This window comes from Tursiops truncatus, chromosome 10, assembly GCF_011762595.2.
Source record: "Tursiops truncatus isolate mTurTru1 chromosome 10, mTurTru1.mat.Y, whole genome shotgun sequence".
Lineage (NCBI taxonomy): Eukaryota > Metazoa > Chordata > Mammalia > Artiodactyla > Delphinidae > Tursiops > Tursiops truncatus.
In genome coordinates this window covers 15937008-17090440 of record NC_047043.1, presented here as the reverse complement: position 1 = coordinate 17090440, position 1153433 = coordinate 15937008, and the positions used below count along the sequence as shown (strand labels likewise).

General features: G+C 39.8%; 3 protein-coding genes, 3 long non-coding RNA genes and 1 pseudogene across 15 annotated transcripts; 1 reads left to right on the top strand and 6 right to left on the bottom strand.

The window, feature by feature from the left end:
- Window positions 1–41063: 41063 nt before the first annotated feature.
- On the bottom strand, window positions 41064–43010 carry LOC141279693 (uncharacterized). Its single transcript, XR_012334359.1, has 2 exons — window positions 42786–43010; window positions 41064–42376 (listed from the first exon to the last, which is right to left on the bottom strand). It is a non-coding gene; the product is annotated as an uncharacterized lncRNA (long non-coding RNA).
- Window positions 43011–43308: 298 nt separating this feature from the next.
- Window positions 43309–46365, bottom strand: SOX4 (SRY-box transcription factor 4). Its single transcript, XM_033863890.2, has 2 exons — window positions 43832–46365; window positions 43309–43407 (listed from the first exon to the last, which is right to left on the bottom strand). The coding sequence occupies exons 1-2, from the start codon at window positions 45209–45211 to the stop codon at window positions 43330–43332; spliced, it is 1458 nt and encodes a 485-aa protein (XP_033719781.1). The 5' UTR covers window positions 45212–46365; the 3' UTR covers window positions 43309–43329.
- Window positions 46366–160342: 113977 nt separating this feature from the next.
- On the top strand, window positions 160343–179997 carry LOC141279694 (uncharacterized). The gene is made up of 3 exons (XR_012334360.1): window positions 160343–160776; window positions 176627–176739; window positions 177488–179997. It is a non-coding gene; the product is annotated as an uncharacterized lncRNA (long non-coding RNA).
- A 14397-nt stretch (window positions 179998–194394) lies between these two features.
- LOC101330794 (large ribosomal subunit protein uL18 pseudogene) lies at window positions 194395–196470 on the bottom strand (annotated as a pseudogene).
- Window positions 196471–212327: 15857 nt separating this feature from the next.
- On the bottom strand, window positions 212328–265382 carry LOC109551518 (uncharacterized). The gene is made up of 4 exons (XR_002178293.3): window positions 265175–265382; window positions 215625–215827; window positions 212847–213268; window positions 212328–212438 (listed from the first exon to the last, which is right to left on the bottom strand). It is a non-coding gene; the product is annotated as an uncharacterized lncRNA (long non-coding RNA).
- A 116895-nt stretch (window positions 265383–382277) lies between these two features.
- CDKAL1 (CDKAL1 threonylcarbamoyladenosine tRNA methylthiotransferase) lies at window positions 382278–1034996 on the bottom strand. Of its 7 annotated transcripts, XM_019945111.3 has the most exons (17): window positions 1034930–1034996; window positions 1034051–1034094; window positions 1022042–1022216; window positions 1020442–1020554; window positions 934001–934085; window positions 869155–869251; window positions 847780–847828; window positions 818587–818707; window positions 747004–747107; window positions 650816–650982; window positions 617025–617170; window positions 555635–555815; window positions 512565–512627; window positions 417797–417880; window positions 414642–414806; window positions 383130–383309; window positions 382278–382589 (listed from the first exon to the last, which is right to left on the bottom strand). In XM_019945111.3, exons 1-17 carry the CDS (start codon window positions 1034980–1034982, stop codon window positions 382578–382580), a joined length of 1839 nt encoding a protein of 612 aa, XP_019800670.1. In that variant the 5' UTR covers window positions 1034983–1034996; the 3' UTR covers window positions 382278–382577. The 7 variants fall into 7 exon arrangements, with proteins under 7 accessions (XP_019800670.1, XP_033719777.1, XP_019800671.1 ...); XM_033863886.2 differs by having other exon boundaries at window positions 382278–383309; XM_019945112.3 differs by lacking the exon at window positions 1034930–1034996 and adding an exon at window positions 1034418–1034824 and having other exon boundaries at window positions 382278–383309.
- A 37068-nt stretch (window positions 1034997–1072064) lies between these two features.
- On the bottom strand, window positions 1072065–1152616 carry E2F3 (E2F transcription factor 3). 4 transcript variants are annotated; one of them, XR_004528380.2, is made up of 8 exons: window positions 1151871–1152615; window positions 1084269–1084380; window positions 1082821–1083040; window positions 1081341–1081499; window positions 1078160–1078274; window positions 1076718–1076853; window positions 1074550–1075548; window positions 1072065–1074282 (listed from the first exon to the last, which is right to left on the bottom strand). XR_004528380.2 is itself a non-coding variant. In XM_033863885.2 (7 exons), exons 1-7 carry the CDS (start codon window positions 1152267–1152269, stop codon window positions 1075286–1075288), a joined length of 1386 nt encoding a protein of 461 aa, XP_033719776.1. In that variant the 5' UTR covers window positions 1152270–1152616; the 3' UTR covers window positions 1072065–1075285. The 4 variants fall into 4 exon arrangements, 3 of the variants coding, with proteins under 3 accessions (XP_033719776.1, XP_033719775.1, XP_073666498.1); XM_033863885.2 differs by having other exon boundaries at window positions 1072065–1075548; window positions 1082821–1083022; window positions 1151871–1152616; XM_033863884.2 differs by having other exon boundaries at window positions 1072065–1075548.
- Between the last annotated feature and the right edge of the window lie 817 nt (window positions 1152617–1153433).

Sequence of the window (1153433 nt, the reverse complement as noted above, 5' to 3'; positions counted from 1 at the left end):
TAGCGATGTTGCCAAGGACATTTTCACTATATCATACCGTGTCCTCTTTATGTGAATCTACAGGAGAAATGTTTCACAGGTTTTAGATTCAGAAAAAGTGTTCCATTTATAGTTTGGCTTTAATCTTGTGGATAAATCTCGTAATTAAGCAGGTTCCCTCTTTGCTTTGTTCCTCAGAAATGTAAAGCCCAATTAGCCGAACTTCTCTAGCACCTACTCAAGGTGAGAAGGTTAACATGTTTGTGTGTGAAACCTTATCCCTTGCTTTAATCATTTAGTTTTTCTACCCTTATTTTCTACCCTCCAAAAAATTATTTCAAAAATTGAGGTTTATATTTTGCATTTATGTCAAATGTAGTACATGAATCGGAGCAAAAATAATTTTGTCTTTATTTACAAACATGGGAATTGAAAACCCTGATAAGGGGATAGATTTAGTTAAAGTTTTAAGACTGTTTAACCCAATGAGACTGAGCTTTTTTTAAAAAAAAAATCTTTATTGGAGTATAATTGCTTTGCAATGATGTGTTAGTTTCTGCTTTCTAACAAAGTGAATCAGTTATACATATACATATGTCCCCATATCTCTTCCCTCTTGTGTCTCCCTCCCTCCCACCCTCCCTATCCCACCCCTCTAGGTGGTCACAAAGCACCGAGCTGATCTCCCTGTGCTATGCAGTTGCTTCTCACTAGCTATCTATTTTACATTTGGTAGTGGATATATGTCCATGCCACTCTCTCACTTTGTCCCAACTTACCCTTCCCCCACCCTGTATCCTCAAGTCCATTCTCTAGTAGGTCTGTCTGTGTCTTTATTACCATCTTGCCCCTAGGTTCTTCATGAACATTTTTTTTTTTTTAGATTCCATATATATGTCTTAGCATACAGTATTTGTTTTTCTCTTTCTGACATACTTCACTGTATATGACAGACCCCAGGTCCATCCACCTCACTACAAATAACTCAATTTCGTTTCTTTTTATGGCTGAGTAATATTCCATTGTATATATGTGCCACAGTTTCTTTATCCATTCATCTGTTGATGGACACTTAGGTTGCTTCCAATGCACTGGCTATTGTAAACAGAGCTGCAATGAACATTATGGTACATGACTCTTTTTGAATTATGGTTTTCTCAGGGTATATGCCCAGTAGTGGAATTGCTGGGTCACATGGTGGTTCTATTTTTAGCTTTTTAAAGAAACTCCATAATGTTCTCCATAGTGGGTGCATCAATAATTTACATTCCCACCAATAGCGCAAGAGGGTTTCCTTTTCTACACACGCTCTCCAGCATTTATTGTTTGTACATTTTTTGATGATGGCTATTCTGACCGGTGTGAGATGATATCGCATTGTAGTTTTGATTTGCATTTCTCTAATGATTAGTGATGTTGAGCATCCTTTCATATGTTGTTGGCAGTCTGTATATCTTCTTTGGAGAAATGTCTATTTAGGTCTTCTGCTCATTTTTGGATTGGGTTGTTTTTTTGATATTGAGCTGCATGAGCTGCTTGTAAACTTTGGACATTAATACTTTGTCAGTTGCTTCCTTTGCAAATATTTTCTCCCATTCTGAGGGTTGTCTTTTCATCTTGTTTATGGTTTCCTTTGCTGTGCAAAACCTTTTAAGTTTCATTAGGTCCCATTTGTTTATTTTTGTTTTTATTTCCATTTCTCTAGGAGGTGGGTCAAAAAGGATCTTGCTGTGATTTATGTCATAGAGTGTTATGCCTATGTTTTCCTCTAAGAGTTTGATAGTGTCTGGCCTGACATTTAGGCCTTTAATCCATTTTGACTTTAGTTTTGTGTATGGTGTTAGGGAGTGTTCTAATTTCATTCTTTTACATGTAGCTGTCCAGTTTTCCCAGCACCACTTATTGAAGAGACTGTCGTTTCTCCACTGTATATTCTTGCCTCCTTTATCAAAGATAAGGTGACCATATGTGCGTGGGTTTGTCTCTGGGATTTCTATCCCGTTCCATTAATTTATATTTCTGTTTTTGTGACAGTACCATACTGTCTTGATTACTGTGGCTTTGTAGTATAGTGTGAACTCAGGGAGCCTGATTCCTCCAGCTCCGTTTTTCTTTCTCAAGATTGCTTTGGCTATTCAGGGTCTTTTGTGTTTCCATTCAAATTGTGAAATTTTTGTTCTAGTTCTGTGAAACATGCCAGTGGTAGTTTGATAGGGATTGCATTGAATCTGTAGATTGCTTTGGGTAGTAGAGTCACTTTCACAATGTTGATTTTTCCAATCAAAGAACATGGTATATCTCTCCATCTGTTTGTATCATCTTTAATTTCTTTCATCAGTGTCTTATAGTTTTCTGCATACAGGTCTTTTGTCTCCTTAGGTAGGTTTATTCCTAGGTATTTTATTCTTTTTGTTGCAGTGGTAAATGGGAGTATTTCCTTAATTTCTCTTTCAGACTTTTCATCATTAGTGTATACGAATGCAAGAGATTTCTGTGCATTAATTCTGTATCCTGCTACTCTACCAAATTCACTGATTAGCTCTAGTAGTTTTCTGGTAGCATCATTAGACTTCTCTATGTATAGTATCATATCATCTGCAAACAGTGACAGCTTTACTTCTTCTTTTCGAATTTGGATTACTTTTATTTCTTTTTTCTTCTCTGATTGCTGTAGCTAAAACTTCCAAAACTATGTTGAATAATAGTGGTGAGAGTGGGCAACCGTGTCTTGTTCCTGATCTTAGTGGAAATGGTTTCAGTTTTTCACCATTGAGGACAATGTTGGCTGTGGGTTTGTCATATATGGCCTTTATTATGTTGAGGAAAGTTCCCTCTATGCCTACTTTCTGGACCGTTTTTATCATAAATCAGTGTTGAATTTTGTCAAAAGCTTTCTCTGCATCTATTCAGATGACCATATGGTTTTTCTCCTTCAATTTCTTAATATGGTGTAACACATTGATTGATTTGCATATATTGAAGAATCCTTGCATTCCTGGGATAAACCCCACTTGATCATGGTGTATAATCCTTTTAATATGCTGTTGGATTCTGTTTGCTAGTATTTTGTTGAGGATTTTTGCGTCTACGTTCATCAGTGATATTGGCCTGTAGTTTTCTTTCTTTGTGACATCCTTGTCTGCTTTTGGTATCAGGGTGATGGTGGCCTCGTAGAATCAGTTTGGGAGTGTTCCTCTCTCTGCTGTGTTTTGGAAGAGCTTGAGAAGGACAGCTGTTAGCTCTTCTCTAAATGTTTGATAGAATTTGCCTGTGAAGCCATTTGGTCCTGGGCTTTAGTTTGTTGGAAGATTTTAAATCACAGTTTCAATTTCAGTGCTGTGATCGGTCTGTTCATATTTTCTATTTCTTCCTGGTTCAGTCTCGGAAGGTTGTGCATTTCTAAGAATGTGTCCATTTCTTCCAGGTTGTCCATTTTCTTGGCATATAGTTGCTTGTAGTAATCTCTCATGATCCTTTGTATTTCTGCAGTGTCTGTTGTTACTTCTCCTTTTTCATTTCTAATTCTATTGATTTGAGTCTTCTCCCTTTTTTTCTTGATGAGTCTGGCTACTGGTTTATCAATTTTGTTTATCTTCACAAAGAACCAGATTTTAGTTTTATTGATCTTTCCTATCGTTTCCTTCTTTTTCATTTATTTCTGATCTGATCTTTATGATTTCTTTCCTTCTGCTAACTTTGGGGTTTTTTTGTTCTTCTTTCTCTAATTGCTTTAGGTGTAAGGTTAGGCTGTTTATTTGAGATGTTTCTTGTTTCTTAAGGTAGGATTGTATTGCTGTGAACTTCCCTCTTAGAAATGCTTTTGCTACATCACATAGGTTTTGGGTCATCGTGTTTTCATTGTCATTTGTTTCTAGGTATTTTTTGATTTCCTCTTTGATTTCTTTAGTGATCTCTTGGTTATTAAGTAGTGTATTGTTTAGCCTCCATGTGTTTGTATTTCTTACAAATTTTTTCCTGTAATTGATATCTAGTCTCATAGCGTTGTGGTCGGAAAAGATACTTGATATGATTTCAATTTTCTTAAATTTACCAAGGCTTGATTTGTGACCCCCAGGATATGATCTATCCTGGAGAATGTTCCATGAGCACTTGAGAAGAATGTGTATTCTGTTGTTTTTGGATGGAATATCCTATAAATATCAATTAGGTCCGTCTTGTTTAAGTATCATTTAAAGCTTGTGTTTCCTTATTTATTTTCATTTTGGATGATCTGTCCATTGGTGAAAGTGGGGTGTTAAAGTTCCCTACTATGATTGTGTTACTGTTGATTTCCCCTTTTATGGCTGTTAGCATTTGCCTTACATATTGAGGTGCTCCTATGTTGGGTGCATAAATATTTACAATTGTTATATCTTTTTCTTGGATTGATCCCTTGATCATTACATAGTGTCCTTCTTTGTCTCTTGTAATAGTGTTTATTTTAAAGTCTATCTTGTCTGATATGAGAATTGCTACTCTAGCTTTCTTTTGGTTTCCATTTGCATGGACTATCTTTTACCATCCCCTCACTTTCAGTCTGTATGTGTCCCTAGGTCTGAAGTGGGTCTCTTGCAGGAGGATATATACGGGTCTTGTTTTTGTATCCATTCAGCCAGTCTATGTCTTTTGGTTGGAGAATTTAATCCATTTACATTTAAGGTAATTATCGATATGTTTGTTCCTATTACCATTTTCTTAATTGTTTTGGGTTTGTTATTGTAGGTCTTTTCCTTTTCTTGTTTCCTGCCTAGAGACGTTCCTTTAGCATTTGTTGTAAAGCTGGTTTGGTGGTGCTGAATTCTCTTAGCTTTTGCTTGTCTGTAAAGGTTTTAATTTCTCCATCAAATCTGAATGAGATCCTTGCTGGGTTGAGTAATCTTGGTTGTAGGTTTTTCCCCTTCATCACTTGAAATATGTCCTGCCACTCCCTTCTGGCTTGCAGAGTTTCTGCTGAAAGAGCAGCTGTTAACCTTATGGGGATTCCCTTGTGTGTTATTTGTTGTTTTTCCCTTGCTGCTTTTAATATTTGTTCTTTGTATTTAATTTTTGATAGTTTGGTTAATATGTGTCTTGGCGTGTTTCTTCTTGGATTTACCCTGTATGGGACTCTCTGTCTTCCTGAACTTGATTAACTATTTCCTTTCCCATATTAGGGAAGTTTTCAACTATAAACTCTTCAAATATTTTCTCAGTCCCTTTCTTTTTCTCTTCTTCTTCTGGGACCCCTATAATTCGAATGTTGGTATGTTCAATGTTGTCCCAGACGTCTCTGAGACTGTCCTCAATTCTTTTCATTCTTTTTTCTATATTCTGCTCTGCAGTACTTATTTCCACTATTTTATCTTCCAGGTCACTTATCCGTTCCTCTGCCTCAGTTATTCTGCTATTGATCCCATCTAGAGAATTTTTAGTTTCGTTTATTGTGTTGTTCATCACTGTTTGTTTGCTCTTTAATTCTTCTAGATCCTTGTTAAATGTTTCTTGTATTTTCTCCATTCTATTTCCAAGATTTTGGATCATCTTTACTATCATTATTCTGAATTCTTTTTCAGGTAGACTGCCTATTTCTTCTTCATTTGTTAGGTCTGGTGCATTTTTACCTTGTTCCTTCATCTGCTGTGTGTTTCTCTGTCTTCTCGTTTTGCTTCATTTACCGTGTTTGTGGTCTCCTTTTCACAGGCTTCAGGTTCGTAGTTCCCGTTGTTTTTGGTGTCTCCCCCCAGTGGCTAAGGTTGGTTCAGTGCCTTGTGTGGGCTTCCTGGTGGAGGGGACTAGTGCCTGTGTTCTGTTGGATAAGGCTGGTTCTAGTCTTTCTGGTGGGCAGGTCTACGTCTGGTGGTGTGTTTTGGGGTGTCTGTGGCCTTATTATGATTTTAGGCAGCCTCTCTGCTAATGGGTGGGGTTCTGTTCCTGTCTTGCTAGTTGTTTGCCATAGGGTGTCCAGCACTGTAGCTTGCTGGTCATTGAGTGAAGCTGGGTTTTGCCGTTTAGATGGAGATCTCTGGGAGATTTTCACCGTTTGATAGTACGTGGAGCTGGGAGGTCTCTTGTGGACCGGTGTTCTGAACTTGCCTCTCCCACCTCAGAGGCACAGCCCTGACGCCTGGCTGGAGCACCAAGAGCCTGTTATTCACACGACTCAGAACAAAAGGGAGAAAAAAGAAAGAAAGAAGAGAGCAACCAAACCAGAAAACAAATCTGCCCATGATAACAAGTGCTAAAAACTATACTTAAAAACAAAAACAAAAACAAAAAAACGGACAGACAGAACCCTAGGACAAATGGTAAAAGCAAAGCTATACAGACAAAATCACACACAGAAGCATACACATGCACACTCACAAAAAGAGAAAAAGGGAAAATATATATATATATATATATATATATATATATATATATATATATATATATCGCTGCTCCCAAAGTCCACCTCCTCAATTTGGGATGGTTCCTTGTCTATTCAGGTATTCCTCACACGCAGTGTACATCAAGTTAATTGTGGAGATTTAATCCGCTGCTCCTGAGGCTGCTGGGAGAGATTTCCCTTTCTCTTCTTTGTTTTCACAGCTCCCGGGGCTCAGCTTTGGGTTTGGCCCCCCCTCTGCGTGTAGGTCGCCTGTGGGCGTCTGTTCTTCGCTCAGACCGGACGGGGTTAAAGGAGCCGCTGATCCGGGGTCTCTGGCTCACTCAGGCCTGGGGGAGGGAGGGGCACGGAGTGCGGGGCGGGCCTGCGGCGTCAGAGGCCGGCGCGACGTTGCACCAGCCTGAGGCGCGCCGTGCGTTCTCCCGGGGAAGTAGTCCCTGGATCCCGGGACCCTGGCAGTGGCGGGCTGCACAGGCTCCCCGGAAGGGAGGTGTGGATAGTGACCTGTGCTCGCACACAGGCTTGTTGGTGGCGGCAGCAGCAGCCTTAGCGTCTCTTGCCCGTCTCTGGGGTCCGCGCTTTTAGCCGCGGCTCGCGCCCGTCTCTGGAGCTCCTTTAAGCGGCGCTCTGAATCCCCTCTCCTCGCGCAGCAGGAAACAGTGAAGAAAAAGTCTGTTGCCTCTTCGGCAGGTCCAGACTTTTTCCCGGACTCCCTCCCGGCTAGCTGTGGCGCACTAACCCCTGCAGGCTGTGTTCACGCCGCCAACCCTAGTCCTCTCCCTGCGCTCCGACTGAATCCCGAGCCTCAGCTCCCAGCCCCGCCCGCCCCAGCGTGTGAGCAGACAAGCCTCTCGGTCAGGTGAGTGCCGGTCAGCACTGATCCTCTGTGCGGGAATCTCTCCGCTTTGCCCTCCGCACCCCTGTTGCTGTGCTCTCCTCCGTGGCTCCGAAGCTTCCCCCTCCGCCACCCGCAGTCTCCGCCCGCGAAGGGGCTTCCTAGTGTGTGGAGACCTTTCCTCTTTCACAGCTCCCTGCCACTGGTGCAGGTCCCGTCCCTATTCTTTGTCCCTGTTTTTTCTTTTTTCTTTTGCCCTACCCAGGTACGTGGGGGAGTTTCTTACCTTTTGGGAGGTCTGAGGTCTTCTGCCAGCGTTCAGTAGGTGTTCTGTAGGAGTTTTTCCACATGTAGATATATTTCTGATGTAGTTGTGGGGAGGAAGGCGATCGCTGCGTCTTACTCTTCCGCCATCTTGAAGCTCCAGTTGAGACTGAGCTTTTTAGACTATGACAAGTATGGCCTGGTTTCAAATTATTATTATTATTTTATAAATTTATTTATTTATTTATTTGGCTGTGTTAGGTCTTTGTTTCTGTGCGAGGGCTTTCTCTAGTTGTGGCAAACGGGGGCCACTCTTCATCACGGTGCGCGGGCCTCTCACTATCTCGGTCTCTCTTGTTGCCGAGCACAGGCTCCAGACGCGCAGGCTCAGTAGCTGTGGCTCACGGGCCCATTTGCTCCACGGCGTGTGGGATCCTCCCAGACCAGGGCTGAAACCCGTGTCCCCTGCATTGGCAGGCAGATTCTCAACCACTGTGCCACCAGGGAAGCCCCTCAAATTATTTTGTTCCAACATTTGTAATCAATTCTTTTTATATTCAGGGTATGACTGTAGAATGTCCAAATACTTGGATAGAAAGTAAAAATTTAATTATCTTGGTGTTGGTCCTACTGATTATCACTGAAAGCAAACATTCATGTGATTGGTGGTTCTTTTCACTCTTTACACAAAAGTTGTAGTGTCAGCCCTGTGAAATGAAAGTCCGACTGTCTTGTATTTGAAAAATGTTAACTCAGTTCCCAGGACACACAGGTTCTAGTCCTACTTATATATTATACTGAGACTCTAGCGAGGCCTGAACCTCTCTGCATTTCTATTTCCCCGAATCTGTAAGACAAAGGTAATGCCTCCTGGGTTCTATAAATTAATTGAGATAATAGATATAAAAGCACTTGGAGAAATATGAAGTGCTATATGATTATTAGAAAATGGCTTTGAGTCAGAAAACACATCATTATCATTGCTACATAATGATACTTTATATACAAAGATTCCAACTTTTTTAATATAGCAGGTCACAGGAAGCATACATATACACACATGTTCAGGTTCATGAGTTAAAAAAAGGAAGTGCAGTACCTTAGCATTTCAGCCATACAAATAAGGAAGTGAGATGGTTTCCTAGAGAACCCCTGGATTTAACCAACCAACTTCTACTTTTTGGGGGGAGGAATGACTGTATCTCCATTGTGCTTTTTAAAAAAATTAAGTTATTTATTTATTTGCTTGTTTGTTTATAGAAATAAATTTATTTATTATTGTGGTAAAATATGCATAACATAAAATTTACTGTTTTAACCATCTTTAAAGTGTACAAAATTCAGTGGCATTAGGTACAGTACGATCATATTGTTGTGCAACCTTCACCACTATCCATTTCCAGAACTTTTTCATCATCCCCACCAGAAACTCTGTACCTGTTAGACAGTAATTCCCCATTCAGCTTCCACTTTGGGAGGCTCCATTGTCTTTGGCCACCACGTGGCAGTTTTCCCCATCGTGTCCAGGGTTAAACTTCCTTCTGCGTAGGCTTCTCATTTCCCCTTCCTTGAAAAGTTGCTTTTCACCCAGGTAATAGGTTATTTTTGCCCTATGCTATTAACTTCTTAGCATCATAACTTAAAAAATCTTTTTTGCTTGCTTTGATGGTGTGGACATAAGTGGGAATGGAGCATCAGAATTCAGTCCTATCGTGGCCCATTTATATGCCTGGCTGGTAAACGAATCTCGTAGTCTCGACTACCAGCACCTCAGGCAAGCCCTGGGCTTGCTCTCTCTGTAGTGAGACTCTGCTTTGCCTGTCTGCGCTGAAGTACATGTGATCTGGGTCACATGGAGGACAAGGTGAAACACCATGGGTGAATCAATACAAACCCACTTGAAAAACAAGTTCATTTATGAAGGCTAATACATTAAATAGAGACAAATCAATTTCAGGCACAGTCTATTCCTTGAGAACCTGTTTTACTAACTCTTGTGTCGCACACGCTGACTGGTGATAGGTACCTATTAAAGGTTTGCTGAAACAAATGCAGAATAAAATTCTATTTGTGGACTGGTTTTATAGTAATATCTAAATGTATAAGAAAGCTAAGAGCTATGGTGGAAAAGTGAGGAAGGAAAATTGTTTGCTATGAGCTTATATGCCAGATAATTGTGCTGTCTCAATGCTCATGATTTCATGTAATCCTTCCATTAACCCAGAAAGGGAGCCTTGTCAACTATGCCCACTTCTTGGAGAGGCTAAACAATTTGCACAAGCTCATAGAGCAGTAGCAAGGGACAAAACTAGAATTCAAACCCAGACATAGCTCACTTGAATTCCCGTCTATCTTTCATTTGAGATCACTAAAACCATTCTAAAGTGTAAACCCACAGTATGCTATTCAATTGTTTCTTTTCTGTGAAATGGCTAGTTGAACTTTGAGCTCTAGACTGCAATCCGTGAGATGAAAGATGTAGAAAGTTAGAGGAGTGGATGGTGGATTAGAAAATTCAGAAGTGACCTGAGATACACTCATGTATCCTCCTGGGCCTCTATACTCAGGCTTGATATATTTCAACTACCAATTCTCCGAAAAAAAATGTATTAACATCTAATGTTGTTCTATACCCTGTGTTGGTGTTTTTCAAGATTTACTTCAATATGGCTGATAAACAACTCACAGATTGTAGGATGAAACAACCTCTGAGTCTCTGGAATGGAAGATAATTAACAGGACTTCCTGGAACCTGATCTGTTCGGAGTAATAGCAGTGTCGTAATTTAGATAAACCAGCTTCAAAAAGAGGCTGGTAATAAAAAATAATATTAGCACAAAACGTATGGTATAGAAAATACCATAGGCATAAAGCATGTTGAGAAATAGGTGAGTTTTAAGTTTTCAAAACAGATATGTTTTAGAAAACCATTACTTAAGAATATATTAATTGAATAAACAGGAGACTGTATTAAGTACTTATTGTCATTATTACATCAATTAAAAACATCTGGACTTACCTGACAGTAGAAAATATAACACTGAGCATAAAACCCTAGAAATTTATGGATGTAAAGATGGTGAATACATTTTGCTCACAAAGTTTGACATCAAAAGTCAGAAGAAATCAGTATACTTGCAGTTTCATAGAAGACAAAAAATCTACATACAATTAAAAAAAAAAGATCCTCGTATTTATAAGGAAATCCTTGTGAACGAGCAGTGCAGTTAGGGTGTGTCAAATACACCCTGTCTTCGGTTGTATTTTCACCTGCAGAAACGAAAAAAAAAAAAAAGGACTCATCAGCTATAGCTCTTTTTGAAAAGATCTATCATTGTGCCCCACTTACTTTTGCTAAATATTGTTAACAAATTTTTCTTTTAACTTGCAAAATTGAAATTCCTTTTTCTCAGAGGTAAAATGCCTTTCTCCATAAAAATTCTAAGATTTTAAATATTCAAAACATTCTTTTTTCCCGTTCATTATAATCCATAACTCTGTGTCTGCCTGGCATGGATTAGAACACTTCAGACACCACAGTCACTGCAGCCTTCCACAGCTCAGAGAATTAAACAATCACCATGAACAAGGCACCATGGAAAATCACAGTGGCCACAATGACAACCTGTTTATCAATGAGATGATCTCAAAATCCAACATATGGCAAAATGGGAGACTGAGCTGATTGTGGCTCTCCCTCTCCCATCACCATTACAAACAAATAGAAATACTACACACACACACACACACACACACACACACACACACATACACACACTTGAAAGAATAAAAGGGAAGTGCCAAAGTTCCAGAGAGAAAGAGAGTACGTTACACAGAGTAAAAACATAACTTAAGGAACTAGAGACTCAGAGAAGCAGCGGCCCTAGTCCATGGGACTGTGTGTGTGTGTGTGTGTGTGTGTGTGTGTGTGTGTGTGTGTGTGCGCGCTACAATAGATGTGATATTTGCTATGCAAGACTGTAGCTGTACCTGAGATCCCTCTTATAGCTGTCTGTACTGTGAAAGAGGAGCCAGAAAAACTCCACCTCCCACTAAGGGACACAGCAGAGTAGTTTTTCACCAGCTTACAGGTCCACTGCATAAAGAAGTCTTGTGAGAAACCAAAATGCCAAACCTCTCCATATATGGGTAAAGAGTCCATATTTCTACTATGTTGTCTTAGTCATTTTGGGCTGATGGAAAGGGTGCTTATTTCCCAACACTTCCAGCCTACTGTTCCAGAAACAAATGCAATACTGGCAGTTGGAAGTTGGCCAAAAAGCATTGAAAGGTCCCAGGGAGATGTTTGTGCCACTGATACTACACTGAGTTAAGGAGCAAACACAGCTAAAGAGAGACACTATAAGCTGGAAGAGAGACCAAAGGAAATATCCTAGAATGAAAGGGGAAGACAGAGATAAAATATATGAAAGAGAAATTGAAAGATTTAGAAGCTAGAATGAGGACAATCATATCAACACATTAAATAATTTTCAGGAAGAAAGTACAGGCATGCCTCACTTTATTGTGCTTTATTGTGCTTTGCAGATACTGTATTTTTTACAAATTGAAGGTTTGTGGCAACCTGCATTGAACATTTGCTCATTTTGTGTCTCTGTGTCATATTTTAGTAATTCTTGCAATATATCACACACTCCATCAGCAAAAAGATTATGCCTTTGCTGAAGGCTCAGATGATGATTAGCATGTTTTTAGCAATGAAGTATTTTTATATTAAGGTATGTAGATTGCTTTTTTAGACCTAATGCTATTGCACTAAATAGACTACAGTACAGTGTAAACATAACTTTTATATGCACTGGGAAACCAAAAAATTCATGTGACTCACTTTATTGCAATATTCGCTTTATTGTGGTCTGAAACTGAACCCACAGTGTCTTCAGGGTATGCCTGTATAGGGAGACAATGTGAGAGGCAATCTATATATATAAATTTTATATTTATAAATTCATAAATATATTTTATATATAATTATATATTTATATAAATACATGCTTATAAGCTCCTGAGAAGTAAGACATGAATTGACAGATTGAAGAATCAAGTCCTCAAGATAAATAAAACTGAGTCCAGACACAACATAGCAAAACTGGAAAAACCAAAAGAGAAGTATCAATTTACCCAGAGAGAATAATAGAAATATATATACATGCACACAAAAATGAATGACAATAAGAGGAACAGCAAACTTCTCATTAGCAGAAATATAGGTGGAAAGATGATATCATAATATTATCTAAGTGCTCAGGGAAAATAACACAGAATTCTATACTCAGTTTAACTGTCATTCAAGAATGAGGGCAATATAGAGACATTTTAAACCTGCAAAGGCCTTGACAATCTGCTATTCACCAAATTTTATTTTTTTTATTTATTTATTTTTTTGTGGTACGTGGGCCTGTCACTGTTGTGGCCTCTCCCGTTGCGGAGCACAGGCTCTGGACGCGCAGGCTCAGCGGCCATGGCTCACGGGCTCAGCCGCTCCGCGGCATGTGGGATCTTACCGGACCGGGGCACGAACCCGTGTCCCCTGCATCGGCAGGCGGACTCTCAACCACTGCGCCACCAGGGAAGCCCTATTCACCAAATTTTAGTAAGAAGGATATGTTACTCCAGTGAAGGCTCAGAATTCAAATAGCAAGAGTAGGCAAAGCAACTGCTATGCGATGAGAAATGTAAATAAGCAGACTCCAAGTAACCTACATGTTAAATGTAAGGGTAGGACTTCTACTATCTGATTTCAAGAGTTACTCTAAAACTTACTCTGTTTAGTGCAATAGCATTAGGTAATCAAGACAGTATGGGATTAATGTAAAGACAGACAACCAGATCAATGGAATAAAATAAAAAGTCCAGAGAAAGACCCACACTTATATAGTCATTTGATTTTTGACCAAGGCGTCAAAACAATTAAATAGGAAAAGAGAAGTCTTTACCACAAATGGTGCTAGAACGGTTTGTTACCTCTACAAAAACAAAAATTAGCAGAAAGTAATGCAATGGAAGACAAAGATATTACAGAGATGATGAACATAGAAAGAAGGATCTTGAGTACACAGTATTAGTCAAGAGATCAATGTGTCTTATGTTTAATCATAAGACAATATTAGAAACAACTTTATGCCAATGAACTTGAAAATATAAAACTGAAAATTATTTGAAAATATAAAATGTCAAAATTGGTTCAAGAAGAGAAAATCTGAACTTACCTGTAATCATTTTAAAAATTCAATCAGTAAACATAAATCTACTCACAAAAAGGCATCACAGCCAAATGATTTTACAGTGATTTTTTACTGTTAAAAAAAAAAGATAAGGTCCATCTTTCACAAATGGTTCCAGAATTGAAGAAAGTGAGCAAGCTCCCTACTTCATTTTATGAGACCAATATTGCCTTAATACCAAAATTGACAAAGGACAATGTAAAAAAGAAAAACTAGAGTTTAATCCTATTTATTAACATAGACCCCAAAATCCTAATGAAATATTAAAAAACTTAATTTACCACTCTACTTTAAAAAGTATGGTGTACCCCAAGGATACATGAATCATTTAGCATTAGAAAAATCTATTGAAGTTACTTAACAATATAACAAGTTAAAGGGTAATAATTATCAGATTTTCTTAATGATTTCAGGAAAACCATCACTAAAGTTCTAGATCCTTTCATGATAAAACAAACAATTTAGCACATTAGGAATGGATTGGCCTTTCCTTAACATAATAAAGGATATCTTAAAAAGATAAAAACAATAGCTAACATCATACATAATGGTGAAATGTCAGAAGCTTTTTTTTTTTTTGACTGTTAGAAAAAAAACAATGAGAAGCTGATTTCACAGTTTCTTTTCAGCATTCTACTGGAAATCCTGCTTCAAACAATGAAAAAAGAAAGATAAAGCAAAGGGCATGGAACTTGATCTTGGCATCAACTATGGTTAATACAAGAGAATGAATGCCTTTAGGGAAGGAACTATCTTTGTTTAGATTTTCTTGCTAAACTACTAGTGGGGAGGTGAGGGCTTGGGGCAACAGGAGCCAAAGCAACAAAGAAAACTCAGTGTCTCTGTGTTTAAAACAAAGAATATTTGGGTCTGAGAAAATGAGACTGAAAAGAGGGGAGAGGAAGAGATTGCAATATTGCTAGAGGCCAAACCCCATATTTAGAAAGGATCTGGGGGCCAGGTCTTCTTAACATTCCATAGTTAAGATATTTGAACTTTCATGAATAAGAGTCTCTGCCATGACAAAATATTCAGTAAAGACCTGTACATGTGGTAATTCCTTTTGGGAGTGTTTTTTTTGTTTGTTTTCTGATGGAACTTTAAAAAAAACAACACAAACCCACCGAGAATGAATTCCCTATCTAGCTCAACAGGATGGAGAGCAGGAAAAACATAACAGTCTCAAATCTTAAATAACTCAGCAGTAAAAGGAGTCCAGAACCAGAGAAGACAGTGATAACCTAAGACCTGTGAGAAGTCACAAGACTTTGGCGCATTATATAGCAAGGGACATGGAATAAGGGTTCTCGAAGTTTTATGGATATATTAATATATAGAAAACCATGGTGCTGTAAACAGCAAAAGATTCTATTAAAAAATTGCAAAGGTAATATGAAAAACTTTTACAATCTGTTTCCTACCGATCGCGAGGTTGATTTCTTACATAGTCTGTTGCTAGGTGACATGGATGCCGTGAAAAGGAAAAGTTTTGAAGTGTGTTTAAAAGGTTTCACTGGAAACACTAGAATTCATTTATAGAGAAAGATTTTTTTCATTGAAGTATAGTTGATTTACAATATTGTGTTAGTTTCAGGTGTACAGCGAAGTGATTCAGTGACATATATATTTTTTCAGATAATTTTCCATTATATGTTGTTACAAGATATGGACTGTTGTTTCCTGTGCTATATAGTAAATCCCTGTTGGTTGTTGATTTTACATATAGGAGTATGTATCTATTAATGCCATACTCCTAATTTATCTCCCCCCTTCTCCTTTTGGTAACCATAATTTTTTTTTGTATGTCTGTGAGTCTGCTTCTGTTTTGTATATAGATTTATTTGCATTATTTTTTAGATTCCACATATAAGGGATATCATATAATATTTGTCCTTCTCTGCCTGACTTACTTCATTTAGTATGATGTTCTCTAGGTCCATCCATGTTGCTGCAAATGGCAATATTTCATTCTTTTTATGGCTGAGTAATATTCCATTGTGTGTGTGTGTATATGTGTGTATGTGTGTATATATATATGTATATTTATATATATCACATCTTCTTAAACCAATCATCTGTTGATGGGCACTTGGGTTGTTTCCGTGTCTTAGCTATTGTAAATAGTGCTACTATGAACATTGGAGTGCATGTATCTTTTTGAATTAGAATTTTCATTTTTTCTGGGTATATGCCCAGGAGTAGGATTGCTGGATGATATGGTAGCTCTATTTTTAGTTTTTTTTAGGAACCTCCTACTGTCTTCCATAGTGGCTGCATCAAATTATATTCCTACCAACAGTGTAGCAGGGTTGCCATTTCTCCACACCCTCTCCAGCATCTGTAGACTTTTTAATGATGGCCATTTTGACCAGTGTGAGGTGGTACCTCATTATGTTTTGATTTGCATTTCTCTAATAATTAACAATGTTGAGCATCTTTTCATGTGCCATCTTTATGTCTAAAGTTTTTATTTCCTCTCATGCTTTTGAAATATGTAATCTGAGTGGAAAACTGTCTGGAGACTATGGAATATAAAAAAAGAAAACAAGTTCTCTGTGATTTCTAATTTCTCAGTGACTAAATATTTTATACTAGAATACCTGCTCAGTCAAACTAATGTCAAGGTATAAATTAGTTATCTTAAAAAATTAATCCCAGGGCTTCCCTGGTGGCACAGTGGTTGAGAGTCCGCCTGCCGATACAGGGGACACGGGTTCGTGCCCTGGTCCGGGAAGATCCCACATGCCGCGGAGCGGCTGGGCCCGTGAGCCATGGCTGCTGAACCTGCGCGTCTGGAGCCTGTGCTCCACAATGGGAGAGGCCACAACAGTGAGAGGCCTGCGTACCACAAAAAAAAAAAAAAAAAAAAAAAAAATTAATCCCACAGTAACCATTTAGCTTGAACATAGAATAACTTAAGGATATTAATACGAATTACAAACAGTTCTCATTATGGTCAGAAGGGACTATTACTCCTTGGTTGCTATTTTTAGCATTCAAATCTCATAATTCTATAAAATTAGATTATAACTGTAGAAGCATCAGCTCTAGTCAAATCAACTTTAGCAATATAAATACTCTGGAGTGAGTTACAAGTCTTTAAATGAACTGCTTTGTAAATTATTGCAAAAATATGGGGGACATTCTAGTTCCATAAGGTGTTCCTATTACTTGTGAAATCTGATCACTTACTAATATAACTAGCATGCACTTTTCTGTTTATACTTTGCTTAACTCTGCTAAGCTTGCATTGTGTTTTAGTTTTTTGGTTGTTCTTTGCAACAAACAGTATTGCTACATCAATAAGTCCATTCCTTTTTATCATTTTTTACAATATAAGATAGAATGTTTAGTCTGTTAGCCAAGAAAGACTTCTTGGTATGTTGTTGCAGCTCTATTCCAGAACATTCTTAATACAGCTGGGAAAGAATTTCTTACATTAAAGGCAGCTAATAGAAGTTATCTCATTCCTTCTATCACAAATAAACCACTAATTTAGGCACAGTTTCTGTACTAAAGTCCTTTCCAATAAAAATGGACACTTCATGCAGCAAGGACTCACATATACTAAATACCTATGATGATCAGGGAAGTAACTTTTATATAAATGTTTTTAGGATGAGCAAGCAGCCAGCACTTTCTTCTAGTGTAAATACTTCAGGAATTTGTTTCCTCTCTCATCTCTTATGCATTAAGTCAACTGAGTAGCACAATAAAGACTTCCCAGACCCCAATCACTAATAAAGAATGAGCATCTTAATGTTGCTCCCGACTCTAAACCAGTGTTCATGATGGATGAAAAATACTCATTAAATTTCAATAAATTTCAATAAAATTCACCATTGCCACCAAAACTATGATCTTTTCCAACTTTTCTACACTTTGTATTGAGTATACCATCTTACAGCTCCAATCCTCTTGACATTCTAATTCACACTTTAGTTCACTGGTTCCTCCTCAACCACCTTCCAAGATAAGGCTGGAATGGTACCTCTACCTGACCAGCAGTTACACAGAAAATAGTGAAAAATTAAAGAGCTATTATTGGACCTCCAATAAGAACATGTTGTGAGTTAAACTCATGTGGAAAAACAAAACAAAACAAGGAATGTACCTAGAGAAACACAGAGTTGAACTGACTACAAGCTAGGACTTTGCCTCCTGGTATTTCCAAATCCCATTCCCCACCGCTTTTGCTTGGATGCCCTTAGGTTGACACTGCCGTTTCAATTCCTTATCTGAGACCACTAATCATGGAGTCACACAATCCACTTGACGTCTGCCTTCCTCCGTGGTGGAGCAGGCAAACAACAGCATCTCTCCCGGAACTGGGACAGACAACCCTTTCAAAATAACTGGATGAATCATGCCTACTTCATATCCTGAACAAATTTAGGTCCACTTCCAACAGTCAACTAACAATAACCAGAAAATACATGCAGAACTAGCTCCATCATGATCTCTCCTGTTAACTGTTTCAATCTCAGAGGACAAGTTAAATTCCATGCTGGTAAAAAAGAGACAATTTTCAAACAAATCACTTAAGTCTGTAGCTCTGTAGGCTTTATCTACTTTGAACTTATAGAAGACCTCAGAAATATGTAAAAATAGGAAGACTAGTGGGTATTTTAAGATTCAGTGTCTGTTAATTCTTTCTTTTTCTTAAGATTTAAGCTCTTTCACCTTGCTTGGATAGAAATAAAGTACTGAAAAAGTAATCATATCTTTGATTTTCCAATGGTTATTCCTTTTCTCAGTTTGGGGATTCATATAATAGAAAACTAAAACTGATACAAAAGGAGGAAGAATATTGAATACCAATATAATTACTGTGATTGTATATTAAATCTATCCCTGATTTTCCCAGCAAAAAAATATCCATGAGGTGTATAACAGGATGTTTTATGTAGCCCTCATTTTCTCATTGAAGGAATAAAAGGAAGCATACCGATTCATAAGAAGAAAATATTTTCCTAGTACTAAATTCCAGAGAAAAACTTTTACAGGTCCATCTACACAGAGATGTTGAACTGTATACAGAACAATATCTTCAACAGTCATTGGATAATTTCTTAGTAAACTTTTATAGGCCTCATTTTTTTAAAAACAACTTGATGAGAAACAACATTTTTACACAATAATACATTTATATTCAATTCATAAGGGAGAGCTTGAACTAAGTCAACAGCAATAGAGAGAGAAAAAATTAATAGGAATTAGTAGTGACTATCTGGAATTAAGGTTTGAAAAAGGAGACAGTGCAATTACTCTTCCTCTGTTCTAGCCTTCAATACCAACCTTTCTCCAGTCTATACCCTTTCTCTAGGACACTGTTACTTGAAGTGTGGTCTGTGGACCCACCTGCCAGTCTGCAAACCATCACCAGTATACCAAGTCAGTTCTGAAATTGAGAGTAAATGTTTAAAACTTTTATATCAATTTGACAGAATTATTTTATGAATGGTGAATCTAATAATTTAAAATCCAAGCCTATTCTTTTAGTGCCTTTAAATTTTTTTTGCTTTTATTTTTCTAGTAATTAATTGCTACTGTGTTTTATAAAAGTAAGCTCTTGCAACGTCTTGAATACTTAAAAATCAAAACAAAACTGGTCCTTTACCACATATAGAAATACCTAGACCTGTTTCTCAAACTTCAGTGGCCATATACCATCCTTATGAGTCTGCCATAGCTGTCACTAACTTTATCAGTTATTCAATAACTTTAAAGAAAATCAGATTTTTAGTTAAATAAATTTATTTTTAAATGATACTATATCACCACCATATGCACTGTATTACTCTGTAAATAGAAAATAACTATAAAAGCAAATACTATGAAAACAAAGGAATGCAACTCAATTAAAAAATAATAAAATAAGATCTTCAAGTAGTAATAACAAAGCTAATTGGTTTGCAAAAGTGTACACCTGAAAATAAGAGAAAAATCTGTTTTTTCATTCTTATCAATTGAAAATGAATATTCAGTTCAATGTTGCTTAGTTCAAGATGAAGATGAGATCCAAATGATATTTAATGGCCTTCTCAGGAAAGGTTGGACACTAAGAATTAATTCCTAATCAAAATGATATAGGTTTTGCACAACAAATTTTGTCTTTTCCAGTCATCTCCTGAAGTGAACTCCCAAATCTTCTGAATGCATCAGGTTATTTGGTAAAACTCAGAACAGTGATTCTCGAAGTGCTTCTTTTTGCTAAATCATTGCCATCTGGTTTGAGAAAATATTTATGAAAACCTCTTAACAAGTGGCCTCCTCATAATTTTGAACATGTTTTCAGCAAGTTCTTAAGATGAAATTTCTGAAGGAACTACAAGTGTTTTCCATAGTATTGTTAGCAGAATAAATGTAAGTCTCAAAACTTGTTGCCAGGATCCTAACTTTATCCTGCATCATCCGTGGAAAATATAACAGTTACCAAATATTGCACTCTTAATTTGGGCCAGATGCTTTGCTAAGTGCCAGGTAGATATAGATACAGATATAGATCTGGCATTTATATATTATAAAATCTCATTTTACGTGTATACATTATATATAATGAGATTTTACATATTACATAGAGATATATGAAATGAGATTTTATATATGTTAAATTATATTTCACAATATATCATATACATATGTGATATGTATAAAACCTCATTTAATTCTCTCTTAATAGAAACTCTGGGCTCAAAGAGATGTGGCGACCTCATTCATTCAATATTCAACAAATATTTGTTGACTATTTACTGTGTATCAAGCATCATTCCAGGCATTGAGATCACAGAGACAAACAGAATAGACACAGTCAGGTTATTTGTGTTCTAGTGATGGCTGGGAAAAGAAAGAACAAATAAGATAATTTCTCATAGTGATAAGCTATGTAGAAAGTAAGTTATGCACCAGAGATGTGTTGGTGGTTGAGGAAGTCTTATCTGAGAAGGGACATTTGAGGTGAGATCTGAACAATGAGAAGCAGCCATGTGAAGACTGGAAAGGAGCATTCCAGGCATAAAAAACAGTTCCTGCAAAGCCCCTAAGACAGAAACAAGCCTGGCATGTTCAGGGAAAACAAAGAATGTATGGCTAGAATCTACTGAGCAATGGGGAACATTATATTCAGTGTTACATCAGTCCTTGTGGCTATGTTGAAGAGTCTGGAAGTTATTCTCTGCAATGGAAAACATTTGAAGCGTTTTAATTAGGTGAGTGACATAATCTGTTCTCATTTCAAATGAAAGTTAGTTACTTGAGAAGAGATACTAAGTCCTATGTTTCCTTGTCTTTGTCACAGTACTTACCCTGGAGCCTTGAAACTTGTAGGTGCTCAATTAATATTTGTTATAGATTCCAATTACTTACATTAGTTATCCTCCAGCTCCCACTTCCAGTGGCAAACTGTCTTTTCACAATAACCAAAATTACAATGTAATTACATTAAATTGCATCCAAATATATGGATTATTCCATCCCTTTCCCAATGAAATCTAGATGTGCTGCTTCACCCATTAAACTACCCCTTTATCAAGGTTCCATTAATCTCCTGGAGGTACCCCTGTGCTCATTAACTAAATGTTCGGTAGGCACAGAAGTTACTTTGGATTTCACTTAATAAACCAGAGCAATTAAAGTAATTACTCATATCTTGTGAAAATAAGCCAATATGTAGCCAGTTTAACCTGCTAGAGATCTGTGGGTGAAAGAACCCATAAAGTGAGGGGTATTGGGATAGGAGCTTGAGTCCCTTTGCCAAGGCTTTCAAGTGGAGCAATTATTTACCCTAAAAAAGGACTGAACTGACTTTTAAAAAACTTTAAAAAGCCATTTCAAATGTTTGCAGAATACTTTAAAAATGTTAAATTGCCCAATTTACTGCCTAGATTTAGCTTTTTTATCTGAAAATTTATTTTAGTAACTATCTGAATTATAGTCTCCTTTTAAATCCACTTGCTCAGATTCATGTGATTTACTTTCCAGAATTACAAGCAGTGCTCTATGCCATGTGCAACAGCAAAGAAATGAATTATAAAGTGTATGACTTTCCACCTAGTAATTTTCAATATATGGATGATCATTTGGACTTACTTTAACTCTGCACACTTACACATTATTTAGTATACCTAAAAATGTTTTCTAGAAAGGAATGAAATAAGGCCACTTTTGTTAATGTGCTACTCAATATAATAGATAATTGGGGAAATTGTAGATGCGTCTATATTATTACATTATATAATATTAATTACCGTAAAATGAGTTTATTCCCCAACTCGCAAAGCTACTATAATTAAAGAAATGAACAAATAGACCCAATTTTGAGATATTTAGATTCTATAATCCATATAATCTGAAGGTCAAGTGATGTGTCTCTTAGGCTTTTTCTTTTGGCTGTGTCAGGTCTTAGTTGCATCATGAGGGCTCTTCATTGTGACGCGCGGGCTTCTCTCTAGTTGTGGTGTGTGGGTTTTTTCTCTCTAGTTGTGGCACACAGGTTCCAGAGCGTGTGGGCTCTGTAGTTTGCAGCACGCGAGCTCTCTGGTTAAGGTGCACGAGCTCAGTAGTTGCGGCATGTGGGCTTAATTGCCCCAAGGCATGTGGGATCTTAGTTCCCTGACCAGGGATCAAACCTTGCGTACCCTGCACTGGAAGGTGATTCTTTACCACTGGACCACCAGGGAAGTCCCCTTAACCTCCTAGTTTAATAAGTTACTCAAAGAAGGGAAAGATGATCAATATTTACTGAACACTCACTAATATCCAGATACTTTTAAATAAGTCTCTTATTTAAACCTTCACAACACACTTCTAAGGTGAATACAATCCTCATTTTGCAGATGAGAGAGATGAGTTTCAAAAGTATAAGTAACTCATCCAAGAGCAAACCACTAGAGAAGCCTTGGGCTAGTGTTTGAAGACAAGTTTGTTTGCCCCCAACATCCAAGTTATTTCATTTCAACAAAAGATCTTCAGTTAAACAAATAACACACCCTCACCCCGAAAAAGCAAAATAATGTTTCTACTATAATCAAAATATTCCTATGCTCTACCAAAATACGACCCCAAATAGTCATTTGAATATATCTTTAATTTTTTCCTTCTTGAAAAAAGTTACGAAACTTGTTTTCTATCTTACAACTTGTTTTCTCTCTGCACTAGTTGCCTAATTTGTGCTGCATCAGAGCATGTATTAAGGAATGGCCCATTTAAGGTGAGGAGCTTACGAGGACCAGTAAGACACTAGTTGCTCCCTCAAAGATTTTATGGTGAGGGGGAAAGACAGGCAAACAGATGGTTATAAAATAAGCACTTTGATATTCACAGAGTAATATGGAATCACAGCAGAGGTGGCCAGACAGGGGTGGGGAAGGCCTCCCCAAAGAGAGAAGCCTATGTTGATTTCTCAAGCAAAGGGTTAGCCAGGTGAAGAATTGGAGAAAGGGGATAACATGAAGCCAGGAAATCATATCAAGAGCACAAAAGTGAGAAATCGTGGTATCTTTCGGTAACTGAAAATATTTTAGTACTGCTGATGTACAGAATACAGAGAGGTTCGTTGTAAAGGAGGAAGGAGGGGTGGTAACAAATGACACCAGGAAGCTAGATCAGGACCAGTTCCCAAGAGTGCTGTAAACCATGCTACAACCTTTGAACCCTCCTGAAGGTGATGCAGAGGCATTCAAGGATTGCAACCAGGGGAGTGAAATGATTGGACTTATGTTTTAAATAGACCATGCTAGGGACAGTGTGATGAATGGACTCAAGCTGGGCAAGATTAGATAGGAGAACAGGTGAAAGGCCGCCAAAATATCCCAGGTGAGATCATGATAAAGTCTTGGCCTACAGTAGTGGCAGCAGGAATGGAGTGAAAGGTAAATTCCAGAGACATCGAGAAGGTAGACTGCAGGACACTTAGTAAATCACTGGACATGTGAGTGAAGAAAAGCTGAAGAAGAATTATTCCTTTTATCTAGAATTGTTCCTTTTAATGACCTCACCACTGAGTGACAATAGTGTCACTCATCAAAAAGAGTATCAGAGAAAGAGCAGTGTTGAAGGGGAGCTCAGGAGTTCATGACATCAAACATGAGTTTGACATCAATGGGAGACATCCACATGGAACTATTTAGTAGGTCTGGGGTGCAGGAGAGAGGCTAGGGTACTTAAACACAGATTCCGGGAGCCAACAGTACATATGTCTTTTTTTAAAAAATATTTTTTATTGAAGCATAGTTGATATACAGTATTATATGTTACGAGTGTACAATGTATATCATTTTGCCGTACGTGGGCCTCTCACTGTTGTGGCCTCTCTCGTCGCGGAGCACAGGCCCCGGACGCGTAGGCTCAGCGGTCATGGCTCACGCGCCCAGCCGCTCCGCGGCATGTGGGATCTTCCCGGGCCGGGGCACGAACCCGTGTCCCCTGCATCGGCAGGCGGACTCCCAACCACTGCGCCACCAGGGAAGCCCCAATGTATATCATTTTTAAAGCCATGGAAGTGAACAAGAGCATGCTAGTTGGATGCTATTACTCACCAGAGAAGGTGTAGGATGAGAAGAGAGAACCACAGATCACCAATATGGAAGACATGGTCCAGCAGCAGAAGAGCCCAAGAGAAGCACCCATGGAGCAGTGGACACCTGGGAGAAGGTGGTATCAGAGAAAGCAAGGGAGGAGAGCTTTGAGCAGGAGAATGTGACAGGCTGTGTCCAATACTTCAGGGAGGGCCAGTCAGATCAAGATGGAAAAGCACACAGTGGATTTAGCAACAAAGATGACATTGACTAAAAAGGTGAGAGCTGGGTCAGTGGACTTGTGGGAATAGAATCCAGACTCAAGTTCTCATCTGATAGAGTTTCCTGAATGAAACAAAAACTCATAGAACTCTTATTTGCTGAAGGCTTTGTGTCAATTTTAAAGTTTAAACTTTTTTCAAGCACTTTCATTTAGTTGGCAGTTAAATAAGCAAAGGACTTGTACATGCCCTTTCCTTAATTACAGCTTTCATAATCTATTCACTTTCATGTACAAACAGGCTCCTCTGTAAAATGGGTTGGCTGCAGCATAAGGTTAAGGCTAGGCTTCCATGTAAAAGCTATCATTAACTCAAACCAGTTAATAGAGTTTGCATATATAGAGTCTGATTAGAAGGAGCCTAGGACATGATTCCAATTCTGATAATTTGCAGACATAGCGCAGGGATTCATTTAGAGTTAAGTCCTAAAATGTTCTGTTGTCTTCGATATGTACCTACACCTTTTATTTTATTTTAACAGAAGATTATTTTAATAGAATTAAGTGTTTTTAAAATACTGGTGCTAGAGGTTAGAATTAACCCCTAATGTAGATTTAATAGCATTATATTAGGTTTTTACTGGAATAGTTTTCTTTCAGAGAATATGATTTATCAACAAACATGCCTAAATCAGGGTAATAATGATCCTCACCTCCTGCATTATTTCAAAGTTTTCTTCTTCTTTCTCAATTTACTTATCTAATTTTTTAAATAATGAGGCCAAGTAGAATTAATTTTTTCTTCCTTTAATAATGTTCCATGACACTACGTAAATTGTAGTCTATGCTTGTAAAGTTTAATAATATTGTTAATGCATATATGTAAGACAAAAAATATATGTGTGTATATGTATGTTTGTGTGTGTTTGGGGGGGAGTGTTTCAGGAAACTTTGGGGAGAGAGAGACATCAGAGAGAAAGAAGCAGACAAGAAGAGAAACGCTTTCGCCTCCCTTCCTGCTTCCCAGTGGTGTTTAGTGACAATGAGATGCCTAGAGTTGTTAAACCCATTAATTTGGTCAAGTGATGCTGAGCAGTGAGAAGGAAAGAGACTGGGTTTCTGAAGACACTGTGGAGCTGGTCAATCAACCAGGAACTGCTCCCTTGACTTCTTGTTGGGGAAGACAGTGACCCTAATAATTAAACCCATTTTTAAATAGGGTGTTTGTTACTTCTCAATAAAAATAATTTTATACACAACACACACACATACACACACACACACATGCACACAGAGTGCATTATGCACTGAAAGACATTTGGTTCTCAAAGTTGCAAAAGCTACTTTGATTTGAAATAAAAAATTAGGGTTGAAAACAGCCTCAATTAAAAAAAAAATTAGCAGGAAACAATCAAGTTAGGATTCTTAAACATGATTTGAGGCCACAGTGCAATTAAGTTATGGCATTTTTAAAAGAATCAGTTATAGCTAATAATAAAAGACATATCAAGTTTTAAAGTTTTGTGTCCATGGAATTCTAAAAGAAGGAAAAAATTGAAAAAAATTTACTTCCAAATCTTTCAATTAAATCAACAAAACTGTGCATGATTTTTTTTTTTTTTGCGATACGCGGGCCTCTCACCAATGTGGCCTCCCCTGTTGCAGAGCACAGGCTCCGGATGCGCAGGCCCAGCGTCCATGGCTCACGGGCCCAGCCGCTCCGCGGCATGTGGGATCTTCCTGGACTGGGGCACGAACCCACGTCCCCTGCATCAGCAGGCGGACTCTCAACCACTGCGCCACCAGGGAAGCCCTATGCATGATTTTTGATCCACCATTATATACTTTAACACCCAAAGAGGAATACGTTATATTAACTCCAGGAAGGAGGAGGTTATAGAATTGATTTAAGAATAAAGAATAAATGTTTCCTTTGTTTACAGATTTTAATTTTGAAATAGGTGAATTTCCCTTCTACACTGGCATTTGAATAAATTAAAATTTCCCTTCTAAAGTGGAATTTGGATGCTCTTTCTGGACTTAATTCTTATCTGGAAAATAATTCTTTAGTACAGTGGAAATGACAAGAAACTTGGGGGTGGGTGGGCAGGAGACCCACGGAATCATAATTATCCAAAAGAGAAAGGAAAAGCTAAGAGGCATCCAACATACTCTTTAAGAGATTAGGAAAGCAGATTTCAAATATTCAAAGATGGGTACAATTGAAAATGAGAAATAGTGTAAGAGAACAGAGGACTCTCAAAATCGGGATCATTTGTGATTGTATTAGAATTTGCATGAGGAAGAAAAGGTGAAGACAGCTGCAAGCCAGCTGCATGCAAAGCTTTCTGGTGTGCTCAGGTTTTCAAAGGGCCCGAGCTAAAGATGAAAGCAGGGACAAGACCAAGGATGATGAGAGAAGGGCACCAACCTGAAATGGAGTCAGAAAGTTGGATGCCCAGAGGCCTCTGAAGCACATCCCTGAAAGCAAAAAAGTCTGTGGCTCAGAAAGGAAGCACGAAAAGAAAGAGACAGGCCTGCTGCTCGGTCCAGAGAAAACTCAGAACAATTTCTCTTCCATTTAGTTTCCATCTTCACCATCTTGAGGCTTGACTTTGGAAAAAGAAGAGCATGTTGGCTGAGAGCAACCAAGGCCCCAAATGGGGGGAGAAAGTGAGAGCTTCCCTGTCTGTCTCCCCAGGGTTGAGTCTCTGAGGCCCCACAGGAAAATCTCCCAAAGACCCCAAAGGCTGATGGACAACGGAAGGACCACCCTTGGGCATCTTTATGTAATCATGGAGACAGGCAGAGACAGGCAAACATCCTTCTTTTTCAAGAGGGAATGGAAGGGGTAAGATTAACTATAGGCCAGAGTGCTTTACATTAAGCCCCAGAAAAACTCAAGACTTTCATTCTATTTAACTGATGGTGATCGCTGAGAAAATAACTCAGCAATCACATGGAGCCAAACTAAATTTAATTAATTGACTACATTCTGGTTTCTTCTTTTTTTTTCTTTTAATAGGGGCTACTAATCTTGCAGATATAAATACTACATTTAAGGTATAGTCTGATTTCAGCCAAACGTTTCACAAAGTCACATGATATTCTCCAAGTTGCTTTCAAACCTAAGATTTGATGATTCTTCAAAAGTGCCTTTTGTTTTCTTTTGTGACTTCATTTTTGGCAAGCTTTTATTACTTCAGACATTGGAAAATCTTGCAAAGGAATTCTAATTGAATTGATACTCAAAATAATTATAAAAATGGACATGTTGATCCAAGTAATTGTGATGTTAAGTGAATGCTGTTATGTATGAACAACATATAACTAACCACTTTCTAAGAATTACCTTAACACATATGCCATGCTTTAAATGTTTGTCCTATGTCTAATAGAAAAGGGGGTCAGTTGTGGAATTACACTGCCTAGGTTCAGTTCTACTTCTTATTAGACCTGGGGCTAATTAACCTCTTTGGACTTAATTCTCATATCTGTAAAATGGGGATAATAATAACTATCTCAGAGGGCCAGTATTAAATGAAAAAATATATATAAAGTGCTCCATAAATGTTGATGCTGTGAGTGGTGGTAATTGTTTAGTAGTAATTTCATTTGTTCCCAAGCAAGCCAATCAATATTTTCTGCATGAAAATGATCTTCTCTATCTGTGTCAGGTTAAGATTTTGTTTGCAAGCCACACAGCACCTGACTAAAAGTGTCTTTGTCAATGTGACTTTGTTTTCCCTGTGTAACAAGGAGTTCAGCGGTGCTGTTCTTTTTTTTTTTTTTTTGCGGTACACGGGCCTCTCACCGCTGGGGCCTCTCCCGTTGCGGAGCACAGGCTCCGGACGCGCAGGCGCAGCGGCCATGGCTCACGGGCCCAGCCGCTCCGCAGCATGTGGGATCCTCCCGGACCGGGGCACGAACCCGCGTACCCTGCATCGGCAGGCGGACTCTTAACCACTGCGCCACCAGGGAAGCCCCAGCAGTGCTGTTCTTGACTTTGTTCCATAATTCACCGTATCATGGCTCTGGGTCAGCATCTCCACGGTTCTCTCGGGTTTTCCCTCATGGCCACAGGATAAGCCACTGCAGCTGCTCCCAACAGGAAGGAAACAGGAACAGGCACTCATCAAAGGCCTCTCACCCATTATCCGGCAAGAAAACCATTCTCAGACATCCCCCTCCCCTCCCCTGCAGGCTTTCTCTCAGCACGTCTTGGGACACAAGGGGCTGGTCCTGGCCAAGAGGAGGCTGGGAACTGAGTATCTAACCTTTGTACCCACAGCAGTGGGAAAGGGGATTTCCCACCTTCCCAACGAGAAAAAAGGTGAACCAGGGTTTGCCACCTTATTTTACCTTTGTTTCTCCTTTACCTTATCAATCAGATAGATATTTGTTTTCCAAAGGCTCATTTCAGATGACTAAGCCAAAATAGAATGCCCTACCTCAATCTCTACACAGATGTTCATTGTCAGAGGTAAATAGATAAACACGCCACCCTCCCCCACCCCCCGCCTCCCTAATGCGGCAAAACAGGCAATTATTAACTGATGTAGAAATTTACAAATATCCCTAAAAAAGTTTGGGAAGCAGTGAGCCAGATGGTCTCTCATGATTGCCTCTGGCCCGATGACTCACTCTTTTGTCCCTTGTGTTTCACACTTTCTTTCCCAGAAATCCCCCTGATCTCATCTCCCTGTTTGCTTCCTCTTCCACTAGGTGGATCAAATGTCTTTCAAAAAATCACCTTCCTCTTCTAAGCAATGCAACAGGAGAATGACGGTGGAGAAGGGACTGAGTGTGTGTGTGTCTGTGTTTGTGTATAGAGTGTGGACAGAGAAACTAGATTTGCCTTTTAACTTCACTATGTTAACTTCCAAATGTAAAATAAAAATTCCATCGATATCTTTCTGATAATTCCCAGGCTTGGCTCCCTCTTTACCCTCCCCACACCTCTCATCCCAGCCCAGGCACTCTCCCTGCTCCTGACCTCCCCCAAAGAGAGAAAGTCAGGAGGTTAAAAAGCTCTCCATCTGCTGTAAAAGTAAAGCAGAACTCATGAGAACTAGAAGGCCTCTTTCTACAGCAGAGCGCGCAGCAGGTACGGCCGTAATCTCTTCTGCTCCTGCCTTTCAAAGGAAGCACTATGTTCTTTCCCCTCATTGTGGGGACTCGCCTAACCAGATGCCCTGGGCCAATCTTGTTCCAGAAAGATAACAGAATCCCAAACACGGAGCATGCCTCACCACAGCCAGTTAGGGCCAGTATAAATGGAATTGACTTGGAGAGGTCAATGCTTGTGTACCTTTGAAGAAAGTGGATCAAAATCATTCTACACCAGCCAAAACCACAATCAGTACAATTCTAGTGGGATAAATGGCGGGTCACAAGCATCAGATAAGGATGTTGAGGATTAGTGCCCACGCTAAAAAACAGTCCACATTGTGAGGGCAGGAAACCCAGAGAGACACCAGCAGCGTGACCAAGATCCAAGAAGATGGGGCGACTTTAGGAAGGTTTGGGGCTGGCCTGACGTATGACATAGGATTTATGCTGATGGACAGGGTCCTCAGTCCTCTAGGTCCCTTCACAAGTATGAAATGTGCAACAGAGAACCAAGATGGGGGATCACCTGAAAAACTGTCTAGGGAAGAAGTGTTGATAAACCGGTTAGGAATGTTACTCTAGAGAGGAAGAGACTTCAGCTTACAGAAACACAGTCCCCAGCACTGCCAGCTGCACTACCGTGGGAAAGTGCTCTGGTCCCAGTGTCCTACTTCCCGAGTTCAAATTCTGCCTCTGTTGATCACAAGTAAAGTCCCTGCCCGCTCTACAAGAACTAAGTGCTCCGGTAATCCATGCAAATACATAGAACCTGCCCGTGGTAACCGCTTCAGCTTCTGTTGTTATGAAGTTCTTCCTATCTTGATTTAGATAATGCTTCAGCTTTCCATAAGTGCCTGAGGCTGTGAAAAAGCATTTTGGGAAGCTCCCGGTAACATTTTCAGGAAAAGCCACCTTATCACCTCTGGATTGCACAATAAAGAGGTGGTCCTCAGACCTCGATTTCAGAAATACTGTGAAAGCATTCCATGATGGGATAATCCTATTAAATGTAGAGAATTTGGTCTGATGGGGATTTGTGAAGGAATGCAATGTTCTGTGGAACGTCTTAAGTGTCTCTAAAAACACTGAATAAATGTAATAACAATAACTTCTTGTGTTTGTGAGCTGCTTTTAGCTATCAAGTGCTTACACGTGTTGTTTTATTTAATGTCTGCTGAATTATCAGAAAATCCTACCTGCTGCAGATAGCTAACAGCCTACTGTAACAGGAGTTTCTGGCTCTGGGTCTCTGCTCCTTACAGGGCTGGTATGAAGAGTAACTTTGTTATTGTTACTTTTTTGGTGGCAATTCCATAGGCAGCTGCCAACCCCCAGTAATCCCCTTTGCCCCTGATGGAACGGGGTATAACTCACGAAACAGAACTACCCTCTGAAAAGAGGCTTTTACACAAGTGTGCTTTGTAAAATACCTGCCTCAGAAGCATTTTTATCTAAAAGTGCAAATAGGCAGAGATCTGAATTCCACCTCGGCATAGGAGATCCCAAACTTCTGGGCAGGAGGTCTGGAAATCTGTGTTCTTAACAAGCACCCCAGACAATCCTTACAAATACTAACAGTTAAGGACAATTGTTCTAATGTTTCAAGAAGTCAACTAAAAATAGTTCAGATTCTGTCCAGCTGGCTGCTGGGCAAATGGCAAATACGTTAATTGCATTTAAAGGCATAGAAAAAGGACTCAGGTGTAAGGACCAGTCGTCAAGCCAGCAAACCACACACCAAACTTGCCCCAGGGAACCCAGGGCAAGGGCTAGGGTGAGGCACGCGAGACACAAAATTCAAGGGGGACCCAAAAAACTCACCAATCAAAAGAAACAATATCTTAATGCAGTATTTTTAAAAAATCAAAATCAATGCAAAAAAAAAAAGAAATCTATGATGAACTTAGTATCAAAATTTTAAATACAGGATCAGTATTACCCTATTTTCCCCTTGTCCCAGGCTGTAATACGGCTCATCTGGGCACTGCCAGGATGGCTCTTTACCTTCCAGCTCAGCGTGCTGACTGGATGGTCCTCATCCAGTCTTTTATTGGCTCTAAAGGTGGAGCCTGGGACAGAGGAATACCAACCATCTCATCCTCATATTGCGGTTCAGAGGGTCTCAGGTCAGAAAACCTGATTTCATTGACTTGGATACAGTGTTCTTTCCTTTGAAAATAAAAGTTAGATTGAGTTCTGTGGTTCTTAACCAAACAATTTTATTCCAGTGACAGGATTAACTTGCCTAAGACATATGGGCTCATAAGAAGCTTCACTTACTCTTTTTTTTTTTTTTTTGCGGTACGCAGGCCTCTCACTGTTGTGGCCTTTCCCGTTGCGGAGCACAGGCTCCGGACACGCAGGCTTAGCGGCCATGGCTCATGGGCCCAGCCGCTCCGCGGCATGTGGGATCTTCCCGGACCGGGGCACGAACCCGTGTCCCCTGCATTGGCAGGCGGACCCTCAACCACTGCGCCACCAGGGAAGCCCTCTCACTTACTCTTTTGATGCAGCAATTGCAATGGCCAAATAGGCCCCTCTGTGGGGTGTCACTCTGCCTCAGATGCCGCTTTCTGATAGACTCTTCTGGGTATGTAAAATTTTAAATCCTTTATAAACATCAGTGATTGGCATAATTGGTGTAATTATAGGTATCTAAAAAGCAGAAAAGGCCTATGTAACAGCTGCCAATAGTTGGTTTCAGGAAACATGCAGTCACTTGTGGCGAACCAGGCTCGGGGTATAAATGCTTGGGTAATACTACTTCCAGATGGACCAACTTGAATCAGAGATGGCACAGAGAGAAAAGTGCTGCATCCCAAGGGACTGAGCCATGTGGGAATCAAGGGGCAAGAGATGCAGGAGGTCCTCCTCCCGGACTGTATGATGAGTGTGTACAGGTTAGAAAACCACAGTGGTCTCCAGCCTCTTTTGTTAGGTAGAAATGAATAGTTTCAATTATCCTTTGTCGGGTTTAGTTTTTAAATGTTCCACAGCTGTTAAGGTCTTGTTAATCATAGCAAGAAGGGGAAAGCAACTGGCAGTCCCAGTTTGCAAACCTCTGTCTTCTTACAAACGGGCATGAAAGAATGGAGAATATCTTGGGTTTTTCTACTCCCTAAATATTTGAGGCTAGGTTCCTTCATTAAATGCTTGTGGTTTACTGAGAAGTTCTTTAAGCCAGTTTCGCTAGTAATATGTATTTGAACCTACAACATTTGAACACTGCCCTTAACATCCTCCCACTCTTTCAGAGAACATGTGAGTTTGGATGGCGCAGGAGAATTAATTGGGAGAAGTTGAAACAATTTAGAGGAGTCGACCCTCTGGCAGATTCCCGAGCCCTGCTACCAGTGAGTCTGCCAAAATGGAGACCAATTACTAACCTACAGCCAAAGAAATCTCCCCCATTTCCTGCAGGTTCTCACTTCATTTTGTCAAACTACTCACCCTTGTACAAATGAATAGCTTTATTGAACTTAACATCATCTTTTTAAAATGTAAATATGTCTAGCAGTTAAGAGAATGAGGGTCGTTTAATTTAAAAGTTTCAACCATATTGATATTCTTCCAACACCTACCTAACAGTAGTCCTCAGGGAAAGACACTGGGTTTTATCTTGTTTTGAAGGGACAGGGATTTGAATAACAATTTTGACAAGAATAATTTGGGAGCGTTGACTGCTTTCCAGGGTTATGTGGGGCTTGGGGGATTTGGTAGGATCGATGAAGGGCAATGGGTTAGATGGCCTTTAAAGTTCCTTTGTAATTTAAAGTTAAAAATTTTATGATCATATCCTAAAGCAGTGGAGTTTTGGGTTTTTTTTTCCACTTTTTTTAAGCATAATTTGTTATGTAAAATAGGTGAAAGAGGAACTGTTCTGGTTGTATGTTTATGTGTGGATTTCTTTGAGCACATCTGTCTAAAGGAGAAAGAAAGGGAGTAGGGAATTTTGGGCTTCATGATGACTAGAGAAGATGGACTCCCTTTCTTACTTTTTTTTTTTTTTTTTTTTTTTTTTGCGCTACGCGGGCCTCTCACTGTTGTGGCCTCTCCCGTTGCAGAGCACAGGCTCCAGACGCGCAGGCCCAGCGGCCATGGCTCACGGGCCCAGCCGCTCCACGGCATGTGGGATCTTCCCGGACCGGGGCACGAACCCGTGTCCCCTGCATCGGCAGGCAGACTCAACCACTGCGCCACCAGGGAAGCCCCCCTTACTTATTTTTAAAATAGCCTCACGCCCATCCCTAAATATCTTTTGCTAATTTGCCACAAGGATTGTTCCAACGGTAGAATATGGTGTGAAAAGACTGGTATCACGGTGCAGGAAAAAAAAAAAAAACAAAATAGAGCATCTACTGACATAATGGTATGGTCCACAACTTTCTGGTCACTTCCAAATTTTAAAAAGCTAATACAATTTTTACGTTTACTCTCAAACTTGACTCAGATCTCCTTTCCTTACCTTTCCAGAGCAGCAGTTTGGAGTGGAAAAATACTTTCTTCCCATGCCACTTCAAAGCATAACTCCTCCAGTGGGTTGGGGGAGGGAGCAAGGAGAGAGAACAATGTGAATATCCCTTCACTGAACTGCCCAGGGCTGCAGTCCTCTGTCTCTTTGTGTTGATTCTCCAGGGAACACCTACTGGTCACTGATGGCCTTCTGATGGGTGGGCATCCAAATGCTGTTTTTCCCCAAGGGCACATATGTGGGTTCTTCTGAGGAACAGCCCTATTCTCCCTGTCCTGGAGGGTTCCAGCTTGGATTCTTCCTTACCTCTCTAATTCTGGCTCCCCAAGGTGCTCCCCACAGTTTTCTCAGACTCCTACTTCAGTGTACTTGATCCCTGCAAACTCATATCCTTCCTGAGTCAAACAGCAGAAGGCAGATGATCAACAAACCCCTCCAGCCCTCCTCTCTCTCTCTGGCAGAACAAATATGCCAATGACCAAATACAATGGCGTGAGGACCCACTGTGCTCCCCTCAAAGATGTTTCGGGTCTCTGACTCTCTTCCTTCCCTTTCTCCTGTCTTCTGCTTATTTGGACTTGCGGGCGGTGGTGGGCTGGTGAGAAGGAGAATACTGATTATATTAGGATCAATTCTGCCCTGGATGATTGGGGCTTTCTCTGGCCGCCAGTGTTGAGCACTCTCTTTAGAATGTGGTATACTTCATCCCTGTGTTTATATCTCTAAGTCTTAGCGACAAAATCAAAGCTACAGGGAAAAAAAATCAATCTATCAAGTAGATAAAAACCAAACTGTTCCAAGTGAGGATACTGCGGATTGTAGAGGAGGAAGCGTACTGATTTGTGGACCTTGGGCTTGCCATTCTGGAGTATAAGGAGAGCAAAGAAGGAATGTAAGAGGAAGTGAGGGCTTTCAGATCCCTGGAGCAAAGGTAAAAAAGGAGGGATGAGAGAGTGAAGAATAGACTCAACTAATCAGTGGGGAGACACTCAATGATTGGTCCAGAAGTGGGCATATAACCCAGAAGCAGCCAATTTACTGCCGGGCAAGTGACTGATGAAGTAACTGATCACATGAAATTCTGTCTTAAAAGGGAATTTGAAGGATCAGATAAGGAGAAAAGAATCAAGAATTTAGTGTTGGGAGAAACTCAGGAAACATAGGAAATCCAAGAGAATATCTGGTCAGTATTAATATTTTTGCAGTCTTGATGCTAAATTAGGCAACCGATTAACCTGCTCACTAGAGCCATGTATCTTGAATATTTCTCTCAGAATGCTCATGAAATTTCTAATTCCCTGATAGTCATGCTTTTCTTTGCAATAAAGCCCCATGATTTCAAGTTACTTGAGCGAGTGTTTTTTGCAATCACAGAGCCTAAAAAAAGTAGAGCCAGTAACACAGGAATGGGAATCAGCCTGGTGAATTCTAATAGAAGAAGAAAAAGATGAGAGGGAGCTGAACCCTGTCCTCACGTTCATTTCCACAGTGCTAAAATCCCTATACTTTGTCACCATGGGAGGGTCAAGGCTATTTCTGTAATTGTTGTTTTTCGAATCATGTATGTTTATCAGACACTAAGGATTGAAAAATCATCTCAAAATGATTTGCAGATGTCCCTTTTTACATGCTAAAAGAATCTATTCACCCTCCGGGCGGAGAGGGGGAGCGTACAGTGATTGTTTCAAAGTCTAATTTATTCACTTAGACCTATCACTGATTTTTCTCAACAGCCATACCACTTTATACCCAACCAGCTCCAGGGTGGAAAAACTGTCACAAGCCAATGTCTGTAACACTAAGATTTAGCAATTCTATTTCTAGGAGCTACTCAAGAAAAACTCTTACATGTTTGCACAGATATGAAAAAATACACATTGATATAACAATAAAAAATGGAAATCTTCTTACAGCATTTCTTTAATTTACTTGACCACAGAACACCTATTAAAATCTTGAGAGACACTATCTTTAGATAGTCTTTGGGTAAAGTACTTTTCACCTTCAGCAACAGCTCCCCAAACTCCACCCCCGTTTTACTCCCCTCCAGCTTTCGGATTCTTTGGGTGCTCACCCCAAAACCAAATTATAACTGTTAGCAAATTCCCAAATGTCCTTAGCACCACCTCTTTCAAAGACAGGTTTCTGGACCTACTTCTGCCAGGGGAGGAACAAAGTGCAATGTGTTTTGAGACTACAGCCCCACAACTTCCCAGGAACTTCAAATAAATTATTCAAAGTCTCAGGGGATTGGCAAACAAGAGAGATAAAAGGCCTGAAGCACTGGGAGTGTGGGAAAGGGGAGGGAGAAAGCCGAGGCCAAGACTGAAGGTCAGGAGTTCCAGAAGAGACTATTTTCACAGGTTTTAGGTGTTGGAGCTGGGGAAGTTAGGACAAGCCCTGGTAAGAAAGTGGCAATTAACCACACATACAACCAGAGCTAATTGATCGTTAAACAGGGCCTGGCTGCTCAGCTTTTATGAAAGCAGTTATATGCACCATACATTCTAGCCAATCGTCATGCTACACTGCTGGGCATTCGCTACGCTGAGAGCCTACTAAAGATAATGCTCAGTGTTTTCACTGCTTCCAGGCTTTCAGCTGTATGTTGTGAAAGGAAACAGCACGATCATTAGTTGTCTAACAACTGGTCCAAAGAATTATATATTGGGAAAATATCTAAAGTACCAAGCAGGCTAAATGATGATAAGTATGATATTTGTTTCTTCTCTTATCCTATCCTTAAAAAAACCCCCCAAATTCAAGTAGAATATCATTTGAATGTGGTATGAGTGACGCAAAAATGCAAAGCAATTTTGTGTACTGGTGCTCAAATGAGTTACAACTTGGTCCTTAAGGAACAAGTCTGCAGGGTGAAGGAAGACTCTAACATGAAGCTTCCTGCCCTGACTTAGGCCTGGCCTGTTTGGCAGTACTCCATGAACCAACTGCCCTGAATTGAACCTGTCAGAAGAAAATAAAATAGGCTGAATTTATTATCACCTGGATCCACAGACACACACACATGAAGGTGCATTGTTAACTAAGGCACAGACCAAAATGCACCAGCCTGCTCCAACAGCCCCCTGGGAAATACCGTTTGGTGATGTGAGGCTTTTTTTTCTTCTTCTTTTTAACACTGAGAAGGAAAACAACACATGCAGGAAACCATAAAACCCTTCAAGTTAACTGTAGCCAACGGTCAATCTCATTAGGATATAATGGGTAGGTTGTAGCTCTCTCTATAAAGGCTGAGTACACTCCTCTGAATACTTTCCAATTATCTCACTTTTAGATAGCAAAGCAGAAGTTCCACTCACCATGTTTACACTGTTCCTAGTCTCTTCTGCCTCAGTTACAGTTACTTCTTCCAAAACTTAGTCCCTGAGTTGATCTTTTATCTTAGCTCACATTTGTTGAACTGGAACATAGATACGTATGCACAGCTAATTACTTACACTTACCCTTTCAACTAGGGAGGTTGGAGGGCATCCTTGGGAAGTGGACAGGAAGTCAGAGGACTGCCAATCCTTCTCTCCAACTTGAGGCCTGGGCTAAGTCTCTTATCTCTACGGCTAAAGTACAGAAGACATCTGTTTCTGGAAATCGGAACTAGGGCTCAAGAGAAGGGATTCCGGGGCTGTTTCTCTCACTTCTGACCTTGTGACCTCATTGAGCCACTCTGAATTCCATTTCTCCATGGAGCAAAAGGTGGTTATAAGCCCTTGCTGCATATTTATTGGGAGAAAATGCTAAATGACTGTGGAGGCAACTTCAGTGAGCATTGTATATGGAGGCTTATTTAGGGCCCCACCCCCAGAGCCTGATAATCCTTATCATCTTTGCCCTTAACAAGAATCTTGGGGTAATTCTGAGATGTGAGGCTTCATGTAGCAGATGAGGAGACACCAATTCCAGGGTTTTCTTCTTAAGAACTTGGTACCTTCTATATTGCTTGCACTGTGCTAGGCTTGAATGTGAATTATCTTTTTAGAACAACCCATGAGGTAAGGAACTAGCATTTAATGAGCCCATACAGGAGGCCAGGCTTGATGCCAGGTACGCTCCATGTGTTATTCCACTAGATTCTCACAATAGCTTTGTGTGTCACATAGCATTCTTTCTATTTAACAGCTGAGAACACTGAGGCTTAAGGAGGCTAAGAAATGTGAACATCCTTCACAGCTGGTTGGTCTAAGAGGTAGCATTTTAACCCAGGCTTTCAATAAATCCAAGGCTCCCTCCTTACCACAGCTGTGATAATAAAGCCTAATATGCAAAGGCATTTTGGAAGCTCTTAAAGTGCCATTGAAACAATGTAAGTTCAACAAATAACAAATATTTACTGTATGCAACAAAACAGAGAAGGTAAATTTGGGGAAACTAATTATTTAAGGTCTAGTTCCTGTCCTTCAACAATTGCAGTCCAATGGGAGAGACCACTGGACTGGAATTCTTTTTGGAGAACTGGAAAGGTGGGCATTTCATTGTGTGCAGGACCTTGGATGGCAGCATGCGAATTTTGTGCTTTACCCTGGGGCAAGGGGGAATCTGGCAGGTTTCTAGCAGAGTCTGAACACCAGATGTCTGGAATGGCTTCCCTCCCTCCCCCTTTGGCTTTCAAATGATAGCCAGAGTGAAGATCTGAAAATGGATAGGGAGATAATTTTCCAGGAGAGTAGGGTGGGTAGGGTAAACGTTAGTAAATATGGGTTAGAGAGATATTGTACTACAGGACTCAAAGGAGGGGGAAAAAAGGCATTATAAAATAACCACAAAGAAAAATAAAGCGTACCAACCTTCCACCCTGAGAAATCCAAATGGGTAAGATGGATTTGTATTCTTACCAGAATTCTTAGTGTTTTCTTGACATATGGATCTATCCAGATGCGCCTTTAAAATAAATTGTTTTAAATTTATGATTAAATATTCTGAACCCTAGCATTATCCAAACCATGTGTTCTGATTCGTGGGTACCCCATAAACCCAGGGAAGAGTTGGTAGATGTGGATGTCCAAATCCCAGCCCTTTGCTTTCTCGCTTTCTTCGGAATCCCTTAATGACTCCAGCACCCCTGCCCCCTTTCCCCCCACCAAGCAATGTGAGCAGAAGATCCAGGCACTCAGCCCACCCCATCAGCTTACATTTTTTCTTGGCACTTAATAGGTATTCAACTAGAAACCGACAAAACTTGCTTAAGCAAGTATTACTGATTCACATTTCTAATGGAGCCCAGGGCCAGAGCAGTATCTTTAAAGAAAAGTGCCTTCTTATTCTTAAAATCTGAAATTTGTTTTCTATTGATCCAAATTATCTGAAAGAAAAAATCATACTAAACTATTTGGTCTCTCAGGTTTATTATACCTTGTACCACCTAACACATAAGTATCCCTTATGAATAAAAACTGATTCAGAGGAAAGAAAGTACAAAAATGTTTCCTACATTTACTCGATCATCTCCTAGGAGGGACACACACTTTACTTAACCTTTTGTTTTTAAAGCCATGTTATCGAAATTCTTAAAGAAAATAGTTAAATCATCTGTCCTTATATGGAAAGTCAAGGAGGAATAAATGTAGTTCTAGCAGGAGAACCCTACAAAATAAAATATACTTAAAAAATTACAACATATAGTCTTCATATACGTCAAGGTTTTCGTACTTTGGATCTGAAAAAACTAAACAATCATATTATCACTACCATGAACAACAATTAAAGCACTTTGTAGAAGAGTCCTTTTACAAAAGTCTTTGAAGAAACTTAAGATACCATTTTGTTTTTTTTAAATCTTTTAAAAAAATGATATTACCATTACAGAACACAAATGCAATTAAAACTAAATGTATTAGTGAATACATGAAAAAAATTTGGAGACTAGTAACTAAAACGATCTTTAAAAGATGAAATTATACTGAAACGTGATAGTTGTATTATTTTGGAGGGGGGAATTACTGCTTTTCATTGACCAAAAAAAATTGCTTGTTTTGGACTACAGGCTCCAAAAATCTCTGTCCAGCTGTACATTCCAGGATGAAGAAGACTTCCTTACCTACAAGCAATCCTGATGATTAAAGGGTTATTTCCACATACGTCTGCTTATTAACCCCTCCTCTCCAGTGCTGAAAAACTAGAAGACATATAAAGCAGACATTTTTAACAAACATTTGGAAGGGAAGATGGGTTTTGCTAGTTAATGGAAATTGTTAACCCTCAAAGTAAACAGTTAATTGTGCCCTTTAGCAAGGTGCAGGCTCCAAACCAAATACCAACAGGGCTTAGGAAATTCAAGGCACTTTTTTCTCCTTGCGTACACGTCTCATTAATACTGTGCCTGATGATTAAAGAAAGTATAAATCTCCACTAGCTGAATGTGTGCTATTCCCAGATTTGGGGGTGGGGGGTGGGGGCGGAATCTTTCCTCTTAGCCCTTTACGGAGCCAACTTCTCCGGGTCACCCTTACTGTTGCTTTTCATTTACGTGAATAGCCACGTTGGTCATGGCACAAAACGGGAGATTTTGGCACCAGATGAAGCTTTCTGTTTTTGAGGAAAAAATGGATACTTTTATATCTTGTAACTGGTAATGCCTTTCTCCACCACAATATATTGATAATGTAACAGGCATATTTGTTCTTAATCTGTGGGAAACAATTCTAGCCGCTAGTAACTCTGGGCAAGTCAAGGAGAAAGCAGCTTTAGGACCACAAAGGTGAAAAAGAGATCAGCCCGCAGGTTTCATCTGTAAGGAATTCTGTTCGTGTTGCCCCTCCCCCGTTTTTAAAATTCAAGACAAAGGGTGCTTATTTAAATGGGGTAAACTCAGAAAATTCCTAGAAAGCATGTACAGTTGACACATACTCAGCTGACAGCATCCTTTCAGGGTTAGGGCCTGCAGAATCTTGGCGAGAGGAACTTAGTAATTATTCCTCAATAAGATGGCATTTAACAGGTCTCTCTGAAACTCACTTGTTTCAAAGCTAAGGCAGATGGTGTAGTTTCTAGAAACCATAGGGCCCTTCCAATCTTAGGCTCTGGGCATAATAATGACAAAAGTCAAGATTTAGGGTTCAGTTCCAGCTGATTTTATTTCCTTCTCAAAAAAAGTTATTTACAGAAGGTATATATCAACAATCTGACAGGCAGTGAACTTGACATGATTAGCTGGCATGATTTTTTTCTTTTTTTTTCCCCCAAACATTGTTTTTTGTGGCCTTGAATTTTAAGACAAATATTCTACACGGCATATTGCACAGGATGGATGGCAAAAAAAAGTTTAAAAACAAAAACCCTTAACGGAACTGCCTTAAAAGGCAGACGTCCTAGTGCCTGTCATGTTATATTAAACATACATACACACAATCTTTTTGCTTATTATAATACAGACTTAAATGTACAAAGATGTTTTCCACTTTTTTCAATCTTAAACACAACAGCTATAAACCTGAACACATATGCTATCATCATGCCATAAGACTAAAACAATTATATTTAGCGACAAGTAGAAAGGATTAAATAGTCAAATACAAGAATGAAAAACGCAGTACATAGTGTCGCGAACTCAAATCGGCATTTAGATAGATCCAGTGGTTTAAACGGCACGTTTTTGTTTATAAAAAAAGTGCAAAAAAGATGTGGTTTACAAGTTAAAGCTACAGGATCCCTTTTTGCTGTAAATGCCCCAGTTTTAAAGCCTCTGGATAAAACAGTATTTTGCTTAAAAAATTTGTTTTTCTTAAAATCATACAGTGTTTGGCTAATTCTCCTCACCCTTTTTATAGGACTGAGATCGAAGGATGGACACTGGTGGCAGGTTAAGGGATACTGTCACTTTAAGAAGCCTGCAGATTGAAGTGTAAACATGGAGAAATTAGGGGCTGATTTTTTTAAACTGTGAGATATTAACCAGCCGCCCTATTATAAAATCAGGAAATCCAAACAGCGATTTACACCGATTAACACCCCCTTTATATATTTTTTACAAAAATACACTGAGAAAATAATCAAACGTTTTCATCTCTCTTGTCTTTTTTTGTTTTTTTAAAAGTGTCAAAAGTCTACATTTAAATATAAAAAATTAAAAGTTAAAACTCTAGCCCTTCAGTGAAGGAGACGTAAAATGGCGTGGGTAACAACAACTACAAAAAAAAAAAAAAATGAAAGAAAAGAAGGAAGGAAGGAGTAAATAAGGAAGGAAAAAGAAAAAAAAAGCAAAAGAAAGAAGAAAGGGACAAAATAAGAAAAAAAATGTTTGGCCAGTATAAATACGTCCACATATAAAATGGCATCTGATTACATTTACAAGGAAAAAAAAAGAAAAAAAAAACGAGGATGGAGCATCGGTGAGGGAAAAAAACACGTCTTCTCATTTACACCTATAAGGAATAAACACATACACACTGAGAAAAAATTTGGTCCTGAATTGTTTTTTAAAGTCCAGCACAGATTTGAGTTGCGTTTGAATCCTTTAAAGAGTTAAGAATGAAAAAAAGCTGGTGATAATTTCTGTCGTAGGAATCAAACATAGCGCCATCTATCTGCTTTTTATATTATCCTACACTATTTTAAAAACTGCTCAACAGTCTTATACAGAAATCTTTAAAAGATAGACAGGATAACATGCTATATTAACCCCACCAGTGAAATAATCCAACACCATCACGATTCCGATTAAGAGAAGCAAAAAACCTTTTTTTTTCCCCCCGACACCACTCGCCCTCCACTGCCCCGGTACCACATCAAACAGTCTCCTCTCCTCCGCGCCTGCGGGCCTTGAAGTCTCACCTCACTGATTTCAGAGATGCGGGAGGCGGAGGCCCAGGAGACGCCGCCACCTTCTCCCCAACGTGCAAATCCATTTCAGTTTTATTATTCGCCCCTGTCCAGTTCGTGTCTTTCTCCTCCCCGCCCCTCGCCCTGGCTGGTGTGGCTTTCCAACTAGGTTCCTGGGTCATTTCCGAGCGCCGGTCACTCAACATCTCCTCCTCCGGCTGCAGGGGCAAGAAAAAAAAAAAACCCCTCCAAAAACAAAACGGGAATTCGCCAGCGTGGAGTCTCTCAGTCCCGGCGCTCGGGTCCGTGCGACCCTCCAACATCTGCCGTCGGTCAAATTCGACTCCCCGGAGCCTTCTGTCTTCTTGCGCGGGGGGGGGGGGGGGGGGGTGTGTTGGCGAAGAAGTATGGGGGCGGGGATGCTGAGAACAAAACGCCCCGGGGGCGCGTTGGATTTTTTTTTTTTCTCCTCCTCTCCGGATCAAAAAAAAAACCAAATATAAAATACCAAGGGGGCGATGAGAGAGGAACGAGATTCCTTCAGTCTCTTAGAAAACTACCAACTCGGCTTCTGGCCGGGGGTGCAGACAAGTCCGGAAGCTCGTTGGAAGCGGTGCGGGGCGGGGGGGGGTCTCTTCAAGCAAAGGGGAGGAAACTCGAAGTCGCTTTTTCGCCATCAACAACAACATCAAGAACAACAATAAAAGGTCGCCCCTGTCTACCTCCGCCTCCGCCGCGTCCCTCCGGCCGGGGAGGTGGGGGATGGGAGCGCGGGTCCCCAAACGCCGCCGCGCTGCTCTCCGACCACCGGGACGCGGCCCAAGCCGGCCCTGCTCACTTTTTTTTTTCCTTTTCCTTTTTCCTTTTTTTTTTTTCTTTTTCCCTTTTCTCTTGCAACTCTTTCTCTGTCCGCTTTTTTTTTTCTTTTTTTCTCTTTCCTCTCTGCCCCCCTCCCCCGTCCCCCGGCCCTCTTCTCCCAGCCCGCGCGCCCTTCAGTAGGTGAAGACCAGGTTGGAGATGCTGGACTCCAGCCAGTCTCCCGAGATCATCTCGCTCACCTCGGGCGTGCAGTAGTCCGGGAACTCGAAGTGCGAGCCGGAGCCAGGCTCGAAGTTAAAATCCAGGTCCCGGTCCAGCGCCGACGACGAGCTGAAGCTGCCCAGGGACATGCTCTCAAAGTTTGAGCTGGGGTTCAGGTCGAGCAGATCGTCTTCGAACTCGTCGTCCGAGGACGACGAGCCCGAGGAGGAGGAGGACGAGGAGGAGGAGGAATGATGGGACGAGGCCGACGAGGACGCGTGCGAGGGCGCGCTGGACGGGGCGGGCGAGGCGGCGCGCAGGCTGGCGTAGCTACGGTGGTCGGCGGGCGAGCGGCCGGCGGCCGGCGACGAAGCGGCGCTGCTGCGGCCGCTCAAGCTCGGCCCGTCGGGCGAGCAGCCGGCGCCCCCCTCCTCGTATAGGCCGAGGGGGTCGCTGGGGTCAGCGCCCGCGCCCACGCCGCCGACGGGCGAGGACGACGCGCCCAGGCCGCCGAACAGGTAGACGCGCTTCACCTTTTTCTCGGTCAGGTGCTTGCCCGGGGCCGCGAGGCCGGCGGAGGCCGAGGCCGCCGCCGAGGCCGAGGCGCCGGGAGTCCGCGTCTTGTACAGCGAGTGGTGGTCGGCAGCCGCGGCGGCGGCGGCGCCTAGGGGCAACAGGGCGGCGGCCCCAGCCTGCTCGGCCGCGAAAGAGGAGGAGGAGGCGGCCGCCGCTTTCCCGCCGCCCCCGCCGCCGCCCGCCAGGATGAGCTTGGAGTGGGGCTTGCCGACCCCGCCGCCCGCGCCGCCCGCCACTTTGGAGCCGCAGCTCTTTTTCTGCGCGGGTTTGGAGTTGGCGCTGCCGCCGCTCGCGCCGCCGCCTCCTCCCCCCGCGTTGCCGTTCCCGCCACCGCCGCCGCCCCCGTGGCCGCCCCCGCCGTTGCCACCGACCTTGTCGCCCTTCTCCCCCAGCTTGGAGGAGGAGGCGGCCGAGGAGCCGGAGTTGGCGTTGCCGGACTTCACCTTCTTCCTGGGCCGGTACTTGTAGTCGGGGTAGTCAGCCATGTGCTTGAGACGCAGCCGCTCCGCCTCCCGAATGAAAGGGATCTTGTCGCTGTCTTTGAGCAGTTTCCAGCGTTTGCCCAGCCGCTTGGAGATCTCGGCGTTGTGCATGTCGGGCGACTGCTCCATAATCTTGCGCCGCTCGATCTGCGACCACACCATGAAGGCGTTCATGGGCCTTTTGATGTGCCCGCTCGGCGTCTTGCACCAGCTCGGGTCGTCGGCCTTGCCGCCCGTGGAAGCGGTGGAGCCGGGAGTGGGGGAGGAGGCGATGCCCAGCTCGAGGCCGGCGCCCGAGTCCGAGCTCTCGCCGGCCAGCAGCGCTTCCGTGTTCTCGGCGTTGTTGGTTTGCTGCACCATGGCCCCGGCTCGGCGGGCGCCCACGCGCGCTCACACCCTTGCGGCGGCCGCGGCGCAATCGCCGGGCCCTCTCGGCTCCCGGGGCCAAGCGCACGCCGAGTTGGGGGACGCGCGCGGCGGCCGAGCGGTCGGCTCAACTCCCGGCCGGGGCGGAGGTGGGCGAAGAGAGAAAAGTCTCCAAAAGATGCGGGGCGGGAGTACTCCGCCTCTTGCAGAGGAGTTATAGTTCCCAGGCTGGAGAGTCTCCCTCCCTCTCTCTCTCGCTCTTCTCTCTCTCACCGCGCCGCAGTTTGCGCTGTCTCTCGGCTCCTGAGTCCTGGAGACCGTGCTAAAAGTGGAGAGGAGTTTCTTGAATGCTGGTTGCTGAAGCTTCGAATGCAAGTTTTTCGCCGCCTCCCAGGCAAGTCTGTTTTTTTTTTTTTTTTCCTTCCCCTGAAGCAGTTGATTCCAGTTCACGAGCGCTCTCAGGAGCTCAGGAAAGCGACATAGTCTCTATCACTTAGTCCCTCTCCTACAATGCAAAGCAGAAAAGACTCTGGCTCCAGGACTCTCTGTGGGCGGAATCGGTACTGAGGAGTTTGTGCAATTATTTTGTTGCAAGGTAGGAAGCCAAAAAGCCTTCATGCAACAGACTGGCATGAATAAATGTATGTTTCCCCCTCCCTTCTGTAAGAAGGGAGCTGGTAATGGCAGAGTTCCTCCAATGCAGACTCTTAAAGAGCGTGCAAGAACTAGAGACCCGGGAGCGAAACAGGCCTCTTCCCCTCACACACTGTTTCCCTTGCTGCAGCTTAGAGCAGACCCCAATTCCGCCTCGCGTCTCTTTATCCTTTCCCAGTCTTGGCCGCGGCCAATCAGCCGCTGTAACCAACGCTTCCTTGAGCCAAGCCCCTCCCCTGGGCTTCCCATTGGCTTGGAACCCGATGCAATAATAATCTCCGCGTGCAATGAGAAGCTCCAAATCTGACCTCATTCCAATTTACAGAGCAAACTTTTTAAAAGGGCTAGAAGTACAGCTGAGATTTCTGCTGCCTCTTTTCCTTTTGCTGTGCGTGCCTGCGTGTGCGTGTGCGTGTGTGGTGTGTGGTGTGTGAAGAGGATGTTAATGCATGAAATTATTAAGAGGAGAGACGGAAATGTATTCTAACCATTATGTTAGATAACAAGGGGCTTAGAAGGGGGGGAAGGGTGAAATACTGTAAATGGAAGCTCTCTGCTTAAAAGCCAAGTGATTATTTTTATTAGTTCTTTTCAGTATTGGAATAAAGAATCAGCCTCTAGTGCAAAATCTGTTCCTCGGCTCCTTCATAAAGCCAAGGATGTAAAAGGGGGAGGGAAAGCCATGACAATAAATCAATAGATATTGAAAATCATTAAGAAAGCGGTACCTAGACACCTGTCATCACAGTTATTTTAACAATTCCAGGTACAGCACAGATGGTGAAGTATTGTGTAAATCCCTTCAGAGCTATTTTGGTACTGTGTGTGGAAGGCAGAGAAGAGGAATTTTTGCAATAATTACTTGCTCTCTTAACCAAACAAGGGTTAACTATGGTCATTTAATGATTTAAACTCCCCTATAAATCCTGGATAGCCCAAACAGAGGAGCTTTCCACTGGAACATATTAGGCAGTGTTCCATAGTTAACTCAATGGGAGAATTTCCGTAGAGTTTTGTGTAAGGTGATAATGGTGAGTAAAGGATGGGAATCAATTTTACTTTCTAAATATGTGTTTTCCACATTTTCAAAATTAAAGATAGCTTCACTCTCCATCCTTCTCTCCCCCACACCCTCCTCCTCCTTTCCTATATATATATATATATATATATATATATATATATATATATATATATTCTCCTATATGTTTGTTACTTCAATCAAGTGGAACTAAAAGGCCAAGGCAAAGAGAAACTGTAGAAAGCAGTGGTAACTGGTAGCAGAAGAGAATGGAAACTCTGGATTTATATTAGACCCAGCTGCTAGTCCTTCTTACTGGTCCTGTGACCCTGGGGATGTGACCAAGTCTCAGTTTTCCTCATCTGTGAGGTGGGAACACTAGGAACTACTTTATATAGGGTTGTTGGGAGGGTTCAATGAGCTTGATGTATAATAAGCCATCAATGAATGCAATTATCCTTCCCTTGATAATTCAGATTCCAGAGACACTCCTTAAAGTAGAAGCAGCATGTTGTTCAAGAGGCTAAAATCGAGGATGGCCACCAATGTAAAAAAATAATTACAGGTCATGGATGTGAACCGTCCAAGGACCACAGTGGCAACCTTGTCATCCCAGTGATTTGAAAAGAAAATTCATGAGCATCGTGAAGAATGCGGCAAAGAAAAGGTGCCTAGGTAGTCAGAATACATGTTAATTTGGCCACGTTTGTTCCAAGGTACGAAAATTAAAATTCTAGTAAAAATTGGTCTTTCCTAACACCATAATAGTAAACTGTTTTTCTACAGGCCAGTGATAAGTGGTTAGGTAGGGCTAACCCAACACAATTAGGTCAGCTTTAGATTCAGATCAAACTAGTGCTAGGCAGCAGATTTCTATTTATCTTGTCAAACTTTTGAAGTATGTAGGCTGGCGAGAGGCCCAGGTTGTCAGATTTAGAATTTTACTGGAAAGAACACCCTTTGGAGACATCTGACTGGATCTCTGAGGATCAACCACAAGCAAGAATGTTTTTGTGGGTAAAAGCAAATAATTTTTGACCAGTAGTTACCCAAGTTATATATTTTTTCCTTTAGAAGGAGAAACAAATCTTGAAAACAAAAAAAACCCCACAGGCACCTCTTTTGCATATAACAAAGTTGGGTGTGTCATCTCGCTTTTCATTTTCTTTAGTATTCCCACTACAACACACCCCTACATGTTATCAGACATAAAAATTACTCTAAGAGGTCTGTTATTTATAAAATCAATATTTTCACCAGAATAAAAAAAAGAATAAATACTACATTTATTTTGGGATTTGCACCAACTAATGATTTGAGAGTATGGCTAGTTTGTGATATTTCAGTCAAGGTGAGTGAATAATTTAATCAATGTAATTGATTATATTTCCAAAGCCATTTATGAGTTTACCAGTGAATATGATCAGGGAAAAGTGGAAGTTAATCAAAGCAGTCAGAGTACTTTTGTTTATGTTTAAAGCACGCACACACGCACACACACACAAAAGCACACAGAGTTTTTAAAGTGTGTACTAAAAATAATATCCACTGGCCTATTTCTATTGTTAGATGTATTTTCTATACTTCAACAAATCTAATCGATGTCTTTAAGACATACCATAGTTACATGCCATTAAGGGAGAAAAACTGCCGATGAAACTAACATCCCCATGGTTGTAAGACATCTGAGATGTTAAAAATGAAGAAGTTCTTCTTAGAATGAAGAAATATATTAGTAATTTGTATTGACTATAAGATTATTATAGTATATATGAATGCTTAGACTTCTAAAGTAGGTTTGTTCTTATGTGTTAGTAGTCCTCTTAAAATGTAAGAAAACATGTGACAAATGGCCTTTTGTTAAAGTCATCTTTCTCACCAACTGAGTATGTGCACACTGGAATGTATTAGGCCTCTGAATACCAAATAATGAGATAAGATTTCTGTGTTCTCATTACCTAAGTTCATATGCTTTGTAACCAGTTTTCCATTACTGACATTTTTTCCCAAATACCAGATATTTGGTGGCCCCTACTAAATCAGTACTCAGTGTTCCCTCTGCTGGCTTTGCAGTACATGAAGTAATTCTTAATGCTACTCTTTAAGCCATATTAACAGTAAACCAAGATAAAAAATTTTGCAGAAAAATTCCTGTTTTCGAATAATAGACTAATTATCTTTATTAGCAATGATGCTAGACATTCCAAATTTTGAATTAAGGTAAATATTTTATTTAGTTTCCATTGAATAATGGAACTCTATTTTGAGATGTAATGTAATATCTGCTAATTCACTTCTTTTCTTCTGCTCTCACACACCTGCACAACATAAAATCTCACATCCATAAAATGGTATGGGGTATAGATGGAAGTAAGATTCTATCCTACTGCTAAATATATTTCTATAGTATAGAGGGAGAAAAAGAGCCTGAAGGGAAATTAGTTTAACAAATCTCTTGGATTTGAACTGATTTGCAAGATTTTGCCTTGCCTTGGTTGTAGAAATTGTGATTGTAGGACCTGGTCTGACCTGACAACTATTCAGTTCAAAGAACATAAAGAGGGGGGTGGGGAGACCTGTCTTTGTTACTTTAGCAGACAGGGAAGAAGCCTCAGAAATTGGATGTCATTGGCCTTTGCCAACTGAAAGGCCCCAGGCTTTTTGGTTCCACACCTTATGGAAAAGAACCCTCCATCCGAAGCTGATTTACTTCTCAATCAAGTAGACAAACATAACTTGCACTTCATCTTTTTGGGCTGATGAAACTGTGTTGGAACTGGACTTCCCGGGGAAGGGGTGGGGTTGTATTGAAAAACAATGTATGGAAGTAATTCTTATTTGCAAAATATCAAAATAGGATTTGAGGTAAAATGAAGTCCACGAATTATTGTTACTCTTAGAATAAACTAAGAGATAAGAACCCTGCATTTCTGATAATTTTTACCATTTTCTTTCCCCTCCTAACCAGTAACTGGCACCTGGTAGGTGTATGTATGTATGCACTTCATACCACCGCTAACTCACTTTTCCTTACCTTTCAATTTTCTCATGAGAACAAGCAAAAACTGAGTGTTTGCACCGGGCCACGTAGATTTGAAGCATGAATACGAGCTTCTGCCCCATTTCGCGAAGCAGAAGCAAGGCACACCCATCGGGAACCCGGGTTTGCTCTGCCACCAGCCGGCCCCCAATCCGGGGAGAAGCAGCCGCCAGGTGGCAGCGCTGAGCCTCTCTGCGCCCACGAGCAGACGTGGGAAAACGTGGGGACGGTCGGACTTCTTTCTTCTCCCCCTTCCTCCCCTCCCGAACCCCTATCATCCTCCACTACTCTACCTTCTTTAGGTAGCAGTTTCAACGATCAGCGGTTAATAGGGTGTGTCGGTGAATTCTGATCTTTTAAAAATCATAAATCAGAGTTTAGGGCAACGAACCGCCGCCTCCTGTTCACTTGTCAGAAGCTCCCAGAGACTGGGGACGCCAAGGCTGGCTCCCGTTTGGATCTACTAACTGAACCGGGAGATTATCAATTACCGTGTCAGTATCTTGCCGAAGTTGGAACGAGTTAGAAGGCTCTCTCCGAGGCGCGCCTTTCTTAAGGACTAGGAAAGGCCGCCCCTCCTCCTCAAAAGATGGTTTCCCCCGGCCCGAAGCCTCGCCGAGCGCCGCGACTCGGTGGCGCAGGCACCGCGCTCTTCCTGCCCTGAGCTCGGCGAGGATTCGGCGGGGATTAGCGGTGCTCAGTGTCGCTCCGCCGCGGCGGCTGAGCCTCGCCTGTCGATTACAGTTACAGGGAGGAAATAAATTGGAATCGACTCCGGCTGTGCTTTTTGGAGGAAAGTCTTTCCTACTGTAAACATGTTTCGGGCGATCCTGTCAGCAGCACTTTAACACCCGTCTTCCGTTAAGGGTTTACGACCGGGGAAGAAGCCGAAGAGACACACACACACAACACACACGCCCCCTCACCCTAGACAGCTCCTAGCCCTCCTTTGAAGTTGCAATTGGCCGCGCTAGCCAGGGGGGTGGGGGGGTTGTTTCCCGGGCGCTCGGCTCCTCCATCCCCACCCCCACCCTCAAAGCCAGCTGGGCCCTCGACCACCTTGCCCAGTTCCGTCCCTGACCGGAACTGACAGCCACTTGGCCCCTGATCTCCAGCGCGCCCACTGCCTTCGCTCTGGACGCCTGAACGCTCTGTGCGCGCTGTGCGTCTGGAACCCACGCTCCGGCTGGCATGCGACATTCGTACACAGGCTGGGCAGCCCCTCCCTGGTCCCGTTGAGCGTGCAGCTGTCTGATCTCTTGCAGGAGGGCAGAGCAGGGTGTGTGCGCGGCGGGCGAGGGGAGGGAAAAAAGCCGCGGGGCGAAGGGAGGTTGACAGTTGGTTGCACCCGATCCTTCAAGCGTCCCCAGCGACTTCGGAGGGGCCAGCGTGCCTCGGTGCCCTCCGTCGTGCGGGAAGGCGGAGTTGGGGTGGGGTGGAGTGGCGGTGCCAGGGCCCCATGGCCGGGGCGCACCGACGCCCCCGGTGCCTCGGCCCGGGTCTCAGGTCTGGCAAGAGGGAGCTTCTGGCAGGTAAATCTCTAGTAGAGGCTGCGCCCGAGGCGCAGTTACTTAGAAGCAGAGCGTTCTGGAGGAGGGGTTCGGCTCCCTTTGTCCCCCTTGGATTCGCGTGTTTCTGGCTTTCAACAGGCCACCGTGGCAGCCAGGCCCGGGAGCAGGCGTCCGGGTGGGGCTGCCAACACCGTCCCCCCCGAGGGGCTCCCCGAAACCGTCCCAGTGACCCCAGCACGCGGTGTGGATGGGAGCACAGCCAGTGGGATCCCCACCCCCCCAACGCAGCAGCCAAGTCGAAGCAATTACAGTTGGAGCCCCACGGGGGAAGCGGCTGATTTCACTTATGGAAAAACGCTTCAACAAGAGCTAGCCTAAGCTAACGTTAGCAAATGGGTTGACCTACAATTGGAGGGTGTGCGAGGGCGGGCTGGGGCGGGCGCGTCTGCCAGGGAGGGAAACCCGCTGGGGAGTGGGCAGAGGGAAGCGAGGCAAAATGTCAGATAAGAGACCGAGAGGAAGAGGGGAGGGGAGGAAGAAAGGCGCTCGATTGCAGAGAGGGAGGGTGGGAAGGCGCGGAGACTGCACGGGCTGCCAGGTGACGCGGGTCAGAGGAGAAGGGAGGCGGGCGCTCGGCGGGCAGCGGGCGCAGGACGCGCGGGCTCCGCCAGGCACCAGATCTCCTTGCTCCCAGCCCTCCCCTCCCCGGGTCCCTCTCGGCCCGACATCACGTGTGGCACCGAGGGCGGCTTGTGGGGATGGGAGGGGTGGAGTGGAGCAGAGACCAAAGAACTCCGTGCCCCACACCGCGCTGCACACCTGGCACCCGGGACTCGCCATCTGCTCCCAGCTCACCGCCTTTCGGGCCAGGGCTGGGGGCTTGGAGAGATGTAAGGATAGTGCCTGGGGAGAAGATGACTTCGAGTCAACTGAGGCAATGAACTCAGTCAGTCAGTGTTTATGGTGCCCCTACTGTGTGCCGAGTGTCCCCTCCAGCTGCTGGGCTCAGGAACGCACCATCTGTTCCGTTGCATTTGTTGTACATTGTATATATTATAAATTCACATTTCGAACGATTATCTGTAAGGAAATTCGCCGTGCCAGGGAGGACGGTCGAGGCGGTTTGGGGGTCTGGAGAGGTGATGAGTCTGGCAGAGTAAGGTATGAAAGTTCTGTGATTTTCCGCTGTTTTTTTTTTTTAATTTTATTTATTTATTATCTTCGGCTGCGTTGGGTCTTTGTTGCTGCGCATAGGGTTTCTCTAGTTGCGGCGAGTGGGGGCTACTCTTCGTTGCTGTGCACGGGCTTCTCATTGTGGTGGCTTCTCTTGTGGAGTACGGGCTCTAGGTGCGTGGACTTCATTAGTTGCAGCACACGGGCTCAGTAGTTGTGGCTCACGGGCTCTAGAGCACAGGCTCAGTAGTTGTGGTGCACGGGCTTAGTGGCTCCGCGGCATGTGGGATCTTCCTGGACCAGGGCTCGAACCCGTGTGCCCTGCATTGGCAGGCGGATTCTTAACCACTGCGCCACCAGGGAAGCCCCTCTGCTTTCTTAAGTATGAGTGATCCCCCTCCCCGTGCTTCCTGTCCCACATTATCAGAACACAGAGATCAAAATTAACAATAACAATTTAAAAATAATAATTTAGTGACACTTAATCTGGGCTAGAAGGGTCCCCAAGTAACTGAAGCCTAGTCCATAAACGCTCAAACTTAACTCATCAATTTCACAAATATCACACCCAAACACTGCCTTATCAGAACCAGTGTTTTGTAATGTAACTTTACTACCCTGAGAGAAAATTTGTAGATAATATGACCTACTATGATTTAATATATTTTTCGAGTCAACATAATGCTCAAACTGCAATATAAAGGAGAAATAGGCACAAAATTTATAATACAATAATATACGTTTCGAATGTGCATGCCCAGGCTGTATTTCACTAGAACATCCAAAATGTTGTCTAAAAGTTCCAAAATTCTCCCTAGGGAGCACTGTCCAGATGTGAATTATGAATTAGGGGTGCCAGGCAGGTACTAAGGAATGGGAATGCTATCGATATACCGAAGTCTTAAAGTCACAGTGGATGTTGTGGATTCTTGTAATAAATCAGCCTTCTGGTATTTATGCCTTTCGTGGCTCTTACCCCTTCGGCTCAGGATTTGGTCACATGACTTGTTTTGACCAATGGGGCATTAGCAAGCGTGACCCATGCAGAGGCTTGATAAGTGCCTGCACTTTGGGGTTTGGCCACTGGAAATCTGAAGAGCATTGTGTTGTGAAGAAGCTAGTCTGACTTATGGGAGGATAAAAGGCCCTATGGGGAGAAAGTGATGTCTTGCCTACGCTAGTGTCCCAGGCATGTGACTGAGGCTATCTTGGACTTCAGTAGGATCGTCAGATGACTACAGCCACATGAGTGATCCCAGATGAGTCCAGGAGAAGAATCACTAGATTGACAACACACAGAATTATGAGAACAATACATCGTTGTTTTAAATCACTATGTCTTGGGTGGCTTGTTATGCAGTAAGAGAGGACAGAGTAGTAGTAATTACAATACCATGTGATAGATGCCAAAATACAAATCTACCCAGAAGATTATCTTTCTTTAGTGATTCCAGATCTTCCTTATGAGTTCAGTCAATGTATTCATTAATGCCCATGGTGGATATAGGGGTTAGCTGGACTTGAATAACCCAGCTAGCTTATCTATTCTCATTGCAAGTTGTGCTCCTTTGCCATTTCCCAGATTTTCCTGAAATTCTTTCTCCTCTCAGGAGACCTGCTGCCACCAGCACTGTTGTTTGTCTGTCATCTCTGTCACTCCTTCTGCTGTCTGTGGCCTTTCCTGGCTAGTGCGTTTCTCTCCATTATTTTTTTTTCCTTCTTCCTGGTCTCGCTTTTCATTTTCTGCTATTGCTTCATGTATTGACTTATGATCGGTAAACAGACCAACCATAGTAAGCCTTCAATTATTTGATTCTTTAGCTTATCTTGGCTTTTTAGTCGTTGCTCCTGCTTGTAAATTTCGTTCAGTCAATTGTTGGAGATGGGATGAGTATCAACTCTCTAGACCCTGGAAAAGTGTAGTGGTCACATACAGGGTGTGATTCCAGTGCCGTGGGATGGTGTACTAGTCAGGGTTCTCCAGAGAAACAGAACTAATATATATATACTGTATGTATATAGTATATATGTATAGCCATATATACATAGTATATATGGCTGACAGCTCTCAAGATTTCAAAGCCAGTGGTGTGGTTTTAGTCCAAAGGCCAAGAGACTCAAGACCCCAGGAAGAGCTGATGTTTCAGTTGGAGTCTTAACGCAGGAAAAAAGCCAGTGTCCCAGTGTGCAGGCAGTCGGGCAGGGGGAATTCTCTCTTACTTGGGGGAGAGTCAGTTTTTTTGTTATCTTCAGGCCTTCCTTCGACCAATTGGTTGAGGCCCACCCACGTTAGGGAAAACCTTCATGGAAACCTTCACAAAAATTCCTTCACAGAAACACTCAGAACAATGTTTGACCAAATGTTCTGGGTACCTCATGACTTAGTAAAGTTGACACATAAAATTAACCATCACAGACAGTTACCAATACTCCTGCTTAGAGAATTGACTACTCAAGGATGGCCTTCAAGTATAGGTCGAATAAGTAGCCACCCAAGAAAGTGTTTTGATGGAAAATGGGAAGATCTTTAATCCTCCCTTCTGACATCTTAACCTTTCCCCCCCACAGACCAATAAATAACAGCAAAGCTCATCCCTTTAGGTTATAATATATATTTTTCTAATTAAAATGCAGATTATCCAAGAAGGTGTTGCATTGAGCTACTACTACGCAATAACAGCTTACAGTACGGTTCTTTTTTTTTTGCGGTACGCGGGCCTCTCACTGTTGTGGCCTCTCCCGCTGCGGAGAGCACATGCTCCGAACGCGCAGGCCCAGCGGCCATGACTCATGGGCCCAGCCACTCCGCGGCATGTGGGATCTTCCCGGACCAGGGCACGAACCCGTGTCCCCTGCATCGGCAGGCGGACTCTCAACCGCTGCACCACCAGGGAAGCCCCACAGTACAGTTCTTTATAATAGCTTTTCTTGTAGGTTCAAGTAGGTTTTAACATGAGTGGGAGGGGTTGAGGAAAGGGTAAAAGAGAAGACCACTTTGAGAAGGGAAGGTTTAAATGTAGTGCTCTCGGCTACAGGGTATGGTATGATGGATGAGAAAAGGAAGAACTAAAGGTTAAAATTTGCTGCCCCCTTTAAACATATAGCTTTAATTTCCTGAGACTGGAAAGTCCCTGATGTTAATATGTACAATAGTATCACTAAAATTACTTCAAGTTTAAGGTATGGTATAGCTTAGCTCAGAATAGATACAGTTTTTCCTTTCATGTATATGCCTCAAAGGCAAAATGAAAAAGAAAAAAAAAAAAGACTCCAAAAGAAACTGCATACCTTGTAACTAAAAGGTATTCTTCACTAACTTTCCCTTAGAAATAATTTTATTATAACCATTGCCTATAATATCTAGTAGTCCAAACAACAGTTTCTAGAATATTAGAATTTGGAGGATTTAAAAAAAACAGTAATCTGAGAAAAAGCTATGTCTTTGTGTTAGTTTAGGTATTCCTTACTGTATTTGCCTTTATAGGATGGACTATGCCGAGATGTAGATGTGTCCCGAAAACTCAATGACTCGACACATTAAAGTTCTTTCTTACTGATGCAAAGTCCACTGTGAGCCCAGCAACTCTCCAAAGTGGCTTCTTTCCCAGCAGTGGCTTAGAGAACCAGGCTGAGTGGCTCTATATCTAAACATGTGACCTTCCTGGTTGTCATGAAAGGGAGAGTGTAGAGAATGCTCCCTTTCATGTTTAAATGCCTCTTCTGGAAAGCGACACATTTCGTTTACGCTCCTAATCCATTGGACATAACTGGACACATAGCCCTGCCTGAAGGCTTGGAAATATATCTGTCCTCTCTGCCCCAGGAAAGAGGAAAAACGGGTATGAGTGAACACTAGAAATCTGTTCCATGTTATTTTGGAATTGATATACCTCATCTAAATTTGCTATAAAGTGGATTTATTGTAAGTGAATCTCATGCTCCTTTCAGCTGCATTTAAAATCAAAATTACACTCTACCAGGAAAAAGTTGTATCTGGACTAATATTTTAGGATATTTTTCGTTGGTTTTTACTTAAGCCACATTAAGATTAAAAAAATTATTAAAGACATGAACATTTCTGTTTCTGAGTATGATGTGGTAGTAGCAGAAAGCTATCACAACTAGAACAAAAGAAATTACAAAGTCATATTTTAAAAAAATATTGGAGAGAAGAATATAAGATTAGAAGAAATACATTTTAGGGAGAGAAGAGGCTAAGGCTGCTGGGCATTTTCTTGTGTGGGAGCATCTGCTGAGTCTGGTCATAGGCTGTCGTAGTAAAGGAAAGGGGAAAAACAAAATTTTTTCTATCCATGTTGATTGGCATGGGCAAACTGGAATCTACAGGATCGTCAAATAGCCATTTTCTCCCAGAGAATATTTGCTGAGTGCTAGGGCAGTATAGGACAGGCAAATCTAATTGTTAGTGATAGAACTTAGAAGACACTAAGGACACTATCTGTCCATGAGGAGTTGAGTGGACATGGCCATGAAAGAACCTTCTAGAACACTTGAAATACTCAGTATATTTATCTGAGTAATGTTCGAATGGGTGTATACATGCGTAAAAATGAGTTGAGCAGTTCACTAAAGATCAGTGCTGTTTATGCCTTTAGTGTCCATATGCCTCAATAAAAAAGATAAAAACAATCAGAGAAAGACAAAAGTTATTTAAAGAAAACCTACTTTTCAATACTTTAAAGCAGGAGTCAGCAGACATCATCTGTAAAGGACCAGACAGCAGATATTTTAGGCTTGAAGGCCGTATTCTCTATCACAGCTACTTAACTCTGTTGCTGTAGTGCAAGAGCAGATATAGACAATATATAAACAAGTGACCATGGCCGTATTCTAATAAATTTTATTTACAAAAATAGGTGGCAGGCGGGGCTTCCCTGGTGGCGCAGTGGTTGGGAGTCCGCCTGCCGATGCGGGGGACGCGGGCTCGTGCCCCGGTCTGGGAGGATCCCACATGCCGAGGAGAGGCTGGGCCCGTGAGCCATGGCTGCTGAGCCTGCGCGTCCGGAGCCTGTGCTCCACAATGGGGGAGGCCACAACAGTGAGAGGCCTGCATAACGGAAAAAAAAAAAAAAAAAAAAAAAAAAAAAAAAGGCAGGGCTTCCCTGGTGGCGCAGTGGTTGAGAGTCCGCCTGCGGATGCAGGGGACGCGGGTTCGTGCCCCGGTCCGGGAGGATCCCACGTGCCGTGGAGCGGCTGGGCCCGTGAGCCGTGGCCGCTGGGCCTGCGCGTCCGGAGCCTGTGGTCCGCAACGGGAGAGGCCACAACAGTGAGAGGCCCGCATACCGCAAAAAAAAAAAAAAAAAAAAAAAAAGAAGAAAAAAAAAAGGTGGCAGGCCACATTTGGCCTGCCAGCCATAGTTTACGGACTCCTGTTTTAAAACGTTAGCAAAGATATAACCCTATAGTTAAAATAAGTCACAAAATACAATTCCTTCCTCTATAGTTTGAAGTAATTGTAGTAAGGTTTCTTCTAGCCCAAGTACAGTATGATTTTTTTTTGAAGTACTGGAAGTAGAGTGGGCTTTTTTTGTTTGTTTTTATAAAAACAAAAAGGAGTGTCAGTAATCATACCAAAATAGTTGTAAAATATCTCTCCCACCTTTCTCTTTTTCTATACCTCTCCCTTCTCCCGTACTGAATCAGGAATGAATTTTCATTCAACATTAATTCAACAAAAACTTCTGGGACACTTATACTCTGTCAGGAACCAGTATGTAGTGGAAATCGAATTAGATATGGTTCCTAACCTCAAGAATCTGTCTGATCAAAGAGTCAGAAATGAGGTGAATACACACAGAAATAAGTATGTAAGCATTGTAAGGAGAAATTAAGCACGTGAGAAGGAAGAGTAGAGCATAATTTAAAGATGGAGTTGGTCAGGGCAGACTTATCTAAGGTTGAGTTGTTCAGTAGGAGACCAAAAGAATGAATGAATAGAAGTTGTCCAGGTTAAGAATGGTGAGGAATGTGGGGGAGGCAGGGAGAGCACACCAGGTAGAGGGAACGAAATGGGCCAAGGCAGGAGAAAGGAAAGCTTGGTACATGAACCAGTGTGACTAGCACGTAATGAGCAAGGAAAAAAGTGGCACGGAAGAAAAGGAGTGGTGGGTAGGACCCAGACTATGCAGGGTACTGGGTTATATTAAGTTGTTTAGATTTTATTCTAAATGCAATAGGAAGTCATGGATTGATTTTAAATAAGTGAATGGCATGACCTGATTAATATTTTAAAAACTTCTTTCTATCCTTGTTTTTACTTCCTTTGCTTTAGGAGACAGATCCAAAACTATTGCTACAATTTATGCCAAAGAGTTTTCTGCCTATGTTTTCCTCCAGGGGTTTTATGCTTTCCGGTCTTACATTTAGGTCTTTAATCCATTTTGAGTTTATTTTTGTGTATGAGGTTAGAGAATGTTCTAATTTCATTCTTTTACATGTAGCTGTCCAGTTTTCCCAGCACCACTAATTGAAGAGACTGTCTTCTCTCCATTACATATTCTTGCCTCCCTTGTTGAAGATTAATTGACCATAAGTGCTTGGGTTTCTTTCTGGGCTCTCTGTCCTGTTCTGTTGGTTTATGTGTCTGTTTCTCTACCAATATCATAGTGTTTGATTACTGTAGCTTTGTAGTGTAATCTGAAACCACGGAGTGGGAGTGGGATTCCTCCAACGCTGTTCTTCTTTCTCGATATTGTTTAGGCTACTTGAGGTCTTTTGTGTTTCCACACAAATTTTTAAAATTATTTGTTCTAGTTTTGTGAAAAATGCCATTGGTATTTTGACAGGAATTGCACTGAATCTGTAGGTTGCCTTAGATAGTATGGTCATTTTAACAATATTAATTCTTCCAATCCAATAACAAGGCATATCTCTCCATCTGTTTGTGTCATCTTAAATTTCTTTAATCAGTGTCTTACAGTTTTTGGAGTACAGGTCTTTTACCTCCTTAGGTTTACTCCTAGGTATTTTATTCTTTTTAGTGTGATGGTAAATGGGATTGTTTCCTTAATTTCTCTTTCTGATAGTTCATTGTTAGTGTATAGAAATGCAACAGATTTCTGTATATTAATTTTGTATTCTGCAACTTTACTGAATTCATTGATGAGCTCTAGTAGTTTTCTGGTAGCATCTTTAGGATTTTCTATGTATAATATCATGTCTGCAAACAGTGACAGTTTTACTTCTTTCATTCCAATTTTGATTCCCTTTATTTCTTGTCTGATTGCTGTGGCTAAGACTTCCAATACTATGTTCAATAAAAGTGGCAAAGGAAACCACCGGCAAAATGAAAAGACAACCTACTGAATAGGAGAATATATTTGTAAATGATTTGACTAATAAGGGGTTAATATCCAAAGTATATAAACAGCTCATACTGCTCAACATCAGAAGAACAAATAACCCAATTAAAAATGGGCAGAAGATCTGAATAGACATTTTTCCAAAGAAGACTTAAAGATGGCCAACAGGCACATGAAAATATGCTCAACATTACTTATTATTAGAGAAATGCAAATCAGAACTATAATGAGGTATCTCCTCACACTGGTCAGAATGGCCATCATCAAAAAGTCAACAAATAATAAATGTTGGAGAGGGTGCGGAGAAAAGGGAATCCTCGTACACTGTTGGTGGGAATGTAAATTGGTGTAGTCACTGTGGAAAACAGTATGGCGTTTTCTCAAAAAACTAAAAATAGAACCACCATATGACCCAACAGTTTCACTCCTGGGTATATATCTGAAAAAAACAAAAACACTAATTTGAAAAAATATGTGCACCCCAATATTCATAGGAGCATTATTTACAATTGCCAAGATATGGAAGCAGTCTAAGTGTCCATCAACAGATGAATGGATGAAGAAGATGTGGTGTGTACACACACACACACACACACACACACACACACACACACAGGAGTACTACTCAGCCATGAAAAAGAGCAAAATTTTGCCATTTGCAACAACATGGATGGTCTTTGAAGGTATTATGCTAAGTGAAGTAAATCAGAAGAGAAAGACAAATACTGTATGATATTACTTACATGTGGAATCTTAAAAAAAATACAACAAACTAGTGAAGATACCAAAAAAGAAGCAGACTCACAGACATAGAGAACAAACTAGTGGTTACCAGCGGGGAGAGGGAAGCGGGGGCAATATAGGGGTAGTATATTAAAAGGTACAAACTATTATATATAAAATAAGCTACAAGAGTATATTGTGCAGCTCTGGGAATATAGCCAGTATTTTATAGTAACTATAAAATGAAGTATAACCTTTAAAGATTGTGAATCACTATATTGTACACTCTAACTTATTGTGTATAATATTGTACATCAACTATAACTCAATTTAAAAAAAAACTTCACTGTAATCACTCTGTGGAAAATTCATGGGGAGGGCAATAAGATAGCAGGGAGAATCTTTAGAAGACAACAGTGGTAACCCAGTCTAGAGATGATGATGATTTGAGTAGCAACAAAGGAGAGAAGTGAATGGTTTGGGGTACATTTTGGAGGTAAAATTGATAGAACTTAGTGCTGGGCTATTTTATGGAGATGAGGGAGAAAATGATTTGAGAATAGTAGGGAAGTACAAAATAATCATTAGGAAAATGATCAAGTGAGTTTACTGGAGATACATATTTAGGTTGCCAAGCAGTGTTTAGGTTGGAGATGTTGACTTTTCATTGATACCAATCAGTTCAGTTGTGTGTTTTCTCCAGTTTGAGCATGAGAACAAAAAGATAGATGGTTGGGTTCATCTAGGGTTGGGGTTTGGTGTGTTTGACAGAGGACAAAGAAGCATGGGGATTACTATAGTGTTTACAAAGGAGTTATTATACTGAGGGACTGTAAGTATCTAAATAAATAGAGAAGTAGGGACTTCCCTGGTGGTCCAGTGGTAAAGAATCTGCCTTCTTTACCAGGGGACGCGGGGGATGTGGGTTTGATCCCTGGTCGGGGAACTAAGATCCCACATGCCGTGAGGCAACTAAGCCCACACGCCACAACTACTGAGCCCGTGCGCCACAACTACTGAGCCTGCACACCTAAACTAGAGAGCCCGCCTGCCACAAACTACAGAGCCCACGTGCTCTGGAGCCTGCGCGCCACAACTAGAGAGAGAAAACCCGCACGCCACAACTAGAGAGAAGCCCACACGGTGCAATGAAGAGCCCACATGCCACAGTTAAGACCCAACACAGCCAAAAATAAAAAAATAATTAAACAATAACAAAAATAAATAAATAAAAATAAAGATAGATTAGATTGGGAAAAAAATAGAGAAGTAAAGGCAAGAGGGGCTAATGGGCAAAGAGAAAGCCATGGGGTTATGAATTGGAAGTCTTCATGAGATGGAAGATGGTGGAAGAGAGGGGTGATGGTTTGAATAAGCTGAAAGTAAAAGTTTTATTTGAGAATGGGACATCCGATTCTGTGATTTTGTAGGTTGCTGAGGCAGAACTAACAGCTCTGCATTTTGCATGGGTCTCCAGTATATGCTGAAGTGGTCTTAAATGATGACAGGAGTTAAGGTGGACTGGAAGATTGGAAGCCAGGTGTTGAAATCTCAAGTGAATGAAGAGAAGTGACAGCAGGTGACAACAAAAAAAGGAAGAAAGTGTGACTCAGCTGAATGATATGGGTCTCGAAGGAGAGGGGATATTTACAAGAGGAAGCAAGTAATGTCTGAAAGTAGGCAAACATGGACCCAACTACCAAACCTGAAGTGAGAATAAGCAGTTTCTATTTAAGAGGGCTACAGGGGAAGTGATGTTCTTGGACAGGGCTTAGGTTTTACCGAGGCAGAGGTGGAAAGAGTGGGGAGAGCAAGGTGGAGAGATAGGAAAGTTGGTTGAACACAGAGCAGACATTTTCAAGGCTGTAATGAGGTCCAGAGTTGGGTCAAATGGAATGATGGATGTGGTAAGCAGGTATGAGCTGAGAGTTGATGAGATAAAGGATTTCTGGAGAGACTCTTATACATGGCAGAGGATTTAACTCCTGAATGGTTTTTGGAAGAAAGTGAGCACTTAGCCTAACACTGAAATCTGAAGGGTTTTGTTTTAACGTCAAATATGGTAACCTTGGAGGACATTTTCATTTTCAAGCTCTCTTTCCATTTTAAAGTTGATAATAAAAATACATAACAGATTAATGAGTATAGAGAGTCTCCTTGGGCTGATGAAGCTATTCTGGAAATGGATGGTGGTGATGGTTGTACAAGTTTGTGGGTGTACTTCACGCCACAGAACTATACACTGAAAAATAGTTAAAATGGTAAAATTTATGTTATATATATTTTACCACATAAGAAAACAATATTTAGCAAAGGTTGTGAGCTAGCATCCCATTGGCTAAATCTGCTCCCAGACATGTTTGGTTTGGCTTCAAACTGTTTTGGACATCATTGTGTGTATAAAAAAAAAAAGACAAGGGGAGGGGAGGGGAGGGGAGGGAAGGGATTAAAATCTGACATTTAGAAATCTGGAGATTTTGTATTAAATCCCTTTAAAAATTGGTCTGTTGGGCTTGCCTGGTGGCGCAGTGGTTAAGAATCCACCTGTCAATGCAGGGGACATGGGTTCGAGCCCTGGTCCGGGAAGATCCCCCATGCCGCGGAGCAACTAAGCCCGTGCGCCACAACTACTGAGCCTGCATGCCAAGAGCCCATGAACCACAACTACTGAAGCCCGTGCTCCTAGAGCCCGTGCTCCACGACAAGAGAAGCCACCGCAGTGAGAAGCCCACGCACTGCAACGAAGAGTAGCCCCCGCTCACCACAACTAGAGAAAGCCCACGCGCAGCAACGAAGACCCAACGCAGCCAAAAATAAATAAATATTTATTTACTTATTAAAAAAACAAACAAACAACAACAAAAAACTGCCCTGTCTACTAACTGGGCACACAGTCCTACTTGGGAAGGACCAGCTGGAGCCCAGGGAGACCTGCTCTCCTCACATGGAGCCTGAGCTTCCTCACTGTCTTCTTTTCACCACCGAGGCCTCAGCCCTCCAGCCAGTCAGCCTGATGCTTGCCCTGTTGCTTCTCTTTACAGAATTCATGGAATGGTGAAATAATTTTATAGCCGAGCCTCTGCAAAAATGAAAAAATGAAAGGTAGACTGAGCAGGGCCTTGTGTTTCAAGAAAAGTGGGAGAAAACACATTTGTGGGTGGAAGTAAAGCTGCGTGTTTAATGTGTAAACAGAGTATGTCCCGAGAATACAATCAGGTCAACTTCAGTTATTTTTATTACCTGCCCAACTCCTGAGGGTGGTTGTGTTTGCCTCCCTGATTTATATAAACTGTTTATAACTTGAAGTTTTAAATAATTCGTGTAAAGCTGAAAACCTAGCAACATTTGAAGGCCATAGAAAATCTTGAATTTTCATCTAGTCTTTGGCTAATAAAAGTATCCTGAAATAAATTTATAAAAGAAAAACAAGGGACTTCCCTGGTGGCGCAGTGGTTAAGAATCCGCCTGCCAATGCAGGGGACGTGGGTTTGAGCCCTGGTCCGGGAAGATCCCACATGCTGCAGAGCAACTAAGTCCATGCGCCACAACTACTGAGCCTGCGTTCTAGAGCCCGCGAGCCACAACTACTGAAGCCCGTGCGCCTAGAGCCCATGTTCTGCAATAAGAGAAGCCACCGCAATGAGAAGCCCGTGCACTGCAACGAAGAGTAGCCCTTGCTCGCCACAACTAGAGTAAGCCCGCGTGCAGCAATGAAGACCCAATGCAGCCAAAAGTAAATAAATAAATATTAAAAAAAAAAAAAAAGCATCCTGACTTTGAGCCTTTGGGGAACAATCCATGGGGTATTAATTAATTAATTCATGAATTAAATTATTCTCAATATTTGCTTATATGAAAAATACTGATATATTTTCTGTTTTATATGTGTCTGTGTGTGCAAGTTAGTAAGAGAGGAAAAAAAGAGAGAGAAAAGGGTCACGTAGATCTGTTCTTATTCATTGGCACAGAAATGCATTGTCTGTGCCAAATCAATCAGTAGAAATGGGAACATTAAATCGTGTGTCAATATTGCTGTGAAAAAAAAAGTTCTAGTACACAAAATGGGCATGTACTGTCACCAGAAAAAGTGCACTGACTTCCTTTTGAAAGTAAAAAATACAGTAAACACCAGATATTCTGGTACTATGACTGACTCTAGCCTAAAATATCCTAACACTTCTAAATTTACGTAGAAGTCATTTTGCCTTTCTTTTTAGTTCTCTTCCTACTGGATGAACTTAACCTTCGGACATCTTTGCTTGGGAATAACAGTACATTGAATTACTGTATCACCGGAAGAGAGTTGAAAACAACACTTAATAAGAACGAAAAGGTCCAGTTTCTACTTAGAAATGGAGAATTGCCCCAGTATCTGTTGACCACAGTCTGACTTCTGTCGGTGCCCTGTGACATTACGAAATATACCCATGACCCAGGCTAAGTCATATATAAGCATAGAGGGTGTATTAGTTTCCTAGGGCCACTGTAACAAGATATTGCAATTAACTTGTCCTTAAACAACAAAAATATATTCTCTCACAGTTCTGGATGCTAGAAGTCTGATATCTGGGTGTCAGCAGGGCCATGCTTTCTCTAAGGGCCCTAGGGAAGAATCTGTTCCATGCCCTTCTCTTAGCTTCTGGTGTTGCCACCAATACTTGTTGTCCCTTGGCTTATAAACACATCACTCCAGTCTCTGCCTCTCTTGTCACATGGTGTTCTCCCTGTGTGTCTTTATCTGTGTCTCTCTGCCTCTTCTTATAAGTCATATTGGCTTAGGGGCCACTGAATCTTGACTACATCTGCAAAGACCCTATTTCCAAAGAAGGTCACATTCACAGGAACCAGGAGTTAGGTCTTCAACGTATCTTTTTGGAGAAGACAATTCAACTCATAATAGAGAGACAGAACAATGGCCATAACACCATTGAATTAGCTCTTTAGTTAGACACTGGCCCAGCCATTTCTTTCTTTCTTTTTTTTTTTTTTTTAATAATTAATTTTCATTGGAGTACTCAGTGCTCTGTGGTGACCTGAATGGGAAGGAAATCCAGCCATTTCTCATCTCAGCCATGGCAGCCTTGTTTCCTTCCTCACTTGTTTCTGAGCCATCTCCTGCTTTATCCCTCTACCATGACAAACTAGTCAATGCTGGTCAACTTTCGTCAATTTACAACAGGTTCCTGTTTGTAACTAGTCTCCCTCCTAGTGTGCTCTCTCCTTACCCCAAACCCTGGAAATAGAATCCCTTGATCAGAACCTGGAACGCCATTCCCATGAATTGCTTCTGTCCATCCTTTCCTCCTATCTTTAATTCTTCCCTGTTTGTTTCGATTTTCTATTGTCATCACTTCAGCCACCTTGCAACTATCTTGCCCTGTCATCCCTCTCTTCCACTCACTTGTTGAAGCCCAATCTTGAAAAAGTCCAACTATTTGGTCTCTGGGCTCACACCTGAGCACTGTGAGAGGAAATCACACAGCTGTTTTCCTCATCAGCTTTCTCTCAGTTCCCTGCAGAGGCATTTCATTCTAGCCATAAGCTCCTTAATCCTGTGACATCACTGATTCCCCCTCATTCACACCTTGCTCTTCAACTCTTGGTTCATGGAGAAAATACACAGGTACCTTCTTAACTTCATGCCACCAAATCTACAAATTAGCCTTGATCTGCACCCAGCACTTTTCTTCTTGCCAGTTGCAACAAAGGAAACAAAGTCCATGTGAGGTCTTCCCCGCCCTTGTCTCTGGACTCAGTCCCCTTTCTGTCTTCTAGCGAACTCCATGGCTTTGAATCATTTCTCCTGTAGCTTCACTCTCCATCCCCTTCGTTGGCTCTTTCTCATCAAAATTTTGTCTCTTTCATTTTCTATAAACAAACAATCCTTCTGTCACCAACAACTCTTCCCCTTAACCTGATGGTCACCAGGTTAAGGGAAGAGTTGTTGGTGACAGAAGGATTGTGCTTCATTTTACAGTATTTTACAGGTACTAAACCTTCAATCTCTGTTTTCTCCAGCTCCTCGCATTCTCAGGTAAACTTCCTGAGTTATCTATCTTTGCTGTTTACAATGACTCACACACATGCATCCTTCGATGTAATAGAATCTCTTAACCAACCACTCCAAGATCGTTGAAGACTTGCTTGTTGCTGAATCTAATAACATTGTTTTGTCTTTCATTATTCTTGCTTTTTCAACAGCAGGTGACACATATTTACTTTCTACTTGTTAAATTTCTCTTCTTAGCTTCTAGATACCCAGTACTTCTGGTTTTTCTTATAACTCTCTGATGTGTCTTATTCTTTGCAGAGTTCTCCTCCTTTCACTGTCCCTTAAATATTAGTGATCTTTGGTTCCTGCCCATGCCCATCATTGTTCCTTACTCTATACAATTTCCCATGGGATTTCATGGATTTACATGCTGTTAGTTTCCAAATCTGTAACTGTAGATCATATTGCTCTCCAAAGACTCATATTCACATATCCAGCTGTCTCCTAAACACCTTCACTTAGATGTCCCATGAGCACCTCAAATGAACCATGCCAAAAATGAAACTCAGTCTCTATTCCCCACTACCCTTCTGTCTTGCTTTAAGCCCTGGGTTCCCCATCTCAGTTAATCCTTACCCTACTGACCCACACCAGAGACTGAGTGTCATCTGTAGCAAATATTCTTTGGGCCTCACCATTCCCTGTGGTCCTGCCCATTTCCGAAGGCCTGTATCTATGTCTTTTTTGCCTGAGGGCCTTTAAAGAAGCAACAGAAAGCTGCTCTGTCTGTGCAGAACAGGCTGGAAATGCTGGGGTATTAAACCTATCAGTCAGTGACTCATGGCAATTGGTTTATAAATTCCCCAGCTCCTCAACCTCTTGGGTGGGAGAACTCTGAGACATTTGTTTTATAGCATTTCCCAGGATTTCTCCGTGACATTAATAGCATAGTTGGCTTGATAAAGCACTCTTTCTTGGCTATATTTCCTCCTTGATATCAAGTCCTCATTTTCCTACCCATATTCCCTGTTCTTCTCAAATGAAGTACTTGCCCTTGAACCTTTTCCTTGAGATCTGTTTCTGGGGAAAACCAAAGTAAGATATCATCCTTCTTTCCAATCTCTTCCTTTCTTCTTCCAGTTAATTACCAAATTCTATTAATTCTACTTCATCATCATCTTGAGAATCTAGCCACTTCTCTCCAGCCAGGCTGCCATTTCCCTGGTACCCACTGCCATCCTCTCTAGCCAGGATCACTGCAGAAGTCTCCTACTGCCCTTCACTATTGTCCCCCTTCAGTCTTTTCTCTTCCCTGCAAGCAGTGATCTTTCAAGTATGCCAATTTGATAATATCACCACCACAGTAAACTTTTCAGGTCTCCATTCAGAATTGAGAAGCTTTCCTTAACCTTTCATTTATGGGGACCTATTAAAAAGAGCACCCTCTGCAGCCACTATGGAAAACAGTATGGACGTTCCTCAGAAAACTAAAAATAGAATGACAGTATGATCCAGCAATCCCACTCCTGGCATATACCCGGACAAAACTATAATTCAAAAAGATGCATGCACCCCTATGTTCATAGCAGCACTATTCACAATAGACAAAACATAGAAACAACCTAAATGTCTATCGTTGACAGATGAATGGATAGAAAAGATGTGGTACATATATACTAGTCAGCCATAAAAAAATGAAATAATGCCATTTGTAGCAACATGGATGCAACTAGACATTATCATACTAAGTGAAGTTAAGTCAGAAAGAGAAAGACAAATACCATATGATATCACTTATACGTGGAATCTAAGATATGCCACAAATGAACCTATCTACAAAACAGGAACAGACTCATAGACATAGAGATCAGACTTGTGGTTGCCAAGGGGGTGGTGGGGGAGGGAGAGGGATGGACTGGGAGTTGGAGGTTGGTAGATGCAAACTGTTACATTTAGAATGGATAAACAGCAAGGTCCTACTGTACAGCACAGGGAACTATATCCAACATCCTGGGATAAACCATAATGGAAAATAATTTTTTTAAAAAAGAATGTCTGTATGTGTATAACTGAGTCACTTTGCTGTACAGCAGAGATTGACACAACATTGTAAATCAACTCTACTTCAGTTAAAGAAAAAAAGCACCCTGTTATTTCCCTATTAAAGCACTTCTAACACTATACACGAATTGCCTATTCACTCAGCTGTATTCCTCACTATACTGTAAGCTCTAAGAATAGGAACATTGTTTTTTGTCTTTCTTTTCTTTTTCTTTCCTTTTTTTTTCTTTGTTGTTGGACTCCTAGGTTGTAGCTCAATATAGGGTATAGAGTAGAAACTCAGTGAGTATTTGCTGAATAAATGAATGCTTAATGGGTCATTCCTGTCTTGCCCATCTTAAAGCTAGGGAACACATTTGCAATTTGTACCTGTGTTTACTCTTCTGTTCTAAGAATTTTTTCTATAAATAATGACAGGTGATCTCATTAGGGGATGAATTCATCAGAGGATGGTGTCAGGCATAGGACTGATTTTGTTGAAACCTTAATAGGTGATCATTCCTGTTATTTGGTATAAAAAGAGGTATGGACAAGATGGTAGCTTGGAACTTCCAAATCCTTTACATTTGGGGACTTTCCTTAATTCTTTACATTTATTCTTTCATAAGAATTTATTTCATAAGAATGTATTTCAAATTTATTCTTTCAAAGAATAAATTCTTTCATTGAGAATAAATTCATGCCAATTCATTCATGATAATTATCATTTGAATTCTGTAAATTGAATTTCCACTAAGATAGGCATGTTTGTATTTAAAAAGAAAAAAGCTACCATTATAATTCCTACCCAATTCTATAAAATTCAAACTTCAAAACTTTTGATTCTTATCCATGCCTCTTATTTAGAGTTTTCTTCTCCCATTTAAAAGTATTCTAACATTTCATTATTTATTCTAATTACATTGATAAAAACAGGTAGCCTGGATTCTAAATCATATTATTTGTAATATGGAATTTCAGCTACAGGACAAAAACCACTTTATTTTCCTCTTTCCTTTTTTTGTTAGTAGAGGGTACTTGTTAAAGGCACAAGTTTTCAAATGCAGTGGACAGGCTGGAGTCCTCATTCTGCCAATTATTAAGATGTGCGAGCAGAGGTACTTTGCTTCATCTCTCCAGGCCTCAGTTTCCTCCTCTTTTTAAAGAATAAAGTGGTATCTACTTCTTAGACTTGCTATGAAACAAATGAGACAACAGATGTAAAGGGATTAGCACATGATAAGCACTCAATAAATGATGTCATCATCATTATTTATTAGCTGTTAGTTGGAGAGTATGTCCTTTTATTATCTTATTTAGTCCTCATAACAATACTATGATGTGACCAATGCTATCATCCCTATCTTACAAATACAGAAACTGAGGCCCAGAGAATTTAAGGAAACTTGCCTAATAATTATAAAATAATAATAATAGAAAAAAATTATGAAGTGTTTGCTATGTACGAGGCACCATTCTAAATTGTTTACATGTGAATTCATTTCCTCAATCCTAATAGGTATATCTTATCTTTATCCCCAATCTGCAGAACGAGACTGAGATCCAGAGCTATGAAGTAACTTGTTCAAGGTCACACAGCTCTTAAGTGGTAAAACTAGGCTTCAAATCCGGGAAATCTGGTTTCAGAGAATGTGTGCTTAACCATATGTATACGCCTCTCTTGTGCTACTCTGGGGTGCTGTGCCTTGATAAAACAATGAATGAATACAGAATTGAAAGCTTGAGGAAAACACAAAAGCATATTTTGATTTTAAATATAGGAACAACAGGTAAATTCCTATCTATATTCTGGTACAATTCAGGGCATACAAAACAAAAGAAAACATTTAGCTGACCTACCTTCTTCTGGGTTCTCTGCAGTGCATTTTAGGATTTTTTCCCCCAGCTTTATTGAAATATAGTTGAGAAATAAAATTGCTTATATTTAAAGTATACCACCTGATGATTTGACATGCATATACTTTGTGAAATGATTACCACAATCAGGTTAATTAACACATCCATCACCTCATCTTTGTGTGTGTGTGTGTGTGTGTGTGTGTGGTGAGAATGCTTAAGGTCTACTCTCTTAGCAAATTTCCAGTACACAGCACAGTATTATTAACTATTGCCATAATTCTGTACATTAGATCCCCAGAGCTGAAGGCTTGGATCCTTTGATCAGCATCTCCCCATTTTCCCTCTCCTGCTAGCCCCTAGGAACGACCACTCTACTCTCTGTTTCCACGTTTGGCTTTTTGTTGTGTGTTTTTAGATTCCACATGTAAGAAAGATCATACAGTATTTGCCTTTTCTTTTTTTTATTTTATTAAAAAATTTTTTTTGGCTGTGTTGGGTCTTTGTTGCAGCGTGTAGGCTTTTCTCTAGTTGTGGTGAGCGGGGGGCTACTCTTTGTCGCGGTGCGTGGGCTTCTCATTACGGGAGAAGTGGAGAACCGGCTCTAGGCACGCGGGCTTCAGTAGTTGTGGCACGCAGGCTCAGTAGTTGTGGCTCGCGGGCTCTAGAGCATAGGCTCAGTAGTTGTGGCACATGGGCTTAGTTGCTCTGAGGCACGTGGGATCTTCCTGGACCAGGGCTCGAACCCATGTCCCCTGTGTTGGCAGGCAGATTCTTAACCACTGCACCACCAGGGAAGTCCCTATTTGCCTTTTCTCTCTGGCTAATTTCACTTACCATAATGTCCACCAAATTCATCCATGTTGTTACAAATTACAGGATTTCTTTCTTGCTTATTTCAGCTTTGCTATTGAGTTGTATAGATTCCTTATATACTTTGGATATTAACCCCTTCTTATCAGATATATGATTTACAGATCTTTTTTTTTTTTTACTATTCTGTAGGTTGCCTTTTCATTTTATTGATGATTTCCTTTGCACACAGAGCTTATTAGTTTGATGTAGTCCCATTTGCTTATTTTTGCTTTTGTTATACGTGCTTTTGGTGTCATATCCAAAAAATCATTGCCAAAACCGATGTCAAGAAGCTTTCCCCCTATGTTTTCTTATAGGAGTTTTATGGTTTCAGGGCTTACATTTTAGTCTTTATACCATTTCAGGTTAATTTTTGTCAGTGGTGTAGGGTAGGGGGTCCAATTTCATTCTTTTGCATGTGATTATCCAGTTTTCCCAATAGCATTTACTGAAGAGACCATCTTTTCCCCATTGTGTGTTCTTGTGCCCTTGTCAAAGATTAGTTGACCATATTTGTGTGGGTTTGTATCTGGGCTCTCTATTCTGTTGCATTGGTCTATGTGTCTGTTTTGTGCCAGTCCCATAATGTTTGATTACTATAGCTTTGTAATAGAGTTTGAAATCGGGAAGTATGATGCCTCCAGATTTGTTCTTCCTTTCCAAAATTGGTTTGGCTCTTCACGGTCTTTTGTGGATCCATATGAATTTTAGGATTGTGTTTTTCTATTCCTGTGGAAAATGCCAATGGAATTTTGATAGGGATTGCACTGAATCTGTAGATCTCTTTGGGTCATCCTCAGTTTATTTCATCAATGTCTTGTAGTTTTCAGTGTATAGGTCTTTCACCTCCTTGGTTAAATTCATTCTTAAGTAATTGTTTTTAATGCTACTGTAAATAGGATTGTTTTCTTAATTTCTTTTTCCAATAATTTGTTGTTAATAGAAGTGCAACTGATTTTTCTATATTGCAACTTTACTGAATTTGTTATTTCTAACAGGTTTTTGGTGGCGTCTTTGGCTTTTCTACGTATAACGTTATGTCATCTACAAATAGAGAAAAATTTACTACTTTATTTCCAATTTGGATGACATTTATTTCTTTTCCTTGTCTAATTGCACTGGATAGGACTTCTGGTACTATGTTGAATAGAAGTGGTGAGAGTGAACACCCTTATCTTGTTCCTGATCTTAGAGGAAAAGCTTTCACTTTTTCACCATTGAGTACAATGTTAGCTTTGGGCTTGTCATATATGGCCTTTATTATGTTAAGATATATTTCTTATGTATCTAATTTGTTAAGAGTTTTTATTATGAAAGGATGGGATATTGAATTTTGTCGATTTCTTTTTTTCTACATCTATTGAAATTATTGTGTTTTTATCGTGTTTTCATTCTGTTAATGTGGTGAGTCATATTTATTGATTTTTGTATGTTGAACCATCCTTGTACCCCAAGGATAAATCCAACTTGATCATGGTATGTGATCCTTTTACAGTGCTGTTCAATTCTGCTTGCTAGTATTTTGTTGTGGATTTTTGTATCTATATTCATCAAGAATATTGGTCTGTAGTTTTCTTTTCTTGTAGTGTCCTTGTCTGACTTCAGTATCAGGGTAATACTGGCCTTGTAAAATGAATATGTAAGTACTCAAATTTTTTAGTAGAGTTTGAGAAGGATTGGTATTAATTCTTCTTTAAATGTTTGGTAGAATTCACCAGTAAAACCATCAGCTCCTGGACTTTTCTTTATTGGGAGATTTTCAATTACTGATTCAATCTCCTTACTCATTATTAGTCTGTGCAGTTTTCTGTGTCTTCATGATTCAGACTTGGTAGGCTGTGTATTTCTAGGAATTTGTCCATTTCTTCTAGATTGTCCAATTTGTTGGCATACAATTGTTCATAGTTGTGTCTTATGATCCTTTGTATTTCTGTGGTATTAGTTTTAATGTTTCCTCTTTCATTTCTGATTTTATTTATTTGAGTCTTCTCTTTTTTTATAGTTAGTCTAGTTAAAGGTTTGTCAGTTTTGTAAAAAAACAGCTCTCAGTTTCATTGATCTTTTCTATTATTTTTCTGGTCTTTATTTCATTTCTTTCTGTCTGATCTTTGTATTTCCTTCCTTCTGCTAACTTTTGGGCTTCATTTGTTTGAATTTTTCTAGTTCCTTGAGGTGTAATGTTAGGTTGTTTGAGATCTTTCTTTTTTCTTAATGTAGGCATTTATTGCTATAAACATCCCTCTTTGAACTGTGTTGCTGCATTTCATTAGTTTTGATATGTTGTGTTTCCATTTTCATTTGTTTCAGGGTATTTTTTATTTTCCTTTTGATTTCTTCTCTGATCCATTGGTTGTTTAATTTCCACATATTCGTGAATTTTCAATTTTTCCTCCTGTTACTGATTTCTATTTTCATGCCATTGTGGTCAGAAAAGATACTTGGTATGATTTCAGTCTTCTTAAGTTTGCTGAACTTGTTTTGTTGCCTAACATATTATCTATCCTAGACAATGTTCCTTGTGGGCTTGAGAAGAATGTGTATTCTGCTGCTGTTAGAATGTTCTATAAATGCCTGTTAGGTCCTTTGGTCTAAAGTATAGTTCAAGTGTAATGTTTCCTATTGATTTTCTGCATGGATGATCTATTCAGCATTGAAAATGGGGTACTGAATTCCCCTAATATTATTGTTTTGTTTATTTTTCTCTTCAAATCATTTAGCATATACTTTATATATTTAGGTGCTCTAATGTTGGGTGCATATATACTTCAATTGTTATGTCTTTTTGATGAATTGACTCCTTTATCATTGTATAATGACCTTCTTTGTCTTTTGTTAAAGTTTTTGACTTAAAGTCTATCTTGTCTGATACAAATATAGCTACCCCTTTTCTCTTTAGGATTCCATTTGCATGGAATTTCTTTTTCCATTCCTTCACTTTGAACATATGTGTGTCCTTAAAACTGAATTGAGTCTCTTGTAGGCAGCAGATAGTTGGGTCTTCTTGTTTTATCCATTCAGCCACTCCTTGTCTTTTGATTGGAGAATTTAATCCATTTACATTTAAAGTAATTATCAATAGGTAAAGACTTACCATCTTGTTAATTGTTTTTTGGTTGTTCTCTAGTTTCTTTGTTCCTTTCTCTCTTGCTGATTTGCTTTGTGAATTGATGATTTTCCATAATGGTATGTTTTGATTGATTCATTCCTCTTTAATCTTTGTGTGTCTATTGTAAATTTTTGCTTTGTGGTTACTATGAAATTTACATAGAACATCTTATAGCTATAGCAGTCTATTTCAAGCTGATAACTTAACTTTGATCACATACAAAAACTCTGCCCTTCCCCCCCATTTCATGTTTTTGATGTCACAATTTGCATCTTTTTATATTGTATATCCATTAACAAATAATTGTAGCTATAGTTATTTGTAATGCTTTTGTCCTTTAGCCTTTATACTGGAGTTGATTAACACAATACCATATTACAGTATTAGAGTATTCTGCATTTGACTATACAGTTACCTTGATCAGTATATCTTATATTTTTTTATCTACTTATGTTACTAATTAGTGTCCTTTCATTTAAACTTGAAGAATTCCTTTACTATTTCTTGTAAGGCAGGTCTAGTGATGATGAACTCCATCAGCTTTTGATTGTCTGGGAAAGTCTTTATCTCTCCTTCATTTTTGAAGGATAGCCTTACTGGGTAAAGTCTTCCTGGTTGGCAGTTTTTTTTTTTCTTTCAGTGCTTTGAATATATTATCCCACTCTCTCCTGACCTGCAAGGCTTATGCTGAGAAATCTGCTAATAGCCTTATGGGGTCCTCTTGTATGCGAGGTTTTTTCTTTCTCTCTGTTGGTTTTAAAATTCTTTGTCTTTGACTTTAGCTCATTTTATTATAATCTGCTTGGAGAAGATCTTTTTGAGTTGACTCCTTTTGAGGACCCATGAGCTTCATGAACTTGGATGTCCGTATTTCTCCCCAGCTTTGCAAAGTTCTCAGCCACCATTTCTTTAATTTTTCTATCTGTTTCTCCCTCTATTCTCCTTCTGGTACTCCATTAATTCATAGATTGTTTTTCTTGATGGTATCCCATAATTCACATAGGCTTTCTTCACTCTTTTTCATTCTCTTTTCTTTGTTCTCCTCTGTCTGGATAATTTCAAATGACCTGAATTGACTTCCCAGCTTCTTTCTTCTGCTTGATCAAGTCTGCTGTTCATCCTCTATATTGCATTTTTCCTTTCATTCATTGTATTTTTCAGCTCCAGACTTTCTGTTTGGTTCTTTTTTATGATTTCTATATCTCTGTTAAAATTCTCACTTTGTTTCTGTATTGTTTTCCTGATTTCTTTGAACTGTATTTCTTTTTATCACTGAGCTTCCTGAAGACAACTATTTTCAATTCTTTTATCGGGCAAATTGCAGATTTCTTTATAGTTGGTTATTGGAAAAATATTGTGTTTATTTGGTAGTGTCATGTTTCCCTGTTTTTTCATGTTCCTTGAAGTCTTGTTTTGCTGTATTTGCATTTGAAGAAGCAGTCACTTCCTGCAGTCTCCACTGACTGTCTTCAGGAGACAAATACCTTCTGCCAGCCCTGCTAAGTATTCTGAGGTTCTCTCAGAATTTTTCTATAGATATACATGCTCCACACTTCTTGTTCCCTCTTGGGGGAGGGAAATTCTTAATGATGGTATTCTTTCTCTTGACCCTGCAAAGGCTGGCTGAATGCTGCCAGCGTCCCATTTGCCTTCCCCAGGGCAGAGCTGAATGCTCAAGTTCTTATGCTTTCTCCCAATCCCGGAGAGTTGAGCCAGCTCTCTGCACATACTCACTAACTGTCTGCAAAGACTCGCACTTGTTGCCCTTGGGGGCACGAGCAGGGAGCTGGCCACGTAGACATGGTGGTGGTGGTGTGTGTGTGTGAGCTGTGCAGAGTGTTGAGGGTGTCTGTGGGCCAGTTGGGAGGATCCTCAAAAGAGGCATCCCCAGTGACTTGTGGCTGAGCTTCCTGATGGAGTCTGCATGGCGTTTAGTAGGATCCGCATCCCTTTCTGACCTCTAAGAGCTCTGGCTACTGTTTTTTTAGCCCCTCCCCTCCTCTCAGTTGTGCAGCACATCTCAGTATTCTGGATGAGGCATGAAGAGGACCAATGAGGTGGGCCTCTTTGGCTGCATCCTGTACAGCTGGAAAAGCCAGGCACTCATTCATGTGCTCTCACTGACATAGAAGGTCTCTCTTAGCACTGAGCTGTACCGCCTTGGGGCAGGGGGTTGACTTGGGTAAAGTGAAATTCTTCGTCTTACCTTCTTCAATGTGTCCAATCTCGGATTTTTTTTTTTCTCCAACAGTGTGTTGGAACTTCTCTGTTGAGCTCCTGAAAGTCCACAAAGGCACTCTCATTTGTGGGTGATTGTCAAAATCGGTGTTCCTTGGGAGGAAGACAGTCAAATTCCTCCATTTTGTTGTCACCACTCCCTGCATTTTATGTTTTGCAATGCAAATGGCACAAATATCTAAGCTTTGGGGAAGAAAATAATTTTACTGTCAATGCAATGGACAACTATGGATTCTGTGTGGTTTTGTTCGACATAGACTGAGGTTTAAGAACCTTTGCTCCTTGGAATTACACTTGGAACTCTGCTGGAAAATGTTACTCTTCTCTTTTCTCTATAATATTGATATACCTGTCACATTCAAGTAAGACCCGTGATTAATCTTAATGTGCAGGTGCTCCTAACTGAGGCTGGAGGTTTGAATTTGCTTCATTCTATGCAGTCTGTTTTAATTTTGATTAATTGCCATCAGGAATAATAACTCCTCAGGGCAGATCATTAGGAAGCTACAGAATCGATTATATTTAGCTACAGAATATGTAAAACTAGTCACCACCACTGAAATGATCATGGATACCCTTGATGTTGCATTCACAAGGAATACTTAGGTCATTCCAACCGGATTTCAGAAACAAATTAAAATGGAATTGGAAATGCTTTTTCATAAATAAGTTAGCTTTCAAATTTGCCTTTTTTTTCCTCAATAGGTTTCCTTAATTCTGACATGAAAATTAGTAACCTCAGCTGGTAGTCATGGTTGGTAGGAATAATATGCTCCAGCTCCTACCTTTGCACATGGCTCTCACTATCCCTGGAACACTGTTAACCCCCTTTTCCATCTACCTATCTCTATTCATACTTAGGACTTCTCTGAAATGCCACCTACTCCAGGAAGCTTTGTTTGTTGCATCACTCCCTCCAGGTGGCTCTTCTATGTGTCCCATTGCACCTTGGACCGTTTCTACATAACTGCTGTCATATCTATTGTCACTAAGTGTCCGTCTCCTCTGTCAGAGGAAAATTTGTCTTGTGTCTCTACAGCCCAGGTTCAGTGGGTCCTAACCCTTTTGGCCTCACACACACCTTTGAGAACCTGATGAAAACTATAAACTTCCTCTCTAGACAAAGTAATCTAAATTCTGCAAATAATTTCACGGGGTTCTGGGATACTCTAAATCCATCTGTGGGCCCTAGGAGTTCATGGACTCCAGGCTAAGAATCCCTGCACTAGCTCCTGGATACATCAAAATAGTTATAACTTAACAGATGCTTGTCACTGTTCAGAGAACTTCACGTGATCTGCCCCATTTATTCCTTACAACAACCCTATGAGGTAACTACTATAATTATCTCCAATTTACAGATGAGAAAACTGAGGAACAGCACATAATTTGACCGAGGCTGTTCCTGCGTCTTCTCTTAACCAGGCTGCTCTGTTAACCATGGCACTGCATCACCTCTCTGCCTCACTATGGTCCTGTTCATAAAAGGTACTGCGTGAATGTCTATTGAGTGACATCCTTCAGAGGATAAAGGAAAGTAATAGCGTTATACACCACAAACCATGAATAAGGTTAAAATCATGCAGAAAATAAGGAGGCTTAGCATTCAAATGGTTTGTACATGCTATGATCTTTTTCAGTGGAGTAAATAGCATAGGAGATAAGCTACATCTAACCTTCAGTTAACTTTAAGGATAAGAGGTAGAAAGGCAAAGAACTTGCACTGAATACTTAATACATGCCTGACATTGAGTTTGTACTTCCTAAACAGACTACATTATATAACAGTGCTACTAGACCTGGGAATATAGTTGAATTTTGAGTACAGTATTGACTCTGGGGAAGGACTGAATGGGAAAATATAAAGTGCTGTGCTCTTTAAGGCAAGCATTTAGAAAGCACAGTTTGTAAAAGCCTAACTGTTGACTCCCTGTGCCATTAAGGAATGGAAGTTTTACTGCTAGAGTGGAGAAGGGTTAAGGAGGCAGGGGTGGGGTCAGTTTTTTCTTTCTTTTAAAAAAGATAAGCCTTGCAAGTCTTTTGCGATAAGAAGAAGTTTTACAATTACAGGTAGATGTGAACCGGACCTTCACTCAAGTGTGCACACACACACACTTCTGCTCTGGTTTCAGAAAGGCAAGGAGGGAAGGTAGGAAAGAGAGGAAGAGAGATCAATATGTCATTATCATGTGCTAGTAATTACATTAAATGATTCCAAATAGACACTCTCAGCTGATCTAGCCTCTAGCTCCTACGATGGCCAATGGTTCAGTGGTCAGATGTCAGGTACTTGGTTGCAGAGGGGGCCTGGCAGGAGAGGCAGCAGCAGGGAGACTTTTTTTTTTTTGCGGTACGCGGGCCTCTCACTGTTGTGGCCTCTCCTGTTGCGGAGCGCAGGCTCCGGACGCGCAGGCTCAGCGGCCATGGCTCACGGGCCCAGCCGCTCCGCGGCATGTGGGATCTTCCCGGACCGGGGCGCGAACCCGTGTCCCCTGCATCGGCAGGCGGACTCCCAACCACTGCGCCACCAGGGAAGCCCCAGGGAGACTTTTCATGCTCCAAGAAACTTGCAGTCTCCTCCGGAATCTTATGAGAATACTACACTAACAACTGTAATCATGGCCCGTGAATAATTTTAACCATACTCGAGAAAATGCCCTTGGTGTCATTCATTCCCCACCGTTATGGAAGTTGATCTTACTGTGTTCTGCATATCTGAGTCAGGAGATCCATCTCCAGGTATTCCTTGAACCACTTCTAGCCTGTGTGTGGAGGTGGCTCAGGTCCCCGCAGGGCCCATGTCTACCATGAAGCTCTCAGGGCTGTGAATCTACATGTCTGGTGGGGAGGCACGCCCCAGATCAACCCCAGAGATCAAGGGCGTATGACATCGGTCATTGTTCAGATTTCTGTCCTCTCTGTGGAGCGCCTCAAAAGTCAAAGTACTTACAACTCCATTTCACAAATTGTGGGTGTGGTGATACTTTTCCTATCAGTCGTTTTTATTGGCCTCACATTTATCCACATCACTGACTCGAGGTGTCTTGGTTTCTCAGTGTCGATATATTTGGGTGAAGGAGAATGATATAAAGAACAAACTAAGGCTGGACTTTTGGGAACTAAATTTGGGGAAATTTTCATTTTTTATAATACAAAAAAATACTGTCTTTAAATGTTTTAGCAAGCAATTTAAAAATATTGAGTTGGAAATGTTTTAAAATTTTTCTAATACTAGCTTGAATATTCTTTATAACTTAGCTGTCTTAAACTACAACCAATATGGAACTCTTACTTTGAAATATAGCCATTTTCTCTAACAAATCATCGGAAGAGGGCTAAATCAAGCCAGCTTTCCACTGAGTTACAATTGGAGACTCTAATTATCCAGTCTGCATCTCAAGTTGTGTCATAATTCATTAAAATACTTTTTGCCCCTTTTCACTTAGTTGCATTTCAGCATTCTAAATTCTAGTCGCTTCCTGTTTCAAGAAAATGTAGATAGTTAATAAAGTATATTTGTATTTCATTTGTTTGTTAATTTGATTTTGTAATGATCTCTTTGTCCCTTCATTTCTATAACCCATGGCTGTGCCTATATTACCAGTCAAAATGCAGATTTTCTTAGAGTCCAGCCGCAACAGTCCTTAGCAAAAGAATTTTGATCTTGCAAAATGATTTGCATTTGGATGAAGGATGCCCACCACATGTATGAATTTGCACCTGGATGCAAATCCAGGGAGAGGGGGCTCAGTGGTGGCCTATGGGAGAGGGAGTTGAATTCTTTGGGGTGAAGGAAGGTATTACATTATGTGAGGGATGCAGCCTCATGCTACAGAACAGGAATGAGATTGAAGCCTTTGAGTTTTGCCCTTTGGGAAGTTCTGCAAAGGTGTGTAGCTATACGATGTTGGCAGGTTAACTGCATGTTGTCGGGGCAGTTGAGTGTATGTCAGTGTTCCACGCTTTGGCTTTCAAAGATCTTTCTGGGCAGCCCAACTAGGAGAGGTTATCTGGTCCCCTGCCTGCTTGGTGGGGACCACTATTTAACTTGTATAAACTTTGCATGGGAATGTGTATCTTTCCTCACCACGGATCATATCATTTTTGTAACTAGGCACCCAGGGAAGTCTGGAAGTATCCCTCCTAGGGGTGCATAGCCTTGGAGCTGCCCAAGTGAAGTTTATCTTTGTTTGTTCTAATGTTTGCTATCTGGAGAGGATTATCCAGGGAATAGTTTGGCTTAGGTGTGAGGCTGATCTTTTCATGTCTTCTCCCCCAGTGAAAACATCAGGGCTTTAGATTGCAAACCAAATGTAATTCCATCAGGAAGACTGGACTCTCAGGAGAAAATAAGAAGAGTCGAGGATTACTGAAAAATAGGACACAATGTGTTTTTCTCCACAATTTTTACAGAAGAAAGGCCTATGATTTATACTGGAGTTCTGCTTTGTGTTTTCAGATGTGAATCAGAGAATCTTTTAGAAACCATTGCTTGCCCCAAGTCAAGAGGGGAAAACGGGGCTTCCCTGGTGGCACAGTGGTTGAGAGTCCTCCTGCCGATGCAGGGGACACGGGTTCGTGCCCCGGTCCGGGAAGATCCCACATGCCGCGGAGCGGCTGGGCCCGCGAGCCATGGCTGCTGAGCCTGCGCGTCCAGAGCCTGTGCTCCGCGACGGGAGAGGCCACAACAGTGAGAGGCCCGCGTACCGCAAAAAAAAAAAAGAGGGGAAAACGAAGCTAGAAATAACTTTTAATACATATCCAATTACCTGAATATTATTTTACAGGTCTGAATAAAGAGAGAGAAGATGATTTTATATATAGTAGTTCAATATTTATTAATAATCTCATAAAAATTAAATCAGATTGTGTATCATGTACTCTATATTTTACTTAATGTAGTTTTAATAAATAGGGATTTTCAAGCACAGTTCACTATTGCTAATCACGGTGAGTATACCGGTTAAGGGTTACACACTATAAGAAGATGAAAATATTTGAGCTGATTTAGGAATTTTGTCTAATTACACTGGTCCATTAAAAAAATATATAGTATTTGCTAGATGGCAAAATCATAACACCTAAATTTATTGCTGGAAATTCAAATGCTATCTTCTTAGCTTTCTCTTCTTTTATCCTGTGGAACATGGTGTACAAAAGATCTTATTCTGCAAGTTTTTGCAAGATGATTTTAACAGCCCTCCCTCTAAATTCCTTCTGCAAGAGTCATTCCTTTTTTCAAAGAGTAACTATATTTATAATTGGGGCCTTGAACCCCTGGGAACACTTGCAGTTACTTTAAGGAGTCCTGGAATCTATATTTATACCAAGTACTATCAAGGATGGAATAAATAATGCATTGGAATATATACACTACTATTTTTCATGTGTAAGTTGCTGTTGTAATGACTAATAATACAAAATATGCTGCTTTCATGGTAGCTTTTGGTATCCTCAATCAACAGGAACTAAAACAAAACTATCTTTAGGTCAAACATGGGCTCCCGTACTTGAAAAGATGGGAAACTACTAGAAAAAAGGAGTGGAAAGTGCCACGAATATGGCACATTTCCATTTGAATTGAAGTTCCTTGTGTGCCTCTGAACTGCACATGGTCAAAGAGTCATTCAAGTCTAAGAACGAATCATGCTTATATAACACACTGGTAACAGAAGTGTAGAGTATTAGGACTTGTGGGGGGAAAAAGGAGCACATTCAAATGATCTAATATGAAGCCTTTTTTTTTTTTTCCCCATAATGCTCTCAAATTACCATATTGTGGCTAAGTAGATGACAGCTGGCTGTAGAGGTCTATAAACTCATTTTAATCGTGCTTCCTGCCAGCCAGCATCCACTGAATCAAATTAAGGAGAGGACTCCACGAAATGCACCCAACTCCACCCCCTTTTCCAAGCTGAGCTCCACTTCTCCCCACTTAGGGTTGATGCTGAGTGATGGGGGCAGAGTCCAGCTGGAGGCAGATGTACCAGAAAGTACCAAGGCCAAATTGCAAAGAGAAAACGTCCTACTTGTTGAAGGATAGAATCTCGAACTAGCAGAGGGAGCACACAATCAGTGTTGAGTTCACTCCTACCCTCTGATGGAAACAAAACCTATAGTCTAATGTTTGAACGTAAAGGACTAAGCAAGGAGGAGCACAGCACCAAAGTTGCCAACTACCCGGAAAACGTCTGCTTCTCCTCTGAGCAGGCAGATAAATCCATTCACTTTATACACTCCACAGAAGTTTTTATTGTTTATAAATAACTACAGCTCTCTTTCATGTTTCCACATTCTGGGTCTGAGAAGGGAATTGGGCCTGTTAACCTTCATGTGCAACTAAGAAACAGTTTATGGCTGGCCAGGTGCAAATGCCCTATCTAATCTCTCCCTGTGTCTGTCCTGGAGCAGCTGCAGCAGTTGGAGGGAGTTAGGGAGTTATGAAATATCAAGGAAATGTTTGTGCCAATATTGTCCCAGTTAGGGAGGTAAGAGAAATTTACAAGTTGTTTTCCATTTAGAAAGAGTGACAGTCATCACTGGGGAAAAGCTATTTTTACTGAGATCTCAACAATGGGGGTGAGGACCAAGTCCAAATGGAAATTTGAGACCTTTTATCAGTCTGTTTCCTTTTAGGAACCATGGCCCCTTATAGTTGCAAAAGCCTTTACGTGAACTTTTCTTATTGCCACAGGTTCTCTGTGATCATGGACAGGATACTCAGGTCTCAGAGCTAAAGTATATTTACCTAGAAAACAAAAATTTTCTTTAATTCCTCGTGAATGCCCAAGGGTTATTTAAAAGGTTAACAATATAATTCTGGGTTCAGTAAAATGAGATATTGAAGAGAGAGAGTATAAGACAAAAGGAAGTTTTGTATGAATTATTCAAATGGGGTGGTGCAATGCAATGAACACTGGCTGAGAATCTAGAGTGAGCACAGGCTGTAGGACTTGCCGGAAGCCTGAGTTGGGACAAGGCTTCTGAGCCCCAGTTCCCTTATCTGTACCATGAGAAGGTGATCTTTGCAAGACTCCTTTCGTTTTACAAATCTATACTGAATGCGTACCACTCATCCGGGAGAGGGCTAGGCACTGTGTCAAATGTAAAAGAAATAAGACATAATCCACATGCTCTCATAGTGCTCATAATGTAGACAGTACTAGCATAGACGAAACAGTGACCTGTTGACGTGAACTTTTTACAAAGATATTAACGTGAGAACAATCTCTCTCTCTCTCTGTCTCTCTCTCTCTCTGTATGTGTGTGTATATATATATGTAAAATCAAATCACCATGTTGTACACCTTAAACTTACAGTGTTATATGTCAATTATATCTCAGTAAATCTGGGAAAAAACCAATCAAGCTGGAGGATGGTTTGTAGTGATATGCCATAGGTCTATCTTTAGCTCTGTTCTGTTTCAGTATCTTTTATTTCCCCCAAATATTTCGATGAGACTACAGATGGCATCTGGAGCCCATAGAAATTGCATTTGCTAAATGCAACAGCACCCTGACGACACAGGCTTAACCAAAGAGGGGTTGTTTTTGTCACAAGACAGAGACTCTGGGGATGCCTAGTGAAGGGCCTGTGCAGCTGCTATACAATGGCATCATGCCCCAGGCTACTTTTCTTTCCTCTCCATCTTTCTTAGAATCCGGTTTTCATCCTCATGGATCTGGCCTCTTTAATAAGCTGGCCTGGAAGTCTTCCCAGTGACTTTTGCTTTTATGTCACTGGCCAGAACTGTATCACATGACCACCCCTAGCTGCAAGTGATGCTGGGACGTAGAGTTCGGTTGACTCTTGAACAGTCGAAACTCCCTGTGTATAACCTTATAGTCTGCCCTCCATATCTGGGCTTCCACATCCTCGGATTCAACCAACCACATGTAGTACGATAGTATTTACTATGGAAAAAAATCTGCGTATAAGTGGACCCGCACAGTTCACTCCTATGTTGTTAGGGGTCAAGTGTACTTTAATTGAACACATTGCTACAATTTAATGCAATCAAGCATTTGTTAGTAAAGAAGATGAAAAATGGATATTGGGTATGTAGTAGCAGTGGGTGTCACAGGCTTCTCCTGAGATTCACAGATCACACAGTCTGGGGAGGACAATAAATACGTTGAAGAAGTCAGAACACAGAAGGATCTTAGGAGAACGGAATAAAAAAATGAATCTAACATGCAAAACTCAGTAGAGTTAAAGTCTTACCCCTGAGTCTAAAAGAACCAACTGTATACAGATAGAATGGGAAAATGTTTCTTAACAGCACCCTATAAAAATCTCTATTAATTTAAATTTACCACGAGTAGTAACAGCAATCAAAATAATATTTTACATTTCTTGAATGTTTACTATTAGTTATCTCATTTAATTCTCATAGTAATCCTCTGAGGTAGAGTTATTATTATTACAATCCCTATTTTATTTTTGAGAGAACAGAGAATTATAAGGAACTTTACTAAAGTCCTATAGCTAGTAAGTGGCTAAGCCAGGATTTGAACCTAAGGCCAAGGCTCTTATTAATTACCTCTATAGTATACTGTTTCCTAAGGAAAAGTGATCTGTCTAAAGTTAATTCGGTTGTGGACTACATTCGTAGTTTCACAATATCTATGTCTAGGAAGATAATAGTCTGTCTTTTCTGATCAGAACGTGTTTGCAGTGTTGCTCTTAATTCTGGAAACCACAATCAGACAGACAGGAACCAGTAGCTCCCTCGTACACCCATACCATCTTTGCTTCAATTTCAGAGGATAAGAAGGACACTCAAGGCCAGCTCCTCCTCCAAGGACGTTCTTGGCCTCATCCTGTGTCTCTCTGGAACTCCATCATTTAACCATTCTATCTTCCATATCTCCAACTTACCACTTTTTACTAATTATTTTTCCTCAGCCAATAACTTTATTTTTAAAGTTTCTATCCTAAATAATTACCCCCACAAATCTCATGTGTAGAAATATGTACCTTTTAAACTACTCCTTCTAATGGGTCTTTGTTAACCATAGTTCTTAAAAGAATATCTAACATATGCTTTCTCTACCTCTTTGCCTCCCATTCACACCTTCCTCAGTTTCCAACTATATTGAACGTCACCAGCCATTGCACATACAACTGGCAGCCGTCTTTGTAAGTCAGAGGAGTTGACAAACCGGATGCTTGTTGGATGCTTGTACGTTAAGGGCTGCTCATTTATCTGATTTGCATCCAGAAAGCATTCATAAATCTGTTACGAAGTCTAGTTTTCACAAATGTGTTCTCCTACTAAATCAGGATGACTTTTAATTCGCTTTGAAACTGAACCTAAACACTGCATGATTTTATTGGCTCGCTATTGGTTTTCTTATTATATTATTCTTAACATAACAAGGCTGACTACTGCAGCTCTTTCATACTTAGGAAATAATTTTTATGGCTGTAACACTAACTTATTATGGAAATGGTGGTATGTTGAGTGATACAGTAAGTGAAAACTGGCTGGTTCCATTTTGAATGATCAATGCCATAAGCATTAGTGACGTGAAGGATCTGAGAAAAGAAAATGTATTGTCTGCATCTACCCTGCGATTGGCATTGCCCAGCACCACGTCCTCTGAGAATGGAAGAGACATGAGTCCCTTTGGCAAAATGCTTTGTAAGCAGATAATTTCACGATGGCATAGAAAACCTTAGGTTTTAATTGCAAGCATATAATATAATCATATTTCTAAACTTCCACCATCTAGAATATATCAGGAATACTGGTGGTGTTCAGAAGTTCTATTTCTTACCAATTTTAACTCTTAGACTCTTTCTGTTTTCAGTGGATTGTAGCAAGCAATATCCTTCAAGGAAAAAATCCTAAAATTTCCTAAAGGTAGAAGGAAAAGAGTAATTAACTTAATATCCTGCTAAGATACAAAGAACAAGTTTTCTACAAGATTTGGCTTTTTGCAGCTTTTTGTTTTTGACCATTTGCAAAGCATGATTAGAGCAAGACATTGCCAAAGACAGGATGGAATGAGAGGCAGGGTCTAGGAGCAGCGCGGGGTGGGGAGAGCGAGCAGTGGTATACAACCAGATCATGTGCGATTACAGAATTTACTCAAAAATTTAAAGAATACTGTTACATTAGTGCCTGTATTTTAAAGTAGCGCTTCCAACTTTCTTTTTTTTTTTTGCGGTACGCGGGCTTCTCACTGTTGTGGCCCCTCCCGTTGTGGAGCACAGGCTCCGGACGCGCAGGTCCAGCGGCCATGGCCCACAGGCCCAGCCGCCCCGCGGCATGTGGGATCCTCCCGGACCGGGGCACGAACCCGCGTCCCCTGCATCGGCAGGCGGACTCTCAACCACCGTGCCACCAGGGAAACCCAGCACTTCCAACTTTTTAAAGCACATTCACATGCGTTATACATTTGTGTGCATTACTCACAAATATATTCATTCTCAGCTTAAAATTAGTAAGCCTGAGATGGAGAGGGTAAGTGATTTGCCCAATGTCTTCTAGCTCCTCGCTCAAAAACCTCTCCCCCCATGCCACAGGCATGCACTTATTTACTTTTATCTCATCTCTTTTAGCTTTCATTCCTGAAAGGAGACAGAGGGAGAGAGAAATACAGCCAGACTTGTTATTAGAATAAAATGGAATAAGAAGGTAGTGATACTTGGGGAGCATTCTGCAAGCACGTCTAGATGCTAGAAAGACTCCTACATTAATAAACAAACAAGAAGCTTGCATGGCTATGTATTTTTCCAAAACAGACTGCATTTACGATCAACTTTTAAAAGCTAATAACCTTTACTCTACATAATGTAAGAAAAAGAAATCATTTTGTATTGAGTTCTAACCTATACTTAGAGCCTACACTCTAGTATATTTTACCAGACAACATTGTTCAAAAGAGTTATGGCTTAGCATTAAACAGAACCAAGGCAAAAACAGAATAACTTTAAAGTGTTCCACAGGTACAAGAAAGAGTTTAGGGGAATCTTCTATTAAACCATGTTTTCAAATAGCAATGCAGTTATTTAGTAACTACCTGTCAGCCCCTTGCTGTAGCCCCTTGCTCATTTGGTTATATGTGCTTTACAAATTAGTGCCCCCAAAGATCTAAAAAAAATATTACACAGAACATGGTGATTATCCTTAGAGTTACTTGGTTTCTCAAAGGGTAATTGCAAGTTAATTTACTAGGTCTGAATTCGTATCCTGACCTCATGGTATTCACGTACTTACAGAGTGACTTTGCATGGCTGTTGGAGCCTCAAAGTATTGGGCACTGGCTAAAGTATGGGAACGCACTTGGGAACAGGTGCGAATCCAAAATGGTGAGTGCAGTGTGTTTGTACGTGCTCCTGGCTATACAGGGCTTGCAATAAATATTATTGAATGCATGTGTGCGAGGGAGCACATGCAAACATACACCTGCAGGCTCCTTTGTTCTCGCAAAGGCTGACCAATTCTCAGAGTGAGCAACGTTTTACCCAATCAAGGGTCACTCCCACTTAATAAACTACACACATTTGTTATGTTTATTAGATAGTCAAGGGAAGAGAAATACAAATGTCTCAACTTCCTTTAAAATCAAGAATAACAAAAGTAAAAACATCTTTCATTAAATACAAGAAGTACAGGCACACAGTTTGGGAGGGAGAACAAGAAAGATACAGGAGACTATCTAAGACCTTGAAGCAGCAGAGAGCTGGGGTTTAATCAGAGAGATGAAGACTGTCCTGAAAGTAGAGGCATTATAAAATGATATGGCTTTTGGAGGCTTCAAAGGAATCCGCTGCTTGAGCCCAAACTGTGGTGTGCTGAGGGCTACTCCTGTTAGCTTGCTAGAACCAATTGTTAAATATTCAGAAATCTTGGGAACAGGTTGTTACTGTTGAAATCTTGAAACTGGCCACAGTGGGAGTATTTACACCATGCAAATTGGCAAACACTGCAAGCCAGGGCTCCCAGCCCCGACCCAAGCCAATTTATTAGCATGCCACTGAGTTCAAATATCGTTAAAGGAACACTATAATGAGAAGCCCAGTTTTCTAATAATTTGTATGGGACAGGGTCTCCCTACTCATCAACTCTCAGACTTTAAGCCTTCCCTTGAGTGACTCCAAGTCTCGCTTCCCTTCCTTCCTTCTCTCTCTAGCTCTTCCAACCCTCAAGAGACTATCACAACTGAACACCAATTTGTAAGAAGCCTGTATTTGAATATGAATAGGTAAGAGCATAGATTTGAATTTGAACCCAGGTCAGACAACCTGGGTTGGAATCCACAAGCCTGTATTCACTGGATGTGTGATTTGAATAACACCTCGTCAAGCTTTGGGTTGTAAAAGGGACGTAATAGCTCCCCACCTAATGGAGTGGTTGTAGGAATAATAATATCTTTCTTAAAGTGCTGCTGGAGGTATTAAATTAGTTGTTATATGTAAAACATTTGGAACTCTGGCCATAGAAGGCCCCGTATGTGTCTCTGTTATTGTACTTACGATTGGGAAGATGGTCATGGGCACAGGGCACACTGTAGACACTCAGTAAATGGGAATTGCTTTTATTCTTCTTGTTGCAGTTCCATTATTAGACAGAATTGGCATTTGGGTTAAAACACCTTTTGCTTTAGCAGCTGGTAGGCTGACGTCTCTAGGGCCACAGCCTGGCTCTTTGGAGAGTGTCTGTTGTCACATCGGATGCCATTTTCTGGGAGTGGAACTTCAGCTTTAAAAATGAACAAGCACTCAGTGGGTGGGCTAGGAGACCCACAACCCGTGGAAGCAGGCAGAGCAGGGAGCACCTGGTGACCTGTCCTTTCTCTGAATTGACAGAACTTACTACCTGTAATAGTCTGTAAGAACTGCCCAAATTTGTTCTGTATTCCCTTGGGATTTTATTAGCGCTTAGGGTACCATGGTGATAACTTTATCCCCTTTTTGCTCTTTTGTGCTTGTGCTGGGATGGGTGGAAGTAAGCAGGGTTCTGCCCCCACCTCTTCTCAACTGCTTCTCCACCCTCTCCCTATAATAGTGGTCCTGTGTTCAGTGACACTGACTGCAGAGAGGCCCAAGGATGGGACAGACCTGTGACACCCATTCCAAGGACCTGCCAATGCCAACACGGGGAGAGTGGGGAGAGGAGTGTCTCCCTGGCTTGTAACACTCTGGATAGAGCTGACTTGATGTTCCAACTCCTGGGCCTCTGAGAACTAAGTCTTCCCTGGCCTCCAGGCAAAGGGTCTTCCCTCAAAGCTCAGTCTCGTTAACAGAGGAGTTCTTCATTCTGAAAAATACGGTATGTTTCAGCAGGTGTGCAAATTGGCCATTAGACTCTACAAGTGAAAATGCATTCATGAGGGTATAGGACTATAGGTGCAAGAGGCCTGATTGATTGCATGTGTTGTGTACAGTGATCCCTAATACAGCATATAGTTTTAATTTGTCTTCTCTAAAATCTCTAAATTACGCTGAAACTACATCCATCAATAATTTCTCTGTTGAATTGTCATACTTTCTTAGATTCTACAATTGATGCAAAAATAACACCAGCCCTTCAAACCTCTATTACCCACAAGAGTCAGGAACTACAGGGGAACCCTCCATTCTCCAGAATCCTAAGTTGGTTGTATATGGTTTTTTTGGTTTTGTTTTCTGCCTGTAATCCCTTAAAAATCTCATCAGTTATTTCAGGGCAAACAATGTCAATCTGCCATGATGATCAATTGAATAAGAAAAAGTAGGAGGAGGAAGAAGGGGAAAATATTCATGGCTAACAGCCACTGGGAGCTTAGCCTGTGTGAGAATCCATGCTAAGCGGCTTATATGCACCACTCTACGCATATACAAAACAACCTGTGAGGCACACAATATTATGAGCCCTGTTTTTTTTTTTTGGTTGTTGTTGTTGTTTTTTGTGGTATGCGGGCCTCTCAGTGTTGTGGCCTCTCTCGTTGCGGAGCACAGGCTCCGGACGCGCAGGCTCAGCGGCCATGGCTCATGGGCCCAGCCGCTCCGCGGCACGTGGGATCTTCCCGGACCGGGGCACAAACCCATGTCCCCTGCATCGGCAGGCGGACTCTCAACCACTGCGCCACCAGGGAAGCCCTGAGCCCTGTTTTATAGAAGAGGAAGTTGAGTTTCAGGGGAGTGAACTTGCCCAAGGTCCCACAGATAATAAGTGGTACAGGATTCAAAGGTAGGCCGTCTAACCTGAGAGCTTCATGCTTAACCATTGTGGTTTATATTCTTAAGCATTTTGGATTCTGGGGTTGAAATAAAGGAACATATGATTACAAGTTGGCATTATTAAATATATTGCAGCATGTCAACCAGCTCTCCAGAAAAAAGCAACAACCCTAAATTTTTAGTATTTGTCCGTTTCCATGGTGTAAATATTCCCAGTGTGGCTAATTTCAAGTACCCAGTTTTTAAAATCCTGCACATCACTGACTAAATATCAGTATAATAGGAGAGCGTTTGCTGTAGGTTTAGGAGAGTTGGGGCCTGGGCTGTCTTCCCTCTTTACTTACGTGCTGCTGTAGCAAGACTCAATCTTTTCTGAACTTCAGTGCCCTCCCTCATCTATAAAACAAAACATAGAATCCACTGCCTTCACTTTTTTTTAAGCCTCAGGAAGGGTCTCTATAATGGGACTTGAAGGGTCTCTATAATGGGACTTGACAGTTTGGAAAGTATAGTCTTTTTTTAATGTGAAAATGAGGAATATGCTAGTCACTGAAAAGGTCACTTTTGAGAAGAAATTCAGTTTCAAGTTTCATGAAATTTAATAAATACAATCATCTGTTTCCCTCCCTCCACCTTTATCTTGTCTAGGCTCTTTTTTTTTTTTTTTTTGGCTGCACCGAACAGCTTGCGGGATCTTAGTTCCCCGACCAGGGATCAAACCCGTGCCCCCTGCAAAGGAAGCACAGAGTCCTAACCACTGGACCGCTAAGGAATTCCCATTGTCTAGTCTCTTCTTGATCTTTGCTTTCTTATTGGGTGATTGTTGGAGGAAAGACAATCAAAGTCACTTTGCAATTTTACCTTGGAAGTATTTTGATTTTCTAAGGCAAAAGTTCTTCAGTTAGGATACTTAGGACAATTAGTTTTCTTTGTAATCCCATTTATTATATTGTATATGCATATAAAAGCATCCTTGAGAAATGATCCATAAACTTTACAAGACTACTGGAGAGTGCATGGCAGCAAAAAAAAAAAAAAAAAGCACATATCCAAATGGAGAGTTCCAGAGGGCTTAGGAACAGAATTTTTTTCCTCATCTGTGCTGGGAGAGGGCAGATTTCTAGCAAAGGCATGAGGAGCCACGACTTCACTGGCCTCACTCTCCAAAATGAAAAGGAAAATAAAATATGTGCCTTACTTTTCTGAATATCTAAATTGAACTGAAATTTATTAGCCATTAAATACTAATGGGATTTTGATTGACTTTCATAAAGCGTGTCATCCATTTTTCCACACACACCGCCCCCACCCCCCCTTTTTTAATCTTTCCTCAAAGCCAACTATAAATATTGGCTTTGAGTCAATATTTATAGTTGAGAATGAACATTCTTTCAGTCATTGGGAAGCACGTTCTTTCAGGATAATCTACAGTGAAGGAAAAGCTTGATCTTCTTGTGTTGGAAACTTGGGTATCGCTGAACTATCTTCTCTAACAGGAAGACATCCTTTAGCATTCCCTCATTCCTTTCACAAATATTGAGGACATACCACTTGCCAGGCAGAGTGAAGGCACTGGGGCCATTAAGACAAATGTCCCCTGCCTCTGCCGTTGAAGAGCTAAGTCCACGGAGGAAGACACTAGGTGAGCAAAAAATCACAGTGCAAGGTGCTGAAAGAGAGGAAGGAACAAGCTGCTGTGGGAGGGTGTGACCTCCACAGGTGGCCAGACAATTACAGAGGACCTATGGGTATATCGCAGCTGCGTAGATGTCCTCGATTAAAGTTAGTTTCTATTGATTTGTACAGAATTTTAACAGTAAAGATAGACACATTTAAGGACTCATTTTTATTGGGTAATTCTCATATTCAACTAAAATATATATTGTGTATTTGAATTTCCAAACAAAATTCACATGTGCATAAAGGAATACATTGCATTATTTAATCAGTAGTTCTCCATGTTGGATACACAGTAGAATTAATGACCTGATGGCAGGGGTGGCGGGGAGCTTTTTAAAAATACAAATGCATGGGCCACTTTTCCTTGGTGGGCAAGGACCTGAGAGAGATCACAAGGAATGATGGGATGCCCTTGAGCGGGGAGAGGTGTTGCCCGCGTGTCTCCTGCCCCCATGACCCACACTGACCATACATTCAGGGCTCACGCTGGGTTTAGTGGGTTCCAGACCAAGCCTTCCCTGCTCCACTGGCACCACAGGCACAGACCTGCCATATGATGGAGATGCAGACTCCCTGGCAGGCCTCCTTGCCCCACAGAAATGATTTCCCACCTGGAGCGTTGGTCCTTGAAATCCCATTAGATAGCCATGGCTTTTCTAGAAGTCTTGCATTCTTCAAAGACATAAGTGCCTCTGAGGAATTACACGAAAACTTATTGGTTATCTGTACCATCCGGGGGCTCATTTCCTGAGAGCAGGTTTTTTTTTTTTTTTCTTTTTTTTTTTTTTTTTTTTTTTTTTTTTTTTTTTTTTTTTTTTTTTTTTTTTTGTGGTACGCGGGCCTCTCACTGTTGTGGCCTCTCCCGTTGCGGAGCACAGGCTCCGGACGCGCAGGCTCAGCGGCCATGGCTCACGGGCCCAGCCGCTCCGCGGCATGTGGGATCCTCCCGGACCGGGGCACGAACCCGTGTCCCCTGCATCGGCCGGCGGACTCTCAACCACTGCGCCACCAGGGAAGCCCCCTGAGAGCAGGTTTTGAAAGAAGGCAGCAAGGTGAATTTATGAGATTTGGATTCTTGACTGAGAGCTGAAAAAGGGTACAGGAAGAGAAAGCGTCTGTTTGGTTCTCTCCAGGTGGCATCCCTCAGCATGGGCCTGCACCCACCGACCGCCTCAAAGTAGAATCGCTGCTTTACTTAAATGTCACTTACGACTCTTAGTAGTTCCCTAACGACCTGAGGATCCTCTTCCATCCAGTTTTGACCTTTCTGTTGGCTATGGAAAAACTTCCTCTTTCAAGTGGGATTCATGTCAAGAGAACCAAATAAGAAGCGAATAGAAAAATAAAATTCATAAGGCGCACGTGGGGAGAAAAATCACCGAATCCTTACAAAACAACTGGCATTGGTCAAGGTGGTGCTTCTCTCTATGCCACCTGCATGATACATCGATACATGTGTCCTTCTGGCTCAGAGCAAGAAGCACCTCTGCCCGGAGAGGCTGGGCATGGCTTGCTCTGTAGAGCACTGAGCACATTGTGAGGGATGTCGCCTCGGAGGACGGCGCCGCGCCGATACGAGTATTGTTACGCTTTTAGCACAGATTTATAATTGACTTTCTGTTCAACATTGCAACAAAAATTAATTCTGTATGATTACAGTCATTAAACAAATGCCTGGTAATGAATGCTTTCTTATTAGCATTCCTCAGATCACTGGGGTGATACCATAGAAGGCTCTTGCTCCATCGTCAGATTAATTGGGATGCACAACCTGCCTTTTGCAGTAGAGCCTGCACACAGCTTTAGAGCAGCCGGACCATGATTTAAGGCTACTGCTGGACTCATTTATCTTCGAGTTTTTTCCGATCGCTCTTGCCATTCCGTTAGGTACGATTTACAAGTTAATTACAGCATACAAGTAGCTTAAGGCAATTTCTACCTGCTAAAAGAAAGCAGTGTGTTTTTTAAAACCAAAATGCAGGCGAGAGCTCTCCCACCAGTTCTTCTTTTGATGCCGAAACTAACCCAGACAATAAGGACGGTGAAGGTTTTCACCTGTTTTTGCATGGGGACGGTCACGCCAAGAATCACCTGCCTTCTTAGCAAGCAGGACAGAAATAGTTAAGTCCCGAAGGCTGTGAGTTAAAAACTCTGCCTGAGAGACACTTAATGTGAGGTGTCCCTGCCAGGTGTGGGGTAGCACTGCCAGGTGTGGACAGAGAAAGGCTGCCCTCCTGCAACTCCGCTTCACAGTCAAGGTCGTCTGGCTGGTGCCACCTTAGAAACTGGCCCGGTTCTGTAGAGGACATGGAACGATCACACCCTGCGAGTCAGCTGACTGCTGTGTCATCGCTGCTGCTTTCTGCATCATCGCACTGCCCCAGCCCTGGTTCCTGCCGTCTGCTCATCACAAAGCATACAGCTAGGCTAAAAGCGACAGTTTGAAAGTGTTCTTTTCCTGCTGCTACCTAGCATTTCTTCCGTGAGGAGTATTTACCTCTGTGTAGCCAGGAGCAGAGAAGCAGTCTGAATGCACACAATGGCTTCACACTTGGCAGCGTGCATTTCCAGCAGAGCAGGTACTGCCTGGAGCCTGGTGGCCAGACTGCCCCTGGTGGAGCGCGGCTGGGTCCCCAGCACTTGTGGGAATAGCGTGCGGGCTTCTCGCGCCGCGCCGCTCTACCTGCAGGAGTAAAGGCTAGGACAAAGGAGATGCTGATGCCGTTTGCCTGGCTGGGGCCTGGGCAGGCAGACTCCACCGAACTGATGCTGTGTGACTCTCCCAGCTCCCAGTTCGGGCTGGTCACGGGGGCTGGCGCAGATCCCCGCTCCTCAGTTAGAACACGGTTGAAAGGAGAAACCAGGCTCACTGACCTAAATCCAGCCCGGTCCTCTCTGGATGCGGGGACAGCTGTCGACTAGCAGTGACACAGCCAGCCATCAAGTGGAGAATCGTTGCGACTGCAGTCTGGGTGCAGGTGGAGCCTGGGAGATTGACAGTTTAATTGCGGTCCTCCGATGGCTTCTTCTCATTTTCCTAAATAATCGTGCGCGCTAAGTGTACAGTTGCCTGGATTAGTCTGCTTTCCACAGTCTTCGTCTGCGCTGGTTGGAAATCAGGGTGCCAGGCAAGACTGTTTAGTGCTGGCTCCTTCCTGCGTGATGTTATTCAACTAGGATGGGTCACACTGACAACAAAGAAGGAAGCAGAAGGCATCACTTTATCTTCTCTTGTGATGTTAGCGGAACATAACCGTTCTCCTCCGCAATGATGCCCTCCTCTGTGTGTGTGTGCGCGTGTGTTTGTGTGTGTGTTTTAATTCGTCTAATCGAGGAGCCTAACAGATATCATCATGGATGTGTGCCTTTTTAAAAATGATTTGGAAAAAAAGGCAGCCTGTGGAGACAGCGATTTGAGACAGCTGCACATTTAGGGTATTGCCAATTTGAAATACTTTGGTTTGTGAAGCCGAGCCCTAAGAGACAAGCTGGGTAACTGAGAAGGAGATCGTAGATAAAGAAATAAAAATGACAAGCGTAATGGAGGCTCTGTGGAAGGACTGTCAGAGCATCAGTTCCTGGATGGCAATTTCGCCAGGCTGAGATTGAATAATTCATAGATTGAAATTACCCTGCTTTCACCTTTCCATTTAAACCGGCATGATCTGAATCTCTAATAAATTTTCAAGATAAAGTAAAATGCCAGTTTGAATCTGAAGAGCTTTTAAAACCAGATGCTGCATCCCTGAATCTTTCGGTATCTTTCACAATTATCCTGTGAGAACTGCACTTCATCACGAAGCACCATTACCAGTGAAAATTACTGTGATTACAATAGCAACAGTAGAATACCGTCAAATGATCTCTAATTTACCTAATTTGCTAAGACTGTGTGCTTTTAACGCCCATTGTATGTCACCCTGCCGGGCACCCTGGATCTCTCTTGCACCGAAACAAAAGTGAGGCAGTGTGTGTGATACCTTAACTCCCAAAGCAAAGAACATTCTCCTAGGTTACAACGTCTCTTTCGTTGGGTTTGCATTTGTGTGTGTGTGTGTGTGTGTGTGTGTGTGTATGTGTTTCCATTGCCTATACCCCAAATGTCCATTTGGGGAATTGGTGAGTGTGTTGTGTATTTGGGGTTGATTCTTGGATACAGGAGAGCACAGACTTCTTAATTTATCCACCCTTTTAATTTTAATGTATACAAGCATGTGTTTACCAGAAGGGAGGGAAGATTCTGTTCTAGGAGGAGTTTAAAAATGCAGCCAAGACGAAGTGTTCATCTTTGTTTCTTTTTTGAAACTCCTTTCTGCTTTCAGGTTAGAGAGCCTTTCAGGGAATTATAATCCTGGTGTGATGTGTTTAAAACAAAACCAAAAACGTTTCAGATTGAGAAGAAGCTCAAGAGACATCCAGTAATAACTCTGTGCAGCCCTTAGTGAGAGCATGTGTGCCTGAGTGAGTATAGGAAGCTTTGGTCCTAGACTTTGGTTGTGTTTGTGTCTGCTCGCTCTCCAAGTAGAAGTCTCACCCAAATAAGTGCTGCAGGTTTTGTCTCGGGGGTCACTGTGCCACCTGAGAGAGTGGCATGGCTCTTCAAGCCTCCGTGGAGAACAGACTGTAATCATTTGATAGGCACAGGCACTTGTGGAATTTCACCCTCAGTAGCAGACAGTATGTGGGCTTCTGCTAGTCAAGTGATTTAAGTTTGACTCTAGGTAGGGTTTCCGAGGAATGACAATCTCTGCGGAGGAAGGTAGGGTTGAAACATACCTGTCTAATGTTGCGAGTTGTTTGCTGAAGACCCTGAGCTCTGGTATATTTCTTAATCCATTATCCCAGCTTTACCTCTTCCTGCACCCCTGCAAACACCTTTGGCAGAAGGAGGTAAGTTGTATTTCGAATCATTTCTATAGTCGATGATGTTCCTTGTTGTCTGGTTTCAGTGGGTATATGTTTTTTATGTTATACTTTTCTTTCCACTTATTGTTATTCTCACTAACCTTGAGATAATAAACAACTTTTTTTCCTGTGTTTTTTCTAAATACAAATGAAACATGGTATTTTTAAAAGGTGATTTAAATATAGTTTTTTTTTTCCCTTTGTCTGAATACATACAAAGTTTTAAGGCTTTCCAAAGGAAAGGGGGAAACAGTTTTACATTGTAAATAATTTGTTTAAAAACAGCAGCAATTCACTAGAGATCAATTCTGTTACCATGTTGTTTTGTGAGATAGCTCACATTTCTAATACTGAACCTATTCTTATCTTTCGAGGAAGAAGCTTGGCTCTTAGTGACACAGGGCTTTTCACAAACCCACACTGCCTAGGTGCCAAAGTGTTTTCTTTTGTGGGGGGGGAGGGGGGGCGGGGGAGAAAGAAACATAGTCTTGATATTCTGCACAAGGTTTTAAATTCCTGGCATTTTAAAGCTCTCCAATAGTCAAAATTGGAGCAGGGTAATTAATCATTGATTGAGCAAACTGGTTTACAAGTCTGATGTTTAAGTAGTAACAGGTATCATAAAATTCTCTAAGAATAATTGGAAGTCAGATTTTTGTTACTTTTTTGGGAATGAGAAACTAATTGTATTCACTTGATAAAATAGCAAATTTGAAACTGATAGTTTTATGATTCAAGTATTTGTACTTCATATTCTTGGAAAATGAGAGGTTTGTTTTATTTTGTTAGGATGCAAGTGCCTCTAGTGCTATCATGTGTTAGTGCTTGATGACATTGATGATATTGAAATTCCCTTGTTTTGCCACAAAAAAGAAAAGATTCAGCATTTAGAGCTGCTAACTGAAAAATCTTGAACTCCAGTATTTCTCTAAAATTAAATTCTCTTTTCAAACTATATTTAAGTCATTGAATGTAAATGATCATGGTAGTATAAAATAAGTTCTTTAGATAATTTCTAATCCATTGTTGACAACTTTTTTCACTATGGATATGTCTTACTTATAATGCTCTAGATAAGCATAACAGTTGAAAAAGACTACCAGGATAACTTTACAATTGCAAGTAATTTGAAAAAATTAAAGAATCAGCTGTAAAGTAGGGATTAATTTGGGTGACTGTCAGATACTGTCATGGCTTAACACTATTTTGTACCTTTTTTTTTTTGATGAGCGTGAGAAAGACAGGTAAAAAGTTACCCCCTCCCTCCTAACTCCTAACCCCCAATCACTACAGAGCATCAGCTACAGTTAGCAGGAGTGATTTAAAATGTAAACACCAGAACCACACTCATAGAATCCGCAAGAATGCCTTGTATTTTAAGATAGGATGTGCAAACTTTATCACTTAATAATTGCAGTCTTTTCTGCAATACAAATACTTTGGTGAACAGATGCATTTCAGATATAGTCAAATAGAATATTCCTAGTTGATATAAGATTTCTCTAATTAACATATGCTACAAGGACAATGGCAGAGTATAGTTTTTTCTGAGTTTTAGGAGCGTAGTAATGAAACATGCTTTTACCAAGTACCAATATTTGTGCTATCCTAGGCTGCCAAAGAGAAAAAGGCAGGTGAGACAAAAGAAACAGGTGAAGATCAAAGAAAAGCACTCATATTATTCAGTGAGGCTTTTTACAAAAAAATAGCATGATCAAAAAGATTGAAAATCTTGTGTCTGTGTACTGTGTCTGCGCATTGTCTTTTTAAAGAGCCTCTTCTCTCTAGTAAGAGAATCTTTCCAACATTTTACTATGAAAAATTTCAAACATACAGAAAAGCTGAAAAGTTGTAAACACCCAGATACCGACCCTCCAGACTCTGTAAATACCATTTTCCTGTACTGGCTTCATCACAAGTATATCCAACTATCTACCCTTCTGTTTATCCATCAATCCATCTTATTGTTTTGATGCATTTCCAAGTAAGTTGCAGGCATCAGTATACTTTACCCCTAAGGAGATACCTGCTGAAGTGTGTAACTAGAATTCAACATTTGTTTATAGTGCTTTCCTAAGTAAAATTTATATATGATGAAGATAGAATTTTGAAAACAACGTACTGTTTTTTCTTATGTGGCATTAATTATTTCTTTAACGTGATGAGTGACTGCCTGCAAACCCTTATGATCCGATGTTTTAAAGGTACAAATCCCCCATTAATGGTGGAGCGAAAGAAGTCCTTTGCAATCTCAATCCCCATCGCCCAGGTGAGCCTTCATCCACTGAGCCTGGGGACCACTAGTAACTCAGCATCAGTATTGGGATGGAGGAGGTTTCAGGGCATACATAATTAATTCCCAGGGTCCATCCCCATTCTTGGACCAGCTTTCCCTTCTTTTACCTGCAGACCCTTAAAAAGTAACCCTTTGCCTCTTGAACAATCACCAGCTGTTCTTTTACTTGGGGTCTTCTCTGCCTCTTCCCTTTCCTCCCCTCCTTTTCCCAATTGGCTTTTTCCCTTTTCCACTTCCTTCTGACTCCTAATTTTTTTTCTCAGAACAAAAAACCAAATCTCTTCATTTTTCAAGTCATTCTTCTGCATGCAATTTCAGGGAAATGATTATGGGAAGCAAAGGTAGGGAGTTAAAGAATCACAAGAACGCTTAAAGGGATTGGTCGTTTATGTTATAAAAACATAAATGAGTTAAGGATTGCCCTCTCAAGACCCCTTCATGAATCCATCTCTTGAATACAGTCTTGTGGGTGAGTTTTATCCAATCCTCTCCTAACTGAACCTTAGACCAAGCTTCTTTATAATCTGTACTGGTGTAGTTCCTAAGAATAAGGACATTCTCTCTGCTTCCCAAATCTGCTAAGTTTCATAGACTCAGCTTCTGGTCACCAGCTCTGGTCCATAACATTTCCATCAGTAGCAGCACAAGGCCTGCCTCTTAAATTATGCTTGGCCCTGACCCCCCAGGATGAGGAAATTCTCAAATCTTTGGTCCATATACACATGGCACTTTCTAGGTGGCTTCTCCCTCGGGCCATCTTTCTTCAGTTCAGTTCAGCATATGCCTAAAGCTTTCATTAGATATTAGATAAAAAGATCATTAGATCATTGTGGCTGGGTCTATCTTGGGCTGGATTGCCGCCAATTTGCCTATTTTTATAAAGTACTAGTTGGTTATAACAGACCAGTTAAAAGTTTAGGTTTTGTAATTAGACAAACCTGGATTGTAATCTGTATTGCCACTTAACTAGCAACATTACTCTAAGCCAAGTTATTCAACCATTTTGAGCTTCACTTCTTCAAAGGGTTGCTGTGAGTATTAAATTACATTTATATATTATATAGCATATACATATTATCTATATATAAATAATATATAAATTATAATTGATTTATACATTTTATTTATATTATAATTATATATTATTTATATATAAATGAAATGTATATATTATATAATATATAATTATATGACATTTTATTAAGTATATATAATGTATTAGCACAGTGCTTGGCTCCCACTTGGTACTCAGTATATATTAATGTTCTCATCATCATCATCACCATCACCACCATCATCACCATATCAACCGAAGGTGCCATCCTCCTAGAACTCAGCCGGCCCTCCATCAATCTGGGTTCTCCAATACAGCGGTCCCTAACATTTTCGGCACCAGGGACTGGTTTCGTGGAAGACAATTTTTCCACGGACTGGAGTGGGGTGGGGGGGGATGGTTTCTGGATGATTCAAGCACATAACATTTATTGTGCACTTTATTTCTATTATTATTACATTGTAATATATAATGAAATAATTATACAAAGCAATTGACTTATTATGGTCTCTGTGCAGTGAAACCTCTCTGCTAATGATGATCTGTATTTGCAGCCGTTCCCCAGCGCCGGCATCACCGCCTCAGCTCCACCTCAGATCACCAGGCATTAGATTCTCATGAGGAGCACGCAACGTAGATCCCTCCCATGTGCAGTTCACAGTAGGGTTCGCGCTCCTGTGAGAATCTAATGCCGCCTCTGATCTGACAGGAGGCGGAGCTCAGGTGGTCATGAGAGCGATGGGGAGTGGCTGTAAATACAGATGAAGCTTCTCACTTGCCAGCCACTCACCTCTCCTGCTGTGCGGCCCGGTTTCTGACAGGCAACAGACTGGTACTGGTCCATGGCCTGGGGGTTGGGGACCCCTACTCTAATAGATCCTAGCAGACTGCCCTCTCTTACCATGTCCAAATTTGCTTATTTTAATGGAACTCACATTAAATTTCCCCCTTTTTTTAAGGTCTAAGAAGGCCCCCCCCCCAGCTTTCAGTTTGGTGTGGAGCAGAAACAACCAATAGAACTCACTGAATGATCAAGCTGTTCAGGTGAGGGCTCCAGGTTTTCCTCAGCTGTTCCCCATGAGGCTGCCCTCATTCTTTCAGAACTCTGCATTACAAAGTCAAATTGTGGACTATGTGCAAGCATAGGTTTAATTTAATTTTAACAAAACGGGGAGACACGGGGCCTTTCTGTCTAGGAGGGTCAAAGGTAGAATTGTGGAAGATTAATTTCCTACCACATCATTGCAAAACATAGCAGATGACCGAGGACATACCAGAGAAACAGCCTTTAGGTCGGCAAGAGGGGCCTCTGCCCTGGGCACCATACTTTTGAGAGCTGCACTTCAGAGGGCCCTGCTCTGCCCCTCCGCTGTCATGCCCTGTCACAGCACTCCCCACAGGGCACAGTCAGTGTGTCAAGGGGACTCGTCCATCCAGAGACTGCGCTTCCCCTCGCTCCTAGAGCATGCTTCCTGGAATCCTGAATTCCTGCATAAGCATCTCTGTGTAAACATCCTGGGCTGAGGATGAAGGATGCTGCCAGTGTATGTACTCCTAGGCCTGAGAGGTACTCAGGGGAGGCTGTTGGGGGGCAGCCTCAGGCTGTAATCGAGCAGGACCCTGTGGGGCCTTCCAGGGAGAGACCCCTCCCCCATATCCTCTGCTGAAGCTCCTCTCTCAAGTGCCCAGATAACAGTATCTGATGCACGTTTCCTGAGTTGTTTTACAGACGAGAAAACCCCCACCACATGGAAGAAATTAACTGCTTGATGACCCTGAGCACGTAGCCCTCACGCCTACTAGGGCCTAAGGATTGATCACGTTAACCCCTGTGACGCCTGTTACCTTACCATCGACCAATCAGAGAATTGTGCATGAGCCGATCACGTACCCTGGGACGCCCCTCCCTCACCTGGCCTTTAAAAATACTTCGCTGAAACCCACGGAGGAGTTGAGTGTTTTGAGCACTAGTTGTCCTGGGCTCCTTGCTTGGTGCCCTGCAGTAAACGCTGCGTAGTCCTTTACTGCAACCAGGTGTCAGTAACTTGGCTTTACTGCGCCTGGGTGAGAGGACCCAAGTTTGGTTGGGTAACAAGGTGGGCTGGAGTATCCACACGTGGGAGACGCCTTTCTTCCTACGCAAGAAAGCACTGGGGGTGAGCAGAGGAGCTGGTCAGGCCAGAGGCTGCTGCCCGTACCGCCGCCACATTCTGGCGTAGAAACCCAGAGCAGGGAAGAACCCCGCGTTCCGTTCTAGTCCTGGGAAGGAGGATTTGTCAAGGTAAGAGAGTAGAATTTAGTTTCTTTAACAACATGCTGGCTTTATTTGTACCTTTTAAGTATTTAGAGAAGGTGTGGAGGCCTCTGTCTGTACTCTTGCCCAGACCCTGCTCGTGGCGGTCAGGCCTGAAGCTGAGCTCGCTTTTGGAGGCTCAGTCCCCCCAAAACCTGATTGGTTGGCCGTTATTGTGTTCGTGGACCAGTCAGCCTTTACTGTAAGTACAAAGGGAAAAAGGCTGTTTGCTCACTCAAATCTAGGAAGCTTATTCTCTAATTGAGATTTTTAATCCCCAACGTTTTTGAAAGTTAGTAAATTCAGAAAGTATCAAAGTTCCATTTTGTATTTATGTATAGAACATTCTATGGGTAAAACAAAAATGTGAAAATGATTCTGTCTCTCTACTGACATATTAAAGAGGTGAACTGGTTTTTTGTACTTGACCTAGCCAGAAAGCCAGCAGCTAACTGAATTAGATAGGGGGCTGGGCAGGATTGGTATATTAGAGGCTATGGACCCAAAGTCGCCATTTTATTGAGCTACTTAAAGACATGATCTCTCTTTTACTGCACTGACTACGATATTCGGTACTGAAGAAGTGAGTTGAAAACAGAGAAGTTAAAAAATTAACACCTGGCAGTAGGAGAGTCCCTGTTTCATAAAGTAAATCCTAGAGTATATATGATTTTTTAAAAAAATTGGATTTCCAAAAGAAAATTCAGGGGTCAAAGAGAGATTTGGGAAGCATAGAGAGGGAATACGCCCAGGGCTGTGGGTGTTTTATACACAGTAAATGATAGACGTGTTAAATGTCATTTGGTCCAGCATAAAACACAGGGGCTAACGTAGCCGGGTCTGGAGCTCGTCAGCCGGGATTTTTTTTTTTTTTTTTTTTTTTTGCGGTATGCGGGCCTCTCACTGTTGTGGTCTCTCCCGTTGCGGAGCACAGGCTCCAGACGCGCAGGCTCAGCGGCCATGGCTCACGGGCCCAGCTGCTCCGCGGCATGCGAGATCCTCCCAGACCGGGGCACGAACCCGGGTTCCCTGCATCAGCAGGCAGACTCCCAACCACTGCGCCACGAGGGGAGCCCCGTCAGAAGGGATTTGAATCCTGATTTTGTTGCTTTACCATCTGTGTGAACTTTGAGTTTTTAACCCCTCTGGTTTTCAGTTTCCTCATACGTAAAGTAGGGATAATAGTGCCCTCCTTGGGCTTCCCTGGTGGCGCGGTGGTTAAGAATCCACCTGCCAATGCAGGGGACACGGGTTCGAGCCCTGGTCCGGGAAGATCCCACATGCCGCAGAGCAACTAAGCCCATGAGCCACAACTACTGAGCCCATGCACTTAGAGCCTGTGTGCTGCCACAAGAGAAGCCACCGCAATGAGAAGCCCACACACCACAACGAAGAGTAGCCCCCACTGACCACAACTAGAGAAAAGTCCGCACACAGCCACGAAGATGTAATGCAGCCAAACATAAATCAAATTAAATAAATTAAAAAAAAAAGTGCCCTCCTTGGAAGGTAGGAACGAGGATTAACTTAGTTAATATTCACAAAACTCTTAGGAGAGTGCTGGCACACAGTAGATGCTATAGAAGCATTTGTTAAATAACAGAGTAAAAATGGAAGATGAAGAAATTCAAGTCAAGAGAAGTTATTAACTTTTTCCCCATCACACAGTGAATTAATAAAAGATCCACCATCCAACACAGATATTCAAATATCAGGCCTGATTCTGAGAGTGGCACATTGCCCAAGAGCTGATTTTGGCCAAAATAAAAATATTTATTTGTGTCACTTATTAGATGTCTAAAGGAGAAGGAAAAGGAACTTTAAAAAATACTGTAGTACATTATTCTGATATATTTTTAAAGATTTTGTCCTACCTTTTCTGTATTTAAATGTTGTTTTTTACATTGTCATTCCCTTTTCAAGTTAACTCTTATTCCTAGCCAATAATCTACCAAGAGAGCTTACTACCTCACCCCAGTACATTACGTACTCCAGAAAAAGGGCCGTTGCCACACACACATACACATCCCATCATTGTACGGTGCAGTGAGTCTCATTATAAAAATAATGCAAATATATGAAAGAAATTGGGAAAATGCACAGAAGTGTAAGAAGCAAAATAAACCTCAACAATAATCCCACTATTCTTAAGACAAGCGTTGATTGTCTATATGATACAACTGTGTGTGTGTAAATAAATTATAAAGATTGGACTTAAACTGCATATCCTGCTTTGTAACCTGCTTTTAAAAAATGAATATATCAAGAACAGAGCCCTTTAATTGCTGTATATTGTTCCAATACACAATCCTTTTAGTGGGACGTTTAAATTTTTCCAGATTTCTACTATTATAGATGTAATTGGAAACAATAAAAGTTTAACATGGCAGAATACATTCAGAAGCAACCAAGGTCTTTCTTTCCTTCTCTTCCCAAGGACCCACATAGGCCTTTGAGTCGTGGTTATCTGTACTTTCCTTGGTCCCTAGGGGTAAGTCAATAGGCCCTTGTGTTTTCAAAAGTGTGTGTTCAGGGAGATGAGTCAACTGGGAGTCCTACGTAGGAAAGCGTTGGAGGCTTTGAACGTCTAGAGTCAAGAGGGAGAAGAGCCAGACCGGAAGCAGAAGGTGGACTGTTCCAAGATTCGGAATGAGGGGTGGGTTCCTCAGGAGGAGGCAGCAGTCGGGAGGCTGTGGTGGCATCCTGGAGGTGCAGAACTTTGAACGGGGGACTGTGGGATTGCCTGGGGACTACTCTACATTCCTGTGGCTGAGGTGGGTCCAGAGGGTTGTGGTGTCATTAGCAGAGGCTCTGGCCCTGACAAAATGCACGCAAGCCTAGAGAGTAAAACTTCTTGGAATGACCTTCCCTAGATTCTTCAACTGCTTAAGCCCAAGGATTCTCCCACAACCCCAAGGGCTGCAAGAGGAAAACTAGAACTTGGAAAATAGTTGAGCGTCCCACCAACTCTGGCTGGTGGTGACATACTAGCCTTAGTATTGTTTGGAAAGATGATATGGTACCCAAGTCTCAGGGGTACACTTCTTGTATGTATAACTTAGTATGCCTGATGATTTGCTTAGTATAAATTCCTAGAAATGAAATTACTGAAAAAAGGGTCCAGTTGAAGGCTTTTTGTATATCCTGTGTCTTATAAGTTTCTGTATTTTTCAAGTCCACTGATTCTTCTATTTATCTCTTACAAAGGATTGTTAGGGGGAAAAGCAAAATTAGCCAAGCTAATTGATCATTAAGTATAAATTTCCATTTATAATCTTCCTCATCTCAGAAGACTTCAATTACTGGATTACTTTATTGATAAGCCCAAGTGATAGTTAATCATTAAGTATTTAAGCAAACAACATAAATTCCCACATGAGCAAGTGACATGCACTTTATCAGTTATGCAGACTGTCAGGAAATTATCTAAAATACCCAACTCCTTGGCAGCCTTGCCAGTTGTATGACCTTGAATGAGTTACTTAACTTCTCTGAGCTTCAATTTCCTCTTCTCTAAGCAATGGGTAATAAAAGGACTGACTTCTTGGGGTGATTGGGAGAATTAAAAGCGGTGATACATGAGATACACTAGAAGAGTACCCGGCACCTGGTGAGCACTCTGTGAGTGTCATCATCAGATCATGCAGCATGCCCTCCAAAGCGGACCTCCTTCCTGAGTCCCCAGCGTCACCTCTCCCGCTCCCCTCACCTCAGGCGCCAGCTCTACTGAAATACTTGCTATACTCTACCCTTGCCCTACTCTCATTTTTCTTGCCTACAATCGTACATGCTGCTTTTCCGCCTGGAATGACCTTGACTCCCTTCTTTTCCTAGTGAATTCTCTTATCATCCTTCAAGATTGAGCTCCTGTGTTATCCCTCTCCCTGCAAAGCCCTTCAGGCTGATCTGGGCACCCCTCTGCTGTCCACTTAGGCGATGTGGCAGAGTGTATTTTAATTGCTTGTTTACGCTGCTGTACCCCACCCCCAGGTAAGCTCCCCAAGGTCAGGGAACATGCTCGATTTTCTGTTGTATCTCCAGGGCCCAGCCCAGTGTGCCCCGTCATAAATCCTCAGTAATCATGTGCTGAATGACTGCATTTGTCGCAAGATCACCAGGGGAAGAACGGGACCATTTATATTCGTAGTGTTTTCGAGCATTTCCACAAACATCTCCTTTGATTTCTATGGACCAGACAAGCAGGGATAATTCCCACTCTTAGAGATGTGGAAACGGAGACTCAGGGAAGTTAAAGCTCTTACCCAAGGAGCCCTAGCCTGCAAGAACCAAAGCCCAGTGCCTCTTCTCCTGGCCAGTTTTTGTTTTGTTTTTGCATTGCACAGCTCCATCTTTCTAGAGCAGTCTCTATAAGACACTGTGTATGCTTTCGACTAAGGGCTGACCTCTCCAAGTAGGAGTTAAAAAAAGGTTAGAAACAGCAACGTAAATCCTGGAGACGGGTGAGCTGGTTGGAAAACTGGAGTAGCTGATGAAGGAATGGAAGACAGAAGAGGCAGGTTTTTTTATTTCTCTCTATTGGAGTATAATTGCTTTACAATGTTGTGTTAGTTTCTGCTGTATAACTAAGTGAATCAGCCATATGTGTACTTATACCCCATATCCCCTGCCTCTTGCGTCTCCCTCCCACCCTCCCTATCCCACCCCTCTAGTGGGTCACGAAGCACTGAGCTGATCTCCCTGTGCTATGTGGCTGCTTCCCACTAGCTATCTATTTTACATTTGGTAGTGTATATATGTCCATGCCACTCTCTCACTTCGTCTCAGCTTCCCCTTCCCGCTCCATGTCTTCAAGTCCCTTCTCTACATCTGTGTCTTTATTCCTACCCTGCTACTGGGTTCATCAGTACTGTTTGTTTTTTTTTAGATTCCATATATGTACGTTAGCACATGGTATTTGTTTTTCTCTTTCTGACTTACTTCACTCTGTATGACAGACTCTGGGTCCACCCACCTTGTTACAAATAACTCAATTTCATTTCTTTTTATGGCTGAGTAATATTCCATTGTATATATGTGCCACATCTTCTTTATCCATTCATCTGTCGACAGGAAGACCCGGGTTTTGTGGAGGTGCTTTGGGAAGGTGGGAGAATGGACCCCAGGGTGATGTGCCGACCTCTGAGTTTGAAAAGTGGATCAGAATACTTACCATCCACTTTTCCAGAGGGCTTTAGGCCAACACAAATCATTTTGATTCTCTTTCCCTCTTGAGGCCTCAGGACATTTTAAAACCTGCCTCTGTGATTCTCACCCATGGGCACATGGAGCTGATTCGGGGTCCATCAACCAAATGGAAATCGGCTGCCTGCTTTCCTCTGCTATACTCTGAACCTGCCATTCAGAAGCTGTAGTTGATACCCCGCTAGTTATCTTTCTTGGTTTTTCGAAGATTGGTGAGGCAGGAAGGATCCGCTCTTGACCATGGTTGCATTTATGTTCAGGAAGAACGAATGCTTTTCAGAATTTCATGCCCCAGATACCAGTAACAAAGGAGCTGTGATGGACAACGTTTAATTTCATTATCCCTCCTTGGAGGCTGTTAATTAAATGATGCTTTATTAGAAGTGTTGTAGAGTTAAGCTGATGTGCTCTTCCATGCTGCCTTTAATTTTCAGTCCCTTCTGCTTTCTGAGTTAGGATAATGGCCGTTCTTTATATATTACTTTCCAATTTTCAAACCACTCTCATCTATGTTATCTCATTTGTTTCTTATGACCCTGAACTTGGAACATAGAGAATTGAAACAACTTAAAGTCACCCAGATGGTGAGCAAGCAGATCAGAAACTCAGCTCCTGACTGCAGACTCGGTTCTCTGCTCACCTCTCTGAGGATATTCTGACCAGGATTCACCTGCTGCCCAGTCTAAGGCTAGCCTGCCAGGACAATTCCCGGAAGCATGAATCAGCATTCCATACAACTTCAAGGCTTCTGAAATCAAATTTTGAAGATGAGTGGTTTGGGGAGGAAAGGACTGAGTGAAAACTTTCAGACCCAATTCAAAGGCAGAGTCCCCCTTTCCATTCTCATACCATGAACGTTAACTCTTTTGGCAGAATAATTGTAAATGTCCAGGAATTGTAGTCTCAAAGAAAATTTCATGCATTTCTAATCATGGGCCTTTTATGATAAGGCCAGTTGTTAGCAGGAAGGCAGCAAGATACTGGGTGAAAAGCATGGAATAGGGAGTGAAACGGACTTGCCTTTCAAGCCAGCTTTGCCATGGACTGGCTGTGTGACCTTGAGAAGTTATTTACTCTCTCTGGGCCCTTAGTTTCTTAATTTTCACAGTGTAAATAATACCTACCTTGTAATGTTGTGAGGGTTCCCAGTAGCATGTCCCTCCAACACTTAGAACACCAGTTCATTAGTAGATGCTTGATAAAAAACCTGTTCAATTGGATGAAATGAATTTGAGATACATATGGTGCGCCTACGTGGAGTCTGAAGCCTGGTGAAAACAACAAGGGCTTTCAGTTTTCAAAGCTCTACAGAAGCACCAGAGGCGAATAAGTTACCTTCAATTAATCTAGCAATGGCATAAAAATGTGTATGAAAGAGATGATTTGTTTGGTTATTGTGAAATCAATCCCAACTCTCATTCTGGTCGTTTAAGAGACTGGAGGGGAAGAAAGTGCTTTTATTTTTTATTTTTTTAACGTCTTTATCGGAGTATAATTGCTTTACAATGTTGTGTTAGTTTCTGCTGTATAACAAAGTGAATCAGCTATATGTATACAGCTGACAAAGGATTAATCTCCAAAATGTACAAGAGCTCACTCAGCTCAATATCAGAAAGTGTGTTTTAGATCATCTTGAAACATGGTTAAGAAAAGGGACTTTGTCCCAGTCTTCCTCATGCTTTCCGGCTGACAAGTATAGACCAGCTGGAATCTTCAGTGGGTTTGTGAACCTCAGGCCACTGGTACACCAGAATTGCACCATATTTGTAAATCTTGTGTAAGTTCACAGTGGGGCATTGTCTTCTCTGCTCCAGGGTATGAGGATTGTCTGGAAAAAAAGGTTAGTTGTTGCCATGACGGAACTTGGTGTAGCCAAGACTACAGTGCAATATTGAAGCAGAAATAAACCATGGGCTCTTGACATGTTTGCCAAGTGATTTACGAATGAGTTTACTTAAAAAGTAAGCATAGGGCTTCCCTGGTGGCGCAGTGGTTGAGAGTCCGCCTGCCGATGCAGGGGACACGGGTTCGTGCCCCGGTCCGAGAAGATCCCACATGCCGCGGAGTGGCTGGGCCCGTGAGCCATGGCCGCTGAGCCTGCGCGTCTGGAGCCTGTGCTCCGCGACGGGAGAGGCCACAGCAGTGAGAGGCCCGCGTACCGCAAAAAAAAAAAAAAAAAAAAAAGTAAGCATAACACATCATCTTATATAATATTATGTCGAGGGAAGTTTTGTGACTCTGAAGTGCCCACATCATATTCAAGTAATGGCTTCACATCTCCCTAATACGACCTCAGGTCAATTTTTAGTTTTATCCAAAAATCTTGATTTCCTGATCTTTTACTTATGCCTCATTTATCCAGTTCTCTCTTTTTTTTCTTAACATACCTGAAACTAGTTTTGAATAAGAGGAACGGTATTAACCTTAGAACCTCTAAAAGCAAAGTGTTGTTGGAAGTTTTCCAGTGAAGTAGATGGAGGGGGAGAAGGGTGTCCTTGTACTTTTTCTGGTATTTCACAGTGCTTTGAGAGGTAGGGAATGTACAGCTTTGAGATAGTGAATCAAATCATCATAGACCTAATGAGATCACCTGATCCAATCACCAGGCTTCAGGCAACAGAATGTCTAAATCTTCTAAGACACATAGTAATGAATATCTCTCAACTTCAAGATCTTGAAGGATAGAGACATTGCTGTCTGCCTTAATAACCTGACTGAAGGACTAAAAACTTTTTTCTGCATCCAACTGAAACTTCTTTTGTCATCTAAATGATAAAAATAACTGATCAGACTTGTGGAAGACACATAGATTGATAGACCCAACACCCATTCCTATCACTTTTTCCCTTTCTGTCTCCACTTATAAAATCTTGGAAAGTTAACCAGTCACATTCCCAACTTCCTTTGTAGATAGAAATAATGCTGCAAAATTTCAGGCTAATATCCAGCAAATGAACATCTGCTGGGGGTGGTGATGAAGCAAGGCTCTGGATAAACTTTTGTTGTCCTGATAAAACATGACAAATACGTCTTGTGATACCCTTTTCCTTTCTTCCTGTGTTAAATGCAGATGTGATGTCTGGTGCTACAGTAGCCATCTTGAAACCATGAGGGAAAGGCCAAGAGAATCACACAGACATTGGTCCTACCTTTTTGAGCAATTGAACCACTTCCAGCTACCACTAACCTCCAAACTTCTGATAAGAAAACTCCACCCCTATTCCTTTAAGCCACTATTGTTGGGTGTTCTACTATTTGCAATTGACCTCAATGCTATCTGAAATTCATTATCTAAAAGATTTCATGTGGCCAAAGAGTCAAATCCATTCAGCTTCTCAAGGCAGGCTCTGTTCTCCCACTGCACTTTTATAAGTTCCTCCCTTCCCCAATCAAAGCACACTCATGAAGGCACTGGTTCCTTGGTTACTTTTCTGTGTTTACTCTTTTTTTAAAAATTTTTATTGGAGTGTAGTTGCTTTACAATGTTGTGTTAGTTTCTGCTGTACAGCAAAGTGAATCAGCTATATGTATACATATATCACCTCCTTTTTGGGTTTCCTTCCCATTTAGGTCACCACAGAGCACTGAGTAGAGTTTCCTGTGCTACACAGTAGGTTCTCATTAGTTACCTATTTTATACATAGTAGTGTATATATGTCAATCCCAATCTCCCAATTCATCCCCCCCCCTTTTTTCCCCTTGGTGTCCGTATGTTTGTTCTCTATGTCTGTGTCTCTATTTCTGCTTTGCAAATAGGTTCATCTGTACCATTTTTCTAGATTCCACGTGTATGTGTTAATATATGATATTTTTCTCTTTCTGACTTATTTCACTCTGTATGACCGTCTCTAGGTCCATCCATATCTCTGCAAATGGCATAATTTCGTTCCTTCTTATAGCTGCATAATATTCCATTGTATACATGTACCACATCTTCTTTATCCATTCTTCTGTTGATGGACATTTAGGTTTCTTCCATGTCCTGGCTATTGTAAATAGTGCTGCAGTGAACATTGGGGTGCATGTATCTTTTGGAATGATGGTTTTCTCTGGGTATATGCCCAGGGGTGGGATTGCTGGATCATATGGTAGTTCTATCTTTAGTTTTTTTGTTTTTTTTTTTTTTGCGGTATGTGGGCCTCTCACTGCCTTGGCCTCTCCCGCCGCAGAGCACAGGCTCCGGACGCGCAGGCTCAGGGGCCCTGGCTCACGGGCCTAGCTGCTCCGCGGCACGTGGGATCCTCCTGGACCAGGGCACAGACCTGCGTCCCCGGCATCGGCAGGCGGACTCTCAACCACTGCGCCACCAGGGAAGCCCTATTTTTAGTTTTTTAAGGACCCTCCTTACTGTTCTCCATAGTGGCTGTATCCATTTACATTCCCACCAACAGTGCAAGAGGGTTCCCTTTCTCCACACCCTCTCCAGCATTTATTTTTTGCAGAGTTTTTGATGATGGCCATTCTGCCTGGTGTGAGGTGATACCTCATAGTGGTTTGGATTTGCATTTCTCTAATAATTAATGATGTTGAGCATCTTTTTATGTGCCTCTTGGCTATCTGTATGTCTTCTTTGGAAAAATGTCTATTTAGGTCTTCTGCCTATTTTTTTGTTTTTTGGCTGCATCAGGTCTTAGTTGCAGTACGCAGGATCTTTGTTGGGACATGCGGGATCTTTCGTTGTGGCGTGCAGGTTTCTCTCTAGTTGCAGCACGTGGGTTTTCTCTCTCTAGTTGTGACATGTGGACTCCAGGGCATGTGGGCTCCAGAGCATGTAGGCTCTGTAGTTTGCAGCACTTGGGCTCTCTAGTTGAGGTGCAGGAGCTCAGGAGTTGTGGCTCATGGGCGTAGTTGCCCCGCAGCATGTGGGATCTTAGTTCCCCAACCAGGGATTGAACCCGCATCTCCTGCATTGGAATGCAGATTCTTTACCACTGGACCACCAGGGAAGTCCCTTCTGCCCATTTTTTGATTGGGTTGGTTGTTTTTTTGATATTGAGCTGCATGCGTTGCTTGTATATTTTGGAGATTAATCCCTTGTTAGTTGCTTCATTTGCAAATATTTTCTCCCATTCTGAGGGTTGTCTTTTCGTCTTGTTTATGGTTTCATTTGCTGTGCAAAAGCTTTTAAGTGTAATTAGTTCCCATTTGTTTATTTTTGTTTTTATTTTCATTACTCTATGAGGCAGGTCAAAAAAGATCTTGCTGCAATTTTTGTCAAAGAGTGTTCTGCCTATGTTTTCCTCCAAGAGTTTTACAGTGTCCGGTCTTACATTTAGGTCTTTAATCCATTTTGAGTTTATTTTTGTGTATGGTGTTAGGGAGTGTTCTAATTTCATTCTTTTACATGTAGCTCTCCAGTTTTCCCAGCACCATTTATTGAAGAGACTGTCTTTTCTCCACTGTATATTCTTGCCTGTTTTGTCATAGATTTATTGACCATAGGTGCATGGGTTTATCTCTGGGCTTTCTATCCTGTTCCATTGATCTATATTTCTGTTTTTGTGCCAGTACCATACTGTCTTGATTATCTCTATTTACTCTTGGTTTACTTCCCACTCTGCCCTCATCCCTAAATCAGCTCCATCTTTAAAGGCACATAATTGTCTGTAATCTCTGTTATAGACTGAGCCCTACATAATTCCCCAGTAAAACACTTAAGTGTGATCACTGTGTTACCTAGACTTTCCTTGTAAGTCTCAATTGTTCATCTGCTTCTCCAAGTCCCTCTATTGGAAATGCAAAGGAGAGGCAGGATAAATACTTTGAATGACATGAAGAAATGACATTAATAGCCATGGATTACTTCAAAAATGTTATATAAAAAAATGTTATATAGCATTAGTTCTTCCATCATTCCAGGTAACCATGGAGCTTCTATAAATAAAAAGGAGGTTCTTTAAAGCAGTGGTTTTGACACCAGAAGCATTTTTATAACCATAGTTTCATTAATGCAAAAGTTTTCCTTTATATAAGACTTAATTTCTCAGTAGAATAAGAAAAATTATCCCTAGAAATTAGTTACTAAATGAAATAAGGTGGTTGAGTTAGATTATCTTTGTTTCCTTCTAGCTTCGAATTTATGATTATAATGAACTTTTCAGACTTGTGTTTGGTAAAAAACACATCTCTCCAAATAATTGAGTGAGATCTTGGGGAACTAAACAAACTCATTTCCTTCTCTTCCTGTGTAACTCAGTCCCAAAGCCATTAGATGAAGTAGAGGAAAGTAGAAGTTCATGGAGTGGGGAGAGAGGGAGACAGGATGGCCCAAAACAGGAAATTGGAGCCCAAGTGGGGTGTCCCCATAGAGGGAAAGGGTAGCCAAGTGTCGAGGGTCGGATCCCAAATGAAGGAGATTGATCAAATAAGTATATTAAGAGTAACGGAAACCACGTGTATTAGTCTGCTCAGGCGGCCATAACAAAGTATGTTAGACTGAGTGGCTTACACAACAGAACTTTATTTTCTTATGGTTCTGGAGGCTGAACGTCTGAGGTCAGGGTGCTAGAATGGTCCAGTTCTGGTGCGGATTTCTTCCTGGCTCTCATATATAGCAGGCTTCTGTGTCCTCACATGGCACAGGGCTCTGGTATCTCTTCCTCTTCCTATAAAAGGAAGAAATCCATCACGAGGGTCCCACCTTCATGAACTCCTCTAAGCCAATTACCTCCCAAAGGCATTATCTTCAAATACCATCACATTTGGGATTAGAGCTTCAATGTATAAATTTGGGGGGGGATATAGTTCCATCCACAGTATCATGTTCCTCACTACCAGAGAAGGGAAGTATAATGGGAGAAAACTAGAATTAACCTGTGGGGTTGGATTGGGAGTGGAGAAATTAGCATGAACTCAGAATTTCCAATATATAGATAGATATAGAAATATAGATTTAAATGTACGTGTAAACATGTACCTGTATATATATTCCCTAGCTCTGTCCACCGAGAGTGTCTGGGAAATGAACACAATTAGGGTCCAGATCTCGGCCTCTCCAATAAATGGAACCAGAGCTCCTTGGAGAAATGGTCAATTCCATGGTCAGGTCAGGTGAAGTACAACATGAGCCTGAAACACAGTTTTTGTGCCAGAAACCAAGGAAGTGCTCAAAAAATGATGATGTCATGTAAAAAAGCATAGAAGTCAGCTTAAACAGACTCCTGTTGTGGCCAAGTGTGGGATAAGTTGAGCATTAAGTTAAATAATTATATAAATAGATTTCACAGATCAAATAAAATAGGAAATGATGAATCCTTACATTATTAATAAAGTAAAACTCAAATGAGGAATGGTATATTGACATGGTTACAAAATATCACGCCACAAAATACTTATTAATAAGGGAAAAAAGAGGAACTGCAGTGGAGAAGCTTGGCAGGCATCCCCTTAAGCAGTCAAACTGAGCAATGCCTGTAGGGGGACAGGGTGTAATCGTGCACCACCTATCAGGATGCAGAGAGAACAGAGTGCTGCCTCTGTGTTATTCCTGCCAAAGTTGCATAACCTGAATCTAACCATGAGACAGTAGCCGATAAATCCACGTGGAGGGATATTCTACAAAGTGAACTGTCCTGTACACTTCAGAAGCATGTCAGGCTCATGAAAACCAGAGAAAGATCGAGGAACTGTTTCTGACAGAAGAAAAGTGAAGATGGGTGATCACTAAAGGCACCGTGTGACTAGATCTTTTAGCTTATAAAGTTGGACATTGATAAGACGATGGGAGAACCTTGAATAGGCTCTGAGGATTAGAAGGAAGCAGTGTATCAATGTTAATTTTCTGAGTTTGATGGTTGTACTGTGTCAGGTAGGAGAATGTCCAAAATAGTATGAAAAAAGCCACACTAGAATATTCAGGGTGATGGGGCATCTGAGCAGCATTTACCCTCAAATGGTTCATAAAAGAAAAGTTCCTTGTACTGTTGCTCTAATTCTCTGTAAATTTGTGATTATTTTGAAATTTAAAAAATTCTAATGGGGCTTTTAAAATGAGTCTAAAACCAAACTAAATTAATCTTAAATGAAAACTTTTGATTTTCCTTTTATCAAAAAGTTGACAGCCCAAACCCATAGAGTGTACAACACTGAGAGTGAACCCTAAAGTAAACTATGGACCTTGAGGGGTTATGATGTATCAATGTAGGTTCATCAGTTGGAACAAAGGAACCTCTCTGCAAGGGGATGTTGATAATGGGGGAGGCTATGCATGTGTGGAGGTATACGGAAAATGGCTGTACTTTTCTATCGGTTTTGCTGTGAACCTTAACACTGCTCTAAAAAAAAATATGAAGTCTTTAATAAGAATAATAAAATGTGAACAGCAACTTATATGTTGTGGAGTTTGCACAAATATAAACTTAGCCTTATTACGGGATACAAGTACAGATGGTCCCCAATTTACAATCGTTAGACGGATGATTTTCAACTTTATGATGGTATGAATGTTACTGAGTCCAAGCCCATAATGCTTACTGTACTACAGGCCAATAAATTGAGAGACGAGTTATTGGGGCAAGGAATGGTGACTTTATTTGGAAAGCCAGCAGACTGAGAAGATAGCAGACTAGTGTCCCAAAGAACCATCTAACCAAATTAGATTTAAGGCTGCTTTTATACTAAAAGGGAAGAGGGTGTGGCTGATTGTTGCAAACTTCTGGGTATAAGAATCCTTTGTTCTTGCATCTACCCCCACTAGGTCAGATCATGAAGTTCCTGTAAACCTCCAACAAGACAAATGTTATTCTCTGTTCTGCAACTTTTTATCTTTATATGAACAGAGAAGTTTTATACCTTTAAAGGTCAGAGACTTGAGAATGAGCTCTCTTGTATATTTCAGGTTCTAGGGAACATTCTTGTAGCAAAAGCAACAGAATACAAAAGTGAAAGTAAAAGAAACAGATCAGGTGTGGAGTCAGATTTGTTCTTGCCTACTACATGAAAGTGGTATGCATTCAGTAGCACTGTACTTTGAATTTTGATCATTTCCCCAGGCTAGCAATATGTGGTACAATACCGTCATGATGCTGGGCAGCAGCAGCGAGCCACAGCTCATGGTCAGCCTCACGATCGTGAAGGTGAACAACTGATAGACATACAATTATTCTGTACCCAGACAACTGTTCTGTTTACCACTTTCAATAAATTACATGAGATATTCAACACTAGCATAAAATAGGCTTTGTGTTAGATGACTTTGTCCAGCTGTAGGCTAATGTGTTCTGAGCACATTTAAGGATAAGCTATAATGTTCTGTAGGTTAGGAGTATTAAATACATTTTTGACATATGTTTTCAACTTACAACTGATTTATCTGTATGTAACCTCATAATAATTTGAGGAAGATCTGTATATACTGGGCTTGCTTGACAGACATTTGTTAGACACGAATGTATGCAAGGCCAAGTGCTGTAAGGATATTTTAAAACTACAGTTGACCCTTGAACAACATGGGTTTGAACTGTGTTGGTCCACTTATAAGGTGATTTTTTTTCAATAAGTAGAGTACCTGTATGCTCATTTTACAGATTTTTTTTTTTTTTTTTTTTTTTTTGTGGTACGCGGGCCTCTCACTGTTGTGGCCTCTCCCGTTGCGGAGCACAGGGTCCGGACGCGCAGGCTCAGCGGCCATGGCTCACGGGCCCAGCCGCTCCGCGGCATGTGGGATCCTCCAGGACCGGGGCACGAACCCGTGTCCCCTGCATCGGCAGGCGGACTCTCAACCACTGCACCACCAGGGAAGCCCCATTTTACAGATTTTTAAATGAACTAAGTGTGGGGAAAAGTTTGTGTTTGATGAGAGATCCCAGTATGTGGAATCAAAAGAACTAGGGTTTGAGTCCTGATTCTATCCAAACAGTTTCAGCTTCTTGCCCTTGGGTGAATCATTTTATCAATTCCTTTGTTTCGAGGCAGAGATAGCAGTATGTGGATTTTTGACTGGTGGGTAGTGGGGTATGGGGGGTCAACACTTCTAACCCACCACATTGTTCAAGGGTCAACTGTAGTCATACGTGGACTCTGCCTGCAAGGAACTCACGAGCTGGTTACACATGCGTGTCGCTTAACCACAATCCCATTCTGTATGATTCTAGTGGACAAAGCGTTTATTTAAACCTCTCGTTAAAACTACGTGTTTATGACTAACTGCAGAGAGGAAAGGAAATTGAGCTATGGGTTCAGAGTTGACTTAATGCAAAAGAAAGCCAGCATATTCACAGCAAGCTGTGGATTCCTAGAGCTGGATGCTCATGGCGTGCATTTGTATGTGTAGGCTCTATCTTGAATCTTTGTGATATCTACTACATGGGTCTATTTATACTTGATAAAAATCTCTCTGGAGACTTTTATCTTTTACCTTCACTATGGAATAATGACACCTACATTGAAATTAGACTTACCAAATAAGGAACTGTTTGTTTTTGAAAGCCATGGATACTTCTAACAGTCCAGTGGCCCAGTGGGTTATGTTGAGCCAGCAGGTGATTACACTTAAAAGAGGAATGTGCACTTCTTCAAACAGCCTCTTGCTACTTCGGCACCTTGCTTTGCAGGGTATGTCCACTAATTACTCAAATGAGCATTTGTTTCCACTTGTAAAAGCCAAGTCTAGATGCTAGCACATCGCCAATCAAACTTCTCAAAAGCCCCCACTTTAAAAAAAATTTTTTAGTTTTTATTGGAGTATAGTTGATTAACAATATTGAGTTAGTTTCAGGTGTACAGCAAAGGGATTCAGTTATGCATATACATGCATCTATTCTTTTTCAAATTCTTTTCCCATTTAGGTTATTACAGAATATTGAGCAGAGTTCTTTGTGCTATACAGTAGGTCCTTGTTGGTTATCTATTTTAAATATAGCATTGTGTATATGTCCCAAACTCCCAGTCTATCCCTCCCTCCCACCCTTCTCCACCTGGTAACCATAACTTCATTCACTAAGTCTGTGAGTGTGTTTCTGTTTTGTCAATAAGTCCATTTGTATGATTTTTTTAAGATTTTGCATATAAGCAAAATCACATGATATTTGTCTTCTCTGACTTATTTCACTTGGTATGATAATCTCCAGGTCCATCCATGTTGCCGGAAACGGCATTATTTCATTCTTTTTAATGGCTGAATAATATTCCATTGTATATGTACCACATCTTCTTTATCCATTCATCTGTCAATGGACATTTAGGTGGCTTCCATGTCTTGGCTATTGTAAATAGCACTGCAATGAACATTGGGGTGCATGTATCCTTTTGAACCATGTTTTTCTCCAGATATATGCCCAGGAGTAGGATTGCTGGATCATATGGTAGCTCTAGTTTTAGTTTTTTAAGGAACCTCAGTACTGTTCTCCATAGTGGCTGTACCAATTTACATTCCCACCAACAGTGCAGGAGGGTTCCCTTTCCGCCACACCCTCTCCAGAATTTATTGCTTGTAGACTTTTTGATGAGGGCCATTCTGACTGGTATGAGGTGATAATCTCCTTGTAGGTTGATTTGCATTTCTCTAATAAGCATTGGTGTTGAGCATCTTTTCATGTGCCTCTTGGCCATCGGTATGTCTTCTTTGAAGAAATGTCTATTAGATCTTTTGCCCGTTTTTTTATTGGGTTGTTTGTTTTTTTGATACTGAGCTGCATGAGCTGTTTGTAAATTTTGGAGATTAATCCCTTGCAGGTCACATCGTTTGCAAATATTTTCTCCCATTATGTGGGTTATCTTTTCATTTTATTTATGGCTACCTTTGCTATGCAAAAATTTTGAGTTTAATTAGGTTCTACTTGTTTATTTTTGTTATTTCCATTACTCTAGGAGACAGGTCAAAAAAGATATTGCTGTGACTTATGTCAAAGAGTGTTCTGCCTATGTTTTCCTCTAAGAGTTTTATAGTATCCAGTCTTACATTTAGGTCTTTAATCCATTTTGAGTTTATTTTTGTGTATGGTGTTAAAGAATGTTCTAATTTCATTTTTTTACATGTAGCTGTCCAGTTTTCCCAGCACCATTTATTGAAGAGACTGTCTTTTCTTCATTGTATATTCTTGCTTCTTTTGCAATAGATTTATTGACCATAGGTGCATGGGCTTATTCCTGGGCTTTCTATCCTGTTCCATTGATCTATGTGTCTGTTTTTGTGCCAGTACCATACTGTTTTGATGACTGTAGCTTTGTAGTATAGTCTGAAGTCAGGGAGCCTGATTCCTCCAGCTCCATTTTTCTTTCTCAACATTGCTTTGTCTATTTGGGGTCTTTTGTGTCTCCATACAAATTTTAAGATTTTAAAATTCTAGTTCTGTGAAAAATGCCATTGGTACTTTGACAGGGATTGCATTGAATCTGTAGATTGCCTTGGGTAATACAGTCATTTTAACAGTATTGATTCTTCCAATCCAAGAACGTGGTATATCTTTCCATCTGTTTGTGTCATCTTCGATTTCTTTCATCAGTGTCTTATAGTTTTTGGAGTACAGGTCTTTTGCCTCCTTAGGTAGGTTCATTACTAGGTATTTTATTCTTTTTGATGGGATGGTAAATGGGGTTAATTTCTCTTTCTGATCTTTCATTGTTAGTGTATAGAAATGTAACAGATTTCTGTGTATTAAGTTTGTATCCTGTCACTTTACCAAATTCATCGATGAGCTCTAGTAGTTTTCTGGTTGAATCTTTAGGATTTTCTACGTATAGTATCATGTTGTCTGCAGACAATGACAGTTTTACTTCCTCTTTTCCAATTTGGATTCCTTTTATTTCTTTTTCTTCTCTGCCATGGCTAGGACTTTCAAAACTATGTTGAATAAAAATGGTGAGAGTGGACATCCTTGTCTTGTTCCTGATCTTAGAGGAAATGCTTTCAGCTTTGCATCTGTGAGTATGATGTTAGCCGTAGAGTTGTCATATATGGCCTTTATTATGTTGAGCTATGTTCTTTCTATGCCAACTTTCTGGAGAGTTTTTATCATGAATGGGTGTTGAATTTTATCAAAGACTTTTTCTGCATCTATTGAGATGATCATATAGTTTTTATTCTTCAATTTGTTGATGTGGTGTATCACACCACATCAACAAATTGATTTGTGGTTATTGAAAAATCCTTGCATCCCTGGTATAAATCCCACTTGATGCTGCCGTATGATCCTTTTAATGTATTGTTGAATTCAGATTGCTAGTATTCTGTTGAGGATTTTGGGGTCTGTGTTCATCAGTGATATTGGCCTGTAATTTTCTTTTTTTGTGCTGTTTTTTGTCTGGCTTTGGTATCAGGGTGATGGTGGCCTCATAGACTGAGTTTGGGAGTATCCCTTCCTCTGCAACTTTTTGGAATAGTTTCGGAAGGATAGGTATTAACTCTTCTCTAAATGTTTGATAGAATTCACCTATGAAGCCATCTAGTGCTGGACTTTTATTTGCTGGAAGATTTTTAATCACAGTTTCAATTTCAGTACTGTTCATATTTTCTATTTCTTCCTGGTTTGGTCCTGGGAGATTGCACCTTTGTAAGAATTTGTCCATTTCTTCCAAATTGTCCATTTTATTGGCATATAGTTGCCAGTATTAGTCTCTTATGATTCTTTGTATTTCTGTGAAGTCCACTGTAACTTCTCCTTTTTTGTTTCTAATTTTATTGATTTGAGCCCTTACCCTTTTTTTCTTGATGAGTCTGGCTGAAGGTTTATCAAATTTGTTTATCTTTTCAAAGAACCAGCTTTTAGTTTCATTGATCTTTTCTATTGTTTTCTTTGTTTATAATTCATTTATTTCTGCTCTGATCTTTATGATTTCTTTCCTTCTGCCAACTTTGGGTTTTGTTTGTTCTTCTTTCTCTAGTTGCTTTATGTGTAAGGTTAGGTTGTTTATTTGTGAGTTTTCTTGTTTCCTCATGTAAGATTGTATTGCTATAAACTTCCCTCTTAGAACTGCTTTTGCCACATCCCATATGTTTTAGACCATTGTGCTCTCGTTTTCATTTGTCTCTAGGTAATTTTTTATTTCCTCTTTGATTTCCTCAGTGATCAATTTGTTATTTAGTAGCATATTGTTTAGCCTCCACCTGTTTGTGTTTTTTTAGAGTTTTTTTTCTTGTAGTTGATTTCTAATCTCATAGCATTGTGGTTGGAAAAGATGCTTGATGTGATTTCAGTTTTCTTAAATTTACCAAGGCTTGTTTTGTGGCCCAGCATGTGGTCAATCCTGGAGAATGTTACATGTGCAATGAAAAGAATGTGTATCCTGCTGCTTTTGGATGGAATGCTTTATAAATATCAGTTAAGTTCATCTGGTGTAATGTGTCATTTAAGCCCTGTGTTTCCTTACAGATTTTCCATCTGGATGATATATCCATTGATGAAAGTGGGGTGTTAAAGTCCCCCACTATTATTGTGTTACTGTTGATTTCTCCCTTTCTGGCTATTAGTGTTTGCCTTATATATTGAGGTGCTCCTATGTTGGGGGCATATATAGTTACAATGGTTATATCTTCTTCTTTGATTGATCACTTGATCATTATGTAGTGTCCTTGTCTCTTGTAACAGTCTTTATTTTATTTAATTTATTTTTTTTGCGTTACGCGGGCCTCTCACTGCTGTGGCCTCTCCCGTTGCACAGCACAGGCTCTGGACGCGCAGGCTCAGCAGCCATGGCTCACGGGCCCAGCTGCTTCGTGGCATGTGGGATCCTCCCGTACCGGGGCACGAACCTGCGTCCCCTGCATCACAGGCGGACTCTCAACCACTGCGCCACCATAGAAGCCACAGCCTTTATTTTAAAGTCTATTTTGTCTGATATGAGTATTGCTACTCCAGCTTTCTTTTGATTTCCATTTGCATGGAATGCCTTTTTCCATCCTCTCACTTTCAGTCTGTATGTGTCTCTAGGTCTGAATTGGGTCAGCATATACACGGGTCTTGTCTTTGTATCCATTCAGCAAGTCTTTGTCTTCTGGTTGGAGCATTTAATCTGTTCATGTTTAAGGTAATTATCGAAATGTATGTTCTTATTGCCATTTAAAAAAAATTGTTTTGGATTTGTTTTTGTAGGTACTTTTTCTTCCCTTCCTTTTTTGTTCTCTTTTGTGATTTGATGACTAAATTTAGTGTTGTGTTTGGATTCCTTTATTTTTTTTTTTTGTGGTACGCGGGCCCCTCACTGTTGTGGCCTCTCCCTTGCGGAGCACAGGCTCCGGACGCACAGGCTCAGCAGCCATGGCTCACGGGCCTAGCTGCTCCCTGGCATGTGGGATCCTCCTGGACCAGGGCACGAACCCGTGTCTCCTGCATCGGCAGGCGGACTCTCAACCACTGCGCCACCAGCGAAGCCCTCTGGATTCCTTTTTGTTTTTTGTGTGTATCTATTGTAGATTTTCGATTTGCGGTTAACATGAGGTTTTGGTATAGCAGTCTATATATAAAAAAGTTTGTTTTAAGTTGCTGGCCTTTTAATTTCAAATGCATTTCCAATATCGTGCATTTGTGCCCTCCTCACAGTTGCTGGTTTTGATATCATATTTGGGTGAGGATGATTTCCAACCTCTACTGTATGTTTGCCTTTACCAATGAGCTTTTCCATTTGTAATTTTATTCTTTCTAGTTGTGGCCTTTTCTTTTCCATCTAGAGAATTTCCTTTAGCATTTGTTGTAACACTGGTCTGCTGGTGCTGAATTCTCTTAGCTTTTGCTTGTCTGTAAAGCTTTTGATTTCTCCATCAAATCTGAATGAGAGCCTTGCGATGTAGAGTATTCTTGGTTGCAGGTTTTTCCCTTTCATTGCTTAAATATATTGTGCCACTCCCTTCTGGCTTGCAGAGTTTCTGCTGAGAAATCAGCTGATAACCTTTTGGGAATTCCCTTATTTGTTATTTGTTGCTTTTCCCTTGTTGCTTTTAATGTTTTTTCTTTGCTTTTAATTTTTGTCAGTTTGATTACTATGTGTTTTGGCACATTCCTCCTTGGGTTTATCCTGACTGGGACTCTCTGTGCTTCCTGGACTTGGCTGACTATTTCCTTTCCCATGTTAGGGAAGTTTTCAGCTATTATCTCTTCACATATTTTCTCAGGTCCTTTCTTTCTCTCTTCTCCTCCTGGGACCTGTATAATGCGAATGTTGGTACATTTAGAGTTGTCCCAGAGGTCTCTTAGACTGTCCTCATTTCTTTTCATTCTTTATTCTGTTCCGCACCAGTAATTTCCACCATTCTGTCTTCCACCTCACTTATCCGTTCTGCCTCAATCTGCTATTGATTCCTTCTAGTGTATTTTTCATTTTAGTTATTGTTCATCTCTGTTGGTTTGTTCTTTTAGGTCTTTGTTAAACATTTCTTGTATCTTCTCGATCTGTGCCTCCACTGTTTTTCTGAGATCTTGGATCATCTTTACTATCATTACTCTGAATTCTTTTTTGGGTAGATTGCCTATCTCCACTTCATTTAGTTGTTCTTCTGGGGTTTTATCTTGTTTTTTCATCTGGGAAATATTCCTCTGCCATCTCATTTTGTCTAACTTTCTATGATTGCCATTTCCGTTCCACAGGCTGCAGGGTTGTAGTTCTTCTGGCTTCTGCTGTCTGCCCCCTGGTGAATGAGGCTGACTAAGAGGCTTGTCAAGGCTTCCTGGTAGGAGGGACTAGCTCCTGCCCACTGGTGAGTGGAGCTGTGTCTTCCCCCTCTGGTGGGCAGGGCCATGTCAAGCAGTGTGTTTAGTGGGCAGCTGTGTGTTCAAAAAGACTTTAAGCATCCTGTCTGCTGATGGGTGGGGCTGTGTTCCCACCCTGTTGGTTGTTTGGCCTGACGTGTCCCAGCACTGGAACCTGCAGGCTGTAGGGTGGGGCCTTCAAGAGGGCTTATGCCAATGAGTGCTCCCCAGAGCTACCACCACCAATGACTTTGTCCCTGCAGTGGGCAAAAGCTGCCCCCACCTCCACAGGACACACCCCAAAACTAGCAGGTAGGTCTGGCCCAGGCTCTTATGAGGTCACTGCTTTTGCCCTGGGTCCTGGTGTGCACGAGACCTTGTGTGTGCCCTCCAAGAGTGGAGTTACTGTTTCCCCCAGTCCTGTGGAATTCCTGCAATCAAACCCCATGGGCCATCAAAGCCAGACTCTCTGGGGGGCTCTTCCTCCCACTGCCACACCCCCAGGCTGGGTAGCCTGATGTGGGGCTCAGAATTTTCACTCCTGTGGGAGAACTTCTGTGATATAATTATTTTCCAGTTTGTGGGTTGACCACCCAGCAGTTATGGGATTTGAGTTTATTGCAGTTGCAGCCCTCCTGCTGTCTCATTGTGGTTTCTTTTTTGTCTTTGGATGTAGGGTATCCTTTCTGGTAGGTTTCAGTGTCTTTTTCTTGATGGTTGTTCAGCAGTTAGTTGTGATTCTTTTGTTTCTGTAAGAAGAGGTGAGTCCACGTCCTTCTACTCCACCATCTTGTCTCTGTCTCCCAAGATTGGATTTTTCCCAGGATCTTTTATATACACTGAAAGCTCATGGAACAGTGTTCTTATGAAACAAATTATGATGGCTTTATCCCAGCTGAAGAAGAGAAAATTGTGGAATAAGCACTTGCTTTATCTGCAACCAGGCATCCACTTTGCACCACTTCTGAACAGTCCACCCCACGGCCCCTCGCAGATTCTTCTGACTCCTCCTTGTCTGTCAGACCTGCACACTGGCCGCTCTGGGGTCACCGGAAGTGAACCCCAGGAACTCAAAAGCCCCCAGTTTAAAGTTCAGCCTTTACCAAAGGAATATGTTCAGAATAGTAATAAAATTCTTATTAATATTAAATTAATATGCATGAAACAGGAAGATCTAAGGTTTTCAGCTTAAATGTACAGGGAGGTATCATTTTCCATTTCTGAATTTAGACTTCAAATAAACCCATGCAACTTAGTTATGGTTGCACAAGCAGATCTCAGGTGACGGTCTTTCATGTCACTGGCTAAAGCAAAACTTTCTTTCATTTTGGTAAAACCACATTCTAATTTCTGTATTTATTTTGTCATCTTCGTCAGTGGTCACGGGTTGTTTAACTTCATCTATTTGTTTACCAAATGTCTCTAATGGCTTACTGCCTGCTGGGTATCAAACTAGGCACTGAGATCTATCAGTTAATGGGATCATCATGGCCCCTGCCCTCAAAGAGCCTCACTCTATCCCGGGTACAACCCAATGCTGGACTGCAAGCCATATGGAAATATGGGGAAACTGGGGAGCTTACCCACAGTCAGGAGTACTAGCAAAACAAATTACTACATGAAATTGTGAAAAGTTTATTGGAGATCACTGACAGTGGAGGAGTGTTTACACATGCCTTGGTTGGGTTACAGTCACCTTTTCTGGAAAAACAGAGCAGACAACCTTTTTAGAACTTTTAATTTTTTTTTGTTGTTTCATCTGTGTATTACATAAAAATCTTTCTTGGTTTTCAAACATAGTAATGACTTCATTGGCCAATTGTCTGGTTTGCTTTTTTCCAGAAGTTGGGATAGATTGCTCCATTCTGTCCACATTCTCCTCTCTGGTTTCTTTGACAACTGACATCATCGGACACTTGATTCGGAATTCAAGAGAGATTTAGGGTAGAGACAATTAAAAAGAGGGAAGCTGGGCTTCCCTGGTGGTGCAGTGGTTGAGAGTCCGCCTGCCGATGCAGGGGACACAGGTTCGTGCCCCGATCCGGGAAGATCCCACATGCCGCGGAGTGGCTGGGCCCCTGAGCCATGGCCGCTGAGCCTGCATGGCCGGAGCCTGCATGGCCGGAGCCTGTGCTCCACAATGGGAGAGGCCACAACAGTGAGAGGCCCAAGTACTGCAAAAAAAAAAAAAAAAAAAAAGGAGGGAAGCTAATTACCTGGTCCATGTGGACTTCAGATTTATGTGAATATGGATAAAATAATACAATCAGGAGGGAATGATCTAGATAAGCAACCTGAGAGGTGGCAAGGATAAAGGAAAGAACTTGGGCATCACATTGACCACTTTTATGTGATCTTGGCCAAGTTACTTGAACTCTGTGATTCTTGGTCCTCTCACCTGTGCAATGTGGGTAGTAATATCTATCACATAGTGCTTTTGTAAGGATTAAAGTGAGATCATTTATGTGATGTGCTGCAGGTCTGTATATAAATGGTCTTAGCAGACAGAGAAATACCTTGAGGCGACTCCTGTGTGTCAATCCTGCCTAGGGTGTGTGTGGTCTAATCTGCTCCAATCTCTTACATGTTAACACAGTAATGGTTAATCATTGCCTCATAAGTTAGGAGAGGCGAGGTTATGCTGCAATACCAAGCCATCCCTAAGTCTCAGTGGCTTTCAAAAAGAAACTACAGGGTTTTTTTCCACTTAAGCAAAGGCCACTGAAGGTCTGTGTGACTCTTCAGGGAAGCTATCCCTCCTTCGATGGCTCAGCAAGATGCCTTCTATGGAAGTAGGTTTCCATGACACTGAGGAACAAGAAGAGGGTCCTGTAACTGAGGACCAGTGGTTAGATGATTTGACTCAGATATGAAATGCCATGTCCGCTCACTTTACATTGGTAAAACCAAGACATATGGCCATGCCTAAACTCAAGGAGCTAAAGAAATGCAACCTTCTGTGTTCCCAAAAAGAGGACCAGAAATATTGGTGAGCAGCACTGATGCCTGTCAGTCTACCATGGGGAATGATCTCTAACCAAGGGTGCACCGGGGTGGTGGCTAAAAGTTACTGGAAAACTTAGTAGAATTCTGAACCTCGCAAACTGTATAAAACCTTTAGTGGCCACGACAGTGGCTTCTGAAAATGATATTTGTTTCAGAATAGCAAGGCTGTTTCTTTATTTATATTGCCATTAGCATGCTTTCTCTTCCCCATTTTTCATCTTTTCTGCACTTTTGTGACTAAGAGAAGTGGCAGTGAATAGTACGGAGCACACAGTGAGTGCTTACAACTCATTTGTTGATTAATTCCAACCATCGTAAAGAAATCACATTTGTAAGGGCAATGAATTGATATGTTTCCTGCCCGAAGTCACAAGGCAGTGAGGGAGCCAGAAAGAGACGTTCATGCTGACTGTCATTGGCCACAAGGGTACATTTATTACTTCCTCGAGAAAAGCTGGGCCCAGAAAAGTTATTCATGTTTGTTGGCAGTTTCCAAAGGTGACTGCCACTGTTAGCCTTAGACTGTAGTCATGCCCAGAATGTTAGGAGCAATGATGGTACAAAACAATGTCAGACACAATTAAAAGATCCTGACGGTAGGGCACTCCCCAGTGTCTACGCGAAGGAAGTACAAAACTACCACCCATCATTCAAAAGTCAGCTCAAATGTCACTTCCTCTGTAAAGCCATTGCCCGTCCCCAGTCAGAATTGATAGTTTCTATAGCTTCTTATACTCCTAGTGCTAGATAGTCATATTTATAGCATTTCCGTATCCTTTACTGGACTTTGACCTCCATGAGGACACAGATCTGAGATTATACAGACTTATTGCCCCCAGCACCCAAGAGACTTCTTAGACAAAAGAAAGACAAAATGACTCTTCGCTGAATTGAAGCCCTGCATTCACTTCAAAAATCCAAACTGTAGGGCTTCCCTGGTGGTGCAGTGGTTGAGAATCTGCCTGCCGATGCAGGGGACGCGGGTTCGTGCCCCGGTCCGGGAGGATCCCACATGCCGCGGAGCGGCTGGGCCCGTGAGCCATGGCCGCTGAGCCTGCGCGTCCGGAGCCTGTGCTCTGCAACGGGAGAGGCCACAACAGTGAGAGGCCCGCGTACCGCAAAAAAGAAAAAAAAAAAAATCCAAACTGTAGTACTTGCCTCACGCCTTGCTGCATTTTAAAATTGCAAACCAACATCTATAGGCAAAGAAGGAAGATGGGGACAGTCTGTGTTTGTAATCCTGGTCCAAAACACACATCATGCCAAAGAGAGAATTTGATTCCATTTCTGAGCCAAGGTCTCAGGTCCAATTTAATTAGATCCCCAAATGACCAAGCTGATTAATTGTCAGCTCCAGCCTTTCTTCACTGTGAACCTTAATCCCTCCTAATATGCCATGCAATTAGTGGGAGTTGACTGTTCTAGGCATGAAAAACATAGGTCTTGTTCAAACCTCCCCAGGCCTTACTGAGGCAAGGAGGGGATGGGGCTCGAAGCCCTGGAGAGGAGCAGGTGTCCTGAGGATTAGGTCACATGGGGGAAAGGGGGCTGCAGTAGGTAGGCAGCTGGTGCGGTCCCAGGTGTGTGCGAGTTGGCAGGGATACAAAGACAGGAGAGCTGCAAACAGCTCAAAGTCCCTGGGCTGTGCAGCTGCTTGTCTGGCACTTGCACGGGACCCACCTGTAGTGTTGGTGGGCACAACCCATTCACAGGAGCGGGGAAACATGAAAGGTCCCCAGTGAGCTGTGGCGGCCCTGCCCGTGCCAGGCAGAAGGCTGGAGGAAGCAAGCCTGCCTCAGGACTTCTGGGTAAAGCATCTCTCTTGCACTTTGCAGCCTCCCCAGGCTTAAGACAAGGCAGCTCTGGCTTTCCTTTTTCAAACGATGGCCCTGAGAGGACTGAAATAAAGATAATTATTTTTTTTCCAATCAGGGGGCTTGTTCCCAAGTACACCTAGAAAGTAAGTGAAAAACTCCCCAAGCTGGAGAGTAAGTCAACAGGCAGAGATACTCAAGGGAAAAAACAGGCTCAAGGCCGAGTAGCAAAAATAAATGATCATCCCCTCTCCTGGGCTGCAGGGAGCTCATGTAAACAAACTCATCATAACAAGCCTTTCTTAATCTGTTTCTGTCCCGCTGCTAATCGCTTCTGTAGTTTTGCAGGATAGAATGCATTCTTGGTGCTGAGGTTTAGTTACTGTGAATTATGGAACGTCTCTTGATCTCTGAGGACAAGAGGGGACTACTGATGGCCACAAACCCAAATGACTGTTGTTCATTCAAGGTGAAACAGCAATCTCTCTCCAGCGTACCAGCTTGTAGAGGGTGGTGACCTCTTCCCTCCATATTAAGCCAGCCTCCAGAACAATTATGACACAGGTTAAGGCCATCTTGACCACTTACTGCTCTACTTTGGTATCTCCCATCTCTGCTTTTAAGTGCAAATAGCAGAACCTGCCCATTTCCCTGCACACAGCATCCATCCCCCTGTTCCTCTTATTAACAGAATCCCAGCTTCGGGGCAAGGGGACAACAGCAGTGTACACAGTTAACACATACTTACAGCAAGATTCGGTAGCATCTGGGCATGGCTGTGTGTCATTTATTGTCAAGGAGATACAAGCAGAGGATGTCTGGGAAAGATAAAGGCCCCACCCATTCTGGATTCACCCATTTTTCCTACCTGGCATGCAGATGTGGCATATAGAGTACATCTTGCTCCCAGGAAGATGAAAGTCACATGCTGAAGATGTCAGAGCAGGGAGAGAGAAGCAGTCGGCATCCTCAGCATTGCTGAGCCAGGGTACCAGCCCCAACTGCTCAACCCTGGGCCTCCTGTAAGAGAGGATAACCCCTGTGGTTCCCATACTCCGGTGGGCATCTTAATCATCTGGAGGGCTCATTAAAACACGGGTTTCTGCGCCCCTCCCCCAGAGTATCTGATTCAGAAGGTCTGGGGTGGGGCCTGAAACAAGTTCCCAGGTGCTGCTGATTCCGCTGGTCAGAGACCAGCCTTTAAGAACCACTTGGATAACTGAACTTCTATCTGTTGAGGCCACTGTATTTATATATTCATAGCTGAATACAGTCCCAACTGATACACCGCCCTCTAACCCCTCAATAGCCAAACAGCTCACCTAGTCCTTTACCTCTGAAAAGGGGCTGAAAACTTAGTTAATCACAAGGCATAAATAACCAATGAGGTTTATAAGCTATTAAGATTCTCATCAGAGGGATATCATTAGGTCAAAGAAAGGAATCTCTGCGTTTAACTTTGAGGCATCATTGGAGCTAATTGGAAGAGAGACTTTGGAGCAGAAAGGCTTACCTGGAATCTCTGAAATTACACCAGACGCTTACCTTTTATACTTACAAGTGGATTTTCTCTGGCACTCTTTCTAGAGACCATTAGCCTAAGGCTGTAGGGTACATTAGCTATGGGACTTGGGGCAATTATTTTTTAATTAAAACTTTTTTCATTCTTGATCATATTCTTTTCCACTATGGTTTCTTCCAGGATGTTGAATATAGTTCCCTGTGCTCTACAGTAGGACCTTGTTGTTTATCCATCCTATATTTAATAGTTTGTATCTGCTAATCCCAACCTCCCACTCCATCCCTCCTACACCCTCCCTCCCCTTGGCAACCACAAGTCTGTTCTCTATGTCTGTGAGTCTGTTTCTGTTTTGTAGATAAGTTCATTTGTGTCATATTTTAGATTCCACATATAAGTGATATCATACAGTATTTGTCTCTTTCTGACTTACTTCACTTAGTATGATAATCTCTAGGTCCATCCATGTTGCTGCAAATAGGAAAATTTTGTTCTTTTGTATGGCTGAGTGGTATTCCGTTATGTGTGTGTATACATACATACATACACATACAAAAACCACATCTTTATCCATTCATCTGTGGATGGACATTTAGGTTGTTTCCATGTTTTGGCTATTGTAACTAGTGCTGCTATGAACACAGAGGTGCACGTATCCTTTCAAATTATAGTTTTGTCTGGATATAAGCCCAGGAGTGGGATTGCTGGATCATATGGCAACTCTATTTTTAGTTTTTTGAGGAGTCTACATACTGTTCTCCATAGTGGCTGCACCAGTTTACATTCCTACCAACAGTGTGGGAGGGTTCCCTTTTTTCTATACCCTCTCCAGCATTTGTTATTTGTAGACTTCTTAATGATGGCCATCCTGACCAGTGTGAGGTGATACCTCATTGTAGTTCTGATTTGCATTTCTCTATTAATTAGTGATGTTGAGCATCTTTTCATGTGCCTATTGGCCATCTGTATGCATTCTTTGGAGAAATGTCTATTTAGGTCTTCTGCCTGTTTTTTGATTGGGTTTTTTTTTTTTTGATATTGAGCTATATCAACTGTTTGTATATTTTGGAAATTAAGCCCTTGTTGGCTGCATCACTTGCAAATATTTTCCCCCAGTCCATAGGCTGTCTTTTCATTTTGCTTATGGTTTCCTTGGCTGTGCAAAAGCTTGTAAGTTTGATTGGGTCCCGTTTGTTTATTTTTGCTCTTATTTCTATTGCCTTGGGAGAGTTACCTAAGAAAACATTGGTACGATTTATGTCAGAGAATGTTTTGCCTATGTTCTTTTCTAGGAGTTTTATGGTGTCATGTCTTATATTTAAGTGTTTAAGCCATTTTGAGTTTATTTTTGTGTAGGGTGTGAGGGAGTGTTCTAACTTCACTGATTTACATGCGGCTGTCCAACTTTCCCCACACCACTTGCCGAAGACACTGTCTTTTCCTCATTGTATATTCTTGCCTGCTTTGTCGAAGATTAATTGACCATAGGTGTGTGGGTTTATTTCTAGGCTCTCTATTCTGTTGCATTGATCTGTATGTCAGTTTTTGTGGACTTGGGGCAAATCTTTTTTTAAACTAAGGAGAAAACTTTATTTCTTTTTTGGGTGGGGGGAGGTTAAGAAAAATTTAATTTGGAAACATTTTCTAACTTACAAAAATGTTAGGAAAATAGTAGAAAGAACTCTCATATACCCTTTACCCAGATTCTCTAACTATTAACGTTTGGCGCCATTTGCTTTATCATTCTCTCTATATAGGCATATTTTTCTGAGTCACTTCAGATTAAGCTGACATTATGCCCCCTTACACCTAAGTCTTTCAATGTATATTTCCTAAGTATACGAACATCTCTTATCCCAACACAATGATCAGCTTCAGGAAAATTAACCTAACATATAATACTTTAATCTACCACTCATAATTTTGGGGGCAAATTTTTTTAACTTCCTTGAACCTCAGTTTTCTCATCTATAAAATTGTAACGATAATACTCCTCACACAGGCTTGCTGTGAGACATGAGTGATGTTGGGCAATTTGAGACAACCTCAGTGTCCATCAATGAGAGGATGGACAAGTAAGATGTGTGGGTGAAAATCACAGAATATCATGTAGCAGTCAGAGCAATAGAATAGCTGCACACATAGCAAGACCTTGAAAACACAGTGCTTAGTGAAAAAAGGCATATAATGCAAACATTTTATGAACTAAAGAATTAAAGGTAGATACATACCAAATACTACCCATCCTGCAGAATATAAACAGATATATATAAAATACATTAGATCGGTTGTCTGGGAGGGGGAGGGAATGGCAGTATGATATGGATATAAAAGTTTTTTTTTAAATAAACGAGTACCTATCAGCTTAACAAAAATCAGTGTCTGACAATACCAAATTTTAATGAAAACATGTAAGAAAAGGAGCTCTCATCCCCTGATGATAGGTGTGTAAATTGATACAAGACATTAGTGTAGTCTACTAGTTATCCCAATATCCATTTCCCCTTCTTCTGTTACCGACCAGGGTTCCTGGCCTCCTTAATGAATAGAAATTGATCAGAGGCGGGACAAGAAATTCAGGCAAGGCTTTATTGGGGCCCCTGCTGCAGCAGGGGGGAGTGAGAACAAACAGGTTCCCTTGCTTGCTGAGGCGGGCAGCGGGCTGGGTCCTTGTATGGGGTGAGGGTAGGGGTGTATCCAGGGGTCAGGCTGGAGGCGTGGCTTAGGTGGTTTGCCCAACCCTTTGGTGGTGGTGTGTGCAGGGCACATGCACAGTACCCTGCTTTTGCTCCCAACCCTCTGCTTTTGTTCCCAGCTTTTCAGAAGTGGCAGTTGGGCTTTTGGGGTTTTTTTTTATATCTTGTTGTCCAGAATTTGCCCCAACTGCACATGTACACAGTTATTTTTAGTACTCAAGGAGACATCTGTCCAGGTGCAAGCATTGCAGCACTGCAGCAAAGGGTCCCAGGTCCCAGCCTGTTTCACTTCTACAAAGTTGAACCCTTTGATTCTTTAACTTGGTCCATGGCCACTCAGACTAACTCTCCATTTCCCAGACTCCTTTGAAGCTAAGTGTGGACATTTGAATAAGTTCTGGCCAATGGTATGTGATTGGAAGCATCATTTGACATTTCTGGGAAGTGTTATTAAATGAAAGGGGGGGTCTCAATATATGACTTGGGACAAAAGAGGCGGGCAGAGAGACATGGAAATAATCTGTAATGGCTAAAGTCTCCCCCTTAGCTGACCCAGCCCCAAACTGAGCGGCAAGTAATCCATAATGCTCACTTTATTCTTAAAGGAAGAGGGAAATAGGCCTGCAATACACAAAATGATCATACAGTATGTAACTTAGCACCGGTATTGCAACGCCCTAAGAGGATGAAACTGTTAGAAAGGGGCAGCCATAAACAAATTTAGATTGAAGTGATCTGAAGCACAGTGGTAAAGGAATCTTTATAATTACTTTCTAAACCGCTGCCTCAGCCTGGAGATACGTTAACAAAAACAGTCCCCCCGTTTGTTGTGCACTGTTCAACATATGCATAAATAAATATCTTGGAGTTTGTTTTTGATGGTTAGGTGACTCCTTGAAGAAAAAGATGATGAATTCAATTTGTTAATATTTCTCTGTCCTAAAAAAGAAGATATTATGGTTCTTAGCTGCTTGTTTCAATAACAGTTTGTCTACCACTCAAAACCACAGCCCCACATCTGTTCCTAATAAAAATCTATAATCAGCAATGCCCATTGCCTTTCAAAACTTATTTTCATCATCCCCAAACTATGCACAGACCTGGCCAAAGCTTATTTCTGTTGTCACCAAGACATAATGGCATTGCATTTATTCCAGGATAAATAAATCAACAGTGATTCCAAGTAGAATCAGTGTCAGCCACTTAGGCGATTGAAAATTTGAGCCTTAATTACAAATTGACATTTTCACTTATTAAAATGCTGGGGTAGGCAGGTTTTTTTGTTTTTAAGTTTATGACATTCAAACCTTTGTGATACTTTGTTTCAGGTCACAGGGCTAAAAGACATTTGATAATAAAAACAGTTCACATTTTCTGGAAAAACAGACTCTCAAAGCAGCAACCTTAAAACACCCTTTCCACAAGAAACACTTATTTTTAAAAATTGTGGACTTTGAGCCCGAAAGACAGCAGACCAGGCCACTATCTAGCAAAGAACTTCACCTGGAACTGGCCTGAGGCCTGCAGGTTCCTGGAGAAGAAATTTAGAAGCTGCCCACTGCCCCATTTGGGCGGACTGTCTTGTTGCTGTGTGAGAACCAGCCAGGGTGTTTAAAAACAGCCTTTAGAAAAGGATAGTATATAATTCCGGGTGAAAGTTTAGTGCTGCTTTTCCTGGCAGTGACAAACCCACCATATTTTCTTCTTCCTCTGAGAACAGTTGATCCTCGGTGTTTTTTCAGCTTTGAGGCATTTTTAAAGAGAAGCATAAGCTGGGAGCTTAAGCAAACTTCTGTTTGTCCTAAAGTGATAGCAAAGTAGGGTAAGTGTGCAAAGCCATGGTGCAAAGTAACAGGAGACTCAGCAAGACCAAGGCATGGAGACAATGGCAGAGAGAGGTGGGGTCTGGGAGCGGCCTTAAGACCTCATGGTCTCGGGAGCAGGCATGTGAAGCTCACTGCTGAGGATTTCTTTCTAACTCTAGGACCATCGCCCTTCATGATGCAGAGGTGGGCACCAAGCTTTGGTTATTTCAGACAATAATATTTCCCACCGGTGACATCTAACAGGCATCTTTTAGCTACAACCAGATCATTAAAAGATGCTGAAAACAGCATATTCCCTTTTGAAGGATGTACATTAGTTTGTTAAAATCCATATTTTTCAAACCCAAGGCCTGTGGTGTCACAAATTGATCAAGGCTTTGTGTGGAGGAAGGGAGAGGTTTAAAAGCATGGAAAAGATATGAAAAGGGCGTAATTTTGAATTATGGGGATGACTTCAGAATGATATTTTTTCTCTGTCAGGGAACTCTTACCTGTGATGTGCAAGAATACTAATTTCTGAATTTAGGGCAAGTGGCCCTAAATCCATCAGGGCTGTGCTGGTTTGTGCTTCGTTCCATGAGCAGCATGTGTAGAAAGAAAGAAGATGTGGTTTGTGCACAGAAACCTGCAGCAGGTTTTCCCAGAAATCCTCAAGATAGCTGGGATTGTGTTCCCAGCAGGGGAGAGTAAGAACTGTCTCCTGATCCACAGCATGTGAACTTGAGTCAGAAGCAGAGGGTGGACTGGCACCCTAGGGGACCCTCTACATAGAATGAGGATGAGCTACAGGGGGTCCTGTTAGGTCAGAGGCTGGAAACTTGTGGCCCATGGGTGACGACTCCAGGCGCCCAATCCCTAGAATCCGTTTGCAGAGACACCTGTGTTGGGTGTGGGAGTCGAGGGGTGTTTATGTTGCGTGAGCACCTGGAAGGAGAAGAAAAGGGAGCAGGTTCCCAACTCCCCCACCAGCCTGGAAGTTGCCCGTAAAATCCACAGACCCAGACCCCGAAGCAACTGTCGTCACTGAAGACTCAAGACAGACGCAGAGCTGCTTGCCCTCCTCCCCTCACTCCCCCCAGAGCCCACAGAGAAGCTCCAGGCCTGAGGAGAGGAGACCCCCAAGTGGTTCAGGTGGTTGGCATCCTGAGGACCTTTCTCAAGAGGGCACTGGCAGCAGAGATGGCGGGCAGGTGCCTTGGCCAAGTTGGTGTGGAACGGCAGAAATAGAGATGTGTCGAGGGCGTGCAGTTACAGGGGCTGGGAGCTGAGAGTGCTTAGACTTATATTTCCATGTAAATATAATCTCCCTTGTCTCCACAGGAGGATGAGGCTTGAGATACTCAGTTTACGCATACAGAGAGCCCCCTCACTATTCACCCTTTACCAGGTCATTGACCAGTGAAAAGGGGATCCATCAGATTTCCGGCTTTCAGGGACACAACCAGAGTCTGTGGGGCGCCTGTGATCGACTGTAGAGGAAGCATGTGGCCCCTGAGAAAGGATGAGCTGGGTTTCCTTTGCTGGGGGTAGTCAGGCTGGCAGTAAATGGCCCTGGGCCTGCCCTCAGTCTGTTCCTTCTTTACATTTATTCAACAAATGTCCACCGAGCACAGAGTATGTACATGGACTATTCTAGGTGCCCGAGATACAGGAACGAACAAAAAGGATGGAAGATCTGACATCATGGGGTTTATGTTTTAAAAAGCAGACAGATAATAAGATACATTTTCCAACTACATAGTACATCAGGCAGTCAGTCAGGAGTGTGCTAAGGTTAAAAATAAAGCAGAGAAGGAGGATGGGAAGAGTGCAGGAAATTCCATGAAACCATGGAAAGGTAGGAAGCACAAGCCTGACAGATCTGATTTCAGGAGGCCTTTCTTCTTGGGAGCGAGAGAGCGTGCAGTTCAAGTCAGAGCTATTCTCTCCCTTGGCACGTTTGCGAGGAGAGGCTCTTTAGGGAAAAAGTCATGGGGTGACAAAAGCTTTGGAGTTTGGGGTACTTGAATTTTTAGAGCATCAGAGCACTTATCTCACCTTCACCCTCAGTAGAAAACCATCTGAAATGAAAGTTCCCCAAGATAGAGCAGTTTCCAAATTGTGTTGAAGATGGAGGCCTGGACACAGAGAGAAATGAGGCTGAGCCAGTCCAACCAAGCCCAGAGAGAAGCAGTGGGGACTTGGGGTCACCAAGCCACCCTGCGGCTCTTCTCTCCAACCCGAGGGTCCCCCAGGAGGAAAGAGGTAATGACTCCTGCTGAGAATCTGACCAATGGCTGGAGGCCAAGAGCTGCCATCTGCGGAGACTATGATGAGAACGATCATGAGGGCATTTGCGCCAGCGCTGTCCTGGCTCCGACTCTGAAGGTGGACTGAGCCTGTTTCCTTTCAAGGTGGGGTGATATCCCTGGACTTACTCTTTTTTCCCCACTTAAAAAAATTGTGGTAGGGCCTCCCTGGTGGCGCAGTGGTTGAGAGTCCGCCTGCCGATGCAGGGGACGCGGATTCGTGCCCCGGTCCGGGAAGATCCCACATGCCACGGAGCGGCTGGGCCCGTGAGCCGTGGCCGCTGAGCCTGCGCGTCCGGAGCCTGTGCTCCGCAACGGGAGAGGCCATGACAGTGAGAGGCCCGCGTACCGCAAAAAAAAAAAAAAAAAAAAATTGTGGTAAAATACACATAACATAAAATGTACCACCTTAAGTAATTTTAAGTATAAGCTCAGTGGTATTAAACATATTCATAATGTTGTGCAACCATCTTCACCATCCAGAACTCTTTTCACCTTATAACACTGAAACTCTGTACCCGTTAAACAATGACTCCCCATTCTCTCTCCCCCCACTCCCTGGCAATCACTGTTCTGCTTTCTCTCTGGACCTATTCTTAATTGCCCTATAAGGTCAGGGAAAACCTCTCATATATCTAAACGGATTCATTGGAGAATGGGCCCAAATCAGGGTTCTCATGTGGAGTTCTGCAGGGCCCACGCCTTGCCCTAAGGCTGCCAGTTCCACTGCAGCAGGAAAGCAGGGAAGAGGCCGAGAGTCTTCCCACTCTGCTTTTCCTCCATGGAGACTGGCTGAGGCCCAGCAAACTACAAGGGACCCTCTGTAAAGACCTCTGGACTCTGGCCACAAAATAAGAGCTCATTACCATACGGGATGTTTCCTTTTTTATTTTTTTAATTGCTTTTGACTAGAAAAGCAAACAATTTGGGGAATTTGTATGGCTGATAAAAAGGCAAAAAGAGATTGGACTGTTAGAATTGAACAAATATCTACTACCAAGCAGGACGGAACTTGTCTTTATTGAAGGAGAAGTGGAAGGTTAAAAGGTACTGTTTGCTACAGGTTGAGATTTGCACACAGAATTTGCAGAGTGCTGAATTGCAGCAGGATGCCTGTGGAGAAGCTGGAACGCATCTCCTGCGAACTTCTCAGGTGAAGGGGGACTTGACAACTGAGACTTCACTAATAAATGACAAAAATTATGTGGGTAATAATTGGACATTTTTAGTGTGAAAGTCTCTATTGAGATAGAATGCATAAATTAATACTCTTAGGAGACCTGCTTACAGGAAAAACGGAATGGAGATCATGAACCCTATTAAGTCACGTCTCAAGCCTCTAATGAAGAATTCCTGAGGGAATGGGAATGAGTAGGATGCTCTGGGTATGTAGGAACTTTAAGACACAAGCATGTGGTTTGTTTTGCTTGCTTTTTGTTTTTTTTTTCTTTTTTTGTGGTACGCGGGCCTCTCACTGCTGTGGCCTCTCCCATTGCGGAGCACAGGCTCCAGACGTGAAGGCCCAGCGGTCATGGCTCACGGGCCCAGCCGCTCCGCGGCATGTGGGATCTTCCCAGACCGGGGCACGAACCCGCGTCCCCTGCATCGGCAGGCAGACTCTCAACCACTGCGCCACCAGGGAAGCCCTGCTTTTGGTTTTTTAATTGATTAATTTATTATTTATTTATGTATTTGGCTTTGCAGGGTCTTAGTTGTGGCACGTGGGATCTTCATTGTGGCATGCGGGACCTGTTTTAGTTGCAGCGTGCAGACTACTTAGTTGTGGCATGTGGATTCTTAGTTGCGGCATGTGGACTCTTAGTTGTGGCATGTATGTGGGATCTAGTTCCCCGACCAGGGATTGAACTCGGGTCCCCTGTATTGGGAGTGCAGAGTTTTACCCACTGGACTACCAGGGAAGTCCTGTCACAAGCATGTGTTTTATAAAGTTGCAGGGCAGAATCCTCAACTGATTTTATAACTAAGATTTATGTCTCTAGCAAAATAAGATACATAGCAAGAGAATCGCTCTGCTAGCCTTTTCTGGAGAGGGATTGATAAGTTCTCTAAAGATATTGTTTACTCTGCCGAGTTATCTATTTTTTTCTGTAAATTTTCTACATCGCCCCAGCTTGGAACTCCAGATCTGTTGTTCCCATCAAATCAATTTCCCCAGAGAATGAAGAGTGCAGTAAACACTGTGCTTAAAGTTCATTGTTATCTGTTAAGAACCCAACTCAAAAAGAATCGCTAAGATTAAGAGGGTCTGTGTAGTGCAGGTGGAGAGAATGTGGGAAAAAAGAGATCCACACGCTGATTATTTTCTAATAAAACTTTTCATTCTATCAGTAAGTGGAGAGAATTAAATATAAACAGATTTGTTTAAACCCAATTTCACTACTATTCTGTAGGCTGCCTTAACAGTATTCTGACCTGTTATTAAATAAATGGTGATATTTTCACAGATAGGAAACAACTGAGCTGAAGCTACCCAGGATTATTCTGTATTTAAATTTAATGTACACAGGTTGAAAAAATTATATGACTGTAGAACATATTCACAGATTTCACGAGCTTGGAATTCCATCCAACAAAATGACTATTTGTCAGGAAGTATGACAGTTTTTAAAAATTGAAATAGAAAATAACAGTAATAGCAACAACTTACTCAGTGCCTACTATTTGACAGAGACTTTATATATATACATAGTTTATACCTCTCATCCTTCCAACGACCCTGCAAAACAGTATTAACATTCTGATGTCACAGAGGAGAACACTGAAATTTACAGAAATTATCTAAGGTTAAATAAAGTCTAATCCATGGTTAACTAAAGCATAGAACCAAGATTTTACCTGAATTTGTCTAACTCGTAAGTCCTGTATACTTTCCGTCATTGTGCTCTGTCCAATACTACAATTAGGTAGTTGTCAACTGGAAATTTAAAAACCCTAGTTTTCATAAGTAAAATTCCAAATCCACAGTTAAGGGACGTAAATCGATTGCAAATGTATTTGTGTGCATGCTTCCCTAATCAACTTCCTTGATTGAAATAAAATTTAATGGACTTTAAAATGAAAATAGAAAACCCGGTTTTATTTCCTTCTTATTTATTAGGTACCTGCTAGGGCCCAGGCACTATGTCCGACATTGGGGATCTAGAGGTACAGAGGTTTCAGTCTCCGTCATTCATGCTTTAATGACTGCCGTTGTGAGCGCTACAGCAAGTTTTCAAACATATTGACTTAAAAGGACTGATGCTATAAAAGGAGAAAAGGACTGTACAGTCTTATTAGGTGTTTCAACTTACCTCTACTAAACCCACATGACAACTAAGCAATAAAGCAGAAAAGCGTTTCATACTGCATTTTTCTTTTTTTAAAATTGGACTATAGTTGATTTACAATGTTAGTTTCTGCTGTACAGCAAAGTGAGTCAGTTATACATACACATATGTCCACGCTTTCTTAGATTCTATTCCCATATAGGTCATTACAGAGTACTGAATAGAGTTCTGTGTGTGCTATTCAGTAGGTTCTTAGTTATCCTATATATAGTAGTGTGTATATGTCAATCCCAATCTCTCCATTTATCCCTCCCCTCTTCTCCCTTGGTAACCACAAGTCTGTTTTCTACATCTGTGACTCAACTTCTGTTTTGTAAATAGGTTCATTTGTACCATTTCTTTAGATTCCATGTATAAGAGATATCATATGATATTTGTCTTTCTCGGTCTTAGTTCACTCAGTATGACCATCTCTAGGTCAATCCATGTCACTGCAAATGGCATTATTTTGTTCTTTTTTTATGGCTGAGTAACATTCCATTATATATATGTACCACATCTTTATCCATTCCTCTGTCGATGGACATTTAGGTTGCTTCCATGTCCTGGCTATTGTAAATAGTGCTGCAATGAACATTGGGGTGCATGTATCCTTTCAAATTACAGTTTTCTCCAGATATATGCCCAGGAGTGGGATTGCTGGATCATATGGTAGCTCTGTTTTTAGTTTTTTTAGGAATCTCCATGCTGTTCTCCATAGTGGCTGTACCAATTTACATTCCCACCAACAGTGTAGGAGGGTTCCCTTTTCTCCATACCCTCTCTAGCATTTATTGTTTGTAGATTTTTTGATGGTGGCCATTCTAACTGGTGTGAGGTGATACCTCATTGTAGTTTTGATCTGCATTTCTCTAATAATTAGTGATGTGGAGCATCTTTTCATGTGCCACTTGGTCATCTGTATGTCTTCTTTGGATAAATGTCTATTTAGATCTTCCACCCAGTTTTTGATTGGGTGGTTTGTTTTTTTGATATTGAGCTGCATAAGCTGTTTGTATATCTTGGAGATTAATCCCTCATCGGTTGCTTTGTTTGCAAATATTTTCTCCCTTTCTGTGGGTTTTCTTTTCATTTTGTTTATGGTTTCCTTTGCTGTGTAAAAGCTTTTAAGTTTAATTAATTCTCATTTGTTTATTTTTGTTTTTATTTTCATGAATCTAGGAGGTGGTGCATTTTTCTTTTTATATGGCTAAGAGTTATAAATGAAAAGTGAAAAGAACGTTAGCTTGGAAGCCAGTTCTGGTCTATACTTACCTTGTGGCCAGGCTTCTCTGAGTATAAAAATGGGGACGGTAATATGGTTTTACAGGGCTTTTTGCTCAGACTCAGCACAGTTTCCAAGAACTGTTAGTGGTCTCCTTTCCAGGCCAGTCTACAGCTCTTTCTATCACTCTGAGTACCCTGAGATCCTGTCTCTTCGAATGGCTGGCTTTCTGCGACAGACCAAATACTTTCTGCACGTCCACGGCTCTGCTCAATTCCTCATCCATGACTGCCTGGCACTTCCTTGCCTATGGAAATCTCTCCCACTTGGAAACCGTCTTCCCAACACCCCCAGTCTGAACTAAGAGCTCCCTCCTTACTTCTCCTTGAATGATAGATTATCATCTGGACCATGTCTTAATCCTTTCTGTTCCCTTCACTGTGCCCAGGACGGTGCTCTCCAAAGAGTGACACTCAATACATGCCGAACGAGTGAATGAATCTATTCTCCATTAGCACGGCAAAGGGGTTGGGAAAGAAGGTCCTCTTCCTTCGACTCCATTCAGTAATTAGCTCGGTTGTTAAAAAGACATACATAAAATTTTTAAACAGTGTATTTTCCATTGAGGATATATATGATTCTCCAGCACTTAAAATCTCAGACTCCAATAAAGAAGTGATTTTGAAGGATAATAAATGGTGATCTCTAAATGTTTAATTGTGTACTCCTATCATGAAAATATTTTGAATTTTATATTTTTTGTGTAAATATACACAAATTTTAGTTAACCCCAATATACATACTAACTTATAAAGTGTGCATATATCCTACTGTATTAATATATATGATATATATAGAAAATATAAAGTTTTTAAATGAAGAAATAAAAATAAAGTTTTAATATTTTCTTTCCCCACCCCAGTAACTGGGTTGCACAAGCAAAGACTGATTTGGCTGGGCAGCTACATTTTCTGGTAGAAAGGAGATCATGTTTTTCTTTTCCTAGGATATTCCCTGATGTTGTCTATTTCCTCTCTCTATCCAGTTTTCCCTTATGAGACCACCAACATTCTTAAGATGTTAGCAAAATAAAACAGGAGGGTTTAGAGCTCTGGACTCTCAGTCTGGAAGTGTCACAATTTGATCTCAGAGGTTTGCTGTGAAGTCATAAGCATGACAGTGTGAAACTCCACATATGATTCTTGAATTCCTGTTTGTTTTCATTGTGACCTGACTCTCATAAAATTTTATTTTATTTTTTTCTTCAAAACTCCCAGGATGCGTGATCATATGATTTAAATGGACAAAAACACTGTCAAAATAGTATCAAGGAATTACCACTTTTACAACGTGTTTATTACATGAAAAGCCCTGATATTCAGATAATCTAATACTATAGTTTTTGTCTATATCTTAAAGAAAAAGAAATCAATAAAGATTTAAACAGAGAGTTTGTTTTCAAAGTATAAAATGCCCACAGTGTTAAAACTATTTTAATTGTGTGCACACACACACACACAGACGGGAAAAAATGTCATATGGATATTCTCCAGAAGTTAACAAGGTATATATCCCAAGATGGTGAGATTGAAGTTAATTTTGTTTTCTTCTTTGTGCATTTCTGTAATTTTCCAGACATCCTGTAATGGCCAAGTACTTCTTTTAAAATTGAAGTATAGTTGATTTTACAATGTTGTGTTTCAGGTGTACAGCAAAGTGATTCACTATATATATATATATATATATATATATATATATAAATTATTTTTTAGATTATTTTCCCTTATAGGTTATTACAAAATACTGAGTATAGTTCCCTCTGCTATACAGTAGTTTCTTGTTGGTTATCTGTTACATATAGGAGTGTGTATATGTTAATCCCAAACTCCTAATTTATCCTCCCCCCTCCATTTTGATAAACATAAATTTGTTTTCTGTGTCTGTGAGTCTATTTCTGTTTTGTACATAAGTTCATTTGCATCAGTTTTTATATTCCACATATAAGTGATATATGATATTTGTCTTTCTCTGGCTTATTTCATTTAGTATGATAATCTCTAGGTCCATCCATGTTGCTGCAAATGGCATTATTTCAGGCTTTTTTATGGCTGAGTAATATTCTATTGTGTATATATACCAGATCTTCTTTATGCATTCATCTGTTGATGGACATTTAGGTTGCTTCCATGTCTTTATTGTAAATAGTGCTGCAATGAACATTTGGGTGCATGTATCTTTTCGAATTATGGTTTTCTCCAGATATATGCCCAGGAGTGGTACTGCTGGATCATATAGTAGCTATATTTTTAGTTTTTTAAGGAATCTCCATGCTGTTCTTCTTAGTGGCTATACCAATTTACATTCCCACCAACAGTGTAGGAGTGGTCCCTTTTCTCCACACTCTCTCAAGAATTTATTTGTAGACCTTTTGATGATAGGCGTTCTGACGGGTGTGAGGTGATACCTCATTGTAGTTTTGATTTGCATTTCTCTAGTAATTGGCGGTGTTGAGCATCTTTTCATGTGCCTTTTGGCCATCTGTATGTCTTTTTTAGAGAAATGTCTTTATATCTTCTGGCCATATTTTGATTGATTTTTTTTTCTTGATATTGAGCTGTATGAGCTGTTTGGAGATTAATCTGTTGTCTGTCCTAAATTGCAAATATCTTCTCCCATTCCATAGGTTTTCTTTTCATTTTGTTTATGGCTTCCTTTGCTGTGCAAAAGTTTTTAAGTTTAATTAGATCTCATTTGTTTATTTTTGCTTTTGTTTCCATTACTCTAGGAGACGGATCCAAAGAAATATTGCTGTGACTTATGTCAAAGAGTGTTCTGCCTGTGTTTTCCTTTAGGAGGTATATAGTATCTGGTCTTACACTTAGGTCTTTAATTCATTTTGAGGGGTACTTTTGAGTATGTATGGTGTTAGAGAATGTTCTAATTTCATTCTTTTACGTGTAGCTGTCCAGTTTTCCCAGCACCACTTATTGAAGAGACTGTCTTTTCTCCGCTGTATATCCTCGCCTCCTTTGTCATAGGTTAACCATAGGTGTGTGGGTTTATGTCTGGGCTTTCTATCCTGCTCCATTGATCTATATTTCTGTTTTTGTGCCAGCACCATACTGTCTTGATTACTATAGCTTTGTAGTCTGAAGTCATGGAGCATGATCCCTCCAGCTCCGTATTTCTTTCTCAAGATTGTTTTGGCTTTTTGGGGTCTTCTGTGTTTCCATACAAATTAAAAACTTTTTTGTTCCAGTTCTGCAAAAAATACCATTGGTAATTGGATCGGGATTGCATTGAACATGTAGGTTGCCTTGGGGAGTATGGTCATATAGTTTTGACAATATTGATTCTTCCTATCCAAAAACACAGTATGTCTTTCCAACTGTTTGTGTCATCTTTGATTTCTTTCATCAGTGTCTCATAGTCTTCGGAGTACAGGTCTTTTGCCTCCTTGGGTAGGTTTATTCCTAGGTATCTTATTCTTTTTGATGTAATGGTAAATTGTTTCCTTAATTTCTCTTTCTGATCTTTTGTTAGTGTATAGAAATGTAAGAGATTTCTGTGTGTTAATTTTGTATCCTGCAACTTTACTGAATTCATTGATGAGCTCTAGTAGTTTTCTTGTAGCATCTTTAGCATTTTCTATGTATAGTATCATGTCATCTGCAAACAGTGACAGTTCTACTTCTTTTCCAATTTGGATTCTTTTTATTTCTTTCTCTTGTCTGATCGCTGGGGCTAGGACTTGCAAAACCATGTTGAATAAAAGTAGGGAGAATGGGTATCCTTGTCTTATTCCTGATCTTAAAGGAAATGCTTTCAGCTTTTCATCTGTATAACGTTAGCTGTAGGTTTGTGATTTATGGCCTTTATTACGTTGAGGTATGTCCCCTCTATGCCCAATTTCTGTAAACTTTTTATCATGATCGGTGTTGAATTTTATCAAAAGCTTTTTCTGCATCTATTGAGATGATCATATGGTTTTTATTCTTCAATTTGTTGATGTGTATTGCACCAATTTGCAGATATTGAAAAATCCTCGCATCCCTGGGATAAATCCCACTTGATCCTGGTGTATGATCCTTTTAATGTGTTGTTGAATTTGGTTTGCTAGTATTTTGTTGAGAATTTTTGTGTCTGTGTTCGTCAGTGATATCGGCCTGTAGTTTTCTTTTTTGTGACATCTTTGTCTGGTTTTGGTATCAGGGTGGTGGCGGCCTCATAGAATGAGTTTGGGAGTGTTCCTTTGTAATTTTTTGGAAGAGTTTCTCTTCTCTAAATGTTTGATAGAATTCACCTATGAAGCCATCTAGTCCTGGACTTTTGTTTGTTGGAAGTTTTTAAATCACAGTTTCAATTTCAGTACTGGTGATTGGTCTGTTCATATTTTCTATTTCTTCCTGGTTCAGTCTTGGGAGACTGTACCTTTCTAAGAATTTGTCCATTTTTTCCTAGGTTGTCCATTTTATTGGCATATAGTTGCTTGTAATAGTCTCCTATAGCCCTTTGTATTTCTGTAGTGTTAGTTGTAACTTCTCCTTTTTCATTTCTAATTTTATTGATTAGCACTTTTTTTTTTTTTTGATGAGTCTGGCTAAAGGTTTATCAATTTTGTTTATCTTTTCAAAGAGCACTTTTTTTTTTTTTGATGAGTCTGGCTAAAGGTTTATCAATTTTGTTTATCTTTTCAAAGAGCCAACTTCTATTTTCATTGATCTGTTCTATTGTTTTCCTCATCTCTATTTCATGTATTTCTGCTCTGAGCTTTATGATTTCTTTCCTTCTAGTAACTTTGGGTTTTGTTTGTTCTTCTTTCTCTAGTTGCTTTATGTGTAAGGTTAGGTTGTTTATTTGATATTCTTCTTGTTTCCTGAGGTAAGCTTGTATTGCTATAAGCTTCCCTCTTTGAACTGCTTTTGCTGCGTCCCATACATTTTGGATTGTTGTGTTTTCGTTTTTATTTGTCTCTAGGTAATTTTAAAATTTCCTCTTTGATTTGTTCAGTGATCCATTGGTTGTTTACTAGCATATTTAAAAACATACTGTCCTCGATGTGTCTGGGGTTTTGCAGTTTCTTTTCTTGTAGTTGATTTCTAATCTCATAGTGTGGTCGGAAAAGATGCTTGATATGATTTCAATTTTCCTAAATTTGCTGAGGCTTGCTTTGTGTGTTAGCATGTGATCTGTCCTGGAGAATGTTCTATGTGCACTTGAAAAGAATGTGTATTCTGCTGCTTTCAGATGGAATGCTCTATAAATATCAATTAAGTCCATCTGGTGAAATGCGTCATTTAAGGTCTGTGTTTCCTTATTGATTTTCTATCTGGATGATATGTCCATTGATGTAAGTGGGGTGTTAAAGTCCCCCACTATTACTGTGTTACTGTCAATTTCTTATTTTATGTCTGTTAATATTTGCCTTATATATTGAGGTACTCCTATGTTGGGTGCATATATATTTACAATTGTTTATCTTCTTGGATTGATCCCTTGATCATTATCAAGGGATAATATGTCCTTCTTTGTTTCTTGTAACAGCCTTTATTTTAGAGTCTATTTCATCTGCTATGAGTATTGCTACTCCATTTTCTTTTGATTTCCATTTGCACGGAATACCTTTTTCCATCTTCTCACTTTCAATCTTTATGTGTCTCTAGATCTGAAGTGGGGTCTCTGGTAAACAGCATACATATGGGTCTTGTTTTTGTATCCATTCAGCCAGTCTGTGTCTTTTGGTAGGAGCATTTAATCTGTTTACATTTAAGGTGATTATTGATATGTCTGGTCTTATTGCCATTTTGTTCATTGTTTTGGATTTGTTTTTGTAGGTCTTTGTTCTTCTCTTCCTCTTTTGTTCTCTTGTGATTTGATGATATCTTTAGTGTTGTTTGATTCCTTTTTCTTTTTTTCTGTGTATATCTATTATAGATTTTTGTTTTGCGGTTCCCATGAGGTTTCGATATAGCAGCATATATACACACACATATCTATATATACACACGTATATATAGATATGTGTGTGTATATATATGTGTATACATATGCATATGTATATACACATGATTGTTTTAAGTTGCTGGGCTCTTAATTTCAAATGCATTTTAAATATCCTGTATTTTTACTCTCCTCTAATGATTACTGTTTTTGATATCATATTTGTGTGTGGATGATTTCCTACCTTTACTGTATGTTTGCCATTTCTGGTGAGCTTTCCCATTTTGCAATTTTCTTGTTTCTAGTTGTGGCCTTTTCTTTCCACCTAGAAAAGTTCCTTTAGCATTTGTTGTAAAGCCAGTTTGGTGGTGCTGAATTCTTTAGCTTTTGCTTGTCTGTAAAGCTTTTGATTTCTCCATCAAATCTACCTTGCTGGGTAGAGTATTCTTGATTGTAGGTTTTTCCTTTTCATCACTTTAACTATATCATGCCATTCCCTTCTGGCCTGCAGAGTTTCTTTTGAAAAATCAGCTGATAACCTTATTGGGATTCCCTTGTATGATATTTGTTGCTTTCCCCTTGTTGCTTTTAATATTTTCTCTTTAATTTTTGTCAGTTTGATTACTTTGTGTCTTGGCGTGTTCCTCCTTGGGTTAATCCTGTATGGGACACCCTGCACTTCTTGGACTTGGGTGGCTGTTTACTTTCCTATGTTAGGGAAGTTTTCAGCTATTATCTCTTCCAATATTATCTCAGGCCCTCTGCCTCCAACAAGAGTTCAGTAGATGAACACTCCCTGATATGTCTGCCAGCAGCTTTTATGACCCCAGAGAGAGCCACAGCCACCCCCTGCCTCCCAGGAGGCCCTCTAAGAGCAGCAGGTAGGTGTGGCCCAGGCTCCTATGAAACCACTGCTTTTTCCTTGGGTCCTGGTACACAAGAGACCTTGTGTGCACCCTCCAAGAGTGGAGTCTCTGTTTCCCCAAGTCCTGTGGAGCTTCTGTAATGAAGCCCTGCTGGTCTTCAAAGCCAAATGCTCTGGGGGCTTCTTCTCCCAATGCCAGACCCCCCCCCCAGGCTTGGGAGCCTGATGTGGGCCTCAGAAATCTCACTCCTGTGGGAGAACTTTTGCAATATAATTTTCTCCACTCTGTGCGTTGCCCATCTGGGGGGTATGGGATTATATCACAAGTGCGCCCCTCCCACTGTCTTGCTGTGGTTTCTTCTTTATGTCTTTGGATATAGGATATCTTTTTTGGTAGGTTCCAGTCTCGTTCAGCAGTTAGTTGTGACTTTGGTGAGCTCAAGTTCCTTCTACTCCACCATCTTGTCCAGGAAACTAACTACTTTTTAAAAACAAAAGTATACATATAACCAATTGTAAATAATTTATATAGGTTTCTATAATATAAACTTCCCATAGAAATTTTTAAAATAGCTTTTGGAGTTATTGGTATTGAGGAGGAAATTATTATTTTCACGTTTTGTGATGCATTGTAACACAATTTTTAATGTCATTTTGGTTTCACGTATGAAATTTGCATTTTAAATCAAATGAGTCATAATGGAACCTCCCTTATCTAGATTTTAGCCACATTTTATATTTGGGATACAAAGAGAGGCAGAGCACCAGTCCAGAGGAGCTTGTAAACTAATGGAATCAAAGCAGAGAAGAAGCTCCTATATCAGAAGGTGGGTTGATCTGGAGAACATTAAGACTGTGGAGAGCCCCATATAATCCCAACATGTGATAGTCCTTGTAAGGAAAGCCATCATCATATAAATAGTCTGGAATCCCAGTTCCCCTCATTTTTTCTGACAGAGTCTCAATTTGGCATAGATGTCCCATGTGCCCACGTTGGTCTAAACTATATATGATAGTCTCTTCCCCTTGTCACTGACTCACTTAGGAAATCCCTGCCATTGGGACTCAAGAGGTATTCTGTTGAGGGTATTCTGGTTAGACTTTCCCCTCCTTATGAAGGCTGAACAAAATATTTAAACCATCCATTGAAAGCCATAAAAGAACAGTGAAGGCAAATAGGACTTGCTTGGCCAAATTTCTAGAGAGAGAGGGGACAAATTGAAAGAAGCCCTGCATCTTTTTTTCTCCATCAGGACGCTCTCATTCTACCCATTAATGGTGTGGGGAGTGAGGGTGGAGCAGAAAGTGACAGCCCAGCACAGAGATGACCTCTCTGGCCTGGAAAAAGTTCAGGTTTGGAGTTTCCAAAGAGGATGAGAAAACAGAGGTTGAAGTTTGAGGCCCAACATGATTGAAGGCCCCTAATATTGTTGAGACCCCAGACGACTCTACTATGAGTCTCAGAACAAACGATGAACAGATCAAGCCTAACAAAGCCTAGGACCCACCCTTAGGACATTTTCAGGTCAACTTGTGTTGGCTCTCTGCCTTCCAGAAAAGAATTAAATCCTCTGACCATTTAAGATTTATGTATGTATGTTATACTTTTTAAGAAGCTAAGTAATAAATTCTAAGAGAAAGAGAAAGAAAATGTCTAACTCATCTTCGCTGGACATCATACCTGTGATTCTTCAAATTAATGAACTCCTCTCGACCATGAAGGAAGACACTGTCAATGTGATAAAGATGGCAAAGTAGAAAGCTGGAAATTACCTAGGTCCAGGGGTGATAATAGCAAATAGTTAAAACCCGTGTACACTACAGGCACCAACCAATCAGAATGTACACCAACTGTAAATCAAGTGGTATGCTTGAATTGGGGTTTTCTATCATTTATGAAATTATAGAACCAATGAATTAACTATTTGAGAAGAGTCCTATTATAATAGTTAAATGAGTAGGATCTGGAAAGCTTGGGTTTAAATTCTGGATCTTACACCTAATATTTGTGTAAACTTTAATAATAATTAAACTTTCCATGCCTCAGTTGCCCCATCTCAAGGTGGGGACACACCATGAGCTTTATATAAGGGAATAAATGAGTTAATACATGTTAAGAGCATAGCATAATACCTAGGACTTAGTCCTTCATGTTATTTCTTGAATAAATTATTATTAATATTATTCCTTATGGATTTTTGTTATGTGAAATAATAAACCCCTTCCTGTTTAGGCTTTTATTTGGATCTTCTGTTACTTGCCAAAATCATCCCAGTGCATTCATGTGGCATCCAGTAAAGACAAAAGTATGAGGAAATTGCTCATTAGCCTTAAGTGTTCATCCAGAAAGAACTCTTACCTTATGTAAGAATTCTCTCAACGTAGTTCTTTCCCTCCCATGAATCAACCTGAACACAGGTGTACTGCTGCTATGATACAGATTTCTCCACATAGCTGCCACATTTCAACAACGATTCAAGTATGCTTTTCACATTATCTTATTTAAAACATTCCAAAGCCTTTGTTACCATTGTAGAGCAGTATGTGTACTTGAGAAGTATAGCAGCAGAGCTGTGAAACACACTTCCCTAGCCTAATACCTCTCATCTCTGGGATTCATGCCACCTTGTTTGGAGTTGCTTTCAGTTGCTGTCCATGGTTACCAATACCCATCCAAAAATTTTCTTTTCTAAGACTTGGTTCTAAATTGTCATAGTCTTTTTCTAAGTAATTTTACTTCTGAGACTCCTAAGGATAAGAGACTCCTAAGGATAAAATCCCAAGTTAATCAATCAAGCAAAAGCTGTGTTCAGGAAGGTGTTTATGGCAGGGTTATTATAATAGTAAAAAATTGAAAATAAGCTAAAGTTTCAGTAATAAGAAAATATTTAAGTAAATGATTATATAGCTACTCAGTGGAATAATCCATTGTCATTAAAAGGATAACCATGAAGATATATATATAGCAACAAGGAAAATAGTTACGAGATAGTACATTTTATTTTTATTTATTTATTTATTTTTTGGTACGCGGGCCTCTCACTGTTGTGGCCTCTCCCGTTGTGGAGCACAGGCTCCAGACGCACAGGCTCAGTGGCCATGGCTCATGGGCCCAGCCGCTCCATGGCATGTGGGATCTTCCCGGACCGGGGCACGAACCCGTGTCCCCTGCATCGGCAGGCGGACTCTCAACCACTGTGCCACCAGGGAAGCCCCAACATAATACATTTTAAAAACAGGATGTAGAAATACAAAGGATCATAAGAGACTACTATGATCAGCTCTATGCCAATAAAATGGATAACCTAGAAGAAATGGACAAATTTGTAGAAAGGTACAATCTCCCAAGACTGAACCAGGAAGAAATAGAAAATGTGAACAGACCAGTTACCGGTACTGAAATTTCATCAGTAATTTAGAAACTCCCAACAAACAAAAGTCTAAGACTGGATAGCTTCACAGGTGAATTCTACCAAATATTTTTAAAAGAGTTAACACCTGTTTCTGAAATTATTTTAAAAAATTGCAGGCAGAGGTACACTTCTGAACTCATTCTATGAGGCCACCATCACCCTGATACCAAAACCAGACAGAAATACCACAAAAAAAGAAAATTACAGGCCAATATATCACTGATGAACACAGACGCAAAAGTCCTCAACAAAATACTAACAAACTGAATCCAGCAAACTGAATCCAACAATCAATTAAAAGGCTCATCCAGGAAAGGGAACCCACTTACACTGCTGGGAATGTAAATTGGTGCAGCCACTATGGAAAACAGTATGGAGGTTCCTCAAAAAACTAAAAATAGAATAACCATATGATCCAGCAATCCCACTCCTGGGCATATATCCAGACAAAACCATAATTCAAAAAGATAACATGCACCCCTATATTTACAACAGCACTATTTACAGTAGCCAAGACAGAAACAAATGTCCATCAACAGATGAATGGATAAAAAAGGAGATGTGGTACATATATACAATGGAATATTACTCTCAGCATTAAAAAGAATGAAATAATGCCATTTGCAGCAACATGGACAGACCTAGAGATTATCATACTAAGAGAAATAGACAAATACCATATGAAATCACTTATATGTGGAATCTAAAATATGGCACAAATGAACCTATCTACAAAACAGAAACAGACTCACAGACATAGAGAACAGACTTGTGGCTGCCAACTGGTTGGGGGGAGGGAGAGGGATGGACTGGGAGTTTGGGGTTGGTAGATGCAAGCTATTACATTTAAAATGGATAAACAACAAGGTCCTACTGTGTAGCACAGGGAACTATATTCAATATCCTGTGATAAACCATAATGGAAAAGAATATGAAAAAGAATGTAAATATAACTGAATCACTTTGCTGTACAACAGAAATTAATACAAAATTATAAATCAACTGTATTGAATAAAATAAAAATTTTTAAAAGGCTCATACACCACAAAATTTAGATTTATCCCTGGGATGCAAGGATTTTTCAATATCTGCAAATCAAACAATGTGATATACCACATTAACAAATTGAAGAATAAAAAGCATATGATCATCTCAATTGATACAGAAAAGGCTTTTTGATAAAATTCAACACCCATTTATGATAAAAACTCTCCAGAAAGTGGGTATGGACAGAACCTACCTCAACATAATAAAGACCATATATGACAAACCCACAGCTAATATCATAATGGTGAAAAGCTGAAAGTATTTCCTCTAAGAGCAGGAACAAGACAAGGATGTCTGCTCTCATCACTTTTATTCAACATAGTTTTGGAAGTCCTAGCCACAGCAATCAGAAAAAAAATAAAGGATTCCAAATTGGAAAGGAAGAAGTAAAACTTTCATTGTTTGCAGATGACATGATGCTATACATAGAAAATCCTAAAGACTCCACCAGAAAACTACTGGAGCTCATTAGTGAATTCGGTAAAGCTGCAGGATACAAAATTAATATACACAAATCTGTTGCATTTCTATACACTAACAAAAAAAGATCAGAGAAAGAAACAATCCCATTTACCATCGCATCAAAAAGAATAAAATTACCTAGGAATAAACTTACCAAAGGAGGCAAAAGACCTGTACTCCAAAAACCATAAGATGCTGATGAAAGAAATCAACAGTGACACAGATGGAAAGATATATGGTGTTCTTGCATTGGAAGAATCAGTATTGTCAGAATGACTATACTACTTAAGTCAATATACAGATTCAATGCAATCCCTATCAAATTATCAATGGAACTAGAACAAAAAATTTTAAATTTGTACGGAAACACAAAAGACCCTGAATAGCCAAAACGATCTTGCAAAAGAAGAATGGAGCTGGAGGAATCAGGCTGCCTGACCTCAGACTATACTATGAAGCTACAGTCATCAAAACAGTATGGTACTGGCACAAAAACAGACACATAGATCAATGGAACAGGATAGAAAATCCAGAAATAAATCCACGCACCTATGGTCAATTAACCTATGACAAAGGAGGCAAGAATATACAGTGGAGAAAAGACAGCCTCTTCAATAAGTGGTGCTGGGAAAACTGAACAGCTACATGTAAAAGATGAAACTAGAACATTCTTTAATACCATATACAAAAATAAACTCAAAATGGATTAAAGACCTAAATGTAAGACTGGATACTATACTCCTAGAGGAAAACACAGACAGACACTCTTTGACATAAATCACAGCAATATTTCTTTGGATCCCTCTCCTAGAGCAATGGAAACAAAAGCAAAAATAAACAAATGGGACCTAATTAAACTTAAAAGCTTTTGCACAGCAAAGGAAACCATAAACAAAACTAAAAGAAAACCTATGGAATGCAAGAAAATATTTGCAAACAATGTGACTGACAAGGGCTTCATTTCCAAAGTATACAAACAGCTTATATAGCTCAATATCAAAAAAACAAAACAACCCAATCAAAAAATGGGTAGAAAATCTAAGTAGACATTTCTCCAAGAAAGACATACAGATGGCCAACAGGCACATGAAAAGATGCTTAACATCACTAATTATCAGAGAAATACAAATCAAAACTACAATGATGTATCACCTCACACCAGTCAGAATGGCCGCCATCAAAAAGTCTACAAGCAATAAATGCTGGCGAGGGTGTGGAGAAAAGGGAGCCCTCCTGCACTGTTGGTGGGAATGTAAATTGGTGCAGCCACTATGGAGAACAGTATAGAGATTCCTTAAAAAACTAAAAGTAGAGTTTACCATACAATCCAGCAATCCCACTCCTGGGCATATATCTGGAAAAGATGAAAACTCTAATTTGAAAAGATGCACACATCTTTTGTAAATAGTTCATAGCACTATTTACAAGAGCCAAGACATGGAAGCAACCTAAATGTCCATCAACAGATGAATGGATACAAAAAGATATATATACATCTATCTATCTATCTATAGATATGCAATGGAATATTACTCAACCATAAAAAAGAATGTGGCAACATGGATGGACCTAGAGATTATCATACTAAGTGAAGTCAGAGAAAGACAAAATGTCATATGGTATCACCTATATGTGGAATCTAAAAAACAAAAATGGTACAAATAAACTTATTTACAAAACAAATACCAAAGGGAAAGGGGCGAGGGATAAATTGGGAATCCTGGATTAACAGATACAAACTACTATATATAAAATAGACAACAAGGACCTACTGTATATCAGAGGGAACTATATTCAATGTATTGTAATAACCTACAATGGAAAAGAATCTGAAGAAGAATAAGTACATATGTGCATGTATAACTGAATCACTTTGCTGTACACCTGAATCATTGTAAATCAACTATACTTCAATAAATTAAAAAAAAGATCTAGTATGTAAACGTGTACAGCAAATGTCAGTATGTTTGCAAAAGCATGCATAGGAAAAGCATGCATAGGAAAAGAAGTACACCAAAGTGCAAAGCATGGTGGTGTTAGGGCGACAGGAACTACAGGTTTTGGAGTTGTTTATTTTCTCTGTATAACAAATTCTCTGTAATAGAATTATATTCATCCTATTAGTGGAAATTTTACAAATTAAATTAAAAATAAATAGGATGTTAACATATCATCCTGAAAATATGAAATTAAAAGCCAGAAAATTGAACAAAAGTTATGTGTAATCTGGGTATCTCATATAAATCTCTATCAGATGCCTAAATTCTATGCTATAATTAGCACCTTTTATTAATTTCAGTGGTACCCCATTTATACAGTCAGCTCAAATCTTTGGAATGTGGTCAGGAGACAGATAAAAGTAAAAAGGATTCTAGCAAGCAGTGAATGTCACTTAACTCACAGGCTCCTACTAAAAGCCAGTTAGAGTCATTCTTGCCACAATTCTAACAAGTTAGAGTTTTAGGCCATAGCATGTGAGAAGCAGGAAATTGAAAAGTGGATGGTGACATCTGCCAGCCTGACAGTAAAGTCCAGAGGTAGAGAAAACCACCCCAAAGTGGACTAAAACGTTTTGAAAATGATTTAATATTAGGTGTCAAGCATAACTATATTCCAGCATTTTCTATGGCAGTTGGCTCTAATAATGACATTGGAGCCCTCAGTTGCAAGACACTTACCCTCTTTGGGGTGCTGTCTAGTCAGAGAAGCATGTGGAATACACATTTCAGAAAGAATTCCACTGAGTATGGTTTCTTATTAAAAAATATTTTTGGTACTTGTTTTGCCTTAAAACACACACAGATACACACAACTGCAAGGAATTGCTCAGTCTTCCATTATAGGCAATAAATGAGGAGTTAAACTTGAGCTTTTCTGGAAAAAAAAAAAAAAAGTGGCAACTTTTTATAGAAGCAATTCCCTCCTCAAATTTCTGTGGTTTTGCTCTGTTACTAATGAAACAGGATGAGAACATGTTTCAATTTCAAGGCTTTCAGGGTGTCCTTTGTCTCCTGTTCCATACCCTCCTCTACCCATGCCTGTTTGTTTTCCTCTATACTCCATCCCCCGACTTGCTTATCACAGGCCTGAGCTGCACTAGTCTGCAGGGAATTAAAATTGAGATATGTAAATGTCAGATTCTATTATAGCTAAAAAGAAACTCTTTCGCCAGGATCTCTGCAAGCACTGTAAGCCCTGGGAGCTGGGTTCCCCAGGATTGGGGCCACCTGCGGATTGCAGCAGTGGGGTCTGTTGGGAAAGTTTTAAGGTTGTTTGCTTTAATGGATTTGTTCCAAGTGAGGCGCATGTTTTTCAGAAACGAATGCCAAAGATAACAAGGACTGCAAAGGAGAGGGGAAAGGGAGACTTATCCAGAATATATGAGTGAACCCGGATAAGACTTTACTAAACAGCAGAATGTTCAAGGGCACTTGGCTCTCCACCTCATTTAGAATGACCCAGAAAGACTGAGGTTAAAAACAATGTACATAAGCACTTGGAAGACAGTGATTTGGGACCTGGAATGTGTTTAACATCTTCTTCATGTCAGTTGGGGCCTAGGTCACTGCAATATTCTGTTATTTAAGCTGTTTACAGCTATATTTGAGTGGTCTTTGTTGACAATTTTGTTCCCAAGTAATTTTCTAAAAACATTCTAATTACCGTTCCCTGTCATTAGCTACTGTAATTTGTTTTCAGGGCTGGTGGTCAGCACTGTAATTGCCTTTAGGAAGCTGAATGGGTTTGCATGATCATTTGGTGCACCTCCCTGTTAAACTAACTGCTGTTTCTTGAACCCACTTTAGATTTAAGAGTATGTCACTTACATCTTTAAAGAAGATAATGGAAGATGATTATTTTCTATTATCATTTAGCATTTGCACAGCACTTCCATTTCCAAAGGCATTACAGTCATTTATGAATTACCCAGCCCTATACCCTTGAGCTCTAAGTCATGTGGAGTCTCTCTGATTTCTAGATAAGCCACTGAGGCTGGCAAAGGGCAGATGCCTGGTGAGATGTTCCTCCCTTCCTGTTAGGATTCCCACCCTTTTTCCGGGCCACCCCACCCAACTGGGATCTGCACAGGCTGGCTTCATTGCTGTGTTTGAAGTTTTGTGTTTGATGTTCTCTGAATGTGTGTATAAAATACATTCCAAAGTCATATATAGATTACTTTGGGATTATTTGATGTTTGGGATTTTCCCTGTTACTATTCACTCCCATCCCTTCATTCCTCCCTCTATTAAAACCTGTATCGAGGTGCCCCTCTGTGACAGGCAGTGAGCTAGGCTCTGGGGAGTGGGGAGCTTCAGTCTCACCATGCAAATCATTAAGACTGAAAATCCTGTTAGATGAGGTGTGGGATGGCATCTGAAGGAAATACCGTGGAAGAACCAGTGGAATTATTTCTTCTTGGGAGGGCAGGGGTGGTGTTTTTTGAGCTGGAAGTTGGGGGCTCCAGTTTTGTGTGTGTGCATTGGGTGGGAAGTGGGGAGGAAAGGGTGAAGAAGAGATGGAAAGAAATAGGATTATTCCAGGGAGAAAAAACCAACAGCATGGAAAATGGAAACTCGGGGAACAGTAAGTCACTTATTTGCCCTGATTAAAGGGTTTGATGTAAGGAATGATGGTAAATGAGGCTGGAAAAATGGTTTAGAGGAACATTCTGGGTGGTCTTGAATTGTCTGCTGATCAGGGTGAACTTCACAATTAAGCAATATCTCCCCAGTTGGACTAAAAGCGATTGAAAGCAGCCAGAAATATAGGGAAAGTAATAGGTATAGTTGCATACACTGTATGGGAGAAAGTTACACAGGGAGACTAATTATATGGATGAAAACCCAAACAACCAAGAGAACCAAAGAGAGCCAAGAGAATTGAAGGAAAATTGATAATTAAGTAAGGGGTTAATTATACTAGAGAATATTGAAAGCAACAAGATTGAGGAGAGTTTTCTCATTTTCTATCAATAGATATATCTTATCATAATCAACATGGGCTTCACTCAATCATTTATTTATTTGTAGGGGATTAAAGGGTTGACTACTCTGAATTTCAGCTCTTATTTACTCATGGATTCCTCTTTTTCTCCTCCCTTCTGACTTTTTGTCTCAACCCTGTACTCTAATACCAGATTGGTGCCAACCACCATTTCATGCTAACTTCCACAGGAAGTCCAGTCATATCAGTGATACTGTGATGTGTGCAGTTTATGGAGACGTGCAGAAGGTTGGGAGTGTGGGTCACATCACAACCTTTTATCATTTCCCTCTCCTCAGCATCACCCAGCTTATAAAGTACCCCCTCCGACTCAGGAAGCTCCCCTTCATGATAGGTGGCCCTTACCACCTGCTCTCAGCCTGTCGACACTAAAGACCTGGCCTCTGATCCACAATCTTGGTTTATAAAGATACAAACTCTAATAAAGTTGGAGCAGCTACGATTTATTGAGCATCTACTATGTGCCAGGTCCCAAACTAAGAGCTTACCTGCCATTATCTCATCTGACTCTTCAACTCTATTACTAAGCTATGTTACAGACAAGGAAAGAGAAGCACAGAGAGGTTAAGTCACCTGTCCAAAGTAATCCCGATTTTAAGAGGCAGATATATCAGTCTTAACAAAAGTGTCATTAAAATTGTCTTCATTACTCCATGCTAAAGACACATTGTCCTAGGCATCCTCTGGAATAAAAATGAAATAGGCTACAGCAAAATTTTAAATACAGGAACCTCAGTTATTCAGAATGAAAACTCAGTGAGTGAAAAATCAGTATGAACATATAAGTTAAAGTCACTGACAATTAAAATGATGTTCCTTCAAATACCGAGTCTTTTAATACCTTGTGGTGAAAATCTTTCCAAAAGGTCCTGGGCACTTCTGTGTATTAGTTAATAGAACACAGTGAACTTAATCTGACTGCTTCTAGGAGGTTTGTTTCTGAGACACTGAAAGCATTTGTTTTTGCACTGAGCGTATCAGTGAGGCTACCAGATACCAGCAGTGGGTGCTCCTTACATGGGTTTTCACTAAATGCCACACTTCCCCCACATTATGGGCTGAATTTCATCCCCCTCCCAGCCAAATTCATATGTTGATGTTCTAACCTAATACCTTAAAATGTGAACTTATTTGGAGATAGGGTCTTTATAGAGGTAAGCAAATTCAAATGAAGTCATTAGGATGGGTCCTAATCCAATATGGCTTGTGTCTTTATAAAGGGAGAAATTTGGACACAGAGCCCTTATAGAAGGAAGACATAGGGAGAAGACGGCCATCTATGAGCCAAGGAGAGGCTGGGAATAGATCCTTCCCTCACAACCCTCAGAAGGAACCAACCCTGCTGACACCTTGATTTTAGACTTCCCAGCTTCCAAACATGTGAGACAATACATTTCTGTTATTTAAGCCACCCTGTCCATGTACTCTGTTACAGCAGCCCTAGAAAAACTAAAATACCTACCCCACACCCCTAATACTATGATAGTTGGAATTCCCTCTCCTTTCCTCATGTTCATCCCATTGACTAAGAACCAACAGAACTGACAGCACTTTGATGAGCTATCACTTTTTGAACAAAGTACCGGACAGTGAGCTTGTCCTAAAGGAGTTTCCTTTGAATTGATCTGCTCACATGATTATGTAAGAACAAGTATTTGAATATTACTTTTCCTGAATTAAAAAGAAAAAGGAATGAGTTATCTGGGGTCCGTAACAACTTTCGAGTCTGACCCGCACTGCAGCAGGGGCTGATTCTAACACAGACAGACTCCTCTGTGAGATTACTGGAGAGTGCCAGTAGGATTCCAAACGGATCTTCAAACAAGTATATGCAGCTTCTTGCTTAAGACGTGTAAATAAAGTGACAGCCAAGTCAACAGCCCCTTGTCTATTCCTTTTTTTAAGTAATTTTCAAGACAAGCTCAAACATAACTCTCACAGTTGGTAACCAGAGGAGTTAATGACTCCAAGCTCAAAAGGAATGACTTTTTTGAATTATCCATTTGACAAAAGTCTCCCTAAGGCAACACTTTTACCCCATGCCTGAGTCCCTTGTTGAAGGTAGCAATCGTGTATTAATTACTTGAAGCCAAATCCCAGGAAGCACTAACCCTTGCCTTGTCTTTTTAAGAATACTGAGTTCACATTAGGAGACAAGTAACTCTAAATTACCTAGAAGCTTCTTGTTATGTGAACTGAAAGTTTCCTGGTAAATATTTTCTACAAACTACCAAATTAAGGACCTTTCGTCTTAGTAGGACTGACGTGCTATGAAGGTAGTTTGTGCCCTACTTGAAAGGATCAGCGAGTTAGCAAAAACGTGTTCCTCTCCAATGCATTGCCTTCACTGGCTTGTTGCAAATATCAGAATTTCACCACAAATACATCAGTGTTAGAGTTAATCACTGCCTTTGCTTCTGCATCAAAATGTACCATGCCTAGAAGAAGTAACTTCTGGTTCTTACTGGAACCCACTCACGTGGAGGGGGGCCCAGCAGAGACAGGTCAGAGGCCCCCCCCCACCCCAGGCCCTGCAGCATGAAGCTTAGTTTTGCAGGGATCAATTGGACAACTGGTAGCAGAAGACATGCTCCTGGCAGGGTACTGAAGGTCAAATCAGGGCTGGCGGCCTTTTTTGTAAATAAGTTGGGCTTTCAGATCTTCCTCCTATTGGGAGTCAAATAGTTCATAGTTTGGTGGTACTACCTGGGTAAGAAGTCCATTATTGGATCGACAGGTAACATTTTAAGTTGCTTGCACGTTGGTAGGAATTAGGCTTTTTCTGTGTGATCAAATTGATGCTAGCCGGATGAGAGGACTGGCCCCCCAGAGGGGGCTGTGGTGGGCAGGGCCACCAAAAAGGATAAAAGAGGAAACTGGACACAACAGCCTCCAGAACTGTGAAACAATAAATTTCTGTTGTTTAAACCGTCCATTTGTACTTGGTTACAGCAGCCCTAGCAAACTAATACATTTGCCTTGCTTTAGTCTCTTTATTTTTGTGAAGCTCTGTAAAAGATTGTAAGTGCCTTTCTCCAAATACTTTGCTTCTTTTTGTGGCGAGCTACAACTATAAATTCAGCCCACATCCAACCCTGTTGGATCATTCGAGGTCTATTAAAATCTATCTAAGTCTTGTTCTTGATGAGACACTTATCAAGTCTGCCATTGAAAACTTATACCTAGAGGAGATTCTGAGATAATCCTAAATGTAAAGAGAGTTCATGGAGCCAGAGATGATGATAACTTACTATCTGTCAGTGCTTACCATCCATCAGCACCTTCAAGGCACAGACTCAATTCTTATGACAATTCTATGATTTGAATTTTGATGCAGACTAATGAATAGTTACTACTCTATCCCTCTTTACATGAGAAAGATGAAGCATAGAGAATATAGGGTGCTTTCTTAAGATCATACAACTAGTAACTAAATAAAAGGGATTTAAGTCTCAGCAATTAGATGCTAGAGCCTGAGCTTTTAATCACTCTGCTATTCTGCCAACACATTTCATTTTAGCGATGGAAAAACAAACTGAAGTTGGAACCCTACCTCACACCACATATAAAACTAGATTAAAGACCTAAATGTAAGAGCAAACTATAAAATTCCAAGAAGAAAACAAAGATATGTCTTTTTGATCTGTCATTAGACAAGGATTTCTTAGACATGATACCAAACGCACAAACAGAAAAAAATTTTAAACTCTTGCACTTCAAAGGACAGTATCAAGAAAGTTCAAAGACAATCCACAGAATAGGAGAAAATATTTGCAAATCGTATATCTGATAAAGGTCTAGTATCCAGAATATATAAAGAACTCTTAAAACTCAACAACAAAAAGACAAACAGCCCAATTAAAAAATAGGCAAAGGACCTGAATAGATATTTTCCCAGAGAAGATATACAATGGTCAACAGGTAAAGATGCTCAATATCATTAGTTATTAGGGAAATGGAAATCAAAACCGTGATGAGATACCACCTCACACCTTCTAGAATAGCTATAATTAAAAAAATTTAAAAGACAATAACAAGTATTAGGTATAATGTGGGGAAATTAGAACCTCTTACCTTACTGATAGGAAAGTAAAATGGTGCAGTTGCTATAGGAAACGGTATGGCAGTTCATCAAAAAGTTAAACTTAATGACCATACAACCCAGCCGTTTTACTCTTGTATATATGCAAGAGAACTGAAAACATATTTCCACACAAAAACATTTTCATGAGTGTTCATAGAAGTATTATCATAATAGTCAAAAATTGGAAACAAACCAAATGTTTATCAACTGACAAATATATTTAAAAAATGTGGTATACCCATACAATAGAATATTATGCAGCCATAAAAAGGAATTAATTACTCATACATTATACCACAGATGAACCTTGAAAACATTACACTACATGAAAAAAGTCAAACATGAAAGATCACATATTGTATGATTCCATTTATATGAAATGTCCAGAACAGGCAAATCTATAGAGACAGAAAATAGATTTGTGGTACCCCACTGTTCATTGCAGCACTGTTTACAATAGCCAAGACATGGAAGCTACCTAAATGTCCATCGACAGGAATGGATAAAGAAGAGGTGGTACATATATACAAGGGAATATTAGCCATAAAAAAAGCATGAAATAATGCTATTTGCAGCAACGTGGATGGACCTAGGAATTATAATGCTAAGTGAAGTAAGTCAGACAGAGAAAGACAAATATCATGTGATATCACTCATATGTGGAATCTAATTTTAAAAAATGATACAAATGAACTTATTTATAAAACAGAAACAGACTCACAGATTGCAAAAACAAATTTAGTTACCAAAGAGGAAACATGGCAGGGAGGGATAAATTAGGAGTTTGGGATTAGCATACACACACTACTATATATAAAATAGATAATCAACAAGGACTGACTATAAAGCACACGGAACTCAATATTCTGTGATAAACTATATGGGTAAAGAATCTGAAAAAGAATGAATATATGTACAACTGAATTACTTTGCTGTACACCTGAAACTAACACAACATTGTAAATCAACTATACTCCAATAAAATTTAAAAAATTAAAAGTTAAAAAAAGAGAAAATAGATTAGTGGTTGCCAGAGACTGAGTGAAGGCGGAATGGGGAGTGACCATTAATAGGCTAGGGTTTCTTTCTGGAACAGTGAGAATGTGGTGGTCGCACATCTTTGTGAGTATATTCAAAACTACTGAATTGTATGCTTTAAAAGAGTGAATTTAATGGTATGTGAATTAAATGTCCCTAAAAAAATGTAGGTCCCTTAGGGGCTTCCCTGGTGGCGCAGTGGTTGAGAGTCCGCCTGCCGATGCAGGGGACACAGGTTTGTGCCCCGGTCCGGGAGGATCCCACATGCCGCGGAGCGGCTGGGCCCGTGAGCCATGGCCGCTGAGCCTGCACATCCGGAGCCTGTGCTCCGCAACGGGAGAGGCCTGCGTACCGCCAAAAAAAAAAAAAAAAATGTAGATCCCTTAAATAAACTTTAGCCAAGATAAAAAAATAATTTCAGATGTGCTGTATTTGTTTATTAGGGAATGTCTTCGGGGGAACAAAAGATCTGTCCCTTTCCATTAATATGTATGTACATTAAAAATAATTTTAAAGCTCCAAAGGGGACTTTCAAAACGACTTAAATAGCTGTCGCACATACTGATAATATAGTTATGTGGAAATAGTTGGAAAACTAAGCTGTTTTGTGGAAAAAGGAAATTTCAGCTTTGCTTTGAACTAAAACTTCCTCCAGATAATCGAGAACTAAAACTAACCAGATTTAACATACATTTTTAAAAATTCACATTCAAATAAGATTTATAGATATTGAAAATGTAGAATTTTGGGTTTGGACTCTGCCAATGATAAAAGACCTTGGGCAAGTTGTCTAATCTCTTTGAACAGGAGTTTTCCCATTTGTGAAATAGGCAAAATAATATCTGCTGTGCAGGGATTTGCCAACATTCAACGAAATAACAAATTCACAGTACCTGATGCGTATTTCATTTCACGGTGGCTGTGTTGATGATGGTGATGAGGAGGAGGGATGCAAGGATCCCAAATGAGCTAAGTTCCTGCAGACCCAACAATCCCCAGCACAGGGCTAGCCAAGAAGTAGGTCCTAAACAAACACATGTGAGTTGATCAGTTATTTCCTACTGGAAGCCACACAAATTAAAAACATTTGTCCTCTGATTTGTCATCTCTTTTCAAGGGACCTCCTACCCCTAGGCTTTAGCATATACTCTTTAACTAGCAAATGCACCCTCCCCACTCATTAATACTGGCTCAGGGCAAGCTACGCTACGAGATTATTTTCTTTTGATTATATTTTCCCCATCTAAGAATGTTTACTCATTCTGTATTATGCCAAACCGCATCATCTGGAAGAAGGTACTACAACTCCAGTTGGAAAGACCTAATTGGGTTTCAGCCATTGCTGGGAACGTTGTAGTCCTTACTTAAAATCATTACTATTTTAACTGGCCAAGTGCCCTTTGTTCTCAGATTAATAATCTCTCTGCATCATGCCTGAAGCCTTGAAGTTATTTTCACTTTTACGCTAAATTTCACCAGATTCTTTCTGAAAGAAAAGCACACCCTCATTTTCAGAGCTCAAAACTCTTCTGAGTTTTTCTAGTCACCTTATTTCAGAGGCCTAAGCTTTTGAAAAGAAATCTCACTGCATTGGTTTGAGTTCTCTTTGGCCCATCCACTGAGCCAGCTATTTTCACTGGCAAAAGGAAACAATATTTGGTTACTGTTCATTTATTTGTTTCAGAGAAACTTTGTCATACCCCAGTTTAAACCATACATATTAACATTAGTCTAGAAACAATGCAATATTATGGGACCAAATCAGTTTCAGACCATCGCACTGGAATATTACAATAGACTGAATTATATACGACAGGTTCAAGCTAATATGGCCCCCTCCCCAAATTACTAAAAAGTCTAAAAGTAAAAACAAGCTGATGTCAAAGCGTAAAAGAGAAGTGTTGTTTCTTCAATAAGGTGTTTAATCAAATGTAAAATTTTGAAACTATTCAGCTAATTCTCAAGTGTTCCATGGTAATTAACCGGGCTACTGAAAACCTAAAGTAATCCAAAACCTTTGCTTTTGCCTCCTCCAAGATAAAATTTGAATCCATTCTTGGTAACAAGGAAAATAATGTATTGGTTTCCATGCCTTTCTTTTCCCCTGTCACCCTCTCACCTCCCAAGTTCTGAAATAGCCCAAAGTCCGAGATATGTTAATGTCCAACCCAAGGGCAAGTTAACTGATGGTTTGTGAAATTTGCTTCTGAAAATCTGAAGCCGACTGCAATTCCAGGATGATTTCCGAGGAAGAGACAGTCTACTCGATCAGTTCGGGAGGCTCCAGTTAACCCTGTCACCATGGGACCCACCCTGGGCCCATCAGCCCAGTCCTGCCCCTGGGAGGAGGCATTTGTGGGAGGGAAAGAAATTGCCCTTGGATGTTAACTCCTCTCCCCAGCTTCCTCTCAACAGCATATTATTGATTTATTGTCTGTATATTTGTCTAAACCCTAAAGCTATTTATCTTTTCACCGGGATAACAAGTTCTGTATGTATTCAATCTACTACATAAGATAGAACTTCTTTTCTATTTTTCCCTTAAACTAGCTCCTTTAAGCTTCAAAAAGATTCTGAGATTTGGGGAACAAGTTCTTACACAGATTTTCTCTACCTCTCATGATTTTATGGATTTTCATCAGTTCCCCTCAGCTTTAGTCTTTTACTGCCAATACTTTCATCCCAGCAGGCGTCAAGAAAGAGGTGGGAGAGAAGACAGTAAACTATGGGGGTGGGGGGAGAATGGAATAAAAGACACAGGATGGGGGAGCTGGAGAAAGATGAAGGCTTGAAGGGTTGGCCACTGCACTAGAAAAGGCTTCTGGTAAAATAACAGTGATACCTTGGAAGAAAGTGTTTCACATTCATTTATTTAGCCATTTCAAGTGGTATGTACTTGACAGGAAGAAAGAGATACAGGTTAGACCTATTGCTACACATGCCAATAGGATTAAAAACAGTCTTGCTTTACTTTCTGCATCACATATATTGAAACCTCACGGACAAAAACAAATCCCATATTGTAGGGTTCCATTTACGTGAAATATCCAGAATGGGTAGATCCATAGAGACAGAAGGAAGATGAGTAGTTGCCAGGGGCTGGGGTGAGGGAGGGAGTCGAGGGGGAGGCGGTGGTGGTGACTGCTTAATGGGGGTGGGGTTTCCTCAAAGATGAAGATGCTTAGGAACTGGATAGAGGTGATGACTGCACAACATGGCGAATGTATGAAACACCACTGAACTGTATACTTTAAAATAGTTAATTCTATATTATGTGAGTTTTCACTCAAATTATAATCCAGTCTCATTATGTATACTATATATGCATATAAATATGTATAAGTTGCATCCAGTTTAACAAATATGAGTGTCAATGATATGCTAACCACTTTGCAACTACTGGGGATTCATCAGCGAAAAAGATACAGCTCTTACGGGAGTTTTTAATAAATTAACCATGAAATCACCCTGCAGTGTGAGAAGTACTGTAACAGGGAAAGCACAGACAGCTGTGGGAGGGACAGTTCACAGAGACTTAGAGGGTCATGGAAGGCTTCCTACAAAAGTAACATTTAAATGGAATTAAAAGGTGCTATTCATTCCACAAACGTGTACTAGAAGGTATTAGTCACTGATACAGGCCCTAGGGACACAGCCGTGAACAAAATGAAGTCCCACCCTCATAGACCTTACATCCTTGTAGGAGAGACAAAGGATACAAGTACGTATACAAGTATAAGTGATGAATGCCATGGAGAAAAATAATACAGGTAAGGGGGTAGAGAGGTGTATGTGGGGAGCAAAGGTCCAAGTGCAGCTTTAGACAGTTGGGTCAAGGACTCCCCCACTAGTAAGCTGATATTTGAGCAGAAACCCAAAGTTAATGAGGGTGGAAGCCGGGCTGCTGTCTAGGGAAACAGCAGTCCAGGCAAGTCACAGCAAGTGCAGAGACTCAGATGCAGAAGAATTCTAGGTGGGCTTAAGGAAAAACAAGGAGGACGGTAGGTCTGGAACACAGTGAGTAAGAGGAAGAGGGGCAGGAAATGCAACTGGGAGCATCACTGTGGCCTCTCACCCATAAGACACTGGCTTGACTCTAAGATGGGAGGACTCTGGATGATCCGAAGTAGAGCAGCAATTTAAAAAGGGCTCCTCTAGCTGCTGTGCTGAGAAAGCAGATGAAAGGGCACCAGAGGGGAAGCAGGAAGATGAGTTAGGAAGCTGTTGCGTTTAACCAGGCGAGAGACAAGGCGGGGCTTGGGCCAGATACAGACGTAGGGGCAGCAGGAAATGACTTGATCCTGGATTGATGTTCTTTGAAGGTGGAACCAACACTTTTGTGATGGATTAGATGTGGGTAATGAGGGATGGGATGATACCAAGGTTTTGGCCTGATCGTGGGGAAGAGTGGAGCTGACATTTGCTGAGATGCGGAAGCCTGCAGGAAGAACAGGTTTGCTGGATGGGAATCAGGGGTCAAGGTTCTGAACGTGTGAGGTTTGAGATGCCCAAGAGACATCCCAGTTGCGATCCTGAAATAAGAAGCAGGAGTTCAGGTAAAATTCTGGATTAGAGGACATAGCAAGTTGGGAGACATCAGCAAACAGATGGTATTTAAACCCTGAAACCGAATGAGATCACCTAGGGGTGAGTTACCCAATGTTTGAAAGTCAAGTAAGCAACAGCCAGCCCTGAGTCTTATGCTGAGCAGATCATTTATGTGGGGAGAGAAACTTGTTACAGAGCTTGGAGACTCAGCAAGCATTTACATGCCAGATCCAGCTTTCACCAGACATCTCAAAATGGTTCAGGAAAGAGTCAACACATGTGTACAGACAGGAAAGGTGGCATATCTCCAAAGACAGATAGGAGCTGATTTAAGCAGGAGAGACTGGACAGTCATGGATCACAGCTTGCTGCTGCCCTGCCTGCTCTGCTCTACAGATTTCAGGGACGTTGTGTTCTTAACAGGAACTGTATCCCAGTTCAAGAAAACTAGAAGCACGGGACGGATTGCCTCTGAGTTTATCCCATCTTGTTTTGTTTCATTTTATTATTTTGAATGAACACTTGTGTTTCCAGTAATTGGAGAAACTTTTCAAAATATATAGCATGAGGTTTTTTAACCACCAAGATCATTTCTTTTTCACTCTATTCAGCTAGAAGAAAGGTAAGGAATAGACCAACTTTTGCTGTCAGAGGGACTGGTTGTTACTCTGGGCTCCATCTTCAGACAGACCTAGGTATCAGTGGCCCCAAATGCCCACTCCGTCTTCTAGCTGGCCTAAGGGCTAGAAGACCCTTAGGACAGGAATCCCCGCCTAACACGTACCTAGTGATCAAACATCATTTGCAACACTACGCTAGTGCACGTTACCGAACCAAATTCATTTGCCCGACTTGCAGCAAGCCAGACCCTGAGCACTGAGGTTTGCAGCAGAGAAAGGGTTTACTCACGAGGCAGCTGAACTAGGAGACGGGAGAACACGTCTCAGATCCGCCTCACCAAGGCGAGGGGCTTGGGGTATTTGTGGGTGGAGAGTATAAGGTGTTTGGAGGTACAGAAAAAGGTGAGGGAATCGCTGCTCTACACAGGCCTGTCTGGATCACGCGCTTTTTTATGGGTTGCATGTTCAGGAAATGGCGGCGTTAGCATGTCTGAGGGTGGAGTCTGTGAGCCTCTGACGTCACAAGGTTACTGAGCGGACACTTGTGCATGCCCAGTTGTCGGGTTGGTGGTCCCAGCCAGTCTTAATTGGCTCAGATTCGAACTGCACAGAAGCTGACTCTAAATTCCTGAAAAACAACTTAATCAACCACTACCACAGCGGTCCATACGTCAGAAGTGTTATCTATAGGGGGCTGTTAAAGGAGTCTTGTGATGTATATTGCCTAAGCTATGTGAAGCTAGGAGGGTGTGCAATTTGCAAGAACAATTAGTCAGTGAAGGCAGGTTACAGGATATTCTTTATTAATTAATTAAGCTATAGTTTAAGGGATCTGATGATTGCCCTCAGTTTCACAGAAATTATACTACCTGTTCTCATTTAGATTTCAAGTGAAGAGTTCTTTATGGTAACCCTGCAGGTTGTCGTTGGTTGGTCTGTCATACTAATTTTTCTTTGGCTGTCACTCACCCAGAATTCCCCATTATTTTATTTATTTATTTATTTATTTATTTATTTATTTGCAGTACGCGGGCCTCTCACTGTTGTGGCCTCTCCCGTTGCGGAGCACAGGCTCCGGATGCGCAGGCTCAGCGGCCATGGCTCATGGGCCCAGCCGCTCCGCGGCATGTGGGATCTTCCCGGACCGGGGCACGAACCCGTGTCCCCTGCATCGGCAGGCGGACTCTCAACCACTGCGTCACCAGGGAAGCCCAGAATTTCCCATTATTCACCCAGAACTTCCACATTTACTGGTTACCTTATTAAAGTTAGACTCTGCATTTCGTAATCTACAGCGGTAACACTTTAGTTCAGCGTGCTGACACGCTGAACCTGACCAAAACTGCTTGGACCGGGATCCCTATAAGAACCGTTGATTGCATTTATTCCTTTCCTGGGGCAAAAAGCTTCCATTTCCTTTAAGACAATATCCTTCACAGCAAAACCAGATCTGTTTCCTAGCAAAGCTACCAAAACCCCTGACTACTATTGCCAGTTGTCAGTGGACACTCATAACATAATCTGCCCTGACAGAGCCAACCATACAAAGAGAGGGGTTGGGTGGCTGCTGCCTGGTAGGATTTAAGGACAGGGGAGAGGCTCCCATGCAGAACTCCCTCCCAGGCCACCTGAGCCCTGCTACCTGAAACTCCACCATGAGTGAATCATTCCTTTACAGTACACATTGCCTTTTGGAAAACATTCTTCCAAGAGGTATCGTACTTAAGTCAGTTGGTGGTTAAGAGGGTGGGGGGGGGGGAATTACAAAGAGAGGCAAAGAGGAAGAGAGTTGAAATGAAGGTGGTAACATACAACTTTGTGTGCGGAGAGCCTTATTAAGGATTGTATTGCAACACTGGTGTAAACAGGGTAGGTAACGATTATGAGAGAATGATTCCAGTATGGCTCAAACCCACAGGCTCATGCCTAATGTGGTCTTATTATCTATTATGTATTTGTAGGAAAGCTTAATAAATAAGTGAAGATTCAACCTGATTTGTAATTGGCCTACCAATTCAATATACATTATAGGTTTTGATTAAGACAGTGATTCTCAGCTGTAGGCAGTTTTGCCCTATCCTCCCAGGGGTTACTGGCAATATCTGGAGACCTTTTTGGTTGTCACAAGTAGGGGATGGGAGCGGGTGTTACTGGCATTGAATGGGTAGAGGCCAGGGATGCTTCTAAACATCCTTCAAGGCCCATGAAAGCCTCTTCCGGAAAAGAATGATCTAACCTAAAATATCAATTGTGCTGCAGTTGAAAAACCCTGCTTTAGGCTTATAGGTGAGTAGCCAGGATTGTAGAAATGACAGAACTGTCATGTAGTAATTTCTAGTTACATCTTGCACAGGAACAGGAAAGCATGGATATAGAGTACAAAGGCAAAAAGAGGCTCTGAATGTTGTTCATCTTCAGAAATTCATCGTTACATCCAGCCCCACAGTCTGCTATTTGGAGAGTTGGTTTTTGGCCTCTACGTTTAATCTATTCATCACCATCTCAGAAGCCAGAAGGAGAAGGTTAGGAATCTTAGCCAATTCATTTTAAGAAGCTCTGGGCCTCTGTTTCAGTGGTACCTCTAATCAGTAAGCTCTATGGGAGGAAATTTCCTATAAATAACTTAATTGACAGACCTTGATGAGGGCAAGAATGCCTTAGTTCCCAGCTTCTAACTGTTCCAGCCAAATTCATGGCAGACAGATGCCATGAGAAGTCATCTTCTTCTCTAGCCCCTTCTGTATTTCCTTCCCTCTGATGAGAGTAATTCCCTCCCACCGCCCCTCCAGCACAGTGTGCACTCTTTAGCCCTCACCTATTCACCACCTTCTCCATCCCACCCCCTCCTTTCCCAAGAGCAAGACCAGGTGACTAAGAGCTGGCACAGAAGGAGCTGCCATCACTTACTTCCCGTTCTCGATCAATGCACTTTAATAGCAACTCATCCACAGCAACCACGACTTCATAGGGTACTTGTGGAATAAAAGGATTTCTCCATTCCACCTTCTACTTTGGCAAAGCCGCTCTAGACTTTAAAAGCAGCAGAGAAATCTTGAGAGGGGGCAAACCAAATTTGAAAATTTCACTAAGCCCACTGCTTTGTCTGAAGGTAAGTCTGATTTGGTCTTGAAAACTCGTTTGGGGAAGAGGAGAGGTGTCATGATCAGTGTATGCACAGAAGGGACCAGCAGTGAACCTCTGTTACCTGACACCCCCTGACTTAGGGAAGACCTACCAACTTGGCCAACCTGGGAGTAGAAGTTTTTCTCAATCCTTCCTGAACAATCCATCCCCTTAAAAGAACAGCCTCTGCTAGCCATCTGCTCCCTGCAAGCTTTCTTCTGGTGTCGGACAATCAATCAATCAACCTTAGCGCCAAGGTTTCTGAAACACATTTTTAATATCTTCTTGCACGTATTACTGGAACCTACATTACTATCGGATGACTCTTTTTCTTTTAATGCCAGCAGTGCCCTGATGTAGCCCCATGGAGCCCTCCTTTAACCCTCCTATATTCTGACTCTGATTGTTTAGTTTCTGATAATACGTGTCCCTGGAATGCCCCTCTTGGCTAATGGAAGCATCCCTGTACTGCAGTCGCAATCCCTCTTTAGGAGACTCTGGTTTGAACCCGATTGGAACCTGACTGGTATCTGCAGGATAAAAGAGAAATGTTGCTGAGTAGTCAAGAGAATTTGTCCAGACCTCCAGCCACAGGGAGAAAAGGAAGGAGGGTGGGAAGGAACCAAACTAATCTTCATTCTTCCAGCAGAGATACAGAGGCTGGGAAACATCTCATCCACAACAACCAAATCACGGCTCACTCCCTCTTATGCTCCTTTCCGTAAGGCACTTAAAGAAGAAGAAAAAATTAAGTCCCTCTTTTCCCCTTGCCTTTATTCTTTTAGCCAAGTTGTGACAAGCCACTGATTTCTACCCTATAAATTATTTAAAATTCCACCTTCACATGGAGATTGGAAAATCAATCTCCCTGATTAAAAAGTGACCAGCTTCACATTTCTAAATGTCTCTTTAATCTTTTAATTATGTCTGGTTACAGACAGCATGAGTCTCAAAGAAGCAGAGAAATGCACTCTGTGCTAACTCAACTCAAAAGATCTATACGTCCATCAGCCTTTTTACTTAACCATGTGGCAGTGTTACCGTCGCATAGGACTGCTTGGAGAAACACTGCCTGAAGAGTATCTTAATATACTCTGATTTCAATGTCATGTGTGAAGTTTTGTTGTTTTTAATTTCCCCGACTAAATTAAATATTATAGCATCTAACTGGAGACTCTGTAGATGCAAACGCTAGTTTTAATACAAAGCACTGAGGCATATGAATTCATGCACAGACCTGAGAATTCACCCCAAATCCACCATCGTAAATAGGGCAAGCCAAAGCAACCCAGCTAAATGTATACATTTTTAAATTGACTCCGGTGCCAAGACTGTTGGAAGAAGAATTACAATCACTTCAACCACCCAATTCTTCATGAAAAACTACTCCTCTCTAGTGAGCTAGATGAAAAACAGTCTCCAGCAGGCTTTTAAATGTAAGCAACAGATGATGGAGTGCAAAACAAGGGGAGAGGGATCCAGGTAGGCCTTACAGGGATTCTTGGAGACGTCATTTATTATGTGTGGTGTTTGAAAATGCGGTGAAGTCTGCGATAATGCGGCCCAAGAAACCAAAGCATTTCAAAGCCCCAAACACAGACATGCAGCCAGCTATTCTTAACTCGACATCCCAAGGACCATCGGCAGAAATCCCTGCTGACTAATAAGCTGACTTAGACACCATAAACCACTGTTTTAAAGTATTCTTGCCATATGAATTGCACTGTAAATTTCACAGCCCCTTCTCCAAGTGTCTAACAGAGAAAAGGCACATTTAGCGTTTTGAGGTCCAGTCTAATCAGAGAGCAGAATGGAGGCTCCAGGGAGACACTTCAGAATGGAAACGGACGATTCCAATTCCCTCAGTTGTAAGTCTGGGCCTGGTTGGGATGTTTGTGCATATGAAACACAGGGGAATCTGAAGCACCACAAGAGATGGTTGCAGGCAAGAGGAGAGATTCACTGGGAAGGTTCTGTGGCCGTGAACCACTTTGATGGTCTAACCTGCCTTTGGCCTAGCAAGTTCAGTGGGCTTTCTCCATCTCATCTAGGCGGGGAAGTGACAGCATCCACTGGAGATGATGTGTTCTGTGGTCTTACCACCATGTGCTTGTGATGAGTCTGTATAACTCTTGAACTTAAAGGACAACCTCCCTATCTATCCTTGTGTTTCAAGGACCACACCTGAAATCTCTTGGAAATAATGAAAACTTGTATTCTCCCAGACTATTCTGAAAAAGATGATTTAAGTTATGTTTCCTATAATATTGCACAAAATTCTTCTAATCTCAAGTCCCAGATGCCTCAAAAACCCAACCTTGAGCTACTTTAGACACTCCTGTTGATATGGCACTGTCATGGCCTAATGGTTTCCTTTATACAATCAACTTCTTTTTTTTTTTTGCGGTACGCGGGCCTCTCACTGTTGTGGCCTCTCCCGTTGCAGAGCACAGGCTCCGGAGGTGCAGGCTTAGTGGCCATGGCTCACGGGCCCAGCCGCTCCACGGCATGTGGGATCTTCCCGGACCGGGGCACGAACCCTTGTCCCCTGCATCGGCAGGCGGACTCTCAACCACTGTGGCACCAGGGAAGCCCCTATACAATCATCTTTTTAAAAACGTTGTGTATTTATGTCTTATGACTTTAATTTTCCTGGTCTGAAGCCCTATAATCATCTCTGGAGAACACACTGGATCTGCTCCTTCCCATGGGATTGGAAGGATCTTCATCTCAAAGCACTGCCCTTCTGACCTAACCTGAGTTACATATAAAGGCCAGAACAGTGAAGCAAGACAAATCATCGAACACTCATTAGGTATCTACAGAGGCCAAGTGATAGTGATAAATGTACACAGAGATACCCACATAGACATACATTTAGATCTACAGGTATAGCTGGAGAGAGAGTTTAAAATCAAGTGAAACATACTAAAATCACTAAATAAATACAAAGTAGAATAAAATAAACTCCAAAAGAGAGGAATACTGATTTGTGCAAAAAGGTAATAAATTTGCTTTTAGGTGTATTGATTGTGAATTTCCTAAGAGGTGGAGATGAGTGTGTAGGTTAGCTGTCATTATCATAAAAGTCATAATTAGAGCCCTGGAAGTAAATGAGATTCCCCTGGGGAAAGAAATGAAAGAGACATGATCAGCAATAATATCGGCGAATCAAAAAGCATAAGCTCAAAGAAGTCCTTGTAAAAGAGTTTAATCTAAAAAGGTGTTTCACGGAGTCAGATGTTGCAGAGTTCAAGGAAACACTAACACCATAGGCCGCTGGCTCGTAGATCCCTTCGGAGCAAGGCGTATGCCGAGCACAGTGGGAAAGAAATGGGGAAGGCATGGTTTCGGCACACGAAGGACTTCTAACAATAACTGGGAGGACAAAGCTGACCCAAAGGGTGGTACTAAAACTCAGAGCTAAATTGCGTGATGGCAATTATAGAAGGTGGGAGGTTCTACGATGGTCCAAGATGCCGGCTGCCAAGGAGCCCTAGACCCCACAAAGAACAAAAGCAGATGCTGCCCAGATTGCTGCGGGAAGGATGACACTGAGGCTAGAACTTTTAAAAAATAAACTGCCCTAATATAATGTAATTGCCCAAGCTAGAAAATGACAAAGGCTGTTTAGCCAAACATTGATCCTGCATTCATGAATGGAAGAGTGAATGGAAGATTTGACAGGAAATGCCCCACTCCAGCTCTGTGGATGAAAGCCACCAGTGCATGAAAAGACACACGATAAAATTAAAAAAAAAAAGACACATGAACTCTTCATCTCACCATCTCCTCTCGCCCTTTATTCTCATTGCAGAGACTCACAGCCAAAGACTCTTATCTGCAGACCTGCCAAAGGAAGTGATTGCCAAAGGGCCTTTTAAATGAAGAATGGAGACAATCTGCTGCCTCTTTTCATTCCGAACCATGGTATTGGATTTGAAGTGCTATTTGGGCATTTAAAAATAATGTTAGTGTTCCTTAGCCCTATTTGCAGCTCTTAGCACTTAGCTTTATTTGCAGCACTAGAGAACCAGTAATCCAGGAGCTCAGAAAAGAACAGTGGTTTCTTAGGATCAGCAAATAGTTAAGAAAATACATTCTAAAGGAAGAAAATAGCAAATGATGATGATTCATATGTCAGGAAAATAACCTCAACTCGTATAATCCAGACATTCTTTGATTTATTCATTCATTCATTAAATATGCAGGAAGTGCCAACTTCATGCCCAGCATTGCACCAAGGGTGGGGCTACATGTAAGAAGAGCATATGGTCTCTTCATTTGAGAGGTTCACCCCCTGATGGCGAAGGAAGAAAAAATAATATCTACCATTTATTCTGCACCTACTTCCCATCAAGAAATGCCCATAACCCTTTATCTGGCTTTGTTCATTTAATACAACCAATCTGGGAGTTAGGTATTATTATCTCAATCTGATATAGCAGTAAATTTAGATGTAGCAAGATTGAGTAATTGACCAAAGTCACACAGCCAATATGTGGAATTCAAACCCAGCTCCCCTGCAAAAGACCATATTCTTTGCATTGCACCACAGGGCCTCCTGAAATGAAGAAGAACTTCAACCTGCCCTCAAAGATTAGTCACAGACATGTTTAGAAATAATAACAATGATATGATTATTGTAATAATACCATCACTTCCAATGCCTACCTAGGATTCTTGTCAGCACTGAGGAGAATTTTTGAACCCATGCCCACCCCTGGATCAACTCTGAAGGGCGTAGCCTGGGGAGTCTCTCCATGAGGAGAAGAAGATGTATTCAGAGCTGCTATCCATCTCTGGTGATGCTCCTCTAGGGTACTGGGCCTGCTAAAATGTAGCATCTATCTATCTATTTATCTATTTATCTGATCTATCATCTATCTATCACATATAGCTATATGTCTAGGATAGAGCATATAGCTATATGGACTCATTTCCAACCTTCACACTAGCCAGAGCCTTGGATCCTACATAAAGAGTATGAAGAAAAACTGACCTAGGCATTTTTATCACCTTCAGGGGGAAATGGTACTCCCATTGCATTGGGTGCATATTTCTAGACTAAGATGAATTACATTGCCTAATATTTATCTGTTTTCTTGACAGTCTCTTCCGCTAGACTGTGAAGCTCTCCAGGCTAAGGACTCTTTTTCCTTCATCATGATATTTCCAGCTCATACAGAAGTTTATTTTACTTAGTTGATCATTAAAATGTTTACTGAAGAAAACTGCAGCTGTATTAGTTCATTATTGTTGTTGTTGTTGTTTTTAAGTTTATTCGTTAAAGGTCTGTGGGCTGGGCTTCCCTGGTGGCGCAGTGGTTAAGAATCTACCTGCTAATGCAGGGGACATGGGTTTGATCCCTGGTCTGGGAAGATCCCACGTGCTGTGGAGCAACTAAGCCCGTGTGCTGCAACTACTGAGCCTGTGCTCTAGAGCCTGGGAGCCACAACTACTGAGCCCATGTGCCACAACTACTGAAGTCTGTGCACCTAGAGCCCATGCTCCGCAAAAAGAGAAGCCACCTCAATGAGAAGCCCGTGCACCATAACGAAGAGTAGCCCCCACTCGCCACAACTGGAGAAAGCCTGAGCGCAGCAACAAAGACCCAATGCAGCCAAAAATAAATAAAATAAAAATAAATTAATTTAAAAAAAGAAGTCTGTGGGCTAACTCCTAGGAGAATGGTTGATACAAAACCGAATAAAACAAACCCTGGTCCTGGTCTAACCTAGTTAGCACATCCAACTTTCACATATTGTTTAATTTATAAGGGAAGACTGGGTCTGTATGTATTAACCTTGAAATAAATGCTATGTTAATATGATATTTAAATTCCCACTCTGATTTCATTTATCAATATAAGGCCTGACATCCCTTAAAAAATAAGCTATAACTCAGAAGTAATCATCAATCAAGTTACAAAATTCATATCCAACTAAATGTGAGACATTGAATACATACATATATATTTATCTCCACTTTCTCCTGGAAACCCACTCACACATCAGTAAAAGAATACAAAAGTATAAACCCACAAGAAATACAACAGCAAAGAGGACATCAGTGGATGAGGATGGCAACGAATATCTGCTATAATGAAAAGTACTGGAGGAACGATAACAGTTTAAGCAGAACAGAAACGGCTGGATTCTATGTGCCCATAGAGGCAACCCCATAAGGAACAAGCTAGCCATCCTTCAGAACCCTGGGAAGGCTCAGGAACTGGAGGTGTGGGGCGTGCAGAAGATACAGGCATGAGGTCAAGGGTGACTGAAAGTCAACATAAGGCAGCTAGCTCCTTAGGTCTCATCATGACCTACCTCCCACCTCCAGAGACAGGTGACTTATTCTCTCAAAAAACTGAACCAAACAGGCTCAGGACCAGGGACCCAAGGCACAGAAGACAGAGAAACAGGGGCCATTAGCAAAAGTCTGATCACCAGACTCTTCTAGCCTCCTCCCACCTGCCACCCAGAAGGCCACAGCCAGGTTTATAATCCCCAGAAAGAGCTTTGGAAAGTCCTACTGTCGAGAAATTAAAGGGCTTAAGGAAGAGACCTGTAGAATTCAGGGTTACACTAATAAAAATGTTGGCTTACTGCCCCGTCATTCTATAGTGAATCCCTCAGTTGGTGAGCCTTACGTACACACAGAGCATTCAGTTCACATGTGATTCCCTTGTAGCCAAGGGTCACAAGATTTGAGGGACAACCTCCAACATGAAAGACAGAGACAAAACCAGCAAACAGAAAATAAGAAAATCAGAGGGAAGAGAGACAATGCAGGGATTAGAAGAACACTTCAAATAAAGTACGCTGAACATCCACAGAGAGGTTAAAAAAACATATTGCATCTATAAAATAGCACAGGTGCTATAAAAAAGAACAATCCTAGAACACGAAAAATTCCCTAGAAATTAAAAATGTGGGCCCTGATATTTTTAAAATATCAGTAGAAAGTTTGGGAGACAAATTAGGTGAAGTCTTCCAGAGCGTAAAACAAAAAGATAAAGCAGGCATTTGTGAGCGAAAAGATAAGAAAACGTGAGATTAATCCAGGAAGGGTCAATAACTGACCAATAAGAGTTCCACAGGAAAAATCAGGGGGGTTGGGGAACAGGGAGAAACAAACTATTGAAGAAACACTACAAGAAAATTTCACAGACCCGAAGGATATAGATCTTTAGATTAAAAGATCCAAAAGGATGTGGAACTTGAGATTAAAAGGACCACTTAATGACCAACACAGTAAGACCCAACCAAGGCATATCATTTTGAAATTTCAGAACTACAGAACTACACAACACTCACATAAAAATCACGGGGGATCAGAATGACATTAGACTTGTGAATGGAAACATTGGAAGCTAGAAGATAATGGTGCAATGCCTTTAAATTCAGAGAGAATTATTTTTAACCTAGAATTCAAATTTCAGCCAAACTATCAAACAAATGCAAGGGTAGAATAAAGATATTTTCAGGCAGGAAAGCTCTCAGTAAATTTACCTCACATGCACCCTTTCTCAGGAAGGGTGTGCCGCCAAAAGGAGGGAGTAAAGAAAGAGGAAAACCAGGAAGGAACCAAGGAGAGGCTTCAGCACAGGAAGGAGGTGAGGAGAATCAACAGGATGATAGCAGAGGGAAGTCCTGGGAGAACAGTGGAGCCCAAGAGAAAAACCAGTCCAGGTTGCAAAAAAGACATCAAGGGTCCCAGAAAGGAGGTATTTAGACTCCGATAGATTACCTGCTCTATATTACTATGTGGAAAGTTTGGGGGGCACTGTTGAAAGTTGGGGACAGTTATATACAAAGCCTGGCTGATGGAAAAAACAAGGCAAGTATTAACTCCAAGAAAAACAAAACGTTGTACAAGAAAGGAAAGGTAATTATAGGGTAATGTTAGCTCAGTAGAGAATATTATTTATACAGTTATAATAATATAAATCCTGAATATTGATTTAACCGAAAAAGGGAACAAGAGGAAGCAGTGTTGTGGGATAGGAGACTTAAGTCCTCCCCAACTGTAATAGTCACTAAATAATGATCTAGTCAGACACATATATGACTTAGAAATATGGAAGTAAATACCAGAAGAAACTGCTAAAATTAATTTAAAGTAGCTACCCGCAGGGACTAGTGGTAAAGGGGGTGGGGCAGGAGGATAACTGTGGGTTTTATCTTTATTTTTTAAAGTGCTTTAGTAATATTTGACTCTTAAAATATATACATTTATTTGGATACATCTGAAGTTATTTTTAAGCTGCCGTAACTCTGGTCCTAAGGAGGTTTATGATCAACAAATCGGATACACTTCTGCCCTTAAGGATCGTACAATTTAAACACAAATCTGAGAAAAATCATACAGACCATTTTCTAACCTAACAAAGCCTAGGAGATTTCAGAACCAATCTGAATGCATTTGTCCCTTCTCCTCTCCAACCTGTAGATATCTTTAAAATGTGAGAAGCTCCATAAGCAGATACGCCCACATTTTCCCAAGATGTTTGAGATTACATAACTACAAAACTTGACCGCAGTCTGAGTGAATGTGTACATGGTAGCACTTGCTCACCAAAGCAGGGAAACCAGCTGATGTTAGGAGAATTGGTAGAGTCTTTATCTGAGTAGAGATTCAGAGAAGGTACCAAGGATAGGGGGGTTCGAGCCAAATCTTCAAGTACAATAGATGTGCAATTTGATGGACAGGAGGTAGTGCCATCCCTGACGGGCAGTGAACAGCTCGAAAAGTCGGTTAAACTGAGAGTCAGAATGGCCTTGGGGGTTCTCAGAAACCCACAGGGTTTTGGGAAATCAGACACTCGAGAGTCACAGAGACTGTAACCTGCTAATTCATCCCCAAACGAATTTCTCCATCACAGCAGAAATCTCTGGTAGAGCAATAAAGACTCTTCTCCTAAAGCAGCATCTCCACGACCAAGCAGTAGCTAGCCTGCTCACAACAATAATAATGTGTTAATGACTTTGATAAGGGGGATACATATCATTAGCACCTCTTAATCCCCTTTTGAGCAATGGGAAAGCAGCTGTGGAATACACAAAGAAAGGAACCAGGGGAGGAACTTCCCCTTAAATTGGCCTCTGTGATTGTTAATTTTGTATTATTCTGCCTCTAGTAATTATCTTTTTTTTCCCCCTAAGGTCACCTCCATTAGTCAAGAAGCAAAGTACAGGCTTGTAGTTGATTTGGTTCCAATTACAAACATGGTGTTTATCTATGGGAAGACCATTTCCGTTGGGCATGTGGCTTAGAATTTAGGTCCCTGTTGATTTCCCTCCCCATCTTTACATTGACAGGATACACGTCTACACATTTACTTGGCAAACCAAGAACCAGAAGGCACTTTGGGGTGACTATGATTCCTTAAGAAGGGAGCTCTAGTTGTTATCCACCATGGCACCTAGCACAATATAGATGTGGTGTGTGGAATCCCCAAAACTCCAGTCCCGAGGTGTCCTGTCCCCAAAAACTCTGCCCAGTGGCCGGCCAAGGAATGAGTGAACTTTGTGCAGTAAATCAATAACCTTTTCCCTTTCTCTCCACGTAAAAAGCAGTCATCAGCTTCAGACTTTCCTTGCAAGCTGCTCTCTGGGATTCAGGGTTACCTGAACACAATTCCCATGATCACTTCAGGATTCCTCTGTCCTCATATTATCTAGCCCTCCATGGAATTATTCTTCAGCTGTATGAAATTCTGGGCCAACTCCCTGTTCACAGTTCACTGTTATCAGTTATAATATTTAATGCTCCTGAGACAACTCGTTTCTCTACAGGTTGGCAAAACCATTGCTGGAGAGAGATGGGGGCGAGGGGGCTAGAGAAAGAAGGAAGGAAGAAAGGGAGGGGAGGGAGGGAGGGAGGAGCAAGGGAAAGAAAGAAAGAAAATGGGCTGTGAATACATTCAGTTGAAAAAACTAAAATGCTGGTTCTGAAAGTTTGTCTTGCCTTGTTATTTTTATTTTGATAGATTTTATTCTACTTTATGTTTCTAGCCTGGACTAGGAGTAAAGGAGTTATTGAAGTCCTTTATATTCATGAACCCAGGGTGATCTAAATCTAAGATTATGGGGCTTCCCTGGTGGCGCAGTGGTTAAGAATCCTCCTGCCAATGTGGGGGACACGGGTTCGAGCCCTGGTCCGGGAAGATCCCACACGCCACGGAGCAACTAAGCCCGTGCACCACAACGACTGAGCCTGCGCTCTAGAGCCTGCGAGCGCCAACTACTGAGCTGGCGTGCCACAGTTACTGAAGCCCATGCGCCTAGAGCTCGTGCTCAGCAACGAAGAGAAGCCACCGCAATGAGAAGCACGCGCACCGCAACGAAGAGTAGCCCCCGCTCACCGCAACTAGAGAAAGCCCGCGTGCAGCAACGAAGACCCAACGCAGCCAATGAATGAATGAATAATAAATAAATAAATTTATTTTTAAAATAAATAAATAAATCTAAGATTATCCCTCAAATCTGAAGTTAGCATAAAACCACAAACGATGAGTGGGCAGCTGAGATGACCACAGATTCCACTATTTGGATGTAACAAAAAGAGATCAGAAAAAGTGCTGTCTAGATGAACAGTCATCCTGATTTTTCTACAGTGATTCTGCATTGTATGTCTAATTTCTAAACGTTAAAATTTGAATTTTAACGTTTAGGGGCATTTGAATTTTGTTAAAAAAAACATGCAGGCCAGTGCAATTCACTGGGCCAGTTAGTTTTTATCTGTCCCTTGCTCATAAGCAGACCTAGAGCAGCCGCCCGGCCCCTTGCCCTTACCACCCTCTGGCTGCTACTGTCAGGCATGACCCCTTATCTCACTCGGCTGGGCAAGGGCAGCGTCTATGACATCAGACTAGATAAAAGGGGCGAAGGGAGGAGTGTGAGAGAGAAACCAGATGCTCCTTTCTCTTCCACCCCACCTGCAATGGCCTCCTCATCTTCACCTAAGGCCCCCCCCCCCCCCAGCTCCACTTTCCAGAAGCCCCCGAAGCTTCTTCACCTCTGTTCTGGCAACCAGTCCTCAGTGGTACCCTGAAGCTGGGGTTTTACTAAAACAAAAGAGTATGGTAGCCCCTTCATATCCGTGGGTTCCACATCCCAAGATTCAACTAGACTTGGATGGAAAATACTCAAAAAATTCCAGAAAGTTCTGAAAGAGCAAAACTTGAATTTGCCATGTGCTTAAAAATTATATGCATTGTATTTACAATTATTTACATAGCATTTACATTGTATTGGGTATTATAAGTAATCTAGAGATGATTTAAAGTATAAGGGAAGACGTGTATAAGTTATATGCAAATACTACACCATTTTATACAAGGGACTTGAGTGTCCTTGGGTTTGGGTATCTGCATGGGTGCTGGAACAAGTCCCCTGTGGATACCAAGAGACAACTGTAATTTTTACTTTAAACCATGGTGTTTGGGAATAACATGCCGTTAGCTCTTATCATCTAATGAATCTATTGCTGTTCCTGGTTGAAATTGACGATGAAAGGGTGGAGGGGGAAGACAGAATTCCCAAACTGCTGTGTGTTTGCTGTAAAGATGGCAGAATTAGGAAACAAGAAAGGAACGCTGGTTTCTAAAAACCAGGCAGGCGAAATCTGGAAGTTTAATAGCAGACCAGCAGTGTGGAAGAGAAATGGCGTTGCCTGGGAGCTCAAGTGGGCCCCAGGAGTTTGTGTGTGAGTTGGGCCGTGACAGACGGTGCTATAGCCCAATAGCTGTCCTCTTAATCCCCACTTCGCCCCTCTTACACGTTCACACGTGATCCTCTGTCCCTTCTGCTTAGCCCACCCACTGGAAACGACCAAGAGCCTGTGTACCGAATTTTCTAAGAGTTTCTCTTTTAAATGTCTGTTCTCCTGGCGCTACAGACAATAGTAGCAAAAGCCAGGTGCTGGGCTCTGGCACCAGACTGCCCAGTTTTGAATCCCAGCTTTGCCACGTAGGGAGTGACCTTCCTTAACCTTCTAAATCTCAGTTTCTCACTTATAAATCAGCCGTAATAGTAGTACATTGGGATTTTGTGAGAATTAAAAGTGCTAATATGATGAATAGCTTAAGATAGCATCTATCTCTGCTAATATCTAATAGTATCCAATAGTAATAGTAAGCTCTCAATACTAAACTTATTTTACTCATAATTGTCATTACTGCAGCAGTAGATACTTTACATACACTTCCTCTACTCTTTATGATAACCCAGGAAGGGATAAAATGTCTTAGAAATTGCAGAAGTTGGTGACAAAACAATCTCTCTCAGATTGCGGCTTCTATCAAGAAAGTGATGCAAAAACAACTGGTACATAATTTGCAAACTTCCTTGTACGATTTTAAGTCAGCCTTAGTCATTTCCCTGCTAAGAATCTGTAGTAGGTCTTCACAATTGAATCAATGCTAGTTAAGCCTTAGTAATGATCTGTTTTGACCTTGCAAGACTGCAAAGCTCTGACCTCAGGGGGAGGTAGGTGCTCTCTCAGCAACTTTAAACCTCCCTCCAGCATAATTCTTTTCACATTGCCCTGTGTTCACTGGTTTGCCTTTCCCAGGAGACTGAGCCAGGTCATAGTCACCTTTATATCCCCAGATCCTGGCAAGGTCCACCTCCCAGTAGGTGCTCGAGAATCTTGGTTGAATGAATAAATTAATAAAAGTTAAAGGTGGAGAGATTTCAACTCAGCATAAATGTGGAAGCAAAGGAAGGAGGGAGGGAAGGAGGAAGGAAAAAAGAAAGACTGGAGGAGGGAGGGAAGGAAGGAAGGGAGGAAGGAAGAGGGCAGAGCATTATGGAAGTGGTTATTTCTCTAATACAGCAGAGTTTGTTTGCCCATCTATTATCTGGATTTAAAAGTCCCAACTCTAAGATGCTATGAATTATTGAACACCTATTGAGGACTTAGAACTCCGATGGTTACCAGAAGAAAGGGAAAGTGAGAGTTTAGCCCGTAGACATTAGACACAGAAGTTATCCCCTGGAGCTTACAATTTAATTGGGAAGTAAAATTAACACACGAAACAGTCAAAAGACAATACATCCTAGCATGTAATTAGGTTCTAAATTACTTGTTACGGACAAAATTGTAAGGTCAGAAGGGAGGAACTGCAGTGTGAGCTGGAGGAATCAGGGAAGACTTGTTGGAGATGTGAGACTTGGGCTGCCCCCTGGAAGGATAACAGGGAAGAGCAACAATCTCAGTGAGGACAGAGGCAGGGAGGAGTCTGTTCAGAGATCACTGAGACCAATCTGGCAGGGGCCAGAAGCAGGCAGAGTGGAACCAAATGACTGATGGCCTTGGAAGTCAGCCTAAGGCCTTTTTACACGGGATGTGGTAGCACATAGAAGCAGCCAGGAGGACGTTTTGGGCAGGACTCACTTCCTAGTCTTTCTTTCTCTTGCCCGTGGATGAGAGTGACTTGTATTGGCTAGAAGCACCCTATGGGTGATGAATTTCCGAGAATGTGGCAGATGAAAGCGGTGGTGGCAGCACCAGGCAGCTCATTCTAGTTCCCAGATGGTGCTAAATCTAGGCCAGGAAGCGTCACTATTTCCCCAAATTCTGTGACTTCACAAGTTGCAGGAAATGGGGTGGGGATGGGAATAAAGAGCTTTTCTCCACTGCCTCAGAGGGTGGTATTTTACAAGAGGCATATGTGCTGGCTTCGATCTGAGATGGCTTCCACGTGTGTGCCTCCTCTCGTGAGTGATAAACCAATCAGAGAAGTATCCTCTTGGCAAGACAGCCCAATGCTGGCTGATACTACCTTCCATCCTTCTAGATCATTCTGATTTTACATAGATACGTCAGTATGTGTTTTTTCTATCTATCTTCTCTGAAGATAGATCCTAAACACACTTGATGGAGTATATAATACTGGCTTTCCACGAAAATGAATTCACCACAAAATTTGAGCTATCTCTATAACACCCTGTTATATCAGAACAATAACTGCTTGGAGCCACTGCGATATATAAAGTACCAGAGCTTTAACAAAATGAAAACACGACATAAAAGAAATGTCCTTCAATTTTTACGCAAATTTCTCGATTTGAATAAAAGAAACATTAAGTTTCCATATGCAAATTAATTCTAACTAGCCATGTTTTCATACTTAGTTATTAACCACAGTTTTCTTTTGTCTCATTGAAATTAGCCCTACCATTTAAAAAAATTAACAAAAGAATGCTTTAAATGCCTTAAATTTTTATGCATTATTATGAAATATTATCCAAATAAGGAAAAAAACATATATTTGAAAATATACTATAAAACAATAAAGAAATAATTTTTTGGAACTAATTTTGTGTTAATTTGAGATTTTACTAGATATCAGAGAAACCATGTGTATTTGTGCCTATCTCTGTTATGTATCTGTGATCCTGCTGTGTTTATCTATGCCTCCATCCTTAGACTAAGTCTTAGGATGATTTCTCATGAGAAATAAAAAGGATCTTCCACCAATGAATAAAGTAGCAAGAAAATGTTTGGGGGGAAATAATTGAGAAGCAAGTCTGATCTTTTGTTTTATATACCAATGAGTAATTATTGATATAACAGTTTTAATTAAGGTAACTTCCACAGCCTAAATACATTTCAAATCACATTTTCAACAAACATAAAGTAAGGGCCATTGCTTGCAAAATCCATTTTGCAGGTAGAAAAACTGATTGCAAGAATAAATGACTTGTTTAAAGACAGGTTGTCAGTAAAAAAAATCAAACCTAGCTGTCTTCACTTTTAGCTCAAAGTATTTCTCATTAACCCTCATTTATGTCCAGGACCCACTACTGGACAAGACCTCACTTTGCCCAGAGAAGGTCTCACAAGAGAAAAACAACGGATTTTAGGATATATCTCCCTATTATATACCCCCTCTTTTAATTTATATAGGAAATTAAACCACTGGTTCTTAACTATGGCTGGTCATCAAAATCACCCATGAGACTTAAAAACATGCAATGAGCAGGACCCACACCAGAGCCAATGAAATATAATCTCTGGAGGCGAAGTCCTTTAATACTTCTTTTTCAAGAAAAATAACATATGTTTACTAATCAACCGCCTGGCACACTCCATATTGCTTTTTATTTCCTGTTTGGAAATGTCCCGAGTCTCATCCTCCTCTTTATTTATTATATTTTTTGTCATTTCCGTTGTCTACATTTTCTGTCCCTTTAATCTTTTTAAAAAGCTCCCCACCCGAAAGAAGTTTGATGATCTTGAAGATTTGGAAAGGAGATGGTATTAGAAAAGTTCTAAAACTCTCTGTTTTAGAGTGAAACAATTAAAGGAAAATCATTTGCTGTGGAGGTGTCTTATCATTTCATCAGCATTTTTGGAGACGGTTGTTGGGAAAGAAGATTCACAGATGAAACAACACAAAGGAAAATACATACAAAGAAGAGATCATTCGTACCGCGGAAGAAACAGACCCAGCTATGCTAGCTCATATTCAAGTGTTACTCTGCGACCTGTTTTAATTCTCTAAATGGTACTCTTAAATGAAAAAAAAAAAGGTCTTTACAGGGAAGAATGGCCATCACTGAGGCTTCTTTTACCCTCTTTGTTGCACACAGTTCCATTAACCAGGATTAGAACAGGATTCATCCAAAAACCTAACATGATGAAACAAAACAACAAAATTACAAATTTACCATTCCTCCAGAATGCTTGGTAGAGAATCTGAATTAACCCAACATTGTGATAAATTGGCAATAACGATGTTTACTGTTTCATACAATGTATTTAAAAGTAATCATATTCTGAATGTAATTTTTAAATTTATTTTTTTATTCAGGTAACACTGGTTTATAACATTATATAAGTTTCACGTGTACAACATTATATTTCTACTTCTATATACACTACAGCTTGCTCACCACCCAGAATTTAGTTTCCATCCATCATCATACAGCTGATTCCCTTTACCTATTTCACCCTCCCCCCGAATATAATTTTTTTTGATAAATCAAAGAAGTCATATCTTTAGTTCTCATTGGGCAATTCTTTAGGTGCAAATGTACCCACACAAAACTGGCATGAAGTGACTAAGCAGAAATGCCTGTGTTCTACCTGCCCTTTCCATCACCACAGGAAGCAAGAGGACACAGCTGACAGAGAGTGCATACACGTACTCACATTCATTCAACAATAGCTGCTGATTTCGTGTCAGGCACTGTGCTAGGCAATGGACTTACGGCTGTGAGCATAAGTTTTGGTCCCTGCCTTTCTAATACTTACATTCTAACTACAGAGACAGAGAACCATGGCATTCAAACTGATAGTGGAAAAAAGCAAAGCCACTGACTTAAGTCTGCTCAGGCTGCTCTCACAGAATACCATGACTGGGGGAGCTTACACAACATTTATTTCTCTCAGTTCTGGAGGCTGAAGTCCAAGATTAAGGCTTTGGCAAAACTGGTGTCTGGCGGGGCCCTCTTCCTGGTTTGCAAACAGCTGTCTTCCCCTTGTATCCTCACATGGCCGAGAGAACAAGCTCTAGTCTCTTCCTATAAGGACGCTAACCCAGCATGGCAGGGTGAGGGCGGGGGGAACTCCATCCTCATGACCTTATCTAAACATAATTACATCCCAAATCCACCTCCTGATACCGTCCATTGGGGGTTAGGTTTCAACACATAAATTTTGGAGGGACAAACACAAAGTCCTTAACAGCCATCTAGACCTGTGTTATCCAACAAGATAGCCACTAGCCACATGTAGCTACCGAGCTCTTGAAGAGAGGTGCATCCCTGCTGAGGTGTCCTGTAGTGTAAATTATACACCAGATCTCAAAGATTTAGCGGGGAAAAAAAAGCACTATGGAAAATACCTCATGAATAATTTCCTATATTGTTACCTGTTGAAATGATAATATTTTGGATATATTGGGTTAAATAAAAAATATTACTATTTATTTTGCTAGTTTATTTTTCCATTTCTTTAATGTAGCTATTAGAAAAATTAAAATTACTTCTGAGGCTCACACGTACGTCCTGCATCATATTTCTGTAAGACAGAAGTGGTCTAGCCCCAAGGTTCTCACATAGAGGTGATTTTAGCAGACCAGCTCAGATCACTCCTTCAGACCCCCGGTTGTCACATGTCACCAGCATGTTCGTGAGTAAGAACTAGAGGGTTCTCTCAGAACCCTGAAGAGATGGTTTAAAGTTTAAGGCACATACTTATGGGTCTGAGTATCCACAACAAATATTCACAGCAGATCTCCTTAGGCCTCATGTTAAAGAACTTACTGCTTATAATTCTGACTAGATGGAACCTTCCATAATAAAGATTTTAGAATTCAAAATGAGCCACATGTGGTCAATGGTTCATCTCAGCGAAGTTTATTTCTGCCTGAATGTGCCACATGTTTTAAAGAAGTTAAGAAATTTGGCTGCGATCAGTCCCGACCCTGTAACATTCTGATAATTGCTTTTCTCTTGAAGGTGTGCCTGATTTCAACTGATTTCCTTGCCATGTGTTATTTTCTTACTGCCAGGCAATAAAGGGTTCTGATTATTTCAGCTTCCTGGTTGTTTGGATTTTAGCAAGGAAGTGTAACCATACTTGGATGTGATGCATGACATATTCGAAGCTGTCGTATCAAAGGGTTTTGGGACTTTGGCTAAATATTTAGAACCCCTACTTCTCTATTTCCATCCTGATGCAAGAGAGAAGCCCAGTGCTTATACACTGAAGTTCTTCAAAAATAACAGTAGGAAAATAAGTTTCCTTCCTTGGTCCCCAGGGACAGAAACCTACTCCCCACCTTCCCCACTCCAGTGTCTCATCTGAAAACTCTGCTTTGATCCTCCAGATCCACAGGCCCTGCTCACCTGAACCTCTCCTTCTCAAAGTGCAACTGTTGCTTTGAGATTTAAATAAAGTTTTCTCATGCATGCATTAGCATTTTTACATCCAGACCACCTCGGATTATTTCTTTTTTTAAAAAATAATTAATTAATTAATCATCTCGTTTGTTTGCATTGGATCTTCATTGCTGCGCGGGGGCTACTCTTTGTTGCGCGGGTTTCTCATTGCGGTGGCTTCTCTTGCTGCGCAACACAGGCTCTAGGTGCACAGCCTTCAGTAGTTGTGGCTCACGGGCTCGGTAGTTTTGGCTCGTGGGCTCTAGAGCGCAGGCTCAGTAGTTGTGGTGCACGGGCTTAGTTATTCTGTGGCACATGGGATCTTCCCAGACCAGGGCTCGAACCTGTGTCCCGTGCATTGGCAGGAGGATTCTTAACCACTGCGCCACCAGGGAAGCCCCCCGATTATTTCTTAAACAGGCAGAAAGTGGTGTGCCCTTATAGTCACAGTCTTCAAAATTTAGGCACAAATAAGGCTTTACTTGGAAGCAAAAGCAAACTGCTTAGTGATAGGGTGAAAGAAAATTATCTTGTTATAGAAACCACTTGAGGAAGACCAGGATTGGTCTACAAATACTGTGCTGCATCATTAAACCGCAGGAAGAAAAAAAAAGGAAACCACATTACTTTACATAACTTTCAAACCTCATGTAACCTCCCAGGCCCTCCCCCTTAGTCAGATGCATCATCTGCTTCTAAAGCACAATAATTTTCCAGAGTAAAACTCATCGAGGAAAAGTTCCTATACTTTGGATTAAAAATACACATAACTCATTTATATTCTAGGTGACGTATGACTATGTTGAACAGCAGGGAGAATAGCATATTGAGTTGGCATATGTCACAAATATTCCAGTTCTCCTTCTGGGTACTTGGTAGAATTGCATTTTCCCACCCATTTGAATTTAGACACAGCCATGTGAAGGTGGCTAAAAAAATACGAGCAGAAGTGATGAGTGTCACTTCCGGTCAGCTTTGAGAGGAAGTGCTCATGGCAGGGTGTATCAGCTCGGATCTTGAGTGAATTAGATAACCAGAGTTCTTCTGAAGACCTAACTTTGAAGATGTAGCCTGTGATGTTAAGTCCTAGAGACTTGGGGGCTTTCATTACTACAGCATCTATCTGTTCTGACTAATAAACACATCATTTAGAATCTAGTATCTTGTTTTTACCTTCTGTGTCTTCTCAAAATATCACTTACTTTCTCCCAATGTAACAGAGGAAAGAGAATTCTATAAGCTGACTTAAAAAGAATCATTACAAAGATAAAAGTACATTTAAAGCACAGAAAGTATACTAGGAGGGAAGAAGAGGGTGACTGTCTGACAATAGATATTGTTGCTGCAGTTGTGTGTGTTTTGAGTTCACAGTGCCACTTTTCTGTGTTGAGCACGGGGATTTGCTCCATCTTTTCCCCAGGCCAATTCAACAATGTTACCACAGCATGATTTTTAGTGACCAGTTTTTCCATGCCCTGCTTTGGTTGCAGCTAGTTTTCCATTATGTTTTGATGTCTGTGGTCCTTATTTGACTCTGTTAGGATGGAGGCTACCAACGTGAAGAACACCTGCAGTGTCTGCGACTCAGCAGCTGACTTTGCATGTGCTTTTTTTTCTATTCTCCCACTGTGTACTAACCACAAGTATGCAAGCTAGAAGACTGAATACTAATCAAAAGGGAAAACTGGGTTGGTTGTGGCTTAAGGTGTTAGTAGGAAATTCCTCAGCTGCTGGGGCGTTTGTTGAACACGTGACTACTGCTGGCAATGGCCGATGCTCTACACCAGCTGACTGCCAATAACTGGGAAATCTAGTTATTTTTCTTTTTTATTTCCACTTAATTTGCAGTTTTATCAAAATGAAATGCGTACTTAATTTTTAAAAATCAAACAATTCTACACAGCCTGTAATGAAAACCACTATCCGTCCCGACCCCTGATTTACATTCCTTGGATATCCATTTTAAAATCCATTCACTGCTTCTGTCGTCATGTTTCTAAACAACCTGCTTCTCTTGTGTTGCTTGCTTTTTCAGATTTAGATAGATGGAATGATTTCCCACTATAGAACACAAAACCTTCACTTTACTGCATTAACATCCTCCTGTAGACATACTGGCGCACGTACGCATAGTATCAGTTCATTTTTGCTGTGTAACAAATCATCCCCAAAGGTACTGGCCTAAACCAGCCATTTCTATGCACTCACGATTCTGTGGATCAGCCGTTTGAACTGGACTGGGCTGGGCAATTCTGGTCTTGGCTGAGCTCATGGTCAGCTGTGGTCAGTTACTGGGGTGGCTGGGGGCTGGCTGACCAGAGTGGCCTCAGCTAGGGGGGCTCTTCCATTCTCCTCGTGGTCTTCCATCCTCTAGCAGGAGAGGCCAGGCGCATTCACACAGAGGATGGGCAGGGTCCCGGTCCCCCCTCCATCTGTGGAAGCACACGCAGCTTCCTGAGGCCCAGGCTCAGAACTGGCTTTCTGGTACTCCCACTTCATTCTCTCACAAGGCCAGCTGGATTTGAGTAGAAGAGGAATAGACTCCACCTCTTGATGGGAGGTGCTATAAAGTCTCATCGTGAAGGATACCGGGAGAAGAAAATTGTGGCCATTTTTGCAATCTACTACACACAAGTAGTATACGTACACATAGGTACTTTCCCTCGCCACCATCCTCTTTACATAGACATATCATATATCACCAGTCAGAGTTAAATGAGTATTTAATATTGACCCTATTATAATGATGGACGTTTACTTATAACTAGATCTCATAGTGAACTAGGATTATATTTTCTTTCTTACATGAGGATTTTTGCTCTGCTCCTCAGAGTAATTAATTGTCTTGTTTTGAGTTGTTTGCTAAAGCTTTTCTATGTGCTTGCCAGTTATTCGGCTCCAAACTCTGCAGTAAGTATACATTTCCTAAGAACAACAGATGAATGATCAACTTCTTCCCCCACCCCCTTGGAGTCATCCCTCTGGATCCCTCCATCCTTCTATTCAATCTGGACTCGGTCTTCTCTGGCCCTGTTTCATAGTAATCACCCTGAGGTTCCCTTGGCTCCTTTCTTCTGTAGAATGCCCTCTTTCTTGTCTACTGGTGTCCCCTTTCTTTCTCCTCATTTTGGAGGGTATTCTCTAGTAGGTTCCTGGAAGAGGGTGCATAGGCAGCAACTTTTTGAGACTTTGAATGTTTGAAATGCTACCCCACCTGCAGACCTGTCTAACAGCGTGGATGGAAATTCTAAGGTGGAAGTTATTTTCTTCAGAATTGTTAAGGCACTGCTTTTCTACTTCCAATATTATTTTTAAGACCTCTGAGACCTTCTGATGCCTGATCCTTTGTCCATAATCAGGTTTTCTTCTCTAGAATTTTTTAGAATCATCTCTGTTACTGGACTTCTGGGAAAAAAAGACAATGATATATCTCAGTGGGGGTCCTTTTCCATTCATCTAATTGCATGTTGACTCAATCTAATAACTTTTCTACTTATTATGGGACTTCTATTGGATATCCTTTACAGATAATTATTTTTAATCTTATTTTATTTTAAAAACTGTTTTCACTTGTTTTACTTTTACGAAGGTTTTTGTTGGTGGTGGTGGTTTTCACTGCTTTGTCAATAAGTTTATTGTCTTTATCTGAAAAATCTTCATAGAAAGTTGTGGTTTGATTTACCTCTCAGTGGTCCACTCCTGAGCTCTGAGGCAGCTTGCCTTCTGAGCTACTTGATCTTTCTTCTGAGCAAGAGACATTCTGGAACAGCTCCAACTCTTTTTTCTTTTTTAACTTCTTTCTTAGGCTGCTTCTGATAGGCCGGATTCTCTCATACAGTAGTACAGTTTTCGTGTACATCTCCTCCATCATGTCTGCAGCTATGTTGTTCTTTATGTATTGGGAGAATCGTTTCTTGTTAGCATCTTCATCATCTTCCATAAGGTAACTCATATCACCTGCAACGTTCTGGGCCACAATGTGCTTCTGAGGTACTTCTGCTTGGAATCCCCTGCTTTCTGAATCGTAACCAGGGAACAATTTGGTACTGTGAGGCATTGATAAGCCTCCATCCACAACTCCCCTCAGAGCCCCGAAAACTTTATTTCCAGTGGTAGTTCTGGCAAAATTTTAGTTCAGATAGCAGGTGAAGGTACCAGGCTGACCATCAAAGCTTTCCTCATTGTATTTATATCTTGTCCATGTAAAACCAACTGAGAAGGCTGCGGGCCAGCAGGAGGCCAGGACAGAATGCCGCAGAATAGCTGTCAGGCCAACCGTCACACCGTGCTTTGGGAGTTCGTGAGCATTATCTCCGCAGAATATCACATGCCCTTTTATTCAGGCATAAGAGATTTGACAAATGATATCTCTGTTGGTTACATGGACAATCATTCTTTATTTGGTTGTGTTGTACTTAACTTTTGCCCTGGAGTACCAAGTGTTTCTGAGCATAGCAATCAATCTTGTTTTCTTTTAAGTTTTACTTGGTATCTCTTAAAGTAAGACCTATTCTTGATATCTTTAACAGAGACCCATGTCGATGGGTTGCCACTGACCTCTTTTTTGGTTTTTAAAACTTTATTTCTCTACCATTCTATTTAATATTTATTTATTCTATTATATTTTTAAATTCTAAGACTGCTTTAAGTCTTGTGAATGCTCCTTTTCAAGAGCACTCTGTTCTTGTTTCATGGATGCAATATCTTATTTCTCTGAGAGTTTTGTTTGTTTTTTACATTTTCTTCTGCTCCCTGAATGGTCTCTTCCCTCTGTGGTGTTTATTAATTTTGAACTTTGCCTTTTATGTTAGATACTTCCTTCAAATATCTGTTACTCCTTGGCTGTCCATTTTCAAGAGAAGTCCTAAAAAGTTAGTGGCAGAAGTCCTAAAAAGTTCCTGTCTGAGGAATGAAAGTATGCGTGGGATCTGCAACAAATGAGATTCACCGTTGGGCTCCCCCAACAGTCTGTGTCTGCACTAGTTTTCTATTGCAACGGTAACAAATTACCACAAACTTGGCTGCTTAAAGCAACATAAACTTACTATCTTACAGTTCTGGAGGTCAGTTGTCTGATTCCGTCTTGCTGGGCTAAAATTAGGTTGTCGGCAGGGCTGCATTCCTTTCTGGAGCCTCCAGGGAAGAGTCCATTTCCTTCCCTTTTCCAGGTTCTAGAAGCCACTTGTATTCTTTGACCTTTGGCCCTCTCCTTCCCTCTTCAAAGCCAGTAATAGTGGGTCAAGTCTTCTTCATATCACATCACTCTGACCTCTTCCGCTTCTCTCTTCCACTGCTAAAGAGCCTGGGGATGACACTGGCCCACCTGGATAACCAGGACACTCTCCCTACTGTGGCTGGCAGATGACCAACATTAATGCCATCTGCTACCTTAATTCCCCTTTGCCATGTCACCTAACACAGTCACAGGCTTCAGGGATTAGGATGTGGACATCACTCTTACCACAGTTACCCCAATGCCTGCAGACACTGTCTCCTGGGCTGATCCATTTACCCAAGGAGGAAGGCTCCTTTCTCCTGCCAGTGCACATGCAGCATTCCGGGGGTCACATGTTGCTGGCGGTGCCACTAGTTGGTCTGCAGATGCCCCTCTTAGCCTCCCTGTTTCTAGTTGTCACGAGTGCCCTCAGCTGTGTCCAGTATTCCCTCCTCCAGAGCAGTCTCACTCAACCTCTTTTGAGAATAAACCTTCAGTCTTGTACTGAGTTGAGGAGGTATAGTCACTGGCGGTGCAGGATACCATAGGGAATCTAGGTCCAAGTATTCCTTAAACAGATTCTTAATCACTCCTCCTGGTGTCAGTCTCGCCCACACCCCTTTGGAGGCAGCTGGTGCCTCTACTGCTGAGACTCTTGGCGCCTCGGTGGCTTCATCAAACCAGATTTTTGGCTTTGCTTCTTACAGGCTCTTGCCATTCAGCTTTCTCCTGTCTAGTCGGTCAGTTATTGCCCATCCATCTGCTTTCTGGCTTTCAAAATAATGCTATTTCCTCTTTTGTTCCCATGGTCCTTATTGATGTGTGCCTTTTCATTCTCTGTCATCTTAGTGGGGCTTCGAGAGGGAATGGAGATCCGGTCATGTTTTGTTTTGTTTTGTTTTATCTGCCGTGTTTAGCTAGAAGTCCCTATGGTTTGTTTTTTGGGAGCACTAAGTAATTGTGAAACCAGTTATATCCTTTGTGTTCTGTATGACAATCAGTTTCTATTAGTTTTCACTAAACACCAGTGACAAGAGTTCTGAAATGTTTGTGTTCCCTGTGAAGGAAAAAATAAGGAAGTGAAGATGGCAATTACCAAGTGGCCGTCTCAAAACAGTAACGTCAAAACAGCCTTCTTTGCCTCATCTAGAATAGGTGCTCAAGAGGGCATTTGTATGAATTACATGCTGCCTAAAATGTACTCCAAGAATCAGGCAGGTCCAAGCTTTAATCCCAATATCTCTGAGCACAGGCCTGTGCAAACTGAGTTGTTGTTGAATAAATACTGATGAATTCATTAGCTGTTTTTCTTAAGTTGAAGCTAGAAAAGCAATTCCTTCTCATTCTAAATGTCTGAAATGAAAAGTAAAAAGTACCACACCCTAATCAATTTCAATAAAGGCAAAATACTGAATTCCCTGGAATGCATCAAACAGAACTTTGATATTTTATATACTAGTGGTACTGCCGGTAGTAAATCAGATAAACCATGTATAGAAGATGTAGATTTTTATCACCTCCTAGTTATGTTATATTAATACGTCATTCTCTCTCCTCTTCCCCCAAAGCATGCTATTTCATTAATTGTTTTACTTTTTCCTGATAACTTCTGTCTGAGGACTGAAAGCTTGGCCAACTACTGTTTTGACCACGCAGGCGAATGGGATGGAAACATCACCCAGTTAGAGGCAGAGTGGTGGCTACGATCTCAGTCTCCTTCTCTTAGAACTATGGCTCTTTTCACAAGTATCTGCTGCCCCTTTGGGGGGCCTGTAGTTTGTTCCATGTAAATATAAGAGGTGTTGGGAGCTAGCAGTGGGTTACTAGGGGCCTCCGGGCATCTAGCAGTTTGCTCAGACCAACAGCCAACACAGCTACGTGGCAAGCTCCAAATGAGGACTTTGGCTGCTCTCAGAAGGCTTCTTCTAGCCCTAGGCTAACGTCTCCACTGTATTGGGCTTTCTTTGTTGACACCTAAGAGCAGCAGCTGCATCCAGCACCACCGTGACACAGAAACTCGGTTGTGTTAGCGAGGCCGACCTCTGCTCTGAAATGCTCCTAATTTGCTGTTAATACATGACATCTTCACACACACACACCTCAGTGCAAAGAAAAGCCAGTTCAACCCATGCATAGAAAGCTGACGACAAAGGTGAGAAAGAATGAATGGTTATGATACATTTTGTTCTTTCAGGGTAAAGGAAAAATATTTGAATTGTATACGGTAGTACTTTGTTGTCCCATATTTATGATTCTAAACCTGAGATCTCATCTGGACTGCTGGGTGGCTTGGAAAACAGAAGAAAAGATATTTCGTTTTTTTTTAAGTTTTTTTTTCTTTAATAAACTTTTTTCTTTGGCTGCATTGGGTCTTCGTTGCTGTGCACGGGCTTTCTATAGTTGCGGTGAGCAGGGACTACTCTTCGTTGCAGTGCACGGGCTTCTCATTGCGGTGGCTTCTCTTGTTGCGAAGCCCGGGCTCTAGGTGCGCGGGCTTCAGTAGTTGTGGCACGTGGGCTCAGTAGTTGTGGCTCCCGGGCTCTAGAGCACAGGCTCAGTAGTTGCAGTGCATGGGCTAAGTTGCTCCACAGCATGTGGGATCTTCCCGGACCAGGGCTTGAACCTGTGTCCCCTGCATTGGCAGGTGGATTCTTAACTACTGCACCACCAAGGGAAGTCCTATATTTCTTTTTAATCTGTTCTGAAAAGATTTAAAAGCAGTTGAAGAGATACTTATTAAAACTTCAGCTAGCTCTGTGACCTAGAGCTAGGTGAGCTAGTCTGTAGCACAATCTTTCTTCTCTTAGGACCTCAATGTTTCTCATTTATAAATGAAGGGATTAGATTCTCTATATATTGAACTAAGAGGTTTCTGTCAGTGTTAAAAACCTGAGATTCTAAGATAGGCAACTTTCCTGAAATGACGGGGAGGAAAGCCTTTGAAAAAGCATAACTCCCATTATATGAGGATTTGTTATATCCAACTCAGATTTAGCACCTTTATACACAGACAGGTGTTAGAAATTTGCAATGAATAAGAAATATGCTGAAAGATTTAGTAGAAAGAAACAGCATATTGTTTGTTTGTTTTTAAATAGCGATATTGTTTTTTGAAGAGCTCTGTGCACTGGGAAATTGTCATCTAGTACCAAAGAAAATGTTTGTCATATTTATGTTTCCATTTCATGATCTCAAGCACAACTTTGTAACTGTAACTGTGACTGGTCCACCTGTCGACTCCTGGGACCTGGAGATTTCTAACTCCACAGGAAGACAGGAAAGTACTGCCTTCCACTGCACCTCTCAGCCCCACACAAAGTGTTTTATCATGTATCATCTCATGCAGGACTCATTTCCTACAGTCAGAAAGACACAACTTGAAAGAACTTTTTTTGCAGACGTTTTGAAAGCTAAACTTCTCTTTTGTGGGTGGTAGATGAAAGCTCAGTGTTTGATTACCCACGGCCTTATAGCTAAGATGAATATTCCACTCTGCTTCTGCCCAGTTTCCCAGGGTATAACCAATTTTCCTGATGGAGAGTGGATTAAATTTGCAGATAAAATGTGCTGAGGCAAGAGAACTGGCCTAGGAAACTCAAGGAAGGAGAGTTCAGAGCCTAACTAACGAGGTGGGTGGTCTAGGGAGAGTCACTTTCCTTCCTGGAGCTCAGTTTCTCTACTGTATGTAATGCCCACGTCACTACATTCTCAACAAGAATCTTCTCGGGTAGTTTCTTTTGTGGTATCATGCCAGCCTGGAATTTTTTTGCTCCTTTCTTTCAAATTCCTGGGAATGGCTTAAATAAGGAGAGGTACTATCACTCCAAAGTGATTTTAATATGTCAATCTTGTGTGAGGCCTGTTGGTAATTCTCCAGATCTTGGTCTTTTTTATGACTATATTCAGTTAGGATTAGGTTTGGCCGTGAATAATGGAACCCTAAATAATGAAGACCTGCACAAGGCAAATGTCTTACTTCTCTTTCATGTAAAAGAAGCCTGGGGACTTCCTGGTGGTCCAGTGGCTAAGACTCCACGATCCCAATGCAGGGGGCCTGGATTCGATCCCTGGTCAGGGAACTAGATCCCACGTGCCGCAACTAAGAGTTCGCATGCTGCAACTGAAGATCCTGTATGTGGCAACAAAGATCCCATGTGCTGCAACTAAGACCCGGTGCAGTCAAATAAATCAATCAATAATTTTAAAATAAATAAATAAAAGAAGACTGGGGGCAGGTATCTAGAAATGCATCAGCAGAAAATCATCACAGACGTGGCTCTACCTTGCTATACTGCCAGTTTTAGCATAGGGATCACACCTCATAGTCTAAGATGGTCCCTCAAGCTTCATCCATTATTTTGACATCCCTCTCCACTGGAAAGGAGAGAGGGCTTAAAAGGGAGCACCTTCTTGCTTTAAAAATCACTTCTGGAAGTTACATGTGGCACTTCTACTTACATCTCACTGACCAGAACTTAGTGACATGGCCACAGCTAGCTGCAAGGGAGGCTGGAGCAATGTAGTCTTCAATCCAGGCAGCCATGGGCACAGCTAAATGAGAGGGTTATGGAGGTGAGCACTAGGGTCTGACCCAGATCAAATATCCTGCAGAATTCTTTCACTCTCAAAGAGTCATGAACTATTCCTCTGGAAAGGCTCTAAGATTAAATTAGGAAGTACTATCTCAGGAAGGACAACGAGGCGATAAGATGGATAAAAGATAGCCTCAAGATACACTAGACTGTTTCAAGAATGTCTTAACACATCCATGCAGAATGTGTTAACCTATCAGAGAGATGCAAGGGGTGTGGTCGTTATGGGTTAACTAGAAAAGTTTCCATGGATAAATTTTATCCAAAATCAAAGAGATGGGAAAGATATAATTTGGCAGGACAAAGAGGTGGACGGTTTCAGGAAAGAGCGCAGTTGCTCCTTGGAAAAACCATAAAGTGAAGAATGTTCTCTTCAGTTCCCCTCTATTCTCACCTCTATATACTTTCCTCTCTTTCAACACTACTCCCTTTCCATAAGCATGCAATGGTGTGGGCATTTGTGTTTGCGCACACACATAAACATACACACACATGCCCATACACAAAGGTATACACTAATATTTTACTGAAGCATAATTTAAGAGGAAAAAACCAAATCTGCTAAACTAATTAACTCTTACCTAACTTTCTACCATCCCAGGAGTACTGTACAAATTAAATTAAAATTAAAGTTCCTGGGAGTGAGCGTTGCTTCAATGCTAGGCAATAAATGCCCTAGAGACTATTACTTACAGACCCTATGAGGATGAAAAAATATACCCTCAAAGAGGTTATACTCCAGAGAGAGCCATGAACATTCCTTCCAAGAAAAACATGCAGTATGATCTTTTATTCAAACTGTTATGAGGGCACCGGGAAAGCAGAGTTTAATCCCAGCTTGAGAGGAGGATGATGAGAAATGGGTAATATCTTGTAGGTAGAATCAGACCTGGTTGAAAGGAGGACATGTCAGATGGAAGGACCAGCCTGAGAAGAGGATGGAGATGGATGACAGTGAGTAGCCTACGTAATGGAAGGAAAGGGACCAGGGATGGCACAATGAGACTTGCAGCTGAAAATACAGTTTGAGATCTTATCATGAAGGGACTTGGAACTTTAACAATAAAAGAAATGGACAATACAAGAAAGTTAGAAAGTACCGTGATCAAAGCTCTTCTGTAAGAAATGTCATATGGAGGCAGCATATAGACTGAAGGGTGAAAAGAAGTGATCCAGGCAGAGCAACTTGGAGACCAGCTTGAGTCCAGATAAGAAGTAACAGAGACCTGAATAAAGTTAGTGGGAATTGAGAAAACAATGTATCACTAACGGTGAAATTTCACGTGAAAATCAGGTGGGATATATGGGGGAGGGAGCCCTTCTAGGCACTTCTCAGGTAACACCATGTGAGTTTCCACATTTCCCAATGGTATGTGTGACCGCTGAGCCCAAGTGCAGAGAGGCAAAGGGAGGGGAAGGCGGGGGCGGGGGTTGGCAGAGGAGAAGGGAAGGCAGGGGAACCTTAATAAACCAAAAGGTAAGAAGAGAAAATGAAATCATAGACTTTCAGAGGTGAAGGGGCCCTACAACAAGGTTCACATTTTTTACAGATGAAGAAACAGATTTGGGGACATAGTGGTAGCCCAAGACCTGTGGGACTTGCCCTCCCTGGTGTCTTAGCAGGAGAGAGATATTATCTACCTGAAAACACAACATGGAAAGTCATAAGACAAATGACAAACTGGGGAAAATATCTGCAACATACATCACAGGTAAATGGTTAATATCAACTAATAAAAGCACCTAGTTAACAGGAATGAAAAGATTAAGTGCCCAACAGAAAATGGGCAAAGAGACATGAACAGTCAGTTCATACACACAAAAACTATAAATGGTCCTTAAGCACATGAAAAGATACTCAACCTTACTCAAAATAAGACAGAGGCACATTAAAACTGCCCTGAGTACAATTTCTTACCTCCCAACCAAAAGTTGAACAACACGACTGGTGAAGCTGTGGGGAATTGGACACTCATATTTTGCTGGTGAAGGTGGGAAGTGGTACAACCCACAGGAAGGGTAATACGGTGATTTCTATCAAAATTACTGATGTATGGGCTTCCCTGGTGGCGCAGTGGTTGAAAGTCCGCCTGCTGATGCAGGGGACGCGGGTTTGTGGCCCAGTCCGGGAGGATCCCGCATGCCGTGGAGCGGCTGGGCCCGTGAGCCGTGGCCGCTGAGCCTGCGCATCCGGGGCCTGTGCTCCGCGGCGGGGCAGCGGCGGTGAGAGGCCCGCGTACCGCAAAAAAAAGAAAAAAAATTACTGATGCATTTATCCTTTGACCCAGTAATCCTATTTGTGGGTATTTACATAGAACTTGCACGTGGAAAAGACAGAGACATGCACATGTGGTTATTAATTGCAGCATTATTTGTAATAGTAAAAGACTGAAAACAAGCCAACTGCCAGCATAAGGAACTGGTTCCAGAAACAGTGCAAGAGTTTCACAGTAGAATTCTACGCAGCTCTAAAAGGAGAGAGATTCTTTATGTCTTGATATAGAATCAGCTCCAGAGTACATTGTTAGGGAAGAAAAAGTATGTTGTAGAACACGCATAAAGTATGTTCTTTTTTGTGTCAAACAGGGGAGAAACAAGATACATATTTTGTACTTGTCCCTGCAAAAAAGAAATACCGGAAAGATAAATAAGGAACTAATAAAAAAAATGTTTGTCTATAAAAGGAGAGGTTGTGGGGTAAATGAGAACAGAAATCAAAGCTAGATAGCTCAGTATATATGTTTTTATTTCATTTTGATTTTTTTTACCATGTAAACATGTTTAAAGTAGAAAAAAAACACACTATAAAACTTAAAAAATGGCAATGTGACAAACATGTAATTGAGCCATTCATGGTACTATCACAGCCAGGAAAGAGCTGACCTAATCACAAAGCTCAGGGGAGCCTTCCTGGAGAAAGTAGCTCTTGAGTTGAGATCTGAAGAATGAATAGAAGTGAATGGGTTCAGAGAGCAGGGAACATTATAATCAGAGAGGGAAACCTGTGCAAAGGCTCTGTGATGGGAAGGGGAAAAGTGCTTATGAAGAACTGAAAGCAAGCAGGATAGCAAAGCCAGCTTTGAGATGAGGCTAGACCAATAAGGGCAGGCTAGACTACGTGGGGTTGTGGGCCATGCTGAGAAATGTTTTTTTCTAAGAGCAATGAGATGCTGTTGAAAGGTTTTAAGCAGGTGGAGAGGAGGAGGTCCAGGGGAGTTTGTGCTTTCTTCAGGGGAATATTCATAGTCACTGAAGATTATAGAGGAAAAAGTGTGGTGTGATCACTACACTTGTTCTTAGAAAGCACTGTTGGCCCACCCATTTCCTCAATTCACCTGTACAATCACACGTAATGCTTTGCTAACAACAGTCTACGTATTTCAGTTATGATCCATCAGTTGCTATTTGCCAAAAACATTACACAAATTGCACAAAGGATAAAGTTATTATAGTCTAATTTACACTGGAACTTATCTTCGTTTCTAGGCAACATCATTGCACTGGATAATGATGGTTCGACCCTCAGAATCTTTCACAATCTGGTAAGTGAAATGAATGAGGGAACCAATTTCTATGTGTTCAGGCCAGTATTTCACCCTATTAGATCCAGCCTGGGAATAAAACCCATTTTTAATGCACCATTTGATAAGAACGCTTAACCTCAGTATGTGTTGTAATTAGAGAGATAATTAGAACTTCACTAGAACCTCTTAAATCTAGAAATACATTTGAAATTCACCTAGAATGAAAATCGCACTACCTAAGACTAATCCAAGGCATTTTTCCTTCCAACTCTACCTTGCCTTCCCCCCCATCCCAAAGCCTTTGCAGTCTAAGAAGTGTGAAAAAAGAATTTTATAGGTAGTGCATATCACAGAAGGCTAATGGATTCAGTTGAAAATTGCTTTATATGTTTATGGCAAAGATGCTTATGGGGAAGATACTGGAGGTGGCCTCTCAGGGCAGACAGGTCCTACATGTCTGTGATCCAGATGAGTAACCACAGGGGAATGTAATCTCGGGTGTAACTTGAATTTTCAGAGTCCATATCATCCAAGGTATATCTGAAAGAGCCGTGTGGCTGACGGGTCGTGGTGCTCTGCCTGCTGTCAGACCCATGCCGCTGACGTGGGAGAGCCGAGTTCAGGACACTGGTCCACCAGAGACCTCCCGGCTCCACGTAATATCAAGTGGCAAAAGCTCTCCCAGAGATCTCCATCTCAACGCTAAGACCCAGCTCCACTCAACGACCAGCAAGCTACAGTGCTGGACACCCTATGCCAAACAACTAGCAAGACAGGAACACAACCCCACCCATTAGCAGAGAGGCTGCTTAAAATCATAATAAGGTCACAGACACCCCAAGACACACCACCAGACGCGGTCCTGCCCACCAGAAAGACAATATCCAGCCTCAGCCACAGGCACCAGTCGCCTCCACCAGGAAGCCTACACAACCCACTGAACCAACCTCAGCTACTGGGGGCAGACACCAAAAACAATGGGAGCTATGGACCTGCAGCCTGCAAAAAGGAGACCCCAAACACAGTAAGTTAAGCAAAATGAGAAGACAGAGAAACACACAGCAGATGAAGGAGCAAGGTAAAAACCCACCAGACCAAACAAATGAAGAGGAAATAGGCAGTCTACCTGAAAAAGAATTCAGAGTAATGACAGTAAAGATGATCCAAAATCTTTCAAATAGAACGGAGAAAATACAAGAAATGTTTAACAAGGACCTAGAATAACGAAAGAGCAAACAAACAATGATGAACAACACAATAAATGAAATCAAAAATTCTCTAGAAGGAATCAATAGCAGAATAACTGAGGCACAAGAACGGATAAGTGACCTGGAAGATAAAAGAGAGGAAATAACTGCTGCTGAGCAGAATAAAGAAAAAAGAATGAAAAGAATTGAGGACAATCTCAGAGACCTCTGGGACAACATTAAACACACCAACATTCGAATTATAGGGGGCCCAGAAGGAGACGAGAAAAAGAAAGGGTCTGAGAAAATATTTGAGGAGATTATAGTTGAAAACTTCCCTAAGATGGGAAAGGAAATAGTCAATCAAGTCCAGGAAGCACAGAGAGTCCCATACAGGATAAATCCAAGGAGAAACATGCCAAGACACATATTAATCAAACTATCAAAAATTCAACACAAAGAAAAAATATTAAAAGCAGCAAGGGAAAAACAACAAAAAACATACAAGGGAATCCCCATAAGGTTAACAGCTGATCTTTCAGCAGAAACTCTGCAAGTCAGAAGGGAGTGGCAGCACATATTTAAAGTGATGAAAGGGAACAGACTACAACCAAGATTACTCTACCCAGCAAGGATCTCATTCCGGTTCGATGGAGAAATTAAAACCTTTACAGACAAGCAAAAGCTAAGAGAAATAAGCACCACCAAACCAGCTGTACAACAAATGCTAAAGGAACTTCTCTAGGCAGGAACACAAGAGAAGGAAAAGACCTACAATAACAAACCCCAAACAATTCAGAAAATGGTAATAGGAACATACATATTGATAATTACCTTAAATGTAAATGGATTAAATGCTCCAACCAAAAGACACAGACTGGCTGAATGGATAAAAAAAACAAGACCCATATATATGCTGTCTACAAGAGACCCACTTCAGACCTAGGGACACATACAGACTGAAAGTGAGGGGATGGAAAAAGATATTGCATGCAAATGGAAATGAAAAGAAAGCTGGAGTAGCAATTCTCATATCAGACAAGACAGACTTTAAAATAAACACTATTACAAGAGACAAAGAACGCCAATACATAATGATCAAGGGATCAGTCCAAGAAGAAGATATAACAATTGTAAATATTTATGCACCCAACATAGGAGCACCTCAATACATAAGGCAAATGCTAACAGCCATAAAAGGGGAAATTGATAGTAACACAATCATAGTAGGGGACTTTAACACCCCACTTTCAGCAATGGACAGATCATCCAAAATGAAAATAAATAAGGAAACACAAGCTTTAATTGATACATTAAACAAGGTGGACTTAATTGATATTTATAGGACATTCCATGCAAAAACAACAGAATACACTTTCTTCTCAAGTGCCCAGGGAACATTCTCCAGGATAGAACATATCTTAGATCAAAAATCAAGCCTTCGTAAATTTAAGAAAATTGAAATCGTCTGAAGTATATTTTTTGACCACAATGCTATATGAGAGTAGATATCAATTAGAGAAAAAAACACTGTAAAAAATACAAACACATGGAATTAAACAATACACTACCTATTATCCAAGAGATCACTGAAGAAATCAAAGAGGAAATCAAAAGTTACCTAGAAACAAATGACAATGAAAACATGACAACCCAAAAACTATGGGATGCAGCAAAAGCAGTTCTAAGAGGGAAGTTAATAGCAGTACAACCCTACCTCAAGAAACAAGAAAAATCTCAAATAAACAACCTAACCTTACACCTAAAGCAATTAGAGAAAGAATAACAAAAATCCCCAAAGTTAGGAGAATGAAAGAAATCATAAATATCAGATCAGAAATAAATGAAAAAGTATTGAAGGAAGCAATAGCAAAGATCAATAAGAACAAAAGCTGGTTCTTTGAGAAGATAAACAAAATTGACAAAGCATTAGCTAGACTCATCAAGAAAAAAATGGAGAAGACTCAAATCAATAGAATTAGAAATGAAAAAGGAGAAGCAACATCTGACACTGCAGAAATACAAAGGATCATGAGAGTTTACTACAAGCAACTCTATGCCAATAAAATGGACAACCTGGAAGAAATGGACAAATTCTTAGAAAAGCACAGTCTTCCGAGACTGAATCAGGAAGAAATAGAAAATATAAACAGACCAATCACAAGCACTGATATTGAGACTGTGTATAAAAATCTTCCAAGAAACAAAAGCACAGGACCAGATGGCTTCACAGGCGAATTCTATCAAACATTTAAAGAAGAGCTAACACCTATCCTTCTCAAACTCTTCCAAAATATAGCAGAGGGAGGAACATTCCCAAACGCATTCTACAAGGCTACCATCACCCTGATACCAAAACCAGACAAAGATGTCACAAAGAAAGAGTACTACAAGCCAATATCATTCATGAACATAGATGCAAAAATCCTCAACAAAATACTAGCAAACAGAATCCAACAGCACATTAAGACGCTCATACACCATGATCAAGTGGGGTTTATCCCTAGAATGCAAGGATTCTTCAATATATGCAAATCAATCAATGTGATGCACCATATTAACAAACTGAAGGATAAAAACCATCTCAATAGATGCAGAAAATGCTTTCAACAAAATTCAATACCCATTTATGATACAAACCCTCCGGAAAGTAGGCATAGAGGGAGACTACCTCAACATAATAAAGGCCATAAATCAAAAACCCACAGCCAACATCGTTCTCAATGGTGAAAAACTGAAACCATTTCCACTAAGATCAGGAACGAGACAAGGTTGTCCACTCTCACCACTATTATTCAACATAGTTTTGGAAGTTTTAGCCACAGCAATCAGAAGAAAAAGGAATAAAAGGAATCCAAAACAGAAAAGAAGAAGTAAAGCTGTCACTGTTTGCAGATGACATGATAGTATACATAGATAATCCTAAAGATTCTACCAGAAAACTACTAGAGCTAATCAATGAATTTGGTAAAGTAGCAGGATACAAAATTAATGCACAGAAATCTCTGGCATTCCTATACACTAATGATCAAAAATCTGAAAGAGATATTAAGGAAACACTGCATTTACCATTGCAACAAAAAGAATGAAATATCTAGGAATAAACCTACCTAAGGAGACAAAAGACCTGTATGCAGAAAACTATGACACTGATGAAAGAAATTAAAGATGATACAAACAGTTGGAGAGATATACCATGTTCTTGGATTGGAAGATTCAACTTTGTGAAAATTTCTATACGACCCAAAGCAATCTACACATTCAGTGCAATCCCTATCAAACTACCAATGGCATTTTTCACAGAACTGGAACAAAAAAATTTCCCAATTTGTATGGAAACACAAAAGACCCCAAGTAGCCAAAGCAATCTTGAGAAAGAAAAACGGAGCTGGAGGAATCAGGCTCCCTGACTTCAGACTATACTACAAAGCTACAGTAATCAAGACAGTAGGGTACTGGCACAGAAACAGAAATATAGATCAATGGAACAGGATAGAAAGCCCAGAGATAAAGCCACGAACATATGGTCACCTTATCTTTGATAAAGCAGGCAAGAATATCCAATGGAGAAAAGACAGCCTCTTCAATAAGTGGTTTTGGGAAAATTGGACATCTACATGTAAAAGAATGAAATTAGAACACTCCCGAACACCATACACAAAAATAAGCTCAAAATGGATTAAAGACCTAAATGTCAGGTGAGACACTATCAAACTCTTAGAGGAAAACATAGGCAGAACACTCTATGACATAAATCACAGCATGATCCTTTTTGACCCACCTCCTAGAGAAATGGAAATAAAAACAAAAATAAACGAATGGGACCTAATGAAACTAAAAGCTTTTGCACAGCAAACCATAAACAAGATGAAAAGACAACCCTCAGAATGGGAGAAAATATTTGCAAATGAAGCAACTGACAAAGGATTAATCTCCAAAATTTACAGGCAGCTCATGCAGCTCAATATCAAATAAACAAACAACCCAATCCAAAAATGGGCAGAAGACCTAAATAGACATTTCTCCAAAGAAGATATACAGATTGCCAACAAGCACATGAAAGAATGCTGAACTCCACTAATTAATAGAGAAATGCAAATCAAAACTACAATGAGTTATCACCTCACACCAGTCAGAATGGCCATCATCAGAAAATCTACGAACAATAAAATGCTGGAGAGGGTGTGGAGAAGAGGGAACCCTCTTGCACTGTTGGTGGGAATTGATACAGCCACTATGGAGAACAGTATGGAGGTTCCTTAAAAAACTAAAAATAGAACTACCATGCGACCCAGCAATCCCACTACTGGGCATATACCCTGAGAAAACCATAATTCAAAAAGAGTCATGTACCACAATGTTCACTGCAGCTCTATTTGCAACAGCCAGGACATGGAAGCAACCTAAATGTCCATCGACAGATGAATGGATAAAGAAGATGTGGCATATATATACAATGGAATATTACTCAGCCATAAAATAAACGAAATTGAGTTATTTGTATTGAGGTGGATGGACCTAGAGTCTGTCATATAGAGTGAAGTAAGTCAGAAAGAGAAAAACAAATACTGTATGCTAATACATATATATGGAATCTTAAAAAAAAAAAGAAGGTTCTGAAGAACCTAGGGGCAGGACAGGAATAAAGACGCAGACGTAGAGAATGGACTTGAGGACACAGGGAGGGGGAACGGTAAGCTGGGAGAAAGTGAGAGAGTGGCACGAACATATATACACTACCGAATGGAAAATAGCTGGTGGGAAGCAGCCACATAGCACAGGGAGATCAGCTCGGTGCTTTGTGTCCACCCAGAGGGCTGGGTTAGGGAGGGTGGGAGGGAGATGCAGGAGGGAGGAGATATGGGGATACAGGTACATTTATAGCTGATTCACTTTGTTATAGAGCAGAAACTAACACACCATTGTAAAGCAATTATACTCCAATAAAGATATTAAAAAATAAAATTTCTGTGTATTCTTACACATTCATCATCAAAAAAAGAAAATTGCTTTATAGTTCTTTGAAAAGGAAAAAAAAAAAAAACCACCTTAATTTTGAAAATGAGTTTCAGAGGCCAAGTATGAAGAAGACAGAGTGTGAGCCACGTATGGAGAGAGAAAAAACTGCTCTTGCAAGAACCCACTCGTAAAATGTTAATATATGCATAAGAAAATTGTGTTCCTTAATCTCTGAAGAAACACTTATCACTAAGAACCCTTTAATTCTTTTCCTGTGCTTGATTTATTAGCTTATGAAATTATGTTAATAACCTTCATGTTAATGGTTTGGGGACTCAAATGACCTGATTTTAATAATGAAGTAATTTATGCAATAAATGCAATCAGCATCTATGAATCTCACTTAACACAACGGTATTGGTGATTAGCCAATGCTAAAACCAGTGATTGTCGGCGCGGGGCAATGCATGTGCTTCTGCAGAGAAAACGGATCTCGCTGATGGGTGATAGGCACAGAGGTAGGGGCAACTCAGGGACATGATGTGAGCTGCAGCTCTTAGCTGCAAAAGCTTTGGTAGCGAGGTTGAGCATGAGTCCAAACTTAGTTTATGAACTGTAAAATGAGACTGCTACTTCACGAACTATAGAGTAAATCTACATAGGACGTGTATCCATGACAAGGAACATTTGTATGTCTGTTGGAGTGGAGTGATCTGCTGGAAGGAAACTGGGGAGCCCAGAAAAGAGCAGATGAAGGAATAGCCAACAGCTTCCTGGGAGAGAGCAGAGTGGCAGTGGGCGGAAGGCCTCCCGGGAGGTCGAGGGGACACCTAGGAGGAACGGAGGGTTCCCAGTCCTGTCATCAGAAAATCCACGTCTTAGAATAACCTGGGCGCTAGTGTTAGTCAACTTTGGCTTTTGAGAGTATTATGGTGAATTATCCTTTTTCCTTTGCTTTGTTTTGTTTTTTGACTTTTTTCCATTCCCTTCAGATCTAAAGCGTAGAAACAACTAATTTACACCCTGATACATTCATCTAAGTGCAAAGGGCCACTTTAACCATGCTGGATAGATGGAATTTTTCTCCTTTCTTTCTTCAGCGAATCCCCAACAAACAAGTTTCCATTTCTTTCTCTTATGATTTAAATATTCCTCTCAAATGTTCTTCCTCCCTCCCAAGTAAAATCTCCTAAGCCGTTGTCTGACTTCCTAGAAATAAAGACAGGTGTGGTCATCGCCTCCTCCTACTGGCTCTGCAAAACCCCAGCCAGGTGAGAGGAGGGCAAGGCTGTTGTGTAAGCCTGTGTTTCCAGCTGGGTGCAGACACACAGTGCGAACCTTCCAGAACCCTTGATCTTCACCCCGAATAGTGACATTCGCAAGATATTTTTTAAAATGTTCAAAAAGACTGTTGGGGTCACGTGATAGAATGTTACACCTCCCCCGAAGAGAGTTTTACGTCAAATATGCTTTTTGGCACAATGTTAAGTGAAAACAAAAAGCAAAATATTAAATTAGCTAAACTGTAAACTGTGACGTTGCAAAGATAGCACTGGCTTGGAAATCAGACTCCCTAGGTTCCTAACTCGGCTTCCATTGTCACTGCTTGTGAAATTGGTCAAGGTACTTGACTCTTTAAGAGAGACATATTTATTTCTATTTTTCTATATTTGAATGAATGGGCATTAATTTTATGACAAAATCATAAAGCACATAATGTTGGAAAATATATACAGACTACACCTTGTAAGAAGAAAAATCTTCAGTAGAATTTTAGTTCTTCATCTCAGTTGTAGATTGGCATTTTATTGACGATGTTGAAAATGAGGGTCATCCAAACTCTACTCTCTGTTTTGGATCTGCATAAAGTTGATCACAATTTTCCCATCCCAGAAAGCATGAAGTAAAATGCCTTTCAGAGGCTTCACGTGCAATCTGCAGTCGGAGCCGCTCTACATAATTCCATAATTTAGAAAATTACAAGTGATGATACCGTGCTCATTGCAGCACCCAAGTCCTCAAATCTCTACTCACAGGTTGTCAAGCCAAGTACCATGCACTGCATTAATCCTCACCACTGAAAAGCAACCAGAAGTGTTGCCCCATTTCACAAATAAAAATATCTGCTGAGAGACCTTGTACCTGCTTTGCCCGTGTCTTCAAGCACAAAATCTGGAATCTTGGTCCGCTGTAATAATCACCATACGGTTATGGCTTCATCCATCAGCATTCTCATTAAATACGGGCTTAACCTATGATATCACAAATAAATTAATTAATAAAATTGCAAGGACACCTTCTCTTTGGAGAAGAGATAACTCTTAAAGTTATTTAATCCATCTCTCTGCACGCAAAATTTTGAGGAATTAATTTTTTCTGTAGCCAGGAAACATTGTAAAAAGAAAGAAACCATACCTTTTTCCTAATATCAGTGTAGAAAATAGAGATCTAAGCTAAGCCTTCCTTTGGTTCTAAGGAGTGGACTCCAAGATGAGTACTTTGGATGGAATTCCATCCTACTGAGTTTTGATGTAATTCCACAGCTTTTAATATTGTTTCTAAACTCTTACCACTGTTACTTTAGGTGCCTCTCCCCCTCACCTGTTTGAGCTCTCAAACTCACAAAGACACTTTCTTGCACTTTGGTAGCAACATCGTACCTTGCAAGGCAGGAAGAAAAAAGTGATGGGTGTAGTAGTGGATGGGTTGGAAGTGAGGCTCGTCTCTCCCACTCTGCTTCCAATCTCTTCTCTATTTTGCCTCACGGGTACTCTCCACACTTTGAGGAACATTGACCAGATTATAGCCACTTCGAACATCTTGAGAGACTATTCAAAATGATCCCTTGGGTGGAAAAAAACAAAGGCTCTTTCCAATGCTGTGGTATTGAGACATCCATCATGTTGGGAGACGCTGCGCTTCCTGTTGCGCTGAGGAGTGTAGTCACCAACTCATCCCATTCTTCTGAGAGTAACTCTGCTCCTGGTGACCTGGGAGTTTCTCACCTTCTGACTCCATGGTTTAAAACATGTTCTTTCTTCTCTGCTCCGAACTGAAGCATTTCTTTTACCACTCACAGCTGCTGTGTAATTTAAACAGGCCATAATGTCAAAGGAAATAAAATGAATTAAAACAAGAAAAATCAGTTCTTTAAATTTTAGCTCCATCTTTTTTAAAAAGGAAAATATCAACCTGGATCCCATTCAGGCCAGGAAGGTAACACAAAGTCCCTCTGAACACGTGCTTCTCTGGCTTTCTCCACATCTTACTGTACTCTTTTTGGCGGTGCAAAAACTCTGACTTGTTTTGTATTTAAACTGACTTAAAATGAACGGGTAACAAAAAAGAGACTTCCTCTTGCTAACAAAACTGTTCCTGGGATACATGAATATATTTTTACACCCATGTCCAGAAATAGATTATTTTTAAAATCCCAGTGTCTTTAAATAGCTTAGAACCACAGTACTGTGGTTGAAAAGGTGGATTCTGGAGCCAGGATAACTTGAATACGAATCCTGCCTCTTTTGTAAGAGCTGGGTGACCTGGGCAATGATCTAACTCTTCAGCTCGCTCTTCTCATCTTTAAAATGGAGACACTAATCATACCTACCCCATTTTTTTTTTTTTTTTTTTTTTTGGTGGTGCCGCATGGCATGTGGGATCTTAGTTCCCTGACCAGGGATTGAACCCGTGCCCCCAGCATTGGAAGTGCAGAGTCTTAACCACTGGACCACCAGGGAAGTCCCATACCTACCACTTTTGATTGTAGTGCAGACCAACTGAATTTATACATATAAAGCACTTAGAACTATGTCTGGCATAGAGTAGACGTTCAACAACCGTTATCTATTATTTGTGTAATAATTATGCACCACACCCAGTCCCATTAATAAAAAAGGCCATTCAGCCACTGTGACTCTAGAAAATTTCTGGGAATCTCCAAGTAGGATCAGGAACAAAGAAACTGTTTTGCCTCTCACATCCTCTCTAAAATACTTTTCTCTTTACTATTCAAAAATTCTTTTGATTCAGCACAATCTTGAAAAGATACTTATCAAGATAATAGTTCAAGGGAGTAGGTGACTTAGTTATGATAACTGGAGTTAGCCAGATAAGCATTTGACTCGTACTGTTTAGTACCCTTAACAACTTTGGTTTAAGCCCTACGTAATCAAAAACAATCAAAGCCAGTAGCTCTGTCAGCTTCTCCACAGAAACAAAAAGTCATCAGAGGCCAAAGGAAGTTAAGATATTTATCTTTTCCCTGTAAGAATTTCTCATCTCACATATAAACTACAGATTTCTGTCATGGCATCAAGCTTTAGCGAAATTAAGATATGGCTTGTGGAAGGAATTAAAAATTATTCACCCAAAGCAGTTTTGCAATGTTTCATGTGGGGGGGGGGTGGTAAGGGCGGGGAACAGTCATTGTTTCTCCTGCTTCTACCCCATCAAGATTATCCTCCAATCTGACATTTCTTAATCTGAGTTTATTTTCCAGGTCATTAATTTGATTTCTCAATGTTTTGCAGCCTTTAAATTTCTCAGTGAAAACACAACATCAATCATCATTTTCACTTCTTCCTTTTTTTTCCTTTTCTCCTGCCATCTTGATTTGCTTGCTTTGTTTAATCCTTTTTCCACCATTATTTCTGAATCCTTTTCCATCACAATTTTTGACCTTTCTTTGCATCAACCCAAGCTAATTCAACTTAATAAATCAATTTTGAGTCTCCAAAGGGAGACAAATGAAATAGTGGGCAGGCCTATGTCCTGGATTGTGGAAACCAGAAGAATGACAACATGGAAGCGTATGTTGATCTCTGCAGAATTTTTCCTGAAACACAACAAACTGGCTACCAACCAAACAGATAACATTACAGATGGAAAGCAGAAGATCTTCTAAGTGCATCATTCCATCAACAGATAGCTGCCTATCAGCCCAAATTCTCTTTTAGCTGTCTTCAGGGCTATAGAGTTGAACCATGGGGATGTTTCTCTCACCACTGACCATGCTCTGGTCTGGTTATAAATATAGAGGGCTTCTCTTTACATCTATTTTAGACAAATCAGATCTCCCAGAAAACTGAAATCTCTTAGGTGAACTAGGATTTAAATTCAGAAGAAAGAAAAATAAGAGGAGCGAAATTCCAGGAACTTAACTGACTCATCATCTGAAACGTAAGTTAAATTAGTTCAAATGAATATACTTGAGTCCTAATATTGCAATTTAATAGTTTTACTGCCCAGAGTCACAAGCTGAGGGTATATGTGCACGTTTGTTCAATATGTTTTGGTACATGTAAAACTTTGGCCACCTAGCCAAAGGGTAGCCTTATTGGGATTTTCTCTGGACACCCTCAACTCTGAAATTGTCCACAACTCTCCACTATTCTTACTGTCTGGGGTCAGGGCAGCCCTGAGTATCTGACACTCACCTGGAGGTTTGTTGACTGTTCCTCGAAAACCATTCCAAAGCATTTCCATGGCTCCAGAACAGAACAGCTGCTTTCCTCTGCTATACATCCTGATGTCTGATCCTGGTCAGCATTCTTCAGCCGTTCAATAGAACCCTTCATAAGCATTGCTGTCATGTCTTTAGGCATTTCGAGCTTGAGCTGATGAGGTGTATATGAAGTGTCTGGGTAGAGACAGAAAGGTGAATTAAGTTACAAAACATCTTTGCAAGGTTTTTGTTTGTATGCTTGTTTAATATACAATGCATTAAAAAAATTCTTTAGATGGTTAGGTTTCCAAGCCTGCCTCTAAAAATTTATTTAAATGTTAAGGTAGTTGAATTGGAGTATTAAAATCATTTCCCATTATTTCTTTAGGAAAAACAATGAAATAGTCCTAACGGGGATACTGGAAGCAGGGTGAGAACTCTGCTTTTGCTTCAGTCCTGGACTTCAGAAGTGAATTTCCTTTAAATTTCTTTCCTCCTTTTCCTCTCAGGGACAAATGAATTTTCTCTTCCCTTTTCCTTTTTTCCTTCTTTTTCAGGAAGCGAGAGTGGATTTCTTCTTCCATTTTACACCTCTCCAAACAATAACAGGACCCTCGGGGGTCCTGCCCAGCAGCCAGGACAGTAAATCCAATAGTGGACAGTGACAACAAGGCTCAAGAGAGAATCTTCCTACCGCCCTTTCCTTAACAAGGAATGTCCCATGTCAGCTCTGTAGTCCTTGGGGACCACAGGTAATAAAGAATAGTCATGGCAGGGGCTTCCCTGGTGGCCCAATGGTTAAGAATCCATCTTGCAATGCAGGGGACGCCGGTTCGATCCCTGGTCTGGGAACTAGGATCCCACATGCCGCAGGGCAACTTAGTCCATGTGCCACATCTAGAGAGCCCACATGCTGTAACTACAGAGCCCACGTGCTCTGGAGAGTGCATGCTACAACCAGAGAAGCTCTGCCACTGCAATGAAGAGCCCGCACACTGCAACGAAAGATCCCGCTTGCCGCAACTAAGACCCAACGCAGCCAATAATTAATTAATTAATTAATTAATTAATTTAAAAAACCCCAACTCCATGGCCAAACTAAAGAGACAATAAAAGAACAGTGGTTATCAGGGGTTTGGAGAGAGAGAGAGATGAATAGACAGAGCACAGAGGAGTTTTAGGGCAGTGAAAATACTCTGTATGATACTATCATGGTGGACACACGTCATTATACTTTTGTTCAAACCCACAGAATGTACAACACCAAGAGTGAAGCCTAAGGTAAAGGATGGACTCTGGGTGATTATGATGTATCAATGCAGTTCGTCATTTGTAACAACTGCATCACTCTGGTGGGGGAATGTTGATTATGGGGCGGCTATGCATGTGTGAGGACAGGAGGTATATGGGAAATCTCTGTACCTCCATCTCAATTTTGCTGTGAACTTTAAATTGCTTTTAAAAAGACACGGAAGTCTTAATGTTTTAAAAGAGGGGGAAAAGGAGGGAAAAGAAATACAGTAGAGCAATTCTGAAAAGAAAAAAAGAACCCACCAACAACAGCTTAGCACTTTCAAAACATACCCCCACCCATCATCACACTTAATGCTCACGTTAACCTTGCAGGGTAGGTGTGATTTCCACCCCCACCTTACAGAGAAGGTAACAAGCTCTGACAGGGTAAGTCAAACAAGGTCACTTGGTTCGTAAGTGGTAGCTAAATTCTTTTCACAATATCAAAGACAATTGTCTTTAACGTGCAGTTGTCATCAATTATACTTCAAGAAAGCTGAATGTAATTGTCTTAGTAGCACAAGTAGAGAGACACAGTATAAATTTCTTTTAACTGTTAATAATCAACTTGCCTTTGTATGTTTAAGGCAAAGTGACTGAAATTTAAGAAGTATTTGTCCTTTTATTTTTTTAAGCACCTTGTATTTTAAAGCTTATTATTCTGTTTTATTCATTTAAATGTTAAAGGCTTGAAAAATTGAAAAGCATACCTATCAGTGTATAAAATAAGGATTTATTTCGGAAACCTAAGAATGAGCATTAGGAATTTTATCAACATAATTTATTCCATTAATAAATTAAGGGGAAAATATAGGACTATACCAATATATGACAAAAGAGTAATTGATATAATTCAGTAAGCATTCATGATGAAATCTCTAAGTAAAATAAAAATTGAAAAATTTAAAACAAGATAGAATATTTACTGGAAGCTAACAATGAAATACTAAAGAAATTTCTGTTAAAATCAGAAATAAGATAGAGCTGTCCATATTGCCGCTATTCTTCAGAATGTGTTTTGGAGGCAGCTAAAATTTGTTGGGGCGTGGCCAGAGAAAGGGGTAGCTACACAGAGCTGGGGCCCAAGAAAACTGGATGGCCACTCCCTCAGATCCTGGGCCAAGAACTGAGAAGCACATGTACAAAGCCTGACTCTGTGAGTTCTGCTGCTGGGAAGCTGAGAGCTGAACAGAGATATTAGCGAGCACACAGAGTTTGGAGAATCTGGGATTGTGGCCCAGCCAGAGTGGACACTCCTCACTGAAAACATCAGGCATCCAATTGAGACCCTAGAAAAGCCATATCTTAGTGAAATTTATGTCCTAGAATAAAAGCCATTCCCTAGGACTTAGGGCAAAAATAGTAATAGACTATTCTAAGAAACCTTAAAACAAAGTCTGACTAGATCAAGATCTACCAATTATGTCACTATTCAATACCACCAAAACAAAACTTATCACCCTTTAAAGGGAGACAACATAATCACTTCTCCCTATAATGTATCATCTACAATGTCTAGCATGCAATAAAAAATTATTAAACCTGCAAAGAATCAAGGAGAAAAAATGGAAACAGATCTTGAAAGACCCAGATGTTAGGATTAGTATATGAGGATTTTAAAACGCCTATTATAAATATCCTTAAGGATATGAAATAAAGCATGAATAACTATGATGTAAGAGATGGGGAATCTTAGTCAATATATAAAAGCAATAAAAAAGAGCCAATGGATATTAAGCTGAAAAAATATAAAATCTTAAATAAAAGATCGCCTGGATAAGCAATTTACTATTAAGTAAATTGGACACTACAGAAGAAAGCATCAGTGACCTTGAAGACAGCTCAATAGAAATTTTCCAAATTGCTGAACATGAAAAAAAAATTTTTGAAATAAAAGCAAAGCCTCAGTGACTTGTGGGACAACATAAAATGATCTAACACAGTGTTAAGTGGAGATGAAGGAAAGGAGAGAGAATAGAAAAAAATATTTAAGCAATAGTATCTGAGAATTTTCCAAATTTGATGAAAAACATTAAGAAAATCATACCTCAGCATATCACAAAGTACTAAAAATCAAAGATAAATTATAAAGCATTCAGAGGAAAAGAAAAACACTGTGTGTCAGGGGACAAAGATAAGAATTATGAATGACTACTACTCACAGAAAACAATGAAGGTCAGAAAACAATCTAATGGTATGTATAAAACACAGAGAGAAAACTGTCAACCTAGAATTCAACAGCCAGTGAAAATATCCTTCAATAAATGAGGTTAAAAAAATTTTTTTTGGATAAAAGAAAGCTAAGAGAATTCATAACAAGCAGATCCTCACTTCAGAAAATTCTTAAAGGAAGTTCTTCACACTGAAGAGAAATGACAACAGATGGAAACTCAGTTATACAGAGAGAGGTCACTACCACCACTCTTAGTAAATACGTGGGTACATTTTGAAACACGTGCTTTCTTATGTTTTAAATTTCTTGAAAACAAAATTGATCATTTAAGTTAACTATAATAACATTTTGTTGTGGATTTTTATAACGTAAATGGAAGCAAAATATATGACAATTCATGAAGAATGGAGTGGCAGCATATGGAGTGACACTACTGCAAGGTTCTCATGTTTTACATGAAGTGGTAGTGGACTATGACAAATTAAGAATGCATAATAAAATCCCTAGAGCAACAGTTTAAAAAAAAAAATACAAAGAGGAATACCTAAAAAGTCAATAGACGTTCAACAAATGTTGCGTCACAATTGGGTCTTCATATGCAAAAGTTAACTTCTGTCCATACAAAAATTAACTCAAAGTGGGTCACAGATCTAAATATAAAACCAAACTCTAAAATGTATAGAAGAATACATAGGAGAAAACCTCTGTGACCCTGGGTAAGGCAAAGATTTCTTATATACAACAACAAAAGCAAGATCCCTAAAAAGACAAATTGATAAATTAGACATAATCAGCCGATAAAAGATTTGTATCCAGAAAATATAAAGAACTCTCAAAATTCAATAACAAGAAAATAACCCAATTTTTAAAAATGGTCAAAAGATTTGAACACATGCTTCGCAAAAGAAAATAAGCAAATTTTAAAAAAATGTTCAACCTTCATCATCAGGGAAATGCACATTAAAACCACAATGAGGGCTTCCCTGGTGGTGCAGTAGTTGAGAGTCCGCTTGCCATTGCAGGGGACACGGGTTCGTGCCCCGGTCCGGGAGGATCCCGCATGGTGCGGAGCGGCTGGGCCCGTGAGCCATGGCCGCTGAGCCTGCGCGTCCGGAGCCTGCGCTCCGCAACGGGAGAGGCCACAACAGTGAGAGGCCTGCGTACCAAAAAAAAAAAAAAACCACAACGAGATGCCACAAATGTCTATTAGAATGGCTAAAATTATAATGACCATATCAGTGTTGGTGAAGATGTAGAGTAAATGAAACATTCCTACACTGATGATGGCAATATAAAATGATGCAACCACGGGAAAACAGTTTGACAGTTTTTTAAACATATACCTGTTGTAGGATTCAGCCATTCTACTACCAGATATTAACCCAAGAACAAAGAAAGCGTGTGTCAATACAAAGACTTGCACACAAATGTTCATAGAAATTCTATTTGTAATGGCCCAAAACAACACAATCCGAATGTTCATCAGTAGATGAATGGATAAACAAATGGAATACTTCTCAGTAATAGAAAGTAACGAACTATTGATATACTCAGGTGTAAGGATGAACCAAAATTCATTATGCTGATGAAAGAAGCCAGACAAAAACGAGTATATAGAGTATGATTCCATTTGTATGCAATTCTAAAAAACGCAAACTAATCTACAGTGACAGCATATCTGTAGTTACTGCCTGGGGTTAAAAGAAAACAGGGAGGAGAAGAGATGGGGAGAAAGATTATAAAAGGAGCACTGAGGAAATTTCAGGAGTGATGGACACGTTTATCATCTTGGTTATGGTTATGGTTTTGCAGGTGTATACATATGACAAAACATAAAATTGTACACTTTAAATATGTATAGTTTATTGTATGTCAAATATGCCTTAATAAAGCTGTTTTTTAAAAAGCCAATAGAGGAAATAGAATACTAAAAAATATTTTATTAACTCCAGAGGAAGTAGGAAAGGAGAAATAAAAATTAAACATTTCCACTAATCAAAATGTACCATTAAGAAAATACAAAGGGAAGTCACAAGAGAAAAATTATGTATATATAAATAGATAAGTAGATAGATATACATATCTCAAGGGGCTTGAATGCAAAATACATAAAATCCACTACAAATTAACATTTTAAAAAAGAAAAACTTATTTTCAGGGCTTCCCTGGTGGCGCAGTGGTTGAGAGCCCGCCTGCTGATGCAGGGGACACGGGTTCGTGCCCCGGTCCGGGAGGATCCCACATGCCGCGGAGCGGCTGGGCCCGTGAGCCATGGCCGCTGAGCCTGTGCGTCCGGAGCCTGTGCTCCGCAACGGGAAAGGCCACAACAGTGAGAGGCCCGCATACCACCAAAAAAAAAAAAAAAAAAGAAAGAAAAACTTATTTTCAAATGGGCAAAATGCTTAGACACTTCACCAAAGTAGATTAAAATGATAAAAGAAAAACATATGAAGGAGTGTTCAATTTTCCTAGTCAACAAAGAAATGCAAATTAAAACCACAATGAGAAGCCACTCATTCCACTAAAAAAATGGTAATTAAAAAGACTAACAACCATCAAATACTGGCAAGAATGTGCAGTGATTGGCATGCTCATACCATTGCTGGGTATATAAATCGTACAACTCCTATGGAGAAAAAAATTTGTTGGCTTCCTATAAAGTTAAAAATGTACCTCCCTATGACTCAGCAATTCCATTCTCAGTATTTAACTCAAGAAAATAAAAACACACATCCACAAAAGACATGCACAAGAATGTTCATTGCAACTTTATGCATAATCCCAAACTTACCCTAAAGTCCATCGGCAGAAGAATGGACAAAGAAATTGTGGTATATTCATACAATTGAAAACTACTAAACAACCTAAAGAGAAAAACTACTAAAACATGTGACAACATGGATAAATCTTAAACCCATTTTGTCATGCTGAAGAAGTCAGACACAGAAGAGAATATACCATATGATTTCGTTTAAATGACATTTAAGAACAGACAAAAATAATCTGCTGTGATGGAACAGGATGTGCTTCTTGAGGGGGATTGACTGCAACATGGCACGAGCAAACTTTTTAGAGTGATGAAAATGTACATCTTTATTGGGATGTTTATTTACACACAGATGTGTAGGTCTGTCAAAGGTCATTGGACTTACACTTATTTACTGTGCATTTTACTCTATGTAAATTTTGCCTAAATTAAAAATAAAACTCAAGAAAATCATAATGAATTAGTGAATTCAAAATCTGAGTAGAACTTTATTCTGAGTATCACACAAAAGGATGAGATCTAAAAAATAAAATAAATATTACAAATGTAGCCAAATATTATCATGTTAAATCAGGATGCTGGGTATATGGGGTGTCTGAAATGTTAGCGTCTGTGTTTTTCTGCATGTATAAAATATTTCAAATTAATTAAAATCAATAAAATATGATGAAGTTAAAATGTCTCTCCAATCTTAATTGCATCCTTACAGTCAGACTTGGATCAGAGATCAACAAATAATGTCATTGTTTTAAAAGATCCCATAAAAGAGGAATGCAAGTTTATTGACCCATGATTTCTGATTTAAGAGTCATTTTTCTATTGCTACTTAACAGTACAATATATTGCCTTCCTCTCAAACCAAGATGTCAGTTTCCTAATTCGTTAGGTTTGTCACAGTACTGTAAATCCAACGAGCCAATATTTCATCAGATGAGCTGGGAGCACAATTTCTGCACTGTCTTTCGTTTCCGTTTTGCTTTTGAAATTTGGGCATCTGACTGTTCCACTCAACTGAAAAAAACACAGCCAGGCTCCTTAGGCGATTTACTCTTGCATTTTAAATGCAAAGAGCTTTCTAAGGGAACTGATACTATCGTTTACAATGTCATTCAATTGTCATCATTAAATTTCACTCAATCGCCCTACTAGAGGGACCAGATTCTTTAAAAATTTCATTTCGTACATTTCTCACACGGAGGTGACATTTTAAAGAATCAACTGCGTCATTAGTGTTCTTACTTTATTACTACACCAATTAGTGTCCATGGAGTTCTCAGAGGGTGGGTGGTAAATCAGTCTAGTGATATCTGATTCCTTCAACAAATTTCAAGTGCTTTATATAAAAAACAGACTCTGTTCTAGATGGAAGGTGACTACAAAACTATAAATGATACAACCCAGGACCTTACAATTAGAAAAAGACATGACGTTCGCACGAATAAGTATGATGCCCGAATAGGAAAAATGACTGAAGAGGTGTAAGGAAAGGGTTTTTGGAATTCGAAGAAGAAGGGAAAACATTCTGGCAGCTGGGAGGAGAGTGGGTTATCAGAGTTCTTAGGGGTAATGATGTTTCCATAAGGTTTTTAATGGTGAGGATTTCAGTAGATGGGTAGAGGGAGGGAGGGAGTTTGAGGGGCATTTATAGAGTAGCGCAGATGCATTTGGCTGGGGACCCTGAAGTGGTAAAGATCCAGATTGCAATTAGGTTGAAACAGAAAATAAAAATGGAACAAGATTGTGTACAATGCTTTTGGCTGCAAGTAGCTGAAAGCCTGACTCTGATTTAAAATAGAAAATTGTATCATCTTAATATAACAGGGTCTCCAGAGGCAGGGAAGACTTGAGAGTTAGTAGTTGCTTCAGCAGCTTGGGGATGCCATTAACGACCTAGGTTCTTTCTATCGCTCTGTTCTTCTTGGGGTTGGCTTACTTCCAGGAAACCCAGTCAAACATAAAGCATCCAAAGACAGACTTCGCTTCTCCCTAAGACCCTCTCAAAAGCAAGGAAACTTCCAGAGGCCTCTGACACACTTCTCCTCACATCTCATTGGCCAGAACTGTGTTATAAGCACATTCCTAAACCAGTCACTAGCAAGGGGATTTGGATTATTCTTAGACCAACCAGAGCCTCCCTTTTCCCCTGAGACATATTTCCAAGTGTTGGATAAAGGGAGGTCTAAGAAAAATAAGGGTTATCTTAGGATAAAGGAAGGAGGAAAAGAAATGGATGCCAGATGGAAAAAACTAACATCCACTAAGGGGACCAACACTTGCCACATGCCTTCTATGTATGGGCATAGGTCTGCTATGTATTTTAGTTTAACACGTGTGGATCTGGATAATGAAGGGCTTTTACAAGGGCCAGGCTGAGATAGCTGGACTTCATTCCACAGACATGAAAAGACTTACGGATTTTGAGCAGGGAAACGATATAATCAGAGAATGATATTTAGAGACTTAGAAGAAAGAGGTTGTGAAAATGCACATGTACCTGAAAGTAGTATGACTACTTGTCAAAAAAAAAAAAAAAAACAATGTCAAATGTTCACCAGCTTCCCTTATTTCCCATTTTTAGTGGCACCCCTTCCTCCATCCTTCTGCCTGGCATTTGGTCAAAATAACTGTACAAGTTAAGCTTTACCATCATATGAAGCAAATCTGAGGTGCAAACAGGATGGAATGGAGATAAATAACCAATAAAGTCCCATGCTACTTCAACTGTCATCCTTTAAAAGCAATAAAGAGTCCATGCCTGTGCCTCTGGCATAGATCCTAGTTTTGAGATTCTGCTTTTATTTACTTTGTGGTGTGTTTAGCTCCCCAAGTTGAGCTTCCATCTCCTTCTATACTTTCTGAGCTCAGTTCTTCCAACTCTCTTCATTCCAATTCCTATTGTCCCTTTTACTCTTGCTGTTAAGACCTTCCCAGGGATGTCCTGTGGTCCTTCCATGTAACTTATAAGGTCTCTCTCCTTCTCGTTTTCATTTGGGTTTTTCAATACGCCATCTAGCCACTTCACCCAAATACACAATATCCTTGCTTCTATAAACCAGAGCGAGTGAGATTATTTAAGTGTATTTTAATTTCTCAATCAAATCTCTGAAATCACTTTTGGGAGTCAATATTTGTATCTTTTACCACCAGACTTTTACAGGGTCCAAAATATCACAGGATTAAGTTTAGAGCTTAAGTCACTAAAGGTGCTCAAATATTGACAGATAGAAAAGGCCGTGAGAAATGATGTTGTTAACTCAACTCTGAGGTGGTGAGTAACTGTGTCAAAATAACATGTTGAGTGCATCTGACCTCATTTGCAGTCAGAGGTTTGTCAGTTACATCTCCTTTATATCCTAGAGCCTCCTGAGAGAGGTCTTTTCTCTCTCACTTTCTCTTTTCTGTGGTGGCTCCTGCCCTGGGCCCATCCCAACTGGGGATTCACCAGTGGTGTCCTCCCGAAGGGAGAAAGGGATCAGGGAGCAAGAGTCAATGCCAGGTCTAGGAGGAACCCTTTTACTCCCTCTACCCCTTTTCCATGTCCCCTAAAGCAATCCCATAAGCACTTGTAACTTGCTGGTAGCATGAGGAAACAGTTTGTGGTGTTCCCAAGGGGATAAATTCTGGGGGGAATGACTAATGGCCATGGAAAGGGAAACAGGACAGCCAACCCCAAGGTCAAGGAAATAAAAGCCTAACTAGGGAACTGGGAGATTTTTCCTGATCAAGGTCTGACTTCAGGGTTTGCAAACATAGGACAACCTGCAATATGGTCTCATCTCAAACTCATCAGTCTTTGCCCAGCCCCCCAGCAGCAGATGGAGTGACTCTATCCTGCAGAAGGATGGTCCCACTCAGTGCCACTGCCCTGAGGGCAATGCATTCCTACCATCCCGTGCTGGAGTTGTGAACAGATTTCCCCCAATGGAAAATGCTACACGGGAAAGGTGGGTTTTCTGTGCTCCTGAGACTGGACTGTATTGAAGGTACGCATAGTCTAGAAGTCGAAATGCAGAGTCAAACCCACTGTCCCAAACCACGTAACACATTAGCTTCAGATCCCGGACTAGAACTCAGTTTCCCAACTACCAAACTAGCCCTATTTCACGACGACTCCATTATGAGTGAACTGGGTTTTTCAGAGTGAATCTGAGGCCTTGAACACTTCCGCTTACAGAATTTATATGAGAGGGAAAAGCACGTGGAATTTCAAACGATCAGTTCTGCTAACATTATTAATAGGGTAGGGGACATCCTGTACTGGACTTTCAGCTTTCTGTGTCGGCCTTTTCCTCTAAATGCCTCTAGCATGTCTTCCTAGTATTGAACAAACATCAGTTCTGCCTAGGTCATGGATTTTGTCAATATGAATTGAAAATGTGCTGGCTTTTTTTTTTTTTTTATCATCACTAACAGCTTTCTTAATTAACCTGCTGATAGAATCAACAGCACAGTTCACTGTTCGCTGTTTGCTCTCCAGCCACTGTGGAGTCAAGATGCTCTTTGAGAAGTACAGAACACTTGCCTGAGGTTGTTTTGTTTTCCAGAAAGAAAGGGGGACAAAAAACCCAAACCCTCACAACCACAGCGAATTTGACTTAATTGCTAAAACTTCCTTCTGATTGTGTTGCCCCGAGTAATAGCCCTTCCTTAACTAATAACTTTAATTATAGCAACCACTAGTTATAAAAGTGTACCTTTTCTCTTGACTTGGTTTGTGCCTGCAAAACTTCTAATTATGAAACCAAGGATCAGCAAGTCACCTTCCTGGGTTTTCATTAGGTAGGATGCTGGGTCCAGGAGGTACACATATTGCATATTTCATGCTCTGTACATCAGGCTGTTGTGGCTGAAGTCAATCTGTGGCTTTGTCTTCAATGTTTTTCTTGACACATGCGATGACTACAAAGCAAAAACAGGATCCTAATTCTCGAAGAACTCATCTTCAGAGAATAACAAAGTTGAGGATATTGTGAACCCTCTTCAAGATGAATGTACATTTCCCAGTGAAACCTAAATTCTTCATTTCATCTCAAAAAGTTTACTGGGATGGTACAGTTACTGTAAAAAAAAAAAAATTAAAAAGCTGTTTTAAATTTAAGGCACCCCAAAATTCCAATATGAGGCTGTTCTCTGGCTCTGTACCCACAACACTTTCATCGGATTATGAAGAAAATAAACTTTTTCTGTACTTCAGGCTACTGTGTCAGTATTCTTGTTACGGGATGGTTAAAGGCCGTGTTGGGCTCAGTCACAATGAAAAATTACTTAAATGATCTATTTCAGCTGTGTCATTGCCAGGTAAGGATGATCTCGTGTTTGATGACACATATCCAGTGGTTGATTGTGCAAGAAATGGTGATGTTTTTCTAGAATGTTTTGCTCCTTACTCATCAATCCAGCTTGCTTTCCCCACGCTGTTTGCAAAGCTGCCCTTTCTCTTTGAAAAATCACTCAGCAGTCTCAGAGGCACTCCCACTTGCTGGCTCTTCTGTGATGCTGTGGGGTGGACATTCTCACTCCCAGCCTCACCCCCACCCCCAGGCAGTCTGTGGTTGGCCCTCACTTTCGTATCCAAGCTGGGAGAAGCAGGAAGGGCAGTTCTGGGCATGTGGCCGCCATATGCGGAGAGCTGATCGCTGGGTGGGTGGCTGTGCACTATCTATCCCTTCTGTCGTGATGATGGACACCCCCCTAGCCACACACCACAAGAATTTCCCACAGCCTTAGCTGAAAAATTGGATCCTGACAAAATGATTTCTAACCAGGGACTGTATCTGCTTAATGGGATGCTGACTACAAAAGTTTCACTTCTCAGAGTTCTTTCCCAGTCCCCCCTTTTGGGTCCCTCCCTTCTCTTACTGTTGTTCATTGTTTACAGAGACGTGTAATGGGAAATGGGTGCCTGGTTAAATCAGAATTGTTAACTTTTATTTTTTAACAAAAGTAGGTAGTTATTTAAAATTTGCTATCTCGTCTCTATCCTAGAGATGGCGAGTCCTCTTGGAGGTTTCCATGGCTCTGGGAAGAATAACTTAAATGTAAAGTAAGTAGGTATCCACAAACTAGTCTCTGGTGGATTGGAGTAGACTGACTGAGGTCTGCTGGCACGAAAAGACACCAAGGGCCTCCAAAGGGGGTCTCAGCATGATGGCAAAGGGAGAGCCTAGAAACGTAACCCCAACTCCACAAGAGCAGAGTGATGGAGATGTGGTTCTGGTGTAGGGTGGATAACATGGGTGTACTGGGGTGGTGGGAACAGCCAAGCAAGGAAATGTAAACCAAGAGCTGTGGACCCTGAGAATGTGCTCATCATCCCGTCCTAAAGAGCCACTTGGCACAAAGATCGGGACCAGCAACGGCATCGTCACAGGAGAGGATGGGAGCCCTGAGCGGTGACCACGTGGTCTACAGGAAGGCAGTGACGGAGCCACAAGAGGGCCACCTCATGGACTGGTCACATGCGGCAGCTCCCTCTCCAAGAGGTGTTTATTACCAGAACTAAGTAATCCGATCCCTTAGAGAGATTGGGTATCCTGTCAATCTCTGGAGGCCCAAGCTAGATTTAACTTAAAAATCATAAATGCTGGAGAGGGTGTGGAGAAAAGGGAACACTCTTGCACTGCTGGTGGGAATGTGAATTGGTACAGCCACTAGGGAGAACAGTATGGAGGTTCCTTAAAAAACTAAAAATAGAATTACCATATGACCCAGCAATCCCACTACTGGGCATATACCCTGAGAAAACCATAATTCAAGAAGAGTCACGTACCAAAATGTTCACTGCAGCTCTATTTACAATAGCCCGGAGATGGAAATAACCTAAGTGTCCATCATCGGATGAATGGATAAAGAAGATGTGGCACATATATACAATGGAATATTACTCAGCCATAAAAAGAAACGAAATTGAGCTATTTGTAATGAGGTGGATAGACCTAGAGTCTGTCATACAGAGTGAAGTAAGTCAGAAAGAGAAAGACAAATACCGTATGCTAACACATATATATGGAATTTAAGAAAAAAAAAATGTCATGAAGAACCTAGGGGTAAGACAGGAATAAAGACACAGACCTACTAGAGAATGGACTTGAGGATATGGGGAGGGGGAAGGGTGAGCTGTGACAAAGTGAGAGAGAGGCAAGGACATATATACACTACCAAACGTAAGGTAGATAGCTAGTGGGAAGCAGCCGCATAGCACAGGGAGATCAGCTCAGTGCTTTGTGACCGCCTGGAGGGGTGGGATAGGGAGGGTGGGAGGGAGGGAGACGCAAGAGGGAAGAGATATGGGGATATATGTATATGTATAACTGATTCACTCTGTTATACAGCAGAAACTAACACACCATTGTAAAGCAGTTATACTCCAATAAAGATGTTAAAAAAAAAAAAAAAAAGGATGTGGCTTCATATGTATCCAAGGTGGGACTCCAGTCATTCAGGCTAATTTAGAACCAAAAAGGACTACAGAGATCAATTAGTTCTCATTTTGCAGAGAAGAACTAATCAAGTCCAGAGTAATTTACCACCGTTGCAAAGTAAGTAGTGGGTAGAGTTTCCATAGAAGACACAGACGTGACTGCCAACCCAGTGTCTTTTCCACTGTCATAAATGCAGCTCCCAATAAATACGGTATTATTCGCTTTAAATACTCTGAGATTTAGGAAGGTGCAAACTTTAGCTCCAACTTTGGAATTTTGAGACTAAGCCTGACTTTTCCAGTTTCACGCTTTGGGAATATATGTTATCAGGTTTTCTCTAGTAACTAGGAGAGCCTAGAGATTTCTTGGTAAGGTAACTACAGAGATGGAACTCTTTATTTTTGACCCTAATTCCAGATCTCTCTCCTGACCTCTCGTCCTTTATATGCAGCCACCAACACAACATCTCCATCTAGATGATCAACATGGTTAAAGCATAGAGTCATCTCAGTCTCCTCCCAACCAGCCCTCTCGCCCCCAAACAAAATTCTGTTCCTCCTCCTGGGTTCTCTGTTAAAGGAAGGGCACCACCAGCTTTCTCCTCAGCCATACACAGTCCTACACATTCCAGCTCCCCAAAAATTATTTTATATCCTCTTTTCCGTTCCCACTGCTATGACAGTACTATAGGATCTTATACCATCTTCCACCTGGGATGTGATAATTTCCTAATTGGCCCCTTGGTTTTTCATCCCATTCCAGATCTTTTTCCTCACTGCCACTAGACTGATCTTTTGAAAATATAAATTGGATTATGTTATTCCTTCAGTGGCTCTGTGGTCCATCAAGATAAGCTCCAAACCCCTTTGCATGCAAGGAGCGCCTGTCATTTTATTTCATTCAGGTCTTATTTCACACAGTCCACCAGCCATCTCCCCAAACACTATGTCCCAGCGATCCCAAGCTCTCAGAGTTGCTGACTAGTCAGCAATTTTTCATGACCTCTTCGCTCATCATGAGTCCCCCCACCCCACCACCTGGGAATGTCCCTCTGCCTTTTCTCCAGGTGACCACTTACATCTTTGAAGACTCAATTCAAGTACCACCTTGTCTATGAAGATTTTTCTAACCTGTCAATTCCACAGGGTAAAGATGAACATACAACCTTTCATGTTCTGACTGAACCCTTTTTAGATGTCTATCCTAGGCCTTTTAACATTGCGGGGTAATTATTTTGTTCATGTCCGTCTCTCCTGCATGGTGTTAGGGACAACTTGATGGTAAAAAGCACGTCTTATTTGTCTTTGATTTTCTAGTAGCAAGCACAGTGCCTCATATATAGTAGACACCTGATAAGTGTTTTCAGAAGGAAGGAAGGAAGGAAGGGAGGAAGGGAGGAAGGGAAGGAGGAAAATAGATATTGTCACAAAATATTATTGTTCCATTTTTTATTATTTCCAGAAAGAAAGGCACGTGGTAAAACTTTGACCACTATTTCTGTAAAACACTGATGCTAATTACCAAAGGCAGTTCAGGAATTCAATTAGGAGTGTTAACGAAGATAAATATGTATTCGTTTTCATATTGTATGATGTGGCCATTGGTGAGATACCTCAATGCTAAGATTTAAAATTAGTGACTATAGTGGATACTGTTTTTCTGTCTAGATGCCCTTCCTATGTTGGAGAATTCTCCTATGTATAAGTCTTTTGGGGAGGCATAGCCCCTGCTCCTCTATAGTAGCTGCAGAGGTGGGGTACCCACATTCCCAGCATCCTTTCCAGCCAAGGTACAGACTTAAGTGTGCACAGGGCTTACCAGGTATACGTACACATAAGGAAGAGAAGTTGATGGTAACGAGATGTGGGGACATAGGATAATTGCTTTCTAGTGGTGGTAATGGTACCAGCGGCATCAGAATTCAGCACCAGCAGCCACATGGACCACAGGGACTGGCAGGTGGCAGCAGTGTCCCCACTGGCCCATTCTGCAGAGGGATGTTAGCCAAAAAGCTGATGCATTGCCTCCCTCTGACTCTGCCCAGGTCCTGAGCCTGGCCCTTCAGCTGTCCTAGTGGTTCTCTGACCCACAACTCATCTTTTCAATAAATTCCTTAGCTGCTTATAGTCCTTTCTGTTCCAACTAACAAACCCCAAAAGATCCAGACGTCCTGGGTGATTCATAAGTGCTCCTGGCCTCGGTGACTTGGGTCACTAGTGTGCATGATTTTTATGAGCCTGGTTGGTACAGCACCTCATCCACTGGTGAGTCAATGGTTAGTTCATTCCACATCATTACAGGGAGTTTTCTAGACAGATTATTTTCCAGAAAAGCCTCATTGGGGCAGGTTTCTTCCCCTAAATCACACCCGCATGTGTTAGTACAGTGCCTGGCATATAAAAGATACTTGATAGTACTTGCCGAAGGAACTAATGAATGAATATTTAAACCCAGGGGACTGTTACCTAATTTTACTATATTAAATTGGTATTAAGATAAAATCCTACCGAAAGAAACTAGATGGTCTTTGAAGATTCTCTTCCTACGTGTGATTTGATGATGAACCCACTCAGGAATAATGCTGGTAGATATTCTAGCAGCCAGTTCAATTCAACAAATATTTATTGATCCTTATTGATCATTTCTTGGAGCTGTTCTAGGTGTTCGTGCTCAGGTTATGGCTCCCCCAACTGCTGTCTGTGACCTTTGGCCAAATTTAATCTCTGTGACCCTCAGTTTCATCAATAAAATGGAGATAATAATCCTTCCTTAAAGGGTTGTCAGCAAAATCAAAATGTTACTGATGCCCATTTCTTTTTGCCTTTATTATTCCTGTTTCTGCTCTCAGCATCCTCTCTTGAATTTCGGTCAAGACCCCTCATGAGCACCTTCTCTGCTCCACTGAGTAAGTCACAAAGGTAAACAGGGCCTGCTCCCGCTCTCCAGGAGTTCACCGCATAGTCAAGGAGATGAACGGGTCAAAAGAAATCAGTGGATACGGAGAGGGCAGCGATGGAGGCAAACACAGGTACTGCTAAGGAAGGGAAGTTAATGAAGGAAGAGATGGCAGATGCGGAAGGATTCCTGGAGATGTCCTTGAGGGGAGTCTCCAAAAGGAAAAGAGAAAGGAATGAACCTCCGAGAAAAATAAAGTACACGTGCAAAGACAAACATGGAACGTGACATTTCAGTATTTCTGGAAGGTGGAGTTCAAGATAGGTTTGGAAGGAAGCCAAGTCTGCAGACGGAGGTGGGTCAGGTCATGGATGACTGTATCTGTTAATAAAGGGCCATGGGACTCTGGGTAGTAGGGAGCCCCTAAAGGATTGTAAACAAGTGGGTATCTTCAGAACCTCAGTCTGGCAATAGTACGGAGGACGAATATGGGAAGGCACAAGCTTGCGCAAGGGGAGGCACAGTAGGAAGTCATCACCTGGTCCGGGTGAATGATTGCGTGGGTGCAAACTGGGGAAGTGGTGTGAGAGAGAGGGATGAAGGATGGGAGTCAGCAATGTTTAAGAAGACTTTAAATATGCTGTGCGAGGGCCCGTTAGTCTCCTTGGGGTCACCTTTGTTCTATTTCTATTTCTTAGCATCGTCATGGCAGAAGGGGCTGGACTGATGATGATGGATGGTCGCTTGGCACACACATTCCCCACACCTCCATCTTCAAATAGGATGGCGTCAGAGCCCATCAGACTCTGTGCCCAGCACCAGGCTGTGACAGCTTGGTTCCAAACCATCTTTCATCGATACTCAAAGATCACACAAATAGCAGAAAGGCTTCTAATATTTTCCATGTCAGAAGATATTTTCGACGAGGTATAAATTATTCATCTTTCTGGAATTCCTTGTAAAATACTTTACATTTTTTAGACAATTCTATTCGGAAGTTCAAATGGATCTCTAGCTAGGATTTCTTTTCTTATTTTCACCAGACAGCCTGTATATATTAAAATCAAATAGGACAACAAGGTCCTACTGTATAGTACAGGGAATTATAGTCAATATCCTGTAATAAACCATAATGGAAAATAATGTGAAAAAGAAGATATATATATATATATATATAACTGAATCACTTTGCTGGGCAGCAGAAATTAACACAGGATTGTAAATCAACTAAACTTCAATAAAATAAATTTGAAAAAATCACCTATGGGGAAAAGAAGGCAAAAAGGATATTTGGGTAAAAACACATGATAACACTGGCCAGAAACGTCTAGAATAGCTGCCCCATTCTGTCAAATAGAAATGAGGCCAGACGGTTATTTCACTGGGATTTACATTCCTCCCCAGCTGCCCCACCCCCAGCAAATCTAATCTCATCCTGGTGTTCACAGTCTAGGCCAGCAGGAAGACGGTCTAAATGTGGAGCGCAGAGATGCAGATAGACTGGCTCTGTTCCCAGGAGGCCAGGTCAGCATGAGAATCAATATTTCAATAGCTCGGGATTAGGAAACACACATATCAGATCTAGTCCATTAAGGACGCAAACGTTAAAACCACAGACATCCTGTATCTTGCACGGACTGATAGGGATGAAGTGTTTGACTCATCGGCAGAAATGTACCCATTATCCTTGTACTTTCCTGACTCGTACAAGTTGTGTAAAAACTTCTCAGAATGAGACCGAGGCTGCTCAGAGGATTGCCATAAATAAGATCTTAAGGGCCCTGATAAGCAGCTTTTCGGGGTAAGGGGAAGACACAGCAGGGCTCTTAAATGGGGTTGTGTAGTCCTACGTTATCTAGAAAATAAGAGTCACAGAAATCAGAAGAGGTAGAATATGGCTTGGATATGGAACTGCCTTTGCTCAGATGTGACAGACCTCCCCCGGGTTCCCCCGCCTCCTGCCTCCCCCCCAACCCCGGCCCCGCCACTCCAAACATTTGGAAAATCCAGGCAACTCAGTTAGTCCCAGCCAATTGGTACCTTTCCTGTTTGTATCAAAGGAAACGCACTGAAACCACAGTCTGATTCATATCAGCTCACACACTGGGACATGCATCTGCAGGTATAACTGGGGGGATTTCACATTTACCTTTTCTCCCCTCAAAAATGATGAATGAAAGCGACTGTATTTAGAAAAGGGGTTTTCCTCGAGGAGAGGTTCTGTCTCTGGTGTCCTAAGCACTTCAGCCACGCGGCTTTCTCCAGGGCATGCCTGGGTCTAGCACTTCCAGGTGTCCAGGAAAAGAGAAGAAATAAGAAGAAAGGGCGGGGAGGAGGCAGGGGCCAAATGCAGAGTCTCAAAGCTCTGACTGCAACTTTGACAAGCAGCAGATCAAAGCAGTCTCTCCTTGGTCTTTGATCTCTTGATAACCACATTTAGCACCCTCCTCCAGCTCGGCCTGGGGCAGGCAGCCCTCCTTCCTAACTCCCTTGGCTCTTCCTAGTTTAAATAATTCGACTGCTAAGCACGTTCAAAGGGGTGGAAATAGGCAAATGCTTTAAGATCCAGCTCCTTGTTAGATTTAATAGAGTCCCATTACCATACTAATACCAGATTGCAAAATAAGAAAAAACACCATCGAATCCTAACAAGGATGGCTGTGGCTTTGAATCCCTCATCTGACTTAAAGTTGTGCAGCATGTGCACAGAAATGGGGCAACGACCACAACTCCACCTCCAGAGGGGCCTGGAGTGGGAGGGAGGGCAAGAGGTGGCTTCCAGTTCTTCTGCTGGCAGAGGCAAGAATCCTCAGCAGCGGCCCTTCCCTCCTCCCAAATTCCCAAGACAGTTGGCTGGGCCTCCCCTTGGGGTCCACCCAGTATCACCCAGTATCTCCCAGTGCTGAGTTTCCTTATTAGGCTGTACCCAGAATGACCTTTAATAAAGGTCAGAGATGACCTTTATTACAACATTAGGAAGTGGGGCAGAAAGCCTGCCATGGAACTTGCTTCTACCCTAAGGTGAGTCGGAGTTGCCAGCTTTAGCGAATAAAAATACAAGCCAGCCAGTTCAATGTGAACTTCAGATAAATGAAGAATAATTGTTTAGTGTACGTCCCAGATGTTGCAGGGGACACACAAGTACTACCTAAAAAGTTACTCGTCGTTTATCTGAAATTCACATTTAACTGGGTGTCCTGTATTTCACCTAGCAACCTACCAGGGTTTCTCTGTCACCCAGCCTTGCTGGAATGCCATGGGGGTAGCCCTGCCTCAGATTGTAGCAATGACTGATTCAGCCCTACCCTTTCGTTCCCTTGTGAATCTGGCCCAGGACAGGCCTTTTACCACGTGGTAGGGGACAGAAGGGGCGAGCATCTGTTGAGCACCTGAATATGTCGTGTCCCATTTGATCCTCATAATTTCCCTAGAGGATAGGGACTGTGATTCCCCTTTCACATTTGATGGAGTTAAGGCCCGCGAAGGTCAAGGAGCTGGCCAGCTTCTGAGCTTTGGAGGTAGGATCCTTGTCCAGGTATCCCTGACTTCAAAGCCACGGTCCATCCGCTAAGTACCACTGTGTCCTTCCCTCTCCCCAATGGGTACGGCAGACCCTGAGGCCAATGCACTTGCTCCAACATAAACAGGCCTTTTTCGTTCCTGATATATCTTTTCTGTTAACCAAATGTTCTAGATCTTATCTTCTAGAACTCTCTATTTTGCCATTAGAAACTGAGGGATGTAGGAAACCCAGGCTAAGAAAGGAAAGTAGATCTGAAGTGGGGGGATCTTATATACTTAGGTAAATTGAACAGAGTCGCTAGTGGTTTTTCCTCACACCGGTGAGCCTGTGTAAACTCACTGGTCTGCACTGAATTCAAACTAGGAAACCAGCATATTGCTCAATCCTGACTTCCTTATTCCCTGGGGCAGTGGTTCTCAAATTTAAGTGTGTTTCAGAATCACCTGGAGGGCTTGTTAAAATACAGATTGCTGGGTCCTGCCCAGGTCTGGGACGGGGCCCGAGAATCTGCATTGCCGACAAGGTGTCAGGTAACTCTGATGATGCTGATCTGGGGATACCACTTTGAGAAGCAATGCTCTAGGACTAGAAGGAAGGCTTCCCTAAAACTAATATACAGTACTTGGAACTTAAATCCACATAGACTTGGAATTCAAGGACATTCTAAACCTTTCATCCCCACCATTTGAAAATCTCCCACAACCCTACCTCTTCAACAAAGTCTACAAATACTCTTTCACTCAGTCATTCCCACAGATATGAATCAGGCAAATGCAACATGTCAGATAATGTGTGAATCCTTATGTCAGAGATGAACTAGACCCAGTTCCTGCCAGTGCACAGGAAACAAACACCACATGCACAAAATAACACCAATGGACAAAGAGATGTTACAAGAGAAGCAGATAAACTCAGTCACAAAGGAAGAGAGAGAAGGAAGGGAGGGCTCTCAAGGGACTTAACTGTTGAGTCCAGTTTAGAAGCTGAAGATGAGATTATAGGAAGACAAAGGGCAGAGGGACAGTCCATGCAGAGCGAACAGCATGTGCAAAAAGCACTGAGATGTGAAACAACACGGCGAGTGCAAGGGCTGCAAGAAATTTACAATAACTAACGTATATGGTCCATTTGGTGGTGGATGGGGGCGAGTGAGGAGAAGCCCAGCAGCAGGGCATGCTGAGATGCTTGGCTTTCTTTGAAGATGATGAGGAGGCATTGGGTGTTTTTGAAAGGAGAAATGACATATTCAGGCCCATGATTTGGAAAGGTTATCTGAACGGAGGGGCCAGGGATATCAACCTCGGAGGCTGTCGCAGTAGGACCCACTAGCGATGGTGAGGGTGTAAGGGAAGGAGGGACTTCTGTGAATTGAATGGAGAAGTAAATACTGGTGGGCGGAAGATGAAACCTTCATTTCCACTCTTGCTATTCTCTACTGCCAAAAGGACCCTAACTAAATCTGGGGGCAATAAGATGCAAATATTCCCATGTGTTTTTACACTGATACCTTAACACAACTGTGCCTTAGTTAAACCGTGCACTTCTGTTCCAGTAATTGCCGCCTTTTAAAGGATTGCTTTAACTCATTATTAGTTGTTTAATTTTACTCTCCTTCCCACTCCCAGCCATTTATATATTCATCCAAAATCATTTTGGTGGCTTACTGGCTGGCAGAGGAGACAAGCAAGTAAACGGAGAGCTGGAATTCCATGTGGCACCTGATACAATGGAGGGATCTACAAAGATCCATGAGATGAACCTAAAAATAGTCAATTGCGTGACAGGTAATTTTCAAATCACTTTGAAATTAATTTTATGGACTTGAATAGAAAATATCAATTCATTCCTTAGAATGAAAACTACTTCTCAGAAGAGCCTGTATTTTTTCCTTTATACACTGTCTAATAGAGCACCTATAAATATGTTTTGCTAATTAAGAAGATGAATTAAACTCTTTTAACACGGTAATCTCACTAGAATGTCAAAAATCTAAAATAAGTAGAACTGTCTTCATTATGTGACTTTCTCCAAATAAAAATATTAAAAAATTTGACTCAATTTTTTTTTAAATTGTAGTTTAGAAGGGATGAGAGTGTAATATCAAATTATCTGGTACAAAAACCTAGCCTGGAAGGGAGAGCTTGACTTTCAAAGGGGGGATGGGTGGTTCATGCAATCAGGGCTCTTTATGGAGTGAAATAATTGAGGACATAGGAGAAAAATATACCAATATTCAATAATTATAATTTTAGAAGATACAAACATTTTCATAAATCACTCCTGCATATGTTAGGAATCTGAAGTAGCAACAACAGCATGATAAATCAACAGAATCTCTTTACATAAGGCAAATTTAAGAAACCATCTTCCAGCAGTTCAGTGCCAAGTGCTTGAACTGCTGATAACAGAAGTTACACTAAAAGGGCAAACCTTTCTCTGGGTTTCCTGAGGGCCACAAGTACAAGTGGGACGCCCGAGGATGGTAGCTTCTCCCCATCTCCGTAGATGACCGTTGGCAAGTCACCCACTGCGGTGTCCACGAAGAGTCACTGTCTGCCTTTGAGAGCTGCCAGCAGCTCCATCCATGGGGAGACCGAGAATGTAAATGACCCTCCCCAAGCCCAGTGCCCCGACCTCACTGCAGGGAAAGCCCACACCTCCGCAGCCAAAGGAACGTCCAAGATGAAACTGAACTAAAATTAACTGGGAAAAAAAATGAGAGAAAAGAAATTACAGGCAACGATTCAGGATCTCCCCCTCCTTTGGGCTCTTCCTGTTGAGCTAATTCATGATTGGCCTTGTTCTTGATAAACTAAGTAAGAGTCTGCAGCCGAGTGAAGGCAGCTTCATCCTGGCCTCATCCCCCTGAGGCCGTGCACTCCGTGAGGACCAGGCTTACTCCCAGAGGCAAGTGACCTAAAGACAGGAAGGTCTGCTGCTTCCACCCCTCCACCTGCAGCCCTAGCTGTGCTGTAGACTGAAGGTCGCTAGCATCTTTTTTTTTTTTTTGCGGTACGTGGACCTCTCACTACTGTGGCCCCTCCCGTTGCGGAGCACAGGCTCCGGACGCGCAGGCTCAGCGGTCATGGCTCACGGGCGTAGCCGCTCCGCGGCACGTGGGATCCTCCCGGACTGGGGCACGAACCCGTGTCCCCTGCATCGGCAGGCGGACTCTCAACCACTGCGCCACCAGGGAAGCCCCACTAGTATCTTTCTTAATGGCCTGGAAAGGGTCCTGGGTGTGGTTTACTGACAGCAGGCATCCGTGAAGTTTAGTTTGCATGGCAATAAAAACAAAAACAAACAAAACCAAATAAACAGGCATTGGAGAGGTTGTTTAGCAACTGGGACACCAGAAGAGTTGTCAATCCTGGGAAAATTATACTTATAAATTGGGTTCATCACTGCTGCCATCACATCTTGCTTTCATCACCCCATCCCATCACTTGGCCCTTGGGCCCCTCAGTTGCCTGGCCACTTCCTATTTATACAACGATCTGCACTTGGAACTCCTCAGAAACCTGTGTTCTTAAAGCACACGGTACACGAAACTATCCTTCCCTTTCCTCACCTTAGGTCTATTTCTGTCCTACCTACCTGCCAAAATTCCTTTCCTACAGCGTAACAGCTTTCAGGTAAAAAAGCCAACGGATAAGTTATTTACACTAAGGTGCGAACAGCAATAGTAGCAGCAGATACACGGCCCGCTCACCCATTCTCTTCTTCCTTGTAGTTATAATCCCAGCTGGTTTACTGGTTCTCCCAGCCTTCCTGGCCTGGGGTGGCCATGAGTCAGTCTGGCCAATGGAACACAAGCACAGCGCTGCTGGGGATGTCCTTGACAGCGTTTTCCTGAGAGAAGGGGGCAGACACCTCTCTTTATCCTCCTCCTACTAAGAAGCAGGCACATCAGCTTCCCTGGCACAGAAGCTATGCTACAACCGGAAGGCTGCCGGCAAGAGGGAAAGGCCGAGGAAATGGTGAGAAGACAAGTGACTGGCTTTGTCTCCTCATCTGCCTGTGTGGAACCCTGGAGCCTCCAGCACATCCTCTCTTGTCAGCACCCTCCATGCCCTTGTGTCCTCTTCTGACCCTTTGCCTCTCTAATCCACCACTCAAGCACCATCTAATCATTGACTTTCTCCCATGCTGCCTGCACCCTAACCCCCACCCTATTGCTGGAAAAGGTTGACTGGCTCCATTATGCATTTGAGGTTGTTTGGTGGTGGTGTTTTTATGGTGGTAAGAACAGTTAGCATGAGATCTACCTTCATCTTACCCCATAAGATTTTTAATGTACAATACAGTGTTATTAAATGTAGGCTCAACGCCTCACAGCAGATCTCCAGAACTTCCTCATCTTGCAAGACTGAGATTTTATAGCCATTAAACAGAAACTCCCCATTCCCTCCTTCCCCCAGTCCCCAGCAACCACCATTCTACTCTCTGTTTCTATGACTTTGGGTATTTTAGGTTCCTCATATAAGTGGAATCATGCAGAATTAGTCCTTGTGCGACCAGCTTACTTCATTTAGCATAATGTCCTCCGGGTTCATCCACGTGGTTGCATAAGGCAGGATCTCCTCCTTTTTTTATGCACACATTTGATATTTAAACCTCAGTTGGAACATTTTCTGAGGCCTTGTCGACAGTAGAAACCACACTCACCCTGCCCCATGGCTGAAGAAGAATGGAAAATATTGGAACTTAATGACTTTCCCTGGCACTTCCAACTTCTGGATCTTGTGTAACTCTACTCTTTTTTTTTTTTTTTAATTTATTTATTCTATTAATTTTATTTTTGGCTGCGTTGGGTCTTTGTTGCTGCGCGCGGGCTTTTCTCTAGTTGCGGCGAGCGGGGGCTACTTTTCGTTGTGGTGCGCGGCTTCTCACTGCGGTGGCTTCTCTTGTTGCGGAGCACAGGCTCTAGGCGCGCGGGCTTCAGTAGTTGTGGCACGCGGGCTCAGTAGTTGTGGCTCACAGGTTCTAGAGCGCAGGCTCAGTAGTTGTGGCGCACGGGTTTAGTTGCTCCGCGGCATGTGGGATCTTCCCGGACCAGGGCTTGAACCCATGTCCCCTGCATTGGCAGGCAGATTCTTAACCACTGCGCCACCAGGGAAGCCCTATGTAACTCTACTCTTAAGATCACAAACAGATCTCTGCCTCCCTGTTCTCCTGGTTCTTGTCCTGTTATTATTAGATAGAGAGTAATGGGTAATGTTTTGGTCAGAAAGACCCAGGTTAGTTTCCCAACTCTGCCAGGAGAGCTGAGTAACTTGTGAAGTGACTTAACTGCTTTCCCCCTCAAATTCATCCCCTGTAAAATGAAACCATTTTACCTGTCGTTATGGACTGTTATAAAATACAAACGAGTTCTCATACACGCACACAATAAGAGTTTAGTAAGTATTAGCCATTATTCTTAACGGGGTCTGTACCAGTAGGCCACTGCCACTCTGGGGCCACCTTACCCGATACCACCAGCAATTTACTCACTGGCTAAAGCATCTCCTCAACTCCAAAGTCCCCTTTATCCTTGAGAGTGAAAAATGCATTGTCACAAAGACATCAGATTAAATCTATTTTTTAAGTTTCATTACTTTAGTGGCCAAAGCTGGGGTTGAATCAGAACATGAGAGCTTCACCAAGGCAGACAAGATCGAGAAGGCTGAGAGGGATGGGATGGGGATGGAGAAAAGGGTGGGAAAAATAGAAGAAACTGGGACCAATGGACATTTGCCCCAGAGACAGTCCTAATTGGGTTCTTTGCTTTCCTGTTGCTGTTTTTGCTTCCTTTGGTTTAAAAATAAAGTGTCCTGTTTTAGCTCTAATTGTGCCTTTTATTTTCATATTTATAAGATTAAAATTGCACAACCTGTCCAGGACAAACTATGATCTTAAGCATTTGATGTGTGTTGGAGAAGGGGAAAAAAGGCCTCCAGCCCAATCCGAGGAGGCAAAATGCTTATGCAGCATGAGAACATTATGACTTGAGTTTCGGGACTGTTCTCCCAGGCAAGGGAAACCATCTTACAAAACAAACAAGCTTGTATTCTGGGGTATTTCCCAGAAAAGACGCAGGTATGGTTTAGTAAGATGGGATTTGGTTTTGTTTTTCAAGCTTCAGCCGGGTGGTAAAAGGTCAGCTCTGTGTTGTAATCCACTCTGGTGCCTTGCTCCCGTAATCCTCACCACAGCCCTCTAAGAGCTATGCAGCATGGCAATTAGCAAAATGCAATTTCGTTTTCTAAACATTTTCTCCTTGATACCTTCAGAAGTTACTGCTGCATTTTAGAATGTTCTGGAAAAACTCTGGTGGTTGAAATTTCAGAATAATTTCCCTTGGAGAAAGCTGTTAAAACTATTTTCTCTAAAATAAGTTACTGAGATGGAGTGATGGGGCAAAGTAGCATGTCTAACACGACTGAGGTCTTGAGAATGGGTTAGAAGGAAAATGAGGTGGTGAGACGTGGGAAGAAAAAGGTGTGTTTTTTTGTTTGTTTGTTTTAAATAAGAGCTACATAACCTTTTGACCTGCAAACAAGCATGTCTGTTGGTATGAAGCCCACCAGTCTGCCCCAGTCTGTTCAACGAAACACAACCTATTTCAAGCCCTGTCCTGGGTCCTGGACCTCCAGGCAGGGATGCTCCAGCTCCAACCTGTGGAGCATGGGCTCCCCAAGGTCAGCCTAGAATAGAACCTGCCATCTATACACACTTGGCGAAGGTGTCAGACAAGTAAATCACATGACAGTGAGCACTGTTGCAAGAAGACATATCAATATTATGGCTCCCAACTTTAAGTTGGATTGCAATCCTTACTTCATCATTGTCATTATAATTAGGTCTGGTATCTTATCCGTAATTCAGCCACCACCCCCTTATCTATCATTGTGATGGGAAGCTGCTTATACACACCATGAACTAGAAGCCTCGTTTTGACCCCATCCTGTTACCAAAGCTTCATGCCACAAAGTGAGACACATTGGCTTGAACTTTATTTTTTCCCTCTTTACCTAACTTTTATTATAAGAAACTGGGCATCAAAAAAAAAAAAAAAAAAAAGTAAAAGGGGAAATCAAGAGCCTATATATCTTATAAACTAATTAATAAGCTCCTAATTCAAGAGCCCAACTCTTTTGTTATGGATTGAACTGTGTTTTCCCCAAACTCATATGTTGAAGTTCTAACCCACAGGACCTCAGAACACGACCTCATTTGCAGATAAGGTCCTTGCAGATGTAATTAGTTAATGAGATCATACTGGAGTTGGGTGAAGCTTAATCCAATATGACTTCCATTCTTATAAAAAGGATACATCTGGACGCAGACACATGCACACAAAGAGAACACCATGTGGAGATAAAGGCAGCGATCCAGGAGATGCTTCTACAAGCCCAGGAACACCAAAGATGGCCGGCAACCACCAGAAGCTAAGAGAGAGACCTGGGACAGACTCTCCCTCATGGCTCCCAGCAGGAACCAACTGTGCAGACACCTTGATCTTGGTGATCCTCTAGCTTCCAGAACTGTGAGACAACGCATTTCTGTTGTTTAAGCCACCCAGTTTGTGGTACTTTGTTACAGCAGCCCTGGAAAACCAATACCTCTTTCTATTTAAAATCCCCATGATTTGGAAACAGGGGTCTCTCTATGTGAGTAGAAGAGTGTGGGTACCCATTTAAACTTCAGACTGCTTCCCACAAGTTTCACGATCAGCTTCGTTTACAGAGTGATGCGTGAGAGTCTCACAGGAATGAACAGAAATCTTCACTGTTTGGGAATACAGTCAAAATGTATTGTTTTTCAGGCATTCCCCCCTCGGTACGTCTTGTCCACCTCAGGTTATTAATGGGTTAATGTATTTCCCACACAGCTGTGGTCTGATGAAGATGAGAGTGACCTTTAGAGCAGTTTTCAACCTATGGCTCCTACAAAACCACCTCACTGTGTGCTTCACATTACTTTACCCGAACGTGTGGTGCTCTTGCTCCAAGAGCAGTACAGAGGTCGATGGAAATAAGGAGAAATAATTCACGGAGCCATGACATCAGCACTTCCTCTGCCTTGCAACAGTGATTCTACGTTGAACCCTTAAGTATGTTAATATCTACTACTGATAAGACCATTTGTATACTATGGGCTCAGAGAGGAGGAGGCAGGGGTCTCTCCCAGCACCAATCGATTTCTTACGGCCTCATGATCATTACTGCCAAAGCTCAAAACCATGCTAGCAGATCCCAAAGGGAACTGTCTCTCCATTGCCCAGAGGAGGCTGGTGCTGGGAAGGCTTCCTGCCTGGGGTTCGCACCTTCCATGTGGCTTCTGAACACTTGCTCTTGCTGGAAAATACTGACGTCAGCAGGAAAGCAAAGCAGGTTGAATGAATATTATCAAGCAGATTTTCTGAACTCACTTTTGCCAAAGTAATCCATTCCGTTGACTATTTACATGTGAACCGGTCATGAAAATACAGCTCTCCTTGGAAATGTGCTGTCAGATGGACTGGCATTTCACCATCCTCTCCAGGCCGTTTCCCTAATATTTACATTGCCTCATGTTACTCCACTTTGATCTTATTTTTCCTTCCAAGCTCCCAAGCTGAAATGTCAACAAAACTCCACCCCAAAAGCTGCTCCTATACTACTGGTGCTAATAATTTTTATAAACAGAAAATGAAAATTGCCTATAGCACTAAGTGGGGCAGAAAATTATGGCTTTCACTCTCTGCCCCTGAAGGCAAACCTTCTGTCCAATCTGCAGAGTGCCAAAGACAGCATTTGGTGCTTTAAAAGAAGGAGGAAGAATGACTGCAAGTGGGACTCAAGATGTGGCGTTTCCACAGAGGCTTTCCAATCAAGTAATCACTAAAGGGTGTGCTCTGGACAAAGTATTTTTAAACAATACTTCGCAAAAGAAAAGATGTTAGGCCCCAGGGCAAGTGATCTGGTTATTAAATGTTGTGCGGGGGACCAACTCTTTGTCTCACACGAGCACCTCGAAGATATGCCTTCTGTAAACCTTCTGAGGGTTTTACCTTCATGTTCAATCCTCCTGCGATTGCTTTGAAGTTATCATCTCCTTGACAGTAGTGACTGTGAATGTGGAACCCCATACACTTGGTAACAATCTAGGAGTGGTTAAACCTCAGTGTCCACAGACAGAGAGGACTGAGTTGAATGGGGACTCTGCCATCTTGCTCACTGTCTGATCTTCAGAAAAGTACTCACCACAGAGGGTTGTTGTGAGGATGAAACGAGCTAAGGTGCAAAGTGCAAGCACTGTTTTGGAGCAAGTGCCCAAGAGCAGCTCTCACTACTGTTGATGCTTCAGGCCATCTCGGCACTTGGGAAATCTGGGTATGAATCTAATGTGTCTGTTGGCCTGATCACGCTCAGTTTGCTACGCGGGGCACAAATATGCAATGAACCTGTGCATCTGCATCTCTTCCTTGTTTGGGTACGTTCATCTCAATCAGTCCATTCAAGGTCCTAGTGGGTTCATACATCTGTTTCTCTTGAATCTGGTAAGTTCCCCCTGCCCCCAGCTTCTCACATAAGTTCCCCAAAGTCATTCCTAGTCCTATGTAATCACCACTCTCTGTTTTCTTTTCTCTTGTGCCCAGACTGCTGGGCACTGTTGCAAAATGTCAAGAGATTGATCTATTCATTCGTTCATTCGTTCAACAAATATTTACCGAGCAAATCTCTACTATGTGTGGAGAGCACTTTGTTGGGAAGAGACAGGAAAGATATCACACTCACAGACTAGTGGGGGGACAGTGAATGAACAAGTTGACACATGAATACATACATTGTTCCCCAATGTGACAAGTGCTGTGAAGGAAGTGACCAGGTGCTGTGATCGGGGATGATGCGGGAAGAGGGAGGCCACTTCCTCAGGAGGGGGCGTCCAGGCTGAAACCTGCAGGATGAGGGGGGCTGTTCTGGGGGAACAGCACGTGCAAAAGCCCTGAGGAGGAAGTGTGCCCGGCACGTCCATCCAGGAACCTGAGAAGGCCTGTGTGGCTGCAGGGAGGAGTCTGAGGGGAATGGTGGGGGGCAGGGTTAGGGAGGTGAGCAGAGTTCAGCTCATGCCAGGCCTGGGCGGTCCTGGTAGAGTTAGAATTTTATCCTCAGAGAAATGGGAAACCATTGACAAATATTAGGCAAAGGATGGACGTGATAGAATTAAGATTTACCAAGAAAAGGAGAACCTCCCACATCACCCCTGAACCTGGGCCATTCTGGTGCCCAGTTCTTGTGCTACCTGGTACGGGTCCTCACAGCTTTTCTCCCTCCACCCCCATCCTCGGGGGCTCGCAGCACTCACCCTCCCTACCTACCTGACTGCGAGACTGAGCTCACCCTTTCTCTCCCTCTGATCAAATATAGCTAACGTAACATTTACCATTTTCACCACTTGTAAGTGTACGATTCAGTGGCATTAAGTACATATACCATCAATTTCCAGAGCTTTCTCATCATCCCAAACTGAAACTCTGTACCCACTAAACAACACCCTTTCTCTTTTAACTCCTCTGTACCTTCACCAGCAACTTCCGTCCTGTCTCTGAAGAAAAAGTGGGCCCCTCCTGTGCCAAGGCCTGTGCTCGATGCTTTTCTTCATTCCATCCTCTCTGACCCTCTCTGAGCCATTTCCCCGGACATGGCCTGTTTATATCTTCAACCTTTGCACTCTCTCCTTAGACCTCCCTGACAAACAGACCTCTGTCTTTCTGACAGTAATATGAATGAATGAAAGAATGAATGAATGAATGAGGGAATGAATGAATACCTTAAAAATCCTCCCTGCAGTTCCGCTACTCCCTTGTATAAGCATAAGCTTCTCCTCTGCTTTGACCCTAGATTACGAGTTACTCCGTACTCTGCCTGCATCACTAACACCAACCGTAGCCCCGAGCCCAGGGGTTATCAGCCCTGGCCTTGCTGCAGCAGGTGACATTGTTTGCTGCCACTTCTTCCTTGAGGTTCTTTGATTCCCTGTATCCCATCACACTGCACCACAGCAGTCCCTCACACGGGGAACGCCTCCTTTCCTGTGTCCTCCCCACTCCTCCTGTCTCTAACCATAGGCAGCTCCTGAGGTTCTGTTCCCTAACCCAGTGGTCCTACCATCAGGCCCACTTTTCCAGATGCCATCTGGACATCTCCAAGGGGACAGCCTGCCGGCATCTCCAGTGCAACAGGTCCAAAGCCAAACTGGTAATTTTCCCTAACCAGGTCCAGCTCCACTGCCAGTTCAAGTGTCCCAAAGGCCCTAAATGCCACTGCCCTAGTTCAGGCCTCCTTAACACTTCCCTTTACTATGGCAAGAATCTCCTTTATGTCTCTGACTCCATTCTTGTCCTGCATGAGTCCCTCTTATCTGCTGCTTCCTGATCGATCTTCCTGAAACCTGGGCTTGATCCCAGTACTCACCTGTTCCATCACATCACTGACACACGCCGACACACCTTTAGCCTGACACGCAGCTGTTCCCAGCCGGCCTTTCAGCCTTATCTATGACAACGGACCGGACCACAGGAGTCCAAGCATCCTTCAGCATCCAGGCTCTCGCCCCTTCCCTGGCTCCCCCATCTGACATCTATATCCCTTTCTTTCTTCAAGGTCCTTCTAGCTGATGCTATTCCTTCCTAAAACCTTCTACCCAAAGTGGTCCCTCCCTACTGTACTTTGTTACAACTTTCTTATTGACGTGAATCACGATCAGTCAGCTTCAGGTCTTCCTGGGTATCACCACCTTGGCCAGGGAGGCCGGTCCCTCTGACCCAGGACCGTCCCCATTTCCGCGCACTCAGTTTTTCCGAGGCCCTTGTCGCTCCCCGTAAGTTCAACCTCGTGCCGAGCCGTCTCCCCAGCTGACTCCCTTGACTCCAGGTCACACATCCAATCAGTCCTCCTCACAGTGAAGTATCTGTGCCCTCAGAAGTGCAAGTGTACGTGGAGGAGAGATGAAGAATGGATGAGAGAGGGTGTGTGTCCCCGGCTATCCCGGGAGGGTGTCCAGGGGAACATCCTCCAGCTCATTCTCCACGCCCCGTCTGCTCTGCAGGACAAACGCCGCTGATATTTATGCACTGAGTTCCAAACTTAAAGGCTTGGAACCCTCCTCCCCCGGTAAAAAATGCTCCCATCATATGATCTTACTCATAATGGTCTTAAGAAGGTAAAGAGCTCTTCCTAGTCTTTTTCATTTGTTTCTATGTGTTAAACATCTGTCTTGTGTGGACGATTATCAAGGGCTACTCCTGAGAAAGCATGGAGGAGGTGTTGGTGTGCCCGAGCTTGTATATTCCCTGCACTTCCCATGAAGTGCGGACCCTCTGCTCTGGACAAGGAATCCACCATCAGCCGTGCACGCTGTAATGTGGACTGGCTCAAGCTGTAGTCCAAGTATCCGTCCCCTCAGAAAGCCCTTGGGTGCTTGTGAAGATGCAAATTCCTGGCCTCATCCAGACCCACTGAATAAGAATATTGGGGAGTAAGGGTTGAGGTCTGTTTCTTGTGCTTAGCTTGCACTGCAGTCCATGTGCTAACGTATTTCAGGGATATTTTTTAGTGGAAGGCACTGTCCTCAATTATGGGAACTTGGGAACTGACGAGCAGTCAGTAGGGGTGGGGAAGCTGGAGATGGATGGGGGGGGCGGATTTTGAAAACCAGGGATCTTATTTATAAGGTTAAAGTCATACCTCTGGATCTTACCACCTGAGTCTATTAATATATTCTGTCTTCTCTAACTAGCTGGCACCTCAAAACTATGTCTGTTTAGAAATTCTGAAAATAGGGCTGCCGCTGAGCTTTTGAAAAGAACTGTCGGTATCAAGAATGTGACACCACTCTTTCAGGAGTTTTAACCTCCACCCACGTTCAGTTATAACAATTGTACTTTATGCATTTGGAGGAGCAAATGGCCAGATTCAATCTGTACAGAGCTCTGCTCCTTCCCCTCTCCCTTATATATATGTATATATTATATATAATAGATACAGTTTATATATGTTCCTCACATGCATACAACCTCCTTATATACATACAACACAGAGACTTTCTGCCACGGAAAGCCTTCACAACAAATGCAGCCAAAGGAGTTTGCGAAACAGCCCCTGCTGGATTTTTTTACCAAAAATAATTCTCATGTGGTACAAAAATAATTATCCTTACTAAGGAGCATTAGTATTTTCCAGCCTTAAATAAAACCTGTGTCTATATGTACCTTAATTATATATATTTTGTGTGTATATATAATTAAAATATTAAAAGGTACATAAAACTAAATAAATTTGGTATATAAGTATAAAGAGTATATCTATTTAGTATTATATATATGCATATATTTATACATATCTATAAATATCCATTAATCCTCAAGACTATCTTTCAGTGCATGGTTTCGGAACTAATCTTTTTAGCTAGAGCCCTATTCTCCTGCCTAACATTTTTAAAAAAACAGATGAAGCCTGGTATAAATGAGGACAGCTTTGATTGGCTGCATCTAGAAACTGTGGGTGCTCCTGAAAATGCAGATTCCTGGGCCTCGTATTTTACTGACTAGTTCAGAATCTCAGGGGATGAAGTGCATTTTTTTTTTTTTTTTTTTTTTTTTGGTACACGAGTCTCTCACTGTTGCGGCCTCTCCCATTGCGGAGCACAGGCTCCGGACGCGCAGGCCCAGTGGCCGTGGCGGCACGTGGGATCTTCCCGGACCGGGGCACGAACCCGTGTCCCCTGCATCAGCAGGCGGACCCTCAACCACTGCGCCACCAGGGAAGCCCTGAAGTGCACTTTTAACAACTCCTCAGGAGGCTGTGATCATCATGATGTCATATCCTAGAGCTTAAATATCACCAGCTACTCAGTTGGAAGGTAGATGCGTCCTTGCCAGGCTCTGAGTTCATGTGAAAGTGGCTTAGCTCTCTAGCAAGGCCAGGTGAGAACACAGTCTTTCCCTTTTGAAATATATCACAGCATATAATAGAAGCTCAATACAGATATTTGTTTCATTGTTTCTCCTGCCTCTGAGGGAGGGAAGAGGGGTCACGAAATACCAGTGAGAAAGTACGTGCACTAAGGGACTCATGCCAATAGTGTCTTACCTGTTGACCTTTATTTTCTCAGCCAGCTAATAGTGATGTCTATTCCACAGAACCCCTCAGACCTTGGATCTGGAAAGATGGTCCCATTCTGTCCTTCCACGGGATAGGCCCACTGTCCCTGTACCAGTAGCAGACAACTCTACCCAGAGGCTGAATTTAACTACTGCAGACTTCTGTTTCACCTTTCATCTTGGCTAATGGCTTTTTGATCCCAGACTAATAGTAAATTCTTTCTGGAAATCAAATAACACTTAGGCAAGTAAGTGTAATCGTGTGGCTTGTTACCGCTCCCTCCCCACAAAAAGAATACTTTTTCTACAGTACTGGGAATCACACCCATTTTAATAAACCCTCCATGGCCCATGGAATTAAAAGTTTGGAAAAGCAATATCACAATGTATTTAGTGACTAAAAACGCCCTTCAGAACTGGGAAGGGAAATGGGAAGATATGGAAGAGAAAGACTAAGTAATTGATTAAGTAGCTTTTCATATTTGTCATATTAAGACCTGTAGTCATTATGATAAAATTTGAAGATTTGAACTTAGGATCCGTACACTATGAGAAAACATTGAGTTTGTTATTATTTTATTTTTTCTGAGTTTGTTATTATTTTACTAATTTTCTTTTTACAGCCTACTTCCAGGCACCATCTGAAGCTACATATTTTAAAACAGTAATGCTGGAGACAATTTTTTTAAAAAGAAACTCTTTAAAACGCTCACTTTGAATAAACCATTTGACAGTGCCTATTCCAATAAAAATCTCACTTCAGCTTCCTTTCACTGCGAGATTCTAGGCCTGGCTGGAGCTAAAGTTTTCCTTTCCTGAGATGGTGGAATTTCCATGAAGGTCAGAGTTTATCCTTGCAGCAAAGGTTAGACAGGTCAGCGATTTGGCAGTAGAATAAAGGGCTTGCGAGGAAATGAAAACCAAGATTACAGAGAATATTAAAATACAGTCTATTCCCCGAAATGTAAAACAACTTAGCATAACATTCACATACATGATGTAGATGAACAGAAATGCTTAGAAACCAAGGAAAGGAAAATTGTTTTCTTTTGCTGCTTTTTTCCCCAAAGGTCTTTGAATCTGCACAGACACACCCCAAAACACTTGGCTTGTTCCCAAAACTCCTGACTCTCAAGCTGCTGTAAAAATAGCTGTGAGCTAGAAGGAATGAAGGGTGGCGAAGGAGAGGGGCCTTGTTTGGCTTCAGCCCCAAAGAGTTTTACGTGTACAAACTCATTTGTCCACGTGGATAAATGCAGTCACTACGATAACCACATTTACAGGGCAAATAGTCACATGAAGTAAAAATCTCTGACAGTGTTCACACTGTGAGGGAAAAGAGAGAGAGAGTCATTCCAGATGTCGCTAGATAATTCTGAGCTGTTTCCATGAAAAGCTGGAGGAATGGCATTAGCTCACATGGAAATAATGTTTTAACTAGCTAGGAGTGGTTCCTGGGGCTTGCCCCCATCCTGCCCAGATCTAACCCACCCTGGGCCATTGCAGAAACTATACCCAGCTACTGAGCTGTTAGAGTTGAGCAGAACTCTGGTAGAAATAACCTCTGGTCGAAAAAGACATGGCATTTATCACTGCCAGCCTGGGCATCGGTAAACATGCCTCAGGGGACCAAAACCAGAACTCTTAGGGCTCTAGGTCACAAGAAATGCTGAGATAACCCCACAGAGGTAACCAGGGAGAGCAACTTCAGGGTACTCTGTGGAATTGAGTACATCAGTTGCAAAGAGAGGCATCTTCTCTCTATAACCACTGGGTGAAAGCTGCCACTGTGTGGTTATATATATATTTTTATTCCTCCTCTGTGATAAACAATCCTGGTGACATGAATTGATTTTACTTGATTTCGGTGCTAATGAAATGTGGAGACTGTCAGCTCAAATTAAAATCTTTTTATTTCAGGGTGAATAAATATGAAAGGGCTCTTTGGAATGAGGTTTTGAGTTGGGGTCTGGAGCTCCTAAGAAAACTGTGCAATGCCCTTCCCCCCAAATCCTAGTATTATAAAATAAAACATTGTAAAAATACTCTCAGATGTGCTTCTGCCTTAACCACGTGATTGCTAAGAACTGGCCCCTCACTCCCCCAGCGCCTGGAGAGCAGCCTTCACTGTGGAAACCTTGCAGAACTCAACCTTAAAGAGACAGCACTCTGTAAGAGGGACTTCTCTCCTCATCTTGGCCACTGCGGGCCAAATGAAATTCTAGGCTTGAATAGTTAGGGAGGATCTATCAGATCTGTTGGTCTTGCTAACTGGGGTAAGTAGGCTGCAGTGCGCCATATTGGCCACAACCCACAAAATCAGCTCCCACTTAGAAGTGGGCAAGGCTGGCTCCCAGCTTGGAGTGTGAGGCAGAGGACATCTACAGATGAGGGGAGGGTCATCTTGGAAAGCAAGAGACCATCTGAAAAGCCAGGTGGTGGGGGAGTGGCAAGAGGAAGAGAAAAAACTAGGAGAAGAGGGTCAACAGGAGAAAAACCACATGAAGGATCCAGCAGGTTCAGGGGGCAGGAATCTGGAGGGTTTCCTGAAGCCACTGGTACACAAGGGAATGAACATTTTATAGAGAAATTGGAGAAACAGCAATGTGGTGGAGCTACTGAGGACACCCAGTAAGTGCAGAGGACAGCAGTGAAGCCTAGAACGCTTTTCACTGGGATCCTCACAAGGAGGTGTTGTTGAGAATGTTGACTATGACACTCTAAGGGGAATTAGATTCAGTTTAGGGTTATCCTATAAAATCCAGAACGGATACTGCACGGGACAGATATACACTAGAACAATCATTCATTGTTTACCTGAAATTCAAATTTAACTAGGTGTCCCATATTTTTATTTGCTAAATCTGGCAACCCAGATTCAGTTTACAACGCACACTATGATTACTTAAACAAAATGAACTGTAAAGTTTACAAAGTGGGTTTTATCGCGTGCCTTCAATTCTTTCTCCTCTAAGGAACTTGGCGGCGGGGACGGGGCGGGGGGGGCAGGGAGGGAATAACCTTTAACCCAAATGTGGCTTCAGAAGAAGTCTCTCCTCACGTCAAGTCTTGATTCCAGTGCATACACCACATGTGGTTCGTGAACCACAAATCACACCAACCACGCTACGGAGCCTTATTGTTTCCAGGCCTTTATTGCTAAGTCTTCTTCTCCCTTATGCAGTTACTGTAAGAACAGTAGTTCAGCACCAAGTCTATAAATCTTTAGAAATTAACTTCTACAGAAGGCTTTATTTGCTTCCAAAATACTCTTCAAAATGCTTAATAACCTGTATTCCTCATTAGCTTAGAAAAGATGCATAAAACTGCATCCCATCCTTTTTCTATGCCACGAGCATTCTCTACATGGTGTGGCTTTCCAGTTGCTACATTTGTCTCCTTTTTTTTTTTTTCCTCTCCTTCACCTGCAGGAGACCAGGCCCCATGGAGCTTATCCACGCCTTCTAAAGGATTCAGGGTGCTATGGAATTTTGTTTCCATTTTCCAGCTCCTTGACTGAGAATCTTACCTTAGCGATTCTGTCAATGAATAGTTCCATGTGGGGATGATCAAAACCCAGGGCTCCAGCTGTGATCTCTCTCCTACTTTCCAGACCTACATATTCTGCTGCCTGCTCAGCCTGGCACCAGGGTGCCTTATCAAAAGAGCCAGAAAAACATCCTGGTCCCACTGATTGTCGGCCACTCCTAAAAAGGCATGATGGGAGGTGAAGCACCTGTAATCACAGGAAGTAGTTTTACATTGGAAAGAAGAGTACTCTGCAGGTGGCCTCTTCTGGGGACCTTTGAAGGATAAAGGGCCATGAGATCAAGGAAGGAAGTTCCACTTTGAAGAGTTGATGCAGGGCAAATAGCCCCAGTTTCTGAGACAGAGGGGCCAAGGGAGATTCTTTGTGGTTCAAGGAAAGTAAGAAAAGCTCCCCAAGGCTTGATGGAGGATGGAGGGGGGAAAGTGGAGCTGTTCCGCATGGGGGGGGGGGGTGGATGCCTACATTAAACTGGAGTGGAGTTTTGTTGAGAAGGAGCTTTTCTTTCTTTTTTTATATGAGCTCAGATCAAGTTGTTGGTTTTTTTTTTTCCCCCCAGTCTTATGGAGGTTAACATTTTAGGGGCGGTTACTATAAGTTTGATAGCACGCCTGTTAAGGATGAAGAGTGGTAGCATTGAGCCAGTAGTGAAATATGCAGAAAATACTGCAGGAACAGGCAGTAAACCTGAGAAGGATGGTCACCTCCCATGAGCATCTGAAGAGGCAGATTTGGTCAGTACCGGGGATGGTTCTCACAGCTTAAGGCTTCAGATGAGATTACTGACTAGATTAATTTTCTGTGGGATATTGGGTTTGGTTTGCAATTCAAAATCAGAGTTCATTAAATTTGCATTGCAGTTGATTATCTCCCATTAAGGAGCACATCTTGAAGTTTCATTACTGGGAAATGTATGTGTGTTGACACCTCCTTAGTTCCAACGCTCAGAATGCAAATACAGGAGCTTCCTATTGATTTCATTGAATTTCACCAGGCAGCTTAAACCCATACCTTAAATGCCCATTCCAGTTTCTTGAAAAATTAGCACCACTACCCATAACTACAAAGGAGTGGAAGTCTAGAAAACTATTGTTAAAATTGTATAGGTCCTTCACATAATGAACAGAGAGTAATTGAACGAATAAAGCTGCTTTAAACAATATTTCTAACTTAGCAAATATATGATTCAACACCTTTTGAGGACAACTTCACTAATAAGTCTATTTTGGAGTTGGGTTTTTGTTTTTCCAAATACCACCATAGCTATGCAGGATTTTTTTTTTTTTTTTTTTTTTTTTGCGGTACGCAGGCCTCTCACTGTTGTGGCCTCTCCCGTTGCGGAGCACAGGCTCCGGACGCGCAGGCTCAGCGGCCATGGCTCACGACCCCAGCCGCTCTGCGGCACGTGGGATCTTCCCGGACCGGGGCACGAACCCGCGTCCCCTGCATCGGCAGGTGGACTCTCAACCACTGCGCCACCAGGGAAGCCCTCTATGCAGGTTTTTAAAGCTATATTTCAGATTGAAAACCTAGGGGTGGTACGTCAGATCTCAGAACCTGAGCTCAGGAAAACCAAGTATTCTGCATCCCGAAAAGACTTAAGAAAGAAGATATAATCCTACGAAACACCAAGTTAGCTTTGCAGAACTGAAAATCTCTCCCAGTCAGCCTGAGCTGTGGGTAATATAGGTGACTCTCCTATATTACGACAAAGAGTATGTATATTCAAAGGCAAATGAGAATTTCAAAGGAAGAGTTCACAACTCCTAAGCACTTGTTTTTAACCTCTCACTTGCAAGAGACCAGAACTCCTGGAGGTTTTAACCAAAGTTGTTGAGATGTGGGAAGTTCTCTTTTTTTTAAACTGTCATCCTGGCAAGCCTGTGCCTCAGGATAACAGACACAAAGTAGGGAAGGGATTTGTGAGGCCTAATAAAGGTTTATGAGAGTTTCACCTTGGTCTAAATTCTGGAAGCCACCCACTGTCCTGTCTGTGTCCTCAACAGTGAAATGATGAAGTTTAAACAACACACAAGAGTCCCAAAGTAGAGGCCAGGCATTTCTGGAAGAAAAATTTGCCTCATTTGGGAGGACATTTTACTAAGGCAAAGTGTGAACTTTGATCACCCTGTTTCTCCACCCGTTGTGAGATGTATAAAGTGCGATAATCGGAGCGCTGGCTCTGAGTTGGAGAACCTTGGAAGCCACACACACAACTTCCAGTCCTTGGGTCTTGAACTCGGGGAGCCATGAAGACAGCAAGACCCCTAAAGACACATTGTTATAGCCTTGGGGTGGTGATACCAGGGCCCCCCTTGGCCACATGTTCTTTTTTTTAATGTCTCACAGCCAGAGACTGCAGATGGAACCAGAAAATCATGTCCTGGTCTCTAGAAGCAAAGGTTCTACTAATACGCCTCTCGATACGATTGGGTTTTTCTACAGAAAAAGCCATATTCAAGAAGATTGCGTAGGAGAATGCAAGTTTCAGAGGCCAAGGAGGCAATAGGTTGGGAGACATGACAAAAAGTTATCAAAGGTCAGAACCTAGGCAGACTGGAGAATCAATACAAGGTCAACTCAATAGAAGTCAGTACAACAAAAGCATCAGATAAACCCTACCCAGAACCCAGATGTAGATTCAGCTAAGCAATGGTTCTCAGCCCTGGCTATACATTAGAATCGCCTGGGCTATGCTTTAATCTAAATTCAATAATCAATTTCTCTCCATGAGTACAGTTAGGTTTAACACTGGTGACTCTAGTTTGCAGTCACAGTTGAGAAACACTGAGCTAAAGAGTTCTTAAATAGTCCAGCTGGAGCAGGTAGAGGTCTCATATCACGGACAGTAAGAGCTTAACCCTAGGGAAGGATGGGAATGGATCACACCTGGCTGGAAACAGATACGGAAGGAGGCAGATGAAGGTAGATGTTGATATAGATGCTTGGGCAGCTGGAACTAGCCTGGTTATAAAACATGTCTTTGGGCCTGGGAAAATGGAAGAGGGCCTGATTCTCAGCCTGTGGGAGTCATATTGCTACTATTTCCCTAGGTGTTCATAATCCCTTCAAGGTCAAGTGGCCGCATTTTTGGCTCTGCTCCCTCGGTGCCAAGCTTATCAACAGGGATCTCAGCACTGTAATCGCCTACTGAACCCCACCCCTACCCCACAATGGCCCTGCCACCTCAGAGGCCCTGAATGTGTGTGGGATCAATTATCCATCCCTTGAAATACCTGCATTCCCCCATCATCCTTCCCAGTCTCCATGGACCCAACACAAAAATGGTTCAGATCTGCTCCACATCTAGCAGAAGAGAAAGTTAATACATATATAATATGTTTCTCCCACAAGTATCTTTGAGCATCATACTAACATCCTGCTACCTTCTTTCTTGTCTGATTATGCATAAGTTGAAAAGCAGTGAGTCCTATCATCTTGGAGAAGTGAGTCACCAAGAAGAGATATGTGGTTTTCTGGCCAAGTTCAAAGTACTTAGCAGATGTCATGACTTCCTGCCAGCATGGTTCAATTTATCGCCTAACAATAAACAGTCAATCCCCAGGTGATTTCTCTGTTTCTATAATAATCTTCCAAGATGAATGGATCATGAGTGCTTTCCCATATGACTGGAGCTATCCCCTCTGTCACTGTTATACCTTCTAAGCATCATTTCAGATTAAACTGGTTTAGTAGTTGAAATTCTTCTGTGTGATAACTCTGGATTCTATTATTAAACCAGTTTAGAAACTACCATCTGGTTTTGGTGTTGATGTCAGCAGTTTCTAGGTTTCGGGTATAATATATCCACCGGAGGGATCCTTCTGGCTGTAACAATATTCCTCAAATTGACCATTACCATAGTTAAGAAAACCAGCACTAATAAAATTATTTTTCCTTTGATACTTATATTCTCTTTCATGCTCCTCTCTTGCCTTCACTCTCCTAAACCCTCGGGAGCTGTCCCTGTTACACCCTAAGACACCCAGAACACAAAACTTAGCCTGTTCTCTGATTGCTTTGAGGCAGGCCTTCTAGGGCTTTTTTCTTTACAGATTTTACTGGAGATTTGTGGATTTGCAGGAAGGAGTCACACTGCAGATCTCTTGGCCTTTGACTGTCTCCCTTGCTCAACCTTTATTCCCCCCTCTATTGTACCACACTGAAAAGAATAAATTAGATCTTCTGAAAACAATGTACTCAAAGGAAACATACTGAAAATGCAGCATCTCCCTCTCTCTCTCTCATTACTTTTAACTGAAAGCTTTTACAAATCAATGGTTGGTGGGTTTATTGGAAACAGTCTTTCAAATGAGCTCCCTTCCTTCCTTCCTTTTTTCCTTGCTTCCTCCCTCCCTTCCTCCCTCCCTCCTTTTCTTTCTTTCCTTTTTAAAAACTCATTTCTAATGACTCAGGGTCCAAAGCACCCTTGAACCCATACTCAGAGTCTGGCTTTCATGTGACCACCAGAAGTGTCATAGCTCTGGTAGTTGACTCTTCCTACCCTTTGAATATGGAAGCTTTTTAAAAAGCTTTTCTTTTTATTTTTTGCAGCAGTTCACAGCAAAATTGAGCAGAGAGTACAGAGAGTTCCCATGTATTCCCTGCCCCACATACACAGGGCCTCCCCCGCTCTACCAACATTCTACACCAGAGGGGTACATTTGTTGCAACTGATGAACCTACATTGAAACGTCATTATTACCCAGAGTCCATAGTTTACATTAGGTTCACTCTTGGTGAGAGGAAGCTTTTTTTATCAATGGCTTTTACGGTACCTGCTCTGTGATCTGGGTTCTGCTGGGCCTTATAAATTGATGCTTACCCTATATCCCCCATTAGAGGGCAGACAACACGAAGGCAGGGACCCCAATTCCAAGTTCTGTATAATTCCAACAGCCTTCAATATTCTGCCCAGCTCTTGCTACGGACCTATCTTAAAGTTCTGGAATAGAAAAATTGTCTTACAGGTCTGGAAGAGTCACAAGCATGACTTTAAACAAGCCATCAGGGGTGAGCTCACACGGGTGCATTTTCAGGACAGGGATAATGGTGGTGCCCTATAAGGTTAGGGGGTCGGATGTCCTCATGTGACTTAATCAGTGCCAGATGCAGTGGGTTCAAATCAACTGCAGTGTGACAGCATCAGAACGTGGGGTAACAAGTTGCAAGTGTTATTGAAAAAGAAGAGAGAGTCTTATCCCTGCCACTTTTATTACATTTGGATCCTTAATTTATTTCTAAAATAGTCTTGGTGCCAAAGCAAACACATCTCAGCTAATGTGCTCTGTTGTGTGCTTCTGAACCCGGCCAGGCCCTGATGACTGCACTTTGTGGGTCCCTGAATTCACCACAGTTACTTCCGACTTTCTCATTGTGCAATCAGAAGGGGCTTCGTTTTTCAATGATTCCAAAGATTGAACTCCTTGCTGAGGACAGTTTCTCAGGGAGCTCAGATGCAGCAAACTGTGAGAATTCGGAGGACAGTTTATCTTGTTATTTCATAACCCCTAAAACTCCAGCAAACACGCTGAAGTCAGACACTATCTTAACTTTTCGAACACTGAAATCCAAGACAAAGGGAGGGCCAACTTCAAACTTCAGTTTGTGGAAAAGCAGGTTTTTCTTTTTGGAATCGTGACTCATTTAAGTGATCATGAAAGACTGAAAATTAACCTTTCCAACGGGCCTTCTGCGATGAATAAGGGTTATTTCAACAAAATCAAGAAGAGGGCTTCCCTTCTTTTTGGTTTTCTTTCTTAAAAGTAAAGCTTGGTCAAGCGACTTAACTTTGTAAATATCTATGTTTAAAAATTATTATCTTTGGGTGGTAGAACTAAGGGTGATAATTTCCAGCTTTTTATTCTTTGTATTGTTTTACTATTTCATAAAAAGTGTGTTGCTTTTAACATTTTTAAACCTGGTTTGTAAATACAGATATATTTAAAAACCCTAGGATTCTTATAAGACAAATTAAAACATTTTTCGAGCATCATTATGGATTAACAATAGAGGTAAGCAGGTTGATTTATTTTAGTGATGTTGCAAACCCTCCCAAACCAGTTTGGACATTCTCAATTAGCCTCCAGAGATTACAGGCAGTGGTGTTCGGAAAATGTTTAATGACCAGCTTTCCCAGGGGAAAAAAAAGCCCTGATCGGTAGTATTTGCTCATTTTCGTGGTGGATTTTAAGCTACTTTGTGATGTCACTGGACATAGGGTTGAGAAGCGATGTGCACACTGACCTCTTTCCAGCCCACACGGGCCCGTGCGTGCAACTCCAGCCCACCAGTGAAGTAACAGGTGTGCACACGCGCACACACACACACACTCACCACCGGGGACACGTTACGATGAAAGTAAATCCCTGACTGGTTCGGCAAACATTTCCAGCCAACAGGCACCCAGCACCCGTGCAGTCACAGCACGTGTCCTTGGAAGGTGAGTAAAATCCCAGGCCTTGCCTATCTCTACATCCCAACAGGCACTTTCTGGAAAACTCTCATCTGAGGTATGTATTCCTCAACCCTAACAGCAAGATTCAGTTTACTTTCCAGTGGGTATCAGGTGACTGTTCCAGGGCCACACAAAATGCCATTCTGAGGAGTACCTGTGACCAGGCTGGCTGTAGCCTTCAGCCCCGTCTGGGCAAGGGCAGAGGGGCCTGGAGACTGCTCTAGCCAGTCCCTGCATCTTAAACACCACTTGTCCTGACAAGGAAAAACGTTTCCCAACGTCTCCTGCGCTAAATCACAAAGCCTCTGTTGCTGATGGAGATGGCCAAGAAGCAAAGCCTTGGAGGAGACACACACAGCTGGACTGTGGAGCAGAGAGGGCTGCAAATCTAACAGACCACGCTGGGGGTGGGTGTTCCTGGTCAGAGTGTATACTAACCACTCAAGAACAGAGATTAAAATGAGCGTCTCTAATCAACAAGGACATACTGTGTAGGTCAGAGGACTTTACTCAGTACTCTGTAATAACCTATATGGGAAAAGAATCTAAAAAAGAACAGATACATGTGTATGTATAACTGAATCACTTTGCTGTACACCTGAAACTAACACAACACTGTTAATCAACCATACTCCAATATAAAATAAAAATTAAAAAAAACCAACCACAAACATCTGTATATCTCACAGGCTGTCCTTTTGGAACATGTAAAGCCCTAGGGCTAAGTGAAGCCAGGTACCAGTCTGGTCCCACATACTCCCCAGGGTCTGCCGGCTGAGGCAGCATCACTTCCGTCCCCCTTCGGCCTGCCTCTGCACGGGAAGGGAAAGCCAGGAACCGTGAAGGCCTCTGAGTGACTGGAGCATTGATTGGTCCATCAGCCACGCCGACATAATCTCCTGGTCTCCGGATCTGCCCGTAGGACAAGGCTATATTTGTTCTGAGTATCGGGGCTTGGGTAACTAGCTAAGGCCTTGGAAGCCCAGGAGGTACATAGGGCCCAGTGCAAGAGCAGGTTTCTTGGGGAAGGGGAGAGTAAAGATGCTAGAATATAGTGAGCAGCCCACAGAACATCAATATCCTAGGTCTATGATACTTCCATCAGCTCATTGCATGGTATTTTGGCCATACTCCAATGGCCACTAGTCATGTGACCCTAGGCAACTCATCTGGTCTTTGGAGCCACTGTTTTTTCATCTATAAAACAGGGGGTGTTCCATCTTCCTCAGGGAGCTGGTGTGATTGACTAATTAATGAAAAACGGCACCTGCCAGGCTGCCACACATATTACAGCCACTCAAATTGTCAATATTATTATTAATCTTGACTAACCGATATTAGCCTAAAAAAAATCACAGCCAATTTCATGTGACAAGAAACTCTTTTAAGAACATGAAAGTGTGCTTTGTAACCCTAAAGTTTTTTCCTTCCTTCTCCCTCATTCTTATCATTTATTCTGAACCCAATTTATTGAATCAATTTCTCTATCAATTAATGACAAGCATTTGTTTTCTTTTCTTTCTTCTTTTTTTTTTTTAAACATTATATTGATTCCAGACTTGAGGAAGATGGGGAAGCTCTGGGCAGGAACTGGGAGAAAAGGTAATGTTACCATCACTTTTACACATGAAGAAATTAAGAGCTAAAAACAGTGATTATTCAGGAGAAGAAGATCTGACAATCTCTGATGCCATTTTAATTTCTGCTAGATTATCATGCCTCCTACTGTTTTAACCTAGTTTTTAAAATTTGTTTTCTGCACTCCAGCAGCATCCTGCCTGTCATGAGTAGTTTTTATTGCTATGATATCTCATGCCAAGAGATTTGTTGCCGCTGAGAACATCTTTAGGGGATAACATGATTTAATGATTAAGCCTCTGCAAGTAAATATGTAAGCACAAACATATGCAAGAATATATCAGCAACAGACACTCTCATGTTAGCAAAGATTTTTTCAATTCCTAAATATTGGCCCAAATCTCAGGACTTTGCTTTATCCTTTTTGTTTGCCGAGTTCCCTCTAATGCCCTGATTACACACCCAGCAAAAGAATCAAGTGGGGTCCGGCTGGCGGGCTTGTGACCACAGCGTCCTGCTACCCTGTCAGCGCCGGCCTGATGAGGGCCGGGTGACAGGGAGGTGAGCAAGGGCACAGCTCGGAGCTGAATGGCCAGGGAGGGGAAGGGTGAGCTCATCTCTTCCTCACCCCCTCCGCCCTTTAGGAGGGGCTCTGACACCAGCAGCAGCTAGCATCGCCAGTCACAAGATCCCCAGAGGCCTGGCCCTGCAGGACATGCCAGGGCTGTGGTTGCTGCAGATGCAGCCTGGTTCTGCCACCTTCCTTGGGATCACCCCCAGGGCAGCTGCCCCGGGACCGGCGGGTCCACGTCAACAGGGGCAGCTTTCCACCTCAGGATTTTCCCAAGGCACCAAATGAGGACCTCAAGACTGAGAGGCTGGTATTAGTCTAATTCCTGTTTTATGTCGGAAAAGAGGATGGCTAGGACCAAATAAAGAGGCTGAGAGAGCTCACTGGGGACGTGGAAAAGCCAGCTCAGCCAACGACAGGTACATACAGCTCTGACCCACACAGTTCTGGGCAGGGGCTCCAAGATGTTACAGCCAGAAGGCATCTGTGCCACCTGGAAGCATCTGGTCATCTCCACCTTCTACCCATTATCAGAGAGGGAAATCAGAGGGTGGGATGGGCTTCACACTTTCTAGAAATTGGCACCAGGCAATGAGATAGGTTCCCAAGTACAAGCAATGGTTGTTCATTGGTAAAGACAAAGGTACTCTCCTTGAAAGTTGCACAGTTAAAAACGGAGTCAGTAGAACCATAAAGACATAGATGACACTCCCTACAGGAGAAAATCATTTCTTTTTTTTCCTTTAAATAAAATGGATTGATAGGCCCTTGGAACAAGGAAGAAAGGGTATAAGTGAAGCCCAGAGAGCATGGGACTGTGAGAGCTGGAGAAACAAGGAAGACAGCCCACAGAAGACATTTGGAGGAGGGAGGGCAGCTTAGAAGCAGGCGGAAAAGGAGGGAAGAGCGTTGCCCATAGTCTCCGGTGAGGTCTGGCTCCCCCCTCAGCATGCACTTAGGGACAGTCCTCTTGGCCTCTCCCTCCTTCTGCAACCTGTTCTCCTACTGCTTCCCCACCCCTGGTGTAGGCTGGGCTCCTCTGCCCAGACCCGGCTGCCCTTTTAGTTTCCACCAAGTTCCAGTCTCAAGGGGAGAAGATGCTCGTAACCTCACTAGTATGTCACTCAACCCCAGGACAGTCAGCCCTGGTGTCCAAGGGGATTGCTTCCAGGAACCCCAAGGTCCCCACATCCACAGACGCTCAAGTCTCTTATTTGAAATGGTATAGTATTTGTATATACCCTATGCACACCCTCCTGTATACTTTAAATCACCTCTAGATTACTTACAATACTTAACACAATGGAACTGCTATATGAATAGTTGCCAGCACAAGGCAAATTCAAGTTTTGCTTTTGGGAACTTTCCGGAACTTTTTTTTACAAATACTTTTGACCTGTGGTTGGTTGAATGTACAGATGTGGAACCTGCAGATACTGAAGGCTGACTGTATATAAGAATATAAATTCAATGGTTTATAAAGATTTGCTTTTACTGACTTCTCAAAGACTTTAAAGAAAGGAATAGCAATATTAAAGAATAACACACAACTCTCCATTAAAGATGTCTCTTGTTATAGGCTGAATTACATCCCCAAAAATGATGTGTTGAAGTCCTAATCCCCAGTACCTGTGAAGGTGAATTTATTTGCAAATAGGGTCTTTGCAGAGGCAATCAAATTAAGATGAGGTCGTTACGGTGGGCTCTTAATCTATATGCCCAGTGTCTTTAAAAGAGAGAGAACCCCATGTGAAGATGGACACTCAGAGGGAAGATGGCCATGTGAAGACAGGCAGAGACCGGAGTGATGAAGCCATAAGCCAAGGAATGCTTAGGCCACCAGTAGCTGGAAGCAGCAAGGGAGGATCTTCCCGAAGAGGATTTGGACCTGCCAACATCTTGATTTTGGACTTCTACCCTCCAGAACTGTGAGAGAACAAATTTCTGTTGTTTAACACCACTCGATTTGTGGTACTTTGTCATGGCAGCCCCAGGAAACTAATACATCTCTTCTGTCCCTCACTGGCCTACAGGCCTTGTCCAAATATCATGACCCTTTACTCTCTCTTCCCTAAGGGTGAGTCCCTTCCTAAGAAACTCCTTGGATCAAATGCAAATAGGTCTTGGTGGCCTACCCTTGGCCTTCCAGGTGCATCTGAGTCCTAGAATGAACATGGCTAACACTCTGAAGCTGGCACTGCTGCTCTATCTCTCTGAAACCTGTCTCTTTTTTCTAAATGTAGTAATCAGAGAGACCCCCAAACCTATCTTCAAAATTCTCATTTTCAACAGCATTTACTGACAAACTGCTATATGTGAACCACTATTTTAGACTGGTGGGGAGGGAGGGTCAGAGGAAATAAATGGTCTCTGCCTTCAAGAAGCGGATGTTTCTTTCTGCAGAGAGGAGAGTAAAAATACATCCATATTTAAAGTGGGCTCTAAATCACAAGATCTAATTAAATGTTAAACTGCAATATAGAGCTTACGTTCCAAGGGAGTTCAGATAAAAGGGCTTAGAGATGTCAGGAAAGGCTTCCTGAAGATGGGGCTTGAGTGGCGGGGTGAAGAGAAGAGCTTGAGTGAGGCGAGCAGAAGGGAGAGGGTGGAATATTGTGGACAGTAACACTCTGGCCGGCAGTGGGAGGCCAGAAAGTCCTGGGGAATGAGACTGTCCCCGGATTGTAGAGGGCCGTGAACCCCAAGCAGAAGGAAAGTCCATTTGCCTCCAAACTGCTAAGGGAAGTTGACGACTCTACTAGAGGCGAACAGGCAGAGTGATAATCAGCTAGTCTGCCCCCACGCTGTGATTGTCACTCTGTTTCTTAGAGTTTCTAAAATCGTGAGGGATTAGAGGTAAGTACACACTCTCAAGAGCAATTCCCAAAAGATGAACAGAGCACTGAAATGTCACGGTGACTCTCCGGCCCGTTTCATCCCGCCCCGTCATGCACAGATCCACGGCACACGCCCCACATGAGCTGGGGAGGACGGCTGCAGATGTATGAGGTGTCTTAGCGTGCTCTCAGAGACAGGCTCCACAAATAGCCCTGCCAGCATTCCGCAACCGGGAGTTACGGACGCCAGATGCTGTTAGCAGCTCATGACTGCGGAGACCAGAAACAGGGGTCTTAGCGATACGATCATCATCTAGCTCCTGGCCTTAAAGCTCTTATCATGCTACTCACCCGCCGACTAAGCGGAGAGCATTCTTCCCTCCAGGAATGTCGCTGTGCTTCACTGCTTGCATTCTTGGTCTGTGAACGTAAAGCAGCTGAGTTCAGGATGCCGAGTTCCAGAAAAATCACTGAGACGGATTTGCAGAATGCTGATCTCTCTGAGTGTTTCCAACAGTCTGAGAGGCGGGGACCTGGGGGTCCTAAAACACCAGGCGGGACCTGAGGATGAAATGTTAAGCAGTGTCACCGTGACATTTCAGGCCTCTGCTAATCCTTTGAGAAGTGCACTTTCAAGCGAACACCTGTCTCTGGTCCCTAAGGAATTTAGACACTCACAGAAACACTATGTCCTCGGTTGCAATTTGCAATAATGCCTTTGTGACAAACTGTCACTCTGCCCCTTCCAGAGGCCTGGAGCGACATGCTCTTTGGCCCCTCTTTCTACTTGGGGTAGACTAGGCAACCTTCCACAGTCTACTTTAAGTGTCCAGGCATGTACATCGCCCAAGTTATTACCTAGAGAAAGTCTGTGTGCAGTTATTCCACCACCTTCCTGCTAGTCCTGGTGGCCTTAGCACCTGATCTACCTGGTGAGGGGGTCAGAGCCACCTGGGTGCCCTGAGACAAGAATCCAGGCTGGGGCTTTGCCGTATCATCTCTCTTCCCCCACACACAGAACAAGTCCTTGAATATAAATGACTTCTTTTATTATAGATCAGCGGTCAGTGAACTTTTTCTATAAAGGGTCAAATAATAAACATTTGGGGCTTTGTAAGCCATGTGGCCTCTGTCTTAGGAACTCAGTTCTGCCACCGTTGGTGTAACAGCAGCCATAGACTACCTGTGAGCAAATGAACATGGCTGTGTGCCAATAAAACTTTACTTACAAAATCAGGAAGGGGGACAGATTTAGTGTGCTGGTCTAGATCTACATATACATAACTATTTTTGAACAGCCATTATAATTTTAAAAATACTTTCACAGACCTCTTTGCTTCTTACCACCCTGGTAGGCATAAGGTAAGACAGTGCTATATACACTTATTTTATATTCAATGCAATTGAGGTCACTAGTGATTTATCTGATGCCAACAGTTAGGAAATCACAGAGGAGACTCAGACACAGGCCTTTTGTTTCAAAATCCAAAATATCTTCTACCAGGCCAGTATTTTCCAGAATGTGTCTCTCGCTCTTAACAGATGTTATGTGAAAGTAGACTTCTGGAGTCAACTAAGCTTGAAAACTCCACAGTAACCAAGGTTAAGGAGGCTTTCAATGTTTATTATGAATCTCCAAGAGGGGATTATAGCATGCTGAGTTTTCCAAACATATTAGATGCCAGACCCCCTTTCATTCTTCTTGTCAAAACATCTCTCAGGACTCATGCTTCTTGGATCAGAGTCTAGGAGATCCTTGACTAAGGATAAATACAAGCTATAGAGAAGAAGACATTTCAGAGAAGAAATGTAAGACTGAGCTATCAGACAGGTTAAGGTCCCATGGCAGCCCACCTAAGACAGACTGTGGATTTTTTTTTAAACATCTTTATTGGAGTATAATTGCTTTACAATGGTGTGTTAGTTTCTACTTTATAACAAAGTGAATCAGCTATACATATACATATATCCCCATATCCCCTACCTCAGGCCTCGCTCCCACCCTCCCTACCCCACCCCTCTAGGTGGTCACAAAGCACTGAGCTGATCTCCCTGTGCTATGCAGCTTCTTCCCACTAGCTAGCTATTTTACATTTGGTAGTGTATATATGTCAGTGCCACTCTCTCATTTCGTCCCAGCTTACCGTTCCCCGTTCCTGTGTCCTCAAGTCCATTCTCTATGTCCATGTTTTTATTCCTGTCCTGCCCCAAGGTTCATCAGAACCATTTTTTTTTTTTTTTAGATTCCATATATATGTGTTAGCATACAGTATTTGTTTTTCTCTTTCTCACTTACTTCACTCTGTATGACAGACTCTAGGTCCATCCAACTCAAAACAAAGACCTCAATTTTGTTTCATTTTATGGCTGAGTAATATTCCATTGTACATATGTGCCACATCTTTATCCATTCATCCGATGATGGACACCTAGGTTGCTTCTGTGTCCTGGCTCTTGTGAAAGGGTGCTGCAATGAACATTGTGGTACATGACTCTTTTTGAATTACGGTTTTCCCAGGGTATATGCCCAGTAGTGGGATTGCTGGGTCATATGGTAGTTCTATTTGTAGTTTTTTAAGGAACCCCCATACTGTTCTACATAATGGTTGTATCAATTTACATTCCCACCAACAGTGCAAGAAGGTTCCCTTTTCTCCACACCCTCTCCAGCATTTATTCTTTGTAGATTTTTTGATGATGGCCATTCTGACTGGTGTGAGGTGATACCTCACTGTAGTTTTGATTTGCATTTCTCTAATGATTAGTGATGTTGAGCATCCTTTCATGTGTTTGTTGGCAATCTGTATATCTTCTTTGGAGAAATGTCTATTTAGGTCTTCTGCCCATTTCTGGATTGGGTTGTTTGTTTTTTTGATATTGAGCTGCATGAGCTGCTTGTATATTTTGGAGGTTAATCCTTTGTCAGTTGCTTCATTTGCAAATATTTTCTCCCATTCTGAGGGTTGTCTTTTCGTCTTGTTTATGGTTTCGTTTGCTGTGCAAAAGCTTTTAAGTTTCATTAGGTCCCATTTGTTTATTTTTGTCTTTATTTCCATTTCTCTAGGAGGTGGGTCAAAAAGGATCTTGCTGTGATTTTTGTCAAAGAGTGTTCTTCCTAAGTTTTCCTCTAACAGTTTTATAGTGTCTGGCCTGACATTTAGGTCTTTAATCCATCTTGAGTTTATTTTTGTGTATGGTGTTAGGGAGTGTTCTAGTTTCATTCTTTTACATGTAGCTGTCCAGTTTTCCCAGCACCACTTATTGAAGAGGCTGTCTTTGCTCCACTGTATATTCTTGCCTCCTTTATCAAAAATAAGGTGACCATATGTGCATGGGTTTATCTCTGAGCTTTCTATCCTGTTTCATTGATCTATATTTCTGTTTTTGTGCCAGTACCATACTGTCTTGATTACTGTAGCTTTGTAGTAGAGTCTGAAGTCAGGGAGCCTGATTCCTCCAGCTCCGTTTTCCTTTCTCAAGATTGCTTTGGCTATTCACGGTCTTTTGTGTTTCCATACAAATTGGGAAATTTTTTGTTCTAGTTCTGTGTAAAATGCCACTGGTAGTTTGACAGGGATTGCACTGAATCTGTAGATTGCTTTGGGTAGTATAGTCATTTTCATAAAGTTGATTCTTCCAATCCAAGAACATGGTATATCTCTCCATCTGTTTGTAGCATCTTTGATTTCTTTCATCAGTGTCTTATAGTTTTCTGTATACAGGTCTCTTGTCTCCTTCGGTAGTTTTATTCCTAGGCATTTTATTCTTTTTGCTGCAATGGTAAATGGGAGTGTTTCCTTAATTTCTCTTTCAGATTTTTCATCATTAGTGTGTAAGAATGCAAGAGATTTCTGTGCATTAATTTTGTATCCTGCTGCTTTACCAGATTCTTGACTAGCTCTAGTAGTTTTATGGTAGCATCTTTAGGATTCTCTATATATAGTATCATGTCATCTGCAAACAGTGACAGCTTTACTTCTTTTCTGTTTTGGATTCCTTTTATTTCTTTTACTTCTCTGAATGCTGTGGCTAAAACTTCCAAAATGATGTTCAATAACAGTGGTGAGAGTGGGCATCCTTGTCTTGTTCCTGATTTTGGAGGAAATGGTTTCAGTTTTTCACCACTGAGAACAATGTTGGCTGTGGGTTTGTCATATTTGGCCTTTATTATGTTGAGGTAAGTTCCCTCTATGCCTACTTTCTGAAGAGTTTTTATCATAAATGTATGTTGAATTTTTTCGAAAGCTTTTTCTGCATCTATTGAGATGATCATATGGTTTTTATTCTTCAGTTTGTTAATATGGTATATCACATTGATTGATTTGCCTATATTGAAGAATCCTTGCATTCCTGAGATAAACCCCACTTGATCATGGTCTATGATCATTTTAATGTGCTGTCAGATTCTGTTTGTGAGTATTTTGTTGAGGATTTTCGCATCTATGTTCATCAGTGATATTGGCCTGTAGTTTTCTTTCTTTGTGACATCTTTGTCTGGTTTAGGTATCAGGGTGATGGTGGCCTCATAGAATGAGTTTGGGAGTGTTCCTCCCTCTGATATATTTTGGAAGAGTTTGAAAAGGATAAGTGTTAGCTCTTCTCTAAATGTTTGATGGAATTTGCCTGAGAAGCCATCTGGTCCTGGGATTCTGTTTCTTGGAAGATTTTTTTTTTTTTTTTTGCGGTATGCGGGCCTCTCACTGCTGTGGCCTCTCCCATTGCGGAGCACAGGCTCTGGAAGCACTGGCTCAGCGGCCATGGCTCACGGTCCCAGCCGCTCCACGGCATGTGGGATCCTCCCGGAGCGGGGCACGAACCCATGTCCCCTGCATCGGCAGGTGGACTCTCAACCACAGTGCCACCAGGGAAGCCCTCTTGGAAGATTTTTAATCATAGTTTCAACTTCAGTGCTTGTGATTGGTCTGTTTATATTTTCTGTTTCTTCCTGGTTCAGTCTCAGAAGGTTGTGTTTTTCTAAGAATTTGTCCATTTCTTCCAGGTTGTCCACTTTATTGGCATATGATTGCCTGTAGTAATCCCTCATGATTCTTTGTATTTCTGCAGTGACAGTTGTTACTTCACCTTTTTCATTTCTATTTCTGTTGATTTGAGTCTTCTCCTTGTTTTCTTGATGAGTCTGGCTAGTGGTTTATCAATTTTGTTTACCTTTTCAATGAACCAGCTTTTAGTTTTAATGATCTTTCTCTTGTTTCCTTCATTTCTTTTTCATTTATTTCTGATCTGATATTTATGATTTCTTCCCCTCTGCTAACTTTGGGTTTTTTTTGTTCTTCTTTCTCTAATTGCTTTAGGTGTAAGGTTAGGTTGTTTATTTGAGATTTTTCTTGTTTCTTGAGGTAGGATTGTATTGCTATTAACTTTCCTCTTAGAACTGCTTTTGCTGCATCCCAGAGGTTTTGGGCCACCATGTTTTCATTGTCATTTGTTTCTAGGTATTTTTTTAATTTCCTCTTTGAGTTCTTCAGTGATCTCTTGGTTATTAAGTAGTGTATTGTTTAATTCCATGTGTTTGTATTTTTTACAGTGTTTTTCCTGTAATTGATATTTAGTCTCATAGCATTGTGGTCAGAAAAGATACTTGATACGATTTTAATTTTCTTAAATTTACCAAGGCTTGATTTGTGACCCAAGATATAATCTATCCTGGAGAATGTTCCATGAGCACTTGAGAAGAAAGTGTATTCTGTTGTTTTTGGATGGATATCCTATAAACATCAATTAACTCCATCTTGTATAATGTGTCATTTAAAGATTGTGTTTCCTTATTTATTTTCATTTTCGATGACCTGTCTATTGGTGAAAGTGGAGTGTTAAAGTAACCTACTAGTATTGTGTTACATTTGAGTTCCCTTTTATTGCTGTTAGTATTTGCCTTATGTATTGAGGTGCTCCTATGTTGGGTGCATAAATATTTAAAGTTGTTTTACCTTCTTCTTGGATTGATCCCTTGACAGCGTGTAGTGTCGTTCTTTGTCTCTTGTAATAGTCTTTATTTTAAAGTGTATTTTGTCTGATATGAGAATTGTTACCCCAGCTTTCTTTTGATTTCCATTAGCATGGAATATCTTTTTCCATCCCCTCACTTTCAGTCTCTATATGTCCCTAGGTCTGAAGTGCTTCTCTTGTAGACAGCATATATACAGGTCTTGTTTTCATATCCATTCAGCCAGCCTATGCCTTTTGGTTGAAGCATTTAATCCATTTACATTTAAGGTAATTATTGATATGTATGTTCCTATTACCATTTTCTTAATTGTTTTGGGTTTGTTTTTTGTAGGTCTTTCCTTCTCTTGTGTTTCCTGCCTAGAGAAGTTCCTTTAGCATTTGTTGTACAGCTGGTTTGGTGGTGCTGATTTCTCTTAACTTTTGCTTGTCTGTAAAGGCTTTAATTTCTCCATCGAATCCAAATGAGATCCTTGCTGGGTAGAGTAATCTTGGTTGTAGGTCTTTCCCTTTCATCACTTTAAATATGTCCTGCCACTCCCTTCTAGCTGGCAGAGTTTCTGCTGAAGGTCAGCTGTTAACTTATGGGGATTCCCTTGTATGTTATTTGTTGCTTTTCCCTTGCTGCTTTTAATATTTTTATTTTGTATTTAATTTTTTGATAGTTTGATTAATATGCATCTTGGTGTGTTTCTCCTTGGATTTACCCTGTATGGGACTCTGTGTTTCCTGGACTTGACTTACTTTTTTCTTTCCCATGTCAGGGAAGTTTTCAACTATAATCTCTTCAAATATTTTCTCAGAGCCTTTCTTTTTCTCCTCTTCTTCTGGGACCCCTATAATTTGAACATTGGTGCATTCAATGTTGTCCCAGAGGTCTCTGAGACTGTCCTCAATTCTTTTCATTCTTTTTTCTTTATTCTGCTCTGTGGTAGTTATTTCCACTATTTTATCTTCCAGGTCAGTTATCCATTCTTCTGCCTCAGTTATTCTGCTATTGATTCCTTCTAGAGAATTTTAAATTTCATTTATTGTGTTGTTCATCATTGTTTGTTTGCTCTTTCATTCTTCTAGGTTCTTTTTAAACGTTTCTTGTATTTTCACCATTCTAGTCCAAAGATTTTGGATCATCTTTACTGTCATTACTCTGAATTCTTTTTCAGGTAGACTGCCTATTTCCTCTTCATTTGTTTGCTCTGGTGCATTTTTACCTTGCTTCTTCATCTGCTGCATAGTCCTCTGTCTTTCATTTTGCTTAACTTACTGTGTTTGGGGTCTCCGTTTCACAGGCTGCAGGTTCGTAGTTCCCATTGTTTTTGGTGTCTGCCTCCAGTGGGTAAGGTTGGTTCAGTGGGTTGTATAGGCCTCCTGGTGCAGGGGACTGGTGCCTGTGTTCTGGTGGATGAGGCTGGATCTTGTCTTTCTGGTGGGCAGGACCCCATCTGGTGGTGTGTTTTGGGGTGTCTGTCAACTTATTATGATTTTAGGCAGCCTCTCTGCTAGTGGGTGGGGTTGTGTTCCTGTCTTGCTAGTTTTCTGGCATAGGGTATGTACCACTGTAGCTTGCTGGCTGTTGAGTGGAGCTGGTTCTTAGATTTGAGACAGAGATCTCTGGGAGAGCTCTCGCCAAATGATATTATGTGGGGTCGGGAGGTCTCTGGTGGTCCAACGTCCTGAACTCAGCTCTCTCACCTCAGAGGCTCAGGCCTGACACCCGACCAGAGCACCAAGACACTGTCAGCCACACAGCTCAGAAGAAAAGGGAGAAACAAAGAAAGAAAAATAGTTTTTTTTAAATAATAATTACAATTAAAAAATTTTTAATTATATTTTAAAAAGTAATAAAAGAAGAGAGCAACAAAACCAATAAACAAATCCACCAATGATAACAAACTCTAAAAACTACACTAAGATAAACATAAAAATCATAAACAAGTCAGCCGCAGACAGCAAACCCCAATTCTACAGTTGCTCCCAAAGTCCACCGCCTCAATTTTGGGTTGATTCATTCTCTATTCAGGTATTCCACAGATGCAGGTACATCAAGTTGATTGTGGAGCTTTAATCCGCTGCTTCTGAGGCTGCTGGGAGAGATTTCCCTTTCTCTTCTTTGTTCGCACAGCTCCCAGGGGCTCAGCTTTGGATTTGGCCCCGCCTCTGCGTGTAGGTCGCCCTCAGGCGTCTGTTCTTCGCTCAGACAGGACGGGGTTAGAGTAGCGGCTGATTAGGGGGCTCTGGCTCACTCCGGCCAGGGGCAAGGAGGGGTATGGAATGTGGGGCGAGCCTGCGGCGGCAGAGGCCAGTGTGACATTGCAACAGCCTGAGGCATGCCGTATGTTCTCCCGGGGGAGTTGTCTCTGGATCCCGGCACCCTGGCAGTGGCGGGTTGCACAGACTCCTGGGAAGGGAGGTGTGGATAGTGACCTGTGCTCGCACACAGACTTCTTGGTGGCGGCAGCAGCAGCCTTAGCGTCTCATGCCCATCTCTGGGGTCCGCGCTGATATCCGTGGCTTGTGCCCGTCTCTGGAGCTCGTTTAGGTGGTGCTCTGAATCCCCTCTCCTTGTGCACCCCAAAACAATGGTCTCTTGCCTCTTAAGCAGGTCCAGACTTTTTCCCGGACTCCCTCCCGGCTAGCTGTGGCACACTAGCCCCCTTCAGGCTGTGTTCACGCAGCCAACTCCAGTCCTCTCCCTGGGATCTGACCTCTGAAGCCCGAGCCTCAGCTCCCAGCCCCACTCGTCCCTTTGGGTGAGCAGGGCTGGTGAGTGCTGGGCGGCACCGATCCTCTGTGCAGTAATCTCTGCTTTGCCTCTGCACCCCTGTTGCTGCACTCTCCTCCGTGGCTCTGAAGCTTCCCCCTGCCCACCCCCCGTCTCCACCAGTGAAGGGGCTTCCTAGTGTGTGGAATCTTTTCCTCCTTCACAGCTCCCTTCCCGAGGTGCAAGTCCTGTCCCTATTCTTCTGTCTCTGTTATTTCTTTCCTCTTTTGCCCTACCCAGGTACGTGGGGAGTTGTCTTCTGCCAGCGTTCAGTAGGTGTTCTGTAGGAGTTGTTTCACATGTAGATGTATTTTTGATGTATTTCTGGGGAGGAAGGTGATCTCTACATCTTACTCCTCTGCCATCTTGAAGGTCCCCCCAAGGCTGTGGATTTTGATCAAACCCTGACCCAGCAGAGTGTTAACAGAATGAAATAGGGGCCATCATACCCTAGATCCAAGTTCAATACAAACAAGGTAACTGAAAGAAGTGGGGATGGAAATGTATTTTGCCCTGCCCAATACCATATCTGCTTCTGCTTTTTCTCCTTCTCAGGAGGAATTGCTGATCTGATTGGTCACGATCCACGTTGATGGTTGGGCCTCTTTTCCTTCACAATCTCTTTGGTAGAGGGCATAGGCCCTAGCCAAGATGCTGTACGGGGTTTGGTTATAGCCCCTAGTTTCTGAAGAAATACTCCTTTTTAATGTGCCAGATGTCAATTATAATCAGTACAATATTTCATTGTGCCAATCAAAGAAGTGAGTGTCCTCTGCAAGAGGGTTTGATGATACTATGAAGGCATTGTGACTGGAAATCCAAGAATGTCTGAATCCTGACTGAAATACCCCTTCTCCCTCCGGGATTCTGGAATGGATGATACTCAAGGAAAAATCACAGGACAAGAATCAAAATGCATAGTCTTAATAATAATGCACAAATTCTCCTAAATCCCCAGTGCTGGCTTCTCTTATAAAACCAGGACTGGAATCCACAGCTGAGGCTCAAGTCTGAATGAGGGCTTCACTCACCATCTATCACTAAATCCAAGAATAGGGACCAGCACACCAGGGCATATTTGTGGGAGGTAGAGTTTAAAATATGATGGGCCCCTAAGAGGGATCCTGACTCACTGTTCTAAGAGTGCTACACTTTGTGGGAGAAGATGTGCAGAGAGTAATGGCTTGTGAGCTTCAGGGAATAGGGGCAAGAAGCACATGGAAGAAGGGAGAATGGTTTTCATTTTACAGGCTGGTCGCCACGTCTCACTGGAGTTTGCTGGCTGCATGGCATGGTGCAGGCCAAAGTAATGTATGCTAGTCAGTTGACGTCCTCTGTCTTTTCATCTTTGGCCAACTCGCCAGGGAGTATTCTGGGATGCTGAGGACATTTCTCTCCTAACCTCTTTTAAGGAGTATGAGTCAACAAACAGTAAATGAGGGTCTACAGTTGAACAAAGGTAGAGAATCATTGCCTTTGAAAGAGCTTGTGCGAGAAGCTTACCAGATTTGGCAAAATGGGGATGACAAGGTCCTTGGTAGAACAGGGGCAAGACAGTAGAAGAAATATCCTCTCTCTCCTTTTGTGAATGAGCGCTCCTTGTGCCTGGAAGGGCCTGAGAAGGGCATGCAAATCCCACGGACCATAGCTTGTATCTGCAAAAATAATACAAATCTAGAATAAAAATCATTTATCTTCATAAACAATGTATGATCTTATGCATCTACCTTAAAACCTTTTGGAACAAGTTAAGGCATATAAAAGAAAGAAATACATTTATGCAAATCAATCAACCAATCTATAATATTGCACCTGCTTCCAAACATTTTCCCATGAGCAAGTGATCAGTTTGGGGGACTACAGTGGGCTAGATGGTAGACCCCAAAAGATATGCCCACTTCCTAATTCCCAGAATCTGTGAATATGACCTTATTGGAAAAAAGGTCTTTGCAGATGTAATTAAGTGTCTTGAGATGAGGAGATCATTATGGCCCTAAATCCAGTGACAAGTATCCTTCATAGAGACACAGAGGAAAAGGTGACGTGAAGGCAGAGATTAGAGTGATGTGGCTACAAGCCAAGGAATGCCAACAGTCACGAGAGGCTGGACGTGGCAAAGAACAGATTCTCCCCTATAGCATTCAGAGAGAGCACAGCCCTGCTGACCCCTTGCTTTTGGACTTCTAGCCTCAGAAGTGTAAGAGAATAAATTTCTGTTGGTTTAAGCCACCCAGTGCATGACAATTTGTTACAGCAGCCCCAGGAAATGAATACAGGCACTTAATCTTTTCATGTACTTTTAGTTAAATTTCAAATGCACACGTGCACACATACAGATATATATTCCTGTTGACCTTCCACAATTCTCTACCTCCTCATACGAGTATAAGACCTCCTACAAGCCCTGCCACACAGACCTGATCTCAGCTCCTCCCGTGAATGGAGAAGAGGCAAGAAGCATCTGCCTTGGTTTCATGGCGAAGATTGTTTGGGGAGAAGGAGGGACTGCAGGTAGAGAGGAAGAGGAAAGGCATCTCCTCACAGGACCAACCAGCCTGCCAAATCAAGTGGAGTTGGAGGTGGTCACCAGCTTTCACCTGGGACTTGACTTGTGTTGCACAGAGAAAGAATGGAGGTGATGCTACTAAACTCGGTTCCATCCTCTCACTCTGCTCCACACAGTGAGACCATGTCTTCTGTAGTTAGAGCTTTGGACACGGGATTCTGTCTGGCTAACTTCCTGGGTCTGGAATCTACAGTGCAGACCCTCCCTATTCCTGCTCCCATTGAATCTGACACAATATTCTAATCCTGTCTCATTTTCACCATCTTCAAAAAAGTGCTGGTTTACCCAAAGTTGATTTCTATGTCCCTTGAGAAACTACAAGGAGAAGGTGGACTCCAGGGGAGGACTGAGGATGATTTGGTTGAGAAAATTATCTGGGTTCCCAACTCATACTTGTTTTAATCAATTTGGTCAAAAGGTATGGCAAATTTTGAAGGAATGAAATGACCAAAAGGCACTTTTTCCCCAGGATTCGAATAAGTCCAATTCAATTAAGTTTCTGACAGGAAGGTGCTTAACTTTTTTAATAAACAGGTATCCAGCAAGAAGGCAGCAGAAAACAAATTCTACTAAAAGAGCAATAGGCAGTGTTCTTAGTAATCACTTCTCAACTTTCAGGGCCTTGTGCTGTACTTTTCCATTAAAAAAAAAAAGAGAGAGAGAGAGACTATGCAAAGGGGAAAAAAAAAAAGAAAAAAAGGAAGCTGGAAGTTACTGCCAAAACAGATCAGTTCCACCAAAAATGCACCACAGTCCTCTTTTCCCTGCCCTGGAAATTATGCAGCTCTCTCCACCCTTCTAAATTACACTGTCCTGATAGATTTTATTTGCCCACTAAAAATACAGAATGGAGATATTAGCTGATAACATGGCTCATGCTACTTTTGGCCAAGCTTTTTTTTTTCCAAGAACAGAACCAAGTTCTGGATCACAAGACCTTTAGAAATAAAGCCAGCATTTCTTTGTCCTTTGCAAAAATGTGGTGGCTGTCTCTTATCTCATACCACAGAGGGGACCTAGTGGCTGCAGCAGTAGTGTATATGAAATAATTTTGTAGAAATCACAACTGAAGAAGGAGTATATTAATATTGCATTTGGATTCTGCACAGTATGTATATTACCCTTTCTCTAAACCTCCTTAAGTATTCCAGAGCCTTAGACAGAGAAAAGAGGGACGGTGGAATCAGTTTCCAAGTTAAAAGCAATCACAGCCTTGATGTAAAAACAGTAGCCAATAGCCTCAACGTTGGTCCTGATTTGGGTCTAGATTGGCCTGCTAAGGAATCCGCCAACACGAGAACCCTAGCTGGTCCCCTCACTTACTTCCCACTGAAATGAATGCATCCGACTTCCAAATGGTAGTTTCGAATAAAGGCAATAATTTGTTACCAGCTGGTACAATTGTTTAATAAAATGCCTGCTGGCTCTCCAGAAGTAATATTTTCCTCTCCTCGGCAACAGTGAAAATTACCCTGTCTTGGGGACCACTAACTCAATCCGTACAAAACGGTCTCAACTTGAAGCATAAGATTTTCAATGATAGTAATTTGCCATATGGAGGAAAGAAAAAAGAAAGTTTCAGAGATACATAGTAAACTGGAGGAGAGAAAAAAAATCTTAACAGAAGGCTGAAGCCATTTCACTATTGTAATAATTATTCTTCTAATGTTTTAATCAAAGGAAGCAGCCGGTCTCTCTCCCCTCATCTATATTCAAGCCACCACACTTTGTAGGTGTTAATCTCCACGCCCTCAGGCTGTTAGGAGGGAGCGGAAATTGGCAGCCTTTGCACTGCAGAAGCCTGGAGGATAACAGTACCTGGCACTGCCCTTAATTATCTCAATTATGTTAATATGTGTTGTTTGTCAACAGCTAGAAAGAAATGAGGTTTTCTTTTTTGTTTTTTTTTTTTTTGCGGTACGAGGGCCTCTCACTGTTGTGGCCTCTCCCGTTGCGGAGCACAGGCTCCAGACGCGCAGGCTCAGCGGCCATGGCTCACGGGCCCAGCCGCTCCGTGGCATGTGGGATCTTCCCGGACCGGGGCACGAACCCGCGTCCCCTGCATCGGCAGGCGGACTCTCAACCACTGCGCCACCAGGGAAGCCCAGAAATGAGGCTTTTAGGCAGTTGGGGAGATAGGTTTTTAGATGCAGGTTTGGGCAACGAAGGTTTCCTTTCAGTTATAATTTTTAAAAATTGTTCAAGGGATTTTTTTTATTTATGAGGATGAAAGAAGTATCTAAAAAGTCACCGCATAATCTCAGCTAGTGTGTATTTTCTGGAAGTCATTTGTCCAATGTGGTTTCAGTAAGTTTTTATTCTTCTTCTCCATAAGTGATCAAAAAATATGTAAATGTATAAAAAATATAAATAAGTAAATACAAACGTTATACACACAGAATGTAAGGGATTGTGAGTGATTTATTTTCCAGGAGCTCACTTAGCTAATTAATTAATTAATATATAAAATCAGTAGCATGTAATACTTTCAAATACAACAGGAAAACATTTTAGACTATGCCATTACTATTCAAACCCCTAACACTAGCAGATCTTTTTCAGAGCAGCATGGCGAAGCTTATATGAGAGTTCTGGTCAACTTTCTAGTTTCCTGACATAAACAATGCCTGGAACCCAGCCTAGTCTGTCCATCCTGAGACCACAGAAGTGAATTGGACCAATGGCAATTCCATGGCAACTGAGTTATCACTAGGTCACCAAACACACACAGGGTATGTTCCCATATCAGCAACAGAAAGGAGAAGCAGGTGTCCTTTTTCTTAAGTCATTTCTACTCCGAACGTGAGCTTTTCTGAGTATTTCCCGAGCTGCCCCCGGGCTGAGCACGGCCTGATCACTGGAGGGAAAGGGAGTGCGCAGTGGCTTGCCTGCTCTGATTTCAACAACCTGAGCTGCAGTTTCCTCATCTGTTGAAATAACGCTAATCGGACTAGCTGGTTTTGATCAGCCAGTTCTCAGAGCCTCTGTCCTGGCTTGCTGGACTGGCCCAGAAGAATGGGGCCTGAGTAGGGACTGGCATGTTAGCATTCTGCCAAAAGCATTGAGAAGCACTGAAACTTTCCTTCTAAACCCACAGGGACGCTAGAAATAGGTGACTTCCACAAAAAGAGTTCGTACACGGCAGGGCAGTAGAGTGGAGAGAGGTAACTATGGTTGAGGACCTGGGTCCAAGCCCCATCTTCCATTGACTTGCTGGGTGATTTGGGAGAAGAAATATAATATTTCTAAGCCAAATTCCTTACCCGTAAAATAGAACTAACACAATACTCCTTTCATTGGGTTATTTGTAAAAATTAATTCGAACAATGTAAGAAAAAAAATGTACAAGTTATCAAATGCAACATAGATGTAAATCTTATCTTTCTTTTCTTCTGAAGGCAAATCCTACTTCTAGATTCAGAGCACTTTTATTTTCACTGAGGTGCTGGGTATATCACCCTCACAAAGTGACTTTTATTCCAATGCATGCAATGTCCAAGATTTTCTGTCGAGGAGGACCTACCTCCTTGGCTACATGCTAGAACTTAATTCCATGGAGAAAGAAAAAAAATATGTCTCCTTACACCGAAAAGGAGTTGTTACCGTGTTCCGTTTCGTTAATGCTGATTGGAAATGTGGCCAAATTAAATATAAGTTTGAGCTTTTCTGCCTAAAAAGATCTAGAGAGAATTTAGTTTGCTGTGTCCCTGATGAGAAAAGTTGAGTGGGTCAGCGGGGACTTCTCCTGCCCTGCGGCCGGGGTGAGCCAGTGGGACAGGGTGGCAGGGAGCCCGTTCTCCCCGGCCCCTTCTACTGGCCCCGCCTTCTGCCCAGGCAAGGGAGCAGAACCAGGGTCAGCTGTTCTCCTCCCAATGAAAATGTAACTGCGCTAGTGTTGCCAGATACAGTACCGAACACCCAGTTCAGTCCGAATTTCCGATAAATAGCAAACGATTTTTGAGAGTAAGTATGTCCCAAATATTGTTCAGTCTGGTGATCCCAAACTGTTGCCCGAGGCAGAAGAGTCGTGGAATCATAGAATTTTCTTTTGAAAGAAGACGAACCATAGCAATCGCCTAATTCAGCCTCCTTATTTTACGTACGAGAAAAACGAAAGCTACCTGCCCTCATAAACACCAGCAGAGTCAAGCCTAGAATCCCCCCACAGAGAGCTGACTTTCTACCAAGAGCAGTTTTGTGACTGATTTTTTTTTTTTGAAAAGCTATTGAATACACAGTGCCTTCCATTTTTCTGAATATTTGTTTACATAAACCCAGGAAACGACTGAGTTGCCATTTTTATACCAAAGTCTTTGCGTGTTTGGGGCCAGCAGAAATAGCAAGCACTAAAAGGTTAATCAATGACTATCTATGGCTACTTCTGCGGACACAGGATGCGAAGACAGGAGGGGATTTCGTGTGAGGTCAGTTATTTCACAGGGTTTCCACCGTGACTTAACTTGAGAAAATGAGGTCATCAAGCCAGAAAGGCACAGAGTAAAGGGAGGTAAGAAAGGAGGCCGACCAGGAAAAGGCTTTTACCTCAGAACTCAAAAGCAAAGTACACATGTTTTAGTCACAGTCTCATCCTTTGACCTCTGTGCTCTGACCGTGACCTACCTGCAGTCCCAGGGCTGCCCTTGCCTCCTTCCCCTTCCAGAGCTGGGGCACGTGTGGGTGCCCAACCATCACAGTAGCTCCATTTCTTCTCTCAGAAGAACTGGGCCTGGGAATTGTTCTGCAGTGGATTTCTACCTCAAGTCAAAGCATACAACAAAAACAGCGTGCGGCACCATTAAAGCTGGATTTGAAAGAAGGCTGGGAGGACTCCCGTGTTTTAGGTGGATACAGGGGGAAAAGATGACATTCAAAGGCTTCAGTTTCATGAATATGAAACCAGTACTTTTCCCCTTTCCTTGTCTTTCCAGATATTTTCACCTTGTGCTATGAGACACTTGGTACACACAGAGCATTATAAGAAGAATGCTAGGGGACAAGCGTTGTCTCGTCACTTTCATCCCACCCTTCGGAGCTGGCTAGCACACTCCACCTCTGCAACCGGCCAAGCCTCGATGCCTGCGGTGCTTTTGGAGCTGCGAGTCCTCCACACCCTCTTCTGTGACTGGCTCTCAGCAGCACATGCGGCCCACGAGGGACTGTCCCCTCCGCGCTCCACAGTTAGCGCTGAATCTCCTTGGCAAGGCTCCAGCGACTGCACAATCTCACACCTGCCAGCGCTGAACAGTTCTGGAAATCAGGACTCTGTGCCAGACATTCCTCTGAAGCACTTTGCCTCATCCAGTTCCTCATTCTCCAGGCCGTTAGCCGAGTCACCAATTTCTTGAACTTGGTTCAACTTTGTGCAGTGAAAGTACGCGAAGAGCCTATCTGAGAACCGGAGTGGCTGCCCAGGCCCTCGGGCTCTAGCGCTGGCTTTCTGGCTCCCTTGGGTAGTATGCCTCACACTTTCCAAAGCATCCTCACATCTGTTCCTCCTTGGGTCCTTAGGACAGCTCTGCGAGATGGAGGGGGCAGGTTCAGATCAAGTAACACGTTGTGAGGATTTACCTTGTGACAGGTTTGTGCTGGGCAGTTTCATCTACTTTATCTCATGGGATCCTGCTGACAATCCTACAAGGTGGGTAAAGAGAAGGTACCCAGAGAGGAAACGCTTGGGAACCAGAGAGTGGAATGCCCCAGAGCTGAAAGCTGACTGTTCTTCTGCATCACAGATAACTTATTTTAAATTCTGTGCCTCAAAACAGACATAGGAATCAATGGAACAGAACAGAGAACCCAGAAATAAACCCTCACACCTACGGTCAATTAATCTTCGACTAAGGAGGCAAGAATATAAAATGGGAAAAAGACAGTCTCTTCAGCAAGTGGTGCTGGGAAAGTTGGACAGCCACATGTAATCAATGAAGTTAGAACACACCCTCACACCCTACACTAAAATAAACTCAAAATGGCTTAAAAACTTAAACATGAGACGTGACACCATAAAACTCCTAGAAGAGAACATAGGCAAAACATTCACTGACATAAATCATACCAATGTTTTCTTAGGTCTGTCTCCCAGGGCAATAGAAATAAAAACAAAAATAAACAAATGGGACCTAATCAAACTTACAAGCTTTTGCACAGCAAAGGAAACCATAAACAAATGAGAAGACAACCTACAGAATGGGAGAAAATACTTGCAAATGATGTGACCGACAAGGGCTTAATTTCCAAAATATACAAACAGCTAATACAACTCAACAATAAAAAAAAACAAACAATCCAATTGAAAAATGGGCAGAAGACCTAAAGAGACACTTCTCCAAAGAAGAAATACAGACAGCCAAGAGGCGCATGAAAAGATGCTCAACATCACTAATTATTAGAGACATGCAAATCAAAACTACAATGAGGTATCACCTCACACTGGTTAGAATGGTCATCATTAAAACGGCTACAAATAACAGATTCTGGAGAGGGTGTGGAGAAAAGGGAACCCTCTTACACTGTTGGTGGGAATGTTAACTGGTGCAGCCACTATGGAAGACAGTATGGAGGTTCCTTAGAAAACTATAAATAGAATTACCCTATGATCCAGCAATCCCACTCTTCGGCATATATCCAGATGAAACTATAATTCAAAAACGTACATGCATCCCTACATTCATAGCAGCACTATTCACAATAGCCAAGACATGGAAACAACCTAAATGTCCATCGACAGATGAATGGGTAAAGAAGATGTCGTACACGTACACAGTGGAATACTACTCAGCCATAAAAAAGAACAAAAGAATGCCATTTGCAGCAACATGGATACAACTAGAGATTATCATACCAAATGAAGTAAGTCAGAAAGAGAAAGACAAATACCATATGATATCACTTTTATGTGGAATCTGAAATATGACACAAATGAACCTATCTAGGAAACAGAAACAGAATCACGGACATAGAGAACAGACTTGTGGTTGCCAAGGGGAGGGGGTTGGGGGAGGGATGGAGTGGGAGGTTGGGGTGAGCAGATGTAAGCTTTTATATATAGAATGGATAAACAACAAGGTCCTATTGTATGTCACAGAGAACTATATTCAATATCCTATGATAAACCATAATGAAAAAAATATTTAAAAGAATGTATATATATGTATAACTGACTCACTTTGCTGTACAGCAGAAATTAATACAACATAGTAAATCAACTACACTTCAATAAAAAAATTCATGAAATAATAAATAAATAAATTTTATTAAAATTCTTTCATTAACTACAGTGAGCTCAAGAAATGCAGCTAGGCGGGTGGATAACATCACACAGTCTAAAAACAATAACTGGTAGTTGTGGCCACAACTTGTTACTTACACCCCTCATAGGCTCTTTATTCCTGGACAAGTATCTGGCCTATACCTAGCCCTTCAGACAGATGATACATATCAAAGCTGGAGGAGGAGTGCTAGGTGCTTCTGCTACGAGTTCCCAGAACACTCTCAATCTTCTCTGTAGTATTTTATTAGTAATAAAACTGTTCCTTGTTAAAATTCTCTTTATTTGATACTTTACAGAAGTAATACAGGATAAGGTATAAAAGAAAAAAGCTAATCATCTACCCAATCCCATCCCCCCCATGGTAACCAATATTAATACCATGCCAGGTAACTGTAAACACATTTCTCCTTGATCATATAAATAGACAAGCTTATACATATATTCGAGTTTGGTGGCTTATTTTTCACTGAAAGTGAATCATACCTGTTTCTTACTCTGAAACTTTTTTTTTCCTCCTTTTAAATTTTTGTTTAATAAGATATTATGGATATCCCTAAATCTAATTTTTCCTAATTTTTTATGCATATATATATATAAATATATATAATATCACACATATGGGGTAGTATCATGCAAGAAATAACAAATGCATAAAAACCCCCATTGAGTGGCTATATCATGATTCCTCTTTTGATCTCTTTGTTTCCAGTTTTTTGCCACTATGAACAAAGATGCAATAAACACTGTTGAATGTTTAGAGGAGGGGGAAAAAAATTCTTTTCCTCTAACCTCTTATGTTCAGTTCCTGGGGACTGTGAATGAAACTGAAAAAGACAGATTAACAGGAGAAAAGTTTATTACACAGTAAAGAAGTGAAACCTGAAGAAGTGGTTAGGTCTGAGGGCTTATATACCATTTTAACAAAAGGTGATAAAGTGTGGAGAAGTGACAAGACAAAGGTAAAGGAGTTTGGGCTAATAGGGGTGGTAAATTGTAGGAAGGTAAATATATGGACAAAACCAATGGAAGATAAAGGTTATTTTTGTAAGGTTTGTTTATGCAGGCTCAAGTCAGTGCTGTCCCCAGTGCTAACAGTCGTCTCTTCTTTCTGCTATGAGACAGGGGAGGGGGCGGTATCTTTACAAAGGGAAATTTGTACCCTGCTTTAGCCAGAAAGGGGCAGGGCAGAGAGTTCCTCCTGTGACTCCTCCAGCTCAAAATAATCCTTTTTCCAAAGAGGCGTATTTTGGGGTGGCACGTTCTGGTCCTCTTCAGATGTATGTTCTTAAATACTATTTCCATGGGAGTGCTCCGCATTTTAGTTTTTATAGCTGTGGCCGGATTACTTTCTTAAAAGGGTGAGAACCCATCTCTTCCACATTCTGGCTGCCTTTAGGTGTTTGTTGGTTAGTTCTCTCAATCTAATGGGTGTAAACTGACAACTCATTAATATTTTACTTTGCATTTCCCTCTCTACTGGAGAGGCTGAATATCTTTTTATGTTTGTTGACAATTTGAATCTGTTCTTCACAGAATTCTCTGTAACTGTTTAATTATTTTTCCTTTCTCCCTGGAATATAAGCTCCACCAGAGCAGATACCAAGTATGTCTTGTTATTCTGGTTGTTATTTCTGGTTCCTAAGACAGTTGCTGGCAAAGAGCAAACACTCAATAAAGAGTTGCTTAAGGAATAAGTAAATATCCTTCAACCCAGCCCTTCTCCTTCAAGGAATGATATTAAAGAAATAATTACAGCTGTGTATAACGATCTGTCCATGAAATTTTCATTATAGGACTGTTTGTAACTAGAAACAAAATAGGTACTGATATTTGATACAGAAAGAAAATAATAATGACTATAACAGCTAACTTTTATTTAGTGGATACTATTAAGTAGTGTGTTAAAACATTTTAATAATTTATCCTGTTTAATCATCACAACATATTAAGATTTAAAAAGTAATTATAACAGTGTATGCACAATATAATCCTCATTGTTTAAAGAAATGTTTCTGTATGCATCAACAAATAACTAGAAAGATGTATACCAAATTGTTAATAGTGGTATATTTGTGTGATTTTAAAAATATAGATTTTTAGTATCTTTTTTGCTTAAACCTACTTTTTATTTGAATTGTAAGAAACAGATTTTTATTTTGTTTATGTTAACATCTTTATTGGAGTATAATTGCTTTACAATGGTGTGTTAGTTTCTGCTTTATAACAAAGTGAATCAGCTATACATATACATATATCCCATATCTCCTCCCTCTTGCGTCTCCCTCCCACCCTCCCTATCCCACCCCTCTAGGTGGTCACAAAGCACTGAGCTGATCTCCCTGTGCTATGCGGCTGCTTCCCACTAGCTATCTGTTTTACATTTGGTAGTATATATAAGTCCTTGCCACTCTCTCACTTCATCCCACCTTAGCCTTCCCCCTCCCCGTGTCCTCAAGTCCATTCTCTACAACTGCATCTTTATTCCTGTCCTGCCCCTAGGATCTTCAGAACCTTTTTTTTTTAGATTCCATATATATGTATTAGCATACGGTATTTGTTTTTCTTTCTGACTTACTTCACTCTGTATGAATGTCTCTAGGTCCATCCACCCCAGTACAAATAACTCAATTTCATTTCTTTTTATGGCTGAGTAATATTCCATTGTATATATGTGCCACATCTTCTTTATCCATTCATCCGATGATGGGCACTTAGGTTGTTTCCATCTCCAGTCTATTGTAAATAGAGCTGCAGTGAACATTTTGGTACATGACTCTCTTTGAATTATGGTTTTCTCAGGGTATATGCCCAGTAGTGGGGTTGCTGGGTCGTGTGGTAGTTCTATTTTTAGTTTTTTAAGGAACCCCCATACTGTTCTCCATAGTGGCTGTATCCATTTACATTCCCACCAACAGTGCAAGAGGGTTCCCTTTTCTCCACACTCTCTCCAGCATTTATTCTTTGTAGATTTTTTGATGATGGCCATTCTGACCGGTGTGAGGTGATACCTCAGTGTAGTTTTGATCTGCATTTCTCTAATGATTAGTGATGGTGAGCATTCTTTCATGTGTTTGTTGGCAGTCTGTATATCTTCTTTGGAAAAATGTCTATTTAGGTCTTCTGCCCATTTTTGGATTGGGTTGTTTGTTTTTTTGATATTGAGCTGCATGAGCAGCTTGTAAATTTTGGAGGTTAATCTTTTGTCAGTTGCTTCATTTGCAAATATTTTCTCCCATTCTGAGGGTTGTCTTTTCATCTTATTTATGGTTTCCTTCGCTGTGCAAAAGCTTTTAAGGTTTATTAGGTCCCAGTTGTTTATTTTTGTTTTTATTTCCATTTCTCTAGGAGGTGGGTCAAAAAGGATCTTGCTGTAACTTCTGTCATAGAGTGTTCTGCCTATGTTTTCCTCTAAGAGTTTTATAGTGTCTGGCCTGACATTTAGGTCTTTAATCCATCTTGAGTTTATTTTTGTGTATGGTGTTAGGGAGTGTTCTAATTTCATTCCTTTACATGTAGATGTCCAGTTTTCCCAGCACCACTTATTGAAGAGTCTGTCTTTTCTCCATTGGATATTCTTGCCTCCTTTATCAAAGATAAGGTGACCATATGTTTGTGGGTTTATCTCTGGGCTTTCTATCCTGTTCCATTGATCTGTATTTCTGTTTTTGTGCCAGTACCATACTGTCTTGATTACTGTAGCTTTGTAGTATAGTCTGAAGTCAGGGAGCCTGATTCCTCCAGCTGTTTTTCTTTCTCAAGATTGCTTTGGCTGTTCGGGGTGTTTTGTGTTTCCATACAAATTGTGAAATTTTTTGTTCCAGTTCTGTGAAAAATGCCATTGGTAGTTTGATAGGGATTGCACTGAATCTGTAGATTGCTTTGGGTAGTATAGTCATTTTCACAAAGTTGATTCTTCCAATCCAAGAACATGGTATATCTCTCCGTCTGTTTGTATCATCTTTAATTTCTTTCATCAGTGTCTTACAGTTTTCTGCATATAGGTCTTTTGTCTCCTTAAGTAGGTTTATTCCTAGATATTTTATTCTTTTTGTTGCAGTGGTAAATGGGAGTGTTTCCTTAATTTCTCTTTCAGATTTTTCATCATTAGTGTATAGGCATGCCAGAGATTTCTGTGCATTAATTTTGTATCTTGTTACTTTACCAAATTCATTGATTAGCTCTAGTAGTTTTATGGTAGTGTCTTTAGGATTCTCTATGTATAGTATCATGTCATCTGCAAACAGTGACAGTTTTACTTCTTCTTTTCCGATTTGGATTCCTTTTATTTCTTTTACTTCTCTGATTGCTGTGGCTAAAACTTCCAAAACTATGTTGAATAATAGCGGTGAGAGTGGGCAACCTTGTCTTGTTCCTGATCTTAGTGGAAATGGTTTCAGTTTTTCACCATTGAGAATGATGTTGGCTGTGGGTTTGTCATATATGGTCTTTATTATGTTGAGGTAAGTTCCCTCTATGCCTACTTTCTGGAGGGTTTTTCTCATAAATGGGTGTTGAATTTTGTCTAAAGCTTTTTCTGCATCTATTGAGATGATCATATGGTTTTTATCCTTCAATTTGTTAATATGGTGTATCACATTGATTGATTTGCATATACTGAAGAATCCTTGCATTCCTGGGATAAACCCCAATTGATCATGGTCTATGATCCTTTTAATGTGCTGTTGGATTCTGTTAAACCTACTTTTATCTCAGTCTTCTCCACCTTTTGAAATAAGAAAAGCAATTCATGAATAATATTCTAGTATCTAGTGCTTTCTTCTTATTTTTAATAAAGTGTGTATATATACTATACATGTATATATATTTAAAAATATACATACATATAAATATGTATGCAGAAACCAAATAAAGTCCTACAATAAACACTAAAGCTGATAAAAGCCTAATGAAATAGCTCATTGGCCACCTCATTTTTCCTAGATAATGTATGTCCTGGGGCTTGTTTCCCCATGAATGAGGTATATTTGTCTCCTCTGTCTTTTAGGGTTGACCCAAAGGGCCATTAATCATTCTGTCTGGAGCTCAGAGAGAACCCTCTGGAAACAGGGCGAGGTGTAACAAGCCCATCTAGCTTCATCAGGAATGATGAAGGTGCCCGGCCACTGGGCTGGAACGAAGCATAGTTAGGAACGGAATGATGAAGAGTGTCATTTCCTGCCTCCCTGGCCTGTGCTGCAGGTGAGGCCCACACCCATCCCACTCACACTCTCAGAGCAGTTCTTCCCCCTAATGTCATATGAAATCGAATGAGGTTTTTCTCTCAGTGGAAATCAAGACTGGAATCCAGAGAGCAGAGTTGAAATGCGGCCCTTTAACTGGTATAACGTGAACACAAAGAAGCCATTGACAACAGATCACAAGGAAGATTTCCCCCTAGCAGCAAAAGCATTTCCCCCCAAAACCAAACAAATAAATCAACAATTAAAATTTTACAAAAGCCTACTCTGTTTCTCTTGTGTTTCACCCCAAATCCCTTTTCCATGTTGAGCAAACCCAACAGAAGCCACACAAACAAGTCTCCGCATTCCCTGCCCTCAGAAAACTCACGGGCTGATTCCATTCGTGTGGGTTTAAGCTATTTCTAAGGACCTCATGGACAGGGAGCAAAGCCCAGGTCCAGTCTGGGGGCTCAAGGAAAGCTGTGTTGAGACACAATATGAATGCCACAGGGTCAGTCCCCAAAGACTCAAAGTAAGAGCCTGAACCTAAGTGTGGAAAGCGGTCAAACCACATCGTCCTCTGTGGACCCTTGGTGACCAAGGCCCACCATCCCTACCTGCTGTGTGTCTCTGACAGTGCGATACTGGTGTACCCCGCCCCTTCTGTGAACTAAGATTAGATACCAGTGAAAATCAGCCTGGGGGAGAGGTATTCACACACATCCCTGTTAATGTTCTTAAAATAAATTTCCTTTTCTCAAGAGACCTGGATCTGCCATAAACCAACTACAGCTCCCTTAGTACAGGCAGTTATCCCCACGAGCCCAGGCCCTCACCTAGAGAAGGAGGACGCAACTCTGATGGGCATGCGTCAGCTCCCCGTCAGCTCTGTGTGGCCCTCATCTCTTCTCATTAGCAACTTAGCCCTTCTCTCCTCACTCTTCCTCCAAAAAGATGCCATTCGCTTTCCCGTGTGTCGCCTGAGCAAGCTGTCACCTGTCCTGCACCTGACCTGAGCGGGTGCCTCGCTGGCCTGGCCCTGACTTCCAGGCACAGTGCTGCCCAGTCACAGAGGGAAGCCGGAAGTCACGAGTGGGCTGGGGAGACAGGTGCAGAGGCAGCCCGCTCTCCCTGAAAAGCCGCCCTAGACGGCCAGTCTCAGGGATGTGTGTCAGGGCGGCCGCACCCGGCACACAGAGCGTCCTTCACTTGGTCCCTCACACGGTGAGGTGCTGCCCTGGGGCCACCTCATGTTGGGTCACGCAAGCCGATGATTCCATCTTCAGGAAGTCTGGGAGCCAGCTGAGTTCCCACTGGCAGCTTGAAATGGGCCCCAGAGAGGACGGAGCCATGGCAATCAGCAGAGGCTGTTAACAACAAGGACTTCTTTTTGTCTGAGAACTCGTTGTTGAACCTTCCCCAGCACATCACCGGGGGGCGGGGGAGCGCCATCCCCAGCGTGTCCAACGCAGTGGACCAGGGCGAGGCCTGGGTCCCCGCCCCAGCTCTTTCACTACCTAGACAACACGGGGGCAGCTGCTTAAGCTCCCTGTGCCTGTTTACTTCTCTGCAAGAAACGACAGAACCTATAGCAGGACTAAATGAGTTAATTTATTTAAAATGCTAAGAATTGTGCCTGGCACAATGTAAGTATTTTCCATTATTCTCTGCATTTAATACCCTAGGGCATAGAAAGGATTGAGAAACAGATTAAAAAAAACACCCACCCCCATATCCTGAACGCTTAACAAACTCGTTTCAGGGTTCAAACGAGGCTGGCTATTCGAAGACATCCAAGGGCTAGAACTTTCAAAAAGTGAGCCACAAAAACAAGGATTCACCAAATAAGTGCAAAGGAGAGAAGATGTGAATGCAAAAGTACATGATGAGTATAGTGGCTTCATCCGTTGATTTCCCCTCAATACACGTAAGTAGGAATGGAAAAATGGAAGGTCTTGGTAAGCCACCAGACGTTTAAAGTCCATCTGAGAAGCTGACTACCTTCATAGCAGTTATTCAGGGGATGTTTTCGCTTAGATGTTTTGTGTTTAGAAAAAGAACTCCACGAGCATTTAGCTCCCAGATGCAGAAACCTCAGTACCTTCTCCTGCTTTGCAAAGCTGCTGTTGGAACCAAGCATCACTGTGAGGTAAGCCGGTAGCAATAAATATCTTGTGTTTTTGTTGTTTTTTTCCCCCACATGAAGAAAGTTCTATTTTGTCCAAGGCTTCACCCATCCAGGTAATCACAGTCAAATACTCAAATTTGGATTTCTGCTTCCCGCTTTCGTTTCCAGCACGCTGGGCCCCCTGCCTTCTTTTGGACTCCTTGACTTAAGATATTTGTCATTTCAGGGACAGACTTTGCCAAGAGCATTTGGGTTTCAGGCAGAAAATAAAAATAGATGCACTTCAAAAATGATCCAAGTGTTGTTATATTTCTAATGTTTTTTATCCCTTCCACCACTACAAAAATAATAATAATAATCCTGCCGTTTCAAATAATCACCTGAATCCCCTGAGAAGCTTTAAAGCACGTTATACAATTAAACAGATTCCCGGCATCACTACGGCCAGCTGTGTGTGTGGGTAGCACGCGAGCAACACGGTGCAGCTAGAGGTAATAATTGGAGGACACACGGCGGGTGTAAGCTGCATCTTTTTTCCCTGGAAGCGACCACATCTCAAAGTTTCTTTGATAATATCCCCATGATTTCTTGTCAGCATGATGCTTCCAGCAGTTTTGTTGAGAAACGCCTTTTGTGCTGAGGAGACCATGTGGGCTTTGACCCCGACCTTGTTTTTTCACATTTAATAAATTAGAAGAAAACAGAGCTAGAGGACATTACTCCAAAGGCATTACTCCCAAACTTGCTTTTCCATGATTATCCACAGCATAGCGTGTGCCTGAGAACACGGACAGGGGGTGCTACTGTAATGTGATAATCCTGGCACCAAGGAGCAAAAAGGAGGCTTCATGCCCTGAGCATCTACCTCTGTCTGGACAGGGTTACTCTGCGGCACTGAAAGGTCAACAAAGAAGCAGCGGTGTCAGGCAAGTAAGAAGGACGCTTCCGCCTTCAATGTGTACAGTCTGCTTTCCGTCTCCATGGGTTTTGCATCCACGGATGGAGGGCCAACTATACTATGCCATTTTACATAAGGGACTTGAGCATCCTCCAATTTTGGTACCGTGGGGACTTCTGGAACCAAGCTCCTGTGGATGCCGAGGGAGGAATGTGCTGTAATTGCAGCTCTGCGTCCCTAAAAAACACTTATGGGTGTAGAAGCAAAGGTGGGTGTTGTATGCCAATACCAGAGGACAGAATGAGACGGTGGAAATACAGACACCTTATATATTCATTTGCAGACACCTTGCTCCTAAAAGGACTGGGACAGCTTGCAAAAATATATAAAATTTAAGATAAGGTGTTTGGGCGTTTTCTTTTAATCATGATAAAACACACACAACATAAATTTACCACCTTAACCATTTTTAAGTATATAGTTAAGTATATTCACATTACGGTGCAACTGATCTCCAGAACGTTCCCATTTTGCAAAGTTGAAACTCTCTACCCATTAAACAAATTCCCATTAACAAGTTGTTTTTTTATGACAAGTTTGTGTATTGCTTAATGAAAATAAAACACACTTTAAAAATTTAGCAAATTGTAATGATTTTGCTATTCATGAGAGAAGGCTTTTGGCTTGGAAACGTTTTGCCTACCAACCTAACAGTTCCTTTTGACAGAATAAAAAAGGCTAGTAAGGAAAACAGAGCAGACTTACAGGAGGGTAGGCAACAGTAGAATGAAATCTGTAATTTTAGTATGTGAAACACACCTGGTAAGGTCCAGAACATTGCAAAAGCTGGGCTGCAAATGTCGTGGGAGGCCCTCCAGCAGCCCATGTGAAGAAAGACGAGCGGTTACAGGAATGAAGAGCAAATCCACTACTGCTCTCTCGAGACCTGCCAGGAAATGAGTTTCAGGAAAGGCAGGGCCTGAAGCCTGTTGACAAGAAATCTACATGAGACTGAGACAAAAAAGGCGGGAGGTGAATGGAAATGGGACAGAAATGGAGAGAATCTAAATGAAACTAGAGGATCCTTCTAGAGTTCCCAGTTGGAAGGATAATCTGCAATTTGCTTGACCCAGGCTGGGAGTGAGAGATCAAGACAGTTCAGAAGATCACAATTATAGATTCCAGAGCAGCAAACAGGAAGCTAACTCGGCTGCTAGCTGCATCCACATTGGAAAGTTCCTCTCCAGAAAGGACCTTCTTTATCCCCAAGCCAGTGGATATAAGAAGAAGACCCACCTTAAAATCTATTTCTAAGCTAAGCCTAAAATTTATTTCCAAATGGATAAGTTAGATCTCCATATTCTTCCTTCCATAATACACAATGCACTTTAAAGAGTTCCAAGATTATATACTACCGAGGAAAGTCCTTTAGATGCTGGCACTAGAATCTACTAGAAGAAAACAGAGAGGATTTCTGCTAAATTTCAGGCATAAACAGAGATGAAAATCTGTCTCATGGGACTGATGGTATGGAAAAAAGTTTTCTCAGATTCTCAAAAGATGCTTTTAGCTCCATGGAAGAGAAACAGTCAAATGTGGATGTTCCTGACAGCATCTGACAGCTTTACTTGGAAGAATTTTAGCAGTGTTTTTGAAACTTGGAGAGTTTTCAAGCATATTGTATGGCTTTTTAAATAACTCTATATCCGATAGAATTGCAATATTACTCTCATACCTTACAGAAACGCTACCATTACACTTAGGTTTGTAGTAGGTGCCAAAGTGGAGGGAAAGTGCACTGGTGTTAGGTTTCAGAACAAGTTCCACAATTCATGAGCTGTGTGACACTGGGGAAATCACTTAAACTCTCTGATCTTTAGTTTTCCATCTGTAACCTGCAGGTGATGATACTGTCTTATGAAAATCATTGGGAGGAGTGTGAATTGAATTGGATGCAAGAAAGTGTTAAATGGATTTCATAACATAATATTGAACGTCCAGCAACATGGAAGATGAACCTGGTGTGGCCTTGATTCCTCCAGTTACAAAAATACCCAAATGTTGGATAAGACATAACATTTACAAATATAGAGGGAGAGCTGAACTCAAAGGAAAATAGGGGAAATGGCGAAGGTCACCAGTGAGAAATAAATAAAAGTCCAAACTTGTAATATGTACAGGTGTGGGCTTTGAACCTATCCTCCCTGCATGTTGTGGGAACTGTAAACTAAGAAACTGACAGAAAGTGAAATTTCTCAAACCCTACCAGAAACTTAAAAAAAAAGACTCATTAGAGCAAACATCTTACAACCCAAGCTATGACACAGATATTTTTGAATCCTGCTACAAATTAACTCCAAAAACAGAAAGTTACAAAAGCTCCAATGAGAGTCATCAAATGCAAGAATGGTTCTCAAAGTGTGTTCCCTGGACCAGCAGCACCAGTATCACCTGAGAACTTGTTAGAAATGCGCATCATTGGGCCCCATCTAGACCACCTGAATCAGAAACTTTGGGAGTGGGGCTGAGAAATCTGTGTTTTAACAAGGCCTGCAGGGGATTCTGATGAAGTGTGGGAAGCCCTGCCATAGAGGAGTGAGCATCACACCAACTGTGGAGTATGATGCTTCCAAACAATAGCCCCCTTCTTCCTAGACGCTACCAGCTTAGATGCTCATGCCACCAAATGCACTCTCCACTGCCCTTCCCTGTTGGTGTGATGTTCAAAGCCCCAGGTTACACCCCTTCATTCCTAAATGCCTTTCCCCCTCGCTCACTAGCCCTCCCTGCTCTGCCCCCACCCCTGGGGCTTAGCACATAGTTGGTGCTCAGTACATTTTTATTGGAAAGAATAAACAAGAGCTGCATGTGTTGTTGGGCTATGTTCTTTAAAAAGCAGCTAACCTTACCACATTTGATATTTAAAACGGGAGTGGTGGGCTGCTAACTCCAACATGGCTAAACCTAGAAAGCATACCTCTGAGACGAAGACAGTAACTTTGCAGAAGGAGACTGTATCAGTCAGCTAAGGCTGCTGTAACAAAGGAACAGACTGGGTGGCTTACACAACAGAAATGTATTTGCTCATAGTTTTGGAGGCTAGGAGTCCGAGATCAAGAGGTTAAAGAAGAAGATGAACTTGAATCCAGAGACCAAGGTGATGAGGATGACAAAGATGAAGATGATGGCAAGGAACAGGGTCACATCTAACTTTACAATCTCTAGGAATGACAGAGGTTCTCTTGTAACTTTGAAGACGGAATCTTTAGACAACGCTTTGGTTTGCCCCACGGAAAATACAGATTTAGAAACCAAGTGGAGAACTCTTGATGTATTTTTTTAAATGATGCCATCCCTGTTGATAATCCTATTACTCTAACTTTATGCAGAACACACATCTTTCACTAAAATTCATCTGAACTGTCCCAAAATACAATTTGCAGAGAGCTACAGACACCAAAAATATAATATTTTAAGGCATGTGGTGGTAACGCTATTTGCCTTAGTTCATTGGTTGCTTATATAAGTTCTGCATTTGCTACTTTTACTTTTCAGAATTTGTGACTTTAAGTACTAACACATTTGATTTAATGTGTGTTGGAACCATTGCTTCTGAATTCAATATGGAGTTCTTAGTTAATGATTTCCTTTCAAAGAAATGGATTTAATTAAAGGCAAGATAGCGTGGTCTGGGGGATAATATAGCATCAGCCCTTCATCCAATGCCACTCCTAAGATGAGCAGGATAGGACAGTATAGAATGAGTGCCTTGACACTTGATCTGTCTGCATTCTGCACCTCAGTGAAGAAACAGAAGGATGCTGGTACACAGTGAAGATGAGGGCATTTCTGAGAAACTTCTGCAGCACTGTATTAGCATGTGTTTGGTTTGGGTTTTATTTTAAGCTAAACATTAAAATGAATTACAGGTTAATAGCTCATACAACTCAGATTAGTATTATTGTTTATTATAAAACATATTATGTTCCTAGTTTTAAAAAGAACCAAACTATAGTTTATATAATTTATTGGCATTTTTGCTGAGTAGGTTTAAGTTAGATAATAGGTTTTTAAAAAGCAATGAAACAATGTGTCAAAATTTAATGTTTTCATAATGAAAATAGATATTATGTTCACTTAAAAGAAAAAAGAGAGGTAGGCAGGATTCCATCTGAGCGCTGGGAGGGAATATCTGCTCCTGGTACCTTGGGTGTTCCTTGCCTTATTGAAAGTGTTCTCCTGTGTCTACACCTCATCTTCCCCCTGTAAGTGTTTCTGTCTCTTCCCAGGATGTTCTGTTATAAGGACACCAGTCACAGGGACTCACCCTACTCCAGTACGACCATGCCGTAACTCAACTAATCACATCTGCAAGGGTACTTTTTCCAAATAAGGCCTCATTCTGAGGTACTGCGTGTTAGGACTTCAACAGAGGAATTTACGGAGATAAAATTCAACCCATAACAGATACAATCAGCATACTATGTAAAATTTTAAATTATATAAAACCGTAAAACAAAAACAACGTAGGATATAATTTATGGACACATAAATGCATAGTGAAAGTATAAAAGCACGTACGGGAGGGAAGGGACCAACTTCAGCATAGTGATTCCCTCCAAGGAGGGAGAAAGGGAAGAAAATGGTACCAAGAAGGGATCTGGAAAGGAGATTTGACTGTATCTGCACCATTCATTTTTTTAAAATATGAAGCAAATACAGCCCAGTGTTAACATTTGTTATATGTTGGTGGTGGGTTATTATTTTATCTCTGCATTTTTTCTTTCTCTTTTTATTTTTGGCATGTCTGAAATATTTCAAAATATTTTGTTTGTTTATTTGAGAAAGTAGCATTAGGGAAGAAATGTTTCTGCCTGAAATGAACATGACATGAGGACAAGCCCCAATACAAGGCAATATGAACTTTGTGCAGGTGAAGACATCAGGGAATGCCAAGGGGCAGGTGGCTGTATGAAAGGACAAGGGCAAGAGTCAGGCCAGACTGTAAGGGGATGGATGTGTCCCACGTCAGGCCACAAGTCACAGGAGATGGGGGATCAGGCAGGTTAACACAGGCAAAATCCAGAGGATGCTGCCCAGGTCAGCAGGGACGGTAAGGCTGTGGCATAGATGTAGGTGAGATCTAGGTGAGCCAGGTCCAGAAATGCAGTCCAAAGAGATAAGCACCCAAGATTCAGACTTGCTGCAGGCAGTGAGCTCAGATGGGCGGCCGGAATAGGCACCGGTCAAGCAGGATTGGATTAGGAATTTTGCCTTAGAATTCTAGGGAGGGGGTTAGAGTCCTACAATTTTACAAGAGATGCTTGGAAAGGGAATGGCAGAGATTTAGCAGAAGCCCCCAACCGACTGGCAGCTAAACTGGATGTTTAGTTTGCCCCGCACCCTGGGGGCAACTGCCAGGCGACAGACCTAAGGAGGGAGGGCGGGGTATTAACCCTGCCTCACTCAGAAGACTGAAATGTTTGCCAGGCCCAGAGCTAAGCACTTTACAAGCATTATCTCACTTAATCCTCACTACAACCCCATGGAGCTGGTACTACTATCCCCATTTTACAGATGAAGACGCCAAGGCTTAGAAAGATGACACAGCTTGCCAGTGGACACGAGATGGCACGAAATCAGTAGATGGCAAAACTGGGATCTGATCCCAGTCCGGATTCCAGAGCTCAGTCTCGGGCCTTGTGTTTCATGGCCTCCTTTCATTCACATCAGCAATACTTGCCTGGGGACTTCCCTGGTGGCGCAGTGGTTAAGAATCCGCCTGCCAATGCAGGGGACACGGGTTCAAGCCCTGGTCAGGGAAGATCCCACATGCTGCGGAGCAACTAAGCCTGTGCACCGCGACTACTGAGCCTGAGCTCTAGAGCCCGCAAGCCACAACTACTGAGCCCGTGTGCCACAACTACTGAGCCCGTGTGCCACAACTACTGAAGCCTGCACGCCTACAGCCCACGCTCCACAACAAGAGAAGCCACCGCAATGAGAAGCCACCGCAATGAGAAGCCACCGCAATGAGAAGCCACCACAATGAGAAGCCCATGCACTGCAATGAAGAGTAGCCCCTGTTCGCCGCAACTAGAGAAGCCCGCATGCAGCAACGAAGACCCAACGCAGCCAAAAATAAATTAATTAATTAAAAAAAAAAAACAAAAAAAACCTTGCCTGACCCCGGTTCAAGTGCTGGAGACACAGCACAGAATAAGTCAGAGAAGAGCTCCATCTTCCCGACGCTCATGTTCTAGGGAGTAGCTCATCACCCCCCTCTTAAATAGCAAATGTAGCATTAGAGGCCTTTTTAGAACATGCCCCAATAACCTTAGCTTGACATTTTTTTTTTAAAGTGGAGAAGGGTGGGGTTTGGGGAAAGGAATATAGGGAGAAGGCCCTGCTACATGGAAAGGCCAGGATTTCTAAAAGGCACCTCTAATCATTTTTGATGTGACAAAACTGTAATGATGACCTTTGAGCTAAAAGGAAAAGGAGGCTCGTCCAGATGGAATGCCCACCGACAGGGAGACCCTGGTCTGGCCGAGGTGCACTGTGCTTATTATTCTAGCCTGGGGAGAAAAGAAGTCAACTCAAAAATTGCTTGTTCATGTCATGGTAAATCCTTAATGCTTTTAATGAAAATTCTCCTTCATAAAATATTTTCTATTTTAAAGAAGAACGGCAAATTAATACAGCGTTTCCAATAGCCTTTAAGTCAGGTTTAATTGGGGCAATTCCCTCCAGTGAATCGAAAGATGGCATTAGTCTTCATTGCCTGGGTGGAATGTTAAACTAGAAGCAGGGAGGAAATGTCAACGTAAAATAATGCTAATAATTATTCTGAATGTTACATTCTCCTTGACCTTGGAATTTAAAGGGCCAAGATGAAGGCTTTTTGTCAAAAGTCAAGAAGTCATCTAGAGACGCTGCTGACATTTATGATTAATGTAATCTGGGATTATTAGGAGAGAAGTGCAGAATATGATTAGCTTCTAGGATCTCAGTAATTCATTTTTATATCATTATAGAAACCATATAGTATATGGACATAAAAAGAGCTGACATGCTGTGGATAATCCTAATCTCTAGAAATTTAAAAAGGAAACCTCTAAAGATAAGTAAGACATTTTAATTAAAGCCGCAGTGACCAAATAATTGAATTTATAGGTCTGTAGTAAGAGGGAAGAGAATGACCCCAGCCTATGGAAAGATAATGATTTCTTATGCATAACACACATGCGCACACAAAAGAAATCAAGCCTCTATCTGCAGGGTCCTGTCACTTCAGAGAATTTTCTGGTTCATTCGCGGTCACAAGAGAGAGTGTGGCTGGGAGAAGGCTTCCCCGGCACCGAGCTCTGAGCAGGCAAGTCAAGCGCTCCCTGAAAAAATGCCACTGGGTAAGAGCAAAGCACCTCTGTAATGGGAAAGATGGCTTTCTGTTTTTGTTGAGGAAAACGAAGCTCCCATTTCAAATAAAGCTTTTGGTCCAAAGCTCTAGCTGGGCCAAGTGCAAAGGGGAAAGGGCACCCACTCTTTGGGACCTGGTTTTCCTGCCCCTCAGCTCCCCCCGCATCACATTTCATCTCATGCCTCTCCTTCTTTCTTGCTCAGCCTGAAGCAGGAATGAGGGAGGGGGTGGGGTGGGCAGGGAAACTGATTTTTAGAAAGAAAATTAAATGAATAAGAAAGAATCACATGCACATTAAAAACAAAGAAAAAAGGTTTTGGAGAGAGAAAAAATATAAAATATTTAACTTACCCATTTTAAAATTAAAAATTGGAAATGAGAAGCTTTGCATCATACATCCAAGCAATATATGTAATTCTGCTATATGTACAGACAATGTATATGTATAGGATGTGTGATATATGCACAGTAATTCTTCATCGATTTTTCCCCAAAAGGACAGATGAGAGGGAGAAAGCGAGAAAACAGAGAAAGAAGAGGTGGGAAACGGTGAGGCGGCATGTGCAGGAGAAAAATGTGGAAGGGAGAGGGAGACGGAAGGAGAAAGCACAAGGAAGAGAGACCCACCGGAGCCTAGTGCCCATCAGAGGTGTTTCTGATAACTTTTGATTACTCCCCGGTAACTGAGAACAGCGTCTCTGGTTTAAGGTCTCACTCTCATAATCCTGCCAGTTCAGCCCTGAGTGCTGGTAGATTTCCATGTTGGTGTGCGTATCACTCTATCCCATGTACAAAATCTGTGTAGGCCAAGAGAAGGGCTCGCTCATCCATGGGTCTGTACTGCCTGGATTACACTGCAGGCATTTGGCAGTGTAAGAAATAATTCAGGGGAAGTTAAGGGAGGCACTATTTGTAAAGGAATCATATGAGCACTTCTTATGTTGTACTGAAGGCGCCTGTGAAAACAAATGAAGGGAGTGTACTTGCAAAACCCCAATAAGGTTGAGAGAACTGTGCTCGAAAATCTCTCTAAATTGGGACTTCCCTGGCAGTCCAGTGGTTAAGAATCTGCCTTCCAAGGCAGGGGACGTGGGTTCGATCCCTGGTCAGGGAACTAAGATCCCACATGCCACGGGGCAACAAAGCCCGCACGCCGCAACTACTGAGCCTGTGCACCCTGGAGCCCGTGCGCCACAACTAGAGAGAAGCCCGCGTGCCTCAACTGGAGAAGCCTGAGCACTGCAATGAAAGATCCCGCATGCCGCAACGATGATCCCGTGTGCCGCAACTAAGACCCGATGCAGTCAAATAAATATTAAAACAAAAAAAAAGAAAATTGCTGACTTTAAAAAAAAAGAAAAGAAAATCTCTCTAAATCAATACAGCCGATGAAGGACTTGAGAAGACTTTAAAGCACCCGGGATGTGAGATGGAGCAATAATCAGTGTGTTCTACTCATTCCAGGCCTCTCCCCGACGCCCCTCTGCTCCAGATGTTGCCGTCTCAAATAACCACACATTTAAATGGACATCATCAGCACCTTGAGAGGCACAGCCACAGTCAATGTTGAAAGATATACATGGAAAAAGTCTCTAAATGTCAAAACTTGCCACTGTCAAGTGGCAACTGGGAGGTATAAGGGTGACCACTAAAACCAAGCAAGTAGCTTCATTTTATTTCAACCTTCTTTGTGGACCATGGGCAGACACTGCTCTAGGCCCTGAAAGACAGCACAGGGTCTGCTGTCCTCATGGTCTAAGGGAGGGGACAGACAAGCAAACCAGCCATGAGAAGACGCTGGTGTGAGTGCACAAGTGTCTAACTACTGAGGGCTAAGGAAGGGGAGGGGAGAGGCACTCACCCAGCATATCTCTGCGGGGGGAGAAAGGGTGATAAGGCTTATCTGAGGAAGTTACTCTTAAGCTGAAGTTTTAAAGAAAAAGAAGGAGTTAGCCAGAACAAGACGGAAGAGTAGGGTGCCTAGGAATTGGGGCGGGTGCACATGAAAGGGGATTCCTGCCACAGGAAACTCTCTGCAGGAAGGTATGGCAGCCTGCTTCCCAACAAATGGCACTACTGTCCATCCAGTGGCTCTAGCTAGAACCTAGGAGTCACTCTTGACCCCCTTCTTTCCCTCACTGCTCACATCTAATCATTAATTCCTGTTGACTTTACCCCAAAATACATCCCCAATCCATCTAGTTCTAACTTCATGCTACCTCCTAATAGACGCTCTGTCCTCTCTCCTCCAGACTCTGCAGTAGACTCCTAACTTGCTTTTATGGGCTGAATTGTGTCCTCTGCCCCAACCTCACCTCCCCACACCTCTGCCCCCCCCACCAAATTCATATGTTGAAGCCCTAACCCCAGCCACTAAGTACATCAGAATGTGACTGTACTTGAAGATGGGGCCTTTAAAGAGGTGATTAAGTTAAAATGAGGCTATTAGGGTGAGCCCTGATCCAATCTGACTGGTGTCTTTATAAAAAGGCATTAGGACACACAAAGACACCAGGGATGCATGGAGAGAGGAAAGACCATGTGAGGACACAGCAAGTGGGCAGCCATCTGCAAGCTAATGAGAGAGGCCACAGGAGAAACTGACCCTGCTAACACTTTGATCTTGGGTTTCGTAGCCTCCAGAACTCTGAGAGATACATTTCTGTTCTTTAAGCCACCCAGTCTGTGGAATTTTGTTACAATAGCCTTAGCAAACCAGTAACCTTCCCCTACATTTGTATTTTATACAAGACGTGCTCAAGGGGAACGGAAGTCCTTCCGATTTCAGATTGACTGTCACTTCCTCAGAGAGGCCTTCCCTGGTCCCCAGCATGAGGGGCTCACCAGACCCTCTCTGGGGTGTCAGTGTGCTTTATTTTCTTCACAGTATCCAATACCGTACGGTACTTTCTTCCTTATGTGATTGTTTATTTCTACACCTTCCCCGCTATAATGTAAGCTCTTCCGTTCTCCCTCTAGAACCTTCATCTGTCACATTCTGTCTCTTGATCACAGAGCACAGTAGGTGCTCAAGTATCTTTTTGGATAAATGAACAAGAGCAGAGTGCATGACCTGTTAGAGAATTGCTTGTAGTTCAGGTTGGCTGGAGGATGGACAGGGAGAAGCCTGGGGAGGTGGAGAGGAGTCAGAACAATTCTGATGTGAGGGATGCAAACGATCCTGTGTCTGTGAAGAGTTGATACCCACCTACCCACACCGGGCGCTATGCATTCTGGTCAGTGTCTCCTTAATTACTACGGAGTATTTAGGGATAATCGAACAGTTATCCAGTCACAGACTCTGCTTTCTAAGGGGGCTCAGGAGCCCCATGAGAAAGAACACACACACACCCTGTCCACGACTGGGGATGAACACCCACTAACATGACTGATGGGCTCTGGGAATGGGGCAGGTCAAGGACGGAGCCGGCAGATGACAGACGAACAACGATGCTGACAGAAACTCACCAAATCAAGGATGAACCTGGAGGAACGGGCTGGAGCAGGTGACGGAGCCTGAGTGACACCATTGCAAAGGGGGTCAGGATACAGTATGAGGTTCAAATCCGCACCCCATCCCTGCCTCTCCCAGAGTAACTGTGTGCCATGGAGGAGGAGGGGCTTTGGGGGAAAGTGGCAAAAATGTCTCACTTAAGAGCCTGGTCCCTCCGCAGTGGGCCTTTCCTCTCAAAGAGAAGGGCACTTCCAGCTGGAGAAAGGGAGTGAGGGCCAGCGATGGGTGAACAAATGGTATTTGTAGGAGAAAATCCTCCAGCAACGGGGAGAGAAGGTGGACCTCCTGGGCACCACAGCCGAGACCCGGCAGCCCCTCTGAGAACCCTGGAGATGTCAACAGAGACAGGGCTGACTGAGAGAGCCACAGCTGGAAGGAAGGAAGGCAGAGGGGCCATGCTGAGTTCACATGAAGCCATCCCCCACCCCTCCCTAATGGGGCTTTGTAGACACTTGAGAATGACCCAACTTAAGACTCAAGTTAGTAAGGTCAGCAGTTATAAACTTCTAGATTTGGGGGAATCAGTGAAAATTTCCAAGTGAGAAGACACTAATTTACCATTTTAAAAGATTACTCTTGGTACCCAATGGAAGATGGACTGGGGAAGGGGGTGGGGGAGAGAAGCAGGAGTTTCAGCCCCATGTGACCCCCTCCAGCTGTGGGGAGAGGGGAGCTGTGACCCTCTCCAGCTCTCCAAGAATTCTGAAAATATCGTCACAGTATCTAACTTTCAACTCAGTTTGACAACATGATTTTTATGATTCCCCGGAATTATACGGTAACTGCTGGATGAAAAGGTTTCCTCCATTCCACATAACTAGAAAACTCATCTCCGTAAAAGAAAGCAATGCGCTGATATCCATAGATACTTTCATTCCTTAAAATAGTTTGTAAATCACAGAAGTAAACACCTCAGTACTTAATCCAAATATACCATTTCCAGTTAAAAATTATATTCTCCAACCTGATAAACCACCTTAATCATCAAATTTGGTCCTAAAAGAATACAAATTGTTTTCAAACAAACAAGCCACCCTCCTAGGGCAAAGATTTGTCCGTTTTACTCTTTTAAAAAATCTGAGACAAGTTCTGACTGTATTGGGTTGGCCAAAAATTTCGTTCGGGTTTTTCGTAAGATGTTATGGACAAACCAAAAGAACTTTTCGACCAATGCAATATTTATTTTAAAAAGTCAAAACTGGTTTGAGCAACAGCAGCATTTAACCAACATTGTTTTAATAAGCTTTTAGCCTCAGAGTGATTAGGTGGTAGAAGCCACTGGGATAGAATTTCTAGCACGTGTATTTTTTAGAAATCAGACACGATTTTACGCTAAATGATATGTTTGTGTGCATTGGGGTGATGGAGGGGCAAGGCAGAGAATATATGTATATCTTTCATGCATTGGAAGCACCGTCAAGATTCTAATGGAATACTCCTAGAATCTCATTATTCTTGAGTTTATGGGCTACACAAATTGTACTTACAATACATGCAAACTAGCCACATTATAATCAACCTTCGGTTCAGTTTCCCTTTTATAAAACAACGGAAGTTACAGCAATCTCTTGGTTCAGTTTCTAAACTTGCACTGCTTTAAAAAATGACACTAATTTGGATACATTAATACACATTAATTTAAGATCCGATTAAGAAGTCACAGAGAAAGGCCAATTACTTCTGTTTCTGACAACACATCTTTTCCTGGCTAGCCCACAACGGCTTCAACCAGTTCAGAGAAGGACGAGATAGTAGGTACAGGCTACAGAGCTAATTCTCCTATTGCCCACTAAATATATTCTCCTACAAAATTGCAAAAGGTTATTTCTAAAAACCACAGTGAAATTCATAAAATATTGGAAGGAGGTGATAAATATTCTGTACAAGAATTTTGGAATTAAATATATGTCATCAGCATAGGTACCAATTACCCAATTATACAATATATTTTGAAACTTAGTTGGCAAACTATACCACTTCCTGTAGTATAAGGGTTGACGCCAGAACAAACTTCAGATTATGTCAAGTGTTTTAAAAACCAACTAAGAGATAAAAGGAGATTTGAAATTTTTTTCCAGGTGTACTGAGATATAACTGACAATACAGCATTGTGTAAGTTTAAGGAGTACAATGTGTTGATTTGATACACTTACTACAGCATTAGCTAACACCTCCATCATATCACATATATGTAATTACAGTATTTTTGTGTGTGGTGGGAACATTTAAGATTTACTCTCTTGGTGACTTTCAAGTGTACAGTACAGTATTATTAAGTATAATCATCATGCTGTACGTTAGATCCTCAGAACTTAATTCATCTTATAATGGAAAATTCATACCCATTATAAGTTTAAACATCTCCCTATTTCCCACATCCCCCAGCTCCTGGTAACCATCATTCTACTCTCTGAGTTCAGCTATTTTAGATTCCACATATAAGTAATATCATACGGTATTTGTCTTTCTCTATCTGACTTATTTCACTTAGCATAATGCCCTCAAGGTCCATCCATGTTTTCGCTAACAGCAGGATTTCCTTCTTTCTCATGGCTGAATAATATTCCATTGTATGTATGTACCACATCTTCTTATCCATTCATCTGTGACAGGTACTTAAGATTGTTTCCGTATCTTAGCTATTGTGAATAATGCTGCAGTGAACATCTGAGTGCAGTTATCTATTCAAGATACTGTTTTCACTTCCCTTGGATGTATACCCAGAAGCAGGTTTTCTGGCTCATATGGTAGTTCTACTTTTAATTTTTTGAAGAACCTCCATACTGTTTTCCACAGAGGATGCACCGATTTGCATTCTCACCAACAGTACACAAGGGTTACATTTTCTTCACATCCTCATTAGCACTTGTTATCTCTCAGGTTTTTTTGTTTGCTTTTGGAGGGGTTGTTTTTGATAACAGCAATTTTAACAGATGTGAGGTATATCTCATTGTGGTTTTGATTTGCATTTCCCTGATGACTAGTGATGTCCAGCACTTTTTCACGTACCTCTTGACCATTTGTATATCTTCTTTGGAAAAATATCTATTCAGTTTCTCTGTCCATTTTTTAATTAGGTTTTGTTTTTGTTTTTTGCTATTGAGTTGCATGAGTTCTTGAATTAACATTTTGGATATTAATCTCTTATCAAATATATAATTTGAAAAATATTTTCTTCCATTCTGTAGGTTCTCTAGAAAATTTCTTGATAGTTCTACTGAGCAAGCTCTTCCATGAATATCTAATCTTTTTTTTTTTTTTTTTTTTGCGGTACGCGGGCCTCTCTCTGCTGTGGCCTCTCCCGTTGCGGAGCACAGGCTCCGGACGCACAGGCTCAGCGGCCATGGCTCACGGGCCCAGCCGCTCCGCAGCATGTGGGATCTTCCCGGACCGGGGCACGAACCCACATCCCTTGCATCGGCAGGTGGACTCTCAACCACTGCGCCACCAGGGAAGCTCATGAATATCTCATCTTAAGGTGTTTTTAAAAACAGCTCTACTGAGTTATAATTTACATAAAATTCACTCACTGTAAATGTAAAATTTGATAATTTGGGCACATTTGTATCATTGGGTAATTATCACACCACCACCATGATCCACTTCTAGAACATCTCTGGAAAGTTACTCGTGCCTTACTTCTGACAATCCTCATTCCCAATCCCAGTCGCAGGCAACCACTCATCTGTTTTCTGTCCTATACATGTGCTTTTTTAAAAATTTTATTTCATATAAGTTAAACCATGTAGTCTTTCCTGCTTGACTTTTTTCACTTAGTGTAATGTTTTGAAAGTCCATCCATGTTGTACTGTGTATCAATAGTTCATTATTTTCTACTGCTGAATATGATTTCATTGTATGAATATACCACATTTTGTCTGTCTCTTCACCAGCTGATGGACATTTGAATTGTTTTCAGTTTGGGGCTATTATAATGATGTTAGGAGTATTCATATTCAAGTTTTTGTATGGAAATATGTTTTCATTTATCCTGGGTAAATACCTAAGGGTGTTACTAATGATGTATGTTAGGTCTATGTTTAATCTTTTAAAAAAATGTCAAATTGTTTTCTCAAGTGGCTCTATACCATTTTACCTATCTTCCAACAATGTATATATTACGGCCCCAGTTTCTTCACATCCTCATCAATACCTCATTGGTATTGTCAGACTTTGATTATAGCCATGCAAGTGGATAACTAGTGGTATCTTACTGTGGTTTTAATTATAATTTTCCCAATAACTAGTGATGTTGAGCACCTATTCAAGTACTTATTAGCCATTTCTATATCTTTTTGGTGAAGTTATTTAAATTTTCCACCAATTTTTAACTGGGATACTGCCTTATCATTATTTAGTAGTAAGAGTTTAAAACAATACACTCCATATACAAGCCCTCTGTCATATACACAAATATATGGTGTACAGTAAGATATATATATATACGATATAAGATACTTAAGATATATATAACATTATTTGCTAAGATATAAGATATCTTATAAGATATATGTTGTGTGTGTGTGTTCTAGGTAGCGGTCTTCTATCAGATTTGCAAACATTTTCTCTTAGTCTGTGACACGTCTTTTTATTTTCTTAATTGTGCCTTTAGAGGGCAAAAGTCTTAAATCTTGATGAAGTCCAATTTATCAACAGTTTTAAATTGAAGGTAACTTTGCTGTTTATCTAAGAAACAATTGGCTAACACAATATCACAAAGATTTTTCTCCTATGTTCTCCTCCAGAGCATTAGCTCTTACATCTGAGACTGATCTACTTTAAGTTCATTTTTTGCGTATGGTGTAAGGCCTAGGTGGAGGTTTCTTTTTTTTCTATGGAAAAAATTGCCAATTGTTTTAAAACCATTTGTTGAAAAGACTGTTCTTTCTCCCACTGATCTGTCTTTGCATTCTGTCAAAAAAAGACTGTAAATGTAAAAGTTTATTTTTAGATGCTAAATTTTGTTCCATTGATCTGTATGTTTATCCTATGCCAATGCTATAGTCTTAGTTACTATACCTCCATAATGAGTTTTAAAATTGGATAGTGTAAGTCATCCAACTTTGTTCTTCTTTTTCAAAATTGTTTTGGCTATCCTAGGTCTTTTGCATTTTTATATACATTTAGGATCAGTTTGCCAATTCCTACCCAAAAAAAGAAAAGCCTGATGGGATTTTGATATAGATAGTGTTGAATCTATAGATAAACTTGGGGAGAGTTGTCATCTTAACAATATTGAGTGTTCCAATTCATGACCATGGAATGTCTCTCCACTTATTTAGATCTTCCTAAATTTCTGACAGCAATGTTTTTCCATTTTAAGAGACTTGCTAATTTTTCCCCAAAGTATTTTATTCTTTTGGAAGCAACTATCAATGGAATTGTTCCCTAATTTCATTTTTTGATTGTTTATTGCTAATACATAGAAAAACCATTGATTTATGTACTATGATCTTTTATCTTGGAATCCTGCTAAACTCTCTTGATTAGTTTTGGTAGCTTTTGTGTAATTTCTTTAGGATTTTTTTATACGGGATCATGTTGTCTGCAAACAAAGACAGTTTTACTTCTTCCTTTCCAATTTAGATGCCAGTGATTTCTTTTTATTGCTTTAGTTCACTAGCTAGAACCTCTGGTATGCTGTTGAATGTGCATGGTGAAAGCATTCAGTTCACTTTAAGTATTATGTTAACTGTAGATTTTTCATACCTGCCCCTTATCAAGTTAAGGAAGTTCCCTTTTATTTCTTGTTTAATATGAATTTTCATAATGAATGGGAGATAGATTTGCCAAATGCTTTTTCTGCGTTTAGTGATTATCATTTATCATGTGGCGGAGTTGGTCCTTTACTGTGTTAATATGGTATGTTAATTGATCTTTGGATGTTAAACCAACCTTGCACTTCAGAGATGAATCTCACTTGGCAATGGGTGTATCATCATTTTTTTCAGATGTTGCTAGATTCAATTTGCTAATATGTTTAAAAAGATTTTTGCATCTATGTTCATGAGGAATATTGGCCTGAAGTTTTCTTTTCTTGTGATGTCTTTGTTTGGCTTTGGTACCAGGGTGATACTGGCTTCAAAGAATGAGTCAGGAAATGTTCCTTCCTCTTCTATTTTCTGAAAGAATTTGTCTAGAAATGGTATTGTTTCATCTCTAAACAACTGATAGAATTCACCACTTGGAACTAGGGGGATTTTATTTGTAGGAAGATTTTTAATGTCTACTTCAGACACTTTACTTCTTATCCTTCTGTTCAGATTCTCTATTTTCTTGAGTTAACTTTGGTAATTAATGCCTGTCTGGGAATTTGTCCATCTTTTCTAAGTTGTCTAATTTATTGGCATAAAGTTATATAATATCCCATTTATAATTATTTCCATTTCTGTAGGGTCAATGATGTCCCTTCTTTCATTCCTGGTTTTAATGGCTTGTGTCTTCCCTCTTTTATTCCTGGTCAGTGTAGGTAAAGGTTTATCAATTTTTTTCATCTCTTCAAAGAAGCAACTTTGATTTCATTGGGTTTCTTTATTGTGTTTCTGCTTTCTATTTCATTGAGTTTATATTTCTTTCCTTTTGTTTGCTTTGGGTTTAATTTGCTGGTTTACAGTAGAAGCTGGGTTTTTTTTTGCTGGTTTACAGTAGAAGCTTAGAGGATTATGTTGAGAACCTCTTTTCTCATAGAGGTATTTAAATCTATAAATTTCCTCCTAAGTATTATTCTAGTTGCATCCATAACTTTTGGTATGTTGTGTTTTAATTTTCATTCATTTCGAAATATTTCCTAGTGTCCCTTTTGATGTCTTCTTAGATCCATGTGTTATTTATAATTGTGTTAATTCCCAAATAACAGGAAATTGCTAAATTTCTTCCTGTGAAAGATTTCTACTTTAATTCTGTTAGGGTTGAATGGTTCTAATCCTTTTAAATTTATTCTTATGACATAGTATATGGTCTATCCAGGAAAGTATTCCTTTTGTACTTAAAAATAATATATATTTGGGATTCCCTGGTGGCGCAGTGGTTGAGAGTCCGCCTGCCGATGCAGGGGACGCGGGTTCGTGCCCTGGTCCGGGAAGATCCCACATGCCGCGGAGCAGCTGGGCCCGTGAGCCATGGCCGCTGAGCCTGCGTGTCCAGAGCCTGTGCTCCACAACGGGAGAGGCCACAACAGTGAGAGGCCCACGTACCGCAAAAAAAAAAAAAAAAAAAAAAAAAAAAAGAAATAATAATATATATTATACTGTTGTTGGGTGGAGTGTTCTATAAATCATTAGGCCATTTAAGTTTGATAGTGTTAATCAAGTCTTCTATATCTTTGCTGATTCTCTGTTTAGTTATTCTATTAATTATTGAAAAAGGGGTATTGAAATCTCTGTTCAATTTGACATTTCTTCTGTCAGTTTTTGGTTCCTATATCTTGGGGCACTGTGGTTACACACGTATACACTTATAATTGTCATATCTTTTTCATCTATTGATTTTTTTATCATTATAAAATGTCCCTCTCTGTCTCTAGTAATAATTTTTGACTAAGGGCTGTTTTGTCTTACGGTAATATAGCCACTCAAGCTCTCTTATGGTTATTATTTGCATAGTATATTTTTTTCTACCTTTTTACATTCAATCTATTTGTGCATTTGACTCTAAAGTGTATTTGTTGCAGACAGAATATTGTTAGTTCTTGCTTTTTAATCCATTCTGGCAAACTCTGCCTTTTAATTGGAATGTTTAGTTCACTCAAATTTAATGTAATCATTGATTTGGCTGGATTTATATTTGTTATTTTTCTGTTTTCCATATCTCATCTTTTTTTTGAATTTTATTTTTTTATACAGCAGGTTCTTATTAGTTATCCATTTTATACATATCAGTGTACACATGTCAGTCCCAATCGCCCAATTCATCACACCACCACCACCACCACCCGCCACTTTTCCCCCTTGGTGTCCATACGTTTGTTCTCTACATCTGTGTCTCTCTTTCTTACCTACAGACTGGTTTATCTTTTTTGTTCCTTTATTTCTCTTTTACCACTTTATTTTGTATTGAATAGATATGTTCTAATGTGCCATCTTAATTCCTCTTTATATTTTTTTAAGTTCTTTTCTTAAAAGCTATTTTTGTAGTGGTTGCTCTAGGGATAACAGTATGTATCTCAAATTCTAATGATATACTTTAGTTTGATTCTGATTTAATTCTGGTAAAATATAGACATTTTGCTTCAGTAGAGCTCCATTTACTTCATCTTTCTATGTGTTACTATTGCCACATGTATCACGTGTATATATGTCATAAAACCCAAAATACAGGGCTATAGTTATTGCTTTATACAATTTTAAATGTCTTTTGAAGAACGTAAGGGAAGAAAAGAAAAAATATATTTATACAGTCTTTTATATTTACCCATATATTTGCCATTTCTAACCCTTAGTTTTATTGATATTTTCTTCCCATATGTTCCCTACCTCAACCTTCTCTTCTACTTCTCTCAGAGTGGCCCAGCCACAGGAAAACATGTTAGTTACCACAGAAAACATCCTGAAACTAAAGGCTGTCCGGAAGTCTAACTTCTGATATAAATCAGAAAGGCAGAAACTTTTTCAAAAATGATTCAAATGCCATCTTCCTAAATAGTCTCTTCCTAGAACCAATCTTTCTGTGTAAAATGAAAGAGCATTTTAGCCTATTGTTTCACATTCTTCTGTTTTGAGGGTAACTTGCAACAACTTATGAACCTCATCCTTGAATAGCTGTTGATTTATTCCTTCCCACAGATATTCTTGGCAATCTCATTTGCTGTGTTTGCTGTTCATTTCTAACATCCAGGTGTTTCCCTTTACCTCTCAATAAGCTGATTCATTTCCTAGGTGTGATTACTTGGACTATTCTTCCTAGGTGTATTTGAATGACAGGGTTAGCAAGAGGATATCTTTCTGGCCTGCAGACACTGAACCCAGACTTAAATCTATATTAAACAACACCCTTGAAGAAAATCCTTCTACTTTCAAACTCTTTAAACTGTGGGATAATTAACTGAACTCTTAGACTTCTAAGTTTGCATTCCAAACAGAAGAGTAAAATAATTATTCTTGGACCTGTTAAAACTTGACTAAGTGTTTCATTAAGATTATAATTATAGTTTGAGGACATCACTAAAAAAATATTCCAACATGTCCTATCTGCTTAATTGTATGTATAAACCTTTGTATGCAATTGATTCATAAACAAACACATATTTGCTTTCTATGGTTTTTTTTGTTGTTGTTCTTGCTGTTACTCCCAGTGGTTTGGGGTTCCTTAAAATACTGCCCATATATCTTTTTACCATTTTATAATAGGGATATAATGTTTATAGGTATGAGATTCCTGACAGTAGGGTCTGCTTAATTCACCGTTGAAGGAAAAAGAAAGAAATTGGGGTGGGGGGAAGAGAGGAAGGGAGAGGCAAGGGAAGGGGAGGGAAGAAAGAAAGGAAGAAGAAATAGAAAGAAAAAGGAAATAGAAAGAAAAAGAAATGTGTGAGAATTGGGAAGAAATAACCTGTGTCTGAGTCCTTTCCTTAATCTAATTATCACCTGAGAGAGTTAAACCTTGGAGCCCTGAAGAGAAGGAAGTAGAGGATTGGGGTCAGAGTAAAGTCTCAAGAAATTGTATATTAGTCACCAAGGTGCTTTAATTAAAAAAGGTAAAAAGGACATTCTTCTCCCTCTAAACAAAAGGCCTATTGAAATGGAAACTAATGATATCTTCAGGAAAATAGAAGGGGTCTGATGCGGAAAATAACTAACATCCTACACAGTAATATTTTGTTATTGGCAAACAGAAAGCAATAGTTCAAAATTTATCAAGCTTATCAGTTCCACCTAATTAAGGATATAGCCAGAGGGTATAGTAAACAAAACTCTAATAACTCACTTTGGAGCTCCTGGCTCCAGTGAAATCTAATATCCTCCTTGAAATGTGCTTGGTGGTCTCTGCTCACCTTGACCTTCCTCCGAAAGGCGACCACATGGAAACACTCTGCTTCTGTTGAGGCCAAGGATGAAATATTTAGAGATTACATTTTTGTCATCTATGACAGACACTTGTCTCCAGCCATAATTTTGCCAGAGGATGCATGAAATTTGTATGTGGTTCTTCGAGGAAAAAGAAGTTCTATAGAACCTGGAGGAGGATAATTTAATTTCAATTTCAATTACCACCACCATTTGTTTCAAAATGAAGCCCAACCTTATCCTAGAAAAACTCCCCTTCTCAACTGAAAAGATGTTTCAGTGTGAAAGTTACATGTTCATCAGAGTGCTTGGATGAGGGTCATAAAATGGTCTCTAAAGCTAAAATTACAAACACTGGAAATAATAGGTGAATGCAAATTCGAAGACCCTCAGGCTCCTTACTTCTAATCCTCTTCTACCTCTGCCCCAAATTCTCTCTTCTTTTTTTTAAAGATAAAATGGACTTTATTATGTTTTCCTTTTTTATTTATTTATTTTTGGCTGCATTGGGTCTTCGTTGCTGTGCAAGGGCTTTCTCTAGTTGTGGCGAGCGGGGGCTACTCTTTGTTGAGGTGCACGGGCTTCTCATTGCAGTGGCTTGTCTTTGTTGCGGAGCACGGGCTCTAGGCGCATGGGCTTCAGTAGTTGTGGCACACGGGCTCAGTAGTTGTGGCATGTGGGCTCAGTAGTTGTAGCACACGGGCTTAGTTGCTCCGTGGCATGTGGGATCTTCCCGGACTAGGGCTTGAACCCGTGTCCCCTGCATTGGCAGGCAGATTCTTAACCACTGCACCACCAGGGAAGCCCTATTATTTCTTTCTGAGTTAAAGAATTCTATTTTATTGAAGTATAGTTGATTTACAATGTTTCAGGTGTACTCTATCTTTTTCTTTGGAATTCACTTCTTATCTTCTTTCAATCTACAGTCAGAGAGAAGAATGTTGCAGACTAAATGTTTCTATCCCTCCCCCAATTCCTCTGTTGAAGCCCTAACCCCCAGTGTGATGGTGTTTGGAGATGGGGCTTTGGGAAGTCATGAGTATGGGACCCCCATGATAGGACTAGTATCCTTATGAGAAAAGGGAGAGAACAGAGCCCCCTTTCTCTCCACCATGTGAGCACACGGTGAGGAGGTAGCCATCTGCCAGCCAAGAAGAAAGCTCTCACCAGAACCCGACCCTGATGGCACTCCACTCTCAGACTTCCAGCCTCCAAACCATGAGAAATAAATGTCTGTTGTTTAAGCCACCCAGTCTATGGTATTTTGTAATGGCAGCCCAAGCAGACTAAGGAAGAGAGATGCCCTTAAGAAGGGCTGGTCATTCCATTCTCAGGCCACATCACTGTCACATTGAGATACGGGCAGCCACAGGAGCCAGCAGCAGAGAGGGGCAGGGCAACTGATCAGGCGGGCAAGACATCTCTGCCCAGAGTGGATGTGACAACTGGAAGGGCCAGGTAGATAAATGCATCAGAGGTAGGAAACCCACTTCTCTGAGGAATCAAAAGCAGCAGGGAGTCCACAGACACTGGGTCTACCCAGAGATAAATCAGTGGGTACTCTTTGGCCAAGAGCTCAAAGAACCCACAAAAAGGGACACCAGAAAAGGGGAGAATTGGAGGCAGACACAGACTTGGGGCAGAAGCTGACCTGTACTCAGATACATCCTGGACATGCCTCCCTACAAGGTGGTCAGGGTCCTATGCTCTCTGGCTTAGAACCTCTATAATGCCCTCATATTGTAAGCAGCCTGATAAACAATTCCTGGGAGGGGGACTGGCCCCACTTGAGGTCGTGATAACCGGGAATCACAAAGTCTAAAAACTCAGAGGTATGAGAAAAGAGAGAGATCATCGTACCACTCTTAGTTATGCAGATGAGGAAACTGAGACCCAAAAAGATTAAATGACATTTCCACCCCCCCAAGGTCACACCATTAGGAGTTACAAAACTAGTTAAGTCACAAAACTTAATGCCCATATCAGCACTTTGCCCTCTACCTCATGATATCTTCCCTTGCACAGTGTCTGGAGACCATCACACATTCTGTGGCTTAGATCGCAGCATACTCTCCAGGCATAATCACGTCTCAAAAAAATAATTCCTTAATGAAGAAGTGCATTGGGGTCAAATTATGGAAGATCTAGAATGCAGGCTAGAAACTGGACATTTTCTGTAGGTCATGGTTTTTCATATGAAAAAAGCCATATTAAAGTCGCCTGAAAGTTATAATTTAAGAGTCTATGTACATGTGTGCATGTGTGCATGCACACGTTTTCCTGGGAAGAGCTTTTTAAAAGAATTCTCATATAGGTAAAGAACGACTGTGGTCAGTAGAGGGGAGCTAAAGAACATTTTTAAACTGGAGAATGTCATGACTCAGAATCTTTTCTCCAAACAGTTACGAAGAATTTGGGACTCTGCTTCTAAAGTATTACTTTTAACAACCATCCTCAGTTCCTTTCAAATTAGCTAAGATTTTTTTTTTCTGTCACTTACACTCTTTTAAAGAAATAGTTGTACTTTACAAAGCATTGGAAACTCTTTGTAAGCAAATACTTCTAACAGCGTAATTCCCATTCTTCCCAATTGGAGCCGCATTGTCAAGATGAGGAATCCTGTTCATTAGGCCCAGATATGCCTAGGAACTTGTTCTGGGCAAGTGGAGGAGAAAAAAGAGTTCCCCTCTCTAACCCAGAGTTCACCTGATGTTCAGAGAAACCACATTCCAGGGTCCGGTCTGCTACTTTCTCTTTCTGCCTTTTCACCATGCATGACAGGGAAGTTTCCTGTTCCTAGTTCATCTGCAGGTCTTGCCCTCAGCAAAACTGACAAGTAGCAAAAGTTTGTCTTCATTAGGCTCTGCAACTTTTCTGGCTTTGGGCTTCTAAAAATTGAGTCTGACAGCTAAGTAGTTTGTGGTTGTCTGTCTTGCTACAAAATCCTGCTTTTAACCAAGCCCTTTCCTTCTGTTTTATGGGCATTTCCAGCTTCTCCTCTCTGTCACGTCCATGCCAACAAGCACATTCACCATTGGGTCTGGGACATTTGTGCCTTTGGAAATGTGTTACTTCTCCCAAAGTTGCTGAAGTGTAGAATGGATCTACAGATGTAGAATAAGAGACTTTAGCAGGGTAATATTGTCCTAAACTATTTGGAGAGGTAGGGACATTTTCTGAGAGCCTAAAGTCACGTGGGAGGGTCCTGCCTGTAGGAAAACTCTGTCTTGGCCATAAGCACCTGTAAGCTGAGAATTTTCCTTTAACACACAACAATGTTTGGGAAAAAAAAGTGGAGAACTCCGACTCCAAAATAGCGACACAGTCATCACCACAGAATCTCCTCAAATATGTATTTTAAATCTGTTGACAATTCTTCTCTGCGTACTAGAATGCATATACAACAAATCAATCTACTTACTACTAAAAAAAAAGGCTGAAAAAGAAATTTTCAGTTCGACATGCAAAATGTTTATTTTTTTAAAATGCAGATGTTATTGGACTCATAGTTCCAACCAGGCATGTAAAAGATCATTTTACACCAGGACTCCCACAAGGAACTCCGAGGGGCCAGGAATTGTGGGCTTGTTTTCTTATAAGTCAAAGAACTCTTTTAAATCCCTTCCACACAATTTGCAGAAGTCTTGTTAATGCAAACCATATAGACTGTTTGGAGTTCAGTAAATAACAAACATGAAATGACTAAGCCATTTTAAAAATATTATTCCTTCAATAACCTTTAGAGCAGGAACCAGAACACCATTTTGAACCCTCAAGAAGCTGAAAGCCAAGCCCCAGATCTTTCTCCCTGGTCATTGGGGAATGTGAGCCTTCACGTTGATTATTTTGAAGAAAGTGGCAGTATTTTACCATTCCCCAGTTTAAATCTGACATGGTTACTGCCACTCTGCTTCATTCTGGCCAGAAGAGTATTGCCAAGTTTTCTGTTTTCCTAAAGGGTGAACAAGTATGGCTTACAAAAATTCAGTCTGACAGTTAGGGAGTTTGAGGACTTCAAATCACATTGCATGTCTTGCTGTAGAATTCTAACATTGTAATCAAAACATAATGTTTCTGTGAAATCTAATTTTGACCAACCAGTTACAAGCAATGGGCATTATCAAACAGGAAATTCCATAATTCAAATAGACCGTTTATCCATTTTCTGCATTTCAGAAAAATCCTCGTTGGGATTTAGTTTTTCCAGTTTTCTTCTACATCCATTGATCTGCTGTGAGATACACAAAGTCCCTCTCCTGGCTTTAAACTCTATTATCTTGACAAGGGGCTCAAAACCTCTGGCCCTCCTACCAGGGAACTAGAAAAACATTCTAAAATGGTCTGGAGTGCTTTTGGATCTAGATGGTAGAGTAAACATGTTTGTGGCCCCCTTCTCTTGAAAATAATCCCTCAAACCGCTCTAAAACAATAAAGATGTGGAAACACAAAGTTTATGTTTAATGAAAACAGAAGATAATTATAATGGAAACAACAACATATAAAGACACAAAGATGGACTTCCTTGGTGGTCCAGTGGTAAAGACTCCGCCTTCCAATGCAGGGGACGCAGGTTCGATCCCTGGTCAGGGAACTAAAGATCTCACATGCCGCAGGGCAACTAAGCCTGCGCGCCACAACTACTGAGCTCACGCGCCTCAACTAGAGAGCCTGTGTGCCACAAACTACAGAGCCCATGCACTCTGGAAACTGCACGCCACAACTAAAGAAGAGAAAACCTGCACGCCAGAACTACAGAGAGGCCCGCACGCCACAACGAAAGGTCCCGCCTGCCTCAACGAAGATCCTGCGTGCAGGAACTAAGGCCTGACAAAGCCACATAAATAAATCAATAAAAATAAATAAAGACAGAAAGAAAATGAAGGAATGGTAAATACTTTGCAGAGGAGGGAGGAGTCAAACTGAAGAGTTAGCAGGGATGACAATGCTGAGAAATAAGCTATTTTGCATCTCAGAAACCCACAAAAGCTCACTGGAGACAGTTGCAGCCTGAAGGAGATATGTAAGAGACAGGATATAAATACAGGGAAATTGTTTGGAATTCTGTATGGGAAACAAGTTGACCCTGGTCTCCTCTTGGCCTTTATTGAGGAAAACCTCCAAAATGGCTATAAACAAATAACTGCCCCCCCAAAAAAACTCAGAGGAAATAAAAACAACAGAAAAGCCAAAGAAAATTTCAAGATATTACATTTATGAAACAGGAATAAGATGTATTTAAGAAAAAGAAGAAGAAACATTTAAGAGCTCCTGGAAGCTAAAAATATGAGAGCCAAACTTACAAATTTAAAACTGCAGTTGGAAGATAAAGCAGACTTTAAAAAAATGATAAAAATGGAGAATAGGAGGAAAAAGGCAAGAAATTTAAGGGTTAGATAAGAATGTCCAATACCCAGACAATAGAAATTCCAGAAAGAGCAGAGAAAATATGAGGGAGATATAATAATACAAGAGAAAAACTCCAAAACTGAAATAAATGAAGCTGAATCTTCAAGTTGAAAATTCCCACTAAGTGAATTTTTTTAATGACTCACATCAAGATGCATTATCATATTTCAGAACATTAGAAACAACAGACCCTAAACACCTCTAGAGAAGAAACCAAGGTTACATACAAAGAAGCATGAGTCAGAGCAGCATTGGGCACGTTGTCAGTCTGCTTGGGCCGTCATAACAAAACCCCATAGACTGGGCAGCTTAAACAAGAGAAATCTCTCTCTCTCTTTTTGTTAGGCCACTGATCCTATCGGATTAGGGCCTCACCTCTATGACCTTATTTAAACTTAATTACCTCCTAAGAGCCATATCTCCAAACATAATCACAGTGAGGGTTAGGGCTCCCACATTTGAAGTTTGAACAATTCAGTCTCAATGGCAACATTAGAAGCTAAATGATAATGGAGGAATTCAAGGGAGAACTCATTAGGCAGATAATCTCTCAAAAACAGCAACAGTGTTCAAAGGAGACTTCGCAGTTACACAATATGACAAATGTCCACCACAAATTTACATAACATAATAAGAAAAGCTTCAGACATGGATTTAATTTTTTAAGTGATATAACTAAATTGAGAGGGGAAGGGAGGTATAAGAGCTAAAACACTATGTATCAAATAAGGAATTCAGGAATACTTAAAATTGATTAATCTGATACAGGTTTATAGGTTGTGGCAGATATACTCTAAGGTGGCCCCAATGTGTCATGCCCTTGTATATTCCCCACCCTTTAAGTGTGGGCAGAAACTGTGACTTGTTTTTGGCCAGTAGAATATGGCAAAGGTCCCAAGTCAGTTGATGTCAAGGTGAACAAAAGGAGATTATCCTTGGTGGACTTGAGTTAATCAGATAAAGGTCTTTAAACAGAGATTTTCTGCTGAAAGCAGTGACAGGGCCAGATGGCAAAGAATATCAGGTAGCCTTGAGAAGCTGAGAGCAGGCCACAGCCAATAGCCAGCAACACAGGGACTTCAGTCCTACAATTTTAAGGAACTGAATTCAGCCAATAAGCCATGATCTTAGAAGAGAATTCTGAGCTCGAGAATGGAATACAGCTCAGCTGACATCTTGGTTACAGTTTTTGAGACCCTGTGCAAAGGACACAGTAAAGCTGTGCTGGAATCCTGACCTGCAAAAATAATGAGTTAAGAAAGGTATGTTATGTTAAGTCACTAAGTTTGTGGCAACTTATTATGCAGTGATAGACAATTAATACATAGACACAGTATTTAGAAATATGAAGGAACATGTCAAAAGTCATTAACATGGTTACCTCTGAAACTCTGGACCTAGAAGGGTAGGGTTGCGGGGGTGGGGGGTAACAGGTCGGTAGAGAGGGGCTATTTAACTGTTGTTACAAGGCTTTATTATTTGACTTTGAAAACTATTCAGGTATTATTTTGAAAAAAATTAATTTTTACAGATGGTAACCTGAGGAAAACAAAGATTATAGAACTTATTTCAGATGAAATGGGATAACATATATAAAAGTGCTTTAGGAAGATAAAAAGTGCTGTACAAAGATAGGAACTTGTATTTAAGTTCCAAAACCTCAGTCTGGGAGGAGCTTCAAGATGGCGGAAGAGTAACACGTGGAAATCACCTTCCCCCGCCCACAAATACATCAGAAATACATCTACATGTGGAACAACTCCTACAGAACACCTACCGAACGCTGGCAGAAGACCTCAGACCTCCCAAAAGGCAAGAAACTCCCCACGTACCTGGGCAGGGCAAAAGAAAAAAGAAAAAAGAGACAAAAGAATAGGGACGGGACCTGCACCAGTGGGAGGGAGCTGTGAAGGAGGAAAGGTTTCCACACACTAGGAAGCCCCTTCGTGGGCGGAGACTGCGGGTGGCGGAGGGGGAAGCTTTGGAGCCGCAGAGGAGAGCACAGCAACAGGAGCGCGGAGGAAAAACCGGGGAGATTCCCGCACAGAGGATCGGTGCCGACCGGCACTCACCAGCCCCAGAGGTTTGTCTGCTCACCCGCCGGGGCGGGCGGGGGTGGGAGCTGAGGCTCAGCTTCTGTCGGAACGCCGGGATAGGACTGGGGTTGGCAGCGTGAACACAGCCTGCAGGGGCTAGTGCGCCACGGCTAGCCAGGAGGGAGTCCGGGAAAAGTCTGGACCTGCCGAAGAGGCAAGAGACTTTTTCGTCCCTCTTTGTTTCCTGGTGCATGAGGAGAGGGGATTAAGAGCGCTGCTTAGAGGAGCTCCAGAGACCGGCGCGAGCCGCAGCTAACAGTGTGGACCCCAGAGACGGGCATGAGACGCTAAGGCTGCTGCTGACACCACCAAGAAGCCTGTGTGCAAGCACAGGTCACTGTCCACACCTCCCCCACCGGGAGCCTGTGCTGCCCACCACTGCCAGGGTCCTGCGATCCAGGTACAACTTCCCTGAGAGAACGCACGGCGCACCTCAAGCTGGTGCAACGTCATGCTGGCCTCTGCCGCTGCAGGCTCGCCCCGCACTCCGTGCCCCTCCCTCCCCCACAGCCTGAGTAAGCCAGAGCCCCCAAATCAGCCGGTCCTTTAACCCGGTCCTGTCTGAGGGAAGAACAGACGCCCTCAGGTGACCTACACGCAGAGGCAGAGCCAAATCCAAAGCTGAACCCCTGGGAGCTGTGTGAACAAAGACGAGAAAGCGAAATCTCTCCCAGCAGCCTCAGGAGCAGTGGATTAAATCTCCACAATCAACTTGATGTACCTGCATCTGTGGAATACCTGAATAGACAACGAATCATACCAAATTGAGGAGATGGACTTTGGGAGCAACGATATATATATATTTTTCCCTTTTGCTCTTTCTGCCAGTGTGTATGTCTATGCTTCTGTGTGTGATTTGGTCTGTATAGCTTTGCTTTTACCATTTGTCCTAGGGTTCTCTCTGTCCATTGTTTTTTTTTCTTTTTTATTTAGTATAGTTTTTAGCGCTTGTTATCATTGGCAGATTTGTTTTTTGGTTTGGTTGCTCTCTTTCTTTTTTTTATTACTTAAAAATTTTTTTTAAATAACTATCTTTTATTTTAATAACTTTATTTTATGTTATTTCATTTTATTTTATCTTTTTCATTCTTTCTTTTTTTCTCCCTTTTATTCTGAGCCGTGTGGATGACAGGCTCTTAGTGCTCCATCCAGGCACCAGGGCTGTGCCTCTGAGGAGGCAGAGCCAAGTTCAGGACGTTGACCCACCAGATACTTCCCAGCTCCACGTAATATCAAGCAGTGAAAATCTCCCAGAGATCTCCATCTCAATGCCAAGACCCAGCTCCACTCAATGACCAGCAAGCTACAGTGCTGGACACCCTGTGCCAAACAACTAGTAATACAGGAATATAACCCCACCAATTAGCAGAGAGGCTGCCTAAAATCATAATAAGGTCACAGACACCGCAAAACACACAACCAGCCATGGACCTGCCCGCCAGAAAGACAAGATCCAGCCTCATCCACCAGAACACAGGCACTAGTCCCCTCCAATAGGAACCCTACAGAACCCACTGAACGAACCTTAGCCACTGGGGGCAGACAACAAAAACAAAGGGAACTATAAACATGCAGCCTGCAAAAAGGAGACCTCAAACACAGTAAGTTAGGCAAAATGAGAAGACAGAGAAACACACAGCAGATGAAGGAGCAAGGTAAAAACGCACCAGACCTAACAAATGAAGAGGAAATAGGCAGTCTACCTGAAAAAGAATTCAGAATGATATTAAAGATGATCCAAAATATTGGAAATAGAATGAAGAAAATACAAGAAACGTTTAACAAGGACCTAGAAGAACCAAAGCGCAAACAAACAATGATTAACAGCACAATAAACGAAATTAAAAACTCTCTAGAAGGGATCAATAGCAGAAAAACTGAGGCAGAAGAATGGATAAGTGACCTGGAAGACAAAAGAGTGGAAATAACTACTACAGAGCAGAATAAAGAAAAAAGAATGAAAAGAATTGAGGAGAGTCTCAGAGACCTCTGGGACAACACTGAACACACCAATATTCGAATTATAGGGGTCCCAGAAGAAGAAGAAGAGAAAAAGAAAGGGACTGAGAAAATATTAGAAGAGATTATAGTTGAAAACTTCCCTAATATGGGAAAGGAAATAGTTAATCAAGTCCAGGAAGTACAGAGAGTCCCATACAGGATAAATCCAAGGAGAAACACGCCAAGACACATATTAATCAAACTATGAGAAATTAAATACAAAGAAAAAATATTAAAAGCAGCAAGGGAAAAACAACAAATAACACACAATGGAATCCCCATAAGGTTAACAACTGATCTTTCAGCAGAAACTCTGCAAGCCAGAAGGGAGTGGCAGGACATATTTAAAGTGAAGAAGGGGAAAAATCTACAACCAAGATTACTCTACCCAGCAAGGATCTCATTCAGATTTGACGGAGAAATTAAAACCTTTACAGACAAGCAGAAGCTAAGAGAATTCAGCACCACCAAATCAGCTTTACAACAAACGCTACAGGAACTTCTCTAGGCAGGAAACACAAGAGAAGGAAAAGACCTACAATAACAAACCCATTACAATTAAGAAAATGGTAATAGGAACATGCGTATCGATAATTACTTTAAATGTAAATGGATTAAAGGCTCCAACCAGAAGACACAGACTGGCTGAATGGATACAAAAACAAGACCTGTATATATACTGCCTACAAGAGACCCACTTCAGACCTAGGGACACATACAGACTGAAAGTGAGTGGATGGAAAAATATATTCCATGAAAATAGAAATCAAAAGAAAGCTGGAGTAGCAATTCTCATATCAGACAAAATAGACTTTAAAACAAAGACTATTACAAGAGACAAAGGAGGACACAACGTAATGATCAAGGGATCAATCCAAGAAAAAGATATAACATTTGTAAATATTTATGCACCCAACATAGGAGCACCTCAATACATAAGGCAAATGCTAACAGCTATAAAAGGGGAAATTGACAGTGACACATTCATAGTAGGGAACTTTAACACCCCACTTTCACCAATGGACAGATCATCCAAAATGAAAATAAATAAGGAAACACAAGCTTTAAATGATACATTAAACAAGATGGACCTAATTGATATTTATAGGACATTCCATCCAAAACAACAGAATACACATTCTTCTCAAGTGCTCATGGAACATTCTCCAGGATAGATCATATCTTGGGTCACAAAGCAAGCCTCGCTAAATTTAAGAAAATTGAAATCATATCAAGTATCTTTTGTGACCACAACGCTAAGAGACTAGATATCAATTACGGGAAAAAATATGTAAGAAATACAAACACATGGAGGCGAAACAATACACTACTTAATAACAAAGAGATCACTGAAGAAATCAAAGAGGAAATCAAAAAATACCTAGAAACAAATGACAATGAAAACACGACGACCCAAAACCTATGGGATGCAGCAAAAGCAGTTCTAAGAGGGAAGTTTATAGCAATACAATCCTACCTCAAGAAACAAGAAACATCTCAAATAAACAACCTAACCTTACACCTAAAGCAATAGAGAAAGAAGAACAAAAAACCCGAAGTTAGCAGAAGGAAAGAAATCATAAAGGTCAGATCAGAAATAAATGAAAAAGAAATGAAGGAAATGATAGCAAAGATCAATAAAACAAAAAGCTGGTTCTTTGTGAAGATAAACAAAATTGATAAACCATTAGCCAGATTCATCAAGAAAAAAAGAGAGAAGACTCAAATCGACAGAATTAGAAATGAAAAAGGAGAAGTAACAACTGACACTGCAGAAATACAAAGGATCATGAGAGAATTCTACAAGCAACTATATGCCCATAAAATGGACAACCTGGAAGAAACGGACAAATTCTCAGAAAAGCACAACCTTCTGAGACAGAACCAGGAAGAATAGAAAATATAAACAGACCAATGACAAGCACTGAAATTGAAACTGTGATTAAAAATCTTCCAACAAACAAAAGGCAAGGACAACATGGCTTCACAGGCGAATTCCATCAAACATTTAGAGAAGAGCTAACACCTATCCTTCTCAAACTCTTCCGAAATATAGCAGAGGAAGGAACACTCCCAAACTCATTCTACAAGGCATCCATCACCCTGATACCAAAACCAGACAAAGATGCCACAAAGAAAGAAAACTACAGGGCAATATCACTGATGAACACAGATGCAAAAATCCTCAACAAAATACCAGCAAACAGAATCCAACAGCACATTAAAAGGATCATACACCATGATCAAGTGGGGTTTATTTCAGGAATGCAAGGATTCTTCAACATACGCAAATCAATCAATGTGATACACCATATTAACAAATTGAAGGACAAAAACCATATGATCATCTCAATAGATGCAGAGAAAGCTTTCGACAAAATTCAACACCCATTTATGATAAAAACCCTCCAGAAAGTAGGCATAGATGGAACTTACCTCAACATAATAAAGGCCATATATGACAAACCCACAGCCAACATCGTCCTCAATGCTGAAAAACTGAAACAATTTCCACTGAGACAAGGAAGAAGACAAGGTTGCCCACTCTCACCACTACTATTCATTGAAAGTTTTAGCCACAGCAATCAGAGAAGTAAAAGAAATAAAAGGAATCCAAATTGGAAAGGAAGTAAAGCTGTCACTGCTTGCAGATGACATGATACTATACATAGAGAATCCTAAAGATGCTACCATAAAACTACTAGAGCTAATCAATGAATTTGGTAAAGTAGCAGGATACAAAATAAATGCACAGAAATCTCTTGCATTCCTATATACCAATGATGAGAATCTGAAAGTGAGATTAAGAAAACACTCTCATTAACCATTGCAACAAAAAGAATAAGATACCTAGGAATAAACTTACCTAAGGAGACAAAAGACCTGTATGCAGAAAATTATAAGACACTGATGAAAGAAATTAAAGATGATACAAATAGATGGATATACCATGTTCTTGGATTGGAAGAATCAACATTGTGAAAATGACTGTACTACCCAAAGCAATCTACAGATTCAATGCAATCCCTATCAAACTACCACTGGCATTTTTCACAGAAGTAGAACAAAAAAATTCACAATTTGTATGGAAATACAAGAGACCCTGAATAGCCAAAGCAATCTTGAGAAAGAAAAACGGAGCTGGATGAATCAGGCTCCCTGAGCTCAGATTATACTACAAAGTTACAGTAATCAAGACAGTATGGTACTGGCACAAAAACAGAAATATAGATCAATGGAACAGGATAGAAAGCCCAGAGATAAACCCACGCACATATGGTCATCTTACCTTTGATAAAGGAGGCAAGAATATACAATGGAGAAAAGACAGCCTCTTAAATAAGTGGTGCTGGGAAAACTGGACAGCTATATATAAAGGAATGAAATTAGAACACTCCCTAACACCATACACAAAAATAAACTCAAAATGGATTAAAGACCTAAATGTCAGGCCAGACACTATCAAACTCTTGGAGGAAAACATAGGCAGAACACTCTATGACAGAAATCACAGCAAGATCCTTTTTGACCCACTTCTTAGAGAAATGGAAACAAAAACAAAAATAAACAAATGGGACCTGATGAAACTTAAAAGCTTTTGCACAACAAACGAAACCATAAACAAGATGAAAATACAACCCTCAGAATAGGAGAAAATATTTGCAAATGAAGCAACTGACAAAGGATTAATCTCCAAAATTTATCAGCAGCTCATGCAGCTCAATATCAAAAAACAAACGACCCAATCCAAAAATGGGCAGAAGACCTAAACAGACATTTCTCCAAAGAAGATATACAGATTGCCAACAAACACATGAAACGATGCTCAACATCATTAATCATTAGAGAAATACAAATCAAAACTACAATGAGGTATCATCTCACACCAGTCAGAATGGCCATCATCAAAAAATCTGCAAACAATAAATGCTGGAGAGGGTGTGGAGAAAAGGGCACCCTCTTGGACTGTTGGTGGGAAAGTAAATTGATACAGCCACTATGGAGAACAGTATGGAGGTTCCTTAAAAAACTAAAAATAGAACTACTATACGACCCAGCAATTCCACTACTGGGCATATACCCTGAGAAAACCATAATTCAAAAAGAGTCATGTACCACAACATTCTTTGCAGCATACTTTACAATAGCCAGGACATGGAAGCAACCTAAGTGTCCATCACAGATGAATGGATAAAGAAGATGTGGCACATATATATACAATGGAATATTACTCAGCCATAAAAAGAAACAAAACTGAGTTATTTGTAGTGAGGTGGATGGACCTAGAGACAGTCATACAGAGTGAAGTAAGTCAGAAAGAGAAAAAGAAATATCGTATGCTAACACATATATATGGAATCTAAAAAACAAACCAAAAAAATGGTCATGAAGAACCTAGGGGCAAGACGGGAATAAAGACGCAGACCTACTAGAGAATGGACTTGAGGATACGGGGAGGGGGAAGGGTAAGATGGGACAAAGTGAGAGTGTGGCATGGACATATATACACTACCAAATTTAAAATATATAGCTAGTGGGAAGCAGCCGCATAGCACAGGGAGATCAGCTCGGTGCTTTGTGACCACCTAGAGGGGTGGGATAGGGAGGGTTGGAGGGAGGGAGACGCAAGAGGGAAGAGATATGGGGATATATGTATATGTATAACTGATTCACTTTGCTATAAAGCAGAAACTAACACACCATTGTAAAGCAATTATACTCCAATAAAGATGTAAAAAAAAAAAAAAGTGACACCCAAAGCACACACAGACACACAAATCTCGGTCTGTTATGGATTGAATGTTTGTGTCCCTCTAAAACATTCATATGTTGAAACCCTAACCCCAGATGGCTATAATTGGAGATGGAGTCTCTAAAGAAATAATTAAGGTTAAATACAGTCATAAGGGTGGGGTCCTGATTCAATAGGATTAGTATCCCTATAAGAAGATAAACCATAGCACTTATTAGTGCACTCACTCTACCCCCACACCCTTGCCGTACATACTGAGTAAAGTCCATGTGAGGACACAGAGAAGGCAAGTATCTCTGCCAGCAAGAAAGTCTTCACCAGAAACTCAATCAGCTGGAACCTTGATCTCTAGAACTGTGAGAAAACAAATTTGTGTTGTTTAAACCACTCTATCTATGACATTTTCTTATGGCAGCCCAAGGAGACTAATACACATTTTGGTACCAAGAAGTGGGTGGCACTGTAACAAATACCTAAAAATGTAGAACTAGCTTTGAAACTGGGCAATGGGTAAAGGATGCAAGAGTTTTGAGGTGCATATTAGGAAAAGCTTAGATTGCTATGAAGGGACTGTTGCTAGAAATCTAGATACTAAAGACAATTCTGGTGATCACACGGAAAGAAAAGAGGAGAGCTAAAGAGAAAGCCTCCATATTCCTAAAGGATACATGTATCATCACAAACAATGTTGGTAGAAATATGCACATTCAATGCCATTCTGGTGAGACCTCAGACAGAAAGGAGAAAGGTTACTGGAAACTGGAGGCAGTTTCACAAGGCAGTCCTTGTTACAACGTGACAAAGAACTTAGCTGAACTGTGTTCTAGTGTTTCATGGAAGGTAGAACGTGCAAGTGATAAAATTGGATATTGAGCTGAGGAGATTTCTAAGCCAAGTGTGGAAGCAGCATCTTGGTTTCTCCTTCTCACCCATAGTAAAATGCAAGAGGAGAGAGATAAATTCAAGGAATTGCTAAGCAGAAAGGAATCGGAGCTTGAAGAATTGGAAAATTCTCAACCTATCCATATTGCAAAAAAAAGAAGCAGCATGTTCTGAAGACACTGAGGGTGTGGGTGAACTACCATTTGAGAAGGCCATGAGGATGGGTGTGAGCCATGGATTTAATCAGCCAACTCCACAGAAGCTAGCATCAGAGATGGGATTATACCTGCAGAAACATTGCCAGCTGGGACTCAATGAAACAGAGAAAATGGGACAAAATGAAGGAAGGCTGTTAACATGCGCTATCATTCAAGAAAAAGGAAGACTGACCTCAAAGGCTATTCAGAGATCATCAGGGCTGCCACTCCCATCACACAGGCTCAGGGGCAAGACTGCTTCCCCCTCAGTTTCAGAGGAGTGGGCCCCCTCTTCAGTTTCACTGGGCCAGACAGCCACCAAAAAGAACTGTGTGAACTCTCCCAGCAGAGAGCCAAGGTGGGAGGGAAGGGGCAGGTCACCCTGAAGAGTGTGGGAGTGATATCACCAACCCCAGTGGTCCTGGCAGGCAGAGCACTGAATGCTATGGACTGAAAGTTTGTGTCTCCCCGCAAATTCATCATGTTAAAGCCTTAACCCCCAGTATGGCTGTATTTGGAAATGAGGTCTCTAAGGAAGTAACTAAGGTAAAATGAGGTCATAAGAGTGGGGCCCTGATCCAACAGGATTAGTGTTCTTATAAGAAGAGGCACCAGAGAGTTCACTCTCTATCCATAAGTATGTGCTTACCAAGAAGAGGCCATGTGAGGACCCAGAGAGAAGGTGGCCATCTGCAAAGCCAGGAAGACCCTCACCAGAATGTGAATCAACCAGAACCTCGATCTTAAACTTCTAACTAATTATCTGTTGTTTAAGCCACTCACTCTATGGTATTTTGTTATGGCACTGTGAGCAGACCAATTCACAGTCCAGTGCTCTGGTGTGCTTGTAGTTGAATCTAATGTCTTTTTAAGTTTATTCTAACAATTTAAGAAGTGCTTTTAAAATAGAAAATACACTTGCTTTGTGAACGAGAGCAAATAAAACAAGAGCTTCCTTAATATAATACATAAGTACAAGTTAAACTTGCTATTGCTAAGTGAATATATATGTATCGAAAAAATAGCAAAAATACAGAAGAGAACACAACAAAGCAATTATCTGGAAAGGATTTGCACTGACAGTTTCATACAAGGATGCTTATTGTAGCATCACTTACCATAGTGAAAAACTGGAGACAAGCTAAACGTCCAGTAAGTAGGTTAGATAAATTATGCCACAACCATGCAATGAAATATTATTTGGTCACTTAAAATCAGCTTTAAAGGAGTAATTAACACCTTAAGAAAACATTAACAATATCATTAAGGGGAAACACTGAACAGTATGAATAATATAATCCAAATTGGGAGTGTGTCTTCATGAACCGTACATGTCAAAATGCCAAGGGTTATCACTAGGTGGTACGATTACAAGCAGTTTTTATTTTCTTTTTAGAGCTTTTCTGCATGTTCTAAATAGTCTACAAAAAACATTTCTTGCTTTTTTACTATATATGTATATTTTTTTGTTTGGAGAACACATTATGATAATTTTACTCTCATTAGTTCTCAGAGAATTTGACAAGTTGGTTCCTATATTTTAATGCAGCAGATAAATCCTGACTTCACAGTTCTGTCTAGCACACTTTTTTCTCCTAGTAGATGAGAAACACCAGTGGGCTCTCAATTGCTCATCACAAAAGTAAAAGGAGTCGCAGTCACAAGCAATGTAATGGAAAGGGGAGGAAGCCATTCTGAGGCTTCGCAGCTTCTGCTGTACTAGGTTGCCCACCACATCTGCCCTGCTGTGCATTGCTTCCAAGAATAGAAAGCGCGTTAAGTATGTAGCAAATTTTCCTGGTGCAAACTTTCTCTGTTCTTCCAGGAACACTAAGGGTTTGGGTAATGCTTTCTCTACAGGATTTAAATGGAATCCCCAAAGGAGAAGAGAAAAGTATGTCCCAGCTCTCCTAGTCTTACTGCCTCACTCATCCCTTCTCTTCTCTTTCCTTCTCCTTAGAGCCAAGTCACTGAAAGAGGGAGACACCCGACTCTCCAACAATGGGCGAACCACGTCTGTATGTAGAGCTGAGAATTGTGTGGGCAGGGCCCTCTCAAAGGAAGCACATGTTCCCAGGAGTTGGCAAAACTTTGCCACTATCATAGGAATAAGCAATTTGTTTTCACATTTTCCCTCACTGGTGTTAACTGTTCCCAAAACCACAGATTTGTCTCATTAATTCACAAAGTTGTTATCAAAAACTAACCATTTAGCCTCATTAAGAAAGGTAGGTAAATGGTGTTGATGATAATTGATAAGCCTGTAGTTAACTGGAAGTAGTGTTTTCTTTTATTTCACCAACAAGGAAGGTGGATATACTATAATCAGTGTTGCCCTTAAGCTTCTGAGTCAACCATCCAATGAATGCATGAGGGTCTGTCACTAGACCCTCTCACTTACCAGTATCCTTATTCCAACCTCATCTGGGACTATCTCTTTCCACTCCACCTGGAGACCAGGAATCCTACCACAGAAATTCCCGGCAAATAATTCAGGCAACATGGATGTGGAAGTGATTGATGTCTCTCATCTCGGGCACCTCCAGAGTCATTCATATAATCCTGATGACCAAGGTGGTCTTTCCCTCTTTTCACCCCCATTTCCTGCCTAACTGCCCCTCCCTCTCCCACCCTGATCATCTCTCACAAAGCAGAAACCTTAACTAATCATGTAGAGGAGCACCTGTCCTCAGACGTGATGGAATGTTGTACTGAGGTACAGAAAAGGGATATGGAAAAAAAATGTCATGAAGAACCTAGGGGTAAGACAGGAATAAAGACACAGCCCTACTGGAGAACGGACTTGAGGATATGGGGAGGGGGAAGGGTGAGCTGTGACAAAGCGAGAGAGTGGAATGGACATATATACACTACCAAACGTAAGGTAGATAGCTAGTGGGAAGCAGCCGCATAGCACAGGGAGATCAGCTCGGTGCTTTGTGACCGCCTGGAGGGGTGGGATAGGGAGGGTGGGAGGGAGGGAGACACAAGAGGGAAGAGATATGGGAACATATGTATATGTATAACTGATTCACTTTGTTATAAAGCAGAAACTAACACACCATTGTAAAGCAATTATACCCCAATAAAGATGTTAAAAAAAAAAAAGGGGGTATGAACAGTTCTTCGGCAAGCTCTGTGCTTACCCCACCCTAAGGACAGCCACTTATATTACTGCAGCAATTCTCAAGGGGGAGCGGAGGAGCGTGCTCCCTCTCAGAAGGCATCAGAATACGAAGACCAGACGTGTAGTTGGCAAAACACACTTAATTGATCAAATGCTTATTGACAAAAACTCCAAAAGCAAAGCTCAATAAAATTGGTTTCGCTGTTGGCGATACACAGAGGATAAAGAAAGAAAGAGTTATATGGGTTTGAAAAGGTTGACAAACACAGCAGCATTGCTACTCAAATTGAACAAAAGAAAATCTAATGTGGATTAAATCTAATAGGGAATAAAGTCATAACACTCAGCAAGCAATCATTTAATCAGCAATGTTGTCTCTTTTTGCAAAACCTTCTGTAATACCACCGGGGATAAGAGGTCCAGGTGACAGCCTCATAGCTCCCTAGTCTTTAACAATTCTTGAGACATCTTCTCTAATAATTCATCAGGGCTGAGTTCCTTTCTTGAACATGGAAAAAGACTGAGTGGTGTCATGGATTGAATTGTGTCCTCCCACAAGATATGTTGAAATCCTAACCCCCAGTACCTCAGAAGGTGATCTTCTTTGACAATAGAGTCATGGCAGATGTAATCAGTTAGGTATGGATGAATTCATATTGGGGTAGCATGGGCCCTTCCTCCAATATGACTGGTGTCCTTGAAAGAAGATGAGGAGAGACACAGGCTAATAGACACATGAAGTCTTGGAAGGAGGTAGAGATTGAAGTGATGCATCTACAAGCTAAGAAACACCAGGGTCAACAAGAAGCAGGGAAGAGTCCTGCTCTAGAGCCTTCGGAGAGAGTATAGTCCTGCTGACACCCTGATTTCAGATGTCTAGCCTCTAGAACTGTGAGAGTATACGTTTCTGTTGTCTTAAGCTATCCACTTTGTGGTACTTTGTTACTGTAGCCCTAGGAAACGAATACAAGTGGTAAGAAACTTATGGGCAACCTTCCTCCCATGATTTGCAATCAGTGCAACTGATCCGTCATGCAATCACTCTGGTGGAGTATTATGAGGAATAATGGCAGCTGGTGAGTTTCCTGTGCATAAAGTACAAATAGGGCACATGTTTCATTTTCAGAAATTAGAGTAGTGACATGCTGCTAGTGAAGACGGTCAAACATAGATGGGACGCCCACTCAGGAGGGAGTTTGGAAAGGATTTAAGTTTTCTATGTGAAGAGCTGCACTCTAGAAACACCTTAAAGTGTCTCACCAAATTCAATGCCTTCATCCAGAAGCTTCCCCATGAGAGGTGTGCAGAATCCACATGGCATCAGACTAAACTTTTCTGGTCATGTCTCAAAGAAATATACGAATGTTTGGCAGGTTGTGCCCAAAAGACTGGCATACGCTTCAGTCGTTTAAACCCTTTCCACCTGGAAAATATTCTAGGTCCCCTGACTTAGCCTTGTGCTGATGCTTTTAGAATAAAGGGTCATGAATTGAGCGCTTAACGTGTTCCAGATTCTATGTCAGTTTCCTTTTCCACTTATAGTCATATTTAATCATGTGCATTTACTCCAGGATGTGCTGCATTACCGTGGCCAAGGCACTCTGATAACACACTTCTAGAAAGACAGTGCAGCTTCCCTCAAAAGCCATCCTGCACAGGTCGGCAAATCATGTTCTCAGTTTGTGAATCACTTTTTTTTTTTTTTTTTTTTTTTTTTTGCGGTATGCAGGCCTCTCACCGCTGTAGCCTCTCCTGTTGCGAAGCACAGTCTCCGGACACGCAGGCCCAGCAGCCACGGCTCACGGGCCCAGCTGCTCCGCAGCATGTGGGATCTTCCCTGACCGCGTCCCCTGCATCGGCAGGCGAACTCTCAACCACTGCGCCACCAGGGAAGCCCTGTGAATCACTTTGACTTTGATTCATACAATGTTCACTTGCAGACACGAGCCAATTTGGGACTTTGTCCTAATAACTGTAGAGATGGGCCAGGGAGAAATGCCAGTCCTAGAAACTGGAGTGGAAGTGGCAGCCCACATCTGGGATCCGCAGCAGTGGACGACACAGGACGTTAGTATTCAACGTTGCTCATTAGACTTTCTGGCAAGCACCACGCAAACAGATGCTGTGCAGTGCACGCAGTCATCTAATTAAGGGCATGGGCTATTTTTTCTAAAAGTAAAAGCATTTATTACCCATTTTAATTGTAACTGCTTGGTGTGTGCAGAACACTTCAGGCATGTGTTTCAAAATCAAAAGATACATACGAGTTTTTAAATAAAATCTCTAGGAGGTATAAAGAAGCACGCAATTACTGACACCTCTGTTCCCACTTCCCCAATTTAAGACGCTGGCATTTTTTTCCTCCTCTGATGCAGCTGCCGGAGTTTGAGAAATATCTTGAAAGATGACTCTGGTGTGAGTCTCTGAATACACAAGGCTGACTTGATTAAAACTGACATTTGTGTGAACTATGGAACAAAATGTGCTCCCATCCCTCGTCTGTGAGGTCTATCTACCCTCAGCAGTTCCCCAATCAGCTCATTGTTTAAACACAAGGTTTACGCTTACACACCAGAATAGTGCTTTGTCCTCGTGTGAACATGGGTTAGAGAGGCTTCTACCTACACCAACCCAACCTCTCCATCTCAGACCCACTGCCAGGCTCTCTGGCTGTGGGTTCCCCCATCCTATATGCCATCCCATTTTCCAAGCTCAACAGTGCCTGTCATACTGGAGGTAATGGTCAGACCCTCAAGTAACAGAAACCCCAAACCCAAGAATGTCTCTGATAGGGGAAGATCATTTGCATACCTGAGGCAGAATCATTCATGAACATCGATAAAACTCGAGCCAGAAAGGCAGTGGAACAGAGCCTACACACACACACATAACCTAAGAGAGAGCTCCTGGACCCTCCTCCTAGAACCCTCCCAAAAGTCTTCCACAATCATGCTACTGGGACCAAGTTTTCCCCATGGTAATTCCCTAGCTTGCCAATGCCAGAACCAATAAAAACATCCTATGGCAGTCAGAAGATCCATTTTCAAGATAATCACATCTTCCAAGTATGTTTCTGTCTCAGCATTTTAAGAGAGAAATTCTGTATCTTGCTTTCAGAAAAAGGAGCCCATTCCTGTGATGTGCTGTCTAAGAAAAGAACTCCATTTTTGTTTAGTCCTAAATGGTCATTATTACTAATACTGTCATCTATTAATTGGCTGTAGATACTTAACATATTTTTAGTTAATGTTGCTGTTAATTAATGTTAAAAGCATTTAATCTGTGTCCATCAACTGACGAATGGATAAACTAAGTGTGGTACATCCATACAATGGAATATTATTCAACCATAAAAAGGAATGAAATACTGATAGAGGCAGACACAAAAGGCCGCATATTATATGATTCCATTTATATGAAATATAAATGTGACTCAATTGCACACTTTAAGATGGCTAAAATAGTCAATTTTTTTTTTTTTTTTGGTACGCGGGCCTCTCACTGCTGTGGCCTCTCCCGTTGCGGAACACAGGCTCCGGACACACAGGCTCAGCGGCCATGGCTCACAGGCCCAGCTGCTCCGCGGCATGTGGGATCTTCCCAGACCGGGGCATGAACCCGTGTCCCCTGCAACGGCAGGTGGACTCTCAACCACTGTGCCACCAGCGAAGCCCTAAAATAGTCAATTTTTTGTTCTATGTATTTCATCACGATTTTCAATTTTGCGTTATATGTATTTTATCACAATTTAAAAAAAAAGATTTTAACCTCTGGGTTTCTGTTCCCTCAGCTATACCCTTAGATCTATCGTTTTTGGTATGTTACAGGAGGCATATAATAACCTATTTTGTGAAAATCTTTGCAAATGGAAGCTTTATTTAAAGTGGAATATAAGAACCACTATGCTGAGCACACACTGAAAGGCTGAAATAGTCCATGACGCCAGGCCACTGGGACAAGATATTAAAGGTGACAGCTGCACTCCCCCAAGCATCACATCACATTCCCCTCAACGTCTCTTGTTCTCTCTCCACCGCCACCCCAAGATAAATTGCTAGTCACAATTTACAATCAGAACACTATTTAGAAGCGTAAACAGGCAGGTATGCTTGCTCCTAATGGATTCTAAGTACTTGCTATGCTGAGAGCACAGGACGACTTTTTCACACGATTGAACTCCTTAGGGTCCGTCTTCTAGACCCTTTTGTTGGTTTAAAATACACCATGGTGAAGTCCGCCCATGTGCCTGGCGGAGAAAGGGGGTGAATTTGGTTCACCGTGCTGAGATTTTTCTTTTATTTAAATCATCTAAATTTCAAACTAAATCTTTTATTTCTTTCAACAACATCAAGCATTAGCATGACACCTGCCTCTGTTTCTAGGAATAAAGACTAGAAATCTTAATATAAAACACTAACTCAGTGGGCTGGTCCGGCAGAGTAATAGATCTTCCGAACTGTAGTGGCAAAACCTGGATGGGGCTTCCTCAAGTCTCAGTAAAGCTCTGCAATTCTCTTACTGAGCCAGTAGAATTTAGGCCACAGATATATCTATGCAGAAAGCAATTGTGGCAGCTCCTTGAATGGATGACTAAAGGAACCATTCAGTGCCAGTGCTGATGGGCCCTGGTGCTAAAGGTGAAAATAGGAGGTTAGATTAGAAAGCACTGCTCAGACCCAGAGCAATCAATGACACCTCAGAACTGCTTATGTGAGCTGTGATCACTCTTCCTTTACATGTAAAGCACACTGCATTAGCTACCAGACGGTATCTTCCTTTTCCTGCTAGAGTTCCTAGGATTTCCAAAGACTCTTGCCTGAATTACTTCACTTTCTCTGGCCGGCATAATAAGGTTTCAGCCAGCTGACAAGCCTGAATACAAGGAAAAATGAATCCCAACAGATAAGCACAACTATTTATTGGGCTTAATAAGAAAAGAGGAGAGAGAAAAAAAAAGCACAGCTTAGATATCAATACAGTCAATACCTCTGAGTCTCATTTTTTTAACCCCTGAGAACGTGTAAAATCCTATAGGTCCGGGAGGGATGTCAGAGGTCAGTTACTCAACATGCCGGATTAGTTATCTACTTCTACTTAACAAATTACTCCCAAACTCCGTGGCCTGAAACAACAATGTTTATCATCTCAGTTTCTGTAGGTCAGGAATCCAGGTGCAGCTTACATGGGTCTTCTACTTGCAGCGTCTCTCACAGGCTGCAATCCCAGTGTTGGCAGGGGCCGCAGTCAATGGAAGGCTTGACTGGGGAAGAATCTGTCCTCAGCGCGCTCAAGAGATTGTTGGCAGAAGGCATTTCCTCCTGGGCTGTTGGACTGAGCCCTCAGTTCCCCGTGAGCTGTTGGCCAGAGGTCTTACTCTGTCCCTTGCCTCTCCACGTGCCAGCGCACAGTATGGTGGCTGACCCCATCAAGCAAGCAGAGGAGATGGCAAGAGAGGGAGTATGAACAGAACACGAGTCATGGTCGTTTGCAAAGTAATACAGGCCCTGAAGATATTGTGGATTCAGATCCAGACCACAGAAATAAAGGGAATGTTGCAATAAAGTGAGTCACACAAATTCTTTTGGTTTCCCAGTACATATAAAAGTTACGCTTACACTATACTGTAGTCTAATATGTGTGCAATAGCACTGTGCCTAAAAAACGTACAGACCTTAACTTAAAAATACTGTTGCTAAAAAATGCTAAGCCTTCAGTGAGTCACAGTAGTAATATCCAAGATCGCTGATCACAGATCGCTGTAACAAATAATAATGAAAAGGTTTGAAATATTGTGAGAATTGCCAATGTGACACAGAAACATGAAGTAAGCAAATGCTTTTGAAAAACGGGCACCAATAGACCTGTGTGATGAAGGATTGCCATAAACCTTCAATCTGTAGAAAACGCAATAAAGCAAAGAGAGTAAAACGAGGTATGCCTGTATCAGAAGTAATATCCCATCATTTTTTCTATTTAGTAGAAGAAATTCACTAGGTCTAACCCACACTTAGGAAGGGGGGATTACACAGGGCATGCACGCCAGGAGGTGGGGTCATTGGGGGCCATCTCAGGGACGACCTGCCGCCTGTGCCCATTAGACATTTCTATCTTATCCAGAGAACACTCACCGGCCTCTGCTTTAACTTCCACCGTCATGAAGCGTTAACTCACCACCTCCTGAGGCACCCAGCTCATTCCATTTCAGAACCCTAACCACGTAAACAGTTCTAATAGCTAACCCACCTGCCACTGCCTGGATCCCTGAGATTCTGTTAAATACCTGGAAACTCTTAAGAGACCCTTGAGTTCAAGATATTTATAAAGAAGATGTTCAAAAATAGGAACTTTGCTCATGAAATAAGATCTGGGCAGAGAAACAGTTTAGTTATCACAGAGGGAAGTTCTCACACAACCATTTAATCTCAAGCACTGCAAATATTAGGGCCAGCTGTGTAAAGGGAAAGGCATGCACCAAGCTCATCGCAGGGCCGAGCTCCCCCTAATCAGCCCTGTCCTGGGCTTCCCAAACCATTTCGGAAATGCATACAGGTTTGTCTCCTTGTGCTTAAAACCACTAGGTGCCCAGATGTAGCGATGGTATGGATACCAGCAGGGGAAGAGGGAGGTGGGATGAATTGGGAGATGGGGATTGACACATATACACTATTGATACTATGTATAGAATAGATAACTAATGAGAACCTACTGTATAGCACAGGGAACTCAGTGCTCTGTGGTGACCTAAATGGGAAGGAAATCCAAAAGAGAGGGGATATATGTATATGTATAGCTGATTCACTTGGCTGTACAGTAGAAACACAACATTGTAAAGCAACTATACTCCAATAAAAATTTAAAAAACAAGACAAAGTACTAGGGAAGGCTTCAAACAACTCTGGGCTGTGCCGTCCTTGCAGAGGTTCAGAGGAAGAATGCCAAGGACAGTTGCCTGGGTTCTGAAGCATCGCAGAGCCATCTGGAAAGTGGGGAGGGGGACAGCCCTGGTGACAAGTGGGAAAAGGACTTCCGATCAATCAGGAAGGAAAAAAGCCAAAGAACCACAGCCCTCAGGACACAGTCACATCATAAGCCTGAGAGGTCCTGATTTCCCAAGAGGCTGGGTTTCGTCGAGTCAGGAGGGGTTAGATGAACAGAAATGTGGACTGGAGACAGGGAGTAGGAAGGGCAAGAGGGGGAAGAAGCCTGTGCCCCTGTATTCTATTCATCCCATTCCAATGGTCACATTAATATTTCTTGCCACTCCATACACATTCCAAATAAAGAGTCCATGTGGGGCTGGGTCAGGGTGGTAAGGGAGGGAGGACTAAAGGAAGAGCATCCTGAGTTGGTTCCTTGCTCCACCTCCTTTATGGGCCCTAAACTCGTGGATATATTATTATTCACCAACGTAGAGCTCAAATCTAACTCAGCAACTTAAAAAAAAATCGTCTAATGAATTAGCAAGACAATTGACTCAGATAGACATGGGTGGCAAAAGGAAAATTGAAGCCCTTGTATCCTAGAAGAGGTAGAATGCCCCCTGAATCAATCTTCTGGCAAGGTTATTTCCAAATCAGTACAATGGTAGGACTGTACTGTGGGAGTGTTAACCTGGTTCTGTCACTTCTTTCCCTTTTTAGTTTCTCTCTCTGCCATTTACATTCTTCTCAGACAGGAACCATGACCTCTCTATTCTATGTAGTTGTCCTCAGCTTCCAGGGTGATGGTCAGCGTTCACCCAGTGGGAGTTCAGTGTTTGTCTCTGGCTGAATGGTAAGAATGAGAAACAAAAAACGCAAGCGTGATACCAACTCCTAACTCCAGCGCGTTTCCAAATGCCCTGGAGCAAATTCCACGTGCTCATTTAGCCTCAAATGCTGAGTCACTGGTAGATGATGACCACAAATCCCAGCCAAGGTTAGAAATACCATGACAGGACCGATGAGAGTGCATAGGGGTGTATTTCTCCAAGATGTTCTGCTGAGAACCAATCAGCATTACCCTTTCAGAGATACATAAATGACAGTGTGCGTGGGGATAGAACGAACATGGGCCCAAACTCGCACTCAGATTCTGGAAGTGCTTTTTTTTTTTTTTTTCTTTTTTTTTAGCAAATCTGAAGTTGTTTGGGAGTACAGAAATATTTGCACAATAAACCTAAATTAACACATGGGCTGTAGGCTGAGGACCTGAAGACTTCCAGAATCCAAGGGGCCTCCAGGCCAGCCAACTATTCTGTCCAGTCAAAATGGCCAATCTACACCCAAAATTTCCATCCTGTAGTGTAGGTCCGCAATATAGGTCAAAAATTCAAGAACATGAAATTATATGTTTCAGGATTTATCTTAAAGGAAAATTAAGGTGACTTCAACCAGTTCAATCTTCACTCACATACAATGTCAATGTTTCTTCTAAGAGCCCCATACTCTGTGGTTCACAGGTGACTAAGTAATGATAATAAAGCATTTAAAAATTTTTTAGAGATAGATGCTTTCAAGAAAAACCTGTTAGCCAATGAAGAGAAGAGGGTCACAGAATGATTTCTTCCCCAGTCTTTTTCCACTACGATAGAGAGAATATTGGGCTTCTCCAAATGTGGGCTACATAAATCCTCCACGTGGTTCGTCAGCTGGTCTCTTGTGAGATTCAAGATTATAATGAGACGGAATGCTTGTTTCTGGCCTGACTTAATAACTTACTAATTGTAATTGACTGAACACCAGGTGTCAACTCACACATGTCAAGACTCATTTCTATCACCATCTTAGATCTATTATCTTCTATAGAGAAGCATGCCGGGAAATGTCCAGTGGGTCACCCAAACATGGCAGACCTGAGGTCGATATCACGTTCCAGAAGATGAAGCCAGGTGGTCCCGGGGCCAGGGCACAGGAGCAGGGAGCTGAGGTCAAGCAGGCACTGCGGGATGAGTGAATGAGGTCACTGAGCCCGGGCCACTGTGACTGAATGCACTTAGTGATGAGTGAGTACGCACAGCTCCTCTGAACAGCCAGACGCGGGGCACCATGGTAGGGGGTTTTAAAACAGAGCTGAGTCACACTAGATAGGCCCACCGCCCAAACCTTCTGAATGCCCTCATGTCTGGATGTCTCTGGTCTCTCTAATCCAGTGCTCTTTCCAAGGACCCAACTATCTTTATGTGCAGATTATTAGGATGCAATGTCTCTTTCCATTGCCTTCCAGCAACAAATGAGACTGTGTCATTTAGAAGCTTCTACAAAACTAGACCCAAGAGATATATATTGAGTAGAGTACCATGCACCAGGGACTATTCAAAGAACTAGAGAGCGGATGGCATATAAGAGAGGGTTCTTGCCCTCAAGAAGCTTGCCCGGAGGGGCAACAGAGACCCTGTGTAGAGATACATTTTCATACATTCTTGACAGCGCGAAGTTTTTCCTTGGCTTCCTTCTCTCCAATTCTGTCCATGACAGGAAGCCTGGTTACGAGTTGAGGTATCTCTTCTCCACCCCCCGCCCTTCCCACAGCTCACATGGAAGGGCAATGAGCCCAGCCAACAAGCTCTGCCTCAAGTCTCTGCAAGATGGAAGAGCCTGTGAGCAGAATCTGTCCCGAGCCCTGTGCGTTTGCTGGGACGGATTTCTTCCCTCAACACTGTATTTATTACTGGGGCGTGAAACACAAATCTGCAGACGCCTTTTCCACTTGCTTGCTGTTGAGAGCCTGCTCAGTAATTCAGCGCTCTCTCCCTTAAGGACATTTGGTTTCTGCTGGCTGCTGCACACGACGTAAGACGCCTGTGGGACGGGTTCCGAAGGATCCGGATCCCTGCCCCCCCTCCCTGGCCTCTCTTTCAGTTGGCTCTTGTAAGCACTGGTTTGCAGCTGCAGAAGCAGCAGCTCCTTAACTCTTGGGCGGCCACCACCATGACTGCTCTTTCACAGATACAGTACTGTTCTGTCTCTCCATTACATTATCAGAGCAAATGGATGATTACTTAAAAAAAAAAAAAAAAGCTGTCACAATAGGAGACCAAACACTGGCAACAGATAAAACAAAAGAAGGCACCAAGCTCTTTAATTAAGGTTCAGGAAGGCGTGTGAATCCTAGCTTTTCGTTAGCCTGCTGTGCCGCTGCCTGATTAGCTACAATGCATCTGCTCGGTTTCCTGGGATCCATCTGTACTGCTAAGGAGAGATGTATTTGGGTTGCCCTGATACTCAGTAAGATGGTTCAAAGGCATCAGCTGTAGATAGACTAATGCTTATGCGTGTTGACAGAGTGTTTCCTGCGCTCCTTTCTGTGTTGACATGCAAGATCACACCACCTTACACGTACCCGAAATTAATCCACAGAATTAACCCGCACAGACAGCCCAAATGAAGCGCCTACTGCCACGAAACCCGAAGAGTTTTAGGACGACTCATTTCTCTGCTGTAGCGTTTAAAGCTGGAAGTACACCTCAATCACACCCTTTTCAGAAACTCCACCTACCTGTTCTGTCATGGCTCCTGCCATAGAATTTCTCCTTGAACAAATTAGAAGGACCACGAGAATTGGGATCTCTCTGCATGTTACAATGGAAGGGACTTTTCAACTCAATGTGTCCTGAAGGTGTGTCTGTGTTATACAAGGATTCTTTCTCACCAAGAAAAGGGCAGCCAAGACCTAAGAGGCCACTAGTCAGAGCTGTCTGGGCAGAACATGTTGTGCAACTGAAGTGATGTTGGCCCTGTGTGATTTTTGTTTCCCCAGTGACTTTATTTCCCTCATTTATAAAAATGGGTTAGCGCTATGTGGATGCTAAAATTCTTTACTCATATGCCATTCTGTGATTCAATGCCATCAGCTCAGGTTCATAGAACTTGAAACAGCTGAGCTGACCCCTGTACACAGATTCAGACATCTGAGATTTAAAAATATCTTCCTAAAACTGGTAAAAGCCAAACAAAGTCTGGAGTTTCATTAATAGTAGTGTATCAGTGGTTGCTTAGGTTTGACAAGTGTCCTGTAATAATGTAAGACGTTAACAGCAGAGGAAACTCGGTGAGGGGTGTATGGGAACTGTGTGTTATCTTTGCAACTTTTCTGCAAATCTAGAATTATTCCAAAATGAAGCATTTATTTAAAAAAATTTTAACATACACTTTCCTCACTTGGGTGTAAATGAAAGCAACATTGAGTTTAAATGGGGGTATTATGATGTAACATCTTGTCAGCCCTTTCATTTCAGAAAAGACAGGTAAGGGACGTGGGTTAAAATTTTGCTACTGCTATGAATGTAATGCCCATGCCATCAGACCAGTGTCACTTCTTGAACACTTTGTACTCCCTCCATTGACGTAGGAAGGGTCTCAGGTTCTGAAGAATTTCATTCTTGGAATGTGATTGCATGCCTTGAACTATGAGGATAGTAATTGGTATAAAATACTAGAGGTAAGAAAAACTATAGGAGGGATTTCCCGTAGAAAGTGACCAAACCAGGGAACCTTAAGTGAAAAGCTTTATAAATCTTGAAAGCTTATTGGTAAGCATAGACAAAGCATTGTTTAGTTATTGTATACTAGATTTCCTGCTACGTGTTCACACTAGCCTGTCAATTAGGGTTACATTTGGTGCAATTATCATTACTCTACCCCGTTCTTTTCTTCCCCATTTAAACACCTTATTGAACTCATAGTGGTAGCTCCAAAAGGGACTCAGGAATGGCCCGACCCATTCTCTTCCTGAGGCCCAGAGGTAGGTGTCAAACGAAACAAGGACACACAGGCGGAAATACTTTGAATAAATTGCTGCAAAATTATAAGGTATAATTACTACGCTATCATGACCAGCCACTGGGCCAAGATCACCCAGCTCCATGGACCATGGAAGATTCTGAACTCCAAAGATCCTGGCACGGATCTTTGTAATTTAATGATGGACAGTACTGAATCCCACATGAGGAAGTGTTTAATAAATAATCAAGCGATTGCAACGTGAACTCTTTAATCCCAAGCCAGTAGAGAGGCTCGCTTTCCGCTTCACAAAGAGCAAAGCCTGAAGAGAGAGCATTTCTTTACCAATTTGAAAAGGGAGCAGAGGAAAGCCTGCATTTATTCCTGGAGGAGAATACTGTAACTGTTATAAGCTGCTGTGTTACATCAATTTAAAAGTAATTTTTCTGAATTAAGAGAAAATTGAGTGGGGAAAATGCTTCCTTTTGGAAATTTAATTCCCAACTATTTATATGCTGAAAGTCTTCGCAAGTACACAAGCCGTAAGCAGCTTCGTGTGCCAACATCACCCGGGACAGGGAAAGAGTCGTTCTTTAGACAGCCATTTTCCTCCCAGCCTTACTTACCCCAGTCCCCGTGATCTCACCAAAACCCAAGCCAACTGCTTTAAAAACAGATCGGCATAAAATAATCAAGTTCCATGACGAATATCAACAGAATCCACGGCAATGAATGGGAATGAAGGAGAACATTTCATTTCTTATTTAAAATGTTAAATTGGGTACTTATAATTCCCCTTATTTAGCTTTTTTAATCAAAAAATTCAAGCTTTATTCAACATTTGCATATTTATCCTCTATAATGTGCACTGATTGCATTAAAGGCGGAAAAAAAGCACGTAAGTGTGGCACAAATATAGTTACTCATCAAGTGCACCATCTATGTGTGCATAGATAAATATTTCCAAACAAATTAACATACACCCCAGCACAGGTGTCCTGGCCTCACAGCTCCCTCCAGCTATTTCAATCCCAGTTTTCCTTCCATAAAGCTTCAAGAGCCAGAGCATCAGTTTAAAATTTTTCTAATTTGATGATTTGTAGGATTGGTGGGTCCTTTTGCCAAAGTCACTGATTAGTGACTAACTCTTCTAATGAGCGATAGTCAGGGAAGAAAACACTCAACTGCACTTTTTATTAAAAACCAAAACTACAGCTTCCATGATTCAACAAAGACCTCCAGTGGGTAGTTTGTTGCCGTTAGTCATAGGAAGGGGCAGTTCCCATGTCTGAAAAGAGAATAGCCTTGTCCAGGCATAGCAGGCACTGTTAATGGTCCACCAATAGCCGGTCCCCACTGACTTCATGCCTACAGAATCATGACTGTTTAGAGCTCCAGTGTGGTCAGCTCTTAGAAGCAGGTTATGTTTTGTCTAAGCCAGAGGCTGGTAAACTACCCCTGGGCCAAATCTAGCCCATCACCTGTTTTTGTAAATAAAATTTTATTGGAACAAAGACCCACCCACTCATTTACTTAGTGTCTATGGCTGCTTTCACACTCCAAGGACAGATTCGAGCAGCTGCAACGACAGCACATGGCCTGCAAAGCCTCAAATATTTACTACCTGGACCTTCACAGAAAACATTTGTCAAGCCCTGGTCCAAGCCAACTCCAGCCAATTTCCCAGCCTCCCTTGCAGCTAGGAAGACGTTGGATTATATATAGTAGGTGAGGAAGAAGATGTGACCAAGAGCTACCTTTGGATACAGAATAGATGATAGACACAGTCACTGAAGTAAGGACCATGGAAGAGCATTAGATTTGGGGAGTTCAGTGCAAGGAGGAAGACGTAAGTTCAGGACATCTGAATATGTGATTTGAGGTGCTTTGGGGAAGTCGAGTAAATACTTCAACATACAAGTAGAGGGACTTCCCTGGCGGTCCAGTGGTTAAGACTGCACTTCCAGTGCAGGGGGTGCAGGTTCGATCCCTGGTCAGGGGACTAAGATCTCACACGCTGCACGGCACAGACAAAACATACATACATACATACATACATATTTTTTAAAAGAAGTATAGAATTCAGAAAAGAGGTCTAACTGAAGACCTCTAAGGTCAACTGCTTCATTAACTTTAACTCAAATAGACCCTTCTTGGATCTTATCTCCTGCAAACCATTATCTCAAATTAAATCCTCTTGACCACTGCCTCCTTCTTAACTGAGTTCCTAGGCACTAGCCATAGGTTCTCTTCCCGCCTCTCTCACTGCTCCATCTTTTTGGCCTGTCCACATTTTCACTCCTTAAGTTGGGGAATTCCTTTAGGTCTTATCATCAAGCTTTCGGGCTTCCCTCATTTTTCTCTCCCTGCACATTCTCATTAGCCTCACAGCTTTCAAGCAAATGCCTCCCAAATGGGCACTGCTAGCCTAGACTTTTCTCTAGAACTTGACCCACTGTTACCTGACTGCATATCCCCAAATGGGTACCATGTTGCCACCTCAGACTCTATGTACGTAAAATATTTATTGGTCTCACCCCCAAAAGAGAAAAGACACTGGTCATGGAGTCGGAATGACTTGTTTTGAGTCCTGGCTTTGAGTCTTACTGTGTGAATTTAGGGAATTTCCTAATTCCTCTGAGCCTCAGTTTCATCACTTCCATGTGCCTCAAGAGAGGTACAAAGTCCCATTTATGGTTACAGATGAGAAGAAGATGCTGATTTGGAATAGCTGGTGAGGGGAACCTGGAAAGACTGGGAGAAGAAGGTAACATTTCAGCTTGCAAAGTGTGGGGATCTTCAGCAATCTACGTGGCCTCCTTCCACGGGGCCTATGTGATTTAACCTGAGTATGTGCATGTGTGCAGCGTACTCTGATCCTGGCCCCTTTATGGGAAGAAGACAAAGATCTGAATACCGTTTCTGCTTTTGTCCTCTGCTCCCAGCTTCATTTCATACTCGCTTAGTTTCAACCTGGTTCCAACCTCTGCTCTGGTGTCCGTGGCCTGTGCTAATCGGTGCGTATCCAGCTCGTTTTATCCTCTGGCCCTTCCTGAAGCTGGGCGTCCAAGTTAGCTCACATGGGAGCTTGGGTTTGCCGCTGCTTTTCTTAGGCTTAAACTCCTCTGATTTACACAACCGCCACAGCCAACAACTGTGAATGAGCTTTACAAAGACGCGGACGCTTAGAGTGGCTTTATATCAAGTCACAGAGGAAACAGGCAAAACACCAGGAATGACCTTCAGGGGTGTTCCCTCAGGTAGCAGGAGCCAGCAGCTGCATCCTGGCCCTTCCTGGCTGTGGTGTCGCTCCTGCTGGCCGCTCTGAGCCGCCAAACTGAAAATGTAATGGAAACGAGCTTCTTTTGCCCCATTTCTGTTTCCTATACTACATTTTTAATTTAGTATTTGCCGAAAGATCAGCTTCTAGCCTTCACATGTGTCCTGAGATGAATCCTTTACCAAAGAACGCATTTTCTGACTCCATAAGCACTCAAAGGCCAGATTCAGAATACTTTATTCATCTCCCTTTTAAGATCTTTCCACAGGGGCTATAATTTCAGAGATCTACAACGTGGTCTCTCTATTCCTACTCCTCAAGGACACGAGAAAGCAAACCAGACCTGAGAAAAGGAAAAAGAAACAATTTCCAAGCCAGTGTCGTTCCCAGAAACAGAAAGGAAAGATGAAATTCCTTGTCACTCTCTCTTGACTGTTGCTTTAGGACGGAGAGCTGCCCAGGAAGATGGAGTTAACCAGAAGCCAAACTCCTGTGCGAGAGTCCAGGGGCAGAGTTCTTTCTTTGTAGTGATGACTAGATAGTTCTGCCAGTCAGTGCGAGGCCGCAGGCCTGGCATTTGAACAGGAAGTGAGGCCAATCCTAAATGAAATCAAACTGTGAATAAAGGCGGATTCAAATAAAAATTGACAGCATAGTTCACAGAGCTTGTGTGCGGCTCGGCTGCCTGAAAGTCGCTGCCATCACGCGCCTTGGACGAGGGACGGGAGAAATCGCTTCCATAGCGATTGGCTGGGGAGGTTGTGCGAAGCGAGTTTGTCTGCACTTTGTCGTGCCTGTGACACGGGGAAGGTAAGAGGGGCTGGTGAGAATGTTGACAGGCTGATAAGTTTCTTTGGAAACAGCCCGGAGAGGCTGCCAGGAATGCAGGAAGCTGAATGTTCTAACTCGAAAGCTCTACTCCCCATGTTTTGTAACTGCCGCAATACGATTTTAAAATAACTATTTCAGAAAGGACATTGGATTAGGACTCTGGAACTCGGGTCCTGCTAACTTTTTGTATAACCTTGACAAATTGCTTCACTTCTCCAGGCCCGTGTGTTTAAAAGGGTATTTTCTGCCTAAAGGAAAGAGAATGGGGGCGGGGGGAGCGGGTAGGCAGACTGGCAGGAGATTGGGGAAGGGGTGGCAGAGGAATGAGATTTGGTTCATGGGTTCAGTCTGCGGAGGCCTAAGCCCTGGAGAACAGAGGAAGTTAGAACAGGACTAAGCCGACATTGCTCCAAAGAGGTTTTAGCTTATCGGCCACCATTTCAGCTGAAACATTTTCACCAGCAGTGGGTTGAATGGTAACTTTCCAAAAGAGAAATCCAAGTCCTAAGCAGCAGAATCTGTGAATGTGATCTTATTTGGAAGAAAAACCTTTGCAGATGTAATTAAGGGTCTCAAGATCAGATCATCCTGGATTTGGGTGGGCCCTGCATCCGATGACTAGTGTGCTTGTAAGAAGAAGACAGAGTGAGGGTTTGAGAGACTCAGACACACAGGGGAGAAGGCCACGTGAAGACAGAGGCAGAGATGGGATTCTGCAGCTCCAAGTCAAAGCACACTCGCAGCCACAGAAAGCAGGAAGGGGCACAGAGGATGCACCACTGGAGACTCCAGAGGGAGCGTGGCCCTGCCAGCACTTGAGTTCAGACTCTTGGCCACCAGGACCGGGAGAGATTCAGTTTTTGTTTTAAGCCACACGATTTGAGGTAATTTGTTACAGAAGCCCTAGGAAACGAGTACAACATCCTTGTGAATGGAAAAGTCAAGCATCCCTTTAAACAGACTTCCTTCCTCCCCTTGGGATCTTGGAGGTGACCGGATTCAAGCCCCAATTTAAATATGGGCAAGGGAGAAGAAATATGTCTCTCTAACCCTATTAAAGGCCATGCTGGTCCCAGAAAGGAGAGACCTCGCTGCTTTAGTTTAACTCTGAGATGAACAGCAAAGTGTCAGAGCTGTTTGAAGCTGTTTGGCAATGGTGCTGGGAAGAGGCAGCTTTTCCACAAGCCCTTCCTGTGAGAAGCTGAGAGATGCTGACTGGACAGGAAAGGCTGATGAGGCGTTACTGGCATCGTGTCATTTTTTTCCCTAAAGACTGCTTTTGATGTGGCTCATTTTTAAAGTCTTTACTGAATTTGTTACAATATTGCTTCTGTTTCATGTTTTGGTTTTTTGGCCACAAGGCATGTGGGATCTTAGCTCCCTGACCAGGGATCGAACCTACACCCCCTGCATTGGAAGGCGAAGTCTTCACCACTGGACCACCAGGGAAGTCCCATTGGGTCATCTTTTGGTGTGAGCTCTTCATCGTTTGAGGGTGTGGTTCTCAGCCAGCGGAGGCCCACACGCACTCTGTGCTATATGCTTATGACTCCCATTCCACGACCAACTGTAAGGATGCTGTAGGCCTCCTTATATGCCAGTCATACTATCCATCCTCCACATGGCTATGAGATTCGTTCTCAAGTCCCATTCATGCCTTGATTCATTCATGCAACAAATATTTTCTTAACCCCAATGGTTGGCTCTGCCTGATTGGTGCTAACCACCCCACATTCTCATCCAATTGCCCCTGTGATCCATGATAGGATTTACAAAAAAAAAAAAAAAAAGGCAGGCATGTGGCAGTAAGTAGGGGAATGCGTGTGGCCCTAGTATAACCTGAAGCTAACTGGTTGGCCAGCCACCCAAGGTGAGAGGGAGAGAGAGTCTGCAGTACAAAGTCACAGTAAAGATGCTTCCATTTATCAAGAAAGCTGAGATGATTACTGATTTTCAATAGGCATTCATTACTGCATTCACTACCTCTGGGCGTCAGGGCCAAGAGAACTTCTGCAAAAACCCTCATTTGGGTGAAACAATTTTTTAAAAAGTCCTTGGGAGAGAATATGGAGAGGAATCAAATGTGCTTCACAATTGAAGTGAACTTAAGTGGTTTCAGGAAAAGGAACTATGGAGATGCTCTAAGAGGCATTTTCCTTCACTATAGAAAAATCTTAACTGCACATTTCAGTTTTAATGAGTTATATGTTTTGTTTTGTTTTACTTTTAATTGTAGCAAAAGACACATGGCATAAAATTTTTACGATCTTAGTCATTTTTAAGTGTATAGTTCAGCAGTGTTAAGTATATTCACATTGTCATGCAACAAAGCTCCAAAACTTTTTCATCTTGCAAAACTGAAACCCTGTACCCATGAAACAAAGCTCCCCTCCTCCCTGCCTCTGGAAACCATCTTTCTACTTTCTATCTCTATGAATTTGACTACTCTGAGTGCTCATATAAGAGGAATTACACAACATCTGTCCTTTTGTGATTGGCTTAGCATAATGTCCTTAAGGACAAACTGTGACAAAATGCTTAATGTCACTTAGCATAGTGTCCTCAAAGTTCATCCGTGTAGTAGCATGTGTCAGAATTTCCTTCCTTTTTGAGGCTGAATTATATTTCATTGTATGTATAGACCACATTTTGTTTACCCATTTATTTGTCAATGGATATTTGGGCTGCTTCCACTTTGGGTGTACAAACCTGGAAGAAATTGGTAAATTTCTAGAAACATACAACCTACCAAGTCTGAATCATGAAGAAATAGAAAATTTGAACAGACCAATAACAAGTAAGGAGATTGAATCAGTCATCAAACTTCCCCAAAAAGAAAAGCCCAGAACAGATGGCTCCACAAGTGAACTCTACCAAATACTTAAAGAAGAATTAATGCCAATTTTTCTCAAATTCTTCCAAAAATCTGAAGAGGAGGGAATACTACCAAACTCATTGTACAAGAACAGCATACCTAATACCAAAGCTAAATAAGGATGCTACAAGAAAGGCATACTACAGGCCAGTATCCTTGATGAATACAGATGCAAAAATTCTCAACAAAATACTGGCAAACCAAATTCAACAGCACGTTAAAAGGATCAAGTAGGATGTATTCCTGGAACACAAGGATGGTTGAACATATGCAAACCAATAAATACAGCACGTTAATAGAATAAAATAGAAAAATCATATGATCATTTATAGATCATATAATCAATAGATGCAGAAAAAGCATTTGACAAAATTCAACATCCATTCATGATAACAATTCTCAACAAAATGGATATAGAAGGAACATACCTCAACATAATATAGGCCATACCTGACAAGTCCACAGCTAACATTATACTTAATGATGAAATGTTGAAAGCTTTCCCTCTAATATCAGGAACAAGACAAGTTTGCCAACTCTCAACTCTCCTATTGAACATAGTACTAGAAATTCTACTCACAGCAATTAGGCAAGAAAAAGAAATTAAAGCCATCCAAATTGGAAAGGAAGAAGTAAATTGTCTCTGTTTGCTGAGAACATGATCTTTTGCATAGAAAATCCTAAAGATTCCACCAAAGAACTGTTAGACCAAATAGAGGAATTCAGTAAAATTGCAGGACACAAAGTCAACATAAAAAAATTACTTGTATTTCTATACATTAACAATGAACTACCTGAAAAAGAAATAAAGAAAACAACCCCACTTAAAATAGCATCAAAAACAATAAACTACATAGGAATAAACTTAACCAAGGAAGTGAAAGATCTATATACTGAAAACTATAAGACACTGATAAATGAAATTGAAGAAGACACAAATAGAAAGATATCACATGTTCATGGATCAGAAGAGTTAATATTGTTAAAATGTATACTACCCATAGCCAGCTATCCAATCCAATCCCTACCAAAATTCCAATAATATTTTTCACAGAAATAGAAAAAAAATTCTAAAATCTGTATGGAACCACAAAAGACCCCACATAGCCAAAGGAATCTTGAGAAAGAACAAAGCTGAAGGCATCATATTTCCTGATTTCAAAGTATATTAGAAAGCTGTAGTAATCGAAACAGTATGATACAGGCAAAAAACCCAGATACACAGACCAATAGAACAGAATTAAGGGCTTGAAAATAAATCCATTCTTATATGGTCAATTAATATTTGACAAGGGAGCTACCAATATACAATGGGGAAAGGACAGTCTCTTCAATAAACAGTGGTGGGAAAACTGGATATCAACATGCCAAAGAATGAAATTGAACACCTATCTTACGCTACTCACAAAAATTAATTCCAAATGGACTATGAACTTGAATGTATGACTTGAAACTGTTAAACTGCTAGAAGAAAACAGAGGGGGAAAGCTCCTTGACATTGATCCTGGCAATGAATATTTGGATATGACTCCAAAAGCAAAGGCACAACAAAACCAAACATAAACAAGTGAGACAATAATCAAACCAAAAAGTTTCTGTGCAGCAAAAGAAAAAAACAACAAAATGAAAAGCAACCTGCAAAATTAGTAAAAATATTTGCAAATCATATGCCTGATAAGGGGTTAATATCCAAAATAATCAAGGAACTCATATGACTCAACAGCAAAAAAAAAAAAAAATCCAATTAAAAACTGGCCAAATAATCTGAATAGACATGTTCCCTAATAAGACATGCAAATGGCCAACAGGCACATGAAACGGTGCTCAACATCACTAATCATCAGGGAAATGCAAATCGAAACCACAATGAGACATCACCTCACAACTGTTAACAAACAAAACAAAATAAGAGATAAATGCTGGGAAGGGTGTGGAAAAAAGGGAACCCTTGTGCACTGTAGGTAGGAACGTAAATTGGTACAGCCATTATGGAAAACAGTATGGAGTTTCTATACAAAATTAAAATCAACTGCCATGTGATCCAGCAGTCCCACTTCTGGGTATTACATCCAAAGAAGATAAAATCACTATCTTGAAGAGATACCTGCATACATGTTCACTGCAGCATTATTCATAGTAACTGAGACATGGAAACAACCTAAATGTCCACTGAAGGATGAAAGGATAAAAGAAAATGTGAGATAGACAGACAGATTAGATAGATAGACAGAACGAAAGAACAAACAAATGGAATATATTATTCAGCCATGAAAAGGAAAGAAACTCTGCTGTTTTCAATAATGTGGATGGACCTTGAGGGCATTATGCAAAATGAAGTAAGTCAGAGAAAGACAAATATTGGGTGATCTCACTTATACGTGGAATCTAAAAGTATCAAACTCAAAGAAACAGAGTAGAATAGTAGTTGCCAGGGGCTGAGGGGTGAGTGAAATAGGGAGATATTGGGCAAAAGGGTACAAACTTTGAGTTATGAATAAGTTCCAGGGATCTAATGTGCTCATGGTGACTACAGTTAACAATATTATATTGATATTGTATGCTTGAAAAGTTTTAGAGGGTAGAGCTTTAATGTTCTCACCATAATAACAACAAAATGGTACTTATGTGTTAAGTAACATTATTGTGGTAAATATTTTATAACACAAACATGTATCAAATCATCATACTGTACACCTTAAAGTTAGACAATATTATATGTCAACTATATCTCTCAATAAAGATGGAAAAAAATAACACTAATCCCATTCACGAGGGCCCTACCCTCTTGAGTCAATAACCTCCCCAAAGCCCCACCTCCACACACCATCACCTTTGGGGGATAGGATTCAACATATGAATTTGGGGGGTCACATTCAGACCCTAGCAGGGAACAAGGCTGAAAACACTAAGCACGTATGAAGAAGACCCTGAAAATACAGATGGCAGAGGAATGAACCCGTTTTCCAGTTTTGCTGGAGTGCTGATGATGCCCATCTGTGGAGTGTCATCTGGAGATTCAATCTTGACCCCCCACATGGGGTCAAGGAAGAATGAACCACCAGCCACAGAGGGCTTTCCTCACTGTGTCCTCAACATCAAGCCTGTTCACTTATTAGTGTGACGAGTGAATTCCAGAAAAAATAAATGAAGTGCTAGGTTCTCTGTTCAGACCCCTTTCTGTTATTCCTTCCTGCTCAACCCTCCCACTCATTCTTAATGAGTACCTGAGCCAGGCCTTTCCTTATCTTCCACATAAACAGACTTTAAAGGTAACGAAAGAAAAATGTTGACTCTTATGGCTCAAAAAGCTTCTCACAGATATCCAGTTTAGCACAACCTACTTCCACTAACTGTACAGTTTAACACTTCTTTCACAGCTCCATGTCCTTAAAAACTTTAGTAGCTAATGATGAACCTGAAGGAGGCTGTCACGTGAAGGGGCGTGCTTGTAAATCAAAGGTTTGTCTCATCTCCAAAACCTGACACCTTTTGAAAATGACAAAGATAGTCTTTTGATTGTCACCACAGAACAATTGTGGACATTTATGATGCTTTTGGAGGAAGTAATCAAACTGTAAGGCTGACAGCAAATCAATCCCTCTTGGCCTCTGTTTTCTCATCTGTAAAATAAGAGGCTTGCTCTTCGAGTCCTTTTCAGCCCTTACACACTCATTCTGCTAATACTGGAGGGCCTTTGGCAAGGTCACATGGGGTTACCAAATCCTTCACAAATTCGGATGAAGGGAGGAACTGGCCCCAACATTCCCAGCTACGTTCAGACTTGACGCAACTGACCTTGACAGATGACCGACTCATTCCAACTTCTTGATGGGTCCTGCCTCCTTTTCTAGAGACTTCTCTTCTGACCACCTTTAAGCAGGACTATTCTTCCAACACAACCTTTCCTCATGGCTGGTGCCCCCAAGCTACAGGGTGAAAGCTAGCCTCTGCTCTGCCCCCACCCTCTTCAGCTCCTGTGACCCATGCACAGCCCCAGCCTCTTCATCCTTCTGCAGTAGCCTTTGCCACCCCCAGGACAAACATACCTCCTGCTCAGCATGTCTTTTGCAGAAATGATTATTCCCACCCCACCTCCAGCCCATATTTCCACAGAGGGGAAAGGAATTAAACCCATTTCTGAGGAGGCAACAGTGTAGGGTGAACACAGGTGGCCCTTCTTTCCACACTCTGCTCACCCTTCCAAAGAAGAACGGGGAGGCTGTGGCACTAGTGGGTTAGGTCACTTTGGTTCTGGAGTGGGAAGGAAGCAGTCTCTGCCTCCCCTCTCTCCCCCAAGACCTCCTCACAGACTGGTGAGGATGGCAGTGAGCTTGCTTCTCTTCCAGTCCCTGTGGTTCTTAGCATGCAGGGTCTGGCTTCTAGAAGCTGACTTAGGAGCCCATAGTTCTCTCCTCCACTCTCTAGCTCTCCCCGTTGTGCTACCGACTGGGTTCATTAGGTGACTGTGAATTTCTCTGATGACTAAACATCTTTGTTGCAGACCTAGCTCTTCGAGAGGTGGGAACCAGCCTCCATCTTGCAGACTTAGGGAGCAGGAAGTCCATTTGGCGTTTAGGTTTGGGGGTTTGCTTCAGGGTGTGGCGGGCACCTTGCCCACAGTTTTCCAGGAGAGGCGTGCTCTGGGTAATGAACTGATAACTCTGCTCCTCATCTGACTGCTGGTGTTTGCTCTCAATTATCTGAAAGTTGGAGTAGATGAAGGGCACGTGGTGTAGATGAGGGGCACATGGTGGATACTCCAAACACTCCAGCAAAATCACGCAGCTACTGAGGACCTACCAGGCACCAGGCACTCAGCTTACCCACATTTTTGGATTCATGCCTCTTTTTCCTCAATGCAAATGGTTTTCTGAGACCATTTTTCCGTGAACTAAAGAGATCCTTCCATCCCTCTTTCAAGCACAGGTTTCAAATTAACTTCCTCCACAAAGCCTCTACAAATAATTTCAAGTCCATAGACACTACATCTCTACTTTGACTTTCTTTATATTTATGAATTTTATGCAATTTATTCATTTTAATCATGTCTAAGTGCCCTGGTTATTTCCTTCACACTCAGCATCTCACTCCAAATCTGTTCAAAGTTACACATTTAGGAATGATATTTTTTCCAACATCTCTCCTGTCCCTATGAACCCTCCCACATCTTAGGTTCTCTGACAGGGTTTCAATTTTGTGTAATTTTATTAACTTATTCAGAAAAACCTCTACTGAAATCCTACAACAGGCAGGCATGACACAGGTAAAGATAAATAAAACACAGTCCCAGCCCTTGGAGTTTTCAAATTCCATTGGGAGAGACCTTTCAATAGGAAGTATTGTCATAGACTTTATATTTATTTACTTTACTTTGGGAACAGAGTCATGAAAACAGAAGACAGCAACTCACTTTGCCTAAGAGTCAGGAAGGCCTTACTCATAGAGGGGGGATGTGCCAATAAGGCTCTGAAGGAGGAATAGGAATACACCATGCAGGTTAAGAGGGAAAGGTATTCTAAACAGAAGACATAGTATATGCAAAGGCACAGAGTCAGCAGTGGACCAAGCATGGCCCAGAAAACAATGAAAATCTCCAAGGAGCTGGAGTGAGTTGCCATGGAGATGACTGGTAGGGGATTAGGTTGGCAAGGCAGTTGGCAGCATGTGGTGAGAACTGTGTAAGTCAAGCTAAGGTGTTTAGATATTATCTGGTCAGCAACTGGCAGCCAACAGCAATTCCTAAAATCAACTTCAGCTTTAAAATATTTTTACAAATAGAAATTAACTTAGAATAAATTTCTGGTTTGATAATTATGGTTAGGATGTGCACAACGCCCAGGATAATGCTAGACACACAGAAGGCACGAAATAAATTCCTACTGAGTATGAATTCAAAGGCGGTCATAACGGAGGAACCATAGAAAGAGAGGCTGAGGCCATATTTGTCACTTTTCCAAATCTTAGCTGCCATTGGTCATTCTAGCAGAGACAGGATGCACAATGATACAAACAGAAGTCCTTTTCTTCAAAAAGGACAACTGTGTGTTTACAGGACTGAGCACATCTGCTCTCGTCCCACTGACTCTCACTTTGTGGCGAGGAGATGGCATAAACCACATTCACACACAGCTCACACTCGGTGAGGGCCTGTCACGACTCCCCAGTTTTACCATGGCTGAAGAAATGACTAATGCTGAGGTGGAGTCATCAGATAAAAATATTTTGAAAAATTAGGCACAGATGGTTGAGGATTGCTGTAACACTTTCTCAGATTTTTTCCTCCTTCTCCTTCTTTTCCCCTCCTCCTCTTTCTTTAAATAATGCAATTAAAGGAATGCCTTAAGGGGAGACCTGGATTCAAACCCCAGCTCTGTTGCTTACTACCTACCACACAGGTGACCTCGGTCAAGTCAATTTACTCCCCTGAGCCTCAATTGTTTTTCTGTAAAAAGGGCTGTTGTAAGGAGTAGATAATACGCAGAATGGGCCTAAACATCCCCTGGTACAAAACAGGTACTTAAAACACAGTACCTTTTATTATAACAAACTCTTTTTGATACTCCAATCTCTAAAATCTTTGGATGAATGCCAAGAACAACCAATATACATGCAGTGTGTCAGGGTGACATTATGGGGAATTATCCAAGAAACTCTCTCCTCTACTTGGTTTCACCTTGACTCTGACAGCCAGATCTATGTTCTCAATTTCAAAACTTCCTTTCGTACTGCTTATCGGTGAGTCTTCAGTCTTACCTCCTTCATCTTTGCCGTAGAACTGACTGTGTCTCTCAAAAGTGGCTTCAGCTTACCCTATCCCTAAAACAAGCTTTTGGGCCAATGGTCAAGCTCTGGAAATGTTTTAAAAGCATTTTAAAATCATTAATTAGGCCTCTGAAATGACACATTCTGCCACAGGTGAAATCATCCAGCTCAAACATATATGAAACAATAACATTAAATTATTAGTTTCTATTCATGATAAATGAGTGGAAAAAACAGTCTCCTGTTGGTTCTGATTTCCGTCTAAAATCAAAGCAGTCAGGTTTTGAACACAACGCACTCTCAACCTTCCAGCGTTAGCAGGATAGTATGACCACAGACAACAACTCACTGAAAACAAAATCCCCAGTAAGAGTCTGAACAACTCACAGGCCCCGGGAAGAAAAGTCATTAAATCCAGAAGGGCTGCTGCCTCCCCCTACCCACAGCAACCTCCAACCCCACCACCCACAAATAAAAGGTGCAAATCTCACCTAGCTGTTGAGACGGCCTTTGCACAGAGAAGGGATGGAAGATGTAAAAATGTCCAACGATGGAAAAGTCCTTCGCAAATCTCTGTGTCGATGATTAGTGTTTTACAAGCTTGTAGAGATTAGATTATTCCTTTTTCTTAATCATTGTCTCTGAAAAGCTTCCTCTCTGTGGTCTGTCTACAGACCCAAGCGATACAGTCTCCAAAATTCCAGCCGTGGGGCTTCCCTGGTGGCGCAGTGGTTAAGAGTCCGCCTGCCGATGCAGGGGACATGGTCGGATTCGTGCCCCGGTCCGGAAGGATCCCACATGCCACAGAGCGGCTGGGCCCGTGAGCCATGGCCGCTGAGCCTGAGCGTCCAGAGCCTGTGCTCCGCAGCGGGAGAGGCCACAACGGTGAGAGGCCCGCGTACCGCAAAAAAAAAAAAAAAAATTCCAGCCGTTAAGAACGGGAAGGGCAACCCAGGGCAGCTCCCAGCTCAGCACCCATGAGCTTTCTGCCTTAGTATAGTGGTTCTCAGGCGGGACTGCACGTTGCAATCACCTGGGGAGCATGAAAAGCTATTGCTGGCTGGGGCTTACTGGTAGCACAATGGTTCCCAAACGTTGCTACACATTAGAATCACCTGGGATTAAGCCTCCTATTGGCCAGGCTTTTCCCCAGAGCAATTACATTATTTTCTCTGCAGGTGACACCAGGTTTATCAGTAGTTCTTAAAACTTCTCAGGTGACTCCAATGTGCAGCCATTGCTGAGAACCAGTGTGAGATGGGGTGGTCTGGGGTGTGACCTGGCTGCGGGATTTTACATTCCCTGGGAGATTCCCGTGGGCAGAGCACTGCCCTGATGGAAGCCGGGAGCAGTGGGTTCAAACAAGGATGAAGGAGATGGTCACGGGAAGGAATACTGTTCAAGGAGAGAGTCTTGGAAAGAGTCTTGACATTCACTGCCAGTTACCTGCACAGCTTGCATGTTCCCCTTGATTCGTCACTAACAGAACACCGATTTTGTTCTGGTGACAATGTACCCAGCTTTAAAACACTACATTTCCCAGCTTCTTGCAAGTATGACTAGACATACGATATGTTTCTCACCAATGAGACATAAGCAGCAGTTACAGAGTGAGGATTCTGGAAAAACTCTTTAAAATAGCCGAAGCCACTAGAAGTGCTCTTGGCCGTTGTTCTTCTCCTTATTCTTGCCTAAAGCACAAATGGGGGGCTACAGAGTAGATACACATCTCATAACCAAGAGGACACAACCACTACGCACTACGAATGTTGCTGCAGAGAGCTGGAAGGAATCTGGGATTCTGAAGCCATATGGGGAGCCACCGCACCCCTGATCCACAGACTTCTTGTATGCGAGACGATCCCTCCCTCACTTGCTGAAGCTTTTTCTCCCTCATATTCCTGCACTGGATGGTACACCCTCCAAAGAAGAAAGGGACCAGATAAACTAATAGGAGAAAGTTTCCACAGCAGAAGTAACAAGGAAGTCAACGTGGAAACTGTGAATTAAAAACAAAGTGGGAAGAAACAAACATCATAGCAGAGCTCATTTATATTTTAGAGATAACCTACATGGAAAATACACTGATTTTTCTTTCTCCTCTTGTTCATCACTTGTTAGTTCCGTTGCCTCTTTGTGAAATTTTCTTGGATATTGCTGCTTGCCAATCTTCATGGCTCTAGAATTAAGGACTGCACCATTTATTTCATATATATACATATATATGTGTATATATATATATATAATGCATGTATATATGTATATAATGCAAAACAATAAAACCATTGTTTTCCTAGCATTTTTGAGCACAGGATATTTAACACCCCCCAAAATGTTACGTTTTATGTGGCTTTCTGCTCAACACTGTTAGCTCTTTGTGGATGAGACTGTGTTTCTTTCACCTTCGTGTTCCCATCACTTAATAGAACTTAGCACATAATAGATATCATTAACTGTTGGGAAGAAAGAAAGGAGGAAGGATGGATATGTCAGGAGGGAAACAGGAACCCTTCCCTAGAAGGAGAGAAACTGTAACGAGGAACGTTTTTTAAACAACTTCCTGTGCTGGCCACTAGGTGGGGAAGTTGGTTTAAGGCAGTTTTGCTGTCAGAGCCTATATAAAAGGATTCATTACATACAGGGCATTTTAAAAGTTGGGTCTTCGTAAACAGTAGTTTTTTCATTATGAAGTTCAACTCCTTTCCACTTCTAGGCTTTCTTCCCTGAGTTTTATCAAGCATCCCTAGGGATTTCCTTAAAGGAAATACGATCATCTTTAACTTGTCTTTGTCTCATATTACATTAGCAGGTCCTGTCTCAACTCTATATGGGTTGGTGAACTATTTCCAAAATTTGATAACTCTAAACACAATTAACTATGTTCAATGAGACAACTCCTTTAAAGTGCCTATTATTGTGTCCAGCAAAATGAAAAAAAACATATGTCGGTTTCTTTCCCCTTGATTAAAAACAATACATGTCTTTTAGGAGTGGTTTTATAAGTGTTGGTTCTAGCTAGTGGCAAGAATTGAGACATAACTGAGATATTCTTCTAGACCTGCTGTGTGTTATTTCAAATTCTTTGAAAAATTATCAAAAGCAATTTTTGAAATTAAATAGTAAATTGAAAAGTTTTTCCAATTTTCCAATATTTTCAGTTTTCTCCTCCTTATCTCTTTCCTTTTATCTAATTTTTTCTGATAGTAAGATAACTGGTTATAGTAAGTCACAGTGTAGGGAGAAAGAAAGCAGACAGCTGTGAGGATGACAGTTCTGGTACGTGAATGAATGACAGTGAGCTAAGGTCTCCTTCTCCTGGTGCTTTCCTCATGTGAATGGACAGTGGACTTATGACCTCTATTTTTTCTTAATTAATTTTCTGTGACTCATGACATCAGAAATGTGCTGGTATTGAAACCTCTTAGAAAAAAAGCTAATAATGAATAGAAAAAAGAATAGAAAAAGATTCACTATTTTGTAAATGTCAGGAATAATGATTGCAGGAGGATGCAAAGATCCTCCTTTTAGAAAGCACATGGGGGAATTCATCTTAAATAAATTAAAGGTCACAGGCGAATTCTATCAAACATTTAGAGATGAGCTAACACCTATCCTTCTCAAACACTTCCAAAATATAGCAGAGGGAGGAACGCTCCCCAACTCATTCTACGAGGCCACCATCACCCTGATACCAAAACCAGACAAAGATGTCACAAAAAAAGAAAACTACAGGCCAATATCACTGATGAACATAGATGCAAAAATCCTCAACAAAATACTAGCAAACAGAATCCAAAAGCACATTAAAAGGATCATACACCAGGATCAAGCACATTAAAAAGATCATATCCCAGGAATGCAAGGATTCTTCAATATACATAAATCAATTGATGTGATACACCATATTAATGAACTGAAGGATAAAAACCATATGCTCAATTCAGTAGATGCAGAAAAAGCTTTTGACAAAATGCAACACCCATTTATGATAAAAACGCTTCAGAAAGTAGGCATAGAGGGAACTTACCTCAACATAATAAAGGCCATATATGACAAACCCATAGCCAACATTGTTCTCAATGGTGAAAAACTGAAACCATTTCCACTAAGATCAGGAACAAGACAAGGTTGCACAGTCTCACCACTATTATTCAACATTGTTTTGGAAGTTTTAGCCACAGCAATCAGAGAAGAAAAAGAAATAAAAGGAATCCAAATCAGAAAAGAAGAAGTAAAACTGTCACTGTTTGCAGATGACATGATACTATACATAGAGAATCCTAAAGACTCTACCAGAAAACTACTAAAGCTAATCAATGAATTTGGTAAAGTAGCAGGATACAAAATTAATGCACAGAAATCTCTTGCATTCCTATACACTAATGATGAAAAATCTGAAAGAGAAATTAAGGAAACACTCCCATTTACCATTGCAACAAAAAGAATAAAATACCTAGGAATAAACCTACCTAAGGAGACAAAAGACCTGTATGCAGAAAACTATGACACTGATGAAAGAAAGTAAAGATGATACAAACAGATGGAGAGATATACCATGTCCTTGGATTGGAGGAATCAACATTGTGAAAGTGACTCTACTACCCAAAGCAATCTATAGATTCAATGCAATCCCTATCAAACTACCAATGGCATTCTTCACAGAACTAGAACAAAAAAATTCACAATTTGTACGGAAACACAAAAGACCCCGAACAGCCAACGCAATCTTGAGAAAGAAAAACGGAGCTGGAGGAATCAGGCTTCCTGACTTTAGACTATACTACAAAGCTACAGTAATCAAGACTATGGTACTGGCACAGAAACAGAAATATAGATCAATGGAACAGGATAGAAAGCCCAGAGATAAACCCATGCACATATGGTCATCTTATCTTTGATAAAGGAGGCAAGAATATACAATGGAGACAAGACAGCCTCTTCAATAAGTGGTGCTGGGAAAACTGGACAGCTACATATAAAAGAATGAAATTAGAACACTCCCTAACAGCATACACAAAAATAAACTCAAAATGGATTAAAGACCTAAATGTCAGGCCAGACACTGTCAAACTCTTAGAGGAAAAAATAGGAAGAACACTCTATGACATAAATCACAGCAAGATCCTTTTTGACCCACCTCCTAGAGAAATGGAAATAAACACAAAAATAACCAAATGGGACCTAATGAAACTTAAAAGCTTTTGCACAGCAAAGGAAACCATAAACAAGACAAAAAGACAACCCTCAGAATGGGAGAAAATATTTGCAAATGAAGCAACTGACAAAGGATTAACCTCCAAAATTTACAAGCAGCTCATGCAGCTCAATATCAAATAAACAAATAACCCAATCCAAAAATGGGCAGAAGACCTAAATAGACATTTCTCCAAAGGAGATATACAGATTGTCAACAAACACATGAAAGGATGCTCAACATCACTAATCATTAGAGAAATGCAAATCAAAACTACAATGAGGTATCACCTCACACGGGTCAGAATGGCCATGATCAAAAAAATCTACAAACAATAAATGCTGGAGAGGGTGTGGAGAAAAGGGAACCCTCTTGCACTGTTGGTGGGAATGTAAATTGATACAACCACTATGGAGAATAGTATGGAGGTTCCTTAAAAAAGTAAAAATAGAACTACCATATGACCCAGCAATCCCACTACTGGGCATATACCCTGAGAAAACCATAATTCAAGAAGAGTCATGTACCACAATGTTCATTGCAGCACCCTTTACAATAGCCAGGACATAGAAGTAACCTAAGTGTCCATCGACAGATAAATGGATAAAGATGTGGCACATATATACAATGGAATATTACTCAGCCATAAAAAGAAACGAAATTGAGTTATTTGTACTGAGGTGGATGGACCTAGAGTCTGTCATATAGAGTGAAGTAAGTCAGAAAGAGAAAAACAAATACCATATGCTAACACACATATATGGAATCTAAAAAAAAACAAAAAACTGTTCTGAAGAACCTACGGGCAGGACAGGAATAAAAACGCAGATGTAGAGAATGGACTTGAGGACATGGGGAGGGGGAAGGGGAAGCTGGGACAAAGTGAGAGAGTGGCATGACCATATATACACTACCGAATGTAAAATAGATAGCTAGTTGGAAGCAGCTGCATAGCACAGGGAGATCAGCTCAGTGCTTTGTGTCCACAGGGGTGGGATAGGGATGGTGGGAGGGAGACAAGAGGGAGGGGATATGGGGATATATGTATATGTATAGCTGATTCACTTTGTTATACAGCAGAAACTAACACACCATTGTAAAGTAATTATACTCCAATAAAGATGTTAAAAAAAAAAAACCTAAAATAAATTAAAGGGCCTCACAGACAATTCTTTCAAAAATCCATAGTTGGACAGTAATAGCAAATGCTAATGTAGGTATTATTCTTTACAACTATAAAATATGAATACTGATGTTTAAGAAAAGTTACTTCAGAGAATTAGATTAATTTTAAGAGCTTAACAAAATAAATTTTCTCCCCAGAGAAGTGAATCACAATTCAAAGCAAATGCCATTGGTAATTTAAAAGTTTTCCCCAAAGTTATTTAAAAGCTTTCCATCAGTTCAAATACTGCATATGTTCATAGAAAATGAATTATAAGATTAGTATTTGTTAAACAAAATTAGTTGACCGAGTAATTTTGTATGTGGCAGTGTTTTAACAAATTAAGAAAGGAACAATAGTTGCTAGGCAGTTAACACTATAGCTTTATAAAAGGAAACACAGTTTTGTTAAGGCAGTCCAAATAATTTGTTACACAAGTACACATTACAACGTCAGTATTTCCAGTATTAGGACGTGCACATAAAGATATAAAACTCTTGAAAACCACTGAGCACTTATAGCTGCTAGTGAGAAACACTCAGAAAAGAACATTGAGCATATATCAATGTCCAGAATAAGGCATTCGCTGTTCACACTGATTGACATTATCTGTCTATTGCCTGCTATTTATTTTAAAGAGAATGAGAGAGAAAATTAGTTTACAAGATCGGCCAGATGTTGATTTAGCACCCTTTCCAATGCTTTCTGACCTATTTCACACCAATATATGCAAAAATGACAAATGCAGATAAAATGATAATATCGTACAGCATACTGGGGATATACTGAGATACCCCATCAGCTATCCCAGGCCGCCCCTATACACCTCAAGGCGAAGGAAATCAGTACCTTGTCAGGCCCAGATGGGGACCTGAGTTTAGTCCTTTCATTGGATAATTAAGTTGTGGGTAAATAAGGTGTGACTGAATCAGAACAGTGAATGTTGGGTGGTTATTTCTGGTTCATCTTGGGTAGCATTAGAGTAGCAACATTCTTACTTATACTCGGCTAGTTGGTTGGGTCATTGAAACATACAGTTAAAGTGCGGAATAAAAAGTGACTTTAAAATATGTAAATGTCCATTCACACTTCACCATAAAGGTGAGCTTCTACCGTGTAGTTAGGGACCACATGCACCCAAATTGCCTGAGGAGCGTGCCTAAGATGCAGATTTCTGGTATGCAACCCAGACCTCCTCAGTCAGAGCCTGGGGAGCAGAGGGGTGTGTGAGGGAAGGGGCACAAGGGCCAAGAATCTGCATTTTTTAAAAAGCATCTCTGGTGACTACTATGGTTGGTTTTAAAGCTTGAGAGTGAATACTATAGGAATTGACTATATCACTGCTGCAGAAATAAAATGTTAACCTTAAGAGAGCACTTAAACACCACCACAAGGAAGAAATCGGTTCATTTCAGAGTGGAAACATTCTATAAGACAACTGACCTGGAGATTAAAACCACTTGAAGGCCACTTCAGATATATACTAATGAAATACATTGGATCTTGTTTGGATCCTGATTCAAACAAATCAAAGGGAAGACAGTATTTTACGACTATTGGGGAAATGTAAATATAGACCATTTATTGGCTGGTATTGAAGAATTAGTGTTAGCTTGGTTATGGTGGTAATGTAAGAAGGTGCTGCTCTTTATTTTTAGTTGTATACTTAAGTTTTGGTGGAGGTTGTGGGGGAATTACATGACGTACGGTATTTGTTTTAAAATGCTCCAGAAAACCAAAGTGAGGTAGTGTGTGGAGACAAACAATGAAACAGGTGTGGCAGAACATTGACGGCCATTGAAGGTAAGCAGTAGCTACGTGGGGCTTGTTGTATTTTAAATTTCTAGATATGTTAGGAAATTTTTAAAGCAGATTGTTAAGAGGATCTAAGGAAACAGAAAAGCATAATCCAACAGAATGAGTTGCCAAGGTGGACTTGTAAGAAAACAGTTTGACGGTTCCTCAAAAAGTCAAACATAGAATCACCATATGACTCAGCAACTCCACTCCTACATATGTACCCAACAGAATTGAAAACAGGAACTCAGACAAATACATGTACGCACATATTCATAACAACACTAGTCAAAATAGACAAAAGATGGAAACAGCCCAAACATCCAACAGCAGGTGAATGGGCAAAAAAACCCATGGTGTATACACAGAATTGAATATTATTCAACCATAAAAATTATGAAGTCCTGATACATGTTACAACATGGATTGAAAACATTATGTGAAGTGAAATAAGCCACACACAGAAGGACAATTATTATATGATGCCACTTATATGAGGTATGTAGAATGGGCAAAATTCACAGAGACAAAAAGTAAAACAGAGGTTACCAAGAGCTGAGGGAAGGGAAAATGAAGAGTCACTGCTTAGGGTGCAGAGCTTCTGTCTCTGGGGATGAAAAAGTTTTGGAAATACAGTTGACCCTCAAACAACAAGGGTTTGTATTGTGCGGGTCCACTTACATACAGACTTTTTTCAATAGTAGATACTACAGTCCTACACGATCCACAGTTAGTTGAACTGTGAATATGGAGGAACTACAGATGCAGGGCAACCTTGGATATTGGGGACTGACTATAAGTTTTATGGGGATATTTGACTGCACTGAGGGCTGATGCCCCTAATCCCAAGTTGGTCAAGAGTCAACCGTTTCCAGAAGCGGTGGCTGCACAGCGTGCAGGTGTACTACATGCCGCTGAAACGTTCACTTTAAAATGGTTAATTTTTATGTTATCTGAATTTCACTTCAATTTAAAAATGAAAGGTGGAAGTCATCCCCAGAAAAGTTGAAAAATAGGCATCCTACCTCTGTACTCATGGAAACCACTGGCCCAAGACACTGCCTGATGTTAACTGATCATTCTACATAAAAGATGAATCCAAGGATTACTTCCCATCTATTACTTAATCTCAGTAAATTCCTTGTTTTTGCATGCCTTCTTTCAGGACAATTTTATTACCTTTTTTCCCTCCTAAATGGAATTTTTATTCAATGTCATAAATACTTCCATTCCTTTGTGTAATTATTTTCCCCTAGATTCCCTTTGGGATCAAATTGTGGACAGTATAACTGAGAATGGTCAGATGAGACTTTCCACGGGGTTGGCCTTTGTTGGTTACCTGGGGTATGTGAGCTGTCGGAGCACCCCAAGAGGTGACCACAGGAGCTAAGTAGGAATTTCAATTTCTCATCATCTGATTTCTCCTTTGTCCCAGGAATACTGATGTAGCCACCCCAAGGCTAGCCTTGGACTTTCATCTGTAGATGACCTTTTCATTAAGTGCAGTTTTAAAAATGTAGCTGAAACAAGTCTTGTTATTCCCAGAAGGGACATGGGCTTGGTGGGGAAATTTTAGAAAAACTCTTTCAAAAGATAAAGATTAACTTGGAAAATTAGATGATAAAACCACACAGTGTGATTTGGTAGCTGTAGAGAAAAGACCTGCTTCAGAATTTTCCTTTGAAAAATTGATCGGATCGAAACTAACCCAGGGTGTAACTGGACAACATGAAAATGAACGAGAAGCGACCCTGCTCAGGCCTGTGTTGCAGAACTTGGCACTCAGGAAGGAGGGAATGAAACCAGGGTGTGGGAGAAACATTTACTGACTCTGCCCCATCAAGGCCCTTAACCACTAGAAGTTCAGGAGTGGAATGGGCGTCACTGGATTATTGCCAACTCTCATTCACAGGTGCTGCACGTTTCTTCATCAGAAAGAAAATGAGTTTTACCCATGTGTTTTCACTTGTAAACTCACATCAGGGGCTGCGGAATAGAGTGAAAGAAAAACTCAGAGGGGTTGACACCCTTCTCCGCTAGATGCTTCTTTCTCTCTTTTCAAATGAAAGAATGAGACTACCGGAAATGAAACAAGCAATCTCATGGAAATCGATCAGGTCCGTAAATGCAGGGGTGGGTGAGTAGCTGATAAGGAAGGAGGACTGAGACCTCAGGGAAGGGAAGAGGCTCAGACTGGGGCAGGAATGCCTTGGATGCCTCTCTATTATTTCTCTTGTCTCCTCTTTTCGGGTTTTTTTTTTTTTTTTTAAACCAACTGCCGTAAGCTTCAAGTCCTGAGCCTTCTTCAAGCAATGCTAAGTAGGATATATTAACACTTTTTATTTTTCATTTTTTAAAAATGGTAACCTTCTATGCATGGCAAGTGACATAGGGTTGCCATTTGTAATAAACGTTTTCTTTTAAAATAGATAAATTGAAGTCTCCAAAGTGAGTGATTGGAAGCAAACTATTAAGTAAGCAATTCTGCTGACGGTACTTGGCTGTGACAAAAGTCCTGAGGTTTGAGAAACTTCGCGATCGAACAAAGTCTTTCTGTTTGTTAATGACAGGTAATATTTAATCAGCATCTACTACGGATAGGCCACTGTGCAGAACACTTTTCACATCTGATCCATCACAACCCTGCAAGGTCGGTATTATGGGTCCCATTGGATAGAAAAGGAAGTTGAGTCTTGAAGTTAAATTTTGTTGTGAAAGAACACACAATAAGAGGAGAAGCCAGGATTGGAACTCAGGTCTAATGCCCAAAGCTCTGAGCTTTCTGATAAAACACACTACTTCTGGTTCTTCCTTACAGGGCTGGGCCAGAAGAGGAGCTCCATGAAGACCTGTCAGAGAACCGCCATAAAGGGCATGTGCTCTCTGTGTCCTTCCCCAGGTTAGAGCTCAGACGTTGTCCCTATTTCCACATCCTCATTTGCTTTATACAATAGCTGGGGCCCATTTTCATTATTTTCCTTGCTAGTCTGAACACTTCTTCCTGCCCCAAACCCTACTTCTGCTCCATCATTATGAAAACACCTGTTCCCGCAATCTAGCGCCCTAACAAGTTTTGTTGGAAGGAGGCAGTGCCCACTGACCTCAGTGTGAATTAAAACAAATCAAAGAGTCCGCGTTTTAAAGTTGACAGACCTCCGTTTCCAAGACGAGGAACTCTTTTTTTTTACTTCTACCCCAGCAAGACATTAGCAGCCTGAAATCACTTTGACAGTGTCAGTTGCTCTATTGCAGACCACAGGGAATTTTAATTCCAGCCTGTGAAATTGTAATTGCTTCTCAAGGAGAAGTGAGGAATCCTGGGTAATGGCCACAGCCAAGCTCAATGTCAGAGTTGTCAGTTGCTGCCACATCAGATATTACTTGCTGTTATTCAAAAATCACTCCAGCTTTCCATATGGGAGGTTGAACTGGGGAGTGAAAGTAAATGAACAGAAACTGTCAGCTGTTCAGACAGAACGGCACAGACAGCAGTGTGACAGAGGTGACTGACCTCCCACCAGAAAAGGTAACTTTTTTTCTCTTTTTTTGGTTAAGATAAAGAGTTTCACAAACAAATTTCATTACTTAAGGTATGAAGCTAAATGATATCATTATAAGCCAAAAATTATCTGGTCCATGGCATGGTAAGATTAAAGCTGGAAGGAGTGGTGGGCACGGAGGGGGGAGGTAAGTGGCCCCAAAGAGTAATGAAAATAATGAAGATAGCAAGTCCATGTCAGGTTGATGTTTGCAATGGATTAAAATTACCTGCTATCAAAAGTTAAATTGTCTGAGAAATTCCTTCCTGGCTATGTTTGGAATAAAGAGAAGTCGGAGCTACCACATCTGATTACAGAACATTAAGAGACAGAGAAAATTATCTGCAAAGGGAAAAACTTGTTACCTGCCACCTTCTGAAGATAGGGGAGGTTCTGATGAGTACTGAGAGGTTCTGAACTTAATTTTTTTTGCTACAGAGGGTGAGAAAGACAAGAGGAGCAGCTAAATAAAATTGCTTAAATAGATACAGTCTGTGGCTTTCTTGTTCTAGACATTAGAAAAAATTCAGATGTGGGCTTTACTTTTCCTTGTTTGATGATTTTTTGGGCAAATTTTAGGAATTATATTTCACTCTTCGGATGAAAGAAAACTTGCCCTCAGAAGGTCCTTCCACGTAGGATAACTTCTGTTAAAGGTACTCCTGTCTGCCAATCTTCCACTCCAGTCTCCCCCAGATTCTATCTCACCTCTCTGCCTGGCTAAGTCCCCTCACCGTTCAGCAATCTGGTTTATACTCCTTGCTTGCCCCACGATCTCATGACACCTGCGCCTGCCCCTTTCAATGTACTTAGCATTCTTTAGAAGGCCTTCATGGACCTCCCCAGTCTGGGTTAGATGTCCCTCCCATGCTCTGATGATTCCCTGTATTTTTCTACCTCGAGTAGCTGGGTTACAGTTGTCCCAAAGCTTCACAAAGGCAGAGATGGCGTCTGTCCTGTTCACTTCTCTTATCCCAATGACAAGCACAGTGCTTGGTACATAGCACCAAACATCTGCCGAGTTGTCCTTCCCCTTCAGGAAGTCTTCATCCCGCAGCCAGACGGGATTCTGTTTCTCCCAGTGCCCTCACGTTACCTGGAGCACCTCCTGTGTTCATGGTCTGAGGGCATCTGTGTGTGCTCTGCCCCCCCTCTCTAGCTTGAGAGAGGAAAGCAAACTGGTTGAGAATAGGACTGTAGCTCCACATTGCCGGGTTATAATCTTGGCTCTGCCATTTACCAGCTAATGACCTTGGACAAGTCACATCTTTGTGCCTCAGTCTTCTCATCTAGAGTAATTGTTCAGAGTGAGTGGCTCTGAGGATTAAATAAGGTAATATATTAAAGTGCTGGGGAGAATGCCTGGCTGTATGTAGATGTAGCTACGGAGATGATGATGATCATGTTATTTACTTTAAGGTATTTTGGCTACTGCTTCCATCTGCCTTGACTCTTGTGCCAATCCAACCAATGCTTGAGCATGATTTCTAAAACCAATAATGTCAGGGAGTTCCCTGGTGGTCCAGTGGTTAGGATTTGGTGCTTTCACTGCTGTGGCCTGGGTTCAATCCCTGGTCGGGGAACTGAGATCCTGTAAGCCACACGGCACAGCCCAAATTAAAAAACAAAACAAAACAAAACCAAAAACCAATAATGGCAAATTCCAGTGACTACAGCTTCCTCAGAAGTAGTCATCCAGGACCCTTCTCCTCATTTCTGTGACATTCCAGGTCCTCCTGCCATCTCCATTCCTGGATTTTAGCATTAAATGCCTGTTCCAGACCCAACAATTTAACAGGGACCCCAACTACTGTGGCTGGGCCTCATTCTCTCATGGCCTTGGAGAGCGTTTCCTCGCTCCAGTCACAAAGGCCTCAAATCTTAACCCAACCACTAAGTGCTGAGAAACTTGCCCTATGACAGAAGATGAATTAAGGCGTTTCATCTTTTCAAGTTGTACATAATGAAAGCAATGTTTATGGTAACAGAATTATGGAATGAGAAAACCGGCCCCCGAAACACCGGGCAGTCCTGGGCCCATGGGGCTTTATGTGACTCTGGTGGGTGGTCCATAACCTGTGTGCACTGAACGGTCAGAAGCTGCCGCAGGGAATCCGGCCCGATCCAAGATACCAAACCTGGCCGACAGTCAATGGGGCCATTGGGTCAATCTTAGGAGGAAAATGCGAAGGTCCTCTGGGTGTGGGGAAGGCAGAGCTTCCAGATCTGGTGCCTGAAATCCAGAAGAGTCGTCACTATATTCCTAAATACAACACAGTTGTGGCAAAGAGTGTATAAACTCAGGAGTGTGAGGAATATGAATTTTATGACTCCGCTCACGTTTCTTTTTATAACTCAACTTTTTTTTTTTTTTTTTTTTTTTTTTTTGCGGTACACGGGCCTCTCACTATTGGGGCCTCTCCCGTCACGGAGCACAGGCTCCGGACGTGCAGGCTCAGCGGCCTATGGCTCATGGGCCTATGGCTCATGGGCCCAGCCGCTCCACGGCATGTGGGACCTTCCCGGACCAGGGCACGAACCCGTGTCCCCTGCATCAGCAGGTGGACTCTCAACCACTGCGCCACCAGGGAAGCCCTATAACTCAACTTTTATAAGCCCATTCCAGTGGAGAGACAAAGTGAACCTGGGTCAGTTCAGCGCAGTGGCCCCAGTCACCACCACCGCCACTGCCTTCTCTGGGGTTGGGACGAAGAACTCAGGGGATGGAAACAGTTGCAGTTGGGCCCAAACTGGCATCGGGCTGTATAGGCATTCTCTTAGCCCTGAGCGGAGCCTCGAGAGATACATTCAGTTATGATACACCTCTGGACACAGGTAAGTCCCAAAGCTTCTCAATAACAAAGAGAATACTTGGGATTCCTGTTCAGAAATGCTCCAGACTAGAGGAGCGGATCTTAGACCAGTCACTGAACTCCTCTAACCTCAGTTTTGCCATCTATAAGGTAAGGGGGTCCAACTCTATGGCTCCTATGAGCCCCTCTTGTCTTATTCTAGGCTGACCTGCAGGGTTCACCACTCCTGCTTTTCAAGCAAGACCAAGTCTTGGGTGAAGCAGAGAGACACAGCGATCCCGATCTTTTATCAAGTGTTGAGAATGAACAGTCTTTCTGTGTAACTTATTCAAATCTCAGTTCAAATTTCCAGCAGTAACTGGAGGAAAGTTTAAACTCCCTGACACGCTGCAGAGAAACACAGGTTGTTTAGGACTGATTAGCAGAAGGCAGCCGGTGGTGACTTTCTGGGGGTTTACACTTGTGACTTCAATGTTGGGTTGCCACAAGTTTTGCTTTTAATATTAATTGGAGTTACTGCAGCTCCTCAGATAGACAGCTTGACTCTGCCCCATAGCGTGAGGGAAAGCTGGTGTTAAATTGCTTCTCCCCTCCCCCACTTCCCTTTTGATTTGTGTGTCTAAAGGCATTAAAAATATTCTTCAACCTGAAATACGACATTTCTAGCTAGCGAATGTTCTTGCAGCTGGTATAATTCTGATTGCCCAAGGCAAGCTGGTTTGATAAGATTAAATTTTTTAGACTGGGATCCAACCAACTTGTGCTTTTTGTCAGACTGCTTTGGAACTTTCAACCTCTCTAACCTCAAAAATCTTGGAGGATGCTGTGTTAAGAGGGAAAAAGAGAAGAGGGATCTAAATTGGAGGCTTGAGAATCTTATCCTGCGTGAATAGGGTTAGAGATCTTACACATGGAAGGGATGTAGGAGAAGAAAAGCTGTTGGAAAATCAGAGACAAAAAAGATATAAAAACAGGAAAGGTGAGAAGAGGTCCAGGGCAACAGCTAGAGCAGACCTTTCAGAGGCTTTCAGGTCACTCTTTTCAATGACACAAAACCCAAGCCATCCTTGGGTTTTTAAAAGTAAATTTCAACAGCTCCTTTACTTCCTCTAGAGGGGACCCAGACTCTACAAGCTCCATCTCATCTTCTGTTTGACTTCCGATTTTATTCTCGGATTTAGAACCAAATGAGATATGATATTGACTATTCACCACTGTTTCCTGGGTGAGAGACTATGCTAGAATCAGGTTTATTTACTCAGGCCCAAAACATGGAGTTGATACCAAATTATAGCCTAGTTTTCCCGGTCCTGTAGACATGACAAGTTTTAACACTTCAATGGGCCAATAATCAGGAATTTAGAGTTTTCCTGTGAAGCTTGGAATTGAGGGTAGTAGACCATGAGGGCTCTATGGCGGCAGAAGCCCTTCCCTTATATCTCAAACGACACCAAGTAAGGTTGCAGAAATCATACTGGCTGAAAAACCAAAAACCAGAGAACCAAAATGCCAGGAGCATCTGCTCTCTAAGATCACGGCCCGAGATAGTTATCCCAGGTGGCTTTTTGGTTAAGTATTCTCATCCATTTGTTGAGAATAGAGCATGTGAATTCTTAACTGAACAGGTGTATTAATAGAATTTGAGATACAGAAGATCAAACCCAGAAAGCTGGAGTCGCTGATTTGAATCACGGTAGCTAAGCAGAGAAGGTAGCAGGTGCTGGAGGGATAGAGGGTTGCTAGGTCCCCAGAAGCTCCTCTGTGGCAGCACAAAGCAAGGATTAAAGAGCAAATGCACTGAACTACAAAGACGGGAGCCTGACTCTTACTGGGGAGCTTTCTTAATTGAGATAACGGTGGGACCCACACATCCAGTTCCGTGTTACAGCAACAGCTGTAAAACAAGCAAACCCCCATGTTAGCAACCCTAGTGTCAGTAACAGCAATGATAGGAACCATCACCAACGGGCTAAGTGAGGCTTGCTAATGGTTCTCTTGGAAATGGACACATTTGAAGCTTGGAAGCAGATAAAAAACTCAAAACCAAGGACAGAGATTTAACTCTCCTTAAGCCTTGCTTCACAGCCCCTGAAAAGTGATGACTACATTGTACATTTCCGAAAATGGTGGTATAGGGCGAGGAAACGGGAGACCATTGGCCTGGGGCATCAACAGAACAGGCCAGCCTCCAGACGGTCACTGCTTATCTTTTCAGACAGCAATCTCTTCAGAGCCTGCAATGCTCAGAAGCCCGTTTAGAAGCCTACAGTGGCTCTTCCTTGACTATCAAATAAAGTCTAAATTCCTTAGAATAGGATCAAAACTTTTCACAAGCTGAGCTTATTTTTAGTCTAATTTCTAGGCACTTCTCTTATATAGCCTTCACTCTAGCCACGTTTCTCAAATTCACCGTACACTTTTAGACTACAATGCCATTTTTATTTTGGTAAAATGTGTATAACATAATATTGATCATTTTAACCATTTGTAAGTGTATGATTCAGTGGCATTAAATACATTTACAACGTTTTGTACCCATCACCATTATCTATATGTAAAACTGTTTCATCATACCCAACATAAACTCTGTACCCATCACACAGTAACTTCCCTTTCCTCCTTTCCTCAGCTCCTGGTAACCTTTATTCTACTTTCTGTCTCTATAAATTTATCTACTCTAGGTACCTCATATAATGGTATCATACAATACTTGCCTTTCTGTGTCTGGCTTATTTCTCTAAGCATAATGTTTTCAAGGTTCATCCGTGTTGTTGCATGTGTCAGAATTTCACTCCTTTTTATGGCTGAGTAATAGTCCATTGTATGTATACACTGCATTTTGTTTATGCATTCATCCATCAGTGGGCATTTGTGTTGGTTCTCCCTTTTGGTTATTGTAAATAATGCTGCTATGAATATTGGTATACAGATATGTATTAGAGTCCCTGCTTTCAATTCTTTTGGATATATAACTAAGAGTGGAATTGCTGGGTCATACAGTAGTTCTAGGTTTCAATTTTGAAGAACTGCCAAACTATCTTCCACAGTGGCTGAACCATTTTACATTTCCATCAATACTGTATGAGGGTTCCAACTTCTCCACATCCTTGTCAACATTTTTATTTTTTGTTTGGTTTGGTTTTATTTATTTACTTATTTGTGTTTTTTTTATGGTAGCCATCCTAATGGGTGTGAAGTAATATCTTATTATGATTTTGATTTGTTTGCATTTGCCCAATAACTAAAGATGTTGAACAAATGTGCTAATTGGCTGTGCATGTAACTTATTTGGAGAAATGTCTATTCAAGTCCTTTGCATATCTTTAAATTGGGTTGTTTGCTTTTGGATTGTTGAGTTATAGAAGTTCTTTATATATTTTGGATATGAATCTCTTGTTAGAGAAATGATTTGTAAATATTTTCTCCCATTCTGTCTTTTTGCTTTCTTGATAGTGCCCTTTGATGCACATAAGTTCTTAATTGTGATGAAATCTAAAAATTTTCCTTTGTTGACTATACTTTTGGTGTCACATCTATGAAATTGTTGCCAAATTCAATGCCATGAGGATTTCTCCCAATGTTTTGTTTTCTTCTAAGAATTTTATAATTTTAACTCTTAACTTTATTTAGGTCTTTCATCCATTTTGAGTTAATTTTCATATATGGTGAAAGGTAAGGAAAGGTCCAACTTTATTCTTTTGTATGTGGATATCCAGTTCCCCCAACACCATTTGCTGAAAAAACTGTCCTTCCTGTATTGAATGATCTTGGCACTCTTATCAAAAATCAATTGGCCAATTATGGGAATAATTTTCTCTGAGATCTCTATTCTATACTATTGATCTATATGTCTGTTCTTATGCCAGTACCATATTGTTTCAAGTGCTGTAGCCATGTTGTAAGTTTTGAAGTTGGAAAGTGTTTGTGAACAGTGAAAGTGCTCTTTCAAATCTATTCTTTTTCAAGATTCTTTTGGCTAGCTGGGACCCCTTGAAATTCCATATGAATATAAAGGTTGGCTTTTCCATTTCTGCAAAGAAGTCTGTTTCAATAGGGAATGTATTGAACCTGTAGCTCACTTTAGGTAGTATTGACATTTTAATAATGTTAAGTCTTCCTATCCATGAACACTGATATCTTTTCATGTATTTAGATATGTAAAATTTTCTTTCAGCAATGTTTTCAGCATACAAATCTTTTACCTCTTTTGTGAGATTTATTCCTCAGTATTTAATTCTTTTGGATGCTATCGTACATGGAATTGCCTTCTGAATTTCTTTTTGGATTGTGAAACAATCCAAAAAGAAACAAGTGATTTTTGCATGCTGACCTTATAATACACAACTTTGCTGAATTTGTTTATTAGCTCCAGTAGATTCCTTGTGGATTCTTTGGACTTCTCTATACACAGGACCATCATGTCATCTACAAATACCTCTTCCTTTCCAATTTGGATGCCTTTTCTTCCTTTTTCTTGGCTAACAGTTCTGACTAGAACTACTAAGTACAATGTTGAATAGCAGCTGTGAAAGTGGGCCTCCTTGTCTTGTTCCTGATCTTAGGGGGAAGCTTTCAGTCTTTCACCACTGAGTATAGTATTAGCTGTGGGTTTTTCATAAATGTCATGTTGAGGAATTTCCCCTCTATTCCTAGTTTTCTAAGAAGTTTTGTCATGAAAGGGCGTTGGATGTTGTCAAATGTCTTTGCTGTTTCAGCTGAGATGATCACATGCCCCCCCTTTGTAAATTAATGTGATGTTAAATTGATTGGTTTTATATTGAACCACTCTGTATTCCTGGTATACATGCCACTTGGTCATGGTAAACAATCCTTTTAATATGCTGTTGAAGTTAACTTGTTAATATTTTGAGTATTTTTGCACTTATATTCATAGGGGATTTTAGTTTGCAATTTTCTTGTAGTGTCTTTATCTGGCTCTGATATCAGGATAATGCTGGCCTCATAGAATGAGATAGGAAGTGTTCCTTCCTCTTACCATTTTTTGGTAAGAGTTTAAGAAGAATCAGTGTTTATTATTCTTTCGATGTTTAGTAGAATTCACCTGTGAAGCCACCTGCTCCTGGACTTTTCTTTGTTCATGCTGGTCAGGGGGGAAATTCTAGGGTTTAAAGAAAATAATTCTTGCCGCAAGTTCTTTTCTTTAGAGAACCAAGGCCCGCAAAAGAATTTTCCCAGGGACTCCTACCAATATACCTAGTTCACTCTTATGCTTCACTCACTGTTTAAATTATTTCTGGTTATTTCAAAACAAATTACACTTGCAAGAGTAAAATGTCACATAAATTCCTCCTGCAAGGGCAAAGATTCACAAGATAGCATGAGGAATTTCTTTCAGGATTGAGTGTCAACAGAGTCATTCAAAAGTGACCTTTTGAGGGAGATAACACTGAATTTAAGATGAGCTGGAATTTGTACTTAGACTCATTACTTCATTACTTATGTATACATTATGTGGACGGTATGCCTCAGGTCACAAAGGCTGGACCCACGTACATTGAGTCGTAAGTAAACAACTTCCTTTACATCTATTTGAAAATCTTTAGGTCTGTTTAAAAAGCACTTGTGTTTTATTCCTCTTTATGGAAACTGGGGGTTAAAAACAGAAGTTAAAAGCTTGGACCTTGGAATTGGACAGTCTGGGATAACATCTATAGTTATTATGATTAATTACACATATTAAAAGCAGATTAGATAAACCCGAGAGTTAAAATTCCTAGTTCTTCAGGCTTTTCTGAACTCCAAGTTTTCCCTTACCTTGATCCAAGGTTTCTGGGTTTTTTTCCCCCTACATTTTTTTTTTTCTGGGCACTTGCCTCACCAGTACTTGTAAGTGTATTCAGATGCCCATAAATTAGGAAGACCATGAGAGACCACATGAAACTCTTTGCTTCAACTGTTACACAGTTGGGATATTTTGGCTATAGAGCTCTAGGAAACAGTACTGGTAGGAAATAACTGACCAAAAACTAATGAAGAATAATAGTGTCTGCACTTCCTTTTACCCCAAGGTAGGGTGGGGAAGGGCATGACTTCTAGGCCTCCCTATTAATCTCTTTGCTCTTTTAATCTTTGGCCATGGAAAAATGCCCTTCTTGATCTTAGATTGGCCACCCAAATCTGTGCTACACAGCACTCATTAATTTGATCTCCTCAAATACAGCTGCAATCCATTTTCTTTGAATTTTTCTTCCTTTGCTGCATTTGTTAAAATTAGACTTTAAGTCCCTTGAGGCAAGAATCTTTTTATCCTACATATAATTCTTTTGGGTGGTCATGTGTTAATAACAAAATTTAAAACACCTAACCTTATTTATAAAGTTGGTTTTCGTGTTTAAATGGCTAAAGGAATCATGAAAGGGGAAGGAAGGATGTGTGCCTAGGACACACTACTTGATACATGTGATCTCATTTCATCTTTAATGACACTGCAATGCAGTTGTGTTCCTATTTTACAGATGAGGCTCAGAAAGAAGTGGTCTGGCTGCAAATTTAAACCAAACTTTTGTTGATGTCAAAAATCTCATGCTCTTCCCCTATACTATTTTCCTCAGATTTGTAATGGAAACAACTGAGATCTGAACCCAGTTGATTCAGGTCCTTAACTCCTTCATGGTTCCTTAACTCAACTTCTATGGTTTCAACAGCATAAAAATTAAGCTCAGGGCTTCCCTGGTGGCACAGTGGTTGAGAGTTTGCCTGCCGATGCAGGGGACGCAGGTTCGTGCCCCGGTCCGGGAGGATCCCACATGCCGCGGAGCGGCTGGGCCCGTGAGCCATGGCCGCTGAGCCTGCGCGTCCGGAGCCTGTGCTCCGCAACGGGAGAGGCCACAACAGTGAGAGGCCCGCGTACCATAAAAAAAAAAAAAAAAATCAAGCTCAGTGGAAAAGCAAGTATAAATTTATCAAATGTGCTATCGATGAATTGACTTTTACAAACTAAAAATACTTTGAGAAGTGGTTAGAACTGCAGATTAAATATAAATTTGGCATGGATGCTCCAGGTTAGGTTGTATCATACAGAGAGATGCCCAAGCTTTCTTGATTCACGGCACCCCTAGGCCAAAAGAAACAGCCAACCACTCTGGTTATTAAGTAGGTAGGTCCTAACAGCTTAAGAAATATTTGTGTCTTAATTTCTTACAAGAACTATTTGAAAAAATAATACATGTAAATTGAAATAAATGATCTATTTCATTCAAAAATTGCCATAATTATCTATTAATGGGAGGTGTGTATCTTTTGGGCACTGCACAACTTCTCAGACCTTGAAATAAAATCACCTTCATTCCTTGTTAAACATTGATTTTTCACTTGATACTTGCTTTTTTATCACAGGAACCACCTAAAACCTAGTCTTACAAAGATACGGTAACATCAAAAAATGTTGTGCGTTTTAATGTTGAAACTGTGAACTATTTTGAGCTAATAGTTTTACATGGTATCTGATAGATGTCGCTGTGTTTCCCTCAAAAATTTAAAATATCCCGTGGCGCTCCTGTGAGTTCAGTGCAGCACCTTGGGGGGCTTAGGGGTCAGGCAAGCCTTAAGAATATCATTTACCCTCCTATCATTTACCTTTTCTTCTTTCTCTCCCTCCTTTCTTCCCTTCTCTACCTCTCTCCCTTCTTACGTTTTCCCCCATGCTTATTTTATGATGATAAAACCTCTTGAAGCTTCATTTGTAACTCTAATTCTATATTATAAACACATCTTATAATATACATTGAAATTTTCAACCTGGAGTGAAGTCAATGGAAAAGCCTATGTTTTGACTGAACGACATATGGAAATCTGATGTTTAGACACATTTTCCTAGCAACAAAGCAAAGTTTTCACCAAAGAATTTTTATGTTATCCTATTGACAGTCTTGCACTTGATGAACCAGGGAAGATAGAAAGAAAGAGAGAGAGGGAGAGGGAGGGAGGAAGGAAGGAAAAGCAACTTGTTAAATCTTTAAGAGTGCATCAAGTACGATGCACGTTCTTGGAGCAGGACGACATGGAGAGAAAGGCTGGGCTCCCCCAGAACCTCGGCATCCACAGAGTTAATCCTAGATACCCGTCTACTGGTTCAGGTCAAGTTTAGGTGGAAGATGGCGTCATGGGAGCGGGAAGAGTATACAGCCTAGAAGCGCAGGCTTTGGAGTCAGGCTGAGTTCAAGTTCTGCCTCTAGAACTTAGTAGCTCTGTGCCCCTGGCAAGTTACTTAGTCTTGTGTGTTTTAAATTTTTTTTTTTTTTCCTCAGCAAAATGGGAACGATAGTACCTATCTCAGGGTTGTGTTTTCAGGACCGATGAACACTTGTAAAGTCCACATCATTTTGTCTGACACATTTAAAGGCTAGAGAGTTGATGGTTATCAGTATTATCATTATTATCAAAACAGGGCTGCCTCACGGATGAGAGACAACAGAGACAAGCCCTGCTGAACAAAGTCAAGGACAGAGAGAGAGGGCTTCCCTGGTGGCGCAGTGGTTGAGAGTCCGCCTGCCGATGCAGGGGACACAGGTTCGTGCCCCAGTCCCGGAAGATCCCACATGCCGCGGAGCGGCTGGGCCCGTGAGCCATGGCCGCTGAGCCTGCGCGTCCGGAGCCTGTGCTCCGCAACGGGAGAGGCCACAACAGTGAGAGGCCCGCGTACCGCCAAAAAAAAAAAAAAAAAAAAAGAGAGAGAAGAAACAGTGGGGAGAGTGGCAGAGTTCACGTCAACAAGTGGATGGCACCCGAACTCTTAGATACCGCTGACAGGAACGTAAATGGGTACAACGCTTTCCAAACACCAGGGCAGCGCGTGCAAACGCCCTGACTTAGCAATTCCATTTCTCGATATAAGTTCATAAAATGCACATCTCTGTGGACCCAAGAACATGTTTATAGCATTATTATTCTGATAGCCAAAAAATCAGAAACAACTCGAAAGTAGGATGGATAATTACAATGTGGTATATTCATACAGCGGAATCCTATTCCGCAGTGAAAGTGAATGAACTACTGCCGCACACAACCACCTGGATGCCTCTCACGTGCAACGTTGAGCAAAAGAAGGCGGACACAAAACACTGTCTGCTGTATGACCGCATTTATGTAAAGTTCAGGAACAGGCAGACCAATCTATGATTAGAAATAAGATAGTCGTTACCTTTTGGGGGAAGAGTTAGCACCTGGGAAGGCGCATGGGGAGCCTACCTGGTGCTGGTTACAATGTGCTCACTTTTTGAAAATGCATCAAGCTGCCACCCTACGATTTATGCACGTATTTTTATACATGTATGTGCACTTTCATGTGTTTGTTTTACTCTAATAAAGAATTTAAGGAAAAAACTGGCCCAAGTATTCAAAAGATATTGCTATAGATTGAATATTGTCCTCCCCACCCCCTGCCAATTCATATGTTAAAACCCAATGTGATGGTGGGAGGTGAGGCCTCTGAAAGGTGATTAGGTCATGAGGGTAGAGCACTCATGAATGGGATTAACGCCCTTATGAGAGAGACTGAGAGCTCCCTTGCCCCTCCCACCATACGAGGACGCAGCAAGAAGACGGCCATCTGTGAACCAGACAGTGGGCCCTCACAGGCTACCGAATTGCTGGCGCCTTGATCTTGGACTTTCCAGCCTCCAGAACTGTGAGAAATACGTTTCTGCTGTTCAGAAGCCACCCAGTCTGTGGCATTCTGTTATAGCATCCTGAATGAACGAAGACAGATCTCTTCACGGGTCTCCTTTTTAGTAGAGAGGGCCGCATTAAAGAAAAAATGAAAAGACTCTGGTGCTACGGAAAAACATGAAAAGAAAATATAAAGCGTAACAGCAGTTATGTTTACAAACTGCAGGTCAACTGATAGCACATTTGATAAGTTTATCCTACCACGCCTGACTCTGTGAATCAGGTTAGGGTGACTTACGCCATGGTAACAGCTCCCAGAGCTCAGTGGCTCAGCACAGGCTCCTTTCTTGTTCTACACGAGGTCTAGCGCACGCCGGCAGAAGGCGATCTCCCTGCACTCCCTCAGGGACCCAGGCTGGAGGAAGCTTCATCCTGACACGTGTGTCCACAATGACGTCTGTGGTGCAAAGAACACAGGGCAGACTGGATTTGAACATGTCTGCCCCAAAGAAAGACATGACCTTTCCACTCCCTTTGCACTGGCCAGAACAGGTCACACCATCAGGCCTAACCCCAGAAGGGTAGACGTGCCACCACACTACGGGCAGGAAGGAGAGGAGCTGGAAAGGAAACAGCTTTGCTGACGCCACACTTACCCCTATGGCTCCCAGGCTCAGTCGCATTCCGAATTCTGTCTACAAGATAACTGAGTGGTTGACGCCCACCCACGCTTCTCTCCCGTATCCCTCTAGCAGGAGGTCATGGAGAAGCAAGCTGGATCTCCAGACCACTGCCACCCCCTTGCCAACTGGTCCTCAATGTGGTGGCTGCTACCATGTACGACCTGGTCCCTGCTGCGGGGCTTCTAAACTTCCTGGACCTAAGAGCAGAGTGGAGTCGCAGCCTACTTGGGGTTATGTAACGGCCACGGCGGCGCGGGGACAATCCCGCACGGCTGAACAATCCCTGATAATCCCCACCATGGTTGGTGAGGGGCCGTGGGGCTATCGGACTGCTGGGTGTATCACTCTCACTCACAGAAGAAAAAATGAAGGGACGAGAGCGGAGGAGAGACAGGTACAGAGCTAGAGGGGAGGAAAGAAGCAGATGAGGGGGTGAGAGGAAAAGAGTGAGACAGTGGAAATAGAAAAAAAGCTTTCTGTCTCCAATCTGTCCCAGATGCAAAGCTTTTCTTATGTCTTATATAGTGTGACTCTAGGCTTTCGGTAGCAATTCCACTTCTGCTAGGTTTTTATTAAATAAGTACCACGCTGGAACCCACTCTGTTTATTAATAAAGAAATGACTGCACGTATCTCAAGAAAGGAAGGACCCAGCAGGCTCCTATTCTCTAACACATCTCTCTCCTCTCGCTGCCAGAACAGGGGGATCCCAAGTAGACATCTCACTGCAGGACTCAGAGGAAGCAGGAGCAAACCCTGGCATTTTAAATGTGATCTCCTCTTAGAAGCACATACCAGGGTCAGGAGAAGTGTACTAATACTAGAGTTTTTTGTTTTGGTTTTTTAACTCACTGGCTTATAATTTAATTTTAATCTGGATTCAAAAGATACAAAAGAGGTTGAAACATTTTGAGATAAAATGAAGAGCTGAAAAGGGATGGGGGTTTAAAAATGAAAACTGTCCTGTGGTAATGACGGGCGCCTGATTTCCCTGCGCTATACGATCCAAATAACTTACTCAAATGCTGACAGTCATGAGCCTTGCTCACTACAACAATTCCTTTTATTGTGGAAGAAATCACTTCATTTAGTAAATGGCCAGTGATGTCAGGTAGAAATAGACAGTGGATGGAGTCAATCGAAAATGTCAGAAAAGAGGCAGAGCTTGTTTTCGACAAGTCCAGTCTTTGAAAGTCTGTGGGAGCTGAAGAAGTGGGTGATTCCTCTGACTTCTCAAGATGTTGCCAGGAGTCGTTTAATTGGTAGGCTCTCCCTGCATGTTCTGAAAGGATCCAAGTTCCAGAAACAGGTTTCCATGTAAACTTTTCAGGAACACATCTGCTGTGGAAAATAAGATGTTTGTAGTGGCATCGGGACCCCAAACAAAGCATAAAGAGAAAGATACATGTAAAAATGTTTATTGAAAATGGAAAATCTTCCCACATAAGGAAGAGGTGACCAGACCCACGGTACAAATAGGTTTCTGACTTGAAGATTGGTGATTTAAAGAAAATGCGACCACTTGCATTTCTTGCTAAAAATAAACCAAGGGGAGCTTAATTGAAAAGACATGCTATAGCAGCTGTTGTTGGGTTTTAGGTCAAATAACCAACGAGTCCAACTCAAGATGAGACTGGGTAAGCCCCATTAAAGAGTGTGGCTGAAGGGCAGGGAGACTGTAAATTACTGCCCTTTGAGAAGTGATGTGGTCGCTCTCCTTTTCTTTGAAGATTTTAATTAGAAATTCATTCCTCTTCACAGATTTTATTTTTTAAAGGCCACACCGTGTAGCACGTGGGATCTTAATTCCCCAACCAGGGATCGAACCCATTATTCTTCTTCACCGATGCTTCAGTTAGTTGTGTTTTAATTACAGACCTTGATCAAAAAAGCAAAAAGAAAAGCAAACAGAGCCAGGACCACAGACATCCTCAGTGTACAGTCCTGGTGTAGCCTTTGCAATTGTAGCGCCATTCTGGAACTCGCCGAGTCTTGCTGAGTTGCATCCAAGGTGTGGGATACTGAATTCAGGTGGTTCCCAAGCCTATTTCTGAATTCCTATAGAGAGAGAAACATAGAGGAAAACGGAAGACATTAAGGTTGCAAAATAAGAAAAAAAGCGCTAATGTGACATCAGTCAAGCAAAGGACCCCTAGAAGGAGCTATTTTTTTATTGAGATATGATTAACATATAATATTGTATTAGTTTCAGGTACACAGCATAAGGATTCAATATTTGTATACATTGTGAAATGAGCACCACAGTAAGTCTACTTACAACACAGTTACAATTTTTTCCCTTGTAATGAAAACTTTTAAGGTCTACTCTCTAACCAACTTCCAAATATACAATGCAGTATTGTTAACTATAGGCAGCATGCTGTACGTTACATTCCCAGGACATATTTACATTATAACTGGAAGTTTGTATCTTTTGACTCCCTTCACCCCTGTCACCCACCTGCCACCCCCCTGGGTCTGACAAGCACTAATCTGCTCTCTGCATCTATATATTCGGTTTTGTTTTGTTTTTTTAGATTCTGTGTCTTTCTCTGACTTATTTCACTTAGCATAATGCCCTCAAGGTCCGTCCATGTTGTTAATGGCAAGACTTCCTTTTCTTTTACACCTGAGTAATACTCCATTGTATACGTACGCCCCATCTTCCTTGTCCGTTCACCCACTGATGGACACTTAGGTTGCTTCCATCTCTTGGCTATTGTAAATAGTGCTGCAGTGAACATGGGATGCATGTATCTTTTTGAGTTAGTGTTTTTGTTTCCTTTGCGTAAACACTCAGAAGTAGAATTGCTGGATCATATGTTGGTTCTATTCTTAGTTTTTTAAGGAAACTCCATACTGTTTTCCAGAGTGGCTGCACCAATTTACACTCCCACCAACAGTGCACGAGGGTTCCCTTTTCTCCATATGTTCACCAACATTTGTTAGTTCTTATCTCTTTTGATGATGGCCATTGTGACAGGTATGAGGTTACATCTCATTGTGGTTTTAATTTGCATTTCCCTGATGATCAGTGCTGATGAGCACTTCTTCGCGCATCTGTTGGCCATCTGTCTGTCTTCTTTGGTAAACTGTCTATTCAGATCCTCTGCCCACTTTTTTTTTTTTGTGGTACGCGGGCCTCTCACTGCTGTGGCCTCTCCCGTTGCGGAGGACAGGCTCCGGACGCGCAGGCTCAGCAGCCATGGCTCACGGGCCCAGTCGCTCTGTGGCATGTGGGATCTTCCTGGACCGGGGCACGAACCCGTGTCCCCTGCATCGGCAGGTGGACTCTCAACCACTGCGCCACCAGGGAAGCCCCTCTGCCCATTTTTAAAATCAGATTTTTTTTTTCTATTGAGCTGTATGAGTTCTTTATATATATTTTGGATATCAACCCCTCATCAGATATCAGATATGTGATTTGCAAATATTTTCTCCCATTCAGTTGGTTGCCTTTTCATTTTGTTGATGGTCTCCTTTGCTGTGCACAAGTTTTTTAGTTTGATGCAAGAAGAAGCTATCACTCACTCCTTCAACACAGGCACATTCAAACACCTACCATAGGCCAGGTAGGCCAAGCTACGTACAAGCTATAGTTCCTTTCCTTGAAGGGTCAGACCAAGTTCATAAATTTCCAGATTATACACGAACTATATGAAAGAGACAAATAGTGTTTACGGAGAATCAAGGCCGACTTCACGAAGGGTAGAATTTATGTAGAGTGGAGTCATCACAGACGTATCTAACTTTTAGGGATGCAACCATATCTACTCAGGAAAAGAAGAATGACACAGGAAAAACCACGAAGCCATTTTATTCATCAAACACGTCCCTTAGGACAGGGACTCCCAGCTGGCGCACCGCTGCAGGAGGGCTGCCCCGACCCCCAAGGGGCACCTGAAGGGGTCTGAGTGGCCACAGGGCTCCACCCCCACGCACAGCCTCTGCATCCACTCTGGTGTGCCATGTGCCTGACATGGAAAGGCTGGGAAACCCTGCTTGGAGAGAACACGAGGAGCTAGGAGACATGACGGTGAGACTCTGTAGGGGGTCTCTGTCCCCTGATGTGTCTCAGCAGGTGCGGGGAGGAGAGGACAGGAGGCACCTGGCCACTCTCAGGGAGGTTCTAGTGTTTCGACGTGTAATTTTGATTCCACGCTATAAGATTTCCACCTTATGCACAGGCCTTAGAATCAGTGTCTCCCCTGTTGAAACCTGAATAACACTTTAAGAGATGGAGGCGGGGTGGGGAAGGAGAATCCGGGATGGAAGAAACATTGCGGGGCTGGGAGGAGGGGGCGAGCCAGAGGCGCGGCTGTGGAAGTGCAAGAAAGCCACGGAAGCACAAGATGCCTCCGAACAACCATTTCACGTGGCTTATTCTTTCCTTCCACACTCTCGAACAATCTGGGGACAGGTTCGGCCCCTGTGTGGAATGGCAGCCCCGCCATGCACAGGAGAAGCACTGGAAGGGTGCTTTACAGAAGGTAACTCTGGCACGAAGGTGTAGGGTGCATTGAGGGGAGCGGGGAGGTGGGGGTAGAGAATCCGGGGGCAAGCTGTGGCGACAGATGAGGTGGAGAGTGCTGAGGACCTGTGTTGGGAGGATGGCGGAAGGCACGGAAAGGAGGGCACAACAGACACTTAATGTAGAATCAACAGTGGCTGAGTTCAGGTGAGTGGGTAACGGAGGGACAAAGGAGAGGAATGGGGAAACGAGAAGAACTTTCACAACCCAATTTCCACCAGCTAATACTTGCCTGTGATAGATATGGAAGAACTCTTGCTTTGACTATAGGAGACTGATTGCAAAATTAATATAGCTTTTGTCCACAAGGATGAATCTCTCAACCCCAGTGGCAGTCGAGCCATCATTTACTTCTGGGCTCCTCAGGGATCTGGGCTGACACCCTGCTGCTGTTCCTGCACTGGGGGCCCTTGACAAGAAGGTCACAGCTGGACAGACGGAGCCGTGGTCCCTGCAGCAGTGACGGCTGCACCCAGACCTGCCCCGGGAAACCGCTCTCTTGTACGATTGGCTTTCTGCATGATATTTTGGAGCTGGGAATATGTTGACAAGCTTTCATTTTGATGGTTAAAAATAGCCCCAAGGTCTCAAGGACAGCACTCAACCTTGGGAAAGAATGCAGCCTTCTACAGCTAAAATAACGGAAGCTCTGTGAGTTCCTCAAAAGCAGAGAGGTTGCCTAATTCATCTCTGGGTTCTTGGAACCTGCACAGCGGCAAACACAGAGCAGGTACTCAGCAAGTGTTCAGAAATGAATGAACGAACGAATGAGTGAATGAACGGATATGAGGATGAGTATTCCAGATGAGATACAACTGATCAAAAACACGCTTAGCTATGTCTCCGGTGATCGATGCGCACAACTGTAAAAGGGTCTTGAGTTGTTGCCTCTAGCAATTAAACCATCACTTCCTAGGCTTGGGTTTACAAGACAAGAACTAAGAGGCTGATTAAGTTCTCCTAGGCCTGAGTTCTTTAACCTTTTTAAGTCACAGATGGCTTTGAGAAGGCAGTGAGGACTACAGACTGTTCCCCCAGAAAACTGTGGAGGCATCCGTGCACCTATACACACAGCCTCGCTCACACCCTGCAAATAACTTCAGTAGGTTCACAGATCCAGACACTGTGGGGCCTGATGCTTTCTCTTAAAAAAAAAAAAATTCAATACAAAATTAAGAACAGGGCCTTGGAAGGGGCCCCTCAAAGTGTCAGGCCCTGAATCTTAAGCTCTACTAGCTTCAGGGAAGATCTGCTCCTGTCCCACCCCCAGTTCTGAAAAATGAATCTTGGTTCTGTGCATGCAATCCCAGAAGCTGCCATTCGGTGATCACTGGTGTTGGGGGCCAGGGGTCAGGCTGCCCCGGGCAGGACTAGGTGAGTCTCAAAGCATCAAGCATTTGGTTGGGTTTTTAACATATTCTGCTTCACAAAGGTGCAGTACAGGTAAAGTACCTGTGCTCTCAGCCTGAAAATACCCTTCAACTCTTTTCTTTTTTTTTTTTGCGGTACGTGAGCCTCTCACTGTTGTGGCCTCTCCTGTTGCGGAGCACAGGCTCTGGATGTGCAGGCTCAGCGGCCATGGCTCACGGGCCCAGCTGCTCCGCGGCACGTGGGATCTTCCCGGACCGGGGCACGAACCCGCATCCCCTGCATCGGCAGGCGGACTCTCAACTACTGCGCCACCAGGGAAGCCCCACGACCCTTCAACTTTTAACAAGAGTTTCACAGAATTTCTTCCTCTGTTCCTTCCAACTCATTTGCCATAAAATTTTGCTCAAAACATAAAAGGCACCTATTAAAGCAGCATTGTGGATTATCTGTGGCTGGGTTCAACACAGTCATTCTTTCTTGGGCACTGATTTTTCCCTCCCTCACTCAAACATTTAACACATCTGAACATAACTGACCCATATGGTGGCAAGCCACTCTCCTGTCCCTGGGGGCAAGTCTGCATCACAGAATCGTGTGGAGTACCGTGGCACCCATACGCAGCCCCACAAGAAGCCCACCCTGCCATTCTCCCTAAGATCAGGGTGAGAGCTTGATGACACAGCAGGAGAGAGGAAATGCAGCCTGTCTCTGCCATGCTGTGCTTCTTTCATTATCTTCACCCTGTACCAGTTCACCATCTTGATTAAAGGAGTCTGATGATATGTTTTAAAATATAAGATTGAAAAAAAGTTTCTCAGATGACAGTGATCTGTTGCCAGCTAGCTTTGTACATTTCAATTGTCACTACCACTGTGATATTGAAGGAAAAGTAATTTAGAAATACAGGAAATACAAGGACTTTCTCATAAAGTCCAAGATTCTCAAACATATAAATGCACAACTATTATGGTTTCCACACAGTCAGAAGCACCATTCATGAATATAAAATAATGTAATGAAAATAAAAAGGGTTTACAGGTGAAGTGATGATACATGACCAATAGCAAGATAAAGTTTAGACACACACACACGCAGAGTAATGTATACAACTGACTTTAGAGAAAAACCTGGCAGAGTCAATAGTTCTGGAAAGTAAACAGAAGGCTCAAGCCTTCCAGAAACCTCTTAAACATTACCAAGTCATTGATTTTTGAAATTTAAGACACACTTGTATCTCTCAAGCTATAATGCAACAAATACAAGAAATTTTATTATTTACTAAAACTAATTAAACATCAACTCTCAGATTTATAATTCTTAAGAAATCAAATTCCATTTAGAAATGCCTTTTACAAAACAGATAGAAACAAAGCAGGATATGACCTTCGTTCAATCAAAAAGATCCACGTATTTATCCAGTCATAGTAGACTAAGGACACATTAAGAAAGTGTTAACTTTGATTAACATGCTTTTCCCCCCTTGTAAATCTCACTGTTCCCTTGATTAATTTCTAAACATACTCACTTCCTAATTCTTAAACATATTGTAATTTTCAAAAGTACAGCTTATCAAATCCTACTAAAGTAATACATCTATTAGAGTAGCATCACATATATATGCCAAAAAAACCAAACCAAATCAAAAACAACTTTGATGTTCAGAACCTTCAGGGATCAGATTTCAATCAGTTAAAGATAAAGACAGTTGGGATGGTAACAATAGTCAACCTCTAATTATTTCCTTCTTCTCTAGCAGTTATACATGTATTGCTAGGGAAAGGAAGGGGAGGCCTTTAACCTGGGCACTTTTATCACCAGAGAAACAAATGGGACCTGTTCTAGAAGCAGTAAGTGCATGGGCTCTGGGCTCTAATCCCAGCTCCATCTGAGAATTCTTGGGCAAATGATTTGTCCTCTCTTTTGCCCCATAGAGAATCACCTGAGATAGAGTAAGTATCTGCACATCATAGGGTTGTTATGAGGATTAAACGAGGTATATATATTGTGTCTTGAACATTTAAGATTCCAAAAAGATGAACACACTCCATGGTATTTTATGGTCCTAAGGAAATATGCACACTGCCTCAGATATTATTTTTGTAAAATTACGAAGTCACTATTTTATTTGCTTCTCAAATACGGCTTATCAATTTAAACTATTTTTGTTTCTTACACATATCATCAGGAGGGGCACAGTATAATGAAGAGCATGGCAGACCAGAAACCGAATCCAAGCTCAGATATTTATTAGCTGTGTGACCCCGGGCAAGTGGTTTAAGCTCTCCAGGCCTAGTTACCTCTTCTGTGAGGTAGGGAGACCAGTATCTACTTTAACATGTTGTTGAAAGGGTTAGAATTCGCATGCCCAGAGCGTGGGCAGAGTGCCAGGAATACAGAAGGTTTCGATGAAGGGCCACCATTATACTCCATTCCAGGAGTGTGGCGTGGAAGACGGAGAAGGGCAGAGCCTCCCACAGCATTTGCCAGCAGCGCCGGGAGGGTGACGTCCTGTCCCGGATGCTGTCCTCGCAGCTCTAACCCACGAGGGAGAAGCTACGCCTGCCGTGAAGTTGGCACCTCCTACTCCCCGGGCTCTCAGTCTGTGGGGTGAGCCTTCTGGAAAGGCTCTTAACTAAAACCATACTATATAAGAAGGGAGACTTGGACACCACCATTTATAAGGGGGAATTCACCTGTCAAATGTGCCACGGGCCCTTTTTATGTCTGCCTTTTCTTCCAGTACCTAATATTGCTGTAACGCTGCTTTCAAGGAAACTAAAGAGGAAGAAAACAAGTCACAGTCACCGCCACGACTCTGCTCTCCGCCTGACCCTGCCATCTCGCCTCCAGCCACCATGCGCCCCTGCCCCTCTTCCTATGGACGTGTCAGATCTTGACTGGACAGATCTCGACTCTCTCAACCAGCACCCAGCCCAGATGCACCGGGAGCTCCCGCTCTGTGGGCTGTGTGTCCTGCCGGCTGGCCCTCATCACGGCACTCACGGCGTGTGTGGTCCCCCAAGCTCTCGCCGTCCCACCAGAAGGTGCGCTCAGTGCAGGCGGAGCTGAACGAGCTGCACAAGAGGACCCGCTCCAGCGGAAGCCTCGGGCTCCACACAGTTACCAGGAGAGGGGTGCAGGGCGCCTCCCGGCACCTGTATGGCCGGCTGATCCTGAAGCTCCCTGCTGGAGGAAGACAGGGGCCACCAGGGCTGGGCCTCCTCTAAGGCCCTTTCCTTCTGTGGAGCTCACCAGACCCACTGAGAAAACAGGCTCCAGGGCCACCCTTATTTGTCCTCCTCACAGCTCTTTCAGCCAAAAGAAACAGACCTGAAGGAAAGGGAGGGTACCTAGAAGGTGGTCAATCAACGTTCTCTGAAGGGATGTTTGGGTTTCTACTTGTTCCTTTGCATTCTGTGTTCATATTTTCATATAGTTGCAAGGATCCTGTTCTTGGGAGCTGATGAACTTGCCCTTCCAACGTTAGAAAGCCACCCTGTTCAGCGGCCTCTCCTGCCGTTCCTCCTCACCAAAAATGTTTATAAATTGTGACATGGGTGCAGAACCAGAGGCATAACGATCCAGCAAGAAAGGTGGACGACAAGCTCTGTGTAAAAATACTAAGTAGAAGAAGCAGTGTTTCTGGAATGTTCCCCATGTGCCCAGAAGGGCTCTATTCTCCATGCCTTCTCTCCTTTAATCCTCCCAACCGCCCAGTGAAGTCGTTAACACGGGTTTCTCCCAACTTTAAGTATTCACCCAATTTACAGACAGTAGGTGTAAATGTGGAAGCAGAGGAGAGGATTGGCTTTAGACATATTAAGTCTAGCCTGGTACTTACATATCAGAGATGCATTTATAGTGCAATGCAAAGAAATGAGAAAAATCAAGGCACTGAATAATTATTAAAATAACTACCAGTATCAAGATTCCTATCAAACAGACTTTCTCCACTTTACATGGAGGTGACGGTGTTATTCTGTGTTTCCCCAGAGAAGGCCCTTCCAGGAAAGCCAGCCCCAGGTCAGAGACATCGCACGCGACCTGTCTTGCAGCTCTGGGCCATGTTGAGACTCAGTAAACGTGACCTGTGGACGGCACATCCCGGGTTTCCTCTGCACACACACGCACATGCCCACACGCACACATACTTGATCTGCTCACATTAGAACGTGTTACAAAATGTGTTTTAATGAGGAACAGTTGGTCTGGTTCTGCTCAAATAAAAGACATCCCTGTAAGAGAGTTGCCACCTGTCTCCCCAGATTGCAGTGCAGCTTCTAAATGAATTCTTCGGTCCCTGCCGCCTGCAGGTGTTGCCATGGGCCAGCAATCACATTCCACATGCCAGCTTCCCTTCCCGGACCGACAGACAACTTTGTCCCTGTGCTTCGTGTCATTACCGGATACCAGGACGGACACGGGATTACAGGGGCCAAGGTACCTTTCTCCAATATACTTCTAGACATTTCTCAAACTGGGAGCATCTTAATATCACATAATTAGGAGTGCCCATTATCTCTGAGCCAAAGAGGGTAGTATTTTCTACCTCTTGCAGTCTCTGGAAAGAATGTTATACGTATAGTCCATTAGCATTACTGGTATATCGTCATGTAACAGGATCAACAAATTAAACTTGGAATCAATTATACCTTATCATTTATTTGGGGAGAAAACTGACATTTGAAAATCTCTGTCATGGACTCACATGATGACAGCACAGTACTGTCAGCCTTTTCTGTATCACTTTTGGGCATGAGCAATTCTAAATCAGCAATTATTCATATGTAATTTTTCCTCTTCCCCCTCACCTCAAATGTGTACTTGTTTATCAGATCATTAAAACCGCAAAGAAGAAGTTTTAAACCAGAACACACACACACACTCTAAAAAAATCACTATTATCTTAGTTTTCTGAATCTTATTTTGGTGATAGCAGAGTAAACCCAAGGCTTTGCTAATAAGGCCAAACATAAATTATTAACCTGTCTGCCATACGATCAAATGCATTTCAGATTATATTCTGAATAATTTTGGCTTGACGTCCACCAAAGGAACAGATCTGACGTGTCCCTGCGTGGTCTCGGTGATCCCTCCCTTGCTGGATGCCCAACCCTCTGACCTGAACAGCACTAAACGAAAGAGATAATAATCCTACCAAAAACCAAAGCTCGGCACTTGCCCAACCTAATTATTTCCTGTAAGATCGGATTTCACCCTACTCAAGGGATCTGAAAATAACTCTTAAGCTCTGAACTTCTTTTAATAAATTCAAAATATTTCTTATGTGTAAATTTTTCTCATGGCTCAGAGGCACTGTTACAGCTTGAAGTGGAAGCTAACAGGGAGGAAGAAAAAATTGTTTGATATCTTGTAACTCTAGATAAATTAGAGTTTAGAATCATCTTTTTTTTCAACCAAGCCTGAACATATGGCCTATGCAGAAAACCTATCGAAACCAAATATGTGATCAATACAAGGTTGTCTTAAAATATGCATTATGCAGTGCGGTACACTATTCGAAAAGAACCTCTAATCTCCTACTTTCGAAGAGTTTGCTTTGAATACAAAATTATCTTCATAGCAGAAAGGTATCTCTATCACAATTGCATTTTATCCCTAAAATATAAACTTAAGGAGGCACCCCTTCACGTAAGCAGCCCTAATGCGCACTGCTGCATGAGTCCCTGGTGAGGAGAGATGAACAAAGGTGACTGCTCAGGCTCCGTAATGCCTTCTCAACCCTCCACTGCGGGCTTCTATCTGAATGCCTTCATCTTCTTTGACCTTTTCTTTTATTTTAAAGATTCTTCTGATGTGGACCATTTTTAACGTCTTTATTGAATTTGTTACAATATTGCTTCTGTTTTGTTTTTTTTTTTGGCCACGAGGCATGTGGGATCTTAGCTCCCCGACTAGGGATTGAACCGCACGCCCTGTATTGGAAGGTGAAGTCTTAACCACTGGACCGCCAGGGAAGTCCCCGTCTTTGACCTTCTTAATCTTTCTTGAACCTAGGACAAAATGTCCATTCAAATAAGCTTACACTTCCCTGATTTTCGACTTGTTAACACGTACCAAAATAAGAGGGGTGGGGCAGGTAGGGTAGAGAATCAGATCCCAAATTAATAGTATAGTTCTCTCTTCTGCTAATTAAATATCAGCCACAGATGTACACACACACACACACACACACACACACACACACGCGCGTGCACACAGACCAAGAGGCTCACTTAGAACTATGAAGTCTGTGATCACAACGTTCATGACAGTGGCAGAAATCAGAACTCATCTGTTCCGAATTACCGGCTGGAAATAAGCATTAGTACAAACTAAAGCTGCTCCACAGGTGTGGCAAAGTTAAAGAAAAAGTGAATTGGGTCAAAATGCTTCACTGACAATGAAGTCCTTTTGATAATCTCTTAAACCAGAACCGAAACGATCCTCGTTCCATGGAGTGTACACTGGAAGCTGTGAACTGGGATGCAGATGGACATAACAATTGGGGGCATTAAAGTTAATCTTTAATCAATTCAACTCAAAATAATTACTCCTAAGGATTTTGTCCAAATAGGTAACCATGAGGTTGTGTTGGCAGATGTTTGTTTTAAATAACAACAACAACAAAAAACATGGGTGATATTAACTGCTATCACAATGCAAACCTCTCATCCTAAGTATCACTTTCAATGACACTGGAAATACGGTTTTAGCATCACTGAGCTCCATGAACTGCATAAAATGAATAAAGGAGATGGCAGGTGCTTTGTTCTGTCTCAAAGAATCTCACAAATGATGAGCTAACATGTAAAATGTTTCCTTCAGATCACCATGACGTTTATTCATCTTGCAAAGTTCAGATAAACTAGTTAAGAAAAATTACACGGTACATACTCACAGTAATTACACTGAACTCAGCCATCTGAAAAAGTTCACATCTCTACCTATTTTCCTATCACTTCCAAAGTTCTATTATGTGTTCTTCCAAACATCCATTCCAAGGTATGCCCGTTCTCCCCTTCTACTTTGAACATGGATAGTTTTTAAAAAATAAAAAATGATGATTCTTCCAAAAGTCATTAAAATAACTGAGAGAAGGGCTTCCTGGTGGCGCAGTGGTTGAGAGTCTGCCTGCCAATGCAGGGGACACGGGTTCGAGCCCTGGTCTGGGAAGATCCCACATGCCGCAGAGCAGCTAGGCCCGTGAGCCACAACTACTGCGCGTCTGGAGCTTGTGCTCCGCAACAAGAGAGGCCGCGACAGTGAGAGGCCCGCGCACCGCGATGAAGAGTGGCCCCCGCTCGCCGCAATTAGAGAAAGCCCACGCACAGAAAAGACCCAGCACAGCCAAAAATAAATAAATGAAATTTAAAAAAAAAATAACTGAGAGAAGACTAATATTAAGAGATCTAATCATTTATATCACTATAAAAGCATGGCAGGCAGCCTTTCAGATGGCCCCAAACGATCCTCACCTCCTAGCAGCCACGTCCTTGTGTAACACCTTCCCCGGGACGATGGACTGAACTTACTGACTTGCTTCTAATTAATTACACTCCACATAAATGATGGGATGTCCCTTCTGAAATTAGGATACTAAAAACTGTGGCTTCTACCTTTCTCACTCTCTCTGTTTGCTTGTTCTGGGGGAAACGAGCTGCCCTATGCAGAGGCCCTCATGAGAAGGAACTGAGGGAGACTTTCTACGAACAGCCAACGAAGAACTGAGACCTCAAACAACCCAAAAGAAACTGGGTCTCACTGGACTAAAATCAAGTGAGGTGCCGTCCTCCTTCTGGAGGCTCTAGGGACAAATCCGTCTCGTTGCCTTTTCCAGCTTATGTTACGTGGCTGTGACTCCCTTCCATCTGCAAAGTCAGCATTCTCATCCCTCTGATTCTGATTCTCCCGGAGCCTTTTCACTTTAAGGTCTCTTGTGATGTCACTGGACCCACCTGGATAATCCAGGAAACCTCTTTATTTTGATGTCAGTACATTAGCAAATTTATTTTGAAGTTTAACTTCTTTTTTTGTTAGTTATCTATTTTATACAATATTAGAGTACACATGTCAATCCCAATCTCCCAATTCATCCCACCACCACTTCACTCTGCATGGCAGTCTCTAGGTCCACCCATGTCTCTACAAATGACCCAATTTCATCCCTTCTTATGGCTGAGTAATATTCCACTGTGTATATGTACCACATCTTCCTTATCCATTCGTCTGTCAGTGGGCATTTAGGTTGCTCCCATGACCTGGCTATTGAAAATAGTGCTGCAATGAATATTGGGGTGCATGTGTCTTTTTGAATTATGGTTTTCTCTTGGTATATGCCCAGTAGTGGAATTGCTGGGCCATATGGTAGTTCTATTTTTAGTTTTTTAAGGAACCTCCATACTGTTCTCCATAGTGGCTGTATTAATTTACATTCCCATCAACAGTGCAAGAGGGTTCCCTTTTCTCCACACCCTCTCCAGCATTTGCTGTTTGTAGATTTTCTGATGGTGCCCATTCTAACCATTGTGAGGTGATACCTCATTGCAGTTTTGATTTGCATTTCTCTAATAATTATTGATGTTGAGCACCTTTTCATGTGCCTCTGGGCCATCTGTATGTCTTCTTTGGAGAAATGTCTATTTATGTCTTCTGCCCATTTTTGGATTGGGTTGTTTATTTCTTTTTTTAACACTGAGCTGCATGAGCTGATTATGTATTTTGGAGATTAATCCTTTGTCCGTTGATTCATTTACAAATATTTTCTCCCATTCTGAGGGTTGTCTTTTCATCTTGTTTATGGTTTCCTTTGCTGTGCAAAAGCCTTTAAGTTTCATTAGGTCCCATTTGTTTATTTTTGTTTTTATTTCCTTTACTCTAGGAGGTGGGTCAAAAAATATCTTGCTGTGATTTATGTCAAAGAGTGTTCTTCCCATGTTTTCCTCTAAGAGTTTTTATAGTGTCCAGTCTTACATTTAGGTCTTTAATCCATTTTGAGTTGATTTTTGTGTATGGTGTTAGAGTGTTCTAATTTCATTCTTTTACATGTAGCTGTCCAGTTCTCCCAGAACCACTTTTTGAAGAGACTGTCTTTTCTTCACTGTATATCCTTGCCTCCTTTGTCATAGATTAGTTGACCATAGATGCATGGGTTTATCTCTGGGCTTTCTATCATGTTCCACTGATCTATATTTCTGTTTTCATGCCAGTACCATATTTCCTTGATTACTGTAGCTTTGCAGTATGGTCTGATGTCAGGGAGCCTGATTCCTCCAGCTCCAATTTTTTCCCTCAAGATTGCTTTGGCTATTCGGGGTCTTTTGTGTCTCCATACACATTTTAAGATTTTTTTGTTCTAGTTCTGTAAAAAAAATGCCACTGGTAATCTGATAGGCATTGCACTGAATCTGTAGATTGCCTTGGGTAGTATAGTCATCTTTACAATATTGATTCCTCCAATCAAAGAACATGGTATATCTCTCCAACTGTTTGTGTCATCTTTGATTTCTTTCATCAGTGTCTTATAGTTTTCTGCATACAGGTCTTTTGTCTCCTTAGGTAGGTTTATTCCTAGGTATTTTATTCTTTTTGTTGCAGTGGTGAATGGGACTGCTTCCTTAGTTTCTCTTTCTGATCTTTTGTTGTTAGTGTATAGGAATGCAAGAGATTTCTGTGCATTAATTTTGTATCCTGCAACTTTACCAAATTCATTGATTAGCTTTACTAGTTTCCTGGTGGCATCTTTAGGATTATATATGTATAGTAACGTCATCTGCAAACAGCGACAGCTTTACTTTTTCTTTTCCAATGTCTATTCCTTTTATTTCTTTTTCTTCTCTGATTGCCATGGCTAGGACTTCCAAAACTATGTTGAATAATAGTGGCAAGAGTGGACTTGTCTTGTTCCTGATCTTAGAGGAAATGCTTTCAGTTTTTCACCATTGAGAATGATGTTTGTTGCAAAACTATGTTGAATAATAGTGGCAAGAGTGGACTTGTCTTGTTCCTGATCTTAGAGGAAATGCTTTCAGTTTTTCACCATTGAGAATGATGTTTGTTGTGGGTTTGTTGTATATGGCCTTTATTACGTTGAGGTAGGTTCCCTCTATGCCCATTTTCTGGAGAGTTTTTATCATAAATTGGTGTTGAATTTTGTCAAAAGCTTTTTCTGCATCTATTGAGATGATCATATGTTTTTTATTCTTCAATTTGTTAATATGTTGTATCACATTGATTGATTTGCGTATGTTGAAGAATTCTTGCATCCCTGGTATAGATCCCACTTGATCATGGTGTATGATCCTTTGAATGTGTTGTTGGAGTCTGTTTGCTAGTATTTTGTTGAGGATTTTTGCATCTGTGTTCATCAGTGATATTGGTCTGTAATTTTTTTTGTAGTATCTTTGTCTGGTTTTGGTGTCAGGGTGATGGTGGCCTCACAGAATGAGCTTGGGAGTGTTCCTTCCTCTGCAATTTTTTGGAAGAGTTTGAGAAGGATGGTGTTAGCTGTTCTCTAAATCCTTGACAGAGTTCACCTGTGAAGCCAACTGGTCCTGCACTTTTGTTTGTTGGAAGATTTTTAATCACAGTTTCAATTTCATTACTTGTGATTGGTCTGTTCATGTTTTTTATTTCTTCCTGGTTCAGTCTTGGAAGGTTATACCTTTCCAAGAATTTGTCCGTTTCATCCAGGTTATCCATTTTACTGGCATAGAGTTACTTGTAGTAGTCTCTTATGATGCTTTGTATTTCTGTGGTGTCCGTTGTAACTTCTCCTTTTTCATTTCTAATTTTACTGAGTTGAGTCCTCTCCCTCTTTTTCTTGAAGAGTCTGGCTAGAGGTTTATCAATTTTGTTTATCTTCTCAAAGAACCAGCTTCTAGTTTTATTGATCTTTGCTATTGTTTTCTTTGTTTCTATTTCATTTATTTCTGCTCTGATCTTTATGATTTCTTTCCTTCTGCTAACTTTGGGTTTTGTTTGTTCTTTCTCTAGTTCCTTTAGGTGTAAGGTTAGATTGTTTGAGATTTTTCTTTTTTCTTGAGGTAGGATTGTATTGCTATAAACTTCCCTTTTAGAACTGCTTTTGCTACATCCCATAGGTTTTGGACTGTCATGTTTTTGTTGTCATTTGTCTCTGGGTATTTTTTGATTTCCTCTTTGATTTCTTCAGTGATCTCTTGGTTATTTAGTAACATATTGTTTAGTCTCCATGTGTTTGTGTTTTTTACATTTTTTTCCCTGTAATTGATTTCTAATCTCATGGCGCTGTGGTCAGAAAAGATGCTTGATATGATTGCAATTTTCTTAAATTACCGAGGCTTGATTTGTGACCCAAGATGTGATGTATTCTGGAGAATGTTCCATGTGCACTTGAGAAGAAAGTGTAATCTGCTGTTTTTGGATGGAATGTCCTACAAATATCAATTAAATCTATCTGGTCTATTGTGTCATTTAAAGCTTGTGTTTCCTTATTAATTTTCTGTCTGGATGATCTGTCCATTGGTGTAAGTGAGGAGTTAAAGTTCCCCACTATTATTGTGTTACTGTCAGTTTCCTCTTTTATAGTTGTTAGCATTTGCCTTATGTATTGAGGTGCTCCTACGTTGGGTGCATATATATTTATAATTATTAGATCTTTTCTTGGATTGATCCCTTGATCGTTATGTAGTGTCCTTCCTTGTCTCTTGTAATGTTCTTTATTTTAAAGTCTATTTTATCTGACATGAGTATTGCTACTCCAGCTTTCTTTAGATTTCCATTTGCATGGAATAACTTTTTCCATCCCCTCACTTTCAGTCTGTATGTGTCCCTAGGTCTGAAGTGGGTCTCTTGTAGACAGCATATATATGGGTCTTGTTTTTGTATCCAGAGGCTGTGTCTTTTGGTTGGAGCATTTAATCCATTCACGTGTAAGGTAATTATCGATACGTATGTCCCTATTACCATTTTCTTAACTGTTTTGGGTTTGTTTTTGTAGGTCCTTTTCTTCTCTTGTGTTTCCCACTTAGAGAAGTTCCTTTAGCATTTGTTGTAGAGTTGATTTGGTGGTGCTGAATTCTCTTAGCTTTTCCTTGTCTGTAAAGCTTTTGATTTCTCCGTTGAATCTGAATGAGATCCTTGCCAGGTAGGGTAATCTTGGTTGTAGGTTCTTCCCTTTTATCACTTTAAATATATCATGCCACTCCCTTCTGGCTTGTATAGTTTCTGCTGAGAAATCAGCTGTTAACCTTATAGGAGTTCCCTCGTATGTTATTCGTTGTTTTTCCCTTGTTGCTTTTAATAATTTTTGTCTTTAATTTTTGTCAGTTTGATTACTATGTGTCTCAGCATGTTTCTCCTTGGGTTTATTCTTCCTGGGATTCTCTGCACTTCCTGGACTTGGGTGGCTATTTCCTTTCCCATGTTAGGGAAGTTTTCGACTATAATCTCTTCAAATATTTTCTCGGGTCCTTTATCTCTCCCTTCTCCTTTTGGGACCACTATAATGCGAATGTTTGTGTGTTTAATGTTGTCCCAGAGGTCTCTTAGGCTGTCTTCATTTCTTTTCATTCTTTTTTCTTTTTTTCTGTTCTGTGGCAGTGATTTCCACCATTCTGTTTTCCAGGTCACTTATCTGTTCTTCTGCCTCAGTTATTCTGCCATTGATTCCTTCTAGTGTATTTTTCATTTCAGTTATTGTATTGTTCATCTCTGTTTGTCTGTTCTTTAATTCTTCTAGGTCTTTGTTAAACGTTTATTGCATCTTCTCGATCTTTGCCTCCATTCTTTTTCTGAGGTCCTGGATCATCTTCACTATAATTATTCTGAATTCTTTTTCTGGAAGGTTGCCTATCTCTACTTCATTTAGTTGTTTTTCTAGGGTTTTATCTTGTTGCTTCATCTGGTATATAGTCCTCTGCCTTTTCATTGTCTGTCTTTCTGTGAATGTGGTTTTTCTTCCACAGGCTGCAGGATTCTAGTCAGTTCATTAGCAAATTTAATTCCACCTGCACCCTTAAATCCCCTGCCTCCCATGTAACCTGACATATTCCCAGGTTCCAAGGATCAGGCCATAGGCATGTTTGGGACGCTGTTATTCTGCCTACCACAGGCCCTACGGGTGATAATGTTGAGTTGCTGGGTACATACACTTCAGAGAACAACTGCCATCCTCCAGAGAACTGGAAGTTTCCTAATCGAAGACCATGAGAAAGAGCTTTAACTCCTAACTTTTAGATTTTAGATTCTTTATGTGAAAAATGAGGGGTTTCTTTTATTTTAAAAAGTAGATCTAACCCTTCCCGTTTCACAACTCAGTAACTAAAAACAAGACGGTGAGTTGTAGAGCTGGGATGACTGGCTCAAAGGCTAAAGCAGCATGTAATTTATCTGGGGCTACAGAAAGAGGGTGGAACGATGTGCAGCTCACAAGCAAAAAAGTCCAGGATTTCATAGGTTGGGACAGACTGAATACAGCAATGGTCCCAACTCTTCGTGCTCCCCTAGCTGTGCCTTCGGTCACATAACTGCCTAGTGCTTTCCCTGATCTTGGCCACGTGACTTACTTTGGCCAATGGCATGTTATCAAACATGCCGTATGCCAAGGCTTGGAAAGCTCTTGTGCATTCCTGTTTGCTGTTCCTGTTCCTCTGCCTTTACCATGAGGACGTTTCCAGGTTAACCTGTTGTAGGATGAGACACATGGAGCAGAGCTGATTCATCCGAGTAGTCCCAGTTGTGGCTACCTGCCAGCTGCCAGCTGAATCACCAGGCATGTCAGCAGCCACATCTAGATCAGAAGATCCACTCAGAGACCCCACAGCTGACTGCAGATGTGTGAGTGTGCCCAGTCGAGATTAGCTGAACCCCACTAAGGTTTTGTGGTTGTTATATATGAGGCATTTATAGTGACAATAGCTAACTAATATATAGGATGACCAGATATTTGGTTCTGTAATCCTTTTTAAGTAAGGGATACACATATATCTCCAGCACAAATATATTCATTCACTCATTCATTCATTCAAGAGACACTGAGTGAGCATTTGCTCTATGCCAGGCACTATTCCAGACATTAAGGACAAAGGAGTGAACAAAGCAAAATAGCTCAGCCCTCATGGATGGGCCTTCCACTGTATTAGCTGGAGACAAAGAAACATAGATATTTGGTATGTCTGATGGTGAGATGTACCGTGGAGAGAAACAGAGTAAGGACAGAGGGGGTACTAGGTGTGACAGATGGTGGGGGCTGCTACTCAACAGAGGGCTCCTCAGGAAGGCCTCATTGATAAGGTGGGCTTCAGCAGAGACCTGAATGGAGGAGAGGACAGACATGATATGTGGGCATCTAACAGAAGCCCGTTCCACGCAGAGGGTCTAGCAAGTGGGAAGGCCCTCCTGAGGGAGCAAACCTGCTGTGTTCACATCTCAGGTGGAGCATGGAGGCCAGTATGGCCGGCCCAGTGTGTTCGAGGGGAAAAGGGTAAATGATGATGTCAGAGAGGCAACGGAGGAGTATGCAAGGCACTAGGCCTTGTAGGCCAGTGCAGGGCCTTTGGCTTCCACTCTTGAGTGTCATGGGAAACCCGAGACTTTTTAAAAATATTTCTTACTGTGGTGAGATATATATAACATCAAAATTACCATTTTAATCATTTTTTTTTTTTTTTTTTTTTGGGTTTTGTGGGCCTCTCACTGTCGTGGCCTCTCTCGTTGCGGAGCACAGGCTCCGGACATGCTGGCTCAGCGGCCATGGCTCATGGGCCCAGCCGCTCCGCGGCATGTGGGATCTTCCCGGACCAGGGCACGAACCCGTGTCCCCTGCATCGGCAGGTGGACTCTCAACCACTGCGCCACCAGGGAAGCCCCTAATCATTTTTAAGTGTACAGTTCAGTGGCAATTACATCTGCCATGTTGTACAGCCATCACCACTGTCTATTTCTAAAACTTTTTCATCCCTCCAAACAGAAAACTCAGTAACTATTAAGAAACAACTCTCCTACCTCCAACCTCTGATAACCTCTCATCTACGTTCTGGCTCTACAGATTTGCCTATTCTAGATCTTGCATACAAGTGGAATCACATAATATTTGTTCTTTTGTGCCTGACTTATTTCACTTAGCATAATGTTTTCAAGGTTCAGCCATGCCGTAGCATGTACTAGAACTTCACTTCTTTTTAGGGCTGAACAAAATTCCATTGTATGTATATATCGACGTATCAAAGACATTTTGTTTATCCAGTTATTTGTTGATGGACACTTGGGTTGTTTCCAGCCTTTGGTTATTGTGAATAATGCTGCTATGAACATTGGCATACAATACAATTGGCAACAAACAGAGCGAGTATCTATCTGAGTGCCTGCTTTTAATTCTGCTGGGTACATATGCTAGGTCATATGGAACCCTAGATTTTGAGCACAAGAAAGACATGATCTGATTTTCATAGAGGGTAGAAACAGGGAGACCAATTAGGCAGGTTGATTGTGTTTATTTTCAGATTATATAGTACAGAGCATGGAAAAACCACCTCCTACAAGAATATTTAAAAGAAAAAGCTGTAGCAAATAACACTATCCCACACTATGGATACTTTGTGACTGGTCAGAGGAACTGACCTCATCTGAAGGACAGCAGAAAAGAAATAGCACTCAAAGTCAACGAAAAGGGGAAACTTAGAAACACGATCACAAAGTATTTATTTTAGGTAACTATACTTTAAAAAACGCTGTTGTTGGTTATAAATATGACTGAAAAGACCAATGACCAACTCCTCTTCTCACGGTATATATGTCGTGGATGTGATATTAGCATCTCGGTTAACTGGGCCCAAATAAATCCTCAGTGATCATCACCATGCCACCAACTTCGTACCGCATAGTCACTGATCACTTCCTCTGTGCCAGTACTGCTGAGTGCTTCCCATGCATCATCTCACTTCATTGTCAGAACTACCCTATGGAATAGATTCCATTATCCCCAATTTATAAAAGAGGAAACATACCTTGAGATGGTAAGTGAGCAGCCAATGCACACAGTTGTAAGGGATAAAACCAAAATTCCAAAATCTATACAGTAAGACCACAAAGTTTATGTGCTTGAGGGATACTCTATTCTTTCAAAGTGGATGTTTGCAGGAAAGAATCCCTGGGAGCCAGGGGCCTCTAGAAGGAAAATACTGACCTTGATAAGGTAAATCTGCAACAGTTTTTGGCTTTTTTTTGTCCTTTGGACTTCTTTCTCAAGTGGTGGCAAATCTGAAAGTTACTGGATCCTATTTTTATAGGTTGACTTCCTATCAGATAACTGTTGACTTGACACATGGCTTGTACATTTATGTTTCTCAGTAATTTTATAGAATTACACTGGGGAGATTGAGGTACAGGAGAAAATTTATTTCTCCAAAGCCCTTTAAATTTCAAACATGGCAAACTATGTTAGAAAACAAAGATATTCATGGTTCTATTATTTTAGGCACAACTCAAAGTTAGTACTCTGAATATGACAGGAGAAATAGGCTGAAAATTTATGGTTAGAAGCATGCCTGGCTCTAAAAGTACTCATCCCTACAGTTCCCACGAAAGGAATTTAAATTTGCAAGATTAACATCAGTTTAAAAAGAGGTTTTTGCAATCTGCTTATCAAGATGTCAAATGACTTCAAAGAGCAGGTTGGGTGGCTTGACTGTGATTTTTTTAGCCTTTAAAGTATATACTAAGAATGTCCTAAGTTGAAGTAATAGACGATATCAACCTATCACGTACTGTCAACCTCCCTGCCTCTGGTCAAGAAACCCTCTATTCCACCCTGCGTATCAGTGACAGCCAAGTTCATTCAACAAGTATGTACAGAGTACCAGCTCTGAGCCAGGCACTGTGCTATGGCCCGAAGCTGGTGGTGAACAGAAGAGACAGGGTGGCCCTGCTCTTGTGAACTTTTGTTCACACAGGCTACTTTCACTGTTTTGCTCGTGCTCAAAAACGTGCCAACATGCATGGTAGAAACTTCTAGTATTCACCCATATCTTCTCTATCTTATTTATACAGAAGTATGTACTTCCCAAACTCTTGAAATTGGGTGGGGCCACGTGAATAGTTCTGGGCAACAGACATAAATAGAAATATCCTGTGCCACTCCTGTGCAGAGGCAGTGAAGAGCCTGGTTCTCCAGATTGGCAACCTGGGTCCCTGAGTGCCTGGGTGGAGCAGACAATCCCTGATGCCAGATGTGCTGTAGTATGAGTAGGAAATAAACCTTTCTTGTGTTAAGCATGGGATTTCAGGGTTAATGTGTTACTGCAGCACAGCCTAAGTTATCGTGGACTAATACATGTGCTTTGTTGTATAACGTGCTACTTTACTTCAAAGCCCAGAGGGCCCACTCTTCACAATGAACATTATTTTACGCTTGCTCCCAATTGCCCACATCTGCTTACAGATGCCCAAGGAAAGCCAGATTTATTCCTTGCATTCACTTGCCTCATGTTCCTTTTGCACTGAGAAAAATCTCCTTCACTTCCCTGATTAAGTCCTTCTCACCTTCCAAGTCCAGTTCTAATCCCATCACATCCACGAAACCCTCTGTAGTGGGAACTGTGTGAATACTCTCTTCACACTGACAGTCTCCACGCTGTAAATCTCACCTCACTAACACAGATTCCAAGAAACACTTCCCATCCTCCTTTGTCCCTAGGGTACAAAACCTGAGACCCCGGTTCTCCACACTCAGATGCAACAGGTCTGAGACCTGGATTGTGAAGTAAGCTTCACGAGGAAGCAGTCAGGGCTTGGGGCTTCTAACTTGCTGGGGCAGGAGGGGCGGAGGTCACATATCTTACCAGCAGCTTCTACGTGGTTTGGGTGTTATTGTCAGAAAACTCAGCAAAGAGTCTGCTCCACAGCCCTGATTATTCTGTGGACGATCCAGTATCCCTTTCTAAACCCCTTTCTGTTTAAACTAACTGAGCTGTTTTCTGTTGTCATCAAAGAACCCCGACCTATACATTCCCTGATACCCCAAGTCTACAGAGGTCTCCTATCTTCCTATCTCTTATGATCTGATGTCATTCAATTTAGCACTTTACATATTACAGATTTTGTTTTACAAGCACCTGTCTTCTCTTCCCAACTACAGTTCCATCTCCTTGAGGGCAAGGATCACACCTTAAGACTGCTGGTCCCAAGCAGTGCTCGGCATAGTGCTGGGTCTACTTTATGAATTGATCGGATGACCATATAATTTATCATCCAAACCAGGGTACTTCGGAGAATGGAAAATGGACACTATTATTAATTATACCAGGGTAACAGGTATAAACCAGGGCCATCCCAGACAAACCGAGACATATGGTCATACTTTGGCACTGGTAATTGATGCCTGAGTAAAAAGTCTGAAAAGTAACGTGGTCAAAATGAGAGAACAAAAGAGCAATTCTGGACACCTTAGATGTGGTAAGAATCATCTATAAAACTTTAATCACCAGAGCAGTGATGTCACATCGGGCAGCTAGTGCACCCACAGAGGACCCTCTCTCTCACCCCAATCCCTCCCAAAAAGGGTCACAGCAGAATAGCAGTACTACAAGAAGAACATTCAGACTAAAATCTCCTCAAAGGCCGAGACCTTATTCATTATTTCCATCTCCAATATCTAGTCTGGTGCCTAGATAATATCATGTTCAATAAGTACTAAAACATATCCTAAGAAGCCAGGCATTACCTGCATGTTCAGTCTGAGGGTAATTCAGGCTGGGGGGCCTCATTCTTTTCTCTCGCCCCCAGCCATTCCTGCTCCGGGAGTCTGCCTGTGGCCTTGCCTCAAGCTCCCTCTACCCGCTTCTCTGACTGTGGGCAAAGAATGCACAGGAAGGGAAAGTGCCTGCCCAATCCCACCCTATGGTGTCTCCTTGTGAGTGCGCACAGCCATATAAAGAACATTTCATGGGACTTCCCTGGCAGCCCAGTAGTTAAGACTTCACCTTCCAGTACAGAGGGTGTGGGTTCGATCTCTGGTCAGGGAGCTAAGATCCCACGTGCCTTGTGGCCAAAAAACCAAAAACATAAAACAGAAGCAATATTGTAACGAATTCAATAAAGACTTTAAAAGTGGTCCACATCAAAAAAGAAAAAAAAAAAAAGGACACTTCATGTGTTCTAGCTGCTCTAACCCAGGCCAGAATAATAAAAGGAGGTAATACAGGTAAAAAGCCTCAACACCAAGGCACATACTAGAGGCTCACTAAACAGTAGCTATTATTATTGTCATTGAGGCACAATTAGTTCCTTGATGCATGCAATTCCCCTCACCTCTGGAGGGGGAAAATTATCAGCAGTGATCGTACAGTTAGTGATGCAAGTGAAATGAAAGCTAATTGTTTAGCATCAGCTCGCTCTGATGATACCTTGAATGGTACTCAAATTGGTGCATGGAAGGTACTGCAAACATACTGAAGACCTTTTGAACTGACATAATCACACAAGTTCAGCTGTAATGCCCAGTAAAATACAGCTCAGGGGCATAGAATAAAAGCTGTGTATCTAGACTGTGAAACCCAAATACGTCCTAATGGATCTGCAAATGGAACTAATTAGAAGCCATATGAAAGGAAGAAATGGACTAAATATTAGATGTGCTACAGTTTTAATTGTGACAACAATTTAATATATGGGCAATGAAGAATTCAGTATTATATAAAGTTAAAAAGGAAAAAAAAAAAACTAGGAAAAATTGCTCGGGATTGGAGCCAGTATCTGGGGGGTGGAAGGAAAAGTCGGAAGGAACACACCCTCATTTACTTCTAACACGGTTAGCTGATCTGTTTGAAATTAGATCCACTTTCAACTGTTTTAACTTAATTGTTAAGCCATTTCTTAACCTCATGAATGCAGTTTTCATGCGCTTTCAAATCTGGCCCTGAACTAATAGACCCTTTCACTTCAGTAGTTTTGGAAATGAATGTTAGATGGAGAGGAAAGCATTTTAACAATGCTTTTCGAAGGGTCAAAGCTCTGAAAATATAGTATAGTTTGTACATAAAACTCAGTACACCTGAATATCCTGCTGGCCCTTTGTCTGGTAATGAGGCAAACCATGCCACCCTTTAAAACTTCTGCTTCCTTTCTGAGGGCAGCTGGCTATGTTGGTGCTGAGCTATCTAACTGCTCAAGTGAATCCATTATTAGGATCAAAGTCCCAACAGATGAGAAACAGGTGGCAGCCAGGCACCCTGGGGCAGTCTTCCCTTCCCTTGTGAGAAACAGGGTAGGTCCAGGTCTCCATTCTAGAATATTCTCCTTTAAAAGGGGGCATAAGGAATAAGAGGAAGAAGTGCCTGTCAGTAAGAACAGCCAGTGCTGTAAGATTGTTACTGAGCCTCTTTCTGTGAATTTGTCATTCCCACTGTGTGGAAGAACCCCTAAATGAATCTGGTTTCATTGCCATTTTGTAGGAAACCAATGGGTGACGATCACATTTGAAATGATAAAAGATTATGCAATTTTTACCTTCATTGCTTAAAGTAAAATGATGCCCTAGCATGTATCACAGATTAATAATGATAATTATTATTAATTATCAGTAGCCAACATTTACTGTAACAGTAGCTGACATTTCTTGATTGCTAAGGCATTTCCATGTAAATCCTATGAAGTGGGTACTATTACGTCCCCCATTTCCAGAGGCAAGAACTGAGGTAGAGAGAGGTTGAGTAACTTGCCCAAGGTCTAATTCTTGTGGTGAAACAAGGATTCAAACGCAGGTGATCAGAACCCAGAATCCATGTTCTTATTTGCTATACTGTGTTGTATAGTGACGACCAATGGAAGCAAAGTACCACTTAGAAAGTTAAAGTAAAAATATTAAAATAGAAGTCAGTAACTCAACCACTGCGCCACCAGGGAAGCCCTATGCTCCTGTAGGTCTAGGAGCCAGTGCTCTCTATAAGGTAATTCTGTCTGTCTTTTCTTTGACCAAAAGGGTATTGGGTTTCATACAGGGTAACATTATTCAACTCAGGTGCTAGAGCAATATAGAGTTTCAGGTATTTTGTTTAACAGCCTAAGAAAAATCATTAGAAACATTCACTGAATTTCTATATACAGTTAGGCAGTAACCATCAAGATATATTGCTGAGTGAAAATAGCAAAAGTATCCACCATTTATCTAAGAAGAAGGTAATAAAAAGTATGTAATATATATAAATGTTTACATTGTTAAGACAAACCACTGGAAGAATAAACTGAAAACTAAAACAAACAAAAACAGTTCCTTAAATAGGTAAGAAAGGAAACAGGGCGGAAGCGACAGGAGTAGTAGAAGGTGGACTTCTCAGAACACACTTTTGTAGGTTTGATTTTGCAAAGTATTTTACATAATTGTGAAACAAAATTAAGTGTTAAAAGTTCAAAGAAATGGAAAATGAATACTCCTACTTATGTATTGATTTGTTGGTATAACTATATGGAGAATTAGTTCAGGTGCCTTTAGAACCGTTCTTTGCCTGTACGTCCCTAGTGGGATGCACTCTATGAACAAAACCAGTGGAAAAACCACCACCACCACCTAAACTGCTTTCAGTAATCATATTGTTGGTGATAGCGTTGGTATAGTTATTATTAGGCAGTTACGTGAATATTATAGGATAAAGCAAATGAATAATTACGCTGTGTTACTGTGAACTGGGATGGAAGAAAGAAGTTACAGGCGCAGGACAGAAAATTTCAGAATTTGACCTGGATGGGAGCATTAGTATGAATTGAAAAAAAAAAACGGGGGGGGGGGGAATTTTGTAGCTCCACCTGCTGAAAGGTATAAATATAATGACCAATTAAATAGCCCACACTGTAGGCTCTAAATATCATTTGTTTAACTAAAAGAAACCAAGGCTCCTTAGAGACATGGCTGATTCCAGGTCTGGAGCAAAGAATGAGCCTAGAACATCTTGTCACATCAAAAAGCAAAGAAACTATCAGACTTCAGGAGCTGCGTCAAAGGAGTGAGGAGGTAATTTGAAGAGCTTCCACTCTCCAAAAACGCAGCTACTTGAGCACCAATTAAATATAATAACTGCAATGGATAAAACCATATCAAACATGCGAAATCCATGAGTTTATAATAATACTAAACAACCCCTCATTGGCTACTTTTGGAGGATGTTACAGAATCAACTCAAAGTTTTAAAACTGGTCAACAGAGAGAAAGACATCAAGCCTTTATCTCACCTTTCCTGTCAGAAATGTACCTCAGGGTAAACAAAAATGAATAAGGCAAAGTTTCTCTTCGTGGAAGTGCTTTTAGCTAATAAGTGAGGAAGGGAAGACAGAATTAGAACGCCGCATTCTGAAACCCCTAATGACTCAATGAATCTAGGCAGTGCTCATCAACCACTGACACATAAAGAGAGACAACCAGACATTCTACGCCTCATAATGGAAACGCACAGCATCACACAAAGTAAGCTTGTCAAAAACTCAGACCTGAATCTGATTAAGCCTCTAAATCTAACTACCAATGTATAAAACAAGTGGGGAACAGAGAAGCCTGTATCAGAGGATACAGTTAGCAAATTCCGAACTGTGGGAAATGCTGCAGGACAAACAACCTGGTTTCTTCTACAAATAAACTGCAATACAAAAAGAGAAAAAAAGAGAGAGAAAAGGGAACACCTATAGATTAAAAGTGACTTATAAGACATACTAACTAATTGCAATGAGTGGACCTGATTTGCCTTCTGATTCAGACAAACTGCTTAAAAAACTGCAAAATTTGAACACTGTGTTGACATGAACTGGATAAAGAATTGATGCTAATTATTTTAGATTTGATACTGAATTTAAAAGGAGTCTTCATCTTTCAGAGAGATTTTCTGATATATACCCTGATGAAATAAAATGGTAAATGGGATTTTCTTCAAAGAATCAGAGGGGGATGGGGGTGAATAAGAGCAGAGATGACATAATTGTTAAAGGTGAGCGATAAGTACGTGGGATAATTATACTAGTCTCTCTACTTTCGTACATGCTTGAAATTTTCTGTAATAGAAATTTTCCAGAACAGAGTTAAAGCAAAACTGCTTTCTGGTCCTGCTCTTTGATGACGGCTCTCAGATGATTTTTCATATTATCAAATAGTCATGGATCTTGGTACAGGTGACACTAGGTCCTGTTTACCCAAAGTTTTTCTTCAGATGGAAAGCCTGAACAGCACAGTAATTTTCCAAGAAACATGAACTGTATAAAAAGATCATCACATTAAATTGGATATGTTAACACAGATTTAGGTTCCACGAGAGAACATGGTAAAAATATCATGCTATTAACATCGTAAAGCTGTTTTTCCCCCAAGTTCCTACTCTTTTGGCCCTTTTCACTAAACATACTGTTTTCACAAATATCAAACACTCCTTCCCAGTTGAGAATCATTTTCCTGAAAGAGGGGCTCTCAAACCTCAGCCTGCATCAGTATTACATGGACAACTTGTTAAAAAACAGATTACTGGGTTCCTTTCCCAGAATTTCTGGCTCAGGTCTGAGCTGGGGCCCAAGAATTTGCATTTTAACAAGTTCCCATTTATTGCGGATGCTGCAAGTCTGGGGACCACACTTGAGAATCACTGTCCTGGAACGTCTATGAAAATTTATGTGTCCCCTGCTTCCTCCCATCTCTTCTTCCTCCTAAGAACAAAGTTGCCTGACAGTTTCCATAGAAGAGGGCATGATCTATCCTTTCTTTGATTTATATTTACCCCTTTGAACTCTACAATGCCTTCCATTGGATAATTATTACATAACCTTTCTCTGAAATTAATTACCCTTCAATGATATTTGTTTTAAAATGTTCCCTATTAGGTTAGAGGTGGCATTTTGGCTGCCACCTTCCCTAAAAATAACCAGACTAATTTTGTCTCTCTATCCTACTCTCCCCTTCCTCTCTTCCTCCATCCCTCTAACTGAACTGAAAAGAGGAATAGTTAATAACCATAAAAAGATATTACTATATGCTGTTTTTATTAGAATATAATTTCTGAGAGGACAGTAACCTTTTGACTTTACTATAGCTGTCCTTTCCCACCATGTTATGGGCATTTATGTAACTATTATTATTTGAAAATAACAAGGCCTGATTTTTATTAATATTTACAGAACAGAATTAGAATTCAAAGCCCTGCCACAGGGTATGCATTCAATCCATTTTTTTCAAATGAAATATTTCAATCACAGAGTCTTAGAGACAACCGAGGTCCAGGGAACCTAAGTGATATACAAAAGGTCAAAGGGTCTGTTACTGCAAATGCCAGAATCCTATAATCCAGATCTCGTAACTCCTACCCAGCCTGTGCTTCTCCCCCTAGTCTGTTGTACCTCTCACCAGTTTTATCAAGAGAGGTCAACGGTGCCTAAAGTGAGACAACGTAAGTCCAAAGTAGCACAGGGATAAATACTTAAATAGTAATCTTAAAATTCTCAATTAAGGAAATACACTTACTATGGAAAATAATTTTTTTTTACACAATATTTTGCTTTAGATGCTTTGGCCTTTCTAGGTTTCTTTACAAAGTGTGTATGAGGAGGTTATTACTCTAGAAAAACTCAGAAAAAGCCTAGAAAATTTAAGAAGATAGAAATTCTGACGGGATTGGTGTCTCTGGCACTGAATAAATTACCCTAATAGATCACCCCCACTCCAATGCAATGTGCACTGCGTGATCACAAGACCAAAGTTGATAGTACCACGGTCATCTGCAGAGTCTGCTCTTTCTAGAGAAGCTAGATTTGGGGGAAAGGGAAAATAACCACTTAGTAACTGTTTACTACGTCCCCAAAATAGTTTTAGGTGGTTTCCATACACCATTGAATACATTCCTTTCAACAACCCTATGAAACAGACATTATTGTCACTTTTAACAGACTAAAGCTCAGAGGAGTCACAGGCCTAGGGTAAACTGGCAAGTCCAGATGCAAACTCAGGTGTAACTGCTTCCAGGGCCACACTTCATCCACAGAGTGAGGCTCACTGTTTCCACTGAAGAGTTCCGGCACCTTTATCAGTACTCAAAGACTCAAAATGCCTGAGACAGGATTACAACCTCTATCATCTACTTCTAAATCCTATAAAAATGGAAGCTGTTCTCCTGCTGCTTAATTTATTTTTGTTCATATCATTAGCAAAAACAGTTGTAACACCAGGACAAATTCATTAAGGAAGGATTTTTGACCCCAAGTTAGGCATATCTTTAAAAGCGGACAAATAATGAAGCGTAAAGCTATGTTCATTAATTCACATGAAGTCTTAAATGGTGATAAAGGACTTGCCTGACGTTTCCCTTAATGTAAATGCCCAAATCAATATTCCTAACCCTTTGGCCTAAGGCATGCAATCAAACTATAATTCTTAGAGGCCCAAAAGGGCCAGCAGTCAAATGACCTTTATCCTCATCTCACCTATAGGGCTTTTGGGTCACGCCGGCTCAGAGGAGGGCTGTTGAGAGAACTGGTGACACCATTTCCCAGGCTGGAGGGAGGCAGAGGAGAATGGAAAAAGCTGCTCATAGGATTTAAATGGGGCTCTGCCCCTTTAGAAAGCAACACTACAGTTAAGGAACAAGTGAAAGGGCACTGCTTTTCCTTATTTGTGTATTATTAATGTGATGTTTTAAAATACCACCCTTTTCTGGATGGACCTAGAGTTTGTCATACAGAGTCAGAAAGAGAAAATCAAATACCGTATGCTAACCCATATATATGGGATCTAAAAAAAAGATGGTTCTGAAGGACCTCGGGGCAGGACAGGAATAAAGACGCAGACATGGAGAATGGACTTGAGGACACGGGGAGGGGGAAGGGGAAGCTGGGACGAAGTGAGAGAGTGACATGGACATATATATACCACCAAATGTAAAACAGATAGCTAGTGGGAAGCAGCCGCATAGCACAGGGAGATCAGCTCAGTGCTTTGTGACCCCCTAGAGGGGTGGGATAGGGAGGGTGGGAGAGAGACACAAGAGGGAGGGGATATTCGGATATATGTATACGTATAGCTGATTCACTTTGTTATACAGCAGCAACTAACACACCAATGTAAAGCAATTATACTCCAATAAAGATGTTAAAAAAAAATACCACCCTTTTCAAGAGGCTTGCATGAAGGAATTAAAGCAGGCAGGGTCTTGAAATAATAATTTGCCCACCACTGCCATTTGTCATAAAATCCTTTTCACTGTGGCGATTTAAAATCAACCTTGTAAAACACACTGTGAGGAAAAACAGAAAAAAAATTTTAAAAGCCACTTCCTTTAAAAATTTCTGAAGTCGTAGTTAACATGTCAAAAGCCAAATCTCTAGCAATATAATTTAAATGCTGGATTTCACTGTTCCTTCCGGGCCATCCATCCAAAGCCCCACGTATGATGTATGATTTTTTTCTAAACAACAGCAAACATTAATGGTTATGCTTATCAAGTGTGAGAGTTCACTCCTGGTTGAACAGGATGACACACTTGGCAGGGTTTTGACAAAGGCTGGCCTACGTCATTCCATAATCAGTCAGATGGCTATACACACGGATTCTTCACATGTCCTCGTCAAGCTCATGAGAGGTGTCGCTCACGTTTGGATTCTAGAGTCCACCAGCACAATAAGCGAGAATACAGATAATATGAACTTCTTTGTCATGATTCCTAAAGCTTAATTAACATGCCCTTGACATTTCTTTTGAGTGAAAAGATAATACATATATTAAAACAATTTTAGAATTATATAGCCAGATAAATATCACTCATCATTGTTCTAAATGTTAAGTCATCGCTGTATACTTTTTGGGGGAGCACTTCACAATTGTGCTGAAGGAAGGACATCAAATGATGCTTAGAAATGTGACACACATTTTCATTTCACACTCCATCAGCTTTTACAGCTGTAGCTCAATGAAATGTAAGAGAGAGCTTGGCAAACAGCCGTATTTACCAAGGTATAAAATAGGGGTCAGGTTACTTTTTTATAGAAAGAAAAAAATGTTTAATTTTCACTCCACATTACTCAAGCAGATATTCAGCTAACACCCTAGAGAAAGGCACCATAACCACATATACTGACATGGTTTAATGCCTGTTTAACTGTATGTAGGTTTTTACTATATTACAAACAGCTTTGCAAAGCACAAAAATTATCCTTTCCTTACCCCCTTCCACTGAGGATCTACTGACACAGAAACATACTGGATCAGATCATCTTCCGTGTTAAATCTTTCACCTGAAAATAATGGCTTTTGCCCTCTGTTTCTAGCCTAGAAGCAGAAACAGCTTATTCCCTTCACAGGCAGAGAAGCAAAGCTATAGGCATCAGCATAAATGCATCTTTCTAATTCAGATTTCAATCTGTCAGAAAGGATTAAAGCCTCATGCATACATAAAAAGGGAACTATAAATGATAACAGAAACATGGTGGGAAATCACTGTGCTTCCAGAGCGGCTGTTTTACTAGCAGGGTAGAGAGGAAAAGCATCTTCTACTCACCTCTGTTAAACCTGAGATTTCTCCTTTTGCTAATGGTTTGCTGATGGATGGCGCGTATACTTTGGCATCTGAAACTGGCTGCCCTTTCATAAAATGTTTTCCTGATTCATAAACGTTCACTTCGACCATTTTCCCCATGAATGTGGGGTTCTTTGGCACTAAAACCTTAAAAAAAAATGAGAGAAGGCTTAATTTTTAAAACTAAAATTTTATCTTAGAACAGCTTTAGACTTACAGAATTATTAAGATAGCACAGAGAGTTGGTATACCCCAGACGCAGTGCCCCTCTTATTAACGTCTTATGTTGGTATGATACATGTGTCACAATTAATGAGCCAATGTTGGTGTATTACTATTAACTAAAGTCCATACTTTATTCAGAGTTCCTCAATTGTCCCTTAATGTCCTTTTTCTCTTTGGGGATCCCATCCTAAGTGGGCTCTATCTTCCAGATGCTCAAGGACCTGGGGATCTAGCAGGAAGGGAAGGCATTTCTGGGAGGGGTAAGGGGTTATAGACAGCGCTTTCTCCTTGTGGGATGCCTGTGGTCCGAGGGCACGTGGAAGGCAGGCCTGGAACCGCCCGAGGCATCCGTCAGTCACTCTTGGACAGGCCTTTGATATCCGACTCTTGGCTGTCCCAGGCAATGAAGAAAACTGGGACAACACTGATGAAAGCTTTATACTTTTAATACCTTCCAAGTTTGCTGTCAGAGTCAGGATTTGAGCAGCCACTTCAAATAAAGGCCCGCATGTCTGGGTGCATATGTGTGTGTGTGTGCAAGTGCACATGTGTGTGTGTGTGTGTTTTGGGGGAAGAGGAAGAATATTTCAAAGCCACCTTTTCAATATCCCAAACCTTGGTGTTTGGAGCTAAATGACTCCTTTAACTGATGGCTGCCATTCACTTCTTTCGTTCTGTTATGAAAAGCATGTACTTGTTAGTTCTGCCTCCACGTAGAACCAGCTCCTCTGAAGGGTACTTGGGCTGGCTCACAGGAAACTGTCAGATGGTCCCTTTCCACGAGCGATTACTGACGGAGGTACTTGTTTACCTCGAGCAAATGTTTCCCCTCCTCTTGGACTTACAGGTAGTTTGTATGTATTATGTCTCCCTCACACTTCTATTTCAGTACTGGAGCTCCTTGCCAATCTTTTCAAGTCATAATCCAAAATAAATAGACTAATTCTAATCCAGCAATACTTTGATATCTAGATACAATCTTCTGGAAGTCATCTTTTTTTAGAAAAATAATTCCTATGAAATCTTTGATATGCTTGGTTTTAGAGACCAAAAAAAAAAAAAAAGAAAGAAAAATCAGATGAGAGCCAGAAGTTCCACAGCCAGTTTCTCCGAGAGGCAGAAACGGATCTTGGTCTTTCTGAGTCTGATTTTTTATGACCACTGAGTACACTGCTTCATCAAAGTATAGGAAGAAAGGTCACCTGGGTGGTGGATTACTCGCGGCAAGCAAATGGACTAAAAAAGCTTTAGTATCAGGTTATGAAAGCCCCTTTAAATCAGTTTTTATAAAACAAGAAACTCTCTAGAGCAAACTATCCCTGGGAGATCTGGTACTATTCTCGGGGAAAATAACTCTCCTTGATCTGCTGTCTTGATCTGAATGAAGGGCTCAGTGTTTTTTTCCCTCCGGTTTTAATAATTGGAAAAAGCTCGACTGCTTTAAATTGGAGGAAACAGCTAATGAGACATGCCATCGCCTTTAAAATGAAGGGGAAAAAAGTTCCCTGCTGAGGCGAAAACCCAGATGGCAAGAGAAAGGAGAGGAAAGAGGCAACCAAGATACAATCAAGCTCCTCCCGAGGGCTGAGCAGAAGTTTGGCCTGAACAGGAAAATGGCTCTCTGGAGTCAATTACTGAGGTGGAGAACGGGGAAGAGACAGACTCAGCTCAGACATGGAGTGTTCGGAATCCATCCTCAGCTGTAGTCTCTACTGGGGACCGAACGGGGCACATTCGGTCTGGGCCATGAAAAGCTCCCCCACTTTCCCTGAGGACCCAGTGCCCAGTCTGTGCCCCATGCTGGAGGCCCCTCCGGCTCCGGCTTCCCTGCTTTCTAACATGGGCAGTCGGCTTCCCTCGCCCATCCTTTACGTGACTTGCCCAGGTTGGCCTGAAGAGCCTTCCCAAGCCGTGACCCACAGAAAAAAGTTTCACTTGTCATTTGATGAGAGTAGGAAAAAAAAAAAAAGAAAAGTAGGAAAACTCACTTGATATTAAGAAAAGCGAACACGATCCAGGGATGACCCATGAAATCCCTGTGCCCTTATGAGGGTCTCTCACCAGGAGGGGCATGTTACACCTCCTCCTTGGCCCTTCCCAGGGTCCATGGCCCCCGAAGGAGGCACTGTTTTCTTCAATCGCTTTTGAATTGCTTTACCACCTGGGGTAATGGAATCCCAAATGCTAAAACAGAAGTCTGGTTGCTGGTGGGGCAAAGCACGCGACTTTAACGGGCAGGGAGTGGGAAGCCTTTCAGGTTGGCCTCGAAGAAAACTCTCAGAGTGAAGTTGGTTTGATCCTTATGCTGGTCTCCAGAGTTGTTCACCCAACTTGAGTTGAGTCCAACGAACAGACTCCTTTCCCTTTGCCCCCAGCGTTTTTTATCAATGTGGAAGTTAAAAAAAAAAAAAAAAACCCAAAAAAACAAAACACCTGAAACTAAACAAAACTAAGAAAGCCAACCAACAGACCAACCAATCAGAAGCCTGTGTGAGTGCTGTGACAGGGACAGGAAATCCCTGCCCTTCCAGGCTGATGTCGCCGGCACAGACATCCTTCCTGTCTTCTGGACAGAACTTTCCCCTCCACGTTGCCAGGCTGTGGGGATTTTGGCAGTGAGAATTGCCTGTTCCAAACTCCGCAAAGCTAGAGGCGGGTCCTGTCAAAGATGAATGGGGACTAAAACACACTTATTCCTTCGTATAGAATGTTCTGGAGATGAAGCCACAGAGATAAGCCCCATGTCAGCCTGGTTGGCTTGATGCTACAAAATAGCCTTCCCGCGACAAGATTCTACACCTCCCCCCCCCCCCCCCCCCCCCCCGCTTTAAGTCTCTTTCGCTTAAATTGATTTACTTTTAGAAGTCTTTCTCATTTTGGAGAAACTCTAAGAACGTGGGAGTATCTCTTACCTGCTCATAGAATCGATTGTGTGCAACATAAAACTTGGAATCAAAAGATTCTTCTGTGACTAACACTTTTTGTCTCTCACCAATCTGTGGAGAGAAGGGGAGAAAAACAGGAGAGATCAGGGCAAACACCTGAGCATCCAAAAGAAATGCCAACCCAAATAGTTATGGGCCGTAAGTCGTGTCTCCTTGAATTTAAAGTAGACTCCAGATTGCCAGCTACTTAACAGCCAATGCAAGAGTCACTGATTCAAATGTTCAGAAAGACATTATTATCTATGTAGTAATATCAAATTAGTGTAGAACGGAATCTTATTTTCTTACAGAACTATGAAACAAAACTTGATCTTATTTCCTTCTTCAACGTAAGTTAGATAATTAGAGGCTTCTAAGACACACAAAAATCTTCTAAATATCACTTTGTTTTTCTTGAAACAAAGTTGCAAAACAAGTCAGAACAAGCTGCTTCTAATCCAAATTCATGAAAATATTTTGGCAAAATATGAAGTGGTAATAAACATTAATTTGAGTTACGAGGGGTGCAACACTAAAGAAAATGCCTTAAAAACTAGTCATTAAGTCCCCGTACCTAAACATTTCACACGTTACACGCAATTCTGAAATTACTGATTAATTCAGTTATTTACTTGTTATATACGTTTTCTCTGTCACGGGCAACTGTCTCTTTTTTGTTGCAGGCATGACCCCATATTCATTTTATTTTTTTAAGAGAAAGACAGCAAAAATAGGGGACTGTTAATTCTCTACAGGATCTATATTTACGATCTAAGCATGCATTTTTAATAACCAAGAAGTTAAATCAGCCAAAACGTTGGTTAAAGCAATGTGACCATTTTAAAACAGTCTACTATTTCCAACTTTATTCTACTGTGAAATGCAACATTTAAAGTATCGTTACTTTTTTTTTTTTTTACAACATTGTCAAAATGTCTGATTTAGCAAACCAGCTGTATTGGATGATTGTGCCTGGAATCATTTTTGCCATTGCTACTTGATAAATACAACCCTCTACGTTAAAGCACATTGGCAAGATTTTTTAAACGAAATCCCTATTCTCATATGTAGGGACCTGTCACCATGTTCAGGCAGTTACCACTTAGGCAACATAAACACAGCTGCACTAAACAGACCACCTAACAAAAAGATAAAAACAAAAACACCAAACTCTTCTGTCCATTATACAATGCTAATACCTAAATACACCATAATTTGCTCTTTTTCACTCTCTCATTCAAATGTAGCTCCCTTAGCCGAAGGTTGTAAGGTCTCTAAGGATACTTATCAAACACTTAACTTAGTTCACTCCTTGAAAACCAGTGAAAAGTTCCCGCACTATTGTCTCTTTTAAAGATCAAGGAGAAACAAAAGAACTACTCCCAGCTTCTACTTTGAGCTTTAATGGCCCTGTTTATTGAAAAAGACTGATGAATATTGGGTTTCACTGAAGTATATTCTTCTGGAAGGAAACTTAGAATGTTTGCACACATTTCACAGTGCGAGTTGCTTATAACTTAAGATAAGTATCTGTCAATGGTTCTTAAGGAAATCTGCAATTACACTTCATCTAACACTAAGTTTTCAGGAAATTAACCACAATACGAGAGAGCAGAGCCACTGAAAACGTATGCCGCTTTTTTCCTCTTGTTGGAATTAATGTGGACAGTTGTAGCAATCGTCTTTGGGCTATTCCATTTTATCTGGAGAGAATAACGATGACACTAATATATACATATTGAGTTAGAAAGACTTGCTATGTTTATACAGTAGAGGGCAGGGCTTTCGATCAACCATCAGAGAACTATTTGTATGTGAGTATTTAACTATTATTTGCCAAAGGGATTCAGGAGAATTGCTATGGGCAGTAATTTATAGTGGCAAACACCTCTCCAATCACCCTTTTGGTCCCCTCAACTGTGGATTTTGTCTCATTGGTGAGGCTCTTGAAGTTCCCCAGAGGCTGCTGAGCACAAATGAGCATAAGCAAGATAGGACTTTGATGAAGAACTGACGCAGTCTATCCCCAACCCCTAAAAAATCCAACAAAAACAAATGCTCTACGCACAACTTTTTTTAAAGAATGAAGTTGCAATGAAGTGAATGATCAAATATGACCTTTCAGAGAATCAACTGTTTCAAATGACCTTAAAAACAACAAGGGGGGCTTCCCTGGTGGCGCAGTGGTTGAGAGTCCGCCTGCCGATGCAGGGGACGCGGGTTCGTGCCCCAGTCCGGGAAGATCCCACATGCCGCGGAGCGGCTGGGCTCGTGAGCCATGGCCGCTGAGCCTGCGCGTCCGGAGCCTGTGCTCCGCAATGGGAGAGGCCACAGCAGTGAGAGGCCCCCCCCCAAAAATAAAAATAAATAAATAAAAACAACAAGGAAGTTAAGGGATGGGGGGTGGGTTTCAGCTGGAACTCTGGAAGAGGCAACTTTGCCTTGGTGACAATAAGGAAACTTACGGGCCAAACGTATTATTAGCCTCAAATGTTTTTTTAAATGAGTCACCTCCTTACTCTCCAAGTGTTTTCTCCCCAGCCCCACTCAATAACCCAGTATGGTTAAAGACCACGTAACAAGATTTAGGATAATCATCCTGATTTACCTAAGAATGCCTCTCCTATCCAGCAAGGAAGTCCTGTTCTCAGAGGAAAAAGCAGGGCTTCAGAAGAAAAAGGGCCACAGGTACCCTTGGGCCACTAGGACTACAGCCACCCAGCTTTCTATTATGCTAAAGGAAGAGTTAATCCACTAAAGCAGGGGTCCCCAGCCCCTGGGCCACGGACAGGGTCGCAGAGCAGGAGGTGAGCGGGGGCCGAGTGAGTGAAGCTTCATCTGCTGCTCCCCATTGCTCGCATGACAGCCCCCCAGTCCGTGAAAAACTGTCTGCCACAAAACTGGTCCCGGTGCCAAAAAGGCTGGCGACCACTGCCCTAGAGGGACCAGTTTGCCTTAGAGAATGATGGGTGTACACTGTGTCTTCTCTGAGATTCTGCAACATGTACTCTCTGCTGACATTCTGCTGAGAAGGCGGCTTCCTGGGCTACTCGCCATCCCTGTCAGAACCTTCCCTAACAGCTGGAACCTCTGGCAGGAATGCAAGGTTACATCACTGGCTTAAGACAAGCCCTTTGAAGAGGAAGTTAACAACAAGATTGCTTGAGTAATTAAAAAAATGAACAAACTCCTGAGTTTATAGAATATATATATTTGTATACATACACACACACACACACACACATATATTTTGAGAATGTAGAGGAGGTTGAAAATAATGGTTTCCATAAGCTTTGTGACTGGTAGCACAATATGGCTGTTCAGCAGGGATGATTAAGATGCAAGTGGAACTGTAAACCCAAAGAATGGTCAGTCGGTCTGGAGGGTGATTTTAAGATAACTGGAACATTCAAGCACAGGAAGAAAGGGGGAAGTTATTTGGAGGGAGAAGGAATGGTCAGAAGCAGGAATGCACAGTTCTAGCAGAGCCCAGGGGAGAGGAAGAGGAAGAAGGTTTATTCAACACCATCAAATGCCACATATTCAAACTGGACAGTAGGGTGAGAGGACATGGGTCTGGGTAGATTATTTTTAAGGTAAAAGAGATTTGGCTACATTTTGGGACTTTGCTTTCCTCATAAAAAAAATGAGAGTTTGGAAGAAGTGACGTGGAGCTGGGGAGACGTGAGCAGGGCTGAAGAGGAAGTAGATTCTGATTTTTAGAGGACCTTTCAGTTCCAAAATTCTCAGTCGTCATTCATGGTAGATTTGGTCTGCTCACAAGGTTTCAGATGAAGGAAACAGGTACTCTAAATCCAGGCTGTCTCTTTTTTCACAGTAAATGTATGCTTAGAGCCCTCTGCAAATTACAGGTACTTTCTTGCTGCACTTAAAGTAACAACGTGATCTTGATACCCACCAAAGAAACATTTACAACGTTTTTCATAAAGCTATTTAGTGACCTGAACCTGAAGAATCCTGTCAAAATCTTCCCAACAAACCCCTTTTTAAAATAACCTCTTTTCCTTCTGATTTTCTTTACAGGTATATAATTTATAGCTGATTAAATAAAATGCTTCTTTGATTTCTAGTGCATTTTAGAGTTTAAGAACTAGGGCTGGGGGACTTCCCTGGTGGTGCAGTGGTTAAGAATCCGCCTGCCAATGCAGGGGACACGGGTTCAATCCCTGATCCAGGAAGATCCCACATGCCGCAGAGCACCTAAGCCCGTGCGCCGCAACTACTGAGCCCGTGTGCCTAGAGCCCGTGTTCTGCAGCAAGAGAAGCCACCGCAATGAGAAGCTCGCACACCACAACGAAAGTAGCCCCTGCTCGCCAGAACTAGAGAAAGCTGTGAGCAGCAACAAAGACCCAACACAGCCAAAAATAAATAAATAAATTTATTAAGAAAAAAAAAAAAGAACTAGGGCTGGGAATACAAAAACCCCTGCACTTTTATGGGAAACTCAGTTTCCATTTACAAAGTTTGACTTTCAGGACATTTGTCAGGACTTTTCAAAGTGGCTGTCAGTCCTGGCACCTACTGTAACAACCTAGATGTACTTTGTAATTTATTCATCAGATGTCAGTGAAGACAGTGGCTTTTCCAAGGACGTGCAGAACTTCACTTAGTACATTTTAACCTGACTTCATAAATACATTTTATGAAAAATGAACTATAGAAATAGTCTTGTAAAAACCTTCCCTCCATTTCACAGATTGGGTCACTGAAGGAAGAGAAGGTACAGAAAAAGTCCACAGGTTCCTGCATTACCGCTGATCTCACAGAGGTGATGGGAACTACAGCCCCCACTATGAAAGGAGTGTAGTAGAACTTTCTAGGCTTTGTTGAAAAGATATGAGAAAAGCTCTTATGCTTTTTTTTTCTTTTTTTTTCAAACCACAGAGGGAGAAAAGAAAGACCCTATTCCCCTAAATAGACAAAGAAGGTAAGAGCATGAAGGGGGCTTAGAAATCTCTGATTTCACAGAGAGGAAACTGAGGTCCAGCAAGATGTGGTGATTTGCTCAGTGGCAGAAAGAAGTCTTGGAAGCATTCCTGCTACTTGATGTCTCCTATTTAATTGCTAGCTGCAGAAAACGTACAACATCATGGCTTTGATTCTGCAGTGCATGGCTTTTCCTTGAGCAGAGAAACATCTGTGACAAACAAAAAGCAATGTTTTTTTAAAATTCAATTTGGGGGTAGATTTGACAGTACATTACATAATCAGCTGGCTGTGTTATTTGTGTCACATCTATGCTTCGAATTTCCCGAGTGCCTGAAGTGGTGAGAAACATCAGTTCTAACCATATGGCCAGATAACACACAGAAAACACACACTTGCATTCAAAAGCAGTGGTTTCCAACAGAATTTGGTTGCTGAATGAATGTTCATTCAAGCACATTCTATTTCTCCATTTGTCCTAAAACAAACAATATTCTGTATGGCTATTTAAGGATTTAAAGAGAGAAACTAAAAAGAATTGCTTCAAGACAGGCAGATAATACTGAAATTTAACAAAGACATTAAGAGTACTTGGGCTTTTACCTTTAACCCAGTAAGAAATGTTACTTGTAGAAGTATTCCTTGAACTAGAAGAAGCAAAGAGTTTCTTTTAAACCCATATATGGCTTTAAAGTATAAACTTTATGTAAATCTTACTTTTAACTAGTTTTTTTTTTCCCCCTTCTTCTCACTTTTGTTTTACTTAAACAGAAAGCCTGAGGTGTGGCTTTAGAAAATAACTGCAATTCACTTTACTCTGAAGGGTTAGGTTAGAGAGATTTTAATTAATTCAATATAACCACTCAGAGTATCCAAAAAACGTTCACAAAGGACAGATATATATTAGAAGACCTGTGTAAGAGAAATATTTATTTCTTGAAAACAGTTATAAGAAGGTAGAGGAATTATTTTGCTTCCCCTGAAAAGTTCTAGCAATTAATTTTTCTGTCCAATTGCCTTAGGTGGAAAAATGCAGATTAAAACACACGTATCAAAAGTTCTCATAATTATTTATAGTACATTCCTAATAAACTTAAATTTTATCTATGTTTATCCTATACAATATTCTTACATGCTACTTTTGCAGCTAAGTTTTTTTTTTTTTTTTTTTTATTGTAGATAATAAAATACAATTTTTCTCCCTGACTGGTTTCTGAATGCATGACTCTGGGAAATGTCAAATATCTTTCTTTACCTCCAGTCAAATTAGTTTTTTTTTTTTTTTTTCCCCCTAAGCTGCCTGGAACATGTTAAACACAAGGCTGTGACCTTAAACTCTGAAATAATATTTCTAGTGTCTGTGCAAAAGCCTGCCCTCACATACACCTTTAGACTAATTACTGCAGTGTAATGTTGCCAGTGAACCACTGTAATTACACTTGGAGAAAAGTATGGTCTTGTTCTTTCCTAGCTAATGAAAATGATAACCTTTCCATTTTGATTCATCATTCACAACAGGCAGAACATGCGAGGCTGGGTCTCCACGGTATACAGTAATTTTCCTGACTGTTTATGCACACTTCTGTTTTCGGGCCCTGCAGAAGCTGGAATTAAAGAAGCAGGCATCCTTACGCTAAAAATAGTCAACAGTAATAATAGCAATAACATTAAAATTTAATATCATCCTTACTCCACAACGCCATTCTATAATGAAATAGGGCCATGACACAGGAATGTGTGTCAAAAATGATGACAGCATAGAAAACAAGTAATGAGCCTCTGAGTCCATCATATTCAAAATGCTTGCCATCAGTTTACTGGTCTACTTAGGGATTCCTGAGAGAAGATGTGGGACAGTTCATTGTGAAAGGGGCTGAACTTGGATCCGACTCTTAAACAATGACAGAACATACATTCTATTAGATTTTTAAAAAAACACTATCCTCTGTGTGAAGAAACACACATTCTTTAGCTGTAATTATTATTAGGATTAAACGTGTTCAAAAGGGAAGGAATGTTCCTTTGAGGTAGAATATCCATACCTCTGAAGTGTTTAATTTATGTTTATCTAGTAATTGCCATGAGTATCTTAGTGGCTTTATTATTCCTTATTCACATTTCAGAAATAACCTAAACACCAAAGCAAAACTGAAAAACAATTTGGCTTTTTGAAAGTCCTTCCTCCCAAAGCAATGATGAAAGTTACAAAGACCAGACCCAAGGTGGTTCTGTTGAATCAAATCAAGACTATGACATTTCTTCTAACGATGGCCCTTGTGCTTTTGTCTTCAATTGTTGGCTGGTTTTCTTCTAGCCATGAGCCCACCCCAGTAAGAGAAAGGCAACCCAAGGGAGTCTCTTCCCAGTTGGAGGCAAATGCCATTCTTAATAACAAAGCCATTTTCTTCTGCTGGTTGACAGCCAACAATAACAGTACAGTAACAGTGCTTTACTGATCTGCTAAAAGTCATTCTAGACAGCAAATGCTTACATGACAAATGCTGACCTGATCCCTTTGCAGCATTAGAAATCTGTACCTGAGCGCTGACTGAACTTCCAATTTGAAAACCAGCCAAGATTTAATTACCTGCCTGTACATTTTTGGTATTCTAGAACATTCTCTTAACAAACTCAAACAAGTTGCCTTTCCTTATCACAGACTCTGGCGCAAGTATGTTACCTCTATTTTTTCCCACACGAGGCAAGCTCTACAATGCCCAGGCAGTATAGGAAACTGCTCAACATTTAAAACTACTAAAAGCCCTAAAACCAGATGTTGCCAGTAATATCTATTCATGAGATCTTGTTAATGGGATGACCAAGTGGGGCCAGTATGGGATATGTATGTGGAACCCTTTTTTTAATTAAAATTTCAATTCTAAGATTGAACAATTATCTCCATTTGCTTCTACCTTCCTGATCTTTTCCCATTGGTCCCTATCAATCATTACTCAGCAAGTCTGGGCCAATTTTCTTTGACGAGCGTTTCACATAGGCACAAAGGTGACCATCCTTTTATCTTAGAACTATTGAACAGACTACCTTCTTGGAAAGTGTCTTTAGCATTTTCACTGATGACACAATAAATAATCCAAATTACAAACTCAGACAGGCAGCTGAGCTTGAGAGAGAGAGTTAGTGTTCATGTAATCTAGTAATGTGCAGTAATTACTTGCCAGCTCACCTCACAGTTGCCCAAAGCCCTCATTCCAAAAGCACCGAGCACCAGGCACCTTCAGTCCCCTGTACTACCACATACTTCATCAAAACAATACAAGACTTGGAAGAATTCAAAGAAAGATTCAGACATTTGGAGAGAAAAGGTGTGGATGTGGTATACAGGACACCTAATTTTCTTTGGGGGGAAAGAAGGCTTCTTTTCAAATACTAATTTACAGGAGAAGATGGACAGGTTCTAGTGTACTCAGCTCTAAATGTGAATTTTTTGAATTATGAATTCAGAGCTGTGTGGGTGGTGGAATTAAAAGATCATTCAGTTCAAGGGCTTCCCTGATAGCACAGTGGTTAAGAATCCACCTGCCAATGCAGGGGACACAGGTTTGTGCCCTGGCCTGGGAAGATCCCACATCCCGCGGAGCAACTAAGCCCGTGTGCCACAACTACTGAGCCTGTGCTCTAGAACCTGCAAGCCACAACTACTGAGCCCGTGCACCTAGAGCCCATGTTCTGCAACAAGAGAAGCCGCCGCAACGAGGAGCGCGTGCACTGCAATGAAGAGTAGCCCCTGCTCGCCGCAACTAGAGAAAGCTGTGCGCAGCAACGAAGACCCACAACTTTAAAAATGGATTTTATCCTGACAGTTGCTTTTAGGCATGTGGTAAATGAATGAATTAATCTAAAGCTGCACCATCCAGTACAGTGGCCACCAGCCACAAGTGGCTGGGGAGCACCTGAAACATGGCAAATCCAAATTGAGATGTGCTGTGAAACACACACCAGTGTAAAGACCTTACCAGATTTCAAAAACTTAAATAAGAGTATAAACTAGCTCATTACTTTTATATTGATTACACGCATGTTGAAATTGTAAAAATTAATCAACAGAAACCTCAATGAAATTAGAGTCGGGAGGCCGGAACGGGAAGTCCTGTGCTTTATGAGGATTGCGGAGCCCAAGAGGAAGAAAGACTTTCTCTTCTTTCCTGGCAAGAGCTCTGCTAATGAGAGACCAAAACAACTCAGCCAATGAAAAGTCACAATAGTGCTTTGAACTCTCAGTTCCTCCAGTGAACTCTTTGCTTACTACACCCATCCTAAGTTCCTTTTCCCCTCTTTAAAAGAGTTCTCTCCTTGCTGTGTGGGGACTTGCATGTGGCTCACCGTGGTCATAGACCCCAAACTGCAATTCTCTGTTGATCCGTCATAAACCCATTTTTATCAGAGAAACAAATGGCAGCCTATTTCTTGTAGGTCAACAAAATGATGATATATTTGATATATAAATAAAATATATATTAAAATTAATTTCAACTGTTTACTTTTTTTAGCATAGCTACCAGAAAATTTAAAATAACATCTATGGTTCATTTCCACTGGACAGCGCTGCCCTAAAACATTGTTAGGTAGTTTAAAAATATTTAACAGAAATCCCCCCTTTCACTATTTTAAGGACCAGATTGATCATTTAAAAAATTTTTTTTAAACTCACCACAAATACCCTTAAATTTGCACTAATCATGTAAATGCAATGCTTTAATTTTAGGAGAGAATGCATACGTATCTATAAATTGTTAAAGGTAGGAATTTTGAACTGCTAAAGTTCTCTTTTTGACCTTTAAATTAATCTTGTTTCCATTCTTCTGGTCGACCCTAGCCTCTCCAAAAGCTTAAGGCATGATCAACTTGCTTATTGTTTTTCGGGCAATCCAAACAACCAAAAGAGGCCACCTAAATTTCCCAATCTGTCATTTCCCATTTTGTGTGGCTGCAAAAGCAAATGGTGTTTGAACTTAAAAGGCAGAAACAGACCATTCTCAACTTCATTTTTTAAAAAGCCAAAATGAATGTCCAAAATAGGTACCGCCTTCGGTAAGATAAATCTTTTGTTACCAACCCTATTACCAGAGAACTCAGCATAGATGTGAGCAATAAATAACACGTGCAGTACACCCACCATCTTTCAACCATTTGCCAGCCGGGATGGAGGCAGAGGAAGCAGAATGGATTAAGCAGAAATCAAAGACAGCCAAGCTCTAATGGTACCTAATTAGCATAACAAAAGACACCGCCACAATCTTTCAGCAGTGGGCAATACATCTCATTAAAGAAGACTGAATAACAATTATGCTCTCCTGCTCCCCGCCCCCCCAGCCCCTATGCTTCTTGGCTTAGCTCTGGGAGACCCTGAGAGCTGGGCTTGAGAGCTTCTGCTTTCTTGGCCAGGCATTGGGGCTGCAGGGAAAGAGCCCACTTGTATTACTGTGCACCTGCATCTCAATGCTTTATTCTGCTTACTCTCCTGCTGTGAAAATGTAGCTTCTTCAAGCACACCAAGTCCTACTATGCGGTTTATAGGTATATAATATTGAGAAATAGCAATGATGACCTAAAAAATGAATACCAGTTCCCCCTAAAATATCTTTATTTAAAGAAAATGATCTATTTGTTTCTCTTCACTTATTCTGTTTTTCCCCTTTGATATTACTACCCTGTCTCAGAGTTAATGAAGCTAAATTGAAATTCGACCAAATTTATCACAGCCAGTAATTAGCCCTGAGTACGTGTGCATGCACATGTGCGCGTCTGCATGAACGCACGCACACACACACACACACATACATACATACATCATGGAATTTAAATGAGAGCAGTCTGCTTCAGACCTATCCTCTCTCCCCATCTCCTCTTGATGACAGACAACCAAGAAAATATATGAAATTCAACACAAGGAAATTGAGGTTGCAGGTGAACACGTGGGTAGTAGTTGTATAAATTTAAACCAAGAATAAAAGATTCTACTTAAACCAAGGATAAAAAAATATTCTTCCAGGGTGATCACTAAGAAAGATGAAAGCTTCAAGTAATCCTATGTACTTTTTCATATCAATCCACTTTGGGGGAAGGATTGAGTGGGGAGGAGACAGAAAAGGATGCATTTATTTAAACCAAACAATTTCCAGTTCTGAGCTATATTTTTTGATCAGTAGCCTTTCAAAAAGGAATCTAGTTATGAGGGCTGCTTTGATTTTTGTTTTTTAATGGTCTCTCCTGCCAAACACAATATTACAGAGTCTACTTAAACCCAAATACTGCCATGTCTGTGAGCTGCCCTAGGAAAAGCTGTTGATCACAGGGGTGGACAGGAACCTCTGCAATCGTTAGAGAGACTCAAGCAAAAACTGAGCCAATGCACCGAGTAGCTGGGAAAGCCTGCTGAACCCATGTAGTGTGCCTGGATTGTCCACACTGCTGCAAAGTCGCTGCCTTGCAGGAACTGAGAGACCTTGAGAATATTCAGGTCATTCACATCATAGGCAGCAGACGTGGGGCGAGACATTTTGGTGCTATACACAATCTGCACACGGCAGCACACAGTTAAAATAAAACTTGAGAAGTCACTTAAATCTTAAAAGGCCCTTCTCTCTCTGGTGAACTACTCAACATTCAAGAGCTGGTTTCCACCTTCCACCCTTTAGGAAGAGTGAATTTTTAAAAATCCTCTCTCCCACTTCTCCTGTTTAATAGATCACATTGTTTTTGTTTTTTACCTTCTTGCCTATTTCCACCTTAAAGTTTTGCCAAAAAGTAGTATTCAAACACAACACAACACGTTATTATGAAGTCTATCCTGCTTTATCTTTTAAAGTACAACAATTTGGTATTTTAATTCCCAGTCAGTAACTAGATCCCTGGTAATCACCACAGTCCGAGTCTACTGGTCTGACATCTTACAAAGGTATCTGGGTACATTGGTACAATTTCCTTCTCTTTTAAGACAGAACCCTGGCCAAGAAGAGAAGAGCTTGAAAAGTACTAATCAGGGAGTCAAGAAGCCTTTCATTCTCCAGACGAAGGAACAAGATAAAACCCCAGAAGAACAACTTAATGAAGTGGAGATAGGCAATCCACCCAAGAAAGAGTTCAGAGTAATGATTGTAAAGATGATCCAAGAACTCAGGAAAAGAACGGATGCACAGAGTGAGAAATTACAAGAAGTTTTTAACAAAGAGTTAGAAAATACAAAGAACAACCAAACAGAGCTGAAGAATACAATAACTGAAATGAAAAATACACTAGGAAGGAATCAACAGCAGAATAAATGAGGCAGAAAAATAGATCAGTGAGCTGGAAGGCAGAACAGTGGAAATCACTGCTGTGGAACAGAATAAAGAAAAAAGAACGGAAAGAAATGAGGACAGTTTAAGAGACCTCTGGGACAACATCAAATGTACCAACATTCACATTATAGGGGTCCCAGAAGGAGAAGGGAGAGAGAAAGGGCCTGAGATAATAGCTGAAAACTTCCCTAACGTGGGAAAGGAAACAGTCACCCAAGTCCAGGAAGTGCAGAGAGTCCCATACAGGACTAACCCAAGGAGGAACACGCCGAGACACACAGTCATCAAACTGACAACAGCCACTAACTAGCTGTTTGACTCCAAACAAATCATTTCACTTTGGGGCCTCAGTTTCCTCATCTTAAAAAAGGGGGAAGGGGGTTGAAACCAGTAACCTGAAAGGCCACTTCTGGTCCACATATCCATGGAGGAGGCAGGGCCAGCAAGGTGTCTGTCCTGCAGTGAAGGCTAAGAGTACACGATGGGAAGGGAGTGTCTGCTGGCAGTGGTTGTGGTGGCAGCAGCAGTAGTGTCCCATGGACACAGCCAGGGGCCGGCCCTTGCTGCACAGCTTGGCACTAGTCTCATCACCAGTATTCCTTCCTTTCACTTCCAGAGCTGACACATAGCCTGGGATTAACAACATTTGCCAAAGGCAAGGCTTTGTGGAAGAATGAATGGGAGTAACATTTTGGGGATTCGGTTTACCTGTCTGGAAGAAACAATTAAAATAATTACCTGGCTTGAATCTTGAGTTGTCCTCAGATTAATGACCTAGCTTTTGGAAGTCAGTATACGTGCTGGAAAAGTTGGATTACTGTTGGCATTACAGCTGATAGTACTCCTGTTACCGCCAGGAGTATATTCCCAAATTTCATGCATTTCATTTACTATAGAAGGTAGCTCTGTGAGCTGAAACACATTCATGAGTTCAACATTACTGCTGGATATCTTGATTGAAGGAGTCAAGAGAAAAATCTAAGAAAACTATCTTGGGGCTCTATCCAATTACTGCTTCAGAATAGGCATAGGTTTTAGAAAGCAACACCATATGGAGGCAGGATTATTTAATGTACATAGACTGTTGCTATACAGGTTAACAAAGCAGAAGGCTGCAGGGCCTGGACCTTACGGAGCCCAGGTCAGCTGTCTTGCTAGGCCTGCTGTCGTCTCTCTTGAGGAATCCTGCCCAAAAAGCAGAGATAACTCTTGTGCTCCCTTTTCAAAGCCATGACCCAAAAGGATTTCAGAGAGGTAAGACAAAGCATATTTAATGGGAAGAAAGGAGAATAATTGTCCAATATTGATAAACCCACAATTCATTTTTTCAGTAGCTATTGGAAAGATGAATTATGCTTAAAAAAAAAAAACAACCCCCCCCCAACCTGAACAGCTTCTTGTCACTTCTAAAACATGATCCTGTGTCTGCCTGAAAGAGTTAAGCCTATATAAATATTTATCATTCTTCTTTCAAAAGGATAAGAAAAATTCCTTTTGCATACATGAATTTCAGATTGCTAAGCAAACATCAGGATATGGTCAGGGGCCCATCATCTTAATGAGGATATGGTAATGATAATTTTTTTTTTTTTAAGCTTGCTTATATGTGATCAAAAATACACTAGAGATTTTGATTTTATACTGGGGCATGCACAGACCCATGAACAGTTAATGCCTTTAGAAGCATATGGGTGGGATAACAGGAATACCATCAAGGGCTTACAGTGGGACTAGGGTGAAAGATTCATTAAAAGTGATAAATAGGATATGCCTTACTTAATGTCTTGCAATTGCATATTTAATATAGCAGGCCAGTGACTATGCATTTGAACTGTCTTTATTTTTAAGAGAACTGCCAGATGTTAATTACATATTAAACAGTTATTTGCAAATGAGGACTTCTTCATTAACATATCAGAATCATAATAATAAACAATTCTCTGTTACGCAACAGTACATAGGACAGTGGGAAGTTTAAGAACAGTACATACATATAGCACTACAGCAGGGCAAAATATCCTACTTACCTTGAGCAAGCTGATACCTTAAAAATTTTTTAAGGGAAATAAATAACCTAGATGCAAGTTCACAAGATTCTACATTTTATGAGATCAGAGATTTTGTTTCTTTTATTTGCAGCTGTATCTCTAGTGGCAACACCATGCTTGGTTCACTGCAGGTGCTCAATAAATGTTGAATGAATGAAGGAACCAGCTCTTTTTTTTTTTTTTTTTTTTTTTTTTTGCGGTACGCGGGCCTCTCACTGCCGTGGCCTCTCCCGTTGCGGAGGACAGGCTCTGGACGCGCAGGCTCAGCGGCCATGGCTCACGGGACCAGCCGCTCTGCGGCATGTGGGATCTTCCCGGATCGGGGCACGAACCCGTGTCCCCTGTATGGGCAGGCGGACTCTCAACCACTGCGCCACCAGGGAAGCCCAGAACCAGCTCTTTTAACAAGTACATAGTTATATTTTTGCAATTAGATTGTCATGCACTGATACTTTTTAAAAATTTTTAAATTTTTAGAAGTTAAAAAATTTAAAAATTTTGCTTTTATGTTTCAATAACTGTGTATGTAAAAAAAAAAGAGACCTGAATATTTAAATTATGAACCTAGACTATAAATGTGTTTATAATAAGACATGGATATTTCCTTCAGTAGACTGTAACCATATTTTAAATTATTTTGTTCCACAGTTTTTTGTATCTTTTTTTAATATCTTTTTTTATCTGTTTTTTATATTTTTGTAAACTGGAATTAAGTCATCAGTGAGGTTATTCTCAAAGGATTTACTTCTCGAATTTATTCCAAGGGACGTAGAAGAAACGCATTTTTCTGTTACCACCTTCATAACAAATAGCAGCTGTAATAATCTTACTTCACATAGTTCCTTATTTATTTATTTTTATTAGAGACTATTTTTTTAGAGCAGTTTTATGTTCATAGCAAAATTGAGAGGCGGATCCAGAGACTTCCCACGTATCTCCCTTATAACTTGTAACAAATGTACCACGCTGGTGAGGAATGTTGATAACAGTTCCCTATTTTTCATTTTCAGGTATACATTTGTTGTTTCTAACTCAGAGACCAAGAAACACAAAGAATTTAAGTAACTTGCTCAAGGTTAACAGTGAGTTAGATACAGCTCCCAGGCGCCAAGCTTCCTAGCCCAAGTGTTCTCTGCAGTCTACAATGCCGCACCATCTCTCTGCTACTTAATTTGTGGGTCTGGAAGACAGCACAAAACAAGGCCCTTAAGAAGAGATATAAGAAAATAAGAGGTGCTGTAATTAGCGCACAACAGAATAAAGCAGAAAAAGATGGGAAACGTTAGAGAAATTTTCAGTATTATCATTCACTAACTAGCAGAGAAAGATGGAAAATTATTGAGATCTTTTCTCAAAATAGTCACCTTGAGTTCTCTGCTTTGTATTATTTCTCTACTTACTTCTAGCACCTACCACGACCAAGAGCACAAGCACTGCCCGCCCCCACTCCTTCTGTTCCAGCGATGCAATGGCGTACCGTATTTCTCCACCACACACTCTCTAGGGTAGGTATTGACATTGTCTTTTCTCTACAGACAAGGAAACTACGGCCCACTGTGGTGCTCTTAGCCAAAGTCACATAGTGTATAATGGCGAAGCTGAGTGATTTCCTTTTTATGGAGGTGATAGTTAATAGCTTACAATATTCATTCAGAAAAATTTTATTTATGATTTTTAAAAAATACAAAGATGTATTATTATGAATAAACAATTACTTCCAAATTCTTCAGCTTGCCAGAAAGTCAGTAGGCAAGAAATATAAAATAAATTTAAGGCTATTTATTTATTTAGTGGTACGCGGGCCTCTCACTGTTGTGGCCTCTCCCGTTGCGGAGCACAGGCTCCGTGGCCATGGCTCATGGGCCCAGCAGCTCCGCGGCACGTGGGATCTTCCCGGACCGGGGCACGAACCCGCGTCCCCTGCATCTGCAGGCGGACTCTCAACCACTGCGCCACCAGGGAAACCCAAGGCTAATTATTAAAATATACCCGTGCCCAGCATTTCCTAGCGAACACGGGGGGGAGTGGGGGTAGGAATGCCCTCCCTTCCCGAAACTACTTGCTCCTAACTAGGCATCTTCATGTTCAGCATGTGACTTTGGTTAGCATTAGTCTTGAGGTTAAATAAGGCCTCAGACTGATAAACGAAGGAAACATCTGACTATTAACAAGCAAACCCATGATAATGAATTGTTGAATCAGGGCAATTTATTTTATAAGCCTGTTTTGGGTAATATTTCTATTATGGTCTCATTCTCTCTCTCTTTCTTCCCCTTCGCATCATGCCCCCCACCCAACCACCTTACTTCCTTCTCTGTCTTTGAAATTCCCAGACGCTCTTTGCAAAGATATTGAGGGCTTTGCTCACCCTGAAAGGAGGTGAGGAAAGGTGAGCAGCGCCATGCCAACAGCAGGTAAGTTACTTCCCTGCTAATGAGTCTATCACTTGCTGTGTCCTAGGTTAAAAGGTAATACGGATACTGGCAAATAAGTTTATAAACTTTTAAAACTAATCGTGACAGCACTCTTCTCACACTTTTTGAGTTGAAATGTTGTTTGGGTAAAAATTCAGAAAAATGTGACAGGCTGGAATCACTCCCTAAGCTGTGTGCTCTGCTAGTGACCCCGGCATTACAGAAAGAACAGGGAACCTGGTTGGAGACCAGAGCTGAGCTCTCACGTGCTTGGGTAGGTGCTCTGGGGTCCTCGGTCAGATGCAAACACAGCTAGTTCACTTAAATGAGAGCAGGTGCCATTCCTTAAGAAAGTGACAACTGCTATATGAAAATGCATTGTCGGTGATACTGATACCACCGTTACAACTACAGAGGCCCAGATGGTGTACAAGTGAGTAAGTTATTGTCTGGAAGCTGTCCTGGGTTGGAAACTTTTTTGGGTACCATTTTCAATCAGATTAATTCCTTCTGCAATGACTTTTAACAAGATCATCTTTGACAATGTGATCCCTCCTTTCTTTCAATTAAAAACTCTTATATACAACTTAAAATTAACACTAAAACCAAGTTTTTTAAAAAAGCTAAAAAGTGTGGCCTCCTCTTCATTATTTGAGTTCAAAATCTACACAGGGCACATCCATATTAACAGCACAATGATGTCTTTTCCACTATCAGTGGAATCACAACATAAATGGTGAAGGATTTATAAAGAAAAATAGGCATGGGGCTTTGTGGAAGAATTTTATATTATTAAAAATCCTTAAATATATATGTAACTGCTGTCATATAGTTTAGAATGATGATAAGAAATGTAATTTCATGACGGTTTCCTTTTCTCTCTCATCTTACTCCTCCTCCAGTACACTGCCCTCGCCTTGCATACTGTGTACTTGCCCCTTGAATCTTCATCTCTCATTTTGTTCTGCTGTCCTGTGCTTGCAACACTGGCTGCTCCTATCTTCTAAGTGACATTTTGTTATTTAGTTGACAGACTAGACAGGGTATCAAGGGGTGACAACAAAACAGGCTGAGTTCAAGTGAGATTCTGACTTTGGTTTGGACAAGCTACTCACTCTTGCCGTCTATGAAATGAGAAAAGATTTAAAATCCAACTATCTTAGAATTAAAGAAACATATATAAAAATATCAGCTAAAATACTACAGAATACATATAAAAATGTCACTTCGCATATTGGTTTATGCAACATTTCTGGTTAGGTTGCTAGGCTTTGAGAAAATTTTTATCAAAAATAAACGATTACTCTGTGTGTTTGCTTGCATTATCTTTTTGGAAAATCATCAAATATATCAGTAAATGATGATTCTTCAATTTCCTTATAGAACAAATGTTTGAGTAGATCCAGCAGGCATTTTTGAGGTGATGTATCGCCGTGCTACTAAAAGAGAAAAAGTAGATCAGATAAAAACCTTAAATAATACCTAGCCAGGTTGAAAATCGTATCACACTCTTTAAATCAAGGCTTTGGTTTTAGAAATCAAGTCTTCCGGTTTTGTTCAAAACACCTACTTTTTTTATGCATTCACTTTTAGAAGTTAATGAAAAGAGGGTAGAAAAATAGTAATACGAAGTAAAATTTCCAAATAGAATTAGGTAATTAAATCAAATCTATGAAAAATTCATAATCATTACAAACAGGAACTAGTTCTTCCTTGTATTTGATAACAAATATACCCTCTATAAAATAAAATGTGTGTGGGTGTGTGTGTGTTCAATTTATCAAAACAGTGATTATCATGATATATAAAAATCAATATCCCCCAAATGGAAATAAGCCAGTGTACTAAAGTGGAGGGAAAAAAAAAACCTTCTCCACAGTAGAAGGGAAGAGACCTAACTTTATTTATTTATTTTTTAAAAAGATTTTTTTGATGTGGACCAGTTTTAAAGTCTTTATTGAATTTGTTACAATATTGCTTCTGTTTTTTATGTTTTGGGGTTTTTTTTTGGCCATGAGGCACGTGGGATCTTAGCTCCCCGACCAGTAATCGAACCCACACTCCCTGCATTGGAAGGTGAAGTCTTAACCACTGGACCACCAGGGAAGTCCCGAGACCTAACTTTAAAAGCAAGGCACAAGGAACTCTGCTCAATATTCTGGAATAACCTAAATGGGGAAAGAATTGGAAAAAGAATAGATACATGTATTTGTATAACTGAATCACTTTGCTGTACACCTGAAACTAATACAACATTGTTAGTCAGCTATACTCCAATATAAAATAAAGATTAAGGAAAAAAAGGCAGTATTTTATAGATTTCCATTCTGTTCAAGTCTACCTAAATTAACTGCGAATATCCAAAAGTCCAAAAAAAAAATCATGTTTCACTATGATTCTAATTTAAGAAGTCTTGCCTATGTAAATACTTCAAATGAACAGCACAATTGTGGATTTCAAAATCATAATTCTTCTCTAACAGTAAGGGGATTGTGAGGATTGCTTTTCAGAAATGAAATCCCATCCTGTGAAGACATTTTCAGACCATGGGGCCAGGAAGACCCTTTGCCTCAGCTGTCTTGGGCTTCTTAAGAGTTCATGTTCTAGTGCATATGTCATCCTTCATATAGGGCTATCTATACACATGAATTCAAAGCAATAGTTTTTACTCCTTTATTTAGACTGTAATTTACAAAAACTCCCAAGCAGATTAAAAATTTCACCACTGGGGAGACAGCTGCATACTGAGCATACCCCTCGTTTGTCCTATTTGCACATCTTTTTAAATGCCAGCCTTTTCACTTCCACCGTTTGGCCTTGCAACGTTAACACCAAATTAATCAGCATGAACATTCACAAAGCAATCTATGGTTTTAAACTGATTAATGTATAGAAAAATGCTCTCTTCTTTTAGAAGTATATTTGCATATGCGTGAAAAATCAAAATCAAAGCTTTAAACCTTCAGTGCTCCTCTTACATACAGCCTTAAATGAGATAAACTTCCCTTCCATCTAAAGATGTACACTAAAAAAGAATCTTCATCACATTTTTAAAAAAAAATTTAACAAATGCCTATAGCTAGTGCTTTACAAATGTTAGCTAGGTGAATGCTCAAAACGACTTCATGCAGTGGGGACTTCCTCATGAGGAGTCTGAGACCCAGACGGACAAAGTCCCTGCCTGCGGTCCCACTGTTGGTAAGTGACAGGCACAGCCTGTGTTCAAACCTGGTGGTCTGGTTGTAAAGCCTGAGCTCTTAACTACCACGCTATATGCTACCTCTTCAATTTTAGAGTCAAGTTACAGTGTTCAAGTAATGTTATAAATGCTTAATTAATCTTGGGGAGCCGATAGTTTCTGTGTAGCTTGCTGTGGATTTAAAATGGCCCGTTTCTTTTTAGAAGAGCTTTGCTAAACCATTATGAAATATTCACAACTTTAGGAGATAAAAATCAAATGACACCTTTAAAGTCACCAAGGGAATCAAGGAGAATATGCAGCCAAAATGGTAAGTTTAATGCATTTATTTTGTTAAGAACAAGATAATAGGCCCCAAATGGAGTCACTTATGCTAAGCCCCACAACACCAAACCAAGACTTAATTACAGTTTTGGCCTCTTCCAGAAATGGAATCTTAAACCAGTCCATCAGGAATTATCCGGTCAGTACTAGCAAGGTAACCTGCCCAGGAGACCCCTACCACTCCCTGAAGGAAAGTGACCTTACCACAACCAGTCTGCTTTTTGCTAATATAACTTCCTTTTTTCCACCCGCATCTGCCTACCGAAGTCTTTCATTTTGTACAGCTCCTTGAAGCTCCTTTCTATCTGCTAGATTGGATGCTGCTTGGTTCATGAATCATCGACTAAAGCCAATAACATCTTTAAAATGTACTCAGTTGAATTTTGCTTTTTAACAGTAATTTTAAACCTGTCTAGTTTTTAAACAATGGATAATCAGTGTACAATAAAAACAACACTTAACCATGCAGCTTTTGAGAATGAAAATACAAGATGAAACTATGGAGGAAAAAGTGGAAGCTAATTCTACCCTAAACTTAAGCTTTATGGTCCCTGTAGTTGAGCACTGAATTCATCTCTGAGCTTCCTGACAGTCAAGACAAAATGGCTAGCGTGGTCACCTAGATGAGCTCCACTGTTTCAAAAGAGGGCATGAAAGGCCTCATTTGGAAAGCACACAATAAAACTAATAGATTTATAATTTTAACCTACTGGGAAATAGATCCTACAGTCAGGAAACCTACTTTATCATCCTTGCCTAGGAAACTGCTTTGTACATAGGAGCTGCCCAACAAACATACGTTAAAACAGAACACAAAATGAATTTCCACCTGAGTATCTTTTTGGCAGTGTAACAACAGTTTCAGCTCTGCCATACTATGGGGCCACCATCAACACTCGACTGGATTAACAGCCTGGTAATGGGATTCTTGCCTCTATTTTCTGTCTCTCTCATCCATTTCCCATAATCCACCTAGAGAGATATTTTAAAAACTCAAGTCTGGTCATCTCATGCCTCCATTTAAAACCCTATGATTGTTCCCCACTGCGCTCAGGAGAAAGTTACCACATAAAGCCCTACTTTATCTTTCAAATTAGTACACAGGAGGCCATGTAATGAAAATGTCATAATTTATTTAACTACTTCCCTATTAATAGACATTTGGCTTGTTTCCAATTTTTGTCTATGACCAACAGCAATGCATGCCTCTCTGGACACGTGTGTGAACATTTCTCTAGAAGTGGAATCACTAGGTCGAAGGAAGAATATTTACAGTTATGATTCTCTTTTTTTAAATTAATTAATTAATTAATTAAATTATGGCTGCATTGGGTCTTCGTTGCTGCACGTGGGCTTTCTCTAGTTGAGGCGAGCGGGGCTACTCTTCGCTGCAGTGCACGGGCTTCTCACTGCGGTGGCTTCTCTTGTTACAGAGCACGGGCTCTAGGCACGCGGGCTCAGTAGTTGTGCCTCGCAGGCTCTAGAGCACAGGCTTAGTAGCTGTGGCACATGCGTTTAGTTGCTCCATGGCATGTGGGATCTTCCCGGACCAGGGCTGGAACTTGTGTCCCCTGCATTGGCAGGTGGATTCTTAACCACTGCACCACCAGGGAAGTCCCTATGATTTTCATATATAAAATGAAATTGCCCTCCAAAATGGCTTTATCAATGTATACTTTCCCATTTAGCATACGGGACTTTCTTTCCTATACCCAACAACATGGTATATTATCAGCATAAACACAAAAAACTTTGCAGAATAAAAGGTGAACAAATATTTTTGGTGTAATTTTCATTTCCCTACTTGCCAATGAAATAGAACATCTCCCATACCTCTATTGAATGCATTTGCCCATTTTTCTGTTGAATTACTGAATTATAATTATTAAAAATATTTTCCCCTGGTTTGTTGCTTATCTTTTAATTTTATCACTTATTATATAGAAGTATTTACTCTTTTGTAGCAAAATTTATCAAAAAACCCTGTTGGGCTTTTGATTAAGATTATATTGACTTTATAGAATAATATGGGGACATCTAACATTAGCATTATATTGAAATGCCTATGCAGGAATGTGTTATTTTTTTGTTTTTGTTTTTTGTTTTTTGCAGTACGCAGGCCTCTCACTGTTGTGGCCTCTCCCGCTGCGTAGCACAGGCTCCGGACGCGCAGGCTCAGCGGCCATGGCTCACGGGCCCAGCCACTCCGCGGCATGTGGGATCCTCCTGGACGGGGGCACGAACCTGTGTCCCCTGCATCGGCAGGTGGACTCTCAACCACTGCGCCACCAGGGAAGCCCTGTGTTATGTTTCATAATTTAAATATGTCTTCCATATTCTTCAAAAAATATCAGTTTTTATCATAAAGATTTTGTACATTTCTTATTAGATTTATTTGTTGTTATATGTATTTGCTTGGTTTCTATTGTGAATGGGATCTTTTTTTCCATTACTTTTATTTGAACCATGCTTTTCTGTTAATTTTAGTTTTGATGGGATCTTGTAGCTGGGCTCATACCCAATTGTCTTCTTAGTTTTTCAGTTAGTTCTCTGGTATATCCTGTAATTGTGCACTTGTCTTCATTCTCTACCAGAATAAAACTTTCATGAGAAAGGAGACTATTTCTATCTTTTCACTGGCATGTTCCCACTACCTAGCATAGCTCTTGGCACACAGTGGGCAATCAATAAATATTTGTTGAACTGAATAGACTTTAAAATGTAAATTCAAGTTTCTCTTCTCATATGAGTGTCAACATGTTCATTTCTCTCTATAATGGTCAACCTTTTTGAAGGAATGAACTTAGGATTCTATTATCTAAAAACTTAATAATAATTAGGCCTTCCCAGGTGGCGCAGTGGTTAAGAATCCGCCTGCCAATGCAGGGGACACAGGTTTGAGCCCTGGTCCGGGAAGATCCCACATGCCACGGAGCAGCTAAGCCCATGAGCCACAACTACTGAAGCCCACGTGCCTAGAGCCCATGCTCCGCAATGAGAAGCCACCGCAATGAGAAGCCCGCGTGCAGCAACGAAGACCCAACACGGCCAAGAATAAATAAATAAATTTTTAAAAATGTAATAATAATTAACCTATGAAAATACATATGAAAATTAAAAACACTTTGCTCAACAGTCACTAGATCAAGGAGAAAAGAGAAACTCCAAATAAATCAACTTAAAAATAAGAAAGATCAGAACACTACACAGTGGACATGGAAGAAAAGAACAAGGAACAAACATGAAGTTTAGCAATTTGAAAAACAAGAACAACAAGCCCAACAACAGCCATGCCCTAAGAAATGCAGAATAAAGGAATACAATTAAAATCAGAAATAGAAAATATAAAAATAGGAACAATTAATCATTCAAGCATAGTTTTGTTTGTGCGTGGGGGGAGGAGCTCACAAAAACAAAATGAAACACAACAACAAATCAATACTGAAACAGACAACACGTTAGCCAAAGCAATCAAGGGAAAGAAAGAAAACAATGAGGAATGAAAAGGGCATGGTAATAATTAAGAGAATATCACATACAACTCTATGCTTAAAAAGGTGAAAAGGAAAATCAGTAACATAGGTAGTTATTGTAGGAATGTGTTATAAAAATTGACTGAACATTTTAAAAAAACTGATATACATACAAGCAATTAAAAAGGTTATTGAACAATTTCCTCTTAAAAGACTCTAGGCAGAAAGCTTCTTAGCAGTCAACTCGTAAACTTTTAAGAAACAGATAACCTCATGCTACAGAAATAGACTCAGAGCACACAAAAAATATGGCAAATTACCCCATTAGATTTTTAGGAAGGCAGCATTACTCTTATTAGAAAAACCTGACAAAATGACGTGAAAAAAGAAGAAAGACAAGGTGTGTTAACCTCAGTATAGTATAATATCCTGGATAAGAGGACAGGTTCTGGAGTTTGAATCCCAGCTTTACCATTTACAGTTGACCCTTGAGCAACACAGGGGGTAGGGGCACCGATCCACCAGCTGAAAATCCTTGAATAACTTTACAGCTTTTCCTCTGTATCTGTGGTTCCGTGTCTGCCGATTCAGCCAACTGTGCATCGTGTAGTACTGTAGGATGTATTTATTGGAAAAAAAATCCACATATAAGTGGAACTGGGCAGCCTGAACCCATGTTGTTCAAGTGTTAACTGTGATAGTTATGGCACTTTGAGTGAGTTGCTTTCCCTTGTGATGCCCCAGATTGTGAGGATTGAATAAAATAATCCATGCACAGCACTTAGTATAATGGGAGCAACAATATTTTAAGGGGAAGACTCTCCACAGTCCCCTTAAAATATGAAAAATCTGCATTTTCTTGGTATGTTGATTTTTCTGAGAGGAAGGCTCATGATTTTCCTGAGATTTTCAAAAGAATCATGGCTTCCCCCAGATTAAGACCCACTGCTATACACTACTCTTACTTTCGAGTATAGATGTAGAAAATCTGGATGCAATATAAGATAAATAAATACAACACCACATTAAAAGAATCATTCATCAGTCCCCCCCCCCCAAATTAATCTTTGAAACTGAAGACTAGGCTGGGGTGAGAATGTACATTGGTCAGCTTTTCAAGAAAGCAATTTGGCAGTATTTATCAAGAACCCCTTAACCAAGTAACATTTGTACTCTTAAACCTAATAATAGTGCTTCCAGAAATACATCTAATGAAAATGGCCATTTTAAAGAATATTGACAGTGAACGACAGAGCTGCCAACCGACCATTACTTTACAAGTCTCTAAACAGCTGAATTACGTTGGCTAAAAGCAATGTAACCCGTTTTGGTAGGTTATGGTACTTTCTCAGCCTCTGTAAAAGGCAGGAAGTTTTCCCTACCTTCCATGTGAAAGCAGTGAAACATATTCAATGCATCAGAAACATTTTAGAAACAGTGTCATGATTTTTTGCTCCAAACTTCATGAAGAAGAAAGAAAACCTAAAAAAGTCCTTAAGTAGATAATATGTATGAAATAAGATGACTAATGAAACTACTTCTGTTATCTTCCCTTATAACTCCAGTCTTACACAATATTAAATGTTTTCCTGGTCAACCAGTCCATCTTCTGTAACTATACAGTATGGCCCTGGTGATGATCTCAGGGGGGATGCTTTAGGCATCTTATCGGACAAACTAAACTTTACTTGTATGTTCCACAGATCATTAGCTGTCTTCACTATTACTTTGCTTCTCTCCCTGGTAGGTATGAATTCGTCTACATTCAGCAAGAATTTCATGGGTTTTTTCTTCTTCTTCCTGTCAGAAGACTGACAAATCCACCAAGGATTAGGCTAGTTGGTAAATAACACTTTTAAAACAATACAGGGTCTCAGTGGGGACACAGGTGCACAACATTTGCAATATCTGTTCATCAATATTACTGTCATGGGGTGCACTTTGTAAAATATTCCAATCTGTTATATATATATATATTTTTTTAATTATTTGTTTTTGCTGTGTTGGGTCTTGGTTTCTGTGCGAGGGCTTTCTCTAGTTGTGGCAAGCGGGGGCCACTCTTCATTGCGGTGCGCGGGCCTCTCACTGTCATGGCCTCTCTTGTTGTGGAGCACAGGCTCCAGACGCGCAGGCTCAGTAGTTGTGGCTCACGGGCCTAGTTGCTCCGCGGCATGTGGGATCTACCCAGACCAGGGATCGAACCCGTGTCCCCTGCATTAGCAGGCAGATTCTCAACCACTGCACCACCAGGGAAGCCCTCTTATATATTTTTAATGTCCAACTTGTAGACCATCTTATTTTGTTTCTTCCCGTATTACTTTCATTGGGATAAAAACTATCCTGTGTAGGTGTCTCCTTTCTCTAAATAAATAATTTCTTCCTTGCCTCTCACATGAATTTCTCACAAGTCTTCACGGACTTGGAACTTTGTCTTGTAGCCCAAGAGGTCCATCCACATTAAATCAGCTTCTGTCTCAGGCAGGAAAGAATACACTTACATATTTATGTTTTAGAGGAGGAGGATATTTATAAAGAGGAAGAGGGGAGAAAGGAACCTCTGAGAAAAGGAAGAGAGAGAGAGAGAGAGAGAGAGAGAGAGAGAGAGTATAAACCAAAATGGAGAGATAATGAAAAACACTGAAGTGCTCTTGGTTTGGGGGTAAATATATTACCTAAAAGAAAACTGCTAAAAGTCTGCTATTTACCTGGGCTATGCACCCATTAGAAATTGTTTTTATAGCTCTTTGAAATCACATTGAGTTTCAGAATATTCCCTTTAGCCCTTAGAAACAGATGGTATGCATTTTATTTTGAAATTACTCCTATCAACTTTTCCCAACTGTGGTGTATTATTTTCTGATTTGTAAGACAACAGCTTCAAGTCCAAGGAAATATAAAATTACACACAAAAATGTCCTCATGTGTAGCTATGTCAGCATTAAAGCTTCTTCCCCAAAGTGACTCAAAACTAATCTCTCTGTAGCTTCCATGTGTTGCTTGTAGAGCATCTGCTCAAATGAGTTGTCTTCCAGGCCGATTGACACTTTAGTACCCTGATCATGATCCCATATTGCTTTAATCTCAAATACCCTTCATAAGCATGACTGATGAAACGGCTCGAGCGCCTGGATGTTACCTGCGTGGAATTCGGTTCTTCACTAGGAGTAGAAGGCTGAGTTCACTGGTGTGAAAACTTGTCTATTATATTTTTCTTTTTAAAATTTTATTTATTTATTTATTCTATTTTTGGCTGAGTTGGGTCTTTGTTGCTGTGCGTGGGCTTTGTCTAGTTGCAGCGATCGGGGGCTACTCTTCATTGCGGTGCACAGGCTTATTGCGGTGGCTTCTCTTGTTGCGGAGCATTGGCTCTAGGCATGCAGGCTTCAGTAACTGTGGCATGAGAGCTCAGTAGTTGTGGCTCACGGGCTCTAGAGCTCGGGCTCAATAGTTGTGGCACACGGGCTCAGTTGCTCTGTGGCATGTGGGATCTTCCCAGACCAGGGCTCGAACCTGTGTCGCCTGCATTGGCAGGTGGATCCTTAACCACTGTGCCACCAGGGAAGCCCCAGTTGTCTATTAGCTTCTCAAAGGATACACTGGCTGACTTCATTGCCTCTTCTGCTTTTGTACTCAAGTCCCTAGTCAGCATGCTTCCTACCTGCAATCTGTGGCTACAGACGGATACATCTCAAACACATCCTGGCTAGAACCTCACCACGACTCAGACTTATTGTCAAGCAATAACGCGCTGCCAGCTCTGCACAGCCGTTTCTAACCTAGTGCACCTTCTAGGCTATGTCTAGCGTCTGTCACACACAACAGTTTTAAGGGCTTCTGAAGACATCTATAGAAGGCAATGAAAGAAGTCCTCAGAGACTCAGACATATTGGGTTGGCCAAAAAGTTCTTTTGGGCTTTTCCATAAGCTATTACAAAAACCCAGGAGAACTTTTTGGCCAACCCAATATATTCTGACATCAGCTTGCAGGTCCTTGTGTCTCCCTGGGTAAGGTTCATAAAGCCTCACGGTAAATACAGTTTATTAAATTAAATCAAATGGAATCTGTAACAATCCTGATTTACTTCAATGTCACAGAATAATACGTAGACAAGGTGCCGTTAACTGGCCATCCAGTAGACATACTCAGGATTTTGGTCCCTTAATCAGTTGACAAGGTTTGCAGCAGTCATCTGAGAGGAAGCATTCTCACTGTGTCAGAGAAAGGCCACAGAATAGAATACAGAGACCATAAAATTGTGAGCAGAGTACGTATTCTTGATCACAATGAGGCCTAAGATTGTTAAATAATTCTAGTGACCCAGGCAGAATGACAGAGTTGAGTGGCCATTGTTTAGGTAAGGTCCTCATCTCTATTATAAACTAGCTGTTGTCTGTGTTTCTAAGCTAATTAAATATTTTCTGGCATTTATTAAATAGCCCTTCCATGGTTCATATGAATTAATCACGGTTACTTTTAGTGGCACTTTCATTACAAGTGATTCAGTCAACTGTCAGCTCTGACAGTGCATGTGGCAGAAATACTTTGGAAAAGCAACTCAAAAATTAAAATTTAACAGCATCACTACTCAAACTCTTTCTCACCTGGCTCAAAAACTCCACTAAAACCAAACCCATATTTATAAGAACCAGAGGATAAACAAAAAGCTTAAAATAGCCCATATTAGATGCACAGCTTGGCAAATGCCGCTTTTCTATTTCACATGGCTCTCACCTACATTATCACATTTGTTTCTCATGACAGCTATCTGAAATCCAGTTGGCCTTCTGTAGCTGCGGGTTCCGCATTTATGGATTCAACCAACCGCAGACCAAAAATATTTGCAAAAAGAATTCCAGAAAGTTCCAAAAAACAAAACTTGAATTTGTTGCGTGCCTGGCAACTATTTACATAGCATTTTCACTGTATTTACAATTATTTGCATAGCATTTACACTGCATTAGGTATTATAAGTAATCTAGAGATGATTTCAAGTATACAGGAGGATGTGTGTATATTATATGCAAATACTATGCCCTTTTACATAAAGAATTTGAGCACCCTTTGGTATGGGGTGTGTGTGTGTGTGTGTGTGTGTGTGTGTGTGTGTGTGTCCTGGCATCGCCCGAGGATACCAGGGGATGACTCTATTATCTCCAGGACACCGAAAAGTAAAGCAAGGCTCCCAGAGGTTAAGGAATATACTCATAGTTACCGAGGAGTCTGGGTTTTCCATCTTCCACTTTCATATCCACCCTCATAATAGACCAGTACTGATGCAGATAATAAACAGATGTTTAGGAGCAACATACGAGACAAAGTGTGGTACCATATATTTAGTAGCTTCTCCTTCACTGGAGTTGTTTGATTATTCCTCTATTTTAAAAAATCCATGTCCCAAATAGTTCATAGTAGTCTAAAATTTTCACTTCCAATAATAATTTTCCACTATGCTCTCTTTGATTAGTCTATTAAAAGCTAAGCCTCTGTCCATCTAAAGGTTTTGCAATAGTTAAATTTGAGATGAGGACAATATGCTTGTACTAATGTTTGATTTGGCTGACGACTGTGTATCAAAGGACCTGGCCCATCAAAAGGTATGAAAGCAATTAGCCTTTAACAAAACTGCTGGGTGAGGAGTGTAGCATCCTTTCCTCTGCCACTCCTTTAAGTCTATACCATTCCTTGCCTGGCATGTTACACAATCTATGTTATCCTCAATCTCTCCCTGGCTTTCCCTTTTCCAGCCTTAAAACTGGCAGGAGGATATCCTTTACAAAGTCCAAACCCAATCACCTAAAGCCTTTTAATGGGTCTCCCGTCACTTACAGGATAAAGGCCAAATCACATCTGCTTGTACAGTTCTCACCTCCCTTTACTCTTACGTGTACTACCTCCTTTTGGGGCAATACTGAAAAACTGCATGAGGTTCCCTGAACTTGGTATGCTCTCTCACACATCTGTACCCCTAGATTTACTCCTTTTCCCTAATTCAATTGTCAGGTCAACTCCTAATAGCAGTAAAAGCTAATTCTGCACTAGGCACTGTTCTAAGTGCTTAGTGCATGTAACACGTGTCATTTAATGTGTGTAATACTTACAAAAATTCTGTAAAGTAAGTACTACAATTACCCTCCATTTACTTATGAGAAAACTACCAGCACAGGCAGGTTAACTTACTTTCTGAAGGTCGCACAGGTAGTAAGTGGAAGAGCTAGGATATGAATCTGGGCAGTCTGCTTCCAGAATGCCCCCCTAAGCATTGAAATAGCCTTTAAGTTCAGCTCAGGCGTCCCTTCCTCTGTGAAACTTCTCTTCAGTCACCCCGTCCTCAGGTAGCTAAGGCCCTCACTCTTCGCAATTATCACCCTGACAGCATCCCACCCACTCTTCTGTAATTGTTCTATTAATATAATGCACAGCGCTGACCCCTACGAGCCTCCCTGTCTGGGGCCATGATCCGTGTTCTCTTCATCCTCTCCCCTCAGTATGTGCCACCTGGGGACGTGGTCAGTTCTGAAGAAATACATTTCGATGGAATAAAACGAAAAATATTCTTATAATGAGAACAATATGTCAGCACAATAATTTACTAATCTAGTCTCTTCTAATGGTTATGAAACCAGAGTGTCAATACTTCCTTCTCCATAAAACAAAATAAAGAAAAGGGGTTTATAAATATAAAAGTTAAAAGGAAGCTAATAACTTATCATCTTAGACTGTTTTGAGCCAATAGAAATAATCTGATATTTCAACTAACAATCAAGTATTTATTGGCTCTTTACAGTCTGACCTCAGAACCCTAAACAATCATACTATTATTTTACTGTACCACCACACAAACACTGGAGCACCAAATTTTAGGAGAGCTGGGCAAAAAAGCAGCTGATTTCAGGAGTGGAGTGATTGCTCAGAAATTCTCAGAAGGGTCCAGTAAGTTGCATAAAGACAAGGCGGCCCTCCCTCTCATGAAACAGAAAGTGGAAGGGAGGGGATGTGAGAAATTATCTTTGCTGCCACCAAAGCTACAGTCACTTGCTATGCAACAGGGCTTTAGTCAGGAAGGAAGTTTGCTCCTCTGAAGAGACACTTGGGGAAGGAGGAAAGAAAAAGTTTTGCTTCCATTCTGATTAACCACATCTTAGCTGTCTCTTCCATTTGTTTCAGTTCAGAAAGTCTTCAGAGTTTGTGCAAAGGTCACAAAGATGAAGAAGCCAGATCCCTTTCCTCGTGGAACTTTCCAGCTTAGTGGTGGCAACAGATGTAAGAAAGAGATTCTTTCCAATAGGTGTTCATGCTCTTGATGAAAGTAGCAAGCACAGGTGTAGGGCACAGAGACTGGCACACTGAGGGTGAAGCTGGTAGTTAAGTTTCAAGGATCAATACAAGTTAATCAGGTTTCAACATAGCTAATCATTAGAGAAATGCAAATCAAAACTACAGTGACGTATCACCTCACACCAGTCAGAATGGCCATCATCAAAAAGTCTACAAATAATAAATGCTGGAGAGGGTGTGGAGAAAAGGAAGCCCTCCTACACTGCGGGTGGGAATGTAAATTGGTGCAGCCACTATGAAAAACAGCAATTAAAAAAAAAACAAAAACAAAACCCAAACCAAAAAAAGAGTTAAAGTTTACAAAAAGTGGGAAAGCTGGGTCAAGCAGAAAAGAAGCCATGAAAGAGGAAAGGGCGTTCTGAGCTAATCTCAGGCACTCAGAATTGTTTGACTCTGTTTATGAATATAAATTTCCCAGTTTATATTATGCCATCATTGATGGATTTTTACCTGGCTAGTACTGTTAAGAATGAATGCCATCCAGCCAATTTAGATCAGAATACGAAATGGTGGGAAACGATGGAAGTAGACAGGGGCTGGTCCAGGCCTTTGCGTTGTGCTGAAGCATGCGGACTTGCAGATAATGGTGAGTGCCGTAGGGTATTAGACAGAGCAGGGACACTAGTAAAATTGCGGAGGGGGAGGGGTAAAGCTATTAAACAAAACCAACCCAGTTTGTTTATAAGGTTAACTACTTTTTATTTTACAAGTAGGGACATAGTTTTTTGAAAATATAATACTTATCACCACAATCATTTCATAATAGAAAGGGATTTTAAAAAGAATCTTTTAAATAGTGAATTTAACTTTACTGTATTGTATTGTCCTTATTTTCCTTAAGTCAGATTGGTGAAAACGTTATCCTGGATCAGCACTAAATGCTAAGTACTGGGATAGACCATTCTGGGACTATAATTTAGACAGAGCTAGTGGGGCAGGACTGGGAGCCGGAAGCCCAAGTAATTAAAACAATAGCCTCATTTTAAGACCACAAACTTTACGATAAGATTTGCTAGAGGGCTTCCTTGGTGGCGCAGTGGTTAAGAGTCCACCTGCCGATGCAGGGGACATGGGTTCGTGCCCCGGTCCAGGAAGATCCCACATGCCGTGGAGCGGCTGGGCCCGTGAGTCATGGCTGCTGAGCCTGCATGTCCGGAGCCTGTGCTCCGCAACGGGAGAGGCCACAACAGTGAGAGGCCCGCGTACCGCAAAAAAAAATTTGCTAAAGAACTCAACTCCATATACCTTTTCCTGATATTCATCTAACAAATGTCTGTGGTTTATGAGCCTCCGTGGAATAAGGATTTTGGCCATTTGGTTAGAGAACCGTTAAGGGAGAATGGAAGGGGCTAGGGTGGAAAAGAACAAGCAAGGAAAGAGGAAAAGGTGGCAACTTGAAATCAAGAATATATCCCCAAACTACAGACAGTTCTCTTTGTGGCTCCAAAGAAACTGGTGTTTGTTTTGTGTTACTGTGAAAACTAAGAGGCCAGGATGCAGCTTAAAGCAGCGACGGAGGAAACCTTCAAGAGGGCGGAAGAGTAATATGTGGAGGTCACTTTCCTCCCCACAGATACATCAGAAATACATCTACATGTGGAACAACTCCTACAGAACACCTACTGAACGCTGGCAGAAGACCTCAGACCTCCCAAAAGGCAAGAAACTCCCCACGTACCTGGGTAGGGCAAAAAAAAAGAAAAAACAGAGACAAAAGAATAAGGAGGGGACCTGCACCAGTGGGAGGGAGCTGTGAAGGAGGAAAAGCTTCCACACACTAGGAAGCCCCTTCGCGGGCGGAGACTGCGGGTGGCCGAGGTGGGGAGCTTCGGGGCCGCGGAGGAGAGCTCAGCAACAGGGGTGCGGAGGGCAAAGCAGAGAGATTCCCGCACAGAGGATCGGTGCCGACCGGCACTCACGAGCCCGAGAGGCTTGTCTGCTCACTGGGGCGGGCGGGGGCTGGGAGCTGAGGCTCGGGCTTTGGTCGGATTGCAGGGAGAGGACTGGGGTTGGCGGGGTGAACACAGCCTGAAGGGGCTAGTGCACCACGCCTAGCCGGGAGGGAGTCCAGGGAAAAGTCTGGAGCTCCTGAAGAGGCAAGAGACTTTTTCTTGCTTCTGTGTTTCCTGGTGCGCGAGGAGAGGGGATTAAGAGCGCCACCTAAACGAGCTCCAGAGACGGGCGCGAGCCGCAGCTAAAAGCGCGAACCCAGAGACGGGCGTGAGACACTAAGGCTGCTGCTGCTGCCACCAAGAAGCCTGTGTGCGAGCACAGGTCACTGTCCACACCTCCCCTCCCGGGAGCCTGTGCAGCCCGCCACTGCCAGGGTCCTGTGATCCAGGGACAACTTCCCCGGGAGAACACACGGTGCCTCAGGCTGTTGTAACGATATGCTGGCCTCTGCCGCCGCAGGCTCGGCCCGCACTCTGTACCCCTCCCCACCTGCTCCCCGGCCTGAGTGAGCCAGAGCTCCCGAATCAGCTGCTCCTTTAACTCCGTCCTGTCCGAGCAAAGAACAGACGACCTCCGGCGACCTACATGCACAGGCGGGGCCAAATCCACAGATGAACTCCAGGAGCTGTGCGAACAAAGAAGAGAAAGGGAAATCTCTCCCAGCAGCCTCAGGAGCATCGGATTAAAGCTCCACAATCAACTTGATGTACCCTGCATCTGTGGGATACCTGAATAGACAACGAATCATCCCAAAATTGAGGTGGTGGACTCTGGGAGCAAAGATATATATTTTTCCTTCTTCTCTTTTTGTGAGTGTGTATGTGTATGCTTCTTTGTGTGATTTTATCTGTATAGCTTTGCTTTTACCATTTGTCCTAGGGTTCTGTTGGGTTTTTTTTTTTTTTCTTAGTATAGTTTTTAGCGCTTGTTATCATGGGTGGATTTGTTTTTTAGTTTGGTTGCTCTCGTCTTTCTTTCTTTTTAAATTACTTTTTAACTTTTAAAAAATTTTTAATAATTATTTTTTATTTTAATAACTTTTAAAAATTTTATTTTAATAACTTTTAAAAATTTAATTTAATTAATTAATTTTTTTTTTCTCCCTTTACATCTGAGCCACGTGGCTGCCGGGTCTTGGTGCTCCAGCCAGGTGTCAGGCCTGTGCCTCTGAGGTGGGAGAGCCAAGTTCAGGACACTGGTCCACCAGAGACGTCCAGAGACGTAATATCAAATGGTGAAAGCTCTCCCAGAGATCTCCATCTCAACGCTAAGACCCAGCTCCACTCAACGACAAGCAAGCTACAGTGCTGGACACCCTATGCGAAACAACTAGCAAGACAGGAACACAACCCCATCCATTAGCACAGAGGCTGCCTAAAATCATAATAACTTCCCAGACACCCCAAAACACACCACCAGAAGTGGTCCTGCCCACCAGAAAGACTAGAACCAGCCCCATTCAAAAGAACACAGGCACCAGTCCCATCCACCAGGAAGCCTACACAACCCACTGAACCAACCTTAGCCACTGGGGCACACACCAAAAACAATGGGAACTACGAACCTGCAGGCTGAGAAAAGGAGACCACAAACACTGTAAGTTAAGCAAAATGAGAAGACAGAGAAACACAGAGCAGATGAAGAAGCAAGGTAAAAACCCACCAGACCAAACAAATGAAGAGGAAATAGGCAGTCTACCTGAAAAAGAATTCAGAGTAATGATAGTAAAGATGATCCAGAATCTTGGAAATAGAATGGAGAAAATACAAGAAACATTTAACAAGGAACTAGAAGAATGAAAGAGCAAACAAACGATGATGAACAACACAATAAATGAAATTAAAAATTCTCTAGAAGGAATCAAGAGCAGAATAACAGAGGCAGAAGAACGGATAAGTGACCTGGAAGATAAAATAGTGCAAATAAGTACCACAGAGCAGAATAAAGAAAAAAGAATGAAAAGAATTGAGGACAGTCTCAGAGACCTCTGGGACAACACTGAACACAGCAATATTCGAATTATAGGGGTCCCAGAAGAAAAGAAAAAGAAAGGGTCTGAGAAAATATTTGAAGAGATTATAGCTGAAAACTTCTCTCACATGGGAAAGGAAAGAGTCAATCAAGTCCAAAAGCACAGAAGTCCCATAAAGGATAAATCCAAGGAGAAACATGCCAAGACACACATTAATCAAACTAGCAAAAATTAAAAACAAAGAAAAAAATATTAAAAGCAGCAAGGGAAAAGCAACAAATAACATACAAGGGAATCCCCATAAGGTTAACAGCTGACCTTCAGCAGAAACTCTGCCAGCTAGAAAGGAGTGGCAGGACATATTTAAAGTGATGAAAGGAAAAAACCTGAAACCAAGATTACTCTACCCAGCAAGGATCTCATTCAGATTCGTCGGAGAACACAAAGCCTTTACAGAGAAGCAAAAGTTAAGAGAAATTAACACCACCAAACCAGGTTTACGACAAATGCTAAAGGAACTTCTCTAGGCAGGAAACACCTACTGAAAACAAACCCATAACAGTTAAGAATAAGGTAATAGGAACATACATATCAATAATTACCTTAAATGTAAATGGATTAAATGCTCCAAACAAAAGACATAAACTGCCTGACTGGATACAAAAACAAGACCTGTATATATACTGTCTACAAGAGACCACTTCAGACATAGGGACACATATAGACTGCAAGTGAGGGGATGGAAAAACATATTCCATGCAAATGGAAATCAAAAGAAAGCTGGAGTAATAATTCTCATATCACACAAAACAGACTTTAAAATAAAGACTATTACAAGCAACAAAGAAGGACACTACATACTGATCAAGGGATCAATCCAAGAAGAAGATATAACAATTGTAAATATTTATGCACTCAACATAGGAGCACCTCAATACATAAGGCAAATGCTAACAGCCATAAAAGGGGAAATTGACAGTAATACAATCATAGCAGGGGACTTTAACACTACATTTTCACCAATGGACAGATCATCCAAAATGAAAATAAATAAGAAGACACAAGCTTTAAATGATACATTAAACAAGATGGACTTAATTGATATTAATAGGACATTCCATCCAAATACAAAAGAATACACTTTCTTCTCAAGTGTTCATGGAACATTCTCCAGGATAGATCATATCGTGGGTCACAAATCAAGCTTTGGTAAATTTAAGAAAACTGAAATTGTATCAAGTATCTTTTCTGACCCCAACGCTATGAGACTAGATATCAACTGCAGGAAAAACACTGTAAAAAATACAAACACATGGAGGCTAAATAATATGCTACTAAATAACCAAGGGATCACTGAAGAAATCAAAGAGGAAATCAAAAATTACCTAGAAACAAATGACTATGAAAACACGACGACTCAAAACCTATGGGATGCAGCAAAAGCAGTTCTAAGAGGGAAGTTTATAGCAATAAAATCATGCCTCAAGAAACAAGAAATATCTCAAATAAACAACCTAACCTTACACCTAAAGCAATTAGAGAAACAACAATAGAACCCCAGAGTTAGCGGAGGGAAAGAAATCATAAAGATCAGATCAGAAATAAATGAAAAAGAAATGAAGGAAACAACAGCAAAGATCATTAAAACTAAAAGCTGGTTCTTTGAGAAAATAAACAAAATTGGTAAACCATTAGCCAGACTCATCAAGAAGAAAAGGGAGAAGACTCAAATCAATAGAATTTGAAATGAAAAAGGAGAAGTAACAACTGATACTGCAGAAATACAAAGCATCATGAGAGATTACTACAAGCAACTATACGCCAGTAAAATGGACAACATGGAAGAAATGGACAAATTCTTAGAAAAGCACAACCTTCCGAGACTGAACCAGGAAGAAATAGAAAATATAAACAGACCAATCACAAGCATGGAAATTGAGACTGTGATTAAAAATCTTCCAACAAACAAAAGCCCAGGACCAGATGGCTTCACAGGCGAATTCTATCAAACATTTAGAGAAGAGCTAACACCTATCTTTCTCAAACTCTTCGAAAATATAGCAGATGGAGGAACACTCCCAAACTCATTCTACGAGGCCTCCATCACCCTGATACCAAAACCAGACAAAGATGTCATAAAGAAAGGAAACTACAGGCCAATATCACTGATGAACATAGATACAAAAATCCTCAATAAAATACTAGCAAAGAGAATCCAACAGCAGGTTAAAAGGATCACACACCATGATCAAGTTGGGTTTACCCCAGGAAGGCAAGGATTCCTCAATATATGCAAATCAATCAATGTGATAAACCACATTAACAAACTGAAGGATAAAAACCATATGATCATCTCAATATATGCAGAAATAGCTTTTGACAAAATTCAACACGCATATATGATAAAACCCTCCAGAACATAGGCATAGAGGGAACTTACCTCAACATAATAAAGGCCATATATGACAAACCCACAGCCAACGGCATTCTCAATGGTGAAAAACTGAAACCATTTCCACTAAGATTAGGAACAAGATAAGGTTGCACAGTCTCACTACTATTATTCAACACAGTTTTGGAAGTTTTAGCCACAGCAATCAGAGAAGAAAAAGAAATAAAAGGAATCGAAATCAGAAAAGAAGAAGTAAAGCTGTCACTGTTTGCAGATAACATGATACTATATATAGAGAATCCTAAAGATGCTACCAGAAAACTACTAGAGCTAATCAATGAATTTGGTAAAGTAGCAGGATACAAAATTAATGCACAGAAATCTCTGGCATTCCTATACACTAATGATGAATAATCTGAAAGAGAAATTAAAGAAACACTTCCATTTACCATTGCAACAGAAAGAATAAAATACCTAGAAATAAACTACCTAAGGAGACCAAAGACCTGTATGCAGAAAACTAAAAGACAATTATGAAAGAAATTAAAGATGATACAAACAGATAGAGAGATATACCATGTTCTTGGATTGGAAGAAACAACATTGTAAAAATGACTAAGTATACTACCCAAAGCAATCTACAGATTTGATGTAATCCCTATCAAACTCCAAGTGGCATTTTTCAAAGAACTAGAACAAAAATTTCACAATTTGTATGGAAACACAAAAGACCCCGAATAGCCAAAGCAATCTTGAGAAAGAAAAACGGAGCTGAAGGAATCAGACTCCCTGACTTCAGACTATACTACAAAGCTACAGTAATCAAGACAGTATGGTACTGGCACAAAAAAACAGAAATATAGATCAATGGAACAGGATAGAAAGCTCAGAAATAAACCACACACATATGGTCACCTTATCTTTGATGAAGGAGGCAAGAATATACAATGGAGAAAAGACAGCCTCTTCAATAAGTGGTGCTGGGAAAACTGGACAGCTATGTGTAAAAGACTGAAATTAGAACACTCCCTAACACCATACACAAAAATAAACTCAAAATGGATTAAAGATCTAAATGTCAGGCCAGACACTATCAAACTCTTAGAGGAAAACATAGGCAGAACACTCTATGACAGAAGTCACAGCAAGATCCTTTTTGACCCATCTCCTAGAGGAATGGAAATAAAAACAAAAATAAACAAATGGGACCTAATGAAACTTAAAAGCTTTTGCAGAGCGAAGGAAACCATAAACAAGATGAAAAGACAACCCTCAGAATGGGAGAAAATATTTGCAAATGAAGCAAATGACAAAGGATTAATCTCCAAAATATACAAGCAGCTCATGCAACTCCATATCAAAAAAACAAACAACCCAACCCAGAAATGGGCACAAGACCTAAGTAGACATTTCTCCAAAGAAGACATACAGACTGCCAACAAACACATGAAAGGATGCTCAGTATCACTAATCATTAGAGAAATGCAGATCAAAACTACAATGAGGTTTCACCTTACACAGGTCAGAATGGCTGTCATCAAAAAATCTACAAACAATAAATGCTGGAGAGGGTGTGGAGAAAAGGGCACCCTCTTGGACTGTTGGTGGGAAAGTAAATTGATACAGCCACTATGGAGAACAGTATGGGGGTTCCTTAAAAAACTAAAAATAGAACTACCATACGATCCAGCAATTCCACTACTGGGCCTATACCCTGAGAAAACCATAATTCAAAAAGAGTCATGTACCACAATGTTCAGTGCAGCTCTATCTACAATAGCCAGGACATGGAAGCAAGCTAAGTGTCCATCGACAGATGAATGGATAAAGAAGATGCGGCACATATATACAATGGGATATTACTCAGCCATGAAAAAGAACATAACTGAGTTATTTGCAGTGAGGCGGATGGAGTTAGAGTCTGTCATACAGAGTGAAGTAAGTCAGAAAAACTTACTGAGAAAAACAAATACTTTATGCTAACACATATACATGGAATCTAAAAAAAGAAAGAAAAAAAACCGGTTCTGAAGAACCTAGGGGCCGGACAGGAAGAAAGGAATAAAGAAGCAGATGTAGAGAATGAACTTGAGGACCTGGGGAGGGGGAAGGGTAAGCTGGGACAAAGTGAGAGAGTGGCACGGACTTATATATACTACCAAATGTAAAATAGCTAGCTAGTGGGAAGCAGCCGCATAGCACTGGGAGATCAGATTGGTGCTGTGTGACCACCTAGAGGGGTGGGATAGGGAGGGTGGGAGGGAGACATAAGAGGGAGGGTATATGGGGATGTATGTATTTGTACAGCTGATTCACTTTTTTATAAAGTAGAAAGTAACACACCATTGTAAAGCAATTATACTCCAATAAAGATGTTTAAAGAAAAAAACCAAAAGCAGCGAGGGACGTATGTGAGGCCTCTGCAAGGCTGAGAGGCGGCACGGATTACTACACAGACCCCAGGAAGTAGGCGGACAGAACCAGAGCCAGGAAACCACCGCCTCAGCTTCAGGCATCTGCAGAGAAGTAACTTTTTCATAAGGCAGGCCCGAATGAGGAGTGGAGCAGAGGGGGAAAGGGCCATTTGCTTGCTCCCTACGTCAGGCATGAATTTAAGGCCAAATTCTGTGTGTTGTGAGATAGACACCCTGATATCACTGTGTGTGTGCAGTGAGTCCACCCTGATGGACTATAATAGATGGGTTTAGGTGTGACACCAGTAAATGAGACATCAACAGTCTTATTCTCGGTCCTTGAAAGCAAACAAGGGGTAGGGAAACTACAAATGTGATGCTCAATCTGAGCCCGGCAGTTTTGTTTTTATTTTCAACATTAGAGCAAAACCTCCATTAACTGGAATTCATCCAACTCAAATCTTGGGCCAGGGCTGGTTCTAGGCAAAACAGTGGAATAAATCTCACAGTTCTGAGCCCCGTTTATCCCTTTTCCATCAAAGTTTTCAGTTCTAGGGTCTCTTACATTTTAAAACGTTGCCTCTCTTGGGGAGATGTTTACTTTCATGACCCCAGAGATGCAGCTTTATGGGGACTTAGGAATCCATAAGGAGACATGATGAGACAGATATATCCTATCTGTTGTCCTGACAACCATGCCACTAGGAAAGGCTTTCGGATGTTCTCTAGACTTTTGGGAGAAAGCAGTAAATTAAGGCTCATAATCAGAGAGACAAAATTTCAATGAATTTTGTGGGGTCAGGGAAGTTCAGTTCCTTACAATATCCACAGAGAGAATTTCAGTACCAAACAAATTAATATGCAGAAAAAAGATCCTAAAGACTCAAAGATCCCATACTCACTAATATTTTTTAGACAGAATTTTTAGAAACAAAGGTTAAAACTGCAAGGACACACTGTTTAACCAGAAGACGGCTGTTCAGTGTTACAAACCTGAATTCACCCTGCCGAGTCCTGGAACTGTCCCAGTGTGTTTCTTGAGTCAATAATCAAATTGAAAACCTTTCTAAGATTTTAAATTGGTCTGGCAAATTAGTCGCTCACATTTTTGGAGTCTGAAACCAATCTCTCCCTTCCTACTAAGGCACATCTCCATCTCCAATGTCTACTTCCTGCAAGTAACACGGTTTCAAGAAAATATCAGCATAAATTAACTCAGGGAAGCAGTGTCTTATTACCGATTAAAAGCCTCTCGCTAGGCACAACAGGCGCTCACATTCAAGTGCTGAAGTAATGAAAACAGCACTTCGTACTTTCCATTCAAACGCATCTTTTCTTTTCCACTGCAGTTTAACTTCTTTCTAAATGCGGCTTTTAGTAGAAAATGACAACAATTATGAGCCCTTTGAGATTTAAAATCTGAAACTCAAATGATCAAGCCTTAATAAAAGCCTAATAAATTCCTTCATGTGTTATATTATGTCTGCTTAATTACTCCCATCCCATAATGGAAGCAACAGAGGAGCAGAGTTTATAGTCAGCTTTACAGAAGCGTTAGTTCTGAGACTCTTTCCTCTAAATTTAATTTTTATGTGTACATTCAAAAACATATATTCGGAAACATTATAAATCTGAAATTAAGATCACTCTTATAAATATATTAAGTGGACAATTCTCTTGAAATGCAGGAAGTGATTAAAACCACCCCAAAGTTCTTTATCTCCAAATAGTATATCCTCAGTTCAGTGGGCACCTCTTCGTTATTGCTAACAGTTTATCTCCTACACTGATTGGAAAGAGAGATACAACTTGCTTGTTGAAACTACCATTTAAATAGTGTTTTTCCACAGAACATAAATAACCTTTTAATGAAGCAGGAAGTCACTGTTACTTACAAAATGGTCTTTGCTTATCTGCTACTGTTTAGAAAAAAACAGCAACCAACATTATTTTTCTTCTGATAATGTCAATCTTATACATTATCTTTGGAGGGGAGAAAGAAATGTAGCCTTGTCAAGTACAGGAGGAGGATTGGCCCATTTATGTAAGGTTTCCACAATCTCTTAACTCAGAGGAGAAAGGTAAGGTAATTACTCTGCACTTGTGACACGCAAATCAAGCTGGTAACACCAAAAGGTCATGTCCTCTGTCCACCTTTGACCCTACCTTCACCATAAACCCTAGGCTTCCGGTACTATAATCGACTCCTATTTTTCCCAAACTTGCATTTTCTAATTAACAGCTATTTTCTTGACTGAATTAGCCACTGTTTAAGTAAAAACACATATGTATCCAAAAAGTAGAGTGAATAAAAAATCTTTTTTTCCCTTGAAACCAAAAGATGGAATGCAAATGAAAAGGTAGGATGCTCAGATGTCATTTCAAAGCCAAAGGTTCTTACTGATCTTTCACTGAAACTCTCAAGCCTAGGTCTGTGTGGTTTAAAGTGGATCTACAAAAATATTTACAGACCACAAGTATGCTACATACTGCCCAGATAAGCAAAGTGTTCCCTTCGAGAACTGTCCCAAATGGACAAAAGCAAAAGGTAACCCAAAATCACAAGAACAAATCCTATACATTTGGTGTCACAGTGGGTTTTTTTTTCCCAAACATCTCTTGTTCTGGAAATACAGGATATGAAAATAATCAGGCCTCAATGCAACGATCTTTTTCAGGAGTTGCTAGGAAGTCAATAATCTCCCCCTCTTGTCTCTTATGGAAACATATCCTCAAACCCAATCCATGCTGGGTGAAACTAGAGGGAACTTTTCGCATTTCAAACCGTGCCTGGAGCACGGATTTAAAATTTTTAAAAGGCTAGTCGACACTGCAGACTACACAACAAATATACAAAGGAAGAAAGATCTCAACAGAGTGATAATTACGTGAATTAGGTGTCACTGTAAGTGTCCATCATCGGATGAATGGATAAGGAAGATGTGGCACATATATACAATGGAATATTACTCAGCCATAAAAAGAAACGAAATTGAGCTATTTGTAATGAGGTGGATAGACCTAGAGTCTGTCATACAGAGTGAAGTAAGTCAGAAAGAGAAAGACAAATACCGTATGCTAACACATATAAATGGAATTTAAGAAAAAAAAATGTCATGAAGAACCTAGGGGTAAGACAGGAATAAAGACACAGACCTACTAGAGAAAGGACTTGAGGATATGGGGAGGGGGAAGGGTAAGCTGTGACAAAGCGAGAGAGAGGCATGGACATATATGCACTACCAAACGTAAGGTAGATAGGTAGTGGGAAGCAGCCGCATAGCACAGGGAGATCAGCTCGGTGCTTTGTGACCGCCTGGAGGGGTGGGATAGGGAGGGTGGGAGGGAGGGAGACTCAAGAGGGAAGAGATATGGGAACGTGTGTATATGTATGGCTGATTCGCTTTTGTTATGGAGCAGAAACTAACACACCATTGTAAAGCAATGATACTCCAATAAAGATGTAAAAAAAAAAAAAAAAGAGTGGAGATCTGTAAAGAACAGACTTGTGGTTGCCGAGGCAGGGAGGGAGGGATGGGTTGGGAGTTTGGGGTTACCAGATGCAAACTATTATATATAGAATGGATAAACAACAAGGTCCTACTGTGTCGCACAGGGAACTACATTCAATATGCTACGTGATAAACCATAATGGAAAAGAATATAAAGAAGAATGTATATGTGTGCATAGCTGACTCACTCTGCTGTACAGCGGAAACTAACGCAGCCTTGTAAGTCAACCATACTTCAATAAAAAACAAACAACTAGTGGATACCTGTGAAAACTGTAAACCAGGCTGACTGAGGATATACTTTCTTAAAATAGAATATATACTACAGATATGGTTGTCTTTGTTCAATTCTACAAAGTCTCCACTGAGCAGGTACCGTATGCCAGGCCTTGGGCTGGGCTCTAGTGATACCACGGTGAGCAAAACCAGGTATGGTCCCTGTTCTTACGGAACTTAACAATCTAGGGAGGGAGATGAACCATGATCAAATAACGACACAAACGTAAAATGGTAACTCTGATGTGTGTTTAAGAGGAGTGTCACCTGTTAGTAACCATGATGGTGATCTGGCCTAGTCAGGGAGGTCTGGGGAAGGTTCTCTGAGGAAGCTCTGGGGGTGAGATCTGCAAGGTGACCAGGAGCTAATGCGGTGAAGAAGGGCAGGAAGAGCATTTCAGGCAGAGAGACAGCACAGGAGAAGGAATGGTGTTTGCCTGAGGGAGAAGAAGATGGCAAGGTGTGCTTGGAGCAGAGAGGGCCGGGGGAGCATGGGGAGAGATCCAGCCTCACACGCAGAAGGGCTTTCCGTAAGAATGGAAAGTCATTGTACAGTTTTAAGTAGAGAAGTGATATGGTCAGATTTATTGGTGTAGAAGAGCATACTAGTTTCCCTTGGGTGAATGAATAGATTTGAGAGGGAAACAAGAATGAATGCAGAGGGATGAGTCGGCAGGTGACTGATGAAGTTCAGGTGAGAGAAGAGTGCTGCCTGGGCCAAAGGAGAGTTTGAGTAGAAATATACAAATGTTTGCTCGCCTGTAATCAGTGTGGTGTTTTCACTACTGGCAGATTTTCTCTTACCTGAGTAAGAGAAGTTGCATTCTATCCTAGAAATGAAAGCATCTTTTGGCAGGACAAAAATTCGTCCTGGAAAGACAAATCATGTATAATGATATATATGATTACAGTTATGTAAAACTAAAAATACGTAATTAGGTATACGTTTCTAATTGAAAAATAAAGGCTAGAAGTTGAAGATTCTAAACATTCAATGGGAAATTCATGTGCATGTTTAGCTATTCTAGACTGAGTTTTATAGGATACAATATTTCCATTTATCCAAACTAAATCACTCAGATTACAGGCCACATAGTTGTAGAAACATTTAGTGATGAAATGCGCACTGAATTTCTAGACTTACCCTGTCAATACTATCATGAATGCTATCACCCATGATTTGCTTGTGGTTATTCGCTACTCAAGAGAAGAGTGACGGAAATATGTAAGAAACTACCAGGTATCCATAAAATGGAGTGCGCTTTTGTGGTCCAGGGTGGGAAACGGCAGGGCATAAACCCGCCCTGAGCTTTATTTTAGCAAAGGGGTTAACCGGTGCCTGCAGTCTTGTAGCCTTCATCTTGAGCACTTGAGTTTTTCTCCCTGAGTAAAGCAGAAACAACACATCAGATCCCTGCAGATGCTGAGAGCTGAAGGTAACGGAAAGAAAAGCTTTGACATTCTGTCACTGGAATGACAGGACAAAATGGACTGTAATAAACAACAGTTTGAGCACGATAATTTGATGCACTGGGACCTTAAGCTTCTCCAGATGCTGAACTCAGCTTGGGATGTGAGATAAGAGAACAGCATTTACCCTCTCGGATAAAGTAAGGGTCGGCGAAACCAGAAAAATTTTCTTGTGTAAACAGAAACCAGTTCACTAACACGCAGAGCCTCAGATATTATATACATTAATTCACATACAGAATACATACAATATCCATACATGTTACTGGCACATGTAATCATCATACTCACACGTATGTATAAAATATAACTTGTCCCTTGTCGTAATAGGAAACGATAGTTAAGCCAGAAAGAAAAACCAATGCTGGCGAGGAATCTTCACATGGAAAGAGCGCTACACCAATATTCAGCTTGCTCACTCTCATACTGCTCCATAACTATTACAAATAAAATGCCTCTGAATAACATTTCTTTTCCAAATAAACAAGCACATGCAGACGCAGATTTTGACTGTGAAGATTTAATTCACAACAGAAGGATGTTGCTTATGGAGTGAGAAGTGAAATCACAGTCCCTCTGGGCACATCCAGGTGTCTGCCAGTTTTCCGTAACAAGGCTGAGCGATGTGCTTGCATTTCTCAAAGACTGTTTTGTTTCAGGAAGGCCAGTTTAGGTGACTGGTAGATGTCATAATGAAATAGAAGTATCACCACACTATTGATTTTGGTTAGGATCACTCAGAACCAACAAGGCATCTTGCTTTTACTGGTGAAGATTTGAACTTTTTAAAGATTTTGACTAGTTTTTCTTTACACTACTTAAGAAAAAAAATTTTAAAAACTACAAACAACACATCAACACAAGCATGTGGTTTTGTAATTATAAGATATACTGTGCTTGTGTAAGCAAGAATAAGAAAATACAACCTTAAGAACAATAGCTAACATTTACTGGCTGTCTATTACTGTGAAGGGCATTGCGCTAGTGACTTTACATACATTTATCTTGTTTAAAACCTTGCAAGGTACTTGTTATTAGCCTCATTTTAACACTACTTGCTCAGAGCATCGAAGCAAAGTTGTCCAAGGTCACAGAGCTCAGAGGTGAAAGAGTGAGGATCTTAAGAGTAAGATCCTTAAGAGTAAGAAGTTCCTGTCTGCTGAATTCTGCCAAGCTCAGAAGCCCATCTCTTTCCACTCTACCCACTGTCTCTCAAAATATCATTGCAGAAACAAAGAACAAGGTGCAGAAAAAAAGAAAGAAATAAACACATATTAAGAGTCAAAGGAATATATGGCTAAAATGTGCTTAAATCCTATGCTGAATAAAACCCACCCAGGCAGACTGCAGACCCTTCCCCTAGACAAAGCTTACCAGGGTTCTGTTTCTTACCTACTTCACATGGCTTGATACTCTTAGGAGGATTCCATGCCAAAGCAATGACAAAGGTATGCATACCGATCTTGCTCCTCTGGTTCCAGGGATCTCTCTGCACCTTTCTAGCTCTCTGAGTTCTATTAACCCCACCAAACAAATTCTTTGGTGGCTGCTACTCTTAAATGCTGACCAATCTCTCTCTTCCTTGTACACACTGTCACCCTTCCTCACCTTCCACTTACCTTTCAATCCCTTCCTCATGGGCTTGTCCCATCACCCTACAAAATGGCACTGGAAAACTTTCCTTTCTTCCACCTTTCTTTACAAAAGCATTACATGTTTGTTTTAGAAATATTCAAAAAATTCAGAAAGGCCACCAGAAAAGAAAATGAAAATCACCCAGGATTCTGTCACTTAGAGATAACTACTGTTAATGTTGTGGTGTATGTTACCAGTCTTATTTTTTTCTAAGCAAATATATTGTGATTATTAATAAAATTGATATCAAAGATACATGGTATCTCGTCATACTGTTTCCATTTTTTGACACATCAATAAACATTCCCCCATCATTAAATATTCCTTTACAACATGATTTTCAGTGACTGCATGGCCTTATATCCTGTGAGTGTAGCATATCTATTAATCCATCACCTAGTACTGGATATTTAGGGTTTTTTTCTTTTTTAATATTTTATTATTACAAACAGTTCTGCAATGAACCTCCTCATAGATTTATGTTTACCCAAATTCATGACTGTTTCTTTTAATATATTCCTCTATACACTTGGAAAGCTCTGATACATACTGGCAGGTTGTCCTTCTCACAGATTTTATGAATTTAATTCCCAGCAAGACTAAATACTAAGGCATGGGAAATGGGTCTTTTGAACATAGTGAATAATCAAAAACTTGCAAAGTGACTTATAAGTGAATTCACTAACTCATTCAACAAATACTCATTAACCTTCTAAATGTCCTAGACACTAGGGATACAGTAAGCAGATACAGTCCTTGTTCTTAAAGAGCTTTCACTGTATCAAGACAGAAAATGAAGGAAGCAATAAAAATAAAATGTAAAAAGTGCAAAAATGGGAGGTTATGAGAATGGAGAAAAAAGACTAGATTGGAAAGGTGTCCAGAGGTAGAGGAGAAAGTCAGGGGATGGACTGGATGTCCTGGGCGAGGTCAGGCTTCTCCACGAGCTCCTCAAGTCAGGTTCCTCGCCCTTCCTGCTGTCACAATGATTCCCCTTGTCCTCCCATGTTTCCTGTTTGCATTTCCAACTTGAGCTGAGCTAAAACAGAATATTTTATTTCAAAAGTCCCCTCCCAACTATAAAAGAAATCACTATTAAATATTACAGCTTTTTCAAGTTACTCACTTACTACCTCCTCCCAAACACACTGATTAAAAACAATAATTCTGGAGAAAAATTAAGTAAAATAAGCAATTACTTAGGGGTAAATGTTTTTCTAGAGGATTATTTAGATTTGAATTATAGTCTTTTTATAGCTAAGTTTCTAGATATATTATAATCAATATGGTAAACCAGTTCTCATGAACATAAATGGCTACCAAAATTGGTCAGCAGTAAATGGCCTAAAGGTTTAAAAGGAAGCAATCAAAACACACAGTAATTACATTCTCAAAATAACATCACCACCCCTGTATTTTAATATTTTACACAGTACAGCATTTAGCAACCGCTGAGGCTAACTTCTTCAAAGTAAGCTGCTTTTCCATGTCATGCAGACAAGAGCCCAATGACTAAAACTTTAAAAGTTATGTCTAATGAGTCCTAGTTACACCACTGCTTTAGAAACAAAGCACAGCTTTTTCTCTTGAAGAACAAATGTATATGGATTGGAAAATATATCAACATTTTAATAAGATTCTGGTCTTTTAAAATACATGATGACATATGGAGGCAAATAATACTGATATATAGATAATAAATTACTCATCATTTATTTGTTTGGAGTATAAAATACTTTACATTTAAAGGAGAAATGAAGGTGTTAGAAAGAAGGGGTACTGAATCAATTTTGGTTCCTTAGGATGGGTTTTATACGTATTACTTCTTTGTAACTGAGTTTTAAGCATGTACATGAAAAGCACACCCAAATGTTCTATTACATGCATGCTTACAATGAGGATGGGTGATGTATATGGCAACATCCAGTGCATACTACGTACAGCATTTTCCTAATCTCTTCACTTGTATTAATTTATTTCATCATTAAGACAACCCATATATATATACACTTTTATTATTTCCATTTTGTGGATGAGGAAACCAGGAATGAATATATATGAAACTAAGATGTCATCTGGGGTCTCCCTACCCCTTTAGATCTAGGCTCCCAACTTCCACACCTTGTCTTGTGAAAAAAAGTACAGTGCCCTTCTCCACATGACTTTCAGCATCTGGGGTTCTTACATTCTCAAGGTCACATCTAGTTCCCAATTTCTGGTCTTCTGACTTAGTTTTGTGATTAAAGGCACACAGGAAAAAAATGCAAATCACCTATTATTAATTATTTTATTTAATTGAATATTAATTATTTCCCCACTTCTTCCCCCTCTTTAATCACTCTTTCTTCTGTTTATAGTGAGAGAAAAATTCCCTCTATTTTTCTACTGCCGAGCATTCAGTTCTGTCATAACTTTTTTCCTTCTCATTCATGGTCTCAGGTTCTTTCTTTGTCCATTAAACTGCTTATCAAAATAGTTTCCTAGACAAAGCTATTTCCTTTCCTAAGAGGAATTCTGTTCCTAGCTAAGATGGTGACATCCCGCCCCCCAACCCCCCATGTGCACACAAAGATGAAGGTGAGACATCCTATATTTTGATTAATATAAAATACTGCTATTGATGATTATACAGCTGCCATAACAGAAGAAATGTGACATATGTTCACTGACATCAGAATAGATGCAGAAGCAACCCACGTTCAAATGACATTAGGTTAATTCATTACAGTCTTAAATAAATCCATACAAGAGCAATTATTTTCCTTTGTATTTAAGAATCCATGGTTAGAAATGACAATGCTTACTGATAAAAAGAAATCACATACCTCCACCCTGCCACTGAGGTTGTCAATATATATAACAAGTGTTAAAAAGTCATGTCAAAACACCATTAGATGTCATTTTTCACAGAACTAGAACAAAAAATTTCACAATTTGTATGGAAACACAAAAGACCCCGAATAGCCAAAGCAATCTTGAGAAAGAAAAACGGAGCTGGAGGAATCAGGCTCCCTGACTTCAGCCTGTATTACAAAGCTACAGTAATCAAGACCACATGGCACTGGCACAAAAAACAGAAATATAGATCAATGGAACAGGATAGAAAGCCCAGAGATAAACCCACACACATATGGTCACCTTATCTTTGATAAAGGAGGCAAGAATATACAGTGGAGAAAAGACAGCCTCTTCAATAAGTGGTGCTGGGAAAACTGGACAGCTATGTGTAAAAGACTGAAATTAGAACGCTCCCTAACACCATACACAAGAATAAACTCAAAATGGATTAAAGACCTAAATGTCAGGCCAGACACTATCAAACTCTTAGAGGAAAACATAGGCAGAACACTCTATGACATAGATCACAGCAAGATCCTTTTTGATCCACCTCCTAGAGTAATGGAAATAAAAACAAAAATAAACAAGTGGGACCTAATGAAACTTAAAAGCTTTTGCACAGCAAAGGAAACCATAAACAAGATGAAGAGACAACCCTCAATGGGAGAAAATATTTGCAAACAGAGCAACTGAAAAAGGATTAATCTCCAAAATATACAAGCAGCTCATGCAACTCCATATCAAAAAAACAAACAACCCAACCCAGAAATGGGCACAAGACCTAAGTAGACATTTCTCCAAAGAGGACATACAGATTGCCAACAAACACATGAAAGGATGCTCAACATCACTATCATTAGAGAAATGCGGATCAAAACTACAATGAGGTATCACCTCACACCAGTCAGAATGGCCATCATCAAAAAATCTACAAACAATAAAAGCTGGAGAGGGTGTGGAGAAAAGGGAACCATCTTGCACTGTTGGTGGGAATGTAAATTGATACAGCCACTATGGAGAACAGTATGGAGGTTCCTTAAAAAACTAAAAATAGAACTACCATACGATCCAGCAATCCCACTACTGGGCATATGCCCTGAGAAAACCATAATTCAAACAGAGTCATGTACCAAAATGTTCATTGCAGCTCTATTTACAATAGCCAGGACATGGAAACAACCTAAGTGTCCACTGACAGATGAATGGATAAAGAAGATGTGGCACATATATACAATGAAATATTACTCAGCCATAGAAAGAAACAAAATTGAGTTATTTGCAGTGAGGTGCATGGACCTAGAGACTGTCATACAGAGTGAAGTAAGTCAGAAAGAGAAAAACAAATACCGTATGCTAACACATATATATATGGAATCTTAAAAAAAAAGGTTCTGAAGAACCTAGGGGCAGGAGAGGAATAAAGACGCAGACATAGAGAATGGACTTGAGGACACAGGGAGGGGGAAGGGTAAGCTGGAACGAAGTGAGAGAGTGGCATGGACATATATACACCAGCAAATGTAAAATAGATAGCTAGTGGGAAGCAGCCGCATAGCACAGGGAGATCAGCTCGTTGCTTTGTGTCCACCTATAGGGGTGGGAGAGGGAGGGTGGGAGGGAGATGCAAGAGGGAGGAGATATGGGGATATATGTATACATGCAGCTGACTCACTCTGTTATACAGCAGAAACTAACAAACCATTGTAAAGCAATTATACTCCAATAAAGATGTTAAAAAACAAAACAAAACAAACACTATTAGAAAAAACAGGTTAGGAATACAATTGGGGTCATATACAGATTACTAAATCATATGTATCTAATTCATATAAAAATGAATTTTCAAAACATCACCTACTTCTGAACCACTGAGTATGAATTATTCCCATGGCTTTATGTACTGCGTGGGTGGGTGGGTTTAAAAAGAGTAGGAGAAAGAAAGGATTCAGGGATGCCTTTTAGAAAACAAAACAATGTTTCATAAATTGCTGGCATCCCAAGAGTCAAACAAAAATACTTCTTGAGCATCAAGAGCCACTTAGACTGAGATGTGTTTGGTCCCCCTGGAGCTGAACAGTCCACAGCCTGAGTGGCTGCAGGAGGTGGCCCTGTGGTTAGGGTCCCCTGTTAGGCAATGACCATGAAAGGTAAAAAGCAATTCAGTTTTAAAGCAGAAACTAGCACACCACTGTAAAGCAATTATATTCCAATAAAGATGTTAAAAAAAAATTCAGTTTTGGAAAAACAGTCTTTGCCTTCAAAATGTTTCCACCAAAACCGAAGAAAAACCACATTAAGCATTCTGGATACATATAAAATACACTTCAGAATTGGGGACAGGAAACAAGTACGAGTTCAAAATGAGACACATAGCTGGTATGGGCTCTGGGAACTGCATACACTATGAGATCCTTGAGAGCAAAGACTGTCATTAGCCATCACTGTGTCACTTGAATTTGACTCAGGAAATGTTTGCTGAATGATTGTGGAGGTGATATAAAGAACAGATTACCTGTTGAATCGGTTTGGCAGTTGTCAGCTATTTAAGAGAAGGGATTCTACCTTATTCGAAAGTGTATATACCCATGTGTATTACCTGGCTCAATGCCTGGGACCTACTGAGTGTTCATTCATGTTTAGCATTAGAGAAGAAGGCAGGTTAAAGTGGAGATTATTATTAGGCCCATCAGAAAGCAAAAAGGAAGAAGACCCAGAATAGGGGAGACCTCGAGACACCTGGGGACAAACGACAGAATTCCAAGAAAGCCTGGAGAGACCTGATTGAGAGTCAAAGGGAAGGAAGAGCTTTGTCAAGGAAGAGAGGAACCTCTTTGAGACAGGAAGGAAAGGAAAGATCATGAACAAAGCACAGGATTATTTGCAAGGGGAAAGAACATTAAGAAAGTCACCGATGTCTCCATCTTCTCACTTAATGAAATAACGATCCTTATTTAAAAAGTGCATAGGTCATTGTCAGCAAAGTTGACTATTATTACCCAAAGGAGTCAGGGTGGACTGAGTAGGATCTGAACCTTAAAAATGGCAAAACCTGAAAGTCATCACTGTGTGTGTTTGAGGGCGGGGGTGGCATGCTAGGGAGAGCCAGAAAGTTTTAAAAAATTAGATATGGACCGCATTTCCCAAACCAGTGGTTTAACTGTTCAATAATTTTATCAAGAACTGTGCTAGGCACTGTGGGGAATTGAGAGAAATGTAAGATATGGCTCTTGTCCTGAGAAGTTAAAGAACAACCCAGAGATATTTCATGGTAGAATGTGAACAGATGCCAAAAAAAAGTGGGAGAGATAAGGGCAAAAAAGTTCCATAACAAGAACTACATTCATTACATGCTATTTCTTTTTATATTAAATTCTAGTAATTATCTCCTCTACTGTTTTTTGCTGCTCTCATTTTGTTGTTTACAGTCAATAAAAAGTCATTTTCTGGCTTTCGTCTTAGAATAGTTATTTTAGTAGGTATTTGAGTTCTTCTTTTGTTTGTGAAGAAATTGCTTCTCCTCAAGGTTCACTGAATACACAGGTCACAAAGCTTTGGTTGAACACAGGGTCATTTCTTAAGTAGACAGAACAGATTCTTTCAAGAAACACTCTGTGCAAATACAGGCCTGCGTCCCCAAGCTACACAACAAAAACTGTTATTAATGTCGGTCCACAATGAGCCTGGGTCTGAGAGGGTTAAGCTAAAAATCAAGTTATTGTTGCTTCTCTTTTGGTTCAGTACAGCTTTTCTATAATTCTCTAGAGCTAGGCAGCTGACAGCATGGATTTTTATTGAAGAAATGCTATGACATTTGTTCTAAATGTCACATTTCTCCCCTACAAACTAAAAATAGCATGTCACCATACCCCTACCCCTAATAAAATTGTTGGCTTGGAAATGACATTGATAAGCAAAATGAAGCATATAACCTTTTCTCCTCTTTTCTGTAAATGTTTTATTTATTCCTGAGTAACATTTGGTATCTTTTGTAGGCTGAGATCAAAGGGACAAATCAGTAAATTTTACTGCTGAAGTAGTCTTTACAGTATGGGATTGTCATTTTTAAAGCATGTTCCAGGCAGGCACTGCTGTCATTTGAGTAGTGATCTAGTGACTGACAGAAAATATCTGTAGAAATAATGTGTGCTCTCATAGTAATGTGACATTTTATGAGCAGTTTGACTGTTTTCATTACTCTGATTTGGGTCTGTTGAAAAGTAAGTTAGAAAGCCAGCAATGGAATATGGAAAAGCCTGTCAGGATGAAGTTGACAGGACAACCTTGAAATTGGGCTGATGTATTTAATAAGGCTTTGTGGCAATTATCTGAAAGCGTTTTAAATATTAAGTTGACTTGAATGCTTAATCTGATCAATTCCAAGGTTACTGGTTTTATTGATAAGAGTGTTTGGTTAACTGACATTAAGAGCCAAGTTTCAAGCAAATTTTATGGAGGCTTTGACTACACTTGCCCTCATTATCTTAACTAGGTTTTGTTTTAAGGGTGAAGATTTGGTTATATAGGGAAACTTCCATTACAACAAGAGTCATATCTGCACCGGTCCCTTCAGTGGTGGAATTCTGTTAAAAAGAACATCTTGCTAGAGAACATGGTCCTGGACTGAAGGCCATGAAACCAAGCTTCCAGCAGATGCTCTCGAAGCAATCATTGCCAGTTTTGACTTTTACAGCACAGTGAGTAAGGAATACCTGTGTACCTTGTTTATGAATTACCCAACAGACTTTTTTTTTTTTCTTGCTCCTGGAAGTGTGTGCTGTTTGGTAAATGCACAATTAATGTGAGAATTCTTTCAAATGAGTGTGAGATCCTTACTACTCGTTTGAACTGGGATGTTCAGGACATTTATCTATTTGCTTTTTTGGTGACACACGATTTGGAATTCCCAAATTACTTCAAGATTGGTAGATGGGATGGACTCACTTAAGAGTGAAGACAGTCAACTTCCCAGTGTTTTACATCTTTACATGGCTTTCTTACTGCCAATGTGCACAGTCTCTTTCAGACAGGCCTGAAGGTGCCACTCTAAATTTTCAAATACTTTTATTAGCATAAATTAGGGTTGTAATTATAAACTATAAGGTTGTTTGGGAATCTGAGGATTCACAAAGGCTCTAGGATATGGCCAGCAAATGTCAAAAGGCCACTGTATATACAAATTATTACAACCAGATAAATGCTATTTCCACTACTACCAAAATTCTCCTGAAAAACTTTTTTTTGTAAGTAAATTACTACAACTTCTATTTTTTTTTTTTTTATTTTGCGGTATGCGGGCCTCTCACTGTTGTGGCCCCTCCCGCTGCGGAGCACAGGCTCCGGACGCGCAGGCTCAGCGGCCATGGCTCACAGGCCTAGCCGCTCCGCGGCACGTGGGATCCTCCCGGACCGGGGCACGAACCCGTGTTCCCTGCATCGGCAGGCGGACTCTCAACCACTGCGCCACCAGGGAAGCCCCACAACTTCTATTTTGCTGCCACTCCTAGTCCCCCAAATGCTGGCTTACACTGTAAGCTCCTTCAGGGAGACTCCTATCTTTATCATCTGTATCCCTAAGCACACAGCAGACACCAGGCACACAATATATACTGATGTTTCCTTCACAGTATGAAATCTAATGTCGCTTCTGCTTCCAGATGTAAGATTTCATCCTAGTATTTTAGGACTTAACTAAAAATAGGGTCTTCATAGAGTTTATAATTTTTTTGTCATGAATGGTAATCTTTTCCTTCTGAAAAGTATGTGTAGTTGGTTTTGGGCAACAATCTGCATTGTGTCCTGTCTCCCCCGACCCTTGCCCCCCAACTTTATTATCTATTCCTGTGGACATTTTATCAGTACACCACCACTCTTTGAAATTACAATCAGATGCTTTAAAACCTCTGATTGTTCTCTCCAGTTGTGAAAACATAATCAGTGTGCTTTAAAGAAGCCTGCGGTGGTAGTCGCTAGCTAAAAAACGAATGCATATCCAGAAAACCTGTAATTTTTTCAAAAAAGGATAAAATAATTTATTTGGAGCTCAGACTGTAGTACTGTGATCCTGTGCTTTGCTCAGGATATACAAAACACTGAAAAATCAATGCTTCTGAGTTTCATAAAATAATTACCTATTCTTCTGTATATACTGTTATACATGAATGAGGTTATTTAGGTATTATTATTATTAGCTGGTGATTATACTTTCTATTAGATAAGATTTTTTTTTTAAGGATGAATTAAGACTATTTTCCCAAGTAAACGTAAGCTATAATGTGTGGCACGGAAGGGCAACACCAAAGCCCCAGTCACCAATATCCAGCATTTCATTTCAGGCCCCTCTTCCTTTGGTTCATTCATAAACATTCCCATCTTCTTCTCTGCCTCCCCTCCCCCTCCAAAACAAAACATTTATTAACTGAAGCTTCCAACTGTGACAGAAATTACAGTCGTGTTAATGGTACAGATGGTGTAAAAAATGCAATCTAAAAACATGATTAAAAAACTTAGGAGCTAGGTAACCCGAGTTCATCTCGGATATGCCTGACCAGACATCCCTCAGGAAGGAAATACACGTTTTTGGTTAATTAGTTTGCTTTTATCCATCCCTGTAATTAGAACATGCTTTTCCCCTACTTAATCCTAAAACAGTCATTAGATTTAATAAACCTTTCTCAATTGCCACAAATGAGAAAATGAATTAGTTAAAAAGTAAGCATTACGCTGGTATTAGCAATATGATTATAACATTATGTGAATAAAAATATTTTTCTTTAATTATTCAAGATTAAATACATCATTTTATAGCTTGTTGCAAAAGAGTATACAGGGTTTTTTGTTTTTCCTTTCTTCCTTATGTTGCTTCATAAGGTAGTAAAAACATTAATGCTGCCTCCACAGATTACATTCCACTAAATGGAAGTGATTATTAATCATTCTTTCCAAAAAAAAAATCAAGCCATAATTAGCTTCTTCTCAAGTCAAAATAGAGTCAGAATCCACATGACTAAGGAAAGAGGCTGGTCTTCGTTGCAGGGCACTAACTAGGGAGCTGGGCGCATACAACCTGCAAGGCTCCTGTGAATGGATAAGGGGGACAGAGCTGCGGGTTAGGCTTTGTTATTCTTATTAGTTTAAGCTCTAAGCCTTTGTGTGATGGTCTGATCTGTCAGGGAGTCCACTAAGGCCTCCAAACTCCACAGGTCCCATTCATCTCCACCACGCTCTCTCTACTTGCCAGTCCGGCGAGAAAGCCAGTTACTCACATGGTGCTACTTTTCACACGATTAAAGGTGAAACTCATATTTAAAAGTAAAAAACAATATACCATAAAGTTGAAGACCTAAACTTTCCAGACTTTCACCTTGTTGAGCATTCTCTGTATTAAATGATGTCACTCTTTGTTATATGTCAAGAAGCATCTCAATAAAAATAACTTCATGTATGAAAAAGAACCCAAGTTGGTCCTCACCTGGATCTTGTGAGATAGTCACAGCAAAAAACTATTTGTTGGATGGCAGGTTCTAGGGCATTGACACTTCCCCCAATCAACTCCCTGCCTGTGTTTGCTGAAGCGCCTTTGGTCATGGCACCCACAGCCATTATTACTGATGGGCCATGCAGGCTCCGCAAAATGTGGATCTGGACCTGGATCGGATAGGAAAGTGTAGGAGAAATTACGCTTATTTCGATCATAGGACAAGAGCAGAGTTTTGAAGGCACCCTGGGTAGGAAGGTGAGTTCAAGAATATCTTAGTGGAACTAGTCTAACCCAGGAATAACACTAGAGGCTCTAGAAATAATTCTACATATTTTCCTCCTCACTTCAAAACTCAGAAGGTTAAGAGTAGTTAAGACTAGTCCAGTCTTTCCATATTGATTTTGAGCTGAACCTACTTTGGAATTTGTAGGATAGATCCGAAAGGTTGGGGTCTGAAACCAAAACCATTTTTTCCTCTGGGCTATGGGACATCAACTGCAATATTTTTAGGGAATTTTTAGGGAAGAATGGTACCCCATGGAGCTGACAGTTGGTCACGTCAGCCATCCTCATTTCCGAGCAGGGAAAACTCCCAAGACCCAGAAAGTACATGCTGGAGCTCAGACAACTGCCTGGTCTCTGACTCCCAAAGCCATACTTGAGGATATGTTTTGTTTTACTAGGCAATTGTGTTACATACAGTCCAGACCCATTTAAGGACAGTAGAAAGATATAATATTGGGCACCAGTTTAGAAGTGCGAAGTCTCCAAGCCAGTTGTCACATGTATTTATTTTTATAAAAAACGTTACATTCTAGTCCACCATAACCTTTAGGAAATATCACTCTTTATGTTGCCTAGTGTATCGAATTATAGCATCAGCCGTAATCCAGCCACGTGATTTTAGACAGACACTTAGCTTCTCGGGGCCGTGGCTGCCTCACTGCAAAATGCAGTGGTTAGATAAGATGATCTCTACGGTTCCTTCTCATGAGAAGATTACTCGATTTTACTCTATTCCCTAATACCACAGACTGCCAATCCGAATTACTATTCTTTGTTGAGATTAACTTCGAATGCTCCCTAAAAAGAGGCTAGGAATCAAGTTAAGAATAAACTGCTCCTTTACAAATGAGCTAGAATAAAAGAGATGTGTGTCAGGATGGATGCTTGACCTACGGGTTAATAGAGAATTCCAATTCTCTGGGATGTCACTAACAGGAAGAAAAAAGAAATCTCTTCTCCTAATAATGTTACAAGCTCTGGGAATCTTTTTTTTTTTTTTTTTTAAAGGAGTTACTACAAAGGAGATATTCTGAATGTGAAAAGATCAGTTCAGTGAATGAAGACATTTACATTATTACTTTAATTTAAAAATTGTATAGACTTTCTGCTCTTCATCATTAAGAACAAACATGAAAATCTGCACACTTCCAACAGTTAGGACATTGTCCTGAGAAGGAGAATGGAAAGAGAGGCTGAGTCTGGTGTGTGCAGGAGCCCCACGCCACCCACCTCTGCAGACCTCACAGATACATACGGCTCCAAGCAACCCAACGGGACATGACCACCCAGTGCTCAAGCCGAGTGAAACTGGAGAACTAATCCTGCGCATCTGATGTGGTTGAAGCCACTCTGCGTGAGTGGTTGAAGCCACCTCTGGTGGACAGCAAATAAGAATACTCGAAACAGGAAACGTTAGAAAATACGGGAAGTGGTGGCCTTCTCCTGGCTGCTCCTCCCCGGAGTCCCAGCTCGCCTGCACTTGTTTCCTTCGTTTTGAAGAAATGACAGGTGATTCAGTGTGACCTGCCTCACCACGGGATCCACTCCCAATGCCTGCATCACACTGGGCTCCCTGCTCATGGCACAGGACTTAACCGCGCAGCGGTCGCTTTAAAAACAGTTGTTAACGGATGTGCGTGACTTCACTCGAGCCGAGGGAAAATACCTAACGCTTGCTTGACTGAGTGCCGCATCATTTGACCTTCACAGCTCTGTGGGGGTAAGAGGACAATTTGCGATTTTTATGCCCATTTCTCAAAGATCAGAAAACTGAGGCTTGAGGAAGTGAAATAACTTGTTCAAGCGAACAGGGCTTTGTGGTGAGAAGATTCATATGTAAAGTGCTTTCTGTAAAGTACTATACAAATGAAAGTAATTACTATATTTAAATAGTAATTACTAATAGTAATTACTAATTTACAAATAGTAATTACTATTTGGGCACATCTCTATAAATTAAGGCAAAATTAAAGCTTCACATAGAATGGTATTCCAGTCTTTTCTGAATACAATATGCCTATGAAAGTTTTGGTGTTTTCCACCTTCAAACTCCCTCTTCACTTAGCCATAAACGAGGGGGGCTCCTTCTTTGTGGCGGAACAGCAGAGGGTTCGGCATGGGGAAATGCACTGTTCTATGACCTGAGTTGTTCCAGACGGCCTGTCACTGGCTGTTCAACAGAGAGCAGCAAGACACGCAATTACCCTCCTGACGAGGGTCCCCAGAGACACAGGCCTGGAGAATTATGGCATTAAGAAACGGGGTTTGGTAAAATCAATAGTCTTTCAGGTTGACTTAATGTGGAAAGAAAACAGTATTAAACAATTATGCTGCACATGAGCATTCTCTAGAAGAGTGCATAGTTGATCATTTTTATGGTTTAATAAAAATGTATTTGCTTTCATTTATTACAACTCCACCAGGAAACTGAAACATCTAGCAAGACACCAGCTAAAAAATAAAAGCCTGACAAATGTAAAAAACAAAATATCAATTTCTCATTTAAATAACATCAAGCCAATTTTGTTTAAAAACATACACAAAGCTTTTGTGTGGCCTGTTAGTCACCCTTGTTTTTTGCAACAGAAAAATGAACAGAAGAGCTTTTGGGATGAAATGCTACTATGAAAGGTTTGCATGGTCCTACCCTGCACTCATGAGACACAGTCATCCTTACAGACACACTTGCTTTGATGACACACACACAAATAGTAAAAAACCCAAAACAACCCCTACAAAATAGAGAAATGCTAACAGAAAAACAAACTTTTAGAAGTTAATTACTGTGTGTGTTTTTGACTTTCCCAATTCAGGGTATACTGACCTAATCCTAGTTGCTTTTATTTTTGATCTTCTGGCAAAATTGTGTTTTTCCCTTTTAAGAAGTAAAATGTAACTCAATGATATATGAACTTACAGATTTCTGTTTCGCCATCTGCGAATAAGGATTAGGCCGAATCAGCAAATGAATTACGTTCCCTACATTTTGAGCTGATGGAATGATCATTTGGCTTCAGGCTGCCCAGATCATGCATTCTTCTCCGTAATGAGGCAAATTAGATATTTATGTTTCTATTCCAAACAAAGCAGACATGCTGTCTGGCAGGATTTTTTTCTACACGAGTTAGAACTCTTGTAGGTAAAGCTTGAGTTTTATCCTGTGGCACTGCAACCCTGCCACGCATAAACAATCTTTATGAGGGTCGTACTGCTTGTTGTTTAACAGTCAATAAACGTACTACTGCCAATACCATCTCTAACGTCTTGCAATAATTTTGTAAAAGTAATGTTTTCTTGCTTTAATTTGCACACAAACCAGTTCATATTTATTCTTTAAGAATGCCTTACTACAATTTGTGCTTGTTTTCCTTAAAGCATTCTATTTGTATTCTTGCCTATGCTTTGGTTCAAATTATCAACACAATTGTTCATCTCTGAATCTTCGTAATACCTGGCATAATGCTCCTCATATCCTAGGCATGTCAGCGACCCCCTCCCATAACCTGCTCAGTTGCTGCCAATGAGGGTTCCCAGCCTATGAATCCAGCAGCCTCCTTTAGTTCTTGAGCTAAATCATTGTCAGGGTGCAGAGTGCATTGGTGGCCACCAACTCACCAGGAGGTAGGGGTTAGAATGAGATGTGCTGCCACAAACCCTGCTGCTTGAAGTGCAAACTGGGCACCCCGATTTCTGTGGAGTCTCAGCTCTCCTGAAACTGCTGACAGGCTGACTTGATCCACATAAACAGATTTTTTCTTTCTTTCTTTCTTTTTTTTTGGTTTTCTGCTTGGTACTGCAGCTCTGGTCAGGTGCTAGTGTCTTCCCTAGAACTCTAGGTACTCAGAGAGGACCCTAATTCTAACCACTTGCCTCTCTAACTTGTCTCAAGTTAACCAGTCCCCCTGCCGGGAGGGGAAGAAAGGAAGGGAGGGATCAGCGGTAAGCTCCTGCTTTGTCAGCACCCAACTTGGAGGCTGGTGTGCAACAGACACGTCACTACACTGGGACTGCCTGCACCAGCGATGCTCAAATATCTGTGTTGAACAGCAGCTTACAAAATGTTTTCCCTCCTTCCTTTCTTCCTTACTGAAAAACATTTCCGATGTATCAGGAACCAATTTACTTATAAATTATTTTGTCTAATTCTTTTCTTTTTTTTTTTTTTTTTTTTTGCTGTACGCGGCCTCTCACTGTTGTGGCCTCTTCCGTTGCGGAGCACAGGCTCCGGATGCGCAGGCTCAGCGGCCATGGCTCACGGGCCCAGCTGCTCCGCGGCATGTGGGGTCTTCCCGGACGGGGGCACGAACCCGCATCCCCTGCATCAGCAGGCGGACTCTCAACCACTGCGCCACCAGGGAGGCCCTATTTTGTCTAACTCTTAAATGCTTACTCTCACCTCTGTAGTTAGCTCATTTGAGATCAATACGTTTGTGGACTGGCTGGGTCTGAGGCCCTTGTCTAGAACAGCACGGGCTGAGCTCCTTGTTCTCTCATGTCCCACACATGGCCTTAGAGCTATTGAGTGAATCAAGCCTGGGCTGGCCCCATGGTAAGGGTAATTTTCCATCCTTTCTCCTGATCTCTTCTCTTTCCTTGCACAAGGTTTCCTCCCCATTAATGACGACAGTGGTGCTGATATCCTCGTATGCCTCCTGCCAAGGCTCTTCTTAGTTATGAAAAGCACACAATACATATTTGCTGAATGAACTAATTCCTGTCTGAAAATTGCATTGATTGATTCACTCATTCAAAAAATTCTTTATCAAGTGCTCAGTGTGTGTCAGGCACTTGGTGAGATCCTGGGATATCCAACTTGTTCTTAAGTAGATTTCAGTCTAGTGAGAGAGACAGAAAGCAAACCCACAACCACAATTCACTGGGGAAAACGTCAAGGCAGGAGGCACAGGGTGCTTCGAAAAGCACATCAAAGTGCCACTTATCCCAGTCTGGGTTTGAAACAAACAAGGGCTTCTTGGAGGAGGTGGTGTCTGACGGGTTAGAAGACATTCCCTAGGGGAGAAAGTAGGACAAGAGCAGAAGAAACAAAACCTGCAAAGATAATGAAGTAGACAGAGCTTGGCATGATCAAGAATCAAGTAGCTGAGTAAAGCCTAGACACAGTGTACAAGGCAGGAGGGGTGAACGTGAGGCGCGAGTAGTAGAAAGGGAAAAACTAAGGAATCTAGTGCTTCCTAGCGACAGGGACGAGTGGCATAAGGAGCACGACAAGTTTTTAGCCTGAAGGACTGTGCTGTGCAACACTCAGGATGCTGAGCATCCCTGGCGCCTCGGCACCGCACGCCAGGACACCGGCACAGAGCGACATCAACCCTGGCTGAGAACCTCGGGTGGACGCACGATTTGGTCAAAAGTAGACGAGTCTCTTAGGAAGATGCAGTGGAACCAAGTGGCCTGAATTAAAGTGCCGTCCTAAAAGGTGTGTCCAAGGAAAACCACATCAGCCGTGTCCAAGCTTTTCCAAAGAAAAATCAGACACCTCTAGTGTTTACATCTGGCCTCTCCATAGGGAATCTATAAGTAACTTTACCATAAATTCAATTCCACTCAGCAAGTATCTACTTAGAACCTATTAAATGTCAACTACTAGCCTAGTTTCCTTTAAGGCATTTGAAAATATAAGACATAGTCTCTACCCATGAGAAATTTATAATCTAGTTGCCAAGACATAATTAAGCAAACACACAAGGCGGTATGTAATCCAGTGCTCGACAGAGTATTATTCATATGTTTCATGGGAACATTTAGCCATTCAGCGGATTCCTCTTTACTCTTTCCCCTTCATCTTTCGTATCTGACCACATCCTCTATCAGAAGAGCACAACAAAGTAAGAAACAGAAAGTCAGCAGAAGGCTGAGATTACCAACAATTACCTATGAGTCTTCCCAGTCTCTCCCTTATTAGGGATTTTGAATAAGAGACAATTTTAATCTACCTGAGAGAAACAAAGATATTCTTGCCTGCAACGTATATCCTAATAATGAACAAGACTTTCATATATTTCCCTTAAGTGAAGATTCTGAGAAAAGGCACAACACTACTGATCTCGCGCTGAAGGTGGATGTTACTTTTCTCTACCATCTCCAGTGCTATTATGTCTTTCTTAGGACACGTTGATGACCAGAAATAATTACTTCTAGTCGTGCTGTGGCTGCCATTCCCTCTTCCTCCCAGATCTCTTCCTTGATGACACTGCATTTTACTGAACTGCGTGGTCACAAAGTGTAATGGGCTTCTGCCTGAAAGGGGCAGTTTCCAGTGATTTGTGGATCTCTTTGCTGGGGTCACAAGTCATCAAATGTAATCTCTCCAAGGGTAAAAGGCCAATTTCAAGTTATAATTTTCAGGGACATTATAACTGACCAGTTCTAGAAAGTCTGTTAGAAAATAAGAAGGTTCATTAACACAGGAGAATCAACAATTAGTAGTGAATACTTGGGCTTGAGTCCTTGTCTCTTGTTAAAATGAAAACAGCGGGAGAGAGTCTCATACTGACGCTTTTCAATCATTTATACCTGGTAATGGCTGCGTTTATACCTTCTTTACTGCAAGCGGCTGGACTGTGTGGATGACAGGAGACAGTGAGTGAGAGGGGGAGTAGCTTGGGAGCAATGAGAAGGTCAGGCAGCGGGGCAGGGGGAAGGTAACTGCCAGAAGAGGCTGGGGTGGACTTTGAATTTATGTATAAAGATGGCCTTGACTGAGACGAGCCGTGAGGTGTATATGTTTTCATTACAATGTATTTTTCTCAACTGCCATGGAAAGGCGTGAGAAATAAAACATGAAAATATTCAATAATTCAGTATTTCCAAGTGTCCGGACTACTGGGCATATTCCACAGTAATTGTTTAGCAGGAAGGGAAAGGAAATGGGTAAGAGACTTTACGAGTACTTACGTACAATGAATCAGTTGTTTGGAGAGGTTTATTTTCACAAAAACCAGACACCGTGTTCGCCTAGTCTACAGATGGCTAATGAGAGGGTCAGATAGGTTAGGAAATGCGCCCAAAGTTTCACAGCTAGTAAAGGGGAAAATGCACATTCCACGCCAGGTTCTCTTGAATTTCAGATCGCTTGCTCTTTCTCATATTCACCATGCTGCCCAGATGTTCTGGCAAATTTGGATTACAGAAATGTTAGAAGTAAAATTATGTTCCTTAAAGGATGGGCATTTAAAAAACCGTAGGTTGTGGTTGCCTGTGGTTGAAATGATAAAATAATGGTTTCCCCCAAACTCACACACACCCTGATAATGTGGGTTATTATGACTGAGCCACTGAATGTGCTTGAAGGAATCATTTTCTTTTGTGTGACAAAATATAGATGGCAATACCCAGACCTTTTGGGGTCAAGGGCAACAAGCATCATTTGAACCAAAATATGGTCCCGGTAACACATATGAAAGTGAACCGCTTTGTTAAAAGGAGAAAGGGGAAAAGGAATAAAACAGTAAGAATGAAGCTGAAATGAGACTGAAAGGAGAAAGGAGGAAACTGGGAGGAGTACAGGGCATATGTGTGTGCCACACAGAGCCATTCTAGAGATGTTTATAAACAATAGATATGGAATGGAAAGCTAAATAGCTGTGACAGTAAGACTTTCTACTCTTGGGAAAAACAGGGACACCCAGGCCTATATATTATTTGATTCTGACAAGCATCTTCCTATCTTGTCTAACCTTTATATTAACTGTGCAAGAGGTTTTCCTTTTATTATTTCGTTTTTCTGCCATCTGAAAATAATGAGCTTAAACGGCAACCATGCTGTCATTTTACCCCATGAATAGGTTCTTTTAATGAAGAACTCTAATGAAATTATCGCTTTGGAAAAGAAAACCAATTCCCATTTTTATATGCATTTTATTAAAAAAAATCCTAAATCATAAAAAAAAGACTCTTTCAAAAGATAAATATCTCATATATTTCGAAGAAGACGTTAGTCAAGGCTAAAGTCGTGCTTTTCATTTCAAGGCTTTTTCATGCTTGCCCTCTTGAAAAGAGGTAGTTTGAAAACAGGTAATAGGCTGTGAAAAAGAAAATAAGAGTAGTTCCTTTCCTTAATATGATAAATCCACCTTTGGCAGTGAAGGTCAAGTACAGGTTGTAAATAACTGAAATAACTCGTAACTAGTAATACACAGGTTGATCAACTATTATTGAAAATAACTAGCTTTTTTTTTTCAGCAAGAATGGTATCTTCAACTTGAAACTAAATAATTACAGCATACTAGGTTAGCTATGAAATGTAGAATTCTACAGAGCAAACGCTCTTTCCTTATTGTAAGTGAGATGAGTCTTGGTGACCTTTTGTTCGCATTAATGCTGACAAACTCTGCATAATGCATGACTGTCCCACCCTCCAGCTCCTCCCAATAGAGTTTTCTGCTTTTTATTCCAATCAGTGTACTTACTCCAGTCTATGGCTATGGTGCAGGACACATTAGTAATTGGTGGCGGTGAGGGGATGGAAATGGTAGACATCAGTCTGGACTATCAATAACCTTGGAGGCCTTGGGGGAAGAGTACAAGGGCAAATAATTTCTTGTGGTAGAGGAGAGAGAGCTAGGAAGTAATTCCTCAGTATTATCTTTATGATCTGAAATAGCATCAAAAGAAATAATACATGAGAGTATAGTGCCATTAAGGAAAAAGCCCTGGAAAGTTATTTGCACAGGTATGTGCTAGGTTTTTAGTTTCCATTTAAGCCAGATGTGAAACCCAAAGAGGTACGTTGGGACCGTTACGCTCTTGGTGAATTGGCACAAGGGCCACGACAATTTAGACAAACCTCTAAATAATGAGTTTTAGGGGAAGAAATGTGGGCATTTTAAGTCTTAGGAGAATGAGGAACAAACTGATCTCAATCAAATAATGAATGAGTCTTGGTTCCCACAATTGTCTTCAGGCATGAAGCTGGTACTGAATTCCTTGTGCTTTCAAAGTTTCATAGAATGTGGTTCCTTTAAACTGTATCTGTGGTGTGCTATTAGCATGATTACTATAATAGAGTAATTGATAACAGTGGTATGAGTGCCATTATGTGTGGCTGTTAGAATTAAAATTAGCTGCTCAACTCTATCCCCCTCAACCCACCACGTGTCGAGACCTGGGGCCGCACAATACCCTGTTCTTTGTGTTTCCAGTGCCTTGCCTACAGTGACTGAATAAACAAATTCGAGTTTTACAAAATTTCATATAATGACTTCTGAGTCCCTAAATGGGGACAATGCTGCCATCAGGGTGAGACTTACTGTTTACAGACATTAAAACCTGCCCTGTGACACTGGCTCAGTATACAGAGAGGCACCTGATCTCACCTAAAGTCAAAGCAAACACAAAATGCAGCCTTGAATGTCATTTACTTTCCCCGATTTGCAGAACCACACACATGTCTGGCTGTCCCTCCGACAAGCTGGCAACATGAAAAAGTGCTTAAAATTCAATAACAATATAAATGTTTTTATATTCATGATAATGCCAAAACATAATAGATTCATTAAAATGTGACAAATTTAAAAACCACTTGTGTTCTTGTATTTACTATTTGAAGGAGGTTTATTTGGCATGCTGGGACTTTATTGCCTTTTGAATCAAAATCTAAGGACGAATCGTGGAGGAAGGGGAAAGCTGTCTAGTTTGTAACTTGTCCATCTGTTCGTGCCCTCCCTCTGCAAGGCCCCAGTTCTCCGGCAGAGAACTGAAGCACTGGCCTTTGAAAGCTGTCTTTCTGGCATCGCCTTCCTGTACTAATGAAATATTTTGCTCTAAAGTCCTACCCTTTTATTCCTGTCAGAGCTTCAGGATGAATGTCCTTAATTTTAAAGAAGCACAGTCCAATAGTTCAGATGTTGCTTGAAGAAGGAAATTATGCTGTGTTTCACTAGCATATGGTCCTTTACAGGAAAAAATAGTTTTCAACCTCTGCTGTAAACTCTAGAGGGAATTTATACAAGAAGAGGAACCCAGGCACCAGGAAACGCAATGTGTTCATCATTTCACTGGTTCTTAAATTTACTGTGACATAGAACGAGAATATATCACTGTGCAAACTCTCATGAATATATCACTGTGCAAACTCTCATGAATATAACAGATGAAATCCAGGGAAGTTTAATCAGCACAAAATGACAGTGCATATATTTTTAAAGTATTTAAAAGTTAACACATGCACATTATACCATTCAACCCTCACAAACACTAAAGGTAGATAGAGCAGGGATGATCTTCATTTTCCAGATAAGAAATCAGGTTTGAGGTTATTGAAGGTATTTTTTTAGATAAAAAGCTCACTAAGACTATCACGTCTTAGACGGAGGATTAATCTGGAAATAGGCCAGCCAGTTTGAACCCATTTTCAATACTGTCCAGCTAGTCGAGTGGCACAGCCAAAACATGAACCCTGCCTTCCCTTAGCAAAATCAGAGTTTTTCACAAATCCCTAGAACTACACTGGCGTTCTCATGGTCACAGTCCTGTTTATCATAGAACTTCTACTCTCTAATTTTTCAATGCAGTGTTCTTGGCAGTTGAGTGTATTTTTAAAAAATCAATTAATAGAATGAATTAAGCAATAATGGGATCAAAATTACCAGAAGAAACAGCTAAAAATAGCTTTAAGATAAGAAATGGATGAGATGAATATTTTATGTTACTGTTTTTACTCCTAAAAATGATTTTTACTCCTAAAAATGACTTCCCCTAAAATTCATATTTAGCTTTATAGATCATGCTACCGTAATAGCATAAACCCTTCGGAGGTCCGTTTGGACCCATGGATGACATTTTATATAGTTTCTATTGGTATTGTTCATAGCACTTATGTGACGAGTTAAATCTCAATGAGATGACATTTCAAACAGAAACTGCAGTTTACTTCTTTCTCAACAAAAACCATGATTGTCGGCCTTGTGCCCCATCCATTCTTCCAGGACAGAGCCCTGTTATAGTGTGGACTGTATTTTGCATTCTGCTGCACACAAGCTTTAACCTTCACTCATTCTTCTGGAGTATAATTCATTAAAACACGTACTTTGAATTTAAGGCACATATAAGAAGATGTAGCCACAAAGGAATATGGGGCTGTTAGGACAAAACATAATTAATAAAACATAAAATGTGTTTTATGAAGTTATGGTTTTAATTTGCTACCTTAAGAAATATGCTCTAGCAATTTTGTACAAGGTAACTTCCCAGGAGAATTTAAATCCTCTTTTACCCTCCCTTCTCGAGGTACTGAAAGGATTATGATTAATGCACACTAAATCTCTCTTAACTGGAAAAAGTCCTAGCAAATTTCTAAAACCAAATTTAAGCTACTGAGAAGTATGATAGTCCTAAATCTGGAGCAAACTTTCTTTGACTTGAGAATTCCTATCCTTTCTCTCTTTTTTTTTCTGGACGTTATTACACAGCAGGAGACAGTTTGTCAAAAGTGGGCCCAGCCAGAGGCAGCACAAAAGAGCAGGGCCACATACAACCCCAGCGACCCCAGCAAACGGGTGACCTACATTTGATGCAAGCAGTTCACATGAGAAAAAGTGAATCTGTGCTGCAGCTTACATTTAACCTGCATTTTAAGAGGCAGTTAGAAAGATATATAAAGTAAATATGGGCAAGATAACTATTATAGGCATACATCACTCTAAATTCATATGAGACATCAGCAAAACTATACATGTTCATGTAAATGTGCACATGGTCTTCTTTCTCTTAATTCCTCAATCTTCATAAACAAATGTACTAGTGGGAGGTTAGTACAAGTAAAAACAGCATTAATGGGTCACATATTAATATTTATGTTTTACTATACAAAGACCTTGCATACATTATGACTCTGTTTTGCAAGCTGAATGAATAACTAATGTTACATTATGTATGGGTACATATTAAACAGACGTGTCTACACTTTCTTAGTTCAGGATATGATTAATGCAGCCTATCAGAAGCCAGATGGTGCAGAACCAGAACCATCAATCAAAATGAAAAGACCACTGCGTGCTCTCCACAATGAGGTTCTCACAAATGGAGATTCTGTTCACAGACCCTCACTGGTAATAGGCAGAAAATGCCAAGAACATAGCTGCACTGTCCCACTGGGATTAAAAAGTCACAGCTCAGGCTTGGCTGGATAAAAAATCTGGTGCAGGAATTCGTCGCTGGAGCCCTGAGCATCAGAGCTGGGAAAGCCCCAACAAGCAAACGGTCTGTCCTTAGGACTAACAAAAAGAAATTTAGAAGCTTTTTAATTATTTTAATAATGCTTGCACTGATGACAGTATCTGTCAAACAGTATCCATTTCCCATTTGATTTAGGATGGGACGGTGCCACGTAGTAACAAAGCAGCTGCCACTGTCTGCCTGGGCTGGCATCTTGTTTCTCTCACACAGGCTTTATTATAAATAACCCCAAATGCTTTAGTGTTACTTTGCAGCCTTTCTCCATGGACCTATGGGAAACAATTTTAGTCTCTGTTACATTTAATACTAATGACTATTTTGGGCGCAGTTGTAGGGAGAAAGGTGGTCGAAAGATGTTTCCTGTTCCTTTAATAGCTTTACATAAAAATAACTACAGAAACACAAGGTGCTTTGTCTTTGTAAATGGATCATGTGTGCTTAGAAAATGTTAAATAATCCCCAGGCACGGTAGGACCAAAAAAAAAAAAAAAAAAAAAAATTAAAACAAATATATAGGTTCCAATTCCTCAGAGCCACTGAAATACCATCTCGGAATTCTAATTTTGTGGAGCTGGGGGAGGTAGACAGATGTGCAGGCCAAGAGAAAATTCCAGGAAATGTGTGCTTCTTCCAGAAGAGTTGTGCGGCAAAATGAGATATTTAAATATATATTAAAAACTACACATCTAAAAGGCTAATGGAAATAAAAATATTTGGAAAACTTAAATCTGTTATCTAAAGACATTTCTGCTTTAAGATAAAAATTATATTATGACCCTCAGAACTTGACACGTGAGATAATTTGGAAAGAGAACAGCCTACTTTTACTTTTGTAGCAATAATGGAAAAAGGAGTGACTATGCATATTCATATAAATAAGACCTTAAGTAGAAATTTTTGGTATTTCTATCTTCAATATTTTGTTGTTTTAAAACATCCACAGTTATGTAAAATTCTGTTAGCATCTTTCCCCTAACAATATGACCATTTCTCACACTGTTATAAATTCTAAGTAATAGCTATTGGTCGGGTATTATTCTACTGCACACATTATGATTTACCTACATAATCAGTTTCCTTAATGGCAAACATTTGAGTTTTTTCTCTCTCCCTCCTATTATCATTAATAATACAGTGAACATTTTTGTGAAAAGTGGTATTTCTGTCTTAAGAAGTATTTCCTTAGAATAGATTTTCAGAAGTGGAACTGCTGAGCTAAATGATATGAATTTTAAGGCTCTAAAATTTATATTCTCATCCAGCACTTGGTAGTCTCTATTAAAAAACCTTAGGAATTTTATAGGTGAAAATAATACTTTATTATAATTTAAATTGTATTACTTTAATTACCAGCTAGGTGAAGAACTTTTCTGTAGTTAAATAACTACATTTCCTTTTTAAAAGCTTATTGATGTCTTAGAATACGTATCACTCTTATCTACTCATAAAAAGAATCACAAGGTGCTCCTCCTTGGAATACTGAATTTATCTAATTACTTGAAATTAGTCAAAATTACTTGAAAGTAATAAGCTTTCAAGTTTATTTATTATCTATTATTATTATTTTAGAATAAACTAAATATTCCCTTAAAATATTTAAAAAGAAATATTTTTCACTAATTTGGACATTGCATACATTATGACTGTTTTTCAGGCTGAATTAGTAACTAATGTCACATTATACATGGGTCCATATTAAAACAGACAAGTCTATATTTTCTTAGTTCAGGATATGATTAATGCAGTTTCAGGTCTCCCTTGAAAGTACTTCAAATTAGTGAAAATTTAACATAAATAACTAAATGTTCTGAACTGATCAAAAGCATTTTAGAGCAGCCATCTAGTTTTCATTTTATTTCATTTTTCCAGTGTTAGACATGAACAACATTTATCTTTCTCAGTAACTCCCTCCCATGAAATGTTTCTCTGTTTTACTTCTACTGAAACTTGAATATCGGGTGGTTAGTCAAGTTCCTTTTGACTTGTTTCTGGTGACTTTCTACTATACATATCACATGGGCCAGACCAAAGTAATGAAGATGCATGGTGTGAAAGAAAATAGTTATGATCAAAACATACAAGACCATACCATCAAAATGGTCCAACAAGAGGTGGAAATTAAACTGATACAGAAACTGTACATCCTTCTATAACTAGATATTATTGAGATAAATACCCCAAAATGCAGTTATCTGTCCTCCATCAGTAGCCCCAAAATTCAGTGATGTTTATATTTAAAGCAGACGATACAGATAAAAAAATCAGATTTTGAAAAATCCAGAGGCATCCAAACTTTCTCTGGCTCAGTCAAAAGCCTTTTTCCAGGAAAGTAATATTTACTCCTTTCATTCCTCTTATAGAAATCGTATTATATAAAAGGTAGACAATTCAGAAGCACAGATACCTAATACTGGCATTATACTGAGTACACTATTTCGTAACTGCTTTCTGAACTCTGGTACAATCATAAGCACTACCCTGTATGGTGAATTAGTCTTTGGGAACACACTCCTTTGAATTACACTGTGGCAGCTGGTGCAGAGGAAAAACCAGGGAGAAGAGGACTTACTGATTACAAAAGAGAAATCAAAGTTACTTCTAAGTGGCAGGTCCTCTCCATCTTTGCACTGGCGATTTCTGTCATACCATCCTCTCGCAGCTCTGCTTTCCCAACCCTAACCACTGTATCCCCTGGGTGCTGGCCATGGAGAGGTCTCCAGGGAACAGAGGACCTACCACCAGCCTGGCCAATTCTGTGGCTTTCTACCAGTAGAGAAGTGAAGAGGGCAACTCCAGTTGCTTTCTTTCATACAAACCTCAAAGAGGTGTACATAACCCAAGAATAGTAGTTGTGTTATTATACTGTACCACTATAACTTCTCTTGTGATCTGTATGCTTGGCCAAGTAAGCTGGAAATTCACATTCAGTTGAGCAAATCAACTTCACGTCAACCTCGAGGGCTTAAAACGTTAAGTCCAGTTTGCTAAAATGTGGAGTTCACTGGAGTTTTGAATCCCATAATAATTAGAAATAAGGGAGCTCTTATGCTGCAGAATGCAAATACTGAAAATCAATAACAGCTATAAACAAAAACAAACAACAATGTCCAAAACCCCCCAAAACACCTTGTGGTGAAATGAAAGGCCTCTCAGACTAGCAGTTGGCAAATCTGACTTTAAGGTATAGTTTTATTATTAATTAGCTAACTGCCTGTGGAACTTAACCCCTGTGGGCCTTGGTTTCCACATCTAAATTAAAAAGAAAGAAAAAAGAAGGAACTGTATTAATTTGACCTTACAGTTCCTCTCAGTGCTAACATTAATGATTCTAAATATATACCCTATTACTTTGACAATTTAAGGGATAAAGATAAAAACCACCTATCACCAATGTATTAGCATGTAAAATAATCTAAGTAATCTTATCTTGGGTTATATCTAGAGTTATCAGTACACTATTTCTATTTTTTCTCCCTGTACTTTTATGGAGGGTGGTGGGAGGGAAGGGTAAACTAGAGTTACAATTTAAAGATAGCATCCTGCAAGACAATACTGCTTATACAAAGGAATGGCTGGACCACATCAACTAGGCCACTATATGCTAATAAGCCAACACACATCTAAGTAGCATTCTAAGGCAGGTACTGTCAGCGAAAGTGTGAGTTATGAGGGCTACCTTGGGTTCACACATGTTAGTCAGCTTTTTGACCCTTCACACCACAGGCTTTTCACTGTGATGCTATCTTGGAGTACTTCAGTGCTATTCTAAAATGACTCGTTTTAAATATATATATAAAACAGAAAATTTTACTCAGTTCACAGAGAGAACCAAAACAATTATTTTCACTTTTCTCCTTTAGATTTCCAGCTGGTTAGATTTTTATCTAGTTGAAGGGCCCTGGTGATATTTTCTAGTACCCAATCACATGGATGCTTTAACGGCAATAAAATTACCTCATGGCTGATATTCTTTTACTTATATCTAATTACAGCAATACAAGTTTACTGATGGGATTTGTAATTATTATTATAACATCTAACATTTATTAAGTACAACATTGAGAGCACTGTACCAATCTCTTCAACATACATTCTCTTTTTTATTCCTTATAATAACTCCATGGGGTAGGTATTATTTTTTTATCTCCGTTTTAGAGATGAGAAAGCTGAGGCTCAGAGAAGTTTAGCAAACTGCCTATGTCACACAGCTAATAAATGGCTTCTTAAAACCCAGGCTTCAGTGTTTCTCTTTTCAAAACTGTACAAAATAGTTTAAAAGCTTATTGGATTTTGTAAATTTTATGGTACAATAGTCCATTATGCTGTTCAATGCCCCTTAACAGAAAGATTGATGGGATATATTCTATTTAGAGATTTGCCCTAAGAAAAGGTTGTCACTCCTCTTGAGTGATATACTTTCTGTTATTACAAAATGAAAGCTGTGCATTTAGCTGTTTATCTATTTGCCTTTGCTTCCCAGAAGCCTAGGCTTTTAGTCTCAACTGTAGCAATGATTCAGATTTTATGGGTAAACATCATAGTTCTTCTTATTCTGTCCTAAAATATATTATGTACTTTTTTTTTTTTTTTTTCGGTACGCGGGCCTCTCACTGTTGTGGCCTCTCCCGTTGTGGAGCACAGGCTCTGGACGCGCAGGCTCAGCGGCCATGGCTCATGGGCCCAGCCGCTCCGCGGCATGCGGGATCTTCCCGGACCGGGGCACGAACCCGTGTCCCCTGCATCAGCAGGCGGACTCTCAACCACTGCGCCACCGGGGAAGCCCTGTACTTTTTGTATAAGCCACCCTGAGGCTTTATACAAAGCCAAAAATAAAAACAAAACAGGTTTTAAGTAATGAAGGCAATGTGCTAGTAAAAGAGAATTACATTTTAATTATAATGATATTTTCTTTGGTCAGGTAAACTCAACCTTATGAGATAGTGAAATAAATAACAATTAACTCTGCCTTTTTATTATATGCTTTAACATATACAATATCATTTCATTTGACACAATAACTGTGAGATAAATAAGACAGGTATTACTTATACCTGCATCTAACAGATAAGAAAATAACTTATCCAAAGTCAAGTGACAAACATTGATTTGAAGTCAGTTCTTCAGACTCTGTTATACCATACTTCTAATATTTAGTGGAGTAATTTTACTATTTGTAAAAAAATATGAAACTGACAAATTCAATGACAGAGAGTGATTTCTTATGTTGCTTATAAAAACAGAACATATTATAACTCTGTCTTTGCATTCACTTCACCAGAAAGTCAAAATGGTCCAATATGACCCAGCAATTTTACTATATCTACACATGACACTTCAAATTAAATATACATTGCTCAGATGTTGATGAAATCCTTACAGACAGACCACATTATGATAATGTGCATGACTGTGAACATGTGTTGTTTGCCCTTGCTGCATTCATCTTTCACTCCTTGGGGAATTCACTGCCCCTTCATCCCTCATGCTGTAGCCAACACAGTCTGAGGGCAGTAACAGCACCCACAGCTCCTGGGGTGAGAACCCTGACTGGCTTAATTGAATAAACACACTGACGCCCAACTCAAGGAAGTGCACACAACCCAAATCAATCAGGTTGATGGAACTCTGGTTGGATTTTCCAGGACAGTGGCCTTCTCTCTGCTTTGTATTTGGTAGTGTGAGGAGTGGGGCTGCCATAGCTACTCTACTAACTCCACGGAGATGAGCCTGAGAATGGCTGACATATCAAACCCTGCCAAGTGACACAGCAAAGATAGCTACTGGTGACTCCATTTGAGTCCTGAATCAAGCCTTGCTTAATGCAAGAATCTACCTTGACAGTTCAATTAAGAATGCCAATAAATTATACATATAAATTGTCTCTTTGTTTAAGTCAGCATGAGTTGAGTTATTCACAATATTACTTTAAATAAAATATCCTATAAGTCAATTAGGATCCTTAGGGATATGTCACATTATCAGATTAAGTACAATGTGGGTAAAACTTGAAATTCAAAATGGTAGACTTCGGTCTTCTGTGACCAATTCATAAGGGGGCTGTGTGTGTGTGTGTGTGTGTGTGTGTGCGCGCGCGCGCATGCACGCGCCCGTGCAGGCTACAGGTAGGGGTGAGACAGGAGGACTAAGAAAAGTGATAAAGGGTTAGGATAAGTGCCAGGAGAAATGGGAAAGAGAGCTGAGTGCAGATAAAGAAAAGGATTAAGGTTGAGGGCTCAGCTGAGATGGGAACCCGTAACTTTATAATGAAGTCAATTAGCATAATTTGCTCATTTAGAACAGTTGGAAGCAATGCAACACACACAGACACAAACAACTTGTGCAGACATGTGGGACCCAAGCATCAGTGTGTTTTAAAGCACCCCTGTTGATTCTAATGTGCCATCAGGTTTGTGAACCTTTGGTGTGGAAAAGGCATCACACCCTTAAGAGGTGCTCGCACACTCTTCACTCAGACACAGAAGAAAGCACACCCTGCTTCCAAACCATTCTCCTTAATTTTATATAAATGTAACATAACTGGGAATAGAAAAGATACATTTTAAATAAGAAATATGGAAATCCAGTGGGACCACTGCTTGTCCATACAAACTTATACATTTTCCGCATATGCACAGAATACAGAAGATGTTTCAAGAGACACATAGTCAAGAGTATAACAGGCAATCAGACCTTGAAAAAGATTATGTTCGGCCCTTAAATTAACATTTACAGAGCATCTCGACCTGCCCTGGATGGTGCCCCTGGACCAACCAGGTTGTCCCTCAGGTGCCCGAGGCCAAGCAGTGGCATCGTTTCCTGTTCCTAGTGAGCCACTCGGATACCCACTGTGGTGGTGCGCCCAGTGAGCAGCTTTCCTGGGGGGCAGATGCCGTGGAGCTGACAGTGTCCTAGTGCCCTGGCTGGGTGTCAGGCCTGAGGCTCTGAGGTAGGAGAGCCGAGTTCAGGGCACTGGACCACCAGAGACCTCCTGGCCCCACGTAATATCAATCAGCGAGAGCTCTCCCAGAGATCTCCATCTCACGCTAAGACCCAGCTCCACTCAACAACCAGCAAGCTACAATACTGGACACCCTTTGCCAAACAATTAGCAAGACAGGAACACAGCCCCACCCATCAGCAGAGAGGCTGCCTAAAATCATACTAAGTTCACAGACACCCCAAAACACACAATGGGACACTATCCTGCTCACCAGAAAGACTAGAACCAGCCTCATCCACCAAAACACAGGCACCGGTCCCCTCCACAAGAAGCCTATACAACCCACTGAACCAACCTTACCCACTGGGGGCAGACACAAAATACAACAGGAACTACAAAACTTGCAGCCTGTGAAAAGAAGACCCCAAACACACTAAGTTAAGCAAAATGAGAAGACAGAGAAATAGGCAGCAGATGAAGAAGGTAAAAACCCACCAGACCAAACAAATGAAGAGGAAACGAGCAGTCTACCTGAAAAAGAATTCAGAGTAATGATATTAAGATGATCTAAAATCTTGGAAATAGAATGGAGAAAATACAAGAAACGTTTAACAAGGACCTAGAAGAACGAAAGAGCAAACAAACAATGATGAACAACACAATAAATGAAATTTTAAAATGTCTAGAAAGAATCAATAGCAGAATAACTGAGGCAGAAGAAGGGATAAGTGACCTGGAAGATAAAATACTGGAAATAACTACCAAAGAGAAGAATAAAGAAAAAATAATGAAAAGAATTAAGGACAGTCTCAGAGACCTCTGGGACAACATTAAATGCGCCAACATTCAAATTATAGGGGTCCCAGAAGAAGAAGAGAAAAAGAAACGGACTGAGAAAATAATTGAAGAGATTATAGATGAAAACTTTCCTAACATGGGAAAGGAAATAGTCAATCAAGACCAGAGAGCACAGAGAGTCTCATACAGGATAAATCTAAGGAGAAACATGCAAAGACACATATTATTCAAACTATCAAAAATTAAACACAAAGAAAAAATATTAAAAGCAGCAAGGGAAAAGCAACAAATAACATACAAGGGAATCCCCATAAGGTTAACAGCTGACCTTCAGCTGAAACTCTGCCAGCTAGAAGGGAGTGGCAGGACATATTTAAAGTCATGAAAGGGAAAAACCTGCAACCAAGATTACTCTACCCAGCAAGGATCTCATTTGGATTCGATGGAGAAATTAAAGCCTTTACAGACAAGCAAAAGTTAAGAGAAATCAGCACCACCAAACCAGCTTTACAACAAATGCTAAAGGAACTTCTCTAGGCAGGAAACACAAGAGAAGGAAGACCTACAAAACACAAACCCAAAACAATTAAGAAAATGGTAATAGGAACATAAATATCAATAATTACCTTAAATGTAAATGGATTAAATGCTTCAACCCAAAGGCATAGACTGGCTGAATGGATACAAAAACAAGACCTGTATATATGCTGTCTACAAGAGAAGCACTTCAGACCTAGAGACACATAGAGACTGAAAGTGAGGGGATGGAAAAAGATATTCCATGCAAATGGAAATCAAAAGAAAGCTGGAGTAACAATTCTCATATTAGACAAAATAGACTTTAAAATAAAGACTATTACAAGAGACAAAGAACTCCAATACATAATGATCAAGGGATCAATCCAAGAAGAAGATATAACAACTGTAAATATTTATGCACCCAACATAGGAGTACCTCAATACATAAGGCAAATGCTAACAGCCATAAAAGGGGATATCGACAGTAACAGAATCATAGTAGGTGATGTTAACACCCCACTTTCACCAATGGACAGAGCATCCAAAATGAAAATAAATAGGAAACACAAGCTTTAATTGATACATTAAACAAGATGGAATTAATTGATATTTATAGGACATTCCAACCAAAAACAACAGAATACACTTTCTTCTCAAGTGCTCATGGAACATTCTCCAGGAGAGATCATATCTTGGGTCACAAATCAAGCCTTGGTAAATTTAAGAAAATTAAAATTGTATTATCAAGTATCTTTTCTGACCACAATGCTATGAGACTAGGTATCAATTACAGGAAAAACACTGTAAAAAATACAAACACATGGATGCTAAATAATACGCTACTAAATAACCAAGAGATCACTGAAGAAATCAAAGAGGAAATGAAAAAGTATCTAGAAACAAATGACAAGGAAAACATGATGGACCAAAACCTATGGGATGCAGCAAAAGCAGTTCTAAGAGGGAAGTTTATAGCAATACAATCCTACCTCAAGAAACAAGAAAAATCTCAAATAAACAACATAACCTTACGCCTAAAGCAATCAGAGAAAGAAGTACAAAAAACTGCCAAAGTTAGCAGAAGGAAAGAAATCATAAAGATCATAGCAGAAATAAATGAAAAAGAAATGAAGGAAATGATAGCAAAGATCAATAAAACTAAAAGCTGGTTCTTTGAGAAGATAAACAAAATTGATAAACCATTAGCCAGACTCCTCAAGAAAAAAAGGGAGAAGACTCAAATTGATAGAATTAGAAATGAAAAAGGAGAAGTAACAACTGACACTGCAGAAATACAAAGGATCATGAGAGATTACTACAAGCAACTATATGCCAATAAAATGGACAACCTGGAAGAAATGAACAAATTCTTAGAAAAGCACAACCTTCCAAGACGGAACCAGGAAGAAATAGAAAATATAAACAGACCTATCACGAGCACCAAAATTAAAACTGGGATTAAAAATCTTCCAACAAAAAAAAGGCCCAGAACCAGATGGCTTCACAGGCAAATTCTATCAAACAATTAGAAAAAGGCTAACCCCTATCTTTCTCAAACTCTTCTAAAATATAGCAGAGGGAGGAACACTCCCAAACTCATTCTACGAGGCCACCATCACCCTGATACCAAAACCAGACAAAGATGTCACAAACAAAGAAAATTACAGGCCAATATCACTGATGAATATAGATGCGAAAATCATCAAGAAAATACTAGCAAACAGAATCCAGCGGCACAATAAAAGGATCATACACCATGATCAAGTGGGGTTTATCCCAGGAATGCAAGGATTCTTCAATATATGCAAATCAATCAATGTGATACACCATATTAACAAATTAAGAAATAAAAACCATATGATCATCTCCATAGATGCAGAAAAAGCTTCTGACAAAATCCAACACCATTTATGATAAAAACTCTGCAGAAAATGGGCATAGAGGGAACCTACCTCAACATAATAAAGGTCATATATGACAAACACACAGCAAGCATCATACTCTGGTGAAAAACTGAAAGCATTTCCACTAAGATCAGGAACAAGATAAGGATGTCCACTCTCACCACTCTTATTCAACATAGTTTTGGAAGTCCTAGCCACAGCAATCAGAGAAGAAAAAGAAATAAAAGGAATACGAAATTGGAAAAGAAGAAGTAAAACTGTCACTGTTTGCCAATGACATGATACTATACATAGAAAATCCTAAAGATGCCACAAGAAAACTACTGGAACTAACCAATGAATTTGGTAAGGTTGCAGGATACAAAACTAACACACAGAAATCTCTTCCATTCCTATACACTAATGATGAAAAATCTGAAAGAGAAATTAAGGAAACACTCCCATTTACCATTGCAACAAAAAGAATAAAATACCTAGGAATAATCCTGCCTAAGGAGGCAAAAGACTTGTACTCAGAAAACTATAAAACCCTGATGAAAGAAATCAAAGATGACATAAACAGATGGAGAAATATACCATGTTCTTGGACTGGTAGAATCAATATTGTGAAAATGACTATACTACCCAAAGCAATCTGTAAGTTCAATGAAATCCGTATCAAACTACCAATGGCATTCTTCACAGAATTAGAACAAAAAATTTTACAATTCGTATGGAAACAGGAAAGACCCTGAATAGCCAAATCAATCTTTAGAAAGAAAAACGGAGCTGGAGGAATCAGGCTCCCCGACTTCAAACTATACCAAAAAGCTACAGTAATCAAGACAGTATGGTACTGGCACAAGAAGAGAAATATAGATCAATGGTACAGGATAGAATGCCCAGAGATAAAGCCACACATATGGGCACCTAATTTATGACAAAGGAGGCAGAACATAAAATGGAGAAAAGACAGTCTCCTTAATAAGTGGTGCTGGGAAAACTGGACAGCTACATGTAAAACAATGAAATTAGAACAATGCCTAACACCATACACAAAAATAAACTCCAAATGGATTAAAGACTTAATTAAATGTAACACCAAACACTATAAAACTCTTAGAGGAATATACAGGAAAAACACTCTTTGACATAAACCACAGCAAGATCTTTTTTGACCCACCTCCTAGAGTAACAGAAATAAAAACAAAAATAAACAAATGATACTTAATTAAACTTAAAAGCTTTTGCACAGCAAAGGAAACCATAAACAAGACAAAAAGACAACCCTCAGAATGGCAGAAAATATTTGCAAATGAAACAACAGACAAAGGATTAATCTCCAAAATATACAAACAGCTCATGGAGCTAAATATCAAAAAAACAAACAATCCAGTTAAAAAAATGGGCAGAAGACCTAAATAGACATTTCACCAAGGAAGACACACAGATGGCCAAGAGGCACATGAAAAGATGCTCAACATCACTAATTATTAGAGAGATGAAAATCGAAACTACAATGAGGTATCACCTCACGCTGGTCAGAATGGCCATTATCAAAAAATCTAGAAGCAATAAATGCTGGAAAGGGTGTGGTAAAAAGGGAACCCTCCTGCACTGTTGGTGGGAATGTAAATTGATCCAACCACTATGGAAAACAATATGGAGGTTCCTTAAAAAACTAAAAATAGAACTACCATATGACCCAGCAATCCCACTGCTGGGCATATACCTGGAAAAACCGTAATTCAGAAAGAGTCATGTACCACAATGTTCACTGCAGCACTATTTACAATAGCCAGGACATGGAACCGACCTAAATGTCCATTGACAGATGAATGGATAAAGAAGATGTGGCACATATATACAATGGAATATTACTCAGTCATGAAAAGAAACGAAATTGAGTTATTTGTAGTGAGGTGGATGGACCTAGAGTCTGTCATACCGAGTGAAATAAGTCAGAAAGAGAAACACAAATATCGTATGCTAACGCATATATATGGAATCTAAGAAAAAGAGAATGGTGCTAACGAACCTAGTTGCAGGGCAGGAATGAAGAGGTAGACATAGAAAATGGACTTGAGGACATGGGGTGGGAGGGCGAAGCTGGGGCGAAGTGAGAGTAGCATCGATGTATATACACTACCGAATGTAAAATAGTTGGCTGGTGGGAAGCAGCAGCATAGCACAGGGAGATCTGCTCGGTGCTTGGTGATGACCTAGAGGGATGGGATAGGGAGGATGGGAGGGAGGTTCAAGAGGGATGGGATATGGGGACACGTGTATGCATATGGCTGATTCGCTCTGTTGTATAACAGAAGCTAACAGTATTGTGAAGCAACTATACTCCAATAAAGATCCATTAAAAAAAAAGGAACAAGGAGCTCTTTATGTACTGATTGAAATTATCTCCAAGATACACTGTAAAGTGAAAAAGAGAAGAATTTGTAGTATGTTAGCATCTGAATTAAAAAGGGCATGTATCTACATAAAGACACATAGGAAGGTATGTGTTTCTACATGCAGAAAACAACTCTAGAAGCATATACACAAAACCAAAAACAGTGATTGCCTCTGGAGGGGAACAGGGATCTGTAGGATGGTGTTAGGAGGGACACTTTCTTTGAGCATGGTTTCAAGTGCGTGTATTACCTATTTTACAATTAAAAACCAAGAACAAACTTAGCGCATCCTCCCACAGCTGTGGTCATTACTACTGGAACATTCCGATTGTGTAGTGACATGGACAGAGCACCAAACTGGGAATTAAAAGGCTGAGTTTTCACCTTGTATTTGCTGTGGGATAATAATGGGTAAGTACTTTGTACAGTTATGGTATGTAGAGCAAAAGAAGAACGAAACACACTTCATATATACAACACATTAAATTCTAGTCCACCATTCAGGGTCTTCCCCTGGAGAGGGGAAAAAAAGACAAGTGAGATATGATCTTTGTCCTGTAGACATCCTCAGTGTAACAGGAGAAAACAGTTGTATCAACAATACATATGTAACAGAGCAAAATAATTACAATGCAATGTTTGCTGCCAACCCCTCTATTGCCCTATTGGGTTATAAGCATTTATGCCTGCCCCTTAGGAAAAAACTCATGATTGTTGAATGGCACTGAATTCTAAGAGCATGACAACTCAAAATAATACAGACATATGCATGTCATAGTGATAGCATGACAACAATTTTCTGTGAGCATCAGAAAGGATGCAAAGAAGGTAAACTTAAACTGGGTCATGAAAGATGAGTAAGAATTCAACAGGACAAGAGAGACTTTTCTTTACGTGTACAAGAGGTGGGCAGGGGGATTACATGAGCTCCCTGGTTTAAGAAGGGAGAATGGACGGACCCAGTGTTGATTTTCTGTGTTACTGTCTCCAGGGGAAAGGAAGTAAGTTCCAGAATATGCCAGCGGGTTGAAGATCCCAAGAATTACACCCCATACACTCCAAGCAGGAACATACTAGAGGGTAAAAAGCAAAACCATCTGAGAAATTGGGTGGAGAGATGGAAAAGTATGTGGCATAGTAAGGAAACATGAGCACAAAGAATGGATAGGGAGAAAGACAAAGTGAAAAACAATGGAAAGGAAGCACACAGCTCCAGAGGTACAGGGGCTACGTTAACTACATCGTTTAAAATTAAATTAGAAAGAGTTGAAGCTCCCATCTCTTCTCCCTGCCAGTATTTCATCAGTGCTGATAAAGCTGTAGAGAAAAAACCTCCTTGAGTCTTCTACCATCTACAGACTTAGAAAACTGCTTGTGTAGCAGTGGAACATAAACCACAACTGGGAAAGAGCAGGACCTAGACACCAGGATCTGGAGAGGAAGACAAAAGACCAAGGCTATTATTGTTCTGGGGGCTGGGGATGGAGAGCTGGATTTATAAGTGATTTGTTTCTTTAGTTTGTTTAAAAAAATGTTCCATTATCTTTACAACAAGAATACATGTTTTTAAAGCCAGAAATTTTGGCTTCTTAAGTATGGTTATTTGTTCTCGGGTAAAGAAGGTCATGGTTAATGCGCCCATTGCATCCTACATAACGTGAGGATAATAGCCACTGTCAAGGAAAATCGTGTGAACTTATTCATCTAATATGTATTAAATTTTACTCAATAAAAAAAGAAACCTGTAAAAAAAATTAAATTAGAAAAAGAAAGTGCTAATAAGAAATAAAGAGTGAGGAATACAGACAAAAAAGCAGCTTTAAAATTACCCCCCTCCAAAAAAAAAGGCCTAAGTTGAATGAGAGATTTCTGTTGTATGATTATATGCTGGATTATTATACTTTACAGTAACTAAAAGTGGAATATTCTCCTTTCTCACCCATGTGTGTGCCGTATAACGATAGAGCTAAATTATAAAGAACTCGAGCTTTTAAAACTTTTATTTTTATTTGACACGTGCATTTAAAATACCTCTGGACATCTGAAAAGCACCCAAAGGTACACTGTTGAATAATGGAAAATATTAACAATCATTAAAAAAAGCTGTTTACCTTATTTTCTTCCAGGTACCAAAAGTCTCTAGCTTTCTAATTTCAAGAGAAGAGTGTTAATGTATACATTAAAAAAGCATCATAGATGCTAACTGTAATTATGTCTTCTTAACCTTGCACAGAATGAATTATTGGCCCATGGAAATATTTTCATTTCACTATTCTTTGTCAAGAGAATTCTGGAAATTGTGCAAGTCAGAATCTGTATCGAAGGCTGGTGATCATGGGAGAGTGGTACAAGACTGGGGCCTTTAGCCGCTGTTAATAATGTGCTGAGGAAGACAGAGGCCAGGCCTGGGGAGCCAACTCTGCAAACAGCATCAACCCACACTGCACCAATCAAAGGATTTTCAACCATCTGAAAACTTGAGCAGCAGAGCTAGAGACGAAAAAAATCAGTAATAGCATCCTCATTTCGCTAGTGGATGCCTGCACTACTTGCTTTAAGCATCACCGGCATTAATGCTTCTTAGTGCATCTCAATAAAAATAACTTCAGCTACAAAGAAGTCATTAACATATTTTACGATAAAATGTATTGCTGAGAAACAAAGTGTACTTTTTCGGGGGGTGTTGAAAATTCTTCCTTGAAAATAAGGTACGGGCACTTTTTTTTTTTTTTTTTTTAATGCGGTACGCGGGCCTCTCACAGGCTCCGGACGCGCAGGCTCAGCGGCCATGGCTCACGGGCCCGCTCTGCGAAATGTGGGATCCTCCTGGACCGGGGCACGAACCCGTGTCCCCTGCATCGGCAGGCGGACTCTCAACCACTGTGCCACCAGAGAAGCCCGGTACAGGCACTTTTTAATTTAACTTCTCTTTGTGTCTTCCAAGCAATTTTCCAAACAGGTTTCCCAGGATAAAACATGGTCATAAGATTTTAGAGAACAAAAGTTAAATGAGTAACTTGCTTTATCTTCTTAATTAAAATTGTGAATGTTTGAAAAACTATGTCTGACATTGGTGTCAGCCTTTGACAGGGAGGCCACGAACATTATACAACGATGGTGTCAGGAGTAGGAAGAAACTTGCTCATATCCTTCACATTATATACAGCGGAGGTTTTAAAATCATTTTTTATTTCATTCCATGTTGGATATTCTTTTCCCTTTCATCTATCTCAATTTGCTGAAGTGAAAAGTGTAATGTACATGCAGCTGGGGTTGCCAGATAAAAACAAAACACCCACTTACATATGAATTTCAGATAAATAAATTTTTTTTTGATAAATGAATAAATTTTTAGTATAAATAAGTCCTACATATTGCATGGGACATACTTATACTAAAAAACAAAAACAAACAAACCAAAAAACCCCTCACTATTTATCTGAAGTTCAAATGTAACTGGGTGTCCTGCATTTTCATTTGTTAACTGGCAACCCAACATGCAACAGGCCTAACATATCAAGCGGAGGGTGTGCTAGCTAAGTGTGTTGTTGGGAAAGGTTGGTAAGTGGTAGCGCCCACTGGTGGTGAGACATAGAAAAAAGGTTTGGGGCAGGTACGTATCAAGAAGGAAAGAGACTGGTGATATGTTTTAACTGCATGAAAAGACTGATGTTCGAGGGCCAGCATGGGGGTGACTGCTGGAGCAGTCAGAGGCAAGCAGCCCGGGGATGAGTGGTACATGCACACACTCTGGCTCTCGGTGCAATGCAGTTCCTCTTCCTTCCTCTGCTGATTTCTTCCTTATGCTAGTGAATTTCGTAGAGGCAGGTACACAATCAATGACAGTAGAAACTGAGATACTTTTAGGCCTGATAAATAATTTAAAATATAGTAACTGCCATTTCTATGTAGATTTTCTTTTTTATTTATTTTTAAATTGAGGTATAATTGAAATACATTATGTTAGTTTCAGGTGTACAACATAATGATTCAATATTTGTCTACACTACAAAACGATCACAATGGGCCCAGTTAACATGTCAGCATATATACAAAATTTTCTTCTTTTAATGAGAACTTTTAAGATTTACTCTCTTGGCGACTTTCAAATACACAATACAATATTATTAACTATAGCTGCCATGCTGTACATTGATCTCCACGACTTATTTTATAACTGGAAGTTTGCACCTTTTGACTCCCTTCACCCATTTCTCCCACCTGCCACAGCCTGCCTCTGGAAACCATCAATCTGATTTTTTTTTTTAATCTGTAAGTTTGTTTTGTTTTGTTTTAGAGTCCACATTTAAGTGAGATCATACGGCATTTGTCTTTCTGTGCCTGACTTATTTCACTTAGCATAATACCCTCAAGGTCCATTCATGTTGCTGCAAATAGCAAGACTCCCTTTTATGGCTAAATAACATTCCATTGTGTGTGTGTGTGTATATACACACACCTCATTTTCCTTATCCATTCATCTGTCGATGAACACTTAGGTCGTTTCCATGTCTTGACTGTCATAAATAATGCTGCAATGAACAATGGGGGTGTATACATCTTGTTGAGTTAGTGTTTTTATTTTCTTTGGATAAATACCCAGAAGTGGAATTGTTGGATCATTTGGTAGTTGTTTTTAATTCTTTGAGGAACTGCCATACTGTTTTCCACAGAGGCATGGCCAGCAATAGTGCACAAGGGTCCCCTTTTCTGCAGATCCTCGCCAACACTTATTGCTTGACTTTTTGATGACAGCCATTCTGACAGGTGTGAGGTGATATCTCACTGCGGTTTTGATCTGCAGTTCCCTGATGATTAGCGATGGTGAGCATCTTTTCAGGCGCCTGTTGGTCATCTGTATATCTTCTTTGGTAAAATGTCTATTCTGATCCTCTGCCCACTTTTTAATTGGATTGTTTGTGGGGTTTTTTTGCTATTGAGTTGTATGAATTCTTTACATATTTTGGATATTAAGCTCTTACCAGATATATGATTTGCAAATATTTTCTTCCATTTGCTAGGTTGCCTTTTCATTTAGTTGATAGTTTCCTTTGCGGTACAGAAGCTTTTTAGTTTCATGTAGTCCCACTTGTTTATTTTTGCTTCTGTTGCCTTTTAGATTTTCTTTTGATTAATTTTTTATCAGTACTTTTATACTGAATGTTAGCAAAATATTTGATCATGAACTTTGTTTTCCCCTATTGCTGATATTTCCCGGGAGTAGCTGGGCGGGAAGGTGGAGGGAGGAGAATATGCTACTAAATAGGACATTTAGTCAGGACCTGGGGAACTTTCTGACTTTTGCCTCATGACGCCACCTGCCCATAAGATAAGCTGCAAATGCTAGCTGGCGTCCTGATAGATGGAACAGGACAGCAGTCTACCAGTTTCTAACCTGCCCTGCTGCCATTTTCCCATCTCCACTGGACTTCAGTTGATTCTCCTCAACCTTTCTCTGGGCTCTAGGGTTTTAGGCTGGCGTGCCCTGTTTCCCTGGCTTGGACATCCCCTGCTGTTTTGGCCCTAAAGAACTCCCATCCTTTGGCTGGAACTTGCCCCATTCCCACCCTCACAGAGGGGAGCTGAAAGGAGAGCACGGTGAACACGGCTCTGTGAGTAAAAGTGTGCCCGACAGTGTTTAGCAGTCATCTGTTAGTCTCTGATGATAGCAGCCCTGATGTACAGCTTAAATCAAGTTCCTCTGGTGAATGAATCAGACAGGGGAAGAGTGGAGGTGAGGGTGGCCGTGGCCAGCACAAGCTTGGCTGCTTTACTGTCTGCTTTACAGGGAGGCCAGTCAGTGGAATCCTTGACACTCTTCCCCCGGACTGTTGCTGTCCTTTCTCTCTCCTTATTCCTTCTCCTACCTCTGTTTCTACATAGAGTTTGCCTATTTAGATTTAGGGGTTGGAGGGAAAGAGGCAGGGTAAGAAGGCCCATCCTGACCTTGAACTTAAGCTGTGTTTGTCAGCCCACCTTTATCAGAGCCTCTTACTCAGCAGATTTGCAGCTACTCATGGCAGAGGGGTGATGGGCATGGACTCTGGAGCTAGAATGCTCTATAACTTACTAGCTGTGTGACCTTGAGCAGTTACTTAACTGTGTCTCAGTTTCCTCATCTATAAAACAGGGGATAATAACAGTACTTACTGGGTTGGTATACAGATTAAATGAGTTATGTGTATATGTAAAGCTTTGAGAATATTACCAGTTACAGGGTGTGCTGTAAGTAGTTTAATAATAATGATAATATAACAATAATAATAATGGTCCAGTCAGATTCCAGCCTCCTCGTCAATCCTCAGGGTAACTGCCAGAGCAGAATTCTGACATCTATGGGTCCCTGGATATATCATTTTAACGTCACCACAATCTCTGCCATTTACACATACTTCCATACCACCTACCCCTGCGTTTACAGTAACAAGGTAAATTAAATCAACACGTAAAAAAATAATGTTTGAGTTTTAGAACAATGCCATGTTAGAAAGAAAAGAAGAAAATACACAGGTACAATGTCAAAGTTAGGCTCAAGGAAACATGACCTGTTACTCAACTTGAATCACAAGCTGAGGGAAGTTAAAAATGAGGAAAATGCTTTTGGATCAGGTTGGCATTCATCAGGAAGCAAAAGCGTGGCTAGAGATACCTATTGCTGAAGCTGGAAGCAGCTGAACTATATCTGTCTCTTTGGCAACAATTATATGGTCACCTAGAGAGGGAAGCACAGATTTTACACCAAAAGAGCTTTTCAGTATGTCCATTATTCTGAGGCTGAGTTATTCAACCGACTTTAGAGTGGAGTTCATGGAGCCAATGAAATGGGTTTAATATTTACCGAAGCGCTCACTTCCTTGGGTTTCAAGGCCATAACCCGAGCATGGTTTTAGTATGACACATGTTAACATGACAATAAGGGAACTCAAACAGTTAGAAGCTAATCCAATTGCTCCTGATACTTAGCAACATCCCGAAAATTACTTTTTAGACATTTTTTAGTCTTTGCCAGAGATGGGGAATGGAGGTAAGCGCACAAATGGCTTTGGCCAACGTGTTGCAGAGAACTGTTTTAAGCATGGCAAAAACATGCCAAATCAATAACTTGTCTCTTTCTCTGCATGTGCCATGAAAATCTGGCCATCGTAGAGGGCTGGATCCATTAAAAACTGAATTTGCTGTTTCCAGACAGCAGATAGCTCAAAGCTCAACAGGGCCAGCAGGCAACAATCCAAGTCTGCATCTCCCTCTCTAAAGCGCAACCCACAGCACTCTGCTGCTGCATGACGTTATTCAAAGCACAGGGGATGAGGAAGGTTTGACAGTATTGTAGCTGCCTGAGGATGGAGTCAAATGGCCATTATTCTTCAAACATAAAGAGCTGGATAAAGTAACTTTTATCTTAAATCACTAGATATATTTGATTAATGGAGAAATGTAAATCAATACATGATTTTCCGAAACGAAACTGTCCCTTTTGCTTAAGGTATGATATATGTATTTATGAAACTTGATGTCATAGAGACTACTAATCTCTTAAGGGAGGAAAGGGGGTTGTATAACTGAAGACTTTTTCTGTCCCAAGACTTCTGAAATAGATTGGGCTTCTGCCCAAATGAAGCCTCAGAAAATATAATTTTACATTTTTTATTATATAGCTCACTGTGCACTAGGAGATATGAATTCCCGCAAGTGGTTGTATTCACGACAGTTCTTAAGGTAGTCTTAGAAGGGTGGATAAGAGAAATACATATCAACTTTTTTTGTACACTTAATACTTCAGTTAAAAATGCATTGTACTGATTCACTGCTTACAAGTATTCACTCAAGTTATGCCTAGAGTAATCTTTAGGATAAAAATATCTTATAATAATTCTCAAAGGCTTTAATATTTTTACAGTGTCTAATTATATGAATGAATAATTTGGGGTAAGACTGATTCTACCCTTCTCATCTTTTATGCTCCCACATATTTTCTGTCCTTAACCCAATTACCAATACATGTTCAACCATTCTTTCACTATTTCTCTTTTATTAAACCACTGTCTATAGTAATACGTACTTCATTTACCCAACCTTATTAAGAACCAGCTGTTCCTAAGAGAGTTTTCAAGATAAATGAAATTTATTCATAAAATAGTTTGTACAAATAGATTATACACATCTTTACTATTTTTAAACAAAACATCTGTTTCTTGATATAATTTTGGTCCAATTATTTTATTCCGGGACTACAAAAATGTATTACAGGGGTGTTTGGGTCCAAATGAAGGGGACTTGGGCAGCTGCACTTTTAGAGTCCTTCTGTTAATGACTTAGAGTTTTTATGGCCTTGTCCTTGCCTTCACTTCGTATGCGGCCACTGCTTAATGGAGCTCTGACTTCTTGAAGCAATAACTACCCTCTTTTTAACTGCTGCTAGGGTTGACTGTGGTTTGAGAAGCCAGGCATCTATGTGTGTTAGAACTATTAAAAAAAAACAAAAAACTGGACTGTTTGTGGATGGAGAACTGAAGAAGTAATGAGGCGGGGAGAGAGAATTAGATGATTTTGACAGTCTGGGCCTAGGCTGGCTTACTTTCAGGTTCCGGGCTGTGTTTTTGACGGCTAAGATTGCTACATAAAATCCCTTGGAGTGAGTGATTTTCTATCTATTCACATGCTAACTTATCAAATGTATTCACACGCAGCTGTTTTTTTGGACAGGTGAGTTTGTTTACAGTTCAAGTGATACATGTCTATGTGTGTAGAAAAATCATTAAAAAAAATTGGTCACCAAAAAGACAAAGAAAAGTTTATTGCACCAACACAGGAGCCATGTAATAATGTTTCTACTTGTCCATTGATTTATGTACGAAATGTAGAACATTTTACAAATGTAGAAAATTATTAAAACAACAACAGTCACTAAAAGAAAATGAGAAGCCTACTTCACAAAATACAGAAACTATAACAGTGACAGCCTGTTAAAAACTCACTTTTAATGGTCAAGTATATATTAATTCATATAGATTATTTGTTTAAATAATCTCTGCCCCTTAAGTTCCATTAAGCGTTCTAATAAAAGAATAATGGAATAGGAACTTATTCAATTTTGCAGATGTTAAAAACCACTATAGATCTAAACAGAACTGTGTACTTTTTTCTTTCCAAGTATTTTCATATTTTATAGTAGCTTTTTACAATAGCAGATTATAAAAAACATCTGTGTTTAGCTAATAAACCTAGATTTCTCCAAACACATAATTCTGATAAAATCTAACAAGAAAGAAAAGAAGTAAGGAAGGAAGGAAATAAGAAAGAGAGAGACATCTTTTATATGCATGGCAATATTTTCGTCAGGCCAAAGATAAAAAGCATATGCTAATTTGCATACCTTTAATAAATGTGTTCTAATTATAGCCTATTCTACTTACCTGTGACTTCTCCAAAGGAAAAATTCAACTCCAGGTTGGCTGTCTGTGAAGTGGAAGACCTCTATCCCTATAATCTTCCTGGTAGTTAGTATGTGTTTTCAGAAATTCCAAGCTATGTTTATTATGTGTTTATTAAAATAACAGAGGAAAGAATATAATGTTCAAAATACAATCAGATTACCTGCTGCTTTGGATTCCCTTTACCAATGTTCCCTTTTATTAGGATAGATAAGTGGGGATTAGGTTTGGTCAAGCCTTATCTGTGTAAGTTTGTATTATGAGAACTCCCAAAAACAATTTTTTAAAAAATGGACATGGGACCAGAGATAACAATCCAAAATGAAATTCGTCCAGTCTCCAGCAAAATTTGTCTTAGAGTCTAAAAAAACAACTCAGGTATTTTTCTTAAGACTAATTTTGAATGCTCATTTTGCCCTAAGCTTTATTTGCTTTTTGCAACAGCACCTAAGGGAAAACAAACTGACCATTTACAACCTAAACAATGGCTTTACAGTATGCTTAAGAAATGCACCTGGCTTCACTCAAACAACAAATTTGTTTAACCTGGTGACTTTCCTGTGTCTGGGGTCAGGCAGGAGCAGTCTTGGTTGGGGGGAAGGAAAGGAGAGCAAATATAACTGACTCACTGAGAACAAAACGGTGGTACTAACGCCCCTTTGTAATGACAACTGTTTTAACAGTTTCTTGTAGGCAAGGCTATCATTTAAGTGACCCACTATAATTTGGGATGAAGCCCCAGGAAATTATGCCAACTCTAGAACAGGAGTTGCATTTCTGAGTTTACCCAGCATAATGAACCCACTGAAATGCTGAGTATTCCTTCTTTGGTACAAATTTACATCAAGGGAAAAATGAACAATTGAAAAGATTTAGCTGGAGAGGAAAAGAGTATCACAACATTCGCTCCCGGGAGCAGACCAGAGTTTAGTTTACTTCTTGCATCATTTTTACTATGGAAAACTTCAATCATATAAAAACATACACAGAGTAGAATGATGAACCCCTACAAACCAATAATTCAGTTTCAATAATCATCAACACATGGCCAACCTTATTTTACTGTGCCCTACCCACGTTCCTCCTTTGATTCTTTTTTAAAGCAAATCCCAGACAGCCTATACTTTATTTTATATAAGCTTTATATAAGCTTTTATTTATGACACATGTATATATTTAACCTGAAGATCACTCCAGAAATCTCATTGAGCATGAGATGTTTAAACCAACTTTAACCACATCTTACAAAACGTTTTACACTAACGTTTTTTCTGCCTAGAGAACGAATTTGTTCGAATATAATTGGGTAATTAAAAATGACAAAGTAACTCGAACCACAACCTTCTATTATTTTATTTATGGGGAAAAAAGGAACATTCTAATATTGAGAAAACAGTGCACGTGACTCAATCCCTGTGATTCTAGTCTTTGTGGAAACTGACCAACAAGAGACACAGTTAAAAGTAACACGGTTACCCTTGCCTGGTTGGAGCTTAGAAAATCCGGAGGAGGCAGTAAGGGACGGGAGCCAGAAGGAAAACTCTCCCCTTTCCCTTCACTACACGTATAGAGTAAGACAGAACGCCCCCAGGCTGAACCTTGGGGGCTGCAAAACCCACTCATCAAGCAGTCCAGCTACTTCACAGTAATTTATTACCGATCTTAAAGCAAAGATCAAAAGGAACTCCATCTAGCATTTTATATTCAATTCCTCACTGCCTGATGACTAATTTGTAGAGGAATGAAGTCTTCACAAGGGAAGCCAAAATCATCTGAGGTGACTTTGATACAGTGCCACAAAGGATATGAAGAGGAAGCTGGGAGAAGCTGTGAATGGCGAAGTTCCATTAAGAGTTCTAATAAAAGAATAATGGAATTTCCCTTAACTGTGAATTAAAAAAATGTTCGAAGTGGGCAAAATTTAGACAAGTCAGGCAAAACCTCTGATTCGTCATAGCCTCTTGTTGCTGCTGTTGTTAAATGTTAACTTCAGCCACTGTTGCATTTATGTTTATTAAGTGGCATCGTCTAAAAAAAAAAATGCAACTTCCCCACCAGAAATCTGGCCAATCTCATTCCTTTTGCTCTTGTACTACTTATCAGCCTGCACCTTGCGCCTGCGTTGTCAGACACGCCTGGCTCGCTCGATCGCTTCCAAACAAATTGCCATATTCTGCAAAGTGACTGATTTAACTTGAAAAATGTAACTTGAAATGATAAAATTTTTAGTCTTGTGTATCGCCGCGGTCACGTGGAATATAAACACCTCTTCTGACAAATTTCTGATGCTTAAGTCAACTGTTCACTACAGAAACACTAGAAGCGATTCAAATTCCTTCAACTTCTATGAACAACTGGCACAATTTTTTCCTCCTGAATCCAGACATTTCTGTATTCTCAAATGAGGAGAGTACTTTTCACACTACTTATTTTGGCTAGTTAAAAAATCCTTACCACATGTCTCCTTGTAGATTCATAGATAAAGATTTAAGTTTATATTAGCATTTCAACTGTGCGAATGTTTTGTTTGCTTCTGAAATCACCTCAAATTAACAGATTTACTGGAACCTTATATGATATAGAAGTTTTGTACAAGTCTCAGAATACTTTAATGTATTCCCCCCCCATGAAGATGTGGTGTTGAGCGTTTTCTTTAAAAGTTATGTTTTTTTTTTTTTAAAGAGAACTTATCTTTTACAAATATATGGTGAAATACTTATAAATGAAGAGATGTTTGAGAATTCTTCAAATATAGGAAGTGGAGAGTGTGGGTATAAATGAAACAAGACTGGACACGGGTCTATGAAACTATGGGATGGGGATGCAGGGGTCATTACACTACTCGGTCTCCTGTGTAGCAAAACTCTCGGGAGTGAATATTTCAGTTATGATTCTCGGCACTGCTTTTTGTTAGGATTTTTATTTAGAAACATAAGTTTCTGTCAGAAGCAATGGAGAACCAACAGTTGGCAGATAATATTTCAACTGTCTCTACCAATTCCAAAGCCAGGTTCGTCTACTACACTGTTTGGAAAGAAAAAACCCACCAATCAAAAAACACCCCCAAATCTGTCTTTTCACAGTCTTTGAGATTTCAGTGATGATATGTAACTAGATTTTAATATGCATAAAATAGAATTATTTTAGTTCAGAAATACAGATCTTCTCTTTTCTTTACAAGAGATAAAGAGTTAAAAAATTAAAACTGAAATATAAATGTAATTGGTAACTGTAGTTCAAAACCACTATATACTGGTGAAAAGTGTGCTATACATTCAGAAGGACTTCTACTACCCAGGAACACAAACATTCTTCTCTTACCTTGTGATCATATGGATTGTAAGAATGAAATACTTGAGAGAGATCTTTTGTTCTTTGCTTTTTCTGTGGAAGAAAACACAAACATGTGAGTACGCTGATGGCAAAAATATACACGCGTGTATCTGTCTGTCTGTATGTATCTGCTTTACAACATTGTTTACTTAGAGGTTCCTCCTTTGTGCAAGCTGAGGGGTTACACTGTCAACCTGGGACAAATGGATATAACCAGAAACCAATGCCACTTGATGGCTATGTGGATCACTGTCACAGACCAGTCAGGCAACCTCCTTCTAGAAGGTTCCATAATTAAAACTCTATTTATAATAAATGCATAATTCAGAGACTAAAATGAAGAAGAAACTATGAAAAGAAAGAAAAACATATTTAGGACACTTTCAATTTCATTGCAACACCAACTGCAGTTACTCTGAGTTAGGCACTAGCATGCATCCATTTAAACAAGCAATATGCCTACTTCAGGCTTCCTGGGCACAGCCTGGGTCTGTCTGCTGGAGCCTGTCACTGCTATATAGTGACACAGATATGTATATATGGCACTGTTATATATATGGTGACTCACACACAGTAGGCCCTCAATAAATATTTGCTAAACTAATGAATAAATGAATATACCTGAGTTAGGCATAAAACTATTGCATCGGTAATGATGACATGTAAGTCTCATCCACAGTTATGAAGAGAGAAGGCTCTCTTCACTTCCAATGATGTTGTCATCATTAGAAGAAGCCGGGCTTCTCCACCTCCTGTTCCTCAGTGTCTGTGACAATGGAGAAGTGTGCGGTTCTCCTATGAGAGTCGACTATAAGAACCAGCTTGTTTACTAATCCACTGTGATCTGTCCACCCCACCACAGCCACCATGAGCAATTCTGTGGATGGTTCCAGACCTTCTGTGCATATATCTTCACACACAATTGATTACTATTACTTCCAAAGAAAAGGAATCATTCCGTATACACTGTTCTGAAATTTACTTTTTTCCTCTTCACAATTTATCCTTGCCAAACTTAAATGCTTATATATCCAGCTCTGCAATCCCTTAGACAGAGTTATGAAATCCAAAAACTTCTGAAATCTGAACTTCTTTCCTGAAATGCATTTCAGTTTATAAATATAATGATAATCTTTGCACAAACATCTTTGCCAGCTTGAGTGTGTGTATTTTTTTAAAAAAAGATAAATTATGGAAGTCAGGTTGCAGGATCAAGTGGAATGCATGTTTATTACCTTGACAGAAACTGTCAAGCTGCCCCCTCCCCCAACACTAGACCAGTGTGTCCTCTCATGAAGAGTGAGAGAGAAGAAGGGATTGTGGCTTAGGTTGGAAATTCTTAATTTCTCTTTTTCGTTTAAAGGTGAGAACATTTTTAAATTTAGAAAATAGATATTTTAAAAACAGATACTGAACATCATCCCAGCTGTTGATTATAGAATTTATTTCTTGGGCTTCCCTGGTGGTGCAGTGGTTGGGAGTCCGCCTGCCAGTGCAGGGGACGCGGGTTCATGCCCCGGTCTGGGGGGATCCCGTGTGCTATGGAGTGGCTGGGCCCGTGAGCCATGGCCGCTGGGCCTGCGCGTACGGAGCCTGTGCTCCACGACAGTGAGGGGCCCGCGTACCGCAAAAAAAAAAAAAAGATAGAATTTATTTCTTGTATTTATTTTTTATACATCATAGAGTTAGCCCACTACCACGTCTTAAAATTCTGTCATGAGAGTGGCCTGTTTGTCCTTAATGCTGCCCCCATCTTGTTCCAGGTTCTACTCTGATGTTGTTAATGCTTGCCTGGTACCCATGCTTCCTAGGGAAGTGTTTCCTTCTTTAAACTCCAGCCTCCTCATGAGCACATCTGTCACACCTCCCCTACGCCACAGGTCTAGGCAGATCCCCGGCATAGGTTCTATATGACATTGGGCAGCTACTTGGCTCAGCAGTCAGAGCCGATATGAATTAGGACCTTGTGTTAGAGTCATTTGTATACACTCACAGTTTTCCCAAAGATTAGTTCCCTACTTCAGAACTGTCTTTGGAGCCACAATTCCAGTGAGCAGTCCTTCAACTCACTTGGCCTGTTTCCACATTCTGACACCCACCAACAGTCATCTCTCCCTGCAGCTCAGCTAAAATTCCTACCTCCTCTGTCCAGCTCTGAGCTGTGCTTCTGACCACTGGGCTCGAAAGTAATCTAACACTCCTTTTCTCTAGAGAGCAGAGATGCATCTATAACAGTTTGGAAACAGTCCCCTGGCTCTATGAGCCCTGGAATCTGTTCTGAACAGGTCACTTGCCCGCCAAAGTTTTCATTAGCTTATAATTTTCTCTTTCCTTTCCACACACCCACTTAGTTGGTTTAACAGTTCTTGGCTTATACTTCAATCAGAAGAAAAATGACGGATATTAACACTTCCTTTGGTAAGAGACAATATAAAACACTGGGGAAATTTTATTTTCAGAAAGGAAATTATGCTTGAGAAGATAAAATAGGAAGCATATCAGTATTCAACCCAGGAGGCGTCCCAAGGACCAATGAGTCCCTAAAGTGGTTGAGTTACCAGCTTGAGTTGGCAGGTGGATAAGGAGCATTCAGAGGTTCTTTTATGTGACCTTTTTATGTGGGTTTGGAGTTTATATCTTTATTTTGATAGCTAAAATCTAATATACCTTCTATTATTTTGGGAAGAAAGTAGGGTATAAATAAAAAGCAAATAACACTATTCAGACTAAGCCCCAAAAGACGACAGTGAGGAAAGGATGCCCTTTGTTCTGACAACAAATGTATTACATACAACTGAAGTAAAGTCTTGGCTGTGAATACTGAAGGTTATATGTTACTAGTCCGGTTAACGGAACACCATTGCTATTTTTCCTGTGAGGTCAGAGTCATATAGCCCAGAACTGTATCTTCTGGGATCCAGAATAGGGATTGACAAATGATAGCCCCTGGGCCAATCCAGCCTATTGCCCATTTTTGTAAATGAAATTGTATTGAAACACAGCCACTCTCATTTTCTTATGTATTATCTATGGCTGCTTTCACGCTACAAGAGCAGAAGTTGAGTGGTTGCAACAGAGACCCTATAGTCCATAAATCCTAAAGTATTTACTATCCGGCCCTTTATGGAAAAAGTCAGCCATCTCTCACCTAGAATCTCTATCTCTGACCATGGCCACTTCTGGCAATAGTCCCTTGACCCCCAAATCAAACGAACAACTACCTGTCCAGTAAAATTCCTTGTTTCTTCTGCTCACTGAATGAAGACAGCTCAAGAATCAACCCTAATGGATATCCTGACACATCAGGATGAACACAACAAGGAAAATAAGAATTAGCTGTCTTGCTGTCTTGTTTGTAGGATTTTGCCTTCTGGGCATTCTATATTCAGACAGAGAATGTTACAAGTTGTTTTCTAGAGCATGTTGAGATAGATGTAGGGCTTTTAGAGCCTTCTGTATTCACAACGTAACTGCGGATGGCAGAAACTCTGAGAAGAGACCCTTTACTAAGTTCTAGCACTAAAGCCAAGGAGAAGGTTTTATGTACGAGTAACTAAAGCATGGTCATTACTGCTCGTGAGCCAGTTCCTCACGTGCAGACCATGTTAACAATACGAAGCTACAAGACCTGTTGAGCCTTGCTGTCAGCAGTTTTAACTGAAAGGAAAAGCTGAGCCAAAAATGGAACAGTTAGGTAGTTTCCCATTGCATCATAGTGTGTGTCTAAATTACCTCCCACTTTTTCACCTGTTAAAATAAACATCTCAGTCATGCAACCACCTGTTAATTCTCCAAGTGTTCAAAAAGTAAACGTGTCAAACAAGTTGTGTGATGAACTTGGAATGAGGGTGGCCAAAGTACAGTGAATATGGCAAACATCTCCCCGCGAACAGCACGAGGTGTCTTCAAGTCCACCTTGTCATTAATCTCAAGGTCCTGGCCACAGAGATGAGAGGATGGTAAAAAGTAACTACATGCTGAGTCCTGCAGTCTCTGTGGGTTGCAGCTGGGTTTAAAAGATGAGACAGTATGTAAATTTGGTAAAGTTTCTACATTTCTGACAAGCTGAACACCTGAAGATCTCTATCCTATAGGCATTTCCCGCCTATAGGAATTTTGAATTTCACTCTGCAAGGACAGAAAACACTGATGAACCCCTTTTATATCCATGTTTAAACTCCCTTTCAGACAAAACCAAACAAATTTAAAGGCCCCAAAGGAGGATTTTTAACAGTTCAGATTTCCAGATGATGTAATTATTTCAATTTTTTATCAAAGGTAACAAAAGAGCTCGGATCTGAAAGACATTCCACATGTGATGAGAACCTGTATTTTGAACATGAAGTTACACAATCAACTGAGTTTTAACAGTATCCACCAATTTAACTTCTCCTGGTTCCTCAAACTAATTGTTTTCTGTGCCCATTCGCTACTTGTAGATTAAAGTTTTCTCAAATAAAATAGTGTGATTATAAGGTAAAACTGTAATAATGCTACGAATGTCATTTCTACATATGGATTTTCAAAAATGATAAAACCTACAAGCTTTCAGAGAGTTCGATGTGCTTAAGGTATATTATAATAAAACATAAATGTTTCAACAAATCCTCATCATACTTTGTGGTAAGGAGACAAAAGAGCAAGTTTGAGTTTCATTGTACTGACTTCTGATTTCTGGTTCCGCACGTAAGGAACTTGGAAATTACCACTCTGTCCTCACAAGTAATAAGCTGAAAAGACTGAAAAACCAGAAACTCAGGGAAAACTACTGCCCTCCCCCACCTGCCCCCCTCCACCCCCCTGCAACTGGAGAGACCAACAGGCAATCACTGGGAATGCAGCTTCCCAGGGCAGAGAGAATCCCTGTGGGAACCAATGCTGGGGCAGGAAAACCGGAACGATAATTGCTGGATTGTTGGAGGCCCGGTGCTAACAACTCTAAGAGCTAAGGACTCCAATGGGATTCAGTAGTAGGGGCCCTCATGATGTTGTGAGATTTACTAGCAGAAGCTCAATGAGGTTCCCACAGTAAATATCAGAGAAAATCCCCTTGCGCTTCCAGCAGAAGGAGAGGGAAAAGGAACCATTTTGAAATACACCAGTGCACTCTGTTTTTAACAAGGTCTGCCCTCAGGAGAAACTAGCTAATCAAAACTGAACCTGCTAGGGTATTATTACCAGAGCCTAACTGACCTGGAGAATGGAATACCCAACTCCAGCCCACCTAGCCATCCTATCCCACCTAAGAGGAGAGAAAAACACCGAGAAGTGCACAGTCCAGAGGTCTAGGCTAACTAAAAGACTGACATGTAATCATAGGAATGTAGAATATTTCCCCACCTCTCACATCTTGCCACATTACTAAAGGCAGTTCCTTTTAAGCAGTACATCACATCCGACTATCAATAAAAAATCACAAGGTATGCCAAAGGCAAAAAACACCCACAATTTGAAGAGATAGAGCAAAAATCACAACCAGACATGACAGAAATGTTAGAATTATCAAAAACAATTCTGATTAATACACTAAGGGCTCTAATGGATAAAGCAGACAGCAAGAACAAATGGACAACATAAGCAGAGAGATGGAAATCCTAAGAAAGAACCAAAAGAAATGTTAGAGATCAAAAATAATGTAACAGAAATGAAGAATGGCTTTATGGGTTTATTAATAGACTGAACATAGCTGAGGAAGGAATCTCTGAGCTAGAGCATGATATATCGCTAGAATCCTCAAAAACTACAAAGCAGAGAACAAAGACTGAAAGAAAAGAGAACAGAATATCCAAAGGCTGTGGGATAACTAAAAAAGGTATGACATATGTGGTTATGGAATGACCAAGAGGAGAAGAAAGAGAGAAAAGAAAAGAAGAAATATTTGAAACAAGAATGACTGAGAATTTCCCCAAACTAAGGTCAGATACCAAACCACAAATCCAGGAAGCTCAGTGAACACCAAGCAGGACACATGCCAAGAAAACTACACCTTGGCATATCGTTTTCAAATTACAGTAAATCAAAGATAAAGAAAAAAATCCTGAAAGAAGCCAGAGGGGAAAAAACACATTACCTATAGACAACAAAGGTAAGAGTTCCATTTAACTTCTCCGTAGAAACCATGAAGGCAAGGAGAGAGTGGAGTGAAATATTTGAAGTGTTGAGAGAAAACAAAAAATCCACCAACCTAGAACTCTGTACCCTGCAAAATTATCTCTCAAAAATGAAGGAACAATGAAGACTTTTTCAGACAAACTGAGGCAAGTTGCTGCCAGTAGACCTGCCTTGCAAGAAATGTTAAAAGGAGTTCTTTAGAGAAAAGAAAACAATATATACCAGAAATCTGAATCTACATAAAGAAAGCAAGAGCACTGAGGAAGGAATAAGTGAAAGTGAAATAACTTTTATTTTTCTTATTCTTAATTGATCTAATAGATAACAGATAAAATAATAATAGCAACAATGTATTTGATTATGTATGCGTAAGTATATGTGAAATACATTACAGCAATGATACAAGGGATGGGAGGAAGGCATTAGGATTATTTTGTTATTACAAGGTATTCATACTACCTGTGAAGTTTTATCATCCTATGTAAAAGTGGATTTCTTTTACTTGGACTAGTTGTAAATGTATATTGCAGATTCTAGGGCAACCACTAAAATAAGTTGTTCTTTTTGTTTTTGTTTTTTTAAAGTATAAATGATATGCTAAGAAAGGAGAGTTTCAACACACTTATTTTTTCCTGCTCCCTTTCGGGCAGAGAGCCTAAGAAGCGGTTAACCGATTAAGTGGCGAGTCACAGCAGCGAAGTAAGAATGAGAGAATAAGGAGCCCAGGAAGCTCACCAATTGGACGATCAGGTTCTGAATAGCTGACCTGTGTGTCACGCAGGGGCAATGATGGTGCCGTGGGGACTAGGAGACTGTGGCTCTAAATACATCCCAAGAGGCTGGAGTCAAAGTTCCAGGTAATAACGGCTAGGGATCAAGGACTGGTCAGTTACTACATGACACGGAAAGGACACGCATTCCACCTCAGGAACCGTATCCTGAGGCAAAAGGGTGGAAACAGCCAAGAGTTGCAAGATAATAACAAAGACTGAGAATCCAAAGGGTTGTTGGTGAAGAACTAGGAACTGGGAGAATCACAGTGAGGACTAAGGACTAAGCAAAGCAGTAAGAGACACTGAGGTCAGGGATAAGAAATGAAGTAGCCAGGAAGCCTGCAGAGGTGAGTGCAGGCCGTGGCTCCCAAGGACGTGGTCGGAGGCTGAGGCAGCTCTGGGATCTTCTATTACGCTTCCTGCAGAGGCAGGTTCCCCTAGTCAGCGTGTGGGCAACGCGGACCCCATTAAACTCAGTCTGAAATGGGACAGCATTTGGTTGAAGAGGGAAAATAGTACGGTGTACTGGGGAGGTCAACTTTTGATAAAAGCAGAAAGAAAAGAACTGAGTCTATAGATAGATTATGCCATTTATACTGTAAGAAAGTAGGTCGAGTATAGGAATGCTGAGGCAGAGAAAAAAGACGTAGCTTTGTTGAATCAAAGAAATGGCTAAATGATTAGAGCACACAATGCAAGAAATGTGACAAATGATCAAATTTGAGCTGCAGAAAGAGTTTTGTTATGCTGTTAGAGATGGAGCATGGGAGCAAGGCTAGAGGCTGAAGACTGCGAGAAGAGAGTCCAGTGGTTCTGCAGAAATGACACCATCCCAAAGGCAGCGAGGGGCAAGGGGAGTAGGTGGGAAGGGCGTGAGAAAGTGCCAAGAGGCAGGACAGGCGGCACTTGGTTAGACAGGAGTACACCACAGGGGAGAGCAGAGGATGACTCCAAGATTTCTGACGCAGACAGCTGAGGGGAGAGAGGTACCCTGCACTGAGATAAGGAATCTAGACTGACAAGCAGGTTTGAGTGGTGAGGTGAGGGGGCAGGGAGTTCAGTTTTGAATACAGTGACATTTGGAGAGTTAATCTGAAAGAAGTCAGACATTAAGTGTATGGTGCTAAGAAGAGAGATGTGGTGCTAATTATCAGAAAAACGCAAATCAGAATTACAATGAGGTGCCACCTCACACGGGTCAGAATGGCCGCCATCAAAAAGTCTACACATAACAGATGCTGGAGAGGGTGTGGAGAACAGGGGACCCTCCTACACTGTTGGTGGGAATGTAGGTGGCTGTTGGTACAGCCACTATGGAGAACAGTATGGAGGTCCTTAAAAACTAAAAATAGAGTTGCCATATGAGCCAGCAATCCCACTCCTGGGCAGATATCCAGACAAAACTATAATTCAAAAAGATACATGCACCTCTGTGTTCATAGCAGCACTATTTACAATAACCAGGACATGGAAACAGTCTAAATGTCCATCAACAGATGAATGAATAAGGAAGATGTGGTACATATATACAATGGAATACTACTCAGCCATAAAAAAACCCAAAATAATGCCATTTGCAGCAATACAGATGGACCTAGAGTTTATCATACTAAGTGAAGAAAGTCAGAAAGAGAAAGACAAATACCATATAATCTCACTTATATGTGGAATCTAAAATATGACAAAACGGAACTCATCTACAAAACAGAAACAGAGTCGCAGACATAGAGAACAGACTTGTGGTTGCCAAGGGGGAGGGATGGACTTGAAGTTTGGGATTAGCAGATGGAAACTATTATATGTAGGATGGATAAACAACAAGGTCCTACTGTATAGCACAGGGAACTATATTCAATATCCTGTGATAAACCATAATGGAAAAGAATATAAAAAAGAATATGTATATATATGTACTGTATAACTGAATCACTTTGCTGTACAGCAGAAATTAACACAAAATTATAAATCAATTATATTTCAATTAAAAAAAAAGAAGAGAGATTTGGGAGTCATGAGCCTACTGGTGTAATTTAAAGCGGGAGAGGGGATATGATCGCATAGGGAATATAAGGACACAAGAAGATTAAGGTTAAAATCCAAGCAAATAATTCCTCTCTGACTACTGGGCCGGGTATCTGCTTTGGATTTCATATGTAGAATGAAGGAGTTGGATTAGGCCAGTGGTTTTCAACCCTGGTTGCAGGTTAGAATCACTGGGGAGCCTCTGAAGTATATGCATGCTCTGGTCCTAATCCCTAGTGATGCTGATTTAATTGGCACGGTGGGACCTACTCAAGTGTATTATTTAAAAGTTCTTGAGTTTTCCTATGAGCAGCCAAAGTTGGGAACCACTAGCCAAGCTGATCCCTAAGGTCTCTTCCAACTGTTAACGTCTATTCTTCTCTCTCAGTTCCACACTGTCTTTCAGCTGTTGCCATCCTGGGCTGTGAATTCTATCAGGCATTCCCATTCTTAATCTCATATTATGCCTATAGCTTTGCCTTATTTCCTGACCTCTTCCTTGACTTAAAAATGGACTCTATGCAGGAATTCCTCTGGGGCACGTTGAGGCTTTGGCTGCAGAGAACAGGCTGCTCTTACATATTTAGTTCCCTATGTGGTGGGAGCTTTTTAAAAATCAGTGGAGGGCTTCCCTGGTGGCGCAGTGGTTGAGGGTCCGCCTGCCGATGCAGGGGATGTGGGTTTGTGACCCGGTCCGGGAGGATCCCACGTGCCGTGGAGCGGCTGGGCCCGTGGGCCATGGCCGCTGAGCCTGCGTGTCTGGAGCCTGTGCTCCGTAATGGGAGAGGCCACAGCAGGGAGAGGCCCGCGTACCGCAAGAAAAAAAAAAAAAAAATCAGTGGAAAGCTAATTTAATAAATCTGAACCTTTATTTTGTTATCTATGTATAAAACATCAGAGTCTTAATTAAAAGCACTTGACATTATCAGTGCTCAATCACAACCTCACTTTTATATCGTAGGTTTTTGGCTGGTGTCCCTAAGATGATGAGAATCACTCAAGATCACTGAGAAGAAGGAAAAACAAGCCCCTGGAATTTAAACAGTCAACCCCCAAATTTAGAAATCAATTAAAAAAGTCAGTGATGTGAAGTATGTTTGGTGATCAAAAATACCCCAAGATACTCAGGGAAACACACGAACTTCAAAATATCACCTGCTTTTCCTTTATATGGTACATATATATAATACTTCTGTGTTCTACGAGAAACAACTCTACTGGGAGGATGGTAGGAAAAATAAAAATCAAGCTTTATTTATTTTTTCACCTCTCACTTTCCAGTAAGATCTGCAAGATAACGGAAATGGCAATGAACGCTGCTGGCTGGAGTCCTAAATTTCCTTCTCTCCCTCCTGTTACAGCAAATTCAAGGAGAGTTACCATGTTCTTTAGTTTCTCCAATCTTCACAGTGCGGGGCCCAGTATAACCTCCATTCTTGGAAGACACTGAAACAGCAGACTTCTGAGAGGGGACGTTAGAAAATGGGTAAGTGAATTTGTTCACCCGACTGTAATGGTGCTCAAGTAACATAACCAGGCCAACGTGGAAACGTAGCACTGATTTGAAAGCACAGCAGTGTCGGCGGGAAACTCTTCCCTGGCCTTACGGTTTCTAAAGTAACCTCAGTGGAATGAAGGTGCAATAATCAGCCTCTCGTTTTCGTAGCGCGGGAGGTGGAGGAGAAGTGGCACCATTTATCCTGGCAGATCCTCAACTAAGCAACAAATGCCGGAAGAAAATGCAAAGAGGGAATTCTGCAGTAATGCAGTGGTACCTGATAAAATAAAAGGTAAGTAGCCATATCTCCTTATATCAAGCTCACCTTACTTTCTAAAGAGAACATTTGTTTGCAAGGAAAGGTCATTCTTTGAAAACAAAGGCATGGCTGGCACCTAAGGAAGGAGACTTAACCAGTTTGTGGTGCTAGGTGTTGCCGAAACGAAAAGCCATTACAAGTAGTTGGAAAAGAAACAGCCTTTCAATGTAAAACAAATCCCCGCAAAAAGACGAAGTCAAAGGGGGCTAAGCACCACACGCCACACACAACGGTTCCTTCCAAGATCCTCTGCACAGTAACTTCTGGGTGCTCCACAGTAGCACATGAGAACGTGAGTTGCTATGAATATCAATTCAATATCACTTATCTTCACTCTGCCCTTCCAACGAACCACAAAAGAGACTTAACTTGACCTCTCATCTGGATTACTGTCGTAATATTTTCTTTCCTGGACTGAGTCCAATTGTCACCCTCTAAGTCAAGAACTGGCAAAAGAGGGTCTGTGGGCCAAATACGACTTGCTGCTTAGTTTTGGGCAGTCTGCAGTTTGTTTTTACATTTTCAAATGGCGGGGGGAAAAAAATCCACAGAACAAGAATACTGGTTACCTGCGAAAATTATATGAAATTCAAATTTCCGTCAAGTTTTATTAGCACACGGCCACGCTCATTCATTCACATATTGCGTGTGGCTGTGGACAATGGCAGCCTGGGATGGCTCCAACAGAAGCCCTAGGGCCCATAAAGCCAAAAATACTTACTACCTGGCCCTTGACAGAAAGAGGCTGCCAAGCCCTGCTTTAAATCATTGGCACGCGATCCTGACTGCACACTGGAATCCCAGGGGGATTGAAAGAACACTGATGTCTGGGTGCCATGATTACAGATTCTGATTTAATTGATCTGGGGTGCAGCTTGGGATTTGGAATTCTAAAACTCTTTGCAGGTGAGGCTGACGTGAAGCCAGGGTTTAGAACCAATGCTTGACCCAACTCTGTCCTAAGGCCAGAGTGAGCTTTCTAACGCATGGTTGTCTGCTGTCACTCTCCTCTTTAAAAACCTGCAAGGGCTCCCATGCTCAGAGAATCAAGTTTTAAGTACTGCATTAGGGCTTTGGCCCACTTTCCCCACTAACACCAAAGGCAATGTCTTGTTCCTGGCTGACGCCACATTTTCTTGAGTTCACATCTTGCTAATGCTATTTCCTTGGCCTGGAATGCCTTCCCTTCCATCTCCATGTATTAAATTCATTCTGAAAAGCCCAGTTCAAAGATCCTATCCTTCTTGCTGGATCCCCCCCTCCACCAAACAGAAAGAACCCTTTAAATTACGTGCTTCCACAGTTCGCTTCGCCACTCTCCCTGTGTGTCACTGCCTCCTTGGGGCAGAAGTCATGTCCTGGTTGTCTGGGTAGCATCTCTTCCCTCCACAAGGCTTTATTAAAGTGCCTTGCGTGTGGGAGCTGTTCAGTAAATGCTGCCACCCTCTTCATCCCACATTTTGGTTTAATCTTCACTGAGCCTCCTAGACCCTCAAATGAGCCACCCCAGTCACCTTTTCCCTCCAGGCTCTCTATCTGTGAATGCAACACTGAACTTGTATAACCTCAGCTTCCCCATCTTCCTTTGTCCTCATTCTCCCTACAGACTCCTGCCGCCCCCACCTTATATGACTCTGATCACTTGCCCCCTGAGTAATTTGGGTACCTCTGTGGACTGAGGCCACGTCAGCATTCCTTGGTTATTCCTCTGTGAGGAGATAGCTGCTATTCCGATTCCTCATAAGAGCCTCCCACCAGTTTTTCTGCCTTCATTCTCACCCTATATATCTAAAATACATTCTCTGAGCTTTAAAAATTGGCTATTAAATCCCTATGTTCACAGCAGCACTATTTATAATAGCCAAGACATGGAAGCAACCTAAATGTCCATCCATAGAGGAATGGATAAAGAAGAGGTGGTACATTTATACAATGGAATACTACTCAGCCATAAAAATTGAAATAATGCCATTTGCAGCAACATGCATGGACCTAGAGTTTATCATACTAAGCAAAGTGAGTCAGAAAGAGAAAGACAAATACCATATGATATCACCTATATGTGGAATCCAAAATATGACACAGGGACTTCCCTGGCAGTCCAGGGGTTAAGAGTCCGTGCTTCCAATGCAGGGGGTGCAGGTTCGATCCCTGGCCGGGGAACTAAGATTCCCACATGCCATGTGGCCAAAAAATACTACTACTACTACTAATTTAATTAATAAATTAATTAAATACGACACAAATGAACTTATCTATGAAACAGACTCACAGACAGAGAACAGATTTGTGGTTGCCAAGGTGGTGGGAAGGGATGGATTGGGAGTGTGGGATTAGCAGATGCAAACTATTATACGTAGAATGGATGGACAACAAGATCCTACTGTACAGCACAGGGAACTATATTCAGTATCCTGTGATAAATCATAATGGAAAAGAATATGAAAAAGAATGTATATATGTGTATAACTGAATCACTTCGCTATACAGCAGAAATTAACACAAAATTGCAAATCAACTACACTCCAACAAAATAAATTTTTAAAAAACCTTCAGGTTTAATAGTATCACTTATTCATTCATTTGCTGCACTGACTGTGTGCCCATCCTGCTGCAGGGGCCATACTAAGCACTGGTGAAGACAGACAGCAAGTCAGATGAGGCCACGGGACTCAACAGAACTTCTAAACTAGCGGGAGAAATATTACCACACTTAACCACAACCAGGAACACAGTAACCAAATGTTTGCTAAATGAATTGCAAAAATTCTGGGTATTAACATTGGGTATAACACTGCTTATTAAGTGGCTGTGCTAATGAATGACCTGTTTATGGTTTGTACACAGATTACTAAGTCAAATGCAAATTTATTTTATGTTGGATAGAATTATTTTTATAACTATAAATGGTACTTTAAGACGATAATCGTAAAAACTCCAGAATTTGAAACTTATTTCCACGGGATTCCGCTTTTGAGTCAACTTATATATATGCACAACTTTTTTGTGTTAGCACGTCTGCATTCTCATAAATGCTTGCTCCTTTCTCTGACAAGTTATATACAGGATAGGGGAATGACAACACCAGTATCTTTTGCCAGGTAGAAAAATATTAGGAAAGGACAAAATCAACAGCTGTTAAGTCATGGATTACTCTTACCTTAAAAATAAATAGGTAAATAAAACAACCAATAACAGTTCAAAATACAGTCAGATAACTGATTTGCTATATATTTGATACTAGTTTTTATAACATAGCCCAAACACCTGATTGTGCAAGAATAAATATTACCTCCCCACCGAGGTCCTCCATCTCCCCCACCCTGTCCCTGTGGTTAATCTGAAGCTAAGCAGTTTGACAAAGGAAAGAAAACTGGGTTTAATCTGATTCCTGTAAAATTTGTTTTCACACAATTTTAGAATTTCTAGACCAATCATACATATAAACATTACCAATGCATGAGAGGTTTCACTGTTATTTCTAAAATTTAAAAAATTCCTTTAACATGTGACAACTATTCTCACCGTGGTATTTTAGAATTACCAGTTACACTGTCAAAACTCTCTCGAAGTCTGGCTCATCACCACAACCCAGCAAACCGTGGAGGGAACAAATCTGCTGCCATCTATGCGCTACACCGTCTTTATTTTTATCTTCAAAGGTTTACTATGCTATAAACTACTTGAAATTAGGGAGAGGGCAGGGACAAATGGTTTTATTTAACTTTTTTCTACTTATTGTTGTTACAACGTCTGATGCCTGTAAATTGTTTTAGTAAGGACAAATTATATAATTGAAAAAAAGTAAAAATAGTAAGTCATATTAGAGATGTAACTATGAGAGAATAATATTTTGCGAGTGGATAAAATAAATGCAGGGTGGGTTTTTCTAATTAGTGTCCTGGAGTCCTATGTCTTTCTGTATTGTCATTAAATACTTTTCTTCCTTTCATTTACAGAGAGATGGTAACATGCTTTTACTAAATCTAACGTTCAATGAGCTTGGAGCCCAACATTGTGAAATACATAGGGTTGTACAGTCTGGATCTGCACAAACTCTATTAATGCTCAGAGCCTCATCCTGGCTTCCAGAAGCGAATCCACATCGCACCCAAGGGGGAAAATGATGAAAAAAGAATGGAGGAAACTAAATTTCTCTGACCCACAGATAAGCGGCTCTACAGTTCTAAAAACTGATCAAAACCAATGCATCTCTTTCATGACCCCAAATAACCTCTGGTATCACCCCATTTGAAGAGAAGCTTGAAAATTGTTCTGTGCCAGTTACTGCTGAATCGCTAGATAAGCCCACAACTCGTTTTTATTATGATTCCACAACTGGGACCTGGAAGGTCACACATGACAATGTGGGTTTGATAACGCTCCTACTTTCTACATCTAATTTAGCACCTACTGTAAAAAAATCACTTCTATCAGCAACTCGACCATCACCGATATCTCTCTCTGCCCCATCACATCAATAATAAGAGTCTAAAATTCATTTCAGGGGTGGCTGGGCTTTTTGACCTATTTTCTCCTCTAGTACTACGTCAAAAATAGACTTATTTTTGTTCCATGTATTAAACATACACATTTTCTTTTTTATCTTTGGCCTTTATGACAGAGAGTCTTTATTTGATAACCAGAAGACAATTTAATATACAGCTCAATCTTCTCCATTCTCTCATCCTCATGTCACTTCAGAAATCAGTCGATTTTTTTTTTTATGTTGTAGAGCAAGGTCACTAGGCAAACAGCCAGTGGATGAAAGTTTCTGAGGCTGGCTCTAAGCCAAGCAATATTTTCAGCCACTGGCAAGGACGGTGCAGGGTGGGTGGGTGGGCGGTAGAGGCCTAGGAAATTAGAGAAAGGGCAAGACAGGAGGAACATAAAGTGGCTGAGGTTTGCCCTGTGCCCATTCCAACACTTCAGACAGCTCCGGCTAAACATAATTCATGTTACATAATAGCTTTCAGAGAAATTAATCCATGCTCACACAAGCAGGAAAAAATACCCAGAGAGGGTAGGTTTCTGTACCAAATGACAGGCCTGATCATTTTAAGTAATGAGAAAATGGGCAGAACACGATGCTTCTACTAAGTCCAGGATCCCAGACCTCCTTGGAGGCTGCAGGACTGTTATCCCATCAGCCAGGCTCTCTATTCTCAGGAGGCCTCTGCCCACCACCTGAGGCATATTCTCAGGGCTCAGAGTAGGCCCTCCTCCTCAGCCTTGAGATAAGGCTCTCGTGTCCCTGTCAATTTCTCATCTCTTGCCTCTCTTTCTTTCTCTCTCCAAAGAGGAAGAGCTAAGAAGTGAGAAGACCCTGACATTCACTTATTGTGACTATTGTGTGCTTTCTGCTTTTTCACTGGGAGATGATCCTAAGGTGAAAAAAAAAAAAAAAGCCTGTACGTTTAAACATACATGAATGTTTACCATGCAAAAGGACAAGAATACCTTAGAAGAAGCTCAGTGAACTACCTAACTATGATGATTTTAAAGGAGTTATGCTTAAAGTAACTTTAATCAATGTCAAAGTCCAAACCCCTTTTTTGACATTTATATAGTGCTTTATATTTTCAGAGTGTTCATAACTCTAGTTCAATGATAAGCATTCATCCATTCACTCAAAGATTTACTGAACACTCCACGCACTTTAACAGTAATTAGCCGCCTTCCCTTCACCCTGTGACTGGATATGCTGGCTTCCTCTATCACCAAGAGCAAATGACCATAAACTTCATTGTTTTTAAAAAAAATTCCAGAGCAATGTCGGAAGTTCTTTATGAACATATTAGTTGTAGAGGGATGCTATATGTTCTTCGTAGTTCTTTTTCTCTTCCAATGCCAGCATCTTCCTAGCTGTTTATACTCATGTGTACCTCAACAAGTTTCTAGGTTGGAGAGTTCACCTTGATGTACTCTTTTTTGTGTATGTTGTTTGGTTCTAGCAACTCTCTTAATCCTAACCTCCCCGAGACATTTGCTTATCTTTTCAGTTGTTTTCCAAAATCACTTACACACACATACAATCTAAAAGAGTCAACCTCAACAGTTTCCCAGCTGCCCTTTCCTATTTTTGCTTCCTTAGAAGTAACTACTTTTCAACTCTTTTAAGTTTATCCTTTCTTTTATCATATTGCTAAATAACATATCTTTATTGCTATTGGTAATTTTTTAGTATTAAATACTATGTATTGATTTCTCACTATGGAAATGAGCTTTCATACCTTCCCCTGCCCACCCCATTTACTTGTATATTTCCCACCCCCACTTCCTGATATGATGACATCACACACATGCCATTTAGAATTCAGCTATGTAACAACTATGATTATATTTCCTTTCATGTATATTTTGTTTTCTCCGGAGTTTTAAAGAAAAGGTCACTTTTCTCATTTGCTTAATCTTCTATGCGCTTATTGCTAATTCAATCCCCAATTCTCTTCCACTTATCTAAGTCACTCTTCAAGAAATTCATTCACACTATCCTTTTCATACTCTATCCTTTTCGTCTTCTTCCAAGTCTTTCCCTCAGACTAAATATTTAGTCCGGTTTCTCTCCAACTCTGATTCATGGCTCTCTCATTTACCATTGTCCCGGAGACTTTGCTTGCCTCTCATCTGTGTTGTCTGTTCCTTTATCTTATATCTTTTCTCAGCATACTCTCGTTTTGATGATGCCCCCAAATTCTCTAAAAGCCTCCTGAAAAAGTGCTATCTTGGAACCTGATTGATGCTTTGGTGAGATATTAAATTCTAGGATGGGAAACATTTTTCTTCAGAATTGAGAAGGCATCATTCGTTTTCTGGGCACCACTAAGAAGTCTGAAGCCATTCTGATTCCGGATCCTTTGAATCTGACTTGGATTTTCTCTCTTGTCTTAGTCTATTTTTCATACATACTGCTGGGCTCAGGGTGATGGCTTTCTGTCTGGCAATTCATGTCTTACAGTCATAGGAAATATCCTTGACTTATTTCATTGACAACTCCTTCCTTCTCTGTCCACTTATTGTGGAATTCCTATTATTTGAATGTTGGACCCTTCTGGATTGGTCCTCTAATTTTCCTTTTATTCCCCTACTATTTTCTATCTTGTTTCCTTTTGTTCTACTTTCTGGAGGTTTCTTCTACTTTATCTTCTAATTCTACTGACTTTTTCATTTTGCTACCATGCTTTTAATTTCTAAGAATATTTCTTGCTCTCTAAATCTTTATTTTTGGCATCCTGATCTTGTTTTAGGAATATAATACCTTCTCTCATTGCTCTGAGAATAGCAAGGATATTTTAAAAAGTTTTATTCTCCCTGCACAGTCCTGTGTCTTTTTTTTTTTTTTTTTTTCTTTCTCTCATCCCACTTCTGTTTGTTTGCTTTGGCCCTATTCTTCATGTCAGTGAATGGCTTTCCTCAGCTGTCTGGTAATCTTTGATTGCCTATTCAAGTTTAAGGGTAAAGTACTATAATGAACTGAACTGTGTCTCTCCCCAAATTCATACGACAAAGCCCTAACTCTCAATGTGACAGCATTTGGAGCTAGGACCTTTAAGGAAGTAATTAAGGGTAACAAGGTCATAAGGACAGGACCTTAATCCAACAGGACTATAAGAAGAAGAGATAGAAAACCCTCTCTCTGCGCACTCAGAGGGAAAAGAACATGTTGGGACCCAGTGAGAAGGTGGCCGTCTACAAGCCAGGGCGAGAGGTCTTACCAGAAACCAACCCTGCCCTCACCTTGATCTTGGATTTCCAGACTCCAAAACCGTGAGAAATAAATTTCTGTTGTTTAAAGCCACCCTGTCTGTGGAATTCAGTACGACAGTCCTAGGAGACTGATACAGGGACTAAAAAGCTGACTGAAATTTCTGAGCCTACGCCCGGGCTTGTCAATGTCTTACTATAGGATGATCTGGCTAGACTGTCTAATTCTGGAACTTCTGATGTCAACATCTTTTAAGTCTTGGACTGGTCAGGTTTCCCAAAGAAACTCTTCCAAACTCTTTCTGGGAAGGTAGAGGCATGTATGACTGCCAACATTCTATCTGCTAAATGAACAAAGGGACATGTGATGTCCATATACTGAAAGAATCTTCTTTACCCTCAACTGTGCCCCGTGGCCACCAGTCCAGAGACCTTGCATCTTCCTGTGATGGTTAATTTTATGTGTCAACTTGACTAGGCCATGGGGTGCCCTGACATTTGGCTAACATTATTCTGGGTGTGTCTGTAGGGTTTTCTGGATGAGACTAACATTTGAATTGGTAGACTGAGTAAGGCAGATTTGCTCCCTTTAATGTGGGTGAGCTTTATCCAATCACTTGAAGACCAAATAGAACAAAAAGCCTAAGTAAGGGGGAACTCCTCCTGCCTGACTGGATGGGCTGGGACATTGGTCTTTCCTAGCCTCTGGACTTGAACTTTAACATCGGTTCTTTCTGGGTCTTGAATCCGTCAGTTTTAAGATTAGAACTTATACCATTGGCCCTCTTGGTTCTCAAGCCTTTGGACTTGAACTGGAACTACTTATCGGCCCCCTGGGTCTCCAGCATGCTGGCTGCCAATTGTGGGACTTCTCAGCCTCCATATATATGTGTGTGTGTGTGTGTGTGTGTGTGTGTACATACACATCCTGCTGGCTTTCTTTCTCTAAAGAACTCTAATACATATCTCCTTCAGAGAACAAGCCTCCCGTCTTCTGTCAGGGTAGGTGAAGGGATGTTACCTGGAAGCCTTAGTTGGGGAGGAAACAGAGAAATCTAACTGCTTCTTAAATTGTTGTCAAACAATCTTCTTCATTTTTAGTCAACTCCCTTCCTGCCTCATTCTCCCTTCCAGAGGTGCCAGCCAATTCTTGGGCCACTTAAGAATTCTGTGGGGCTTCACTGGTGGTCCAGTGGTTAAGACAACGCGCTTCCACTGCAGGGGGCACAGGTTCAATCCCTGGTTGGGGAAGTTCTGCATGCCATGAGGTGCGGCCAAAAAAAAAAAAAAAAAAAAAAAAAGAATTCTGTGGTATGCATTAAGTTGATTATCAGTTTGGATTTGGGCTTTTCCTCCCCACCAGGTAGGTATTTAGGTTTCCCTGGGGTGGTGAGGTTAGTTGTCAACTGTCTATCTCCTTGTCACAGCAACTTCGCTGTTGCTTCTTCTGTTTTGTTTATCCTTGTAGGGTAATAACGCCTGACATAAAAATCTCTGCGCTGTAGTTTTAGTAGGATTTGGGACAGTATGAAATTATATCTGTCTTGAACTTTGTTTTCAAACTTGAAGCCAAACTTATCCTTTGAAAAATTTTTAGTACTCTTAAAAAAAACACCCTTAAACCACTTAGTGTACACATATACACGTAACTTATAAACTTCTTTTACAAAAGAAGCAATGTAAAGAACATAGTAAATGATAATCTAACATTAGAATCCACTGTATAAAAGTGAAGTTTTTGATAATGCTAGAGATTTTTTTTTGCGTTTTTCTTGTTTATTTTTATTGTGTTTTTAATGGAGAAATACATCAGCTGTTTTCAAAATAGTGCTTGAAAAATACAAGGAGTACAGATACTATAAAACAAAGCAAACTCCAGTCGTGAGATACTACGCATACCCTATGAAAAAAATAGGCTGATATTCAGGTAATGAAAACTAGAATTAAAAATCTCCAACTTTCCAGCTTGGTAAAACAAGTACAGTTACACGAAACATTTAACAAACTAATTTTTCCCCAGTGTGTGAACAAAATGGCAAGACTAAATTTGTGCCTGGCAATTTCAGTGACACAATAGCTATTCGAAATACACACGTTCTGTACACACTTCATCTGATCTGTATGTATTCTGTTTGTGTATCTTTTCTTTTTTTAATGAATTTATTTAATTAACTAATGTATTTTTGGCTGTGTTGGGTCCTTATTGCCGTGTGCGGGCTTTCTCTAGTTGCGGCAAGCGGGGGCTACTCTTTGTTGTGGTGCACGGGGCTTCTCATTACAGTGGCTTCTCTTGTTGTGGAGCATGGGCTCTATGTGCGTGGGCTCAGTAGTTGTGGCACGTGGGCTCAAGGGCGCAGGCTCAGTAGTTGTGGCTCATGGGCTTAGTTGCTCCATAACATGTGGGATCTTCCTGGAGCAGGGATCAAACCCATGCCCCCTGCACTGGCAGGTGAATCTTAACCACTGCGCCACCAGGGAAGTCCCTGTTTATGTTTCTTTTATAGATACACTAGTAGTATTCTTTTGTTCTAGAGGCTGTGCATGAGTAAATAAATGCCATAATGCATAAGGTCAGTCTCTACTGGCAAAGGGCATTTGAAAATTGCATGCCACAACTCTTTGCTGTTCCAAACACAACAGATTCTGTGTTCTCTGAAGACTGTGCTGAAAGAGAGAAGAAACTGTGTGTTCTGGTTATAAAAAAACAATCAAAGGTGTTACAGTTGTGCTTATTACCCTTTTGGTCTAGCTGGCACTTACAGACAGTCTTAACCTATACTCTTAATATACATACCATTCCTTGTAGGACAGCCATAAAGGTAAGATGAAATGTCAATAAAACGCTTGGTACAGCGTCTGCATATAGTCATCACTCAATAAATGACAGCTCCTATTATCAGCTTGCGAACTTCTTAATGAGTCTTCCAATTAATGTAACTGGGACAGTTCAATCGTATCACTTATACTTATTATCTTATCACAAGCTAAAGTGTAACAAATGTCTGTGTAGCTATAGTTACAAATATATGAGACCCTCATAAATTTTCTTCATAAATGACTAGACATATATCTCCATAAAGTCAACGAATGATGATGACTTTCACACCGGCACTGTGTACAGCAACATCGGAAAACAATGTTAGCTACTGTTTTCTAACCATTACTTCAATTCACGTAGAAATTTCAATTTCAGCTGGTTGTATCTATGTTCAAAAAGCAAAGAATTCCAGTATCCTCAAATCTTACTTTACAGAATTAGTATTACATTTATGGCTTCTCCTGCTTCACATCCCTTACCCTGGCTTATCAAGTTTGACATGATCTGACCCTTGTCCACCTCACCTACTTCATTTCCTACAAGTTTCCGCCTCACCACGATACTTCAGCCACATCGCTCTCCTCTTTGTTTCCCACGCCATCCCTTTCCAAGGCTATTGGGTGAGATATTCCCTCTGCCTACAGTCTTCTTTCCTAGAAGCTTGACAAGGCTGACTGCCTATTTTGATCTGAATTCATTTATCACTTCCACAGAGGCGATAACTTTGTGGCCTTTGGATCACAAAGGACCCATTCAGCCATTACTGATTCTATTAATCTATTTTAATTTGCTGCAGACTCTCTGGTATTTTGCCAACTTTTGTTTGCTGTTCTCCTCCCTGTGCACCGTGAGAGGAGCATCCTGGCCACACTGTGCATCACTGCAGTGTCAGGCACCTAGGAACCTAATACATACAGTGCTGAGTGAATTGAAAGAAAAAGATCAGAAAGGCAGTCCTCGTGATTACAAGTTAGGGCTGGCAAAACCCTTCAATCCCACACTTAAAAAATACTGGAGACTCTGTGACCACCTAGAGGGGTGGGATAAGGCAGGGTGGGAGGGAGGGAGACACAAGAGGGAAGAGATATGGGGATATATGTATATGTATAGCTGATTCACTTTGTTATAAAGCAGAAACTAACACACCATGGTAAAGCAATTATACTCCAAAAAAGATGTTAAAAATATATATATGGGAGAGTATTAAGTTTCAAGTCCTTATGTCTGGTTACTTGGGTCCCTTATATCAGACCTGAGTGCTTGACATGGGGTCTACCACGGAAGACTGGGCCTGAAAGCACAGTTTTTAAGGCATGGGAATGTTATCTTTTCTAAAAACCAGAAAACAGAAGTTTATTTATTTATTTATTTTATTTATTTATTTTTTTTGCGGTATGCGGGCCTCTCACTGTTGTGGCCTCTCCCATTACGGAGCACAGGCTCCAGACGTGCAGGCTCAGCGGCCATGGCTCAGGGGCCCAGCCGCTCCGCAGCATGTGGGATCTTCCTGGACCGGGGCACAAACCCACGTCCCCTGCATCGGCAGGCGGGCTCTCAACCACTGTGCCACCAGGGAAGCCCCAGAAGTTTATTTTTAAATAATATTTTTGTTTAATCTTTTAAACTGTTCGCTTTCCAGGCCTTCAAGATTAAAAGATTACTAAGCATTGATAATTTTAACAATTAAACAGGTGTTAAAAACAAGGCAACAGGCCCAAAATGGAGTAGTCTGTGCTAAGCCTCATGTCAGCAAACCAAGACTCATTTATAGTTTCAGCTCTTCCAGAAATGGAATATTGAACCAGTGAATCAGAAATCACCTGATCAGAATTAGTGAGGTCATCTGCTTGATAGGCCCCTGCCATCCGTTGTAAGGAAAGTAACCTTGCAATAACCAATCTGCTTTTTTGCCCAGTAAAACTTCCTTGTCCTGCTCTCTTCTGCTTATTAAAGTCCTTCATATTGTAAGCTCCTCAGACCACCTCTCAATCTGCTAGACTGGATGCTGCCCAATTCATGAATTACTGAATAAAACCAACAAGATACTTAAATTTTACTCAGTTGAATTTTTTTAAACACAGGTTATTAAAAAAATACCTATATTAAAATGTTTTCTTAAACTGAGATATTAACAGATGGTTGGTTCTTCATCTTTTGTGGAATAGGATCCCTTTAAGAATCTAATGGGGACTTCCCTGGTGGCGCAGTGGTTAAGAATCCGCCTGCCAATGCAGGGGACACAGGTTCGATCCCTGGTCCAGGATGATCCCACATGCCGCGGAGCAACTAAGCCCATGCGCCACAACTACTGAGCCTGCACTCTACAGCTCATGAGCCACAATTCTGAGCCCGCAAGCCACAAATACTGAAGCCCGCGCGCCTAGAGCCCGTGCTCCGCTACAAGAGAAGCCACTGCAGTGAGAAGCCTGCACACTGCAAAAAAGAGTAGCCCCCGCTCTCCACAACTAGAGAAAGTCCGTAACCAGCAACGAAGACCCAACACAGCCAAAAATAAATAAATAAAATAAATTTATTAAAAAGAAAAAGAATCTAACGAAAACCAATGAATTCCTCCTCCAGGGAAAAAAAAATACTTATAGACTCTTCCACTGCTCCACACAACTTCAGCTGGTTTCCAGACCCTCTGAAGCCTATGATGGACTAACCCAGGCCAAGAAACGCCAGCACAACTTCAGATTCCTCTAGAATCTCCTCAAGGTACGGGAATTTTAGAACATTCACCTCACCACCTACTGACCTCATAAAGAGGCCAGTTTATCCTTTTCTTGTTTCATTATTTTAAAAGGTCAAGGAAAGTTAATGCTATAATTTTAATTTCCAGAAGCACAATATATTATAAGACTGCATAGTGTGTAGTTCAGGATCCACAATGTAGAAGGTATTATTTAACATGCTTTATATCATTAATTTTCAAGACTCTTAGTAACACAGCTTCAGTTGCCCCCCAAAAAAACTGTATTGGAGAGCCTAACATTAATGACAGAAATTAGTAAATGATGAAGGTATATAGTTCCGAACTTTTAAACAAGTTATATTCTATAACTTTGTTTTTAAGTTGTTTGTTTGGAATCGGGCAGTACTTTTTTCATTATAAATGATGATTACATTCTGATAGAACTCCCATACCTCCCCAAACCCAAAACAATAACAACAAAAAACATCTAACCAATTATTTAACCTGTAGATCATGTGCGTTGTTTCAATTACATTTAAATGTTATTTATAAGCTGCTTCTATGAATTCTTTTCCAGTTTCAGGTCATATTGTACAAATCTTATAATGGTCTCTTTTTCGTTCTGTCTCAGATCTCTGTAAGCCCAGATTCTAGAAGGGCTGTACTATCTTTGCTCTTGACCTGTTTTTCGCTGCTAGGTTTTATACGAAGCATGTTCACTAACCAGATGTTCAAGTATGTTTTTCTCATGAATGAACCTGTTTATCAAAGTTAGTGTCTTTATGCAGCTTCTTCAGCAATTATGTGGTCAGTCTACATTTAATCTTTCATTCCATTCAACAATCATTCGTTGTTGGTGCCTGCCATCTATGAGGAAATGTCCTACTGTGGACAGGAAGTAAACTGAGACGGCAGTAAGCCATTCAGGTGACACAAATCACTGTGCACACTGGTCCTTATTATGGATGGCTTTAGGATATTTATATACTCCAAAAACACTGACCTTTTTGGGAAAACTGGCTTTTTTCTGGGAAGAATGCATATGTATATACATATATGCATGTATGTATGTGTAGTAAATATTATATATACGTGTGTGTGTGTGTGTGTGTGTGTGTGTGTGTATCATCAGATTCTCAAAAAATGTTAAAAACCACTGACCTAGAATTAGAGATAGATAAGATCTCCTATAAACTACTCAGTTGGTGTCCATGGAAGCCAATATTCTTGACATGTTTGATGTTCTGAGAGGGCCAGCTGAGCACCAGATGGGAGGGGGTGGAAGACAGTAACACAGGGAGTGGTGTCCTAGCCTGCTCACGCCACTGGGCAAATCAAAAGACAGGAAGTGAAGCAGGCGCTCCCCTCTTTAAGAGGCAGTTCAAAGCAGATCCTTTGGGAGTCTGAAGGCTCATTCCAGGTGGCTTCTCACAGCTTTAGTTATAACCCACATACAGTCCCTCTCCCTTGGAAGAGTTCTAATAAAGAACCGTTTTCCCCATCTCATCCTATTTCCAATGATGTCTGGCATCACTTGCTCAGTCTTTGATAGACTGAGCACATAAATTGCCCACAGTTTCATGCTGTTTATGCTACTCATTGTTTTGTTAGGCTTAAGTGCTGAAGAGAAAGAACCCACAAGACCTATGGAAGGATAAGTGGACAGATATGGTCAAGTTAAGTAACACCTTACTAATTCATAAGCAAGAGAGTCAGTAGGCCACAGAGATTCAGGACACCATCCTAATCAGTGATAGACACATAAATCTTTCCTGAAAAATATTTGTTTAGGACAACGACATCTAGATCTAGTAAGATAGTTAAGAATTAAAAATGAGAGACTATGGTATTTTTTAACCTTTGTAAACTTCCTCCAAGTTTTCATTCTGTTTTTCTGTTTTCAACAGACATCAGCAAAAAAGTCAAAGTGAAAAAGGAGTTTGGGCATAGCGATGAAGGGTTTAAACCCTGGGTCTTACCTGAAGCTGGTCTGGGGGTGAAAAAAAACATGGCAACTGTTGGGAAGGCAAAGGGAGGTGCCTGGGATTCAATGCCTGAATCAGAATTCAGGATTCTGACCCTGAACACTTACAGACACGCCTTACGATAGCTAGAGCAGCACTGCGGTCTGCCTATGGCCGCCGTCCATTGACCCATTTGGGCCCTATTATCTATTCCATGGGTGAAACACTGGGTAAATCATTTTACCATGTGAAGCCTCAGAGCACAGATTCCTACATCTTCAAGGTTGTCACGCTGGTTAAAGCATTTTGCCTTTAAATGAGTAAAAATTTGGCTCTAAAATTCTATACATTTAAAATAGAAATTGAGAATTCTGTATTTTAATTAAGTCAGAGCTTTATTTTAGGCACTGCTTTTCTTTCTCCCTTGCCACTATAATTTATTATTGATAGCATGGCTAGGAAGCAGAGTACAGAGCCAGAATGCCTGGTGTTAAATCCTAACTCCACCACTATCTGTGTGACTTTGAGTGAGTTACTTATACCCTTTGTGCCTCAGTTTCCTCAAATGTAAAATGGGGATAAGAACAGTCGCTACCCAGGGTTGTTGGGAAGATTAAATGCATAGATACACATAAAGCATCAAAAATGTGCTTGGTACATGGTGAACATTATACAAGGTGTAAGCTGCCAGCATCCTCTAGCTTACAAGCCATACAGATTCTTCCTGCAAAGTCTCTCTTGTTCATTCTTTTCTGTCTACTCCTAAATCCACCACCAACACCTCATGGCAACATGATTTCCTTACACTCTCAATTCCTGCCTGCAGCCTTTCTCCACTTGGATGCATCCTGCATATTCTTCCTAATTTCATCTTCCTACAATATTGCTGAAATTGCATCACTCCTCTGCTCGAAAACATCCAAACAGCAGATGTTGCCTACTAACTACAGATGATGAACTTCCTTTTTTTCCTGGCCACTCTGTGCAGCTTGCAGGATCCAAGTTCCCCAACCAGGGATCGAACCTGGGCCACGGCAGTGGAAGTGCCAAGTCCTACCCACTGGACCGCCAGGGAAGTCCCAGATGATGTACTTCTCTGCTGGCTCAGCTTGTGACTGTTATCTAGGTTCCCAGGGGCTAAGGTTGTGAGTCTAGGTGTGATTACAGAGTCAGAATTCCCTTGACTGGCCCCAATCCATCTTCTAAAAGGTCCTTCTCATGATTTACTATAAACCCTGCATTTTAGAAGAACTAAACTCATCTAACTCATCATTTTCTAGAAACATCTTGTCCCTTACTTCTAATATCTTTCATATAGCAAAAACCTCAGCTTAAAAGTTTCTGACAGTGACCTTGATCATCACACTCACAAGCCTCTAAGTGTTAACAGCCTTCTGTATCACTCTTACAGCAGTGAAGACACACTGCCCTGTAGTACTGCCATTTACACCATCTTTCTCTTCTTTCTGGATTATGCTATTTCAGAATAAGGAATGCCTAGGAATCATCTTGATACCTCGTGTAGCACCCAGCCCAGCTCCTGGCATATAGAAGCTTATCTGATACCAGATAGATTAAGTAATGTTATCCTACCTGTAGCTTTAACTATAATTTTTAAAATAGCAGATCTGATTGCCAAAGTGATGGAGAGACTTAAATTACTCCCCAGAGCCATGTTTTTGGTCACCATGGGCACTAGGCCTGCTGTGGTTACATCACACTGATGAGAGGTGCCGGCAGAGAGCCCTCTTTCAACTTCCAATCTGTCCCTGTTAACTCTGGCTGCTAACAGAAGATAAATCAAATTAAACTACTTCACAGTGGTCTTTAGGTTCTCTAATGGAATAGGATTTCAGGTACCTGACAAATTATCCATTTGGATAACCTTTCTAGACCTTTGAAGAACTCACTGATTTTCATTTTAATAGCATAAAATGAACCAAAAGGGCTGCTCCCTGGGGGTCTTGGGGCTCCTGGGCTCTCTAAGATTTAATATCAAATTAGTTGGGAAGAGATCCATCAATTACTGGATCTTGGCATTAACTCTGTAATGTCCCCAGTGATTTCAATCATATGTTTCTGGGCTTGATTCCAAGTAGAATCAAGCATAACTTAATCCCACCAACTGGAATTTACATATAGGATTCTTCCTCCACATTTGTTTGTCCTAAAATAACAAGTTCAAATCACCCAGAAAGTAGCTTGAGAGGACACTTTTTGACTTCACAGATAACAAAGGTCCAGAGGAAAGACAGTAAAGGAATACAAGGTACATGGAAAGTATTTCTGACTCCCACTGTATGACTTTGACACTGAGTAACATCCCGATAGAGTGGTGAATCTCATAGCATTTCAGGAGAAATATGTCGCTCATGACCTGTGAATTCCCCCTAAGTGTTAAAGATATTTCACCCATGAATTTCCCTAGCTCCTCTTGATCCACACAAGTTTTTGATCTGCACAGTTTTTGAGAATGAAAGTTCTACATGTACTTAATTGCTGTGTAAATATACAGGCACTTCAATGAAACAAATTTTCTGTCTTTTCAATTTTAGTTTCTCCTCTCTGTCACTGCACACTCAATTTAAAGTATCTTGTTTAAGGACCTACTGTATAGCACAGGGAACTCTATACTCAATATTAAGTAACAACCTAAATGGGAAAAGAATTTGAAAAAGAACAGATACACATATAACTGAATCACTTTGCAGTACACCTGAAACTAACACAACATTGTTAATCAACGATACTCCAATATAAAATAAAAAGTTTAAAAAAAAAAATAAAGTGTCTTGTTTGGGGGGAGGGATAAATTAGTAATTTGGGATTAACAAACACATACTACTATACATAAAATACATGAATAACAAAAATTTACTGTATAGCACAGGGAACTGTATTCAATATCTTGTGATAACCTATAATGGAAAATAATCTGAGAAAGAATACACACACATACACATAAAATTGAATCACTTCATTGTACACCTAAAACATTATAAATCAACTATACTTCAATAAAAAAAAGGGAAAAAATAAAGTATCTTGTTTAAAACTATTGTAGCCTAAGGATTAAAAACTGATAGAAAAAAATCAAAAGCTTTAGAATAGATTTAAACTAAGAAATGAAAAATCTTTTATTTTTTTAGAAATATTTCCCAATTTTACAATAATTAATTAATTAATTTTTGGCTGCGTTGGGTCTTCGTTGTTGTCTGCGGGCGTTTTCTCTAGTTGCGGTGAGCGGGGGCTACTCTTCGTTGTGGTGTGTGGACTTACTGCGATGGTTTCTCTTGTTGCGGAGTATGGGCTCTAGGCACGCAGGCTCAGTAGCTGTGGCTCGCGGGCTCTAGAGCACAGGCTCAGTAGTTGTGGTGCACGGGCTCAGCTGCTCTGTGGCATATGGGATCTTCCCGGACCAGAGCTTGAACCCGTGTCCCCTGCATTGGCAGGTGGATTCTTAACCACTGTGCCACCAGAGAAGACCCCTTTAGAATACATAACTGTAGCGTCCAAGCTATCATAAAATTGAAAGTGGGAATTAAACCACTAAGATTTTTGAGTTTTCAAGGCCTGTTTTTTCTTCCTATCTTTGATCCTATTAAATACTTGAGAGTAAACATTCTTATGCTAAAAATAGATAAGTACACAGTGAAGAAACCAGACACCACCTTAACCACATGATCGAAATTAACATCACCAATAAGGGGCAAAAAGACATAATGTGTCTCCAGATGTGACATTCTGAGAAGAACATAACATCATTTATTTAGTTTAACAGGGCCAAATAGATAACATGAATTTAATCATGAGGAAAATTCAAACCCCAATTGAGGGACATTCCATAAAATAACTGGCCAGTACTCTCAAAAACTGTCAATATGTCATGAAATATAAAGAAAATCTAATAAGAAACTGCTATATAAAAAAATAAATAAAATTAAAAAAAAGGAAGTGAACATCTTTGAGGGGTCATTATTCTGCCTATTATGGGGACTTTTGGTGAGGTTTTTTTTTTTAATTTCAGGATTAATTCCAATTGATATTTAACTCTTTTCTTTTCCAGAGGCTTTTCAAGTATAGACAATATGGTCAAATACTAAATAAATAAGAAAAAAAAAAAAGAAAGAAAATCCGAGAAACTGTCTTGATTGAAGAGGACTAAAGAGATTAAATATAAGATTCTGAATTGAGTCCCATATCAGAAAAATGACAGCTATGAAGGACACTGTTGGGATTCTTGACAAAATTGGAATCTGAACTGTAGATTAGGGAAAGTACAGTACCAGTGCTAAATTTCCTGAATATGATAACAATATTGTGATTATATATAAGATCCTTGTTTTGGGGAAACACACACTAAATATTAAGGGGTAAAGGGGCATGATGTCTGTCTGTAATCTACTCTGAAATTGTTCAGGGGAAAAATCTATGTCTAAGTCTCTGTCTGTTGCTTGAAAGAAAGCAAATTCAGCAAAATGTTAAAAACACTGATAAATCTTGGTAAAGGGTATACTGGAGATATAATCTTACAACTTTTCTGTAAAGTTTAAAATCATTTTTAGGAAATAAATTTCTAGGGCCTATAAATAAAAAAAAAAATCATTGCTATGACAGAAAACAACTTTGGAAACCAACACTTTTTTGGTCGAAATGTTCTAAAATTATTTTGAATTTCTGGCATAAATACTTATTTTACTGTTTACTATGTATAAAATAGATAACTAATGAGAACCTACTGTATAGCTCAGGGAACTCTACTCAGTTTCTGTGGTGACCTAAATGGGAAGGAAATGCAAAAAAGAGGGGGTATATGTATATGTATAGCTGATTCACTCTGCTGTACAGTAGAAACTAATACAACATTGTAAAGCAACTATAGTCCAATAAAAATTAATTATTAAAAAAAAAAACAGCATGGAGCAAAGAGTCAAAGAATGGAGTCTAAGTCTCCAGCGTTTCACCTAGTAGTTACTTAGCGAGTTTACTTAACTTCTCTGAGCCTCAGCTAACTCATCTGTAAAGTACAAAATAATACCAGATACCTGAAAATATTGTTGGAAGAATAACACAGGACAAAGTACACGAAAGGCACAGACTATACGATTCTGGCATGTGTTACATTCAAACAATGGAAGTTTCTTTTCCCTGCCCTTTGAATCTTATATATCACTTCTATAAAGGTGCTTTATTATGAGTAGCAAAAATAAAGAATCAGGACATTCATCATAGATTATATGATCTCAGAACATAATTAGTACAGTACAGTTTTATCCATTTGAATGCTTATTTGGTTATATTTGATTTGTTAGTCCTTAATTATGAAATAAACATGATTCTAAGAGGCAGGAGTTAGAAAAGAGTGTCATATTAAATTACCAAATATATTCTGTTGACCTAAATACACATTTAACGTTAGCTCTAATACTTGGAACTACACTTATAAATCCCTTGGAAGGTTATAAATATGGAGTTATTAATGAACCATAGTTATCACAGTAAAAAATAAGGTCAAGAAATAAGATAGATCATAAGGTTCTTTATCTTTAGAAGATACTCCAAAGTCTACTCAGTTCTAAACTTGTTATTAAGGTAATAAAAAGTGAGTTCAAATTGAATATTACAACTTTAATAAATCAAGTTCATATAAAAGGCGTAAAAGAATTATGTAGATCCTTCTAACTTTTCTGAAACTTATATAAATCAAAGCATGTAATCATCACTGAAAAAGTCAGACTAAAATATAATAAAGATGACTTTGCAAAGGACAGAATTTATATTCCTTTATTTAATATAAATTCACTCAGTCCTTCTCAACCCTAATCTCCACCACCATTCAGCATCTGAGAGACAAACTTATACTCACATATCTTCCCACTGTTTTGGTGATTATAAATTCATAAAAGAAGCAGGATAAAAATAAATGCCAAAATGAAAGCAAGAAATTAAAATATCATAAGAAACAAGTTAAGTGCATTTTTTTCCTACAGAAGTTAAAAAAAAAGATTTTCTATAAGGTCACGATGAAGTACAAATTCAGACTGCTATCACTGAACTCAAGGCTCTCAAATCATATCTGACTCTTCACTGTCCTAAAGTTGGGTTATTTTAGAAAACTTGAAATACTAGGATTCCCAAGACAAACCCATGGTTCCAAAGTATAGCCATCCCTGATTTTTTCTTACAATGGCTTGTATTTAACAGAAGAGTCATAAGAAAGGGTTTCAGGTATCAACAAAAATCTGTGCTTTTCCTATCTTTACCATCCTGAACATAACATGGCTCCATCCTGGAGTTACAGTCTACACGTGTCTAGTCCTGTGGGTCTGACTACATGAAAGCTGATTTATGTGATAATGGAATTCAGTTTGTTAATGTCACATCAGGACTTAATAAAAAGTTAGGCAGTTCTCTGTGGCAGGCAGGTAGGCAAGAGGTCAGAGGGCAGAAAATTAGGGGGAGCGGTGAGCATACACTGAGAGAAGGTTGGGATTTTCTGAAGAATGATTTAGGCTGAGAGGAATCAGGAGCAAGCTTTTCAAAAACAAAACAAAACGAAACAAAAAAGAAAAACAGAAAATCCACCTGTGGCAGTAAAAATAAATAGTGGTCTCACTAGTGCTACCTCTTTCCTAGTTTTGGGAGTGAGAAGACTAAAATGGGTCTCATGGGCTAAAATCAAAGTGCTGGCAGTGCTGTGTTCTTTCTGGAGTGTCTAAGGGAGAATCTGTTCCTGACCTTTTCCAGTTTCCAGAGGACATGTGCATTTTTTAGCTCATGGTCCTGTCCTTGAACTTCAAAGCATATTATTCCGATCTCTGCTTCTGGCCTTACATCTCCCCCCCTCTAACTTTAACAATCCTGCCTTCCTCTTACAAGAACCCTTGTGATTACACTGATCCCACCCAGATAATCCACAATAGTTTCTCCATTTCAAATGCTTTAACTTAATCACATCTTCAAAGTCCTTTTTACTCTGTAAGGTAACATATTCACAGGTTTGGGGATTAGGGTGTGGACAGCTTTGGGGGCCAGTTATTCTCTCTACCACAGCTAGTCTCATTGCCGCCATTTTGAGCCATACAATCAACTAATTTAATTATTATGTTTAACATTCCTAGTTCACATTCAAGAAGTCATTCAATTTATTGATTACACAAACAAAAAGTCATTGGATTCACAGTAAAGTAAAAGGTGAAAGAATAGGGAAATGCCAAAAACATATTTAGGCCGATGATCTAGAAAAATAAAGCACCTAAAATTTCTAAACATGGTTTGAAAGGTGGTCTTAAAACCAAATGATAATCGAAGATTATTAAGAGTTTCAAGGGGCCTTAGAGATCATTCAATTCAATTCTCCATTTGTTAAACGAATACCATCTGTATAAAAACTCACATGAAGTAGGTAGGCTGTTCCCAACCACCTCTCTGGATTATAATCTAGCTCATACTTCCTAATGTTACTACAGTCATCATAAAAGACTCTGTTAAGTGATCTGCTGAAATCTATTAAAAACAAAACTATGGTCAGGCTAAACACTCTACCAAAAGAGGAAATTAAAAGAGAAATGATATGTCCAGAAAAAAGAAACTTGAAAGACCCACTGGAGGGCTTCCCTGGTGGCACAGTGGTTAAGAATCCAACTGCCAATGCAGGGGACATGCGTTCGAGCCCTGGTCTGGGAAGATCCCACGTGCCACGGAGCAACTAAGCCTATGAGTCACAACTACTGAGCCTGCGCTCTACAGCCCGTGAGCCACAGCTACTGAGCCTGCGCACCTAGAGCCTGTGCTCTGGAACAAGAGAAGCCACCACAATGAGAAACCCATGCACCCCAACGAAGAGCAGCCCCCGCTCACCGCAACTAGAGAAAGCCCACACGCAGCAACAAAGACCCAATGCAGCCAAAAACAAATAAAAATAAAATAAATTAAAAAAAAGGACTCACTGGAAGAATCGAATACAATCGTGTAAGAATCCCAAAATATTCCTTTTGAAAAGAGAAGTCAAAACAAAAATAATCTTGAGAAAAGGGGCTTCCCTCGACATATGTTTGGAAATCAATTTAGAATAAAGTATAATGGACAATCTAGAGTTTAAAAACTCTTGAAAATATTTTTACCTCTCCCCCAAGGAAAAACTTTAATTTGAAAATCAGAGACTGTGTAAATAATGTAATTATACTATCAAGTAAGGCAAAAATATCAGAATTCCTTTCATTAAGGCAACTTGATAGTCTCTAAAATACCGAGTTGTTAAACTTTAGATCATACTCAGAAACAGTAAGCTTTTAAAAACATTTAGAGAAAGTAACAAAGCTCTTTCTATCTGCTTTATTTCTCTGTTTTGCTTTTTTAAAGACCTTATAGGCAGCTAAATTTGGGAGAGCCATTATATGTCATTGTTCTTAAACCCGCATATGATTTAAGAACCTTTTTTTTTTTGCAGTACACGGGCCTCTCTCACTGTTGTGGCCTCTCCCGTTGTGGAGCACAGGCTCCGGACACGCAGGCTCAGCGGCCATGGCTCACGGGCCCAGCCGCTCCGCGGCATGTGGGAATCTTCCTGGACCGGGGCACGAAACCGTGTCCCCTGCATCGGCAGGCGGACTCTCAACCACTGCACCATCAGGGAAGCCCAAGAACATTTCTTATTCAACATCTATTCCAAGCGGTCACCTGGCCTTGGTTTGAATACCTCCAGCAAAAATTCACTCCCTCACAGGGAAACCTACTGGGGACAGTTTCAGCAAAGCTGCCTGGATCAATCTCAAGGATGGCCCTCCAGGTGCCTCAGAAACGTGCACCCACACTCCTCAGAGCTGAGGCAGGAAGCATGTACTGTGGCCTCGTCATCCCTCGGGGAAATGTTCTTGAAACTGCAGGTAAGTGAGTTATGATTCTTTTGTGCTAATATATATCTAAAGACATTATCTTAGTTCCAAGATGTAAGACAAGCAAGCAGGTGGATTTAATATCACAATTTAACATTTTAAACCAATATGAAAATTCCAAAGCTACTCTCATCACCTAAAAATTATTTTTTCAAGTCATAGGCCTCTTAAAATAAAGATTTCATTACAACTTCATTATTTTTCATCAAAATTTTCTAAAAACAAAGTCTGGAATTGATAGCTAAGAATCAAATGACTTTTTAAACTTAAGTTACCTTTTCTTGGCAGACTAAGAACCTCAGCCATAATTTTAAAATACTAATAGAATTACTTAAGATTAATGAAGACTACTCAAGGAAGACTCAATGAAATAGAAAATGTAAACATGCAAATTTGACCTTTCATCTAAAAGTCTAAGGTCACTCCCAATTAGCTTAAGTGATTCCACTATTAAATCTTATAAATTAATAAGCTTGCAAAAGCTAAGAAAAAAATTTTAGTCTATCCCGATCATGAAAATACATTGCCTAAGTTATTTTCATTAACATTTAAGAGGGTTATACTTTTTTTTCAGCAGGCAATAAAGGATTGGCAAAAAATCTGCCCCTCCCACCTATGCAAATGCAAAACTCAACTGTATGGTGCTTTTATCCATTTGATGATTTAAAGGATTAAAAAATACACAAAATTTAGTTCACTTATCAGAGCTCTACTATAAAGCATGAAAAGCACTGGGATTTACTTACATTAATACTAGGATTCATGTAAACGTAGTTATGGGAAAGGGAAAAGTATACTGAAATTATTCATGTCATTTATCGGAGAAGAACATTTGGGGGGGGTTGATTTTAGTGGAAATAAAATATACCTAAGAAAACAATATATTTTCACTAAGAGGAGCTCTAAAGACAGAATAAAAAGTGTTGTTTGAAAGTAACTGATATTGTGGTCTTCTTCCGATAAGGGGTTAGAGCCCATCTTCATTGTTGATTTTTTAGGCAAGGAAATGGGAAACAAATTAGGTAAGAAAGAATGGATATCTATTTTGTAGCAGTGTTTTAGTGACGTCCAGTTGGTAAGCAGTTTCATAAAGTACTTACCTTAGGGTAGAGAGTTGTTAATTTTTGATAAATTTAGGAAAACCAGGGAGATTCAATGCACATGATATATCCTCTCTTTGATGGCAGGTCATCAAAGAGTTTCATCATTAATACTTAATTCCTTTTATTTAAGATTCTGAATTTTATAAAGATGAAACTCTTCCAGGCTAGTTTTTACCTAGAGCATAATTACAGAAATTTAGAGAAGTGTGTGGATTGAGTTGTTATCTCCCGCCATAAAAGATATGTTGAAGTCCTAACCCCCATAATCTCAAAATGCAGCCTTATTTGGAAAGAGGGTCACTGCAGATGTAATGAGTTGAGATGAGGAATAGGGCGGGTCCCTAATCTAATATGGCTGGGGTCCTTACAAGAAATAGCCATGTGAAGACAGACACACACAGGGATACCATGTGACAATGAAGGCAGCTACAAGCAAAGGAAAAAGATTAGCAGCAAACCACCCCAAGCTTGGAAGAGGCAAGGAAGGATTTTCCTACATGGTCCAGAGGAAGCCTGCCTCTGGACTTCAGTATTCAGAACTGTTGGACAATAAATTTCTGTTGTTTTAAAATGAAATGAGCTATCAAACCACAGAAAGACATAGAGAAACCTTAAATGCACATTACTAAGTGAAATAAGCCAATCTGAAAAGGATACAACACTCTAGGATTCCAACTATCTGACATTCTGGAAAAGGCAAAATTATGAATACAGTAAAAATAATCAGTGGTTCCCAGGTGTTGGGGGGTAGGGGAGGGATGAACAGGTAGAGCACAGAGAATTTTTAGAGAAGGGAAACTATTCTGTACGATACTATAATGGTAGATACATGTTTTTACACATTTCCACAAATGCAAAGAATGTAGACTGAAATGTAAACTACCGACTTTGGGTGATAATGATGTCCCAATGCAGGTTCAGCGACGTAACCAACGTACCACACTCTGGTGTGGGATGTTGATATCGGGGGAAGTTGTATGTGTGTGTGGCAGAGTATATGGGAACTCCATGTACTTTCTACTCAATTTTGCTATGAACCTAAAACTGCTCTAAAATATAAAGTCTAAAAAAAAAAATGGTTCTGCTATGCCAGGATTGGGTGACAGAAGCTAAAAAAAATGTAAGGAAGATGCTAAGGGGCTATGTTTAAAAGATAAAAGAGCAAAATAAAAAGCATCTGAAAGCTGATCTTATGCAATGAGTTCTGCTTCTGGCTAAGGCAAACCAGCTTGTATCAGACCAATGATCTTGCCAAGAACAATTAGAAAAGGTGAATAAAATTTATAATATGGACTGTTTGAACATCAAAAAGCTACCAACGCAGTGAGAACCTGAGGAACTAAGATCCTGGAGAGAAGCTCAACATTTGGATCTACTTTTCCCTTCTGGGTATTTATTAATTTGTAAGCAGTGACTGGGAGACTGAGCAGCCAGGTAAAAGCTAAGAGGCCGAGAAACTATGCAGAGCCTGAAGCATTCTCATGATCCTGCAGAGACAAAAATCAGAGTGGAAGACCTTCCGTAAAAAAAGGCCCTGCTCGGGCTTCCCTGGTGGCGCAGTGGTTGAGAGTCCGCCTGCCGATGCAGCGGACACGGGTTCGTGCCCCTGTCCGGGAGGATCTCACATGCCGCGCAGCGGCTGGGCCCGTGAGCCATGGCTGCTGGGCCTGCGCGACCGGAGCCTGTGCTCCGCAATGGGAGAAACCACAACAGTGAGAGGCCCACGTACCGGAAAAAAAAAAAAAAAAAAGGCCCTGCTAACCAGCACAGGATTTCAGCTGAGATCCTGAAGAGCTCCATAGGGTGGTATGTCAGCTCAGGCTTTTTACCAGCTCACCAGAGATGATTATGTGCATCTCTTCCCAATTTTATGTGCTGTTCAGTGATATCACAGTGGTGATTTGAAACTGGCAAGAGTGGAAGTATTTACACTATGGAAATCAGCAAAAGCTATAAATCAGAACCCTTCCTGCTGAATGTCAGGTGTTAAAAACCAACACACCCCTGCCTGCCTTCAAAAAGTAAGGGCAAGCCAGAAATAACTCAATCCTCAGAAAGGCTGAAAAATAGTTTGAAAAATCAATCTCAGATCAATTCAAATAATCAGTCCTTATCTTGGAGTCTAGCAGAAGCAAAATTAAATACTCCAAGAGGAAGATACATTACAGTCTAGACCCTATAATTGTTTTTTTTTTTAAATAAACAATGGTAGTCATATAATAAAAATGATCAGTATATGTGGAAAGAGAAGACAAATGATCAAAATCAAGAAAAAAACGACAATACAAACAAACCAACATTAGATCCAGATATTGGAGAATTCAGTATGGGCTTTAAGGTAACCGATTAAATATGTTCAAAAAATATAGAGGAAAGTATGGGGAACTTCACTAGAACACTGGAATCTATAAAAAAAAAGAATCAAATTGTAATTCTAGAAGTAAAAAAATTAAAATGAGAAATTCCATTTATGGGTTTGATGGCAGATTAAAAACAGATGAATAAAGGATTAGTAAACTAGAATAGCACTTCATAAATTTTAATGTACAGACAAATCATGTGGAGACGAAGAATGACTGAGAAGGTCTGGGATGGGGTGGGGCCTGAGAGCCTGCATTTCCAGCAGCCCCATGGGTGGACAGCAGTGCTGCTTCTCTAGGGACCACACATGCTACTGTTGCTGTTCACCTTGCTGTTCACTACTGTGAATAGCAAGAAACTAGAAAAGACGTGAGGAGAGAACATCCAGAAACAGAAAGAGAACAAAGAAGGAAAAATATAGAAAAGGATAAATTAGACATTGGATATCATAACATGTATAACTGAAATTCTAGAAGAGAAGAGAAAGAGAGAATGGAGCAAAAGAAATACCTGGAGAGAGAACGGCTGACATTTTCCAAAGCTGATGAAAGAGGTCCGGGCAGAGTAAAGAAGCTCCAGGAATTCCAAGGAGGAAAAATACAAAGAAAAGTACTCAGCAGGGGGCTAGGGTACAGAAGGCATCATATCATAAAGATCTGTTGATGTGATTTTTGTCTAACGGAATAAACTCCAGCGAAACACAGGGAAGAGCCACAACGTTTTTGAGAAACTGCTTTCATGAACAAGGAAAAATGACTCAGAGGGCAGAACCAAGAAACCAAAGGGTAGAGCAAATATCAAATTAACAGTCCCAGGGATTACATAGAGCATGTACCCTAATGAGGGGGGAAGGGATGAGGGAGTTTCTGGGGCCATCTTACAATTCCACTTAATACATTAGGTAATTCTAGGGATATTTAAGGGAAAATAATAGAAATACTATACAAACTCTTCCAGCAAAATGCAGAGGAAGGAATACTTCCCAACTCATTTTATGAGGCCAACATTACTCTGAAACCAAAATTAAGAAGACATTACCAGAAAACTACAGATCAAAATTTTTCGTGAACAAAGATGTAAAAATTCTTCACAAAATTTGAGCAAACTGACTGAAATAATATATCAAAAATAATACATCATGACCAAGAGAAGTTTATCCCAGGAATGCAAGGTTGATTTAAATATTCAAAAGCCATTCAGTAGAATTCACAATATTAACAGACTTAACACCACAAACCATATGATTATTTCAATAGATGAAAAGAAAGTGATAAAAGTTTAATTCTATTCATGATTAAAGCGTGCATGCGCACACACATAATTTACCTAATTTACACACACACACACACACACACACACGGTAAATTAGGACTTAGAAAGGGACTTCCCTAATCCCCAAACTACAGTTAACTTTTATACTGAATGGTGAAATTCTGTAAACTCCACTCTTGAGTTAGGAAAGAAGAGAAAACTACTCAATTTTATTCAGTAGTGTACTGGAAGTTCCAGGCAATACAATAAGAAATAAAAGTTACGAGGATTGAAAAGGAAGAAGTAAAACTGCAACTATCCTCAGATAATACAACTGTATACACAGAAAAACTGGAAGAAAAAAAAATCCTACAGAAAAACTACTAGAATAAATAAATTCAGCAAAGTTGATGGGTGAAAGGTAAATATGTTAAAATCAATTCTATTTCTAAATAGTAGTAACAATTAAAAATGATTAATAATATCAAGGGAATACACACATATGGATAAAAATAATAAATGATATGCAAGGCTTGTATACAGAAAACTATCATTATTGAGAGAAATTAAAGAAGATTAAAATAACTAAGAGCTATATTTTATTCAAAGATGAAAAACTTGATATTATTACAATGTCAATTTCCCCCCAAATGATCTATAGAATCAATACAATATCAATTAAAATTCCAGCAGGATTTTTTGGTGGAAGTTGACAAATTTAGAAAGTCAAAGAATCAAGAATAGTCAGGACAATTTTCAAGGAAAAAACATTTGGAATACTTACACTGCCAATATCAAGACTTATTACAAAGCTACAGTAATTAACTTTGTGATTTTGGGGAGAAATCAACAGACCAAAGGAACAGAATAGTGTTCCAGAACAGACCCACGTGTAGAGACAGTTGATTTATGATAAAGGTGACCAGGCAGAGCAGTGGGTAAAGGATGAGGTATTCCATAAGTGGTGATGACTCAAATGGATATCCTTATATTTTTAAAAAAGTCTTGACCTCCGTACCTCATAATCTAAACAGAAATAAATTCCAGCTGGATTAAAGATCTAAAAGTAAAAGGCAAAATCATAAAATCTAAGAGTACCTTTTGCGGGGAGGGTATCTTCATGACAATGTGGGGAAGGTAATCTTAAACAGGACCCAAAAAAACACTAAAACAAGAAGAAAAATATTGATAAATTCTACATAAAATTAAGAATGCTCTTCAAAAGGCACCATTAAAAGAGTGCAAAGACTGGTTATAGAATGGAAGGTACTTAGATTACCATGACCAACAATGGACTTCTATTCAGAAAACGAATAATTCCTATAAATCAGAGGAAGGAACGGGGGAGGAAACAAACAAGACAGGTAAGCCAAGAGATAAAGAGGCAAAGGTGTGAACAGGCACTTCATGAAAAAGTGTATCCAAATCTCCAATAAACATATAAAAGGTATTCAGTATCAATAGTTGACAGGGAGATATAAAAACCACAATTAGATTACATTACAGGATTTCCCTGGTGGTGCAGTGGTTAAGAATCTGCCTGCCTATGCAGGGGACACGGGTTCAAACCCTGGTCTGGGAAGATCCCACATGCCGCGGAGCAACTAAGCCCGTGCACCACAACTACTGAGCCCCTGTGCCACAACTACTGAAGCCCACGTGCCTAGAGCCCATGCTCCGCAACAAGAGAAACCACCGCAATGAGAAGCACACGCACCACAACGAAGAGTAGGTCCCGCTCGCCCCAACTAGAGAAAGCCCATGTGTGGCAACAAAGACCCAACATAGCCCCCCCCACAAAAAAAGATTACATTACATTCCCATCAGAATGGTTACTAATAAAAATACACTGCCAACTGCTGGCAAGAATACAGAGTCACTGGCATTTTTAGATATACTGCCGCTGGAACTCTAAATTCAACTAGTTGGGAAGACTATTGGGCAGCATCTAGTAGAGCAGAGTAACTGTATTTTCTATGATCCAGCAATTACACTCCTAGCTAAACACCCAGCAGAAATGTTTACATACACGAGTCAAATAAAAGATACAAGCAGGAAAGCTGACAGCTGTATTAGTTGCAATACTAACAATGGAATGTTGAAAAGACCCAATTCTTCTTTCACATTAGGATGGACAAATTGTGATTTGCATAATGGAATACTATATAGCAAAGAAAATGAATGAGATACAGCTACTAGCAAAAACAGACTACTCTCACCAACACAATGTTAAACTTAAAAACCCAACATTCAAACACTGATGAATTCTTTCATTTATATGAAGTTTAAAAACAGGTCAAACTAATATGTCAGAATGAGGGATAGTGGTTTCTGTTGGGAAATAGGAGAGGATAGTAAAGAGAAAGGCATGATGGGGACCTCTGGGGTACTGCTAATGTCCTATTTCTTGATCAGACTGAGGGTTACATGGAAGTATTCACTTTATGAAAACATACAGCTGTACACTTTTCTGCAGGTATTTTGAAGTTTAAAAACTTTTTTTATTAAAGAAGTTTAAAAAAGAATGAATTAGACTATAAGGACAATAGAACGGTAGTTGTTAAGGAGCTGGGGATGGAGAGAGTAGACAACTACAAAAAAAATAAAAGGGAGTTTGGCAGGGGGGCCTGATGGAACCATTCTGTATCTTGATTGTGGGACCAGTTACACTAGTGAATGCTTTCATCAAAATTCAAAGAACTATATGCTGGAAAGAGGTAATTTTGCTGAATGCAAATTATACGTCAATAGAAATTGTAATTTAGATATAAAATTAGTTCATTTGATTTCTTTTTATGTTTATGAAAAATTAATGGTAGCACACAATTTGTTTTGGTAATCAGAAACAAAGCAGAAAATTTTCAGTGAAAAAAATTCTACTTCCTCTTAAGGCTTACTAATATTTTTTCATCTTGGGCCAATGAATCTAGAAACTAAATGTTTGTTTGAGGTCATTAATTTCTGGTGCATTCTGGGAAACAGTTTGCCTTTACTGGCTCTCAAACTTTTTCACATTTATTTTAGGTCATCTTATTCTAATATATCTATGAACATGTAAGGAGGAAATTAAATTAAGGTTCACTGTGAAAGCAACACACATCTGAAATAGACAGACAGCATCATATCTATCCCATGGAAAAGTAGGAAAACCAGGGGACCCTCAGAAAGTAACACATTATGAAAAGCATCTCTTAAGAAGCAGGGAAGCCTCCTTTGCTCACAAATATTTAAGTTTTGCCTTATTGTGAAAGACCCAAGGCTTTATCCTATAAACAGTTAGTACTAGATAGTAGTTTAAAAAATTTTCCCCGTGTCATCTGAACCTCACTCTTCAAGAGAAAAAAAAAAAGGTAGTATTATAGTTGCCTAAGGTCATTTAATGTACCAAGGTCTCCCTGCCCCTGACCCCAACTGGGAACAAACATTCCGTATTTCGTAACTTAAGGGTTGGTTATACCATGAGCTAGTTGTGTTAAGGCAGGCAACACAGCTGCATTTTTATAGCTGTTGGCTAAATATAATACCTTACAAGAAAAGTATCTTACCACTTGCGCTGGAACTTGCTCCATTTTTGCAGCGGGAGTTCCTGGTCTTGGGTAAAACTGGTTAATAAAGAGACTTGGAAATTTGTACTCTTCAACAAGTTTCACTGTTTCTTGAAAATCTTGGTCTGTTTCTCCAGGAAAACCACAGATAATGTCTGTAGCAATAGTTATTCCAGGAACTCTAGAAAATAATAAAACAAAAATGTACAAAGTTGACTACAGTCCATAATTATTCTATTTCCTTGACATTTTAAATACCACTATTCCTTTAAAATTGAATTTTTAGGAAAGGGACATTTGCAAACAGTTTTAAAATGCCCTAAATATTAAAAGTTTATGGAAAACACGGCCCCCTATCATCCTCAGGAAATACCCATTTTAAAAAATTTCAGATGTTTCTTCATCCTTCTATATTTTAATATTGATGCTTATTCTATTTCTAGACTTATTGACTATTAGGCAATATTTGCAGACTTCAATGAGGATTCAGCTCTTTAAACTACTCTATCCTTCCCCTTCCAACATAATCACTGCTCAATTTTTAGTTAAATTGATAGTGTTAATAGTATTTCCATTGGTATAAATGCTGAGATATTGTTCACTTTCACAGCCAACTGGTATACTATCAATAAGTTTTCTTTTGCCACGTTTAATTTTTCCTAGAGTTAATAATTGCCTTTTTTTAAAAAAATTGCTTAATATTCTATGTACCTATGTAAATGTTTTCCAGAAGATCCATCAGTTCTATCAAAAACCAATACTACTTTCTAAACTCTCAGTGTACTATATAATTTACCAGTTCCATTTTTCTCTCTGGAAATGCCACTCCTAACTTTCTTCAAGTATGTGCTGCTTTCAAAATGAACCAGCTATCATCCTGGAATGTGGTTCCTTGGTTTTCTTTCCAACCCCCCCCTTTTTTTTCTGGATCCTATGTCTTCCTAATTCTTGACTATTCTATTCTCCTTAATTCTGCTGGAGCATTCTTTCAGAAGCTTCATCAAAAAGAGTGGCAGGGAAATTTTGTTGTTATTGTTTTAGCATCTCTGAACATGTCTTAATCCACACACAACTGACTGATAGTGTGGGGTGCATAGCCCTCCAAAATGAAAAGTATTACCCATCAGAATTTTGTATTGTTCCCTTTTTTTTTTTAAGTTGGCAAGGTTGAGACGAGATGTCCAGATCCACTCTGATGCAAACTTCTTTACAAGTGCCCCACTATCTTTTTGAAAGCTTTTAGGCTACTAATTTTTTTCAATGTTTTTAAATTTCATGATAGTAGGTCTTGGATTAAGTACTGAAATATTTGTACAGGGTACAATCTGGAGACCCATGGTCTATAGGTCTAATTTTATGCTATTTTTAAAATCATTTTCCTCTCTCTGCAACTCCTCTCCTTGGAATGTTGAAACTACAGGATTGACCCTCTAAGCTGCTCCACTATTATTTTCCATCTTGTGCTTTTGTTACACTTTCTGAAAGATTTACTTGTTTATCTTCCAATGCTTCTATTGAAAAAATTAATTGTTTATCATATTTTAAATTTCTAAGAGCTCTTCCTCATTTTCCAGTTTTCCTTTTCACAGCTTACTGTTTTTAGAGATGCAACATCTTTTCTTAACTCTTTGAGGATACCAATTACAGTTTATCCACAATCTTTCCTTTGCTCACTATAACTGTATCTATTTCCTCTGGGTTCTTGGATTTGGTCCCTTTCATTCATGACTAAGACCTGCCGTAATAAATAGTGACCCTTGCTGCCCTTTAATACTTAAGAATAAAGCACTAAAAGCTTTTCATCAGAGTGACTGGGTAACAAGCTCCATTTGTTTTTCAACAGGTCCATATGTTAGCATCTTGGAAGTCATTCCTCTTTGGCCATTGAGTTTCTCCACAAGTATGCTACAATATTCTGTGTGAAAGAATGACAAATTTATTTTAAAAAATATTTCTTTCTTGATTTCTGCTTAGTCTCACCCAGCTATTAACTTGACTGAACTTTAATTAGTAAGGGAAGTTCCAAGGTCTGGAACTTTTCTATCTGATGCTAAATAGAAAATGAGACAATATACATACAGAAAAATCGAACAGTATATTTGGAAAAAAATTATTTAAAAAAATTTTATCATTTTATAAAATTTTTTTTCTCTTTTAAGGATAATTATCAAAATTATTGTTGAAAACCATAAAAAATATACTTTTACAGTAAATGGTAAATAAAAAGACTATTTTCTAGACTAACTAAAGCATGTGAAATAGAATTATATTAATAACTTCAATTAGCAATTTTTTACAGTTGACTTACAACTATTTCTGAACAAAAGAAATCCACACCTAAAAATAAAAGTAATGGATCACAGCAGAAGTGACAGAGAAGAGACCATCTCCCCTAAGAAATTAGGGAAAAAAAAAAAAAAAAATCTGAGAAATTGCCTGTGAAACACTGCAGCGGCAAAGACAATAGGTTATTGTTCCAGGCTATGAATTGGAATGAACTTGGCACTAGATTATGGGGTATTCCCAAAGGAAAGTACCTTACTGATCCTCCCCCCGCCTCACCCCACATCCTTCTTGATCCAATGTAGTTGAGTTCAGTATTATGTAACACCTGCTTACTTTGGCCTTAAAGTCGATAGCGAAAAAGAAAAGACAAACCTTTACAGTAGTCATCATAAATGTTAAGGAAGGGGATGTTCAATGTATAAATATATTTGATAATCTACACAAAAAGGTGACCAATAACAGAGGTGGGGATAGGACACTATGAATTCGTGAAAGACCTAAGTTAGTATTTAAAAGTAAAAGCAGTTTAAGTTTCAAAGTATATAAGAATATAAACTGATTACCCAAAAAATGTTTTCAAAGTAGAGACTACACTTTAATATTGAAGCTCATCTATACATTGATTTTGTATATGCAAATCATGCTACTTAGGTTCTTCAAAATAACTGGGTTCCTTAGATGAACCAAATAAAATATCTCATATTTACACTGCTAATTTGCTTATTAGTAAATATTCTCTTCAGTTCATAAGAAAAATCAAAAATGTTTGAAGTGGACCAAATTCTAAACTAACTGCATGCATATGATTTAAGTGGCTATAAGGAAATTTTAAGGGGTGTAAAATAGAATATTAATCCAAATATTTAATATGCTAATTGTGAGTAAATGCTGTTTTTTGAGACGGTATGAATTTTCAAATTACTAAATTTTTTTTTTTTTTTTTGCGGTACGCGGGCCTCTCACGCCTCTCTCGTTGTGGAGCACAGGCTCCAGACGCGCAGGCTCAGAGGCCATGGCTCACGGACCTAGCCGCTCCGCGGCATGTGGGATCTTCCCGGACCGGAGCACCCGAACCCATAAAATTTTAAAAAATGATCATTTCCACAAATTTATTGAAGCTGTGAGTCTAATAAATATAATTACTAGGTATTATGTCTTTTTAAGATTTAAAAGACCTTCTATATTTACATTTTCATAGTAGTATTAATTCTGCAAGAATGATGAAAATGAAAATGTCCAATTAGCTTAAATATGAGAAGTCTTGACCCATTTTTTTCTGACTTATACTTGCTATTTACTTGAAAAAAGAGTTCATTAAATAACTTGGGAATGGAATTAATGAGAAAGTTTCCAATTATGCATATGAATTGAGGTGTATGATTAGTTATGAAAATCAATCAGGGACATGTAAGTAGACTACTACCTATTTGCTGGCACTAGGCCAGCATTTAAGAAAGCCCCAAATATCTTAAAATACTTAATTATTCACCTTGACTAAAAATACATACATATATACACGCCATACTGTATTTGAAATACTACAAAAAATGTTGTACTTTAATACACCTCAAGACTTTCACTTGCAATTTGGTGTTTCACTGGCAAAAATATAAAAAGGATGATTCTATTTCATTCTTTAGATCAATAAATTATGAGCTTCAAATTCCACATGTGAAAAAAGTGAGACTAAAACACACACTATCTGCCTCAAAAGAAAGCGGTAAAAATGATCAGAAAAAGGATCAGACCTATTAAAATTATTAGGCATAAACAAAACACATGATTAAAAGAAACATTTTTTAGTCCTATAGAGATTAATTCCAGGACAATTACTCCACAATTTCATGGAAGCTAAACTGGAAGTAGAAAGGGAATAAAAAGTATCTTGAATGGAATGAAAATAAAAATATACCATATCTAAATATATGGGATGCAGCTAAATCAGTGCTTAGAAAGAAATTTATAGATTTAAATGTCTGTGTTAGAAAGAGGTAAACAATAATCTAAGCTTCCACCTTAAGAAGTTTTAAAACAGGAGCAAATCAAACCCAAAGTACAATAAAGGAAATAATAAAGGCAAAAGAAGAAGTCAATAAAATAGAAAATAGAGAGAAAACAATAAAAGTAAGGTGCACCTTTAAAACTAATTAATAAAATTACTAAACTAGTAGACTGACAAGAAAAGAGAAGACACAAATGACCGACTTCAGGCATGAAGGAGGGGACAGCACTACAGTTGTTATCAACATTAAAAGGATACTAAGGGTATATTGTAAGCAATTTTAAGCCAATAAATTAAAAACTTAGATGAAACAGGAAAATTCTTTGAAAGGCATAAATTATAAAAACTGAAGAAGAAGCAGAAAATCTGCATAGCCTTTTATCTATTACAAAAATTGAATTTGTAATTCAAAATACTGTCACCAAAGAAAACAACACAAAACAATGGAGGCATGCAGGCCCAGATGATGTCACATTTAAGAGAGAATAAAACTAATCCTACAGAGACTATTTCTTTCCTTTTTTTTTTTTTTTTGGCCATGCAGCTTGCTTCAGGATCTTAGTTCCCCAACCATGGATCGAACCTGGGGACCTGGCAGGGAGAGACCCGAGTCCTAACCATGGACTGCCAGGGAATTCCCAGAGACTGTTTCAAAAATAGATGAGAAACTCATTTTACAAGTCCAGCAATAGTAGCCTGTATGAAAACCAGAGAAAGAGATGGAAATAATTCCAGACCAATAACGCTCATGAACTCAGAGACAAAAATTCTTAACAGAAGATAAGCAAAGTGAGCCTCAAAACACATAAAAAGTATTGTATATCATGACCGTGTTTTTAATCTCAGAAACGCAAGGGTTGGTATGATGTGCAAATATCAATTAATGCAATAAGCCATATGAAAAGAATAAAGGATAAAAACCCCATGGTGACATTAGTACATGCAGAAAACTCAGTTTACAAGTCCAGCACCCATTCATGATAAAAACTCTCAGCGAAGAAAGAACAGAAGGAAACTACTGCAATCTAATAAAGGACCTACAGCTATTATCATATTTATTGGTGAAAGACTAAATGCTTTTCCATTAAGAATAGTAACAAGGCAGAGAATTCTGTTCTCACTTCTTCAAAATATTAGTGGAGTAGAATATTATAATCAGTGCAGAAAAGCAAGAGAAAGAAATGAAAAGCATACAGATTGAAAAGGAAAAAGTCTTTTTTTTTTTTTGCAAGTAACATAATCTCATACATAGAAAATCTAAGGAATCTAATGAATCTACTAGAATAAATGAGTTCACCAAAGCTAAGGATCAACATATAAAAATCAACTGTATTTTCTACTGTATAGCACAGGTGACTATGCTCAATACTATTTAACAACCTAAATGGGAAAAGAATTTGAAAAAGAACAGATACAGGTATATGTATAACTGAATCACTTTGCTGTACACCTGAAACTATCGAAACACTGTTAATCAGCTATACTCCAATATAAAGTAAAAAGTTAAAAAAAATCAATTGTGTTTTTATATATTAGTAATGAATAATGAGAAAGTGAAATCAAGAAAGCAGTTCCATTCACAACAGCATAAAAATACTTAAGAATAAATTTGAGCATAGAAACAGATCAAGAGTTTCTTAAAATTTGCTGAGAGAAATAAAAGAACAGCTAAATAAATTGAAAAATATATCATTTTCATGGATTGGAAGATTACACTGTTGTTAAGGTGGTTAGTCTCTTCAAATCAATACTAAGATTCAGTGCAAAAAAAGAACTACCATATGACCCAGCAATCCCACTACTGGGCATATACCCGGAGAAAATCGTAATTCAAAAAGAGTCATGTACCACAACGTTCATTGCAGAACTATTTACAATGGCCAGGACATGGAAGCCACCTAAGCGTCCACAGGCAGATGAATGGATAAAGAAGATGTGGCACATATATACAATGGAATATTACTCAGCCATAAAAAGAAACGAAATTGAGCTATTTGTAATGAGGTGGATAGACCTAGAGTCTGTCATACAGAGTGAAGTAAGTCAGAAAGAAAAAGACAAATACCGTATGCTAACACATATATATGGAATTTAAGAAAAAAAAAATGTCATGAAGAACCTAGGGGTAAGGCAGGAATAAAGACGCAGACCTCCTAGAGAACGGACTTGAGGTTATGGGGAGGGGGAAGGGTGAGCTGTGACAGGGCGAGAGAGAGTCATGGGCATATACACACTAACAAACGTAGTAAGGTAGATAGCTAGTGGGAAGCAGCCGCATGGCACAGGGATATTGGCTCGGTGCTTTGTGACAGCCTGGGGGGGTGGGATAGGGAGGGTGGGAGGGAGGGAGACGCAAGAGGGAAGACATATGGGAACATATGTTTATGTACGACTGATTCACTTTGTTATAAAGCAGAAACTAACACACCATGGTAAAGCAATTATACCCCAATAAAGATGTTAAAAAAAAAAATAGTAATGACAATAAAGGTGGTTGTTGATCATTGCTTGACACTGAAGACTAACGTGAATAAAAAAAAGCAATTTCTTTAAAAAAAAAAAACTTATTAGACCCTTACTTTACCTTATATTATACACAAAAAGTACTTCTATATGAATCATAGATATAAATGTAAGAGCTAGAATTACTAAACTTCCAGAAGAAAATCTTTGTGACTTGAGTAAGGAGAAGATTTCTTAGCTATAACACCAACACCAAAAGCACAATGTATGGAAAAAAATTGGATAAACTGGTAAATTGGACTTATTGAAAATACACCATTAAGAAAACAAAAAGAGAAGCCATAGACTGGGAAAAAGTATTTGCATATCATGTATCTGATAAAAAGATTTGTATATTTTGTATACAAAATATTTTAAGAACTCTTATGTCTCACCAATAGGAAGACAACACAACCGTACAATGGGCAAAGGAGTTTAACACTTAACTAAAGAAGATATATGAATAGTTAATAAGTGCATAAAACATTGCCCAAAGTCGTTAATAATCAGGGCAATGCAAGTTAAAACCTTGTAAGATGCCACATACCCAGGAGAATGGCTATATTGAAAAAACACTAGAAAACAACAGACATCGATGTGCATATTGAGAAACTGGAACCCTTATCCATCGTAGGTGGGACTTCAAAATGGTGCAGTTACTTTGGGAAATGGTTTGGCAATTGTTTGAAAAGTGAAATACACACTTACTGTGACTAAGAAAGTCTACTCCTAGCTATCTACACAAGAGAAATTAAAACATATGTCCACACAAGGACTTGTATGTGGATTTTTACAGCAGCATTCTTCATAATAGCTTCAACCTACAAACAGTCCAAGTGTCTATCAACTGGTGAATGGATAAACAAAATGTGACATACCCATACAATGGAAATTTACTTACAAATAAAAGAGAACCAACTAATGATACATGCACCAACATGGATGAACCCTGAAAACATCCTAAGAAGGAAGACACAAAGGATTACTTAGTGCTTCCATTTACATGAAATTTCTACAAGAAGCAAAACTAGAGAGACAGAAAACTGATCAGTGGTTGCCTGGGCCTGGGAGCAGGGATTCACTCCAAACAGGCATTAGGAAACTCTGTGTCATAACCAAAGCGTTCTAAAACTGACTTGTGACGATGCTTGCACAAATGTATACACTCACTAAAAATCTTCAAACATACTCTTACACTGGGTGCTTATTGGATGGTATCTGAATTATACCCACAGCAACCGTCTTAAAAGTGAAAGAAACAAAACTAGAACAAAAAACGTCTTTCTAAAGACAGAGAGATAGTTATGCAATCCTCCGTAACAGCGGTCCCCAACCTTTTTGGCCCCAGAGACCAGTTTCATGGAAGGGAATTTTTCCACGGATGTGGGTGGGGGGCGGGGGACGGCGGGGGGGATGGTTCAGGCGGTAATGCGAGCGATGGGGAGCGGCAGATGAAGCTTCCCTGCTCGCCCGTCGCTCACCTCCGGCTGTGCGGCCCGATTCCCAACAGGCCGAGGACCGCCAGGGGTTGGGAACCCCTGCTCCAGAACATACTTTATTCTAAGAAGTCCTACTAGCTAAGCTTTTGACAAAGCATACTCCAAGAATTAAATACGGCCAAACAGGGGCAAAAGGCAAAGATAATAAAAGGTAAGGTTAAGGTTGAAAGGGAATTATGTTCAGAGCCTGCCATCAGGAAGGACTAGAAGGAGGAAAACTTGGACTTATTTCCCAACTCCTGATTTATGACAATGAGCAATCATTCTGTTCACACCGAAGAGGAAATTTAGGGAGAAACAATACGACCTCTTCAAATAAAGTTAAGACACCTTTCAGCAGCTTTAAATTTATTTTCATAATTTTACGAAGAAATTCTTAAAGGACCTGAGCTGAAAACAGAAAAAGCCCTGCAACATTTAGATAAGGGTTGAAAAGCCATAATGAGTCACTAGGACAAAGAAAGACTGGTGTGGCTTGGGAGTTCATCCCTAATTTTTTAACATGGATATCTAGGAGAAAACTCTTCCCATGTGTAACTGAGGGGCTCTGCCACTAACTAGCTGCATGCTCTTGGGCAAATTACTTATTTAGCACTAGTATGCTTCAGTTTCCTTTTCTATAAAATAAGAATAGTAAAAGTATTCACAGATAAGAGGACTAATGAGTTAACATATAGACTAGTTGCTCAGGACAGTGCCTGCTACGTACTGCCTGACATGTTTTAGCTATTATTATTGTAACCCTGACAGAGAGATGATAACAACAACTACCATTTATTATATAATACTAAGTGCTAGGCAATATGTGAGCAACTTACACCTTATTTAATACAACCTCCACATAAGATAGATTCTACTTTGTCCCTGTGGGAAATAGGGAACGCACCATTAGGGAAATAAGATTCAAAAAGCTGGAAGAAATTGCCAATCATCACAGAATCACTAAATGGTAAAGGAAGGATCAGTCTTATCTCTTATCTGTGTCACTTAGGTACTCATCTCATTGGTGTACACACTTGAGCAAACCTTAACTAACAGAAAACTGTGTATAGAACTGCTCTTTTAAGTTACCTTCTAAGTAAAAACTTGTCTGAGCTATTTTAACTTTATTCTTTTAGTTTTATTTAGTTTTACTTTATTTTTAGTTGTGAACTTATACTGAACAGTTTTGATTTGTGCAGTTGTTTTTAACATAATTAGACTTCCAGAAACAAACTCAGTTCTGGTGTAATTCCTTCGTTAGATACTTTTGGACTTTTGTCAGGAGGCACTGAAGCTGGAATATTGTTCATATCTAGAGCACTTTAGAATTTCTTATACTTTATACATAAATCACTTCACCATGTCAGTGTCTTCTAATTTTTTTGTGATGAAGAATATCAAACTGATCATGTCATGTCAACTTTGTTTTTGTGTCTTTTATACTCTGATCATGCACTCCTGCTAAAATTTTCTACTAACACTGATCAACGCTACCAGATACAAAAGAAATGTGAGCAGAAATAGGTGCTACGCGTGTAACAGAAGGAGAAGAGTCCAGGTTCAAGGGAGCTCTTGTTCCCCATTTCTGTTAGTCTCTTAAGGAACACAAAAGCAAGCTGGCGTCTATTAAGCACGTACTGTACGCCAGCTGCTATTATAAATGCTTTACATTCATTACTTTACTTGCTCTTCACAGCAGACCAGGAAGGGATGTGTTGTCATCCCTATTCTGTGACAGAGGGACCTGAAGCTCAGGAAACTAAGATAATCTGTGAAAGTGTGGCTAGAAAATGGGGACCCAAATCTGTCGGGATTTAAATCTGATTTCTTTCTAGTGGTACTATTACTGCTTCCTCTCTCTGAGCCACCTGTAAATAGGAATGATTACATCTACCTATTTGTTGATGAGTGATGATAATGATCAAAAAAAATGTTAGCAGGTAACCATTTAGGTTTTATTTATTTATAACATCTTTATTGGAGTATAATTGCTTTACAATGGCATGTTAGTTTCTGCTTTATAACAAAGTTAATCAGCTATATATATACGTACATACCCATATCTCTTCCCCCTTGGATCTCCTTCCCTCCCACCCTCCATATCCCACCCCTTTAGGTGGTCACAAAGCACCAAGCTGATCTCCCTGTGCTATGTGGCTGCTTCCCACTAGCTATCGGTTTTACATTTGGTAGTGTATATATGTCCATGCCACTCTCTCACTTTGTCCCAGCTCACACTTCCCCCTCCCCGTGTCCTCAAGTCCATTCTCTAGGAGGTATGCGTCTTTATTCCCAGCCTGTCCCTAGGTTCTTCATGCCCATTTTTTTTTTTAGATTCCATATATATGTGTTAGCATAGGGTACTTGTTTTTCTCTTTCTGACTTACTTCACTCTGTATGACAGACTCTAGGTCCATCCACCTCACTACAAATAACTGAATTTTGCTTCTTTTTATGGCTGAGTAATATTCCATTGTATATATGTGCCACATCTTCCTTATCCATTCATCTGTCGATGGACACTTAGGTTGCTTCCATGTCCTGGCTATTGTAATAAGTTCTGCAATGAACATTGTGGTACATGACTCTTTTCGAATTATGGTTTTCCCAAGGTATGTGCCCAGTAGTGGGATTGCTGGGTCATATGGTAGTTCTATTTATAGTTTTTTAAGGAACCCCCATACTGTTCTCCCTAGTGGCTTTATCAATTTACATTCCCACCAACAGTGCAAAAGGGTTTCCTTTTCTCCACACCCTCCCCAGCACTTATTGTTTGTTGATTTTTTGATGATGGCCATTCTGAAGGGTGTGAGATGATATCTCATTGTAGTTTTGATTTGCATTTCTCTAATGATTAATGATGTTGAGCATCCTTTCATGTGTTTGTTGGCAATCTGTATATCTTCTTTGGAGAAATGTCTATTTAGGTCTTCTGCCCATTTTTGGATTGGGTTGTTTGTTTTTTTGATATTGAGCTGCATGAGCTGCTTGTAAATTTTGGAGATTAATCCTTTGTCAGTTGTTTCATTTGCAAATACTTTCTCCCATTCTGAGGGTTGTCTTTTTGTCTTGTTTATGGTTCCCTTTGCTGTGCAAAAGCTTTCAAGTTTCATTAGGTCCCATTTGTTTATTTTTGTTTTCATTCCCATTACTCTAGGGGGTGGGCCAAAAAGGATCTTGTTGAGATTTCTGTCATAGAGTGTTCTGCCTATGTTTTCCTCTAAGAGTTTGATAGTGTCTGGCCTTACATTTAGGTCTTTAATCCATTTTGAGTTTATTTTTGTGTATGGTGTTAGGGAGTGTTCTAATTTCCTTCTTTTACATGTAGCTATCCAGTTTTCCCAGCACCACTTATGGAAGAGGCTGTCTTTTCTCCATTGTATATTCTTGCCCTCTTTTTCTATAATAAGGTGACCATATGTGTGTGGGTTTATCTCTGGGCTTTCTATCCTGTTCCATTGATCTATATTTCTGTTTTTGTGCCAGTATCATACTGTCTTGATTACTAGAGCTTTGTAGAATAGTCTGAAGTCCGGGAGCCTGATTCCTCCAGCTCCGTTTGTCTTTCTCAAGATTGCTTAGGCTATTTGGGGTCTTTTGTGTTTCCATGCAAACTGTGAAATATTTTGTTCTAGTTCTCTGAAGAATGCCAGTGGTAGTTTGACAGGGATTGCACTGAATCTGTAGATTGCTTTGGGTAGTAGAGTCATTTTCACAATGTTGATTCTTCCAATCCAAGAACATGGTGTATCTCTCCATCTCCTTAGATCATCTTTAATTTCTCTCATCAGTGTCTTATAGTTTTCTGCATACAGGTCTTTTGTCTCCTTAGGTAGTTTTATTCCTACGTATTTTATTCTTTTTGTTGCAATGGTAAATGGCAGTGTTTCCTTAATTTCACTTTCAGATTTTTCATCCTAAGTGTATACAAATGCAAGAGATTTCTGTGCATTAATTTTGTATCCTGGTACTTTAACAAATTCACTGATTAGCTCTAGTAGTTTTATGGTAGCATCTTTAGTATTCTCTATGTATAGTATCATGTCATCTGCAAACAGTGACAGCTTTACTTCTTCTTTTCCAATATGGATTCCTTTTATTTCTTGTTCTTCTCTCACTGCTGTGGCTAAAACTTCCAAAACAATGTTAAATAATAGTGGGGAGAGTGGGCAACCTTGTCTTGTTCCTGATCTTAGTGGAAATGGTTTCAGTGTTTCCCCATTGAGGACGATGTTGGCTGTGGGTTTGTCATATATGGCCTTTATTAAGTTGAGGAAAGTTCCCCCTATGCCTACTTTCTGGAAGGTTTTTATCATAAATCGGTGTTGAATTTTGTCAAAAGCTTTCTCTGCATTTACTGAGATGATCTTATGATTTTTCTCCTTCAATTTGTTAATGTGGTGTATCACATTGATTGATTTACATATATTGAAGAATCCTTGCCTTCCTGGGATAAACCCCACTTGATCCTGGTGTATGATCCTTGTAACGTGCTGTTGGATTCTGTTTGTTAGTATTTTGTTGAAGATATTTGCATCTATGTTCATCAGTGATATTGGCCTGTAATTTTCTTTCTTTGTGACATCTTTGTCTGGTTTTGGTATTAGGGTGATGGTGGCCTTGTAGAATGAGTTTGGGAGTCTTCTTCCATCTGCTATATTTTGGAAGAGTTTGAGAAGGATAGGTGTTAGCTCTTCTCTAAATGTTTGATAGAATTCGCCTGTGAAGCCATCTGGTCCTGGGCTTTTGTTTCTTGGAAGATTTTTAATTACAGTTTCAATTTCACTGCTTGTGATTGTTCCGTTTATATTTTCTATTTCTTCCTGGTTCAGCCTCAGAAGGTTGTGCTTTTCTAAGAATTTGTCCATTTCTTCCAGGTTGTCCATTTTATTGGCATATAGTTGCTTGTGGTCATCTCTCATGATCCTTTGTATTTCTGCAGTGTCACTTGTTACTTCTCCTTTTTCATTTCTAATTCTATTGATTTGAGTCTTCTCCCTTTTTTTCTTGAGGAGTCTGGCTAATGGTTTATCAATTTTGTTTATCATCTCAAAGAACCAGATTTTAGTTATGTTGATCTCTGCTATTGTTTCCTTCATTTATTTTTCATTTATTTCTGATCTTATCTTTATGATTTGTCTCATTTTGCTAACTTTGGGGGTATTTTTTGTACTTCCTTCTCTAATTGCTTTAGTTGTAGGGTTAGGTTGTTTATTTGAGATATTTCTTGTTTCTTGAGGTAGGTCTGTATTGCTATAAACTTCCTTCTTAGAACTACTTTTGCTGCATCCCATAGGTTTTGGGTCGTCGTGTTTCCATTGTCATTTGTTTCTAGGTATTTTTCGATTTCCTCTTTGATTTCTTCAGTGATCTCTTGGTTATTAAGTAGTGTGTTGTTTAGCCTCCATGTGCTTGTATTTTTTATAGATTTTTCCTTATAATTGACATTTAGTCTCATACTGTTGTGGTTGGAAAACATATTTGATACGATTTCAATTTTCTTCAATGTACCAAGGTTTGATTTGTGACCCAAGATATGATCTGTCCTGGAGAATGTTCCATGAGCACTTGAGAAGAAAGTGTATTCTATTGTGTTTGGATGGAATGTCCTATAAATATCAATTAAGTGCATCTTGTCTAATATATCATTGAAAGCTTGTGTTTCCTTACTGATTTTCATTTTGGATGATCTGTCCATTGGTGAAAGTGGGGTGTTAAAGTCCCCTACTATGATTGTGTTACTGTCGATTTCCCCTTTTATGGCTGTTAGTATTTGCCTTATGTATTGAGGTGCTCCTACGTTGGGTGCATAGATATTTACAATTGTTATATCTTCTTCTCGGATTGATCCCTTGATCATTATACAGTTGTCTTTCTTTGTCTCTTGTAATAGTCTTTGTTTTAAAGTCTATTTTGTCTGATATGAGAATTGCTACGCCTGCTTTCTTTTGATTTCCATTTGCATGGAATATCTTTTTCCATCTCCTCACTTTCAGTCTGTATATGTCCCTAGGTCTTAAGTGGGTCTCTTGTAGACAGCATATATACGGGTCTTGTTTTTCTATCCATTCAGGCAGTCCATGTCTTTTGGTTGGAGCATTTAATCCATTTACACTTAAGGTAATTATTGATATGTATGCTCCTATTACCATTTTCTTAAATGTTTTGGATTTGTTATTGTAGGTCTTTTCCTTTTCTTGTGTTTCCTGCCTAGAGAAGTTCCTTTAGCATTTGTTGTAAAGCTGATTTGGTGGTGCTGAATTCTCTTAGCTTTTGCTTGTCTGTAAAGGTTTTAATTTCTCCATCATATCTGAATGAGATCCTTGCTGGGTAGAGTAATCTTGGTTGTAGGTTTTTCCCTTTCATCACTTTAAATATGTCCTGCCACTCCATTCTGCCTTTCAGAGTTTCTGCTGAAAGATCAGCTGTTACCCTTATGGGGATTCCATTGTATGTTATTTTTCCCTTGCTGTTTTAATATTTTTTCTTTGAATTTAATTTCTGATAATTTGATTAATATGTGTCTTGGCATGTTTCTCCTTGGATTTATCCTGTATGGGACTCTCTGCCCTTCCTGGACTTGACTAACTGTTTTCTTTCCCATATTAGGTAAGTTTTCAACTATAATCTCTTCAAATACTTTCTCAGTCCCTTTCTTCTTCTCTTTTTCTTCTGGGACCCCTATAATTCGAATGCTGGTGCATTTAATGTTGTCCCAGAAGTGTTTGACACTGTCTTCAATTCTTTTCATTCTTTTTTCTTTATTCTGCTCTGCAGTAGTTATTTCCATTATTTTATCTTCCAGGTACTTATCCGTTCCACTGCCTCAGTTATTCTGCTATTGATCCCTTCTATACAATTTTTAATTTCATTTATTGTGTTGCTCATCTCTCCTTCTGTGCTCTTTAGTTCTTTTAGGTCCTTGTTAAACGTTTCTTGTATTTTCTCCATTCTATTTCCAAGATTTTGGATCATCTTTACTATCATTATTCTGAATTCTTTTTCAGGTAGACTGCCTATTTCCTCTTCATTTGTTAGGTCTGGTGGGTTTTTATGTTGCTCCTTCATCTGCTGTGTGTTTCTCTGTCTTCTCATTTTGCTTAACTTACTGTGTTTGGGGTCTCCTTTTCACAGGCTGCAGGTTTGTAGTTTCCGTTGTTTTCGTTGTTTGTCCCCATGGGCTAAGGTTGGTTCGGTGGGTTGTGTAGGCTTCCTGGTGGAGGGGACTGGTTCCTGTGTTTCGGTGGATGAGCCTGGTTCTAGTCTTTCTGGTGGGCAGGACCGTGTCTGGTAGTGTGTTTTGGGCTGTCTGTGAACTTCGTATGATTTTAGGCAGCCTTTCTGCTGATGGGTGGGTCTGTGTTCCTGTCTTGCTAATTGTTTGGCATAGGGTGTCCAGCACTGCAGCTTGCCGGTCGTTGAGTGGAGCTGGGTCTTAGTGTTGAGATGGAGATCTCTGGGAGAGTGCTCGCCGATTGCTATTACATGGGGCCAGGAGGTCTCTGGTCGTCCAGTGTCCTGAACTCGGCTCTCCCACCTCAGAGGCGCAGGCCTGACGCCCAGTCGGAGCACCAACACCCTGTCATCCACACGGGAAAAGAGAAAAAAGGAAACATATATATATATATATATATATATATATATATATATATAGTTGCTCCCAAAGTCCACCACCTTAGTTTGGGATGATTCGTTGTCTGTTCATGTATTCATGTATTCCACAGATGCAGGGTACATCTAGTTGATTGTGGAGCTTTAATCTGCTGCTCCTGAGGCTGCTGGGAGAGATTTCCCTTTCTCTTCTTTGTTTGCACAGCTCCCGTGGTTCAGCTTTGGATTTGGACCCGCCTCTGCATGTAGGTCGCCTGAGGGCGTCTGTTCTTCTCTCAGACAGGACGGGGTTAAAGGAGCAGCTGATTCGGGGGCTCTGACTCACTCAGGCCGGGGGAGGAAGGTGTACGGATGCGGGGCGAACCTGCGGTGGCAGAGGCTGGCGTGACGTTGCACCAGCCTGAGGCGCGCTGTGCATTCTCCCGGGGAAGTTGTCCCTGGATCCCGGGACCCTGGCAGTGGCGGGCTGCATAGTCTCCTGGAAGAGGGGTGTGGATAGTGACCTGTGCTCGCACACAGGCTTCTTGGTGGCTGCAGCAGCAGCCTTAGTGTTTCTTGCCCGTCTCTGGGGTCCGTGCTTTTAGCCGTGGCTCGTGCCTGTTTCTGGAGCTTGTTTAGGCGGTGCTCTGAATCCCCTCTCCTCGTGCACCGCGAAACAAAGAGGGAAAAAAAACGTCTCCTGCCTCTCAGCAGGTCCAGGCCTTTTCCCGGACTCCCTCCCCGCTAGCTGTGGCGCACTAGCCCCCTTCAGGCTGTGTTCAGGCCGCCAACCTCAGTCCTCTCCCTGACTTCTGACCTCCAAAGCCCTAGCCTCAGCTCCCAGCCCCCGCCCACCCCTGCGGGTGAGCAGACAAACCTCTCGGGCTGGTGAGTGCTGGTCGGCACCGATCCTCTTTGCAGGAATCTCTCTGCTTTGCCGTCCGCACCCCTGTTGTTGTGCTCCACCGCGGCCCCGAAGCTTTCCTCCTCCGCCACCCGCAGTCTCCGCCCGCGAAGGGGCTTCCTAGTGTGTGGAAACCTTTCCTCCTTTACGGCTCACTCCCACTGGTGCAGGTCTCGTCCCTAATTCTTTTGTCTCTGTTTATTCTTTTTTTCTTTTGCCCTACCCAGGTACGTGGGGGAGTTTCTTGCTTTTTGGGAGGTCTGAGGTCTTTCGCCAGCGTTCAGTAGGTGATCTGTAGGAGTTGTTCCACATGTAGATGTATTTCTGATGTATTTGTGGGGAGGAAGGTGATCTCCCCGTCTTACTCTTCGGCCATCTTGAAGCTCCTCTGCCATTCAGGTTTTAAATGCCTCCATAATCACCAGGGTAGAGTAGTGGAAATAGCACTGATCTGCTTGAAAGGTTTGGGTTTGAATTCTAAATATCCTCTGGTAGCAAAGGCTTGCAAAGTTTTTCTTCCTAATAGGACCTAAATCAAAATAATCAGTATTCTACTACCTTAATGAGATCACGTTTACACAGACCACATTCTCTGAGAATAAAATTAGAAATAAATGGTAAAATGGTTTAGAAAAACGTCAGCCCTCTTTTTTGGAACGTGAATACAATAAGAATATAAACGTATTCCTACAAATAAATAGCTGTGGTCTTTTTCAAAGCAGGACGTATAACATTTCTGACCTTTAGAGAGCAGATTAACCTACTTGCTTGAAGAAACTGCTTTCAGTAGTAGCCAGAATCTGCATGTTAATATGTAATTCACAGCGTAATTTAAGTGACATTTATAAACAAAGACAGCCTTTCAAGGTCCCACTGAGAAAAAATTAGTAGCAATTAGCTTTTTAAATTATTCCTTCTCTTTGAAAGTAATAAAATCTTTTAATAAGCTTAAAAAAATTCAGATGGTTTTTTGTTTGAATTTGGCACAATTTTACTTTTTTGAAGTAAAAAAGTAGTATGTTTCAGACAAGGAAGGAACATGGATAAAATGACAAATGATTTGCTAAAGCTTTCAAATTTCTGGAAATTCTAAGAAATCGGGATTTAAAATCGTAAAAAAAATGGGTTGGGGGAGGGATGGAGTGGGAGGTTGGGGTGAGCAGATGTAAGCTATTACATAGAGAATGGATAATAACAAGGCCCTACTGTAGAGCACAGGGAACTATATTCAGTATACTATGATAAATCATAATGGAAAAGAATATAAAAAAAGAATGTATATGTATGTATAACTGAATCACTTTGCTGTATAGCAGAAATTAATACAACCTTGTAAGTCAACTATATTTCAATTAAAAAATATTAAAACTGAAAACAAACAAAATAAAATGGTAAAAAAAAGACTTAAATATCTGTGATAAAACTGATCAAGTACATGGGGAAAAGTGTTTCTGAAACTCAGAAAGAAACGTGGCTGTCAAACAGGACAAAAAAAAAAAAAAAAGACAGGGGGCCAAGCAGATGGAGATGACGCCAAAGAATTTCGTGTCATCCATTACATTGCTAAACCTGGTTTAAATCCAGAATATACAGTTTGGCTTCAAGCAAAAATCAAATGAATCATCACTGTTAACTAAAAACTAAATAAGTACTATGTTAAGTAAGTTTTTTATCCTGTAACACCATGCTTGCTTCCCACAGCAAACATGTTAGAACAGGCACAAAGCCTTCCATAAGACCAAAGATACTGCTTTAAAAATTAAAAGTAAGCAAACTGGATAATATTGTTATAATATTTAAAAGGAACCATATTAAATTTCACAGAAGTTTTACACATCTGTTATTAAAATCATTTTATGATATTGCCAGTTAAAGTGAAGGTATTGACTATCTATGGTACTGTTAACACAATTCTTATATGAGTTTTTCCGTTTCTATGGTGACATGAATTATAAGGTTCAATGAAGCCAGATTCCGTAATGTGTACTTTTCTGTTACTCAAGGTGAAAAGGAAATGAAACATTTCTAACATTCATAAACTGCAGCACATGTCTGAATTCCATTTAGAGATAAGATGATAATTACTAAAGTAATTAGAATTCTTCCTGGATGGAATTATTTTGCACACAGTGGAAATTTAGATTTAGGAACGAAAGCAGTGGCCAGAGTATATTCAGCATCGGTAATTAATTACAACCAAACCCAATATGCTATTCTGATACCCTGGAACAGACTATACCTCTGTCTGCTTCTGACTATAATATGAAAGAAAATTGGTCAACCACCCCCATCCCTTCAGTCAGAAAGATAAAGTGGGTGAAATAATTTTATTCAAGAGAAAATCCAATTACTGAAATAATCAACGTTTCCCTCTTGCTTTATTTTTTCATATTTGAAAGGGCATTCACATTAGCAGAACCAATTAAACGAATATCAGGACAGGGCAAAAACTACAAAGTTGGGCAAGTTGCTTAAATCCTTTAAAATTAAACTTTGAAAAAAAAATCACTTGAAATTTTAGTGACTCAAACCCAGATCATAGCATTCTTTAATAGGAAAACATAATTGGAAGGTGACTAAACATCAGGTCTCAGGAAGAATAATTTATAAAATGGTATGGTCGTAAGGTGGTTGACTCTAAAATCCAGTCCAATGTAATTAAGAAATTAGGCAAATCTTTACTTTTAATGGAAGTGTCATTATCATCAAGAAATGGTACTCACCGATATCACATTTCAAGTCTATACCATCCTAAAATGCAAGTTGTATAGTAGCATCGTAAATAATACTGGAAAAATACAGAGAGAGAGCATGCCAAATGCCACCAAATCAAAACACAGTAGTATTATTCACAATTACTTTCTTTATCCCTTATTAGTGGAACTCATGTTCTGTTTTGTTTAAATTCAGTTTACTCTCAAAATCAGATCAAAGGTTGGCAAACTATGGCCCATGGGCCGAAATTAGCCATTGCCTATTTTTATAAATAAAGCTTTACTGGGACTCAGCCACACCCATTCATTGACATACTGACTACGGCTGCTTTGGCTACAAGAACAGAGTAATTGTGACAGTTGCAATCACAAAGCCAAAAATATTTACTACCTGAAGCTATTTTAAACAACCAAACAAAGTCATGACTCTGATTGTGGTAAGTAGTCCCAGGGACGCTCCAGGGTGAGTATGGGGGCCATCAGCGGGCATACGATGCTCTCCAAAACGCAGCCCTAATCAATCTTTTCATTGTCACCAAAGTCTTCTTGATACAATTCAAATCAGAATACTTTCTCCCTGAGGAATCTTGGTGCACAATCCATTAGCACCTATCTGTACGATTCCTCCCTCATGATCCATCTCTCTGACAAAATTTTTCCAGATTTTCTCTCAGCATCTCAACTTCATGGTTCCTCCTTCATACCTCTGTGAAAGCCGGATTACGATGGCACCTGGCACCTTCCACATTTGTTTTCTTGTCTTATGCCTCCTAGTAATAAACCATAAGCACCTGGTGGAACTAGGATGGGGTCATATTCATTTTCTTACACTTGCAGCAAGGAGGCAGCAGCTCACAGATAGTTGAGGCTCAATAAAGGTGTCCACTGAATTAAAGGTGATGGGCAAGGGGGAACTGGGAAGAAAGACAGGGATGATGGATAAATAAACTCAACAAAGCAATAGGCTTTATTCATAATTAATCCCTGTACTGACTAATATCAATCTCAGCATTCTACTTCAAAGTCTGAGAAGTGAACTTCTGACCTTATCTATCTGGCAAGGGAAGAGAAGGGGCTATCACAGGGCTTTTAAGTGACATGTTTCTCTTTGGAGTAAAAGCTATACAGACGCTGCCCAGACACTAGCCACTGGAGCTGATCTGTCCTGCTTACAGTGAGGGCATCGATCCTCCAATGAGCACTTTAAAAAAATGTATTAGTTCACTAACAGTTGTTTCACCTTAAATTCTTATTTCTAGAAATAATTAAAACACTTACAAGGGGTCAAAGCTTATTTTAAATGACCTGAGTTCATTTGCAACTTTCAGTTGAAAATCTGGGGAAACGGGGAACAAGCTGGAATCTTTGATGTTGAAGCAAGATTTATGAGACTCAGAAGAGGAGTTTTCATTCTAATTCTACGTTACAGTTGCTCTCGTGTATTTTTGAAGTTGGTAAGTTCCATCACTCAAAAACCGTTTATCAACTGGATGGTATGTTCTCGGCAGGGTTCTTGATAGTCAACGTCTATGAGGGCTGCGATGGCAGAGAGGCAGCAAGTGGCCGAGAGCCCTTTCCATACAGAAATCACATGAAATGTGTCTGTTCCTTAAACGCTGCAGCTTTTATGGGAAGGGCCTGTTACTTTTTATGGCGCTGCCTTTTGGATCCCCCGTTTGGCCCAAATCTCTGCCTCCAAACAGGCAATTCCATCCCGTCTCACGCCACGCCTGGTTGGTCTGTCAGCAGTGGTTGTTCCCCAGCCTTCCACGGTCACGCAGCACCACCTAAGACACGCTTCTCCAATCCTTAGGACAGCCTGGGGCCCTTCCCGACAGTGAGTAACCCAGTTCAGCTCCAGCCACAGCAGCTCTCCGGAGGCAGCCTGCTCACACCCCTGGTTCAGCAGTGCTGGGCTGCTGGGTGTTGCTTTGATGCTGATGGCAGCTGATCCTAAACCTAGAGACGTTCCAAAAACCAAGAACAAAGCCACCAGGATACTACAAAGATCTCCCAAGTCATCATTAGGGCAGCAGACATAACTAGTCACAAATGAACTAGCTCAATACCAGGCTGATCTTGTGGCATTTTCTGACACCAGCCTCTTTGAACCTTACTGAACACTTACCATGTGCCAGGCATTCTTTTAAGTGCTTTGCATATATTGACTCATTTAATCCTCAAAGCAGTTACCGAGAAAGGTAGTATTTTCTCCACTTCATAGATGTGGCAGCAGAAGCACAGAGATACTAAGTCTCCTGCCTCACGCCATCCAGCAATAAGCAACAGAGTCCGGATCTGTCTGCTTTCAGAGTCTGTGATTTTAAATGACATTCTGCCACCCAGCGACGGTGGGCAGTGAGTATCAAATAGTGCCAGCTACAATTATTCCCACAGGCCTCCTTTCTCAGAAACAACAACTATGAGGTGTCATCACGGGGTGGCTTGACTGAGACTCTCATCTAGAAGCACGAGTGCCCTCTGATGAGCCTACAACTACTACGTAACAAAAATACCCACTTAACGTTATCTACTCAGTCATTCCTCAGTTATTCGATTATTACTTTCACATTAAAAACCAAGGACGCTGAGGATGAGGTCACTTGTCCATGGTCACGGAGCGACTTAACAGGAGAGCGCGTCTGGGATTATGTTTTCTGACTCCTAGTGCTTTGCTCAGGTACTTATCCTTTTAGCCAAGGAAAAGAAATGTAGGGGAAAAAATCCTCACAAGATAGCATATCTGTGCCAGTAGCCAGCAAAAAGGTATTCATGAAAGCTCAGATTTTATCACACACATTTTCAGCGGCGCCAAAATGAGGAGAGATAGGCCCCCATGAGACCAGAAACATTAGCAGACAGAACTAGCCCTTGGCTCAGAGAAGCAGTGAGAAAACAAACAATCTTGTTAATTTTTAACACTTCACATCACGTCCCAAACCATGCAAGGTCTAGAAAGTAGCACTGATTGCAAAATTTTTGGCAAAAGAATCTGAGGAATATTTAGTTAACTGTGGTGGTGCTTGATTTCAAGTCCTGGACAGTTCATAGCTTGGCACAGAACCCGAAGTATCTCTGTCTTCCATATAATTCAGATCCAACTAACGGCTCTGAAGACCCACAATGGGTCACATGCTAATACTCCTTTCTCTGTGTTACTTCACCGACATCAAAACACCCCTCTGAGAAAGAAGGGTGATATAATTACTTTACAGAGGTTCCGAGAGGCAAAGTATCTGCAGGAGGAGAGGAATCAGGATTTGAACACTAACTGCTGCCTCTCAAACCTGCTAAACTGAACAATTCTCAGGAACCACAGCCTGTGCCAAAGGTTTTTGTGCTGAGATCTTAGACCACCAAAACTTTTTGTCTGTGAGCACCAACATAAACAGAGGGTGTAAGTGTCTATCAGATAGGCATTGGTGTGGTAAGATCTACCAGATGAAAGCCTGATTTGAAGACAATTTGATTCAATCCAACCTACGATAACTGAATACCTACAACCAAGGGGCCAAACAAATAGAATCAGAATACACCGGAGGGCTGTGCAGCACTTCCAGTCACCGGTGGAGGTGAACAGTGATGTGGCCGACAGTGCCAGGCTTAATACAAGGGAGAAGGGTGGGAAAGGGAGGGATGGTGGAATAAATGGGATTATGGGCCTTAGAGAACATGAAATCAGGAATAACATGGACTGGAGGTGGTGGGGGAGGACACAGGGCAAAACTGCAGAGGATTGTGGGCATAACAAGGTACGCAGAGCCCCAGACTGCCACCTCCTAATGTAGAATCTGCTGAAATCAACAGAAACAAAGTGTGACAGCACTAGAATCTACAGTCCACTTCAGTCTACGCATGTAGCTCCAATTACAGCAAGCAATTCCTTTAGCAAACAGCTTTAACAAATCAATTTCTGATCAAAAAAGTAAATGAAGAAACCCCAGGTGGTAAAACACAGCCAACGGCCATCTCATCATTCCTAAAGGTCCAAGACAGCGTCTGTGCAGTCTGACAACAGGCCTCCTACACAAAGCTATTTCCTTCCGAACATAAGTCACGTTTCCCAGGCAGCCTTGAATAACAATTTTTAATTGTATGATGATACTTTTATAAAAAGTGAACATAAACTGAATGTAACAGAAAATCATGAGAAAATGACACTGAGACAGCAAAATGCAAAAGCACACATCACCACTAAACTAGGGCCGATGAACAGCATAATCTTCAGAGGTATGAGAGTGCAGAGACAAACGGTGAAAACATGCAGACGTGACATACCCTGAAGTGTGTATAAATGCTTTATGAAAGGAGGGAAGGGCAGTCTTGGAAGTATCGCCTAGGAAGTATCTCCAAGGCCAGAAGAAACAGAATAAAGAACCATTGTAACACATATTTTGGGGGACTGAAAGAACTTTAAATGTTCATGTAGGTCACCCTTCTATTGAAATTTCTCTTTTTGAAAAAAATGTAGGCAGAAGAGTCACTTTGGGCTTCGACAATTTCCCAGGGAAAATTCAATTCAATCCATATTATCAACTGAATCGATAATCAACTTAATCAATATCATATAAGGAGGACCTTCTATGTCCTAGAACCGTGCAATATAAAGAGAGCAAGATACTATACCTGCCTTCAGAGACCCCAGTCAGAGATAAGTCAGGTATATACCAGTAGCAGTAGTAGAAGCAGTAGCAGTAATTTTAGTGGTTATGGAAAACATTTACATTACACTTTATGACAGGCAGTGTTCTGACTATTTTCTATACATTAACTCATTTAATCCTCCCAGGACTCCCGTAAGATAGGTACTACTAATATCTCTAATTTACAGATGAGAAAAATTGAAGCTCAGAAAGGTTAAATGACTTCCCCCAGATTACCAAATTAGTAAATGTCAGAATGTGATGGGAACCCAGGTTATCTTGGTTCCAAATTCTGAGCTCTTCACTCAATGTACATACTATCGCTTGATAAATAACCATAATTCCCTTGCACAATGAATAACTGACCACTGAAAATGAATCCTACAGCGATGCAAATGCAGAGGGGAGAGAGACGAAAGTAGCTTTAATGAACGCGGCAGATGAGCTCAGGACAGAGGCAGACGGTATAGGGTGGCACTAACGAATAAAAATATAACACGAGCGACACATGTAATTTTGAGTTTTCTAGTAGTCACATTTAAAAAAGAAACAGGTGAAATTAACAGCATTTAATTTAACACAATATATACAAAATACCATTTCAACATGCAATCAATATAAGAATTAATGAGATGTTATTCTTTTTTTCTTGCTAAGTCTTTGAAAGCCGGTATGTATTTTACACTCACAGCAGATCTCAATTTGGACTTGCTACATTCCACCTGCTCAAAAGACACAAGTGGCTCCTGTATTGGACACTGGATAGACACAGAGAGAAGGTAAGACTTTCAACAGGAGGAAAACCAAGAGCAAAGCCTTCAGATAAAAAAGAAACAACAAACACCATAGGACGCAGTATGCATGAAAGGGTGTAGTGAAACTTCCAGTTAAAAAAGGGGGTTAGGACCAGCATGTTGAAGTTTGGCAAAAAGGAGCTACCAAAGGCTTCAATGGGGAGCAATGCCTTTAAAACTCTGCATCAGTGAGATGGTTCTGGCAATGTCTTAAGAATGCCTTAGATGAGAGAGATGATAGAGCTACAAGATAATGATGGCCCCAACTAGGACGGTGAGAGTGGATATGGAAAGGGGAAAGGAGTGTGAGTCATGGCATGACCATATGTGATTGTCAGGTGACTGACTTGGAGGAAGCAGGTGGTGGAGGAAGGGAGTGGAGACAGTAAAAAACAAGAGTCAACATGACTCCAGGGTGTTAAACCTGGAAGTGAATGGAAGGAAAGTAAGACCATGCATCCAGACCAGGTTACCCAATCAGAGTACCCAGCGTCACTATAGAAGTGTTCGTTGTATAACTGATGAACTCTAAGTGCAGTGAGGGCTGGGAGCATGTCACATCTAGGTTTTATCTTCCCAGTCCATGGTGCAGTTCTAATACCATGTTTGTTCATGGGGATATAATGTACAGCCTGGTGACTATAGTATTTGAAAGTTGCTAAGAGAGTAGATCTTTTTAAAAAGTCCTCATCATACACACACACAAAATTTGTAACTGTGTATGGGGACAGATGTTAACTAGACTTATTGTGGCAATCATGTTACAATACATACAAATACCAAATCATTATGTTGTACACCTGAAACTAATATAATGTCATATGTCAACTTAGAAAAGTGTTTGTTAACAGAGGAGCAGGGATGGGGTGAACAGTGGTAGTGGTGGTGGGGTACAGTGCACAGGAAAGTTAAAAGATGAAGTTGAAAGATACGCACAAGGACCACACTGTAAGAAATGCTGGAAGGGAGGCACAGTGTCTCAAAATGGATTAGGACTTGAGCACCTCGACTCTACATTTCCCGTGCAGATCAAAACATTAAGGGAATAAAAATAGAGCAAAAGGAAAAAATAAAAAGGAAGAAAAACACTTTTACCAGAAAGCAAATTGCACTCTAGTAGATGACTATTCCTTTATTTAAAGCTAAAACTGTGCTATCCATGTAATTTATTGTATTAAAATAAATTTTACTGATGAAGATAAAATAACAAGAAAATGTGTCTTTGTACATCGACAGTAATAAAAAGATGTTTACAAGTCTGTATGCTACTCGCCATAAAAATTATAACCAAGAGAGACATTAAACATTAAGTCCCTAATCATCAAATATTAGAAACTCTATAAAAACCATTATCAAATTACGCAAGGACACATCATATATTATAGGCAATTATTTTATGTTATGTGTTAAAGTATTTTAAAGGGAAAAATCTGAAATCCCCAGAAAAATATGATTTTCAGAATAATAGCGAAAACTCTAAGATAGAAAGGTAACTGGATACAGAAACTTTATTTTATTAAATTGGAAATTCAGTTTAAAGGAGTTACATCATTTTAAGCCTGAGTTTTTTATTCAAACCTTCTGTTTCAATTACTTTTTACAAATTTAAATCTGCTGATGGTGTGCATATTTCCAATAAATACAACAGCATGAGATTCCATACTAGCAGGACACCTGCTAACATCTTTTATTCATGTACATGTTCCCAGCACAAAGCAATTATATTATTTCAAATATTTTAAAACGTTTTCTATTACCACCTAACATAACTGCAGGTTACCTTACAAATCATTACCTTCCTTTTGCACTCCCTCTGTCTAAATCTCTGGGGAAAAAAAAAGACTTATTTGTGCTGTTGTTTGTAGAAGTCAATAATAGCTCACAAGTAATCTCAGTCTGGTTTACTTGCATCTGATCATAGACATGAGAATATAGCTTCCTATCAAATGCAGGAAAAAGGCATGCATATATAGATTTTGGTTCTTATCCTTGATTCAGCTCTTTGGAACTCGTTCCCAATGTTATAAATTCTGGTGAAAGAAGTAAGTGCTAAAAGCTAGTTATTATACCTCTGAAAACCTTGAGATACACACTATTCTCCTATCAAGGGCTCATCATCTCATGAAGCCACTGCAGTCTTGTCAGCTTCTCATCTGCAGGAGCGGGCACAGAGGTACACAGGGGGGCATGATGCTTCAAAGAGTGAGGGGTGCAAGGAATTAAGGAAAAAACAATGTGTGTTTATATCATATTTTTCTGCATTTCTTGAAATGACAGTCACTTAGATATAACTCACAACTGAAAGTGGTAAATCTGACAGGCAATGAATTTCTTTATATCAATTTTAGGCCACCATTTTATGGATATGTCAGTTATTTTTTAGTACAAGTATTTGGGAGGGAAAAGGTTAGCTTTGAAGATTAATAAAGAAATCTCATTTTTAGCATTGAAATAAGGATTCTAAAGTATAACAATATTATTTAATAAATCTGAAACTATTCATTGACATATGCCTAAAGTGAAGGTTTTTAATGAAGCTATTTAATCTATTTAAATCCATTATTTATATGACTTATAAATTATAGGCTATTAATAATTAGATACTAGCTATTATTTACTCTATCCCTTTTTTACCTAACTTTCTCAGCACTGGTGACTCCTCAACAAAAAAATATTTTTAATCTCAACTTGACAAAGAGACATTCATCTAAAAGAGAACCGTCTCACACAAAGCTTTATCATAAGGGCACAGGACTCCAGACCATTATTGTTTTATGACTGAAAAACGAATGACTTAAGACAAAAAGCTCAACAACTTTAAACTTCATTTCTATTCATTCTCTAATAAATACCATCTGGTGTGTACTTTAGGGATATAATACCCGTCAAAAACTTCATCGTATTATGAGAACCGGCACCAAGTTGATCTGAAATGCATATTTGAACAGATGTGTTTAAATTACATCTCCGTCTATCCACATGCATAAATTCAGAGCAAGCGTGTGTTGATTTAAAATGCATAAAAAAAGGGATTTGGAGATGCATCAAAAGCGAAGAGCATCTCAACGGATCAAGGCTCACATTACGAAAGGTCAGTACTAAAAATAAAGTTTGCATTTATTAAGGGTTGCACCAGGGGTCTGTTCATGGGAACTGATTTAATGTTTGTTGCACAAAATCAGCCACTGAAACTACACTAATTTTTTACAACTCCTCCATGTAAAACATTAAAACCATCATGCATGAACAGAAAAAATGGAATAGAAGACATCAAAATAGAGAAAATTATATGGCATGTTTATTGACTGACATTAGTTCATATGGCTTGGTCCCCCACGTTTCAACCATAATTTGCATTTGTCCTAGAAAAAATATCTGAGTGATTTCTGAAGGCATAATACTGTTCTGATTACACTTTTTACAGACATGCTTCCAAAAGTTAAAATTAATTAAATCCTCTTGGAATTATGAAGTTCATCAATGTTTAGCAAGAAATTAAACATACTAAAATACAAGTATGAAGGTAGAGACCTTAATTAAATGTTCTCTATATTTTACAAGGTGCTAATTTCTAAGCTGGCTTTTCACCATCAACATAAAGCTTAATGGTGAGCTAAAAATCCTGCCCATTACTCATTAGGTTAACAGTATGAGAAGAAGAAAACCAATTGCTGAGTGAAATTCCTGGTTATCAAGATTATCAACAAATATCTAATTAATTTATACTATTTTACATGAGATACATGTACAAGCAGCTCCTGTAGACTCAGCTCTCAAGGAAGAAGCTGAATGTGAGACCGAATCTACTCATTCATGAGTATTCATTCTTAAGTAGTGCTACTACCTAAGCCTGTGCTAGATACACTGGACAATTAATATTTTCTTTATTCATAGATGAGGAGAGTAAAGATTAAGTATAAAACTGATGGGGGGGGGAAGGATAAATTGGGAGACTGGGATTGACATATACATACTACTATATATGAAATAGATAACTGGACTTCCTTCGCGGCGCAGTGGTTAAGAATCCACCTGCCGATGCAGAGAACATGGGTTCGAGCCCTGGTCCGGGATGATCCCACATGCCGTGGAGCAACTAAGCCTGTGCGCCACAACTACTGAGTCTGTGTTCTAGAGCCTGTGAGCCACAACTACTGAGCCCGTGCACCACAACTACTGAAGCCCCTGCGCCTAGAGCCCATGCTCTGCAACAAGAGAAGCCGCTGCAATGAGAAGCTTGCGCATCACAACCAAGAGGAGCGCCCGCTTGCTGCAACTAGAGAAAGCCCACGTGCAGCAACAAAGACCCAACGCAGCCAAAAATAAATAAATTAGATGAATAAATTTTTTAAAAACAAAATAAGATAGATAACTAACAAGGACCTACTGTATAGCACAGGGAACTCTACTCAATACTCTGTAATGACCTATATGGGAACAGAATCTAAAAAACAGTGGATATATGTATATGTATAACTGATTCAATTTGCTGAACAGCAGAAACTAACACAACGTTGTAAATCAACTATGCTCCAATAACAATTAATTTTAAAAAACTGATAGGGGAAAAGCTTTACGTACTGGTCATCTTTCAAATAAGCCTTTAAGGTACTATATAATATGTTAGGGCAGTTTAAGAAAAAGGACTGTTTTAAGAGGAATTTCAGATTTGTACAAAAAGGAGATTTCTGAGGTACAGGAGGAAAATCCGCTTTTTCAGAGTATATCTAGTCTCTTAAAGTGTAGATTTACAGTTCTTCTTACTGACAGGTTCCAAAAATTCTCTGAAGCTTGAATTAATTCATGAAGGGATAGTAATGAAAGTAAGCACAACTAGTAAGTGTAGTAATAACCGCTATGAGAAAAATTGCTTTTTATTAAAATTCTAAATGTCATCTAGGTTTATAGTTTGCGCTAATTATCCTGTCCGCTGCCCCCAGCCAGCCATTCCTGCCCTCTTGGCCCTGCTGTGAGCCCTACAGCTAAGCCCTGTAGATACATCATACGGGCTCCACATCATGCATTACAGTCCACCCAGCTGACTTCCATTCCCTTCCTCGAAGCCCCATGTTCTCGAGCTATAGACCTGACACACATGACGTTCTCCTTACTGCTCCTCCAAGTCTGTTTGGCAGAGCTAACTCTCCCTCATTATTCAGGCCTCTAAATAAAGGGCACTTCCTCTAGGAAAACTTCCCTGCACGTAGACTATATTCAGTGCCTTTTCCAAGCTGCCAAACTCTCTGTATTTTCTAATATTCCATTATAATTGCTTGTTATTTCTAAGTTTTCTCCACTGGGACTGGTAAGTTCCTTGAGGACATTGACTGTCTTAACATGTCACTACATTCCCAGGACCCAGCTCAGTGCTTGGCACAGAGTAGGTGCTGACTAAATATTAATGAATTAGTGAAAGATTCATTAGTCCCCCTTTTAAGGAGGAAAAACCAAATCCCATAAATAATTTTTATCGAGGCCTGACTATCAGCTTTTTTAGCTGAAATAAGTGAAATCAAATACTTATGTGATACATTTAACAAAATAGTCTAAGATTAATATAAGCCACGTAATAATTTTTCAAAGGAAGTGAAAGTAAGAGAGAATCACTGGAGAACAAGCCAGTTTGAATGTGACTGTTTTCTAGAGCAGAACTTCTGAATATATAGTAGATGCTATCTACCTACTTATATCAAAGTGAATTAAAAGCAAATAAATTTAAGATTCAGCTCCTCAGTTACACCAGACACCTTTCTGGTGTTCTATAGCCACATCTGGCTACTTTCTATCATATTCAACAGCACAGATACAGAACGTTACCATCGTTGCAAAGAGCTCTATTGAATAGCACTGTTCCTAAGAGCTGAGATCCTATAAATAACAATACTTTAAAAACAAAAACCTAACTATAGATTTGAACCTTCTTTTCCTCATTTTACAAATTGGTGATGATATCTACTAGTTATGTTGCTACGAGGATTAAGTGAGATACTTTAAAAGACTTATTAGCTAATACATAACAGTGTCTAATACATAACAGGTGATCAAACAAGTTTCCTCCCTCTTCCTCTTGTAATGCAAAGGCACTTTGCTCAAAGTACATCTTATCACATGTTCCCCCCAGTTGTGCTAAAAGCTGTGTTTTCAAAATTTTTCTGCAAGAAAGGGTAAGGGGACAGGGCTTGAGCAGCACTTCAGGACTACGGGGCTCTAGGTCTCCCACCTCCTGACTTTTCAACCAAAGCAACTTCAGATTTAACTGTTACAGATTGGGTTTCTCCTTGAGATTGTTCTTTTTTTTCCCTCTTCCCTTCCCAACAAACAAAAAATCCCCAAAACCTCAATGTCCTGGAAGATATGTCTCCAGCCTTTATGAATAGCAAGCAAGTAAGGTCCAACCCAACCTAACTCCTTTGGGGTCATCTCCTCCCACAACCTCCCTCTTCTCAATGTTCTACACACGGAGTTGAAGATATTGCGACCAATGGCAACAGTCAACTAGAAAACAAAGTAAATGATTTTGACAGGGGATCCTTGGCTTTGATGAATTAACAGATGCTACAAGTACTGCAGAGTTATTTTTGTCTATGAGTGAAGTCCACGCCAAAATTGAAGTGACTGAAAATTAACCTCTATGAATAGTCTGCATGGGACACCTACAGGCAAGAATATTTTCAAAGGAGTTGAGAAAACAGTAATTCATTACAACCTGAAGTGGAATCTGCTATGATGTGTTGTAACTGATGCTGGGTAAAAATAATGTATGAAACACAAAAAAAGCCTTAGGTAAACAAATTTACAAGCCTGTGAGAATAAAAGCCTATGGTATTGATGAGCAGGTACTCTGTGGAAATATTTGAATCTTATATGTTATTGAGCCAGTAGTGTCAGTAGTCAATTTCATTCACTCTTGTGAACTTAATTTTCATCAATTCCATGACCTTTTGTCATCAACAGAAGCTGAATGTTTTGCCTCATCCTACCACATACCACTTCAAAGGCTTTGCAGTGGTAAAGTTATACCATGATATTTTTTGAGATCAAGGTTGATAACTGAAATTTTTCTTGACAAGAAGAAACAACTTCAACTACTATTATCAAATGGTCTTGAAAATTAGATTTTGTTATAGATTTGATAATGTTTCATAATGAATTCAACCTATTACATGGCAAATTTTGCTTTTATGCAAAACTTATACTGCAGTGAAGTCATTTATAACAACAACTAACTTGTTTAAATCACAAGTAATGTTCAGGTGCTTTATACACTTACCATGCTGTCAAAAGTGAAAGCGTGCTCTCCATCCCCACACAAATCTGCAGCAGATGCATTTCCTGAGCTCAAACTATAGTCTGAGCAGCATTTTTCTGATCTCAATACAAGTGCAAGGGAAATGTCCACATTTGAAAGTCTATTTAGTTGTATAACTGAGAGGAGCTTCCACCCAACCTTCAGTTGGAAGTGATAGATTTGATAAAAGGAAAATATCAAGAAAAGGATCTAACAGAATTCTATAAATGCCAAGTGATAAATAGGTTCAATTAAAACCACGATAGGGGGCTTCCCTGGTGGCACAGTGGTTGAGAATCTGCCTGCTAATGCAGGGGACACGGGTTCGAGCCCTGGTCTGGGAAGACCCCACATGCCGCGGAGCAACTAGGCCCGTGAGCCACAACTACTGAGCCTGCGCGTCTGGAGCCTGTGCTCCGCAACAAGAGAGGCCGCGATAGTGAGAGGCCCACACACCGCACCGCGATGAAGAGTGGCCCCCGCCTGCCACAACTAGAGAAAGCCCTCGCACAGAAACGAAGACCCAACACAGCAAAAATTAATTAATTAATAAACTCCTACCCCCAACATCTTCTTTCAAAAAACAAAAAAAAAACAACCCATGATATACTGATGTCATGAATTGAAACCAATATTTGGCATTACGTATCTGTGTGAAAAGATATTTTCAAAAATGAAATACATAAAATCTCATTAGACATCAACGTTGACAAATGAATATTAGTGACTGAGTTTGATGATAGGGAACATTAATCTTTGTACCCCAATAAGTGAAATGTTATCCAACTAAAGTAATTCTATTCTTACTAGTAGTAGGTCAATATTTTAAGTATTGTAGTACATTGTTATTATATTCTTACTTTCATTAATAAAAATTTGTGAAAGTTGGTTTCCCTTAGAAATGGGTGGTAGATAGACAGATTATCCTTGATTTTGTTTCTTGACCTACAAAGTCTAAAATACTCTCTAGCCCTTTACCAAAAAAGCTTGCTGACCCCTACACTACATGCTTCTCTCATGACCCTGAAGAGTATAAAATATATATGAAAGTAAAGTTTTCCTCTCAAATATGAGTTATGCTCAAAGCAAAATCTATGGCAGCTATGTAATTTTTTTAATAGTAAAGAAAAGTACCAGAGTAGAGGAGATTCCCAGGAGGGTACTAGGCAAGCTGTGCTTTGTCTCAGGGATTGCTTGCACTTTGGTCTGAATAATTCTATAAAGAGAATTTCAATAGATTTTAAACAAGCCCAGTCTCCAATCATGGGTCTCAGAATCTTGCTTATTGAGAACTTAACTCTTTAGGCAATATTTAATGTTGATTACATATTATATGTTCCTGTGATGATATGTTCCTATGATCGCCTAAGATTGCTGTTGATAAAGAGAGAAAGATGCTGAAATAAAATCTGTATTGAATCTCAAGCACAAACATCAACATGCACATACATTAACAGAATATTTCAATATGAAAAGTACTTAACATGCTATCAATTTGGTCTATTTCATTAAAATGAGCACCAGTAAAAGACATTATGTCTTTATACATGCCATGTAGACAAACCCACCATATTGTAAAATTTATAGATTAAAAGATTTTAAAAGTAGTTGAGTTTACAATTCACAAATAAAATTCCTAAAATGAAATTCTGTACCCTTGAGCCTTTTGTTTACATAGGGAAAATGTCATACATCAATTGCTCATGTTTTATTTCTTCTTATTTATTAAGTCAAACCAAAACTGGTTATTTAAAAAATAACAAAAATAATTTGCTGAGATTAGATTACCCATTTTTTGCTTGGATGAACGAACAGCTGTATTAAAGTAACCCTATGTTCACGTGAACAAGTCTTTTATGTGTTGAACTTGTAGGCAGTTTGTGTTGGCCTGATAACAAAACAGATGTTTTCCTTAGAGATTTGGCTAGCTATGTTAGGTACAGACCAGCCTTGGGATCAAACTACACACGTGCTTTAAAAAACTGTATTCATCTCTGTAAAATAAAGTCTATCAGACTAGCTCATCTATGAGCTGCTTTAATTGGCCACTTACTTGAAATTAAACAGGTGTAATTCCAAACACTTTTTTATTTTACAAATTTTTTTTTTATTAAAAATACTTAGAGGATATTAGAATCTCCAGAGATAAGACAGTGGTGGCTCAGAGGTAAAGCTGGGAATCTCATAAGAGTACCAGTTGCAAAACCAACTACGGTGACAGAAAATAACACTGGCTCCTTAACAGAGAAGATGGAGACCATCTGGCAGGACCAGAATTTCGTCTTCATCCACATATCTCAATGTAGTTTGGTATAACTTTCTGTATCTTTCTTCCAGGTTCCGAGGAACACATTTACTGTTTCCTTTATAACTGTGCTCTGGATTCCATTTTTCTAGAACCCCTGGTGGGCCTTCCTGTCATGCTTGCTCCTTGCTCTAGCACCATCATACTCTTCTCTATACCGTGGCTCGCCTATACCAAGGAACAAATCCACCGGCTTGTCCTGCCTGACTCCTCCATCCCTTTCCCCTAACTGGTTCCAAATATTTTCCCTCCTTCCTTTCCTTTCCAGACTTGTGGAAGAACAGTCTATCATTGCCACTTCTACTTACTCACGGTTAACTTCCTGGAAAACCTACTATAACCTGGCTCCTGCCTCAACACAGCGATGAAATTATCTCATCTCTGGCAAATCCATGAATGTTATTTTCTGTCCTAATTCCACTTGACCTACTTACTGTGTTTCACACTGTTAATCGTCCTTTCCTTTACTGATCATTTGACAAACCATGTGATGGTGTGAGCTTTAAGGTCGATGGGTTGTCAGTGTATAAACAGCATTAGCATTACAGAAAGAAGGAGCTGAAAAAGATGTGCTTTGTGGGAGCTAAATGGTATGGGGAGGGTGTCTATGTTATTTACCCTCCAAACACAGACGTGGAGTGAAAGTGTGGTGCTATTAATAAACACGCTAGGACAACAGGCATAGACCAGGATGGTCCTAGGCAAACAAAGACAAAAAAGTCACCACAGGTAATGGAGGAATAAAGGCCTAGATGACTCCACACTTTCGGGAAACCTTGGGACACTGAAGCATTTTCCAAATAGTATTCAAAAGTCATGCAAATAATACACTGAAAGAGACTGGGCCTTGATATGTGGTAATCTGTTACTCAGTAACAGAAAATGAAGACACAAAGAATGAACTAAGGGAAGTCCTAGACATCCACTAACACCCCTGTCAGCTTTAACGAAAAGAGAATGGACCAAGGGAGTAATTAAATCAACCCCCCCCCAATTAAAAATACCCCAGAAAAGGAGAAACTGAGTGGCTGGAGTGAGAGACCTACTTTTCAATGTAGCCCCCCTTTATACTTTTTTTTTTTTTTTCAGTACGTGGGCCTCTCACTGATGTGACCTCTCCCACTGCGGAGCACAGGCTCCAGACGCACAGGCCCATTGGCCATGGCTCACGGGCCCAGCAGCTCCGCGGCACGTGGGATTCTCCCGGACCGGGGCACGAACCCGCGTCCCCTGCATTGGCAGGCAGACTCTCAACCACTGCGCCACCAGGGAAGCCCCCTTTATACTTTTTGAATTTTTTTCCCATGGCCATGCATTCCCTATTACAAAATAAATAAGAGTGAAATTCATCATGACATCTCCACAGATGATTTCAGGAAAGCATCAAAAGAAGGGATTTAGTGGAAACTGATGCTTCTACCTTCATACAACCTTGAAGTTAGAAAACTTAACCCACATAGCATAACGTACTTATCCTACAGGGAAGCCCTAAACGGAAGTTTCATAGGCAAGTCTCCCAGGGAACGGTGCTTCTCCACCACCACCTCCATCACTCTGACTTCCAACACTCTCTACTCTGACTTTCATCTTATCTCCTTTTTCTCTCTTGTTCATTCAGAGAGTGATCGACATTACAAAAAAAAGAGAGAGAGAGAGAGAGAGAGAGAGAGACAGAGACAGAGACAGAGAGTTGGTGCCAACCAGTTAATTGCCAGATGTCGGGAGCGAGGAGGAGAAGAGCATCAAGTTCACTGTCTCCAAATTTTAAGTTGTAGCAACTTTGAAAGCCTAAGTACAGTGAAGAGAAATACTAAAGCCTTAAATCAGTAAAGCTGGCTTGGGGAAGGGGATACGATTTCTGCTGGAAGCTGAATTTGAACCGTCAATGGGGCATCCAGGTTAAGAGGTCGAGCAGGTACTTGGGAAACAGCTGTGTGATCCTGAGCATCTCTGCCCCAGCCCAGTTTTATTGAGAAATCTTGAGCCTCTTTAAGGCTGTGTGTTTTAGCCTACAAACTGAGGATAAAACCTAATTAGCTGAATGCTGGGAGGATCAAATGAAATTAACATCCACACAGTTCTAAGATACTGCCGGGCACAGAGGCAATCCTTAAATGCTAACTATTATAATTGTTGGAAATGGGAGAGGTGAGTCAGAGTCAGGAAAAAAAGACCTATTCAAAAGTTCTTTCAATAGTCTAAACAAGGTATTTCATTGACTCAGCCCCTGGGCTTACTTCACCACAGTGACTCCATTCTGCCCAGACGACCTTCACACCAGCTTCCTTCAGATTCCCCAGCACCTGGGCCCACCTGCTCCTTTCTTGGATTCCCCGACACCTCCTCAGTTCCTGTGTTCAGTCCACCTGTATTTCATGTCTCTGGCCCTACCGAGCACCCCAGGCCTAGTGATCTCCACCTCACACACCCGGACCAAAGCCTTCAGCTAACTCTGCTCAGCTCTTCCCCCACAGATTCTGTTTTCCAAAACATGGTCGACATGGGAACCTGGCACTGCCACGTCTCTCACCTCCCTGCCCATTAGGATTTGCATCAGTCCAGCTGAAGAGGGGAGTGAGGAACGACAAATCCTTAGGCAGGAGGGATGTGGAAACCGATCAGTATACAACTACATTCTGAGCTCAACAGGGAGGGGAATTAAGGTGCTACTTGTTGGGAGGTACCATTTTACTGCCAAATAGGTTAGGCAAAGTTGGAGTATTATACTTGAAAGAGATGAAAAAAATTGAATGTGGCTAATATGAATGTGGAGAAACAGACTGAAAAAGAAAACAGAGATGAACAGCAAAGAAGGCTCAATAAAGATTTAAAAAATATGACTCCTAAAAGAAAAAACGTCACACAATGACCCCCCAAAATATGACTCCTTTAGTAAGGTTAAAGCCAGACTTCCACAGGCACATTTAGCAACCTGGAGGGGGAGAAGTGGGTGCTAGTAGTAGGGCCAAGGCTAGTGGTAGGGTTAGGGTTAGAAGCAAAGAAAAGCCAAAGCTGCCTCAAAGAATATCACTAAAAGAGAGGCCCATGGGGTCCAGGCCAGGGGGAAGCCAGAAGACTGGAGAATTAGGAGAGATCAAACGATGAGAGTTCATGACAAGGATGCAGAACAGGAGAGAGAGAACACAGTGGAGGCTGAAGTTCACCCTCTGGCAGCCAGTTGTTATTATAAACGGACAACCTAACGTATAAAATCATGTCCAATAACAGACAGAGAAGTGTCTAGAAATGAAGCCATTTTCTCTGATAACGTCTTAGTTCAGACTGCATATATGTTTGGTTTCACACATGGGTAGTTTCCACTTTTCTCCAAAATGAATTCCTGGAAAAAGCATTATAAAAGTCTGCCTTTTCTCATAGGAATCATAAAGATATTGGTTGTTGCCCTTCTGGTTGTGACTCGACATTAAGTAAATTAGAGATAAGACCAAGAATATATCATAAAAGCAAAGATATAATAATAATCATGTATAACCATTTAAAACAGTAAAACCGTGTTCTAAGTTTTAAAATGGTAGTTTCAGAGCAAAAGTGAACTTTAGAGCATGCTTAGTCTACTCCCTGCATTCAAAAGATGAGACTCGAAACTACAAAGATTAAATCAGTTTTTCCAATTCAACAACAACAAACCTATTTTTCTTGATTCCCAATCAAATAAATGCCTTCACAGCCTATTTCAAAAGAATTCCATAAAATGAACAAAATTATACTGTGTATTTTGAATACATAAGGATATATAATTTACTTACAGAACTGAAAAAATACAACTGTATTATATCATAATTTTGGATTATCTTACATTAATATGTTAGCTGCAAATACATACAGTTGCCCATCTGTATCCAAGGATACGGAACCCGTGGGGGCCGACAGTACTAAGCCATTTTATATAAGGGACTTGAGCGTCCATGGATTTTGACATCTGCGGGGGTCCTGGAACCAATTCCCCAGGGATACCAAGGAACAGCTGGGCTTCCCTGGTGGTGCAGTGGTTAAGAATCTGCCTGCCAATGCAGGGGACACAGGTTTGAGCCCTGGTCCGGGAAGATCCCACAAGCCGCGGAGCAACTAAGTCCGTGAGCCACAACTACTGAAGCCCGCGCGCCTAGAGCCCGTGCTCCGCAACAAGAGAAGCCACCGCAATGAGAAGCCCGCGCACCGCAACAAAGAGTAGCCCCCGCTCACTGCAACTAGAGAAAGACGGCACGCAGCAACAAAGACCCAATGCAGCCAAAAATAAATAAATAAATTAAAAAAAAAACCACAACTGTACAATGAATTTTCACTTGCTTCTACAGTCTCCACTTCAAAAAAGGGAAAGGAATTCTTAGTCAACTCTTTACATGATAGTTAGAAATTGAAAACAATCCAAATGTTCAACAACGAGCAATAACTATGTAAAGAAGGGAATGTAAACTTACCAACAGGTTATATAACCTCTAAAAATGATAAATACGTGGGCAACACTGAATCATGGAAATGTGTATTCTAAAGAATGATATGAGAGAAATGACTACAAACTAATAGGTGTTCAGCTATAAATTCAGAGAACAATATAAATAGCTGAAAATTAACCTTCATTGTATTCTTTTTTCTCCACAAAGTTCTTCCATGTCCATACATAAACCAACAAAAAGCAAGCAGATGAATGAGCAACCTGTCAGGGAAGTTTGGGATGAAGCTTTCTATCTCTTGATAAATTCCTCTGCAGCTAGAAAGAGGAACAGGGGTTCACAAAATCAGTTTACTATTCATTTATTTCAAAGACAATGATTCGAGCACTTAAATAGTCTAATAATTCCCTTAAAACTTTCATTTCCAAGGCCCAGAGAAAATAATAGTTTGAATTCTTTTTGTTCGTCTCCACTTCATTGCTCATTACTTTCCTATCCCCAAATAAACAGACCAAAATCTCTATGTCTCCAAATGGAGAAAGAAGTCAGAGGGGTGGCCTGAAAGTTCTAGACGAAGAGGGGTAACAAGAACATTCATCCACCTTTGCATTTCTTTAAAACTTGCTTAAATTTATAATAAAAATAAACAAGCAAAACCAAGTCAACACAAAAAAACTAGAGCAGATAAGTATGCCTTTAAGAAAAATGAACTGAAAAAAAGAAAAAGAAAAACGAACTGAAAACATATAGAAAAGCATGTAGATAAGAGCATGCTTAATCAGAAAAAGTGAGTCTGACTATTAATTACACTGTAAAAAATACTATCTTAGCACACGTTAATAATCCAAAAAGCAGAAAGAATTTTGGGGAAGAGAAGGGATGGGGTGACAAATTGTACACGTGACAATTAACCAGAGCCAACCTGAAAAGTGCGTAAGATTGGAGTACATGTATTTTTAATAATAACCTGACCATTGGCATCATCTTATCTTTCCTACATTAATTTTCTCCTTTCTCTTGATTTCTTCAACTGCATTTAAAAAAAAAAAACCTTATGTTTCACATGTTTCTCTGTAAACTACTCAATTCCCGAGTACAGGTATAAATAGATAAATTCTGCTAATATATGTTAAAATTTCAGACTCACATCACCTGTCAAACTGTTCCATACCTTATCTCAGAAAAAATTTACTTCTAATGTTGATACTTTTCATCGACTCATCTCTGAAGTTAATCCTCATTGCATAACAGTAAAGTACAACCTAGCAGATACAAACATAATATGTATATCATATTATTTTGTTGGCTAAAATAGAACTGCCATGTCTTGTTATTTTACTATCTCTATTACATATGTATTTACAAATTAATATAAAAGGAAATGCCACACACTAAAATTCACGACACATTCTTCAAATGAGGACAGTTTCCTCTCATTTGAAGATATTATGTAAACCAAAAGAAAACAATCATAACTTTCCTTTCCCATGTCATACTATGTGAGCAACTAATGCATCCCATTAAAGTGAATGACACAGAAAATGATGAAAGAGCCATGATGGATTTGTCCCCATTTTGCCATGGAAAAGCAAAATGGCTATGATCTATGGTAAATAAAAATATATTGTGCCATTCTGTCTATTGCTTCTATTCTCATGAAAATTTGCACTCTGTTCTAAGATAAATGAAACCTAAACTGGAAAGTAAAATAAAAACCAAGTAAATCTGTAGCAGACATTCTCTAGAAGACAAAATTCTAGTCATTAGAAAATGGACTCATTTACGATAGAGAAGCAAATCTCTTAAACGATTTGGGGACTTTCAAAATTATAACGGGAAAGAGATAGGGTACAAAGTCTGATAAGGGTATGGAAGAAGAAAATCACTTGACTTTATGTACTTAAAGAGCTGGAGCTTTCTGGCTTTCTAAACCAAAAACTAATTTCCAGAAAGAACACGAAGGCAATGCATATCACAACATGGCCCTCAAGGTTTCCTGAGACTCAGTCAGGCACTAACAGGGGTGTGTGAGGTTACAGCCACCTTGGCTCACCCTCTGGGGTCCAGTTCCTTACAGTACCTCCCCATTAAACAAAAGTATCCTTTAATAGGACCTACTGAAACAAACATACCTATATAGAGACTTTAGTCACCTCAGAGTAAACAAATTTAAACTGGTATCAAACCGGTTAACAAGTGTCCATTTGTGTTTGTGTCTCAACTTCAAATTGCTACAACTTATTTTCAAAGGCAAATGGTAGAAAAAAAATTGAATTACAAATTGAGAAACAATTTATCTTCAAACTTAAAAAAAAATCATATTAAAACAAACTGCTAATGTTTTGCCCATATTTATCCTCATGCTTTCAACCTTAGATCACTCTTCCAACCAGTATTTAACCGGAGTGATCTAATCAAAAGGTAACAAGGATGATTAATGCTGACGCAATGTAATTCCTGCCCTGCCCTAGCCTAGAATATATTGGACAGATATGAATCCCTACGAGAGTCAAGAAGTGCAATATAGATGTGGCATATGATAAAGTGAATACTAATGCACTTCTTATTAAACATCACCAACAAGAGTGGTGATGAGTAGAAATGAACAGAAATTACACAAAGTGCACAATATACTGGCATCTCCCTCAGGCATGTATGTGGCTGGATAACCAGTGATGGGCATGAGTGGTATGAAGAAGCCGAAGCCTGAGCAGATGAAAAGTCACAGAAAGAGCCTCATGGCCAGGCTGTGGAGGCGGCAGGATCAGAGGTCATCCCTTCCCTCCTCACACACAAAAGAAGCCTCCTTTACTGCTAATGGTTTACAGATAAGTCAGCTGACCCAAACTGGTGTTGGGTCTAAGTATGAGTCAAGCTCCCTTGACAACTTAAATCAACGGTTTGGGTGCAGTCAACCCGCCACTTACTGGAGTCCCCGCCACATCTATTGTTTGGAATTAACTGAAACTGATTACATCTCCCAGGACGCTGGGCAGCAGCCAGGCCATGAGAAGTCTTGAAGATAATTTACCCCCTCTCAGTAGCGCACAAAATTAACTCTTGGGCTGGCACAAACCTGTGCAGCAACTCAGGACAATACTTTTATTTATTTTAAAATAGTGGAACAAGATAATGCTTTACACCATCCAGAGGTAAGAGAACAAATTCTGCTTTTAAATGCAACTAAATTTTGCACCTGGGAGCTTCAAAAAGGGGAGGCCGTGCTGGGAGTCTGGGCTATTCCATATACTGGTATCTTTTCTAAAATGTGTTGGTGGGTCCATTAGAAAAACACACAACTTTCTGAAGAAAAATATCTTGCATATTGACTCTTCAGTATTCCTAACCTATCCTCTGTTATTTCTTCTTTTCCTTTAAGTCAGTAAAGACCCCAGGCAAATGCAAATTTTATTTAGGAAAGAAGTTTCCAGGCATTATCAGACCAACAACATTTCAACAGGAATGACCTCCTACAAAATTAACTACCAGTGAAAAGGACTGTGAGGTGTTCCAGGAAGGCAAAAGTTTACAATGAAGAGGAAAGACTGAAAGGCTTGGAGGACTGGCACAACTGGGGCTTGAATGAGGGTTGGAGTGAATAAAGGGAGAAAGGTCTCGAAATGGTGATGGCAACTCTGGTCCTGGGAAAAAAAAATGTGACCCCCAATTCATAGCACCATTCTTAGAGACATTAGTAGACCTTAATTAATATGTAGCTGTTGCATCTTCACCCTGTTTTCTCAATCTTTTGGATGAGTTCTGCCAAATAAACTACATTTTTAACCTAAGGAGACATTTTCTAAAAACTTGCAGAAGAAAATAAAACAGAAAAGTATTTTCAGTGAGTTCTTCTTCTTCCATACTGACTTTGTGTGTATCTTAGATTGCATAAGCCATGTACACTGGCTTCTACATAACATGTATCAATTGTTTTTATTTTTTAGGTATCACTTTACTACTGTTCTGTGTTGTGGTTGTGCTGCTGTTTTTATTACTAGAAGAAAAGTAGCAGCGATCATTTAGTAAGTACATACCAAGCACTGTCCTAAGTCTATCTCAATGCGTATCATCTCATCTAAGTCTCACAACCTTAAAGGAAGGGTATTGTTAACCTCATTTTACAGATAAGAAAACCAAGGTCCAACAGGTTAAGTAACTGGGTCAATATGACAAAGACAGTCAGGATTTATACCTAAGGCCTGTGCTCCAATATTCTGATTTTGATCATTCCCACAAAACATTCTTGTTCAGAATAAAAGTAAGACAGCACCTCACTTGAATATCTCTACCAAAGTAGCGAGGTTCCTAAGATACTTAAGTTTAGCATTCTTTTTCTTTGGTTCTTTTTTTTTCTTTAAAATCATAATACCTGTGAATTTGCTCGATTTCCTTTCTGTCAAAAACAGCAAAAATTAGTTGAAGATATGGGGCTATCTCCAATACAACCAACTTATAGACTTCTGACAGCTTCAGAGAATGAGCTCTACATGGCAGCCAGGCGGTGCCACAGAAAACCAGAGATTGACTTGGCCATTACATATATGTAAAACGGAAAAACAAACAAAACCCCAAACTTCTCTGGGCTTTGGTTGAAAACAAGGAACGACAGACTGATTTCTAAGCTGCCTTCTAATTCCACATGTTCATGATCATATTAATTAAACTGGCAAAAACCACATATCTTTTCCTTTAATTTTTTTTTTTGGCGGGGGGAGTAAAGAATAAAAGAAAAAGAGAAAAAGAAAAAGAAAAAAAAGAGAAAGAAACATTTGTTTCTAATGAGGTTAGCACCATAGCTTCTAAAACTTCTAAACAATATCATTTAGGATACTGGTGTTAAAGAAGCATTTTTATTTTAGAGATAAAATATTTGGGGGGGGGCGGGTAAAGAAGGAAAGAAAATGGCCACTGTATAAATAAAATGCTTTGAAAAAAGGTAAAATGGTAAAAAAAAAAAAAATTAAGCTAGAAGCAACTTTTAAGATTCTTTCCTCAACGCTAGTTGAAATAAGTAAATTAAATAGCCGTATTGTTACTTAGCATCTCCTAGTGGCCTGTCGGCATATGAACCATTTTGAAAGACAGGCTTAAATAGGTTATATTTTGCCTACTGCTGTATGGACGGTGATTCCTATGTACAGCCAATTAGTTAAGAAAAAAATTTTAAAAGATCACCATAATGGGGGCTTCCCTGGTGGCGCAGTGGCTGAGAGTCCGCCTGCCGATTTAGGGGACGCGGGTTCGTGCCCCGGTCCGGGAAGACCCCACATGCCGCGGAGCGGCTGGGCCTGTGAGCCATGGCCGCTGAGCCTGCGCATCCAGAGCCTGTGCTCCAAAACGGGAGAGGCCACAACAGTGAGAGGCCCGCGTACCGCAAAAAAAAAATAAAAATAAAAATAAAAAATCACCATAATGCACGCTGCACAAGACAGCAGTTGACCATGTACAACAGCTGAAGCATGGGCTATTTACTGCTACAACTGAGTGACTTCTGAGGCTTCTGGCAAAGGTATTATTTAAATTTCCTATATCTAATGATAGCCTAAGCCACTAATATTTATGTCATCTAGCCTCCAGTTCGTTTTTTAATGCAAAACAAAACTCCTTTAGAAACTCTAATTCTGTCCACAGCACCTGACACAGCAGTAGAAAGAATACCACATGGGATCTTAATTAGGAAAAAAATAATAATACATCCACAGTATTGCAACAAATGGGTACCTGAAGAAATAGTTTCTCCTAAAACTGAGAGAGAGAGAAAAAAAAAGGAATAACTCAGTGATGAGGACAACAGAAACCAATTAGTTAAAAACCAAAACCAAAACAAAACAAACACTGAACGAATGAGACACATGACAGATGACAAAGCAACAGAGATAAAATAAGGTAGTCCAGGTATAACCTCCCTTTTGCCACTAAGAAAACTCACCTAGTTTACATATGGATGTAACTTCATTTAAATAACCTGAGAGGGAATGTAGAACAAAAAGAATTCACTTCCTACCTTCACAAAGGACACCCTTACCACAATAAGGAACAAAAAGTAATAATAATGTACAAACTTGTATTATTCAATTTTAGGCTATTAAAGGTTTGCTTGACCTAAGAGTTCATCGTCCTTATCAAAAACACTCAATGTCATAATATTTGCAAAAGGGTAGACAATCCTTCTATTTTATATCTAAGTATAACTTCTATTACTTAGATAGAAGCTTATTCCAATATTTTAATAACATTTTTATAAGAATACATTCCATTAAGGTAACATGAAATAAAGAGACATAATCAAAAATTGCAACATACACATATTTATATTTTAAGGATCAACTTTGGTTTCAGCATTTTGTTTCAGGTAATTAGGACCAAATTAGTTCATTTGGAATCAATGTTTCTTTATTTTTTCTCAGCAGCTCTTATAGCAAAAAACAGAAATATAAAACCCTGTCTTGAAACATACAGTGTGGACCAAACAGAGCCTGTCTGCATATACTTGCCTACATTGTTAGATTTATTTCCCTTGGCTTGATATTATTTCTAGAAAAATAATCTTGGGCTCTGTATTTAGCTATCTAAGTAAGAAGTCCTATTAATCCACACCTATCTTAAGCAGTGAATATTCCAGCAACTTGTTTGAAGAAGGCGTAACTTCTCTCTGCCCTTTCTGCCGGTGCACCAAATACTGCAGTGGCTTTACCCAAGGGAGACTGTATAGAGAAAGCAGAGACTCCTGTTTGACCCCTGCTGGCAATCAATTTATGGCCTCGAGCACAGAGCCTGATAGCCCTTGCAATTCTATATTAGCTTTTGTAACTCTTGATATTATTCTTATTCATATAAATGTCAAATTCCTATTGGTAACCTGAACTAAAAGTGTTCATAATCTCAGTTTACACCCTTCAGAACACCTCAGAATGGAGGAATTGAATTAAATTTTATATATTTTAAATTAAACACCCAAGAAAGGGAATTAAGAAGAATAGTTTTTGCTGCTAAACATAGGATACCATGCTGTGTGAAGGTTGATCACTTAAGAAATATAAAATAGTCTGGAAGAGCCAGCTATCTTACAATAACAATAATGAAATCACTGTCTTTCAGTGAAAGGGGTCAGCAGTGAAGAATGAGACAGGAAGGGAACTGCCTTGCCAGGGCTATTTTCTATAGGATACAATTATTTTTCCTTAAAATATGGTGCATGTCGGCATGAGGCTGCTAGTAGTAGGCTGTATGCACTGAATCAAAGCATAAAGACAGTCATTTTCACCCCTTCTTGAGTGCTGGTGCATTCAGGTGATGATGAAAGAGGTGGGTGGGCTGCATTACAGGGCCTCTGACTTGCTTGACTTGGGACAAGTATTCTGCCTTAGCCAGCAAAGCCTCTGCTGTCCTTCCTGTAGGCTTTTCTACTACAGGATTCGAAATCTCCACATCCTACAACACAAATCAGTCCTATGACAACAACAACAGAAATCCTTCATTCAACAGCGATATAATGGGTTTATGTTTTAGGCACTGTAGTACGTGCTGCAGATACATTCATGAAGTTGTACGGGGTGGGGGGAGCGTCTGGGGGGGGGGAACATGCACAAGCACAGAACAATGTGAGGAAGCCTCATAATGGAGATAAACTGTAAGGAGATTATGCATGTAAAATACTTTGCAGCGTTCCTGGCAGTACACATCAGTAAGTGGTTGACGATAAAACGACTACTGCTGCTGTTCCCTGTACTGAAGGTGATGGGGAGCTATGGGAGAATTTTGCTTAAAAAAATACAAGGTCTATATTTAGGAAGAACATTCTGGCAATGAATTGAAGGGTAGATTGGAGGGAGTGAGCCTGGAAGGGATTTAGGAGGCAACACAATTCACAGAACTTCCTCAATGAGGGTAGTGAGAGTGGGGATAAAGTGTCAGACACAGGTCATGTGGGCGATCAAACTCATGGGACCTGGTGGCAGATTAGATTGGGTGTTGAGAGAGGAAAGTCCACAAAAACTGTGCTTCTGACTTGGATGGATGGATAGGGGGGGTCTTTTACTAAGATAAAGAGAATGGCACGAAGAGTAAGTGTGAAAGGTGGGGACTGAGAGCTTGAGGGACACCCAAGTGGAGCGCTCTCATTGAAAAGCATTCTGATAGATGCACAAGTGTGAAGGTGGGGAGAAGGGCGGGGCGAAGACTGACGGACACTGAACCCGATTCACGAGTCACGGAGGAGGGAGTCGGCCAACGTTAGAGAGAAGAAAATTAAGCACCAAAGACGACTGCCTGCTGGAGTCCGCAACGAGAAATTTAACAAAAGTAGACCTACTGAAGGAGAGTGGGCTAAAACCAGACCCCAGAGGATCGAGGAGTGGATGGAAGGCGGGGGAGGGGTGGCAGGCCGCTGGGTGGTCATTCTTCAGAGAAAGTGGGCCGTGAGGAGAACGAGGGCACAGGATAATGCAGGTTCCACAAGGGGTTTCTGGAGAACAGGAGTAACTGGAAAGTAGAAAAGACTAAAACTCATCAGGAGAAAGCTAAGAAAAGGGGGGAAAACGATACAAACCTTCAGTTAGACTGGAGTTTTAAATAATTTAGCTCATCCTTTTTATTTTATAGATGTGGAAACTGAGGGAACGCTACCTTACATTCTGCCATTACCAGGAGAGGCAGCAGCCAGAAGATCTCAATTGCCTCCAATAAGTCAAAATAAAAATCTCTTAATAAATGAAACTAGGGTTGCCGGTATCCATTTAAAGTAAGAACTGCCTCTAATAATTCACAATAAAAATAATATCTTAACAAAAGATTAATACATGACCAGGTTGTATTATTCTCTTTATATTCTCCAGGTTTCAAGAATCTTTAAATTAAAAAAAAAAATTCTTACTTATTCAATCTAAGTTCTCTTTTATGAAGATAACCGACAAAAAAAATATCTTGAAAGGCTTCAACAAATTTATATGTTTCAATATGAATGTCACCAGGGACGGGAGAATATAGTTTCTATACTGTATAGAATAAAGACCAGGCTTTGAATTGCAGATCCATCACAAGTGTACCTTCTCTGATCTTTAGTTTTTCAACCTAAAGCATGTGAATAGCACCATAAACTTGCAGGGTTATTGTGAGAATTGAATGAAATCATGAATTTAAAAGCACCTAACAGCTATAAAAGCTACTCTCCCTAGAGCAATGCTTCTTGAACTATTTGTGGAGAATAACCAGTTTTCTTTTCAATTCATTATGGACTGATACATTTCTAAAAACACAACTAAGGTGAATTACTAAAAAATATATCACAAATTTGATGTCTTGGGAATGTTAAATTACCAGAAAATCTAAGCACTTACTTTCAACTTCAGTAATCTTGCACATCAAAGACAAAGAGGTTGCAAACAGGCACTGGTCTACGAGCCAATTTTTGAGCAGTACTTATTCAGAGCATAGCACGTGCGATAGTACAGCACAATAGTTCAAAAGCACTAGCTCTGGTACCAGGCAACCAGGGTTCAAAGTCTTCTCCATCACCTACTAGCTATGTAACTTCAAGTTCTCTGTGCTTTGGTTTCTTCATCTCTAAAATGTGATTGTCAAAAATACGTGTTTCATAGGGTTGTGGTAAGAATTAAATGAGTTCATATATATAAACCAATCTGAAGAGTGACTGGGACGTTTTTAAGTGCTCAGTAAGTATTAGAAATTAATATAATTATTCAGTGAGTAATATCCAGAGAAAAAGTCATGATGTAATGTTTTTATGCAAATGTTGTTTTTCTATTTGTTTGTTTCTGTTGCTGTTTTATTTGGGGAAAAAATGGAGATTTATTTTAGCTTACAGAAAGGGAAAACATACATCTTTTATGCATGAAAATATTGCTTGAAAATGTATTAAAATTTAATAGTTTTTTTTTTTTAAAGCTTCCTATGTACCAGGATTCTTAATGTTGTAGAGTTTCCCATCAAATTTAGTCTCTTTTATCTCTATAAGAAAAAATTCAGGGAATTACACTATAAAAGTTAAGATGAATTCTGACTTTTTTATAAGTAGAAAAACACTCTTCAAAATTTAATTATATCATGATTCTTGAAAGCACAAAGTATTTAAAAGGGAGAAAAAAGAACAGTTGAAAGAGAGCAAACTAGACAATGAAATAAATTTTTTCAAGGAAAAACTCAAAAGAATAATACTTTTTCCAATGATACAATTAAAACATTGAATCACAATAAATTAGGGAAAAGTATTTGACAAAGAGGCATTACTGGACAGTTGAATTAAAACAGTATTTTCTAAAAGGTGTTTGATGCTTGGTCTTATTTACATAGTTAGACTAAAAACAACTTGCTCTAAATAATAATTAAGGGAAAAGAAATCTGTTCACTTTAAAGGCTATTAACAAGAAACAACTGATTTCATTGATCAAAATAGATTAGTTTATAAGGAAGAAATTCCTTTAGGAATCTAAGACACCTAAAATAAATAAAGCAAAAGCACATCATGCAAGTAACCCCACACAAACAGAGAGGAAATACTGGGGTGGAAATAAGCTTGCCCCAACAAATAAAAGAAAAATGGGATTTTCTCCTCTCTGTCTCTTCTGTTCTAACATGAAAGTATTTAGTAATTATGGAAGAATGCCAACTCCAGTATACTGTCATCTTGAATTGGAAATGGTAGCAGGAGAAATACACTTAAGGCTTTTGCATTTACTTTTTGATCTAGTGTGATAGATAGAAGCAGTGGGTAGAAGGATATGCCCTAGAAGGTACAGAACCACAAGAAGGGACTCACCATGAGGCTGAGGCAACTGCTAATGTATACAAAAAGGACATCTAGGACAAGAAAAATTGAGATAACACTGATTTTTGACATTAGAAAAAAAATGAAGACGTTAAATGTCTTTAAGTTTTCAAGTCTTAAATGGCATTTTCTGATAATCACTCAAAATAGACAACTGATAATATGCCAAAATATTGTTTAGTTTGTGAGGTGGTCTCAGTATATGTACATTAAAAAAAATGAAACTACCAACCCCACCAGCAACAATAAAAAACGAAGAATATCAACTGGTTCATGTGCAAAAGAAGGTATGATACCCAAGAAAAAATAATTAGATGCTTAGAACTATGATTACAAATTCAACTCTTTTTAGGGGCAGTTATCAAACTTTAACATGAGAACTTTTAAAAAAGTACATGTAGTGACAGAGATTTTTGGTGACCCCTCTGTATCCATTCCCGCCATCTTCCACAGAAATAGATTATTAGCTAGACACATGGACGCCTGGAAGAAACTATTACTTCCCGTCTTCCCTTGCAGCTAGGGATGGCCATGTTCTAATCAATGAGATATAAGTTTAAGTGTCCTGTACAACTTCCAAGAATGTAACTTTTAAGGAGAGGAGGGGTACACACTTCTTCAATCCTTTTTCCTTTTTGTTGGCTGGAATGCAGACTTGATGGATGGATTTAAGCAGTCATCATGGACCATGATACAGAAACTCAGGCTGAGGAGAGCTGAGCAACAAGACAGAATCCTGAGTCCTTGCTGCTGTGGACCATCCCACCAGCACAAGATTACTACTTCCTAAATTTTTTCTTTAAATGCGAGAGGGCAATACACAACTATCTTCTTTGAGATATTATTTTATGTTTTTGGTAATTCACAGCCAAAACCAATCCTATGTAAAGTGGAGTGCTACATGTGATAGAACCTAAAAGTATGGCATTAGTTTAGTTGGGCAGCAGGTAGAAAAAACCCATATTGCAGGCTGGAAAGCTAATTAAAGTTATATGTTTGCAAAATATTTGGTCAAATTGTCATCTGCTGAACCTTGGAAGACAGACCAAATGTTAACTAAGTCTGCAGCAGTAGCAGTGCAACAAATGATTCAGAACCTTAAATATGAGCTGGCTCCCCCTTACTGTTCTTAGCAACAAGGAACACAGATTAGGACTGGCCAGCTGCAAGCTGAGATTTAAGAAAACAGAGCTTTTCTAAGAAAATCTCTGTTTATGAATTACGGTCTAATTTGACTGAGAATTCTGTGATTTTGAGGTTTGCAAAAGCCAAGCAAAGCAATCACAAGCACTGGCTACAATACCATGGAAGATAGAACTGGTGCCCCATCATACATTGGCTCAGTTTTCTGGCAGTGATGTGATTAAGAGAGTTTCAGATGGTCTGAAAGGAGTCATCAGTAAGTTCAGAGGCGGGAGATAAACAGAGGCCAGAGGTCAATAAATAAGAGAGTCTTCAGGTTCAAAACTATACCCAGACATGACTTTCGACTACACTTGTTCATGGAACTGACAAGAAACAAATAGAATGAAAGCATACTAAATTTTTTAGGGAACTGGGCTGCCAAAGATACACCAGGATGATCTGCATATCATGTACAGCTCTTAAAGCAATTTCCACGTCTCTAATCAGCACCAGAAGAAAGCAGGCGTGGAAGTGTTAGAACCCAGGCAGAAGATCAGACTCCCTAATGCCTTTCACAGATATGGCTGTGAAGGCCAATCAACTAGGTAGTTTCTCTCACAGAGGGAAATCAGGGCTCATCAGATGGGATAACTGAAGAATGTCCTTCAGTGCTCGGGCAGAAAACCTTCATGATTTCTACCAAGCAGGGTTTGTTAATATCCAGCGAATAGTAGCTGATATGTGTTTCACATTCTCCCATTTTTCAAATAGGAATTTTAAAAGTTATAATCATCTTATTTTTACTCCATTTTAAATGGGGAATTTATTGGGTTGCCCTTTAGTTTATAGCCATCAGTCCACAGAAAGCCACATCTGGACCTTCTAAAAAGGGTAGCGCATCAACCATAGATCTTGGTACAGTAGGACAGGGTAACTAGATGGGGCTTGGGTTATCTCTCTTAGACAAAGGGTTATCTCTCTTAGACAAAGGATAAGTTCTGTATGTAGCAAGAAGAGTGATCAAATGGGAAACACTGAGACAGATACTACTAGTTGCTCCCCACTGTCTCACTTACTCTTATTTCCAACGGAGCCCTTTGTTTACAAATGGGAACAAGGTGACTCAAAATAAAAATTACATTGCTTAACCTTTCTTTTTGCCAAGTGCAAACACGTGACTAAGTTCTGACCAATTGGATATAATCAAAGTAACATGTGTGACTTTCAGAAAGCATTTAAAGGGAAGGAAAACATACTCTTCTTTGCCTCTCACTTTCCTACAGACTAGAATGCAAATCTGATGGCTGGAGTTCAAGCAGCCATGTTGGACCATGAGATGAAAGCTTTAGCCTGCCTGCATCCCTGATATGCCAGAGCCTTATAAAGCCCTACTGCCTAGTCTGGACTTCATTTGCATGACTGAAAAATAAACTTCTACTTTCTTTACGCCATTACTTTTTTTCTGTCACTCACAGACAAACTGAACTTCGATTTTTATATACATAAATATACTTGTGTGTGTGTAAGCTAGTTAAAGCCTTTCTCAATAGCAGTAGGTTTTATGATATCATAAAGAAACTCAAATCTACCAAGTATAATTGTCTAAGGAAAAGAGGTTGGTTTTCATGTAAGACTTGTAATTCAGTATTTCTTTCTTATTCATGGAAAGCCTATAATAAACATTTATACTCACCCCCACCCGCTACACCAGAATTAACCTTAGAGTTTCACTATACTTACCAAACACTGTAGTTACAAGTATTTATATATTATCCATGATTTAAGAATGTCAGTCCCTAAAAGACAGTTATCAAGTTTTACTGTGTTCATATTCTACACCTAACAAGTGGCTAACATATATTCTATAACCAATTAATAATAGTTGAATAAATGCAAGACTCTGGCTCCTTTGGAATTAATTCACAGTGATGTTTTTTGGTCTTATTTCCAGAATTTAAATTGGTCAGATTTTAATAATCTGAGATTCAAACATTAAAAACAATTGTGGCTTATATTATCTAGTCTTTTCCCCACTGTTTGCTGCTGACTTAAGTTTTGGTACCTTTTGAGTAGTACTGCAAAGTCTAGTAGAACAGTCAAAATTACATGCACTATACATGCCCCCTTGATTTGTTGTTGTTTCTGTTAAGAATGGAAGGTCCTGGATAGAATGATGAGGACTCAGTGAATGTCCATCAGAGGATGATGACACGGATGAGAAAGGGGAGGCAAGAGTGACCAATAACTGGTTCTCTCTCCTTATGCAGCAGCAAGTGAGAAAACGATCAGTGCTAAGAACTGCAGCTGTTTATGAGCAGGATTTTGAGCTGTATATTTAATATACTTGGCTCTAGGGAAAAGGATAACTAGGAGGTAGAAATGAAGACTTACAAAGTTTTTACAACAAGCAGGTTATGTAGGATGATAGCTCTGCAACACATAACCATTAGTACAGCATTTTATTTACTTATATACACACTTCATGAAGAACGTACAGCTTACAGTTAAAGATGTTGTTACAGGTAAGGCACTCATTACTTCTATTTGAAGGTTTCCTCCATGTGGTCACATTCAAACAACTTATCACCCCCTTAACCCAGTGACTCCACCTGGATGGGGAGTAAAAGCTAAAAAGGGTATACTGACTATAGAAAGAGGTATTAAATTTTTAAGAGAAAGCATGTAAAATTTTAAAATTTCTCTTTAAAAGTATAGTACAATTTTTAATTGGAGAATTATCATTATCCCTAATGTTTCTAAAAATTATCCTACCTGAAAAAGCTAGATGCCATGACAGCAACAAATAAAGTTTGGAGGACCACAGGCTGGAGCCTGAATCTGAATCTGCCAGTTACTAGCACAGTAACTTGGGGCAAGTCTCTTAACTATGTGCCTTAATTTCCTCACCTGGAGAATGGGGGTAATAATATTTCCTATCTCGTGTGTGCCACGGTGAGAATTACATGAGTTAACTTCTATAATTTGCACATTACTTTCGACACATTATATGCTCAATAAATGTTGTCTAATAAGTATTGTTAGCTATTAGCCAGCAGGGGTCCACAGAACACTGAATCTCTAAGAAAGCAGAGTACTATGTTCCGCTAAAGGGAACATATCAGTTTCTCTGCAAACATCAGGGGATTTTCTTGCCTATGAAAAGAGAACTTTAATTAAAGCAGACTGAGAAACACTACTCTAAGCCTTAATGTTATTGGTTCCAGAGTAAGTGCCATTCTTCAACGAATACACATTATCCCTGCTTCTTGTTCGTGTGCCCCTGGTTGCCATGTACACAGTGCAACCATATGGAGGTGAAGGGGGACAAACCAAGCACTGTGCTAGGGACCGAGGATGCGGCCATCAACCAAGGACCAGGAAGACTTGTTCTCATATTAGCCATGACTACAACTCAGTAGCTTTTGAACACTTACAGTATTTGGTAAAGAAAGTAATCTAACAATACTTTATTTTCTCATATAACCCAGAGCACCTAGCCCCACGTCTGCTTATAGGAGGCAACTCCAGTTGGCATTTGACCCTTACCATTTTCATTTCCCTAGAACTGCAACATCCCTCAGCTTCCACGGTGTTATTTCCTTCTGGGTCTCCTCCTACACTGGCTTGATTGTGCCTTTTCAGCTTCTGTCACAGGATCCTTTTTCCTTTTCCACCACTCAAGTATTGATGTTCCCTGGACTTCTGTTCTTGGCCTGTTTTCTTTCTTTTGGATGATCTCATCACCCACAGCTTCGTCTACTCCTCAAAAGCTGATGACTGCCAAGTATTTCTCTCCAGACCCTCATCTCCCTCCTGGGCTCTTGACCCACATTTTCTATAGCCTGCAGGAGCAGTTCTGGATTGCCTACAAAGGCCTTTCAGATTCAATATGTCTAAAACCAAAGCCATTATCTTTTCCACCCAAATTCCTCCTTCTTCTCATTTCCTTATCTTGGTTAACTACATCTTCTTCTGCTATGTCTTGAGATAAGATACCAAGGAGCCATCCTTGACACTCATGCCTACCTTCCTCATCTTTCCTTCTGAGCACACACTGTAAATTTTTATCTTCTCAGCATCTGTTGAGTCCACCTTATTGTCTCCACCCCTAGAGCAACATGCCTTAGATTAGAACAACAATAGAGTACTGGCTCTGCAATAACATGGCCTGAGTTTTCATCAAGGTTCTGTCACTAACTGCATGACCATGGGGAAATTACTTAACATCTTTGGGCCTTAAAAATTAAATAAGCTAGTATATGCAATGCCTTCATAGCAGTATTTGGCACAAAAGTAAAACTCAAAAATATTAGTTATTGGTTTTATTACTATTAGCATGTTAAGTAGTATTGATATTGATATTGTTATTGTTCCATTCGCTGGGCACAAAACAGATAAATGAAAAAGTGAATCATTTAATTAACAGGTATTATTAGAATGGGCTGGAAGATTGTCACACAGTAGAAACTGAGGATCTAGTCCTATTGTGCATTAAGTCGCTATGGGATTTCAACAAGTCTTTTTAACCATGTGAACCCCGACCTTCACTCTATAAAGTGCAGATTAAAAATATCTAACCTAGATACTTGCTAAGGTTTTTGTGACAACATCCTGACAATATGTGAGCCCTGTGGAATAAAAGAAGCACTCTGAAAGGAAAAATGCTTACTATTAGAATATGGCTTGACAGACTCTAATGTTTACAACAAAACGTTGAGGTAGAGAAAACATACAAAGGATTAAGGGAAGGGAGCATCCCAGTTCCTGGAAGGAATAACACAATCATATTACAAAAGGAGGTGGAAAGAGGTAAGTGGTGATGAGACTTCTCTCTGAACCAGGCTAGAAGCACAATAGAAAGCTAAATCAATAGAAAATTTAATTACCTTCAAACCAATTAATCAAATTTGGGGTAATCCCCAAATAATACGGTATTTAGCACATGATGTCAAAATCTTCCAAATATAAATGTAATACCATGTTCAAAAAGTAAATGATTTTCTACTAGATAACTGTTCCAATGATATGTATCCATTCTCTTGAAAAAATTTAAAAGTAGCAAGGGAGAGAAGGGAAAAGAACAGAACTTCACTACCTCAGAAAGAAATATGACAAAAGATAAAAGCGTGAACAACCTAGGGACTCCAAAAATAACAACCTAGTTAAAGATATTAAGAATGATGAAAAAGAGCCAGAAAACATCTTTGAGGGAAGTGTTTTGCCTAAATTATTTTGGAGGTGGTTTTTCAGCAAACAGAAACACACCTGGGAATGCATCTGGAAGAAAACTTAATTATTGAATCCTTGTTGAATCATTCTGCTTTTTTTTTTTTTTGCAATTTTCTTTTCTTCTATTCTGACAAATATTGCTATTTACGTTTCCAAGCCACTAGGAATAAAACTAGACAGAGGGGGAAAATAAACAGAATAAAATACAAGTTTAATGTAATTTGCCTTTTATCAGATTGTGCTCCAGTATGGACACACGGATGACAGGGACTAATGAAAGGAAGAAAAAGAACTCAGGATACTAATGAGTGAGCACGACATTTTTGCAGATAGATTGGAAAAGTAGGGAAAAGGACAGGCTGGATGATATGAGAAAACTGTGACTCAGAGAAATCATCCTGCCAGATTGACCCCAGCTTCATGCCCTTGTGCCCCTTCACTGTCTGAGTGTACAGTAGAGAGGTCAGAGGACAGAACTTTCTCTGCAAAGCTGCCACTTTCCCTCTAGTTTGTTTTCCCCACAAAAAGATTCCCCTTTACCCCTGAGTACTCATTAGTTATTGGTTGTGGCATTTCACTTGGAAATCTCTGGGTATAGTAAACTTAGGGGTGTGTGAATGGATATCACAGGGCTAAAAGGGTTAGTATGGGAAACAAGACAAATATTAATCCAGAAGTGTACAGTACACTGACAAATGATAATGATAAATTCTGAGATAGATAATACCATGGAATTAAAAGTCAACACAGGGCTTCCCTGGTGGCGCAGTGGTTGAGAGTCCGCCTCCCGATGCAGGGGACGCGGGTTCGTGCCCCAGTCTGGGAGGATCCCACATGCCGCGGAGCAGCTGGGCCCGTGAGCCATGGCCGCTGAGGCTGCGTGTCCGGAGCCCGTGCTCCGCAACGGGAGAGGCCACAACAGTGAGAGGCCCGCGTACCAAAAAAAAAAGTCAACACAAAGACGCTAACGTTAGTACGGTGCAAGTTACTTTAGATCCATGCAACTTGCAAGGAAAACAAACTGGTCATTAATTCATTCAAATTTTATTTACTGAGTGAGGGAGAAGAATCTTGTCTCCCAAGTTTAAGGTCTAGTTAACATAAATCAAAAGTCCACTGGACTTTTAACAAAATAATTTGTGTAAATGGTTAGGTCTTTTAATTCATAAACCATTTCATTTCTTTTTTTTTTTTTTTTGCGGTACGCGGGCCTCTCACTGTTGTGGCCTCTCCCGCTGCGGAGCACAGGCTCCGGACGCGCAGGCTCAGCAGCCATGGCTCACGGGCCCAGCCGCTCCGCGGCATGTGGGATCTTCCCGGACCGGGGCATGAATCTGTGCCCCAGCATCGGCAGGCGGACCCTCAACCACTGCGCCACCAGGGAAGCCCCAACCATTTCATTTCTTAAAACATATCTATCAATAGGACATTCTTGCATATTTCTTTCGCACTTTCATGTGTGAATTTGAGGACTAAGTGATTCTTTTACTTAGCATTAGAACATATTCTTGAGAAAAGAACTCTGCATATTGTCATTTTTAAAAAATATATGTGAATATACAGTTTATGATGGGGAGTGACTGTGCAAATTCAACACTGCTCAAATGGGGTAGGACCCAATTAAAGTTTATGTCCAAGGCCCCAAGGTCCTGGGAACCCTAATTACATCCTTGCCATATATCACAGTGAAAAATCCTCTCGTTGGGAAGTAAGTCTTTAAAATTACACAAGAAAATAAAAATAAATGATTCAAGTTTTCTACTTTTTAAAATCTCAGTATTATGTTAAAAAGACAACAGAGAAGCCAGTAAAGTGACAGGTAATGAAAACAGTAACATTTATGAGGTATTTATTAAAAATTATAAAAACACAAATCTCTCTCAAACCAGAATCGCATCTCTTGCTTTGTTCTATGTAGTTTTCTTCCATCTCCCTATAAATCCCATTACATATTTCAAGAAATCATCTTATCCATTTAAATAAAAACATCAAAGGACTTAGTTAATTTTCCAACAGGATTAATAAATTTGAATAGAATAATTTCAGTCATATGATTGTCTGCTCATGACCAGCGGTTTTAAATTAGTTTATTAAGTAATTTAGACACTTTTCTTTGTAAAGGTTGCCTGATTTAGGACATTCCCATATGCCTCCACACGTGCTAACACTACCAGGTTATCTTCAATCTAGCTGCCATTATGGGAGTAGCTGTCAACTTTCAACCAACTGAAGAGAATAATGAATCAGCTTCAAGTTGGCTCATATGTAAACTTCCACTGCTCCCAGCTAAAACAGGGGCCAATTTCAACTGTAAAGAAAATTAATTAAAAAGATTTCACCTCCACTGTTTGAGAAACATGGCACCATGAACACCACTGAACTAACAGCTTAAAAGCATGCAGCTTTATGTAAAATCCCATAGTGTGGATTTCAGTCTTAAATGCTGTAGGTTGTTTTAAAGATTGGATTTTTTGAGGAAACAGATCAGGAAATGCCTCGTCCCTAAATTCATAACATGAATATTTGAGAAGCCTCACACTGCTGGAGAAAAAAAATAAATAAATGAGACTCTTGTTTGTTAAAGGTTCATTACAAAAAAGACTTCAAAGGCTTCAGAGGAAAAAAGATGCAAATGAAAAGGGCCACATTTATACTCCTTCTAAAAAACAGAAGGAGTGAGCACCAGACACAGCATTTTAAGTGAGAGCCATTGTATGAATGTAGTGTTAGGCATAAACTAGGGCAATGTGGTAATATCAGACCCTCTTTCTAAGAATGACAATACTGTGTTAAATTTTAATAAACACTGAACAAAACAATTTTATGCTGGATCAGTTATCCAGACTAGTGGTTCTATAGAAACCCCTGAAACTTTGGTGTTTCCAAGAATCATGAATCTATTTGGCATAAAGCTATGCTAGTTTTTATAGGGAAAAGTAAGCAAATGTCAGAGCAGAAGAGTGCTTAAAATATTGCATTTATTTCTAAATGTCCATCATAGTTGGAAATTATTCACTGGGTAGATGAACTTCCCCGAGAGGACAGGAAAACTTTTCCACTAGAGAGTAAAGTTAGATGATAGAGTCCTTACAAGATCGAGGCTATACTATTCTTTACAAGCAACACGATAGATGGGACAAAACATACAAATTTTTGGTTCTGATGAACTCTCTAAAACTATATATAGTACAGAGTTAATTTTTTTAAATCGCCTGGAGATGCTAACTGGCTAGACTCATACTCTCCAACCCCAGTGAGTCACGGCACCTGAAACTGAAATTGTGGATGGACGGGTGGGATAGGCTGTCTTCTCCAGGCATCTCTAATTTCCTCTCCAGGGATCTCTGATATTTCCAGTGCTGGAAATACTGGAGCTCCCTAGGTAGGTTCTGGAGCCTTCCACACAGTTGGGATAGTTCTAGAAAAGTCACATGGATGCCACAGTGTAATTCAGAATCCAAAGAAAGAATAATGAGCTTAGTACTATTTTCTAATACTTCGATGGTATCATCTTTTGACCCCTATTTAGCTCATGGATGCTGTTGAAACTGTTCAAAATGCAACAGATTTAAAAGGTCCATCTTTGGAGTAACATAAAAGGCTAAAGCATGTTGGGAAATTGTTGCCCAGTTAAGTAGCCACATTAATTTCCCAAACAACTGAGTCAGCACTCACCCAAATGGAGGTAAAAGGAGCTGTGGATTCCTTAACCTCACTGAATCACATTAACACAACTATTTGGAAAGTGTTCTAGTCCATTCTGCACAAGAGGCTGCACGTCTACACTCGGCAAAATCTTGTGCAACAGGTGTGGACTGTGCGTTATTTGCTACTGCTCTAGTAAGCAAAAGGCAAGAAATTTCACAGGTGTAACCAATTATTTGCAATTCTGAAAACATGCTATTCACCAGCACCAGCGTGCCCAAAAGGACTCTCTTACATCAGACAAGTTTACCTATAATAAGCTAGAATAAATGCAAAGGAGGGATACAGGCCAACAACAGACATCTAATGTAAAAATCCTTATTCTTTAGCCTTGCTCTCAGTTCTGTTCAAGATCAGGAAGTATTAGAGATCCATCATTATTCTGTTTTCAACTTTGAAAGTTGTATATACTTAATGATTATAATTATGAAATCTCAGAATAAATATATTTTCTATTCACTGATTTGAATATTCGAACAATTAGCTGTATTTGCTTGAATGCACACCAAGTGTCTTTATTTCTGGTAGTTAGGATAATCAAGAAATGCCTAGAGGTGAAAAAAAAAATTAGACACGTAAAGGGAAGATGAGGAAGGAAGGAGAAAGTAAACAGAAGAAGAAAAAGATTTTTAAAAGATCTGTATGTAGTCAGGATAAGTGACTAATTGAAGGTGGAAAAAATAATTGCTTACAATTTGTATAAAGCAATTATATCCATGTAGTACTTGGTACAAAGGTACATAATTATAAACAAGAAGATGGAAATAAAGAGTTGTATTTTAATTTAGAAAAACAACAGAGGAAAAGATTATGGGAAAAAATTATGGAAAGTAGAAAGACCCAGGCCACAAATATGCCAAGATAAATGACACAGCCCCAGTGGGGAGAACAGTGCCCCAGACGAGAATGTTCTGTATGACCTTGGCCAGCATTATTTCCTGCCTTTTATAATCACAAAAGGCATTCAACGTTTGGTGATGATGAGAAGCAGGATTTTGAAGAATATAATTATAGGCTGCAAGTGTTTTCTGTGGAAGCAAAATTATCATTCATGTCTGAGATTGTGTAAATGTGCCTTAATTTTGGTCAATGGCAATTGGAACTTTTTAAAAAAACAGAATCCCAAAATCTCCTTATAAATCCCATTCTGCAAGAAAACCACAAGGATAAGTGTGTAAAAGCAAAGACATTCCCAGATACTCTTCCAAAAAATGGTATCTCAGAGAAAATTATCTCTTTTGTAGTGACATGATTTGACCTACCTCCACGTCAAAATCAGTTGACAACTTCAAAAAGCCACATTAAAGGAGATTTAAGCAGAGCACAGCTAAAGCAGTTTTCATCTACTAGGTCAGGTACAGAAATGATCACAATGCACATTACCTTAGCAAGACTGGCAACTCTACACAAATCAATGGGGTGCGATGCACAGATGGAAGGTGGATAAAACTGAGGGGCAAGAAGAAACCACATCAAGGGTGTCTAAGGAAAACTTAAAGGCTTTGAAAGCTTCCAACGTCCCACCTCTCTCTGGTACCTTTAATTGTGGCTACCATAAGTGCATTTTTGCCACATGCTTTTAAAAGAAAAAAGGAGATGGTTATTTCTTAAATGCTAACAGACTTACTTGTCTTTCAGAAAATCCACTACTCTTTTGAAGTCAGCCACGCAGTATTCTCTTTTCATTTCCATGAGCACAGTGTCAGAGGCAGACTGGACTGGTATGTGCAGAAAGGCATAGACTCGGGGGTGATTAAGGATTTTTGCCATTTCCTTGAAAAAGATGGAAGGAGAAAACAATCACTGTAACAAAGCAGAGAATGGTTTCCCTCAGGTCAATTCTCACGAGTACAAGCAAATACACACAGCTGAAAACGGACCAATCTTCTAGGCTCCCCGAGTGAAAGTCCACCGGCATCACTCTAGGGTGACATCTGGGAATTCGACATGACTTTCGGAGGATTTCACAGAAGTGTTATTTCCTCACGGTCATTGCCTCTCTTAGGTGACGAAACAGACATAAAGTCATGTAATGCCTAGAGAGTAAAAAAGATTTTTGCATACTTCAAAATAAACACCACTCCTCCCTTCCCTCAAAGCAGTGTTATATTCTGCCCTGTTACATTAGCAGCAGAAGCAGCAACATTTAAGGCAAACGGTCAAAGCTGTAGAATCCTGTATACTTGATTAAAGTTCCCAAATTTAAGGCAAGTCAACACTTTTTTTTTCTTTAACGCTGAAGGAGAAAAAGAAATCTGTTAACTCACCTGTTTCTTTTTTAGCTAGTTAGCAAACACTTATTTTTGAGTATCTACTATGCAAAAGGCAGAGTATCAGACAATGAAGCCAACCAGTTCACCAATGGTCACCTACTGCTATCTACCTTTAAGCTGCGGAGTTCCAAAGAAGAGAAACAAGGAAAGAGCAAAAAGAAGTATCTGTCTTGCAAAGTTAAAGAGAGCAAGTTTAAGTGAAACAAATTAGGAAATTCAGAGATTGTTCTAAATTCCTCCAAGGATACAAAGTGGGTAGAAAAAAGAGTGGTAAAAGGAAAACGGTGGTAAGGAAACCATTTATGTGAGCAAAAAGAAAAATGTGACTAATTTATGGCCCATCAATGGGTTGGGGGAGAAGAAGGAAGGAGAAAAAGAGGGGGAGGGGAAAAGGGGGGAGAAGAGAGAGAACACTAAAGGTCCAATAGAGATAAAAATGTCAAGAAAGGAACTGCCCTTTAATAACTTGCATGTGTCCAGTGATTTTTAGTTTTCAGAGTACTGTACCGTACTTTCACAAAGTACTGTACCACACTTTCACATCTGTCATCTCGTTTTATCATTACAACAGTATTTTGAAGGAGCTTATGGAGTCAAAAAGCCACCTAATTCCGTACAGTCAGCTCTCAGCTATTCAGGGCTCAGTCATGCATATGTGTCACCCATACCCTTCATTCCTTCATTTTCTTTCCGTTGACTATAATATTAGTATTTTGACCAAAGTGGAAGAATAGAGTGACAAACTCAAACTAACCATCTTCTTAGGGGCAGCTTAGTTGGTTTAAAAAATCCTTCTAAGGGATTCAGATAACCAAATGATACTACTCATAGATATCCTTTATTGACCTTCTCTTCCAGGAATTAATAGGGATATACCTTGTTATATATAGATTACTAAGTTGGAACTGAAGTTCAAGAATTTCTTATTTAGCAGCAAAATAACTGGCTAACACATCATCTGAAGATTTCCTTCACAAAAGTGTTCCTTTTCTTGGCTGGGTATTTAGTTAGAAGGCGCTTCATCTCCTTACTCAACACCTTCCATGTATAATAAGGCTGTGGGATACAGGGCAACATTTATCACTACCTACTCTACAATAAATATGTTGTCCTCCTGCTAGATTCTCTGTCTTTCAGGTTTTTCACACTTGAATATCAAGATTCTTGAACAGTGTGAGAAAAACAAATTATACAAAAATATCTGTTTCCTAAAGGCGCAGGACCCAGCTTTAGTTAACTTTCAACGTACATACTGTGGTAAAAAAAAATGACACCTCAACAAATAACACAATTTGTGAAATGAAATTTTACTCTCAATCTCTGTGCCTTGGTTTTCTCATCTGGAGAACGGAGACAGTGGTAATACCCACCTCACTGGGCTACAAGGCCGTTGTAAAAATAAAATAAGATAATCCAGTATGTGCTTATATGTTGGCTCTCAATACATAAATTATCTAACATTCTTCTTCCCTGGAGAGTATTGAAAGTTCATGGTAACACGTTTTCATACACACGAATGGGACTTTATCAATAAACAGAATAGCTTTTCAACAAGGCAGTTTCCTTACCTAGTAAGTGAAGGAGAGATAACTTGTACTGACTTGCAAAATCTAAATTTGAAAGGGGTTCCCAGTAAACATGACCCAGGGCCAGAAAGGGTGCAGTTTCTGTTGGAAACGCTCAGGGTGGCCTTCTCCTATAAACAGGATACTGCACTAGATGAAGCACTGCCCTATTACAGTATGACAATTTTCAAGTTAAAATGTTAATAGCAAACAAGTAGGATAAATTTGGTGGGTTTTTCCCCTTTGGCTCAAAATTAGATTTCCCGCTAGTAATCATCTTCAGCTTCATACTACAGACTTTGCAACTTTGTAATAGTAGGCACCAGAACACAAAATAAACTTGCCCCTTATTTAAAGTCTGTATTTCTTCTACTAAAAGAATCACGACTTAACATAGATTAATGTACCCCAAAGAGACAAAGTACATATTTTTTCTTTTGTTTTTCCTTTGATCCTTCTCAGCACTGTTGGTTAAGAGTAACCTTTGGGCTACTTCCCCTTTCAAAATTCTTCTCTATTTTTAAGGTTCAGCTTAGAGTTACAGATTCTCTGGTGCAAGAGATGACTTCCTCCTCTGTGATTCCTCAGCAACCTGTTCCTGGTGTTACCAAAATATCTCCTTGGTTCTACTTTGCAACATGGGTCATGCATCTCCAGATGGAAGATGGACAAGGGCTGCGATTATGTTTGACTCCCCTCTGGGTCTCTACAATGGCTAGGACTGTGCTGAGTACACCGCCAAACATATAAACGCAGATCTGAGTCAAAACTACATCAAGATACAAAGAGAGAGATTTAAAATATAATTGCTATTTGATAGGAAGACATTTTCAATTAGCTCCATTTGGTTACCATTTATTTGGTAAATAAGCACATATTCAGGTAGGTAAACAAGCAGATAGCCTGTTTTAATTTTAGAACAGTGAAAAATTATATATGAATATGTAAGTAAATATATATCTAAGAAAAGATCAGATTCTTTATAGGTAGCCCCACCATGGGTTATAATTCTAAGTCTCTTGGAGCCTTGGATTGGAATTACAATGTACATTCTTACGGAAATAATTTATAAATGGTGTGCCCAAGAACAGCAGCCATGAGCACCCCTAAGCTCAGAGCTGGGTACGAGAGTCTGAGTAGACAGGCAAGTATGTGTGCAGACATGTGTGCACACAGGCCTGTGTAGGTCTGTGTGTGCATGCAGGCACATGTGTGTGTTTTAAGGAGCCCTGGTAGCAACTAGCATAGAAATAGTATCTATTTTAATATATGGTCATTTTTTATTTAAGGGTTGATGTACCAAGGCTGCTTAAAATAGATGGTGACTATTTCATAGGTAAAGACCAGAGAATGTCTAACAGATCAACAAAACAGTATTTCTACCTGGTGTTTTCACATGGGGTTTTCCTATTACAAATTGGTGTTCATCTCACTATTTGTGATTTTTTAATGAACTTAAAAAGCAAAGAAAAAATAATGAATGAAAACAGGCTTAATTTTAAAAAGCAATTTATGTATAGTGCATTTTTAAAAGAAATGTTAAGTTTCACTTTTATTGCCCAGCAGTCATCAAATTCATCATCATATTCTACCTGGTTTTGAATATATATACTACCAGCTGAACAAAGTCACTCAGTGTATATTAATGCTTGCATTCAGATGTCTCTGCATTCACAGTGAAAGCCCTCTCAGATTATAGCTTTGTTAGGAAGTATTGTATCTGCATACTTAAAATGCTAAACTTTATGTAACATCGCTATGTTTTTTTTTTCAGCTAATCTAAGATATATGTTGAAGCAAGAAAATACCTCAAAAAAAAAAAAAAGACAAACTATAGCATTTACCCTTAGGCGTGAAAAGATAGCTTATTTAACATATAATTCACATACCATACCATTCACTCATAAAATGTATGCAATTAAATGTTTTTTAGTATATTCACAAAATGGTGCAGTTTGCCTGGAAATTTCTGGTTTATCACTCAAAATTAAACTCCATTTGGGGTGGAACTTTCTATGGCCCATACAACACTTAATTTCTTCATCCCCTTTCTACTTTTGTAATTGATATGCAATTCCATTCCAGTATTTATTGAAAACTGGTTAAGAAAAAGGACTCAGCAGTCTGACAGGCTGAGGTTCTACATTTAGTTATTTCATTTACTGCTCTTCACTGGGGACAAATTATTTAAATGTCTCCGAATGTTCATTTTCTTCATTCATAAAATGACAATGTATCAGCAGGATGCATTAGGTTATGCTGTATAGCATACGATCTCAAAAATCTCAGTGGCTGAGCCCGCACGCCACAACTACTGAAGCCCGCGCGCTGAAACTACTGAGCCCGCGTGCTGCAACTACTGAAGCCCGTGCTCCGCAACAAAGAGAAGCCACTGCAATGAAAAGCCTGAACACCGCAAGGAAGAGTAGCCCCCGCTCGCGACAACTAGAGAAAGCCCGCATGCAGCAACGAAGACTCAATGCAGCCAAAAATAAACTTAAAAATTAAAAAAAAATCTCTGTGGCTTACAACAACAAAAATGTAATTCTTCTTCATGCTACATATCTTTCATGGACTGGCTAATAAAGCTTTGCTCAAGTTGTTTCCACTTGCAAACTGTGAATGTGGAAGAGGGGGAGGAAAAGAGAATCACAGGCTTAAACCTTCTTCCCGCATTTCACTGGTTGTTGCAAGTCACACACCTGCTCCTGAGCTTAACTAGGCAGATATTCTCACGCTCCCACGGAGAGGGAAAGCAGAATATTTGGTAAACGGTGATACGATCTACCATAGAGATAATAAAAATACCTGCACTGTGGAAGGAGGAGTCAGATGAGATACATAAAGTATCGATACTCAGTCGAGTGCCGGACACAAGTGAGTGCTTCCCCATCCAAGGAGGCAGTTGTGTTTACATGTTTGTTTATAAAATGCAAAGGAGGTTACTGCGTTCTTTGCATCCCCATCCCAGAAACACAGTTTTCTGTTTAATAAATACTTGTTTGGCTGCATCATTTCACATACCAAGCAACCATAACTAGAGCAGTGAAATCACCAGAACATTGTTTCGACTCTGTACCGCGTGATGTGCAAAACGAAAGTTAGCATCATTTGGGATATTCAGACCATTAACAAGTAAGAGTTAAATATTTCTAAATAAATCTTTAATATCTGCCTTCCCATTGGGTTCTTTAATTATTTACGTCATATTTGGGAGAAGCCAATAGAATTTGTCTGAGTTGAACACTCAGTCTAACTGGGTTGCATGTATTATCCCCATTAAATTGATCAGGTATTGATTTGTTCTTCTAGTGTCTGGTAGACATGGTCTTTTTTTTAATGGAAAAAAGGGCAACTATATTTTAAATATATATATATTTTATATATATATATAATATATATATATAAACATATATACTTTATATATACATAATTTTTAACATACACCAATGCATGTTATAGTGTTTGAATCACAACAGATTTTATTGTTAGCTTTCTTGTCTATTTTATTTTATTTTATTTTTTTATTTTCTTTTTTTTTGCGGTACGCGGGCCTCTCACTGTCGCGGCCTCTCCCGTTGCGGAGCACAGGCTCTGGATGTTCAGGCCCAGCGGCCATGGCTCACGGGCCCAGCCGCTCCGTGGCATGTGGGATCTTCCCGGACCAGGGCACGAACCCGTGTCCCCTGCATTGGCAGGCGGACTCTCAACCATTGCGCCACCAGGGAAGCCCCTGTCTATTTTATTTTAAAATTAATACAGTAAAATTGACTTTTTTCTATGTGTTCAGTTTCATGAATTTTAACATAGGTGTAGATTCACGTACCCATCACAACAGTCCAGATACGAGAACTCTTTTGATTTCTTGCCATTAGCAGAGCAGAATAATTTAAAAATAAAACAAAACACTGATAATATCAGATGAACATAAATGTGTGTATAATTACAACTCTTAGCATTTTGACATTAGTATTAATGTATATTCTTATCTTCATAATGTGAAGTCTGATTATTGACTCTGACACTAAGATGAGTGGTAATGGTAAAGGGGGACTAAAGTCCTTTTAACATTTCTATGAAAGCTAATCAGAACAGATGTTTTGTCTCAACTTATTTTAATGCAAATATTGAAAATGTTAACTCTTTGCAGTTTAGAAGTGAATTTCCTGTTATAATTAAGTTATAGATCAAATATAAATTAGAATCTGTTCACAATATCCACTCTTTTTCATTTGGGATATAAGGATTGGAAGTGTTCTCCACTTGTGCTCCCTTGTTCACTTTCTGATGCTATTAATGATAATTTATTTTTAGATGGCTGAAAGTAAATGTAGGTGCTGGTAATTGACTTAGTGGCTGTTACAGTGTCATTAATGAAATAATGGATGAAATATGACTCTGATCTTACTTTAGCTTGACCTATATGACCTTTGGAGCATTGAAGGTGACTCCTAGGAAATAGGATTTCCTAGAACACAGGCACTGATGTTTGACCTTTAGCTAGAATTCTTTGTAGGATTTACTCTAAAATAACCATTTTGATTAATCAACTGTGTTATCCAATCATTCATTCATTCAACTGTAATTTAACTGTTTAAGCACCAGGCATTAAGCAAGGAAATGGAGAGACAGAGAAAAACACTGTATACTCTTGGGGTATGAGCATGCATGGTAAAATTGTAGGACAGGGAAATAAGAGCTATTGAAGTCTGTACAGTGTGCTCTGCCATTGAGAGTAAAACTACCTAAAAAAGAGATATTTAAAATAACATAACATTGCTACAACAGGGATGAACTTTGAAAACATTATACTAAGTGAAATCAGCCAGACACAAAAGGACAAATACTGCATGATCTCACTTACAAGAGGTACCTAGAATAGTCACATTCATGGAGACAAGTGGGGGAGAGAGGCATGGGGAGTTTATTGTTTACTGGGCACAGTTTGGGACAATGAAAAAGCTCTAGAGATGGATAGTGGTGACGGGTGCATAATACTGTGAATGTACTTTACGTCCCTGAACTGTACACTCAAAAATAGTCAACAGGTAACACACATAAGACATAAGGCTGTATATCTTGTAAAATGATCCAGTAAAACCTGTCATATCAGTTCTGCTTCTTTCAGTCTAATAATATCAATTATATCTTTAAAAGTACATTTGGGAAAAATAAGGAGTACACTTGGGGACCACTTAATGATTCTCTACCTATTTACTCTTTTATCAAATATACCAACGGTAACATTATTTGTTGAAATCACTTTAAAGAGAGAATTGTTTGTTTGAGGGTTCGACTCACAGATCTTATAGGCTGAACCTGTTACATACTTCTAAAATAAAGATACATATGGTAATTAGTGTACATAAAATAATGAAAAACACTGTTCTTTTTAAAAATCAATGTTTTTCTGTATTATAAAGGTAATATATATTCATTTTTAAAGTTTTGGAAAAACAAAAATAGAGAAAATAAATCATAGTTAAAGCAATACTGTCACTATCATCTTGAAACAATTATATTATAAAATTATATTTGATACTATTTGGTGGGCTTGGAGAAAGTAAAATGATTTTCAAAGAACAAAATATTAAGTTAATAATATTTCTTAACAATATATCATTCTGTGTGAGCTCAATTTCTTCAAAAATGAAAGAAGTAAACCTTTCTTCTAAGCAGGGTTCAAATCATCTAGGCATTTATACTCAAGGGGCTCATTCCACATTAGCATAACAGGAGAGAGAAATGTGAATATGAAAACAACAAACAAAGGAGAATCAGAGATAAGAATCAGCAAAAATGCCTTAGAATCATTCCTGAAGAAGTTATTACCATTTGAGTAACTCTGTCCCTGGAGCTATGATGAGAGAGTAAAAAAAAATAAATAGACCTGAAAGAAATTTCTTTGTTCAAAAACAAAACCAAAAATGAGAATGAAAGTAAAAGGAGAAAAGAGGTATGAGCAATTCTTTCCCCATTCCCAAATTTATTGTAATGTAAGGGAATTCTTAAAAACATGGGCCAGAAGAAGTCATTTAATTGGAATGATTATTAGAGGGAAGAAGAAAGCCCTCAGCACTCTCCAAATCACAATACTATCAAGTGGTACAGCAGCAGTAGTAACAGTAGTAATAGTGATAAGCACCCTTATGTGCTAGACATTTTGCTGATTCACAATGAAACCTGCAGAGCTCTGGCGGGGCCTTCCTGGGTATAAAAGTCCCTCTGTGACCCCCACTTCTTGTCTGTAGAAAAAAAGGCTTCAGTCCCCTAAGCCTCCCCCAAATTCCAAAGAGCAAACTCAAGTAGTTACTAATTATGGAAGTGAGAGAATGCAGAAACAAAGGAAAAGCAGTCAAGCAAGAAAACTAGTAAGAGCTTAAACAACAGTTTAAGGATAAAACAGAGTCCTAGTTCCTCCTCAAGGGATATACATAACAATTTGACACAAATCTTTGAGTTGTTCTGCAGAAACTAAGACCCACAGCCAGGTGGAGGCCGGTGATTACATGCTGATCGCAAGCAGTAGGCCCCTGACTGGCTGGAACCAGAAGGCTGATGATAAAGATTCCCAAAACATCACCCTGTTACCTCACCACCAACCAATCAGAGAGAAGTCCATGAGCTGCAAACCTCACCCCAAATGCTGCCTTTAAAAATCCTTCCCTGAAAGCCATCAGGGAGTTCAGGTCTTTTGAGCATGAGCTGCCCATTCTCCTTGCTTGGCACCCTGCAAGGAACGCTGTACTTTCCTTCATCCCTGATGCCAGGAGACTGGCTTTGTTGTCAATCAGGCGAGCAAGTCCAAGTTCAGCTCGGTAACAACACTCATTATCGCCTTTAAATTTCTGAACAAACCTAGAGAGTAGTTTTACTGAATCTAACACTCAGGGAAGTTACAACCTTGTCCAAGGCACAGTGGTACAACTGGAGTGTAAATACAGTCACCCTGACTCTCAAAAGTTACCAACCCCCAAATATGTCTCTTTTCCATATGGATTATTTTGAGCTAAAGGCCATTGAGAACCAGCAGACTCAGGAAAAGGTCTAAAAACAGGGCCTTTGTTTTCCTTTTGTAAAAGGAATTTCTATTTATAAATTTTCCATCTTTTTTTTTGGCTGCATTGGGTCTTCGTTGCTGCGTGTGGGCTTTCTCTAGTTGTGGTGAGCAGGGGCTACTCTTCTTTGTGGTGCACTTGCTACTCATTGCTGTGGCTTCTCTTGTTGCAGAACATGGGCTCTAGGTGCATGGCTTCAGTTGTTGTGGCACACGGGCTCAGTAGTTGTGGCTCATGGGCTCTAGAGTGCAGGCTCAGTAGTTGTGGCACACGGGCTTAGCTGCTCCGTGGCATGTGGGATCTTCCCAGACCAGGGCTTGAACCCGTGTTCCCTGCGTTGGCAGGCAGATTCTTAACCACTGTGCCACCAGGGAAGTCCCGAATTTTCCATTTTTAAAGGTAGAAACTTTGGGGAAAAAAGATGTAAATATGGAAATTCCATACTAGGAAGAAGAGAACAAAATTTTAACAATTTCTGTCAATGGTGAAGACAAGACTTAAATATGCATAACAAACCTTTCTAAACAATTCCTGTTTACCACACTTTTCCTGGTCACCTTCCCATAACTAGTCTTCCTCACTCAGAACTACAAATCCGTTTTCTTTGGTTTTAGCATAAGATGGTATATAAACCCAAGTTCTAAACACCCTTTGGGGTTACTGACTGCTGGGTGCTTCCATGCATATGAGCAGGAAGCACATGTTAATAACCTTATGTTTTTCTCTGTTTATCTATCTTTGGCTAGTCTAACTTACAGAAACCCACCTGGAGAACCTACGAAAGGTAGAGGAAAAGATTTTTTACTTCCTTACACTCCATTCCATGAAAATGTGTCTCACAAATGTGTCCTCCCTAAATCTAAAATCATTCCTGAGGAACGGCACTAATTAGTTCACATGACAGTGTTAACTAACAATAAGTCATTTCTGGGAGCAGGGCTTGAAATAAGCAGTGGAGAGCTGTCTCTCCAAATCAAGACCAAAATAAAATCAAAGAGTTTAAAATTTTCAGTTTGCAAAATTCTCCTTATGTCTGATTTATTAGAAATGTGTGGATTTTTTCCAAATGTCTCAAAATGCATGAATTAAATGCTTCTTATTACATTAGTTGAAATTAAAATATAATAAATTAATAGGATCTTTGCACTCTTGTTACTGAACAATATGGAATTTGAGGTCAAACGGATAAATGGGTATATAATTTTTATAAAGCAACAAAGAGGGGCCTATTTCTTCCTTGTTCTACTTTAATTGTTTTCACTTGGCAAAACTGGCTTCACGTGTCAGTTCTTTAATTGGCTCTGAAATGAAAGCATTTCCAGTTACTGCATGGTGGGCTAGCTTGTCTAAGAACACCTATAGTCAGAATATTTGCTGAGATTTGAATCTGCTGCTCTTTTAAGCACTGTGGTTCCAAAGTTACAGGATCAGATAGCTTGTAGAGACTATAAAGAAAGATCAGGAAAAACTTCCATGTGATGAGCCAAATTTACCTGTTAAGACTTGAGCTATTTTTTAAATGTTGTTATTTTTTAATCAAATGGAAGTTAAAATCCTATGCAATTAAAATAGATTTCTTCAGATTAGAGAGGGAAATGAAGATTTTTATTTTCCTCTTTTCTGTCAAAGTCTGTAGCCTCTACAAATATAGAAATCTGATGTACCTTAGTGCCTAAGGTTATAGAAGCAATCATTTGATACATAAGTATTTTCAGATCTTAAATGTTGCCATTTTTATCGGATTAAAGTACTTTTTTTTTACAAAAGATAGAGCAGGGCTTGAACTTCATCTTTCCAGTGATCAAATGTTATAAATATATATTGTTAATATATTATGTTTACCTGGCTTCAAAACTAGATAAAGATGGGTCTAAATAACAATGATTAAAGAGATATAAGATACCATGTTACATACTAAGTATCTCCTTCTGTCTTAGGTGAGAAAAAGGATTTCTAAATCAAGTACTCTGTCTTTTTTAATATTTCAAAATTAGCTACAGATCAAGAATCTAGAAGACAGACAGGAAAAAAGAGAACTATGTCCAAGAGAGTTTAACAACATGTGCAAACCCTGAAATGAATGTCGGTGGAAAGTGATGGCACCAGCAACAGTTCTCCATAGAACGTTCAGATCACTTCCTTTGTCCCATCCTCAAAGGACTCTAAATAATCTCTCCACAGAATTACCTAAATGGGCACAGTTCAGATAGGAGATCTAGAAGGAGCTGGGATTATTGTGCAGTAAGAAGAATAATTTATTCTGAACAAATAATACTCAGTGTCTCTCCAGAAACAGTGTCAAGAAGTGGGAGAACACAGCCCATATGAAGAAATTTCTCCCAAGAGGCTGCCCTGAGTAAATGAAATGTCTTCAGCTGAGTGAAAGGAAGACAGGAAAATCCAATCCCTTAGTGGTTTAAGGATTATACATTAGAACTACTCATTAAAAATTAAAAACAAATGGGATACTCCCATCTGGGTGTTTATTTTCCCCTTAATAAACTATTGAATGACTTTCCCAAGCACTGATTATATATATGACGTTTAAAAATGAACTCACTGTGGATGAATGGATAAAGGAAATGTGGCGTATGTATACAATGGTATACGTATTATTCAGACCAAAAAAAGAAGGAAATCCTGCCATTTGTGACAACTTGGATGGACCTTGAGGGCGTTATGCTACGTGAAATAAATAAATCAGACAGAAAAAGACAAATGCTGTATGATCTCACTTACATGTGAAATTAAAAAAAAAAGAAAAAGAATTCATAGATACAGAGAACAGATTGGTGATTGCCTATTCTTATCACTTACTGTGATCATTTCACAATACATACAAATATCAAATCATTACGGTGTATACCTGAAACTAAGTTGTATGTCAATTACAGCTCAATTAAAAAAAAAATGAAAGCAGTATATCCTTGCCGAAGCATTACAATCTTTTCCTGATCAGTTTTTAAACCTCTGAATTTCTCACCTTCATCCATTATACCCCATTAGTTGCTATGTGTTTCTTCTACTACTCAACCCTCAGAATTCTCTGATATTTGGCCATATCTACCTCCTGAGCATAACTTCGCACTGTCCAGGTCACACAACTTCTTTCTTACAAACTATAGTGTAAATTGGCCCTTGAAATGGGCACAGAGTATTCCTGGAGGGAAACAAACTAGCAGACAAGGGTCATTTAAAAATGAATTCATGTCCAGGTCTTTAATTTCCATTTGTACTTTTTCATAAAACCGATTTGTCTGTGGTCAAGGCTTCACGCAGGGTGTCCTTTCACACCTCCCTCTCACTTTTACTGAATACCTTCAGGTCACCAAGTAGGGACTTGTGAAGCTGCCTTTTTCAAAACAACATAACGAGCTCCCACGGCTGCCACCCTCAACATCCATTTCATTAGAAGCAGAATTTATAATAAATTTATACATTTATGCTTAAGAAGTATTTATACTGTTTTTGATGAATTGTGTACTACTACTAATCTAATGACAATTCGATAAAAAGTGTTTTTTAGAAAATATTTAGAGCCTTGCGGTCATAATGTTTTAATTTATATATACATTTTGATAGAGAAAAGGGTGGTAGAGTGATCAATAGATGACTTTCAAGCTTAAAAATATATTAGATAGAATTCTGTAGAGAAAATGGAAATTCAAATTCTGGGAAAAAAAGAGGATGATGTAAATTCTCCTATTTTTTAATATTTATTTGAATACATTTGAGAGAGTGATATAACAATTTTATTTTACAATTCTATATTTAAAATATACCAGAGGTTACCTCTTCTGCAGCTATTTAAACTTAGCACAAAAAAAATTCAATGTCAATCAGAAAATGTATGAGGTGGCACATGATTTTAGAAAATTATTTTGGGGTAGCACCAAGCAGAAGTTTCAATACCACTCACAGGTCTGCAAAACCAAGTCCCAACATCTTAGTCTGGCATTCTGCCCTCTTTCCAATCTCATCTTCCCTGATAGCTTTTCTCTTTTCCTCCAACATATACCAACTCCCAGGGAGCACATCTCCACCTAAAAGAGACCTACAGCGTTTTGCCTGGGACATGCTCTAGACTTTTCACCCTTGTTTAAATGTCAACCTCAGCCTAGAACGCAACTCCCCACTTCCAAGCTATTCCTGCCTACCCAAAACTATCCACACCTCGTGTATCAATTCCTCCTGTGTTTCCCAATGTATACAAAGAACTAATCATCTCTTCTCAATTTTCACTTAAAGCGCTTTGTATCTCTACTAGGCAATTATCACAATCTACATTTCAATTACCCCCACCACCCGCCACATCATATATAAAAAAACAGTTGGTATCTTTTTGTTTGAGTTGAATAGCGGTAAAACCAAGAGTCAATGTGTTTAAGTAAGACAAACTATAAACTCAGTATTCACAATTCTCATTCTGGCTTTTTCAATGATTTCCTATGTGCCTCCAGGGAAACCTCAACTTTAGATAGTTTATACCTAAGTTTCTGCATTTTAAGCTTGAAGATTATACTCATGCTTTTTTAAGTGTACAGTGTGAGTAACTTTGTAAGGTTGTACAACCACAAACAAAATTGGCAAAGTCGTTTTTTTAAAAATTGAGATATAATTGATACATAACATTTTAGTATCAGGTATACATCATAATGATTTGATGTATGTATATATTGCAAAATGATCACCACAGTAAGTCTAGTTAACATCCCTCACAACACATTGTTTTTCTTCTTGTGGTAAGGACTTTTAAGATAGACTCTTTCAGCAACTTTCTAATATACAATATAATACGGTATTATAAACTGTAGTCACCATGCTGTACATTACATCCCTAGGACTTATTTATTTTACAACTGAAGATTTGTACCTTTTGACCACTTTTACCCATTTTGCCCACTGCCTACTTACTTCCCTACCCAATCTGTTCTCTGTTTTTATGGGCTCTTTTTTTTTTATTCCACATATAAGTGAGATCATACAGTATTTGTCTTATTTCACTTAACATAATGTCCTCAAGGTCCATCCAGGCTGTTGCTTTCTTTATCCATTCATCCATCGATGGGCATCTTACTTTTTATACAGGAGAATTTTTAATGAAGTTAACCAAAAATAATTTGTCATCATTTGCAAATATGAGAGATCAATGATAAGTATTACTAAATTAGAGGAACCTAAAATTAAAGCCATTTTTAAGATAAATAAGATACAAGGAGGTCACATGACAAGGCCAATCAGCTGAAGAACAGATGATACTGCTCAAACTCTATGCTAGTATCCAAACTTATCTTCATTTTCCTGTCCAAAATATGAGATCTTCTAAACAAACATAGACTCTACAATCCTAAAAAACAAAAAACTCCGTATTCACTAACCATTTTACTAGTCACCTCTCTCAAACAACAACCAGTAACAAAATGATGATGAAATTCATTTTAATTTTTTATTCAACATTAAAACGTGCAACATGATAAATTTCCACAGTCCATTTCAAAAAGAATATACTATATTTCATCCCTCAGTCATATAACTAGTAACTTATAGCCCAAAGAGAATAAGAAAACCTGGTAGTCTCAGAAACAGCTCAACTTCATAGTTATTTGTATGTCTAACCTAACATCTGTTTCCTGTTTATATTTTCACAAGGTATTTTGCATTGCTCAATGTAATTATATATTCTGCAGTAAGAAAAAGTACAATATAAGGCTTCCTTTAGTCCCATCTGGATGTAATAAAGGAATCAAATTTTGAAACGGCAAGACTGTGAAAGGAAACTTCTACCTTTAATCATAACAGAAACAGCTGACTGCCCTTTTCCCTACACCATGACACTTACTAATAACTGTAAGAAAAACACTAGCCACATGTGAAACTCTGAATCAGTGTAGGTAGGATCTGAGGAGCCACAGACGGGTTGAATCTATTTCAAGCTGACTTTATAAAACCCAGTCCAAAGTTGAACGTTTGCAACATTATATGTGGAATGTCCTTTAGGATTCTGATTACATAGTAGCTGAGTAGCCACATCTGTGATATATTACAAAACCAAAGTAGTGGCCAGAAAAGTTGTTAGCATTTTATTTTTTAAGAACTTAACATTTTTGGGGGACTTCCCTAGTGGCACAGTGGTTAAGAATCCGCCTGCCAAAGCAGGGGACATGGGTTCGATCCCTGTTCCGGGAAGATCCCACATGCCGCGGAGCAACTAAGCCCGTGCACCACAACTACTGAGCCCACATGCCACAACTACTGAAGCCCTCGCACCTAGAGCCCATGCTCTGCAACAAGAGAAGCCACCGCAATGAGAAACCCGCACACAACAACGAAGAGTAGCCCCCGCTCGCCACAACTAGAGAAAGGCTGCATGCAGCAACGAAGACCCAACGCAGCCAAAAATAAGTAAATAAATAAAAAATTTTTTTAAAAAAAGAACATTTTTGGTTTAGTAAATCCTATAGTCTCAGTAGTCTAAAATGTGAGTCACTTCCATGTCTTTGAGTCTGTAATCACTTTTCTGAGTTAATGAAAATTAATGTATTATGTTAATTTATTAATTAGATATATAAGGTAATAATTTAACATAACTTTAAGTGACTTATTAAAAAATCATAGAAAGAGAAAACTAAGTGATATATATATCAAACTCCTCTTCCACTGCTACTACTTCTACACAAAGACAAAGGTTTAAAGGGGTTACATGACTTGCCTAAGGTCACAGTTACATAGTGCTAGAATTAGGGTTGGAACCAAGGTCTTCAGATTTTCAGAACAGTGTCCTCTCAAATATAAACCTTCTAAATTGTATGGTATGACAGGTAGATTAAATTACACCAAAATGCATTCTAACAGAACATGTGGCTCAATTATTCAATCTATCATACAAACATATCTAACATACATAAAACCTGTACATTCTGAAGTTTTTCATTCTCTTGAACAGGCATTACATCAAGTACCTACTGGAAAAAACCAACGCACAACCAATCCCAACACTTCGCCTTATAGGGGGAGTATTATGCTAGGCCATCTGTTGAAGGGTCTTCCCATTCAAAAATCTATCTAAGAGAATAGTGGCAACTCTCATACATGGCTGGCAGTTTTATTAAAGTCAAACATATGTCAACCCTACGATCCAGCAATTCCACTCCTACGTATATACCTAAGAGAAATGAGTGCACCTGTTCACCAAAGGACGTGTATGATAATGTTCATGGAAGCTTTATTCATAATAATTGAAACCTGGAAATCACCCTAGCGTTCACCAGGAAAATGGCTGAACAAACTATGATGTATTCACACAATGGAACGCTTCACAGCAATGGACCTGTAACAAATTCCCAACACACAAAACAACATGGATGACTCTCACAGACATTCTGATGGGCAAAAGACAGATGGCAGCACTGCAGCAGAGCCCAGGTGAATCATGGCATCCCTTTATCTCTGCTCGTAGTGATCAGTTACCTATAAGCCACTCCTACCCCAGACACCTTGGAAAGTCTCTCACTTCCTCAATGAGTCTTGCTTCACTCCCTCACTAGATCTCTTTCTCCTTCCCCATGAGGACCCTAGACTTCATCTTGCTCTATTAATCATGAGATTTCTGATAAGCAAATCCTTAAAAGTTGCACTTGCCTGATCCAAAAGATGCCTTCATAAAGAAAAAGAAAGAATAAGTTATATACTTTCAGATCTGATACATTAAGGTAAAATTCCAAAATTCTGATACAATAATAGTAATATTAATAGCTAAAACTATTAAGTACTTTCTGTATGTCAGGTACTATTCTAAGATATTAATTCATTGTTCTAAGATATTAATTCATTGTTCTACCAATTCATTGTTCTATTCATTATTAATCTAATCCAGATAAGACAAAATTTTACATTTATATAGCATCCCATAGGGCACTGCTGATACATTGTTTAATATTCTTTGTACAGGGTAACTGCTATTATGCCCCAGGTGATATCTGAAAACATCAAAAGCCACAGAAATGTGAAAAATTCCCTCAGTGCCCCACACAAATCAGCCGCACATTCAGGACTATATCAAAGAATGGAAGCATAGAAGAATGGAGAAACAGAAGTAGGTTATTGTTATTCCTGCTTTCTTTTGACAACTTCTTTACAGAAATAGTAACGGCTTTGAGGGACTAAGTTCTAGGGATCTAATGTACAGCATGGTAACTATAGTTAACAATACTGTATTGTATAGTGGAAAAGTTGCTATGAGAATAGAGCCTTAATATTCTCACCATAACAAGAACAACAAAGTGGTAATTATGTGATGTGAAGGATGTGTTAACTAACCTTGTGTGGTAAGCATTTCACAGTATATATTTGAATCAAATCATCACATTGTACACCTTAAACTTACACAATATTATATATCAATTATATCTCAAAGTTGGAAAAAAAACAAAAAAAGGGTGGGAAAAGTTATGTTTATACTATACTGTAGTCTATTAAGTGGGCAATAGCATTATGTCTAAAAAAGTGCACATACTTTAGCCAAAAAATACTTTACTGCTAAAAAAATGCTAATCATCAATCGTCTGAGCCTACAGCAAGTCGTAATCTTTTTGAAACAGTTTTATCAGAGATCACTGATCACAGATCACCATAACAAATAATAACAATGAAAAAGTTTTAAATATTGCAAGAATTTGCAATATTTAAAATGTGTCTCTGTGTCAGCAAAATGTGCCACAGAGGCACGAAGTGAGCACACACTGTTGGGAAAATGGCATCGATAGACTTGCTCAGTGCAGGGTTGCCACAAACCTTTACATTTGTAAAAAGTACCATGTCTGTGAAGCACAATAAAATGAGGTATGTCCATACACAAAAGAAGAGTAGCTGGTGCCCTGGGAGACTTGAAAAGGCTCACCAAGAGAACAGAGAGCGCCCCAAGCCCAGGGAGACTGAGAGTGACGCTAGAGGTACGTCTGAGGCCTCATGGAGCCAGCCACCAGAATGATGCCCAATTCCTCTCCAGGGTCATAGGTGGGGAACCAGAATACTCTGTCTATGCAAGAATCATTCCTTGAATAAGAGAGAGATCTTCTTGATGTGGTTTTCCTTAGATTTCACTTTTCTACTGTATCATTTGCAACATGAAAAGCATTTGCAAGTGAGGAGGGCCATGCTATCCAAAAGAAATGTTTCGTTCTCAGGCGTTAGGTAGAGGATGCAAATTCAGTAAGTGATTCCCCACACTCACTACAGAAACAGAAAGCTTTTGGGTTCCAGGCCTCTCTGACACAGGCTTATATAAATATGATACAACCGTCAAAGCAAGTACTGGGATGATTATTTCATACCAAATACCAGACAATGGACTGGCACAACAATTCTTTGAAATGCTATTTTTTTTCTTTTAAGTTCTAGGTCACATCAAGTAAAATGAGTTTGCAAAGATTTTAGAAGGCTCAGAATTTAGAGGTCAAATGGAAAAAATTTAAACCTATCTCATTCAGCTCAGCCCCTTCAAAATGGTGTTTCTTTTTAAAAAGACTGAAATATAAACAGAGTGATCAAGATTCAACGAATTTGCCAGATTAATGACAAACTGATTCAGACTCAGGTCTTCTACTTCTGTGAACACTTCAGTACGGTCACGTCCCATTAAGTTAGAAGGATAATAAATAAAAACATCATAAAGATACTTCAACAAAAATGTTGGTAAAGAAACTGAGGAACTTTAAAATCTGCATTTACTTTCATGAGAGTAAAACAATGCACTGCAAATTTCAAAATGACTCTTTAATTCCTGGAGTTACATATCCTCGAATTACCAGTATTTTCCAGTGTTGTTTTTCTACAAACTCTAGAGTCTATAGCTATTAATTCTAAGTTTGATATCTTTTTAGTTTAGTAAAGCAGCATCGACAGCAAACATCTTTCTGATTAACAAATACCTAATCAACTGATGTGCAAAGCTTTCTGGAAGACTACACAGAGGATGGAACATGGCATAGTGACAGGGACACCATCTCTCAAGAAAACAAAGCATTTTCTTTCCTTTTTTTTGGCCACTCCACACAGCATGTGGGATCTTAGTTCCCCAACCACGGATCGAACCCGTGCCCCATGCAGTGGAAGCATGGAGTCTTAACCACTGGACCGCCAGGGAAGTCCCCAAAATAAAGCATTTTCATGAGAAGAGATCTACAGTAGCTTCAACAATATAAAAGACAGTGACTGTGGAAGTTGAACTATCTATTAGAATATAAATAACGAAGTAGTATTGGGTATGGTTTTTAGAAAAAGAATCAATAAAGAAAGAGAGGGAAGCAACTAAATGTCACATGCAAGGTTCCGTCTGAGTAAGCCACAGTCTGCTCTGTGCGGTGCCCACAGCTACAAGTATCTAACGAGGTGCGCGTTTTAGTCTCTAAATCTCTGTGCTTTCTGTGAGGGTGTTGTTTGTTACAGGCCACTGAGAGACTCAATTAATAGTGATCTTTTGCTGTCAGTAACCTACTAATGACATGAGCTCCTCCCCAAAAGCTTTACAAGGGCAGATGGAACCATAAGTGATTGACGGTACCTTTGACATGGAACACAAAAATTAAGGAAGAATACTGAGCTAACCCCATACACTTATGGCCTGACACATACAGAAGCAGCCCATTTTAAGGCATAAGTAATATTTAATGACATCAGCAGGAATGGCAGAGTAAAAACCTCTGAAAATCCTCTCCTACCTAAAAGGCAATGAGGACAGTGACAAAAATGGTCAGAATCAATTTTTTTCAGAACTCTGGAAATTAACTAAAGGCTTACAGCAATCTGACGAGTGTTTATTCCAGAAAAATGGAACAATCTTGGTAAGAACAGAAAGTTATGTGGCATTTTAAACTGGCCCTTTTCTCACCTCCCACTTCCCAGTTCTGTGGTAGCCTTGAAAACCAACAACCTTCAATCATGGTGAAAACCAGCAGTCTGGCAGCCACTGAAGGGGGCAGAAGAGGGTTGGAGCTCCTTCAAAGCCCCATTCCCAGAAAAACTGTCAGTATTTGCCCTGTGCAGTGGTTTCATGGAAGTCTCTACTCACATGGCTTTCTTATTTAACCTGACCTGGCACTCACCCAGTAGAAAAGCTTTTTTCCCAGGGGCATTTGTCAAAAATAATCATTGCAATTGCTTAACATCATGGCTGCCTGGGGCTGCAAATAACAGAGCAAATAATAAGCAAATCAAAAAGCATAAAAGGAAAAGCTAGGGAATGTGATGTCCAGAGGGGATTTTGAAACACACTGACACGTTCCTGGGAATCTAGAAGGCCATGTGCATGCACAAGGACGTGTGCATGTCCAGGCTGTGCACCTGTTCAGTGAAGACATGAGAAGGCCCTTAATTCTCACCTCTGGCTAAGTCTGAGGTTCTACACAAACAGGAAGTGCAGGTAAAGATGGAGGTACAGGCAACCTGAGCACTGAAGGATGCTCCAATATGAACAAAGGATTCCTCCACAAAGACAGACTTATTGTTTCCAGGTTTTAAGGAAATCTCTGTCCAATCATGAGCTGACTACTAAGCTAATTTGATAGAGACTTCACTGGCCACATATAACAAAGTAGACTTTACTGAATTAATTAAGAAAAGTCACTAAACAAACAACAACAACAATAACTCCTGTCAAGAGAAGACTATCTGATTTCCAGAGCTGCCACATTATATTTAAAAGTATATTAAAATAAATAAATAAAATAAAAAATAAATAAAAATAAAAAAACAAAAACAAACAAACAAACAAACAAAAACTATGTTGGGCTTCCCTGGTGGCGCAGTGGTTGAGAGTCTGCCTGCCGATGCAGGGGACACAGGTTCGTGCACCGGTCCGGGAAGATCCCACACACCGCGGAGCGGCTGGGCCCGTGAGCCATGGCCGCTGAGCCTGTGCTTCCGGAGCCTGTGCTCCGCAATGGGAGAGGCCACAACAGTGAGAGGCCTGCGTACCGCAGAAAAAAAAAAAAAGTATATTTAAATGTCTAGTTTTCAACAAAAAATTATAAAATGTGAAACACACACACACACACAAAAGCAATCGATAGACATTCCCAGCAAAAGCCCAGATTCTGAACATACTTGACAACGACTTTAAATCATCATTTTAAATATGTTCAAAGAAGTAAAGACAATCATGTTTAAAGAACTAAAGAAAAGCATGAGAATGATGTCTCACTGAATGAAGAATATCAATAATGAGACAAATTATGAAGGAGAACCAGATAGAAATTCTGGTATGAAAAGTAAAAGAACTGAAGTAAAAAATTCACTACAGGGGCTCAGCAGGAGACTTGAGCTGGTATAAGAAACAATCAGCAAACTTGAAGACAGGTCAATTGAGATTACTTGGTCTGAGGAACAGAAAAAAAAAAAAAATTAACAGCGCCTCAGAAATCTGTGGGACACCATCAAGCATACCAACATACATATAATATGAATTCCAGAAGGAAAGAAAAAGGCAGAAAAATATTTGAAGCCATAATGGCCCAAAACTCAGAAATCTGAAGAAAAACAATCTACGTAACCTAGAAGCTCTACAAACTCTAAGTAGGATAAACTTAAAGAGATCTATACCTAGCTATCTCATAAACCGCTGAAAGATAAAAACAGAATCCTGATAACAGCAAGAGACAAGCATCTCATCACGTGTAAGGGATCCTCAGTAAGATTAACAGTTGATATCTCATCAGAAATCAGAGGCCACAAGGCAGTGGAATGACATATGCAAAGTGCTGAAAGACTGTTAACCAAGAATTCTGTATCCAGAGAAGTCATCCTTCAAAAGTGAAGAAAAAGTTAAGCTATGCCCCGATAAACAAAAACTGAGAGAATACTTTTCTAGGAGACCTGTGTTAGAAATACTAAATGGAGTCCTTCAGGCTGAAATGAATTGACATTAACTCCAATCCACATGAAGAAATAAAGAGCACAGGTAAAGGTAACTACAAAGGTAACAGTATAAATGTGGTTTTTGTTTGTAGTTCTTGTTTTTATCTTATCTAACTTAAAAGACAACTGCATAAAGCACTAATTATGAATGTGCTGATAGGTGTACATTTTACAAAGATATACTTTGTTTGATAACATCAGCATAAAGAAGGGGAGAGGGAATTGAGCTATATATAGAGGCAAAACTTGTGTATCCTGTTACAAAGTTGATATTAACATAAACTAAACTGTTATAGATTAAGATACTAAGGTAACCACTAAAAAAATAATTTTAAAGATTATATATATGAATTAAAATGGCACATAGAGAATATCTATTTACCACAAAAGAAGGCTGTTGTGGGCTGAACTGTGTGTCACAGAAGACACATTGACGTCATCATCCCCAGAACTTGTGAAAATGAGCTTCTTTGGAAATATAGCGTCTTTGCAGATGTAATCAAGTTTAGACGAGGTCATACTGAATTAGGGTGGACTCCAATCCAGTGACTGGTGCCCTTATAAAGAAGAGGAAATTTAGTCGCAGAGAGAGGAGAATACCATGTTAGCACTGAAACAGAGATTGCAGTGATATGTCTACCAGCTAAGGAATGCCACAAATTACCAGCAACCACCAGACGCAGGGAGAGAGGAACGGGACAGATTCTCCCTCAGAGCCTCCCGAAGGAACCAACCCTGCCAACACTTTGATTTGGGACCTCTGGCCTCCCAAACTGTGAGGATAAATTTCTGTTATTTTAAGCCACCCAGTTTGTGGTACTTCGTTACAACCACCTTAGGAAACTAATACAAAGACAGTAATAGAGGAATAGAGGAAGAAGAAATAACAAGGATCTATTGAGGTGGAAAGACAAAGGCTTGGCTATATAGTAGCCAATTAATGAAAAGATTAATGTCTGAGATTTCAACTAATCAGCATTTAGGCAGACATTCCATATGACTGTATAATAAAAAATTGATGTAAAGTTTGCTTTTTACACATATTTTAACATGTAAATATGGAAGTTACTTCTTTGTTGCCAAATATTAGAGACACTCAAATCCACAATACTTTCTCTAGTCAAACAATGCTTTACAAGCAGCAAACTTTTCACAGTGTTTTTAAAAACACAGAAAAATGCATGCTACAAAAAGAGACAGAATAGTTTTTTTTCCACCTAAACTAATGAATAACTAGAGAACTTTCAATATTACTCTAAATAGTTTGACTTCTCTGGCCCACATGCAGCATCCTCTGATGCTAAAAATGATTCATTACACATACACTATTCATGCCCATTATAATCAATTTGATAGCTCTGTTCAACACATACAAATAAAGGTGTTCTTAATCATATAAAAATGCTTATGTTTCCAATTTAGGACACAATCATCATTTACTGTTAAAGGACATTAAAGAATTTTGGACTTAAAATTTGAAAGCTTAACATTTTTATGTGGATTATTTTTGTGGTAGACAAAGGAAGATGTGGGAAAAAGAACCAATACATATTGGATCTAGAAACAACAAACAATTTAGTATATTAAAAATAAACAGAAGCAAAGTAAGGAACTGCATTTTACTTGCTGAAAAATATGCAGAATGTCCCTCAAGTATTCTCTGAACCATTAACTTCACTACCAACCTTTCTGTTCTACACCATGAATCACGAGAAAATTCCATTACCCACCTGATATAAAATATGAAGATTTCATTTTACTAAGTGCTGAATTAGCAATGGCCTAGGGTAGCCTTTCATAGGCTATCAGAGCAAAGAATCAATACGGAAATGATCCTAGTACCAAAAGAAAAGTGTAAAGAAAAAACTACATTGAATGCCTTATGTGTTAGCCATGCTCTGTGCTTATGAAGGAAAGTCGAAGGCGGCTTTTCTCAGTGGTTTGAGCATAACTGACTTCCTAAATTAATGAGAAAGATAAAGTCCACGGATGGTGTATTGTGGAGTTTGAACTATACTAATTTCAACAGGTGACATGGAAGCCCTCTTAGCTACTCCTGTGAAATTAAGGATCCAGGGAAAACAGCAATGTGAAACGCCTTTTAAGATGCATATTAAACCATCACGTATCTAATGCCCTCCTTTAGAAACTGAAATGTACACTAGAATACTAAAAGATGAAACACGAATATTTTGTATGCCACAATCAAAATTTGTAAATTTCCAGCCTTCTAGTATCCTAGAATTGTAATTCTGAAATATTAAAGTGTTCTGCTTTATTGGGTTGGCCAAAAAGTGCCAAGTAAAAGTTTTTAAGTAAAAGTAGAAGACATTTTTCATTTTCACCAAGAACTTTATTGAACAATGTATTCACCCTTTTGTTCCACTGCCTTCTGCCATTTTTCAGGCAACTTCATAATTCCATCTTCCCAAAACTTTTTATCTTTTTGAGCAAAGAACTGTTCCAGGTGCCTTTTACAGTCTTCCAGGGAATTGAAATTTTTTCCATTAAGAGAATTTTGTAAAGACCTAAATAAGTGGAAATCTGAAGGTGCTGTGTCTGGTGAATATGGCAGATGAATCAGAACTTCCCAGCCAAGCTGTAACAGTTTTTGCCTGGCCATCAAAGAAACATGTGGTCTTGTGTTATCCTGATGGAAGGTTATGCGTTTTCTGTTGACTAATTCTGGACGCTTTTCGTCAAATGCTGCTTTCAGTTGGTCTAACTGGGAGCAGTACTTGTTGGAATTAATTGTTTGGCAGAAGGAGCTCATAATAGAGGACTCCCTTCCAATCCCACCATATACACAACACTACCCTCGTTGGATGAAGACCAGTCTTCGGTGTGGTTGGTGGTGGTGCATTTTGCTTGTCCCATGATCTCTTCCGTTGCACATTATTGTACAGTATCCACTTTTCATCGCCCATCACAATTTGTTTTAAAAACAGAACGTTTTCATTACGTTTAAGTAGCGAATCGCATGCAGAAATACGGTCAAGAAGGTTTTTTTCGCTTAACTTACGTGGAACCAAAACATCAAAGCGATTCACATAACCAAGCTGGTGCAAATGATTTCCACCGCTTGATTTGGATATTTTTGAGTATGTCGGCTATCTCCCACATGGTATAACACTGATTGTTCTCAACTGATGTCTTGATTTGATCGCTATCAACTTCAACTGGTCTACCCGACTGTGGAGCAACAACCAGCAAGAAATCTCCAGCATGAAACTTTGCAAACCACTTTTGACACATTCAATCAGTCATAACACCTTCTCCATACATTGCACAAATCTTTTTTTGCGTTTTGATTTCATTTTCACCTTTCTTGAAATAATAAAGCACAATATGCCGAAAATGTTGCTTTTTTTCTTTCATCCTCAATATTAAAATGGCTACACAAAAATTCACCAATTTTGGACTGCCCTGGTGGCGCAGTGGTTAAGAATCCGGCTGCCAATGCAGGGGACACGGGTCTGAGCCCTGGTCTGGGAAGATCCCACATGCTGAGGAGCAACTAAGCCCGTGCGCCACAACTACTGAGCCTGCACTCTAGAGCCCGTGAGCCACAACTACTGAGCCTGCGTGCCACAACTGCTGAAGCCCATGCACCTAGAGACCATGCTCTGCAACAAGAGAAGCCACCACAATGAGAAGCCTGTGCACCGCAACGAAGAATAGACCCCGCTCGCTGCAACTAGAGTAAGCCCGCAGGCAGCAACGAAGACCCAATGCAGCCAAAATATAAACAAATTTTTAAAAATTCACCAATTTTGATGTCTTTTTTTAATGCACGCTGATATGACAGCTGTCACATACAATCTAACAAAATTGTTTAGGATGAAGTTAAAGAAAACTAAGTGCTACTAGAGCCAAGTTTTTTTCTTACAGAAAAAACTAAATGAACCTTTTGGCCAACCCAATATATATATATATACACACACACACGCATGTGCACACACACACAGACACAGACACACACACAGACACAGACATGGTTCCAGATGTTTGACTATGACACCAGTTTCTTTATAAAGCATTTGCTGAGGCCTCTTTACTTATCATCTTGACCCGTATTTTATCCCTATGTCCCTACATTCTTTTTGTTTCAGGAAATGATCATCTCTTTTGGCAATGAATATCGGTATGTCTCTGGATTTCACTGGTAAAAAACTTAGGCCAATAGCAAGAGATAAAATGATGATATTAGTGATTGCAAAGTTCAGATAGTTTTTATCACAAAGTGGATTAAATCGTATTATGATAACCAAAGCCAATTTGACTACTTATATTCCTCTGCTGGATCTAGACTCCCAACCATGCTATCTGGTAATTCAGAAATTGTAACTGAGGGCAGCAGGGAGGCCCACAAGGTGGGTCTCTGTATAAATTATTGCTGGCCATATAAACAGAATCTTAAAACAAGGCATTTTCCATTGTTCTCCCCCAAAAGACAGAGAAACCCAATATTTTCAACATGAGAAACTTTCATGCACAAAATAGTTCATTTTCCCCCGAAAACATACCTGAGATGATAAGCAAAAAATAAAATTCCTGATGAAACTGATGAGTCTGTGGCTGTGAGGACAGCAACAAAGAGTTATTTGTTGAGATCAAGTCTATCTATTTAAGAGCTCATTTCTTTTTTGGGTCCTCTGGCCTGCATGTTACCCTGAGGCTTAATCACCCAGACAGAACGTTACAAACTGAAGCTCAGTAGTCATAAGCAAGAAGCTATGGAAGTTTTTCTGAGGAGCTGTTGGATTCAAGAAAAGCTGAGGCTTCTTGGGCAGGGCTGGGGTTAGGAGCTGAAGCCTGAAGAGGGAACAAGTGAGGATCACAGGATGGAAAGGGGTGAGATACAAGTAGGCGCAGAGGTGCAAATGTTTTGGTAGAAGGGCCAGACTGAAGCTTTGCTGGTGCTCAGATCCGGATCCCTCCAAGGAGGAGCAGAGGTGGAATGTGGGGTAGAGCCCACAATCATGCTTATGTGGAGGAGCATTTAAATTTCATGGTTTGTCACAAGGAGTCAAGTCATTTGGCACATAGGGCTGGGGCATAACCCCCATTCCATTCCAGGGGGGCTGCCCTCAGCTCTCATAATTAGGCCTGATAAGCTTTTTATTAAGTATATGAATCCTTTTAATATTTGATGGTTTCCTCCCCCTAAATTTTCAGATAGGCACAAGCTTTGGTCTCCAGTTTTAGAGGTTTCACTGACCTCTTGAAATCTATTCACAAATGCCAGGTTAAGAATGAAATAAAGTGCTGATGATTCTAATCAGTAAGAAATGGGGTACCAACAGTCACACAAACCACACTGACAAGTTGCAAAAGCTATAGTACGTGGATGGCAGAAATAAAGGATTTTTCCTTTCCATTTCATTGCTCAAAACGAATCACTGAGCATGTCCTTCTATTCACCAAAAGGGTGAAATAGTTTGTATACAACAGCACAAAATCTATTTGCATATTTTTCTATTATTCTGGAAAGTATAACCCTTAAGGAAAAAAAAAAGTTTAAAGACACATGTGAACTGTTGACTTCAATTTGGAAATTCTGTATTGCTCTGATGAAACATAAGCACAGCAGGTATTGTGTTTGCTATTATTTTGAAACTATGAGGCATTTTTCAGAAGTCTGCCAAGACAAACATACTATTAATGTTCATAAATTACCATGCAGCAAAAGTCCTTGACATATATCTACTGTCTTACCAGATAAATTAATTTTGCTAAATGTACTATTAGATTGGAACATAAGGTCATTTAAATAGAAGTAAATATACAAAAATCAAGGGTAGCAGGAAACTGACTTGTAGTGACTAAAAGATTTCTCAACCAAAAACAGACGGAACATTTAAAATACCACTATGATTAACCTTACACAATGTAACACATATAAGTAACAGAAATATACTAAATATAAATCTTTAAAGAACTTATACATTTTAATTCAAGCTGAATAAAATGTAGCATATCAATGTGAATATGAGTGTCAATATTCTCAGCAATATTTTACAGAGTAATAGAAATTTTAAAATAACCAATTTGCTTTATTTATAATTTGAATGTAGGAACAGTCCTTAATAACAAGCATTTGCACTCCAAATGAATCAACTTGCCCTCTCTGTTCCAGGCTGTAAGTGATGCACTAAAATTCTGATATGACTTTAAGACACACAGGCATTTTCAAGGAAGATAACAGTTATTTTAAATTATTCACAACACAAGGAGAACCAGAATAGCTTAGATAAATAAAATCCACAGATAATTCCCATATCCCTTTCTGGTCAACAGCTTTAATATCTTTTCCCTACCAGCCAACCCATAAAATGAAAAACAAGACAAATTGCCTGATTTTAATTTCTCCTCCTTGACCATCCACTGCTGACTTCTCTGATGGAGACTATAAAAAGCAGTGAAAGCTAAGAAGCAGGAAGAAGAAGAAAGAAGCTAAAAGCCTAGATAATCTACAAACTCAATAATCATATAATGAGCTCATTTGCTCTAGGTGGTCCTAAAGATACTATCTGTCACTACAGTATCTTAGCAGAGCAAATAATAAAGCATATCCCTTAGATGGATTCTCCTCCACCATCTAGTAATTCTGCACAGAAGTGTGACTCATAAGTGAGAAACACATATGACAACCATCCACAAACTCTTCCAAAACTAGATGCTCAGCCCAGATATGAAGGTACCTCAGTATGTATAAGACATGCAGTCAAAGAACAGCTAAACTTAGAGCCAGCACATCATTCCATGCACATTTATTAAGTGCATGTCATCACAGGCACTGAAATGCAAAGACAAACAATACAGCCTCTTCCTACAGATGGTAACAGTTTTGTTGAATTTACGTGTAAATAAGTAATGATGCACCATGATGAGTGCCCACAGAGATAGGCTGGACAGTGTCTGACAGAGCATGGAAGGAATCTAGGAAATACCTGAGCTGGCTTTATGGAAGATTCAGTATAGCAGAGAGCATTTTAGAGTCAGACAAGATTAGAAACCCATTCAGCTGCTAATTAGTTATGTAATTTGGCCAATTATTAAAGCTTTCTAAGACTTGGCTTCTCAATAAATAAAATAAGGATAATGTTATCTATATAGCTAGCTTATTGTAAGAAGGAAAAGAGATAATGTGTGTATAGCAAGTAGTATGGTTTCTAGAAACTAATAAATGCCCAATAAATTGTACTGATGTTATTATGATTATTATTAGGCAGTGTTGAATAATGTTACCAGTGTCTTCTGGTGCCCAGGTACCAGTAGCCATTGCATCACTGTCACTGGCCACATCACACCTGGCTGGGTTCATATGTGTTATGTTCAGTCTGAATTAATACCTTAGCTGTGGGCTACCTACAACTCAGAGGGAAAAATTAAGCAATGTAGTTTCAAGAGTAATCAAATTCACAAGCTGCTCCACCTAGAAGGTCAGAGTTCATTAAACAGGAATACGCCAGTGTTATTATCTTAGCGACATCAACAGGAAAGCAAACATAGAGGGAAAATACCTCTTATGTGCCACTATAGGGGCAATATATTAGTCAACATATATATTAGTCAACATATGTATTTCCATTAAGAACCCGTTTTTTTAACAGAAAAGTCCAAACGGACATTTTGGCCAACCCAATAGTAGCAAATATTAGTGTATCTGATTAACTCAATACTAACAACTGTCATCATGTGGTAAGTATGAAACGGGAAAAAGTTAAAGTAAAAATAGCAGGAGTATAAAATGGTTAAAAAAAATATAGGCTACACAGGAGGCCTCATACGGGTAGCAAAGGGAAGAGCAAACAGGGATGTAGTGGAGGAAGCGTCTTAAGGACCCCGTATGTCATGATAAAGAGCTTATCTTTATTCTATGGGTAATGAAGAGGTATTACAGACCTAAGATGAGGTAAAACATTTTTTAATCTACTGTTTTATCTATTGTTTCTGCCTCATATCCAAATTTAATAAGTATTACATAAGCTTATAATTATGTTTCTTCAATTCCAGGGTGTTTTCCCACCATATATATATGGTATACATATATATAGATATGTTTGAGATATCTTTGACACTTATGTCATCATTTAAAATGAATCCCATATGGTTTTTTAGGGCAGTGACAAGTTAAAAATAGGGTTTGTAGGTATTCCAATTAGATACTTGACTTTGCCTGTTAGGGATTAAGAATTCTCCCTCCTTTCCTTTTATTCATTACACATTTATTCAATATCTACTATATAAAGTGCCACACATAATGTTAGACTCTCAATTAAAAGTTAGATGTGCATCCTACGTTAAGTGTGATATCTTCTGTCCCTTGGAAAATCTAATAAAATGTATTTTCAACAGACCTATTTTTCCACACCATACGCTTAAATAATGATAGAAACGTTGGTATTTTCCTTTAAATGATTTCCCCTTTAAACTGTGCAATTAAAAAAAAACTGGTAAAAGAGTTTAAGAGAAAAATCTCAAGAGTCAGGTGAATGTGAAGTGAACATAACCAAGAGGAAGGAAAACAGCCCCGTGAAGTGCTCGATAATTAAAGTCTGTAGCGTGAAGCATCTTCCAGAAACACAAGGAGGCTGGGTCCTACCAATACAATTCGCCAGAAACCCTCACCGTAAGTGTATTAAACCATCAGAGCACGTTTTCAAGAGTGGCTTCCTTCTATCCTGGCAGTTAAAAAAAAATCATCACCTGTCATTCACTGGTGTTATTTTTCCCCCCGTTTTCAGCTTTTCCCTCTTCTTTTTTTTTTCTCATTGATGAATTTTCTTCAGCACTTTAGGTAAGTCAAGTAACTTCTTCAGAGCAGTCTCAGCTTAGTGAGAGGAAAATGGGGAAATACAATGCATTGTGGGTGCGGGGTTAGGCTCCATGGGCTTGGCTCTCTTCCCTAATGTCCTTTTTCACACTTGGAAGCCAGTGATGCCTGTGGAGCTCAGATACCTTTTCTGTTACAGAAGGATGTGTTTGTAGGACACTGCGAGCTTGAAGCTCTGCCACTCAGAGAAGGATGAGAACCACCACCAAGGTGTGCAGGTCTTGTCAAAGTGACAGAGGAAGACTTGAAAAGCTCTTGCTTCCAGATACTTGGGTTTTCTCGTTCTAGCACATCTTTGTTTGTTTGTCTCCTTTGCTTCTGTTTCCTCTGGCCTGCTCTCTCCTTTGCTGTGGAACCACAGGATGGAATTACTCCCTGCATATCAAGTGGAGGGGAATGGGTGGCTTTCTTTGGGACAAACTCTCACACTTGAAGCTCATTTACTTTGTCATCTTGTGCTGCCTCTTCTGGCCAGACGACTTCAAAGTTCAAGATGGTAGAGTGGGCTCTACAATTTATTTCATGAAAAAGGCTCTTCCTTCATTCATCTTTTATTCATTCATTTATTGAGCCACTAGTGGGTGGGGTAGATCAACACATAGACGTGACAAGGTCCTCGCCTCATGAAAATGAGAATGTAGGAGGGAAGGCCAACATTATAGATATCTTAAAGCAAGAATTTTTTTTTTTTTTTTTTTGCGGTACACGGGCCTCTCACTGTTGTGGCCTCTCCCACTGCGTAGCACAGGCTCCGGACGCACAGGCTCAGTGGCCATGGCTCACGGGCCCAGCCACTCCGCGGCATGTGGGATCCTCCCGGACCGGGGCACGAACCCGTGTCCCCTGCATTGTCAGGCGGACTCTCAACCACTGTACCACCAGGGAAGCCCAAAAAAGCAAGAATTTTTAAAAGGTAATTTTATGACAATTGTAACTTGCTATCACTCTAAGTACAATCTATGAACTAAACACCTGTGTTCTTCCAGGTAAAGCGTAAAGCTACATTTACCGTCCTCTGTTGATTTTTAGCAGCTCTTCTGGAGCATCTATTCGGAGATCAACAACTCTAGCACTATTTTAGATGCTGAGCATGAGGGTTTGCTATAAACGCGACACTGGTTTCTGCAACTTGCAATTAATTAAAGGGTTGAGTTTATTCCAAGAGATATTAGGTTTCTCATCACAGAGCCAATACGTGATTTTTTTCCCCTTGTGTTTACTCCCCACCTGAACTGCTCTGACTGTAGCCCCACCTGAACTGCTCTGACTCTAGCTACTAACGTTCTCTTGAAATTTGATAAGATTTTTTAAATCCAAAGAAACTGGGGTGTTACCAGCTGTATATTGGCAGGGCTTACTTCTCTTCCTACCCACCATATATGCAGCACATCTCCTGATCTTCATGATGGACGCCTCACATTTACTGCAACCATAGCAAGACTGCTATAGCTCTTAGCAGACTTGATTTTTACAGAGAATCACTGGCTTTTTCAAGTGCCACGTCAAAGGGTTAAGTAAAAACTGACATGCCTGTGGCTCACTTTTAAATAGCAAATCATAATAGTCACACACTGTCCAAAGTACCAAAGTTAACATATAAATCACACACCTTTACTAAAAAGATCTGGTTGGGAAAATGTGAATAACAAAATTGAAATCGCGAAATTTCTTCATTAGATATTTATAATTAACGATCAGATTGCGATCCACTCTGTTTTCAGAATTTCTAAAATAGGTTGCTGAGAGCAAGGTGGCTTTTCAACAACAACCTCAACAAGTATAGGCCTCAAATCAAATCAACAGAAATAATCTTTGAATATTCATTCACCTTGAATTTCAGCCACTACACTTGCTAACTTTTAGAATTCTGAAATGTCATTTTTCTGTACAACTGATAAAAACATAAGTGAGTTGTTTCTGTACTTTGCACATGACTCTCCAACAGCACTTATTAGATTTCTTATTCTTAACTATGGACCTAACAGCATAATCTTATTTCTCAAATAATAATCATGGATCCCAGCATGTACTTTTTCATTTACATGGTTGCTCCCTTGTCCATATTCTTTGCTCATATTTACTGTATCTTTTGTCATCAAGTACCACAGTTACTTGTACACACGTCCATTTTCCTAGTTTAATAGTAAGCTACTTGAGGGTAGGCACTCTGTTCATCCATGGAAGGTATAAAAACAAAACCAGGGATCTTGCATTATCGTAACTCCTTTTTTCACAGCGACCACAAGAGAATCAAGTGGAAGACTACAAAGCTCTACGTCTCCTGGATTTCATTTTTCCCCTAACTATTGCCAGACAAAAGAATCAAATTTAAAACATCCTTAAACTCCACTGCACAGCATCCTCACTGGTAGGGCTAACAGCAGTTCAGATAATGCAATGTTCACAGTTGGTTGCAAAATCAATGCAACGTGGTAGCAGTCCTGAAATACACAAGGGTTACAGACAGAGGAACTGAGGCAAACTTATGCATTGGAAAACTGAAGGGCTGTAAGGAAGAAACAAAGAACTGGGACAAGATGGCAAATACTGGAAAATCTAGGCAACATTAATTAATGGTGAGGAAGCAGAAACAAGATGTGAAGACTGACAAAGAAGGGACTTGAAATTCCCGATTCATTCTTGGTAACGTGGGACCACACAAAAAAAATGTGAAAGTGATTTTAAATGACACTCATGTGATGGCGCTGAGGCTGCCACGTTGTCTGGATTGGTTCGTCTCTGTGTCAGCACGGAAATGGGGCGCTTTTCCTTACCTCCAGATGCTCTAAAATATAGGGCGGATTTGTCATGCCAAGCCTCAGCATTGCTCCCTCCGGAATCACTTCAACCAGCTTCCACAGCAGTGCGGGCAGACTGGTGCCAATGTCTCTGCCATAAGCCCCTGTGTCTTCACTGGTCAACCATATTTCACAAACACCCTCTGTGAATCAAAGGAGATAATTAACAAATCTGTTGCAGAGCCGTTTCCTTCATCATACAGCTGCTCACTCTTTTTAATGCAGTATTTCTCAACACCGATATGCAGGCAGCCCGGGTATTCAATTGCAGAGAAAAAGCAGCTTATCCCATGGTGGCACTGGGTCATTAAGTTCATTTTATGAACACCAGAGAGTTACAACAATGCTGTAAATTACCAGTGCGTCCTATGGAGTGATTAACATTCACAGCCAATCAGTTCAACCATGCTTCCTCCAAAGCACTTTGATCAAGACTAAAGCTTTAGTCCCATCACAGACAATACCTAGTTTATTGAATAGCAAAAGCCCCGGAACTGAAACAGTCACTCCACGAAATAGGTACTATCAGCAGTGAACTCACTCATCAGTCTGTCACCGACCCAAGGAAAATGTCAAGTGCTGTTAAAGTTTGACTCACAAATTATTAATTATGAGGTACCCATTTCTCCTGTAGTAACCATGCTAATTTGTTTTCTTAATTCAATTAAGAACAGAGTGCATTATATGGCTGCATTCAAAGAAGTTGGCTACTGTATCCACTAAGCATCTGTGTTGAAAAAGCTGTTTACTAAAAATAGAACAGGTTGCATCCTATTTTCCATCAATCAGACTTTATAAAAATGTATCTATGTTTCCATGTTGTTGTTGTTATAAAGAATCCTGACTTCCAATAGTACCGGCCTGCAATAACATTCTACCAGAAATTGAAAGGAAATACTTCTGGATCACCTAGTATTACTTAAAATAAATAAAGCAGAGTTAGCAAGCGCCACCCAAGTTTTCAGGGCACACAGAATCTTTCTGAAGGCATATTCACCTAAAGGATTAGCCTGTTTTAAAAGGCCAAATGATTCACAAGGCTAAAATAAACAGTGAAATGGGCCTGTGAAATTTGTTCATGCTAACGTGATTTGTTGCTTCTGAAGAACCTCAACACACACACAAGGCACACAAAGACAGCCTGAACCAAAAGTAGAAGTTTCTAGGAAGAGTCTTAAAATTAAAATTTTAAATTGTCTTTAGTTGACAGAACAGAATAATTTCAAAAATACATCTAAATATTCCTAGCCAAGAGAGACAACAAATAGAACACACAGCTTCTATGTGAATGTGAACTTAAAACTTACAGAACAAAGAAGCAAAAAGGAAAGATCTTCACTCTCTTTAACATGTTCCACAGAGGTGGAAAAATGTATCAATACATGAAGCTAACATCTCCAGTCACTATTCCTTCCTTTAGAAGAAGAGATATATTTACTTTATCAACAAACTAGCCAACCTCCATAAAAACATGTTCCCTTTTCCCCACTTTACTATCTTTCTGAGACAAGCACGTCCTCACCCACACCCAGACAGCATGGAAAATACAAGGATAGAAATAAAATGAGTTTCCCAAAATTAAAGAACAGGAGACATCAAAAAACAGCTCCATTTTAAAAGTTAGAGATGTTTTTAGTATTTGAAAATCAATAATGTTATGACTATATATGGGCTTTCTTCATTTAAATATGTAGTTTCAGAAATTAATAAACCTTTGCTTAGTTTTAATCATTTAATAAAAAGTTTTATCCTCAAAGTAAATAATCTGGCATGTCCACAGGCTACCTTTGTAGCTCTGTAGTTTTATAAATATTCTCTGTACATGGAGTAAATATTTTTCTACTGAAAAAAACTGGTTGCAATTAGTGGTATTATCTGTATTTTAATATTACATATGCCATCAGACACTGGACTCATACAACCTTTTTTAAAAAAATCTTATCACAAAATCCACTCCAGGAAAGAGATGGCTAAGTGACAACATAAATGGATTTTAAAACACTCTGAAAGAGGTTATAAAAACAGGACATTATCCATGATTTTCCAGTTACTGGCATCTGAGCAACACAATATGAATATTTTTAAATGAACAGAATAATTTTAATTTATAATTTTTCCATCCAAATGGTTCCATGTTACGCCTTATGTAGAGAGAGCGAGTTCCTGGAACAGTGCCTTGCTGTTGCTAGATGAATATAGAAGGGGAAAAATCGCTATGAATAGGAATGGGAATAACAGCCATGCAGAAAACAGCATCCAGCTCTTCAAGCTGCATAGGTGGGGACCAACAGCCCCCTGGTGGGCTGAAGCTTCAAATTAAATCACATGAAGAGGAAGCAGCTGTAACACTACATCAGCAACAACAGGAATAATGGTCTTGATGTCTCCAAGATCAAGGCTGCTAAAATGCTCTCTATAATAGCAACCTGGTTTAAAACACAATGAAATAAGAAAACATGTGCAAAATGTGAAATCCTTGGACTTGCGAAGAACTGTGCCTTGCCAGTTCAATCCAAAAATCTGTCAAAGATGATTTTGCTCTTAACGTGAGAAAGTTCAGGTTTGTAAGGTTATATTTCAAGCGTTCATTCTAATGAGAGCTGATCCCTCCCACAGTTAGGCCACAGAAAGCCGTTTCATAGTAAAGGTGAAGCTCAGTGTGGAATCCCGAAGTCCTGTGATTATTCATAGTGCAAGCAGTGCCTGTCAGGTCAGCTTGCATATGAATTCACCAGGGAAACCGAAGGCTGCCGTCTGTAATCACTAATGGATACTGGGACACACAGGCATGCTTTGAGCTGCACTCTTAATTGGCTATACTTATGGACAGAAGCGCTTGCCTAAACAGCTTCATTCCTTAAGGACTCCAGTTATGAGCTACATTCCTTTGCACATTCATTTCTTTATTCATCCATCAAACATTTATTAAGCCCTTACCTACTATGTGCCCTGCAGCTCTTCCAGCTCATGACAGATACGGATTCATCATTAAACTTCTGAGATCTAAGACTGGCTATTACTCAGGCGCCGGTGAGGGGACACTTGACAGACATCCTGGGAACTTCATATACATCCCTATCAGTGGTGACGTGGAGGCGGATGGGTACTGGAGAACACAGCCTTAGAAACCAAGATCAAGGGCGAACTGAACTGGCTTGACGTGGGTATGATGTCAACCCCAATGAGATAGACCCCCATCTACACTGTAACATGGATTTTGACTAATACATGTCAGAAAAACAAACACATGAAAATAAAAAAGAGAAGCAGGCAGGAAGAATTGAGATAAGAGAAGTGAATGCCCAGTAAAAACTCCCATGCCTGTAATAAATACATGCAAAAAAAGGAGGTGGGGGGGATTCAGGAGACAGGAGTGAGGTGGGGGGGGGTTCAGGAGACAGGAGTGAGGTGGGGGGGATTCAGGAGACAGGAGTAAGGTGGGGGGGGATTCAGGAGACAGGAGTGAGGCTTTTTTTAAACATCCGAGGAGGAACCTTACTTTTTCCTAAAACTGTTCATCTACCTGACTTCTGTTCATGTTCCTTAAATTATTCAGTGTATCTGACTTTTCTAATGAACGTTAGGTTCATAAGATCATCTGTCATCCTTTTGTTGTGTTAATTTTGGTTGAAAAAAAAGCAAACACTAGGAAGAAATGAAATACATCTTAAAAAGGAAAACGCTTCAAAAAGTTAAGTTACTGGAATCCATTATCATTTTACCCAAGTAATTACAGATCAGCCTACAGTTCTAACACTACTTTTCCCTGAATAGAGACCAGCTACAACAGCTGCATTCTGATCTCTGCTTCATAGTAATGTGAGATGACAGAGGATGGAAAACATAAAGAAGACATAAAAGGTTAATAATAAAAGAAAGATCATATTCTCAGTAAAATAGTCTCACAACAAAGAAAATCCTTTCTGAAAAACCAAACTTTGCCAAAACTCAAGTTCAAAAGATTATGACTCACTATAACTCTTCCTGTGTATGAGCTTCATTGTAACAAATTAAAATATGGGTGAAGATTGATTTTATCTGGTCAGAGAAGTGATATTTCTCTGGTAGCTTTTGCTTTATCACTGGGGAAAATTTCCATCATAATAAATTGTTTTAATTATTCCATATGAGTAGAGTCTCTAAAAATAGAGATTATAAAAATATAAAACTGTTAACAGTGATTAATTGGATCAATAGTTAAAAAACACTAGATGGTAAGAAAATCTACATCAATTAAACATAATTATTTAAAAAATCACCTCATGTGCAGAAAAGGGAATCCTCCTACCCTGTTGGTGGGAATGTAAACTGGTACAGCCACTATGGAAAACAGAATGAAGGTTTCTCAAAAAACTAAAAATAGAGTTGCCATATGTCCCAGCAATCCCACTCCTGGATGTATATCCAGAGAAAACTATAATTCGAAGATACATGCACCCCTATGTTCATAGCAGCACTATTTACAATAGCCAAGATGTGGAAGCAATCTAAATGTTTGACAGATAAATGGATAAGATGTGGTACATACACATACATGATGGAATATTACTCAGTCATGAAAAAAGAGCTAAATAATGCCATTTGCAGCAGCATGGATGGACCCAGAGATTATCATACTAAGTGAAGTAAGTCAGACAGAAAGACAAATACCATATGATATCATTTATATGTGAAATCTAAAATATGACACAAATGAGCTTATTTACAAAACAAAACAGACTCACAGACAGAGAGAACAAACTTATGGTTACCAAAGGGGCAAGGCAGTGGGGAGGGATAAAATAGGAGTTTGGGATTAGCAGAATCAAACTACTATATATAAAATAGATAAACAACCAGGTCTTACTGTATAGCACAGGGAACTATATTCAATATCCCACAATAAACCATAATGGAAAAGAATATGAAAAAAGAATACACTCTCACACATATATATATATAACCGAATTACTTTGCTATATACCAGAAACTAACGTAACACTGTAAACCAACTATACTTCAATTAAAAAAAAAAATCACCTCGAAGTCTGCTATATCTTTCTTCCTCAGAAGATGTGTTCTCTCTCTTCCTCTATCTTGTGCTCTCCACTACTAGCCTTGCCTTTCCCTCCTCCCACAATTCCATCCCCTAGTCTTTCACCACCATCCATCCCAGCCTTCATTATCCATTTTCTTCTATAGCCAATAAAGAATATGAATTATACATTATCTGTAATGTTTATTTAATATGCATTACATTCTCTGCTCTTAATTCCCCATTCTCTCTTTTAAGGGTCACAGTGTATATTAACTAGATTTTTATGGGCTCTTTCTTCTCAAAAAATAATCTTAGACAATTCACAAATGAATATGACCCTCTGTTTAAGCATTTGAAAGGTCATGGAAATTTCTTCAATGGCAATGTTTCTAAGTAATAATATACACAGGCAGCCTTCTACCTATTTAGCTTATTCATTTAATAGTGAATTAGACAATATAACTCCTTTGGTCCCTTCTGATCCTGTTATTAGATACTCAATGGTCTTATGTTTCCCATTTAGATAAAAAAGGACTTAAATAACTATTTTATTAAAGATAGCATCACAGCAGATCCAGTCAAGGCTATCTTTTATAGAATAATGATCTATCACTGATAAATACCCAATTAATAGGCCACCATAGAAGACAGTTATTAATTAGGTAATCTTCAATTATATCATGTTTATACTACTTTTTTAAACTTTTGAAAAAAGTTTATTAGTGACCTGAAGGGTTTTCTTTTCCTCTTAATATTTTTTATTTTTTTAATTAATTAATTTATTTTTGGCTGCATTGGGTCTTCGTTGCTGCGCACGGGCTTTCTCTAGTTGCGGTGAGCAGGGGCTACTCTTCGTTGCGCTGTGCAGGCTTCTCATTGTGGTGATTTCTCTTGTTGAGGAGCACAGGCTCTAGGTGCATGGGCTTCAGTAGCTGTGGCACGTGGGCTTCAGCAGTTGTGGCTCGTGGGCTCCAGAGCACAGGCTCAGTAGTTGTGCACACGGGCTTAGTTGCTCCACAGTATGTGGGATCTTTCCGGACCAGGGCTTGAACCTGTGTCCCCTGCATTAGTAGGCGGATTCGTAACCACTGTGCCCCCAGGGAAGCCCCCCGCCTTTTTATTTGAACAGTGCTAAATTTCAAGAAAAGTTTCAAGAGTAGTACAACGAATCCCTGTACCTCTTTCACCTAAACCCAGGAGTAATATTTTGTCACATTTGTGAGCACTCTCTCCACATCCACAAATACAAGTTTGTTTGTTTTTTTTTCCTGAACCATCTGAGAATTAGTTGCAGACATTAGGGCACTTTACCTCCAAATATGTTAGCATATAGCTTCTAAGATCAAAAACATTCTCCCTTACATTCTCACAACACAACCACTACTGCAGGCAAACCTAACACTGGACGACACCATAGTCAGAACTCTATGCTTTGTCATTTGCTGTTCCCTCTGTCTAAAATGCCTTTCACTCTTCTTGCATAATGAATACCTCTTCCAGGAAACTTTCCTGACCAACCAGACTAATTCAGATGCTCCTCTCCTGTGCTTCCAAGCATCTTGTACAAAATTCTGTAATACAATGTGTTATAATTATTGGTTTAATTGTGTCGCCTGATAGGATGCAAGCATCTTCTGGGCAGAGATGCAAAAATCTTCCTAATACACATATGCCTAGGACCTATTATAGTGCTTAGCACATAGGAAGCACTCAATAAACTTTGGTTCCATGAATCAATTTAATAAGATTGCGTTTAGTAAAAATGACTAATTAAGTTTAATTTAGCTAACATTTGACAAGCACCTCTTCCTTGGCCCCACAAAGGTATATATAAACATACATGTATGCACACGCATACACACACACACACGGAGTGTACACAGCAGTGTACAACGTTCTGCATTAGGCAATAAGGAAATATCAAAATGAATTTTCTTTGGAAAATATGAAAATGTAGCTTGAATGTTGCAATGTTTGTTGCATAGTATCTTAACTTCTAAGCAATCTTACTCAAAGTTCCTTATTACCCTATAGTGATCATTGGATAGCATGGCAAGTGAATAAAAACTATCTTTTACTTAGAAGTAAGACTTTCCGCTTACACGTAAGTTCAGATGGACCAATTACCCATAAATCAATTAAATTTAAAATGATTTTTTTTAGTGCTTGAATAATAAGAGTTAACAAAGAGACAGTATTTCCAGAGCATCCTGACATCTGTGATTACAGTCATACTCAGAAAAACTGTTGTTGGCATAAATTGATAATGTTGCTGCTAAATAAAAACAACCTGTATTTCTTTTTGAAGGTCATAATCACATAAAAATTGTTTATTTCCATACTTCCTTAAGAATTTGGAAACAATGGAAAGCTAAAAGCAAATTAAACACCACAAAATGATGACACGCTTTCTGAAAACAAGGTATCTGACTCCCCAGGCTCCAAAATCTGCAATACGCCTCAATGCAACAGATTAAGTTTATCCTCTTAATACCAGTGTGTTCTACTCCATATACGCGTTTTTTAAACACTCCTAGAGAGAATACAGACGGCTGCATCTGTGAAAGGACTCTCTGGTATTTCAGTAGGATGTGGGGAGAGATGTTACCTTATTATTAAAAGAAAGCACAAGAGGCTCAACTCCCAGCAGTCCAAATAGTACACATATATAAAAGGATATGAAAGGATACATACCTGTAATGCAGTACCTGTTCTCAGAAAAGACTAATATGAGCTGATCATGTTGATGGACAGAAATTTATCTAGATTCCATGACAAACTTAAAGAGCTACAGAATAGTTTAAAGGGTAAAGAAAATTTTAAAAGCCAAAAGATTCTGTGTTATTTTGGCCACTGAACTCAACTACAGAATGAAGAACAAATAGAACTTAAATATTTACAAGAACAGAATATTTTTATGATTAACGTTTTCTGGTCCTAAAGGTCTTCCTCAAAAGTGAATTCCAGGCATACACAGTGTCTCTGCACACGGCCTGCACCATCTTAGTTGAGTGATCTGTGAGGAGCTTCAGCTCACATACCAAGCTCAGGTGTCGGCTCAGCCGTTTCACAAGCATCTCTGCTCTGAAGGGCCAGGGGCAAGGCCTCTGCACAGGGCCCGCTATGAGAAAATGAAACAGACTAAGCACAAAGGAAAAACAGGTGGATAGGCTAGGTGTGAAGTGACATTGCCAGATTTATGTCCTTTCCAGATGAAATGTGGATCCTCTAGCAACAGGAGTAATGGAAGATTTCCCTAAATCTGCCCTTAAGATTCCCCTTGATTGATCTGTGAGTATGGAACATTTCAAAACTGAAGAGTGTGAAGAGAGAGGACCTTCAAGATGGTAGAGACGTAAGACGTGGAGATCAGCTTGCTCCCCACAAATACATCAAACATACATCTACATTGGAATAACTAAGAAGACCTACTGAACGCTGGCAGAAGACCTCAGACTTGCCAAAAGTTGTGTGGCGGACATGGTCTTGGTCAGGCCTGAGCCTCTGAGGTGAGAGAGCCGAGTTCAGGACATTGGAGACACCCCCCCCCCCGGCCACATGTAATATCAATCAGCAAGAGCTCTCCCAGAGATCTCCAACTCAATGCTAAGATCCAGATAAACTCAACAACCAGCAAGCTACAGTGCTGGACACCACGTGCCAAACAACGAGCAAGACAGGAACACAACCCCACCCATTAGCAGAGAGGCTGCCTAAAATCATAATAAGGCCACAGACACCCCAAAACACACCACCGGATGTGGACCTGTCTGCCAGAAAGGCAAGATCCACCCTTATCCACCAAAACACAGGCACCAGTCCCCTCCACCAGGAAGCCTACACAACCCACTGAACCAACCTTATCACTGTGGGCAGACACCAAAAACAACGGGAACTACGAACCTGCAGCCCGTGAAAAGGAGACCCCAAACACAGTAAGTTAAGCAAAATGAGAAGACAGAGGAACACACAACAGATGAAGGAGCAACGGAAAAACCCAACAGACCAAACAAATGAAGAGGAAATAGGCAGTCTACCTGAAAAAGAATTCAGAGTAATGATAGTAAAGATGATCCAAAATCTTGGAAACAGAATGGAGAAAATACAAGAAACGTTTAACAAGGACCTAGAAGAACTACAGAGCAAACAAACAATGATGAACAACACAATAAATGAAATTAAAAATACTCTAGAAGTGATCATTGGCAGAATAACTGAGGCAGAAGAATGGATAAGTGACCTGGAAGATAAAATAATGGAAATAACTACCGCAGAGCAGAATAAAGAAAAAAGAATGAAAAGAATTGAAGACAGTCTCAGAGACCTCTGGGACAACATTAAATGCACAAACATTCTAATTATAGGGATCCCAGAAGAAGAGAAAAAGAAAGGGACTGAGAAAATATATGAAGAGATTATAGTTGAAAACTTCCCTAATATGGGAAAGGAAACAGTCAATCAAGTCCAGGAAGCACAGAGAGTCCTACAGAGGATAAATCCAAGGAGAAACACGCCAAGACACATATTAATCAAACTATCAAAAATTAAATACAAAGAAAAAATATTAAAAGCAGCAAGGGAAAAGCAACAAATAACACACAAGGGAATCCCCATAATGTTAACAGCTGATCTTTCAGCAGAAACTCTGCAAGCCAGAAGGGACTGGCAGGACATATTTAAAGTGATGAAAGGGAAAAACCTACAACCAATATTACTCTACCCAGCAAGGATCTCATTCAGATTCGAGGGAGAAATTAAAACCTTTACAGACAGCAAAAGCTAAGAAAATTCAGCACCACCAAACCAGCTTTTCAACAAATGCTAAAGGAACTTCTCTAGGCAGGAAACACAAGAGAAGGAAAACACCTACAATAACAAACCCCAAACAATTAAGAAAATGGGAATAGGAACATACATATTGATAATTACCTTAAATGTAAATGGATTAAATGCTCCAACCAAAAGAGAGAGACTGGCTGAATGGATAAAAAAACAAGACCTGTATATACGCTGTCTACAAGAGACCCACTTCAAACCAAGGGACACACACAGATCAAAAGTGAGGGGATGGAAAAAGATATTCCATGCAAATGGAAACCAAAATAAAGCTGGAGTAGCAATTCTCATATCAGACAAAACAGACTTCAAAATAAACACTATTACATGAGACAAAAGAGGACACTATATAATGATCAAGGTATCAAACCAAGAAGATGTAACAATTGTAAATATTTATGCACCCAACATAGGAGAACCTCAATACATAAGGCAAATGCTAACAACCATAAAAGGTGAAATCTACAGTAACACAATCATAGTAAGGGACTTTAACACCCCATTTTCAACAATGGATAGATGAACCAAAATCAAAATAAATAAGGAAACACAGGCTTTAAATGACACATTAAACAAGATGTATTTAATTGATATTTATAGGACATTCCATCCAAAAACAAGAGAATAAACTTTCTTCTCAAGTGCTCATAGAACAGTCTCCAGGATATATCATATCTTGGGTCACAAATCAAGCCTCGGTAAATTTAAGAAAATTGAAATCATATCAAGTATCTTTTCCAACCACAATGCTATATGAGACTAGATATCAATTACAGAAAAAAAACTGTAAAAAACAAAACATATGGAGGCTAAACTATACGCTACTAAATAACCAAGTGGTCACTGAAGAAATTGAAGAGGAAATCCAAAAATACCTAGAAACAAATGACAATGAAAACATGACAGCCCAAAACCTATAGGATGCAGCAAAAGCAGTTCTAAGAGGGAAGTTCATAGCAATACAATCCTACCTCAAGAAACAAGAAACATCTCAAATAAACAACCTAACCTAAAGCAATTAGGGAAAGAAGAACCAAAAAACACCAAAGTTAGCAGAAGGAAAGAAATCATAAAGATCAGATCTGAAATAAATGAAGAAGAAATGAAGGAAACAATAGCAAAGATCAATAAAACTAAAAGCTGGTGCTTTGAGAAGATAAAATTGATAAAGCATTAGCCAGACTTATCAAGAAAAAAAGGGAGAAGACTCAAATCAATAGAATTAGAAATGAAAAAGGAGAAGTAGCAGCTGACACTGCATAAATACAAAGGATCATGAGAGATTACTACAAGCAACTATATGCCAATAAAATGGACAACATGGAAGAAATGGACAAATTCTTAGAAAAGCACAACCTTCCAAGACTGAACCAGGAAGAAACAGAAATATAAACAGACCAGTCACAAGCACTGAAATTGAAACTGTGATTAAAAATCTTCCAACAAACAAAAGCCGAGGACCAGAGGGCTTCACAGGCAACTTCACAGGCAAATTCTATCAAACATTTAGAGAAGAGCTAACACCTATCCTTCTCAAACTCTTCCAAAATATAGCAGAGGGAGGAACATTTCCAAACTCATTCTATGAGGCCACGATCACCCTGATACCAGAACCAGAAAGAGATGTCACAAACAAAGAAAACTACAGGCCAATATTACTGATGAACATAGATCTGAAACTCCTCTACAAAATACTAGCAAACCGAATCCAACAACATATTAAAAGGATCATACAACATGAGCAAGTGGGGTTTATCCCAGGAATGCAAGGATTCTTCAATATACGCAAATCAATCAATGTGATACACCATATTAACAAATTGAAGGAGGAAAACCATATGGTAATCTCAAGAGATGCAGAAAAAGCTTTAGACAAAATTCAACATCCATTTATGATAAAAACTCTCTAGAAAATAGGCATAGTGGGAACTTACCTCAACATAATAAAGGCCATATATGACAAACCCACAGCCAACATCATTCTCACTGGTGAAAAATTGAAACCATTCCCACTAAGATCAGGAACAAGACCAGGTTGCCCACTCTCACTGCTATTATTCACATAGTTTTGGAAGTTTCACCACAGCAATCAGAGAAGAAAAGGAACTAAAAGGAATCCAAATTAGAAAAAAAGAAGTAAAACTGTCACTGTTTGCAGATGACATGATACTATACATAGAGAATCCTAAAGATGCTACCAGAAAACTACTAGAGCTAGTCAAGAATCTGGTAAAGCAGCAGGATACAAAGTTAATGCACAGAAATCTCTTGCATTCCTATACACTAATGATGAAAAATCTGAAAGAGAAATTAAGGAAACACTCCCATTTACCAGTGCAACAAAAAGAATTAAAATACCTAGGAAAAACCCTACCTAAGATGACAAAAGCCCTGTATGCAGAAAACTGTAAGACACTGATGAAAGAAATTAAAGATGTTATAAAAAGGCGGAGAGATACACCACGTTCCTGGATTGGAAAAATCAACATTGTGAGAATGACTATACTACCCAAAGCAATCTAAAGATTCAGTGCAATCCCCATCAAACTACCACTGGCAGTTTTTACAGAACTAGATCAAAAAATTTCACAATGTGTATGGATACAAAAGACCCTGAATAGCCAAAGCAATCTTGAGCAAGAAAAATAGAACTGGAGGAATCAGGCTGCCTGACTTCAGACTATATTACAAAACTACAGTAATTAAGACAGTATGGTACTGGCACAAAAACAGAAATATAGATCAATGGAACAGGATAGAAAGCCCAGAGATAAACCCACATACATAGGGTCACCATATCTTTGATAAAGGAGACAAGAATATACAATGGAGAAAAGACAGCCTCTTCAAAAAGTGGTTGTGGGGAAACTGGAGAGCTATATGTAAAAGAAGGAAATTAGAACACTCCCTAACAGCATACACAAAAATAAACTCAAAATGGATTAAAGACCTAAATGTAAGGCCAGACACTATAAAAATCCTAGAGGAAAACACAGGCAGAACATTCTATGACACAAATCACAGCAAGATCCTTTTTGACCCACCTCCTGGAGAAATGGAAATAAAACAAAAGTAAACAAATGGGACCTAATGAAACTTAAAAGCTTTGCACAGCAAAGGAAACCATACACAAGATGAAAAGACAACCCTCAGAATGGGAGAAAATATTTGCAAATGAAGCAACTGACAAAGGATTAATCTCCAAAATATACAAGCAGCTCCTGCATCTCAATATCAAAAGACAAACAACCCAATCCAAAAATGGGCAGAAGACCTAAATAGACATTTCTCCAAAGAAGATATACAGACTGCCAACAAATACGTGAAAGAATGCTCAACATCATTAATCAGTAGAAAAATGCAAATGAAAACTACAATGAGGTATCACCTCACACCAGTCAGAATGGCCACCGTCAAAAAATCTACAAACAATAAATGTTGGAGAGGGTGTGGAGAAAAGGGAACCCTCTTGCACTGTTGGCGGGAATGTAAATTGATACAGCCACTATGGAGAACAGTATCGAGGCTTCTTAAAAAACTAAAAATAGGACTACCATACGACTGAACAATCCCACTACTGGGCATATACCCTGAGAAAACCATAATTCAAAAAGAGTCATGTACCACAATGTTCATTGCAGCTCTATTTACAATAGCCAGGACATGGAAGCAACCTTAGTGTCCATCTACAGATGAATGGATAAAGAAGTTGTGGCACATATATACAATGGAATATAACTCAGCCATAAAAGGAAATGAAATTGACTCATTTGTAGTGAGGTGGATGGACCTAGAGTCTGTCATACAGAGTGAAGTCGGAATGAGAAAAACAAATATTGTACGCTAGCCCATATATATGGAATCTAAGGAAAAAAACGGTTCTGAAGAACCTAGGGGCAGGACAGGAATAAAGATGCAGACGTAGAGAAAGGACTTGAGGGCACAGGGAGGGGGAAGGGGAAGCTGGGATAAGTGAGAGTGGCACTGACACATATACACTACCAAATGTAAAATACATAGCTAGTGGGAAGCAGCCACATAGCACAGGGAGATCAGCTCAGTGCTTTGTGACCACCTAGAGAGGTGGGATAGGGAAGGTGGGAGGGAAACACAAGAGGGAGGAGATATGGGGATGTAAGTATACGTATAGCTGATTCACTTTGTTATACAGCAGCAACTAACACAACAGCGTAAAGTAATTATATTCCAGTAAAGATGTGAAAAAATATATAAATTAAAAAAAGAAATGTGAACTCCACACAATCTACAGTCAAATAGGATGCGAAATTCTGTAGTTATAATTAGGGAACTTTCACTTTGAATATAAAAATTATCAATTAATATTTTAAGTATTTAAACAGCAAATAGAGTTTTCTATTTTCTACTACATTCTTATGTTCAGTTTGAAGGTGCATTGAGTAGGTGTCCTAATACAAATATAACATCACTCATTCTTTCATTCATCCTTCTTCTAGCAAGTATTTGTTAAGTATTATTATGTGCCAGACACTGTTCCAGATCTAGAGACAAGGTTTCTGCCGTCCTGAAATGTATTCAAGTGAGAAACCATAAACTGAGTGATAAAGAATATATTGTCAAGTAAAAGTAAGCGCTAATAAAATGTTTGAAAGTAGGATCAAAGGAAGGAGTGATAAAGTGGTTGGGAAAGGACATTGCTACTGCTGACAGGGAATAGTTAAGGACAACTCAGGATGACACGAGATCTGAGTGAACCAAGTAGTAAGCCACGCAGATCAGCGATCTGAAGGAAGAGCACTTGCAGCAGAGGGACTATTATAAGTGCAAAGACCCAGAATGAGCATGTTTATAGTTCCCAAGGGACCACAAAGTGGTCCATGTGGTTGGGGCAAAGTGGGTGAGGGATGTGTGGTGAAAAAGAATTGTAAAATGGGAGCCACTGGTGACAGAAGTTGTTGCAAGGGGCTCAAGCTCACAGGGTAGAGCTAAGAGAGCAAAAATTCCACGTCAACAACCTATTAACTATTGTATGTGATGAATATGCAAAATGCCTATTATAACTGCTAGTGAAAGCTCTCAATAACGCCATGTTTTAAGAAACTCTCAAGCTGATGCTCATGAATATTCAAAGCCGTTTCAAAATTCTCAAATCACTAGATTTGGTATATAAGAAGGGACAGGAAAAGAAATAACAGAAAATGCCACTGTCTAGTCTTACTTAAAAAAAACTGCTTTCTTTCACTGTTTTTTGGAAGGGGAATTTATTATAAATGACCAAAGTGCATGAAACAAGACTCACATATTTAAATAGAAACAAGTAAAAGGAACCCGAGACCAGTATAACATTTGTGCTTTCCAGTTGGGAGCACCTGGAGGGAAAGGAAGTGGTGTCATTCTTTTATCTCTTCTCCTTTTTCTTTTTACTTCTTCTCACCCCACAGAGCCAGGCACTACTTCTGGGCCATGCCCATCACTTAGCATCATTGAAGCTGACGTCCAACAAACCAGCATTTGCCACAAACTCAAAGAGTCTTCAAAGACGTTGAACCACTACAACAACTTCAGAAAGAAAGACAAAAATAAGTAAAATAGAACCCTCTCTTATGAGGCAGGAAAAGGAAAGGAAAAACAGGCTCGTCCTTAAGAATCTCCTACACACTCACCAAGTAACTATCATGATAAAAGGAATAATTCAGATCAGTTTTACTCTTTTTAACTATAATTGGCAACTGGCCAAAAAGTAGGCTGGTTAAAATAGTCTTGGAAGGATAACTCGTGCCCTTTCTGGGTACAATGTCACAGAGATCAGAAGACATTTATGCTCTGGTGAGTAAAAAGTAAAAAAGGGGGAAAGAGGTGAGTGCTGTTCCTACATCGTGAAAGGGTACAGTACAATTTTAGGACAAAAACATATTTAAAAGTTTGGAAGTTTTATGGAGAAGTTGGTGGTTGTGCCTTGAGAAGAGGAAGAAGATGAATCAGAATAGGAAGGTCTGATACACTCCCCAGACATCAAGGATTTAATAATCAACTACCTCTTCAACTTAAAATTTCTAAGAACAAAGCATAACAAACATTTGCACATGGTATTAATAGAAGGTGATTTTTTTTTTTTTTTTTTTTTTTTGCGGTACACGGGCCTCTCATTGTTGTGGCCTCTCCCGTTGCAGAGCACAGGCTCCGGACGCGCAGGCTCAGCGGCCATGGCTCACGGGCCCAGCCGCTCGGCGGCATGTGGGATCTTCCCGGACCGGGGCACGAACCCGTGTCCCCTGCATCGGCAGGTGGACTCTCAACCACTGCCCCACCAGGGAAGTCCCAGAAGGTGATTTTAATATATATTACAATAGAATAACATATAAGCAAAACCTAGCTCTGTAACTTGACCAAGCTATGCTAATCAAAATTATAGCCACCAATATGTCTGTTTCTGTAGAGGAATGTATAATATCCAGGATTAACTGTGGACTCTGGCCATATTAATGACAACATATAATTTTAATTAAAAAGAAATATTGTGGGCTTCCCTGAGAGCTCCAAGATCAGCAGAGGGCTGCCCTCAAGTTTCTGGCTGAGAATGCAAGAGAGGAAACTAAATCCCAAGGCTGGGTAAATAATCATAGAAAAGCAGTAGGACAAACAATTCCTTGAAGTCACACAGGACCAGGAACAGTTTGTGTTCCTACAAACCAAAAGAAAGACTTCAGAATACACAAATTATTGGATGGAGTCCTCAAGAAGGGTAACCACCTTAGTGGTAGAGAAAAATTTGTGTTAAACTAAAAGCTGCTCTGGACCTATACTAACAGACATTAAAAAGAAAGCCTCAAAAAAAATAAATAAAAGCACTTTCAAATATTTTAACTCTAAAACAGAACAAAGTCCAAAACACTATAAACGAACACAACAAAATCCAAAATGAAATTCAAAATGCCTGGCAGCCAAACAAAAATTACCAGACATGCAGACAACAAAGAAAATACTGACTATGGTTATGATGAGGAGAAAAATCAACCAAATGAAACAGAGTGACAAATGACAGAGATGATAAAATTAGCAGACAAGGACTTTAAAACAGCTATTGTAAATGTGTTTCACATGTTCAAAAAGCATGAACATGATGAGAAAATAAACAGAAAATTCTAGAAGAAGACACAACTGGAGCTTCTAGAGATCAAGCTCAAGATCTAGTAACAGAAACTATCCAAAATGAAGCAAAGAAGCAAAGAACACTGAGAATGAGCATGAAATGAACAATATCAAGCTGAATAACACATACATAATTAGATTCCCTAAAATAATGGTTGATTTTTCTCCAAATCTGATGAAAACTCTAAACTAAAAATTTAAAAAACTCAATCAACCTCAGTAGAATAATGAACCACACCAAAGCACATTATAAAAAAATTCTTGTTTAAAAAATAAAGAGGGGGCTTCCCTGGTGGCGCAGTGATTGAGAGTCCGCCTGCCGATGCAGGGGACACGGGTTCGTGCCCCAGTCCGGGAAGATCCCACATGCCGCGGAGCAGCTGGGTCTGTGAGCCATGGCCGCTGAGCCTGCGCGTCCGGAGCCGCAACGGGAGAGGCCACAGCAGTGAGAGGACCGCGTACCGCAAAAAAAAAATAAATAAATAAATAAAGAGGGAATTTTAAAAGCAGTTGAGAATGGAGATGACATTGTACACAGGCAGAGATATAAAAATGGTAGAAAACTTCTTGTGAGAAACTATGCAAGCCAGAATGTAATAAAAAGACATCCTCAAAACACTGAAAAACCGAACTAGAATTTGGATTCAATGAAAACAGAAAAATATCTGTCCAATAAGGGCAAAATAAAGACTTCAGACAAAGTTGAGAGAATTCATTACCAGCATACCACTACTCTAAAGAATAGTATTTAAACCCTAGAACAGCCACAATCACTCAATCGGTCAGTAAATCAATCAGAGTTATAGCTAACAGGGCAATAGTGGAGATAAAAATGGAATCCTAATACTCAATCCAGAAGTAGGCAGGAGAAGAAGAAAGAATGAATAAGAAAACGATGGAAATAACAATAAATCATTAACTCCAGAGGAGACAGGAGTGAAATGGGATCATGGAGAGATACACACAAGAGGCTTCAACATTAAAATTCTTTCTTTATTAAAAAAAAAAGTCTGAATTAAATATAATAAAATGTTAGGAGCTGATACAGCTGGTAATTGGTGTGTGTGTGTCTGTGTGTTTAACTGTGTTAGTTTTCTATATTTTGGAAACATTTTACAATTAAAATTTTCAATGACAACTAACAATCTCCATCATTAAATGAGTACTGGTAAAGTTTTTTTTTTTTCTGTTTTACGAAACATTTGGAAGCTAAATCAACCAATGAAATCAGTGTGTTTTAAAATAAGTGGTTCTATAAGCATAATTAAGCACAATGACCTTTATTAAATTCTGCTATGTGAGGTTAATCTAGATAGCTAATATTCAATATTTAAAAAGAGAATGTTAATTCTTCTCTAGCCTAAGAGGAGAACAGAATGCCATTTTAAAATAACTACCTCATGAGGGAAAATGATAATTTCTTGCCATCATTATTTCATGTGACTTCAGCTGGTTGGGGATTAAGCTGAGGTCCTAGAGAGGGTCTCTTTCATTCATTGTTTATTTTAAAGATTTCCAACAGTACCCATGGAGAGAAATGACTTGGTGAACAGCACAGGAGGGAGGAGCAGGCAGAAGGAAATATGGGGAAAAATATCTCTAACATACTATAATTTACTTCTATTTATGTTTATTGTGGATTGTCTCTCTACCCGACCTCCAACTAGGATGAAAGAAAGCTACAATAAGATTGAGATGTTCACCTGTTTTGTTCACTGATGTATCTCCTGCAACAGACCAGTGCCTGAGACTTCACGGGCATCCCATGAATATTTGTTGATTGAATTATTCAATTAATAAAAAGATAGGAGGAAAGGAACACGTGAAACAGAAGAGAAGGAGAAGATTCGGGGATGAGAACATGTGGGACTGAACAAGGAGCCTATAAGTGCAGGTCTCAGGTTTGTTTAAGTGGTAGGAACGCCAGAAAGTCATAGTATTTCAAACAGAACACAAAATATAAATGCAGAACACTGCACAATCAGAAGATGCCTTAGATATATTGAATATATGTACTTAACAGGAAAAAACAGAATAGACTGTAAAAATAATTGTAATAAATTGTTTGAGCTTCTGTTAATACTTGTTTTCTATTTATGCACTAATTTGTCATCTTTTATACATCCAGCCAAGTAGAGGATAGCCATCAAAAACAATGAGAAAAAGTTTTCTGAAAAATACTGACAATTGAGATAATTCAATCCACTGACTTAATAAATATTGAGGAAAATAAGGAAAAAGAAAACAGCATTATTTTAACAGGAGGAAAAGCAGAGTTCCACTAGAGAATCGTTTGAAGATCATCAGTATACACAGAAGTGTACTTTTTTTTTAAGTTTATTTTATTTATTTACTTTTTTTTTAATTCATTTTTTTTTTTGCCTGCGTTGCTGCACAGGCTTTCTCTAGTTGTGGCAAGCAGGGGCTACTCTTCATTGTGGTGCGCAGGCTTCTCATTGCGGTGGCTTCTCTTGTTGCAGAACACGGGCTCTAGGCATGCAGGCTTCAGTAGTTGTGGTGTGCAGGCTCAGCAGTTGTGGCACACGGGCTTAGCTGCTCCATGGCATGTGGGATCTTCCCAGACCAGGGCTCGAACCCGTGTTCCCTGCATTGGCAGGTGGATTCTTAACCACTGCGCCACCAGGGAAGCCTAGAAGTGCACTTTTTTCAGTTCCAACAGAACTCCACACATTTGAAATGTAAAAGATCAAGCCAGATGATGATACCCCAGAAGCAGTGAGCATAACTAGTGACCAGATCTTGGGTTTAAACACCATTCTCCCATAAAAACAACAACAGATGCTTGAAGAAATGGTAGATTCTAGGACTGAGGTGAGTAAAGTACAAGACAAGCCTGAAACATTTTCTGGTACCAGAAACAAAGAAAATGCTCAAAAAACTCATAGTATATCTAAAGAACACAGGAGCCAATTTGAAGAAGCTCCCAATGGCCAATCTGGGACAATTTGAGCTCTAATATAAATAATGATAGTAATGGAATTTGAAGTATAGAATAAATATGCATGAATCCATACTTATATAAATAAATATTTGAAAAAAAATAGGGGACAAAGCACAGCTCTTCCTTATAATATAATTCCAATTAGTAACTGCAGAAGGAAAGATAGAAAAATCACCAACTGGCGAACAGTGCAGTAATAACTGTTCTGTTCGGAGGTAAGAATCAACAACGAATGTTAAAGTTAGTGGGCAAAAGTATGAGGAGAAACAGGTTATTTGTATAGTCTTGTCGTGTATCCCCATAGGATGCTTACTAACTGAGAAAAACAGTAACTACACAGTGGAGAAACTTGGCAGATACCACCTTCATTAAGTGAAAAAATTTAACCCCACCTGTAATCAGGCATCTCAGCATCACGAATCTGGATATCCTGAAAAGTGCACAACATCATTTGCAGTGGTATTCTTGCCAAAAATACATAATCTGAATTTAATAACATGGAAACATCAGACGAACCAAAATCGAGAGAGGTTCTTTTAAATAACTCGCCCAGTAACTTCAAAAATATCAAGGTTATGAAAGATAAAGAAAGGCAAAGGTACTATCCCAGACTAGAAGAGAAGAGACTCAGGAGACATAACTAGATGTAATATGAGGTCCTGGATTGGATCCTGGACCAGAAAAAGGATTTTAGTGGGGCAATGGGTGAAAGCTGAATAGGGTCTATACATTACATAACAGTATGACATCAATGTTAATTTTCTGCTATTGATCAATGTTCTATGGTCATGTAAAATATTAACACTTGAGGAAGTTGGATGAAGACTGTGACCTCTCTATAGTATTTTTGCAACGTTTTCTAAGACCAGACTTATTTCAAAATAAAAGTTTAAAAGGAATAAGATCAAGACAGGGTATTTGTTACCAGGAGAATTGTGTGTATCTGTGAAACCTTTGCTTACCACTTTAATGCAGAGTGAAATTTACATAGGGCAGACCCAACTTACTCTTTGCTCAGAGTGAAATTTACGTAGGGCAGACCCAACCTACTCTTTGTCTAATGCAAATCAAGAACCCATTTCCCTTAGCAATGAGTACAGTTTCCTGATTTAAAATAGCCAATGTCAGGATGCTTCTAAAAATTATCACCTTATTAAAAAAATCCATCAAATGAACAGGATTTGAAGAACTCATCTTCAAATAAAAAGCTGCACACACTACGTAAAGAAGAAAAATGTTATATATTTATTTGCTGTTGGAAGCGAAAAGACTGCCCTTTGAAACATGTCATAGTACTACCATTAACATCACAAAGTAGTATTTATTAGGAAGTCACCATTGAGCCCTATGTGAACCTTCCCAGTTTCCTAAGGCACTTATAAACAAAACTGACACAGCTGTGGAAGAGAATTTAAAAATTAAATGTACAGAATATTCTTAAGTTAAATATTTACAAGATATTGCCTATCATGTAAATAACCATAACGAGTAGGCCAGGGAGATGTAAAAATGATGATGTCAAAATGCAACAGGAAAGAATATTCTATGTTTCTGAGGTATTAAACTTAGATATAATGGAGATAAAATATATTACATCTATATTTATTATTACATATGCACTAACACAAAGGAGAAGTTACAGGACAAGGAAGAGTGGTGTAAAGGCATCAACATAACACTTGTATCTGAATAAGAGAGAATCCAGTCCCTGGAAGCTGCCAACACACTCTTCCATAGAGATGGCAAGGAAGCAGGTCTGGTGTGCAACTACAGGAGCCCAATTCCGTACCCCACACAGGGCTGCTTTAACAGTTGCAGGAAAAACAGTGCGAAGGATAAGAGGGGGAAGTATCTGGATTTTTAACAAATATATTACAATTCAGCTTTGAAAACCATGCCTTTCATAATAGTTACCACTTAGAGAAGACCAAAGCTAAAGAATATTTATTATAAATTGCAAGGCTATTAAAAATCATTAGCAATAAAAAATGTTACACACTTAATTTAATAAAAAGTATGTGTAAAGTAAATTAAATACAGGTGTTTTGTTTTGTTTTAATGCAATGGCTTTATAGTATGCCTTAAAGGTCAGAAAAGTCTATCCAAATAGAAAATGAAAAAGCAGCATTCACAAATGAAGATAATCTGCAGAAAATGATCTCTGATTCCTTTTGGTCATGTTATTCATAATAATTCCACAAATGTTAACCAAATGAGATCCATATGCCAGGCACCATGCTTAGAGACCAAAGATGAACAAGACACAGGTCCTACATCCTAGAAGCACACTGTCTAGCGTCACAGAGGAGCAGAGGCAACTTGTATTGAAAAACCCATACTTCAAGTGGGTGTCCAAATCCCCTCTAGTCCTGAGATGGCTGTCTACCTGCTCTAATGTGCCAAGTAGTTATAGCCACTCCTTGAACTGTATTGCTCTCCCATACCGAGACTCTCCCACCCCCAGAGCTATTTATTTATTCTACCTGTGTCACTCAAAATATTCTATTTTTTAATCCACGGTGAACCTAAATAAAGAGGTAAATTTAGGCAACCTCAAATTACCAGACATTGAGTTTATTTGGGAACAGCAGAGGAATCACAATTTGGAAAATGCATGCTGCAGCAAGCTACAGGGGAGTCTGCTATATTTATGGGCAAGGAGTGGAAAGAGGGGGAAGTCCAGCCTGAGTCCAAGCAGTAAGTTCAGTGGTTTAAGGATGGGGAGGGATACTTGGCGGATGTTTAGGAGATATTATACAGGAGCTAAGACTGGGTCTTCCGTAAATCAGACATTTACGGGAAATCATTCTCTCAGTTAAATTCCATTGTTCTGAGAGCGCGTGTGTGAGATTCTCCATTCCACATCCTCCGTTCCATTTTCAGTTGCAATCCTTTCACATCACTTACTGATTCTTGGTTTTTTCAAACTACTGCGATCGGCACCACAGTCCATATAATGCTTTGAACATTACCGGTTTCAGTAAATAACAAACCAGTTTTACTATTAAAAAATAAATTAAAAATGAACAATGAACCTAGATTGCAGAAATCTCTATTGACCACAGAATTGCTGTCAGTGTCCCTAACAGCTATTTTATTATAAAAGGCCCTCAAATTATAAAATATGCAAGTTATCTTTATGCAAGAAATGTACCGAATATTGTAAGATTCAGAATGCTTAAAAATATTCCCCCAACTGGGATGATTTCAGATTAAAGAAAATAAGGACTGTGTAATTATATACACTTACCTTGACAAATAGAAAGCAATCTGTGATTAGAACATAGCAATTAGTTACAAAATGCTTCACATGGATTTAATTACCCATCAGTCTACACGTAGCTTAGTTACTTTTATCTCATTACATCAGTAAAAGATTTCTGCCTAAGGCAACTGCCAGTCATATATTTATAAGGCTTCTAGACTTTACAGTGAATACATTATAACATTCAGGCAAATGTGCTAAAGTTACAGTTGCAGAGACATTCTTAATTTTGAGTCCTAGTTTTAGTTCATAAACGTCTCATCACTGTCTTAGAGTCAACTCTCATCTAGCTTTCACATCGACCCTCACCTATCCGGTGTATAACAGTGTTGACTAAAACATCACTTCTGTTTATTCTAATTCTGTAAGAGCCAGAAGGAAAGACCTTTAAAACCAAAACAATTAATTATTGTCCTGAGGCAAAGGGTACTATATTCTCATGCGTAAGGTAAACACTTAAATTCAGAAAGGAGATGACCCTTCTTTCAGGAGAGATGAAGAAAGTCCTTTCACTCAACCTACTCTGCTAAGTTTGGAAAGATGGTGGCTTCATGGGATGCAACTTTTTGTGTGTGGGATTCAGAGTGGGAAGCTGTGTCTTCCATTTTTCTTGCCTTAGGAAGACATGTTTTGTAACTCAGCCAACCAAGGTTTCATTCCTAAATCCTTTGCTGATTAACTCAGTATCTTTGGGCAAGTTATTTAACTGACTTAAGGAAAAATAATAATCATCTCACCTAACTGTTCAATTCAATAACACAAAAATATCTAGTAGAGGGTCTGGCTCATAGCAAGTATATAACAAAAAAGTTAACACTGTTTGCTGGGCTCCCCTAGGAGGCATCTGCGAGGATTACGTGAATTCATCAGAAAAAGAGGTCTCTTTGGAACTAAGTAGAAGAATCCTCTCCCTCCATTTTTCTTTAAGGGAATATTTTTGGTGTTGGTTGCAAAATTAGATTCTTTAAGAAGTGGGAGTTTTCCAAGCTCTGGAATCTGGTGTTAGGGGATTCTGACCTCATCCTACTCAGAACCATTGAAGAAACTACCATCTGTTAAGGAAGGCACATCTTTGGGCCAGATGGCATTGTTTCAACTTCATTTACAGAGATCTACTGAGGCTTCCTTTAGGGCTCACAAGTCACTGAGTATCCCTCTGTAATTTCTTTTTTACTCAAACCAGAGTTTCTTCTGCTTCTGCTTAAATACATACAAAATCAACAAGAAAATAGGTTTCAAGTACTACTGTGCTCAAGAATCACAAAGCATATTAAATATCTGAGTGGGGTGGGCGAGATTCTAATGAAGTAAGAGTGGGTTGATGTCTAAGACCATGCACTCTGCTGATAACTGATAACCACACTTAGAGAAACACTAGGTTAGGCTTCATGCATGTATACAGCAACAACAATGAAATATATTATCAAAATTCTAAAAAAATACCTTTTCACGCCTTTTAAAGACTTAAAATTCCCTCCCTGAATTTAGTTAACACTCACACTATGATTTCATACTTCCCAATTACTGATTTCCAAAAGGAATATAGGCTCCGGATTCTTAACAAGAGCTTGCAAATGGTTCGTGTGTCACCATGATGTACAGGTTTTCCACTACAGTTGAGAGAAACACAGAATTGGGAGAGATAACATGTGATACAGTGGCCAGATTTTATGGTTAGGTGTGGGCACTAAAGCACAGAGAAAGATCTCGATGTCTGAGATGCATGTTAAATACGTGGAGATAACCTGTACTGTAAAATCAATCCTCTGAAGAGTTTATGAACTTTTACTCCTGCATTTGTAAACTTCAAAGCAAGTAGCAGACAGTAGTTGCTCAGAAAGCATTTGTAGGTTCTTACAGGTCAGAATGTGTTTTTTTCTTTAGGTGCTCCCAGCTCTTCATACAATGACCATTGCACATAATAACTACTTAACTAATATTTGCTGAAGGAGGGAAAAGGATGGGGCAGAAAGGAGGGAAATGATTCAAATAGTTAACCTTCTAGTAAAGGGCAAATTTTTTCAAAACGAATTTTCCCAATATTTAGGAAATTTTTTTTAGAAAGTGTTCTAATCAGATGCCATAGAGACAAATACCATCATACACTAAAACAAAACAAAACAAACAAACAAACAAAACCCCCTCAATTGTACTTTAATCCTTTTGGGTGGCTTGTCCAGATACTCCTAACCAGAAATAGAAAAATAGCTTTGAGAAAGACCAAGTTCTTTTTTTTTTTTTTTTAAATAGTGGAGTATATAGTTAATTAACAATGTTGTGTTAGTTTCAGGCGTACAACAAAGTGATTCAGTTACACGTATACATGTATCTATTCTTTTTCAAATTCTTTTCTCATTTAGGTTATTACAGAATATTGAGCAGAGTTCCCTATGCTATACAGTACGTCCTTCTTGGTTATCAATTTTAATTATAGCAGTGCGTACCTGTCAATCCCAAACTCCCAACCTATCTCTCCCCCCCACCCTTTCCCGCTGGTAACCATAAATTCGTTCTCTAAGTCTATGAGTCTGTTTCTGTTTTGTAAATAAGTTCATTTGAATCTTTTTTTTTTTTTTTCCCCGGTACGCAGGCCTCTCACTGTTGTGGCCTCTCCCATCGCAGAGCACAGGCTCAGCGGCCATGGTTCACAGGCCCAGCCGCTCCGCGGCATGTGGGATCTTCCCGGACCAGGGCACGAACCCGTGTCCCCTGTATCGGCAGGCGGACTCTCAACCACTGCGCCACCAGGGAAGCCCTGAATCATTTTTTTTAAAGATTCCGCATACAAGCGATATCATACGATATTTGTAAGAAAGACCAAGTTCTAATCCCTGGGTTGGCCTCTTCCTAGTTAGTGACAATGACCACATAAAATCTTCTATGTCTTGTTTGCAAAGTGGGCATACTGACATTGGATTGTGACAATTCAATGACGGCAAATTTTCCGGTAAAAAACTCAGCACAGGAGCAGAAGCCCACGAGGCCAATTACTATGCATAGTTACTCCTCTAAATTGAAGTGGCTTCAAAGATGAATTATAATGAGAAACACACACACACATACATAAATGTACATCCCTGTGTATCAATATAGCACAGATGCTCATGTTACAGCAAGCTTAGAGTCTGGGTTAGAATTCTGACTCTACCATTTGCCAGCTGGGTAGCCTTGAGTAAGTTAACTACATGCCTCAGAGCTTAGGTTTCCTCAGTTGTGAGATGAAGATAATCACACCCACCCCTCACAGGGGGTGATGTAAAGATAAATGCAACAATCCGTACAAAGCAATTCCCACTCTGCCTGGCACACAGTAAACAACGAATACTAGCAACTGGTATTATCATGTGAAATACCAAAGTCACAATGAGGCGATATGGACCTATTTCAGGTCTCAACATGGGTTTTGTTTGCTGGACCAGGGGCCATTGCCTTTGGAAATTGGAAATGACAGTATGTTTACTAAGTCATTTGAGTTACTCTGAATTTCCATTTGGAGAAGAAAACTACTTCTTTGACAGTCAAGTTACAATAAAAAGGATAATTGTGGCATAGTCTGTTCAGACCTATATGCAGAAATGGCCCCATTTGCAAATGGCAACTACCCAAGCACAGAAATAGAGCCTGATGCAGGGCTTTAAAAACAATAAAGTTAATTAAGAGAAAAAAATACTTTTTTTTTTTTTTTTTTGCGGTACGCGGGCCTCTCACTGCTGCAGCCCCTCCCGCTGCGGAGCACAGGCTCCGGACGCGCAGGCTCAGCGGCCATGGCCCATGGGCCCCGCCGCTCCGCGGCACGTGGGATCTTCCCGGACCGGGGCACGAACCCGCGTCCCCTGCATCGGCAGGTGGACTCCCAACCACTGCGCCACCAGGGAAGCCCGAAAAAAATACTTTTTATAGAGTTCAAAAACAAGCTCATTTTTCTAAAATTCACGTTTATAGTGTTAACAGTCAAGGAGTTAAAAAAGCAATGAAATAAATGCTTAGAAACTTCAACTGACTTCTCTTAAATAGCTTTCATTCGTTTGGTTTGAGTCTGCTTTTTAACTCATTATGTGTTTTCTAAAATTAGATTTGTTGCTTTAAAGCAGCTTTTCTTGGCACATTTTGTCCAGAAATTACTTACACTTTTGATCTGGAAAATCCAAACCAACTTGATAAATTTTTTTGAATATGAACTTTATGAAGATGAGTTAAAAATTAAAGGAAAAAAGAAAATACAGTTTTAGAGTATTTAAACAAATACTCAAATCATAAGCCAGGAGCTGACACCCTTTAAAAAAACAATGTGGGCTTCCCTGGTGGCGCAGTGGTTGAGAGTCCGCCTGCCGATGCAGGGGACACGGGTTCGTGCCCCGGTCCGGGAAGATCCCACATGCCGCGGAGCGGCTGGGCCTGTGAGCCACGGCCGCTGAGCCTGCACGTCCGGAGCCTGTGCTCCGCAGCGGGACAGGCCACAACAGTGAGACGCCCACGTACCGCAAAAAAAACCCAAAAAACAAACAAACAAAAAAAACAAGGTGCCAAATCTCTAGCCTTTTGTCCTTGTATTCTTTGGGGTCCAAGTGGGAGACACTGACGTGAGTTAGTCCTTGAATGCTATGCAGGAAGGGGCCATCGGCGGCCCACCTGCCCATGAGGAAGAACACACCTGCCAGTGACTGCGCAGGTGAACAGGTGCAGACTTTCAGTCAGGGCTGGTGTGAGCCACAAAAAGTAAAAATAAAAATAATAAACCTAGCCTATGCCCTGCCTGCTACAAACGAAACCCAAAAAAGCTATTTTAATAATTATGAATGTTAATGAAAAGCTAAATAAGAAGCAAAATCACTGCTACAAACATGAAAATAATTAGAAAGATTAGTTTTAAATTAAATAGGATTGGGCTTCCCTGGTGACGCAGTGGTTGAGAGTCTGCCTGCCAATGCAGGGGACACGGATTCGGAGCCCTGGTCTGGGAAGATCCCACATGCCGCGGAGCAACTAGGCCCGTGAGCCACAACTACTGAGCCTGTGCGTCTGGAGTCTGTGCTCCGCAACAAGAGAGGCTGCAATAGTGAGAGGCCCCCACACCACGATGAAGAGTGGCCCCCGCTTGCCACAACTGGAGAGAGCCCTCGTGCAGAAACGAAGACCCAACACAGCCATGAATAAATTAATTAATTAATTAAAAAAATTAAAATTAAATAGGATTAAGATTAAACAGGAAACATCCAATCTGCTATCATTTCTTCTTTGTGAGTAACTGCCCTTCTCAGAACATCCTCATCCCACTGCCTTCTTGACTGTATCTTACTTTCCCTACTATGGTTCTTGCTGGAGACCATCTCTGCTCTTTGGGGTTCCCTCCACCATTTTCTCCTACACTGCACTGCACTAGTAACTATTATCCTTGCCCCCAAGGCTAGCCTTTGTTACCAGAAAGAATGGGATAATATCTTTATGTGCCCTCTCCACAAGAAGACCAGGAGTACCCCCAAAGAAAACCCAACCAACGGGTAAGTTGCATATATTAAAACCAGTTGTTATCACCATCCTCCCAGGATGGTCATCCCACTAAGCCTGGGCCTTTAAGTAAGGATGCTTTCAGTGTCTACTAGGAACCCTCCTCATTATCTGGAACTACCAAGATTTATTCAACAGATGCTGGAAGAAGGAGAAGCTACATTTCCATTATATAGGGTTAAAATTGGGCAAGGGAGGAGGCATTACTTTCTCTTACAAAATGTAATCAATACTGGCTGTCTTCTACAGATAATAACTTCAAGCTAAGATGGAACTCAAAACAATATCCCTGAGATATTGTAAGTTCAGGTCTCTAGCTCATATTTATTTGGGGTTGAATAGATTTTTTGTATGGAAAAGGTCCATAATTTTTTTCAATTCCAGGTTCTGAGCATCTAACTTCTAAAAGAATATTGGAAACCTCAGGGACAGTCTATGGTAGGAGAAAGGATTTTAACTGCAGCTCTTCCAATATTGTCTCCCTTTAAATAAGTCACTTGATTTTGCTGGATCTCAGTTTCTTCATCTGGAAAATAAGATTAGACCAGGCTATTTACTTAGCTCGACTCTTTTGGGTTAGAGATTGCCTTTGACACTGATGGAAAGTATGGATCACTTTCCAGAAATCAGCCACATACAACATTGTGCTTGATATTTTAGGGGGTTCATAGATTCTTGAAAGCACATGTGTGGAAGAATTCTTCAACTATATTTTAAAATGTGATGCTACAGTCCATACACATAACAAACCATTAAAAAAAATAAAGATATACAATTTTTACCACTAGCAAATCAGCTGCTTCACATACTCACGAAATAACTGTTGGATAATAACTTGAAAAATATAAATTTAAAGGGAGTCTGAAATTACCAGACTGCCCATGGTCCTCACGCATACACATACTTACTTTCTGTAACTGTAAAATAATCACTATCAACCAAGGATAGCCACTAGTGATTGATTGGCAACTGACTTACAATACTACAAGAGTCATAATTTCTCTTTGGTCAGAGACTTTCAAAGCTCTCATGAAACATTAATGAAATAGCTAGATAAATCTAAAACAAGTTTTTCAGAGACAGTCATTTCCCCTTTACATCAAACACAGGCTGTTCGCTTAGAAAAAGAGAGTAAGAAAGAAGCATCCTAATTATCAACAGTCAAATGAGACAGTTAATAAATAACCATCTAAGATTTCAATAAAAATTCACATAATTAATTTTTATATTCAGCAAAGCTCCTATTAAAGAGAACAGATTTTATGATGACTACTAAAGAAAGTAATGTAATTAAAGATATAAAGTTCTTCTAAGTTTAAACTAGAAGATACCATTCTTAAGGGGGAAAAAACCCTCCATTATTTCCGGTTAACATTTTCAATAAATAACCATTATTCAGGCTTATTGGCTACCTAGGCAAATAGAAAATAGTAAAGCAAAAAAGCTCATCCCTCCTTTAGGAAACCTAGGATGTGATTCCCAGAGTATCCTTCAAGTTCCAGAATTCTAGAGTTTAGGACATATCTTCTTGTCCAACATAGGTCAAAGATTTGATTTTCCACTTATCTTTGTTACTGTGGATAAAAATCAATGAAAAAGTAATATTAATGCAAAATAGGTGTACTCTTATTGAATTATTAATAGGCAATACAATTGTAAATGCTTTTGTTCATCATTCTTCACTGCCCTTGCAAACAATTTCAAAATGGGAGGTGCTGAAGCATGAAGATTGTTTGTAGCCATTGCTTTTTGAAATCACAGTGCTGGGAATTGGTGGAATTCTTGCTTCTTTGGGTTATTATCAGACACTGTGAACTTTTCTTTGAAAGCAGACTATAAATTCACAAGGGGGTCCCTTGCCTTCAATCAAGGAAATGTTTCAAACGACCCCCATCTGTCATTTTAATGTATTCTTCTCAAAGACTGCCATAAATATTTAATATAAGAAAGGCACTGTTTAAACACAACGAATAGCTTATGAAATTAAAGTTGGCTGAGGGATTACACCGTGTACATAATACACTGTAAATAATGACAAAAAATAGAAGCCGCATTACTAACCTTCTCTTGCTTCTCCTGACATTTCTTAAGGAATATGCAAAAGACACTTAGATATTAACGTCAGTTTAATTGATATCAAAGGGTGACTAACTCTATAGAACCATTCTATTCTTGACTCTGTATATAATATATTGATACATTACCTCACTGAATGGATACCACACAGGTTTTTCCATTTTTCAAGAAGTCTCACTTAGCCTGCTAACTACTTTCAAGAAGGTCACAGAACTAGGAAGGACACTGTATATCTAGTCCCTAGTTTAGTCTCTTATCTTCAAACAGGGATCAACACCTAACATTAGACCTTTCTATGGAAGACATTCAATACATATTTATCAAATGACTACATAGTTATTACCAGGCGCAATTACGTACTGTATTCAAAATTTCTAAGGATAGGCTCTCCTTTTTCTTTCTGGTACTATTACAACAACCAACCTGCTTATTTCCCACTCTCATTAATATCCATTTATTCTTACTCTCTGTTAATAGAAATGGAGAACAGCTGGTACCTCTTCTTATAACTCTTAATCTCTTGATTCTTCTGTTTAAAGCAAACCATTTCAATTTCTTTTAATTTTTCTCAGAGGTCTCTTTTTCTAACTCATTTTCACTGAATTTCTCCAGAGTGTAACAGAGGATTATTTCTCAATACTTATATGGTTTACCCCAAAGTAATGGTAACTCTGACAAGAACAACGTATCCTTGACATAACCTAAGCGAGCTGCCCAGATTACCTCCCACTCCCCTGCAGGGTTAGTGCCAAGCCTCAATTCTTTACAGAAACGATTTACAGTTCATCACACTACACACCTATTGATGTTTTGGACCAAATCTCCTAGGTTAATTTAGATTCTTTCATTCTCTTGACACCACCAATTTCTCCCATATTGATGTCATGCATCAATACCCTCTGTATGCTTTTCATTCCATTTACTAAATAAAGTGCAATATTGTTCCAGGCTAATGATATCATCTGTAGAAAACCATCCTCAGGCTATTAATAGAGCTCTACAGAAGTTCCTTCAATATGTTTGAGTTCATCTTCCTAAAATTATTATGGGAAAAATATAATGGATCTGGCAGAAATTTGCATTGATGTCTACATAGTTAACATTAATTTCTTTCCACATTTTTAGATGGGCCATTACTCTATCATAAAAGAAAGAAACAAAATTGATTGGAAGTATTCTTCAAAATGTCATAGTACTTACTATCCAATATCATTGGCTTGATATTTTGACTATTTGTTGAGGTTCTAGTATCTTCACAATTCTTATTTATAGATATGTCTATTAGAGACAAACAAATATCGTATATAAATGCATATATGTGGAATCTAGAAAAATGGTACAGATGAACCTATTTGCAGGGTAGGAATACAGACATAGATGTAGAGAATGGACGTGTGGACACGGGTTGGGGGAAAGCGGGGGATGAATTGGGAGACTGGGATTGACATACATACACTACAGCTAGCTAGTGGGAACGTGCTATGTAGCACAGGGATCTCAGCTCAGTGCTCTGTGGTGACCTAGATGGGTGGGATTGGGGGGTGGGGGTGGGAGGGAGGTCCAAGAGGGAGGGATATATGTGCACATAGAGCTGTTTCACTTCACTGTACAGCAGAAACTAACACAACATTGTAAAGCAACTATAACCGCCCCCAAAGAAAAAGACAATTACTATATATAATGGAATCTAAGACACCAACAATGTAAAATACACCTTTTTTTGTTATATGTCAATTACATATCAATAAAACTGGAAAAAAGTAAAATAAAACGCACTTTATAAAGTGTGCTTCTAAGGGAAAAAACCACCACAAAATATTTCCAAATAATTACAAAATTCCCTCAATTATAACATGCATCTTCATTTAGATGTAAAATGATATGTAAATGCATCCTCATTTCAAAGTAAAAATCAATATACCCTAAAATTTACTAATCAAGGTATTGTGGATTTTTGCTCTTATAATACTATATTCTATAATAAGTACAACGCGGAACATCACTTATGTAGTATTTATCATGTAAGCTAGAGAGTTAACTATTTAACGAGTCAGTGTGTTAATAACCAATTTTCTTTGTTAGAATTTTGAACACCTTAAATAAATACCTAAGTTTATATGTACATGCTTTTCCCCTCTAAATACCTTTTAAAATTACTTTATCTCTTTTATAAGTTCTAGTCTGTCTTAATAAAACAGTTTTGAGTCAAATACCCCCTCACCTAATAAATACTCTTGTGCCTAATGCTTAAGACATATACCTGAAACATAAATTATGCTATTCATTCATTTTAATATATCAGCTCAAATGGTATATAGATGCAGCTGAAATTACAAACCATTTGATAAATGATGGAAACTTCTGTGCATTATTTAGACTGACTGAAACAACCTACTTTTGTAATGAACAAAAGCTTCCGAAGGGAGAGTTATTGCTTGAACAAAGTCAAGCCATAAAAGTCAACTCCCGATTCTCTACTGTCATCCCAGCCTTCAGTCAGATCTTACAACCTGCAGACTGTTTTTCTGGGTGAAAAAGCTTGGAGCTGTTTGACTCAAACAATTAAAGCCTAATACTGAATGCAATGCACAGGGAAATTAAGGAACCCTCAGTTTAACCTCAGTTTACCCTCACCACTCTTTCGCTACAGCAGCTTGCCTGTCATCTTTCACAGAACAGTACATACACACACACTACCAGATGTTACTAGATTATTATATGACTTAAAATCTTCATTTCCATACTGTCCCCTCTGTCTGACTTCTGTGTTTCTCAGGTGAGATCATTGTTTTGTTAAGTTCCTCTATCACCCCACACAAACTTCCCCAAATCAAGAATACTGAAGAGGGTAAAGAAAGAAAAACTTCAAAACCACAATTTCTTTACAGCCTAAAATACAAAAAAACGTTTACAGTGCTTCCTTTTATGTCTGCATTTTGAATATGTGATTCATTATGGCAGGAGAAGCAAACCCTTTGAATGTTGATGGGGTGATGATCTATTCAAATACCAAGTTTTTTCCCAAATAGCACGGGAGGATTGAAAGAAGTCTGATGTCATTCTTCTCTCCGCATTGGTTCAGAATGTATGCCCTTATCGCAAAACCAGGTTGAATTTTGTTCAAATATCCTATTACACTTTATTCAAAATATCCTATGCTTTTAAGTAATACAGCTCTGGAAAATCTATCTGAGGCGCTTCATTCACAGTTAACAGCCTACAAATAAATATATTAGGGCCCCTAAAGTAAGTGCAAATCAGGCCTGGCATCTCCCGGTATGAGAGGAAAAGTTGAAAAGTTTGACTTGTTTTTCCTTCCTAAAACAAGAAAATAGTGGAGGTACCTGCAATTGTTGAGAAACAAGTCAGAGGGCTTAAATTCTCCACGCAGCACTTTCTTCTCATTTTGCTGTTTTGGCCATGCGTGAAGAATGGAAACTAGTTGAAAGTGCAGCTCAAATCTGTGAGGAATTACTTTACCAATAGGGAGTGAAATGAAGTGATTCTTAGTAGTCATTGCCAGCTTTTAAAAGATAGTAGTCTGTGAAATCAAGCCACAAAGTTGGTCCACAGGTTAAACTATTCTGAAGATATAAGCTAGGATGTGCCACAGGGCCATTCTACTTAAGACTCTGAGATCAGGTTTAGGGTAACAAGTAGAGATTCTTAAGAAAAGCACCTTGGTCTCCTTTTGTTTAATTTAAAATTACTCTGAGGACTTCCCTGGTGGCACAGTGGTTAAGACTCCACGCTCCCAATGCAGGGGGCACAGGTTCGATCCGTGGTTGGGGAAGATCCTGCATGCCACATCGTGCAGCCAAAAAAAAAAAAAAAAAAAATTTACTCAGAAACATCAACTTAAAACAGACCTGGAGAGCCATGAGCGAGTCACTTAAGCTCTCTGGGCCTTACATTCTTGACAAGATAGGGATGACAACTTGTCTTTCTGGGTGTTGTATGGCTCATACATCATTTATGTATTATAAAACATATAACACAGTGATTGGACCCAATCAGCACTAAATAAATGTAAGCCATTTTTATTATCATTTTATTTTTTAATAAGAAATTTTTAAGAAGGAAACTTTCAGTTGCATATGTATGAGAGGGGCTTTAACTGAGACAACCATCTGAATCTCAAGAAAGAGAGGCACTTAGCAGTATGGACCATATTATTAAAGTAACGTTACCTCCTGATTGCCATATTCCCAAACTAAGAGTTAGTAGTTCACTCTATAAAAGGTTAAGTAAAACTCTCAATATTGGAATAAATCTACTAAGAGTATCTGAATGACAATTCCATAGGTCCACAATTTCTGGAAGTGTATTTTCATTGTAAGTGCTTTCTTGGGCATACTACTCACTAATAACTGAAAAATTATCATCATTATTTGAAAAACAACTAAATGAAAGTGTGAATGGCAGTACGTAATACTAAAAGCAAAAATAATTCTGGTTTAGTCACTTCTGTATATGGTAGACAAAGAATCTGAATCTTCGAAACTTTTTAAGACTTAAAAATCTTGGAAATATGACAAAGGGAAGTCAGAATCAGAAAAAGGTATTGAAATCTAAAATGTTCTAAAACCAAGACAAAAATTACCCATATTTCAATGTGTCAATCAAGCATGAATCTAACATATTCCATTCACTTTACTCACTTTGATCTCTACCGTCACCTTGTCTTGGAGTTAGCTTTTCCTATGGTGGGCTCAAACCTTTACCTTTTTCTTTTTCTTTTTTTTTAACATCTTTATTGGAGTATAATTGCTTTACAGTGGTGTGTTAGTTTCTGCTGTATAACAAAGTGAATCAGCTATATGTATACATATACCCCCATATCCCCTCTGTCTTGTGTCTCCCTCCCACCCTCCCTATCCCACCCCTCTAGGTGGTCACAAAGCACAGAGCTGATCTCCCTGTGCTATATGGCTGCTTCCCACTAGCTATCTATTTTACATTTGGTAGTGTACATATGTCCATGCCACTCTCTCACTTCGTCCCAGCTTCCCCTTCCCCCTCCCCGTGTCCTCAAGTCCATTCTCTACATCTGCGTCTTTATTCCTGTCCTGCCCCTAGGTTCTTTAGGACCCTTTTTTTTTTTTTTTTTTTTTTTTTATATTCCATATATATGTGTTACCATACGGTATTTCCAAACCTTTATCTTGAACCCAGGCATCACTCCTCATTTACAGGCCTACTTTTCTAGGTCTAGTCCTAAAAATGGTATAATTCTTTTCAAGTTCTAAGCCTAGACCCTGTCCTCTGTCTTTACCTGTCACTGAAACACAGCCAGGCTAAATTTAGTCTGACACCCTAATAAGATGCTCCACAGTGTTAACTGAGAATTGATACCATTCAAGTTCTTAGTTGTAACAGCAGCTGATTCTGAGTAATCACACAGAAAAGGGGTTTATTAAAAGGATAATGAGAATGAGGCTCAATACTAAGCTTCCAAGAACAATGTGCAACATAGTACAAAACAGGCCTAATGAGAATGTCAGTGCTTCTGCTGCACCAGGAATTCAACCCTGTAAACACTGCCATCCCCGAGGGCAGGCTGCCACTACTGCCACTCTGGCTAGCAAAAACGGATTATAGAGGGAGCCTCTATCCTCAAATAGCTCATTTCAGAATTTAGATTTGTAGGTGGAATCTAGGTCACATTCCAGTGGCCTAGGGCAAAGGAGGTTAGTCTTCTCAGTTCCATCCTGGGGAGTTAGTTCTCACAAGGTTGGAAACACCCCAGATTAGAGTTAAGAGCGTTCAAAAGGTACCGGGCAGCCGGCAAACAAAACTAATGCCAACTGGACAGGCTATAAATTGCTAAGACCAAATAAACACCCACATAAATAAGAAAACGAACAGTCTTCAGCCCTTCATCGTGGAAAAGAGACGTGTTTTAGAGCAAATAATTAAATCATAAATATAGCAAACAAATATGGTTTGGCTCCAGCAGTATCTCCAATCATGATTTAAGTCTATCACAGAGAATGAAGAAGAAAATCTGTAGTGTTCCTAACTGCCTAGTGCCAACATTTCCAATACCTCTTAGTCACCCTCAGCCTTTTCAAACTGTAGAGGCACAGCTGATGCTTTAGGCCCCTTAGTGACTTACGTCACACCTCGGCGAATTCTGTTCCCTTTAATCCTCCCTTTCCTCTTTCCTTTTTCCTTTTATCTTTAGTAACTCAATGACTACTGACATAACAGTTTCTGCTGAGTTCTCACAGAAAGTCACTTTCATCATTAAACATGTGCATTCACGTGGAACCCCCTCTGTAACATGAACACTTTGTTCGGACTCACAAAGTGAAGGATTCTAGGATAAGACATGCATAATATTGCTATTGGCCAATCCTAGAGGGTAGGAATGACCATGAAAACTAAGTGCTGGCTACATTCTTGCTCAACTCAACATCGAGCATGGATAAACACAACAAAGACGGGTTGATTCCTGTTTCTTAATGCTCTGTAACATAGCATCATTTTACGTAGCCTCCCATGTGAAAAACTGTATTTAGGGATAGGAATGTAAGTGAGTTAAAAGAGACTGAGAAGTGGAAGAAAGAGGGTTATCACCTCCAGGCTGAGGTCCTAAAACAAACGATACGCATTTACGGTGGGCCTTCACTGTATCCGGGGGCTCTGCATCCGGGAATTCAACCAACTATTGGTCAAAACCGACCTACGGTTGGTTGAATCTGTGAATGTGGAACTGCGGATACGGAAGGCCAACTGTACTACGCAATTTTATATAAGGGACTTGGGCACCTGCAGATCTTGGTGTCTGCAGGAGTCCTGGAACCCATCCCTGCAGATAGGCAGGATGACTGTATAAGCCTTAAGAATGATTAGAAGCACACATAAAACTTCACAGTACTTATATGTGGGCAGAATTATAGAATGAGCATGTCTTACTCTTCTTTTGGCTTTTCTTTGATGTGCAAGAGGAGCATGTGTTACAATTCTCCCATTAGAGGGAAACAGACAGACTTGTTTACTGGAGGATAGTCCCCCAAATCTAACTAGCCTACAATCATATCTTCCAGCAAAATTCAAGATTATTATGATTGTCATTTTCCTTTTTAAAATAACATTTTTAACAGTACTTTTATCAGAGAAAGTTTTAAATCAAGTAAAGCTTATGATATTTAATGGCATATTAAATCTCTTTGTGTAGTCAGGTATAAGGCAACCTCTTTCACCGCTCTTTTTCAACATCATATTGGAAGTACTAGCTAGTGTAAAAGACAAACACAAGGAAATAAAAGATATACAGACTGAGAAGGAAGAAATTAAGCTGTCTTTACTTGCAGGTAACATAGTCATCTGAGTAGAAAATCTGAAAGAACTAACAGAAAAACTCCTGGAAATAATAAGTGGTCATAGCTAGGTTGCAGAATACAAGGTTAATAAACGAAAGTCAATCACTTTCCTATATACCAGCAACGAACAAGTAGAGCTTGAAATTTAAAACATAATACCATTTACATTAGCAACCTCCAAAAAATGAAGTATGCAGGTATAAATACAAGAAGCTATGTATAAGATCTATATGAGGAAAACTACAAACTGTGATAAATAAAATCAAAGACGAACTAAATAAATGGAGAGATAGTCTATATGTTCATGGATAGGAAGACTCAATATGGTCAAGATGTCAATGCTTCCCAAATCGATCTATAGATTCAATGCAATCACCATTAAAATCCCAGCAAGCTATCACCAAACAAAGTTTATATGGAGAGGCAGAAGACCCAGAATGGCTGACACAACACTGAAGAAGAACAACAAAGTTGGAAGACTGACACTACTCAACTTCAAGACTTACTAAGAAGCTACAGCAATCAAGGCAGGGTATTGATCAAAGAATAGATCAGTGGAACAGAACAGAGAGCCCTAGACCCACATAAATATAGTCAAATGACCTTTGACAAAGTAGCATAGGCAATACGATGGAGCAAAGATCGTGTTTCAAACATATGACGTTGGAACAACTGGACATCCATATGTAAAAAAATTAACCCAGACACATTCTTCACAAAAATTAGTTCAAAAGGGATCACAGACCTAAATGTAAAACACAAAACTATAAAACTCCTAGAAGACAACATAGGAGAAAACCTAGATGACCTTGAATATAATAATTACTCTTTAGATGCAAAATAGAAGAAATAACTGATAAGCTGCACTTAATTAAAATTAAAAACTTCAGCTCTGCAAAAGACAGTATCAAGAGAATGGGAAGACAAGCCACAGACTGGAAGAAAATATTGGCAAAAGACATATCTGATAAAGAACTGTTATCTAAAATATACAAAGAACTGTTAGAACTCAACAATAAGAAAATAAACAAGCCAATTAAAAAATGGGCTGGGCTTCCCTGGTGGCGCAGTGGTTGAGAGTCTGCCTGCTGATGCAGGGGACATGGGTGTGTGCCCCGGTCCGGGAGGATCCCACATGCCACGGAGTGGCTGGGCCCGTGAGCCATGGCCGCTGAGCCTGTGCGTCCGGAGCCTGTGCTCCGCAACGGGAGAGGCCACAACAGTGATAGGCCCATGTACCGAAAAAAAAAAAAAAAAGGGCTAAAGGCCTTATCAGATGCTTCATCAAAGAAGATATACAGATGGAAAATAAGCATAAGATGTTCCGCATCATATGTCATCAGGGAAATACAAATTAAAACAACAATAAGACAATACTACACACCTATTAGTATGGCCAAACTCCAGAACACTGACAATACCAAATGCTGATGAGGACATGGAGCAACAGGAACTCTCATACACTGCTGGTGGGAATGCAAAATGGTACAGCCACTTAGGAAGATAGTGTGGCAGGTTATTACAAAACTAACCATACCCTTACCATACAATCCAGCAATTACATTCCTTGATATTTACCCAAAGGAGTTGAAAACATGTCCACATAAAAATCTGCACATTGAGACTTCCCTACTGGTTCAGTGGTAAAGAATCCGCCTTCCAATGCAGAGGATGTGGGTTCAATCCCTGGTCAGGAAACTAAGATCCCACATGCCGCAGGGCAACTAAGCCCACGCACCGCAACTACTGAGCTCACACACCTCAACAAGAGAGCTGCGTGCCACAAACTACAGAGCCCACATGCTCTGGAGCCCGTCTGCCACAACTACAGAGCCCCGCAGGCCACAGCTCGAGAGAGAAAACCCACACATCACAACTAGAGAGAAGCCCATGCACCGCAACTAGAAAGAAGCCTGCGCGCCACAAAGGAAGATCCCGAGTGCTGCAACTAACACTCAACGCAACCAAAAAAAAACATTGCACACTGATGTTTATAACAGTTTTATTCATAATTGCCCAAACCTGGAAACAACTAAGATGTCCTTCAGTAAGTAAATGGATACATAAAGTGTGCTACATCCAGACAATGGAATATTATTCAGCACTAAAAAGAAATGAGCTATCAAGCCATGAAAAGACACGGAGGAAAGTTAAATGTATATTAATAAGTGAAAGAAGCCAATGTGAAAAGGCTACATACTCTATGACCCCCAACTATATGACCTTCTTGAAAAAGCAGAAGCATGGAGACAGCAAAACTATCAGTGGTTCCCAAGGCTGGGAGGGCAGCATTCCACTGTAAGAACACAGTTTGTTTATCCATTCATCTGTTGAAAGACATCTGAGTTGTTTCCATTTGGGAGCTATCACAAATAAAGCCACTATGGACACTCATGTACACTCATGTACAGGTGGGACTGCTGGGTCATATGTTACCTGCGATGGTTGATTTTTGTGTCAGTTTGGCTAGGCTATAGTATACAGTTATCTGTCCAAACACCAGTCTAGATGTTGCCTTGATGGTATATTTTAGATGTGATTAACATTTAAATCTTTGAGTAAAGCACATTACCCTCCATAATGTGGGTAAATCTATTCGCATCAGTTGAAGCCCTTAAGACAAAGGACTGAGGTTCCCAGAAGAGAAAAGAATTTAAATAGCCTTTAGACTCAAGACTGCAGCATTGCCTCCTGCTGGAATTTTCAGCCTGCCCTGCAGATTTCAGGCTTACCAGTCCCCACAAGCATGTGAGCCAATTCCTTAAATCACTCATTCATTCATTCACTCACTCACTCACTCACTCAACCTTTGTGTGCCTGTGTGTATGTAGAACTGGTTCTATTTCTCTGGAGAACTCTGAGTAATATAGAACCCTAAAATTAGGAAACAAGCAGAGATATCTGTTCTCATCACTGCTTTTAAATTTTTTCCCATTATTAAATAATCTGTGATTTTCAAAATGCAAATCAATTTTTAATAAATTAATATTCTTTCAGATATTTGCATATTGCCTAGCAAAAGATTAAGAATTTAATAAAGATTCAGCAAATATGATGTGAGAACACCTTATTGTAAAGTCCATTAGGGACTTCCCTGGTGGTCCAGTGGTTAAGAATACACCTGTCAATGCAGCAGACACAGGTTCGAGCCCTGGTCCAGGAAGATCTCACATGCCATGGAGCAACTAAGCCCATGCACCACAAGTACTGAGCCCACACTCTAGAGCCTGAGAGCCGTAACTGGTGAGCCTGCGCACCACAAGTACGGAAGCCTGCACGCTCTAGAGCTTGTGCACCGCAACTACTGAGCCCAAGTGTCACAACTACTGAAGCCCACGCACTCTAGGGTCTGTGTGCCACGACTACTGAGCCTGCGCTCTAGAGCCTGTGAGCCACAACTACTGAGCCCGCATGCCTAGAGCCTGTGCTCTACAACAAAAGAGGCCACCACATTCAGCTCTTCCTAAATTAGACCATCACCCTTACTCCTCATGTATCTAGACTCCTGAATGCCTTCCCCTTGGTTAGGAACTGAAGGCCAGATCAACACACCACTCCCCTGATAAAACTATTCATCAGCAGAAACTAGGAGACCAACTTCACCTCAAGAGAAGGTGAAGCTGGTCTCCTAGTTTGATGCCAGGACCCAATCTAGGAAAGCCTGCTGTTTCCCCACCCAGCCAGGGAGTCAAATAGGATTCACTGAACTCCACTTTAGATGAAGGGGAAACAAACAAATAGTAGCTAAAGAGAAGTGTGTGTGGGGCGGGGGGGCGGGGGTTGGAGGGAGAAGAACCCTGGAAATTTTTATGAATTTGAATTAAACAATAATAATAACAATAAAATTACCCAGTAGTTTCCTGGTAAAAATCAAGAGCACAAACAGGGGCTTCTTCATACACTTTCACTCAAAACCAAATGGCAGTGGGTCATGAGAACATCAGTCACCATGCGGTAGAAAAACACAGGAACTACCAAACTATTGGGTGGTCCTTCTCAGAGGAAAGTTGTCAGATCCATCTGACTTTGATCTCTCATTCACAGAAATGCCTGGAGAAACTTCTCCACCCCGTAAAAATAATAAATCTCAGAAGCCACACACTCTGCATGCCAGAAATCACCTCTGGTGAGAAATCCTCCTTTCCTATGTGCTAGGCACACATTAACTGTTCAAATGCTGGACGAGACACATTACAGGGAAAACCCAAAGAAATAAGTCTGCATCACAAATCTCAGGTGTCGGGGAAGACATAGGAAGAAGAAGAGAGAAATAAAGTCTTATTTCCTGCGTCAGGAAGATTTTATTGACAGCAATCCTGTAGGGAAACTGTTAAGCATTAATAGGAATTTAACACCGAGAAATCAAATTTGACAATGTCTATCCTGGTCTAAAGACAAAACAAAAAGAGCGTAAATAATAAGATGAAAACCTTACTTGTACCACATTCTTCTAATTCTTGGTAACACTCATGAACAAAGGCATTTTGGGTGACCTTGCCCACATCAAAGATTACTAATTCACATGCACATATCAAAATGAGAATGTGAACCAAAATATATAATTCTAGAGCCAAAAAAACCCAACTAAATAAATAGCCTCTTTACTCTCATCTAGTCCTTTGCAGAGTTATACAACTGGTTGGCATCCTTCTTGTCTAGAAGTAATATAGAATAGAGCTTGGAACCAGAGAACTTGGACTTGATTCTTGGTTCCTCCTCTTGGTAGCTACTATGTGCCTGTGCCCAAACACCTTATCTTACTCGGCTTCAGTTCTCATCCATAAAATGGAGCTCATGAACAGTGCCTAATCACTGGTTATCTTGAAGATTAAATTAGATAATGCACATGAAGTGTCTGGCACATGACAATCACTCTACAAAGGTTATTATTACCTTGTACTTTACTGGTAATAAACATTATTCCATATTTATATGTTAATAAATGTTGGTAAATATGAATACCTTAACCAGTGGCTTGCTGTGTCAGCTTGGGTTAAGTCATTTAACCACTCTGAGCTTCAACTTTCACATTTGGAAAACGGAGGTCATGCTAGCTGTCAGGCCTACATTCCACGATTTTCCACACCAAGGCAAGAGAAAGTTCATCAGCACAATTTCCGTACTGCCTGTTTATTAGTTTGCTAGGGTTGCCCAAACAAAGTACCACAAACTGAGTGACTTACACAACAGAAATTCCTATTCTGGAGGCTAGAGGATTAAGACCATGGTGTTGGCACAGTTGGTTCCTTACAACAGCTGTAAAAAAGAATCTGATGCCTGTCTCCTAGCCTCTCGTGGTTACTGGCAACATTGGGGTTCCTTGGCAACACCCTGATAGCTGCCTTTATCTTCACATTGCATCCTCCCTATGTGAGTGCCTGTCAACAAAATTTCCCCTTTTGATAAGGACATCAGTCATACTGGATTAAGGCCCATCTTAATGACTTTAACTTGATTAACTCTGTAACAACACTACCACCAAATAAGGTGAGGTGCTGGGGGTTAGGACTTCAACATATGAATCTGGGGGAGGGGATGCAATTTCACCCATAACACCACGCTCCAGCAAATCAGGGGACACACAGAGCATTTGAAGTGGCACCTACATTTTATGTCCAAGAGATTTCTAACTCCTGGCTAGAATTCATCTGGTCCCCAGGCTACAAGTTCAAACAGCTGCTTCTACAGCACAGATCTACTTTCTCCAAAGGTAGGACTGCCAGATAAAACACCAAGTTAAATTTGAATTTGAGATAAACAATGAATAATTTTTAGTATAAGTATGTCCCATGAGCCTCCCGTATTTTTATTTGCTAAAGCTGGCAACCTACCCATGGATGCATTTTCTAATGCGTTGCCACACTGAGCTCGTCTCTCAAGGTCAGGCAGCACTACCTAAACCGTAAGAATCACCTGAGGTACTTGTTATACACACAAATTCCCAGGTTCCACCCAGGATCACAGAATCGGACTCTCCACGGCAAGAGTCTGGAAAACCAGAGGCTTAACCAGTAGCCAAGATGATTCTTATCAAAGACATTTGGAAAACAATGGGCTGGATGAGGACAAAGAACAGTTGAAGAGCTGTTAGTATAAGAACTACGAGGAAAAATGATAAAGTGAAAACAACATCGGGAATAACAAACATTTTTCTAATTTAGAACATGAGAATGGAGGAAATAGGACTTGATAACCACAAATAGTTAATGCTTACCTTCTGGGGAGGTGGGAGTAGGTGTGATGATTGCGTGAGTCACGCTGTTCCCCACTGGGCTGACTCCACCAGGCTGAAGTTGCTAAACTCAGACTGCCCCACCACCAAGTCCACCTCCCGGCGGAAACGAGCACCTGCGGTTCTGCCCCTCTTGGCACTGCAGCTTTGCTCTGCCTGAGGCCTAGCCTCGGAGCATGTTCTCACTGCCTCCGGAATCTCAACCTCACTTGCGTGGGGACATCATCTTTCTCCCTGTACATGGAGAATCTAAGGGCAGAACTGCACATAGGTGGTGGGTGGTCTGGGTACAGCTCAAAGTACTGATGTATGTTTCAAACACTGGAAAAAACAGAACAAAACCACCAGGGCAAGTACCATATTAAAATAAAATCTGGGGCTTCCCTGGTGGCGCAGTGGTTGGGAGTCCGCCTGCCAATGCGGGGGACGCGGGTTCGTGCCCGGGTCTGGGAAGATCCCACATGCCGCGGAGCGGCTGGGCCCGTGAGCCACAGCCGCTGAGCCTGCGCATCCGGAGCCTGTGCTCCGCAACGGGAGAGGCCACAACAGTGAGAGGCCTGCGTACCACAAAAAAAAAAAATTAAATAAATTAGATAAATAAAATAAAATAAAATCTGTGTTTTAAGTTGATCTTCAATGAAGCACCTAAAGCATTTAGATAAATCTCATTGACTGCATATGCAATAATAGTCTAGATATGACTAGTGGCCATTTTAAGCAAAGTATCATTGGTTTACAAGACTAAATTATAGTGAATGAGTCGAGACTTGTTGGATTAATTCTAAGAGATGCTGAACTATGATATATTCTTTGGAAAATCTGACCCACTTTTGGTTCCTTCATCAATTCTGATTACCTAACTCCAATTTTCTTCTTGTACTAGATGTTTGGAAAGATTTCTGAGCTCTGTGCAATTTGAACTCTGTCCTAGGGAGGCTTAAATTCAACAAACGCATTATACATATCACGTCATACACACAAATCACACAGATAAATGCACACGTTTTTATCACATTACAGCTTTTTTTAGCTTTTGGATTTTAATTTACAGTGTTTCACCTTTTATTTAATATAGTTTTGCTTACTAGGAAAGGAGACAGCAACAACAAAGAAGAAACAACCAGAAAATTTGACAATTCATTAGGACAGATCCAATGCCTAGTACTCCTTCAGATTCATATATTGTAGCAACAAGACACACAGGATATATTCACAAAAATGAATAATTTTCTTATTAATGAAGCTAAACCAGTACTTTCACTGAAAACATAAGTGAAGATTCCTCTTAGAAAAATAACCAAGAAATAAGAGTATTTAAACTTTAATAAAAATATTCTGTCACATTACAATTGCTTGGAGACAGACTTCAATGGAATCAGACTTAATATGTAATGCAAAGAGTCTATTCATTAGAAGGTCATTACTTAGGATAAAAATGTTTACTATGTAAGTTAACCTCTTGTTGACTGGAGGAAAATTTTCCCCTAAAGACATGGTAATATCTGAAGATTGTATAATGCTTCTTAGTTTCCACATACATTATTTCTTTTAATCCCCATAAATAATGTAAAGATAAAAAAAATAAATATTTATGCCAAGTCACATAGCTGGTTTATAATACAGCTAGGATTAAAATCTAGAGAGAGACATGTCTGGTCCAGTGTGTCTTTTCATTTGCCTACCAATGAAGATTGAGGAAGGAATTCATTGTAATCACTCAATTAAATTTGTATTTATAATTCTTATATTAAATATGATATTTTTAATCAATGCTAATATTTTCAAGTAATTATACTTAGGCCCATGTAAATCTGATAAACAGACAGTACTCAATTCTTACTAAGCTGATCTTGCATATTCAAGATGTCATTTGTCTTCTAGTGAAAAGTACATTACCATTTCTTTTATTGCCATTTGATAATTCTGGTATTTGAAGTGGTAGAGAAAATATATCCACTTTCAGGAGCCCCATTACTCAGATTCCATCCTGTTATAGTTTGTTCCTTCCCTGTTCGGTCCTTGAGTTAAAGCCCAAGGAGGAGCTCACATGAGATTTGGAAGCAGAAGTGAGGCAGCAGCCACTTCTCTCTGAATGAACGTCATTGTGATTAGAGGTGCTGACAAAAGACGCAGAAACGCTAGCAGGTTCCAGCTTCATCTCGTTCTCCTCCATTCTGTTTCCAGCAATTGTGTCCAAGCGGACCCTGTTGACCATGAGCAGCCTGCAGCCCACTGCCAGTCTCCCGCCCGGACCTGCGTCCCTCAGTTCCCGCCACACTGTGGAGGCTCCAGCTCCTGCAGTAAAGCCTTTATCCCATAACTCTTCAGTGGTCCTGCTTCCCCTGATAGATCCTTAACTGATATACATAACTTCTAGACCACAGTGGTGAGAGGACTTGCCTAGGGCTGTTTTTTGTTTCCCTAATTACTATTTTTTCTTCATAGTCACTTTTTCTTCTTTTGCGGTACACGGACCTCTCACTGTTGTGGCCTCTCCCGTTGTGGAGCACAGGCTCCGGACGCGCAGGCTCAGCGGCCATGGCTCATGGGCCCAGCCACTCGGCAGCATGTGGGATCTTCCCGGACCGGGGCACGAACTCGCGTCCCCTGAATTGGCAGGCGGACTCTCAACCACTGCGCCACCAGCGAAGCCCCATAGTCACTTTTGAGACTACAATTTCTAATCCTAAAAGGATTTATGTTTATCACAACAAAATAAAGCAAGCCCAACTCTGCCCTATGATATGACTGCATAGGGACTTCAGAGTTTCATTTGTTCCTTAGGGGTGGTTATAAGCTCTTCCAAATAAAACATTTTCTATTTAGAAGCAGCACCTTCATTACCAGAATTCTCTCTTCTTCTCAGTTGCTATGTGCACTACATGGAAAATACAATCATGACTGAGCAATCATACTAAAGGATATAGGAGCAGAAAAGCAGCTCATCTTGTCCAATAAATATAGAAGGGCACTGTAAAAGTAGCAAAGCTAAAAGATGGAACATCAAGATTGGTCTCTGAAGACTTCTAAAGTGATGCATATTACGAATGCTCAATTATAAAGTCTCAAAGGAACTCAGGCTGAGTAAAGTAATGAACATGCATTTACCAATTCCAGCAGCACTTTACTCAAGAACACATCTCCAAAGAATGATGCTTGGGAAGATTAAAGGAGCTAGTGTTTCAAAGACTAACATCCTCAGAAAAGCTTTGATATCAAAATTAAGATATTCAGCATTAAAGGGGTGTGTGTGTGTGTGTGTGTGTGTGTGTGTGTGTGTGTGTGTGTTAAGTGGAGAGAGAACAGGTGGGGTTAAGTTTGGTTGTTCAAATAGAAATTGGGCAGAGCCTTTTGGTGAGTAGGACTGGCAAAAGGATATATTAAAAATAATTTGGCTTTTCTATCCACAACTTCAGACTTGCCTGTTTTCCCTCAAAAATGAGCAGCTTCCTATTACAGCTAAGTGCCATTCAGCCTATAGGATAGTGACAGCCACAGTATAAGACAGAGGGATGACTCATGGGCAAAAGTCCTAACATCACAGCTGAGTGTATCATTACTTTCCTCAACTCCCAGGAGGGCTTTACCTCTATACACTCTTCATGTGTCATCCATGTGGACTGCCTAAATGACCTGCTGTCATCCCACTGCCAATAGCCATTCTTCCATTATTGCCTTTTGGATTGCATCTTCTTTTCTCTGCCTCCCTTTTTTTGTATCCCATACCTTTTAAATATTATCATTTCTTTTCACTCTATACTCCATCTCTAAGAGATTTATTTCATCAATAGCCATGGTTTTAAATGTAATCTGTATCAGCAATTCTTAAATTCAGATCTCCAGCTCAAACTCTTTTTTTTCAAACTTCAGATATAGCTATGTATTCAACTACCTCCTTGATCATCCCCTTTTGACAGCTCACAGCTATTTAAAAATAACATGCCCAAACAGGACCTCCAGAGCTTCTCGGCCAAACACCTGCCTCTTCCGGTCTTTCTCATTCAGTGCATTAGACCTCATCCATAAACCTGGGAAATATTAACGCCGCCGTCCCTGCCACCTACTCACGTCTTACATCTAATTTCTGTTTATTTAATCTAGCCAATTGTGTAGGCAAGCACATGTGTGTGTGTGCACACACACGCGCACATCTTGAATCTGTCCATTTTTTTCCATCTCCACTGCCATGAACCTAGGTCAAACCACCAGGTGATTTCATCAGATAGCCTCTTATCTGGTCCCTCCACTTAAACTCTGGGTCCCTTCTCTACACTGCAGCTACTGATCTTTTAGAAATGCAAATTAGATGATGTCACGCCACTACCTCAAACCTTTTCATATGACTTCTTCCCATTTTTGTTCTTAAATAAAGTTCAAAACCCTTAATCTGGCCATTTATAAAGGCAAAGCTAATCGATGTATTAGAATTCAGGCAAGGAGTTACTCTGGGCAGATGACTGGGGGATAAGAAACTGCTTTCTGAGTTGATGGGAATGCCGTGTTTCTTAATCTGGGTGCTGGTTACATGTTATGTTTCTTGGTTTCAGCTTGTAAAAATCAAACTGTACACTTAAGATTTATACAATTTTTTGTACATATGCTACAACTGAATAGTGATATTAAACACTAATTCAAGAGAAAAAAACAGACTCTGCAATAAAAGGTAAGAGTCACAAATAAAGACTCCATCTTTATACCTGGACATCACCAAAAGGCCTACTTGACATTGCAGCTGACTCTTAAACCACAGAACTCACACACTAGCTCCCCCCCGCACCTGCCTCCACACAGAGCAAGCATCAGTGAGGCTGTCATCTCTGAATTTCAAAAGCAACTTAAACGCTCATATTTGAATACCTGAGCTCCAATGGACAATATCTCGTCATGAATATGGAAGACGACATGTCCCACTGATTTTCAGTACATGATTGCAGTTGAAACTATTAGAGATTACACAAAACCCACAGGACAATGATTTTCCATATAATTTTAATATTTAACTTCCAGGGGAAAAGATCTACACAAATGATAAAATATTCTATCACACGTTCATAAAAGATTTCCTTAAGGAATGCTGCCCATTCTCTTACATTCTACAACCCATTACTTAGGCAGAGATGCTACAGTAGTATTTTGCAAAAGAGAGTTTGTGTTTTCCTCCTTTACCAAGAAATCCATTAGCAAAAACAAGGTGAGTCCATGAAGAGAAAGTTGGAAATGACTCTAACCTACAGGTGTTGTTTAAAAGTGACATTGCTGAGAAGGGAGCAGATGTCTGGGATGGGAGGGACCCGCTTTAGATAAGCACACAGTTAATGACACTCAACCTCATTATTAAATTTAACAGCAACATTTTCCCCTGAAATAGCCTATACATTATGTGCCACTAGCAATATCGATTTACGGTGCTGGTGCTTCCATCTGCATACCGCATCAGAGCACGCACTATCTAAAGTGAAAACATAAGAGGCCACGTGACTGTGCTGATTAGGATATAAGCCTTGAGCATCTCAGTTTGCCAAAGATGCGAAATCATCAGCACTAAAGTACATTACCACAGCAGTTTGGAGACTAGCTTTTAAATAACAGAAGATACCAAAACATTGTTTTCTTCCTTTTTTTTCTTTAAATAGCATTCTTTTTTTTAATTTTTCTTTTTTTTATTATTTATTTATTTATTTGGCTGCACAGGGTCTTAGTTGCAGTAGGCGGGCTCCTTAGTCGTGGCATGCGAACTCTTAGTAGCGGCATGCATGTGGGATCTAGCTCCCTGACCAGGGATCGAACCTGGGCCCCCTGCGTTGGGAGCGCGGAGTCTTAGCCACTTCGCCACCAGGGAAGTCCCAAAACATTGTTTTCATAACACCGTTTTACCTACTTGTCTCGGAAAACGGTGATTTCCGATTAGTGTGATTCCATGTACATGCTTGCTTACCACTTTTTATAAGGGTTGGGCCACACACTCACTATACCAAGGCAGCACAGGTGCCAAATTCTATACGGGTAAGGGAGGAGGCACTGTTCAGTCTCAAACTTTTGCTGAAGAAAAGTTACTGTGGGTAAAATTTAAGGACTAGAATATTCAGCAGGTCAAGTGTAAATCTTAAACTGTTCCCTAGGGTATTAAGAGCGGAGAGTCCAGGCAACATCTCTAGTCACCGAACATCACTGCTTCAAGCTTACACGCATGGTCATTAAAAGTAAACACTTGCATTACCTTGGTCGTATCTCTCAGGACCCCTTTGATTCAGTTTCCTCATCAATAAAATGTGGTTAGTAATGACAACTTCACAGGGTTATTGTAAGAATAAAAATGAAATTAATGATATGTAAATTGCTTAGCACAATACCTGGAGATATTATATGCACAATAAATGGCTTTAAAAAGCAGAATCGTTCTGCTAACAAGATTCATTGCAGCAGGAACAAGACACGCTCTGCCCTGAAAATAACATCCCATTAACAGGATGTAGTGTCATGTGGTAGCTAAAGAATTGGAAGAGGAAGGATCCCAGGAGACTGTGTCTTGCTGTACTGAGCTCACTAGAACTAGTTACATAATTATATAACATGCACAAGTCACTTAGCCCCTCCTGCTCTCAATTTCCATACAAATAAAATGTGGAATTTAGTAAGATGATGTCCAAAGTACTCTTGGCACTAATATTTTGTATAGGGGGAATGCTGGGAGCCATTAACCTTAGCAGTCAGCTATTCTGAGCAAACATAATTAGGAGGGAATTGTTTTATTAAAAGTTTCATCATAAGGTTATTTTGAATACAGAATCTTATTGTTAGAGAATTAAAAATATATATATGACTGACTTTCCAGAACATTATTCAATAGTTTTCATGATGGGAGCATTTAAATAATGTTTAGTTTATCAGGACTCTCAATAGGTGGTCCTAGTCCTATCGAATCCATAGTATTTAGAAAGAGGAATTGGGTTTCTATCTGTTAGATTTCAGATGCCAAGAAAAAGTCATTAGTCAAGAGTAGGCCACTTTAGAATAATGATAACATTCCTATAAAAATGAGTTCACTCCTGAGAAGAAGCTAAAGAACACTAAGCAGGAAGCCACTCTCAGGAAGAGTCACATTTAGTGAGTCTGCTCCAGTCACTATGGTCTAGCCCGCCTAAAAATCTCGTCTGGGATACCCCAACTAGAGAGGGCTACAAAATCCTCAGGAACACGAAGAGAGACAAAAGGAGGGGGCGGGGCAGAAACAATGCACCTCTAAGGACCAAGAGAATATCTAGAGGTACAGAGAAAGACAAGCAGTACAGGACGGCAAATGCTGAGATACGCAGAAGCAAATGAAACAAAACTCAGACCAAGTAAAAACAGTATAAGAGAGCCCAAGGTGTCCCCGCATTACAGAACCCAGCTGTCATAAACTGTCACAAAGTGAAATACACCCAAGAGTAGCTGGGTTATCCTTCTCCGCCCAGAAGTAAATGGGTAAAAGTCTGTTGATTAACAAGACTGTACCCTGAAGAGTAACTACATTTTTCATGGACTTCTCTACAGACTCAGAAACTTAATTTCATCAATTCATCAGACCTTGACTGAGTCATTCATATAATCCAATCTTAAACAGATTGATTTATTAGTTTTGCAGCCATTTAACTGAAAAATGAATAAACTACAAAAACATCACGGCCGTCACATATCTTCTTACCTTCTGTGCAGCATTAAAACCATTAAGTGCTTCAACTATGTATTTTTAATTACTTTATAATGGGAGGAGTTAATTCACATTGATTGTGGGAGAAAGGTTTTGGACACTCACTGCAATAAATTCTATAGAATATAAAAATAAAATAACTAAATCCCATTACTGAGAGATTACTTATTTTATTTCAATCCATTCTTTCTTCTATACACAGAGACATCATTTTCCCATAAATAAGTGGGATAAGATTGTGGTCCCTTTCTAGAAAAGCAGACTTATCACCTGATTATAAAACTGAAGATCTGGTACGAAAGAAATATAAAATTAGAGTTATTTCTAGGAAGACTTTCCTAACATATATTTGCTTTTACTAAATTGTAGATATACGTTACTTGAGGCACCTGACTGCTCCCAGATTCCTAAGGTCAAAGAGGCCATGACATATGGCTTCACTCTCAGTCTGGTGTGGGGCAAGGTGGACAGCCTGCCCTTTAAGAGGCATGGCATGCTAATCAATTCTTCATCTGAGCCTGCCTTGTCCCATCCCCACTCATGGGCTCTTCATTTCAACTAAAGGGTAGAAAAGAGAGCTGATTTTCTTGTGGTGCTCATTTAACTTAACTCCTTTCTAAAAAAATCTCCAGTTAAATCATCTTTAATTAAAGGGTACAGATTGGGGTCTTCTTGGAAAGCAAGGCTCATCCCAACAGTGTAAAATAACCTAAATTGTCCCCCGACCCTTATCTCAAGGTTTACGGCATTAGGAGATTAAAAGTATAATCCCAGCCTTCATCCCCATCCACCCTTTATATCTCAGTGGGTTTTGGTCTAAGAAGGTGGTCTTTTCCATAAAGAGAATCATGTCTCCAGCAGAAAACTGGTTGCTTGTTGAACACGTTAATTGTCTAGGACCATTTTGAATCTATATTAGTAGTGTAGGAATCCTGAAACAATCAAACTTAATAGTTTCCAAATTATTAAGTACATTTAGACAAGACTGCCACACTTCTCAACACTCTACCTGGCAGATCCTAACACATATTCATCCATCATTTAAATATAAGTTTCAAACAGAAATTTTTTTAAAAACTCACTTTTACCAACAGAAGTTCCAAGTCTAAAGGCCTTTTTTATTTTCCTTTGGAGACAGTAGCTCTGAGTAAAAAATGATTTCTGAGATCATCCTCTGAACTCAGGACCATTTTAACCTTATTGAGTTCTACGTACTACAGAGTTCCAAGGCCACAGCTCTCTTTGGAAGACAGGTTTATTTTGAGACGGGTAGGGAGAGGAGAGGGATGGAGTTTTCATCCTGGTGGTCCCTGCCCCACCTAGCAGTCTCAGTCTCCAAAAATGGGGCACAGAAACCTAATCTACGTTGAAACGTTAACTGAAAAACCAAAGCACCACATTAATTTGATGAGTTCATAAATCAAACCCAACTATATATACTTATTTCTAAACCACAAAACCCAATCCCTGCTTTTCATTACTGATTTAAAATATTCTTTACTCTTTATTTCCACTCTTAGATGAGGGGAAAACACTCATCTAAGCAATTGTGAAAATATGCATTTTACATCAACCGGACATAATGTAAGTGTCTTACTTACTAATTTTTTTTTAAACATCTTTATTGGGGTATAACTGCTTTACTAATTTGTTTTTACGAAGACTTTGCTATCAATTCTGCTGAATCCCATTTTTAAATTTCATAAAGTGCTTGCAAAAGAAAAAAAGCCATTTCCAAATCCCAAATCCCAATCTCTTAATTTTTATCTGGCAGTGTTCCCTTTCAGCCAATGCCCAGAATGCTACGTTTTCTTTGACATACTTAGCTCAGTGGTGTTGGAGACCCTGCTGTGAGTGGCAGCATGTCAGGATCTGCAGTGGCGGAAGGGAAATTAGACTTTTCGCTTCCTCAAAAGGGGTAAAGAAAGCGGAGGAACACAATTTTAAGGAGTGACTATCAAAGCATGCATATTTCCACTGGCTGGTCATGCACCTGGGTGCGGTTTGGACACACAGGTGCTTGCACTAGGGTAGGTTATTATGGGAAGCCATTCCCATTCTTTCCAGGAATGATTATAAATAGCGGCAGTTAAACAAAGCTAAAGAGACAGAGACTTACCTGACCTCTCACAACAGCCAACGTTAGATGTCACTTGCAAATTCTGAAATCTCCTAATGGAAATTATCCACACAATGATGATAAATAGCTACTGAACAAACGCATCTGTGTTTACCTATCTATGTATCTATCAGCTTACACACAATATTCTTCTGATAGAAATTTCAGATTCTGAATTCTAAAAATGAATAGTAAGGATGTGGAGAAATGGAAATAACTTATACACTTCTGGAAGGACTGTATGAGAGCACTGAGGTAACATCCAGTAAAACTGAAAATAAACATATCCATTAACCCAAGATTTCACTTAGAGGTAATATCTACCACACATGGACGCAAGAAATAAGCATAAGGATGTTCATTGCGATTTCACTGTAACTGAAGATAATCCAAATGTCTATCACCAGATAAATGAATAAATTATAAATTCATAAAATGAAATACTACAGAGCTATTAAAATGAGTGAAACACATATATGGACCAACATGGATAGCTCTATAAAACAAAATGTTGAGTGAAAAGAGAAAAGTTGAAAAATATTTGAGAGTATGAAACCATTTTTTAATATTATAAACATACAAGACACACACATGCACACACACACACACAGACACAATAAACAACAAATTCATGACAGCAGTTACTTCTGGGAGAGAAGCAGGAGAATAAAACCTGGTGGGAGATGATGGGGTATTTCAACTTTACCTGTAATATTTTATTTCTTAAAAAAACACTAAAGAGCATGTGACAATACTAACACTTGTTCTTTCTCTGTGAAAGATTCACCAGTTTTTGATATATTAATTATGTATTTTATGTGTTATTTTTATTTGTCAAAACTCAAGTTAGAAAGTACATAACTTAGCGAAATATAAGTTACCTCTATAAATGAGTGGTTCACCTCTATAAATGTGGAGTCAGTTATTACACCTATAACACTCAAACATGAAATGAAAGACCTTCTTCCAACTTCCCCAAATGGAGAATCTCTGATTTAGAAGAGCAGCCTTTACAAAGAAGATCATCATTCAAAATTCTTTTAAAACCTGCTTAGGGGCTTCCCTGGTGGCGCAGTGGTTGAGAGTCCGCCTGCCGATGCAGGGGACGCGGGTTCGTGCCCCAGTCCAGGAAGATCCCACATGCCGCGGAGCGGCTGGGCCTGTGAGCCATGGTCGCTGAGCCTGCGTGTCCGGAGCCTGTGCTCCGGAACGGGAGAGGCCACAACAGTGAGAAGCCCGCGTACCGAAAAAAAAAAAAAAAAAAAAAAACCTGCTTAAATTTAAGACTTTTTAAAAACTTATGGTGTTAATGTGCTTTCCTCTGATACCACTGGAAGAATTATTTCCTCCATGATCGAAAGCATAGGAAGGAGAGTGCAGAACGCAAGATCAGAGGTTAATTCTCCCAAGTTCGAACACTGGTAAATTTATCACTGTTGATTTATGAAGACCATCTGCATGGTATGGTAAGAATAAAAGAATTTTTCTTGAATGTGTATATTAATTTACTAAATAATACTTGACTAAAAATACACTTAAGCTGAATTTTTAAAGAATCAAATAGTTGAGGTCAATAATTTGCTGAAGCAGAAACTGGTGTATTAGACTGACTCCAAAATGACATTTTAGATACTAAGAATGCAGCCAATAAGCAAATGAATCACCAGTATCCTTGGCAATAATTCCATTTTCACCTTGATTAAAATGGGCTCAGTACACAATTACATACCAAATAGTTGCAACGTGTTTCTTTTCTATGTACTTATATTTCATTTATAATCACATCACTTGAATGCTTTAGCAAGGTCTGTTTTGCTAGCATAAAATAATGTTAATTTCTAATCAAGTAAGAAATGTTCAAAGTTATACACTCAATCTTTTTGCTCATATAATACTATACTACTACTCCTACTCATCAACATCACCATCACCATCACTACCACCACCATCGCCATCACCACCATCGCCATCACCACCATCACCATCACCACCACCACCATCGCCACCACCACCATCGCCACCACCACCATCATCACCACCACCACCATCACCACCATCACCACCACCACCACCGTCATCACCATCACCTCCACCACCACCATCAGCAGCAGCAGCAGCAGCACTTATTTCAAGCCCAACCCCTTGCCAAGCCCTCTGCATATATTTCTTCATTTTATTCCCACCACAACTCAATGAAGTTAGTTCTGTCACTCTCCTCACTTTACAGACAGGCAACTGAGGAAAAAGACATTAAATGAGTCATTTAAAGTCATGTAGACTCAGCAAATAGGAGAACAGTGATTCATCTGACTGAGGAAGTCAATTACTTAACCATTATACATTCTACATGCTACCAGACAGAAAACCTTATAAAGAACATACATAAGTGCAACTCTGTACACAAATAAAAATTATGCAATGAGACAAACACACCTTAAAAAATTTACAGTATCTTCCCCCGAGTCAGGCCCTCCCCACTCAAACAATTCAGCCTTAACATATCCTGTAATATCCCTTACTCTTTACTGTAATTATAAAGAAACAAACAAAAAAAAAGAAACAGTTGCTACAGGCATGAGACCTAAACTGAATATGCCAAGAATGTTTAGTTATACAGCAGGGAGGCAGGTGCACCGAACCCTACTGTCCTTTTGCTCTGAGGCAAGGAAAAGGCCAGCAAATGCCTCGTGGAAGTAAGCTCTAAACTGCATTCGGTGCAGGTAGCGGAATGAATCATGATTATCTGATTCCAGTCAAAATCCCAAAGAATTTAGTACCTTATTCAGATGTCCTAATGTGCTTCTGCTGTGATGCCAAGTCAAAAACATCAGCTAGTAAAAATGAGGCTGCACAGAGAACTCCCTATTTGGGATCGTTCCAGACCCACCACCTACAGAGCAACGCTATTCTGCTTTCCACAGCTGTTCCCCCTCACCCGAGGTGAGGCAGGTGCAGGACAAAAGAAGCAAAGGACTCTGCACCTGCTCCCTCAAATCCAGCTCAGGTAAAGAAGGAAGACTGACCTTTGTGAGCCCGTCACCAGGAACAGATGTTTAGTGGAGACCAGGAGGTTCTCATCTGCTTGACTTTGCCTCAGTTGAATTCATTTAATTTAATCAATCTGATCAGACTCTACTGACAGATGCTTAGGGCAACTGCTTCCTGAAGGTTTGGTTTATCTAGAAAGATCCTGTCAGAAAATACTGGAACAAAATCTTAGCAGTTCAAGGTAGAAGTGTATAGTTAGTATGAGGTAAACGAAAACTCCTTATAAAGAATCAATTTTAAAGTAAGAACTGCTTCATTAATTCTGGAGGTTTGTGCAGACAAGGAAGGATTATAAGCACATATTTCATTTTAACTTTTTATGATAAAAAATTTCAAATACATATACAAGTAGACAGTATAGTATAATAAAACCCTCATGTACTTATCAATCAGCTTCAATAAATACAACCCATACAGACCCATGGCCACCCACCCACACACGCCCTCCTCCAACCCCCCCCCAGGGATTTTTGAGGCAAATTGCAGATATGTCACTTCACCCATAAGTATTTCATTATTACCACAGCTAAAATGTTTTAAAATATTTTTCTAAATCATCAGTATTCAATTTTATAACTGTCAAACAACAACTCTTTGTATGAATAAGGATCCACATGCACTCCACACATTGCAATTTTCTTTTCAAATCCTTTCATCTGTATGGTTCCCCTTCCAACTCTCTTCCTATCACTCCCCCTTCTTTGTTGAAGAAACTGTGTCTTCCTGTAAAGTTCCTCAGGCTGGGTTTTACTGACTGCATCCCTGAAATGCAGTTTCCTGTATCCCCACGTCTTCTGCATTGCCTTAATCAAATCTGAGTTCAACTTTTGGGTAAGGTTTCTTCATGGGTTGTGGTGTGGAAACATTTATTTGAATGGAGATACACAATAAGCAAAAATCACAAAATGCTGAAGAAGATGAGAGACACAAAACCACAGCAACTCAAAGGAAGCTACAGCAACCGAAAGAGTTGAGAAAAAAAGTTTGGAGATTAGACTAAATTTAAAAAAGAAAAATAGACGACCATCAAAAAACGCAGCTGAGCCCCATGTGCAGATAAGGAATGAGCAGGGTGGGTGGCAAAGGGGGAAACGGCAGGCGAGCGGAGGATGAGCGATACACCACGTGGCATCGCCTCCCGAGATCTGACCAACACAGGAAGTATGAGGAACTCGAGGAAGGGATGGGCTGAGGCAGGCCCAAGGTTCTGCTGTTAATAAGTGATCAAGTCACACTTCAAGCCAAAGCCTTCCAACCCCTATGCGGTTCAAGGTCACGAGCACTAGTGACTCAGCAAGGAGATAAGAGAGGAAGGACAGAGGCACTGGACTACCATTATACCTCAACACACTACTGGAGAAAAATTCCTTCCAACTTTCAAAAAGAAGAAAATATTTTTTCAACAACCCATTTTGTGGCCAAAGTGCTGGGTAAGGCATGGACTCTGCAGCCAGAATCTCTGGGTTTAAAGTCTGACCCTGTCACCTTCTATCTTTGTGACCAAGGGCAAATTATTTGTCCTCTCTGGACCTATTTCTCATCTGTAATATGAGATAATAATAGCACCTTCTACTTTTCTGAGGATTAAACAAGGTAATACAAACAAAGCATTCACAAGAGTGACTGGAATACAGTAACTGTGTAACATTCAATAATATTATCTTATCATTTTTATTATTGTTGTACTGAATAATTAAGCTATTATTGGTCACCACTAAGAATTACAATAGTACTTCAGGTCTGATGCCTTTACCTACAATCTGAAAGCAGTGTTTCCCAATTTGACATGAATTGTCTGATGTACTTGTTAAAAAGACAAATATCATGATTCTCATCCAGACACACTGAGGCAAAATGTCCAGGAGAGGAGTGTAGGAAATATATTTTGAACCCACACTCCAGGTGATTCTTATTTTAAGCAATGTTAAAGAAACTCTGGAAAGTTCAGGAGAGAAAAATTTGGCTGTCACCAGAAGGTTCTCTTCCATCAGACTGTTTGAAATTACAAGGGACACAAACAGAAAAACACGGTTTTATAAATACTCTGTCATCCCTGAAAATTTATCAAATTATCTACTGCACACTTTCTTCCACTTAAATTGCCAAGCAGTTTTTTCTTCACAACTGCTTACAGTGTTCAAATCTGGGTCCTGACAATTTTATCACTAGAAAGGAAGTTCTTGAGAAAGGAAAGCTTCCATAAATGGCGTTTGTGCATCTTCCTTAGAGTCTACAAATTGACAATTAAGCAGTCAGAAACATCAAGATGTAGCTTAAAGTACTTGCTTTTAAGATACATGGTGAATATGCTGTAAAACACCAGGCTCTCACTGCCCAAGGCCAGCAGTAACAGCCCCATAAGACATGCCGTTGTTTTGTTTTATGCCACTGAATTCTTAGAATTATTTTCCTTTTTTAGCACTAACTAGAGTTTTTTTATTTAATGCAAAATTTACATAAAAGGAAATGCACAGATCTTAAGTGAGTTTTGACAAATATACACCACCTGTGGAACTCAAACTACTCTCAAGACACCATCAGCACTCCTCTGGAAAGTGATCCCCATACACCTAATCAATCAGTCTCTACCACCTCCTCCCCAGCCACATTCCAGACGCAACAAATACACTGAACATTTTCCCACCATAGATTAGTTTTGCCTGTTCTAGAGGTTCATGTAAATGGAAAACACACCCTGAGTATTTTTTGTGTAATGATTCTTTGACTTAGCACTTTTTGAGATAAATCCATTTTTGCTTCTATCAGTGGTTCCTTTTAATTGCAAAATGATATTCCCTTGTGTGAATAAACTACACTTTGTTTATCCATTTTTCTATTGATGGACACATGGGATGTTTCCAATTTTTTAGCTATGGTGAACAAAATGGCTATAAACATTCCGTACAAATCTTTCGTGACCATTTGTTTTCCTTTCTCTTCAGTAAATGAGTATAATACCTAGATCATGAGGTAAGTGTACACTTACTTTTTAAAGAAACTGTAAGACCCTGGGCTTCCCTGGTGATGCAGTGGTTAAGAATCTGCCTGCCAATGCAGGAGACACGGGTTTGAGCCCTGGTCCGGGAAGATCCCACGTGCCATGGAGCAACTAAGCCCGCGTGCCACAACTACTGAGCCTGTGCTCTAGAGCCCGCGAGCCACAACTACTGAGCCCATGTGCCACAATGACTGAGCCTGTGCTCTAGAGCCCGTGAGCCACAACTACTGAACCCGTGTGCCACAACTACTGAGCCTGTGCTCTAGAGCCTGCGAGCCACAACCACTGAAGCCCGTGCACCTAGAGCCCGTGCTCCACAAGAAAAGCCACCGCAGTGAGAAGCCCACGCACCGCAACGAAGAGTTGCCCCCGCTCCCTGCAACTAAAGAAAGCCTACACGCAACAATGAAGACCTAATGCAGCCAAAAGTAAATAATTTTTTTTAAAAAGAGAAAAGAATCAAAATAAATAAAAAATTTTTTAAAAACCCAAAAACTGTAAGACCTTTTCCTAAGTGGTTAGAAACCCCAATTCCCAACAACAGTGTATGAAAGTTCCAGTCACTCAACATCCTTGCCAACATTTAGTGTTGTCCATCTTTTATATTTTAGTGATTATACTGAATGTACAGCAGTACCTTACTGTAATTTGAATGCATTTCCCTGATGACTCATGACACTGAACACTTTTATATGGGCTTATAGTTCATTTGATTGTCTTCTTTTGTGAAGTATCTGTTCAAATCATTTGCCCATTTAAAAATATAGTTGTTTAATCAAAATGACAATGTTCTATCACCTCACACCTGTCAGAATGGCTATAATCAAATAGAACACAAAAAACAAATGTTTGGCGAGGGTGTGGAGACAAGGGAACTCTCCTACACTGTCAGTAGGAATGTAAATTGGTACAGCCACTGTGGAAAACAGTACTGAGGTTCCTCAAAAAAACTCAAAATAGGGACTTCCCTGGTGGTGCAGTGGTTTAGAATCCGCCTGCCAATACAGTTGACACGGGTTCAAGCCCTGGTATGGGAAGATCTCACATGCCATGGAGCAACTAAGCCCATGCGCCACAACTACTGAGCCTGCATGCTGCAACTACTGAAGCCCACGTGCCTAGAGCCCATGCTCAGCAACAAGAGAAGCCACCGCAATGAGAAGCCTGCACACCGCAGTGAAGAGTAGCCCCCACTCGCCAAAATGAAGACCGAATGCAGCAATCAATCAATCAATAAACAGACTAAAAACAGTTACCATATGACCCAGCAATTCCATTCCTGGGTATATATCAAAAAAAAAAAAATACCCCACTAATTCGAAAAGATACATGTGCTACCCCAATGTTCAAAGCAGCATTATTTACAAAAGCCAAGACATGGAAGCAACCTAAGCGTCCTTCAACAGATGAATGGATAAAGAAGATGTGTGTGTCTATACTACTCAGCCATAAAAAAGAATGAAATTTTGCCATTTGCAGCAACATGGATGGACACGGAGGGCATTATGTACGCTCAGCAAAATAAGTCAGATGGAGAAAGACAAATACTGCATGATATCACTCAGATGTGGCATCCAAAAAAATACAACAAACTGGTGAATATAACAAAAAAGAAGCAGACTCACAGATATAGAGAACAAACTAGTGGTTACCAGTGGGGAGATGGGGGAGGGGCAACATAGGGCTGCAGGGTGGGAGGTACAAACTACTGGGTATAAGATAGGCTCAAGGACATACTGCACAATGTGGGGAACATAGCCAATATTTTGTAATAACTGTAAATGGCAAGCAGCCTTTAAAAATTACATAATTTTTTAAAATTTTTTAAAAAATTAAAAAACTAAAATTCAGTTGTTTGTCTTCCTATTATTGAGTTTTAAGAATTCTTAATCTCAGATAGCAATCATTTGTCAAATAAATGTATTATCAATATCTTCTCCCAGTCTTATATAACAATGAGTCTTACTGTTTTAACTCTTTTGCATAAGGCAAGGAGTCTAATTTCATTCTTCTGAATGTGGAAATCCAGTTGTCCCAGTACCATTTGGTGAAGATACTAATTTTTACCTCATTGAATGTACTTGATAGTCTTGTCAAAAATCAGTTAGCCGTAGAGGTATGGGTTTATTTCTGTACTCCCAATTCTATTCCATTGATCTGAATGTCTGTCCCTGTGCAAGTTCCACACTCTTTTGATCACAGTAGCCACATAGTAAGCTTTGCAGTTGGGAAGTATGAGTAGTCCAACTTTGTTCTTTTTTTAAAAAATGCTTTTGCTACTCAGGGCCCCTTGGAATTCCACATGAATTTGAGTATCAGCTTTTCCGTATCTGCAAAAATGGCTTTAGGAATACTGATAGGTATTGTGTTGAATCTGTAGATTGCTTTGGATAATACTGACATCTTTGCAATATTAAGTCTTTCTATCCATGAACATGAATGTTTTCCCATTTATTTATATCTTATTTCATTTTTTTCAGTTATGTTTCACAGTTTGCATGGTACAATTTTTTCACTTCCTGGGTTAAATATATTCCTAAGTGTTTATTCTTTTAGATGCTATTGTAAATGAACTGCTTTCTTAATTTCATTTTTGGATTGTTCATTGCTAGTGCACAGAAAAACAACTGACTTTTTTGTGTGTTGCTCTTGTAACCTACATCTTTGCTAAACTCATTTATTAGCTTTAGTTGCTTTCTTCTACATTCATCGGTATATGCTGTGTATAGGATCCTATCACCTGTAAAGAAAGATTTATTTCTTCTATTCCAATTTTGGTGTGTTTTACTTCTTTTTCCTTTCTAATTGCTCTTGCTAGATCTTCCAGTACAATGTTAAACTGCAGTAGTGGAAGCAAGTTCCTGATCTTAGGGGGAAAGCTTTCAGTCTTTCAGCATTTAGTATGATGTTAGTTGAGGGTTTTTCATAAACGCCCTTTATTGTGTTGAGGAAGTTCCCTTCTATTTTTAGAATTTTTTCTTTTAGTGTTTTTAATTAAAATGAGGTGTTGGATTTTTGTCAAATGCTTTTTCTGTGTCAAATAAGATTATGATATATTTTTTTCCCCTTCATTATCTAATATGGTGTATTTCATTGATCGGTTTTCTATGTTTAAACACCCCCTTGCATTCCTGGGATGAATTCCAGTTGGTGGTGGTGTCCAATCCTTCCAATATGCTGTGGGATTTGATCTACTAGTACTTTTGCTGAGGATTTCTGCATCTATATTCACTAGTGATACTGGTCTGTAATTTCTTTTCTCCTAATGTCTTTTTCTGGTTTTGGTGTCAGGGTAACAATGCTGGCTTCAGAGAATGAGTTAGGAGAAGTTCTCTCCTCTGCTATTTTTGAAAGAGTCTGAGAAGGATTAGTGTTAATTTTTCTTGAAATCTTTGGTACAATTCTCCAGTGAAGCCATCTGGTCCTGGACTTTTCTTTATTGGTTATAATTAATTTTTCAGTAAAGTACTTCGAAAGATTTCCTCCCATCACGTTATAAAACTTCAAATATACAGAAAAAGTTGAAATAACTGTATAATGAACTCCATATAGCCAGCATCTAAATTCTATGATAGAAACATTTTACCATACTTGCTTTCCCACATAACTATCCATCTTAATATTTTATGCATTTCAAAGTAAGATGCAGACATCAGTACACTTCATTCCAAATACTTCAGCAAGCATATATGGCTATTTATTCTTAAATTAATGAAAATTAAATAAATAAAAATATTCAGTTGCTCATTTGTATCAGCCACGTTTCAATGTTGAATTGCCACTTTGGCTAGTGGCTACAAAATCACTGGAGGAATATCCTATCATACTCACAGATTCCACCTACATTCAAAGGGAGGGAATTATGTAAGGCATGCACAGCAGAGGGTGAGAATCTTGGGGACCGTATTTCAAGTCTGCCTACCACATGTGGGAAAAGGGCAGCTGCCTGGAATTAGTCATCCTTGTCTTGACTAAAATGCAACAACTGGGAAAACAATGCATGCAGAGAAGGTGAGAAGAGGCTCATGCCTGTAGCTCAAATCCAGTTCCTTGCTGCTCCATTTCCCATTCAGCCACCTACTGAGAATTGGGTTTTGTTATCCTTCAATATGGATTTGAGAAGATCCTGTTGGAAGAATTATAGGTGGGGCCCTATACCAATCTATGTCAGAACTCATGGTAATACTTCAAGTATCTAATTTCATCTATACCTCACAAATGACTGTAGACTTCTCTCTTACAAAGGATGAGCAAGGAAAACACAGAACAAAAATTTCAGCAGTAAAACAGAAAAAAAAAAAATCAAAGTGCCAAAGAGAGACAAATTCTCATCAACATAAAATGTAAATAAAAGAACATTTTTTTTTCCAGTTTTAGAAACTTGTTCTTAACAACACACAAAAAAGCACACTGACTCCATTATGAGAAGACATGATAGTAGTAAAGACAACATGAAAAGGAAAAACTGGTGAGGAAAGTCAGAAACTACTTAGGATGTTATCTCACAAAAATCTGTATGTGAATTTCTATAGTGGCTTTATTGATAACTGCCAAAATCTGGAAACAACCCAAAGGTACTCCAACTGGTGAACCCATAAACAAATTATGGTACACTCGTACAACGGAATACCATTCAGCAATAAAATGGAATAAACATGTAGCAATATGGATGAATCTTAAATATGTTAGGCTAAGTGAAAGAAGCTAGACTGAAAGGGCTACATACTATATGACTCTATTTATATGTCATTCTGGAAAAGGCAAAACTATCGGGACAGAAAACAAATTTGTGGTTGCCAGGGCCTGCAGTGAGAAGTGGGCTGGACTGCAAAGGGACAAGCAGGGCATTTTTTTTTTTTTTTTGCGGTACACAGGCCTCTCACTGTTGTGGCCTCTCCCGTTGTGGAGCACAGGCTCCGGACGCGCAGGCTCAGCGGCCATGACTCACAGGCCCAGCCGCTCCGCGGCATGTGGGATCCTCCCAGACCGGGGCACGAACCCGTGTCCCCTGCATCGGCAGGCGGACTCTCAACCACTGCTCCACCAGGGAAGCCCCCAAGCAGGGCATTTTTGTGAGTAGTACAACTGTTTAGTATCTTGACTGTAATCCCAGTTACAGTTTCCAAACAGAATGAATTTTAAAGTATGTAAATTTAAAAAAATGTTTAATTTGGAGGCAGAAATAGGAGATTTAAGATTGCATTAAAAATAAATTAATAAGGACTTAAGAAATAAAACCATAACAAATAACAACAACATGCTAGCAGAAAGGAAAAGCATTTCACAGAAAGCCATTTCTAGAACAAGCAGAATTCAAAGAGAAAAAGAGATAATATGGCTATTTACCTAGAAAGCCCAAAAGAACTAACTAAAAAGCTACAGGATTAATAATTAATAAGAAAGTTCAATCAAATGTCTGGATAAATATAGCAAAATCAATAGCCTGCCCATCTGTAAGTGACAGAAAACATAACCAAAAAAGAGAATCCATTCACAAGAAGAGTAAGCTAAAAATAAAATCCTAATAAGAAATGTACAGAATAAAGAATAAAAAATGAAGGTTTATAGAGTTATGCACCATATACAGAGAATATATGTTTATAAACATATATGGTAAAGAAGGACTAATACACCAATGGAGAAAGGACGGTCCCTTTTCCAGTCATCCCTGAAGTATAGTCCCAGACCAGCAGCAGCAGCAGCATCTTCGAACTTGAAAGAAATTCAAGTACTTGAGCTCTACTCCAGACCCACTGAATCATAAACTCCGGGGACGGGGCCCAGCAATCTGTTAAATAAACCCTCCAGGTGACTGTGATATTCCTTTAAGTTTGAGAACCAAGATGCTGATGTTGTTTGGTCTGGGATCACACTTGGAGAATTGCTAGTCTATTTAATGAATAGTGATGGGACAAAGACTTAGCAACTGTCTGGAAGGACACCATATTAAATCCTAATTTTTTATATACATATAGTTTATACTTAAGGATATATATGTATATATACACATATATATATTTTATCCTGACATAAGTTCCAGATGGAGAAAGAGTAGTTAAGGAAGATGCCTGGATAACTTCCTCAAGTCCTCAGAGAGCTGGTGACCCCTTGCCGAGGAAGCCCCCAAACCCATCCAGCAAAGTCACCTGTGGATGTTCTCCCACCTGCTGAGTTGCTCAGGTGTTGCAGGAACCAACAATAAGTAATTTTATAATCTGTTTCTTTAAGCCTCATGGGAACTCATTTAGCAACCCTCCCCCCTTTATAACATATAAATCAATCATTTGACTTTTAGATAGTCGAGCTTCAAATATGTTTTCAGACCTACATTATACATGAATTCAGGGGGCTTTATATAGCCCATATAAGATACATAGGTCACAGAGAAATGTATAAATAACAGAAAGACCAGTATTATGATATAGCATCTTGGTTTCACATTAAAATACTGTAAAAGCTGAAAGAATTTAGTTTCTTTGTGGGGTTAAAAAAAAAACAAAGCCATAACATAAAATACATAGAGCTGCTTACACTCTAACCTCACATTCCCATTCTAAGTATTCTGGAGCCTTCGGCAAACTTCTTCATGCTGGTGCATAAGGAAATTACTTACAAAAATTCCAATATAATAAAATATCCCAGAGTGCTTCTCTGTGTGTGATGTGGAAGACATGGAATTTATTTATAAAAATAAAAATCTTTATTTAACAATAAAATATTTAACATTTTAATAATAAGATATTTAATAATAATAATTACTAAAGTCACAACCTCTGAGAAAAATAAAACAACTATCTTGGTGAACTAAACACTGGAAAGCAATGGCAAGAACACGGCAGACAACCCTGCTCATAACAGTCAGGGAGGCCTGAAACTGAGGAAGACAAGAGGCACATAGATGTAAAACACGGTAAGAGAAAATGAGGGAAGGGTGGGAATAGAGAGAGGATAACCAGTATCTCAATTTTGTGCTGTAATTGAGAAATGGACAGTCAGGGTAAACCTTTTAATTGACTGTGAGGAAAAGGTTCTGTTTAAAAAACTTTGTCAACTTCCTGGTTTTGATAGGTTGGATTCTCTCACTAAATATCACTCCAGGATACAGGCAGCAAATAGCAGGGATTATTGCACAGAATAGGGACCGGAAGTCCAGGGAATCAGGGATGACTTCTAAAACCAGAGAGGTAAGAAAAGTCAGAGGAGGTCAAGGGCAAAAAGTCTCGAAATCCAGCAAGGATATGAAGGAATTTGCTGATAAAAAGGAGAATGAAGTTTAAATTAATTTCAAAACACCAAGCAGAGACAGCAATAAGCCTGACCCCAGGACATACATTTTTGCTTCCTGCATAAATCTTTGAATCGCAGGCTCTTCATTTATAAAAGCAGGAATAATAATTACCAAAAAAAGCTGTTTTGAAGATTAAATGGCTTAAAAACTGTTCAAGCACCTTGTATGTAACAGACAGGAAATATTATTTATTGAGAGCTTTTTTAAGCATATATGAGCCATTTTAAACCCAAGAGGTATATTCTGTTCATCTTAACCAGGGAGTACCAATACTTTAAAACCACATGGAGATTCTTACTTACCTTCCTCCCACTTCCAAAGCGTTATCTGCCCCTTTTAGGGAGCCTGGCTTTGTCAGTGGCACTAGTGGCTTTCTGGGTCTACAAAAATGGGAGCAGAGCCCACCTGAACATCAATCTTAAGACTGTGTAGATACTTCTCTGTCCTCTTAGTACTGAAACAATCTCTGATGGGAGAGATGTATTTAAAAACATAGGGTTGTTATGGTTGGCTTTAAAGATCTATTGACTTATTCAACAATTGAAGGAGTGCAGGATAACAGTGAAAAGCTGCTTGCTATATATGTAGGAATGAGGGCAGAGTAGGTTAGCATAGAAATGGCTGCTGGAGATCAAAGTCTGCAGGGGAACAGGGAGAAGCTTATTAGATAACAGATAAGAAAGGCATTCAATCTTGCTGTTCTCAGTTACTAAAGTCTAGTTCCCCACTCCTTTCCAGCAGCAAAATTTTACTTAGAACCTGTATGTATGAGACAGTACATGGGATATGGACAAAAACATAAAATATTATTAGATATATGACAGTCTTGAGTAGAGAGAAATTATTTCTGTTTGGAGAAATCACCTCAAATTCCAAAATCAACGTGGCCATTTTGAACTCGGCCTGAAGGAAGGAAGAAAACCAGGTAAGCAAAGACCCATCATCTTGGTGGGAAAGCTTGAAACACATGTGGAAAAGTATAAGTAGGTGAGCTTGACGGGAGCAGCAGGGAGTGAGGTGGTCAGGCCTATGGCTGGAAATAGAGACCACAAGTGGCCTAGATTTCCAGGCTAAGGAGCTAGGATTATAACCACACAAAGCCAAATACAGACACTTCAAACATTCAAGGGCTGAGTCAACACCGGATAAGTATGACATTCTGCTTCTAAGAGAAGGAAGGCTCAATTAAGAGTGACCCCAATGCACATGTTTAAAATGAGAGCCGAGCCATGAGTCATGCGTGGATGAGTAACGGTGAGAAATGCACACAGAACCAATTTAGGGTCACAAACAGGTTCTCTGAGTTCACACTGAACTCCCACTAAGGAAGCAGAGTCAGGGCCAGCCAGAGTAATACACAGTGAGTCACTAGCAAATCTATGACACAGGTCTGTGCTCCAGGGCAGTGAGCTCAGGCAGGCCTGTATAATGGCCAGATCGGTACATCTCAGTCCTGGTCAGCCCGGGAGGACACCTGAAGATTCTGTGATGGTGGGAACAGGACAGAAATTTTAGACAAAGAAAGATCTGAAAACTCCCAGGATACTTTCACTATATTTAACTAAAAATTCCCTAAATTGGTCAGGTCATAGACTGCACAGGTGTCCATATGGCATGCACAAATCTGTCAGGGTCAGAATCACTATGGCCATCGAACAAGGGAGGCATTTTCACATCCCTGAGTCCTAACTGCTGTTACAAATATATTTTTTGGTGAAGTGTTGCATATTTTGTACCACTGGCTGCAGGAAGGCTTCCCTAACCACACTAGTCTTCCCTATCACAGCAATGATCAGATCACAATATAAATGCTTGTCTACTCTTCTATATTTACAGCAGTCCACACCATCTCCCCTCCACTCCCATTAGAATGTCAGCTATATGAGGCCAGAAATTATAACAGTCACAGCTATGTCTTCCCGTACCTAGCACATACAATACACTAAATAAATGTGTTGAATGAATAAGTGTATTGACTTTTAGCTTGTTCTGGCTAGCACATACATTTATAATATATAGAAGATTGATTTGTAAACAGATTGATAGTAAAGAGGTAAGAGGAATACTCACAGGTATATGTGTGTGTGTGTGTGTGTGTGTGTGTGTGTGTGTGTGTTATATTGGGAACTGGTCAATCTTTTAACTAATTGTTTTCATTACTTAAAGGTGCTAAAGCAAAACACTTAAAATGGAGTATCCTCTTCAATGAGGAAAGAAAACAAAATGATTATACACTGAATTCTAAATCTGTGTTACTACTTATAGAACCAGAATGTATTGAATTTGTATGACACTAACAATGTAAGGATTTAGGACACCAAAATGTTTCAATTCTGAAGCAAACAAACTTTTAGTAAACATTTGTCCTTTTGATAAGTCTACACCAAGGGAAAAAATAATAAAAGGCTACTAACCATATAAGTAATCTCCTATCTGTGAAATGAATATAGTGCCATTTAGGCACATTATTATAGAGTAAATGCTAAACCTTCACATCTGTTTCTTGGTTACTACTCATAGTATCACAGATCTTAACACGGTGTAGGAAAATCAACAGATACCTGGCTAGGGCTTATTCCCTCAGAAAGGCATAGTGACCAAATATGAGCCACTGTTGTTTTTCTTCGTTTGCTTCCATGTTTTCAGGGCTATAGAAACAGTATCAGACTGAAGTGGCTTTCCAAGGTGTAAGAATCACCCCGACAATTCCACTAGGTAGATATCATCCCTTTTTTACAGATGAGGAAACTGAGGCTCAGAAGGTTTAAGCAACTTGTTTGACAAGATCACACACCTAAGAAATGACAGACTCTGAATTCACATCTAGGTATGTTTGACTTCAAAGTTCAAATTCTTTCCAAGAAATCATTATATCCTCTAGGCTCAGAATAAAAGCTTTGGAAATGAAATACAAGAAGAAAAAAATATCAGGGAATTTAATCTAGAGTATAAGATTTCCCAGCAATGTACAAATACCGCCATCTAGCCTAAAATACGTCTACTAGATAAAAGACGGGTACAAGTTGTTTCCTCCAAGGATGACTCCATGCTCAACAGTAGTGATATCCTGCATGTTCTGACCCCTTAGCAGCAAGTGGTGGTACCCATCTTCCTCATTCGTACTGTAACATCTGTACACAAAGTATACCCTTACCTCCTGCCCCAAGTGTAAGGATCTCTGCTGCTTAAAAGTGCAGTGACTTCTCTAATCACCGGTCCAGCCCTGTCGGTCTAAACTACAGGTTCTCAGATTTATCAGCAGCAACCAACCCACCAGTGTGTTCAGATCCTGAGTCAGCTTCAAAACCCCAGCAGCAGCTGGTAAAATGGAATGCTAATTCATTACAGATGGCAAAACACTGCCTAACATTTTAATTTATTTACATTTTCAGAAATTTTGAATCTGCAGTTAGATCGCCAAATTATTTTAACATGTAAGTTGAGCCTTTTCCAATTCAGTCTGTGCTCAATAAAAATTAATGTTTATATGTTAAAAATTCTTTCAACAAGCCCAATTAGTCCTATATTCCCACAGTTTATATCTTAAAAGCTATTTAAGCTGGTGAGCTTTTTTTTCGAATTTCTTATTATACAAGCCACACGCAGAGATGGGACAAAATTAGGCCTACTTCATACCAAAATTTTTCAAACCGAACTATTACATATAAGGATAATTTTCAGTATTTTCCACAATTGCTGTGTTTAGCAATGTGAGACCAGTAAATTAATAAATTGTAAGACTATTAAATAGTTTTATAGGCTCCTATTTTTTTCATTAGTTAAGGTAATGGGGACAGAAAACACATTACTACTTAATTTTTTAAAGCCAAGTGAACAGAGAAAGGAAATACGTACCCAAATTAAATGCTTATAGCGTTGCTGCCCCCTCCTGGTATCAGTCTTCCAACCCCCCCCAACATATCTCAGAAACAACAGTGAAGATGAAATATTTTAAATCTAAATGCTGAAACATCTTCTAAGAGCTTCTATTATTTTTTCTCTTACCAATTTCAAAGGTCTACAGAGACATATAATTATCAGGTGATATACAACCATTCTCAAATCCCCAGTGATTCCTGGGAGCAGATGACCTTGCTACTTACTTATTAAAAGAGCTGGAGAACACTTGAAAGTCTTTAACCTTCCTTCCATCACTTCAAAATTTCTTTCTTTCTTTTTTTTTTGACATGAACTCTCCTTTTCCCTTTCCGTGTCACAGTAACAAGTGTTCCTGTTCTTTTACTTATCTAACCTTACTATCCTTTCCCATTTCCTTCGAAATTGCTCTCCCATCACATAAGATCCATCTCTAGTAAGACCAAAATCTTTATTTCTACCTCCTTTTTCCTTGTCATACAGAAACATGCGTAAATAGCCCCTAATGTAAAAACAGTGTTCCCTCCATACAATTTCATCATCTACCACACCATTTCCATTCTTTTTTCCATAGTCGGGGGCACCAAAGCGTAGTTTTTATGGGGCTTTAGCAATCTCCCCCTGTCCCCACTCCCAACCCCAATTATTTCCTTCTGTATCCCTGGCCCAATGTCCTTCAAGGCAGTACAAATAAGCATAACTCTAAGTGGAATCATGCTTGGTTTATATACACGAATTTTTTTTTTTTTTTTTTGCGGTACGCGGGCCTCTCAGTATTGTGGCCTCTCCCGTTGCAGAGCACAGGCTCCGGACGCGCAGGCTCAGCGGCCATGGCTCACGGGCCTAGCCGCTCCGCGGCATGTGGGATCTTCCCGGACCGGGGCACGAACCCGCGTCCCCTGCATCGACAGGCGGACTCTCAACCACTGCGCCACCAGGGAAGCCCAGTATGCTTGTTTTAAAGCCACAGCTTCCTCACCTGGAACTGCCACCCTTAAGATCCTTCTACACAGGCTTCTGGGCCAGGTGCTACTCCTTAACCTCCAAACCTTAGCTACTTTGATTTCCTTGCCTCCCCTTAGCTACTAATTTCACTGCAATCCAACTTCCTCTGCAATCACTTGCCCAGGGCCTCTTGAAAGTTAAGAGAAACCTGGTCACTCCCATTTTTTAAGGCTCAAAGAATATTAAAAATTAAGCAAGGTCAAAACAGTGTTACAAGAATTGTAACAGGAAACAAAGCAATGCCTTTTAAAACACCCACAGAAATAAATACAATGACTAAGGGCCCTGGTAGATGAAAGGCTGGGCAGTGGTCTTCCTTCACTTGCCTTTGATGGGCCGTGCTCTAAGTTACTGATTCTCAGCACTCACTGGGAGTAACATGGTGGTCAAGATCACAGGCTGTGGAATCACCATTTCTTGGCTGTGTACATTGGGGTAAGTTATTTAACTCTTTGTGATTCAGTTTTCTCATTTGTAAAATAGGGAGATTATAATACATACCTCATAGGGTTCTTATAAGACCATGATTATAAATATCATCAACTTAAAACAGTGTCTGGCATATAAAAAGTCATACATGTACACACATATACATATATACACACATATATACATATATATATATATATATATATATATCAGCTACTGTCATCATCATCATCATCATCTGAGTGCTTTTTCAAAGCAGATTTCCAGGCACTGCCCTAGTCCTAGAGACCTGTGATAAAGAGTTAACAAATCTACATTTTGGACAAGCTTTCTAAGGCCATTCTTAGGCACACTAAAGTCTGGGGATGGCTACTACAATGAAATTGTTCTCTTCAGGTAATCAATGAGTTCCTAATCGTCATATCAACAATATCTTCTTAAATCTCATCCTACTCAACCTCTGCGAAACAGATGGCATCTCTTCAGTTTTCTGCTTCAAAGTTTGAGTCCCGGGCTTCCCTGGTGGCGCAGTGGTTGAGAGTCCGCCTGCCGATGCAGGGGACGCGGGTTTGTGCCCCGGTCCGGGAAGATCCCACATGCCGCGGAGCGGCTGGGCCCGTGAGCCATGGCCGCTGAGCCTGCGCGTCCAGAGCCTGTGCTCCGCAACAGGAGAGGCCACAGCAGTGAGAGGCCCGCGTACCGCAAAAAAAAAAAAAGTTTGAGTCCCCAATCCTCATGTAAACTTGAACTTTTTAAGAGAGCATCAGATGAGAATTTGGAACGGACAGCTATGTTTTTCTACAAAGAAAGACTTCCAACACTACACTGAGCCTAAGCCTAAAACTGCCTTTTCCTCTAAAACAAGATGCTCCTGTTTCAATTTCCATTTCCTTTTACAATCAATCAGACTACAAATTCCAGTCATTTATGACTGTGTGTTTATTTTTTCCACCCTCCAATTTTGAAAAATCTGTATTCTAAAGTATCCCTTGGTTCTAACTCATCCTTTTCAAAATTCCCAGTGCCGAGTTCAAGTCTCTCACTTGGATCATTTGAACAGAACAGCCTTTAATAATCTCATTCTTCTCCAATGTTTTCCCTTTTCTAATCATCCTTCATATTATTATACAACCTGAATTATTTCCCTAAAATGTAGATTTCTTCCTACGTTCTTTCTGATTAACAAAGAAAAATTTTATTTCCTTCCAATAATTACAAAATAATGGTTAAGCTTCTTAGCTGTGGACATAAAGCTTCAATAATTGGGCCTCTATAGACTCATCACCACCATGCACCCAGCTATCCAGACTGCGCTGTGTTCCTAACGAAAACATGCATGTCCAACTCCTTCAGTATTTGCTCATATTTTTTCTGCAGCCTAGAATAGAAATGTCCTTTCCCACATTACCATCTACCAAATCCTACGTGTCCTTTGAAACCTAGATTAAAGGTACCTCCTAGAAAATCCCGCACCATCCTAAAAGCCAAAATTAATCTTTCTCTGCACTCTGATGACTCTCACTAAATTACTTTTACTTAGTTCTGAGTACAGTTTTGATAATCAAAACTATAATCAGAAAAGTGCAGATTAGGAAAAGTAAGCTTTTCAGAGTTAAGAAAACAAAGTACTGCTGCTCTAAAGTATACATTTTAAATGAAAATATTTTTAATAATACAAGTTGCTGAATATATTTTTAAAATATGGTATACTTTTGTGGCTACAATCTTCTATAATTAAAGATATATAAAACTGTGTAACTACAATCTCTGAGGAATAAATATGGTTGGAGCTTTCCTGTTGCTCTCTGTTTGGACAAAATAATTTCAAGATTTCAATTTAGGCATCCCCTAAAGCTCAGGCCACATTGTTTGAGAACTCCAAGCCTACTGTGTTCCTAACCATTCTTTGCTCACAGGTAAAGAGACAGATATTTTGCCTGTAAAGTAAGTGAATGTTATAGACCTGTGACACAGATAGATTTGACAGGAAATTACATTGATTTCATGGAAAATTCGTATTCTACTTCAAATAAAACAGTAAGTACATTTGGAAACATAAGTAACAAGAAACTATTGAGTATAAGACTGTAAGACATAGCTAATGTTATAGGAGGGGATGGACAGAGGTAGCACTGAAGAGCCCACTGATCAGGGGTCTTGGTCGAGGACTAATAAAACACAAACCAGCTGGTCTGAGTCATTTTTGTATTTTGTTGATGTTGATAAGTGTGTGTATTAGCTTCTGTCGTTGTTGTTTACATCTTTTCCTTTGTTAGGAAAGCTTGTTGAAAGTTACCTATACTCCACCAGGGGTTCTTATTTTGGGTACAAAAGCCCTGAAGGTATGACACACTTGAGGGGTGAAGGAATGAATGCGCGAACTTGAATGAGAAAAAAAAAAGTCACAACTTTGTTTTCATTAATCTTTTGCCAAATTTTTGCATTTTTACAATTATGCCAACAAGTTACAGGTGTTTGCAGTATCTGTGATTTTTGTCCATAAAAATTATAGTTTCATATCACATTACAGTTATTCCAGGTATTGTGAAATATCACTATTAGGAAATTATTAAAATTATTAGACACATAGCTGCATCTTGCTATTTAATGTACTGATAAAGAAACACATATCACAAAAATGTCCTTTCTGAACACTGATATTTCAATATAATTTGTTTTCTTTTAAAATCTTATGTATTTTATGTATTTAAAAATACCATCATGAGAAGGGATATACATGTAAGTATTTCTCCTAATTGATTAATACCCTTCAGTTGGCATTTCTAATCTATTAAGTATCTTGGAACTGTGTAGGTATATGTCCACCCTTGCCTTTGAGGAATATGCAGTGCTAGTAAATAAAGGATGAGGACTTATTGCTGTGTTTTCCTGTGCAATGGTTTCTGTGAAGATAACCTAAACACTGGAGTATAGGTTCTTAATCATATTTGTTAGTAAAGAGAACCGTAACAGCGGCAACCACGCAGTGAGTGCCCGTTCACAGGCACCCTGTTAGAGATACGTTATCATGCGTTCTCACAATTTGTGCAAAGCAAAGAATTCTTATTTCCAGGTTATAGATGAGAAGACTGAGGCTTGGAAAGGTTAAATTACTAGTTCAAAGTCACATATCTGGCTAGTGGCCAAGCCAGGATTCAAATAATTTGACCTCTTGCCTGGCCTTTGCTAAGCTCACAGCCTAGTAAATAGGTGATCTAGCTAATGTCTGCTGGATGTATGAGAGGAAAAAAAAAAAAAATCCTGAAATTTAAATGTTCTGAATACAAATGAGTAAACTTTCGGAGAGAAATAAAGTATTGCTGACGTACCTTCTGTCCACCACCACACTACATATTAAGTAATAATCAAGTAATTTCCCAAGAGATAACTTACAAGGAGTTTTCAACCTCTTCTCATTTGCTGCCTTACATGAATTTATAATAGAAAGGAGGGGGAAATGAGATACATTTTATTAATGTTTTAGGAGCCTTATTCAAGATAAACGTGAAAAAAAAAGTTAGTTGGGTAGTAAATTGCTTTTAACTCTCTCCTTCCATGGAGCTGGAGGTAGCTGGTTACTAGGCTGAGATCCATCGAAGGGATGTTCAGGTGGCAGCACTGTCACTGAGAGAAAAGCTCTCCAAGCCTCTGTGCAAGCCCACTGACAAACACTGACCGCAGGGGCATAGCTGGGGGCGTTCATGTAGTTTTTGGAAGAAGCTAATATGTCTTTCTCTCGTTTTCCATTTTAGAAAAATTCATGGAAATGGAATGACAAAATGCATGGGGATTCTCCTGGTGGAAAATTTAAATAGGGGTATTTCTGTTATTTATAGAAAGCTCTTAGAGAACCACTCAGACCATACAAATATCACACTTGTATTTATTAAAGAGATTGTGAAATCGCTAATCTAATGTCAGTCAGATGCAAGCAGAGAGTTCAGAAGACCGCCCAAATTATTCTGATACACTGAACCCTGGTATAAAATAATATATGGTGTAAAAAAGTTGGCCATTAGATGCTACTTTATTGTTACTTCTCGTGTTACATGAATGTATACTATAGATTCCACTAAAATTTTTCATATTAAAATTCATATTAATAAAGAAAGCAGTCATATGTGAACTACCTACAACATTATGCTAGGTGCCTTAAAAATATTTTTCTTAATATTAGTGAAAATATTTATAAAATTCACTTAGCACATTTAAAGCATTTTACTTTCCTATATATACAACTTCAAGTATCATTTTTTAAAAACCATTTTAACCATTCATAAGTGTACAGCTCAGGGGTATTAAGTATATTCATACTGTTGTACAAATAACTTATTCCTCAGCTTGACTGAAAAATAAATTTTTGTTATATTTGAGACAAAAATTACATCAGCCTATAGAAATAAGACATGTAATTTTTTAAAAATTACAAAAGATGCACTTTTGTAATTTTTTATAAAATAATCTTATTTATAAAACATTTTGGAGAACAATGTGCATTTAGTCAAGTGAACAGCTATTTTAATTATTTTATTAAAAAATAACGACAAAAGTGGTGAATCATTTAGAATTAGATAGTCATGTGGATGTTACTAAAGACAGCTTTACTCAAAAAAAAAATCAACTCGATGATTGGTTTTAATATATTTCACATAGCTGAGACTGTGAATTACATCATATCAATACCACTGTTGAAAGCAACTCCCAACTAAAATGAGATGAGATACTGAACAGATGAAGTGCTGTTCAAAGTCAATGCAGCCCAGACTTAGAGGACAGAAGAATTAATGAGAAAATGAGAATCTAACAGATGGTGCTGCACGATTCCTCACTGCACATCCACCACCTCAAGCAGCTTCTATACATGCAAAGCCCCAGGGCCCCACCTGGTAGCAGCATAATTACCCTAAATGTGCACTTATGTTTCATTACACCTTGGCCATTACTATGTGCACTGATTACAAGTATCAATCCCTTTCATTTTCATACACCTCTGCAGTTCCATAGCATTCAGCTGTGAAAACTCAGCACTTGGTTGCTTCTAACATGCGGCCCATGCTGATAAAACCACAGAGGGTAAATTATTTGTCACTCTACAGGGTGCCAATTCAGTTTGATAAGGATGACATCATCCCCATTTTACCAATAACAATGGTACTAACAAGAACGTGTAATCAACAAACCTCAGTCCTCCGCTAGCCCTGGCAGGTGCAACTCTTTTTATGCTAAAAATAAGCCAACATTAGCTTCCAGCTCAAAACTATTTCTTTTATCACAATGCTAAGCAGAAGTTGGCTTCCATAAGGCACTGCAGCTGCTGCCGCCGCCGCCGCTTCTGCAGATGCCTGCATTAATTGTATCAAGGACATACTGAAATAAGTGCTTATTCAGCACAATGGCTATTGGGGAGCAGCTGGAGGCACAAGACAAACTGTCTTGAAGAGAATGTACCAACCCAGTGTGTAAATTACAATGATGAAGTACAAAGAGAGTCTAAGTTTAAGGGCCTAATATAACTTCAGAACAGCATGAAAATTTAGTGTTATCAATGGAGTCTGAATGCAAGTATTTCTGAAGTAAGGAACAGACACTTTCAGATTTCACTAAAACCACTTTTAGAATGGGGGTGATATTTAGTACCCCTTCAACAAAGTACAAATAAAAAAGTTACCATAAAAATATCAAATTGATACTGCTCTCCTTCTATGTATAAATCATAATATAGTTCCCCTCCTGTGTGTGTGTGTATAGGCAGTGTGTATATTTCAAAGAATTAAACAGCAATATAATAATAACATTGTTTATTACACAGAAGCAACATGTGGCTCAAAAGAAAGGACTGATTTGTCTAGCTTTCTTCCTCATCCCCTTACTACTTATTCATGCCCCCTTCATACATGTGTTTTATTTATGTTCTTTAGTCACATCCCTTCCATTTTCTAACCCTTACATTAGAGAGCAAAAATGAATTAACGGTGATTAAAGGCTATTCCAGGTGATAGGTTATTATGTAGCATTCAATTGTGCCAATTTGGGTGGGGATAGGAGAAATGGGTCCATAAAGGTCCTGCTGGAGAGGAATGCACTATGAAGTCAGAGAAACACTACGGCCGGATAATGACATCCCATGATTCTTTGCCAGCCTTCAACATGGTCTCCCCAAATAATACATACCCTCTCTAGAAGGGACTAAGGATGGCCATACTTCTGCACTGGTTCAGAAACCAACCTGAAAACAAACAGTGGGCCTAATAATACATCAACATATCTGAACTGACTTGTAGTTGAGATCATGAGCAAGCTGCTCTACATCTGCATCACAGACGTCACTCCCACACAGGTTGCACTTCATTCAGGAGCATGGTTTTTGAACTTCCACAAAATGATCCACACTCCTGGTAAAGAATCCCACTTCTACAAATTAGAAATGACCTCAAATCAAAATAATTAAGTTTTTCAAACTTTTCAAATATTCATTTACTAAGACAGTAGATCATTATCATCTCCAAATCCACAAAGGTTATACCACTAGTAATTGGCTTTCTTTTAGGTGACATCTTGGTCACACAAACAAAGATTTAGTCATTTACAACTAAAAAATTACAAGAGACTTACTCTGCATCACACTGAAATAAATGCTGAGCTGCTGGCTAAACTCATTCATCAGATAAATGACTTGATCTTCCACTTTAGCCTTGAAACACAGCTACTCAAATACAAATACAAGCATCAGAAAATTCAAACTGCTTCTTTCCACACTTTCAAAGTATCAAAAAATAGTTAAAAACACAAATGGTAAGTCTTGAATGCCAAAAGTCTACTATACAAGTCATTAATGCATGGCAAGTACAGTTTAATTTTAGCTAAGCGCTAAAAGGGTACTTTACATGAGGAGACTAGGATGCATTTGTAGAAACACTGTTAAAAGCACACAGAGACAATAATAACTGTACTTGTAATCAGTGCTGGGAACCAACACCTTACTGCTTCAGTAATAATTTCCATCTTTATGTAGCATTTCCTAGCACAATTGCCATGATGCTAAAATGTTATTATGGTCATATTCAAACCATTATATCATCTGCAATCCCATAAAATAACAATTAACAGTATGTCTTCATTCAAACGATATACAGCTGAATTTTAAAGTTTCTAACCAATTTAATCACAATGGATACCACTCAGATGATTCCATTCACTTACCCATAACCTGACTATCTATAAAATAGCATCCCTAAGAATATTTGAGGGGTTAGAAAAGATACATTTAAACCAGAATAAAAATAAAATTCTGGTGTAAACCACAAAGCAAGATAGTCATGCTCCAAAGTCTTAATAGTTTTTATTTCTGAAAGTGTTTTCTTCTTTGAACGTATTTGATATTTGATGGATGTATTAGCTCTTGAGCAGCATTTATCATGTTTATTTTTAATCGGGCTCCCTTAGAACAGCTGCCTAAGATGCTAATCTTTTCTTTTTTCTTGGGCCTTTTGTAAATATTTGAAATAGCTATTCATTAACAGTTGCACGTTTATTCAGTCCTGTTGTACGGCTTGTGAACTGGAATTAGCTTTTATTTTATTTTTTCTATCTGTTGGCCAGACTAGAGAAACCCTGCTGTTTGGGTTCAATCTGTCAAGGTTCAAATTATCCTCCAACTGAGAGCTAATCAAGGGCGTCTGACCTGGTTTGCAAATAAACTAGGAACAAAAGTGGGTTTATTTTTTCTTTCTTTGGAGCACTGGTTCTCAAAAAGTAAAGCCAAACAAGAGTGGGTCGCAAATGCAATTGCCTAAAATTAAAAACAGACACAACTGGCAACTGAAGATGAACTGGATTTACTTGGCATTTCGGAAGTACCCAGTTTTGAAGCTATAAATCCACTTTTTAATAGGAATTGGTTTCCAAATACATTTCAAATTAAAATTCACAGTTCATTTAATGCAAATCCGCAGCTGAGGAGAACACAGATTTTAGGCAATCAAGCTACTCTGATGGGTACACTGGAAACTTTAAGTATCTTCATGGATGCAAAGCCTCAAGGTAATAGTTACACATAGTAGAACTAATCTTTCTGCATCATTAACATCATTACTATATTCATTTTACGTACATTTCTAAACTATGAAATACGGTTTTATTTTCTTTTAAATATTTTCAATCTCCAAACTTGAAAAGAACAGGTATTTCTACAAATTAAGCAGAGTTTGTTTTAAATGTACCTTAATGAACTACTTAATGAATGTACTTAAATGTAGTCTATTTACTGACACACATATTAAAATACTTTCTCCTAGTATATTAAGGTAACTAGAACCTAAAATTACTGCTTGGGTCTGATTTTCAGCATTCTGTTGTTTTTATAAGGTATCTAATCTTTTGGTTTGAAACAGCGACGCCAATGAAACTGAAAACCTGTGAAATGTGTCAGTGCCACCATTCAAGAACATTATGATTGCAATTCTACTAAGGGCCTCTCTCAAAATGATCCCAACTGATGAAATGACCCCAGTTACCATAATAAACTAAACCACACTATAGCAACCAATGCATTTGCAGTATCAAGTATTTGAGTACATCATCTTCCCGGAGGGGCAGCATGCTATAGTGCAAAGTACAATGGCCCATCCATCAGGAAAGCTCTATTTGATCACTCTTCTTCAGACATGCAGTGTAACCTCTCTGTGCTTCAGTGAAACAGGGACAACAAGCACCAGCAGCTATAATTCACCAAGCAAATGTAAGGATGAACTGAAAAGCTACATGTAAAAGTACAAAGAATATCATTTGACATCCACTTCTTAGACAATTTTATTAATATAAGGGCCCACAAAAGAGCATAATGTCTGAATTATGTTTATAATCACGCCTGTATTCATCACAAAAAATCAGTATGACAAATAAGAATGAAAATAAAACAAAGAATAAAATCGGTGATGTGCAAACATTCTATTTTATGTTTTTTGGTAGTAGAATAAATACTAGGCAGCATATAAAATAAAATTTTCTTTGCTTAGGGATGGCAATTTGGCTTCCTGAAGTCCATATTTAAGAATAATTAGCAATACAGTCGCTGAATATGTGATCAGATGTCAAGAGTGAGCTGACACCCAATCTGAGAAATATCTTGCCCTACTTAAAATACACTGGTCCAAGGGTCCATTTATTTTTCCTTTTATATAAATTATTCTGAACAAGCCAGACTCTTTTAAGCAGCAACTTATATTTTATCAAATTCTATATTTTAGTGAAGAAAAATATGTTTTTGCTTCATAACCTGCTATCAAGTCATACTTACAAATCACAAATTGCTTCTTGTAAATGTTCCAGGATTCACTACAAAAAATGTAAACTGTAAACACACTTCACTATCACAAATCTTCCACTTAATAGGTACTTGACAAACGTTTGTTAAATAAACAAATAATAGTAATAACAATTAAGATTAAATCCAACACTAACCTTGGCTAAAGTGCTACAGAAAACCTCATTCTCCTGTATTTACTCAAAAGTAAGTTATTTTAAACATCATCATTTTAAATCAAGAACTAGTCATCAAAAAGCAAAATGTTAGTCAGTCAGAGCAAAAAAATTTACAGATTTTTGAAATTCATATGGAGAGGTATATTTTCATGCCACTGAAAGATTTATGAATTTATACAAAGCATATACTATTTGAAAATTTAGTTGCAGAAATAATACTGCTGGAAACATTCAAATGCTGGGCTAATACAGTTAGAGAAATTATTTTTAAAACCTTTATTCAATTATTCTCCACTTAACATAGTGCCAAGCTTCTCCTACCCCCCTCCCTTTTTACTAAAACTAATTACACAGTGAATTATATCTCTAAGGCAGTACAACTGTAAATGAAGGTCAGACCATTGCATATAAATTATTTCTAATCTAAAAAATAAAGCACAGATGTAGCCAGAGCGAACAAATATAGATACAAAAACAGAAATGAATTCACTTGTATATAATACATAGCAACCCAATTTTTCAAAGAAAACAGCTATTATCTTTTTAAATCCAGTTTTCTTCAACATTTCCTACGCAGAACATTCACTTTGTTTCAAATATTATCTAGTTGGCCATTATTTGCTTATATGATATAGTATGGGTCTACATTAATATTCACAGAAAGAAACAGTCTGAACTGTGCCCAACCCACGTTATCCTCTCCAAATTACCTTCCATCTGTGAACAATCCATGTTTCTCTCATTACCAATCAAGGATACTGGCTGACTACTCCTTCAAACTCCAGGATCCACAGCCAGATACTGAGAAGGTTCATGGGTTCAAAGGTTCTGAGAACATTTACTACTTCTAGTAGGTAAGATGAAAGACGAAGTTTCCAGTCTACATTTATGAGACTCATAAGGGCATGTATCAAAAAACATTTACTGAACATTAATTGTGATATCAAGATAAGTAAGACCCAAGCAGTCCTTATCACAGAGATCACAGAGGAGGTAGAGAATATAAATATTTAAACAAGTCACTTTAACTACACCTGGTAAGCACTATCACAGATGTGTGAAGAAAAAATTCTGTGTGATTGAAGAAATTATGAATGGTGAGAGATGACAGCTGAAGAGGAGATTTAAGACTAAAATATGAAAGGCCGTGAGGACCAGCAGTATCAGTATCAACAGAGAACTTAAAACGCAAATTCTCAGGCCCCACTCAAGACCCTCTAGAAACAAAATTTGCACGCTAACAAAATCTCCAGGTAATCTGTCCGCCCTTTAAAGTGTGAGCAGCACATCTACGGGCCAGTGTTTCTTCTTAAAAACAGCCAGGCATGGGCATGTGAAAGCATGTGAATACACACAGAACAGAAAAATAAAGAAAAATAAAATGGCAACAGCATTTTCTCTTTTCTGTTCCCCTTCCTCCTTCTTGCCCTCTTACTATATTGTTAAGAACAACAACAATAATAATAAGCAACCATTTATTATTCTCAAAGTATCAGATTTAGCATTACATTATCCTGTTTAATATTCATGCTGATTATCTAATGAGTATGCTTTACTCCTATTTCTCAGACGAAAAACTAAGCCTGAGAGAGAATAAACAGTTTTCTTAAGGGCACAGAGCTAACAAACTACGGAGACAGAATTTAACCCTTTCTGTTCTTAACCAAAATGCCACAGTATCTAAGGCTTATCTGAATCACTGCTCTTATCACTCAGTGATATTATGGCTTACTTACTAAATTGCAGACTATAAGCTACATGGCCCTGTGATTTTTAACTCCCTCTACGCTAACAGTTCCTGGTGATATGCCAGTAATTGTTTAAACCATATCCTATTATTACCACCATGTTTAGTTTAATGGAAAACAATCTTGAATATATTTGTTGAATATATATATACAATAATATTATATGGGATAAAAGGTACTGTAAATATAATAATGGCATTATGACATTTTAATACTAAAATATATTTTTAAATATCTAACAAAATATACTTATTGCTGAAAAACACACTACACAGAAAGTTAGCGGCTTAAAACAATAATTTATTATTGCTCCTAATTCTGCAATGTGGATTAGGTCCAGCTGGGCAGGTTTTTTTTTGGATCAATGTGATAGTGGGAACATTTAATATGGCTTCTTCATTCACATCTGGAGTCTCAGTTAGAATATCTGTGGGCTGACTATGCATCTCTCTGTCCATATGATACTGCCGGTAGGGTAGCTGGACCTCCCTCAAGGTGGCTTAGGGTTCCAACATTCCATAAGAACAAGCCCGAGTATACAAGTGCTTATCAAACTCTGCTTGCATAATGCTTTCTAATGTTCCACTGGCCGAAGCAAGACACATGACAAGCAGATAGTCAATGTGGAAGGGGTCTATCTACACGAAGCATGAATACTAGGAGGAGTGATTCAATGAGGCCCACGGAGCAGCAGTCTACCAGGATTTTTCAATAGTTTATCCACATGGTATTTAGAGAGAAGAAAACAGGAATTGTTGATTCCCTGGGTTTGTTAAATCTTAGATTCTAAAATGTATTTATAAAATCTGTAAGTAATTATGAAACGTAAAATCAACTAAGCTTAAATATTTCAAATAATGTTTATGACAAAAGTGGGTTTTGTCCATTGCACACATAGCCTTTTAACCCTGAATCAAGTCCAGCACTCTGCAAGTGGCAAGCAATGTGGCCCATTCTAATTAATTAGCTAGGATTTTCTCCTATTTATTCCCCATGTGCTTGGGTTTATTTTCTCTCTAGTTTTCTGGTTTCAGACTCTGGTTTTGATTTCTGACTCAGATCTCTTTGTTTTGATGACTTCCTGGGCTACTTTTTTGAGTTCCACCATATTTCTGAGCTCTAATCATGCCGTATCAAATGCACATGCACACACACACATTCTGTATCAGGCCTGACTCATGAAACACTGCTACTGTCCCCACACACACCACTGAAGTCTGTCACTTCACACCCACTGAGGAAGGTATTTAGAGAAATCAAATATGTATTTCCTAATGAGATGAACATGTAGAAGACCATTTACGTAGCTTACGTTGTTTATGCTGATATTCTTGACCGTAAATGGTACTTTTTTTCTCCACTTCCATTCAATATTTTGATCAAATGACTTGGTATTTGAGAATCAAGAAGGTTCTCTAGACAAGTTTCTAGAAGTGGTCCTCACAACACCTCTACCTGGGTCATTTTGAGCGAGTCATTTGAAAATGTAAATTCCCGGGTCTATGGCAGACCTACTGAATAGCAAATATGGCCAGATACTTGCATTTTAAATACACAGCCCAAAGGTCCAGTGGTTATTCTCAGAGACAGTAAAGTTTAAGAACCGCTTCCATAGATGATTACTACCTCACCATCATTCACCTTCCTTAACTAAAATTCAACAAGTCAAAAAGATCTATGTGGAGCGTATAATCATCTAAGCCTTCATTCCTTCCCTTTTTCATTCAATACATTCTTTCATTAGATCTTTCTCATTCTGCCCCAATTATATTTTCACTGGTTAAATCCTCTTACCCCCCAGGTTCTCACCCATACCAGAAATGAACTAAAGGGCATAGTATTTAAAGTCAGCAGTCTAAATCAAACTTTTCTTTCTTATATTACAAATAACAAGAAATGTGTTGGAACTCACAAAGAGAAATAAAAAGCATAACTGAGAGCAACAAATAAAAAGAAATACAGAAATTTATAACCTCTGCTGAACAGCCAAGGTCCCACTAACAAATATTTTTTTCACGCAGAAAATTGTGCTTGCCGCACCTGACATTGTGCAAGTATGTTTACTGCAATTTAATATCCACACAAGCAGGAGAAGAAATTTAATAATTTTTCAGCTGGAATGAATTGACAGCCAGTGTTAGAAAACTGCATACTCTGCAGAATCAATAAAAGCTGCTGGCATCACAAAGTAGTACTTCTGCCCAGAAAACATCTCGCAAAGGTCAGGTTTACAAACCACCAGGTAGCAGTATCACTTTCACATCTTTCCAGGGCTATTAAAATTCCATTAAACAACCTTCCAAAACTAACTTGCAGCCTTTAAAGTTCACCAAAATGATCCCAGAGACAGATCAGCCTCAGTTCAAACTCTGAAAGCAAACCCTTGGTTAACTTCTGTCCCCTTGTCCCCAGAAATCATTTGCAGAATTCTGTTTCATAGAAGAAAAATATCAAAGCAAATATTTATTTATAACTAGAAACGCGGACCTACACGGATATACTCATTTGGTAAAATGACAGATACCCGTTAACTATCAGGAACTACTTTCTAAAAGTAAATTATTTCTCTGTTGCAAATCCTGGAAAGCTGCCACCACCACAGATAATCTGGTATCATAAAATCAAGCCTGTGTTATAAGACACAGTACTCAATTGTGAAGGAAGAGCAGCTGAAACTAAGCAATATCTCTAGCCCACTTTAGAAATATAGATTTTCCAGGCTTTATTTTCATTGTAGGTTCCAAGTCGCATATGGAATTTCATCGAGTATAATCAATTCAGGATTAGCCACTCATTCAACATTTATTGAGCACCTACTAAACCCAAATACACACTGTCACCCATGCCTGGCCCGATGCCCTCCTGGCTCAGTCCCCCAGTGACCTGAAACCCAGATGGAAGGAGAGCGGGAACATTTGTTGCAGGACCAAGAGCCTGCCTCTGAGTGGACGCTCGGCAAGCGTCTTTGTTAAGTACTTCAGGTTTCCTCCAAAGGGCACAAACTTCATTATTTGCTTATTTGATCTCAAAAGCAGATGGATGTGCATGCAGTCAAAACAGAATACAGGCACCGTAGGACCTTGACAGAGAGCAAAGAACTCTGCTGCCCTGCTGAAACCAAATGGCTGGTGGAAAGAATTGGGTTTCCAGTGGAAAATGGGCAGGCTATTCGTTCCTCTATATCAGTGGTCTCCATATTTTAGAAAATCACTCTCCGGAATTGCTTAAAAATTTTTTTAAATGCATCTCCAGGGAGATGTATTTATTTATTTATTTATTTTTGCGGTACGCGGGCCTCTCACTGTTGCGGCCTCTCCCGCTGCGGAGCACAGGCTCCGGACGCGCAGGCCCAGCGGCCATGACTCACGGGCCTAGCTGCTCCGCGGCACGTGGGATCCTCCCGGACCGGGGCACGAACCCGCGTCCCCTGCATCGGCAGGCGGACTCTCAACCACTGCGCCACCAGGGAAGCCCAAGGGAGATGTATTTATTAATGACACTCAAGCACTACTGTGCTAATATATTATATACGATATGAAACATACACCAAAAAACTTTTTAAGGAAGAGAAAATACAGATCAATATAAATTCTAGTATCTTCTTCCTGCACTCTGACATATCATCTCACTAAACGACCTCAGGCATGCAGACCCTAAGCTAGGAGCCTCCACAGCAGGATTCCTCTGTGGTGCCCAAGGACTATGGAAGTGGGCTCAGATCACTAGAGTACCAAATACTTAGCATGTGTTGTCTTAGCCTCCCAAGAAATCCTTCCAGAGTGTTATGCTTTACAGGGCACGGCTGCAAGTTTTAACAAGGAATGCCAAAGCATACAAGTTTAAGAAACTCAGTAAGTGAGTCTGAGTGTTAAAGGGATGCTGTTGAGGCCTAATGCATCTCTCAGTACTCCCTAGAAGAGCTCACATGTGAAAATTTTCTTGCAAATCTAATGCCAAGTTGGGTTGTTTTTATTCCTTATAGACTATATAAGCTTTTAAGAAAAGTTCAGAGTCGAAACTGCCTATCTGACTATGGCTTACTTTCCCGTGTTCCAATGCTGCATCAAGTCTTGACTTTCCTCATCTCCTTTCCCAAGGTCTCATTATTTTATATGGTTTTCATACTTACTTGCATTCTTGCAGGTTGTTTTGTGGAACAAAATAGAGTAAAAAAGATAAAACTCACCAGTAACAGTGGGGGATGGATATAAAAACGTATTCCCAGAAGCTCCAAATTTTCCGTACTTCGGATTACATGTACTCTGAACTACGAAAGCTTAGAGAATTATGAACAGATGTCATTTCGTAAAACAGCCTTGGGACTGCATCCTTGTTTCCCACAGCAGAGATAAGCAAACCGCACCACTGGCCTCCCTATCTTATTGGCAGAAGTAATGAAAGGCTGATTATAATAATGTATTGTTATCACCGCTTTTCTAAAGCATGTGCCTATAAGGAGAAATATGAACTGTTCTGAATAAACGTTCAATAAATATTTGTTGAATGAATGGCAAAATAACAACTATACAGTTCCAATGGTTACTTCAGTTAAAGAGTCACTGTTTGGTTTCTTTCTTTCATAGACCTCTAGCATCACATAAACCTTAAGATTAAGGATGGCAAGTGGATTTCATCAGGAATACTAAGCAGTGGCTAATAAGAACTCTGTATTAAGAGGGATTCTTTGGGGAAAGCCTGGTTGATCAGTAAAGGATGCCTGGAGTTGGGAAGGCAGAGGCGCAGCACGAGGGCTGCCAATTTGCTGACACCACCCGGACAGATAACGGATGTTTTCAAAATGTAGAGATATTTAAGTTAAAAGGCTCAATGGTTTTTGCCATCTGAAGACTTGCTTCCTGGGTCTGTGTACTTTTAATGCTCATTAGTCCAACTGGCTACTCTGTCCTACTAAACTAGGAGGAGCTCCTTGGAGACAAGGACCCCATCTTTTCCACCCTTTTAATTCCCATACAGCACAGTAAATAAACACTCATAAAATGCCAGCTGACCCTTTTGTGATACCTGGAGAAAACAAAAATCACCGAGCCTTTTCACTAAATAAGCACCACTGGATTCTGAAACCAGCCATTTACTAGCAGGGTGGTGTCTGCAAATGAACAACACGCTGTTCTGACCTGCCAACCTCCCTAACCTGGCTCATTCTTTTTTTTTTCTTTAATTAAATTTTATTGGAGTATAGTTGCTTTATTGTTGTGTTAGTTTCTACTGTACAACAAAGTGAGTCAGCTATAGGTATACATATATCCCCTCTTTTTTGGATTTCCTTCCCATTTAGGTCACCACAGAGCAATGAGTAGAGTTCCCTGTGCCACATGGCTCATTCTTTACTAATCAACCAGGGTTTCCTCTCCACAATCCCTCTAGAGGTCAAGAGGGTCAGTTCATTTAATAACTTCAACCAAAAAATTATCTAAACTAATGGTTCTCAATTCAAGTTCTCAACTCTGGCTTATATGTTAGAATCAACTATATTTTAGAAAATGCAGGGCCTCCCAATCCACAGAAATGATGATGCAGTAGTCAGCAATGGGACACAGACATCAGTGTGGTTTTGGTTTTATAAAATTTCCACGTGACTAAAATGAACAGCTAGACTGATAATACTAATCTATTCTAGATCAACATTAGTTTCTAAAGACTACATCCATCTCTTATGAATTTATGATGTGTATTAGCATATTAGAGACAATAGGAAGTTCCCAATAACGTCTCATTTACTTTAAGTTAGCTTTCTCCAAAGTTGACCATTAAACCCTTATTCGAACACGGCCACTCCCATTGATTCATGTACTGTCTGTAGCTGCTTTTATGCTAGAAGGACAAAAATGAACAGTTGCAGCAGACACCTTGTAGCACACAAAGCCTAAAATATTTACGATCTGGCCCTTTAAGAAAACATCTTCCAGCCCTGGACTGGTGTACTTAAGGATACACTAGAGAAATACTAAACTACACCAGCCAATTCAGGCCAAATCCTAAAGGCTCTGAGGAAAGGCCTCAGAAACAAGGGCTCATTAAACAGGGCCCCACCTCTACTTCAATCCTGGCAGTTCTGCTTTCACTTTTCAAAATTCATCTGAAGAATGTTCCTTTATTGCTAAGAAAACTTTGAACACCACTGACTTAGAAACTCAAAGGTCTGAAGAGGCAAGAACCAAGTAAATCATACTCTGGTCTGCCACAGATAGCCTTAACTAACATTCTCTGAAATAAGAGTGATTAATCTCAGCTTATTTAAACTAAATATCTGATAAACAGCTCTTTAAGGCATCAGATCTCCCTATCAAGTTATATGTATTATGTACATTACATTTATTTAGCTCCCCCCATTAAAATGTCTTTAAAAGTTATAGTTTAATATTATATTGGGGGATTTGTAAGAATCAACAGAAGAAAAGACAATGTAGAAACTATATCTTAAAATTCTACACACTGCCAGCTAAAGGCATTTCTATTATATTTGTCAATGTCTCTTAGAAAAGAATATAAGAAAATAATTCTTCTTAGTGTTTACAGCCTAGAAACATGTAGATTTCTCATTATAAACTATATCCTTGGGACTTCACTGGTGGTGCAGTGGTTAAGAATCTGTCTGCCTTCCCTGGTGGCGCAGTGGTTGAGAGTCCGCCTGCCGGTGCAGGGGACGCGGGTTTGTGCCCCGGTCTGGGAGGATCCCACGTGCCGCGGAGCGGCTGGGCCCGTGAGCCATGGCCGCTGAGCCTGCGCGTCCGGAGCCTGTGCTCCGCAACGGGAGAGGCCACAGCGGTGAGAGGCCCGCGTACCGCAGAAAAAAACAAAACAAAACAAAAAACAAAAACAAAAAAAAAGAATCTGTCTGCCAGTGTAGGTAGGGGACACGGGTTCAATCCCCGGTCCAGGAAGATCCCACTTGTTGTGGAGCAACTAAGCCCGTGCGCCACAACTACTGAGCCTGCGCTCTAGAGCCCGCGAGTCACAACTAGAGAGTCTGTGCACCACAGCTACTGAAGCCCACGTGCCCTAGAAGCCCGCCCGCCACAACAAGAGGAGCCACCACAATGAGAAGCCCATGTGCAACAAAGAACCAACAGAGCCAAAAATAAATAATTTTTAAAAATATATCCTTCCTTTTATACATTCATACAAGTTATATAAATCACCCTATCTCCTTATTCTTTGGGACAGCCAAGATTCACCAACTTGAATATACCAACTTGATACCAATATACCAATAATCAGCCAAGATTCAAGTTGGTATAATTATCTTCCCTCTTGAAACATAACACAACATATAACACAACATTTCATACACCCTTTACTTTCATGGTCTATTTACACACAATCATTTAATGTAAGCTGCCTAAAATCCCTTTTTGGAAGTTGACAATGTATAACAAATATGTACAGTAACATTATTAATCCTATAGAAGAAACAGATTTCTCAATTTGAACACAGCACAAATGAAAAGATAAAGGAATAAAAGACATTTAAATAACTGCCAATATAAATTAATAGGATGCAATTATTGGTCTCTTTTTAAGCTTAGATGAAAATCAATATACAGTACTCATTGTTAAAGGTGATAAGTCAAATGCAACAGCTCAACAATCTGAAGTTCATACACCAGAAAATCAAATATTGCTCATATCCTTTCCTATCTAAAAGGGCAGGAAGCAATGTTTTCCAGCTGCACTGCATAATTAATCTCATACACAATAGACAGTATCTTTGCAAGTCTTGAAATAAAACAGAATTCATTTCATAAAATTCCAACATTAATCTTGAAATCACTAAGCATCAAGAAATTTTCTCCTTGCCCTGAATATTTCATCTTAATTTATCTACCTTTCCATAACTGGTTTATGCCACTTATCTTGTGGGGGACGTTCAGATTTATGAGGGAGAAAAAAAGTAGCAACACAGAAATGAGATCTAGAAAAGCACATGAGAGCTATAAAAACAGCTCATCCATCATCTCTACATTTTGATTCCAGAGACAGCAGTGAAAGGTGTTGTTTCCACACCACTCACCCAGCACACTTAAAAAGGTTTGCTCCATCACTTATACAACTGAAACTGATTGATTAGTTGCTAGAGAAAAATCAATACAAATATCCTAGAAAATACTAGCTTGTAAATTCATTCTGGCCCCAACAAAGTATAGGTCATTGCTTGACATGTTTTTCTAGATGTCTAAAATGCAACCATGTCAAACCCCAGCCCCCAAAGACTAGGAAATTTTAAAACCTAAAGTTTGGCGTAAGTGAGGAAGTGAGGGGAGAGGTTTCCCAATGGTCTGTTAGAACAATGTGATGATACCCAGAAATTAACCTGGTAAATATTATAGTCATATGCAGAACTGCCCACAAAAATGATACACACACTGAGAAGGTAAAAATAGTCCACGAAAATGTCAAGGGGCTAGGATAAGTCCAAAAAAGAAAAATGCTAGGAAACCAGTGAAATATAAACTATATTTTTTGCACAAAAGGTAAACTAAAGTTTCCATTCAAAAATATAAACAATTTTATCTACTGATATCCATTCAAAAGTTAATGAGCTCCCTTTCTCATTCCTGGCAGCTGAATGTACAGTCAGTATATTTTTAGTATGTTAGGAAACCATTTTATAATCAGAATGATTTCATGGTTATTTCAGAATCTCTTCTGAATGCTCCCTTGCCTATGGGTTAGCCCTAGTCTCTTCACTCATTACACTTCTAAGAAATAAATGTTTATGAATATAAAATGTTTCATAAATATGCTACTCAGAAAGAAATTGTGATCTTATTGTAATAGTCTGTCACGTGACTGGCAACCGGGATTGTAATCCCTATTCTACAATTGGTGTAGAGTTTTTTTTTTAAATCACTTTGTATTTGTGACACACAGTCATTTAAAACTTCAAGGAAAAGCAAGAAAGGAAACGCAATTTTCAGTTGGGAAATTTAACTTGCACTGACAGGACGGCTTTAAACATAGCACTAAAATTTACTGACAGCATATTTAGACTTTTCATCTTAGAGTAAATTTTCAAAGAATCATAATGTTTATTACTGATTATAGGACAATTTAATAATGGTATAATGTAGAATTTAAGGGGCTCTGACCCCCCCAAACGTTCCTACTATCTGAATTACTAAAGAATGAATTACAGAGAAGTCACAAGAATACGAAAAACAGGTTATTTCTTCTATTACATTTAACTTCATAATTATTCTTCGCAATTTTATTTGTTTATTTTAAAAAATTTTTGGCTGTGCCGCACGGCATGAGGGACCTTAGTTCCCTGACCAGGAATCAAACCTGCGCCTTCTGCAGTGGAAGCAGAGTCTTAACCACTAGACCACCAAGGAAGTCCCTTCTTCGCAATTTTAAAACTCAAACACAGGAATCCTGTAAGACCCTTATGATCCCAATGTCTTCTGCAGAAAAAAAGACAATGCTGCTAACTCAATGTCTTTACAATGTGAGCTTATAGACTGCTATTTCCTATTGTGAGATTATAAGACCACCCTTAGCATGAATTTGCAATTCTCAAATTAAGAAAATAAAAGGTAATTGTCATACTAGTTTCTATCTGTAGAGACATTTTTCATAAGACATATTTTAGAAGCAAAAGAAAATTTGTCTTTTGATTCTAATCATTAAACGTTCCAATATTAGATGTTCCAATATTCTCACTCAAAATTAGACTTCTCTTGTTGGATTTATTTTAAATTCCTTCAGTTTAAGTAACATGACTTCTTCATAATAAGGACACAACCAATTACTTCATGTAAGTTATCTCAAATTCAAACAACAAGCAACACTTAATGTCACAGTAATGAGAAAACCATGGCTTGTATATAGGTCAAGTACCTTGGTCAGATCATGTGGCTAGTAAGCAGCAGAGCACTGTTTTGAATTCAAACTCTCCTATGGCAAAGAGCATCTTAGGACTTAAAATTGCCTAAACACACTGGCTTACCTAGAAAGTTATGACCTCGATATTTTAGTAACAGTTCCACATAGCAATAAAATGAGCCTGCCAGTCCGAAAACTAGGCTTCCATTTCAACCCTAATATTCAGATAACAAGACAACAGAAAAATTTTACACCTACTACTGGGCATACACCCAGAGAAAACCATAATTCAAAAAGACACATGCACCCCAGTGTTCATTACAGTGCTATTTACAATAGCCAGGTCATGGAAGTAACCTAAATGCCCACTGACAGACGAATGGATAAAGAAGATGTGGTAGTACATATATACAATGGAATATTACTCAGCCATAAAAAGGAATGAAACTGGGTCATTTGTAAAGACTTGGATGGACCTAGAGACTGTCATACAGAGTGAAAAAAGTCAGAAAGAGAAAAACAAATATCGTATATTAACGCAGATATGTGGAATCTAGAAAAATGGTACAGATGAACCGGTTTGCAGGGCAGAAATAGAGACAGATGTAGAGAACAAACATACGGACACCAAGGGGGGAAAGTGGCAGGCGGGGTGGTGGTGGCGGTGGGATGAATTGGGAGACTGAGATTGACATATACACACTAATATGTATAAAATAGATAACTAATAAGAACCTGCTGTATAAAAAATAAATAAAATAAAATTCAAAAAAAAAGAAAAAGAAAAACTTTACATTGCAAACATTCCTTGGTTGGGAATAACCAAGCACATCCGTATCTACTGATGATGATGAAAGTAGTATTAAATAAACCTCTTCTAATACTTTCTCTATAAATAGCCACTAAATCACTGCTAACCTCTGATACATTCTTTGAATCACTCACCTTAACCAGCAAAGTCACTTGTATTTGTAATTTGAATACCTTCCAATTTGCAGAGTTAGGTGGATAGATCATATAGTTTTAACATCTCCATTATCCAACAGATATATGGAAAAACAAACACTAAGTAAGAATGCCAGCAAAGGAATCATTTTTCAAATAAAGTAGGTTTCTGTGCAAATTCATGCCCTTTCTGAAAAATCCTTAAAGTAGCCATGTTGCAGAAAAGACAACCACCCAGACTTTTCCTAAGATTAGACAATTACCTGGCTCTGAAAGCAAACAACTGCAAGAGTCAGTGAGTTTCCATTTATTTCTTTCAATACAAGCTGAATGTGAACAGAGGAGGGGACTGTGCTAAGAATATAAAGGTAGAAAAAAAATTGTTGAGACGTGTTAGATTAATCAAGGGTGTTTTTCTCTCTGCTATAAAGAGCATTTCAAATTCATGTTGATAAAAGCTTTAGACTGAATAAGTTTGTTTGGAACTCATACATTCTGAGATGCAGGACGTGAAGTACTGAAAGTAGCTCTCCAAGTTACTTGCTAAAAAGAAAAGTACATTACCAATAACTACTAACCCACAAGATTATGAGACAATAGATTATCTCATGTTGGTTATAAAAACACATCAATGTTATATACACGTATTATAAGCCAAGACAAAAGGGGCAATTTATGGTTAGGTATCAACACAACTGAGACTCAACACAACTGAGACTCGTGTTACAGATACGTCTTACTATATGCTGAGAGATACCTAGGCAATCACATTTTCCAGCAAGTGATGATTCAAAAGTAGCTGGCCACCCACACAAAAATTGTTCTCATTAGGACTCTCTACCAGTACCAATATTTACTGCCCCACAGCAGTCCTGTGGATGACGAGGGTTCTCTCTTCTGGCTCATAGTAAAACCTACCTTCTCTTTCCAAAACTCCTGGTAACCCTTATTAGCTCTATATTCTGAATGGACCAAGAATTACCAAAGAAAGAGGGAGAAATCTTGAGTATTTCACTCAGTCCACAAAAGCCTTATTAACACACAACAGAAGGTCATGGCTTTCATTTTTATTTTTTTGTCTCTTCCATGGAATATAGAGATAGGTGATGAATTTCAAAATACGTCACTTACCTTAGAGTCATAAGAAAACAGAAGAGTGGTGAAAGGGGAGCTATGTCAATATGATAACCTGAATCTGGTAACATCTTCTATTAGATAAGCTGAAACATTTGTAAACTCTTCAGAAAGCTAAAGAAGCATGTATCTAAAGTGAACTGTTACTTAGAAGACTATTATAATTTACTGAAGAGACTATAATCACACAGAATTCTAGAAACTCTTACCTTGAAAAGACTGTTTGGCTCTATCTACTAACTCATCAACTGGATAACTGGCCAAATTTCCTCTGGCGTGTTTAGTTTTGCAGTAGGTACAAGCATTGAGACACCTGTTCAAACGACAGCAATAAATAAAGTTAAATTTTTAAAGACAGTGCACACTTAACACGGGAAAAAATATCCAAAACATACACCAAAGTGCTGTTTTAGTATCATTTGCCAGGTTATGTAAGAGATATAAAAAATGAATATCTACCATGCTTCATATTTATTTTATTTCCACCAGGCACAAAAATCTGCAATTTGCAATTCTGTTAAGTTTCAACTATTCAAGAAAGATTGTACAAATCCCATATTATCTTCAAATGCACACATTAATGTGGAAACAAAAATGATAAATGCTTACAATGGTTAATCAAAACAAATTAAAGATTCACATTTTTTAAAACCAATGACATTTATTTGGTTATCATAAAACTAAAATTTTAGTATCACTTATATATACCGTATTATTCATAAATGAAAAAGCTTTTCATTTAACTTTTAACTAATGATTTAAGAATAAACAGGCAGGGACTTCCCTGGTGGCACATTGGTTAAGAATCCACCTGCCAATGCAAGGGACATGGGTTTGATCCCTGGTCCGGAAAGATCCCACATGCCACGGAGAAACTAAGTCCATGTGCCAGAACTACTGAGCCTGTGCTCTGGAGCCCGCGAGCCACAACTACTGAGCACGCACGCCATAACTACTGAAGACCGCACACCCTAGAGCCCGCACACTGCAACTACTGAGCCACGTTCTGCAACTACTGAAGCCCATGCACCTAGAGCCTGTGCTCTGCAATGAAGAGTAGCCCCTGCTCGCTGCAACTAGAGAAAGCCTGCGCACAGCAACAAAGACCCAATGCAGCCAAATAAATAAATAAAATGTTTAAAAAGAATAAATAGGCAGTACAGAATTCTCGTAAGAAAGTACACCCTAAGAAATCTTCAGATAATATTTTTAACTCCTTGAAATCAGAAAAAAATATTAAAACATGTCCAGTGAATGCTCTTTGGGATTATATTAGTCAAAGTAAAGAAGAATAATGACAACATTAATTTAAAAAAATCAAAAAATAGGATTAATTCCCAAAATACTTCAGACATGATACAGAATTGTTTTTTAAAAACTAAAATGTTGGACTTCCCTGGTGGCGCAGTGGTTAAGAATCCGCCTGCCAATGCAGGGGACACAGGTTTGAGCCCTGGTCTGGGAATATCCCACATGCTGCAGAGCAACTAAGCCCATGCACCAGAACTACTGAGCCTGAGCTCTAGAGCCCACGAGCCAAAACTACTGAGCCCGTGTGCCACAACTACTGAAGCCCACATGCCTAGAGCCTGTGCTCCACAACAAGAGAAGCCACCGCAATGAGAAGCCCGCGTACCACAACAAAGAGTAGCTCCTGCTCGCTGCAACTAGAGAAAGCCCACGTGCAGCAATGAAGACCCAATGCAGCCAGAAATAAACAAATTAATTTAAAAAAAAACCTAAAATGTTTGTTCTACTCTTATAATTTAAAAATATAGTTTAAATAAATTTTCTTATTATAAAATTAAAGAAAAACAATTACATATAATAAGATATTCTTATGCCAGAAAGATAAGGCTCAACAACATTGAACAAAACAAAGAATAACATTTCTTCAATGATTCAACTGCTATAATAAATAGCAAGGTTTTAAAAGACCATCATTATACAAATCCTTTAAAATTTCAAACAGAGGAAAACAACTTTTAATAATTATAACTGGCCAATGTGTAATTCTGTTAATATATGACTTTAAAATACATATAAATCATTGAACTCAGGAGGCAACAATGTAATGCTTAATTTCTAATTATTTTTGCATGGAGCTCTTAAGTGAAACAACACACACATTTTGATTTTTAACTGACCACATGTTCTTAAACAGCTAACATTCCTTTCTTCCTAAGCCATTTACACACACACACACACACACACACACACACATACACACACACAAATTGTGGCCTCTCTCTTATGAATAGAGGTTCCAGTCTCCCAATTGTTATATGTCTTCTCTTTTCAATTTCCATCTGTTCCATAACAAGGGCAAAAAGAAAACTGGTTTTTTTTTTTTTTGGCTTCTCCTTGGGAGAGTAACTCACTTTTGTTTAGCCCTGATTGAGCACCAGGCATTTTGCTAGATGTTTCACATACATTATCTCATTTAACTCTTCTAGAGTTGATGTTACTATCTCCATCTTACAGATGAAGAATCTGCTAACAAAAAGTCAGATAATACAGCTCATTCCACAGAAAAACAAAGGAGCATAAGATACTGTATACTATGAACAACTACACACCAACTAACTGAACAAGCTAGAGTAAATAAATAAGCTAGAAATGTACAACCCACCAAGACTAAATCATGATCCCATTTACAACAGCAAAAACAATAAAATACCCAGGAATTAATGTAACCAAGAAGGTGAAAGAGCTGTACAATGAGAAGTTTAAGACATTGATGAAAGAAAAAAAAAAAAAAAATCACCAAAGCTGGAGGCATCACAGTTCCTGATTTCAAACTATATTACAGAGCTATAGTAATCAAAACAGTAGGTGCTGGTGTAAAAACAGGCAAATAGACCAACATAAAAGAATTGAGAGCCCAGGAATAAACTCACGCATATACAGTCAACTAACATTTGACAAAGGAGCCAAGAATACTCAATGGAGAAAAGATAGTCTATTCAACAAATAGTGCTGGGAAAATTGGATATTCACATGCAAAAGAATGAAACTATCACTAACTTATACAATTGACAAGAATTAATTCAAAATGGATTAAAGACAAATGTAAGTCCAGAAACCATAAAACTCCTAGAAGAAAACACAGGGAAATAGCTCCTTGACATTGTTCTTGGCAATTATTTTTTTGGATATGACACCTAAAGCACAAGTAACAGAAGCAAAAACAAGCAAGTTGGACTGCATCAAACTAAAAAGCTTCTGCACAGCAAAGGAAACAATCAACAAAATGAAAAGGCAACCAACAGAATGGGAGAAAATATTTTCAAACCATATATCTGATTTATAATAAATTCATAATAATATATGATTACTACTCTACAATAAGGAATTCATAATATCTGGTAAGGGGTTAATATACAAAATATATTTTTAAAAACTCATGCACCTCAATAATAAATAATAATAATCCAATTTTAAGACATCCAAATAATATGGATGGACATTTCTCCAAAGAAAATATTCAAATGGCCAACAGGTACAAGAAAAGATACTCAACATCACTAATCATCAAGAAAATGCAAATCAATACCACAGTATCACCTCACACTTGATAGAAAGGCTATTATCAAAAAGATAAGAGTTAACAACACCTGGCAAGGATGTAGACAAATAGGAACCCTTGTGCACTATTGGTGGGAATGTAAATTGGTACTGCCACCATGAAAAACAGTATAGAGGTTCCTCAAAAAATTAAAAATAGAACTACTATATGATCCAGCAATTCCATTTCTGGGTTTATCTCCAAAGGAGATGAAATCACTACCTCAAAGAGGTTTCTGCAAACTCATTTTCATTGCAGCATTATCTACAATAGCCAAACATGGAAACAACCCAACTGTTCTTCAACAAATGAACGGATGAAGAAAATGTGATACGTTTAAACAATGGGATGTTATTCAGCTATTAAAAATAAGGAAAACCTGCCATTAGCAACAACATGGATGGATCTTGAGGGCATTATGCTAACTGAAATAAGTGAGTCAGAGAAAGAAAAATACTGTATGATCTCACTTATATGTGGAATCTAAAATAAACATACAAAATCTGAAAAAACCCAACTTCATAGAAACTAAGAAAATATTGTTGATCACCAGAGGGTGAGATTTGTGGGAGGTGGGGGAAAAGGGTGAAGGTGGTCTAAAGTTATAAACTTCTAGTTATAAAATAAATAAATTCTGGGGGTGTAATGTACAGCATGGTGACTGTAGTTATCAATTCTGTATCATATATCTCAACAGCGTTAAGAAAACAGAACTTAAAAGTTCTCATTACAAGAAAAAATCTGTAATTATGTAAAACGAGGGATGTTAACTAAAACTGTTGTAAACATTTCACAATATATACATATATCAAATAATTGTGTTGTGCATCTTAAACTTACACAATGTTATATGGCAATTATATCAGTAAAATCGTGGGGGGAAAATCAGATAAGTAGCTTGTCTGAGACATGTAACAGCTAAAATTCAAATATAAGCCTGCCAAATTTCAAATTCCCTCCTGTTTCCATACCAAGCTGCCTCCCCAGAATAAATATGTATCAAATATCCTAGCTATAGACAAATGCAGATAAGAAATAATAGTAAGACAGGCAATCATCTGACATGAGATATAAAGTAATACAACACATATATTCAAAGATATGGCTGGTATTCATCATCCTGTGTATGGAACTGTTTGTTTAAAACCTGTTTCTCTCCTTTATTCTTTGGAAATCTAAGGCTAGGCTTCTTGTCCATCCACTGGCCCAAACTAGTTATTTCACCGTTGTTGTTTATAAGTTCTGTTTTTCATCCAACTGCTGCTCTGTGGCAAAATATGTCACCTTGTTTGTCTTGCCATGGTTCTTAAATTCTACTGCTCAGGTCCTCCAAGCTGATTCCTCTCTCTGTCCTTCTCCTCGGTGGCTTCATGATGGGCTCAATGCAAAAGACCCCTTATTCATTCACCTGGGATCCCCCCTCATGACTGCCATTCACTCAAGTTGAATCGGCACCGTTCTGAGGAATCTGCTCTCTCTACCCTCGATACTACTTATTTCCAATGGAGAGCTCCATAAATTAAGTGGACAATCTCGATAAAAGCTAATACTATTTCTAACTTGGGCTATTTCTTAAAAATAACTTTCTTAAGGGACACTAGCCTAGAGAAGGGGAAGGAAAACAGAAGGGAAACATGTATTTTAAATATTTATAACATAAATCAATTAACACACATAAAACACTTAGAATACTGCCGGCACCTAGTAAGTGATCAGTAACTTTAATGCAACTGTTCTAAACAATTCTGTAAGGAATTAATTATGCACTATCATGTTCCAGGGGTACCTAACTTTATGGAACAGATGTGTTGCTGATAGGTTGACTTAAATCAACTATGGAAACGAAATCATGTTTTCCTACTGGCTCACTTAATAAAGGTGGAAATGTATTCCCCCCCCCCATGGAAAATCACTCATGAAAATGTACTAAAACATTTAAATAAAACAAGCTGATATTTGGAAACATTTATAATAATCAAAATAAGCCAGTAAGTATAAATAGTACATTAAGAATTCAAAATATTCTTCACTAAATTGCTCCCTTGGGGTTAATTAGAGTTGTTGATGTGATATACTTTTGAAGTTCTAAACTCTTTATTGTATAAGATGGGTTCATCCTTATCTGCAATTACCAAAGTAATACTTCATATTATTTCAATAAAGTGAAAATTTCTATAGAGAGCATTTCTATAAGCATGTTATAACAGCACTAATCAAGCATTAAATCTGCTATGTCTTCAATTTAAAAAGGAGAGATATTTGTTATAATACACAGGAAAAATATCCAATACAAAATCAGAAAAGAAAGAAAGAGCTTTTTGATGCTATTTGGCTTAAAAACAATCTTCTCAAACACCAGGAATTATGATGACCAATCATTTCGACATGACAAGCCTCCAACAAAATAAAAGGATTCATCATAGAAACCTTTAGTAGTTTCAGTTATCTGTAAACAATTAAATAATTGTCTAAGAGTAAGAACACTGAGCCAGTTTCTTTAACCGTCACAAAACAAAAGATCTTTGAGGGTTGACTGTTGAAAGCCAAAACCAAAAAGAGATGGCTGTTGAACTGCAAGGAAGAGGCAAAATCCTGAACAGACATAGCCTGTTGTGATAGAAGGATAAAGGTAGCACACCCTACCTACTCATCTTTGTACAGGTTGTTATACGGCCACAGGCCAAGAAATAACTAAAAACCTCGGAAGCAGAGACAGACTGGGCATTTAATATAGCAGTATAACTCAAGTCTTAAAAAGCATCCGTGGTGGAATATTTTTAAATTACAGAAACTAAATATGTGAAATAACAATAAATTTTCACAATTAAAATTAAAAATTAAACTATTTCAAAGGGTTCAAATGCACAACAACATGCCAATTTGATACCAAAACCACATAAAGCAAAGAAAAATTAAAAGTTTTAATACATTAGGCTTTTTCTTCTAAAGAGCATCTTTAGATATCACAAGTTTGGGAATAATTTAAAAATCAGAGTTATACTTTTAAAGTTTCACCCACACTAATATCACTTTTTTTAAGGCAAAAAAAAGCTTATGTGACTCAGGATTCTGCTTCTCTCTGCTTAGGGTCAAAGATAATTTGAAATATGCAGAAACTATTGTTTTAACAATAACATTAACACTTCAAACTAACATTCTGTGCCACTCACATAATTTAATCCTTATTTATTTTTAATCAGTTGACAGAGCATTATCTTTCTCAAAGCTTCAAACTTTACAAAATAAGCCCTTCATAGAGCAAAACCTTGGAAAAATCATATTGTGGCCTTCCATATGGAAGCCTCCTGAAGCAAAGAAAAAACAAAAACTCAAGAAATAGAAGGTTCACACACTGTAGGCTGTGCCAGACGTGACTGTTAAATATCGCCTATTGTGAGCCCTCATGGTTTTTAAAGTATTTTAAAGTATTTCCAGGAAAATTACACACTTTCTGATCTTTTAAATAAATACAAGAGATACTCTTAGCAAAATCTGATTGGATCTTCAAATGATAATTCCTATTTGCCAAGATCAAAATCCTGAACAAGCAAAGGAAAAATAACACCTGAAAAACTAGCAGAATATATCCTAAATTCTTTAAGCTTCCTGTGGCCAGGACTCCTCCAATGTAACAAATCTCTCCACCTGAGTTACTGCCTCGATCTCCAATCCCAATCTCCTACTCCAAAAATTCATTCTAATAATTACCACCTCTGTCTTTAACTGTAATTGTGCCCTTTGTGGAGTTCCTTTTCATCTGGGGGGGAGGGGGAGAGAGGGGGGGTCAGAGGTAGGTCTGGGAACCCAGCTGCTAACCCTTCTATCTGTACAAAATTCAAAAACAATTGCAGCTATATTTTTTCCTTATCCTACCCCCATTAGCTGCTGTGCTATATCCTTTGTTTCAAACACTTGTGCCATTATATTTAAACTCTGTACCCTTATTTCTCATTCCCTTTACCTGAAAGAGATATCCTTATCATCATCACCCATCAATCTCTATAAAACTCATCACAAGGGTTTCCCTGGTGGCGCAGTGGTTGAGAGTCTGCCTGCCGATGCAGGGGACACGGGTTCGTGCCTCGGTCCAGGAAGATCCCACATGCCGCGGAGCAGCTGGGCCCGTGAGCCATGGCCGCTGAGCCTGCGCGTCCGGAGCCTGTGCTCCACAACGGGAGAGGCCACAACAGTGAGAGGCCCGCGAACCGCAAAAAAAAAAAAAAAAAAAAAAAAAAAAAAAAAAAAATCACAAGCTTTAAAATCATTTGGGGTATGGGAGGTGCTAATAAAAGTAAAAGATGGTTGCTGAATGCTCGCCAGACACTCAGCCATACACTTATATTGTTTCATTTATCCTCACAACAATCTTGATGTAAGTATCATTATCCTTAATTTTCATACAGGAAAGTGAGGCCGAAAGGGATTTAAAAACTAGCCCAAAGTTGCTAGATGGCCAAGTGAAAGATGCAATCAATCTTATCTGAAATTCTTTGATCTCTGATTGTACTCTACTTCTCTTAAGATACAATATCTTACTCTAGGTAAGAATACGTGATTGTTGGGAAGGATTATGGGAAGATGGCACAGTGGGAAGCTCCAGGAATCTGTCTCCCCACCTAGACAACAACTGCACTGGCAGAATCTGTCTAGTGTAACTATTTTGGAACTCTGGAGTCAGCTGAAGGCTAGCAACTTCCAAGGGAAGATTTGAATGGTAAATTGCCCAACAACAACGAAATAAACATAGGACATTTTCCAGAACAGACCATATAACCACAAATTAAGACTCCAAATACTTTATTTTTTTTAAGATTTTTTTTTGATGTGGACCATTTTTTTAAAGTCTTTATTCAGTATGTTACAATATTGCTTCTGTGTTATGTTTTTTGGTTTTTTGGCCGAAAGGCATGTGGGATCTTAGCTCCCTGACCAGGGATCGAACCCACACCCCCTGTATTGGAAAGCAAAGTCTTAACCACTGGACTACCAGGGAAGTCCCCCAAATATTTTAAAAGATAGATATCATACAAAGTTTCTTCTCTGACCACAAGAGAATGAAGTCAGAAATAAGTAACAAAAAAAGAGGGAAAATTCACAAAATTGTGGAAATTAAGCAACACACTTTTAAATAACCTATGAATCAGAAAAGAAATCACAAAAGAAATTAGAAAATACTTAGAGATGAACAAAAACAAACACCACACACCAAAACTTATGGGAGGCAGATAAAGGAGTTCTATGGGGAAATTTCAAAGCTAGCTATAGACACTTAAAAAAGAAAGATCTCATATCAATACCCAACATTACAATGTAAGTATACAGAAAAAGAAGAATAAACTAAAATCAAAGCTGGCAGAATGAAGGAAATAAAGATTTTAGAAAAGGTAAACAAAATAGAGAATAGAAAAACAAAAGAGAAAATCAACAAAACTGAAAGTTGATTCTTCAGAAAGATCAATAAAATTGACAAACCTTTAGCTATATGGACTAAGAACAAAAAGAGGAGACTCTAGGGCTTCCCTGGTGGTGCAGTGGTTGAGAGTCTGCCTGCCGATGCAGGGGACATGGGTTCGTGCCCCGGTCTGGGAAGATCCCACATGCCACGGAGCGGCTGGGCCTGTGAGCCATGGCCGCTGAGCCTGCGCGTCCGGAGCCTGTGCTCCTCAACGGGAGAGGCCACAACAGTGAGAGGCCCGCGTACCGCACAAAAAAAAAAAAAAAAAAAAACAGGGGAGACTCTAGTATAATCAGAAATGAAAGTGGGATATTACTACTCATTCTAAAGAAATAAAAAGGATTATAAGGGAGTGACATGAACAATTGTACACCAACAAATTGTATTACCTAGTTGATAAGAACAAATTCCTGGAAACAAAAAAACTACCCAGACTAAACCATGAAGAAATAGAAAATTTGAATATATCTGTAACTAGTACAGAGCTTGAATCAGTAATCAAAAATCTCCCAATAAATAAAAGCTCTGAACCTGATTACTTCACTGCTGAATTCTATCAAACATTTAGAGAAGAACTAATACCAATTCCTCTCAAACTTTTCCAAAAACTGAACAGAAGGGAACATTTTCGAACTCATTCTCTGAGGGCAAGATTACCTTGATACTCAAGCCATACAAAGACACTGAAAGAAAACAAAACCACAGACCAATATCCCTTATGAATATCAATGCAAAAATCCTCAACAAAGAAGATGCTACCAAACAGAATTCAGCAGCACATTAAAAGAATTACACACCATGACCAAGTGGGATTTATTCCTGGAATGCAAGGATGGTTCAACAGTGTGAATTGATCAATGTAAATGCCATATCAACAGAATGAAGGAGAAAAAAAGAAAACATGATCATATGAATTGATGTAGAAAAAAAGCATTTGACAAAATTCAACATCTTTTCATTATAAAAACAATCAACAAACTAGAAATAGGAACTCCCTCAACATAATAAAAGCTATATGTGAAAAACCCACAAAGAACCTCATTTGCAGTGATAAACAACTGAAAGTTTTTCCTCTAAGATGAGGAACAAGGCAAGGATGCCTACTTTCACCACTTCAACATAATACTGGAAGTTCTAGCTTGATCAATTAGGCAAGTAAAAGAAAGAAGGGGCATCCAAGTAGAATCTGTTTGCAGATGGTGCTATTTACAATAGCATCAAAAAGAATAAAATACCTACGAATTAACTTAACCAAAGTATTGTGACACTTATGCAATGAAAACTACAAAACATTGCTGAAAGAAATTGAAGAAGACATAAATAAAGGGGAATACACCCCATATTCATAGATTAAAAGACTTAATATCATTAAAATGTCAGTATTACCCATAGTGATCTAAAGATTCAGTGCAATCCCTTTCAAAATTCCAATGACATTTTTTGCAGCAATAGAAAATCTATCCCAGAATTCATATGAAATCTTAAGGTACCCCAAACAGCCAAAACAATCTTGAAAAAAAAAAAACTGGAGGACTCACAGTTCCTGATTTCGAAAACTTTCTATAAAGCTACATTAAAACAGTGCAGTATTGACATAACACAGAAATATAAACTAGTGGAATAAAACAGAGAGCCCCAAAATATATTGTATATGGTCAGATGATTTTTGACAAGAGTGTAAAGACCATTCAATGAGATGAGGACAGTCTTTTCAACAAATGATGCTGGGAAAACTAGATAGCCATATGCAAAAGAATAAAGTTGGACCTTTACCTAATGCTGTATACAAAACTTAACTCAAAATGGATCAAGGACCTACATGTAAGACCTAAAATAATAAACCTCTTAGAAAAAAACAAAGGACAAAAGCTTCACAACACTGGACTTGGCAATGATTTCTTGGACATGACATCAAAGGCACAGACAACTTAAGAAAACAGACAAAGGACTTCAGGAAAAGTTTTTAATTTTTTGCATCATTATCAACAGAGTAAAAAGGCAACCCACAGAACTGGAGATAATATTTGCCAACTATACACCTGATAAAGGATAATACCCAGAATATATAGAGAACTCCAAAAACTCAACAACAATATCAAAAACCCAAACAACTCAATTCAAAAATGGGCAAAGGACTTGAGTAGACATTTCTCCAAAGAAGATTTATGAATGCCCAATAAGCACATGAAAAGATACTCAACATCACTGAATCAGTAGGGAAATAAGAGTCAAAACTCCAATGAGATACCACCTCACACCAATTAGGATTGCTATTACCAAAAAAACAAAAAAACAAGTGTTGGAGAAAATGTGGAGAAACCAGAATCCTTGTGCACTGCTGGTGGGAATGTAAAATGGTACCCACTGTGGAAAACAGTATGGTGTTTCCTCAGAAAATTAAAAGTAGAATTACCATATATGATCCAGCAGTTCCACTTCTAGATATATACACAAAAGAATTGAAAGCAGGGTCTTGAAGAAATATTTGTACAATCATATTCATGGCAACAGCAGTGTTATTTACAATCAATAAAATATGGAATCAACCCAAGTGTCCGTCGATGGACGAATGGATAAGCAAAATCAATGGAATATTATTCAGCCTTTAAAAGGAAGAACATTCTGCAATACACTACAAAATGAATGAACTTGGAGGACTTTATGCTAAGTGAAATAACCAAGTCACAAAAAGACTTGATTCCACTTATACGAAAGTACTTGGAGTAGTCAAATTCATAGAGACAGAAAGTAAAATGGTGGTTTCCAGGGCCTGGGGAGAGGGGGAAAATGGGGAGTTATTGTTTAATGAGTATAGAGTTTCAATTTTACAAGACAAAAAGACTTATGGGGCTGGATGTTGGTGATGGCTGCACAGCAATGTGAATGTATTTAATACCACTGAACTGTACACTTAAAAATGGTTAAGATGGCAAAATGGTTACGATGGCAACTTTTTTTTTTTTTTTTTTTTTTTTTTTGGTACGCGGGCCTTTCACTGTTGTGGCCTCTCCCGTTGAGGAGCACAGGCTCCGGACGCACAGGCTCAGCGGCCATGGCTCACGGGCCCAGCCGCTCTGTGGCATGTGGGATCTCCCCGGACCGGGGCACGAACCCGTGTCCCCTGCATCGGCAGGCGGACTCTCAACCACTGCGCCACCAGGGAAGAACCCGATGGCAACTTTTATGTTACTTGTGTTTTACCAAAATTTTTTAAAAAGAATACATGATTATTTGTGGGCTTAATGCACAGGAGATTATAGTTTACTTAAAAAAATAGGCATGTATCTTACTCGTCTTACTATCGTAGTATCTAACACAGTAACTTGTATACTATGAGAATATCAACAAATACTCAGTTATGGGTGATTTCATAATGAACCAGACCAGATGTCAAGCCAATACTTTGTTACAGAGTCGGGAGCAGTGCTTAGCAGAAAATGGGCTGGCAATGATTAATTCTACCTGCTTAGAAACACATCCAGAAAGATACAATGAAGCAGGGAAAGGGAAGCCAGGAATGGAGAGGGATGGGGAGATACCATGGATCTTGGTAGGCAAAAGGATCTGCACTCCTGTCTTCAAGATCAGGCAGTTGGGAACAGGAAACTAAAGCTTGGAGACTAAAACTGTAAGGCCAGGGACCCTACACAGGATATAAACACAGTACAATGTGTACACTAAACCAAACAGACCATCTGAAAAGAAAAATCAAAGGGCCAAAGTATCCATTAAGAACCAATGATTTCATTTATCCATTTTCAATATACGTTTTCCATCAATAGTTCCCAGACCTTAAGATGTCACAGAGCAATAAATTTAAAATGCACACACTTAAAACTGGCAACCAAATAGGGCGCAAACTTTCTATTTTGCCAAGTAAAGACATTTTTTTAAAAAGCTAAACTACCCTATTGTGTTTATATATTTTTATATTTTAAAAAGTTTTAAATTTTAATATTTTTATTATAATAAGATATATTTATATTTTAAAATATATAAAATATTAAAATCTGATATAAAATAAAATATCTGATTTCTCTTTAAGTCTTCAGTGTTACTAAATGTAGTATTCAACAATGAATGCACTTCAACAATGTTAGCAGCTACTATTATTATTCATAGGAGTAATTTATCACTCCATTCCTTGAATGTTTACATAATAACATTATAACCTATAAGTCACATAAAATAAAAGCTTGATATTCTCAAGGGAAAAGTAACTTTAAATGGATGATATCTGACACACACAGTTTCAAGTAGTTCTGAATTGAGCTGAACAGGTTATACTTGTATGTATGTGATTCACTGTGTGCTTGACCATTTTATATTTCTGGAAGTGGATTTCCAACAGTGCAGGAGGGTTCTCTTTTCTCCACACCCTCTCCAGCATTTATTGCTTGTAGACTTTTTGATGGTGGCCATTCTGCCTGGTGTGAGGTGATACCTCATTGTAGCTCTGATTTCCATTTCTCCGATAATTAGTGATGTTGAGCATCTTTTCATGTGCTTTCTGGCCATCTTTATGTCTTCTTTGGTCTACGATAATCTTTAGAATTGAAGAGGTACAGGCAAAAATAGCAGAAAAATGGCTTTAACTGAATATTAGCCTAAATCGAGTAACATGTCAACTGATACAAACATAGAATATAATTAATAAGCCACAATAATAATCACAGTTGGATTGTCAATGTGTTCTATTTATAGCTAGTGGTTTACTCCCTGGGGGACAAAGTCCCACCCCCATAACAGCAACAACTGTTTTCTGAGTGTGTTTACCAAAATAGCATGGTGAAAGATGAGGAAATTCTGACAACCACAGAGCACGTACTTTTCCAAAATTTTTCTTTTATTCCGACTACATTGTTATTTTTAGTTTTATAAAACAATGACAGCAGTACAAACAATTAAGACTAAGCTATTATCTCTATACCTTTCAAAGACAGCAGTGGAGGTAGCTGTAGCCACCAAATAATATTTGCTAGTGAAGCAAAACTACCTGATTGGCCATTAGAACTGGAGAACCCATACAAAGTTACTCTGTGCTGCTGATCTGAATTAACTTATGAATGTCCAAGCGGAAAAAGAAATAGGAACTCTGATGACAACTATTTATCTGCTACCATGGTAGGGGACTTTATTTATATAGTGGATGTGTAAATCATATATACATTTACATATATATTATGTTTATATATTATGGGTATATTTAGGTTTATAAATATATACATATAATTCTTCCTTTTAAAATACAATTCTGCCATGTAGGACATATTCCTAACATACCGTAAGGTCAAAGAAGCAATAACAAATACTCTTTAAAGTAACATAATCAAGTAGATATGTATTTGTATGTAAAGCACAAACACACAAGTACACAGACACACACACACACAGTTTCGCCACTTCCACTCATAACTATTCACTGCATCTCTGAGTTTGTGTTTTGTGTTTGACTTTTATTTTTTTTTTACGTACAGATACCTGGCCCCCTTTCCAAACTTACTGAATCAGAATCTGCAAAAATGGAACCAAGGCATATGCATTTGTAAAACGTAGTACTATTTTTATATGCCTGAGTTGAAGCCAAATTTACTTGGTGATAATATTAGAAATAACAATTTACTTCAATATTAGAAATAACAATTTACTTCCTGTGGCTTAATAGTTAACACTTATCTCCTATTAAACTAAGGAAAACTAAATCTTCACTTTCGAGTATTCTTAAGGATAACATACGGGAAGTGATCTCTAGCAAAGACTTATCTAAGAGTTAATCTCCTCAAAGTTTGACTAACCACACACAATTATACCAACCAAAAAAAAAAATGAACCGAAAAAACTGAATAATGAACCTCAAACTATATTGAAAAGTAAAGGAGTATCAGCAGAGAGGTATTGTTTTTGCTTCCTTAGTGGCTCTGGAGGCTGACGTCTGCCGGCGTGAAATCTCACAGGAAACACTGGCAGAAACTAATTCTATAACATATAACAGGTACCATATTTTGGCGCCTAGGATAAAAGGTATTGTTCGAACATGGGTCAAAACATCCTGGGAACAGAAAAAAAAAAAAGTCTTATATTTCAACTGTGTTGAAACTAGAAAGCTAAACTCAGATAATTTTCTAACCTATGTAGGAAAATAAATTGTTTGGGTCAAATAATGGTGTAATTACATAATGAAGAGAGAGGAGGTGTTTTAAATTGAAATGGAAAAGTAAAGCCTAAGCATTTATGCAATTACCCAACTTTGTTGTTTTTTTTTTTTTTTTTTTTTTTTTTTTGGCCGCACCACGTGGCTTGTGGGATTCTATTTCCCTGACCAGGGATCTAACCCGGGGCCCCTAGCAGTGAAAGCAAGGAGTCCCAACTGCTTGACTGCCAGGGAATTCCCAATTACTCACCATTTTCACCTCAACAAATCCTCTAAATGTGAGAGCTACAATTCCAATTAGCATTATAATGATCGAATAAGTAAAAACCAATGCCTATCTCTCCCCTTTGGCAATTATACCTAAAGCAGGGCCAAGACAAAATACCATATATCAGAGATAAAATGAGGGGACCAGGGACTTCTCTGGCGGTCCAGTGGTTAGGACTCAGTGCTTCCACTGCAGGGGTCACAGGTTCCATCCCTGGTTGGGGAACTAAGATCCTAAATGTCACGCCGGGCAGCATCCCCCCTCCAAAAAAAATAAGGGGACCAGCAGGTCCCTAATGCAAAGTCACTAGCTATCAAGCCAACCACCAAAACCTCCAAGAGGAAAGCTTTTCCCACTCAGGCCTCAGGTGCACAATGGTTTGTTCAGTGTACATCACTCTCCTTCATACATATTACACCTATTTCCTTGAATAATTGTAAGAACCCCTACTGATTTAATAAAAGCTCTTTTTCTTTCTTTTTTGGGACAAGGAGTGATAAAAGCTATCCCAATTAAATACAGAATTTAATCCTTTCTAAAGAATCATGCTGTTTTCAGAAACATTAGGATAAGAAGGAAAAATGTACCTCAAATGGAAGAAATATTTCAATTTAAAAACTCGAATGTGTCTTCCCTGGTGGCACAGTGGTTGACAGTCCGCCTGCCGATGCAGGGGATGCGGGTTCATACCCTGGTCCGGGAGGATCCCACATGCCGCGGAGCGGCTGGGCCCGTGGGCCATGGCCGCTGGGCCTGCGCGTCCGGAGCCTGTGCTCCGCAACGGGAGAGGCCACAACAGCGAGAGGCCCGCGTACCGCAAAAAACAAAAACAAAAACAAAACTCGAATGCGAACACTAAAGGAGAATGTTTTACAGAAAAGCCATATACCAGTTAAGGAGAACTTCCTTCCCAAGAGATGGGGATACACATGGGGCATATGATCCTAAAGAAGCCACCCTTTGATGGAGGCAAAGTGAATCATAAGAAGCCTCTGGCTCCCCAGTAGGGCTAGTCATACAGGCAGACACAAAGGTATGGAATGTTACCTTTGTTTAAAAGAATCAACCGATGCAATACGGTAAGATAGTTTATCCAAATGTTGGAGATCAGACCAGGTACCTGAGCGCCCACAACTCCCAAAGAGTACAAAACAAATGATAGGAAATGCTGTTTATTAGTATTTCCCAGAGTAGATTTCTTACCTATCCTTAAATGTTTATTTTGTTGGCTTCCAACAGATCCTACTGGAAAATTCTTTCTTATATTTCCAAATATCTCCTGTCCTATTTAACATTTTTTTCTAGATTAAGTGGGGAAAACTGGTTCATTTTAAAATTTATCAAGATAAAATCATTCTAATTTGGGTTACTAATTCCATTTCCAGGGGCTCCAGAGGTTGCTGATGAGAGTGCAAATTAGTATAACTTTTCTGAAGACAAATCTGCTAATACGTGTTAAAAAGCCTCACAGTGTTCCCCAAAAACTCGATTTCCAAAGTAATAAACATTTTATTTTAAATTGTTTAATCTGTTTACAGTGTGCAAAGAAATAATCTTTCAAGTACAGATTTTTTTTTAACATCTTTATTGGAGTATAATTGCTTTACATTGTTGTGTTAGTTTCTGCTGTATATTAAAGTGATTCAGCTATATGTATACATAATCCCCATATCCCCTTCCTCTTGAATCTCCCTCCCTCCCTCCCTATCCCACCCCTCTAGGTGGTCACAAAGCACAGAGCACATCTCCCTGTGCTACGCGGCTGCTTCCCACTAGCTATCTATTTTACATTTGGTAGTGTATATATGTCCATGCCACTCTCTCACTTCGTCCCAGCTTACCCTTCCCCCGCCCCGTGTCCTCAAGTCCATTCTCTATGTCTGCATCTTTACTCCTGTCCCTCCCCTAGGTTCATCAGAACCATTTTTTTAGATTCCATATATATGTGTTAGCATCAAGTACAGATTCTTAAAAACACACCACTATTGCTGACATAATAATAGTAAGCTAACAGTTGCACAATGCTTACTGTCTGCAAGGCACTAAGCACTCTAGATGTATTAAACCACTTTCAATCCTTAGAGCAACGTTGTGAGGTTCATGTTTTTATCGACCTTCTTTTACACATTAAGAAACTGAGGCAGAATGAGGCTAAGTAACTTATTAAAGGCTACTAATTAGGTGTGAGGCTAGGATTTGAAACCAAGAAGCCCTAGATCATCCCACTTCGATATACAAAGTCAAAATTTGCTAGACTAATATACACGATTTTACTATGTTCTGATATCCATTACCAAATATCATATCCTAAGGCATCTAAATTCCACCATGATAAAAAAAAATATTAAAGGCAACTAAAACATATATAACACATGGTAAATTCTCAAAGAAACTACGGAGGAAGCCCCTTCGCAGGCGGAGACTGCGGGTGGTGGAGGGGGGGAACCTTCGAAGCCACGGAGGAGAGCACAGCAACAGGAGTGTGGAGGGCAAAGCGGAGAGATTCCTGCACGGAGGATCGGTGCCGACCAGCACTCACCAGCCCGAGAGGCTTGTCTGCTCACCCGCCGGGGCGGGCGGGGCTGGGAGCTGACTGGGGTTGGCGGCTTGAACACAAACTGAACGGGCTAGTGCGCCAAAGCTAGGCAGGATGGAGTCCGGGGAAAAAGTCTGGAGCTGCCGAAGAGACAAGAGACTTTTTCTTGCCTCTGTGTTTCCTGGTGCACGAGGAGAGGGGATTAAGAGCGCTGCTTAAAGGAGCTCCAGAGACGGGCGCCAGGCGCGGCTAAAAGCGTGGACCCCAGAGACAGGCATGAGACGCTAAGGCTGCTGCTGCCGCCACCAAGAAGCCTGTGTGCGAGCACAGGTCACTCTCCACACCCACCTTCCTGAGAGCCTGTGCAGCCCGCCACTGCCGGGGTCCCGGGACCCAGGGACAACTTCCCCGGGAGAACGCACGGCGCGCCTCAGGCTGATGCAACTTCACGCTGGCCTCTGCCACCGCAGGCTCGACCCGCATCCGTACCCATCCCTCCCCGCTGGCCTGAGTGAGCCAGAGTCCCCGAATCAGCTGCTCCTTTAACCCCTTCCGTCCTGTCTAAGAGAAAAACAGACGCCCTCAGGCGACCTACACGCACAGGTGGGGCCAAATCCAAAGCTGAGCCCCGGGAGCTGTGCGAACAAAGAAGAGAAAGGGAAATCTCTCCCTGCAGCCTCAGAAGCAGCAGATTAAAGCTCCACAATCAACTTGATATACCCTGCATCTGTGGAATACCTGAATAGACAACGAACCATCCCAAATTGAGGAGGTGGACTTTGGGAGCAATAATATTATTTTTTTTCCTTTTTCTCTTTTTGTGAGTGTGTATGTGTATGCTTCTCTGTGTGACTTTGTATAGCTTTGCTTTTACCATTCGTCCTAGGGTTCTGTCTGGCCGTTTTTTAATTTTTTTTTTACTTAAAAATATTTTTTTCTTAATAATTTTTTTTAAATAACTTTATTTTATTTTAGCTTCTTTCTTTCTTTCTTTTTTTTCCTCCCTTTCATTCTGAGCCATGTGGAGGACAGGCTCTTGGTGCTCCAGCCAGGCATCAGGGCTGTGCCACTGAGGAGCGAGAGCCAACTTCAGGACACTGGTCCACAAGAGACCTCCCAGCTCCACGTAATATAAAACAGCGAAAATCTCCCAGAGATCTCCATCTCAACACCAGCACCCAGATCCACTCAACGACCAGCAAGCTACAGTGCTGGACACCCTATGCCAAACAACTAGCAAGACAGGAACACAACCCCATCCATTAGCACAGAGGCTGCCTAAAATCATAATAAGGCCACAGACATCCCAAAACACACCACCGGACGTGGACCTGCCCACCAGAAACAATATCCAGCCTCATCCACCAGAACACAGGCACTAGTCCCCTCCACCAGGAAGCCTACACAACCCACTGAACCAACCTTAACCACTGCGGACAGACACCAAAAACAACGGAAACTATGAACCTGCAGCCTGCAAAAAGAAGACCCCAAACACAGTAAGATAAGCAAAATGAGAAGACAGAGAAACACACAGCAGATGAAGGAGCAACGCAAAAACCCACCAGACCTAACAAATGAAGAGGAAATAGGCAGTCTACCTGAAAAAGAATTCAGAATAATGATAGTAAAGATGATCCAAAATCTTGGAAATAGAATGAAGAAAATACAAGAAACCTTTAACAAGGACCTAGAAGAACTAAAGAGCAAACGAACAACACAATAAATGAAATTAAAAATTCTCTAGAAGAGATCAATAGCAGAATAACTGAGGCAGAAGAACGGAGAAGTGACCTGGAAAATAAAACAGTGGAAATAACTACTGCAGAGCAGAATAAAGAAAAAAGAATTGAAGACAGTCTCAGAGACCTCTGGGACAACATTAAACGCACCAACATTTGAATTATAGGGGTCCCAGAAGAAGAAGAGAAAAAGAAAGGGACTGAGAAAATATTTGAAATGATTATAGTTGAAAACTTCCCTAATATGGGCAAGGAAATAGTTAATCAAGTCCAGGAAGCACAGAGAGTCCCATACAGGATAAATCCAAGGAGAAACACGCCAAGACACATATTAATCAAACTATCAAAAATTAAATACAAAAAACAGGGCTTCCCTGGTGGCGCAGTGGTTGGGAGTCTGCTTGCCGATGCAGGGGACGCGGGTTCATGCCCCGGTCTGGGAAGATTCCACATGCCGCAAAGCGGCAGGGCCTGTAAGCCATGGCCGCTGAGCCTGCGCATACGGAGCCTGTGCTCCGCAGCGGGAGAGGCCACAACAGCGAGAGGCCCCTGTACCACAAAAAAAATAAATAAATAAAAAATTAAATACAAAGAACAAATATTAAAAGCAACAAGGGAAAAACAACAATTAACACATAAGGGAATCCCCATAAGGTTAACAGTTGATCTTTCAGCAGAAACTCTGCAAGCCAAAGGGAGTGGCAGGACATATTTAAAGTGATGAAAGAAAACAACCTACAACCAAGATTACTCTACCCAAAAAGGATCTCATTCAGATTTGACGGAAAAATTCAAAGCTTTACCGACAAGCAAAAGCTAAGAGAATTCACCACCATCAAATGAGCTCTACAACAAAGGCTAAGGAACTTCTCTAGGCAGGAAACACAAGAGAAGGAAAAGACCTACAATAAAAAACCCAAAACAATTAAGAAAATGGTAATAGGAACATATATATCTATAATTACCTTAAATGTAAATGGATTAAATGCTCCAACCAAAAGACACAGACTGGCTGAATGGATACAAAAACAAGACTCATATATATGCTGTCTACAAGAGACCCACTTCAGACGTAGGGACCCATACAGACTGAAAGTGAGGGGATGGAAAAAGATATTCCATGCAAATGGAAATCAAAAGAGAGCTGGAGTAGCAATTCTCATATCAGACAAAATAGACTTTAAAACAAACACTATTACAAGAGACAAAGAAGGACACTACATAATGATCAAGAGATCTATCCAAGAAGACATAACAATTGTAAATGTTTATGCACCCAACATAGGAGTACCTCAATACATAAGGCAAATACTAACAGCCATAAAACGGGAAATCGACAGCAACACAATCATAGTAGGGGACGTTAACACCCCACTTTCACCAATGGACAGATCATCCAAAATGAAAGTATAAGGAAACACAACCTTTAAATGATACATTAGACAAGATGGACTTAACTGATATTTATAGGACATTCCATCCAAAAACAACAGAATACACATTCTTCTCAAGTGCACATGGAACATTCTCCAGGATAGATCATACCTTGGGTCACAGATCAAGCCTCGGTAAATTTAAGAAAATTGAAATCATATCAAGTATCTTTTCCAACCACAATGCTATGAGACTAGATATCAATTACAGGAAAAAATGTGTAAGAAATACAAACACATGGATGCTAAACAACACACTACTTAATAACCAAGAGATCACTGAAGAAATCGAAGAGGAAATCAAAAAATACCTAGAAACAAATGACAATGAAAACACAATGACCCAAAACCTATGGGATGCAGCAAAAGCAGTTCTAAGAGGGAAGTTTATAGCTATACAAGCTTACCTTAAGAAACAAGAAACGTCTCAAATACACAACCTAACCTTACTCTGAAAGCTATTAGAAAAAGAAGAACAAAAACAACCCCCATGTCAGAAGAAGGAAAGAAATCATACAGTTCAGATCAGAAGTAAATGAAAAAGAAATGAAGGAAACAATAGCAAAGATCAATAAAACTAAAAGCTGGTTCTTTGAGAAGATAAACAAAATTGATAAACCATTAGCCAGACTTATCAAGAAAAAAATGGGAGAAGACTCAAATCAATAGAATTAGAAATGAAAAAGGAGAAGTAACAACTGGCACTGCAGAAATACAAAGGATCATGAGAGATGACTACAAGCAACTATATGCCAATAAAATGGACAACCTGGAAGAAATGGAAAAATTCTTAGAAATGCACATCCGTCCGAGACTGAACCAGGAAGAAATAGAAAATATGAACAGACCAATCACAAGCACTGAAATTGAGACTGTGATTAAAAATCTTCCAACAAACAAAAGCCAAGGACAACATGGCTTCACAGGTAAATTCTACCAAACATTTAGAGAAGACCTAACATCTATCATTCTCAAACTCTTCCAAAATACAGCAGATGGAGGAACACTCCCAAAATCAGTCTATGGGGCTACCATCACTCTGATACCAAAACAAAGATGTCACAAAGAAAGAAAACTACAGGCCAATCTCACTGATGAACACAGATGCAAAAATCCTCAACAAAATACTAGCAAACAGAATCCAACAGCACATTAAAAGGATCATATACTATGATCAAGTGGGGTTTACAGGGAATGCAAGGATTCTTCAATATACGCAAATCAATCAACGTGATACACCATATTAACAAATTGAAGGAGAAAAACCATATGATCATCTCAATAGATGCAGAGAAAGCTTTCGACAAAATTCAACACCCATTTATGATCAAAACCCTCCAGAAAGTAGGCACAGAGGGAACTTTCCTCAACATAATAAAGGCCATATATGACAAACCCACATCCAACATCATCCTCAATGGTGAAAAACTGAAAGCATTTCCACTAAGATCAGGAACAAGACAAGGTTGCCCACTCTCACCACTCTTATTCAACATAGTTTTGGAAGTTTTAGCCACAGCAATCAGAGAAGAAGAGGAAATAAAAGGAATCCAAATTGGAAAAGAAGTAAAATTGTCACTGTTTGCAGATGACATGATACTATACATAAAGAATCCTAACGATGCTACCAGAAAACTACTAGAGCTAATCAATGAATTTGGTAAAGTAGCAGGATACAAAATTAATGCACAGAAATCTCTTGCATTCCTATACACTAATGATGAAAAATCTGAAAGTGAAATTAAGAAAACACTCCCATTTACCACTGCAACAAAAAGAATAAAATACCTAGGAATAAACCTACCTAAGGAGACAAAAGACCTGTATGCAGAAAATTATAAGACACTGATGAAAGAAATTAAAGATGATACAAATAAATGGAGAGATATACCATGTTCTTGGATTGGAAGAATCAACATTGTGAAAATGAATCTACTACCCAAAGCAATCTACAGATTCAATGCAATCCCTATCAAACTACCAATGGCATTTTTCACAGAACTAGAACAAAAAATTTCACAATTGGTATGGAAACACGAAAGACCCCAAATAGCCAAAGCAATCTTGAGAAAGAAAAACGGAGCTGGATGAATCAGGCTCCCTGACTTGAGACTATACTACAAAGCTACAGTAATCTAGACAGTATGGTACTGTCACAAAAACAGAAATATGGATCAATGGAACAGGACAGAAAGCCCAGAGATAAACCCAAGCACATATGGTCACCTTATCTTTGATAAAGGAGGCAAGAATATACAGTGGAGAAGAGACAGCCTCTTCAGTAAGTGGTGCTGGGAAAACTGGACAGCTACATGTAAAAGAATGAAATTAGAACACTCCCTAACACCATACACAAAAATAAACTCAAAATGGATTAAAGACCTATGTGTAAGTAAGGCCAGACAGTATCAAACTCTTAGAGGACAACATAGGAAGAACACTCTATGATATAAATCACAGCAAGATCCTTTTTGACCCACCTCCTAGAGAAATGGAAATAAAAACATAAATAACCAAATGGGACCTAATGAAACTTAAAAGCTTTTGCACAGCAAAGGAAACCATAAACAAGACAAAAAGTCAACCCTCAGAATGGGAGAAAATATTTGCAAATGAAGCAACTGACAAAGGATTAATCTCCAAAGCATACAAACAACTCATGCAGCTCAATATCAAAAAAACAAACAACCCAATCCAAAAAGGGGCAGAAGACCTAAATAGACATTTCTCGAAAGAAGACATACAGATTGCCAACAAACACATGAAAGAATGCTCAACATCATTAATCATTAGAAAAATGCAAATGAAAACTACAATGAGATATCATCTCACACCAGTCAGAACGGCCATCATCAAAAAATCTACAAACAGTAAATGCTGGAGAGAGTGTGGAGAAAAGGGAACGCTCTTGCACTGTTGGTGGTAATGTAAATTGATACAGCTACTATGGAGAACAGTATGGAGGTTCCTTAAAAAACTAAAAATAGAACTACCATATGACCCAGCAATCCCACTACTGGGCATATACCCTGAGAAAACCATAATTCAAAAGGAGTCACGTACCAAAATGTTCATTGCAGCTCTATTTACAATAGCCAGGACATGGAAGCAACCTAAGTGTCCATCAACAGATGAATGGATAAAGAAGATGTGGTACATATATACAATGGAATATTAGTCAGCCATAAAAATGAACAAAACTGAGTTATTTGTAGTGAGGTGGATGGACCTAGAGTCTGTCATACAGAGTGAAGGGTAAGCTGGGACAAAGTGAGACAGTGGCATGGACATATATACACTACCAAATGTAAAATAGATAGCTAGTGGGAAACAGCTACATAGCACAGGGAGATCAGCTCGGTGCTTTTTGACCACCTAGAGGGGTGGGATGGGAAGGGTGGGAGGGAGGGAGATGCAAGAGGGAAGAGATATGGGGACATATATGTATAACTGAATCACTTTGTTATAAAACAGAAACTAACACACTATTGTAAAGCAATTATACTTCAACAAAGATGTTAAAAAAATAAAATTTTAAAAAATTTTAAAAAGTAAAATATCATTAAAATATGTTCCTTTTATGCTAATTAGACTAAAGAAAAAAAGAAACTATTTACATTTTTGGATCTTTTAACTGCCGAGAAAATAAACATTATTTTGTCCTTATTTCAAGAAAAGTAGCTGGTTAGCTACAAAAATATTAACCTACAACAGCTGTGCACCCTTCAAAGTCACAACTCATCGAATGCATCCCCCAGTGGAACATGTACTACAGGCACAAGAGCATCTATTTCTTGTCCACTGTAAAGCCATTTGACTTGCCACAGAATAGCTGCAGTTTCAGCTGAGTTTCTAGATATGATTGCCTTGGTGGTGCTATTGCCTTTTGATTTACTTCAAGGCTTTTCTTTTCCCACTGCCGTTTCTTGAGGGCATCTCCAAACTAATGACACAGCTACTCAACAAATTCACAGCCAAATAATGCACATGTGGCCTGTCCAGGGGCAATCTAACCTCCCCTTACCTTTCCATTATACAGAAGGAAAAGGAGGCCAGAGCGGGATCCCACGGGGTATATTTTCAACACTCAGAAGAAGGAAGGAAGGAGAGAAGAGTGTTAACTCGAAGCACACAAAGCGTTCCCTCTCACAGCCTCCTTGCCGGTAGTAAAAGCTCTGTTTTTCAGAGAAGAAAACTGAAGTTGAAAACGGTTTACAGGACACAGACTAATTAAAAGCCAGAAGTAATGTTTGCACCCACCTCTTTACTTTTAAGAATACTCAAGGGGTTGGGTGTTTTTTTTTTGTTGTTTTTTTTTTTAGTGGGTAGGAGGAGGCCCTGTTTAATTGCTGAATAGGTATTATTTTAATGAGTAAGTGTATTAATAATCTTAATAGCTTTATTGAGGTAAAACTGACATACAATATACTGCACATATTTAAAATGTATAATTTGCTGAGTATTAACATATAAATACATCAACCCCAAAAGTTTCTTGTGTCTCTCTGTCATCTTTCCCTCCAGTCCCTTTGTCACCTCCCCACCCCACTACCCAGTACCTGTTCTTTCTTTCACTGTAAATTGGTATTCACGATAAATTAGTTTTGTAGAAATTTATATAAATGAAAGAGTATGTACTCCTTTTTGTCTGGCTTTTTTCATCCATATCGCGGAGTGTATCAAGAGCTCACTGCTTTTTATTGCTGAGCACTAGTCCATAGATTCCACGCTTTGCCAAACTTGTCCCAGTGAGGCCATGAGAGCCGGGAGCAAAAGAGGGAGACAGGAAGGCTGAACAAGAGAGAAAGGACTTCCTTTTTCTCATTTGCCTCCTGTCCCTGTTAACGTGGCACATGTTTCTAACCCCAAAAGGGAGAGTTGAACATCAGCACTCTTAACCAATGAGCTAATAAGTAAGGCCTTCATGATTACTCCAGGCATTTATTACTTGGCTGCTTCAGGTAAAAGAAAACTTAATACGGTACAGAAATTAAGAACGATGACATGTGTTGCTTACTTGTAGCCTAGATAAAGATAAGCTTAGGGTAAAAGCAGAGAGGGGAGAAACAGGATCTTTGCTATAAGGGCCCTCTCTGCCTCTATAACCCAAATAAGCTAGAAGTCTGGTTGTGTGGACTCCAGCAGGGTTAAAACAAAAACCAAGCAAACAAACAAAAAGCCAAGTTGTGAAAGCCAAGCTAAGGTCTGTGAAAAGAGAGGCTGGGGAGTTAGATTCCACTGGGGATGAGACTGGAGCCTAGAAGACACCTAACCCCACCCCCAGAGCTGTCCATCCGAGCACCTCCAGCCACTAGGCCTGCCCTTGCCTAACAAAGAAGACAATACACTTCATTGTGAAAACGTATTTGAAATGCAGCCTAAGGGCAAGGAGCAAGCAGAGGCCAAGATGGGGCAGTGGCCTTTATATAAGGTCCCAGGGCCTGGGTGGAGGCTTCATGCCCTAAGAGGCTCAGAAAGGATGACTGGTCCTGCAAATGCACCTGACCATAAACAGACCAGTAGTCTACTTAGATTTTCAGGGAGCTAGTCTGCCAAAGAAACCACAAAACCTGCTAAATGTCTATGTCAACGGTTCTAAAACTCGGTAGATCCAATGCTCTGTTAACGGACAGGTTGCTGGAGCCCCTATTCTGATACAACAGGTCTGGGGTGACAGCCAAGAACTTGCTATCCAGGTCATACCAGTGCTGCTGGTCCTGAGACCACACTGAAAACCACTGCTCTGAAGCAACCCTCCTTTCAACGTCATGTCCACCGTAGGACAGCTACTAGAAGCTGCAGTTCCCAAATGGACAGTCCTTCCCAGAGGCCATCCCAGATGTGCTACAGAAGACAAGGATAAAGAAAACACGCTCAGCGGTAAAAATCGCTTGCTGTCAAATACACTGACTAAGAAATTAACTTCCTGCCAGTATAGGGAGTACTCACCATTCCTGGACTATGAGAGAGTGGCCAATGTGTGTAGTTTTCCGCTATCCTCCTTTAAAAAGGGGAACTTTTATCATTATCATCCTGCTCTTGCTCCAGCATTAAGAACAGACATACAGACGTTATTCTTCAGCCTTAGGTTGCAAGACCATGAGGGGTTCCATCAGACCTGAGAAAGAGGACCTGGTCTTGGAACTGTTTGAGACTTTGAAATGTCCTTGTTTTGGGAGGTGGTGAGGGTGTTCCGTTGAAGGGTAAATTTTAGTTAAGAACGTGTATAAGAGGAAGTCTGCGAGTGAAAAGGGTGAACTATAGGGCATGTTGTTAGATTTCTGCCCTGGACTTATGCCCACTCCCCTTCCTCAAAGAACACTGGTTTTGTTCAGGAATCGACTCCTCCCTCATGTCATCCATAAAACCCAAGAGAAACCAGCTCTAGCACCAATTTTAGAGTAGGGCATGATTACAGAGAAACCCCTTTTCCTTTTCCAATAAATGAGTTCAGGAACTCAGAACTAAGCCAATCAGCACATGGCATTCTTATGGAAACTGGAATTAGTTCAGAAATGTACAAGGATAAAATTCATATCAATAAAATGCACTGAGACATTGGGGAAAAGATTTTGTTCTTAAAAACAGCTCCTTTCTTTTAGAGATTATGAAATAACAGGTTTGCACTCAAGACGGTTTGAGGGTCTGAAAGCCAGAGGAAGGTTGCCAAAAATAACACAGCAAAATGCAAACAAAGCCACTGGATTAAGGTGTATCTCTTAACTTTGCATTATGCAAGTCATTATATTTCATTATCATTAAGTTATTTATGATCTGCAGTCAAAATATTTGGATGCAAATAACCAATATATGCACCAAAATCCACTAAGAGCTTCAAAGAACCAATTAAATGGTGTCTGCCACAATAATTTTATACCTTCCTCAACCTGAACAATTTTCTTTGCATTTGCAATTTTTCTAGGTTCCAACTTTGAGAAATGCCTTATATCGGGAGATACGAGGTTTACAGGATGGATGGTCCCTGCCTTCAAACTAGGAAAGAATTACAGCATAGACACATTATCAAAACCCTATAAAGATGATCTGGGGAATTTGCTAGGTTTCAGAATTTGGGGTGTTTCTAGGACTCCAGGATCATACTCCCTCGCCACCCCACACACAAAGAGGAAAATCAGAGTTAGAAAGAACGTCAGAAAGTACACCCTTCTAGTTCAATCCTCTCATTTTACAAATAAGAAACGAAGACCCAGTGATTCAGCTAATTAATTTGAAGAAGAAGAAGAAAAAAAAGCATATTTCCTAAAATGCAGTTTAACTGTACTGCTTGTTGTCAACCTTTTCTCCTGCCCAAAGACAATACTGAGACGGGCCCCAGTCCCATCAACAACAGAAATCCTGACGGGAGAAGAGGAGGTGGATTGAGGTGGCCTCACCACTGACACTGGGGGAGACAACTTCTTGTACTGCAGCCTTATTATATTAGATGTCATATGCAATTTTCTTTAGTTCGTTTTGGATTTTTAAATTTGGTCCCAAAATATATGATTCTAAAATTCATTTATTAAAAAAAAAATCTTCTATGGCACAATTTCTCTGCCTTAGGAAATAAAATATAATGAACAGAAGAATATTGAATAGTATCTCAAATTATCATGCTCGACTTCATATAATCATTGTCAAGTGCTACAGGGATATAAGACAAAAGATATTGTTGGACCTTTCTTTGTCATTGGGTTTCTTTTATTTGTTTGGAGAAAGTGAAAAGGGAGTCATACCTCTACAATCAATCAATTTATTTTTGTTAGCCCTCATTCTAAAGTTATGTGAAAAAATGTTCACCTATGATGTCATTGGTTGATAATAATCCATTTTAAAGTAAAGAATAACAAAACTACTGTTAAAATTCATTATCAAATTCACATTAAAAACAGTTTATCCATATACTTAAATGTACACAGTAGTATTTGTTGACCCACAGTCTCTTCCATGAATCTGAGAAATCAAAATCATTAATGTCAGTCCACTTCCATACTCTCAGTATAGAAGGACCTGAGATAAAATACTTGATGTTACTTTTTGTGTTTTGTCATCTCAGTCTTTTGGTGAGCTTGAAAAATAATTCTGTTCTTCAGGACTACTTGAACACAAGAGTCTACCTAGCCCTACGGTTACCTATTTTGATGTTAACTTATGTGACTAAAGTTGAAAGGTAATGCCGTGCATTTCATCTTCCCAAGGAAGTTTTGCTGGAATGAGGAAACAAGTAGGTGGCCTAATAAAACTAATATTTGTAATACAATATTCATTGTATTAGGTATGTAGGAATTAAACCTGATAAGGACTACTAAATACTAGGACAATGGCTCACTTTGAGGCTGTGATGAAATCTCATAATTAATTCTCAAGAAAAATGTACACAATACAAAATTCTGTAGACGGTGGTAATAAAATGGTATAGCCAGTGTGGAAAACAATAAGCTGGTTCCTGAAAAAATTAAACACAGAATTACTATATGATCCAGCAATTCCACTTCTGGGTATATATACAAAAGAACTGAAAGCAGAAACTTAAACAGGTATTTGTACACCAATGTTTATAGCAGTATTATTCACAACAGTCAAAAGGTAGAACAACCCAAATGTCTATCAATGGGTAAATACATAAATATACAACAGAATGTTATTCAGCCTTAAAAAATAAAACTCTGACACATACTACAACATGGATGAACCAGAAGGACAAATGTTGTATGATTCCACTTATCTGAGGTAACTACAGTAGTCAAGTTCATAAACACAGGAAGTTGAATGGTGGTTGCCAGGGGCTTGGGGCAGGGGAGGGGATGGAGAGTCATTGTTTAATGGGTACAGTTTCAGGTTGGGATGATCAAAAAGTTCTAGAGATGGACAATTGGTGATGATTACACAAAAATATGAATGTGCTTAATGCCACTGAACTGTACACTTAAAAATGGTTAAAATGGTTAATTTTATGTTATATATATACCTTACTACAATTTTAAAAAACAGTGAAAAATTGATTAATGATAACAATGCACCATGAAAGCTTCAAAAACAAAGTAAAATTCTGTAGACAATTTCAAGAGTTCACAGATTACCTAAAGATCAACAATGAATCCCAAGTTATAAACTGCTGAATTTCAACACAAATATAATGAAACAGGCACCATAGTACTTTTTATAGAAATTAGCTTTCCGTGATCCCTATAATGATTGCCAAGAAAATCCCACGCCTAAATATAATAAAAATGTATTAAAACAGCAGAAAGTTTTCTCCTACTCTGAAGTTGTCTTTCCCACACAAAAATAGAGCAGCAGCAATTCCACATTTGTTGTTTGTGTTTCATCACTGTTTTCAGACAGAACAAGAGATCTGCTGCCTACACACCATTTCTCAGCATCAACACCCATTTTCTTATGCAATTTTAAGTTCTGTTGGCAGGTTAAAGACATTTTTTCCAACCACAAACAAAAACTTCTTTTGATACTCTAGTGAATGTTCAAGGAAATGTTCCCAATAAAAAAAGACTATTTAAAACAATAATGTGGAAGTGTATCAACAGTCAAGAAAACTTAAGTAGTAACTCAATGAAAACTTAAGTTTTAGATAATAAGACATACAAGATTTAGTCCCTACTTTGTTCAAAATCAGATGTTTTTATGTCTTGAACTAGGAACTGAAGCAAATGTTAAAAGAACACAGAATGCTAAAAGAGGCAAAATCACATTACTTGGTCTTACATACAACTCCATGGACTTTTTTTTTAAATGTTTAAAACACTACTTTGCAATAGTCCTTGATAATGAAAAGTGGTTACCTATAATTTATTTCTTAAGAGTTACAGATAAAAATGGTTTCTACTGGAAATTCTTAGCTTTAAAAAACATAAATCCTAGTACATACTCTTAATATATAATAAAAAATTCTTATTGTTATTAACAAACCATTTGTAAAACTAGACAATCACAATGATGATTAATGATAGCTAAGACTTACATGCACCTACCTGGCAGGGCCAGGCACTGTTGTAAGCACTTTATATATATTAACTTAATCCTGAAAACAACCTTATGAGGTAGGTACTATTATCATTCCCTACTTTTCTGAGGCACATAGAGACAAAGTGATTTGACAAATATCACAAACATCACAGAACCATTTAAGTGGTGGAGGCAGTATGTAAGCCCAGACAGGCCGGCTTCCACATCCACTCTCTTAACCATTACACATACCACCTGTCATAATATACTGGGGAAATAAGGATGAGTTTGATAATGCTGAACAAGTTTTTCAGGAATGTTATATGAAATATTTCAGATGTCTTTTTGATCATTAGTATTGTTTGCTTTTTAAAACTACAAGCCACTGAGCTAGAGAGGGTAATTCACAGGATTAAACACACAAATGAAATCTCAATTTTTGGTACTGCCCGTGACGGAGAAGGATGTAAGTCACACAGGTTGAGCAATACTTTCTTTTAAAAAGTCTTTTCCTGACTTTGCAATCAATACAGAAGTATAAAAACAAAGTTAGTGCCAACAGCATTGGTAGATACTCAACTAAGATATAACTGTATCAACCTATAAAGGAATGAAAAGTATAGATGACTCAGCAAACCTTTATAAACAGACACACACGTTGAAATTTTTAACCTATTAGCTTCTAGACATTAAGATAAGCTGTCCAAAATAATTAGAGGTTTGGAAGAAGGGCATAGTTTGTGATAAGTATGACTCACATGTGTCTCACAGAAAAACAAAAACCACCAGACGTTTATCTCTTAAAAACAAAAGACACAGAGTCTGGCACCAGACGGCCAAGCAAGAAACACCACGTGCGAGTCAGACATCGTGTGCCATTTAAAAATAAAAAAGGGAGATAGGCATGTGATGAGTGATGCCTGCTAAACCTGACCTTCTCCGAAATACACAATGCCATTTATAACTTCCCCCCAAATCAAAACACCTGAAAATAGCAAGTTTCACAAAGGAAGCAAGAAAGAAAGACAAAAAGAAACACTGTAAATCAGAGGATGAAATATCTTACAGTGAGAAACTACTATATTTAGGCAGAAGAAAAGTCACAGCCTTTTGTCACACTGACTCTTCATTCAGCAGGTTCCCCTGCACTTACATGAACTCAGGACAGCCACACTCTCCTCAAGACAACCAGGCTGAGGTCACCAGGACAGGGGACTGGCTTCCACTGAGAGCAATTCTTACCCAGAACTCCATTTCTAACTCAAAAGAGAAAGGCTGCAGATAGATGGAAAGTTGCTACACCTACTTAGATGTGGATCCTGTTTGAAGAGGACATTAAATAATTACATGTTGCAAGAACACCTCTTCCAGGACCAAATTCAGGTCCTCTCTGTGAATAAAAAGAAAGCAGTTAATTTTGCCCCCAATATAATGTAATGTAATGTAGTAATCTCCCAAAATTTATCTAAAAACATAGAATGGAGAGGAGATATAAATCCATAAAGGAATACCATAAGAATGGGCTGCAGGAGGTCTGGGGGCCTCTACGCAGCCTGCCCATATTCGGAACTTGGCAACACTTTCATTAAGTCGTAACAAATAAGCAACTGGGGTTATTAGTATCTGTAACCTGGGATCATTTAAAAATTCATTAATTAGACGTGTATTGTCAGCAGTTTTTAAAGTATTTACAGTAAATACAGCCTGTCACTAAGGGATGTGCTTTCACGTCACAAATACTGCCAAGAAGAATCAAGTCATACTCTAAAAGTTGACAAGAGCTATCATAAAAGCACAGGGTGTGACACAATGTAATATTACTTAAATCTAAAGTGCCCAAAACAAAACAAACGAAAAAACCTGACGAAGTTTCTAAACACTCTCTATTTCTGTATGCACCTTGTCAGACCAGTGCCACACCCTCTACAAAGTTCACATTTTGAGCACTGAGTAGATACAGCTAGAGCACCATGCTGTTTTCCATATAGTGACAAAGTGGCTGCCAATCTACACTCTCACCAGCAAGCAGAGCAGAAGGGTTCCTCCTCCTCGTCCTCATCCTCCTCCACCACCACCACCGTTAAAGAAGAAAATGGCTTCCAGGCATGACAACTTGACTCCAACAAGACTGAATGTACTGGCGTAACCACAGGCAGCAAAAGGAGGTGTGATTAGAGAGTCAGAAGCCTACACCCTCTTCTGCCAGCACTACTACAATCCTTACTTGTGAGAAGCTGTGAGCAGTGACAATGCTGTCTACACATTTTTATCCCTAAGAACTTCTGCTTACTTTCGGGAATTCTGAGAAGCACCAAAAGAAAGCAAGCACAGACTCTTGGAGGGAATCCACTGGCCCCCATGGCAGGCTACACCCTAGACTTCAGCCCTGTAGTGTTCTCTGGGTAGAGGAAGCCGGGGCAACTACAGGTACTAAGCAGCCTCCATATCAGCTCATGGCATCACCGATAGGGGCAGACAAGGTCCATGAGATATCCTCTTACATAGTCAACCAAAATGAAAAGTAAAAATTTTTGACATGGGATTTACTGCTATCTTCCTATTTCTATAATAAAAATCCATTTGTAAAGCAGAATATATTTTTAAAAATCATATTCATTAAATAAATCTTCACACTGCATTTTTTTCAAGTATAGAAAAATCTCATTTGTTTAGTGATCAAAGCTTTCAACACAGCATAAGATGAATATTTAGATCACCTGGTCACCATAGGACAGTATCTAGTTAGTTGGTGTTTTCTGTCACCAAAGGGGTGAAGCAAAGTTCAGGTATCAGTCTGACCATCAGGAATACAGGAGATAGAGCCCTAAATGAATCCAAAAGAAATACATTTGCCAACAACAATGAATAGTCTGCCACTTCTTCAAAAAATTCGAAATTCTTATACTCATAGAGACTTGGAGTCAGAAGAAACCTACAAGGCAAACCTATCAGGTTTTCAAAAAATACACTCGAATTATTTTGCCTAGCAAATTAAAAGAGATGTTTGCTTATAACCTACCTGAAACTTTTTTGGATAGCCCAGCAGACTGTCATCTTTAACGAACTATCCATCAATATAGGTAAAAAATATATACTCTAGATAAACATTTAAGCAAGCAAAACATGGGGAAATAAAACAGCAGACATATAAATCAAAGTTCTGCAACAATATATGCTAGCTACATGATGGCCAAAATTACAGAAAACACCATTTGAAAATGGCACTGTCAGAAAGTGTTCTCAACAACCAGACCAAGTGAGTCACTTGTAAACACCATTAACTCTAGTTCAACCAAATGAGTCGTTTAATATAAAGCATAAATCAAGCACTTGCAGCATCCTCAAACTGGAGAAACAATCCTGTGTTAGTTAATAACACATAAGAGGACAAAAAGATTTTAAAACATTCTATAAAACCTACATTCTAAACATATGCAATCATAAAGATGTGTCACAAGAGGATGAACAAAGAGCCTCTCTCCCTCCTCCCTAGTGTACCACAGCATCTCACTGTGACTTCATAGCAACAGGGGCACCATACTGGTACAGCATAATATATTGATAAGAATTTTACTATGAATTCTTAAATGTTTATGTAATTTTAATGCATCTGTTCTAACAAATCTTACTCTGATTCTGAATGAAGCCTTATGAAGTAGAAGCCCTGAATGGGAAATTATGTAGTCACTCTTCTTTATTTTCAGTGGTTATAATATAGATCTACAGTTCCTTTAAGTAACTGATTTCAAGTATAGGAGGTAGAAAAGTAACATTAGCTTAATTTTAATGAGAAGAACCTTACCACTTTTCTTAAATACAAAACACTCACACAAAAAAGATAATTAGTTGATACTGGATTGCTATTTAAAATACTGACAACTCAATAATGTTATAATAATTTGAGTTTATTGCTCCATAGTATGTGAGTAATGACTGAGGTACAAATCTGAGACACATGACATTACTATCATAGAACAGTTTATAAGATTCAATTCGGAAACATTCCTCAGGTGAAGAAACAGTGCTAACTCCAAGTTTAAGACATGTTATCAAAGACCATAATCTAACTCTTGGTTGTGACAGTATAACATCTGGTCCCACAAGACCAAACAAGATTGTGAAAGCTCTGAAATAAGCCATCATCATAGAAATGACTCAGTAGTTTGAGGGCAGTACCTTTGGGAAAAGCTGACACCACAGTATGAACCATAATGTAATGACTACTTGGTAAGTCTTCATGCGGATGGGGATGGGGATGCGGATGGGAATGTGGATGGGGTGGGAATGGGGATGGGCTGGGGGTGGGGATGGGAGGGATGGGATAGGGGGTGGGGAGTGGGGGCACTAGGCTTGGAAAAGAGTAAAAGACCTTTTCTTCAGGAATAGGAAGTTTCTTTGAGAGCCAGGCACTTCAGGTTATACTCATGTTCATCCAGCATACCATTATTTTCATAAAGCATTCTATAAGATCAAGCAATTTTTTTCACAAAAATCCTATGATATAGTTCCTTGTTGCTATAAACCATAAAACCTCTCAGTATAACAGTAGTAAGTCTGTGCTTTCCTGGGTCACACAAAGCTGATTAGACAAATGGTGCATGTGTGTACTGGCTGGAGATGGAGGACAACTTCACATCATTATTACCCTTCAAAAAACAATAAATAGTCACTTCTTTTAAGACGGGTTTTTAAAACACCTAGAAGTCCCCATATTACTTAATCCAATAACATAAAACAAATCAGTAGGATAAAATGAAAGCGGTTTGACCATGACTTTCTCCAACCTTCTGACAGAGAATTGTTTTAAACCTGTAATGATGATGAAGAGATAGTATATGACTGAGAATTTAAATAATTTAAAGAAAAAACTAATTAAGCAAATTCCACTTCAACTCTTAAAAATGGGTTGCCTTATAGAAGACTTTATAGAGGACATTTATATATACCTTCTGTCTCTACGCTGGACCCTGCTTGTACATTTACTAATAAAAAGAACTACAGACCTTCCTCAACTTACGATGAGGTTATGTCCCGATAAATTGATCCTAAGTTGAGAATATGCATTTAATACACCTAACCTACCAAACCTCATAGCTTCGCCTACCCTACCTCCAACATGCTCGGAACACTTACATTAGCGCACGGTTGGACAAAATCATCTAACACAAAGCCTATTTTATAAGCGTTGAATCTCTCATGTAATTTACGGAATTCTGTCCTGAAAAGTGAAAAACAGAATGGTTGTCTGGGTAGGGACTGGTTGTAAGTGTGCCAGCTGTTTACCCTCATGATGGCATGGCTGGCTGGGGGCTGCTCACCTCTGTTGCCCGGCACTGAGAGAGGGCACTGCACTCCCTCCACTAGCCTGGGCAGAGAGCAAAATGCATAGCTGGAAATAAGGTTTCTACTAAATGCGCATCACCTTCACACCACCCTAAGGTTGAAAAATCCTCAGTCCGTAGCGCTATAAGCAAAAGTTTGAAAATTAAGACCTAAATTACAGTTCCAATTATACCAATAACTAGCGATATGATTTTGTCTTCATGTTTCTAATATTGAAAATGGTGTAATACTTACCTTTCAGTCAGTTTTAAGAAATGAGCAAAAATAACATGTAATATCACACAGTACATTGCACGTACTATCCTCAAAGAATGTTGGGTCCTTGCCCATACCCTGCCCTCCAGAATCCTGTATCTAGACTAATTAAAATGTAACATGTTAAACAGCCACACAATAAATACTTATTAATTCATCATAAGGAAAAGCCATTGACTTTTGAGTTACAAAAATAGCAACAGAGATAGATCAACATTTCTTAAAGAAATGCAGAAGATAACTAGAGAATATTATAGGATATGTGAGGACCAGGATGGATATCATAAAAAGGGTCCAGGAACAACCACCACCACCACCGACAACAACAAAAAAACCACTCAAGCCACCAATTTTTTTTTTTTTTTTTTTTTTTTGCGGTACACAGGCCTCTCACTACTGTGGCCTCTCCCATTGCGGAGCACAGGTTCCGGACGCGCAGGCTCAGTGACCATGGCTCACGGGCCCAGCCGCCCCGCGGCATGTGGGATCCTCCCGGACCGGGGCATGACCCCGTGTCCCCTGCATCGGCAGGCGGACTCTCAACCACTGCGCCACCAGGGAAGCCTGCAAGCCACCAATTTTTTTTTGAAGTTTTCTGATGATACAATTTGATTAAATCTATTTGCATTTTTATGATTCTTAATTCAGGTTTAAAAAACACCACGTTCATTCTATTCACTTAGATATAATACATTTTAATTATTTTCAAGAACGATACGAGAAAGAACAGTCTCATGTTCTAAAATTAACTGGGATATAAGCTCTAAGGAAATTTCATGAGCCCTGCCTCTCTTTCCTATGATGACACTTCGTTAGGTAATGATGGCAATTTGTGTTTACGGATAAACTGGACGTATAATTGGCTGCTAGCACACCACATTGCTGATATACTCTAGCACTGATGGTGCCCAGCAGTAGACCATAAAATTCACTTATAAAAATAAAAGTACAAAGAAGGCCTTGAAATAAACAGAAGGGAAAATAACAGAATACAGTACTTGGGTGAATGGTGTACCCCCAAAATTTATGTTCACCCAAAACCTGTGACAGTGACCTAATTTGAAATAGAGTCTTTGCAGATATAATTAAGTTAAGATGAGCTAAAACTGGATTAGGACGAGCCCTAACTCAATGACTACATTCCTTAAAAGAACAGGGAAATATGGACACAAACACACAGGAAAGAAGGGCATGTGAAAATGAACATAGATTAGAGTCATGTTTCGAAGGTGCATGGCCATGCTTACACCTTGATTTTGGATTTCTGGCCTCTGAAATGGTGAGAGAATAAATTTCTGTTATTTTAAGCCTCCTAGTTTGTGGTACTTTGTTATGGTTGCCCTAGGAAATTAACACAAGTATGTGCACAGAAAACTGATCTCAATTGTGTTAAATTAATATGCAATTAATTTAACATATGAAATGTTACCAAACTGTTAACAAAGGCTATATCTGGGTGGTAGAGTAGCTGACTTTTATCCTATTATTTGTGATTCTTCCAAATTTTCTAAACCTTTTTTCAATAAACATGCTTACTTTTAAAATCAGAATAAAAGCCAATAAAGGTGACTCCATAAAGGAAGTGTACAAACAATAAGCTAATCAGGAAGCAAGGCATAAAGAAAAAAACATGCAAAAATCAGAAAAGGCAAGAAAGAAATAACCGTCAAAACAGAGAAAATTTTAGAAATAAAAAACTACTCGGCACAAACTTATGTAAATGATTTTTAAAATCTGGATAAAATGAATGCCTTCTAGAAACATACAATTTAGCAAAACTGATCCCCGAAAACACAGGAACACAAAAGACCCTATTACTAGAGCAGAAACAGAGAATCTAAACTCCTTCCACCACTGATACAAGTGCTACATAAACTACTCCTAAACACAGGAAAATAAGAAAATTATCCAATACTTTTCCTATGAAACAAACATGACAATAATTCAGAAATCTGACAAAGAATTCAAAATCCAAAACTGCAACCATTCTCAAGAATACCAAAGCAAGAATGCTAAATGAAACAATGGCAAAAAGACTTTTGCTTCTGGCCAAGTTGAAGTGACAGGAAATATTTATTATGTCGTTTACAATATATAAAAAAGCAAAATGTAGGACAATAATTGAATAAAGAAGGAAAAGAGGATGTAATCATATACTGCTATAAGTTTCTTAACCTATATCTAAAATGGTATAACCTGGAAGTAAACTGTAGTAAATATAAATACGGTAAACTGTGTAGAGCAACTACTAAGAAAATGGGACCAAAATAAAGGGATAAAATTAAAATTCACATTTCATGCAAAAGAAGGCAGGAGAAGAGGACAAATGAAATCAAAACATATGGGATGAACAGAAAACAGCAAAATGGGAGAATTGAATCCAACACACCAATAACCACATTAAATGTAAGTGGTCTAAACATACCAATAAAAAGACGGAGGTCAGCATTTCCATGATATAAAAGCTAGACTTCAAGAACACTCCAGACCAACATTTTCCATGAAAATAGATTTTAAAATTCGTTGCAAAATTTTAGCAAATTGAATCCAAAAATGCATAAAATAATTACACATCATAACCAAGGGGGATTTATACCAGTAAAGCAAAGTTGGTTTAACATTCAAAAATCTATTAAATTCGGGCTTCCCTGGTGGTGCAGTGGTTGAGAGTCCGCCTGCCGATGCAGGGGACATGGGTTTGTGCCCTGGTCCGGGAAGATCCCACATGCCGCAGAGCTGCTGGGCCCGTGAGCCATGGCCGCTGGGCCTGCGCGTCCGGAGCCTGTGCTCTGCAACGGGAGAGGCCACAACAGTGAGGGGCCCGCGTATAGCAAAAAAAAAAAAAATCTATTAATTCAATTCACCATATTAAGACTAAAAAAGAAAAAATATGCATATGACCATCTCAATAAATGCAGAAAAAGCATTTGACAAAACTAAACATCCATTCATGATTAAAATCCTTAGCAAATTTAGGAATGCAAGCAAACTCCCTCAACAACATAAAGCCCACAATTAACATCATACTAAATTGTGAAAGACCACTACTTTTCACCTGATATATAAAAAAAAAGCTGCTACTCTTATCCTTCTATTTCACATTAGGCTAGTAGTCCTAGCCAGTATAATAAGGCAAGAAAAAGTATCTAAAGACTTAGAGATCATAAAGAAAGAAGACTGATTTATTTGCAGACAACATTATTATCTATGTAAGAAACTCTAAAAAAAACCTACAAAAAACTACTAGACCTAATAAGTAAGTTTAGCAAGATGGTAAGATACAAACAAAAATCAATTATACTTCTATATAATAGTAATGAACATTTGGAAATTGAAATATTTTAAAATACCATTTATAATAACATCCCCCCCCAAAAATACTTAAGAATAAATTTAACAAAAGATGTGTAATACCTGTTAACAAAAACTATAAAACATCACTGACATTAAAGAAGATATAAGTAAATGGAGAAATATATCATCCTCAGGGATTAGAAAATTCAACATTGTAAAGATGTCAGTTCTCCCCAAAATGATCTATAAATCCAATACAATTTGATTAAAAATCATAAAAGAGGCCTTTTTTTTTTGGTAAAAACTGAAAAGGTGATTCTAAAATTTCTAAAACTGCAAATGATTTACAACAGTATAATTGATTTTTCACAAGAACAATGAAGTTGGAAGACAAACTACTTGATTTCAAGCAACACTAATCAACATAGTGTATAACTGGTGCAAAGGGAGACATACAGATCAGTAGAACAGGATAGCCCAGAAATAGATGCACACGTTTATTGACAACTGATTATTGATGAAGGTTCAAAGACATGGGGGAAAGATGATACTTTCAACAAACAGTGCTGGAACAATTGTATATTCATATGTAAAATAATGATCCTCAACCCTTACCTCACACAACATGCAAAAATTAACCAAATATGGATAATATATCTAAATGTAACAGCTAAAACTGTAGAATTTCTAGGAAAAAAAGAGAGAAAATGTTAGTGGTCTTGGATGGACAAAGATGTCTTAAATAAAATAAAAAGTACAAATTGTATTTTAAAATACAATAACCTAGACTTCATAAAAATTTAAAACTGTTCAAAAGACAAATCACATAATGGAAGAAAAATATTTGCAAAAAAAGAAAAAGAAAAGGAAAGAAAATACATATATGAGATAAAGAACTTGTCCCCAACATATACACAGAAATCTCAGCATTGAATAGTAAGCCAAACAAGCCAATAAAAAAAGACAAAAGATTTGAGCAGGCACTAACCTAAAAAGACATATGCATATTCAACATTATTAGTCATAAGAGAAATGCAAATTAAAACCACACTGAGATATAAATACATACTCACTACAATGGCTAGCACTGATTGACTATATCAAGTGTTGGAAACAATGTAGAAAACTGCACCTGTCACCAACTGTTAGCAGAAAGACAAAACGGTACAATCAGTTCAGCCAATCCACTCCTAGATATTTCCCAAGAGGAAATGAAAGCAATTGTCTATGGAAAGACTCACACAATAATGGTCAAAGCAGTTTTATTTGAAATCAGAAAATAAATAACTCAGGTATCCATCAACAAATGAACAGACAAACCAATTTTGCAATATCCCTACCATGGGTACTGCTCAGCAATAAAAATAAATGAATTGTCATATACACAACAATATAAATGAATCTAACAATCTAAGCTGTATTAAAGAAGTTAGAAAAAATCATACTATATGATTTTATTTATATAAAACTCTATAAAATATCAATACGAACTAATCCTTAGTGACAGAAAGTAGATCAGTTGCTTGTAGATAGGGAAGGAGGGAGGATTGGATTTTAAAGCAGCATGAGAAAACTTTGGGGGTGAAATGTTCATTATGATTGTGGTGATGGTGCATATGTCCAACTCTTTACTTGGTACACTAGAAAGATCACTGAGACCAAGGCAAAAACACCCAGGACCCAACGTGAAGGAACCTCCACTAGCCAACATGCAATGGTTTGAAAGACATCAAAAAAAAAAAAAAAATCCATAAGTGTGTAATGATTCTTGGTTAAAAATTTAAAGCAAAACAAAATGTAATAGTTGCTTTTGGAGAGTACTAGGGAGCCAACTTATTTTTCCAATGCCAGTAACTAAAAGGGAAAGAATCAGGCATTCATCCTGCCTTTTCTACAGGAACTGTACGTCAGGGTAAACAAATAATTAGGAAAAAATTATTTTCATAGGCATTCCAACTAAAAGGTGAAGAAGCAATAGTAGGAGAATTAAAATTTAATGATTTTGCAATGCTTAATAAAAAGAATGGATGTAGGACGAAGGGTGACAAACTACAGCCAGTAGATCAAATCTGGCTCACACAGTTTATATATGACCAGGGAGCTAAGAATGACTTTTACATTTGTAAACAGATGTAAAATGACACAAAGAAAATTATTCAGTAGGGATTTTATATGACCCACAATGCCTAAAATATTTATCTGTCACACTACAGGATATATCTGCCTACCCCTGATGCAGCCGGCTGTCTAGCCTTTTTTTGACTTTATTTTTTTTAACACCTTTATTGGAATATAATTGCTCTACGATGGTGTGTTAGTTTCTGCTTTATAACAAAGTGAATCAGCCATACATATACATATATCCCCATATCTCCTCCCTCTTGCATCTCCCTCCCACTCTCCATAATCCATCCCTCTACGTGGTCACAAAGCACCGAGCTGATCTCCCTGTGCTATGTGGCTACTTCCCACTAGCTATTGCTTTTACATTTGGTAGTGTATATATGTCCATGCCACTCTCTCACCTCATCCCAGCTTACCCTTCCCCTCCCCGTGTCCTCAAATCCATTCTCTACATCTGTGTCTTTATTCCTGTCCTGCCCCTAGGTTCTTCAGAACCTTTTTTTTTTTTAAGAATCCATATATATGTGTTAGCATACGGTATTTGTTTTTCTCTTTCCGACTTACTTCACACTGTATGACAGACTCTAGGTCCATCCACCTCACTACAAGTAATGCAATTTCGTTTCTTTTCATGGCTGAGTAATATTCCATTGTATATATGTGCCACATCTTCTTTATCCATTCATCTGTCGATGGACACTTAGGTTGCTTCCATGTCCTGGCTATTGTAAATAGAGCTACAATGAATATTTTGGTACATGACTCTTTTAGAATTATGGGTTTCTCAGGGTATAGGCCCAGTAGTGGGATTGCTGGGTCGTACGGTAGTTCTATTTTTAGTTTTTTAAGGAACCTCCATACTGTTCTACATAGTAGCTGTATCAATTTACATTCCCACCAACAGTGCAAGAGGGTTCCCTTTTCTCCACACTCTCTCCAGCATTTATTGTTTGTAGATTTTTTGATGATGGCCATTCTGACCGGTGTGAGGTGATACCTCATTACAGTTTAGACTTGCATTTCTCTAATGATTAGTGATGTTGAGCATCCTTCCATGTGTTTGTTGGCAATCTGTATATCTTCTTTGGAGAAATGTCTATTTAGGTCTTCTGCCCATTTTTGGATTGGGTTGTTTTTTTGATATTGAGCTGCATGAGCTGCTTGTAAATTTTGGAGATTAATCCTTTGTCAGTTGCTTTGTTTGCAAATATTCTCTCCCATTCTGAGGGTTGTCTTTTCATCTTGTTTATGGCTTCCTTTGCTGTGCAAAAGCTTTTAAGTTTAATTAGGTCCCATTTGTTTATTTTTGTTTTTATTTCCATTTCTCTAGGAGGTGGGTCAAAAAGGATCTTGCTGTCATTTATGTCATACAGTGTCCTGCTTATGTTTTCCTCTAAGAGTTTGATAGTGTCTGGCCTTACTTACACGTAAGTCTTTAATCCATTTTGAGTTTATTTTTGTATACGGTGTTAGGGAGTGTTCTAATTTCATTCTTTTACATGTAGCTGTCCAGTTTTCCCAGCACCACTTACTGAAGAGGCTGTCTTTTCTCCATTGTATATTCTTGCCTCCTTTATCAAAAATAAGGTGACTTTATGTGCGTGGTTTATCTCTGAGCTTTCTATCCTGTTCCATTGATCTATATTTCTTATTTTGTTAGCCTTTTTTTTTTCCACCAGTAAGTAAAAAGCTGATGAAACTTCACATAGGTTGGATTCAGTTAACAACATAATCCTCATGCTATGGTCTGAATGCATGTTCCACCAAAATTCGAATGTTGAAATCCTAACCTCCAAAGGTGATGGTACTAGTAGGTGGGAACTTTGGGAGGTGAATAGGTCATGAGGGTGGGGTCCTCATGAATGGGATTAGTGCTCTTATAATTTTGAGGCTCCAGAGAGATCCCTTGACCCTTCCACCATGTGAGGACACAGCAAGAAGGCAACAGCTATGAATTAAGAGGAAGGCCCTGGCCAGAAGGTGACCATGCTGATGCCTTGATCTTACACTTCCTAGCCTCATGAGCTGTGAGCAATAAATTTCTGTTGTTTATAAACTACCCAGAGGTATTTTGTTACAGCAGCCCAAATACACTAAGACAGCACAGAGTAACAAAAGTAAGATAACTAGAAATAAGCCTCCTGATATGATGCAATAACTAGTACACACCACCTGCTATGAAGTATTCTTGCCAAAATTCTAAACTCTGATCAAGCCTCTAGATCTAATTTCCAGTTCACAGCAGAAACTGGGAAATAAAGAAACATATTAAATAACACAGTGAGGATATAATCAGCAAAATCCAGAACGTGAGAAATTGTAGGACAAACGAAATGATTTCCTAAGTTAGAAAAGAAAGAGAAAAACCAAACAACAGATGAAGAAATACATAAGAGACCATGTGAGTAAAGGGTTAACACTGGCCTGGGCTGATGCAGACTTTCCTGGGAATGACCTCAATGTCCCTTTTCTCCTACTTGGAAACATCAGAGTTAAGACGAACTCAGAACATTATATCTGCTTCATCCGTTACATGAAACTGCCCCTGTATTCAGTGAAATGGTATGCAGGGCTGGGCCTACTTAACCGAACGGTTTAAAAAAGTAGTGAAAAACTGAGTCTGAGTCAACGCTGTGTCAAGGTGGCATCCACACACCTTCGCTCTTGACCACGGCAGCTGCAATGTTCAATATAGGTGAAGGCTAAAATAAGCTGTATATTAGAGTAGACAGACCAGGCTTCCTGATGAGATGAAAATGTTGCACCTGTTATGTCTCCTGCCCTTGGTCCTTCTATGAACTGACATAAAAGTAGTATTAGATTAAAATCACTTGAGTCTTGTGAGCCTGATGGCCAACTTGGACACATAACCAAGTGCTGTGGTGGTGCAGATGTATCAGCCAAAAGCAGTGTGTGGATCGCCTTTGGGTCCCGATTCAAAAGAACCAACTGTAAAGATGGTTGGGGGAGATGGAGAAGAAGAATGAACAAGGGCATCAACTGGAAGTTTTGAGACTGACTAGGTATTTGTTGATAGTAAGGAAATCTATTCATTTTATTTTAGGTGTAACAATGGTATTAGATTGGTTTCTCTTCCCCCTGCCCCCGCCAATATGGGAAGGAAAAAGAATGAACAAGATCTTTTCTTTAGAGATACATAACTGATATATTTACCAATTAAATAATACACTGTCTGGAACTTGCTTCAAAATAATCAAGTTGTGCTAGGGCAGGCAAGGGGATGGGGGTCGGGGGGGTCGGGGGGGGTCGGGAGGCAGGTGAATAATAGGATTGCCCATTAGTTGGTAATCACTGCAGCCTGGTGAGTACTTGAGGGTTCATTATATTACCCTCTCTTTTCTACACCTTGAAATCTTCCATAATTAAAAAAATAAAGGAGGGCTTCCCTGGTGGCACAGTGGTTGAGAGTCCGCCTGCCGATGCAGGGGACACGGGTTCGTGCCCCGGTCCGGGAGCATCCCACATGCCGCGGAGTGTCTGGGCCCGTGAGCCATGGCCGCTGAGCCTGCGCGTCCGGAGCCTGTGCTCCGCAACGGGAGGAGCCACAATAGTGAGAGGCCGGCGTACCGCAAAAAAATTAAAAAAAAATAATAATAAAGGAAATGTGGAAGAGTAAAAGGTAGAAAAATAGGATACAAAATAAAGGATGACTATGAGTCTATAGGGACATCTAACTAAAAGTTTAGATGTACCATTAAACTGACTTGCTGCTTCCCTTTCTATTTTGTATTTATTATTTTCATATGCTAAACATAATGAATATTCCTTAGTAATTCCTATTCGTAAGACCACAAAAATAATATTATCTTTCTTCAGGGAGTTACATTCTTAAAAGAGAAAAAAAGTCAGCTAAAAATAAAAAGGATGAGCCAAACCAATCCCCAACTTTCTGTCACTCTTCAGGAACCAGAGCGACTCATCTGTAAGTGTCTCCTTTCTAAATTTATTTATTCTTCAATTGTTAATCCTCTATTTTCATAATTTTATTGAGTTCAACCGAACAAATATTTCCTAAGCATTCACTAGAATGAGGCGTTCTGCAGAGAGCAGACAAGAACAAAAAGAAGCGTGCTGCCTCCTCAGGCAGAGCTTCACCTCACGTACTCCAGGTACACAAATTATTCCTAGCGTACAAAAACACCAATGCAGTATATTCTCTGCTCACAGTTGGCTACTGAAGAGATATTCCTATTCGGCACACTGGATTTCTAAATTTGTTTTCAGAAAAAGGCAAAAATAATAGTTTAAAAATCACTAGTGATATGAAGTAAAACATCTTTTTCTTAGCATATTATTTTAAGCTAAAAAGGGCATGGCCCCCAGATGCTGACTAGTAAGCTGAAATACACACTGCATTAAGGAAGGAATGTGTGTGTGTGGTGTGTGTGTGGGGGGGGGTGCCCCTGTGTAAGGAAGGAATGTGTGTGTGTGGTGTGTGTGGGGGTGTGTGTGTGGGGTGCCCCTGTGTAAGGAAGGAACGGCCCTATGGGTGATGGCTGGGACTGGGAGCCCCAGCTCTAGCTAAACAGTCTTAATTAGGAAATACTGACCTTAGATGTCTGTTACAGTAAGTTGTTTTGGAAAGAGTCCTCAGGCAAAAAGATCACAGATTTTGTTATGCTTTCCACTATAAACAAGTTTTTGCTTTCCCCCTGATAAAAACACTGTGGTTTTTCTGCAAGCAACACTGATGGAGCCAAAATGCACGTATGCTTTTTGCCTTCAAAAAAGATCTTCTAGATGAGAATGAAAAGTATACGTAATGAAAGAGAATTATATCATGTAGTCAAGAAGAGAAGGTGAAATATCCTCCTTACTATAAAATCAAAGAACAGTAGTTACTTAGTGACCAGAGTCTGTATTTCAGGAACTCCATGAAAACTGAGCCTTGTTTCAAAACAGAAAACATAGTAGGAAAATATACTTGTTTTCTAAAGGAATACAAAATACATTTAAAACCACACCCTTATTACCAACTTATACTAATGACAGCACATCTAGTCCTAATTTCTCTCCTGAAACCCAGACCCAAATTTTCAACTGGCTCCTGAAAATCTCCCCCAGGCATCCCAAACACAGGTCCAAAATTCAACTACTCTTCTTTGTCTCACCACCAAACCTCTTCTTCTCTTGAACTCCTGTCTGCAAGAACATCATGGCACTGTCACGCCAGAAACCACAGGCATCGTGTCTCCTGTTTCCATCACTCCCCTTTCCACATTTCAGTCAACTAACAAAGGGATAGCACATTTTTTCTATAAAGGGCAAGACAGTAAATATTTTTTCAGGCCAGGCTTTCCAGGCCAAAAGGCAATATCAAGATTATTATGTAGGCACTTATATAATAAGAGAAAACAAATTTCCATAAGATTTTTATTGACAAAATTCAAAATACAGTAACAGAATACATTTTTTTTGTAATACAAGTCTATTAATGAGAAGAATGAAACTCTTTATGGAGGACAATATTTTACTTAATTTCAGTTCAAAGTTACTGTCCCCTATCATCAAAATCAGTTAAAAATGTTCATCTGTTAAGACAGATATGTGAAGAGATTTTACTTATTTTATCTTTGAAAATGTCTTTTCACACAGATCAGTAATGGCAAATACTAACAGCAACACACAAGCATGATTGTAATTGAGCATATTCACCACCTGGAAGGCATCTACAGAATTCTATTCTTGATATTTGCCTTTTAGCTTTTCATTACAAGGCAGATTAATCCTTTCCAATGAAGGTTAGGTGGGAGTTCCTCACTGCACACTTAAATGGATTTTGCAGTACAGAAATTTCCTTTGCTCTGGCACTGAGGTCCAAAAAATGCTGCTAGGATGGTAGTTGGAGCTCAAAATATGTATCTGCTACAAATCTAGGTGGGAATGGAGGGTGTGCTTCTTGGTTTAAGTCCTGACAGCACATGAAGCATAAAGAGTAGCTGGACATTACTTGTGATGCAAACATTAGTTGCTAACAAAATGAATTTACTGTAGTATTAGCTTTATATATAAGTTCCATTTTACCTTTTCATTTTAATTTAAGATATATTATCAAATCTTTAACAAATCCTAATTTCCAAAGCCACTTAGTGTTCAGTAATAGTAGTTAAGAGTGGTTCCCCCCATTCAGAAAAATTTCAATTCCAGCCCTCACCTCAAAAAAAATCAGAATAAAACTTTGCCACTGCTAAGTCACTAACTGCTGTGTAGTAAGGCAAGTCACTGTATTTAGCTTTAGTTTCTGACAAAATTTCATGGAACTGAGAAAGGCTAAGTTTGTGAGAAAAAAATGAAGTTCACCAACGACACCACCGGTTCAATAATACATGACAAGATTCAAATACTTTCCTCAAATATTTTCTACTGTTGAATAACACAATGAATAACTATGTGCTTTACACACCCTACAATTTCCCCTTTGTAAACTTGTCTAAGACTTTCAACACATCTTAGCAGATTCCACTTCGGCTTGTACTGAATTAGTGCTTTCTTACTTTCTGCCTAAATATTCTCACCTGTAGATTGTTGGACACAATCTATTCAGAGAGGTTCATTCTTCCATCACTACACACTCATCACTGGTTCCTCTAATAAACAGCTGAGAAGCACTGGAAACATCTGCTGACTAATCAAGACCCAAAGAAAACCACATGAAATCATTTGTCTTGTTTTATAATTAACTATTGACATAGCTCCCAATGTCCTCAAATCTTTGAGCAACTGTTCTCACCTAACATCTAAAAGTTCATTTTCACGGGACACAGCGCTACGATCAAACATGATTTAATTAAATCACTATTGATGAGTGGCTTTTTTTGCTCGGCTAATAAAAGTGCTAATCAGAAACTTCATTTGGTTGCAGCCTCATTTTCATTTTTTTCCTTTTGTAAAGAAATTCTGCTGGGAACAGATACTCCATTTTAAGTTGTCTAATTTTTCTGATTGCTGCTCTCCTGTGAACTGGGAATACTGTGATAAGTGCTTACTCTGGTAATGTCAAGGCATGTTGTGTTCTTTAGCACAGTGCCACTGGATAATAAACACAATGCTCTGCCATCCAATTTGATAACAAAATTATTCTGTGACTGGGACATTTTTGTTCTAACCAAATTCCACCCTTGCCCGTTCCCACCTCCAGCAACAATAGAATACTTCTGAAAGTTGTCTTCTGACCAACAAATGGCAACCAGCAGGAATTGTCAAAATGAAAGGAAGTCTTCTTTAATGGGAAATGGCACCAGGTAACTAAAAAGTTTTATTTAATAGATCAAATCATGACATAATCCTGCCATTTCACTGTCATTATTCACCTCATATTACCTAGAGGTGACAATATCCCATTCAGTACTGAGGATAAACTCACTAATGCTTCATCTACCCTTGGCAACTGTTCCAAAGCTCAGTTCTTCTCAAATATACAGACACAAACCCATCTCCCACTCTGTCCAGATGACTCTGCTTCCTACCTAAGTGAGGTATAAACAATTTTTCACAAAATTCAATCTCTTAACTCCCCATCTAAACATTTCTTAATATATTTTTTCTTTACAGGCCAATTAATTTTTAAAATAATTGTCACATAGTAAAATTGATTTTTTGTAGAGTACATAGTTCTATGAATTTCAGCACATATATGGACATATGGAACCACCGTGGCAATAACAGTAGAGAAGAGTTCCACCATTCAGCACACTCCCTCTTGCTATCCCTTAATAGGCACACTTTCCCCACCTCTACCCACTGGAACTCATGGACCTCTTCTCCATCACCATTTGTTTTGTCTCTTCTTGAATGTCATATAAATAAATCACACAGTTACAGCCTTTTACGACTGGCTTCTTCCACTCAGCACAATGCTTTTGAGATTCATCCAAGATGGTGAGGGTATCAACCATTCATTCTTTTCTTAGTGCTTGGTAATGTGTTCCATTGAATGAATGTAAAACAGTATATTCATTCAACTCCTGAAAGACATATGACTTGTTTTCAGTTTTGTACAATTAGGAAGGGAGCTGCTACAAACATCTGTGTACAGGTTCTTCTGTGAATTTAAGTTTGCACTTCTCATGTCCAGAAGTAGGATTACTGGTCACGTAAGTCCATGGTTAACTTTTTAAGGAAACTAAAAAGCTGTTTTACAGAGGGGCTGTACCTTTCCGCATCCCCACCGACGATGTGTAAGAACTCCAGTTGCTCCGTAACCCCATCAACACCTGGTACCGCTTGGGTATGTAACGTTTTCTCCCAGTTTGCAGCTTGCTTTTTATTCTCTTAATAGTGCCAGTCACAAAGCAAAAGTTGTTCACTTCGATGAAGTCCATCTTTTGTCCTTTTACAGATTGTCCTTTGGGTATCATGTCAAAGAACTCTTTGCCTAACCACCGGTCTGGTCACAAAAATATTCTCCCTTTGTTTTCTTCTATAATTTTTAAAATTTAACATTTAGACAGTTGATCCTTTTAGGAGATATATATACATATATATATACCCACACACATACATACACATACATATATGTATATGGTTTAGGTCAAGGCTTTTTTTCTTTTTTCACATGGATATTCAATTTGTTCCAGCACATTCTGATGAAAATACTTCTTTCCCCCTTGAAAAGACTTGGCACCTTAGTCAAAACTCAACTGGCCAATTTGTGTGGGCCTACGTCTTTGCTATTCTGTTTCCACCGACTTAAGTGTCTATCCCTTTACCACTACCACACTGCCTTGACTGCTGCTACTTTATAATTAGTTTTAAAATAGGGTGGTATGATTTTTCCAATTTTGTGCTTTTTCAAAACTGTTTTAGATAACTATAGTTCCTTTGTCTTTCCATTATAAAATGAAAATTCAGAATTAGCTTGTCCATACCTACAAAAAATATCCAAGTGGAATTTGCACTAAAATTACTTTAAATCTACAGATGAACCTGGGGGGAATTTATACCTTTACTATGTTGAGTCTTCCAATTCATAAACTTCATATATCTATTTTTTAGGTCCTCTCTGATTCCTTCTGTTTTATAGTCTTCAAAATACAGATCCTATACATGATTTGTTAGATTTACACCTAAGAAATTATACCTAATTAATTTTTCTTAGCGCTACTGTGTAAAATATTTTTTAAAATTTCAGTTTCCAATTGTACATTGCTAGTATATATGGAAAGAGGATTGCTTTTTGGTGGGTTTACACTGTATCCTTGCTAAACTCACGAGTTCTAGGTGTTTTATGGTAGATTCCATAGGACTTTCTATGTAAATAATCATGTCATCTGTGGATAGGTATGGTTTTATTTCTTCTTTTATTTTCATACTGTAATAGGGAAGAAGCTTTTGTATTCTATTACAAGTTAATCACTAAAGGAATGTTGCCTGTAAGCTTAAATTATACATAACGGCCCATCTCTGGGAACCCTGCCTCCCAGGTAATGAGCATTAAGCTAAAATACCTTTGTTTAGCTCACAGGAAACATCCTGACCAGGCCCACCTGTGAATGACTGCAGGGAGGAAGAAATGAACATATCCCCTCAGAGGCCGACCCGAACCAGGAAATGTTTGACTTCACTCCCTCCCCTTTTAGTATAAAAGAAGCCTGCATTCTAACTCAGGCAAGATGGCTCTTTGGGGCACAAGCCAACCATCTTCTCGGTCTGCCTGCTTTCGGAATAAAGTCGCTACTCCTTCCCCAACAACTCGTCTCTTGATTTACTGGCCTGTCATGCGGTGAGCAGCATGAGCTTGAACTCGGTAACAGTACAACTGAGCCCTGACACATCTAATGCTGACCCCCTTTGGGAAGAACTCAGACAGTTACTAGGCTTAGATGTCATGCCTAAAAACAGGGCTGACTCTCAGGGGTCAGCTGGAGTGGCCACATTGGTGTTAATGATACTCAACCTACTAGTTCCACCAGTCTCTTTCCTTTGCCCTTAGAACCTGTGCTGTCATGGTCCCAGCTTGTCTCACATACAAGCTCACCCAAGCAGTGACCAGTTTGACACTCAAGCTGTATATGCTTTACATGAGAAAAATACAGCAATACGAGAGCTCCATTACACACTTATTGCTGGTTCTTTTAAAAGACTAAGACAATTTTCTGTAACTTATTCAGCATAAAGCAAACTGAGCAACCACCCTTAGTAAAAAACTTAAGTCTATGCAACCTAAGGAAATGTGGGGTAAAAACATTTAGTAAAAACTTAAGTCTATGCAACCTAAGGAAATGTGGGGTAAAAACACTGGCATCAAAATGAAGTCAATCAACGATGACACTTCTTAGAAGTAAGCTTTCAGAAGGGTATTAGGAATAAACCAGCCTTTCTAAACCAGTGTGCCGAGATAATTAAGTACTACAAAAAATAACCTAAACGATCGTTTTCTCCGATCTCCTAAGAATGGTACACAGCTGTTTACCAATCTAGATGCCCAGGAGAAAAGAGAATTCATTAACCACAGTGAATGCCTAGAACATTCGGGTTGTAAGTTTAGGTTTAATTCTCTCAGAAAGCACAAACTGAGAAAGGCTGGAATACATGGTCAAGACTCAGCAAACAGCAAGAGACCCTTTGAATGAAAACATACCATTATTGAGTCATAAAATATTTTTTGAGAGCTTCCGTATGCTAGTGACTATTAGGTGTTAGGGATACAAACGATAAACCTACAGGAATAAATGTAAGGTAAAGATTAGAACCCGAAACATTGATGGGAAAGGCAAACAATGAGTGAACAGAAGAGGAACACAAGAAGATGTAAAGTCTGGAGTTCTTGTGAAGGTTCTCACACATCAAAAGAGAATCTTAAGTCTCAATAGCCTCTTTAACCCATGTAACCCAATTCACTTAGTAGAAAGAGTCACTGTTTTCCATTGTTTATTTGCCAAACATTAATGGCCAAAGCAATACCATTTTCTGGTGTTTTGATCTATATTTAGTTCAACGCAAGTTAAAATAATATATCATTTTTATGACACCCTGCAGACCACAAATGCTTCTAACCCTCCCACCAAGCTGTAAAACCCTAAAGGTGAAGGTCTACCACCTGTCAGAGGGGTCTCTTTCTGTTTGTCACGAACCAAATTCTCCAAAAGTGAGTGCAATTGGCAGGCCACCTGACTTCAGGCTGTTGGGTCCCGTGGGCCTCAGTTGCATCATGTATGAAAAAAAGATTTTAAATATCTGAAATTCTTTCTAGCTCTAACAGTCTCTGAAAATATAAATCTGCCAAAAGGATGTTTAATTATCCAAGAAGAGATTCGTATTAAGAAGGTGTGCGGGCAGTTGGTATCTGGCCATGGGGCTACAAATAATAAAGAAACTTATTAAATAGCTTGCAAAGCCTGTCCCTAATTACAAGGGTTTTTTTTTTCCATCCCTTATAAAAAAAGGCCTCGGACCATTCTCATTAGTTGGCAAACGATCTTCGGCAGTGTAACGCATTACTAAATAGCTTAAATCAAACTGCTGCTCACTTTGCAAACTATCATGTTGCTATACAACCCATCCAAACATTTGGCAAGGAAACGTTACAGAGGACAAATCCATATGTCTACCATAGACATATTTAAGTTTGACTAGTTCTTTCTCATCTAGTATTTCAAAATAAGGAGGCTTTTAGTAAAACATAATTATATAAAAGCCAAAGATGTGGGTTCTAGTCTGGCTGGCTAGCTGGCTGGCTGGCTGGCTTTCTTTCTTTCGTTTATCCACTCAAAAAAAAAAGTCTGAATGGTTCAGTAATTTGATAACCCAAAACGCCTATGTTGTTTTAGAAAGAATTAATAATAGTGATAATGGTAACAATCTCTTATATAGTAATTATATTTACCAGATGCTTTTCTAAGCTATATATAGATATATTTAATCTCCACAACAAGCCTAGGAAACACATTATTTTTATTATTATTCCCACTTCAGAGATGAGGAAACTGACACACATAGAAACCTGCCCAGAGTTACACAGTAAGCACTGGAGCCAGAATTTAGACCCAAGAAATCTGGCTCCAGAATTATACTCCTAACACTAGGCCAAATGGCCGCGCACATTCAATAAATGCGGCTGCACATTTTAGCTATATCTAAATCTAGACGGTAGCTCTGGGCACATTATTTTATCTCTTCAACCTCAGTTTCTATAAAACAGGAATAATAAGGAAGACTCTACAGTGAAGTAAAATACGTACCCTCTTGTTAGCATTGTAAATGACAATGCTTTGGAAAGCAATTTGAGTTTATATTCCAAGACCCATAAAAAGGTTCTTAACCTTGACACAATAATTCCACTTCTGTAAATTCATTCTAATGAAATATATTTGAAAAACTATGCTTTTTAATATGTAAGAGTACAAATTAGACATGTCAAAGTTAATTGTAGTTAACACCATCAGAACAGAAAGAAAATAAAAAGACAAAGGTAAATTATGAAGTATTGTGTTCTAAAAAGAACGGATAATCTAGTCTAGATCATAAAAGCTACTTTCTGGCTGTTGTCACTATATCTCAATTCAGGAAAAAGGTTCTGCCATGGTCCACTCTCCAAAAAAAACAAAAAAACAAAAAAAACAAAACAAAACAGAAAAACACACCCGTAATTCCATATCAGATGTAGAGAAGAAAATAGCATATTGGTGATACCCGAAGACCAAACTACTCTAGTAATCAACGTATCCTGATGGTAACGGCACCTCATGAAAAGACAGGAGACACAGAGGATGGGAGAATGGGAAGGGAACAAAGCAACAATTTAAAGAAGATAAAAAGACTCAAGACAAGAGAAATCAGAAAATATAGACATGACAGGATCAATTAATTAAAGTTGTCTAGGAACCATTAAGATGTAAGCATAGGACCTCCGGGAAGATGGCGGAAGAGTAAGACGCGGAGATCACCTTCCTCCCCACAGATACACCAGAAATACATCTACGCGTGGAACAACTCCTACGGAGCACCTACTGAACGCTGGCAGAAGACCTCAGACCTCCCAAAAGGCAAGGAACCCCCCACGTACCTGGTTAGGGCAAAAGAAAAAACTAAACAGAGACAAAAGGATAGGGACGGGTTCTGCACCAGCGGGAGAGAGCTGTGAAGGAGGAAAAGTGTCCACACACTAGGAAGCCCCTTCGCGGGTAGAGACTTCGGGAGGCAGAGTGGGGGAGCTTGGGAGCCGCGGAGGAGAGCGCAGCCACAGGGGTGCGGAGGGCAAAGCGGACAGATTCCAGCGCAGAGGATCGGGCCGACCGGAACTCACCAGCCGAGAGGCTTGTCTGCTCGCCCGCCGGGGCGGGCGGGACTGGGAGCTGAGGCTCCGGCTTTTGTCGGAGCGCCGGGAGAGGACTGAGGTTGGCGGCGTGAACACAGCCTGCAGGGCGTTAGTGCACCGCGGCTAGCCGGGAGAGAGTCCGGGGAAAAGTCTGGACCTGCCGAAGAGGCAAGAGACTTTTACGTCCCTCTTTGTTTCCTGGTGCACGAGGAGAGGGGATTAAGAACGCTGCTTGAGAGAGCTCCGGGGACGGGCGCGAGCCGCGGCTGAAGGTGCGGAGCCCAGAGACGGACATGGGACGCTAAGGCCGCTGCTGCCGCCACCAGGAGGCCTGTGTGCGAACACAGGTCACTAGCCACACACCCTTCCGGGGAGCCTGTGCAGCCCGCCACTGCCAGGGTCCCGGGATCCAGGGACAACTCCCCCGGGAGAACGCACGGCGCGCCTCAGGCTGCAACGTCATGCCGGCCTCTGCCGCTGCAGGCCCGCCCCACACTCCGTGACCCTCCCTACCCCCCCGGGCCTGAGTGAGCCAGAGCCTCCGAATCAGCGGCTCCTTTAACCCCGTCCTGTCTGAGCAAAGAACAGACGCCCTCCGGCGACCTACACGCACAGGCGGGGCCAAATCCAAAGCTGAGACCCTGGGAGCTGTGAGAACAAAGAAGAGAAAGGGAAATCTCTCCCAGCAGCCTCAGAAGCAGCGGATTAAAGCTCCACAATCAACTTGATATACCCTGCATCTGTGGAATACCTGAATAGTCAACGAATCATCCCAAATTAAGGAGCCCTGTGGATGAAAGGCTCTTGGTGCTGCAGCCAGGAGTCAGTGCTGTGCCTCTGAGGTGGGAGAGCCAACTTCAGGACACTGGTCCACAAGAGGCCTCCCAGCTGCACATAATATCAAACAGCAAAAATCTCCGAGAGATCTCCATCTCAACGCCAGCACCCAGTTTCACTCAACGACCAGCAAGCTACAGTGCTGGACATCCTATGCCAAACAACTAGCAAGACAGGAACACAACCCCACCCATTAGCAGAGAGGCTGCCCAAAATCATAATAAGTCTACAGACACCCCAAAACACACCACCAGACGTGGACCTGCCCACCAGAAAGACAAGATCCAGCCTCATCCACCAGAACACAGGCACTAGTACCCTCCACCAGGAAGCCGACACAACCCACTGAACCAACCTTAGCCACTGGGGACAGACACAGAAAACAACAGGAACTACGAACCTTCAGCCTGCAAAAAAGGAGACCACAAACACAGTAAGATAAGCAAAATGCAAAGACAGAAAAACACACAGCAGATGAAGGAGCAAGATAAAAACCCACCAGACCTAACAAATGAAGAGGAAATAGGCAGTCTACCGGAAAAAGAATTCAGAATAATGATAGTAAGGTTGATCCGAAATCTTGGAGATAGAATGGACAATAGAATGGACAAAATGCAAGAATCAGTTAACAAGGACCTAGAAGAACTAAAGATGAAACAAGCAACGATGAACAACACAATAAATGAAATTAAAAGTACTCTAGATGGGATCAATAGCAGAATAACTGAGGCAGAAGAACGGATAAGTGACCTGGAAGATAAAATAGTGGAAATAACTACTGCAGAGCAGAATAAAGAAAAAAGAATGAAAAGAACTGAGGACAGTCTCAGAGACCTCTGGGACAACATTAAACGCACCAACATTCGAATTATAGGGGTTCCAGAAGAAGAAGAGAAAAAGAAAGGGACTGAGAAAATATTTGAAGAGATTATAGTTGAAAACTTCCCTAATATGGGAAAGGAAATAGTTAATCAAGTCCAGGAAGCACAGAGAGTCCCATACAGGATAAATACAAGGAGAAATACGCCAAGACACATATTAATCAAACTGTCAAAAATTAAATACAAAGAAAACATATTAAAAGCAGCAAGGGAAAAACAACAAATAACACACAAGGAAATCCCCATAAGGTTAACAGCTGATCTTTCAGCAGAAACTCTGCAAGCCAGAAGGGAGTGGCAGGACATATTGAAAGTGTTGAAGGAGAAAAACCTGCAACCAAGATTACTCTACCCAGCAAGGATCTCATTCAGATTTGATGGAGAAATTAAAACCTTTACAGACAAGCAAAAGCTGAGAGAGTTCAGCACCACCAAACCAGCTCTACAACAACTGCTAAAGGAACTTCTCTAGGCAAGAAACACAAAAGAAGGAAAAGACCTACAATAACAAACCCAAAACAATTAAGAAAATGGGAATGGGAACACACATATCGATAATTACCTTAAATGTAAATGGACTAAATGCTCCCACCAAAAGACACAGATTGGCTGAATGGATACAAAAACAAGACCCATATATTTGCTGTCTACAAGAGACCCACTTCAGACCTAGAGACACATACAGACTGAAAGTAAGGGGATGGAAAAAGGTATTTCATGCAAATGGAAACCAAAAGAAAGCTGGAGTAGCAATTCTCATATAAGTTATATATATATATGTATATATATATATGTAGTTTGCTTGAGTGCAGTGTTTTTTGTTTTCTGTACTGAATTCATTAGCATGGGTCGGTATAAAATTTAGCATAGGTCAATATGTAATTTGTAAACTAATAAGGTCTTAAAAGTGAGGAATTAAGTCTTTTAAATTTAATTATTTATTGTAAAGAGCAGAATAGCATACATAAACAGGTGCCTAAGGAAAACTTGTATTCTAATATGGAACTCTCATGAACACCTTTTTTTTTTTCTTCTAACGGTATGATAGTAGGCCATTTGATTATTTTTATGGCTTTAACTTTACAACAATGAAATATTCGTAAATTTTAAAGAGTATTTTTCTTTATTTGATGCGGGTGGGATACTGGAGAAATGAAAGGTCAAACACCTATTGAGGAATCCATACTTGTCTATATATTGTGTACTTTTATTTCAAGAACTGATTTAAAATTCCTAAAAGGATGCTATAATAAGTTATTATGCCATTTTACAGACTGAATTAAGTGAATTTCAGGGAGGTATGAAACTTGCCTAAGGCTATCCAGCTACCAAGCGGTAGAAGTGAGAATTAAATCCAGGTATACCTATCAAAAAAAAAAAAAAAGATGTAAGCATAAAAGATAAAGAAAAAACTAAAAAAATTAGGCAAGTCACACTGATGCTGCTTCAAATGAGCATTTGTTAAGTGTATCAGGAAAATACATATAAGCCCTAATCAAATTTGGATTCTTTATTAGGATATGCAAAAATAAGATAAACTAAAAATCAAAAAAAAAGAAACTGAAATATCTGTACTATTCTTAATTCCATCATTCACCTTTGAAAATCTATCACAGAATTTAAAGTTAATGGAGTATTAAATTATGTCAATTATATTCCAAATAGAAATTTTAGATACAAAGCCACAATAAAATTAAGAAAATTCATCATTTGATATATTACTGTGAAAAACAAAATATGTAAGTGCAAGTCAACTCACACAGAAAACTTGCATTTTGCCAACTGCCACGTAGAAACCATTGAGCATCACTAAATATCACTAAGACTGGCTTTCAGCACCAGCAGAACCTCACCCCCAATCTCTCCTCATGAGCACTGGACAGAGATCTTCCTAAAAATTTTCAGGAATTCCCTGGCAGCCAGTAGTTAGGACTTGGTGCTTTCACTGCTGAGGGCCCGGGTACAATCCCTGTTTGGGGAACTAAGATCCCACAAGTGTGGCTAAAAAAAAAAATTTTTTTCAAAATTTTGTTTGCTTTTATTGTTATTGCTTTGTTTCTTACTTTGCATAAAATTGAGAAGGTAGGAAAATGAAAAAATAAACCTAATAGGAGAAATAAGAATGAGAAAGAAGTTGGAGTAAGCAAACTGGGGTCTTAACAACTCCATTCTCTGGAAGTGAAATCAGGTGTTTAACAGAGTAGGCAGAGACTCAACATTCAAAGGATCAGGGGTTGCCTAAATTCCAGAGTGAGAACAGTATGTGACGGTGGATAATGGAATTCCCAACGGTAATCAATTTACCAAAGAGGCCCCCCAACCTGACTTGTTACTTGTTGTACAAGCCCATTTTCAGCCATCATATATCGTAGGAGTCCTGTTTTATTCATTCTCTGTATTTGTGGTCATTTCTAGGTACATAGCTCTAAGTCTCACACGTATTTTTTTAAAACCTGATGATTATATTCCATGATGATCAAAACAGCGTTATTTACCAGTTAACGAAACTATGCTAGTAATAAAAAACTTATGGGGGCAGTGATAAAACAGGTAAACCTTGTTTCTTTTATTGCACTTAGTAGAGTATCTGATACATACAGATATCTGTAAATGTTTGTTGAATAAATGAGTGAATGACTAAAGAATAAACAAACAAATATGGGAACAAACCAATGAATAAAGTAGACAACCACCAATCTTGACTGGGGATATCTTCCAGTCAGAGGGCTACTGGTCCTAAATAAATAAATCCATTGTACATACCTGTTCTCTCATAAATTTATAGATGTGGGGCGGGGGAGAGAGAGAAACAGAGATGGGGAAAAGGAAGTGAGGGAGGAGGAGAACAGACTAAAAATCTCATTTCAGACAGTTTATGTTTTCCTCAAGAGCAGTAATGGAAAAATAAAAGATACTTTACAAGGTAGAAAGATCTTCCTAAATCCGTATTATCTCTCACCATTAATATTTATTTTAAGGACAACCTAAAAAGAACCGCAGAAATACACATTACAAATCACAGAGCTATATACATTGTTTAAAAATAGAAAACCAGGATTTTAAAAGATGACCTTGCCTTAAACCCAGTTTCTTTAGTGGATTTACAGAAAAATACACATTCCTCAGGGACTACTTCATCAGATAAAGTAAATGAGGTCTTAACTACATGCACTGCTGCCTTTTTAAAAAGCCAAACAAAACATTCTGCTTTGTCAGGGTTGGCAAAAATAAAACAACTGGTGCTACCATGCTGAGATGTAGCAAAATAAAAGCAAAGTAGTTTCACAAATAAATATGAGATATATATTATTTTTGTACTGAAAAAAACGACAGGCTTTTATCCACAATCACATGTGTGTCCAATTATACTTAAAGTTGGACAACACAAGTATTGGGTTTTTTTTTCCCCTTCCTGATATGGCTGGAAAACAAGTTTTCTTCAAGCAATAGGAAAATTGACAGATGGCAGCTCTTTGGAAACATCCATTCATTCACTCCTATTGTGCCCTTCCAAGTCCACCCTAACTCAAGTACTGACTCCAAGTGCACCCTAACTCAAGAAAACAAAACAAACAAAAAAGACAACCAGACAGGAGGGTACACTTATCAACTATCTGTAAATCTGTATGACTGGGCAGTCCTATCCTTTAAACATCGTAATAGGAAATTCAGATTCCATCCCACTGGATAAACTTAATGCATCTTAAGAGGCATTTGACACCGTACAATATAAGAAAAGAGCAGAAATTCTCCCAACCCACCTACACTTGATGGCCCATGTTTTCCTTTCTCTTTGTAAAATTCTGGGGCCCATAGCATCTTTTTCGGGTTTAGTTGGCTAACCTCTAGATTAGTATCAAACTTTAGCTCTAACTGGCTTTCCTTTCAACTAACTAAACAACCACAGTTCCAACGCAAGGATAGAAAACTGGGCTAGAAGCCAATGAACCTGTGGTTTACTGGAAAAAGAACTGGTTAGATGATGTGGTTTAAGTTACGACTCTGTCACTCACTGCTCTGTGGTCTTAAGCACACTGCAATCTAATTAGGCCCAAGGTCCGCCTTCTGCATAGTTGTGATAGTAATAAACTCGATAGTAATTGTACTGAACACATATTATGCGCCAGACATTGTGTTAATTATTTTAAATGGATGATCTCTTTAAATTCTCACAATACCATAATTATCCCCATTTTATAGATGAGAAAATTGAGATCTACAGAGGGGTTGAATAACTTATACAATATCACACAGCAAATGATAAAATGATAAGGCCAAGTTTGAACCCAGGCAATCTCAAGCTATCTCTTTCTAGCCTTTCTCCTACCATTCCCTAATTCAAAACACACACACACACACCCCCGATCCACTCATCATTCTCTGTGTAAGACACTGCCTTTCACAATTCAATACAAAGAGGGGCACCTGCTTAGATTGCCTTTGAACCCACCAATGAGATACACTTTGAGAGACAGCCTCAGTATCTACTGAGCTTCTAGGGAAGCTCCTTTAACTCACCCAAACAATCCATCATGCTCATAAATAACTTTGTTCGCTCCTGTACTACTGTACTTACAATGATATAATTTAATTGTTTTCTGCTTGTTTTACTCTCTCTCCTGCTGGATTCTCAAGGGCAGACACCAAACGAAGGTACCTGTCAATCCTCTGTACTTGACAAATGTTCAGCCATGTTTGTTGAATAAATGAATGTCCAGAAACAGGGCTCAATAACAAACATAAAAGACTTTTACATATGAAATAAAATAATAAACTTTCTAAACTATAAAAGCATCTTTAAGTATTTATAACTAATGTACATCCTCACCATACAATCTATGAACTAACCTGAAAAAAGTGTGAACCATTCTACTCGATTAACTTTAAGCCTTCTTTAATGATATGACAAAATTTGAGTACCTTTAAATTTTGATTTTTATCCAAACTCAGTTATTCTACCTTCCTCAAACTAAATAATTTTGTTTATCAGAAAAATGGTAAGCAAGATGCACTCTTTAGTTACAGCAATGGTACATTCTGTAACATACTAGAACTTGAAATGGCTTTTAAAAATCAGCCTTATATATAATTACTAGAAAAGTTATATATTCATTTCAAAGTTTATGTAAAATAATGGTTACATAAAGAAGAATTTACAAAATTTAAGACTAAATCCCCATGCTAATGCTGTCTAAAATTTCTAACTGGGCCACTTACTTAAAGGCATTTATTAAACCTGCATTTCAAAGTTCTGCAACTTAATGATAATTACTTCACAGGTATGAGCCAACAGTGCCATCCACTGTTCTTATGAATGATCTTTTGCCCAAATACAATTTTTAAAATGCACTAAAAATAGGATTACTTTAAAATTTTATTTGCACAATGTTTAAGTGAAAACAGGTATTTGGGGATTTCACTGAAGATATCAAAACAGCTGCAAATTTCAGGACAACTAGCTTTGTGATAAAAGTAAAAATGTAACAAGTCCAAAATTGACATAAATACTTCAATTTCACACATTTAATTGTTTGAGATAAGTTTCACGTCATTCATGGTCCAAATTAACATTTTTCTCTACAAAACAATCATCTATAGCCAGAGAGAAGTAATTGGAATTATACTCCAGCTCAGCCAGAAAATTTTTTCTGCATTTAAGTAACCCTGCTGTTACTGAAATACTAAAATACTTAAGTGAATACTGTGAACAAGACGGTTCTAAAAGCTACAGGAGAGACTAAGATTAACTTTTCTTCATTTATTTGTCAAACATTCACTCAAAACTGAACAAATGAAAGAGGAGATTGAGGAGCTGGCGATGAATCGAATAAACTCCTAACTTTAAATTCTAGTACCATCACCTTTCCGGCCTAAATAGTACAAACGATGCAGAGAAAGGAAAGGGAGAGGGGGTCTTGGAGAATGCTGGTAGAGAACAGGATATAGCAAGATCACAATTGTAAGGAAAACACTTATTAAAATGCCCATAATGTGTCAGGCTACATATACAGCAGGTAGTACATGTTACGAAAGAGATCAGCTCTTAGCAGTTACCCAGTTTATTTGAGTCATGCAGATAGAAAGTAACAATGTCTAAGACTCCAAACCCAGAGCACAGAGGTCTCTCCAATGTACCATAAACTCTACTGTCTTCTCCGGAATAGGCTGGTACCACATTCCAGGCTCATTACTAAGAGATAAGCTTCCTGGCCTCCGTAAGCTTACAGAAGATCAAGAATAATAAATGTGTAACAGCAGTTATTTACACATTTTACGGATGTGCCAAAAGAACGGTTACAAACTCTAGATTCAAGTTTCACATGGGCCATGTTAGGACTTCTATAATTTACTTTTGAAAGAACTGAATGTCAAGGGGGTAACATAAAATGTGTGAGTTATTTTAAGCTACAATTTGCTAGTATTTAATTAGAATGGCTACCTTCCAGAGCTTACTGGTATGTTTTAGCTGTCTTTTATCCTTGGTCAACAGCAGAGGCTTTGCAAATTAGCATAATAAGTGACAGAAATAAGTTTTCATTTGTGAAAGTAGTGGTTAACTACTAGACACAAGTGGTTACCTAATAGCATAAAAGATAGTAGAAATGGGATCTCACTGGTGGAATCAGTGACATTCAAGATGAGTTGACTGGCTAAAATATTTGCCAGAAGAGGGTAAAGAATTTTGCAACACCGTAGCTGAGACGAGTGTTTCTCAAACTATCTATAGAGACAGATCAGGATTTTTATTTCCAACCTCTTATAAACCAGTATTTTTGTAAAATACAGTGAAAAGGAATTATAAGACACTGCAGCAACGTTAAATCATCTTAAAAGTTTCTAACATGCTTACTCTCAATTTCTATACTTGTCACAGACCAGTCATCAATAGTTAATAACCTGGCACTGGTCCATGGATCACACTTTGGGTAGCACTGGCTTGGACCATTAAGGATATTATTCTGTCTTGGTCCCTCCTTTACCCTCACTCTAGATATTGGGTAGAGGATTCTGGTTGCTTGAGGCTGACAATACTGTCTCATCTGGTTCAAGTGAAACTTTCGTGCAAGGTTCGATTTAATCACCCCAAAGAAGAAAGAGGACTTCACAAAGCTTATAAGAACAGGTGGATGGTGCCAGCTTGCTTAATGAACTCTTATTGCAGATTCTGGACTGGGACTTGCTTTCATTATAACCTGACAACTGGGCTGTAGAGAAGCAACTAATCCTCATTGGTAGGTACTACTGTCTATCAAAAAAACTTCTAAGAGTATACATGACAAAACTGACTTACATTAATTTACAGTCATCAGTGCCCAATATATAAAAAAGTGATATTGACCAATAATTTTTAAATAAATGAGTGACTATTAAGTCTGCTGAATTCTTTTTGGAAAATGTTTTATCTTGAGATACTGCCTCTTGGAAAAAGGTGTCAGGACCTAATAGATGTCTCTGAGGATGGCACCGAGGCTGAGGGAGCTTTTCTCAAGAGAGCAGATTCAGGATAGTGCCACGGTTATTACAATCAGGACATGTAAACAGAACAGTACAGTATAACTAGGGAAAAAAAAGAACACTTATTTGTTGACACCATGCTAAGATATAAGAAGTTAATGAATCATTGAATATACTAAACACGTAGTCATTTCAAAGGGATTATAAAATAAAATATCCCAAATTTTATTCTCCAAAAATGTTAAAAAGATTCACCCTAATACAAGTGTGATATTGCATATATTCAACCTTCTAACAGGATCTTTTTGGAAACTTAATTCAAGCTTTATAAGAACACTTCTAATTACAGGTTGGCCAAAAAATTCGTTCGGGTTTTTCCATAAGATGTTACCAAAAACCCGAACGAACTTTTTGACCAACCCAATGAATTTTTTACCACCAAATTTTTTTAATAGAATGTTATTTTCTGAAAGCTGTAATTTAAAGAGTAACATTAAAAGATAGCATTTGAGGCTTATATTTTCCACACGTGTACTGACAATGGCAGTAGTCGTGTTTGATGACAAAGGTCAAGGAGAAGACCTTTTTACTTTGCTGCTGCCACATCTCATAGAGGGGCAGTAAGAGGATACCTGAGTCTCTGACACCGCTTACATTCAGAGGTCGCAGGAGTCACTGCTGTGCACTCTCATGAAGAGTGTCATGCTGGCACCTAAAAGCATTCATTCCCCAGAACGTGGAACAGAACAAGACCCAAATCCTCCCCATACAGGAGCTGCAATTAACTGTGTTTACAGCTGGATTTTTTGGATTATTTCAGTCAATGTTAGTTACCTGTTGACTTGGGAAATGTTTATCTTTGTATATGTCATAATATCTAATACCATACCTGGTAATGTGGTAAGCACATAATCATTATATTTTCAAATGCATTGTGATTATATGTAGTTAATAATTACTTCATGTTTTAATCATTAGAACCAGAAAGATAGCAAAATGTTATTAGTAATGATCCTACTTCACTTCTATGAGAGAAATTTGCATTCTTTCTCTTTCATTCATTCATTCACCTATATATCTAGCCCTGGAATAGGGACTGATAAATTCCGGACATTATAGAAAAAAAATTGAAATATCTTAGTTTGTTTTCCAAAAGCTAAGATGTCACAGGGGGAAAAGTAACAGATACTTTAAAAAACTGTAATAAATTCAAGTATGTAATCTCAAAGAAAATTAGATTCCCCTTAAAGGTTCCCATATACCATCATTTTATGTCTGGCAGATGGCAAACAACAAGAAAGATGATAAATTTTAAAAGTGAAAGTATCAGTAAAATATTACAGGGTCAGATGGTATTTTCTAAGATGTGTTTAGCCCTAGGGAGGATTACCCCTTCAAACTAGGGATAATCTGATAGTAGTATCTAAAATATGATATACTTTATATCAGAACTGCTGAGTAGCACCCAACTCTTGGCTTTGGAAGAATGAAAATTGCCAAGGGATTGTCAAGATGATGACTTTGATAGTGAGCGAGACAGCAAAATGAAGCAGAGATTTTCTTTATGGCCCATTTTCTGATTTTTAACTTTTTGTCCCCTGTATTTCCTTCTGTCTCCACACTCCATTCTTACTACTAGAAAAAAAATAAGGCAATCACACAAATGGGGTCCCCTGACAAAACCTGAGCTTTTCAACCTCAGCTCACTTCTTCCTTTTATGCACATATTGACTCCCTATTATACTGACCATGGCACCTGGTTGATACTTTTCTACATAAATATCCACAGATTTCCTACTCTGTTGTGCATCAGGACCATGACCTCACTCCACGAATTTCATGAAAAAAAATGGAACACTCTGGCATGACTCTTCAAATTTCATATATTTACCCCAGAAACAAGATTATTTCTGGCCAAATTTTTAATTAGAATCTCAGATTAGACAGAGCTTCCAGTTTATAGAAAATCTGTAGTGTAGAATATCAGCTGAACACCACCACCAAAGGGAGGAAATCGGAGAAGAAGAAAACTGACAAACCTTGGAAGGAGGGGGGATTCTGATCGAGAACTGGCTGTATCTCAAGTCAATGGAATCAAAAAGAGACCACAGTATATTAACCAAAACATAAAGGGACAGGACACTGAACCCTCCACCCTCCATTTTGCCTGACAGCATGGAGGAACTGAGCACCTTTCTCTAAATTAAATCAGTGAAGACCTTTAAGAAAAATGAACTGATAAGTTCTACACTTAAACTTACATCCTTTACTCTTATGTCTGAGGAAGCATGAAGGGGTCTTTCTCTCCAACACTTACCTTTCTAACTATGTTCACAACTGTTCCTGTTTAAACAGTTTCTCCTGTCAATATATTTCTAAACCTTACCCCTCTGCCTCTAAACAAGCTCAGATAGAAATATTCTTGTATTCTAAAGACCACATCTCTCACTTTATAGCAGAACTCCTCCAAAGAGCAGTCCTCCTGTAGCAAGGCCTACTAATTTCTAACGTGGTTTGCAAATTTCCGGCTCTTTCGAAAATGATTCACCTAACCTGGCATTACTTCTCCTCAAGGGATCAGAAGTAATTGATAGTTAGACACTTCTTTTCATAAAACCTTCGCCACTGACTTGTTTTATTTCATAGATAATTCCTCTCTCTCCTCTTATTTCCTATATACAAGCACTGACCATTCACCTTCACTGACCTCAACTCTCACCCCTCCAACTAAGGCTTCTTTTCAGCCTTGTATTTCTATCTCCAACCACTCTTTGGAACTTCCAAATCCATGGTTACAAATAAATCCACTGGAGAATGCCAAAGCCCATCTTCTTAACTATTACACAGTACTGCCACCCTTGCTTTTCCTTCCCAAAACTACCACCCAGGCTCTCATTCCTTCCTGGCTTGGTTGCTATAGGAACCATAAGCAAGAAATGTGGGTGGCCTATAGATGCTGAAATTTCATTTCAAATGTCACTATAATGCAAAGATTGTTCTGTTCCCACACTTGATATGATCCCTTGCTCCTGTGAACCCACAAAAGTGTCTGACGGGCGCAAGAGATAAGCCTCAGTCTCAGTCCCCTACTAGCTGCACGACAAGGTGAAGTCACCTAACCGCTCTGTAACTTAGTTTCCTCATCTACTGAAAAATCTCACAAGGCTGTTGTGAGGACGAAATACAGGAAAAAATACACATTTCACAGAATTCTGTCTGGCCCACATTAAGCACTCAATATACATTAGCAATGATTAACTTCATTCTCTCCTGCATTTCAGTCATGTCCATACAGCTCTCATCATCCTACTAGACAAACATGTGCCTATTCATGTCTACAGGGAGTCCTTACCCCATAAGGGACAGTCTAGAAATAAGAGTGATATTGGACAAGGGGCAGCTAACCTCAGAAGGCTCACCTCAAAAAAAAAAGAATGTTGTAAATTGAGACAAGGAACCGAGTAGACCAAATTTTTATATGCAATACAGCAAACATAAGAAGGATGAATAACTGAACATAAAATTGAGAGTATGGAAAGAAAAAATAAATGTTATTTAAGAACTAAAGATACTCTTGGGCTTCCCTGGTGGTGCAGTGGTTGAGGGTTCGCCTGCCGATGTGGGGGACACGGGTTCGTGCCCCGGTCCGGGGGGATCCCACATGCCGTGGAGAGGCTGGGCCCGTGGGCCGTGGCCGCTGGGCCTGAGCGTCCAGAGCCTGTGCTCCGCGGCGGGAGAGGCCACAACAGTGAGAGGCCTGCGTACCGCAAAAAAAAAAAAAGAACTAAAGGTACTCTTATTATACACAATGTGATCAAACAAGTAGTGGTCTCAGCTCATCCACAATCTAGCATGATATGAAATTTTCAACTTCTTCCTTGGCTAAAGCAACTAATATACTCCTTTTACATTTTAAGTTAGAAACGTAACAAAGCATAACAACTCTGTAGAGTTTAATAGTAACTTTGCTAAATTACCAATACATGTAATAAAACTTGCTGAAAATGGGGTCCTTTCCCTAACTGATGGATAGAAAATTTATATGAAACATATATCCATATTTAATTTCAAAGCCATAAAACTTTGAAAAGTGTAAGATTTTGATGATAATTTTTGCCTGAAAGAAATAATTATCCGTAGAACTCTTTTAAAACATTTAAATGTAAATGAAAAAAAGCAATGAGCTCTACTGGAGGTAAAAAAAATAAAATTCAAGGTAAAGATGTTAAGAGTGATACTGTCGACAAACACTCATGGAGAGACTTTCATCCGAGAACAAGTGATAAGGCTCCAACAGATTCAGGAAAATGATTAGTCGTCAGAGAAGTTCAGAGACTCTTATCGCAACGAGTGACAGCACAGATTAATGCTCTCAACAGCAAAAGAATGTTTGCTAATTTATTTACTAAGAGGCAATGCTATACTGTAATATGAGAGATGTGAGAGGATGAGAAAGTGAAAGGAAATACCCAGTGAGCTTTAAAAAAGTCTATAGCCTCACTATAAGAAACACTAAATCCAAGAGAAGAAAAATTCAAATTATAAATATATGAAAAATTTTAACTTAATGCTATTTAAAATGGCTACCTAAGGGAAATTTTGAAAAATAGACGGCGAAATAAATTAGTAGTGGCTTGAAAATACAACATTGATTCAGCATTTATTGAGTGCTCACTTTGTCCTGGACCCTCAAGTCAGAGATAATAACAGTGATGACTGAAATACTTTCTGAACTCACGAAGCTCATAACTAAGTAGAAAACATAAATTATGCATCCTGAGAAGTGCCACAATCAAGGTAAACAGGGAATGTTGTAGACGCACAACGGAAAGATGGAGGTATTTAGCCTGGTCAGGAGGGGAGGGACAAGCAGCCACCCAAAGAAAGGGGCACACAAGTGCGTACCGCAGCATTACCCACGAGTAAGTGGAGAAATGGTAAGACACGCCAGGGGATCCTTACAGCACACAGACAGGCCTGGAGTCGAGAGAGAGAAGGACCTTGAGGCTGAGAATGTCAAGTAGTTCAGTGAGACTGAATACTGGAGTGTGAGGTGGGGAGTGACAGAATGGAGAAGTACGGAGACTAAAAATATAAAGTATCTTTGAAAACAAACAGTTAAAATCGACACTCAGCAGGTCACAAGTAGCTACAAAGTCACCTTGATCCTAAGATAACAGATTCTAATACAAAAGGGTTTGACAGGCCCTAAAATAATAACATACTTAAAGGAATGTGCCAGTCAAAAAGGAGTTGATCAGTCCTGTGTTTTTTTTAAAAAATGAGACTATCAGAAACATTTAGACTTTGCCCCTCTAAAGACATTGTTTAGGAGAAAGTGCACTTAGCCAAACTCCAAGTATTACTGAGCAAGTAGCAAGGCAATTTGTACTGCAACAAGAAATTAACATGACCCCATTCAACTTTCTAATTATAGAACTCAATTATTCATTCATAAGTGAACAATTACTAAATCCCTACTGTGTACATACTTCTGTGTACTAAGGATACAATGATAAAAAAGAAAGTCAATTCCCTACCTTCATGGAGCTTATTACATGCCAGTGAGGGGAGACAATTACAACATAGATGGACATATGTCTATTTCAATACCGAGAAATGTTACAAAGGAAAATAAGGCAAATATGGAGGAAAGGAAATGTAGGTATGCTGAAATTTTAATAGGAATTTGAATTCAGGCGTCAAAAACAACAGCAGCAGCAATGCAGGATGTGAAGGAAGGTGAAGAGTGACTGAGACAGAGGCAACAGCAAACAGCCTTACACCCATAACTTGGCTCAGGCTCCAGAGAATATATCAGATTCTCCGGTCAATGCGACAGCTACGCTTCTGACTGTTAAATTCTGACTTAGTCGCTAGTAGTCTCTGAGCTTGATGAGTCCAGGTTTATGAATCTTCCACACTGAAGGCCAGACACTGGTCCTGGACAAGTTCACGAAGTCAACTGAAAGTCCCCAAGGGCTTTTAGGGAAAAGCCAAATGTCTTCTTCAACAGTCCCTGGTCTTTGGCAGCAGTGGGGAGGATGAACCAGAGGTGGATGATAAGGCAAGAGAAAAGACAACAAGTGACAACACAGCTGCAACAGTGCAGGAGGAAAGGACAGCACTGGCTTGGAGAGAGGTAGAAAGATGCTGGAGCAGGAAAGATAAGTTCACCCGTTCTCAGTGGGGAAGATCATGAAGAAAGCAAAGGGCAGAAGGAGGACAATTTTTAAAAAGAGAGAAGGAAGATTAAAAATGTAAAAGTAGCAGAAGGCTTAAATCTGTGGGAAATGTGAGGCAGCTGCATGAATGGAGGGACTTTCATGAGGTTTGAATTTAAATTTATTACCAGACTATGACAATATAAAGTGGGAAATAAGTAAGTTTCTCAAATGGAGTCACTATTTAAAAGAACCAAATTCAACAAATGCAAATAAAACCAAGTATGACTGATTATACCAGGAGTTATAATCAGGCAGAACTTCAGACCAACATGGCAATTAAAGAGTACTTCATATTCAGTCACGATGTTTATCTTCAGTTTAAGGCTCATAAAAGTAACATTTAAAAATATTCATTTCAGATAGTTAATAATCAAAATATGGTTAGGATCTTGGGCAATATTTACTATAATGCTATTGAAAAAACTAGTCAAAGATGATGGGTGTATTAACCATTTCACAGAATGAAATACTCTTCTTGGGCTTCCCTGGCGGCACAGTGGTTGAGAGTCCGCCTGCCGATGCGGGGGACACGGGTTCGTGCCCCGGTCCGGGAAGATCCCACATGCCGTGGAGCGGCTGGGCCCGTGAGCCATGGCCACTAAGCCTGCACGTCCGGAGCCTGTGCTCCGCAACGAGAGAGGCCACAGAGTGGCCCGCGTACCGCAAAAAAAAAAAAAAAAAAGAAGAAGTAATACTCTTCTTGAAAAGATTTTAACCAAGGGCAGAGCTGGAAAACAAAATCCACGTTTATTACCAAAAAGAAGTTAGAGTAATGTTAATCAAAGAAAAAAACACTTGCTGCATATATAAATGCAACTGCATACAGGGAACATCTTAGAGGGAACGATATTCATGTCTGATTTTTTTAAAAATTCATTTTTGATTTTTCTTTCCCAAGGAAATGTTCAACTACTTTTCTGTGTCATATAGCCAGGAAAATTCATGGAGTATATTGAATATTTTATGAGTTAGAGAAAAGCTTACCCAGTGTTGATGGAAATGATTTCTATCAGTGGATTCTTCCTAATCTTTGGCAAATCCAGTCGTGCTCCCCCCAACCGTTTTCCATTATCCTTTTTCTGACCCAGCAGTCTCACAGAGTGACCTTCAAATAAAGCATAGAAAACACGTTAGCATGAGTCATACAACTTCACTTTAATTTACTGCTTTCAACAAATGTGTTAATATTTGCATTTAACTTTTTCTTTTATGAAAACAAATAAAAACAACCTGGAGAAGATATGATCACTGAACCTAAGAAATACTACCAAAGGGAAAGGCAGCGGTGTTCAAGTCCTACAGTCAAAAGTGCTTTGCTTAGAATATCTGCACATTAATACTGCACAGATGAGAGAAACAGAAATATCCTCAGAGTGTCATTCCACAGGTACGAATGGCCCCTAACATAGACCAGATATGTAAATATATGAAGCAGGAAGGGTTCACTTGGGCACTGGCCCTGCAGGCCAAGTGCAAAAGCAGATCATCTGCTCAAAGCAAACTGTAAATCAAAGAAGTAAAGAATTAAAAAGTTGAGATAAAATGACACTCTAGGGGGGCTTTGCTTGGTGGCACAGTGGTTGAGAGTCCGCCTGCCGATGCAGGGGACACGGGTTCGTGTCCTGGTCCGGGAAGATCCCACATGCTGCGGAGCGGCTGGGCCCGTGAGCCATGGCCGCTGAGCCTGTGCGTCCGGAGCCTGTGCTCCGCGACGGGAGAGGCCACAACAGTGAGAGGCCCGCGTACCGCAAAAAAAAAAAGACACTCTAGGGTTGGATTTTTTAAGAACAAACAAAAGCTTTTAACCTTATTTTTTTTAAAACGTTACAAAAGAATCAGAACACTTCTAAGACCCATTAAAATGTTGAATTAATTGTAGTTACAGAAAAGTTGGAAGAATAGAATAATTCCCATCTCCTTGATATTCACTAAATATTATTTTCCATATTTATCATTTCCTCTATATACATATTATTTTTTATAACTTTACTGAAGTACATCCTGTAAAACTCACCCATTGTAAGTACCCAATTCAATGATTTTAAATAAACTTATACAGTTGTACAATCATCACAACCCATTTTTAGAACATTTCCATCACCCCCAAAACTCTCTCAAGCTTATTTATAGTCTATCCATGCTCCCATACCAAATATATTACATTTTGCTAATCTATCAACCAGCTGATGAACATTTGGACTGTTCCCAATTAACACCTTTTATAATAATGCTTCCATGAATATCTGAATACAGATCTTCATGCGGACATATGTGTTCACCTCTCTTAGACAGATTCCTAGGAAAAGAATTGTGGGTTATGTCATAAATTTATATTCACTTTTATAAGAAATAGCTTTTCCAAAGAAGTGCTCCCATTTTATATCCCACCAGCAATGTATGAGGGTTTGAGTTTCTCCATATCACCAAGACCTCACTCATACTGTAACTTCTGACAACAGCTATTCTAGTGGGCATGCAGTGGTATATTATTGTGCTTTGAATGAATAATATGCATTCCATAATGACTAACGATATTGAGCACCTTTTCGTGTGATTAGCCAATTGTATTCCCATTTGGTAAAATGTTGTCATGGTTAATTTTTACGCGTCAACTTGCCTGGGCCACAGGGTGCCCAGACATTTAGCCAAACATTATTTTGGGTGTGTCTGTGAGGGTATTTCTGGATGAGACTGACATTTCAATCAGTAGACTGAGTAAAGCACACTGCTCTCTCTAACACTGGTGGGCATTATCCAATTAATCAAAGACCTGAATAGAACAAAAATGCTGAGTAAGAGGGAATTAACCCCTCCTGTCTGACTACTGAGCTGAGTAACTGGTCTTTTCCAGTCTTCAGACTCAAGACTGAAATATCAGCTCTTCTTGGGTCTCGCACCTGCCCAGTTGCCAGCTGTAACTTACACCAACAACTCTCCTGATTCGCAGACCTTTGGACCTGGACTGGAACTACACATCAGCTCTCTACAGTCTTCACCTTGCCGACTACAGACATTGGGAATTTTCAGCCTCCTTAATGGTGGGAGCCAATACCTTATGATACACACACACACACACACACACACACACACACACACACACACCCCCACCCACCCCTATTGGTTCTCTTTCTCTGAAGAACCCTCACTAATATAAATGTCTATTCCAGTATTTTGTCAATATTTTAGTTATAGCATTTGTCTTATTGAATTATAAGAATTCTTTTCATATTCTGGTTATGTGACCTTTATGAGATATATAATTTTTAAATATTTTCTCTCAGTCTGTAGCTTATAGTTTCACTTTTACAATGGCATCTTTTGAAAATTAAAGTTTTTTTTAATATAATGAAGTTCAACTTATCAATATTTTATTTTACAGCTCATGCTCTGGGTGTCATATCTCTGCCTAGCCCAAGAGCACAAAGATTTCTCCTACATTTTCTTCCACAAGTTTTTTTTTTTTTAACGTCTTTATTGGGGTATAATTGCTTTACAATGGTGTGTTAGTTTCTGCTTTATAACAAAGTGAATCAGTTATACATATACATATGTTCCCATATGTCTTCCCTCTTGCGTCTCCCTCCCTCCCACCCTCCCTATCCCACCCCTCCAGGCTGTCACAAAGCACCGAGCCAATATCCCGTGCTATGCGGCTGCTTCCCACTAGCTATCTACCTTACGTTTGTTAGTGTGTATATGTCCATGACTCTCTCTCGCCCTGTCACAGCTCACCCTTCCCCCTCCCCATATCCTCAAGTCCGTTCTCCAGTAGGTCTGCGTCTTTATTCCTGTCTTACCCCTAGGTTCTTCATGACATTTTTTTTTTCTTCTTAAATTCCATATGTGTGTGTTAGCATACGGTATTTGTCTTTTTCTTTCTGACTTACTTCACTCTGTATGACAGACTCTAGGTCTATCCACCTCATTACAAATAGCTCAATTTCGTTCTTCCACAAGTTTTATCGTTTTCACTCTTATAATTAGGTCTAGGATACACTGTGTTACTTTTTGTGTATAATAAAGGTCTAAGTTTATTTTTGCACATGGATAGTCAACTGTCCCAGAATCATTTCTTTTCCTTCTTTCTCCTTTGTGCCACTGCCATCACACATATTAACATATACAGTTGTATAAACCCTAAAATACAGTGCTACAATTGTTGTTTTATACAGTTGTATGTTTTTTTAAAGAAAAATGTGAAAAAAATATATTTATAAAGTACTATATATTTACCCACATAATTACCACTTCCAGCACTCTTCATTTCCTCCTGGGGATTTCCATTTGGTACCACTTTCTGCCTGAAAAATTGTCTTCAGTATTTCTTGTAAATCAAGTCTGCTAGCAAAAAATTTTTTATTTGGAAATGTCTTTATTTCGCTTCATTTGTGAAGGATACTTTTGCTGGATATATCAACAGAATTCTTAGTTGACAGTTTTGTTCCTTGAGCACTGAATATATCACTCCACTGTCTTTGACCTCTAGTGCTTCTGGTGAGAAGTCGACTATTAATCTTGTTGTTCTCTGGTACACAGTATGTCATTTTTCTCTTATGCTGTCAAGATTTGCCCTCTCTTTCTACAATGACTACGATGTGTATAGGTATGGATATCTGGGACTTCTCTACATGGAATTCATTTAGCTTTTTGGATCCGAAAGTAATGGTTTTCATAAAATTTGCGAAGTTTTCATCCAGTACGGTTTAAAACTACTGTTGTTGCTGTTGCTGTTTTTCACTGTATCCTTTTCTTTTGTGATTCCCATGACACATTTTTTGGTGTGCCAGATGTTGTCCCAATGGTCTCTGAGGCCCTTTTCATTTTTCCTCTTTTCTTCTATCCAAATCAGATCATTTCCCTTGGTCTATCCACAGATTTTTTTCTTCGGCCATCTCAAATCTGCAGTTGAGCCCCTCTAATGAATGTTTTCATTTCAGCTACTGTACTTTTCAACTCCAGATTTCCTATTGGTTCTCTTTTATAATTCCTATCATTTTGTGATTCTGTATTCAAGTCACCGTCACCATCCTTTTCTTAAATGCTTTTCACATCGTTTCACTTAGTTCTTTCAAGTCTTTGCTAAATCCAACACTTCTGGCCGCTCAACGACAGTCGATACTGACTGCTTTTTTCCCGCTTGAACGTGGTTATACGTGGTTTCTTTGTATGTATCATAATATTTTGTTAAATACTAGAAATTTTAGCTAATATATTGTAGCAACTCTCAATTCATATTAATCACCCGAAGTGTAGTCTATGAAGTTTATGTCTCCACAACGAATGGTCATTAATCTCCTTTCTTAGCTTTTTTGGCTTTCTTCCCTCCAAAGCGTCACTTCCCAGCAGTCAATTCTGTATCTGCATAGCAAAGCTAAGTCAAGGACTGGTCACGTATATGCTCAAACACCTTAAACCAGTAAGATTCCTAACGATGTGCTGATTGATCTGTGTATGAGACGAGAGCATTCAAACTTAGGGCCATTTTCAAGCCTGCCCCACCTTTTACTTTCTCCTGGGCTTTCTTGGGTCCTCTCCCACCTTCTCACGATGTGCATACAAGCTCCAGCCAACAGATAAGTGTAGGCAGCTTGGGCCCACTCTGCTCCCTGTTGTGCCTGTGCACAACGTCCAATCAATTTACAGTTTGCGAAGACTCATCAAGCATCCTCTCTCTGTCTCACCTCCCGGAAGTCTCTACTAAATCCATGGCTAGTCTGTCTGTCTACCACTCCTGCCAAACAGGCCTACAACTTCAGGTGCGTAGAGCCAGAGACACCCCATCCCCTAACCCCCCGCCCCCCGTCACGCGCCATAAACATCTTCACTTTCCCAAACAGTCCTCCCAGTCAACTGAGCCTTCTTGGGAGCGGCAGTGAAGCTGCTGGTTTTTACAGCCTGCCCTGCCCTGGTTGAACAACCTTGCCCACAGAGCTGAGGAAGGAAAACGGCAGGAGCACCAGGCACAAACACCACAGACTCACACTGTTCTGACCCAAAGCTCAGTTGTTTGCACAAATAAACACTTCTCGTTTGCTGACTGCTTTTACTCACTTTCCAGAAAGCAAGAATGGCTTGTTTCTGACCATGTGTCCAGCTTTGTTGTTGCTTGTGGGGAGATCTGTTGACCTTCTCAGGCAGTCGTGCCACAAGCTAATCAGAGCCCACTTTTTAAAAGCAATTATTTAAAATAACTTCAAATACGTAATTAGTACAGATATAAGATTCTAAGCAATTATATGTATGTTTCATCACCCCTCATTTCAGAAAGATATACTGCTTAAACATCTCCTGTACAGACAGCTTTTCAGGACCAGAAGTAATAAAACCATCAGTCATGGCCTTTTTTGTACTAATCGCTTTAATAAGAAACATTAAGTACTTCATTCATTCTGAAAATTCTTGCTCTGATGGAGAAACACAGTTAGACTCAAGCATTTGGCATACCAGATTTCACAGATTTTCAAGATAAGTTGAACTCTTCAATCACAAGTCCAGTTAATGAAGAGGTGAGCAAGATTGGCATGATAACATAATAGTTCTCTGAGAGATGCCAAAAGTTCAATAATGACTACGCAAAGGCATGCTATTTTCATACTAGCCTGAGACAAATTTCATTATATCCTGCTGAGACTTCAGCAATATGAGCCTGTACTAATAACATTTGATAAATTATTCATCTCCAACTATCTACATGCAAATAAAGGAACATATCCTGCCTGATGATATAATGAGTTATTTTCCAATCCAATGATTCATTAAAGAGTGGCAGACCTAGCAACAGTCTGTTTTTTTCTTTAATTGAAAAATATACCACACTAAAAACAAAGTAGGAAATAACATAAAAGTCCCTCATTATATCTGGTCAAAGATGAAAGAAAGGAAATTCAACCACATAATGATTATTTTTTAAAAAAACAAGACTAGCAGAATAGAACTTTTATACTTGTTATACCATCTTTTTAAAAAATCCTTTTGCAAACAGAATTGCTATTTCAAAGTAACTCCTTAAATCTATAGACCACAGAATAAAAACATATACTACAAATCAATACCCATTATAGGTGCAGTTATCAATATTATTACCCTCTAAAACAAACTGAAATTTGACAGAATAAATAATAAAACTGAAGGAGATATCTTAAAGAAGGTGTATCTGTGGGACGAAAAGGAAAGGAAACAAGGACTCAGGAACAGGGAAACATGCTGAAGGAATAAAAATGTGAAAGGTAAAAAGGAAACTTTTGGAGCAAATTTATACTGAAAATGAACATGCTATACTTATGAAGGGACCAAGCCGTAAGGACCACCATTAGACACTCACACACTGCTTCTCTATACAATCCCTTCTGATTAGTCACTGATGCCTAGCACTGTGAAAGAAAAAGAACACTGCTCAATGAGTACCAATTTATTTTGTGACTACTGCGGATTTCATCACCCTTTGTGGCTAGACTGAAGAGAAGGAGAGGAAGAAAAGAAATCAGGACAACAGAGTTTGAAAGAAAAGGAGAGTGAAAATATTGGTTTTTACATCATTTCAATCACACGTAATAAGAAATTAAAGGAGGACGTATTAATAGGAACAGATGGGAACAATGATGCTCAGTGTGACCAGATAAACTGATAATAACATGAGACCACTGAGGAGACAGGGATAAAGATGTAAGTTATTAAAATAGAAATATGCAATTTTAATCCAAGGATGAAAAACGAAGACTGCCTTATATGTAGAATGGGACATACTCAAATGTTCTATTTCCAAGATTTTATCTTTCCCATTTTCAATGTAAATTCACATTTCATCTCCTCTAAATAATGGTCAAATATGTCTCAGTGGGCTTATTAACCATCTTTAATAAACATCTCTCTAAGTTGTTACTTACAAGTGTCACATAAAATTCAGTCCTGTTAAACCAAATTTAATTTTAAGCCCGAGGCTTTCAGCAGTTATTTATAAATCAGCTACAAAACCCTGATTCTGTGCTCGTTTTTACATTTGATCTAATCCAGTAAAGAATGTTACTAAACTATTTTTTTAGCTAAAATTATTATATATTACAAAGTATTGAACCAAAAGCTAGTTTGTTTTATATAATTCACTATTATATGCACACCTGTGAATTCATAACACTGAAAAACCTACACGAAAAAAGGCATATTTTGTACAATAATGGCTATACTCGTTGAATCAATGTTCAGTGTGGTTTATGGATCTTCATGAGCAAATCATCTTTCCCAAATCCCACAGTGCTAACTGCACTGAACATTATTAGAGCTGAGGAAAAACATCCCACCCATACATACTAGAAAGCCCTGTCTGTCAACATGTCAAGAAGCCAATTATAATGGTCATTCAAAAGCAGAAAAGTACCCACCCCTGTAATATAAGCATATATGTAAACACATACGCGCGTGCGCGCGCGCACACACACACACACACGCACACACACACACACACTGATAGAAACAGGACTACCTACAAAATAGGTATTTATTAATTAAATTATGTTTCTACATACAAAGCAATCGTTCCCCCTCTGGTTCTCAAAGCTAAAGTCATTTGTACAAGTTAGCCTTAGAATATCATTACACATTATAGAAGCACCAATAATCTGGCAACTTGGACTCCAATTGTTTATTTCTTTTTCCTTTAATTTCTTTTTCTTCTAAAGCCTCTATAAACAGCCAGACTTTCCTTCAATACTTCATTCTTCTCACCTAATTTTAAAGGCCATTCACTGTTTCCTTAATATGTTACCACCCACCTCCACTACCACCAGAGAGGCCTCACGCCAAGTTGCTGTCATCTCTTATACTAACTGCTCTCACTTCACACAAATTCAGTCCTATTAACAGACATTCTGAAGACCTATCTGAACCCTAAGCTCTGGGTAGTCCTGCTGGAAAGCTTCCTAATAAAAGCAAACCCAACCCAATGCTGGGGCAGAGGGTAAGAGAAGACTGGTAGATATACAAACAAAAACAAAAACAAAAAAATGAGTAAATGCACTACAGACATCAATTCTCACTTAAGAGAGCCCCATCAATTTGAATATTGTTTCAGAATATTAGAAAGGAAAGCTCAGTTTACTGTTTTTCTACAAAATGCTTGGAGCTGTTACTCAGCATGGCCTCCAAAGGCTTTTTAACTACTTAATTACACAGAAAAACAAAAATTTAGCCCAAGTTTGTCTCTGCTCCGTTCAATGTCATTCCTCATATGTCAGCTCCTCCCAAGAAAGCAAGCATCCTCTAATGGTCACACTAAGTAACTCTCCTGAAATATTCTCATTTTAAAAGAAGAAAGCAAAGTGAAACAAAGATGTTGGGTTAAGTGAAAGAAGCAGCTAGTCTGGGTTGGAAAATTTTACCCGAAATGCTAGAATTGACTCAAAACACAAGATCATTACAATTCAAGCGCCAATTTTAGCTACTAAGATTTCAGCAATTACTAAGAATTTAAATGTTAACTAGAACGATGACACCTAGAAAAAAACATTAAAATAAGAGAAGAATGGTAAGAATCAACTGTCCAAAAAGACAGAATTCAAAGCGTGAATCAAAGTATAAGCAAAGAGAGCCTCTACTAAGGTCCTGATGTTACCAGCATGCATTTCCAGAGTTTTGGGTTGGAGAGGAAGCTAAGATAAGGACAGAACACAAAGTTTAAATCCCCTCAAAGTTTGAGGGTTATTTAATATCAAAACTCTTCTTGCACAAAAAAGTATCTACACTATAATTATAATGATGTGAAATTTATGTATGATTCAGAACTGTGGAAGATGTAAAGATGAAAACATGTTGGAATGGAGAATTCTAAGGCAACTTTTTCTTCCATTCGTACAGCACTGTTGGTACAACTAATGACAACTATTTTCAAGTCATCATACTGGACAAAGAATATAAAAAATAAATAATCCACATAAGCAAGATGTCTTCTTATAGTAATGGAAATACCTTCTGGAGGCAAACTACCAGAAGCATTTAATTTTATGATTTAATTACATCTTTTGCAAGCAGATATACCTTTTATGACAGTGGGAGATTTATACGGTGCCAACTTACTTTTCACAATCTAAATCAAGTGTACATCAAAATACTCACAAGTCAAAGCACTCGCACATCAGTTAACTCCACCTCAGTACTGACCCTTAAAAGAACTCAGGTGGTTGGCTGTCTTGCTACAGTAGGCTCCCCTGAATTCTATATATTTCTTTTCTTTTTTCCCCACACTCTATTTATTTACTTTTTTATTTTTAAAATTTGTGTTGAAGTATAGTTGCTTTACAATGCTGCGTTAGTTTTTACCATACAGCGAAGTGGCTCTGCTATACGTATACATATATCCCCTTTTTTGGATTACCTTCCCATTTAGGTCACCACACATCTCCTGAATTCTAGTAGCTCCAAGGCTTTAATGTTTTGGGGTGTTTTTTTTGTTTGTTTTGTTTTGTTTGTGGTACGTGGGCCTCTCACTGCTGTGGCCTCTCCCGTTGCGGAGCACAGGCTCCGGATGCACAGGCTCAGTGGCCGTGGCTCACGGGCCCAGCCGCTCCGCGGCATGTGGGATCTTCCCAGACCGGGGCACAAACCCATGTCCCCTGTATAGGCAGGCGGACTCTCAACCACTGCACCACCAGGGGAGCCCTGGGGTGTTTTTTTTAACATCTTTATTGGAGTATAATTGCTTTACAATGGTGTGTCAGTTTCTGCTATATAACAAAGTGAATCAGCCATACGTATACATATATCCCCATATCCCCTCCCTCTTGCATCTCCCTCCCACCCCTCTAGGTGGACACAAAGCACCGAGCTGATCTCCCTGTGCTATGCAGCTGCTTCCCACTAGCTATCTATTTTACCTTTGGTAGTGTATATATGTCCACACCACTCTCTCACTTTGTCCCAGCTTCCCCTTCCCCCTCCCCAGCTTTAATGTTTATGGCATAAAGCTACTCAGTACTTCCGTTTCAGTAAGTAAAGCATCCATGGCAGCAATGCAAAAACTTAATCACTGCTCATGCTCAAACCCATATTCCCCAAATTACTGCACCAGGTGATGAAAGCAGAGATAACAGACCTAATAACAGATGGCATTCAAGCTCCTAAAAAAAAAAAAAAGAGAGAGAGAGAGAACAACACTATACAAGAATAAGGAACCTGTAAGCCACACTTAGCTCAGATCCCCACATCGGATCATGAAGGAAAATGTCAAGCTCCTCCTGCAACTCTTCAAACCCTTATAAAGTGTCACCGAGGAGCGGTGGGAGGCAGTATAAAGGCAACCTAAAGGGGCGAAGTCAGGGAAGGGGCATCCGGCACTTACTTGTTGGCTTTAAATTCACAATCTTAGTCCTCAACCCCTTGTGACTGGCATTACCAATGCCCTTCTGGAGAAATGAAGACAGTGAAATAAGTGTAGAAACGTACGAAAAACAAAGAGGATGGACATTTTACATCACCACACAATACACTAATGCACATGCACAACCGAAACAGAAGTTCCAAAATGCTACAGATGAGTAAAAAATGAAGTAGGTTTGAAATATTATTTTATCAATATTTAGATACAACATAAAGACTCCCCAAACCCAACCCCCCCGCCAAAAAAAAAACCTATTCTGTCCTGAGTCATCACAATGACTTCTGCCCTAAAGGGACTTACAGTCTTGAGGAAAACAACTTGTAAACAAATAACTGGAATGAAATGTCAGACATGGTCTGATCAGTGTTTTTAAGGACAGTAGATCACCATGAGAGAGTGGTCAACTCTCCTAAAAAAAGATCAGGAAAGGCTTCGAGGAGAGATGACACTGTAGTGTGGGAGGCTGAGCAGGCCAGAAACAAGTTACATACACAACTACATAGATTTCCCAGTACATCCGGACACAATACTGCTAACACAGCCAGCACAGATCTTTGCTACAAATCCTGTCTGTTCATCTTCTGCTTCTTAAACCAGCCTATCGCTAAAACCAGAATTCACTGAAAAGATTTATTAAGACTTGGCATAAAGGAGCTCCACTGTGAAAAACCCCACCTTCAAAAATTAAATGCCTCTAAACATAGTTTATGAGATAGGAATTATGTGGGTTTGAGATATGCATTCTTAGTTCTAATCAAAAGACTGGCCAAACATTATTTTTAAAGGTTAATTCAAAACCTCAGTATTGAACACTGAAAAACAAACAAACCAACCTTAATTCAAGAATTTAAAATTAATGTTGGTTGTGAAATGTTAAAGACTGAAAGTTATCTACATCAAAATCCTTCAGATTACAGCTTCAATACTTATCTGGCCTAAATACAAAACTAGAATTTAGAACATAGGCCATAGCCTTAAAAAACATGGAAGGACTTTCTTGACTTAATCATTTGACAGTAAAAACAGTATAAACTGTGTCTTACCTTAAAACCTTCCGAAATTACCTTTAAAAAACACACCCAAGAGAGTTCTCTCTGCAGAATCTCTTTAGGTTTTTACTGGTTTGATTAGCTTCTTTATTGTTTGCTTACAGTTAAGGAATACGTTTACTCACTCATTTCCTAAATTAAGCACCCTTATAGCAAGGTAAGACTAAAATATTCTTTTCAGATTTTTTTTTAAAAAATATAGCAAATCTTTATTAACGCCTTACAAAAAAAAGTTTTTATGTTGCCACAAAATAAAATGGCAAGTAAAACTGAGAAGCAGGAAAGGGAAAAAGAAATCAAAGAGGAAACAAGAAACATGAAGGAACAAAACGTGTAAGTGAGAATATGAAAGGGAACTAGAAATGGTTGAGCCGTGACCTTAGTCAATAGGCAGGAGGGATGGAGATAACAATAAATGGGTCTCACTTTCTCACTTCCCTCCATTCAAGGTAAGCAGCTTAACAGAACCTAAAGAACTTGAGATTAGAGGAATAGGTTTCAAATTATAGTACACTGAGGCCTTGCTATATAATCAGTAATGCCAGGGTTCCTGTGGAGTACAAATGAATTAACGTATACGAAAGGGTAAGCTACAAAGAGCCAGACAGAAGGTAATTACAGTTGCTACTATAATTAATGCAACTGTAATCTTATCAAGACCTATAATGCTAATGACGTTTCTCAAAAGCAAGAAGGCAAGGAGATTTTTAAAACTTTCAATCACTGTAAAATAAATTCAGATCCCATTTATTTTTAAACCTCTGGAGAACTAGGAAATAGGTCACAAATAATTGCATTGATAATGATAATCAGATTTGCAAATGATTTAATATTTTAAATATATAAATCAAAGTAGATTCAAGGTCATCCCTCTCAAATCACTCACTGCATTCCGATACAAGTTCTTGAATATGAGGGAAGAGAAAGAAGGCATAAGTAGGGTACCAGAAACTGCACCTGACCCTGGGTAAGTCTAAGCATAGATGCCAGAGAGCCATGGCTGTTTTCCCACCCCAGGACATCTGAGTGATAGGATGCTTACCACTGTGACAGTGGCTCACATGGCAAATGAATCTAGGTGAAGGGCCACATGGCAGAATCTCCAAGCCCCCCAGCTTCCCCAGGTTCAACGTAAGCCACCCTGCCATCTTCCCACTCTGGCTAAGGGTCCCTCTCCAAGCAAACACCCTTGAGAATCACTGCTGCAGGTGATGTTCACACCTTGCATTAAATCCTCTCAAATTACTTTTTTCCCCCCAGCAATCCCAGTCACCAAGATGAAAACTGCCTGCCTCAAAGTCCCAAAAATAAATATGCCCCAGGGTAGAAATGAAAGTTGCTTTAGAGAAGCACAAAACTCCAAGTACACCACTTGTCACCACCTAGGATGGCATTACCACGGAATAGAGTAAAGGCAAAGGAGTCAGGGAACTGTGCTTTACTGAAGACCCTCTTCACTGGAGAATACAAATACATACAAAAGAAAAATGCATGGTATGTCTGCCACAAATGCCTTCAAATTCATTTTGTAAGTAAGAAGGTATGGGGAAAGAAAAAGCAAACTCTGGCATGTGGAGATTAGGATGCAAGAAAAAGCTAGTCACATTACAATAACTTTTGCTAGAGATCACTGTCCAAAATGTCAATGTCTCATTCTAATGACAGGCTCTGAAACTCAGTTTTATATTACAGACTCCAACACTCCTAGAATGTCAGTCAGAGCTGCAGGGACCTTCCATGTCATACAATTTACAGCCCAGGAAACTGAGAACAACCAGGTTGCGTGGGTTGTTAAACACGACGCTGTTAGCGGCAGACCAAGTAATTCAACATAACCCTTCACATCCTCAATCCATGATTCTAGCCCATCACAGCACCAGACTTCAGGGCAGCTTAAAGAAATGGGGCACTTGAATTTTCAGAGTTACGCTAAAGATTTAATGTGTTAGAAACCATCTTTCACAAAGACATTTCAGTTACTATTTATTACTCAATAAAATGTATGCCTTGTTATAACAGTAGTACTGATAAACTTCTCCTTAAAAATCCATCCATAGTTGATATCCTAACTGGAGATTCTGCAGATGAGTCCCCCCACCCCCAAACTAATAAGTAAGTGAAATTAGTGTTTATTCTCTCAGTCTCAGAAGTAACTGCTACACATATGCTGTGTGCTTTGTAGAGTGTTATGGAATGAACTTTTAAAAGAAAAGATGTGCATCTCCAAACATTAGATACAAAACTGTATCAACTGAGCATTCTTTCTCTATACCAAGTGCTAACAATACGAGGTTTTCTAAGGAAAGGTCAATGGTATCACCTAATAAAAGACACCCTACAACTAGTCTCATTAAATAAATTCTTCTAATTCACAAAATTTTCAAGAAAATGAGAAAATCAGATTTAAATTTCCTGTCTAGTTACATCTGAGCCATCAAATTACTCTATGTTGCCAGTTTTTTTTGGTTTTGCTTTTGTTTTTGGTTTTTTTCGGTACCGGGGCCTCTCACTGTTGTGGCCTCTCCGGTTGCAGAGCACAGGCTCCGACGCGCAGGCTCAGCGGCCATGACTCACGGGCCCAGCCGCTCAGCGGCACGCGGGATCCTCCCGGACCAGGGCACGAACCCGCGTCCCCTGCATTGGCAGGTGGACTCTCAACCACTGCGCCACCAGGGAAGCCCTATGTTGCCAGTTTTTTCACTTGTTTGTGTTATATGATTTTACTGGCAATAAAATATCAATATTTGTTTTTTAATAAAATTTTCAAAAATGTCATAATTTTTATGTATATTTTGCTACTGGAGTTTTAGATACTGTACCTCTAACATCACCTGGTTTCTACTTTGTATTTCTATTTTTACAGAACCCAGCTACAAAGTACCAAAGAAGAATTACCAATACAATACAATTTACTATTGTGTTAAAGAACAGTCAAACTGCAACAGAAAATACCACAATCAACCTACAATTTCACCCTCTATTTAAAAAACATAATAAATCTGCTAGGATTATTTTCTCTAAGTTTATCATCCCAACTATTCTCATTATATTTTACTAAACAAAAATAGTAGATTCTTTAAATGAAGACTAACGCTTCTCCAGACATGCAGTAAACCACACATATGCACGCAGAGTATAAAGGCAGTGCACCGCGTTCCAATTCTCTACAAAGGTAGTTACAACAAAGGAAGAACTTAAGTACATTAAAGGTTTTTTATTATATTAATTTTAATGTTTTCTATGAGAGCCTCAAAACAGGATTAACTGATCTACTTGTCATTGTTTACTAAATAAATCCTATTAGAATAAATAGAAATTAGAACTGTGGGACTCAGAAATTGTTATATCTGAGAATACCAAATACCTGCAATGAAAATTATTAATACACAGACATGATAAATGTTCAAACTTTATAAACTGTTTTAACATGAACAGTTCTCACAAAACTCTAGACTACAGTAACGCATTTTTAGAGAATTCAACAATACTTGCAGTCTCACCTTCATGGAATCTGCCAAGGCAGAATCAAGCTTTGCAAAGAGGTAACAGGTAAGTGCAATTTTCACAGCAGCCAAGTCCCTGTTAATATTTAAACAAGGAAGGATGGGGCTACTTTACCAGACAGATCAGTGGGACCACTAACACAAGGGTTGGGTCATGGGAAGCCTGAGAAGTTCAAACTTAAAGTAATTTCCTCTCCTTGTTTTGAACAATCAAATCCAGTGAACCATTATAACAGCGTTACGTGCAAACTCTAACACGATCATCAACCTAACAAACTATTCAACACTATGCACCCTCCCCACTTGCACTCTGGAATGAAGAAGTCAAAGTTAATGAAATACCCAAGTCTTCATATCAATAAATTCCATTATTAATAAAAGCTGGTTGCAAACCATAAGATAATGCATCTTCAAACAGAAAGGGAAATATAAGTGATGAACACACAAAAGCAGTGTAATTAACTTTAAGACAAACCAAAACATATAAAACAAGCCTGAAGCCAGCACAGCAGAATTCACCTGGGGGACAAATTTATGCATTTATTTGAGTTTTAAAAGTTTTAAAGGCAGAAAAATATTTGACAAATTAAAGTTACTTAACTACTTTTATTTTAAAAAATAAAATAAACATGACTACTTCCAATGTTTAAAGAAGACTCTTTACAGAGCATCTATTGGCGATTTTGGAGATAAATAATTCTGGGACTGCTTAGTGTTTCTGTGGCTAGAAACAGGACCGATAATTTAACTTATAAAGTTAGAGAAATACAGACAAGACATTGGTGGTTTCTCCAATAAACAGTCCTTGCCAGCCATTATTCCAAACTAGCTATTATAAAAGAAAGTGATGTGAAAAATCAACTTACAGTCTTATGGCAGAACTTTGCTGCTTGGGACATAAAGACATTTGCCTGGTCTTACTTCTAAAATTATTATGATTTGAAAAAATGTTACGTAAAAGAGATACAGTGAATAAAAATAAGTTCATTCTAGAACATATAAGAAACACAGAGGATAAATAAGTAAAGTTAGAGGACTGGTTATTTGAGGGAAACAAAGCAGGAGAGAGAAGGGAAAGAAGACTGAAAGGGACATGAACTGACACATCTAAGAAGGTGGCAAAATGCAATGTTTACCAACCTGTAACCACATATTAACACAGAACATAAACTTAGAACAAACAGGCTCATGAGAAAAAAAAACAAAACTAAATAACAGCAATAAATTTCTGGCACCTTTAGTTATTAGAAGGCAGAAGTTATCACCTATCTAATTACACCAGTGAGACTGGGAAGTGTTCCCAACATGTAAAGCCAATGCACAACTTTTTCTACTATATTCAGACTATAGTAACTACATAAGAGATTACATAATGTGATGATGCGTAAGAGTATCCATTCAAAGCATATTTCAACATCACTAATCATTAGAGAAATGCAAATCAAAACTACAGTGAGGTATCACCTCACACCAGTCAGAATGGCCATCATCAAAAAATCTACAAACAATAAATGCTGGCGAGGGTGTGGAGAAAAGGGAACCCTCTTGCTCTGTTGGTGGGAATGTAACTTGATACAGCCACTATGGAGAACAGTATGGAGGTTCCTTTAAAAACTAAAAATAGAACTATCATAAAACCCAGCAATCCCACTACTGGGCATATAATCTGAGAAAACCATAATTCAAAAAGAGTCATGTACCACAATGTTCATTGCAGCACCCTTTACAATAGCCAGGACATGGAAGCAACCTAAGTGTCCATCGACAGATGAATGGATAAAGATGTAGCATATATATACAATGGAATATTACTCAGCCATAAAAAGAAACGAAATTGCATTATTTGTAGTGAGGTGGATGGACCTAGAGTCTGTCATACAGAGTGCAGTAAGTCACTTCTTCAGAAAGAGAAAAACAAATACCGTATGCTAACACATATATATGGAATCTAAAAAACAAACCAAAAAAATGGTTCTGAAGAACCTAGGGGCAGGACAGGAATAAAGACAAAGACATAGAGAATGGACTTTAGGACATGGGGAGGGGGAAGGGTAAGCTGGGACGAAGTGACAGAGTAGCATGGATACACTACCAAATGTAAAATAGATAGCTAGTGAGAAGCAGCCACATAGCACAGGGAAATCAGCTCTGTGCTTTAGGACAATAAAAAGTAACGAACTATTAAATACTTCTAATTATCAAAATTTTCAAGAAAAAGAGAAAATCACATTTAAATTTCCTGTCTAGTTACATCTGAGCCATCAAATTACTCTATGTTGCCAGTTTATTCACTTGAGATAGGGAGGGTGGGAGGGAGACTGCAGAGGAAGGAGATAGGGGGATATATGTACATGTACAGCTGATTCACTTTGTTATAAAGCAGAAACTAATACACCATTGTGAAACAATTATACTCCAATAAAGATGTTAAAAAAAAAAAAGAAAAAGAAAATTATTTTATTGAAAAGCAAATACTGAAAAAGGAGATGTGCTTTTGTGGTTCAATACTATCCCAGATGTACCATGCTATATACCGAAGCTCAGTTCACTTACTCATTAAGTTTAGAAACATCTTCAAGTAAATCTCCACCAGACATCGAAAGAGAAGTTACTAAGTCATTAACACTGATAAAACCACACTTGAGATAGTTCCGCCTTACAGTCTCAATTTACAAAAAGTTTATATTCTAAATTAGTATCAAATGCAAAGTACAATTCTGACAGAGTGAAGATTAATAGCAATGTGTTAAATAAGAAAGAGCTGTTTGGTGAAGCACCCTGGGAATTTAGGTCAGCCTAATCCAAGATCACATCAATTACTGAGAAGGTAGGGGAAATGGAAAATCAATTAAACTTGCAGATTGTACCATACTGGAAAAGCCTTCAATTACCAACACTGGAGGCAACTGAAATCAGACTAAACGAAATACCAGCAAACATATTAAAACAACTGAGGCCTCCTTTATTAGAGACTGACTAGAGAAGAAATATGACTTAACAGTAAAAACATTTTTCTATTTTCAATACACAACATTTATTTGCAATCATTTATCTTAAGATATCTGGTTTGACTACCTTTCCCAAAGACAAGAACTTTTTTAAAGATGTTTTTTGTTTAGAGGATTTCATATATATATATCAGAACAAATACCCAGATTTATATGTCCTTCAAAGCTTTTATACCAAAAAATAAGGGGGGGGGGGCTTTAATGACCATGTAAAGCAAGACTAAGGTGCATATGAGTATTTTTTAAAGAAAGAAATGTAGGAGGAGCTTCACGATGGCGGAAGAGTAAGACGTGGAGATCACCTTCCTCCCCACAAATACATCAGAAATACATCTACATGTGGAACAACTCCTACAGAACACCTACTGAACGCTGGCAGAAGACCTCAGACCTCCCAAATGGCAAGAAATTCCCCACGTACCTGGGTAGGGCAAAAGAAAAAACAGAGACAAAGAATAGGGACAGGACCTGCACAACTGGGAGGGAGCTGTGAAGGAGGAAAAGTTTCCACACAGTAGGAAGTCCCTTCACTGGCAGAGACGGGGTGGGGGGTGGGGGTGGCAAGGGGGAAGCTTCGGAGCCGCAGAGGAGAGCGCAGCCACAGGGGTGCGGAGGGCAAAGCGGAGAGGTTCCCGCACAGAGGATCGGTGTCGACCAGCACTCACCAGCCCGAGAGGCTTGTCTGCTTACCCGCCGGGGCGGCCGAGGGCTGGGAGCTGAAGGTCGGGCTTCGTTCGGAGCGCAGGGGTTGGCGGCGTGAACACAGCCTGCAGAGGGTTAGTGTGCCACGGCTAGCGGGGAGGGAGTCCAGGGAAGAGTCTGGACTTGCCAAAGAGGCAAGAGACTTTTTCTTGCCTCGTTGTTTCCTGGGGTGCCAGGAGAGGGGATTCAGAGCGCTGCTTAAAGGAGACCCAGAGACGGGCGCGAGCCGTGGCTATCAGCGTGGACCCCAGGGATGGGCATGAGACGCTAAGGCCGCTGCTGCCACCACCAAGAAGCCTGAGTGCGAGCACAGGTCACTATCCACACCCCCTTCTGGGGAGCCTGTGCAGCCCGCCACTGCCAGGGTCCCGTGACCCAGGGACAACTTCCGCGGGAGAACACACGGCGCCTCAGGCTGCTGCAACGTCCCACCGGACTCTGCCACCGCAGGCTCGCCCCGCACACCGTGCCCCTCCCCCCCCAACCCCGGCCTGAGTGAACCAGAGCCCCTGAATCAGTGGCTCCATTAACCCCGTCCTGTCTGAGCTAAGAACAGACGCCCTGCGGCGACCTACACGCAGAGGCGGGGCCACATCCAAAGCTGAGCCCCAGGAGCTGTGCGAACAAAGAAGAGAAAGGGAAACCTCTCCCAGCAGCCCCAGAAGCAGCGGATTAAATCTCCACGATCAACTAGATGTACCCTGCATGTGTGGAATACCTGAATAGACAACGAATTATCCCAAATTGAGGAGGTGGACTTTGGGGGCAACAATATATATATTTTTTTCTCTTTTTCTCTTTTTGTGAGTGTGTATGTGTATGCTTCTGTGTGTGATTTTCTCTGTGTAGCTTTGCTTTTACCATCTTTCCTAGGGTTCTGTCTGTCCGTTTTACTTTTTTTTTTTTTTAGTATAATTTTTAGCACCTGTAATGATTGGTGGATTTGTTTTTTGGTTTGGCTGCTCTCTTTTTTAACTACTTAAAAAAATTTAATAATTATTTTTTATTTTAATAACTTTATTTTATTTTATTTTATCTTCTTCCTTTCTTTCTCCCTTTTATTCTGAGCCGTGTGGATATCAGGCTCTTGGTGCTCCAGGCAGGCGTCAGGGCTGTGCTTCTAAGGTGGGAGAGCCAAGTTCAGGACACTGGTCCACAGGAGACCTCCCAGCTCCATGTAATATCAAACGGCGAAGATGTCCCAGAGATCTCCATCTCAATGCCAAGACCCAGCTCCACTCAATGACCAGCAAGCTACACTGCCGGACACGCTATGCCAAACAACTAGCAAGACAGGAACACAACCTCACCCATTAGAACAGAGGCTGCCTAAAACCATCATAAGACCACAGACACCCCAAAACACACCAACAGATGTGGATCTGCCCACCAGAAAGACAAGATGCAGCCTCAGCCACCAGAACACAGGCACTAGTCCCCTGCACCAGGAAGCCTACACAACCCACTGAGGCAACCTTAGCCACTGGGGACAGACACCAAAAACAAGGGAACTATGAACCTGCAGTCTGCGAAAAGGAGACCCCAAACACACTAAGTTAAGCAAAATGAGAAGACAGAGAAACACACAGCAGATGAAGGAGCGAGGTAAAAACCCACCAGATCTAACAAATGAAGAGGAAATAGGCAGTCTCCCTGAAAAAGATATAATGATAGTAAAGATGATCCAAAATCTTGGAAATAGAATGAAGAAAATACAAGAAACGTTTAACAAGGACCTAGAAGAACTAAAGAACAAACAAACAGTGATGAACAACACATTAAGTTAAATTAAAAATTCTCTAGAAGGGATCAATAGCAGAATAACTGAGGCAAAAGAACAGATAAGTGACCTGGAAGATAAAATAGTGGAAATAACTACTGCAGAGCAGAATAAAGAAAAAAGAATGAAAAGAACTGAGGACAGTCTCAGAGACCTCTGGGACAACATTAAACGCACCAACATTTGAATTATAGGGGTCCCAGAAGAAGAAGAGAAAAAGAAAGGGACTGAGAAAATATTTGAAGAGATTATAGTTGAAAACTTCCCTAATATGGGAAAGGAAATAATTAATCAAGTCCAGGAAGCACAGAGAGTCCCATACAGGATAAATCCAAGGAGAAACACACTCAGACACATATTAATCAAACTATCAAAAATTATAATTCGAAGAAAAAATATTAAAACCAGCAAGGGAAAAACAACAAATAACGCACAAGGGAATCCTCATAAGGTTAACAGCTGATCTTTCAGCAGAAACTATGCAAGCCACAAGGCAGTGGCAGGACATATTTAAAGTGATGAAAAACCTACAACCAAGATTACTCTACCCAGCAAGGTTCTCATTCAGATATGACGGAGAAATTAAAAGCTTTACAGACAAGCAAAAGCTAAGAGAATTCAGGACCATCAAACCAGCTCTACAACAAATGGTAAAGGAACTTCTCTAGGCAGGAAACACAAGAGAAGTAAAAGACCTACAATAACAAACCCAAAACAATTAAGAAAATGGTCATAGGAACATACCTATCGATAATTATCTTAAATGTAAATAGATTAAATACTCCAACCAAAAGACACAGACTGGCTGAATGGATACAAAAACAAGATCTGTATATATGCCGTCTACAAGAGACTCACTTCAGACCTAGGGACACATAAAGAATGACAGTGAGGGGATGGAAAAAGATATTCCATGCAAATGGAAATCAAAAGAAAGCTGGAGTAGCAATTCTCATATCAGACAAAATAGACCTTAAAGTAAAGACTATTACAGGAGACAAAGGACACTACATAATGATCAAGGGATCAATCCGAGAAGAAGATATAACAACTGTAAATATTTATGCACCTAACAGGAGCACCTCAATACATAAGGCAAATGCTAACAGCCATAAAAGGGAAAACAACAGTAACACAATCATAGTAGGGGCCTTTATTAACACCCCACTTTCACCAATGGACAGATCATCCAAAATGAAAATAATTAATGAAACAGAAGCTTTAAATGATACATTAAACAAGATGGACTTAATTGATATTTATAGGACATTCCATCCAAAAACAACAGAATACACTTTCTTCTCAAGTGCTCATGGAACATTCTCCAGTAAGATCATATCTTGGGTCACAAATCAAGCCTTGGTAAATTTAAGAAAGTTGAAATCGTATCAAATATCTTTTCCGACCACAACGCTATGAGACTAGATATCAATTACAGGAAAAAAATCTGTAAAAAATACAAACACATGGAGGCTAAAGAACACACTACTTAATAACCAAGAGATCACTGAAGAAATCAAAGAGGAAATCAAAAACTACCTGGAAACAAATGACAATGAAAACACGATGACCCAAAACCTACGGGATGCAGCAAAAGCGGTTCTAAGAGGGAATTTATAGCAATACAATCCTACCTTACGAAATAAGATACAGCTCAAATAAACAACCTAACCTTACACCTAAAGCAAAAAATAAGAAAAGAAAAAGAAGAAACAAAAACACCCCCAAGTTAGCAGAAGGAAAGAAGTCATAAAGATCAGATCAGAAATAAATGAAAAAGAAATGAAGGAAACAATAGCAAAGATCAATAAACTAAAAGCTGGTTCTTAAAAAAAAAAAAAAAAAGGCTGGTTCTTTGAGAAAATAAACAAAATTGATAAACCATTAGCCAGACTTATCAAGAAAAAAACGGGAGAAGACTCAAATCAATAGAATTAGCAATGAAAAAGGAGAAGTAACAACTGACACTGCAGAAATACAAAGGATCATGAGAGATGACTACAAGCAACTCTACGCCAATAAAATGAACAACCTGGAAGAAATGGACAAATTCTTAGAAATGCACAACCTTCCGAGACTGAACCAGGAAGAAACAGAAAATATGAACAGACCAATCACAAGCACTGAAATTGAAACTGTGATTAAAAATCTTCCAACAAACAAAAGCCCAGGACCAGATGGCTTCACAGGAGAATTCTGTCAAACACTTAGAGAAGAGCTAACATCTATCCTTCTCAAAGTGTTCCAAAATATAGCAGAAGGAGGAACACTCCCAAACTCATTCTATGAGGCCACTATCACCCTGATACCAAAACCAGACAAAGATGTCACAAAGAAAGCAAACTACAGGCCAATATCACTGATGAACACAGATGCAAAAATCCTTAACAAAACACCAGCAAACAGAATCCAACAGCACATTAAAAGGCTCATGCACCATGATCAAGTGGGGTTTATCCCAGGAATGCAAGGATTCTTCAGTATATGCAAATCAATCAATGTGATATACCATATTAAGAAACTGAAGGAGAAAAACCATATGATCATCTCAATAGATGTAGAGAAAACTTTCGACAAAATTCAACACCGATTTATAATAAAAACCCTCCAGAAAGTAGGCATGGAGGGGACTTACCTCAACATAATAAAGGCCGTATATGACAAACCCACAGGCAACATGGTGCTCAATGGTGAAACACTGAAACCATTTCCACTAAGATCAGGAACAAGACAAGGTTGCCCACTCTCACCACTCTCATTCAACATTGTTTTGGAAGTTTTAGCCACAGCAATCAGAGAAGAAAAAGAAACAAAAGGAATCCAAATCAGAAAAGAAGAAGTAAAGCTGTCACTGTTTGCAGATAACATGATACTATACATAGAGAATCCTAAAGATGCTACCAGAAAACTACTAGAGCTAATCAATGAATTTGGTAAAGTAGCAGGATACAAAATTAATGCACAGAAATCTCTTGCATTCCTATACACTAATGATGAAAAATCTGAAAGTGAAATTAAGAAAACACTCCCATTTACCACTGCAACACAAAGAATAAAATATCTAGGAAAAAACCTACCTAAGGAGACAAAAGACCTGTATGCAGAAAATTATAAGACACTGATGAAAGAAATTAAAGATGATACAAATAAATGGAGAGATATACCATGTTCTTGGATTGGAAGAATCAACATTGTGAAAATGACTCTACCACCCAAAGCAATCTACAGATTCAATGCAATCCCTATCAAATTACCAATGGCATTTTTCACAGAACTAGAACAAAAAACTTCACAACTGGTATGGAAACACAAAAGACCACGAATAGCCAAAGCAATCTTGAGAAAGAAAAATGGAGCTGGAGGAATCAGGCTTCCTGACTTCAGATTATACTACAAAGCTACAGTAATCAGTATGGTACTGGCACAAAAGCAGTAATATAGATCAATGGAACAGGATAGAAAGCCCAGAGATAAACCCACACACATATGGTCACCTTATCTTTGATAAAGGAGGCAAAAATATACAGTGGAGAAAAGACAGCCTCTTCAATAAGTGGTGCTGGGAAAACTGGACAGCTACATGTAAAAGAATGAAATTAGAACACTTCCTAACACCATACACAAAAATAAACTCAAAATGGATTAAAGACCTACATGTAAGTAAGGCCAGTGTAAGTAAGGCCAGACACGATCAAACTCTTAGAGGACAACACAGGCAGAACACTCTATGACATAGATCACAGCAAGATCCTTTTGGACCCACCTCCTAGAGAAATGGAAATAAAAACAAAAATAAACAAATGGGACCTAATGAAACTTAAAAGCTTTTGCACAGCTAAGGAAACCATAAATAAGACGAAAAGACAACCCTCAGAATGGGAGAAAATATTTGCAACTGAAGCAACTGACAAAGGATTAATCTACAGAATTTACAAGCAGCTCATGCAGCTCAATATCAAAAAAACAAACAACCCAATCCAAAAATGGGCAGAAGACGTAAAGAGACATTTCTCCAAGGAAGATATACAGATTGCCAACAAACACATGAACGAATGCTCAACAGCATTAATCATTAGAGAAATGCAAGTCAAACTACAATGAGATATCATCTCACACCTGTCAGAATGGCCATCATCAAAAAATCTACAAACAATAAATGCTGGAGAGAGTGTGGAGAAAAGGGAACCCTCTTGCACTGTTGGAGGGAATGTAAATTAATACAGCCACTATGGAGAACCGTATGGAGGTTCCTTTAAAAACTAAAAATAGAACTACCAAACGACCCAGCAATCCCACTACTGAGCATATAATCTGAGGAAACCATAATTCAAAAAGAGTCATGTACCACAATGTTCACTGCAGCTCTATTTACAACAGCCAGGACATGGAAGCAACCTAAGTGTACATTGACAGATGAATGGATAAAGAAGATGCGGCACATATATACAGTGGAATATTACTCAGCCATAAAAAAGAAATGAAATTGAGTTATTTGTAGTGAGGTGGATGGACCTAGAGTCTGTCATACAGAGTGCAGTAAGTCACTTCTTCAGAAAGAGAAAAACAAATACCGTATGCTAACACATATATATGGAATCTAAAAAACAACCCAACAAAACGGTCATCAAGAACCTAGGGGCAAGATGGGAATAAAGATGCAGACCTACTAGAGAATGGACTTGAGGATACGGGAAGGGGGAAGGGTAATCTGGGACAAAGTGAGAGAGTGGCATGGACATATATACACTACCAAATGTAAAACAGATAGGTAGTGGGAAGCAGCCGCATAGCACAGGGAGATCAGCTCGGTGTTTTGTGACCACCTAGAGGGGTGGGATAGGGAGGGTGGGAGGGAGGGAGATGCAAGAGGGAAGAGATATGGGGATATATGTATATATATAACTGATTCACTTTGTTATAAAGCAGAAACTAACACACCATCGTAAAGCAATTATACTCCAATAAAGATGTTAAAAAAAAAGGTAAATCCTTTAAATATTGTACTTCTTCCCTTAGCTTTAATTACATATCTTGTTCAACTATCAAGATGATACAAAAGAAAATCCTAAAGTCTTTATAATATGGTGTCTCCTAAAGCAAATGCTATAAATGGATGGAATTTTCAGGCAACTAGTGTTGAACAGTGAGAACTCATTCAGCATATCTTAAATTCTCCAGTTTGCTCCAACCAAGACAGATATAAAGGTAATATGCTTTGTTTGGTTTTCTTGTAATTACAATAGATTTAAATGTTTTTATCACCAGTGTATCTTATTAATACCTTTTTAAAAAATACTATTTGGTATACCACAAGAAGAATGCAAACAGGCTGTGGCAGAGGCTGTGTGTCCAAACCCCCTTCAAGGAAGACATATGAAGACAGCCCAACAGGAATCAAATGTGGAAACAAGACAGTTACAGCAGAATCCTCTCGTCAGGCTGCATTCCATCTGGCCCTCCTCGGCACAGCCTTCTTCTCCATGGAGCATTTATCAATCAGGGTCCCAGCAAAGCAGATGGCACACTGCATAACTGAAGAGATTTTAATAAAGGGACTATTTACTAAAGCTTGGCAAGTAGAAAAACCAACAAGAGACAATGCAGTACTCTCAGGCTAGCAACAATGGGGTGTATTTTCACCCCTGGGCCTGAAAAAGCAAAGGAAAGGAAGAGTTACAGGAACCCGCAAAAAAAGATGAATAGAGAGGGCCACCTGACAGGAGTTGTGACCTTCAGGTTAGGACGGGCAGGTAAGAAGGGAGTGAGAGAGGGGAACGAATCCTCCCATTTCACACTCTAGTCACACCCCCAACCTCTAACTGGAGAAATCCAAGTAGATGCCAGGTAGCAAGGATCCTACGGATGCAGTCCACACAGGTCTGCCTCCATGGACACACATCAAGGTGCCGAAGGGTGGGGAATGGATCTGGAGGGAAACAGAACTTATCCACTTCTGTGCAAGATCCTAAGATGAATGTGAAGCAAACTGCAAATAATATACAAGACATATCAAACAGTACAGCTGACTGGAGCAAAAGGTGTATGTACGGAATTAATGGAAGAAAAAGCGGAAATGGTAGAATGAGGTAGAAGTCACAAGTTAGTTTGGTAGGTAACAAGCAGCTACCGAAGGTACACATACAGGAGAGTGAGATATTCCCAGAAAATGACAGCCGTATATACAGTCTGATTGAAAGGAGCATCACTGCAATCGGAGGCCAGTTAGATTATTCCTGCACCCTAAGTATTAAGGGGGTAGTGAGAAGTAAATATTAACATGCATTTCCCCTAGTATATCCCAGGTATCTCAAAAGTCTTATCCATTTAATTCTCTCCATTTTAAACTGAGAAAACTGAGTCTCAGAAAAGTAACTTACTGGAAAACAACCAACAAGTAGTTAACTGTTACAAGGACCACATTATTTCACTAACTTGTGCTGTCTTGTAAGACTTGGCAGTAGAAAAAGAAAGTGAAGAATGGAAGTTTCAGTGACAGGCCCAGATCTCCATTAACAAGAAGATCTCAGATGAGTCCCTTAACCCCTTCCTGGATCAGCTTCCTCATCTGCAAACTAAGGGTATCTAACAAAATTATTTCTCCCATCTCTGAAATTCTCCTGTGGTATTACCAAGACTTAATTCATCAATCTTCCCACCCTCAAACCAACCTGCCAGTGAACACCCACAGCAACTTCATCTTCAACTCATCTCTTGCTGTAGACTATCACAATTAAACCCAACTACAGTCTCTCCAATAAACCCACTTAAGCAAAACTCTTCAGTGAGATGCTATCCCTAATTAACCCATCCTGGAAGTGATAGGCCTTCTGTGATATTGTGATATAAGAAATACATATTTGGTCACCATCCCCAGTTCTTGGTACAGATCGATCTCCTAAAACTCTTATGATTTCCTGAGTGATAGGGTGAAAGGAGCATCTTTTGTTATTCATAATAAGCCCCTTTCAAGCAAATCTGAAATTTGTAGCAATGAGCTAACTCTTGGAGGTAACAGGCTGGTTGGTGTCATCCCTGATGACATATGATGTGGAGCATCTTTTCATATGCTTATTTTCCATCTGTGTATCTTCTTTGGTGAGGTTTCTGATAAGGTCATTGGCCCATTTTTTAATCAGGTTGCTTATTTTCCTGTTGTTAGGTTTTGAGAGTTATTTGTGTATTTTAGATTACAGTTCTTCATCAGGTATGTCTTTTGCAAATATTTTCTTCCAGCCTGTGACTTGTCTTCCCATTCTCTTGACACTGTCTTTTGCATAGCAGACGTTTTTCATTTTAATGAGGTCCAGCTCATCAATTATTTCTTTCACAGATCATGCCTAGGTGTTACACCTGAAAAGTAACTGCCATACCTATGGTCACCTAGATTTCCTCCTGCATGATCTTTATTGTCATTCAGTTTTTTTAAAGTATTTAATGGCTAGTATATGCCTGGTACTCAAGCGACAATACCCTCAAGCATCCTGAAGCACTGCTTTAAGAAGTTCAACTGAACAACCGTTAAGGCAGTGACTCTCAACTGGGAGAGAGCACAGCCATCATGGTATAGTATGAATGTAGTGTCAAATTTAAGAGAACAGGCATCGGAATCAGACTGCCTAGATTCAGATTCCAACCATGCACTTACTACCTGTGTGCCCCTCTGTCACAACTTCCTCTTCTAAAAAATGAGGAAAACAGAGGAGGTACCCACTGTACTTCACAGTACTGTTGTAAAATTAAATGACTTACTCCATGCTTAGCATAGTGCCTGTCACACTGTAAGTGCACAATAAATGCTAGTAGTGATACTTCTAGACCTTACAAGATGGGGTTGAGGTATAGTTTGAAAAACAATATTCAAAGTTATCACTGCTACAAATTTTTAATCGTGACAGTTCATTTTATTTCAGGATTTCAAGGAAGACTAAGGTATAGTCTAAAATTCTCATATTCTGTGGTCACCTAATAAATTAAAGACTCAAAATGTGCAAGGTATGTAAGGCATGTGGAAGGTAGTAAATACAAGCCAGCAGGAAGGGTATGTGGTTAAAAATCTCAATTTGATGGAAGTAGACTGTTTTTTTTAAAACACAAACTCCCATTTATTAAAAAAAATGGTAAAAATTTTAAGTGAGAACCTCAATTCACTTAATATTTTAATATCATATTATCAGTTTTCATTTGTACTAATCTAACAGAAGAAAAGTAGACTATATTTACAAATTAATCCACAGAATTAAGAATGGTTTATTCCTCAGTGGCTTCAATAAGAATCTGTTTCAAAGAACACTGGCTAATAAAACAATCAAAGCATAATTCTATTTTCTGTAACTACAAAAATTATACATAGAAGAGGAATCAAAACTGAATACTACTTTTAAAGTACTTTCAGAAGGGATAACTGCAGCTAATTATGTGATATAAAAACAAGCAAATAATGTCAATTATATCTCAATAAAACTGAAAATAAAGCTGTTTCCTTATTTTAAAATTAAATTCTGTCTTCCTGATCTCAGGTTGAAATTAAATCTATTTTACGCTAAAATAAAAATAAGATTTTTTAAAAAGACTATTCCTGACATTTATAAGCCAACCAAATATATGCCTCCTATATTGGATTGGCCAATGCACAAAGCAGTCAAGGACAAAATTTTATGATTTTTGTCCAACAATAACGTCCATAAAAATGCTTAACAATATTAACTAAGTAGTATTTTATAATACAGTTCAAATAATATATACATGTGCTTATCTGACTTTCAACAATTACCTTTAATTGTTTCCTCCACAACTTCTACCACACGATCTATCTGTTGAACCTAAAAAGAAAACAAACTGTTAGACAAGCAATTTACATGCAGAAGAAAGAGCAATTTTTGTTTATCATAACACATTTCGAAGCACATAAATGCAAGTTTTCTTTAATGCATTTGGAGATATTATAAGAAATACTCCATATTGTTTTGTGTTACAATGAAGTATGAAATTATCACTCTCCTGTCCTCCAATTATAATTGAAGTAATCATATTACATTTAAATAAACTGCCTGGAGTTCTATTAGGATAGCCTATCAACATAAACTCAACACATCCTGAGATATAAATTGCAGTTTAATTAAAACATGTATCTTCACACAGAGCTTCAAGGAAAATAGCATAATATGACAACCTACACAAAAGGATACATGCTGGTATTAAGAAGATCTACTCCAAATTTTATGCTTTATTATTTTAACACTGAAACCCCTTTTAATGAATTTCTACCATGTGCCAGGTACCCCGCTCAGGTCCGTGGAATACAAAATCAAATAACAGCTCCTGCCCTAGACACAAGTGACTAAGGAAGATTTCCCAGGGTACCATGGGAACACAAAGGGAAGATAATAAAACACATCTGAGTAATCCAGCAATGCTCCTCAGGGAACCAGAGATGGCTCTTGAGGGATAAAAAGGATTCAGATAGGAGAAGCCCACTAAGGGCATTCAGTTAGAGTGGCTACAGTTTGGAAGGAAAATGAAAAAAGCAAAGATTGTAGCCCAAGAAGCTAGAGGAAGGAGAGCAAGACAGGTAACAAAAGGTCATAAGTTGATATTTCTTCTACATTTAAAATCCTCAAAATCATTATTGTTTTATCACAAAATAGAAATATAAAAAGGAAATAAAGTAACTCATAACACTTTCCACTCCTCAGATGAAATCACTCATAACAGTTTGATGAGTAGGTACCAAGTGTTAAACATTTACACCTAATTCTGTTCTGTAGCGTTTTCTTCCATAACAAATTATTAGACAGATAACAGATAAAATAACAGACCTCAGCTTGATTTGTTTTTCTATACATCATCAATACATCTGGGTCTACTTCATTCATTTTACTAGCTGCCTACTCTCTCACATATGGATATAACATAATGCATTCATACAGTTCAGTAGCGATGAATTCCCCTACTGATGAGCATTTTTGTCACTCCTAATCGTTCATCATTATACAATGATGTTGCAATGAACTCAACTGAGACAAGAAGAACCTTTTAAAAACACTTTATTTAAAATGCAATGTCACATCTCTTTGAAATATTCTTTTGGCCTCAGTACCTTATAGGAAATAAGGGAAGACTTGACAGAACACACTTGAATCCAGCTCTGCCTGTGACCACTCAGCCCAGCATGATGGTAGTAGTAACAATAATTATTGAGAAATTGTCAAAGGCAAAATAAATCTCAGAGAAAGTAAGATATTTAGTCCTAAACAAACCTACCTAACTGGAGATGGATGTGTCCACCTAGAACCACTGGAACCATTAAGTTCTGGTTTTATTAAGAGAATCCACATGGCTTCCTTATAGAATGTGATCAAACCCAGGATAACAGAGAGTTCAAAGAGGAAGAAGTAGCCAGCAGTGTCAAATGCTTCAGAGATGACAAGTAACATAAAGACTAAAATGGGTATACCTGGGTATAACTGGGTCAATGAACCCAGTTCGGTAGTAATGAATCATAAGTAAGAAAATGGTGACAGCTCATACAGACAACTCTTACAGAAAGCTGGGTAGAAAAAAGAGAAAGAGGACTCCTGATAGCTAAAAAAAAAAAAAAAAAATCGAGTATCCATGTGTTAGTACATTTAATTCTTTCTTTCCTTCCTTCCTTTCTTTTTTAAAGTTTACATGCTGAGGAGAGAAAGGCCATAGATAAAAAGGAATTGAAGATAGAAGAAAAAATTGTTGGAGCTAGGTCCTTCAGGAAGTAGAGAGGGTAAGATCCAAAACACAGGTAGTAGAGACACAAGCCAGAATGGGAGAGGGGCCAAGTCATCTTCTGAGACAAGGGGTTACGAGGGGAGCCTGAAAATAGATGCTATTACTCTTGTAGAAGTCAAAGAGGATATTAAACAAGATTCCCATCTGTTGGCCTCAATTTTCTCAGTGAAATAAGAAGCAAGTTCATCTGCTATGAGTGAGCAAGCATATTGTTAAATAAGAACAGAGTGGATGTTTAAAATACCTGTTAAAAGTTTAATACCTGGTTAAAAAAAAAAAAGAGAAGACTAGAAACACATAAAAATTGCTACGGTATTGAGATACCAGTTGAAACTAGATACCATGAACTTTTAACAATGACTCCATGTATAGCTGTCATTTTCCTCAGGGCCCAGCAGATCTTATGTAGGAACGAAACAGTCAAAAGGACTGACCCAACGTTTGTTCATTCCATCATTTATTCATTCACTCATCATTTGTTAAACATCTAACAAGTGCCAGGAAGGTTCAAAAGTCTGGGGAAATAGCACAGAGATTTACAGGACAGATGTGAAGGATATGGAAAAAAGGAAACTATGCTGGATAACATGAAACTGTAAGTATAGGTTAGATAGATAAAGAAGAAGCAGAACCAGAAAGGAGAAATAAAGTGGCTGCGGGTTGAAGGAAGGAAGGAATGAAAGGAAAGGGAGGGTGGGAAAGAGGAGCGAGGATGGAGAGAGATAAAGGAGAAAAGAGAATAGGAGGTTATAACCGAGTACAGATATAGGTATTTAGTATTTTTGAAGAACAGCAAGGTCCAAGATCTAGTCATGAGAACAATTTGCTGAAAGAGTCTGATAAAGGTGATAACCACTGGAGTTGAGAAGTAAGGAAATACGGTTAGAGTGTTGGTGAGACATTCCATATGGACACTCAGATTGCCCACGATATTAGAAATACAGGTAGGATAAGGAAGGAAGAGTTGATCAAATTTCCCAGTGAATGACCAACGTATCAGTTGAGGAAAAGACAGAATAAAAGAAGTACAATATAAAATAATTCAATAATGGAACCAAAACAAAAATGCTTTCCTATGCAGTTGGCGACATCACAGTTTAAAGGGAGTATTGCACCCAATCTCGTAGCACATGGACTGAATAAGAAGCGGGTTCCCTGGAGAAAAGTCAGAATAACATGTGGAGGGAGGAGTTAAAAGGTTAAAAAGTTGCGGGTAAGCTAAAACTGTAAAATTCTTAGAAGAAAACAAAGCCATAAATCTAGATGAATCTTGTATTAGACAATAGTTTCTTACTATTACATCAAAAGAATGAGTGATAAAAAAGGCAAACTGATCAAAATTAAAACCTCTTGGTACATCAAAGGACACTACTAGGAAAATAACAAGACAACATAGAAAATGGGAGAAAATTTTTGCAAATCATATACCTGATAAGAGACCTGAATCTAGAATATATAAAGCGCTACTTGAACTCAATAAAAAGACAAATAAACCATTTAAAAATGGGCAAAAGATCTGACTAGACACTTCTCCAAGAAAGATATACAAATGGCCAATAAGCACATGAAAATATGTTCAACATCATTAACCAACCAATAAATGCAAATCAAAACCACAATGGAGGAAGTGGGCAGTTACTGTTTAACATGCATAGGTTTTCAGTTTGGAAAGATGAAAATGTTCTGGAGATGGATGCTGGTGATGGTTCCACAGCAGAGTGAATGTATTTAACGCCACTGAACTATACACTTAAAATTGATTAAGATAGTAAACTTTATGTTGTGTATATTTTACCATAATAAGATACAACTTCATAGCCACTAGGATGGCTATAATCAAAAGGACAGACAGTAACAAATGTGGGCAAGGATATAGAGAAATTGGAACCCACATCACACATCACTAGTGGGAATGCAATAAAATGGGGCTGCTCCTTTGGAAACCAGGCTGGCAGATCCTCAAACCATTAAACCATATCATCCAGCAATTCCAATCCTAGCTGGATGCCCAAGAGAAATGCAAACGTATGCCCAGACAAAACTGGTACACAAATAGTCACAGCATTATTCATAATATGCAAAAGGCAGAAACAACCTAAGTCCCATCTACTGATGAATAGATAAACAAAAGGTGGTGCATGTCCATACAACAAAGTGTCATTGAACCATAAAGGGAAATGAAGTATTAATAATGTTAAAACATTATGCTAAAGGCCAGAGGAAAAAACCAATCAACATATCGTCTGATTCCATGCATATGAAATGACCATAATAGGGAAATTTTCAGAGGCAAAGTAGATTAGTGATTACCTATGGACGGGTGGTGAAAGAAATGAGAGGGACTGCTAAGGAGTACTGTGTTTCTTTTTGGAGTGATGAAAATATTATAAAATTGACTGTGGTGATGGTCGCATAACTCTGTGAATATACTAAAAACCACTGAATTACACAACTTAAATGGGAGAATAGTGTGGTGTTTGAATTGTATCTCAGAAGGGCTGTTATTACTGCCACCATCCCCCCCAAAAAAAGGTTGAGGGTGGTCAAATGTTTTAATGTCAAGGTCATGAAACTCAAGAAAAAACTGAGGAAATGTTCCAGTTAAAGGAGACTTAAGAGACCTGACAACTGAATGTAACTTTGGGTCTAGATCTGGGATTTTTCTCTTCCTACAAGGGACATTGGAACAATTAACAAGATCTGAATAAGGTCTGCACGCTAACTGATAGTATTTTAACAATGTTAAATTCCTGATTTTTATAATTAGACTACAGTGATATGAGAATAGCCTTGTTTTTTAAATATAAGGACATTTAGAAGTAAAGAGGCATCAGGTTTACATCTTGCTCTCAAAAGGATCAGGAAAAATGTCTATATATAAAAACAATAAGTAAATTTGGTAAAATTACCATTCGGGGAATCTGGGTAAATGGTATACGTTAATTCTTTATTTTCACCACTTTTCTGTGAGTGTGAAATTATGTCAAAATAAAACTTTAGGGCTTCCCTGGTGGCGCAGTGGTTGAGAGTCCGCCTGCCAATGCAGGGGACACGGGTTCGTTCCCCGGTCTGGGAGGATCCCACACGCCGCGGAGCAGCTGGGCCCGTGAGCCATGGCCACTGAGCCTGCACGTCCGGAGCCTGTGCTCCGCAACGGGAGAGGCCACAGCAGTGAGAGGCCCGCATACCGCAAAAATAAATAAATAATAAACAAAACTTAACGTGTGTGCATGGGTGTGGGTGTTGAAGAGATGAAGATTTTCTTTTACCCTAATGGTCACACAGAATTGACGTGAATGCATCAATTCTGAAATGCATCAAGCTGAAAATATATCCTCTGACTTTGAAAAAGTACTTGATTATCACATTCACTTTTAAGGCAGAAAAATAGATATTGCCTACTCCTGATCAGTAATCGCTGGGTGGTATGGGGGGAATCCAGGACTTCAAAAGGAAGGCTCTACCAAACTTTAAGAAAAAGAGAAAAAAGCATTTGATTACAAAAAGCAGGGGGGAAGTTCATTAAATGCTTTAAAGAAAATGTTGTGTCACTTCCATTTCTAGTAAGGAGGATGCTGGAGGAAGCAGTGGGAGAAAAAAAAGAAAGAAGAGGAGACTGAAGAAAGAGAGAGAAGAGTCAGGGGAGGGGGAATTAAGTGGAAGAGGGAGAGGCTGGGAGGCAAAAAGAACAGGGTGGAAGGCAGGGAGAGAAGAAAAAGCAGTCCTGAGTGAGAACAAACTCAAGATTCACATACAGTAATGAGGAATATATTGAATTCATTCTGGGAAGAAAAGGAAAGCTGTTCTTAATTAACACTATAAATTGTAGCCCTGAATACACAAGAGCTTAGTCTCTGGCATATAATTCAAATAAAATAAATAGAACAGTATCTTGTGTCCTTCAGGCACTTAGTTATAACCATACAGGAAAAAAAAAGACATGCGGTATGTTCTATTACTGACTCCATATGATCTTGACAATGAAGAAAGGAGTTGGTGAATAAACAACTCATAAATAACATTAATGAGTCATTCTGCTGCAGAACTTTTAAAAGAAACCCATAAAAATATTTTATTCAGCTATTATGAACTACTCCAAATTTATAACTCAACATATATTGAAGAAACAAACCTATACAAAGCCACCTAAAGCAAATAAAAGAGCTATTCTGAAGTTTCCTAATTGTTTCGAGCAGTGCTCTCCAACAGAACTTTCTACAAGGATGGAAATGTTTACACACTGGGCTGTCCAACATGGTAGTCACTAGCCACATGTAGTTACTGCGTACTGGAAACACAGCTAACTGTGACTGAGGAACTGAATTTTGATTTTAATTCACTTAAATATTCACCTGTGGCTTTTGGCAACCACACTGGAAAGTGCAGGTTTAGAGTATGGCTAAGACAGCTACCCAGTTTGTGGTGACGTGTTAAGGAAGCCCTAGGAAACTAACACACACCTCAAACACAATTTTGCCAACTAGGCTAAAATAAAAGAGTCGTCAGAGAACAGGCTAATACTGTCCTGCAGCCAGAAGTTCAGCTTTCATATGCACTTGAAGTATCTTTTTTTCTGAACAACCAGTAGCTAGATAAGTTGCAACCAGACTACTAATGACACCGTTGATAGTTAACATTTCTTGAGCAATTACCACGTCCCAGGCTCCGTGCTAACACACCACATGCACCATCACTTTTAATCCTCAGAACGTCCCTCAGCAGTAGACACTTACTGTTATTTCCTAGGCTGAGGGAACTAAGGCACGAAGGTATCCTGCTAAATTCTAGCCAAGTGGTCTTAGTACATCTTATCTAGAAATGGCACATAAGGGGCACGTTTTGTGAATTTCCCTTTTCCTTTACACACCGAGGTCATTACTAACTGATCACAAAACGATATCCAACTGAACTTGGACTTTCAAGTTAACCAGGCAACAACTATTCCCCCAAACGCTCACCCACCAATCACCTCTGCCGTGCATGCATTCACTTGACAAATATCTATTAAGCACCAACCAAGCACTATGACTGTCCTAGGAACGGGAGACCTAATGGTGAAAATACCAAGTCCCCGCTTCATGGGCCTTACATTCTATTTGGAGGAGACAAACAGGTAAACAACGGAAAATGTTCATTTCCTATCATGATAGATGCTATGAAGAAAATAAAATCTGGGAGTGGCTGGAGGAGGAGAGGGCAATTTTACTACAGTGGTCCAGGTCAACCTCTGGACAGGCAGCATTGATGCTGGGACGTGAACCAACATCAGAAGCACCAACGTGAACGTCCAGGGGGAAGAGCACATACAGGGGTTGAGAGACAGAAGTGATGGCGAATGAGGGCCATCGTGGTAGGAGATGAGGTCAGATAATCAGGGAAGGAAGGCTATGTGAGACCTTGTAGCTCATGTTGTGCTGGCTACACTTTACATTCTACCTGCGAAAGGAAGTGTGATTGGAGGGTTAACTGAACAATCTCAGTAGCATCGCTCAGGCTAACTCTATCAAGAATGTGCAAAGAGCACTCTCTATCCACGTGTCGCTATTGCTCGGTGTGAGGCTTTTTATACTTGCATGAATCTGGCTGGGGTTTTACTACCTCTTGATTTTATCCCAAGACATTTCAAATCCTTTCAAGAGTAACAAAGGTTAATAAATTATAGATACACATCAACATAGATACAGAGGAACTCTCTCATTAGCTCTCTTAATTTTGATTGTACATAAATAAAGTAGGACAACCTGTCATTTCATTCTAATTAAGAAATATCAGACCAACACTTTAAAACCACCTAAAAACTCTATCAACCTTTAAAAGAAAAAAATGCCTTTCTTTCTATCTCTGTGAAGAACTATACTATAAAAAGCCTTTTCCATTAAATGCATGTTCAGATTTTTCACTTTTACCATAATGGGAGCTTGATCCAATAATCAGCATTTGACAGGTTAAAAGTTCAATACTGACTTCATGGTAAAAAAATATTTTTCTCTCTAAAAAATTTTCCTTCAAGCTGTTAAGGGAAGTCCCTACCTCTATAAACGGTATTGGAAGAGCTCAATTTCCAAATCTCTTAAATTTGGAGAAGTCCAGAGCAGGCACTAGCTAACTCTGCTGGAAGACAGATTTCTTGAATTCACAAGCCCATGAACAAGTTTACTAATGTTACACAAAAGAGCATTTGATGCTACATGTGGTTTAACTTTTTCAAAAAAACTTTCTCATCTGCCAGTACAGTTTCATCTTCTTTCACCTCTTCATTGAGAAAAATTCTTCCCCAGCAGTACAAATAGCCCTTTCATCAAAAGTTATATGACAGCACATTCCACACACCACTAAAAGCATATTTTCTACCTGAATGGTACCAGTGAGTGACGAACACTGAGTAAGAGATAAAAATTACTAAGTGAAAGATGAGGCCAGGCTAGATGGATGCCAGCAAAATGGGGATCAGTGCCAGGAACTTTTCCCCCTTAAAATCCAATTAAAATACCTATAAAACTTTCTCACAGGGGTTGGGGGGGGATCTTTAAGAAACTAAAATCAACATGCTAAATTCAATTATAGAGAGAAACATTCTTTGGGACATTAGAATATTATAGCCATATTAAATAATAGGACATGTTATAAAGTAAAAAATTATACATAAAGTAACACTAAAGTTGAAAACAGTAGTACTAGAATAAAACAGAAATACACATTAGGGATGTAAAACATCAACTAATAAACAATGTTGCATGTAGTAGGCAGAATAATGGTCTCTCAAAGATGTTCAAGTCATGATCCCAGAACCAGAGAGTAAATTACCTTCCATGGCAAATGGACTTTGCAGGTGTGATTAAGATTAAACACCTTGACCAGAGGGCAGACAGCAGAAGCAAGAAGAACTATAATCCTGCAGCCTGAGGAACAAAACCCACATTCACAGTAAGATAGACAAGATGAAAAGGCAGAGGGCTATGTACCAGATGAAGGAACAAGATACAACCCCAGAAAAACAACTAAATGAAGTGGAGATAGGCAACCTTCCAGAAAGAGAATTCAGAATAATGATAGTAAAGATAATCCAGCACCTCGGAAAAAGAATGGAGGCAAAGATCGAGAAGATGCAAGAAATGTTTAACAAAGACCTAGAAGAATTAAAGAACAAACAAACAGAGATGAACAATACAATAACTGAAATGAACACTACCCTAGAAGGAATCAATAGCAGAATAACTGGGGCAGAAGAACGGAGAAGTGACCTGGAAGACAGAAAGGTGGAATTCACTGCTGCGGAACAGAATAAAGAAAAAAGAATGAAAAGGAATGAAGACAGCCTAAGAGACCTCTGGAACAACATTAAATGCAACAACATTCACATTATAGGAGTCCCAGAAGGAGAAGAGAGAGAGAAAGGACCAGAGAAAATATTTGCAGAGATTACAGTTGAAAACTTCCCTAACATGGGAAAGGAAATAGCCACCCAAGTCCAGGAAGCACAGCGAGTCCCAGGCAGGATAAACCCAAGGAGAAACGTGCCAAGACACATAGTAATCAAATTGACAATAATTGAAGACAAAGAAAAATTATTGAAAGCAGCAAGGGAAAAATGACAAATAACATACAAGGGAACTCCCATAAGGTTAACAGCTGATTTCTCAGGAGAAACTCTACAAGCCAAAAGGGAGTGGAATGACATACATAAAGTGATGAAAGGGAAGAATCTACAACCAAGATTACTCTACCCAGCAAGGATCTCATTCAGATTTGATGGAGAAGTCAAAAGCTTTACAGAAAAGCAAAGGCTAAGAGAATTCAGCACCACCAAACCAGCTCTACAACAAATGCTAAAGGAACTTCTCTAAGTGGGAAACACAAGAGATGAAAAAGATCTATAAGAACAACCCAAAACAATTAAGAAAACGGTCATGGGAACATACATATCAATAATTACCTTAAACATGAATGGATTAAATGCTCCAACCAAAAGACACATGCTTGCTGAACGGATACAAAAACAAGACCCATATATATGCTGTCTACAAGAGACCCACTTCAGACCTAGGGACACATACAGACTGAAAGTGAGGGGATAGAAAAAGATATTCCATGCAAATGGAAATCAAAAGAAAGCTCGAGTAGCAATACTCATAACAGATAAAATAGACTTTAAAATATAGAACGTTACAAGAGACAAGGAATGACACTACATAATGATCAAGGGATCAATCCAAGAAGAAGATATAACAAGTATAAATATGTATGCACACAACATAGGAGAGCCTCAATACATAAGGCAACTGCTAACAGCTATAAAAGAGGAAATCGACAGTAACACAATAATAGTGGGGGACTTTAACACCTCACTTACACCAATGAACAGATCATCCAAAATGAAAATAAATAAGGAAACAGAAGCTTTAAATGACACAACAGACCAGATAGATTTAATTGATATTTATTGGACGTTCCATCCAAAAACAGCAGATTACACTTTCTTCTCAACTGCACACGGAACATTCTCCAGGATAGATCACATCTTGTGTCACACATCAAGCCTCAGTAAATTTAAGAAAATTGAAATCATATCAAGTATCTTTTCTGACCACACGCTGTGAGATTAGAAATGAATTACAGGGAAAAAAACGTAAAAAAAACAAATACATGGAGGCTAAACAATACGTTACTAAATAACCAAGAGATCACTGAAGAAATCAAAGAGGAAATCAAAAAATACCTAGAGAGAAATGTCAATGAAAACACAGCAATCCAAAACCTATGGGATGCAGCAAAAGCAGTTCTAAGAGAGAAGTTTATAGCTATACAAGCCTACATCAAGAAACAAGAAAAATCTCAAGTAAACAATCTAACCTTACACCTACAGGAACTAGAGAAAGAAGAACAAAAAAAAAAAAAAAAAAAAAAAATATTAAACACCTTGAGATGATGAGATTAACCTGGATTATCCTTAAAAGCTGAGGATCTTTCCCATCGCTGGATAGAGAGAGAGATCAAGATAGAAGAAGGGTCAGAGAGAGATGGCATTGCATTGCTGGCCTTAAAGATGGAAGAAGGGGGCCACAAGTCAAGGAATGTGGTGGCCTCTAAAAGCTGGAAAGGGCAAGGAAGAAGACTCCCCTAGAGCCTCCAGAAAAGGATGCAGCCCTGTCAACACCTTGATTTTAGCCCAGTAAAACCCATGCCCAACTTATCTCCAGAATCGTAAGATGATAAATGCGTGTTGTTTTAACCAACCACGTTTCTGGTAATTTGTTATGGGACATGTGAAACTCATAATTAATTAAGAAACAAACATGATAAGAGCACCATCAAAGAGGGAAGGGAAATTTTAAAAATAAATGCTGCTGGAACTGAGAACAATATGGAAAAAAATAAATGCATACTTCATATTTAACAAATACACTCAGTAAGTATTTACTGAGTCAGACAATGTAGTAAGTACAGAAACTAATGTAAAATATGTAAAGCTGGGCTTCCCTGGTGGCACAGTGGTTGAGAGTCCGCCTGCCGATGCAGGGGACACGGGTTCGTGCCCCGGTCCGGGAGGATCCCACATGCCGCAGAGCGGCTGGGCCCGTGAGCCATGGCCGCTGAGCCTGCGCGTCCGGAGCCTGTGTTCCACAGCGGGAGAGGCCACAGCAGTGAGAGGCCCGCGCACCGCAAAAACAACAAAAAGTAAAGCTGTAAAATAATAGCAAACAGAATCCCTGGCTTTGTGGAGCTTGTAAGTGTCCACCACAGTAAACTGCAGACAGAGCGAAGAGCTGAACAAATCCTTTCCAGAATTTTAAAAAAAAAAAAAAGGTCTAAAAGAAAAAGAAAAAATATATACTTTATCAGACCTGTTCCTCAATCCTGGAAACGTAAATTTTAAGTTTTGAAACCACAGGAGAAATTACCCACTCATTCCCCTCTCCCCCAAATTCCAAGTTTCTAATATATCAAAATTTTAAAAGGCAATGAAAAATAATGATAAAGAGACACACAAATTTTCCCAAGTTAAAATAGATTCCCTGCTGTTGAGTTGTAGGAGTCCTTTAGATATTCTGGTATAAACCCTTTAGGAGATATGTGTTTTGGAAATGTTTTCTCCCAATCCCTGGCTTATCTTTTCATCTTAACAGTATCTTTGGGGGAGCCAAAGGAATTAATTTTGATGAAGTCCAATTTATCAATTTCTTTTCTTCTGTGTCCTAAGAAATAGCTGTATGTGGCTACCTAAGAAACAGTTTCCTAACTTAAGGTCACCAAAAAAGAGGGGAAGGTGATAAAACTTTATCAAAGATACATGGATATTAAACAATCACAGAAAATATGCTCAACATCATTAGCCAACAGAGAAAACAAATTAAAACCACAATGAGATACTACTCATTCCTAGCACAACAGCTAAAATTAAACTGGGAGTACCAAGCTTTGGTCAAGATGTGAAGCAAATGAACTGCTGGTGGAAATGCAAAATAGTATAGCTGTTTTGGAAAACACTTTGGCAATTTTTAAAAGGCTGAGCAGATGCTGACCATATGACCAAGCAATACCATTCCTAGGTATTCACCCAAGAGAATGCAAACATAATTCACACAAAGACCTGTGCACGAATGTTTACAGCAGCTTTATTCTTCATAGCCCCAAACTGGAAACAACACAACTTTCCATCAACTTGCTAAATGTATAGACAAACTGTGATCCATCCATACAGTGAAATAATTCCATACAATAAAAAGTAACAAACTATTAATAATCACAACAAAATGTAAAATAGATAGCTAGTGGGAAGCAGTCACATAGCACAGGGAAATCAGCTCGGTGCTTTGTGACCAGCTAGAAGGGTGGGATAGAGAGGGTGGGAGGGAGGGAGATGTAAGAGGGAAGAGATATGGGGATATATGTATATGTATAACTGATTCACTTTGTTGTAAAGCAGAAACTAACATACCATTGTAAAGCAATTATACCCCAATAAAGATGTTAAAAAAATAATAATCACAACATGTATGAATACTGAATGAATCATGCTAAGTGAAAAAAGAAACAAAGTAACATATACAGGCATACCTCATTCTATTGCACTTCACTTTACAGCACTTTCCAAATACTGAGTTTTTTTATAAATTGAAGGTTTGTGGCAACCCTGCATGGAGCAAGTCTATTGGCAGCATTTTTCCTGCAGCATTTGCTCACTTCCTGTCTCTGTGTCACATTTTGGTGATCCTCACAATACTTCAAACATTTTCATTATTATATTTGTTGTGGTGATGTGTGATAAGTGGTCTTTAATGTCACTACTGTAATTAATTAGGGCAGCATGAACAGCGCCCACATAAGACAGCAAACTTAATTGATTACTGAAATGACAAAAAAGGATTTAGACTATTACATAAACTTAGTTGACAAAGAAGCAGGATTTGACAGAACTGACTCCAATTTTGAAAGTTCTACTGTGGGTAAAATGCTATCAAATAGTACTGCAGGCTGCAGAGAAACTGTTCATGAAAGGAAGAGTCAGTCGATGCAGCAAACTTCAGTGTTCTCTTATTTTAAGAAACGGCCACAGCCACCCCTCTTCAGTAACCACCACCCTCATCGGTCAGCAGCCCTCAACACTAAGGTAAGAGCCTCCACCCCCCAAAAGACTGTGACTCACTGAAGGCTCAGATGATGCTTAGCATTTTTTAATAATAAAGCATTATTTAAAATGAAGGTATGGGGACTTCCCTGGTGGTCCAGTGGTTAAGACTCCATGCTCCCAATGCAGGGGGACCGGGTTCGATCCCTGGTCAGGGAACTAGATCCCGCACACCCCCATCTAAAGATCCCACGTGCCGCAACTAAAGATCCCGCATGCCCCAGTGAAGAGCCCACCTGCTGCAACTAAGACCCAGCACAGTCAAGTAAATATTTTTTTAAATAAAATAAAATTAAGGTATGAATATATTTTTTAGACATAATGCTATTGCACATTTAAGAGACTACAGTATGGTGTAAACACAACTTTTATATACGTTTGAAAAGCAAAAAGATCATGTGACTTGCTTTACTGTGATGTTTGCTTTATTGCAGTGGTCTGGAACCAAACCCAAAATATTTCTGAGGTATGCCTATAATTCCATTTATTTGACATTCTGAAAAAGGCAAAACTATAGGGACAGAAATCAGAACAGTGGTTTCCGAGGACTGTGTTTACTGTTTGCTGGGGGTGGGAGTTGGGGGAGCTGACCACAGAAGGAGACAAGGGAAATTTCAGGTGCAATGGAAATGTTCTGTACGAAATTCATCAGAGGTGAAAATATAATTAACATTACATGTTAATTATATTTCAATAAATTGTACTTAAAATAACAAAAAAATTAGTATCAATAACATACAAGAAAATAATTAACATATAATGAATAAAGGGCATATAGAAATAACCACTAGATTATACTGCTTCTGACACTTACCTTTTCACACTATCTTACCCCTACCCTCCCTCAGTCTTTCACCCTGTCATGTTGATTCTGACTTAAGCATTTCACTGAATGCAAACTCTTTCTTTCCACCCTATTTATTACTCATCTGCACTACTCCAAGCTACACCTCTTAAAATTAGCGCCTCCAAATTACACTCAAATCAGGGTGCACTTCTTGCTATTCCTTCTCCCTTCCAGGCACCCTTAAGCACACATGCTTTTCCTTAGATACGTTACTGCTTCTGCGCAAAAGCCCTCTCTCCTTTCTCCATTCATCAAACCACTACTCATCCTTTGAAACCCTGGTCAAGAATGGTTTCAACCTCTGTGTGCCCACCAGACTTTATCCCTATGCATATTTATCATGATTATTTGCAGCTCTCCTCAGATTTTACTGTCTTTAAGGACAGACAAGTTTTATTCAGCTCTGTATCTCTAGCAAATAGTTTCATTCCAGGCACATAGCTGTGCTCAGTGTTAACTCTACTAGTAAGATAATTAAATTTTTTAAAAAATGCTAATACAGAGCACTAACTATGTGCCAGGGACCATGCTAAGCACATCATGTGTATTAAATACTTTAACCCTTACAAAACTCGGAGTTAGGTTCTATTATTATCTCCATTCTATGATGAAGAAACTGAGGCACAGAGAGGTTAAGTAACTTGTACAAGGTCACACAGCTAATAAGTGGTGGAGCAGGGATATGAACCTGTGTAACCTAGCTCCTAAATCCATGCTCTTCCTAGTATGCTAGACTACCTTTTTATAATTCAGTAGGTGAAAAATGTATACACATATAGATAAAATTAGAGGAAGCCATGAAAAAGTAAAAACAACAGATCTAGGAAGGTAAAAAAATGAATGGGCTTTTAAATCTACATGTCATTCTGTTACAATACTGCCATTTTGATAATTAAAGGTAAAAAAAATGGAATATGACAAGAAGAAATATCAGAAGACATGAAGTAGAGACAAACAGGAGAAGGACAGTTTCTAAAATTTTGCCCTCAATATCGATGCCACCATTACCGTGACATTATTCCATTTCATGAATTTATTTACCTTCTGGAATACAGTAATATGATAGAAATGTTCTAAAACGTATCCTCTTTCAAATGCTCCTTTATTTATACACATAATTTTCAAAATTAACATTCACGTATGAAACAGCCATCATGCTGTCTGACTTTTCAGGATTAGAGCAGCCTGCCTGAAAAGATGTTTAAACCACTGCAAATCAACCTGGTAAGAGGCTCTGAGATAAGTGGACACCTGCGTTAAACCACACTTTTGTTCAGCTGTCCAAAGGAAATATGCATCTGCCTGCAGGGCTCACAGCTGGCACATCAGGATGTGCTGTCATATACAAATTTTCAGCATCTAACTGTATTCTGCTTTGAATTGCATGTTTTAAAAATGTTTTTAAATGTTACAACCTGTTTATTAATTCACAGTTTATTTAGGATTTCTAGAGATATTATACAAAGATAAGCCTAATGAATCAATGCCAAGACCAATTTCAGATACAGTCTTTATTAGCTCAGAAAACCTACACAAAATGTACAATTCTGTAAACATGCTTTCCTGTAACAGAATAAAAACCAACCTTCCTAATAAATGTCATGCCTATCAATAATGACTACTATAAGAACTGAGAAATAACACTACCTTAAGCAGAGCTCAAGCAAATAAATACTATTTCAGCCATCTATTCCTAACACAACTCCCAGCTGATGGACACAAAGTGTATTTCCATCTGAACCTTACAGAGAAATTCCCAACTAATCAATCTCCCCATCATCTAGGGCCCCATCCCACCACACTCTCCAGAAGGCTGAAGATGTTCTAGGCTCAAATCAGATTTCTCTCCCCAAGAACTAGAATGCAAGCTCTATGGGGACAGGGATCTTTGGTGATTTTATATACCGCTGCATTCCTAGCACCTAGAACAGTAGCTAGCACTTAGTAGGCACTCAGTAAGTACTAGCTGAATAGAAAAGAACAATAATGTGGCAGCCCTGGGATTTAAAGCCTGGCTTTCTGAGCTCTGAAGTCTACTATTCTTTTTTGCTACCAGACTTTAAAACAGAACATCCTTCCTGGTTGACTATGCTAAAAGAAACTTTCCTGCCAAAAAACAAACTGAAGAGAAGAAAAGTAGCATTCAATAGGTACAGTCACAACATCTTGGAACTACCTACAGCTAGACACAGAGTAACCAATGTAAACAAATAAGAGCAGTGATTTAAAAAAACAAAAGTGACATTGCATGAAAACTGCTTCCAAGGTGAACAGTTAACCATTGTATTTGTCAAAAGAGAAATGAAGGGACTTCCCTGGTGGTGCAGTGGTTAAGAATCCACCTGCCAATATAGGGGACACGGATTTGAGCCCTGGTCCGGGAAGATCCCACATGCCGTGGAGCACCTAAGCCCATGCACCACAACTACTGACCCTGTGCTCTAGAGCCCGCAAGCCGCAACTAGAGAAAGCCTGCACACAGTAATGAATACCCAACGCAGCCAAAAATAAATGAATGAATGAATGAATTAATGAATGAATGAATGAATTTTATTTGAAAAAAAGAGAGAAATGAAAATTTTCACTGTAAGGTAAAATGTTTCAAGATCCCATAAAAATGAAAAAGATCTTGATTCTGCACTGATTATCTATAAATTCATGTTTTTATAAATTTATATTCTAGATATAAACTTCATTTAATCATGCTAGGGAAAAAGTTTTGGTTAAAAAAAGGTCTTTCTATCCAACACATATACGTTTTCAAACCTGTTCTTTCTCCTCTCCTGCTATAAAAAAAAACCCGGATGGGAGAAGCCTACAGATTACTGCCACCAAAGCCAGTTCTTCTGGACCCAGAGGTTGATAGGTATTACTTCTGGTTGATATTCTGTTATTTTCTTTCTCCGTTCCACCACACAGATAATATTAATCACAACTAGATTTAGGAGACATTACGACAGATGATAATATAAAGCCCAGGAGTCAAATCACCAATTACTAAGTGCCCTCACCACACTGCTCTCTCTGATTATGGAAACAAATTAACTGTCCCATTTCTAAAGGTTGATATGGGTGGAAATTAACGTTATGATGGTAACAAATATCATTCTTCCTTATTAAACATCTTCTTAAATGCTTACTCCAGGAGCACCTGCAAACATGGGACAGACTTGTCTTTTTTTTTTTGCGGTACACGGGCATCTCACTGTTGTGGCCTCTCCCGTTGTGGAGCGCAGGCTCCGGACGCGCAGGCTCAGCGGCCATGGCCCACGGGCCCAGCTGCCCCGCGACACGTGGGATCCTCCCAGACCGGGGCACGAACCCGCGCCCCCTGCATCGGCAGGCGGACTCCCAACCACTGCGCCACCAGGGAAGCCCCAGACTTGTCTTTTTAACTCAAGTGTGCAATAAGTACCTTGCTCACCATCTAAAGGCAGCCTTTTATTTCGATCACTTGGTCAACAGAGCAGACCATCCTCCCTGTATGTGGCACAACACAGACAAATCCTAGCAGGAGGTGAAAGCGCATAATACAGTTACAGCTGGTCTTCCTTCGACTTCTATTAACGCTCTCCCATCACAGAGACTCTGTGAGGAAAATTCTGTGAAGGAATAACAGTTTTCACACAGCCTGTAAATCAACTGTGCAATACAATTCTAAACATCCTCCTAAAAACAGGTTCCCAAGTCAATGAATTTAAACACCTTCATATTTTTTTTTACACTTCAGAATTGTTTTTCCTTTGTGTAAACCAATATATTTCTTTTTTTAAAAATAAATTTATTTATTTTTGGCTGTGTTGGATGTTCGTTGCTGCGCAAGGGTTTTCTCTAGTTGCAGCAGGGGCTACTCTTCATTGCGGTGCGTGGGTTTCTCATTGTGGTGGCTTCTCTTGTTGCAGAGCACAGGCTCTAGGCACACGGGCTTCAGTAGTTGTAGCACACGGGTTCAGTAGTTGTCGCTCGCAGGCTCTAGAGTGCAGGCTCAGTAGTTGTGGCTCACAGGCTTAGTTGCTCTGTGGCATGTGGGATCTTCCCAGACCAGGGCTCGAACCCATGTCCCCTGCATTAGCAGGTAGATTCTTAATCACTGTGCCACCAGGGAAGCCTCTAATTCATTTCTTTACTTGACTGTAACTCACTATGTTTCAGAAGGTTTCTGATTTTGTAGCAGTTCAACAATTATATTCAGAAATAGATCTCTCGAAATGCCAATTATAAATAATATTGGTTTCCTTCTCCAAATTTTCTTCAAAATTTTCAGTTCTCCTGTACATAATTTTTATATATAAAGTGTCAGTTATGATAGATGTCATATAGCTGCCACAGATCAAAATGCTCTATAAAATGATGTTGACAAAGAACAATCTTATACTTTAGTAATAATACCAAATGCTGAAGATATAATTAAACTACAACCCCAAAATGTTGTTATTGTTAGTGCAATTCTACTTTTGGAAACTTTTCACAATATACTGATCTTAAATTTAAAAAGCCCTTTATGAGCATTACTGTATGATGTACATTTCCTAAAAATTAGAAAACTACTTATATCCAACAATTAAGAACAGTTAAGTAACTTATGGTATACCCTTCAGCAGAAAATTAACACAGGACTTAAAATGGTTAAAGAGCTCATGGAATAAAATCTCATGGAAAAATAAGGACACAAAATAGTTTTGAGATTACAATTAAGCAAAATATGCAGAGGTTAAAAGTCTGAAGGGGAGAATTATTGTGTTAGGGTGAGAGGATTATGAATTTTCTTTCTATTCACTTTTTCAAACATGTATTGTTTCTCCAATGATAAAGAAGCTAAATAAATATAAAGAATTTTAAGGGTAATAAAATGAGACAAAACAGAAAGCATGCTAGATTAAATGGGGAAAAAAATGTTTATTTGCCATACGCACGAGTTTACATCATCCCTGAAAATAGTGTTCCGTATCACCAGCGCTGGGCATCCTCTCTCCCACCATCTTGAGAATCTCCCCAATATACTCACATACACTAAGCTCTTCACAATACACAGTGGAGTTCAGGGAAATGTTACCATAATGTACACAGAGAAGAGACTTCTGCCATACTACAGAAATTCTACTATTCTGGGAACTTAATTCCTTGAGATGAATTGAAAGATGAATTCTAAGCTTTTACCATGCTTTATCTCTAAAACAGAATCCTAACTAGTTTTCTATTTCCCTAACACAGCAGGATTATGTTTATGGAGAAAGTTAGTCTGACATGAAAAGATAACTCAGGAGTCCATATTCAGTTCATTCCTTAAACCAAGAGAAATCAAAATGTAAACAGACAAGTGGTGAAAACAAACTAAAGTTCCCAAACATTCAGGTTCTGTTTGTTTAACATGAGAATGTTTGTTCAAAGATTATTAAATTTGCCAATGGGGCAAGGACTTCACAGCAGAAAACAAGTTCACTACACTGAGAATACAGTATAAGAACCTATCAATTGGGCTTCCCTGGTGGTGCAGTGGTTGAGAGTCTGCCTGCTAATGCAGGGGACACGGGTTCCAGCCCTGGTCTGGGAGGATCCCACATGCCGTGGAGCAACTAGGCCCGTGAGCCACAACTACTGAGCCTGCGCGGCTGGAGCCTGTGCTCCGCAACAAGAGAGGCCGCCACAGCGAGAGGCCTGCGCACCGCGATGAAGACTGGCCCCCGCTTGCCACAACTAGAGAAAGCCCTCGCACAGAAACGAAGACCTAACACAGCAAAAATTAATTAATGAATTAATTAATTAATAAACTCCTACCCCCAACATCTTCTAAAACAAAAAAACAATACAGCAAACCTTCCAGAGGTAATTATAATTATATTAAAAAAAGAACCTATCAATAGTACATCAAATAAGGAAAAAACTCCAATAAGTCTCAATCCAGATGCCAATTTTTCATACAATTTTTTCTATGAGCATACAATATTTTTATATATATTTTTAAATTAATAGAGCCTCTTTAAAAGAAGATCATTACTAAGCACAGTGAGTACAGCTATAACAGAATGGTGGGAAGGATGAAACACCACCATTTGGTCAACAAGTACTGTCTGAATGCTAACTCCCTCTGGGCATTTGTGAACAGTGATGTCCACAAAGAATAAGAACGATATTATAGGAAGTAGTCATCCCCTGACTTCACAGAACTTACTGCCCAACAGGGAAAGAAGCACACCAACAACAGAAGTACAAAAGGAAGCTTCTTTCATTCAGTCAGTCACCAAACACTGATTGAAAGGATGCCTACTGTATTTCAGGCACCTTGGCAAAGGCTGGAGAAACGTGGTGGGCGTTTAAAAAAAGACTGAAAAGCTGTCAGCGTGGAGCTAATAATTCAAAAAGAGAGGTGGGCTGTATTCAAAAAACCACATAAGTTAACCCCAAAAATACAACTCTGTGAAATGCTGAGAGATCAAATGAAAGGTAACTGCATAGTAAGTGAAAGGAACCCAGAGACAGGATTATCGAGGCCTGCGCAGAGCAGTCAGGTCAGGCTGAGAGAAGGGGTAATGGTGAAGCCACATCTTGGGGGATGAGTAAAATGGAAGTGGGACATTCCAAAAAAGACACCTATATAGTATGATATGGCAAGAGATAGTGCTGGACACACAGATAAAGACCAGGTTATAATTAACGACCTTAAATTCCATACTATGGCTTTTTATTGTGTAATTTTTTCTTTTTAAATGAGAGAAACTAGAACATGTTTTCGCAGTAGGTTCAGATGTTACACAGACGTGACAAAGTTTCCGTGGCAATAGGGAAAGTATGTTAAGGACAGCCAGAAGTGTAACCTAGCTTGTAAATAACCTAGACATAGAAAATAAAATGTGGAGCCATGGCAAGTTTTAACAATGTAGGACTGTCTTTTTTCCTATCAGGTGCAAGCTTACCCCTATGATGCTCAGCCCTTTAAGGTAGTCCTGGCGAGGCTGCGCTTGAGGAACACATCCAGCAAGCACTACTTTCTTGTTCTCCTCTTGAGCTTTTCTAAAAGATTGAAGAGAAAACAGTGTTAATTCTTTTCCTCACAGGCGTACCCTTGGAAACTGATGTTAGTGCACGTAAGTTCCCTAAAACATAACATGACCATCTAGCATCAAACAGGATTTTCTTACAACTGCTTCAAAAAAATGCATTATAATAAGACTTCTGAACTATGTGTCTATTTAACACACCATAAACAACACAATGGCAGTCCAATCTGATAATGTCTTTCATTACAGCCTCATTATAAAACAAAAAATTTTACTTATATAGAATATTCAAGGATATAAATCGTTCTTCAAAACCACATTTTCCAGATAGACATTAGCCATTCAATTATTTTAAATCATTCATTATTTTAAATATTAATATTAAAACATAATACATGATTTCCCAGTCTTTTGTCTAGTATAAAAGTAAAATATACATTGAAAAAATTGAACAGAAAAGTAAGAAATAGAAGGTATAATACTCCCTCTATCCTGAGAATTCACACATCTCCTCACTTCTGTTCCTCAGAGACTGTCTACAACTTATAGATTATTTATGCTTATGTCCAGACAATCCCTCTCATATGCAGGTATGATGTATAACTAGACCTCTGTTCACTATAAATACACAAAGATGAAACAATATTTTGTTTTACAACTTCCATCCAATACACCTTGTGTATCTTTCCTTTTGTTTCTTTAGTTAAAGATCAGCCTCACCCCTTTTTTTTTTGTATTTTACTTTTTCAATTGAAGTTTAGTTGAAGTATTATTGAAGTTACAGGTGTACAGCATAGTGATTCACAATTTTTAAAGGTTATACACCATTTATAGTTATTATAAAATACTGGCTATATTCCCCATGTTATACAATATATCCCCAACAGCTTATAGCTTATTTACTTTATACATAGTAGTTTGTACCTCTTAATCCCTTACCCCTATCTTGCCCGAACCCCTTCCTTCTCCCCACTGGTAACCACTTGTTTTATGTATCTGTTATTTTTTGTTAAATTCACTAGTTTGTTTTATTTTTTAGATTCCACATATAAGTGATATCATACAGTATTTGTCTTTCTCTGACTTATTTCACTTAGCATAATACCTTCCATGTCCATCCCTATTGTTACAAATGGCACAAATTTGTTCTTTTTTATGGCTGAGTAGTATTCCTCTGTGTGTGTGTGTGTGTGTGTGTGTGTGTGTGTGTGTGTGTGTGTGTCTATACACCACATCTTCTTTATCCATTCAGTTGCTGAGGGACACTCAGGCTGCTTCCTTATATTGGCAATTGCAAACAATGCTGCTAAGAACATTGGGGATGCACATATCTCTTTGAATTAGTATTTATATATCCTAGATATACACCCAGCAGTGGAACCTCATCCTTTATAAAGGTTACAATGTGGGTATACTATAGCTTAACTATTTGTGTTCTGATAGGCATTTAGGTTATTTCCAAGTTTTCACTATTACAAATTTTTTCACAATACACATGCATATAGACATATGCACACACATACACGTACAAACACATGTGGATGGATAATCTTTGAATATTTGAGACAGTATTTCTGGATTATAAAAACCTAGATGCGAAATTTATGCTAAATTTCCCTAACAAATTCTAAGAAGTAGACACGTTGGTTCAAAGGTATACATGTCTGGTTATTTTATATTAGGCATTTCTTTACTTAGGAGGAAGTTGGGATACATTTTATGTGGGTGGTAATCATTTGTCCGGGCACACAGGCATACAGCAAACATTGATTCTGTGCTAGAAGACAGTGGTAGACCAAGCAGAGCTAACAACTTTTCCTAGAAACTATTCATATTCTTTACCCATTTATATTAAAATTTTAAGTCTTCAATTCTTCTTCAAGTATGTGGGTTTGGGACGTGTGATGCTCTGTTTACTTTTTCCCCTGGTTGCTCGGGTATTGTGTTTTGTACACCAACTGTGTTTCTGAGCCCCCCACCCCGGGCAATGTCTAGGTTTCTGAAACCAACTGAGAAAGCTAAGGGAATCAGCAGTCCAGTTTCCAGACTTGTAACTTTTAGACTACACCACCATGAAGTGAAAAGTCTCTATATCTGACACCCTTTTTTGTTTCTGTCAACTTTTTCCAGGCTACAAATTCAGAACCGAAAGCCTAAAAAAGGTGGCAGGGGATGGTTAACAGAACTAGCTATGGGTGATCAACAGCCACATCAAAACCCCTGGGAAGTGTGCAGAGAATGATTAAATGAACCAACGGGCAGAGGACAAAATACTAGTTTAACAGCATCCATAAGCATTTCACTTCCGTAACTTCTTAAGGTACTCTGGTATAACTTTTCCATTTGGAATCCTGAAAAAGCTTGTTAATAGAATCAAGAAAATCTGACGTTGGTAGATTGCTTAACATATTCAAGAGAATTACTGTCTGGCTCTGCCACTTGGTTTTACTTTTTCTTTTTTTTTTTTTATCAGTACCAAGCACACCATTGCACACAAATAGTTTTCTTGTAGTAAATGTGAAATACCTTATCAAACAAAAAAATCTTTCCATTTACATTAATAACATGTACAAGGAAATAACATCTGGTTTCTTCCCAAACTTTAGCTATGCACCTAGAATCACTGCCAAATGTTCAAGGGTCTGTGAGGTCACCAATTATTAAATCCAAATTAAAAAGCTGGCTTCCAGGGTTTCCCTGGTGGCGCAGTGGTTAAGAATCTCCCTGACAATGCAGGGGACACGGGTTCGAGCCCTGGTCCAGGAAGATCCCACATGCCGCGGAACAGCTAAGCCTGTGTACCACAACTACTGAGCATGCACTCTAGAGCCCGCAAGCCACAACTACTGAGCCCTCAAGTCACAACAACTGAAGGCTGCATGCCTAGAGCCCGTGCTCCTCAACAAGAGAAGCCACTGCAGTAAGAAGCCCGCGCACCGACCCGAAACGAAGAGTAGCCCCTGCTCGCCGCAACTAGAGAAAGCCCGCACGCAACAACAAAGACCCAACGCAGCAAAAAATAAATAAAAATAAAATAAATTTATTTTTTTAAAAAAAAGAAAGCTGGCTTCCAGTAATGTGATTCAATTACTTGATTATTAAGCACGTCTAAGACATGATAGTGAGTGTTTAAGGGACCACAGTAAGAGGAAGACAGGCACTTTACACTCAATGAGCTTCTGGTTTATAATGGATGAGATGAGATGTAAAAGAACATAAACAACACAGCATCAAGTAAAATGCCCTAACGTGACAGAAAGATGTACAGGCAACACATCATGGAGGGACAAAGAATATGCACACAGAAAAATACAGTAAAAAGCTTTATGAAAAAAGTTGAGAGGATTTTAAGGGGAGACAGGAGTTGGAGAGGGTGAAATGGAGGCAGGAAAAGCTCCAGGCAGTTGTTACACCACGGACAAAGGCAAGAAGGGAGGAAGTTAGGGGAAAGCATTTCATTATAGAAAGAATTTCTATGTAAGAGAGACACAGGGCTCATATTGTGGAAGGAGCCTTACACAAAAGGCTGGACAGGCTCCAATGTAGTGGGCAGTGGGGAAAATTTAAATTTTGGTGGCAGAGTGGACACAGAGTAAAGCCAAACTTTGAGAACAGGCCCCTGGTGGCAAGGTGCAAAATGAAATACACGGGGAAAAGAAGCCAGTGGTTGGGGAAATTCATTTAATACCCTAGGCAAAAGGATGTGAGGACCTGAACACATGGGGAGGATTAAAAAAAAAAAAAAAGTTAAAAGGAGATGAGTTCTCCTGCTAGAATATACTTGAGAAACCCCAAGGATGAATCAAAGGTGATGTCAAGGTTTTGAGTCTGAGGCAGGGATTAACAGACATTTTCTAAAAAAAGCCAGAGAGTAAATTACTTCAGGCTTTGGTGATCACAGGTCTCTGTTGTAACTGCTTAACTCTGCCACCTTAGAGCAAAAGCAGATAGACACAATACTTAAACAAATGGGTACATCTCTGTTCCAATAAAACTTTTTTAAAAACAAGCAGCAAGGGCTTCCCTGGTGGCGCAGTAGTTGAGAATCTGCCTGCTAATGCACGGGACACGGGTTCGAGCCCTGGTCTGGGAAGATCCCACATGCCGCGGAGCAAATAGGCCCGTGAGCCACAGCTACTGAGCCTGCGCGTCTGGAGCCTGTGCTCCGCAACAAGAGAGGCCGCGACAATGAGAGGCCCGCGCACGGTAATGAAGAGTGGCCCCCCGCTTGCCGCAGCTAGAGAAAGCCCTTGCACAGAAACGAAGACCCAACGCAGCCAAAAAATTAAATAAATAAATAAATAAAACAAGCAGCAGGTCAGACTTGGCCCAAAGGCCAGAGGCTGCCGATCCCTAGTCTAAGAAGATAAAAGAAAAGTGGTGCCACTAGCTGTCAGCAGAAGCTGAGTACTGGGATAGAAGGAGATTCCAATATGACACACCCAGTCTGAGGTTCTGCTAATGCCCATCAAGTCTCTGGATGCAATTCAGCTGGCTGGCAATAGAGCTGGGGGTAGATTTTTGAAATGTATTCCAAAGTGATGCTTGATGACAGTGGATGCAACAATCCCTAAAGGTGTGGAGAGAATCCTTATTGAGTACAAAACTGTAAGGTTCTTTAGCAATGTAGAAGCATTCCCATAGGCTAAAAAATATTAGCGTCAAAAACAAAAAGAGGTAATATCACCACCAACCATACTATAACAGCAATAATAATCATGATTAGCATTTATATGTACTTCATCAAGGTCACCATTATATAGTTAGTTGTATAACATATTTGAAAACAGTATAGCCAATATACAACAACCCAGGGAAAGCGTTCTGCTGACTTTATCAACACTAGACCAGGTCATGAAAGAACAGTCCAAGACTGATTTTAGGGAGTAAGCAGAACCCCAGAAAATTAAGAGGAAATTTCAAAATAGAGATGTTTAAATCATTTATTTAAAATATTATTTCACACTTTTATTGAATTTGGCTTTAAAATGCTAGAGTAGACCAGAACTATAAGCCAAAAATCATGCCCCAGCTATGGAATATTGATGCTACACTCTGTGACCAAATAAAGTATCAAAAGTTTTAATGCAATTTCTCAGAGTGTTCTTGTTCTAAACATTCCTTTCTTACATCCTGTTCTTCTTGTTTAGTAAACTTTGCTCAGGTTCATAAGCCTGAAATAAGGCCTGAATATTTTTTCTTTAGAAATGTACCCAGCACAGACATATTTTTTAAAGCCTTATCCTTCAACATATGAATGCTGATAAGAATAATACCTTAAGGAATTTTAAAATACTATAAATGTCCATGTTTTCATTTTAGATAGCCTTGAAATTGTCAATTAAAATGAAAATTGAGTGCTCGCTTCGGCAGCACATATAGTAAAATGAAAATTGAATGTAAAGTTAATTCAATAGAATCATTCATATTTTCTTGAAACGCATTTCTAAATTAGAACAGAGATGTATCCTTGTCTACAGCATTAACTTGAGTAATAAAGAAAACATAATGAAACATTTTCTTCTTTTCTGCCAAGCACCAAATGAAAGAAATAATTTGTACAGAATCTTAAAATTCACAGCATCATAGAAAACGCATAAAGATGATATAATATCATGATCTCACAGATGAGAAAACTGATATTCAAGAAGACGTGCAATGGTCGAGGTCCAAAGTTCCACACTTTGTGGATTTAGTGCTGGAGCTGGGATGAGCACCCAGGATCTCCTGAGTCCTTGAATCCTACATTTCAGAACATAAATCAAACCTGAGCTTTGATTGTGTAATAAACATTGGAGCAAACATTTCTTGATTAAAACAACACAGAAACTGACACAGATTATAACATATTGAATGTCTTCAAAGTAGAAACACAATTTAATATTTCACAGCTCTTGTTTTCCTGAGTCTTGTGAACAAAATCACAGTCTAATAGAAGAGTAGTAAATTCATGGATCCATCAAGAAAAACTCAGTTCCCTATAAGTAGCAGATAAAGAGGAAATGTTGCTTCTTCTCCATGTTCATTTCTCTTATTCCTTATATCCTTCCTGCAAATTGATATGTAACCTATATAAAAATACTTATAGTAACATCTAAGTCTTCAATCAAAATTTTCTTTTATGAAAAAGTATTCTTAAATATACATCTGATTTTTTAATTTCTAAATGTATATTGATACCCCTCTTAAAACAGCAGTACTGGAAGAAGGGTCAAAACAATCTGTTTCTATGCAAAGCAAGCACTCTTAACTACTCTGCAAGTGAGTACTGTCTGCATTCAAATACTCAAGTGAGAGGACACTATTTTAAGTATTTATGTGCAGGCATATAGCCATGTGAAACTCATAAAAACACCTCAGCAGATTATCTAAGATAAAACAACTAAGGATCTATGTTTGTGATCTATTTCCATAACCACAATGCCCTTCTTTTAAATTTTGGAACAACCAGTCAAGGAGGAAAGAGTTGGCAGCAACAATGCAACTGTCTCCATACATGACTGTTATCAAGACTTGCAGAGTTAGGCTAGGAGCCACCAAAAGTTGAAAATAAAGTTACTCTAAGTCTTGATAGGATTTATCAGTCTAAAAAAATAATGCAAACAGATATATTCAAATAGGTAACTGGGGCTGTCTGGAGACATTCTAATCCAAAGTAACTGGGGTTTAATCTCAGGGTCACAATACTGAATATTATTTTAACCAACAAAGCTAAAAACGTAATTGCACATTTTATGCCCCATGAGAAGAAAGAATGTTACCACACGGGGAATGGTCTTCATTGCACTAGAAAAGAGGAGTCCAAAGGGTAAAAGTTTCTCAACACTTCGTAACAGTGGCAAAGTAGGCACCTGAGGCAGATTACCATAGTACAATAGTTAATCCTTTTAGACACAGCAGTCATTTCTTTAAAGTGTATCTGGATATAACAACTTGCCATTCCCTGATGAACTGGCCCTATAAAACCAGTGAAGAAATTCCCACTTGATTTCAGGTTCAATAGGTTTCCTTTATTGTGCTTACTGCAATACAAGTTCCTGGGTTCACCTATAAGAACTATTATTTATTTAAAAGTCATTAATTCGGCATTTTATTTTTCCATTCTACCATTCAGTCATTCACCACATGCTAAACACAAGGGAACAAAAAAATAAAAGGATAGTCTCTACCCTCAAGGTGTTCTCGCAATCTAGTGAGAAAAGGAAGAAATAGGCCTTACAACCCAGGTTTTTGCGTGCAGGGGAAGAACAGAGATGCCGAGGTAGTGAGGACAGCTGCGAGCAGCCCTGTGGGAGAAGAAGCATGTGGCCATGTAAAGAGACCCAAGGGTACCCAGTTATGAAGGAGAGGTAGATTCTCTGAATGCAGGGCTGTGGAACGCTGACTCCCAGTGAAGTCCCTGAGGGACCAGGCCAGGGACACAGAGCGGGCTGAGTAAGCAGGACCAGAAACTTCCTCTTCCTCCTACATCCTGTTACTGTGCTTTCATCTGCTCTACCTATCAAGAGTCTGTGAAATATTTTGTTTGAAGAAAGGATTCTGTGACTTTAAGAAAGATGGTGAGAACAGGGCATGGACTTTTTTTCTTCCCAGCTTCATTGAGGTATAATTGACAAGGACATAGACTTCTGTGAAGAGGTTAACAGCGTAAAGAAGGTTGGTTCATTATAGAAAAGGGAATTTCAATGAGAAGTATAAAAATGTTTTTTTTAAAAAGCTATAGGGGAAAAAGTGATGGGGGAAGGGGGAGAGACCAAAGACAGGAGGGATGGCAAGAAGTAGGAAGAAGAACCTCCTGCAGAAATCAGAAAATGGGTGACTTGTGCTTGCACGCTCATGAGAGGATAAGAAACACAGTGAGAAAGCACCAGGTGGGCCTGGGTAGCCTCCTGCTCCAAAGGGAATCAAGTTCAGAGAATGGGAAAGATTCCTTAGGCTTACAGGAAGATGCTTCTCTCTGAATCCTGCCAGGGATTCTGAAAGGAAATATTCCAAATTGTAAATAATAGTTATCTCTGTTGGATAAGGAGTTAAGAAAATAAAGAAGACACTCATAACACTGTTTTCAAAAGCCTGACACCAAAACAGGGCAAGGGAAAGATTCCCCAGCATCTGTGGTAAGGCACCGGGACCAGCTTCTCGGGAGCCATCATGTTGGGATAAAGACAAATTTCAGAGGATTATGTGCCATATTCCTCCCTATCTACCTCCCTAACTTACTTCAGGTAAACTCACAGTGCTCCCCAACATTCCCAGACATCCTCTTGGATAGGAAGGTTGCCCAGTTAAATAAATTTTACCCAAATGTTTAATATTTTCTACAATATTCCTTATAAATGGTCATGTGGCTTCTGCTTTACTTCCTCAATGGCAGGAAGTTCATTACCTCAAAATTTCCTGTTTAATCACTGTACACATGTTTTTGTCCATATGTTCTTCTTATTAAACTCTACCTCTAGATAGCTTCCACTTATTCATTCTAATTTGCCTTCTTTCACCTCCCAAAGCTTTATTCCCTACACACTGGCCTACATGCCAGGCAAAACATATGTAACCATTCTCAAGGAAATGTTTCTAAAATACATGGCATGCTTACATTTCTTATTACACAAGATACAGTGAATCTAACTGAACCATAGTTGATTGCCTTAAATAATCACAGTAGATACAGAATTTCACATCTGTAAGAGACAACCAAAATTTTCTAGCCCTATCATTTCACTTATAAAAGAGGAAACTGAGGATCAGAAGATTAAACAGATTGCCCAAGGTCAAAGTAAAGACAGTACTGGCAGTCATCCATCACTGCCCTTTGCCTTGATATAATGATGTCCTAAGCCAGGGCTTACCAAGATCCATAAGGTTGTATGGCCCCATAATAAATAACCTCAGTAAGCCACATATATTGATTCTTCTCTTTCTCTTGTGTCAGCTGTTACTTCTCAATATATTTCTAACTTGTCTATTCAATCTACCACCACCATTTCTAACTGCCATGCCAAAAATTTCTGGAATAAATGACAACAATCAAAAACTTCATTTTATATATGATTTTCACAAATTCATTAATGAAATATTTTGTGTCTATTATGTGTACAATATATGCTTAGAGGTCTGTCGGATACCAAGAGGAATTTGTGCCTCAAGGAATACACAGGAAGTTAAAAAGACCAAAAAAGAAAGTTTGAAATATGCAAACTGAACAGACATAGAAATCAATATTTTAAGTACAAGGTCAGAACATCAAAAAGAACAAATAAATTTACAGAGCAGTGGTTACCGAACTTTTTTTTTTAAATTTATTTAATTTTTTTTATCTTTGGCTGTGTTGGGTCTTCATTGCTGCGCATGGGCTTTCTCTAGTTGCGGCGAGCGGGGGCTACTCTTCGTCGCGGTGCACAGGCTTCTCAGAGCAGTGGCTTCTCTTGTTGCAGAGCACAGGCTCTAGGCACATGGGTTTCAGTAGTTGTGGCTCACGGGCTTAGCTGCTCTGCAACATGTGGGATCTTCCCGGACCAGGGCTCAAACCCATGTCCCCTGCATTGGCAGGCGGATTCTTAACCACAGTGCCACCAGGGAAGCCCGACCAAACTTTTTATCAAGGTACCCACCAGTTAAAAAAAAAAAGAGATGGATCTCAAGTACCTAAATACATACAACTGTATATAAATCATACACATGGAGTACTGTATTAATGTATTATGTACATTATAAAATATACTTTAATATTATATTTTTTAAGTGAAATGCTGCAAAATAACTTTAGTGCTCTGAGTTCAAATGGGAGGAGTTGTTGCAGGCTCAAATAAAGGATTAGTAGGCCTCATAATACCTAGTGTAATGTTATCATTCACCTAGAACTTTCTTTTCTCATTTAAGGGGACCAGAATATGCCACCCCAAAATATGCCACTTTGGAATAAGAATTCTTTTGAGATGAAGGCAATTAAGAAACAGCAGACTCAGGAAAAAAGCTCTCTCCCCTCCCCCATCTGGATAAAAGCAGGACATAAATTTCCATTTGTAAAGGTGTCTCCCTCTCTAGTACCAGGAAGAGAACTACTCCAGAGACAGCTCTTATCACCAGACTCTTACCTGCATAACAAGCCTTACTAAAAAGCCTTATGTATCATATATTTCCTAATCACCTTCTCATAATTTACACCTCCCCAATAAGCCCCTTTTTCCTTTGTCTAAACTCTTCTCCACTCTTTACCCCCTTTGTTAAGATGGTATATAATCACCAAATTCTAACTCCTGCATACTTGCATAATTACAACTGTTTTGTTTTGTTTTTCCCGTTAGTCTGTCTTTTATCACTTTGACTCACATGCCCCAGTTGCTGAACCTAAGAGCATACATACAAAGAGATGTATGTATTGTTTTCCCTACCCTACATCATGAAGTGTAAGGTTCAGTGGATTTTTTTATGTAACTTGAAGATCCAAGGCAAAGTAAGATGAGTGAGGCTAGTGAAAATCAGACCACTGTATATATGATACCTCACTACATTTAAAACTGCATTTAGATATATACGGAATCTACAAAAATGGTACCGATGAACCTAGTGGCAGGGCAGGAATAAAGATACAGACGTAGAGAACGGACTTGAGGACATGGTGGGGAAGGGAGGCTGGGAGGAAGTGAGAGAGTAGCATTGACATATATACACTACCAAATGTAAAATAGATAGCTAGTGGGAAGCAGCTGCATAGCACAGGGAGATAAGCTCAGTGCTTTGTCACCACCTAGAGGGGTGGGATAGGGAAGGTGGGAGGGAGGCTCAAGAAGGAGGGGATATGGGGATGTATGTATACAAATAGCTGATTCACTTTGCTGTACAGCAGAAAGTAAGACAACACTGTAAAGCAATTATACCCCAATAAAGATGTAAAAACAGACAAACAAAAAAAACTGCATTTAGGACTTGCACAGCATTTAGTATTTGAATCAATTATTTTCTTCTTGATAAGCTAGTTAATGTAAGTAAAACACTCCTTCCTTAAAAGGATTAACATAAAAAAAAATAACCTAAAGTATATGACATGCATATTCCTATTATGGAGATTATCCCCATAAAATGAAAAGCAAATCTGTAATTACTTCACCTCCCTAAGATCAAAACACCGATACTCTACTCATAGCAAACACTTTAGACGGTAATACCCTTCAACAGAGGAAAGGAACAAAGAGAGAAAGGAAAAAGAAGTTTTTTTAAAAATAAAATTCCGAGGTGCATCAGTATATAGGAAGACCTTAATAAAGTGACACTGAAAAGAGATGCCCTGATCAGCTGTTACATTTATTCAAGTCACCATCCAATTTTCACATTTCATTATAGTTTACTCTAATTATCACATTCACCAAGAAAGACCAAAATTAAATTATGACAGGAATCTATATTTTGAGCAAGGAACGAGGGAAATTTACAGTTCTGGTTCCAATTAAAAATGGGATTACAGGACTTCCCTGGTGGCGCAGTGGTTAAGAATCCGCCTGCCAATGCAGAGGACACGGGTTCGAGCCCTGGTCTGGGAAGATCTCACATGCCATGGAGCAACTAAGCCCGTGCGCCACAACTACTGAGCCTGTGCTCTAGAGCCCACGAGGCACAACTGCTAAGCCTGCACACCTAGAGCCTGTGCTCCGCAACAAGAAGCCACCGCAATGAGAAGCCCACGCACGGCAACGAAGAGTAGCTCCCGCTCACCGCAACTAGAGAAAGCTCGTGTGCAGCAACGAAGACCCAATGCAGCCGAAGACCCAATGCAGCCAAAAATAAATATAAATAAATAAATAAATTTATTTTTAAAAAATGGGATTACAGGGATAAAAGTTCTGAAGGAAAATGCATACTTGGTCTTATTTAGAGTTCCAACCTGAATACAGTTTGAGCTACAGTACTATTAGATCCCAACCTGGTTTCTGGTGGGAGACCCAGAAAAAATTAGAATTTAGAACCGACTTATACAGTCTGAGTAATAAGCTGTTGTAAACGCTTATAAAAGGTTCCTAAACAAAATTTTCAAGTTTTCACATCTTTTTCAAAGTCACTTTTCCAAAGAGGCATTAGTTAATGGAAAAACTGATCCCCTGGAGGAGGTAACAGAAAAGTGCTTTGTTATTTAAAATAATACAATTAAAAAGTGGCCAAGCAAGAGACACTTGTGCCCTGGAAAAGATAAGAATCTGCGGAGTTGTGTCTTTGGCTAATTTACACCTACAGGACTGAGGCAACAGAAGAGACTAAGTCAAGCTGCTTAACTGCCTTTCAGCTAGCTCTAACTCCTGCATGATCAAGAGGTTTCACTGGAGGCGCAAGAGGCAGAGAATATCAGTATTTCAGGGCACTATTAAAAAACTTATTTTTAACATATTCTAGTTGAACTAGCTAATTCAGAAGGAATTATCAGTACTGTTCTTATGGCAAATGATTTACAATCTTCAGCACTGACCTATAGAATTGATACTATATCAATAGATATATATCAATAGCTCTTCCAATAGATTTCTCTCCCCTACAAGACTATAAGCTCCCTAAGGGCAATGCCTAGATATGATTCATTTTACACACCTCACAGTACATTTTCAAGAAACCTCTTGCAATTTAATAAACGAATGAAAAACCAATTAACAGGAAATAACACTAGAATCAATCATTAACTAAAATTGTGATTAAGAGCCATGCTTATGTCTCTTAAAATTTAATAAGGCCAACACTAAGCAGGAATCCATCTTTTTCATCATCAGAAACACAGATAATCCAATCAGAGGAACTACCTTTGATTAGTGTCAACACCATTTATGTACATTTGAATTTTATGGTAAGTCCTCAGACTCTTTTACAAATCAAATAAACAGTTCATAAGAATTACTATCATATTCTTAAGAACAATTTTCTTAGTGTTTAAACAGCACGGTTTTCCTTTCAACTCTCTCCTTTGTCCCCTCCATCACTCTTTCTTTAAAATTTTTTTTTAAATTTTCATTTTATCTTCAGAAAAGTAATACAGCTATTAGTTATAATTACTCTGACCTCAGTTCAGAAAGGTACTGATCACAAATACAACTTTTTTTTTTTTTAACTTCACAAGAAAAAAAAAGATTTTTTTTATAGCAGCAACCAACATAGCTGGTCACAGACAAACCTTGGAGCCACTACTCAACTCTAGTCCCAGAAAGCAAAGCAATTTCAGTGAAACAAACACTGTCTTCTACGTGAAAATGCCCCATTTACCAACATCAATGTACAAAACAAAATCCATTTTGATGGGGAAAAAAAACTGTCAAGTTTTTCCTGTTTGCAATGCCAGCAAAGGACAAACTTCATCACCCTGATACCAACGTCAGTCTTGACATCAATTCAAATTATCAACGGAAATAACCAAGCAAATGACATTTACCATTTAGCAACACGACTTAAACCATAATAAACTAAAGAGAGGATTTCTTCATTATTACTTCATTATTATCAGCAGAGTCATACAGAAAGAGACTACAGGCTCCCTCTGAGCCACACGAAACATGTTCAGAGTGTCTCTTCCATGTTCAATGTTGTCACCACGGGGAACAGAAAAAACAATGACAAGGCTGTATGTATACACGAAAAACAACACAGAGGACCGCAGCAATTTAAAAAATTTTATTTAATCAACTAATACTTATGGAACAATCACTATGTAGCAAGTATGAAATATGTGGGGTGAAAAATTATATACGTTAAAGATGAAAAGAAAGATTTGGTTTGCTTTAACTGTATAATCCTATTAATTATCCATTTCCCTTTATATGTAGAAACAAAGCATGTCATTCTTGGGATGCTTTTTTAATTATTAAGGCTAGCTGACATCTGTGGTTAATTTAAAAGTTCCATTTCCCTCTGGAGATTCTTCTCTGAATTCTACTGAAATTAATCAATTAACTGGCCCTTTAAGTAACTATATTTTACTAATGCACAGGAGTATACACATACATACCTATATATATATATGAGAAAAAGAGAGAAAACCAACACTCTATTAGACTGATATTCCCTCATTTTTATCTCAGAACTAATAAGGTACTACATATTACCTGTATTTTTACACATGAAAAAAAATTAGACTGCTATGGTCACATAAATAATATTTTAAAATCCTTAATTTGAAGCTAGAAAAAAAAGAAATGGGACTTGAAAGAAATAAGAGAATTACATTCAGAATTACTGCAGAAAAACTGCTGTGGAGGAGCATGTTACAACTGGAACCACAGCAGCTGCGGTCACCAGTGCCTCACTTAAAATACAAAATATAGGTGTGGAAATTTACTATATTCTTACACCTTCTAAAAGGTAAAGCCAGGGCTTCCCTGGTGGCGCAGTGGTTGAGAGTCCGCCTGCCAGTGCAGGGGACACGAGTTCGTGCCCCAGTCCAGGAAGATCCCACATGCCGCGGAGCGGCTGGGCCCGTGAGCCATGGCCACTGAGCCTGCGCGTCAGGAGCCTGCGCTCCGCAACGGGAGAGGCCACAGCAGTGAGAGGCCTGTGTACCGCAAAAAAAAGAAAAAAAAAAGGTAAAGCCAAATTATGTACTTTGATCCCAGCAGAGAGCTGAGATGACCAAATGAACAGAAACATCTCTGCGCCTTCCCAAAATTCCAGAGAAGACATAGTTTATACATGGGAAAGGGAACATGAGTAACCGAAGTCATGGAGCATTTGTGTAAAACTTTAAAAAAAAGTGACTTTTCCAAAGAAAACCTATAAATCAAAGGTGAAAGGAGCCTAGAAAAAGCTGATCTCCGTAATTAAAGATGGACAAACAGTGATTTGAGTCCCCTGTCCTCACAGCAATTGGCTTCCAGAGTCACCTACAAGTTATGACCTCAAGTACAGCTCCCAACATAAAAGTAGAAGGTCTTATATGTGCACCTGTGAGCATTAGCACTGCAACCAGGTAAGCAGAGCAGTGCCACCGAATGACTTAAAGCCACCACAGGGCCACAATCACCACACCTGAAAGAACTCCCATATTCTCAAGAGGAAGCCATTCCTCAGCCAATCGTGATCTTAGCATCCTTTCTATCACCCCCTAAGCAAACTAGAATCAGAGCTCCTAAAAATAGAACCACATTTACTGTATTAACACACTGAAAAAGAAAAACCAAATGATCATCTCAACAAAAGCAGAAAAAGCATTTGACAAATCTCAAAATCCATTCATGAAAAAAGTCTCAGCAAACTAAAATTAGAGGAGAACTTCCTCAAATTGATAAAGGATATCTATAATAAACCTACAGCTAACATCATGTTTTCTCCCTAAGATGAGAAACAAGGCAAGGATGCCCATTCTTACCACTTTTAGTCAATATTATAATGGAGGCCCTTGCTAAGGCATAAGGAAAGAAAAGGCATACAATCACAGAGAAAAGGAATCAAAAGGGTTTCTTCACAAATGAAATGATCAAATATGGATAAAATCCTAAAGGAATAAAAAGCTACTAGAACTAACAAGGTAGTTCAGCAAGACCACAGGATTCAAAAGAAAGTAACAATTACTGAAGATAGGCAAAGACAATCTATCATATGAATAAGAAGAGTTCCTGATGAAGAAAAAGAAACCTGAAGGCAAGGGAAGGGAATACTAAAAATTATAATCCAAGAAAATTTACATTAAAAAGTTTAAAAGTTTTGTCCATATATTGGAAGATTATACTATATACCTGAGAACATTACCCCAGAACAATAAGAACAACCAACACCAAGAGACATTCTAATAAAATTACTGGACTTTAAGAAAAAGAAAAAACTCCTTTGAGCTTCTAGGCAAAAAGAACGCATTACTTATAAGGAGGGGAAAAAATTACACTGCCACCAGACTTTGAAACCAGTGCTCTATGCCAGAAAGAACATGTGACCCAAGAATTTTATATCCAGCAAAACTGACTGGATATACAGTATAAGGAGCACTAAGTAGTATCAACATACCACGACTAAGAGACTGTTGTTCCTAGGGGCCCTTCCTAAGGAACCTACTAAAACGGGCTTCAAACCACCAAAAATAACTAGAAGTGTATTTACATGGGGTCTCTGTGGCAGGCATTAAGTACATAGTTATTTATGGAATGAATATCAAATAAGGGTTAAAAGGGAGAAACTGAGTATGTAATGACTATATGATTTGACAATGTAGATACAGAATTCCCATTAAAAATATCTGGGAGGAGAATGGGGATATAGCATTTGCAAAACAATCCTTTTAATTTTTTCAGTAATCATGACTGGTGATGTATGTACAAGTACTATTATTATTCTGAAACTATTGTATGTATAAGACATCCCGTATCAGTTCTCCAGCAGCTTGTCATAGAGACTCAATTGTACCTTACGTTAATTATCTTACAGAACTATCAGAGTTCCAGTGATTAGGCCATTCATGTAATGTGCATTGGGCACTTTTCTATCAATTCTATAGTAAGCTGCTTTTCGACACTCTATGGATTGACTTATCAAAACACTAGTTAAGGGAAGTATCATGTTTGAAGCAACAGGTTTAGCTCACTTTGTATACAGAACTTTGTTATCTTTAATAAAACTGTTTGGAGGAAAAAAAATAATAAATAAATGAAGCGGAATAAAGCTAATGAGGACTATGGGATAATTCTATCATCCCCTATGTTCTTGAGAACTAGGATTCTTGGTGAAGAAGGAAGGAAATATATACGTAATATATGAGATTAAGGTAAAACTCTATAATCTTAAATGTAAATTGGAAATGTCAATATGAACTCATGAGGTATTTTATCTTAAAAGTTGTGTTTAAGTGTGGATGTGTCCACTGAAAAGAGTGGAAAAGCCTAGGAACAATAACCAACAACAGAAGCAAAGTACCCAGATGTGGCGATGAAATGCCATTTCCCACTGAAGGAACCAGGGCTTCTTAGAGAAATGGTTGAGTCCATGTCTGGGATGAGAAATGTACACGATGAGCTTGGAACATCTTATCAAACCACCTGAGAGCAAGGAAGCTATCAAAGAATACCAGGGTCGGGCTTCCCTGGTGGCGCAGTTGTTGAGGGTCCGCCTGCCGATGCAGGGGACACGGGTTCATGCCCCGGTCCAGGAGGATCCCACATGCGGCGGAGCGGCTGGGCCCGTGAGCCATGGCCGCTGAGCCTGCGCGTCCAGAGCCTGTGCTCCGCAACGGGAGAGGCCACAACAGTGAGAGGCCCGCGTACCAGGAAAAAAAAAAAGAATACCAGGGTCATGTCAAAAGGACACAGAAATCAACCTGAAGGGGATCACAGTGGCCAAAGACAGGACAATTTGAACTTGGGTAAGAATCGCCCTTGACTGAAGCCCAAATATGTTTAAAATCATGAGTTTCTAATCATACTTTAAAAAAAAAAGGGGAGGGGACTATCAGTTACCTTCTGAGAATGATAGGATCCAATTTATTATCTTAGAAATCAGGTAAATAAGGGAATCTAGAATTTATCCTGCCTTTCTCTATAAACTCTACCAGTGAGTAAATAGCTAATGAGGGGAGACATCTCCTTATCAAATTATTACAGCTAATCTCTGACAAGATGATATAATAGAATGTCATCATTTTCCAAACCCCAAAGAAATAATGACTCACGGCGTTATACGTCAACGGCTGGTAGCATCGAAAACAGAGAAACCACCACACGTTACGAGCCTCCCAATGAAAGAATACAATTCACCCTAACATCCTGCCAAGGCTCTATAACAAGCTGCCAATTTGCAACAAAAACAGAGGACAGAGGAAGGTGCTGAACTGCACTTGAATATGCAATCAGCAAAATCTGGACTACGGAGAGCTCGCAGGTCAAAAGGCCCAAGTTCTTCAACAGGTAAGTTATAAGGAAAAGAAAGAGCTAGAAGGGGAACCTATTGATTAAGAGAGATTTAAAATACACTTCAGGTTTTTTTCTTAAATGGGCAAGATTTAACTGCATTGTCTAAAAACAAAACGTGGGTGATAAAGCCGTAAGGTATAAAGCCCTACAGAAGTGATTATTATAAAAGTCAAGACAGTGCTCATCTGTGGAGACAAGGAGAGAGCTGTGACTGTGATGGGGAACGTAAAGGGGTTTCCAGAGTGGCTAGCAATGTTTCATTTCTTGAACTGGGGGGACAGTGACAGGGGTCTCTGCTTTAAAATAGTTCCCTAACCTATACGTTGTTCTGCAATTTTAAAACTTATCATTGTATTTTACAACAAAGTTAAAATAAATCTCTAATAAAAAATACTCTAGAACTAAATAACCAGAGATTTCCCAGTAAACAAAAAGGGGAAGAGAAGTAAAACTGTGGTATCCATCTCTAAAGCCTTTTCAAACTCCCTATATCTCAGAACCCACATGAAAGCGGTTTTAACCCGTGGTATGTAAACAGGATGTCACAGTTAGCTGGAAGAACCCCAATGCACGCTTGTAGAAACAAAACTGTATGTTGTCCCCTGACCATCTTTGTTGGAGGTAAATGGAATGACACTGAAAAGACCAAGTAAGTCAGAATCATTACTGAAGACATTCCAAGAGAACATCACAAAACTTGTTTATTTTCTATATTTTGTGGCAATTAATTACCATTTATACCACTGAAAGGACAGGAAAATTAAAAAGCATGAAGAGTGCACAGAATGCACCTCTGTTTGCTCTCCTGTACTGTATATGGGCAACTTCTCTCGTTCTTTCTGCAAACCCAACTGTGAGATTTAAGTGGCAGGGCAGTTCAAGAAGGAAAATCTGACGCTGTCCAGAAACCTAAATTCAGGTCCCAGCTGTACCATGAATTGACAGCAAGACAAATCGTCTTTGTCTCTGAGCATTAATTTTCTCACATATACATGAAAATGGTTAAACAAGATGAACCCTGATACGTATTCCAGCACTAAAAGTCTTGGTTGACATAAGAAATATCTGCCCCAAAAAGGTAGCATTTGCCACCAAGATTAAGAAAAAATACCACAGTGGCAAATAACATCATTAGAAATTCTTTTCTTTCTCAATTAGTAAATTGTATTTAATTAGAATAAAAAGAAAAATTTCTTTGAAAATTCCCCCCAAAAAGCTGCAATGTATGTTCAATCTTTTTACACCCAGCTGATCTGTAATAGACTTGAAAATTAGCAAATGAAAATATAAGAAGAAAGTTCAGTTTTAATATTTTAAATTCTGGTTTATGCTTTCACGTATCCGTTTGTAAAACTGTGGTAAAAGGGAAAGTTTGTGGTTTTAAAAAGTTAGAATAAAATAAAAGAAAGCAGGCAATAAATTCAGTTTCCTTCCTTCCACCTCCAGTTTTGCAATGTTCAAATTTCAACCCCACACATCAAAATCTCGAATAATACTCAAGTCACTACGTTAAGTCCCTAACAGAAAAGAAATAAGAAAACAAGAAATGAATGCCCCTGTAAGGTGAAACCCAAGAGTCTAAAGGATGGTCCATGTCTTCTAGAGAATAACAAAAATTATCATCATGACAACAGGATTTTGCTTTTTATACTGCTTTAGGCTTTTCCAGAGCAATTTTCACATACATCACATGCTGCCTCATGAAATCTTCAAGACCCTGTGAGGGATTATTACTTTACAAATGAGGAAAATGAAGTTCAGAGAAGCAAGCTAAAAAATGGAATACGAGAATAAAAGAGGAGTTAACATTGGTCTCTACTACTTAGAGCAAAAAGGATACTCTGAAGTACTCAAAGAAAACAGAAGAAATGCAGGAGATCTGTACACCTACTGAAGGGGAAGGACAAGACTTCACTTAAAACCTGAACAAAAGCATGTCTCCACTCGGGTCACTTTCACCAGGCGGGTAGGTAGGCCACTGGAGCTTCAGAAGTTGGAACACTTCACTGCATTAGGAATGCATTTTCAACTACTCCCAAGTCCTGGAAGCAAGCAGGTGCTGCAAAACATAACTGAACTCGACGAAACCATCTTCCCTCTCTATCACCGAAAAATTAAAGAACTAGAACAAGGAGAAGGACCAAAACATAGGTTACTAAATTTCAAATCCCCACCCTCAAAAGGCGGTAGGAGGGGAGAGGGCAGAATCTGATTTATACCATACAAGTCCTAGTGAAATTCGGTTCTCCCTGTTGAAATAAAATGTATGGGCATAGATTGCTAACCACCATAACAACAACAAAAACTCAACAGCTAAGGGAAGAATATATTTCCTAAATATTATTTAGAAAATAAAGCAAACATTTTATATTGCTCTAACATGGCCTCTCTCCGTTAAGGTTCTCAGCAAATGACCTCGCTTCTTATTTCACTGAAAAACAGAGGCAATCAGAAGAGAATTGCTCTTTCTTTCCACCACTGCATCTATCAAACTACCTGCTCTGTACCAACATCTGTTAAAATAAATCCACTGTCCTTACTGCCATGTAAGCCCAATGCTTCTGCCTGTGTGCTAGATCCCGGTCCCTCTTGTATACTCTGCTCCCATAATTACCCTCTTTCCTTCTACTAAGCAATTTTTACCTCTATAATGGATCATATCCAACAGCATATAAATACGCAGTAACAGCCAATCTTAGAAACACAAAAAAACTCTCCTTTGATTCTAAACCTTTCCCCACACAGCTTTAGCTCCATTTCTGCTTCCCTTTATAGCAAACCTCCTTTAAGATGCAATCTGTACTCTGTCTCACTCTCATTCCATTTTAAGTCCACTCAAATCAGTCCTATATCCCCACCTCTCCACTGCAACTGCTCATCAAGAACCACCACCAGCTCACTCCCTCTTGACAAATCCAGCCGATCAATTCTCCGTCTTCATCTGACTCAATCTCTCAGCAGTACTTACACAGCTGATCAATCCCTCTTCTTGAAACATATCCTTCACTTGCCTGCTGAGACAAAACACTCTCCTGCTTTCTTCCACCTCGACTGAGCCTCCTCTGCTGGATCCTAGTCCTTGGTCTTCTTCTCTATCTACCCTAATTCCCTAGGCGAACTTCTTTGGTCTCATGGCTTTATATACCAGGTTAAGGATTCCCGGTACCTCTCTCAAACCTCAACCTCATATATACAAACATATCAACTCAGGTATCTTGTAAGCATCTCAAATTAAGCATGATCCAATCAGAATTCCTGATCTCCCCCCTGCAAAACAAGTGGAAAAAAATCTGTCTTTTCTATTAAATGCTTTATAAATATCCTATAAATCATTTTCCTTACACTTAGGTTTTCTTTCTTTTTTTAAAGAAGTGAAGGTAAATTTTATTAAAAGTTCATATATGATCAAAATTAGTATCACAGATGGATTTTTCAAATAGCCTGCTAATATAGATAATATACTTCTCACATTTGGGCTTTACAGTAACCAGCCCACACAGGTGACTCTGACTTCTCCCACGTACTCACCTTGTAATATTTTGTGAGAAGGTATTTTAAAGGCTCAATAAAGAATATGCCTGAAATTTTTATTTCAATTGTAATTATTACATTTTTGAACTTAGATTTTGTTTTGTTTTCAGCAAGATGAGGAAAGAGAAAATTAAAACATAAGGCAATATCAATTATAAATTCTTAATTAAGAATTACCATTGTACATTGTATGAGTCCTAGTTCATCAAGAATTTATTTGTATAAGTCAGGAAGAGAAAAACAAATACTGTATGCTAATGCATATATATGGAATCTAAAAAAAAACAGTACTGATGAACCTAGGGGCAGGGCAGGAATAAAGACGCAGACGTAGAGAACGGACTTGAGGACATGGGGAGGGGGAGGGGGAAGCTGGGACGAAGTGAGAGAGTGGCATGAACATATATACGCTACCAAATGTAAAATAGATAGCTAGTGGGAAGCAGCCACATAGCACAGGGAGATCAGCTCGGTGCTTTGTGACCACCTAGAGGGGTGAGATAGGGAGGGTTGGAGGGAGACGCAAGAGGGAGGGGATATGGGGATATATGTATCCGTATAACTGATTCACTTTGTTATACAGCAGAAACTAAACACATCACTGTAAAGCAATTATACTCCAATAAAGATGTTAAAAAAAAAAAAGAATTTATCTGTAAACTCTACTACACCCTTTTCCTACTTGAAATACGTGGTTAATCTTGCAAACATTCTCCCAGTAACAAGAAAAAAAACAGAGTATCAATCTCCTAATACAATGTCTATGCCTGTGGAGAACAAGGACTAGAAGCCAAAAGTGAGTCACTTCGTGAACTCTGCGCAGGAAGCAGTATCAGTTTTAAAGAATATAAGATACTGGTATTATTTAAAGAGAAGAAAAACATGCAAAAATACTAGTAGAGGACAGAAAATGGACTCTCACTTCCTAATCATCGGAAGAAGGAAAAACACTTGATAGTCTTCTCTCTAAATTAATTAATTAATTCAATTGAAACTCAAGAAGAAAGAGCTTAAAGAATGCAAGTAAAGGTAAAATAACATAGCAGAATGGTTAGTCCCAGGTACAGTCATTCCTCGGTACGAAGCGGGGATTAGTTCCAGGACACCACAGATACCCAAATCCAAGGATGCTCAGGTCCCTTATATGAAATGGCGTAGTATTTGCATATAACCTTCACACATCCTCCCATATATTTTAAATCAACTCTAGATTACTTATGATACCTAATACAATGTAAATGCTGTGTAAATAGTTGTAAATACTATGTAAACAGTTGTCTGTGAGGCTAATTTAAGTTTTGCTTTTTAGAGCTTTCTGGAATCCCCCCCACCCCCCCAGCTTATTTTCGATCCACAGTTGATTGAAACCCGCAGATGCAAACCCAAAGATGTGGAATCCTTCCATACAAAGGGCCAACTGTATATGCTTTGCATTTTAATCAAACGGGAAAGGTCTCTCACAGGTGCTTCCTGAGTAATGAAAGCCATCCTAGGTTTTGGTCTACTAAACACTTCTCACTACAGGGCATCAGGTAAGTAATGGTTGTTTTTTACAGAAGAGGTTACGGCAGCACAATTCCAAGTCCTGATTCTTAGACTCCTACAAAGATAAAAGTGTTTCTTACCAAAAATATATGGCACTTGGAAAGTTATTATATAACTTTCACTTGAAGAATAAGGATCATTTTGAACATTAGTTGTTATAGCTATAGGTAATGGGGCTTAAGTCTGATTGGGTATTGAATCCACAACTTTTGCCCTAAAATTCTTCTTAAAATAGTCCTGGATACACCATGATGGCTAGGTTTTGACCTCTTATAAATGTGGGAAAAGGGAGCACGGCTCAATGACTAATAATTGCCTGATTTCCACTCATTCTTCAGGTAACGACTTAGACGCCATTTCCTCCAGAAAAGTCTTTTCTAACCACTGCAACTTTAGGACTTAAGTTTTTCTCTTGTGTTCTGCTGTAGTGCCCTATACGCTTCCCCGTCATAGACTGTATCATATTCCGTTATCACAATCTCTTGGTTTATGTGCGTCTCCTATTAGATTCTGAGAAACAAGGTATGCTCACTATTGCTTTCCAACTCAGATCCCTTCTCCCAACCCACGCCTTTTTTTCTTGCTGGCAAAGACCTGATTTTGTTTGTTGTCAATCCTTTGAGGCACTGTGCTCAGGAAGGAGTCTCCCAAAGTCCCAGGGCAGGTTAAAAAATAGTCTAAGTCAGTCATGATGTTTTCATTCTCCTTGCTAGTAAGTAACTTTTAGGTCTGATTTTGGGATCCAATTCTAGCCAGTGGTATGCAGTTGGCACTAAGGGGAATGATTCTCCTCTCTACTAAGAAGAGAATTATGAGAGTAATACCTCTCTTCATTGGCTGTCGTCATAAGTGCATATAATACCTGAAACTATTGCTACTATAGCAATATTGCCACAAAGAAAGAACAGCAGCATCAAAAGGACCGTGTTTCATAGAAGACGTTGTTGCCATGAAATGAATCTAACTAGAACTGACAACCTCCAGACTTCTTATTATGTGAGATCATAAAACCCTTACGGTTCAAGCTGCTTTTGGTTGAGTCTTTTGCTACCTAAAGCCAAAGGTATCCAAGCTGAAATGTCCTGGTTCATCACAATGTATTAATGTAAGTGGTAAAACCAAACACCTTCCCGTGTCCATATTCTCATTCTACTATACTACCTACCAGGCTTTCTTCTCAACTAGCCGAGCCAGGATTTCAACCTACTCTTAAGACTCCAAATCCAAACCTCTTTTTACTGAATTACAGTTGATCTGGGGAATCCATGAATCTGCATTTTGTTTACAAACTTATTAGTGTGACATCATTCCAGATGCCAGACATCATTAGAAGCTCATCTTTGGCTAATGAGGTACCAGAAGTGTTGGGAAAATGTAACGCACATATATCTACAAAATACTTGCCTTTCTAATGTATGTTTCAGAACAGAAAGACTCTTTTCTATAAGCTATATGCACTGAAGACAGAACACCTATCTATCTCACAACTTGGATTCAGTTTTTACCTGTCCCTCCTTGTTCAAATAAACTTAAATCACATATGATCTTAATTACACTAAAAAGTCACACCTCTAAAGGAAAGAGATATATCACTAAATTCCCAGGAAAGGAATGGTTTCAACCACTGAAGCGCAATTCATTTGTAGAAAACTAAAGGGGAACTCTTTTACAGATAAAGAAATGAGGGCTCATAGAGGTTGAATGTTTTACTAGAAGTCATATAGGTAGCTAGGGTCAGAATCAGAACTAGAAATTTGGGTTCTAATTCCTAATTCAGTGCTTTCTCCACAATATCATAATGCTTCCAAGTTGCGCATTAAATATTTACTGATAATTCTTGGCCAAACAAAAATAATCCATCACTGTTATGTTCAAGTAAATCAAAAACCTTTTAGTAAGTTAAGGTGACAGATGCACATTGCCTTTATATTGACTTTTTATTTTTTTAAGTAAGCTTCACTATGTCCTAGTTATCTTTCCCACTTTTCTAGTCAACAAGATTTCATTTTATTTAAATAATTTAAACATACCAATTGTTATCAGTGCAAATACACTTAAGGGGGAATTATGGTTCTGACTTTACATATCTACTTTCTACTTTATAGAAACATTGTAGCATGTCATACTTATTAGACTCTGGGAAGACAGAACAAAATTGTCACATTTTTTAATTTAAACACTAATTTCCCTAATGAAGCAATTATCATGATGATGTTGACTTCACTCAGCATCCTCCTGGTTATGAACATAATTACTCTGGGAAGTACTAACCTGGAACTCAGGAAATCAACAGTCTTTAGAAATTTATTTTAAAAGGTTAATTCATATGAGATCTCAGGGAGTGTTGTAGCTGATTCCAACATCTATCTCACTAGAGATGATTAGTGCAAGTCAATTGCTATACTTCCATCTTCTTTGCCAATGTTCAGGAAAGAGTAGTCTGAAGCCAATTTGGACCAGTGATACATGCAGAAAGTCTTGCTCAGGCCTTCAAAGAAGGAAAAGCCAGTCTCTTTCCCACTGGTAAAATAGGAACTCAACCGTTGTTCCTGTCCTAATAACCACAGAAAGAACCAGCTTTAAGGATGAAGCTAAGAATGTAAAAAGGAAGAGGAAAAAGAACAAATGAACCTGGGTCTCTTATGACAACAGTAAAGTGCAATCAACTCACTCTGAAGCTTTCCAGGACTTCTTGTTGTGAGAATAATTCACTTCCTTATTGTTTAAGTGAGCTTCAGTTGAGATTTCTATTACTTGCAGCAAAAAGGACCTTAACTAAAATAGTAAAATCAAGTCTGGGGACAACAAGCACTAGAAAGGAAAGAGACTGTAAGCCCCACATTATTACAAGAAGAATCACTCCAAAGTACTTTCCCCCTCAGCAGACGGTTCAAATACCAGCTAAGACTCAGGTCTTCTGTAAAGCAAAGGAACTCCAAGACTCTCCCTAATTAATATCTGACCTAATAAACTAAAGCATTTCTATTCATTTCTTTAAATAGTTATTAGGCACCAAGCATACTTCCAGGCTCTGGGGATATAGCTGTAAATAAAGCAGAATGCCTGCCCTGGGAACTTCCACTGAAAAAGGGTAAGATAATTAACAAGCAAATAAATATCTCCCTAGTGGATTTAGTTCTGCTGTACGAAAATCAGGAAGCACCTGAGAAAGTTCTACCATGACCAGTACCTGAATATTATGAACAATTAGGGTAGAAATAAACAAGAAGACTGCATGAACTCTTACCAACATGAAAAAAAATCAGAGAAACAAGACCAGAGAACAAGAAGAAAAAACTGAAAGATCAAGAGAGAAAAAAAAAAAAATCAGGTCTGAATTGTAGAAAAGAAAAAGGGGAAGATGGAGAAAGAACAAGACTATGAAATCATCAGGACACATACACACACAAAGAATAAAGAAATGGGAATTTAACATCTATCTCAACTCTTTCATATTAGAAACAAGGAGACTAGGACAAATAGCACGTCAAACCAACTAACAAGGTTTAGAACCCAGGATCTTCTAACACCTCTTTTGAAATCAGAAAAGAAAAAAACCTATGTCAGACCAGAAGAAAACACTAAAGTTCCCAGCCCACATCACAGATGGTCTCTAAACCACAACTGACTTTCCAAAACCCACCACACAGCAACCCACATTCCAGGGTTTAAAATCCATCTCATGAGATGGCCAGATGGGCAAGAAACACCATTTGATTATCTCATGTAGGAAAGGAGAGAAATTCCTGCACCCTTTTCTATTTCTTATATGAAGTAAGTTAAGGCTTAGAGAGAGAGAGAACATTTTTTAAAACAAAGAAAATTTCTAAAGTGATAAACATAAACTTAAAGCTCAGCATAAAAAATTATCCAAAATTTCAATCCTCCTATGAAAGTCTCTGACTGGGTACTATCAGATAACTAAACTGAATAATCTGGCATCCTTATTTTGTCAGAAGAAATTCAAGAAACTGTTAAGTAACCAATGAACTGTTTTACAACTTCAAGTAACAAGGTGAAGTAAGTAAGTTACTGGGTAAGTCATAAGCACTTGACTAAATGGCTCACTCTCTTAGTATGTATTTTAAATTATTTTAGACAGAACAATAAGCAACTGCAATTTTTAAGTGCTTTCCCTACCTTTATAATAAATAAACTACATATTAAAATGGTTTCAGAGTTCAAATCATAGGCCAATGGGTACTATCACTATGGGGAAGCCTGAGACTGGGCCTGAATATTGGGAAAATATAGAGGATTTTTAACCCAAAGCTGTTTTAAAATGTACATTTTTGGGCTTCCCTGCCGGCGTAGTGGGTGAGAGTCCGCCTGCCGATGCAGGGGACATGGGTTCGTGCCCTGGTCCGGGAAGATCCCACATGCTGCGGAGTGGCTGGGCCCGTGAGCCATGGCCGCTGAGCCTGCGCGTTGGGAGCCTGTGCTCCGCAACGGGAGAGGCCACAGCAGTGAGAGGCCGGCATAAAGCAAAAAAAAAAAAAAAAAAAAGTACATTTTTAAATATAAATATCTTTAAATAGCAGGAAGCTTTAAGTTTGTTTGTTTGTTTGTTTATGGCTGAGTTAGGTCTTTGTTGCTGCACACAGGCTTTCTCTAGTTGCCGCGAGCGGGGGCTACCCTTCATTGTGGTGCACAGGCTTCTCACTGCAGTGGCTTATCTTGTGGCGGAGCACGGGCTCTAGGTGCGCGGGCTTCAATAGCTGTGGCTCGCGGGCTCTAGAGCGCAGGCTCAGTAGTTGTGGAACACAGGCTTAGCTGCTCCGTGGCATGTGAGATCTTCCCGGACCAGGGCTCGATCCTGCGTCCCCTGCATTGGCAGGCAGATTCTTAACCACTGCGCCACCAGGGAAGCCCAAGTTTTTTAAAAACATAAACATTTATTCAATTTGCAAATATTGATTTAGTGCCTACTTTGTATGAGACACAGTACCAGCCTGAATTAAGGAAATTTAAATATAGAAATCATCCTTTAAAACATATGGAATATTTGGTTATTCCTGATCACAGAGGATGATAAAAATGGCCATGTCTTATAAATAGAGTACCCATATGTCCTAGTCTATGCCTCTTATCCCATTATAATTTTTAGTGGCTCTCTGTCACTCTCAAAGGGTCCCAGGTTGGTCACTGAATTACAGGCTTACCCTACCACAGTGGGTAAGCAGACAGGTGCTGTATGGTAGCTAGTTACCATAATGCCAAATACTACTAGATTTCTGTTTCTATGTTGTAGATAAGAATAAGCTACCCCTAGATAAAATGTAAAGACTCAGATGTTATATCAACAAGATAAAAGCATTCTGTGATTGCTGAATAACAACTTTAAAAGGGATTTGTTTTCTTACTTCAAACACCCAGTAGTCAAATATTCCATCATTCTGTGCTACCAGATTAATGGTTTGCAACTAAACCAGGCAGATCTCAACAGCCACGTGACCAACGAAAGAACCAAAACACTGGGGCCACTTGCCAGACTGCCACAAGAACAAAGGCCTAGCAGGTGGCCATCCACTGCTCCAAATTAAATCATGCTGCACAGAACATTATCTTCATCATTGTATAATGTTGTTTTTGTGTAATGTTACTCCTCATATCCAATTTTCAAAATTAAGACAAAATTGTTTTTAACGGCAGGCAAACCACGATAGGAAGTAACAATGATCCAAATAACATTGTTCAAGACTCAGTGAAAAGGGCCCCTCCCAAGTTGCAGAAGTAATCACCAAACCCTACCCACCACTCACCCCAATATTTGTTCAATGAAGCAGTGCTGTATCTGGAACAAATCCCGAGGCCTAGTTAAACACCAGGTGGTATACTAGGGTAATTTTTTTTTAAGTAACAGATGGCTCAAACTTTTCATCTTTATGACATGCAGCAAAGGACTTAGGCAAGTGAAACTCTCTTCCAAGTACTTTACACAAGTAATACAATTACTCATGTGACTCATCCCTCCACATCATAAAGAGAGCAGCAGGTGAGACAGATGCTATACTCCTAGATTATTTATTACTTTGGATAACATACATAAATGATATACAGATACACACATATTTAGTTAAATATGGTTATATATCTGATGGTACTGTTTTGCTCGGTTGTAAAATTAGGGGGCTCAATTCAGTGAACATTCTGGTGTCAGTAAATAAAGGTAAGATGTTACAAATCTGAAATAAAGTCAGAAGTAAGGAGAAGGGTGTGGCCAGTTTCTCTGGAATTTGACTTACAGGATATTTTTAACAGAAATTTAAGAGTGGAAAGTAGGCAAAAGCTGGCTGAGTCAGCCTATGGGCATCTGATCACTACCTCAAATTTACCAAAAAGGACTAAGAAAGCCTAATGAAAAGTAAGGGAAGTTAGGTTGAGTGATTCTTCTTCTTTCCTCCCTATTTTCCCCCACCACACAATTCACCCTCCAGCCAACACCCAGCCCCAAACAACTTTGCCTCCCCGCATCAGGCAAAGCTAGGGAGGGGGGTGGGTATCCTCTGATTAGCAGCAGAATTAAGGCAAAGGAATCTTCAGAGGAAGCACCTTAGACCGTTAAGTAGAGAGAGGGTATTGGTCCCAGCACCGCACCTGGCATTCCCCACCTCCTACTGTCCTACAACTTGGGGAGCAAATGGGTAGTCAGGGGCACGGCCCTACCCATCACCTCAGCTTTCTTGTGGCTGAGAATCAAGGGGATGGGGACCCATGGGTAAGAACTGCTGCCCTGGGAAGAGCTAGTGACAGGATTAAATGTTTGGTGACATCAATAACTGCCTCACCTGTAGACCCAATTCATGAAGCAACCCTATGAACACAGACCCCCTTACCCACCACAGGGGACAAAGCGACACACGCAACAAACAGACAAGTAATCCTAAACAGACTCAAGGAGGAATGTGCTGCTGAAACACGTACACCAAGGAAAAGAAAAGCTACAGGTTCTTATTAGAAATTAGATCTGCTCAAAACTGCACGAGAGTTGTCTCTAAAATCCATGACATATATATAGATTCCTAATATATTTTGGGCTTGGCTGAAAATCAATTACCATATATATTATTACTCCTGGGTAAAAATGAGTCCTGAATTCCAGCAAGTATTTTCAAAAGAACTTTTTTTTAACACAATCTGTTTACACATAGGGGCCTTCTTGGTGAAATACTTCTCTAAACGGTACAGATTTAATTAGTCTTATCTTTGTATGGCATTTCAATAATCATTACTACTGCATTTCAAAAACCTGCACTGTTTTAAATATGGTACAGTTTTAACAGCTGATTAATGATGTTCTTTATATTTTGTGAATAAGCTGAAGTAATAATATTATGCCTGAAACAAAATTTCATTTATTGATACCTATGTTAAAATGGAAAGAATCACCATAAAAATGTTCTCAGTGATATTACAATAAATTAAAACCCCATAAACATAAATATTGTCATTCGTAAAATGAAAAAAAAAACAATTATCTTTAAATATCTACTTTTGCTAAAGCAGATTACACAAGCCATAAGTTAATTAGTTCACACTTGGGGTCAGCTACCTAGCATGCCTCTCAATTATAAACACAATGATCTGTGTTTCTACAATTTCAGGAACTTGACCAATTAACACTTGGAATAAAGCTGACTTTTATTAAATTTACAACTATTAATTATCATTCTACTTCTGTTCTCCCCTTAACCCTACTACAATGAAACATTGTTACAGGCTATGCACATTTTAATTGAATGTGAATTGTTATTCTCATTTTAGTCAGGCTTTCTGACCCATTTATCCCAAACCTCATATTCTTTGCTGCAAATTAACCGGATCGCCACCCTGTAATGGGTATTGCCATGCCATAAATTCAACAATTTATACAAACCTCAGGGCATGGACCACACCATGCAGAATTCCATTTTGAAACAGTAAATCACAAGGAGAGTCACAAGTGAGATTTAATTTCAGAAACAATGAGCAAATTGACTCTATTATTTCCTGATCTCGTCTTGGGACATCTTCCACAGATCCCTATTTTCTTGTTTTATACCACTGTCATTTCATATACAATTTAGCTTGGTCCCATGTGACTTTACCCCGATATATATATTCAGAGCCATTCATTGAGTAGAAAATAAACTCCTCTCCTACCCTTCTTCCTCTGGCTCCTTCTCCGCCAGCCACACTGGCCGTTCCCTGCTGTTCCTTGAACAACCAAGCACATTCCTATCCCACTGCTATTCCCTCTGCTTGGAATATTCTTTCCTCAAATATCCCCACTGCTATTACCTTATTTCATTTAAGTCTCTGCTCAAATGTCATCTTATCAGAGAAATCCTTCTTGACCATCCTATCCAAATTAGAATCCCCAATCTCTCTCCCAAGACCTTGCTTTCATTTTCTTCATAGAATTATACATTACCTCTCTTCTCCAACTACAATGTCAACACATAAAAGACAAAAAAATCTGCTTTTTTCACTACTATATCCCAAGGAATTAAAAGAGCATTTGGGGGCTTCCCTGGTGGCGCAGTGGTTGAGAGTCCGCCTGCCGATGCAGGAGACAGGGGTTTGTGCCCCGGTCCGGGAAGATCCCACGTGCCGCGGAGCGGCTGGGCCCGTGAGCCATGGCCGCTGAGCCTGCGCGGCCGGAGCCCATGCTCCGCGGAGGGAGGGGCCACAACAGTGAGAGGTCCCCGTACCGCAAAAAAAAAAAAAAGAGCGTTTGGTACCGCTCAATAAATGTCAATGAATGTTTATTTCTCTCCTTGCCCATGTATGGTCACTAAGTGTTTTTGCTTAATTCCTGAGACACTCAATCAACATGTCGAATGAATCCCACAATACAGACCTGCTATTTTCAAATGTTCCCGAAATTGAAAACAATAAAGATCGTAAGTTAATTCATCTATAAGTTGATCATTAAATGAAAGTTCACTATTTCTCTACTAACTGAAACTTTTAGCAGTTTTCAAAGTTTAACTTAACACCACAATGAACCATATGTGCACATTTAAGCATTAAATATATTCCTGAAAATATTATGTGTAAAACTAATTAAATAATATCATGCTTTCATACTTAATGCCATTATATTCTTCCCTCCAAAAAAGCTGTAGCCCAAAACATAACAAGACTTTTATTTTACTAATTTTCACTAATACCATGTTTTTACTAACTATATTACTTCATGTTTTCCTGTTAGCTATTATTATAATCTTCCCCAGCAGTAACAACATGGTGCATGGACGTGGAAGCTGCGTGCAGTGGGAGGCAGTTCATGGATCAGCAACAAACCTGGCAACTGTAAGGTGGGGAACTGCCTAATGGAACCTGAAGGTGATAAAATCCCATTAAAAATCTGCATTATTCTCTATGAAGACCGAGAAAAGTACAACTCAGGTATTCCCAAGATACAAATAATTAAAATTGCTTTCTTCTTTACAAAAGTCAAGTATGTTCCTAAGGCTAAAAATCAAGATGTTTTAGAAACAGATAACATAAAAAGTATTAAAAAAAAAGCCAGAGCACCCCCCTCCTTGGGTGTTGAGTGATTTATTTCAGTCAACATGTAAATCAGTTTCAAAACTCATCTATAAAAATTCCATCAAAAAAAATAAAATAAAAAAAAAAATAAAAATTCCATCTGGTCCTAACGTCACACAAACGGTGGCTCAATGGACAGTTTTCTTTCTCAATATTCTGTATACATTTCTCCCTTTGCAGCTGATATCTAGTCTCAATCATTGGAATCTTGTAGCAGAAGGTGAATTTCGTGCTATAAAACAAATCTGAGCTTGCCATAAAATTTAGGCTCCTTAACTCAGGTCAGGCCTGTCACAGGTCAGGCCTGCCAGCTGCTGTACAACTTCTGTTCTAGTTTCTGCCCAGGCCTGTAATTATTTACAGTTTTGCACCTGTCAAAATCTTGAAACAATGACTTTCCTTGTTTCTCAAGGTTTATAGACAGTGAAATGTACCAAGTTGCAAAACTGAACACTTAAGGCACACATGTTAAAAGGGGGGTCACTATAATTAAGTTTTTGAAACTTTTTTTTAAGCAGAAGTAAAACAGAAATGAGGTGGAAAACATAAATTAGGGTTTGATGGTTAATAAATAAAACATTAAAATAGATGTTCTCAATCTTCATGAATAAAGAAATTGCCCATGAGTTGTTTAAAAAAAAAAAAAAAAAGCTTAATCCAAAGGCCAGACCTCCAAAATCAGAATTTAGAAATAGAGAGGATAGATATATCTTTACCATATGATCTGGAAAACATGTTTTTTAAAATGCTGAGTACAGATAATACAATAATATAATAAACCATACCATCATATTAAAGCCTGACTGATCACTTTTACTACTGTTGAGTATACAGTTGAGGGGGCTATTTGTTAAATCAGTAGACAGGTAAAATAAAAATACTAAGTCAGTCAAAAGAAGGAAAGCTAAATAATATCTGAAAGTGGTTCTTTCAACTAATCTGCCTACTCATGAAGAGACAGATGTAAATGGTCCTCAGTACAGCTGATTTTGCAACTGAGAGAGATGGAGAGCTCTGGCTGGCCGAGCTTTTATTCCTTCTCCTAAGTTATGCAACTCTATCCAGAAGGTGTATATTTCTTTAAGAAATCAGCAGCACTGGGTAAACAGGGTGCATCTGGTGAACACATGTCCATGTACAGGTAAACACATGATTTTAGTAATTACTTCCAACACCATCTGTCAGGCAGGTAGTTCAAAACCTACTCAACAGGAAAGGCAGTTTGAAGTAATTTTTAAGCAAGTACACTTCTCATCTGCCTAAATAAAAGTAAAGATCAAAATACAAACCTGGAAACCTGTCTGCTCTGTCCTGAATTTATCCAGGGCAGAGGCAGGCAGGTTCATTCTTGTAGCTAAAAGAGATGATAACCCTACACTGGTTTGGAAATACACGAATCTGATTAATTATCCTCAAAGGAAATTTTCTTCTGATTAAAAATGGCAGTAATTTATTCGCCACTAATCAATAACTAACAAGACTAGTCTCTGCGATACATTAAAGTGTGTCACCTGTCTGCAAAACCACCTCGCCATTAATTAAGGGATGAACTACTCTGGTGACAAATGCTTTGAAATGTTTCTCAATCTCATTAACTCAGCTTGAAAAATATAAACCCTAATGCAGAAGAACACAGGGAAAGAAAAAAACATAGCCGCAAAGGAAAAAAATCCAATTAAGAATTTTTCTGACTTCAAAAAATTGGTTATTTGAGAGACTTTTTAAAGATTATTGCAGTTTGCCTTGATGTATATCTATCTATACACCACTGGCCTTTTCATTTTTCTGATTTATATCAGCCAAGCATTTAAATAAAGTAAATACTATCAACTCTCCAACATACAACACAATGCATGACAGGAATACCAAGGGCTGAATTCCCCCAGATAAGTTGAAAATTTTCCTGTAGATTCAGTGCCCTCGCCTTACCTTTACCACAATTTTTACCATGGCAGAACTAACTTATTTAAATTTCACCTTCTTGCTCTCTCCATCTCTCCATTCTGAGATTGAAATATTAAAAATAAAATTGTTTAGCATGTACCCCTGACATGACATAACGAGAGTGGCACGTCACCTCTGTGATCTTCCTCCCCAAAACCCATAACCCCACTCTAAATATGAGAAAAATATCAGACAAACCCAAATTGAAGGACATTCTACAAGACAGTGTTCCTCAAAACTGTCAAAAACAAGGGTAGTCTGAGAAACTGTCACTGACTAGAGTCTAAGAAGACATGATCATGAAATGCAATCCTGGATGAAATCCTGGAACAGAAAGAAGGACACTGGGGGAAAACTAGCGAAACCTGAATAAAGCACTGTGTTTCGTTAATAGTAACATGAACCAATGTTAATTTCTCAGTTGTAACAAAAACACTAGTGATGTAAGATGTTAACAATATGGGAAACTGGGTGAAGGGTATACAGGAATTCTCTACATTATCTTCACAACTTTTGTGTAAATCTAAAATTCTTCTAAAATTAAAAGATTGTCTAAAGTTTTGCTCAGCGGGGATTTTGAATGTTCATTATTCATTCAACCAAAATTCATTCAGCAGCCAAAATATTATAGCCACATACAATGCAATGCATTGGAGACCCCACCATGAGACAGGGACCATGCGAACACACACTGGAACACCACAAAACTGGGACTAAAATCAACCCAATAGGAAAATGATTAAAAGCAGGCCAGTATGAAACAAGGGTCTCATTGATAGAAAGCATACAAATTATTACCTGCTGTTACAATGTCTGTCAGTTAGTTTAAAATACTTGAGCATAAAGAATGTAGTTTCTGTAGTTCAAACCTGGAGTCTAGGGACATTCAGTTGCCCTAGTCAAGTACTCTAATCAGAATCCCAATTCCAGAGACAGCTACTATAAATATTTCTATTATCAATATCTCAAGTAACAACTCAGGGTTTGCTAATTGGTACATTACATGTCAGAAATGAGTTTTTACTGGTAAACACAGTAGCTTGTTGACTTGCAGGATTCTTGCCACAAACGGGTTTTCACTTATTGAAAGTAACAGTATTTGACACATATAGACTGACTAAACAATTTAGAGACATGACACACTTCTGAATCAACAGGGCATAGAGTTAGTGAGGCCCATAGCTCTTACCCTTAGAGATAGCTCCCCAAATTTAATCTCTAGAAGGTCCTGTGTCCAGTCATGGGTTTAGGAGGATTCTCTGTTGTCTGATGTTGAATATAAAGGTAACTGAATCCTACTTCTGAAATGTCACAGCATTTGCCTGGATGAACCTTCCAGACAAAGTGCTGGTCAAGGGACCTAAGACCACAGAGATCTGAACCTTCAATCAAGCTTATGTAACAAACTGCATTAACTGTTTTGAGCCTGCTTCACTAATGAATGATTAATACATATCTGTGTGGCAGGATGTGGTGTGAGACTTGTAAAGAAATAGCTCTCCTGCCTCAAACTTGTTTGGCAAAAACTAAGTGTTGTGAATGACAAACCTGACTTAACGTCAATTCACTACACCCCTTAGAGAAAGACATGGCATCCGTGTATGTTCTAACTTGACATTCATGTATGGCTTTGCAGAAATCCAGCTGAAATTGTATGAAAACTTTCCATGTGTTTGTGAATGTGCTTCTTTTTGGTAGGGAGAGAACGTCCTTAGCTTTTACCAGATTAGTAAAATGATCTGTGACTCAGAAATCATTAAGGACCAGCCCTGAATAATCAAGTCAACCAACAATTACTGTTTTTTCCATTAAAATAAGTCTTCCCTTAAATTACACAAGTTCTATTTTCCCCAAAACAAGTGGCCTTCTCGTTTGATCTAAATGAATACCACATACCTTCTAAAAACAGAGAAAAATTTAACTATTATACAATTCACTTGACCTTTCAAACACCTTAGCCAAAGCAGAAATCAAAACTTTCTTCAAGAAGCCGTTATTTTCAAACAATGATGAACAATGCATTTTTGGATTTCAAACCATTTTATCCAAGGGCGTGAATGATCTGCACATCTCACAGGAGTTGGTTTGGTTTTTACAAACAAAATCAGTTTACTTCAGCTATGTTTTACACTAGTTCTTGAACTATATATCTTTTAGTGTCTAGTTCATCCAACCTGGGAGAAGAATGGACAATTTTCTTTCTCTTGCACCTCTCTCATGATTTTTTTCATCCTGAATGAACTGGTACAGAAAAATAACTTTCTAAATAGTCACCAGAAATGCTGCTAAAGGTCATACGATCATCTCAGCAGTAAAGTGTCTGATAAAGCAATATGCAGTATTTTTTTTAATCCTCATGAGCAAACATGGGAAAATGCTAAAATTTATCACAAATGAACACTATGAAAAGCAAGTGCCGAGTACCCACATCATACAAAATACCCTTCAGCGTGTTCTGTTTTGGATCAAGTCCTAACTGGGGAAAGCTGGAAGGAAAATGAGCAGGAGATGGGGCCATGGACTACTTTCTTAAAGTTAATGAAAGGGCTACACAGCATTGACTCAAATGCTGTATAACCATCAGTTGTGGTTCTCCTTGCATGACAGTATCTTTCAATTTAACATATCCTATATTAAAAATAACTTTAGCGGGGGGGGGTGGTGGTGGGATGAATTGGGAGATTGGGATTGACATATATACACTACTATGTATAAAACAGATAGCTAATATGAACCTGCTGTATAAAAAATAAATAAATAAAATTGAAAAAATAAAAATTTTAGAGACATTTCGTTAAAATATAAATAATTTTGTTAAAATATTTACTTTAAAAATTATTAAAATAAAAACAAATTTTTCTCTAATCCAAGCATGAAATGATGGCTAGAGATTAAAAAGGAGTTCCAAATTAAAATGTCCTTATACTAACTTTAGAGAGAAAACCAAAAGAAAAGGTCCTTGCTAAATGTGAGGCTAACTTCTAATTTTTGTTTTCTAAGAATGGACTTTATTCACTAATTTCACATGCCTTTAGCTACCTGATTTCTTAAAGAATTCACAGTCTAACTTTAAAAATCTTTAGAGACTTGGAGACGAAGTAAAGCCTGAACTTGAAATCCTTCCTGTTTTGCAGAAGTACAACGCTGCTGCCACTGACGGCTGTAAAAAATATGGGGAAGAACGCCTTCATTTTTAGATAACTTCTCAGGATCGGTTTTTATTAAAAGGAGGAAGGTCCAAGATTTCTCGGGTCTCCTCCATGTTTTGCTCTCTTGCTCCTAGCTGGCCCATCATTGTGGAATGACTTTGGGGCCACAGCTAAGAGAAGACGAAAAGCAAACTTAACTTGTGATTTAAACCACACATTCAAGAAATGTGGCAGTGGCCTTTTAAGATATATTTTTTAAATTTCAGTGAGTCCACTTATATGAGGTACCTGGAGCAGTCAAATTCATGAAGACAGGAAGCAGAGTAGTGTTTACTAGGGACTAAGGCGAGGGGAGAAAGGGGTTAGTGTTTAACGGGCACAGAGTTTCAGTTTGGGAAGATGAAAAGCTCTGGATATGGAGAGTGGTGATGGTTGCACAGCAATCTGAATGTACTTAGTGCCACTGAACTGTATACTTAAATGTGTTTAAAACAGTACATTTTATGTTATGTATATTTTACCATAATAAAAAAATAAAATCCGTGAAAACCAGGATGGCTGCACACAGCATCCTGAAGAATGGGTGGCAGTCCAGGGTATACCTGCACGGCCAGAGAAAAAGTGAACAGCAGAAGAATGATGGAAGTAGCGGGAACAGATATCAGGAAACCAGGTGGCAACTGAAATAGCAGATATGAAGAACCAAAGCACCTTGGTAGTATAGAAATACCACTTCCTCCAAGTATAACCTGACATCTGGGCTCAGCTCTAAAACAGAAGACTGTGTGTATTTATGAACATCTGGATGGAACTATAACCTGAACAGTCCTAGAAGATGAGTTTTACAACAAACCCTTCATCTGAGAGATAAAGGGTTATTGGCAGGTGAGCCAAATGCCCTAGATACCTTTTTAGAAGCAATTCTGGACATACCTATCAATACCAAATTTCATCTAGAAGCATGAGAACATCCAGTTCTGAAGGCGCTGAACAACTTGATTTTTTCTCCAGGAAGACACAGTCCTAAAAAATATGTATTATATCTATTTCTTTCAAACTTACAGGCTGGAAAAGAGGCAGCTCTGCATTATACAGGGACTTAAAACATTTTCTACTTTTTCACTAGAGGTGAAAGGCAGTGACAAAGGTCTTCAATATGGTTTTTATGTATTTCAGTACATGGATGATGACATACTTCATTACTTTCTTGGGCTGTATGAAAAAGACAGAAAGGACTTCTTTAGCCCTGGCATCAATGTAGCTCTTGTTCCTGTTACCTCTGCTGAGTCGATGCTTCATAACAAATTAATATAAACATGGAGACTATGCAAAAGATGGGGGCGGAGAACACTCTGTACAACTCAGAGAAGGACATCCTGATGCACAGGTAGAGATGTCCTTTCTTCTCCTTCTATGGAACTGAAGGGGTTCCTCCTGCATCCAGAGTAAAAACTGTGACTCCTATGAACGTAGCTGGCAGGTTCTGAACCACAAGTTAATTAAACTAGAATTTTTCTGAGTTAAGTAACCCCAAGTTCAAGTATAACTAGGTCTTAAGAAAAGCTTTCAGTATTAGACTTCAATCATCCACATTAAATGGATGAGACATGACAAGAGAAGGCAAAAGTACTTCTGTGGTCTTGACCTTTTGGGAAGCCAAAGGCAAGAAAGTAAGACTGCTGTTGTGTGTAGTACTAAGTGTACACTAATATGAAGTATATCAACTAAAAAAACTAAGTACAGAACATTTGTCCCTGGAAGAAACACATCTATCTGGAAAGATAATTTGGTCATTTGTCCTGTTCTTCACTATTTGTTTCTGGGAAACAAGAAAGTGACTGTTCTTCCTCTTGATAAAAAACACACAAAAAGTTCTAACAGGTGGTGGTTCTAAAAGTTTAGTCTCAAAGGGATTTCAGTAATCTGTAACTGCATAAACAAGAATTACCTTCTCTCAATTCAGTAAATTATCACATATGGTTAGTATTTCTGACTAACGAGAAAAACCAATAAATATTTGCAGACTTAAAATATTTGTCGAGGAAATGAGAATGAAGGAAGAAAAGTGAGAGTCTGTCTTAGAACTGGAAGGGCCACCCTCCACAAAGACCAGCTGAGATCTGATCCCTTGCCAGTTCTGGCTCTTTCTTAATTTCTTACCACTGTTGGCTGCTCCCATCTTCTCTTAGTTGTGACCCCTCAAAAATACTGATTTTTCCAAATTTATCCAAACGGTTTGATTATTCTTTCTTATTGTTCGGGGCTGCTGAAAAACAGCAACAACTCAAACTAAAAAGGAAGCCTCAAAAAATAATTTATCCTAAGAAAAAAAACGCAAAAATGAGAATTACTATAAATTCTCACAGCTGACACTCCCCATCACTAACCTTTCTACAATGGTCTCACTTCAGGTTTCATGATTTTCAAACCTCAAGAATAATAAAATTTCAGAGTTCCCAAAAATAACTAACCCCTCTGTGACCCATACAGAAATTCTGTGGAATACCAAATTAAAAGGCCAGAGTGGTTTCAAACATCATAAACAAACATTGAAAAGAAGGAAAGATGAAGAAAACCAGAGACAAATTACTATCATTACACCTATTTATTAGCTGTAGACAGAATTCACAAGAGCCCCTGATGCTTGGGGCTCCAACAGAAAGCTGTCTAAAACAGCTACAAAACTCCAGGTGAGCTCTGAGGTTGAGTGACAACCCAAGAATGTATCCACACTAGCCAGCACTGAAGCCTTTACTCTTCTTGACATTTTTAAATTCAGAGTAAAATCCTGGCAAAGAAATAGTGAGAACTGTCCTCGAGCTCATGCCCTTCATATGTACTTTATTAAGCCTGATTTACTCTGAGGGAAAAACAAACCAAAACCAAAAAACTCTCAATAGGTAGACAGTAGTCTTATATAAATGTCCCAATGATAGGGATAGAGTAAGATAATTAGTTAGTTTAAAAGTCCCACTAGGGGATTAAAGACAGAAAGGGAATTTTAAGGGAGGTTGGGAGACTGTCTTAAGCTAATGACCGCTCAAGGAAAAAACCCAGTAACCCAGCAACAGTCTACACTACCTTGAAGGAAGACCAGGCGCATTCAAGTTCCAGGCACACTCAAGCCACCAAGTCCTGATAGTTAAAACACAAGACAATAGACATGGGGTCTGGATCTTGTTATGTGAAGTCAGGGAGTGAATGGTCCTTGAAGAGTTGCATTCCTGCTTGTGCCCAAGACAGGAATATAGGTGAAAGGGGACATTATACCGAAACCTGAGATGAACGGCCATATTTTAGTACATGTTACCACCCTTTTGCTAATATACATGATTTAAATAGCACCATGACAGTACCAGTTAGACCACACAGGGTTAAAGGAGGAACTAATGACAGCTACCCCCAAATGAGGAAGAAGGTGGTCTTCTCCTCTCCCCACTTTTCCTTTGATTACAAAAATGTAGCCCTCCTTGTTCTCAGGGCTGCACTTCCTTGTGTGCCTGCTTGTATCTCTCAGGAGCATCCTATGCTATTAAACTCATTCTTTGCCTATGGCCTTGCCTCAAGCTGAATTCTTTCTGTGACACAAAAGAATCCGAGCTTCAGTTAAGTCCTGACACCAGGTGAGTTAAAGACGATTAAATTAAAGACAATTAAAAGACAGTGGGTTCGAGTCCCCTCCTAAATCAGGGATTATGGGGTTCAAATCCCAATCTGAGGTGCAGCTGGGTTCAAGTCCCATCCAAGAAAGACTGCGGTTTCACCAATGTCCTAGTATTAATAAGCAAAAGTTACCATACCTATACAACAAATCCCATAAGACAAAGTCCTACAAAATTTAAAAGCTTCATGCTTTGAAAACTTAAAGTTAAAATAAAAAACGTTTGAGCATATCACCCCAGTTTATACATATTTATTTATAAATTATATACTTGTCTTACTGTACAGATTGATTGTGTATTTTATAAAAGATATATAGAAGTAGAAATTTTAAAAGTATGAGATAAAAATGAAGTTTTTACTGTTTTCTTCCCACCCAGCTCCCAATGCACGGTTTTATCTACCTTAGGGGTATGTGTACTCCATTTTTGAGATAACTACAAGAAAAGACAGAAACCGGACTGAGGCACATAATGAGCTGCCCTTACACTGCCTTGGAGTCCAGTCTAAGTTATGAGCACTGACAAGTGAATACCTTCTCCAACTCTGGACAGCTGCTTTCTGCCCTTTCTGTATCTACTACCATCATCTCCCTCAGAAGATACAGGGCAAGAGAGGAGGCAAGGAGGCAAAACAGCATGTGCGGAGGCCACTGCTTAGGAGTACTAATACGGACGTTTAATAAAACTCAGATTAAATTAAGTGTGGATGTTTGCTCTGCCAGCTCTGACTTTCACTTCGCCTGGTTCACTTGCTCCCTTGCCTCAGACCATTATGCAGAGCAAGCTGCATGACCAATCAGCTTCTCCGGTTCCACCAAGCAGAAGGCAGGCTGCCCCACCACGCCATCTGCACACGCACCTGCTCTCAGCAGCCTGGCTGCTCAGGGACTGCTGGCCCAGAGATGCCCTGGCCCAGGGGGCACCACTGGGAACTCATATTTTCCACAGGAACTAGTCCAAAGATCCAAGAAGAAAGCTGGAGAGAGCCAAAGACAAGAGGCGGGACAATGAATGGCAGCTTACCAATGAGAGCCACAAAACCTCTTGGGAGCTAGGTCATAAAGCATCTTACCCACCACAGTCCCTAAAGAATTCAAAGTCACTGTTGCCTATTCCCTTGGATATTTCCTACTTTTAAAAAAGTCTAGTAATATAGCATTTGTTTCATGAAATATATATTTCATCTTATTTGAAAAATATATTCATCATTATGTATGGGCAAAATAATTATCATAACATATCATAATCTCAATTTCCTTTTATTTTTTAACATCTTTATTGGAGTATAATTGCTTTACAATGGTGTGTTAGTTTCTGCTTTATAACAAAGTGAATCAGTTATATATATACATTTGTCCCCATATCTCTTCCCTCTTGCATCTCCCTTCCTCCCACTCTCCCTATCCCACCCCTCTAGGTGGTCACAAAGCACCAAGCTGATCTCCCTCTGCTATGCTGCTGCTTCCCCCTAGCTATCTATTTTACGTTTCAATTTCCTTTTTTTTTTGTACACTGCTGAAAGTACTCAAGCAGACCATGGTGGATACACAGGAATATTAGTAAATGAACTCACATTAGATCTGCAAAACCTTCTCCCAAGATTTCAATGTTAAATTTATTCTTGATTACTGTTTTTATTAGCATAGTAAAGCAGTCCTGACTTTAAAAGTTCTCTTATAGCTGATTCTCAATATACAAAGAAGCTCATATGAGCATACTTGAAAAACATTGTCTATAATAAAGACAAGGTAAACGGTTACTAACCCAAATACATGTAAAAATGTTCAATTCTATTCATAATCAATGAAATACATATTAAAACAATGAACTGTCATCCCAATCCCCATTAAATTAGCAAAGTCAAAATTTGTTAATTCCAAAAGCACATGAGGGAGAAGCGTGTCTCTGTCACTGCTGTACAGGGGGCTAACTCACACACTTTTTCTAGTGAGTAATGTGACAAAATATAGCTAGAGTTTTTGAAATGCTCATTTTTTGACCTAAAATTCCACCTTTGCAAATCTAAGCTACATTATAAAAATATACAATAGCCAGAAATGAACTCAAAGATTTACACCCAGAGATGTTCATTTATTTGATGGATACAATACATTTATTGTAGTGAATGACAAATTGGATAAAATCTAAGCAACAGCCAAAGAATGTACATAAACTATCCATAAAATGAAATATTACACAGCCATTTAAAATTAATATTAATCAAGTAATAATCTTAAGTGTTTTTTTAAGTGGGATACAAAAATAGCACAAAACAATTTCATCTATACACATAAAGAAACCAATACACATAAAGAGAAACCAATACACATAAAGACTGGAAAGTAAAAGAGAAACCAATACACATAAAGACTGGAAAGTCATAGGCAGCACGTTAACTGCCTAAAGGGATACATGTGACTTTCAAATTGCATTTTACAAGCTACCTTTTTTTTTTAATAATTGAGAAGAAAAATTGTTTTAAAAGTCTATGGATCACCAACCAACGATATTTCTGAAAAATCAGCTGTTTTTCTAACACTAAGACTAGCTTTATGAAACATAAGCCTTATACAATAAAAACAGAATTCCTTATCATTCAGTTCTGAATGATTCTGAGATAAAGCATCTATAACTTTGAAAATCAATGTCACAACATATAAACCTTTAAAAAACAACAATCAATGACAAAGAAAACACCATTTATTTGCAGGCAGAATTATACAAGAGTCATAAAATGGACATTATGGTTTTGACCCCATGATTTTCATCCCCTAAAAATTACTATGTAAGAGACGAAAGAACCATGTATTAATTCCAATTTTGAAGAGCAGAAGACACTATCCATTAGAATTTTCTGCTAACAAATAAATCTCTAAGTATAAATAAAACTAGGAATAATTAACCAAATGCTAGTTTACTATGGTATTCTAATAGATCTATACTAACTATAACGAAAATAAAAATTAGAAACATACAAAAACTTGTTTAACTTTTAACATCTTCTGAACATGCAGACCCAGGTTTAAAACGAACTCCATCACTTCCTAGCCATGTAAACCTGGGGGCAAGATACTTGACCCCTCTAATCATACTTGTTTCCTCAAGTTTAAAAAAAATTAAATAAGACAAAGTCCACAGATGTGCTTCACATACTGCTCAATAAAAGATAGCTATCGGGCTTCCCTGGTGGCGCAGTGGTTGAGAGTCCGCCTGCCGATGCAGGGGACACGGGTTCGTGCCCCGGTCTGGGAAGATCCCACATGCCGCGGAGCGGCTGGGCTCGTGAGCCATGGCTACTGAGCCTGCGCGTCCGGAGCCTGTGCTCCGCAACGGGAGAGGCCACAACAGTGAGAGGCCCGCGTACGGCAAAAAAAAAAAAAAAAAAAAAATGATAGCTATCATTTTCCCTCAGAAACAATGTTTTACTAGGTAGAAGGAAGAGGTAAAGAGCAAAATAAAAGATTGAAGTCAATTCAGTCAGCATCTGGGAGGCTATGCTAGGTGCTGGGTACACTGAAATAGATAAAAGCTCACGGTTTTCAAGGAGGGCAATACAAACCAACTGAAAATCACAATCCCCTCTAATAGGATGATATAACTATGGTAAACACAGGACGCTTCAAAGCAGTGCAAGGTAGAAAATGTAAATTGGGCTGGAAGTTCAGGGAAGACTTCAAGAGGGAAGTGCTTGCACTGCTAGATCTGGATAAGAGAAATATTATCCAGTCAGAGAAGGAATGTAAGATCAGGGGAGGTACAGATGGTATGGTAAAGCTAGAACCAGAGTTTCCTGAGGGATATGGGCTGCAATGTCCCTGGAAAGGAGGCAGGATCTGTACTGTCACCAGAACGTCACCAGGCCTTCCACACACTCACACCTGGCTCTGCAGTGAATGAGGAAGAAGGTGGTCTTCTTCCAATAAGAGTAAGAAAGAAAGGAGGCCTGGAACCCAGAGGAGAAGTGCTTTCCTGCTACTACAGCCTTGCAATTTCCCACCAGCACCCTCTACTGACTGCAGCTGCTAACAGAGGAGAACTATTACTGGGTCCAGGTCCAGTTCCAGTCCCACAAAGCAAGGCAAAGAAGGCTGAACTGGGGGCTGAGAGATGATAAACAGGTAACTGGCACACTGTCTCTCCTATCAAATAAAGACAGTACTCTGCCTTATTCATTTTTTTGGTCCTTGGCCCCTAATACAATGCCTGGCATAAAGTAGGAATTTAATAAATTTGTAAAGCACAGTAAAATGGAAAGAACACAGAATTTAGACCCAGGCAAATACTGGCTCAAGCCTGTCCGGTCATGGGCCGGGGACGACACACAACTAAGCAGCAGGAAAGAACTGGATTTCCCGGAGATCAGCACAGGACTGTTGCACAGGACTGTTGCTGCCTGGGAACGTTCTGGACTCCAGAGCATGCTTAGGAGTTGCTGTAACAACTTCCTGTGTTCTTTATAGGGATTCACCTACAAGGAGAGGCCATCGTTCAGAAGAACTGTAAAGGCATTCATGACAACACTGAACAGTGGAGGTAAAGCGGGCCAACAGGAAAGAGGCTTAAGCTAAAGATCCCCCACTAATGTGACGCAGCAAACAAAACCGAAACCATGGATCCTTCCCAGCCTGTTTCTCATTTCTCACAAAATACTGATTGTTAGTTCCAGGCATTAAAAACTTTAGCATCACTGGTATCAAAAAGTGTTACTTTCTCCCCTTAAAATCACATCCTGATATCAGAAAACTTAGATGATCAAACAAAATACCCTTTGCAAGCTAGCAAACAAGAAACATGGGTTTAAATATTGCCCTGTTATAAAGAGCCTCACCTTGCTAAACAGAAGGATGTTTTGTTAAATTATCTTTTTCAAGGTTTTTTAAGGCTCAATACTTGATCCAAAAGTGCCCTGTCCAGCCAGATTTCTATATAAAGCCACATGTAGAAAGTAAAGATTTTTTTTCAATCAGAATAAAGAGAATCACAGATGTAGACAGTGACAGACAACATTAAGTCTTAATCAAGTCTTGCTTATTGAAAGAAAAATTCCAGGTAAGTGATAACCTGTCTAGTTTTAACCATCTTTAAAATAAATAAATAAATTATTAAATTATTAAAAAGACTAGTCCTTGAATAGTAGCACTTTGAGCAATGAACGTAAAAAATCAAACATTGCTAACAGCACTGTCAGGAAATTCACCCTCAATTTTCCTTAATTTGGCACATATTTATAAGAAAACTAACTTCAAATATAATGTCATATCTTTAAAAACTACTAACACATGAGAGTGTACAATCATAATAAAATAAAGTTTTTTTAAAAACTTGACATAATTGATAACGTCCTTGCATTCTAAGATGTTCTTCCAATAAATTTCAAAAGCAACATTCATTCATCTTTCAGAAACTATACAATTTAATTACACCAGAACCTCCCTCTAAAGCCATTCAACACAGAACAAAGCTCTGCTCTAAAGAGGTTTATTTATAGCTGAGGACAGGGGGCATGCCCCAGTGCCTAGTATACTGTCCAACATATAAGAGATATGGGATGATACTTGCTGAAGAAATGGCTAAAAGGGTCTCTCTACATGGCAGTCTAATCTACAAGGTGGCTCAGGCCATGGATAACAGTGCCAGTCATTTTATCTCATATTCACAATTACTAATTTAAAAATAGTCATTTAATTTATTCTATTCACCACCACTGATCTTAACAAACCCTTTGTCAGCTAGTTCCAAGCAGAACAAAATACTACCCACATATAATTTCCATTCCAAGTAATAATCTAGGTCTCACCTGAAGAGGACTGGAACTAGAATGGCAGCAATAGGAATGGCAAGGAATATAATATACAAAGATTTTTATTTAGTGTTTTTCTGATATGTCTGGAATGTTCTTCTCTTACTATGAATAAATATTCTAGAACTCATCTGAGATCTAGATTGACTTATTCTTTCAAAAGCCTTCCCAACTAGCCCACCCCAAAATGATCCCACCTAACTATAAAGAACCATTCTAAAATCTAATAAAAATGCAATAGAGAATATTGAAGAAATGCAGTAAAACAATCAACATAATAAGAATGAGATAAAGAAGCTAAAAAAACAAAGTCAGAGAGAAACAGGAAATAGGAATAACATTCATAAAACTGGAGTCCAACAGAAGATTTTTTTAAAAAAAAGGAATAGAACCAATATTTAAAACTGGAAGCCAAGAAAACTTTCCAGAAGTAAAAGAAGATCTGAATCTACATATTGAAATTCTCCCAATACCTGGGATAATTAACCGGGAAGAATCACCTCCCAGACAGACCTTAGTAAACTCTTAGGCTTCAAAGATAAAGAAAAGATACTCAAGGCCTCTGGGCAAAAAAGATAAAATAATGAACAAAGGCAAGCAAATCTGGCATCTGATCTGGGGTCGGAGCTGTCTAAAATAAAACACAATGCAAGGCAACAATAGAACAGCTTTTTTTAAGAAATTCAATGAAAGAAAGAATGAATAATGGATTTTATATCCAATCAAACTGTCCTTCAAGTATCGATGCTATATAAAAACAGTTTTAAACATACAGGAATTCATAATCCCTTCTTGAAGAATCTACTACAGAATGAGCTTAATGCACCAACCAAAGACTAGGAAATTTCAGCAAAATAGAGTGATACATCCATTTATACATGAAACTGCAGATATGAGACTAAAATAAAAGTGGGGACATTCATCTTTGAAAGCTGAAGATTAATGTACAAATGTTACAAGTTGTAACAAAGTACAAACAGTGCAAAAAAATGTGAAGAAAAAAGAGAGGAAGTGAGAAAGTAAAATAAGTTCACTGGTTGGCAAAAGTCAGAAGTCAAACTCTGAACACTGAAGAGAAGGTAAATGATTAAATAGGTAAAAGAGGAATACAGTCATTTAAAAGGTATAAAGACAAATGTACCTACTAGAATAAAAACACAAACATTCCTAAATACCATTTAGTTGATTTAAGGGAAAAAAATACATCTCATAGAGAAACACAGCAAATATAAAATAATCTATACAGAGAGAGAGGATCACAAACTATCACCACAGAGACAAAATATATCAGTCATATCAACAAATGTAAAGAAGCTTGGCTTTCTTTATTAGAAGAAAAAAATTTTAAGCTCACAAAGCAAGATCCAACTTTGTTCTATACACAAGAGACACGTCTTAAACAAAGTATTATAGTTCAGAATGGCTAAATTAAAGGGATAGACAAAGGTATAAAAAGAGAGTACAAAAGAAAGCAAAGTAGAATTCAAGCTACAAGGATTAAATGTGAAAAGAGCACTTTAATTCTAAAGCCACAACTGACAACAGCATTGTAAGACAGAAATATTCAGAGACCAAATAATGCTGGAACCACCCTTTTAAAATAAAGAAGGTGAGTGTGAAGGGATTTGAATCTAAAATGGAACCAGAGAATATGAAATGGAGAATCTCAGGAATGCGCCCTCAGAAGAAGGAAACTTAAAATCCAAGAGACTGATTTTTTTTTGGGGGGGGGGAGTATTTTGGTAATATCTATGTATTCACTTACCTTTCAACCTAGCCATGTCACTCTAGAAATTCATCCTGAAGATACACTTCTAATAATACAAAAATATATGTGCACAAGTTTACTTACTACGGCACTATTTGGAACTACAAAATATTGGAAATAACCTAAATGTCCACACAAGCTGAATGAACCATGATACAGCCATTCAATGAAGTTACTATTCAGCCATAAGAAAGAATGAGGATGACCTCTGTCAACTGATGCAGTTTCCAGGCTATATTACAAAGAGTAAAGAATAAAAGAATATCTAGAATATGCTACCATTTAAGTAAAAAACAAAGGGAAACTTTAAAAATTTACATGGATTCCTCATACAGAATTCTGCATATGTATTCTGTGGGATTATGACCCACAGAATAACCATGAGTCTATACTGATATAAATGATTAAATAAATTGACAGGGAAGAAAACAACTCTTCCTCACAGTAAAAGCCCAATTAATAAACGTAGAAGACATAACAGAAATAGAAGAATCACAACGTGACTTGTGCTCATATGTACAAAAAAGGAAGAATAAACTAGAAGCTAATGGAGACAGGTGGGATTAGGATGGAAAGAGAGTAATGGGGATAATAAACAGGGAATTCCAGTATCTTTGGAAAGCAGCAGTTTGACCACATAATGTAAGATTCAAGACAAAAAGGACTTAAGATGTTTAATAGGATTGAACAAATAACATAAATGCATTGTAAAAACTGAGAGCTGCGTTTCCCACTGTTACAGAATGAAGTTACATGTAAGAAAAGGAAGGGGACTTGCCTGATGGTCCAGTGGTTAAGACTGCGCTTCCAATGCAGGAGACTCAGGTTTGATCCCTGGTCGGGGAACTAAGATGAAGGAAGGAAGGAAGGAAGGAAGGAAGGGAGGGAGGGAGGCTAGGCTAGAAATAAATCCTATGCAGTTGAAATAGAGTCAAAGGGCACAGTATGACCTCATGCTTTTTAATACATATACAGATAGATAACCAAAGCAACGAAAGTACAAGATGGGCCTGGACTCTTTGGTACCAGAAAGAAGCCAACTTAGAGGAGTTTCCATTGGCCAAATCCAGAACAATTTGAGCAGTAAAAATAATGACAGCAAGGGATCATGCCCAAGGTTAAAATAAATAACCTTGACTCTATGAAGACAATATTACAAAGATAGACAGACAGATGGGAGGGTGAAGAGTCGGCTCCTCCTTACAGTAAGATTCCAATTAATTAATGCAGATGGCATGATGGCAACGGAAAAATCATCACTTGATAAATACCACAGTATTAAATGTTATATGCAAAAGTAATCAACGGATGCTAAAAGTAATGGTGAAAACATGATGAGAAACAGACTATATGCATAAAACCAAAGTACCACAAAATACATATTAACTCCAAAGGGGAAGATAGTAACTATAGAGCATAAAGCTGAAAGCTACCACCTTAAGTAGATGAATTTAACACCTAGTTACTGTATGTCAAAGTTAACAAAAAAACAAAAAAAGATTTAACAATATCCTGAATCTCCTTGGTATGACACACTGAGACGGACACATACCTACCACTCCCTATATTCTTGATAAAATGCATAACATCTGAATCTAATTATGAGGAAATATCAGGAAAGCTCAAATTAGGCAATATTCCACAACAAAACTCACCAGCACTCTTCAAAAGTGCCAATGTCATAAAAGACAGACTGAAGAACTGTCCTAGATTGGAAGAGACTGTGACAAGACAACTAAATGCAATGTAGGATACTAAATTGAATCCTGAACCAAAAAAAAAAAAAAGACAAATTTTGAATAAGGTCTGTATAACAGTTCACAGTACTGTATCAATATTAATTTCCTAGTTTGATCATTGCATTATGGTAATGTAAGATATTTAAATGTTAGAGGAAGCTGGGTGAAAGGTCTATGGGAAGTCTTTGCACTGTTCCTGAAACTTTTCAGTATGAAAAGTATTATTTCAATACTTTAAATAAGATAATTATAATAACAATAATAAGATAATTATTTCATCTTATTTCAAGATGCAAATTAAAACAAAAAGGTTTAATACTCTATAAAATTCCAGTCAAAGCATGTTTATAAACAATATTTATAATAGCCAAGTATTAGGAAAAAACTCAATGTCCATCAACAGATGAGTAAATAATATTTCATGTATATAAAATAGAACATTTATGAATCCATAAATAAATAAGAGCACAAAGTAGTCTATGAATCTAGAATAAGGAAGCTTTATATACACCTGTAGGGAATTATTCCAGGGTACACAGTTAGTTGAAGAAAGGAGGGAAGAAGAAAGAGGGAGGAGAGATAAAGGGAAGGAGAGGGGAAGGGAGAGAGGAATAGAAGAGTCAAATTTGCTGTAACACTTTTTGCCATTATAAACAATGATGCAATAAATGACTTTATATCCCTGTCCTTGCAGACACGTGTTTTTATATCTATAGGAGAGGGTCATAAAACACAGAACTGCTAAATCAAGGTGCATACATATTTTTAATTTTTATACTTATCAAAAAATTACTTTCCTAGGAGACTGTGGTAATTCAGACTCTCACCAGCAATAATATCAGAGCAAACATTTCCCCCAAATCTTAGGACCACCAGTTCTACTGAAAACTCCAATTTACTCAGCAAAAAAACAGTATCTCATTTTAATTTGTATTTTTCTGATCACTGGTAAGGATGAATGAACTTTTCATACTTATTTCGTCTTCCATAAGTTGCCTGTTCATACCCTTTGAAGACTTTTTAATTAAGCTGTCTCATTTATGGAGCTCTTTGATATTATTCATATATACATTTATTTATATGTTCATATATATGTTTATATATATACACACATATATTATATATATTTTAAAATCTCTATAGATTTTTTAAATCTTGTTTTGGGTGCTTCAGGCCATACAGAAATTATAATCACTAGGGGTGAAATCTATCAAATCTTTTTGGTTGTGATACTGGTTTGGAGAATGTAACTGCCATTTAGTGGGCATAAGTCAGAGGTGCTAGGTGTCTTCTAAGGCATGTCTGTCCTGTACAAATAACTCCACATGTCCTGCAAGAGTTCTGAATCTCCTATTAAACATTCAGGTAGGTAAAAAACATATTTACATTATCTAGTCCTAGAATCTAAGGCGCATCCCTAGGGCAATGTCATTGTCGGTATTTAAGCTGTTAAGGCTATACTCATATCAGATGGAATTCATTACTCTCACATTCAGTGTAATTCTACATATAGGTGATTTCATCAGGTCTTCTGGTATATTAGTACCTGAGTATTTATATTTTGAAATATATATTACATTACCAATGTTTCTGTTTATTTCCCCCTACATTAATTATATTCAGAGCACTGTGTTATTTGTAATAATGTGTATAGGTAAGTTATGTTATTCATGAATTTTACTAAAGGGTACTTTGCTAAACATTTGTTATACAAAAGGATCACTGGGTCTGATAAGGTTCCGAAACACTGCTGTAGGCCTATAGGAGAAGAAAAGACTCCTCAGATTCTAGATCTTTTACCTTCCTCTCCACCCCCACTAGGACTAGAGATAAGGCCCCCTCCTCTAACACAGGTACACCTTCTTCCCAGGACCCAGGGTCTCAACTCCATCTGTGTTCTCCTCTAACACAGAGTTCTAAGGCTCTAAAAGATGCCCAAAGGTATTTAGCCAGTGGGACAATGAGGGGATAAGAAACATACATACTCAAGGTACCATGTGCCCAGGATTTGCTCAATGGAATATCCATCAGTTCTATTTTCGTGTTTCTTTAAAAATTATCATTTTTAAATGTAAATGATCAATGACACCAAAACCTTTGTTATTTATTAAAGGAGTAAAAACATCAAAAGAACAAATTAATCAATATTTCAACTGCAGGTGACAAAAAAATTATTTAAAAAGTTGACTCAAAACATTTTCTCATTTAAAGCAAAACAAGTCTTTCCCTTCAGTAACTATCATAAGCTACTGACAGGCATTTAAGGAAAGCATCAAGTTAAACGTTTTAGTTTTGCCATAAACTTGCTTATCTGATCCCTCTTAGAAAAGAAATTTATGAGCTAGAAAGCACATCCCTGGCTGGCACAAAGGATGAGCTGTTGATTTCTAAAACATATTGTAAAAGAGAGCCTTGACATACACCTTAATTTGTATTTTTTCCCAAAATAGTTTGTATCATGTGATTCTGTCATTTCTTTCTTAATGCATCTACATTCCCTCCCTCCCTCCCTCCCTCTCTGCCTCTGTCTCCCACACACACACTCGCTCCTTCTCCCTCTCTCCCTCTCTCTCTCTCTCTCTCCCCCTCTCCTTCTCTCTCTCCCCCCCTCTCTCTCTCCCTCTCCTTCTCTCTCTCTCTCTCCCTCTCCTTCTCTCTCTCTCTCCCTCTCCTTCTCTCTCTCTGTCTCTCTCTCTCTCCCCCCACCCCCTCCTTCTCTCACACACACACTCTCTCTGTCTCTCTCACTCACTCACCACAAGAAGAAAAACACCAAAGAATGGGCCATTACAACATAAATAAATCTGGGCAGTTTGTAACAATGGTTCAGCAGAGTATCTCTGCAAGGACACAAAAAGACACTGTTGCAGAATGTTCACATTGTTCACAATCTAGGATGAGGATTGGATACTCCTAACTTTCCTCTAATAGTATCCAATGGCGCCAACCTACAGAAACTCTACAGCAAGTTTTATAGGACTCTTACCTTTGGTTAGCTTTTCACTGCTTACATTGAATTCTCCACTTTTTTTTTTCCAAGTTAAATGTAAACACTAACTTTCTATCTGAGTGAAAAGAAGCACTGTTCTCAGCTGAAACAAACTTTTTAGAATTATATAAAATACTGTTTTCTAGCAGTTAATTATAGAATGAACTTAAGTCTCAACCTTTCTTCCAATTAGTTAAGACCTTCTGTGATAATTTTAAACTCTGCTTTTGCTTTCTGTCTAAATTCTTGTAAAATTTCTAGTTTCTAAATCAGGTTTATAATCATTGTTATCACAAAATGGAGTATCAGAAACAATGAGATATATACTTTCCTCATAGATCCCATTTCAAATATGGTCACTGCAGATCTTAAGAGTGGAAAATACGTGAAAATCCCGATTATCCTTTTCTGTTATTATTATTTGTGTATGTAACATCTACGCCATGAGCTTCCCCAGTGTCTTTTGTTATTGTTATTATCAATACTTCATTAGAGACAGCTCAGGGTAACCGAAAAGAAGAAAAGTTCTCAAATGTCAACTGTGTTGTTCCTTAAACATTCTGAATAAAGTAAACAGGAGAAAGAAGGGTCATTGGTTCACAAATATGTTGAGAATCTCATCCAATACTCTAGTCCTGATAAATGAAGAAGGTAAATAAAATACGTATCTTGCCTCAAAGACTACAACCTGTAGCAGAGGCATCAAGTTAAGACCCAGTGAGCATTCTCCCTTTCTTCAGTACTGACAGAACCCCAATTCGGTTGGGAACAACAACATGACTAGTCTAAAACAAATGAAAATAAACCACATTTCCTAGCCTCCCTTACAAATAGAGGTAGTCATGTAATATGGCTCCAGCCAATGAGATGCAAACACAGGGTTCTGTGTGGGACTTCCAATGACGTGCCTTTAAAGGAGGAACCAACTCAGCTGGCACTGTCCCTTTTGGTAGTTCCTCCTTTTTGTAAAGTACATATGACGGCTGAAGAGTAGCAGCCATTTTATATCATAATGGAAAGATCAATAAAACTTTAGAGACTTTGCCCTCACATCCTTGAGCTGGTAAACCAAAGCCAGCAACTTCCTATCTATGGACTTTGCACTATATAAAGAAAAATAAACCCCCTATCTTATTTAAGCTTCTACTTTTAGGGTCCTCTATGACATGGGGTTGAACTTAATTTCTAAGTAATGCAATCTAATAGGAAAGAGATACAGAAGAAGTTCTGTGAAAAGCTACAGAGGAAGACACTTGTTCTGACAGAGGCAGGGAGTGGAGGGGGGGTGAGGAGAAAAAACATACAGAGAAAGCAAACACATGAGTTGGTTCATTCATTTGTTCAACTATTATTGGCAACCACTGTGTTAGGTGCTGGGCTACAGGTAAAAGACATAGTGGCTGTCCCTAAGGAACTCTGAAATGGGTTGCAGACAGATGAAGATACGATTAAAACACAGGGTTATTTATAGGGGCAGCCACACACAGCTGTGCCGGATTGTGTCTACAAGAACTGACATCTTTCCCTAATCCCACAAAGGTAACATCCACTCATCAAAGCCTGTACCCAAAGGTGCCTCAAGGACTGCCCTCAGCCCCTGAGCTATAAAAACAGTAACAGAGGTAAACATAAGGTACTTTGAGTAGAATCTGCACCCACACATAAGACTATTAACTAAAGGCAGAGTGGTTACCTGAGGATTTTGTTTATCCTTCACTGCCACCCCTTATCCAATTTTTGATGATCACAGACAACCATTCCTTAATGCAGTCTAAAATCAATGTAACTATTTTAATATGGCCCAGAGGACACCTAAACCTAATTGTAACCATAAATAAGGAACAGAAATAGTTAACATTTAATATTTTAATATTGTGTGCTATGGGTTTAAAGGTCATCAGTTAATAAACAACACTACTGAGTGACCAAAAATTAAGAAAGATTATGTTTTTCACACTTAGAGCATACAAGAAGGGGAGTAAAAAAATACGTTTCTTTTTTTCTCTGCTGTTGTATTAAAACACACACCAAGAATAAGTAGAATGTCTTTCAAACCAAAACAATAGGAAATCACTCCTGGCTGAAAGCACAGGCTTAGATCATGTTGATTTCTTCTTTAATCCTGCTGAAGCAAGTTTCTGCATGCTTTCTGGGGCCTCCACCTACAGAGCTGTTAGGACAACAGCCAACACATATATTTAATTACATAAGTATTCAATGCTATCAGCCAGCTGTTGCCAGTACATAATACTCTGACCTCTTTCACTTACTCTCTTGCTTAAAATGCCAAAAACAAAGCAACTGTTGATGTAACAGTAATCATGAAATATGCAAAATACTGTTCTCCAAAAAGATTTTTGATAGCTATGAAACTCAGTTTTGCATTTTATAATGATTTATTACATCTAAACTGCTTTTTCTGTTCCTGATTTGCAAATTAAGTAACTTATCTTACAACTGTAAATTTAACTATTCCTTCATTTTTTTAAAGTCAACCAGGAATTCAATCCTAAAATATACTTTCTCCTTTACTCCCCATCAAATTTCTCACTGAGATTTATCATGTAATAGTCTCCCTGCACTCCCATTCGTCTCCATGTTTTCCATGGATAGGGGACAAACAACTGAAGTCTGTAGCAGGAAATGTGTCAAAATCTGCTCTGAATTATGTAACTCTCACCCCTCACTTTAGGAATCAACAGAGAACTCTTCATTTATGTTTCCAGAAAGCATGTTCCTCTAATACCATCATTAACCCCAGACTAGCTGACAGAGAAAAAACAATACGAAGTCCTAGCATCAACAGAAAGTAGACTAAACAGACCCATGACTTAAGACTTGAATAATATGAATTCACATATGGTAGACAGTAAGAAGACCTAACACATAAACAGCAACTTATCCAGAGAAATTTGGCCTTCATCAAATCAGCTTTCAATTCAATGCAAAACTCAGTGCCAAATATTTACCAGGCACTGTACCAGAAACCAAGGATCCCTCAGTAAACAAGTGAGACAACATCACTGTCTGCGTAGATCTTACTGTTCCACTCTTCTCTCAAAGATCCTATATCAAGTCAACCTCTCCAAAACATCTACTTCTTACCCCACAACAGCCATGTTGATTTCTTTCTCCCACTTTGGTGTTTTTTAATGTTTTTTGCTCATTCATTGAAACTGGACAATCTGATATTCAAATGTAAGACAAGTGTTGTGATATTAATATAGTTATATAATAATACACTTAACACAAAATAATACATTAGCAATGACTTGCTGATGCCCTGACAGCAGAATGATGCCAAGCACTCATCCCAAAACAGGAAGAATCAATCCATTTAAAACCTAAGTGTACAAACACACGTTGAGTACAGACTGTGTGTCTAAAACAAGGTCTAACGCTACCTGGTTTTTATCTACACCTTTGTTACCCTTTGACTCAAGATGAGATGCTTCAATTAATCCAGTGGCCAAGGTCCTGAAGCAGAGCCAGTCCACTTAGTTTGGCAAGAAGAACAGGGTCCTGCCACTCGCAGCTGAGCTTCTGCCAAGACCAAGCAATACTCCAAGAAGGGAGAACAGTTCTCACTCCTTTTACTACTTTACTCTGGAAAGAAACTGTGGACCAATAGTGGCAAGCACAAGTTTCTTATCTCATTTAGGACAAGAAGGGGCAGGTTTCTTCCTAGTTTATAAGCAAAACATAAAAAGCAAAACAGCACGATTTCTTAAAAAGAGAGACCTTTAGTACAATCTTTGCAAATTAGAATGTTCTTTCCCCTTTTTGCAAATATACAGCCTGTCTCTACAAGGGATTCACAGGTGCCTTGGGAGTCTCTTCTCAGAACAGCTGACAAGCAAGTCTTACTCCATGAATGGTATCTGTTTCCCAAGAAAAGGAAAATCATTACATGGTAGAGTCAGAGGGTCAAAGACTTCATAAAAAAGGATTTTCCTGAGGTCAATAACCTGACCTCAAGACCACAATCTAGTAGAGAGCCAAATATGTAAACAAATAATAAAATGTAATATGCAACAATAGATGTTTGTACGGGATAAAGAAGTAGCACAGAACAGAGGGTGATTAACTCTGGGGACCCTGGAGGTAAAGGGTGGGAGTTAGAAGGGAGATAACCTTGCACACAGCATTACCTTTGATATGAGTCCCACAAGATGACTAGGTTGCCAAGTAGAATTACATGGGGTGCATGAGTGTGTGTGTGTGTGTGTGTGTGTGTGTGGGTGGGTGGGTGGGTGTGGGTGGGTGTGTGGGCGCGCGTGAGCATGTACATGCACACATGCATGCCTTTGGGGGAAAGGGAGAGCATGTTCCAAGGAATAGGAAAAACATATGCAAACACATTATATGTCTGGAAAATCATACAATTTAGGCAAGAAGTAAAATTCTATGGAGGAGTGGCGAGAAAAGAGGCCATAGAGGTAGGCAAGGAACAGATTATTTTAAAAGACCATTTTACACTAGGAAATTATATCTTTATCATGTAGCTGAGAAGGAACCATTACAGGGTGTGAAGGAGAGGAACGTATGAACTGGAACAGAAAAGGAGCTGAGAACAAGCTTAACTTCTACTGTAAGAGAAGAGCAAGAGATATTGAGGACCATAACTAAGACATTAGCAATAGGGATGGAGAGAAAGGATTAAATTCAAAAGATATGTGTCTAGTTCGTGGCAATCTGATGAAACATGAGAACACAGTGGTTCACTGCAAGTTCCAAGAAGCAACAAAACACTAACAACACTGGGCAAAAGTAATGAGAAGGAAGGAATCAAAGGGAGGAAGGAAAAGACATTTTAGAAGTAGAATCAGTTCTGAAGGATGGAAAATAGGGGAGGGAAAGAGGGAGTCAAAGAAAACTCCCAGACTATCTGATAGGTGACCTTGTAACCAAACAAGACAGGCAATACGAACAGGAACATTAGCTGGGGAAAAGGTGAGGCAGATAATGAAGAGGCTCTGACATGATGATTTAAAGTGTCAACTTTAAGGGGCATCTAAATGGAAAAGTCCAGAAAGCAGCTGGACATACAATGGACATACAAGTTTGGTTCTTGGAAGGAGAGACCAGGGTCAGAAACAGAAATTTGGGAGTAATCAACACACAGATAGTATCTAAATAGTGGAAGTAGATGAGAAATGGTAGGAGGAAACGTAAACTCATGTTAAAAATAGCACTGTTTGGAGAAAAACAATAGCCTTAGACAAAACTTAACTGACAATATATATTAAGTCAAACAGTACAATATTTTGAACTAACTTTCCATATAGAGGGAAACCTTTAAGGTGGGAAAGGATAGCTGGAACCATGAGACTGTGACTGGTAAAAAGCAAACAATGAACGACACTTGAAACAATAACATAAAAGTGCTACTGAACTAAAGCCATTTCATACTAGAAAAACCAAAATTAAAATATCTAAGTTTTAAGAAAAAACCCACAATCTACAACATTAAAAAATAAGTTTAACAAAAGAACTTGCGTTACCTAACCTGTTTCTTGAAAAAGGCCAAACTAAAACCTAGTATTCTTTATCTCCCAATGCCAATTTTTTAATTAAAAAAATAAAGATAACCTGATTACTAACAAATCTAGTTAGAAACAGAATGAGTCGAGTTTTTTTTCTTTTTTTAAACTGTATAATTACTAACTGAAAAGGAAAGCACTTCTCTGTTCGTAATAAGTCAGCTTTTGTGAAGGCAATTTATTTTACAAATTCAAGTTGAAACAATATTCTGATGCCTCCCCCCAACTTCAGTTTACAATGAAGAACCAAAGTCAAATCCACATAAAGCAAAAAATCTTTTCATAATAGGAGTGAACATCCAATAATTTACTTGATCAACAGAACGCTATTTCTAAAAAGAGCTCTCCTTTAAACAGAAGATATAATACAAAGCAGGTTATCCTGTCTGAACATACACTTTTCTTCTTTGTCCATTTCTCCTTATATTTCCATTGTTCTTTCAAGTAATTTCACTGAGATATCTAAACCATCCCTTCAACATTACCATTTATTTCTACAGGCAAAGGTGGTTCAAAGAACTAGTGACTCATCTATCTACTATCAGTGTGGCTAAACCACAGTGCCCATTTGGGTTAATAACACACAAGGTCAAACAGAGGTTGACAGTCCATGATCAAAGCAAGCTGGCTATTCTTTCTGTCATTTATATAGAACACACAAGACGTGTTTATCTTCACCAGCCTCTGAATGACCTCCTTTAGGTGGCATGGAAAAGATTCCACATTTCTATAAAGCACTAACCAAAGGAGTTTTCTTATTTGATACTCTCATTAAGAGCAAATTTTATTTTTTTGAAACTTTTGATCTTTTTCGTTTACTCAAGAACCCCTCAAGTTTAAGGCCATATTGTCTAAATCAAATTGGTTTAATGCATAAAACAAGGACAGGGCAACTGGCAAATGCTCAAGAGGAAAGAGTATGCATACAACAGGCTGCCACCACAAAACATGGGCCTCATTAGAGATTTTTTCAAAATTAGTAAAGGCAATAGCATTTAACATTTCAAAGTTCAAAAGGCAGCCAGAAAAGTCATTCTTAACTCCTTTTTTACTACTTAAAACTCCTAACTGTCTTATCAATCTGAACATCAATAATACAAACACTGTAAAGTCTTAGTAATTAGATCAACCAGTAGAAAGTACTGAGCAGTACAGCCTACGGATTAACACATATGCACTTTCATGCCAGGTATGTAACTTGGACTAGATTAAGGAATTATTTAAAAGTAGAATGATTTACTGTCAGCATTACTGTATAAAATGAAAATTTCCAAATAATTTTAAGCCGTTATTCTCTGTGACCAAGGTTAAATAATACTTCCAATATATTTTATACTGTGAAGTTGCAAAACTAATACTTTTGACCACCACCACCAAGAGAAGAAAAAAAAAGGCCCTGGCTGTCTTGTCACAAATTCACAATTCTGGGATCTTATGCATTGATTACATGAAAGATAGTAAATCTCTCAGTTTTCTTTCTTTTCTCCTGTTAAAACAAGAGGGTCCTACTGCCTGGTAGCTCAGGAGAAATAAAATGAGTTGATAATAGACAAACAACTATTAAATATCAAAAATACATATGGCACAGAGAACTACGTTCAATATCCTATGATAAACCATAATGGAAATTATATAAAGAAAGAATGTATATATATGTATAACTGAATCACTTTGCTGTACAGCATTAATTAACACAACACTGTAAATCAACTATACTTCAATAAAAAAAATTTCTACAGTCGAAAAAAAAGAATACATTGGGAGAGAGACAAAAGCAGATGATCAGAAATTAAGGCGAACGCTCAGAAATAAGTGGCAAAGTGAAGCAATCATTATTTGTAGAGGGTTCAGGTTAGAAAAAAAGAGCCTCCAGCCCATCCTGAAAATGGGTGAATATGAGCATAAGGCATTAGGTGCAGCTGAACAAGGGGAGATGAAACACCCTATCAGGGCCTCCTTGAATTTAAATGTTGCCTCACTGTCATGGGGGAAAAAGTGCATGCTCATGAGGAGGCTGAAGGGAAAGGATGGAGCTGGAGGTTGAGAGAAGACAATGTGTCGCATGACTGAAGGTGTAATGAAGTTTACGAACTATTTTTCTTTGTTTTGCTTTGTTAGGAGACAGTGGTGAAAGGGGGGGAACATTTAAATAAAGCAAAATGCTTGACAAGAGTAGGTAATCTTTCACCGAAAGTCTTTAAGTGTATAAATGTCACTTGAATTTGACATTTTCTCAATGTTAATTGTTACTGTGCCTTCTACAGGATTATATTTATTCTGGAAGCAAATCCAACGTTAGCTTAGGTGGTATGTTAACAAGAACTAGCTGCGATTAGCAAAAGCTTTCAAAGCCATTTAAAAAAATACTTAATCACCTATAATACTGTTTTTAAATTTTCTTTCAAGCAAGCAGAATAGTGCATTAAAGGAACCTGTGCTCTCTACCACTAGTGTTGTAGTGTTAAAATGACAAACATCTTAAGTGATTACCTCACTTAATCTTTCAAACACCGTATCATTACCTTGAACTGCATTCACAAGAGTTTATGTAAGAAAACCCATTGACACAAGTTATATTTGAGTTTTTAAATAAACTTTTAGAAACAGTCTAGAAGTGTATCGGTTAATCACATTTTAAAATTGATAATCACACAAACTGAATTCTCTGGGGTTTGTACTTAGAGGTTATCAGTAGCACTAAAGTATCTTTGTATCTTATGCCTCTCCTATAGGAGAAAAAGTAGATAATCAGGGAACATGATAGACTTCCCATAAAAGGCATTCTTTGAAAATAAGCAGCACCTGGTAAACATCCTGCTCTGCTCTTGGTTTAATTCTCCCTTCTTCTGGTCCTAACCATGACCCTAACTCCCCTGTTCCATCTCACATCACCACCACCCTCCTAAGCCTCCCACCATCGTTCAGGTAACAACTCTTCTCTGCTCCTTCCATGATTTCTAAGTTGAGGAAACCATCATATTCAACTATCGCTTCTATGGAAACAATGCAAAATCTGTACCTCTAGTGGTGCCTCTTTGATATCTGCCTCAATTCTGTAACTGCTTATCTGACTTCTTTACCTGGTATTAAATTTAACATCGCACAGGCTCTAGTGAGACTACCTAGGTTAACATCCCACCTCCACCACTTATGAACTCAACAGCTTTAGAGAACTTCATCTGCAGAACAGATGCTTCTTCATCTGTAAAACAGAAATAAAATTGGAACCTACAACTCGTTGGTAGACTGCAAGAATTAAACTAGATAATACCTAATTGATGTAAAGCACTTTCAACAGTGCCTGCCACATAGAAGACACTTGATAAAAATCAAATATTATCCATTACTTTATTATAACATTTAGCTGTAACTTTAAATACAGCACATTCAAAAACAAAAACATGTCTTCCTTCAAACTGGAGAACAAAAAGGCACTAGCGGTATCAAACATCTAGACTTATTATAAATCTATACTAATTATGACTATGTCAGGTAAGCAGTAGTAGAATAAGCACCAAAATAAAGAAACAGATCAGTGGAACCAAATAGAGAGCCCACAGACAGACCCAACCATCTATGGACACTCAGCCTATGACAGAGTGGATAATATATAGATAAAAGGAGAAAAAATAAATGATACTGGAAAAAGTCAGGGTCTACACAGAAAATAAATAAATAAAATAGGATCCTCTTCCTGGTATCATACCAAAAAAACTCAACTCCAGATGAATTATAAACCTGAATGTAAGAAGTAAAAACCATGGAATTTTTAGGAGAAAATACATAGAATATCTTAACTTCAGAGTAAGGAAAGACTTCTTAAACAGTAAGAGCACGGACCCAAAGGCAAAGGTTGACAAATTTTAAGCCAGAATTTCTCTTCATCCTAAGATACCATAAAAGAAAGTGAAAGATAAGCCACAATTGATACAACATATGTAATATGTAAGGATTAGTATACAGAATACATTTAATGTATTCCCACAAACAAATAATAAAAAAATAACAGGGAAATATATTTAAAGAGCCACTTCACAGAAAAGGAAAATCTAAATGGCAAATAAACATATAAAAGGATGCTCAACATCACTAGTAATCACAGAAACACAAATTAAGACCACATTGAGATACCATCTCCACCACCAGATGGGCAAAAATTTACAACCCTGACCATATCAAGTACTGGCAAAGAGTGGAGAACAACCACACCCATCCATGACTGGTGGGAGTGAGCGCCAGTACATCCGTTGGGGGAAAAGTTCATCATTACCTAAAACTTTGAATATGCACACACCTGTGACCCAATAATTCCTAGGTACATATCCTAAAATAACTCTTGCACATCCGCACCAGAAAACATGTTCAAAATATTCAGAGCAGCAGTGCTCATGAAAGCAAAACACAGGGAAAACTCAAAACTCTTTCAATAATAAAATGGATAAATTGTGACAAATTCATTCAGTAAAATACTATGAATGGCCAGTTATTTTACATCCATCAACATGGATAAATCTAAAAGCAAAATGTTAAGGAAAAGAAGCAAATCTCAGAACACACACAGTGTAAGTCCAATAAATATAAAAGAGGGCAAAACTAAACAACACATTGTTTAGAGATATATTTAATAGATGATAAATTTACTAATAAAAGGAAGGGAATGACCCACAAAAGTCAGGATAAAGGTTACATCTCAGGGATATGACTGAAAGAGGGACAATGGGGCAGTTTCTAAGGTCTCAGCAATGCTTTATTTCTTATGCTGGGTGGTAGATATTAGGTGTTAAGTTTGTTAACCTTATTTAAACTGTACATGTTTCATAAACTCATTTATGTATGATATATTTCACAATAAAACCAATGGGGTGGGGGTTGAGTTTGAGAGTGAAGTCAGGAAATGAAAATTCTTAACAAGTCTCTCGGGGGACTTCCCTGGAGGTCCCACGGTTAAGATTCCGCGCTTCCACTGCAGGGGGTTTGATCCCTGGTCCAGGAACTAAGATCTCACGTGCTGCGCAGCACAGCCAAAAATTTTAAGTCTCTCGGGGAAGGCAAGAAGAAAAATAGGACCAGAGCTAAAAGGGGTGTATGGGGCTGAGTAGGTCTGAGCTTGTTTAAATACCAATGAAAACGCACCAATGGGGTTGGAGAGATAAAATAGAGGTGAATGAGGAAATAATTTATAGAATGAAGGTTGTAAGAAGTGGGTAGAGTGGGTGGAGTATGATTCAGAGATGTGAAAAAAAGATACTTCTTTCACTGTAACTTGAGGAACAATTCAAGAACCACGGATTACATGCCCTCTCCCCCAATAAACTGTACTCCTCTTGACGGCCAGCCATTATGAGAACAGTGCTAATGGACAGGGAAGAGAAAAGAGGTAAGGACTGCTCTGGATAGTTTCAAAATGTAGAGACTGGATTCCCTGAGAAAAGTATGTTGTTAATACTTGACAGATATTCAAATCACCTATTAGCTAACTTCACAAATACTCAAATACCTATTAGAAAAGTCTACCTTAAAGTTTTATTCCTTACCAGATAAATTCAAAACAGTATAATGCCCAAAGTCCAACTCATACTTTTGTTGATAACATACTGAGTATTTGTAATGTTAGGAATCTTTCAAAAGCTAACTTCCTGAAAATTAATTCTTACATCACTTACAAAAAGATAAGAAAAAAAATCAACATCCACTTACTTAATTGAGTTTCTAAAGTGGTCTTCAGCCGGATTTTTTACAGTACAACTATTCAGGAGCCATAAGTCTGCCTCTGATGCATTTTCTATTAAAAAGATAAATATGAAAAAGAAAAGTAAGTATCACATTTAATCAGCCAAAAGTATCCAAGTGCTTACTCAGATGGCACTGGAACCACAGGGGGAGAGGAGAGAGAGCTAGTGGGTAGAGTCAAGTAAACAGGCAATTACAACATAGTAGATAACTGCTTCAGCATGGAAACATTGGTGAGAAATAAATATTAAAATATATAACCTGTGCTATTATCTTCTCATTTAAAATATAAAGAGGATAAGCATTTTCTTCAAACATTTTGAATACTTGCGAGTATTTAATACTAACAAAAACTAAAGTGAAACTGGCCTAATCTTACCTCTGAATATGAAATTAATTGCCCCTTTTTAGGCTGTGTGTTAATATTTTTCAAGCACATGTATTATACACTGAATATTCTTCAGCTTGAGATGTTACTAAAAATATTGTTTGTCTTCTTTGAAAAAGTTAATGATTTACATCAAAGTGAGTCTTTTATTCCTCACTAATTTGATTAGATACTGTTATACACTATAACAAACTCACTAGCAACACAACAAATTACCCAAACCAAACCCGTCACGTTTATTGAAATGAATATGTACGTATGTATGTATGTATGGCTGCACTGGGTCTTCATTGCTATGCGCAGGCTTTCTCCAGTTGGGGTGAGCGGGGGCTACTCTTCGTTGCGGTGTGTGGGCTTCTCATTGCGGTGGCTTCTCTTGTTGCAGAGCACAGGTTCTAGGCGCGAGGGCTTCAGTAGTTGTGGTAAGCAGGCTGCGGTAGTTGTGGCTCGTGGGCTGTAGAGCGCAGACTCAGTAGTTGTGGTGCACGGGCTTAGGTTCTCCGCGGCATGTGGGATCTTCCCAGACCAGGGCTCGAACCCATGTCCCCTTCATTAGTAGGCGGATTCTTAACCACTGCACCACCAGGGAAGTCCCTCGAAATGAATTTATAAATGCCTGAAGTGCTTGATGCTATTCCAATAGCCTTGCTGCCTAAAAGGACTTATACATTAAAATAGGATTACCACAATGAAAGGAAAACCAAAGTTGAAAACTGCAGCACCTTCAATGTTATTTCAACAAGAACAGAAGCAGAGGTCAAAAGACATGAAGAACTAAGGACATATGGATGTCTGTGTGTACATTCTCTACCTGGGAATGGAGCTTCCAGTGAGAGCATTACATGTGGGGGATGGTGAGCACATCCAAGCTTCTGGTAACTTGGTAAAACTTTTTCCCCAAACATTTTGTTATAAAAATGGTAAATTTTTTACAAAGAGATAAGATCCACAAATTCTTGAAAAGGAAAGCTCCTCATTACTATACATCAGCTGAATACTAGGATCCCTCCTAGCTTGTCTCCCTCCTTCCATTCATACTCCCCATCCCCACCCAGTCGTCTATTTTCCCACCCAGCAGCCAGGGTGGCCTTTCGTAAAACAGCAATCTGATGACGCCACTTGCCTGCTCAAACTTGGTAATGACGAGTATTCACCGACCTCTTCTAGTTCCCTCCAAGTTAGTCCCCACAATGCCACCGAAAAGATAATCCTCTAGTAGCAATCTGACCATAGTATCTTTTCAACCTTACAGTGATTTACAATTGGTATTCAAGACCTATCCAGATCTCCACCTCCTCAACTGCAATATTCATTTCTCCCTATATTCATCTGTCCTTCCAGGCACACCAAACCAAATTCCTCAAGCTTGCACTATTCCATCTGCCTAGAACACCTTTATTTTCTTCACAGAATGACAGCTCATACCCCTTTCACCTGCCTATCCACCTGGCTAACTCCTTTTCATCCTTCAGTTTCAGCTCGATGTTTGTGAGATGCCCCCTCTCTGCACTCCCACAGTAGACTGTCTAGACTATTCTTGCACTTTACAATTCTGTATTAAAATAATTCATTTTTCCAGCCTGTCTTTATTACTATTTAAGAGATATTGAAGACATTTTTTTCTGCCGCTCTCTGAATGTCCAAGACCTAACACAGATTGTTCTACTTACGAGCATAAATCAGTCAACTATCAAAACACAATGAGGATTTACTATGTGTCAGGCTCTGTTCTAAGTACTAGGGATATGAGAGTGAAACCAGTTTCCACCCTCAAGGAGTTTACAGCCTTAAAGAGGAAGTCTGACCAAAACAAAAGACAGAAGTAAGCAAGATAATTTCAGGTACCAGTCAATGATATTAAGATGATTAAAGAGAGTACTGAACAGAGAATAATTGTGGGGTTGCTGGTCAAAATAAGTCTCCCTTGGGGGCTTCCCTGGTGGCGCGTTGAGAATCTGCCTGCTAATGCAGGGGACATGGGTTTGAGCCCTGGTCTGGGAAGATCCCACATGCCGCGGAGCAACTAGGCCCGTGAGCCACAACTACTGAGCCTGCACGTCTGGAGCCTGTGCTCCGCAACAAGAGAGGTCACGATAGTGAGAGGCCCCTGCTTGCCACAACTAGAGAAAGCCCTCGCACAGAAAAGAAGACCCAACACAGCCAAAAATAAATAAATTAATTTTTTTTAAAAAAGTAACAAATGTTCAAGTACAATTGGTGTCAAAAAAAAAAAAAGTCTCCCTTGGAAGCTTAAATCTGAGTTGAGACTTAAACAATGGGAAGGAATCTGCCACGCAAAGATCAGAAGAAAGAGCATTCCAATGAGAAAATAGCACAAGTGCAGAGGCCATGAAACAGGCCCAAGCTTGCCATGTTCCAGTAACAGAGAGAAGACCAGTGTGATTGGACCCAGGGAGAGAAAGGTCTGAGAGGTGGGCAGGAACCAGATAATATTGGCAAGTTAAGAAAATTACATTTATTCTAAGAGTAATGAGAAGTCACCACTGGGTTTCAAACATGAACTAATTCCTACTTCAGAAATCCCATTATGGAAACACTGTGAATAAAAGTCTGTAGATGGGGTAAAAGAAAAAGAAGTGGGGAAAAAAGTAAAGGCAAGAAAATCAGCTGGAAGCTGAGACACTGGTCTAAGGGTAAGAGAAAGACCGCAGAAACCTGGACTGGGATTATAGCAATGGCAAGAATGAGAAGTGAATGGAGGCGTGTTTTGGAGGTAGAATTAAAAGAATTCACTGTTAGATCAGGTATAAGTCGTGCAAGAAGGCATCATGTAGGATCGCTAAACACATGGAAAAGATTCTGGCCTGAGCACCAGTTACTGAGGTGCCATTTACTGAGATGAGGGAGGCCTGGAAAGGCACGGATTTGGGGAACAGAGAATCGATAGTTCTGTTGTGGCCATGTTTTGTTTGAAATCCCTATTAAATGTCCAACTAGAAATACCGATCAGCCATTTGTATATATGAAACCAAAGCTCACAGGAGTCCTCCAGGCTGGAGACACAAATGGGAGAATCTAAACCCTAAAAAGATACCTGAATTTAGAGGAATGGATGTGCTCACCTAAGGAGAGAATGTAGGGTGGGGGGAAAAAGGAGAGAGAAAAAGCAGAAGACAGAACATCGGGTTGTTCAAAGGTCTGATGGAGTTGAGATGAGAAAAGGACATGGGAAAGGAACAGCCAATAAGATAAGGAGATAAAAACTAGGGAGCATGGTGTCACAGAAATCCAGAGAAGGAAGTACTTTAAAAAGAAATAATCAATTGTGTTAAATGCTAAGAGTTCAAGAAAGATATCTGTATAAATACTAGTATTGTTACCAAAAAAAATAAGATGGTCCTCCACCCTTTTTCATTTTGCTTTCTCAATTTTGAGTATTTGCTTGCTCTGTGCCAACTTACAATCACCCAGCAAAGGCCCTTTTTTAAGGTTTTTAAATAACACAGAAAACAAACTCACTACCAAAGGGGAGTGAAGAGGAAAATCGTATATGGCTATTTGCCAGTAAGTAATGTGATCCCACATGTTCTGCCCCCTATGAACACATTTCCTGGGTTTTAAGATGCCATCAACTGTAAGAAACACAACCAAATTTGTAGCAGCTCTTCAAGAGAGGTGGAACATTATTCTCTGTTCTTTAAAGTTTTAAGATACATCCCAACTTCAAACATTAATATAGGAGGCAGAGTGGGGGTGAGATGCATCTGAAATAGATGAAATAAGCTAGTATTTGGCGTGTCTACCTTAGAGCAGCAGCATCTAGAACAATCAGGAAATACCAGAAGATGTGCAGTTTCTAGAACCTCATCACCCCAAATAACTGTTCAAATATCCTACTGCTAGTAGGTAATTAGGTTACTGGGTTAACTATCTGCTAAGAGAAGGTTAACAGCTTATGTTCTTGCCTTAATCAGAGCATCCATGTCAGGTTCTCCAGTGTCTGGGACAGGGAAACAGAATTAGAGAGGAGAACACAGGCGACAGGACTAGGGAAATGGGCAAGAAAGGACCACGGAAGGGAAAGGCAGTAAGAAGGCACCAAGACTGGAGGCACAGACTTCGAGAAGACCCAGGAAACAATTCTACCTACCGTGAGACCTGTCCTCCAACACTTGTCCTTGTTAACCCGGGACATGCAGCTGAAAATCATCTGCACATAAGCCAAGTATTGCCAATGCCAGAGCTGCGCTATCAGTACTGGGGTAAAAAGCTACACATCTGAGGCTAGCCAGATGGACTCTAGCCCTCAAGATTTGACTACTTACAGTCTTTCATTATTTCAAGTGGCGCTGCAATGAATAGCACTGTACATATATCATTTTGTATTTTTCCCGGATTACCTGTGGAATCAAGTCCAAAAAGGTGTGACTGTTGGGTCAAAGGATAAATTCCCCTCCATAAAGGGTGCATGGCTTCACATTCCCATGAGCAATGCATGAGACTGCCCATCTACCCACAGCATCACCCATGGAGTGTGCTATCAAACCTCTGTACTTCTGGCAATGTGGTGAGAAACAGGAAGCCCGTGGGATTTGAACTGTGCATTTCTCTTATTAAGAATGAGTTGAGCATTTTTTCACATGTTTAAGGGCCTTTGCAGAGTTGGGGGTTTTTTCCCCCCCTGTTTTCCATCTGTTCAGATCTTTAGCCCATTTTTCTATCAGGATAGTCATTTTAATCTCTAGTTTTAATTTACAAATATACACAAATATACACACACACACAAAGAGGATGTTAATCTTTTGTTTATGATAGAAGTTACAATATTTTGTCCCGGCTTGTTATTTTACTTTTTTATAGTTTCTTCATGCTTTTTTATATTCAGGATATCAAATTTATCAAACTTTTCTCTTTTTTAAATTTTACTGTAGTTGATTTAAAACGTTCTGTTAATTTCCGCTGTATAGCAAAGTGACTCAGTTATACATATATATATATATATTCTTTTTCATATTCTTTTCCATTATGGTTTATCACAGGACATTGAATATAATTCCCTGTGCTATACAGTAGGACCCTGTTGTTTATCCATCCTATATATAATAGTTTGTATCTGCTAATCTATCAAACTTTTCTCTTACTGCTTCCAGATTTTCAGTCATAATTAGAAAGTTTCCTCTACTCCCAGATTATTAAGGAATTCACCCATGTTTTATTTTAATATACATAGGGTTTTACATTTAGATGTTTGCTCTATTAGAACTTTACCCCGATGTACATTGGTCTCACTGAATTTTTTTAATGCGAAATGAAATAAGATCCTTTGTGCTCATACCAAATTGGAAAATATTAGAAAGTATGGTACTACCTAGTGCTAGCAAAGGAATGGGGAAGCTGGCAAGCTCTACTCTGTTGATGAAGTCTATTCTGACAAAACTCTTTGGAATGCAACATGGGAATAGCTGTCAAAAATTTAAATGTGCATGAGAATTTCTCCTACACATGCTTGTAGGATACTTGCACCACACACACATATTTATATACAAACACACAGATATACATATATATGTACACACATATAAATTTTAAAATTCACATGGAAGATTACTGACAAGGCAAAAAACTTGGAAAGCCTACATATCCATTACAAGGAGACTGGTTAAATAAATTATGAGACTGCATCTAAAATGCCATTCAGCTGTTAAAAAAGCAAGATAAATCTGTAAGTACTAATTTATAATAATCTTTGTTATATCATCAGATGAAAGCAAGGTGAAGAGTAGGTCTTGAATTTCACTTGTGTTTTAAAATGGAAAAAGAGGAAATCCTGTTCTAAGTAAAAAAACAAAAATTCTCGAAGCATAAATATGAAACTGTTTGAGGTGTTTGCCCTTGGAAATCAGATGAAGGTTCAGCTGGACTCCAATACTGTCTTAATATGCACTTTTATAGTCTCTTTTTTTTGTTTAAACTTGCATGGATATTACTTTTATAATTTTATAAAGTTTAACCCTGAGAAGGGGCACATTAATATTTAATTTACCTCTGTCTTCATTGTTTGAATTTCTAACAGCATTTAAACTAAACTAAAAAAAACTAATCAAGCCTTTAAAAAAATTGTTTTAATTTCCTTTTTCATAGGGCTCAGAATCAATAGTGTTCTTTCATTTTAAGGTAAGAACATAAACTATTTTCCTGCTGTGATCCATCATGAAAACAGTGACCTGATATACATTTTCTGGGACTTTTCTCCCCACTGCTAAAAGCTTTTGCACTCACTGAACCAAGAAAATGATGGTCATTGACACACCACCCACTTTGAGTGTGAGGATGGAGAAACAAACTATTATTTGTTTTAATTGAAACGCATTTACTTTCCAAACTATTTCTTTATGTATACAAGATAAATTACTTCTAAATCCAAAGTAATAAAAATCTGATTGGCAATAATGACAATAGCTAACATTATTGAGTACATATTATGTACCCAGCAATGAGCCAAGCACCTCATACTCCTTTTTTTTCCCCATTTAATCCTCCCAATTTGAGGTGGGTTCAACTTTTACTCCAGTTTTACAGAGGGGGAATCTAAGGCTTAGAAAGGATAAGTAACTTGCCTAAAATCACACAGTAAGAGAGGGGCCAGGATTAGAAATCCAGACAAACTGACTTCAGAGACTGTAAATTTAAGGAAATTAGAATGCCTCATTAGGGGCTCTTCGCTTCTTGATCAAAAATAATATAGACAATACCTAAAAACAAAGTAAAAAATGTATTACATGACCTTGAGGTTGCCTCATGATACTACTTCTAATAAGACAAATAACTAGGCTTCAAATGGAGCTGTTTGGCTATTTCCAAAATTTCCAAGATGCTGATCATGTCAGCTCTTGGCCATCCGTTATCAGTGGGAAACAGGCAAGTAAAGAAAGAATTAATACTGAGTGCATATAAAATGGATAACTGGGCTTCCCTGGTGGCGCAGCGGTTGGGGGTCCGCCTGCCAATGCAGGGGGACGCGGGTTCATGCCCCGGTCCGGGAAGATCCCACAATGCCGTGGAGCAGCTGGGCCCGTGAGCCACGGCCGCTGAGCCTGCATGTCCGGAGCCTGTGCTCCGCGACAGCAGAGGCCACAACAGTGAGAGGCCTGCGTACCGCAAAAAAAAAAAAAAAAAAAAGGATGACTAATAAGAACCTGCTATAAAAAAAAATTAATAAAATAAAATTCAAACAAAAAAAAATACCGAGTGCAGGAGCATTACTGCAGAGCACAGGCCGACTTTCAAAGCAACCAATCTTCCCTTCCCCCTGCAGCCTTCTGCATAATGGTGGCATTACAGAAGAGATGGGCATGGTTCATATCAACAGTACCCACAATAAACCATTTACCTTACACAACTGTTCCATCTGAAAGTCAACTAGGGGCACAGCCTCAAACAGTAAGAGGAGCCTTACAACTACTTAAATCCATAGATTTAAGTAAGGCAGCCAGGCAAGCTGATACAAATAAAAATTCATTAAGAACAAAACGAAGAGGGAGAAAAAGTCTTGATCATTTTGGACCCAACAGCATTTGGGGGGAATTTTTTACCACAGAACTCTGGAAGGCAAGGCAAGTCCAAACAGTTTAAATGTCCATTATGTTTAATCACAGCTGGGAGTTTATTTATGTAATACAGATCATTGGATGCCTACTAAAAACTCAGAGAATAGAGCATGCTATAATACAAAAATTTTAAAGCACCTTTAAGGAGCATACTGAAAAAATCTTAAAACCAATAAAAGGCAAAACAAAAATTCTAGTCAACAGATTCATATTTTCCTTCCACATTTCATTTACTGTTCTTCCTAGGGACTGTGTAAATGCACAGCATGGAGTAACCATGCTTCAAAATCCATTTTATAAAAGCAAAGTGACCCACGACAAAGAATGCTCCCTTTAACCAGCTAGGCTTGGAGGAGTGGGAGGCTGGGGAGAAGACAGGGAGAAAAAGAAGGTGTAGGAAAGATGCAGAGGAGAAATGAAAGAGACAGACAGACTGACAGAGCATCTCTAGCTCCCACGCTGAAATACGTAGAGCAAGAACGGCCCCTCCTCCACTGTGCAGTGTTGGTGACTGTTCGGCATGTTTCTGAGTGAAACACAGCAGGTCCTGGGGAAAGCACTTAGGCTTGGAGATGACACGCATAATGAGTTTGTTCTTTTAAAACAGTCATGCTGAGCGCTTCACAGAAATAAGATGAGGAAACCAAGGGTCAGCTTGAACTCTGTTTACTGTATGAAGGGAAAAGAACATTTTTTTCTCCTAAATGAGAAATAATAGCTGGCAAAACTCTACCAGTAAGTACTGAAGATTAATTATATAGCAAAACAGACCTGGTCATAATCAAAATCAGAGCGCTAGACAGACAGACCGTTTACTTACTATGTAGAACAGAACACTGCTAATATTCCCCCATTCTCTTTCCAGATCAAATTGCTCTGCTGATCCCTATACATAATTACTTCAGAAGTAACTGTGTCTAAAGAATCCCTAAAAGGATATCTATTTCTAGGTGTTAAATAGGTTTGTAAACTAAGAAGCAATAAATACACCAAATGGACTTTAGAGGGGACTGCGTGATCTGGTCCCCACCCCTCTATCCAAAGCCCACCTTGTATGCTACTATGTTCCTGCCACACTGAGCCTTTAGGCCCTCAGGCCTAATAAGTAAAATTCAAATGTTGAGATGACCAAAATCTAATTGGAAAAAAGTGCGCAAAGTCTATGAAGTTTACGAAGGAAGAAACACATATGGCTCTTGAACATACAAAAAGATGTTGAACCCCATTCTTAATCAATGAAAACTAAAACTGCACCCCCCAAAAAAACTGTACCATTTTTCTTCACTTCCTATATTGTCAAAATCCCAAAAGTTTGATAACACACTGAACTGATGTAACCATGAGGAAACAGGCACTCTCATGCATTGCTGGTGGGAATACAAACTAGGCCACCACCTATGGAGGCAATTTGACATGATCTCCCAAAATGGCAAATGCATATCCTCTGACCAAGCAGTTCCAAGAATTTAGCTATGACAAACGTACTTGCACAGGTGCAAAGTCATTAACTGCAGCTTTATTTCTAACAGCAAAAGGTGACTGACTAAAGACATTTTAGTTTATTCAGAATTGAGACTCCTATGGGGGGAGAGATAAATTAGGAGTTTGGGATTAACATATATACACTACTATATATAAAATAGATAATCAATAAGGACCTACTGTATAGCACAGGGAATTCTACTCAATAATCTGTAATAACCTATATGGGAAAGGAATCTGAAAAAGAATGGATAAATGTATATGTATAACTGAATCACTCTGCCATACACCTGAAACTAACACAACATTGTAAATCAACTATACTCTAATATAAAATAAAAATTAAATTAAAAGAAAAAAGAATTGGGCTTCCCTGGTAGTGCAGTGGTTGAGAGTCTGCCTGCTGATGCAGGGGACACAGGTTCGTGCCCCAGTCCGGGAAGATCCCACATGCCGTGGAGCAGCTGGGCCCACGAGCCATGGCCACTGAGCCTGCGCGTCCGGAGCCTGTGCTCCGCAACGGGAGAGGCCACAACAGTGAGAGGCCCGCGTACCGCAAAAAAAAAAAAAAAAAAAAAAAAAAGAATTGAGACTCTTATAAGCTACTTACAAAAGAAAAAAAAAAATAGAATAACCTCCAAGTCCTAATATAAAAAGATCTCCAGGACACATTGTTCAAAGAAAATAATAAGACACTAAAAATATATATACACTATGCTACCACTGGAAACTGAGAATACATATTCACATTTGCTTGTATTCATATTAAAAAAAATTCTGGATGTACATCAGAAACAAATAGCAATGGCTGGGATGGGGAGGAAGGAGTCGAATAGGACTGATGGGAGACAAGAGGAAGATTTTTTTCCTTGTATAACTTACTTTTTATTTTTGAACCTATTCAAAAATTAAGCATTTTCAAAGTAAAAAAGCAACTGTAAAAACTGTAGCTTGTCTTAATCCTCCTATCTTCCCATTTCTTTACTCCTTCCATAGTCAAACATCTGGAAAGACGTGTCTGTCTGTACCAGATGTACTCTGCCACCTCCCATCCACTCCTCCACCACTTCATTTTGATGAAGACCTTCAACCGCTCTCCACTCCCCGGATACCACTTTCATCGAGGGAACTGATGGCAAACGCCATAGACAGCACACCGTGCAGTCAAACACTTTTTTCTTTACGTTGTGGAGAGCATCGCTCTCCTGTTTTCCTCCTACCTCCTTGGCTGCTCTACTTTATCCATTCCCATCTGCCCTCCAGGAAGCAGAGTTCCTTAGGACTAGATGTTGGTTCCCTTGTCATCTATTCACTGGATGATTCCAACCATGCCTCTCACGGTTTTAAGTACTACCAGTGCACTGAGAGGTGACAGCCAAATTTATTCTCCCAGTTCAGACATCCATCCGAGCTCACTATACAACTCATCTAGTAACATCTCCACTGGAACATACTGAAAAAATATTGAACTGGACACAGACCATTTCCAAAACTGAACTCTCCAATTTTCAGGTTCTAGTTAGGAAAACAGAAACCACTCTAGGCATTAAGATAAAGAAAAATTAATACAGAAGTGTGCTTAATGGGCGATGGAAAAGCCAAGACACCAAATGTCTTCACCAAATGGGGAAGCGGGAAGCAACCAGGAGATGAGTAACAGCAGGAAGCCATTATCAGCCTAAGGGCTGGAGGGACTGACTGGAAGAGCCCAGAAGCTGTGATCACTGGCAGGGGCAAGAGCAACAACAGGGGCTGCCCATCGGAAAGCAGCACTGCAACGAAGGGAGGAGCTGTCTGATAGGGACAGAAGCCACCGGAATGAAACTGTCACTTCCTGGAACCGGACCCAGAGCAAAAAGCGTGGGAGTAAACCACCCTACTTCCTCCCTACTCCCATTCGCCAGGCTTCCATTAGCGCCTCCTGTTGGCCAAATCTAACCACAAGAGCCAAAAAGCAAGGAGACTGAAATGCAGTTCCATGCAATACAGAGGACAGACGAAATCAGGGAATTGAAACTGAGAGCCAGCAGGCAAATGACTAAACCTTCCATCTTCCAGAATTCCCCATCTCCATAAATGGGATCTCAGATCTAAGAGTACATCTAGGTGTACTCATGCTGAAACCAGAAACCTGGGAGTCATCATTAATCATTCCTTTCACCTCACCATCTCTCGCAGCAAATCCAACAACTCCCAAAGGATTTTACCTCCAAAGAATGTGAATATGTCTGCTATTCATCTCCACGGCTGCCACCCTTGTGTAAGTCTCCTCCCTCCCTACGGCTGCCATTACAGCAATTATGAAAACTATCAATGAACCAAAGGGAAGCAAGAGTTGTTTTGTTTTAACTAGACTATCATGGATAATCTATACATGTGGACAATGAAAACTGGGTGAATAAGATACACACTATTGGCAGCCAGCTGCAACTATATTTTGCTAAGGAGAACATAATTCATTATTGAGAATTTGCTACAAAACAGAAAATAGAATTGTTTAAAAAATATAAGTGTATCTTTTTTTTTAAAGAACAACTCAGTAAAATAAAATTCCAGTTTATTGTTGGACAACAGTGTTTCACACATACATCAACAGACCAAAAAAATAAAGTCACTTCATAGAGAAAAAAAGGGGAAAAAATTAATCTATCATCTTTGGCCTTTATAACCATCTCATAAAACTACTTATAATACAGCTAAGTACATACCCCAAAAAAGTTACTGGCATCCTGGGAATAAGACTGTTTTTGTTGTTGCTTTTGCTTTGGTTTTTTTCTAACCAGTTGTTTTTTCTCCTTTGAGATTATAATGAACATGGTCACACAACAAGTAAAGTCTGAAGTAGGACAGAGGACACTCCAAAGGCTGGTCTGGTCATCCAAGATCATTAAAAACGGCTGACCCCTAAGAGTATGTTCAAAAATAAACATGCAAATTAAAATACAAACAAATCTTCCTTTTGAAAGCACTTTTTTTTTAATTGAAGTATAGCTGATTTACAACGTTGTGTTAGCTTCAAACGTACAGCAAAGTGATTCAGTTATACAAATATATACATATTGATACATATATAAATCTATTCTTTTTCAGATTCTTTTCCATTATAGGTAATTACAAGATATTGAATATAGTTCCCTGTGCTATAGTAGGCCCTTGTTGGTTATCTATTTTACATATAGTAGTGTGTATATATTAAAAGCAAACACCTAATTCATCCCCCCCCACCCCGGTTTTTCTCTTTGGTAACCATAAGTTTGTCTTCCATGTCACCTTTAAGAAAAGCAGCAGGACCTTGAAAGATCTGGGGTTTTTTCTTCTGCTGCAAATTCACGTTGTGTGTTTGGTTGGGTGCTGGGGAGCACGCGTCACCTGCAGGTGACTCTGCCCACAGTGGGCAGCCTGGGGGCCTCTCTGCTCCAAGGTACTCATGTTTAGATTCTGAGAGAGGAAGTGGGGACTGAATGGCTCAGGGTGGCCTTTCTTCTTAGTTTAACTTTTTCGTTTTTGCTGTCTAGTCATCCTCATCAGTTTTCCGCTTCTTGGTGTCAACACTGTCATCCCTGTCACCTTCAGCTGCCCATCTGCCCACAGCTGCCTCAGCCTCCTTGTCTTCACTCCACCCTCTTCCTCCCCACAGCCCCCTTCCCCCTCCTCCACTGCTCCCCACCTTCTTCCACCTCACTGGCAGCCTCCTGTTCCCCACCTCGTTAGCCTTCCCATCAGCAGTATACCTTTTCCACTCTCTACCTCCTCCACAACTTCCTTCTTCTCCTTTAAGTCCGTGGTGATGATCTCAGAGCTGGTGTCCATGGCTGTGTCTGACATGGTGGGGCACACCAGAGATCCAATGCAGCAGACAAAAAAGAAAGCCCCAGTTTGGGGACTCTGGCAATGAAGCAGCCTGAGTCCATGTCTGCGGAGGAGGCATACAGACCTGTGGCTTCAGTGAACAGGGAGCCAGTCTCAGGGACAATGAAAAGATGGCTTTTCAGAGCAGCCAACTAGTCCAATTGTATCTTTACATTCATGTATTCCATGGAAAATTTCCTTCCTGATTCAAACATTTTAAAAGTAGTATATTGAAAAGAGTTCTATTTGGCCAAAGAGCAAATCATAACAACCTAGAGAAACCACTCACTAGCAAATTTGCAAAACATCTGGTTTCCATTCAGATTATATATAATGCTCAACTGTTTAGCACAAATCGATAACTTGATTCATCTGCTTGGAATGGTACACTTCCACGACGAATTCTAGAATACAGAAGTATCTCCTTGAAGGGAAGTTTAGGTTATCTGCTGAATATTATTATTGCTAATACCAGAGCTACCTCTAGGATTCTGACCCAGCAAACTTACTGGGTCAAAACAATTACCAGCTTGGTTATCAAAAGAGAAATATCCATAGGATACTGCCAAGGGAGGAAAGATCCAGATCAAAAATAAAGCTATGGGCTAGGCATAGGTTCACTGGACTTCAAAGTACAACGAAGAATAACAAAGATCTATGACTGGAATAATGAAACTGACTGTTGAGTGAAGTACTTTAAAGCCAGTGTCCATTCGGACTTGTTAATGCCCACACCACACCAATATTATATATTTTGACTATGACTCCCGGAGAGAAACAAAATGCGCCAACTGTATACCTAAGCGGGCATCCAATAACTGCTGTTCAATTGATTCATAAATAATATCCCCAAATGACAGTATCAAACTTTCTAAAATTACAAATATGTTTTATCAATTTGAGACAAAGAATAAGAGACAAAGAGAAGAAAAACCATTGCCTTCAAGGATAATTTGGGAAAGAAATCAATTAGAAAACGATTAGAAAACCTTGCCCATTTGTCACAGCAGCTGGGGACTTCCTGAGAGAAGCGAGTATTTGATTATCTGACACCAGTGCACAGCAATAGGGAGAATTAGCTTAATAAAACGAGTAAGATCATTTAACTAGAATTTGACTTGTGGAATATATTAATGTTACCACTTTTGAAAATTAATATTGATATCCCCTATCTCCAATTCTGCTTTTCAGATTTAAATTTTCTTTCTTTTAGGTGATTCAAAATTTTGATTGAGTCATTTTCTACTTAAAGTCAGAAGTAAAGTATTCTAGTCTTAATTTTGCTTCAAAACACTAGAGACAATATAAAAATTATTACACTTCGGGCTTCTCTGGTGGCGCAGTGGTTGAGAATCTGCCTGCTGATGCAGGGGACATGGGTTGGAGCCCTGGTCTGGGAAGATCCCACATGCCACAGAGCAACTAGGCCCGTGAGCCACAACTACTGAGCCTGCGCATCTGGAGCCTGTGCTCCACAACAAGAGAGGCCGCCATAGTGAGAGGCCCGCGCACCACAATGAAGAGTGGCCCCTGCTTGCCACAACTAGAGAAAGCCCTCACACAGAAACGAAGACCCAACACAGCCAAAAATAAATAAATAAATAAACAAATGTGGGGTTTAAAAAAAAGAATATTTATAAAAAAAATTATTACAATTCAATGATTTAAAAAAGGCAAATAATCTGATTAAAAATGGTCAAGAGCTCTGAATAGACATTTCTCCAAAGATATACAAATAAATCATCATCACATGAAAAGATGCTCAACATCAATACCCATCAGGAAAATGCAAATCAAAACTACCAGGAGTTACCACTTCACACCTACTAGGATGACTATAATAAAAATAAATAAAATGAAATAATAACAAGTGTTGAGAACATAGAGAAATTAGAACCATCATGCACTGCTGATCAGAATGTAAAACAGTATGGCTAATTTGACTATTAGTATAGCTAACAGTCTGGCAGTTCCTCAAATTGTTAAGCATAGAGTTAACATATGATCTAGAAATTCCTTTTCTGGGTGTACAGCCTAGAGAAGTAAAACTATATGCCCACACAAAAAAACTGTACATCAATGTCCATAGCAGCATTATCCCTAATAGCCAAGAAGTAGGAAAAACCCAAACATCCATCAGGTGATCAATGGAGAAATACATTGTGGTATATCCATACGACGGAATATCATTAGGCAATAAAAAGAAATGAAGTAGTGATACATGTTTTAACACGGATGGACCTTGAAAACCTGATAAGTGAAAGAGGTCAGTCACAAGGGAACACACGTCATATGATTCCACTTAAATGAAATGTCAAAAGAGACAGAAAGCAGAATGTTGATTACCCAGGTCTGGGAAAGCGAGCAAGGAGGACTGAGGGGTGACAGCTAAAGCAGTTTGTTTGGGGTAATGAAAATGTTTTAAATTGACTGTGGTGATGAATGTACAATGCTGTGAATACACTAACAACTACTTAATGGTACACTTCAAATGGTGTATGGTAGGAGAATCATTATCTCAATAAAACTGCTTAAAAAACACAACAACAGTAACAAAATACTACAGCTAAGCTTGAGCCACACCATCACCACTCTTCTCACTTCTGTGCCCTCTGCCTCAATGTCTCTTCCACCCACCAGCTCTAGCAAACTCCTACTCGCCTGTCACAACTCAGGTACATGTCATCACCCCAGGAAGCCTTCTCTACCCTCTTCAGAAAGAGTAAGGCACTGCTCCCCGTGTGTGCACAGATGAGCTAGTAGTGGTGGTAAAGATTCATAAATGTGTCCCCCCCTTAGTATGAGTCCCTCAATTGTCTATTCATCTTTAAATCCCCAGAGCCAAGCTGAGGACTTAGAAGAAAACATGCTCTTATTGTGGATGGAGGGAAAGAAGGGAGGAAGGGAAGGGAGTGATAGAGGGAAGGAGGGAGTGAGAGAAGCAAAGAGGGGAAGCCAGGGCAGGGAGAGAGAGTAAGAAAGAAAGGGAGGGGGAGGGGAAACGCATGAATGAACAAACAAATGAGCAAAGTAGCAAAGATCAGGGCAGCAGAAAGGTGCGTTAGTGAGTATTCATCAAGACCTAACTTCCGGGGCAAACAGACGAGTTCTTGTCAGTAATCAAAAAGTTAACTCGAGAGAAATACTACTTTCAGCAGAAACTGGGGTCAAGCTCTGATAGCAAATCTGATATTTCTTCCAGGGGATCTTCTTGCTCTAACAAGAACAAATAACGCAGCAACTTTTCATTCTATGGAACACTGTGTACTGATAATTTTTTTTTAATTACACTTACAAAATTATCACAGAAATAATTTTTTCATTTAATACATTATGAAATTTATATATATAATTATAGAAAAAGTAAAATAAAAACCCTATGCATTAAAAATAGATTAGAGGGCTGCCCTGGTGGCGCAGTGGTTAACAATCCACCTGCCAACGCAGGGGACGTGGGTTCAAGCCCTGGTCTGGGAAGATCCCACATGCCGCGGAGCAACTAAGCCCATGCGCCACAACTACTGAGCCTGTGCTCTAGAGCCCGCGAGCCACAACGACTGAAGCCTGCGTGCCTAGAGCCCATGCTCCGCAAGAAGAGAGGCCACTGCAGTGAGAAGCCCGCGCACCGCACTGAAGAGCAGTCCCCGCTGACCACAACTAGAGAAAGCCCACACGCAGCAACAAAGACACAATGCGGCCAAAAATAAAAAAAATAAAGATTAGAAGGAAATATACCCAAATATTAACAGTAGCTGTATTTTGATAATGGCACTCATATTCTAAACATCAGGTCTTCCTAGATTCTAGAGGCTTTCAGACACGAGTCTGGGCCTGACAAGGCAGAGCTTCTTCCCCAAGCCTGATCCCAAGCATCTGGAGGTTCGTAAGGTCTCTGGAGACATGTTCTATAGCATCCAAATGGCTCACCTGGAAGGGCTGGCCCCTCAGAGAGTTGACTTTGACCCCAAGGGCCCTCTCTTCCCAATTATTCAAGAGAGGCCCATGCTGGAACCTGCCAAGCCAGGGTTCTAACACTGGCCTTGAAGAAGGCTATATTGACTGTTCGGAGATTAGGTAATAAGGGACAGAGGTAGGCTGTTAATTATGGGAAAAGGAAGCCTCCAGTGGGAAAGAGGTTTCTGTAGAAACAAAAGAACTCAGTGACTGATTAGATATGGGAAATGACAGAGTGAAGATTTAAGGTTTCTAACCTACAAGGCTAATGCAAAGAGTGACACCAGTAACGTAAGTGGAAGCTGTAGGGAGGAGCAGGTCAGAGGAAAAGAGTGTAACTTTGGCATTAGACACGTTCACTTTAAGATACTATCCAGTGATCTATGTGAGCAGAACTGCGCCACAAACAATTGTAAACGCATGACAGAACTCATATAAGATCAATGATGTTGATGTCACCAAAGATGACAGACACCAGGAACCGCAGTGAGGAGGACTACTGTACACCAGGGGTAAAAATCATCAAGGAGGTGGAAATGTGTCACAGAGGCAGAATGGGTGGGCAGGACTTCAAAAGAGGAGTGTTTGCCTGACTGAGTAATGGTGACAGAACAATGGACTTAAAGTGGTAGCAAAAAGCAAAAACTATGCTGACCTCTTCTCTGCCTTATGAATCAGAGGGAATTCGCCTAGAGATCACAAGTGCAATTAAAATGCTTGACTTAATTTCCTGTAGATTTCCATTGGACTATGCAATAAATTAGAACTAAAAAACCACATACGCATAGCGTTTTACCCTTTGCGAAGCATTTTCAAGTACTTTATCTCATCTAATCTCCCCAGCAGCCCCATGAAGTGAGTATTTATGATCCCCACCTTATGGATGAGGAAACAGGGATAGAAAGATGTTGTGACTTGCAGAGAGGCGTCCTAAACTGGAAACCAGGAGGCAGGGCCAGGACGACCTGTGTCTCTAACAGGTGAACTGAAGCACTCTGAAATCTGAGCTATCAGTTTCCCTTTTGAGGGAAATGGCAATGTTGCCTTTAACTCCCATGTATAGGGATTACTTCTTTTGTGATGCCTACAACAACTAAGCTTCGCACATTTAGTAACAGATTATAGTCATCTACTTTCCTCTATAGAAAACAAAGTTTAGGGCTTCCCTGGTGGCGCAGTGGCTGAGAATCCTCCTGCCAATGCAGGGTACATGGGTTCAGTCCCTGGCCTGTGAAGATGCCACATGCCATGGAGCAACTAGGCCCGTGCGCCACAACTACTGAGCCTGCGCTCTAGAGCCCGTGAGCTACAACTACTAAGCTTGAGTGCCACAACTACTGATTCCCGCACACCTAGAGCCTGTGCTCTACAACGGGAGAGGCCACCACAATGAGAAGCCCACACACCACAGCTGGAGAAAGCCCGTGCACAGCAACGAAGACCCAACACAGCCAAAAATAAAAATTAATTAATTAATTTTTTTAAAAAAAGAAAGAAAATAAAGTTTACATTTAGAATGCTATAAATTATCTATACTCATATAAAGAGCTATGAAGTAGAAAGCAGAGATGAGAAAGCAAACGTCGGGGGGCTGGATAAGAATGCAACAACTAAGAGGAGACTGGAGCACCCCTCACCCTCCCCGCCTTCCATACTGATTGCGTACAAGGCGATGGGGTGGGGCCGAGCAAGGTCAGCAGTCACGCTGGGGGAGGTGGGTGGTATCAGAGCCCATCCAAGGGGAGGAGGCTGTCAGAGCACAAGCAGGAGAAGAAAGGCATCTGTACAGGAGGGTGACTCTGCATGGGGGATCAGTGGACGAGAAATGAAGAAGGGAGGGACGGTCACAAAGGAAAGTGGCCTGACGCCAGGTGACAGAGCCTGAGCAGAGCAGGAGCATCCCCCAAGGCACGCAGCCCAGCCCAGGGTCTCAGCGCCCAGGAAAAGCAAGAAGGGCATCCCTACAGGGGGCAGCCCAGGGTGGCTGTCAGAGCTGCAGCACAGTGAGATGGGCATATGCACGTAAGGAGAGCCTGGCCCGTGAAGCCCAAGCCCAATGGAGGTGACGAGGGCCGCCACATGGAGCGGGTGGTGGCAGCTGCCCAGCGTCCGCTGTCAGACCATAAACAGGGTGAGGAAAGTATGCACGCAGGAGGATGGCCCTGCGAGGTGTTAGGAGGCTGTGCTCGCAGGGCACTGGAATCCGGGAGGGGTGAGGAGGCCATCTCTGTAGGGCCGCACCAAGGTACGGAGTACAGGAGTTCTAGAGAGGTGAAAGTTTGATGAGGAAATTTACATAGCTCAAGGAACCCTCTCACAAAATACATTATTAACAACAGGAAAAAAATAACCTTACAGTACAGACACTTGGCAGACATCACCTTAATCAACTGACCAAAGTTAACATCACCAATAATGGGACAAATCCAAATCAGGTGTCACTTGATAGGAGGCACTAAGAGGATCGATTCTGAAGATATTCCTACCAAAGATGCCTAACTTGAACCTACGCAGGAGAAACATTAGACAAACACAAATCACGGGAGGATCATTCAATAACTGGCCTGTACTCCTCAAAAATGACAATGACAAAAAGGCAAGGAAAGAGAGAGAAACTGGTCCAGATTTCAAAAGTCTTAAGGAGACATGACACCTCAATGCAAAATCCTCTTGCTATAAATGACATTATAGGGGTAACTTGTGTGAGAAGTGAAGAAGCGATGGTACGGAGGTCTGAGGGCCAATTCCCATTTTTGATGGCAGCGTTGTGGTTTCTGTTGGACAATAACTTGGAAGAAAACAGACACTAAAGCATTTGGGGGTGATGAGGCAAAAGTGAACAGCTTACTCGCAAATGGCTTAGAAAGGGAAAAGGAAAAGGAAAAGATTTTCTGTAGTGCTCCTGCAACTTTTCTGTAAACATCTTTTTTTTTTTTATTTTATTTTTGAAACCAAGAGGCAATTAGAGGGACAGGCTGCTTGGCAACATAAGAATACAAGGCTGCCACCAAAAAAACTGCAAGAGAACGAAAGGCATTAAAAAACACAGAATATGACTATCCACATGGAAGTATGTTTTCTCTGATAGGAAAACAAGCATCAGTTTTATGGGAACAATGTCAGTGGCAGGACCAATAAAGATACTGGCAAACTGGGTTTTTTGTAAATGTCTATATTAAAGGAAAATCTACTTTAAAAGCCAAAGAGAGACAGGTGGAGTCAAGATGCTGGACTAGGAGGACGTGTAATTTGTGTCTCCGAACAACTAGGGGCACCTATCAGGCACCGGTAGGGGACCACAGACACCTATGGGGATGGGAGGAACCCCAGCAATCAGCTGGCGGGATCTTGACTCCCAGGCCGGAGGTCAGGTCCGAGCCCCTGTGGTGTGAGCTCTGAGTATAAACCACTGGAATAACAGAGAACCTCAGACCCCAGGGAATATTAAAAAGAGTGAAGCCACCTAGAGGTCCTAATCTCAGCACCAAGACCTGGCTCTAACCAACTGCCTGCAAAGTGCAGTGCTGGACGCCTCAGGCCACACAAACAGTAAGACAGGAATACAGCCCCATGCACAAAAAAAAAAAAAAAAAAAACGACAAAGAAATATGTTACAGACAAAGGAACAAGATAAAAACCTACAAGACCAAATAAATGAAGACGAAATAGGCAACCTACCTGAAAAAGAATTCAGAGTAATGATAGAAAAGATGATCCAAAACCTCGAAAGCAGAAAGAGAAAATACAAGAAACACTTAAAAAGAATCTAGAAGAACTAAAGAGCAAACAGACAGTGATGAACACAACAACTGAAATTAAAAATACTCTGGAAGGAATCAATAGCAGACTAACACAGGCAGAAGAACGGATAAATGAGCTGGAAGATAAAATGGTGAAAATAACTGCCAGGGAGCAGAATAAAGAGAATGAAAAGAACTGAGGACAGTCTCAGAGACCTCTGGGGCAATATTAAATGCACCAACGTTTGAATTATAGGGGTCCCAGAAGAAGAAGAGAAAAAGAAAGGGTTTGAGAAAATATTTGAAAACATTATAGTTGAAAACGTCCCTAACATGGGAAAGGAGATAGTCAATCAAGTTCAGAAAGCACAGAGTCCCATACAGGATAAACCCAAAGAGAAACACGCCAAGACACATATTAATAAAATGATCAAAAATTAAATACAAAGAAAAAATCTTAAAAGCAGCAAGGGAAAAGCAACAAATAAAATACAAGGGAATCCCCATAAGGTTAACAGCTGATCTTTCAGTAGGAACTCTGCAAGCCAGAAGGGAGTGGCAGGACATAACTAAGTGATGAAACAGAAAAACCTACAACCAAGATTATGCTACCTAGCAAGGATCTCATTCAGATTCGAGGGAGAAATTAAAACCTTTACAGACAAACAAAAGTTAAGAGAATCCAGCACCACCAAAGCAGCTTTACAACAAATGCTAAAGGAACTTCTCTAGGCAGGAAATACAAGAGAAGGAAAAGACCTACAAAAACAAACCCAAAATAATTAAGAAAATGGTAATAGGAGCATACATATCGATAATTACCTTAAACGTAAATGGCTTAAATGCTCCCACCAAAAGACACAGACTGGCTGAAAGGATACAAAAACAACACTGTACATATGCTATCTACAAGAGAACCACTTCAGACATAGGGACACATACAGACTGAAAGTGAGGGGATGGAAAAAGATATTCCATGCAAATGGAAATCAAAAGAAAGCTGGAGTAGCAATTTTCATATCAGACAAAATAGACTTTAAATAAAGACTATTACAAGAGACAAAGAAGGACACTACATACTGATCAAGGGATCAATCCAACAAGAAGATATAACAATTGTAAATATTTATGTACCCAACAAAGGAGCACCTCAATACATAAGGCAAATGCTAACAGCCATAAAAGGGGAAATCGACTGTAACACAATCATAGTAGGGGACTTTAGCACCCCACTATCACCAATAGACAGATCATCCAAAATGAAAATAAATAAGGAAACAACAAGTTTAAATGACACAATAAAAAAGATGGATTTAATTGATACTTACAGGACATTCCATCCAAAACAACAGAATACCCTTTCTTCTCAACTGCTCATGGAACATTTTCCAGGATAGATCATATCTTGGGTCACAAATCAAGCCTTAGTCAATTTAAGAAAACTGAAATTGTATCAGTTATCTTTTCCGACTACAACACTATGAGAATAGATATCCATTACAGGAAAATAACTGTAAAAAATACAAACACATGGAGGCTAAACAATACACTACTAAATGACCAAGAAACATTCACAGAAAGACAGACAAGATGAAAACACAGAGGGCTATGTACCAGATGAAGGAACAAGATAAAACCCCAGAAAAACAACTAAATGAAGTGGAGAGAGGCAACCTTCCAGAAAAAGAATTCAGAATAATGATAGTGAAGATGATCCAGGACCTCGGAAAAAGAATGGAGGCAAAGATCAAGAAGATGCAAGAAATGTTTAACAAAGACCTAGAAAAATTAAAGAACAAACAAACAGAGATGAACAATACAATAACTGAAATGAAAACTACACTAGAAGGAATCAACAGCAGAATATCTGAGGCAGAAGAACAGATCAGTGACCTGGAAGATAGAATGGTGGAATTCACTCCTGCGGAACAGAATAAAGAAAAAAGAATGAAAAGAAATGAAGACTGCCTAAGAGACCTCTGGGACAACATTAAATGCAACAACATTCATATTATAGTGGTCCCAGAAGCAGAAGAGAGAGAAAAAGAACCTGAGAAAATATTTGAAGAGATTATAGTCGAAAACTTCCCTGACATGGGAAAGGAAATAGACACCCAAGTCCAGGAAGCGCAGAGAGTCCCATACAGGATAAACCCAAGGAGAAACATGCCGAGACACACAGTAATCAAATTGGTAAAAATTAAAGACAAAGAAAAATTATTGAAAGTAGCAAGGGAAAAATGACAAATAACATACAAGGGAACTCGCATGAGGTTAAGAGCTGATTTCTCAGCAGAAACTCTACAGGTCAGAAGGGACTGGCATGATATACTTAAAGTGATGAAAGGGAAGAACGTAAAACCAAGATTTCTCTACCCGGCAAGGATCTCATTCAGATTTGATGGAGAAATCAAAAGCTTGACAGACAAGCAAAAGCTAAGAGAATTCAGCACCACCAAACCAGCTCTACAACAAATGCTAAAGGAACTTCTCTAAGTGGGAAACACAAGAGAAGAAAAGGACCTACAAAAACAAACCCAAAACAATTAAGAAAATGGTCATAGGAACATACATATCGATAATTACCTTAAACGTGAATGGATTAAATGCTCCAACCAAAAGACACAGGCTTGCTGAATGGATACAAAAACAAGACCGATAAATATGCTGTCTACGAGAGACTCACTTCAGACCTAGGGACACATACAGACTGAAAGTGAGGGGATGGAAAAAAGATATTCCATGCAAATGGAAATCAAAATAAAGTTGGAGTAGTTATACTCATATCAGATAAAATAGACTTTAAAGAATGTTACAAGAGACAAGGAAGGGCACTACATAATCAAGGGATCAATCCAAGAAGAAGATATAAGAATTACAAATATATATGCACCCAAGAGCACCTCAATACATAAGGCAACTGCTAACAGCTATAAAAGAGGAAATCGACAGTAAAACAATCATAGTAGGGGACGTTAACACCCTTCTTACACCAATGGACAGATCATCAAAAATGAAAATAAATAAGGAAAGGAAGCTTTAAATGACACAATAGACCAGATAGATTTAATTGATATTTATAGTACATTCCATCCAAAAACAGCAGATTACACTTTCTTCTCAAGTGTGCACCGAACATTCTCAAGGGTAGATCACATCTTGGGTCACAAATCAAGCCACAGTAAATTTAAGAAAACTGACATCATATCAAGCATCTTCTCTGACCAAAATGCTATGAGATTAGAAATGAATTACAGGGGAAAAAAACGTAAAAAATACAAACACATGGAGGCTAAACAATACGTTACTAAATAACCAAGAGATCACTGAGGAAACCAAAAAATATCTAGAGACAAATGACAATGGAAACACGACGATCCAAAACATATGGGACTCAGCAAAAGCAGTTCTAAGAGGGAAGTTTATAGCTATACAAGTCTACCTCAAGAAACAAGGAAAATCTCAAATAAACAATCTAACTTTACACCTAAAGGAACTACAGAAAGAAGAACAAACAAAACCCAAAGTTAGCAGAAGGAAAGAAATCATAAAGATCAGAGCAGAAATAAATGAAGTAGAAACAAAGAAAACAACAGCAAAGACCAACAAAACTAAAGGCTGGTTCTTTGAGAAGATAAACAAAATTGATAAACCATTAGCTACACTCATCAAGAAAAAGAGGGAGAGAACTCAAATCAATAAAATTAGAAATGAAAAAGGAGAAGTTACAACAGACAACGCAGAAATACAAAGCATCCTAAGAGACTACTACAAGCAACTCTATGCCAATAAAATGGACAACCTGGAAGAAATGGACAAATTCTTACAAAGGTATAACCTTCTAAGACTGAACCAGGAAGAAAGAGAAAATATGAACAGACCAATCACAAGCACTGAAATTGAGACTGTGATTAAAAATCTTCCAACAAACAAAAGTCCAGGACCTGATGGCTTCACAGGTGAATTCTGTCAAACATTTAGAGAAGAGCTAACACCCATTCTTCTCAAACTCTTCCAAAAAATTTCAGAGGAAGGAACACTCCCAAACTCTATCTATGAGGCCACCATCACCCTGATACCAAAACCAGACAAAGATTCTACAAAAAAAGAACATTACAGACCAATATCACTGATGAATATAGATGCAAAAATCCTCAACAAAATACTAGCAAATAGAATCCAACAACATATTAAAAGGATCATATCCCATGATCAAGTGGGATTTATCCCAGGGATGCAAGGATGCTTCAATGTACGCAAATCAATCAATGTGATAAACCATATTAACAAATTGACGAATAAAAACCACATGATCATCTCAATAGATGCAGAAAAAGCTTTTGACAAAATTCAACACCCATTTATGATAAAAACGCTCCAGAAAATGGGCACAGAGGGAAACTACCTCAACATAATAAAGGCCATATACGACAAACCCACAGCAAACATCATTCTCAATGGTGAAAAACTGAAACCATTTCCTCTAAGATGAGGAACAAGACAAGGATGTCCACTCTCACCACTATTATTCAACATAGTCTTGGAAGTCCTAGCCACAGCAATCAGAGAAGAAAAAGACATAAAAGGAATCCAAATTGGAAAAGAAGAAGTAAAGCTGTTGCTGTTTGCAGATGACATGATACTATACATAGAGAATCCTAAAGATGCTACCAGAAAACTACTAGAGCTAATCAATGAATTTGGTAAAGTAGCAGGATACAAAATTAATGCACAGAAATCTCTTGCATTCTTATACACTAATGATGAAAAATCTGAAAGAGAAATTAAGGAAACACTCTCGTTTACCACTGCAACAAAAAGAATAAACTACCTAGGAATAAACATATCTAAGGAGAGAAAAGACCTGTATGCAGAAAACTGTAAGGCACTGATGAAAGAAATTAAAGATGATACAAACAGATGGAGAGATATACCATGTTCTTGGATTGGAAGAATCATCATTGTGAAAATGACTCTACTACCCAAAGCAATCTACAGATTCAATGCAATCCCTATCAAACTACCAATGGCATCTTTCACAAAACTAGAACAAAAAATTTCACAATTTTATGGAAACACATAAGTCCTGGCACAGCCAAAGTAATCTTGAGAAAGAGAAAACAGAGCTGGAGGAATCGGGCTCCCTGCCTTCAGACTATATTACAAAGCTACAGTAATCAAGAGAGTATGGTATTGGCATAAGAACGGAAATATAGATCAATGGAACAGGATAGAAAGCCCAGAGATAAACCCACGCACATATGGTCACCTTATCTTTGAAAAAGGAGGCAAGAATATACAATGGAGAAAAGACAGCCTCTTCAATAAGTGGTGCTGGGAAAACTGGACAGCTACATGTGAAAGAATGAAATTAGAACACTCCCTAACAGCATACACCAAAATAAACTCAAAATGGATTAGAGACCTAAATGTAAGGCCAGACGCTATAAAACTCTTAGAGGAAAACACAAGCAGAAAACTCTATGACAGAAATCACAGCAAGATCCTTTTTGACCCACCTCCTAGAGAAATGGAAGTAAAAACAAAAATAAACAAATGAGACCTAATGAAACTTAAAAGCTTTTGCACAGCAAAGGAAACCATAAACAATACGAAAACACATCCCTCAGAATACGAGAAAATATTTTCAAATGAAGCAACTGACAAAGGATTAATCTCCAAAATCTACAAGCAGCTCATGCAGCTCCATATCAAAAAAACAACCCAGGGCTTCCCTGGTGGCACAGTGGTTGAGAGTCCACCTGCTGATGCAGGGGACATGGGTTTGTGCCCCGGTCCAGGAAGATCCCATGTGTCGCGGAGCGGCTGGGCCCGTGAGCCATGGCCACTGAGCCTGCGCGTCCGGAGCCTGTGCTCCGCAACGGGAGAGGCCACAACAGTGAGAGGCCTGCGTACTGCAAAAACAAAACAAACAAACAGAAAAACAAACAACCCAATCCAAAAATGGGCATAAGATCTAAATAGACATTTCTCCAAAGAAGATATACAGATTGCCAACAAACACATGAAAGGATGCTCAACATCAATAATCATTAGAGAAATGCAAATCAAAACTATAATGAGCTATCACCTCACACTGGTCAGAATGGCCATCAACAGAAAATCTACAAACAACAAATGCTGGAGAGGGTGTGGAGAAAAGGGAACCCTCTTGCATTGTTGGTGGGAATGTAAATTAATACAGCCACTATGGAGACCAGTATGGAGGTTCCTTAAAAAACTAAAAATAGAACTACCGTACGACCCAACAATCCCACTACTGGGCATATACCCTGAGAAAACCATAATTCAAAAAGAGTCATGTACCAAAATGTTCACTGCAGCACTATTTACAATAGCCAGGACATGGAAGCAACCTAAGTGTCCATCGACAGATGAATGGATAAAGAAGATGTGGCACATATATACAATGGAATATTACTCAGGCATAAAAAGAAACGAAATTGAGTTATTTTTAGTGAAATGGATGGACCTAAAGTCTGTCATACAGAATGAAGTAAGTCAGAAAGAGAAAAACAAATACCGTATGCTAACACACATAAATGGAATCTAAAAAAAAAAAAGTTCTGAAGTACCTAAGGGTAGGACAGGAATAAAGAAGCAGATGAAGAGAATGGACTTGAGGACATGAGCGGGGAGGGGGAATGGTACGCTGGGACGAAGTGAGAGTGGCACTGACATATATATACTACCAAATGTAAAACAGACAGCTAGTGGGAAGCAGCCGCACAGCACAGGGAGAGCAGCTCTGCGCTTTGTGACCACATAGAGGGGTGGGATAGGGAGGGTAGGAGGGAGACACAGAGGGAGGGAATATGGGCATATATGTATACGTATAGCTGATTCACTTTGTTATACAGCAGAAACTAACACAACATTGTAAAGCAATTATACTCCAATTAAGATGTTAAAATAAATAAATGAAAGCCAAAAAGAAAAAAAATTCACATGTAATTATTCATAAATCTGTCCTTAAATATGGAGAAATAAGTGAAATTGATTCAGAGCCAGGTAAAAATGTCTTTGGTGCCTTAAGCACTGTATGTATTAGGTAAAAGACTTTATCATTCTGCTATTCATGCATTAACATATTTCCAACTAAAAAAGAGTAATTTGTCCCCCTCATAGTATTTTTAAGTATCTATAATTGATCCAACACTCATTCGTGATAAAAACACTCAGAAAACTAGGAACAGAAAGTATTTTCCTCAATCACATACAGAATATCTACCAAAAATTCTATAGCTAATATCACTTAGAGGTGAAAGATCAAAAACCAGGCAAGGATGTCCCATCTCACCTCTCAAATGCAACACAGTATTAGAGGGTCTCGACAGCACAATGAAGCAAACAAATGAGTAAAATACAAACAAATCATAAGGAAGCCTGTCTCTTTTTGCAGATAACACAATCACCTATGTAGAAAATCCCAAGAAATTTACAAAAGAAACTCCGAGAACTAATAATTGAGTTCTGCGTGATCACAGAATATAAAATCCACAAACAAAAATCAATTCCATTTGTATACACTAGCAACTAACAAGTGAAAAAAATCAACAAAAGGAATACCACTTATACAAGTGCTCCACGAAAATGAAATACTTTGGTGTAAATCTAAAAAAATATGTACCAGATATGTATGCTGAAAATTATAAAATTTTGTTGAAATAAATTAAAGTAGACCGAATCCCTGGAGAGACTTACCATGTTCATGGATTAAAAGACTCAGTGTAGTAAAGATGTCAATTCTCCCCAAATTGATCTGTAAGTTTAATGCAAGTTCTATCAAAATCCCAGTAAGGTTTCTGGTAGACACAGACAAACTTATCCCAAAATGTATATGGAAAAGGAAAGTCCCTAAAATAGCCAAAACAATTTTTGCAAAGGAAGAAGAAAGTAGGAGGAATCAGTCTACCCGATTTTAAGACTTCTTGTATAGCCACAGTAAACAAGACTTTTGTGACCGAGGTAGACCCTCCCAGGGAACATAAAACAGGGGCAGCAGATGGATTAACTTAGGAATTTAATCCACTGCCAGAACAGGAAGTCTTCAGCATCTTCCATAGTATGGTGTTTTTGTGGACCAGGGACTACTTTGAGTTTTTAATTCTCCCCCTTCTTCCTAAGTGGGAGGATTCATTAAAGTTATCTTGTTCCTTTATCCACTGAAGTTTTCTGGGTGTACAAGGAACACAGATTTTCTCTTTTAGCTTTAGGTCACCAGAAGACGAGCTACGACCAGACCTGATGGAGAAAAGTACACATCAAAGCAGACATCCTGGACTAAGAGGTAGATGCAATCATGGATGAGAACAGGTATCATCTACCTCAGAAACGTGGTAACTGTATTCCATGGAAAATGCATTCATAAGAAGAAGGCTATATTTTGATTTTGGCTAGCCAAAGTGATATATTTTGCAGATACTATTGGTTAACAAACCCAATACCTATTTCCAAACTCTTTCTCCCTTCCCCCATCTCTACCAGAGGCTGGAAAAGCTAAATCACACTTTCTCAGCCTTCCTTCCACTTAACGGTGGCCATGTGAATCAATTTTGGCCATAACACTTAAGGGGAAGTCTGCTGTGCTCCAAGGTTTCCAAGAAGGCTTCTGGTCTCCTGATAAAATGAATAGAGATGTCCCAGGAAGGCTTTTGGTTTCCTGGTAAAAAGAGAGATGCTGCTGTCAATCCATACCCCTTCGTGGCACCTCAGACAGAAAGGTGATGCCTAGAGCAGGAGCAACCATCTTGCAATCATGAAGGAAAGGCCAAGAAACTTACAGAACAGCCCTGACACTGCTGAGCAGCTAAGTCAATGTAAGCAAGATCCCTACCTCCAAACGTCTTCTCATGTAAGAAAAATAAATCCTCATTAGTTTAAGCCACTGTTGACTAGGTGTTTTGTTACATACAATGAAAAGCACCCATATCTAAATACAAGTTATGTTATCTAATAATAAATTCTTTAAAAATACGAATAACAATTTACTATTGCATGAATACTACTACTAATAACTAATCTTTCTAAAGCCTTCTGGAGTACTTTTATAATGAATATTAATTTGATAGTATGTGTTATACATTCCCCACATATATTCGCTTAGCTTCTCAGGATCTAATTTCCTTTCTTCCATTCAACATGTATTTTGAAGAGGCTACTATGTGTTAAGCACTCTACCAGGTGCTGGGAAAACAAAGTGATTTAGTCAAGGCCTCTCTTTCCACCCAGCTTACTTTCTAGCAGGAAGCTTATCTGCAAAATGAGACAGATGGAAAATGATCTCTCCTAACACCAACATTTATAAAGCAATGAAGCTTGTTTCAGTGTACAACACACGGATCAGGAAAAACAATAAAGGAAGGAGGCCTCTGAATAAGACTACTCCAACTCAGTGAGTCTAGGAGGGAAAAAAAAAGTAGTAACAGGGAAGTTAGAAGTTAAATAATTACAAAATAAAAGAAGCAGGAAAAAAATATACTCAATCCACATTCTCAAGCCCCACTCTGCCCAAAGTAACCGCAGCAAAGAAAACACAGATCTCAAAACAGACTTTAATGGTTGGCTAACAGGGAACACAATAAAGGCACGTCTTGGGGACAGTGCTATGGCTTTAAGGTTAAGCCAAAAAAAAAAAAAAAAAAAAAAAAAGGCCGATATTTGTCAAATGGATGTAGAGTCTCCCAATTCCAATTTTCTAAAATCTCGCTTAATTTTTTTCACTTAACAGTCTATATTTTCTTCTACAATGATATTTTATAATCTTCACTACAACCAAATCTGTTTATGTTATGCTCTACCCAGAAGCAATGTATTGATTGTAAATGCCTTACTTCTACTTAACCTCACGGGGAAGATAGATCAAATATTACAAATCACTTAAGAGAGTTAAAATACAGAGTGCATCTAAGCCAAATATGTCTAAACACTTATTAAACTGTACCTCAGAGCAATATATTGACTTTTTACACACTACCTATATATAACTTGACTCATTAGAAAGCCCCAATTTTAGGAATTTATCATAAGTCACAAAGACATTCAAAACTTTTCAATTAATTTAGTGAAATTCACACATTTCCCTGGTGAGAACTGTGAGAAACATTCTAGACTGACATACACATCACTGGAATTCTTGTTTAACTAACCAATGCAGAAAAGGTAAAAGGATGCGTATCGACTGAACACTTTAACTTAGTTAACCAATAAATTTTCTCTAACAGCCATTTTTATATTTGATAGATAAGAGAATCCAGGTAAATAAAAGTTTTACAACATATTTAAAAGAAGTTTGCCGAAGTGGCGTAGAATGTAGAACCACTTCTAGATTACAGTTACAAAAACAGACACCAGTCATATCTATGGTTTTATTCTTACACAATGCTTTAATAGAAATAATTTTCCTAGGAATTAACTGTCCATAATACCTTTAACCAGAATGCGTCAGTGTTTTATCTCATTGCAACCATAGCAAAGACAAATATTGTCTTTTTGAATTAAGTGTGCTAATAAGTATTCTAGGAAATCATGCTACTACTCAGAAAACAGATGAAGAAGAAGGTGGGAATATTTTACAAACCATAATCATAGGATCTATGCCAAAAAGCATAGAAACATTAAAGAGAAAATTTTGTTTTGGGCTTCCCTGGTGGCACAGTGGTTAAGAATCCGCCTGCCAATGCAGGGGACACGGGTTCGAGCCCTGGTCCAGGAAGATCCCACATGCCGCGGAGCAACTAAGCCCGTGCACCACAACTACTGAGCCTGCGCTCTAGAGTCCGCGAGGCACAACTACTGAGTCTGACTGCCACAACTACTGAAGCCCGCGCGCCTAGAGCCCGTGCTCTGCAACAAGAGAAGCCACCCAATGAGAAGCCCAGGCACCGCAACGAAGAGTAGCCCCCGCTCACGGCTTAGCCCACGTGCAGCAACAAAGACCTAATGCAGCCAAAAATAAAAATAAATTTATTTTTTTAAATAATTTAATAAAATCATTATTACAAAGAAACTATTTCTATGCTATAGCTTACTCTAATACCAGCTGTTGATGTGAATATAATAAATTCAATTAAACAAACAAAAATTCCATAAACTCTGCAGAAATACTGTACTATACAAAATTTTAAACAGAGGCTTATGTACAAAATTTTAGTACTAAGTAATCTCATAATTTGAAATACTTTCCAAATTTTCATGTCTCAAACAAACGTATGTACACCAAGGGGGGAAGTGGCGGAGAGGGGTGGTGGTGGGATGAATTGGGAGATTGGGATTGACATATATACACTAATATGTATAAAACAGATAACTAATAAGAACCTGTTGTATAAAAAATAAAAATTTTTAAATTTTAAAAAATTTTCATGTCTCTCCTTTTTTTCCCCCCCACTACTCCCTTCATATGTGGAAATGGATGTTTTTAAATTAAGTGTAGCCCTCGGTTCTCATCTGAGATGATACGCAGTTTCATATGGTTTGGGGGGCTTAGGGTGGTGTTGAGTTCTTAAGAGAGCATTAAGGTGAAAAGAAGTAGGGATCCAAGTACATCAAAGGCAGGACTTTCATATTTTGTAAACAGGACAGAGCAGCAGCTGGACACCCTATTATCTGCCTAGCCTATTCCTGAGTAAGAAGATAAAAAGAAGCAACTTCAAGAGAGAGGAAAAGTCTTATAAAAACAGACAAAATACTATGAGTTTGTCCTCTTAGTTGACTGATAGGGAAAAGAGGCTATCCCCATGGGTCTCAGATCCAAATACTACTACTCCACTCCTAAAAAGTGGTCTCTACCAAGAGCTGACCAGCCCCTCATCCTAGCGTTCACCACAAACCACCTAATGCCTCCTCATAAACTTTGAAAACAAACCCCTTGAATTAGGTGGTAAACTCTCCCCAGTTGCACAGGATCTAGTTTCAAGAAAAGAATTCCATAATAAGCTGCATAGAAACGGTTCTCCAATCTCCCAAAAAAAGCACATTAATAAACCAATGTGCCTTTTTTAAAAATGAGATATAAATAGATATAAATCATAACTATCACTTATTCAGCACATTCTTGTGCCAGGCTCTCAGAGTTTCATATGCATAAATTCATTCAATCCCTACAACAATTCCACGAGACAGGTACATGGTTGTCTCCACTTTACAGATGAGGAACCTGGGCTTAAGTAACTTGGCCAAGGTCACACATTGTCAAATGATAAAACAAGGATTTGAATTGAGCAATCTGGCTCCAGACTCTGTAACCTTAATCACCACTTATACGCTCCTGCTGTCAAATGTATTTAAAAGCACTTCAAAATATATCAGGAATAAAATAAGGGTCTATTACATAGCACTATCTTTTTGTCAAGCACCCTGGCTTAGAAATCAATAAAACCTCCCTATCAATTACTACCCTCCACCTTGATTTACTTTGTAAAACACATACAGCAAGCATCTTGCACCTCATAAAAAAATTTTTGAATCAGTATACTACTCTTTCTGTAAATTATAGCAATAAGATTTTAACAAGATTTGAACACAACATAGCAATTTCCCTTTCCCACGGAGTTTGGGAAAGTATACTGTAAAGGATCCCATTTTAAAACCTTTAATACACTGAATAACCTAAGAGTTACAAAGTAAGTCTAAGTTGGCAGGCTGTTATATTATTATATCAAACTCCCCTGTCCATGGTCCAAATGGATCACTGCACAAACTTATTAGTTTGCTTTCTTGGCTTACAAAGTTAGCTTATGTACTGATTATCTTAAGATCTTTCAAAAATTACCATTCTTCTAAAATAAGGGTATATAATTTACTACAATGTTAAACTCTTTTTCTGTTGTTACTAAAAAACGAATGGACTTTCTTCAACAACAAAACTTGTCTACAACTATCTGAAGAGAAGTTATGCTTTGCCCTGGAAATATACAGATTTATATTTCATTGGTCACTAATCAACAAAACACCTTTAATAAACATTTTTCTTCACCAAAAAAGCCATATAAAAACAATATAGTCTCCACAAAGATGTTTAGGCACCAAACATTTTATTGAAAAAAGCCTGGCAAATGCAAGTGGTCTCCTTTCTGTTTCAGATTAGTATTAAAAAAAAAAAAAAATCAACGTGTCAGTTTCTAATGAAAATGATAGCTAATTAAGTTCTTGAAAAATTGAGAGTTGTACTAGGTAACAGCTAAGATAACAATTAGATATTGCAATAGTACTTAAATGTAAATAGTAAATTTGAGGAAGCAGTAAAGCAGAGTGGAAAGGGCTTTCAAGAAAACATGTGTTGGTCAAGGGAAAAGATGGCAAACTAACACAGACTCACTGAACCTATCTTTTTCAAATCTCAATGAATTAAACAGTAGAAATAAAATTAGCAAAGAAAAATACCACCAGTGTTCTAACCTGAAAAGGGGCCAAACTTTATAAATTTTTTTAAAATGTCATCTGGAAGCAGAGTAAACATATAAAACTGAAAACAAAATATTTCAATCATCAACTCAGTGTTATCCCTCACTCCTTTGCCCACATTATCCACCCAAAATCAAAAAGAAGTACTATAAGGGAATTCCCCAAGGGTGGTTAAGACTCCATGCTTCCAGTGCAGGGGGCATGGGTTTGATCCCTGGTCAGGGAACTAAGATCCCACATGCCACACAGCCAAAAAATAAATAAATAAATAAAAGTGTGAGGATGAAAGGTGAATGGATAAAATTTCTGAATATCACAATGATAGAAATCAATTTTTATTAAAAAAAATTTCAAACATATGAGTAAGAACTTAGGAAATACAGTATCGATAAACACTGGGGGGCAGGGGAGCAACTTGAGTATAAAAAAGCTATATAATCCATGGAAGAATGAAAGTGATATAGAAATGAAGTCCTTACAGGAAACAACTGGGAGTGAACACTGAATCCGCCTAAATATAGCTAAACAACAAAGCTGAACAACAGAAAAGGGTGTCTGTTGTGGGACAGGATAAAACTGCCATAAACTTGTTAAATGTTTTTTTTAATTACTTTAAAAATAGGAGTTATACTAACTAGAGCTGGAGACATAGGTAAGAACTCATGTTTAACCTAATATAGATCCATATGGAAATATTTATACATATGTGTATATACATGGGTTAGTATGCACATATGCATTTCCTTGATTTGCCATCTGAGATGGTCTACAAGAAATAATAAGCACTGGCAACCAATACACCTAGCACCCCAATCTTGGTTTCTAATACCTCTCTCTAGTAAAAGGAACCAGGGCTCCCTGGAGAAATGGCTGCTTCTGGGGGTGAACAAAGAATGTTCCTCACCACCCAGTTCTACAAGGGTGAGTTGATAACCCACTGCAGCTGCTGACTGACAGTGCACCCTGGAGGAATTCAGGATGAAAAAATCAGCGTAAGGCACTCTGTGTTTTGGATAAATTAGCCCCGTAGATAATTAGAAGTATACCTCAGGAAGAATTTCAATGACCCCAGATTACTGCATCTTCCCATACACAGAAACACTAAAATGATTAACTTGAGATACTCTTTTTTTTGTGGTCAGCAGTAATCTCTTACCAAGATAGATGCTTCACTGCATATATTTCCTAGCCAAAAATCATATATAAACTGGTTTCTCCCCAACCTCTTCAGAGCAGTTTCCTCAGAGCTCAATGGCTGTCTCCCAGGCTAAAGTCCTCAGCAAGACCCTGAATAAAACTTACACTCACAACTCTTATGTTTGCATCGTTCTTTAAGTCAACATAGAAATGAGGCAGAAAATATACAAATAAGCCTGGAGCACCCTGTAGTGCCAGAAAGTAGTAAAAAAAATTTTTTTTAATTAAAAAAGAAACTGATGGGGATATGTCAAAGGAACAACTGAAAAATCTCCCAATGACCAAAGTTAGAACAACTTAAGTAACAAAATTAAGTTGTATTGGATTATAACCTAAAGTATAAAATTATATCCATGCATTCACAGTGATATAAATAAATGACTGAATAAATTAATAAATGAGAAGAGACAAATCTCCTATGCAGAAAAATTCCAAATGAATTATGTAGATATTACAGTCTAAAGGAAAGGGAACGTGGGACTTCCCTGGCAGTCCAGTGGTTAAGACTTTGCCTTCTAATGCCAGGGGTGAGGGTTTGATCCCCTGGCCACATGCCTCGCAGCCAAAAAACATAAAAAAACAGAAGCAATACTGTAACAAATTCAATAAAGACTTTAAAAATGGTCCACATCCAAAAAAAAATCTTTTTTTTTAATGTTGTGTATTTTATTTGTTTGTTTGTTTATTTATTTATTTTTGGCTGCATTGGGTCTTCGTTGCTGCGCGTGGGGCTTTCTCTAGTTGTGGCGAGCGGAGGCTACTCTTCACTGCGGTGCACAGGCTTCTCATTGTGGTGGCTTCTCTTGTTAAGGAGCATGGGCTCTAGGCACACGGGCTTCAGTAGTTGTGGCACACGGGCTCAGTAGTTGTGGCTCACGGGCTCTAGAGCACAGGCTCAATAGTGGCGCACGGGCTTAGTTGCTCCACGGCATGTGGGATCTTCCTGCACCAGGGCTCGAACCCGTGTCCCCTGCATTGGCAGGCAGATTCTTAACCACTGCGCCACCAGGGAAGCACCCCCCACAAAAAAATTCTTTAAAAAAATTAATTAACTAAAAAAATAAAGGAAGGGGAACATAACTTCCCACTCCTCAAGTATAGGCTGCACGTAAGTGACTTCCTTCCAAAGAGCACAGTACAGAAAGGGTGGAGTACAGGGGAGTAATTTTACAGTGGAGAAACCTGACAAACACTACTTCAGGCAGCTGATCAAGGTCAACATCAATGTTCATAAATCATGTTGATATGATGTGATATGATTATATGATGTGATGAAAATGGCACTTCTGTGGTCTTCCTCTGCAAAACCCATCCTCCCGGCCTAATCATGAGAAAAACACCAGACAAATTCCAGTAGAGGGACATCCTACCATATATAATGACCAGGAGTCCTTAAAACTGTAAAGGTCTTCAATAACGAAGAGAATCTGAGAAACTGTCACAGCAAGTGGAGCCTAAGGAGACATGACAAGTAAACGTAATATGATAACCTAGGTGGCATCCTGGAACAGAAGTGAAACAATAGGTAAAAACAAAGGAAATATGAATACACTATGGACTTAGTCAATAATAATGCATCAATACTGGCTCAATTGTAATAAATATACCATACTAATATAAATGTTAATAATAGTGGAAACCATGGGAAAACAGGGGCCTATATATGAACTCTGTACCACACGCTCAATTTTTCTTTAAGTTTAAAACTGTCCAAAAAAATTAAGTCTGTTAAGAAAAGATATTCATCAATTTTGAAATCTGAAGTCCTCCAACCCACCCCTAACACCTATCTAAAATAGGTGTTAGGAAAGCAGGGAATACAGGTATAGTAAATCTAACTGTGCTAGTTTTCTCATCTTCATGAATTCAGTAGAAACCATCAAATGTTGAAAGGAAAGAGCTCTGGATTCAGAAATGTAGCTTTAAATCTTCACTGAATCACATACACTGCATCATACATTGCAGTGTGACAACATCAATGATACTTAACCTCTAGAGCTTCGGTTTCTTCATCTATGATATGCAGATAATATTTACTTTGTGGATTTGTTGTCAAAGTTAAAGATGATATATGAAGTTGCTACTAGGACAGATCCAGCACACTGCAGAAGCTTAACAAATGGTACAAATATTTAAATTCTTTAAGAATCCGGACTAATAATTATTTTCAATAATTCTAAATTTAGTAGTTCTAAAAGAAGGTTATATTTATAAAAACAGAAAATGTAGCAATCTCGTTAAATATATGGTGTCTAGATAATACTTTTCCAGATTTTACCATTTGCCTCAAATAGACTGAGGAGGTTTTGTTTTTTGTTTTCCCTCAAATATAAACTATGTTTTTATATATGTGGGAAATAAGATTTTCAACCCACACTTTGTTTTATCTATTTAGCCAGCACATATGAATTAATAATAGAGATAAAAACCTACCAAAAGGAAACTGAGAAATTCTGTCTAACGTGGAAGAACTGAGTACACCTGCCATAGATAATTTGCTTACACTTTACACAAGGGAGAAAAGATTCAATCAGTTTATTCAAGTCAAATAAGAGGTATGAGTAGCTTTCCACTAAATTATTCATTATGGGATTGTGCTATAACCTTCCCAAGTTGGCTGAACACACGGAGAAATTAAGGGGATATTTAAAAGCTTAAGGAGAATATGGAGACTTTAATTCAATCAAATGACTAGATAGTAAAAACCAATGAGATAAATGAAAAAATGCCTTATCAGATCATTTTCGGGAATTGTAGGGCTCTGGAAGACCTAACCAGTCAAATATCTATGGGACTACTAGACAGTAACAGATTATAACAAGGCATATAAAACACAATGAAACTGAAGAAAATCAAGGAACTGTAGAATTCTACAAAAAAAAAAAAGGAAGAATTCCTAGTCAAACTGGATATATGAATTGTGCAAATAATAACTAAATTCTATATTCATTTTATATCACTGTAAGGTATTTGGTGAACCCTAGTGAATACCAGGGCTATTTGATGAAAATGGTTTATCATTTTCAAAAGAGTTTTACAGGTGTACAAGAATGCGAGCCATGTTTTAAGTTTCTGAAGCTGCCTTCGGAAATAAATCTGAGGATATAACTGAATTATCAGGAACAAGTCCTATTAGGTTAGCTCAGTTTTAAGAAGATTAAAGTGAAAGGAAACATACTAGCCATGGAATCTAATCGACAAATATAACTTAAACCGAAATATATAGTTATGTAAAACATTCTGTACCCATCTGGCATCATGGAAGTGTATTTTCTCACATGAAACTGACACATCTGAAACCGAGCACTAACTTTAGTGATACAATTCTAGAATCAAATAGGACATATGCCCTGACACCCTTATTCTCAAGAACGATTTCTAGCACTAGCCTTCTATACAAGTCAGAAATAGATTAAGATGTATCTTAACTGCTTGTGTATCACTCCCCGGCTCCCACCCATACATTTGGCTATACTTAACCACTGCTTACAATTTTATTATTCATGTAGCCTACACACAGACTGCTCGTTATGTGGCCCACTAGTGAAATCATCTGGACACCTTTACACTAATAAAACATTTCAATACCCATGGTACACGGTGCCAGGCCCCTCCCAAAAAAAAAAAAAAAAAAAACAGTGCAGGAGGAAAGCTTCATGATGACGACTCAATACTAAACAACTCGAGGGCTAATATGATGTCACCCTCTGAAGTAACTGATTACTAATAAAAGCACAGAGACACCAAATGTTAGCCCCAAATGTTTTTTATCTTGAATTTGGAATAAAAAGTCAAATATTTAACTTACCTTTTAAAATGTGCATATTTTTGGAGGTGCATGCAGAAGTTACATACGGGTCAAATAACACAGTATCTGGGATTGCTTTAAAATTCTCCAACAGAAACAGAAATAATGAAAGAAAGGTAAATCTTAATTATTCAATCTGTTGATAGGTAAATTTAATTATTCAATCTGTTGATAGGTATGGGGGGTTCAATGAACTATTCCTTCTACTTGTGTGTATGTTTGAACTTTCACAATAAACAAATATAACTTTTAAATATGAAAATAAAATACAAATGCATCTACGAATTTAGTGTATGGTAAAGGTAGCATTTCAAATTAGAGGAGAAAAGATAAACGATTCAGTTAATAGTGTCAGGAGAACTGGTTAGTCATCTGGGGAGAGGGGGGATGGTTGGATCCACAGGTTACACAGAAATCAAAATATACTCCATGTAGCTCAAAGATTTAAATGTAGGAAAATGAAACCATTAAAGTCACAGCAGAGGACTTTCCTGGTGGCGCAGTGGTTAAGAATCCACCTGCCAATGCATAGGACACGGGTTCGAGCTCTGGTCCGGGAAGATCTCACGTGCCGCGGAGCAACTAAGCCCGTGCACCACAACTACTGAGCCTGTGCTCTAGAGCCCGCGAGCCACAACTACTGAGCCCACATGCCACAACTACTGAAGCCCGCGCACCTAGAGCCCATGCTCCGCAACAAGAGTAGCCACCGCAATTAGAAGCCTGTGCACTACAACGAAGAGTAGACCCCACTCACTGCAACTAAAGAAAGCTCGCGTGCAACAACAAAGACCCAACGCAGACAAAAATAAATAAATAAATAAACTTATTTTTTTAAAAAAAAGACATGAACCTTTAAAAAAAAGTCACAGCAGAAATGATGAGAGAATTACGATCATCATCTTGGAATAAAAGAAAACTGGTAACGTCAACTGTATAAAAAATAATTACTTTCTTCATGGCAAAAGCAACCATAAACAACAAATACAACAAAGAGGGGACAATCTGGAAATCATATCACAAAGGATTACTTTCCCACAGAGATGGCCTACAAATTAATAAGCATCACCCAATGGAAAAATGATAAAGGGACATGGATAGGTCACAGAAAAGAAGATACAAAGAGCTCTTATGAGAAATGCAAAGACACTGAAATATCACTTTTCATTCATCAGATAAGCAAAGGAAGCAATTTGGCAGTATCTACCGAATGTCTAGAATGAAGGGTGTGGTTAAAAAAATTATCCTACATCTCTAAAACAGAATACAATATTACTTCAAAAAATAAGGAAATTTCGGGCTTCCCTGGTGACGCAGTGGATGAGGATCTGTCTGCCAATGAAGGGGATACGGGTTTGAGCCCTGGTCTGGGAAGATCCCACATGCGGCAGAGCAACTAGGCCCGTGAGCCACAACTACTGAGCCTGTGCGTCTGGAGCCTGTGCTCCGCAACAAGAGAGGCCACGACAGTGAGAGGCCCGTGCACCGCGATGAAGAGTGGCCCCCACTCGCCACAACTAGAGAAAAGCCCTTGCACAGAAACGAAGACCCAACACAGCCAAAAATTAATTAATTAATTTTTAAAAATAATGAAATTTGTAATGAACTGGTAGAAAATGATCACCAAATCATATTGTTAAATGAAAAGGGTGCAAACCCATGTGTATTATATGCTAGCTTTTAGGTAAAAGGAGAAGGCAAAAAACATGTGTCTGTTTATATATGTGTATGTGTGATTATGTATGTACATTTATCCTTACAGTTCCATCTCCTTTACAGAGAGAAAGAGAAATTTTAATTAACACTGGATTTCTTCAGAAAGACTTATTAGTTGAAACGGATGGAGACAGTACTTTATACCCTTTTGTTCCTTTTGAATTTTGTGCCATGTGAATAAATTATCCATTCAAAAACATTTCTTTTAATATTCTAGCTCTAATCCAAAAACATGACAGTAATAGTAAATACCAGAGTCTTGGTTACATACACTATTAGTTTAAAGCTGAAATACAAAACAAATGTCTTGGTCCTGGGCCACAACTAAAGCTTTATCTATCCAAAATATACTAATAAAAAGTTAGCCTCCTAAAAATGATACTATCACTTTAAAATAATCTCTAATTTGCTCTCATTCAGACTATTAGAATTCCTCCTACATCCAAAGAGGTAGCAGGCACAATCAACTGCTCGTTATATTTACTAGTCTATATTATCAAGAAACAATGCATGGTTTGCCTGCAGTCTTTCTCTACACGAAAGTAAGATGATGAAATGGTCACAACTGGGAGAAAATCATTCTGGGGTGGGTAGATGCGCATTAACATACTTTCTCAGGTTAGAAAGGAGGCAACAAAAACCAAGGCAGTTAAGTGGTTAAAAGAAAGCAATCTACAGCAAAGAAATGAGGGAAAATTCCAGACAGGCATGAAAGATGAGCCCAGAAGTTACTGCTGATAAAATAAAGAGGTGGTCATCGGTAGCACACAAAACTAACATTGTATATGTATATATAAATTCAACAGTATATTAACAATCTGCATGAAAATGTGGAATGCTGAATACAGATTTCTTTAGGTATAATTAATGCATATATGGATTTTTATTTTTATTTATTTGGGGGGGATTTTTAAATATGCACTAAAATTAACTGTTACCGTGTATTGTTTAGTGTATCACTGTCAAGGAAATTCCAGAAAGTACAGCAGAAAGACAAACAGAAAATAAGAAAGTAAAGTTAAAAGGCAAAGAAGTTCAGTCCACAAAGACTAACATATATAACAGGATTGCCAGAAAAAGACAAAGAAAATAAAGGTATGGAAATAAAGAATAAAATTCAAAACATTTTAGAGCTAAGACAGGAACCTTCTGTCTGACAGAGTGCTAAGTATGGTAACTCAAAAATCATCCACACCTGGAAATACCCTTCTAATATTTCACACTGAGGCTAAAGATAAGGCCCTAAATGTTTTCTAAAAAAAAAAAAAGACACCTACAGGGACTTCCCTGGTGGTGCCGTGGTTAAGAATCCACATGCCAATACAAAGAACACGGATTTCAGCCCTGGTCTGGGAAGATCCCACATGCCGTGGAGCAACTAAGCCCATGCACCACAACTACTGAGCCCACGTGCCTACAGCCCATGCTCCGCAACAAGAGAAGCCACTGCAATGAGAAGCCCTCACACCGCAACCAAGAGTAGCCCCAGCTCGCCAGAACTAGAGAAAGTCCGTGTGCAGCAACGAAGACCCAACGCAGTATTATAAATACTATAATATTTATACTATAAGTAAATTATAATATTATTTATAATATTTTTATTAAAATAAATAATAAAATAAAAGAAAGAAAGAAAAGATACCTAGAGAGAGAAAAAAACAGATTATCAGACTTCTTAACTATTAGACTGAATTCTAGAATGAAATTAGAACACGCCCTAACACCATACACAAAAATAAACTCAAAATGGATTAAAGACCTAAATGTAAGGCCAGACACTATAAAACTCTTAAAGGAAAACATAAGCAGAAAACTCTATGACAGAAATCACAGCAAGATCTTTTTTCACCCACCTCCTAGAGAAATGGAAGTAAAAACAAAAATAAACAAATGGGACCTAATGAAACTTAAAAGCTTTTGCACAGCAAAGGAAACCATAAACAAGATGAAAAGACAACCCTCAGAATGGGAGAAAATATTTGCAAATGAAGCAACTGACAAAGGATTCATCTCCAAAATTTACAAGCAGCTCATGCAGCTCCATATCAAAAAACACAAACAACCCAATCCAAAAATGGGCAGAAGACCTAAACAGACATTTCTCCAAACAAGATATACAGACTGCCAACAAACACATGAAAGAAGGCTCAACATCACTATCATTAGAGACATGCGAATCAAAACTACATTGAGGTATCACCTCACACCAGTCAGAATGGCCATCATCAAACAATCTACAAACAATAAATGCTGGAGAGGGTGTGGAGATTGCACTGTTGGTGGGAATGTAAATTGATGCAGCCACTATGGAGAACAGTATGGAGGTTCCTTAAAAAACTAAAAATAGAACTACCATACGACCCAGCAATCCCACTACTGGGCCTATACCCTGAGAAAACCATCGTTCAAAAAGTCATGTACCACAATGTTCATTACAGCTCTATTTCCAATAGCCAGGACATGAAAGCAACCTAAGTGTACATTGACAGATGAATGGATAAAGAAGATGTGGCACACATACACAATGGAATATTACTCAGCCATAAAAAGAAACGAAATTGAGTTATGTGTAGTGAAATGGATGGACCTAGAGTCTGTCATACAGAGTGAAGTTAGTCAGAAAGCAAAAACCAAATACCATATGCTAACACATATATATGGAATCTAAAAAAAAAAAAAAAAAAGGTTCTGAAGAACCTAGGGGCAGGACAGGAATAAAGACGTGGACATAGAGAATGGACTTGAGGACACAGGGAGGGGGAAAGGTAAGCTGGGATGAAGTGAGAAAGTGTCATTGACATATATACACTACCAGATGTAAAATAGACAGCTAGTGGGAAGCAGCCACATAGCACAGGGAGATCAGCTCGGTGCTTTGTGACCACCTAGAGGAGTGGGATAGGGAGGGTGGGAGGGAGGGGATATGGGAATATATGTGTATGTATCGCTGATTCACTTTGTTATACAGCAGAAATTAACACATCATTGTAAAGCAATTACACTCCAATAAAGATGTTGAAAAAAAATAGACTGAATTCTAAAAGGAAAGAATGCCTCAAAGATCTGAGGGAAAATCATTTTCAGTCTAAAAAATTATGCCCATTCCAAAAAGTATGAAACATGTTCAGTCATGCTACCACAGACCTCTTCTGACACAATTATTTAAGACTGATTCTAAGTGAAAGTTGCATCTTGTTGCCATATTTCCCTACCTTTTATATTTTCTTAATTTTTGTTTTCATCATCTGGATAAGATTTACTCACAGAAGGGAGAAAGGGGGAAAGGAGGGGGAGAGAGAGGGATGGAAAACCCTAACCTGATGATTACTTATTGGTCCTTTAATGAGCCTGGGCAGGAAGGGTGGGTAAAGAGGACACCAGACAAAAACACAACCATAAGTAATTTCAAAGTCAAAACTATTAAAAAAATAATAATAATAAAACTGTTCCAAGAGCCCAGATGGAGGGAGCAAAAGAGTCACAGCACACACACTTACTGCCCCCACCGACACACAGGGCCGTGAGGAACAAACCAGTGTCCCCCCAACCCCAGCAAGGCCTGTAATGTATGCTATAGCCTCACACATGCAGTGCAAAACTTTATTTCAGAACAGAGTCATAGACATGAAAAGGAACAACTTATAAATGTCTAACAACTTTAAGAGTTATTTTACTGTACAAAAATAACTGTCCTAACTGTCCTAAATCCTAGTCTGTGAAAAATCATTCTTATAAAGGTTTTTGCCTCATTGTGAGAACACCTTTTCCAACCCTCAGCACGCTAGCTGCAATCGCAAACCACAAACACCAGTGGTTTAACAGCATTAAAAACAAAGCATATCATGCAAATCTTTCTGAATAACTTAATCAAGGGTTATTTATTTTTTATAACGCATTACCCCTTGCTAAGAGTACGTAAAGACGCTAAATCATGTTCTTTCCTGACTGGTTTCCCAAGGTAGCACTAGCTGCAATTGTTTGACTAAGCCACTTGTAAAGTACTTGACTGCAGGCAACTTCAGACATACTCTCATTTACTCCACGTTCACAAACTAAAAAATAATTGGCTTTCTCTCTGCTGGTATCAGCCATAGTTTTAACAGATAGTGCCATTAAATGAGGAAGGTACGGTACTGAATACGACTAATGACTAACCATATGCCAGCAACAAAATAGTGTTTTTGTCAAGGATGTAACACAATGGATTTTATTTAATTGTTTGTTTTTAGATGGAGTAAAACATAGTACAATGCAGTTATATAAACTGATACCTACTTGGAACCAGGAACAAACCTAAAAAGTACTAAAAAAAGAAGATCTTCAATTTCTTAAATTTTTTGACTTCCTAAAGTATACAGAATATACCAAAGAAAACAAAAGTACACAATTGCCAATATCACTCTCACAATCAAACAATGAGAATTATTTTTATTAGTTCAAGAACTTTTCAACTTTGGCCACAGGGTTTAGACATTACCAGAAGCAATAATATCATTTATATGACGAGCACTAAACTTCTCCGTTCTTCAGTAACCTTCTGTCTGTCCACATGGTGATATCTACTACACATAGGTTAATTTATTTCAGGAACAAGAGAACACCATTATTTAACATTCTTCATAATGCAATAGGCTTTAAACAAAAGAATGCTGGCATTGCATGTATTCAACTCTATTCTTACAACCACTGCCTTCTCAAGAAAAAACGGTAGCCACCACCCCCTGTCATAATAACTCTGTTCTTATAGTGTTATTTAATTGTGCTTCAGGATCAGAAGATTTTATTTGGGAAAGGGACTCTCTGACTCTTTCTTCTGTAATACCAACATTATGACTCCAAGTGTTGTCTGATACAAAAATCTATCACAGATCATTTACAAGAATGCATAATTAACCGTTTAAAATATGTATTTAAAATTATGTAACTATTTTATTTAGAAATATGGCCACTTCAACAAAAGAAGTGTGGGCATTTCAACAAAAAGTACATTAGTCAGAACAGGGAAAACACAAAACCTGGGTTAGACAGGCTACTCAGTCTATACTTCCCTTTTTATGTTAATTTGGTGACCAGAAGAAACTGAGATAACCTACGAACTACTTTCAGTTCTTCAGTTTTTGCTCTTTACCCAAGGAAAAAAGTCTTCATGTATTAACTTCAGAAAAAGCAACTATGAACACACAACCCATGTGATGAAGTATAAAGAATACTTGCCTATGAGTCAAAGTTCCAGGCACAATCCCTGCTCACTTACTAGCAGTGACCTTAAACAAACTACCTAAGCCCTTATATGCCTCAAAAATCTCCACCGTTAAAATGAGATTAATACCAAGTACCTCACAGGATTTGTCAAGAGAAAAAGATGAGATAATATATGTAAAGCACCTGGCATAGAGTAAGGCAAAAAGAATCCGAAGAAATAAAAACCTCATTTCATAAGAAGCACACCAACAGCCAGAATACCCTTCAAAACCACAGCGGGAGCCACGGGGTTTTGCCATTTTCACCCTGAACTGAAGTCGATTCTACGAAAAGTTTCGTGGAAGTTAGCTTTTTGCTCTCCCATTTCTTACTCAACTTTTCTGCAGCATGTGTGGATCAACTCCTTCAGCCTGATAAATTCAACATACATAAAACAGATCTCAAATCAATAAGTAACAAACACAGAAATATATCGTGAAGACAAGACCTTAGGAACACTGGGCTTTAAAAGCTGCTCTTTTGATTCTTTGCTTTTTTCATCCTGCCTTTATTTACAAATGATTCCTTGTGCTCAGATAAACTCTATTCCTTCCCTATCACCTTGAAATTCTATACATTCAGCCTCCCTTCGAACACAAACCTACAGAGAAAATCAGGTCAGTCTTATCTGCTTTCTCTCTTCTCTATGTTCTACAATTTATAAAGAAAAACTCTGGACACACACAAATCTTCAATGACAATGTATCTTGCCATGATTAAGAAGTGGTTATAAATGGCTAAAAACAGGCCCCTGGGCTTCCCTGGTGGCGCAGTGGTTGAGAGTCCGCCTGCCGATGCAGGGGACACGGGTTCGTGCCCCGGTCCGGGAAGATCCCACATGCCGCGGAGCGGCTGGGCCCGTGAGCCATGGCCGCTGAGCCTGCGCGTTCGGAGCCTGTGCTCCGCGACGGCAGAGGCCACAACAGTGAGAGGCCCACGTACGGCAAAAAAAAAACAAAAAACAGCCTCCCATTATGCAGAAAGGTTTACTTTTCCTTTCTAAATAATCAGTATGTTTTGTTCTGTTTAATCTTAGCCTATTAAATGTTACATGAATATGCGGTCTCAAACACTATACTAAAAGCTCCCACCTGAAACAACCGAAAAAACATGCAAACTATATAAAACAATAGTTTTTAAGATACTGAACATCACACTGTGAAGGACAATGAATGACCCCTGAGAGAGGGGATACAAATGAGATGGGTTCTCAATTGCCCCAAGCTTATTGCCCTCCCAGAGTTTCCAGTCTGAGTTGTATTTGACCAAGACAGTCCAGAGGAATCCAAATTAAGAGTTAAGGGTCTGGGGAAACCAAGGTTTGCTATGATTTGCAGGACAGAGAACTGGAAAGAAGAAAGCTACAAAGCAAGAGAATTCCAGAGGTCTGCAGAAGGTGCTCTTCAAATACTCAGCTGAGTATCGAGAAGTGCAAACATGTGAGGAAACAAGCCAAATTTAGAGAAAGAACAATCTCAAAAGAATGGAGGTTAACAGTGCCCAAAGCTCACTCGGGGTTGGGAATAATGCCTGTTCTCTCCAGCCAGATGGAAGACCTTGATGATTCATGGGACACTGGGTAGAGTACACAGAAGGGTCTTGCCTCAGCAGAGCCTTTGACCAAGCATGGTCATGCTCAAGAGGATCAAACTGCTTCCAAGTAACTTAACTGGATCCCATAACAAAGCTCAAGAATATTTACAGGAATACGAAAATACCCACCTCCAACAAGGTGAAATTTACAATGTCTAGCATCTAATTAAAAATTACCAGGCATGCAAAAACTAAGAAAAATAAACCCACAATGAGGAGAAAAATCCACAAATCAAAACTGACCCAGAATTAACACAGATATTACAATTGGCAGACAGAAACATTAAAAAGTTATTATAACTATATTATATATGTTCAAGAAATTAAGCATAGACCTGAAAAACCAAAACCAAACCGAAAAAAAAAATTGAAGCTCTAGAGATTAAACTATCTCAGCAGCTCTGGGTTCTTTATCTGGCAGAGTGACTCAAACATTCATTCTTTTTATTTTTGGCTGCAACACATGGCATGCAGGATCAAGTTCACTGACCAGGGACCGAACCCACGCCCCCTGCAGTGGAAGCACCAAGTCTTAACCACTGGACCGACAGGGAAGTCCCCAAACCTTCATTCTTAAAAGATCTGAGTCATTAATCATTCTGCCCTCTTTTGGATGACATAGTTTTCCATTAACCTTTACTACTGTGAATAAAAATACTAAGAGGAACATCCCCAAAATCCCCTGGATTCCAGATTTTGTCTCCTTGACTCCCTAATATAACAGTAACCCAATTTCCCCTTGGTAATGAAGAGCGATCACTCCAGCGAGTAAGTTAGCCTCTTTTTTCACCACCTGTTGGTTCAGTGGCACAAGGACCCCAAAATGGCCAAGTAGTAACTGCATCTTCCAATTCAGTGGAGCCAGTGTTGTTTCCCCTAGTGGAAACATTCTCCCCTTGGAGACTAAGATCTCCAAAATAGCAGAGCTCAGTATTCCCAAAACAGGTAACAAAAGTTCTACAAGTGTGTTATTAGGTATAACAGAAATGCCACTCTCACTTCAATCCTTGATTCCCAGAGCCATGAATTCTAACTATGAGAGAGACAGAACCATATAATTCAAAGTATATATTGCATCCTATAATGCAGAACCCCATCCTTTCATAGTACTGTCTCAACTGGTGCTGCAGTGGAGTATTCAGTAAGCCATTCCACCTTTCAATTAGGTAAGCCACTTTCAGGTAATAGGGGATGTGGCAAAACCAGTTAATTCCAAGGATAGGAGCCTATTCTACACCTATGTTACTGTGGAATGAATGCTCTGATCAGAAGCAATGCAACACAGAATGCCATGACAGTGGATGAAGTATTCTGTGAAGCCAGATGGTGGTGTCGGCAGAAGCATTATAGATGAAAAAGCAAATTCATATGCAGAATATGTGACTATTCCAGTGAAGATAAATCTTTGTCCTCTCCATGATACCGGAGGTCCGGTATAATCAACCACCAGCAGATGGCTGGCTGGTTCCCTTGGAGAATGGTGCCATGTCAGAGACTCAATGGTAAACCTGCTGTTGGCAGATTAGGCGCTCAGCAATAACATTAGCCAGGTCAGCCTTGTTATGAGAAAGTCTGAACTGTTGAACCATGAACCCTCCGGTCCTGCCAAAACGGCCACTTTTTCATAGGTCAAATGAGCAAGACCCAGGGTGGCTGGAGAAAGAGGCTAACTGACATCCACAGAATACATCGTTTTGTCCACCTCATCAGTAAGAGCCTTCTTTGCAGTGGATGCCCTTCAGTGGGCATTCGCAAGGGAAACAGTATTCACAGTCTGTGACTATTCAGAGTGGTCCATCCACACACCTCTTCCCTAGACTTCCTTGTCACCAATCTTCAGATGCCGTTCCTTCTAGACAAAACATCAGCAACTGCCCATTAATCCATGTAGGTCTTTATCTCTGGTCATCTCCCACTCCAAACATAGCAGGCAACAAAATATACTGCTCAAAGTTTGCCCACTGATGCCCCTTCATCACTGTCGTTCATGGTTAGTCTTGAGTGGGGCTTTAGTGCTGCAGTATCTACTTTTGAGTGACAGCCAGCATATCACGCGGACTCATCTGTAAAGCAGGTTGAAGTTTTTTTCTCCTTTGCTCAACTGATCATAAGGAGGCCATAGGAATAGACTGAAAAAGCAGCAGCAACGACCAAAAGTTGGCACTGAAGGCATCAGAGCCACCTACTCATACAACATACTTATACCTTCCATACCTGCCCGAATTTGGTCTGTTATATACCATTTCCATTTGATAACAGATTGCTTTTGTTCATTCCCAATCTCTGGCCAAATGGGCTAGGCAAAACCCAATTCATGGTAGGAAGCTCAGGCCACATGGTCACGTGATACCTCATGATTACGTATTCAGTCTCAAGCAAGGCCCAACACGAGCCAGGAGCTATTTCTCCAAAGAATCATTATCTGCAGAAGAGGGCATAGATGTGCCTTCAAATCCTTGATGTCTGCACTGTGATTCTTACCAGTGTCTGCCGGGGGCAAATAATCAGGAGAAAAAGGGAAAAGTAGGAGGGGAAAAAAATCATAGAATACAACCATTGCTCATAGTACCCTCCCTGTTTCCAAACACAGTGGGAACAAATGGATGCCACTCCCTAAATCTATCCCCCTCTGAGACTTCATCACTATGACAGGACTATAGTCCCAAGCAATAAAGGAGGCCCAGAGAAAAGATGGTCACTGAGTTTTTCTTCCTCGCCTTGAGAAACTGGGTGTGACCATTTTCTTCAGATTAGAAAAGAATACAATAAACATGGCTAAAGGGAATTTGAGGTCAAGATGAGAAAGAAGCATCAAGTGCCTCACTGCTCCAAATCCAGCCCAGGTGACTGATATCCCAGGGTAATGACAGAACAAACAGATGAGGCTGCTGAGTCCATCACTAATCTCTGAGAAATAAGGAAATATAGAAAGACAAAAGGCAGGTAAGTATTCCAATTTTCAAGGCTAAAGTAAATTGAGTAACATGTCCCTTTGTCATCAATCCTCAAAAGACTGTAAATAAGCCATTTTAAAGATGGTTTAAAACCACTTCCGAAAGAAATCACTAACCAGTGAGGGGAAGTCTGAAATCCCGAGGACCAAATAATGTCAAGCTAACCTCACTGCTCCCTTTCTAAGCGTTGGCAGACCTTCCGGAATACCACATGAAGGAGTCTCGCCTCTTAGAAGCTAAAGTGAGATCCAATAAGCTAACTTTCACATTATAATTGAAAAGAAAAGAAATTAAAACTCAGTGGTCATTGGATGGTAGAGCTGGAAAGGGCTTTGGATTTTTGCAAAGGTCTTTCTTCCCTTATACGATTGACATACAATGGGAAGCAGAATGGGATATGAGAGGAGTTCAAATCTGCGCTCCTGGGACTTCCCTGGAGGCGCAATGGTTAAGAATCCGCCCACCAATTCAGGGGACTCAGGTTCGATCCCTGGTCCGGGAAGATCCCACATGCCATGGAGCAACTAAGCCCGTGTGCCACAACTACTGAGCCTGCGCTCTAGAGCCCGCGTGCTGCAACTACTGAAGTCCATGAGCCTAGAGCCCGTGCTCCACAACAAGAGAAGCCACCACAGTGAGAAGCCCACTCACCCCAAGGAAGAGTAGCCCCCGCTCGCCTCAACTCAAGAAAGCCCATGTGCAGCAACGAAGACCCAATTCAGCCAAAAAACAAATCTGCGCTCCCACCCTCAGTAGATACTTATCTTTAGCAAATTACTTCATCTCTTTAAGACTTAACTTTTGCATCTACAAAATAGTATAACAATGCTATCTACCTCACAGATCTCTTTTGAGGATTACATGCAAGTGCGTGTAAAGCTCTTTGCCCCGTGCCTCTCATATGGCAAGCCCTCAATGTCACACTGGCTGCTGTTACTAAACTGACTGTCAGCAGCCCTGGTCTGCAGCAGAACTGCGAAATAAACTTTTGCGTTAGGTCTTCCTACCTCCTTTCTCGATCATACCCAACCATCTGGTAGCCCAATAATAATTCTGTATAACCAATAAACAAGTAAGGAGAGTAGCGAAGGAAAAGGTTCTGAGCTAAACAAATAAGACCTGGAATCCAACCTGCCACTAACTAGTTCCGTAACTTGGCACACGTCCTCCATTCTCCATGTGCCTCGGTTTTCTTAGCTATATTATTACATGTGTCAGTTGAGTGCTGTCAAGAGTCCTTTCCTCCATTACAATTCTACAGTGCAATAAGCACAAAGCAAACTTGTGAGCTCTGTGTTATTAGTATACCTGTGCTTGATGCTCCCAGATTTTTGCTTATGTCATCATCTTGATCCCCATCAACTACCAGCTCACTACCAGAGAAGCTCTGAGCACTCCCACTTCTCCAAGGACAAATTTAAATCAATTCTCAGGGTTTTTCTTTTCCTTCCATTTATTAAACCCAAAACTTTAATCACCATTTACCATTCTCTCTCCAAAAAAATGTTTGCTCAAACTTAATAAATTAATGTTTGAGGAGAGCAAGCATTTATTATCTAAAAGAAAAACTAACACTCATTATGATATTTATTAGAGGGACCCCAAGTAGTGCTACCCCCAAGTGATCAATGGCATTGGATTAACCCACATTAACTCAAAATTAAACAAGTTGCCACCATTTGCATTTAATTACGTGTTTCCGCTCTTTCTCAGAGGTACTGAGCCTTCTATAATCATGTACAAAGCATTCATCAATAACACAGGTTTTCTCAGAAATCTGACCTAAGTGTGGACCACAGGAGGAGCAAGTCGGGAGGAAAAGTGGAGACTGAGCAAAATGCCATCCAAGGGAAACTGCCAGTTCCCTCAAGGGATCCAGGATCAGCGTGACTAAGAGCATGACTGTTTATCACTCAGCACACCCACCACAGAATCTGGGAACAAAAAAACATACCAGGTTTCATAGAGGCATGCCTCACTTTACGTAACACACATCCTAATCTAATATTGTACATAAAGTGAATTTTACAAATCTAATATTTTAAATACACTAAGGGGTGCACACTAGGCAGAAATAATGTACAAATAATGCTACAAAATATTTTACATTTATATACCCATCCATTCAGGTTTCTTTGGACATCATTAGATTTGTTCAAGGCAGCCAAAACTTTACAAGTAAAAGTAAATATCTTGACTATTATTCAATTACCATCTTATTAAAAACTTATTTTAAAAGGCACAGAGACTATTCATAATAAAAGGAGAAAAATTTTAATAAAATTGTATCACTTAAGGACTGATGTTTGTTTAGGCACTACCTTGAAAGTGATATCATCCTGAGGTGCTACAGATAATGACTTCAATGAAATTGATAGGATCAAACTGTTCAAATACAGAGGCCTATTCAAAGGCCTGACACCCTTACCAATATATTTACAGTAGGTTTAACAGATGGAGAAAGGTAAAATAAGAGGTGTGATTTTCCTCTGCCTTTGCAAATCTCAGGCAATCACTGTTCTAAGAAGTAATCAACCTTTGTAAATAGCCAGGAATTTCATCTGAAAAGATTTATATAAGCTCACTGCCTCCAGTAAATCATTACACGTGCATACACTCATTCAGTATTTAATAAAAAGAGTCACCTTCTCTACACAACAACAAAAAAGACCAAATGCTGGTGAAGTTGTCAGTTAACACCAGAAATAAAGGAAGAGCCAACATAAAGAGAACAAAATTAGTGTAATTTCTTTCAAAATTATAAAGCACATCGAGCCATAGTACCCCGCTCCTGAATGCTCTGCCTACCGAGATCCACACAGAGAGGATGTGACACAGCACAGCTTCTAGGATTTGAAACGTGCTATCCACCATTTCCAGTATGAAAAGACAAAAACTGTCAGACATGTTTCTGACATTGTGACATGACACCACAGCTAATTTCCAGAAAAGATTGTCAGTAAACCAAATGTGCTTAGTTTTTCATCATGACAGTCAGAGCTGCACATGCTACATAAATAAGGAGTTAACATTTTGCTCACTATACCTTAAGCTATCTAGAAGACCAATTTTATGCAAATTTTCATCAACTGTAAATGGAGTTGGGTTAATAATCACAGGTCTAGATTCAATATGCAAATTAGATTTGAACACCTGAGACAGAGTTATCCTGAGAACGCTGCCTGTCACAGTACCTTTTTATTTGGTACACACTATAGTCTTTCATATCCACAGCATTTGAACTCTTAACAATATACAAAGCTGAATGAGCAGAATCACTATGCAAATTTTACCAAAAACTCCTTTGAGAAACACAAATAAAAAATACAGGTGGTAATATTTGTATAAAGCACACAATGTTTGCATGACTGAGTAAGTTTGCATACGATGGGTCAAACAGAAACAGTTCCAGAAAGGGTAGGTCCTCTCCAGGAACTTTCTATTCTGAAGATGAAGCAAACACGTACACTCAACCTGAAATAATAGGGGAGCAGGGTGATACACACGATGAATGAACTGATTTCCAAGTATAACAACACTGTGACTTTGTTCTTTCCAAGTTATCATCTAACATTTATTACCTATTACCTTATATGTCTGGATTTCTACCTTTTTTAATGTGACAAAGACATGTATTTGCATTTTTGAAACTATGGAAGGATACACAGAAACTAATCAATGTTTTCACCTGGAGAGGATATGAGACCAGAGCAAATAAGGAATTCAGATAGGAACATACCTTTGCCTGTGAATCTTTTTATGTCTTAGGTATTTTAAACTATGTAAAGATATAAATCATACCAGAGATTAAATTAAGAAAAATGTAAATGAAATGATGTGACAGTACCCCGCAGTAGCAGAAAATACCTTTTTATTAACTGCAGAAGTCAAAGGTGGAATTTTAGCATTCCAACAGACTGCAATTGAATTTAAGTAGACTTAAAAGCATTAAAGATACTTTACAATTATAGTTTTATCATCTGAAAAACTCAGTAAGTTCTTTTGTTATATACAAAAGCCCCAGAGAATAAAAGCAGAAATGCCATTGTTTAAGTGTATGAAAAATAAATGTCCCCTTTCATCTTCCTGAGGCAGAAATCTTATAGCATGTAGTAAATATGTTTTAATTACCTTTATTCTCAGTGCTAAAAACTAATTAATTATTAAGAGTTAATAAAATGAGCTGTTTGAAATGTTTAATTTGATTCTAGTTTCATATGTGTGTTTTAATGAACACAGCAGACATTTCTCAGTGGGCCACCATTTATGAATTTAAAACATGTGTCTATGCTTGTGACAGGAGGTCAAGTCATTAATGACTTGCTTCAGCAAGATGTGTCAGACACACAGAACGTGCCATCCTTAATGCAGAAGTTCAAACGTAATCTCTCTTCAAAAATGGCTGTAACCTATTTTTCAGTCATCACTGTACAGCCCTCAAAATCAATATTAAGCTCAGTAAGCTGAGGTTCCAGTTTAGAAACAATTTTGCCTTCTGGGGAAAAGAAAATCAGTATGTGACATTAGCAAAAGCAAATTCTGCTACAAAACTAGCCCACACCACAGCCTTCCCTAGGTTCCAGAGTATTCCAACGCTTTTTGTAGCTGTAACCATTACAAATGTAAGAATTTAAGGAAATGCAGCTTCATCTTTCTAACAGTACCTCTGAAACTCATTTAATCCTTTAATGCCTTCACAGCTTTATGTGGCCCCTATGCCGACACTAAAATAAAAGGACTGTGATTCACACTGCAGGCACCACAGTGTCTGCACCATAACTCCAGCGGTCATAACCACCTCACAACAGATATTACTGGACAGAGAGGAGGAACAGTAGATGGGCGATAAAGGAGGGGGGAAATGTTGGCCCAGCACTCACATCCTCACACTCCCTGGTGAAAGTATAACGATCCCCACCATGTTTCTCTCACAGCCGGCAATTAAGCAACATTTATTTCCATTCTGCCTAAACCCCTGAATCCCAAAAGCATTACTCTTTCTGGAAACTCTCTAGATATCCATTTAGCAGTGAAACATTACAACAGATTCAGGAAAAAGGAAAACAGATATCAGGCAGGGTTTTCAAGAGAAAAAAATATTAATACTACAACTACCAGTAATAAAGTTATGGCGCCCTCCTCTGCTTGTAGATCACTGTAGATCATTTAGATATCCGTCTCTATGCCTCATGATGACTTTTATTAGGTACAACATAATATAATCTTCATTTTAAAGATGAAAACTTAGACGTGAAGTAAAGTAAGCTGGGAGAGTCGCATAACTCTTCAAGGACGAAGCAAGAATTCAGGCACAGATCTATTAAGACTAATAATAAGGACAACAACAATAATAGCAGTAGCAGCTGCCTATTACTACAGTACTGTTTCCTCTCAACACACTTTTATGCACTTCTCAGTGTCCTAAATATTTTAATCTAAATTCATGTATTATTCATAGCAACCATATAGAACAGGCACTATCACCCTACTTAAAGATGAGAAAACTGGGTACAGAGAGGTTAAACAACTTATTCAAGGTGACACAGTCAATAAGTAATGAAGTGGCTCTTGGACTTAGGCAGCCTGTTGCCATGACACATTCTTACCTGCTTTCCTAGACCACCCCTCGGAACGTCTAAAATAACACAACGCGATTCTACAGTCAACGGGTAACTCTGTAAAACTCTAAAACATAAATTTGGGCTTCATTCTTAAAATTTCACTGAAATAAGAGAAAATCACCTAATACAATAATTTTATAAGTATTTTTTGTGGTATATTCTTTTTCTGAAATTCAGTCTCACTGATGTGAACTGGGAGGCTCTCCATTTTCCTAAAGAACTGAGAGGCAAGTAATGAATAATTTTCTAATCAGACAAGGAGTATTATAGGATCCTGGAATGTTCCATGACAATACCTGCCAAAGGAAACTTGAGAAACAATAATTATTAATTACAGAATTAAAGAAACAAAAACTCTTCTTACAAAGAGAGTTTCAACTGGCTTTCAATTTCACTGGCTTTCAGTAAGGGTAGCAATTACATCCAAAATCAAACAGGAAGCAATATGAAACTAGAATGTGTGTGTGTGTGTGTGTGTGTGTGTGTGTGTGTGTGTGCGCGCGCGCGCGTGTGTGTAATACTAAGTATAAAGGAGTAAGCAGAAGCAAACCCATCAATGAAGTAAAAGCCCAACATAAATATGCAAGATATTATGATACATGTACTTTAACAGCTCTGATTAATGCTATTTACCCTGAATATTCAAAACATATGCATCCAAAAACAAAAGGAAAAGCAAATTTCTCAGGGCAGGAGAGTAGATATTCATGAGACAAAAAGACCACCAAAAATTTCACATAGGGCTACCTGAGTGAAAAAATAACAAGATACCTTCTTTGTAGTGAGAGTTTTCATATTGTTCCCTGGACCAATGCTTTTGATTCATAGAAAACCACAAAAGAAAACTTAAGTGTATAATCCTATAAAACAAAACTGGATAGTAGCTAGACTCAAGACATCTTGATTAATTGAGCTTTCTAGTCAAGGAAAACAACAGCTTGTTTTTAGGGCTATTATACCTACAACAGAAGCAGCAATAGCATGTAAAATAGACGAAAATATTTTAAAAGGCGATCTCTTTCTATCTCAAGAGATTATTTTAGTAGAGAAGTGGAGTTTGAAAACAATAAACAAAGTTCAAAGCCTAATTTTACTAATTTTGCCTCTGAACTTCTGAAAGACTGCCAAAGAGACCTAAGCAAAAGGGGAAAAAAAAGTTTTAGTGAAAAAAATCCACCTCTGAGCGACGGAAGGGAGGAGTGCTAGAGGGAAAAACCGAAATAGAAAGAAAACTTCAAAGAGATTCCATAATCGAAGATGCCTGGCTCTTGACTGCCTCATCTCAGAGATTAAAGAAGATTTTTAAAGCTGTTCCGTGGACACAGAGATCAAACATTTATAAATGTTTATAATTTTACAAGTCCTAAATTCAAAGGTGGGCTCAAAGAAATACGAGTAACATAGGCAGCTAGGAGGAAAGATGAGTTTTCTTGGGTGAGGGAGGGATGCTGAAGGTGACTTTGAGGACTATACTCTTTGGGTTGGAGAAGAGAAAGCATTTTTGAAACACTCATTCATCACCCAGAACACCTAAATGAACCACAACATGCTAGGAAAAGGGTACTAAGACACTGCCTCAGTTTATTTATACTCGATTTTAAAAAGCATTAAATTCATCAAGTATTCACATAGTATCTATTCTGCAGCAATCCAAGATTATCATGTAAACCTAGTTAACACTTCTCTTTTGCAATGAAAATCTTAACAGTTCAGATTTGTAATTTTTGAAAGTTCACAGACAACTGATGAATTTTACTGTACCGGTGAGCTTTCTATAGAACCCAATCCCATAATGAGAAAAAGAGGAGAGAGGTGGGGGGAAAAAAAATTAATAATCCCTATCAACAACAGCTTGGAGCAAATCAGCTACTAGGAGGAATGGTCACTATAGGTGCTGATGGAATCAAATAGACATTTCTCTTAACATAGTTTTATATGTCAATCTCTTAATTATTCAATAATCAACATACCATTTAAAATGCTAATAGAAAAAGCTGAACTTAAACTTTTCATTATTTTACTCTATTTCTAATCGGTGGACGCCACTATATCACATACAATGAGTTCCCTGACGGAAGCAAGAACATTTTATTAATCTTCTTTGTATCAGCAGGGCTCAGCACAGTGCCCACCACACAACAGAGCTTGTGTACTCATCTGAGTTGCCTAAAGGTCAGCATTGTTGAAAACAAGGTAAAACTAAAATATTAATTAAGTCACATGATTTTAATATCTCTTCTAAAATAAGACAATTTTCTATTCATTCCTTAAGGCCTAATTCAAATTTCACTGTTCTATGAAGGTAGTCCTAGTCCTGAGGCTGAAGTCATTACTAATTCCTTTGTACCTATAAGAAGGCTTCATTCGTAAGTCAACAAGAGTTTATCACCTTGACTCCAATTACTTATTCATTAACTAAATAAGTTAATGAAGTTGGCTGAGTGCCAACAACTGTTCTAGGCTCTGGGGCTACAACTGTATTGGGACATGAGGGCTCCTGCTTTCACAGAACTTATATTCTAGTGAGGAAGACACAGATCACAAACAAATAAGTCTAACAGGTGGTGATCATTACTCAAAGAAAACAGAGAAAATTAGAGGTAGAGAGAAGGGAAGGATGTTATTTTATATAGGGGAATCATGGAAAGACTCTCTGACAAGGTAATATTTATTTGAACAAAGCCTGAAATGTAAGATCAGAACAAGTAGATACCTGGAGGAAGAACATTCCACACAGAGGGAACAAGTGCGAGCACATACTTGGTATGTTCAAATGAAAAATTAGGATGACAGTGGTAGTAGGAGATGAAATCAGAGAAATAAAAAGGGTTCAGTTCACCTAACACCTCAAAAGTCATGATAAAAACTCTGGCTTTTACTCATGTGGTTATTTATATTTAAATTCATTAAAATTAAATAAAATTTAAAGTTCAGTTCTTTGGTTGCACTAACCAGATTTCAAGTGCTGAATAGCCACATATGGCCAATGGCTACCGTATTAGACAATGTTTTAACCGTATCAGACAATGTAAAACAGAATAGTTCCATTACTGCAGAAAGTTTTATTGGACAGCATTGTGAAATTTGAGCCGAAGAGTAAAATAACATGATATTCAAAGAAGCTCTGACTGCTGTGTGGAAAACAGATTGTGCGGTGAAAGCAAGGAGATGAATCAGGCAACTACTATAATCTAGGTAAAACACAACGACACTGATTTAGAGCAAGATGGTAGTCTAGGTGGGGGTGATCAAAATGGTAGGACTCTGGATGTCTTCAAGGTAGAGCCATCAGGATTTGCTGATAGATTCAATGTGGGGTGTGAAAACAGAAGTAGTTATCCTTGATTCCAAAATTCGGGGCCCAAATAACTGAAAGGACATAGGTAGATTCCTTGTACTGAAATAGGAAGACTACGGAGGGGCAGATTTGTGGGGGAGATTAGGAGTTTTAAACATGTTAAATAGACACGTCTATTAAAAATCCAAGGTCAGGTTTCCCTGGTGGCGCAGTGGTTGAGAGTCCACCTGCCTATGCGGGGGACACGGGTTCGTGCCCTGGTCCGGGAGGATCCCACGTGCCACGGAGCGGCTGGGCCCATGAGCCGTGGCTGCTGAGCCTGCGCGTCTGGAGCCTGTGCTCCGCAACGGAAGAGGCTACAGCGGTGAGACGCCCGCGTACCGCAAAAAAAAAAAAAAAAATCCAAGGTCAAATGATATACAGCAGAGAGTTCAGGGTTCAAAGGCAAGAGTAGATTCAGAAATATATATTAGGGAAGTGTCAGCATATAGAGAGTACTTAAAAGCTGAGGCGCTCTATAAAATTCCAAATTAGTACAGGTGGGAAAGTAAAACAAAGTACCTTGGAGACACTCCAACATTTAGATATCATAATAATGAGGATGAATCAACAAAGACGACTGACTGAAGGAACAGCCAGTGAAATGGGAAGAGAGAACCAGTAACCAAGACGGAGTGGTGTCCGGGAAGCCCAGTCAGTGTATTTCGATTAGGAAAGAGTGATCAGCTATGTCAAATGCTAACAGATAAAGAGTACAAGCACAAAGACGTGACAGTTGCATTTGGCCATACAGCGGTCACTGATGAACTGGACAAGAGTACTTTTAGTAAAGGGGCATGACTGGAGTAAGCTGGGGAAAGTAGGGGAAGCAGCAGGTATAAACAACTGCTTACAAGGAGTTTTTGCCACCTACAAAAAAGGAAGAAGGACATGGAATAGTTGGAGAGAAATATGGTGTCACGGAAGGAAACTATTTTAAGATAGCATGTTTGATGATAGGAATGATCCAATAAAAAAGGGAAAATAATTCAACGGAGGAAGGAGAAAACTGCAGGAGCAATGTCCTCAAGCAGGTGAGAGGGGGTGACTGCACAGTGATTAGAGATGGCCTCAGATGGGCTCATGGACATTCATCAAGGGCAGTGAAGGGACCAGAGCCTATAGGGAGGTGAAGCAAATTCACGCAGGTAGGTGGATTTGGTATTGGGAATGTGTGAATATTCTCTTCTGATGGTTCTAAATAGTTATGTGCCTCATTAGACTGATAGCTTTTCAAAGGAATGGGCTGTGTTTTAGTCATCGTTGTATTCCTACCACTAGCAAGCTGGCACACATTAAATTATTCAACAGTTCTACTGAACAAATACATTCTTGGAACTACTTAACTACCCAGGGACCTCAGCTTAAACCTTGACTTGCGCAGGACTTTCCAGTCCGTTCTGTACCGAGAACACTTAACATTACACAGAAGAAAAGGGGTCACAGCTATCACCAAACCACAGCTTACCCCCCTCCCCCCTCCCCACAGGAGGCCGATGCTCCAGGATGGCGGAGGAGGATGATACACATTTCCAGCCTGCATGTGCTGAAAGTGCCTCCTGCCTGTTGGATTAAAATCCCCAAATGGCGACGACCCACTTTTATTTCGACTGACCCCCACCCCGCCCAGACAGTGTTCTCTTTACTCAGAACAGACCAACAGGTTCTACTTTCTTAGAATATAATTGAGTTCCTTTGCCTTTAAGCATACTATAGAGTGCCTTCCTCACCGTGACTAAACCCAGCTGCTGTGGGGTCTTACCCCTCCTAGCCTCCCGGACTTATAGACACTACAGACCCCTATTTACAAAAAGCCTTTAGAAATTATACAAAATTTTAAAATAAGAATGAGATTGGAAACCAACTATATAAAATGTAATAAAATTTCCTGAGCCCCTTTCTAAGAGTAAGGGTATTGAAAACAAATCTCAAATGTGAAATATAAATAGTAACATTAAAAATAAATAAATTAAAAAAAGGAAAGCAGCCAACATTACTGATGTTCATTAGAGGGGCAAAGTCATATCCCCTCTAATCTGGAATACATCTGACTTGTTTCCTATAATTGCTTTCCTAGCTTAAAGTAGTATTTTTAATAAAATAAATTTAGGCTTATTAAACCTGTTAAAACTTGACAAAGATAAAATAATATCCTCAGTCTCTCAAAAATTCTGTAAGTAGCTCAAATTGTTGAGAGGAATCATTCTCTGCAGCAAGCCTGCTGAAACTAATTGCAGGGGGGGAGGGGAAGCTTTGACTAACAAAAGTGCCTGATTATATAAGATAATGCAATACATCTACTATATCTAGTGCAACAATACCATGCACTATAGCTAAGACTCTTAGCATTTCCATTATAAAAACCTGTTTTTCAATTCTGCCACCTGCCATCCATTAAAAAAATTTTTTTTTCTCCCACAGCATTCAAGTGTTGATCCTGGAAACATTCTACCACCACTCCTACTAAATGTTTTTGTCCTTTAGATTATCATGCAAATATTTTAAGAGTGCATTTTGTCTTTGCACACTGCACAGTTCTGATTTCAAATATCAAAGCTGTAATGTGCAAGCGAGGATCACAAGAACATTCATTCCAGAAATATATCAATATGTACTGGAGGTCAAGTTGGTAGAATCTTAGGCGACAGAACATTACTCTAACACCCGAAACAAGAGTTACAGATATTTATGGTTCTGAAGACATCAACAGTGATAAATGTTCTTCATCTGACAAAATGGGGGAAAAATCTAACAAAGTAATATGAAACAGAAAAATGTACAAATAAAATATCAGGTAAAAAGAACCAAATTCATGGCAAGGAAAAGCAAGTATGCAATGGTGAAAGTTCAGTAAGAAAAAAGTGGGCTAAGATACAACCTAGCCACTCTCTCCAACAGGTGTTAGCTATCTTCTAAAAAATGCCCAAAGGTAAGGCACAGTTTATTTTTCCCAAAACAATTATCCCTCAGAAAGGAGAAAACTGTTTTATACTTCTAATAAAGTCCCTACCAAGTATTTCTTTTTACCAGGAGCTCTTATTCTCTCCACCCCCTTATTCCGAGTTACAGTGTCACTTGGAGAAGACATTACCCTGAGCAACAGGATCCCTGGAAGCCTAGGGAAGTCACCTGAATACGGTCAAAAGAGCTGCAATGGATTTAAGCCTTACTTAACTCCTGGGGATATAACCTGACACTGGCAAGTATTGGATTTCACTGTAAACAAGTCTTTCAAAGACAAATTTTTTACAAAGCATTATAATAAGTGGTTACACTTTAGAGATCAACATATATGCTTCTCCAGGAGGAAAGAAAAAACCAACTGTCCTTTAATTATGAGAACAGGCACCAGGGAGAAAATTTCCAGGGTCCTCATCATAGATTCAAAATATGTTGGATTTCAAACAAGTCAAATGGAAGTGAAGTCTTGAAAACTGTGTCAGACGACTCAAAAAGTGATTTAGGGAGGGGTTAAAAAACCCTTATGTTCAAGATGCCCTCGAAGTGTTTAAATAAAATTGCTTCATGAAAAGCCAGGGGAGAAAGGCAACATTTAAAAACTACTTCATATAATGCAATTTTGAATATGTATGTATAACTTAATATAAGGATGACAATTTCATCTTCATTCCTACAGTTTATATATTCCAGTTAGTCAAAACACTTTATTTAATCTAGTCACTGGGAAAACTGGGGCATCGCCTTATATTGGAATCATACGTATTTGCCACCTGCGATAACTGAAAAAATAAAGACAAGGACCAAATCTTTTTATTTTTAAAATCATTTCCCTCAGCACATAGCACTGTATCTCATAGATATGTTGAATAGTTAAGTAACATGTTAAAATGCACTTCACATATATGAAAAGGTCTATATAAAATGTCTTGTGAAAGAAACAATCAGAGTATTTTATCGGTTAGATTACATGAAGTACTTCCTTCCCCCGAAATAATTATAAATTTGCAGTATGTCTATTTTTGAAAATACATTTATACATCTGTATGCACATGTTTTTTAAAAAGGACTGGGGATGTGGTGCTGGGCTTTCCAAACCCAGGGTGTGCAAGACAGCTCTGTTGTATTTTCCCAGAAAGATTTAGTATTACTTTTTTGAAAACCATGATTAACATGAAGTTAATATATATGTAAAGCATTCAGAATAATTCCTAGCACACAGTAAAAGCTAAGTACATTTTAGATATTACCATGAATTGCTAAACCAAAACTGGGGTGTTAAAGGTTGTTTACTGACTTGTACTTTACTGCAAAAGGCAAAACCTGCAATTTCACGATATTCAGTATAAATCCTACGTAAGTAAAATAAAACCCAAACTGGAGATTGTACTTCAATGACTGCTGCAGGCACTTCGTACTGGCTGTAAATCTGCTCAAATCTGAAGGTGCTACAGCAGCTGCCATTACTGACTGTCACACTACGTGGGTCACTTTAATACCCACGTTTTGTGAGGAACAGCATTAAAAATGAGGATTAATGAAACTTGTGATAAACTAAGAATTTAATATCGTGTATAGAATTTTTCTTCAAATTTTTACAAACACTCTAACCCAGGGTAAGAATCCTAGCTCCACCCTAAGGACTTATGTGACTTTGGTCCAGTCTTTTAACCTCTCAGTGCCTCAGCGGCCTCATGTGCAAAACAGGAATTAAAAAGAAAAAATTCACACTTTGCCCATTTGTGAGAATACATGTAAAGCAGTTAGGACAGTGTCTGGCACATAGCAGGTATTATGTAAGTGCAAGCAAAACAAAACCTACACATGAAAACTCAAAGCTGGACTGATAAAACTCTGAACAGAATGAACGGCATCATATTATTATGAGCATCTTTGAAAAGTCTTAACATGACCACTTTTCATATATACAAAGGCTATTTCGTTGCAGTCATGAAAGGGGAATCTAAACTGCGCTACTGCACTGCTTTCTTTCCTACCTCATGCCACTTTTACATCTCCCTTCTATGCTTTTCCTCTTGGTTCATATTTTAGCTCATCAATACCTGCCATTAACAGTGCTTGGTCCTGTGGAAAACAATTAGAATTTTACAACACAAGACAGTCCTTCACCAAATAGGTCTGCCACAGAGAACTAAACAAACACATAACCACAGAATGCAACTGAATAAGATAACGCATGCAAAGCACTTAGCATAAGGGCTGGCACTCCATAGATGTGAGTTGTCATTAATTCTATTAACAATACTCGTTAAAAAGCATTACTCAATCTCTCAGCTTTAAGGTAAAAATAAATTTTTATTTGGTTTTTAGTGTACACATTTTGTTGTCAGAAGCAAATGGAATTTATATATGCAACAATATGAATTTCAGAAACATTATTTTGAGTAAAAGAAGCCAGACACAAAAGGGTACATACCATATGATTTTGTTTGTATGTCTCCCAAGAACAAGCAGATAGTATCAGAAACTGCCTGCTACAGAGGGGAAGAAAAAGGGAGGACTGATTGGAAAGAGGCACAACAAAATCTCCTGGGGTGATGGAAATGTTCTCCATCTTCTTTGGGTGGTGGAACATGGATGTACAAAATGGGAAACATTTTTTAAACTGAATGCTTAAGACCTGTACATTTTATTGGATATAAACTATACCTGAATTTTTAATTTAAAAAGCAAATACCTCCTTGTAATTGAGAGTAGGGATGTTATAAACATAGGTGATTTCGAGGAGGAAAGATTAGAATAATTGAGAAATTTGCAGTCAAAAACTTACGAGTTACGGCCCAGGGAGGACAAATACATGTATTTATTTATTCTTCGTGTTGAGAGCGCACCTCCTATTTACATGCACCTCAGCCATCTCCTATTGTCTCTCCCAGCTCTGAGCGCTGGCTCATTCTTCCACTCATCTCAGCAAGTTTGCAGTCTCTGCCTACACTACGATACTAACAGAGTTAACAAAAAGAAAGACTATGAATACTCAATCAAAATAGCTATGTTTTTATTAAACAGACCAGCAGCTGTGTGAGCAGAGACTTGTAAATGCATCTGTTCTACAGGATTTTATGTTTAATTCAATTTGTTCAAATCAGAGCAGCAAGGCACTATAACTATGGGCTAGACAAGGAAATAGTTTTGCAAAAACAGAATCCTACATGAAAATGGCATTTGTTAGAAAAGAACTGCACCTATTCATTCATTCACTCATTCATGCAGCAAGCACTTACTGAGCACCTATTCCATCCCCACCATTGTGTGTGGTGCTGGGAACACAAAGGTGAAGCCCAGCCTGGCAGAGGTGACAGACATCTGAACAGATGGTCATAATACACTGGCGGGCTCATAGGCCTGGGGTAGCACTCTGAGAGCACAGAGGAGGGGAAGACTTCCTTTAAAGGCTGGAGCTTTTCTGGAGTAAACAGGCAGAGAGAATGAAAAATACACTCCCACCTAACCCCACTCCATACATAGGGAGCTTTAGCTGTACCCATAATGTTTTCTTTCTAAATCTGGGCTGGAAGTACATGGCTGTTCTGTATCTTATTCTTTTAGTCTTTTTCTCTGTCGAGTATTTTGTAATGAAAAAATTTAGTGCAATCCACCAAGTAGTGCCTGTAGACTTTGAAAATCTTCCCCACCAGTAGCTCCTTCTTCCACAACAGACAGCTTACAGTTGCCAGGGTTAACTACTCTGAAGTGGAAGTAAATGGGGAAAAGAGACAGGCTGAGGAGTTCTCTAGTGATAGCTGTGTGTCAGGCCTGGAAAGGCACAAGGGGTGTGTAGGACATATTCCAATTTCACTTTATATAGCCACAGGAAAAAAATGGGAGTATATACCTTTGCCATAGAAAAAAAATGGTTCATCACAAACAACTAACTCTACTCATTCTGATCTCTCTTCTCTCAGCAAACGTTTACTGCACACTTGCTCCACGCGACATCCATCCATCCGAAAGCAAGCTCCTGCCTCCCAAGCACCTGCCATCCAACAGCAGGGGTGAGTCAGGTGTGCAAGCTCCGGGAGTACAACAGGTAGACTCTACAGTAAGGACTGGTGAAGATACAGCGTAGGCCTGAGACAGGGGACAGGGGCAAACAGCAGGCACTAAGCCTTACTATACTGACCGTCTTCACAGGCCACACCAACTAACCCTGGGAATCTTGCAAAAACATACGACACGGAAATAAAAACTATTTTTAATTCTTTTAATTAAAAATTAATGTTCCTGTGCTCCAGAATACCTGACATTAAAGGGTATGAAATGTTCAGTAACGATGCAACAACACTCACTGTCCTCCCACTCCATAAACGAGTGGTAATGACATCATCTCACTAGCTCCTCCCCACAGGAAAAAAAAACTGACAAAATTCTAGAACTCACTTTGAAGTTCAAGGTACCACTCTCATGCTGAAATAATACTGCCTTAAGCCAAAATGACTGATGGGAATGTGCTAGAGACTTTAAGCAAAGGCAGACTTTTCTTGACTGGAGTGACTGTGTAATATGTTTACATGGATAATATAACTCAGTTACTTTTTCTTCTTTTACTGTTCTCATAAACACTAAATTTGATCAGTCTTCAAATCAGTTATTTGGAATCTTCATTTTTCCATCCTAAAAAAACTGTTTAATTCAAAATAAAGTCAATCATAACACACACACACACACACACACACATACCCCACATATGTATAACTAAGTGAATTTAAGGTACTTTTGAGATTAATTTTTTTTAACTGACTTTCCTCTCCTTCTGCCAACCCTCCTGTAATCCAATATACTATAAGAATAATGCCACTGCTTACACAACTCCTTCTTCCTACACTTGAGAGTTTAAAGGTAAGGGGCAAGACAGGTTTGCAATGTTTTGATATAATGTGTTGCCATGGAAATGACTGGCTTGTTCCTTATGAAGCACCATGACCTCATTGCAAATGAAAAAGGAATAGGATGACTTCTGAGGATTCAACTCAGAGAAAAATTAATAGCTAGGAAAAAGAAACCCAAAAACTGAAGAGACAGTCTGGAAAACATTGCAATGTCAAGAGTTATACTGAAATATTTTCAAAGAACTTATAAAAGCCTGACCTCCAAAATAGGAACCCTGTAATCAAAAAGGAAGATATAATATTAATGTGAAGATAAACCATTCAAATAACATGGACCAGTGGTTTCTAAATAAATACATTACACCCTCAATCTTGATAGACTATGAGCAAAATCCTATGACTTTCTGTGGGTACATTATAAAATTAAACCCACGCCATACTTTTCCCTTCCTAGAAACAGCCTGCTTTTTTCTTTTTCATTTCTTTTTCTTTTCTTTTTTTTTTTTTTTTTTTTTGGTGCCCCTGTTTATACAGCTTATCCCTTATCACACTGACAAGACTGGGAACCACACCAGATGGTCCCCCCAGACATAATTCTAACAGGTTTTTTGTGCAAACAAAAGATAAAGAAGGCTACAGCAATGATTTACTGATATCTAAAGTTGAAAACTGACAAAACACAAACTGCTTTTTTCTTACTGTTTGAACTGTTTATCCTTTAAACTACTAAGATAGATATGGCCAAAATTAAATATGATTTCAAACTACAAAACCAAATACCCAGCTTTAACTGCCATTAAGTTTTGTCTTTGAGTTACCAAAATGTCCTAAATCACATTTTTTAAAAACAATGTCTATCATTCCCTTTGTACTGGCAAAAGGGGAAGAAATTTGTAAATTTCTGACTTATAAATCTCACTTAGTTGCTGGCTATGAAATAAACTACTCATCTGGATTTTTCATGAGCAAAGAAAATGCATTTGAATTGAAAACTCCAGAATATTTTCCCCAAGAAGAGCTAAAGAATGAATTAACTGAACCAAATCTGGAATCTTGGCTGTAGAACTAAAGTCTATTCTATTTCAAAATAATGTACCAAGTGAATATAACACAAAACCAAATGGAAAGTGTCCCCCAAATTACTCATCCTTCAAGATTAAAGAGTGTTTACACACCATAAAACAGAAGCTCCCTCATGACAATCTAATTGCAAAGAGCACTGTTTTTACGGTATACCTGAAAATCCAGCAAAAGCCCCAAATGATAATATATAATGAAACTGACAAGCATCTGAAATAAACTACCCAGACATCAAGCAAAAATACACCAGACAGACCCACAGGGCTCTTGTAATGTAGGTCATGACTGTCAGACCATAGCAAAAACATGGTGACCCTTGATAAAAATTAACCTTGATTATATGTAATCATGCACATATTTTGCTCTCAGTAACCAGCCCTCTGAAGTAAGTCCATAAAGCTGCAAGAAGTGGATATCAGAGTTGGCTGGGAACTATTTTTCACCAAAGAAAATGTCTGTCTCGTCATCTATCTATGGAGGTATAGGGGTAGCTTCAAACAAAATAGTCCAAGACCTCTGGGGCCTCCAAACATCTTACTTTCTCAGAGATCTTACTGCTTCAACCAAATGCACTTACTCTATAGTGTGTTTGTACAGATGTCTAAGACTCCATAAAAGCCTACACGTGCATACGTTCTAGCTAAACTCCTTAACCTTCTAGAGGCAGAATATGTCTGTTTTTTTGTAGAAAAATTATAAAAGTAAGCAAATTAAAATCAGATCAGGAATAATAGGCCTGATCATATAATCTCTTACACCGTCTCTTTTTGTAGAAATCACTAACAAAGTCTCTGGGAGAGAGGTGGTGCTAAAATGCTGACTTTCCAGTTAATCCAAACTCATATAACCTCTTACGAAAACTTACAGGACAAAAATTCCCCACGCAGCAGAACAAAAAATGAGCATGTTCACATGGTACAGACACTTTATCCACAGCTAGTTAATTCAGGTAGTGACAGCGTAATACTCAACGAGCCAGTGCTGTCAATCTGAACCAGCCAGTCACACTGCCTTCTGCGGCCACAAGGCAGATGTTTACTTCTGCCAGCAGCCATCACACGTGAGAACGGAAAACAGGACCCAGTGAAAGACTGTGCTCAAATCAGTGCAAATCCACGACCACTGCAAGAGCGGTGGGTCACAAAGGTCACGTCTGTAGGGCACACATCATTCAAGGGAAACAATAGGTGTTCTCTGTACAATGCTTCCAAATCCAATCTAAACCCACTGTACCAGGGGTAAAGCACATAGTTTTCTGATGTAGGAATATCCAAGATCCAGGACACTAAAACTGTACGAAGTGTAATCTAACAGTTGTTATTTGATGGTCTGTGCCCTAAACCAAATATTTTATTTATTTCTGAACAGAAAATTAATTCTGTCGGACACAGAAGAAATCTAATTTTGACTTTTACGGCGAAAGTATGGCATTTATTATAACTCTAAGACTAAATAAAAAGCATCATGCTGATGTAAGAGATAAAATTTAAAATAAATGCAGCGTATTTTCTTTTAACACATATTAGGTTCACTTCCATCTGCCATCTTTTTGGAGGATGAAAAACTCCCTAGCTGAAATATGTTTGCTAATAAATATAACTTGAGATTTTTCTTTGAAATTAAGCTGTAAAAGTGTTATGAAAACTGTCTTGTTTGCAGACGGCGCCAATCACATACTATTCTCATTATGGTCACTATACACATATTCTTAATATATAAATAACAAACACTGACAAGCAAGGTAAAATAATAACAACATTGGATTCCACAATGGAAATTTTCAATCTGGAAAGGCAGGTCTAACATACTTTTCAAAAAACGCAAACAGGAAATGTGCAACAGTGAGTTGTGCAGTGTGGTCCTTAAAATCCTGAACTCACTAAATGTCATCATATTAGTAGGAAACTCTGGCTACAGGCTAATTTAATACTTAAATGTTAATATAATTTTCCCATTACGACATCTGCCATGAATGTTTTTTTAACCAATAAAAGGTTAGAAAACGGCACGTAAGGAAGAAAAGAAAAATCCTCCAGCAATATCCTTGATACATAAAGTCATAAATATGCATTATTTCCAGGCCTAGTTTATTAAAAATTACTATACTTTCAAAAATGTGTGATTTGAGCAGAAATAAAGGAAGGAACTAGGTTAATAAAAAAAAAATCTAAAAATAAGATAACTGAAATTGGGCTACTGTCTTGCCAGGCATGAATATATAAAACAGTGTAATTTTATTTAAAACATGCGAAGACTAAATCCTAAAATAATTAATTTCTTTAGCCACCGCAAGACAAGTGAGTCACAAAAATAGCAATGGATAAATCTTGTTACGAATACTATAATGTGGACCTGTATGTATGATAAATAAAGTATAAGAAAGCACGCAGCATTTCTATGTAAACTGCTTCTGAAGGATTATTATGGAATGCACACACTGACTGAACTTAAAGTGCTCGGGTTTTAAACATTAATTTACTTTGACTATGTGCATGTCAAAATGAAAGATTGCTGTCTGGATCCAGACATGGCGTATTAATATTGAACACAGGCATTCACTTCAGGTCAGTAGTCACTCCAAGTCGACTTCAGCAGGTGGTAAAAGTAATGTACTCATTAAAATGTATGTGTTACGAGGTTATCTCCACAAAACAGCTCTCAAATAGAGGTAGCCTTGAAACTGAAGCATTAGATATGCTAGAACCAACCTCTATTTGTCGTAAGTCTGGAGAAAATTGAACTTACCCTCGCTCCCTAATAACCAATAAATTAGTTGCTTTTGTCAGTATCTAGGGAAAAGTCAGAGTTTAAAATTCCACAAAGCTAACCTGGCTGCGTCCAACAGAGTTAAACGCTCTTGAACCAACCTATACAGACTAGAGTATCATTTTAGATCCAGAAGCCAAATATGGGAGTTTTCTTCATTTTGGATGTCTCAGTGTATTTCTTAATTAAGTAGAAATTCACTCCTTTCGAGACATCCCTGGTGGCACAGTGGTTAAGAATCCGCCTGCCAATGCAAGGGACACGGGTTCGAGCCCTGGTCCCGGAAGATCCCATATGACGTGGAGCAACTAAGCCTGTGGCCACAACTACTGAGCCTGCATTCTAGAGCCCGCAAGCCACAACTACTGAGCCCACGTGCCACAACTACTGAAGCCCGCGCACCTGGAGCCTGTGCTCCGCAACAAGAGAAGCCACTGCAATGAGAAGCCCACGCACCACTATGAAGAGTAGCCCCTGCTCGCCACAACTAGAGAAAGCCCATGTGCAGCAACGAAGACCCAATGCAGCCAGAAATAAATAAGATTAAATCTTAAAAAAAATTTACTCCTTTCATTTCAATTAACTCTATTCAAATTATTTTCCCCTTCTGTGAGATAATAAATTTCAGTTCTCCAGACTAAAGGCATAAAGCTCAAGACACTAGAGCTGACTCAAACCAAAGAGATTCCCCCCACCCCCGCCGCCCCAAAAAATTACATCTGACCTTCAACATATACAACAGTGTAACTACACCCAAAAAGCTCAAATACGTTTTTTTAAATTACTTTCCAACGTCAGGGATAAATCTTTTCCATTTATACCTGGCACACCTAAACTTAAACAAGATCATTCTCTTTCACTTCTCTCACTCCTAAGTCACCCAATTATTTCCACTAACAGATAACTCACTTCTTCATTTTAATAACCTTTTTAACGTATATATATAACTATCGTCTTTACAAGTTGTTCTTTTTTCCCAAAAAAATACTGATCCATTTTGTACATAAATAAGCAGACAGGGTCCCCAAATTTGTAATTAATCATTTCAAACTGCTTCATTTACTCATTATCCATCCAATTACTAGATAAGGGAAGAACGGGAAAAAGACAGGTCAGCAGAGACAGGGGAAACAGAAGTCTTCTTACAAGGATGAGCCCGTATCTGCCTTGTTCACTGATGAATACACAGCACCACAGGCACACGATGAGTATCTAATGAATGAATGAATTTATAAAGAACCAGAGAGCACTGGAGTTCACCTCACTCATTTGAGATATAAGTAAACTGAAGGATTAAATGGCTTGGCTAAGATCACAAGGTAAGTTGGTCAGCTTTGCACAGAGTCTAACTCAACAGATGCTGCTTTAACGTTGAGTTTTTCTCCTTCTTTCTCCCACCTTTAGTACTTATTCTTTAAGCTCAACACAACTCTTTCTAGACATTTATTACGTTTCCCTTTCGAGAAATATAGGTGGAAAGTAGTGCCTCCCCAATCAAGGGGCTAATAGTTCTAAAGATTTCCGTAGCAGGAGAATATATTTGAGGGAATCTAAGATCTAATTGGAAGATAGAACCGGGAGACCAAAGGTAGAAAAAGAACCCATGGAAGCCCCTATCAATATCTGTAAAATTTACTACAGTCTAATAAAGACACTGTACCTTCTACAGTTTCATTCAAATGTGAGTAAACTTCTTTTGGCTTGCAGCAGATAAAATGCATTCTAAGAATGTGTCCAAACATTTGTAAGTCCAATAGATTCCTTTCTTACTGCAAAGGATTCCTATTTTGGGGGGGCCCCAGGGGCCTTCCAGCACAGATCTCAGCTGCCTCCCAGCTCTCAGATACAAGATGATAAGCACTAGTGCCCCAAAGTATCCCTCTCTTCCAGGATGAAAGGTTAAAACCTCTACATACGATCTATGAGCCATTTTTCTTCCTTTCTAATTGCCAACCCTCAATTCGTCTTTTCTAAATTATCTTAAAAAGCGGTGACTTAAATATACCTAAGGAAAAAATTCTAAGAATCCTGAAAGATTATGTAAAAGTAAATATAATACGGTCTACTGGAAATTCACACAAAATAAAATCATACTGGGAGTGGGGGAAAAGTCTTCAAATTTGGTGCCTAGTTTCATATTCAGATAAAGGATTTTTCCATCCTCCATAACACCTGTAGGTTTAAAAGGCAGAACACCAGAATTAAGCATTCTAGTGGCAGCCAGTCAATGCTAATTAGTATGACACGCTTAGACTTATCAGGGGGTCCATGACCTACCCCATAATGAAATCTAACTCACTCCAAACGTTCTTGACCAAAGTAAAAGCATTTCTTTGGCAGGTGGCAGAAGGAATGATGAGTCAGGAAGAAATACTCAACACAGGCCAGATGCCTTAAGGTATCACCAGTAGAAACAGGAAAATTACAAAAACCAATTGAGGAAACTAACGAAGAACAATGTGCCTATTCTGTTCAGTCACTTTAAGCAGGAAATCTATACTTAAGGTGCCCACGAATCACAACATTTGTAAAGCACCGACAAGGCCACTTACTATGGTCAGGCTCATAAAAGGGTCTCAAAAATTTATAAAAGACTACTTGACCTAGAAAAATGCTAAATTTAATTCTTTCAGGTGGTAAGAAATCATCGGTGGTTTACACCTAATAGTAAAGGCAACACAAATGAGAAACCACCTCTGTACTCCATGGAATCACTCAGTAAATTTTACCTGTTTCTCATGAATGACATGAACATTGATATAAATTCATTCAATGAACACGAACCAAGTGCTTATTACAGGCCAAATATGGTAATAGGTACTAAGAATACAAGAAAAAAGGGCTCTCTCTGTACTCAAGTTCAGTCTTACAGGAGAGAAAGTTATGTAAACAAATAATTCCAGTAGCGTCTAATGAGTGCTACAAGCAGAGATAAAGATAATCTTGGTCGTAATAGTATGTTAAGGAAAAGCCTGCTTTGGAGGTGTGCTGGGGGAGATGGGATAAGGAGGAATGGAATGAGAAATGTTGGAGAAGGATTTCACACCTGATATTTCTTAACCTGATGCTGTACCTCTTTCAGAGTGAGAGAAAGGTGAAAAAACATGACCTGCCCACCCAACCCTCATATTTCTGCAACAGTCAAATGGGTTATTTCACAGGCAAGAATTAAAAAGTCAAAAAAAGATTTATGTATAACGGAATCACTTTGCTGTACATCTGAAACTAACACAATATTGTAAATCAACTCTAGTCCAATATAAAATACATTTTTTTAAAAAAGGAGAAAAGAAGCCAAAACAGAGATAAGTAAGTTCACTAGCAATCCATGTCACCTTTAAAGCAAGACCTCCAATCTTCCAACTTCTAATCCCTTATTCCTTCTATGAAATCACTCCATTCTGCCTCACTGGTTCCCCCCACCGGAAGCCATCTATTATACATTACTTCAATATCCCATCCTCATTTCCTAATTAACAGTCACCATCAAGAAAAAGATGTGCAAGAGAGAAATACATAAACCTAAAAGACATTTAAATAGATTAAAATAAATAAAACATATTTAAATTAAATTTCATTAAGTTACCATTCATTTCAGAGACTCAAATTTAAAACATACATAATGGTGACTTTTCTTTATTAATACTTAATATAATAATAGCTAACATTTATCAACCATTTATTAATTTTCACAACAACCCTGTAACCCATTTTACAGACAAGGAATCACAGGCTCAGAGAGGTTTGAGAAATACTTACTCAGTTATGCCAAGTATGCTAATTTAAAAATTACCCCACGTTTTTCAAGCATTTGAGTTGATCAGTGTCTTTTAGATCAAGATGAGAACCAAAAATGGGGGACAACAATTTCAAGGCAAAGCTAAAGGGACATTACACTTTCAGATAAAGGGCTAAATATCAGAAGGAAAAAAAATCTCTCCAAGTATACTTTTTATAGAAAGAATAAAAATAAATTATGTCTATTTTGTAATTTCCTCCATTACTAATGCATGCTTAAAGAAACTGATTCTGAGATAAATTTTTCTTGTACTTTTCCAGTCCTTGACATAGACTGGTGAGTGGTACTGTGGACTAACAAGCATATTCAACCAACACAGATGACTAAAATTTAAAAGGTATAACAGATTAACATATCTAGGCCACACAGAAGGGTCATAAGGTAAGATCACCAGCATAAATTAGCACATTATTATAAGGCGTCTAAAGGAGCCAGACAAAATCTGCATGATAGATCTTCTTTTATACGAATATATAATGCTGATTGATTGGATTTTTTTTAATCCTAAGTATTTTAGGAAAATAATATTGCTTGTATAATATCACATTTTACTACTTCAGGTCCTACCCTGAGAAGCACATTTGCCATTATGGGGAGCCTGGGGAGGAGCAGGGGGTGGGGACCTGTTGAAAGCATTTTGGGGGCACTTAGCTGTCTTTCTCAGTTTCATGCTTTTTAAAAAAGTTATTCTGAGTGCATTTTTGCACTTTCTAATTTCCTTACAAAAATCCCTAAACACAAAGTCATTTAGGAAAATAATCTTTGTTATTTACCAAATCCCTAGAATTTTACATCTAGAAAAAGCCTAGGTTAAAAAACAGATCTGTTTCTTGCTAAATGATTAAAACACTTCATTAATCTCTACAATAAGAATATCCTAAGAGTATGGGCTCTGAAGTACTGTAGTGTCACAATGCTTTGCTTCAATTTTTCATACTATTCATAGCTCACAGAACAATTGTCAAATATTGGAAGAAAATGTCTAAGTGATAGTCTTTAGCTACTGAAACAGGTGCTGAATAATCAAATCCTCCTTTAATTATGCATTTTTAAACAATTCAGACAAACCACATATGTATTATTATTACTAGCATCAACAAAAGCAGCAGTAAGAGTGAACATTTAAATATAAGCACATACACTCTCATGAACATAAAAGAACCCCTCTAACTGCCAATTGTGTCTTCACTTCCCCCAAACTACATACATTTAGTAACTGAGACAGTCACTTCAGAGTTATAAGGATGAGTTTTTAATGGAGGAAGACGTTAACTCTTTATTTCTAAGGATTAGTACCTTAAAAAGGATACTTCAGAAAAAAATAACAAAAACTGAAATGTACAAGTTATGTTGACTTCAAACATTTTCTGCTTTTAAATAAAGGAAACAGTGGAAGCACACCTGAAATTATCTCAGATTTTTTTAATCTTACACCCAAAACAAGAGTCAAGCATTTTATATTAGTAACAGAAGCATTTTGTGCTGTTCTACATCCAGTAAAAATCACTGACAAATTCTGTTTATATTAAAAAACAACTACAGATAGCTTTTATTAGACATAAAAATATACTAATTGTATTATCTTCTGGGGTCATAAACTACGTTGGATGTAATATGCTCCATGAATAAACAATCAGGGAGGTTTTCACCTAACTGTATGGGAAATGTATGCACCACATCCTTTATATAAATAATCCTCACTTCAAGTCAAATTCGTATTATCTAATTTTTGCATTCTTCACCTAGAGAAGCTATTCATAGAACCTAGATTCTCCTTTCATCTCACTACTGCCGGTAGGAAATTCAAGCAATGAAAGATTTTTCTAAATTTTCAAAGGTACTTTTACCATAAAGTAACATTCCAGAATGGATAAACCTATGTGGTATGACCTAAAAGCCACACAAATCATTTATTTATGGCTGTTATGTTTTAATCACTGGATAGTTTTTAGAGGCTTAAAAAAATTAATGGGTTTTGCTATACAAAAGCAACTATGTTTTCCATGAAACATTAGCTGTCACATTAATACAAGGTTTTACCATTAATTATATTGGATTATACAGGAGTCTATGTCTACACGATGATTGTTAAATATCTGAATTTCCAAACCATTTCCACAAAAAATGTAACCTGGTCCTACTAAACCTTACATGAATTAAAAATCCATTTACAAAACAGAAAATTAAACATTAAAAAATATAACCTCAATTTAATAATACATTTGCAGATAAAACATGCAACACATTTTTCATCAAAAAGCAAAATATTATATATACGTAAACAGTGCCACCTTTTGGTACATTTAGGAAATGAGCTTCTAAATTGTACAAAAATATCTTTAAATGTGATGAGAGAGCAAAGCAAGAAATTAAAAAAACATCAGTTTACAATTTAATAACATTAAGATGTAATAAATGTTACTCATTTTAAAACATAAATATTTTCAAAAACTAAAACGTTACCTCATGTTTATATGTTTTCATTTCATTTTCATGAGGTTGGCAGAGCACCATTTCATTTCAAAGAAAACTGAGGCTCAGAAAATGTTAATGCCTGACTCAAATATCCCTCAGTTAAGAATGGTTGAATCATCAGTATCTTGAAATTGTTAGTTTTAAATTTCAACATTAATTCTTCAATAAGATTTTACAAAATTTTATTTGTATAATGTTTTTTGTATATACTTGCTAGGAAAAGATATTTATGTTTAAATTACTACATGAAGAACATACAAACACTGACTATACTCTCACAGTTGTTTACATTTCACGAACACAAAAACTCTTCATCTAATACAGTATTCTTCCTACCTCTATGCTAAAAGAAAAAGCCTTCACTGAAAACTGCAAAGCCTTCTCTCATTTTTTTCCTCAGGAAAAAAACAGCCCTTGTTTATGGCTTGCACGCAATTTGCAACTTACCTAAAACACAGATAAAAAGCTGCTACAAATGAGATGGAAATGATAAGCTTCAAATATTCTCCCTAAAGCTTCTTTGCCTTAATTTGATCTCCTATTTAGGTGTCTGTATAGCATTTTCAATGTCTTCTACTTTTACCTCTCTCACTGATTTCCTGAATAGTTTTTATGAGACCATAACATAGTTATTCTAGAACACCCTCACAGCTCCCTTATTTTTGTAAGCTAGCTAATAACTCAGCTCTCACATGGAAAAAAGAAAATATTCTCAATGATCTTTGATTTATCTGTTACTATGGATTTTACTCAAAGTGCAGTCATCAAGTAGTTTTTCATGGAGCAGACTTCAAAATCAGTTAATATGTAATGAACCCATCCTAAATTACTGCACACTGCCACTCAATTAAAAAGAAAGAAAGAAGACAACAGCTGATAAGATGGTAGCTAAAATGGTTACTGAAAACACTGAAAGAGTAAAAGCAAAGAGCAAGCCAGAGGGATGGGCCAGAAGTACTACATCTTCTGTGAAACAGAACTCCACGATCAAATGCAATTAATTAGACGTTAACTCAGAAATGTTCATTAATTAGCCTCACCTCTTGTTCATAACATATTCAAGAAAAAGCACAGTATAAGACATAAAAATTGGTAAACCTAGCCATTTCTAAAAATGATTCAGTGGGAAAGACTGAATATGAACATGCTAAGCATACATTTTTAAAGGATTCCCTTTCACCCCACAGCTCTTTTTTCATCACTGGGAGCGCTGGATGCGCCCCCCCTCAAGAGTAAACAACATTCTGGATCTTCTCTAGAGACTCTTGATTTCCCTCCCCTATTTCCGAATGGATGAAAATCCCACTTTGAAAAAGCCCTTAGTTTTAATTCTCTCTGCTTTTCTCCCTGGGCAGAAAGGGAAAAAAGAAGGAGGAAGTGCCACTCTCGTTGCCACCCTGTACTATGCCCCCTTACCAATCACTACAAATAACTCACTGAATACAAGCAACGCTCCAAGATCACTTCTCTCTCTGCAAATGCACAGGCATACACACAAATACATGGAAATATATATGTAACAGAATTTTATTATGTTTGAAGGAACATCAAAATTTCTAATACTGAATTCAATCCCATTAAATTGAAAGCAATTACTGCTTCCAATTTAATAAGAATGGATTAAATTAGATTTCTGATTCAATATAAGTTGTAGCGTCCATGTCAGGTAAAGTGATAGTACGAGGATCTTATCTGAGACATGTCAGGACCATGAAGACTGGACTTGACGGCCACTAAATAGGATTCTACTGAAAAATTCAAGGGACTCACACACATACCACACGCCACATTTATTTAAACTTTAGAGTATACTTTAACTTGTATTCTTCTATAAAGAGAGAATAAAACTACTTCAATACATTATAGTCAAAATACTGTTTTTACTTGTTCACTAATGCACATGCAAAAAACACCTGAATTCCTATCGTGCGACAGGTACTGAGTTTGATGATGAAGATGGTAATACCAGACACACATGGAACACGTTTGTACATAGTAATATTTAATCTTTAGAAAGGACTGCTGTAGTCATCTTCATTAAATAAATAAGGATACTGAAGCACAGAGGTGTTGTCATTTGCCCAAAGGCATAAAGCTAATACATGGCAGTAGCTGGCTTTACAGCCTGGCTCAATATTAACAGCTGGCTACAGTCTGCTCTTCATCACTAAGCAACAGTGTCTCTGAGATGCCAAAGGTAAAGATGATTAAGACAGAAGGAACTCACACACCATGGGAGAGAACATGTAAAAAGAAGATAAATTACCCTAAGACAGGAAGTAGCTGAGGTACCACCCTCTGCGTCTCTAAGCAGAGGAAGTAAGCTGAATGGCGGCAGTGCAAGTGGAGATACAGCTGTACAAGCAGTTACAGCTAATGATCAGATTAGGTGATCAGAGGTATAGTCACAACACACACGCATACGCAAAAAGCCCTTAAATCACCCATATATATGACATACACGAATTTGTGTATATAACACAGTACAAGAATTCTTAGAAACTGTTAAATTTGAGAAGCACCAAGCTACAATGAAGGAATATCCAAAAGGAAAGTCTCTGCAGATGCCTGGACATTCAAATCATCCTGAATTAACCATCAAACATGTGTTTGATGCTGGTAAAGTGGGAATGAGTGGGAAATTTTAAAGTGCTGTAATTTACTCCATTCTCCTTTAATATGAAACCTCTTTAACCTTAATATATGTTCATAGATTTGGGGATTACTCAAGATGCACCTTATGTGAAGGTTAGTTTTTAGTTAAGTGTGAAAGCAATGTAATGGTAAAGGTATCAAATGTTTGTCCTCAGATTCAAAAACTCCCACTTTAGCATATGCTCTTCTGGGCAAAAGGACAATGACCGCATTCTACAACAAGCACAGTCAGGGCGACAGAGCAACGACGATGTCAAGCAGCAAGCAATGAGCGAATCATTTCACACGCGGTCTCCAGCATACGTGTGGTGGGCGGGTATCTGAGCCGGGTCATGCTGCCTCTGAAAAGGTCAATTTGTCTGACTCTTGTATAAGTACTACTAAAAAGTTTAAAGAGCAATGAATCAGAATAAAATAAAGTGTTAACTAATTTAATGACTTCTAATAATTTTATTAGAAGACTATTTGTAACACAAAATTCACTTTTCATATTAATGGCATAGATGCAGTTATCATGTAATGTAATACTGCCATCTACTGTCCAAGAGCTAAAAATACATCGTCTTTAATCCAAACCAACTAGAATTTTAACAGCCAAAAAAAGAGCCAACATTATTTTACATGTTCCAGTGTCAACATCTGAAAAAAAGGTTTTTTCCTCAAAATCAGGGACAACAATGCAAAAACATAGATTTTTAAGTGAAGCTTTCATGGTAATTACTCATCTGCCCATTTTCTTAAAAAATAAAATAAAGTTTAAACACAGGCTATTTCTAAATGAATTATCAAAAATAACTTTTACAAAATCTCAAAGGGCAATATGAATCATTAAGCAATTAAGCAAAAGTGAAGTTTATGAAAATCCGTTAGTCTCTGTAAATTTGTCACTCATAAAAATTCTAAAATATTTTGAAGGGTGTACTTTAGGCAGAAAGATTCCAGATAAAGGTCTGAGGTGCAAGATGGAATGAAGAGTAAAGACAGGGACAAATATGTGGATGTGTTGAATTAAACACTGACCATATAAAATATTAGTAAGTCCTAGAAAAAAAATTCTAAAATATTAAAACTAAAAAATATTTTTAAGTTGTTCAGTATCAGAATGCCAGCAATTTTGAAAAGACTGGTCATCTTAATACAGCTGAGCACTCCAGTGCATTTATTCACAAAAATTACTGCAACTATTGTGAGTTGAAGTACTACCACTTACATGCTACAAGAAATGCAAACAAGAAGTTTAAGTGACCTGAAAAGGTCAGGCCAAAAGTGGAACAGGATGAAAAATGATCGAAAGTTCCCAGAGAAAAACGATTAAAAAAGATGAAGTTTTCCCGCATCTACCAGTGAGAAAATTGAGCTTAAAACTTTTATCAAAATAATGTGATTATCATGCAAGTTATTAACTATGACTGGGCATTCACTTTGACATAATATCAAGTTAAAAAAGTCAGGACCTGGAGCCAAAGTATTTTAGAATTCACAAGAGTGAACTAGATTTTCTCTTTATCTCTGTAAAAGGTAAAGAATCTAACGAACCATGCAAGTTCACTCTCAAACATAAGGAAAACAATGCTCAAGATTTAAACAAGAACAAAATTAACACTACTTAATTTGTATGGATAACACACAATTTAGTACAGAATCAAAACTAGTGCCACTTAGTAGGCAGATGGTTGAAACACAGTTTTATGCTTCCTATCACAAGAGGAGATTCTTGTTGAGATGAAAAGACGAGATTAAAAAAAAAAAAAACTAAATGTTCCCATGCTCTATTTAAAGAAGAAAAAGAAAACTAGAATGTAGAGATCAGAAAAATCAGCATGTATCCTATTTTATGTCACAGTAATGAAGAGTCCCAACATATGAGTATCATACCACAATACCTGTTCATCAGATTTGGCCTCAAACGGCCTGTGACCATTCAAACACTAAATATATTCTCAAGATATAAAGATCGCCACCAATGAGGACAATGAAAATAACTGACCAACATTCCAAAAGAAATAATCCAAAAACAATAACCAAGGCAGCATTATTTGTGGGGGAGGGGGTTAGTCTATAAAAATTGCTCACTTGAAGAACACACTCATGAAATGTTTGTGTTCAAATCATACTTCTGTAAAAAGCCACTGTACCTACCAGGACAGTTTAACTGCTTTCCATAATACTAATTTAATTCTATCATGCAAACAGGTATCTGAGTTTTAGAGAATGACATCATTTTTCCTCAGCAGGTTTCATTCTTTGAAATGAGAAGCAAGCAGGCATTATAAGTTATAAACCACCCTTTTCCTCAAAATAAAAAGGATTTGAAAGAGGCAACGAACAAGCATTTACTTCTCTAAGTCTCTGTGAGGTCTTACTATGGAGTAATTATATTCCTAGATTCACACAGTTAGAAAAGTAGCAATTTCAAGTATATATCTAATCTCTCTTTCTTCCCCAAATAGTAAAAATATCTACCATTGGTAACTGAGATTTCTGAATTTCTCTGTATACTGTTTTCAGTAACTTCTGTGTACATTATACATAATCTATTATATATCTCATTCTTATCAATTACAGAGTTCAACGAAAATATTTTTGGTCTACATGTGATTAATGAAATATTATAAACTATTAAGCAATAATAATTTTTATAAATTCCCATTATTCCACAATAACAAAAGAGACCACTGGCATAGGTATCCAGAAATCATTCATATATCTAACCTAAATGAAAGACCTGTAGAGATTTCCTTATTAAATATTTTAAGGAAGCTAATGTTTATATTTTCTGGGCCTATGGCATCTAGACAAGTAAGAAAGTGGTCCTACAGTCTACTGCATGCAAGCCAGACTAGAATTAAAACTGCTAAATTTCTGAAGTGGGTAAAATCACAGTATGTAAAATTAATACAAATACATATAAGTAATACAGGCATATAAAAGAAATAAACTACAGTAACAAGAAAAATAAATTTCACATTCAAGTGATTAAGGAACCAATTCCCCTTTTTACTATTCCCAAATAAGAAATGAAAATTAGGTTTGCATAACAAAGTTTAATATTCTTGTATAAACACATCAAGACTTATTTTACATAGAAGAGTACTGTTATAATACTAAAAACCTGCTAATAGGCTAAAATGAATTAACATGTGTTAGATATTAAATATCACCTAGGATAAGTCAAGCTCTGAATTTTTTTAATATTTAGGAAGTTATCTTAAAGGCTATTTTCTTAATTTTCAAACTGTACCATCAGAATGTATTAAGGTAAGTACGGGCTAAATTATACAAAAATTACTAATGAACACAGAGAAGTAATTCTAAAAGCAGATTGAGTGTTTTTACCTGTTTTAAGACTGATTTTGCTGTCTAAAGAATGAGTTATCAGGACTTCCCTGGTGGTGCAGTGGTTAAGAATCCGCCTGCCAATGCATGGGACACGGGTTCGAGCCGTGGTCCAGGAAGATCCCACATGCCATGGAGCAACTAAGCCCGTGCGCCACAACTACTGAGCCGGTGCTCTAGAGCCCATGAACCACAACTACTGAGCCCGCGTGCCACAACTACTGAAGCCCGCGTGCCTAGAGCCCATGCTCCACAACAAAAGAAGCCACCGAAATAAGAAGCCTGCGCACCGCAAGGAAGAGCAGCCCCTGCTCACCTCAACTAGAGAAAGCCCGAGCGCAGCAACAACACCCCAACGCAACCCAAAATAAATAAATAAAAATAAATTTTTTAAAAAAAGAATGAGTTATCAAAAACAGAGTTAATGACATACAATTACTTACTTATTGAAGGAAACAATGCTATGAAAGGAATAACTTTCCAATCTGCCCTTCTCCTCACATCCATCTTGAAGCTAGGACAGGCCAACTACACATGCAAAGGCAATGTGCTATGTGATACAGACTAGTGGTCAAGAGCAATGTTTTGGAGCAACAGACTTTACCGCCCATGTGATTTAAAGTAAGAAACAACCTCTCCATTCTCACCTATATGAATGGATGCTAATATGTCCTTTTGTCACAAGGACTAAGCATGATAACACATATAAAGCATTGGGCCATTCACTGCCTCTCACAAAGCATTCGAATTATGTTCCCATTTATTGTACATACAACAGAAACAGACACAGATGGATGTGCCAGTTCATATACATATATATTCCCTAACTCTGTCCACTGAGAGAACCTCGGAGCACTGATACTTCACAGTAGCAATAAGCACAACTAGTGCCCAGATCTCTGGTCTGGTTCTACACACTATTCTCCTAATGAAAGGGGTCAGGATTCCTTGGAAAAGTGGTTGCTTCCAAGGCTGGGGAAGGGAAAATACAACACTAGAATATCTTGTGGTGCCAGAAAATAAGGAAGTGCTCAAAAAGGAATGGGGGCATGTTTGAAGGACACAGGAGCCAGTCTAAACAAGGTCCTATGGCCAAAGTTGGAACAATACAAGAAACAAAATAAATAGGGCTTCCCTGCCGGCGTAGTGGGTGAGAGTCCGCCTGCCGATGCAGGGGACATGGGTTCATGCCCTGGTCCGGGAAGATCCCACATGCCGCGGAGCGGCTGGGCCCGTGAGCCATGGCCGCTGAGCCTGTGCGTCCAGAGCCTGTGCTCCGCAACAGAAGAGGCCACAACGGTGAGAGGTCCGCGTATCGCAAAAAATAAATAAATAAATAAATTTTAAAAAATAAATAAATAAATAATGATAGCTCTGAACTATAACCTATAGAATAAAATAAATATCCATGAGTTCATACTGATATCAACAAATAAAATGGGGAGGAAAGGACAGCCCTTCCTTACAGAAGACTCTGATTAATAAATGTGGAAGAAAAGAAGAAAATAGAAAATCACCACTAGGCAAATATCACAGTAATAACTTGCAGACAAGATCCACCAACAGATACTAAAATTATCGAATACTAAAATTACTAGGCAAGAGGTTGAGGAGACACAGGGTATTTATTAGTTACAATGAGAAAAATAGTAACTTTACTGTGGAGAAATCTGACAGGCAAGGGGTAGTGTACTAACATCATGAAGCCCCCTGCCCGATGTGATGCACTGAGAAGGATATAATATCACTTCTGTGCTCTTCTTGCCAAAAATGCATAATTACCTTACTCTAATCTAAGGTAATCATAATTACCTTACTCTATGAGACAAACCCAAGGTGAGGGACATTCTACAAAATAATCGATTTTCTTTCAGAAGTGTCAAAGTCATAGAAGATGAGAAAAACCTGAGCAACTGTCACAGATTGGAGGAGACTAAGGAGACATTACAAATAAACATAAGGTGAGATCCTAGATTGGATCCTGGAACATAAAAAGGATGTAAATAGGAAACCTGACAAAATTCAAACAAGATTTGTAGTTTAGATAATAGTATTGTGCTAACACTAATTTCCCAATTTATTAATTATTCTACAATTATGTTAGATATTAAGATTAGGGGACCCTGGATAAAGGACATATACAAACTCTCAATTTTACTACTTTCCTGAAAGTCCAAACTTATTTTAAAATAAAATTTTTTTTTAATATTATACACACACACACACACACACACAGAGTCATCCCTAAGTATGTTCAGGGGATTGGTTCCAGGACCTGCGGCAGAGACCAAAATCCGCATATCCTCAAGTGCCATAGCCAGCCCTCCATATCCGAGGGTTCCACATCCTAGGATTCAACCAACCACGGACTGTAAACATAACAGTGTATGTATTGAAAAAGGTCCCTGGATAAGTGGACCCACACAGCTCAAAGCTGTGTTGTTCAAAGGTCAACTGTAGTTATCTAGACAACATATATTAGGTATCATTTTGTTTTCCCTTAAAATCATCAAATTATGCTAAAATGTCCTTTAGTTGCTGAAGTTAGAAAAGATATCTCTAAAAAACTTATCTCTGAAAAATTTAATCAATAAAATACATTACAGATCTCATTACCTGTAATTTTATATCCATAAGCAGCTAGTTGTCCAGCCATATATTCTCCATCTGAATTATTATGAGAACAACCCCAAGTCCGTATCCAAATTTTCTGTATGCCTGGAATAGTGCTGTTAATGAATTAAAAAAAAAAGTCTCATTAAGGGATTTTTTAAATAAAAAGCACTAGGTAATTTCTGGGCCCATTATGCAAAAATACTCACTCACTGCAATCCATTCACAGGCTATTGATTAAATGCACCAACTTAATACATAATCTGCTGTTACACCAAAAATCTAAATACAAGATAAAATAACAGCACAGGATTCTAAGTTAAGACTCTGTACAAAAAATATCTTTTCTCTGAGTTGTATTTTAAATTCAATACTACTAAATATTACCACTAAGTTCAACTACTGGAAAGGTACAAACAAATAACAATAGCACAGAAAATGGTTCTAGCAGCAATGGCAAATAAAGTTAAATACATCTAAAGACTACTATATACTAGTTACAATCTTTATTTTATAACTTACAGATATAAATAACTGAATCAAAATGAAAATCTGTCACTCTACAGCACTATTCAAAGCATTCCATATATAAAAATACAGTTCTGAAAAATGTAATATGTTTACAAAAGAAATAAAAGGACTTTCAACTTGGATTGCCCTAATAATTAATAATTAAATAGACATTACCTTAACGACATGTTTAGGACAAACTTAATAAACTTCATTCATTAAAATATAAGCAAATTTTAAATTCATACATCTTATGAATCTGTTCCAAACAAAATAATCAAGTGTATTAAAACTCTCAACAATTTACTAGGTAAACAAATATAAGCATATTAAAACTATGTAACTGCATATTCCTTTCTGGCTACGTTGTATTAGAATTTCACTAGAGACCTAATATAACAGTGTAAACAGCACAATAATTTGTGCCCAATGCCTTTAGATGATCCACAAGTATTTGTAAATTTGCTAAGAAAAACCAAATGCCCAAACCACCACTATCTCATAAGAATCACAAATTCAATAAAATTTTTAATGTGAGAGTAACAATTACACACCAACTACTGTAACAGCAAAGACATCCAGCCAGGGGAGGGTGCAGGGGGGGAGCTATCTTTGTGCCAAATACTGCCCTAGGCCCTGCCTTTAAGAAACTTGCAATTTGACATCTTTTTCTTCTTTAGTCAATGACTTTGCTAAATTTAAAACCATTCAAAAAACAAAACAAAACAAAAAAACACTACACATTTCCTCTCAAAATTTCAAAGTTGTTTTTGTTTTGTTTTGTTTTGTTTTTTTGTGGTACGCGGGCCTCTCACTGCTGTGGCCTCTCCCGTTGCAGAGCACAGGCTCCGGACGTGCAGGCTCAGCGGCCATGGCTCACGGGCCAGCTGCTCCGCGGCACGTGGGATCCTCCCGGACCGGGGCACGAACCCACGTCCCCTGCATCGGCAGGCGGAGCTCTCAACCACTGGGCCACCAGGGAAGCCCCTCAAAGGTTTTTTTAAAAGAGACATTACGTATATCATATACAGTAGTGCCAGCCACTCCCCTGGTATGATACTGAATATAATTTCAAAAGAAAAGAAAAGCTTACCTATCACTTGGTGGACTGTTTTCATCTTGCAAATATTTTTGGGTATTTCGCCTTCGCACCTTTGGAACAACGTGCTTTCTCGCAAAATGCCTATCTTGGGGCTTTGAATCTTCTTGTGACACAATATCTTCTATGTCATCCAGGAATGTATCACAGGATGCAGAAGGCATCTTCTCTATCACATAAAAAAGTTATAAATGATTCAAGCATATGAGTCCCTCAGAATATCTGTTCAACATAACATCACCCGTGAAATATTCTCGCCAAACTTGAATCTAATAAAGCCTTTAGATTTTAACTTCAAGTTTACAGAAAATACAGGAGATACAGTAAAAGAAACACCAGATAAATCTTATTGACAGTGGGACATTCCAGGGTTCAACTGGAACTATTTCTTCAACAAATCAGTGTCATGGAGAAAAAAGCAGGAAAGGAACTGTTCAAGATTAAAGGATACTTAGAAGATAATATGAACACAATTCATGCTCTTGATCAGGTCTTACTTTGTCCAAACAACTGTAAGACATTTTGGGAACAATTAGGGAAATCAGAATATGAACTGGGTATTAGATAGTATTTGGATATTGCTAAAAATCATTAAAGTATTGTCTTTATGTTTAAAATCTTATTTTTTAGAGATGCATACTGAATATGTAGAGGTAAATATTACGTCTATAATTTATTTTAAAACAATAAAAAATATATTAAGACATGGGGAAACATTTACAACTCTTAAATCTAGGAAATAGACATGTTGGTGTTTATTATCCAATTCTACTTTCCTGAATGTTCAAATTTTTTATAATTAAGAAAAGAAAATGTGGACACTGCTTCCAGGAAGATGAAATAAACATATTTTCCCTATCCCTCCCACTAAGTACAACTAGAACTCCAGACATATATGTAAAGTAAACATAAGAACACTTTGAAAGATGGAGAGAAGGCAGACCGGCTAGGGACCTTGCAACCCAAGTTATACCACCATGGTGGCTCCTTGGGTTTTGCTTTGCCTCCTATATCCCAGACTTGGAGCTGAAGAAGCCAGCAACCCAGAAATGCCAACAGGTGCAGACAATAAAAGCCCTCAACAAAACAAAAGCCTGTTCTGTTACCAAAGAGCCAGAAAAGTGGCAGCCTAACAAGACAGAAAACTTTTAGACAATAACCATTCCACTCCACACAAACACCAAAAAAACACAAAACTGCAAAACACAATTCAGTGGAGGAAAAGATAGCCTTTTCAATAATTTCTGCTCAAGCAACTGGACATTTATAGACAAATAAATGAACAACCACCTAAGTCTCACACCTTATACAAAACTTAATTCAAATAGATCCTGGACTAAAATGTAAAACAAAACTATAAACTTATAGAAAAAAATCGTAAGAGAAAGTCTTCTGGATCTAGAGCTAAGTGAGTTGTTTTTAGACTTGACACCAAAAGTACCATCCATAAAAAGAAAAATTAACAAGCCCAGACATCACCAAAATTAAAGACTTTTACTCTGCAAAAGACCCTTTTGAGAGATGAGACGTCAAGCTGTAGACTGAGAAAAACATATTTGCAAACTACATGTCTGACAAAGGACTAGTATCTAGAACTCAAAACAGAATAGTAAAAAAAAGGAAAAAGAAAGAAAAGAAAAAAATTCAGTTAGAAAATAGACAAAAGACAAAGAGATATTTCACCTAAGAGGATATGCAGAGGGAAAAATAAGCACCTGAAAAGAGACTCAACATGACCAGCCATCAGAGAAATATAAACTAAAACCACAATGAGATAGCACTGCATAGCTACCACACTAAATGCTGGCCAGGATGTGGAGAAACTGGATCACTCGTACAGCCCTGGTGGGAATATAAAATGGTACAGCTGCTCTGGAAAACAGTTTGGCATTTTCTTAAACTAATCATGAAACTACAGTGCAACCCAGCAACTGTACTTCTAAGTGTTTATCCAGGAGAAATATTAAGACAGTCACACAAAAACCTAAAATAAATATTTACAGCAGCTTTCTAAGAGCTGAAACTTGAAAACAACCCAGATGCCCTTCAACAGTTGAATGGTTAAGTAAACTGAGGCACATCCAATACCATGGAATACTACTCAGCAACAGAAAGGAATGAACTATTGACACATGTAACAACCTGGATGAATCGCCAGAGAATTCTGTTCAGTGAATAGAGCCAAGTGCAAAAGGTTACCTACTGTATGATTACGTTTATATAACATACTTGAGAGGTCAGTGTGCGCGATCCTTGTGGTGACGGAAATGTTCTGCATCCTGACCACATCATGTCGATATCCAGGTTGTGATACGGTACATATTACAGTTTTGCAAGATGCTACCTTTGGGGGAGACCTGGGTAAAGTGTACAGCATCTCCACATAATTTTTATAACTAAGTAAATCTACAATTATGTTAAAATAAAATACTTAAGAAAAAAAGCTACCTGAAAAATGAAACGTGCAGGCATAACTCAAAGATAACTGCAGGTTCAGCTCCAGACCACCACCATAAGGCGAATGTCATAATAAAGCGAGTCACATGAATTTTTTGATTTTCCAGTGCACATAAAAGTTATGTTTACACTATACTGTAGTCTATTAAGTGTGAAATAGCATTATATCTAAAAAAACTATGTATATGCCTAATTTTAAAATACTTTGTTGCTAAAAAAAAGTTAACCACCATCCGAGCCTTCAGAGAATTATAATCTTTTTGCTGGTGGAGGGTCTTGCCTCCATGTTGATGGCTACTGACTGGTCAGGGTGGTGGCTGCTGAAGGGGGGGTGGCTGTGGGAATTTCTTAAAATAAGAGAACAGTGACGTGTGCCTCATCAATTGACTCTTCCTTTCATGAACACTTTCTCTATAAGCATGCAATGCTGTTTGACAGCATCTTACCCACAGTAGAGCTTCTTTTGAAATTAAAGTCGATCCTCTCAAACCTTGCCTCTGCTTTATTAACTAAGTTTACGTAATATTCTAAATCCTTTGTTGTCATTTCAACAATCTTCACAGCATCTTCACCAGGAGTAGATTCCATCTCAAGAGATCACTTTCCTTGCAACTCCTCAGCCACGTGCCACGTTTTACCACGAGATCGCAGCAATTCAGTCACATTTTCAGACTCCACTTCTAATTCTAGTTCTCTTGCTAATTCCACCACATCCGCAGTTATCTCCTCCACGAAACCTTGAACGCCTTAAAGTCATCCATGAAAGTTGGAATCGACTTGTTCCAAACTCCTGTTAATGTTGAAATTTTGACCTCCTCCTATGAATCACAAATGTCCTCAATGGCCCCTAGAATGGTGAATCCTTTCCAGAAGGTTTTCAATTTACTTTGCCCAGATCCATCAGAGGAATCACCATCTATAGCAGCTTAGCCTTATAAAATATAGTTCTTCAATAGTAACACTTGAAAGTCAAAATTACTACTTGACCCATGGGCTGCGGAATGGATGCTGTGTTGGCAGCATGAAAAACATTAATCTCTTTGTATCTCTCCATCAGAGCTCTTGGGTGACCAGGTGTACTGTCAATGAGCAGTTGATATTTTCAAAGGAATGTTTTTTCTAGGCAGTAGGTCTCAATAGTGGGCTTAAAGTATTCAGTAAACCATGTCATAAACAGATGTGCTGTCATCCAGGCTTTGTTGTTCCATTTATAGAGCACAGGCAGGGAAGATTTAGTATAATTCTTAAGGGCCCTAGGATTTCCGGAACGGGAAATGAGCACTGGCTTCAACTTATCATTATCAGCTGTATTAGCCCCTGACAAGAGAGTCAGTCTGTCCTTTGAAGTTCTGAAAGCAGGCACTGAGCCACCGTAATTATCTTAGCTAGATCTTCTGGACCTTCTGGGTAACTTGCTGCAGCTTCTCCATCAGCACTTGCTTCTTCACCTTGCACTTTTATGTATGGAGACGGCTTCTTTCCTTAAATCTCATGAACCAACCTCTGCTAGCTTCAAACGTTTCTTCTGTAGCTTCCTCACCTCTATCAGCCTGCACCGAATTGAAGAGAGTTAGGGCCTTGCTCAGGATTAGGCTTTGGCTTAAGGGAACGTTGCAGCTGGTTTGATCTTCTATCCACACCACTCAAACTTTCTCCATATCAGCAATAAGGCTGTTTTGCTTTTTTATCATCCATGTGTTCACTGGAGGATCTGTTTTAATATCCCTCAAGAACTCTTCCTTTACATTCGCAATTTGGCTAACTGGCACAAGAAGCCTAGCTTTCAGGCTATCTCAGCTTCCTCATTAAGCTTAATCACTTCTAGTTTATTTAAACTGAGAGACACGCAATTCTTCCTTTCACTTGGACACTTAGAGGCCACTGCCAGGTTATTAAATGGCCTGATTTCAGTACTGGTGAGTCTCAGGGAATAAGGAGGCACGAGGAAAGGGGGAGAGATGGGGGAAGGGCCAGTTGGTTTAAGTAGGAGCACACATTTACCAATAAAGTTCACTATCTCATACAGGCATAGTTCAAGGCACCCCAAAACAATTACAAGAGTAACAAAGATAAATGATTACAGATCACCATAACAAATATAACAATAATGAAAGAGTTTGAAATACCGCGAGGATTACCAAAATGTGGCACAGAGACACAGAGTAAGTGCTGTCGGAAAAATGGCATCAACAGACATGCTGGATGCCAGGTTGCCACAAAGCTTCAATGTGTAAAAACAAAAAAAGGCAACATCTGCAAAGCACAATAAAGCGAAGCACAAGAAAATGAGGTCTGCCGATACTTGAGGACACTTACTGGCAGACCTCCACTAATACTGTGTCCAGACAGGAAGCAAGGGCTTCACAGCATCATCTCATTAACCATTCACAACAACTCCAGGAGGTAGGTGGTGGTGTTATGCTCACTTTAAAGAGTAATCCAGGGAATTCCCTGGCTGTCCAGTGGTTAGGACTCCGCACTCTCACTGCCGAGGACCTGGGTTCCATCCCTGGTCGGGGAACTAAAATCCCATAAGCCATGGCACAGCCAAATAAAAAAAAAATGAAGAGTAATCTAAAACACAGAGAAGCTAACTCACCCAAAGCAGCTCAAAGACTCCACGGCAGATGAGCCTGAGCCCACGTGCTGTGCGAGACGCTACGGCCTACTTAATTACCCGGAACGACCGCTTTTCATCCGGGTCGCCTAAACCAGTGTTAAGGGTCCTACACTCTCCTCTGGTCTCGAGCCTTTCTGATGAATTTTCCTTCTCTTCATTTGTCAGATTCCCATCTTTCCATTAAAAGAGCATTTCCAGCCAGGCTCATTTTGTGCCCTTGGCTGTAATGCACTTTACAAGTATGACAAACTAGGCCCTGTAAATCAGACAAATCTGTGTTCAAATCTCAGCTAGCTTTATATTGCTTAGAAGAACAAAAGATCAGCAATAGCCCAGATGGCTATCAGTCAAGAACTGTGTAAATGATAGTGAACACTCATACCACGTGGTCAGGGTAGGACTGTCTGTCACAGGCCTCCTCCTTCCCCAGATGCAGCCATGGCACATGAGCCCCATGTGCCAGAGTAATTCATCCTCTGGGCCACAATGATTGGTGCAGGTTTGGACATGACAAGCCGAGCCAATGAGAATCATCACAAGAACTTCTGTGCCAGGGCTAACAGGAGAGCTGGCTTCTCTTTCACTGAAGTGACTAAGTTAGGAGGCTGTCAACTTGAGGATACTGGGGGCCATCTTGCCTGCCACAAAGCAGAAACCTACCCAAGGCAGGAAAGGCTTCTAAGAGCTGGAGAGACAACGAGCAACACTGACATTATTTGAGCAACTGGGTCCAACCAATGCCTGCAGCCAGATGCAGCCCTGCCCTGCCCAGTCACGTGAGCTAACAAATTCCCTCTGTGGCTCAAATTCATTTGAGTTGGGGCTTCTGTTCTTGTGAACAAGAGCCCTGGCCGACTCAGCAAACTATAGGTAAGGTGAAATGAACTAGGCTAGTCTTTCCCAAATTCGTTCTATTTATTGACTATCAGTGAAGACACAGTTCTGTGGTCAAATAAATTTGGGACAGTCTGCGTCTGGGAAGACAGACAGGCTCCCAGTACGCATTAGTAGAGCAAAGACTGGGAAGCACTGCGGTGAAGAAACTTAAACTCGCTGATCTTAGGAGTTTTCTGAAAATTAATTCCTCACAGATCTCCTCTTCATGAGGCTGCAGACGGTACTGAAAACAGAAGGCCTGAATGAAGCCAACCCTCAGATCCCCTCCCACATTCTGTACACATGGATGACTTCATTCTCTTACTGGGAAATGGGTCTTTGCCCACATATCAATCTGTTACAGTGAATGAACTGCCCACCCCCCTTAGAGCAATCCCTCTACTCTGACCTGCTCCAGCACAGAATTCCAGCCATGCTTCCTCTTCTTGCATCATCACTAATTGTCTCTTTACTGAATCATTACTATCTGGGTATAAACATACTGTTACTTCTCCCATTTGAAAAACAAAAACCTTATCCGGACCCCACTTCCTCTACCTACTAACTCCACCACATTTCTCTCCTTTAAAAGAAAACTCCTGGGCTTCCCTGGTGGCGCAGTGGTTGAGAGTCCGCCTGCTGGTGCAGGGGACACGTGTTCATGCCCCAGTCTGGGAGGATCCCACATGCCGCGCAGAGCGGCTGGGCCCGTGAGCCATGGCCACTGAGCCCGCACGTCCGGAGACTGTGTTCTGCAATGGGAGAGGCCACAACAGTGACAGGCCCACGTACCGCAAAAAAAAAAAAAAAGAAAGAAAGAAAAGAAAAGTCCTTGCAAGAACTGTCTCCAATCTCCCCCTCCCATTCTCTACTAAACCAGGCTTTCACCCCGACCACTCCACCAAAACTGCTGTCCTGATTTCAGTGACTCACAACAGTGTACATGGTGGTCAATTCTCAGCCATCTCGCCTGACCCGGTCTGCAGCATCTGACACTACGGTCCATGCATTCCCTCCTAAAGCGATCTTCTTCACTGGCTCCTGGAATCCCACACTCTGAGTTCTCCTCCTACCATGTCAACCACTCCCCAAGTCTCCTTTGCTGGTTCCTCCTCAACTCTCCAACTTCTCAATGTCGGAATGCCCCCAGGGCTCCGTTACAGTACTTCTCTAGTTAACAGACACACCCTAGGTGATCTCATCCAGTCCCAAGGCCTTGCAATACCAACTGTATGCTTGTATAACCAGCCCCAGTCCTCCCCTGAACTTCAGACTCAGATGTCCAACTGCCTATTCAACACCCCCGCTTGAATGTCTAGTAGTTACTTCAGAATTAAAAGGTCAAAAACAAAACTCTTGATCCTCTCCCCACCTTACCCCACCTGCAACCAACAACATCACACAAGATCCTCCCAGAACTTTCCCCATCTCGCTTAAAGGCAATCCCAACCTTCCACCCACTCAGGCCAAAAATCCTGGATCCATCCCTGACTCGTCTCTTTCCTTCACCCTAAATCCAACCCACCAACAAAAGCCTGCTGGCTTGACCTTCCAAATATATTCAGAATCTACTTCTGACCATACCCACTGTTACATTCTTGGTCCAAACCAACAGTAACTCCTGCCTGGGTTACTGTAATAGTCACCCTGCTTCCACCCTTAATTCCCGAAGGACACTTGCAGCACGTAAGCCAGGGATCCCTTTAAAATCTAAATTCTTCTCAGGCTTCTGATCAAAACCTTCCCTTGGTATTCCATCTCAGAGTAAAAAGCCCCAGAGTAAAAACTGCTACAGAGTTCTACTAGGACATAATCAGCTTCCTGTTACCTCTGTGACCCCACTTCTTACCGCTCTCCCCTCTCACTCCACTCAGCCACACGGGCACCCTGGCTAGTTCACACCCACCAGGCACACACTCATCTCAAGGTCTTCGTCTTGCCTGGAATGCCTTCAAGCCCTTTGGGACTTTGTTCAAATGTCACCAGTGAGGTCTTCCTGAGCAACTCCCACCTCACCACGTACACACGCCTCCTATCCGCCTTCCCTGCCTTGTTTCCTTACCACAGCAGTTCACCACCTGCTTAGATACTACAGGGGAGTAAACTTGCCACCCCAAAATGTCTGCTTGCCACGCAGATTATTCTGAGCTGAAAACAATCAAGGACCAAAAGATTCAGGAAGAAACTCTGACCTTCCCCGTAAATGCCTAAAAGCGTGTAAACAGAGCACCTGTTCCAGGAAGGGAGTAATCACCACAGATAACTAGAGCATGAACTACGTGTGCAGACAGGGAGGAACCTAGCAAAGTCTGTTTGTTAAAATTCCTCTGTTACCAAACATTTGCTTTTCCACGGCCTGGCAACTGCCTTCCTCCCCTCTGAGGTCCCAAACCACTACCCCAAGATCCTCTTTTGTCTTTAGCTGAAGACAGAAGGGTTTAAGGCAACGGTTTCAACCACTTGGGAGAGTTACTGTTTGCCTGGGTCTCCCCATGTATGCATGTTATTAAACTTTCATTTGATTAGCCTCCTGTTAATCTGTCAGTTTAATTCTAGACCAGCCAGAAGAACCTAGAAGGGTAGAGGAAAATTTCTTCCTCCATGAAAATATCTTCATTATTTTGTTTACTATCTCTTTCTACTAGGATATACACTCCCAGGGGGATGGGGGGGGCAGGGGGAGGTAAAGGCTTTTGGGTGCTTTGCTCACTGCTTTATCCCAGGTGGTGCCTAGAACTGTCTAGCACACTACAGCTTCTCAATAAATACTTTTTACTGTACACGACCCGGTCTAACAAAATATGCCCCCTCTGCTACCTCCCACTCTGCCCCAACTATAATAATCTTTCAGACATTCTCTGAGCAGGCCAAACTAGCTTCTGACTCAGGGCCTTCACACTTGCTCTTCCTCGGCCTTGAATATCATCCCCAGATATTCGTATGCCTTGCTGCCTACTTCTCTACTCAAATGACACCTTGGAGAGGCCTTTTCCTAATCACCCTATCTAAAATAAGCACACACCGATTAGGCATCCCACACATTCTCACCGGCCTCTAACCCCCTTTATGCTTCATTTTTCTTCATAACACTTACCTACCTGACTCCAGGTAGGTATATAAGTGCATCTGTCTTTCTCACTACAGTGTAAGCGCCATAAGAACAAAGGTGTCATCTCTTTTTCACCACTGTATCTACAACACCTGTAACAATGCCTAGCACACAGCAGGTGTAGAATATCTGTTGAATGAATGGATAAATAAACACTTGCTTCAGCTGAATTTAGCTAGCCTTTCTGTAACATAGGAGGAAATTCTTACAGTAGGTGGGAAGGTGAAATAAATACCTAACCCCTACGGCTTCTTCTATAAACTATGACTCTATGAAATAACCAAGTTAAGTGAGAAAGGCTAAGACCAGGTAGTGCCTTTCAATGTTACTGAAGAACTACTGAAGGATTATGAATTGAATGACATATATTAATTTTTTTTAATTACACAATATTTACATCCCATACACAATTGCTTATGGATCCACTGAAGGGAAACAGTATGGAAGAAGAGAGATGAGAGGGGTCCACTGCAGTAGACATACAATATCAGAGTTAGGGAAGCAAGGAACACTGCTAAGCCTCTTATTTTACAGAACTGAAGTCCAGAGGAGCTAAAAGATTTGTCCACTGATAGAGCTAAAATTAGAACCTAGGCCCTCTCTCAACACCAAGCTCTCCCCACATGGCTCTGCCTCATTGGCAAGGCACAAATAATACAAGAGTCTAAGGCAACCCTAAGAAAGAAAAACATTCCAGAAAAAAATGGGCAAAGGCAAAACCGGCAACACACTTAAGAAATGCAAATAGCCGTTAAGCATAGGAAAGAATGCTCAAACACACTAAGGGCACGTGTTTAAACAAGGAGTTATTTTCCATCTACCCCGTTGATAACAAAGACTGACAAACACCCAACTGCTAGCAGAAAGCATGGTAAAACCGACATACCCTTTCTGAAGGGCAATCTGGCAATACATATCAAACTTTAACACATATATCCTTTTGCCCAGCAATTCCATTTGCAGAAATTCACTCTAGGGAGACAAAAGAGACAAATATATAATGCAGAGGTTCCTAAACCTGGCTGCATATAATAAGCACCTGAACAAACTCACTCATCACTATTAATCAGCTTAAGTTCTTACTGCCAACGAACTGGTAAATGGAATTGTTAGCCTTCAGAAATTATTAACTAAGTGAATAATAATGAAAGTTGGAGAATAAAAGGAAAACAAGATAGTAGTTAAATGGAACAACAGCATCGCAGAAAGTTTCTTCTCAAAGGTAGAGGAAATCAAGTTTAATAAAGGAAATAAAAACAGTAAGTGAAAAAAGGAGATATTGAAAATGATGAAGAGAGAATAATATAGAGTACTGGTTACTTACAGAGGTGATTTATTAGGAGACCTTTAGAACAGCAAATACCCGGGCCCCATTCTCCAGAGAGGAATTTAAGGATGGGAAGGTAAAACCTGCCCAGGTGATTCCACTATACACCTCTGATTGAGAACCACTGTTCTCCTACAGCAAAGGTTCTCAGTCTTGAGTGTTCTTTATAGTCACCTGAGGAGCTATGGAAAATTACGGACAACTGAGCCCTGCGCTAGTTGAACCAATCGCTAGAACGGAGCCTGGACATCAATATTTTTTAAAACTTTCCAGTAATTCTCATATGTGTTGCCACAGTTGTGAACCAAAGTCCTACACCAGTAGTTTTCACAGTGTGGTTCCCACACCAGCACAATTAGGGTCACTGGGGAACTTGTTAGAAATGAGAAGTCTGGGGTCCCACCCAAAATCTACTGAACCAGATACTCTGAGTAAAGCTCAGCAATCTTTAACACGCCCTCCAGGTGACTATGATGTGCACTACAGTTTGAGAATCACCGTCCTAGAGTTATTCTTTCACAAAAATCATCCAGAATGCTTGTCAAAAATGTATTACCTGGTCAGCTGATTTTCAACAAGGGTGCCAAGAAAATTCAATGGGGAGAAGAGTAGTGTTTTCAACAAATGGTGCTGGGACAACTGGATAGCCACATGCAAAGAATGAAGTTGGATTCCTACTTCACATCACATACAAAAATTAACTCAAATTGATTGCAGACCTAAATTTAAGAACTAATGCTATAAAACTCTTAGAAGATAAGACAGGTGTAAATGTTCATGACATTAGATTAAGCACTGATTTCTTAGTTATGACACCAAAAGAATAAGCAACAAAAGAGAAAACAGACTGGACTTACATGTAAGACTTTCAGATTTAAGACTTTCACGCTTCAAAGGACACTATCAAGAAAGTGAAAAGAGAGCTCATACAATTGGAGAAAATATTTGCAAATCAAATGTCTGATAAAGGTCTGGTATCAGAATACATACAGAACACTTACAACTCAACAACAGAAAAATAACCCAATGAAAAAAGGATTTGAACAGACATTTCTCCAAAGAAGATATGCAAACGACCAATAACATGATGAGATGTCAACATCATTAGCTATCAAGAAAATAGAAATCAAAATCACAATGAGACACCACTTCACACACACTAGGATGGCTAGAATAAAAAAGACAGAGAACAACAATGTTGATGAGGTTGTGCATTAGCTCACCCAGAGAAAGAGAACAGAATTTCTTCTAATTGGAAAGAGGACAGAACCAAGCCTTAAGGAACTCCATGTTTACCTGCCATACGGAAGAGAACCAGCCTATAATGGAGATCAAGAAGAAGCCACTAGAGAAGAAGAAAATCAGTGGGTCACAAAAGGAAAAGGAAGCGAGCATGTGAAAGAGGTGGACACGGTCAGCGCTGCTCAATGCAGGTAATGCAAAGTTAAGTAAAATGAATGAAAACGTTTCTTGGATTTAGTGATAGGGAGATCTTGGCGTTTCCAGATAATGATGGTGGCAAAATCACTAAGAAATTAAAATTAGGCTACCTTTCTGCACGTTATAATATGTAACACGTCACTCCAACATAAAAGGCTTAAAATAAATGAGTACCTTGATTATTCGCAATTAGTCTCAAATCTTCTTGAAAGATGAGTCTGGAAAATGAAAACTGATTAGAAAAAGCAAGCTCGCAACAACTTCACAAAACCACGGTAAGGGCTCTTTAAAACTACCTAAAAGGGATTAAACTCCATAAAAAGCTACTTTATACATCAGGGTTAATGATGTTCCATATTACTCCCAATTTCTTTCTGATTAGGCCAGGTGTGTTAACATCTGCCACATTTGCTATGACTGAGATCCAGCGTCTGGCCATAGTTAATAAATACTATCCAGCACTACAACACGTCTGCGTGATTCAAGTAATACCGAGAACTACAAAACAGAAATATGGCAATTAAGTAAGTATCCACATCACCTGACACACGAAAGACCCGTATCGTCCCGAGATTCAGAAAGAGGTTTTATCAGTAAACAAGAAAGAAAAGTGAAAAATCAAGACACCTAATCTTCAGACCAACTTCAGTTTAAATTTCTGAGATACAGCTCTGTGAAAGCTAGGTAACTGTGAAAGCCTTGTCCCGTCCCACAAACTCACTAACGCAGAAAGTGGTAAAACGAATGAAGTTAGATTTGACAATACGCAACGAGTTCCCTTAAATACTCCTTACAGCCCTGCAGCACATAAGGCCAAAGACCCGTCCTCACTCCTGGCAGCGCTACCTGCCTCCCAATTCCCCCAGCTCAGCTGGTAAGTTCCCTTTTAACTGCGAAACAAACCAGCAAGCCTCCCGAGAAAGACTAAAACTGGGGAAACAAGGCTCCGCCGTAAAAGGAACTCTGGCCAAACTCTGCCCCACACTGATCCACCCGCCACCCTTAACCCAGCAGTCACGAAACAACAAGCCAGCCAAAAGTAAGAGAACCTACACGCCACTCTCCGGAAACTGCAGCGACTTTAGATGGAGCTCGCCATGACACATACGTCCCGCCACGCTTTTTTACGCATGCTCGCAGACGGTGGCCCAGAGAGATCAAATTACTGGAAGTGTGCGTTCAGGTTCAACTTGGTTTAGTAATGATTTCATTTAACGATTCTTTTGGTTGCCAGAACGAAAATAATACCTTCAAGACCTCGAGTTCTTAGAATCGTTTAATAGCTACCTTCTCCTGAGCTCTTACTACGTGTCGAGTACTGTGTTCAGAGCTTTCCATAAACATTATCTCCTCATTTATTATTATACTTATTTTACAAAAGAGGAAACTGGGAGTTTGATTACGTGCCCAAAGTGATTCTGGTAGTAGTGACTGTCCTCTGTGCTAAACCCAACTCTGCCGGACTCCCAGAGAATCTGCTCTTTTCATTACATTTTCCCAGCTTCCTCGACCTTTTGTGAAAAGAGGTCATATTAAAGAAAATGGAGAAGGGTAAAAAGATAACAGTTGGATTAAACTTAATATAGATCATTTAACACCAAGCAAGGTTTTTTGTTGTTTTTTGTTTGTTGGTTGGTTGGTTTTAATGCTTAGAAGACAGTCTAGGAGCAGCAGTTTAGCAGAGAAAGACAACTTTCATGGAGTATATACAGATTCTGACCTGGTTACCTTACATGAGTTAATCTCACCTTATTATTCTTTACCCCAGACACTGACCTTGTTTACCAGAAAAGCATTTCCACTTTAGAAAGTGAAGACAATAGACATGAAAGGAAGTCGAAATTATGCGTGACTCTGCGTTTCACAGTGATTTGGGGCAATTGAGTTATTTTGTAAATGACTTTCCTAGTGCATTTCCCTCTAGCTAAAATGGCACGCTTTGCTCATCCAAAAAAAAAAATCTGAACTGTGACCTAAGGTCCACAGCAGTCTTCACGCAGCTGAATTAGAATTGTGTGTTTATGTTGCCTCATCTCTTTCACTAGACCAAAAGTAGGCCCTTCTTCTTGGTGGTCATCCCACTGCCTAGCTCATAACCTTCTTCTTGGTGGTCATCCCACTGCCTAGCTCATAATCTTGCACTTAATAGCCTCTCAATAAATATGTTGAATCAATGAATGATTGTACCCCTTCTCCCCAAGATCTGGTTAAGTTCAAACAAATTTCATTGAGTGCATACCATATGATATGCACTTGCTGGATGCTGGAGCTAGAAAAGAAGAAAGACACTCCCTACCACCCTTTCAGGCTACTGCAAGGATATAGCTTCAGTAGAGAATAGCAATCCCTATGGAAGATGAACGCAAGAGGCCTGTGGAGCACAACAGAGAGATCAGGACTTCCCCCAGGGGTGAAGTGAGGGAAATGGACAAAGGTATTCCACGCTGGGGAGACAGTGAGGGCCAATGCATGGGGGCCTGAAAAAAAGAGTAAAGTTGGATGATAGCAGAGAAGGCTGGAAAGGAAAGTGCAGGGATCAGATTAAGGTGAGCCTTGTTTGCTAAAATAAAGACATTAGACCTAATCCTGGATGTATTGGGTAGCATGAAAATGTCTGAGCAGAATATTCTCTCAGGAGGATGGGTTTGAGGACAACATTTCACACATGAAAAAAATAGTGAAAAGCCTAAATCAAGTTGTTGGCTGTGAGCAATGGGAAAATGAAAAGGGAGGACAGAAGAGACTGAGGAGGTAAAATCAGCAGGACTTAGAGACTGATAGGTGTAGATGAGGATACAAGGAAGTTTCCAAGTTTGGAGATAAAGCAACTGACACCAGTACTTCTTTGGTGAAATCTGTCTCTTTAGGCAGTTTTAATCTGAATTATTTGAAAAGCCAGTGACACTACCTCTAGGAATTTAACTTATGGAAATGCTCACAGTTATACAAAATGACATATGTGCCAGATTATTCTTTGAAAGATTGCTTGCAATAGCAAAAGACTGAAAACTCTCTCTGGCTTCTCAGTAGGGAATTGGTTAAATATCTTTATGGTGTCTACAGCTCCTGAAAAAGAAAAAGGTTGCATTTAATGCACTATCTATTCTTAAGTGGAAAAAGAAATTTGCAACATAGTGCATAGAGTGTATGACTATAGTTATAACTACAGTTTTAGACATGTATAAAATCTGTGGCAGAATATATAAATAATTGGTAATGGAGTCATGTCTCTGGGAAAAGGAACTGAGTGGCTAAAGGAAGATTTGCTTTTCCCTGTATATCATTTTGTACCTTTTATTTTTGGACCATGAAGATGTATTATTTATTCAAAAAATAAGTGGATGCATTTTATAAATAAAATGACATTTGATAATTTATAATTTAGTGGTTTATCTGTTACACTGTAATATTTTCTTTCATATGAATATTTAAATTTTAAATCTTTTTATTATAAGATATACATAACATAAAATTTACCATTTTAACTGTTTTTAAGTGTACAGTTCAGTAGCACCGAGTACATTCACATTTTTGTGCAGCCATCCATCTCCAGAACACTTGCATCTCCCCAAACTTAAACTCTCAAGCTGTTAAACAGTAAGTCCCTAATCCCCCTTTCCCCAGCCCCTGATGGCCACCATTCTACTTTCTGTCTGTATGAATCTGACTACTATAGGTTCCTCATATAAGGGGAATCATACGGTATTTGTCCTTTTGTTACTGGCTTAATTCACTTAGTATAATGTCTTTGAGGTTCATCCGTGTTGTAGCATGTCAAATATCCTCTCTTTTTAAGGCTAAATGATATTCCATCGTATGTATATACCACATTTTGTTTACAAATTTTAAATATTTATGCCTTGTTTCTCAAATTAGATTGTAAACTTCACAAGAATAGACGCTCCATATTGTTATTGTTTTATCAGCCAACAATATATTAAATGCTTTATAAATGTTGGTGGTAGACAAACCAATTCGTGTATACAAAGACATGCTAAAAATGCAAGTGAATCTATAAAATAATAGTAAAACCTAACATTTTTTGAGACCTTATATGTGTGTGCCAGTGACCGTCCTAAGCCCTCCATGTGAATTATCAAATGTTTTCATCACAATGACTCTGTAAGTAATCCTATAAATTAGGAGTAGTATTATTATCCTCATTATCCCCTTTTTACAGAGAAGAAAACTGAAGCTCAAACAGTCTGACTTCAGGGACTTTTTTTTTTTTTTTACTCTATACTTCAGAAGAAAGAAACGGTATACTTTCATTAAAAATGTGAAATTTCAAATAAAGAAAAACAATGGAGAGAAAAAAGAATGATAAGGGAAATGTGCAATAAAATCTATAAACCTTCAGAGTAATTAACTCAATCTTTTAATATTCTTTACAGTGAAAATTGAAGAGAAAATGTGGGCAATAATGAAGTTAGAGAATTCTTACCATCTCAGCCACTAATCAAGAAAGAATAAAATAAAGTTATAAAAATTTAGGAGCACAGGGACTTCCCTGGTGGCGCAGTGGTTAAGAATCCACCTGCCAGTGCAGGGGACACAGGTTCGAGCCCTGGTCCGGGAAGATCCCACATGCCACAGAGCAACTAAACCTGTGCTCCACAACTACTGAGCCTTTGTGCCACAACTACTGAAGCCCATGTGCCCTAGAGCCTGTGCTCTGCAACAAGAGAAGCCACCACAATGAGAAGCCTGCGCACCGAAACAAAGAACAGCCCCTGCTCGCTGCAACTAGAGAAAGCCTGCACGCAGCAATGAAGAACAAACGCAAAAATAAAAACCAAAAAATTAATTAATTAATTAAAAAAAAATTAAGAGCACATATCTTATTTTTGTTTTTGTTTTGTTTTTAGGAGCACATATTTTAGATTTAGCTTATGATTTGAGTAATTAGCTAATGTACTTATAAATTTGTTCCAATCAGTATCTTTTTATGATAAATAAATCATGCATTTAATTCACTCTTGAAAAATGATAGTAAGTGTATATGAAATTTTCTGTGTAGAATATTAGATAAGTTTAGTAGAATGAAATTTAAAATGGATTAATCTATTATATATGAGATAAGAAAAGTATGTGTTCTCAATTTCTAAAGTTCAGCAGGTCAACATGTATTATGCAAATATATTATTATTTATGTTAGCTTCCCACCGCATGTGGTGGAAAGCTAACTGGAATTTCTTAATTACAAAAGGATGAGGGGGACATGAAAATTACTGCTAGACCCAGGGGTTTTTATTGGATCTGATAAACTGTCAGAATAAATTCCCCAGCTGGACACCATACAACTAAAGAAGTTTTTAAGCAAGGCTTTTCAGGTGTTTGTTTTCGTAAAGGATTAAAAATAAGGAAATAAGTTTGGAGATTATCACAGTGGTCTAAATATGAAACCAAGAAGAAAGATGGTGATTGTAGAAATAGAGAAAAAAGAAAGGATACAAGAACAGTCAAAAGAAAATTTGCCCCAAAGAGGTGAATGCTTCAATGTAGAGGATAAAAGGAAAGGACACTGATGTTCTTAAATAAACTGAGAAAAGATTATATAAAACATGATGTGAAATAAATTAACCTGCTGTTGTCTTTGGGCTAACGCTGAATTTTCTCCATGTAATCTAACCACTAGAGGTCAGAGTGCTATACTTCTAATGTCAACTATTCTATCAATTTACACAAATTGGTTTGGCTCATTTCTGTAATTAACTGTATCTTTTCCTTCTCCCACTCTCGCTGTGGGTGGTTTGGGAGCTGTTTCTGTGGCCCAGGCCAAAGCCACGAGATCACCACATTCCCTTGCCTCAGGGCAGGTAACCCATGCCAGGCCAGAGTGAATTCTGGGCTCTCAGTCAAGTGGGAGAATCTGTGGTTGGAGCTTCCAGGACCACCACGTGGAGAACACCTGCCTGAGACCCAGGCTATTTCGGAGGAAAGTAGAGCTGAGCGATGTAGGGAGAAATCAGTAAGTTCTGAGGACAGCTGTAAGCCCCGCACATCCACATGCCTGGAGCTAGATTTACTTCTGAGCTCTTCAGTTCTGTGAACAAGTAAATCCCCCTTTTTATCCCTGAAGCTAACTTGAGTGGATTTCTTTCACTTGCAACCAAGAGTCCTGGCTCATCTTATTTTTACATATTCTCTTAACTTTTAAACAATTTATAACAGTTGTCTAACTCCCTGATTGGGAAAGAGACATATGATGTTTTCTCTGTCCTTCAGTAATATATGACTCAAATAACAAACTTACTGAGTTATATAATAATATATTTATTGAGTATATACAGTGCACCGAGGACGGTTTTAACACTCGGGGGGAAAAAAAAAAAAAACAGACCAAGATCTCAGCCCTCTTAACAGTTCATATGACAGCAGGTAGAGATAGATAATACATAATAAATATGATATAAATAAAAATTATATATTGTGTTCAGAGGTGATAAAATGGCCAAAAATTTGCTGCAGATTAAGGAGAACCAAGAGTGAGGATTGCAATTTTTAAGATGGACTTGCAATTTTTAAGCCTACATTGGTAGGCTCATTGAGAAAAAGACCTTTAGGCAAAAGCTTGAAAAAGATGAGAAGGTTAGCAAAGGAATGTGTGGGGAAAGAGCATTCAAGTAAAAGGGACCAGCCAGTGGAAAGCCTCTAAGGGAAGAGCACACCTGCCATGTTCAAGAGATGGCAGGGTCCATCAACAGATGAATGGATAAAGATGTGATATATATATATGATGGAATACAACTCAGCCATAAAAAAGAATGAAATTTTGCCATTTGCAACAACATGGATGGACCTGGAGAGTATTATTATGCTTAGTGAAATAAGTCAGACAGAGAAAGACAAATACTCTATATGATACCACTTATACGTGGACTCTAAAAAATAAAACTAGTTAATATAACAAAAAAGAAACAGACTCAGGTATTAGAGAACAAACTAGTGGTTACCAGTGGGGAGAGGGAAGTGGGGGAGGGGCAGGACAAGGGCAGGGGATTAAGAGGAACAAACTACTCTGTATAAAATAAATAAGCTACAAGGATATATCGTACAACACAGGGAATACAGCCCATATTTTATAACAATAAGTGGAGTATAACCTTTAAAAATTGTGAATCTAAATTCTTGTATGTTGTACACCTGAAACTTACATAGTATTGTAAGTCAACTATACCACAAGAAAAATAAATACATAAATTTTTTTTAAAAAAGAGAGAGAGAGAGCAGGAAGGTCAGAGTGGTTGGAATGGAATAAGAAATAGGAAAAGATGTCACAGAGTGAACAAAACCAGATCATGTGTGGCCTCATGGGCCACAGTCAGAACTCTGGCTTTTACTCTGGAAGAAATGGGAGGCTTCAGAAGGTTTTGAGAGGAGGGGTGGATCGAGGATGTCAGTTAGAAAGCTGTTGCAATAATCCAGGCAGGTACTGATGGCATCCTGGACTAGGGAGGCAAGAGGAGGAGGTGATAAGAAGTCGTTAGATTCTGGACATATTTGAGGATGCAACCCATAGAATTTCCTGTAGACTGGATTTAGGGTATAAGAGAAAAAAAGAGAAATAAAGGATGCTGACTTCCAAGTTTTGGGCCTGGACTATAAGAAGAATGAAATTGCTATCAATGGAGATGGAATAGATTGCAGAAGGGGGAAATCAGGTTTCAGTATATTCTTAATTTGTTTGCCTTTTATTATTTTTTTCTTTTGAAATAACTTTAGATTTTTTTAAGTTGCAAAATTATTACAATTAATTCACGTATAACCTTCACCCAGCTTCCCCAGATGATAACATTTTACATAACCAAAGAATAATTATCAACACCAGGAAATTAACATTGATACGATACTATTAACATTGATATGATACCCAATCTGTGACTGTTCTTCATTCTTCCTTTGTCTTTCCTGACTTGGACACTTTTGAAGAATACAGATCAGTTATTTTGTAAAATGTCCCTCAATTTGAGTTGGTCTGATGTTTGCTGATGACTAAATTCAGGTTACGAATTTTTGGCAATACTACTACAGAAGTGATGCTGTGCCCCTCTCAGCCCATCGTATCAGGAGGTACGTGATGTTCATAGGTCTCATTTACCAGTGATGTACTTTGAACATGGCCTCTGCAATGTAAAGTTACTATTTTTCCCATTATTATTAGTAAGTGTCTCGTGGGAAGATACTTTGAGAGTATATAAGTATCCTGTTTCCCAGAGTATATTTGCCCACCATTTTAGGTGATTCTGGTAGACAAGAATTATTACTGTGCTACTTGACAAATGGTAATTTTCCATTTCCATTACTCCTTCTACTTTTATTATTAAATGAGCTTGGCCAAACCATTGGCCTTCAGGTTAGCATCTGTGTTCTTTTGACATGTCTGCTTTTTTTTGGGGGGGGGGGCTGCACCGTGCGGCTTGTGGGATTTTAGTTCCCTCGCCAGGAATTGAACCTGGGCCCTTGGCAGTGAGAGTGCAGAGTCCTAACCACTGGACTGCCAGGGAATTCCTGCTTTTTTTTTTTTTTTTTTGCATTTCTTTATTTTCTGGCTCCACAAGATACCCTAGGCTCATCTTGCACTTTCTCTGCCCTATCCCTGGAATCAGCCAGCTCTCCAAGGAGTAGTGGTTCCTTTTAATGGGAAATGGTATTTAGGAACTGGACATGAGCTCATTGCTGTTGGGTGGCGTTACTTCAGGAGCTCAGTTTTAAACCTATTAAACTTGAGATATCTATAAGCCATCCAACTGGACTGTTAACTTGGCAGTTATAATTATGATTCTGAAGTTTAGGTGAGAAAGTTAGGCTGAAGATATAAATTTGGGAGTTACTGGCATATAGATGATATATAAAGCCAAAACACTAAATGAGATTAGAATTGATATAAAAAGTGAAGAGGATCAAAGACTGAGACCTGGGGGCACTCCAATACTAAGATGAGGGCGAAGAAGAATCAGCAAAGAAAACTGAGAAGGAACAACTAGTGAGGTAGGAAGAAAACTAAGAGTGTTGTATCCCAGAAGCCAAATGATAAAAGTATGTCACGGAGGAAGGAATGATCAACTGTCAAATTATGCTGATAGGTCAAGTAAGATGAAGGCTGAGAATAAATCACTGAATGGAGCAACCTGGAAGGGTAGTTTTGGTGGAGCGGAGTGAGTAAAAGTTGAATGAAGTGGATTCAAGGGGGAGGAAGGGAAGAGAACTGGAGATAGGACTTACAGACAACTTTGAAGATTTACTGCAAAGAGGGGTGAAAATATAGGACTGTAGCAGTGGAGAAAATGGGTTCAAAAGGAAGGAAAAAATTCTTTTAAGATAGGACAAACAAGAGCATGATGATAATGCTAAATGTGAACAATCCCTTGGAGATGGGGAAACCCACGGTATTGTACAGAGAGGGGGAAACTGCTGAAGTCATATTCCTGAGAAAGGACAGTGACTATTTTCTAAGCATTATATCATAGTAACTGAGATATAAATATTCGGAAAATAAATAAAGGCTGTTCACCTAGTTTAAAAAAATCAAATACATTTGGCTCATGTTATTTTAAAAAACACATTTAAAGAAATGTGACTTTTGGGCTTCCCTGCTGGCGCAGTGGTTGAGAGTCTGCCTGCCGATGCAGGGGACACGGGTTTGTGCCCCGGTCCGGGAAGATCCCACACGCCTCGGAGCTACTGGGCCCCGTGAGCCATGGCCGCTGAGCCTATGCGTCCGGAGCCTGTGCTCCGCGACGGGAGAGGCCACAGCAGTGAGAGGCCCGCGTACTGCAAAAAAAAAGAAATGTGACTTTTTAAAAACTAGAGCTTTCTAATAAGACATTAGTAGTGACCAAGAGTCAACTAAAATATTATACTGGAGATATATTTCACTGGCAAGCATCAGAATGTTGTCACTGCCAGGAAAATGTGGAAACAGAAAATCCTTTTTTTCTTTTTCTTTTTTTTTCTTTTTAACCATAGATACTCATGGCTTTTGTTTTTAAAAATGCATTCATTAAATGCTCTCTATTAGTCATATCTCTCACTGGCTTCTTTCCAAATACTTTCTTACAAGTGATAAATCTGTAGGGGAAATTCAGAGACTTGCAATTCCACGGAGAGAAAATCTCTTTGAGAGTGAGTGATGGGAATAATAAAGGCCACGGAGGGCTTTACTAGTCAGAAACTCTCTACTAGAGAACAGAACAACTCTTGCGGTAGCTGATTTCATGAGAATATACTCCCTGAAGCTACAGAGAAACCAGGTTTAAACTGCAACAGCTAGGAGGGGAGGAAGAAGACGGAGTGTCCAGTTTTGGATTATTGGTTATTCTAAAGTTCTCAAAGACCCCCTTGGGGTTGTTGTCCATTCAGTTGGAGAGTAATAGCAGAGACCAAAAGGAAAAGCAAGCCAGGAAAAAAATAAGGGAAACAAGACTTTTTGTCTTCTTTGTTGTGTTCTTATACTTACCTTCTTTAATTTCTCAATAAATGATTTGTAAGGAGGCAGAAAAAAATGTTTAGAAAAAAGGCACTCACTGAATAATTACAGCAATTATTTTCAAAGCATATATTTAATTATGTTATACGTAAACATGGGCAGAATTCATATCCTAAATGAATTTGCTCAGAGCAAAACTGTATTCCCTGAAGTTGACTTGTTTTGACAAAATTGTGATGTTTTGTTAGACAAATGATACATATAAGTTTATTTAGTTGATTGCTGATTATCTCGGCTAATGGAGGGAAACAATGGTGTGGTTAATCCAAAATAATCTAAAGTCATTTTTATTTGACTTTGAAAAAAAATTGATATCTGGCAAGGAATGTGGATATTTTTAACATTCTAAGATTTTTTTTATATATAGATTTATTTATGGCTGCACTGGGTCTTTGTTGCTGCGCACGGGCTTTCTCTGGTTGTGGTGAGTGGGGGTTACTCTTCGTTGCGATGCGCCGTCTTCTCATTGGTTGCGGTGCGCCGTCTTCTCATTGCAGTGGCTTCTCTTGCTGCAGAGCACAGGCTCTAGGCGTGCGGGCTTCAGTAGTTGCAGCACGCGGGCTCTAGAACGCAGGCTCAGTAGTTGTGGCACATGGGCTTAGTTGCTCCACGGCATGTGGGATCTTCCCGGACCAGGGCTCGAACCGGTGTCCCCTGCATTGGCAGGAGGATTCTTAACCACTGTGCCACCAGGGAAGCCCAGTAAGATTTTTTTTTTAACTTCAAATAAAGCAACGAAAACATACTGAGTAAAAACTTACTCAGATCATAGCCTAGCCCTGCATATGTTAAACTTTCAATAAATAGATGCACCAGGAAATTTCTCAGCTTCCTCATCTATCATTTAGCAACTAGATCAGATAGTCATTGTTTTTCTCTATCCAGAAGAACCTACTCTGATTCTATGTGGTTCAGGTGGCCATGGACTACTTCAGCCTCTACTAATGGGAAAGTGACCAAGACCAGTTCAATCAGAGCCTAGTATTCCTCTGACCACAATACGTACTGGATTCTACGAGTACATATAACTTGGGCGAGCTCCGCCACCATATCCTAATCCTGGCCGTAAATTCATGGATGAGCGCATGGTAACAACTATCCCATGGTAACAACAGTCCCCAGCTGCCACTTTTATAAAACATTACCATGCCCTCTGTCCCTAATTGATCACTCTAGAGTTGACCTCTGACCAAAATTGGTCCAATCAGAGGTCTTTCCCTATGAATTCAAAATTGAGACTAAGAGAGTCCAATATCAGTTTTGACATCTAACAGAAGAGTTGCTTATAAGGGAGCTTCCATGTAACTGTGGAGAAGAGAAAGGTGTTCCAAAGAGAGAGAATAAGAGAAGAAAGAACTGTTGGGCAGAGAGAAACAGAGATGAAAATGAAGAGAGAAGTCCTGGAGTGGGTACAAATGTTAATTTGTTAATTATGTTAATTCATGTTAATTTCCTTCCTTGAAGCTAGCTCCAGTTGGTTTCTCATTGTCAATGAAGAATCTTTACTGATTCTGCAGCCCCTGAAAGTAGCTGAATGAATGTCTTGACAGAGAAGGCAGATGAATGTATTGACCCAGGGTTGGGAATCTGTAGGACAGATATAACAGAAAGACAGGAAGGGAAAGAAATTGAAGGTTCCAGTGAGAACAAAGTTGAAGTGGCTGAAAATGAGGGTCAAATTGGATTGAGAAGAACAAGAATCCAAAATGGGATAAATCCAACTGGAAGAAGGAAAAGAGCTGAGAGACTACAAGGCATGGTTAGATGAGTTTGTTGCTTTGTGGGAGCCTGGAATCAAGGGGAAGGATGTGGTCTGAGAGTGAGATGTCAAAGGTAGAGGAGCCCCAAACTGTAACAAGGTCCAGGATGTGGCCAGGAGAGTGGTCTGTTGAAAGGAAGTAAGAGTTGGAGTAGAGATTAAGGAACGCTGACACTAAGAAATAGAATGTATAATTTACCTGGAAAAGTGGCAGAAATTAGGTAGAGAATGTGAACCAAGTGTCAAAGCCCTGGTGTATATGCATTTGTTAGAAATACAGGCAATTGACAGAATCAAAATTATACTGGAGATTTTAATTCTCCATTGTCAATATGAGAGACTGAGTGGATGAAGTATTGTATAAAAGGTCCTGACATCTTCAAATACAGAATTAATTGATGTTTGTAATAAATTAAATGAGGTGCAGGAATTCTATTTATAGTGCATACATAATATTCTCCAGGCCATCAGTTGTGATAAGAACAGAAATTAATAACAAAAATATAAAACCATAAAACCCTAATTACATGAAAAAATTTAATTCTCCTAAACAATAGACTTATCAAGGAGAAAAGTAAGAATGCAATAAAAATCTATTTAAAAAAATAATAAAGTACTTCTCAAAAACTGTGAAATGCAGGTAAACTCTTCTTAGAAGAAAATATATGCTGGGAATTCCCTGGCAGTCCAGTGGTTAGGACTCCACGCTTCCACTACAGGGAGAGGGGGTTGGGGGGTGTCCAGGTTTAATCTCTGGTTAGGGAACTAAGATCCTGCAAGCTGTGCAGCGTGGCCAAAAAAAAAGTTAAAAGAAAAAGAAAATATATGCTTTAAAATTATTTTATTACTAAAACAAATTTTTTATTACTAATAGTTAATTAAATAAACATTAAATTTAAGATCTTAGAAACTTTTTAAGCACTGGGTGAAAAAATATTAAAAGCATAGTAAAGAAAATTAGAAATTAAAAACACACGACAGGGGCTTCCCTGGTGGTGCAGTGGTTGAGAAGCCACCTGCCAGTGCAGGGGACAAGGGTTCAAGCCCTGGTCCGGGAAGTTCCCACATGCCGCGGGCGGAGCAACGAAGCCCATGCGCCACAACTACTGAGCCTGTGCTCTAGAGCCCTCGAACCATAACTACGGAAGCCCACGTGCCTAGAGCCCATGCTCCGCAACAAGAAAAGCCACTGCAATGAGAAACCCGTGCACCGCAACAAAGAGTAGACCCCGATCGCCGCAACTAGAGAAAGCACGCATGCAGCAAGGAAGACCCAACGCAGCCAAAAGTAAATAAATTAAATAAATAAATAAAATTTTAAAAATCATATTTAGAAAAAACAAAAACACGCAAGTAAAATCAACAGCTGATTTTTTAAAAAGAGACTACTATAACAAATGACAGATATAACACAATAAAAAGAAAAAACAGTAATTAGAAACAAGAACACAGACATGGCAAGCAAATAAAAAGGAATATAAAATTATAAAGGAAAGAAATTAGTATCATAAAAGAATTTTTGTAGAAATCAGGAAATGTGTATGAAATTCATTTTTTTAAATACCAGAAAAACCAATGTCTTTCAAGTAGTAAACAGTTGAACTTTGGTACATACATTTAATGGAATATTATTCAGCAAGAAGAATGAATGAACTCAACATACACAAAAATATGCTGCATGAAAAAAGACATAAATGGCTACATACTACATGATTCTATTTGTATGACATTCTGGAAAAGGTTAAACTATAGAAACAGAAAACAGATCATCAACCGACAGGAACTGGGGGTAAAGGAAGGGCTGACTATAAACGGGCAAGAGGGAACATTTTAAGGTGTTAAAAATGTTCAATATCTTAATAGTGGTGGTTGTTATACGGTTTTGTGCATTTGTCAAAATTCTTAGAATTGTACACGCTAAAAATGGTGAATTTTATTGTACACATATTATACCTCAATAAACCTGGATTTAAAATTTTTAATGGACAAAATATTAAAGAATAATGCTAAAAAGAACTGGTGAAAAGTGTTCTTATAAAAGAATATTCCGGGCTTCCCTGGTGGCGCAGTGGTTGAGAGTCCGCCTGCCGATGCAGGGGACACGGGTTCGTGCCCCAGTCCGGGAGGATCCCACATGTGGAGCTGCTGGGCCGCTGAGCCTGCACGTCCAGAGCCTGTGCTCCGCAATGGGAGAGGCCACAACTGTGAGAGGCCCGCATAACGCAAAAAAAAAAAAAAAAAAAAAAAAAAAAAAAAAAAAGAATATTCCATAGACTAAAATTAAAATGATATGTTAATAGTATGAAAACAGAAATCTAGATCAAAAGAAAAAAATTAAAGAAACCAGACATAGACTTAAATATAGGTGGTAGTTTACAACTATCTCTTCCTTTTCCTCTTTTCCTTCCCTTCCCTTGTCTTCCTCCCTTGCCCTGCCCTTCTTGAACAATGAGGTGAAAAAGCCATTAGACTATGAGAATGGAAAGTGGTAGAGCCACTCTGGAAAAGAGTTTGGTGGTTTCTTAAAAAACTAAACATGCTCTTACCCAACGATTGCATTCCTGGGCATTTATTCCAGAGAAACGAAGACCTATGTTAACACAAAAACATGTCCACAACTGTTCACAGCAGCTTTATTTGTAATACCCCACAGTGGCAATAACTAACATGTCCTTCAATAGGTAAATGGTTAAACAAACCATGGTACATCCGTACTGTGGATACTATCCAGCAGGGGGGACCCAACTTAGGATGTCAGAGTTGGAGTTGGGTGAAGAGGATATCCGTATAGGACAGCACCAGTACCAGCCTGGCACAAACTACCAGAGCCCTGGCAGCGTAAGAGTAGTGTCTGCCAAGGCTGGGGGTGGGGTGTCAGATTCCAAGTGGGGTGAGGAGGGTGTCTATGACAGGGGCAGAGGCATGATGGCCACAGTGGGAGATTGGTGACATATAAGAGCATCAAGCAAATAATATATTGAGGACAGTGGGAACCAAGTTTCTCGCTAACAAGAGAATTAGAAATAGGAAAACAGAGAAAATAAGGAAGAACCCTGTGGTACCGGATTTGAATTAGAGATGTCAGTGTGAACTCGTTTTTAATATATAGCAGTAGATAGAGAAGAAAATAGAAAAGGAACAGCATGTGTATATACATAATACACGTGTGGGCGGGATGTGTGTGTGTATACACACTAACTAGATTTCCTTAAGTAAAACAGGATGTTTAAATCTTAGGATGGTTCATGCTCCAGGCAAAAATGGATTTAGAGCCTCAAATAATTTCACCCAGGACCAATTTCTCCCTCCACATCTTGACTCTGTCATTCATCTTGACTTCATTTTCATTCTCAAGACTCTATCATTAGTTTCCAGGCCAATTTCCATATTCAAATCCATAAAAAAAGAAAAATTAGTTTTCACTCAACAATCTCAAAAAAAAAAAAAGGCTCATTGCATATCATTGGCTCTGACTGGGTCCTGTGCCTCTCCTTAGAATCCCTCTGGCAGGGGGAATGCCGTGCAGTGGTTGAGCCACACCCACCCCTGGAGGCAAGGGTGGAGTAAGTTCTCTCTAAAGTACCTGGACTGGTGTGGGACAGGGTGGTCCCATAGAGGAAAATTGGAATGATGAATGGGTGCTGGGTAGAAAAACAGATTTTCACTACTCAGTTCACTCCTTTCAGCAGCTCAACATTCCCACACACCCTTCTTTCCATACGTACAGCTTAAAACGTGCCCACACTTCTATACAGGAATATCATATGCAGTCAAAATACAGCCACTCCATCCTTAAAATAAGACAACTCAAAGTCCTGTCTAGTTGCTCCATTGAAATGTCTAAGTTCTCTGGGTGACTCCATATAATCTAGCAAAGCCCAACTAAAATGATAAAAATAACACAAGCACACACACACACGCACACACACACACACACACACGCACACACACGCGCACACACACACACACACGCACACACACACGCGCGCGCGCGCACACACACGCGCACCCACCCACACGCACACGCACACACACACGCGCACACACACGCGCGCGCATGCACACACACGCGCACACACACACGCACACACGCGCGCACACACACACACGCACACACGCGCACACACACACACACACACACACACACACCCCAACATACCCAATATATAATAGTATTCACGGTAATGAGAGAACCAAACTGCCAGGATAGTCAAATCAACCGGTCATCACCCTGTGGCAGCCACGGAAGAACAACCAGCAGGTCTGCTCTCAAGAAAGTACCTGCTGCTCAGCTGGGACGAGTGCAATTAGCTACCAGCTTCCTCAGCAGCACCTTCAGAACCCACCCCAGCTTCTCAGCGGAGGGGAGGCTCTTTCTTAGCAACTCCCCCAGGCAATAATTAAGCATGACAGGCTTATTCATATGTAGCCATTTCAGTCCAGTGCAGACGACTCTAACTGCAGTTTTTGCTACAGAGCCGTCCATGGCACTGACCCAGATTTTGCATGATCGGTGTTGTAAGCTGAAGGCTTTCACTACCCAGCTTGCTCCCCCTTCATCTTTTACAGACATTACTCTAGTCTGATCAACTAGAACCAACACAACACTCTATACCCAGGACCGAAGTACCTGGAGAAGAGAATCAGAAATAAAAGTGAAGTCATGATCTGTCAGTCATCTTCTGTCTTGGTGACCAAGCTTCCATCAACCTTTCTTTGGAAAAGGGAATAGTAGGAAAAAAACCGTACAGCGGTCTCCAGTCCATTTACATCATACACTACTGGACAGGAACAGCTAGGTCTCGGTCTCCAATCCTGGCAATGGAGTGAGTTTCTTAATAGGCCAAAATGGTCCCTTTTCCTCCATGGCCACATTTGAGGTGGACATTGGGGAGGATTTCCCTTCCTGAGGTCACATCTCTTTAGCAACCAAGAGTGTGGCAAGAGATTTAGACGTGAAATAGTCACTAGTTTTTGTTTGCCAGACTTGGAGTTTAGTTAGCTTTTGCTTCCATGCAATTCTCTGGGCTAATAAAAAGCCAGACAGCTAGTTGAGTCTAGAACTGGATCTATGGACTTCTGTTCCTTAGCAGCAGATTCCAGTGCTCTGTTATTCTTCTACAGGCCTTAGCTTAGGGGTCTTCCTCTCCTCTGTCTTGAAGAGGTCAAAATGATGTTCTGGGGTAGGTAGGTGAGGCTATTCTGCTCCAGGCCTACATTCCAGCCACGTTTTTTGTAAATGGTAATTGCCCACTTTCTCAGGCAGAAGAAGTACATTAAGGGAGGTGGTTGGATAGAATCTGTGGGGTCAGGAGTGTTTTAAAAACATTGATGCTGGCTCTTCGATTTCAGATGAACCATTTTCAACCTAAGCCCTCCTTTTTGGAGCAAAAGAACATAGGCCACAAGAAATAGCCAACACACTCTAAAATTCTGACATTGTTCTACACTGTTCTCTAATGTTCCATCCTTTGTCAATAAACAGTCTGAGTCCCAAGATAAAACACACGACAGTCATTCAACCAGCTGTTTCCTACTTCATATGAAAGGTTAAGAGTTACCAACTTTCCAGCCCAGGAGAGAGGATCCTTCACTCGTCTTGAAACTACCCTTAACCTAGACGTTTCTACAGTTTAGTGTCCTTTACACCCCAATTCTGGTATAAATTTCTTCATCATTTAGAACTTCTTTTTAATTGCAAATACTAGAAAGCATAATCCAGATTGGCTTACATAAAGAAAGATAAGTTATTGGCTTATGTTAGTGAAGTCTTGATTAAGATATCGCTTCAGTCAAGGCTGGACCGGGAGGAAGGTTAAACAAAATGTCATCAGGAAAAGCCATTTCAATTTCTTGTCTCAAAAAGGTTGGGCTTATTCTCTGGCTCCATGGGGGTAACAAGATGGCTGCCTGTAGAAACATCTTCCCATATTCAATTCAAATAAAATAAAAAAAAAAAATTAAAGGTGTGCCTTTCAACGATCCCAGCAAAAGTCTCATTTCTTTTTATTAGCTTGATTAGGTTATGTAACTGTCCCTGAACAAATTCACGGTAGCCAGGAGAATGTAATGTTCTAATTAGCCAGACTAAGTTGCATGAATTCTATTTTTTAAATTACAGCTTTATTAAGAAAAAATTCACATGCCATAAAGTTCATCCCACATGAACTGTCTGGAAGTAGGACATGGAATGAATGCCACCTGCAGCATCTGGACTGAAGGCTGGGGAGACAAGAATAAAACGAGCACTCTAAGAAGAAGGGTAAATGGATGCTGTCCATCAAAAGCTGAGTTTAGGGAGTACGAACTGATTTTCTAAGGCTCTCACCTGATATATTGACACTCTGTTAACAATTATCCTCTGGGTTGCCCCCAAGATGAAACACTCTGTGAGACTTGCCCTAAAACAACTCAATCATTGCTTTTCTACAAATATTGAAAAGGTCTTAGTCCTGGTTTATATTCACAGCCCCATCTGGCTCTATGTTTTGCACAAAACTGACACAAAAGAAAAGTGTTCCGAATTTCCTTATTTAAAACACTTTATTTGTTTGAGTTGTAGTGTTAATTCTGTAATTCTCCAGCAACATCCTGGGACGGCTGTGGGACTGATTGAGAAACAACTCTCTCAGTGCTTCCCAGCTAGGGCCTGACAACACAGCATGGTTCACAGGTGCACAAAATGTAAGGCAGAGATCAAGGGCCCAGACAAGGAACCAGACAGCCCTAACTTCAAATCCTGGTTATTCCACTTCCTAACTCAGTGAATTTGGGAAAGTCGGCTGAAGTCCCTGAACTTCAATTTCCTAATTGGAAAATTGAGATAATAATATCCCAAATGACAGCCATGGGGATTGTAAATGAGATGACCTACGTATAAGGAGAGAGATGAGATGACATTCCCTTGAATTTCTCTTATGATCTAGTACATGAGTTTGGAAGAAATACTTTGATGACTAAGATCCCAACAAAACATACTGCCTTCTAGGGAGGGTGAGTCCTACTGACTGGAGGCCCTTTGTCTTTCTGAACGTTGAAGAGGGTTTGGATACACAATGTTTGATGGTTAGGAGCTGAGAGATGGGGTAAATCTGTGAGGAAGAAGAAAAAACCAATGTGGTTGGTACTGATGGGGTATTAGCGTGCTGGAGCCGGCTCCTGTTGGCTCCCAAGGGCTGATTGTTGGCATTTATTCCTAACTGCGTGTTCAGTGACATCATGTTCATAGTGTAAAAGCAACCATGCTGGGAATATTTACACCACAGCAGTTGGCAACTCTACAAATAAGTCCTTCCCACCCCCGAAAGAGCTGGCTGGTAAAAACACAACATTGGATAAAATATATCAGTTGCTTTGGAACAGAGAAATCTAAGAGAGATTTATTTGCAGATTGTTTTCTTCTCGTTCTTCCCTTGACATCTTCAATAAAGTCACTTTTATTCACTCTTTTTTTTTATGAATTCTTGAAGGAGATGAGGACAAGGGTACAACTGCTCTCTAAGTACTGACAAATGGTAGCAATAATTGTCTTTATCATCCTTCATAATAACAAGAAAAATAGCACCTTTTCTTCCCCATGTGGGTGTTAATGGAGCTACCTTCCTCACGCAGAGTAGATTTCTATTCACCTGCTTCATGGCAGGATGGGTTCAGGGCCGCCAGTTATGAGAGGCCATTTCTCCGTCTGAATCCCACATGAGCAGGAAAGTTCTCTCTGTGGTAGTGATGTGTAAACTGAAGCCTAGAATAAGAAGCCAGAGGAGAGGGAGAGTGTGAGGAAGCAAGGGAAAAAATTCTAGGCAGAGAGAGCTGCAAATTCAAAGGCTCCAAGGTGGGGAAAAGGGCCAGTGAAACTGGAATGTATGAATGGGAAGAGAGTGGCCTGAGAGGAGGTGGGCAGAGATCAGCTATGCTAGCCCTTCTATACCGTTAGCCACCAAGAGAGGTTCATTGGCCTCAAGGAACCTGTCAGCGATTACAGTGTCAAATTTCCTGATGCTCAGCATTGACTAAAGCTTGGTTGACAGATTCAGTATTAATAAAGGATTGCCTTAAGGGTATGGAGTGCATGCTTGTCTCTAAAAATCTATCTGTGGGTTAAGTCAGATGAGCTGAGAGCGGAATTGCACTGCTGAAAGGTACGATGACATAATGCCACAAGGCCAGGTTAAGAACATATGGCAGCCAGTGTCCAAGATGACCCCCATGAGGCTCAGCTTTATATATTTCCCCCTCACATTGAATCCGGCTGATCTGCATAACCACTAGGATATTAAGGAAATGACTGTGTGTGATTTCTAAGGCTTGGACATATAAAAACAGTGTAGCTTCCATCTTTTTCGTTCTTGGATCATTCAACCTGGGGAGCCCAGTGGCCATGTGATAAGCAAACCTATGAAGAGGTTCACATGGGAAGGACTCAGGCCTCCTGCCAAAAGCCAGCACCAACGTACTGACCATGAGTGAACTAACTTGAGGTGAATCTTCTGGTCTCAGTCCAGCCTTCAGACGACTGCCGCCCTGGCTGACATCTTTACTGCAGCCTCATGAGACCCCTGAAGCCAGATCCACCTAACAAAGTTGCTCCCCACTTCCTGATCCACAGAAACTGTATGAGATAATAAATGTTTATTGTTGTTTTCAGCCAATAGGTTTTGGTATTTGGTTATGTGGCAATAGATTAAAGCAGACATTAAAAGAAACAACCCTAATAAACTAGTTGCTACAATAACAGCAACACTGTTTATTAAGGGTATTCTCTGTGAGTTTTGGCGAGTTACTTAACCTTTCTACCCCTCAGTTTCCCCATCTGTCAAAGGGGACTAATTAATAGTGTCCATCTTTCAGACTGTCTGTAGCATTAACTCTAATATTAGATGTAGATATTTTAAAGAATAAAATGGAATCATAGAGACATAGTAGAAACTCATTAAATGTCATCCATCTTTATTATTATTTGCTGTTATTGTTATGACTATTATTTTTTAAATTTTACTTTTAACCAAATCTGTTTCTCCTGTTTTTTCTGAATCAGTTAGTAACATAATGATCCAGACAGTCAAAATACCAGAAAACTGGATATTACCCTTGACTGATTTTATTCTTACTCTTTATCCAGTCAGTCATTATGTTCTAATGATTATATATATTAAGTACTTTCAGACAATTTTCTTTTATTTTTACTCCCACTGCCTTAGTTCAGGCTTCCATCAACTCCCATCTGGACTATTAACAAGTTTCCTGCCTCTAATCTTATTCCTCTCTAACCTGTTTTTCACACGGCACCCCGTGACCTGTCTACAACACGAACATGAGAAGCCCTTCCCTGGTGAAACTTCCATTGACCCCCTGACAGCTACATAGAGTCCAGTCTCCTTAGCATGACCAGCACGGCCCGTCAGGATCTGGCTGTTGCCTGTCTCTCCTCTAATGAACACAGTGTAACCTAGTGTTAATTCCCTTATTTGTTGCCTTTCGTGCCTGTCTTTCAAAGTGTTGATTTTCCTCAGATGTTTGGTGGTTCTTGCTTTGTTTTACTTTTTTCTTTCCTGTTAATATTTGCTGTGTGGACCTAGGTTAAACATCTTATTTCCACGCCCAAATAACACTCTCTGGTTACCTATCAGTGGGTTCAAGTTCTGATCACAGAAAACTATTTTTGATGATGGCAGGTGAGAGCTGGGTCATGTGGCAAAAGGAGCATTCACACTCTGACACTTGGGCATAAAAGACTTCACAAAAGTAAATTATTAAAGAAAATACAGGTGCCTTTCCCACTCAGGCTGGCACTCAGTCCTGGTCCAGCAACATCTGCATCCCTAAACATCTGCTGTCATGCTAACACTGTTCAAGCCCCAGAGAAACACATTTCCTCATGTCTGTGACCTTGAAAGAAAGGGCAATCCTGTCCAAATGTCCTCAATGTTTGTGAGTTGTGCCCTACCGATTTTGGAAATGGGTATTGTTTCAGCAGGGAGAATTTGAGAGGCAGAAACACTGAAGAAAGAGAAGATACAAATTAGTAATTGTGACAAATCCTTCCTCTCAAGATGGATGCGGTAGATTCTTGCATAATGAAGGATTATTCTCTAAGAGGGCTCAGCTTCCATTTTCTTGCTTGCCTTTGTGAATCTGAATGTTCTCTTATATTAGCTCAACATTTGAAACAATTGTACACGACAGGTGAATAAAATTTCCCAATATTAAATAATTCATATTACTCTTAAATTTGCATATACACACATGTTTAGGCATGTCGCATGATGCTGATTCTTTCTATTGGCAACCAGATGGACCGTGAAAACTAAATATTTGACTAGCTTTTAGTGTGTTTTATTTTAAAACTAATAACATTAAATAAATTTTAAAAATTATATTTAAATTTCAGCTTTAAAAATAATTTGATTTTAAAATTCAATATTCATTAACTTTAATTTGTAGTTTGTCATTTAATTTTAATAATTTAAAACACTTCAGAAAAAAATAACATTTGGGCTTCCCTGGTGGCACAGTGGTTAAGAATCTGCCTGCCAATGCAGGGGACACGGGTTCGAGCCCTGGTCTGGGAAGATCCCACATGCCGCGGGGCAACTAAGCCCGTGCGCCACAACTAGTGATCCTGTGCTCTAGAACCCATTAGGCACAACTACTGAGCCCGCGTGTCACAACTACTGCAGCCCGTGCGCCTAGAGCCTGTGTTCCACAGCAAGAGAAGCCACCACAATGAGAAGCCCACGTAGAGCAACGAAGAGCAGCCCCCGCACACCGCGACTAGAAGAAAGCCCACGTGCAGCAATGAAGACCCAACACAGCCAAAAATAAATTTAAAAAATAATAAAAAAGAAGAAAAAATAACATTTGAAACCTTATATAAAAATTAATTTTCATATTTACTTTAATTTACATTTTGATTAAAATAATTGAAATTTTGTACATTTCAAATATAATTATATTTTATTTTTAACCCCTCAGATAATAACTGTCAATAGAACACAAATTCGGTGAAAATATTGATTATAATCTGAAATGGTCAAGAAAAAGAAATGTTATGGGATAAATACATAATCATTTATGAATTAGATTTTTTTTTACACATTTAAGCATGATTGGTCCATCAACTGAGTATCCAGACAGATGCAATACTATTAAAGTCAGACACCTTTGATATTTTGCAAAACCATGGCTTTGCATACTTTAAAAAGTTTTGTTATGAAGGAGTATTTGTCGTTTAGAAAGATAATACATACATAATATATATGCATGTATGTATGTATTTGTTTATATACAGAGAGAGAGAGAGAGATTGAGGGTGACTTGTGGTTTTGGAGATACCTTCCTCTTACCTGGTGCCTTCTACCTATCTTTTGAAATACAATTCTCTCTTTAGAGAGCCGTGCTCATGACCTTAATTTGGAATCTTTCACCCTCTATAGTCTTGGCCAAAGTCTAGAGTTACCTCTGGCGCCTTCTTGCTTTGCTCTCTGACCCAAATAGCATGATAATTCTAACTCTAACCCTAACCCTTCCTTGCCATGCTTTGAGAAAAACATTCTCAGGCCTTTATTCTGGGAACAAACTTTGCTAGAACATAGGGAGGGGAGGGAGATCCAACAGATACTGCTGTCCCAAGTCAGATCTTTCAGTAATTGTCATTATGATGTGTCCAGGCTCTATTTTTCTATTTATGGACAACAAACTTGGGGTTTCCCTAGGAAAATCCATTCTCACCCTTGAAATGTCACTGAAGTGACTTTCTCCTCTTTGTGTTTTGGCTACGGCTTCTCCATTTTGTTGCTTTGCTAATGTGATGCTATAAATGTTCTGTTTTCCAGGAATTCCTCAACTCTTTTATCTGCTGCCTACAGCCCTTCTACATTTCGAGTGTCATTATGAATTACTGTTTTTAAAATATCTTTCCTGACATTCCAATAGGCGTATGCATGGGATGGAAAATCATCGTGTTAGCGTACCATCTGAATCCCTAAATATTTCCTGACATTTTAAATCTCACTGCCTGTACTGTTGAGCTCTGGTGATGCCAAAATGCTTGAGTTCCCTTCTCGTATACTGCTGTGTCATGCTTCTGTGCCTTTAGTCCTCTTGTTTTTCTTTCTCACTCAAATACTCTTCCTGCCTTTCTTCCCCTGGTGAACTCCTACATATCCTTCCAAACTCAACCCAAGCATTCTTTCTCCAGAAAAGAACTAACCAGGTAGGTAAATAAACAAATAAAACAAGATTTCTGAGACACCCTAGTTTGGGTTAAGCGCCCCTCTTCTCTAACATCTGTCTACGGTCTATCTCTGAGGTTGCCGGATAAAATATTTGGGAAACACTTACACTAAAATGTGTTCATTGTTTACCTGAAATTCAAATTTCACCAGGCATTCCTGCTTTTGTTTTTGTTTTCTAAATCTGCTAACACAAAGTATCTCCTCACTTACTATACCGTGTAGACTTTATCTGCTTACGTGTGTACCTCTCCCCTGGGTACTGGAGGTTCCATGCAGGAAGGGACTTGTTTTTTGGTGGGGAGTTGTGCAGTGGTGGGATGAGAACCATACCATTTTTTTTTTTTTTTTAAATCTCTATATCCCTAGTGGCTGACAAACTGTCTGACATGCTAGGTTATTATATTAGTTAAGATCTTCTGGTTGCAAGTAATACAAACAAACTGAAGCCCAATTAAGCAATGAAGAATTCATTACAAGGAGAATTTCAGGGCCAGAGTGCTGCTGGCTTCAGGAAGCATGTGGAACTCACTGCTCTCTGTCTCTTATCTTCGTTTCTCTTAAAACTTGGAGTTCCTTTTTCTTTAATTGCCATGGCTTCCTCTGCTACTCAATTCATGTAGAAGATGGCTACACAACACTTCTGAGTGGTTACATCTCTTCCATTCAAGAAATAGACATGAATTCCTCTTAACCCCAATTCCAATTCCTGGAGAAGAGACTGCATTCAGCCAGCTGAGTCTAGCAAATGAGGGGTCACGTACTAATAATCACAGGACCCACCTGTGACCCTATGGTTTGATATTGGAGGAAGCACAGACATGATTTCTACTACACAGATGCTACGTTAGTCGAGTTCTCCAGAAAACAGAACCCATAGGATGTGTATATGTATATATATACACAGACCACTCTTCTATAAAAGTCATCGTATGATCTGATTCCCACATCTCATCCATTCCGGCCTTCCTGTTTACAGTTTCAAAAGAAACTCAGCACTTATCATCAATCTCTTACCACTCACAGCATAATGAAAGCCAAGTGCTCAACACTGCAATGTGTTGTCAAAACACCTCCAGGCATTTTTTTTTTTAAACCAGCTTAAACTACTCTCCTCCAATCCTTTTAAAATGTAGACTGTCTCAGATCTACAAATATGTTGATTTCTAGAAGAAGCCCTTTGTTTAGTGGCGCTAGAGCTAAAAAGTGAGGTAAAAGTAAGAGAGTTGCTGAGATCGAGAACCAAGAGAAGGGAATTATAGCTGAATCTGTTCAATAACCATGGCTGATGTTAGAAATTTCCTGAACCATCTGGAAAGTCTCCTTAATTACACCGCTATATAATTAAGTTTGGGAGGTTACATTGAAACCACTATATTTTTGATAACTGAAGCAATAGGAACTTTATTATGTCCTTAATGCTAAGAGTTGAGGCTTGCTTTTAAAAATTTTTTGATGTGGACCATTTTTTTAAAGTCTTTATTGAATCTGTTACAATATTGCTTCTGTTTTATGTTTTGGTTTTTTTGGCTGCAAAGCATGTGGGACCTTAGCTCCCCAACCAGGGATCGAACCTTCACCCCCCTGCACTGGAAGGTGCAGGGATCGAACCTTCCCCCCCACCCCGCACTGGAAGGTGAAGTCTTAACCACTGGACCGCCAGGGAAGTCCCAAGAGTTGAGGCTTTCTATGTGATGTTCATTCAGTATCCCTCAAGCAGTCCTGAGCATGGCAGCTCTAAGTGGTACAGGCCACTTAGAAGAGGGAAGAGGCCAGAGTGGTCTCCATTTCCTTTTCTACTGTCATGTCACCTTCTTGCCCTGGTAAGACAAACAGTCATCCTAAAACAAAAGCTTTCATAAATGACATAGCGTTAGTACTATCTATTTCAGTTATGTCAAATAATCGCCAAAAGAAATATAAGAAGACAAAACTGGTGATTTCACCAGGAAGAGAATACCTTTGTAATTTTTTGAAGCTAAGCAGCTGGGGCACTGGAGGAGCCTGGCGAGTCTGGGTTTCAAGCCAGAGCTGGGCTTTCCCCATCCTTCTTCCCAGGCCGTGGGGCGCTGCAAAGGGCGGGGAGTCAGCTCAGCGGAAACCTGGATTTCACTTAAGAGCCGCGGGGTTGAGAAAGGGCGACCGGAAGTGATCTTGGGATGACCGGAAGCAAGGCCTGGAGGGGAGCAGGAGAACGGACCCGGGAGGGAGGGGCTTCCAGCAGAAGGGGGCAGGGAAAGGTGCGAAAGCGGCCTGGGAGCGCTGGGTAGGCGGCGGGTCGCTGCCCTGGTCTGTTTGGAAAGCAGCGAGTGACCACCACGATCTCAAGCGGGGAGCCCAGCGAGTGGGATATGCGGGGAGCCCGGAGGGCTTCCGGGCGGTCGGGAAGAATTAAGCCAAAGGGGCCTCGCGCGGCTGCGGAGAACTGCGGAGACGGAATTTGGAAGTCAGGGCAGCCAAGAGCAAGGACCCAAGGGTGCGGGCAGTGAGGGTCGGCCTCGGGGGTGGCTGGCTGGTGGGTACTGCGTGGGAGATCTTGGTTTACAGTTTTCTAGTCTTGGTCCCATTGGGTAGAATCACAGTACTTGCCTTTGTACAAGAAACGCTGTCTCTGGGGTATGGAAGGAGCCAGGATGGCCTGGGCTCTGCCGCTGCCTCTGGTGGATGAGGTGACTGAATACGGCCGGTGCAGGACTTTGATGCTCTTCTGCCCTGGGTTCATCAGTAGCTGGGTGCTGGTACGTATAGCATGAGGTGAGTGAGATTTCACCAGGCCCTGTGCTTTCTGAATAATAAAGGCAGGGTACAGGATAAGCGGGGCGAGGGCTGGGGTGGAATAGAGTTAAAGAAGCTGTTTCGTCTGCGGTTGGGGAAAAGGAACTTGTTTCTTTTGTTGTTTTGAGCAGTGAGTATTGTGGGAGAAATGGAAAAAGAGATGGTAGGCAGTGTCAAGAAGAATGGCCCTTGATTAGCAACCAGATGAGTGATGAGAGGGTGTTGTGCATTGTGGCTGACTTGGAGAGACTTGATGTGTGTGTTATGGGTGGATTGGTTGCACTGGACTTGTGTGTATAAGAGGCCACATTGAACATGTGAGAGATGGCTAGGGAATTGGGGCTTAATGATGAACATTGGTTGACTGACTGCTTGGGAGGAAACGTGAGACCTTAGTGAAGAAATCCACACACCTGTATTTTAACCTGCTTTAAGGCTTTACTCAATTATAGTAGGGTTTCTGATTTTTGAAAGGTAATCACTGAAATGAAAAGTCAAAAATAACTTTTGGTTTCTTCTAGACCTTCATGTATCAAGCCAAATGTTGATAATAAATAAAAATCTCTTTTGAAAGCAAAAAAACAAAAAAAGCTAAACAAAGGATGAAAAGAGTATGTATAGATTATGTAGCATTTCCCCCAAAGTACAATAAATGGGGAAAAAAGAAAAGAGGAGAGGCCCAAAGAAGATTGTAAACTGAGTTGAATGGTTATTTCCAGAAAATAATGAATACAATATTGTTTGATTGTCTCTGCTCTTCCATTAATGCATGCTGTGATAGCCAGAATTGGAATAGTAAGGTCTAAGATGCCAAATACAAGCCCTAGGTGGCAGGAGGGGATTTGGGCTTAGGGGTAGGAGGTCAATGCTGGGCAGGTGCATCGAAGTCAAGTTCACACTGATTGTGATGGCCTGACAAACAGCGGGCCCGAGGGAGGAAAGAAGTAAGAGAAAGCAAAGATGATACGATAGAAGCTGTGGAATTTGGAGGTGAGAAAGCTAAGAAAGAATAAATCAGCAAGAATGGCTCAGAGGGCCTTTCTTACTCTGGTTTTTTGCCTACCATTTTCATGAAATTACTACGAAAGGGGCGGGCACACAACACAGTATCAGTGGTGCTTCCTGCCCCTCAGCTCTGCCTGCTCTCACCGGCCTCTACCTGCGCTCACCGGCCTCTACCCTGTTGGCACCTATCCACAAGCAAGTTGTGGCTGGGGCCTTTGAAAAGGTAACTGAACTCAGCTGGACAAGGGGCCTGGAGGAAAAGCAGTTTCTATAAAGGGCAGTTCCTGGCACTCTGTACACATCAGCACTTTAAAGAAGGGCTAAGCAAAGCACGCCATAGTCCTGCTGAGGTAAAATTCTAGTTTTTTCTGTCTCCTTGCTTCTCTTCTAAATATTCTGTTTCTGATTTAACTCTTGGCTTTTTTTTAAAAAATAATGAATTGTAAAGCTTTGCCTTTCTCTTAATTCTGCCCAATTCCCTATTTTTATGTATCTATCAGAAGGCTTTATTGCAGTGCACAGCACAGAAAAAAAAGATGAGCTCAATCTATGGTATGTCAGCTATATACCAGGTAATGATCTATCACATTTGGTACTCTAAAGACCAGTTGGTTGTCACAGTTGCCAATCCCTTACCTTTATCCTTCTGACAGTTTGAGGCCCAACCTCAAAATTAAAAAAAATATTGTGTAATAATTTTACATACAAAAATATTATGTGCATGGACTTCCCTCATGGCGCAGTAGTTAAGAATCTGCCAGCCAATGCAGGGGACACGGGTTCAAGCCCTGGTCTGGGAAGATCCCACCATGCCATGGAGCAACTAAGCTTGTGCGCCACAACTACTGAGCCTTCGCTCTGGAGCCTGCAAGACACAACTATTGAGCCCGTGTGCCACAACTACTGAAGCTCACGCGCCTAGAGCCTGTGCTCTGCAACAAGAGAAGCCACTGCTCTGAGAAGCCCGCGCACCACAATAAAGAGTAGCCCCCACTCACTGCAACTAGAGAAAGCCCGTGTGCAGCAACAAAGACCCGATGCAGAAATAAATAAATAAATAAATTCATTTAAAAAAAAATTATGTGCAGCATGAATGTAAGTTTTGATGCTTAATAATAAAATGAGTACCTGTGAACTCACTACATAATTTTAAGAATAAGGCACCAGTACCATTATATCAAACTGTGTCCAACTTATCAATATTGTTTTCACAGATCACGCTTTTGGTGTTGTATCTCAAAGTCATCACCAAACCAAAGGGGACCTAGATTTTCTTCTCTTCTATCTTGTAGAAGTTTTATGGATTTGTGTTTTACATTTAGGCCTATAATTAATTTGGAGTTAATTTTTGTGAGAGAGGTAAAGGCTGTGTCTAGATTCGTTTTTTTTTTTTTTTTTGCATGTGGACGTCCAATTGTTCTAGCACCATTTGTTGAAAAGACTATCCTTTCTCCATCGAATTGTCTTTGTTACTTTCTCAAAGATCAGTTGACTATATTTTTGTGGGTCTATTTCTGGACTCTCTTTTCTGTTCCACAGGTCAATTTGTCTATTCTTTTACCAGTGTCATACTGACTTGGTCACTATAGCTTTGTAGTAAGTCTTCAAGTTGGGTAGTATCTTCCAACTTTGTTCTTCAGTTTTATGTTGGCTGTGCTGGGGATTTTTCCTTTCCATACAAAATTTACAATCTCTTTGTTGATATCCACAAAATAACTTGCTGGGATTTTAATTAGGATTGGGTTGAATCTGTAGGTCAAATTGGAGAGAACTGATATCTTAACAATTTTTAGTCTTCCTATCTATGGACATGAAATAGCTTTCCATTTATACAGATCTTTGATTTCTTTCATCAGAGCTTCATAGTTTTCCTCATGTAGATCTCACACATATTTTATTAGGTTTATGCCTAAGTGTTTGCTTTTTTGGCACTAATGCAAATAGTATTGCTCTGTCTGAAATTAATATAGTGACTCCACTTTGTTTTGGTTAGTATTTACATGGTATATCTTTCTCCATTCCTTTACTTTTAATCTAGCTGTCTTTATATTTAAAGTGGATTTCTTATAAATAACACAGTTGGCTCCTATTTTTTATTTCACTCTGATCGTTTCTGCTTTCAACTGGTATATTTACACTATTGATATTTAAAGTGATTATTGAAAATAGTTGGATCAATATCTACCGTATTTGTTACTGTTGTCTATTTGTTGCCCCCTCTTTTTTTGTCTTCCACTTTTTTTCTCTCTTCTCTGGTTTTAAGTGAGTATTCTGTAAGATTCTATTTTTCTCCTCTCTTACATATCAATTATACTTTATAAAAAATTTTTACTTTTTGCCATAGAATTTTCAGTAATCTGAGTCCATTTTCAAGTAGCACTATTCTGCTTCACGTGTAGTGCAGGTATCTCCTAACAGTATCTCAACTCCTCTCTTCCATGCCTTATAACATTTCTGTCATTCATTTCACTTATCCATAAGCTATGATCATCTAACATATTGTTGCCATTGTTATCTTGAACAAACAATGTATTATCTGTTAGCTCAGTTATGAGTAAGAAAAATAAAATATTTTATTTTACCTTCATTTGTTACTTCTCTAACAAATCCCCTTTCTTTAGGTAGGTCTGAGTTTCTGACCTCTGTCATGTTCCATCTCTCTGAATAACTTGTTTTAACATATCTTGCAAGGCAGGTCTGCTGGAAACAAATCCCCTTAATGTTTATTTTTTCTGAGAAAGTTTTTATTTCTCTTTGATTTTTGAAGGATAATTTCTCTGGATATAGAATTATAGATTGGTCTTTTTTTTTTCTTTTAGCACTTTAAATATTTCACTCCACTCTCATCTTGCTTACGTGGTTTTTCTGAGAAGTCCAATGTAATCCTTATCCTTGCTCCTTTATAGATAAGGTGTCCTCCCCACCCCTAGCTTCTTTCAAGATTTCTTCTTTGTCTTTCTGCAGTTTGAATATGATATGCCTAGGTCTAGACCTTTTATCCTCCTTGGTTTCTGGTGAGCTTCCTGGATCTGTGTTTTGGTGTTTGTCATTACTTTTGGAAAATTCTCAGCCATTATTATGTAAATGTTTTTTTTCTGTTTCATTCTTTCTTTCTTCTCCTTCTGGTATTCCCATTAAGTGCATATTACACCTTTTGTAATTTCCCCACTGTTCTAGGATAGTCTGTTATTTTTTTCATTCTCTTTTCTCTTTGTTTTTCAGTTTAGGAAGTTTCTAGTGACATATCTTCAAGCTTATTGATTCTTTCCTTGGCCATGTCCAATCTACTAATGAGTCCATCAAAGATGGTCTTCATTTCTGTTTCTGTGTTTTTAAGTTCTAGTATTTTCCTTTTGATTCTCTCTTAGAGTGTCCACCTGTCTGCCTACATTGCCCATCTATTCTTGCAGGAAGTCAATTTTTTCCATTAGAGCCCTTAGTATCTTAATCACAGTTATTTTAAATTCTCAGTCTCATAATTCTCAAACCTCTACCATACCTGAGTCCGGTTCTGTTGCTTGCTTTGTCTCCTCACTTTGTTTTTGCCTTTTAGTGTGCCTTGTAATTTCTTTCTTTCTTTCTTTTTTTGGCTGCTCCTCGCAGCACTCAGGACCTTAGTTCCCCAACCAGGGATCAAACCCAGGTCCCCACAGCAAAAGTGCCAAGTCCTAACCACTGGACCGCCAGGGAATTCCCAGCTTTGTAATTTCTGGCTGGAATTCAGACATTATATATTGGGTAAAAGGAAGTATGGTAGATAGCCCTTTAGTGTGAGGTTTAAGTTTATCTGGCTAGGAGGTAGGCTGTGTGTACTATTTGCTGTAGTTGTTGTGTCAGTGGCTAAAATTTTCTCTAGCGTCATTGTTTTGCCTTTCCTGTTGTCTTTGGGTTTTACTAGAAACTCCTTTTTATTTTATTTATTATTATTATTTTTTTTTGCGGTACACGGGCCCCTCACTGTTGCGGCCTCTCCCGTTGCGGAGCACAGGCTCCAGACACGCAGGCTCAGTGGCCACGGCTCACGGGCCCAGCCACTCTGCGGCACATGGGATCTTCCCGGACCGGGGCACGAACCCGTATCCCCTGCACCGGCAGGCGGACTCTCAACCACTGCACCACCAGGGAAGCTCTAGAAACTTCTTTTTAAAAAGAGTCTGAGGCTTGCATTTCTTTCCACTGTAGTCCCCTATGATTATACACAGCCCTATTAATGTGGTGGTAAGGTGTGGACAATGGTAAGCGTTCTGTAATCCCATGATTAGATCTCAGTCTTTTATTGCCTCTGGCTGTGACCTTCACAAGCTTCTCAGCTTTTTTTTCCCCCCTTAGATGGGACAGGAAGGCTAGAAAGGGCTGGAATTGGGTATTTCCTTTCCCCTACATCAGGAAGACTCTGGCAAAATCCACATGGGGTAGGCTCTGGCAAAATGGTTTTCCTTGAAGACAGGCCTTTATTAAGGAGAACAGAATGGTCTGAGCATATTTCAAAATAGTTACTTGCCCCTCCCCCTACCAGAAACATGAGGGAGATTTTCTCAGATCCTCACCCTGAGGTCCTTCTCCTGATGGCCCACAATGCCTAAAACATTTATTATCTGGCTCTTTACAGAAAAAAAAAAAAAAAAATCCAATCCTTGCTCCCCATCTCTGTTTCCCTATTTCCCACCTGGAGGGAAAACTAGTGAAGGTGTGAGGAGTCCTAAGAATGGGTCCTCCGCAGATTCCATTTCTCAAGCTAGTCTACACCCAGACCCCAACAACTAGTCAGTTACCCTTGAGGTTTTCATACCAGTTGCTGGTTCCAGTGGCCGTTTCTGCTCTGGGTAGCTCTGGTTCTCTGGATTTGCCGTTTCTCCAGTTTTCAGGGTGGGAGTTTGTCCTGGACCTCAATTCTCTCATAGATGTAAGGAGAGTTGTTGATTTTCACATTGTTCAGCTTTTTTCTTTGTTGTGAGGACAGGCGTGACAACTTCCACCCTCCACATGTTGGACCAGAAACTGCTCACCACCTCTTTTTGTACCACCTGTGAGCTAAAGAACAATTTTTACTCTTAAAATGGTTGGGGAAAGTCAAAAGAAGAATATTATTTCATGACAAGTGAAAATTACATGAAAACCAAATTTTAGCATCCATAATTTTTATTGGAACACAGCCACGCTCATTTATTTGCTGACTGGTTAAGGCTGCTTTCACGCTACAGAGGCAGAGTTAAGTATATAGTTTTGACAGAGACCTTATGGCCACAATGCCTAAAATATTTATTATCTGGATTTTTTACAGAAAAAAATTAGTTTTTCAGTCCCTGCTCCCTCTTTCTTAAAATTTATTTGTATTTTCCATCTCCTTTTCTTTCTGTGCTACATTCTGGGTAATTTTGTCAGATTTACCACACCAGTTTATTATGATCTTTTTAGCTGTATCTAATCTGCTGGTTTAGCCATCATTTTTTTCTTTTCTTCAACAATTTTGTTTTTAATTTCTAACATTTTATTTTATTCTATTTCTAATCTGTGCAGCACGTTTTGAGCATCTCTTCTTGACCACTCGTTTTGTGTTACCATCTTTTATTTCTTTAAGCATTTCATACATATTTATTTTATATACTGTATCTGATAGTTCCATTATTTGAATTCTTTGAGGTCTAAATCTGATGTTTCCTGCTTCTGCTATTAATGCTGGTTTGTTTCCTTATATATTTGTTGACCTGTGACTGTGATCTTGTATTTGGTAGTTACAGTCTGTGGTCCTACGTTAAGGAGGTCTTGTCCAGAAAGGATATGTGTTTGCTCTGCTGAACGCCAGATGACGCTGACCTGGAGCACTAGCGCCTTCTTCCAATTTCTCTGGTTTAATCTGAGTCTTGGGTTCAGTACTTCACTCTTTCTTTGTTGGCCTAAGACGTTTTTTTCTCAATTCCAGTAACAGTATTAGAAATGAAATTGGTTTCAACCTAAGGTTTACCTGTCTTTCCCATTTACAGGCTCTTCAACCTTTCTTTTCAGCTCAGTTTTCTTTTTTATTCTTCTGGCCCTCAGGAATTCCCTGTAATCTCAGCAATACAATAAAGATTAAAAGGTTTTTTTTTTCTCTGTGCAATCTAGGTTTTTTGTAACAAGAGGGTTTCCTGGCCATCTAATCAGCCGTATTGCCAGAGCTGGAGTCTTATCCAATTCTTTCTTCTTCACTTATAACTAATTTTCCCCCCCAATTGCTGGTTTATCTCCTTCCCAGGATCAGGTAAGGGAATTATTTCCACACTTTCTATTGTCTCCTTTCCTTCATTACACCCCTATGCCTGCCCCTGTCTTTAGCACCCACTTTATTCCCTTGATAGATAACCAAACTTTGAATCATTGGTGATGGTACCTTCTCTTTGATGAAAGGAACAGCCGTTCTTTGGTTTCTTGCCAAGGATAGGATTTAGCTGTGGCTCTTTTCAAGCATCTTGGGTCTTGTTCTGTCTCCTCCCATTTCTAAGCACATACAACCTCTATTCCCATCTCTAACCCATTTAAACATGCTCTCTTTATTGACATGGTTTAATTTCTATTTACTGACGTCATTATTTCAGGTCTCTCCTGTAGAATTTCAGTGTTCTTTCTTGCTCCTTGGTCTCCAGAGTATGGCTTAAAGCTAAATGCTTTTCATCCTTTGTTTATATCACTGCCCACATACTGTTTGTCATTTTTCAATTGATTAGCTACTTCTGCAGCTGTTGCCATCAGTTACAAATGGCTTTAGATGCAGAGACAAGGCAAACAAAAATACTTTGTAAACTGTAAAGCCTTGTACAATGCTAAGGGCTGTTCAAGGATGAGAGAGAGACAGTATAGTTTAGGCTTCAGCTGAGGCAACTGCCCCTGAATTTGATGATGCAGAAAAACTGTCTTAAAGGCTTCTAAAGCTGAAAAGTAGCCTGTACAGGAAGAGAAGTCTGAGTCTTTCAAGGCAGAGGCGGAACATCCTATTTAGGAGCTGTTGCCAATTTGACTATTCCTCTGTTTAAACAGAGCAAATCCATTTTTATCAAAGACTGAGGACAAAAGAACCACTGAGAAGTCCTCCAACTTGGCCTTCCAATGGTTTCCATCTCTCCCAATTTGTTACTGTGCACAGAGACACAGAGAATAATGACAGCATCCACCCATGAAACATGGGGATGAGTAGAAATACCATTGCAATGAGAAGCCCGCGCACCGCAATGGTATTTCTTTTAACTTCTGATTGACTCCTAGCTGATTAATTCTAAGTAGCCAGGGCAGGGATTCTCATTCTTATCCCAAGGCATGACCTACCATTTAATCTCGTCATTTTCCTTCAAGGTATCCGGGTTGTAGTCGAGATTGGATTGAGGCTCCCCAGCTCCCTAGATCCTAGAAAATGAATCCATTGGCTTATTCACATTTGAGTTGTGCCTACCTGGGCAGTCTTCTGCAAAAGCCCTCCTGCATCCTGGATCAGAAGCTTTCCTGCTTTGTAAAGCTCTCCAGCAGAAAGTCTACATCTTCATTTCCATTTCTGCCTCTAACCATCTATCCTTCCAAGTCTTCCAAATGTGGCTTTGGAAGGAAAAATCACTTAAGACCTGGCCCTCAGAACTTACTTCTAACTAAAACTCGTTCCTCTCCCCACTAGACTATAAGCTTCCTCTTGCTAATAGGATCTATGTCTTTTTCCATTTGCACTCCAGCACCTACAACAGTGTCTGGCATATAGTAATCACTTTATGCTCATTCAAAGAGTGACCGAATAAATGAATAACTATTGATATTTCTCTTAATGGACATTAAATGAGTGAATACAATTAACTTTTTAATAATGGTTTTATTTTCTATTTCAATATTACAGACTGATTTCTAAATTCTCCCCAGAGTAGAGTGAGCCCATTTTAAAACAATACTCAGGTAAGTTTCTGAATTATAAACTGTTTACACATCCTAGTCATATATTCACCTTTTGAAAAGATGCAGCTCTACACAATTGATTCAAATTCATCTTCTCTACATTTTTCAACTGTGTATGGACAATTCTTGTTTTATTTGCTAGCTCCTACCACCGCCCCCCCCCCCACCTTCAGTAGTCTACCTGGAAGAAGGGATCCATTTTTGTATCACTTTGTTCAACTTCCATCACTGGCTTGACTATAGAATACCTGCTGACCAAAGGGGCACACCCCTGGATATGACAGCGGCTATGCTGGATGACAGAAGTCAGGTGCTCCAACTCTGGGAAAACAGGACTCCAAGCAGAACTAAAAATAAAACGCAAAAATGTGAAAAAAAAAAGTCCAGTATAAGGTACAAAATGAGGTGAGAAAGCCTTTGAGCTCATTATATCACTGTGTTGCCTTTTAATTAACATTCTTAAACCTCAGACTCATCTGCTAAATACAAATCATTCATTTAGATATGTATTAGGTGCTTCTTATGTGCCAGGCACTATTTTAGGAACTGGGGGCGCAACAGTGAGTAATACAGAGTACCTCTCCTCATTGAGCTCACATTCTAGAAGAGGAGCGATAACGTATATAGGATTAGCTAGTGACGTGTGCCGTGAAAAACCACAGAGCACTCACATGAAGCACTTAAAATAGTACCTGGTGTTCCAGTAGCCAAAAAGTGGAAACAACCCAAATGTCTATCAGCTGATGGACAGATAATGGAAATGTGGTATATCCATGCAACGGGATATTATTCAGGCATAAAAAGGAAGGAGGTACTGACACGTGCTTCCACATGAATGAACCTTGAGGACATGATGCTAAGTGGAAAAAAAGCAGAAAGGTCACATATTGTATGATTCCATTTATAGGAAATAACCCAAACAGGCAAATCCATAGGGACAGAAAACGGATTAGTGGTTGTCAGGGGCTGGGACTAGAAGAGGATGGGGGGTGGCTGCCTAATGGGTGTGCTGTTTCCTTTTCGGATGATGAAAATGTTCTGGAACCAGAGTGGTGATCATTGCACAACATGGTGCATGTATTAAATGTCACTAATGGTAAATTTTATGCTATGTGTATTTTACCATATTAAAAAAAATAGTACCTGGCATAGTATAAGCATTCAATAAAACATATTTTCTATTTCAAAAATATCTTCAAACAGGAAATTAGCTAGGTAAATAAATTATTAAATAAAATTTTAATCACTGGAATGCTATGCAGGCTTTGAAGGGAATGAACATGATCTCTAAGTACAAACATGGAAAGATGTCCAAGATGCTATTTAGTGGAAAAAAAAAAGCTAAACATCAACATATATGTATTAAATTCAATTTATGTTAAAAACTGTATATAAACGCGTGTTTATATATGCCTAGAAAACACCTAGACCAGAAGGATACACACAGGAAAAATGAAAATAGTGGTTACCTCTGGGGTGAATAGACGGGGGCGGGGGGGCAGCAGGGGATGTTTCTTTTTTCTACGTTAACTCTTGTGCATTGATTGTGTGTGTATACGATATACATTTTGAAGTTTTTACATGATGAGCTCTGAGTTAGGAGTGACATGGCAGTCAAAAAAAATCCGAAGTTGTTCACAGGTGGCATTATAAGAAATACAGAATCTAGAACGAGGAAGGTAATTACCAATCTTGAGAAACAGAATCTACTGGCTTCATACTCCTTATGAGGAATAAGACTTGACTTGTCACTTTCTCAGTGTAAAAATCCTCCATACCTGGTAGTGGTTTCTGCCAAGTGATCAGAGACACGGCAAGTCCTTCTGCTTCCCGGAGTGGCAGGCATAACACAGGTGCTCAAAAAATTTTCTGCTTAATGTTCCCCAAATCCCAACTAAATGGTAAGACATGATGTTGTGAGTTTTTGTTCAAACGTTCCCCTTAACTTGCTAAGCGTGTCTTTAAAAATAAAATTAATGTAGGAGCATAAGACAATAGTAAGAAAAATCCATCCACAAGTCTAAGCTCTTTAAAAAAAATCATTTTATTGATCCTTTACCATACAAAATTTATTCAAATTACACCCATTTGAAGTGGTAAGATCACAGCTAGAGAACAGGTTACCCTGTAACAAATCTATTTACAAAATCCATCATAAAAGCTTTTTTTTTTTTTTTTACATTATATTACATATTTTCTTCTTTTAACTAGCATACAACACAAAGCTAAACTGATTAGTAGTTTGCCTGCTCCCAATTTTGGGAGAAATACTTACTTTTGACAAAATCACGTACCCCATAGGAAAAGAAATTCCCACAATCTGACAGTTGCCACCCGACTCACTCTGCAAGGCATCTTCCTTCAAATCCCTCCTCTTGTACACACGAGTTGTCATGCACACGCTGAGTTCTTACTTTTCTTTTTCCTGAAAGCTGAAGCTTTAAATACTGCAATTGTATTTACAGATCTACACTTACAACAGAAATGAACACAAGCACGCAACAACAACAACAACAAAACAACACTCTTAAAAAATTACAAACCAGCTAGAAAATATTCTGGCAGTGTTTACAAATGCTATTTTTGTACAAAATTGCTAGATAATGAAAATATGAGTAGGCTGCGTATCAACTTAAATAAAACGATTGCTACGCACAGATCTGTACATATAAACACACACCTAACACTGTTTGACAGCTCATGTGTTGCTCTTTATACAGTTTACTTTCTAAGGCTCACGCAGTCATAATACGCACACGTGTAACTTTTAGCCATTTCATGTGTGAGCTTTAATAGCAGCAACTCAATGGTACCAGGAAACCTGCATACTCAGTACTTAAAGTAACGCAAATACTGTAGTACTAACCCACTTCGTGTGCCAGATACTATGCAAAAAATAAAATGACTAATAATGCAAACAGAATACAGTATGGACGTCTAATTAATGTACACCAGTTAAGCCCATTAACTGGGAAAACCTTATGCATGAAGGAACTTGTAAGACTTATTAGGATTCCTTTCATTTTTAAAACAATAAATACGGCATCACGTTACGAAAAGGTTTAACGAGAAATTCAACCAAACACACAAACACCTAGTCAGGTGAGCTCAGTCTTTAGACTTTGGGAAAAAATCAGCTTTTGTGCAGCTGGCAAAGAGAATTACACAAAGCTGGAAGCGGAGGCAGCTAACCAGATGAGATAAATATGGGAAATGGGGAAAAGCTTGGCATAAATGGTTTCCCATACAGGAAAACACCCCACAGTGCATTTCCAGTAGGCACTTGACACAAAGCTCCCCCTTCCCCCCCCCACCCCCCCAATGCTTCATCTCGGACCAAGTCCAGTGTGTGTATGAGGGGACGACGGGGGTGGGGATGGAGGCAGAAGAAAAGGGAGGATGATCTGCACCTTTGTTTTTCTTCTCAAACATACACCCATGCATACCTACACAAATAGTTTAAAGTGCTGGTGTCATTGTTTTGACCCGACCACCACTTTGCATATTGTGGAAATCTACCTAGACTAACCCGGCTAGGGCTTTCGCGGTTTTGTTTTGTGTTTTTCCTAAGGGATATATTTGCCATTCAATTGAACACGTGAATCGAGTGCCTTACTATGTGCCTACCGCTGTGTTGGGCACATAGCATTTCAATTTAACTGTTCTTTGTGTTGAGGTTTGTTTTTTAGATGACTCCCTCATTCCCACAGTCTTTAGCATCCAAGGAATGGATGTGAGGTACTCTGCCACATTCCCAGCGGGAGAGGGCCATCTCCCCCTGGCCAATGGGAAAGCCATTCTTGGACAGAACTGGTAGGATTTGCAGCTGTCACGAAGCCTCCAACTTGGGACACCATTCCTGAAGAGTTAAGGGGAAGATGCCCTGGCATCCCGTCCTGCTTTTTCTACATCCCTGACTTCCCTTGGTCCAGCTCACTCCTTCGTAGCGGGAGGGGAATGGGAGCTGTTCTCACCAGCGGAAGTAAATGCCACTGATAGAACCCTACTCACAACGGGGGATGTCTTTCTCCCCAGAGGCCTCTCCATCTGACCCCATCCTGAGAAGTGGTCTCCCTGAGTGCAGTATAAGAGAGCCCTTTCCCCGGTCACGGGGGCCCGGGAAGCCCAAGGACGGACGGATCCACACCTGCTGCTCCTTGGGGCTGCTGTGTCATCTGACCTGGTTCTCCTTCCAGATGGGCCGCCCCTGTCTGCGAGCTCCACTGGCTCCAAGCGCCCCCTCCTGGGAAAGGAAGCAAGATGGGGCAAAGCTTCTTGCAGAGGCTGTTAAACCTTAGATCACACACGTTTAGATGCTCTGATCAATAGAGGTTCTCTACCTCTGCTTAAATAATTTGAATTAGCAAAAACTGCTTCAAAGTAAACAATTAAATTGAAATGGTGATGGGTGCCACAGGAATGCTTAAATGGCAGCTTAAAAAAAAAAATCTAAAATAATCCACGAAGAACTCCAAAGTAGGCATTTGCTACAAATCAACTTCAAACTTACGAATACATTGGGGGCAGGGGAGTGGAAGTGGTTTATGGAGACAGGAAAAATCCACAACAGCTCAGAGGGGCAGAACTCAACTATTCTTCTGTATCTGCGACAAATACTTGAAAACAGTTTCTTCATCTGAAAGGCTGTGGAGGATCTCTTGACCTCCTAGTGGGACATGCGGTCCATAGCTTAAACTGAATTATGACAGTAATTTAAATATTCCTAAGAAGAGCTGAAGAAATCCATTTCATACTTTTGCATGACTTCAAGTTTACAGTTCCTGCAGTTCCATTCCAAATTAGCAGACCCCAAAGACATGCATTCTGCGAAGAAGGCACGGCTTGAAATGCTATTAAGGAAGATTGCTGTTTGCGAGTGGGCCAGGTGGCCAGACCCCAGTCTACAGCCCATCCGTCAGGCACAGCAAGCCAGTCCAGGAGGGAGGGAGGAAAAGGACGGGTGAGAGACACCTGATTGCACATTTTCTCACTTGCTGACTCATCCAGGAGATTTTGGAGCCTGGGGCGAGGCACGGCTTTCCCAAGGGCGCCTGCAACTGTGCGTTTAGACATTTTTTTTCTTTTTTTTTAATTCATTAAAATGTCAGCTTTGTTCTGAAGTTTGTAGTTTACTTCATGATACTATCTTGGAGGAAGAAGGTAGGAAGGGACAACACTGCATGACAGATGTTCGGTTTCATAATAAAAAAATATGGGTTTATAAGGGAAGTCCACACAAAGCATAATCAGCTACACATGAAGTCTTCCACCAGCGGGAGCTTTTCCAGATCGTAAGCATCAAAGAGATCGCTGATGCCTTCCTCCTCCCCAAGGCTTAGGAGATAGTCTTCTTGGAGCAGGGGGGGCAGTAAGTTCACAAATGGTCCTTCTAGGTTGGAAGGAATTTGGTCCTCAGTCTGCTGTAAAAGGTTGGCTGGGGAGGCCAAAGGAGAAAGGTTTGCCATAGAAATCGAGCAATCACTATGTCCTGAGTTGGTTGAAGCCAAGTCTGAAAGGAAAAAGTTGGTGGAAACAAGAAAATCAGTTAGGCAACAATCAAATTAATTTAGGGGAAGCATGTACGTGTTGCTGTTATAAAAGCCTGCACACTCTTTGCTAAGGACAATTAGATGACATTACAGTATAGATCACCTCATGCTAACAGGCTCTGTGAGCAGTGACTCTGGTAAGCCTTTCTGTGTTCTTGTCTACTCACTCATCTTTTAAAATACCGACGGTTAGCAAACAAGAATACACGTAGCTTCAAAGATTAGAGGCTAACAAGCTAAAAACTGTCCTGCTATCAGTTAGTCATTCTGTAAAGAAAAACAAAAGAAAACAAAACCTACAGACTGAAAAGTTGGCTCCTTAGTAGAGACCGCCGATTTTAACTTAGTCTTTTTTTGAACAACTAGCTTATTAAAGATACTTCTAAAAATACAAATAAAAAGACACATCCACTTTGAAGTTCTAGGGTGGGAAAAAAAAAAGTGGTCTTTTGTTTTACCGTCTGAGGTAGCATTTTTTTCTCCCCCTCAATATTAAGTCAGACCTGATCACTTAAATCATTCCTATTCTTGCTCCTATATCGGGAGGTAGCAGAAGAAAATTAAATGCGTATCTCCAATCTGAAAAAAACGAAAAGACTGCAAAAAAGCTTCCCTCACTGTGTGGACAGTGGAGGGATGCATTAGATTTATTTTCCTGGGGTTTCCCTCCCTTATTCTCTCCCCATCACATGGCGGGGGAAATTAGGATAAAACTTCTTTGGCAAAAGGCTCTTCTCTCCTAACTTTTTTCAGTCCCTCTCCAATGATCTCTGCGGTATCACTCAGAGGTGTGCGGCCAAGTGTCGCTGGTGATTCACCCAGACAGCTTCCAGCTTCGCTCCTCACTTCCGCTGGTTTTCCAAAACACTGTAAAGAAATGGTTTCTGCTGACGGCAAAAGCCTGTAGGGGCTCCATTAAGTGGGTGGAGGAGCCATTTGCCCTGAAGAAGATCATTATTTTCTTCTGCAAACTATTCAGAATGACTTTTTTTTAAAAAAAATGTTACCTTAATAACATTAATAACAGAAATTTTTGTTTCTTGCCTAGACTTGTGATTCTGATACAGGATCCTTCTAGCCACATTTCATTTTTAACATAGTTTCCAAATGACAAAAGTGGAATTTTTACCTTTGGAAGTGGGTTTAGAGATATTCCCATTGTGGTCTTGGTTGTTCGTTTTCATTGGACTGTGTGTTTCAGTCTCTTCTGGACACAAATAAACCTCAATGGGTCCTTGGGTACTTGCCAAATGTATTTGTAGGCTCTACGAACAGAAGAAGTGAGATAAGTTCAAACAGAAAGTTCTTTTGGAAATGAGAGCTATAGTAATCTTCATCAAAAAATGGAAAGTAAGGGTAATTTTCATTGTTCCTTTTGTTTCTCTACTGGTAGTCCACCTCAATCAATGACTGTCATCCTCTAGAGCAGGGGTCCGCAAACTGCAGCCCGAGGGTCAATCCTGTCCACTAACTGGCTTTGCAAATAAAGTTTTATTGGCAGAGTCATGCCCATTCCCATTGTTTGTGTGTAGCCTCTGGCTGATTTTTTTTTTTTTCTTCTTTTCTTTTTTTTCATGCTATGATGGCAGAGCTGGGCAGTTGAATAGTCCCAACAGACTGTAGGGCTCACACAGCCAAAAACATTTACTGTCTGGCTCTTTAAAGAAAAAGTTTGCTGACCCTTGCCAAGAGGAGGTGAATTTAAAAAATATATATATATTCCTTTTATGCAAACTGTTAGAAGGTCTTTTAAGTGTTCCAAATACAGTATTCCCATGTTATTATTCCTTAACAGTAGGGTTTTTTTTATGTTGAACTTTAACAGCCACTGGAGGAATAGTACTCTTAAGTGCTAGGAACTGAGTTTAATGAGAGAATGCAGCACACTAATATTTAAAATTCTTCTTTATCTAGGTCATAGAGCTATTATTATCATTTAAGGTGAGAACTCTACCCTAGACGGGAGCTTGCAAATTTCATTCTCTTTTTATTTTCTACACATTCTTTTACTACATTTCTGTATCTTTTACAGTCTAGGTCTATGTTATCAAAGTATATCTGAAAGCAATCACAAAACTATGCTCCTTATTTTCTTACAATATTCTAGTCTATCAATTAACCCGAAGTCCCATTTGATTTCTTAAAAGTAAATGTTTTATAAATGATAAATTCTTAAAATGTCCTAAGATAAGTTAGGGAACTACTTTAAAACATTTATATCTCTGTCCACGGTGGGGACCACATCCAGGGTAATCCACGTAAAATTCCCCACCGGTTCAAATGGATCAGAACTACCATATAACAAATTATGAGAAAGAGAAAATACAAGAGGGACAGGGCCCCATATACCACTTTGAGTTGAATGCCCTGCTATGTTAAAATTCGAAGTTTTGGACACTCAATACATATCAAACTGTTGAAATGTTTTTAAAGTTAGGATTAAGTACAACAGATGGGGAAGAACTATGAAGCTTTTAGGAGAATACAGACTTTAACCAGGAGTCAATGATTCTTTAACACCAGGCATTCCCAAAAGATCTGTACAGATGAACGAAGACGTTATCTCCTTACCTCTATCGGGTCAGGCACTTCAAGTCTTGTTTCTGGAGGGGCTTTCACAACTATAACAGTTTGGTCTTTAAGGCCACTAATTTTTCGAATATCTTGATATGTAACATAAGCTAACGTAATGAGCGTTAAGGAAATCTTCCAACTAATCGTCTCGGATGTAACCATTATGAAGATAACAAAATAGATGCATGGAAAGACTTTTAAGTATTTTATTTCTTAGAAGAATATATCTGTCTCTCCTTCTAGATCTTTAAATATATGGGATCTTCCATGAATCTTCTTTTCTGGTTGTTATTCTAAACAACGAAAGAAGTGTCTAGCTCTTTTTCTTTCCATTTCTAAGTTCATGGCTACTTAAGATATTAACATAAACACAGAAACAGAATAGTTAAAATAAACTCTTGAAAGAAAACTGAAACCCAATTTCGTCAGGATTTTCAAACCAGGTTCCTCTGCAGCACAGGTATTGCATGAACTCCAGTGAAGTACTCTGTCACTCAAATTGAATGATGGCAGATCCCAATTCACAGAAAAAATTTAAGCCCTATTAACCCTAATTTTGTTGAAACACCGGTAACTTCTATCTGCTACTTGATTATTAAAAAGTGTCAGCAGCCACCCAAATGAATGAATGAAATCTATGTATCAGTGGAAGAACTCCGAGTACTGCTCAGGCAGAGAGCTTGTTTTCTTAAGTGTACCTGGGCTGGTTGTGATTATATATTGCCTACTGATAAGAGTGTCATTACTTCTCTGTTAGAAAGATTACCCTCTGTATGATATTATTAACTACAACATTTCAGTGTTCACAAGGAGGAAAGCAGCTTCCAGATGATCTGCAACCTAAATGATTTAGGAAAAGAGAGTAAAATAATATTTCAGTACTCTTGGTAGTTACTTCCGAGCACTGAACAATTCTTTAAAGCGCCCTGACAGTTAAACCTAAGAGGATATTACGAAAGAACAAGGTACTTATTTTATGATAAAGTATTCATGCTAGCTTGCTTAGAGAGACAGGCTTTGACTTGGTACTACAAGAGAATAGGTTGCATAGCTTTCTTTTATAAGGGACACGGAGTACCATAATTAAATACAATGTCTTTAGCCAGTTGCTTTTCATATTAACTTACAAAAAATGCCTAGGATAAAACAGCAAATCACAACCCAACAAAGGCATTTCCGGAGGTAATATAATGTAGTGAATAGAGTCTGTGATCTAACATGTTAAATACAGAAATAGGACTTAGAAAGCCTAGAGGAAATGATGTCCCTGAGATTAGTAGCTTTTTATTAGAAATTGAAGGAAGCTATGAACCTGCTGTCCAGAAAAAAGCACATTCACCCCAAATCTGCATGTACATTTAGGGGCAGCTATCACAGACTAGCATCTTTAAGTCTCAGTAGTTCAGACAACAGCTGTTTCAGTGTTGAGCTTGACAGGACAGCTCACGCAGGATTCTGGGTTTTAGGTCATCATCTGTTTCATCAAGGAAGCCAATTGCTGTCTTTACAGAAGACCTGACAGTTACGAATTTTTACTGAGAACAGTGGGGAAACTGATAACTAGGTACTTACTCCACAGCCCACTGTCAAAAAGCTATTCGACAACCACTGATTAAAATAAAACCTCATCTACAATTACCCAACGTGCCGCAGGAAGGAAAATTTCAACACATTTGTGAGCAAGCTGTACCAAATTCGGAACTGGATGGCAAACGGAAATAAATTGTGCAAACATAGTCTCTAATCTCACAGACTTAGAAGTGCTTCCATCGGGGCTCCCTCCTGAATTTGCTTCTTGGGTTAGCAGCCCCCTGCAAGGAAGCTTTCGTTTTCTGCAACAAAGGCACCAGAGAAAGCTAACGTAGGTGACAAGGCTGTAAGCTGCCCATCACATGGAACAGCCACGTCTCCTCCCCGAAGGGGCTCCCGAGTAAACAATGTGGGAAGCAGCCCAACGAAAGCTACTCTCATTTCTTCCAGTGTAAGCCCACTCTGGCCACCACGGGGAGGGGGGAGGGGGCGGTGCCCAATCAGCACGCCTCTTCCCCAGCTCACCAAGCAGCAGCTGACAAGGTTAATCCTTTGGCCAACAGGAAATGAACAATCAGAGTTTCCAAAAAAACCGCTTAAATTGGAAAATAAATGTCCCCACAACTCCAAGGGAAAGCCTACTAGAGATGAGACACTAGAAGAAACCAGGCAGGTCACATTTTATTTTCTGTCTAACGAAGATAAATGGGGAACTAAAATCAGAGATGAGATTATTTAAAATACTGGTTTTGTTTCCTACTAATAAGTGAGAAAATTGCAAAATCTTCTCGTCAGCATGATGAAGTAATCTCTCTCCTCTATGGTCTGAAGTGAGGTGATGAACAGTAAGTTCTCCTCAGGTGGTCAACAGACTGTCAGCCAGTTAAGAACAAGAGTTGGCTTTTTATATTTTTACTTCCAAGGACTAATGTTTGTGGATGAATGGATAAGCTGAGATTTCTTAGGCCTTGAGGTGTTTCTGAAATCAGTTTTTGGTGCTGTGATTCAGCATAATGTGCTTTAAAAATTATAGAATGATCCTTCTATACTCTTTCAATTCCTTCAACTATAGTTCCATTACAGATTCAACAAACTCCAGTTGCCCCCAATATCTGATGAAAAGCAAACAGAATATGAGAACCCCAACAGTGACAGCTAACACCCACCTAAAACCTGGGAAGCCCAAGATGAATCTGCTGTTATCATTAATACTGACACCTTACATATCTCATTAATAGTGTTGCCTGGGCTTCCCTGGTGGTGCAGTGGTTGAGAGTCCGCCTGCCGATGCAGGGGACGTGGGTTCGTGCCCCGGTCCAAGAAGATCCCACATGCCGCGGAGCGGCTGGGCCCGTGAGCCATGGCCGCTGAGCCTGCGCGTCCGGAGCCTGTGCTCCGCAAGGGGAGAGGCCGCAACAGTGAGAGGCCCGCGTACCGCAAAAAAAAAAAAAAAAAAAAAAAAAAGAGATACGATAGGATGCAGTCTAATGACTATCATTCCATAAATACCGAACACACACCTACACACACACACGCTTACTTGTATGAAACGAGTAAAATTCTACCTTGTGCATAAAAGTCAGATCATCAACTCTGGAAATAGTCTAGAAGGCAGTAACCCCCGCCAAACAGGTGGCACAAAGGATATCTTTGATTCTCTGAATCCTCGGTTAACAGTTTGAGGTCCAGGGTGCAGCTTTGGATCAGTTCATCTAATTTCTTCTCTTCCTGACTGAGCTCGGTCACTTCTTTAGACAGGCCTTGACACTGGGCCAGCATGCCCCCGTCCTCAGACAGACTGCAGCCCCTGGAAACCCAAACACAGACTCTGCATGGCTGCTCGACAGGCCAAAGGGGAGAGGGCGAAAGGGAGGGCTGGGAGAAACGGTCCTTTGGGTAAATGTCCCCTCTTGATGCAGGAGGTCACACTGTTTGTTAGCCAAGTGTTAAAATTAGAATGTTTATACATATTTTTCCGTACATAAAGTCCTTCACTTTTCACACCATAGAAATTAAGTGAAAAAACACTGCTATTTTCAGGTTTCTTTCCTCCAGAGGAGGCTGTTTCTTCAGAAGACTCAAATTCAAAGGGCCAAAGGAGGCGGCTCCTTCCTGCCACATGCCTCCCAGTGGGGGGGAAAAGAAACAGGGGAAAAAGGATAGAAAGACATAGCAAGATAGAAAAATTTGAAGAAAAAGATGGAATGGTTCAAAATTCAACCAAACGTCATCCAAAAAAAAAGCATGAAAGACCTAGGTAATTTCTGAGGGTCTTATACCAACAACTAAAAAGGAAAAGGAGGTGAAGAAAACAGGTATAGGTGCTGGACGCAAGAACAAAACCCAGTTCCCAACAGGTTTGTCTCAACCACAGGCTAAAATGGGTCACTGAAATGTCATAAAATTCCAAAAAAGTACATGTTCATTTTATCATGTCTGAAGTAATGTTTTTTTCAAAGCCAACGCATAACAGATTTATTCCCTCCAATAATGCTTTCATAGTTCCTTCTGATATACTGGGTGTTCAGATGCTCTGTCCATAATTCACAAATGACATTATCATACATTTAATCATACATGTGGGTGTGTAGATGACAAGTATTATCATCCCGGTTTTCCAGAAGGAACCTTGATTTAATTTACACAGAAAGTGAGTTAATCGGCAATGAGAACCATCAATAAAGATACCTGACAACTGTGCGTACACACAGATGTGTTGATACACAGCCACACATAGTTTCTCAACTCCTATTAGAGACAAGCCACAGACCTGTGTAAGCATCTATTAGATTACACATGTGAGCACACACGCAGATATCACGGTGACAGATGACAGCGTTTTACTTTACAGATGCAGGGCTCCATTTAATCCCAGGATCCCCTTGCTTGAGGCTAACTGAATATAAACCCTTTTATCTCTGACAGCATCTAAACAGAAGGTCTCTTTGTAAAGAGACTTTGAACTTCTGGCTAAGGAGTTGAGGAGGGAAGAGAGAAGGAGAGAGAAGTAGGAGAGAAAAGGAATGAAGCGTGGACATGGGCGTGAAAGTTGGGCCTGGGAGAAACCCCTCTGCAGTTTGCAAGGACCCCAGAGCCAGTGAATTGCGGGCCCCGTGACTCATACTCACATCCACTGCACGTTGTTTTTAGACTTCTTCTTAATGAGGTGGATGCCTTCCAGTACATTGGTGATGTCATAAATCCTTCTCTTTTGCACCTTCAGCACCTCTGCTGCCTTGTTCAAATCCAAGACCCCATCAGGTGATTGGCTCAGTAGCTGAATGAACTTCTTGGTGAGCAGACCAAGTGATGTATCATACCGTGTTTTTTCTGAGGGAGATTTTGGAGCTTAAAGAAAAACAAAAGCCAAGCGGGTGGGGGGATAGGGGCAAAGGTAAAGAAATGAAGGGTTTCTTTGCAGTCAAGCAAGCCCCCATTCCCCCAGCAGCCCAGGTATTAGTGTTGGAAGTAAAGCTGTTGTCGCTGATGTTTGTGGCGAGTTATAGAAAGCTATGAAATTGCTTTATTAGGAAAGGAAGGGACAGTAAAAACTCCTGTTTGATTAAAGCATTTTACTGTGCATTTCTCAGTAGTTTCTACTTTGGCTTACCCTACTCCCTGGGGTCTAGTGAAGTATCTCACACATAGTAGGTGCTCAAAAATATCTGTTGAATGAATGAAAAAGTGCTGTAGCCTCACGGGATCAGCACACGTGGAGCCTAACTTGATGGGGTCCGGCTATGAATCTCGCCAGCGTTTGACGATGGGACCCAGACAGACCCATCCTAACTGCCCTTTCAGACTCCAGTGTCTCTGTGTGTATATAACTTGTTCACCAACTTTTCAAATAATGTAGATGAAGAATACCTGGAAAGGTCGTTCAGTCCAGTCTCCCCATCCCTCTGGAATGAACTGTCCTCATTTAATATTGCATTTATTCTCTTATAGGTGCACAGGTCAAGGGTTTAACTGAGTACGACACACAATTTGTGGATTGCCTAATTCATACACTACGGGATAGGAGAGGACAAAGTCTAAATTAATTTAGCCTTTGCATTAAATGCCAAAGATGTAAAGGACTATTTAGCTATTTCCAACCTACTTTTCTCTCTCCCAAAAGAAAGAACGATTGTGCTTGATGGAAATGGAAACTAGCTGCAATTTACTGGTCTCAATCAATCCTTACGCTGCCACACGCTGAACTCGAGATTTAGGCTGGCGCAGACATCACCTACACCCAGCTGGCCCTGGTCCCTGAAGTAAGGTCCATGAAGGAAGGTTAAAGTTAGATGTGACTATGGAACAGTGCCAAAGAGCTTGTATCCTGAGTTGAAAAATGAAACTGCACACATCAAAAGAGGCCTCCCCTGCAGTCAGTATTCAGGTATCGGAGGGACTCTGTAAACCTCTCACTGGGTGTCTGCAGACATCATATTTATTTTTTGGATAGGCGCAGGCAGAAATGAAAAAGAACCAAACATGCCAAAATTATCCACACCTTGCCATCCCTTCAGCCACAAGCTCTGAAAGTTGGGAGGCTCACACCCAAGACAGGAAGAGATCACGGAATCCTTACTTTTTGGACTATCTGGACTTCGGAGCGCAGCTCTTCCTTTGCCCTTGGGGGTTTTTAAACCATCTGAGAGGTACTGCTGACCGCTTTCTCCTAGCTCCAGCCTGCGCTTTGCCTGGAATAAGAGAGGACAGTTGTTGGTCGCTGGTCATGTGGACGATCACAAGTGAAGCCGAACGCCACAGGCTCGCGCCAGCCCCTGCCAGCCCCCTCCATTTCACTCAGGGGCTCGGTTCCCTCCAGCCGGGGCTCCGGCTCCGGAGGCGGAGCTCTCGCCACCTGGGCTCAGATGGACAAATCCAACCATCCTTCAGGGTTGGGCTCTGGGGTCACTTTGTTCATTTACTCATTGATTCAACAGACGTGCCAGGCATGGGGCTGCAGACTAAGAATACCGCAGGCATCACGGGACTTAAATTCACGTTTCCCCAGCAAACCTCTGGTTCTGCCTCCATCTCTGACCTGGGTTGAATCCCCTTCCTTGTGCTCCCCAAACACTCTGTGTTTATGGGTATCGTAACACTTGCTGGATGTAAGAGTTATTTTACTTATCTGTTTCTCATTTCCTTTAAGGCAGGGACTGCTTCCCATTTATCTTTGTATACGCAGGGCTTGGTACAGAGCCTGGGTTTCTGTAGGTATTCAGTCTCTCACACACACACACACACACACACACACACACACACACACACACTCTCTCTCTCTCTCTCTCTCTCTCTCTCTCTCTCTCTCTCTCCATATATATATATATATATATTCAGTGAAAGAAAGGGTGATTGAATAGTAACACAACCGGTCACAGACTGCAAATGCTCATTCATCAGAATAACAAATACCGCAAACACTCAATCCTGGGTTTCACCTAGGATTACGTTCCCCATTTGGTCATCAAACTGGGCAAACGAGAAGCTCTCACCCAAGTTTTTAATCTGATTTTTCATATAAAAATATGCACTTCATGTCTTTTATGTACTGGGCTCTGGGCGAAGGGAACAGAGGTAAGCAAGACAGATAAGAGTCCCTTGGTTCCTAGTGCGTGGAGTCCAGGAGAGAAGCCAGGTAATTATGAAATAAGTAACTGTTGAGTACTGACTGCATGGGTGTGAAGGGTGTTCAGACAGGGGTGGTACCAACTAGACACCCACGTGACAAGGTGCATTGAGGCTCATTTCAGGGCGGATGCTTCTAATGAGGAGATTCACAATTTCAAAATAACTCCCCATGACATAGAAACTGAAGTAACAACTTATCAGCTGAACTTGTTCTGTTCACTAAGAAGCCATGAGCCACAGGCAGCTCATCCGATCTGACATGTGATGTCCGTGTAAAACACACACTGGATTTTAAAACTTAGCACGAAAAAGGCTGAAAGAGCTCATGAATAATTTTTATGTTGATTACATGTTAAAATGATGCTGTTTCGGCTTTATAAAATATTACTAAATAAGATGCTATTAAGATTATCATTTCACCTCTTTCCGTATATATATACGGAAAATATATGTATCTTTTTACTATGTGGCTTGCATTTGTGGCACACATTACCTTTCTGCTGAGCAGTGCATCACCACTCCAAAGGCCTAGGAATGACAATTAGCAAATTAACTCTCTTAATTTCATTGTCTGCTCCCAAACACTCTTGTCAAATCCTTGTGTGGGCCTGTTGCTTTGGTTGGCCCAGTGAACATTCCTGCTTCATCAGGCAAAACTCCCTGCTTGTTCTTTGGGGAGCATCCCTTCCCTCTCACAGACTAAGAGTGGCCTGCCGCACACAGGTGACCCAGGCCGGGCTGGTCTTTATGCTCCATCCTCCCCCTCGCCCACAGTGATTGCAGTCCTTCTGGCACAGGACCAAAGCTGGGTGAACGAAGGCAACCCCAGGAATTTTTCTGGAACTACTGGTAGGAAGGGGTGCGCCTTCTTAGTAAGGTTGATAAGCTGGTAGCCGGAAGCTACCTGGAAATGAGGCCTCCCCAGGGGAAAGCAGAGTGGAGAAACAGAGAGAAAGGGGTCTGAGGCCATCATTCAAAACTCTGGGTCAGGTCATGCAGTTGGCCTCCCCCAGACTTTTCAGTTACATCAGTTACATTAGCCAATAAAGTCTCCTTTTAGCTCAAAGCACTTTGAGTTGGGCTCCTGAAAGTGTGGGGAATATGTGACAACCTGTGGAAATGGCTGAGTCAAGACGGGCTCCAGTGAAATGGGGAGCTGGCATGCCTTGCTAATAGCAAGGGGCCAGGTGTGTTGGTCACTTCTTTCCTGTGGCCTGCAGTAAATTACTACTGATAGAGTCAAGCTTTGTAGAGGCTCACCTAAAAGTAGAGAAGGAGAAAACAGCTTTGCTTTGGAGGCTTTTTCTCAGTAGAAAGCAATCCAAGAAGATATACAGCTGTACTCTCTGCCCCTGCTAAAGTCCACAGAAGGAAGGCAAAAGGGGAAAAGGGCTTGGGCCCCTGAGCTCCTGGCCCCTTAAGGCCTGCACTCTCCCTGCACCCTCAATGAAGAACCACCCACTGGCCAGCAGCCTAGGGGCATGTCCTTTGTGCCTCCCCAGTGCTCAGCTACTGTTTCAAATTGCTTTGAGGTTAAGGCCTGTGGAAGCAATGTGCTGTAGGCTGGGGAAATTCCAAGATCTGTTGCTAAGAAACTGCGATCTAACTTCAAGGACCAGAACTAGTCCGGTTGTGTGACTTCGGTAACCAAGCACCAAACCCTAGAGTTGACAGATCTCAATACTGGATAGAAAATCTACTACATTTGAAAGGCACCAGAGGAAGCAAAGGCCTATGAGACCTCCGTCTTTAAGTGAATCAATCCCTAAACCTGTAAGACTCACACCGAAAAGAAATGAGCTGTGAAAGAAAGGCAGCCCCAGAAAATCCTCCCAGAGAGTAGAAATCGGGGTGACCATCTTGGAGCCACAAGCAAGCCACATCTCCAGCAAGTCTCCAAGGGCCTGCTATTCCTGTTGGGGGGGACATGACATGCTCCGGGAGGTGACCACCGTGTGTGATTTCCTCTTTTCCAGAAGGATGTTTCTGTTGGGTTATCCTGTTACCTTTCCTCCACTGCTGAGTGAGTGGGGACTAAACTGGAACACATAGTACTTGTAGGTCCTAGATCTGACGATGGGCACTGTAACTGGACTTCCTTTTGGGGAAGTGCTGTGATGAAGCAGCATTACCTTGATGCTTACCTTAGCGTGTTTGCGCACACATGCTTGTTAAAACAAACAAGAAGCCAGAAGGGAGGATTTAAACAGGGCAGGTAGTCTCTGCCTACACCCCCTTGCCCTGGACAGAGCACCAGCGCAGATAAAAATCTCCTCTTGGAATTCAACTTTTCTGCTGTTCTTTGTTGGCTCCTGAAGATACGTGTAATCCCCTGGTGTCATTTTTCCTCCGCCTGAAGAATGTCCTACAGCCTTTATTTTAGTGTATGTCTGCTGGTGACAAATAATCTTAGTTTTATTTTTTCTGAAAACATTTCATCTTCATCTGTGAAGGATATTTTCAATGGATACAGAATTCTGGGTTGATTTTTTTTTCCTGTCAGCACTTTCTAGAGAATGTTCCATGTACACTTAAAACTAATAATAATATTGTAAGTCAAACACAATCAAAAAATCAAATAAAAAAAAAAATCTCCTCTCGGTCATCTCAATTTTTGTTTGCTCTTAGTGTGAACATCTTGCTGAACGGAGCGCTGTCCTGTTTATAAACAGACCTTCCTATTACATGGCCCCTACCAGTAAAGCAACTAATATATCTGGTGCTTAACAGGAGGCCCAGCCGTTTGGTCCTAAGCAGGAGTAAAGGCCGAACATGAGTGATGCTCTATAGATCACCCACAGGGCATCTGCCTGAGCTATTATCAAGGGTGGCTTTTACTAGAAAGGAAGTATGTGCTAACTATAGGACCTCAGCCCCAACTATGACAACATGCCTCTGCAAGGAACAGTTGCACTGTTACGCGTTTCAGAAAATGTACGTATGAAAATGATAGGAGTAACTGTCAGGCAGCCAAGCAGCGGGCCGAGGGGAACATCCATGGTTTCTGTCTACCTGGCATTTGTTGCCCTAATTTTTCGTTTGGGGAACTTCTCCACAGTTCTTAGTTCAGGTGGTTTCTCTTGAAAACAAACAGGCTTGAAAACAAAAGGCCTGACACTGTTCAACATCTTAGGCTAGCCCTTACTATCTAGGTTACAGAGGTAAGCACCTTAATCTAGGCCCACCAATCAGTGTAGTCCAGTCAGCTGGCGAATGTGACTGGTTTCCGGGTGGTTTACCCATGACCAAAGCAGGATGAATCACTCAATGATGGGATTTTTGTTGGAAAGTACAGGGTTCTTTTCACTGGGAGTTATCAGGCTGGTAGGATGTAAGCCTGGAGCTACCTGGGAACTGAGCCCACAGAGAAGAAAGCAGAGTTAAGAGCTAGAGAGAGACTGCGTCCCAGTGCCTTCAAGGGAGGTACGAGATCTTACCAGTCCCAAAGACAGATCTACTAGACTTTCATTTGTGTGAGGTGAAGAATTCCCTTTTATGGTAGGAGAAAACTGTCAGATTACTACCACTTGCAACCAAGAGTCCTAGATATAGGCTTTTAGTATGAACCACAATGCACTCAACATCTGAGTGCTTACAATAGGTCATACGCCAGGTTAATTGCTTTCCACTTGACTGTGTTATCTTATTTTTACAACAACCCCATAAGATAGCTGTTATTATTATTTCCTATTTTACAGGACAAAATGGAGGTTTAGAGCTCTTAAATAACGTTTCCAAGATCCCCACAGCCAGTAAACAAGCCTACTCCAAAGTCCGTGCTTATAACCACTCCATAAAATGACTGTGAAAGACTGCCATATAAAAATAGGTGAAAAGTTATATTAAATTGATACCATCTTACTTTATGATCAACTTAAGTTTTATTTTATTCATAATTAAAAAAAAATCCTTTCCTTTACATAAAAGGCACATGGTAATTCAAACAGCACAAATGGATATATATGGGTAGCAAACCTTTCTCCCTGGGACTTCCCTGGTGGCGCAGTGGTTAAGAATTCACCTGCCAATGCAGGGGACATGGGTTCGATCCCTAGTCCGGGAAGATCCCACATGCCACAGAGCAACTAAGCCCGTGCGCCACAACTACCGAGCCTGTGCTCTAGAGCCCGCGAGCCACAACTACTGAGTCCCCGTGCCACAACTACCAAAGCCCACAGGCCTAGAGCCTGTGCTCTGCAACTAGAGAAGCCACCACAATGAGAAGCTCGCGCACCACAACGAAGAGTAGCCCCCCATCTCTGCAACTAGAGAAAGCCCGTAAGCAGCAACGAAGACCCAGTGCAGCCAAAAATAAATAAATAAATAAATAAATAAATAAATAAATAACATAACATAAAAATAAAAAACCAGACTGTGTGTTTCATAACCATTAAAAAAAAAAACAACAACTTTCTCCCACTCTTTTTAGTCTTTTTAAAATTTTTATTGGAGTATAGTCAATTTACAATGTGTCTTTCTCCCACTCATGATCCCCAGTTCCTTTCCTCAAAGGCAAGCACTAGTAAGTTACTTAGATATCCTTTTAGATAGTCTAGGTAAATACAAGCATATATATATACAGTTTTATACCACCACACCTTATAAAATTTTTTTTACACAAATGGTAGCAAACCGGACACTATTAATAACACGTCTCAGAGTTTGGTCCCTATCCGTACACATAGAACGACCTTATTTTTTAGAGCTTCATAATATTGTATTCATTAATATACCATGATTTGTTTACTTAGCCAGACACCTACTAACGGACATTCAACACTCCTCTGCTATAACCACTTTCCCAATAAATATTCATGACGGCACTGTGGGGTACGCATTCCTATACCCATCTTGCACTGAGGCAGAGAAGTTAAGGATTTACCTGAAGTCTCAGTTAATAAGTCACAGATACCAGGATTGAACCCAGGTCTGTTCAAATAATTTGTCAGTGACCACGACTTCCCTGGACTGATTGAGATGTCCCTCCTTTGCTGCCATAGCAATTTCTGGGCTGCTGGGGCATGATTTCACCATCATAACACATATATACTCCAGGTTTCTGCACTGGACCTGAGTGCAATCTCAGGTCTTAAGTAACTTAGTTTTCCCAGAGCCTTACATATGGCATGCACTCAGTCAAACTGACTTATTTATTTTGAATGAACCAAGGAATAAATTCCCGAAGTCTCTTGGCAGGTAAATCACAAAGCTCCAACATTACCCACCTGTAAAGGGGATACTTAAATATATATATATATATATATTTACACACGCTGGAGATTAATCTACATGTTTGGAAAGATTTTCAAGAAATATAAAGGGGGAAAAATTAAGGTTGCAGAAGGCTATGTATAATACGATCTCATAGGGGTAAAAAAACTATAAAACTATATAGATCTCAATATGAAATTTTCCATGTATCCATGAGGAAAAAGGTCTGGAAAGATCCACAGCAAATGTTAATGGAGATTATCTCTGAGAAGTAAAATTAAACATGAGGTAATGATTTCATGTTTATAGCTGTATAATATTTGGTTGGGTTTTACAAAGTGATATGTCTATATACATATTAAATTTATATCTTTCAAACTAACACTTCCACTGTTTGGAATACATTCCGAGAACATTTATGTTGCTTCTAGGGTTTGTCTATTAAAAACAGCACAGCCAGTTTCTTGAACATTTATACTTTTCTACTTATGTCCAACATAAATGCCCAATCTCAGAAGAAAAATTCAGTAAGCTATTGTACATTTATATAATGGAATGTTATGCAATTAATAATGATGTACTTCTATATATCTAAGTCTTTTTTAAAAAAGTGTGAATAGTAAAATTTTATTTCTGTGGGGAAACTATATGCATAGAAAGAAAGGAAGTCAGGATATATAACAAACAGTTTAAGAGTATTAATCTTTGGGTGGTAGGATTATGGTGACTTTATTTCTTCTTCTTAACTTTTAATATTACTAAATCACTTTAAAGTGAGTGTGGGTTTCTTGCATAACAAGAAAAACAAAAATCTTTTCCATTTGGAGTTCAACAAAAGAGGTCTGGTGGTTTATACCCATTCAACGTGTACAGATATGGGTTCAAAACAAAAATGCGGTATGCTACCAGAATGCGCATCCTATTTTCACGGTGGGAAAGAAAGTGGTGTTCTTATCTGCCATTCAGCTGAGTCACAGGAAAAATTTAAATCAAGAAAAAGGCATGCTGGCTGTAGGTTAACAACTTGTGAACACTAAAATAAACTCCCTTTACCCCAGTTAATAGATCTGGGCAAGGGAAAGAACTAGATATATGATACATTTTGTCTCAAAGCCAAGGGTGAGACAGGGTATTTTGAACAGAGGAAGAAGGGAAATAGAGGAAAATGGAGATTAAATCAGTAGAATGAGGACCAGATTAAATACAATACTGAAATAACCCAAAGGAGGGGACCTCCAGCTTGAGACTAGACCACAGTTGAGACCCACTTGGATTCTGGCCATTAGGTCAGTGGGTTAGGGCACGAGGATTTTAAGAAAAGAATACTTAGTTTCCAGCTGTGACTATATATTAACTCAATCTGGTTAACCATTTAAAAAGGGAGTGGGAGTTAGGGGCCTTAAGCAGGCTGTCCAAGCACAACCAGAAGCACGGAGACTTGGAAGGGCCCCAGTTTGGAGGTGCTGGTGGCAGGGAGGGGGGCTCTGATGCAGAGGATAAAGAAAGGGCCAAATCATGGTCCCTTACATGCCAGGCGAATAACCACACTCCCAGCATCAACCTTTCATTGATATAAGGTTACCTAAGATGAAGAGCTCTGAGGTCTCCTCCGGAGTTGCTGTTGTTGTTGTTTTCCCCCCAGCAATAGGTAAGTTCAGAACCTATCAAGAGCAGCGTCTCTGTGAGCTGTTAGGCGGGGAGCTTAATCAGAAACCAATATATCTCAGAGAACTGATGAACTGAAGAGCACGCCGGAAGCTCAGACGGAGGTAACCTGGCACCAGGAGTAGCTAGTATGCATTTTATCTTGGTGGAGATCTCCCCTTACATTCCACATCCCAGCCACCCAGCAGTTGGTGGGCTGAATATTCTCCTTTCTCAGAGGTGTCCCTCTCCACGCCTGCCCCACTGTCCCAGCCAGATCCCCCCATCATTTCTCACTGGATTACTAGAATGGATCCCAAACTTGACCATTTTTCTCCTTTTGATTTTTAAACTACAGATCTAGGCGTTTTAACTTCACTCTAACTTGTATTTGTGGACTGGTTGGGGAATCTAACCACATACGTATGAATGTTTCTAAAGGAAAAGGAATCTCAAACTGATGTCTAACTTTGGAATAGAAGCCATTTACTTATGAACTGGTGACTGCCTTCCTTTTTATATCACTTAAAAAATAATTTAAAAATAAATACATGCACGATTTTTTAAAAAAAATCCACGAGTTCAGGGATCTACCTCGCCAAGGGAACACATTTTACTATTTTTCCTGGAGGTCACCTCCCTATTTCTAAGTAAAATAAGCTTACACAGACATTTCTAGCTATTATGAGGACTTCCTTCAATGATAAGACAGCCACCTTTCTTCCACCCTTTCTCCCGACAGTGACATCAGTATTTTTGTTTAAATTAAAAGCCAGTGGTGTGCATTTTGACTACATAAATATTGCTCCCTCAGAGTCACACAGGATGCTGAGAGCACGTTTCCTGTCTGTAAAGTTGGTTTGTTTTCTTTGGAGTTTTTCCCGATCGTCTTTCCCGCTCGTTGGCACCGTCTGCCTTCACCACATCTTCAACTTTTTCCAACTCGCCATCATATCAGATATTCTATCAAGTCCCCACTTTCTCTCCCTGAAGCTCTTGGACCTCCTGCTGTCTAGACCCTGCACGGTTCTCCAGGTCATTGCATCGCCGTCATTCTGCGGTTTTCCCTCACCACATACAGTGTTGAGGCCTGAGGTGGACATTTGTCATTTTATTTGACTGCCCAGCCTCTGAACCTTCCCTGCCCTCCTGTGGGTTAGGAAATTCCCCACTTTGTCAGTCTTGGTGGGAGGCACAGCCACCTTCTTACCGTGGGGCCCAGGGCAGGCCACCCCAAAATATGCCTCAATAACACAATGATTATTTTGAATTAAACTTGAGAAACAGCCGGAAAAAAAACCCAAAATACTTTGACTCCCCGTCCCCCATGAAAGTGGGAAATAAATCTCCCACGTGAAGGTATAAACAGCATCCTTATCATCGGAATTAGGGAATTCGAGGTGAAGGGAGCCGTATAAGCAAACTTTGTTACCTCTTCGTTAGTCTGCTACCCCAAGTACAAGCCCCTTGGTTTTGTTAAATCTTCACAAATCATTGTTTCTTCGTCTAAAAATGATATATAAACAGTCTGCTTTGGTCACTTTGGGGGTCCCATTTCTCTGAGACGTCTGTGCATATGAATTAAATTGGTCTTTTTTCCTCCTCTGTTAATCTGTCTTGTGTCAATTTAATCATCAGACTAGCCAAAAGAACTCAGGAGGGGTGGGGGAAGAATTACCCCCTCTTGAATCAACCATAGAAATTGAAGACCCCCAATCCTCTCTCCCAGCTTCCCTGGAACCTGGGCTAGGGCTACCTAGGCTGGGACAGGCAGTCACACCCACCCTAGATTTGGAGTCTGGAGTTGCTCCTGCAAAACAGCAGACCGGAGGTGATGGCTGTGGTTGGATGTCTTAGCTGTGGTTCTGGCTAGGGATACTTCCTTGTTCCTGCCTGTTTGCCAAGCCTAGTTCTCTAATCTTCCTGACAATTCAGCGAGTTATCCAATATCCTTTCAATAAACATCTTTTCTGCTTCAGTTGGCCAGAGTTGTGCTCAATTGCTTGCAACAGAGTCAGTTTCCTGATCCCACTGTTAATCCATTGTTTTCCTGGAACATATCCGAACAGTAGTATGGAAGAGAAAACTTGAGCCCTTATATGTCTGAAATGCGTATGTCACCCTCACATTTGATAGTCTGTCTAAGAATTTAAGGCTGAACATCTGTTGCCCTCAGAACTCTGAAGGCACTGCTCCTGGGGTTTTGATATCCAGTGTTGATGATGAGAAACCTGCAGCCGCAGATTCTCATTCCTTTGAAGCTATTCGATTTTTAACCTCCCTGAAAGCTTCCAGGCCTGTCTTAACATTTATTGTAAAATTTCATAACACGTATTCAGGTGTGCATCATTTTCTCACTCACTGCATGAGGAAATCATGGGCTTCTAGAAACTACGTGCTTGGCCTTCAGCTGTGAGAAACATGTACGTTGTAAACCATTCCCTCTCATTGTCTTGGTCTAAGCTTTCTGGAATTCCTATTCCTCTTGGATTGATCCTCTAAAGCTGTTATTTTCTATTTTCCATGTCTTTTTTGTTGTTGTTCTACTTACTGACATCAAATTTACTTACTTGCTTACATCAAATTTAGCTTTTACTTGACTTAAAAAAAAATGGGAAACTAGATTTTTAGTTTCCAAGAACATTTGTTTTGCTCCCTGATCAACCTATTTTTATAGCATCTTGTTTTATGAATAGCATAGCCTCTCCAACACCACTAATTATTTCTTTTAAAGTCTTCTTTTGTTTCCTGTTTCATTTGTTTTCTCCATAGTCATAACTACCTACCCCCCCTCCAAGAAAAAAAATCTTGGTCTCACTCTATAGTGTAGTCTTTTCTCAAATGTCTCACCAAGCTTTGTGTCTTTAAGACACATATTTGAGAATAAAACAGTACAGTGACAACTGGGAGCTGTATGATTCAAGTTGAGGTGATGCCCTTAAGTGCCAGAATGAAGCCAATCCATTTATTTTGAGATTTCTCAAAAAATTATTTGTCTGGGGAAAACTCTTCTGGTTTCTGGACGTTAATTCTGCATGAAGACCTTGATGAGAATCCCCTTTTATCTCTGGTTTTGTCACACGAGCTTCTGTGACTCTCCAGAGCCGACCGATACCCTCTTTGGTCATGGCTTCCTCTGTTCTACTTAATGATCGCCGCTCCTCTACCAGTTCTCTGTGTTCCAGAGATCTGTTGGATTATCTTGGCCACGAAAAGCCCCCCTTTCATTTTCTTTTATTTCTTAAATTCATTTTTATTGGAGTATAGTTGCTTTACAATGTTGTGTTAGTTTCTACTGTACAGCAAAGTGAATCAGCTATACATATACATATATCCCCTCTTTTTTGGATTTCCTTCCCATTTAGGTCACCACAGATCACTGAGTAGAGTTCTCTGTGCTATACAGTAGGTTCTCATTAGTTGCCCCCCTCTTATTTTCAATGACTAAAAAAATTGTTTACTATTGTTTTCACAGTTTCAAGAGAAAGAAGATAAATACGTGTGACAATCTGCCTTTCTGAACCGTAAGTGTCCCTCTATGTGTTTAATTCTCATTCATCAGCAAGTGGTATTGATGGGTCTCTAAGTATAAGGCACTGTGCCTGGCACTTTGTATCAGTAAATGAACTCAAATAATAGAGGCAATTGTTTCTTTTGCAAATGCTGAAGCCCTAATATCTTTCTTACCTAAGTCTCTACCCCAACAATTAGATGTTGATCTTAAAAAGCCAAGACCTCTGAAAACCTTTTACAGACTAATTCTCTATTTACGTATCTATCTATCTATCTATCTATCTATCTATCTATCTATCTATCTATCTATCTATACCAAACTAAAAGTAAATGGGTAAGAAGCTTAAGAGAAAGGCCTGATTAATAAATTACATAGACCTAACGTTACTCAGATGAAATAAGAAAAAATGAGTAATACTTTTAATAATAAGAAACACTATGATGACCCTTTTTATCTGAGTCATAGAGGTCTCTACATCACAGTGGGCAAAAGGTTTTTATCCCCCATGCAATGCTTAAGCTTTATTATTCCCTTCACTATTCCCTTCGAAGTCTGAATTTTCTATGCTTTTACAGAAAAATAAACGGCGGGGAAAATGGTGCAATTAAATCGCTAACTTAAAAGACAGTTTTACATTTATTCATATGTTCATAATGTGTTCTTCTGTAATTTAAATGATTGCTAGTCTTAAATATGTAGCTATTGTCCATAAAATGGAATTTAAGAATTCTTCTCTTCAGACATCTGAATTTCCGATTTGGAGGTTGGCAAAGTATTTAAAATATATTCAGTGATGGGCAGTTAGGAAGCTTAGGCTCTCATTCTGCTGCTCAGATGTCTCCCTGCAATAGTGTACTTGAATCTCCCACTCGAGTACTATTTAATCTCTACTTCCCTCTCCAATTCCTAGTTTTGGTCTTAAGATTTTACCTCACTTCAACAGCAATGCAATAAACCAGGAAGTTGGCAAACGTTTTCTGTAAAAGAACAGGTAGTAAATATTTTAGACCTTGTGGGACACAGCTCTGTTGTAGCCTCTCAACTCTGCTATTGTAACAAGAAAGGAGCCAGAACCCACACATGAATGGGTTTGGCTGTATTCCAATAAAACTTTATTTAAAAACAGGCAGTGGACAAGATATGGCCCGCAGGCCACAGTTTGTGCACTCATGGGATAAATCATTATCCTCTTAAAAATTTTCATTATGTTTTATCAAAGGACATCTATGTTGCTCATACGAAACACTAAAATTTTATGAAGTGAGAAAGCCAATCATCTTTTGGGTTAATGAAATTACATCTCTGTCATGCTTTGTGTTATATGTGAGTACTTGAAACAAGTACTAAAAATAAAAGCAAATTTGAGCTATCCATCTGAATAGTTGGACCTAACACCATCCATGGAAAACAATGATAATTAAACACACGAAGATACTCCTTTTTATGTCCTCAACATTCATCACTAAAAAGATAGTTTATAGGTGCAATAAAGGGCTATAAATAAATTCTTACTATGGGTTTGACAGATCAATTTTAGAGAGTATTAATTCAATTGCTTCATAACTAGCACCAATAAAATCTGTCCGTAAACCCTCTCCCACTGAGTTACTGTTAACACACGAGGGTAACTGTTCTGAATCTAAACTGGTTGAGTTCACAGAAGCTTACTTCAGAGCGTAGCTGCTAAAATGGCTTGCAGCACAGCAGCTGGTACCTTAAATCTCAGAAAAAGAGCATGTGTTTATCACTCAGGCTCCCAAGGACAGGGCACTTGGCTCTGGAGGACATAGTTTCACAAACTATCTCCTGGTGCAGGAGCATGATAAATGGACTTCAAGAAGTAAGGATGGTTTTGGAAGACTTATGACCCTAAGAACCAATTGAAGATCTCCCTCTTAAAGTAGTAAAATATTACTTTAAGAAATACAAAGAACTGGGTTTCCCTGGTGGCGCAGCGGTTGAGTGTCCGTCTGTCGATGCAGGGGACACGGGTTCGTGCCCCAGTCCGGGAAGATCCCACATGCCGCGGAGCGGGTGGGCCCATGAGCCATGGCCACTGAGCCTGCGCGTCCAGAGCCTGTGCTCCGCAACGGGAGAGGCCACAACAGTGAGAGGCCTGCGTACTGGAAAAAAGAAATACAAAGAACTGAAAGCTGACATCTGCTAGTGTCATATCACGTCAGGAATATCCAATACTTGTACAATTGACCTGATGGCCAAAAAGTGCTGCTTTCCTGCTCACTCAACTTCCATTTAGTGGCAAACTCTAATCCTGTATTTGAGGTCTGGGAGTTTCCAGGCTGTAGTACAGTAAGGAGGAGCCCAGGTAGAGGCTGATACACTCCCTGAGTTGAGAAGATTTTGCTGAGTCTGGGGAGATCAAAATAGCTAGAATTTGGACAGAGGACCAAAAAGGAAAGAATATTCAGAGACAGAAACTTGGAAATCCGCAGAAGGCACCTTGGATTCAGTAGACCCCTGATCAGTGCATGCATGTGAAGAAACTACCCAAGGCTAGGAAAAACAAACTCCTGAAAGGAATAGAAAACAGTGCCTAGAGCTCCCACAGGGCCTGAAACTGCAGGCACATTGTTCCTACGATTGTTCTCAGACTGAAAAAAAAAGAATCCTCATAATTCATGAGGCATAGGGTAGAATACTCAGAAGGGTGTTGTCTCATTGGTGAGGCAAAATTAGCCCTTGAATAAACACTGCTCTGGTCCCACCCAACAAAGCAAGACCTGAAAGATCAAACTGTTTCTAAGAAACTTAACTGCATCTCAGGATAAAATTCAAGAATATTTACAGAAGTACAAAAATGTCTAGCACCCAACAATGATTACCATCTAACCAGAGATTACCAGGGTTCCAAGGAAGCATGAAAATCCCACCCATATTCAGGAGAAAAAAAAAAAAATCCATCAACAGAAACTGACCTAGAACTGACACAAATATTAGAATTAGTAGATAGATAAAAGTTAATGCAACTATATTCCATATGTTCAAAAACTTATGTAGAGACATGAATGACATAAACCTACAGATTCAAGCTCAATAAATCTCAAACACAAGAAGTATAAAGAAAACTATACCAAGGCACATCACAATCGAATTGCTCAAAATCAGTGGCAAAGAGAGAAAATCTTAAAAGCAGTCAGAGGGGTAAAAAAAAAAAAAAAAAAAAGACATGTTACAAACAGAAATAAACAGACGGGAGGTTTCTCATTTGTAACCATGTAGTTAGAAGATAGTGGAGCAACATCTTTAAAAGCATTGAAAGAAACTGTCAAACCAGAATTCCATACCCAGCAAAAATATGCTTCAAAATCCACAGGCAAAACAGAGACTTTTTCAGAGATACAAAAGCCAAAAAAAATTTTCACCAGTAGGCTTGCACTAAAAGAAATATTAAAAGAAGTCCCTTGAGCAGAAGGAAATTATGCCAGATGGAAATATGGATCTATACAAAGCAATTAAGAGTATCAGAAATGGTAACTACATGGGTAAATATAGGAGGTTTTCCCTCCATTATATTATATTTAGATCCCTTTAAAAGACAATTGACTGTCTAAACAAAAATAGTAAATTGTATCATGTATATGTATAAGTAAAATACATGACAATACTAGCATAAAGGCCAGGAGGGAAGAAATGGAAGTATATTATCATAAGGTACATGGTATAATTTTTTTTTTTTTTTTTGCGGTACGCGGGCCTCTCACTGTTGTGGCCTCTCCCGCTGCGGAGCACAGCCTCCGGACGCGCAGGCTCAGTGGCCATGGCTCACGAGCCCAGCCGCTCCGCGGCATGTGGGATCTTCCCGGGCCAAGGCACGAACCCGTGTCCCCTGCATCAGCAGGCAGACTCTCAACCACTGCGCCACCAGGGAAGCCCTACATGGTATAATTTTAAGTAGAACTAAAGAATGAGTAGGGGTAAGTGCAGAGAGCGAAGAATAAAAAAAAGACTATTGGAGAGGGAAACAAAAGAGTATTCAACTGCATTGTTAATGTCAGTATATGGGGCTATTCTTTCTGCCCTTTGTATCTGAAACATTTTATAATAAATTTTGAAAAATTAAAACAATGAATAGGAGTCAGCTAGTGAGAGAAGAGTAGGTATGTGACCAACAATCTGGAGGGTAATCTGGCAGTATGATCAACATTTGAAACATACACATCCTTTTGATGCTACAATTGTACTTCTGGGGACCAATTTAGAAATACTAAAAACATGTACACAGAGAGGCAAGTACAATCATTTTGTTACAGCATTATATTTAACAGGGGGAAGTTAAACCTACATGTCCGCCCTCCATTAATTGGGGAATGGTTAAGTAAACCACTCAATATTATACACCCACATTATAGAACATCACGTAGCGGCATTATTTTACGGTGAGGTCCACCTTTGGCTTTACCTAGTAAAAAAAAACCCAACTCAGAACGGTATTTGCCCTATGATCTCCTATTGTAAAGGCAAAAATAACCACTGTCGAAAATACACAGAAAAGGCCTCAAAGGAAGCCCATCAATGAGGAGGAAGGTGAAGGGTTCAGGAGGTGATACACTCCATAGACTTCTGCTAGAAGGTGTGTGAGAATACACTAGCTCTGTGACTCATCTCAAAAACTGGTGATAATAGGGTATTAACAGAGGAAACATGTAAACAAAAATGCCTAGGGGCCAGGGATTGGCCAAATGACAAATCTGAGGAACCAGAAGTTAAAGGTGAGAAGAGTGGGGGCCAGCGAACGTGAGGAGTTCAGAGATGGCTGGGCTTCTGGGAGATGGGGTGCACAGAAGCCTCCGTGAAGAATGACAAAGGACAAAGTGTAATGAAAGAACGGACCGATGAGAGGGAGGAAGGCCGGAAGGAAAGAAGGAAGGAAGGGGGGATGGGAGACTTCAGGTTTTAGGATTACTGACCATTTCTACAATATCACCTTTCCACTTCCCTAGTTAGGTAACTAACTCCGAAATTTCCAGAAAGGAAACTAACATTTATCCAATGCCTACCATGTACTTTCAAACAGATTATTTTAATGAAGGAAAGGTGGGTCCTCTAACACACTTAATTCGTTAAGATGAAAATTTCTTTGTATTTAAAGAAAATCAATGTAAACATAGTGATATCAATTCTCAGATACACTGCCTATTCAGAAGCACAATATTAAACATAATATATTGCAACAGGAGAACTTCAGAACACCATTGTCTCTTGGCATCCACAGGGGATTGGTTCCAGGACCACCCCCACCCCCAACTAGGGTACCCAAATCAGAGGATGCTCAAGTCCCTTATATAAAATGGCACAGTATTTGCATATAATCTATGCACATCCTCCGGTATACTTCAACTAATCTCAGATTACTTACAATATCTAATATGCTATGTAAATAGTTGTAAATACAATGTAAATGCTATGTAAATAGTTGCTGGTGCACATGGCAAATTCCAGCTTTGCTTTTGGGAACTTTCTGGAATTTTTTTCCCTGAATATTTTCAATCTGAGGTTGGCTGAATCTGTGAACACGGAAGCCGCAGGTAGAAAAGGGCAGACTGTGGTCTCCTCATCTAATGGTATACGGGAGCCTTGGTTTTTATAGGTTATCCTGGGTTTAATAAGTCTCTTCAGATAATCCCTGTAAAGTTCATTCCTCCCACTGGTGCTCTTCCTAGCTAGATCACTAAAGAGCAAACAACTGTGGGAAATATGACATAGATCCCAATTCATATGCTCCCCAACAAAGTAGACATGGTATTAAACAACTTTTGAGATGGGAGAATCACCCTAAAACACCCAGATGGGGGGCAGATGATGGAAGAGCCTCCATTATTCTAATCAGCTCTTCCCCAGTAACTTCCACAGAAGCTTCTTGTTTCTGTGGAATGGATTATTTAAAATGCACTACCCACACACACAAAAGGCAAGTTTACGCCCTTTGTAATGACAATTTTACCAACAGACCTACCTATTTTTGAGAAATCTCCTAGAGTTTAAAAGATAGAATGGATTCTTTGGAAAGTATATAAAGTAATACTGATAAGACATGTATTGGCTCTGAGATGAGAATTCAACATTTTTTTTTTTCTATCACAGAAGCTTTATTTATTTTAACATCTTTCTTAGAGTATAATTGCTTTACACAATGGTGTGTTAGTTTCTGCTTTATAACAAAGTGAATCAGTTATACATATACATATGTTCCCATATCTCTTCCCTCTTGCGTCTCCCTCCCTCCCACCCTCCCTATCCCACCCCTCCAGGCGGTCACAAAGCACCGAGCTGATCTCCCTGTGCTATGTGGCTGCTTTGCACTAGCTATCTATTTTATTTATTTATTTAAATTTATTGGAGTATAGTTGATTTACAATGTTGTGTTAGTTTCAGGTGTACAGCAAAGTGAATCAGTTATAGATATACATGTATCCAACATTTTTGGCAAATTAAAAAAATGATAATGTTAGGAGAAATTGGGGGCTTCCTCCTTTTTCTTTTTTTTTTTTTTTTACTTTTGAAGAAGAATATTCTTTTATTATCTCTTCTTGTGTCAATGCTCTTCTCTTTTTTTAATTTAATTTTTAGTTTTTTTTTTTTTATACAGCAGGTGAGAATTCAACATTCTTAAAAGAAACAATAAAGAACAGAAATTTCTCACCAAATAGGACCACTAGTGAGCTTTCTAAGGCTGAGGAAATGGAGAAATGGTCTGGGAGGGGGGTTCCAGAGGAGCCCCGCTGGGTGAGTAGGGGGTCCCCTAATGGGCTACTTTAGCAGCAGAGCGATTCCTGCTATTAGGTACCGCCTGACCTAGGATTCAAAGACCCCTCAATCTGGAGAACACAAAGTATGGATCCTCTCCTTTTAGATCTACAGGGCAAAACAATACAGCCATCAAAATAGACAAAATACAACTCTTTGAAAGGAGTCAAATTCTTCCACTCATTTTTGCAGTTTTGACTCCCCAGGTTCTAACGCACAAAATGGACTTTAACTCCCCGTTATACTAATGTGGGCAAACATTTTGATAGAGATCATGATTCAGAAGCCTCTCACTTACCCAATAAAGGTTCAAAACAAGGTCTTAGCTTTTTTCTACCTCATAATGAGCCACTACCATTGAGGTACAGAAGAAAAATCAAAAGAAAGGCCTACGGCAGTGAGTGCTAATGAATACATATGAAATCATGTTCATTTCCCAAATGCACACAAAAAGATCTTGAAAACATACTAGGAAAAAATACTATGAAACATGTGGGATGGGGACTTCCCTGGTCGTCCAGTGGTTGAGCATCCACCTTCCAGTGCAGGGGACATGGGTCCCTGGTCGCGGAACTAAGATCCCACACGCCCTGGGCCAACTAAGCCCGTGGGCCGCAACTACCGAGCTCGAGCGCTCTGTAGCCCGCGTGCGGCAACAAAGATCCCGCATGCCACAACTAAGACCCGACACAGCCAAATAAATAATAAATAAATAAATTTTTTAAAAAAAGAAAAATGTGGGATGGAATAGGGGTGATACAATAGCTCTAAAACTGTACAAACTTGATAATACTGAATTCAAAGAACATGCAAAGAAAAATGTTTTTCATCTAAACGAGTTTTGAAAAAAGACTACTAGTGTCTTGTATAGGAGACGATGATAAATGCTAACCTTTATTAATGATGAAAATCAATAACAAACTATAAAGTTTAGCAAGGACCTAGCTCTATTCAGCAGCTTGGTAATTACAGGAAAAGCAGCGATTTATCTGAACAGGGCTTAAGCTCAGGTGGAACAAATCAGGCTTTCTTTAGGGGGCAATATAGCTTGTCTCCTTTTTTTACAAGTGAGTTTTTTTCTAACCCATTTATTTTTTCACTACCTCTAGCCTATATACCTTACAACAGTTCTAGGTACTGGATGTTACCCCAATAGATGTTATGTTAATTGGGAGACTAAAGAGAGATTACAAAAATTACTCGTTGCACCTGACAATTTGGAGAACAATTTCTCTCCCAGTCTATATACAGTACGCCCTCCAGCCCTCCGTCTCAGTGGGTTCCGCGTCCACGGATTTTCGTATCCGCGTGGGTCCTGGACCCAATCCCCCCAGGAAATCGAGAAACTACTGAACTTACTTCCAGATGTAGGCAAGGTGGGTGCACGAAGCACAAACACGCTCTTCATCTCTGAAGCTGTACCTGTATCACATCCTCCCACTGCCCCTCCTCCCGCTGCTTCTCAGCCTGGAAATCTCGCGGTGGCAAAGTGAGTTCACAAACCTGAAATGCATTGCTTTTCTTGATGGGCCACCCCAAGCGGAACGTCAAAGAACCGCCTGAGGTCTCACCCTGGGAATTCATCCAGAGATTCCTATTACCTGTGTTAACTTTTTTACAATTGGTCATTACAAATGCAAAATAAGTACCTGATTATTAAAAATAATAACAAACAACTTATCTGTGTGGTAAATAAAACTTCCTGATCTCTACAAATCGGTTAAAGTTTACCGATCTGAGGATGTTAAAGAGTCTTATAGAGTAAAACGAACCAATCCAAAAAACCCTGATAGTGTTATTAAACATATGATTAATGAATCTTGTAATTACTTTGATACTTTTTTCAACTCCTGGACTGATGACATTAATTTTCACAAAATCTTTTTCTATTCGCACTCACACATTGCATTTGCTCACTAAAAGACGTGTGGGTGTAGGCAGTTGCTTCATAAAAAGAAGGGAGGAAAAGAGACAGGGCTATTTGAATCACATTCCAATTTAGGAGAACGCTCTTTATGATGATATTCTCGGAGCGGTTTATAAAGGTGAATAAAATAAGAAACTATAAGAACCGATACATTACAGTGAGCGTTATTTCCACCATGTTACTATATCATTCTTTTTGTCAGTTTGCAAAATATAACTTAAAAAAATTTTTTTTAACTGTGAGACTGTGGAGGGACAGCAAGAACGTTGGCCAAGTTGCAGAGCCTCCGTTTCTTTGTTTGTACATAGTGAAGAGAGGACTGGAAAAATCCCTGGAGTACTTTCCAGAGCCTCAAGGCCTGTGAGCATCTCTGAAACCTCTCTACTAACAAAGTTCACCTCTTTTTTTTTTTTTTTTTCTTTTTTTTTTTTGCGGTACGCGGGCCTCTCACTGTTGTGGCCTCTCGCGTTGCAGAGCACAGGCTCCGGATGCGCAGGCTCAGCGGCCATGGCTCACGGGCCCAGCTGCTCCGCGGCATGGTGGGATCTTCCCGGACCGGGGCACGAACCTGCGTCCCCTGCATCGGCAGGCGGACTCTCAACCACTGTGCCACCAGGAAAGCCCAAGTTCACCTCTTTTGTTCACTTGCATTTACATTTCTGAGCAAGTGCCCTTGTGTGTGAGTGTTCTAACCAGAACCTGGCAAATGCTAAATTCACCAGAAATTTTTACTAGATTAGTTACGAACATAAGGTAAATAAAATATAATTCAAAAACCATCCTAGAACCTAAGCAGAAATTTGAGAATACCAAAAGTCTCTTGATTGTGACTTAGTTCGTAGCCAAACACACAAGGCTTGCTCTCTCCCCAGCTCCTTCAACCGTTAAACTTGAGGAGTGGCAAGGGGTGTGTGTGTGTGTGTGTCTGTGAGAGAGAGAGAGGCTGAGGAACGTCTCTCAGACATCAGAACCAATGGGAAGGTCCAAAGTGACCCACCTGGCACTTCGTCACTGCCAACAAAATCAGCAAGACTATTACAACAAAATACAGGGGATTCGGAGAGAAACACATGCTACAACCTGGAATCTTTGAAAGATGAGAAAGTCATCCAAAAAGCAGGTGATTTGGACTTCTCTGGTGGCGCAATCGTTAAGAATCCGCCTGCCAATACAGGGGACATGGGTGTGAGCCCTGGTCCAGGAAGATCCCACATGACGCGGAGCAACTAAGCACATGAGCCACAACTACTGAGCCTGCGCTCTAGAGCCCGCGAGCCACAACTACTGAAGCCTACGAGCCACAACTACTGAAGCCTGCACACACAGAGCCTGTGCTCCGCAACAAGAGAAGCCACCACAATGAGAAGTCCGTGTACTGCAATGAAGAGTAGCCCCTGCTCGCCGCAACTAGAGAAAGACCGGGTGAAGCAACAAAGACCCAACGCAGCCAAAACAAAACAAAAAAAACCCCAACCCCCCCCCAAAAAAGCAGGTGATTTAAGTTTCAAGCAAGTTGCTCTTTCTTGTTCAGATTGTATTTGATATTTTCAGGATGATTTTCTTGCATGTGATGTTTGGTCACCGTTACAGTCCTTGTGGTACCGAAATCACTATAAAATAATGCACAAATCCTTGTTCCCAAACTTGGATATACATTGGAATCAACTGGAACATTCAAAAATTTCTGATGCCTGGGTCCCACCTGAGATACTGATTAGGTATATATGAGTGTGGTCTGGGTGGCAAGATTTTTTTAAATGTTAATATTTGTTTATTTAAACCTGTTTTAAAAAACTGAAGTATAGTTAATTTACAATGCTGTGTTAGTCGCAGGTGTACAGCAAAGTGATTCAGATATACATATATGTGTGTATATATATTCCTTTTCAGATTCTTTTCCATGATGTTATTATAAGATATTGAATACAGTTCCCTGTGCTATACAGTAGGTCCTTGTTGTTTATCTATTTTATATATATTAGTGTGTGTATGTTAATCCCAAACTCCTAATTTAGCCCCACCCCCTCAGCCCCCGCCATCCCCTTTGGTAACTATAAGTTTGTTTTCTATGTCTGAGTCTATTTCTGTTTTGTAAATGAGCTCATTTGCATCATTTTTTAGATCCCACATATAAGTGATATCATATTATATCTGCCTTTCTCTGTCTGATTTACTTCACTTAATATGATCATCTCTAGGTCCATCCATGTTGCTGCACGGGTGGCAAGATTTTTAAAAGCCACGCAAGTGAGTCTAACGTCTAGCAAAGTTTTAGAACTACGGCTCCACGGTAAACCCTGGTTGGCAATTAGGCTCAGAAGTTACTGCCGTTTACGGGAAGCCTGCCTTACCTTGCCAAATACAAGCACAATTATGGTGTGGTGAACACTCATCAGGGGGAAATATGTATTCTGTTCTGACACCAAATTATTTTTAAAGGCAGAAGGGCAAGAGACAAGAAGGAACAATGATGCTTTTGTAGCAGTAAGACAAGTCTTCAGTGCTACAAAACTTCCTAGCGTATTATGGAAACCAGTTTTGCTGGTTTTTTATTATATGACAAAGGGAAGCACTTTGTCTGAATTTTGGATGTAAGATGTACTAGTCCAAAGCACTAGTGACATATCTCTATGACTTCCGGAAAAAATCCAGAGAAGCTTTCTACTCTAAGAATATCACTGTCAAAGAAACAGATGTTGTCATTTCCTACCAGTCTTTACATTTTTCTATGGCAAGAAGATAAGGACCAAACCTGTCCACCTAAAAGGCAGTGACGTAAGGTTGCAATTTTCCATTAAGAGATTAAATATAACTTCTAAGGCCATGGGTCCCAAACTTGACCATGCTCAGAATCACCCAGGGGGCTTGTTAAATGCAGATAGATGGTTGGGCCCCACGGCACAGGTCTGTGATTCTGTAGGTCGAGGGTGGGAATCTGCATTTCCGACAAGTTCCCAGGTGATGCTGCTGCTGCTGGTGTGAGGACCACATGTTGAGGACCCCTGTTCCAGGTGCTCACAAATGGTACTCCTGGAGTAACAAATGTTCACAAATGGTACTCCTAGAGTACCAAATGTTCCTGTCTTGCTTCAGGCTTTGTGATAAAGAGAAAACTCACTTTGAGTGAAACGAGACATTGTCTTAAGATAAATCTTGAGATTTATGCCAAGAGGTAAAATCTTATCATTCCCTTAGAGAGGCACAGACGGGTTCAGTTAACTTCATTCATTCACTTGTGAGCAAATGATACGCTTGGAGGAGAAGATGAAAGAGCTGTCTTAAGTTAAAAGAGAAAGACCTTAACATTTCCTCCCCCAAAAAAAGCTGACCCACGGTTTCTTGTTTCAGAAAGGAATATTGGCTATTTTTCATTTACAAAATGTTTATTTCATAATGTGGCATTTAAGTGGGTGTAAAGGTGGGCTTTTTAACTACGCGGTCAGGGCCATAGAGTAATATCTGGAAAAAAAATTGACTCTGTACTTTGTAGAAAAACAGGATAAACCTCAAATGGAGCAAATATTGAGATGTAAAACAAACAAAAAATATCTACATAATTCTGCAAAAAAATATGGGTCAATTTCGTACGTGTGTGGAAGGTAGATAGAGGAGGATGCTTTCTGTGACTCAAAATCTGGAAGCCACAAAGGAAAGAATGGAAAAAAATATGTTTTATAAAAATTAACTTCTGTATGTGGCAAACCAAAACCTCAAAGACTAAAGAAAATGATAAACTGAGAAAAATATTTGGAGATCATGTCATGGTCTCAGAGCTAATTAATCTCCCTATTACATAAAGTGCTCTGTAAATCAATAAGACAAAGACCAACAACCCAGTAGAAGAATAAGTCAAGTACAGGAAGATACAGTTTGCAAAACAAGAAATACAAATGGCCTTTAAACAGATAAGATGTCTGACCTCACACTCTTTAAAAAAGGCATGCAAATATAAACCATATTGAGATATAGTTTGCATATCAGATTGGCAAAAATTCCAAAGTGTGGAAACTTACTCTGTTGGTGAAGCTCTCATAAGTTCTTGGTAAGAGAGCAAAATGAAACAATCTGGTGGAAGGGCAATCAACACCATCGCCAGTAAGTAGGAACTTATCCTCTGCAGTTACAGTTGCACGTGCATAAAGTTGATACCCGTGCAACTTTGTTTGTAACAGCAGAAGATTGACAGAACCTATGAGACTATTCATAGGAGACTGGTTTAATAACTGACACATCCATACAATGGAATATTATTTAGCTCTAAAAATCATGACGTGGCTCTGTATGTTCTGACACGGAAGGCTCGAAGTATATCATTGAATGAGAAAACAAGGTGCAGAATAACATAACAGTTGCCCTCTATTCTAAGAAAAGGAGGAAAATAAAAATATTTAATCTTTTGAGTTTGCACAAACAATGGAAGAATTCACAAGAAACTAATGGAAATAGGAGGTTAGGGTGGATGGGAACAGGCCTTAGAGCAAGATTTTCAAGTAAGCCTTCTTATAAAAGTTTCTTTATAAGAGTGATTGAAATCAAATTGTAGTATTATTTAAAACATGAGAAAACTTTGGTGTCTGAATATTTTTTCTTCACATGTTTTCAGCACCATTCAAAGCCCCGCCCCTGCACTCCCCTCGAAAAAAGTACTTAGTAAATACAAGTCGAGTGATAGGGCTACGCCAAAATTACTGACCTCTAGAAGGCCAGATGTTAGATGGCAAAGTCCACTTTGCAGGCAAGTGCTTTTCGGAAGAGCATTTACTACAACAGGTCTCTGAAGATGAAAGAAGCCAGGCTTTTAGTTTTACTGTATCATTCAATCTCTATAAATACTCTCCTCCAATTAAGCCAATGAATTTATGTTTCTTTGCAGCCCATACTTTTAAGCCACGCTCAGATGTTTGCCATAGAATGTTTTTCACTCAGTGGCACTCTCCCCACTTTTGTTTTAATAAATAAACAACCAACAGAAGCACCTAATTATAGACTTCAGGAACATGAAATTCCCCAGATCAGACAGGAACTACACTCTACCCTCCCCCCAGCCCTCAAACCTGTCCTTTCTCTAACGCAAAACCAGGAAGCACCTTTAGATACCGTACAAAGTACACCGTATAGAGTATTCAAACGAGGCAAAGTAACCAAATTTTTAGTACCTCCACGTCTCCCTGAAGAGATGCCAGTTTTTACATAGTCCCTAAAATATCATATTTTACAATCATCCTCTATGTTCGGACTGCTGCTACATAAAATTTATAAAGTTAATGTAAACCTTATATAAATGTTATATAAAATTTTTAAAAAAATAAAGACAAACACATTTAACTTATTCTGGGCACATGTCAAGACACCAGAGTTATGGTTCTATGACTTTCTGTCATGATTCAATGAAAGAAAGCGAGTCAGCTGACCTTTCCTGTACCGGCTCTCAGCAGCAGGAACTTACTGGACGGTATATGCCAGCAGGCACGAACCTGCCATCGCACTAGCACTTGCTGGAGAGCCGGTTATCATTTCTCTGGAGATGTTTCTAGGCTATGCACGGAGAGCACTCATGACAACCAAACCAACCAAAAAAAAAAAAAAAGCCCACCCAACAAACCAGCTTTCCAGCATCCCTTGCTCAGTTTCTAAAATTACCACCTGTAATCTACCTGGAAAAAGAGAATGGGTTTGGACAAGTGAAAATCCTTTCACATCAACCCCCAGGAATGAAATTTGAGTAAAATCCTAGCCACTGTGTCACCAGGAAGTGGAGAAGAAAGATCCAAGGACAGAGTATCAAGAATCGCCTGTTTTCTAGTCCTTGATAGGGCCTTAACTCACTGTGTGACCCTGGGCAAGTCACTGTCCCTCTCTGGGCCTCCATTTACTCATCTGAATGCGGTGGTGATACCGAGGTCTCACAGAGGTCTTTCCCGGCACTCATGAACAGAGACTGGAACGCCAGGTTGCTTAATTCCGCTAGCTTACTCTGTCACTAGAACACCCAATTTACTGGCAAGAATAAATTATGGGGACGACAGTGGCTTCTTCTGTTGATGACTGCTTACAATGAATGAATGTGTTGTAACCCAACTCGTGGGCAAAATGACTTCACAGTCTAATCCTTTCGATTTCTGACTCCTGATTATGTAGCAGTCTCTGCACGAGATGCCATAATATAAAAATAAATTCTCTATTTCATTCTGTCCCTTCCCCTTGGAGTCTGGATCAGTGCAAATCACTGACATTCGGAAAAAAAAGAATCCCAGAAGATCACTGTGGGTCTCCGTCTGGGGCAGTGGGGAGCTGCCTTGTTGAGAGGCCCAAGCAGAGAAGGCAGTGGCTTGGCTTGTCAGATGGAAAGCAAAATGGCCAAGACTTATCAGCTCTGCTAGTGTGCGGTTCTCTCTCCCACACGCACACGCACACACACACACAACCAATAATGCAGTACTGCTTAACTCATTTGTCCCTTGGGCAAAAGAAAAAAAAAAACAAACCTCACAAGAGAGGCCGGGCCCTTTCCCTAAGTCCGTCAAAAGCTGCAGAACACGAGGCAGTGGCGGGTCCTATTCCTCTTCCAAACGACATTCAACAAGATAACGTGGTGGTTCCTCTCTCCTCTGTGCTCTGAGGACCGACCTGTTTTCCCTGACAAGAAGCCACAGCTAATATATTACGTTCACCTAACTTATTACGTTGCATCCCGATATTATCCAAGGAAGACGTTTAAAAAAACGAACATCTTCTGGGTCCAAGGTGGCTGCATTGCTTTATAAAGATGCAGTAAAACAGTGACATTTTATGAAGCTGCTTTGCTGGCGTTGAGATTTATTTGTTCTCACTTTTAACCTTTTAGGTTCCCTCTAAGTGTATATGTTGTGTCTCCTGTCAAAAGTAAGACAGAGGGTAGATATCAAATCTCACTTCTCATTTCCTAATTCAGAAAGAGATATTTTACACCAGGGGTCAGCAAAGCTTCCAACCTTAAGCGCTGCCCATGGTGGTACCCAACCCCTGTACGTGTCAAGTAGGCACTCCTCGTGCTTTAAAGGGTAAGCTCCTAGCCTTTTGGTGAAATAATTAGAGTTAACATGCACTGAGCCTCTGTTGAAAGTTGGATTTCGGTGCTTAAAATGATCATTTTATCCTCCTTGAACTCCTACGTCACAGATAAGGAAGCAATGTCAGCTAGAAAGTGGCAAAGTAGCCACTTGAACCCGTCTTTCTAATACCCAGTTTCCCTCCAAGAGTGGATGAGAAAACAAGTCCTCGGCTCTAAGAAGCCCCCGATTGCAAGAAGTATCACTGTTTCATAAACAAATGGAGAGATCGATGGCAGATGACATCTGCCAAAAAATGTTATGTCTAAGAAAATGGAGAAAATACCCTCATTCTCACACAAAAGGAACAACTCACTATGAGCCGCTCCCCACTCCCCACCCCGACTGAGGAGGAACCTGAGGCTCAGAAGGCTGTGATCTGTCCAAGGGCCCAAGGAGTGGCAGGGCCAATGCAGTTCAGTTCCAGAAACACCTATTATGTGGCAAACTGTGCTGGGCCTGGGTCCCCTTGTGATGCCTGCCCTCGGGGAACTTAGCATCAGAATGAAAGCCCAGAGGTCCTGATGCCATATCCCAGCCCTTAGCTACACCCATTCATGACTCAGGGTGACTTTCCAAGGCCTTTGGATTGACTCTGCAACATTTCCTAAGACTTGATATAAAGTCTTGAATTGAATGGTTAAGAAAGAAAATGTGTCTTCTCTGTTTTTGATTTTTGTTTTTTCTTTTGACATAACATTTCATTTCATTTGCTTCTGGGTGAGGATGTAAACAGGTCGGGCAGAACTGCCAGGACAGCACTCACACTGCTTTCCTGCCTCTTCTTCTGGAATCAGCTGCAGTAAGGAACTCACATGCAATGGGATAGAGAGAAACAGACCTACAAGTTGAGTTAAGGTGGAGGTGGAAACTAATATTTTTTGAGGGCCCACTAGGGATCATACTAGATACCAGGTGTTCTTGTTTTGTGAAAGGATGAACTAAGAAATGGATAAACCTTTAATCTATTCAAGGTGTCAACTACATAGCTCTACTGCAAAACGCACTGGACATCTCAAGGATCTGACGAAGCTTATTTCACAGAGGCTGAACCTGGGATGAATCGTGAGTAGCTAATATTAAAAATCTCTTTGTGGGACTTCCCTGGAGGTCCAGTGGTTTGGACTCCACGCTCCCAAGACAGGGGGCACGGGTTCAATCCCTGATTGGGGAACCAAGGTCCTGCATGCTGCACGATGCAGCCCCCCCCCCCCAAAAAATCTCTCTTTTTTGAAAGCACCATATCAAATCATAAGTATGTGGTACAGACACCATGGGGCCACTAATACGGAACTTTTATCGAAAAAGCTTACAAGCTAAACAGTGATCAAACAGTTGATAGGAAATTAAAGTAAAATAAATAAAATAAAATAACCAACTTTTAACTTATGGAAGACATGCAGTATCAGTACACACAATTAAACTGTCAAATGAGTTCCATAGGCAATAAAGCCCTGGGAATTCACACAGGCCGACACAGCATCTGAAGCACTACAGTTTTCAAAAAAAGAAGAAAAAAACGTTATTAATAACACCACCCTGGGGATTCCAGATTAAGAAAGTGTGTATTTTGTAAAGTGTGAGGGTATGGGGAAATGATGAGTTGGGATGTGGGATAATTATGTCCATATCCAACATAATAATTCCATGAAGAGAAAAAGAACGAGAACCCGAGAAGGACACAGCTACAGAGAAAAGAGTCACAGAAATGAAGTAGACATCTCTACCCCCACTCGTGCCTACCCACCCCCCATCGCAGGCAGTGGTACCCAGCCTACATCGGCCTCTCCCCCATTGCACCCCCATGGGAATTTTTGGGCAGGTCCAGATTTCCTTGTTGACAGACATGCTCCCTTCCTCTCCCGCCAAAAGAATCGTGCTCGAGAGCCACCTACTTCACGCAAATGTTTCAAAGGTTACATTAAATAAAAAAAAACAGATCTGAGATTTCCATAAAAGTGATTATCTGAGAAACCTAAATGTTCACTAAAGGCTTTACCTGCATTGATCAAGGAAAAGAATCATGTCCAGATATAAGTACACACACACACACACACACACACACACCACACAATTGAAGGTGTTACAGCATTTCAAATAATTCTAAAGGTTGCTTAATTTACTGTTACTACCTGATGATAATAAAAAGGTGTAAAAAGTTGAAGGTTACGGGGACTCAAATAATTCTCAGCTTTGCTTGAAGAAACTAAAAGTACAGAAGTTACCGAGGTAATTGGTAAAATAACATCTGGCAGGTGAGGAGCCTTTCCTTTGGGCAAGCCGCACAAGATAAATTTTTCATTTAGAGGAACCGGCAGCTCTTAAGAGGATGGTTAGTGGGCGTATGAAAAGACTCCAGGGCAGGCTGTTTCTGGAGGCACAGTGAGCCCTCACCCAACTGGCTCCCTTTACAGGAGACAGGACCCAGAGCCAAGGCTCAGGAAGCCTTCCTACCCTGCATAAACATGTGGTTGTGGCCATACCCAACCAGGTAGTAACAAAACAGAAACGCTCTTTCCCCCAGCCAAAGCTAACTCACCAGGCAGCAAAAACAGTTCCTCCTGGGAAACCCAGTGAGGAATGAGGCCTGGTGAGCATATGCGAGTTACGTGACATTCAGAGGGGTCAAAACAAGGACTCCCCCCTTGGGCAAGGCTGGTGGGAATGTGAAATGGTGTGGCCGCTGTGGAAAACAGTTTGGAGGTTCCTCTAAAAGTTAAACATGGAAATACCATATGATCCAGCAACCCCACTTCTGGGTATCCACACAAAGGAATCGAAAGCAGGAACTCAGATGCTTCTACACAGTATTATTCACAATAGCCCAAAGGTGGAAACAACCCAAGAGTCCAGCAACAGATGAACAGATAAACAAACTGGGGTACACACACACACACACACACAGGAATATTATACAGCCATAAAAAGGAGTAAAATTATGATATATGCTAAAACATGGATGAACCTCAAAGACATTATGCAAAGTGGAATAAGGCAGACACAAAAGGACAAATATTCTACAGTTCCACTTATATGAGGCACTTAGAGCAGTCAAGTTCAGAGACAGTACTAGTACAACAGTGGTTATGAGGGACTGGCAGGTGGAGGGGCAAGGGGAGTTGCTGTTTGGTGGGTACAGAGTTTCTATTAGGGATGGTGAAAAGAATTCTGGAAATAGTGGTGATGGTGTACAACATTATAAATGTACTTAATGTCACTGAATTATACACCTAAAAATGATAAATGTTATGCTTTATATATATATATTTTACCACACTAAAACAAACAAAACATGGACTCCCAAAGGATACCTTCACCCCTGCAGGTCCTTCCCTGGTGTGTCCTCACTGGACTGCAGGATCTCCCCACCCCTACCTCTGACCACTTTCCCTTTCCTTGACCATCTGTACACTGTGAGATGTCCGTTGAAATTACTCCTGGCAGAAGTAGGCTCAAAGGAATCTGGGAACCAGAGTTAAAGCAGGAGGCTTGTGATCCTCGGTTCTGATGCTCCACTGTGAGCTCCAGCATGTGACCTCACCTTCCAAAGGAAAAGAACTCATTCTTTTTACACGGGCCTCTCACTGCTGTGGCCTCTCCCGCTGCGAAGCACAGGCTCTGGACGCGCAGGCTCAGCAGCCATGGCTCACGGGCCCAGCCGCTCCGCGGCATGTGGGATCTTCCCGGACCGCGGCACGAACCCGTGTCCCCTGCATTGGCAGGCGGACTGTCAACCACTGAGCCACCAGGGAAGCCCAGAACTCATTCTTAATGAGTTTTCACAGAGACGGTAACTACCAACATTTAAGATCATCATGGAGAGAAAACTTCAGTGTCTCCAGTGGGTTCCAGAGAGCAGACCAAATCCTAAGAAAAATGGGCTTTTGTACTGGTATCACTGACTTCCTACTAAAAAGCCCGAGACACAGAAAAGGGGCTGAGCCTTCCATGTGTGGATGGGTGAATCATTCACTCTCCCTGACATGAAGGCTGAATTTTCTCCTCTCTTCTTTGGACTGATGGATATAGTTCTCTTTATAACTGTCTTAAGTTATAAAGTAAGCTGGGGCAAAGATAAAAATTCACAGCAACCATTTGTTTCCATTGAGTAATTCTGAAAGAATGTTCAATGTAAGATAATGGTGACAATATTAACCTAGGTTGTTATCATTTTCCTGGATAACCGAATTAAATAATTGTTACCGTTTCTTTGGCAGTAATAGCCCTGTCACCAAATATGCATCGGGTAAGTTGCGGAATGAAGAACCCAAGAAAAATGACTCTCCAAAACAAAGATGAGTTCAAAATACGTGAAGCCCATAGTTCAATAATGTGAGTATGTCCTTGACATACAGTGATGGGAGTTTTCGAGAAAGTACGACAAAGGGTCCAGACGGCGCATAACGTTTTGATAAGGAGATTTCACGGCAGGAGATGAAGTAGTGGGTAGAGCACCCTGGCTGGGCTGATGATGGGTCACTGCTTTCTCCACTGGAGTTTATAAACAAAACACAAACATACAGAAAGGAAAGTATCAGTACTGATCATAAATTCAGGTATTTTCTTTACATATGCTTAAGTAGGATGAGGTTTGTGAGGTCAGTGAAATGTGAGTTCTCCTTTTCCTTTTTTTTTTTTAAGAAAAAAATGCGAGGAAAAAAGATGGGTGCAGAGGGACACATCACTGCACTTGTAATCAGTTAAAAGTATGAGGAAAGAACTGCAGGATTAAAGTCAGATCCAACAGAGAAATGGGCAAATAAGAATGAACATACACACAAAAGAAAAGAAACATCTGAGTAAGCCTCTTCCTCCCTCTTGAAAGGGCAGCTTGCTTTGTCAACCCATGTGGAAGGGTGGTGTCTACATTCTAAAACTCAGTTCAAAATTTGAGCGATTTTACATTTTGTTTCCCGTTGACAAAGTAGTTCTTTGCTGCTACTTATTTATAATTTAATTCCCCTGATGGTTCTAAAAACAAGGGAAGAAATATTTTCAAACAAAAATCATTATTTATACAGCTGCAGTTTTCATTTAGTTAGGAAAATTAGTAGAAAAATGTTTGGTCAGAATTTGAGATAAGTTTTGAATATTTCACAAAATCTCATAGCATCAACTTCCAAATCTCTTTCACTATATTTAAGTCTTTCCCAGACTCAACCAGGGAAGCCCCCAAATCAACTAAATTAGTGGGTTCTCATCTGGGCAACTCCTTTGGCAAGGGGTGGGGGACCTTTGAATCAGCCGGAAAAATAGCTCAATTAAAATACCATTCTAATATGCAGTTCCTTTTTGTTTGAAAATGGAAACCAGCAACTTGCTTGCCCGAGTAAACAGAAGACAATTATTCAGGCTGGGGTCTACAGAGCAGAGAGCAAAGGAGACAGCTGGCAATTATCTGGCTAACTTAACCAGATAATTCATGCCTAAAAATTCACTCTGGTGCCCAAATTGCCCAGACCGGCTATATTCATAGAAGAACGAAAGAGTGTAGTTACCAAATCTCCTTCCAATCTGTGTTGCCTAGGTGGGTTGTTTAAGGTGATGCTCTTATCACAAACCATATACTCAATTCTCCATTTCCCCAGTGAAGAGCATGCTAGGATTTTCACAATATAAGCCTGAACATTTGCTAAAGTGTCCTATGGCCTTGTAAGATGCAGTTCATATGCTGAACAAAGAATCAAAAATTTCAAATAGGCCAAAGAACTGACAAATTGCCCTCGAGGCACTGCTTTGAATGTATATACCTTAAGACAAAGGCCAGATCAACGGAGATGCTATCATTCTGCGCATCTAGAAATTCTAAAGGAAAAAGATACTCAGAGTAAAAATAGAGGAAGAATGTGTATGATTATGCAATTAGAGTAAGCAAAATTTGAAAATATGTCTTTTTAGCCTAACACCCAAAACATGAGATTAATACCCTTATGCCTATATATAGTACTTTATACTCTACAAAGCCCTTCACATTAATTAATCCTCACAACTGTGGAGGGTAGATTGGGTGAGTATTATTATTCCCATTTTACGGATTAAGAGAACAGGGCTCTCAGAATTGCTGAAGCAAAAAGCTAAGGTCAAAGCTGAAACTTGAACCCAAGTCTTCTAGATCCAAGTTTAGTGCCCTTTCCAACACACCATGCTACAGGCTAAAGTTAACTTAAAGTAAATAAAAAAGATCACATTACCCAGTCAAATCTGAGGTATTCACCATCACAGTCTTAGAGTCAACACATGTCATTAAATAAATCTTATAACCCAGCACGGCTGGAGAACACAGTTTGTACGGGAAGGTGGTAATGAGGAAAGCAGCTTTCCCTCTGGCTCTCTCTGACCCTGCGCCAGGGGTTTCTCTGACTCAGTTTCCTAATCAGTAGAGCGAAAGGACTGAGTAAAGAATCTCTAAAAGGCCCTTCAACAGCAAGTTGGCTGTGAAGCTAAGTGGCTTCAGTTTTTTCTGTTCACGCCTACTCAGAATTCAGTGTCGATTTTCTTTCCCTTCTGGATACTAGATGCTTCTCCAAGTCAACTGCTCTCCACTCTCCCCAGCTAAACAAAAACAGAGTTCTAAAATGCATTTTACCAACGTTTGCCCAACCTAAGCAAAGCAATATACGAACACTACAGAACAATCGTTTCGAGCATTATTCAGTGTTTTCTGTAGATTAGAGTGCCGCTTGGTTCCATTTCCAAATTGGATTTGCATCAGCCAATTTTTATACTCTTCTGATAGATCAAGGGTATCAGAAAGCCAGAATAAGAACAGTCTTGCCCTAGAGACAAAGACTGTTCCTTTTAAATTGATGCCATTTCAAAAGCTGATAAATTCTACTCAAAATTACCAGTCACCTGTAGTTCACAATGACTGAGGTTTTACTTTCCGTATCAGCCAGGTCCAACCAAGAGACTTCGTTTTCTCGGTAGCACATCCCACTTGGGAATGTTGATTTTTGACGTTTTAAAAGGTATGAAAGATTTTCCTTCTCCCTAATTCGACTTATTTGTTACACTTTTATATAAGTCTGTATTAGAACTTTACTGGAATTCAAGGGATTGAACTACAGTCACTGTGTTCCCTTTGCCTTCATGCTTTCCTACTCCTGCCTGGTACTTTTGTTTAAGGGAGGAGGAGGGAAAGGGCTGCTAACGAGAGAAAGCTTCTAATGTACAGAGAGAGGAAGAAAATCTAGAATCTCCATTCTACCGTAAATGTTCTAAGAGAAAACCCAAACATTCTTCTTTTACAAAGACAATTCTTTAGTGTGCCATCTTAGTTTTGGTAAAGTTCTCTTTTTCCCCAGGGGCGGTTGAGAGGAACAAGAAAGCAAGCAAAGAAAGAGCTGTGATAACAATTGCTATTACTATTATTATTACTGTTCTATAATAACAAAAGGAGCCCATTCTTCTTACCTCTGGTATTCCTTTAATTACGGTATTCAGCAGTTCAATGAATTTTAGTAACGTTCATTGTTCCCTCTCTTTTTATTTAAGTTAACAAATTGACTTTGTAAACTTCTACAGCTTTTATTATGCTGAAGTGGTCTGGTCTCGCTATCAAATCAAAAGGCCAAACAATATTCAAGTCGCCACACATTCAGGGTTGACTTAATTTTTTACATGACTTTGGGCAAGTTACAACCAACCTAGGTCTCAAGTCCTTCCTTTGTAAAATGGATCCACCTACTTCAAAGAGCTGTTGCTGGGAAGAACACATGAAAACCATCATGAAATATTCTGAAATAATCCAGCAGGACCTCACTCATCCATGGCCATACCCAGCGGCCCATCAGTGCTGTACAGAGCACTCGGGGCCGGTGCCAACTCTTCTGGCTCTGGCGCCATATTCCAGGGCCCTCCTCCATTGCTTATGCCCGGAACTGGTCACCCTCTAGACTCCCCACCCCCTCTCCATCTGCCATGCTCTGATTATGTGCGTGTGCCTTTGCTAATTTTGAAAAGGAGAAGTCACTGGCTCTGCTCAGTATTATCGGTGGCTGGTCCCCAGTGCTCTCTCATTCCAAGGATGCCCACAAGCATTATAAAGTTTGCAGCAGTGAATGGGGTGTCCGGGCAGGGAAAGGATATTCAGCTACCTGGGCCCCTTCTGATCCTAAATGAGACAAAGAAGTGAAGCTGCCAGGTACGACAGTTAAATTTAATAAAGGCATTTTGGAAGAAACCTGCATTTCTCTATGTACTTTCTGGAGAAAGAACAAGCAGAACACTTTTGGTAATACTGAAAAATCCACTGATGCATTGAGATGCTTTTAGTGGGTCTAAGGTCTAAGTGGCTTCTCCCATGAGAAGCAAAACTGAGATGTATTACTTGTAAATTTTTCTTCTGACATCTTGATATCACAGTTAAACTATACCTAAATATACCACAAATCATAGTGTCTTCAGGTTCAGAGACTCTTAGATCTTAGTGACCATCCCATCCCCTAATTATATGGATCACAAACTGTTAAGTGACCAGTCCGAGGTTTCTTGGCTACCCTGCACCGAGTTCACCAGAATTCAAGCCTCCTGACCCCCACTGGATCGCTCCTTTCTTTAGACCACAACAGGGATTTACTCATGGTTATTTTCCTTTAATAAATTCTTGCCACGAGTGAATTTAGGCTGTTTTTAATTAAGGTCTTAAACCAAAAGATCATTTGGAAAGCTCTGTCCCTCCCACAAGGCAGGACAAGGTTGTTTTGACCAGCTGTCCTAAGATTTTTCTGCTCAATCATCAAAGCTTGCAATATCCTCTTACAGTCCTGTCAAGGTGAGTACATCTTCCAATCAAACTATGAGAAAAAGAATCTTTCACAAAAAGGTCCATTTCAAAATTATACAAGCTCCTGGGGGAGGGAAGAAGAAGACTCAAAAAGAATCAGTAAGCCCAGAGCAGGGGGTGGGATCATTTTTGATAGGAATTACTATCATAATTTAAGATAAAGCGATAGGACCTCTTTTTATTTATTTAAACATAATTCCACTAAAGCTCTTAACTTCTTTTGTGCCGTGAGCTCCCTTGGCCTTCTGGGGAAGCCTATGAACCCCTTCTCAGACCAATGTTTTTATATACCTAAAATAAAATACACAGGATCACAAAGGAAACACTTGTACTGAAATACAGCTATACAAAATATTAAAAAGAAACTTATGATACAGTAATCTATGTGTTTTACTAATGCATTCAATAAAAATATCCAGTTGCAGGTCCAAAATTTTGAAGTTGTGATGAGCATACACAGCATTTCAAGATACCTGCCAACGAGTGTAATGTGATATGAAAATATCTGTGATTTCTGTAGGTGACGAAGTCAAAGGCACTGCCGGTACTACTGTGGTTTATTGCCTACATTCGTAATGAAAGGAAATGCTAACTTTCAGTTACAGGGTAGTAAAAAGAAAGAAGGAAACTCTAGAATTCTATTCGGGGACCCAGGCTAAGAACCATACCCTGCCTTGTGACGTCCTTAAGGTCTTATTCATTCCGTGATTCCTGATACCTAATAAGCATAATGCACGGCACGAGACAGGCACTCAGTAAATGGCTGAACTGAACTGAGTAAATGTGACCTTAAAAAAAAAAAAATTAGGAAGGAGTCAAGGAAACTGAGTGACCTTCCCACCTCCCAAATCTCAGCGAGTCCACCTACTGCCAGCCATTGAAAATAAACGTATACTTGTTAACATATTGGGTTTTAATACACTGCAATAGACCGCACAACTCGGTGCACAGGAACCGAAAGCCAAGCCTGTGGGACAGCTAGTCGACCCCGACGGCCAGGGTCCCGGAGCCCAATCAAGTTCTTCCTTCATTAGCAAGTATTCACGGAGCACCTGGTAACTGTCCGGCCACATTCTAGGTACTGGGTGAAGATTTTAACTTCAGACAGAGATTAGTGTGAAGAAAATAAAACACGAACAGAGGATAAAGAGTGGCTGGGAGGGGCATTTTAGACTGGATGATGGCAGGGGCCTTTCTGGAGTGTCAGTGGTGACCAGGAGCCAAGGTCACGTGGGAAGATGTGGGCCGAGGCCATTCCAGGCAGAGGGAACAGCAAGTGCAAAGGCTCTGAGGCAGGAAGAAGCTTGGCTCGGGCCTTTCTCACTTCCTATCTTACCCTAAAATGCTGCTCTCCTCCCTGGACCCATCTTCTCTCCCACACAGCGCTGCCCAGTACATCTTCCTCTGTGCTGTGGGGCCCTTGCTCAAACATATAAAAACATTTCCCTCTTCTCCAACACACCTGACCTCACCGTAACCTGTCAACGTTTCCTCCCACTCTCTCACACAGACCCTCTGGTCTCTTTCAAGACCCCGGAGGAAGCAGAAGAGGCTCCGTTCATTTCTACTGTAACCTCCCTTCTTCCTTACATCTATCACATGTTCCCACGCTCCAGGCCACACTGATCTCTCAGTCAGAGAATTTCAGGGCAGAAGTTCCAAAAATCACCTAAGTCAAACATTACCTATCATAATCTGATCAATCCTTCAGGGACAAGAAACTCAACCCCACTGAAGCAGCATATCTCCCCTCAACTTCTAAGTTTATGGTCTGTATCATGTAGCTTGTCTCAAACAAACAAACTGTACTCCGCTGATGTGTGTCTAATGGTCTCTTTTTCTTCTTTAGACTTTAAGATCCTTCAGGCTGAGGCAGCAGCCTTGCCTGGCATGTCTTCTCTAGAATGTACGGGGCAGAAGCGGACACATACAGGCTGCTCATTACATTTAAAGCAAGATAGCCAACTAATGTAGTTTTTTCCACTCCAAATTCACAGACCCACCTCTCTAAGGTCCTAGGGTAGACAAGACAGAAAAGTTTGTGAAAACGACCACAAACTTGAGACCAAATAATTATGGTGGGGTAGCCTGTATTCTAGATAGAGTTTTCCTTCTTCACAGGTGTTATGGGCTGAATTGTGTCCACCTCAAAATTCACATGTTGAAGTCCTAGTGGTCAGTACCTCAGAATGTGCCTGAATTTAGAGACGGCGTCTTCACAGAGGTGACTAAGTTACAATGAGGCCATTAGTGTGAGCCCTAATCCAATGACTGGTGTCCCTATAAGAAGAGGAGATTTGGGCTTCCCTGGTGGCGCAGTGGTTGAGAGTCCGCCTGCCGATGCAGGGGACACGGGTTCGTGCCCCGGTCCGGGAGGATCCCACATGCCGCGGAGCGGCTGGGCCCGTGAGCCATGGCTGCTGAGCCTGCGCGTCCGGAGCCTGTGCTCCGCAACGGGAGAGGCCACAACAGTGAGAGGCCCGCGTACGGCAAAAAAAAAAAAGAAGAGGAGATTTGCACACACAGAGAGGCACCAGGATCCACACACACAGGGTCCATGAGAAGAGGCAGCAAGAGGGCAGCCACCTGCAAGCCAAGGAGAAAGGCCTTAGAAGAAACCAATCCTGCTGATCTTAATTGAACCCAAACTTGATCTTGGACTTCCCACGCTCCAAACTCTGAAAAATAAACTTCTGTTGTTAAAGCCACCCAGTCGGTGGTATTTTGTTATGGTAGCCCTAGCAAACTAATACAACAGGTGTCTACAGTTAGACATTTCCAAAAACGAAAACCGAGACAAGGACCCGGGTGCAGGTGGTTTATTTGGAAGTGGTCCCAGGAAGCAGGAGTAGACAGCAGGGGACATGAGGCAGGTGTATGATTTAAGAGTGTGTGAACCAGCTCATGGCCATGGGCGACAGGGGCTTAATTCTGTTGGGGTCTCCCAGGAAGCATCTGTCAATAGAATGCTTCCAGAACTGTTCTGAGAGGCAGGGACATTTACCCCCTGGTCCCCTTCCTTTCCCAAGGGGTGGAGGGTTGCCTCAGGGATGTTAGCGCCCTTGACATGTAAGCTGCAGTGCGTGTGGCCGGGGCACTAGAGAAGCTACTTGGGAGAAAGCAAAAAGCAGTACTGCATGCGCCAGAGGTGGCCCAAAACAGGGTGGGCCACGGGGATGTGATGTGGGCCCAGAGGAAACATGAAGTTAGGTGACGACAGTTGACACAGCTGGTTCTTCCTCCAGAGGCAAAAACATCCTTAAGACAGCTGAAGGCAGCAAGATCCTGCGATGGACCCATTTCGAGGCCACAAGGATGTAAAGATGCTGGCTTCCATGACAGTTGCTTTCCTCCCGAGAGGTAAATATGGGTGTCAGTAGATAATGGAGAGAACGTTAAAGAAGACTCACTTGGGCATGCCCGCTTTCAGCAGACTCTTGCAAATTCTGTCTTTTAGATAAGAATTTTGGTTGGGCTTTTTTTGCTGTTTTCCAAAGCCAATCTAAGTCTTTTACAATACACCTGTTTCATTTGATGTAACTGGCCCTTCAGCTCTAAAAGGAATTAATTCTACCACTTATGAAGAGCAGCAGAGTTTAGATTTTGTATAATCACCTCATTTAAGTCCTACGTAATCCCTGGAAGCCAAACCATCGAAAGGATTCCCTCCCATCCAGCTCTCGCCTCTGAAATGGAGTTTTATGGTCCAATATACGGCACTTCTGAACATCAGGTGAGAGATTTCTTCTAGTTTATTCAAGCTGCCCTTAAAGACCAATGAATGTGACTGCAGAACAAATTTTCCAAATTGCCTTCAGAAAATTATTGCCATCTTTTTGGCAAATAATTGTCTGAGACTTATTATTTAACAGTTTTGTAAAGTACAACATCCAAGATGAGGTTATGCAGGGAGATGCCAGACCTGAGTGGTATTTCCTGGTATTTTCCGATACTCTGAGTTCTATCATTAGAGTTGCCAGATTTAGCAAATAAAAATGCAGAACACTCAGCTGAATTACAATTTCAAACAAACAGCAAATAACTTTTTATTATTATAGGCATATCCTAAATACTGCACGGCACATACTTATACCAAAAGTACTTGTTTATCTGGCATTCAAATTGAATGCGGCATCTTATATTCTATATGGCAATCCTACCTACCTTAACATTCCAGAATGGGAAATTATCAAAATTAGAATTTAAAAGTAAAATTTCTTCTTAAAATTTAAAGCTCCTATTTTAACCTCAATAAACCACATGCTCAAAGCATAACTAGTTAGGGCTTCCCTGGTGGCGCAGTGGTTGAGAGTCCGCCTGCCGATGCAGGAGACGCGGGTTCATGCCCCGGTTGGGGAGGATCCCACATGCCGCAGAGCGACTGGGCCCGTGAGCCATGGCCGCTGAGCCTGCGCGTCCGGAGCCTGTGCTCCGCAACGGGAGAGGCCACAAGGGTGAGAGGCCCGCGTACCGCAAAAAAAAAAAAAAGCATAACTAGTTAGAACAAGCTGCTATTCTAACAAACAAGATGCATTTTAGAACTGATGGCTCATTCTAACAATTAGGGTAGTTCAACTTGAGAGAAATAAAATAGTTTAAAAATAAATACTAAAATTGCCCTAAAATCAACGTGTAGGAACCAAAAGCCATAAACTATTTGTATAAAAAAGAGCAATTAAAATGTAGTAAGAACACATTTTATTTGTATAGCTTGCCACCGTTTACCTAGTGCTTACAAAAACTAAAGCATTAACGTAGGTTATGTGATCCTGGGGGTGCGGGGGGAACACAAAAAAGAAAGTTGTTGAGAAAATTTCTGATTGGATTTGAAAGCTTTACACACCTTGAGAACGATCTGAACAATTTCCTCTCCAACCTCCTCCTCCCCTTACAGTTTGAGAAATGGTCCTAGATTTTCAGGACTTTGAAGATTTTTCACATGGAAAACCAATATACCTTAGAAAATGTGTATGCCTTGTTTGAAAAGACTTATATGACTTTGCAATAAGGGAAGGAAGTTTGACTGCAATAGGAATGGGATTACCTGAGAGCACAGCCTCTAAACCGCAGCACTACTGACATTTGGGGCCTGATAATCCTTTGCTATGGGGAGGGCTGCCTCCTGTGTGTTGTGCAATGCTTAACAACATCCCTGGCCTCTACCCACTAGATGTCCCCCAACCCCAGTTATGACAACCCCAAATGTCTCCAGACATTGCCAAGTGTCCATTCCCAGGAGGGCAGAATTGTCTCCAATTGAGAACCATTGGCCTAGGAGAACATTTAGTGTCTTGGTTCTCTCTAGTCCTGAGCTCCCAGCAATTTTTAAAAATATCATTTCAGGGCAGCTTAGAATAACAGACAGAGGTCGGGGGGAGAGAGAGAGAAACAAAAACAAAAAACAACTATAACAAAATTTGCACCAAATCCATGCTGATCAAAATTGTTCTAAATATATTTACAGTACAATTAAATGAAATAGGTCTATCTATCTAAAGATGCCTCTAACTCTCTTTATGCACAGGAAGTTGTTGCTAACACAAGGTTTAGGCCGGAGACCTGTTTTCAGTCCCATCCCTCTCACTTGCTCACCATATCTAGGAAGAACTAAACTTCTGGTCATTTTCTATGTTCTGGTCACTTACTATGACATGCCTTTTCATTCAGTCTCTCCATCCACCCAGAGAGGCAGGCCATTAATTGTCCTACATTACGGATGAGTAAACTGAGGTCTAGAACAGGGAAATAACTTGCCCGAGTTCCCACAGCTCGTGAGATTTTAAACTCAAGTAATTGCAAAGTCTAACCCCTTAACCACCTCTCTCACCTTAGGGGAAAAACAAGTCACTAAATGTCTCTGACCTTCATTCCGTTTCCTCACCTGTAACCCGGAAATAACGTTTCTCAGTATTTCTCAGAATCGCGGCAAGAACTTAAAGGCAGCTCACAGTGAGTTGTTGGAGGGCAGGGCCCAAAGTCCTGGCCACTGGCGCGCAGCAATATTCAGCGATTTCTGAATGACTGTAACACTCCCCTAGGCCTGCTGTACTTGAACTCTGCCCATCTCATAGGCCAGAAGAAACACACCCTGATTCTGAGATCTACTTAGACTAGAAAATGAACTGGAGCCAACTCACTGTGAAAAAGCACTATCAGGAATGCAAATGTAAATAGTAAACATCATAATTAACCCTTAGGACTTTAAAAGAGGAGAAGTGAGAGACTTCAAGTCTGGCTGGGAAGGGGTGTGGCGAATGGTGGGAAGTTTAAATGGTGGGAAGATCCCGCCCTCGGTGGCTTTCCCTTCTTGCTAAGGTCCCAGTCACCTCCAGTGGAACTCCCAATGCATGGTTGCCGCTGAGTGGCTCCGCTGAGCTTCCAAACCTCCCCGAGGACCCCTGTAGCTTCGTGGACAAAATCACAGGAGATCTGAGCAGAAGGGTCCATAAAGATCACTCACATTTGACAGAGAACAAATGAGCCTAGATGTGAGAGAACTGATCCAGCCCATGCAGGCTGTGAGCTCTACCAGGCCCCAGGTCCCCCTGAGAAGTCTGACCACATGGTAAGCCCCTGTGCTGCCCAGGCCCCGGCTAATCCTTCTTTCCTAAGCGGCCTCCCGTTCCATGTAAGAAATGACCGCGTAGTCTGGCCCGCCTCCAACATAAACAGTCATATTTGTCACGCACCTATTTTGCAGGAGTAGTTTCAGGACCCAATTATTGTTTTGAACTTCTAAAAGAAAAAGGCCCAAATACAAAGTGTTTGGGTAACTCATTCCCTAAATGAGTTAAGCTTTGAGTTACAAAGTCTCATTAGGGCAAGAAGCAGCTGTAGGAACAAACAAAGGGAAGGTTCTTGATTCCTATTACAAGATAGGAAACGCAGTTAGGTTGAAGTCCATTCAGTATGCTTGCGGGGGTGGGCAAGCAGGCAGCAATGGCGGCCAACAGCCCTCGGCTTCACTGTAGATGCAGAAAGAGCTAACACGGTGCCTTATACAGAATTTTCAATTCTAAATCACTTTCCCTATTTTCCCCCCAATATCACAGTGGAGAAGGTGCAGGTACGTGGTTTGGGATGCCAGTAGATCACAGACTACTCAAAGAGAAAAATGTCTCACCTATCGTTTCATGAAGCCACATTTAGATTCTAGGTCTAATTTCAACAGATATCAGCACAGCGGAGCTACAGTTACAGTGGACAGATCATTTGTCAAGAATGGAAAAAGCCAGGAGGCCAGGGTAGTGAGTCGTATTGGGGTGGGGGGGAGGGAAGGAAGACGTGAAAGTATATTTTAAAGGAAAGGTGGAGAACGACAGCTAACAGAGTGGGCAGAGTTAAAGCTTCAGCCCTCAGAGTGAGAGAAAGCCGGGGTCAGCAGAGGCGAAGCCAGGATGGCAGCGTTACCGGCACCGGCGTAGTCACCACCGGTGCTGCCCCAGGAGCCCCACCTGTGGTCATAATCCCGGAGCGACACTAGGTGGTGACCGCAGAGACACTAGCAACGGGGAGGCGGGGAATGGACGTACCAGCCATAACTGCAGACCTAAGAAACAAGGTCGGGCAGCGAGTGCTAAATACATAAAAAAAAGAATTATACGTTTACCTTTCAATCTGGAAGAAAACCTTGCAAGCTTTCACAAAATTAAGAGTGTACTCATACAATAAAAAGAAGAATTCTTTGATGAAATGCCTTCTGTTTTATTGTACAAGATTGGGCAAAGTGGGCTAATTAAACAAGGAAGCAAAACTATGTATTTTTATAAAGGTCTCTAAGATTTAATAGCTAGGCCTCTATCCTTACACCAGTGATTGTTGAAGAAAAGGTAAATTAAAGGATTTAGGACACGAAAACAAAACTTGACCTACCAATTGCCAATTTCATTATTGCACACACGAGAAATTCACTAAGCATCTCATCATTTACATTCTGGGCTGGTACTTCTGCCCAGCTATTCTGTTAGATATTTTAAGTTATAATTTCAAACGGACTCATTGTCACAGGCCTCTGGGCCCATTTTACACACGAAATCAATATACTACTACTACTAAACAGGATTACCTTCCCAAGGCTCCCGATGGGAGCTCAGCTGGACTTCTGTTTGGGACGCAAAGTTCTCCAAAGAAAATTACTTTCCTGATGTTCACCCGTAAGAATCCACAGAAGGCACCTGAGAGAAACTGAATCAAGAGGCAACCACCAGAGGGAAGAGAAGGCTTACACTGGTAGGTAGATGGATTAGACACAGAGGAAAATTGCCCCCATTTAAAAGCGCCTCTCAGGATCACCGCAGACCTTCGTTTCTCCACTAGGGAGTCAACACGTGTTGCCTTTTCTTGTGTCCGTGGCCTCTCCCACTAGAATGCCCCTTCCTTTAATGTCAAGGGCTGTGTCCTCGTCACCTTTGTACAAACCACGCCCTGACCCACTGCTCTACCGCTGTCTGGAAGTGTAGCCATGGACAAACTGCTTAACCACTGAGCCTCACTTTCTTCCTCTACAGATGAGGGAGGGTTGCTTTATCCGATGAAATAACAAGTGTAAAATGCTCACTGCCATTCCCAGTGTACAAAACTATTCAATAAGGTAGGCAAGTATTATCTTTCTTATGACCTCAAATTGACAGTGAATGGGGGAGACAGAACCCCAAGCTGTACAATTGCAAGAATGTGTAAAAAAAATGTAATAATGAAAACTATAATTTTAATGAAAAAAACCAAGTATAAGATGAAAGGGGGCGGGATTTTCCCTATGTGTAGCAAAACATACCATAAAGCTACTGTATTTAAAGAAGGATGCTATTTCCTTAGAAAGAGACAAAGATATCAACAGAGCACATTAGAAGGTCCAGGTACAGATCAACACAGACCCAGGCATGAGCCTGCACATGTACACACACACACACACACACACACACACACACCCCAAAACTGGCATTTCAAATTCACGGGTAAATGCTGAACCACTCAGTGAATGGCACTAGTATAACTGGCTACCCATCTGGGAAAAATATAAAGTCAGATCTTTAACACATACACATAACCCCTTCCAAAGAGGTTAAATATCAAAAGGTCAGAAGAAGGAAATAAAGAAGACGGTTATAATTTGGGGATTAGGAAAGGCTTTCCCAAAACAAGCCACCAAAGTCATCAACTAAAGACTGTAGTTTTCCATGTTAAAAAATGAGCAAAACTTCCATACAGAGAAATACATCTCATAGATAAAATTTAAAGAAAAGTAACAAACTGGTAAGAAATATTTACCACACACGTGTGCGCACACACACACACCAGAGAAAGTCCAGTATCTGGAAAGTTCCAATAAGTCATGAAAAGTCCCAATAAATCAGTAAGAAAACTATAAACAGCCTTAAAAACAAAAATGATAAAGGATTCAAAGAGGCAATTCACAGAAATAGCAACTGAGCAGAGATGCTCAAATTTACTAATTCATTTCTCTTTTATCGTCTGTAAAATGACAACAATAATCATACCAAATTCACAGGGATGTTAAACTTTAAATTAGTAAATTTCATGTCAAGTGCTTAAAACAATCCTGTCACATAAAACATTCAATAAATATTAACCAGCAGCAGTCATAATAGCAGCAGTGGTGGTGATAACAGTAGTATAATTAAGGAAACACAAAATAAAAATCAGGAGATAGTATCTAGCTTCACTAGCAAAACCATCATGAGCAAAACTGCAAAAGACTGATGTAATCCAGTCTTGGAAAGAGTGTGAGAAAATAGAGGAAGATCAACCGGTTTGGCCTTTTTGGGGGGATAATTTGGCTTTATCTGTCCAGCATTTTACTATATGTGCCCTGTGATAGAAATTCAATATACACATAGAAATTTCGCCTACCTAATAACTTTTTTTATATTTGAATTTTATTTTATTTTTTATACAGCAGGTTATTAGTTATCAATTTTTCACATATTGGTGTATATATGTCAATCCCATCTCCCAATTCATCCCCACCCCGCTTTCCCCCCTTGGTGTTCATACGTTTGTTCTCTACATCTGTGTCTCTATTTCTTCCTTGCAAACCAGTTCATCTGTATCATTTTTCTAGATTCCACATATATGCGGTAATATATGACATTTGTTTTTTTCTTTCTGACTTAATTCACTCTGTGTGACAGTCTCTGGGTCCATCCATGTCTCTACAAATGACTCAATTTTGTTCCTTTTTATGGCTGAGTAATATTCCATTGTATACATGTACATCTTCTTTATCCATTCGTCTGTCGATGGGCATTTAGGTTGCTTTCATGACCTGGCTATTGTAAATAGTGCTGCAATGAACATTGGGGTGCATGTGTCTTTTTGAATTATGGTTTTCTCTGGGTATATGTCCAGTAGGGGGACTGCTGGGTCATATGGTAATTCTATTTTTAGTTTTCTAAGGAACCTCCATACTGTTCTCCATAGTGGCTGTACCAATTTACATTCCCGCCAACAGTGCAAGAGGGTTCCCTTTTCTCCACACCCTCTCCAGCATTTGTTGTTTGTAGATTTTCTCACGATGCCATAATAACTTTAAATGTAGTATAATCTATAAAAATTTTGAATCACTGTATTGTACACTTTAAACTAACATAATATTGTAAATCAAGTATACTTCAATTTAAAAAAAATCTAGCCTTCAGAAATATACACATGCACAAAAACAAACGTACAAGGATATTCAATGCAGCTCTGTTTATAAAATTAGGAATAACAATCAAATGGGAAGAGTTAACTACATTCTGGCATATCCATATAACGGGTGGCAATACAAGGTGTAATTAATACCAAAATGGAAATGTGTCTAACACCTTGTTAAGTACAAACTGCAAGCCACAATTCGAAGCTTTATATAGAATATATATTTTCAAATGGATATAAAAGGGACAAACCAAGTTGTGATTACCTCTGGAAAGTGAAGCAGGAGGGAGTGAAGAGTGTATTTCAGATTTTAGTCCATTGACTTATACCATCTTTGATTTCTTTAAATAACAAAGTTGTCCCAAAAGCAAGTATTTTTCTTAAAAAAAAAAGAAAGGAAGGGGCAACAAAGTCAGTGTTTCATAACAGTCATCACTGGACACCTGAGTAAATGACAGTGTCCATTATGTTCCTTAAACAGCCAGCAGGACTCCCACCCCTGCAGGTGAGCTCCAGAGAGGAGCGAGCACAGTGGGAGGGTACTAAAAGGATAACTCAACCCCTTTATTCTTGAGTCAGCTAATACCCTTGAGTCAGCTAAACCCCTTTATTCTTGAGTCAGCTAATAGCCTTCTGATCGGAAACCCAAGGCAATACCAATTTCTGCAACTGTCCACTTGGCAGTTACGTTTCTCATGGTAAATTAATAAGTTTGCATTCTAGTTTATCAGCTTTCAGAACTCCGATTTACACAAAATTGTCCCCAGAGCAATAAATCTGAGTCCCTAATCATGCGAAGTTGGGGTCTATATCTAGTCCTTTTGAGAGCACTTCTCGAAGGTGCTAAAAGAGCCGGAGACCTACCTTACCTGAAACGGGCAGCCAATAAGCTGACTACTGTACCACTATTCTTACATTACAGCAAAGGGAAAGCAAGACTCAGAAGAGCCCAACGCTCATCAACCTGTTACTGTCAAATGTAACAATCTATCTAAAAAATATTTATAGAACTCAACTGTGTAGATGGCATGGCTCTAGTCTAGTCTAATTTCTTTTACTCTCTCTGCAAGGCGGAGGGGAGGCCCACACCCTGGTCCCCAGACCTGGTTTTGGAAAGGATGGCAGGCGCTGAGTCATGTTAGACCTTCAGAGGTGGTGGCATGTAAGGGCCACACCTCGGCCACCCGTACCATATAGAGCAGCGAACTTTGAAAGTCAAGGACTTAGAAAAGCTGATCCTCACTCTCGAGCAAGGCAGGAAGCAAGAAATGAGTACTGCTCGCCTTACTTTCCCAACTTCTATAATATAATCAACCACAAATGGCAAACTTAAAACCGTCACTGTAACCAGAAGTTGTTTTGGCTGAAGGTGGAGGGAAAGGGGGTGGCAATGCCCACTGATGGCCAGAGAGACATTTTTAGAAGAGAACAACAGGACAAAACTGGGCCATAGTAAAGCCTTATAATCTTCCACATGCATTTTCAAGACACAGCCGTTTATCAAAAGGAACTATCAATCCACCTCAAACACTCCTTTTAACATAATCAACGTTATAGTAATTCATTACCATTTGTAAACTGAAGATGACTCTTCAATTGATAGATTCAATTAAGAATCTATCAATTTAGCAGACAAGATGAAAAGGCTGAGGGCTATGTAACAGATGAAGGAACAAGATAAAACCCCAGAAAAACAACTAAATGAAGGGGGAGATAGGCAACCTTTCAGAAAAAAAAATCAGAATAATGATAGTGAAGATGATCCAGGACCTCAGAAAAAGAATGGAGGCAAAGATCAAGAAGATGCAAGAAATGTTTAACAAAGACCTAGAAGAATTAAAGAACAAACAAACAGAGATGTACGATACAATAACTGAAATGAAAACTACAATAGAAGGAATCGATAGCAGAATAACTGAGACAGAAGAATGGATAAATGACCTGGAAGACAGAATGGTGGAATTCACTGCTGCAGAACAGAATAAAGAAAAAAGAATGAAAAGAAATGAAGACAGCCTAAGAGACCTCTGGGACAACATTAAATGCAACAACATTCGCATTATAGTGGTCCCAGAAGGAGAAGAGAGAGAGAAAGGACCAGAGAAAATATGTGAAGAGATTATAGTCGAAAACTTCCCTCACAGGGGAAAGGAAAGCCACCCAAGTCCAGGAAGCGCAGAGAGTCCCATACAGGATAACCCCAAGGAGAAACACGCCAAGACACATAGTAATCAAATTGGCAAAAATTAAAGACAAAGAAAAATGATTGAAAGCAGCAAGGGAAAAACGACAAATAACAGACAAGGGAACTCCCATAAGGTTAACAGCTGATTTCTCAGCAGAAACTCTACAGGCCAGAAGGGAGTGGTATGATATACTTAAAGTGATGAAATGGAAGAACCTACAACCAAGATTACTCTACCCAGCAAGGATCTCATTCAGATTCGATGGAGAAATCAAAAGCTTGACAGACAAGCAAAAGCTAAGAGAATTCAGCACCACCAAACCAGCTCTACAACAAATGCTAAAGGAACTTCTCTAAGTGGGAAACACAAGAGAAGAAAAGGACCTACAAAAACAAACCCAAAACAATTAAGAAAATGGTCATAGGAACATACAAATCAATAATTACCTTAAACGTGAATGGATTAAATGCTCCAACCAAAAGACACAGGCTGGCTGAATGGATACAAAAACAAGACCCATCTATATGCTGTCTACAAGAGACTCACTTCAGACCTAGGGACACATTCAGACTGAAAGTGAGGGAATGGAAAAAGATATTCCATGCAAATGGAAATCAAAACAAAGCTGGAGTAGCAATACTCATATCAGATAAAATAGACTTTAAAATAAAGAAAGTTACAAGAGACAAGGAAGGACACTACATAATGATGAAGGGATCAATCCAAGAAGAAGATATAACAATTAAAAATATATATACACCCAACATAGGAGCACCTCAATACATAAAGCAACTGCTAACAGCTATAAAAGAGGAAATCGACAGTAACACAATAATAGTGGGTGACTTTAACACCTCACCTACAACAATGGACAGATCATCCAAACAGAAAATTAATAAAGAAACACAAGCTTTGAATGACACAATAACCAGATAGATTTAATTGATATTTATAGGACATTCCATCTGAAAACAGCAGATTACACTTTCTTCTCAAGTGCACATGGAACATCCTCCAGGAGAGATGACATCTTGGGTCACAAATCAAGCCTCAGTAAATTTAAGAAAATTGAAATCTTATCAAGCATCTTTTCTGACCACAACGCTATGAGATCAGAAATCAATTACAGGGAAAAAAACGCAAACACATGGAAGCTAAACAATATGTTCCTAAATAACCAAGATATCACTGAAGAAATCAAAGAGGAAATAAAAAAATACCTACAGACAAATGACAACGAAAACACGACGTTCCAAAACCTATGGGATGCAGCAAAAGCAATTCTAAGAGGGAAGTTTATAGCTATACAAGCCTACCTCAAGAAACAAGAAAAATCTCAAATAAACAATCTAACCTCACACCTAAAGGAACTAGAGAAAGAAGAACAAACAAAACCCAAAGTTAGTAGAAGGAAAGAAATCATAAAGATCAGAGCAGAAATAAATGAAACAGAAACAAAGAAAAAATAGCAAAGATCAATAAAACTAAAAGCTGGTTCTTTGAGAAGATAAACAAAATTGATAAACCACTAGCCAGACTCATCAAGAAAAAGAGGGAAAGGACTCAAATCAATACAATTACAAATGGTAAAGGATAAGTTACAACAGACACCACAGACATACAAAGCATCCTAAGAGACTACTACAAGCAACTCTATGCCAATAAAACGGACAACCTGGAAGGAATGGACAAATTCTTAGAAAGGTATAACCTTCCAGGACTGAACCAGGAAGAAATAGAAAACATGAACAGACCAATCACAAGTAATGAAATTGAAACTGTGATTAAAAATCTTCCAAAAAACAAAAGTCCAGGACCAGATGGCCTCACAGGTCAATTCCATCAAACATTTAGAGGAGAGCTAACACCCGTCCTGCTCAAACTCTTCCAAAAAATTGCAGAGGAAGGAACACTCACAAACTCATCCTATGAGGTTTTGGTATCTTCCTGATACCAAAACCAGACAAAGATAATACAAAAAAAGAAAATTACAGACCAATATCACTGATGAATACAGATGCAAAAATCCTCAACAAAATACTAGCAAACAGAATCCAACAACACATTAAAAGGATCATACACCATGATCAAGTGGGATTTATCCCAGAGATGCAAGGATTCTTCAATATATGCAAATCAATCAATGTGATACACCATATTAACAAATTGAAGAATAAAAACCATATGATCATCTCAATAGACGCAGAAAAAGCTTTTGACAAAATTCAACACCCATTTATGATAAAAACTCTCCAGAAAGTGGGTATAGGGGGAACCTACGTCAACATAATAAAGGCCATATACGACAAACCCAAAGCAAACATCATTCTGAATGGAGAAAAACTGAAACCATTTCCTCTAAGATCAGGAACAAGACAAGGATGTCCACTCTCACCACTATTATTCAACATAGTTTTGGAAGTCCTAGCCATGGCAATCAGAGAAGAAAAAGAAATAAAAGTAATACAAATTGGAAAAGAAGAAGTAAAACTGTCACTGCTTGCAGATGACATGATACTACACATAGAGAATCCTCAGGATGCCACCAGCAAACTACTAGAGCTAATCAATGAATTTGGTAAAGTTGCAGGATACAAAATTAATGCACAGAAATCTCTTGTATTCCTACACACTAATGATGATAAATCTGAAAGAGAAATTAAGGAAACACTCCCATTTACCACTGCAACAAAAAGAATAAAATACCTAGGAATAAACCTACCTAGGGAGACAAAAGACCTGTATGCAGAAAACTAAAAGGCACTGATGAAAGAAATTAAAGATGATACCAACAGATGGAGAGATATACCATGTTCTTGGGCTGGAAGAATCAATATTGTGAAAATGACTATACTACCTAAAGTAATCTACAGATTCAATGCAATCCCTATCAAATTACCAATGGCATTTTTTACGGAACTAGAACAAAAAATCTTAAAATTTGTATGGAGACACAAAACACCCCGAATAGCCAAAGCAGTCTTGAGGGAAAAAAACGGAGCTGGAGGAATCAGACTCCCTGACTTCAGACTATGCTACAAAGCTACAGTAATCAAGACAGTATGGTACTGGCACAAAAACAGAAATATAGATCAATGGAACAGGATAGGAAGCCCAGAGATAAACCCACACACCTATGGTCAACTAATCTATGACAAAGGAGGCAAGGATATACAATGGAGAAAAGACAGTCTCTTCAATAAGTGGTGCTGGGAAAACTGGACAGCTACATGTAAAAGAATGAAATTAGAACACTCTCTAACACCATACACAAAAATAAACTCAAAATGGATTAAAGACCTAAATGTAAGACCGGACACTATAAAACTCTTAGAGGAAAACATAGGAAGAACACTCTTTGACATAAATCACAGCAAGATCTTTTTTGATCCACCTCCTAGAGTAATGGGAATAAAAACAATAATAAACAAATCGGGCCTAATGAAACTTAAAAGCTTTAGCACAGCAAAGGAAACCATAAACAAGACGAAAAGACAACCCTCAGAATGGAAGAAAATATTTGGAAACGAATCAATGGACAAAGAATTAATCTCCAAAATATATGAACAGCTCATGCAGCTCAATATTGAAAAAACAAACAACCCAATCCAAAAATGGGCAGAAGACCTAAATAGGCATTTCTCCAAAGATGACATACAGATGGCCAAGAGGCACATGAAAAGCTGCTCAACATCACTATTAGAGAAATGCAAATCAAAACTACAGTGAGGTATCACCTCACACCAGTTAGAATGGGAATCATCAGAAAATCTACAAACAACAAATGCTGGACAGGGTGTGGAGAAAAGGGAACTCTCTTGTACTGTTGGTGGGAATGTAAATTGATACAGCCACTATGGAGAACAGTACGGAGTTTTCTTAAAAAACTAAAAATAGAATTACCATATGATCCAGCAATCCCACTACTGGGCATATACCCAGAGAAAACCATAATTCAAAAAGACACATGCGGGCTTCCCTGGTGGCGCAGTGGTTGAGAGTCCGCCTGCCGATGCGGGGGACACGGGTTCGTGTCCCGGTCCGGGAAGATCCCACATGTCGTGGAGCGGCTGGGCCCGTGGGCCATGGCCGCTAAGCCTGCACGTCCGGAGCCTGTGCTCTGCAATGGGAGAGGCGACAACAGTGAGAGGCCCGCATAACGCAAAAAAAAAAAAGAAAAAAAAAAAGAAACTTGCACCCCAATACTCACTGCGGCACTATTTACAATAGCCAGGTGATGGAAGCAACGTAAATGCCCATCGACAGATGAATGGATAAAGAAGATATGGTACATATATACAATGGAACATTACTCAGCCATAAAAAGGAATGAAATTGGGTCATTTGTTGAGATGTGGATGGATCTAGACACTATCATACAGAATGAAGTAAGTCAGAAAGAGAAAAACAAATATCGTATACTAACGCATATATGTGGAACCTAGAAAAATGGTACAGATGAACCAGTTTGCAGGGCAGAAATAGAGACACAGATGTAGAGAACAAACGTATGGACACCAAAGGGGAGAAAGCCGCGGGGGGGTGGTGTGATGAATTGTGCGATTGGGATTGACATGCATACACTGATGTGTATAAAATTGATGACTAATAAGAACCTGCTGTATAAAAAAAAAAAAAGAACCAAAACGGCCAAGACAATTATGAAGAGGAAGAAGAAGATGTGGTAGTGATAAGGTGTGGAGACTTACTTATGCAATAACAAGACTTTTAAAATAAAACTAGTGTAATGTTGGCATGGGAGTGGGCAAGTACTGTATGTCAATGTAACAGTTCAGAGTGTTCAGGAAATGACACTCATATAATGAGAACTTGGTGTTATTATAAATTGGCATTATACTGATTAATCAATATATTGTGCTAGATATTTTTGCATGAAAAGAATCAACTTAATTCTATATGTAGGACTCTTCTTGGTGTTTCAGACTCATACTCAAACAGCGTATCCCAAACCGAACTGATTGTAACTTGTGAAACTATTCCTTTTGTATTCTGTGTATCACTAGCAAAGAAATTTGAAAGCCAGTATTTATTCTTCTGCCTCCTAAATTTATCTCGCACATCCAAGCAATAAAATATTTTGTAGAGTTAAAAGAAATCTATCAATTTAGATGTATAAGCGGAATCTTGGGCTAGTGCAGAAGTAAAGAATTTCTGTCAATCTGATTAGGGCTTTAAAAAAAAATCCATCTTCATGAAAAAAAAATCAGGTAACATCTATTTCTTTTAAGTTTCTAAGTTTATTTAATTACATATATATTTAAGTTTTAACTGATCAGAACTTCTGATTCCATGATTTTGGTTATAATTTATATGATGATTATTCATACCCATTCAAACTGTGGGTAGTCCGAAAGCTTTTCACATAAAGAACTGTGGTATCCACTTATTGCCTTTACTGGTTTTCATAATGGGTTGGGAACAGGGGTGGGAATTTATCAAGTGGCCGGACACTCTGTGCCCAGCTCCAGGCTGGACGCTGGCCCAGGGTCTCTCATTTCATTTACTCTTCACGATATATTTAAATACCCAAATTACCAGACATGTAAGGACAGCAACCATTTCATTTCCAGAGAAGCCTGGTACATCTGGCTGGCAATTCGGTTATAGATATAAGGATTTTTACTGGTGCTAGATAAAAGGACGATTAAACGAGAAGGAATTAAAAGGAGGAACATAATTGTCAAACAAACACATCAAAAGCCTCTGGAGAAAAGGGAGGGAAGCAGTTTTTCCTGTTCACGGGATGATGCTGAAAAGCCCAAAGAAGGCTAAGAATGTCTGTTACTGAGTTCTGTGCTGTGGCTCACAGGATCCTCCCAGAGTCCTCCCATTTCAAAAAGGGATGCCAGTCCCAGAAGAGATCAAAGGGCACTGCCAGTTTTGAACTGTCTTGATACACCTAAGATCTTTTGTAAGCGCTGCTGTTTTTGGAAATGCACTGTATGGGCAACACCCTCTTTGTCGCGTAACACGACAGCCCAATCCAGGCCTTGGCTTCCCCTAGTCCTTTCTTGTTGAGAGGTATCTTTTCCCAAAACTGTGCCTCTCAAACCTGGGCATCAGAAAGACCTCGGGGGGGCCTGTCAAACCCCAAGCTGCTGGTCACACCCAGAATTCCTGACTCAGTAGGTTTCGGGTGTGAACCCCAAATTTGCATTTCTAAAAAGCTCCCAGGTGCTGTTGCTGGTCCCGGACCACACATTTAAGAACCACTGTTGTGAAAACAACAGGACAGGATCCATCAAAGACAGGAAGGGGGGTGGTGGTGGGGTTATTTGTTACACGGCCATATCTGCATCACTCACGATCCAAGCCACACAAGGCAGGCGATTTTGTCTGTGTCGACCCTGCTGCTTCCCCAGCACTTAGGACAGGGGCTGGCATACACTAGGTGCCCTATACACATAACTGCTAAGTAAGTCAAATGAATCAGTATGCCCCGTGCTGGAAACTGGGGCCAGCGTGGGGACGGAGGAGCAAGGGAAGTGGTTGTGGAAACACCAGCAACAAAGGGAATGGCTTTTAACAGCTAACTTGCCCTGAAAGGGAAGCTCAACTTGCTAACAAGGATGGCAACAACAACGACAGCAGTAATAATATACATGATGCTAACAAACACGTCAGAGTGTTTGGTATGTGGCCGGAGCTAGAGCCAGCACTTTACATGCTTTGGGGCGTTCAGTTTTCACAACAACCTATGAGATGAGAACCTTGATTCTCCTCATTTACCAGGTGAGGAAACAGGTTAGAAAGGAAGTGATGCTCCCAAACCAGCTAACTATCTATGGAGGAGCTGGTCCCAAGCAGAAGGTCTCTCTTAATTACCCAGTTGAGTAAATGATAAATGCAAAACTTCTCTGGCCTTCTCTGAACTGCAGACTTTGATCCTTTCTTCTCCAAGTTACGGAGAGGCTTCACGTGGCCCATTCCTAGTATGCCTGATCGTTAGACAGGCACGGCTCCGGCTGGCTACACAGAGTTTATTTTCTCTGTATCATCTCTCAAGAGTGGGACACTGAATCACAGCGCTGGGGTTCCATGTGGGGGTTAGGCATGCCCCATAAAGGGCTAGTTCAGTGGTTCATCAACAGGGCAGGGAAGGGGGCGGGGGAGACATGTGGGCCGACTTTGCACTCAGGGGACATTGGACAGATGTGTCCAATGTCTCTGTGTCCAGAGACGATTTTGATTGTCATAACTGGAGGGTGCTACCGGCGTCTGGTGAGGAGTCCTCACTACTCACTAGAGTAGCGAGTAGCCAACAGGGCACAGGACAGCCTCCCCCCACAAAGAGGTATCTGGCCAAAATGTCAATGGTGCTGAAACTCTGCTCCAATTTCAAAGCCTTCTCTGTCCCACCCCTCCCACCCCCGCCCCAGGTTGGATGCCTAAGAAACTTCATCGATATTCTCTAACAGCCTTCACTGTCTTTTATCTTGTCTTAGTTATTGGAGAACTTGCTTCATCTCCCTTACCTCCCTTGAGGGCCAGAAGAACATCTTAGTCATTGAAACACCCAGAATACTGGGAACCGATTCAGCTCAGAGTGGGTGTTCAGTAAGTGTCCTGTACTTTGTTTTCCCTCAAATGGGTAAAAATGCTGAGAACTCACTCCTAACCATGGAGGAGGGGCAGTGGGGTGAACACACTAAGTTAGGAACACACAGTACACTTCCTATAAACTTATCTCAATTAATCCTTCCAACCACTGAAGGAGACAGGAACACTATTTTAGGTAACTACAGCTCATAGAATTTGTGAAAGGTCACACGCTGCTAAGTGACAGAGCACGTTTCTGGAGCCCGATGTCAAGCCCTAGGCTCCTTCCGTACCCCACAACCGTGCCATGGGTCCCCAGAGCTGAAAACCTCCCTCCTAAAGACCAGTCCCAGGATTAGAGTGTCTGAGATGCTAGCAAGGAAAACAGTAACAGAAAAGGTTGAAAACTTGACCACATTATTAGTGTGATCACAAGTCTTGCTACCAAACATAGCAACAAAGTTGGTCAATTCAAGGGTTACTTACTGCAAATAGGCTTAAATACAAGTTACATGTTTAAAAATCAATGATAAAGATACTTAGAATTTACGTGGCTCTTTCATTGTTAAACTTTAATATGCTAGGGCTTAAGAAAATATATCCAAGATACATTTTTTTTTAATCTGCAAAATCAGAGCACAGGAAACAATGGTCAAAAAAGCCATCTTAGTTCAAGACATAATTACGTGACCTTTCCTTATGCACAGCACTCTCCAGCTGGCTCTCTGCTTTCTCAGAGCAGCTAGGAGCCAGGCCCAGACCTGGGAAAGTACGTCATAAATAACATCTGATGGCTCGTCTCTGGGAGCCCTGACAGTATTGATCCCCCAAATCAACCTGATGAATCTGTCTCGTTTTCATATTATAGAAGGAGAAGTGGACATGATGAAAGGTTTTTGTAGCACCACGTTTAATTCTTTGTTTTTTTAAGCTAAGGAGGCCAGTCTTGGCTGGCTGCTGTTCATCAAGGCCTCCACTCCAACCTCTGTTGCCAAAACCACATTCCCAGGGCTGGGTCCTAGCCTCTTAGAAAGCTGGGTGGCCCACGGCTTCCCTCACAGCCAGCTCATTCTGAACTCACCATTCCCTCCACAGGGTGCAAACCCTGACGGAGGAAAAGCTCAGCCTTGTCCATTCTTTCAGCCCCAGGAGTTAACCATCTTGGGAGTCAAGGTCTTGTATGTCTTTTCTCCCTTAGCCTGTCTCTCACTTCCATCTTGCCTTTCACACCATCACTGTTGCCGTCCTGCTTCCAGACTCATCAGCTCTGTAGCACCCATGCTCTAAATGGTATGCCCTACTTTTCTTCCCAGGGGAACTTCTGCCTTTCTGTCCAGTTGGTAACCTGTTCCAGGCAGGCCCAGACCCGACAGGATGGAAAGTCTTCCTGCTATAGGGTAAAGTAAATCCCTTGAGGGCCGGGTGTCCAGCGTATCACCCTGGTTCCCAGTGGTGTTGGTGCCAGGCAACAGTGCTTGCTTGGACCCCCTAAGTTCTCAGCCCCTTGGGAGTGCTTTTGGTTTCACCTCCTTTGGGTTTGGGGTCACTCGTCTTTGGATGGTTTGCCTTGGCAATGACCTGGAAGTCCAGAAGCTGGTACCAGGGTCGGCATGGGGTACGAGTGCACCTGGCCCAGGTTTCTGGGGTCTGCAGACTGTGGAGCCAGGCTCCTTGGGTTCAGTTCCACTTGCCTCTCTCATCAGTGGAGCCCTGAGCCGGCCGCTTAAGCCCTCGTTGTCTGCGTCTTCCTGTGCAGGACAAGCGTGGTGATAATACCCACTTCACAGGTTATGTGGATAACGTGTTAATGCGCATAAAGCGCTTACTTTAGTGCCCTCCATGCGCATGGGCACTTGATAAACATCGGCTATTATTACCCCACAGACCAGAGACTGCTGAGTGGCAGCCCCGAAGCCAAATCTGGCCCAGAGACCTATTTTGTTTGCCTTGCACATTTTCCTTTTTAATTGAGCCTGCATTTTAACGCTGGTAGATTTCTGGCATTTTAAGAAAATTGAAGATCTGGCAACAAATGGGACCCGCTTTCCTCTCTGGAAGCCATCACCTGGGGCGGGGTCCCTCCTCGGCTGCCTTCTGACAGGGCATTTCTTTGTTCAAGCCCAACTCCCATACTACTTATCCCCACCTTTCCATACCCCCCAGTTAATTCCCTGCCTGGCCCTTGTAGGAAGGCAATCTCTATTCCAGACCAACTTTACCAATGTATCCAGTGTTAGGTTCTATTATTCCCCCATATTGACACCAGTCCAACAGGTCTCCTTATGCTAGCCCACTTCCTGCCTTCCTACCTTGGCCTCATGACCTTCCCCCAGCCATGAACAGCCTCCCAAACCTTCCCCGTCCACCTAGTCCAGCAGTTCCAATTGAGTGCACGTCAAAATGACATGGGACACTTTCAAGACATACTCAGGTCTGGATGGGGGTATTTCTCGAAAGTGCCAAGATGATTCAAATATGCACCCAAATGTGCTCTAAGGCCGGTGACCATGGGAGCCACGGCCTGCCCACTCCCACGGTCCAGCTGGCACATGCTGTCAACACGGTACAACCGAGGACAAGATGAGTCTTGTTTGACTCCCGTTTAGTCCTGCTTGCGACTCAACTTGTGTTTAAAGCCCGTCTCCCCAAACAGACCATAAAACTCAAGAGTGGGTGGATCACACTTCATACTTCTTTTGCATCCTCAACAGGAAGACTGGGGTGCCAAGCACACTGTGGGTGCCTGATGACAACGCCTCTTGTCAAATGTTTGAGCGTCCACAACGGAGAAGGCATCGCAAGGACGACGTGACGCGAAAACCACAGCCTGGTTTCCTGAAGCTTGTGGGTTTGGAGGAAGAGTAAGTCAAGGGCACCACTGATGAGGATATAAGGTGGACGAAGATGTCCTATGGGAAGGGAGGGGCCCAAGGCCTGGGGAGTCAGGGAAGGCTCTGTGCAGGGGGTGTCCTTGATAGGCTGGTGGGAAGGACGGCAGCAGGGAGGGGAACAAGCGAATAAATGCCCCGAGGGAAAGCAGCAGCCTCCATAAGTGCCAGGATCCCAGTGGGGAGGAATGGGAGCAGAACGGGAAGGGCGAGATTTCACTGGACCTCAAACGCTAGGGAAAGGGTTGTAATTAATTGGATAATTCACGGAAGCGGCCCGTGAAGGCTGTGATTCTGGCCTCCTTCTAAAAGCCAGGCAGAGGGAGAGGTGAGGGCTAAGTGGGAGGAACAGGCATAACACACTGAACAACTAGACACTGCGAGAGGGAGAAGAGAAGGGGCCAGGGAGGCCCGGGGGTAGCTCCCCTCCGCACACGGAGTGGCGTCTCCAGTCCCGCAGGGCCCCACACGCCTCAGACACCCTGATCTCCACCATTCAGTCTTAAGCCCTGGGTGACTGTACAGAAGTGAAATCATGTTAAGAGTGCCGCTCCATTAACGCAGATCATCACAGAAATAAAGATTTTCGTCATGACACTGACACTGCCACAAGGACTACTATAAGGCGACGCTTATCTTTCTGCTCATCCTCCCGAATCCATGCACAGCTTATGCAGAGATGCAAAGGCCCTAAAGAGTACGTTGGGAGGAAACCGCCCTGTGGTTCACCCCTCTGCTTCATCACCGCCATTTTTAGAGGTGTAACCTGGGTCTGGATGAACACAAGGGCTGGTTCAGAAACTAAACCACCAAAGGGTGGGCCCCAGAGACAGCCACGGAAGAAAAGGGCAATGCCACCACGTATCTATCGAATCCTTCCCATGGGTCAGGGACCGGCCTAGGCACCTTACAAATAGGAACTCCTTTAATCGTCCCGGTCCCCATGAGGTAGCTACTAGGATTTGTCCATTTTACAGGTGAGGAAATTAAGACGCACAGGTTAAGCAGAGTTGCCCAAAGTCACACAGAATAAGAACCCAGACACTCTGGCTTCAGGCCCCATCGTCTGACTCTTATACTTGGCTGCCCTTCAGTTTGCCTTTTAGGTGGAGGGTGTGGGTTAGGTCCATAAAAGCCTTCACCTCTCCTAAGGGCTGCTGGGCCCAGAAAGGCTCAGAAGGTATGGGGTCACAGGGCTGCTGCTCTGGTTATATATTTCTGGAGCCTCAAAGCATCAGACGTGGAAAAAGGGCAAGGGAGGGGTGAAATCTATAGGCTCTGAGCTGACCTCCTGTGACCCCCAGCGTCCCGAGCTGCAGCTTTCAGGATCCTGAAGACCAGAGCTTGGGGAGCCCTTCTCAGCAGTCAGGTGCGTGCTGCAGAAGCCAGCAGGGTCTCCTGGGGAGCCAGGCACGAGCTGACTGGGAGGACCAAGGGCGTTCAGTTCCTCTGCTCCCGGAGATGGACTCCATCCGCCATAAAGTCCTCCAGGGGGATCAGCTTCACTGATAACTACAGGTCTCACCAGCAGTTGCTCCCTGATCTAAGACCGCACCTACACATGGCACCTTTCTGGTTTGTGGTTTATAGACAAGCCATATATCCCCGCCCCTAACGCGTTGGTGAACTACAGCGACATTGGATTATGTTTCACTTTTAGGCTTCAGGGCTTGAAGTGATTCTATTTTTAAGCTTTCTCAATTCCACAAGTAAAAGAAGACGTTTTAAGGAAATTAGTTCTGGTTTTTAGGGGATGAGGACTTCTTCCCCTGAAAGAGTTAAACTTTGTTAAACCAGCAATCTTCCTGAAGGAAGGGCACCTGGTCTAATGTCACTGGGCAAGGGCCCCAGGACCTCTGAAAACCACAACAGTCACCCAGGATGTGGACAGCCCAGGACAAACCTCCAACACCAGAGCTATACTGTGCCCTTCTCCTGAAGAGAGCGGCAAAAATCCTTTCAGGTTCTATTCTCAGTGAAGTACGTTTCACCGTTTCAGCACTGGAAGTGTCATATCCACAAAAGTTTGCAAATAACAAATAAAGCTTTAAAAAGGCTACTATCATGTTTCTATAAGAGTCTGTCATTCCTTCCATTTTTTAAAATTCCCTTTCATTGAACATCTAAAGGAGCGTGGCGTATTTTGTACCTTTGAGAATGAGGTGTTACTCTAAAGCCAACTGTTCAAAGGACACTTCTGTATGTGTCTATTTTAAAAATGTAACCATTCCTGAAGGCAATCTTAAATGTATTCTACACATCCCAATTTTCCCATATAGGGTACATGAGACTTAGTTAACTTTCTCTTGGCAAATGGGGCTGCTTCTAAGAATTCCAGTCTCCAGTTTCAGTTCTGGCTTTGCCACTAGTTAGCCTGTGACCTTGGGTAAGTAACAACTGCATTGGGTCTTAATTTCCTCCCCTGCAAAATGAAGGGGATCGGGTCAGATGATGACTCTTGCTTTACAGCTCTCACACGTTACGATTCAAAGACCATTGAGGGGCTTCCCTGGTGGCGCAATGGTTGAGAGTCCACCTGCCGATGCAGGGGACACGGGTTCGTGTCCCGGTCTAGCAAGGTCCCACATGCCACGGAGTGGCTGGGCCCGTGAGCCATGGCCGCTGAGCCTGCGTGTCCGGAGCCTGTGCTCCGCAACGGGAGAGGCCACAGCAGTGAGAGGCCCGCGTACCGGGGGAAAAAAAAAACAAAAACTAATCAAAGACCATTGGGAATATCAATTATTGCCTATGCTAATTAGAAGAATTAGTTATAAGAATGTTGTCTGGACACTAGAAATAGCCCCAGACGGTTGGGCTATAGTAATAAAAAGCAGACTAAAGTCAATTACTTTTATTCTCACTTCCTCCTATCGCCTCTCTATTCCATCAGCTGTCCATTCTCACTGCTATCAATCTCCGCTGACATAAACCCCGGCCTTAGTTTACAAAGCTAAGCAGTGGTCTGTTTCACCAGGTTCTCCAGCAAAGCAAGGGGCCCAGGCTTTGTGATTGCAACCTGGCAACCAGTGGGCTTTACCTCTTCCCCTTCAAAGTTATATTGTAGATGATCCTGGCCGCCAGAGCAACAAGATTGACCCCCAGTTAAGGTTGGAGGCGGACTGAGAATGCATCCTTGTAACTTACACATTCTTTGAGTTCTAAAAACACATTGCTTTGGCAGGAGAGCGTTTGAAGCAAAAGCGACAACAGAAAATAAACCGATTTCCTTCTTACTGGCCCCAAAGCTGTATGTATTATCCCTCTATATTAACCCTACTCCTGCCCTCCAGGATTCCTTACCCCCATCCCAGTTGTTGTCTTTTTGTCCCTTCTGTTGTGTAACTTTTCCTTGTGTAAGATACATTTTCCAAGCCACTCTTGGAAGCCAAAGAGAAGGTCAGGATAGGAGGAAGGAGATACCATTAGTGGTTTCCTATACTTACTGCTTTCCCAGTTAGCTCCCCTTCTTAGTCCCATGAAAAATGATTAGTAGAAAAAATGCTTCTTAGCAATTGTAAATAGTCCCCGAAACACTTTTAAGCTGCTAACAAGCACGAAAAATATGCATTAAACCACATGCTTAGTACCTCAAAGAATTCAGGGAAGTTCCTCTCTTTAAAAACCAAAATGAAACAGAGCATCTGATAAGAACTGCAATCTACCTTCTTTGCCTTGCACTGTTTGGGGCGGTTTCATGGGCATCTAGGAGGGATGTGATTTAATCAGCACAGGCAGTGGCTGATTTTTCACTCTTCCTAGTTTAAAATGTTAGTAGAAAGTAGGTGATTAAAAAGGAATTGGAGTCAGTCGGCCTGGGAAAGTGGATGTAAACTAGACATACAAATGGAATATATGTTAAGTCATGTTAAATTAGAAAACTGGCCAGAAAAATCAACTATGAATATCTGAAGCGTTGCCAAGTGGGTCCAGGTCCTTTGGAAAAAGGCTAAAGGTACGGATGGTGTGTCTTTGGGGATGGCAATAAAAGACCACTATGGATTATACCCATGAGAAATGAGAATAAGAGCCACTTTTCCCTACAACCTTCCAATCTCCAGGTGCTGTCATCCATTCATGACTAAGCTTAGAGTATTATTTTCTGTTTTCATGTTAGCTTTACACAGCACAACATTAATCTCAGAATCTATCCTTCCAAGTATTACATAAGGTGACGATTTATAGAAAAAACGACAACAAAAAAAATCCTTTCCTGTTCACAAGCTTGGGTTCCTTAGCTCACAGAGCCACGTTTAAGGGTGCTTTGTTTCAGAGGATGATTAGAGTGGTGCCCTGGGTACTGATTATAGTGGAGCTATTCGTACTGCCTGAGTCTGGGCACTGCATTATATTAAAACTTCCATTTTGGGGTATGTAGTGACTAAAAATTCTCTCCTAGCTTAAACTTGGCACCAACCATCTATCTCAGCAGAAGCAAGATTATTGACTACAGAACCACAGGAACCCAGCATTTTTCTTCTTTTATATTTATACAGGAAAGAAACTCAGCTGTAGCACCTATGGTTTCTCCATTCTTACAGGGAAATTTCAAACATTGTGGGTGCCTTCCCAAAGTCTAATAAGTGGGATGCTATGACTGGATTAAATTAAATCAGATGTGACAGGCCATTGTCTCTTGCATTAATAGATCCCAAACTTTCTAGAAGCGTAATGAAATCATTTCAGCTTCTTTTTAGCAGAGGCAGAAAATGATGAAGCCCTTTCAGTTCCAGAAAATATACAGCACTTGTGACTCTGGTTTCTCTAGACTCCTTCCATGTCCAACAGTTCACCATCTAGAGCTGAATTTATCTCGTGTATGTCTCTGACATGGTGATGATTAAGAGTTCAGTTCCACAAAAGCCACTAAGCACGGGCTACACGCAAAAGATGGCCGGTCCATGCAGTCAAGGGAGGAGCGAGGCAAAAAAGTGAGGATGAGTTGATCTAAATTTGTCACAACTCAAGGCACAAGCTCATACTGGGGCAGTTCATCACCACCATCTCTAACACAGGCCTGTGGTACTGACGTGTCCCTATTTTATCCATTCTTAGGACAGCCATGATTTATGGGTTTAAAAACTCAAGTTAACTAGGTATAAATAGTTAATTACATATCATTTTTAAAAACTTTTAACCATTTTACTCATATATGTCAACAAAGGGGCAGTGTGCACATGGTCTTACATTATTTCTCTAAGTTCCAAAAAAATATAAATTTCTGAATATTCATTTTATTGGGCATCTACTATTTACCTGGCACTGTGCTAAGTGTTTTACATGCATTATCATATTTAACCCTTAAATAGAACTTTCAAGTTCGTACTGTTATTGTCCCTATTTTACAAGAGAGGAAACTGTGTTGTGAGAGTTTATTTGCCTAAGATCCAACAACTTGTAAATGACAGAGGCAATTACAGCTAGTAAGGTAGTACTGAGATACATATATATATATATTTTTTTTTCCACGTTAAAAAAAGGTGAAGAATATGCTCCTGGTTGTTCTAGAGACAGAACATGGAATCAGAGCCAGGTGAGTCTGTAACTGTGGCCACTTGAACAGGAGTTCTCAACCTCTTCTTTGATGGAAAGTGTTTAAATGATCTCTTTGCTCAGCCAATCACTTAGCTATCCCCATGCTGTCCCTCCTGCTTAGGGAAAGAATATCAACAAAAGTTCAAGACTTCAATAGAAGTCTAATATAATTTTGATAAGAAAAAAAAGAAACCAAACTTTATATACAGTGCTCATGATTTTGGAATAATAATCTCGTGGCAAGGAGGATAAAGTTTTGAAGTAGCTTGGAAGGTGGTGAGGGTAATTTTTTATACTTTAAATACTTAAATACAATGAATTACATAGAAGTTTGGCTAGGCAGTTTCAGAGACCTGGCCCAGGTGCGCTAAAATTCAAAAGGAAAAAAAAAAAAAGCAAACTGGTCGTCTCACAATTTCCCATTGTCAAAACTACCCTCCCATAAATCTGAATCAAGTCCCAGAAGTATGTCAATAGCTGGTTGTTTCAGATTAGGTTTATGATATAGTGACAGAACCCTGAGGGAGCAAATATGCTTAAAATATATCCAAGCACGTTTAGGTCAAGTCAGTAATAGTATTCAATGCTGATGAAAGCGTGGCATATTCTCGTGTCTGAGAATCCGGCACACTGGATACTGTTATGTGTAAGCAGGTACTGTACTCTTTCCCCCCTGCTGGCAGACCCTAGTCACTAAAACACCATGAGCTTCTTTGACTGAGACGGTATCACACATCCCTAGCAAGTATCTCTGGGGCTGCAAAGCAGTTAAGATCCAACTCGAGGAGAAATTGGGAAGAGTCATGAATTAAAATTTTTCATTATTCCAAAACCCATCTCATCCCCCAAAGTGTTGCCTGGGTGCCGACTCTCTTAAAGAGCTCTGCAAAATCTTGATTCTTCAAAAATTCAGCCCATTCGGAGCCGAGACAAGGTGAGGTCAACGACTGATATTATCAGCCAACCATTAATCTAACTGGGTTTGGTTCGTTTCTAGCCTCGTGGGGGCCGAGCCTCACCACGAGGGTGAAGACAGGAGGCATGGAGGAAGGGAATGAAGGAGAGAAAAGGAGAAAGGAGGAAGACCTCCGGGCCACACTTCTTTCTAGTATCAACAAAAAGAGAAGCCGCATACTGACCTAAATCATCTCTCAAAGGCGCTTTATAAATTACAGGGACAAAGGGAGGGGGCGGCGAGTGGCCTGGGAATCCTACAGACACCCTACCCTCTGACCCGCCCCCCTCCCCCTCCAGCACAAGGGAAGGAAGATAGAAAGCAGAGCTCAACTCGGCCATTGGCGAGAAGCCCCCCCTCCGGTTTTCGATCGCCCATCCCTCGGCCCCCTAGAAAAACACACACGTAAACACCATACCCACCCCCTGGGGCGGACACTCCTGCCCCGAGGTTCCTAGAACCGGAGGCCGGGCATTTACTTAGTTAGATTTTTCTTGCTTACTCATTTCCCTCGAGCACCCAACCCCCCGTTCCCACTCCAAAACCCCGCTCAACCGCCTACCCTCACGGCTCCAACCCCCAACAGAATCCGGTGCCCCCGCGGCGGCGGCGGCCCCCGAGTCGTCCCGGTCACTAACCTGCTGCTGTAAGGGCATTTCCGAAACCAGCCTGGCTCCGGGGGGAGGTGGGGGGGGGCCGGCTGGAGAGGGGGCCCGGAGGGCCGAACGGACCGGCGGCGCCGGGCGAGGGCGGGCGCCCGTGGAGGGGGTTGGGGAGAGGAGAGGGAGGGTGGCCGCTCCGGGGGCGGGTGCGAGGGCGCCGGGACCGTCCCAGGCCAGGGAGCCGGCGAGCAGGAGGAAGTGGGTGCCCCCTCTCCCCCTCCAGCGCCCCCTCCCGCCGCCGCCTCCTCCCCAGTCACAGGCGCGTCCTCCGCGCACGTGTGCGAAACGTCACCGGCGGGTCCCGGGGAGAGGGACAGACCCAGGCGGCGGGACGGGAACACGGCTGCCCCCGCCCTCCGTCGCCGGAGGGCGGAGAGGGGGGACAGGGCGGGGAAGGAAGGGGCAAGGGGAGAGGCGGGTCAAGGGCAGGCCCGGGGCCCGGCGAGGCAGGCCCGGGCGCTCGGGCCACGCGGGCGCCGCCGCTGCCACCACCGGGATGCGCCCAGGCCGGGGTGCCCGCCCGCTAGCCCCTCACCCCCAGACAGCCCACGCCCCGGCCTGCAGCCGGCTTCCAGCTCCACCTCTCCCCTCGGCTTCCCCCAGCCCCTTTGTTGCCGGCAGTTACAGATCCCAAAATGTGTCAAGCGCAGCCTGGCAGAGCCCCTGCACTCCGAGCACGCCTTAGGGACCCCCGGCTGCCAACGGGCCTCCGAGGCCGGCGGGCGGCCATCACCCCCAGGGCCCCCCGGTTTCCACCCCCCTGGAGTCTCCCACTCCCCAGTTCACTACTCCCTCCCCCACCCCCTTCTCCATCCGGGGCGTGACCCCTTCCTACGCCCGAGAAAGAGGAAGCTTCGAGTTGGAGGGGAGGGGAGAGTGGGGGTAGGGAAAAGTGCAGGAAAGGAAGGGGGGGCCGCGAAAAGTTTCGGAGTGTTTGATGTGGTTCGCGCCATGGCGATCCCCGCTGCCCTGCTTGCCTGGCGGAGCCCCCCAGACCCTTCGGGGGTTCGGGGGCAACACACAAGTCTAACAATAAACTGTTGTTGGAGGGGCAGCCGCCGAGGCCCACGACGCTCGGCCCCGCGCTCTCCCAGGGCGGCCCGCAGCGCGCCCACCACCCCGCGCGGTGCGAGCCCACCTCCCGCCCGGGCTGGGGACGGTGGGAACGGGAGGGCATTACCGGAGGGCCGCCGCCGCCGCCGCTGCCGCCGCGTCCCAGCGCTGGTGGCTGCTGCAGCAGCCCGGCTCTGCTGGAGGGTCCGTGCGGCGTGGTGTAGAGGAGGCTGCCGGCGGTCTGCTCCACGCCGGGGGCACTGGGGAGGAGGGGGCCGGCGGCGACGGCGCCGCTTTGGAGGGAGGAGGAACAGGAGGTGGTGGAAGTGTTCGTGGTGAGGATCTGGATGTACGCGCTCGGGGCGGCGGCAGCAGCGGCGGTGGCGGCGGCGGGGAAGCTGGGGCTGGCTAGCAGTGCCCTTTTGTCCATGGAGGCTGCAGCGGCGGCGGCGACGACAGCCGCCCCCTCCCCACCCCCGGCGGTCACCAGGTACTGCTCCAGGGCGGGCTGGATCCCCTTTCTCATCTCTCGCTCCTGCTCTTTTTATTGCTATGGTATATTAACGTATTGTTTTCAATTTCTTTATTATTTGCAGTCGGAGTTTCCAAGTCTCTCCTTCTCTCCTCCCCGCCCGGCGCTTCCGAGCCCCTTCTCTCCCTTTTCTTTTTATTTTTCCGCACCGCCCGGGCCCCGGGGGCCAAAAATAATCGGGGCTCTGGAGAGAGGAGGGTCCCGGGCGCACGGATATCGGGCCCCGAGGGGGGGTGGAGGCGTCGGGGGCGGCCGATGCAATGGATTGCGAGGCGGCGGCGGCAGCACGGGTACTGCGGCCGGCAGCTGAAAAATGGCTCCAGGAAGCTGCTGCTGACAATGAATGAAGGGATACGGTTTACGCGCCAAGGTCCTCCCGCGAAACTCAGATTTCCCGCCGGCTTTTCAAACCATATTTGCATATCCCCGCCCCTCAACCCGCCGAGGACCGTTCCCACAGCCCATTGGGCCTCTGTCTCCTTCCTTCCGTCCCAATCACGGAGCAGGGTCGCAACCTGCCGGTTTCCATTGGCTGCCGTGCATCATGGTTGCCGGGGCGACAGGAGCCCTATTTGCATATGCTTCCTTGATTGGCTGGGAGGGAGTAGGGGTTTTAGGAGGTGGGGGTAAAGTCCGCCTTCTCTCCCACGGAAGACCACGCCTGGTGCAGGCTCCGCCCCCGTCCCCGCCCGCCAGCCGGGCGGGCACTGCTGACCTGGGCAGGGACTCCGCGCCCCGCAGACTCAGTGTGGATCTAACCTAGAGCGCAAGTTTCGCTTTTGTAAATTGTCAAGGTGACTAAAGGGGACACTTTCGGGAACTCTCTTCTGTTTGACCAGTCAGTGTAATAGATGAACAATAGCGAGAGATTCTCCCAAGTATGTGCCAAAGGCAAGTTGGACCTTGCGAACGACGCCTGGCAGGTGGAAACCGAGCCCTTTAAATCGCGGGTTTCTCTCTTCCTGAAATCCGACCAATGCCGCGGCGAGAGCTGATCCCGAGGCCGAGGCTGATGGACAGAAGCATGTGGGCCGACAGAATCGTGGGGGCAGAAGGTTCGACTGACGTGATTGCGGGCACCATTTAGTTACCATTCCAGATCATTACCGGTAGCTTCGTTATTAGCCTGGTTGGGGTTTAAGTAAAAATTAACTCCGA

What these genes read in the sequence shown, in the direction of transcription:
- E2F3 (XM_033863884.2), bottom strand. Translation starts at nt 1,152,269, where the DNA reads ATGAGAAAGGGGATCCAGCCCGCCCTGGAGCAGTACCTGGTGACCGCC. An exon ending in AAAAACAACGTGCAGTGGAT is followed by an intron (nt 1,081,500 to 1,082,820) that starts GTGAGTATGAGT and finishes TTGGGTTTCCAG; the next exon opens with GGGCTGCAGTCTGTCTGAGG. An exon ending in GAGGATTCAGAGAATCAAAG is followed by an intron (nt 1,078,275 to 1,081,340) that starts ATATCCTTTGTG and finishes AACGCTCATTAC; the next exon opens with GTTAGCTTATGTTACATATC.
- SOX4 (XM_033863890.2), bottom strand. Translation starts at nt 45,211, where the DNA reads ATGGTGCAGCAAACCAACAACGCCGAGAACACGGAAGCGCTGCTGGCC. An exon ending in CGGACTACTGCACGCCCGAG is followed by an intron (nt 43,408 to 43,831) that starts GTGAGCGAGATG and finishes CTTTGCTTGAAG; the next exon opens with AGACCCCCCCCCGCCCCGCA.
- CDKAL1 (XM_033863886.2), bottom strand. Translation starts at nt 1,034,982, where the DNA reads ATGTGTCATGGCGAGCTCCATCTAAAGTCGCTGCAGTTTCCGGAGAGT. An exon ending in TTATGGATATAAAATTACAG is followed by an intron (nt 934,086 to 1,020,441) that starts GTAATGAGATCT and finishes TCTTTTTAATAG; the next exon opens with AAAATGCATCAGAGGCAGAC. An exon ending in GTGGATTTTCTGAAAGACAA is followed by an intron (nt 555,816 to 617,024) that starts GTAAGTCTGTTA and finishes ATTATTTTCTAG; the next exon opens with AGTTCCTGGAATAACTATTG.